Raw genomic sequence first — 1,153,433 nt, 5'->3', positions numbered from 1 at the left:
TGTGCCTCAGTTACCTCATCTGTAAAATGGGAATTAAGACTATGAGCCCCCTGTGGGACAACCTGATCACCTTGTTACCTCCCCAGCGCTTAGAACAGTGCTTTGCACATAGTAAGCACTTAACAAATGCCATTATTATTATTATTATTATGGAGAGATTTTAAGGAATTTTATATATACATATATATGTTTCTCCCCACCCAACAGGTATGCATGGCAGGAAGAGAGCATCTCTGTGGGATGTCATCAAGAGCCGTGGTCCTTGTTCAGTTCTCTAATATACCTGACTATATTTGGCTAGGAGGTCTGAGATGTGAGTGGGAGGGAATTGTCATTTGAATCTGTCTGCCCCTCCTACCAGCAAAATTTCTCTCTCTGGCCTGCCCCTTCTTTTCTTTGTTTCTCTCTGGCTCTCAGTAGTCATAGTGTACTCATTTACTAAGCTGTCACTGAATGTAACAAACTGCCTTAAGCACCTGGGAAGTACAAAATCAGAAAGTGACACATTCCTTGCCCTTATGGAGTATACACTCTTGAAACCATAGTGATCCGAGGCCTTGTAACAGTAAAAGTATGCTTCCATCCTTTTCCTCTCCTGCCCCATCACATATTAGAACAGTGCTTTGCACATAGTAAGCGCTTAACAAATGCCATCATCATTATATATCAAAAGCCATTTAACTCCTTTCCTCACATTCCAAGTCTCCCTATTTCCTCCTTCTTACTTGCCGCTTCCCATACACAAAGTGAATAGGGGAGTGACTGTATCTTTCTACTGTCTGCCTTTATGTAGGTGAGTCTGGGTGTCAAAATTTCTTTGGGTGTACTTGCCTGTAACCGTAGCTCCCAATACTGAGTTAGATAAGACTATTGTACTAGAAAAAATGTACATATCTTTTGGGTTTGAGGACAGGGGACCTGCCATTTTTCTTCAAAAAAATCAGTCACACAAGTGGTGGTCATTTGCTTGTGTCCTGCATTTGGATATAATTTTGCCTCTTGGCTTATAAACCTTTCTATTATAGCCTCTGCTTAGAAGGTTGGCTCATCCCTCCTACTCAGAGTCATCTCCCAGCTCATACTTTCACCACATCTAGGGTTGTTCAAATTTTCTATTTGATCACAAACGCCCACTACCACAAACAAATGTACATTTAAACACAAAGATATACCACTCAATCCTTTCCTAAAAGCACTCATGATTAAGAAGCATATCCACACTCACACATTTCAGCAGCCAGAAATGAGTAGGTCAGAAATCTTTAGAGAAATGAAGGTCATAACAGTCAAACAAAAAGGCATTGAGGTAAGGCACTAAACCAGCCACACTAGCCATGTCTGCATGCGGTTACAGCCACTTTCTTCCTCCAACCCTATTTCCAGTCAAAGAAATGAAACTTTATTTGCTATGCAACTTTTCCAGAAAGGTGTAAATCTGATTCATTCTTCCTTCATCTGCATTTTTGGTAGTATAACTGTGATCTTATGGGTAACTGCATACTGATGGATTTGACCTGACTGTCTAATTGATTGGAAGCTGTTTCCCTCACCTGGCTGCCAGTCTGGGCAGAGAAATCCCTGAACACTGTCTGTCAAGCAGGCAGGTGTGCCGATGTGGAGATCACACTGGAGATTGACACTGGCAATATGTGTTTCCACAAATACAACCTCTTGATGGCATTCCCCACTCATGTTGCTTTGGAGCCCAGTGCCCTGATCAGATTCTGGTCTGAATCGATACTTCAAATGAAGAACATAACTTCTCCAAATTCACTCTGCCCTGTGACATGGCCTATCTCCCCTAATATTACTCCTCTGTTTACTGCAGCTTGTTGCAGTGACATCAGATCATCCCAAGGACTACCCCTCTCTCAAAGGGATTTGCAGGTATGCCTCTCAACGTCGTAAAGCCACAGCCAGGTTCTCGGAAATAACTGGCACCATTTCCAATGGACATACCACAGATGGCAGCCCGGCTCCAGAGTCAGCAGAGTGTCATGGTTGATGACCAGAATCAGCATTTCAAAGGCTGGTAAAACAAGAACAATGTTGATATCATTTTATCCCAGTCTTAAGGATGCAGCAGCCAAGCTAGGATTATCATACAAATATTTCACATGTCACCAACTCCAAACATAGATAACTACTACAAGTTCTCTAGAGGAGTAAAAGTTAGTGAGTGGCCTAGTGAGAAGAGTATGGGAATGGGACTCAGGTGACCCCAATTCTAGCCCCAGCTTGGCCACTGGTCAACTGTGTGACTGTGGTTATATTATTTAATTTCTCTGGGCCTCAGTGACCTCATCTGTAAAATGGGGATTAAGACTGTGAGCCCTTTGTGGGGCAGGACTGTGTCCAGCCCAATTAACTTGTATATACCCAAGTGCTTAATAAACTGCCTAGCATAAAAGAAATACCACAATTATTATAATTATCATTACTTATTTGTGCCTCAGTTCCCTCATCTGAAAAATGGGAATAAACCACTAATTTTCATTCCCTCTTAGATGGCGAGCCCTGATTGGGGGCTGATGCAGCAGTCACGTCAGGATATGGCAAATATTTGGACCAGGATGGTGGAAGCTCGGATGAAAAAGAAGGGGGAAATTCTGGAAATATCGTAGAAGAATGAAGGACAGGATTTGATGACAGACAATGTGGGGGATGAAAGAGAGGAAGGTGTCATGACTAATGCCAGGTTTGCAGCTCTCAGAGATAGGGAGAATGGTGCTGTGGTCAACTGTGATGGGTAAGTGACATATAAGAGAGGATTTGGGAGGGAAGATGAAGAATTCAGTTTGGGACATATTGAGCTTGAGGGTCAGGCATGTCATCAGGGGAAGCAGTGTGGTTCAGTGGAAAGAGCGAGGGCTTGGGAATAAGAGGTCTTGGGTTCGAATCCCAGCTCTACCACTTGTCAGCTGTGTGACCTTAGGCAAGCCACTTAACTTCCCTGTGCCTCAGTTACCTCATCTGTAAAATGGGGATTAAGACTGTAAGCCCCAAGTGGGACAACCTGATCACCTTGTAGCCGCCACCCCCAGTGCTTAGAACAGTGTTTCCAGCGCTTAGAACAGTGCTTTGCACATAGTAAGTACTTAATAAATGCCATTATTATTATTATTATCCATGTAAATTTTCCCTGAAGGCAAAGTGCAACTGCAAAGAGGGAGAGAAGACAGTGCTGGTGAGACAGATTTAAGGATCATGGACTCAAAGTTAGTAGTTGAAGCCATATGAGAAGAGGATGTGCTTTACCACAGGTGTGAGTGCAAAGTGAGAAGAGAGCCCCGAGTTAGGGAGTGGGAAACAGAGGAAAAGCTGGTGAAAGAGAAGAAGTGACTGCCAGAGAGGTTGGAGGAGAACCAGGAGAGAACTGGGTCAGCTAGTAGTGTTTCCAATATTGAGTCAATCACTAAATACTGTCAGTTGCTTTCACAACATCGCTAAAATCCATCTTATCCTTTCCATCCAAACTGTTATCGTGTTAAACAAAGCACTTACCCTATCTGACCTCGTTTACCGTCTTCTGTCTCTCCCCACTCCAGTCTATACTTCACTCTGCTGCCCACTCATTTTTCTACAAAAATATTCAGTCCATATTTCCCCACTCCTCAGTGGTTGCCCATCCACCTCCACATCAAACAGAAACTCATTACAATCGGTTTTAAGGTACTCCATCACATTGCCCCTTTCTACCTCACCTCCATACTCTTCTACTGTGAGTCCGTTGTTGGGTAGGAACCGTCTCTATATGTAGCTGATTTGTACTTCCCAAGCGCGTAGTACAGTGCTTTGCACACAGTAAGCTCTCAATAAATACGACTGAATGAACGAACGAATAAATACTGTTACCCAGACCACGGTGTTGCTTCTCTAATGCTAACCTACTCACTGTACCTCGATCCCATCTGTCTCACTGCCGGCCTCCCACCCACATCCTGCCTCTCTCCTGGAATGCCTTTCCTCTTCATCTCCAACAGACAATTACTCTGTCCACCTTCAAAACCTTATTGAAGGCATAGCTCCTCCAAGAGGCCTTCCCTAAGCCCTCTTTTCCTTTTCTCCCACTCCCTTCTGAATCTTACTGACTAGCTTCTTTAATTCATCCCTGCTCCCAGCCTTTCAGCACTTATGTACATCTCTGTAATTTATTTACATTAATGTCTGCCTCCCCCTCATTGTGGGCAGGGAATATGTCTGTTCATTGTCATACTGTACTCTCCCAAGCAATTAGTACACTGCTTTGCACACATTAAGTGCTGAGTAAATTAGAGAAACAGCGTTGCTCAGTGGAAAGAGTGCAGGCTTGGGAGTCAGAGGTCAAGGGTTCGAGTCCCAGCTCCCCCCTTTGTCAGCTATGTGCCTTTGGGCAAGTTAGTTAACTTCTCTGTGCCTCAGTGACCTCATCTGTAAAATGGGGATTAAGACTGTGAGCCCCATGTGGGACAACCTGAACACCTTGTATCCCTCCAGAGCTTAGAACAGTGCTTTCCACATAGTAAGTGCTTAACACATACCATTATTATTATTATGATTGATCGATTTATTGACAAGGGAGTGGCCTGCAGTGTCAAAAGCAGCTGAGAGGTCAAGGAAGATTGGATTAGATATGGTCCTTGGAAAATGTGGTCTCATTGGAGTGAAGAGAATGCAAGCCAGCTTCTAGGGAGTTCAAGAAGTAAGTTGGAGGAGAGGAAGTTCATTCATTCAGTTGTATTTATTGAGCACTTACTGTGTGCAGAGCACTGTACTAAGCTATTGAAGTGCAGGCTATGCAGGGTGAAAAAGACCCATTCAAGGAGCTTCGATAGGAAAGGGAGATGGGGAGATATCTGGAGGATGCCGGGAGTACCAGAGAAGCTTGGTTTTTTTGGGGGAACTGGGGAGACATGACAATATTTTAAGGAAGAGGAAGTGGTACCCTCAAAGACTGTACAATAGAAGATGGGGTCAGGAAGGGAAGAAGAGTTGGACGCAAGTGTTTTTAGAAAATGAAAAGGGATGTGGTCAGAGGCAGAGGGGCAAGTAACCTCACTCTCTAGAATGTATACTCATTATGGGCAGGGAACATGTCTGCTAATTTCTCTTGTACTATACTCTCCCAGGCACTTAGGGTGGTGTTCTGTACAAAAAATACCACTGATTGATTGATTGATTAAAAGCATACAGGAGATCTCCTGGGAGAGAAGGAGCTGACAAGCAAGAGAGGGGTATATGTTGAAGCAACATGACTCAGTGGAAAGAGCATGGGCTTTGGAGTCAGAGGTCATGGGTTCAAATCCCAGCTCTGCCAATTGTCAGCTGTGTGACTTTGGGCAAGTCAATTAACTTCTCTGTGCCTCAGTTACCTCATCTGTAAAATGAGGATGAAGACTGTGAGCCCCCCGTGGGACAACCTGATCACCTTGTAACCTCCTCAGCACTTAGAACAATGTGCTGCACATAGTAAGCACTTAAGAAATGCCATTTAAAAAAAAGTGGGTGGGAGTAGGGAAGGTGAGAAGGAGACTGAGGAGCTCACTCCTGATGGCTTTGATTTTGTAAACAAAGTAGTTGAAAAGGTTATCAGGGGCTGGAGGTATTGGGGTTACTGGGGACTTCAGAATGGAGTTAAAGGTCTAGAATAATTGGTGGGGACAGTGGGCATAAGAATTGGCAAGGGAGAAGAAGTAGACTGGCTGAGCAGAAGAGAGGGCAGAGTTGTAGCAAAAAGGCTGAATTTCAAGTGGTTGAGGTCAGCCTGGTGCCTGGATTCCTGCCAATAGCACTCCTTGGCATGAGCACAGAGGTGGAAGCAGCATACTTCCATGGAAGTGCAGTGAGCAGAGGCATTTAGTTCCCTCAGGGAAGCAACTGTGTTTCAAACCTGGAAAGAAAGTTTTTAAACTGGCTTCATTCTATGCTTGTGTCGCTTGGTGCTTAGCATAACTGCTGGATATTGGATCGGTTGAATACTGCAAAGTATTTTTTAGCTAGGACAAAATCAGTTTTCAACTAGAAAAAATACCTCTGCAAAGTATATTCTGGAATACAGTAAGTGTTTAAATATAATAATAATGATTGTTATTGTTATGATTATTACTATCAATAATCAGGGGATAGAAATATCTTGATTTAAAGGTTATCTCAGTCAAAAGGCTAAGCTAGGTGAACTGATGTCCCAATTACTACCAGCAGTAGTCATTTTTAAATAACCTGGGTGGTAGCAACAGATCCAAATTTAAAATCTGTGGTTTTACTGTCAAGTCCCTTTGGGTTAGAGGATGCAATCTGAGGAAAAATGGACAAGTCACGCCCAGAGGATGTCACATCACAACTCTAAGGTTTATCAGGAACCCATAATAATAATGATGGTATTTGTTAAACACTTACTATGTGCCAAGCACTGTTCTAAATACTGGGGTAGATCCAAGGTAATCAGGTTGTCCCACATGGGGCTCACAGTCTCCATCTACATTTTGCAGATGAGGGAACTGAAGCCCAGAGAAGTGAAGTGACTTGCCCAAGGTCACAAAGCAGACAAGCAGCGGAGCTGGGATTGGGAACCCATGACCTCTGACTCCCAAGCCCAAACTCTTTCCACTGAACCACGCCACATAAATCCATAAATCAATCACTACTATTTGCTGAATGCCTAATGTGTGCACAACTCTGTTTGGGGAGCTTGGGAGAGAAACAAAAATAAAATAAAATAAAGACAGAGTCCTTGCCCTCAAGGAATTAACAATCCCAAGAGGGAAAGGTGACTCTAACTTCCCTGTAAATATGCTAGTTTAATCCATGAGAGTTCATAATAGCAGTTGTAGTAGTTCTAATAGTAGTAGTAATAAGAGTATTTGTTGAGCACCCATTACACACTATAGTAATACAGTATAGTGGAGAAGCAGTGTGGTCTAGTGGCTACATTATAGGCCTGGGAGTCAGAAGACCTGGGTTTGAATCCCGGTTCTGCCATTTGTCAGCTGTGTGACCTTGAGCAAGTCACTGAATTTCTCAGTGCCTCCGTTACTTCATCTCTAAAACGGGGATTAAGACCGTAAACCCTATATGGGACAGAGGCTGTGTCCAACCTGATTGACTTGTATTCATTCATTCAATCAATCATATTTATTGAGCGCTTACCGTGTGCAGAGCACTGTACTAAGCACTTGGGAAGTACAGGTTGGCAACATACAGAGACAGTCCCTACCCAACAACAGGCTCACAGTCTAGAAGGGGGAGACAGACTACAAAACATGTGGACAGGTGTCAAGTCATCAAAATAAATGGAAATAAAGCTAGATGCACATCATTAACAAAATAAATAGAATAGTAAATATGTACAAGTAAAATAAATAGAGTAATAAATCTGTACAAACATATATACAGGTGCTGCGGGAAGGGGAAGGAGGTAGGGCAGGGGGGATGTGGAGAAGGAGAGGAAAAGGGGGGCTCAGTCTGGGAAGGCCTCCTGGAGAAAGTGAGCTCTCAGTAGGGCTTTGAAAGGAGGAAGAGAGTTAGCTTGGAAGATGTGCAGAGGGAGGGTCTTCCAGGCCAGGAGGAGGACGTGGGCCGGGGGTCGATGGCGGGACAGGTGAGAATGAGGTACAGTGAGGAGGTTAGTGGCAGAGGAGTGGAGGGTATGAGCTGGGCTGGAGAAAGAGAGGAGGGAGGTGAGGTAGGAGGGGGCGAGGTGATGGAGAGCCTTGAAGCCCAGAGTGAGGAGTTTTTGCTTGATGCATAGGTTGACTGGTAGCCACTGGAGATTTTTGAGGAGGGGAGTAACATGCCCAGAGCGTTTCTGCACAAAGATGATCTGGGCAGCAGCGTGAAGTATAGACTGAAGTGGTGAGAGACAGGAGGATGGGAGATCAGAGAGGAGGGTGATGCAGTAATCCAGTTGGGATAGAATGAGAGATTGGACCAGCAAGGTAACAGTTTGGATGGAGAGGAAAGGGCGGATCTTGACGATGTTGTGGAGGTGAGACCAGCAGGTTTTGGTGATGGATTGGATGTGAAGGGTGAACAAGAGAGCGGAGTCGAGGATGACACCAAGGTTGCAGGCTTGTGAGATGGGAAGGATGGTAGTGCCATCTACAGTGATGGGAAAGTCAGGGAGAGGTCAGGGTTTGGGAGGGAAGATAAGGAGTTCAGTCTTGGACATATTGAGTTTTAGATGGCAGGCACACATCCATATGGAGATGTCCTGAAGGCAGCAGGAGACCCGAGCATGAAGGGAGAGAGAGAGAGAGCAGGGGCAGAGATGTAGATTTGGGTGTCATCAGCATAGAGTTGATAGTTGAAGCCATGGGAGCGAATGAGTTCACCGAGGGAGTGAGTGTAGATAGAGAACAGAACGGGCCCAAGAACTGACTCTTGAGGAACCTCTACAGTAAGAGGATGGGAGGGGGAGGAGGAGCCCACAAAGGAGACTGAGAATGAAAATGAATGTCCGGAGAGATAAGAGGAGAACCAGGAGAGGACGGAGTCTGTGAAGCCAAGGTTGGATAGCATGTTGAGGAGAAGGGGGTGGCCCAAAGTTTCGAAGACAGTTGAGAGGTCGAGGAGGATTAGGATAGAGTAGGAGCCATTGGATTTGGCAAGAAGGAGGTCATTGGTGACCTTTGAGAGGGCAGTTTTGGTGGAGTGTAGGGGACGGAAGCCAGATTGGAGGGGGTCGATGAGAGGGTTGGCGTTGAGGAATTTGAGGCAGCGGGTGTAGATGATTCATATATATCGCAGCACTTAGTACAGTGACTGTCACATAGTAAGCACGTAAATACCATAGTGTATACTAAGAAAGTATAACATTAGCACAGGGGAAGAATCCAGGCACTAACCTACTTCTAGTATAAACCTCATTTACTATCATCTAAATATGAAATGAATCTACTATATTGTAAACTCCTTGAGGAAAGGGATTGTGTCTACTAATTCGATTCTACTGTACTCTCCTAGGTGCTTAGTGCTAAGCAGTACCCTGTACACAGTAAGCATTCAATATATACCATTCATCTATTGATTAAAACAAGAGTTATTACACATGCTTCCTGCCCTCAAAGAGCTAATGATACACTCAGAGACAGACAGTATAACAAACTAAAGAGAGGAGGAAATACCCGTGTTATATGTGCAAATCAGCGATGATGGGAGTGCTAGGGAGAGAAGACTCAACTGCATAGACACTGATGATGCAGTACAGTAGTCAGATAATATGTCCCTTAAGGGGCAATTTGAGCTGAATATCATGCATGTATAGACAGTTCGTAAGTCTATGAAATCAGAAATGATAATTGAGAGATTTGGTATAGGAGAGAATGTCCAATTTGTACTCTGGAGAGAAATCAATTCATTAGGAAACTAGGAGACAAGGTATTTTAGAAGATAAAATCCAAATTTATGGTCCACAATGCCACTCTAAATTATCAGTTATACTCATAAGGGTGAGCTATGACCTTTTCCAATAATTGGCCAAGTTACGTGACCTTACCCTACTGATAGGTTGTTCCAAATTTCCTATTTTCACAGTAAGTTGTAGTTTGAAGCGGTGAGATATCAGGCCAAAAAACTCCCAAGACAAGTAACAAGACAAGCAGGCTAGATTGGTTATTTTTGTAACCCAGTATGAAACAGGTTACTAAGGAGAAGCTTGTCCACTGTACTGAATGAAGGTTAAAAAAAACCCCTCAAGATGAAAATAAATGAGACACAGGCCACAGCTTAAGAGAGTTAAAATGTCACATTGACAATTCATAAGTGCAAACCAAATCCTCAGCTGACTTTATCCAAGTTTTTCTCACTTCAAGCTTCTGTTTTTCCTAATATACTTCTGTCATCGTCAGTTAGTACTTCTCTTTTACACAAAAAAAACACTCACCACCATAGAGGTGAAAGCAATGTCTGATGTAAATTTTACTGTACATAATAACAAATATTTTGGTGACATCTACAGTTTTGCATAGGTCAAAACAAAAGCATTGTTTATCTTAACCAGCCTCTGGCATAACACCCACTTGTTTTTCTTATGGATTTTTCAAATAAGAAAGTAACAATTTTCATATTAAATATCTTCTGAATATTGAATATAGCCTGAAAGCTATTGTAAATATTGATTTCAGGCAGCTTATTTACATCTCTGTCAGTTTTACTGTTGATGAGAATATATGAGAACTTACTGGGGGCAGGCTTTGATAATGTACATGGAATCTGAAGCAAAGTCTGTAATTATTAAATGTCATTTACACGCAGCAGAATGACATGGATTCCTCAAACTGAGTGTTCAAATGCTTAGCAAATGGAAAAGTGTATCCTCCCCACTTAAATTTAATGACTTTCTCCTAGGTCACTGTCACCATTCCTAGGTAATTTTAAATATTTTTGGAGGGTGGGGGCTTAATGGTATTTGTTAAGCACTTGCTATTTGCCAGTACTAAGCACTGGGATAAATAGCAGCTAATCAAATTGGACATGGTCCATATAATAATAATAATAATGGCATTTGTTAAGTGCTTACTATGTACACAACACTGTTCTGAGCGCTGGGGGGGGGGGGATACAAGGTGATCAGGTTGTCCCATGTGCTGTTCACAATCTTCATCCCCATTTTACAAATGAGGGAACTGAGGCTCAGAGAATTTAAGTGACTTGCCCAAGGTCACACAGCAGGCATATGGCAGAGCCAGGATTAGAACCCATGACCTGTGACTCCCAAGCCCAGGCTCTTGCTACTGAGCCACGCTGCTTCTCTGAGGCTTACAGTCCCAATCCCCATGTTACAGATGGGGTAACTGAGGTACACACCATTACGGTTAGAGCTATGCCATTGAGAGCTATTCTCTTGCTAGGGTTACCTATATTGGAAAAGCCTAAATCAAAGCATCAAAGTTGATTCACCTGTGCTGGGCAGCAGTGGCTTGGGAAAGAGTCAAAGGCTGAAAATCAAATGATCAAAATGTTAATCAAAGGCAACTGCAGAGACTTAAATTTTTACTGCATGGAAGAAGGCAATGGTAAACCACTTCCATATTATTTTTACCAAGAAAATTCTATACTAGAACGACTACAGATATCAGAAGATCAGATGATCTGGAGAAAATACGTTCACAGAGTCACTATGGATCGGAAATGACTTTACAGCAGTTGGTGATGATGATGAACTAAGGCACAGAGAATTTAAGTGACTTGGCAAGGGCCCCAAGGCAGACAAGTGGTGGAGCTGAAATTAGAACTCAGGTCCTTCTGACTCCAGGCCCGTGGTCTACTCTCTAGGCCACATTGCTTCCCCAGTGTGTTCTGGTATATTATTAATACCTTAAAGCCGTTACCTTCCATGAGCATTTCATCACACTCAGGCTTGGCTGACACTTAGCCATCCCTGGAAAACGATGGTCTCTACCACAAAGCACTGAAATCCTGCAAAGAGAAAACAATATATAGTGAAGTGATAACAGCAATCACTATATTGTCTGACACTGAAGGAAGGCTGACTGACCAACAACAGTGAACTAGAGCCAAAGTGTTTTGATGACATTTTGTGAGCAACCTACAGGTGATAAGAATTTTTTTATTACTATCAAATTAATTCAATCAGTAGCATTTATTGAGCAGTTACTATGCGCAGTGCACTGTACTAAGTGTTTAGGAGAGTACAACAGATTTATCAGGCATAATCCATGTCCACAAAGAGTTGATAATCTACAGACAATAAAATAGATGTGAGATAGCGGACATAGTAGAGTAAAAGTGTGTTGGCTCAAGTACTGTGGGGCTGGGTTGAGTAGCAAAGTGATCATCATCATCATCACAGAATGATCAAATTTCAGGTGTGTTTTTCACTCTCTAATCTTCTTATTCTCTAATCTTTACTATCCCTCATAATTATCATATCTAGTAATTTATATCATATCATAGCAATTTAGAAAACCTCTTATCCTGCACAAATTTCCATGAATCCAACAATCAGTGTGAGATAAAGAGTTCATCAAAATTCCAAACACCCACTTAATAACAATAATAATAATTGTGGTGTTTGTTAAGGTCTTACTTTATGCCAGGCATGATACTAAGCGCTGGGGTGGATACAAGCAAATTGGGCTGGACACAGTCCCTATCCCACATCGAGCTCACAGTCTCAATCCCCCTTTTACAGATGAGGTAACTGAGGCACGAGATGTGAAGTGATTTGCCCAAGGTCAAAGAGCAGACAAGTGGCAGAGCCAGGAGTAGAACCCATAACCTTCTGACTTCTAGGCCTGTTCTCTAGCCACTAGGTGAATGGCAGGTCTTTCCAAAATGTAAGGTGTTTTTATTTGAAGTAGTCAAACTTGAAAGCAGAAATTTTAAATAATTTGTCTAGATTCAATTTCATTAAGAATCAGTATTCTTATGATTCCCAGGCCAAGTACTCTCAGCAAAGACAGAAGAAAAGCCTTTGTTGAAGAGAAAATTGAACCCCAAGTTTGGATTTTCTAAAACACAAAGAATTCTGAGGGACTCACGGAGTTTGCTTTTATTTAAACAGGAAATACATATATAGAACTATAGTGCAAGGATTTTCTAAATATGTGCACTAAATATAGTAAAGTTTATAAAACATTTACCAAGTTTTTCTTAAATGCAATATACTTGGAATACACTTATGAAAGAGTGCACCCTCTTTACATTCTCCAGAGAGTTAGCCAAAGTTAGAGCAGAATTGCAAAGAAAGGAAAAAGAGTGAAGTCCAACTATCTGGGAGATATGGAAACAAAATACATTGAGGCATTTACTGAATTCAAATTAAAGCCAACATACAAAGGGCAAGAATAATTCCAGTGTCAGAGAAAATATTAGTATATGTTTCAAGAATATGTAATGCCTTAAAAAGCCTATTCTTGAAAAAATATTAGACTATCTGTTGAAATGTATACATTTCTTGAGTAAATGTGGTGAAAGGAAATTTAATACAACTTGCAACCTGCTTTCGGTGCCTCTTACAGGTCAGAACTGCCAAGAAGTTATTAATGTTTACTTTAAAAAACAGCATTCACCTTAAGATTTTCCTTGCATAATTCTAAAATCGTAAGATATAAAATAAGGTGCGACTTATACCATTAGATCTCACTACCATGCAATTACCTAAGAATGTAACAGTTCAATTCTGGGAATTTGTCACCAAGGTCTGCCAACTGAGCAATCATAATGAATTTATTTCATATGACCAGGTAACAACAGTAAGGATTCTGTGTAATTCAAAGGTCCAGAACTCTCTTTATGGAAATTATTATCACCAGACCAAACATCTATGAAACTGTCTCAAGTGCCAAAGATGACCACAGAAAGCTTTCTCCTGCAGTAATCAAGATTTTAACACATAAGAAAGACTGTGGAACTAAGTATGATTTTTAATTAGAGAAAATCTAAGATTCTCTTCAAAATTATTACAAACACTGTGCAGTTCATGAAGCAAGATGAGATAACTAATAAATAACACCAGATTTGATGAGACAAATCCAAAGATAATCATAATCCTCATAATGACATCATCATCGGTGTTATTCATTAAACACTGACTCTGAGCAGACTACTATCACGTGTGTTTGGAGACAAATGAAATGTAAAATGCAATAAATATTAATTGGCGAAGACTTGGTCAGAGCTGAGTGAATCTCTGTGGCTAACTTAGCAATATCACAACATCACAAATTCTTAATGTCGTGACAAAATGTGTAAATATAATATCGGATGAACCCGCAGGGTTTCACCTCTACAGCTGGACTTAAAGGCTGACGCCTGAATAGGTCCAGGGAACCCACAGGTTTTCTGAAGATTAGATAAATTCAGATAAGTTTTGATAAATGAGAAAAAAGTCAAGTGGAGCAGTTGGAGTCAATTGCTTGGAGGAGAAATTTTAAAAGTCAATCCCATGATTGGATGATACAAATACACAATTCCAGAGAAAGCTTTCTGTTTAAAAAAATCAGGCAATGAGATATATAGAGTTGGAAGAAAAGACTGGATGCAGTTGTGTGAATACGCTTTCCCAATTCCACGGATTTTGAGATCCTCCAAAATCCTGGAGATAGTAATTTAAAAATTGTTACATAAAGATGGTTGCACCCTAGAGGCACTCACCCCAAGAGTTGTGCAATTGCTTCCTGCTCTTCCAAATCATGCAAACATTACGGACTGATCATAAATCTAAGGAGAACCACTGCAATTTAGCTGACTGCACCGTGGAAGCCATGCATATGACCAAAAATTAATATTGGAAATCAGAGATAAACTTGATAATTATGTTACTTAGGCAATTAAATGAATAATAACACAGTCAATCAATCAGTGGTACTTATTGAGTGCTTACTATGTGCAGACCACTGTACTAAGTGCTTGGGAGATTACAATGCCACAGAATTAGCAGACATGTTCCCTGCCCATAATGAGCCTACAGTCTAGTGGGGATGACAGACACTATAATAGTCAGGTAAAGAGTAAATCAATGACAGCACATTCTTTGGGAGATTCTCAAACAGAATGGGCAGCTGCATGGAACTAGGGTCCCAACCAAACTGAGCTTCTACATAACTGAAGTATTTTCAAGTCAGGTACTTAGAATAATGCTCTGCACACTGTAAGTGCTCAATAAATACCAATGATTGCGTATTTCAAACCCCACATCTGAAGGTCTGAGCAGTTCCATTAGTATTGTTTACTGGCTATACTTATTGTCAAAATGCAAGACAGTATCATAAACAATGAAACTGACAGGCAAGATATCCACAAATAGAGCATGAGAAAGAATCAACAGCGTAACTGCTATCAGAAAAATTGAAAGATAAATAGAAAAAAAGTTTAAGTTCATGTAAATTCAGAATAAGCATAAAAGCTAAAATAGGCATACAATAGTCTCTATTTTAAAGTCATTTAAAAAGATGAAAAAAACCCAGCCATTTTGAAAGTAAGATTTCTATTTTACTGGGCAAGGAAAATGCTAGTCATATTCTGACACCAAACCACTTCCTTTCCTCAGGCAAAACCCGTGCAGCTCTAATTTTCAATGAGTGTATAATGCCTAAAAGCATTACACTAAGCAGATCATTTTCACTGACTCTCATCCAGAAGTATATGAGGAACACTTGTGCATTTAAAAAGCATCCTTTCGAAGAGTGATTGAACCAATGCTAATGTGAAAAAGTGCTGATTCACACCATCAGAGATGCTTCTGTGGATTCACATGAATGCATAGCTCTGAAAAAGATAAGCGCAATGCACAGTCAATCAATTGGAATTATAGAGGCCCAAATTCACCCTTATTTGTATATGAAATGTCGAGTCTACTGGCCTACTATTAGGGAAGCTATTTATTTCTGCAATTGCTTCACACTACTTTCAATGCAGGAAAAAAGTCACAGAGTGTCTCCTTAAAGCAAATGAGAATTAGTTTAAAGAAAATATTAAAGCTCAAAAACATATGAGGTGCTTGATTTTATTAATTAGATGGTGAGCTGAATACAAAACAGAAATTGATGTGAATGAGTATGAAGCGGTAATCAATTAATATAATAATTGAGTGCCTACTGTGCACATTGCACTGTACTCTGCTCTTGAGATAATTCTAGAGATAAAAATTGCAATCCCTGCTCTCAAGGAGTTTTCAATCTAATAGAGGAGAAAGATACAAAATTATTTATAGATAGGAGGAAAAATAGAATGGGAAGATGGATAAGTGGAAATATATGTTTAAAATATTAAATTAATACACTTATAATCATTTCAGGAATGACTGTGAGTACATTAGTGCTGAGGTGGTAGTTGGAAAGAAATGACCTAAGTAAAAGAAACCTCATCTGGGATACCCTCTTTAAGGACCATGGATTTCAAGAGGGCTTTGAAGATAGGGAGAGGAATTATGGGGGGGATTTTTAGGGGGAAGGAGTTCCAGAAAGGTAGGGAGAATAGGAGCAAAGAGTCAGAGGCAGGAGTAAGGGACAAACAGCAAGTCTAGTTTTGGGTATTTTTTTTAATGGAATTAAGCATTTTCCATGTGCCAGGCTGTCTCACATGGGTCTCACAGTCTTAGTTCCCATTTTACAGTTGAGGCAACTGAGGCACAGAGAAGTGAAGTTACTTGCCCAAGGTCACACGGCATACAACTGGCACAGCCGGGTTTAGACCAAGGTCCTTCTGACTCCCCTGCTTATGTTCAAACTACTAGACAACATTGCTTCACACTAGGCCAGGCTCTTCTCAGTTGGGAGGAGTGTAGTGAGAGAGTTGATGAGGTGTGCATGAAAAAAGCAGTTGAGGAACAACCTTCACGCGCCAAATGATAGATCAATTTGTCCTATTTGATCCCCATCACCAAATGTGATGTTTATATTGTACTCCCACATCACTGTGATGCATAACAGTCATCCTTTCATATTTTATTTTTTTTCCTAAAGGTTGGGTCTGAGACATAATAATAAAAATGATGGCATTTATTAAGTGCTTACTAATGTGCAAAGCACTGTTCTAAGCGCTGGGGAGGTTACAAGGTAATCAGGTTATCCCATGGGGGGCTCATGGTCTTTATCCCGATTTTATAGATGAGGTAACAGGCACAGAGAAGTTAAGTGACTTGCCCAAAGTCACACAGCTTGTTAGCTGTGGCAGAGTCGGGATTTGAACCTATGACCTCTGACTCCAAACCCCATGCTCTTTCCACTGTGCCATGCTGCTTCTTCATCTTCTGGAGAAGAAGAGGAGGGTAAAGTCATCTGTACCTCTCCCCAGTTCTTCCCTTGCGAGGGAGAAGGGTGGCGTAGAGGGTGAAAGCCGATAACATCTGCTCTACATCTCCTTTCCGGTAGGTTGTCTAGTTGGGAGTCACGGTTTTTGTTGCTACTGCACTTCCTTGAAGGGCTTCTGGCTCCAGAGGGTACAGTGAGGGGCATTCGCAGCCTGACATGCACAGAAACTATGTCTAAGTCTCCATGCACAGCTAAATGGGAAAGGTGAGTGTCTTTCCTCCCTTTTAAACCCAATTAAAGTTGTGGTGCAAATAAATGAACCTAATTGAAATGAGTCTGGAAACTTCTTGGTGTCAACTATCCCCTTGGAAACTGTAACATACACCAAAATCTGTGCTTAATGAAAATATATGTCCTTGGTGCCAACATAAAATTTAGTACTTTATGTTGAGACTGAAGGGTTCTTTATTTGACATATTGTTAAACCAAACTTGAAATTTTGGTTTTCAAGTGTCTTAAGAGTATTTTAGTTCAGTTATAACATTAGTTTCGTTATAAACCTAGTATGCATTCAATTCAGGGCACAAGTTCAGAAAAGTTTCCATCTTTTGAGTTACATTAGAGAAATAACAAGTAACCCTATCCCCTGCCCCCCACCAAAAAAGATAAACAACTATTTTTATCTTAAACTGATTTTTTTTTAATATATCAATTTTCTTCTCGGTGGAAACCACGTATACTGAGTTTCACCTCCTCTTACAATCTTCTGAAAATAGGAGTTTATAATGAAAGTGTTAAAAGATCCTTAACTCTAGCAGCATGAATTGTGAGCTTGTGGGAATAATCGATAACTATGTCTCTGACTTTTCCTCTATGCTCCATGTGACACCTAGTAGATTTGCACTACCACATCAATGACTTCATTTATAAAGCAACTAACTTTTAAAGAATACTAAATTAACACACCAATTCAAATGTATGGGACCAAGGAAATTATACTGTTATTCCAAAGGAAGTGTTTCTTAATAAATTATGCCATTTATTAGGCACTATGTGTTAAGTGCTAAGGTAGATATAGGATTATGAAATTGGACATAGTCCCTGCTCAACTTGAGATTTACAATTTACCCTATTCCCCATTTTATGGATAGGAAACTGAAGCCCAGAGAAGTTAAGCAACTCATCCACAGAAACGCAGCAGATCAGAATCCCAACTCGGTTTAGAATCCGGGTCCTCTGATTTCCAGCCCCGTGTTCTTTCCACTAAGCCATATTACCTCTAAATATTGCTTTCCTCCCTTCTGTCTGGTCATACTGTGTGTATAGAGTCAAGCTGAAATGGCCAGTGAATATTACAGTCAATTTGATAAGTGTAAATGACCAGAGCAACTTAGGTTCTACATGCAATCCCCTCAGTTGCAGATATTTTTTCCCCTAATTATGGATAATTGCCTCTACTATCCATTTAACAACTCCAGAAATATGTGTTCAATTTAAAGAAACTCTCACCTAGGCCTTTTGAAGTACATTTGGATTTAGCCATCATATTTCCATTCGCTACATAATTGTTAATATTAAATATTAAAACCTTATCAGTTATCGCTAGTGCCACACTAGCGGTAATAGCTGCTGATACAATTTTTATAAGGTGTAATTTTGTTCTAACAAGTAGTGGAAAGTTAACATATGCTCTACGGGATCTAGTATGGGGTCTAGTATAGATTGTGTGCATTTACAAACTCTATTATGCTTCTGTCTAGGATATCACTGTCTTCTGCAAGCCCGTGGTTTTGAACTTTAAAATGATATTAATTGAGCGCCTTACTTTTTGAAGCTCGCTGTAGTAAGGGCTGGTGAGAAAACAACACAATAGACTTAGAATACATGATCCCTGCCCACAAGGACCTATGTGTTGCATATAGGGAAATTGGCAGAGTATAAGATACTGGCTCTGCCAACTGTCAGCTGTGTGACTTTGGGCAAGTCACTTAACAACTCTGTGCCTTAGTTACCTCATCTGTAAAATCGGGATTAAGACTGTGAGCCCCCTGTGGGACAACCTGATCACCTTATAACCTCCCCAGCACTTAGAACAGTGCTTTGCACATAGTAAGTGCTTAATAAATGCCACTATTATTATTATTATTACATAATTCATTCAATTTTATTTATTAAGCACCTACTGTGTGCAGAGCACTGTACAAAGCACTTGAGAAGTGCAAGTTGGCAACATATAGAGATGGTCCCTACCCAACAATGGGCTCACAGTCTAGAACTGAAGTGACTATCAAGTACTTAAAGGGTACAAATCCAAGTGCATAGGCAATGCAAAAGGGAGGGTCAATATGTTAATAACAACAATTGTGGAATTTGTTAAATACTTTCATTCATTCATTCAATCGTATTTATTGAGCTCTTACTGTGTGCAGAGCTCTGTACTAAACACTTCCTACATTCCAGGTATTATACTAAGTGCTGGGGTAAATACAAGCAAATTAGACTAGATACACTCCCTGTCCCCACACTGGGCACACAGTCTGAATCCCCTTTTTACAAATGAAGTAACTGAGGCACAGAGAAGTGAAGTGACTCGCCTAAGGTCACACGGCAGACAAGTGGCGGAGCCAGGATTAGAGCCCAGGTCCTTCGGACTCTCAGGCCCATGCACTATCCATTAGGCCGCACTCCTCTGGGAAATGAGGGCCTAAGTGGGAAGGTCTGTCAGAGGGGGGATGATTATAGTAAAGCCTTAAAGGCAGGGAGAGTGTGGTGTGCCAGTTATGAAGGGTGAATGAACACCAGACCAGAGGAAATAGGTGGGCAAGGGGTCGCTGATGTGACAGATGAGGTCTGGGAACAGTGAGTTGGACAGAGAAATGAAGTGTGAAAGGTGGGTTATAGTAAGCTGCAGTAGGAGGGGGAAAGCCAATCGAGTGCCTTCAGGTCATAGTAAAGATTTTTTTGTTTGCTATGCAGGTGAATTGGAATCACTGGATACTTTTGAGGATTGGGGAGAAATGGACAGATCTGGGTGGCAGACTGAAGTATGGACTGGAATGGAGAGAACTGGAGGTGTATTCATTCTTTCATTCAATCATATTTATTGAGCACTTACTGTGTGCAGAGCACTGTACTAAGTGCTTGGGAAGTACAAGTGGGCAACATATAGAGACGGTCCCTGCCCAACAGCAGGCCCACGGTCTAGAAGGGGGAGACAGACAACAAAACAAAACATATGGAAAGGTGTCAAGTCATCAGAATAAATAGAAATAAAGCTAGATGCACATCATTAACAAAATAAATAGAATAGTAAATATGTACAAGTAAAATAGATAGAGTAATAAATCTATACAAACATGTATATATATACACAGGTGCTGTGGGGAGGGGAAGGAGGTAGGGCAGGGGGATGGGGAGGAGGAAAGGAAAAAGGGGGCTCAGTCTGGGAAGGCCTCCTGGAGCAGATGAGTTCTCAGTAGGGCTTTGAAGGGAGGAAGAGAGCTAGCTTGGTGGATGTGCGGAGGAAGGGCATTCCTGGCCAGGGGGAGGATGTGGGCCGGGGGTCGACGGCAGGACAGGCGAGAACGAGGTACAGTGAGGAGGTTAGTAGCAGAGGAGCGGAGGGTGCGGGTTGGGCTGGAGAAGGAGAGAAGGGAGATGAGGTAGGTGGGGGCGAGGTGATGGACAGCCTTGAAGCCAAGAGTGAGGTGTTTTTGCTTGATGCGTAAGTTGACTGGCAGCCACTGGAGATTTTTGAGGAGGGGAGTAACATGCCCAGTGTGTTTCTGCACAAGGTGTACAGGCCAGTGAGGATGCTGAAGCACTAATCGAGATGGAAAATGGTCCAGCGTGGCAACAGTGTGGATGAAGAGGAAAAAGTGGATTCTAGAGATGAAATAGCTGAGGTCAGGCAAGAACAAATAGCAGTTCACCCAGATGTACATCAATTAAAAATGGGGTGACTCGTAAGTAAGTGTTGCGAAGAGTTTGATAGCCTATGACCAAGGACAGTCCTACCAAGGCAACTGACAAATATTGGAATGTCACCTTCGTTGGTAATATTGAATTGTTTTTGCTGAATTTTCCATCATTCCTTTCCCTATATTTTTGCCCTTGCCCTGCTTTTAGACAGCAAGATGCGCAGGGTGCCAACTGAAAACAACTTGAATGTCAGGTGACACCAGGTTCCAGTCCTAGCTTTGTCACTTGCCTGTGAGACTGTGAGTCCCATATGGGACAGGGACTGTGACTGACCTGATTATAATGTATGTACTCCAGGGCTTAGGCTAGTGCTCAGCACATGGGAAGTGTTTACACAATTAATATTATTATTGAGGATCCCCAATGGGCCAGGACCATTTGTCCCGGGTTTACAGTGTTTTGTTCATTCTAAGTGCTTAATAAAAGTCATTATTACTAATAAAATATCAAGAGGGAGGAAATAAAATGGTGTTAGGCACTGCTGGTAATAAATGCAATAAGACTGCATCAAGGAACATTCTTCCCTTATACATGATTTGGAAGATTTGAATTGCTGCTCATTACTCAGTCTTAACAGCTATGCTCACATATACTGACAAAAATCTCATCATGATCATCTTCACACTCCAAGGAAAAGTGTGTGTATCATATTACATATTTTCTGTAACTATTGAAATCAGGAATACTTTACATATAACATCAACTAGTTGATAAACATTTTTCTAAATAATTTCCATTTAATTTTTCCACATCAGCATAAAGGAATTCCCCATATGCTGTCTCTTTACAATAATGGACTGATTCACTTCTAATAACAATAATAATGATGGCATTTGTTAAGCGCTTACTACGTGCAAAGCACTGTTCTATGCCCTGGAGAGGATACAAGGTGATCAGGTTGTCCCAGAGGGGCTCACAGTCTTAATCATTATTTAACAGATGAGGTAACTGAGGCACAGAGAAGTTAAGTGACTTGCCCAAAGTCACACAGCTGACAAGTGGCAGAGCCGGGATTAGAACCCATGACCTCTGACTCCCAAGCCCGGGCTCTTTCCACTGAGCCTTTTAGTTAAAACAACAAGTCAAAAACAATTAGTAGTAAAATGTGTTTCATCGGATACTGTGCCAAAAAACAATTTAATGATTCTCTGAAATATTTCATGTTTTATTATTTGATTTTATAATTCATAAGACCATAAAGTTATGAAAAGGCTAATAATTACACATCACCTCTAACTATTCATTTACTATTCACATTTCCCAATGTACACCATTACAAAAATTTCAAAGATCAAACATTAATTGGAGACAGTGTTTACTGGAAGCAAATGTTCTCCCAAACAGGGCAAGCACATGGTCATTATGTGAAAATCTCTTTCCACATATGTTAAGGTTAGAGATTGTTTACTGGTGCAATGCAAGTAGGTTTACAGCATATTAAAGAAGGTTTTCTCTTCCAGGAAATTTTCTGCTACTGTAAATGATTTTACTAGGTAGGACGGCAGAAGGCCAATTCTGGTACTTTAACTTTATCAAATATAATATTCCTAGGTCATTTCTCAGGTAAATGAATTTTCTGACTCTCAAGTAACAAAAGCTTGTAATTCACACCATTGGTTCTAGCACATTTTAACCTCAGTCTTTTCTTAAAATAACATTCAATATGTGTTCAGTCCTTTTCCTAAGACATTTCATTGGAAGGAAAAAATAAATAAATGATAGGTGAAGAATAGAGGAGCAATAACAATAATAATAATTTTTTACTACCATCATCAGCAATCATATTTATTGAGCACTTACTGTGTGCAGAGCACTGTACTAAGCGCTTGGGAAGTACAAGTTGGCAACATATAGAGACAGTCCCTACCCAACAGTGGGCTCACACTACTAGTAATAATAATGCTTCTATTTGTTAAGCACTTACTATGCATCCAGCAATAATAAGGCTATCTTAACAGCTTTGGATACTCATCCCAGACTGAGCCCCCCTCCCTTTTTCCTCTCCTCCTCCTCCTCCCTATCGCCCCCTCTCCTGCCCTACCCCCTTTCCCCTCCCTCCTCTCCTGCCCTACCCCCCTTCCCCTCCCTACAGCACTTGTATATAGTTGTACATATTTATTACTCTATTTTCTTTGTACGTATTTATTATATTTTATTTATGATGTGCATATAGCTATAATTCTATTTATTCTCATGGTATTGTCACCTATCTACTTGTTTTGTTGTCTGCCTCCCCATTCTAGACTGTGAGCCCGTTGTTGGGTAGGGACCGTCTCTATATGTTGCTGATTTGTACTTCCCAAGCGCTTAGTACAATGCTCTGCACACAGTAAACACTCAATAAATTTGATTGAATAAATGAATGAATTAATGAATTTCTCTTGTGGCAACATCAGCGACCGGAGGTCCTGAAGGCTTTATTCCAGTCATGTCATAAACACCCATGATACTCAGACATAGTCTGCTCTTCCCCAGTACCTTGTTGAGTGCCTTCTAACATGAGGGGCTTATTTTGCAGCACTATAGCTGTAGTCGTTCTGGTATTTCGGAAACGACTCGACGGCACTTAATAATAATGTATCCAGCAATGTCCTAAGGGTTGGGGGAGATACAAGATAATCAGGTTGGACACAGAGCCTGTCCCATTTGGGGTTCACAGTGTAAAGGGGAGGGAGACTAGGTACTGAATCCACATTTTACAGATGAGGAAACTGAGGCACAGAGAAGTTAAATTAAGTTGCCCACAGTTACTGTAGCAAGCAAGTAGAAGAACCAGGATTATAACCCAGGTCTTCTGACTCCCAGGTTCATGCTCTGCTAACCATAAATAGCCCTTTATTTTGTGCCTGATGACTTACAAATTGGATTCCAAGAACCAAGAGTTCCACTAACTTTGAGGTGAAGTACATCTACTATGTCTTGAGGAACAATCCAGAGGATGGTTTTGGAAAAAAAAAAATGAAACCAGAACTATCTATTTTCACAATACCTGAAAAAATGGCTGATATAAAATCTTTTAAAAGACATTTTATGAATTGCAAATTATTTTAAGCTAAAAACTGATACACCAATAATGGTTAAAGTTTAGTTGAGGTGGAGTCAGTGGATGGCACAAACTTTTCATATTTTCTGCTACTTTAATATCACATTCTGGTATCTTAGACTAATGCGGAAAAATTCCATTCACAAATGAGAAATATTCAGGTGCATTGCACACTGACACAGTTCAAAAACTAAAGACTGCCGCAATGAAGTAAAATTGTTGCTTGGATTATGTCCCAGGTAGCAGGGCACGAACTTTCTATTTTATAGCTCTATAACCTAATAAGGTGACAATTTTAGCAAATTTCCACCACTTCCACAGGAACGTATGACACCTATTACAAAGTGTAAAGCCCTGTACTAAACCCAGGGGAACGATGTAAGGATATTTATTTAGAATCATCCCATATTTTCTGTTGTAATCATTTTACTGCCATTCCACATTTTCTATAACTTACACTTCCCTTCTTCATTTCGGGAATTTCCATTTTCTCTGCAACTTTAAGCTGCTCCAACGTAGCTAAGTGGCCAGTGGTAGGTTGCCATCCTATATTCTATGACTATGCTCCATTCACTGAAGGTAAATTGTGATTACTTATCTGGATCTTGTGGTTTTTGATAACTTATTGCCATTTGGTATTAGCCAACAACATTATGGTACTGTAAGTACACAAGAATTGAAATATTATATTTGTAGCAAGTTCAGATTTCACCACTGTACAGAGAGCTGAGTTACAGTTTTGATGCAAAAATGTCCAGTTTGTCTTGAAATGATGCCAAGTTGTTATGACATTATCTCAATAAATCATAGAGACAATGGTTTTCCAATGATTGGTTAGCAATGCATCCTTGGGAAGAACATTGCCTCTGTAGAAGAATTCCATGAAAACCACCCCCTTAGTTGTCTATGAATATTCAGATTTTCTCAGATGCAGACTTAATATTACCTCGGGTTTTTTCGATGATACTGTCATTCCATGGTGCCGGGCTGACTCTGAAAAGTGGTTCATAATTTTCTCCATGGATGATGGTATGCCTCTAGGTCACAGTCATCTGCATTTAGAAACAAATGACAGTCTACAGGATGCTTGATAATGCCCAAGTCAGTGAGTTGTAAGAATTTCCAGAAGGCTAAGAAGCATATTCTAAACACTAGCTTTCATACACCTTAATAAACTGAAGCAGGATTAATCTAACATATGAGTTTGCGAAAACCATGCGGAAGAGGAGAGGTTCAGATGGGATAGTTTCAACCCCTACTTAACCAGTAAAACTATAATAATCACAGCATCTATTTAAACTCTACAGGACAATCAGATTTGCTTTGTACATGTCAGATTTTTTCTGTAAATTCGAAGAGTACAGACCTCACTAGAAAAATATCTCATTTAGATTTGATGATAGTACTTGCAGTTGGCTGTCATCTTACTTTATGAGGATAGTGAAGGTGGTGTTTTCTTTCTATGTCTAATGTGAAGAAACAACCTGAGTATGTCAGAATACCTAGGCTCTTACCTAGCCAATCCTCTGAATAATCTTTCATGTTATCTTCTTGCCATAATTAATTTCCACTATAAAATTAGCAGGTGCCAAATGAAAAAATAATTCTATAATTTCTGCCGGATAATTTGAAAACCTTAACAACTGTATTTTGTAGCTGTTACATGACTACTACATTTCAGAGGTGGCTGAAATGATGACTAGGTAATGAAAGTACATAAATCATTTTGCAAAGCACTTCGAGATCTTTGGCTCAAAGGCGCTATATAAATGTCAGGCTGCATTCTTCTTATTATTATTATGTGTTTGTGAATAAAGTCCCCTTGAGAACAAGCCTGAATGGTTTTTAGCCTCATGTTTAATACTATTACAAACATAAGTACTGCGCTGAAAGAAAAATTAAGCACTTTCCTTTCATGAGCTCTCCCACAACCTCCTCATAAGATTGCATGGTTGGCCACAACATCAGGTTCTTATTTCCAAAGGGAATAATGACTTTCAGCCACAGAAACTTACAGTGGTTTAATAACACACACCAAGTAGCTGTAATTTCATCAAGTGTTCCTGGGCATATCCTAAGTGGCTGAGGAAAACCGGGGTCTTTTTTTGTTCCTCGTTTCCAGTTGATGGCATGGATTTGTAGCTTTAATTCATATTTGGGTTGTGAAACCTCAGTGATACCATCACGCAGTTATCGTTATCCATGCCCTTCAAGCATTGAGATATGTATGGAGTGGAACCACCAGGTACTGTTTTCCTATCACCTGAATTAGTAAAGAGAGTCAGAAATCAAACTCCAAGTGGGTTTATTTTTAGTCTTTATTTTCTGGGGTTTTGCCAGAAACTCTTGGTGAGTTGGAGGAACTTATCAACTATCTGGATCTCATAAAATGGATATAATTCAAGTGCTTTTAAAGCTATGTGTTCACTGGGGTAATGCAAATCTTAAGAGGGTTACCTCTTGGGGATACTGCACGTTTGGAGAGAACTGATCTCCCCACCAGGTTCCTGTAGCTAGCCGCACAAGCACACCTGACCTCACCCCAAACGTGGAAGACGGGGTAAGTGGGAGGAGGTCATTGAGTTGGGCAATTCCGCCCCTGGTCCTGCTTATCACAGGCCCAGGCAGGACTCATGGTACTCTCATGGACGGCTGCCTGGGGCATGCATGGGTAGAACCTGTCCCTATAAGAAGTTGCCACCGGACCACATGTAGAGCCCAACTGGAAGCTGCAGAAAACTCTGGGTGGGCAGACGTGCACCTATCCAAAAGGCAACACGTAGCACTTCTACAGTCTGTAATGTCTCACTGTCTGCCCAAGGCTCATGGCGGTTGCTGGGCCAAATCTCCAAGTAGCCTGAACCCACATAGGGAAGCAGCGTGGCTCAGTGGAAAGAGCCTGGGCTTGGGAGTCAGAGGTCATGGGTTCTAATCCCCACTCCTCCGCTTGTCAGCTGTGTGACTTTGGGCAAGTCACTTCACTTCTCTGGGCCTCAGTTACCTCATCTGTCAAATGGGAATTAAGACTGTAAGCCCCACGTGGGACAACCTGATCACCTTGTATCCCCCCAGCACTTAGAACAGTGCTTTGCACATAGTAAGCACTTAGCAAATAACATTATTATTATTATTATATCTGCCTGGTGTCATTGGGCCACCTCTACCGTGATAGTTAGTATAGCTCAAGATGGAAGCATAAATTGCACAACCCCTTTTCACAAGATTAACTAACTGCTACTATCATTGGGGAGCTGAATCCTTGGAACGCCAGCATTTTGATAAAGAAAGCCTTAGTTAAAGAAATTTACTTGCTCGTTTCTCCATCAGCCTCCTTCTCATTATTAGGGGGCCCTAGGATCTCCTCACTCCACTCCAACTGCATCCAGCTCCACTCCACACAGATCATAATGTCCTGCACATTAATAGTCTTAGGATTCATTTATAGCACACTCCTGAGAGTGTGTGGACTCACTTGGGGATGGTCAGATCCTGGGATCTGCATTGGAAAAAATGCCATTTTCTCCTTCTAAATCTGGGGGCAGTGGCCTAAATTCAATATTTCATCATAGTAATAATAATAATGGCATTTATTAAGCACTTACTATGTGCAAAGCACTGTTCTAAGCGCTGGGAACATTACAAGGTGATCAGATTGTTCCACAGGGGGCTCACAGTCTTAATCCCCATTTTACAGATGAGGTAGCTGAGGCCCAGAGAAGTTAAATAACTTGCCCAAAGTCACGCAGCTGACAATTGGCAGAGCCGGCATTTGAACCCCTGACCTCTGACTCCAAAGTCTGTGCTCCTTCCACTAAGCCACGCTGCTTCTCATGAATACAAAATGTGGGTTTCTACTTCTCCATGTACTTATGTCCGACATTGCATACTCTTCAAAAAAAAAATGGAACTCTGATTTCAATTCACCTTTCACAATAAAAGAGCAGATAATTCATGGCATCAAATTTCATCTCTATGTAGTTCTAAATTAAAGCAACAGACTTCTACTTCCTCCTCTCACCCTGCTACCTGGCTGCAGTGTGAGGATTTCTGAATCAGCCTCTGAGGGCTGTCTAGCCTTTCACTTTCATATTTCATCTGTAAAACTAAAATGGAAGGCATTCAAGGTTCCTGTACTATTTTTTTTTTAAACTATGCATCCACTACAAGCACAAGAGTCACAGTGGCAGCACAATGGGAAGACCAGTTATCCCCACAGCCTCATTCTAAAAGCTGACTTTATTTCTTTTCTTCCAAACAGCATGATCATAACTTTCAAGTGCATTTTGCTCCTGGCAATGCCAACTTTTACCTATCACTTCTGATTAGAAATTATACATCCACTCTGTGTGTGTGCGTGGGTGTGTGCTTTACATGAAGAATAAAGCTGCCCTAAATCTGATTATAGTGTCTCTTTTATTCTTTACTCCATTTGGATATATTCATAAACTGAACTGAAATGTCCAGGTGAAGAATAATCTGCTTTTATAAATTGCATTATTACTAAGACACCTCATACACATATGTTGCTAAGCCCTTTGTTAAAACAAGCTTTTTTCTATTCAATTCCTGCCATAGTAAATGACTTCACCTGGTAATGAAAATCTCAGAATTTGTTTCTTTGAGTGAGTTATGTCGTACACAAAGATGATTTTCATATTCCTCAAAACAGCAGATGAAACCTCTCATTATCATATTGATAGAAAAGTGACAATCAAACCTAAAACAAACAGGACAAAGAAAAGTTAAAGGGAGTTATATCTTTCAAGATTGTAGATTTTCAAATAGCCACTAAATATTTCTCTGTAGATATTAAAAATTAAAATTTAAAGCTAATTTGGCAAGGTGCAATGAGAAATTTTTTTTAAAAAAAAATGCAATTAATTAAAAGACCAATTGCCATGTTTCTTTAAAGTGATGGGCACAAAAAAAGTCAAAAAAAAAGTGCCAACATGTTGCAGGTTTCCTTACTCTAAATAAAAGTAAAAATAGTAGTCAGGAAATCTGCTTCCTGGGAAACTACACTTCCAGTGAAGTGAAATGAAAGCCCTCAATTACTTCAGTGCAATTCAATGGACTTACATTCTGCTTATAATGAAATTTTACTTCCCTCTTCCCAGTTTCTCTGTCAAGGGCTGCAGGTGTTCCAAGGGGATTCATATGCCCTCAGCACATCCTCCTTTAGCTCTCCAAGACAGATACCAGAGGATGAAAAGAAGAGGTTTTGTTCCATTTTTAAGAGATAAAATAGGATGTAGATTCTGTTAGCGAGACATTCACTTCTGAGCTGCATTTTTCTAATCCCTTTTGTATTTCCTAAAAAAATTCAAGAAACAGTTAAACTGATCTCCTCCCCATCCCCCCGCCCTACCTCCTTGCCCTCCCCAAAGCACCTGTATATCAATCAATCATATTTATTGAGCGCTTACTGTGTGCAGAGCACTGTACTAAGTGCTTGGGAAGTACAAGTTGGCAACATATAGAGACAGTCCCTACCCAACAGTGGGCTCACAGTCTAGAAGGGGGAGACAGAGAACAAAACAAAACATATTAACAAAATAAAATAAATACAACAGATAAGTACAAGTAAAATAGAGTAATAAATATGTATATATGTTTGTACAGATTTATTACTCTATTTATTTTACTTGTACATATTTACCAATCTATTTATTTTATTAATGATGTGCATCTAGCTTTATTTCTATTTATTCTGTTGACTTGACACCCGTCCACATGTTTTGTTTTCTGTCTCCCCCTTCTAGACTGTGAGCCCGTTGTTGGGTAGGGACCGTCTCAAGATGTTGCCAAGTTGTACTTCCCAAGCACTTAGTACAGTGCTCTGCACACAGTAAGCGCTCAATAAATATGATTGAATAAATAAATATAATATTTGGGTCTGTCACCAAGGGGTGTATAAAAGAATAGGGATTAGGAATCCTGAGTTCTAAACTGCCTAATTTCCAACTCCTTTGATTCTTCGGTTTTCTCTATGGGGGCCAAGACTAATTTTTGTAAATCATTTTAGTATTCAAAATTCCACATCCAACATGGCTTCATGGAGAACCAGACAGTCTCATGTTAGTGAGGACTGCATCAGGCAGTCATCATGTCCTAGGTAAAATGGTATCAGTTTATCCACTTAATTGACAGATAGCATCTTGGCCATTTTCCTGAAGACCTGAGAATCCTAGTCCAGTGGACTATGAATCAACAAGGGAATAACATAGTTAAAAGTATTATAATAGGCATAGTATTCAAGCTTCAAGGAGTTGTCTTTTTTATTATTCTCAGTATAGGCCATTCCTTCATGAGAGTCAGGGTTGTAAAATGAAGGAATAGAAGGGTAAGAGGTTGCTTGCTTTCCATGATAACAGGTAAATAAACAAGAGAAACAAAAGAACAGAGAAGCAAGAGAACAGAGAAGCATCATGGCCTAGTGGAAATAGCACAGCACTGGGAATCAAGAGACCTGGATTCTAATCATGATCCTGCCACTTGTCTGCTATGAGACCTTGAAAAAAAATCACTTCACTTATCTGTGCCTCATTTTCCTAATCTGTAAAATGGAGATTAAATGCCTGTTCTCCCACTCCAAAGACTGTAAGCACCAAGTAGGATGGGAACTGTGCCTGATTATCTAAGCCTCAGTGCTTAGCACAGACCTTGGTTCCTAGAAACAACTTAAATTAATATAATTACTATCATCATCATCATTAGTATTATTATTAGAGGAAAAATAACTTGACGAAGAAATTTTGGCTAGATAAAAGGGAAACTCTTGAAACTATGAGCTCTCTGTGGGCAGGGAATGTGCCTACCGACTCTATTATATTGTTGTTATACAGTCCCAAGCATTTACTACAGTTCTCTGCAAACCATCAAGAAATCAATCAATGGTATTTATTGAGAGTTTACTATGGGCAAAGCAATAAGAGCTTGAGAGAGCCCCGTTTTTCCTCTTCCCCCACTCCCTTCTACATCACCCTGACTTGCTCCATTTGTTCATCCCCCCTCCCAGCCCCACAGCACTTACATATCTGTCTCCTCCAAACTGTAAGCATGTTGTGGACAGGGAATGTGTCTGTTTACTGTTGTATTGTACTCTCCCAAGCACTTAGTACAGTGCTCTGCACATGGTATGCACTCAATAAATATGACTGAATAAATGAAGGAAGGAACGATAAGCAACAGAGCTGGCACTACAACCCGGGTCCTTCTGACTCCCAAGTCTGTGCTCTATTCTCTAGGCCATGTTGCTTTTCTACGAGCTTGTGATTCGAAGTTAAGTGAAAACAACACAGTGCGCTATTACAGTTGAGTCTTTTGCTATCACTCAGGAGAAACTTGCTTTTAATCATGAGACAGTATTTTCCAGTTGGGCCAGAATGGACAAAAATGATTCATTGTTTTAACGTAGCCATTTTCCAAATTTAAAACGTTTCTATTTTAAAAACTAAAGCTATTCTTATTTTTTTTAAAAGTTAGTCATCGGAGGAAAAGCTGACTAGAATTGATTTCCAAAATGAAAGTCAGAACTTTTTATGAATGATGGATCATTCAATACTGGCCCAAAGAATTGCCCTCTGCACCCCATTAGAGAGAACTCCTTTTGCTGTGATGCTAATACCTGTCACAATTTCCCACAGTCTATTTTTACAGCATGATTCCACATATCAGGCATGGGGTCTTAGCTTCTATTTAAAGGCTAACAGGGTAGAGGGAGCTGCTTCTATGCCCATTATTTTACATAACAAAACCTGGTAAAAGCCACCTGGTGAAAGTCAGATGTCAATATGCTTTTTCAACCCATGGTTCAAGCAACCCTCCTCACCTTGATTGATCACTTCAAAGCTTTAGTTAATTCTGGGGTCTGTGCCGTGAAAAATGTGAAGGCAGTTGAACAATTTATCCTAATACAATGTAACTCAAAAAAAAATCTTTGAAACACTGTGTCAAACTACGTTCCCCTGCCTTTAGAATGTTTCATTTCTTATTTCAGATCTAGTGGGTTGACAGTGAATTACAATCAAATAAATGTAGACATCTTGATCCAAATCATCCAGTTCTCAACTTCAATAAAATTTCCTCTTCCTCCGTAGGATTTATGATCATTAGATTGTACTATTTGGACTATAACTCAATGATCGAACTTCATAATCCTAAGGATATTTAACCATTTGTTCTCATAAAATGCACTAGATGAGCTGAAAGCACGGAGGATTGTATATTGCACAAGCTGTGAAATGGCACTTGCAGACATTTGAAAATAAATGACAAGTATTCATGCCTGTTCATTCTAGGGTTTTCTCCAAAGGGGATAATGTTCAGACTGCCAGACCAAGATGCCTTGGGGCACATTTAGAAAAGAGCATCTCTGTGACTCTCTTGAGGACCTAACATATTTGGTGATCTGTTTTTCTGGGCGAATTCTTTTTGAGGCCAACATTGTTAATGTTAATGGAGCATTTACAATGATTAGATGAAGCACAACGTGCACATACCTCATTATTAAGGAGTTTATAGTCTAAGGATTTAGGTATCCATTTTGTCTGTTAATTACACTTTAGTAATTGCCTTGGACACCATTTTCTCACAGATATTCTTAATTAACAAAGCAATGCTCACTACAGTGTCTTTGCTTCAAGTCAGCTATTTAGATGCTTTTTATCACAACATCAGATTGTGGTCAGACATATTAATTAGAATAATAACAATAATAATGATAATGGCATTTGGTATGCACCTATTATGTGTTAGACACTGTATTCCGTCCTGAGATAATACCAAAACTGGGACTCAGTCCTCATTCCACATCAAGATAAAAGTATAAGAGGAAAAATTATTACTATTATTATTATAGCATTTGTTAAGCGCTTAATGTGTGCCAAGCACTGTTCTAAGTGCTGGGGTAGATCCAAGGTAATGGGTTGTCCCACTTGGGCTCACAGTCTCAATCCCCATTTTACAGATGAGGTATCTGAGGCACAGAGAAGATAGGTGGCTTGCCTAAGGCCACACAGAAGACAAGTGGAGGAGGCAGGATTAGAACCCATGACTTCTGACTCCCAAGCCTGTGCTCTTGTCATGCTGCTTCTCTAAGAAGAATGGGTAATTAATCCCTTACAGATTAGAGAACTGAGGCACAGAGAAGTTAAATGTCTTTGGCAAGTGACCTAAGAGGCCTGGGTTCTTATCTCAGCACCATCACCATGTCATACAGCAGGGAAGTGGCAGAGCCAGAATTAGAACCCAGATCTCGATTCCATGGCCAGTGCTCTTTCCACTAGGCCATACTGCTTCTTGAGTAGATCTAATAAGCCCTTCTTCTAAATAGGTCTCAAGCAATTTTAAGATTGGGATGTATGGCTTTGATTCACAGAATTGCCAAGTAATGGCAGCCTTCTTTAGGTTAATAAAGTTGGAGCAGTCTTCAGGAGAATGTCATCTCCCCAATCTCCTGGGACACTTGTGCCTTTCCAGGGCATGACTCCTTCCCTTACTGAGAGGGAACAAGTCCAACTCTCCTTTTCTCAAATACATCCAAGTACATGGTGTAGGAAGAGAGAGAGAACTGGGCTGTCAACTGACTGTTCAGGCACTGAAATCCATTAAAAATGCTCTGAGTCCAAGGAACTATAGAATCTCTTCGAAGAGATATAAATGATCACTGAGTATTAACCTAAGGATCCCCAAGACATGAGGAAAAAATTTAATGTGAAATTTTGAAAAACAGAAAATAGTGGAAAACTTGATGAAGTAAAAAAAAAAACACCAAAAAACAAACAAGCCAAAAAAACCTTTTTATATTGTGCTACCACCTAGTTGATCCAAAATTATGAGGAAGAATTACTTGTGGTAAGTGATTAGATAAAATGCATCTGAACACAAACACAAAGAGGCTTATGTTCACATTACTGTTCCTTTTATAAACTGCAAAGATGAAAATCAGCATGATAGCAACTGAGTGCAAGCTTCACTTATAGAAGTTAATGCTAACCCTCTTAAATAAGTCATTTTAAAAACAATAGCTAAGAGTACACTAGTAAACAATCAGGAAGGTAACCTAAAAATGATATAAAGGGTGGGGAAACAAAAAATCCATGCTTCTTACATAAAGAAACAAGGATATTTGGAACCTAACAATCTGTTACGCTGATGCATACTGCCAATAAGCCACATTAGCAGATAAAAATGGAATAGTGAGGGGGAGTGTAAAGACAATGAACCTGCCTTTCCAAAATTTGTCCTCGATTGCCCTCAAGTACTATATAAATGATGATCTAGTGATTATGTTTTCAAATATAAGATTAATTACAGTAATTATTAAGCACTGACTATGGGCCAAGGACTGTGCTAAGCTCAAGGGTAGGTACAAAATAGTGATATGAGACCCAGTCCCCGAATCTTGGGAGCTCATAATCTAAAATTGTAAGAATTCTCTGGGCAACCGAACAATATGCATTGTTCAAACGTGGTATTTCATTAGAACATGGGTAAAAAACTGTGGAGAATCGTAGAAGACATATACCTCTTTAAAAAGGGTAGTCACTGATCTTCCTCCTTCAAACTCATAACCTTGAAACAAAGTTTTTCATTTTTATAAAGGAACAAAGAGCTTGCTTATAAATGATTTTTTCAAGCTCAAAATTTCAGTTGCTATGGTGATTTGTATCTTCCACTATTTTGAAACTTCATTTTGGTTAAATCCACAGGAAGCCAGCTAATACCTTAGTCTCAGATTTCTCAGAGAGGACATTTTCTGAATCTGCTTAATTTTTACCTCTGTAATGGGTATTCTGAGGAATCCAGTTTAGCCAACTTTTGGGCATGCAATTGATAGGGATTACTCACATTGTTTGTGTACAGGACTGATGTTAAGATGATTTCCAAAATATTCACTTCTTATTTTTCACTCCATCTAGGAATCTTTTAGTGTCTGTTCATCTAGAAGGGATGTTTAGAGGGGAAAGGTAAATATATGCGCTTAAATTGTACTTGCAATAGTGGTGATGGTTTTCACTAAATCATACACACTCTCTCACCTCTGTGGCCAGGGCATGCATGATGAGACTGCTGGTAGGGAATGTGGATGTAATCTGTCCTCACCTAGTTGGTCAGACATCACTGAATATGATAAGCAGATTGTCTTTTTAAAGGTTCAGGATGCATTCATTCATTCAATCGTATTTATTGAGTGCTTACTGCATGCAGAGCACTGTACTAAGTGCTTGGGAAGTACAAGTTGGCAACATATAGAGATGGCCCCTACCCAACAACGGACTCACAGTCTAGAAGGGGGAGACAGACAACAAAACAAAACATGTGGACAGGTGTCAAGTCATCAGAATAAATAGAAGTAAAGCTAGATGCACATCATTAACAAAATAAAAAGAATAGTAAATATGTACAAGTAAAATAGAGTAATAAATCTGTACAAACATATATACAGGTGCTGTGGGGAGGGGAAGGAGGTAGGGCGGGGGGGGGGTGGGGAGGAGGAGAGGAAAAGAGGGTCTCAGTCTGGGAAGGCCTCCTGGAGAAGGTGAGCTCTCAGTAGGGCTTTGAAGGGAGGAAGAGAGCTAGCTTGGTGGATGTGCGGAGGGAGGGCATTCCAGGCCAGGGGGAGGACATGGGCCAGGGGTCGATGTATGCCACTTTCTTGCAGAAACCAGGATAAAATTAATCAAGAAAAAAAATCAAAATCAGCAACAAAACAATACACAGTTATCTGCCACACAAATAGACAGACCAGAGTCAGAAAAACAACGGAAACAACAGAGCAGGGTTTAGGCATGCAAGAGCAGTAGTTCAGAAGACAGCACTTTCAGCAACATTCAGCTTTGCCCTTTGCTGAATTCAAATCACTGCATCTGGCATTACCCTGACCTGGGATGTTCTTTTTCCCAAAATCTAGGCTTCTTTTTGTTTCAAAACCTTTCTCAAGACTCCTCCACATAATTCTCCTGAATTCATTCCATCTATCTCCACTCCCTCCAAGATAACCAGCAATTTCTTTAGCAGTGACATGTGTTTCTATTGTTTGGGTTCAAATAAACTTCTACTTGGGTTTTCTCTTCCCATTAGGCAATACGTTTTCTAAGTACAGAGACATTATGACTTGGGAGACACCAGAGTCTAACTCCCCCACCCTCCCCACCTCACTGGAGACTATCCATTTAACTCCAATTTTCCAGAAGCTGGAAGCCTGAATCCTGAGAGATGGAAACTTAGCTCAGACTCACCCTCTAGTTGTCCATGTCTAAAACAGGCTCCAATACTTGGGGCAAGGAATGGAGAATATTTTCTACTTCTCCTCTCACTTGTTTGCAGTTTGTTACTGGATTTCAAAGGGTACTGAAAATTCACCAGGCTTTTAAGGGGAGAAAACACCTCTTTTTCTTTCTACTCCAAATTCCAGCGATCCCATTCCCACTGCCTCCTGTAGTGTCTGATACCCCTTTTTCCTAGATGTTTGCTGTTGCTATGGAAAGCACAAGGGATTGGTATTCGGGAGACCTGGGAAACAAGAGGGCCTGCCACCAGGAGAAGCAGCAATGGTGAGGGGTACTCAATAGGCAAGATTTCCCACCAATCAGACCCAATCTAGGGGTAGCAAGCACTCAACAGGGAGCTTTGCCCAGAGCTTAATAATAAAAATATTATTACCATTATTGTCATCATTATTGTTATCAATCAGATGCTACCTGGGCGGATTGTAAACCGACACTGAATTAGAGAAATCTGAACAACAAAGGTTTACCAGAAGGCTTTCATCGTGTGCCCCTTTCGTTTAACTCACACAGGCGAATCCTTAAATATCACAGAGTGTTTTATTTGTCCAAGCTATTAGAATCAACCTATCTATTTAGCTTCTAACAAAAATAAATCTTAATTCCTAGACAACATGCACTGAAAAATCAAGCAAGATACCAAAAGGGTAGTTCCTTAACAACAAATCATTGGGGTTTCTCATTCAAGACAAATCAAACGTTTATGCTCATCTAACCAAACCATTCACAACCAATAATTTTATGAGGTTTGTAATCAGCATGCATTTATAAACAGAGTTATAAGACCAAGTAGGGTCACCAAGAAAGATCACTTCACATTTAGGTGGCTAGAAGAGGTTAATGATAATTTCCTGTTTATATCTTTGAATAAATTTCCATTACACCTTGAATTTAGGTTTTATGAAAAATTTTCAAAGGATTTACTTTTGGTCACGTCACAGTGGATAAGAAACACACTCTCTTTCCAAAGTAAAGCATCGACTCACTAAGGGCATGAGTATGATATGAAATAGCCATAATAAACTATCCCTGACACCCAAGCCAGAGGGGAGAACTCCAAGTCTCCCATTCTGGAACACTAAACTAGTGTGCCCAATACATCATAGGTGGCAACTGTTGAGCTCAATCAATCAACCAATCGTATTCATTCATTCAATCATATTTATTGAGTGATTACTGTGTGCAGAGCACTGTACTAAGCACTTGGGAAGTACAAGTCGGCAACATATAGAGACGGTCCTTACCCAACAATGGGCTCACAGCCTAGTAGGGAGAGACAGACAACAAAACAAAACATGGAAAATTGTCAGAACAAATAGAATTATAGTGATATAATAATGATGGCATTTATTAAGCACTTACTATGAGCAAAGCACTGTTCTAAGCACTGGGGAAGTTACAAGGTGATCAGGCGGTCCGCGGGGGGAGGGGGAGCTCACAGTCTTAATCCCCATTTTACAGATGGGGTAACTGAGGCACAGAGAAGTTAAGTGACTTGCCCAAAGTCACACAGATGACAAGTGGTGGAGCCGGGGTTTGAACCCATGACCTCTGACTCCAAAGCCCATGCTCTTTCCACTGAGCCACACTGCATCTTGATATGCACATCATTAACAAATAAATAGAATAGTAACTATGTACAAGTAAAATAATCGTATGTGTTGAATGCTCACTGTGTGCACAGCACTGCACTAATTGTTTGGGTGAGTACAATATAACAATATAACAGAGTCGAAAGACACATTTCCTGTCCACCACGAGCTTAGAGTCTAGATGGGGAAGTAGACATTGATGCAAATGAATAAACTATGAGTCTGTACATAAGTGCTGTGGGGCTGAAGGAAGGGGTGAATAAAGGGAGCAAGAAGAGGAAACGAGGGCTTAGAGAAGACATCTTGAAGGAGATGTGCGTTCAATAAGGCTGTGAAGGTAGGGAAAGTAAATGTCTGTCGGATATGACGAGGGAGGGTTTTACAGGCCAGAGGCAGGTCAGCAGTGAGATAGATGAGATCAAGTTACAGGATGGCATTAGAGGAGCCAAGTTCGCTGGCGGGGTTTTAGTAGGAAAGTAGCAAAGTGAGGTAGGAGGGGGCATAGTGATTGAGTGCTCTAAATCCAAGGGTAAGGAGGTTTTGTTTGATGCAGAAGTGAATGGGCAACCCCTGGAGTTTCTTGAGGACCGAGGAAACATGGACTAAATGATTTTGTAGAAAAATGATCCAGGCAGCAAAGTGAAGTTTGGACTGGAATGAGGAGAGTCAGTTGGCACCATCAATCACTGCAGACCCATTCCATAACCCAACAGATCTTTCCATTGTTCTCCAATTAGTATGGCAGCAAGACCAGAGTTTGGAAATGCTGCGTAACTGTCGATTTTTTTCAGTGGTACTTGGGAGTTATGAAAGGAGTGCATGCCCCTCTCAGGTTTATTCAATACTTTTCTATAATTTAGAATTCATCTGAGATCAGAACTTTTAGTCTTAATTACATTGCTGTTCAATCCATGCATTTTCATTCAGGAAAATAGTATTTTTTTAGTGAAGAAAATAAATTTATCTTCTATTTTCCAATTCTGTACTATTTCATTGTCTATCTATTTTTTGGAACTGTCCCTTTTACAGTGTTTACAAATTCTCCATAGACAGATTCATCTTACCCCGAAGGCTCTAGATCTCTGCGAATCTATTTCTCTTTATAGTTATTCCCCCCTCAGGTTGTTTTGCAGCTTTCAGACCCGATAAGTGATAATGTCTCATAGTGTATGCATATATCTGAGTCATATATAAAAGAGCTAAAGCACTATGCTGAGGTAAATAATTAATCCAGCAGATAACCCCAGTTGTCCGCATGGTTGCGAACTCTTAAATCACAGGCTATTTTGATCATGTTACTTTCTCCTTCTATAATTTTTCTTATCTCTTACCTAACTGAACAGTACTGTTTGAATAATGTGCTATTATTATTATTACCACACATTCACACAAGGATGGCCAAATTCCAAACCCGTGTAATTTTAAAGTCTGAATAGGGTTAAAGAGGCACAGTTATGATCCATATCTCAGAATAGTGGTATATCAACTTTATTCATCATAATTCGCTTCCGGGCACTTTGGAGTAAATGGCTCCTAAGAGGCCTCAAATTAGATGACAATCCTTCTGGTCAGGCCATAAGGCTTGGAGCTAGAAAACTTGGCTTCTCCCTTGGGTTAGCATTAGAATCAGTTGTTCAGATTGACTTGTCCTTTCATTCAGACAATATCCATTAAGGGCTTTTATGTGTCTGGTAGTTTCTGTGAGCTATACAAAACACCTTACCCTGACTTCCAGATGCTTGCATTCCAAGAAAGGAAGGAACTGACAATATAACCCAGCAACATTTAATACATTTTTTTCCATGATTCATTCAGTCATTCAATCAATCACATTGGGTGCTTTGTGTGTGCAAAGCCCAATACGAATCGTTTGGGAGAATACAATAATACTTCAGAGCTGATTCTGTAGCACAACCATGAAGTAAACCTTCAACTTGAAACAATCAAAAAGTCACAACCAGAAGATGGAGGTGTGATTATTTTAACACAGTAGTATCTCTCAATTCTTCTTTAGTATTTTAAGTGTTGACTTAGAGGACACAGAGTAGTTACCTCTCAATTCTTCTTCAGTATCTTAAGTGTTGTCTCAGAGAAGCAGCAGGCTCAATGGAAAGAGCCAGGGCTTGGGAGTCAGAGGTTGTGGCTTCTAATCCCAGCTCTGCCGCTTGTCAGCTGTGTGACTTTGGGCAAGTCACTTCACTTCTCTGGGCCTCAGTTCCCTCATCTGTAAAATGGGGATTAAGACTGTGAGCCCCACGTGGGATAACCTAATTACCTTGTAGCCCCCCCAGCGCTTAGAACAGTGCTCAGCAAATAGTAAGCGCTTAACAAATGCCATCATTATCGTTATTATTATTGACTGTTACTGGATGAATGCACATTTGGATGGAAACTCACCACAGCCAGCTGTAGGTACCCAGGATATTTTAAAATCCTGAGAAGCAGCATGGCCTAGAGGAAAGAACACGGGCTTGGGAGGCAGAGGCCCTGGGTTCTAATTCCGGATCCAACAATTACTAACTAGGTGACCTTGGGAAAGTCCTTTAACTTTTCCGTGCCTCAGTTTCCTCGACTGTAAAATGGGGATTAAAGACTGTGAGCCCCATGTAGGACAGGGACTGTGTCTAACTTGATTAACTTTTATATTCCCCGGAACTTAGAACACTGCTTAATGCATAGTGGACATTTAACAGATGAATTAGCTTTGACAATAATAATAATGATGGCATTTGTTAAGTGCTTACTATGTGCGAAGCACTGTTCAAAGCGCTGGGGAGGATACAAGGTGATCAGGTTGTCCCACGTGGGGCTCACAGTCAATCTCCATTTTACAGATGAGGTAACTGAGACTCAGAGAAGTTAAGTGACTTGTCCAAGGTCACACAGCAGACATGTGGGGGAGCCGGGATTAGAACCCATGACCTCTGCCTCCCAAGCCCGTGCTCTTTCCACTGACCCATGCTGCTTCTCTAATAGTAATAAGCCAATGGGAAGAGTTGTTAGAGAGGGAGAGACCCAATTAACAGCTAAATTATCTTCCTTACATCCTGTGATTAAATAGGGCTCAAGAGAAATCTCAGAAATTAACAATCCAACTCTGAAGTTCCTGAATCACGGAGAATTCCAGGAATAGTCGTATTCTTTTAACAGACATGAGCTGTCATTAACTGAAGGAAAGGTTAGCCTATCACTCTGCTAATTCAGAAATCTATCAGGCTTCTCAGAAGTGCAGAGATGGAACAGAAGATTCTTGGTGTTTCCTGAAAGCTAAGGGGAACTGCCCCATTCTGAGAAATTTGTGTTTAGTAAGTCCAAAAGATAGTGTTTACTGGCCACATACAATAGTCAGTTATGGTATTTGTTTAGCTCTTGTTATGTTCCAAGCACTCTGTTAAATACCGTGGTAGACAGAGTCATAACATATTATTAATAACAATAATAACAATTCTGGTATTTGCTAAGCACTTATTGTGTGCCAGGCACTATACTAAGTGCTGGGGTGGATATAAGCAAATCAGGTTGGACAGAGCCTCTGACCCACGTGGGGTTCATAGTCTCAATCTCCAATTTGCAGATGAGGAAACTGAGGCACAACAAGGTGAAGTGACTTGCCTAAGGTCACACAACAGACAAGTGGCAGGACTAGAATTAGAACCCACAACCTTCTGATTCTCAGGCCCGTGTTCTATCCACTACGCCAAGCTGCTTCCCATATAGTTTGCATTCGATACCGGCCAGATAATAATAACGATGATAATAACAATTAGTCACATACCTGTCTCACAGGGCCTTGTAATCTAGGTGAGGGAAGATCTCTTTTGGCTGGTGGGGGCAATGCCCCCAGCTCGCTCCAGTGGCCCAAGCTTGGAAGAAGCTGTGCCACCCAATTTGGCCCTCAGCCCCTGTGGTCTCTTTCTTAGTTGCCAGCAGTTTCTTTCCCACCTCCCTGGCTCTGAGGCCCTGGTATACATGCCTTACATTTTCTTCAGGGCCTAGCTGGCCACCCACCTGGGCTCTGGTGTCCAAGCAAGTTGGAAGGGGACCCAAAAGACTGTGTAGAGTCCATATTAAACTCAAGGTATAGACTGAGAAGTCCTATTCCCTCACTGCGAAGACTGAGCAGAGGATTAATTATGCCTGGACAGGGTGGTATTGGAAGAACAACTGAATAAGGGTAAGGGCATTTCAGGGAAGGAATTTAGCAAAGTGACAGGGGTCAAAACTGAACAACCCTGAACAGTATTATTATTAGTCATAGTAATAATAATAAAGATGGTATTTGTTAAGCATTTATTAAAACACTGAGGTTGATACAAGACAATAAGGTTGGTCACAGCCCAAGTCCCTCATTGAGCTCACAATCTAAGTAAGGAGGGAGAACAGGTGTTGAATCCCCATTTTACAGATAAGGAAACTGAGCCACAAAACTTATCCTAAGTCCCAAAGCAGGCAAGTGGGCGATCTGGGATTAGAACCCAGGTTCTCCAATCGCCGGGTCTTTCTACTAGGCCATGCTGTTTCAATAGAAAAGAGTGAGCTGGGGTACAGCAGGGGAAGAGAGCAGATGTTTATGATAGGGTGAGTATGAAAAGAGCTTGGAAGCTGATTGTGAGCTTTAGCTTGATGCAGAGGGCTACTGAAAGCCAATGGAGGGTGAGGAGTGGAGAGATACCCACATGCATGCCTGCTTCCTGGCAACATTACCTCTGTACCTCCACAGTTCTGTGGAGAGGATGGCATAGTGGTGACAGTCCATCCTGCCCCTTAGATCCAGAAGTCATGGGAATGGAAGTGGAGCCGAGTTAGTGGCTGCATTATTTGTCCTACTGACATGGCACCCAACCCAGCCCATCCAAGATACATCTGGGGGCTACCAGGGCCCTTCTCCGGGGGAAGGGCTGATGTCTGTCTACTTGTTTTGTTTTCTGTCTCCCCCTTCTAGACTGTGAGCCCATTGTTGGGTAGGGGCCGTCTCTATCTGTTGACGAATTGTACTTTCCAAGTGCTTAGTGCAGTGCTTTGCACACAGTAAATGCTCAATAAATATGATTGAATGAATGAATGAACCCATCCACATGTCACTCCTCTTCACAATGTTCTTATCGTTGCTGTTCAATATCAGTCTGTGATGATCCATTTAGAAATGTTTGTGAAAGATGATCAATTCTACATGGAGGCTATGTTCATCAGTACATACATCAGTTGTATAGGAAAACAGGAAATGACCGACATCTCTCCTATGAAGCAGGACAAAATGTTTTAAAAGTGATAAAACAGCAGACCTACAATAAATAACAAGAGATGCAGCATGGCCTAGTAGAAAGAACCTGGGCCTGAGAGTCAAGTAACCTGGGTTCTAATCCCATTTGTCTTCTGTGCGTCCTTCGAGAAAGTCACTTAACGGCTCTGTGTCTCAGTTTCCTCAGTTATAAAATGGCGATTCAATACCTGTTCTCCCTCCTAATTAGACTGTGAGCCCAATGTAGGTCTGCGATGGTGTCCATCTTGATTATATTGCCAATTACCCCAGTTTTAGTACAGTTCTTGGCACCCAGTAAATGTTTAACAAATACAATTATTGCTAACATTACTATCATCATTATCAAGTTACACCATAGCTAAGGAAAAATAGGTGAAGGGAGACTGTTCCTCTGATAGAGCTGTCATGTCCCTGCCATTATAAAACACTTATTTGGGGGTCCCTATACACCCTAGCACCCTGATTATGGGTCACCAGGGCAAAAATTATGAATAAGTACATCTCTATTATAAAATCACAAATGATCCATACTACCTACATCCAGACCTGGACCCAGAAGTTTACTTTTTGAGATTTTAAGAAATCACTATTTTGTCATGATATAGTAAAACCATTTGCCCTTAGCTATATTGAAGGAAAAGTAATTCCAAGATCTGTATCCAAATCAGCAACATAATTTTGGAATTGCCAGTCCAGATGTAATGATGCTATAGTCTTTTAAGAAATGCTTTCAAGTCTTAGGCTAGAATACTGAAGTCTACAGACCTGGGCATTTGTAATACTAAAAGCCTTTACATTATACAGTTTTGAAATAGCTGTGGTAAAGGATTTAATTTAGAGCCATACAAAGCATGGGTGCTTGAACTATATGGTCTCTAACATCCTAATGCATATGTGCTTGTACAGTTGGAGGATCTCTGAAAGATGAAGGTTGCTTGAAGTTTCGTATTACGAATGACCCTAAAGTGGTCCTAGGGCATTTTTTTTTCCAGTTATCCTAGTAAACATTAAGGTGATGTGGGCCTTTCCTGATATGCCAAAGGAATTTCATCATAGCATTATTGAGTGGTGGATGTTGGAAATAGTTTGGGTGTGTAATCCTGTGCCAAGTATTCAATTGCAAGTCAGGGAATTCATTAGAAACATTACTTAGATGATTTGGCTCAGCAGACTCCCTCCAAGTGCCATTGAGAAAGTGGTTTATTATGCGTTGCTGGATGGAGCCATGTTAAATGCACATCCAGAGTATCATTTATAAGAAACAAGCTGTAAAGAAAAATATATTGACAAATAGGTTTCTCATTTCATCTGGAAGCAAATAAAATCATGAAATGCAGTTGAAATAGGTTCATATAGAACTGTATTCTATTCTAAAGGCTTATTCTTCTTTGACTGGACATTATAACTCCTCTTACTGGAAGGTGCATCTGAACTATCCAGATAAGCAATTTCTAAATTGCTTATAGTTCGCCCATTGTCTTTTAATATTTCCATAATTTAAACGTTAATTTGATTACTAGCCATCCATTGCTAAGGCCTTTTCAGAACTGTGCTCCTATGTCTTGAAGATTTCCCCCAAATAATATCGACAGATAGCCATTTGATTTACTGGAATGATTCCTTTTTCTTTAAATCACTTTCCTTTCAAAGTAGGAATATTACTTAATAATCACACATTCATTCATTCAATCTTATCAATTGAGCATTTACTGTGGGCAGAGCACTGGACTAAATGCTTGGAAAGTACAATTCAGATAAAGAGAGACAATCAAACACCAGGTTTGGATATAAGGTTTGTTACTTTATACTTTTTCACATATCCACTTATTCTAATGATTTCAAGAGACAGAGTGGGAGAAAAAATATATTTGATTGAAAGTAATTAAGCTTCAACTCAGTGTATGTTCAGACTATCAAAAAACAATAAAGGAAGCATACTTTAAAAGGGGACATTTCAAATTAATTTTTAAAGCATTTGTGGATGCAGAACCTCAAGTTATTTTGGAAAATTCAGTGTGATTTTTGTTAAATTCACTAGTGACCTTTAGAGTGGCCAGCAAATTGTTAAGTTTTATAAATGAAATCATTAATAACAAATATTTGTATCTACTTAAACAAGGACACCTTTTAAAAAGAATGTTCTAGAACTAAGAAGCAACATTCCGCAAGGTCACTTATTGGCTAGACATGACAGTAACAGCAAAAGCTAGAACCATCAATTGAAATCCCATGAAAGTCCGTAAGTTCCTTTTTAACCATTCACTCTTGCAGGTACCAAAGTAGTGTGGCCTAGTGGAAAGAGCACAGGCCTGACAGTCAGAAGGACCTGGTTTCTAACAGTGCTTTGCACATAGGAAGTGCTTAATAAATGCCATTATTATTGTTATTAATCCCTGCTCTACCACTTGTCTGCTATGGGAACTTCAACAAGTACTTCACTTCTCTGTGATTCAGCTACTTCACCTCCAAAATGGAGGTTAAGAGTGAGACACCCATGTGGGACAGGGACTGTGTCCAACCCGATTATCTTGTATCTACTCCAGTGCTTAGTACATAATGAGTGCATAACAAATACCACAATTATTATTATTATTAACATTACCGATATTAATTTTCATGGTTATCCAAAATTAGTTTTGGATTTTATTTTCTTTCATTTTTTGCTGCCTACTTGCCGATTAAATTTCTAGTTTATGGTAAAATAGCTAAATTGAGGGAAAGGTGGAAAGTCAGGTAAGACAGAAAAAAACATTGGAGAAGTCGTATCAATTATTAGAATAAAAGAACAGAAAAAGCAGGGAATCTTGATAATTAGAAAATAGGTCAAGAAATAAACAGAATCCAGAACTAGATGTGGTGTGATCTGGGCCACACTGAACCTGTTGGAACTTTCCTCAGTTCTGCCCCGCCAAAAGATCTGCCTCTTGGTTCCTGAAAGTTTTATAAAACTGAAAGCTAGAACATCACATGCAGAACACTGCTTGTGGGATACTGTTGAAGTTATGATATCTGTCACTTTACCAACTCAGAAACCACCTGTCATTTTACCAATGAGCATTTCTGCTCCAGTTCAAAAACGATCTTGGAAAATAGATCTCTTGTGGTGATTGCTTCCAACCAATGGGAGAAGTTTCAAATGCACGGCTTTGTTGGAGTCCTCTCTGGTATTATTCATGCATTCGTTCATTCAATCGTATTTATTGAGCGCTTACTGTGTGCAGAGCACTGTACAAGTGCTTGGGAAGTACAAGTTGGCAACATATAGAGACGGTCCCTACCCAACAGCGGGCTCACAGTCTAGAAGGGGGAGATAGACAACAAAACATATTAACAAAATAAAATAGAATAGTAAATATGTGTAAGTAAAATAGAGTAATTAATCTGTACAAACATATATACAGGTGCTGTGGGGAGGGGAAGGAGGTAGGGCGGGGGGATGGGGAGGGGGAGGAGGGGGAGAGAAAGAGGGGGCTTAGTCTGGGAAGGCCTCCTGGAGAAGGTGAGCTCTCAGTAGGGCTTTGAAGGGAGGAAGAGAGCTAGCTTGGCGGATGTGTGGAGGGAGGGCATTCCAGGCCAGGGGGAGGACGTGGGCCGGGGGTCGACGGCGGGACAGGGGAGAAAGAGGCACAGTGAGGAGGTTAGTGGCAGAGGAGTGGAGGGTGCGGGCTGGGCTGTAGAAGGAGATTAGGGAGGTGAGGTAGGAGGAGGCGAGGTGATGGAAAGCCTTGAAGCCAAGAGTGAAGAGGTTTTGCCTGATGCGTAGGTTGATTGGTAGCCACTGGAGATTTTTGAGGAGGGGGAGTAACATGCCCAGAGCATTTCTGCACCCAGATGCAGTGAAAGTGAGGTGGCTTTTTTATGGTATTCATTAAGCACCTACTATGCGTCAAGCACTGTGAGAAGCAGAGTGGCTTAGTGGCAATAGCACAGGGTAGGGAGCTAGAGGACATGGGTTCTAATCCTGGTTCCACTACTTTTACACTGTGTGACCTTGGGCAAGTCACTTAACTTCTCCATGCCTCAGTTACCTCATCTGTAAAATGGGGATTAAGACTGTGAGCCCCACGTGGGACACACTGATTATTTTGTATCTACCCCACTACTTAGAACAGTGCTTGGCACATAGTAAGCACTTACCAAATATCATTGTAATTATTATTATTATTATCATTATAAGTGAGGTAGATACAAGATAATCAGGTTGGACACAGCCCCTGTCCCAGCTGGGGCTCACAATCTAAGTGGGAGGGAGAACAGGTACTGAATCCCCATTTCACAAATGAGGAAACTGAAGCAAAGAGAAGTGAAGGGACTCACCGAAGGTCAACCCGCAGGCACATGGTGGAACCAGGATTAGAACCCAGGTCCTCTGACTCCCTAGCCTGTTCTCTTTCCACTAGTGATTCGTGTTGGGAAAAACCACGTATGCTTTCCCTGCACCACAAACAAGGCTTACTTAACCATCACAAAGAAACAAGTAGCAAAGTATTAGTTGTTCCTATTAATGTCTACCCCTTAAAAAGAGCTTCAGTGGGTGGAGGTGGAGGTGGAATAATGATTTCCAGAGAGCTGTAGCCCCATAAAATATTTGAATTTAATGATGCCAAGACTCAAATAATACTGAGGTTCCATGCCTAAGTAACGATGTGCTGTCCTTCTGCAGGCTAACAAGCATCCTAATTATTCAGCTTTCATTATCTATTGTATGCCCATGCAACACCCCACACTGGACAATACTGACTCTTCCTTAACCAGAATGGTGAACTAACTGGCACCAACTCTTCTCCAACAACACAAATAACAATGTTTCTAAGACATCACAACAGCCATAAATTGATTTTGTTTGAACCTCTGAACTACAAATAAGTATTTCTAGTTCTTGTCACTTTCTTACATTGTAACATTGTTTCATCTCAAATCAGTAAGCAGTATCCTGGAGAAAATTCTTTCTAGACCCCAAAGAAGTTCAAAGATATTGATATAGAAACATACTAAAAAGTGAATTCAAAAGTGCATAAAAATTTATACTGCTACATTCCTTTTTGAAAATGACGGTATCACTGTTCACTTGTTTCTGTGTACCATCCAGCTAAAATTTCAATTCTTGTCTAATTGAGTTTTATTTTAATAGGTTTTTTTTTCTGTACATCTGCATTAGACATTTTTTCCTGCCACTGCCAAGATATATCCTGATTGAGGAGGCAGGTATTGCTCATCTCAGCATAGAGTTTTTGACATTTAAAGTAATTGGAGCAAATGAATGTGATTTTTCAAACGTTTCATGTATATGTTCGTTACTTTCAAACTTCTACTGCTTAGGTAATAAAGATGGGGATTTTTGTTTGGAATATTATTATAACAAAATATGAGAAACAATAGTAGCTATGACCTAAGAGTGAAATGGTCTTTGTCAATAACAAAATGAAAAAACTTTCTTTAATTTTATATTTCTTCCTTCTGTCTCTTTTTCTGAAAAGTAATTAGCTCAAGCCAGGTAGTGAGGTGACACTTCAGTGAGAAAGGGACATCCATCTCTCAAGGCAATACATAATTTCACATCTGAATGTTTCATTTTCAGGTCCAGTTAAAACTTTTTAAAAGTGGCATGAAGAGACCTGGTTAGAAAATGTAACCTAGTTCTCCATGGGTAGCTAGTGGCTTTTCTTTTTTTTTCTTTAACCATCAAAGTTCAGGCTTCTCCAGTAATCAATCAATCATATTTATTGAATGCTTACTGTGTGCCTAGCAGTGTACTAAGTGCTGGGAAGAGTACAATTTAACAGATTTAGTAGACATGTTCCCTGCCCACAGTGAGATCACAGCATAGAGAGGGAGAAAGACATTTACAGGAAGAAAGAAATTACAGATAGTCACATAAGGGCTGTTGGGTTTAGGGACAGGTGAATAAAGGATGCAAATCCAAGTGCAAAGATGAAACAGAAGGGAGTGGGAGAGGAAATGAGGGCCTATCTGGGGGTGGCCTCTTAGAAGAGATGTGCCTTCAATAAGGCTTTAGTGGTGGGGAGAGCGATTAGCTTTAGGATATGGAGAGGGCGGGCATTCGGCCGACACAGGAGGTGGGTGAAAGGTCAGCAGTGAGATAGATTAGACCAAGATACAGGGAATATATTGGCACTAGAGGAGTAAAGTGTGCAGGCTGGGTTGTAATATGAAATTAGGTAAGTAAAGGAAGAGGGGGCAAGGTGATTGAATGCTTTAAAGCCAATGGTAAGGAGAATCTGTTGAATGTGGAGGTGGGTGGAAAATCACTGGTGGTTCTTGAGGAGTGCGAAAACATGGACCGAATGTTTTTGTAGAAAAATGATCCAGGCAGCGGAGTGAAGTATAAACTGGAGTGGGGAGAGACAGGAGGCAGGGAAGTCAGCAAGAAGGTTGATGCAGTAATCAATCAATCAATCATATTTATTGAGCACATTACTGTGTGCAGAGCACTGTACTAAGCGCTTGGGAAGTACAAGTAGGCAACACAGAGACAGTCCCTACCCAACAGCGGATAGGTTAAGTGGTAGCAGTTTGGATGAAGAGGAAAGGGTGGATTTTAATAATGTTATGGAGATTGAACTGGCAGGATTTGGTTACAGATTCAGTATGTGGGTTGAATGAGAGAGATGAATCAAAAATTACACCAAAGTTATGGGACTGTGAGACAGGGAGGATGGTGATGCTGTTTACAGTGACAGAAAAGTCAAGGAGAGGAAAGAGTTTGTGTGGGAAGATAGAGAGTTCTGTTTTGGACATGTTAAGTTTAAGGTGTTGAGGAACATCCACGTAGAGATGATCAGGAGGCAGGAAGGAATGTGAGACTGAGGAGAAAAGAGATCAGGGCTGGAGATTTAAATTTGGGAATCATTCCAAATCTAAAAAAACAAAGAGGGGTTGTTAGATCCCCAGTAATAAAAAATGTGCAGCCAACTCTTGATTATCCCTTAATTGACAGTCAGGCCAATAAATACAAGTTAGTCAGTAGTATTTATTGAGTTCTTACTGTGTGCAGAAAACTGTACTAATTGTTTGGGAAAATACAATACAATAGATTTGGTAGATGCAAACCCGGACCACTAGGAATTTACAGTTTTCAGGACTAAATAAAATCCACAAATTACACCAAATTTCATTGAAATTATGCTTTCCTGTCTTTTTCCCCAGCAAACCTTTTCCTTCATTACCTTGTGAAAGGTTTACAGGTCATTAGGGCTGCAAAACCTTAATCGAAAAAACACAAAATTTTCAGTGGCCCCACCTAAAATTACCTCACAATTCTTCCTCCACTCCATTATTTGTTTTACAGATACCCATAACTATTTACCTGAAGCAAAGATTCAGTCTTCTCACAAACACTACTGATAGGAACTAGAGGGGAATGTGATAGACAAGATGGTATACAAAATCTTGCGGACCAACCCAGATTTGCACATAGTCTAGTGGAAAGAACAGACACCTAGGAGTTAGACAATCAGTCAATTGTCTGCTATGCCTCAGTTTCACCACCTGTAAAATGGCAACTAAATCCTGTTCCCTCATTTAAAAAGTGAGCCTTGTGCACCAGAAACTGTCCAATGAGATTATTCTGTTTCTATCCCAGATCTTAATACATAGTAAGTATTACTTAATACATAGTAAGTACTTAATAAATACCATCACTACAGAACTTTAATTTGTTTCATAGAATCTGTTAAGCACTTACTATATGACAGGCACTGTACTAAGAGCTGGAATAAATACAAGCTAATCAGGTTGGACACATCCCATGTTCAACATGGGGCTCACAGTCTTAATCCACTGTAACCCATTTTACTGTGAGGTAACTGAGGTACAAAGAAGGTAAGTGATTTGCCCAAGTCACACAGCAAACAAGCGGCGAAGCTGGCATTAGAATTTAGGTCTTCTGACGCCTAGGTCTGTATTTTTTACACTGGGCCATACTGTTTCCCTTCACAGTCTATAAATATCTTTATTTTTTCACAAAAAGTAAAGGGTAGAAATGTTAAAGGGTATTAAGCCGAACCATTAGTAATTCACCATAGTAATGGTGATAATAATTTACCCTGGGCCTAAAATTATTCTCGCTAGTCAATTAAGCCCTTCAAAAGGAAGAGTAGCTCATTCTGACCTCCAGAGGACTGTCTGGTGTGTGAACATTGGTGGTTTGGGTATTTCCCACCTTGTGGGAGACTGTCTTGCTAGCTAATGATCAAATGTGACACCAGCAGTGAAGAAGTGCCAGATGTTTTCGGTAAGTGCCACCCAGGCTGGACTCTTCAGGGATACGTACCCAACACTGCTGTGTATAAAGTCCCAATGAGCTAGTAATGTCTATTTAAAACTGACAAAAAAACATTTTCACACCCAATCTCCTATTGCTAGCTCACTAGAATAGTTTACAAAGCTGCAAAGCAAAGCTGGGAACTGGGGTTTAGTTGTAAGTAAACAAAATAAAGGATTTTTCATCCAGTTCAATCACAGCCTTGCTCTTTGTAAAGACGTTAAGTAAGATCTTGATTGAGTCAGTTGAGAAGCCCTTTAAGCTTGTATTTAGTTTGAATGTATTTATCTTTAAATCGAGCCATTATTTATATAATTTCAAGGTAACATATCACGTAAAAGGGTTACATTTAACTGATAAAGTGTTGCTTAATAAAGAAGAGAACCTTAAGCATGTTTCACAGATCTCAGCTGGTAACAGGCTGACAACACTTCAGACTTCTTCCTTGTATATCCCATTGTCAACTTTTATATAGTATCTCCTTCAAGACATGACTGCTAGAGACTAGGATATAAGCCTGTTCTATCTTGGCCTGTTACCACTTCTTAAATGGCTCTACTTTCATTCAGCTCCCCTATATTGTTTTGTAACCCTCCTATTTTGCTCACCGTAAGGATATATTATTATACCTTGAGACAGCTAAATAGCTCAATCAAAAGACTAGTGCTCTACCTTTAATGAGAGAAACAAAATGCTTGGAAGAAATATGTGCTGGGTCCTTCTCCCTAATTTGCATCCTAATGGGGTAATAATAATAATGATTGCAATAATTGTGGTATTTGGAGAAGCAGTATGTCTTAGTGGATATTGCACGGGCTGGGAAGTCTGAAGGACGTGGGTTCTAATCCCAGTTCTGCTGGATGTCTGCTGTATGACCTTGGACAAGTCACTTCACTTCATTGGGCCTCAGTTCCCTCATCTGTAAAATGGGGATTAAGACTGTGAAACCCATGTGGAATAGGGACTGTGTCCAACCTTATTAACTTGTATCTACCCCAGGGCTTAGAACAGGGCTAGCACATAGTAAGTGCTTAATAAGTACCATAATTATTCTAGATGGTAAGCTTGGTGTGGGCAGGGAATGTGTCTGTTTATCGTTGTATTACACTCCCAAGTGCTCAGTACAGTGCTCTGCAGACAGTAAACGCTCAATAAATATGATTGAAGGAACTCACTATGTGTAAAGGCACTGTAGTGAACTCTGGGAAGATACAAGATCATCAGATCCCATATAGTGCTTATGTCTAAATAGGAGGTAAGAACAGATACTGAATTCTCATTTTGCAGTTGGAGGAACTGAGGCACAGAGTAGTTAAATTACATGCCCAAGGTCACACAGCAGACAAGTGACGAAACCGGAATTGGAACGTAGATCTTCTGACTCTCAGGGCCATGCTCTTCCCACTAGGCAATGCTGCTTCTCAAGGGATATGTCATTCAATAGCCTTAACTATTCCCCTCTAAATCACTAAATCCCTAATCATTTACTTGCTGTGTTACCTTGGGCAAATCACTTAACCTCTCTCAACCTAGTTCCCTCATCTGTAAAATGGAGATTTAATATTTGTTCCTTCTCCTACTTAGACTGTGAGTCCCACATGAGACTTAATCATCGTGTATCTATCTCAGCAGTTAGTACAGTACCTGGCCCGTTTTAAGTGCTTAACAAATGCCAGAATTATTCTTATCCTTGCCCCCAGTAATCTATTTGGTTTGTCTATTAACCCTTATTGAATGTTGTGATATTCTTGACATGGACAACTTTCTCTGGAAACAAGGCTTGGAGAAGGAACATTTCCTTTGGCTTGTTTTGAACCTCCCTTCTTCAGGCTTCAGTGGATACCTCCTGTTCTTCATGCTGAGATATTTATTGAACCACAATTCCGTTCTTTCTTTAGTCACACCCTTCAGAGTTTTCTGAACTCCAGTCATGCCCCCGATCAATCTACATCTTTCCTGACTAGCTACAGCATTCACTGCTTCCCTTTTTAGATTGTTTTAATTATTCCATGTCACTTATTCATGAAGAGCGCAGGAGTGTCTGCCTTAAAAAAATGACGGGTTTTGCAAATTAGGTTATTTTTAAGTCTCCTTACTAACAATCTGATCTATTGAAGCTAGATTATTTTTTTCAAGAAGTACTTTTTCCAACACATTAGCAGGTCTGTCCCTAGCATTATTTCAATTCAACATAAATGCAAGTAAACTGATTAAGGATCTAGAAAAGCAAAGCAATCAAATAGGAAAAGAAAACAACAAACAAATTCCACAAACAACCCACTGTTTGAATTCTGGGCCTTCTCTGTCATGAGCCTGAGTCATTCCTAGAATGTCATATTCCTAACAATTAAATGGGAAGATAATTATTGTGAGCCTCAACATGCTGCCTATCACTTGTCATGTCCTTTGTGTTGAAGTAGAGCTCTAGGTTTACAAACAATCAGGGTGATTTTGTTGTTAATGAAGAACTATATCTTATTATGGAAAATTAGTATAGTGTGGATCATCTCCTGTAAAATGAATTTGTTTCATGGTACTAAGACTGGATTGTAGGTCAAGGTCACAGCACGGAAATTCATTTTTTGGGACTGAGCTAGCATGGAAAGTATCAGGAAACTTATTTATACAGCACTTTCAGAAAATTTACTGATTTGTCTTTATCTTCACTTGTCACAGACATTACAAGATTTTTGGCTATAAACCTCTCCCAGAGAATTTCAATGGAATTTCTGCAGTTATGTCTTACCAAATGATGATCTCACGATACCTCCCAGGCACCAAAATCAGATTTCATGATTTCATATTTGTGCCTGTCAGTCAGCAAGAGAATGAATAAGTGCTCTTGAGGAGTTCAATTTGCTTAAGCTTTGAGAAGCTTTAAAACAGCATTTAGCCATGGTATAAAAAAGCTCTAGGAAAACTTGCTGACTCCCAAACTACAACCAGCATAAAATACATGAATAATAATAATAATAATGGTATTTATTAAGCATGTACTATGTGCAAAGCATTGTTCTAAGTGCTGGGGAGGATACAAGGTGATCAGGTTGTCCCTCGGGGGGCTCACAGTCTTAATCCCCATTTTACAGATGAGGTAACTGGGGCCCAGAGAAGTTAAGTGACTTGCCTGAAGCTGACAAGTGGTAGAGCTGGAATTTGAACCCATGACCTCTGACTCCAAAGCCCGTGCACTTTCCACTGAGCCATACTGCTTCCCTAAGCACATGAATCTGGCACAATAAGAAGATAATCATTGCACTCTTCTTTCAAGGGCCCTACGTTACTACTGTTGGAGACAGAATCATCTTATGCACAGTTTCACACCAGAAGAATGGGCAGAGTTGCTTCTTCCTATGCCTTACTATTTCAGATCCAGGCAGATGAGCATCTGGAACGATCAATCGATCGATCAATGGCATTTACTGAGTGCTTACTGTGTGCAAAGCACTGTAAGTACTAAGCACTTTAAGTCTTCAACAGTCTTCCATCGTTTGGAAAAATGCAAACCTGTGACATGTTTGTCATTTACTAGTACCTAAAGCCCATTTGAGGGGAGCATCAGCTACCCCAAGTGATGCGGGTTCAGTCACAGCCCCAAGGTACTTCTGTCCCACTTGCTCCACTTTGTGGGTGGAGCAGATCCACTTGGACAGCTTTCCCCTAAACCCAACAAAAGCAAAAATACATTTCATCATTGAACATGAGAATCCCTACATTAAATTCATTTACATGCTCTGTATGTGTTGTCGATTTTACTGGAAAATCAATAATAGTAGTAATAATAATAGCATTGATTAAGCACTTACTATGTGCAAAGCACTGCTCTAAGCACTGGGGAGGTTACAAGGTGATCAGGTTGTCCCACATGGAGCTCACAGTCTTAATCCCCATTTTACAGATGAGGTAACTGAGTCACAGTGAAGTTAAGTGACTTGCCCAAAGTCACACACATGACAAGTGGTGGAGCTGGGACTTGAACCCATGACCTCTGACTCCAAAGCCCATGCTCTTTCCACTGAGCCTATTCTCTAATATCTAATATTTATTATTATTTATTATCTAATAATATTTATTGAGTACTTGGTGATTGCACTGCACTTTGCCAAGTACTTGGGAAAGTGCAGTAAAGTTAGTAGATAGATGCTGTCATTCCAGAATAGGAGAAAGGCCCTAAAATAAATTGCAGGTAGGGGCAAAAATAAGGTTTAAAGGTTTGTACATTCATGCTATGGTTGTTGGGTTTGCAGAGGGGTGAATTCTCAAGTGCTTAAGTGATATGGAGTGTCAGTGGGAAGGGGGATAGGAAATACAGAAGATGGATTAATCAGGGAAGGATTTTTGGAGGATATGTGATTTTGGAAGAGCTTTTAAGTTGGGGAGACGTTGTGAAGGGTTTTTAAATAATAAATGACATAATTTTATTGTTGAGGTATTGTGAACAGTAAACATTTTGGGGTTCACCATCAACAGCTTAATAGAGCCCATGAAGTAACCTGACAGGTTTCTGTAGTTGTAGCCTGCCATGAAGCATAGTTCAGAAAGCAGTCACAGTGGTTGGTGCACAACTTCATAGATAGTTCAGAGTGCTGCAGCAAGGCAAACACACAGTTCAATAGCCTAGCCTTCCAAAATCTTGGTTTTTCATCTTGGCATGAGTAACTTGAGATTCCTCAATTTAAAATTTCATAATTCAGTGGCAGAGCTTTCAATGAAGGCTGCACATGAAATGCATGAGGTTCCCAGAGGAAATCATCATGCAATTCCTCAAGTGCAAAGATATGCAAGGTACAGCTTCAATTTATCTTGAAACATTTATAGATGGCAGCTCTATGGGAAATTCTATGCAAGTTGTGAGTAATCAATAGGGATTCTTCAAGGACTCAATTTGATTCACAGAAAATGGTCTTTGGGGGAGAAAACCTAGAGAAACCCAATAACTGTTGAAAGCAAGCATCAGAACTTTAATATGCTTTTACCAAATTAGGGCTTCCATATCATATCTCATCAGAAAAAGTGAATAAAGAGTAAGTTAACTAACAGAAAAGTTACATAATTCCGAAGCAACGGACAACTTGGAAGGTCAGTAAAAGATCATAGAAAGAGTACTTTAAAACTAAAGGCAAACTCTGTGCACGGTTAAAATAAATTAAGGGCAGAACAAAGTATTCAATTACATAGATAAAGACTATTAAAGGTACTCTAAGAGCAAGAATCCTTTCTGCTCTCATAGTCTTCCAAGTAGGATTCTGCACACAGTAAGTGCTCAATAAATTCTATTGATCGGAACAGTATTAATTAGGCATCAAAAAGTTAAGAATTAAACACACAGCCCTGGACATAAACTATCTTCTTGAGCACTTTGCAAGCAGCGTGGCTAAGTGGAAAGAGCCCGGGCTTGGGAGTCAGAGGTCATGGGTTCTAATCCTGGCTCCGCCTCTTGTCAGCTGTGTGACTTTGGGCAAGTCACTTCACTTCTCTGTGCCTCAGTTACCTCGTTTGTAAAATGGGGATTAAGACTGTAAGCCCCACGTGGGACAACCTGATCACCTTGTATCCTCCCCAGAGCTTAGAACAACGCTTTGCACATAGTAAGCACTTAACAAATGCCATTATTATTATTATTATTACACCCCTACCATCCTATTCACACATTGCTTTCTGTGCCCCAATGGGTAGTATATGTGACAAGAACAAGGCTGTACAAGTCACTAGCAGTGTATTCAATCAATTTGGACAGTTCTCAGTCCTGAAGTCTCAAAACTCAGCTCACCCGTCATTCTCGATCATCATCACCCTCTCTTAGATGTAAGGCACAGCCTTTAACACGTTAATATTCAGCCCACCCCACTTTATGTACATATCTTTAAACTATGCTGCTTCTCATATTTGTAGTTTATTTTCTTGTCTGTGTCCCCCACTAAATTTAAAGTTCCTGGACAGTGATTGTGTTACCAACTGTTTTGTACTCTCCCAAGTTTGCTTAGTACAGTGCTCTGCGAATACTCAGTGCTCAATCAATACCCTTGATTAAAGGATTGGCCTTGCCTTAGGATGAATTTCAACTCCTGCTCTTTGATCTTTCACTATTTCAAGTGATACCTAGACCTTGTTCTGCCTTCCCCAACCCAATTCTGCTTCTGTCCCCATCCTGTGCCTAAATGAGAAGCCATTCATTCCCGCTGCCTTGGTTGGGACTGGCAAACCTTTCAAGTAGGCTCAGGAGGAGAGAGACTGGGGATTCAGCTGCTACTGCAGCTCTGTTTAAAGGTGGGATTCAAGGCCTGCTTGGGAAGCACAGACGACTATAGTTACAGCTGAGGCCAGGATGACCTTCGATATTTAATGGATTAAACTAAGGGGCAGAGAATCAATGACACTAGATATTTATCACTGATCTAAATCTTAGAAATGCTGTCAGAATGGTACCTTTTAGATGGGATATTGGATATAAATGCATACTAATCATATTGCTAGGAGGAACCCTGATTTTTTAGAGGTGAATTTCTCTGGCTTTGAAATTATGAACAATCTAAATTAGCTAAAATTCCATGTCTTGCTCCAAATGGCAAGAGTCATCATAATAGCAGACATTCAAATAGTCTCAATGGACCAGGACTCTTAAAAAATAATAATTTATAAGTATCCAGAATGGGAATGCAAATTGAATTAAATATACTGGGCTTGAAAATAATTAAAATCCATGATGATGTATGCAGTGTTTGTCTTTACATGTCAAAGCAATCACTAATGGTCAAGCAGTATAGAAAATGTAAAGTTTCTTTGAAAACCTGTGCTAGATGGATAAAACAATTTCATCCTTTTACACTAAACAGTGAGATGTTGAAGTCGGTTTGAAGCACCCTTTCTAAACAGTGTTTATTTGGATTGCTATCTGAATTGGTTACCTGCATCTTGCTGTGCCTTTTCTAGAGGGGCCATTGAGAAAAGGATTAGGCAGATGCAAATCCCAGAAGGAGTTCTTGCTTCCTGTTACAAGGTCCTCCTTCTTCTACAGCTTCAGAAATGAAGCACAACTACTGTGTAGGTTACTTAAAGAAAAATGGAAAATGGGAGTCAGAAAAAAACTTTTCTACTAGTCCTGGTCCATATTGAAATGCTATGCCCAGGTTTCACAATGTGGAAACATTCTGAAGCTGAGAAGAGCAAGAAAAATGCAATGAAAAATGATAACACTGGTGGAAAATAGAATCTGTGAGAAAATATATTTAAATTGGTGGTAATGTTCTACTTGGAAAAGTGAAGACTGAAAGTTGAGTCCACTTATTTTCAAGAGAAGGATTTTATTTTAGGGATTGCCGATCAAATGTACTAAATCTCTTCAGAGGAATGACTGAGAAAAAAATGGACTTAAATTCTATTAAGAAAGAGTTCAGTTTGATAAAAGGAGCTTCTTGACTCCTGCTATGAATAAATACTACCTCACCTCCTCAGAGAGAATGCAAAGGGAAGAGACTCCCAACTCCAGAATGCTCAAGTGGGGCACTGTCCTATGATCATGTCATTGTCCTTAATTACCCTAAATTACTTCCTAACTTGCTATTCCTTCCTTTGTGGAGAGAGGTCAGTGGTCTCATCTGAGGCTTATTGGAATAGAATCCCTAGAGTCTAAAAGGGTATTTTCAGCTCGACCTGTGGGAAAGGCATGTTGGAAATTTAAAGAATCATTAGGTGCATGGGTAATGGAATGATACAAGGTGAATCAGACATTAGGGGTAGTTAGCATCCTGGGAGACTCCTAGTTATGCTTGGTTACTTAGCTATTGGCTGCAAGCCTTCACCGAGCAATTCATGCATGCCCGTAATTCATTCTCTGCAGGGGATGACTGTTACTTGAGCCTTGGTTTGCATTATACCCTTTCGGGCTAAGTCCAAAAGTTCTTTAAGACATTTGGTGTTTTCCATTATTCTGAAGCAATTGGAGCATTCACACACTTTCCATCCTTTTAAGCTTAGCTTCCTGCCTCGTAGATCTTTTTTCTCCCTGGTGCCTATTTTTTTCATATTCCATATTTCAGAGTATATCCTGAAGTTCACCACCCTTAGGACTAAACAGAGGTCTAGATTAATTATGCTAATCCACTACCAAAATTTGACAAAATTAAGTCTAATTATCTGATTCTTTCTTGCTCCTGGGTAGATTTTACCTTTGGGTTTTAAAATGAATTCCCTTACTGTCTTCTGGGCTGAAGTGTCTTATCCCTATTGTATGTTAATAGCAGATCATTCATGTTACCATGAAACACACATCATTGAATTCCACTATTTTCTTTTTTTCCTCTTCCTTTTTAAATGAATGTCTCTCACATGTAGGTACCAAATCTGGGAATCAGCAAATCTAATTAACACACACATGATGCTGAGAATCTTCCCTCTGTATCTCGCTTATGTTTTACACTGAAAAATAGTAACAAGCACAACCTGGGCAGAAATGTTTCCAGTGACAAGAATATACATAAACAAATGAAGTAAACCAGCACTTCAAGATACTAAATAATGCAGTTTTAAGACAATCTACTTTAAGTTTCTGTACAACATCACTAATCGTGAACCTGCTACAAGTTTTGCATCCAGATTCATTGACATTTCTCTCTTTGATAATATTAGAAATAGTCAACATGACTTTGACAAAGTACAACAGCTGGGTCTGTGGAAACAGAGAGTACAGTACATTGCTTATCTAACACAATTTAATGGACTCAACATGAAAAATTTTGATAATACCAAAATAATCCAGTTGTTACTGTGCAGTTGGATGAAAGAGGGAAAAACTGTAAGAAAGGTGGGAGGTAGAACAACTTTAAGAATGCACTCAGATACTATTTCAAATTTTGGTCCCTGGAGAAACAAGAGGAGCAGAAAGAGTTAATTCAAATTCAGTAATCGGTAAACTAGTGGTCAGCTTTAAATAGTTGGTGTACTGATTCACATATCCTTTCTTTATCACTATCTTTTTTGCAATACTGATGTTATGTTAGAGAAGCAGTGTGGCTCAGTGGAAAGAGCACGGGCTTTGGAATCAGAGGTCATGGGTTCAAATCCCGGCTCCACCAATTGTCAGCTGTGTGACTTTGGGCAAGTCACTTAACTTCTCTGTGCCTCAGTTACCTCATCTGTAAAATGGGGATTAAGACTGTGAGCCCCCCTATGGGACAACCTGTTCACCTTGTAACCTCCCCAGCGCTTAGAACAGTGCTTTGCACATAGTAAGTGCTTAATAAATGCCATCATTATTATTATTACTATTATGAATGTGTAAGTGACTTCTAAATGAGTTTATTTGGAAATGCATTTTAAGAGTCTCAAAATTAAGATTTGACACAATCATGCAACTTCACTCATTCAAAGATTAATTTTGTTTATAATCACTTACAGTAGTAATAGTACTGTAACCATGAATATGTGTGCCATAATGGTGAAAGAATGACTTACAGAATCTATCTATGAAAATACAGTAGTGGTCCCCTTTTCTGGCCCTTTTCCCAGGAGGTTTATAAGGGAAAGGCATTATAGTACTTAACTACTGTTTCGTAATGTCTTTGCAGTAGTGGTAATGGTTTGTGCTGAGCCATCTACACTCTTTTGCCTGATCCCATGTGATCATGTTCTCATGTCTGTGCTGATCATGTTCCCTCTTGCCTGATGCCACGTGTCCAGAGGGGACATGGGCATATGATCAGGGGTTGATAATTTTTAGAGAAAAGAAATACTTTCTATTATTGGAGTAATACTAATGCTATTCCTAGCATAGAAAATGTGTTGTGTTGAGAGTCCAGGACAGTAGGAATGTAATGTGCAACCTCCAGAATTTGTCCCAGATTGGCTGGGGTGGGCTTATTACAGGGTATCTAAGTTGAGTTCCAGTGGGCGGGAGCCACTATCAGAAATAATGACGGTTATGGTTCTAAGGCAGTTTCGGTAAGGTCCAGAAATAGAAGAACTGAGTGCATGTTTGCACTTTGAATACTTTCTCTTTTTCTTTTTGGTAAGCAGATTCTTCTTACCTCAGATACTGCGGATGCCATTCTCACCGTGTGTGTCATGAATAATAATAATGATGGCATTTGTTAAGCACATACTATGTGCAAAGCACTGTTCTAAGTACTGGGGAGGTTACAAGGTGATCAGGTTGTCCCACAGGGGGCTCACAGCCTTCATCCCCACTTTACAGATGAGGTAACTGAGGCACAGAGAAGTTAAGTGACTCGCCCAAAGTCACACAGCTGACAAGTGGCAGAGCTGGGATTTGAACCCATGACCTCTGACTCCGAAGCCTGGGATCTTTCCACTGAGCCATGCTGCTTGTCTTATGAAGTGAAGCAATTATCTTCCTGTCCATTTTTGATTGCTTTGGATTTCAAACTATGGCTGGCAGAGTTTTGCCTTGGTACTGTGAAATGCCTTGTATTAGGCTATTTAAAGCTCCGCCTTCTAGAAATGACTCACCATGTGCTTTTAAGAAAGATCTTTCTTATTTCAACCAAAATAAAAACACCAGCCCCATTTCAGAGAAAGATACTAAAGAATGATAAAACTTAATTTCTTTAAATGTGTACAAGTGGTGTGGATTCAGGGGACACCATATGACGCTGAAGGGAAACTTCAGGTTGGAAGCAAACTACTCTCTCCGTTCTAATCAACTCCCTGAGTTATGAGGCCTTTACCTCTAACTATATGACAACTTTGATTATCAATCAATCAATGTCTAATTTGCATTTAGCATGCATAGTACTGTTCTAAGCTTGGGAGCGTACAACAGAGTTGGTAGACGTGATCCCTGACCTACATGGATCAATCAGGGGACAGAGGAACAGCTTGGCCTAGAGAAAAAAACACAGATCTGGGTTATAATCCCATCTTCTCCACTTTCTAGCTATGAGACCTTAGAAAAGTAATTTAATTTCTCCGTTCTTCTTCCTATATCAACATTCCTCTAAGAATAATAGTGATGCTATCTGTTAAGAACTTACTATGTGCCAAGCACTATATTAAGCTCACTATGTAAGAGAGGGACTATGTTTGACCTGATTAACTTGTATTTATTCCAGGGTTTAAAACAGCGTGTGACACATAGTAAGTGCTTAGCAAATACTATTATCATTATCATGATTATCATTATTGCTATGCTAAAGATAAAGTCCTTCTCAAATTGTGGAGCCTCTGGGATAATGGCAAAAGTATCCTAACCCAAAAACATTAAGAGATCTTTCAAGAAATTAACATCTCCATAAGAAGGAGGATGATTGTTCAAATGGAAGCATGATATGAGTTAGTTTCAGAAAGAGTATGTATATGTTGAGAAGGAAGAAGAGAGGCATGTAGGAGAAGAGAGGAGAAGCTAGGGTTTTTTGCTGGAGGAAAGTAATGAAAGGCTATTCTTGATTTTTAAAAATCATCTTTTTTAAGATAGCATACTAAGGTTTTAGAGTTAGTGCAGAATGAGGGAAGAAGCTAGGGAAGGAGCACAAGTCTAGGAAGCAAGAAGAAACTAAAATATCTGATCTGGTTCTTGGTCCATAAAGATGTGTGTAAAGAATGCAATAAAGTAAAATTGGAGAAAAAGAAAAAAAAAGAGTCTGGGAAGAAGGAGTTTGAGGCTTTCAATTGTTAAATCAGAAATCTGAAAATTCATAAAAGATTTCTATTTATACCTTTACATTTTCAGAAAAAAACCTTCCATTAAACAGTTTAATGGCCCAGTTACACATCACATGGAAAGATTAAATGTTACCTCATATAGTCCAGAACAAAAAAAATGGATGAAACTGAAAAAATTGTGTAGGCGATGGTATTTGAACGAAGATGAATAATCTCCACTTAATAGTTTGCAAAACTATAAACCTTTCATTTTCAATGAGGCCCAAATGATGTGTTTTATGAAACTTTCATGATAAATTTTGGTCAGCATTTAAGGTCTTCCATTAACTTGAAAGTATATGTTTAGAATTGTAAGCAAGCTTTTTCCAAAAGGGGACTTCATTCAAAGACTTTCCTGTGTAGAAAATCATCTATCTCAGGTACAAAGGAGTCCTCAGGATCACAGTTGCTTTATATTTTTGAGAAGTCATGGAGGTCTCTTTATAATGGACTTTACCATCTAAAAAGCTGGCAAAACAGACAAAATGAGGACTAAAACTACACAAGACAAGCAGGCAATTCACATTGTCAACTGAATTACCCCAAACCTCAAGAAAATGTGGTAGAGCTTTAACAGGATGTTTCAATATTCAAAATAAGCCACTGAGGTTGACCCCAGGCTTGTTTCCATGCAAAAAAGAACAAATTTAGGAAGTTTGGTTTGGAAACTATTGACCTGAGCAGAAAAAGGATTGAGGAGGGAAAGGCATTCATGAGATGGCTGAAGTTTTGATTTCTGTCTTTGTCATTCTAATCAATATTATGTGGATATGGCAAGTCAATGGCTCTCAAATGTGTAGAGGGAATTAGCCATTTGAAGCTAGTTTCTAGAATCAATCTTAAGTTTAGGTACTGAGACAGAACCGTAAGAAGAAAGGGAAAAGCCGCATGGCTTAGTGGACAGAGTAGAAGCCTGGGATTCAGAGGACCTGGGTTCTAATACTGACTCTGCAAATTACTTGCTGTGAAACCTTGGGCAAATCACTTACCTTTTCTGGGTTGCAGTTTCCTCAACTGTAAAAGGGGGATTAAATACCTGTTTTCCCTCCTATTTAGACTGTGAGTCTCATGAGGTACGGGGACTGTGTCCAACCTAATTAACTTGTACCGAACTCCAGCACTCAGAACAGTGATTGACACTTAGAAAGCGACTAACAAATATCATAATAAAATGGAAGAAGAAAGGATGGGGAGAGAACAAAGGAAGGAAGGAAGTAGGAAAGTCAACAAACCAGAAGGTGAAGCCAAAAGAAGCCAATGAATGTTTGGGTTTTTCTGTTGTTGTTGTTGTTGCTCCTTTTTAATGTTATTTGTTAAGCTCTTACTGTGTCTCATGCACTGTTCCAAGGGCTGGGGTAGGTGCAAATCAATCAGATCAGACACAATCCCTGGCCCTTAGGGCCACTGCAAGTGCTATTAGGCTTGCATTCATACTTCTTGGAATACCTTTTCAAGCATATTGTTAGTGAAACTAAAATGCTTATATTACTAGTACTATCACAAAAACAAGTATTTTGGCTTATCTTTATGCTTCCATTTCTAAAAATGTTTGGGAATGCTCCCAGGTTGTACTTATTTTAATTCCATAAATTACTTTTAGTGCAATTAATTACCTGTGATCCAACCTATCAAATGCAACAGAAAGAGAAATTTAACCTTTGACATATTTCTCACCTCGCTACAGTGGACATATTTCATTTCACCTGACAAAACTGGGTTTGGCTTGGAGCAAAAATCAGGGAAATTAAAATAGAGAATTTTTTCGAGGTAAAAATCTAAAACTTCACCAATTGAACCCAACAGGGCAGGGACTCAGAAAAATTACTCAAAAGAAAAAAAAAAAACTCTGAGCTAATGAAGTGTCTGGGCCCACAACATTCCCTGAGATGGGTAAAAACTAATACCTGATGAATCATAAATATTGCACTGAGTTTCTAAAGAAGGAACCCCTTGTATTGTGGGTCCAAGGCTTCTTTCAAGTTTTAGGTATATGCTCATTGATAAAAGCTACTCAGTAAATAAAGACCAAGTTCTTCAATATAGCAGCCAGCAGAAGTACTGTCATTTGCATGACAGAGTTAGAACAGGTGCAAACAAGCCCCATTGGGTCTTTCCCCCCTAGTTTCTGAATTGCAAATTGGAACCAGAAACTACATCATTTCTTCTCCTGACTCCCCATTCTTCAGATGTCAATGGTCAGTCTTTGTTATTCCCAGGTTTTTACTTTGAGCCCAAATCCCTTTGTTGAACTCAGCAAACATTTGACATTCATACCCAGCTACATAATTTATGAAGAATAATCCATTGTATACTAATAGGCTGCATGCAGGAATACTAAACAAATGTATGCGGAGAGGGAAAAAGTGGCTGACTTCTTCCCTGGCTTCACTCCAATTTAAATCCCTTATACAGTCCCATTAGGCTGTCTTTCAAACTCCCACACGCTATCATGCTCCCAGTGTAAGTGCATCGTAACTCTCTGCGTTTATGCACAGCATAGTCCTCTCACGCTCTCATTCGTCTCATTTCTTTATTTCATACCACGAGTGGCCTGCATGCACCATCCACATAATCTAAAAGCCCTGCTGAAAAGAATCAATGGATGCCAGAACTTACATTCACACAAAAAAATCAGTTTCCAGGAAACAAAAAAAAAATGCCTGTTCCTACTGTATGAGAGAGAGAGAGAGAGAGAAAGAGAGAGAGAGAGAGAGAGAGAGAGAGAGAGAAAGGGGGGGGGGAGGAGGGAGGGAGGGACAGAGAGAGAGTGAGAGCAAGTAAGAGAGAGACTGGATCCCTTCTGTCCAGGCTCCCTATAGAAATTGTGCAGACCGGGAAAATCATCTGTAACTGTTGTAATAGATAAAGAATGCTGTATATTCTTCTTACCTCAAGGAGAATGAAAGTAATGATGTGGTGGGAACGATTACGACGTCCCCATGACAGAACCATCTGAGTTCATTCTAAGGCAATAACTCTCAACCCCTTACTGTAGGGGTTCCTCAAGGGTCAGTTCTTGGTCCCCTTCTGTTCTCTATCTACACTCACTCCCTTGGTGAACTCATTCACTCCCACGGCTTTAACTATAATCTCTACGCTGATGACACCCAAAACTACATCTCTACCCCTGCTCTCTCTCCCTCCCTTCAGGCTCATGTCTCCTCCTGCATTCAAGACATCTCCATCTGGATGTCTGCCCACCATCTAAAACCCAGTATGTGCAAGACTGAACTCCTTATCTTCCCTCCCAAGCCCTGCCCTCTCCCTGACTTTCCCATCACTGTTGATGGCACTACCATCCTTCCCATCTAACGCACAACCTTGGTGTCATCCTCGACTCCGCTCTCTCATTCACCCCTCACACCCAATCCGTCACCAAAACCTGCTGGTCTCACCTCCGCAACATTGCCAAGATCCACCCTTTCCTCTCCATCCAAACCGCTACCCTGTTGGTTCAATCTCTCATCCTATCCTGACTGGATTACTGCATCAGCCTCCTCTCTGATCTCCCATCCTCCTGTCTCTCCCCACTTCAATCTATACTTCACACTGCTGCCTGGATCATCTTAGTGCAGAAATGCTCTGGGCATGTTACTTCCCTCCTCAAAAATCTCCAGTAGCTACCAATCAACTACGCATCAGGCAAAAAGTCCCCACTCTTGGCTTCAAGTCCCTGCATCACCTCGCCCCCTCTTACCTCACCTCCCTTCTTTCCTTCTACAGCTCAGCCTGCACCCTCTGCTCCACTGCCACTAACCTGCTCACTGTGCCTCGTTCTCATTAGTCCCACTGTCGGCCCCTGGTCCATGTCCTCCCCCTGGCCTGGAATGCCCTCCCTTCACACATCCACCAAGCTAGCTCTCTTCCTCCCTTCAAAGCCCTACTGAGAGCTCACCTCCTCCAGGAGGCCTTCCCAGACTGAACCCCCTTCTTCCTCTCCCCCTCCCCATCCCCCCCGCCTTATCTTCTTCCCCTCCTCACAGCACCTGTATATATGTTTGTACAAATTTATTACTCTATTTTACTTGTATATATTTACTATTCTATTAATTTTATTTTGTTAATATGTTTTGTTGCCTGTCTCCCCCTCCTAGGCTGTGAGCGCACTGTTGGGTAGGGACCATCTCTATATGTTGCCAACTTGTACTTCCCAAGCGCTTAGTACAGTGCTCTGCACACAATAAGCGCTCAATAAATATGATTGAATGAATGAACAGCAGTATTCACCTTCCACCAAAAGAGGCTGCAAAGAATGTTTTCTCTACCATAGCGTTCAGTGCAGTTTTCTGTGAATTTATTTCCAGTATTTTCCCTTGATCTTTTGTAGGGGCTCTTTAGGTGACCAAGAGCAGATGTACTGGACATATATAGTGTTCCTTTGTTGTTTCTCCTTTGTTATTGATGTTAGCAGGGATAATGGGCTCCAAACCCAGCATAGAAGACTTGAATGGGTTTTGAGTGAGATAACTCGTCTTGAAATATTTGATTATTAAAGAAGTCACTGCCGGAGCTGAGTTCAAAATCAATCTAGACAAGCTTGGATGTGGCAGTTGAGGAGATGATGGCAGTCAGATCTCCGGAAAAAAGACACTTGCAGAAATACGCATCCAGATTGTGGACTTTCATTATCACTTCGGATGACATCAGTGTAGGAAATTTTCACTAGGGGTGACACTGGGGCATTATGCAGGGTCTCTGTGAAGCAGATGCATTGAGTGGGCCCGAGTTCTGGCCCAGGAGAAATATCGGGGGTCAAAGATGGTACCAGTGGCATTGATTTAGCCCCATATTCTCAGTTTCATTACATAGCATCCATGAATACCCTTTGGCATTCTAAAGCATCCTCTAATCCCATGGTGAACATATTCTCAGAGAATTCAATCTGCTATTGCCTCGTGCCTCTTATCCTGCCCTGATGCAATTGTCCTCAAATGGTGAATCAAAAAACTGTGATCTGCCTGTGTGTTTGCTACTGAAAACCCTCAAGAGGACACTCAGGCACGAAGAAGTAGCCTCATACTGGATACTAATGTTGGTTTTGATTGTGACATTTATTTTGCTCCAAGAACAAAAGTGATCCCTTCTGACTGTAACCTCTCCCTTAGACCAGCATCTGGCAACATGTTGCTTCAGTTTGCTTATTAGCTGGGATAAAATATAGTCAGTTGAGGGCCTGATATGTCACTTCAAAAAAGGAGATTGAAAAGACTCAGTAAGCTGTTTGCTGCGCTATGAAGGATTTAAGCTAACATCTGGCTGATTGGGGAACACACAACACGAGGCATTATGGTACTTCAAAATTTTTTTGGGGGGTTACATGGAACAGTAGGAAAATCCCTGGTCATTGGGAGGGCTCAAAACAGATCCTAGGGTGACCACAGGGCTTGGACAGGATGAAAGGGGGATGCAGGTAATGTCTGAGAGAACACCAGGGAATAATTCTTTCCCCTTTGATAAAACTGGGAAAAGAATAGGTGAGTGGGAAGAAAAAGAGGAATCATGCAGTTATCTACTGCTGTGACTATCACCCTGCAAAACATCTGTGAACCACTGACTGACACCTCAAAAGAAAATTCTGGGAGAGTCCTTATGAGAATGCTATCAGGGAACACGTCTACCAACTTTTTATATCTTAATCTCCCAGGTGCTTAGTGCAGTGTTCTCCACACAGTAGGTACTCAATAAGTAGGTATTCAATATATATGAGAAAATCATTGATCCTAAGAAATTCAAGATTTTAAAATTTCAGCTAAGACAGAAGAGTAGTCTGTAACCTGAAACAATGTTCGATAATTGTGTTTGGCTGTTTGCCTGCCTGAACTATTTTTTCCTTTATCCCAATCAGCCTAAGAACAGGTACTTTGATATTTAGGTAAATGAAGAACGATAATTGGATTTTTTGGTTTTATATGAGGCTGGGTTCTACAGTTTCTAGCAATGAGTTTGATGGATTGTTTAATTTTTTTTTGTATTCTCAATTAAGTTTAAAAAAATCAAAACTAGAAGTCATCCAAATTGACCTGGAAGATATTTTTATATGCTTAGTAAAATGCTAGTCGATAACACTGAATTATAATTTTCTCAGGAAATTCATAACATATAGTAAGTATGCATAGACTGAATATTGGCATAATTAAAGATACCTGACTTCCCCTTTTAACAGTTCCTTCCAAGTTCATCCGGTATTGTAACATGAAATGAGTTTTGCAATTTTTAGTTCAGTATAAGAAGTTCACGTTACTGCCATTCAAAACAGTTCTTTTTCCCACTAATTGCAAATGATGGAGAACTTTTGCTCATAGAAGTCCAAGATTAAATAAAGGGATGCTCAGTTTTATATTTTTTTCATATAAATCTCCACTCTAGATAAAAATAAATGTTTTTCTTTATGCCCTGTTCAAGTACATAATTGACCTTATATTGAATGATGGACATCTATTAATCATAAATTCAGTGCTACAGAGACTCAGATATATTAGTGACAAAATATGATTTTGTCACTGTGTAGGGAATTCAATCATATTTTCCCGTGTTTTCTACTATGTATGCCATTCACCTGCATTTTTAACTTTTCTCCTCTTGTTGATTCTGGTGTCTATCAACTCTCCTCGTAGGTAGTGATTATTATTTTAACAAGCTCCTTGTGGGCAGAGATCATGTCTAACAATTCTACTGTACTGAACTTTCCCAAGTGCTTAGTACAGTGCTATTACATGCTCAATCAATTCCATTGACTGATTTAACTTATTCTCAAAATAATTTCATTTCTCTGCATCATAAACATAAGTCTAATCGATGACCTATTCACAATTCTCAGCAGAGATGATTAGATTTTGTTCTCCCAACCTCTTCTTTTAACTTTGGAATTATTTAATATCCATTTTCTTTTGTATTAATGGAAGTTGATTCTCCACAAAAAATCACATCACCTGTGTTTCTTTATAGCTTTGATTCTACCAAAGTTAGCTTGTAATCAAAAACTTTCCTTGCCCTTCTAAAATGTAAGCTATCAAATAGTGACCCAATGAGTCAAAATTCAATTTTTGTTAATATTTTCATTAATGTAATTGATCAAATCCCTGTTTTTTTCAGGTAGGTGCTATGGAAAATGAAAAAGGAAGAAAGAAATATGTAATTCCTACTCTTAAAAACTTATGGTCTAATGGGAGAACAAGGAAAAAACCAAAATATAAAATAAAAATGTAAAATACAACCAGATAAAACATGCAGAGAGGAACCATGACTTAGTTTGGATATCATTTCAGGAAAACGAACTGTGTTTTGATGCTTCTTCATGAGGCTCACAGCCTGAGGGACGGAGAGTAGGTATTTAATTCCTATTTTACAGATGAGGAAACAGGCACAGAGAAGTGAAGTGACTTGCCCAGGGTCACACAGCAGACATGTGTTAGAGTCAGGATTAGAATCCAGGTCATTCTGACTACCAGGCTCGTTCTCTATCCATTAAGCCACACTGCTACTCTAAACAAGATTTGACATTATTCCAAGAAGGGATTGATCAGAGGTGACTCAAAGTATAGGTGGTTCAGGACTGAGTAGGGTTTGTTGGGTGTGCAGCACAACTAAGAGATTGGGAAAGTACACAACAGAGTTAGGTGATATGATCCCCGCCTACGAGGAGTTTACAATCTGTAGGAGCAGCTCACAGTCTACAGGATGCTGAGATTGAAGCCACAATCTAGGAGTGTGTAGAGGAATAACCAGATCCTGAGAGGAACCACCTCATCCACACTGTCAAAGGTGAACTGGGCTTCTGGAATGTGGTTCCAGGAGGCAGTGGAGACTCTGGGGTGGGAAGAGCAGAGGAACTTTACTTGGGCTTTATCCATTCACCCTCCTCCCAATCCTGTCCACCAACCTCCTTCTGAACAGCTTCTATTCCTTTACCATTGGTTTTCTTCTTGACCCATTATGGACAGATATTTGTCCTCTCTATTCCAGGTAGATGACACTCTCTCAAGTCACCAGTGACCTCTTCACAGTTGCATCCAAAAAAACCCTGCCCTGTCCTAAGCCTCCTAGACTGAGTCACTTTTGATCAATCCCTTCTTAGAATCATACCAGATCTTGTTCTTTTTCAGACTGGAACTTTCTACCCTGAGAAATTCATTTGATTTCGGCCCCCTTCCCCACCCCCAATCTTGAAAGCCTTTCTAAAATCCTATCTCTTCAGCAGGCCTTCCCTGGTTAATTCCTAGAACCCTAAATTTGATCAACCCATCATCCATGCCTAGTCATTACACATTACTGCCTAGCCTCAATCCTTATTTATATTTGTACTCAATTGTACATTCAATCATTTATGACATTCTGATATGACATATGAGGTATGATACAAAATATAATATATAAAACAATCCAGCACATTCATTTCACTTATTCCCCCGAGACATGATCTTACTATTTATAATAGCTCTCACTATTATACACATTTTGGATAACAGTCTCTCCACATTAGACTGTAATTTCTTTCCCAGGTGTTTATTACAATGCATTCCACATTCCACCTGTCCACATGTTTTGTTTTGTTGTCTGTCTCCCCCTTCTAGACTGTGAGCCCGTTGTTGAGTAGGGACCATCTCTATATGTTGCCGATTTGTACTTCCCAAGCGCTTAGTACAGTGCTCTGCACACAGTAAGCGCTCAATAAATATGATTGAATAAATGAATTCCACATCATATACACTCAGTTAAAGCCAACCTTACTAGTATTACTACTACTACTCCTCACCCTGTCAGCTTCTAAAAGGTTCAGCAGAAATCATCAGGTAGGGGAACCGAGCTTAGGGACCATTGGAAAGCCAGTCATGTAGTCTGAATATCAAGCAGTTGAGCAAATAGGAAGGTTCCCTGTCTGAACTTTCAATTGTGACTATGACCTCTTCCCTTCTTAGAGAGTACTGTCTGGTGCAAACAACTTATTTTGCTCTTTGTGGATTAAGAACAGAACACTGGGCACTGCTGCTATAAAAACCCTTGAAAACACAAGCACTCTCCCTGAACACACTAGCCCCTGGGTCTCATAGCTAAATTCAGTGGCTTTATCCCTTTGGATTTTGTGAGTCTGAGTTATAAAGGATTTGTGTAAAAATGGCTCCGAGTTGGGAAAACCCAAAGAATTATTAATTCCAAAGTAAGTCTGCTGACCAAGGCTCAGATAACAGAGAAAAGGGGTTACCTTGTCTCAAAGCCAGGGGCTGTATTCTATTAAGTTCCTGATTTTGTGAAGCTTTCATCATCATAGGGCTTCAAAGCTTCTACTTAACTCCTACTACATTGGGGCCAACCTTCATCCTCAATGCCTTTTTCATTATTGCAAAAGTAGTATTCATCTGTTCACCTTCTGTCATTTAATGAAAGGATGAAGGACAGCTCTCTAGTGGCATATTCTTTGGTGTCACAAGGAATATTGCAGTCAGCTGGAAAGGAGAAAACTGAGATGAGGACAAAAAAGATTAAATTAAAAAAAAAAAGCCCAAGATAGGGTGGTCAAATATTTTCTTTGGAATCTCTGGGCTCAAGAGGAGAAAATCAGGACACACAAACAGACACACACACACACACACACACACACACACACACACACAGACAATCTTGATGTGAAAGAATAAAATAGAATAAAAAAGAACATATTGTAGTGGCCATATACTTTGTAAAAGGTGAGAAAATGTATAATAGACTTCCAGTAGTCGCTGAAGCATAACATCCTTAGTGCTCAGAAGAGGACAGAGAATATCTCCTGGAATATTTGGGTGCTTCTATTGGATGGGAACAAGGTATTTAAAGTGTCCCTGACCCATTTTCTCTTAGGCCATAGTACTCAAATAATACAAAGAGTATATTAGGTTACATAAGCAATATTATATGCTACCAAAGTGACTGTCAGGCAATATTTTAAACCTAGAAATATCACTTTTTAAATATTCTGCCTCCTCCATTTTGTTAGTTAGCCTTTTGTCACTGGGATGCTAGGAGAAGTGAAAAACAAAATATGACACACAAGATTAATCTTATCCAAACAAACTTTTCTAAAATAAATTTTTCTTAATCATTCCTTCAGAGTTTGCAGATATAACAAAGGCAGACTCTGTGGAACCTGCTTTTGAATAGCACCCAGAGAGAGGTGACAGAAATTCATGTATCTAAAAGCTCCTACCTAGTCTGTTTCCAAATGAGGGACATTTAATCTTGTATATCACATGGGTTTGTATATATGGTTTTAAAAGTGGATGTGGAAAAGATCTACATTGTTGTCCTTCATATTCAATTCACATTGAATATTCATATTCACATTGCCAAGATCCGCTCTACATTGCCAAGATCCGCTCTTTCCTCTACATCCAAACCGCTACCCTGCTCATTCAAGCTCTCATCCTATCCTGTCTGGACTTCTGTATCAGCCTCCTCTCTGATCTCCCATCCTCCTGTCCCTCCCCACTTCAATCCATACTTCACGCCGCTGCCCGGATTGTCTTTGTCCAGAAACGCTGTGGGCATGTTATTCCCCTCCTCAAAAACCTCCAGTGGCTACCAATCAACGTACGCATCAGGAAGAAACTCCTCACCCTGGGCTTCAAGGCTCTCCATCACCTCGCCCCCTCCTACCTCACCTCCGTTCTCTCCTTCTACAGCCCAGCCCGCACCCTCCGCTCCTCTGCCGCTAACCTCCTCACCATGCCTCGTTCTCACCTGTCCCGCCGTCAACCCCCGGCCCACATCATCCCCCTGGCCTGGAATGCCCTCCCTCTGCCCATCCGCCAAGCTAGCTCTCTTCCTCCCTTCAAGGCCCTACTGAGAGCTCACCTCCTCCAGGAGGCCTTCCCAGACTGAGCCCCCTCCTTCCTCTCCCCCTCCTCCCCGTGTCCATCCCCCCGCCTTACCTCCTTCCCTTCCCCACAGCACCTGTACATATGTATATATGTTTGTACGTATTTATTACTCTATTTTACTTGTACGTATCTATTCTATTTATTTTATTTTGTTAATATGTTTTGTTTTGTTCTCTGTCTCCCCCTTCTAGACTGTGAGCCCACTGTTGGGTAGGGACCGTCTCTATATGTTGCCAACTTGTACTTCCCAAGCGCTTAGTACAGTGCTCTGCACACAGTAAGTGCTCAATAAATACGATTGATTGATTGATTGATTCAAAGAAATGAAGCAGCATGCCAAGCAGTAAAAGAATGGGCACGGGAGTTGGAGAGCCTGAGTTCTAATCCTGGCTCTGTCAACTGCTTGTAGTGTGACCTTGACAAATCACTCAATTTCTGACTAGTCTTAGCTAATTTCAGCTTTCCTTACACCAGTTCTTTCATTCGTATTTACTGAGTTCTTACTGAGTGCCGAGTTCTTTCTTCTCATGTGTCCTCATGTAGCTTTATGGTGAGTAGAGCTTTGATACAAGGTGAATAGATTATAAGCCTTCACTATCCATCATTGTGCCTTGCCATCTGTGAATGAATCTGGCCCCTAAGTGATGTTGATGGAACTGCTCAAGGAATCAGATGTGGTGTCTAAGCAAGATTCAGTCTTCACAGCTGCAGAGAAGGTCAGCTAGCACTACATGTCTGAACATTTTTAATTTGGTCCAGAGCTTGATATAATGATGCCACCACCCTTCATTTGACAAGTCTCCCATAGATGCGCTGGCTTTCTTGATTTGATTTTCCACTTACTTGTCTCTCTATCATTATTCAGTGTTCTGCCTATGTAGCAAAATTTTGTGACAGCATTTGGCTCTGTGTTGCATATATAAATTTTTGGATGTGTGTATGGCTTCTCCAGTGCAGGATGATACAACACATTGGTTTTCTTTTCACTTTGCAGCCCATAACATCTTGCTAATTTGATGAATTGCTTTACAATAATTTACTTGCTTTTTTGGACTACATCTAACATGATTATCGTTTACCTACCCCAAAGCTTTGAACAATACTTGGCACAGAGTGTATTATTATTATTATTATCCTCTTCCCCATAGTCAGTAGCATATAGTAATTCTTAAATGACTGCTTCTAGGATGTTGGGTAATGTATGAAGTTTGTTAAGTTCTATGAGCTAGGGAAGCATATTCTACCACATGCATCTAGGTCTGGATAAATCTAGGTGAAAGAGGAAAGGGAGGCTTGCACCTCTAAAGTCATAATGAAATATGCTTTTAGAAAGTATATACAGGCACCGATACTAACCTAACACCATTGGCTATTTGAGAGCAGAACAGTTCTTGGGTTTGATAAATAGGGAACTCATGTACCCTGAGAATACATGCAAAATGATTCACAGGGGAAAAGCTGCTGATTATTGACGGTATTAGGACCCAACAAAAACCTTTTACAAATCTAAGAATGAACATATGCTTAGACCTTTTGATAGGTTATAGTTGATAAATATATGCTTAGGTTTACTTTTATTGGTTTTCCTTTTTTAACAGGTTCAAATTTGTCATCTAACATACCAATATATACACATCAACAATATAATAAAATATAGTTTGTATGACGAACAGTTCCTTCACACAAGGAAGAAGGATTCTTAGTCATAGAAAGAACTAACTCATCATTTGTAAAGTAGTTTCATTTCTTTGGTTGGAGGGAAGCAAGAAAATACAGAATGAAAGTACAGCATTAACGCTTTGCAGAAGCAAATAAATTGCTCAGAAACATATTATGTGTAGCTAATGGTTCAATTCACTTTCCAGAAACCAGTAATTTATTCTGAATAAAGCAGGTCTTCTGTAAAACTAGTAGTGTTCTTTAATCATTTTAGGACGTCATTAGATCCATTACTCAAAAAATTTCACCTTTTTAACCACATTTCCTGGATGTTCTTGGCTATGCCCCAAATTTTAAAGTATGATGCTCTAGGCAAATTGCAGCTTTATTTAAACCCTCGGCTTCATCCTCTTTCCTGGTCTCAGAAGTCTGGCTCACTTGTGAAATATAAAGCAATAGCCAAGCTCCAAAAGTTGTTGCATTTTTTTTTCCTTCTCCTTCCTGGGTCCTTCTCTCACTAAAATTGTATATGCTTTGACAGTAAATAGCCTGGAGGCTGACGGTTTGAATCATACACTTGTCTCATTTTTTTTCCCATCATGCTGGCTGTACAAAATTTTCTTCCTTCTCATTTTCCTATGAGGAAGACAGGTTGCTCTATGGGGAAAAACTGAGAGGCAAGGAGTCTTGGGTTCAATCCAGGCTTGAGCAGTAACGCTATGGCTTTGGGCAAAATGATTTGTGGTGCTTCAGATTTTTTCATCGATATAAAGAAAACTAGACTGTAAACTTGTTGTGGGCAGGAAATGTGTCTATTTATTGTTATATGGTACTCTCCCAAGCTCATAGTACAGTTCTCCGCACACAGTAAGTACTCAGTAAATACAACTGAATGAAAACCTTACTTCCTCTCCCTCACAGAGGTCTTATGAGAGTAAAGACATGAAGTCCTGGAGTGTGTTCCACCCTTTCACCTAAGCCCTTGGGTACTCAAACCTGCCTCAAACACTACATACATACCTATTCCTTTCTCCCATGAAGGATTTTTTTAGTGCCCATTTCCTCTCCTAGTTCATAAGATCCTTGAAGTTAAAGTTGTCTCTATTAATTCTATTGTAGTCTCTAAAGCACTTAATACAGTGCTCTGTAGATACTCAATGAATAGCAGACACTCAGTAAGTAATATTGACAAATTTACTGGTATAAATCCAGTAATCTATCATGATATATTGTTAGTATTATTCATCATAATCTCAGGGTGAATAGTTTATTTTGTTACATTTACTTAGAATCCACAAGATTATGCAGGCTACGACTATATCAATCATTTGGTTAGACACTGGTTAGAATAATTTGGTTAGTCCTAAACCTTACAGCACTTCTAAAATATGTTTTACAAACCTGGTTGTCTGTATTGTTAGTATATTTGAAGGGGATCCTTATATTGAAGTAATCGCATCAGTTTGAATGAGATTAGCCCTGCAAAATTAGTCTTTTCTATTCTTATTATCTACAGGGGAAATTAGCCCATGGTGTTTTGAAAGAGATTCTAAATCAATAATGCAACGCTTTAGAACACACAATTTTACCATAACTTTCATCTGAGGCATGTATCTGAGAAACAATGAGTTTGTGTTTCATCATTTTTACTATGTGAATATACTAACATTAAATGGAATTTTAAAAGGAGAAGTATTGCTAAAAAGTACAGTCCACATAAGCCCCAATATATGTCATTATTTGACATAGGGCTCCACCTTGTTCCACTTAGAACATAAACTCAGAACATAACCTCAGCATTTCTAGCTGCACATTTTAATTTCTTTTAGGTGTCTCCTCAGTGCCCTGTCCTAATTAATCCTTGGCACTAGTCAAGTTATTTTTTATCCTGTAGTCCAAAATACCTAATGCTATTAAATTTCCTGACAATCAACTTTTTGCTTCGTCTCTCTAAAATATGAACAATTACCTCTCAAATCATTCAAATTTGAGACAGTTGCAATGTTATCAGAGACCAATATAATTTAAATAGTATTGGCACCTGCCTTTCTGAGAAACAAAAAAAAACAAATGAGAAGAGTAACAACTGGTTTTTTTTATAAGTCCATAGTAATGGAAATTAACCAGAACGTTTTTTCAACAGAAATCATTAAAAAATTGTCTATAATAATAAATGACTAGAGGTTAAAAAATAACATTAAGATGGCTCCAGTCTGACACTCCCTTCTCCCTCCCTAAACCCGATGACTACAATTCTCCCGGAGTTCAAAACCTTCTGAAAATTCCACTTCCTTCAAAAAGCCAATCTTGATTAATCTCCATTACCTCGAGTCTTATCAGCCCAACAGTCACCTTTATGAGCTGCCTCAGAATGTCTGTAGAGACATATACAGACATTTATTCTTATTGTTCTATGTTAAAATATATTTATGTCTATCTTCCCTCTGAACAGCAATGTTGCCTAGTGGACAGAGCACTTGCCTGGAAGTTAAAAGACCTGTGCTCTAATCCTGACTCTGCCATTTGTTTGCTATATAACCTTGGATAAGTCACTTAACTCTGTCATGCCTCATCTGCACAATGGGGGTTAAAACTGTGAGCCCCATGTGGGACATGGACTATGTCCAACCTGCTGAGTTTGTATCTACCCCAGCACTTAGTACAGTGTCTGGCACATAGTAGGCATTTAATACATACAGTTTAAAAACAAATTGGAGTGGATGTCCTTTGTATGAGGGTAATTTTTTATATTTGTACCTCTGCCACACTTTCCCAAATGCTTAATATAGTATCCAGCACCCAGTGGATTCCCAATTAACCCATCATTATTACTATGGATTACTCATTTATCTAATTTTCAATTATACTGTGAAAGTCTAAACTCAGTTCAACCCATTAAGAGACATGGACACTGTACTCTCTTTAGAAAACGATGCTCAAGATTGATACATAAGATTCAGCTGCCTGAAGATAGCATGTATTTTTAGGAAAATATTGTCCCTGTAGGCAACACCACTATTCCTGTCTTACGGATCCATAACCTTGGCGTTATCCTTGACATCTCTCTCTCTCATTCAACCCACATATTCAACCTCTCACCAGATCCTGTCGGTTCTATCTTCACAACATCTTCAGAATCTTCCCTCCCCTCTCCAACCTGATTTCTACTAGGCTGATCCAAGCACTTATCAAATCCTGTCTTGACTACTTCAGCCTCCTTGTTGATCTCCCTGCTTCCTGTGTCTCTCTACTCCAATCCACACCTAGTTATGATACCCAAATCATTTTTCCTAAAAAAATTCAGTCCCTGTTTCCCCTCTCCTCAAGAACCTCTGGTGGTTGCCCATCCACATCAAACAGAAACTCCTTAGCAGCAGCTCTAAAGCATTCAATCATCTCACCTCATTCTTCCTCTTCCATACTAGAATGCAAAATTGTAATTAAATATCACACTAGTAAAGGTGCCTTTTACTGATGGCTAGCAAGTTGGGTGCTTTAGCTCTGTTAAAAGACAAAGGAATTACTTGCCTCATGCAGAATCGAAAGCATTTCATGGTGCATAAGCACACGCGTGCTCTTTAGGTGTTAGCATTTATTTTATTTGAATATGCCATATAAATCAAGAAGAAAACCACAAAATATTTCACGGAAAAGGTCACAGAGATTAGCTTTTATCAATGTCCTCTAAACCTTGGATAAATTTTTCTGTTTAACCCATTTTCCACGGTTGAACAGGAGTGAGTGGTGCGAGAGTTTGTATTAAGCCACTTAGGGAAGCAGAATTGGCCTAGCGGAAAGATCACAGAGCTGGGAGTCATAGGACCTGTGTTCTAATTCCAGTTCTGTCACTTGCCTGCTGTGTGACCTTGGGCAAGTCACTTAACTTCTCTGTGTCTCAGTATCTTCATCTGCAAAATGCCAATTAAGACACTGAGCCCTATTGTGAACCATAGACTATGTCCAATCTGAATAGCTTCTATCTACCCCATCTTTTACTATAATTCCTGCACATAGTAAGACCTTAAGCAGGACTTTAAAAAGAGCCGTGGAATTTATAGCTGTGTGGTGAGTAAGAAATGTGAGAAAAAGTGGAGCTCTGTCTTTTTCAAGTTTATCTTTAAGTGACAGTGGAAAATCCCAGAGGAAGAGTGGTATGATTCAACATCATAAATTTTGTTTCACTTAAGTTCAAAGTGCTTCTGCAATGCTATTGTGGAAAATTAAGATGGATACAATTCACTTCGTTGTGGAGTAAGAGTGATACTGTAGGCCCTTATGACAAAATCTTCAATACACACTGAGTTTTGTAAACTCATTGTACCTTTGTGGATGAGCTCTTTAGTTGGATATGTATAATTTTATTTTTAAAAAATGTGTTTCATTCATCACGGTAAAATACAACTGTTAAATTTCATGGAAGCATTTGAAATAGAAGAGCATGAAGAGTATGAGCATTAAATTGTATTCAATCTTCTTATGTGATGGACTTCAACACTGATGAATAACTTCCAAAGTCTTTTTTACAAATGGATTCAAATTAACGTCCATTATATTTACTTTTTTAAGTGATCATCATTTTTGTCTTCTGTTTATATTGTATTTTCGCTACCAATGTCTCAGGACCTAGCTAAATAAGGATGTGTTTAAAGGGGATTTGACAATTTTTACTCAAATTTGACAAATTTGAGTTAAATTGGTAGGTGGAGACATGATCCATTTACATCTCTAGACACAGAAACTATTATGAATGCAAAGGTTCTTAGGTAACTACAGTTTTATCATCAAACAATGAAGTTCTTAGAGTTATGATTCTAAAGTACTTTGCATATTTACTGCCACATAAATGCTTAATAATTCCATTCCAAATGTACAGATCATTTACATCAAAGTGCAAAAGCAAATAGAACTAAGCACAAAGGCTTAGCCACATTTTTGATGCTGCATCAACATAATAATAGGTTCAAATATGCACATTAAGATGTATTGAAAGCACAAAATCCAAGGAGTGGGCAAGGAGTGAGTGGTGAGACAGATGAGAATTTGATAGTAGATTGACGTTAGGGGGTGAAGGGAGTGTGTTTGGTTGTAATAAGAAATCAGAGAGGAAAGATAAGTGGGGACAAGTATTTTAAAGCCAATGGCAAGAGATTTTTCCTTGATGACTGGGCAGTCACTGGAGGTTCTTAAGGAGTGGGGATACTAGGACCAAATTTTTTTTTGTTTTTAAGAAAAATGATCCAGGCTGCAGAGTGAGGTATGAACTGGAGTGGGTAGAGACAGGAGGCAGGGAGGTTAGTAAGGAGACTGATGTATTAGTCAATGAAGAATAGGATAAGTACTTGCTAGCATTATGCACCATGCTATTAAAAAGATGTCCATACTTATTAAAGTTTTCCAGATCCTGCATCCTTTCCTCTAAATTATAGCAAGCTGGCCCATTCATTCATTTAATTATATTTATTGAGCACTTTACTATGTGTAGAGCACTGTACTAAGTTCTTGGAAAGTACAATTCACCAACAAAGAGAGAATCAGTGTGGCTCAGTGGAAAGAGCCCGGGCTTTGAAGTCAGAAGTCATGGGTTCAAATCCCCGGTCCACCACTTGTCAGCTGTGTGACTTTGGACAAGTCACTTCACTTCTCTGGGCCTCAGTTACCTCATCTGTAAAATGGGGATGAAGACTGTGAGCCCCCCGTGGGACAACCTCATCACCTTGTAAACTTAGAACAGTGCTTTGCACATAGTAAGTGCTTAATAAATGCTACCATTAAAGAGAGACAATCCCTGCCCACAATGGGCTCACAGTCTAGAAGTGGGGAGACAGACATCAAAACAAATGAGCAGCCATCAATATAAATAAATAGAATTATAAATAAAATTCCAAGGGATGTCAAATTATTAGACTTGGAAGATTTTATTTTGAGAGACTGATAGGGCCCAGAAGGAGGTAGAGCTCTTCCACTTTTGACAGAGAAGGCTAACGTATCTCATATGTCCCAGTGGCTTCTGGGAGATACAGGTAAACCATCCTCTTTGTACTTTTGATTCTTTTTTTAGTCCATTCCTCCCGTGCAATTCACCATCCAGCTTTGAACCCTACCTATTAGGAGCACACTGTTGTGATTGTGACCTTGCTTTCTAGCATTTCCTAACTCAGGGATGATTTGCTAGGAACTCTGTAAATGAAGAAGGTGAAAAACACAGTTGGTAAACAGTGAATGTCAACAGGTAGCAAAAGCAATGGACTCAGCAGAATGAACACTCAAGCTATGAAAACAGAACTGGAGGCCAGAGGAGGTTTCAATGAGCTATCCCCAAATAGCTGCTCAAAATGCCCCATGAAAGTCCTAGAGGAGTAATAATAATAATGATGATGGCATTTGTTAAGCGCTTACTATGTGCAAAGCACTGTTCTAAGCGCTGGGGGGGGATACAAGGTGATCACATTGTCCCACATGGGGCTTACAGTCTTAATCCCTATTTTACAGATGAGGGAACTGAGGCGCAGAGAAGTTAAGTGACTTGCCCAAGGTCACACAGCAGGCATGTGGGGGAACCGGGATTAGAACCCATGACCTCTGACTCCCAAGCCCGTGCTCATTCCACTGAGCCAATATTGATGATTTTTTTCTCTTTCCTTTATCCTCTAGAAGCTAACATTTTGGGACTTTGACAGAGGGGTAAAAAAGTAGCAGCTCCAACTATTTTTAATAGTAATGATATTCACTGAGTGCCCACTATATACAATGCATTCTATTGAATGCTTGTTGCAGAAGTGAATGCTCTTTTAAAGTCAGTTACAGTACATTATTTTTAGGTTACTGTATATCCTAAAAAAAACTTCGGTCTCTGATTAATATAAACTTGAAATAAGGATGTTTTTGGCAATATCCCATATCTACCATGATCCTAGATTTTGTTACTAGAGTTTGGATAAAATTTGTGATTCCTATACTTTAAGGTCCCCTCTCAGGATTGCACCTGGAGAGTTCCTAGTACTCTATCAATCTCGACTATGGGAGGGAGACTCAAGGAGAGGCTTACCCATTCCATTCCTGGCTTGAGCAGTCACTAGAAAATGGAAGGCAATCTGCTACAAGTCAAACCTCACCTGTGATGGGCAGCAGCAGCAAGAGAGAGAGTAGAGGGTGGAGACTCAGGTTTACTGAGTGGATGGAGGCAATGGTAAACCACTTCTGCATTTTTACCAAGAAAACTCTATGGATACAACTACCAGAACGACTGCAGATGGAGGTGGGGCATTTATATTTCCATGGAATCACTAGTGGTCTAAGATGACTCAATGGCATAAGACAAGACAGTACTTTAAAGGCCACCATTTTACCCATCATAAGGTGTGGGTAATATTTCTTTGTAGAGCAAATAACCATACAAATAAATCCTGTGACTTTAATTGACTTTCATTTTTACTGAAACTAATTGTACATAATTGCTGCCTTTCCAGAGCAATGATAAACAAAAGAAAAACACTGAAATAGAGACAATTTTCAAATCAAGAATTATCCTTGAGTGATTTTTCATATAACAATTACATATTGCATCTGGAACTATAGTTCTCAATGCAAAACAATGTATCCATATTACTTAGACATAGTTTATGCAGTGTCCACTTGAAAAACCATATCCCAAGTATTTTACCTGAGTCACTGAATATATAACAAGTTGTCTGAATAAAGAGGGAGTTCTTGTTTTAAGTTCCAGTTTTAAAAAACCACATGATTACAATATATTATTTAAACATGGTCAGTAAAAATGTATTCTATTTTAACAAATACTATATAAATTGTTTAATTCTTTAAACCAGAAAACACTTTTAACATTGGCTTTGATTCACTTAGTAATGAATGTGGGAGTGTTTTAAAGAAATGCACTTCTAAAAAACTAAACTTCAAGGATGAGGTTGAAATACCCAAAATACTGACTAAAGATCAAAGCACTGAAAAAAAAAGTATTCTGTACCATGTGTGTGCATATCCACTATAGACATAAATTTTCTAGGCATGGAAACAAAACATATAGGATCCTGGCATGTAGCAAGGTGGCCTAGTGGAAAGAGCACATGCCTGAGAGTCGGAGGACCTGGAATCTAATCCAGGTTTCAACTCCTGTTTAGGACGGCACCAAAATAAAAGTCCATATGGAAATGTAATTTCTCTCTGCTTAAGATACATTTGGGGTAAAAAGGAAACTTGTCTTCTGCTGTCAAATAGTCACCAACCCAAAGCAACTCTGTGGACACATCTCTCCCAGAACACCTCACCTCCACTGGCAATCATTCTGGTGGTGTATCCATGGAATTTTCTTGGTAAAATATGGAAGTGGTTTACCATTGCTTTCTTCCATGCAGTAAACTCTAATCTCTGCCCTCGATAAAGTCTAATCTCTGCCCTCTACTCTCTCCCATGTCACTGCTGTCCAGGATGGTGAGTTTTGATTGTGCAGCAGATTGCCTTCCATTAGCTGGCCACTGCCCAAGCTAGGAATGGAATGGGTATGCCTCTGCTTGACTCTCCCTCCCATAGCCGAGACTGGTCAAGTACTGGAAACTCTCCAGGTGCAATCCTGAGAGGAGGAAAAAGGAAACTAGGATAAACTAATTTGCATCATTTAACATCAGCAGCTCTGAATGTCATTCTGTAAATTTGAACTGTGTATCTTCTATTGCTATTCTTTCTGATTTGTAGTATTGACAATTTCAACTTTGATCAGTGTTCTCTGAGAATCTGGTTCAGTCATGATAACTGAGGGGATTCAGCTGAAGTTTCTAAACCCAAATATTCCTTGGATTACTCTGAATTGTGGGTACCTTTAGCTCAGTTTGATGTTACAGCTAAATGGGTCCAATCTCAATTGCATGAAACAATAGCTCCAGAATCCAAAGTGGGGGAAGGGGAAGAACTCATTGTAATTGTAGATACAAAACAAATCTGAAGGAAACTTTTCATCTCAGAGTAGTCACATAAGTAACAGTATTTATTGAACATGAACAAAGTGGAATGCCCTGAACTATGCACTCGGGTAGTACAACAGAAGCATAAAATGCATTTCTTTTCCACACAGCTGGTGGTAAATAAATTTCTTACCACGGAATGTTGGATAGAGCAAAAATATCCGAGCTAATTAAGGGATACGGATAACTTAATAGACCAGCACTATTCCTTTACCAAAAGTGTGGAAATGTGGCAAGAGATATGGAGCAGAAAGCATTCTGGAAGCTATCAAGACGGTTCAAAGGTGATGAAGTTTGAAAATCACTAGCCCCATGGGACAACTGAATGTAACAGCGTGATTTAGTCTTGACTTCAAAATTAAAAATAAAATCATCTTTTCAGGTGTAACTGAAGAAAGGAATGTCACCAACCAAGACTAGTAAGGAGCCGAGGACCAGCAACAAAGGAAGCAGACTCTGGGGTTAGAATACCTGTTATGTTCTGAGAAAATGTTCCTTCAGTGCCAGGTACCTCCACATTGAGGATATAAATTCTCAGGCTCCATAGAGTGCCTGTCTTCTGCCCAGTTATTGAAGTGAACACAAAAGCAAGTGACACTGTACATTTTACAGTCATTGAGTATATCTAGATCGCCCCACATTTCATGACCTTATCCCATTTTCACGGAGAGGAGATGGATTATTACCCTATTTCTGAAGCAAATAGTCATACTTCCCTACAGGAATTGGGGAAAATAGAACTACAGAGCAGTATGGCCTAGTGGAAAGTTCATTGCCCTGTGAGTCAGTTGCCGGATATGTGACCTTGGCAAGTAACCTAACATTTCTGGGCCTTAGTTTCCTCAACTAGTCTCCCTCTTACTTGGACTCTGAGCTACATTTGGGGCAGGAAAAGTATCTAATCTGATTATCTTGTATCTACTCCAGTGCTTAGTAAATTGCTTGATATTTAGTAAGCTCTTAAAAAATATCACAATTGTTATTAGGGAGGGTGAATCTGATTTTCAGTTTGGAAGCTATGGGAAACAAGCTGCATTTTGGTAATGCTAAGTTTGTTCATAGTTTTCATTAAAATACTGTGGAAGTGAGATGGATGAATCTCAACCATATTTGACAATATGACAATATTTTCCACCTCCACCGTTATTCATGATGAGGAAGCTGAGATAAATCTTAATGTATCTACCCCAGAGCTTAGTACAGTGCTTGGCACATAATAAGTGCTTAATAAATACTATTTAAAAATGATTTTAGGCAATGGAAAAGGAATTTTCCACAATATTATTCCTGAGAGGATTAATTTCCACGTGGACAGAGTAGTTCCTTGAATTCTCAGAAAGCATTTTTAATACTATCTCCCCCCAGATTCAATCTGGTTCCCAGGCAGTTAACATGACTAGGTGGATTTCCACTTTAATTTGACTGTGGAGACATTGTCTGCTATTGCGGAGAAGCAGTCTATAGCACCATTTATTTGACTGTAAAACATAGGTGATCATTCTATGTTCTATCAGTAATCTTCCTTTCATTTAATAACATTACTCTACATGTAATTTTCAACACTTGGGCTTTCATAGATTGTTAGCTAAAATGGGAAATTATGTGCACACTGATGTAAATAATTCACTGAGGTTAATGTTTAAATATGGGTGAAGTATTGCCTGCAAAGAGCAGTATTCCTAGGCTTAAATAATAATGGAAAGACATTTAGACTATCTACTTTTTATCATTTACTCTTTCTTGCATTCAGAGATGAAAGTCAATTTAAATAATATAACATTTTAAATATAAAGCATTAATACCAAAAAACATGTTGGCCAAAGTGACCTTCTTTTGAATAAGAAATATCTTATAAGGTAAAAAGTAATGGTTTCACACTAGGGCATAATAACTTCTTAAATTGGTCAAGGAACAATTTTGTGGGTAAATCAGATTTTGGGGAAGAGAGGCCACATTTTTCATTAAATATACACTTGTGCCAATTATCTGAGTTATCAGTGTTTTCCAAGTCTACCATCACACCTCCTGACTATAATTTTATTGGAAAATATGGGTCAATGCAACCATGAAAATAATCCCTGACATGATAAGAGAATCAAAAATTATCAACCAATCAATCAGTCAGTCATACTTATTGAGCACTCACTGTGTGCAGAGCACTATACTAAGCACTTAGGAGAGTACAACTCTTCCATGACTTTTTATTCCCATCCACATCAGACCCACATTATCATCATCTCCAGGTAGCATTAGCTCTGCAAACTCTGGTTTCTAATTGTCCCTGCAGCCGTGATCTATTTGAAACCACTAGGTTTCTGTTTTATTTATCCACAGATGCCTAAGTCATTCAGCTATCCCCAGAGAAAACAGATTATGCATAATAATAATAATAACAATAATAATAATAATAGCATTTGTTAAGTGCTTACTATGTGCAAAGCACTGTTCTAAGCGCTGGGGAGGTTACAAGGTGATCAGGTTGTCCCACAGGGGGCTCACAGTTTTAATCCCCATTTTACAGATGAGGTAACTGAGGCCCAGAGAGGTTAAGTGACTTGCCCAAAGTCACACAGCTGACAGTTGGCGGAGCCAGAATTTGAACCCATGACCTCTGACTCCAAAGCCCGTGCTCTTTCCACTGAGCCACGCTGCTTCTCTAAGCATAGATATGCCATTCTCTAGTGTGCACTTTTACACACACAAAATATTGTTTACCTACAACACATGGTTTTTAGTGAGCATGTACTATGAAGCCATGGACCTCATTTTGTCAAAGAAAAAGTAATATTTAAAGACACTTGAAGAATGAATGTCTTATAGTTCAAGTATTTCTCAAATGGACAAAACTCATGCGGTTTGCATGACAACCTGAGGTATACACAGACAAGCTATTCAGAGAAATAGTATGATATTTCCTTCACCATCTAAAATAGTAAAAGCAATATTATTTTTGGAGTGCCTGTTAGGTGAAATGTTCTTCATTAAGCACTAGAGGAATACCAAAGAAGTTCCGTGTTCCCTGTCCAGAAGAAGCTTACACTCTAACATCATCATCAATCATATTTATTGAGCGCTTACTGTGTGCAGAGCACTGTACTAAGCACTTGGGAAGTACCAGTTGGCAACATATAGAGACAGTCCCTACCCAACAGTGGGCTCACAGTCTAACATGGAGGCAGACAAATAAATATTATGGAAGGACTAATTAAAATTAATATTGAATATATGATAGAAAATAAACATACATATAAATTCCTAAGAACATGTTTAAATAAGTGCTAGAGGTGGGCTTTCACAACCTACATAATTAATTGGTAAATATTTGCTAGAAGAGGAGGGATTTTAGGAGGACTTTGAATATGAATGGGGTAGCAGGGAGAGACTATGATATGTTGGATTTGGTCAGAGAAAGAGTTCCACACTGGGAAAATAGCATAAGTGAAGTTGTGGAGGTAATTACCTTGAGTAAAATGCAGGGAGCAAAAACAGGTAGTAGTAGAGGAAGAGAGCAGGCAGATGTGTAAGGTAGACTGAGTTGAAGAGCCTTCATGTTGATTGTGAGATGATTTGATTTAAATGGCACAGAAAGCCTATGGATGATTTTGAAGAATGGAGAGGTGTGTTCTGAGAAGGCCTTCAAGAAGATGATCCATGGAGCTGCATCCAAATCCCTCTTGAACCTGCTGGTATTTCCTGTGGCACAACCTGTGTGGTAACAAATTCCTCATCTTCATCCCCACAACTTGGGGCATCCTTTGCTTTGAAACTACCAGAGTCGAATGGTGTCCCATAGTCCTGACTTGGCGGGATTTGGTAAACAACAATTTTGACTTGATCTTGTCCATAATACCTATGATTTGGTATGGTTCAATCATGTCCCTTCTTGGTCCTTGCTTCTGGAGTCAAAAGATTTAATATTTTCAACCTATGTTTCAGTGTTTTAGCAAAGTAGACAAAACAACCTAAATGGAGAAAAAAAACACTAATAACACTTCCCATCCTGCCTCAGGAAAACTGATGTCAACTTGGTGTCTGATCAAAGTAGGCAATTCAAGTTTTCCATCTTGCTGCCCTACCCCCTAAAACAATGGCACCTGAGTGATCTCAAGGGACCAGAGGTGGGGGAGACTCACATCTCTCATTCAACCAACATATTCCATGTCACCAAATTCTGAGTTCTCCCTTCACAACATTGCTAAAATCTGCCATTTCCTCTCCATCCAAACTGCTACCATGTTGACGCAAGTACATATCCTATCCTGCCTTGACTACTGCATCAGCCTCAGCTTCAAGGCTGTCCATCACCTCACCCCCTCCTACTTCACCTCCCTTCTCTCCTTCTACAGCACAGCACACACCCTCCACTCCTCTGCCGCTAACCTCCTCACTGTGCCTCGTTATCGCCTGTCCTGTCATCGACCCCCAGCCCACGTCCTCCCCCTGGCCTGGATTGCCCTCCCTCTGCACATCTGCCAAGCTGGCTCTCTTCCTCCATTCAAAGCCCTACTGAGAGCTCACCTCCTCCAGGAGGCCTTCCCACACTGAACCCCCTCCTTCCTCTCCCCCTCCCCATCCCCCCGTCCTACCTCCTTCCCCTCACCACAGCACCTGCATATATTCATTCATTCATTCAATTGTACATATTGAGCACTTACTATGTGCAGAGCACCGTACTAAGTTGCCTGGGAAGTACAAGTTGGCAACATATATAGACGGTCCCTACCCAATAGCAGGCTCACAGACTAGAAGGGGGAGATAGACAACAAAACAACACATATTAACAAAATAAAATAAATGGAATAGTATATATGTTTGTACAGATTTATTACTCTATTTATTTTACTTGTACATCAATCAATCAATAGTATTTATTGAGTGCTTACTGTGTGCAGAGCACTGTACTAAGCGCTTGGGAAGTACAAGTCGGCAACACATAGAGACAGTCCCTACCCAACAGTGGGCTCACAGTCTAGTCACAGTCTAGTGTACATATTTACTATTCTATTTATTTTGTCAATGATGTGCATCTAGCTTTACTTCTATTTATTCTGACGACTTGACACCTGACCACATGTTTTGTTTTATTGTCTGTCTCCCCCTTCTAGACTGTGAGCCCGTTGTTGGGTAGGGACCATCTCTATATGTTGCCAACATGTACTTCCCAAGCGCTTAGTACAGTGCTCTGCACACAGTAAGTGCTCAATAAATATGATTGAATGAATGAATGACTCCCTGCCTCCTGTCTCTCCCATGCTGCTGCTGGATTCACTGTTCTACAAAAACTTTCAGTCCACGTTTCCCTTCTCCTCAAGAATCTCCAGTGGTTGTCCATTCACCTCTGAATCAAGCAAAGCCTAAATCCTCCTGGCTTTAAATCTCTCAATCGACTTGTCTCCTACCTTACCTCACTGATTTCTTACTTTAACCCAGCCTGCACATTTCACACCTCTAATGCCAAGCTACTCACTATACCTCACTCTCATCAATCTCACTTCTGACCTCTCGCCTGCACCCTGCTTCCAGGATGCAACTCCAATCCCCTTCATATCCAATAGAACATCACTCTCCCCACCTTCAAAGCCTTATTAAAAACGCATGTCCTTCAAGAGGCCTTCCCCACTATGCTCTCATTTCTTTTTCTCCCACTCCCTTGCCCTTGGATTTGTATCCTTTATTCACCCCACCCTCAGTTCCACAGCACTTATGCATATATCCATAATTCATTCATTTATATTAATGTCAATCGCCCCCTCTAGACTGAAGGTTCCTTGTGGGCAGGGAATGTGTCTACCAACTCTGTTGTAGTATACTCTCCCACACACTTAAAATAGTGTTCTACCTACAGTAGGCACTCAATAAATATGATTGATTGAGGAAGAGGAGAGAGGCAAGGGGGATCCATTGAGATCTGGTCATCTGGTTGGTGTTGGAGGAGGAATGAATTGTTGAGCACTCTGGATCTCTGGGCATCAGTAAATGTGCAGATCGTAATGCACGATAAGGAAATTTCCATGAGGTGGCAGTGAGAAAGCACACTACTGCCGCATGTGCTGCCGTCCAGTGTTGCTAGCTCAGGTTCAATTGGGGAAAAAGCCAAGCATTAAATTTCCTGAGTGATGTTGATTACCAGATTACCAACACCTTGACATTGTATCCTTCTAGTTATTCTTTTTATTTTCTTTCATCCTTCCATGAGGGGTTTCACATCCTTTTTCCAGACCCAAACCAAAACTTTCCAGGAATCACTTTGGGTGGGCAAAACATGTCACATCATTCTTTTGTTCACACTGCAAGTATTTTTTTTCCCATAAACTTCAAGTATTCTAGCTCATGAAGAAGTTTCAAGTTGAGATAGGCTTGTCCCCAAATACCAAGAAATAGAAGACTTGTAACTTGAAGTAACTGCACACTTCTACTAATCTCAATTTGCTAAGCGTATTTGGCATACTGGCATTTTTCCTTCATCACTTATGAATGTATGTTTAGAAAACCTCAAAGTACAAAGCTCCATCTGTGTAGCCTTCATAAACTAAGATACATTGTATTGAAAGATAAGAGTTTAGCTCTTAGAGCTGTAGGACATTTTCCTAAGAATCCTCTATTCCTTTGCTTTTCCATATACATTACTGAATCACAGAGTATATCTTTGGTATAATTTTATGGGAAGTGATCACTGTTCTGAATCCAAAATTCAGGTGTTCCTTGTAAAATCAACATGGTTTTAGCAAAAACCCGCCAAGAGGAAGCTGTAAAAAAAGAAAAAAAATGGAGGCAGAAGTTCAAACTAAACATACTTGAATTTTCAGTCCCTCTCATTTCAACTAAAATGGAGACACTGAAAACTTCCTGAATCATCAAACCTCATCTTCAATTTAAAATCACCTAAAATGAATTTGAGCAAAAAGATGTGAGCCCGCCCCACACAAACTCATAACTGTGTTGAATTTCACCAATCACAAGTCACAGAAAACACTTAGAAGAAAACTAGATGTGTTTAGATGTCTCTTCTGATTTCAATGCTGTTAAATCTAGGACCCGTTACAACATATTTTAAAATAAGTTACCACTGTGAATTCATTGCAGCTATTCTTCCAAATGCTAAGATTCCAGTAATAGTAGCAGGATGTTCATTTCATGGCAGCATTCAGACACATTTAGTTTATGACAAGAACTGCCTATATTACTTATTTCTATTTATATTAGTTGAAAAGGCAGGCAGACTATAGGGATGTTTTTGCCTCATCACCCCTTCATTATTGCTGAATACCTAATCTCCTAGTTATATCCAACAAGAGAAAAATCTCAGGCAATGATATCCAATTCACATACAAATCATATCCATTCTTTACTTAAGATTATATTGACTTGGTTACGACTATGACATTACCATATTTAGACATTGCATTTGTGCTTATTGATAAAATTCAGGCAAGATTTCCCATTGATCCTCAGGAAAAAAAGAAGCAATCATTTGCAGAGTCCCCAGTCATCACCAGCAATGTATTTTAACATGGACTTCATTTTCAGCATGTTTACAAGGATGTGAGATTTCTGAATTTCTGGCTGTCAGAGACTCATCTGATTCTTTCCTCCCACACGTATCCTGCCAAATTCAACCTTTCATTGATACCCCAAGAAACAAGGAGGTCACTGCAATTGCAAACCCTCACAAAGGAAGAAAACCATTCATTTTTAATTGTGTTATGGTTCTCACTATAATAGAAATAATCTCAACCATATGTGATGTGCACAATAAATAGGTTTTCAGAATGACTTAGCTTCACTTCAACTGTTATTCTCAGAAGCCATTTATTCTGGATATAGTGGAAAAACATAGCAAATATTTACAAAATCATGTAAAATAATGTAAATTCCTTTCAATCTATGGAACCAGCCCTCCCAGAGGACACCAGTGTCTTCATTCTTGCCAAGTCCAATGGCTTCTACTCTGTCCTAATCCTCCTCAACCTTTCTGTGGCCTTCAACACTTTAGACCACCCCCTTTCCCTACCACCCCCAAGACTGTGAGCCCACTGTGGGTAGGGACTGTCTCTTTTTATTGCTGAATGGTATTTTCCAAGTGCTTAGTACAGTAGTCTGCATGCAGTAAGTGCTCAATAAATATGATTGAATAAGTGAATGAATGAATGCATGCATATCTTTCTTCCCTTATCTCCTATTAGGACCCAATCTATGGACTTTACTCGGATAACACCAACCTATTCTCTATAGGTCAGTGTTGTCTATCCTACCACTGACCACTTGCCCACATCTTCCACCTGGACTGGAGCTCCTTCCCCCATCATATCTGACAGTATACCACGCTCCCCACCTTCAAAACCCTCTTAAAATCACAGTTCCTTTAAGAGACCTTCCCTGACTAAGCCTCCATTGTTCCTGCCTGCCCCTCTGTGTCACCTATGCACTTGGCAAATAAACCCTAACCCCAGGATAAGATGCACTTGGAGATGGGATGACATGGCCCCAAGTCTTCATGCCATTAAGAATTTGAGAACCTCAGACTTCTGCTTTATGCTTAGATCAGTTTCACAGTTTCTGCTTACTCCCCAAATTCCACGAATCAGAATGAGCTACTGTTCCTCCTGAAGTGCTTAAATGACTAGCCAAGAATACAAGGTACAGGGGAAATTAATCTTATCATTACTTTGGTGAATTACTAATGTGCCAGTTTAATACCCTTGTGCACTTCTATCCTCTACTTGATCTTTTGGGGAAAGAATAACCAAGATGTTTTTAGATTACAAAGGGTAGCAGTGTTGCCTAGTGGAAAGATCACCGGCCTGGGAGCCAGAGGACCTGGGTTCTAATCCCAGCCCTGCCAATTCATTTTTAAAAAATGGTATTTGTTAAGTGTTTGCTAGTTGTCAGGCTGTACTAAGTGCTGGGGTATATACAAGTTTTTTGGGTTGGACACAGTCTATGTCCCACATGGGATTTACAGTCTTAATCTCCATTTAACAGATGAGGTAACTAAATTACTGCTTAAATAACATTTATTGAAAAGGGATTTTTTTTACATTTGTGAAATACAATATTATGTATTTAATATCACTCAAAATATGTGGCAATTTGTCAAATTCAGTACTCCCCATTCCTCTAATCTACACCAAAAGCAGTTCCCAGAAAGAAACACTTTTTTCTTTTCTCTGGTTAATTCCATGGTTAGATATTGAGTTGAGTTAATGCTAGCTTCTGTGTATTCAGGATTGAATGCTCCCTTGTATATTCTTGATTGGCACCATGAGGTAATATGCCTTCCTTCAAAAAAAAAAAAAAAATGATTCCTCTGGAGATCGATCCTTCACCCTGACAAAACAACTTAGGAATTAATTCAAATTTTTTGCTAAGTGCCATGATGCTATTCCTGTCTTCCTTGATTAATTTCTCTCCTCCTTCACACCGGGATAGATCCTCCAAATACCATTTCGATGCTGTGCGTCGTATAAGAACGATCCAAACCTCTTCAGTACATATCTACTTCCATAACTACTATTTAAACACCTACACACAGGCAGATGTGTCATGTAGCAACCATCCAAAACTCTTCATTGCATATCTGCTTACATAGCCTACTATTTAAACAACACCACATATGCATATCCACTTCTTCCTTCTCTTTGTAAAGTATTCTGTCTCCTCTGCCTAGACTGTAATCTCCTTGAGGACAAGGGTCATCCCTATTAACTCAACTATAACCTCCCAAGGCACACTGTGGTCTGACATTAACTATTACAGATTGACTGATTTATCCCATCTCTGCTGAATCCTTCTCCATTTCTCTGGTTTTTGAGGCATTATCACTAGCTACTGAGATTCAGAATATAATTTCATACCAAACTTACTGTTCTGGAGTACAGTTTGAAATGCTCCATTTCAGTTGTTGGAAGAGAATAGTATAAATTATAATGTTCACCAATTATAAAGCATATCTCAGTTAATCTAGAAATCCTACATCTCTATGTTTTTAAATAAAATGTGTGCATGCTATATACCCAACATTTATCTTACAACCATCATCCAGGCTCCTATAACCTCAATCAAGCAACTGCCATTACATATTTATAATTTAAAAACATTTTATTTAGTTTTTCAACTTGTTATTCTCCTTGTTAAATGACTAAAAAATAGTAACACTAAAAAACAATTTCTGAAACCTAAACCATTTCAGTTATTCCTCACAGGAAACTTGCATTACATGATTGGGTTCAGAACTGCCTTTTACACCTGACAGAATACTTATTGGATCAAGATACACCCATAACATGATTCTTCTTCTATCTTATAAATTTCCAATTCCTCTCATGATTCATTTAAATCCAAACTGAAACAAAACATATAGCCAATGCTAAGTGTTATGTGATAGAGATGAGAAACTATCATGATCTCTTACCTGTTTTTTAGACTAACAAAAAACACCCCCAAACAAATAGGATTATTAAAAAAAATCCTTTATACTGTCAAATACACACATTTGCCTACCACGTTTGTATACATATGATTTATTGGTATGAGGAGTATTGTTGTGGTTTTAATTCTTCAAGAGCCTATCTATAAAAGCTGCCTTCTAGTTCTTAGAGAAAATTTGGATTGATGAAAATAAATAAGTGACTACAACTATATCCTTAACTGGAAGCAATACTTTAGAACTTTTGTATTTTTCTCCTCACAGAGTATTCTAAAAACACATATTATTTAATGGGTTTAAGGAATTTTCAGTCTCATGAGATTTTAAAATGTTTGTGGGGGTACATATGTAAATATATGTGTGTGTGTGTATATATACTATATACACTATATATATACATAGTATATATATACTATATACACTATAACTATATATATATAGTTACCTAACATACGCTAATCGATTTCAAGAGCTTACAATATAGGTAGAGATGGGAGATACGTTTTGCAGTCTGTGGTTAATGTTTGATATTTCAGATAACCTCTTTGCCTGACACTCAAGAATATCCAAGTAAACTACTAACAATTCAGGCAGCTAATCAACATTATTTTCAATTTCAAATATGGAAATTCATCTCACCCATTTCATTCATTTATGGATGTCAAGACAGTATTATGTCCTAAATTTGGGTAGAAACTGGAAGCTCATAAGTGGTCATCTTATGACTCAATTTTTGTTACCTGAAAAAATGATACTGTTGACTCACTCTGTATCATGCATCTCAAAATTAGTTTGCATGGTTGCAAAAACTGGGATCCGCATGTATATTTTTATCTAAATAATCAGCAGCCAGGCTTCTTTTAAAGGGGCATCCACCACAGTGATTTCGCATCAAGTATCATCCACCCACTCTTCATAAATTTAGTCATCATCACTCCCTCTCTACCTTCCTGGCAACTTTATCCTTTAGAGGAATAAATTAGAAGCACAGATATATAATCTGGGAAATTTACCAGATAAATACTCAAAAAAAATACAATTGTCAAGTCCTTTTTATTTTAAAAAAATGCCCTTCTCGGAGGTCTGAATGCTTTGTGGGAAGAAACTGAGATGGAATTTAGAGGTTTTATAAAGCTAGCCTCCCTTCATTCAATTCTCAGTTGGGAAAAGTGCTGGCTCATTCGAACCAAAATAACTGAATTCTTCATCTAAATGAAATAATTAGTTCACAACATTGCTGTCTAAATCAACTTTCACAGCCTGCTTCTAAAGACTGTCACTTTCCTCTCTTCAAACCCTCCCTGCAAAATACAAATTCCTACCCCTGGTTTTAAGGTTCTTCATCCATCTGCACCTGCATCATTAGCATTCACTTTTCAGGTAATTTCAGTCAGTCAGATACAGTCAAATACAATGTCACTAGTACTGAAAATATTCCCCTCACACCCCTGATTCTGCAGTAGTCAGAATGTCTCTATTTGCTATCCCATGTTGCCAATTTACCTTTCTTCCTTCCTTCCAAGGACATCTCTAACTTCAAAAAGCCTGCACTATCTATGTGATAACTAAACATCTAAACGATCAGGGAAAAATGAATGCCCCAGGCTTCACAGCAAAAAAGAGTTTAAAAACAAGTCAATTAAATAGAAGAATAATATAGTTATGCTTAAATGAGAACAATCTTGGATGTATTTCCTGAGAATGCATGCTACTGGTCATAGAAGCCAACAAGTCATTGCTATCTCTGATCGAGAAGTAAGAGGCAAATCAGAAAAAAAGTGTGTCTGAAAAAACAAGGTTAGAGCATGTTTCTAGAAGAAGGCCAGAGTAGAGATGTGATGTTAGATTTGGAGAGGAGTTCATTGGTGACCTTGGAGAGAGCAGCCTCAGTGGACTGAATATGTGGAAAAACGATTGTAGAAGAATTGAGTTGGAGGAAAGGTAGTGAGTGTACTTAACACTTCCGAACAATGGGAGAAGGGATATAAGCAATAACTAGCCACTGCAATAGAGCCCAGAGGAGGCTTCTTTCTTTTTTTTTTTTTTTTTACCATAGAGACGAAGTATATTAGAAGGCCCAGAAAAAAGAGCCATTAGTGAGCATGTTGTTGAAAAATGGTAGTCAGAAAAGAACGAAAAGTGGTTGCAAGAGTTCTTAAAATGTAAGAAGGAATAGTGCCAGAGGCACAGGTGAAGGGGATAGATTCTGAAAGAAGGTAGGTCATTTCCTCTTGAGAGGCAAAAGAGAAGAACAACAGATATCATGGTGGGAGAGAATTCATGAGCTTAGGGGCAGATTTTTAAGTGTTCACTCCTGATGAATTTAAATTTGTCAAAAAAGTAGGTACCAAGGTGAACCAATGAGAGAAGGAAGACAAAGGGGCACTGGAGATACCGGGGGGAAGTTAAATCTGTCTAATAATCTATGGGAGCAATGCGCTTGGATGCCAATGAGGGAAGAGAATTAGCTTTGCATCAATGGAAGAAATGGCAGAGATATAGCAACTAAGGAAGCATTTAAAGTGAGTAAAGATCACGTAGTATCTGGACTTATGCCATCTAATGGGGACTTAGCTTTCTCTCTTGAACACTATTCTCTACAAACAAATTAAATAGTAATTCATCATCAATCAATCAATCAATCGTATTTATTGAGCGCTTACTATGTGCAGAGCACTGTACTAAGCGCTTGGGAAGTACAAATTGGCAACATAGAGAGACCGTCCCTACCCAACAGTGGGCTCACAGTCTAAAAGGGGGAGACAGAGAACAAAACCAAACATACTAACAAAATAAAATAAATAGAATAGATATGTACAAGTAAAATAAATAGAGTAATAAATATGTACAAACATATATACATATATACAGGTGCTGTGGGGAAGGGAAGGAGGTAAGATGGGGGGGATGGAGAGGGGGACGAGGGGGAGAGGAAGGAAGGGGCTCAGTCTGGGAAGGCCTCTTGGAGGAGGTGAGCTCTCAGCAGGGCCTTGAAGGGAGGAAGAGAGCTATCTTGGCAGATGGGCAGAGGGAGGGCATTCCAGGCCCGGGGGATGACGTGGGCCGGGGGTCGATGGCGGGACAGGCGAGAACGAGGTACGGTTATCATCTATCATAAACTATTCCAGTTCTGGAACTGATTTAAATAATGCCACATGAGTTGAAATACTCAAGCTATAAAAAAGTCATTTCATCTTAGCACCTAATTAATGCATATCTACTATAAATCACCATAATGGGATGATCAAGATAATTTGCAATTAATGTATTTGTGTGGAATTTTAAGTACTATATTCCATGTACAAATTCAATCTATCAATTGTATTTGTTAAGTGCTTACTGTGTGCAGAGCACTATACTAAACACATGGGAGAGTAAAATAGAACAGTTTTGGTAGACATGTTCCCTGCCCACAATGGGCTTGCAGTCTGCTAATGGCTGTAATGCTAATTATGATATTTGTTAAGCACTTACTTTGTGCCAGGCCCCGTACTAACTGCTGGGGTAGTTACAAGCAAATCGTGTTGGACACAGTCCCTGGACTCACAGTATAAATACCCATTTTCCAGTTGAGGTACCTGAGGCCCAGAGAAATGAAGTGACTTGCCCCAAATCACACAGCGGACAAACAGCAGAGCTGGGATTAAAACCCATGTCCTTCTGACTCATTCATTCATTCAATGGTATTTATTGAGCACTTACTATGTGCAGAGTACTAAGCACCTGGGAGAGTACAACACAGCTATAAACAGACACAATTCCTGTCCACAGTGAGCTTACAGTCTAGAAGGGGAGACAGACATTAATATAAATAAATTACAGATATGTGCATTAATTCTGGGGGGCTGGGAGGGGGGATGAATAAAAGGAACAAGTCAGGGCAACGCAGAGAACAGAAGTAATACCCAAAATACGCGCGCACACACACATACACACACACGATAATTTCCAGATTATCAAATAGAATCAGTTTATAACCCTATAACATTTCAAAATTAGAAATTCATTTTCACACACTATGGTACATGCTATATTTTCAGAAATGAAAGTATTTATAAAGCATGTAGAATGAGTAGAGATGTTAAATAACTTCAATAGAAACTATTAGTCAGTGTTAATCACCTTGAACAATGACCACAAACTTTTTGGTATCTTTAACAGGTAAAAGTAATAATCATTTCATATTAACCTTCCTAAATGCAAATTTTAAATTTGGGTCTATAAAATTAGTAACGTCTCCGAGTTGAACATATCTGTTCTTAGAAATATTTTTAAAATCAAATGCAAAACCAAGAATTAAATCATATCTAAACAAATGAAGACATTTTCCAAATAACCACTTAATACTACAATGATGCCTATGTTTGTGAATATTTGTTAGATGAGCTTTTTAACCACAGTATGCATTTAGATCCTACTGAGAATATTTCTTTTTCATTATATGAATGTGAGTTAACTTTCCAGTAAAAAAAAAAAGGTATTTTTTCCATTTTGTACTTCTCTAATTGGTCTGAACTCTGAAATTCTCTTGGTGAACAAAACAACCTTAAACAACACTGTTAGTTTGAAGAACAGTTAATTTTAATATAATCACACACAAATGACAAACTTCTTAATGCAAGGCCTTTACAATTTCATTTAAGATGGCTGAACACATTGTTATTTACCATTTAATGAATATTCTAAAATCCCTTATGTTTGTAAAGAACTCCAGCCTTTGTGAAATGCATACCTTATTATCACTGCACTTGGAGGTGACCTATTAATACACCGATAAAAGGGTTATGCATAACAAATGAATTGGTGTGAGTTTATAAAAAGGCATAATTGGACCCAGAGATACCAATGAAGTAGCAGTGTTAGTATTAATATCCAAGGTATTGTTGCCTTTTAAAAATCTGATTAAAAAAAAAATTGGAAGTAAAGCCAGAATCTTGAATCTCCAGTGGGAAGAATCAGGAAGAACACTTACATTTCCTATAGACCATCATATGACTAAACATACTCGAATCCTTCTAAACTGTCCCTGAAAGACTATTGGCTGAAGTACTTTGTCCACAATTTTGACAAATTAATATGCTGACGTATATCTATCATCAGACAGCTGCCTGCAACTTTCACATGCTGTTAACAAGCAACAGAAACAAAAGTATGGCCCTTTTTATGCTTATCGTGCAGTAGTATCATCACTGTTTAAAGGATAATTTTTGAAAATATGATCCGATGATCTCTTGAACTTTGTCAGGCTGGAAGAAATTGCTTCCTCTTGAAGTTTTATTGCTGTTATGGTTTCTACTTTGGCAAATTCTCAGAGAATTTCCTGGTCTTTGTCTTTTCTGTTCCCCTTCCTTGCATCCAGAACTTTACCTGCTATATCCCCTATCTCTGTGCACCCAGCTCCCTTTGTCCCATATAAATTTGAAACAGTTTTTTTATACTACCAACGTTGGCTGGTTCCATTGCTTGTTTAATAATCATAACTGTGGCATGTGTTAAGCACATACTCTATGATAATAATAATAATGACGATGGTATTTGTTAAGCATCTACATGCCAAGCACTGTTTTAAGTGCTGGGGTAGATACAGGGTGATCAGGTTGTCCCACGTGGGATTCATAGTTTTAGTCCCAGTTTTGCAGATGAGGTAACTGAGGTAACAGTGAAGTGATTTGTCCAAGGTCAAACAGCAGAAGAGTGGCAGAGCCGGGATTAGAACCAATGTCCTCTGACTCCAAAGCTCATTCCACTAAGCCACGCTGTTTCTCTATGTCAAACACCGTACTAATCACAGGGGCAGATATGAGATAACCAGATGGAACCCCACCTATGGGACCTGCAAAGTCTGCGGGGTGACCTGGGGAGGTTTGAAGGGATGGAAGACAGCAGTGGCAGAGAGGAGGCAAAGTAGGAAAAAGAGCTGAAGTCTTGAATTTATTTCCCTGGGTGGATTAAGACCCTCGTGGGCCTGGGGCTAACCAATTGTGGGCATACTCGTTCCCTTAAGTTTTGCTAACCATCACCCCTGCTAGAAAATGAGATTGGATCAATTTTCCTGGGATGCGAAGGGATCCCACAGCCATTCTTTATCTACTGGCTTTGGACGAGTGATCCCTCTGAGGCTGGCTATGAATATTTCTGAGGCTCCTTTGCCATTACTAATAGTTGTCCTTTTTACAAAATGCCACATGACTTGTAACAAATGTTCTATTGAAACAAGTTTGAAATCTTGAAAAACAAAATGAAACCTGTCTCATTTATTCATTTTTCTATGTCCCCTTCTTCACTACTTACTGGAGATGTTTTTGTTCTCCCCCTCTTGTGTGCTATTTCTGTGTCCTAAACATTACTCTGTGTGTGTGTGTGTGTGTGTGTGTGTCGTGTTGGGGGGGGGGGAGGCACTCTGAGAATCAACATAAACAGTACAGCAATAAATAAAAGAAAAACAAAAAGTAATAAATAAAAAGATAAAAATCTTTCCAGAAAAGGCCATCCCCATGGCATCCTTTTTGGTAAAATGCCACACTAAAACCACAAGAAGATTGCAGTATGACTACTGGATAAACTAGCTGGGGATTGGGGAAATGTTAGATGAGATTGGGAAAGCTGCAAAACCGATTATAGTCAGAGTAGGAGATTTCAATTAACCCCACATAGGTTGGTGGAAAAACTAATCAGGATGAGAAGAATGGTAAGATTTTGGGGATAGAATATCTGGTTTTTGAAAAACAAACTAGACTTAGAGCCCACAAGGAAAGATAATATGTTGGATTTAATTCTGAGTTGTAGTGAAGACCAGATAGAGGAAATATACATGAGAAGTATAGTGAACAACTGCAGGCATGGAAAGCAGATTATGTTTTAGAAAAATGTATCTACATTTAGAAAGGTTTACTATGGTACAGTGTGAATCTTGCTGCAGGCATGGTAAGCAGATTATACTTTAGAAAAATGCAACTACATTTAGAAAGGTTTACTACGGTACAATTTGAATCAATGTGAAAACCCTTGAAAAGGTAAGCTACAAATATGTGGTCATTAACAAGACTGGGTACCATTCAGAAACACCCCTTTAGAATCCAAGAACAAAAACCAACTCAGTGGCTTACTAGCAAAGTAAAAGAAGTCACTATCAGAAAAAAAAAAGTTATTTTAGTTAGATAAGCCAAAGAGGTTTGTGAAGGACATACTACAGGTGATCACAAAGTTAATAATCTCTACTCCCCTTCAGCTCTGGGCTCTTCAAACTCAGCGTTCCTAATCCACGCTCCTTCATTGGCAAATATCACTTTTACCAGTGAATTTTCTCAATAATATGAACATTTCCCTTTTATAGATGGATTTTCAAAGCTCCACAGCAAATTAGAGGCAAAGCCACAAAGAAACCAAGTTTTCTAACCCAGCCAAGAGCTGATTCCCACAATCATTATTATTCATGAAAAAGACATTGACACTTCTGAGTTCTCTGATTTCCTACATGAAAGACATTAGATTTTTTAAAAAAGTTGTATGGTCACATTTGAGTATTTACTGTATGGACACTTTTCCCAAGAAAATATGGATAATTTTGAATAAAATAAGAAAATGATATTAATCAATGGTATTTTCAGTGCTTTCTGTGTGGAAAGCAGTGTTTTAAGTGCTTGAAAAAGTGTAACAATAAAAGAGTTGAGAGATGCAATCCCTGTCCACAAGGCGCTTATAGTCTACAGTCTATCAAATAAAAAAAAGGATACTTAAAAGCAAACAAAATGGGCTTTCTCCATCTGTGCTGGGTCTTAACTTTATTAAAGGTTAGTGAATGGATGAAATGGAATATTTTAAACTGGAAATGAAACGTTAAAGGCAAAATGACCTACATTTATAGCCAGCTGGCTGGTCACTAATCAGGTGAAATAAGATTTTAAAGGCCCTTTAAGTTGATGAGCTGTTAATTTAAAAGCTTCTTGCCACTCTCCTGCTAAGCCATCGACAGACTTCCCTTCCAGTTCTACTACTGATGTTCATTATGGAGGTCTTTCACCTCATCATTCCAATCTTTGTAGCGAAGCAAGTCAGAACCATTTGGCATGTCCCTGGCTTGGAAAAAATACTCAGAAGGGATGGTGGCGGGTTTTCATGTGAAATTACTTTCTGTAGTAGGTGGCCTGGATTTACACTGCCTCAAGCGGAGTCCCGTAAAATACAGTTTTATTTCCCACAAATTAATTTGTTAATTGTATGTGACGTTCTGGCTGTCCAGAAAGGAGTTGTGGGCAGGAGCTGTCCTTCTTTATTGTTGTATTGTACTTTCCAAGCACTGGGTACAGTGCTCTGCACATAGGAAGTGCTTAATAAATGATTGAATGAATGAATGACTAGAGAATAGTGAGTTTGCTATACAAGAGAGAATACATTCAATTCAAAATTCATGTTCTCTAAAGTCGCATAAAAGGAAACAAAATGATTAAATCAAGCCTGAACCATTGCAGAACCTAAGTTAACAAGTTATATGCTGTAACCAGAGATTTGCACATGCTAATTCTTTCTGAAGTTGTATAATGTTCAAATTGAAGTTCATGATGGGGTTAGTCAGAATTTTAAATATAAATCAATCTTATTATTATTATTACTAAATCCTATAACCATTATATTCATGAAAGATATGGGAAAATGACCCAACAAAGTTCTTTGAAATGTAATAATATGATGATGCTTTTTAAGAAGAAAAATGTATATACAGAGATATCTCTTGTCCCTCACGGCTAAGAATTTGAATCAAAACACCCCTGACGGTGCTGATCTTTATCACTTTCAGAAGCTCAGTATTTCTAGGGTCAATTTACCAGACTAGATATGCACTAGATATGCACTGGAGCTCTTTCCATTTTGAGGGATGAAAAAATAAGGATATGAGAACTTGAAATGCCTCAATAGTGTTAAGCTGATTCATTCTGCTAGAATCACAGCTGGCATTAGCTGAGCACTGCTGTGAAGAAAAATAAAGGATAAAATAAAGGAGAAGTTTACCATAAACCTAAATCATGTTGAAATGTGCTTTTCAAATAGCCATGCCACAGTAAAGACAGACTTTTCATAGGGTCTATAAAGACAGCTCAAAAGACTTCTAAATGATCAATTATCCCTGGAACAAACAAAAAAAGATACACAATTCAATTTTTCAGCATCAAGAACTTCTGAAATATTCTAAAGGGCTATACTTTAAAGAATATTCATACTGTTACTAGAGAGCACAAACTACACTTAGATGAGTAACCAATAGGAAGCATTATTTGATAGAGGAGTTGGAGTATTTTCATCTTTTTATTAAAATCTTCTGCTGAATTCTAAACAAAGGAATCATTTAAACCTAAGTCTTCATTGAAGTGCCAAGTCCTTAGTAACAGTGCTGTCTAGGAAATTAGGACCACAACCAAACCAGCCTGAGATAGATACCTATAAATATTCACTCCTAGACTATTCATCTGAGAAGCAGTGTGACCTAGTAAGAAGCAATGTGGCCTTATGGAAAGAGCACGGACCTGAAAATCAGAGGACTTGGGTTCAATTTCCAGCTCTGCCATTTGTTTGCTCTTTGACCTTGAGCAAGTCACTGAACTCCTCTGTATCTCCATTATCTCATCTCTAAAATGGGAATTAAAGCTGTGAAGCCCAGTAGGACATGGACTGTGTCCAACTTGGTTAACCAAGATAACTTGGTTATCTTGTACCCCAGCACTTGGCACATAGTATGTGCTTCCCCAATGAAATTAAAAAAAAAAAAACTAAACTCAAGAATGTGACCCACTAGTGGGTAGGAACTTGAAGGTTCTTTGTGAATAACAGGCTAGAATTTTGAATGCTTCCTTGTGGCTGCAGAAGACTTGAGTGGAACTATTTGATAAGGCACTTTGGAAACATGAGAAACTACACTGCTAGGCTGGAAATAAACTACTTACCCCAAATGTGAGGCAGAACTAAAAAAAAAATGCCTTCCTTACCCAAATGAAGTTCTTCAGAGGCACTGGTGAGCATATAATGATCCTATGCCTACTTCTACAATTCAAGTGCTATACCGCTAGTATATGCACCCAAGAGCTAAGCAATGTTCCCCTTATTCATTTAATTATCCTTGGACAAAAGGACCTGAAAGATGTTTGTAACACTGATGCTATCGTTGGTGCTGATTGCTTGATGGATCAAAGCCTTTTATGATTCAAACTTTCACTAATCATGAAATCAGTGTATTGCAAAGTGGCATCTCAACCATCCACAGGAGTGATTGTCAAACTCCTGAAGAATGAAAATACTTTTAAGCAACTAACCACACCATAACATTGTATCAGTGCTATTAGGGCAGGAAACCCAATCAGCCTATACCAATGTGACCAAGAATTAGGTGTCTCCATTGGATATTATCTAAAGGCTCGAACACGTTTTTAAGTGGATATTGCCAAAACTATATTCCAGGGCTGGCATTATATAAATCACTCACACATGCACTCATACATACACACACACACACACACACACACACACACACACACGAGTGAACATTTGAGCAGTTAAAATGTTCAAAAAAATACCTATTCTAAAATTACATTAATAAGCACGCTTTAAGCACTTGTTATACATCCCCCCTCAACCCAACAACACTTGCGAACATAATCACTTACATTAATGTTCATCTCCCTCTCTAGGCTGTAAGCTCATTGAGAGGAGAGAACATGTCTACCAACTCTGTTGTATTGCACCCTCCTAAGTGTTCAGTACAGTACTCTGCATACAGTAAATGTTCGATAAATACCACTGATTAAGTTGAATACACTGTTTTTGCAACTATGGGACAAACACCCCCTAATTCCCTAACAATGTCCTAGCCAAAAATGTAGAGTGAAAACACACGTTATGGCAGAACTGATTTGTGATCTCCTAACACAACTTGACTAGATTACTTCTGTTAGTCTTCCAGTTAACTGCTTATTGGCTAATTACAAAATTACCTGCCTGCTTAGTAAATTGAAATCCACATCCTGCTCCTTACAGGGCACTCACTCCAGATGAGCTTACATCTGGCTATACACGATGTTTTCCTCTCAGCCTAGATGCTATTACATCCTGAAGTTAACTTTGGAAAATATCAGCGGGGCTTTGATAAACATACTGGTACATCTTCCACTGCATTGGAGAAAACATTTCAAAAAGATACCAGGCTGAGTGTTCATGCTTTGATAAAACTACAGTTTTCATTTAGGAGGGCCAGTTTAGCAGGACTAATTTGGGATCCATCTACTTGTTATTTTGGTGGCTCTCATGATTTAACCTCTCTTGTCCCTGTCACTTAAGTCTACATTCATTCATTCCATCATGTTTATTGAGCGCTTACTGTGTTCAGAGCACAAATTGGCAACACACAGAGATGGTCCCTACCCAACAGTGGGCTCACAGTCTTACATCCAACAGACAGGTTACTGTGAACAGAGCAGGTGTGCCCAGGCCAGAGTTCATCCAAGGATGAGAGGGATAATAGATGAAAAATGACATGGTGGGAGACTGCCAGATTCTTACTTTAATTTGACAGGAGTTATTCGTTCACTCAATTGTATTTATTGAGTGCTGCCCCACTCTTCAGGTGCTAGCCTTCTCACCATGCCTCGATCTTGTGTGTCCTGCTGTCAACCCCTGGCCCATGACCAGCCTTTGGCCTGGAATGCCCTCCCTCCTCAAATCTGCCAAAAAATCACTCTTCACCCCTTCAGAGCCCTATTGGGGGCTTGACTCCTCCAGGAGACCTTCCCAGACTGATCCCCCCTTTTCCTCAGCTCCCCCTCAATCCGCATCATCTGAACTCACACCTTTTGCTCTTCCCCCCCGCTCCCCACTCCTAAACATTTATGTATTTATATCTGTATGTATAATTCTTTTTATTTATATTGATGCCTGTATACTTGTTTTGATGACTGTCTTCCTCCTTCTAAACTGTAAGCCCTGTGTGGGCAGGGATTGTCTCTCTCTACTGCTGAATTGTACTTTCCAAGTGCTTAGTACAGTGCTCTGCCCACAGTAAGTGCTCAATAAATACGATTGAATTCATTCATTCATTCACTCAATCATATTTATTGAGTGCTTACTGTGGGCAGAGCACTGTACTAAGCGCTTGGGAAGTACAAATTTGCAACATATACAGATGGTCCCTACCCAACAGTGGGCTCACAGTCTAGAAGGGGGAGACAGACAGCAAAACAAAACATATTAACAAAATAAAATAAAGAGAATAGTAAATATGTACAAGTAAAATAGAGTAATAAATCTATATATATTCATATATACAGGTGCTGTGGGGAGGGGAAGGAGGTAATGCAGGGGGATGGGGAGAGGGAGAGGAAGGAGGGGGCTCAGTCTGGGAAGGCCTCCTGGAGGAGGTGAGCTGAATGAATGAATGCAGAGCACTGTACTAAGCACTTGGGAAGTACAAATTGGCAACATATAGAGATGGTCCCTACCCAACAACAGGCTCACAGTCTGGAAAGAACACGGTCCTGGGGTTCAGAAGACCTGGGTTCTAATCCCAGCTCTACCAACTTCATGCTGTGTGACCTTGGACAAGTCACTTAGCTTCTCTGTGCCTCAGTTCTCCTCTTCTTCCTCCTATTTAGACAGTAAGACGCACACAGGACTAGGACTGGGTCCAACCTAATTAGCTTGTATCTGTCCTAGTGCCTAGAACAGTGTTTGGCACATACTAAGCACTTAACAAATACCATTTAAAAAATCAGAAAACTATTCCAACTCAGTCACTGGTTGGAGGCTCTCTGGGCCTCAGTCGGTCTCTCTGTACATTGGGAATGGTACTAGCTGTCTCTCTCTGCCTAACAGGGTTTTGGGAGGACAAATGAGATAAAAGACATCAAAGTGTTTTAGAAAATTAAAATGCCATAAATTTGTATTGTATTTTTCTTATAGCAGACTCTTTTCCATGCATAAGGGCTGGATGCTGCCACACAATTAAGGGGGTGGAGGAAAGAATGGTGTGGGAAATTCAGTGAACTACTGTTTTCCCAGTTACCAGCAAACTGTGATACGGGGTGGGGTGAAAGACTCAAGACCTAAGACAAAGCAAACCCTCCCTAAGTTAGAGGTAGCATGGCCTAGTAGATAGAGCATGGGCCTGGGAATCAGAAAGATCTGAGTTCTAATCCCAACTCTGCCACCTGTCTGCTGTATGACCTTGGGCCTTACTTTCTCTGTGCCTCAGTTACTTCATCTGTAAAATGGAAATTTAGACTATGAAGCCCCACATGGGTCATGGACTATGTCTGTACCAACTCTAGCACTTACTACAGTGCCTGGCACATGGTCAGTGTTTATTAATACTACTACTACTACTACTACTACTAATAACTGTGGTATTTGTTAAGTGCTTACTGCGTGCCAGGCACTGTACTGAGCACTGAGGTGGATACAAGCAGATCGGGTTGGAAAACAGTCCCTGTCCCACATGGGGCTCACAGGCTCAAACCCCATTTTACAGATGAGGCAACTGAGGCCCAGAGAGGTGAAGTGACTTGCTCGAGGTCACACAGCAGATAACTGGTGGAAATGGAATTAGAACCCATGACCTTCAGACTCTCAGGCCAATCTCCATTCACCACGCCATGCTGCTTCTCTACAGAAACCTATCGTCTTCTTATGATTGAATAGCACACATACTAACGTGACAAGATAAAGGTCACAAAGTAAAGTTTAGGAATTTTGATTCTATTTTGAATAGGTGGAGAGCTTAATTTGCTAAACTAAAATGAATGGTCATTGGCATTCATTGCAGAAAGGCCTAGATTTGGATGCCCGTCTGGTTACCAATTCACAAAAGCAGAAGCCACATAAAGCGAGAATTCTAAAAAACATTGCAATATTATTAACTATGTTCAAAAATGCTGATTATAGCAGGGACTTTTTACATTCCCTGTTGACATCAGAAGCAAAAATGATATTTTTAATTTTTACGTTTTATAGCAGATGTTTTCAAGATTGTAACATGCTAAAACGGGGTGCTTAGAAAAGAAAGAATCAGCTGTGGAACTCGAATCAGCCCAGAAAAAAAAAATTCCTAAAAATGAATGACTTTCTAGTTTTCCTATTACAGGCGATCGGCCAGGAAGGCTGTTCTGGGAAAACCTATATATATGTAAATATCTTGATGTCCTTTGTGCTTGAAGAATTCAATGAAATTCACCTATGGGTGCTTCTATGGCTGAAAACAGAAATGTGGAATTCGTAGTTCCAACCACACCGTGGACGCGTAGAGTCTGTCATTTGTTATGCTATTGTGCTGACATGCTTGTTTGTAGAGCCTTGCACTGCCTTTAGTTTTGTCTACTCTCAAGATCCTAATGGATCCTTCTGCTCAAAAAGAACTCCTCATTTCTTGTTCAAAGCATGTCATTCCGGCCTGAGGCATTAAGTCCTGCTTTCTAGTCGATCGATTACATTTCCTAGGGACTTACTGTGTGCAGAGCACTGTACTGAGCACTTGGGAAAGTACAATATAAGTGCAATACTTACCTAAGATTCTCAGTTTTTCTAAGGCTTTGTTTTAGTGTATCCTTAAAACATTTTTTTTCTGTGCTCCTTGCTTTCAGTTTCCCATTTTTGACCCATCATAAAGAAGTTCTTTGATATCCTATTTTCATCCATCCTGAAGCTGTGTTGACGTACGCTGAGCTTCAGCATTAGCAGACCGACATTGTGATAAGACTTTGTTGGTCTTTACACTGCTTAGGTAATACCTAAGTAACAGAATAATGTGGCAGCTTTTAATTCTGTGTTGTCAGTATAGAATTTAGGTTGTGGGGACATTCTCCCTGGCACAGTCTTATATATTACCTCAGTTTTCTTTAAACCTAATGTCATTTGGTTAATGCCTGGCAATTGGATCAGTGGTTCTCACTGTTGTAAATGTATCCCTGGATGCATGTGCTCTGCACACAGTAAGCGCTCAATAAATATGATTGAATAAATATGAATGAACGCCAGGGTGGCTCCCAAGGAGATCGGGTTGGACGCAGGCCTTGTCCCGCAGCGGGCTCTTACCATGTGTATTACTCTATTTATTTATTTATCTTATATTACTCTTTATTTATTTTATTTGTACGTTTATTCTATTTATTTTATTTTGTTAATATGTTTTGTTTTGTTGTCTGTCTCCCCCTTCTAGACTGTGAACCCACTGTTGGGTAGGGACCGTCTCTTTATGTTGCCAATTTGTACTTCCCAAGTGCTTAGTACAGTGCTCTGCACACAGTAAGCGCTCAATAAATACGATTGAATGAATGGATGTGTTCCAATAGGGCGGAGTCCTCTGCCTACAGCTATTCTTGAATCAGTTAATCAATAGTAATTCTTGAGCACTTGTGTGCAGAGCACTGTTCTAAGGGTTTAGGAAAGTGCAATGAACATATATATATATATATATATATATATATATATATATATATATATATATATATATATATAGACACTCCAAAGAAAATTTAAAGATGTTAGGCAGAACTGCCCAAACCACATCCAAAAGTCAACATTTGACTATTCCTCCGAGAATATGATTTAGCTATTGTCACTGGCTTAGACCTGGGCTGGATGCAGCTTTTTGCAATGAGAAAGGAACCAGGAAGCTGTTTGGACCTCTCCTTCTGAGGTCAATTTCCTCCAAGGAGTCTTGAGAGTAAAAAGGAAGGGTGGATATGGAGGAGTTGCTATTTCTGGCTTCCATAACCATATAACTTCCGAGATTCCTGGTCATGTGGGCCTTGTAAGTACACAAGCAATCAATAGCCTTTCTGAGGTTAAAGGTATCAAGGCTCTGGTGACTGGTTGAGGAGTGAGCCTGGCACAAATTAAATATTGACTGCTTGAAACCTCGGCCTGATCAGGTTTGCCACAGTTTATGCTCTTAAATGGCGCAGAAAGGATTTGGCTTTATCTGTGAAAGCAAGGCAGAAATAACCATTCCACTAATTTTAATATTTCACCTGAAACAATTGTAAACAAATCTAACTTGCAAAAAATTGCCCCATTTTTTTTAGGAAGAGTACACAACTTCCCTTAAAATTGCAATAGTTCAAGCTAATTCTGAGGTAGACAATGAAGTATTTCTCTCCTATTATAACTATGACTATCATAAATGAAAAATTTTGAACATAATTTATAATAAAAATGCACACAGGACAAATACAATATAGAATTTACATTGTAGTGTGAGCATTAACCATGGTAAACAACATTTACTGAATGCTAATTAGTAAGTAAATATGGCCAGACTATCAAAAGTGGTCAAATACAAGGTGCAATTTGAGACCATAAAATAATGATAGTAATGATGCTATTCTAATAATGTAATAATGTAATAATGGTGTAATAAGCGATTGTTATGTGCTTACTATGTGTCAAGCACCTTTCTAAGTGCTGAGCACTGTATCTGGACTACTCAAAGGATGGATAAAAAACCTGTTGAAATTTAAATTGATCTTTGTGATTTCCTACCTTTCATCATAGGAATATTGTGGAATGAGCACTGGCTTTGGAGTCAGAGGCCATGGGTTCAAATCCCAGCCCCACCACTTGTCAGCTGTGTGACTTTGGGCAAGTCACTTAACTTCTCTGGGCCTCAGTGACCTCATCTGTAAAATGAGGGTGAAAACTGTGAGCTCCCTGTGGGACAAGCTGATCAACTTGTAACCTCCCCAGCGCTTAGAACAGCGCTTTGCACATAGTAAGCACTTAATAAATGCTATAATTGTTATTATTATTATCTGCAGATCCCACACAGTCAGAAATGTGTGCATTTACCTACATACTTATATTTATATGTTTATTGTATGCACAGAGCAAGGCAAGCCCAAAGAGTATGAAGATGTCTGTGACCCTTAAGCACTTTGATATTCACCCCAATCCTAACCCCACAGCACTTATGTACATACCCTTAGAGTCAGCCATTTCCCCTACCTGTAATTTACTTTTATGTCCATCTCCCCTTCTAGTCTGTAAGATCCTTGTGGGCAAGGATCATGTCTACCAACACAGCTGTATTTGTACCATCCTAAGAGCTTAGTACAGTGCATTGTATACAGTAAGCACTCAATTTCCACTGATTGATTGAGGCGAAGGATGTGACATTTAAAGTAGTTTCTATTTTATTCCCTTATAGGTTATAAATTATATTCCCTTTCCAATCCCCCTCAGTCCTATGGTAATCTACGTTTTCCATATGCATTTTGGAAAAATCACAGTTAGAGAATTAAAGAATGTTGCTCCAGGGATATGAATCTGACTGGGCTCATTGTGAAATGTGATCATCGGTGCAAACGCACCTTTGCGTATGAATGGTGTCGGAACACAAGAGAACAACAGTTTGAGCTTTTCTCATTGCCAGATTTCTCCAGTGCAAGTCTCACATTATAGAAGACCTGGTTGTGAAACCTGGTTGCTAGTCCTTTTTCTTTGCATCTGCCAAGACTTGCTCCCCAAGCTTCATCTGCTGAGAGTAAAGATCTTTACCCTTAGTGGTTTGTACACTTCTCCTCAGCACGAATAGTTTCTTCACAACTTTTTTTCTCTTCAAAGGTAATCATTTGTGAAACTGCCTTCCTTTTCCAAATTCAGAGAGGTCCGCAAATAGCAAACCTTGGCACTGCCTAAGGATCAGCCATTAATCGCAGACACTCATGGCCAAGTCAGGAGACATGCAAGAGGAAGAAAAACTTGACATAAGCTGCCTTTCCTCCAAAAACACAAATGAATGGTCTTGGGGCAAACTGATCGCCAAGGCAACCACAAAAATCCTCGTTTTCAGTTCCCTTTTCACTTATTTGAAAAAAAGATTGGGAACTTGATGGGCCAAAAGCAACATTGGTTTCTGCTAAGATTTTTTTTTTTCCCTCTGCTCCAACTTCCTCGGCCCCATAGTGCAATCCAGATATTTTAGGCACAAAATAATTTTAAATGAGAAATTTGAGAATTACACGTCCAGTGAGTCTAAATTGGGGAAAATAATTCTGCTAGTAGATCCTATATCCATGGAAACAGTCAAATATGGCAGGATTTGTATTCATTTTGTGGAAAAAGATGGATACGGAAAAGTACTGTGGAATTGCCATTCCGAGTAGTGAGACCTAATTCCAGTCTTCAGCCACCAATTAGAAAAAAATCACTCCTGGAAATATTTGTATTATACAGATTAGCTAATGAGGTATTTTCTGGTACTGGACCACATTTTTGTGTACCGGGAACCAAGCAATTCTTGAAGTTTAAACAGATTAGGGAATGCCCAGCCCTATTCAGTTAGAAAGAAAAAGAACATTAACCTGACTACAAAATTCACTCCAAAAGGATGATTTTGGATAACACAAAAATGTTAACCATTTATCACACTGTGAACATAACCCAATCATTTTGTTCCAAGATAATTCCTGCGGAAGGATTTGAGGTACTCCAAAGAGTACTGGCAGTCTTTAATGTATAGAATGTTCCTTGTAGTACTAGAATCACACAATCAACTGTTCTATAGACCCTGCTCTAGCCTGGAGTCCCTGAGAGATGAAGATAAGGCAAGAAGCTATTAAATGTTTGGATTTAGCATTCAGCTAGTACTCACCTTCAAGGAATGTTTCCAGGAGAAGGATAAGCAAGTTTGGCTTATGATGGTAAGTGAAGCCGCTGTCTCCTTTTGTACTATCTGGAAGACTGCAGCAGCTTAGCATTTGAAGTGTCCAACAGAAGCATTGTCTGTGTTAACTGGGTTGGGACTGGAACCCCCATGGAGAAAGGGTATAAGAAGGTCAGTGATTTCCCCCCCCCCAAAGTTGCTTTAGGCTTGAGTGTTTGAACAGACAGCATGGCCTAATGGATAGAGTATGATCCATGTTGCCAACTTGTACTTTCCAAGCGCTTAGTACAGTGCTCTGCACACAGTAAGTGCTCAATAAATACGATTGATTGATTGAAAAATCATTTCAAAATATAAGGAAAGAACTCCATAAAGCAAACGCAGTCCCCAACACTGAGGAAGGAAAAACAAAATAAAAATCTAGAGAGAAGAGAAACATGGTATCTGAAGACAAAAAGAGTATTCAACTATATTAAAAATATGAACAGAACCAAAGAGGGTAAGCAACTGAGAAACGGGAAGTTGCCAGTTAATGTATCTCCTTCCATATCATAAACTTGAGGGGCCTTTGAGATGTGGGAGCTGAAAAACTGACCTACTGGCAATGAATCTGCCATTTTTAATCTGTAAAATCCACTCAGTGCAGTGGAACAAATGCTTTCAATCAATCATATTTAAATCAAATCAAATCAACAAATGAAAGTCAAACTAAGAATGGAAGTAGTCCTCATATGAGGACATTACCAATTCACAAGCAACATGACTTAGTGGATAGAGCACGGGCCCAGGAGGCAGAAAGACCTGGTTTCTAATCCCGGGTCTGCCGCTTGTCTGCTGTGTGACCTTGGGCAAGTCATTTCAGTGGTATAAGGTGAGTATTAAGAGTGTGAGCCCCATATGGGACAGGGACTGTGTTCAGTCTAACTTGTATCTACCCCAGCGCTTAGAACATAGTAAGTGCTTAACAAGTACCATTATTAGAAGTACTATTATTATGATAAAACCAATTCATTCACTAAGAAAATGAGTACTTAACAGTTGTGAAGCCTCAACATATCATTAGGGCACTTTTTTCCTATTATGTACCTTTCCTCTTTTACAAGGGTAGAATTATATCAACTTATTTGTTTTTGTTTATGGGGAATCCCTAAAGTACTTTAGAAATTCATATTATTAGGAATTCCTAAAGTACTTTAGATATCCATATCAATCAACAATATTTACTGAATGCTCATATAGTGCAAACCACTGTACCAGGCAATTGGGAAACTACAAAAAATTGGTCAGATATGAGTATGAAATTGCAGCCTAGTAATTCCTCACTTTGCAACAACTATCTGAGCATCTTTTGAGTACTTTTGATTAAATTACTTAGAGATTTCATACAATTTTTATTTACCTAGAGTTTTCACGAATTGTAATTGGTAGCATTTGAGTCTAGCAAACTCTTTCCATCATCCTTCCCATTCCTTATGAGGAATAGGTTGTGCATGTATATGAATGGTATTTATTAAGTCCTCACTATGTGCACAGCACTGTACATGGTAGACATGGGAGAGTACAATACATTACAGTTGGTAGACATGTCCCCTGCCCACAGCAAGCTTACAAAATACAGAGGGAGACAGTATTATCTATAAACAATTTTAACATATATGTTGTATATGTATATCCCTAAGTAGGTGAGTGTCCCTCTCTTCTCTTACTCTGATTCATACAGATACTAAACACTTCTGAAACACAGCCCTAAGAGCATGTCTTTCAGCACATGCTTTTCCTCAACACACTGATGTATACAAATCAGAATACTCTCAGAGTCCCCCTGCTTTTCTTGATTGAATATAGTAATAGATTTACTTCTACAAAGACACAAATGCCAATCACATTAAATTACAGATAATATGCAACCAAATGTCACACATCACAACTGCTAAAGGGGAACTACCAAAATAGAGGATTTGCAAAATGTTGGAAGAAATTTAAATGAATCTTTATAAACCCTGGTTATTAGAAAAATAATGCCTTAAAATACACAACGGTCTAGAGCAATAAAATGACAAGACGTCTCTAAACAAAACACTTTTTCTGGGGAAATAAAAAAAAAGATTTCCCTTGCCTTTATATTATCTATATTGGAAAAATTTCAAAAATGTGATCCAAACCATAACCTCAGCTTCAAAACTCTCCAACACCTTCCCCGCTCCTACCTCACCTTCCTTCTCTTCTTCTACAGCCCAGCCCGCACCCTCTGCTCCCCTGCTGCTAACCTCCTCACTGTGCCTCATTCTCACCTGTACCACCGTCGACCCCTGGCACACATCCTACCTCTGTCCTGGAACGCCCTCCCTCCTCACATCTGCCAAACCAGCTCTCTTCCTCCCTTCAAAGCCCTACTGAGAGCTCATCTTCTCCAGGAGGCCTTCCCAGACTGAGACCCCCCTTTTCCTCTCCTCCTCCCCCATCACCTCCCACTCCCTCCCTCTGCCCTATTCCTTCCCCTCCCCACAGCACTCATATGTATTTGTACATATTTATTACTCTATTATTTTATTAATGATGTGTATATAGCTATAATTTTATTTATTCTGATTGACACCTGCCTACTTGTTTTGTTGTCTGTCTCCCCCTTCTAGACTGTGATCCCATTGTTGGGCAGGGACCCTCTCAATATGCTGCCAATTTGTACTTCCCAAGTGCTTAGTACAGTGCTCTCCACACAGTAAGTGCTCAATAAATACAATTGAATGAATGAATCTCACTAGCTGTGGGCTCAAATGCAAATAATCTGAGTTGACTGACTGTTCTGTGTTCTCTTTGGGGGCCCATTTCCTTGTAAAGGGCTGGGATTTGTGGCTGGAAAAGAATGCAAAGTAAACTTGCCTGGGATCAATGTTGCTTACTAACTGCTGACTGTGCCCTCTACTTGGGAAAGTACAGCAGAAGCAAAAAACATGTTCCCTTCATCCAAGGTGCTTAGAATCTAATGGACTGTGAACTGGGAAGAGTAGGTTACACCCACCTAGACTTTGGACGTAAAGGAAAAGTTTCGTTGATTATTATGGACACTGGGCAGGGAATGTGTCTATCAACTCTGTTGTATTGTAGTCTCCCAAGTGCTTAGTATAATGCTCTGCACATGATAAGTGCTTAATAAATATTATTGATTATTATGAACTCATTGAGCATCTGCTTTGTCCATAGTACTGTGTTTGCAGCTGTACAAAGAATATAAGAAAGCAAGTCCCTTCTTATAAAAAGCTTATTATAATAATAATGATGATGGTATTTGTTAAGTGCTAACTGTATGCCAAGCACAGTTCCAAGCACTGGGGGAGATACAAGGTAATCAGGTTGTCCCGCATGTGGCTCACAGTTTTAATTCCCATTTTACAGATGAGGTAATGAGGCACAAAGAAGTTAAGTGGCTTGCCCAAGGTCACATGGCAGACAACTTGGCAGAAATCTCTAGACTTTCAGATGTATGTATTATTATCAGTTCAAGGATTATTTAGCATATCAGGCTCTTCCGTACATAGAATAATAATTATCACTGTGTTCTCTTCCTTTCCCTTCAGTTGTAGGGGAAATATTGACTTACTGATAACAGATAACCTCATCAATAAGACCTGATGGCACAATAAATGTAATAACTGATTAAAATATTTAATTTCTACTTGTAAAAGCTACTACAACTGATGCTCACATTTCCACATAACTGCTATGGAAAGCTTTCATTTTGATATCCTTTTCACGACCCAACTGGACAAAATTCCTAGAAATACAGTTTTATAAGGAAACATCTGGAACATTTAACAATTGAACATTTCCTTCAAATGAAATGCTTATTCATCACTCAATACTACAAGGGGAAAGCGTTTAGTACAGTGTTCTGCACGCAATAAGTACCAATATGATTGAATGAATGAAAAAACAGACCAGTCTAAGAAAATTAGACAATGAGCTATATATCCATGTAATCAAATTGAATTATTTAGTGGAGTGATCACAGACTGAAGAATATTGCTTCCAAACACTACATGTGAGGACTACTGCAAGTCTAGTTTGTAATATCTGAAAAGGTCCATGCATACTTAGGAAGTGTTTAGATTAAATTATCCCAACTAAGGGGTAGTGGGAGACATGATTTTTTAATGACAAAATCGTCACTACGGTAGAATGAGATTTTTATGCCCTCTGGTGGCTGTCATCCATAGAAATACATGTTTTATATACATAAATCCTTCTCCATTTTAATGTTGATCATTTTACCAATGTTTTTGAGGTATCTGGGGTGAAATATTGTGAATAAGGCTTTATACAATCTCTCAAAGGGCTCAGATTTTAATAGCTCTTCAATCATCAAGGTTATACCACCAGCTTTCTTTATCAGACTTCAGATCTGGGAGAAAGGAAGATAAGCTGATCTCCTGTGATCTATGAAAAACTGAGTTCACCTTACTTCTCAACAACATCTTATCTTTCTGAGAAATATTAAAGCCAACTCCGATAGACACTGTTTCCAACTGCACAATTTATTTTGTTGCTGATGTGAAAGCTCCTGGAAATGCTACCCAGATAAATAAACACACGAGGGGGCATTTATCCCACTGATTATTTGGCTTATTTTATCAAAGGATGAAACTAGATTTGAAATCCAGCCAATTTTAAGAAGTATCAGTTAGTTCACTCAATTTTCTCAGGGTTAGATGAACCTATCCAATGCCGTGGTAAGTGCATCCGCTCTTAAAGAGGCCATTGGGTGGCCCCCGCATTCATAGTTTACTGCAATGTGGGCCAATTAAACAATATAATGTAAGTCAGATCCTTTCTACTTTGGCACATATCCTTATAGTCTGTTCCCCTACCTGTTACTCATGTTAATGTTGGCCTCCTCCACTAGATTGTAAGCTTCTAAAGGGTAGGGATTGTTTCTACCCATTTTATTGCTTTACACCATTGGCTTGGTACAGTGCTCTGCATACAATGTTCAATAGTTACCACTGATTAACACTCCAGAATAAAAAGTTCTAATTAGAATGAAATATTTACGCTGGTTCTTTATGATTTCGATTTCCAGAATAGCATTTGATCTACAAAGCAAAAGCGCCAGAGAGAGTTTCTCCTGCCTTAAAATATTCAAGAATGCACACTGGAAGAACGCACATTACTATTCTGCTCATCATCCTTAGCACTGCATCCGTGAGATTTAGAGAAAGAAAAAAACAAACATAACTATAATCAAATTTACTGTGGGCATGAGTTGACTTTGTCTGAGAATGTGTCTACAACTTGACTTAGAGCTCCATGTTTCCCTTCAGGCTGAGACTGAAATCCCTGGGGTGGTATTAGAGCCTCCCAGACTACACTGCATCTCTGGGGTATAGGATAGGGCATTTAACTGACCAGGAGTTTAGAGTAACTAAACAGAGACCAAGTTTGATGTAGTAAACTTATGCACTGGGATGTTCCTGAAGCCAGTCTAGTTTCCAGGAGTCTACTCAGTGACTGACAGTGGGGACAGGGGACCATTTGCCTCTCCATTTTTTTCTTCTATCCCAAATTACTGCTTCATTAGATTGGATTCTAGAAGTTTGGATTCTCAATATTACTTTGGTCCTTCTGAATTGTGTTAGCATAGGATGACCCAAAGGTGGACAGGTACACCAAACTGAACCATTTCTCCATTCCTCAAAACAGGCAATTCAGTGGCACCTAATAAGACAGTGGATATCCACAAACTATGTAACAGCCTACCGGAGACTGAAAATTTTAGTTTCACATAGGCTAAAACCTTTACATGTAGGGTATTTACAAATTAACATTCAATTCCCAAGATGCATTTTTCAAGGAGAAAGTAATAGAGTTGTATCTTATTCTCTTTGCGAATTAGCTAGATACACTTAACAACTGAAAAACATGTTCGGGGGGCAATGGGGATGGAAGAAGGAAGGATGGGATTGAGATTGAATCAGTCTCTAGAATTAAATCTTATTTCTCTAGAAATATCTAAAAAAAGAATTAGGGCTGGCACATTCACATTATTTTTTTCACAGCAGCGTGATTTAGTGGAAAGATTCTAATCTCCCTCCTTCACTTGTCAGCTGTGTGACTTTGGGCAAGTCACTTAACTTCTCTGTGCCTCAGTTACCTCATTTCTAAAATGGGGATTAAGACTGTGAACCCCATGTTGGACAAGCTGATTACCCTGTATCTATCTCAGTGCTTAGAATAGTGCATGGCACATAGTAAGCACTTAAATGCCAAAATTATTATTACTATTATTATCATTATTAATCCCAGCTGTGTGACTTTGGCCAAGTCTTTGGTTTGGTTTGTGACAACATTGGTGTCTATCAACTCGTACTTACCCCATTTACTGATCAGGCCATTTTTGTTTAACAGAATCTCATGACTTTTCTCACTATTTTGGAATCTCTGGCCTCCTTGCTTTAAAATTTTACTTCAGTAACAGTTAGACATTGGTGAGTCTTGATACAATCTCCTCTTTGGTTGTGCTCATTTTGGGGGACATGAATGTGTTGTTTCATGTGTAATTTATCTGTGACTCAGTTGCCTCATCTATAAAATGGGGATAAAGACTGTCAGCCCCACCTGGGACAACCTGATAACCTCGTATCTCCCCCAGAGCTTAGAACAGTTCTTGGCACATAGTAAGCACTTAAATACCATTATTATTATTATTATTATTTTGTTAAGCATTTACTGTGTTCCAGGCACTGCTAATCACTGGCATAGACATGAGCTAATCAAGTTGGTCACAGTCCATCTCCTGCATGGGTCTCACAGTCTTAATTCCCATTGTACAAATGAAGTAACTGAAGCACTAAGAAATTAAATGACATGACCTTGGGCAAGATTTTTGACCAACTTTGTTTCCCAATTTTCATTACACAGTCAGTAGGAAAAAGTTTAGGGAGAACATTTCAATATTTTGCTCATCTCCAAAAGGAGAGTCCAATCAGTATTTCACTTCCTTTTTGGAGCTGCAATGTTTAAAGTCCAACAACTTGTCCCCACATATTTCCTTATGTCATCTGTCATGTTTGTAAATGCTTGCATGTGTACACTTGTGTCTATATGTTTATATGCGTCTCCATTCTCCAGGAGTTTGACATTCAGCCACAAAGGTGGGCTGAACTACATTTTACAAGATATTGGCCTTGTCATTAGGGAAAATGTGGAATGTGTCACGCTTGGTCAGTTCAGCACTCAGCACCCAGCATAGATAGCAGCACCTTTCGGGTCCAACTGTCAGAGGATGATATAATCAATACATTACAGCTTAGTTCTTGGATGCACTCAAATGTCTTTGGTTTGGTTTGTGACAACATTGGTGTCTATCAACTCGTACTTACCCCATTTACTGATCAGGCCATTTTTGTTTAACTGAATCTCATGACTTTTCTCACTATTTTGGAATCTCTGGCCTCCTTGCTTAAAAATTTTACTTCAGTAACAGTTAGACATTGGTGAGTCTTGATACAATCTCCTCCTTGGTTGCACTCATTTTGGGGGACATGAATGTGTTGTTTCATGAGAAGCAGCGTGGCTCAGTGGAAAGAGCATGGGCTTGGGAGCCTGAAGTCATGGGTTCTGATCCTGGCTCTGCCACTTAGCTGTGTGACTTTGGGCAAGTCACTTAACTTCTCTGGGCCTCAGTTAGCTCATCTGTAAAATGGGGATTAAGGCTGTGAGCCCCTTGTGGGACATCCTGATCACCTTGTATCCCCCCCAGCGCTTAGAACAGTGCTTCACACATAGTAAGCGCTTAACAAATGCCATCATTATTATTATTATTGTGAGGAGAATTCAGTGAAAGCCTTTATTTTGCTGAAAATTATGATGTTTGGTTATATAAAGGATTCTCAGGGGAAGCCTAGATCAAAATCCCTGCATTTTTCTGAGTATTTGCCTATCCTAAGTGCTTTTCTGCTTTTGAGGAGTAATTTCCAATCCTTTCTAATCAATTTTTAAATCATTCTTAGGTCGTGCTTCCAAGCAGATACGAACATAAAGCCAGTCCTGAATGAGTGATCCAGACCCAAGAGAATCAATCATATTTATTGAGCGCTTGCTGCATGCAGAGCTCTGTACTTAGCCTTTGGGGAAGTACAATATAACAGTGTTGGTATACACATTCACTGCCAACAACGAGTTTACAGTCTAGAAGGGAGTTATATATGGCAGTTATAGTATCCAACTTGATTTAAGACTGGAAATGGAAACTACCAGGTACCACATCATATTTCCCAAACAGTTCCAATGACCCCTCTGTGCAATGAATCGCATTGTCACAAAACGTGATCAAAAAATGGGGTGCAGTCAGATGTGGCCTCACCACATCTTTGATGGGAGAAATGACAGGAGAAGTGATGACAGTAGGATCCGAAAAGAGACAAGTTGAAATGGGCAAAAGTAAACATGATGAACAGAGAAAACACTTTAAAGATACCAAACAGCAGATGATGTTGCAGAGCAGTGAAGAGTTGGGAGACACCTGCTGAGAACATCAGTCAGGCATGCAAGGCCAAAAATGTGGAGACTAACTTGGAACAGAGATTCATAATAATCAATCAATCATATTTATTGAGTGCTTACTGTGTGCAGAGCACTGTACTAAGCGCTTGGGAAGTACATGTTGGCAACATATAATGATAATATAATCGTAATAATATAACAATATAATATAATATAATAATACTAGTAATAATAATAATAATAATAATACCTGTTAAGGGCTTATTGTAAGTGCAGGGGTAGATACAAGATAATTAGGAAGCCCCAACTGGGACAGGGACTATGTCCAACCTTATTAACTTACAACTACCCACAGCACTTAGAAAAGTGCTTGACACATAGTAAACACTTAAATACCAGTAATATTTTGTTTTAGGTCCCACATGGAGCTCACAGTCTAAATAAGGAGGAGGACAAGTATTGACACCCCTTTTTGTATATAAGTGAACTGAGGCAAAGAGAAGTTAAGTGACTTGCCCAACGTGACACAGCAGGAAAATAGTGGAACTGGGATTAGAACCCAGGTCCTCTGACTCCCAAGCATCCTCTTTCCGCTTGGCTTTGCTGCTTCTCTAGATGACTGTAAACACCAAGAGTATGAAATTTAAATAACAAAATACATGGAGGGGGCACTACGACAATGAATGGTCCTTATATGATCGAGCGTATTTGTAGGATATTTGTGTGGAACTACTTGTGGAATTTCTTCCAGTCAGGTCAGGATTTTAAATTTTTAATAGAGTTTCTTTCATAAGAAGAAGCATGGAGAACCAAATTATTCTTTCTAGATTCCCACCCCCGCCCCACGTTCCTACCCCGCAGCTCCAAGAAATCTCAATTCAAGCATTCTGAATCAATTTAGAAAATTTTAGGGGTTTGATAGTGGTGATAGATTTTACCATCAGGAATGACAAACCAGCTTAAATTCAGATATGAAGACTTCTGGGCTGAGAATCTGTCCGATGGAATTGAATGTAATGCTCGTGGCTTTTTGTAGCACCACGCAAACCCTCACATCGCTTCCTGTCATGTTCCTCCTGGAGTAATTAGTGAGGTGTTCTTTAATGAGGACTAACTTTATGTAATTATTAGCTTTTCCATCAAACAATGCTTTGAAATCATATGCTATAACAGAAGGAAAAGCAGTGTTGTATTATTATTACTCAAAGGGAATGCATTCTACATCACTAAAATGCTCATTCTGTTCTAACTTTGCAAAGTGCCTTAGGACCATTTATTAAAATAAAATTATTCTTAAAACTGTATACATTGTAAAGTATTTGCAGTTTCCCTTTAATTTGTCATCTCTGAATAACACATAACTAAGAAAACAAATGAGGTTTTCTTAGTTCAGAAAATTGGATTTCATTCTATTAAATTTCACATATTCAACTATAATAAAATCAATCTGATGTGAAGTGGATGAGTTAGAGATAAATTTTATATTTAGTATACTCAAATATGGCACACTACCTTAAAAAATTACTATTTAAGTACTCTATCAATCTTTTACCACTTGTTAACATAGGGTAGAGGCCAGTCTTCAGGGGAATGTGGAACCTATGTACTCCACTCCTGAATTAGATACACTAGTGTAGATTTTCATATTAGGGTAGAGAGACTCACTCCCCCTCATTTACAGTGGCCTTGAATTGGTTCCTAAGTCTGAAAATGGTAGGTTCTGGGTATCAGAGTGGCAATCATGCTTTCTCACCAGTGATTTTGCTAGTTCTGTAGTGGGTAGACATCATTGTACCACTTCCAAAGCAATATTTCTGACTGATATTTTCTTAATGCATCTCTCCGGCATGGGTGTGTAAAACCAGTCTGAAGGAAGGAGAAAGGTAAAGAGAAGGACTCTCTGGGCAGGGAATGTGTCCACCAACTCTGTTATATATTACTTTCCCAAGCACATAGAACAGTGCTCTCCATATAGTAGGCACTCAAAAAAACACGACTGATTGAAAAGAGAGATATCTCCTGCCTGTATGGCTGAAGGATGGAGAAGGAAGATGTGAAATGGGGACATATAAGACACATAGGACTTTTTCTTCAGTACACTAAGGAGGAACGTGAGAGTGGTTTGGAGAAATGATGCATAGTGAATGAAATGCTTTGACTGAAATTGAAAACACCTCAATGAAAGTCATTTTTGAAAAAAAAATAGACTATTCACTGATATCTTAGAATTGATCAAAAAAGAGTAATAATGATTTTAATTCTGAGCAATGGACTTGGCTCGAGCTGTAGGATTAGATGAAACAAATATGGTCAAAAATGCAGTTAAATGTAATATTCTTGCTATAGGAGAGGGGAAAAAAGACAGAAGGGTTTTAACATTTAGAAAAAGTACCTTTGATAAACTGTGACTCTGGCATACAAAGTAGTAGGATTTGGAAGGATCACCATATTAGAAGCCAAAGGAAAATGCATGGAACAAAAACTGATGTCTCCAACAGAATCTGTTTCACCCTCCCCAATGGACTGTGAGCCCCATGTGGGACAGGCCCTGTGTCTGATTTGATTATTTTGCAACTTTCCTAATGCTTAGCACACAGTAAATGCTCAACAGTTGTTAATATTATTAGGACCAAAAGGCATCCATCAGAGGCTTACAAAAAAAAAATCAAAGTGGCAATTCCTTATGGGCAGAGAATATATCACTTTTTTGTTCTGTACTACTTTCCAAGCACTAACAGTGCACTGAACCAAGTGAACACTCATTAAAAACATACCACCAATAAATCAAAGATGGAAGTTAAAAAACATACTGATAGGGGTGGGTAAACTATCAATACCAGTGGACACTTCACCAAAGGACTGGCTGAGGCAAAATATAGTTTTCAAAATAATATCATGGATAAAATCCATAAGTGCCATGGGGTTGAGGCGGGGAGGCAAATACCTAATATCCAAAGGGGACAGATGCAAGTGCATAAACAATGCAGAACGAGAGGGATATGTTTTCCTCTCCACCTCCACCTCCCCACAGCACCTGTATATGTTTGCACAGATTTATTACTCTACTTATTTTACTTGTACATATTTACTGTTCTATTTATTGTGTTAATGATGTGCAGCTAGCTTTATTTCTATTTATTCTGATGACTTGACACCTGTTCATATGCTTTGTTTTGTTGTCTGTCACCCCCTCCTAGACTGTAAGCCCATTGTTGGGTAGGGACCGTCTCTATATGCTGCCAACTTGTACTTCCCAAGCGCTTAGTATAGTGCTCTGCACACAGTAAGCACTCAATAAATGCAATTGAATGAAATGAATGAATGAAAAGAGGGTTTAATCAGGGAAGGACTCTTGGATGAAATGTGATCTTGTAAGGCTTTGAAAGTTGGGAGAGTAATTGCCTGACATATATGGGTTGGGGAGAAAGTTCCATGCCCAAGGAAGGACAGGGGAAAGGGGTCGGCAGCAAGATAAATGCCACGAGAAGCAGCGTGGCTCGGTGGAAAGAGCACAGGCTTTGGAGTCAGAGGTCATGGGTTCGAATCCCGGCTCTGTCACATGTCTACTGTGTGACCTTGGGCAAGTCACTTAAATTCTCTGAGCCTCAGTTACCTCATTTGTAAAATGAGGATTAAGACTGTGAGCCCCACGTGGGACAACTTGATCCCATTGTATCCCCCAGCGCTTAGAACAGTGCTTTGCACATAGTAAGTGCTTAACAAATGCCATCATCATCATCATAAATGAGGCTGTGGCACAGGGAAGAAACTGGTACTAGAAGAATGAAGTAGGTAAGTTGAACTATAACAGATCGGTGAGGTAAGGTAGGAGGGGGTCTATTCTGTGGGTCTACATAGCCTTCAGAAAAACAATTATGAATTTGTTAAGAGATGTTTCATCATTTCAGGTTGGGATTACTTTGTCAAATACAGGTGGATCTATTTGAACAGAATATCCAGCTAATTCAAGATAAGATGATGTTTTCTCCATCCTTTCAACTAGCCACCATTTCTTACTTCCACCCATAATGCATCATGACTCAGTTTGAAAGTCAAAGAGTTCTTTACCTGTTATGACTCTTAAAAATGGTTTTATATTTGAGTGGAGGTGGGCCTCCCAAAGTTGTGACTCTGTTGATTTCTCTGTTTTTAGAGCCTGAGATTTCATATTTCCCCTATGAGCTTTCATTACTTTTACTTGGGTAATTTCATAAATTTAATGTTGAATGTGGAAACGGCCCTCTTAGTTTCCCTTGAGCTATTTTTCTGTTTTTTACAAAATATCCACCAAAATGGTATGTTAATGTCTTCCTTGCTTGGGTGTGCCACTGGGGAGCTGAGCAGTCATACTGTTATCAGCTTTGCTGTTCCCCGAGAGTCAAGATTTACACGGCTCCTATTTCTTTCTCCTGTTTTTGGTCTACATTGCCTTCCTCGACGGAGTTCCCAAGACAATTCCCAAGTTGCTGCTTTGAAGCTAAATCCACAAGGATCTGATTATTGGAAAAATGTAAATAGTAAAAACCGTTATTTGTTTCATTATTCACAATTGAATGCATCTTCCCCAAAATGGCATACCCATGTGTGCCAGTGAGAATTTCGCAGCCAAAAATATTAGCATACTGCTGATATTCAAAGAAGCTGAAACACGGGGCCGAACACACGCAACTACAAATTGGCCTGCCATAATTACCTAAAAGTCATCAACGATCCATTTCCATGATATGACTATTGTGAATAATGTAACTATGTCAATATCACTGGTATTTACTGAGTGCTTACTATGTGTGGAATACTGTACTCAGCACTTGGAAGAGTACAATACAATACAGTTGGTAGACATATTCCCTACTCACAAGTTATTCTCAGCATGGAGGGGGTAGAAGACGTTAAAATAAATTGTGGACTCGTACAAAAATGTTGTGAGGGTGAGGTAAATATTAACAGCTTCAAGGGCACAAATCCAAGTGGTGCAGAAGACAGAGGAAGTAGAAGATATTTTGAATGTGGGAAAAGTGGTGCTCTGTTGTATATGAAGGGGGATGGAATTCCAGGCCAGAGGAAAGATGTAGATAGCAAGATAGACAAAATTGAGGCACAGGTTGCCATTAGAGGAATGAGGTACGTGGACCTGGTTATTTATTTTTATTTATTTCTTTTATGATAGTATTTGTTAAGCACTTACTATATGCAAAGCACTGTTCTAAGCACTGGGGATATTACAAGGTGGTCAGGTTGTCCCACGGGGGCTCACAGTCTTAATCCCCATTTTACAGACGAGGTAACTGAGGCACAGAGAAGTGACTTGCCCAAAGTCACACAGTTGACAGTTGGCAGAGCCAAGATTTGAACCCATGAGGTCTGACTCCAAAGCCCAGGCACTTTCCACTGAGCCACGCTTCTTCTCCAATAGTAGAAGATCAGTGAGGTGAGGTAGGAGGGCTTTACTTCCTAATCCTCACTAATGTTCTCTACAACTCCTCCCTGTCAGCCCTCATAGCCAGCTCATCTACCACATAAAGATAAATGGTAGTGACAGACTCAAGGGTTTAATTTGAAAATTAAAGGTTCAAAATGCTTTGAAAAGCTCACAAGTGATATTGTTTAGGTGGTCGGGAACGTAATTGTTCAACTAAGTGCATTTTCCTCACTGTGCCTTATTCTCACCTGTCCTGCCATTGACCCGTGGCCCACCTCCTGCCTCTGGCCTGGAGTGCCCTCCCTCCACATATCCGCCAAACTAGCTCTCTTCCTCCCTTCAAAGCCCTACTGAGAGCTCACCTCCTACTGTCTGCAAAACAGAGTATTAAGTTTTGGGAAAATTACACAGGTGAAAATTGGGTGTGGCCTCTTGGCCTCTGGGAATTCGGCATGTAAGAATAAGAAGGTGAGTGGTGAGACATATAAAGAAAGAAAATCACAAAAACAGCATGTTAAGACAAAAAAAAAAAAGAACAATAGGACGAGCTCCTGTGGGATGGAATCATGTCTTCTGCCTCCATTTTAGTCTCTGAAGCACTCAGCACTGTGCCCTGCAACTGGTAGTCACTCAGTAAACACCACTGATTAGGGACTTGAAAATGTCCAAGCATAGTAATTGAACTCTCAGATGATTCCAAGCATATTCATTTTGGCTCTCCCTTTTCTAAGAGATGTTGTTTGCTATTTCACTTTCACTCAGTACATTAGAGGAATTATTTTAGTCCTAAATTTTGCCAAGATTTATAAACATTTAAAGGATAAAACCATTTAGCCAAATTGTACTTTCCAAGTGCTTAGTACAGTGCTCTGCACACAGTATGCGCTCAATAAATACTATTGAATGAATGAATGAATTTAGATTGGGAAGAAGGGTAAAGGAAGAAGTTAAAACAAATGTATAAGCATACGTTGTAGATAGAAGATTGACTATGTAAATCATTGCACAAAAAGTTTTGACGGAAGATATTGGTGCTTTGTTCACCTTATTTCATTCATTCATTCAGTCAGTCGTATTTATTGACAGTCAGAATTTTGGAAGGCTAAATGAAGTTTGACAACCATTACAGCAGCATGGCTCAGTGGAAAGAGCATGGGCTCTGGGTCATGGGTTCAAATCCCAGCTCTGCCAATTGTCAGCTGTGTGACTTTGGGCAAGTCATTTAACTTCTCTGTGCCTCAGTTACCTCATCTGTAAAATGGGGATTAAGACTGTGAGCCCCTGTGGGACAACCTGATCGCCTTGTAACCTCCCCAGCACTTAAAACAGTGCTTTGCACATAGTAAGCGCTTAATAAATGCCATCATTATTATTATTAATATTATTATTAACAGCAGTAAGTGAATTAAAGTTTATTGAAGAGGAACAAAAAGAACCAGGTCAAACTAAAAATTGGGGTTGGGTAAAAGACATATACAATATATTAAGAGATTCAAGAGAAGTCTCCAAAAGTAACGCTATATGTGTCAAAGGTAATGCAGTTTAAGTGTAAATGGCAGCTTAAAAAAAAAGCTATGTGAGGGAGATTTCTGCACCTGACAAGGTCATCTGTCTAAGACACAGATCTTTAAGCACTTAAGGCAAAGATACAAGTTGACTTAGTCGAGAAGATTCAAAGGAAGGAGTTATTAGAAGTGCTAAATGATATGAATGGTTAGATTTAATTAGGATAAAGTGATAAATGATGGTTCTAGCACAAAAATTAACACAGATGGTTGAAAAAGACAAAATTAGTATCTTCAATCTGGAAAATGTCAGGTTAAGCATAGATAATGAAGTCCTAGAAAATACAAGCAAAGGTTTTCCTTCGAAAGACAAATTATTTTGGAAAGGAAATCATATATAACACATATACAAACGGAATTGTTCTTGGTATTTTTCAATATGACGACTACATCAATATGAATGTAGTCAATATGAAGATATTAGCCTGTTGTCATAGCTCCTGATTAAGTCCTGGCCAAGCTTTTAAAGTGGAAAATAATCAAGGTATGATCACTGATCTGGTAAAACTTCACTGAGGAAACACTAAAAAAGCAACTTCTCCCCCAGTTGATACCAGGAGCTCTGAAATTTTAATAGAGAACCTGTCATAGAGAGATTTATTGGTTCTTCCATTTGAGAAGTAACTTTACATAGTGTAAAGTATTTAGAGAAGATGACCTTCAGTCCATTGCTTACTATTTTCCAGAACAATCAGTTCTTTAAAATATACCCTCCTAAATATCAAAGTGGATCCTATAAATTTTCACATGAATTTTTGGTGTGTGATTTTTTCCTCACTTGAACTCCAGCTCAAAACCTGTCCTTAAATGTTGTCTAGAATCCAAAGCCCTAAATCAGAACCAGGAATGTATCTCATTTTAAATTAAGAGAATTCAAGAAACTTCTGATGCCAGAGTAAAAATAATCTTTATCTATAGTAAGTGATTATCCCTCAAATGATAGTAAATATAGTAAATCCCTCAAATGATTCTGCTCCATCATAACAATACTTGTTTTTTAGGTCTCTGATTTAGTGGTTGACAAAATCCTATATGCTATTGGCATTCTGATTCTGGGTGAGAATCGTTCCAATTAATCTATTCAAAAATCATTTCCAAGTGTCTCATTGGTGGAAAATTATAATATGCAACATTCACATATGAGATTCTTCTGTTCTTTATTCTGTTTTTCTCTCAGTGCTAATGTCTCAAAACCCCCCCAAAAGAACCACTTTCATTCCTTCCTTTTGTAAGTCGAGTTCACACTTTTAATAATGTAGTGGATTTGTCCATATTGGGATCTAGCACAGTCAAATCAGAAATAGATTAAAATTTTCTGATCAAACCAGAGAATCATGGCATTTCATGCTTTTGGTTCTCAATCTTTTTTCACATGTTCCTGTTCTGTGTTTAAGTAAATTCAATTTTTAGAAGAATGCTTCCCTAATTTCCTCTGTGTGATGGATTGGTGCTGGTATGAATCACTGTGTCATTTTGGCAGAAGGGTCTGCTGTCAAAAAAAACCCCAAAGAATTTTGAAGAAGCAACTTTTTATGGTATTCAGTAAGCACTTACTATGTGTCAGGCACTGTACTAAGCACTGGGATACAATCTAATCATGTTGGACACAGTCCAAATCGCTCATGGGACTCAGTCTCAGTCTCCATTTTACAGATGAGGTAACAAGCACAGATAAGTTAAATGGCTTGTCCAAGGTCACACAGCAGACAAGTGGCAGAGCTGGAATTAAAACCCAGGTCCTTTGAATCCCAGGCCTTTGCTCTACCTTTAGTCAAATGGTCTATATGCTGGTGATGAAATGTTACCTGAACCATATGTATAATAATGATAATAATATTAATACTGGCATTTATTAAGCACTTTCTATGTACAAAGTACTGTTCTAAATGCTGGGGAGTTTACAAGGTGATCAGGTTGTCCCAAGGGGACTCACAGTCAATCCCCATTTTACAGATGAGGTAACTGAAGCCCAGAGAAGTTAGGTGACTTGTCCAAAGTCACACAGCTGACAAGTGGCAGAGCCGGGATTTAAATCCATGACCTCTAACTCCAAAGCCCGTGTTCTTTCCATTGAGCCACGCTGCTTCTCTTGTTCGGGCTGATGACTCTTGAAGGCAATACAGAGTCAATTAAGTATTACCAGTGTTATTATTTTCGTGCATTATGAGTACCTCAGAGGTCTGAGAGAATTTTTCTGAGGCAGAGTAAATTTCCTATGAGTCATGTAAGTGTGCATTGTTTCTGCAAATGCACGTATTAGGATCCTTGAACCTGCTAAATCTATGGCTAAAGTGTGTTTAGCTTCTTTCTTTCATTCCTATTGTTATGAGAATTTCAACTATCAAGGGAAATCGGCATTTGAAAATATCTGGCTCAAGAAAAGGGTGCCATCTTCTTCCTAGAGCACACTTTCTTCTCCCTTTCCCCTCACCCAGAGATGATTCCTGAACAACTATTGTATCACAGAAGTTACACTGGGCATACAAAATACATACACAGTGATGTCTCAGGAGGGACTGGAGGCTGATATCCCAACACCCTGCCTCTACCTAGCATGGGCAGAAAACACCAGAAAGGGGCCATTATCCTTCACCTGCTTTCTCCCCAAACTCAGAGTGGTTCTCCCACAGTATGTCAGAAACGCAAGCCTGCAGTTCAGGTCACTAAAGCGACATAGAGCTGGCTTGGCTCCTAATGTTTGGATGAAGGTTTTCTTTCTCCTTCCTGGAAGAAGGCCCCAAGTCCAGCCCAGAGAACCCCAGTGGGGTGACGAGGCCATAGAAAGGAGCGGGCAGGTGACCACTTTCTCCTTCTCCTTGGATACCAGTCTCAAGATGGGGCTGGTGTCAGGGAGTTGCCATGGGTCCCCGAATGGACAGTGAGGCAGTGACTGAGGGGGCGGGCTGATAAGGCACTGAGGTGGGTGGACACATGCTTCACATGGCATTGCCTCAACCACCTCCTCCAACAATGCTTACTCATTCACTCATTCATTCAATCGTATTTATTGAGCGCTTACTGTATGCAGAGCACTGTACTAGGCTCTTGGGAAGTACAAGTTGGCAACATATAGAGACGGTCCCTACCCAACAACGGGCTCAAATTCTACTCCCCCACCCATCTTCAAGACTGTCCTCTTCAAGCCCCGCAAGAGCCCAGGTTCTAGTGGCAATGAAAGAGTGTTGTGTAAGGCAAAGATGTGGGGGGGGAAGAGATGGATATGGGGTTCACCTCCAGATCCTGCCCCCTGTAGCTTCCAGCTCCAACCACTTGGAAAGCCACCCCCATCGTGGTTTTGCAACCTTTCTTGAAAATGTCTTCAACAACCTCAAAAATATGAAAATGAAAAGTTTAAAAAAAAACTAGGAATGTCATGATTATTTTATTAACTGTCTCAGTGAAGGAAAAGAACACAAACAGAAAATAGATGAACTGGAATGCAAATCTAGAATTAAGAATGTAAATTCACTTGGGTTGCACACAAGAATTGAATATGAGAATGTTTTCCTCTATCAAAGAAGAATATAAATTTAGAAGCTGTTTGGGTTATAAGAAAATATATTCTTTCTATACATATATATATATGTATATATATATATCACAGAAGTTACACTGGGCATACAAAATACATACTATATATAGACTATATATAGTCTTTTAGACTGTGAGCCCACTGTTGGGTAGGGACTGTCTCTATATGTTGCCAATTTGTACTTCCCAAGAGCTTAGTACAGTGCTCTGCACATAGTAAGCGCTCAATAAATATGACTGATGATGGTATATATACATATCTATCTATATATATACATATTGGAAAGGGAAGAGGATGGAAGTGTGTAAAGGCAGTCAATCATATTTATTGAGCACTTACTGTGTGCAGAGCACTGTACTAAGCACATAGAAGGGTAAGTGCTTAGTACACTTAGGGTACAACAACAAAGGCAGAAATGATGGAAGAGAGAGCAAGAGGGGACATAACTGAATGCATATCAAGATACAGAAACATGAGGACATTGTGAGAAGATCTGAGGTTATTCCTTTTTGTTATTCGTAACTGGAAGAGATTACCAATTCAGTTATAAAGGCACACAGAGAACTTGAAATATGATAAAGGAACAATCCATTTCATTCCTCTTCCTCAATTTAGTGCTTCACATCTACAACTCTTTCAGAGCCATTCCTACTGATAGCCCACCCTCAATTTTAACAGCCAAGTAACATAGGAAAAAGCTCAGCTAAGGCTTTTCTCTGTCTCTGACCATGAATTTGAAATTGCTCCAGTAATTATCAAAAGCCATTAAATAGTAATTATAATTAGACTTTTCAGGCTGATGATGTATGGTAAATGCAGTAACAGTTAATATCAAGGTTGGTGACACAGACATGTCTTATCAGAAAGAATACATGGAGATACAGAAACACAAAAACACCTTTCATATGAATGTCAAATGGTGATTTTTGGAAGCTAAGGCCAAAGAAATGGGAGACTCAAGGTTGTGTACAGAGAGAATATATGATGTTTTATAAAACTACATTCTTCAAATGGCCAGTTTAAACTCACTATAGAACGTAAGCCTGTTGTGGCCAGGGAAAGTCTACCAACTGTCTTACATTGTACTCTCCCAAGTACTTAGTACAGTGCTCTGCACACAGTGAGCACTCGATAAATATGATTGATTGGATTACACTTTATGGGAGAGCCAAAAAGAAACTGTGATGTGAATGGAACAAAATGATTAAGAAGACTAGGGCAAATTAGAAGAGAAGGTAAGAAAAATAGGAAAAAAAAACTGTTTTAACATTCTATAATATGTTTATTTGAACTGCTTTAAATAGAAGAAACACTTCCCATTAAAATGGAGGTAGGACTAGACCCTTTTACTCTAGTTAGTAGTGAGTCTATATGCTCCTAATGAGATCTCTGTACCTGAATGTTTAAGGAACTATAAATCATATCTACGCAAAATCACTTGAAATAAAGCTAAGCAAAATGTTTCCTAAATCGGTTTTACATAATCACGAGTTGGGGTTAAATAGTTGGAAAATTGTCTATTTAGAAACACCTTTCTTTCTTATCTAAGCTAGATGCTACGTTGTAAACTTTTAGAGAGTACCCTCGGGAAATTTTTACAAGGCATTGTGATTATCACTATACAATTTTTTTCACATGACTTAGGAGCAGAAGTAGGAATTTGTGTTTTGTTCTGTGAGTTAAGTCTTCTGGGACATTAACACGATAATGTGTTTTGAACAACAATTACTCTACTGGTGATGGAGCTTTATTTTATATTGCTACAAAACTAAATATAAAAATGAATACAGTTTTACGCCAAAAAAGATAATATCAAAATGAAGCAGTGTGATCCTTTAAGCCATGGTCCAGCATTCTTTAACAAAGTACCAAAATGGATAGTTTCAGTCAGAACACCAACTGAATTCAGTATCCCCAGGAGAAATCCAAGATCCTCTTAGGGGAAAATAAATTCACAATCATGTTGAATCACCACGAATGAAAAATGCATCTTAAAATATTTGGTAGAGCTTTTTATCCAGTTACTTCATGAAAAGTTTAAAAGATGGCTTTCTTTCAATAATTACCTGGGAACCGGACCAGATAACTTGAAGTGCATTCAAACTTTATGATATTATGACCCTGCACTCTTATTTTCCTAACTGGAGGAGAGATTATTTTTCTCAAATGTCTTATTTAGCATTTGGATATAAAGTGTGCCTTCTGTTTTTGATTGTCACCAACTTTTTAGTTGAAGCAGTTTCTCATTATAAATAATATAATTTGTGTTTATTAATCAGGGGGGAGCTATGCATTTTTCTATTTCTTCCAAATGTAATGGAGTGTCCCATCAAAAATGATAGGCGAGTCTTGTCCTGTCACTTGAGGGGTTTTGTGAAATGTGTGGAAACCAAGGTAAGAAACACACATTCTTGGGAATGCTTTTACTATTTACCCAAACCAATATTTGTGAAGTTTTCCATATTTTTAAAGCCCTGTTAAAATCATATTTCCTCCAGGAAGCCCTTCCTGACTCATTTCTCTTTTCCCTTCCCTATTTGCCCTCCCTTCAACTTTGCCTATGCACTGGGATCTGTACTCCTTAATCACTTTGATACACACTCCACTCCCAGCCCAGCCTTACATGGGGCTTATATCCTTTTATTCTGCCATTTCCCTTGTCTGTTATTTATTTTAAGGTCTTTCTCCCCAACTAGATGGTCGACTCCTTAAGAGCAGGGAACATGTCTACCAATTCTATTGGATTATACTCTCCCAAGCACTTAGTATAGTGCTGTCTCCACAGTAAGCACTAAATAAATACCACTGATTAATTGACTGACTCATCATCACTTCAGTGCCTGTGAACCCCAAACCTACTGGATTTCAGTGCTCAGGATATATTCACACTTTATGCTATCTGCCTCAAACAGTGTAGATGAAACTGTTCAAATTTTTTGAAGTGCCGTTAGCATGGTGTCCAGATTTCACAGCTACTAAGTAATGATTTATTTTATATTTCTTCCAGTTAACCCCATAATCAAAAAATCTGGTCACTAACTTCAGTACATTAAGTAAATACTGTGATAGGACAAAATGAGATGAAGCAGCATAAAACTATAGTTTATATTGTTAGAAACCAATAGGGATGGCTTCTGGGTCAAATCATCTAGGGTAAAGCATTCTAATAACACTGTTACTAATAGGGTGGGTGTCAGGGCAATCATATCCTATGTTCCTTTAAATAATGAGTTGTTGTTTCTCACTATATCTTTGGATGTAATGTGAAGGTTGCTGACACAATCAATAATCCTTTCCTCCCACCCTCCCCGAAAATTCAAAGATTCCATGTGAATAACATTATCCTATTTTCTCCAAAGTTGCATGATATTGGTACAGAAATGGATTCCACTGGGATGTGGCATAAAAAAGATTTCAAGGGTTCTGTGTACCACCAGGGAGCAAAAAAAGTGGACACCCTTTCCTGAAGTCAGCTTAAAGTAAATAATCTAAAATAAAATTAAGATAAACCAAACTAACATCTTGGTAATAACTCCTCTCAGTTGATACTTTCATTTTCCCTGAAGGATTAAACAAACATTCACCATGTGTTTTTAAGGAGCATCTTTTCTTAAAATTTACAATAACTTAAAAAAAAAACCCTTCCTTTGATTGGCCACATGATCATTAATCATGCAAAGAATGAATTAATTCCTGTGCTGATTTCTGTAGAAAGGCTTTCTGCTGCCGGTGCCTCCTGTGCTATAAGACACAGGACACCTAACCTCTTGTTTCATGATTTTTTTTTTAAATCCTGAAATGAAGGCATTGAAGTAGTCTTGTCTTACTGAACAAAATACAATATCTTCAATTCATGTAAAACATGCAAGTGAATATAGTATTCACTGAAGAATACTTGCTTCCACAAATCTGTTTCTTCAAATTCTCCTATTTTTCTTAAAGAACATGAAATATATAATCACTTATAGAGTGTTGAAACCATGCAACTGAAACAAAATATATGTCCATATAGGCCAAATAATTTAATATCTTCAAACAAGAGGTAAATCAGCTGTAGGTAAGCCTGTACCTGTTATACACAATACAACAAAACTAGGCTTCATTACAGGAAGTAATTTAGTGCCAAAATATTTTGGCAGCAACTACAATCCTACCGATACCCCTATTAACAAAGATATTTCTATTGAGCATGATGAAGATATTCCCATGAAGACTCAGCCAAAAATCTAAAACAGGAGGTGAACTATCAACTCCAGGATGAAGTTGAATTCTTTTCGCTGGAATTTATCCAAATACATTTCACTATAAACAACATATTTTAGTGGAACACCTGGTAGAAAAGCTGGTACTATACAGCCTGTCTCTATGCAGGTTTTTTCATTTGTTAAATAGGATTGTTTCCCCCTTCCACTCCCCACACATTGTTGCCAGACCAAGAGGTTTTCCAGAATTTGAGCTGGAACTTCTTGCTAAAAAGTTTAATTTTCAGGATGATAGTCTCACGTACCTCGGTCTTCTAGCAATTAAAGCCAAATGAATTTGGAAATGGTGTTTTGATTTAAGTGTCCTAATATGATCTGACATTCAGTTACCTCCCCTCCTACCCAGTCCTCTCCCCCAGCTCCTAAGTCCCAACTCATTACTACACTGAAAGGAGAGCTACACTATTTCTGAAAATATATCAGTTATAAAACAGACATTCTAAGTTATTTCTCTGATACCTAGCTTTCTCAGTCGCACCTAGATATTGATCTTTTGAATTAAATATGGTTCCCAATGCACACTCCTAACCTAGACTGTGCTATAAATAAGTTCCTCAGGCTGCCTAAGGAGAGAATTGTTATCAAACATGAAGTTTCTCTGGCATGAGCTCAAACACAAGAAGCTTTAGGAGGCCACATAAGCTGGAAATTCTGGCGTTACATGTCCTCTAAGGAATTCTAATTAAGATGGGAAAATTTTCAGTTCCCTCAAACTAGGTATCACAAGTTGTATCGATGTCTTTTCCAGAGGGTAACAGCTGTTATGGAATCATATGAGTTCAGGTTGTCCTGCACAGCACAATTCCTTGTACATGAAGGCCTCTGATATATTCAATAATCATCACTGAGAATTCTAATTCATGCATTTTTTTTCCTTGAATTTACCGAGTAAATAAGGGATTGGGGTATCAGATCCTTATTTTTAGAGGGTATCAATTAGAGAATAAAGTATGCATACTTGGGTTTCCCCTGAATCACTGGAGTCGAGAACATAAATCATATCAGCACAGGTGGCAAAATACAAGCGGAATAGACACGCATCAATAAAAAGTAAAATGCCTGAGGTGACTCCCAATACCAAAATCTCAAACTTCTTTTTTAAAGAACAACAACAGTTTATTTGGCTATTAACTCAGGTGCAATATTTTCTCCTAGAAAGCAACTTGAATGTTGCTCCAAGCTTTATTGCCTAACATCAATTACTTGCAGGCTCATGGTATGACCTGCATCTATCTGAAAGTTGAAAGAAGAAAATGTGTTCAGGATCAGTCAGAACTGAGTCATAGTGATTTTTCCTATTATGTCATGAGAATTTTCAACTCTACAATGTATCGACCTGGATATCAAGAAGACAAGGATGTATCTTCACACCATCCTGAGGATATGCTGCGCGAAAGAGATATTTTCTGGAATGGTTTTCATCTTTGGAGATTTGAGAAATCCCACATCATAATGGAGCCATATTTAACCTTGAATGCCAACATAGGAGTACCAGAATGTCACCAGTTAACTAGCTTAAATGTCATGTTTGCAGTTCTAAACTCAGCTGGGTTACGTACGGCCAAAAACACTGATGACTCAAAATGCCCACCAGACGCTGTATGAAGGCCCTAAGAAGTAGCAGATAGCCACTTGGGGACGGGATGGCAGGGGGGTCACTTTGCTTAAAAGATACACTGATTCTATCTGCATGGGGAAATGTCTGGTTTTCCCCCAGTTTTCACAGAGCAGTAACATTGAAGTGCTAACTTCAGCCAGGGTATGTCCTGGACTCATATTTTTTGGATTCAGAGAGCACTAACACTGATATTTCTGTTTTCCTGATGGACTGCATTCTCAGTTTTTCCAGGTTTTAACTCCACCTACTTACCATAATGCCACACTAGAGACAAGAAAGGCTAGTAGCAGGACACTGGAGTGGAAGCAGGAGGGAGATATAAGCTGCCAAGCAGCTAAGCACCCTCTCAAATGGTCGGAGTTTAGGTCCAAACTGGAGGCATGTACAACAGTAGTCTTTCAGGAAAATATCCTGTCTTTATGACCTCAAATGAAATGCTTTTTCATTCCTTCAGTGTTGAAATGTGATGAAAAGTTGTGTAAAAGCACAAGTAGCAATTAGCATCTGGTATAAATTTAATTTGCCACAGTCACAACTTCAAACAACATGACACAACTGTGGACAGCTGAAGTAAACAATGGCTGATAGGCAGACAAAATCGACAGGCTGCAGTCACAAATGGAGAAAAGCTCAATAATAATAATGGTATTTATTAAGCCCTTACTATGTGTAAAGCACTGTTCTAAGCACTGGGGAGGTTACAAGGTGATCAGGTTGTCCCACGTGGGGCTCACAGTCTTAATCCCCATTTTACAGATGAGGTAACTGAGGCCCAGACAAGTGAAGTGACTTGCCCAAAGTCACACAGCTGACAATTGGCGGAGCCAGGATTTGAACCCATGACCTCTGACTCCAAAGCCCGGGCTCTTTTCCACTGAGCCATGTTGCTTCTCAATCTAAGTGGAATAACAATAACAATGGTAACAACAAAAATAAAATAATAATAATTATTATAAAAATAACTGTGGTATTTGTTAAGTCCTTTCTATGTGCCAAACACTGTACTAAGCACTGAGGTCTATACAAGATAATCAGGTCCCACATGAGCTCACAATCTAAGTAGTAGGGAGAACAGGCTTTGAATCCCCATTTTGCAGGTGAGGGAACAGAGGCACAGAGAAGTTAAGTAACTTGCCCAAGAACACACAGCCGTAAATGGCGGATTCAGCACTAAAACCTCAAGCTTCCGGGCCTCTGCTCTTTCCATTAGACTATGCAGCTAGAAGAGTACAGATGTTGTTACCCATTAGATTTTTAAACAACAAGTGGGCAGAAATTGTTTTTTGGTCTTATTGTGCTCCTCCAAATTCTTAGTAGAGTGTTCTACACACAGTAGGTGCTCAGCAAATACACCTGAATGCTAAAACAAGGTGACTGTTGACCAAGCCTCCATCTTGTCAGTTCTACCTTAAGACAAAGATATGATTGTATGATCTTCCAAAATTAAATATACATTTTAGGATAGCTCAAAAGCTTCTTGATTTACCTGGCCAGAAAGAATTTTCTCTTTTCATAGCTGTACTATTATGAGAAGACACCAATTTGTGTTAATTAGAATCATGTAATTAATGTGATGTAATGAAATTAGTTTTGCTTGTGATGTAACATGCTAATTAGAAGAGATAACAGTATCAATTGACTAAGATATACAGGCACAATGGGAAAAAAATAAAACTACACTTCTGCTTTTTTCAGTTTTACCTTGTGATGATCCTTCTGTCAGTACTTGTCTGCCATCAAAGTTGCTTAGATTCATTAGTAATTCATTTGAACACCAACAGGCTCTCATAATTGAGCTTCTGTTTGTAATTGAACTTTGTGTTAACTTAAAAGACTTGAGACCTCAGTAAACTACCAAGAGAATAGGCAAGATATGTTACAATTCATCTTCCCTTGTTACAAATGGATAAAAAGGGGTGACTAGCCAGGCTGACCCAACCCCCCCCACAATCCTATTAGATGCTTTGGGCAGCTGTCTTTTACAGCAGGCCAGCTGGTAGAGAGAGTCTGGTACTATAAGAACTACAACCTTCAATCCTTCCTTCCCACCCAATAATCTGCCTTCCCTGCTTCAGAGTTTCCCCTGTAGTTGCAGAAAAGACTGTAATGACAAAAGAGTGAGAGAATGAAGAAAGATAATCTTATCTTTCCCAATGGAGATTGGGAATTTGGCCAAGGGGAACTTCCAGGCTTGCATAATCAATAGTACTGGTGGTGAGCATATGCTATCATTCCCACTAAAGGCTGTGCGGTCAAAATACCAGCAGAAAGTAGAATAAAGAGAGCAAGAGAGAGTGAAAGTTAGTGGCATTTCTTTTCCAAAGATAGGGCTAATGATGATGGGACTACAACTATGTATATAAACTAGATGAAAAGATCAATGCCCAACCCTTTTGCATTGTATCTTATAAATTTAGTGTCCTACTGCAATTCTTTATATCCCAAGCCAGAAAACCGCTGTGGAAGGAGAGCAACCTCTCTTCTGATTATTGCTCTCCTGTGATGCATACAGTTAAGAGTCCATTGCCTTGTCACACATGCTTCACCATGTCTTGAAATGGCTTTTCCTGCTCCTCCTTCCCATTGTCCCTTTTAAATTCACTTAATAATAGCTGCCTATATGCCCTGCTATTATCCATTCCCTCTTTTATATCCCAGCCAGGAAGATAGGTGGCTATGCTAGGTGGTCTCAGGTCTAGTTGCTCACTACATTCCAGGGCCTCGTGGTTGTTGGATCTGCCATTAGATCTTGAGTATGGGTTTTAGCATGTAGTAGTTTCTGGAAGACTGTCCAAAGACTTTTCATGATAAAAATAATACAAATAACTGTGGCATTTAAGTGCTTACAAAGTGTCAATCACTGTTTTTTAGCCTTATGAAAAGGTGTCCTGATGGGTAAGAAGCATATTCTGACCCCAGGCCACTGAGGTGACTACTTTGAAACTACTAGGAATTGAAATGTGACTATTCAGACACCACCGAGAGAACCTTCGGCATTTCTTGTACGCGGAGATGAAGGGATAATTAACCAGATAGTTTATAACTACATACAGATATCTATGCAAGAAATGAATCTGTGAATAAATAGTGACACCTGGTCCTACCAGCAAGCTACCATTTGTCACATAAAGGTGCAGTGCTGTTGTCTTGTTCAATTTTTACTCTATGATTTATGGTATTTTTCTGTAGGAAAAGTACATCAAGCATCTAGAGCTACATGATGTTGAATATAGTAATGATAATATAATAATGGCATTTATTAAGCACTTACTATGTGCAAAGCACTGTTCTAAGTGCTGGGAAGGTTACAAAGTGATCAAGATGTCCCATGGGGGGGCTCACAGTCTTAATTCCCATTTTATGGATGTGGTAACTGAGGCCCAGAGAAGGGAAGTGACTTGCCCAAAGTCACAGAGCTGACAATTGGCAGAGCTGGGATTTGAACCCATGACCTCTGACTCCAAAGCCCGGGCTCTTTCCACTGAGCCAAGCTGCTTCTCATCAGTCTCATCCTTCTGCATTATACCAACCCAAATAGTGCCTGAACCCAATATAGAGAAACACACTAAAAAAAAAAATTAATCTGTCTCTCTTCCTTGGAGAATGGAAGTTCTGACAAGGAAACACATGAAGAAGTGACTCAGTGTTCTACCACAGCTATCTCCAGGAAGTAGAACCTTACTTGCAAATCCCAGGTATTAAGGAATGGGGGCTGGAAGATCTAAGCAAGGAGAGGAATGGGAATTAGAAATTAGTATGTTTTCAGCTGCCACTAATACCATCCTCCAACCCCTACACTACCCATAAAACACCTCTCTTTCTATCCTCACCTCCACTTGCCCACAAATTTGGCTTCTGGGATTTGTGAAGGCCTATAAGAGCTAAGAATTCTCCTAACTCATATCTCCATGGCCAGAAACATGGGCATCAGCTCGCCAGAATTTTCTGGGGTACCAGTGGGAGACAGTATAACCCAACTCTTGGCAGGAGGTGGAGAAAATTCCTGTACATGATGAGGTAGACTTTCATTAAGGTTGTCAAAGAGAACAAGGTTTCCCTCATTGGCTAAGTGAAATCATGAATAATCAGGGATCACTATTTCAATCACATCCAAGTTGATGAATATTAAATTTAACTTTTAGGTAGTTTAGGCTCAGAGCACAGGGGATAGTCATATTTTGATGTAGTCAACTCTTGACAAAAAACAAATTGCACATTATTTTCCCCAGAAGTATACTGGGTTTTTCGCCCATGAAAAAAAAAAAAGCAAATTACTATTTACGTGACCAGATTACATTGCATCATGAAACTACAGGGCACTCATTGAAGACTATGAGAGGAACCCAATCAGACCTCACTTCCTTATCATACTTCAAAGTAGAACTGTAAATTGACATTTCAAAAATGTGATTCTCAAGTTAAAGTGATGCAGCATAGAAGGTGAAGCGCCCTCATTTAAAAGTTGCATTGACTGAACCATGACTACAACAGAACTCATGTCTGAAACAAAATGTATTTTTCTACTCAAACCCTGTCCTCCCCTGACTGTCCCATCACTGTAGACAGCACCATCAACTTTTCTGTCACACGAGCTTGTAGCTTTGGCATTACCCTTGACTCCTCTCTCTCATTCAACCCACATGTTCGATCCATCACTAAATCCAGTCAGTCCAGCTTTCACAAACCACTAAAATCTGCATCCAAATTGCCACCACATTTAATCCAAGCATTTATCCTATCCCACCTTGATTACTGTACCAGCCTCTTTAATGACCTCCCAGCTTCCTGTCCCTCCCCATCCTAGTACATACTTCACTTTTTTGACCTGATCATTTTTCTACAAAAACACTGAGGACGTTTCCCCACTCTTCAAGAACCTCCAGTGGTTGCCCATCCCCTTCCGCATCAAACAGAAACTCCTCTCCATTGGCTTTAAAGCACTCAATCACCATGCCCACCCCCACAACTCACCTCACTATTCTCTTACTACAACGCAGCCCTCACACTTCCCTCTTCTAATGCTAACCTTCAAACTGTACCTCCATCTCCTCTATCTTGTCTCTGACCTCTCGCCCACATAATGCCTCTGGCCTGGAACGTCCTCCCTCCTATAGCCAACAGACAATTACACTTCCCACCTTCCAAGCCTTACTAAAGGCATTTTTCCTCCAAGAGGCCTTCCCTGACCAAGCACTTCTTTCCTCTTCTCCCACTTCCTTCTGCATTGCCCTGACTTGCTCCCTTTATTTATCCCCCTTCCCAGCCCCACAGCACTTGTGTACATATCTGTAATTTATCTATTTATATTAATGTCTGTCTCCCCCTCTAGACTGTAATCTTGTTGTGGGCAGGGAATGTCTCCATTATACTGTTATATTGTACTCTCAAACAGTACGGTTCTCTGCATACAGTAAGCGCTAAATACAACTGACTGACTGACAGATGTATCAGATTTTTAAAGACAAGAAAATCTCGACTTTTAGAAAACCTCATTTCACATTTATCTGTTAATGCACATGAGTAATATGCAAGGGCATAACACTGGACTCTGCCAATTAATAAAGTCTGTGCTCCAGAATTTTAAAATCCTCATAATACAGGATATTACTGAAGAAAATGTACTTGAAAGAGCAAAAATCTCCATCTACAAAACAGATCCTAAGCTCCCCAAGGGCAGAGATCATATTAGTGGTTCCTCTTTCAGCCAAGAAGATACCCACTGAAATGATGGTGAATATACAAAACAGTGAGCACTGTTTTATCAACTTTTATTATTAAGATAAAATGAAAGATAATTCATTCCTGATTTTGGGAATGTTACTTTGCTGTTTTGTTTTTTTTGTTGTTGTTGTTTTTTTTTTTTTTAACAGAGCATGGCTATTACTTTATCTGTAATGTCATTTTTTTCCAAATTAAAATGTTAATACTTACATTCCAATTCAACAATAATATTCAAATAATTTATTGTTTAAAATAATTTTAATCTATACTTGAAAAATAAAATTGAGAAAGTATAAACTAAAATTACTCTTATTTCACTTAGGAAGTAATTATTTTCATGTTTTAACCACAGTATTATCAACATCTTGATATGGACTTCACTCAGCCTTCTTAAGCCTCCTCAACCTTTTAAATACATAGGTTCAAAGATACTAATCCAATGTTAATGTTTCATTCATCATGTAAAATAATGGGTTTTTTCCATAAATTATTCACTGGTAGTAAGTCATATTTACATATTAAATCTAAGGTCATGATTTTAGATTATGTGGTGTCTAATAATTATCTGGCTTGAGTTTCTTCAAATCATATTTGGAAAATCTAGCATTATGTCCCTTATTCGTGTCAATTTGTATGGAGCAGTTTATCGTACCTTAGCAAAGATTTCTCTGTATGAAAATCTGCACTTGCACAAACACAGAAGTTTCTGATGGATAATCTTTGACTTCTTAAGTGTGCAAAGGGGCCACTTAAAGAATATTGTTTCAATGCATAATTGTCCCTATAGATACTCAATCACAGCAGGTACGATGACAATGATTTTCAAACTACAGCTAGCTAAACTGCCGCCCAAAAATGTTTTCTTTTTTTTTTTTTCATTTACGCTATGAGGGGGCTGCCAAACCCTGAGTCACTACCTCCGAAAATCAACCCCCTCCACCTCCACCCCTTCGCACATAATTAAAACAATTGCCCACTACCTTCTCCACTCCCGATAGCCATTTTCAATCAATCATGCTGCAATGGCTCCTTCCCCACTGCTTTCAAATATGCCTCTGTATCCCCTATCCTAAAAAAAAAAAAATAGTTAAAAAATGAAATACCCTCCTATGATCCCATGGTGCGCTCCTGTTACCACCCCAACCCTCTCCTTCCCACACTCCTCAAGCAAGTTGTTCACACTTCCTATTTCCACTTCCTCTCTTCTAATTCTCACCTTGGTCTGCACTCTGGTTTAGTTTTTTCCAATCCATGTTAAATGCTCTCTCCAAGGTCCTCAATGTCATCCTCCTTACCAAACCCAAAATATTCCATCTTAAACCCTCTTGTCTGCTCAGATGCTTTTGATAATGTGGATCGACTTCTCCTACTGGAAACACGATCTAACTTTGGCTTTATTGACACTGTCCTCTCCTGGTTCTCAAGCTGCTCCTTCTCAGTCTTATTGCAGGCTTCTTTTGTGGGAGTCCCTAAATGCTCAAATCTGGATCTCTTCTACTTTCCATCTACACCCACTCCCTTGGAGAATTAATTTGCTCCCATGGTTTCAACTTGTTAGTAGCCTCCAACATGAGTCTTTTCATATTTTTTTGTGCTGAATAAGATTTTGGGTATCCTAGGATTCATTAGTGGCAAGAGCAGGAGCTCGGGAGTCAGAGGTCGTGGGTTCTAATTCCGATTATGCCACTTGTCTGCTGTGTGACCTTGGGCAAGTCACAACTTCTCTGTGCCTCAGTTACCTCATCTGTAAAATGGGGATTGGAGACTGTGGGACAATCTGATTACCTTGTATTTACCTTGTATTTTCCCCAGTGCTTAGAACACTGTCTGGCACATATTAAGCACTTAACAAATACCATAATTATTATTACTAAGAATGCTTCTCATCTTTTCAGTGGTGAATTCCCATTCTACAGTTAGTGACCCTGTTCCTGAGTTACAGTCACTCTGATTATTCCTATATGATGGAGAAAAATCATTCATTGTTTTATTGCACTCTCCCAAGCACTTAAAAAAGTGCTCTGCACACAGTAAGTGTTCAATACAATTGAATGAATCCATCTTAAATTCATTCATTCAATCGTATTTATTGAGTGCTCCGTGTGTGCAGAGCACTGTACTGTTTGGAAAGTACAATTCAGCAACAGAGAGACACAATCCCTACCCAACAACAGATTGACAAAGTTCTACACTGAGTACAGGTAGGAAACACTGATAGAGTCCTTATTTCACACCAAAGAGGGGAATAAAAGCACTGGAAAAAAATCAGGCTAGGATAATCAAACACCATCACCGACAGCAATAGCTCATTACTTCTTGGGAGAATATTGCTTGACCTCCTTGACTCTTCACTTGCTCCAGTCTAGATTACCGGGTCAAACTTCCGCAGCCTTCCAAATATGACAAACACTTCACTGATGGTCATGACAGTGACAGTAATAGTAACAATAATAATAATAGCATTTGTTGAGCACCTATGTGCCAATGTTGTACTATACAATGGGATAATGACAATACAAACAGATTGGACACAGTGAACCAATATCGCTATCCTCACATTTACTGATGAGAAAACTGAGGCAACATGTGGATTGACTAGTATTGAGGTATGCTATGTGCGTAGGTGAAATGGAAATCTGGAGTTCATTTTCAAGTTTGTAGTTTAGTGGCTCTTTTAGTAAACTAGAGGGCGAACATGAATTGTGCTTTCAAGTGTTATTCATTTTACACAAATGACTTACACGATGACAAAATCAAGGTGGCCTTGATTCAAGACTCCCAGTGATTTGTTGTTGAGTTCCTACTAATGTTGAAACCCTGTGAGACTCAAAAGCCTCTTCATAAGGTTTAAAGCAGTTTTAAATCCATGAGTAACAGCTGTCAAGACTGTACTCTGAGATTTGAAATCTGTTACAGATTTTAGTAATCCTCGAAAGAAATTTGTTGGGATTATTTGCAGTTGCCAAAATAATCATTTTAAGCAATTAGAAAATGGTGAGCAGAATAAGTGCTATCGAATGAGATGGGGCATTGAAAAGTGGGGAAATTGAAATATATCACAGACATTTCTGGGAGATTTGCTCCTCGTTAACTCCTGGTGATGAATATTTCTCCTGTAACTAAAAGTTTTGTGAAACAGATTTTCTTGTTCCCTCAACCAATGCTAGTACCATATTTTTTTAGTAGGGTGTACTTTTCTGTCATCTCATTACAGTGTTGAGCTAAACACACTGGACTTCCTTCTCCCTTGGAGTTTGGGTGGGAACACCAGTGAGCCTTCATGAATTGTTAGGTTAGGAAAAAAAGAAAGTATCCCACAGACAGTCTTCCTGATCATCTGAGGTGGTGACATTCCTAACCTCCCCCAGAGAGTCTGGCAGTTGGTAGCACAGCTGTTGTTCCTTGTGCCATGGCAGCTGAGAGAGTTTTTCCATGTGCTTAGAGTCAGCACATGAGAAAACAGCTTTAGGTTAGAAGATTCAGAACTTGTAAGCCCAAATCAACAGCAAAGCTGCCACACATCAATTTTCTGCTTGGGCTGCAGAGAAGGAGAGCATGAGAGAGACATTTTTTCCCATACTATGCCATCTGTCAAAAGAGGGCTTCTCTACCAGGGTCTAACACGGTCTGCTCTTCAATGTTTGGGAAAGAATGGGATTCAGTGAACACGTTCAGACTTAAAATGATAGGAAGGGGGTAGAGTTTCCATAACATACAGCACCCTAGATGTTAATAGTTTAAAATTTTAATTTTAACTATGATTTCAAGATTATTTGATTAATTCAGTTGTACTGCACTCTCTCAACTGCTTAAAAGAGCCCTGCACACAGTAAGTGCTTAATAAATACCATTGACTGACTGAGCCTTTAGAGACAATAGATAAAAACCAAATAGCACTGGTAGAAGCAACGTAATATTTAATGAATTGTAGCATGGTGACTAAAATGATCTCATTTGCTTTGGTTGTGCACTCTTTTGTGAAGCTAAGTGGCACCTTGCACTCAAGTTATTGTACTGTGCTTATGCTTTTTTTGTTGTTCTAAAAGCAAGATAGAGATCAACAGGACATCTACCAAAATATTCTCTTCATCAGAACTCTGACGTTCTCTATTGAAAACTAACTGCAGTAGCGGAAAATGTTCTGTTCTTTATTTCAATATCCTTAAAAATATAATCGGATCAAAAGTTTTGGAGAAAAATATATTCCATTCGGTCTAATATATTTCTATTTTAAAGCGCAATGGCCGAGTCAAAAGAGCACAGGCATAAGAGTCAGAGGACCTGGGTTCTAATCCAGACACTATTAAATGCTTGCTGTGTGAACTTGGGCAAATCACTTAACTTTTCTGGGCCTCAGTTCTCCTGTTATCCCTCCAACTTTGTGAGCTCTAGGCAGGACAGGGACTTCATCCAACGAAATTCACTTGTTTCTACCCCAGTGCTTAGAAAGTGTTTGACATACTAAGTATTTAACAAATACCATAATGAAAGCAGAAGTGTAAAAATAAGCAATTTGGATTAAGTAGGGTAATCAAGATACCGTTTTAACCTGCCTTAGGCCCATGATAACTATATTATTTTGGATGCTTAGTATTAACTGGCCTTATCCTAAAAGTACAAGCTAATCAATGCGATTAACAGGCATTTTATTTAAAGTTAATATCATACAAAAGGCATGAATTTAATCTATATTATATGGATTAATTATAAATTTAGAGAGAAGCAGCATAGTATAGTGGATACAGCATGGGCTGGGAGTCAGAAGGTAATAAGTTCTAATACCGGCTCTGCCACTTGTCTGCTACGTGACCTTGGGCAAGTCACTTAACTTCTTAGTGTTTCAGTTACCTCATCTGTAAAATGGGGATCAAGACTGTGAGCCCCATGTGGGACAGGGACTGTGTCCAACCTGATTTGCTTGTATCCACTCCAGCTTTTAGTACAGTGCCTGGCACCTAGTAAATGCTAAACAAGTACCACAATTATTATTATGATTATTATGCATTTCCATTCATCTGCCCTTGAGTTCATTTATACCTTGAATTCTATGCATTTTGGTTTAAGTTGTGAAAAGTTATTTTGGGCTAAAGAGAAGTCCTAGATGATTTAAAAGATTTATAGATCGGCCTTTTGCTATATACTACCTCATCATTTGTACAGAAATATGGCCAGCTCACTCTCAGTACTCAAAAGAAATAATTCCCTCTATTTTCTTCAAAACGGCTGCTTAATTTTCAGACATTTAGAAGATGTGTTTGGATTTCAAAGTAATCTAAATAAAGTAGTGCATTCCATTAACCATCAGGGATTAAGAATGACCTTTCATCAGGCAAAAATTATAACCACTGAACATTTTACATATTTATTCTCAATATCTAAAACATAGCTAACCTACATAGCCATCCTTCTCTATTTACATTTAAAATGTAATAAACATTTGAGAAGCTTGGGATACTAAGATGGATGCAATCCTTAATAAGGTTCTATGTGCCATGACAAAAAAAAAAATGTTAGGTAAGTTTCAGATAATCTGTTTCAGATGACAATACAAGATAGTTGAATGCGAAAATAGGTGAATGAGGAGACTCTGCAAAAATCTAGCTAAAAGTTTTGAAGGGCATTTCCAATGAACGTGAATTCCTGAATACATTTTTTAGTATTTTTGCTAGACATTCTGATATGAGAAAGGCAAACCCAAACAAAATCTACCACTTTGACAATGAATTCCTCGGTTCAATTCAGTATTCTGAAATTCACATGTAAGAGCCTTAGGGTCGATTGTAGAAGGTTCTAGTAATTGCAGGCATAGCTTACTCTGAACTCCCGAAGAATAAAAGAACATTCATTCATAAGCAATGCATTTAATGGGTCAGTTAGTCATTTCTGACTTTTCCACATTCTATTATAACCACCCATATAGATCTTCCATCCATTTTTCTCCCAACCCTAATGAAACTAGCAATATTTTGTGGCCCATACAACTTTCTGGTGATAAATTTGAAGTTTATCTCTTGTGCAAATAATTACTTCCCTTTTTTGTTTTGAAGTAGCCTTCAAGCAATGGATCCCACCTTATTTCATGGTGTTATGGTGAACAGCACATCTTTGTTCAGGCTGACTACAATCTAGAAGCAGTGTGGCCTAGTGGAAAAAGAACAGGTCTGGGAGTTCGGAGATCTAGGTTCTAATCTTGACTCTGCCACTTGTCTAGTGTGTGACTGTGTAAAATCTCTTAAATCTCTCTTTGTCTTAGTTTCATCATCTGTTAAATGGAATTAATTACCTATTCTCCCTCAGTCATAATCCCTATGTGGATCAGGAACGGTGATTAATTTGATTGACCTATATAACTGAGCACTAACAGTGTTTTTACTATGTATGACACAAAGTGTACTTCCAAGCACTTAGTACAGTGTTCTGCATACACTAAGTGCTCAATAAATATGATTAAATGAATAAGTGCTGAATAAATACCAAATAAAGCATGGCCTAGTGGTAAGAGCACGGGCTTGGGAGTCAGAGGATGTGGGTTCTAATCCTGGCTCCACATTTGTCTGCTGTGTGAACTTGGGCAAGGCACTTAACTTCTCTGTGCCTCAGTTACCTCACCTGCAAAATGAGGATTAAGACTGTGAGCCCCACATGGGATAGCCTGATTATCTTGTATCTACTCCAGTGCTTGGCCCATCATAAGCACTTAAATGTAATTATTATTATTATTATTATTATTATTATTAAAGGGGTGTAAGAATACATCACCATTTAAAAATTTCCATTGAAATGGAAGATTTTTGAAGACCTCGGTTTCAGAAAGTTTATTTTATTGCAGAGGTTATCATATTATCTTCATTCTTACCTCATCATATGTCAGGCATTATCAGGCAGAAACTCCTCACCCTGGGCTTCAAGGCTGTCCATCACCTCGCCCCCTCCTACCTCACCTCCCTTCTCTCCTTCTACAGCCCAGCCCGCACCCTCCGCTCCTCTGCCGCTAGTCTCCTCACCGTACCTCGTTCTCGCCTGTCCCGCCATCGACCCCCGGCCCACGTCATCCCCCGGGCCTGGAATGCCCTCCCTCTGCCCATCCGCCAAGCTAGCTCTCTTCCTCCCTTCAAGGACCTGCTGAGAGCTCACCTCCTCCAGGAGGCCTTCCCAGACTGAGCCCCTTCCTTCCTCTCCCCTTTGTCCCCCTCTCCATCCCCCCATCTTACCTCCTTCCCTTCCCCACAGCACCTGTATATATGTATATATGTTTGTACATATTTATTACTCTATTTATTTATTTATTTATTTTACTTGTACATATCTATTCTATTTATTTGATTTTGTTAGTATGTTTGGTTTTGTTCTCTGTCTCCCCCTTTTAGACTGTGAGCCCACTGTTGGGTAGGGACTGTCTCTATATGTTGCCAATTTGTACTTCCCAAGCACTTAGTATAGTGCTCTGCACATAGTAAGCGCTCAATAAATACGATTGATGATGATGATGATGATCATATATCTGCCTAAGTTTATGGGAGTAAAAATTGAGAAAAGAAACACTTTGTTCTATATATTTGTCTTAGGGTTTCAAATCCACCATCATATGTCCTGCAGATCTTAATCACAAGATTATGAAACTTTCCTCTAAGAGGTGTGTGTTTGGTTATAACCTATGCCAGAGTTATCATATTTCAAATGGTATGGTTTATAAAAACATTAATTTGCTTAGTAATGTCATTCAAATTGGATTATAGTATTGCCCTTGAGGAGGAGTAGAGACCATTTATCCAAGGAATGAGGTTCATGGAGTTAGAATAAAGTAACAAAAAATTTATATTACCATATTTTAGAGAAAATGTCCAATCCTGCAAAGTTTCTGTAAAACACAGTATAGCTATGTACTGGTGATACAGCTCCTCTGTAATAACTAAGATTTCTTTTCCACAGCTGAAATGGAACAAAAAACAACAAATCTTAAAGCCAGTTTCTCTCAGTGTACTAAAGTTTTGTGCAGTTTTTTTGCCACTGGGGTCTCTGATACACCAATAAATGGTTTGGCCACATTAAATAATTATAATGTAAACAAATAATCGAAGACTGCTCTTTAAAATGAAAGTAAAGCAGGTGATCCATATAGAACAGAGAGTAATCAACTTAGGAATCAATGTTAAATCTACTGGGGTTTTACCTAAGGATTACATCAATAAATAAGGAAGGTGTCTCAGAATTGAGTACATTATCAGAGGTGTATTCTGAACCGAAAACATTACCCTAGATGTAACTTTAATGCCACATCAGTTTACTCCTCTGAACCCTCCAAAAGCTACCCTTTTCATTTTACATAAAATAAAAACTCCTAATATGTCATTTCAAAAATGAGTGAGGTTGATGATGAAGTCCTAGAGATTGGGTCAGAATGTAGGTCACAAACATTTTCTTCTTCTAAAGCGAACTCAAAAAACAAGAAAATGCATGTCCCCTTTTTGCAAAAGTTAGAAATAAAGATTAAGATAAAACATAAGGGATCCCCTTGAGCCTATGCTCACTGAAAGACCATTCCCAAAGCCTTAAAGCATCCCTAATCCTACAGGACAGAGTTTATTGCTTCAATAACACAGTACATCTGATTGATGTCCACTAGTTTAACTTCTACATTCCTCTCACATTCTGACTGAGCAGTTTGACTTCAACTGTGAAGCTCTCTTCTGAAGCAGTAGCATCGTCTAATGGTAAGAGCAGAAAATAATAATAATTGCGATATTTTTTAAGTGCTTACTAGGTGCCAGGGCTAAATGCAAATACACAGTCCCAGGTGGCATTCAGAGTCTCAATCACCATTTTACAGATGAAGTAACTGAGGCCCAGAGAAGAAGTGAAATGACTTCCCCAAGGTCACACTGCAGTCAAGTGTCAGAGCAGGGATTAGAACGCATGACCAGACTCTGCTCTATCCACTATGCCATGCTGCTCTGAGCCGGGAGACCCGCAGTCTAATCCCATTCTGTTACTTACCAGCTGTGTGACCTTGGGTATGTCATTTCACTTGTCTGTTTCCTCAGAGAATTCCTGCGAATTAAATACCTGTTCTCCTACACACTTAAATTGTGAGTCCTATATGTAACATGAACTGCCTCCAAACTGATTATCTTGTACCTAACCCTCTAGGTCTTAGTTTCCTCACTTTTTAAATAGGGATAAAATAACTTTCTTCTTTTTTTAATGGCATTTATTAAGCGCTTACTATGTGCAAAGCACTGTTCTAAGATCCCACATAGGTTGATGAGGCCCATGGTAGACAAGAAATGTGACTCATCAGATTGTATTTTATCTACCCCAGCACTTAACGTAGTAAACAATTAACAAGTACAACAACTATTATCATTATTAGTACTTCTATGTTAAAATGTTATAGGCATTAGTTACTCCAGTGATATTTGAAAGAGAAAAAAATATTATTTGTTTGAAGTCTTCATATAATATGACCCTAGATGGTCGAGAGGCAGAATTCATTTCAAGGACTTCAGTTTGTGGGTAGAGGAAAACACAATGCTAAAACACAAATTTCATAATGCCTATTAAGCTCAAATGTGCACGCCCAAGTTGAAAAGCAAAAAAGACTGATAATTGTATTTTCCTGAAAGTAAATTTTAAAAAGGTATGAAGATGTAGCTGACCTTTTTAAAGCAATTTGTAAAATTAACCATGCACTAGCTCTTCATAGAAAACTCCCATGTCACATACAAAAGTTCAGTGGTTTAAAAAGGTTAAATAACATTCATTAAATTCTTTAGTTGATCATTTTAATAACACCAACTCCCAAACCAGCAGCTTCACTTAAAATGCTCCTTGTCTTATTTCAGCGCCATTCTTCTGTTTCATGCCAACTACTAATGTAATTTGCGAACATTAAAAAATTTTGAAATCCCTGATGTTTTCGTAGTCAGAACTCGCTTCCACTCAAAGTAAAGGGTTTATGGCCCTGAAACCTTAATAGAGCTACAAGTTAACTAGAGAAGAAGGAAGGTCTAAAGTAAACCTGTACCCAAAAGACAGAATAATACATCACAATGATATTGAGAGGAAAAATTTGTATCACACTTTGTAAAGGATATACAGAAAGATGCAGTTCCTGCCAAGTATTTCAGCTTTATCCAACTGTTAGGCCCCAGTTTACACCACTCTTCACTCCTCCCAAATTCACCTCCTAACCTCCTCATGCTCATCTTACCTGCCTTCAAAGTCCTGTGCTCTCAGCTTGAAACTCTGACCACCAAATCTTCCACATTTCAGTCCTCCCAATTTCCAAAATCCTTCTAAATCACAATTCCTACAGGGAGCATTCCCTGATTAATTCTTAACTACCAATTTAATCCATTATGCATTCATTCATACCCATCCTTAGTGCTTATATGTATAATTTTTTCAGATGTAGTTTTGAATGAGCGTTTCAGATACTTCTCCCTGGCATATTCGTTCAATGTTGTCTGATCATTGTATTACCGAAACTATTTGTAAATAGTAACTGAGTCAGACTGAGCCCCCTTTTTCCTCTCCCACTCCCCATCCCCTCCATCCTACCTCCTTCTCCTCCCCACAGCACCTGTATAGATGTTTGTACAGATTTATTACTCTATTTTACTTGTACATATTTACTATTCTATTTATTTTGTTAATGATGTGCATATAGCTTTAATTCTATTTGTTCTGATGACTTTGACACCTGTCTACATGTTTGGTTTTGTTGCCTGTCTCGCCCTTCTAGACCGTGAGCCCGTTGTTGGGTAGGGACCATCTCTATAGGTTGCCAACTTGTACTTCCCAAGCACTTAGTACAGTGTTCTGCACACAGTAAGCGCTCAATAAATGCGATTGATTGATTGATTGATCTAGCTCCCCATTAAATTATGAATTCTGGGAATAGGCACGGTGTCCTCTGTTTCTGTTAAGCTTTTCTAAGAATCTAATACAGTGAATTGCTCAATCAATACTGTTACTGTGGCTACTTCTACTACACTTTGGAAGCGTAAGCTATCATACTGAGTGGGAGGAAAGAACTCTTTGAATGTGTGGGCTGGAGGCCTGTAGAACTCTAGCTGGTTAGAACCTAGCAAGTATCATAATTGAATAGGGTGCTAATTGTTAGTATTATTATTATTATATTAAGCAGTTACTGTCTGCAAATCACAGTACTAAGCACTGGGAAAAAACACATTCTATGGCTAATTAGAACTTAGAGCTATGTTCATCTGTGATTCTTTCGTGGGTCAATTTAGAAGAAAAGGACAGATAAGAAAGGCTGTGGGGTATTTATAATGGAAAATGCATTCCTCCAGTATCTAGACTGGGATCTATAAATAAATTAATTTATTCATATAATTATATTTAATTAATTTATGAATAAATTAATATATTTATAGATTCCGGTCTAGATACTGGAGGAAGTTTAGTAAAGGTCATTCACTGAACCAAGGTGAGGTGGGACATACATTAGTTTATTTCAAACAAAAATATATCCTCAACAAATAAAGTTGAGGTGTAATCTAAGTAAGCTAGTAATAAGCATCTTCAGCTGGTATTTCCAAACTGAAGACAGCACCATCCTCATCTCTCAGGAATGCATTAAAATGCTGGCTGGCTATTCTTAGGGGTTTTCAGATTGACTATGAAGAAACTCCTCTGAGGCTCTCAACTCCCTTCTTGCTCTATTTCATCCGGTTTTATTTCTTTTCTCAGCCACAGGGTCCTAACTGTCATACTCTTGATTAAGGAAGCAAGAATGCAGGAAGAATAAGAGTGGAGCCTTCCCAGCATCATAACTCTTAGCAATGGCAATCATCATTTGAGTTGCCCTTAGATGTCAATGCAAAATTTATTGTGTGCAACACAAGTGCTCTGCCACTAAGTTATACCTTGTTCATTTTCTAGCATTACTTCAGTTTTTCACTGACCATAGCTAGAGGTCACTTTAAAAATGTAACCTTACATGTGACAGCATAACCGCTAAGCAACAAGTAGGGCAAGACACAGTGTACATTCAAAAGAATGTTCATCTCAGTGCTACTTATTTTAGTCAGTCAGAGTGGCAACCTTAGCTTAAAGCTTTAGCATTCAAAATGAAGGCTGACATTCTGTTCTCGTGTTGCTGTGGTGAAAAAACACAGTGATGGATTAAAAAACAGCATGACAGCTGCTGAGTATATAAAACTTCCCAGTTTCTTTATGTACAAAATGGGGAAAAAATCTTTATTTGACAAGATATATATATATGTATATATATATATATACACATATATATATGCATATATATATATATATATACACACACACACGCACACACACGTTTGTATATATGTGTCTGTATACATACACACAGAGGATAAAATTCAAAGTTCATAACCTTTGACATCATCTAGCCTCAACAGCTAACCATTTTAAAAACAAGAAGCTTACATGCCTCAAACATTATGACTATGCATCCATCAGTAATTGTGTTTTCATAGGGATATTCTCTTTTAACATTTCTGGATGCATTCTTAGGTAAATGTAAAATTCCAAAATGTCCACTCTTTCAGTAGAAGCCCAAGGTGCAGAATTTGTGACGTCAGGAAAGTATATTTTAGCAAATAGACTGGAAAAGATGTGTAAATATAGGAATCACAAAATTCACTTTTAAATTTTCCATCATTAAAACTTTCATACTTATTTTCAAATGTACAGAGCCCAACCAATAGCTGAGAAATTAAATGGAACGTATTCCTCCTTTATATACTGCCCCCACCCCATCCCAACCCCGCAGCACTTTTGTACATTTCTGTAATTTATTAATTTATATTCATGTCTGTCTCCTCCTCTAGACTATAAACTCGTGAGCAGGGAATACGTCCATTTACTGTTATATTATACTTTCTCAAGCACTTAGTACAGTGATTTGCACAGAGTAAATGGTCAAAAAATACAAGTGAATGAATGTTCCAGTAAAATAAATTAGAATTGTATAATGATTAATCTTCAAGAAGCAGTGGTGCCTAGTGGAAAGAGCACAGGCATGGGAGTTAGAGGACTTGGGTCTACTTGCCTGCGCTGTGACCCTGGGCAAGTCACATAACTTCTCTGCCTCAGTTACCTCCTTTGTAAAATGAGTATTGAGACTGAGTCCTATGTGGGACAGGAACTGTCTGACCAATTATCTTGTATCTATTGCAGTGCTTAATACAGTGCCTGGGACATAGTAAGCACTTAATAAATGATTTTTAAAATGACTATTAGTAAATGCAAAAATGATTTTTTATAATGGATTTCATTTTATAATACCTGCCAGTTTCAGAAAGCATGCATTTCATTATAAACTATTCCCAACTGAGCAAGTTACATCCTGCAACTAATATATATATATTATATTATATTATATATATAATCAGGGATGCAGTACCTGAACTATGCAACTTGATTTGCACCATGTATTTACCTCTCGTCTCAGCCCCACAGCACTTATGTACATATGCATAATTTATTTATATTAATGTCTGTCTCCCCCTCTAGACTGTAGGCTCATTTTGGGCAGGAAACGAGTCTACCGACTCTGTTATAATATACTCTCCCAAGCACTGAGTACGGTGCTTTGTACAGAGTAAGTATTCAATAAATGTAATTGATCGATAAAGAGGGCATTTGAACAGATCCCTTCTGCTACCTAATGGTCGCTGTAGTTACAACCTTGTTTCTAACCTAACAAAACAGGGATGGAAACCGGAGCTTGTCTCAAATGACTCTGGTTCTCTTTGACAGTGACAGGTAGCAGGAAGTCCAAAGATACAGTGTTTCCTCGGGTAGCGTACTTTCCGATGGACCTGGGCTTATCCTAGAGTGGAAGTTGATGCTTTCTCCCTCCCAGATCCTCCACAAACCTGCCTGGTTGCCAGACTCTGCCCTAAAGCCACTCAGGCAAAAACATGAGTGGCAAGATAAGAGGTTAGCAGGGGGTGAAGGAGAGAGGCTGTCAATCAGGAAGGCATGTTGACTTCAAGATACTTGGGCAGGTCTAGCATTGTTCACCTTCTGAACCGTTCATTCCATTATCACCGTTTCACACTGTGACCATGTGTTAGGGCTTAGGTGGTTGGCAGGTCAGTGTGGTACTGTGCCTGAAATAGAGTTGTCTACCGAAAATAGAAATCAGTAAAAACAGGCCCAATACGCTTATGAAGTTCTGCAAGGCCCTCAACCTTCCAGACTGGAGAATGCTTAACTGGAATTGTAGGGCCTTTGGCACTGGCAGGTGATTGGTAAGTAAAAGAAATAAAAGTTCACTTAAAAACTGACAAAACTGGGGACTTTTAGAACAATATATATTGAACTGATTTGATCAGTCTTACACAAATCTCTGTTCTAACTTCAAGCCACCCTACTTGTAAACTTCTTGAGGGCAGAGATTGTGTCATCTACTTTGATCATACAGTCTCAAGTGCTTAATACTATTGATAATAATAATAATGGTAGTTTTTGAGTGCTTACTATGTGCTAGGCACTTTTCTAAGATACAAGGTAATCAGGCTGGACAGAGGCCCTGTCCCTCATGGGGCACACAGTCTTTATCCCCATTTTACAGATGATGTAACAAGCACAGAGAAGTTAAGTGACTTGTCCAAGGTCACACAGCAGACAAGTGATAGAGCAGGGATTAGAACCAAGGTCTTTCTTATTCCCAGATCCGTGATCTATTCACTACACTATGCTGCTTCGCCATAGTATTATCCATAGTATATGTCAGAGTAGGTTCTCAGTAAATTATCTTGACTCATGGAAAGAGTTTAAACAACATTTTTGATCTGGTTGAATAGGAATGTGTTCAGATAATTGAAGAACTTCAAATACAGTAAATCAAAATTTGTATATAATAAGTAACATTCTTAGTGAACTGGAATCAGGATTATAGCTAAATACTTTGAGATCCCAACCGAGTATAAAACTGGCAGAAAGATTGAATTAATTTTCCAGTCTTTAAAGTAATTCAGGCCAGTAATGAGATAAAGCATCTGCCACTATCCATGGACAAAGCAACTACAATCAGTGACCAAATCATCACCATAAGTGGTATTTAATGAGTACTTACTGTTTGCAGAGCACTATACTAAGCACCTGAGAGGGTACAATTCAACAGAATTGGTAGACTTGTCCCCTGCCCACAGTGAGCTTATTATTCACCTCATAAAAATATTCACATTTATGGTACCATTTTGAATTATTTTGGATTATCTCTAGGTGCCCTGTAATCCAGTCCAAAAGATTTCAAATGTTCAGTTATATTTTGTCTCAGAAAAGAGTTGATTCCTTTCCTTTAAAAAGCCTCTTTAATATTTCATTACATATTGCCCCAAACATAGTTTAGGGAAGGAAAGTGATATTGTTAATATGGTTGCAAAGTTGAGTGTGAAATATTCATGTGGCTATCTTTTCATTGTATTTAATGATATTCACAAATACGGAAAAGATTTAAAAGAAACTGACATTTAAATTCTTAGTATGTGAACCCCTAAAACAGAATATGCTAAGCATGGTTCATTCATTCATTCAATCGTATTTACTGAGCGCTTACTGTGTGCAGAGCACTGCACTAAGCACTTGGAAAGTACAACACAGAAATGGAGAGAGACAATCCCTGCCCACAACGGGCTTACAGTCTAGAGTCTACAGTTATAAAAGTTAAATGGGGATTTTACTACAGAATGCCAAGAAGCAGCGTGGCTTAATGGAAAGAGCATGGGCTTTGGAGTCAGAGGTCATGGGTTCAAATCCCGGCTCCACCAATTGTCAGCTGTGTGACTTTGGGCAAGTCACTTCACTTCTCTGTGCCTCAGTTACCTCATCTGTAAAATGGGGATTGAAACTGTGAGCCCCCACATGGGACAACCTGATCACCTCGTAACCTCCCCAATGCTTAGAACAGTGCTTTGCACATAGTAAGCGCTTAATAAATGCCATTATTATTATTATTATTATTGCAGTTAAGACTACGGTCTACAGGGGGTGGTTATGTATGAAAGGTCAGAGTAAAGGGCCAAAAGATTACCCACAGTTAAACTGTCATATGAAACTGAAGCCAGGGAAAATAAAGCAACAGTTTTATAAATTATCATTAGGATGTTTTCTTCAGTGCTTTTTCCTTCTTTAAGTGTGTGGCTTAGTTTTAAGCCATGGAATGTCCAGGTTTGCATAACTCCTGGCCTCCTCATGCAAAAGTATTAACTTTATCACTTTGTGGGGCATGCTGCTGCATATCATTCAGTAGGGGCACAATTTATTTAATGTGCTACCATGAAACACCTCAGTCACATGCTTTGTTATCACCTACAATGAAATCATTTTAGTTTCCATGTCACTGATATTATGACAATATTTCACAGTAATTCGATAAAAAACTCCATATCACCTGTATATTTTTCTTAAAAATCTCAATACAATGAGAGAAATTAAGGCCAGGTATAAATCCAGGTTTTTTTTTCCTTCCACTGCTGCATTCAGGTTGAACGGCTGTACTTCCAGTCAAGAATAAAAGGAGTTAACCCCACCAACCCAATTAATGTCATTGGGAGCTTAATACCTGAATCATGCCCAGTAAATTGATTATTATTAAGGTAGCTTTGACACTCATTTCTTGCATACACAGAAAAAAGGGCAAAAAGGAAAAAAAATATGCTCCTGAAAATACAGCAGATGGCATAGTGAATATAAAGCCGCCTGGTGAAAATATAGATCTCCATTTAACAGGGAATCCCATATTCTTAAAATGAAAAATATTTCTTCTCTAAAATTTGAGGTTAAAAAAGGAAGAAGATGGCATTCCCCAAGCAGAATGTGAAAAGTTTACATACAGACAGGTCTTCATTGAGGACATCCTTCACTGATAAAAGCACTCCTTTTAGAACTCACCACATGACCAATGCCACACATGTTCACAACCATTTCTTCTGCCACCATGTCACATTCCATCCAGATAAATATGGGTTAGTTGAATACTCCCTAATTTTGCCATCACGTTCAATACAAAACACACAATGGAAACACATTATGACAGAATTAACCGTATTTAGATTTTAGAGGGAAAAAGTTTTATGCATCAGATAAAAGCAGTTGTGTGATGGAGACATATCCAACAGGTTACAGTTTGACATGTACAAAGTGACATTTTTAAAAAGAGTTAATCTAAACGAAAATCCTAAACTGACTTGGTGAGAGCTGGAATAGACATTACCAGCCTCTAGATTGAAAATTTTGATAAGCGTTAGAAAGTTAACTATTTCCAATAACTATCTGGAATTATTCTGACTTTCTCAATTGCTCCAGTGATGGTTTTTTGCCATGATCATTGAAATCCAGTTGGAAAACGGTTCAGAAACAAGGAGAGATCATCAACCAATGGACATGGCACAACAAAAAACGAGATCTTGAGAGATTTATTTCTGAAAAATTGGCCAGTGATGGGTGCTAGAGGTGATGCAATGGAATCAGTCGATATTCAGATTGTATTCTAAACTAGTTAGCACCATTCTGATAACAAATATAATAAGAAACATTATAGGTGCAAACATTATAGGTGAATAGAGAGAGGGCACAATATTCCTACCCTGAAAGGAACTAACTGGATGCCTTAAGGATTCAACTGGGTACAGTCTTGAATGACAGGACTTTCAAAAGCGAATGCACAACTTGCTAACTTTACTAATTCAAACTGAAGATAAGGAGACTGTGTGTCAATGTACATGCTCTACATGTTCAGAGAGGTTTGTGCATGCCCCACATCTTTTCCTCAGTGGGCAGGTTTAAAGCTCATGTGGCTCAGTGGAAAGAGCCCGGGCTTTGGAGTCAGGGGTCATGGGTTCAAATCCCAGCTCTGCCAATTGTCAGCTGTGTGACTTTGGGCAAGTCACTTCACTTCTGTGCCTCAGTTCCCTCATCTGTAAAATGGGGATTAAGACTGTGAGCCCCCCGTGGGACAACCTGATCTCCTTGTAACCTCCCCAGTGCTTAGAACAGGGCTTTACACATGGTAAGCACTTAATAAATGCCATCATCATTATTATTATTATTGTTATTATATATGCTATCTCCAGGGCACTCTTTTGAGTCTGCTTCTATGGTCTTCCAAAAGCACTTGCTGTAATTATCACCCCATTTTAGACGGCCACACAACAGGCTGTTCTCTTCCCAACTGTTTCCCAGCAGTTTTCAGGTAGCCTGAATTATTTAAGGTCATGATTTGTGTCTTCAAAATGTTCTTCCATCCTCTTTGCACATGGCAACCTGGCTCCAGTGCACCTTACAAAAGTTGCTTGGTGATCCCACTATCATCCATTCTTCTCACTTGCCCACCCAAAACAAGTTGTAATGCAATGAACACTGCTTCAGTGATGGTGGACTGACAATGTTCCAGGATTCGATGTGTGTTATCCTATATTGGCATCTGTCAAACATGGCTTACCTCAGTAGCTTCCGCAAAAGATATAAACTCAGGTTCTACCAGCCATACAGGAATTTGGATGTAATACTGATTTTTAGACCTTCACTGTGGTCTCAAGTTTGGAGGCCTTCTCAGTCTCTCAGAGGCCGCAGCCACACTTCCTGCTTCAGTTTTCTACTTCTTTTCTTTCCTTTAGTTTGCCTAGGTAAATTGAGATTCAGGTTGGAAAGAACTATAATTCACCTGAAGTAAAAATCTGAAAATAGAATCTCAATGAAAACCAGAGGGAAATAATTAATGCTGAAAGTTGAAGGCTGAAAATTAGAGGACAGCCTCCAAATGGGACTATCATTTTTAAATAAATCCTGCAGTGTTTGAGTGTTTATGAGCTCTCACTTGGGGAAGAGAAATGTACTGGGATTAATAGAGCAGCTTCACTAAATCAAAGGCAATTTCAAATCCCATATGCAGAGCTACTATATCATGGAGCAACGAGATTCAAGTTCTTTAGAGTATAACAAAGGGAACCTGGTCCAGGAAATACTGTAGTGCAGGACACTATAATGAGAAACTAGAAACCACTTACAGAAGAGTAGCCAATATGATTAACGAGGTGAGAAACACAAGCACAAAAAAAGTCTTAAAGAAGTAAATGTGTAGAGTTTAGCTGAACAATGACTGAGTGGGGATGCAATAGCTCTGTAAATATCTGAAGGCACCAAACAGCAAAGAGGAAGAGGAAAATATCTATCATGATACAAAGGCACATAACTATGAGTAATAGGATGAAAATAAGAGAAAGAACATTTTAGAACTTTCTATAAAGGAATGCTTTCTGAGAGTGAGATGTATTCGATTGTGAATACCTTCCCAAGGGGACTGAGGGAAACCCCATCATCTTAGTTATTTCAAAACTAGGATGGGAGAGAGGAAAGTGCACTAAAAGGAACAACTGACCTTTACTTCTGTGACTATAATGAAAGGAAGAAGCAGGGTGAAAAAAAGAGTGGTTACAATGACTAGAAATTCCATCACATAATCATTCTTCAACCTTGGAAAGCATAAACCTGACACCCCAAAAGGCAGGAACTGCAGGTTGAAATGGTATAAGAGCATTATTGGCAGGTATGACAGAAGCAATTAAACAAAGAAAAATTGCTTGATTTTTCCTCAGTAATATGAGGTCTGCTTTCAATTTTCCTTGTTGTCATTTCAATTTTTCACACATTCATTTGCACGGCTGTGTGTGTTCGTGTCGTACTTTACTGTGGGAACCTTACCCAGCTCACTGTTAAAGGCTACTATTTTCCAGCATTTCACTCAGCAACGTCAAATGACATGGGGAAATAAATTTTCCATTTGTGCAAAATTAAAAAAAAAGGTTCCACTGCCAGTTCTGAAACTCATGCCGACACGTTAGCTAAAAGCAAAGTTTGGTTATTAGTAAAATAACTGTTACCCTTTGCCATTCTTTCTTGGTCTCACCACTGACAGAAAGCACCATGTTTACCATCCTCCCTTTCCTAGTCAGCAGGGCCTGGCTAAGCCCTTCCCGTGGCATGGAAGGGAAACCCCTTTCCAGGCTTATGTGAAGATTAAGGGAGAATTCAAATGCAGGCCTAACAGTCCCTGTGTTCTCCCTTAAGGAAGGGATCTTCACATTCCCTTCTGAGAGCAGATGTTGGCTGGCGGACCAGTTTGAACCACATGTCTAGTGAAGTAGCGTGGCCTAGTGGATAGAGCACAGACCTGGGTAGCAGAAGGATCTGGGTTCTAATCCCAGTTCCATCACTTCTCTGCTGTGTGACCTTGGGCAAATCACTTCACTTCTCTGTGCCCCAATTACCTCATCTGTAAAATGGGGAGTAAGATCGTGAGCCCCTTGGGGGATAGACTGTGACTATTTTTAGACTGTGAGCCTTTTAGACTGTGAGCCCACTGTTGGGTAGGGACTGTCTCTATATGTTGCCAACTTGTACTTCCCAAGCACTTAGTACAGTGCTCTGCACACAGTAAGCGCTCAATAAATACGATTGATGATGATGATAGGGACGGTGTCCAACCCATTACCTTGTATCTACCCCAGAGCTTAGTACAGTGCCTGGCATGTAAAGAAGCAGCATGGCTCAGTGGAAAGAGCATGGACTTGGGAGCCAGAGGTCATGGGTTCTAATCCCAGGTCCACCACATGTCTGCTGTGTGACTTTGGGCAAGTCACTTAACTTCTCTGAGCCTCAGTTACCTCATCAGTAAAATGGGGATTAAGACTTGTGAGCCCCATGTGGGACAACCTGATCACCTTGTATGCCCCCCAGGTCTTAGAACAGTGCTTTACACATAGTAAGCACTTAAATGCCATCATTATTATTATTATTATTATTATGTAGTAAGTGCTTAATATCACAATTATTATCATTATTACTTCCACTCCCCCTTTCCAGGCTACGTAACCCACAGATACTTGGGGTATAGGTGCCAACTCCTCATTTGGAATGAAACTTCTAGGGGAAGAAAGGGAGACAGAATGAAAGACAGGTGCCAGAGGAGAGGGGAGATACATACCTAGAGACAAAAGAGATATATTTGGCTTACCTGCTCCTGAGCAGGTGGGAAATGAGAGAAGCCCAAGTCAGAGTGGGGAGATGTACTATCCCAACCCGTTAGACAGGTGGTTATGTCTGGGGCTGTGCTTGGCCCAAGCAAGAACCCCCATTCCAGCCCCATACCTTAATGGTGTCATGATGGTTCAGTGACAGATAGGTGCATTTTGCACTGGTACATCTTAATCAGGAAAAATCCTTCATGATAACCTGACAAATGAGCGGTTTATATCAGCTCCTGATTGCCTTCATAATTTAAATGACAGAGTTGCCCCATATGCCGATTGGGCCATGCTGCAGGGCAAGGGGAAAGTGGGATTTTCCATGACCCTGGTAGGCCTCTCCCTACTGTCCCTGCCATGGTGATTAACTCTGGAGGAGGAGCCTGGATGGACTTTCTCCACTGCCCCTATCATAGATATCAGGTCCAGAGGAAGAAACCCGGCGCATGGATCCATGGTGGCTCTGAATTGAAGGTGGGGTGGGGTGGGTGGAAGGAGGACAGGTGGAGAAGAGAAATTAAGACTACATAAATTATCTCTCACTTTCAATTATTAATAATTAATAAGAAGGGACCATCCTTTTGGTTATGTCTTTCAGATCTCTCACAGATCAATTCCTCCCAAACTGACCCCCAGAGTGGAGGCCAGGGAGAGAAGCCCTGAGATACAGGCTCAGGGGATGAGGTCTCTGGCATGAGGTTTCCTCTGTCAAGGACTCATGTGCAGTTTCCTCCATGGGGACATATGTGGACTGCAGGGGACAGGGATCAGACCCAAGCCAGTGCCCAGGCTGGCATCAGGTTACATTTTATGACTGGCATATGTAGATCAGAGAAGCAGTGTGGCTCAGTGGAAAGAGGACGGGCTTTGGAGTCAGAGGTCATGGGTTCAAATCCCCACTCCACCAGTTGTCAGCTGTGTGACTTTGGGCAAGTCACTTCACTTCTCTGGGCCTCAATTACCACATCTGTAAAATGGGGATTAAGACTGTGAGCCTCCCGTGGGACAACCTGATCACCTTGTAATCTCCCCAGTGCTTAGAACAGTGCTTTGCACATAGTAAGCACTTAATAAATACCATCATTATTATCATCACCATCATAGGGGACTAGACTGTGAGCCCGTTGCTGGGTAGGGACCGTCTCTATATGTTGCCAACTTGTACTTCCCAAGCGCTCAGTACAGTGCTCTGCAGACAGTAAGCGCTCAATAAATACGATTGAATGAATGAATGAATCTCACTACCCCAAACCACGCTTGGAACTGGCCCCTATATTATGGGGCCCAGTGCCAGGAAAAACCCCTACATTATGGGGCCCAGTGCCAGGAAAAACAGGTAATCAATGTTCCCTTCCAGAAACCCTTAAATAAGGTTACCTAAAAGCCATTTTTTACTAAGGACCCATAGAGGACACCAAAAACAAAATGCATCGACAACATTGAAATGAATTTGCATGGAGATTTTAGAAAGAAAGTTATCTTCTTTTATGGCTCTAAAAGTTTTATTTTTCCCACCAAAGATCACCCATTTATAAGCCAATGACATGAAGCTAGACCATTCTTGGGAAGGCCTGTGCCTTCCACAAAGGGAAACAATAAGCTTCACATCGTTTCTTGAAAATTACCACTCTCCTTTCTTTAGAAGTTTATTTCCCATTTTAGAAGTTAACACTGAGGCACATCAAATTTACTTGGCCCAAAAAGATTCAAGATTAAATCCACAGCAGTTCCTAGGGGCCAGACATGTGGACCTGCAGCTTGGTGTTTTGTTGTTTTTTTTTTTTCTTTCCTTCACCAGGGCAACACAGCTCCTCAAGCTGCCAATGGTTTTCACGAGCTGAGAAAACAAGGGGTTTAATTTCACAATGCCTAGAGCCTACAGCTTTTTTTTTTCCCACTGAACAGACTGGGAAAGACCAACAGCTGGTGCTGAGCTGAGAACTAGAAAGCTTGTTGTAGGTGGTACAACCTGTGCTTTGCTTAATTCAGCCTTAAAATTCTGCCATTTCAGGACAAAGATGGATGGGAAATGTGACAGTGACTCAACACTGGGAGAGAGAGGGAGAGAAAGATGGAGAGGAAGCAACAGAGAGAGAGTAATTGAGTCTCTCCCTTCATCTAGAAAGGAGTAAAATCATCTTTAAAATTTGTGTCTGTGTAGATGGGAAATCATTTCTTTCCTGCTAAGGGATTTTCGCACAGAGAGAAAGCCCGAATCCTGCTGTCTTCCTGGTTAACCTTAATTAATTTGCAGCATTAGATATAAGCACTATTACTGATCTTTCTCCAGTTGATGCCATTTACTAGTTTGTTTATCTTAAACTCCCAAAGAATAATGCAGTTTGCCATGTTTATAACCTCCTTGATCCTGTGGTTGCTGAATCTAAAATGTAAGCTGGTGATGGGGGAGTAGGGCCTTCTGGTCCATTAATAATAATAATAATAATGGCATTTATTAAGCACTTACTATGTGCAAAGCACTGTTCTAAGCACTGGGGAGGTTACAAGGTGATCAGGTTGTCCCACCTGGGGCTCACGGTCTTAATCCCCATTTTACAGATGAGCGAACTGAGGCCCAGAGAAGTTAAGTGACTAGTCCAAAGTCTCACAGCTGACAAGTAGTGGAGCCAGAATTTGAACCCATGACCTCTGACTCCAATGCTCGTTCTCCTTCCATTGAGCCACGCTGCTTCTCTTAAAAATGAGATTTCACAAGATTAGGGAAACAGGACTTGGAGGGGTACTTGGCTATGAAATAGATCTTCAGAAGGGCAGTTCAGATGATTCAGAGCTCAGGAACTAACATAAAAATTAAGCTCCCTTCAACGTGTATAGGAACTTGTATAAAGCACAAACTCAATATTTAGCTCTACCAAATTATTTGGTAAAATCCAAACAGAGGATGTTAAGATGCACTCTAGTTAGAAACCCAAAAGGAGAGATTTATTTTCACAACAGCTACATTGACATGACTCTTTTTTATATATTGGTGGCATTTGGTGGTCGTATTTAAAACATCTTATGCTGTGCTAATTATCTCAGTCCCTTTTATGGGCTTCTCCTCTGCTTCCCACTGCCTGTGCTAGTCCTTCGAGACTGAGGCCTCGGCCCCCTTCTATTCTCCATCTACACCCACTCCCTTGGAGAACTCATTTACTCCCATGGCTTCAAATACTATCTCTATGCAGGTGGTTCCCCAATCTATGTCTCCAACCTCTCTCCTTCTATGCAGCTTCACATTTCCTTCTGCCTTCAGAATATTTCTACTTCGATGTCCCACTGACACCTCAAACATAGCAGGTCCAAAACAAAAATGATCATCTTCCCACCCAAACCTTTTCTTCCCCATGTTATTCCCATCACTGTGGAAGCACCACCACTCTCCCTGTCTCACAGGTTTGTAAGCTGGGTGCTAACCTGGGCTCATCTCTGTTATTCAACCCATATATCCAACCTGTCACCAAATCCTGTCAAGTCAACATTCACAACATCATTAAAATTTGCCCTTTCCTCTCCATCTGAACTGGTGCCATTACAGTCCAAGCACTGCATGGCTCAGGGGAAAGAGCCTGGGCTTTGGAGTCAGAGGTCATGGGTTCAAATCCCTGCTCCGCCACTTGTCTACTGTGTGACTTTGGGCAAGCCACTTAACTTCTCTGTGCCTCAGTTACCTCATCGGTAAAATGGGGATTAAGACTGTGAGCCCCATGTGGGACAACCTGATCACCTTGTTACCTCTCCAGCACTTAGAACAGTGCTTTGCACATAGTAAGCACTTAATAAATGCCATTATTATTATTATCAAGAAGTGCACGAAAAGCAGTGCGGCTCAGTGAAAAGAGCATGGGCTTTGGAAGTCAAGAGGTCATGGGTTCAAATCCCAGCTCCACCAATTGTCAGCTGTGTGACTTTGAGCAAGTCACTTAACTTCTCTGTGCCTCAGTTACCCAATCTGTAAAATGGGGATTAAGACTGTGAGCCCCCTGTGGGACAACCTGATCACCTTGTAACCTCTCCAGTGCTTAGAACAGTGCTTTGCACATAGTAAGTGCTTAATAAATGCCATTATTATTATTATTATTATGTAGAGGGGAATAGGAGAAGAGGAAATGAAGGCTTAGTCAAGGAAGGCCTCTTGGAGGAGAGGTGCTTTTAATAAGATTTTCAAGGTGATGAGAGTGTTAGTCTGTCACAAGTGGCAGAGTCAGGATTAGAACCCAGGTCCTCTGACTCCCAGGCCCATGCTCTTTCCACTAAGTCATGCTGCTTCCCACTGGTTCTCCTACAACATTAGAAAAGCAGCGTGGCTCAATGGAAAGAGCCCGAGCTTGGGAGTCAAAGGTCTTGGGTTCAAATCCCAGTTCTGCCAATTGTCAGCAATGTGACCTTGGGCAAGTCACTTAACTTCTCTGTGCCTCAGTTACCTCATTTGTAAAATGGGGATTAAGATTGTGATCCCCACGTGGGACAACCTGATCACCTTGTATCCTCCCCAGTGCTTAGAACAGTGCTTTGTACATAGTAAGCGCTTAACAAGTGCCATTATTATTATTATTATTATATTCAGGTTAGAGATAATCCCCATCCCTCATCAGGCTCACAGTCTAATTTATTTTACCTGCAATGGAGTTCATTCATTCATTCAATCATATTTATTGAGTGCTTACTGTGTGCAGAGCACTGTACTAAGCACTTGGAAATTACAATTCAGCAACAATTGAATCTTTATAGCTCCAATACACTAGTACCAACTTCCAGAACACTCTGTTTTCTTCTAAGTTAAGGAGAACAGATCAGGATGGATTAGAAATAGGGACCTTCAAAAGAACCAAATAGCATACCAAGTTTGGCATGACCCAGACTAAGTGGCAATAGTATTAGCAATAGCAAGCTATATAAAGCAGAGAGGTAAAACACTTCTTCCTGTAGAATGGGAAAGTCTCACACCACAGGTCTCGCCCCAATTCACAGGTGACTGTCACATTCAACACCAGAATCTTATCTATAAATGATGCCTTGTCTCCTAGCAGTTTAGACTGCAGCACTTCCTGAAGGAACAAAGATATCCAATCTGCATACAGTATGGAATATCCACAATATTTTTTCTGCAATACCTGCTAATTCTCGACTATTCCAAGAATTAAGGAAGCTCGATAAAGATGATTTCATTACCCCCAAAGCAATCTCCTGATCTCCAAACTGGATTTGTTTCCCATTGCTGAAGTTAGGATAATCAAGACTGAATGAGAAGGGGAGAATTTGTAAGGCTCTTGAGTGCAGGACTCTTGTCTTACTCTTTTTCTTATACTCTTCTATGTGCTTAGTACAGTGCTCTGCGTAATAATAATAATGATGGCATTTATTAAGCACTTACTATGTGCAAAGCACTGTTCTAAGTGCTGGGCAGATTACAAGGTGATCAGGTTGTCCCACGGGGGGGCGCTCACAGTCTTAATCTCCATTTTACAGATGTGAATCCCCATTTTACAGATGTGTACATTAAGCACTCAGTAAATTCCCATGGTTGATTGGATTGGCTTAAGGAGCGACAAGGCATTAGTTGAGGAAGAGCAAAAGGAACTGAGCTAAAACTGAAGCAGGAAGATTTAAGTTTGATAGAAACAAGAATGTTTTGTTGGGTTTTTTATGGTGTCTGTTAAGCACTTATGTGCCAGGCACTTCACTAAGCACTAGGGAAAATACAAGCTAATCAGGTTGGGTACAGTCCCTGTCCCACGTGGGATTCATAGACAATCTCCATTTTACAGGTGAGGTAACAAACACAGAAAAATTAAGTGACTTGCCCAAAGTCACACAGCAGACAAGTGGCAGAGTCAGGATTAGAACCCAGGTCCTCTGACTCCCGGGCCCATGCTCCTTCCACTAAGTCATGCTGCTTCCCACTGGTTCTCCTATTTAGTGCCCTCCTTCTTTGTGTCCTTCTTAGTGTGCAACGTACAAAGTAGGTGCTCAATAAATACGATTGAATGATTGAATGAATTCTTTCCCCAAAGTCCTGGATACCTGCACACTTGCTGTTTCCTTTCCCCTTGCTATCTTTTCCCCAGTCACTCAGAAAACACTTCCAATAATTTAAATGCCCCCAGACAAATTAAAAAAAAAGTTTGGGATTTAGTGTTGTTTAAACTGTGGAACGAAATATGAAATATCAGGTGACATTGAAAAAACTATTTTAGAAAAGGTGGTTGTGTTTCAGAATACACCAAGACCACCAGTATAGAAACCATCCTATCACATCTTTGAAAAGCAGGACTTGTGAGGATAATGGATGACAACAAGATGACCAAAAGCTCTTGCACTGTGAGCCTAAAGGGAGTCACCATGCAGAGTGAAGAAGAAATAGAAGACACCAAGACTTAATTCTCTAAAGATGAACCATGGCAGTGGACAGGTGGTAGAAAGGATTAAGAAATAGGTCAGTCTGGAAAGGCGGTAGAAAGGATTAATAATGATGATGGCATTTATTAAGCGTTTACAATCTGGTTTGGGAGATTATAACATTAAGAGGGAAAAGTGTCAGGACATGTGGATGACAAATATGAAAATACAGTAAAAAATAATCTTTACTCATATGTGCATGTGCACACACAGACACTGTCTATAGAAGGGATTTTAAGATACACAGCCATACCAAATGATTAAAACCTCATTGTCACAAACATCATTTGTCCAAAGGACACCTATAGTCCTTGTAAATTTCAGTGCAATTCGCCACCACTCTCATTGAACAGATGGCTACAGGAGCTGAAAAGTGAGCTGGTATGGTCTTTAGGAGATACACACATACTTTGGTCATGTTAGTATTTCTGATTTAAAAGTACAATGCTCTCATCTGAGACAACTGCCAAAAGGTTTTGCAGCTAGATTTATTCTCCAAGATAGTTACGTTAATTCAGCTTGACGGTCTATGTGGTAACTTCTGACAAACTGGTGTGATGAGTCCATCATTTCTACTTTCATTAAGTCTAAACAGATTTTATACACCTGTCACATCAACACGTTAGAACCCCCCCTTGAAGAACCAGCTTACTTCATGTTGGTTTTCTGCAATAAGATTTTCTGAAAAAAATCTTTTCTTCTCCTCATCATGTTTGTCATTTGTGCAGAGAAGGCACTGATTACAATGCCACAGGGCATTTGTTTGAGAGGTAGGCAGATTTAGGAGCCTTGAGAATACATCGCTCTGAGGATGAATATCTCCAGAAGGAAGAGCAGTCAAAACCTTGCTCTGTGGCTTGTCCATCAGGAAATAGTCACTATAGAAAGTGGAGTCTTTAAATGATGCTTTCACACATACCTCCAGGTCATGTCATTCACTTTACCCTTCTACACTCACAAGAGCTTACTTGAGACCGATTATGCACTGCGTGCCAGAGTTCATCCCTAAGGCATGCATCAGTCTTTGTCACTCATCAACCTGCCTTACCAAATCACACGTCCTACATGCATTTTGTCTTGTATTCTAGTAGGCAACGCAGAGATCCTTACAAGAATCTGTCAAGTAGAGAGCAACCGATGAGAAAATCAAAAGGGTAGAAAAGAACCATTTACTGGGAGGCAGAGCTACTGATCTTAACACTATGTAAAGAAGAGAAGCAACCCTACTTGTAAAGATGTGGGAGAAGTTGTTCTGCATTTTAACCAAACTGAAATGGGAAAGGTGAGGAGACCACAATCTGTGATTTCTTTAGTGTACTCTTGAAAAACTGAGGAACTAATTAGGAAATGATTTTCCTGGGCCACCTGACTTGTCAGTGGAAAAAGTGGCATAAGCTTTCATATCTCCTGGTTCCCTTTTGAAACTTCAAATGCAGCCCATGCAGCAGTAACTTTTAAACATCCATGATTGACAATCAAATCACCTTTCAGACAGACAAATTGCATCGAAGTGCTCAGCTGTCTGAAAGAAAAATGGGAAAAGAAATAAGGTCGTTAATTCTAAAGTGTTTAGAAACAATCGTTCACCCGATCTGTGAATTTCATCTGGGATGTTTTAGCTACCAGGGACAAGAGTTGTCATGAATTTGAGAAAGTAAGATTATCATCTGCACCAGAAATAGGTAGATATTCTTCATTAGGCCAGGCTCTCTCAAATTTTCTCACTTACGGTCTACATGAGATGGATATTGAATGATAAGTAATATGATAACATTATTTAATCCCAATTTGCTTTCTTAGGTTTGTGCATATTGCTTTAATAAAAGAGTATTCCATGGATCTGCCTGTAAATAGTGTAGGCATGCATTAAAAGTACTTCCTTTCACAGCATTCACATATTCCTGTAAAGAAATAAAAGCTACGCCAAGAAGGATTCAAATATACAGATTTGTCCTTCTGCAGTGTGGTGCCGGTGTGTATTCTTGTTCACTTATAGTTGAAAATGTGGCTTCGGTGGATTTCCCCAAAAAGAAGAATAAATCCTAAGAGAAATGATGCCAGAGATCATTATGATAGGCCTGGCATTGAAAATAGCAATCTGTGGGTTTTTTTTTTTATTGTACTCTTGAAAAACCGAGGAACTAATTAGGAAATCATTTTCCTGGACCACATGACAGTGGAAATAGTGGGATGCCCCAAAATGCTCCAAGAGGGACAAAGACTGCAGCTTCTGGCCAGGACCTCACCTCCTCCAGGAGGCCTTCCCACACTGAGCCCTCTTTTTCCTCTCCTCCTCCCCATCCCTCCCACCCTACCTCCTTCCCCTCCTCTCGGCACCTGTATATTTGTACAGATTTATTATTCTATTTATTTTACTTGTACATATTTACTATTTATTTTGTTAATGATGTGCATATAGCTTTATTCTATTTGTTCTGACGACTTTGACACCTGTCTCCATGTTTTGTTTTGTTGTTTGTCTCCCTCTTCTAGACTGTGAGCCCATTGTTGGGTAGGGACCGTCTCTATATGTTGTCAACTTGTACTTCCCAATCGCTTAGTACAGTACTCTTCACACAGTAAGCGCTCAATAAATACTATTGAACGAATGAATGACCTGAAATGACCTGAACCTCTCAAGGGTGGGAAGTGAGGGGAAGGAAGAGGGAATACATCTGGAAATTCCAGTAAGCAGGTCTTCTCTACAACAGAAAAGAAAAATTGAGATGCCTGAAGCCTGGGAGCTAGGTCAGTGAGCTAATCTGAGGAGGGAGAGTCACAATATCAAATCCATAAAATGTCTGCAGATTTCCCACTAGTAGGCACACATTTTACAGATAATTACTTAAGTGTAACTTACCATTATTAGAAATTGCTTCACACTATGATAAATAGGGTTTTAGTAACCACATAGCTCTGGGTCTTCCTCCACTACTTAAGCTTGTTCCAGTAAGTCCAAAGTCAGCATAGACCCTCAATACCAGAGGGCAAATCTGCACTGCACACTACAAATACTGTATGACTCAGCCCTCTGCCTTTTTTTCATGGTCCCTGAGCAGTCCTAAGAGCCCAGACAAATTGGCAGTTAGATGGGGGAGGGTAAAAGCTTAAAACAATCCGCATCCCAGTGACTGTCTGTCAAGATGATCTCCAGGCCAATCAGGATACATTCCCATCAGAACAATCATGGGGCAAAAGTAGCATATTTGTACTAGCTTAACCAAACTTTTTACAGGCCTATTATGCTGAATTGCAGCAAATGAGTCCTGATGGCAAATCGCTGTTAATATAAGCTGCCTAAGGAGTCAGAACTTTCTCGTGTGGTTAAGGCACAGGTATTATACATGAAATGACTGCCCTGGGCAGACTAAGCTACTGTGAACCTGCAAGTGACATCTAGTCACTAGTTTCTAATTGTTTTTAGTTCTCTACATGCCCAGATGCTTCTTAAAGTAGAATGAGGTGTTCCACTTAGCTTGGCTATTGAAGGTCAAAAAAGCCCAATGAGCATCTTGGTAGGCTTTGTATCTATGACCTTACATACACAGTTTAATTTAGGGCTTTAACTCTACTGAAGTGCCTTTACAGGATGTGCAGTAGAAATAATTGTATTTGTTAGGCACCTGATATGTGTCAAGCACTGTGCTAAGCACTGGGGTAGACACAAGATCATAACAGAAACAACCCCAGTCTCAGATGGGGCTCACAGTCTATGTGGGAGAAAAAACAGGGATTGATAATCTGTTTTACAGCCAAGAAAACTGAGGCACAAAGAAATTAAGTGACTTGACCAATGTCACATAGCAGGCAATTTGCAGAGCTGAGATTAGAGCCCAGGTCCTCTGATTCTTAGGCTCACAGTCTTTCCCCTAGGCTGTGCTACTTCTCTGTGTGTTAACTCCGTAAAAGTGAGAGGGGCTACTTGAACACATTGCTAGTGAGTCACCATCAAATTCACTGGAAGAACAGAGCCCTACAGAGAAGCAGTGTGGCCTACTGGAAAAAGCCAAGGCCTGGGGATCAGAGAACCTGAGATCTAATGCCAGATACGCCACTTGTCTGCTGCGTGACTTCAGGAAAGTCACTTAACTTTTCTGTGCCTCAGTTCCCTCATCTGCAAAACCTGTTCTCCCTGCTACTTAGACTGTGAGCCCAATGCGGGATCTGATTGTCTTAGATCTACCCTACTGCTTGACTGTAAACTCATTGTGGGCAGGGAACATGTCTACTAACTCTGTTATATTTATACCCTCCCAGAAACTTAGTACAGTGCTCTGCACACAGTAAGCACTCAATAAATATGACTGATTGCTTAGTAGTGCCCCACAGCACTTAAACATATATCTATAATTTATTTATATTAATGTCTGTCTCCCCCTCTAGACTGTAAACTCGTTGTGGGCAGGGAACGTTTCTGTTCATTGGTGTACTGTGATCTCCCAAGCGCTTATTATAGTGCTTTGCATTCAGTAAGCTCTCAATAAATATGATTGAATGAATACAGTGTGTGGCACACAGTCAGTGCTTAAATACCACAATTACTATTATTTGGCAATGGAACCACAAAATTCATCTTAATATTTTCCAATCCCTTGATAAATCCAATGAATCCTACTCTAGTTTAAAAGAATGTCTGTACTGTGTTTTAGTTAAATAAACCACAACATTGATATTGTATATGGCATTAAAAGAAGCGCATTATGTATGTGTATGAAGCCTGTGTTTTATAGAGGGCAAGTAACATATGATGCTATAGCAGTTGTCAGTAACAAGTAAATGAATAACTTTGCAACCGACAAATTTTTTCAGTTAATGATACACACAATAAAAATTCAAATCCTGAAGTAAATGTAAAAAGAACTGGGTAAGTGTGTGTGTGAAAAGACACTGAGCAACATACTATATGTTATAACCTCACAGAACCTGGGGGTAATGATGAGGCAAATAGACTACTCTAGTCTACTCATCACCTTACACAATGTGTTTGGTGGTAGTCATTCATTGCACCTGAAAAACTTATGTAAAATAAATTCTTCCAGGGTAGACTATCCAGAGGGTGTGGGAAATAGAAGATGGAATGTAGGTGGAATTATGATGATCTAACAAGTGTAGCTTAAACTTTATACCAAGATTTTAATTCTCTTTTTGTCTCTCCCAACTTAATTTATGAATATTCATGATTGAAAAGCAATAGTTCAAATGAAAGGAGGTTGGACAAAAAAGGATACTAGAAAACAGTACATTTTTAATTATAGAAAGACTTTACAGACTTCTATCTTACATTTATTTGAAAAGGAAAAAGAGAAAGGGAATTAGGATTATTTTAGGAGAGTTGAGTTGTGGATCATATTAAGGCACAAAAACAGAACTTATTGGGGCTAATGCTAATTAAATGTTGATCATAGCTTAATTTCCTCCAAAAAAGTCCTCCAAATTACTCTAAAGTCTAACAAATGATAGCAAAAGCTCTGCTTTATAGTTCCAGAATTGATCAAGATAATCCATTTCCAGTACATTGAAAAATTGTGTAAAAATGGAGAAGAGCAATTTAAATATAGCAATTGCTGCCATTCTAGAACATCCAGTATGAGCCCTATTACTGAAGGAACTAAAGCTAGCTTATGATATATTTAGATAGAGATATAGATATATTTTATGGAAATGTCTTTTAGGTCTCCCATTAGTAAAGACATTCCACCACTTTCATCCCTACTGACTTTCCCTTGTCATACTATAAATTCGCTAATACAAAAAGAGTAGCAGTGTGGCTCAGTGGAAAGAGCATGGGCTTTGGAGTCAGAAGTCATGGGTTCAAATTCCGCTCCGCCAATTGTCAGCTGTGTGACTTTGGGCAAGTCACTTCACTGCTCTGTGCCTCAGTTACCTCATCTGTAAAATGGGGATTAAGACTGTGAGCCCTCTGTGGGACAATCTGATCATCTCGTAACCTCCCCAGTGCTTAGAACAGTGCTTTGCACATAGTAAGTGCTTAATAAATGTCATTTAAGAGTATTCATGATAAAATGACAAGCATTCTGAAATGTGAAATAAGACATAATAACCTTTCTTTCTAGTTTAGAAAGATTTGTCCAGATTAGGAACTCCTTTCCTTCCCTAGTGAAACAAAGTTGTTTCACCATTTAAACTAGTGTACAAAATTGAAGAAATCCAAGACTGTTTCATACTCCTAAATATAGTCACATGCCATTCATTCCATTTCATAAAAGCCCTATGGTTTAGGCATAAAAAGATAGGTACCTGTTTCAACTTCAGAAAAATTAACAGATTTGAACACAAAGGCAGAAAGCAGGAAGCAGAAAGGGAAGATCTAGGTGACAACTCTAAATCTGTAGCTCTTTGATGGTATTGATACCTGCCTACTTGGTTTGTGTCTCCCACTTCTAGAATGTGAGCCCGTTGTTGGGTAGGGATTGTCTCTGTTGACGAATTGTACCTTCCAAGGGCTTAGTACAGTGCTCCGCACACAGTATGTGCTCAATAAATACGATTGAATGAATGAATGAACCAGGTGACTCACTATTTAACCCGCCTAGCAAAAGGTCTTCTGAAAACTTCAGCAAGAAAGGGCCAAAGACAGAAAAAAACTTTGCTACTGCCCATCCACCAACTGGGGGACCCTTAGAGATTCCAGTTTCTAGAACTTCTCAGTGGTACTGTGCCAGAACACAAAGGTTTTATTGCGCATCCAAGAGCTGTAATAATTATTTTGAATCACAGAGTAGCAAGCTGCCTCAGTTGTTTTCTCCAACTGTATAATGGGAAAGCTGTATTAAAATTGTGATGGTCTTTTAAAACACACATCTCTGTAAACATAAAGAGTTTACAGGAATGAAACTAGAGAAGTGTTTCAAATTATGTATATATATATATATATATATATATACACACAGATATATATATATATATATATATATATATATATATATATATAAAGATATGTATATTTTAGATCTCAACTTTCTAGGGCTTGTAATTTATTCCTGGTAATAGAATGGATGATTTGGTAGAAGCATTAATTCTCTGAGACATCGACCTTATTTTAATCCCTCTAGAAAATATACCAAAATAGAGGATTCACAATTGTGGATTCCTTTAATTGACAAAATACTAAGAGAAACACTGGAAAAGCAATAACAAGAGTTGGAGATGGGGGGAATTTTATGAAACATTTCAAATCCCAGACCTATTGATACGAACATCTGACCATATGTCTTTACTGAATTAAATATATAAAAATTAAACATCAGTTAAATAAATGTAGCTCGGGTATGGCTTCTTTAAACTGTCCCACCAAATTAACCATCTTATGAAACAGCCTAAATCACCTTAAATGAAGACTTTCAAATAAATTTTAACCCCTACATGCCAGAGAAGATATTGATTCCTGTACCAAAATGAAGCCTCTGATTCCTTTGACCGAGGCAACAACCCTTTATTCTTTACCCCCAACTTAATCTTATGTATTGACTGCTAAACAAGTAAAAATAGTATACTTCCTGTCTGAAGGAAAGGTACTAGTCAGCACATCAATTTCAAAATAATCTCATCTTCTGTTCTGTAAAAGTCTCCAAAAGAGAAACATTGTTGATGGAGTCCAACAAGACAAAATGTTCTATGCTAGTGAATAAAACTTTGAAAAGAATTGCTATGCCTTCTTATGTGCACCCAAACAAAAGAAATACTGATGGAAGAGATCTTTACTCTTTGTTCAAGAAAAACATACTGAATTTTTTTCTTAAATTACTGATTCAAAAATTGTAGTGATTCAAGTCTAATCTCAATTACAGCACTATAAATTGTGTCCCAGGTGTATTACAGTATTTTCTTAAGTGGACTCTTAGCCAGGGGACTGAAGTGAATACAGGAATGGAAAGGAAAATCTGTTTGCTATTTACAGTGTGTTTATTCTCATTCTTGGAATATACTCATCATATTGCCATAATAAGAATGAACACAGTCATTACTCTGAGAAATGATTTAACTTTTCCCAACTGTAATTAAATGTACCATAAACTCTTTGCAAGAAACTCATAGAATAGAAACAAATCTTGGATTCTTCCCATTTGAAAATATGGTAAATGATTATTTGCTCCCCTGAATGTGGGTAGGAAAGTTCAGCTGAGATAACACAGTAAGCAATTCAGCATATTTCATTAAACATTTTAAAATCCTGCTTGAGAACAGGGAAATTGTATGGAAAAACTGACAGAACAAGTTGCAGATTTGGGGGTCTGCCTGGTATATCTAATTTGGAGGGTTTTCCTTCCATCTAAATCTCTAATAGGGGTTGTGGTGATGGATGAAAAGAGTGGTTTGAAATTAAGGAGATGGGGGGGGTTTACTGTTCCACTCCACAGCATTCTCGTTGGTGGATCCTGGCTCACATTCCTCAGGTTTTGCTTTTCCTCGACAGCAAAGAATAATTTTAATGACTTTCTCCACTGTGTATTTCAGTGATGATGTTGGTATTTATGCTTGTAAAGATTTCAAAAATCTGGGTTTTATATAGAGAAAAGCCAAGACAGGATGGCAAACTGGCACAGATGAGGCAGAATAAGGGAATTAGGTTGGTTAAACTATGGAAAAAATGACTGGGATGTCCCCAGATAACCATCTTCAATTAGGAGTACAGGACTATTGTGGAAGAGCATCAGCAGACTTTCTCTTGACACTGAGAACACTGGTTGATTTAAATAGTCCTTTTGGGTGGATTTCACATGATCTAATATAATGAAAAAATATTGTTTGTATGATCTAAGCATCTGTCTCCCTATTATAAATAATGGACTAGCTCTGTCCCCATAATAATAATAATAATGGCATTTATTAAGCACTTACTATGTGTAAAGCACTGTTCTAAGCACTGGGGAGGTTACAAGGTGAACAGGTGTCCCATGGGGGGCTCACAGTCTTAATCTCCATTTTCCAGATGAGGGAACTGAGGCACAGAGAAGTGAAGTGACTTCCCAAAAGTCACGCTCTTTCCACTGAGCCAAGCCACTTCTCTGAAAGTCAAAGTCATGAAAGTCATGACTCCCAAAGTCATGAAAACTTTGGGAATGGGTACTGGCCCTAAGACACTGATTAGCAATGTTAATGGGTTCTATGGTGCCACTTGCCCAAATGCTTCCCTGCCAGACATGTTCCTTCTGGGGCAGTGGTGCAATAAGAGAGGAGTGAGATGTTCTACCCCTGTGAACTGAATTCAAGAATAGTGTGCAATCCCATTTGGGGCCCAAGCAACTGTAGCACCCAAGACCAGCAGGTGGTTTCCAGGGCAACTGAAATCTGAGCCTCAACCATCTCTAGTGTGAATATATAAAACACATGGAGAAAACTTCCTCTGAATGATGTTCAGCAGTAGGATTTATGGGGGAATCTGAAGAACTAGCTTCACTGAAGATTTGGAAATATAGGTGAGTCACAAATCCAGAGAGATTGGTGACTGCCTAGATTTGTCTGAGGCTTAGCAGAGGCAGGCAGTGTGCAAGACAGGGAGTGGCCGAACTATGGCTTGTGACCCTAAATCTCCAACATGTGGCTCTTCTTCACTAGCCTTGTGGCTTATACACACACACACCTGCCACCCAACTCCGACTCCCACCGGTGAGGTTTCCTTACTTATCATTCCAGCTGTTGTAGCCCTGACTTCACACAGCTTGGCTTCCCATGTACTAGGCAGTCTCTTGCTATTCCTTTCGGTTCTTTGTATCTTTATCGTATGTACTTTTAAAATTTTTTCATTTAAAAATCTATTCTTAAAATCATTTTTTTTTTTAAATTCTCCCTCCACTGCCCTAGAGCCTAAATCATTATGAGCCAAGCAATCAAAGGGAACTCTGTCTTCCCTAGGTAAGAAACCTTTCAAACATAAATTGCCTTTTTAGTTGTATTATGTTATAAGCCACTCAAGCCTGGACCCAATCAATGCTTATGACAGCCATCAGTAGATGTTTGATTTCATCATTCCTTTGCCATTACTAATTTAATAGCTTTCCTTGAGCTGTTCGTAAAATATTTTCAGTTGCTCAGTTAAAAATTATATAGACTGCACCACAAATTGATGAGCTGATTAATACCTATTACCTACTTAAGTATTCATGCAGATTTCATTTAAGAGCCAATACACTTTGACAAACCTCCCATGCGTGACCAAAATGAAGGTAAAAGTGTCTTATATTATCCTTTTTCCTCTTTTGGCCACAGAAAAATTCAAGCATACAACCCGGGGATGAGTCTTGCACATACTCGTTTTAAAGGAGATTAATTAGTGCCATACTTAAAAATAAAAACTCCTCAGAGCAAGCATAGTAGGTGTTGTCTTTGCATTTTATAGCAGAGTGAACTTTGCCATCTGCCAAAGACTCATTAGATCTGCTTCTTGCACTTCCTTTTATCATCTCACTGTATCTTTTATCTAGAGATTTAATCCTTCTTCCTAGCAAAATATGGTGAACTGTCCCAACAGAGACTAGACCCAATCCATTTCCCCAGATTGCCCAAGGAAGTTTATTTCCACTCGCTGAGCACTTTCAATGGCACACCAACACCCCAGAAGGCCTTAAGTGCTTTCTCAAAATAAAACATTCTGAGGTTATTTGTGCTGCTTCAAGTGGTTAGGCAGCATATGGACAGTAAACAGACTCCTATGCCCAGGGGATATGATCTATTAGAGTTAGTAAGAGCAAGAAAACAAACTAGCTATAAAGTACAACTGACAAAGTATGTTAGTGGGCAAAAGGCTCTCATACTCATCTGACTAGTCTCCATAAGCAAGTGTGTCTGAAGTTTCTCTGGGTGTTTGTTTACTTGTATGATTGGGGCATAGAATTATCCAGATATCTGCTTCAGGGGTGGAATTTGCCAGAGACCTGACCTTCATTTTGGTAATCCTCAGAAGCAAAACCCCCCAGTTCTTCCACAACTTGTGGTTTCATTTTGTGTTCTGGATAGAATGCCGATGCCTTGTCATATTTTGTTGTTGTCTCCGACCCATAGCAACCCCATGAACACATCTATCCCAGAATGCCCTTCCTCCATCTACAATCATTCTGGTAGCATATCCATAGATTTTTCTTGGTAAAAATACAGAACTGGTTTACTATTGCCTCCTTCTGCTCAGTAAACTTGTCTCCACCCTCAACTCTCTGGCATGCTGCTGCTGCCCAGCAGAGGTGAGTTTTGACCTGTAGCAGATTACCTTCCACTCGCTAGCCACTACTCAAGCTAGGAATGGAATGGAAGTGCCTCTGCCAGACTCTCCCTCCTATAGTTGGGGCTGGTAGAGTCCTGGAAACTCTCCAGGTGTGACCCTGAGAGGGGAGAATGCTGCTAGGGAAGTAGAAAACACTCTTCCAACGGCACACATCTATCTGGATAGAACACAGTAAAATTAAGGAATAAAGGGTTGTTTACACTTGCTGAGAGTATTATTCCATGAATTCCATCAAGAATGAAAATCCCCTACATTATAGAAGAACCTTGTGTGTGGGGTTTTTTTTCCATTAAAAATTTACATTTAAATGAATAGCTGCAATTTACGATTGATAATTAATTTTACATGCCCCCAAACTGGGTGCCAAGAACAATCGCATTTGTCTGTTGGACAGGTGTCAAGACCTTGAAGGCTATATCTTCTCTCTATTAGGTATCCCCTGAGACCATTTAGTTATACAGAGGCACTGGAGCAGACTTCACCAAATATTTACTGTTTCCTACCTTGTAAGCAATGTGGAGATGTTCCAACCCTACCTTATCCTACTGAGGCTATTTTCAGCTCATAATTCAAATCCTTGAGGGATAGGGATAGTGTGTAATTCTCCCAGCATTCAATTAAGTAGGCACATCACCAATATTAGTACTACTACTTAGAACAGGGACTGCAGGGGTGGCAACGGAGGCTTTCTGAAGATACTGGGCCAAGGGTAGCTGTGCTTTAAGTCCAAAGGGTAAATCATCCCTGAAGTGAAACAGTCAAAATATCCATGCCTTACACAGAATTTTAATTGAGCATCCTGGACAATTTGCCAAGCAAATTATGAGTGTATGAAACCATACTGTCAATAACGCACATTCTGTTGACTCAGCGACTATCTGCTGTTTCTAGTGAAAGACACCTCATTATGCTTTGAGTTAGGGATTATATTCTCTAACAACCTCTATGGTTGCCCATTGTTGGGTAGGGACCGTCTCTACAGGTTGACGATTTGTACTTCCCAAGTGCTTAGTACAGTGCTCTGCACACAGTAAGCACTCAAATACAACTGAATAAATGAATGCTCTGCTCTTGGTCCTGGACCGTGAAGCTGGAGAGAATAGTAATATCAACAAAGCAAGAGCAGGTTTTTCTCTAGTTTGAGATCATACTGGTCTCTACTGCTGTAAGCAGGGATTTGATGGATGTGATCATATGCCTTCTCTCCACAAGCAGCACATGAAACATATTTTAAGTTGTTTATCCTCTTGGATTCCTGCTTCAGTGCAGGGTGGATGGTGAATGAACAGTCGGAAATGTTTCAACATATATTTGCAAAGCACAATTAAACTAGCCCAGAACTTCTTTATTGACTGCCTTTTTGCTCTCTTTCAGGTTCTATTCCCACAGAATTTTCCAGGTGTGAAATGAATATTAAAAAGGAAACAATGAAAACCTGATGTTGCAAAAGATCTATTGCTTCAGAGTCGGGATGAATAAAGGAAATGGCAGATGTGACTCTACAGGCAGTATTTGGGGATGTAATGTAATGTAAAAGGGTTTATTTCCACTTTAGGCATACAAGCATGAGTGTGCATAGGATGTTCTCTGTAGAACAGTGAATAACGCTCAATGGAGTAAAACAGTTTTAAATTTTTCTTCTGTTCCAACTCTGTCTCTCTCCAGGATTCAGTAAATGTTCACTGTTCTCCAGACTCAGCATTTATTTCTCTTGTGCCTTGCTACTGAGAAATGGCTAGGTGTGGTTTGGCCTAGAAATGGCACCGATGGAGGGATGCATTGGAAGAGTAACTAATGCACAAAGTTGATTTGCAGCTTTCCCTGCATCTAATGCTCATTTCATCACATTTTCACCAAGTACTTTTTTCAACACTCTGGAGAATTAAGGATTGACAGTTCCGGAGACTAAAATGTTCTATTCACAAAACAGGTAAAACCTGCATGCAAGACCACATCAGGGTGAGGGGGAGGGAGCATCTGGTGATGGAAGATTTAACAGCCTAGGCATTGTCAGGAAACTGAAATGCTAGCATGTTCTCAGGAATACAATCCTATTGAGTGGCCCCAGAATGAATGCTGGAGACCAGAATCAAGGTGAGGAAGTACTGCCTGTTTCACAGGGCAGTTCCTTACAGCCCCCTTTGCCCCCTGGGGTCATCCTCAGAGGGACAGGAACCAGAAAAGGACTATGCACAGGGCTTCACGGCCTGACTTCCAAGGAAGAACCGTTATCCTCCAAGCTATTCTAAACAGCTCATAAAAGCCACTCTGCAAATGGGTTGCCTGAATTTAAGAGCAAACCCAGTTGGCTTCATTGGTGGGCCTTGTTAGTGCCCTTGATTGCAGTCATATACATGACTGCTGGAAATATCTAGTGCGGTGGGGAACAGTCAGGCCAGACATTCAGGCAAAAAGCAGAGACTCTGTTTATGACTCCTATAGCCTTCACCCCTGCATTAGCACTCTTACAGTCCTTCTGACACAGATCTGTGCACTATCCACTAGACCATACCCCTTCTCATTTGTCTGTCTCTCTTCTCCATTCCTCGTACCCAAGTCCCCAAGAGCTATGTACATTTCCCTTGTTCATCCCTTTTTCAAGTGAGGGATGACTAATTTTCTTTCCATTGTAGAAATTTAACCTCCCAACAGATTGTTCTCTATGCTGGTCTCCTCCATTTTGGTATAACAAAAAGAGAAAAGTATGAGTCAGTTTTAGCTAGTATCAATCAGGGCATGAGCACTTAACTTCTCAAAAGTCTATATTGGTTGCTCACTAAAAAAAAAATCTAAAACTCTTGACTATGGATAACAATTTTTGCAACACTAATCTCCCCAGGCAAATACTTCTGGTTCCACTGAGCTGAGTCTCTTCAGATTTGGATTAGAGTACCCTTGCTAAGATTTTGTGAGGACTACAACAGTAGAGCTGAAGATTCTGGCAATATGTAGGAGGGAATTATATTTATGGATCTTAGCTAGGTCATATGATTCTGGAGAATTCCCCAGATGAAATAACAGGTGGTGCTGGTACACTTTCCTGGTGGTATAAGTACAAATCATTCCTTGTGTTTTTTTCCTATAGATTAACAGATTCTCTGTAAGTGCATCATTAAGTTCATGATTTTTGTGGGCCTCATAACTGTTGCACTTTTCTTAAGAGTATTCCCTAGTTATACATACTGTGAATTCTGTTGAATGATGGTTAATCCTGAGAAATTTATTATTTGGAGATAGTGTATGGAAGCACTCAGTAAATGTAACTGAATAAATATGTAGATATCTACACACCCAAATTTCTTCTCTTCCACTTCATTATATTGTGCTAAGTACTTTTTTTTTTTCCTGTGGAGACTTTTCTCCTCATACAGCTGACCTTCTCTAGACGGGAGTTTCTTACGAGGAGGGTCCATGTCTTTATTTTATTTTATTTTTTAACTATTCAACACAGCATCCTACTCTGCTTTAATGGTGGTGTATGAATTCCTAGAAGTACCACAAATGTAGAAAATCAGCCTAGATGATAGAACTGAGTTATTATATCTGTACTGGTATTTGCTGCAGTGACATTAGCCAGAGGGAGGAACAGCTTGAGGCTAGTGTTTACCTGAAGTATGTTTGCTGGGAAATCACACCTCCCAGGAGCAGGTGTCAGTAATTGCACATTTTGAGTTGGGGCTACTAGTATTAACTAATAGTTATTCAGCCCCCATTGGGAGCATAATTTTGCCCTAGGCTCTACTGGAAAGGAGATGCTTTCTACTAACAGGAATAGTTCACAAAGTCAGTGCCCATCAGATGGTAGTGACTTGAAGTCTTTAACAACATTGACTGCATAATAATAATGAAAATATTTTTGGTGTTTAAGCACTTACTATATGCAAAGCACTGTTCTAAGTGCTGGGGAGGATACAAGGTGATCAGGTTGCCCCACGTGGGGCTCACAATCTTAATCCCCATTTTACAAATGAGGTAAATGAGGCCCAGAGAAGTTAAGTGACTTGCCCAGCTGACAAGCGGCAGAGCTGGGATTTGAACCCATGACCTCTGACTCCCAAGCCCGTGCTCTTTCTACTGAGCCACTCTGCTTCTCTAGTAGGCCAGGGGAGTCCCAAATCTGAGAGACTGAAGAGCTTGGGGATGAAAATGCAATTATTTCTTTTACATTCATTCATTCAATCAATCGTATTTATTGAGCATTTACTGTGTGCACAGAACTATACTAAGCGCTTGGGAAGTACAAGTTGGCAACATATAGAGACGGTCCCTACCCAACAGTGGGCTCACAGTCTAGAAGACATGATTTGGAGTTCTCACGATATCAGATTTTTGTTTGTTTCATTTTTTGCATTTTGTTTCATGGAAACAGCATAGGCTCTGGAACCTTCAGGAATAGTTTTAAATAACTACATTACTTCATCAATTGAAAGCACTTAACTGGTTTCATAAAATTATCAACTGGAAGTATTCCCCAAGTCAGGATCCCTAATGAAAGGTACCAGATGAATGCATTTACTCAACTGTGATTTGTATGAAGATGACATTCTCTAAATACAACTGATAGAAAGCTAGAAAATCTACACTGTAGGCTAGACCCAGGGAAGAGGGTGGGTGGACCTTTTACCCAAGCCAACTGAAGAAACTGGTTAGGATTTGTAGGACCTGCTCCAGCCCCAGAGGAGTACTGCTGAGGGCTCAGTGTGTGCCTCTTCCAATCTAGTATCCCTTAAAGAATAGCAGTTTTCTATGACCTGGACAGGTGGGCAGCAAGACTGGAAATCAAGCCCGGGCCAGGGTGGTCTGTGGAGCTGATTGTGGCACCAAATGGAAGGTAGCATCATTCTGGAAATAGGGGGTATGGGAAAAATGATAAGAAACCTGGGTCTTACATAAGGACAATTTGAGAAGAATGCTACCAGCATGGGCCTGAGGGTCAGAAGGACCTGGGTTCTAATTTCTGCTCCACCACTTGTCTTCTAGCACTGTACTAAGCGCTTGGGAAGTTTGGAAGCAGCGTGGCTCAGCGGAAAGAGCCCGGGCTTTGAAGTCAGAGGTCATCGGTTCAAATCCCGGCTCTGCCACTTGTCAGCTGTGTGACTTTGGGCAAGTCACTTCACTTCTCTGGGCCTCAGTTACCTCCTCCTAAAATGGGGATTAAGATGGTGAGCCCCATGTGGGACAACCTGGTCACCTTGTAAATTCCCCAGCACTTAGAACAGTGCTTTGCACATAGTAAGCACTTAATAAATGCCATCATTGTTATTATTATTATTATTCTAGATGACCTTGGGCAAGTCACTTAACTTTTCTGGGGCCCAGTGACCTCATCTATAAAATGGGGATTGTGAGCCCCATGTGTGATAGAGAATGTGTCCAATCTGATTAGCTTGTATCTACTCCAGCACTTAGTACAGTGCTCTGCACACAGTAAGCACTCAATAAATACTACTGAATGAATGGTCTGGCACAAACTACCATTAAAAAAAATATATTAGAACACATTGATTCCCTACAAAGTCTTAGAGCTGATCCCTGCCCCAACTGGGATTTTCACCACAGTTACCTCTCTCCCTCCTCCTTTAGATTATGCTGTTCATAAATATGTTGCTCTCTCCATTAGAGTGAAAGTTCCTTTTGGGTACGTCATGTCACTTATTTACATTTACCAAATGCTTAATATAGGGCACTGCCCACTGGGTGCTCAAGTACAATTACAACTACTACTTCTCTAATCTTAGGCAGATTATCCGGGCAATCCAGGAAGGAAAGTTAACAACCAAATCACCCAGCAATATTCATGAGGTATATCTGGACAACACGGAAGTCGGTTTCCTTGTATGGGTGTCTGTGTGATGGTGGGGGGGAGGGGGCGCAGGGTATTTTGTTCTTATAAATTATTCCACTGCTTCCAAGATTCTCTGTGGCTTAGTGGAAAGAGCACAGGCTTGGGAGTCAGAAGTTGTGGGTTCTAATCCCAGCTCCATCACTTCACTGTGTGATTCGAGGCAAGTCACTGAACTTTTGTGCCTGTTATCTGATCTGTAAAATGGAGATTAAGACTGAGCCCAACGTGGGGCAACCTGATGACCTTGAATCTACCTCAGTGCTTAGAACAGTTATTATTATGCAACCCATAGCCAAGAACAAAACTGCTTAATGAATGAGGTACCCAATTAGAAATGTATCTTACATAGTTTTTTTAGTAATATGAATATAGCTAAGTAAAAATGTAGTAGGACATGGGGAAACAACAAGGTTTTGACATTTGAATTATGGAAACATGATACTTAAAATTTCAACATCCAAATCCTGATATTTATAAATGTTAAGGATAAAGTAAAATGAACTTGACTTTCAAATCCACTGGTGTATTTAATTGTACATAATTTATGAGACTGTTTTCAGATATAATTCTTCAAGAGATGAAAGAACTGATAAATAACGGCAACTGGGTGAACAAATAGCATTGTTTTTCTCTCCAAGAGTGAAAAATGAGACCTTTCACTAGCAAAAAATGCTATTGCATTGCATGACAGTTATAACATTTACTAAGCACTTTGTGCTAAACACTGGAGAAGAGACAAGATGATAATTTAGAATTAAAGCCTTTCAAGACTCCACCTGGTTTTGAGCACTCCCTGAGAGGCTGCCCTTATTTCTTGCTACTTAAATCAAAACTGAAATCTAGATTTTTTTTCCAGTCAATTCGACTTAATTCACCGTCTTGCAGAGCTGCAGAAACACTGCTCAGAGATGTTATCAAACAGATGCAGCGTCACTTTACCAGAGCTTGCATTGCCTAAGTGTGTATTTTTTCATTAGGATCAGTGTGTGCATGTTCCCGTTTGCTACCATTTACATTTTAAACATTCATTTCACGATGGGATCTGTCTGCACTTGTAGAACTATCACTAAAATAGCCTTCTAACATGCTTTAAAGCAATAGAGACAAAGCAACACTAAATCAGGGAAGGCAATATTATGATACTCCTTTTTGCAAGCAGCCGAGAATTGGCAGAAAATCGCATGGAGGAGGGATTGGAGAAGGGGGAAACTTCACACAGGAAAAAGTGCAGTCACCTTTGTCCACACTTACCAAGCTAATGGCCATGTGTGGATACACTCGCTAGGCTCCTTCCCTGTCGTTCTCAGAGTGGCAGGATGGCTACACGGCAAGGAAGCACTACTGAAATGAAGGAGTCCTTTAACAGCTGGGTCAGTTCCACCCCATTTGATTACTATCTAGCTTAAGCCTAAAATTGTTCTATACCAGTGAGGTATAGGTATGCCCCCCCACCATAAAAAACAAAAAAAATCCAAACCACCGTGTACTTACCCAAATGTACCTCTAAAATATGTATATATTTTTTTTCACATTTTAAATGTGAGAAGCAATGTGACCTAATAGTAATAATAATAATAATGGCATTTCTTAAGCACTTATGTGCAAAGCACTGTTCTAAGCGCTGGGGGGATACAAGGTGATCAGGTTGTCCCACATGGGGCTCACAGTCTTAATCCCCATTTTACAGAGGAGGGAACTGAGGCACAGAGAAGTTAAGTGACTTGCCCAAAGTCACACAGCTGACAAGTGGTGGAGCCGGGATTTGAACCCGTGACCTCTGACTCCAAAGCCTGAGCTCTGTCCACTGAGCCACGCTAGTTCTCTAGTGTAGACAGTATAGGCCCGGGAACCAGAAAACCTAGTTCTCTAATCCCAGCTCTGCTCTTGTCTGCCACTTGACCTTGTTCAAGTCAATTAACTTTTCTGTGCCTGTTTTCTTGTCAGTAAAAATGGGGAATTAAATCCTATTCCCTCAGACTATGAACACCCTATGGGGCAGGGACTGAATTTAACCTGCTAATCTTGCATCTACCCCAGTGCTTAGTAATGGCTACATATTACTATTACATATTAGCCTGGAAATGGCATCCCTGGAGAAAAGTCTAGTAAGAGTAACTAATGTACAGAGTTGGTGCCCTAAATAAAACATATGTGTTATTGAGAAGCCCCTTCTAGACTGTGAGCCCACTGTTGGGTAGGGTCCGTCTCTACACGTTGCCAACTTGTACTTCCCAAGTGCTTAGCACTCAATAAATACAACTGAATGAATGAATGAATGAGAAGCAGAATGGTTCAGTGGAAAGAGCACAGACTTTGGAGTCAGAGGTCATGGGTTCAAATCCCAGCTCCACCAATTGTCAGCAGTGTGACTTTGGGCAAGTCGCCTAACTTTTCTGTGCCTCAGTTACCTCATCTGTAAAATGGGGATTAAGACTGTGAGCCCCCTGTGGGACAACCTGATCACCTTGTAACCTCCCCAGTGCTTAGAACAGTGCTTTGCACATAGTAAGCACTTAATAAATGCCATAAAAAAGGAAGAAAATAATGATGGTGGCCTTAGATACCTGGGATAGGAGAGAGAAAAAAATTTACATTGGGGTTAGCAGAGAGGATCATTAAAAATTTCCAATTTGGTACTTTTCTTTCCTCTTAGGAGAAAAATCATTGTGGATTTTGATAAGGTGAAGAGAAGCTCATTGTGGATCTGATAAGGTGAAGAGAAGCTCTGGAACAGTTTGATTTTTGACTATTAGTACCTTTGTTTTAAATGGGGTGTAGTGGCCAAAGTGCTTTTTAAGTGTTGCCACTTGTCTGCTGTGTGACCTTGGGCAAATCACTTAAATTCCTTGTGCCTCAGTTCTCATCTGTAAATGGGGATTCAGATGGTTAGCTCTATGGAGGACAGGGACTGTGTTCAACCTGATTGTCTTCTATCTACCCTAGCACTTAGTACAGTGCCTGGCACATACAAATTGCTGAACAAATTCTATATCATATATATTAGGATATATATACATAGGTACTTTATTTTAGTTTGTATATAAACTCTCTCTATATATATGTATAAATATATAGAGTTTATTTATATATAAAAAGTATTATATATAAACTATATATATAGCTTATTTATATATTAAAGTATTTATATATAAATACTAAAATAAAGTACATATATATATATATATATACTAAAATAAAGTACCTTGGGGAATCAGAAAATGCTTTGAAAAAGCGTACCATCCCATTGACTTGTTTCCTGCCCCAAAATATAAGCCTCAGGAATGAGTGATCCTAAAGAAGTGGAAGAAGTGATGTCTAAAGGACCAAGTGCCATCAGTTAAGCTTCAAATAACAGAACTGTTCCTTGTTCAGTTCCAAGTGCAGGTTTCAGAAACCAGGCATAATGAGCAGTTTCAAGATTTGCCATGGTTTGCCAATGACAAATTGTACATTCATGCTGCAAACAGGTGCTGCACATTGCTGTCATTTGCCACACATTCTGCCTTGTCCTAAATCACACAATGATATACTTGTACGAGTTATTCAATAAGAAGTCATAAGTTCCTATTTTTTCTTGTTTCAAGAACACCAATTATGCACTACATGTTAAAAATAGGGGCCTTGGTAATTTCAGAACTAGTCCCTCAACTTAGCCTAAGGATTTAAGAAAAGCATCAAAACACTTGAGTGAATTTAAGGATACTGAATTATATGGAAGGCTTTATTACAGGTTTTAGAGATCATTACTTTTTTCCAGATTAAAACGATTTATTCCTTCAAAATTAAATATACTATGTATTTATTGCGAGAGCAGGTAGAGGGAAAGTTGACATTCTGAATCACATAAAAGAATAGGTAGAGGTGGTATAGTACCAGAATGTATGAAATGAAATGCTACTGATGGACACATCCAATTAATCTATTAAAAGATGAGAAAGCCCACTGATAAAAAGCTCATTCATTCCAAGTTGATCATATGTGCTCAGTGGCAGTTTTAGTAGATTCACAAGTGGGGTATTGCTATCCTCAATATGATAACATTAGGTTTAATAAGAAGGTTCACAAAAATCTCATGGAAATTTTCCTTCTGCCTCAGTTTTCATTCCCATAGCAAAATAACTGATGTGGGCTATTAAGAACTTGGCTACGAGTCAGTTTGCCTCAGGAATTTTGTCGAGAGAAATTAACTTGCACAGCCCTTATTGTTTGGGCAAGTATTTCAAGCACAGCTGCAATAATCCAGGCAGAAAGTCAAATAGGTCCTATTTAGGACAACCAGACTAAAACCTCAATCCACCCACTGAGCTCTCCCCTCAAGATATCTCTTTGCAGTCTACACATGGCTAAATTCAGAGAACTGCAAAAATCACCATTTCATAAAGTAAAATATCTTCCAATTCCATTCCTTTTATTTTTTAACGGTATTTGTTCTAAGTCCTGGGGTAGGTACAAGTCTTATCAGGTTGGACAGAGTTCCTGTCTTACAGATTAAGTAGGAGGGAGTAGGATTTTGTCCCCATTTTAGAGCTGAGGAAACTAGGGACAGAGAAGTGAAGTGACTTGCCCAAGATCATACAGCAGACAAGTCATGGAGCCGGAATTAGAACCCAGGTCAACTGATTCCCAGATCTGTGGCTCCTTCCACTAGACCACCCTGCGGTTTGGATATTTGATAATTGAAATTAATTTCAAAACTCTCATATATTTAAGTTCCTTGAGCATCCTTCCATAAGTTACTGAACTTCAAAATGTATTTATTTTAAAATCTTCTCTCCCCTTCCCACCGAATTTCCCTCATCACCCTCTACAATCCAGTCCACAGACTTTGCTCTTCTAATGCCAAGTTGCTCACAGTGCCTCAAGCTCACCAGACTGGTTGATGAGCCCTGGTCAGTTTTCTTCTTCTAGCTTCAAACTCCTTTCCCCTTCGTATCAAACAGACCACTACTCTGCAAGCCTTCAAAGCCTTATTAAAATCACATCTTTTCCAGGAGGTCTTATTTGACCAACCCCTCATTTCTCCACCTAATTATCCTCTTCTACATTCTTATGCACTTGGGTCTGTACCCCGTACACATTTTGATTCATTCTCCACCCCACATCACCTTTAGACACTGTGATATTCACCCCACCCCAGCCTCACAGCACTTAAAAAAAACCATACTCATGCTCTGCTGTATCCCCTATTTTTAATTCATTTCAATGTCTCTCTCATCAATTGGACTGTAATGTCCTTGAGGGCAGGAATCATGTCTTAACTCTTTTGCAATACACTCTCCCAAGTGCTTAGTACAGCAAGTGCACAGTAAGTGTGCAATAAATACCAGTGATTGAAGTCCTTTACTCTGCTAGAATATGACATGAGTTTACCACTTGAATGTGGTATTCAGAAACTAGACAGTTTAGAAACTATTGCTGTATAGGAAAATATATCAACATTTCTCCAAAAGTATCCCAGATGCTGAAGATTCACTCTAGCGTAAGTATACTTAGTCAATCATATTTGAGCACTTACTGGGTGCAAAGCACTGTATTAAGCACTTGGGAAAGTACAACAATAAACAGACATTCCCTGCCCACAATGAGCTTATGGTCTAGAGGGGGAAGCCAGACATCAATACAAATAAATAAAATTACAGATATGTATGTAAGTGCTGTGGGGCTGGGAGGGGAGAAGAACAACAGGAGCAAGTCAGGGTGATGCACAAGTGAGTGGGGGGAAGAGGAAAGGGGGTGTTTATTCCTGAAAGGCCTCTTGGAGTAGATGTGCCTTCAGTAAGGCTTTGGGGGTGGGAGGGAGAGTAATTGTCTGTAGGTTTTGAGGAGGGAGGGTGTTCCAGGCCAGAGGCAGGATGTGAGCCAGAGGTCCACTGTGAGACAGGCAAGATGGGGCTACAGTGAGAAACTCTGCACTAGATGCACAATGTGAGGGCTAGGTTGTAGAAGGAGAGTAGCAAGATAAGGTAGGAGAGGGCAAGGTGGTGGAGTGCTTTAAAGTCAATGGTGAGGAGTTTTTGTTAGATGCAGAAGTGGATGGACAACCACTGGAGTTTTTTCAAGAGTGGGGTGTTCAAATCACGAAGCAGTCTGTAAATTCAACAGTGCTATCATGAAAATTTGAGATTGAAACCATTGCTCAGTGCCAGATAGGTTTGTTTGGTAAGCCACCTGATTCTGATACCTGCATGTCTCCTGATGAGCCCATAAGACTGCCAGTATAGATCTGACTCCCATATCCCTGTCTTCGTGATAAACAATTACACACTTGAAACAAAAGTCCTCAGTTTTTTCAGCATTTGGAAAATTGTATGCAAACATATTTAGCAAAGATACCTAAACAATTCCTCTTAATAGGGTCTTAAATAATGTGCTAAGTAATGTTAACCTTACTGATGGTATTTTTTGTGATTCTGACGGACAAATATATATATATATATATATATATATATATATATATATATATATATATATATATATATATATATATATATATATATATATCCTGGAATTACAGAGACTGAATGACTGTTTGTGAACATCCAGTGAAAAATCAGAGAATCTTACAGACAGAATTAAAGAATACTAGTTACACAGAGTCTGAAGTCATAAAAACACAAAGAAAGATTCAGAGGGAGCTGGATTCACAAGAGAGTAGTGGACAGAAATAAGTGGGTGACTTGCTGGATATAAAATGGGCAAGATGAAAGGTGGGAAACAGAAAGTTCATCACAGAGGGGAATTGAGCTGATTCAATGAAGTCATGTACAGAGGTCTCGATTGGTACTTCTAAATAGGATTTATACTAAAGAAATGGTTTCATTTGCACTTGCTCCATGTTAAGATATTGGGTAGAAAGAGGTGTCCTTGACACTCATAAGCAATGCCACTGCTGAAAAACTTCACCTACGTTTGCATGTGTGGATATGTCTGTACAAGCCAATGTGTGACCCACCACACTGACACTCTGCATACACAATGCACACCTAGTGGCACTTTCACCTCTTTCCATAATGATCCTCATGAAAGTTCAGCTCCAAAGGAGCCTCTCCATTTTTTTTTTTATTGCTGTGCACCATGCTGGTTTGCCTGGAGAAATTGACTGCCGCTTTTCAACAGAGAGGCAGTCCTGCTGAATCCTTATAATGATTTCAGCCCAACAGCTAGACAAAATGGAAGATGAAGGGACAGAATAAAGGGGAATGGGAAAAGGAAGAAGAGAAGGGGAATGGAAAATTGGAAGTGGGGAGGGAGGAAGAAGTCACATCAGGAACCACGTCTGATGTACTTGCCAGCATCAGGCAGTCAGAGTGGGATTCTCCTCCTGGTAAGCACCAAAACCCCACAAGCTTCCCTCTAGAATGTAAGCTTAATGTAGGCAGGTAATGTGTCTGTTATAGTGTACTCTCTCAAGTGCTTAGAGCTTAAGCGCTCAATAAACACGAGTGAATGAATGAATGAATCAATGAGCAAGGACCTATTCTCCTGCCTCAGGGACTGCAAGGATCCAGGGAAGGTTGGGTTGTTCCACAATGCTGGAATCCCAATGCAGAGTTCTTTCCCGCAAGCTGCCCAGGTTGGGAGTTCCCAAAACATCCCTTTCAGGGTCCAGGCGGATGAGATTCCCTCACCCACTTTAGATGGTCCTGCACACTCAGCAGATTTTCAGCCACCCCACAGTCCCACAGCTTCCTAAAGCTGCCAAGCCAAGAGGGAATGAGACAGAGGAGCCTTTGCCCACACCCTGCCTGCAGCTTGCTGTTTTTTTCCAATAATCTGCATCAAATCCATCCTGATAAGACTTAAGATAGCCATGCTCTGTGTCTTAGGAGCTCTCTACTTGAAAATATTCATCATTTATGTTGGAGATCAGTGCTGCAGTTTGCTTTCCAAATATTAGGCAAAAGAAAGGCATTTGGAGGAAATGATTCAGAAACCCATCAGAAAACACAGAGGATCAAGAGTTTCATGTAGGCTTTGTTGATGTTTTAAGCTGAATCTAGAAAATTAAATATATGCAAAATTTCTTCACATCTGGTTTTGATCTGTCACCTTCAATCAAAATATGAACTGAATAAGATGTTTCTCCACAAATACTTGGTTCCTATTTCAACTTGATTTATATAGGAAGAAGTGTCTGAATATTTCTTCCCAGTTCTGAACTAAAGGAAGATCCTGCAGGTTAGACTCAATAAAGCAGCTCAAATTATTTTTATGTATAGGTTCAAACAACAAAATATGTCTCTGCCAAGGTTACTTCACATGCACTTTTAAACTCAAATATATTTGAATTGAATTGAATTGAACAATTGAATGTATGCTTTTTGAATTTATTGATACTTAAATGTTTTAAAACATCCTCTGGTGTCTAAGATTGAAGCCTCACAAATGAAAAGTGACACTGGGGTGATGGCTTGGGGCACTATTGGTGAGGGCAGACAACCTTGAGAGTAGCCAAGAATAAACTCGTTGTGGGCAGGGAATGTTACATTTTATTCTTCCAGATGCTCAGTACAGTGCTCTGCACACAGTAAGCACTCAAATTTGATTGCTTGACGAACAGCCCTGTTAAGAGTCTGGGTTTCTTTGGCCTCCACTAACTGCTCCCTTCCCAGATATATTAAGGCACTTGTTTAAGTGCTTACTTTGCACCAAGCTTTGTTCTAAGCACTGGGGTGGAGCTCACAGTCTAAGTAGGAGGGGGTAGGATTTAATCCCAATTTGACAGTAGAGGAAATCAAGACACAAAGAAGGTAAGTGACTTGTCCGAGGTCACAGACAAGTGGCAGAGCTAGGACTGGAACCCAGGTCTGACTCCCAGGACCATACTAGTTCTACTGGGCCACAGATCTGCCAAAATAAGTTACAACCTCCCAGATTTCTCTAATAATAGTTATGGTACATGCCCAATTCCTGGAACACCCCCACCATGGCAGCCAAAAAGAGTATTCTAACATTTCCATTGGAGAAGCAGTGTGGCTCAGAGGAAAGAACATGGGCTTGGGAGTCAGAGGTCATGGGTTCCAGTCCCAACTCCTCCACTTTTCAGCTGTGTGACTTTGGACAAGTCACTTAACTTCTCTGTGCCTCACTTCTCTCATCTGGAAAATGGGGATTAAGACTGTTAGCCCCATGTGGGACAACCTGATTACCTTGTAACCCCCCCCCCCCCACAGCACTTAGAACAGTGCTTGGCACATAGTAAGCTCCTAATAAATGCCATCACTATTATTATTATTATTATTATTATTATTTTTCCAAGGATTCTGCTCTTTACAAGCTTTCTCCCAAAGTGGGTAAGACAACTGGGACTGCCCCAGTTAACCATCTGATTAAGTGCCCCCGATCGATGCAACACTTAGGGATCAGAGTTTCTGTGCACCATAGCAACATGTTGCTAGAGAATTCAAGTGCTCATTGCTGTTATTATAGCATTGGATGGATGCATTAGGGCACTCCACTGCTTAGCATCCTTCTTTATACTAGACAAGGGCAATGATAAATTCCTCTTCTCCCTCCTGCTTGTTTACTTAAATGCCAACTTGGTCCCCCACCTACATAGGACCAAATGGGTCAATAAAACTTAAAAAGGGATCCACTAGAAAGGTTTTTGTCTCCCCTCTCCACCTGCAAACCCTGCCACTTCCAGGTATTAACACTAGATTGATCATATTCTTCCATAAAAGTCTCAGAAAAAATATGGTTCTTCCCCAACATCTGTTCGAAAAGGTGCAGGATGGGAAAGGAAGTGACAATGAATGGTATATAGTAGTTTGAGAGAGGGCATAAATTACACAATCAGAGCTATCTGATCTTACATAAATGAATAAGTGACTCACATTATCTTCTTCTCTCTCCCTTGTAAATGATCAGAAATTGGCTGGCCACAGTACTCATTTGTCTCTCTTTCCCTAACATATTTGTTTTCTTTCTCCTTAAATCAAATGAATGATCAATATGCTGTAGCTATGGGGATATTGATTTGGTTCTCTTTTTTACCTCATTGTAAAAACTTTGCTGATATTTTCAGTGTATATAATTCTGGGTGAAAGTAATACCACTGTAGGTGATGATCTCTCATTCCAACTGCACAGTAAAGCTGTTACAAACTGATTTTTGGTTGCAGTTGTTTCTTTTAAATTACATTTAGTTCTTCTACAACTTATTTACCCTTTGCAATCTGGACCTGAGTACCCTTGTTAAGGTCACCACAGGATATACAAAAGATAGGTTTGCCAGATGAAAGATATCCCCCTGAAGTGCAGATTTAGAGAGTCTGTAGCACAGAAGTCCCAAGACACTTTCTGGACTCAGGGAAGATTGAGGTCTGCAGAGCATAAAGTAACTACCTTGGACATCAATGATACTGTTTAGAGTTGTAGAAAATGCCATTATGGTATTTGTATGTTTTTCTTAATTGTAATGTTTCACATCCAACAAAGAAAACAATTGTGGGATCTCTCCCCTGGTCACCTGCTCACAGGTTTTTTGACTGCTTCATTAACGAAACAGGTCCTCACTTACTCTGCAAGTCCAGGTAAAATATCAGCTTTCTCAAGTTCAGCCATTTGTCCAATCCTCTAATATAAAACTAGCCATAGTCCCCTTAATGGGTCCGTATACTTGCCCCTGGATTCTCTTGAAGGAAGGTTGTGTCTCTGTGTTACATTTGATTACCTACTAATAGATCAGACTTCCATTCCTTTTGAAAAATCTCTACCTTATCCTCCTCAGAACAATACTGTGGGTAGCTTAGTTTCCTGGTAAGGAGATCAGTGAAAACCAGAATGGTAAAATTACCCAAAGTCAATATTTCCAAGTAGCCAATACATTATAAAGACTGGGGATTTGTTCAATTTTGGAAAAATGTGGCTCATTGTCAGAGGTATGGGGTAGGAAAAAAAAAAGTGAGAAACTAATAAAGGAAAAATACCCATGTATGGATATATTCAATGTGAACCTCTGAAAGGTAACTCACATTTTTCCAGCTTGTATTTAACAACAAAATTGCATGTGCACTGGAGAATTTCTTGGGTGCAAGACTAGCTACTTGAATTAACATTTTCAATGCAAGCATTTTTAACAAGTCTGGTGCTCCCTAAACACAATTAAAAGTCATGGTTACAGGCTAGAAATTAGCACTGCTTTTATCAGGACATCATGCAACACATCAGACCACCAGAGGAGTGTCACCTGCAGAGCCGCTAATGAAGAGGCCCTGGGAACATGCCTTGACCTGGTTTAATGTAGGCAGAAGGAAACAAGTGCAATCCACACATTAAAGGGATAGTCCTCCAAACCGGGTCAAATTGCAGGGACAAAAATGGAGAAATATTGCTTTAAAAGAATGGACATGCAATATAATGTAACACTGCGAAAGCCACCCAATTTGTCAAAGTCTGACTGACTAGATCACTCTTGAGGGTCAGCATGGTGACTCGAGACTCCTGCCTAGTTGCAGAACCATATTGTGTGTCCAGTTCTGCTGGTTGTTATGTTGTTATGCCTGTGGGAAAGGCAGGCTATGAGCTTAGAGCTTTGAACTGGGTATTCTATATTAGAATTCCATAGATTACAGATTCTAAGCAGTCAAGAAGATCATTTGGCCAACATTCTTGTACAAAAAGTGGGGCTGGGGGTAGAGGCAGAGTAATGAATAGACATCCTCAGATGATATTATAGCTATATAATAATAATAATAATGGTATATTTTAAGCGCTTACTATGTGCAAAGCACTATTCTAAGCACTGGGGTAGATACAAGGTAATCACGTTGGCTCATGTGGGGATCACAGTTTTAGTCCTCATTTTACAGATGAGGTAACAGGCACAGAGAAGTTAAGTGGCTTGCCCTAAATCGCACAGTGGACATGTGGCGAAGCTGGGATTAGAACCCATGTCCTGGAAGGAAGGTGAGAGAGAAAAGGAAGGGAGGGAGAAAAGGAAGGGAGGGAGAAAAGGAAGGGAGGGAGAAAAGGAAGGGAGGGAGAAAAGGAAGGGAGGGAGAAAAGGAAGGGAGGGAGAAAAGGAAGGGAGGGAGAAAAGGAAGGGAGGGAGAAAAGGAAGGGAGGGAGAAAAGGAAGGGAGGGAGAAAAGGAAGGGAGGGAGAAAAGGAAGGGAGGGAGAAAAGGAAGGGAGGGAGAAAAGGAAGGGAGGGAGAAAAGGAAGGGAGGGAGAAAAGGAAGGGAGGGAGAAAAGGAAGGGAGGGAGAAAAGGAAGGGAGGGAGAAAAGGAAGGGAGGGAGAAAAGGAAGGGAGGGAGAAAAGGAAGGGAGGGAGAAAAGGAAGGGAGGGAGAAAAGGAAGGGAGGGAGAAAAGGAAGGGAGGGAGAAAAGGAAGGAAGGAAAGGAGGAAAAGGGGTAAAGGGAGGGGAGAAAGAGAGGGAGAGAGACAGAGACAGACAGACAGACACAGACAAAAATAAATTGGGAGAGGCAGAGAAGGAGGAGACATTTCATTTCTTCTGGTACTAACATCTAACTTCTAACTGAAGATTCTCCTTGCCCCACTTTGAGAAGTACCACAACCAGGAGAAACATCCTGATGGCATCGGTGCCTCTGCCTCTGGAGCTATGGGAGCAACGTAGAATGTCTGGGGCTGTATATTTTTCATGTCATTTTCAAGTCAGGATCTGCAGAAGCTGCAGTGTCACTGGGGTGTAGCATCAGTTGGTGAGCCCCAACTGGTTCAACCCTCGTAATAATAATAATAATAATAATAATGGCATTTGCTAAGCATTTACTATGTTCAAAGCACTGTTCTAAGCACTAGGGAGGATACAAGGTGATCAGATTGTCCCACGTACAGCTCACAGTCTTAATCTCCATTTTACAGATGAGGTAACTGAGGCCCAGAGAAGTTAAGTGTCTTGCCCAAAGTCACACAGCTGACAATTGGCGGAGCCGGGATTTGAACCCATGACCTCTGACTCCCAAGCCCGGGCTCTTTCCACTGAGCCACGCTGCTTCTCGAAGACCCTCTGTGGCCTTTGTGCAGACAGAACTACAGCGGTGCAGGACCTCTGAACTGCAGGCCGATCTCAGAGGGGTTCCCTGGGCTGGCTCAGTGGTGCTAGTGGGGATTAGATGTCCCACCCCCTCAGGGATCTTTGTGGAGGGAACAAGATCAACTGCTCCCACAGCCCTGGTGCCGATGAAAATGCTCAAAATAGAAATACTGACACACTTGACTGGACGGGGAAGTGGTCAGTGTAAATCCAAGAGTTTAGCCCACAGTTCACTAACCCTCTCCCTACTCCTACATTACATTTGTGACCAACAGCAGCTAGCTCACTTTTGACTTAGATTTCTAGATTGTAAGCACTTTGTAGGCAGAGAACCCGTCTACCAACTCTGTTATATTGTACTCTGCCAAGTGTTCAGTACAGTGCTCTGCACACCGTAAGCACTCAGTATGATTAATTGATATTGATACCAGTTGGTGCCAAATTCATTCATTCAGTCATATTTATTGAGCACTTACTGTGTGCAGTGCACTGTACTAAGCAGTTGGGAAGTACAAATCGTCAACGTATAGAGACGGTCCCTACCCAACAACAGGCTCACAGTCTAGAAAGGGGAGACAGAAAACAGAAAACAAGTTTGACTTACACTATGAAAGCAACTTTGTTTTTTCATTTTAATATTAATGTTTTGTCAAAAGAACTCTGCTTTTAAACAAGGGATGCATTTTACACCTCCCCCATATCCCTGGGATACCACAAATAGTGTTCAGGGAACAGTAGGGCATGTGCTTTTGCTAATTAAGCTCTCTTACATATGAGCTATTTCAAGAAACAGAAATTTTAACTCAGAAGGAGTCTCCAGATACCATTAACTCCTGGCTGGAACATTTCTATTCAACTCATTATTATCACTTTGTATTTAAAAAGCATCATTCATTCAAGAAACAAAAGCTTAAAAACCTTATTATTTATCCCAGTGTTAAAGGATGGGGGTACTGAGAGGTTATGTGAGTTAACCAGCATTCCAGAGTTCATGGACAGCCAGAGTGTGCTCTATCGATCACTATCAGGTTCTGCTGAGCAGTCATGGGGGGATGATTCTCAAACAGGCCCAATTCCATAGCATTTTATGCTCTACTTTATCTCCTGCTTAGATCAAGAGGCAATGAAGGAGTTCAGAAACATAAGACAACAAAATGGAATCTGAGAGAGGAAAACTATTCAGTCAGTCTGCTACTGGCTCACTATTTTCCTGCCTTCTCCTTTCTACTATAAGTCTAGAACCCCTTGGGCTACAGTAGAGCTGGTTTTTGGGGTGACAAATTAGGCAGATTCCTATGGATCACCAATTATCAGGGGAGGCAACAGGAGAACTATCCAGTGTGGATGCCACAGAAATATGTTCTGGGCATGTAGTTGGGAGGCAAGACTGAGAAGGAAGGAGCAGAGGTTTAAGGAATCAAATTACTACAGCAGCATGTTTTTCCACCCCTTAAATGCAACCCCTATTTCACCAGGTACGGAAGCAAATTTGGTCAATTGCAGGGGCAGAGCTGCAAGTCCAAGGGCTGTGTCTTGAACCATCAAATCTCTAAGAATAGCTCTGCGTTTTGCACATGACTAGTGTAACTCAGAACTTCCCTCCAACTTTCCAAATCGCAGCTCCACCATTAGAGCCATGAAGACTGGTAAAGACTGATGATATATTCACGGCAGGGAAACCCCAAAGGAGATTATCTATACCCTGGAAATGCTATGGGGATTTGGAGATGCCATCAGCATTCTTATCACCAGGATTTCACTTACATGGAAGCATGCAAGAAAGTCAAGTATCACTGTTACATAAGGAATGGATAGATTTTTTTCCCCCAAATATTTGCATTCTTATACAAGTTATTACAAGACGTTTAACTACATCTATCAACTGTAAAGTCTCAGCTGATAACATTTTCTTGTACTTGTGTTGTAACTTCCCAATAATAGTTTTATTTCATAAAACTTAATAATCTGGTGTTTGAGTTGGGGCTGGATGAAGTATAGGGGAAGGAAGTACCACAACTTTAATTTGAACACATGTATTGGTTCATTTTATTCTCAACTCCTTTTATCCTTGATTTGTTTGTTTCCCTTTCAGCATAGCATGATAGATGTGCTGAATGCTAATTATGAAATTCTCCATTAGGTCTTGAAGTGATGCCTATAAATTCCAAGTAACACATCATTCAGAATTAGGAGTGGTATTTTTTTTTTTTTTACATGACACATCAGTACTAATGCTTGATAGATGGAATTAAATAGTAGATTCCATTGAACAAATTGCATCATTCAAACCTGGGGCACAATAACAAAGCATCAGTCTTGCAAATTTTGAGGTAGATCCATAATGTCACATAGGCATGACCCAGAGTAAGGCCATCATATTTCAGATATATCACTTCTGGGGAATGGTGGGATTTAAAGAGTCCAAGTCTGCCTAAGTGATTTGGCTTTTAAATTTGAAAAATGGTTTATTTTACATACTTGAAAATGATAACTAGTTTTACATGGTAAGAGTAAAACTGAAAGTAAAATGAGCAGTTTTAAAGAGAGAATTTGATCATGGTAAACATCCAACGGGTGTAATTTAGACCAAATCCAATTTCTGCCCCTGACAGGCTTCCTACCTCCCATGTCCTTTCCCAAAGCACTGTATTATTCCTCTATGTAGATAGAGTCTTTAAATGTTAGCTTAATATTAATAAGCGAGATTAGAGATCGCTAAAGGAAATGCAGAGCCCAAGTATTTGAATAATTCTGTGAAAGTGAGAATTAATTTACAGAATTCAACTTATGGAATGCTGTCAGAACATTCAGAAGAACTGCTGTGGGACTGTCAGGCAACATCCTAGTGGTCAACTCCCTTATATAGATTTTGGGACTGTCTGTGGAGATACACAGGATAATTGTATGAAGTGTGTGTATGTTCTCTGCAGTCTGTTCTTCAGCTATCTGCTGTCTGACCCCTATCTCTCTGCTCTTTGTCCCTCAGTCCCTGCTCCCCCAAGCTCCCGGCCCATCAGCTCTATTTCCTCTCCGAGCTCCCTGACCAACTGGCTCTCTGCCCCTGGGCTTACTTCTCTTGGCCCCAGTTTTCTGCTTTTTGCACCCACCCCCCTGCCATCTCTGTGCTCTCATCCCACTCCCTGCTCTCTATTCCCAGACTCTCTGTCCCCATCTCTCTGTCCCCTGAGCTTTCTATTCCCCACACCCCCAGCTCTCTATCCCCCCAGCTCTCTGCCTGTCAGCTCTTTCTCCCCCCTGCTCTCTGACCTTTAGCTCTCTGCCCCGTCTTACCCACCTCTCAGCTTTCTGTCCCCTGCCCCAGCTCTCTGCTCCCACAAATTTCTGCTCTGCCCCCCCTTGCACTCAGCTTTCTGATCTCTGCCCCCAACCTCTCTGACACTCGGCTCTCTGGATCCCTAGCTCTCTACTACTCAGATTTCTGTCACTAAGCTCTCTAACCCCACCACCACTCCCAGCCCTCAAGCTCACTGCCCCCCAGCTCCCTGCCCTATTCCCCCTCAGCTCTCTGACCCCTTACCTCAGGTCTCTGCCCCCCCAGCTCACATGCATGCACGTGTGTTGGGTGGGTCCATGGAGTTCTGTTTTTTTTTTTTTAGAATGTCTACATCGTGGCTAAACCAGCTGTATAAGACTAAAACAAATGTGACCCTGAGTTTGTCCCGGGGACTAGACTTTGCAAAACTATCACCCCCACCTTCCCCAACTCAGAGCCTGGACAATCCATTTCCTTCATTCATGCATTTAATCATATTTACTGAGCACTAACTGTGTGCAGAGTACTGTACTAAGCACTTGGAAAGTACAATTTGGTAACAGAGAGACAATCCCTACCCAACATGATAACCCACTTTCGATATCTTAATGTAATTTTCCTTGCTGGCCCGTATCAGTCATATTCACTGAGCACTTACTGTGTACAGTGCATTGAAGAAAGCACTTGGCAGAGTAGAGTATACAATGTAATGATTAAGCAAATAATGTATCTCTTTCAAAGGTTCATCAACCTAGTGGCAAGCTTCCACTGTCTGCCCACTATTTCACATTCCCTATCGCAGGAAAATGTGAGCCAGGGCCATATGGAATAGAAAACCTTAGAGCCCCTAGTATTTCTAGGCCTCCTACATCTCACATGAGAAATTTGTTCTGAGCCCCAGCCCTACAAATCATGATTCTAGAAGCTGTTGGAACTGCACTAAGCTCTGTTCTTCATGGTGAGATACCTCTTTACATCACCTTGGAAGCATTGACCACCAAAAAGGATTGTGGCCTAGCCTCTGGGGAATTCCTGTTCTGTTCATCAACCCCTCAAAGATCATGGAACAAAAGAAACATTTTGAATTTGGGGGAAAAAATGTTAAAGTTCTGAACTCCCCAGAGTTCAGATTCTCAAATACAGTTTTAAATTGGCATCTCGGTAAATTTAAATCAAAAGAGTAAAGACTCCAAAGAGAAACCGCATTGAGTACCTAGGAAGAAACCTGATAGACTACTTGCCTCATTGAATCAGTTGCTACCCCTTAGTCACACTCCATTTACTGCTGTTTCATTTATCTTGCCTACATCCTTGTGTGTTTCTTTTTATGTTTCCATTTTTTTCCCCCTCTTATAAGAATATCACAGCTATACCCTAAAAAGCACTGTAGGAAGTGAGAGTGATTGCTGTCTGGCATATAGAAGACAACCACCCCTTAAAAATGCCTCAGGTAGTTTTCAGAGACAGGCACCTTAGAAAATCCAAGGTTCATGTAAATAGGTAAACAGTCCTGGAGCAAATGTGCAAACATGTTACAAAAAGAAGAGAAGCTAAGATCAGTGACTAGTTAGAGAATATATTGTTTTACAGGTTAGTGGGGGAGAGCAAGCTGTAGGGGACAAACATTGAACACTGATAAAATTGTGATGGAAATGAATAATTAGAATGCATCTGAATGCTTTCTACTGAAATAAATCAGCAAGAATTCTAAGAGAACAGCAGGAAGCAAAAGGTAAAAGCATTTCTCATCCAGACCCAAGATGTGGACAGACTATTGCTGGTAAGCACAACAGGGAATAAAACATGTACACAAATATAACTCTAGTTAGTTTGAACTTGTTCTGCTTCCTGGAGGAGAGAGATTTGTTGGAAAACATTACGGTACTGTTGCATAATTCATAATAGAGAAGCAGCGTGGCTCAGTGGAAAGAGCATGGGCTTTGGAGTCAGAGGTCATGGGTTCAGATCCCAGCTCCACCAATGGTTAGCTGTGTGACTTTGGGCAAGTCACAACTTCTCTGGGCCTCGGTTACCTCATCTGTAAAATGGGGATTAAGACTGAGCCCCCAGTGGGACAGCCTGATCACCTTGTAACCTCCCCAGTGCTTAGAACACTGCTTTGCACATAGTAAGCGCTTAATAAATGCCATCATTATTATTATTATCCCCAAGAGAACTCAGCAGCTTCCATCTTTGTTTGCATCATGTAAAAATTTCAATTCTCCACTTCCAATTTATTGATCTATTGTTAGGGGCCTTTAGGAATTTTAAATATGATCTGGAAATATTTCTGAGAATGTCCTTCCAAATAGGTGCATGCTCCATCAGGTTGAATTTTAACTCCTCTAGCACTGACACAAGGGGGAACTATGCATTCCCCAGAAGTAGCATGGCTTAGTGGAAAGAGCACAGGCTTTGGAGTCAGGGGTCAGGGGTTTGAATCCCTACTCTGCAAATTGTCAGCTGTGTGACTTTGGGCAAGTCACTTAACTTCTTTGGGCCTCAGTTACTTCATCTGTAAAATGGGGATTAAGACTATGTGCCCCATGTGGGACAACCTGATCTCCCTGTAACCTCCTGAGCTCTTAGAACAGTGCTCTGCACATAGTAAGTGCTTAATAAATGCCATCATTATTATTATAAGTGTGTGGAGCAAGCTTGAATCCAGTTTCTCTTTTTCCACCACTGGGCCAGAGGGCATTATGAGCCAGAAAATTAAGGAGAGAATTACAAGTCTGGACGGTTGACATTAGTGGAAAGCAGATGTAGGGTTAATCTTCACGGTTTTGTTACCTTCCCTGTTATTGCATGCTTTTCAGCGGCTTGAAACTGTGAAAAACTGATAGGAAATATAAAAGGCCTTCCATGGATTGCCAGATTCCTGGCTGAGTCAGCTGTATGAAGGCAGAGCCAATTACGATGGCTTGCATTTCCTTGTGCACAAACCAGAACGTGTTCATTGTTAAATAGAGCCATTAAATATTTAGGGGAGGAAGGGAAGTTTTATGAATTGAGATGACAGGAATAGTGAAAACTGACAGCTAGGTTTAAACAATAAGAAAATAATCTTCTTAAAGTATGAGCTGACCAATCTAAGATGGACAGTTGTAATTTAATGATTTCATTTAGTCAGCTTAATGTTGATCCATAATTACTTTGATTTATAGCAAGAAAACCGTTAGTCTGATATTAGCCTAATCATTTTCCTCAGCATTATGGAGGAGAAAATATTATCATTATTATTATGGCATTTATTAAGCACTTACTATTCTAAGCGCTGGGGAGGTTACAAGGTGATCAGGTTGTCCCACATGGGGCTCACAGTCTTATTCCCCATTTTACAGATGAAGTAACTGAGGCCCAGAGAAGTTAATGACTCACCCAAAGTCACACAACAAGTGGCGGAGCCAGGATTTGAACCCATGACCTCTGCCTCTAAAGCCCATGCTCTTTCCACTGAGCCATGCTGTTTCTACATGCAAGACATCATCTCAAAGTACTGGACTGACAATTGCATTTTATTTCTGACTTCACTAAGGACTTGGCTCAATGACCTTGGATACGTCACCCAAATGCCCTAACTGTGTAGAATGCCCTTATTCTCAGTTTGGGAAATATCATTGATTTTTCTTAAATACTTGGAAATCTTATTACTGCCCTCTAGAGCACAAGCTTCTTCGGGGCCAAGAATGTGCCTTCTAAGTCCGTTGTACTATATTCTCCCAAGTGCTTTAGAACAGTGTTCTGCACATATTAAGTGCTCAATAAATACCACTGACTGATTACTTTAACACATGGAGCTAGTTCATCTATTTCTTGGATTTCCTTTGGTTTTCATATCCTGGGTCATCCTTAAGTATAAATGTCATTTTGTGACCTTCGTACTTGACGCCACCACACAGATCATGACTGCTCATTTCATTTGCAGTTTTCCACTCACAGTTGTGACTGAAGAACTGTGCCTTCAGCCGTCTGGAACAAAGGCTTATTTCTGAGAAATACAGGAATAAAATGCATTTCCATTTGAACATGTTTCCCCCGACATTGAAAGTCTGATGGTAAAACTGAAAAGGACATCTAGTATATAGGTCAGTTTTCATGCATTTTGTTCATGGCACTAGGGGCGAAGAAAGCAGGGAAAGGCCTACGCTGCCTCCTCCAAGGGCCCACCTTTTTTGGACCATCCCTTAATGCTTTGCCTTAATGGAACCAATAAGGAGATATTTTCTCTGAAATGCTAAGACAAAATCCCAGAACAGAAAATGAAGCACTTCTGTGTAGGAAAGGCTAAGTTCCAAATGTCCTAACACCAAAAAGGAGGCCAAACAAGACTACATTATAAGGGAGGGCCTTGAAATACCTCCAAACACAATGATCAACTGCTCAAATAGGTCTTTAATGTTCAAGGTTCCTTTGGTTCCACTTGCCAGCTTGATTCATGAAGATCTAATGTTTAAATCTAGAAGAATTAAACTATGAAACTTGAAGACAGCACAAAGTTTCATAAAGTAATTCCAGTATGATTTCTCCCCCCTAATTTTTGATCGGGATATTTAGTGCTGAAGTTCAGAGAGTTTCTAATTAAACAATATGAGATTATTAGTACACATAACTTTATTCCCCCCGCAAAAAAAATTTGGCTTTATTTGGTCAACATCTGTTGAACAATCCCCTGAATTGATTCCCTTTGGCAGAAAGAGACATCTCTTCCAAGTCCTAGCCTGTCCAATAATTCATTCATTCAATCATATTTATTGAGCACTTACTGTGTGAAGAGCACTGTATTAAGCACTTGGGAGGTACGAGTTAGCCTGTTAGATACATTGTACTATCGAGAAGAAAAAGTTTAACAGAAAATATTGAATATAATGGCTCATGTATAACCAGTGGCCCCCATGTATGAACAAAGGTAACAGCAAGGTGACTAGTATAATTATATTGCACATTCTGGGCAGGTAACGTATCTACCAACCCCATTGTTTTGTGCTCTCCCAAGCACTTAGTACAGTGCTCTGCACATAGTAAGCACTCAAATATGATTGATTGATGGATGTAATGATTTTCACACCAATAGCCATGCAGTAGTCTGAGTTACTGGGAGAAGACAGCAAACACTGTATGACTATCTGAACGGAATCAACTAGAATTAAATGAATAAATCCCCAGTGCATTACTAGGTCAAGTAAATGGTGGGTTGGGTGAGTGGCAACTCTGGATGATGCTTCATGACAGGTTAGTGATAAGGGTGGTAGGACCCAAAAGTTATAAAGAAGATCTCTATTCTGAACCCTGGTAGGCTGGTCTCTCTGGATCACTTCTCATTTTTTTCTGAACTACCTGGAAGAAGCACTCAGTGACTCCCTGAGAATACACTTCCCAAAGTCACTGCATAGTTTCCAGATGGGCTTATACTATGGAGTCAAAACAGAAAGAGTCATTAAATCCCTTAAAGAATCCATCCTCAGAATCAATTCATAAATCTCACCCATCAGTAGACTTCAGATTCTCAGTGTAAAAAAAATAAAAAAATAAAAATAATAAAAGGAAGCCTAGCCTCCCAAATTCTCATCCAGCTTAATTCAGATACTCATGGCTGCCTAACACTATCCATTCCTGGGAAGGGGAATAAGGAGTAGGCAACTGTTCTTAAGATCTCCTACTCAAGCTTTATCAAATTAATGGCATTTATTGAGAGCATACTACATGCACAAACACTGCACTCAGATTGGATTGGTAGACGTGAACCCCACTCAGAAGCTTGTAGACTAGTGAAGACAAACATTAACAAAAGTGACAGATAGGTACTTCTTTATACTGTCTCATTTCTCTGAAGTTATTTGCGGTATCAGTTGCTTAAAGGGTACAGCTCAAAGTGCACAGGCCATGCAGGTAGTAGGTGAATAAGAGAAATGAAGGTTTAATTGTTAAGGACTTTTCAAAGAAATGTGATTTTAGTAGGACTTGGAGGATGGGGAGAGTGGTGAAATGGCTATATGAAAGGTCAAGGAGTTACAGGGCAGAGAGAAGACAAGACTATGGAGTCACCGGTGAAACATGAGATCATGGGTACATTGAACAGGTTGGCATTAGAGAAGTGAAGTGTTTGGACTGGGTTGAAGCAGGAAATCAGTGAGTTAAAGTGGAGAGCTGACCAAGTGCCTTAAAGCTGATGAAAAGTAGTTGTGTTTTTTGGTTTTGGTTTTTTAAATGGCATTTGTTTTTTAAGTGCCTAGGCCAGGCAATGTAATAAGTGCTGGGGTAGATACAAAATAATCAGGTTGGATATAGTCCATGTCCCACACTGAGCTCAAAGTCTTCATCCTCATACTATAGATGAGGTAACTTAAACCGTGGAGAAATGAAGTGACTTGCCCAAGTTTACACAGCAGAGATGTAGCAGAGCCCCAGGATTAGAACCCCAGTCCTTCTGACTTTCAGGCCTGTGATTTATCCCTTAGACCATGTTTCTCTGATGTACAGGTGGATGGACAACCATAGGAAGTTTTGGAGGAGTGAAGACATGGGTTGATTTTTTTTTTAATCCACGTATCAGTCAAGTATATACTTGAGGTGGGGGGAGAGACAGGAGGCAGGGAAGTTACCCAAGAGGCTGATGCAGAAGCCAAGGTAGGATATGATAAGTTCTTGGATCAACAGAGAATTTGTTAGGATGGAGAAGAAAGCATCATTTCTAGAGATGGCAGATATTTTCTTCTCAAGAAGAAGATTGATTTTATTCAGCTCCTCTTCCCTCCTTGTTTTGATAGTTTGGTCATGGGTTCTATAACAATGAAAATATCTCCTGGGTTTTAGTTCACTTCTCCACTTAGGATTCTATGGGGAAATGTTAAACTTGAACTCCACCATAAAAATAGCAAATCTGAATACAACTTTGGTGCAATCATTACTTTATGTATGAGATATTTGGATACCAATAGTAAATGTCAAAGTGCAAGTTACACTATTTATTTTTAGTGCATAGAGTAACTTAGTTGGCATTTATTGGTAGGGTGTAGAACCATTAGGGAGAAAACGAACATTTGCACCTCCACCATCAAGTTGAATTTTACCTAGGCTCTGAGCAGTAAGTGTCACCATATTATTATTAATAATAATAATAGTATTTGTTAAGCACCAACTGTGTGCCAGGCACTGTATTAAGCACTGGGGTGGATACAAGCAAATCAGGTTGGACAAAGTCCCTGTCCCGCATGGGTTTTCCAGTCTCAATCCCCATTTTACAGATGACATAACAGACAGAGAAGTGAAGTGACTTGCCCAAGGCCACACAGCGGACAGGTGACAGAGCTGGGATTAGAACCCATGACATTGATTCCCAGGCCGATGCGCTGTCCAGTATGCCATGCTGCTATGAATACAAAACCATCTCCTCACGGCACACACTTGCAAGGCTCTTTCCCATGCCATTACTCACTAATGCTATTATAGTTAAATTGTTGCCAGCTAGATTCCAGTCTCACTACAAGAAATGTTTCTTGCTAATTAGGATACTTAGAAGTGGCAGTGTTCAGAAAACTATTATCCTGATTAGTTAGAAGTTACAAAATCATAGTCTTCTTGTGTGTCGCAAACTTAAAAAATAAAAAGTGAGGCAGTACATAGTCTTCTTGTGTAAGTCGCACACTTAAGAAAATAAAAAAGTGAGGCAGTATTTTGGTATGAGATTCACTGTGTGAGTTTTAGATCTGAACTACAAACACTGAAATCATGACTAGAAAGCAAATACTCTGGAGAATATTCCATAATGCTAACTTGAATTTAAATATCTTTCACAATTCCATTTCAGAAAACAATAAAACAACATTTAACGGAGCCCCTTTTAAATATGTACTCCTGAACATTTCAATGAATGGGAATCAACTGTTCCAATAAACAGGAAGTGACTAGTCACTTTGTTTTCCCCCAAAATATTTGGCTTTATTTGGTCAATATCTGTTGAACAGTCCCTTGAATTGCTTCCCTTTGGCAGAAAGTAGAGACATCTCTCCCAAGTCTTAGCCTGTTAGATACTTCATACTGTGAAGTAGGAACACGTAAACAAAGCTTAACAGAAATTGATTATAATGCTTCATGTCTAACCAGTAGGCTCCATCAATGAACAAAGTTAACAGGCTGAGAAGCTGAGGTGCTTCGTAAAAACTGATTGGACTCAACTTACCAGAGAAGCAGCGTGGCTCAGTGGAAAGAGCACAGGCTTTGGAGTCAGAGGTCATGGGTTCAAACCCCAGCTCCACCAATTGTCAGCTGTGTGACTTTGAGCAAGTCACAACTTCTCTGTGCCTCAGTTACCTCATTTGTAAAATGGGGATTAAGACTGTGAGCCCCCAGAGGGACAACCTGATCACCTTGTAACCTCCCCAGTGCTTAGAACAGTGCTTTGCACATAGTAAGCACTTAATGCCATTATTATTATTATTATTGTTGTTGTTGTTGTTGTTACCATCTAGCTCCGGCAGCATGTAGCCCATAAAAATGAGAACAAAATGACAACCCTCCACTGCAAAATCTATTCCCCCCCCCAAACATGTATTGATTTTAATCCTTTGCTTTTCATATTTCCCACCTGTCGCCAAAACAATACCAGTACAAGAGAAACTGGAGCCATAAATTAGACTTTTTAATCTAAATTTGAAGTGCAAGTCTTTTGAGGACAGGGTTTGTTGAGAATCAACTATCTTTTGTAAGCATTTTTAAAATGGCATTTATTAAGCTCTATGAGAACTTTTGGGACAGAAACAAAATATTAGAGTCTCAGAACCACCCACTGCTCATATTCCAAGAGGGAGGAAGAGCAGCTATTACAGCACTATTTTACAGAAGAGGATACTGAAGCACATAGAGGTTAGGGATTAGAACCCTGGTCTTTCAACTCCTTTACCTTTGCTCTTTTTCTGGTCCAAGTCACATGACCAATAGCTTAAGAAGTCTCAATGTAATATTTTACTTAATAGGTTGACAAAGTAAATACACTAGAAATTGTTAGCTGTTTCCAGGCTTTAAGTTTTTGTTTATTTTTTGGACTTTAGGAATGCCACCTTCCAGCTATTCAAACATTTTGTCTTCCTGTCCAGGGAAGAGGGACAGGTAAGTAGCTTTTGCAAAGTGCTTATAAATACCAATTTTCAACTCTACTCCTGCTGGCTGTCTAAAGCCAGATTTCTCCCACTCTTTATGCAGTGTTGGCCAGAAACACATTTGTACTTGATGCTTCACTTTTAAAAAATAAATAAATAAATTATTCCTCTGGCCTGGAACTCCCTCCCCTTTCCTATCTGACAGACCACCAGCCTACCCACCTTCCAGGCCCTTCTAAAAATCTTGCCTCTTCCCAGAAGCCTTGACTAACCTCTCATTTCCCTCATCACCTTCCCCTCTGTACTTCTTGAGCTCTTGGTTACAAACCCCCTCTCCTCCCTCAGCCCCATAGCACTTACGAACATACCCTCATACTCTGCAATTCCCCTCTCTATAATTTAAGTCTGTCTTCCTCTCTAGACTTTATATTCTTGTCTACCAAATCTCTTATAGTCTCCCAAGCATTTAAGTACAGTGCTCTGTCTACCATGAGCACTAAATACCATTGATTGATGAATTTGCTCTGCCAAGTTCTACTATACTTGTACTTCCATTGCAACTCACTTTCATGAATTAGTGTACCATTCAACCTGAATGCAATTGTCTTATTATCATTTCAAGGGGAAAATAACTCAAGACTGATAATAACGAAAAATGGAAAGTTCAATTACAAGAAAGAACAGACAGAGTTTTTAAAGAACATGATGGACAGGGATTGGACCTTGCAGCTTAATGAGCAGGATAAATGATAAGCTTTAGGGACAGCAAGACTAAACAACTGGCTGCACTAACAAAAAAAAAGAGAACATTATATGTCAGCAATGCTCAAAGCCTCAGAACAGATTAACCAGGAATGTAACAAAGACGAAATTAGCATTAGTATCTCTAGAGTTTACAAACATCATAAAAACAGAGATAAGGCATTTCAATATGCACATAAACGAGCAATGTTAAACTACCTCTTTCTTAATTTGGAAGCCGAGATTTACTTATAAAGCTGTGTGGATTAAATATAGAATTCTTTATTCTAATAACACATAGAAATCCACAAAATGCATATTGCATATAAAATGAGGACTGTGAGCCCACTGTTCGGTAGGGACTGTCTCTATATGTTGCCAATTTGTACTTCCCAAGCGCTTAGTACAGTGCTCTGCACATAGTAAGCGCTCAATAAATACAATTGACAATGACGACGACTTGGCGAATCCAAAATGGTTTTAAAGGTTTACCAAAAAAAAATAATAATAGACAACTGAACTATTGACTGCCTTGATTAGTATTCACACTGGTTGCACTGTACAGCTAGAAACCAAGTCTCACCAATATTTCTATTTTAGAATTAAGAGATTAAATCTGTGAAAATATTTAGATAAGAATTAATTGAATTATGGCATTATACAAGAGGTGATGAATGGGCTGGAAAGCAGTTGACTTCAAGGCCACTGGTTTAGCTGTAGATGTGAATACCCTCAATTGCATACTTGGTTTCAAATACTATATATTATCACATTAATGTTTTCTTATTCACACTAAGCCAGCAAATATGGGTGGCATACTGGATGAGTAATTAAATTTGATCTGGAGTCACCAAAGTTTGGATGTCATGAGAAACAGAATGCCTGAAGTGATGAAGGATTTTAGGGAATCATTTCATTGCCATTACGTTTTCTTCTAATGGCTCCTACATATTTTGTAGAAAATGATAGCTGGCCATTACTTCAACTGGTGCCTAGTATTACAGGTGATGTCAAAGTCATCACAGGCTCTGCAGCAATAATATAGAGGGTGAGCCTTCATAATGACACACAAAGCATCTTCAGCCCAGGAATGTGGAGAACAGTCCTTCAGTGAAGTCAATTTCCCCTGTGCTTCACATCCAGATGAAGTAAGCTATTTATCCACTTTAATGGAATAGTAGTTCACATGATTCCCTTATATTAAAGGGTTTTTAAGGAGCTCTATAGAGCTGTCCAGGGCATACATGTTGTAAACTCAAGTCAACCAAACTAGCTTCTGAACACCCCTCCCCCCGCCCCCTCTGCTGGCAATTTGTCCTCCTTTCACCTTAAATTAACTTTGGCTTAGGAGAGAGTTTCAGTTTTCAACTACCACCCCTATGTCCCCCTTTTAGACTGTGAGCCCACTGTTGGGTAGGGACTGTCTCTATATGTTGCCAATTTGTACTTCCCAAGCGCTTAGTACAGTGCTCTGCACATAGTAAGCGCTCAATAAATACGATTGATGATAATGATGATGATGCAGAGGATTTCCAAATCTTCATTAGCCCCGACCACTCACTTGCTTTAACACTTCCTATCTTCTCCTGCCTCTGGGCCACCTCCACATGAATGATTGAGGTTTTAACCTCACATCATCAAAAATGGAACTACTCATCTTCCCTTCACTCCTACTTACACTGAGAACCCCATCTAGGTTAGGGATTGCATGCAACCTGGTAGCTTGACATGTTATGCACTTAATACGATAATAGCAATAATATGAAAATTTACCCTAATTCTCCAAAACTCAATGCTGCCATCACCACCTACCTACCTGTCCCAGAAACTCACAATCATAGTGTTACATTTGATTCCTCTTTTACCAAATTATGATGGTGTCTTCATTCACCCACGTTTTGACTAGAGAATACCTCCTGGATCAGCTCTTTCCTCTTCACTTTTATATGGCCAACTACATTACTCTCTGGATACTGCAAAAAAAAAAATTCTTTTTATTGGTTCCTCTAGCTCAGACTCACTCTCTCCAGTCTACTCTACATGTAGCTGAGTTCATCATCTTCCAAGAAAATCGAGAACATATCATTCCCCACCTCAAAACCCTCCAGTGGCTAATACTACTTATTTCTTAGTATTGTGCCCTAGACACACTGATCTCTCAATAAGTACAACTGGCTGACCTAAAGAAAATATAGGCAGATATATAATCCTATACAACCATTCAATTTAGAGCTCTCCATCAGTAACTCCTCTAGCCATTCTTTCATTCCATTATGCTTCAGACTGTAATTTTCTTTCCTAACCTAACTATACCTACTTTGGACTATCTACAACCTACAAGCCCTTTATCCTTGCATGGAGTTTCCTCCCCACTCAAATTCATCTGACTCCCTCATTCCCACTTTAAAATCCCTTCTCAAAAGGCATATCCACCTGCAGGCATTCCCCCAATTAATCTCCACAGTCTATGCTCATCCTATGCCATCTGGCACACTATCCCACTTGGAAATATTTGATTCAATAGGTTCTTAATGTTATTATTTATATCTACTCAATAGATGAGAGTTTGCCTTCATTTCTGCCCAACTGGCAGAGAAGCAGTGTGGCTCAGTGGAAAAAGCACGGGCTTTGGAGTCAGAGGTCATGGGTTCAAATCCCAGCTCCGCCAATTGTCAGCTGTGTGACTTTGCCCAAGTCACTTAACTTCTGTGCCTCAGTTACATCATCTGTAAAATGGGGATGAAGACTGTGAGCCACCCGTGGGACAACCTGATCACCTTGTAACCTCCCCAGCACTTAGAACAGTGCTTTTCACATAGTAAGTCCTTAATAAATGCCATCATTATTATTAACTCCCCTATTAGATTATAAACTCCTGGGGAAAGGGACCACATATTTTACTATCTTTGATTTTAGTTCTCTGAACAGTTGGAAGTCAGTAGATGATATTGGTTCTGAAGGCATAATGAAGCAAATATGAGGAAAAAAAGCCTTTGAATAATCAAAATTAAAATTTCATATCTTCCTAACCCAAAAAACCTAATCATAAAGTAAACCGCTGAACTAATCGATGCTACCTCAAGAATGTGCTGCTATCTCCTAGTCACTAAGGCTTGTAAAACTGACACTATTTATGCATATGAAATATGTTCCCACCTCTTTACCATGTCACAGGAAGCAAGACTTAACTGCCAGAATAAGGAAAAGCTTCTGTACAGTCTTCCTCGGGCCCTGAACCTCTGATGAGACAGATTCACCCAGTTCCGTGTTTCCTTCTCCATAACCAGGAGACAACTTATCTTATCACTAAGTTTTGGGTGAAAAAGATCACATTACTTTCAGGACATTAGGAAGCCAAGCTTACTGAAACTAAAGATATGATTGAGGAGCAGTTTTGGTTTCATTTACCAGGCAACCTTCAAGTTATAAGTACCTTGAGGGTAGGGAACAGGAGTTTTGTTTTGTCGTACTCTCTGAGCACTTAATAGGACTCAACTCAACAAGAGCTTAAACTTTCAAATGATGAATTTATTTTGCACAAATTGCTAAAGAAAATGAGGGATAGTAATCATTTTCTCTGCCAAATATAGGGCAGTAGCACAAACTCTGCTCCAAAAATGTCAAGTCAGTTTCTATATCAAGAAGGTTCATTTTTAATCAAATCCAATGGCAGAATGAGTTGAAAATGAAGAAAAAAAAAAAACCCAAAAAACCCAGGTGGTTTCATTTCCACTTCACTATAGTTGCAGTTTTCAGATAAGAAAAAAAAAGTCTCCAATATTGAGATTAGGTCCTAGAAGTTAACCACCCAAAACTGAGAGAAACATTTTATGTCCTAATATACTCTCCAGAGATTTTCATGACTTGTAATAGCCTTTATTCTTTCATCTTTGAAAACAAAAAATATGTAAGGCCAAATTTCTGAAGTCCTCTGTGGAACAGGAATGTTCAACTGGAGCATGATGGGGCAGGCACTTACAGAACTTCTGCCCTATGTATGTCTCCAGAAATGCATTTACAGGGCTCTCTACAGCCTTTATATTTTTCATGTACATTCCCTTCAGTATTTTCGGGGATCAAAACCCTCCCTTGAAGAAGTTCTGTCCTTCACTATGCAACCCGAAGTTGGGCTTACAGGTTTGCCACTCTCAAATTTTACCTCCTTAGCATTCACTTAATTTGACATAAAATATTACAGCAACCTATCCGTTATTTGGCATTGCAAAACCGACTGCATTGAAATACTTAAAAAAAAAAAATCCAACGCAGACAAAAGTCTTGCTCCAGGGAAATGACTGAAGAGTTTCAGTGTTTACAAGCCTTCTAGTTTGACAACTGATTTGAAACCATGGACAAAAGAGATATGAAAAATTTGATAGTAAGTCTGAGCAGCAAGCATGTCTCAGTTTAAAAATCAGAGCCTTTACTGAGGTTGGTTTTTAACTATCAATACTATAGTATCTATTAACTATTAGGTCAGTATATTGTTTAAGTTGGTGTCACCAAACTTTGATAAGATTTTAATATTTGAATACAGAAGATAAATTTATAGTGAGTTAGAGAGGTGGTAATAATACTAAATTACTGCAAACAAGATCAGAAATGAAACAAACAAAAAAAACAGTAACAAAAAGGAAAACTCTGGCTGAAGTGATCCCCCAGTGCCATTTCTACTCTAATGTATAATTATTTTTCCACAGATAAAATGTATTCCTGTTTACATTTTGTGTCCCAAATCATGTCCTTATAAAGGTTAAAAAAAAAAATCAATGGTTCGGTACATAATAATTAAAACCTGATGTTTTACCATTAAGTCCATTACCAGACGTGATCTGAATGGCAAAGCCACAAAACAGAGGAAATGGACCAGTAACTCAGGGTTTGTGGGTTCTAAACCTCTTCTTACTTCTGTATGTTTGAAGTTGTTACTAGCCATGAGCCCAAAGAGACTGTGGCACCTTATGTGACACCACCATTCCAATTTTTTCAGGAATCCATTCTTACAAGGTGGCTCTATTAATGGCAACATGATATGAATTCATTTGCTTTTGAAATTTATATTCAGACAGGGCACCCACATCATTCCTCCACAGCCAGTAGGGAAGGGAAAGAAATCTGGATCAAGGGCCTCCATGAGTCAAATAAGAGAAGTGTTGAAAGGGACAGAGTAGACTGACAGGCTGAGAGAGGAGGCCTGATAATTAGAGAAGACCAACAGCAGGGAGAATAGCAGTTAGAAGTACATGGTTGTAAAGACAAATTAAAAAAGAGCTTAGTTGTAAGTTATTTACTTGTTAAAAGATTAATACAAAACATGCTATCTGTGGGTTAAATTAAAGGTCTCTCCAGACTGAATGACCTAGGCCACAGGAAGCTTAGAGGAACCATGTAATGGCTCCCTCTCTAATCCATCTAGGGATAAACCATCTAATAACGCCTTGTACAGTCTCAACTCTTTTCAAGAACAATATAATGGACTTCGAAGTGGTCAATGAAAATAAACCCATCTTAAATTGTTGTTTGCAACATCGCAGTTGTCACCTGCCATTTTGTATGGCTTTAAGCTTCTTCTTCGGGAGTATTTATTGTAGCCTTTCTTCCCCCTGCCCATAGTAGCTCTTCCTGGTAAAAGCTGCTTTGGACCTGACATTAAACCATCACAGGAGAAGCAGCGTGGCCTAGTGGAAAGAGCAGGAGTCAGGGGACTTGGGTTCTAATCCTAACTCTGCCACTTGTCTGCTGTGTAACTTTGGTCAAGTCACTTCACTTCTCTGTGTCTTGTTACCTCATCTGTAGAATGGGAATTAAATCCTCTTCCCTCCAATTTACACCACGAGCCCTATGTGGGACAGAGACTGTGTCGAGCCTGATGATCTTGTATCTACCCCAGCTTTTAAAACAGTGTGCTACACATAGTAAATGCTCAACAAATGCCGTCAAAAAGCATCTTACACTTCTGAGATGCAATGAGCCTATCTTAAATTCTGCTGGACCAATTGTGCTCCTCATGGTTTGTATTCTTGCCTTAGCATTTGATGTTTAGAGGTGGTTAGGAGGGAATTAATGTGGTCTAGTGGGAAGAGTTGTGAGAGTCATATAACTATGGATAAAAAAGTGATGTGGACAGAAGAATGAAGTATGGAGTGAAGAGATTAGAAGCGGGGAAGCCTGCAAGAAGGCCAACAGGGTTAGCTGACTGAATATAGAGGGTTGAAAGATGGAAGAGTCAAGATAAAGCCAAAGATGTAGCCTTGAGAGACAGGGGGGATAGGGCTGTCAGAGGTGATGGGAAAGTTAGGAGGAGAGAACATGAGTCAAGTTTGGACATTTTGAATTTAGGCTGCTAGTGAGACATCTTGAAGCAGCAAGGCTTAGTGGGAGTCAGAGGTTGTGGGTTCTAATCCCTGCTCTGCTGCTTGTCAGCTGTGTGACCTTGGGTAAGTCACTTAACTTCTTTGTGTCTGTTACCTCATCTGTAAAATGGGGATGAAGACTGTGAGCCCCATTTGGGACAACCTGGTTACCTGGTATCTACCCCAGCGCTTAGAACAGTGTTTGGCACATAGTAAGCACTTAAATACCAACATTATTATTATTATTTATGTAGACATAGCTTGGAGGCAGGATGAAATGCAAGATTTCAGAGAACAAGAGAGACTGTGGGCAGTCAGGAGCATCAGGGAGTCATCTTCATTGAAGTGGTATTTGAAGCCAATAGAGCTGATGATTTCCCTTATCTACTGAGTGTAGATTGAGAATTTAGCCTTGAAGGACATGCTGAGTTAGGGAATGGGATGCAGAGGAAGAGCCAGTGAAAGACAGACTGAGAAGCAGCATAACCTAGAGGATAGAACCCAGGCCTGGGAGTCGGAAGGACCTGGGTTCTAATCCCAAGTGTGCCAGTCACCTGCTGTGTGACCTTGTGCAAGTCATTTCACTTCTCTATGTCCCAGATACTTCATCTGTAAAATGGGGATTAAGACTGTGAGGACAATGGGGAACTTGGACTGAGTCCAACCTGATTAGCTTGTATCTGTCTCAGCATTTAGTACAGTGCCTGGTACATAGTAAGCACTTAAATACAATTTAAAAAATGAGTTAAAAGGAATACTAGTAGAGTAATCCATAATCACAATGTTTGTATTGCTCTGAGAAGAGTATTTATAAATCTTGCTGTCACTGGCTTTGGTCTCGTTGTATCTACTTGGGAGAGAGGGGAAGAAAGGAAATGGGTTAGTGTCAAATGGATGCAGTGTAGAAATAATAAGCCTGGAGAGAAGTCTGAGGTGTGGGAAGACATGCATTAGACTATGTTATGCAAAAATAATGTGGACAGCAAAGTTAAATATGAAGTGGAGAGGGAAGAGATGAGGCAGGGCACGCAGCAATGGAGAATAACACTATTACACTGACAATTGTTCATCAAAAGAGATTCCATAAATCTAGAACTAAGGCTATAATTAAATAAAAAGTTTGCATTATACATAGAATTTAGTTTCTGTTGTTTATGTAGCTTGGGAATAAGAACATTGTCTCTACTCCACTCAGAAGAGGTCTTGTGGAGGAGAGAGGATTTTATGTCTTTTTAGGAGGGGAGAGAGGTGTTTGGCAGAGGAGAGCATTTCAGGCAGAGAGAAAAGTGAGGTTTTTGGAAAGAAACATTAGACAAAAAGGAACAATGTCAAATCCTTATTGTCAGTTTGTCTATAAACCAACAGGAAAAGATATTTCAGATAAAACATTGACTACATAGTAAAGAAACTTGATATCAGTGGGCAAAGCCTGGAAAAATCAGATAAGAATGCACGCAACCTGCTGGATGTTCACTGGTTTTTACACATCAGCACACACAATGAAAGGAGATGGTTAGTTCTGTAGGCTTAATTTTTCATTTTTCCTTGCAAACATTAATGTGGTACTGTAAAAACTATTCAATGCCACAACTGGTGCATATCCAAAGTAATAATAATATAATAATAATGATATTTTTTAGGTGCTTACTATGTATCAGACACTGCACTAAGCACTGGTGTGGATATAAGCAAATCAGGTTGGACACAGTCCCTGTTCCACATGGGGCTCACAGTCTTAATCCCCATTTTACAGATGAGGTAACTGAGGCATAGGGAGTATCTGACAAAAAATAAAATCTTGGTACCTATAATCAAGAGATGCATTTCTGAATTCATTTAAAAGCTTTAAGGTTGCAATCCAATAAAGCCAGTTTAGTCCTTTGATTCTTTATATTTGCAATGTAAATGTGATCAATCTGATTAAGAAAATCTCTACCAAGGAAAGTGAGGAAGAAAAATCCACCACAAGAAGATTGTCAGTTCTGAGCTCCTTCAAATATCTCAGAACAAGCTTTCAAACCCCAAACTACAATTGCTGCCCATGTACCATTCGGTGAAAGCTGTTCAACAAGGGTCGATGGCAAAGGAGCCAGAGAGGAATCAAATAGTATGAACAGAGATTATATGGCACTCAAAATGAAATTTAAATTCCCAAGGAAAAAAATAAGAATGGGCAAAATAAACCATATTCCTCTCCATTACATATACAGGCTTCTCTATATACATATGCCTCCATAAACCCACAAGTTGCAAAAAACACACAACAATTTAAATATATATATTGATTGGAAAGACAGGCATCCAGCATAACAGCCAGAATATGTCAACAGATAGGAAGAAAGGGGAGGCAAGTGGGGAGAAAAATGTGAGGCACCTTCCTCCTGAATTTGAAGCTCTTTGCAAGCTTGCTAAATGGGTCTCACCCTCAAAGGTTTCTGGGAAATGTAGGCTTGTGAGGAAACTTGAGTCTCACACAGCAGTTACTACAACAATAGCTTTCCTTATTCAGTCCCACTGAACTCAGGCCACCTCCAACAGTACCATGATTATGTCCGCCCCAGGCTTTGACAACTAAAGTTCATAGTAGACTTATTTTATCCTCACCAAACGGTTCCTAAAAAGTCTAGCTCTTAAACGTGTTCAACAGACCACATTTCAAAATGTAATTAATGGAAAAGTACACATACAGAAAATTCCTAAACAAAGTCAGAGTGAAGAGGAAAGTTGCTAATATTTAAAGAGCTTTGAGTTTACTCAACTATACCTTGAAATAGCCTTAAGGTGAACAACAAAATTTTTTTGAATAAAATAAATTCAATCCATGCTTGAACCAAGGAAGCTTAGTGTGGTTACCTACTGGCGCTTGCCCCTACCATCAATGGCATTTGAGTCCTTACTGTATGCAGAGCACTGTGTTAAGTAGTTCACAGGGCCTCTCTTTATATATGGAACCAGAACCAGGGACTGACATGAGCCATAGCCATACCTTCACACATACATATATTTATTATTGTCTATATAGTCAATTTATTCTGATCACCTGGGATAGTCAATGTGAAAATGCAATAAAGATCCATGTTCTTATGCCTGTCTCTCTCCCCAATTCGGAGTGCAAGCTCTGTGAGTAAAGGGCACAAGTCTTGGGCTTTTTAGGTTTGGGGCTTTTTTGGAACTTTCCTAATTGCCAAGTGCAGTGTATTGCAACCACTGTGCACTCAAACACAGTTTGAAGGGGAAGGAAGAGCGAGAGGAGTCTATCGAAGCATGTTTACTTAGCACAAGTCAAAATACACTTGCTCGTGTTAATATTTTGTTTTCATTGCCGAAATTATAGTCATAGTAGTGTTCACTACTGGGTAATGCTTTTCAACTTCAAAACATTTTACAAATTACCAATTCGTCTTCAGAAAAGCCCTTTGGGCAGAGAGGAATTGTTTCACTTATTGTTGCACTTACTACCAACCTGGCTTATATTTCAGGGCAGCTATGAGGGGAGCTTCTATGATACAGGAGCTATCCTCCCCTTTTCTGTATCCTCAAACCCATTCACAATCACAGACATTGCCCTTAAAAGTTGCCATTGACCAAGGTCTGGCAATCTGCCTTGGTAGAATTCTGAACCTGAATGAGCCCCACACAGAAGAGGTCCTCCCCTATTTTCCTAAATGGAATTAACTAGGATGCTAATGGGTCAGGAAAGCTTCTACAAATTCATCATGATGTACTGATTTGATTTTATCTCTGAAAGGCATTTAATGATGGCACACCACCCCTTCACCATATCCAATTTCAGGAGAATTGCGTCATCCTTACCCAACACTTCCAGAACCCAAGAATCTGGATGCCCATTTTCTCTAGGTTTTTCTACCCAGAGAATAGTTGTACAATATGCTAATGGATAGCATTCTCCAACCCGTTAAAGTTAATGGGTATTTACTATGATAGTTTTTAATGCCATGAATTTTTAATTTAATCAATGCATTACCTAGAGTGTGTGGGGATGAAATATGGCTTGTTAAACTCCAGCATTAGTAGCCTGTGTTTAGCAGTGTAGAATACACCACAGTATTACTCAGCTGAATCCTCCAAATGGCAGGCTAGCTTCTTCATGGGTTACAAAGCTCAGTACACTGCCATTATTAGAGACTTTTCCTTGTCTAACATGGTCATATGAACCTTATTTAAAGCGGGGCTATATGTCTAGACAAGTGAAAACTCATTAATTGTAAAATATTTTGGCATCGACAGCATTGACTGCCTATGAGCTAGGTGATAGACATTCGGAGACTTATCATGGAAATAAGAAGTATCCTGGAGATAAGCTTTGGGAGTCATCTACTTGATGTGGAAGTGGAAACTACATGAATAAATGAGGTTAAGTTCCTGAGTGAGTGTCTGTAGAAGAATGGAGGGTACAGTAGTTTCTTATGTTTTAACAAGGTGCCAACTGGATATCCAGTTAGTTTTATTTTTCCCCCATAGGATAAATTGAGGCAGCTGAACCTATGAAAATTAGCAAACAATTCCCACACCTGTAAAGCTGGGATGTAAGCATGGGACTCCTTCCCCACCTGAACATGTATTTGTTGGTAGATAGGTTGACCATAAATTTCTGGTATCCTGACACCATCAAGTTACCATCAGAAGTTTATGTGTTTTTCCCATTCTCTCTCAGGAAACATAAAAGTGGTGAAGGTGGAGAAAACATAGGGTCTGAATCTCCATCAATTTGGGTCATTCCTATCTCAAGTACTAGGGTAGTGTTGAACCCAATCTGGATATGAATTAAGCAAAATAAAATTAAGCATAATATAATTGTGCTATTTGTTAAGCACTTTAGTATATACACCTAGCTCTCTACACAATTTTTTAAGTAGTATTTAAGAGCTTACTATGTGCCAGGCACTGTACTAAGCCCTGGGGTAGGAACAAGTTACAGGTTGAACACAGTCCAACATAGGGCTCACAGTCTTATTCCCCATTTTATGGATGAGGAAACTGAGGCACAGAGAAATTAAATGACTTGCTAAAGGTCACACAGCAGACATGTGGAGGGGTCAGGATTAGACTGCAGGTCCTTCTGACACCCAGGCCCAAGCTCTATCCACAAGGCCACATTGTTTCTTAGTCCTGGGCTAGATACAAGAAAAATCAGATCACACTCAGTCTCTCCCACACTGAGCTCACATCAAGTTAAGGGAGAGATATAATCCCTTATTTATATGTAAGGAAAGGGGCGCAGAGAGGATAAGTGACTTGTACAAGGTTAGCCACAGTGGCAGAGCTGGGATTAGAACCCAGGTCCCCAAATTTCTAGAACTATGCTCTTTCCACTAGGCCACACTGGTTATTAACTACTGTGTGCTCCAATTCCAACACGGAAATATGGACATTTATAAGCTACCAAGAAGGACTAATGAATTGTGCAAAGTTGCTTGATTAAGTCAGCAAGCACACAATTTTGGTGCTAGTACATACTTAAGGCCTAGAATGAGTCCGTTAGCCCTAGCTTAACCAGTAACACTGCCGGCCTAAAATTGAATAACTCTACAGAGAATGTAATCTCACCTCTTAACTGAAAGGAATTCAGTTTTGAGTTACACAATAATATATTCAAATAATGTTCTCTGAGCAAATATGGGAAGTTGTAGAATTCAGAAAGAAATGCCCTTTCCTCATGTAATTGGAGCAAAAAGGAGTTTATTTCCACACAAAGTAAAACCAAAAGCAAGGAACAAATTGTCCATCATGAAAGCAGCTGGCACAACAGAAACTGTCAAGCCTCCAGCTGGCACCTCACATTACCACCAACTAGCCAACTCTCCACTTGGGAGAAGTGTTATGTAGTTTTATGTGAGGAAACAACAAAATAGATATTTGTGAATAAATATTGGTTTGACAAAGTCATACAAAATGCATTTCTTACAGACATGTTTCATGCACAAGGTGCCAACAATATTAGTAAAGATAAAGGAAAGAGAATATCAGAATTAAAGTGATACCAGGCCAGATAATCCTCCCAATCAGTCCTCCTTTAGGCTTAAAGGATAAAAGAATCATCCAAGCCCAGAGTTTGGCAGAATATGACCCCCAAGACTGCCATTTCACGATGAATGCACTCCTTGTTTTATTTTCCTCATGATAGGAAAATGCATATATCTGGAATTGACAGGAACCTTCCTGAATGGGTCATCTCTCTGAAAGATCCAAATATAGAGTCTCTCTAGTTCTCTGATTCTTTGTAACAAGACAAGAGTTCATTCAATTGTATTTGAGCGCTTACTGTGTGCAGAGCACTGTACTAAATGCTTGAGTTAATTTAACATCTGTCGTCTAAATATGGATTAAAGCACTACCCTGCCTAATTTTTAAGAGCATCTTCTCCTTCCTAGGGAAGTTATGTAACTTAAAAGTTCTCATTGAAATGTAGGCATTTTTGATATTCAGCCTGAATTTTAATTTCATCTCACTACTTGTGTTCTATAATCAGACTACATAAATCTCTCACTTTCAATATTTTCAATTGCACTTGGCTCTGAATTGTCATCTTACATAATGAATACTTAATCCTTTTGTTTCCTTACACATAGGGTGACCATGTATTTGACAGACATCACAGTAGGGGTGGGGAGAGGAGGTGAGGGGAGATTATAACAGGATGGGGCGTGTAGCTCAAAATGTTCTTGACTTGCCAGATGTAGTTATCAGCAATGTTCCATTCACATTGTTACCCTTCTTAAATAGCACTTTGTCTTTAGAAATGTTTCTTTTGCCCCAAAACAGAGAGTTAATCTGTAAACTCTAAATAGAATTTACCAAGCTAATAAAAACTGTCACCTCTTTCTTTTAAGATGTGATAAGACAAAGACAGGGACTGACTAACCCACTAGTCTACCAGGAAATTTCCAAGACACTGTGAGTTTCTCAGAATCAGAGCTGGCTCAAGCAGAATTATGCAGAATTTGGAGCCAGTATGGGGTTACTTGGGACAAGTTAATAGAGTGAAGGAAACAAAGTAGAGGGAAAAAAAAATGGTGGCACCTGCGTTTTTAAGTCCCCCTCAAATCCCCAGAATGTAAACTACTTGTGGGCAGGGAACATCTCGTATTTTGTTGTACTTGAATCAATTGGTAATACAGTTCATTACATCAGTAGATACTCAAAAGTTTACTACTATTACTTACCTTATTTGGTCACATCTGTTTCCTAGTAATGATTTCAGAGTCAGTCTAGTTTGGCTAGACATTTATCATGGGGTAGCTGATATTACTTTGGTTATACTATATTTTATGACAGGCCTATTTTCATTCATACTTCTAAAATTAAAGGCTCCACCTATAATAAATCCTAACATTATTTTGAGGTGGCTAAATTCTCAGTCGAACTTCACCCTCACCAACCTCCGGGAAAGATGGCCACTTAAGGCAATCAAAGAATAAAACAGACATCCTCCTGCCAACCTGGAAACAGCAAATACGCCTTCTGTTCCATGTATCACATAAAGTAAAAGCAGCATCAGGACTTATAAAAGGTATTTTGAGGAACAAATCACCATTGGACCCTTGACTTCTCATTTTGTTCCAGAATCATTATGTTCTCAAGCCGAATAGCCGTGAACACAGACCCTAATTCCAAGCAGTGATACTGTTCATCAGGAACAGAAGCAGAGTAGGTTGGGAGGTGTAAGTAAAAAAAAATAGGAGGTGTAGTATTAAATGGTGCCTAACCAGCATGCACTGAGCATAGTGCATTGAACCTAGAGTTTGTGAAAGTTCAGCAGAAGCACAAATGACATTCCCTGCCTCCAAGAAGCTCACTCTAATTGAAGAAACAAGACATAAAAAGAGGTAATAGTGTCTGTTGACATATTAAAAACAGATAGCCCAGCTGAAGACTGGCATGCCCTATGTCCCGAACAAAATAACCACCACAATTCCTGTGACCCTTTCAGTCAGTTTGGCCATTTTTAGACCCATGTTTCCTACATTACTCCCCTCAACTCCCCACCAGTCTCCATTGCTAATCCTCTCAGCCCTACTTTTCTCTTAAATCTATGTCACTTCCTCTTACATCACCAAGAACCACTTTCTCTTCACTCACCTGCCTGCTTCTGGGATTCCTTTTCCTTCCCATTGGAATTTTAAGTGTGTGCTTTTAATCCAATCAAGTCTGTGTGTATTTGGATTCTTTTTAGACATTATCTTGTTCTTTGCAGACAGCTCTTGGGGGCCCTATTTGTCCCCACTTCCAGGGACTACATTAATAATTTCCCCATTCTTTCCTCTCCCTTTTTGCATCAGCACTGCCCTGACTCTGCAATCCCTCCCCACAGTTCCAACAAGTGCTGAATAGGGAGGGGAAAAGACGTGAGGACTATAGGTGTGGCTGAAAGCTGATAAGAAAATTTTCTTTTTCCCTTATCCCAATTTTTACCACCCTAGATCAGAACTGCCCTGGTTAAAAATACCCAACATGCCACTAACAATGAATTTCCCCTCTTACTACCATGCTTTCATAAGGAATGAGCTCATTTTGAATTATTAAGTGCAAGCCAATTCATAAAACTGATTAAGGATGATGAGATTATTGAAAATTAAAGCTGTATCTACTTTTGTTCAACAACACATACAAAATATTTAGTGTTAATCTAGTCTGAGTTTCCTTCTTCAAACATTCCAAAAAAAAAAAAAATCCACAGATAAGTGTCTGATCCTTTAAGGGCTTTCCATCTCAACTCCCCAATAAGCAATGTCACCCATTAAACACCTTAAAAGAGTAACAAAACTCTATGCAAATAACATTTTCCATTTTTTGATGTATTCATGGCACAAGAGAGTTGCATACAAGCTAATAGATATTTATGTTCTTAAAAATTCAAGATTTTCTTAAAACCCTAAAGGATGCCTCTGGCATGAAATATAGCTGCCTTTTGTGTGTTTCATTTCACTATGCAGAAGAAAAGAGATAGGACTTAAATCATTCCAGGAGTAAAAATTACTATGCATCCAAAATGTAGATGGATAAGGAAGTTTCAGTTCCAATGATGCTGAGTTCCTTTTACAAACAGAGCACTATACTAGGATACCTGGGGAACATAGAGGAGCAGTAAAAGATTTGGTCTGTGCTCTAGTGAGACAACCTTTGCCATTCCCCATCAGATTTACTCTCAACCAAATTCAGACCACAGACATCTCTCAGCACTAAGTATCCATCCCTGAATTGAGCAATTTACTGCATTTAGCCTACAAAAAATAATGCTCCTTTAGTTAAAACAAAAAACACCCACCATACACGTTTTAGGCAGCGCAAGACTGCGGACAATTTAATCACTTGCAATATGGACAGAAAGGGATGGGTGTGAAGCTGGAGTATGGGGATATGTGCAGACATGACAGCAAGTAAAATTATGGGTGACCAATTTATACACCCACATTATCCTTGGTGTGAAAGGGAGGAGGAAGAAGAGGAGAAAAAAGCAAGCAAACAAAGAAAATTCAAACTGCTAGTAACAAGTACTCCTCCCCCTCCCATCCCCTTACTGTAGGGGTTCCTCAAGGATCAGTTCTTGGTCTCCTGTTCTCTATTTACACTCACTCCCTTGGTGAACTCATTTGCTCCCACGGCTTCAACTATCATCTCTACGCTGATGACACCCAAATCTACATCTCTGCCCCTGCTCTCTCTCCCTCCCTCCAGGCTCGTGTCTCCTCCTGCCTTCAGGACATCTCCATCTGGATGTCTACCCACCATCTAAAACTCAATACGTCCAAGACTGAACTCCTTATCTTCCCTTCCAAACCCTGCCCTCTCTCTGACTTTCCCATCACTGTAGACGGCACTACTGTCCTTCCCATCTCACAAGCCCGCAACCTTGGTGTCGTCCTCGACTCCTCTCTCGTTCACCCCACACATCCAGTCTGTCACCAAAACCTGCCAGTCTTACCTTCACATCGCCAAAATCCGCTCTTTCCTCTCCATCCAAACCGCTACCTTGCTGGTTCAATCTCTCATCCTATCCCGACTGGATTACTGCATCAGCCTCCTCTCTGATCTCCCATCCTACTGTCTCTCCCCACTTCAGTCTACACTTCACTCTGCTGCCCAGATCATCTTTGTGCAGAAACGCTCTGGGCACATTACTCCCCTCAAAAATCTCCAGTGGCTGCCTGTCAACCTACGAATCAAGCAAAAACTTCTCATTATCGGCTTCAAGGCTCTCCATCACCTCACCCCCTCCTACCTCACCTCCCTTCTCCTTCTACAGCCCAGCCCGCACCCTCTGCTCCCCTGCCAATAGCCTCCTCACTGTATCTTGTTCTCGCTGTCCCGCCATCGACCCCCGACCCACGTCCTTCCCCTGGCCTGGAATGCCCTCCTTCCACACATCCACTGAGCTAGCTCTCTTCCTCCCTTCAAAGCCCTACTAAGAGCTCACCTCCTCCAGGAGGCTTTCCCAGACTGAGTCCCCTTTTTCCTCTCCTCCTCCCCATTCCCCCCACCCTCCTTCTCCTCCCCACACCACTTGTATATTTGTACAGATTTATTACTCTGTTTTACTTGTACATATTTACTATTCTATTTATTTTGTTAATGATGTGCATATAGCTTTAATTGTATTTGTTCTGATGATTTTGACACCTGTCTACATGTTTTGTTTTGTTGTCTGTCTCCCCCTTCTAGACTGTGAGCCCATTGTTGGGTAGGGACCGTTTCTATATGTTGCTGACTTGTACTTCCCAAGCACTTAGTACAGTGCTCTGCACACAGTAAGCACTCAATAAATGATTGAATGAAATGAATGAATGCAAAAACTGAGACCAAAACCATCACCTGAAACTCATTCATTCATTCGATTATATTTAAGCACTTACTGGGTGTAGAGCACTGTACTAAGCACTTAAAGTACTCATGGAGAGTAACACCACATTAGCACTGCTTCAGTCCAAACATCCACACTACTTTGCTCTAATGTAATTTAGTGTGTGTGTTTCCTGAAATTAATGTAGGAGTGCCAATTAAATCATAACAAAAAGGCAGGCAGGGCTTCAAAATAATTTTGATGCTCAAATACTGAATGTTAAAGAATGATTCTAAAATGTAGAAGAAACTGTATCTCTCTCCCATCAATCTATACAGCCATTCATCACTTTCTCCCATGTCATATCCTCTTAGTTCATCTCTCTTCCCTTTCACTTTTGTTTCTTGTGCTGTTCTCTTTATGTTCTTTTGACTGGTTTTTCCTAATGTCCTATTACCCTCTTTTTTATAGCTTTTCCCCAGTTAGATTTTGAGCTCCTCGAATTGGGTTTCATGAAAGGAAGTCAATCATTGCTGATGGTGAAGGGACCATGATGAAATTCATAGTTAAACGAGACATTTTCAAGACAACTCCAGTAGTAGGCAGAGGCACTCTCAGATAATCAATGACAGGGAGGAAAAAAGGAGAGAGGTGGAAGTCACACTTTTACCATAAGGCAGAATATATTGTACTCCCTAAGTGCTTATTATAGTGCTCTGCACATATAAATTGCTCAATCAATACCACTGATTTATTGATTTAGCCTTGGCACATGTGCTTTGGTTTAGATTCTCATAGGTCAGCCACTTGAAGGAGGCAGAGCCCTTCAAAGATAAGAGAAGGGGGATCATGCTCTCCCCTTGAATACTTAAAATCTCTCTAACCTGCTCACTGCATAGGTTCTAGGGGATTCCAGGACATTTGGAGAAAATGAATCCTTCAAGATTCTGGGAAATGTAGTCACCTGAAGATAACAGGATTAGTCTTTCTGTTCCTTCTCACATAAAGACTACTCACCCAACATCCTCATTGTCCTGGATTTGTTTTTTGTCTCTCTCCATTTTTTGCTTTTTCCTGCACTGACATCTTCTCTTTTTCATTACCTTTCATCTTGCCCGTCCTGTATTTCTTTTTCAATCCTTCTAATGCTATGAGAGCACACAGACCCACAGAAGAGAGAAACTACACAAGCAACAACTAGCAGGGAAATACCAATAAAGTTCCTTCTGACCCCTTGACTGCTTTTAAGCCAGCTTCAAAAGATTTGAGCTCAGGTTCAGAGTCCTAGCCAGGTTTCAGAGGTCAAACCCATGGACCCAACCCTTTCAACCACTCTTCAGTCTTACCTCTTCCCTAAGAAGAGAAACCCAAAATATTTCACAGGATGAGCGCTTGCCGGATGAGTGTAGATCAGCTATATGTACACACACACACACACACACACACACACACACCCCAACTCAGTATCCCCAAAATATAGTCAGTATTCAGGGTAAGAAAATTTTACATAATGTCAGGTCATAGTATGGGGCTTTATCTGTAGGAGAAGGGGACTTGCAATAGAGCATTATAAGGGAAAAGGGTGGAGTCTCCTACTCACCTCCCACATAATTCTTAGGTAGAAGAATGTTCCTATTTCCTCTTTAGCCCCTTGACCTCAAAATGAGGTCTGTTAATATTGGTCTATCAATATGTTTGAAAATAATTAAGACTGAATGCAGTTGATCTAATTGCCATCTTCAATTGAAAGGACTTTGAGTGTTAAGTGGAACAAGAAAGAAAGAATTTGAGCTATTAAAAATTAAGAAAGATTTAAGCCTTATGATCCTCATTTTACACGTACAAGGAGGGGAGGTTTAGTGATCTGTAAACGGTCAAATGACTCATGAGCTTAATTGCAGTCTCTAACACACAGTCTTAATCTCTGGCCTTATATGAGAGTCCCCACAGAGCACTGTCTTTCTGTCATTTTCTAGTATCAAAAATGTTAGTATCTTGGGAAAGCTGTGGCCACAGTCCTCCCACAGATATCTAAGGGTCACTTCTTGGAGGTTTTGGTGCTTCCAAGCCTAGACTGGAGTGAAAGAGAGAAAGAAGTACAAGGAAGGCAGAGGTAGCACTGTTGTGTTAATTTCAACTTTATCAAAATGGATTTCAGACCAAGTTAATTTCCAGAGGGAAATACTTATGCTGTTTTAAGATCTTTCAGGTGACATACAAGAGAAATCTCTCATCAGCCTAAATAAAAAACACAGCCCTAGGAAGGATGTGCTTGTATTTTTCTTATGCATGAAATGACCAATGTTTCTACATTTCTTAGCTAATTCAGGTTTTCCACTGAGATGAAACTGCAACTCCTCAATCTGAATCCCAAAGTGTTAACATGCCATCCAAGAGTACTCCACCAACCCAATTCATTCATATTTGAAGGCTTACTATGTGCAGAGCACTGTACTAAGTGTTTGAGAGAGCACAGTACAACAATAAAGACATTACCTGCCCATATTAAGCATATAGTCTAGAGGGGGAAGCCATATTATAGGTATGGTCTCTATCCACTTAGATGCTGGACTGCCTGTTCCACGTTTTCCCTGAACTTGTCCTAGCATTAGTGTCTTCTCCTGAGAATTAGTCCTCCTGACTTATATGTCCAAAACATGCTAATCTAAGTCAAGTCATGAAACATCCATGGAAATAGAAGATTCCCTTTCTAAGAGAGCAGAGGGATCCTTAGGTAGCTGCCCTTGAACAACACTGGTTTCAAGTCAGCACTGTTGAGCACCCAGAGTGCAGAGTGAAGAGCAAATAAGAAGAAATAAAACTGCCAGGTCTTGGGGAGTCTAGAGTCATATGGGGAATGATCCAGTGGCACTCTCCAGGGTTGTGATCAATGGAGGACAAGGCAGATGCCTTAGGTGCCCTTGCTGAAAGGGTAACAGGTAGAACTGATACACAGACTTCCCTTCACTCCATCACCATCCTTGCAGTGCTCTGTTAAGCCAGAGGGAAAAGCACTATGTGTGTGAGAATGTTTACTTAATATTTTTAGTAATGGCCCTGATCCGCAAACCCACCAGGGTCCTCACTGCCCAAACACAGAGGTTATCAGGCCCCAGCTTGGTTAGGAATAGTTTGAAGAGATTTAAATAATTCTCAACTACAGCGTAGGTAATATGAACTTTGAAATCTCTTCCAATCCTATATTTCCCGTGGCTCAGTGGAAGGAGCATGGGCTTTGGAGTCAGAGGTCTTGGGTTCAAATCTCAGCTCTGACAATTGTCAACTGTGAGACTTTGGGCAAGTCACTTAACTTCTCTGTGCCTCAGTTAACTCATCTGGAAAATGGGGATTAAGACTGTGAGCCCTCCATGGGACAACCTGATCACCTTGTACCTCCCCAGCATTTAGAACAGTGCTTTGCACATAGTAAGTGCTTAATAAATGCCATTATTATTACTATTATTTTCTGGACCTTCACCAACAGCTTAATGCAGCAGTTCCACTCTGACACAGGCCATTGTCTCCACAGTATTAACCTCACCTACCGACCAGCAGCCCTACACTTAATTTGTCACGAAAACCTCCTTCCAAAATGAAATCTTTGCAGAGTTAAACCTTCTATGCAAAAGTATATTTCAATAGCTATTCACAATAGTAGAGGCAAGATTCAAAAAAAGCTCTAAGAATACAAAATTGAATTTCAAGATCTAATTTACATTAGGAAAATGAGAAAATGAGATTAAACATTTAAATGTATACCATCTTCTATGCAAAGCATACTATAACTGACCTTGAAAACTTAAGAGCGCAAAAGAGTTAAGAGAAACACTGCCTGGCTTTATATCAGAGCCTCTGAGTTATCTTGGCTTCTCTGATGAGATAGAAACTGACTTTTTCAGCCACAGAGTCCGATCACAGTTTCGAACCTAATTAACTTAAGGACACAAATACCTGTTTCTTGCCCCAATTCTTTGTGTGCTTAACCAAAGGAACTACCATTGCATAGCCCATTTCTGAAGCAAATTGTTGTTTCATAAAGTGATAGTGTGATGCCTAATGCTTTTCATTAGTTACAGCTACAAAAGGTTGCATTTCAGTATAAGCCTATTTTAAAGGCTATTTCCCCTGTGGTTCAGTCATTTGCACAGAAGTCATCTCCTGGACAATCCACAAAGGAACTAACACCATTAAGGACTATTGATTGGTTTAACTTTGTGTACAGTCAACAAGGAAGCTGATTGACTTCTTAGACATGCAGGTTAATGATTGGCTGCGAAATTGGTAACACCTATTTCACAGATCCAACCACAGAATCAGACAGGAATTGGTATTCCTTTTAAGATACTTATTAATGTTTAATTGCACTGAGTACTGTTCAGTTATGTATAGTATTCCCATGACCTTCACCACTCCTAAAAAAATCCAGTCAGTGCAATGTTAAATTGTCCCCTAATTGTTCAAGGGGAAATGTTGATTCATGTTGAATTTCTGTAATAGCAGTGAGTATTTGAGTGCTATGTTCTAAACACTTAGAGAAGTGAAAGACACACTCCCTATCCTTATGGAGCTTGCCTACTGATGGTACAGACAGGCAGAAAAATGATATTACTGTAAGGCATGCATAGTGAAAATTTGCTGTAACTACTTACCCACCATTGTTCCCATTCTCTTGATGCGTGCACTATTAGTATCACTATTTATTTGTGCCACAGAACCCATTCTCCAACCTGGGCATTCGATAAACTGTACCTATACAGATTACTGAGGGAAGGTTATAGGGACTGGTGGGGAGAAAAAACAGAAAAGAAAAAGGCTACCTTATCTTTGAGGATAAATGAATAATTTATTTGCATAGGGTCCAAAAATCATGTCTGATTTGCAGAAGTCACAGACTGTCTGTGCCCACCAGTGGACAAATGTGTTGGCAAGAGCTTTTCACTGTTCTCACATCTTTGCAAGTGATAGTGCAATTGAGAAAGACTGGCCCCGAATCTTGTGCGATAAAAGTAAAACATGTTAATTTCTTGACAAGTTGAAAAAGAGCTAGAAACCATTTCACTCAGTGACATCTGGGCATGTTTCAAAATTGGAAAAGACCCTCACACTTATAAATACTTTAGAGAAACTTCTGCTTACTCAGATTATTTCAAAGAAGCCTTTAAAGATGATGCAAGAGTTATCACAGGCTAAAGCAATATGAGTTCCATGTTAAGAAGCAGCAGAAAAATTGCACGTGGAAGATGCTTGATTACTTCATGGTAATCAAGTTTCTTAATAGTCTATACCTATTTGAAGAAATATCCACTTTGATTCCAATCATTCAGTTTTCTACAATTCATCCTTTTTTTTCTTGCATTTCATCACTAGATTTTCTTTTTAACTTATTCAAATAGCATCCCTTAGCCCATGGACAGGCTGAATGAGATCCTCAGACTGTTGAGTTGAAAAATGAAAACTGCAAAGGTTAAAAATAAAACTGAAGAGAATGCATAAGTCATGGGTCACTCTACTAAAATCATAATCGAATCCTTCTGTTCCCTTTCTTCCATTGAGCTTATGACTCCATACTATGTAAGCAGGTGAAACTAATAAATTGCATCCATCCTCATGACCATGCAGTTAAGGCACAAGATGACTGTAGGAGCAGGAGGAGAACCGTTACACTGCCTAAATCTCCCTAACCTAGAAGACCAAGAAAAACACAGAGGAATTCTGGTGTAAAAGAGGTAGTGCCACTCAAAGCACAAGGAGGGGAAACTTCTAATAGAGGATTTCAGTAACAGTTTCATATACATTGCCTTGCTCACTCAAATACAAGTAGAAGCATCAGGGATCTGAGAGTTGCCAAGAGTAATGTGGATTTGCAACTACTTTCAGCAGTGAATTCATGGAAAAGGAGAAACAAAAAGTAATTTTGTCTCTTTAATAGCCTAAGACAAGTAGACAGGACGTCTCACCCCTGTAGTATGTCAATAGAAAATGTCTAGTTGGAGAGGCTAGTTCCAATATCCTAAATTTGAACTTTACCTTTCTAGAGGGCAGTGTCAAATTGGGGCAAGCCTGATTCTTGGAAATCATTTGAAATTTCTGCAACTGAATAGTCATATTTCAAAGGTCAAAAAGAAAGTTTATAAACTGATGGATTAAGGAAAAAAAGGAAGGTTGGAAGAATTGTATTTCTTTAGGAAACAGAGAAATGTCATATCCCATAGTTCAATTCAAATGAGTCCTACAGTTTATTTTATTTCATTTTTTTTAAAAGAATGCCATACAGCCAAAGATTAAAATTCAAGGTATTTTCTAAAAATATGCTGTTGTGAGGTGAAATACAATAATGAAGTCTTTAGAAATTAAACATCCAGGGTGTATGGCACACATTTGTTAAGTTCTGACCAGGCATGTTATTAACTGAGTTGGAAATTGCTCCTAATTGAAGGTAGCCCACTTACAAAAATCATAAGTAAAGTAGTTCTCCAGAACATATGTTAGCTATTTAAATCCTTTGTGTTCTCTGCACCAGTTCACATTGTGACGGCATAGGTTAGGTCAGGCTGTCGAGCAATATCCATTTAGATTTTAATACAGCCAGCAGCAGATTCCCCAGATGCAAGCTGCAATCTATTCACTAATTTTTAAATGATCTGAAATTGAAAGAACAAATGTGTCACAAAGAGAAACTAGCTTTCCTAGTTCAAGAGTGAGGTTGCTCTCCCAGTGATGCTGTGTTCTCTACCAGAATACCTTGTGCTGTTTATCAGTATCTTCCATCGTGTCAAAATTTCCCGTGACTCCACTGTAAATAGAAATTGCCATTCAATTAATAAAAAGTGTAAAGAAGAATAAAATTGTAAAAGTTATCACATCATGTGTGATTCTCTTGATTTAGTCTTGTGCTTCCCTCTAGAATATAGAATGAGAAACTCATCTTGCTTACAGATTTTGTTCTTGGCACTATTTATCCTCCTTATTCGTTCTCGGCAGTCAAACCTTAATTGCAAATGACTTTTCAGCTTACTTTTGATATTGTAGCAATGTTTATACTGTATTGCCTATTTTTTCCACTACACGATAACAGATTTGTCAAAAAATATTCTTTAAAAAATGCATCAGTCATTTTTGGGTGGATACCTAAAGTGACCTTATGAAAATACGGCATGGTGTGATATTACCACTACACAGATGGTAATATCTTAGCCTGCTATATTTATTTTTTCCAGGGGAGTACAGCAGCAAGTACATCGTGTAGACTTGCTAAGTGTGAGTCAGTAGATACATTCAGTTTTATTTTAGCCAAATGAACAAACAAGGTCAAAGGTGCACAGAATCATTTCAAGATCCAAGAAAAGGAATAAGCACATATTCTTTGCCAAAAGCACAGGGGCTATGTTCTTGCAAGACCATGCATTAAGGAAAACACACTGCGCAATTCAGCTGCTCTGATACCACATGACTGATTACTTAAGGGCTTACTTTGTGCCAAGCACTGTATGAAGAGAAGCAGTATTTCCTAGTAGACAGAGCATGGGCCTGAAAATCAGAAGGACCTGGGTTCTAATTCCCACTCAGCCACCTGTTGGCTGTGTGACCTCAGGCCAGTCACTTCACTGTGCCCCAGTTACCTCATCTGTAAAATGGGGATTAAGATTGTGACTCCAAGCAGGACAGGAAAAATAATAATGGTATTTATTAAGCGCGTACTATGTGCCGAGCATTAGGCAAAATTGAGTAAACTAGCCTTTAAGTCCTTCTTATAACCACAATGATTAGAACCCAGAGGAGAATAGTGTGGACAACAGCATCTTCTAAGTAGCATGGCATCAAGAGAAGCTGTGCTGGCTAGTGGAAAGCGCACACACCTGGCATTCATTCAATCGTATTTATTGAGCACTTACTGTGTGCAGAGCACTGTACTAAGTGCTTGGAAAGTACAAGTTGGCAACAGAGACGGTCCCTACCCAACAGTGGGCTCACAGTCTAGAAGGGGGAGACAGACAACAAAACAAAGCATGTGGACAGGTGTCAAATCATCAGAATAAATAGAAGTAAAGCTAGATGTACATCAATAATAGAATAATAAATATGTACAAGTAAAATAGAGTAATACATTTGTACAAACATATATACAGGTGCTGTGGGGAGGGGAAGGAGGGGGCTTAGTCTGGGAAGGCCTCTTGAAGGAGGTGAGCTCTCAGTAGGGCTTTGAAGGGAGGAAGAGAGCTAGCTTGGCAGATATGCAGAGGGAGGGCATTCCAGGCCAGGGGGAGGACGTGGGCCGGAGGTCAGGATTCAACTCCCTTACAGTAGGATTACACTGTTTAAAAAAACAGCCATCAGTATTCTTTCCTCCTACTCCAACTCACTCATGCATTGCCTGTGCATTTGGATCCACAACAGTTAAGCACCTGCAAGTCACCCCACACCTCTTAGGTACATATCCATAATTTATTTTAATGCTTGTCACTATGCTATAAGCACCCTGTGAACAGGGAATTTGTCTACCAACTCTGTTGTAATTAATTATGGTACCTGTTCAGCACTTACTAAGTGACAAGCACTGTTCTAAGCACTGGGGTAGATACAAAGTTGTCAGGTTGGACACAGTCCCTGTCCCATATAGGGTTCACACTATATCCCCATTTTACAGATGAGGTAACTGAGGCCTGGAGAAGTTAAGTGAGTTGTCCAAAGTCACACAGCAGATGTGCGGTGGGGGTCAGGATTAGAACCCATGACCTGTCTCAAGCCTGTGCTCTATCCATTAAGCACTCTTCCAAGTGCTTTGTAAAGTGCTCTACACTCACTAAATACTCAATAATTATCCCTGATAGATTGCCAATATGCAGTTTTGGTTTAGGAGTCATTCCTTTTACTAGGATTCCTAAGAGTCCTTTCAGGAATGTTTTCTAAACTATAACAACAAATTTGAACATTAAAATCGGTAGTGTTTTAAGTGAACACCAGCTATGGTCTGTGGGTCATGAATTCCTCTTTCCCTGGGGCTATGCTTAATAATAGTTGGTCCATGTGTTTCAAATTACTTGATACTTCTTATTTTATTTCAGGTAAGTGGGATTCTAGATACGGTGAAACCAATATGTACTTCTAGTATGGTCCAACCAGGAGAGTATTACAGAATTTTTTAATCAAGTGATAGAGTCATGCAAGACATCATTTAGAATACAGAATTCAGTACAGGCACTGACTAGAATGAGGGTTTTCAATCTTTAGAAAAGCACTGTGGCCTAGTAGGAAGAGCATGAGCTTGGGAGTCACAGGACCTGGGATCTAATCCTGGCCCTGCCAACTGTCTGCTGTGTGATCATGGTATGTCACTTACCTTCTCTGTGCCTCAATTACCCCATTTGTAAAGTGAGGATTAAATCCTTCTCCCTCAAATTTAGACAGTGAGTCTCAGGTGGGACAGGGACTGTGTTCAACCTGATTAGCCTGTATTGACCCCAGCTCTTAGAACAGTACTTGACATACAATAAGCACTTGAATATCATAATTATTTGGAAATCTACACAACTCTGTGGTTTTAAATTCCCAGTGGACCTAGCAATATCCAAAAGAGAACTCTGCAAGCCTCCAAACAAGTTGGGATTGGAGGTAACATACTTTTGTATATGATTCTGAGAGTCTTAGAAGATAGAAATTCCACAGGTAGGGTCGTCCCTTCCCGTGATTCCAGAGTTTCTATATCTTTGCTAATCAGAAAAGTGGGGGCAACTTGTCTTGTTTTCAGCATCTCTCCATGCAAAATATTAAATAAGCTTTACACTGTTCTACACATCTATTTGACTTATCCCCAAACCTCATCCTCACTACCAAGGCTGTGGGTGAAGAGAAAAGCTCAGCTAAGTCAAATGAGCCCAATTAACATTTATTTCCAGTACAAAAATCACCCCATAGATGGGGGCAACAGCTATTTGCAAGGTTGCATGTTCTTCACTTTTGAAGCACCAGGAGGTTCACAAAGTGCCAGCACTGCCCAGCGGGATCGTAGGTTTGAGAGAACGCTAACATTTACATAATCAGTTCACACTGTGGAAAGAGGATATTCCTGTCAATCACTTCACAGGAAGTCTGTGTGTCATTCTCTAGACATTAAATTTGAAGAAGGAGACAAAAAGACCCTGAGAGACCAGAAAAATCACTGGATGAGTTATAAAATTAAGAATGATTCCAAATATAGTTTACTCACCCACTCAGGTCTGTGAAATGCGTGACCTAATGTGTGGCTAATGGCCTTAAATTGAGTAACAGTGGCCAGGAAACATATTCCCTATCTGGTGAATAGCTTCCATGTAATTTTATTTAAAGCCATCAACACTATCTAGTACCTAATACTCATCCTCAGAACTTACATGTATGTGTTTGAGCTGTACACATTTATTTTGATTTCTTGGATGATAAATATTTGTATGCCTTTTTCCATTAGAGTGTAAACTCCTTATGGACCAGGAAAGGTGTTATTCTGTACTCCCTTAGTGCTTAGTACAGTGTATTGCACCTGGTGAGGGCTCAATAAATGCTACTACTACATTAATTGATTGAAAAAAGTATATTGCAGGAGCTATTCAGTTTAATAACAATGGGTTTCATCAGCATGCCTCATAATGAAACCTTCACCTACAACTTCTTTAGTTTAAGGTGAGTTAGTACTTAAAACTCCAAGTTAAATGCTGCTGCATATCCATGGTTGGTGTCTTCATTTAGACTCCCATTTCAAAGGAGTCATGGAAACTGGGAAATCGATAGGAAATGGGTTGAGGTTAAAGGCTGAAAGTTGACCCTGTCTGGGATTTTCTGAGGGTAAAGTGACCCACCTCCTCTAGGAGCCTTTTTGATTAACACCTGCTGGCTTTTTTTGCTCCAATACTTCTAGTGAATTGTTATTAGCACCTATCTATTAATATTACAATAAGATTATGTTTATACTTTTGAGCTGTTTCTGTTCTTATCAATACAATATATGAGTTTTGTTCTTTTTACACAATGTTATAAAAAAGAATGCCGGTATCTGGATTCCACCTGCTCTCCAATTTGACTGTTAGCTCCTTACTTCTAGTAGAGTACTGGGCCTCAAGTGATGCTCAAACACTATTGATAACTTGTGCTCCTGGGCCAGTCCTCTCACATGATTTTAATCATTAGTGGGAGAAATGGGTACATCTGCAACACAGCTATGCCTTCATAGTTAAAAGGAAGCAGTGTTGCCTAGGGGACAGAGTACAAAACTGGCAGTCTGGAGACTCAAATTCTAGTCCTGGCCTCGCTTGCTGGATAAGTCACCATAAATAAACCTTGGATAAGTCACTAAAAATTTTTTGGTGCCCCAGTTTCCTATGGGATAAGGACTATATCGGATCTCATCTTCCCCATCTACCGCAGTGCTTAGCACTGTTCAAATACAGTGTTCAACTGTATTCGGTGTTCAATTTAGCAGTGTTCAAATACAACAATTAGTAATAGTATAGCCCTCAAGTTCAGAAAACTGATTCTCTCCTTGCCCATCTTAGGGCAAAGGGGAAAATACAGAAATGTAATACAGGAAGCTCCTCTCTTCCATGGCCAGAGAACACATGTTCCATTAGAGGGAAGAGGAGAATCAAGTTCATGAGGCTTATTAGAGCACCATATTAAGCACTTGGGAGAGTACAGCAGAGTTGCTAGACATGTTCCCAACTCACATTGAGCTTACAGTCTAGAGGGGGATAGGAATGAATATAAATACATTTATAATCATATCCTTTCCTTTGCAATTAGCAATAATGATATTTGTTAAGCACTCACTATGTGCCAGGCACTGTACTAAACCCTGGGGTGGAAACAAACAAATCATTCATTCAATTATATTTGAGTGCTTACTGTGTGTAGAGCACTGTACTAAGCACAGTCCCTGTCCCATGTGGGCCTCAGTCTCAATCTCCATTTTACAGATGAAGTAACTGAGGCCCAGAGACGTGAAGTGACTGGTCCAAGGTCACACAGCAGACAAGAGGCAGCACAGCAGACAGATAGGTAGCAGAGACAAAATTAGAACCCATGACGACCTGACTCCCCCGTCCAAGCTCTATCCACTCTGCCATGCTTCTTCTCTGTGTGTTAGTCGATGCATAATGAAAAGCTTGCTCTCAGCTGATCCGTTATGCAAACCAAGAGTAGTTTGCTTTAATTGTTTATCTGTTGCCAAATTGTACTTTCCAAGCGCTCAGTGCAGTGCTCTGCACACAGTAAGTGCTCAATACGATTGAATGAATGAATAATAATAATAATGGCATTTATTAAACACTTACTATGTGCAAAGCACTGTTCTAAGCGCTGGGGAAGTTACAAGGTGATCAGGTTGTCCCACGGGGGGCTCACAGTCTTAATCCCCATTTTACAGATGAAGTAACTAAGGCACAGAGAAGTTAAGTGACTTGCTCTAGGTCACACAGCTAAGCAGCGGAGCTGGGATTTGAACCTATGACCTCTGACTCCAAAGCCTGGGCTCTTTCCACTGAGCCATGCTGCTTCTCAATGAACTAGGAAAATTGGAAATAGGGCACACCTGTACAGATGAGGTGAACCCCAATTTAATCAGTTATATTGGAATTGTTCTAAATTCTTATTAATTAGGATAAGGGTGTGGAACCAATAACTGTACAAATCAAAGACATGGTCTCAGGAAAGTATTATGAGTACTTCTCAAAATTATTTCTATAAATATTAAATGTAGCAAATTCCCCAGATCATAAGAATGTATTAACCCCAAAGAACAAGATAAAACACATGACTCTCACCACTTAAGCTGTTAAACTAAAAATTCTGAAAAAGTGAGTAAAGTTGAATAGAAACAAATCCCACCTAACTCCAAAATGAAATGAAAGCCTCCTCTTACTCCTGGTGGGTTTTGAATAAGGAAGTAGTTCTGGATTAGCTGTCTAAATCTACTGATAAAACTTTGGGATGCCTGTACACAAAACTATCAAAGATCAATTTTCTGTACCATCTTTCTTGGAAGCTTCCCATCAACATCTGAGAATCAGGGAGAAAAATGTGATGTTCATGTTCAGTTTTAGCAGGGTAGAGATGAGAGAACTCATTGCTGGTTGCTTTTCCTTTTCTTACTGTGTAGTTTGGAAGCAAGGACAACACAGTGGCGTACTGCAGGGATACTACTGCTAGAGTTACTCTAGATTGAATAAAATTGATAGTGATTATTAAGTGTCTACTGTGTGCAAAGCATTCATGTTTCCAAATCCAACACCTGCTTCCAAACGGTCTTTTTTGCACTTAATTTGACCCTGATTTCATTCATTCAATCACATTTGAGCATTTACTGTGTGCAGAGCACTGTACTAAGCTCTTGTAAAGTACAATTTGGCAACAGATAGAGACAGTCCCCACGCGTTCTTCCATGTTCTGTAAGCTGTCCCAATTCCAGCCTGAAAGGTAGCAATTTTGCCATTCAAAAACAATTACTGAATGCTCAGTGAAGGAAAAAGGCACCTTTCTCAGTAACCATGGATAATTTGGCCTTTAACCTCATATATCACATAGTACTTAGGGAGGCCAGTCAAGGCAAATAAAAACTACACATACAAGAAACAAAAATTCCACTCCTTAAAAAGGCACTCAACTAAGTATTCAGACCAAGTAAAATGATGATGCAAGAGCACTTGTCATACGGGGTTAGTCTAAAAAGGTGCCATGGAAAAGCAAAGTCTTGAACAGAGTTTTGAAGGTTGACATGGACACTTGGGATGAAGAGACGGAGAGTGAGATGGGCTAAAATCCCGCACAACACTGAATCATGCATTGCTTCACTGAAAACACTAGTGTTGAGTTGAGAACAGACACAGATAGCAAGTATGGGAAATGGCATATTGCGGGCCTAGTGGACAGAATACAGGACTTCGTCTCAGCAGGATATGGGTTCCAAACCCAGCTCCACCTTGTGTCTGCTGTATAACCTTGGGCAAGTCACTGAACTTCTCTGTGCCTCAGTTACCTCATCAGTAAAATGGGGATTATGACTGAGCGCCCCAAGTGGGACAATGACTATGATCAACTTGATTTGCTTGCATCCACCCCAGAGCTTAGAACTATGCCTGGCACATAGTATGTGCTGAAGTACCACAGTTACTATAGTCATTCTTCTTATAATGGAAGAGACCACACTGATTTGAAAGCAGCCTGAAAGAAGTTTGGGATCCTGCAGGTTCATCAGGAGGAACTACCCAATTATTAAAAAGTTGCTTTCTGGAGATGTACTGGTTTCAGTAGGAAGCAGAAGTTCTGAACCTCAAAATCATGAGCTTTTCATTGCTTTGAATATTACCTAATAAATAACATGTAGAAATGGTTTCTGGGCCTTGTCGTTTTCCCCTCTTGCCTGTCACAGCATAGTACTTGCAGCATTTACTCTGACTAGCATTTCAAATGCCCCAGTTTTTTTCCACATACAGTTGCCTGGCCTTTGTCTTCCTATAGATAAGTAGATTGAATCAATAAGACTTACATTGGGCAATTACATTTTTGGCAGCCAAATGAATATTTCAGTATAGTCATGCTTAGCAGCCTGTATTCAATAAACTTGTGTGTAAAACTTCCTAAAAAGTGTTTCCTACACAAAAACTGTCTCAGGGGTAACACCTGCTTAATTCATATTAGATAGCAGGGCCTCCCGATCAATAACAGGGCCTCCTGATCAGATACATGGAGGATATATAAAAAAAGAATCACCATTTTTTCCCCTACTGAAAAACAAAAACCCACAAAACACAAATTAAATATAAGCTATGTAAAAACAAACCTGTTTGGTTTGGGCCCATTAAAAAACAAAAACAAAACCTTAATCAAGATGATTCATTGTAGTTCTCAAATGAAAAGAAATGATAATCACTACAAAAGACATGGAAGCTTTCATATTAATTTGGACTACTACATAAAAGCAATCTATGTGAAGAGACTATATATAGAATTAAAACAAATCGGAATAAAAAAATGCAGAGGTCTAAAACAGTCTACCTTCTCTTCCAGACTTCATCCTGACTGTATCCACTCACCTCCAATTTTCAATCAAACTTGTGCTTTCTTTCTCATTCACATAATTCTGTGGCCTGGTTCTCTTGATCTAAGCTCCAGGGATCAGTAATACACAGTTGCTTAAGTCATTGAGCCATAGGCCAAATGAAACAGGTTTACTCCTTTAACAAATCAGTAGACTGCCAGACGCAGCAAGAGTGCTTGGTGTTCTGTGCTCTCCTGAACTCTCTAAGGAAGAGGTAGACATGGAGTTTTTGCTAAGGAGCACAGCAGATAGTATTCTTAAGTCCCAAGATGGTTGAGAGTGGCTGAGGGAAGAAGAAAAAAGTAGCTCGGATCTAAACAGCAGTTGAGGAATTCAAACATTCCCTGCAGGGGTTGGAGAAGAGGAGTGGGGAAAAAGAAATTGAGGCCAAAGACTCTAGTGGAGGTCTTGGCATCCCCAAATAATATGTTCTGGCATCATAGTGTCCAGACATACACCTTCATGGCAAATACTGGGAACTGGACACAAGGGGAAGCCAAAATATCCCTTTTTCTAGGTCTGCAGAGGAAAAGCTAGTAAGTGTTATCTTCTCCACCCCAATAAGGGAAGAACTCATTTTTCACTCAGTGTTGCCAATTTCTTTTGGTTTGGGATTTTCTCAGGCTTCCTTTATAGAATGAAGCAGTTGAGCTTTTAACTATGAAAGAAATCAAACCAAATTAGTTACCTCAAAAAGGATCATCTTGGATTTTCATTAGTCATCATCATGACAAAGGCACAGGGCAGTGATGGTTTTTCTACTTCACCACCCATGCGTTTGGATCTGTACACTTTAAGCATCTGGTATTCACCCCACCTACAGCACTTATGTACGAATTTGTAATTTATTGTAACATCTGTTTCCCCCACTAGACTGTAAGGCCCTCATGATCAGGAAACATGTTGACCAGCTCTGTTGTATTATCTTCACCCAAACTTTTAATATAGTGCCATACACAGAATAAGTGCACAACAAATATTATCGATCAAACATTGCAAATATTTTCTATTTCTAGTTCTTAAGAATGATTCAGGTTGCTCAGTACACCATTTTAGTTGTCATTCAGTATTCCAAAAATAATCTCATTCCAAGATGTGATTTAAAGTATAACCAGCATTTAAAAGGAGTGGCTTCCTCTAATTTCTTTAACATTTTTCCTTTCGGAGTCTCCTTATGATTTTCTATTGATCCAGCACCAATTGCTTCTATCTCTAAATACCATTTCCCCACACCTAATGCAAAGAATACCACCTTATTCTTCACCTGCCTGATTCGATTTCCATACATTTCAAAGATTTTCTCATTTTATATCTCAGTTTCTTAGTTAAGAAATGAGTTAATTTCTTAATTTAATAATTTAATTACTTTCTTAGTTCCATCCTCCCCACCCAGTATTTTTGTACTGTTTAGCAAACTAAATCCATGTTCTTATAGCAAGGATTGATGAAATCCCAAAACATGAAAATGTTCTTTTATTTCATCTATGCTGTCAATGGGAATGTGAGCTTAAAATAAAATTGCATAATAAGTTCATGTTGCCTGAAAACTCCACTTAATTACCTGGATGGGTACTTTAAGGTAGTTTCATGTTGGTTTTTCACTTAACACATTCATTAAATTATTAAATGATTAAGTTAATGGAATAGGTCAAACACAAATTAACAGTCCATCCATGGAAATGCAATAAAAACTAACAGTAAAGCAAAGGTTTAAAGGCAAAGTCAAATAAGGAAAATATAACCATGTCTAGGAAAATTGTGTAATTTTAAAGAATATAATTCGAAAAGTTTCTTACTGGCTTACCCATTTCTATTACCATTCCTCAGATTAGACAGAAAAATCTAATCAATAATGCTTTAGTCTACTTGGTCTCCACCACCAAATTCTCACTGCAACTGGAGAAATCTCTGGGACAGTGTCTGCAATTCATCACCCATGAGATAACTAGCAGAAAATAAGTATGCTTCATGGCCTGATTCTCACCTGGATACATAAATGTGGCTACCAGTATTTCAGAAAGCCTTAAGTGAATTAAATAACCAGCCCTGGATTCTTTGGTGGTATTCAACTTAGAAGACAGTCTTAACTTTCCCATTATGATAAATAGAGAAGCTCAGACTCTAGAGATTAGCAGGCTGATTTCTCTCATTCTGTCTCCAAGCAGAACTTGAATCTTGACATATCTTGGATTTTCCTCACTATAGTGTCTCTTCAGTAAGGGTACCTTCTAATTCTGCCCTAAGTATCAGTCAAGCACTGCAGACTACTACTGTTGCCAGGTTTAATAAATTGGGAGAACAGTTTAAAAAGGTAACTAAACCTGAGATTTCAGAGACACACACTATGTGCAAATATTAAAGTGGAATTTGAAGATTTGAGAGGCACTTGGTAAATGTGATCAATAAAAACAACTGGGATGATTCAATCTTAAATACCTCTGTCCCTCTACCCTCCCCTCCAATAAACACGTTTTGTTTTTTCTCCTGGATCATTGCTTAACTGCTTGCTGGTTGCATTCAATTTTGTTAAGAAACTCTACATGCCTTCAGCCCGATAAACCGATGGACCTGTCGCTACACTGGAATATAATTCATCCTTGGAATGGTGAGTTCTGACTTTTTATCCTTGTGGTTGTATAACCAAACCCAAAATTTACCAATTTTGGCAAATTTTGGCAATGTGATCAGAATGGCCATGCTAGTGTATACCCAGGACTATTTAGTAGACCTAGGGGTACTTTTCTGATTTGAAATCAAAGTCAGGCATAAAACCGCTTTAACCTGACATAAAAGCAGCAAGAAAAAGCAGGAAAGATGGAGCACCAAAGCTATCCTGGAAAGGATAATGCAAGAGATGTGGAGAAATAGATGGATTTTACACAATCAAAGGGTTAACAGAGAGCATTGCCGTTTTAGGTCGACTGATTTAATAGCTTGGATTTTAACCTTTACTTTTCCAGTGCCAAATCATGACCAGGTAATGTTCACACTAAAATTTGTCAGCTACCAAGATTAACTCCTACTAGATGAAAAAAAAATAAATTCCCTCAAAATCCTATTCTGGGACAAAAAAGTTTTAAAAAACATCTTGAGTTCTCTGTGGATATTTAAAAAAGTGCACACAGTCAGGAATGCTTACAATTACTTGAGATTCAACACAAATTTAGGTAGTCAAGCTTGCATCTCATTTGTGCATAATCAAAAAAACATTTTTGTAGGTTACATACGAACTTTCAGTTTTCCAAAATATAGCAGTAACATTAGTAAATGCATTTGCCTAAATTGTTTTACTTTTGAGCAGTATGCATAGGAAAAAAGAAAAAAGGAACAAGAGAAACATGAGGCCACTTGAGACTGCATCTTCTATTGCCCTCATAGGTTTATGTAAAATAGGATGTCAATGACTTTCTTGTCCAGGTTCTCCTTTTTTTGATCCTCTGTGCCCTAAATGAGTTAATTACACCACTTGCTTTTTCCTGTTATCTTCTACCCTTCCTCAGGTGCAGCTATCTTGGTCTTCACTCCATCCTCATCAATTATCTCTCCCAACCTCACTGTGTGCAGGAGACATGTTAAACAGCTGTTGTATTTTCCCAAGCACTTAATACAATGCTCTGTTCACATTAAATGCTCAATACCATTGATTTATAATTACAGGTTACAAAAAATAATCTTTTATTTCCTCTTAAAACGTTGGGTAGGATAGTTATTCCAATAAGTACAGTATCTCTGTTTTACTCTAAATGGAGTCAGACAGTAAGTTCCTACACATTGCCGAGTAGCTTAAAAAAAATAAAACTGTTCATGAATGGATCAGGAATCCTGGTATCCAATATTAAAAAATCCAATATTTTAACAGTTATTTTACTAATCAATGTTTCACATTTGTTATTGAACTTGTTTTATAACTCAATGACTAAGATAAAGAATGTGCATGATCCAAGAAAGTGAGTTAAAAAAATTCAAAATTGCTCTTCATTTATGCACAACTATTTACTGTTCTATCAGTATGAATATGATCACTTTAATTCCACTGAAAATATTTGTTGTATTATTTGCTGAAAGCATACCCCTTTTTTAAACCACCTCTCCTTCTGCAATATGGAGCATAACAAGATCAAGAAATCTGCTTAAGCTTATACAGGGAGTCAAAATCTGGAAAACAGCAATTGACCAACAATTTCAATTCTCACCTCAAGGTTAGAGATGCAGCCTTCATGTAAAAAAAAAAAAAAAAAAGACTTACTCTAAATTCCCATACATATTTGAGAAACAGCATCGATAGAGCACAGGCTTGGGAGTCAGAAGGTCCTGGGTTTTAAGTCCCAGTTTTCCACTTGTCTGCTGTGTGACCTAGGGGAAGTCACAACTTATCTGGGCATCAGTTACCTCATCTCTAAAATCTGGATTGAGACTGAGTCCCACATGGGACAGGGACTGTGTCTACCCTGATTTGCTTCTATTCAAATAATACAATGCCTGGCACTACAGAAGTGCTTAAATACCACAATCATTATCCCTCAAGAACTATCTGCAGCTATGACATTACTCCATTTATCGCTCTTTGGTGGGTTTTGAACTCATGTCAATTTGCTAAGCTTTTCTCTTGGCACCCCTCTTAACTGTCTTATCCAAGAACCTTGCTTTTTTTCCCTTTGCTTCATGGACCCTGCTCTGAGGCACTTTTGCTGTGTTCTCAGTGCTTAAATTTCTTAAAGAAAATAACACCCTCATCCTCCCCAAAAGAAACATACTACAAATAACTCAGATATGGCCAAAGTAGTAGCCATCTTAATAACAACACCCTAAAATGATATAGCTTGGGTTCCAGGGAGTCAGATAAAATGTATTTGGAGTTCTCTATCATTATTTGATCCCAATAATGATACTCTCTACCCAAAAATCAGATGGACTATGGAGGTAGTGATATTTTGCTCTGGTAAAAAAATGAGATCAGTCCACATTTCCCTACTCCTCAATAAACTCTAGTGGTTGCCCAGCCACCTCCGCATCAGACAGAAACTCTTCACCATGGGCTTTAAAGCACTCAATCACCTTGCCCCCTACTACCTCACCTTGCTATTCTTCTACTACAACCCAGCCAACATACCTCACTCCTCTAATGCTAGTCTTCTCAATGTATCTCAATCTCATCCATCCCACCACCCTCCTCTCACCCACATCCTGCTTTTGATTTGGAAGACCCTGCCCCCTCATATCCAACAGACAATTACTCTCCCCCTGCCCCCCAAGACCTCATTTAAGGTACATCTCCTCCAAGATGCCTTTCCTAAGTCCTACTTTCTTCTTCCCCCACTCCCTTCTGCTTTGCCCTGACTTGCTTCCTTTATTCATCCCCCCTCCCAACCCCACAACACTCAAATACATATAGATAAATGATTTATCCCCTACCCCTCTAGACTGTAAGATCACAGTAGGCAGGTAATGTGTTTGTTATATTGTACTCTCCCAAGCACTTAGTACTACAATGTTCTGCACACATCAAGTACTCAATAACTACAAGTTGATTGACTGAATAGAACATGTACTCCAACTCAGCAATACTGAAAAAAATATAGATCCTACAGTTTTTTAGCCCTTAGAATCCTCTAGGTTAAAGAGTATGGATAATAGTAATCTGTACAAGGTTCTGTCACCTGCAGTAACCAGTTCTTAAAAAAGTCCCAAATTAGAGTCTCAACTTCCCCCCCTTCCACCATCTCTCAAAATTCAAGTAGATGTGGCAGACAACAACTATACTTATAAGAGAAGATTCAATTAGGAAAGTGAGACAACTACAAATGATTATATCAAACTTTAGTTAGACTGCTTTGCAATTCCCTTAAATCCATTTGACAGAATAAACCAAAGCAAATATAAAAAGTCATTTTAAAATGACTTAACATACATTTAAGTCACATAAAATTCACTTGAAACGTCTTTGCAAGCTTTGCAACATAATCAACAGGTTGAAACTTGGCAGATACTGCTATTTGGTTTTACAAGTTCCCTGAAAGCAATGATAATGCACATACGTTAACCAAGAAGTGTTCCTGCAATGCTTTTCATCTGCAATTACCCAAACACTTGATAAATCCCACTACAGTATAGAACCTAGAATTCTACACTTACCTTTGTTCCACTCTGGTAGCCAAGATGCTGCATCTGGGACGGAAAGAAGCTATGCTTTCCTCACAGCTATTTGACTCCAAGCAGCCAGGTGGCTGAATTATCTGTATTAGTGCTGATGACTCAGCCCCTGACTAAACCTGCAGGTGGTACTCAACTCCGATTGGCTGCTGAGTAAATGTATTTGCCCAATGATGAGAGAACGCGTCACTTCAACGGCTTGTAAATGTGGAAGGAGAATTAACATGCTTCCTCCTGATTGCAAGAAAATGCATCGTTGCAACCCTGAACAACGTCTCTCCTATCTCAGTCACTGAGAAAACAATCCAGACCCTCAATGGGTAAGTTATTCTTTGTGCTTGTGAAATATTTTCAGAAGCATTAGGTTTTTTCATATTTCTTACCTAACTTAAGTTAAAACTCCTTAAGTAATCACCAGTAGTTGGCCAGTATGTGACAATGGGAGGTAAAGATCCCTGACCTGATGAAAGGGGGCTTACCTCTAGACTAGCAGTTTCTGAAGTCATATTGCTGCCATTACCTCATTGTTTTTCTAACTTCCTGAAATCTTTCTCTTTATTTAGCCAAGGGTCTGGCTCGAATTCTTAACCTAGTTTCAGCTGTTGGCTTTTTACAGGACTATTGACAGGTCATTGTTGTTACTGGGTTCATATATCTCTAAATCTATGTGCTGATGCCCATCACCATCCTGTTAGGAACCCATTCTTCAAACTATGCTAAATTAGGTTGTTGTGGCAAACAGGTGAACTTAACTGAGAGAAACACTGACTAAACGGCGCTTTAGCTTTGTTGTTTGCATTTCTCAAATACTTAATGAAAAGTCTTATTATTTAAGCTTTTTCCACAAACTGCTGTAATTTCTGGCATGCTGTGAACAAGAAGTATCCAAGTCTTTTTATAATAATGATGGCATTTATTAAGCATTTATTATGTGCAAAGTACTGTTCTAAGCGCTGTCGAGGTTACAAGGTGATCCGGTTGTCTCATGGGGGGCTCGCAGTCTTCATCCCCATTTTACAGATGAGGTAACTGAGGCCCAGAGAAGGTAAGTGACTTGCCCAAAGTCACACAGCTGACAATTGGCGGAGCTGGGATTTTAACCCATGAACTCTGACTCCAAAGCCCGTGCTCTTTTCACTGAGCCACACTGCTTCTCTTCAAGCTTCTCTTCACACTTCTTCTTTTTATTAATAGAAACAAGACACAGTTGCTTTGCAACCTCAATCATTCTATGAATTAGATATTTGAGTCCATGTATCATTCAAAACCTAACTCCAAAAGTTTACTTTTTAGGTAGTTGAAATAAATATTTTCAGTAAAGATAGCTTTCTGAATTAGCTAATGCTGATATTGCTTGCTCTTTGTAATGGTGTCTGTCTAAGGGTTTATGAACTTTTTACTTAATGCTTATAGAAATTGAGGGAGGAAGCCTATTATGTTTGATTTTTTTTAATATTCTTTTGAGATCTCTTGATTAAGCTACTATACCAAAGAAAAATACCTTAATGGTAAGCTTTTGTTGATGCAATGATATTGTATTTATGAAGATGTTGACTACCCCTAAAGAAACCAATTTAGCACAGTTTATTTTGATTTTGCTTGCTTAGTTCTTAATAGTTGACACCAAAATGTGCATAGACTATTACTTCTTTGCTTTTGAGTTTTAGGGTCTGATCACTCATTTTCTTCCTAGATGTTTTTTTTTATAAATATATTTTAAATAATTATCTTTGAACCATATATCATTATGAAATCCCACTTGGATTTATACATTTCTTAAGTCTTTTGAAGTGAAGTAGCAGTAACCGATGACGAAAGACTATGTGTAGCTTCATTCACCGTGTAGGGGAAATTCTCAGAAATATGTTTAGATTGTAATTGAAATCACTGATTGACAAATTCAACCGTCCACCCCCTTTCAAATGTGTGGCTTTCACACAGCTCCTAAGGAGCACACTGTGAATTTACTACTCTCTGCATTGCTACTCACTGGAATCCACTTTACTCTTGCAGTTACAAGACACTCTCTTTTCATATTTTATGCCCCTAGCTTATTAGCTATGTGCTTACTTTTACAAGCTGTTTTTCTAGCCTTGCTCTCAAACTTTCCTAGAATTTCTAAATTAGATTGTCTTCATTTTTGATGTTGACTGATCACTCTCCTTCCTCTCTTGAATTTTGCGTCATCAGCAAATGCTGCCACCTTCCCAAAATGGCTTTTGGCAAGGAAACAAAATCGTCTATCATGCTGCTGGGTATTCCCATTTAAGTTCCAATTGAAATTGTTTTCTCTCCCCTCTTCCCCCCCCACCATGTATGTATGTGTATCCATATACCTGTGTATTTCATTAGCTGACTTGTGTTAACATTTAGACAAGCATGAGGGCAAATATATAAAAATCTCGTTGAAATCTTCATTGTGTTTTGGTTCTCTATTTGGTACTCTTCTTATTCAAAACTACCATTCTCTGCCCTAATTCATCTCCAAGCCTATAAGCACATATTCTCTAGGAGATTCTTTCATATGTCTCATTCTGTGACCTTATAGGTTTGCATTTACTGGAATATACCAACTTCCATTGTTGATATGTATCACATATCACTTCTGACTTTTTTTAAAAAAAGATAAATTGGGAGAGTCTGATGACCTCGTTGTGAATTTATACTCTGTTCGATCATATTACCATGGGTTGTGAGCAGAAAGTTTGAGAAAACATCAGAACTGTTGGAGTTCTCATCTTGTGACTTACCCAGTCATGTGTTTTTCTAGCTTGGGGTAAAATATCTATTTTCTCTGAGCCAAATTCTGATACATCCCCACAGAGATTATCTCTACCTTCTCTGAGCTGGTGTTAGTGAGAAGCCTCTTGGCACAGTATTTCATTCATTCAATCGTATTTATTGAGAGCTTCCTGTGTGCAGAGCACTGTACTAAGCGCTTGGGAAGTACAAGTTGGCAACATATAGAGACAGTCCCTACCTAACAGCGGGCTCACAGTCTAGAAGGAGAAGACAGACAACAAAATAAAATGTATTAACAAAATAAAATAAATAGAATAGTATATATGTACAAGTAAATAGGGTAATAAATCTGTACAAACTTATATACAGGTGATGTGGGGAGGGGAAGGAGGTAGGGCAGGGGGATGGGGAGGGGGAGAGGAATGGGGGGCTCAGTCTGGGAAGGCCTTCTGGAGGAGGTGAGCTCTCAGTAGGGCTTTGAAGGGAGGAAGAGAGCTAGCTTGGCGGATGTGTGGAGGGAGGGCATTCCAGGCCAGGGGGAGGATGTGGGCTGGGGGTCGATGGCGGGACAAGCGAGAACGAGGCACAGTGAAGAGGTTAGCGGCAGAGGGGCAGAGGGTGCGGGCTGGGCTGTAGAAGGAAAGAAGGGAGGTGAGGTAGGAAGGGGTGAGGTGATGGAGAGCCTTGAAGCTGAGAGTGAAGAGTTTTTGCCTGATGCATAAGTTGATTGGTAGCCACTGGAGATTTTTGAGGAGGTGAGTAACATGCCCAGAGCATTTCTGCCCAAAGATGATCTAGGCAGCACCCTGAAGTATAGATTGAAGTGGGGAGAGACAGGAGGATGGGAGATCAGAGAGGAGGCTGATGCAGTAATCTAGTCGGGATAGGATGAGAGATTGAACCAGTAGGGTAGCAGTTTGGATGGAGAGGAAAGGGCGGGTCTTGGCGATGTCGCGGAGGTGAGAGTGGCAGTTTTTGGTGACGGATTGGATGTGAGGGGAGAACGAGAGAGTAGAGGCGAGGATGACACCAAGGTTGCGGGCTTGTGAGACGGGAAGGATGGTAGTTGCTAGCAGGACCTAATTCTCAACTCGAGGGAATGCTTACTCATCCCACAACCAAAATTATCTGGATGCCCAGATATAGAGTAATCCCAGAAACAGACTAGTCCAAGGATTCTATGCTCATACAGAGCAATGTATGTAAACTGGAATGCTAGAACCTCACTCTGGGGTTTCTAAAGAGCTCTGCTGAGGTGTGGAGAAAGATTTGAATTCAGCCTCTGTAGCACAGTTCTCTCATTTGTAAAATTGGAATCAGAATACTTACCTGTCTCTCTGGGGTGCTGTAAAAATTAATTAGAATGTTATAGTTCTTTAAGATTCTTGAATGGAAGTGCTTTACAAAGGCAAATTATAATCATTATTCTTAATGATAGTATTGATAATATGACAACTTTCTGCCCATTTTGGGGTTTAGGGTGGCAGATGACTAATTTGTAACTTTTAAATAAAATGAGAATACAAAAAATAAGGAAAGCACAGTTGTCTTGGAGAAAGTGATAGGAATTATACAACCTTTATAATTCAATTAAAGAACCTGTTTGAATCAGGAATGGAATAAAGCTAATACCTTCAGAAATACTTGGAAGGATATGTGTGTTCTAAGGCTCTCATCCTAAATTCAGACACTAGTATGTTCTAAGACTATGAAATTGAGCAAGATTTGTCATAGAACTGGGTACTAAAAGATGGCATTCATTGATCTAAAAATTATCATTAAAGAATAGGTATAATATCCAGAGTACCAATACTTAGCCTCTTTGGTGTTTCTGTGCCTTTGTTTCAAATTTTTGTTGTTGGTTCAACTGCTGGATTATATAGATCCACTGACTTTCCTCACTCAGTACTTGATTAGTACAGTACTTTGCGTACACTAGGTACTCAAAACTACTGATTGATTAATCCTCAAGGAAGGATTACTATTTAAATGGCTTAGAAACACAGGATCTGGACAATGATATTTTAGCTAAAATAGTTTTCAAATGCTGTTTTTAATTGTCTTTGCCTTGCATTTATTTGAAAGTTTTATTTTTAATGTGAATTATTTTATAATAATAATAATATGCCCACTATGTGCTTAGCACTGGAGTGCTAAGAGAATCAGGTACCATAGAGAAGCAGCTTGGCTCAGTGGAAAGAGCACAGACTTGAGAGTCAGAGGTCATGGGTTCAAATCTAGACTCCACAACTTGTTAGCTGTGTAACTTTGGGCAAGTCGCTTAATTCCCTCATCTCTAAAATGGGGATTAAGACTCTGAGCCCCACGTGGGACAACCTGATCACCTTGTATCCTCCCCCATGCTTAGAACATGCTTAACAAATGCCGTTATTTTATGGAGCTCCCAATCTAAGTAGGAGGGAGCATAGTATTGCATCGTCATTTTACAGATGAGGGAATTGAGGCACAGAGAAAGTAAATGACTTGCCCAAGGTCACACAGTGGACAAGTGGCAGGGCTGGGATTAGTAAAGAAACCAGTGAAAGAGCATAATTGTTTCATTGCAACTTACTAAATTTGGGGAGGAAAAAAAGAATAACTTACCAAACATATTAAAGACAACAAGTTATAGCAAGGTCATGTCTAAAAGAGAAACAGCTTCTTGAATCAAATTAAATGGACAGTAGTGAAGAGTACTAATAATAATAATAATGACATTTATTAAGTGCTTACTCTGTGCAAAGCACTGTTTTAAGCGCTGGGGAGGTTACAAAGTGATCAGGTTGTCCCATGGGGGGCTCACAGTCTTAATCCCCATTTTACAGATGAGGTAATTGAGGCACAGAGAAGTGAAGTGACTTGCCCAAAGTCACACAGTTGACAAGTGGTGGAATCAGGATTTGAACTCATGACCTCTGACTCCAAAGCCCATGCTCTTTCCAATGAGCCACCTTGCTTCTCTAAAGACCCTTAATAACTTGGACTTTTAAGGAAGAAAATCACTTCTTGAACAGATCTAATTTTTGACCCTCCCTCCTAAGAACTCTTGCTCATTCTTTCTTCAATTTTGAATTTCTTTCCCCTCAGTATGACAAACCACTGTTCTCCCCACCTCTAATCCATTCTAAAATCCTAACTTCCCAATTATTTAAACTATCACATCAGACATAAACTCACACTTAGCATTTGTATGTGTTTTTTCTGTCCTCAAAACACACACATGTATAAATATGTAATTATATTATGTATAAATCATTTTCATCTTTATCCTCCTTGAAGGCTGAAAATGTGTCTTGATACTGTTTTATGTTCCCAAGTATTTACTACCTAGTACTAGTTATTCAATAAATACAATTTTTGATTGACATATATTCATATACATATATGTATAACAAACTATATAAACTAGACTAAACTGCTGCAAAACAATTGTCAATGAACTGATCAATTGTCAATGACCCCCCCCCCCCCCCCGACCCCTCAACTCCTTCCTCCAGCAAGAGTGGGGACGCTCAGTGTGGTGCTCTGCCCGTGGTAGACTGTAAACTCCTTGAGGACAAGGATCGTGTCTATCAACTCTATTGGGTTCTCCCAGGTGCTCAGTACAGTGATCTGCTCACTGTAGATGATACACTCTTTGAGGGCAATGATCATGTCAACTCCTTTTATTGTCCTCTCCCAAGCACTTAGTGCTGTGTTCTGCGCACATTAGGCTCTAAGCTCCTGGAGGGCAGGGATGGTGTCTACAAACTCTGTTGTACTCAGCCAAGTGCTCAGTTCAGTGCTTTATGCACAACAGACTGTAAGCTCACTGTGGGCAGATATTGTTACTGCCAACTGTTTTGTACTCTTCCAAGTGTTAGGACAGTGCTCCATATAGTGAAAGTGCAAAATAAATACCACTGATCATCATCATCAATCGTATTTATTGAGTGCTTACTGTGTGTAGAGCACTGTACTAAGCGCTTGGGAGGTACAAGTTGGCAACATATAGAGACAGTCCCTATCCAACAGTGGGCTCACAGTCTAAAAGGGGGAGAGAGAGAACAAAACCAAACATACTAACAAAATAAAATAGAATAGATATGTACAAGTAAAATAAATAGAGTAACAAATATGTACAAACATATATACATATATACAGGTGCTGTGGGGAAGGGAAGGAGGTAAGATGAAGTAAGATCACTGATAGTGCTCTGCACATAGTAAGCGCTCAATAAATACGATTGATGATGATTGACTGAAGTGTGTTTTTTGGCATCCAAGATAGGGGCCTTGGGACTCCTGTTTGTCCCAAATGCTTAGTACAGTGCTGTGCACATAGCAAGTGTTCAGTAAACATGATCGGTTCATTCTGAGATATTGACCACATCTTTCCCCTGGCCTTCGCTGAAGTTGGCATCCAGACGGTCCAGTGAGATAAATCCGGTAGAGAAGCAGCATGGCCTGGTGGATAGAGCTTGGGCCTGAGAGACAGAAGGACCTGGGTTCCAATCCCACTTCTGCCACTTGTCTGCTGGCTCACCTTGGGCATGTCACTTCACTTTTTCCTCTCCTCCTCCCCATCCCCCCGCCGACCTCCTTCCCCTCCCCACAGCACCTGTATATATGTTTGTAAAGATTTATTAGTCTATTTTACTTGTACGTATTTACTATTCTATTTATTTTGTTAATGATGTGCATTTAGCTTTAGTTCTATTTGTTCTGACGACTTGACACCTGTCCACATGTTTTGTTCTCTGTCTCCCCCTTCTAGACTGTGAGCCCATTGTTGGGTAAGGACAGTCTCTATATGTTGCCAATTTGTACTTCCCAAGCGCTTAGTACAGTGCTCTGCACACAGTAAGCGCTCAATTAATACAAGTGAATGAATGAATGATAACATATCTACAACATTTCTCTGCCCACAGTAAATCTCCATAAATACTACTGATGTTGACAAGTCTCTGGGTCACACTGCCCTTTTGTCCTTTTCCTACCTTCTCCTCCTGCCCCTTATCCCATTTTTCTGAAAAGCCAAGATCATTTTAAGTCTGGTAAAACTGCAGGAAGCCTTGATTGAATTATGCATAGCTAAGGTTTGAATCTATTCCATTAACTAGCAATTGACAAACCAGTCTGACTAGAGTAATGAACGAATAGCTTTAGCATTTCAAAATCATTGAGGGGGATCTCTTGCAGAAGATTGGAGTCTTGGAATGATACCTAGGTACATCATAAACTTAGAACTGTTTTCAGAAGCAATTTATTTAAAAGAAAGAGGTGAAAAAAACTTCTGATCCTCAGCCATTGCACCCACTACAGATGGACAAAAATTGGAGAACTAAAAGAGAAAAATGAAAGCTTGTGAAGATCAAAGGGGAGTAGCTTGTTTCTTGCCAAGACAAAATACATAACGGGTAAGTGCCACCCTAGGATAAAAGAGCCAGAAGGATGTAAAGATAATAGCATAAATTTTTCCTTTAGGAAGATGGAACTCTTTGCAGGAATTTTGCTTGGAATTGCATGAAACTATTTGAAGGAATAACTTTTCCCAGTGTGCACAACTTCTAAGGTGGCTTTAAAAAAAATTGTATGTAAGTGCTTACTATGTGCCAGGCATTGTATCAAGCACTAGAGTAGGTACAAGATAATAGGGTTGGATGTAATAATAATAATAATAATAATAATAATAATAATAATGGCATTTATTAAGAGTTTACTATGTGCAAAGCACTGTTCTAAGCGCTGGAGAGGTTACAAGGTGATCAGGTTGTCCCATGTGGGGCTCACAGTCTTAATCCCCATTTTACAGATGAGGGAAATGAGGCACAGAGAAGTTAAGTGACTTGCCCAAAGTCACACAGCTGACAAGTGGCGGAGCTGGGATTTGAACTCATGACCTCTGACTCCAAAGCCCGAGCTTTTTCCACTGTGCCACGCTGCTCCCCTCCATAGTCCCTGTCCCACACAGGGACCCACAGTCTTAATCCCCATTTCACAGATGAGGTAACTGAGGCACAGAGAGGTTGTGACTTGCCCAAGGTCACACAGCAGACAAGTGATAGAGACAGAATTGAAATCTGTCTAGCCTGTGCTCTTTCCACGTTGTTTGCTTCATTGCCTATTATGCCTAATATTATTAGTGTCTCTATAATCTTGTCCTGAAATTTACCATACAAATGAGGGAAGATGGGAATCTTCATATTTCACTGATGTCTATTTAGCCAGAGACAGTTTTCTGTGTGGCTAAGGTAACAGGACTTCGAACCAAATTTATCTTGCAATTTCATAGAGATGGAACCTCAATTTTTTTAAATAAGAAATTGGGCTCTAAAGACTGTACCAATCCATAAAAATATCCTGAGTTGTACAATCTGTAATTTTCCATTTGCTCTATTTGTAGTACATACAAGGCTTCAATGAAGATGGATTTTGTGGTTCATTATACTAATGTTATTTCTCACAAACTGATTCATATATTCTGTTCCCTGATAGTCATATCACAAATAGGTAGTGCTGAATACCATAATTACTGTCTTAAAAAAGCTTATTTATTAATTCATGTAAACCTCTCTGCAGCTCAAAAACACTAATGTTTTTCCCTTTAGTTCTCAATGTTAAGGGTTTTATATGCTGCTCTTCATCTGCTCATGCAAAGTCCATTGATGGTAAATTGAAGCTCTAATAGGAGTTCTTTTCTGGACTGGATAGTACATATTTCCCTAAACCTATTAATGATACATAAATCATTTCTGTATTCTCAGTAAACTTTGGGCTTGTCTAAACTTTTTGATGGCTAAATGTTGTTAAAGTCATTCCACTGCTTAAGAAAATCTATGAATACTGAGTATTGAGGTCAGTGTCAAAGAATACACCATTATTGCTTGGAATCAGTGTTACATATGTGGAAGTGATTTCCCCTTGGGACCCTCCAAGACCTAACAGGATTCTGTTTTTATTTTTTTTTTCTCTTTTCAAATTTAGGAACAATCAATAGTATTTCTTGAGGAGCTACCATGCAGAGTACTATACTGCTATGGTATTGAAGCAGCGTGGCTCAGTGGAAAGAGCATGGGCTTTGGAGTCAGAGGTCGTGGGTTCAAATACCTGCTCCGCCAATTGTCAGCTGTGTGACTTTTGGCAAGACACTTAACTTCTCTGTGCCTGTTACCTCATCTGTAAAATTGGGATTAAGACTTTGAGCCCCACATGGGACAACCTGATCACTTGTAACCTCCCCAGGGCTTAGAACAGTGCTTTGCACATAGTAAGCACTTAATAAATACCATAATTATATTTACTGGGAGAGTACAATATAATTAATAGGCCCGATTCCTCCTCTCAGCGATTTCGATCCAGCAGAAAGACAGACACTAAAATAAATGGCTTCAAGGAATTAGAATTTGAAGAATTCATAGGAATGAAAATTATATACATAGTTTTTATTTTACTATGATCTTAAATCCTGATACTGCTGTAGGTAAACTCTTGGTTTTGTGTTGAGCAGGTCAGGGCTCTTTGCATGTGTAAACTGAATAGTAAGTATTGTAAAAGTTTGAAGTGCATAAACTGAACAAAATGAGACATGTCTGAATTTGTTTCCCTTAACATAACTTTTTTTTCCATAAATATCTGGTGGGTGCCAGTATAATTATTCCATTAACCTATTTTGCCCTCCTCTAAGTAGGATGAGTATACATGTAGAAAACATCAAAATTGCCCACTGCTGGAGGCATAAATCTAGGCTAGATAGACCAATAAATTTATTTGGCATGTCAAATTATATTATTTTAGATTACTGAATCACAAATGAAGGGTCATTGTTATAAATATCCGTAACATTTCATAAACAGAAATGAGCTTGACTTTTTTAAAAATATCAGTTTGGGGACTTGGTAGAGTAAATTTGGCAGGATAAGACTGATTGCAAAGGGTGCAGATTTGCTGTTTAACTTGAGGGCAGGGAGCTCAATTTTATTTCTGCAGAATATTTATATGCTTAATACAGTGCTCTGCTCTAATCTGAGTCAGTGTTCAGTAGTTTCTGTTGAAAATAATGATGATGAATAGCTCCTGTATCAGTAGGCCCAGAAGCAACTCAATTCTCCCCTTTTGCCTTGAGGGATGCCATAATGCGACCTCCAGAACCATGAGGAAAAGGCTTTGACTATTTTGGGTCTTCTCCCCTAACCACACCTGTAATTGCACTACTCAAGCTCCACTTTCTTACCAGAATGAAGCATGGTAAAGGAGAAATAAAGCCTTTATACATATTGGCACATTAGAGATTTTCTGTATTCTGAGATGAGGTGAGATGGAAGAGGAAGAAGGGCTGATCTGAGCAAGTTTGTCGACCAGCACTGGTTTAAACATTTGTCGTCCCATTCCTGTCACATTTCACCATCCCTCCTCCTAGATTATGAGCTTCTTGTGGGCACAGAATATTTTTAATTATTCTTATTCATTCCCAAGCATCTATTACCGGGTTGGATGCATTACAGCTGTTCAACAAATCCTTTTGATAAAGATAACTAAGGTTTTTAAGTGTTCCTTATCTGCCAAGGCCTGTACTAAGTGTTGGCAAAGGTATGATTCAATCAGTTCAGTCTCAGTTTCTGTCCCAGTGCAAGGCTTACAGTCTAAAGGGGAAGGAGAACAGATTTTAAATCTGCACTTTACAGTGAAGAAGCTGAAGCTAAGTGACTTGCCCAGGGTCACACAGCAGGCTGATGGCAGATCCAGGATTAGAGCTCAGGTCCTGATTCCAAGGCCTGTTCTCTTTTCACTAGGCCACAATGCTCCTGTAATGATGACACTCATTCACTATACATCCAAAGATCCTGCTTGACAAGTACACATTACTCCCATCTAATTGCACTCATGGCCTAATAGAATGCACAGAGGCCTGTGAGTCAGACTACCTGAATTCTATTTCCAGGTCTTCCCTTTGCCTGATGTATGGATTTGGGCACTTAATGTGTCTGTGCCTTGGTTTCCTCGTCTGTAAAATGGGGAGGCCCTCTCAGGATTGCACCTGGAAAGTTTTCCTTACTCTACCAATCTCAGCTACTGGCAGGGAAAGTCAAGCAGAGGCATGTCCATTCCATTCCTAGCTTGGGCAGTGGCTAACTAGTGGAAGGCAATCTACTACGAGTCAAAACTCACCTGTGCTGGGCAGCAGGAACATGGGAGAGAGTCAAGGTAGAGACTCAAGTTTACTGCATGGAAGAAGGCAATGATAAACCACTTCCATGTTTTTACCAAGAAAAAGTCTATGGATATGTTTCTGGAACGATTGCAGGTGGAGGTGGGGCATTCTGGGAGAGATGTTTCCATGGAGCCGCTATGGGTCAGAGATGACTCGACAGCATCAGACAAGACAAAAATGGGGAGGCAGTGCCTGTTTTCCCTCCTAGTTAACCTGTAAGCCCCATGTGGAACAGCACTATGTCCACTTTAAACTGTACATACCCCAGTGCTTAATACAGTTCTTGGTATAGAAAGTACAGTTAAATGTTACTATTATTATTATTATGTTAATTATGCACTGCAACCAAAAACAAGTTTTTTCTAGGGTTGAAATCCTCACAAATGTGAAGTTCAGTCATAAAAAGTTGGGGAGCATTTTAGTATGACGGCCTCATTTATGTAAAATAATATAGGAGATAATTCTTCCTGTTGAAGAGCTAGTGCATAAAATTGACCAAATTCACATTTAATGTACATTGTAGGGGGTCTCAATGTAGCTGAACCATTATAGGATAACTCTCTCCAGGGGTAGAATTTAGCATTCAGGATCATATCCAGAATAGGTGTCTAATGAATCTGGTTGACTAGGGAAAAACTACAAAAGAAAACATATATACACCAAAAAACCCCCCCAAAAAAACACTAGAGAGAAGGTTGCCACCGTTCTCTGGAGCCCCTTAGTCCTCTCTGGAAAAATAAAAATGAACTACAAATAGGGAAACGTAATCTCAGATAAAAAGGTTGCAGTTTAGAAATAATCTTTTCCACCAGTACACACTCACCAAAGTAATCATCAAAATGCCCAGAGTGTCCACATGTGCATACTGCTGTGCTGGATACAGGACAAGCAATGTGCTGATGCTTACATAAAAGCCATTTTCAAACCTTCAAAGGTGATGATCATAGTTGCACTGACCAACCAATCTCACTGATAAACAGTAACAGATACACAGTACAGCAAAGCAACAATTAAATCAATTTACAATGAAAACAACTGTGGAAGAACCACACTTAAAATTAACAAGTTTTGGTTGTCCCTAAGGTCAGGACCAATGGTTCTTAAAGCTAAAGAACCCATGCTTAGTTTGATGCTGGCATAGAGACCCCTGTAGTGTGAATCCATTTACACCTGCTGCCTTTGGGGATAAGGGTTACAGGGAATTGGATACCACAAAATGAAACATTTTCTTTCCAAAATGACATTGAAATCCTTAGTTACCCTATCCAGTATGTGTCCACTTACCTCACCCTAGAGGCCAAGCTCTCCAACAATTACTCACTTTTTACCTTGCTCTCCAGTAGCTATTCACTTCTTTTTAACCCACCTTATACAGTTACTTTCCCAAAGAAAATACTGCTGTCAAGGCTGCAGAGCAGAGGTAAGAGAAGTGGTTTAGAATTTGAAAACGATTTTTTGCCTTGCAGTGGTTTGGAACCTGCACTTTAAGTTTATTTTTTTTTTTAAACGACATGTTTATGCAATTGGGAAACATATTCCACAAACAGTTTTGCCTTTTTCAATTTGTTTTTTCAATTTTGTTTCTGAACTAGTAATAACCAGATTCGTTTTCTAATGTTGACCTCACGTACTTAATCCTCATTGAAGAGTAATATAAAAAAATTCTTAAAAAGACATCGAGGTTTAAAAAGGCTCATAATGCACTTGTTGTTTGTGTTGTGCTTTTAATTGCATAAGGCAAGATAGTCAAATGATGCAGCGTAATATAATACTAAACCAGAAAACAGGTTCTTGAAACATTCTCTGAAGAGAGGTCATAGTGAAAAACTATGGTCCCTTGTAGAAACTTATTTGCTTTTCTGACCTTTAAAGATGTCTTGGAGGCTGTTGAGTATTTAAACCCCACTGAACTTGAATGCTATGGGGCAAACTTGTAAGGGATTAAGCCTGAATTTCAGTGGCCATTACAAGAGCTTTATTATTCCCTTCCTTTAGATGTAGGCAATAATTTTGCTTCACTGGTCTCTCTGCCTTCAACCTCTCCCCACTTTTGCCTATCCTGCATTTAACTGTAAAGATCTCGTATCTTGGATGTTGTTCAACACACGTCTCTTTACTTTTCCAAAATCTTTAATGGCTACTCTTTTCGCTCCACATCAAGCAGAAAATTCTGTCCAGTGGCTTCAAAGTTTTCCACCTACTTTTTCCCATTTTATATGCCAGCTCTTTTTACCCAGCCTGTGTTCTTTGCTTCTTCAGGTAATCTTTAATTGTTTTGCTCATGTCTCTCCCAGCCCTCACCTCTTACTAACATCCTTTTTGCATGAACTTCCTTCCCCTTTCAAATTTGCTAGATGACACCTCTCACCATTTTCAAAGCCCTCACTTCCCACAGAAAGGATCCTCCAAATAATTTACACCACCTCAGGTTGCATCAATTCAACTGTTACCCTTAGCATGTATGAATATAAAGTCATTCTTGGCGCACTTACATATATCCATATACTAAATATAGAGTGATTCATGTAACCTACTTATTCAGTTGGTCAGCTTTCCATATTGTAAACATTACCTGCTGTATTTCTGTCTCTTGCCCTTTTATTTGTAAATACACTGTGAGCCAGTGTGGAGCAGGGACTGTGTCCAACCTCATTACCTTGCATCTACCCCACCACAAGTGTTTAATCAGTACCACCATCATCATAGCTTTGTGCCAGTCAGTCTCTCCTTTTAAACTATGTTTCTCGAGGGCAGGGACTGTCTTTGATGCTATAGTTCTCTAGGACAGTGCTTTGTCCTACCCCTCCCCACCCCCAACCACCTTGAATAATAATAATAATAATGATGGTAATATGTGCAAAGCACTGTTCTAAGCGCTGGAGGGGATACAAAGTGATCAGATTGTCCCACGTGGGACTCAGTCTTAATCCCCATTTTACAGATGAGGGAACTGAGGCCCAGAGAAGTGAAGTGACTTACCCAAAGTCACACAGCTGACAAGTGGTGGAGTCAGGATTAGAACCCATGACCTCTGACTCCCAAGCCCATGCTCTTTCCACTGAGCCATGCTGCTTCTCTTAATAGGCACTCAAGTACTGATGATGATACTAGAAAACTTCTGACACTGACACCAAATAGACTGTTTTCAAGGTGTAGAGAATTTTTCTTACTGGTACAAAGAACAACACTAGTTTTCAACCATATCTCAGGCTTTCCCATTGCAACATCTTCTGATTGAGCAGCCAGCCTGGATGGCTTTAGGACAGTCCCTATTTCCAGGCAGACTAGAAGCTGAAAAGGAGAAAGATGGATACTGATTGTCGTGAAGTCTGCCTATTGGTTCCTTAGGTTCTTTGACACGCAGAAAATACACAAAGTCTTCTAGATAAAAGCATAGAGATTCATCATCATTATTTGTGGTTTTCATTGAAAAGAAGGAATGAGTACCCTATATTTTGATAGTGGCTGCTGAGGCATTAGAGAAATGGAATGTCTGTGTTCTCAGTCTCTTCATGTACCCATCTGTCCTGCATCATTTATTGCCACATGGGTGAAAGCAAAGGACAGGATGAGGACTTTCAATGATTGTTCCCAAATTTGCGATACTATTTATGGATTTTCATCCATTAAAAAAGGCTCGAAAACAGTACGTCCTCACTTGTCTGGACATCTACCACTAAAGTCTTTAGAGAAAACTACATCTTATCATATTGGACAGTTGTCCCCAAGATACTGCCTGAGATTCAGATGATCCTGTTACTCCTTCAGCATAAATTTTACTTTAACATAAAACTTACAGCTGCTAATAAATCCGTTCTTATCATTCTCATTTAAGGGGCCTATCAGGCACACTTTTCTCATTTGTACCAAATCTGTTATCCCAAATGGGCTCTTGTTCGACTAGGATGGCAACCATTGAAGGGAAGCAGTTTGAGCCCAGTGGAAAGACCACAGGACTGAGAGTCGGCAGACCTAGGTATTTATCACAGATCTGCCATTTACCTGCTGTTTAACCATGGACAGTCATTTAATTTCTGTCTACCTCCACCTCCTCATTTGTAAAGAAGACAGAGTTCTTCCTCCTCTTTAAATCGTTTACCTCATGTGGGATAAGGACTGGGTTTCAACTGATCATCTTGTATCTACTCCTGTACTGAAGTTTACCAGTTTAACCATGTTTATCTTTCAAGATGCATTATTGGAACTTCTCCAATATGAAATGTGACTAATTTTGACATGTACTGTGCAAGAGTCAGTCAGGCCCAGAGGCAAATTATGAGGAGAAACTTTTTATATACTTGAAATGAACAGTTGTTTGTCTTTAGATTTTAAATATTGTCAAGCCACATCTTTTGGGGGAAGAGATCGAAGCACATTTAGGTTATTTTGCATAAAAATTGAAGAGTTGATCTAACAAAACACAAAAGCTAGAATATAGTGTGGCAACACTTCAGGATAAATTGATATTTCAAAGCAATGCAGTTTGAACGGATGGTAAAATGTATGCAAATATGTTAGTCCAGGTAAACTTAGAATGCAATTAAAAAGAATGAGTCCTAAACTACATCCCTAGGAATTGATTTTACAACAATCAAAAAAGAAAGCCTACATTATTATACATGTCACCATTTACATTTTATTCACTTAAGAAAAAGCGGTGGAAAAAAACTACAATGCTGTTGAAGTTTTCAAAAAAAAATTGAAAAGAGAAGAAAGCATTTTTACCCCAGGATAGGACAATTATCAAAAACAAATTTTCAATATTCCTCACAATAGACTTCCTTTATTAATTTGCACACTCTCACCATGAGGTAAAAGAAAACTTTGGTAACATAAACTGTGCTTCACAACTTTTTCAAGGTAAATGGAATTGCTGTCTTCATATTGTCTTTTTTTTTAATGCTACTATTTTCCAGGCAAACTGTACATATGCCACTCAATTATAATTTATTTGAAACATGAATTACACCACTAAATTAATAACTTTATTATGAAATGATTTTCATAGCATACATTCATTCAAGTATACAAGTGTGGCTTTGGGGTTTTTTTGTGGGTTGTTGTGTGTGAAAATATATACATTTGTTCACAAACATTGCCAAATCTCAGTTGCTGAATGATTGCAAATTTGGGGGGCTGTGCAATTTAGATAGGTGTGTGTGGGAAGCAAATATATCCACCAGACTAATCTACCATCCAGTGTATATCACTCATATTACATGTCCAGCATTCATTAATTTATGCAAGGAGTCTTCAACAACAAAAAATTAAAAAGAGCTGTGATAAACTTTGCCTTGCAATATTTTCTGCCTCAATTTTCAAAGAAAAACTCTATTTTGATCTTTATTATTCTCTGTGTGGTTCACTGGAATGGTATCCAAATTAATTTTGTATATAAAATTGCTCTTTCATCATGTTAATGCTCATAATTTCCATAGAATATTGTAAGAGGAAAGTAATATTGTTTAGATGGAACTTGAGGCAGTTCAGGGCTGAGAATCTATAGTACGGAAAACCAGAATTATGTCCTATTCGAAATCAAATCCAAAAACATAACTGTAATGATGGGATTGCAGTTTCTTTTAGTTTAGAAGAATGAATTTCTGTAGTTAAATGGGGAATGCAGTATCTACTTAAAATCTAGTTTTAGGAAGTGTGGGTGAGAGGGACAGTAATAGTCTAAATCGAGGTCTGTATTTCATCCACAAGGATAGACCGCACCTAATAAAAAATCAGTTATATGGCAATGATTCACTCAACTAAAATCGTTAACTTTTAGAGGCATTCCAGGTACACTTACACATAAATATTTTCTGATGGGAATCACTACACGGCTGCCCTTTTCATTCATTCATTCATTCATTCAACTGTATTTATTGAGTGCTTACTGTGCACAGAGCACTGTACTAAGTGCTTGGAAAGTGCAATTCAGCTTCTGATAGAGACAATCCCTACCCAACAATGGGCTCACAGTCTAAAAAGGGAGAGACACAATTAAGCTTGCCAGACCACAGGAAAAAGGTCAAATAGGAGTCCTTTCAAGGCCAGATAGGAGAATGACACTGGAGGAATTGGGAAAGGATGGAAATGAATCCATCAATAGTATTTATTAAGCATTTGCTGTGTGCAGAACACTATACTAAATGCTTGGGAGAGTACAATACAGCAAAGTTGGCAAACACATTCCCTGCCCACAATGAGCTCACAGTCCAGAGTGGGAGACAAATATTAATCTAAATAAATAAATTACGAACACGTACGTAAGTGCCGTGGGGCTGAAGGAGGGAAGAACAAAGGGAGCAAATCAGGGTGACATAGAAGGGAATGGGGAAAAATGAAATGAGGGCTTCATCAGGGAAGGCCTCTGGGAAATGTGCCTTCAATAAGACTTTGAATATGGAGAAAGTAAATATCTGTCAGATATGAAGAGGGAGGACATTCCAGACCAGAGGCAGGACATGGGCGAAACGTCCGTGGTGAGATAGATGGAATCAAGGTACCTTGAGTAGGCTGGCATTAGAGGAGGAAAGTGTGTGAATTAGGTTGTAATAGGAGAGCAGCAAGCTAAGGTAGGAGGGGGGCAAGATGATTGAGTGCTTTAAATTAGATGGTAAGAAGTTTCTGTTTGATATAGAGGTGGATGGACACCTCCTGGAGGTTCTTGAGGAGTGGGGAACATGGATTTTACATTTTGGGGGTGAAAGGGATGAGCCCAAAGTATTTTTTTCTCTCTTCTGTTCTCCTACCCAACAAGGCCACACTCTTTCCCGGCAGATCTGGCTAGTTTTTGGATTAGTGCCAGGTAAGGGAGGGGGAACATAGCAGAAGAGAAGGAACTTGCGGGGAATGTTCAAACAGCCCACTGGAGAAGTCCACTAGAGCAGATGTCCACTTATTATGGAGGTAGAGGCCTGGAGAAGTGTTGCACTGCACCTGTATGTCCTTTATAGGGTCACTTGGCTCTCTAATAATAATAATGATAATGGCATTTGTTCAGCGCTTACTATGTGCCAAGCACTGTTCTATTGTCTTGGAAGTTAAAATTATAAGCTTTTTGTGACCAGGGAATGTGGCTACCAACTCTGTTATACTGTACTGTCTCAAGTGCTTAGTACAGTGCTCTGCAAACACTAAACGCTGAATAAATATGGTTGGTTGATTCTTCATTTAGGTATTTATATGATTATCTAGACTGTCAGCTCCTTCTCGACTGTAAATCCTTGTGGGCAGGCAATGTTTCTGCCAACTCTAATGCATTGTACTCTTCCAAGCACTTAGTACATTGCTCTGTACACAATAATTCTCAATATGGCTGATTATTTTGATCATGACAATTTATGAAGTTCACTCCTAGAACGTAAATGAGTGAACGTTGGCAAAAATTGGGTGAATTACAGAAATTACTTCGTCTTAAACTGGGTGCAAATCATTCACTACTCTGAGCCCAAAACTGTTAGGGAGAACATATCCTGGATGTCCTTTCTCCACCAGATGTAAGAGTCGAGAGATAACCTCTGTGCCCATCCCATGTCAGAAACATAATATAAAAATGGAAAATTTCAAATAATTTGCAGTTATTATTGAATATAAAATTCAAGCAAATATTGCAATGGTTTTGTAACTCTCAAATCTCTGGGCATGCAATGCATTCTTTGCTCATGGTCCCAGATTTCTTTCCCCAAGAAAGCGTATCTGGGAAATGTAGTCCCAGAACATTTGGGCTTCCAGAACTGAATGCATGCTTTTGGGTCAACACACGGGCTGGCAGATGTGATGATTGAAATAATGGCAGGATGGTTCAGCATTTCCAGAGTAATGTGCCCCAGTTTCATATTATATTTTTATGGTCACATTGGCTTCAATCACCCATGCAACTTAGTTAAATGAACCATGAACTCTGGAATAACAAATTTTAAAAAAATCATTATGGAGTTAATTGAAATCAAGCAAGAATTTTAGTAAAATGGAAAATCTGCTAGAGGATTAGTGGTCTGAAGTGTAAGGCTTTTGACGCTCCCTGATGCTACATTACTGCAATCACATTAGTAAGCCCGAGAAGGGGTAAATGCTTTGTAATGCTGATAACAATAATTAGGCATTTTTCATACTCATAATCTTGCCTGAATCTTAATATTATTTCAGAAAAGGAGTCAGAGGGGTCTGAAAATGCCAAGGCTTGCTTTGTGCTGTTATAGGACCAAATTAGCGTATAATTTTTAATGATAGTTAAGTGATTACTATGTGCCAGACACTGTTCTAAATGCTGGGATGGATACAAGTTAAATTGGGCACTATCCATAACCCACATGGAGCTCAGTCTTAATGTCCATTTTAGAGATGAGATAAGTGAGGCACAGAGAAGTTAAATGACTTGCCCAAGGTCACACAGTGGACAAGTGGCAGAGCAGGAGTTAGAACCCAGGTCCTTCTGGCCCATGCTCTATCCACCAAGCACTCTCCCAAGTGCTTAGTACAGTGCTCTGCATAAACTAAGTGCTCAATAAATATCACTAATGAATTGTCAATATGCAATTTTGGTTCTAAACTATATATTCATATCAACAGACTGTTTTTCCACAAATATAACCATGCAAATTATGTTTTATTGGTCTTGAAGTACCCTACTACTAATGAAATAATTTATTAGAAAACTCTTTATAACAGCTGAGGGTAAATATGAGTGGAATGATGATTTTCCCGGATGAAAATTTTCCTGAACATTACTGAATTGCTACCTGTAACAATTAACATTTTGTTCACAAAACCACCACTGAGATAAAGTAAGTCATGGGCTTAAGTATGTAAAAGTGACAGACTTAAGTTAAAGAGAAGGGAAGAGGACCGAGAGAACAGTTTTAGGGTAATTGCGATTGAAGTGGGGAATGAAGGTTTAGATTTAGATTCAATTTAGTTCAGAGTAGTAGTAGTAATGTCATTTATTGTGTTCACTGAGTACACACCCTGTACTAACATTCCGCAAGTATATAACAAGCAAGAGGCACATTTCCTGTCTGAGGGAGACAGACTTTACAGAGTAATCAAATTTTTTTTTATAAAGTAGCATTATTGAGTAAAGTGTCCAAATATTTTCTTCCTTTCACCTACATTCACAGGAAATGATCACCTATTCTACTTAAAGGACTTATTTTTTATTAAATGTCTATAGTGCTTTGCCTCTACATCTCTGGAACACTTTTAAACCACTCGAATTACTCTCAATGAGACTTTCTATATAGGGAATGTGTGAAGCCAGATTGGCCTGGAATCAGGGCTTCAGAATTAATAAACTCCCCTGACTAATGGAGAACCAGAACTCTATGATCATCTATTATTACATCAGCATTCCTGATTTGGCATGCTGATAATCCACGGCCTCAGCATTCTTGATTTTTGAATGCCGTTAATCCCCATCTACAGGAGATAATTTGTGACTTGTTAGAGGCCAATTTTAGGGTCAGTGGGACTCTAAACTTTCCACTCTCCTAGTCCTCCCAGCACTCTTCCATGATGCTTCTGAAAGTCTGATCTCAGAGACATGAGACCTGCAGGCCTGACCTTACCACAGCGTGAGTCAAGACAAACTGCTCCAAGGTCCCGTGGTTTGGAAATGGTCGTGCCTTTCTCCTTACAGTCTTCTGGGTAGGAAACTTGCCCATCTTCTCTCTGATCTCCTGACTTCCTGAAGCCTGGTGCAGCAGCATGAATCTGCTCTGAGGGAACTGGAGACCTCTCAACCAGGTCTACCACTCTCAACCAGTGCAGCTATTGTTTCATTGACTACAAGGGTTTTGAGGGTGTTTTTCTCCCCTCACCCCAGAGAAGAAAACTGTTCTGGGTGCAGAGTTGTGATTATGCAGATTTTCCTCCTCCATATTCTCTCTGAATCTGACCCAGTACTGGAAAGTCAGAGGAGGATGTTACAATCGCCTCAGAGGCCCTTTATGATGTCAGTATTCCAGGGAGAGGCCCTGCCACCCATGTAGCCATTAGCAAGGTTTGGTGGGATGAGTGAGAAGAACCTTGTCTCCCCCACTGTTAGTCTCAACAGTTCATCCCGTCACGCTGCTCAGATAATGCGAACATGATCCATATTTCCTGGCCTGGGCTATATTTGCTGCCTAAAAATGGATATCCAAGCATGCTCCTTCCCCAGAGCTTGGCTGTGGAAGCCCCAACTCTACTTACTATGCAAAGAAACTTGTCAAAAGCCTGTCTGAGAGAATCTAAGGCCTAAGAACAACTAGAAAGTTGGAAACTGTGCTAAGCAGAGAACACAGAACACCCCTACAAGGGTCTCAAGAACACGCAATAGAGTCGGGGACCAAGGAGTTGTTTGGAGCTGGAAAGGGTAAGAATCTTCTGCTCTGTCTAAGAATAAAAACCATTCTCTTTCAAACGTGATAAAGGGGGGAAAATCTCCATCTTTTTACAATTACTGTCCCTTCTGGAAATGAAGCAGTAGTAGACAATGGACAACAATTGATGTAAAATATTTTTATTCAGTTTAGCCAACTAATAGCTCCAGAAAACAAATTTACATAAAATGCCAAACATATACATTGCACTGAAAGAAGTTAGACCTCCATTTATACTAAAAGTATTTACAACAGGAAAGGCACAAGCAACTTTTAGGGTATAAAAATATAAAAATAACTGTAAAATCCTATATCATTCAGAGATATTTATTTCCAGGGAGAGACATATGACCTCATTCCCTTACCTGAACCAGAATGAAAAACTTGAGAAGTTTTACATCAAGTTCCTATTATAATGAGATTTCGACCACAGAATTTGTGTAATGTATTTTCCACTGAGGGGTATCACATCCATTAAAATTTAAGGTAAAGTGTTGGTACTATGTATTGCCTCGTTGCCACTCAAAATATTCTCTGCTTTTCTCACTATAATTTTTGTGGTAATTTTCTTGGATAGTACTTGCCCATTATTATATCAAACCCATTTTAATTACTACATGCTTTGTAATGATTACTGACTAAACAAACTATAGACTTTGGAGACCATTGCCCCACTACATTGCAGGTGTATCCTGAAATAGGTATTCTTTCCCTAATTATATTTCCTAGGAGAGTCATAATTTTATTTGGCTAGGATCTGCTTAAGCAGAAAATTATAATCATGGTAACAGGTGACTGAAAGGCACCTGACATGACCTAATTTTGAAACTGTTTCAGCTAATACATTTATTAAATTTATTCCTGATAGTTTCCATATATATTTTATTAATGGATGCTGTTTTAAGATTCCCAAAATAGTGGATTTATTCAGATGGAATATGCCATGAGTTTGTCAAAGGCTTCTGCTTAATTTAGTTTGGTTGCTAAATACTCAAAAAGAGTTATTCATTCATTCAATTGTATTTATTGAGCGCTTGCTGTATGCAGAGCACTGTACTAAGTGCTTGGGAAGTACAAGTTGGCAACATATAGAGACGGTCCCTACCCAACAACGGGCTCACAGTCTAGAAGGGGAAGACAGAAAACAAAACGTAGACAAGTGTCAAAATCGTCCGAACAAATAGCATGGGGTTGGTATTATTCAAAGAGCATGAGACTGTCCTTACTGACCCAGGACAAGGATTTAATATAGAGCATAGTTTATTCTGTTGGTTATTCCTAATGTCATCACAAGGTAAGATAAGGGTAAACGGTACCAGGAGCAGACTCTCAAGTTTACCAGACAGTACCTGGCATTGATATTACATGGTACTTAGTCAATCAACAGAAATAAACATGTTCCCTGTCACTTTAATAGGCTTCCAGTTGGATAATAAAGTTGTTGATTTCTCTTGAATTAGTAGGTGATCTCTAAGTCTAGGGCTGCCTAATGGAAAGAGAGTAGAACTGGAAGTCAATGATCTCATTTGTTAAGTGCTTACTTTGTGCCAGGTACTGTGCTAAGTGCTGGAGTGAATACAAGCAAATGGGGTTGGACATAGTCTCTGTCCCACATGGGGCTCACATTGTCGATCCCCATTTTACGGATGAGGTAACTACAGAGAAGTGAAGTGACTTGCCCAAGGTCCCACAACAGACAAGTGGTGGAGTCAGAATTAGAACCCATGACATTCTGACTCCAAGGCCTGTGCTCTATCCACTATGCCAAGAAGCAGCCTGGCCTAGGGTAAAGAACATTGGCCTGAGATTCAGAAGACCTAGGTTCTAATCCCAGCTCTGCCACACTCCTGCTGTGTGACACTGGGCATGTCATTTTCACTTCTCTATTCTTCAGTTCCCTCATTTGCAAAATGGAGATTTAATAATACCCATTTTCCCTCCAACTTAGCCTATGAACCCCATGTAGTACCTGATTATTTTGTTTCTACCCCAGCACTTAGCTCCATGCTTGGAACATACTTAACAAATACAGTTGTTATTATTTGAAATTCAAGAGAACCAGGTTCCAGTGTACTCTAGTTGGAAATATTTTTATATTGTCCATCGCGTCTTAGCATGTAAGCCCTTATGGGCAGGGTCATGTCACTTTATTATTCCGTACTTCCCAAGTTCCTAATGTAGTGGACCAACGAAGTGGGCACTAAATAAATGTTACTACTACTAGTCCCAGTTCAGTCACCAACTTGCTGTGTGACCTTAGGAAACTCACTTAATCTTTGTGCCTCAATTTCCCCAAATGTAAAATGGGTATAATATCCTTCCTACCTCCTAGACTGTGAACTCCAAGTGGGATGTGACTATGTCCAATCTGATTATTTTCTATCTACCCAGGGATTACACTGTTGGAGCAGAGAATAAGTGCTTAATAAATAGCTGAAGAATTATTTTCATTTAGTGCAACCAAAAAGTAAAAGCTGTTAATTTGTACCAGAATGAGAATCTGTATTAGGAAATAGTTGTTAATTATCATAAAAGAAACTTCAAGAAATATGTCATCTTTGTTAATCACCTATAGTTATTTTTGGCTGTCATACAGATTCCAAACTTTTTGTACAGCTTAGGTAATGATTCTTCCTCTTAACTACTTTAAAGTTTGCATCTCTCTGAAAGGAGGAATAATGGCAGAGCTTTGCCTAAGCCTAGGGTATTTTAATACTCAATTGGGTCCAAATATTTTCTGCCTTAAGAAAGACTTTTCTCCCAGCTCCAAAGCATACTGATGAAGTAGATATTGAGAAACAATAGATAAGGAGTTGTTTTCAACAGAGAGATTAAAGCACTTGGCTGATAAATCAGGGGTCATTTGAACCCTCTCATCAGATTTGCAGATGATTCCAATTTGGATGAGATTGCAAACATTTTGGAGGACAAGAATCAAATTCAGAGTAACCTATAGAACTTGGAAAAATGATCCTATAAAAACAGATTGAAAGTCAGTAAGGACACATACAAGGTGATGGAGTTAAGGATTAAAAGCGACCAACATAAATGCAGGATTATGAGGGGAAAGATGGGTTAGCATAAGTCTATCAGCACTAAATCATGAGAGAAGCACCATAGCTTAGTGGAAAGAGCACAGGTTTCAGAGTCAGGGGAACTGAGTTCTAATTCTGGCTGACCTTGGGCAAGTCACTTAATTTCTCTGTGCCTCAGCTCTCCTGTTCCCCCTCCTACTGAGACCGTGAGCCCCATGAGGGACAGGGACTGTGTCCAACCTAATTGCGTCTTTCCTAGTGCTTAGAATGGTGTTTGACACTTAACAAAGAAGCAGCGTGGCTTAGTGGAAAGAGCACGGGCTTGGGAGTCAGAGGTCATGGGTTCTAATCCCAGCTCCACCACTTGTCCCCTGTGTGACTTTGGGCAAATCACTTAACATCCCTGTGCCTCAGTCACCTCATCTGTAAAATGGGGATAAAGACTGTGAGCCCCACATGGGGCAACCTGATAACCTAGTACCTATCCCAGTGCTTAAAACAGTGTTTGGCACATAGTAAGCACTTAACAAATACCATTATTATTATTATTATTATTATCATCATCATCATCAAATACAACTAAAAAAATCACTGGTATTTATTGAGCACTTTCTGTTTGCAGACAATGAGTTAAGCACTTGGGAGAATATAATAGTAGACCCAAGCTCCACCCTTTGAGTTTACAATCTAGTAAGGGAGACAAAACTTAAAATGAATCATAGTGAGAAGAAACAAAAGAGTATAAGGTTATGTAAATGCAGTTGGGTTGGGGGTAGGATGAGTATCCAAGTGCTTAGATGGTGTCAACCCTTGTGTAAAGATGACACAAAAGGGAGGGAGAATAAGGATGGGAAATGAGAGATTAGTAAGAGAAGGATGACTCCATCGTCTGCTGGGAAACTGAGTATGTCATTAATGATGTTCAGTAAATAGTAGCATAATGCTGGGATGCATCAGTATTAATATAACAAACAAGAATACATAGGCACATTTTTGTTGTTAAAGTGTATGTTCTAAAAGGATATAGAAAAACTAGATGTAGTCCTGAAAAGACCAGCATAATTATTTAAAGAAAATGACTCTGAAAAGAAAGATGATAGCAATTGGGGTTGTTTACACCTGTAAATATAAAATTAAGGAGTAACTTTAAAATTATATTCAAAAATATAAAGATATTTCATGGGGTTATTGGTAATGATATTCATCCTGTCTTCTAAGTTAATGGGATGAAAGTAAAACAACCTAGTTCAATAGGATAATAATAAAATACATGTATTGATTATCTGTGAGAGAACACTACAGCCATCAGCAAAATGAGGTTGTGAGCCCATCTATCTGCACGTTTTTCAGAAATCAAGAGAGAATGCTGGTCTTGGATAGGCTGTCACCCAGTTTGAGGGAGAAACCAAGTCAAGCAAGGGGTTTTTTTCTTTTTTTTTAATGGAAGTTAACAGGCACTTAGTATGTCAAACATTGTAAGCACTAGGGTAGAGACAAATGAATCAGGTCAGACACAGTACCTGTCCCTCCTGGAGCTCACAGTCTAAGTAGGAGGGAGAACAGGTATTAAATCCCTATTTTACAGGTGGAAACTGAGGCTCAGAGAAGTTGTGACTTGCCCAGGATTACACCGCAAACAATTGGCAGAGCTGGGATTCGAGTCCAGGTCCTCTGACCCCCGGGGCCAAGCTCTTTCCACTAGGCCATGCTTTTCCCGTTCTCAGGCACTGCCAGCTCTAGGATGGCTGTGATTACTTAATTAGATTAATTAGAGAAGTAGCGTGGTTCAGTGGAAAGAGCACGGGTTTGGGAGTCAGAGGTTGTGGGTTCAAATCCCGGCTCCACCAATTGTCTGCTGTGTGACTTTGGGCAAGTCACTTAACTTCTCTGTTCCTCAGTTACCGCATCTGTAAAATGGGGATTAAGACTGTGAGCTTCCTGTGGGACAACCTGATCACCTTATAACCTCCCCAGCGCTTAGAACAGTGCTTTGCACACAGTAAGCACTTAGTAAGTTCCGTCATCATTATTATTATTATTACTTCATGCTCTGAGGCATTGTTGGCTCAGTGTGCCTGTTGCAGTAGATACCTAACAAATAAAGTTGATAATGATGGCACAGTGAAAATGAAGACGATTCTAGGAATAAGATTTAAAAAGTCCTGAAAACTACAAACTTTAAAAAGGAAGAACCAGAGCATTGGGGTCTAACTTTGGAGGCTCACAGAAATTTCAGTCATTCTAAGCAAATGGAGCCAGTAGATACTAAATTAAGGTACCATAAAAGTTTTTGATTGAGTTGGAAGTATTATAGCCAAGGCCCCTGGGACGTTGATGGCATTGAAACTACAGAGAAGGTACACCTGGAATTTGCAACATCACAGAAAGAAGAGCATACTAAATGGTGAAAATTTGTCCATAGGAGTGTAGAGATGAGAGGCTAGAACTGCAAGCAGATGTTGAAAGCAAGATATGTTGTTTCTGGATGGAATTTAAAGGAAATCACTTCAGGCTCTGAATTGAGTTTGTATTGCAAAGCCACATATGCATTACTGCACGGTAGCTTTCAATACTGTCATATTTCTTCCTTTTCTATGATGACTTTTGCTTGCCTGTCCTGTGCACAGCTCTCTTAACTCTCACTCAGATTTGATATACTTATTTTTTCCTCCCATTAATCACTAGGTAAACCCAAATAATAAATTGGGCATAAAAAACAGTCTGCTATTTAGGTGACGTTCTTTTATTAATCTCACCTATTTACATAATTTTGGTCAATTTTTGTTCCACCATTAAACCACACTCTTAACCAATCCATAGGCCGACTTTCCATCTGTGCACTAGAGCAATAGGTCAACAGACTAGGAAGTGCTTGAGATCCCTAAGAGTCTTTCAAGTCAGATCACCACTGAGGTGTGCTGTGTGAAGTTAACAGAGGCAGACCTCTTAGAGCAGCAGACCAAGGTTAGGGCATTGTGAGACAGAAGCAAAGAACAACAGGATTGATTCAGAAGAGAATGATGAAACCACAGAAAGACTGACTATGAGCGACCATAAAAAAAAAAAGCCCTAAAGAAACTGTTAAAAGGCAGCAATAAATAGCAGGAAAGCACCACAACCAAGAGGAAACATCTATGGCAATGGCTCAGGCCCGAATGGAGAAGGAAGAAAAGAGTATTGCAGAGACTATAGCTCACCTCAAGGCATAACAGAACCAAGAAAATGCATCAATTGAGCAAAACAGGTAGTGAATACTTGCCATAACTAAAAGAAAAGGGAAGAGAATGAAATTAAGGAAAGGTACAGAAACTCTGATAAAAATGCCAAGTGGGAAAATGGGAAATTCCATTGCCTATAAGATTGAACAAACTTCACATTATTTTCAAGGGACCTGAGAGACTCACATTATTTTCTGGAGAAGATTTTGAAGGGGAGGGAAAAAAAAACCCAAAAACCAGAAGAACTATCTGACAAGATGAAATTATAAAAACAGTGATAAAAAAAAAATTACAAGATGGTAAAGCACTGAAAGTAGCTCTCTTAAAAGACAGTCTTGAGAGCCATTTACTCTGAACAGTTACAACTTAGGAAATAAGTTTAGTAGTCGTCATCAAGGATTAAAAGTGAAAAACAATATGAAATGGTTCCTGCCTAGAGTCTCTATCTCAGGGTGAAAGTTTAATTCATATGGGGAGAGGAATTAAATCCAGCACAAATAAAATCTGTACCCGATAAGGCCTTATTTATTAAATGCACATATCACTTCCCTACCTCTCTGCTGTCCCCTGACTGTGTAGATGGAGAGGTTAGTGTACTTCAGTGCTCTTTAGGAGACTGTCACTTGAAGTTTCATTATCTTTGGCTGGTTCTCCCATAGTCAACTGGAACGGGATGCATATTTGAAGTAAAAAATGGTCTAAATTTTCAGTTTACAAGACTCCAGTGGCAGTGACTAGAAGACCCTAGAACCACAATAGTTTGAAAGGCAAATTGAATTAAGTCTCCAATTGTCTTAGTATTTCCTATCATATTTCATTTTATCAAGTACCACGTGGTAGTTGACCTGCAACTACTTTACCACTTTAAAAGAAATCATACGCTGCTCCGTTCTATAAATCAAAGAACATATACAAGCCCCAATTTGGGTAACTGCCATGACTAGGCCTTTGAATGTTGCTCTTTATCCATGGGCTGAAAGATCAAGTGACACCATATTGGCATTAGTACTTTCAGCAAGTCAGAAGGACCTGAGTTCTAATCCCAGCTCCCCGACTTTTCTGCTGTGTGACCTTGGGTAAGTCACTTAACTTCCCCTGCACCTCAGTTTTCTCATCTGTAAAGTGAAGTTTAAGACTGTGAGCCCCACGTGGGACAGAGACTGTGTCCAACCCAGTTAACATATCTACCCTAGTGCTTAGTAAAGTGCCTGGCACAAGTAAGCACTTATCAAATACCATGAAAAGAACTAAACAAAAGAAAAAAAACAAAACTAGTATGAACTCGTGGAAAGTGCACAGGCTTGGGAGTTAGGGGACCTGGGTTCTAAACCCAACTCCACCCGTTGCCTTCTTTGTGACCTTGGGCAAGTCACTTACCTTTCCTGTGCCTCAACTGTAAAATGGGGATGAAATTCATGTTCTCCATCCTGTATATCAAGTGAACTCCTTGTTGGACGGGGACTACATCTGACCTGATTGATTTTTATCTATCTATCCCAGTGCTTAGAACAGTATTTGACACATGGAACTTAACAAATGCCATTTAAACAAACAAAAAATGACATGTTCAGGATTGGAAAGGAAAGGAGTTGCACCTTTTCTGGATGAGCAAGCTGGAAGGGGACTGCTAAATTTAAAGTTGGATTTGTTTTTCAGAATCAAGTCAACTCAACTCGAGTTCTTAACTGGCATTGAGTGGCTTATGATTCTCTAATGCAGGAAACTCTCTGTTAGGATCAGTCGTGTGAAGGGGATGACAGATGACAGATTCAGAGATCTGCATTAAGATCTACCACAAACATCGTCATTGCAGAATTGGGAAATTCAAGTCTATTTTGGTTTCAGGAAATGTAGTGTCCAATAAATTCATTCATTCATTCAATCATATTTATTGAGTGCTTACTGTGTGCAGAGCACTGTACTAAGCGCTTGGGAAGTACAAGTTGGCAACATATAGAGACAGTCCCTACCCAACAACGGGCTCACAGTCTAGAAAGGGGAGACAATGGCTACAAGGATAGCAACTGTGTGCAAAACAGCACATTTTCTTTCACATGAGTTTCGGAGAGGATGTCACCCATGCAACATAGCAAAGCTAGTATTTACAAATCCCAATTGTCGACAAATTTTCAAAATCAAACCTTTGATAAACTCAGCCATCAAGGAAACCACATTAATCAACCACTCAATGGTATTTATTGAGGGCATACTGTGTGCAGAATATTCGTCCCTGCTCACAAGGAGCTTGCAGTCTATGGGGGAGACAACTATTAAAATAGATTAGGGATAGCGGAAATCGTAGAGTGTAAGAATATTTACAAAAGTACTTCAGGGCTGCATGACTATCGAGTGGTTAAGCCAAGTACATAGCCAATTGCATAATGAATTCAGAAGGGAAGGGGGTTAGGAGAAAATAAAGAACCTAGTCTGGGAAGGTCTCTTGGAGGAGATGGGATTTTAGTGGGGCCTTGAAGATGAGGAGAGTGGTGGATATTTGACGTTAAAGGAGAGTGGAGTCTGTCAGCTATGGGATTATCTCCAACTAAATATTAGATGACAGATTTGTTGACAACTGGCCTCTGTGATTCATTATTTAGCCATCACTTATGCTCTTGATACTTGATACTACCAGTGAAACCAAAGAGGACTTTTTTTCCACTCTTGACCAAGTCCTCTGGAATTCTGAAGGAAGACAGGCATCCTATTTGGTGATTTTACTGATAACAATAGTAGTAATAATCATGGTATTGTGTTATTATCAACCAAGCACTGTAATGATGATGATGGGGGATACAAGGTGATCAGGTTGTCCCACGTGGGGCTCACAGTCTTAATCCCCATTTTACAGATGAGGGAATTGAGGCTCAGTGAAGTTAAGTGACTTGCCCAAGGTCACACAGCAGACATGTGGGGGAGCCAGGATTAGAACCCATGACCTCTGACTCCCAAGCCCAGGCTCTTTCCACTGAGCCACACTGCTTCTGTACTAAGTACTGGGGTGAATACAAGATACTTAGGTCGAACATAGTCCCTGTAAAACATTGGCTGACAGTCTGAGGAGGGAAAATGAAGTATTTAATCCCCATTTTACAAATGAGGAAGCTGAGGCACAGAGAAGTTAAGTGAATTGTCCATGGTCACACAGAGGGCAAATGATACAGCTGGACTTAGAACCCAAGATCTCTGGTCCCAGGAACATAATGTGGCTACTAGGCTACATTACTGCTCATATTTTACATTAATATCAGAATTGGCAGGGATTTGAATCTTTGTAGTGGGAATACTGTCCAGGATAAAATTAGGAAAGTTATTTTCAAACACATCTTCTCTGAGAGCAAATATTTCAAAATATGGACTTACTCTCACCAATATCCTCCTTCAATCCTAAAACCAAGTATAAAACAACTTTGGCACAACCTTGAGCAAAGCAGACACTTGGGTATGATTCTGGATTATATGGACTATGCAAGGACCTTGAAATTCCTGGATTGATGAACAATTCATTAACGTAATTATGCCACTAAACATAGGTTTTCACAGGACAACTTCCTCTGCCATAGAATTAGCTCAGAACTGGAGGATTCAAGGAGCTGAATCAATAGGACCCCTCTTCTCTAACTTCCTGCTTCGCTTTCCTCCCACTGCTACTACTTAAAGCTGCTGGAAAGCCCCAGGGCCTGACCTTGTCCTAGGACAACCACGGCCTCAGACTGGGATGGCTGGGCTACCTTAGGTGAGGGAATTTGCACTTATTTATTTTACAGTATTTGTCAAGCACTTATTTTGTGTCATACACTGTTCTAAGTGCTGGGGTAGTTACAAGTCAGGTTGGACACAGTGCTTATCACACACTGGGCTCACAATCTAAGTAGCTATGTAGGGAGAGAAAGCAATTCTCCTGGCCTCAAGGTAGCCTGATTGCTGGTGTGTGTGTGCGAATGCATATGTCTCTTGCCTGTTCTCTTCTGATCACCTCTATTATACCCAGCATAGGCTAGGCATGGCCAATCCCCCTGTCTGTCTTCCACCTTCACCCCTTCTTAGCCCTAGAGGGTATACTCTGTGCAGTTGCATCCCCACCAGGTGATCAGGTATTGCAGAAGGGAAGGTGGATGGAGGTGAGAGAATGCTGAAGCATTGGACCATGGGCCGACATTCCCCCATACATTCCCTTGCCTCAGCCAGACCCATGATGACCTCCTGTAGGAACAAACAGCACCGGTAATAATTTCCTAACTGCTTTATCACACTCCAGGCCAGCTCTACACTGTGACCTCAGACAGGAGCTGGCAGTACTTTGGACCAAGTCTGCTCCTTAGCACACACACCAATAAGGGACAGTTCAGTCCCCCTGCCCAAACTATGGAGACTGGGCTTAGCACTGAAGATAATAAAAGCATCTGCGTTGAAATGATTCCAACCAGAATGGCACCCAGGAATTTATTCTTTAACTGATGCCCCATTCTGGACTGTTGCAGCTTATTTCTACCCCTGTTCTATTTCCTCGAGATAGAAGATTGTGGAATTCTTTGTCTAAAAGAAGGGAAGAGCAAGTTAAGACCTTCCCAGACTTGAATTAGTTTGGACAAAAATGTATTGAACTCAATTCTCCTAGCGCCTGTTAAAGATGTCCTTCAAATGCCAGCAACCTTTGATGAAGAAATCCCTTAGGCAGAAGACATCCTGAGCACATGGCATCTCAGATGAAAATGTCCAAGAAGCAAGGATGGTGCTTGTATGTGGCTTAAATGCTTTCTGGATTGATGTGAAAGTCTAATTAGTTGGTATGCATGCAATGATTGTAATACACTCAGGGAACTACAGTGTAATTGCCATACCTTTGGCCAGCAGGAAAGATAATTGCCCAATTCTTACTTCTAAAGTGAGTTTCTTCACATGCTTCTAGAATGTCTATGTGAATTTGCAGTGATTTGTAGTCTTTAGCTACACAATGTGCATGTCTACGGGTGGGAAGCAGCAAATTTACACTTGCATAATTAGCCACATTTGAATGTCAAATGCCAGAGAAAGTTGCTTAGATACCTTTTTTTTTCTTAGTTTTCTTTTTTGGAAAGATTCAAACTGAGGGCAAAGGCCACCTTGTTTGCCTGTGTTTAACTTGGAAGACGTGTGATATGGTATCAACTTGGACAGCCAAAAGATGGACAATTCATCACATGTATAACAATGTGGAGTGAATTAGTAATGGGGCCCCCTAGGCTAGCAAGCAAGTTAGGAAAACTCCCATGTCCCAAAGCAGGGAGTGCAGGGTGAATGCTACTACTGACTGCTTCAGAAGTTTCTTTTGCTATAGCAGATTCTAGAATATCGATTTTGACCCCACTGCTCCTTTTCTGAAGTGCTACTCCTGATATTGCTGAGTAGCCCCTCCTCTAACATATCACTGAAAAGAAGACTGTTCCTTTCCTCCCCGTGCACTTGCAGTAGAAGAGGAATAGCCCTGATCACCATTCCCCCTTGTTCCCTTAAGCACTGCTGTGGATGTCTTAGTGAAATGCAATAATCTCCATGAAATTTCTACTAGATGACTATCCAAAAATCAAAAACCTCTTCCAGTCTTTTCAACTCACTAATTTCCGGAGTTGTGTTTATGTGTGTTTGTGGGGATGAGGCGGTGGTATGGGTCCGGGGTTGGATGACTTGTCACTTCCTTGATGACTGTTGCAGTCAGTATACATCTGGATGTTTTGGGTAGACCTTCTTTACTCTGCAAGAAATGTGAAATTCATCAGACTTCACGGAGTCAGACAACAAAATGGAACGTCAGGTTGAACTCTTGGCATTAGTAAACATGCATAGGTCAATACATATTTGTGTTAAGCAGCCCAGAATCCTAGATGATACATTCCCATCCTTCCAGTTCTAGGTTACTGTGATTGTGTATGAAGCCTCTTCTGATATCTGTGAAGACACTTTTCTTCCCTCCTTGAAAATCTTCTCACATACTCCATCCTACACAGAGGTTTTAGCGTTATACGAGGCACTGGCCACGGTGCTGATTCTCTCAAAACTTTGATTCAGATACGTACGAAGAGAATTACATCTCATCAAGAATCTCCCTAAAATAGAGTATTTTCCACCAACAGGGGACCATCGCTATCATGTAGAGAGGAAGGGTGGGTCTATTTTGCTGTGATGGCAAAGCAGTATAGTACAGCTGCAAGTACTTGAGTGCTGCACGAGTGTCGTTCGTGGTTTTTAATAATGATGACATTTTGACAGAGACCCGGATTTTTTTTAGCCTTAGCATTCCACTTCATAATCATTTTTAACTTAATGTTGTCATAGCATAGTATTTAATAACTTTATGTCTGATGTTTCAGAAAATGGCATGCTGATCCTGCTTCACTTGTTTGACTACTTAAACTCATTCATTCATTCAATCGTATTTATTGAGCGCTTACTGTGTGCAGAGCACAGAAATCAGATAACAATCTCGGGATAGGTTGATGAATGTCCCAGATTGGATGAGTTCTTGCTCACCCACACCCTACTGGCCATGACAGTTGCCCAAAAAAGTGCCTCATATCCAAAAGGACTAAAATGACCCATTCTCAAATTACCACCCTTTCTTTCAGGGTGCAGAATATTATATTGGTTTTTTTACAATGAATTTGATGATAGAATTAAGAGTTTGTTCATTAAATTTGCAGTTATCCCTAATCTGCTTAGAATTCTCTGACCTTTTAAGGTAAGAATAGACTTCAGATTGACCTTTCCAAATTAGAAAAAAGAAATAACTATAACCGGATGAAATTTTAAAAAGGACAGTGCCTAATAGTACCTTTAGTAGTGGAAGATACAAACAGGCCCATGGGAAATGACGGATTTGGATCCCATTAAGGCAGAAAAAGACCTGGGGGTGACTGTGGGCATTATGTTTAGTATTGCTATTAAAAAATCTAATATGTCATTCTGATGCATTAGAAGTTAGTCTCACAAGCTACCCTTCTGAACAAGAAGATAATTTTCTCTCCATACCAGAATTGATAGTACTTTGTCAACATGCTGTGTTCAGTTAGTGTTCCCCTAAATGAAAAATGATTGGCAGAACTTGGAGAGAATCCAGACAAGAGCAAACAAATTACAGGAGTGTTAAAGGGTTTGGGAAATGAGTCTTAAGAGGGAAGTCTAACAGAATGAGGTTTCTATAACCTAGAGCAGAGCAGGGTATCAGGGACCCTTAAATGGAATTTTAGAATAAATATTAGGGTGCTTGTGATTCTCAGTGGCTATCTTCTTTGTCCTCTGTACATAGAACAAACGGGTCTCAAATTGCAGGAGAAGATGTTAGATGTCAGAAAGGTATCCATGCTTGTGAAGGTTGTGGGACTCTGGAATGTCTTGCCAAGGTGAAAAGGAAGCAAGAAGTCAGTAGAAACCAAAGTGTTGCTTACAACATGAAGGAGAGCAATGGCTTCATAACAGACACTGGGCCGTGTTTGTATAACTGGAGGAAAATGTCTTGCTGATTTGTGAAGTGAATACTGGTATGGTCAAGTAGAAAGAAATGATCAAGTAATTTGTTAATTAAATTGAAGCACCAGTACAGACTGTAGAAAACAATTACCCTCCCCGTCAAGAATGAGTTTTTTTTTTTTCAGTGTTGAAGACAAAGTGATCAGAAAGATTTGGGTACTTGCAGCAATGTTGATAAGTCTCCCCTGAATGTAGAATGGATAAAAGTACATCTTCTGGAAAATGGTGATTAGTGTTTGTCTCTTTTCAATGGAGAGAATAAAATGAAAGCATCGAAGAGTGGGCATTATGATGTACTCTTTTTCTCTGAAAACAGAATAAGAGAAAAAGGTTTCAAAAGTAGCCTTAGGAATTGGGAATAACTTTCTGAATGGGTTTGTGAGAATTTTTTGAGACGGTGGTGTAAGTGAAGTCCTAACTACACACTGGAGGTCAGACTTCCAGACAACAGTAGGTGAGAGAGACTGGAACGTGGTACTAAGGGAATGTGATGAGAAAGGTGATTTCACAATCTGAAGTAGGAGAAAATGATCTGCCTGGGTTACTGTATGTGCAGCCCTGACTGGAAGACTTCTTGTGTTTGCCCTGTACCAGAAATCCTCTCTAGCCAACCAATTCCACATCTCAAAGTCTGCTCCCAGGTGCTCAAGGCAAAACCCAGAAAACAATTCAATAGAGAGGCACGGGCTTGTGAGGCCTTTGGAGTATGCACCTGAATAGTTCCCTCCTAACTTTAAAGGGGAAAAAATCTTTCTCAGAGTCAGCGCACAGGTGAATCTTGACTTGATTGGAGTCCTGGAAAGGCTTAATAATTTCAGTTAAAAACCCGTCCAGGAACTTAAAAACTCCTCCGGTTTGAGCATTGAGGAAGATAAAAGGAAACAAGGAAAAGAAAGGACGAGCAGTTAAACAGCAAGGGTTGAATTCTGAAAAGGTTGTGGCAGAGTAAGAACCAAAAGGTTGGGAGACAAGTGTGATGGCATCCACCTTGATGCTCCTTTTTGTCTTTAATCTACCTCTTGGTACTGGTAGTTTCGTGCTGTGGAAAAACACAGGAACAAAAGGCAGGCTTTAACGGACAGACTGGGATTATAGGACTCTTGGAACTATGCCCTGGTCCCTTGCCTATCAGTCTCATGTATGACAATCTGGCTGTAGTGTGTCCCGCAGAAACTTGCCACTAGCTTGTGCGTTCCATGCATTTTCAAGTACTTTCACTGGTGGTTCTACCCCATTCTCCTTGTAGTTCAACTGCTCGTCCCTCTTGAGCTTTGATTTCTTCCTAAAACCTGATGCTAGACTCCTGCCAGTGAAAGTCCATCCACCCTTTTGAGGAATCTTGGCCAGGGAAAACTTGAAAGGGGACACTGTAGGCTAGGACTTCTCTCTTCATTCAGTTGTATTAATTGAGCGCTTACTGTGTGCAGAGCCTGGACTAAGCGCTTGCATTGCATGGCATGGCGAGAAGCAGCCTGGCTCAGTGGAAAGAGCACGGGCTTTGGAGTTAGAGGTCATGGGTTCTAATCCCAGCTCCGCCAATTGTCAACTGTGTGACTTTGGGTAAGTCACTTCACTTCTCTGGGCCTCAGTTCTCTCATCTGTAAAATGGGGATGAAGACTGTGAGCCCCACGTGGGAAAACCTGATCACCTTGTGTCCCCCCAGCACTTAGAACAGTGGTTTGCACATAGTAAGCGCTCAACAAATACCATCATTATTATTATTATTATTATAGTGGGTAGATCACTGGCCTGGGAAGCAGAAGGTCATTCGTTCTAATCTCGGCTCTGCCACTTGTCTGCTGCGTGACCTTGGGCAAGTCACTTCACTTCTCTGGGCCTCAGTTCCCTCATATGGAAAATGGGGATTGAGACCATGAGTCCCCTGTGGGATAGGAATTGCGTCCAACCTGATTTGCTTCTATCTCCCCAGCAGTTTGTACTGCCAATTAGTGTCTAGCACACAGTAAGTGATTATCAAATACCACAGTTCTTCTTCTTCTTCTTGGCTTCCTGTTGCTTCCACACATCTTCATCAATAGGCCTTTTATCTGGAGCGTTTAATGCTAGGGAAACAGCTCCCTCAATCCCCACGTGATGGGCGACTCTTGACCACTTGAATCCTGGAACTGTGGACTTGTGGGGACGATGCTAACCTCCTTCCACCCTTGCATAATAAGGATGGTATTTGTTAAGGGCTTATTATGCGCCAAGCACTGTTCTAAGCCCTGTGGGGGAGACAAGGTAATCAGGTTATCCCACGTGGCCCTCACAGTCTTCATCTCCATTATACAGATGAGGAAACTGAGGCATAGAGAAGTGAAGTGACTTGCCCAAAGTAACCCGGATGACATTAGAACCCATGACCTCTGACTCCCGAACCCATGCACATTCCTTCTAGGCTGTGAGCCTGTTGTTGTGTAGGGACCATCTCTATATGTTGTCGACTTGTACTTCCCAAGCGCTTAGTACAGTGCTCTGCACACAGTAAGTGCTCAATAAATACAGTTGAATGAATGAATTCCATTGAGCCATGCTGCTTCTCTAAGAAGCATGTTTCAAGAAGCAGCGTGGCTTAGTGGAAAGAGCAAGGGCTTGGGAGTCAGAGATCATGGGTTCGAATCCCTGCTCTGCCACTTGTCAGCTGGGTGACTTTGGGCAAGTCGCTTAACTTCTCTGTGCCTCAGTTCCCTCATCTGTGAAATGGGGATTAATAATAATAATAATGGCATTTGTTAAGTGCTTACTATGTGCAAAGCACTGTTCTAAGCACTGAGGGGAAACAAGGTGATCAGGTTGTCCCACGTGGGGCTCACAGTCTTCATCCCCATTTTACAGATGAGGTAACTGAGGCTCAGAGAAGTTAAGTGATTTTGCCCAAGGCCACACAGCAGACATGGGGAGGAGTTGGGATTAGAACCCATGACCTCTGACTCCCAAACCCATTCTCTTTCCACTGAGCCAAGCTGATGAAGATTGTGAGCCCCACGTGGGACAAACTGTTAACCTTGTATCTATCCCAGCACTTAGAACAGCACTTGGCACCTGGTAAACGCTTAACAAATACCATCATCATTATTATGATTATTATATTTCCCCTCTCGTCTCCATAATTCCCCTGGGAGAGTTGGCTACAGCTGGGCAGTGGTGTGCACACAGTAGGCGCTCAACAAAACTGTGAGCCCATTGTGAGGTCGGGACGGTCTCTCTATGTTGCTAACTTGTACTTCCAAGTGCTTAGTCCAGAAGCAGCGTAGCTCAGTGGAAAGAGCCCGGGCTTGAGAGTCAGAGGTCATGGGTTCTAATCCCGACTCCGCCATATGTCTGCTGTGTGACCTGGGGCAAGTCACTTCGCTTCTCTGAGCCTCAGTTCCCTCATCTGTCAAATGGGGATGAAGACCGTGAGTCCCACGTGGGACAACCTGATCATCTTGTATCCCCCCAGCGCTTAGAACAGTGCTTTTCATTTCATTCATTCAATCGTATTTATTGAGCGCTTACTGTGTGCAGAGCACTGTATTAGGCGTTTGGGAAGTCCAAGTCGGCCACAGCTAGAGACGTCTATAAATGCCAGCCGAAAAAATGGCGATGAAGACTGTGAGCCCCACGTGGGACAACCTGATCACCTTGTAACCTCCTCAGCGCTTAGAATAATGCTTTGCACAGAGTAAGCGCTTAATAAATGCCATCCAAAGAAAATGGGGATGAAGACTGTGAGCCCCACGTGGGACAGCCTGATCACCTTGTAACCTCCTCAGCGCTTAGAATAGTGCTTTGCACAGAGTAAGCGCTTAATAAATGCCAGCCGAAAAAAATGGGGATGAAGACTGTGAGCCCCACGTGGGACAGCCTGATCACGAGCCCCACGTGGGACAGCCTGATCACGTTGTGACCTCCTCAGAGCTTAGAATAGTGCTTTGCACAGAGTAAGCACTTAATAAATGCCATCCAAAGAAAATGGGGATGAAGACTGTGAGCCCCACGTGGGACAGCCTGATCACCTTGTAACCTCCTCAGAGCTTAGAACAGTGCTTGGCACAGAGTAAGCGCTTAATAAATGCCATCCAAAGAAAATGGGGATGAAGACCGTGGGCTCCACGTGGGACAACCTGATCACCTTGTATTCCCCCCAGCGCTTAGAACAGTGCTTTGCACATAGTAAGCGCTTAGTAAATGCCATACAAAGAAAATGGGGATGAAGACTGTGAGCCCCACGTGGGACAGCCTGATCACCTTGTGACCTCCTCAGAGCTTAGAATAGTGCTTTGCACAGAGTAAGTGCTTAATAAATGCCATCCAAAGAAAATGGGGATGAAGACTGTGGGCCCCACGTGGGGCAGCCTGATCACCTTGTGACCTCCTCAGAGCTTAGAATAGTGCTTTGCACAGAGTAAGCGCTTAATAAATGCCATCCAAAGAAAATGGGGATGAAGACTGTGAGCCCCACGTGGGACAGCCTGATCACGAGCCCCCACGTGGGACAGCCTGATCACTTTGTGATTTCCTCAGCTCTTAGAATAGTGCTTTGCACGGAGTAAGCGCTTAATAAATGCCATCCAAAGAAAATGGGGATGAAGACTGTGAGCCCCACGTGGGACAGCCTGATCACCTTGTGACCTCCTCAGAGCTTAGAATAGTGCTTTGCACAGAGTAAGCGCTTAATAAATGCTGTCCAAAGAAAATGGGGATGAAGACTGTGAGCCCCACGTGGGACAACCTGATCACCTTGTATTCCCCCCAGCGCTTAGAACAGTGCTTTGCACATAGTAAGCGCTTAGTAAATGCCACCATAAGCACTTAATAAATGCCATCATTATTATTATGTTGCCAACTTGTACTTCCCAAGCGCTTAGTGCGGTGCTCTGCACACAGTAAGCGCTCAGTAAATACGATTGAACGAGCGGTCGGCTCCAGGACCCCGCGGCCGAGCCCCCGCCCCGCCCTGCGCTCCGCCCGAGGCATTCATTCATTCATTCAATCGTATTTATTGAGCGCTTACTGCGTGCAGAGCACTGTACTAAGCGCTTGGGAAGTACAAGTTGGCACCAGAGACGGTCATTCATTCATTCAATCGTATTTATTTAGGATGGGGGGGATGGAGAGGGGGCGAGGGGGAGAGGAGGGAGGGGGGCTCAGTCTGGGAAGGCCTCCAGAGGTCATCGGTTCAAATCCCGGCTCTGCCACTTGTCAGCTGTGTAACTTTGGGCAAGTCACTTCACTTCTCTGGGCCTCAGTTACCGCCTCTGTAAAATGGGGATTAAGACGGTGAGCCCCACGTGGGACAACCTGGTCACCTTTGTAAATTCCCCAGCGCTTAGAACAGTGCTTGGCACAGAGTAAGCGCTTAATAAATGCCGTCATTATTTATTGGGCGCTTACCGTGCGCAGAGCACTGTACTAAGCGCTTGGGAAGTCCACGGTGGCAACACATACAGACGGTCCCTACCCCGCAGTGGGCTGAGAGTTTAGAGTGGGCTGACAGTGTAGAAGGCCCCGCCCCCCCCGCTCAGCCATTGGGCGGGGCGGGGGGGCGGGCGGCTCCCATTGGCGGGGCCGCGGGGCGGGCGGGCTCCCATTGGGCGGGAGGGGGCGGTGTCGGTCCCGGGCGGCGCGGCGCGGCGCTCGCCCTTGTGTCGGGAGCGGGAGCGGCAGCGGGAGCGGAGCCGCGGCTTCCCGGGCGCAGACAGGCGGGCGGGCGGGATCCTCCGCGGGAGCCCCACACCGTCCGGCGGCCCGGGGGGACCCTGCCCGCGGGAGGCAGCAGGAGGAGCCGGAGCCGCCGCCGGCCCGGGAGGAGGACCGACCGACCGACCGACCGACCGACCGACCGACGATTACAGCGTCCGGCATCCAGCCCCGCAGCGGCGCGGGCGGCGGGTCCCAGCCCGGGCCCCGGGGCAGCCCAGCCCAGCCCGGCTTTGCACTTGGCTGCCTCCGCCGGCCTCCCGACCCCGGACCATGATTTGGAAACGAAGCGCCGTCCTCCGCTTCTACAGCCTCTGCGGGCTCCTGCTACAAGGTAATCCCCCCGCCCGCCCGCCCGCCCGCCCGCCAACTTCGCCTCTCCGGTCCCCGCGCAGCGCTTCGCGATGGGTCCGAGCCCGGCCGGCCCCTTCCCCCGGGGGCCCGCGAGCGAGGCCACGGGGGGAAAAAGGAGGGAAACGCACCCCGGGGGCCGGCCGGCGTCCTGGGCTGAGCCCCCCGCCACCTCTCGCCTTAATTAATACCATCCTTTCGAGTGAAATGCAACCGCACCGCGGTGGAGGCCTTCCCACACTGAGCCCCCTCGTCCCCCTCTCCATCCCCCGTCTTACCTCCTGTATATATGTTTGTACAGATTTATTACTCTATTTATTTTACTTAAACCTATCTATTCTATTTTATTCTGTTAATACGTTTGGTGGTGCTCTCTGCCCCCCCCCCCCTTCTAGACTGTGAGCCCACTCTTGGATAGGGACTGTCTCTATATGTTGCCAACTTGCCATCCCCAAGCGCTTAGTACAGTGCCCTGCACACAGTAAGCGCTCAGTAAATAGGACTGATTGATTGATCGATTGGAGGGAAACGCGCGAAAGGCTGTCATTCTGCGAATTGCCGGATTTGGATGCGGGCTGACCCCAGGATTGCGATGCACTCTCCCCAGACCTTTGGGGAGCGGGCGGGGGGACGTGGAAGGAGATGCCCGTTCTAAAATAAATGGCCATGCATAGAGGAGGAGGAGGAGGGGTCCGTGGAGAGAGGTGTTTGATTCCCTCCCTCCCTCTGTAACGGGAAAGATGTGCCGGGAACGGAGACGTGGCTTCAGTGTGCGGTGCAGGGTGGATGGAGGTGATGGGGTGGCGAGTGGGATGCCTCGTTCTTGCCCGCTACCTTAGTTGGTGGCAAAGCTCTCCCTCTTGGTTTCACACCTTTCCCTTCATCTCGGGTTGATAGGGGGCGGGGGGTTTGGGAGACAAGTTGGACTCGATGTATTTGTTTCTGGGTAACGGGATCTCCAAGTAAAAGCACCCACAGTCACTCCAGCACGCATGCATACTCTTATACAATCGTCCTGTCTCTCTCTCTCTCTCTCTCTCTCTCTCTCTCTCTCTCTCTCTCTCTCTCTCTCACACACAGTCTCTCCCCCACGGCCACACACACACGCAATCTCTCCCACCCGCACCGCCGCAGCTTTTGGAGGATTTAATGAGGAACAGGAGCCATCGTTTGGAGAGTTCTCCTTAAGTGCATTGACCCCTGGATTGGTGATTAGGGACTCTGGCTTGATTGGCGAGTCGGCGGCAGGTGGAACGAGAAGCCTGAACGAACCGCGCCGAATGAATAGCCGAGTGACCTTGTAGAAGCTATTATTTCTTGGACGATTTTATGGAAAGTGCAGCGTGTGCAGGACAGGCATTTAAGACGCATCTCCAGCAGCCCCTTAGGGACTTGTGCCCCGCCGGGCCGCACCCCTGGAGTAACCTGGGTGGCACGAAGGGCTGCCCACACGAGGGGCCGTGGCATGCCAAGAATATAAAAACAACCAACAAAATACCCAGCCCGGCAGAGTCCCCCGCATCCCCTTTTAGACTGTGAGCCCACTGTTGGGTAGGGACTATCTCTATGTGTTGCCAGTTTGTACTTCCCAAGCGCTTAGTACAGTGCTCTGCACATAGTAAGCGCTCAATAAATACGATGGATGGTGATGATCTCTGCTCAGCAAGTTGCATTTCACGGCCCAGCCTTGGCGGGGACGGGGGATGTGAGTGAGCCTGTGTGGCCCGGGGATGACAGTCAGTTAATTGGGGAATTGCGATGAAAATTTTACCTTGCCGGATCTGTTTTCCCCTGCCACTCTGTAGATTCCGGCCCTGGCGCGTCGTTGCGAGGAGCTGGTGCTAGGAGATTATTTATTGTAGGGCATGTGTGCAGCGGGCTGCACCTGGGGGCGCCTCCTCTCTGCCGTCTACATTTCCCTGTGAATCGTCGATTCCGTGCACTGCAAAATAACTGTCTGCTGCTATCTCTCCCCCTCCTGTTCCTCTAGCCCCACTTCGGTCAAATCGAGGTAGCCGGACGACGATGTACTTTCTCCACCCTGGAGATTCAGTCGACAGCAGTCAGGGCACTGGACCTTTTTCTCCTCCGGCCCCCATCGCTCCCTCCACCCTGGCTTCTTTTTATTTTAAGTACGCGAACCGATGAATGGAAGAGAGATGCTTTCTTTCTCTCGGCAGTTTGGGGGAGCATACCAGAGAAAATGCACCACTGCAAACAGCAGCTGGTTGAAGGAAATACATAAATAAATGCGGTGTACGGCACAAGCAAACCGTATCCAATCTGCCTGCTTAAGGGTTCCTCACATCAGGCTCCTCTCGGTACACATAAGAAGGGAAAGAGGATTTTCTTCCAAACTACTGGACCATCTTCCCACGCTTATGGCTGCCTACCGTTTATCATGCACCACTCTGTATTCACGTCCCACTTTGTTGGCAAGGGTAGTTCTTGCTCACACAAATAGCTCACCCTTGAGCCTTTCTAGTCTTGCCTGAGGGCAGTGCTTTTGGGATGCAGGGACTCCCCAGAATATATCCCTCCCCACCCCACCAGACTGTTTTATTAGGGCACGCTGAAACTGTAAAATGAAAGCTGTATAGCCTGGTCACAGATGAAGGAATTTGCCGGCTTCCCCTCCACCCTCCTTCTGGGTGCAGTGAAGGAAGGGGAGAGAGCTAACTTCCCCAATTTTTCCTAGAGGAAAATTATCCTCACTGAAGCCATTGGGACCAGGTGAATGTTACCCCCTGGGACCATTATTCTGATACTTTATCGATGTGGTGTTTCCTTTTTCTTTCTACCGTATGATTAAAAAAAAGGGTTATTCCTGTTTCTGTGGGAGAAATCCATTTGGTTCTCAGCTTTTGATTTTGAGATCACTGCTTCTTCCTTTTTTACTAGGTTTCTGGTGTGTTTGCCGGAGGAGTCTGACCGTGTCGATTTGATCCCAGCTTGTACTAGTGATTATGCTTTCTTTCTCATAAGGAATGATATTGACCGGTTGCCCTGTTGACCTATTAATAGCTGGTGATAGGAGGTTGGTAGTAGGATGAGAAGGAGGTGTTTTGCTCATGGATGGCTTTAAAACGACTCAGCACATCTACCACAGATAGAAGCGCCACGTAGCCTGGAAGACAGAATGTAACATTTTTACCTACGGAGAGCAAGAGACGGAGCGTGGAGGGAATTCGAGCAGCTTGGGCCATTTTCAAAACTCCCAACCCAGATCTGTTCCGGCTCCTGTACAGATCCAGCTCAATTCTGGAGGTTCAGTCTTCTCTCGGATTTAGCAGGGGCCGGGAGGGCTGTGGGAAATTCCTTTTCCAATTACGTTGAGTTTAACCCTGAAAAGGTGGTAGGAGTTGGAAGAAGAGCAAGGTTTTCCATGGGAAGAGTACTGGCAAACGCCCCTTATTCCAGGGTGAGTCAGGCTTTTCCTAAGCTTCCTCAAGTCATGTTTCATTCATGAGTTACACTCTTTCTCCATCTTTCCCTGTCTCCCACACCTCCCCACCCCACGCCCCCACATACAGACACACGGCACAGAGTGAACAGTCTTCATTTTCAGGGCATCTGGCCTAGGGACATCGCTTTTGAGCTTTTATTTTGTGAACAAATCCCGTCAGGTAGTTATTGGATCAGCCATTTAAAGTGCCAGGCTGACCCACTGGGGACCAGGAAAATCCTGCTGGGCTGATCCCTGTGGGGTTCCAGTTTGGGCTTTGTCTTGGTTTGAGTGGTTCCTTATTTGCCTGAAGTTTAGAGCAAGCTAAGACCTTCTCAGAGCCAGTAGAAATTGGGAGGACCTCCCACTTTCCGATCTCTCTAATAGTCATATCAATTATTTAAGCGTTTAAAGAATTTACTGTGTTCCAGGTTCTCTACTCAGCACTGGACTGGATAGAAGAAAAATCGGGTTAGGCACAGTCCCTGTCCCGCGTGGGGCTTACGGTCTTAGCCCCATTTTACAGATGAGGTAACGAGGCACAGAGAAGTGAAGTGACATGCCTGAGGTCACACAGTAGATAAGTGGAGGAATCAAGATTAGAACCCAGGTCCTTCTGACGCCCAGGGCCGTGCTCTAGCCACTAGACCGCACTGCTTTAAACCCCTGAATCCTGACCCCTGCCTCTCAAGTGTTCCTACAGGTATTTCCCAGGAATGATCTGAATCCAATCTGGACTAGGTTACATCACAATGTAAATCGTGGCCAGGGACCTCTGACAGCAAGCATAAATCTTCAGAAGGAGACCCAGGGCAATCCTGATCCATCCATGTTGGTCATTCCTGCCTATCTCTCTCATTCTTCTTTATCCTACTTGCTCATACGCACTCTTCCTGCTGAAGCTAGTTCTTGACCAGCTGTGTTTATTCTTCCATGATAGTCTTCCCTTTTCTCCCAGTCTCCCAGGAAGGTGATTCTGCATTATTTAGTTGTGGATTCAAGAGTCGAACTGACGAAGGTCTAAAGATATTAGATAATCTAGCTAATGTGGTCATTTTCTCGACTTCAAGGCTCTCCATCCCCTCGCCCCCTCCTACCTCACCTCCCTTCTCTCCTACAGCCCAGCCCGCACCCTGTGCTCCTCTGCTGCCGCTTAACCTCCTCACTGTACCTCATTCTCACCTGTCCCGCCATTGACCCCTGGCCCAAGTCCTTCACCTGGCCTGAAATGCCCTCTCTCCACACATCCGCCAAACTAGCGCTCTTCCTCCCTTCCAAGTCCTACTGAGAGCTCACCTCCTCCAGGAGGCCTTCCCAGACTGAGCCCCCTTTTTCCTCTCCTCCTCTCTTCCCCATCGCCCTTCCCCCGCCCTACCTCCTTCCCCTCCCCACAGCACTTGTATACATTTGTACAGATTTATTACTCTATTTTGCTTGAACATATTTACTGCTCTAATTATAGCATATAGCTAGAATTCTATTTATTCTGACGGTTTTGACACCTAGCCACATGTTTTGTTTTGTTGTCTGTCTCCCCTTTCTAGACTGTGAGCCCGTTGTTGGGTAGGGACCGTCTCTGTATGTTGTTGACGTTTACTTCCCAAGCGCTTAGTACAGTGCTGTGCACACAGTAAGTGCTCAAGAAAGACGATTGAATGAGTGAATGAATTTTCTTGGCTTTATGATTCCAACACTTCAAGCCTACCAATAAATAACATCCAGCTTAAGGGAATAGAGAGAAGGTAAAGAACAACCTGGAGGTGATGTCTTGGATTCCCTTAACTGGTCTCTCCCCGCCCCCTGCCCCTCCTGATCCCCTCCTTGCATAAGAGGTCACCTAGGGAAAATCTCCATTGCCTGCATTTCAATTCATGAACCATAATGTATTACTCAGAAGTAAAGACAAACCTCACAGGTTCACCAGAAAGCACAACAAACTGCCCTGGTGGGGGGCAAACTAGAGGGAGCCTTTGGAGACACTTAGAATGGAAAGGAAATGGCACCTTTGTAAAGTGGGACGAATAATCCCTGCCTACTTTACAGGACTCATGTGAGAATGGATGATCCTCTTTCTGTAAGGAGCTTTGGGCTCTTTGGAAATGGTCTATATATATATCTATATATACATATACGCATGCACGCGTACACACACACACACACACCCACCCCACACACACCCACCCCCTGCCCCCACCCCCCCGAATGATTATTCCTATGCCTGGCAGTGAAGAAGGAGTATGAGTCACCATCACTAGAATCAATTCCTCAGTGCAGATTCTCAGTCCTGAAGGCTTGGCTTTTTTCTCAGTGGTCTTTGTTAAGCACTTACTGTGTGTCAAGCACTGTACCGAGCTTTGGGGTAGATGCAAGCTAATCATTTTGGATACAGTTCATGTCTCACATGGGGCTTAGAGTCTTCATCCTCATTTTACAGATGAGATAACTGCGGCACAGAGAAGTTAAGCGACTTTCTCAAAGTCACACAGCACCAAGTGACGGAGCCAGGATTAGAACCGAGGTCCCTCTGACCCCGAGGCCCGTGCTCTACCCACAAGGCCACCCTGCTTCTCTTCAAGCTTCAGTCCGTAGGCTTCAGGACTGAGAATTATCTGTCATTTCCAATGGGACACTCTGTCATATTCCTAACTGGCCTCTTAGCGTAGAACTGCCCTATAATGTAAAAAGATCATGTTCCCTTCTCATTGGTCTGTACCGAGGGGGAAGGGCCTGAGACCCTACCGTGTAATGTCATCAACCAGTTAGGAAGTGTGTTATGTGGTGGGGTGGAGGTGGGAGGAAGCAGAGGTGGGGATGGAGGGGTTAGAGGTCATTTATTTTAATGTCCGCCTCCCCCTGTAGACTGTATGCTTTTTGTGGCCAGGGATCAATCGTGTCTACCAGCTCTATTGTGTTGTACTTTATCATTTGCCTAGTGTAGTACTCGGTAAATACTATTTGTCAATTGATTGTGGTGAGCCCACAACAAGCTGCCTTATTAGTGACTATTCGTGATCCCGCGAACAAGAAGAAGGAAGAGATTGGCGAAGGCCCTGACAGGCTCTACCTGAGCCAGGTGATTGCTGGCCTTTTGGGGTGGAGCATGGCCTGGACCAGTCAATGACTGCCGCGTAGATCCGGAGTTGTGATGCCTAAGGCAGATAAAAGGTGGTCGTTTTGAATCGGGAGGAGGCACGCTGAAGCAGCACTGATGCACGCAGAAAGCAAGAAGCCCACACAGAGGGCAAACGCAGCACCTGGAGCAGAATCACATGGAAGCAAGCATTGAGAAGAATCACGCAAGAGAGCAGCACTTGAAAGCAGAAGGCAGAAGTACTTGAATGCAGAAAGAAGCAGCGTTGGAAGAATGGGCTCCCTTGACCAGCCGACTGGTACTGCACGCTGGTAATATTAAATAAAAACGTTCCACAGTAACCCTGGTGGTCGGTGGTGTCTTTTGTCTCTGCTACGTGTCACTGAGGCTCCCCCGATCCAGGAAGGTCCTGGTTGGTTCAAGCCGGTGGGCTCGCGACGTTGATGTGGACAGTAGAAAGTAAATTCCGTTTTGGAAGAACTTCACCTGCTTTGATAGCCATTTGAAAATGTGATCTGAATAATATATACAGTTTTAGAATCTAGGCAACGTAAAAAGATCCTGGGCAGTAGTACTGTATTTCGAGATGGCCTCAATGTTCACAGTATTTAGCTGACTTTTGCTTAGCAGATGTATGCAAAGTTACGGCTAATTTTCAAGTTTACAGAAATGATAGAATATGGTTCTTCAGAAGATTCATGATTGTGTTTCTTTAAATGAATCAACCCATTTCCCTTCATCCTTATTTTTTTTTTTACTTTGCTAAACTTTTAAAACATAACAAAGCTTTCCTGCCTTTAAACATCTGGATTTCAAAATCATCTGTAGAATACAGAAAAAGATGAATTAAAGTCATTTACCAATTAAATCTAAAATATTTAATAGGACAAAAGTGCATTGCCAACATTTTAGTTGAAAATGTCAAGCATTCACAGAGTGTAGATCAGAATTTAAAAGGCAGCTTCTGTAAACGCCATGTGTAAAGAGGTGGGCTAGGATTAACTCGGGATTGGCATTGCTATAGCCCCCTGCTGTGTGATAATGCAAACGGCATCATGCTGTAATATGCTCTGCTTCTGAGGAAAAAAAAACAAGAATTGCGTGTCGGGCTATTGAAATGCAAAGTTTGGTTCAGAGTATGTAGTGTACAAGTGATTTATGGCTGGTTCTATGTCTGCTTGGCACAGTGATGACTGGTTTTAAATTCAATGATCTGGTGAAAATGGGTGGCTAATGAATCAAGTATCTGTTGCTTCCAGGATGATTTACAGATATCATGATAGTGAAACTAGAAATTCTGCCAAGAAGCTAGAGTATTGGATCAGTTTTGTGAAGAAAAGTAGCAAATTAAAGTTAGTTTGACTTCAACACCTGTTTATAGGGAAATGAATGTGATGTATTCACCACCACCAAATGAGGAAAAGCTTGTTATCTTTTAGAAATACTTGTCCCTGAGGGATCTCCTGTTGCGCATACGTTACGTTCCTCAGACAAATAAGCAATATCTAAAAATGTAATGTGGTTATACTTAATGTAAGATATCTTAACCAAAATTAAACGTTGTTTCTGTTAGAGAATGATTGTACCAAAGCAGTAGAGATAATTTTTCCTCACTGAACAATATCATTTGTCAAGCAGATGAAGCCAACATTGGGTCCTTTAATTCAGTTAGTTATTATGTTATTGGGTATCGCTGCCAACATGCCTATCAAATAACCATATAAACCGGACTCCATAACTTTGTTTATTATCCAGTTCATTACAGAATAAACAATACATTAATGGACTGTGCGGATTGAATTTTTCAGTAAAGCTAGTATCGTTAAATATTTCCATGCGTGAGTTGAAATAGATTAATATGTACCATCAAATGGTTGTATAGGTATTTTATTGTCTTAAGTGATTTACTAAGGATTTGGCAGTTTAGCCGGATTTCCAGTTTCTGGCCTCTGGCGTATTAAACAAATTCAGTTCATAAACAGGAACTGTAGAGAAGCAGTGTTGAAAAGTTGAAAGAGCACAGGCCTGAGTCTTCGAAGATCTGGGTTCTCATCCGGGCTATACCACCTGTCTGTCGTGTAACTTTGGTCAATCAATTAATTTCTCCATGTCTCAGTTATCTCGTGTGTAAAATAGGGATTAAGTTTTTGTGTCCTATGTGAGACCTGAATTGTGTCCAACCTGACTATCTTGTGCCTACTTCAGTACTTAGTACGGTCCCTGGCACATAGGAGGTGATTAACAAACACCATTTAAAAACAAAACAAAACAAAACAAAAAAACATTTTTGATACCAATCACTTTACAGAAGTGACTGGAACATGCAACAGCAGTGTTGAATTCATTATTTGGAGAACAGTCTAACCGTCTTTTACATTTAATTTCTTAGTACCTGTAAAATGCTAGAGACATTCAGAAGTGAAAGTGTGTCAGAAGAATAATATATCTTTAACGTTTGAAATATCTGTATGAACAGGAAAACCTAAATATACACACATGATGAGGCCAGGGGGATGAGATTGAGTTCATTATTCTGATGGTACTGATTCTTTCAATTGATATAGTACTCCAATGTTTGTTTTCTTATTGTTATGACTGAATTGTTTGTAACTGTAGTCCAGATGAGTAGTTTCTCTTAGTCTCCCTCTCCTTTGAACTTGTTTGACAGTGATGACAATTGTAAAATAAATGGAGAGGGGAGGCTGAAAGGAGATCTGCCATGGATTGCGAAGACCATTAATTATTCAAAGCATATTTTAGAGGCCTTGTAAGTCAATATTAACACAGTACTGTATTTTCAACAGTGGTGATAACTATTGCTGACTGCAGAGTTATGACATAACTTTTAACTAACTTTGAAAAAGTTTTTATTCTGCCAAAGGAAGTAAATATGGTTAGGAGGGTGGGTGGCTGATTATAGTCTGATGGAAGAGACTGAGTGGCAAAATAATCCCAATTTAGTTGATATCTGTGGAAAAAATGTATAACAAATTATAACAGACTGATTTATTACATGCTGGGTAAGGAGTACCTGTACCTAAACTCTCTCTCTGTTCAACTTTGTTTTCTGCAAAATCTTCATAAATGTATTATAGGGAAATGATTTTACAGTAACCAACCATGGTTTCTAAAGAACAGCCTTCTTTATACCTGATAAAAGGTAAGAGCATGAGTTCATAATGAGTTTGTGACTGTTATTGTGTGTTGATGCTTCATTGATTTTTATTCAATTTTGGAAACCATTTGTTTGGGTGACTTTTTTTTTTTTTAGATTCCTTCCTAAAAAATTGAAATTTTCCTAGGCAAGAAAGTTGTATGGATGTGTTTTTAAAAATTGCCTGAACTTTAGGTCTCTTTCAGGGGTGGGGAAGTGCTTGCATTTTTTGTATTTACTAATGCTTTATCTTAATAGTATTTTTTGTTCTAGATGAGATATTTCTAGGCCATCCATAACCTATGTCCATGCACAGCCATTATTGTTTCTTTTGAATCTTCAGAATTAGGTTATGAACCTTCATAGGACTAAAATCAGAGATTAGATGTTTCAAGTAAGATTTTTCCATTCAAAATGAAAGAGGAAAAAGTACACTAAACTTAGTACTTCCAATCCTTTCCTTTAGAGTACTCTGTTTATGATCTGAAGTCTAATCAGGATAACTCTCCTTCCTAACACTCTCCAGCAGTGTTTTTTCCCCTCTTGAAGGAAATAAATTGCCAGCCTGAAAGGCTCACCTTAGAGAAAATAATGGAGATTGGAGAGGAGCAGAGGAAAAGAACATCCCCAAGGGTTAAACACTGAAATACCTTAAAATTACTGATACAGCTTATATACACATGCACATACATACAGAATAATGAGTGAGTTCTTTACCAGCTATAAAACACCTGTGGGGTAGATTAGCAAAATTGTACCTCAGCTTTCACAGTTTCATAATAAAAATGGAAAAAGAGAAAATAATTTTAGTTTACCAGCTAAACAGAAATGAAAAAGACTGGCAAAACAGACTTAATTAGCATATGCTCTGCTGCGAATTTTCTTAAATTGTTCAATAATATCTCTACTCTGCACCATTGCACATACTTAACCCTTTCCAGACATGTGGTGCTCCCCTAAATGTAACCTGCTTCTTTCATTAATTAGCGAAAACACCCAGGGCTCTGTGGGTGTCATGTGGAAGGATGGAAACATGGAGGAAAAGCAGACAGGAAAGAGACACAGCTAAAGAGAGGAAGGTAGAGACTTTTCTTGCCCAGTCTCTCACTGCAGCTCTGTTGTAGTGTCAGGTTCCCTAATCCTCCTCAGACTCCTCTTGAGACAACCTTTATAGTGGCTGTAATTGAAAGGTGAAACAATATTCAAGTTCCTCTCCTGTGGCCAAAATGACTGAGACTGTGGCAGTCCTACGGAATAAGGGGCTGGGGTTCTAGCCCAATGGCTTGAAGGAAGGAACTGGTAAGTGACCAGCCTTAGGAATAATTTACTCTTTTTCCCAATTCTCTCTGAGGGATTTTTAGTGGGACATAGGAGGCCCATGTACAGCATACACCCCCATTTACCCAGCCCTCCAAGCTTAACACCGCCTGAAACAATCTCTGAGCCTATCAGAGTACATTGATGATGGTGACAGTAAATATTGCTTCACGTATGAATGCTATGGACATGGGAAATGAGAACCAAATGTTACTGGATTCAGACCAATACTTCCTGCCAACCTCATTTTCTCTTCAGTTGTGGCAACAGGATCAATCAATCGTATTAATTGAGAGCTTACTGTGTGCAGAGCACTGTACTAAGAGCTTGGGAAGTACAAATTGGCAACATATAGAGACAGTCCCTACCCAACAGTGGGCTCACAGTCTAAAAGGGGGAGACAGAGAACAAAACAAAACATGCTAACAAAATAAAATAAATAGAATAGATATGTACAAGTAAAATAAATAAATACATAAATAGAGTAATAAATATGTACAAACATACAGGTGCTGTGGGGAAGGGAAGGAGGTAAGATGGGGGGATGGAGAGGGGGACGAGGGGGAGAGGAAGGAAGGGGCTCAGTCTGGGATGCTTAGAGTAGCCATGTTGTAGTTGCTCTTCTTGATCGTAATCACCACATATGGTTATGGTTCAATCAAGCATTTCTACCTATTTCATTCTACCTCTCTTACTTCCCTCTAGTTCCTCGACATGGACCCTTATCCCATAATTTACCAAAACCCTTGGGACTGATAGTATATATCATCTCCCTGCACAACATTCTGATAAAGGCTTCTCACCTGCTGGGGGAAGTAGTTGCTTTTGCTTGTTATGAACGGTCCACCCTCAATCAGTGGATGCCACCTTTTCCTTGTGTTGAGGGATTTGGTGAACAGTAATTCTGGATTGTTCCTTTTCATAACGGTCATGATTTTGTAAATCTTCGTCTGTCCTGTCCTTAATATCTCCAGTGTTGAAATATTGTTTAAACTGTGGATTTCACAGGATGGGTGGATGGGTTTAGGGTATACGTGTGTGTGTGTGTGTGTGTGTGTGTGTGTGTGTGTACACACAAAAAGTTTGGCCATTCTCTTAGGTCAAGTGTGTAATGTCCTGATAAACTTACATACATATTCAGAGTGAGCTGGGATATTCTGTTTCTTTAATATGCCCATCCTTCATCTTTTCCCCAACTCCGCAAGAACCATATCAAAGAATATGATGATTTGGAGAAGTAGTGTGGCTCAGTGGAAAGAGCATGGGCTTTGGAGTCAGAGGTCATGGGTTCAATCCTGGCTCTGCCAATTGTCAAATTGTCAGCTGTGTGACTTTGGGCAAGTCACTTAACTTCTCTGTGCCTCAGTTCCCTCATCTTTAAAATGGTGATGAAGACTGTGAGCCCCCCCATGGGACAACCTGATCATCACCTCGTAACCACCCCAGCGTTTAGAACAGTGCTTGGCACATAGTAAGAGCTTAATAAATGCTATTATTATTATTATTATTATTATTATTATTATTATAAGTACATTGCCACAAACTAAGGTGTAGGTGGCAATCAGAAAAGAATGTGTCTGGATGCCATTAAAAATTTGTGACTTGAGAGCAGGAAGTAGTTAATTACTCTTATTATGCACTTTATTAAATATCCTATCCAGAGTAAGTGAAATCCGCTACTGATATGATACACCCCTTCGGTCTCAAAATTATGAATGAAAGTGCATATTTTTTATCTAGAATATGGATTATTCACTTAAATCTCTTAAAGAAAAAGATAAACGTTTGCCTCCCTATCCCTCATCACCTCAACTTCTCTCTTTATGGTGCTGAGGCCTTCATGTAAACACATATGACTTTATAGCATTGCTGGTTGAATTCCCTGCCAAGTGCACGAGGTCAGGAAAAAAAAATCAGTCAGTATTTTTTGAATGCTTACTGTGTGCAGGGTAGATAGACATAATCCCTGTCCTCAAAATATTTTAGAATCTTTAGCTGCTATGTAGTAATAATAATAATAATAATGATAATGGGATTTATTAAGCGCTTACTATGTGCAAAGCACTGTTCTAAGCACTGGGGTGGATACAAGGTGATCAGGTTGTCCCATGTGGGGCTCACAGTCTTAGGCCCCATTTTACAGATGAAGTAACTGAAGCACAGAAAAATTAAGTGACTTGCCCAAAGTCACACAGCTGACAATTGGCGGAGCCGGGATTAGAACCCATAACCACTGACTCCAAAGCCCGGGCTCTTTCCACTGAGCCACGCCACTTCTCTATGTGTTTCCAATACATTTGTTTGAATGAAATGCAAATGGAGGCAAGGTAAGGAGGAGAAGCCCAAGGAGGATTAATTTGAATAAAAGCCAAAACAAAGCAAAACAAAAAAAGCCCAAAACCCTGATAGAACTCTCCTCAATGCAGATAAAGCCCAAGTAGATCTTGCCCTTAATCATGGTGGCATGCAAAGGTTTTGGGAACATGTTAATGTTGGCCTTTCTGTGGGGTGTTTGTCCAGATGGAAATTGATTCAGCCAGCCCAGCCCTACAAAATTTTTCATGCACACCTTTTAAATCTGCATTTTAAGGAAGGGATATCCAGTCAAAAGTCTGACTGCTGGACAATCAGCTCTGATCCAGGCTGTATCAGTAGCAGTAGTATGTCTGTCTTTACCACCCTGCCTGGCTACATGGAATCAAATGATGCAGAGAGAGAAAGAATGTTTTGGACCAAATAATCCTGTAATCTTCACAACTGCTCTTCTTGTGTGAACATGATCTGTGCATTGGTTTAAGGTAGTCTCAGCTTGTCACCTCTTTGAAAATTAAAAAAGTCCACTCATATGTATATTTAGATCATATCTTTTCTATGCAGAAATTTTCATGAATGGTCAGCCAAAAACCTTTTTTATTTTTTGCCTGTAAATTTGCCCTGTCATTTTTTTTTGATTCATTCACCCAGAAGCTATCACAATGGGAATATTTTTAAAACTGATACAATCAACACTTATTATTTTCTCCATGCCTTTTGGACATTGTCTTTCTTGTTTAGTTTACTGTTTTATTTTCATTAGTGTCATGAAAAACACTGATTGTTTTCAGGAGCCTATTAACCTCAACTCGTGAATTTGTGGACCAGAAAGCCTTATTTTTTTCAACGAGCAGTCAACTAATTTATCTTCTCTCTTACTTTCTCTGAACAATTTTGCCTCCTTTGTCTTTAGAAAATTATAATCAATAATCAATAACAAATGGAAGGCTTCAAGTCATACTATAAGAAACTTTTGTTTTCTCAAGTTTTTCTGTCAGCTAATGAATACAAAGTTAGTGTGCTCCATATTCCCTAGTTTTGATGCACAGCTTTTATCAGCCCTGAATAATTTCTAAATATCTAGCTAAATTTTTCAAGAAGTCAGTATTATATTCTGATTAAGAAGGGGATCAAAATAGATTATAAAAGCGTTGAAATGCCAATTGGTATGCAGAAACCAGTGCTTTTTGTCCCGTCAGTACATACAGCCTTCGTAGCTAGTGTGGATTTGATTTATTTTGCAGCTTGTGCATTTTTCTGTTTCCCCATGCTCAGCAACAGTGTCGCTCAGGGAGGCCCACTACAGTTTTGGGTCCAACCATGTGAGCAAGCTCTAACTCTTCCTTTCTTTCCTGAAGCTGTAGAGCCCCACTGCTCCAAAATAGCGTGCGGCCTACAGCTCGAAGCAACGAGGCTCAGTTATTCCGCTGTAGCAGTTGTAGCATCAGACATTTCAGAATACTGCACGAATGGAAATTTCAACCCGACCTAGCTCTGCTGAATTATGAGGGTGTCCTGACCTGATTTTACTACTGCCAAACATGTGGCAGAGCTCCCTCTGATTAGTTCTCATACTGCCTTTGGCCAGAAGTGGAGTTCACTAGTAAACTGTGGAAGGAGTTTTCTCTTACCGCGGGATTTCCTTGAAGGATGTTTGGTTCCTCTCATTCCATAAATATTCAAATAGTCGGTGCTTAAGTTCATGTATGTCATCATGTGTATTTGGCTAGTGTGAGAAGTTTGGCATGCTACACTTGAAACCTCTTGAGAAAGCATTAGAAGAATTCAAATTTGCTTAATAGGATTTGAACCCAACAGGAGTGAAACAGTTTTATTCTTTAAAAATGCAGATGTAAAATTGCTTTTCTGAATAGAGATCACTTGACTTAGTAAAATAACATAAATTAGACAGCTATGACTTCCATTTACTTTACTAAACCACGCCTTTGGTGTCAACTTTATCCTTCTATGCAAATAAAATTATATCTGAGAGAAGCAAAATCATCTTCCTTCCTTCCTTCCTTCCTTCCTTCCTTCCTTCCTTCCTTCCTCCCTCCCTCTCTCCCTCCCTGTGCACTCTAGCTAACTGGCTATAACATATGGATAGCCCTGATATACTGAAAACTTTCTGAGGTATAGATGACTGCTACATAAGATTGTTTTTACTTAAAGGATAATGAAATAATCATTTTTACATGCATCAGGAAATGAGGAAAAGAAGTTTTTCCACACCCAAATGCACATACAATATCTTCAAGCTAAATCTCTAGGTGGACATTGGAGCAGCCTCAGATCTCTATATTTTCACTTTTCTGAAATAGTAATGCAGAAAACAGCTTGATGCATTTAGATACTTCCCTTACCATGAACATTTAATTAGAATTTAAGTAGATCTAACTTCAAACTACGAAGAACCTTTGACCCATCATACTATCCAGTGCCTCTAACACTGCTCCAGAGAGGAGACCATCATGGGTTAGAGTGAGTTTGGTGGTACAGGAGGGAAAGAAAAGTGCCCCTGCATCATGTGAAACAACTTTAAACATAAGATTGATTCTAACAAATATTTTTTAAAAGGGTCCTTCAGGATTTTAGTCCAGGGTAAATTGCTTCATGTCTTTTGATGCCTCGTGCTTTATAAAGCAGCTTTAAAATGATCTGTCTTGGTCCAATCATTCCTACTTCTCCCTCCCACTCAGCAGGAATGATGCAAGGACAAAATAAGATAATTGGAATGAGTGTTATAGGAGAACAGAAGTGCTGTAGAATTCAAGAAAGACAAACGAGAAGAAAGATTGACCAGATCTAACCTCTTTCAATTTCTCCATAAAGCCTTTCAGGGGGAAATACAACCCAAGAGTTCAAAGTAATAATAGGATGATGAGAGTCTGGTTTCTGCTATGTAGCGCAACTTGCCAGAGATGATGGTAGTGAGATGATTTGGTCAACCTTTGCTTCTCTTGAGTGCTAGAGTCCAACCTCAGAAGTACTTCAGATGCAGGTACTGAGTAGAAGTGGCTTTTGAATAAGGTATTCCTGGGCTTCAGAGCAGAGGTTGTACTAAGGAGGAAAATATTTTCCTGAGCTACATGAAATATGTAAAAAAAAGTGTAAAGGGGGGTTCTCAAGTGCCTGGTATGGGCTAGTGTGGTCTGGCTTGAAGAGCCCATACCGTGATGGTGTGGCAGTAGGAGACAGGAATACAGTTTGGGGAAGGGAAAGTTGAAACTATATCCAGCTTGTGAGTGATCCCAAGCCAAATATGAGATGTGTCTTTTAGCCTGCTGTAAAACCATCTTTAGGGATTGGATCCTGGGTAGTGAACAGCATAATCCCCACCCCAGCTGATGTTGCTGGGGAATTTTAGGGCTGTGAAAAAGGTGGTTCTACCTGAAGCAGTGTGGCCTCGTGGAGAGAGCACAGGCCTGGGAGTAAGAGAGGACCTGGGATCTTATCCCTACTCCACCACTTAACTGCAGTGTGACTTGGGCAAGTCACTTGACATCTCTGTGCCTCAGTTACCTCATTTGTAAAATGGGGATTTAAACGATGAGCCCCACATGGGACATGGACTGTGTCCAACCCGATTACCCTGTATCTGTATCTACCCCAAATGCTTTGTACAGTGCCTGGCGCATAATAGTCACCAAGGGACCGTACAGTCATTGATTCAATCAAGACTCAAGCTAGGGTCTGGTTGGATCAGGCTGGCTTCAGAATTCTTTCTTGGGCATTCCTGATACGAAAGCCCCTGGAAGTACAGGCTTTTGAGAAGCAAAGCCTCCTTAACTTTTGTTTGCCAAGTTCATTCATTCATTCAGTCGTATTTATTGAGTGCTTACTGTGTGCAGAGCACTGTACTAAGTGTTTGGGAAGTACAAGTTGGCAGCATATAGAGATAGTCCCTACCCAACAATGGGCTCACAATCTAGAAGGGGGAGACAGACAACAAAACAATGCATGTGGACAGGTGTCAAGTTGATAGAACAAATAGAATTAAAGCTAGATGCACATCATTAACAAAATAAATAGAATATTAAATATGTACAAGTAAAATAAATAGAGTAAGAAATCTGTAAAAACATATATACAGGTGCTATGGGGAGGGGAAGGACGTGGGGGGGGATGGGGAGGAGGAGAGGAAAAGGGGGCTCAGTCTGGGAAGGCCTGTTGGAGGAGGTGAGCTCGCAGGAGGGAGGAAGAGAGCTAGCTTGGCGGATGTGTGGAGGGAGGGCATTCCAGGCCATGGGGAGGAGGATGTGGACCGGGGGTCGACGGCGGGACAGTTATCTTGATAGATCGCAAGCAGCTACTTGCTTTCTCGTGGGACATAAAATTTACTGGCAGGCAGAAACTCCCATCCCCAGCCTTCACTGGCCCAGACAGGCTGAGATTTTTCCAAGGATCTAGATGGGCCATCTTGGCTCTCATCACAGATTTCCTAAAGAAGGTCGGAAGCTGAAGCTAACTGGGGGGACAAATCAGGTCATAAGATTTAACCACAGGCTTGTCTCCATGGGGCAGGAGTTGGTGCAGGGTCTGAGGATATCAGCTCATCAATTGCCTTTTTGTCCCATTCCAGTGGAAGTGATGCTTACCAGATTTCCCATATTTGATATCTCACTACTTTTATTAGAAGAGCGTGTGTTAATATTTCCAAATCATCTTCCCTTTCCTGCGAAAATGTCCCAGTATTATAAAAACAAAAGTAGAAATTTATTTGTAATGTCCTTTTTGGCAAAGTATGACCTTAAAGAGTGTGATATAACCAAATTAACTATAATGCAATAAATTTGGAAGGGGAGGGACTTTTAACACTTTGCAGTAATAATAATAGTAATAGTAATGGTATTTAAGTGCTTACTATGTGCAAAGCACTGTTCTAAGCACTGGGGGGGTACAAGGTGATCAGGTTGTCCCACAGGGGGCTCACAGTCTTCATCCCCATTTACAGATGAGGGAACTGAGGCACAGAGAAGTGAAGTGACTTGCCCAAAGTCACACAGCTGACAATTGGCAGAGCCAGGATTTGAACCCACGACCTCTGATTCCAAAGCCCATGCTCTTTCCACTGAGCCACCCTGCTTCTCAATAATGATATCATTTCTTAAGCGCTTACTATGTGCAAAGCACTGTTCTAAGCGCTGGGGGATACAAGGTGATCAGGTTGTTCATTCATTCACTTGTATTGAGCGCTTACTGTGTGCAGGGCACTGTACTAAGCGCTTGGGAAGTACACGTTTGCAACATATAGAGACGGTACCTACCCAACAGCGGGCTCACAGTCTAGAAGGGGAAGACAGACAACAAAACAAAACATATAAACCAAATAAAATAAATAGAATAAATACGTACAAGTAAAATAAATAAATATGTACAAACATATACATTTATACAGGTGCTGTGGGGAGGGGAAGGAGGTAAGGTGGGGGGGATGGGGAGGGGGATTAGGGGAAAAGGAAGGAGGGGGCTCAGTCTGGGAAGGCCTCCTGGGGGAGGTGAGCTCTCAGTAGGGCTCTGAAGGGAGAAAGAGAGCTAGCTTGGTGGATGTGTGGAGGGAGAGCATTCCAGGCCAGGGGAAGAACTTGGGCTGGGGGTCTACGGTGGGACAGGCGAGAACGAGGCACAGTGAGGAGATTAGCGGCAGAGGAGTGGAGGGTGCGGGCTGGGCTGTAGAAGGAGAGAAGGGAGGTGAGGTAGGAGGGGGCGAGGTGATGGACAGCCTTGAAGCCGAGGGTGAGGAGTTTTTGCCTGATGTGTAGGTTGATTGGTAGCCACTGGAGATTTTTGAGGAGGTTGTCCCACCTGGGGTTCACAGTCTTAATCCCCATTTTCAGATGAGGTCACTGAGGCTCAGAGAAATTGTGACTTGCCCAAGGTCACACAGCAGACGTGGCTGATCTGGGATTCGAACCCGTGACTTCTGACTCCAAAGCTTGTGCTGTTTCCACTGAGCCACACTGCAGTAAAGAATGTATTAAATAATTTTCATTTATTCTAGCCTTGAATCCTGAGAATATCCTGTTTGACACTGGTGTTTTATTAATGCGACTTGATAGAAGATGGCGAGTGAGCAAGAAATAGTCAAGCATGTTGTATTCTAACTGATTTGTTCAAGAGGATGATTCATTTAATTTCATAAAGACTCAGTGGGCCATAACAGTGACTGACCAGTTCAGCAGAGGGAATGTTGGGGAGAAGAGGTCTGTGGGAAGGATTTGTGTGACAAGCAAAGATATTCCATTTTTTCGGAGCTTAAGTTCTGCTTGAATGGTTCTTATGTTGCCAGGGACAGATTTGCAAAGAACTACTGATGCCTCAAGGAAAACATCTAAAAGCATCCCATCTAAAGGCAGTGCCCTTGATCCTGTTTTAATACTGTATATGAAAGCTGCTTTTCTCTTGCCAAATAATCATGAATTTAAATGTAATCATAGTGGTGACCTACTCCTATAAAAAATGTACCCTTCATCTTTTCTCATAATTGTGATGGACACATTAATTCATTGACACTGAAGGAAACTATAGGCTGCATTATAAATAAGTGGAAAGTACTAGATAGATGAATAAAGTTATGCCATCTTTCTGTGAGCCTTTATAATGCAGGCAATGCTATATTAAAAGCTGAAAAATGTCTTGCAAGCTAGTGAGGGGTCTTTATTCCTGCAATATTCTGCTTTGCCCTACCACTGCTGAGTTGAAATCTGACAGGCCAGGATCACAGCCTGCATAATTGTAGGCAGCTGGCCAAAATTGTGCATTTAGAAGAGGTTGTGTGGGTTTGTAACAGATCATAGTGAGTGCGGCGTTATTCCACTATCCCTGCTACTTGGATATGAAATTGACGAGAAGATGGGTAGCCATGATCATAAACAAAAATGAAAGGTTTGTCAAGATGGCATCTAGCTCCCAGTGAGTCACTTGTAAAATGTCTTTTTTTAGGCAAATGAAATTCTAGGCCAGACATGATTTTAAGAGCAGTTTGGATTTAATTTCCTAACAGTAAAGTAAACCTGTACTGCAAACACTTGCCAAATAATAACTGAAGAAGTTCAGTTTCTAGAACACACACCTATGCATTCAGTTTATAACAGTAAGTCAATGATGTCTGAAAACTTTTATACAGAGGCCTAGGTGGTGCTGTTCTTTCATCTTTGTATGGTTGTGGAATTCTTTAGAGCTGTTCTTGCTCTTCAAACTGCTTTCTCAAAATACAGTAAAAGCTGTGTTTTAATAGGGTGGGTCTCTGGATTCAACTTGCATTTTATTTTAGTAATTCATGTTTCATATCTTTTCCTTTTTCATTAATTTCTGACTTAAAAATATAAGATGTGATGTTTGTAATGGTTATCAGAAGGAAATACGGTACAGCAAATAATCAGTGCTGTCTTTCAGTTAATGTAAGAACGTAACACATTTTAAATTATCATCATTTCTTATTTTTACATTGTTACACAGTGCCGTTCGGGAGTGGTTGATCGTTTTATTTTGATTAATTTGTCCCTTGGGATCCTTATTGTATTCTACTGTATTGGGATTCAAATTTCCACGAAATGAAAGAGTTCCTGGAAAGGTTACCAGATAGCTTTATAGAAGCATTTAACAATGACATAATACAACCAGGACTGAGGAAAAGAAATCTGATATATCCTACCATTATATTTTTAATTATTGACCACACAGAGCTTGGTTCCTATTTGATCCAACATGCCTGAACCTTGGCATAGAAACAGTTCTCCATTTTCTGAAAGTATGATCACTTCAACAATTCCTGAGTAGTGTTGAGTAAAACCTGCCATCACTTTAGCTTTTGTAATTGTATTAATTACACCGCTATGTAAATGATGATAAGAATTGTGGTATTTAAGCACTTCCTATCTGCCAGGCACTTTTCTAAGTGCTGGAGTACATGCAAACAAATCAGGTTGGACATATTCCCCTTCGTACCTGGGGCTCACAGTCTTAATCCCCATTTTACAGATGAGGGAACAGAGGCACAGAGAAGTTAAGTAACTTGCCTAAGGTCACAAAGCAGACAAGTGACAGAGCTGGAATTAGAACCCAGGTCCTTTTGACTCACAGGCCTCTGCTTTACCCACTAGGCCATGCTGCTTCTCTAATCTGTCCTTAAGGACTCTGTGTATGATGTAGGATAGCATTAATATTTGAATGTTTAAATTTTATTCATTCTGCTTTTATGTGACATGTTTTTTAGTCATCTTGAGTTTGATTTCTGTTTGGTGTAAAAATAGCATGAACAATCTAAAACTGTGATCCCTATAAAGAATATATTTTGATTATTTCTTGGAAAAAACAAGCAGAGGTGATGAGTCCAAAATAAATTAGTAGAGTTATTGATAATTGGGAATCTGTTAAAGCAGACATATTTTCTTGGCATACATTCTTGTTTTTGATCGCTTATTCCGTTTCAAAGTCATCCTCAGATTCTTTGTCACTTTTGCCGTCCAACCAGCATAATGTCAGAGGATTGACTTCTGTCAAGCACTCTAGATACCATGGTGGGATATGGAATAAGCAAATGGAGTAGGGACAGGCTGGGTAAAGCATGTGATTAGAGGAGATGTGGATTCTGCCAACTGTTTGGGAAAAAGAAGCAGGACGTATTAATAGTAAGAATGGGAATAAATGCAGAGACACAGCTTGGCAAGAAGTACTTAAGTATTCATTTGGAATGTATGATTCTGGCTAGAGACTAACCTGAAATTTGGGTTGGCAAAGTCAAAGAAGAAAGTAGAGGTTAGGAGGTAAATTGTAAACAGATGGAGAGAATAAGAAATGGGAATATATCAGGTAAGTAAAATTTCATTATCGGGCTGCCTGAAGAATTAGGAAGCAGATTCCTAGATGTCAGCAGGGATAGGGGCAAGGCATAACATGTCAGGATATATGGCAGAAAATTACCAGATGTAGGATGTGATATCTAGGAGACTTGATCGGCAAACCTAGGGACAGATAGATCAAGAGGTAGTGAGATTTCTGTAGTGAGTTACAACATGAATTTATCATCATTGTGTTTCACTACTGAGTTCCTACTGCTGTCAGAGCACTGTACCAAGTACATAAACACTGCACCCAAATAAGGTTCCTGCACTCAAGCATCTTAGAATGTAATGGGGTGGGGGAGAAGACAAGCAGAAGTCATCTGATCAGCGTACAATAGTTAGTGAACTGGAGAATAGATAAAATAATGAACACACATGGAAAAATATAAGTACATAAAGTGATCCATGAATCTCAAAATTGCCAAGGTGGTAGTATGATTGGGATGATGGGTGAGATGGCTTTTTGGAAGCTTTTGTATACAGGGTAAGATATGCTTTAGCAAATTGTGAAGTAGCATGACCTAATGGAAAGAGCGAGGGCCTGGGAGCCAGAGAACTTGGGTTCTACTCCTGGCTCTGCCATTTGCCTGCTGTGTTCCCTTGGGTAAATCACTTTACTTCTCTGTGTCTCACTTTGCCCAACTGTAAAATGGGGATTCAATAACTGTTCTCCCTCCTACTTAAACTGTGAGCCCAATATGGGACAGGGACTATGTCTGACTTGATTTATTTGTATCTATTATAATGCTTAGAATAGTGCTGGATGCATAATAAGCACTTAACACATACCATACAATAATCAAATGCGGAGGGTGTTTGAAATTGGGGAATATCCTACTGCCCTCTTCTATTAGAGGGAAGTGTTGTTTATTGATGAGCAGTTTATAAAGATGGTTTATGATATTGCCTATAAAATTGACAGCACAGTGGATGGATAAGTTGGAGACAAGTGTAGCAAAGCAGTTAGGCCCTTGAAGCCCTTTTTTTGCTCAGTTTAAACATTTATTATATACATTTTGCAGTCTAGTGGAACGTTCTGACTTGCTCAAGTACAAAATGTTCTTCAATTTAGACCCCTATTTCTGGTTAGTGTTTAATTGTCAGTTTTATTTTTGCCAATTTTCCCAACCCATCCATCGTTTCCCTTTTGTACAAGTGGTTGACAAATTTGAATATACATTGTTTTACATTGAGTAAAAAGACACAAACCCCTTGTACTAGAGAGCCATTTAAGTGGGACTGATTCAAGAAAAACAAACTCCATCATAGAAAAGTGAGCCTCAGAGTTTCATTTTTCTTCTTCATTCTCTTTTATTTTGTTCTTCCAAAGGGGAAGTAATTGGTAGGAGATAGTGAAAGGCAGAAACTGCTGTAAAACCTTTTATTAAGGTGGAATTTATAAATGGGAAAGGTGCTGACTTTGTGGTCTGGGAAATATTATTTTTTCAGGGAGTTTGCTAGTGATAAGGATTGGAAGATAAAAATGAAGGGGAAGCTGTATAAGCCGAAGATTGAAGGGAATCAGTGGATGTAGGCAAGTGTAAATGCTCTGAAAGTGAGGAAAATAAACCCATAATGAATATCACGTAAATCAGATAATTATGAAAATACATTTCAAGAAAATGGTACTGTGATATGTAGGCTTTCCAGAAGTGTGATTTTTGTACGGGATTGAAGCACTTTTCAATGTTTTTATCTTTAAAACAAATTAGAGGCTTATATTTACTTGTATTCAGCTCTCTCAAAGGAAAAGGACACCATTTAATTGTACCTAGCTATTTTGGGGAGATATTTGCTGTTTTCTTACACGAACACAAATGACATAGAGTACCAAGGGTTCCATTCCAATGAACTGGTGCAAGTCAAACTAACATTATTTCTAGGCAGTCTAGATGGTCAGTCAGCAGCCTAATGAAATGACAGACCCAGATGCCTTTCTAAGTTGCCAATACATTTGCTTCCTGTGTCTGCCAAAAAGTCAGATGCAGCTGCTGAGAAAAAGAAAATATATTCCTTAGCAAAGTCAGTAGATTTTACTGTCCATAGCAATAAGAGATAGGAAATGAAACTTGGATTACACCATACTCAACAGAGTAATGATTTTCAGATTAACTCAATGTGAGCAGGAACACAAACATATGAAGGTTAGGGTGATGGCCCTAAAATGAGCAGTGTATTTTCAGTTTTAAGAAAACCTAGGGGGAATCTTCTGTCTTGAGATGCCAAGTTCCTAATTTGTTTCCCTTTGTCAGTTTTGCAATCACTTATAGCCTACAACTGACTAAACCCGCTAGAAAGTATTTATGGGTGCTTTCATCATAATCCACAGCAGGGGAATTGGGAGTCAAGCAGAAAATCAGAAGTTGTTATTGGCACATAGTGTTATTGAAGATGTTGATGTTGTCAAATCCGTTTAAAAACAGAAACCTTGCTGTTGTCTTTTAAACAACCCAAAACCATGACTTGCACCATAAATTTGGCAATATGGGTTTTCCAGGAGAAGGAGGGGTTGAAGTTGGCTGTCAGAAGGTGAGAACGGGTGGTGTCTGAGACAAAGATGGAGAGGATAGACTTTTGAAAGCAGATGAGAGATTCTAAGAGATGGCCAACATGATGAGATAGTGTATGTGAGGCTGGGAGGGAGTTGAAGGTAAAGAGGAGACTTGGGGGAGCCCAAACCTCATGATTTTATCTTGTCAAGAAAATCATTGGCAGTGTCATTGAGGGGTGAGAGAGTGAGAAGAGAAGGGCACTTTGGGTCAAGAGGATGATAAAGGACTGGAAAAATTGGTTTGGGCATTGGGCATGTTAATTGTTGAGGGAAGAGGAAAAGTAGTGTTGCTAAGCAGAAGTTATAATAAGAATTAATTTAAAGTGGCTGAAGTCAGCCTAATGCTTATTTCAGATTTGTCAAATGTCATTTTTCTAAATTATCTTCCAGCCCACACCTTCCCACTCCACCTACTTTTTCATTTCAAGCAGAAACTCCTATCAGCGTTGAAGCACACAATCAACTCTCTTTTTCTTTCTCCCTTACCTGTCTTTCCTTTTCTCAAATCACATGCCAACTTGCACTTTACATTCCTCTGAGCTGTGCTTCATTTTCATCTCTCCTAGAGCTAACCATCTTGCCCAGATCATCCCTCCTGCCTTGAATTCTCACCCCGTTTACATTGATTACCTCCCCAGTTCCCCATCTCCTTCAGTATTCCCCATCTTCCAAGTTCTTCTAGAATAACATTTCCTTCTGGAGGTCTTTCCTGATCAATTTCTAATCTCCTCAGGTTACGTTCACCTAAATTGCTACTTAATCACTTAAAACTTCCCTTAATCACTTAACTACTCTCAATCTCTCATAGCATTTGTGTTATTTACACATCTCCTTTGCCTTTTTCCTCTTCCCTGTAATAAATTGTAGTGTCTGTCAACTCCACTAGATGGTAAGTGCCTTGAGGACAATGGTAATTTTGTTGTGTTAGCCCCAGCTATTAATAGAATATTCTGCCCACAGTATGTACTCAACATATGCTATCCATAATTTTAAAAAGCATTCATTGTATATACATGAGAAAAATAAGATTTTAAAGATTGTCAATAAATACTACATTAAATGTGAATGTGGACATTACAAAATTATTTTATGAATGGCAGCTATCGATATCATCAGTTTAAACAGTATGAGTATCTACCTACTATGTGTCTTTAGTAAAGGAACTTTCTTGGGATAGCTGGATAGACTGTGGGAGAAGAATTCTGCATCTTCCAGTTCCGATGGTTTGTATATGCTGTATCTATAAGAATGAATTATATGGAGAAAAGATGCTACAGACATATCATAGATGATTTAACAATTATATCAAAGCCCATAATTTCCTTTTCTGGCACTGGTTGGTTGAGAGTATAAAAACATTAATTTTGAATTAGGATGGTATCACCTTTAATGGCCTAGATTTAGTGGCATATACCACTGAATGTCTCTTGCTTTTTCCTGCTTTTAAGTGTGGAATGCTCTCCATCACAAGGACTAAAATGCTTCCCCTTTGCTATTGCTGTATAAATAGACTTTAGCAACCAAATATAAAATCAAATAACTAACACTGTAGCCAAAAATGGATTACTAGATCAGGGACTTCAGCCAAGGTCTATGAGGCGATTTTATTTTTGTTTCTATTCTGGTCAGGAGCACAATTATATTTTAGTACAAGACATCATTTAAGCCACAAGGGAAGCCCTGCACACGTTATCTTTGAACTATTGTTCCTGGGCCAAGTTCATAGAAAATCCACAACATCCCACAGGCTATTTCACAGGAGGGAAACACTTTATGAGTGATGACAAACAGCATTTTAAGCTTCACTATTATTTTAATAATCCAATCAAGGATTTAATGACCATCATGGTGCTTTGTGCTGCTATATCTTTTTGCCACCTGGGAGAATGCGATTTGATGCCCATACTCTCTCTTTAGTCTTTTGGAATCTGGGAGTGCTTTGGATGACATATGTTTGATTCTTGCCTAAGAACTATTTTCAAAGTGCTCCCAAAAATCTAGTAGAAGGTGACAAAAAGGAAAAAAAAATGTTTAGGGATTTTGTTCCCGGTGATAGTTTCCCAGGGTTCCTTCAGGTTGTGTTTGTGAATAGAGCTCTTCCACCAAATAGCCAAAGAATCGATCAGTGATATTTATTGAGTGATTACTATGGGCAGAGCAGTGTACAAGAAGGTTGGGAGAGCGCAGACTTAGTGGATAGAGCGCAGACCCGGGAGATAGAAGGACCTGGGTTCTAATCCCCACTCTGCCACATGTCTTCTGTGTGACCTTGGGCAAGTCACTTCACTTTTCTGGGCTTCAGTTACCTCAACTGTAAAATAGGGATTAAGAGTGTGAGCCCTGTGGAGGACAGGGACTGTGTCTAACCTGACTAACTTGTATGTACCTCAGTGCTTAAAACAGTGCTTGGTACATAGTAAGCACTTAACAAGTACTATGTTTCAAGAAGCAGCAAGGCATAGTGAGAAGCAGCATGATGTTGTGGATAGAGTATGAGCCTGCGAGTCAGAAGGTCATGGGTTCTAATCCTGGCTCTGCAGCTTGTCTGCTTCTGACCTCGGGCATGTCACTTCACTTCTCCGGGCCTCAGTTACCTCATCTGTCAAATGAGGAGTGAGGCAATAGCCCCATGCAGGACAGAGAGAGACTTTGTCCAATCCAGTTTGCTTGTATCCACCCCAGTGTTTAGTACAGTGCCTGGCACATACCAAGTGCTTAACATAAACACAACTGTTATTATTATTTTTATTATTATTATTATTATTGGATAATTGGAAGATCCCTGCCCTCAAGGACCCTGCAATCTAGTGATACTGGAAGAGGGATCATTTTCATGTCATTTCAGCACCTTTGCCTCATATAATTCTGTGAAGCTGAATTTATCCCTTCCTATAAAAAAGGGAGGATATGTTAAATGTGAGGACAACAAAATGATTTCAGGAAAGGTGAGTAAAAAGTATGTATTTAGGCAAGAAGGTTTGACAAACAAAAATACTGTGATTGAGTTGGTGTAAAGTTGTGTTGGAATGTAACTATCACTCGTCATTGATGTGCATCTTTAGTTTTAAAAGTTCAGTGTTTGCTTGCGTTAGGATGTGGTTGGAAGGTCAATCAGTTGTATTTATTGAACACTTAATGTATGCAGAAAACTGTACTAAGCACATGGGAGAGTACGACACAACGATATAACATTCCCTGGCCACAGCGAGCTGCAAGATACTGGTCTAGAGAAAAGATTGCAGAGACACATATGATTGGAGACAGTGATGCTAAGTGGCATATGAATAAAAGCATAGATATATTCAGTATTGCAACATGAGGGGCAAGTATCAGGATTCAGAATTGTTCGATGTTAAAAAATGGATCCTTTAAAAAGAAAAAGGGGTATAGAAAAGTCACTCTTCCACATACATTTCTTGGGAAATACTGAGAGAGGATTGAATGAAGGAGCCAAAGAGTAGGTGGGAAATGAGGGTATAATAGTTTATCATGATTATGCTGTTATTGGAAGGCTAGTGCAATAGATATGTCAAATTCTTGTTTTGAACAAAGGATTGGAGAGCGGCATCTTTTTATAATAATAATGATGGTTATTGTTAAGTGCCCGCTATGTGTCAAGCATTATTCTAAGCGCTGGGGCGGATACAACGTAATCAGGTTGGATGCAGTCCCTGGGCCATATGGGGCTCACAGTCTCAATCCCCCTTTTACAGATGAGGTAACTGAGGCCCAGAGAAGTGAAGTGACTTGCCCAAGGTCACACAGCAAATGAGTGGCAGAGTTGGGATTAGAATCCATGACCTTCTGACTCAGAGACCTGTGCTATACCCACTTTGCCATGCTGCTTCTCCAACTGTGTGAATTTTTATCATACTGAAAGTACTAAGCGTAAAATATATCTCATCAAAATCAATATTTTTTTTTTCTTTTTGGAGAGGTGAAGTTCTGTAACCCGAACCAGTGAATCTGCAAGTTTCGACCCAGCATATTATGCTAAATGTTTTTTAAAGTTAGCGTATTTCTGTATGTTTGTAAAATAGTAAAGAAACTTGATTATTTCGAAGAGAACGGAAGGAAGATCTTAATTCTAGCTCTTTGTGGTCAGGAAACCTGTCTACCAACTCTGTTTTACTGTACTCTCCCAAGGCCTTAGTACAGTGCCCTGCATAAAGTAAGTATTCAGTAAATGCCACTGATGGATTATGGAGCTATCCAGAAAGTTTGTCCTCTTGGCAGGGTCAAGTACTCGTTAAAGGCAAATTGTAAACAAAAGTAGTTTAATGTATCCCCTCTCGGGGTCGCGCCTGGAGAATTTCTAGTACTCTACCAGTCTCAACTACAGGAGGGAGACTCAAGCAGAGGCATACCCCTTCCATTCCAGCTTGGGCAGTGGCTAGCGAGTGGAAGACAATCTGCTAAAAGTCAAAACTCACCCGTGCTGGGCAGCAGCAGCAGCATGGGAGAGAGTCGAAGATGGAGACTCATGTTTACTGCATGGAAGGCGACATTGGTAAACCAATTCTGTATTTTTACCAAGAAAACACTTTGGAGACACTACCAGAACAATTGCAGATGGAGATGGGATGTTCTAGGAGAGACGTGTCCATGGTGTCGCTTTGGGTCAGAGATGACTCAATGGCATAAGACAAGACAAGGTTAATGTGTAGGTAGTGTCTTGATTTTTGAGATGCTTAGGCAAGGTGCCTAAAGTTTTGACCTATTTCTAGAATTGGGACAAAGATAACATTCTTGCCTAAGGTTTTTATTTAAAACCAAGATAAAATCAAGATATTAATACATTTCATGACCCTATATTTTTGTTTTGATTGAATTAATAAAATCTGGAAAATTTGGAGTTAGGATGAAAACTGAAAATTGCAATAGAACATGGCCCCGTGGCTTGTACTAAGTCTCAAACAATTGAAAGTCTGATCCTCCTCTATTTCTTCATCTCTCCTTTGATCCCACTCTACATTCTCACTTTCTTATTCCTCCCCATCAATCAATAAAATTCACTGAATGCCTGCTGATCGCAAAGCATTTCGATAAGCATAGCATGGTCACTGTACCAGTGATCTAGTAGCATGACCACATGGGAATTTTTTTTAATAATAATAATGATGGCATTTATTAAGCGCTTACTATGTGTACAGCACTGTTCTAAGCACTGGGGAGGTTACAAGGTGATCAGGTTGTCTCACGGGGAGCTCACAGTCTTAATCCCTGTTTTACAGATGAGGTAACTGAGGCCCAGAGAAGTGAAGTGACTTGCCCAAAGTCACACAGCTGACAGTTGGCGGAGGGGGTTTGAACCCATGTCCTCTGACTCCAAAGCCCGGGCTCTTTCCGCTTAGCCACGCTGTTTCTCTAACATCTAGATATTCTACAACAAAAACAATCAAAAATAAAAATTTCCCAGAGGACCTAGATATATCAGGCCACTTGGAAAATGTTGGTCTGAGATGGCTTATAGACTAGTTCATAGGTACAGAGGATTTCAAGACGACATCACAATAAACCCACCTAGTTGTCTGCGTGTTGAGGAAACCTTCACCATCCTTTCCTCATCCGTTTCCTAGGGAAGAAATTACCTCTCTACAGGGCTGCTTTGCTTGTGCACCCCACCCCCAGATGACTCCCCTCATGGGGTTATGGCTAAACTAGGGCTTCTTACTATGTACAGCAGTCATACACCCTCTTCTGTCCCATCGACTTCCTTACCTGGCTGGTGGCTGCGGAAGCTACCCATAACAATGGAAAAATTCTCCCTTAGCCAGGCGGTTTACTTGTCTTTGACCTGGAGTGAAGTTACAGACAACTTTCCCCTTCTTTGTGAGAGAGAACTATTTCTGAGGAAAATAATTCAATAAAAAGCAAAGCAGTTATTCAGGAGAAGATAACCTTCAAGCTGAGGGAAGAAGGGTTTACTTGTCTTTGACCTGGAGTGAAGTTACAGACAACTTTCACCTTCTTCGTGAGAGATAACTTTTTCTGAGGAAAATAATTCAATAAAGAGCAAAGCATTTATTTTGGAACAGTGTGGTAGAGGCCACTTTTTTTATCTAATGGTATTTAACTCCAGGCACTGTACTAATCAGGTCGGACATGGTACTTGTCCCACATGGGTCTTGCAATCTGTGTACTTGGGAGAAGTTTTAAATTCTTATATGACGGATGAGGAAACTGAGGCACAGAAAATTGAAGTGACATGCCCAGGGTCGAACAGTGGCAGAGCCTGGATTAGAACCCAGGTTCTCCACTGAGTCACACTGCTTGTTTTCTTCACAGGAGATTACTGTGTTGAAAGCAAACAACAAATTGGTGACCAATCATTTTTAGTTAAGCAAAGGATATCTTTTATATCAAGATATTTATTCCTTTGTCTTAAATTTTATTTTTTAATCATAGTGGCCTTTTTTGTCTTGGTCTTAGGAGTTATAGGTTTCCTATCCTTCCTATTCAGGTCCACCATTAAGTGCTGTGGATTGTCCCAAGGTCTTCAGCTTCATTTCCAGTAATTATGTACAAAATGTGTCTCCACTTCATATTGGATATACTGGAGGCTGGATGATTTCTGGAATCAAATGTTTGCTAGTTTAAGTTTTCAAAGCTAGTAAGTCTTTGAGAAGCTGAACATTTTTACTGCTCTGGTGAAAATAACAAATAGCTGTTTTTACCTGTGATTTTTTTTTCCTCCAAATCACTAAGTTGGAAACCTCCTAACAAGATGCTCATTAGGATTGTTTTTGTTGTTGCTTCTCTGATATTCAGTGAGTTACTTTGTGTGTAATATTGCATCTTGCACTGCTAGTGGTCTGGTATCTACATTTATCTGGTCTCACTTTATTGTTGCTACAGGCAACCACGGTAGTATTGTCTGTGATTATTAATGTGTGTTTATTAAAAGTTACTGTTTGGTTAGAACTTCCCAAGCAGTCAGCAACTCAAATTTGTTCCCGCATAGCCCAGCTGTCTCCCCTGACTCCTTAGACCATGCAGTATCTTGCCATTTGCTAATGCGCCACAACTGTTCTGTGAAGCATCTGCTTTTTCTAGCTGTTGGAACTGCTAAGGATAAAGAAGTATTAGCAAAAATTATCTATCTTGTAAAGAAGAATATTCATGTGTTGTACTGGCAATTCACTGCACAGGTTTTATCTGTAAACAGTCTTCATACATATCATCGGGAAATAACCAGGGAAACACTGTGGCTTGGTAGAAAGAGCATATCTGGGAGTTAGAGGATATGGGCATTTGTGGCTCAGTGGAAAGAGCACGAGCTTTGGAGTCAGAGGTCATGGGTTCAAATCCCGGCTCCGCCACTTGTCAGCTGTGTGACTTAGGGCAAGTCACTTAATTTCTCTGTGCCTCAGTTCCCTCATCTGTAAAATGGGGATTAAGACTGTGAGCCCACCGTGGGACAACCTGATCACCTTGTAACCTCCCCAGTGCTTAAAACAGTGCTTTGCACATAGTAAGTGCTTAATAAATGCCATTATTATAATGCCAATTCCACCACTTGCCTGCTGTGTAAACTTAGGCAATTCACTTAAGTGCTGTATGCCTGTTTCCTTATCTATAAAATGGAGATAAAATACCTATTGCCCCTCCCTCTTAAACTGTGAATGAGCTCCAGGTGGGACGGAGACCATGTTCAATCTACTTATGTGGTATCTACTCCCACTCTTAGTACATTTCTTGGCATATAGTAAGTGTGTAAGTATTTTCATTACTACTATTATTATTATCATTATTATTTTCACCATATCTTCCAATCCAAACATGAAGTGTATGTAGTCCAAGATAAACCCCAAATATTTCTTTTATTTTTTGATGGAAAATGTTATTTTTAAATTTGATGAAATTAGTATTTACCAATTTGAGCAAATGTGGTTTGTCTAACTTGTGCCTAGTGTGTATGTGCATTCTGTTATTGTAATGGTAATAATGATTGTACCTTGAAATAGTTAGACCAGTTTTAACCTAAATCAGATAGCAGGAAAACCATATATTGTAAGTCTTGCAAGCAGTAAACATTTTCTTGTTTTGTATCTTACAATATTTTAACAAACCCCTCTACTCATGACAGTCATGGAAATCATATAGATGAAGCAATAATCATTCAAACAGCCTTGCAGAAATAGTAATTTGCCTCAGGCACAGTTTCTAAGTTGATAGTTATGAGGAAGCCATTGTCCTTATAACTATTATCATGTTAACTGATATTTTCATTGCTAGAATCCCTAGAGTCTTGTGTCTGCATTGGAGCTTCAGGTTTGTGACACTTGGACTGGAAACAATATTGATTTTCAAATTCGCTATAAATCCTGGCCTATAAAATAAGCACCAACATAATGTTTTGAGGGCTTTGCATATATCAGGTTAACCTCCCTTTCCCCTCTTAAATGTGAGCATTTGTCTGATACTTTTTTTTCCAGTTTGTCCAGGGTGGAAGAAGTGAGTACATTGGTATTAAACCTCATGTAGAATATAGTCCTTAATTTTTATTTGCTTCAAAAATTGTCACTAGCCCATATATTTCACTTAAAATAAGTGCATTATTTGTTGTCCTTGTCCATAGGTAACTTAATCTGTAATTTTCTCATTGAACTTATGACACCTATAATTTACTAGTTTGGGGTCCTGTTTCCACTCATGTTTTATTATCAACTGGTTTTCAGTATGTGAAGTTCTTAAATGTAGCATTTAGCATTTATCTTTTTCATACCATTTGCTAGACAAGAGTTTAAGATTATACAGCCATATAAGGGATGTGCTTTTTGTGCATTTCATGTCTGAGAAAATGATTGAAATGATATTTATGACATCATTTGTGTTTTATTTTTAAAAAAAAAACTAGTAGTTGGCAGAAAAAATTCAAATGGGCATATATAAACCTTGAAGGTTTTTCCTTGTCAAGCTGAGTGGTGGGGAAAAGGGTTAGCTCTTTAGATATAGTGAGCTAGAATTGTGGATCAGTAAATTGAATAATGATAGCTGTGGAAATATTGGCATACATTTCTTCTTTTCAAAGTGCATCCATGTTTCACAAAAACATGAAGTATGAATTAGGGGCACTGCCTTTGTTCCTGTCATTTTGTTTTAGGGAAGTCCCCCATTCTTGTCTTACATCCTTATCTTTTCTGGGGTTATAGGCCAAATTAGATCCGCTATGTGCTCACATTCAGCTAGGAATGACACTGATCCAGTTTTGAGAGTTTAGGCTCTGCGATCTGGACTAGAAGGTGATAGAATTGAGAGAGGTGTGTAGGTCAGTGAGAAACCGGACAATAAGAAACCAAAGCAGATGATGATGTTTCAAGACATCCTTGAGACCAGTGGAAATGAATCCATTCTCCTGAGTCTGTCCACACCCGCTGAAGATTTAAAACCATACTGGTATCTCGTGAGTGATATGATGGCCAGTTCATAACCTGATATAGATATCTGGCTGACCGTTCATGTCTATTTCTTACAGCTCTTTGTTGCCTGAATAGTTTAACATTCCTGTGCTGCTCTGAGCTTCTCGATAACTAGTTACTGCACTGGAGTGTGCATTATATTGCAAAAATAAGAAACTTGGAGAAAAGTTATGTGTCATTTTGGCCGTCTGCCAATTTCCAGCATGTCAGTCTCCTTTTCTCTTTGGGCTTTTGTAATTTCTGTTTCTTTCTTTTATGGAACACTTCACACATTTGCATGCTACCCTTGTTTGGTGCTCGTTCTCTGCTTTGCTTTAGCCTGCCAATTTTAGGGCCTGCATTGCTGGAGCAAAGACGGGAGTCTCTCACATTTTACAAGCACTTCATCCCGTGTGCCTGAACTTCATCAAGTCATTTAAGATCTCTATGAAGTGGAGTATGAACTGTGTTTTAATTGTCTCAATGACTGTGCCAGTGTAAGCCACCCTCCATTGGAATGGGAAATTAACTTTGGAACTGCAGAAAGCTTCACTGCTGTTCATGATTGATTTTAAACTGTGCAGATAAGATTACTAGTGGCTTTGTCAGATGACTTAGATTTTTGACCTTGATTTTTAGATGAATATAAATGATCATTAAAGAAACATAAAAGGCCCAAGAAAGTAATGCTATAAAATAGTTTTTTTTTTTAATCCCTAAACATTTATTTGTATATATTTAACTAATAGGCTCCAGTTTTTCCATTCTGGATGTTCAAGTTCCAAAATTGCCAAACAACAGGCCACTGATTGGCTTTGCCATTATATGAATCATCAGAGAGACACGTACGATAACAGTATGAATACATAAAAATAGGGGTTCCAGGACATTCAGTAGGAATCAAGGATGAGGGAGAAAAGGCAGTAGTTGTGTGAAACTTAAAGAAAATATAGGCAGGGATAAGAATCAAAGACTGGTATGACAAAGGGATCTTTGACAAGTGAGCTGATTGAGACATGCAAAACCTAGTTTATTGACTATTTTAAGTGCTGATGATTATGCCACCAGGAGAATTATTTAATATTTAATAATCATAAATTAAGTAATATATTGGGCATCGGTTTCTATAACAGCCATTAAGAGAGAGGTTGTACAATATAATTGTCTAATTTAATTGTACTGTTGTTCACATGGACCAAACAAATGTATAATATATCAAATCTACTTCTCAAAAATGGGTGTGAGTTTTTGTGAATTAAAAGAAGCATTTTTTCAACCAATACTTTCAAAAGGCATGTGACCTTAATGATTCATCTACCATTACAGTCAACATTTAATTCAGTGGCCTTTGATACGAGTCATTTTGTTGGGGAAATCAATTCTTCAATCGCTACAGTGATTTGAATTCTTTGAGTAGAATTAAACTTTAATAGTATTTGCATTTGGAAGTACTTTATTGTTGCTTCTTTGATGACTGAAAGACTTGGCTCTTCCCTAAATTCTCTGATTTAATCTTTATTTTATGAAATTGTTTTCTTCATATAGTTTTTGCATGAAAGTGAGCTTCCCTTTTTATTAACTAAACAATCCTTTCTCCTCTGGTACTTCTTCCTTCTGCTAGTGATATTTTCTATAGTCATTTTGGGAAATACATTATAAGATCTTTGATTGTGTATTTGTAAGAGACTTGTCAAATGACAGGTTCCAGTGAACTTTTAAGTCAAACATTTATGTGGATATCCCACTTGGAAATTTATTCAAAATGAACTTATTTTTTTCATGGTCCTTTTTATAACCATAGTTGGAAGAATAAAAGAAGCAAAGGATGTGATTGATACAACAAACTCTACCTGCCATTTCTGAGTGATGTACTTGCCTTAAGAATTCAAAGTTGTGCTTAGTGTTATTTAATTTTGTTTCCTTGTTTTTAATTTTTTAAAGGTATTTGTTAAGCACATAATATATAATATAATGCATATTACATATATGTATATATAATATATAGTTTGAAATATATATTTCAAACATTGTTCTAAGCTCTGGGGTAGGTACATGTTATTTTAGGTCTGATCCTGTTCATGTCCCACATGGGGCTCACAGTCTAAATAGGAGAGAGACCAGATACTGAATCCCCATTTTACAGTTGAGGAAACTGAGGCACAGAGAAGTTAAGGGACTTGCCCAAGGTCACACAAATTACAAGGCAATGTGGAACGAAGCAGTGTTGCTTAGTGGATAGAGCATAGGCCTGTGATTCAAAAGGCCCTAGTTTTGTACTCCTAGCTCTACCACTAGTTTGCTGTGTGACTTTGAACGAATCACTTAACTTCTCTCTGCCTCAGTTTGTTGTTGTTTTATGCTGTCTGATGAGTCATTTCTGACCCATAGCAACAGCATGGGCACATCTCTCCCAGATCACCCCACCTGCGTATGCAGTCGCTCTGGTAGTGTATCCATAGAGTTTTCTTAATAAATGCCATCATCATCATCTTGTTAAAAATATGGTAGTGCCTCCTTCCACACAGTAAACCTGAGTCTCTCCCCTCGACTCTCTCCCATGCCGCTGCTGTCCAGTACAAGGGAGTTTTGACATGCAGCGGATTGCCTTCCACTCTCTAGCCACTGCCCAAGCTAGGAATGGAATGGATATGCCTCTGCTTGACTCTTCCTCCCATAGTCGAGATTGGTACAGTACTGGAAACTCTCCAGATACGATCCTGAGAGGTGGTGCCTCAGTTACCTCATTTGTAAAAAGGGGATTAAGACTGTGATCCCCATGTGGGACGTGCACTGTGTCCAACCTGATTACTTTGCATCTACCCTAGCACTTAGAAGTGTTTCTGGCAAACACTTAACAAATACCATTAAAAAAGGGCAATTATATTAGAAAACAGGTAATTTAAGTTTTTCTATGGCAAATTCTATAAGGAAAATCACCAGATCAGAACTCCTTATACCATTTTCATCCAAATCTCAAGTGTATGTTCAAGGCTTCAGTTATTATGGCTTTCAAGTCTTTTCTTGTTTTGACCTTGAAGTACAGGCCTAGGCTGGGAAGAGTTTAAGGGATGTGCAACACTACTACCATCTAGATCTGCCCAAGGGAGGAGGCGTATGATGCAGATGAACTTTTAGTGACTAACTGGTTCACTCTCCACATGCAGAACAAATCTAATGCAAGAAAATCTGAAAACTTAATCTGCCTCCATGGACTGTTTCTACACACAGTAAGTGGTCAGGAAATACCATTAACTGATGGATTGACTGTCTGAATCCCTAGATTAGCTAAAACTCAATTCACATCTACACAGCAGCCTATATAGATTCTGAATTGGACTGAGTACTGGCTTGGTGAAACACAGCATGGCTTTTAAGTACCCCAGGGTTGCTGGTTCAGTGGCTGGCTTGGACATTGTGGTGCTCCCCTTGGGTGATTAGTGACTTGGGAAGAGACAACCTGCCACTTCCTCCCCTCATCCCCCCCCCCCACCCCCCAAAAAAAAAAGCAAGCAGAGAGGGGGATTGACGAGAATGATTTGGGAATGAAGGGTAAAATCCAAGATGGTGAGATCTATAGGTAATAGTGGAGCTCTGTTAGAAAATAGCAGCCACAAGGTTATAAAGTTGTGGGCTTTTCATGAAAAATCACTTAAGTCCAGATGCCTGAAGGGAAAATACGAGCACCATTAGCAGCTACAAACTAGCTGATCCAGACTGTTGTTCTTCCCTTAGGAAATGTTCTAAAAGGGATTTGAAGACTTTATTTAGCTATGTCTATGTTCGTGAGGCTCAGGGAGCAAAAAGAATAATGAGCTGTGACCCCAGGTTCTTGCTATCACCTCCAAGCTCCACTACACATGGTGATAAATTTCATTGTTGAAATATAAATTGTAACGTATTAACACAATGAAGGTTAATTGTTGTTTGCAGCTAAATCACATTTTTCATTACTTAGAGACATTTAAAAATATACCTGTTGGTAAACTTTTTTATAATTGTTTTTAAGATAGAAAATTAGCATCAAATGAGGACAAAGGAACATCTTTTAAGCAATTTGAGTTTCCAGAAAATGTGCGTTCAAGGTTTTAGGTATATTCAAGCTAATTTTCCAGATGGATATTTTCAAGCTCAGTGAATTTAAAATGCTTCCTTTCAACAGTGCAGGCTTGTGATGTATTTTGGTATTAGAGTGTGCAGTGTTGTTGAAGGAATTTGGCACAAGCAGACCTTAGCCATTGTTAACCAAGTCTGAATAATGCCTATCAAAGTAAAACTAGATAATGAACACTCTATCTAATATTTTCCTTTCCCCAAACCTTAAGGAGACACTAAGATTTTAAGCATTTTAAGTATTGTGTTTATTGAAGTAATGTTTGTATGAGGTTTTGTAATTTAATTTTAGGAGGCAAATGCCAAACTAATTACCTTTAGATCTTTTCAGACACAGCTCCTACAAGGTTGGCTTTCAAACTCAGTTATGTAAACTAAGAATAGAGGGAAGTAAATTGCACTGTCTTTAGGCAGGCCAAGTGTAATTTTGCTAAACTTTTACAATTAGGAATAGGTGGAGAGATTTATAGATCTGAGGCATTGAAATGCACAGGCATTTCTGTTATCTGACAACATGTATTCTAAATCACACTAATAGCTTATTCCAGTAGTGTGCTGCTTAAAGCCTTTTTTTTTCCCTCAGTAGTTAGTCCATTTAATGTGTTCAGTATCTCACCAGAACTGTGGAAATACAGACTTCAAGATATGAAATACTTAAATAGTGGTAGAAGATGTGTGACTAACTCTGATGTTTCATTCTTAATGCAGAAATCTGTGTTAAATGATGGGTTTAAAATCTGGAGTTCAATATCCTTTTCAATATTCTAATTTCACAGTATTTGTGGGAAAAATAATGGCTTTCTAATTTCAGATATTATCATCTGTCATAAGCTGATCTTTTCCCAATGGTTAATTGACTTTATATCTAAAATATGTTGTTTGATACATATCATAGTCTAAATCTTTGGTACAGTATTAAATGTGTTTATTACATTGTATATTTCTCACTCCACTGAATTTTATTATTTACATTTAGCATTTTAAAATGACTTAGTGCTTCTTTTCTAAATCTCATTAAGCATAAATGAAGATCAGGCCATTAATTAAAATACTTTTTTCACTGTTTAGTCGAAATATCGAGATCTTTACAGTGAGCGATAAATGCTATTACAGATTCCATTCAAGGTCTTTGCATCCCAGAATTTTCTATGTCTGGCAGTGATTGTAGGTTTAACTAGCGGTATTTCTTCTGTGCTGATGTATAAAGAAACCTTTATGTTAGATTGACTGAAATATTTTCTCCCAAATTCCAACTTGGTGTCTTTGAAGCAAACGTCTTGGAAGTCACATCCCTTCTCACCTTCTAAAAACACTTGTGCCCCACTCTTCCCTCTCTGAGTGCCATCTTCAACTGTTTACTCTCTGATGCCTCCTTCCCTTCTACCTTCAAACATATCTTACCCTTAACTTTTTTTAAACCCCACTTCATCTTTCATTTTGTCTCTATCTTCTGCATCCCGGACTTTTCCAGTTGTACACACCTACCAGTTTCACTTTCTCTCCTCCGAACCCAGTCCTCCCCTTCACTGCCTTTCACTCAGCTGAGACTGTCATCAATGACCTACTTGGCGAATCTCAACAACTCAACACTATTCCAATACCCTTGACCCTCTTATGCCTTTAACCTGGTGATCCACGCCCCTCTTCTCAAAACATTTCCAGAATATTTAGCCGTGGTTTCACTGACATAATTCCCTCTTGCTTTACCCCCTACCTCTCTGACCGATGCTTATCTGTCTTTTTCACTGTCTTTCCCACCCTCTAAACTTGGGTATTCTGGGTCCCTTTCTCTTTTCACTCCAATCTTTTTTCAGTCACAACTACAGCGTGGACTAGTAGAAAGACCACAGGACTGGGATTTATGATGCCCAGGTTCTTTGAAATGGCTCCACCATATGCCTGCTTTGGGACCTTGGGAAGTCACTTTATCTTCTTTGTGCATCAGTTTCCTCATTTGTTAAATGGAGATAAAAGATTCGGTCACCCTCCCTCTTAGACTGCAAGCCACATGAACAGGTAGATGATCTGAATTGATAATCTTTAACCTATCCGAGTGCTTGGCACAATGACTGGTGCATAGTAAGTGCTTAATAAATACCACCGTTAGTATTATTGAAATAAAAATCAGTGCCCCTCATCAGTATGGGTCATTTCACTTCCAGTTTAATCTAGTGAATTCTACTAACTACCACATGGCTTAGCCAATAATAAGTTCTTACTAAATACTAGTCTAAGATTATGAAAAAGAACAAGTTTTCTCGATTATAATTTGTTGGTGGAGAAATAAAGAGTTTTGGCTTCATTTCTTCTTACTGAAGTTAATAGCAACACTGGAATAGAGCTTTCCCACCCAAGCTTGGAGGAAGCAGCTGATGAATAAGTAGATCCATATTGTCATATTAGCCTCCTAGTCCTCACAAATAGCCCTTTAGTTCACATGAGACAAACATATCTGTTGGTCTTGTCTATTCACATAGAAATTTCATATAACAGTTTGGCTTTGTTTTAATTGGTGAGTCTTCCTTAGTGTCTGATTTTTGGTTAGTCCACAAAACGGCTACCTTGCTGGTTCAGTCTCTCATCCTGTCCCGACTAAATTACTGCATCAGCCTCCTCTCTGATCTCCCATCATCCTGTCTCTCCCCGTTTCAGTCTGTACTTCACTCTGCTGCCCGGATTATCTTTGTACAGAAACGCTCTGGGCATGTCACTCCCCTCCTCAAAAATCTCCAGTGGCTGCCTGTCAACCTACGAATCAAGCAAAAGCTCCTCACTTTTGGCTTCAAGAGTCTCCATCACCTCATCCCCTCCTACTTACCTCATCTCTCTTTTCTCCTTCTACAGCCCAGCCCGTACCTTCTGCTTCTCTGCTGCTAACCTCCTCACTGTGCCTTGTTTTCGCCTGTCCTGCTGTCGACCCCCGGCCCATGTCCTTACCCTGGCCTGGAATGCCCCCCCTCCCCACATCCGCCAAGCTAGCTCTCTTCCTCCCTTCAAAGCCCTACTGAGAGCTCATCTCCTCCAGGAGGCCTTCCCAGACTCAGCCCCCTGTTTCCTCTCCTCCCCATCCCCCTGACCCCTCCCCACAGCACTTGTATATATTTATACAGATTTATTACTCCATTTATTTTACTTGTACATATTTACTATTCTATTTATTTTGTTAATGATGTGCATATAGCTATAATTATATTTGTTCCGACGATTTTGACACCTGTCTATATGTTTTGTTGTCTGTCTCCCCCTTCTAGACTGTGAGCCCGTTGTTGTGTAGGGACCGTCTCTATATGTTGCTGACTTGTACTCAATAAATACGATGAATGAATGAATGAGTGAATTATCCAAATACTCCCCATCTTGTTGCTCTCTGTAGCAGTTTATTTTGAACCGGCTCAAAGAATAGTAGGCTAAAATGAAACAGGAACTGGTGTTCATGTAATTTGTGACTCCTGGTCATTTAGCAGAATCTTTATCCAATATCCATTAAAATTTTACAGTATAAAGTTGAGTATTCACATGCATTGGTATTTCAAAACCCTGGTTCAAATAACAAAGCTCTCACTGCCAGTGCCAGTCAGGTAACTAGATTTTCACAAGCTATAAAGCCACAAATGATTTCTAAAAGTCTGACAGTTCGTATCGTTCTGCTGCCCCCATCTTCAGGTCTGAAGCAAAATGCTGACTTTTCAGCACTAAGGTTAAATGTACTAGAAGAGGGGAGAACCTTTTTCAATAATGCAAAAACTCATTGTTAAACTTAAATGGCTGCATTGTTTATTTCTTGGATTTTTTTTAAATAATAGGAAATCGAGTATGATTAAGGAATAGTGTTTGTACACCTTTCAGCTTTCCAATTGCTTGGTCATTATTTTGTTTTAAATGACTTATAGTAGACCTAAATGTCATTTTCCTGTCAATTATGGCAACCTTCAAAATGCTCAAGCCTGATACTGGCCACTTTAAAGTTGGGTTCAGAAATTACAGTCAGAAACACAAAAGCTGTGTATTTTTTTTCCTTTTCAGTTAATAGTGGCAGCAAGCCAGAGGCTCAGCTTTACTGATTTTAATCAGGCACTATAAATGACTCCAAGGCTGACTGTTGGACACACAGTTAGCTAACGATGAATGAATTAAAATGAGAATAAAAATCTGTGTGACCTGCATTTGAAACTAAAATCCTTCAGGGAATTTATAACCTTCCTGCTTTGAAAGATCACCTGGATGTCATTTCTTTCAACCACCAGACTTTAGGTGGGACTTTGTCCTATTTTGAAAGACCCTTTAAGAGAAGAATCACGAATCACCCACAATGTCCCCCACTCGCCCATTTTCAAACTTGCAACTGTGGTATTTAATTTGTATCATTAATGGCGTGAGGCTTTTCTCTAAGGTACCTAACCCCCAATACATATTGGTGGATAATTTCTTTTTCAACAGCATAATACTTATATTTCTGCTATGGTGAATACTGCAGAATTCCCCAGGAAAGAGCCAGGACCAGGCTGTGCATTTTTCTTAGATGCTCTCACCTCCAAGTACACTTGGCAGTGTGCGTGCTTCTCTTGAGACAGTTGTGTTCACTCAGATGGATTGATTAGCTCTTGTTCTAAATCCTAGAGTTTTACCAATAAGAGAGGAGGGATGAATTGGAAAGCTAATAACCCTGTTTTAGGCAGGTGGTCTCATTACTGTAGTAGATCTCGCCCTCTTTTGTCTCACTGCACCACTAGCTGATTTGTTAAATACACATGACATCCTTACTCTTTTTATGCCATGCTTTTCCCCAGAAGAGCTATTTTATATTCATCCTTTGATCTCTGTTCTCTTGTGCTTAAAATTCAACTGTCCTTGACCCAACTGTTTCAGTAGTTCACAGTACTTCAACTTCTCCTAATATTGTCTCTTTCTTGTTGTCTACATTTTTGTGACATGGCATAACCTGACTGAAGGTCAGGGGTACAATAAGAGTTTGAGACACCTTGGCTAAACCCGTGCAGTGGATTTTAAATGTGGCGTTTTGAAGATGAGATACCTCAAGTACCTCTCTAAGAGACTTTCACCTTGGGAAGGTCTCTTACTTTCTGACTACCTGTTTTTCTGCCTCAAAAGACATTGCCAGCATTTATCTAACAAGGGCATTTGGAGGAGAAATGAGTTAATACAAATTAACAGCATCAAACTGGTAGGATTCAGTATATAATACTCTGATTTTATGATTTTAGTGACTTTTTAATAGGGAGTTATTTCTATCTTTAAGGCAAAATCATTCCTAATAATAATAGCAATAGTTTTTATTAGCACATTAAATAAATCAAGCCCCATGATAAGCCTTGGTGTAGTTTCAATAATCGGATGAAATACAGCTCCTATCTCACATTGGGCTCATTGTCTAAGGGATGACTGTAGTGCTCACGATCTAAGGGATAAAGATTATTTTTTGTGGGCATAATTTGAATGATGAAGTCCCTAGGAAATAAGGGATTGTTACGTTTTGCCCACAGATTTCAGTGAGCTTATCTAAAAGAAGTGGCCAGTAGTAACTTTGGTTCAGTATATAGAGACATCAGGGAAGACTTGGTGCCCTGATAGGTACACCAGAAGTCAGGGATGACATCTGTGCTTGCTATACACTTGTTGATTAACCATTTGTCTGACAATATTGATTCATGACACATTCGTGTCTAGGCAGCCAAATAAAATTCGGAGAGATAATCTGGCTTCCTATTACATAGATGCCTGAGTCACTTCAACTAATGTAGCCTCTTGTAATGTTAACAGTTGGGCTTTATATGCAAGTAATTGTGGAGGTTTGGTTATGGGTGCTCATTTGCGCCCCTACCTCTGTGTTTTTGCCCCCTTCTAACTTTCATGTGTTGTGTAATTTCTGTGGTCTTTCTCTGGAGTTTCTTCTCCCTATTCTTTTTTTTTTTTTTTTACTATGAGTTGCTGTTCTGCGCCTTTTTCCAAGGTCACACCTCCGGCTGTGCTGTATTATATTCATTTCTGTCTGCAAACGACAGCAATGCTGAATTTCCTAGGCTCTTGATCTTGAAAAGTCAGTGATACAAAGATCAGCATTACAGTCAGTTTTACTTTGCTGTCCATCATATGCAAAGCCAAACGCATTGTAAAGACATACAGATTCATTCAAAAGAAACATTAAGCCTGACCATTTTGTAAAACAGAAATATCTTAAAACTCACTGAACTTCTAGAGAATCAGGCTCATTGGAGCTTGTCGCAATCAACCTCCCTTTGATTTTTTGCTTCCACTTCCTTGAAAACAGCAATGTTTTGACAACAAAACAAATGTGATGGTTAACTGCAATTGAGATGTCTTATGAAAATGGTTAAACTCTGTGTGTGTGTGTGTGTGTGTGTGTGTGTGTGTGTATGTGTGTGTGTGTGTGTTTGTAAAGGCCTTGTAGATAGGTTCAAGGAAATTAATCCTCAAAGCTTTCACCAGCTGTTTCCATACTGAATGTTCTTTTAGTAATGATGTAGCAAAGAGTTAAGCTTACCAATTACTTGAAATAAGATGCTAGGTCGGAGAGTTATATTTTCAATTTTCATCACATTTATGTTTTCCATCAGCTTTTTTTAAAAGGGTCCAGCCTAGCTACTAATTGCATTGGAAGATGGTGCTGTTGGTGATTAAAGAAAAATACCTTGTAGTTTCCACTGCAAAATAGGTCCAGCTTTTATTTGACTATCTCTTGGCTGGGGTTTACATGCTGACATAAAAAGAATTGAAAAGAATATCAATGTTAGATGGTTCAGCTATAACATTTACTATATCTGGCTAGAGAAAGTGATCAAGTAGCAAATCTCTACTCTATTTTAGGAAGCTGGGTTTTTTATTCTAATAGGTTTGGCAGTCAGAAGAGGCAGGTCCTTTAATTAGCAGTCTGCTGCTTAGATGTTAGCTTGGATTGTGGAAAGTGGTTTTTGTAAGGTTTCCTATAGAATTCTGTGCAATACTTTTGTTCTGATGATATCCTTTGGTTATTTTGTCATACAAACTCCACTTTATTCAGAATACTGAAACAAACAAATCAATTAAGATAAATTGAATGACTTCCTGGGCTAAGTTTTAAAAAGATAGTCAGGAACTCTAAATTTCAGTGTCTACTCAGTTTGTGAATCTGTGTCCTTTGTGTCTTGGCAGCGAGACAGACAAGATTGAGGAACAGTGAGTAGGTTGGCATTTGAGGAGCAAGGTGTGCTTGTTGAATTGTAGTGGGAAAGCAGTGTGTTAAAGCAGGAAGGGGAGAGCTGATTGAGTGGCTTACAGTAGGTGGTAAGGAGTTTCTGTTGGATGTGAAGGTGGATGGGCAACCATTGGAGGTTTTTGAAGAGTGGGGATATAAGAACTGACTGTTTTTTGGAAAATGGTCCTGGTAACAGTTAAGTATGGACTGGAGTGGGGAGAAACACCAGAGAGGTCAGTAAGGAGGCTGATACACTAGCCAAGGTGGAATATGAGTGCTTGGATTAGTGTGGTAGAAGTTTGGTTAAAGAGGACAGGAAGGGAGTGTAGAGATATTGTGAAGGTAGAACCAACAGGATTTGCTAGTAGACCGAATAAGCACTTGATATTCACCCCACCCCAATCCCACAGCACTTATGTACATTCTTTCGTTTCACGTATGTGTAATTTATCTTAATGTCTTTCTTCCCCTCTAGAGTGTAAGCTCCTCATGGCGAGGGATTGTGCCTACCACTCTACAGTATTTTCCCAAGTACTTAGTGCAGTGCTTTACACACAGTAAGCACTCAATAAATGCCATTAACTGACTGGATGACTATTCTGAGGTGAATTGGTTATGCTAATCTTCTATTTCGTAATAAAGTTACTCATTTTTCATCATCGATGCATCATTGTTACACTTCAGGGTTAATTGAAACTCCTGGAGATAGTTTCATTTAGGGAAAAAGTTTGTTTAAGGTTTATAAATATATTTGAGCTTCTTGATACAAACAAAAGGCAATGCTTCTTCACACAGCAGGCTGTGGTAGCATATGGAATTTTTTACCATAGGAAATTGTGCAGACTGAAATTATCAGCAAGTTCAAGAAATGTTGTGATAAATTCACAGACTAGTGGTCTATAATGTGTAAGTAAGGAGAAAATTGCCCATATATGAGCACAAGTTAGAAATGGTCCATCCAATATCCCTAAAGATTTGGAGGGCCCTTTCCTGTTCGGACACATGAGAATCATTACAAGGCGTTCACTTCACCAGAAGGGGTCATTTATAAAAGATTCAAGTGGACATGATGTCTGACAAAGCTCTGAAGCCACCAAGGCAAATGCCTGAGTGTATGTGTGTTGCCTAAGAGATGGAAAGACAGCTGCATTAATTTAGCCTTCACTGTGTACAAGGTGGACTATGCTAGGTGCTGATTTGTCAGTGACTCCCCACTTAACCTGTCATAGCTTACTTCTGAGGGGGTGTGAGGACCAGGATGGGCCATGGAGAACTGGTTCTACTACTGGTCACCGTAGTCCTGAAGCTTCCAGAAGTCTAGTGGTTCAGGGGTTTACTCTTTTAGGCGAGGCCTAAATTTGCATTTCAAGCTTAGGATTTCTTGAGCAACTCCTTCTGTGGAAGTAGATCTGAATTCCTCAATTGGCTCTGGGGCTGCCCTCCAGGGATTCTTCAGACTGGGAGTGGATTTGAGGACTGGGCTGGACTCTTTCCTCCATCTCATCCTCTGTCCTGTGCTTCCAGATTAGTGTCCTCATCTCCTGGGCTTTGCCTGAACCCCAGTTCAGGGTTAGGTTCCAGTGAGGAATGGGCCAAAGCAAAATGAAGCTGCTTATTAACTCCAGTGCTTTCATGAAAGGCCTTTCATGATTTGGTTTTTTTTACAGAATACTTAAGTTGACAGGTTGAATATATATTATACGGTAATACTACAGCTCTAGGATTGTGAGCCAGTGCTTATTTTCAGAGTTCACTTGAAGGCTTTGTGTTATGTAGTTTTCCAGTGAGATATAAGGACCTAGGATCCATTTACAAAAAAATAATGGTAGGACATAAGCGTTCTTTACATGATCTTACACCCCTTCTTTGACAATCAGGTCTAAAAACCTCAACCAGATTAGTAGTAGGAGACATAATTTTCAGAGAACTCTTTATTGGTTATTCTTTATATTGACATCATAGAAATTTATCAGCTTATATAAGAATAACTGGTGAGTTGAAATGCAGGATTGGAGGAAATGGAAATGATCAAAAGGCTACAGTTTTTGGCTCTTGGAATTTTTGTACCTGAATTTGTATTTCTGAAAAGATCAATGTGATGAGAATAGTGGATTCAAGTCTCTCAATGATCCTTGTCTTCATTTCTTTGCTGGGAAGTTGGGTGATTATTGTATTATAATACTGGAGGACTATCTGGTGCCTTTTTAACCATTAAGTGCCACTCTAAATAGTGGTCCACTTCCAAATAAATTATCAAAATGACACATTATTCAATGCTTTTTCCCCCCAAGGATTTCCTAATTAAGACAACTAGATGGGATTAGAAACATTTCTCTCATTAGATTTTAATTAACTGTAAATGAATATGGATCTTTTCAGTCTATCCTTAAGTACTGTAATAGCTGTGGCCATTAGTGAATAAAGAGAAAACATCCAGGGTGCCCTCTCCATAATTTGGAACTGTCCTGGAAAACAAATTTACAGACCAATTCTGCAGGAAAGTGTGAAAACACTGAACACTTCTGGGAAGATCTGATGCATCAGGGGCTGGTAGTGTGCATCCCCAATAGGACCAAGCTGACCCAGAAGGGCCAAGGTCAAGGGCAACACTTTAAGGAAACAGGGTACAGAGGAGAGTAAAGATGTATGGATAGATCACGGGCCTGGGAATCAGAAGGACCTGGATTCTAATCCAGGCTCTGCCACTTGTCTATTATATGACCCTGGACAAGTCACTTAAATTTTCTGTGCCTCAGTTACCTAGTACAGTGTTCTGCACGCAGTAAGAGCTCAATAAATACGATAGAATGAGTGACTGATTGTGAACTCTACTTGGGACATGGACTGTGTCCAGCCTAATTAGCTTGTATCTACCCCTACACTTAGTTCAGTAAACATTTAACAAATCCTATTTAAAAAAGAGAGAAGGAAATAAGTAATAAAGTACAGGAAAGAGGTCCATAAGGTGTGGCTGGCATCATAAGCAGAAATGGACTCCAGAGCTACAGTTTGCCAACTTAGGTTCTAAATAGTTGTCTTGAAATTTAAAAGCATGTCCTTCAGGTTTTCAAAAACGTTCATTGGCAGAATAGGCTTATTTGCAAGCCATGTTCGCTTGCTGATGGAGAGGATACAATGATGGAAAAATCCCTCTGTGCTTTCAAGTTGTGTGCCTCAGTATGCATATTTTTTTTTACTTTGTCATTTATGGAATTTCTTATTTGAAAAGTTAGAATTATTGTTTCAATTTGGGGAAGTGAAATAGATAAGAGAACATTACATTTTTGTTACATTCACATGAGATTTCATCTGATAATGCTGCAACTATTCAATTTGTAGGTTGGAAGGTAAAATTGCCTTTCATTGAATGTTAATGTAAAATGTATTAATGCTAATTGCTAGAACTTCATATTTTATACTACAAATTGAGGCTACGTACTCTAAGTGTCTTATAGACTGGCAATGATTTCACCTCATCACCTCCATTTGAGTTTCAGCAGCCTAGTGGATAGTACATCTTATCTCTTGAAATTGAGATTCTTTTGAAACTGGTAAATTAAATAATCAAAAGTTAACTTCTTTTCCCATTGGTCACAAGGTAAAAATAAAATTGGCTCAAACAATCCTCCATTCACTAACCAATATCATGAAGTTAGAATTTAGCTATTTCACTAACACTTCAGAGAGTGTGGAGTACATCTCAAAAACTGGACTGTTTCTCAAAGGTGGCTGAGGGGTTTGAAAGACCACTATAAAAGCAATAGGTGTTGCTGTTTAGAAAACAAACTGTGGCACAGATGTGAACTCCTCAGCCCAGGAGATGTGTCCCATGCTTATATTGAACTGTCCCGAGCACTTAATACAGAGTATCGTACCCAGCGGGCACTAAGTAAATATACACAATACTAAATGTGTATTCACAAAAGGTTGTAGGTTATAGAATCTACTTGTCTACAGACCTGCAAGAAAAAGAGTTTGATAATTTTCTGCTTGAACTGCCTTTTTAGGGGAAACTCTAATTGTTAGTCCCAGCCATACAATCCTGCCTCTCTAACTCTGCCATATGACTTTTTGGTCAGAAAGAGGTTTTATCCCTGAGACTTAATAGTCTTTTTGCACAATGGCCTATAAAATGAACTTTCTCATCCCGCTTTTTTATTCCACTTTTAGTGTTAACAAAATATTTCTGGCCTCCAGCTTGTGGTTTGAATGTAGAAAACATGGCATGCTTTTAATTGAATTATTGTTAGGTTTGTCATTAATTATTTTTCTGTTCTTTGGTACTGTACAAATTTTAGTTCCTGTCACCTGCTTATAACACTGATGCTATTATACAGTGTAAAATAGTACATATAATTATTGAATTCCACACCTTTCTATTTGTATTATAAGTAACATGTACTTTTAACTCTCAAGAGGCCTACTTTGCTATAAACCTGAACAAAATACTTGACCCTAAAAAATGTGTGTATTCCAAATCCACTTTTGAGCTCCAAAATCTCATTTACAGATAGAGTGAGTTAGCTATAACAGGCAAATGAATATACAGGGTCAAAGAAACAACTTGAAGGTTGACTTTCTTTTATGAGGGCATTGCATATTCATTAAGGAAGAAAATAATTGCATAAGGACAGTATCTATGATGAGCTCAGTTACAATTTGTCTCGAAATTATAGAAATTGTAAATCATCTGTTCCTGACCCCTGCTAATAAAAATGCACCATGATTTAGATCTATGGAGCCAATTACCTATATTGCCATAGGCCAAGAAAACTATTAAGATTAATTTATTTGAAATATGGTACACATTTACTGAGATTTTCAGTGGCATTTTCCCCACTGAAGTATGAAATATTCACCTTCTAGATCAAAACATGGAATAAAAAGAAAATTGAACTAGTTCACCTGATCAGCAGCTGAACTATTTATTGCTTAACACTTTTCTATAAAGTATTTTGAGTTATTTTATAGAATTCTACGTATATTCAAAGAGTTCATGTTTATTTTTATAGCATTTGAATTTCTTAATGAAGCCCAGGCAAATTCTAGAGGACTAAAGTGGGAAATATTTATTTTTCAGCTTCTCATTCTCTTTCTCAAAGGCTCGGTGGCTATGAGAGCAGTGAGACCATGTCCACTTAGAGCTCAAGTATTTTTGTTTGTAGAATCCTGAAGGATCATAACACTCTTAAGTACATGCACAAAGCCAACAGCACCAGTATTATTCATTTTTTTTCTGGAGTTTATTCTGCCTGCTTGATTAAAAGACACTTTCTGTTTCTTTTTAATTTTTGACTACTAAAAAAAGGCCCAATTGTTCTTTTCAAATTTTGTACTGCAAGAATCCATAGATGGACCATTTGTGTCAGCAATTATCTTAAATCCTAAAATTAACAGTTAAGTCTTTTTATTAACATTTTGTTTTTGACTCTTGAATTTGAATCACATTGAGTTATTTATAAATACATACATAGTGACTTTGGATTAATGGATTATAGAAAAATGAATGGATTTTTTTTTCTTTCAGCTCTTTGGGGCCGGAAGTTGAGGGATTTAAATAAAACACTTAAATATTCAATTAGCATCTTTGTGTGTGCTTAGTCCGTACGCACTTAGAACAGTGCTTGGCACATAGTAAGTGCTTAACAAATACCATTATTATTATTATTTGCATTATTATTTACATTATTATTATATTATTTATTATTATTTCTCCTACTCCCTCTTTCTTCTGTGTTGCCATTGCACTTGGATTTCTATTGAATTTTAATCCCACCCTCAGCCTCTCAGACTTATGGGCATAGCCATCATTTTAGTGTCTGTCATTCCTTCTATACTGTCAGCTCGTTGTGGGCAGGGATTGTGTCTAACAACTGTGTTAAATTGTACTCTTTCAAGGGCTCAGGGAAATTCTCTGCACACAGTAAGCAGTCAGTAAGTACAATTGTTGGATAGCTAATTCTGCTATCTTGATTATTAAATATGACTGTGCCAAACAGCATTTGGAACTGAGCTTGAGTTCTAATAAATCCCTATTGCCCAACAACATATTTTATATGGGAGGTTGTTGAGCATTGTTTTGTAGCAGAGTGTCTACTTTATATGTTACTAGGAAGAAAGAAAAAGATTGCTCATCAATGAAATCATTTCAGTAATTTTTTTGAGGGAAATGAAAGGATGTGAATATTTACAACCTGGAAATTTTGTTATTTAACTTGCCCATCTCTCTGCCTCACTCACGCAAATTCATATATCTGTTGTAAGTGTAAGATAATTAACTGAAAGAATGTGAAAATTTATTTCACTTAAAGTAATGACGAGCATGTGGCATTGAAAATTTCATTTGCAGTAAGTCAATGATATTTCTTAAGCTCTCACATTTTGCAGAACACTGTACTAAGTGCTTGGGAGAGTACAATTTGATAATGTTGGTAGACACTATCCCTGCTTTCAAGGAGCTTCCTATCTAAGGAGGAGTCAGACTAATGGAAAGAGCCCGGGCTTGGGAGTCAGAGGTGGTGAGTTCTAATCCTGGCTCCGCCACTTGTCAGCTGTGTGCCTTTGGGCAAGTCATTTCACTTCTTTGGGCCTCAGTTAACCTCATCTGTAAAATGGGGATTAAGACTGTGAGCCCCCCGTGGGACAATCTGATCACCTTGTAACCTCCCCAGTGCTTAGAACAATGCTTTGCACATAGTAAGTGCTTAATAAATGCTATCATTATTATGATTATTATTCTCTGGGCCTCAGTTCCCTCATCTGTAAAATAGGGATTAAGACTGTGAGCCCCACGTGGGACAACCCTGATCACCTTATATCTACCCCAGCACTTAGAACTGTGCTTGGCAGATTGTAAGTGCTCAACAAATGCTATATTATTATTATTATTATTCTTATTATTATTATTATTATTATTATTATTATTAGAGAAGCAGCGTGGCTCAGTGGAAAGAGCACAGGCTTGGGAGTCAGAGGTCATGGGTTCTAATCCCAGCTCACCCACATATCTGCTGTATGACCTTGGGCAAGTCACTTAACTTCTCTGAACCTCAGTTACCTCATCTGTAAAATGGGGATTAAGACTGTGAGCCCCACGTCAGACAATGTGATCACCTTGTATCCCCCCAGCGCTTAGAACAGTGCTTTGTACATAGTAAGCACTTAACAAATGCCATCATTATCATTACTATAAAATGAATTACTGATGTGGAAAGCAGTGGAGTATAAGGCTATGTGCATAGGTTCTGTGGAGCTGGGAGTGGGGTGAGTATTCCAGGACTTAAGGGGTACAGACCCAATGATACCACTATGAATCACTGCATTGTCACTGTGGGGAAAAAAGAGTGGTGGACATGAAAATATTGTTTCCAGGAAGCACTGGTAAAAGTGCCATCATCATGACACTGTTTGGATCCTCCTTCCTAATAGGCAACTGTTTTTCCTTTCTGTTAGACTTCAACATCCCCATAGTGCTAAATAGTCTGTTGGAATATTGAGGTGAAAATAACATGTCTCAAATCATCAGTGATGTTTCTGAAATGTAGTACTCATAGCAAGTGGAGAAGACACAGCTTAACTCTGTGGGCCTGGAAATTGTCCTGGAAAGAAGCGTCCAATCAGACTAATAATAATTATGGTATTTACTCTTCCCTTCCCATAAAAATCCCATCACCAAGACGAGGCTGGGAAAGAGTTACTTTGGTAGGAGTTGGTACTTTCTGATCTCTGTGTAGGGCAGATACTGAATTATAGCTGATTGTGTTAAGCACTAGTAAGGATATGGTGAGGATTTTACAAATAGAGTATTTGCTATTTTCCAACAATATAGGCCTGATGATTAGTCCAGAGAGAAGTCTATACACACATGACCTTGCTTCCAGGCCCTTAAAATTAATGGATGTCATTTTAAGGCATGAATCGAAGTTGTGGTTACAAAATAAAATATGGTTAAAATGTCTGTGAGTTGTTTGGCTCCTTTGTATTTGTCTTGGGTTGGAGCTGCTTTTATTTCTTTTTGTCTCCTTTATTTGTCAATATTCTACCTCCATATTTCATCCCTGATTTCCCTGTTTTTAGTATAGAATGCTATGTTTGGGGCTCTCTTTAGACCCAATGAACTCATCCATTTAAGAGAGTGCTTGCTCTGTGCAGAACACTGAACTAAGTGCTTAGGGAGAATACAATACAACAAAGTTGGTAGGCATGTTCCCTCATCAAGGAAATGGGCAATATAGATTTAATGTAGTAACTTCATTAGGATATAATTTCTGAATATGTGAGAGATATACAGAATGAGTGCTCCAGTGGATAAAAAAAATAAAGTATTGGACAATCCTCTCCTCTTGAAATTATCAATTATTCTGAAGTCAGTAAAACTAAGTAAAGTCCTAATTCATTCATTAATTCATTCATTCAGTTGTATTTATGGAGCACTTACTGTATGCAGAGCACTGTACTAATCAATCAATCGTATTTATTGAGCGCTTACTGTGTGCAGAGCACTGTACTAAGCTCTTGGGAAGTACAAGTTGGCAACATATAGAGACGGTCCCTACCCAACAACGGGCTCACAGTCTAGAAGACTGTGTACTTGCAATATACCTGCAATGTACTTGCAATATAATTTTTTTCTCTTATGTAGACCTTTGTTTAATTTTCAATATTGAGGGAAACTCATCATATAAAATGGACCCTGGACATTAGGACAATTTGTTATAGTGACAAAATGTCATTCTTTAGTTGCTAACATTTAAAAATGGTAGCAGTATGTTTTTGTTTTCATAAGTTGTCTCATTTTATTATCACAGTGTCACGGTGAGGTAAGGAGAGAGAGATGTTATCATCCCCATCTTGCAGATGAGTGAACAGACAGGTTAGGTGGTTTGTTTGAGGTTGTGTAATAGGCTTATGGCAAAGTCGGGACTGTAACCCAACTCTTTTAACTCTTAATCTCTTCCATTTTCTACTAAATCACACTGACTCAACAGTTTATGTTGACTTCTGCACAAGTTGTTTGGGTGGTCTACTACTGAAAACTCTAGTTCATATTTTATGGCTTCTGTTGTCAAAATTGAGTCTGTATTCTGTAACCCATTGACAATTGATACACCACCATTGTGGAATCCTTCTCCATGTAAAAGTGTAGCAACTTAGTTGATAATTTTAACATACCAAAAAACCAGGAGTGTCTCTTAATAAGCAAAGTATGAAGGGTTATTATAGCAAGGAAGGTCAGTTTGGTTTTTTTTTCCTGAAACTTTGTGTAGTTAACGGCTTGTTTTTTTATTTGTCAGAATTATTTCCTCTCTTTTATAATTAACTGTGGACATGATTTATGCTTTTGCCAGTTGTCTTCATCTTTTTTACGCCCTAAATATTTCTCTCACTACCTTTCATGGGAATAATTGCTCTTTCAAGAATTTGAAGGACTTAGAATTGCTCAGCTAGATCGTGTTGACTTTCAAGATGACACATTTAATGCCAGAAAGTTGATTCAGTCATGACTTGTTGAACTTCAGCTAGCTGAGTAAAGCCAAGAGTTTGGAAATGTTGTTTTTTGTTGTTGTTGTTTGTGTTTTTTGGTATGATTTCTTAAAAAGTAGACCATTAGGCTTATAGGAAGAAGATGAGTGGATCTGACTGTGAGCCCGTGGTTGTGTAGGGACCGTTTCTATCTGTTGCCGAATTGTACTTTCCAAGTGCTTAGTATAGTGCTCTGCACACAGTAAGCACTTAATAAATATGATTGAATGAATGAACATGTGGGTGTCCCAGCAGTTTCATGAAATGAAATTTCATTTTTCACTAAATATTTCCCAGGCCACATTTAGTTCATATGTGTTTTTGCGTTAATTGTTACCAATTTTAGTAAATCAATTCAACCAATGGTATACTTGAGTTTCCTGATTACCAGTAAACTGATTTTTAAATTGAAGGCTTGAATCCTTTGGACTACTTGATTAATACATTCCTGGTAATAGAGCAGGAACAATCTTTCCAATATATTTTTTATTGAAGTTGGAAATGTGTGGGTCCTACAAATGGAGCAAAAAGCATCTCAGTATTTGTGATATCAGAATAGCTGATTCCATAAATAGGGTGATAGTATTTGCACAGAAGACAGAGTTTTGACTTTTAAGTGTTACTATCATGGAAGACAATTTCAGGACTGTTTCCTTTTGGAATTGATTCAGATCAGAATCCTAGAAGAAGAAGGATGTCAAAGCCTCTTTCTTAGAGTTTTGCTTGGGTTTTTTGTCCTGATTCAGCTGAGGGCTTCTCTGTACCAATTGCACTTATTACCCCAGAAGGATTTGGTTGTGGAACATTTTCTTTCCTTAATTCAGTTTCTATCCTATCAGACATGCCTTTTATTTGGTATTTCCCAGGCATCTTGGCTTTCCTTCTCTTCCTGAAACAGAGAACTATATGTTAGGGTTTGTTTTTTGTTGTTGTTTTCCTTAACAGTTTATTTCAGTTGCCATGTGATTTAGTGGTTGGCTTTCTTACTTCATGAAACTAGAAAATATCTTAAACCATCTCTCCCGTCCCCACCCCTGCCCCGAGTATGAATTCTACCTTTAATTCAAACTACATAAAGAATAGTCAGGATGTATATTTTAAATGAACATGAATTTCAGAGCATGCGTTCAGATATTTTTACCTAAAATAAATAGGAACAACTTCCTAAATGTTAGTTAAAGGTGATTTTAGAATATGTTACGTATATTTACCTTTACGTTTATCCAATATGTATTCTGGTTACTAAAATTCAGTTTGTTTTCCTTCATGTTAGGATGGATTTCTGTCCTATCTAGGCTGTGGTCATTGCCTGAGTACATTTTTGGTGTTTGAAAGATAGTTGTATAATAATATAATAATAATGGTATTTAAGTGCTTACTATGTGTCAAGCTCTGTTCTAAGCACTGGGGTAGACACAAGGTAATCAGGTGGGATAGTCTTAATCCCCTTTATAGTCATTCATTCCTCCATTCAATCGTATTTATTGAGCACTCTTACTGTGTGCAGAGCACTGTACTAAGCGCTTGGGAAGTACAAGTCGGCAACATATGGAGATGGTCCCTACCCAGCAATGGGTTCACAGTCTAGAACGGGCAGATGAAGAACTGAGGCACAGAGAAGTTAAGTGACTTGCCCAGAGTCACAAAGCTGATGAGTGGGGATTAGAACCCGTGACCTCTGACTCCCAAACCCATGGTCTTTCCACTAGGCCGTGCTGTTAAGGGGCCGGGTGCTTCAGGGTGCTCATTTTTGTATGTAGCACTTGATGCCAATAGTCTCCTTCATTAAGTCATCTTATGCCAGCTTTTTGTGTTTGCTTGTTTCCTGAGATGTGCGATATGCAGGATACTCCAGTGTTCCATAGATAGGAACTGACCTCCCCAAATGAGCTGAGTATACAACTAAAGTTACAGAAGCATAATATGAGACACAAAGGTACTCATGACAAGATCAATTTTTATTTAGATACTGCTTTGGAACAAGGGTCTTTACCATGATCTACTATATAAAGACAGAAATCAAATGTCTGTGCTATGTCTGCTAATAAATCATAACTCTTGGCAGACTGTAGCATGATTACAGCTTAATAAATGACAAAATTTATGGGTTATTGGAGTTAAACCAATTTTATGCCCTGAGTCAAGAATATTATAAACCTAGACACCAGGGCACCAGTATGTTTGGGAAGATGCTGGTATTTTCAGTGCTGCTCTGCTGTGAGACCAAATTTAGTTTTGGGTGAAAAACAGTTTGGATTACCAGCTGCAAATTGTTTACCACTTTTTAAAAAATAGCATTAGTAAGCAAAGTTCAGCCACATGTGTATAATAGTACCCTAATTGGTGTACAGTAATGTTTCCTATCTTTTCCAGAAAAGATAACCAGTTGTTCAGATCTAATCATTTCAGTGCCAGTACAGATAATGGCAACTGAGGTGGTCACACACAGTAATCAGTGATTTGAAAAATTTATGTATATTTCTCAGTGTTTATTCAATTGAGGAAAGCAAATCTTAGCTAGTTTACAGTATACAAAGGATTAATCAGTAAACAAGCTCTTTTTATTCAAAGGAATGTAAAAACCAGGAAGTTATACTAAAGGGCTTTTTTTTTTTTTTTACTTTAGGGTTAACAGAATCTTGTTTGTTTCACTACGTATACAGGTAGATAAAATGCCATTTAGTTTTGAAACAATAATGTTTTTAATAGACATCTCACTAGTTCAACAGAATTACATTTATCCTTTGGGAGTTTGTAATAATATTCGTTTTCTCCTCTTCTTAGTCAAGGTCAGATATCCACAAACTGACTTTTTAAACCATGGAGTGTTTTTTTCCACAGCAATGTGAATCTTTTTTTTAATGAATTGAATCTAAATATATGTAAGCTCATCAAACCAGTTCGTGGTCTCGTTCTTACATTCTCCAGACTTAGTCCTAAATTTGGCAAAAATTGGGCTACTCTATGAACATACCCATAATTTATAGGTATGTCTTTCTTCCCTTCTAGACAGTAAGCTGGTTGTGGGAAGGAATATGTCCGTTATATTGTGTTTTCCTCTCCCAAGTGCTTATAACAGTCAAGCGATTGATTGATTCCTAATGGGTGTACTGTGAACAACCAAGAGACTTAACTATTGTGGGTTTTGCTTGTTTGTATTGTGAATGGATGATTGTTTCCAGATATAGCTGCACAAATACAACGCAAGTCTAGGCCATTGTCTGTTTTGAGATAAAGTAGAAACATGAGTGATATACTGAGAATATGAGTAGGGTTTCAACCAGAAAGGATTTCACAAATCCTGTTGGTCCTACCTTCACAACATCACTAAAATCCGCCCTTTCCTCTCCATCCAAACTGCTATGACGCTAATACAGTCACTCATCGTATCCCACCTGGATTACTGCATCAGCCTCCTTGCTGACCTCCCAGGCTCCTGTTTCTCCCCACTCCAGTCCATACTTCACTCTGCTGCCCAGATCATTTTTCTACGGAACCATTCAGGACAAGTCACCCTGCTCCTCAGAAACTCCAGTGGTTGCCCATCCACCTCTGTATCCAAAGCTCCTCACCATTGGCTTTAAAGCACTCCATCACCTTGCTCCCTCCTACTTCACCTGGCTTCATTCCTTCTGCAACCCTGCCCGCACACTTCACTCCTCTAATGCTAACCTTCTCACTGTACCTCAGTTTCGTCTGTCTCACCCCGACCCCTCACCCTTGTCCTGCCTCTGGCAGGGAACACCTCCCTTCCTCAGATCCGACAGGCAATTACTCTCCTCCCCTTTCAAAGCTCAAATGATGGCACATCTCCTCCAGGAGGCTTTCCCTAAAGTCCCACTTTTCCTCATCTCCCATTCCCTTCTGCATCTCCCTTACTTGCTCCCTTTGCCCTTCCCCTCCTAGCCCCACAGAACTTATGTATATATCTGTACCTTTATGTATTTGTGTTTCTGTTTGTCTCCCCCCCTTTAGACAATAAGCTTGTTGTGGGCAGGGAATGTCACTGTTTATTGTTGTACTTTCCCAAGTGCTTAGTACAGTGCTTTGCACAGAGTAATGCTCAATAAATACCATTGAGTGAAAGAATGAACCAGACGGTCTTTTTCTTATGATGTGGCCTGAAATACAAAAAAGTTTGGCAGGCACCATTCTAGAAATAAGGCAGCCAAGGACGCAATTTTTTTTTATTTCAAGGTCAAAATCATAGATAATACTTAAAGTCCATTTTATTTCTGTAGAATTTAATTCTACTTAAAACAAATCGAATTACTTATTGCTCTAAGGGTCATTTTCTGCTTTCGTGGGACAAGCTTTAGATAATGCAATTTCCACTGAACAAAATGGTGGTGATAAGATATTCTGTTCTTACAAGGAATTTTTTTAAGAGAGAAATGTGCAGTTTATCCTTACATTCTTTGCTAATTTTTTAAATAGTATCTGTTAAGCACTGACTATGTTGGACCCAGTCCATGTCCCACATGGGGCTCGGCCTGAATTCCCATTTTACAGATAAGGGAACTGAGGCACGAGAAGTTAGGCGACGGGCCCAAGGTCACATAGCAGACACAGGTGGCAGAGTCAGAATTAGAAATCAGATCCTCGGACTCCCAGGCCCATGCTCTTTTTCCACTAGGCCATGTTGCTGTATTGTTGGGTTAGTATTTTCATTAGGTGAAATTTTTCCAATCCTGTTGTTGTCAAGGGTCAAAGCAGGATAAAGGAAAAGGGAGGTAGCATGCTCTAAGGGAAAGATCAGGGAACTGTAAGTCAGGTTCTAATTCCAGCTCTGACTGCTAGATTATCATGGATAATTCACTTAACCTCTTTCTGTCTGTTTCCTCATTAGTAAAATGGAAATAAGATCCTTGCTTTTCCTATGTCTTAGGTGGTAAGCCCCAGAGAAGCAGCATAGCTTAGTGGAAAGTGCGTGGGCCCGGAAGTTGGAGGATTTTGGTTCTAGCCTCAGCTGTTCCACTTCTCTGCTCTGTGACTTTGGACAAATCACTTTACTCTGTCTCAGTTTCCTCATCTGTAAAATGGAGATTAACCCCCTCCTCCCTGCCCCCCATTAGACTGTGAGCCCCATGTCCAACCTGATTATCTTGTATCATCAATCATATTTATTGAGCGCTTACTGTGTGCAGAGCACTGTACTAAGCACTTGGGAAGTACAAATTGGCAACATATAGAGACAGTCCCTACCCAACAGTGGGCTCACAGTCTAAAAGGGGGAGACAGAGAACTGAATGTTCTCTGTATGTATGTATGTATGTATTGTATGTACCCCGGTGCTTCATACAGTTGCTTGGCACGTAGTCATTACTTAACAAATACTAAGTGTTGTTTGGGACAGGAACTGTGTCTGATATGGTTAATCTTATGTCTTTCTCAGTGCTTAGCACGTTATTTGGAAGATAGGAAGAACTTAGTACATACAATTATGGTTGGAAGGGGAGTGGTCACGTTGCTCACAGCAAAATCATCCAAGGGACATGTCCATTCCTTACCCCCAGTTAGGGCTGGTCGCTAGATTTTGTTGTATAGCAGTACCTATGAAGCATTTCAATTCTAATATGTAGCCTAGTATAAAAAACAGAAGGCAAGTGATGACATTCAACAACTTTGAAATGAGAATAAGAATTTTAGCAAAAGGGGGTGTAGATGGCCCTTGGTTTAAAATATCCTCATGTGACCAGGCCTTCAAACAGGAATGGAATAGGCTTCTCTGAGGAATAAAATATTAATTAAACATTTCTACGAAGTGTGTTGGGTTAGCTGAGGTGGTGTATCAGCCAAAAATGGATTGGAAATTTGAAGTTGCATTCTCCAGTGAACTTATTTCATTTTTTTGTAAGCCTAGTAGGGACACTAGTATTCAAGTGATTCACTTCTTGTAAACAGTCTTAGTCTTGCTGTGACCTTGACAGAATAATGGAACTTAGATGTTTTTATTTGTAAGAAAAATGTTGTTTTTCTACCTCATTCTCTTTGATTACTTTGTCATTTTGTTATTTATGTTAATTCAATTAATCTCTACTTGTTTTATTGTACTTTTCAATTCCTTTTCAATTCTTCATTGCAATAGATGGAGAAAGAGCCTCGTTAAAATATGTTTTGTAATCGAGGTACTTACATTTGTCCAATATATGCAGTTCTATAATTTGTAATAATGTTATTCCAGTAATATTATTTTGTAAGCCATTTTCATGCTGTTGTGTTCTTTTATATATGTATATACATATATATTTATATATGTGTGTATATATACACAACACTGCATATAGTCTCTGTTTACCTTTAATTTCCAATTAGAAAATGTTTCACATTTGTTTTTGAGGATTTTGAATTAGTCTAAACATGAACAATTAATTATCTTCATGTTAGAAAAATATTTTTAAATTTGACAAGATATCAACTCGAAGAAGCAGTAAACTGCAAAAAGTAATGGAAGTTTGCAGAAAGGCTTATTTTAAAAACATCCTTTTATTTTCAATTACTGTTTCTCCATAACCAGGTTGGAACATTTATATAATGAGTATGTAATGAGCTACTATGTTGCCAACTTGTACTTCCCAAGCGCTTAGTACAGTGCTCTGCACACAATAAGCACTCAATAAATATGATTGATGATGATGATGAGTATTAATATGTCTGAAATTAATTAGAATATTTGTCATCCAGTGCAGAGGGGGATGCTGTCTTGGTTTCCCTTCCTCACCCCCTGCCCCATTGTGATGGAAACAGAGTGGAAACACATCTCTATACTTAGTAGTGTTTGGTTTTTTTGTTGTTGTTCTTATTAAGCACTTACTATATTCCGAGTACAGTACTAAGAGCTGGGTGTATACAAGAAAGATAATTGGGTCTAAGATAGGGCTCACAGTCTAGGAGGGAGAACAGGTATTGAATCCCCATTTTGCAGGTGAGGCAACTGATGCACAGAGAAGCTGAGTGGCCCAAGGTCATACAGCAGGCAAGTTGCAGAACCAGGATTAGAACCCAGGTCCCATGACTTTGGGGCCTGTGTTTCTTTCCTGCTGCTTCTAATGTCATGGTCAATTTGGTGACAGTGAGGATGGTGTTAGACTGGACTGCACAGTCATTTTGTATCCAGATTGTCTATAAATAAGTCTGAACTGGGTGACCAGTATATTTTGGAGCACATAAAGGGGCTATGTGGTTTCCTTTTGCTTACCCCTTTCCCATCACCATCTAATTCTTTCTGACACCTGGACATCAAACTCAGGCCCTCTGCAAGTACTACTTTGCAACAATCTTTTATCTTCTCAATTCATAATTGACATATTGACAAATGGGCATTATGAGGTATTTAAATATTAGAGTAGTTTAATTTCTTCTTACACCGACCTGCTCTGAGTTCTGGGGTATGTATCTTATCCTCTCTGTGTCTCTCTTTCCTCATCTGAAAATGGAAATAAGGTACCTGCTCTCCCTTTAAAAGTGTTCCCCCAGTGACAACAAGACTATTCTGATTCTGGCCTGTGTCCCAGGGTTTAGCATATTGCAAGTACCAAATTAATGTAATTACTCAAAGTTCAATTTTTTTCTTCCAGGGGTCAGACTGCCTCAGGCAAGTCACTTAACTTATCTCTGCCTCAGTTGCCTCATCTGCCAAATGGGGATTAAGATGGTGAGCCCTATACGTGGTACGTGGACTTTGTCCAAACTAATTAGCTTGTATCTACCCCAGAGCTTAGTACCGTTCCTGGCACATAAGAAGTGCTTAACGCACCCTCCCTCCCTCCCTCCCTCCCTCACTCACTCACTCACTCACACACACTCACACACTCACTGTCTCTCTTCTACTGTGAATAGGCTTTTAATTTCAGACCAAAGATATTAATCCTCTCCAGAACAGTTTCCAATAAAACCATGAGATTTTCTCTGAAGGTTGGTTGGTATTGGCATAAGAGGTAAGGTTAAGTGGCTGTTTTTTTATCTCTTAGCCGTCACAATTAGCCTTCTCCATCATAAATTTTTTTAGTTTGTTTCTGCCTCTGGTTAATTTTTCGTCTATTTTAGGCAGTGGGTCTACCCATACACAACTCCAGGGAAATCTCAGGACATTGGGTTTATTCAATTTGAACTAGAACTTATCACATAAACCTGGCTTTCTCTGCTTCAGTAAGCCATCTTGAAAGAATTTAGGTATTATCCTGAAATATTTACCGTCCATCTACTTGTCATTACCAGGAACAGGGCAACTAACTTGAGGAGACAGACCATTATTCCACATTCCTGTTCAAGAATTGTACTGGAGTGGCTTTTGTCACATCGTTCATGTGGAATATCATTCTGTGATTTCTGTTGTGAATAGTTTTCTCAAATGATTTCATTGTTCACATGCTATTTGAGCATTCCAGAGTGACTTATCTGACAAAGAGAGCAAATGGACTACAGATCAGTGCTGTGACTTAGATAGCCTTTCATGATGCCTACTTAATGACACCTACCATGTTAACTTCATCATGGCAACTACTATGAAAGAGCCTCTTTTCATACAAACAAAAAACCCCTGTCTTCTGTGATTTAGCTTTTTTCTTAAGCTGAATGAGTTTGGGATGTATTCAGTGTTGATCTTGCACTTCAATATATGCTCTCTTTTTCCCCACTCTGAACGTACTAGTGTTTGTGGATAGTGACAAGAAAAATTTCCTCTCCCAAAGTATCATTCTTAATGTACATTTCCAAACAAGTGCTATTTAAGGAGCTTTTAGTAAAATGTTCTTAATTTTTTACGTTAGTCAAATTGAACGATCCTTAAATACTCAAGGGTGGGTGGTTTTTTAGAGGATAAAAAATTACTTTGTTTTCACAAAATTTGAAAACAAGCAGTTGTTAGGGTTATTTTCTTTAACCATCAACAGTAATTAAAAGGTGGTTTGAATCCCTAACCACACATTACATTTCACACTTGCCTGATTGGAATTTCACTCTCAAGGTGCTAACTGAATTTAAATTTAGGTTTATTTTTAGATAGTATGTTTTTGCAGTCCTTGGATCAAGTATTTGAGGGGGAATGGTACTAAAATTCCAAGTTCCTTTTGTGCAGGGAATGTCTACCAACTCTGTTATATTGTACTCTCTCAAGTATTTAATGTGAAGAGCACTGTACAGTGAGCGCTCAATAAATATGATTTATTGATTGAAATGAAGTTTTCCTGCCCCTTGAGTGAAGAAAACGTATATCCCTACTGAAATCCATCTGGACAAAACCTATCACCCCTCTCTTTTAAAGAGATTCTTAGAATTTGCCCTATCTGGTTAAATCATTTCTACACTTCTCTTTGCAATCTCTCTATCAAAGGGGATTCTGTTTTTCCGTGTATAGAGAAGCCACTCTTTTATCTAGGGTGGCATCATGCAGATCTGAACAAATGCCAGTTCCATGCTTGGAAAATCTACAGCCTAATGATGTCTTACGATGTAGTTACATGGATAGGTTTCAGATCAGGGAAAAAAAAACCTATCACACTGTTCCTCCAAGAAGCCCTTGCTACCACCGTCAGAGAATATTGGATTGGATGAACCATTAGACTGACCCAGTGTGACTTTGCTTACGTTCTTATCATCATCAATCGTACTTATTGAGCGCTTACTGTGTGCATAGCACTGTACTAAGCACTTATGTTCGGGTTGAGCTACTCTGTCAATACCTTCAGCCTCCTAAACATCTCTCCTGCCCTACTCTAGTAGCAACCAGGGGTGAGAGGACACAAATGAGAATGAGTTTCTGTGACTCTCTTCCCTTTCACCACCCTGTTAATCATCCATTTTAATACATAGCACTAACCATCTAATTAACTAAACAATAATAAAAGCAAATATATGGAATTTTTGGACTTTTCCCCACTGATATATGCATTTTTTCTTATTTGATTCCTGCATGTGAGGTTGCCTTCTACGAATCTATGGTCTTGGCTGAATTTTAGAATATTCTTAATCAGACATCTAGTGTCATTGTCAGATAATTTATATTGATATTGTTTTGATGGATTATCATTTAAATTAAAGGTATGACTGCAAGGCTTCTTCTTAGTATTGCTACTTCTTTTTGATATTCGTTTCAAAATGCTGCCAATGTTTACCTATTTGTTCATGCTACCTCTAAATTTTTACCTATAACTAATTTCTTTCATGGCCCAAACCATGGTAATGCATGGTTTAACCTTGGTAACCTCATTCACTCTTATTTGGCCACTAACTGAATAATCAGAAAGTTATGACTCCAGAGTACTAAATGGTATGCTGCCTGAAAAAATTAGTTATTAGATTAAAAATAGTTTTATTATAACTATTAAAAGCATGTTTTAGATTGAAGGAGTTTAAACCATGGGGGACTATGGCTCATCACGCCTATACATCAACTATTTAATCAGTTAAAATGGAAAATAATTATCAAATTATACCATGTGTCGAGTATTGTGTCCTATACTAATCAGTAGCTTTAGAATATAGATTTCTGAATTTCTCTGAGCACTTACCTCTGGATTTCAAAATATTTAGATTTTTTTAATTGAAAATTTTTAATGTGTGAAAAAGTTTGAACATATGTAAATGCTTGGCTCATAAAATGATCAGAAAATATAATGTAGAATTGCTTTATGACTTGCATATCAGGCAACATTTGGGGGGTGTGTGTGTGTGTGTGTTTTATTAGCAGTCCCTTTTTGGACTGGTACCTGCAACTCAAGTGATAGGAGCGGCAACTCATTAGTGTCTGAGAGAAAACAACACTTCCAGATGGAAAGAAGAACTAGAGAGAAATCAAAGGGATAGTAGCCAGAGAGGTCTTAAGCCATCTCAAAAAGTAAACAAAAGATTTAATTTTTTTTTTTGCTACCATGTTTGTAATATGAATTATCCATCATTGGTATAGATGTTTTGTAACTTCACAATTAGACTGTAGTAGGTAATGGTAACAGCCCAAATAAACCCCTAAGTAGAAGAATCATGCATACTTTCAGAAATAGCAGTGATGAAATAAAGCAGCTTTTTTTATCTCTAGGGATGTCATAGAATAGAATAGCATTCCACCAGAAGATGGAATATATAAATCTGAATGTATCTCATAAGTGGGTATACATGAACTTTTTTCTTTCAAAATACTGATAGCATTATTCTGGCTGCTGAATATCACTCTGTGTAAACTCATTGTGCCTGATCAGATTTCAATGTAGTATTAAGTTTTAATCTCTGTTTGTTTCTGTCATGTTGACGGCAGTCGTCTTTTATCTTGTAATTAAGTATCCGTTTGGACCCTCAGGCCTCAAAACAAATTCGTTGTAGTCTTATATGTTAAACACCAACTTAATTCAGTTCAATCTTTTAATTCCTCTTTGTTTAATTACTTAGTAGCTCAAACTAATAACTGGTTTTGTTTCTTTAAACCTAAAGTGTAGTCTTGCCAAAGCAAATTGCTGTATCTGATTTCCTGTGAATGTTAAGTTGCTTAGCAACTTAATTCTGTCTTATAGTTGATTTTTGCTTTGCTCTGCAAACTCTGTATCTTAGTAGTTTCCTTTTTATTATGTTTATCTTCTGATTTAAAAAATGTATACAATGAGCCTCTTTCCTGGTACACTACCCTAGTCTTTGAACGTTTGGGTGGAAATTCATTTGTATCCTGTTCTCGGTCCTTTAGGGCTTGGGGAGATTTTAAATGGATTTGTTCATTGCATTTCTACCTGTTATGTGTGGTTCAGATGGCAACAATTCTGCTTCCAAGTACTGAGTTTTTATTTTTATCCACAAAGAAAAGGATTTAGTCATCTCAAGCAGGCCCAGCACCATTTCATGCTTAATTGGCATTCAGATTCAGAAGAATGTTAAAACAAATCTGATACTGAGCCACGTGTGGCTTTTATCCCCAGAGAGAAATTATCCCTTGGGAAGTTTGTCATCTTTGGCAGGCACTGAACAGTATTACTATTTCATACTTTCATTGTGCTGTGGCAGAAAGGCAGGCACTTTCCAGCCAGGTCCCTAGGCTAATTGTTGAAACAGTTGAAAATGTCAGAAGTGTAAGAGGGATAGTTAAATGAGTGACAATTTTCACTTTGTTTATTTTCATCTCTTTAATATAATAGACAGCAACCTGCTAGGAAGAAAAAGTCTCATACTTCTATGAAAATGGAATTTAAATATTGATTTCCTAACCCTTACGGTTTTATTACCCCACCTAAAATTTTTCATTCTTGATCCTTGCCGTGACCAAAAGTGCTTTCTCTTCTCCTCTCTCACTCAGAGAGTCTCGGTGTCCGTACACAGCCATGTTGCTGGAACATGAGTGATGGCTATGGGAGTAAGTTTCCATTCATTTTATTATTTTTCTTTTTGAGCAGCTGCTTGGATGCAGGGCTCAGGCTGAAGGCTGTCAGTTGCATCTCTAGCAGAAACCAAACTGTGGATACTTTTTTTCCCCCTGTCTTGGTTCTCTAATTTGGAACTTGGAAGTTTCTCTCTCCCTACAGGCAGCCAAAGGTTCATAGTAGTGTTTGGAGGTATCATCATTATATGTTTCATAAATTCCATTGCAGTGTAAATTTTTCAGACATTGGTGCATTGATATTTTAAATGACCTATTGAAATGTATTCTATAGGAACCTCTTCCTCTAATGCTAACCAGATATTTTCCCCCTTTATCACCATAATGTGTTGCAGCAGTTAAGCTTGGGAAGGGGCAAATGTTTTCTCCAAGTGGTGAAATTCAGATGACTATATTAACTGGGTTTTTTTAAACTTTGTCAAGTTGCTTCTTCTCCAAGAATGGTGATATCTTTAATATTAATATTAGGAGGCAATGATGCCCAGTAGAAAGAGCATACCAGTTCTACCTTCACAACATTGCTAGAACCCTCCTTTTCTTCTCTGTGTCCTTTTGAAACTCCTAGATACATTTTTAAAGACTTCTAATTAGTTATAGTAATAGTGCAAGCATTTACTGTGCATCCCCTGGGTCCGATGCACTGTAACTAGTGCTTGAGAAGTTCACAACCATGAAATGATGCATTCATGGCCCACTAGGAGCCTGCACTTTAACAGAAGAACATTAAAATATTTACAGTTTGAGTAGTCACAATAAGTAGTTAAATGTACATGTGAATAAAATCTATTCAAAAAGCATAGAAGGTCTCAGGTACTTTTGTGAGTGCTTGTATGTTTGATATGTTCATCGTGTATATTATTATTGTTTGTTAATTATAAATATCTTCTAGTTCATGTAACCCCCACTCTTGTGATCTCATATTACATAGTATGCAGTGTTTAGAATAATAATGGTAAGGGTATTTGTTAAGCATTTACTACGTGTTTGTGTATCACTGTATATGTGCTCACTGATCTAATAACTGGGTAATCAGGCTGGACAAAGTCCATGTCCCACATGGGGCTCACAATCTCAATCCCTATTTTTCAGATGAGGTAACTAAGGCCCAGAGAAGTGAAGGGACTTGCCCAAGGTCACCCAGCGGACAAGTGGCTGAGGCAGGATTAGAACCCATGACCTACTGATTCCCGGGTCCGGGCTTTCTCTACTAGGTCATTAGAACTCAGGTTCTTCTGACTGCCAACCCATGCTCTATCCACTAGGCACAACTGTTCTTTCATATATGGAAGAGCTGTCAGTCTTCTGGGAACCTCCTCTTCATGGAAAAAAATGACTGTATTTTATGACCTTGTGTACTGTACAATATTCTGTTCCTTGGTAGCTTTGCAACTTGACAATATTTATCCCGGTAAAATAACAGTGACTATCAAGAGAGTAAACATATGGATAGTGGTGAATGTAACAGTAATATAGAAATTTGTACTGAAAAATAGCAGTCATGGTGCTATATTTAAATCATCTACCCACAATCCACACAACCTGCTTTTCTAATTACTAATTCCCACTGAATCAAAGTTTACTATGATGTGATTCTTTCCAGTAACACAAGATTCTTCAAGAATATAGCCATCAAATTGCAGCAGAACTCTCTGTATTATCACAATTCTCATTACTATTATTACAAGGAGCACCAGTTACCAGCTTTCTTGTGTTACTCATGCATTTGTTTAATTTAGTGCAAGGACTGGCAACTTTATTTGTCTTAGAAAATATTTTTATCTAATTGCATTTCATCCTGATAATAACTGAAGCACATTCTTAAATACAGAAGCTATTTATATAAAGTGATTTATCTTTGAAGTAAGAGGAAATAGATATTTCAGTAGTTTTCTTGAATCCCTAATTTATGTAACGTGTAATTTTAAAGCCATTTCACTTTTTAAACATCTATTTTAATTTGTTTAGATTTGCAAAATGTTTATGTTAAGCATATGCAGCAGTCTTTTATATTACAAAACCTGCATAATTACATTTTTTCTGACATGAGAAATGAATTAGTGCTGCATTATAAGTGGTGACAAATTTTCTTGTTGGTTCTAATTTCACTGAATAGCATACAGTAGTTTCCTTGGTATAACTCAGAATAGCTCATTTGGCTCTAAATGCAAGAATTTTTTTAATATAAAGAAAGCCAATACTGTAATAAAGCAACTAAACTATATTTTCTTTATTTGAGTTTAAGGATAGGAATGGAGAAATTTAACTAGGCAGAGACCAGCTGATTACCAAGTCCTTTGTATTAACTGGTTGCTCTGGAACAGAATGCGTGTTGACCCAAGAAACATCTTTCAGGGTAAATATAACTACTGTGGAAAAAAAGATGTGAATAGTCTTCAGTTTTCATTTCTATAAATTTTCTGGGTGTTGAGTATATCTTCTTTTGCAGCTGTCAACACACACACACACACACACACACACAGTTTGACAGATAGTGCTTCTCAATGTCCATTATCATCATCATCATTCTCATAAATAACATTTACAGAACATCTACTATAATAGTAATAATAATGATGGCATTTGTGAAGCGCTCACTATGTGCAAAGTACTGTTCTAAGCTTTGGGGAGGATACAAGGTGATCAGATTGTCCCACGTGGGGCCCACAGTCTTCATCCCCATTTTACAGATGAGGTAACTGAGGCATAGCAAACTTAAGTGCCTTGCCCAAAGTCACACAGCTGACAATTGGCAGAGTTGGGATTTGAACCCATGACCTCTGACTCCCAAGCCTGTGTTCTTTCCATTGAGCCACGCTGCTTCTCTAACTACTATAGTTAGAGCATTGTACTAAACATTTGAGAGAGTTAAAAGAGCTAGAGGTTACAATACCTGCCTTCAAAGAGCTTACTATCTATAAGGGAAGACAGGCAGTTAACTGATAAAAGGGGAATGATAGAATATTATATAAGTTCTTTGGTGGCAGAGGGCCAAAATGGCCATAGGGGACTACAAGTTCAGAAAAATAATGTTTACTGGGGAACATGAGGAGAACGGTGGCTTGTCAGTTAAGGAGAGAGCACATTTCAGGCACTGGTAGGGTGTGAGTGAAAAATCAGCAGGAGAAATGCACAATCTAATCAAATTAATCCTTCTCCTGAGGATGCAATAGTTGATATTGAGAGAGTGCCTGAAAGCAGTTTTAGGAAATCCAGCCTAGGCTGGAGCAATTGGTCCACAGGGCTTGTAGGGTCTGGTTTCACTTAATCTGTACCTTGGAAATTCCTGCTGTCCATAAGGAAGTTTCAGAAATCCTTAGGAAAACCCAGGTTTAGGAAATATACTAAGGGTTTGATTACCTCCAAGAGTTATTTCAGGTATTTAAATTAATTCATAATTACAACACCCGAGAAACTTACGCTACCCAAGTTGTTTAATAATAATTATGGTATTTAAGTGCTTCCTAGGTGCCAGGCACTGTACTAAATCCTGGGGTAGATACAAGATAGGTTGGACACAGTCCCTGTCACACTTCGGGTGTCCCAGTTTCAATCCCCATTTTACAGATGAGGTAACTGAGGCACAGATAAGTTAAGTGATTTGACCCAGGTCACACAGCAAACAAGTGGCAGAGCAGGGATTAGAATCCAGATTCTTTAGACTCCCAGGTCTCTACTGTATTTATTTAAAATGGCTCCTGAATTTAAAACACCTTTCAGCTTAGGGTGAAATATCAAAGGGATGGCCATAGTTATTATGGCTAATATTTTTATGTAGATATTGATGTCCTTTCCATCTGTGAGATGACTGTGAATAAAAAGCATTGGGATATTCATATAAATATGCATCTATCATTTGTGTTCCAACTGATCTAGCCATGCAGCTTTACAACATCTATGATGCTCGTATTGGGATACTATTTACCTGTTAGCTTGGAATCATTGGGAAGTGTTTGCTATGAAACTGACTGTCAGCAAAGTTCTTCATAGGTGCAGCCTTGTGTTTCCCAAGCACCAAATGAAACTCAGTGGTCAAATATCAATATTCTTACAGACTAAATAGAGGACGTAGGAAACATGCCAGAGCCAGAGGCCCAGAGCCAGACTCATACTAGTTTAATGGAGTAATTGCATCAGGCCCCTCACCTCCACAGTGTTCCAGCAGGCAACTGTTGGAGTCATAATAATAATAAATGTGGTATTTATTAAGCGCTTACTATGTGCCAGACACTGTACTAAGCGCTGGGGAGATTGGAGCAAATCAGGTTGGACACAGTCCCTATCCCACAGGGACTCACAGTCGAGTAGATCAATGTGGGTAACATCAGGCTAAGGACTTACTGTAACAATTGTGGTATTCATTAAGCACTTATTTATTTATTCATTCAATTGTATTTATTGAGCACTTACTGTGTGCTGAGCACTGTACTAAGCACTTGGGAGAGTACAATCCAACAATAAACAAACACATTCCCTGTCCACAAGGAGCTTACAGTCTACAGGTGGGGAGGCAGGCATTAATACAAATAAATAAACTACAGATATGTATGTAAGTGCCGTGGGGCTGGAAGGGGGGGGTGCCTTCAATAAGGCTTTGAAGGGAGGGAGAGTAATTCATTCATTCAATCATATTTATTGAGTGCTTACTGTGTGCAGAGCACTGTACCAAGCACTTAGGAAGTACAAATCGGCAACATGTAGAAACGGTCCCTACCAACAATGGGCTCACAGTCTAGAAGGGGGAGACAGACAACAAAACAAAACATGTAGACAGGTGTCAAAACTGTCAGAATAGATAGAATTATAGCTATAAGCACATCATTAGCAAAATAAATAGAATAGTAAATATGTACAGGTGAAATAGAGTAATAAATCTGCAGGCATAACAACAACAAAATTCCTAGTTTCCTGTGGAAATCTTGGGTTGTTGTTTCATCGAAGCACACCCTGGCAATCAGTCAGCCGTGAAACCTGTCTGGAAGATAGTTGCAAATTAGTTGCAAATTGTCTGTCATTTGATGGGGGAGGGTGTTCCAGGCCAGAGGCAGGACATGGGCAAGGTGTCCACAGTGGTTAGCACTAGAGGAGGGAAGTGTGCTGGCTGGGTGGTGATAGAGTGCTTTAAAGATAGTGGTGAGGAGTATTTGTTTGATGTGGAGGTGGATGGCAACTATTGGAGTTTTTTGAGGAGTGGGGTGACATGTTCCGAGTGCTCTTGCAGAAAACTGATCCAGGCAGCAGAATACCAGGCACTGAATTAAGCGCTGAGGTAGATCCAAAATAATCAGGTTGGACGCAGTCCCTGGGTCCCCATCTCAGTCTCCATTTTACAGGTAAGGTACCTGAGACACAGAGAAGTAAAGTGACTTTCCCAAGGTCACACAGCTGGCAACTGGCAGAGCAGGGATTAGAACCCAGATCTTTCTGACTCGTAGGCCTGTACTCAATCTACTCGGCCTTGCTGCTTAGGGAAACTACCTCGTTCCACTTGGCTTGGAGAGCAGCTTTGCAGAGGATACAAGTAGGGAGTCAGTGGCCTCTGCTAGGAGTAAAGGGACTTGTGAACAGATCTGCAGCCCTACCCCTGTTTAGTTTAGTAGTGTAACTTCCCAAATCACCCAATCCAGTCCGGATCAGGGCCTGGTTCAGGTGTTAACTTTCCTCATCTTTCTCAAGATGCAGGTGCCGCAGGCACTGATTTTGCTCAACTGTCACCACTGTTATATCAGATGGAATGATTAAACAAAGGGTAAGATAAAAGGGGCTTTGATAACAGAGGAAAGTTGCAGCTTTTGTAAGGCAATGTGAATGCCTCCTTAGATGTAGGAATGAAAGCATTGAAACAGATTAGCTCAGGAAATCTGCACACACTTCTTTCCAGTGGCTCTGTGAACCTCATGTGTGTTTCATTTATAACAAGAATTGTCACAATTCTTTAATCTTGCCTTTCCTAGATTAACCAAACCTCCCCAACATTTCCTCATTGACATGTATTGATTTTTTTTTAAATTTAATATGGATACCAAACTGATCTTGTCCAGGCTTCTGTAGATTCATTCATTCAATCGTATTTATTGAGCACTTAGTGTGTGCAGAGCACTGTACTAAGCGCTTGGGAAGTACAACACATAGAGATGGTCCCTGCGTAACAGTGGGCTCACAGTCTAGAAGGGGGAGACTAAACTAAACCAGTAAAACATGAATAGAACAGTGGATGTTGCAGGTTGTCCATAGAAAATTACCAAACATATCACATAAGAGATACAGAGAAGCAGCATGGCTCAGTGGAAAGAGCACAGGCTTGGGAGTCAGAGGTCATGGGTTCTAATTCTGGCTCCGCCACTTACCGGCTCTGTGACTTTGGGCGTCAGTTATCTTCTCTGTGCCTTAGGTACGTCATCTGTAAAATGGGGATTAAGATCGTGTACTAAATCCTGATCACCTTGTATCTCCCCAGCGCTTAGAACAGTGCTTTGCACATAGTAAACGCTTAACAAATGCCATCATTATTACGTAAATCACTGATAATGAAGTGAATTAATATTTCTAAATCCACTGAAGTGAATCAATATTTCTAAATCCATTTTATATTTGGAAATATGATTTTGAAAATAAGTTTCCCTGTAATGATTTACTACCTTTGGTTGTATCACTGGCCATTATGTTGAATTTGAACAAGCCAAAAATGATACAAACAGATTTGGTCCACCAGCCAGACCATTTCTTAAGTAGTAGTCTTTAAAGCACTAAGTCAAGCTTGCCCCATTCTACCCTACCTTACTGATTTCCTACTACAAATCACTCACACACTTAGCTCCTCTAAAGCCAGCCTACTCACTGTACTCACCTGTCACTTGCCCATTTCCTGCCTCTGACCTGAAACTCCTCTCCTCCTTCATATGTGAAAGACCATCACGCTCCCCACCTTCAAAGCCTTATTAAAATCACAGCTTCTCTAAGAGGCCTTCCCCGACTAAGCCCTCATTTTCCCTACTTCTCTTTTCTGTGTAGCACTTTAATCACTGAATATTCACCCCACTTTCAGCCCCACAGCACTTATATGCATATTTGTAAATTTTTTTTTTTGTCTCCTCCTCTAGCCTGTAAAACTCCCCTAGTGTATAAGCAGCATGGCTTAGTGGATAGAGCACGGTCCTGGGAGTCAGAAGGGCATGGATTCTAATCCCGGCTCTTCCTCATGTCTGCTGTTTGACCTTGTGCAAGTCACTTCACTTCTCGGGTACTTAGTTCCTTCTTCTGTGAAATGGGGATGAAGAGTGTGAGCCCTATGTGGGACAGGGACTGTGTTTACTACCTTGTGTCTACCCCAGCGTTTATAACGGTGCTTGGCACGTAGTAAGCGCTTGACAAATACCATAATAATAATGATTATGATTACTATTATTATTATCAGTGCTCTGCATACAGTAAGCACTCGATAAATACCACTGATTGATTTAATTCCAAGACCTGTTGATACTTTCCATCCTGAATTCTTCCTAAATTAACTGATGCCTCAAGAAAACTGTCATGTCCCACTAAAACACTGAAACTGAATTGTATGTAGTACCTTTCTTATAGAGATCTAAAAGCATTTTTATACATACAGTCTCTATTGAAATTGAGACCCAGAGAGAATGCCATTTGCTGAAAGTCAGTTACCTTTTTGAGCCGGGACTCAAAATTCCATCAGTCCAGAGCTCTATGCCCAAGGCTATTTAGCTATGTATTTGGAAAATGTAACAATGTTGCTATTCTCTTTTCACCTTCCCTAAAAAATGTGGTGTAGACCAATAGTTCTGTTGTTTCCCGAATAGAAAATAATTGACCTATTAAAAAAAAAAAGATTTAGGAAACAGATGGGTATGTGTTAAATGGTGAACATTTAAAGAGAGAATTGTAATAGCTTCTTTGTGTTTTTATCACCAAAACCTAATTATTTACATTTTAGTAACTCATTGAGGGAAAGTTGGGTGATAAATTATTTAGGTCAAAAAGAAAACTGAAAAGCTTAAACAGTGATGGATGTTGAGTTTACTCAGTTCAGTTCCTGAGAAATTGAAATCAGGCCAAAGATGCTATGGGGTGATCAATTTGCCAAACAGATTTTAGGAATACAGAGTACAGAATTAATGCCATGTATTAAATGTCACAGACACAGACACATATGATGTGACATATGCCCCATTAACAAGTTTAATTTTCAGTCTTGCAAAATCCCCATTTAGTGAGAAGATATTAGAAAAAGTTAGTAATTTAGTGTTAAGACCAAAACTAGGAGGGAAGAGAAATTAAGGCCATACCTCCAATAAAACGTCCTTGCTTCATTTGGTTATATTGAAGTCAAAAATTAAACAGATACCTTTAGGGATAAAAGCAAATCATATTTGAAGTGGACTATTTTATTAATGTTTTGAAGTGAACTAAAGATTTTTTAAACTAGCCAATTATCTGAAAATGAGAACAAGATTTCCACCTTGACAAGCAGTATGTCTTAAAATAAATACTGGGGGTGTATTAAAGCTCATCAGAAATTGCTTGGAAAAAAATTCCTGTTTCACTTGACAGATCACTCTAACACATTAGCAGCTTCCTCCTGGGTGTTGGAATTAATTCTGTCACAAGTACATTTAGTAAGTTTCAGGTCCCCTTCTCTGGTAGGATTTTGCAGTTCATTCTTCAGATTATTTCTACTTTTCTATATGTCATGCTGTGTGAAGAAATAAGACAGATATTGAAGGAAAACAGATTATTTGGGATAGTGGCCATTGATGCCTGTCTATTCGTTTTGTTTTGTTTTGTTGTCTGTCTCCCCCTTCTAGACTGTGAGCGTGTTGTTGCGTAGGGATTGTCTCTATCTGTTGCCAAATTATACTTTCCAAGCGCTTAGTATAGTGCTCTGCACACCGTAAGTGCTCAATAAATACGACTGAATGAAATGAATGATGTGGTTCAATTAATAATAATAATAATGGCATTTATTAAGCACTTACTATGTGCAAAGCACTGTTCAAAGCACTGCGGAGGTTACAAGGTGATCAGGTTGTCCCACGGTGGGCTCACAGTTTTAATCCCCATTTGACAGATGAGGTGACTGAGGCACAGAGAAGTGAAGTGACTTGCCCAGAGTCACACAACTGGCAATTGGCAGAGTCAGGATTTGAACCCATGACCTCTGACTCCAAAGCCCGTGCTCTTGCCACTGAGCCACACTGCAATTGTGTTGATCTTATCCAAGCCTTTCTGGTGGAAGCACATTTGTAGCAATTTAAATCTGTTTAATTTAATTTAAATTTAATTTTAAACCGCATTCTGTTACTGTTGAGAATTAGAGTTGGGCTAATATTACTGCTGTCAGTCGGTTTCCAAAGAGGACTGTTTTTCCTACTCATAAGAATTAAAATTCCTTTCTTTGAGAGGAGTCTTTTCAGAGCAGTTTGAAAGAGTGGTTGTTGTGAAATGATCAGTTCAAATGTTACTGACACATGTTGTTTTTTCTTGCCTTGCCCAAAAGGAACCAAATGGTTTCCTTGTCTTTGTTGAGATCATCTATTCCATGCTGTGGAAGTTGACTGCATCTGTGGGAATTTTCTTCTGACTAGTGCTTTAGTGAAGATAAATTGAATCCGCTCTATAAAAAATAATAAAAGAAACTTTCAGACTCCACACCCTGAACTATGGTGTGTAAGTGGCTAAATATAAGCCATATTTCTTCTTTGGGGTTGCAATCATGCCACCATTATTCTTAATCTTGCTTCCTTTTTGTCTGAAGAAATAGACAGTCTTCTTCCCACTTTGTTCATAAAGAAGAATGGCTATTGTTCTCTAAGAGGAGACTTCTACAGACTGCTACCTCCTAAAACTTCATCGGAACAAGTATTTTCAAGTAGCTTTTAGACTCGCTGGAAGCATTTATGTTTGGTCACTCAGTATAGAGCAATTCAGAATCTTTTCAATCCCTCTAAATTATTTTTGCCTTTATCAACTTCTAGGATTTTGAAAGAGTGCTAGCTCCTACTCTCCTATATGAAAAAGCTTTTTTAGATAAAAATCTTGTTTTAAAGGAATGGGTATTAGGCTGAAGTCTTATTGCAGTGATAGCAATGATTTAATATCTCTGGTTTTATTAGAAAGCACAGTTAAGTGATTTGCCCAAGGTCACCCAGCAGATGAGTGGCGGGACCAGGATTAGAACCAAGTCCTCTCCTCCCAGACCTGCAGTCCTTCCACAAAGCCATGCTCCTTCTCCTTTAAGGGAAAGAGATGGGGTGTGAGGAGGGAGTTAAACATCTGAAATTGAGCATAGGAGTCAGTAAAAATGTAGAAATATTGTTTCCTGGCAGAGTTAAACCAGGTGAGATTGGATTTGAAATGGACGAGATCAGCCCGATATTTCGATTTCTACCAGCAGTCTTCCAATACTTGTGGACAGGCTGTCCAATAGTCTGCAACCCATAGTGACGCCATGGACAGACACATCTCTCCCAGAGTGGCCCACCTCCATCTGCGATCCTTCTGGTAGTGCATCCATAGAGCTTTCTTGGTATAAATCCAGAAGTGGTTTACCATTGCCTCCTTCCACGCAGTAAACTTGTCTCCTCCCTCCACTCTCTCCCATGCCGCTGCTGCCCAGCACAGGTGAGTTTTGATGTGTACTAGATTGCCTTCCAATTGCTAGCCACTGCCTAAGCTAGGAATGGAATGGATAGGCTTCACTTTCCCTCTCGTTGTCCAGATTGGAAACTCTCTAGGTGCTGCACTGAGAGGGGTTGCGCACAGGAGAGGAAGCATATTGTGGAGGTTATTCAGGACTGCAGGTTAGTGGTGTGAGGTAGGCGAAGGGACGGGTAATTGAGAGGCGAGGGTGGTGTTGAGGACATCAGTTTGTGCGTCGAGAAGGTAGTTGGGGTATGGAGATCACATGGGACATGATGACATTAGCAAGTTGGAGCAGGTCAAAAGGTTGGAGGTCTCTGGGGGGGAACAGGCCAGATTTGCAGGGAATAAGTATGTGGGAGAGAAGGCAGGTGAGTAGGATGCCTGAAGGTGAGAAGGATTGCCTGATAGAGGGATTTCAGAATTGGTGGGCCAGATGGAGTGGAGAAAGTCAGTGCAGACGAGAAGTGAGAGGAAGCATCCAGCGGAAGGGTCATCATTATCATCTGCATCAGTCATCAAAGAGCCATGTGGGAATGGAGAAAAAGAGAAGGAATGTGAGAAAGGAAGCAGTGTGTCTCAGTGGAAAGAGCGTGGGCCTGGGAATCTGTGGTCCTGGGCCATTTGTCTGCTGTGTGACCATGGCAAATCACTTAACTTTTCTGTGCCTGTTAGCTCATCTGTAAAATGGGAATTAAGACTAAGAGCCCCATGTGGGATATGGACTGTGTTGAACTTAACTGTCTTGTGTCTACCACAGTATTTAATTCAGTGCTTGGGACATAGTATGTACTTAACAAATACACTTTTTTTTTTTTTTTAAAAGGATTAAAATGGTTCAGACAGTTGCAGATGGGGCCTGGGGGTTGGTGACAAATAGTAACTGGAGTGGGTAGGGAGAGAAAGAGAGAGAGAATTGCAGACAAGGGGTGGAGCCAGGATTAGCTCCCAGGGCCTTGACTCCAAGGCCCATGCCATTTCCACAGAGCCTTTCAGAAAAAACACAGTATGTCGCAAAACTGAGACTCGACAAACCTCATTTAAGTTTAGTTGCATGAAGTGTATCATGATTAGTTTGAGGATTTTGTTGTTTGTGTTTGTTCTGAAAGTTCACCACATTTTACAACTAAAATGAGATTTTGTTAGGTGGGAATATTTGTACAGAGAACTCTTACAAGGTGTATGAAATAACATCTTGGGTTTCCAGAACTCAATTGGAGCATAGTTAATATTTTTTCTTTAAAGGAGTACAAGTCTTTTTGTATATTTATAACCCTATAGTATTTACTGTAGAATTGGAATATGATCCTCCTGCGTAGACTGAACTCCCATGTGGGACAAGGGGACCTGATGTGGGATTTGGTAATCTTGTTTCTTCCCCAGAGCTTAGTATAGTGCTTGGGCTGTAGTAAGCACATAACAAATATCACAATTGTTATTACCATTATCATTATTACTGCTACTACTACTATTATTGTTATTATTTGAGCCAGAATCCCCTGAACACATTTCTATAGAAGGGGTTGTGTAAATTTGTGCCAGGACATCAGTGGCCTTTTTAAACAGGTTTATGGTAAGGGGTAAATCCATTTAGCTCTTCATCTCCAAGAATAAAAGTGTAGTGAACTTGTAAATTACAGTCCCCCTCAAAGAGACATGGTCTGTGGAGGCCCAAGGAAGGGAATAGTGAGTGGGCCAGCCGATCCAAACAGGCTGGATTGAACAACAAGAAATGCAGGCTTTGGAAGGGCAGTTGTTTGTGTTGAAATGTTAATGCTACTTGGACGGCTTCAAAATTCTTGGGAAAAAATGCTGCATTTAAAACAATATGAGATATAGCAAATGGTATTTATTTTGGTATAGAATCTTGTATTTAAAAGCTGTGATGTCTATATACAGTTCAAAAAATTAGGCTGTTTAATTTACAGGTGTCACTTAATGCCTTGAGCTTTTTTTTTTTCCCCTGCTGAGGTACCTGCTGGCTTGCATGCTCAAAATTTCACACCATGAACCTGACAGTACTGTGGTTCATACTGAGGTTTATACTATGTTAGATTGCTGAAATGTTTTCTTTACCAATCATTCACAGTTTTTTTTAATGGTATTTGTTAAGTGCTTACTGTGTGCCAGGCAATTTAAAGATGAGCTAATTGAGGCACAGAGAAGTGAAGTGACTTGTCCAGGGTCACCCAGCAGATCAGAGGTGGAGCTGGGATTAGAACCCAGGTCCTTGTGGCTCTCAGGCCCGTCCTCTGTCCATTAGGCACACTATTTCTCAGTGCTACCTTAAACCCATTTAATCTGATACTGAATGTTCTTTTCATTGGATACATGTTCATCTACTGACCCCTTTAGTAACATTCTATAGAACTCAGTCCTGATTCATCTTGAATTCTTTTCATCACACTTGACTTTAAATTGTTGTGTAATTCTATGTTTCATCTGTTTTTGAACTATAGTCATTTGGTAGAAAGCTGGAAATACTATTTTATTCTTTGTGATATATTATTTTGGAATTTCAGATTCAATTTTAATCTTTTATGCCTAGATGAGGCTGTAAAGTAAACTTATGCTTCAGGTTGGTAAGTCATTTTCCCTTTGCTGCCTTACTGTTTAATGGTAGCAGTGCTGTTTTTGTTATGGTATTTGTTATGCCTAAGTACTGGAATCATCAGATCAAAATATTCCCTTTTATTAATTTGGCCTGTTGCTGCTTAAGGCAGAAGCAGTGTGTTAATGTACTCTCTATTACACTCTACCAAGCACTTATTACAGTGCTGTGCACACAGTAACTGCTCAAATGCCATTGATTGTTTGAAATAGAACAGTTTGAGTGTCCATCTAAAAATGGTCTGCTTTTGAGAAATAACCCAAGATACACATCTGTTTGCACTAATTTTTTTGAATAGCTTGTGTCTTTGGAGGATGAGATTTCCGAGAGGAAAAACAGTAAAGCGTTAAAGTGTCAGAAGACCTGGGTTCTAGTCCAGGCTCCCACCACTCAACTGCTGTGTGACCTAGGGCAAGTCACTTAATTTATCTGTGCTTTAATTCCCTCATCTGCAAAATGGAGATTCAATACCAGTTCTCTCTCCTACTTACACTGTGAGCCCCTTGCCTAGTTCAATGCTTGGCACATAGCACTTAATAAATACCCCAGTAACTTCAAGTGGTTCTTCAATTCTTACATGCTAGAATTGATGCTAAGTCTGATTATAGGTTTTTCAAATGGTATTTGTTAAGCTCTGAGTATGTGCCAGGCACTGTACTAAGTACTGGGGTAGGGATTGGCTAATAAGATTGGACCCAGTCCATGTACCAAATAGGGCTCACAGTCACAATCCTCATTTTACTGATGAGGTAACTGAGGCACAGAGAAGTTCAATGACTTGACCAAGGTCACACAGCAGACAAGTGGTGGAGCTAGGATTAGAACTCAGGTCCTCTGACTCCCAGGGCCAAGCTCTTTCTTCTAGGCTATGTGGCTCTTCAGTTCAGTCAACATCACCAACAAAGCAAGCATGTGCTAAAAGCAGCTTTATTCATTTGTTCAATCATATTTATAAAGTGCTTACTGTGTGCGCAACATTGTACTCAGCACTGGGGAGAGTAAAATACAACAATAAGTAGATGCAGTCCCTGCCCACAATGAGTTTACAGTCTAGCTTGGTGGCATAGGATGTTTCCTTAGAATTGATGCTCCTGATTGAGTTGCCATCCACTTGCTTTCATCCTAGACAGTTGGATTTTCTGCTGATGTGGTCCCATGTCAGTTTCTGTGAGTGGGAAGGGAGTGGCAGACTTCCATTTTTCTCTGAGGAAACTGAGGATAGTAACATATATCTTAGAGGTTGTTTAATAGAAATGAATTAGTCACTAATAATGTGTCTGATATTTCTGAGTACCATTATTGGCAACCCTAACCCTTGAGCATATATGTGTGCTTAGAGGGGCCCTGCATTCTTCGCTATATCTAAGCCTCTTCCTCTAACCCCAATCCATTTCTGGTACCTTCAGGCTCTTTTTTAGCTATACCGGATCAGGAGCCTGCAGGGTTATATTCGGAGGAAATTTCCCTTTTCACTCTCAGGGCCAGTTTGGGCCTATATTTCATCCCCCCCCCCCCGCCACCCTCAGACTGTGAGCCCAATTTGGGACAGGAACATCCTTTTCTGCATATCTCGCATCTACCACAGCAGCTAGCAAGCACTTGGCACCTAGTAGTGCATAGCCAATACTACAAACCTGGCAGTTTGGGTGAGACCAAAGGTGGCCAAAGACCAATCTGACCCACCTGCTAAAATGATCACGTTCCTCCTCTCTTTAAAAGCTCTCCTCCCAATTAACCTACTCCAATAGGTAGTCCCAGATTCATCCCCACCCTTCTTGGTCCTACTAACCCATCAACTACCTTAGTAGCTATGCATATATAATTTATTTATCTTATCACTCATTTTTCTTTCATCCTGTATATTTGGCAATTTCAACCTGCATATTTCTCTCAGACTTAAGGACAGCAGTAAATCCATTACTAATATTAAAAAAATGTATATTCCTGAAGTGGCTAATAAAGTGTTTCACCTACAGTAGATCTGTCATTCAGTGAGATATTTCCTTTGACCTCTCTGTGTCAGGCACTGTATTAAGCACTTGGGAGAGAACAAGAGAGGTAGAAGACATGGTCCCTACCCTCAATGAGTATACAACTTACACTAGGTTCTCAATAAATTCTTTTCATTACTAACTCGATTAAGAACAGTCTGGTCTTTTGCTATTGATACCCTGGTCTTTAAAGAGACTGGCATCTTTCTTCAAGTAAATTAATTGAGTATACTAACACATATTATAGGGGCTATTTTATAGCAATGAATTAGGCACTAATACTGTCAGCTGGAGCCAATCCAATGATTTAGAGGTAATAAGATGTGTATCTCATCAATCTCACTTTGTCCCCATTTCAAGAGCAGTTTTAAGTCCATTTCTAAATGTGAATTCTATTTTTAAATTTGCCAATCAAGTATGTTCTCAGAGGGAAAGCTGAGTGAATGGCTCAATTATGTCTTTGATGACTTTTCCCACTATTTCAGGACTAATGGCTCTGAATTATGGTGGGCAAAACTTTTATGTTCCCTGTGGGGAAGAATAATGGAAGCCAAAATCTATAGAGATTTTGAATTTAAGATTTAGGGTTCAGATTGGCACTGAGTACTTTCCTAAAAGGAAACACCATATATCATTCAAACTTAAACTGGTTGCTAATTGCTTGGGAGGTAGAAATGAAGACACTGTGTATTATGTTACATCTATTCATGGCTTTGCTATAATTTGGGAGCTTTTTTCTGGTTTGCTTATGTCTTAAAGTCACTCCCAAGAGTAGGTTTAGGACTAATTTGTGTGTTTTTTGTTGTGTTGTTTTTTTTTTTTTTACCAGAAAACACAATCGTATGCTGTGCAAAATACATATGTGTAGTCCTGAGTAGGGGTTCTGATATATATCTATCCATCTATATGTTTACACATATAATGTTATCTCAGCAGTGAATTACTATCAAATGTTTGTAACCATAGTTGATAATTGTTCATTTTGAGTGTAGGGAGACAAGAGAGCAAGGTTTTTTTTTGGAGCTGGAGACTGGGAAGGGACTGACTTCAAAGCAGCAATAGGCTAGCAAGCCACATTTTGCATCTTTTCATCCCTGTTTGTAAAATCTCAGGGTTTGTCAGAGGCAACCTAGCTCAAAAGGCTGTAGGGATAATAATCTTGATAGCCCAGGAGTTGACACCAATCGTTTCTAAGAGCCCTGTTAACAATAGAAAGATCTGCCTCCCTTGCCCCACTTATTCATTCATTGTCGTATTTGAGCACTTACCTGTGTGCAGAGCACTGTGCTAAGCGCTTAGGAAGTACAAATCAGCAACATATAGAGATGGTCCCTACCCAGCAACGGGCTCCAATTTCCACTATCTGGTTAAACCTGTTTTACATTTCACTGCATATTTGTAATTATTGGGAGCAATTTTGTTTGGGATTTTTTTATGTTAAGAAAACTGGTGAAATTCACACTCCTTCAGCCTAAATCCTTAAATGCCTTTGACAGAGTCACCTTTATTTATTTTTAATTTTCACTGTGCTGCTAGTGATATTTCATGTAAATAGCAACCGCTGGGAAATTAAATTTGAATAGCAGTGCTGCCTCCTCAGAAAACAGTAGTTGTGTTGATCCCAGGGGCGAATATATATTTGTGTGAGCCTATGTATCATTGTTCTCCATGCCCAAAGATGACATTTCTGATCGTACTATGCCCTCTGTGTGTAAACGTGACTAAAGAGACTAATGCATGAGTTTCACACTAGTTTGTAACAGCATCTGGCCTTTCAGATTATGACCGCGTGGTGACTATCTGTAAGACAGTCTATTATTTATTTACAGACCTGATGTTTGCCTTCACAGTCTGACATAGGATCCAATGGAATTATATTTTCAGGTCTTCTGGTTGAGGTATCTTGGATGCCAATAATAATAATAATAATAATAATAATAATAATAGTATTTATTAAGTGCTTGTTATGTGCAAAGCACTGTTCTATGTGCTGGGGAGGTTACCAGGGGATCAGGTTGTCCCACAGGGGGCTCACAGTTTTAATCCCCATTTTACAGATGAGGTAACTGAGGCACAGAGAAGTTAAGTGACGTGCCCAAAGTCACACAGCTGACAATTGGTGGAGACGGGATTTGAACCCATCACCTCTGACCCCAAAGCTCGTGCTCTTTCCCCTGAGCCACGCTGCTTCCCTACTACCCTTAGCCAAGTAATAAGTGTAAGAAAGCCATGATAATTGTGACAAGATCAATAGAGGTTCTTGCATTGGAAGCAGAGCAATGAGTATTACACCTGGAGCTAATACATTCTACTTGGAGAAGGCTTGAAAGCGTTTCCACTAAAATAAAATAATGGCTTAATTTTTTTTTGGGGGGGGGGTGGTTGTTATGAGTTTGTTACCACTTAGTTTGCTTGCTATATGTGCGATCAATATTGCCTGTTTTAAAAAGTTACTTTATGTTATTGCTGAATTTCCCTGTACTTTGGAGAAGTCAAATTAAGGTGGTTCATTTCATAACGATCATACTTTGCAAAACTTATTTTCATGAGAAAATTTATTCAGTAGAGCTGTATACTTTTCAGGGAGAGTGTTTTACACAGAGTGGATTTTGTATTGTTTTGTCATATCACCTTTTTATAAAATAAGAGGTTACTTATTTAAGTAGGAAGGCTTGAAGAGAAACACACTTTGGAAGATCTTTTTTGTTATTTAGGCAGAGAAGTTAGTGAGAAATCTTAAATACATGTTAAGTTCATTCGAGCACTCATAGTTCTTGGAAATGACCTCCCTCACAATTCCTCCTAAACAACTTCCTACTGACATCTGCAACAAGAAACGCCATCTTGTTTTTGGCTCATACTACTAAGAAAGGGTTGAGAAATCCACAGATATATTATGGAAGCCTGTGTAAAGAACAAAAGATGTTCATCCTGAATTGAATGTTTTTCCTTAAACACTTCGGAAAGTGTTGCAAAATAAACGTTATTAATAGCTTTTTGACAGAGATCCAGTTTTCAACTATCATGTATTATAAATTGATGAGAATTAATTAAGCAATAAAACAATGTGAAAATATATCGTGTGTTTTTCCTTCCTAAGGCCTAATTCAGAAACCCAAAAGAATACATCTTTGAAAGATTAGTCTCTTTTGTATCCTTTAGTTAACTAATGGCTTCCTCTTATTAAATATTCCCTTATGAGAAATTACTGTTTTTACCATCTATTCACCCATTTCAAAAATCCTACTTCACTGGTATTGCAAGAGAACTGAGAGATAAGTGTTCTAAAGTATTTTGCAGGTGCAGTTTTGAAAATCAGACTATGTACTTCCAGGAACTTAGTAGAAGAGATCATGTGATAAAATATTTTGAAAGTGATTTAGTTCATGCCTTTTAGAAGTTACAAGTTCTGTTCTCCCACTAATGTGAAAAGATACATGTGTTTAAGATATATGTGTTTTAGTCCCATTGATGGGAATTTGGTGCAGTAACAAGCAAAAACAATTCATAAATTTTTCTCCATCCATAATCATCTCTCCACTACAGCTGCTTTAACCTTGTGAAGAAAAGAGAACTGAGCTGCTACAGATCAAGTTTAACTAATAATAATAATAATAATAATAATAATGGCATTTGTTAAGCGCTTACTATGTGCAAAGCACTGTTCTAAGCGCTGGGGAGGTGACCAGGTGATGAGGTTGTCCCACACGGGGCTCACAGTCTTCATCCCCATTTTCCAGATGAGGTAACTGAGGCACAGAGAAGTTAAGTGACTTGCCCACAGTCACACAGCTGACAGTTGGCCACAGAAAACAGCGTAGTCTAGTGGAAATGGCATGAATTGGGAGGCCTTGGATTCTAATCCTAGCTCCACCACTTTTCCTTTTTTATGGCACTTGTTAAGCACTTACTATGTCCTAGGCACTGTATTAAGTGCTGAGTTAGGTTCAAAGTAGTCAAGTTGGGCACAGTTCATGTCCCACATGGGGTTCACAATCTTAATCCCCATTTTACAGATGAGGTAACTGAGAAGTTGAGCAGTTAAGTGACTTTCCCAAGGTCACATAAGAGACAAGTGATTGAGCTGGGATTAGAACCCAGAGCCTTCTGACATCGAGACCTAAGCTCTATCCACTAAACCGAACTGCTTCTGTGTAGTGTGATCTTGGGAAAGTCATTTCGCATCTTTGTGCCTAAGTTCCCTCATGTGCAAAATAAGGATTCGGTACCTGTTCTCCCTCCTAATTTGTGATCCCCATGTGGGGTGTTATTATGGGACCTTATCCTGTATCTACCCCAATGCCTAGTACATTACTTAATATATAGTAAGAACTCAGAAAATACCACAGTTATTAGGGTGTTCCAGTGGGACCGTATCCTGTACCTACCTCAATGCCTAGTACATTGCTTAATATATAGTAAGAACTCAGAAAATACCACAGTTATTAGGGTGTTCCAATGGATAAAGAGGTCTGGAAGCCAGACAACCTGGTTTCTCTACCTGGGCTTGCCACTTGCCTGCTAGGTGTCCGTGGGCAAGTATCATCTTTTTCTCAATTGCAAAAATGGGTTCTATTCCTGTTCTCTCTCCTTCTTGACTGTGAGCCTCATGTGAGACAGGGTCTGTATCTGGCCTGAATAACTTGTTTCTACCCCAGTGCTTAAAACTGTGGTTGACATAGAGTGTTTAACAAATGCCATTAAAAAATTAATTGATGTGAAAGAACATTAAAAATGCTGATGGTCATCAGTACTGACCTCAGAAATGTAATTTCTCCTTTTGTAATAGTTAAGGTATTATTTATTCATTCAGTTGTATTTATTGAATGCTTACTGTGTGCGGAGCACTGTACTAAGCCCTTGGGAGAGTACAATACAACAATAAACAGACACATTACCTTCCCACAGCGAGCTTACAGTCTAGAGGGGCAGACAGACATTAATATAAACAAATAAATTACAGGTATGTACATATGAGCTCCCGTGGCTTAGTGGTAAGGGCCCGTGCTTTGGAGTCAGAGGTCATGGGTTCTGATCCTGGCTCTGCCACTTGCCTGCTGTGTGACCATGGGTAAGGCACTTAACTTCTCTGTGCCTCACTTACCTCATCTTTAAAATGCGGATGAAGACCTGAGCCCCACATGGGACAACCTGATGACCTTGTATCTACTCCAGTACTTAGAACAGTGCTTGGCACATACCAACATTATCTTCTAGACTGTGAGCCCATTGTTGGGTAGGGACTGTCTCTATATGTTGCCGACTTGTTCTTCCCAAGCGCTTAGTACAGTGCTCTGCCCACAGTAAGCACTCAAATACGATTGAATGAAAAGTGCCGTGGTGCTGGGAGAGAAGATGAATAAAAGGAGCATGTCAGGGTGATGTAGATGGGAGCGGGAGAAGAGGAAAGGGGGTCTTGGTCAGGGAAGGCCTCTGGGTGGAGGTGCCCGTTCAATAAGACATTGAAGCGAGGGAGAAAAGTATGGAGAGGATTAGAACCTCAGTTTTTATTTCAGTAACTGAAATTGATGTTGTCCTTCATCTTCTTTATGTACATATCTGTAGTTTATCTGTGTTAATGTTTCTCCCCCTCTAGACTGTAAGCTTGCTGTGGGCAGGGAATGTGTCTACCAACTCCGTCATATTGTCTTCTTCCTGCCTTGTGCTTGAGAAGTGGTGTGAAGAGGAGGAACATGACCTGAGGATAGGTAATGGAAGGTGTTGTTGGACATAAGAGACTCCCCTTGTATTCAGCACTGTCATCTTCCTAGGATTGCTAGTTTAGGATCCTCTCAAACACAGGATACAATTCAAGAGCATTTCCTCGTTCACGTGTTTGTGGTCTGGGATCTTTTTCAAATGCATTGTGAGTTATTTGTTTAGGTAAAGTTATTCTATTGTGCAGTAAATCTGCATATTGGGAGAGATCATGCTGTAGCTTATTTTTGAATAGTTACTACAGATTTCTCTGGTGTTTAGGGAGAATTAAAAGTTTTTGTTTATAATCATAAAATGAGGAGATTGTTCATTACTGAAGTTCAAAATGCAATACCAAACATTACAATATTTATTGTCAAATGCTTTCCTTAATTTTTCTGTTGTACTGCATCCTCAACTAATCTTTAAGTCTTTAATGAATATTTTCTGTGAAATTGGCTGAAACCTAGCACAGTTTCCCAGGAAATTAATGCTCCCAATATTTTTTATTTTCATGATAAAATAGCCCATACATAAAAGTTATTTGGGCTTGCATTTAAGAGACGTTCAAATAAAACATTCTAGTGAATAAGGTAGGTTTCATAAAAGGTTTTAGAAATGGCTTAAAATTGGTAATTGTACTTCTAATCTGATGGGCTTGCGAGCCAGATGGTTTCCCTGGATTAGTGAGGGGCACAGAGCTTTTCACCTATGGGTTACAATTTAAATTTTATCAAGGTCAGTTGTGATGGTAAATTGTTACCATCTGCCTCTCAGCCTGTGGGCAACAAAATAAAGGTCTCAATTCAATTTCTAATGGACACTTGTTCATATTATGAACTCACCCCTAATGTTAGCTCTTAGTAGAAAGTGGACATCAAAAGGTGTCCAGAAGACTCTTCTTACTGGCTCCCAAATCTACTTTAGCAACAATCCAGTTGGTTGCCAAATTTCTCACTATGCTAAAGTTCTAAGATTTCTCACTGTTTGTCAATCAATCAATCGTATTTACTGAGCGCTTACTGTGTGCAGAGCACTGTACTAAGCACTTGGGAAGTACAAGTTGGCAACGTATAGAGACTGTCCCTATCCAACAGTGGGCTCACAGTCTAGAAGGGTCACAGAAGTTTCTCAGATGCTAACATTTTCATTCTTTAAAATAATAATAATGATAGCATTTATTAAGTGCTTACTATGTGCAAAGCACTGTTCTAAGCACTGGGGAGGTTACAAGGTGATCAGATTGTCCCACTGGAGGCCTCACAGTCTTAATCCCCATTTTACAGATGAGGTAACTGAGGAGCAGAGAAGTGAAGTGACTTGCTCAAGGTCACACAGCTGACAGTTGGTGGAGCTGGGATTTGAACCCATGACCTCTAACTCCAAAGCCCATGCTCTTTCCATTGAGCAACACTGCTTCTCCTGATTTAAATTTAAAAGATTTTGAATTGCCCCAGTATCTCACACAAATGCAAATGATAAATGATCCTCCATGAACTTGGTGCTGGGAAGGAACTAATTTTTTTTTTAAAGTGTTTCATTTATTTTTTAAATTTAATAACATCTATGCCGTGTTCTTAAAAAAACGACTGCAAAATCATTTGTGTTCAACATTAATTTAAATTTTCAGTGCAATTTTTAGAGATGAAAAATTTGCCATTTAGTACTGACTAATATTAATGATGTAACCAGTGAGGTGTTTCAGCCAATCTGCAATTTATTACAATATTTCTAATGAAAACCTACAATATGAGATAGTGAAACTTAGCTGATAAGAAGCTTAATACCTGATAAGAAAGGTGAAGCTAAACGTAACTCAGCAAATCAAAAGTCATTTAATTTGATTTGAAATATAGTCCTCTCCAGTGTCTAAAATAAATTTGTTGTTTGATTATACTCCAGGATAATGCTTTCTAATACTTTTCAGTGCAAATTTTGCTCTCACATGTCATGATTTCTTTGTAAAATGCAATTTTATTCTGCTCAAATTCCACATATAATATATGTGAAATATGATTTGAAAGTGAAGAAAAGACGTTGGTGCTAGCTGTTCTCAAATTATCTCTTCAAATTTGCTTGTATGTGTTATTGTTTTCCTTTAATCATCCTATTAAAAAGTTTTTTTTCTTGTATAAGAGACAACACAGTATGTTTGTGTAGATATACAGTATAGGCAAAATGTAGTGAAGCTCCTCACATGACATTATTTTAGCCACACTAGGTCAATTCAAATGACTTTGCTCTTACTACACAGTAAGAGTTCAAGGAATGCGGCCAAAGAATGTGTCACTGCTCTCTTCTGTGCTTCTCAAGGTGCATTTCATAGTGGTTGCTCAAGAAACACTGGAACTACTAGAGAATGGCTAATAGTCTGCACATCATCAGATGACTAAGTCTTGTGACTGCTGAACTAAAAGAGGTAGAGAGGTAGTCAGGAGGGTCGAACAACATTTTAAAGACATAGTGAAACATAGCCTCATCTCTTGAGATACTGTAGTGTATTTTTGGAAGATGACCTCAATATCCTGGCAAGTAGTAATCAGAACAGAGGTGGCACTTAAGCATATGTTTCTGGAAGATCACTTTTCCAAGACTCAGTCAGGAAAACAGACAGGATTTTCAAGTGGCGAAGTATCAGCAAAGGAGTAGATTGTCAGTAGTACTTAGTAATAATACTAAGCAATTAGTAATAATACTTAATAGACAATAGTACTTAATCTTAGTCATTGCTATCCACTTACAAGAGGTAGCAATATCTTAAAAAATAAAAGGCAGTTATATATAAATAGGTGACATAGTACTTGGAGTTATATTTTGATAGCAAAATCCATACTCAGAATATCTGCATGAATAGAAAAGGTCTTGGCTGCATGCATTCTGCATTGTCATCTTTGAACTATATTCTGATATGACCCCATTTCGTTAGAGAAAATACTTCTATTTTTTTCGAAATTATAATAGAAAATCCCTTTATTTGTGGTCTCCTCCCAATTCATTTACTATTTAAGTGCAATTAATTTTATTTTTATGGTGTTTTTCAGGCTGTTTTGGTTGTATTTGCCTTTTTTAATACACCAAAAAATATGTCCAGAGCTGACTATATTTCCTTTATCTACAAGACTGCATAAAGTTGAACAGATTTGGACCCTCAATTTCATGCTGTTGTTTTTGTAGTGGGCTTCTCTGTTAATGGTCACCAGCTGTGGGGCTAACTCCCTAAGCTTCTTCACATCACATCTTATTTGTTGACCTCTGGCAAAAAGTGGACTTCTTTAGGTGGGAATCTAGATGTTTGTGGATCTTAAGACTTCCTAATGGGTGAAATGTCAGATATTGTCATAGATTTATGTTTCCAAACACATGGACAGAGAAATTGCTGCACAGGTGCAGAAGGTGATTATCCAGTGAGAGCTTGAAAGGGGGCACATTACTAACCACCTGAAAACATAATTTGAAAGAACAAAGGCACATTTGATTATGAAGAACCTAGGAGTAATAACGGCAGCAAAGGCAAGCTTCCCCAATCCTTCCACAATATGCCAGTAAGTGGATTTTAATGAAATCACGTATGTTCAAAAGAGTGAGAAGCCCAGCAATTGTGGGAAATTTAGACACTTAAGCATTTAGATTTTTGGGTCCAGGCTTGAAGCTTTATCATTGCCATATATTGTGTATTGGTGGAGTTTATGCTTTGACAGGTCTTGACCTGAAGTCCCATTGACTTTAGATTGAGAAGCAGAGTGACTTTGGAGCCTGGGCTTGTGAGTCAGGGGACCCAAGTTCTCTGTTGTGTTACCATGGGCAAATTGCTTAAATTCTCTGTTTCTCCATTGCCTTATGTTTGATTAGCTCTTGAATGCGTACTCTCCCTCCCTCTTAGACTGTGAGCATCATGTGGGTCAGAGACTGAGTTCTAACTGATTAATATAAATATGATATGTATGATAAGCACTTATGTGCCAAGCATTGTACTAAACACTGGGATGTATGTACCTATGCATGTATACGCATAGTACCTGTATATGACATCCAGTGCTTGGCACATAAGTGCTTAGCAAAAGCACATTTTTTATTATTGTTATCATTAGTAGTAGACTGGAGAAAAATGTTAGATTAGCATTTGACTGGTATTTGCAAGAAGTGTGCCGAGGTTTCTGGGCCACCACATAATTCCAACTAACTGGCCGTGAGAAAGAAAGAAAAAAAGCTTTCAGATAAAGTTGGAAGGAATCAAGGACTGAGAAAATCATGGAAAAAGGGTTTTTCCTGGATAATAATAATAATAATAATAATAATAATAATGATAATAATATTTATTAAGCACTTACTATGTGCAAAGCACTGTTCTAAGCACTGGGGAGGTTAAAAGGTGATCAGGTTGTACCACAGGGGGCTAACAGTCTTAATTTTCATTTTACAGATGAGGGAACTGAGGCCCAGAGAAGTTAAGTGACTTGCCCAAAGTCACACAGCGGACAAGTGGCAGAGCCGGGATTTGAACCCATGACCTCTGACTCCAAAGCCCGTGCTCTTTCCACTGAGCCACGCTGCTTCTCTGAAAGGGATGAAAGGATGAAAGGGAACCACGATCTCACTAGGCACACACATACATCCCTCAGTTAGTCCTTTCAGATAAACATTCACTTCAGGGATAAAAAGCACTTAGTCTGTGCCTTTTATTGGACTCGGTACTCAGTCAGGATGAGTAGCCCTCAGTAATTGTTTTAGTAGAGTAATAGATACACCTCTCAAAGCAGTTCCCAGATGAACTTGGACTAGGGTGCTCTGCACTGATAGAGAAAGGATAAGCGTTTTTCTAGTGCGTCTTTTACCATATTTTCCTGTTTTTTTAATTTTTTTAATATTGGTACAGTGCCGAACTCATTAATATGCAACAAGGCATCCAATTATTATATGTCCTGCTGTTTTCAGTTCTGGCAGCTTGTCAGTCCCAGGATCTGAAACAAGCTCCTCAATGTGAAAAGTCTTTCTCTCTTGTGACTAGCTCTGGTGAATTGACATGCATACTGGCCTTGTTAGTTTTTCTTCAATCATAAGTAAATGCAAATAGCAGTAGCTTTTGCCAAATGTGTATCCAGATGGTTTATATGAGCAACTTTAGAGTAATGGAACATTCTTAGAGGGTATTCTTTTTCTGACTGATTTTGCTTCTCTTAAGAATTTCCGTGTGAATTTAAATTTTGCTCTGAGAGTCCTTTAACCAGATGAAAAGTTTGTTCTTGTTAAGTGTGAAGAAAGAAGTGGGGCTTTCTGGAGTAACACAGTATGTCATGCTCGTGATTATTTCTTTGGAATTATACCTAGGGTTTTTTTAATTAATTTTTTTTTTTTTACAAATACTTTGGTTCAATAATGTCTGGGATAAAGTACATGAGATTCTGAGAAAATAATACTCTTCTTAATTTTTGGTGAAGTTTTTTAGTTGACTCGATATTTTTAAAAAAGATTTTGTACTTTGTTCAAAATGAGTTGGTTTGACAAGGATATTACTTTTGTCAATAACTGGAACACTAAGTGCTTGTGTCTTTTATTTCCCTGTTGGTGACAGAGTATCCGAATTATGAAGGCAGAATATTTAATGTCAGTAAGAGCTCCCAGGGTCAGAACACAATAGAAACATTGGTTACCTGGGAGTATTTAGTTTCTAGAAAATTTGTATATTTTTCTAAAGTTAACAGGGACAGCTAGTAACTATTCCTGGATATCCCAGTGAAATATGTCAGCCTTTGACTAGAGCATTTTTACAACTTCGAGATACCTTATTCATTCTTTTTATGCATTTTTAGTCAGAATATGATTATAGTGGCAAACCAGGTTATCAGTACCAAAAATCCAATATTTTATAGGCACAGTTCAAAATATTTCACTTGATGACAGAATCCTTCCCTTTTTCTAATAGGGAGTTGAATAATCTCAAACTAGAGTTAGCTATAAAGAAAAGTATATCTTCAGTTGCTTTCAGTGCTTACTCTTGTAATCAGTGCCTCTCTACTATCCTATCCAGTAATTTTCCCCTTTTTTTTACTCTTGTCCTTAGTCTACACATTAAAAAAATTTTCAAGATAGAAAATAGTATCCCTTTTAATATACATTGATAATATTTTACTATGTGATGTAAGGTTTGCATATACCAAGTATTAGCAGAATACTACTAGGCTGAGTAACTATGATGGAAACATTAAAGAGCCCTTTTAGTAGTTTATGATGATCCTAGAAAGAAAATGTGTTGTTCTGAAATTATTTAAAAACATTTTTGATAGCAAGAAATTAGGAAGTAGTCATCTTTCCTGGCCAAAAACTGCCTCCAGTATTTCCAGTTGTAATAGGGCAATTTGTAAGTGTGTGGCATTTTGCCAAACTGAGATCAAAGGTGGAACAAAGAAGTGTAGCAGCTGGAAGAGGGCTTGAGTTGGAGATTGAAGCCATTGGCAGAATAGAATCATTGGCTATTTACCAGGTTTTGGAAGTCTCAATCTGGAAAAGGAAAATGAGAAGGGGAGATTAAAAAAGACCAAATCTACATTCATGACTGAATTTTAGGCATTGGATACACTTAATGTAAACCAAAGGAAAAAAAAGTACAGCTTCCAAAGGAGAAGTATGAAAAGGTTAAGAGATGAATTATGTGTCTTCCCTGAATTCCATCATCATCAATGATATTTATTGAGCACGTAATATGTGCATAGCACTGTAACTAAGAACTTCTGAGAGTGCAATGCAATAGAGTTGGTAGATATGTTCCCGCCCACAATTCCCATTTTAGTAGGCAAATATCCCTTCAGATATGCACCCTTAATTTATGAAAAGTTAATAGGAAAACATAAGTATATCTAGGTACATCTTTGTTTCTAGCTTGAAGTTTTGATTGATGATTTTCTTTATGGTTGGCATCGGAGTGAAAAAGGACTTCTGTACAACTAGTTCTTGGGAAGGCTAAACTTTTTTTCCACTAGTTTCATTTTCTTCAGCAAACAAGACTCTTGTATATTTCAATATATCGTGGGTCACAGACAAGCAGAAATGCACAATTTGAGGGAAATGCTTTATGCATGAATACCCCTGTGATTGTAGGACGAAACTGCCAATAGATTCCCCTGGTCCACAAGTGTGATTTATTTATTTAATAAATACAGCCTTTGCTGTGGTCATTAAAATATAAAGAAATAAAAATGGCTCAGCTTATAAAAGGATACCAGTAACTGGTGGTACATTTAATACCAGCCTCTCTATAGTCTCCAGATATTCATTAACAATTTTTGTGTAGTGAAGGTGTTAGCTTTCTTCAGCAGTTTACAGTACGTTCTTGGGGAAACTAAATTTGTTAATTTTGTCTACAATTGTGGACTCAATCTCAAAACTCCCAAGTTGATTACCTTATACCAGAATGTGAACTGAAAATTGGCCAAGTTTGGAAATTTGCTTTCCTTGAGGGGAAAAAAAAAAATTCAGTTTTTTTTTTTTCCAGGAAAAATGGAAAGGTCAGAGATCAGCTACAGAAAAGGTAACCCATTTTTAAAATAGCCTAAAGATGCTATTTTCACAAGCTCTGTTAAACGAACAAAAAGATCTGTTACAGATTAGTTTACTCACCATCTCCTGGTTCTGACAGATAGGCTTTTATTCGCAGGTGCCCAGGCTACTATTTTGACAAGGAAATAAAATGAAGTGTACTTTGTCAGCTTCAATAAAAATATAGGTCAGATTTTCAGAGGATTGGCCCTCAGGAACAGTGTGAGGGGAGGAAGAGCAAGTGTGCTTTAGTTCTGGCTAGATAGTGATCCGAAGATGCAGCATAGCCTCTGGATAATGTAGTAAAAGATTTTGAACAGAGTTCCATATTTTTAAATACATAAAATAAAGGATTACTTTTTCAAGGCAGTAACATACCTCTGTGTGCAAAGGAAAAAGGATTTGTGCCAGATACAATGAAAATTAACCTAAAATATTTAAACAGGATTCAGTTTCCTCACTACTCAGTTTTGGAAGAAGTAATACTAGACTGTGAGCCTGCTGTTGGGTAGGGACCGGCTCTATATGTTGCCAACTTGTACTTCCCAAGCGCTTAGTACAGTGCTCTGCACACAGTAAGCGCTCAATAAATATGATTGAATGAGTGAATGAATGAATGAATAATATGAAACTCTGAAGTCTGAAAGACAAGTTCCTAGTGCCTTTTTCAGATGATTTGTTCAAAAGGAAGAGATTTTGGTTGTATTTGGATAAGCATTTGGAAAACTGAGTCTTGCCCTGCAGCTGACGGGAAGCTATCATTTTTTGCTTTTGATGGTACATTAATGTTACTCTAGTAGAATTGGAGAACTATGGTGGTATCTCCTCTTCTGCAAATAACTGAAGCCCAGTAGTCATAGGACAGCATTACTTCCAAATTAGAAAATAAATGCTCACTTTAACATTCCAAAGCATTTAGTTTTCTATTTACATTTCTACAAGCCCCTTAGTATGTCCTCATGGTATTTATAGTCTATAAAAATGAAATAAGCCGTATTAGGTAGGGTTAGGGCCTGTGGAAAATTTGAGAACCAGACTTTTAATAGAAGGAAGCACTAAATGTGCATTTGAATACTGAGAACATTGACCAATCATTCAATCAATCATTCATATTTATTGAGTGCTTACTGTGTGCATGGCTCTATACTAAGCACTTTGGAGAGTACAGCACAACAATATAACAGGCATATTCCCTGCCCACAGTGAGCTTAGAGTCTAGAGCAGGAGACCGACTTTAATATAAAGAAATAAATTCCTATATGTACTTAAGTGCTGTGGGGCTGGGGGTGGGAATGTTGAATAATGGTAGCAAGTGAGGGTGAGGCAGATGGGAGTGGGAAAAGAGGAAATGTGACTTAGTCAAGGAAGGCCTCTGAACCGAGGGAGAGTCATTGTCTGTTGGATATGAAAAGGGAGGGTGTTCCAGGTGAGAGGAAAGAGGTGGGTGAGAGGTTGGCGTCGAGATAGATCAGATTGCAGTGAGTAGGGTGGCATTAAAATAGCTAAGTGTGCAGGCAGGGTTGTAGAAGGAGAGTAGCAAGATGAGGTAGGAGAGGGCAAGGTTATTGAGTTCTTAAAAGCTGATGGTGAGGAGCTTCTGTTTAATGCAGAGGTGGATGGTCAATGATTGGAGTTGTTTGAGGAATGGGGAAACATGGACTAAACATTTTTGTAGAAAAATGATCCAGGCAATACATTGAAGTATGGATTGACAACCTCCTGCTTCCCCCCACTTCAGTCCGTACTTCACTCTGCTGCCCGGAATATCTTTCTACAGAAACGTTTAGGGCATGTCACTCCCCTCCTCAAAAATATCTAGTGGATGCCTTTCAACCTATCAGACCTATCAAACAAAAACTCCTTACTATTTGCTTCAAAGCTCTCTATCCCCTTTCCCCTTCTTACCTTTCCTCCTTTCTCTCCTTCTACATCCCAGCCTGCACACTCGGCTTCTCTGGTGCCAACCTTCTCACTGTGCCTCGATCTCGCCTGTCCTGCCACCCTCCCCTGTCCCACATCCTGCCTCTGGCCTGGAATGCACCCCCCTCCCCAAATCCGCCAAACAATCACCCTCCTGCTCAAAGCCCTACTTTGAGAAGCAGCAGTGTGGCTCAGTGGAAGGAGCATGGGCTTTGGAGTCAGAGATCATGGGTTCGAATTCTGGCTCCGCCACATGTCTGCTGTGTGACCTTGGGCAAGTCACTTAGCTTCTCTGAGCCTCAGTTACCTCATCTGTAAAATGGGGATTAAGACTGTGAGTCCCCTGTGGGACAACCTTATCACCTTCCCCCCCACCCCTGCAGCACTTAGAACAGTGCTTTGCACATAGTAAGCGCTTAACAAATGCCATCATTATTATTATTATTATTACTTGAAGGCTCACCTCCTCCAAGAGGCCTTCCCAGACTAGGCTCTCCCCTTTTCTTCAGATCCCCCTCCCTTCTGCGTCACATCTACTCTCTCCCTTTGCTCTCCCTCCTCCTGCCCCACAGAATTTATGTATGTATGTATACATCTATAGTTCTATTTATTTATATTGATGTCTGTGTACGTTTATATTAATACCTGTTTGCTTGTTTTGATGTCTTGCTTAATTGTACTTTCCAAGTGCTTAGTACAGTGCTCTGCACACAGAAAGCACTCAATAAATATAATTGAATGAATGATTGTCTCTCCCCTTCTAGACTGTAAGCCCTGTTTGGGCAAGAGTTGTCTCTGTTGCTGAATTATCCTTTCCAAGCACTTTGTACAGTACTCTGCATACAGTAAGTGCTCAGTAAATATGGTTGAATGAATGAATGAGTGAGAAGTTGGAAGCAAAGGGCCTAATACAGTAGTCAAGGCAGTATAGGATTAGTGCAGTGGCAGGGACAGAGTTTAGCAATGTTGTGAAGGTGGAACCAACAGAATTTAGTGATGGGCAGAGTATGTGGGTTGAATGAGAGGAAGTAATCAAGGATAATGCCCAGGTTACGGGCTTGTGAGTTAGGAAGGATAGTGGTGCTGACTACAATGCTGGGAAAGTCGGGGGGAGGACAGGGCTTGGGTGGGAAGATACGGAGTTGTGTTTTGGACATGTTAAGTTTGAGGTGATGGCAGGACATTCAAGTAGAGATGTCCTGAAGGCAAGAGGAACCTCAAAATCGCAGAGAGGGAGAGAGATCAGGGCTGGAGATGTAGATTTGGGAAATAGCTGCACAGAGGTAGCTTATTTCCATCTGTATTGCCAACGAGTATAGAGATTTATTCTTCGTCAGATTCCCAACAAGTTTAGGCTCCAAGACTGATCTGTGACAGGTAAGTCTTGGAGCCTAAACTTGTTGGGACTGAGGAAGAATAAACGACTTATGTGTCAGGTAAGGCTCTTTCCATCCCCAGACCCTCACCTTCTTGACGTGTTCTATCCTATTTCTTGAATAGGAAGTGTGCAACATACCTTGCTTAATCTGCATTTAGGGCTGTAGTCAAATATGGGCTGGATGAGTGTCTATCACGAGGCTTCCCTGGCCCCCATCTCTGGAGAAGGTCATGGTCACTGATTCCCCACTGGCAAAAATCCTGATGTCTGTCAAGAAGGGTGGCTAATTTTTGAGCTATTGACAGTTATAAAAAAGGAAGTAGGGTGGTCTAGTGGAAAGAGCGCAGGCCAGAGAATGGGAGGATGTGGGCTCTAATGCCAGCTCTGCCACATGTTTTCTGTGTGACTTTGGGCAAGCCACTTAACCTCTCTGTGCCTCAGCTACCTTCTGCAAAATGGCATTAAATCTAACTTCTTCCTACTTTTGACTGTGAGCCCCAGTGGCAAAGGGACTGAGTCCAGCCTGTTTTACATGTATCTACCCCAGTGCTTAGGACAGTGCTTGTCACATACGTGTTTAAGTACCCTAATTATTATTAGTCATTATTATTAAGGAAGGATTATTAAGGCAGGATGAGTAAACTTTAGGAAGTAGCATGGGTGACCTATTGTAAATTGGTCTTGGTGCTTATGTTTCAAGTCTGTCAAAAGGGACCTTAGCTACTTTAAAAAAACTGTGAAATTTGTTAAGCCAAACAATCTACTGAGTGCTAGGTGATAGAAGATAATCAGGGCAGGCACAATTCCTGCCCTACATGGGGCTCATAATTTGAAGGAGAGGGAGAATGGGTATTTAATCCCATTCTATATATGGCACAGACTTGCCCAAGGTCATTCAGGAGACAAGTGCCAGAGCTGGGATTAGAATCTAGATCACTTGACTCCCAAGTTCATGATCTTTTCACTAGGTGACACTGCCAACAACAGAAAGATGAAACCTCTGCAAGTGTTAGTCCATAGGGTCAAAGGTTTTTAATCCACCTTGCCTGGAGTCCTCATTTTAGGATGTCACTAACATGGTTCTCATTATTTTAGGGCCCCACAATAATATAATAATGATATGTTTGTGATAATAAATATGATGATTATGTTATAGTAATATAACAATAATGATGGCATTTATTAAGCACTTACTAAAGCACTGTTCTAAGTGCTGATAATAATGACGGTATTTGTTAAGTGCTTACTATGTGCGAAGCAGTGTTCTAAGTGCTGGGGGGGATACAAGGTGATCAGGTTGTCCCACCTGGGGCTCACAGTCTTCATCCTCATTTGACAGATGAGGCACAGAGAAGTTAAGTGACTTGCCCAAGGTCACACAGCAGGCAAGTGGCCGAGCCGGGATTAGAACCCATGACCTCTGACTCCCAAGCCTGTGCTCCTGCAGACACTTCTCAGGGTAATGATGTTTACAGAGATATTTAGATAGAGTACCCCAGAATTCTTTGAGATGGACATGTAAACTTGAATTTTTCATATTTTAATTCCATCTTGTCATTGTCTTAGGTCTTTGGTATTCTGTTGTTCTTTGCCACCTGTCAGTCAGTTGTATTTGACCATTTACTTTGTGCAGAATTCTGTACTAAACACTTAGGATACAGTGTGGATTAGTAGAAGGAATACGGGCTTAGGAGTCAGAGGACTTGGGTTACAATCCTGGCTCTGCCACATGTCTGCTGTGTGACCTTGGGCAAATCACGTAATTTCTCTATGCCTTAGCATATTTATCTGCAAAATGGGGATTAAATCATACTCGAATGAACCCCCTGTGGGACAGGGACTGTATCCAACCTGTTTATTTTGTATCTATCCCAGCTCTTAGTACAGTGCAGTACAGTACCATAATCATTATTATTGTAATTACTAGGGAAGCAGAAAAGTGTTTTTAGGCATGATTCCTGCCCTCAAGGAGTTTACTGTCTAGCCAGATAGCATCTGAGGTATTATTTCCCCTAATATTTTACATACGTTTCATATGAATTATGCTCTTTTTGATAATAAATTCACTGAATTTTCTTTCCTAACATTATTTAATCATGTTTTGAATTCACTTTTGCAGTCTGAATTAATTGAATGACACATGGCTGCTTTTAGCCTTAATTCAGTTTCCTTTGGTTCAGGAACACTTAAAAGTCATCCGCTATGTGAAGTTCAGAGTCATTGCACGTTTATGCATATAAATAACTTATATGAAGCTACTAATTAAATGTTAGGTGCTTAGGGCAATAGCTGACCAGAGATGTTTATATAGTTAACAGTAGCTTCATTTTATGGGTTGAGTATTAGTTTTACCTTCTTGTTGGAATATTGCTTTGTTTCTAATTACGCAACCTTTTGTTATTTTCTGTTTTCCAAACTGCCCAGAATGAAAATAAGTGTCGTGTGTATTCTCTAATCCCCCTAGGAAAATGGAGTAAAATGGGACAGCATGAGTTGTTCTTGTACACAGTTCTTTCTATCTTTACTGTGTTTTATCTTCATATACTGAAAACTGACCCCCTTTAAGCACTGAACTTTCGATGTGCTTGAGTAAATAGCATATTTTTTTTTTTATTCTGCAGAATGCATTGGTTAGCGTACCAACTTACTGAGGATTTCCTCATAGCAGTTTCTTATCAATTTCAGTTGCAATTCAGTTCTGCAAACTGGTTCAGCGTTGCTGAAAGGCTGGAATCATATCCCCTACCCCACTGTAGTTTATCTTGATTTATTTCCAAAGCACCATTGAGTTGAGCTTCAAATGGAATGTGAGAACTGTGGAGCTTCCACTAATTAGGTTACTCTTACAAAAGGGTTTTTGCATACTGCACTGGGATAGGATCTTGAATAATAAATAAGACATTTGAAAACTGGATTTAGTTGGATTTAGTTTTTGAAGCAAGAATGCAAACAGAAGTAAATCAAGAGAAGACTAGGTATAATTAGGCAACAAGTACTATTTTTGTTGTTCAGAATATGTGGTCATATAGGATTGTGTTACTATTTCCACAGATTCTAGTTTTTAGAAACTTTATGTCTCTGACCTAGCCCCTATCAAAAAAAAAAATATACTGGCTTTGAAATTTTGTCCATCGGATGTGATTTGATCATTTTTACATGAATTAAAATTTCAATCCCATTATAAAATATAATGCATTCCCTTAATCTTCCTTGGCTCACCTATAAAGTCTAAAGAAATGTAATTTATGAACGCTATGGTATTCTTGCTGCTCAGTAGCCAGTAGGCAAAAAAGTGCAGTGATTATTCTCATGGTAATTCTGTCCTATGGTTTTGCTGCACTCATCATTTGCAGGGGGATGAATGAGGTCTAAGAAAGGAAGCAGCATGGCTCAGTGGAAAGAGCCCGGGCTTGGGAGTCAGTGTTCTAATCCCGGCTCTGCCGCTTGTCAGATGTGTGACTTTAGGCAAGTCACTTTAACTTCTCTGTGCCTCGGTTACCTGGTCTGTAAAATGGGGATTAAGACTGTGAGCCCGACGTGGGACAACCTGATTACCTTGTATCCTCCCCAGTGCTTTGAACAGTGCTTTGCACATAGTAAGCGCTTAACAAATGCCATTATTATTATTAATGACTGTATTCACTCCTAGTGTGGAAAAAAATAAAGAAAAAATATCTTCCCTTTACCTGCAACCAATCATTGTTATATTGTAACTGTCAAAGAGTTTACTTTTTCATGTATCTGTACACCATAATACAAAGGATCCAAGAGCTTTGAAGTGATTCCAAGAGACCTTATCAAAACCATGCAGCACTTCTGTGGACATCCTAGTAATATGTTAGTGTGGTTCGGTGGAAAGAGTACGGGCTTTGGAGTCAGAGGTCATGGGTTCAAATCCTGGTTCCTCCAACTGTCAGCTGTGTGACTTTGGGCGAATCACTTAACTTCTCTGGGCCTCAGTTCCCTTATCTGTAAAATGGGGATTAAAACTGTGAGCCACCTGTGGGACAGCCTGATCACCTTGTAACCTCCCCAGCACTTAGAACAGTGCTTTGTACATAAGTGCTTAACAAATACCATTATTATTATTATAATTAACAAACAAAACCCCAAAAATCTGCACTTGAAGTATTCTATGCAAATACAAAACATCACACTATATAAATATACCCATATTTTCCAACTGGAAGCATTTGGGAGAGACCTAAGTGCTCAGTAAATACCATTGATTGATTAATTGATTAGACTTCTGGGATCAGGTTTTGAAGTCATAGCTTACTGTGGGCAAGGAATGTGTCTATGGACTCTGTTATGTTGCACTTTCACAAGTGCTTAGCACAGTGCTCTGCACACAGTAAGTGCTCAATAAATATGATTCATTGATACTTGGTAAAATGTGACAGATTTGTCAGGTATTTCAGGCAAATGTATGTGCTTGCCTCCGTGTTAATCATCTATTATTAGCTACTGTCCCAGATTACAAGTTAGTTTGGAATTATTATTATTCATCTAATGTCTGTTTCCCCTCTGGACTGTAAGCTCATTGTGCACATGGAATATGTCTACCAACTCTCTTCGTACTCTGTCAAGTGCTTAGTACAATGCTCCGCACACAGCAAGCGCTCAATATGAAGGAAATCACACCACATGGGTACTTGCCTGCCCATTCAGACACCCAACAGTCATTGGATAATTAACTGAAGTGAGCCAGGGCTTGGAGTGGTCCCGGTGACAGTCTGATGACAGCTCCTAAAGGGACATAGAGATTGGCTACAGCATTAAAAGGGTGAGACCATTGTGTGGACTTCAGACTCCTTTTTTCCATGATAGCGTATAGCCTAAGAAATCACATTTGAATTAAACCCTATGCTACTTGTAAAAGATGAAGAGTGAGGAACAGCATGGCCTGATGGATAGAGCATGAGCCTAGGAGTCAGAAGGGCCTGCGTTCTAGTCTTGGCTCTGCCATTTGTCTGCTGTGTGACCTTGAGTAAGTCACTTAACTTCTCTGTGCCTCCGGTACTTCATTTGTTAAATGCTGGGATTTCTAATGTGAGCTCCCTGTGGGACATGTACTGTGCCCAACCTGATTAGCTTTGTACCTACAACAGATCTTAGAACAGTTCCTGGCACATAGTAAATGCTTAACAAATACTCTATATAAAAAGAAGAAAGACTACCTTCCCTATTCATTTTATTCTATTTGAAGGAAGAGGAAAAGACGTGCATGTTTATTTTTCATTAGTAAAGGACTTTTCAATCACTCCAAAGTCAGGAAATGTGTCTGTATACTGTACTCTCCCAAATGCTTGGTACAGTGCTTTGCACATAGTAAGCGCTCAGTAAATACAGTTAATTCATTCAGTCATATTTGAGTGCTTTCTGTGTGCAGAGCACTGTGAATAATGTAGTCACAGCTAAGCTGCTCAAGTAGAAGAGTCTGCCTTTACTCAGTATACCTGGGCAGGTACTTTTTGTCATGGGAATGTTAGTTTTAATAATATCCATAGTGCTTGTCAAATGTTCTCAATACTACCAAGTCCAGTTCTTGTGTGTCTGCTGTTTTGTGGTAATATGCCTCTGACTTACTGCATTTTGATCTGATAAGGACCAAAAGATGAGACTCAAAAGAAACAATTCAATAGCATTTTTACCACTTTCTTCCATGAGAATTCTGTTATCAGGAGGTCTAATATAAGCACTGTTAAAATAGTAAAAATGTTCTGGCCAGGGTATTTGTCATTTAAGCAATCTATATCGTAGAGTAGCTTCCATATCAACCATCTCTAGGATGTTATACCAGATATTTAACTTGATCTTATTATCTCTTCTATAAAATGAGGATATTAGTGGTAGTCTTTAAAGTCATTTAGCTTTCTCCTCCTTAGTCTGGCATTACTGGGCAGTGTGTTATTTAGGTATATAATAGAGTGACAGTTTTCGGCTTTCAGTCACAGCTGGAAACCTTTGGTTGTGTTTATGAAGCAAAGCAGCATAGCCTAGTGGCAAGAGCATGGGCTTGTGGGTCAGAGGACGTGGGTTCTAATCTCGGCTCCCCCGCTTGTTGGCAGTGTGACCTTGGGTAAGTCGCTTAACGTCTCTGTGCCTGTTACCTAATCTGTAAAATGGGGATTAAGAATTTGAGCCCACGTGGGACAACCTGATTACCTTGTATCTACCCCAGTGCTTAGAACAGTGACTGTGACTGTGAGACCACTGTTGGGTAGGGACCGTCTCTATATGTTGCCAACTTGTATTTCCCAAGCTCTTAGTAAAGTGCTCTGCACACAGTAAGCGCTCAATAAATATGATTGATTGATTAGAGCAATGCTTGGTATACAGTAAGCACTTAACAAATACAATAATAATAATAACAGTAATAATAATAATATGGTTTGGTGGGGGGGGTTGGCTGGTACCTACAGCTTGGGTTGTCCTTAGGTTTATTGTCAACATAGACCAAGCAGCGTGGCTTAGAGGAAAGAGCATAGGCTTGGAAGTCAGAGATTGTGGGTCCTACTCTCTGCTCTGCCATTTATCAGCTGTGTGACTTTGGGTAAGTCACTTAACTTCTCCGTGCCGGTTACCTCACCTGTAAAATGGCAAGTAAGACTGTGAGCCCCATGTGGGACAATCTGATTACCCTGTATCTACCCCAGCACTTAGAGCAGTGTTTGGCACATAGTAAGCACTTAACAACTATCATTATTATTATTATTATTGTCGTTATTATTATGCAAAGCAGCTCCTAGTAATTGGCATGTTTATTTGCACATATGCTTCCAGAATGAAAGGGGCAAATTCTTACTTTAAAGCTTAAAAATATGATTAGTCCTTTTGGAATGAGAAGAGATATCACATTAAGCAATTTGCTATATAAGGATACTACTTCAATAGATAGATCGCTAGTATAAATTATATCAATCCATCAATGGTATTGGGTGCTTACCGTGTAGTCATTTAAAATAGTAAAATTATAATTACATAACTATATATGTCAACATAATTCATAATTATATTTTAATATTTCATATATTTGACTGTTGGAAATGAAAAAACACCAAAAATAATATTCCCTTAATGTTTTACTTCATTTTAGAGCAAGAACTTAACATTTATTTTTATTGTCCTCTCCCTACCTCTTAGTATAATGCTATGCACACAGAAGGTTCTGAGTAAATATTATTGATTCTACAAAGTTTGCTGTTTTTAGCTATTAGCTCATGGAATAGTTTAACCAGTTGTAAATGGATTTTGTATTTTAATCTTCTGTTAAAATCTTTAAAATCCTTAAAATGGTAACTCCTAAGTAAACTGTGCAGGAACATATGTACCAAGTTGGCTGTATTACACTCTACCAGTTGCTTAATACAGTGCTCAGCATACATTTAAATGCTCAGTAAATGCCATTATTGATTAATAGGCTTGCGTCCCTTTAAGGTCTCACCACACAGTGATGGAAGGAATAGGGAAACAGCTGGGGAAGATTGAAACACGGAGCTACTGCAGGGGACAAAGGAGGAAGTTGAGGAAGAGTAAGTCTCCCAAAATTCTAGCCAAATATTTCAGTTGATGAGCCCAGTTCATAGTGGATGAACTGCTTGCTACCTGTCCCTGATTTGTAAGAGGAGCTAATAAGAGCTGTGGTGGCTGAGAGAAGGAATAAGAAATAAGAGAATGAATACTTTGTGGAAAGAAGCACTTGATTGATTGAACCCAGCAGGCAATACAGCTGAACAGTAACTCACAGCCTCTTCTGGCTACTTTCACACTGATTTTCTGAAATATGCATTGCATGTCTTGAAGATACAGGAAGCAGGACCTGGACATTTACCCTCACTATAAAATCAGGGTGCAGTGACTTAACAGGGAAGCAGCATGGCCTAGTGAAAAGAGACTGGGTCTTGGAGTCAGAGGAGCTACGTTCTGATTCCGACTGCTGTTTGCTCCATGTGTGAATTTGGGTAAGTCGCTTACATTTTCTGTACCTCAATTTTCACATTTGTAAAAAAGGGGATTTCAGTTCCTGTCTACCTCCAGTTTAGACCGTGAGCCTCATGTGGAATAGGGACTGTGTCCTCTCTGACTAGCTGAATATAGTTACAGTGTTTGAACAGGAAACCCCTCTTGTTCCAAACCATTCATTCATTCATTCAGTTGTATTTATTGAGCGCTTACTGTGTGCAGAGCACTGTACTAAACGCTTGGGAAGTACAAGTTGGCAACATATAGAGACGGTCCCTACCCAGCAGCGGGCTCAGAGTCTAGAAGGGGGACACAGACAACAAAACATATTAACAAAATAAAATAAATCGAATAATAAATATGTACAAGTAAAATAAATGAGTAATAAATCTGTACAAACATATATACAGGTGCTGTGGGGAGGGGAAGGAGGGGGGAAGGAAGGAGGGGGCTCAGTATGGGAAGGCCTCCTGGAGGAGGTGAGCTCTCCAAATTCAATTCAGTCATTTCACTGTTGTCACAATCCTTCTCCCAAACATCAGTCGATACCTACATTCCACTCTTTCATTCAAACAGTTTCTGAAACTTATAATGTCCATGTAAATGCTACCATCCCCGCCCCCTCCCCGAAACAGAAATGTGCCGACTTTGCTTTGGAAAAAGAACAACACTATGCTTAACTTTAAAAAAAAAAACCAAACTATTAAATATACATGTTTCTTTGCTTGCAGATGGTTATTTCATGTAGACATCTTTTTCATTTGGCTCCATCTCCTTAGTCCGCATGTGGTGTTCTATGCTTCATCAGGTTTTAGAGAACAAACTCCTCTCCCCAGCACCGTCTGTAGACTGATCTCTAAGTGCTCAGTAAATGCTATTGATTGATCTCTAATACTTATTATTAATTGTGATAATTAATTCAGGTTGTAAAGCTAGTATTTGTTTCTGCTTTTAAAAAGATAAGGGTTTTCCAAGTGTAGGTTGCCAAAGCTCGTTCCCCTGTTTTCTACGTCAGTTCAGTGAGTAGTTGGTCTCAAACACACCAAGTGTTTAGTTTTAGCTCACAAGAGGTTTTTCGCTTAGTACCCTACTGTGATAATTCATATCATCCTGATGCTCTTCATGGTTTTTTTGAGAGTAGACTGTCTTAGTAGCATTACTTTAGGAATTTCTACTTGTGTTGAATATTCTTCCTTCTCAACTTGTAATCTTTACTAGCCCGTGATTTGTACTGTGCCAGGTATACATTCAAATCCTGGAAAAGTAAAATTGCTATATATTTTGAGTCTTCAAAAACTGCCTTGCTAAAATTGATTCATTTTTTATTTTTAAATTTTATTATTGTTGTATAAAGTTTCTTACTATTGTCAAGTACCGTTCTAAGCACTGGGGTAGACATAAATTATTCATATCAGTGTCTGCCTCCCTCTCTAGACTATAAGCTTGATTTGGGCAGGGAATGCATCTACTAACTCTATTGTTTCTTATTCTTCCAAGCGCTTAATTCAGTGCTATGCCCATAGTTAGCACTCAAGAAATACTGGTGATGATGAAGAGTTGCAAGTTAATCAGGTTGGACGCAGTCTCGGCCCACATGGGGCTCATAGTAGGCTAAGGGGTCAGGAAAGCCGGTGTGCAATCCCTAAATTCTAAAATGGGAAACTGAGGCTCAGAGAAGTTAAATGACTCGCCCCAGGGCATACAACAGGCAACTGATAGAGCAAAGATTAGAAGCAAGGTGCTCTGATTCCCAGGCCTATGTTCTTTCCACTAGGCAACACTGCCCCTCATGTTCTTGTATCAATCTTTTATATGTTAATTTTATTTTCAAAACTAACAGGTTACCTTATTTTTGTGACCCTTATTCTTATGGCAAATAGGCAGTGGGGAGAAACAGAGCCCATTTGTTTACACTATGTACAGATGTGCCGATTTACTTGAAGTTAATCCCTTTTATCTGATAACCTTTAACAGCTTTTAGGGAGATCAGATAAATTTTGCTGACCTGTAACAGATAATAAAGTATGTTAAATATATCTGCAGATCTCACACTGTAGAGATGGTGTATCCAAAGGCTTACATAGTTTCTCATAGTCTAGAGTGCATACCTGGGGAGACAGCCCTCTCCCTCTATCCCCCAATTTTGCTTTAGAGCCATTGTGTCTAGCCAGGCGTGTTGGGAGGTGTGGTATTGAAAGATGTAATTACCGGGCATACGGAGATCAGTGAAAAACAGGGGACAGACCAGCTGAAAATTGGTCTCATCCAGTAAAAAAAACAGACCAATGGTCCCTGTATTCTGAGGTTCCTATAGTCCAAAAGTATAAGGCCTGCACATATAACAATCTAAATAATGCCTCAAACAGAATAACATGTTCATTCAAATTATTAGTTTCAGCTCTTTAAAAGTGGCCTTATTGCTGGTTTTTAAATGGCCAAGAAACCTGATTGAAGACTCTAATTAGATGAAAAACAGTGTTCAACAAGGCAGGTGTTCCTGAACCCTTTATTTTCTTCATCAGCTGCAGCCTATTACCTCATCCTTATTGTGTAAGGAATCCTAGCCAGGCAAACAAGTTGGCTCCTTTATTACCTGCAGCAGGTAAGAGAGCTGTGTTCTTTTGGCATTTTAAGAAACAAGGAAAAATATACAAGAAGAAAGACTCATTTTTAAGGTTTTATTGAATATCAATTAAAACATTATTTTCAAGGAGTCAAAATAGGTTGCTGAAAATAATGTGAATGTGAAGTCAAAGAGAAAGTGATTAAGCTTTGAATTTTGGTCAGTCAAAAACAATAAGTGGATCAGTTATACGATAGGTATTTTTCCTCAGAAATAAAACTATTTTAACCGAGTTCTGGATATTGAATAATAAAATTTAATAAAGCTTAACTTTTAAGTGGAGAGAGTGCTATATGACTAATACATAATTCAACTCTAATCACTCTAAAAGTAGTCAGAGGACTATGTTTGTGCATAGAGCAGCCACAGTAAGGAATAGGCAATTTGGTTTGGACTGCAGCCTGTGCATAATGGACCTTTTCCAGGGTCTATGTGACCCCATAGAGCTATATGCAATTGTGTTAAAATTGAAGCTGTAACTTTCAGACATGAAAGTTGGAAAATATCATGTCTAAGCTACATTAATTCTTTACACAGGGAAGATAAGATTATGTAATGGAAAAGCAAGTCCTCAGGAGAAGGAACATGAAAGTTATGCATTTTCAGATATCCCAGATAACTATTTTGATTTGTTGTAATTGGGGCTACTTGGCTCTTACAGGCATCTACAACAGTAATCATAGTTCTGGGCCTCAATCAGATATTTTTGCCATTCCCCCCCCCCCACCCCCCACCCCATCCCCTTTCATTTTGTAAGAACTTAATCACCCTTTTTCAGTTCTCATGGTCAGTTTACACTGTAGCTAAAGAATGAGAAAAGAGAATGTTAATGTGCTGCACTAGATAATCTGTTCTGTCCCTGGTACAGATAAGGCACCAGATGCCTTTATGTTAGGTACTTTTATTTTAAATGCCCAGCCTTCCTTCACATCAACTCATGTCACTAAGTGCTGCAGGTTGAAAGCAACAACCATTTTTATGAGGACCAGAGAGGCAAAGACCAAGGCTCAGGGAGTAAGAAAGAGGTTCTCTATGATGATGCCACTACAGTGCATTTCTAAATAATGTCCTAAACCTGTTTCTGTAACTTCTAGGTTGCGAAGGGTGTTACTTCAGGGGCCACTTTACCTCGGAGTGTTTATTCATTGTCAGTCATTTATTGAGCGCTGACTGTGTACAGAGTACTGTACTAAGCGCTTGGGAAAGTACAATACAACAATAAACAGACACGTTCCTTGCCCACAATGAGCTTTCACAGAGAAGGGACATCAGTTCTAATCCTCTCATCAAGAGGAAGGATATTGCTTAGAGGACCTAAGGACTGTGGTGTTATGGGTTGTGTCTCTTCTTGGCCCTGCCAGGGGCTTAGCATGACTTCTTGTCAGAGCAGAGTGTCAAGGAAGGACTGCAGTGAGTTAGAAATGCCCCTTGGGAGAGTTGACCCAGTCCCAGTGCTTAGAACAGTGCTTTGCACATAGTAAGCACTTAATAAATACTATTATTATTATTATTGGTTCCCAGTTTCAGAGACTGAGGGATAGAGTCTCGCATCTCTCTTGTGGGGTCCCTAATCCTATTAACTAGACTGGTCTCCAGTGGATCTCCCTATGGTATTTGTGACTGCTTATCATCTCCTAATGCCATTGTGCTCCCTTGACAGTCCCAAGGGACCCCAAGCTGACAAGATATCCAGATCTTCAGCTGAGCCTCTGCATTTACTAAAAATGCTATAACTTTTGCCAGATTCGATAGGGAACCCAGAGCACTTCCAAAAGCACAGTAGTTTTGTATGGGAAATGGGCTTTGACCAGATAGGGGCCAGCTACATAAACAGAATTGAGGGAGAGGCTGTGCACTCTCCCATGGCTCCACGTATTGAACCTACACACACAGGGTTAGTCTCTCGAGAATTGGGAGCCAAGGACTAAAATAAGCATCTCCAACATCCCAAGAGCAGGGATCTGTTTTGAAAACAGGCGGTTTTCTGGCATCATGAAATCCCATCTTGTTGATCACCTCAAGTTAACCTTGTACCTTGCCATATCAACTTTCCTTAGCTGAGAATCTGCCAAGATAAATTTCCTTCCCCGAATATATTTTGGCAGATGAAATCTGAATAGTTCCCATTTTCTTATAAATAAACCTTCCCGCCCTCACCCTCAGATGTAGTACATTACCACAAATGGGCACCTAACAACAGAAGAAGAAACATTTGGGAAATAAAAGTGCCTATTTTACAATCTCGAGCTTTTAAGGTTTTGTTTGCTTCTATCTAGTAGTACTATTATTGCTTATCTTTGAACGTTAGGAAAAGTAAAAATAATATATATTTATCTCAAATGGTTATCCTTATCTCCCTCTATTAGCTGTATGCCTAAGCTCTTCTCTTTTCCAGATTCTGTTAATCTTCTCCCACTGACCCAGAGGGACTGCCTTAGCTTTCTCTGTGGAAGGCAGGGGTTTGGACATATGCTCAAGACAGTCCGTGACATCAGTGGCAAGTTCATAGGGGCACAGTGAGCCATTGCTCCCACAGCTTTTTGAGCTGGATTCCAACCCTTACTCCATCCCTGGACTCCCTCAAGACCTGAGAGTTTCCAGTAGCGATTGAATAGATAATCCAGCCCTCCCTTACCTCAGGCTCGCCTCCCTATAAGCCCCCACACTCAGAATGAGAATTTAGCCCCTGGGGTCCTCAGTGGATATTGGACCCTCAAAGTAGACCTGAAAGTATCACTGAAGGTGCTGAACTGCTCCTAGAAAGGGTCTTGGGCTCTACATAGAGATGTATGTAGACAAGCGCTTAGTACAGTGCTCTGCACACAGTAAGTGCTCAATAAATACGATTGAATGAATATATGCTAGGTTTGAAGAAATGAGCCTCCAGAAGTACAATGGCACCTTAATGGCCTAAAAGACTTAACACAGCTAACTGCCTCTCAGGGAATCATTTGAGAAGCAGGAAGCATCTTATTAGGAGCTTAGAGGAGTGTATGTTAATTACTTAGATGAGGACCATTTTTTAATATGAAAAACCAAGGCAATGTCAAATAAAAATCTCCTGTGACCTTTGTGTTTTGTCTGTAGTCCTAACACAAATTTCTTTTTTTATACTACCATCTAAATGTGCCTTTTGAAAGCATAATAGACCCAAAGAATTTTTTGTTGCTTTTAAAAATCACATTTGTTCTACATGTATAATTAAGTTCTACTTGCCTGCATAACTGATCAGCCATAGGTTACTACATTAAACAGGGCAGAGCAATCCTTTCAAGCTTGTAATTATTAATGTCATTATATTTTGCCTTGTAAATCTTTTGCCTCATGTTATGTTGCTGATTTTATTTGAATTGCTTCTCACCAAACAGTGCTCAGTTCAGCTTTTCCAGTTTAAAAATGGCATTTTGAATTTGGCTCTGGTTGGGAGTAATGAAGGAACACTGTTTTGGAGAATTTATACTAGAAGATCAATCAGCAAATCAATTTTTCATAGCTAAACAGGTTGCTTTTCAAATACAAATTCCAGAGCATCAATAATAATTAATGAAATAAAAAGGATAATATTCCAAAGCTAATACAACTAAAACTTCTGTACACATTTCCTTGTTGATATCCCTTATCAGAAAAACTGAGTTTCAGAAAATCTGTCTCTTGCCCCCTTTCCCCAAAAAGGATAGGGTCTAGGATATCCTGAGGAGCTTTTTATGTGTGTTTCTAAGGAAAGTTCTTGGGTTTGGAAAAGAGGAGATATTTTTTAAAAGCTTAAAAAGCCTTCCATATCTGCATTTTTGTATCCATAAACTGTTTTTTTTAAGTAGATTATTTAGCTGAAGTTTTATTGTAACAGTATATGTCATTCTTTAAAACTATAAAGGAAGGTGAATGCTTTTTAAAGTAGGGTTTATTATACTTGCAGATTATCCCAAAGGATATGTGCAATTTCAAAACTATGGAAAGGATAAAATGTCATCCAAATCACTAGATTACTTGAAATTCCACTTCCATTTTGTTACTATTCCAGAGATTGTTACTTGCAGTACTAGGAAGTAGCCTTGTCCATAACAATAATATAATGTTTTTTTTCTAGAGATCTTAAAGAGCTTTCCAAAATGTATGTGCAAATCAATGGTAGTATAATATTAAAGCATACAATATTTAACAGAAGGAATAGTAAATATTTTTGTGGTGGCTGCTTTCGGCCTCCTATATTCAGAGCTGACCCTCAAATTAGAAATCACTAGGGACTGCGGTTTCCATGTTGATTTCCCCCTTTGGACCGTAAGCTTCTTATGGATCAACCAAGATCAACCAAGTGTACTGCATATTCCCAAGCCCTTAGTTCAGTGATCAGTAAACACCATTGATTGTGTCAAATATTGAAACAGGGATGCAGTTATGTCATTTATCTAGGTGTTGCTACTGCTTATAGGACTTTTTTTGGGGGGGGGGTCCTCAGGCCTGTTGATTATCATCATGAACTAAGACATTGTCATTCAGTAGTGTTTGACCATGTAACAGGGGAGATAGGCACTGAAACAGTGGACTGATAAGAGGGAGGAGGTGAAGGTATGTATTCATTCATTCAATCGTATTTATTGAGCGCTTACTGTGTGCAGATCACTCTACCAAGTGCTTGGGAAGTGCAAGTCGGCAACTTATAGAGATGGTCCTTACTCAGCAACGGGCTTAGAAGGGGGAGAATAATAATTGTGGTATTTGTTAAGTGCTTACTATGTGCCAAGCACTGTTCTAAGCGCTGGGGGAGATACAAGGTAGTCAGGCTGTCCCATGAGGGGCTGACAGTCTTAATCCCCATTTGACAGATGAGGCAACTGAGGCACAGAGAAGTTCAGTGACTTGCCCAAAGTCGCACAGCTGACAAGTGGTGGAAGGATTAGAACCCATGACCTCCGACTCCCAAGACCATGCTCTTTCCACTGAGCCATGCTGCTTTCTAATGTATGTGTAGATACATGGATTGGTACTTAAACAGTTGGTGTAGGTCAATGCAGCCATTAACAGGGTGGGGGGACAGCATGAGTCTCCTCCACTTTTAACCATACCTTTCCAAAAAGGGAGGAAGAATTTTACCTTTGAAGGGAATTGAGGCACAGAGAGTTAAAGTGGTTTGCCCAAGGTCCCACCTAGACTAGAATCTAGATCTCCTGATGCCCAGCTTGAAGTTCTTTCCACTAGGCTACACTCTCTTTCCAGAGTATCCTCTCTGTTACCAAATATCATAGAACTACCCAGTAAGCACTGGAGCCACCTTTGAATTGTGCCATTGTTGTCAAACTGAAAGGGATCTCTGCTGTTAGCTTGCATTGTGATCATTGGATATTCACCCCACACTCAGCCCCACAGCACTCAGCTACATATTCATAATGTATGTATTTCTATTATGTCTGTCTCTCCCTCTAGACCGTAAGTTCATTCATTCATTCATTCAATCATATTGAGCGCTTACTGGGTGCAGAGCACTGTACTAAGTGCTTGGGAAGTACAAGTTGGCAACATAGAGACGGTCCCTACCCAACAGTGGGCTTACAGTCTAGAAGGGGGAGACAGAGAACAAAACAAAACATATTAACAAAATAAAATAAATAGAATAAATCTATACAAATAAAATAAATAAATAAATAAGGCCCTACGGACAAAGAATGTCTACTAATTCTGCTGTGTTGTGCTCTTCCAAGCATTTATTGTACTGTTCTGCCCACAGTAAGTGCTCAGTAAACATTGATTGATGGAATTCCATAAGGTCAAGTAAAACATTAATTGGAACAAAAAAATACAATTAAGAAAAACTTGACAAATTGTTGTTTTCTGTTTCAATAGATAATTGACTTTGAGGGTAATCATAAAGAATATCATCAAGGTATGCATTCAAAAAATAATTGATTTTTAAAATGATAGACTTTGCTTATTGCAAATCCTCGCTCTGCTAATGAATGAAAGGAAAAATATGGTATATATGTAGTCTTTCTTGGAGTAATTCTCCATTAAGAGTAACAAAACAGTCTAGATATGGGTAACAGTGTGGTTGTGCAGTAATATGCTTATTCCACCCCTCCCTCCCCCGACTATTTTAAATGTGACGAATAAAAATTTCAAAAACTAGAATATTCCTAGTAATGCTGTTGCAATGTTTAACCTGGAATTTAGGGGGCTGTGAATTGAACCACTGTATTTCAATTTAGTTGTACTAAAAAGCTAACCACAATTCAAGTTGCTGAATTATTCTGACATCTTTTTCATGTATATGTTCCCCAGTGTATTATGCTTAAAAAAGCAAAAGCAAAAATCATTAAAGGTTGCCACTTGATAATCCAGACTATTTGAACACAGGCACTGGTAGCCTATGATAAGGTAACCTCAGACTCATATTTGAATAGTAATTCAAATATAGATTAACGGCTGTGCAAATTCTATTGCTGGGCAACACTGGACAATTATAAATTCCCTAGGAAACAAGAACTTTAAATAAGAGAAGCTGCCTTGAGAATGTCCAGGGTTTATTAGAAACAAACAAAAAACCCAGTGACTCACGTACAGAAGCTTCAAATTCTGAAAATGATAGTATATGGGAATCTTTAGAGAAGTCTTTCTCTTAAGAATTCTTTTTTAGAAAATGTGAGATTATTTGGCAGTGTTTCATTTACTCCACTTTCACTTTGGTGAAACCTTTCCTGTTGTACTACCTCCAAAATCCATATTCTGCTATTAGATTTTTGGATTCAAAACAGTGGGAAACCTGTCATTTCATGTTTTCTCTTCTAGGCCAGCTTTACCCATCTCCTTATCCCATCAACAGTTAACTATATGCCAAGCACACTTTGCATATATCGACCTCTGTCTGAGTAGAAACTCCATTGTTTATACACAGAATGTTGGCTAAATTAGTGCATTGCCTCATATTTGAAAATTCCAGGAAAATTATGAAACATGCATTGACTTAGCAATCAACTCCAGCTAAAGTGCTCTGTGTAGGCAAATGTTATGGCCTAGGTGGCAAAATTCACCAGCATTTTAGAATTCTTCATTCTCTGAATCACTAGAAACCTGGAGAAAACATATGATTTTCAAGGTTTTTTTATTTTCCATAATATCTAGCTGCTTTGCTTACTTGCTAGCATTCAGGTCCATGAATTATTTAGCAGAGGAACATTGGATGCAAGGTGTTTTTAAAGTTCATGAAATTTTTACAAAATTGAGAGTAAACTATAGCTCTCACATTTAACTGGCATGCTTTTTTTTCTCCCCAGACTTCCAACCTTGGCTCTCTTTCCCTCTACTTGTTTCCACCCTCCTTTTGTTAATCAGTCAATCAATCAGTGGTATTTGAGTGCTTACTGTGTGTAGAGCAAAGCTTGGGCGAGTATAATAGAGTTGGTGCTCATGATTTGTACCCTAAAGGAGCTTAAAATATTATGTGCCAACCCCATCCCCCCACTGGATTTTTTTTGTTATTTTCCACTCCCTTTTCTTATCAATTCTCATTTCTCCTCTTTGGTAACTTGCCTCCTCTTCCTCTGTTCCTCCCCTCTTTGTAGTCCCTCTCCTTGTCTCAGCATTTCCTCTCCAGTTTCCACTTCTCCTTACTCTCCTTGCCCCTATCATCTAATCTCTAAATTGATATCTCTTCTTTTTGACATTTCGTTTGTTCCCTTGTCTTACCCTTTCAATCTTTTCCTTTTAATGCCCTAATACCCATTCTCTTTTCTCCCATTTGTTCTGTCCCTCTCAGGTACGTGCTGCTTTGTGATCTCGAGGTGGTGCTATCCCTCCTAAGGGTGTTTTGCCCTCCTAAATATCTCTTTGTGACTTTGGCAGTTCCTAGGTGCCTCTTGCCTCAGATCTCCAGACAACAAATGTTCACTCAGGTTCATCTTCAAGTCCTGCTAAACTAAAGATCGTACTGCAGCCTTGCGACCCCAAGACAATAGCAATTAGTAGCATTTATTGAGCACCTACTGTATAGACATTATTCATCCTCCTACTTAAACTGTGAGCCCCAATGAGTCAAGGACTGTGTCTTACCTGGTAATCTTATGTCTACCCCAATGCTTATTAATATAGTGCTTGGGACAGTAAGGTCTAAACAAATACCACATTGTCATCTTCTTTACAATCTACTGGGGGCACAAACACTAAATAATTTACAGTTATGGGGAAACCTTTTCAAGGGGGAGCTTTTTCTTTTGAAAACAATAAGGTGGGGTAAGTGAGAATGATGTGGGGTGAGAGAAGGCTAAGTAAATTGTCATTTAACAGTTGGGACCTGATTATGAAGGGCTAGTTGTTCAAAGGGGAATTGCTATTTAGTGATCTTTGCCAATCTGATATGCCTCTCTCCCATTACCTCTGGTAAGTGAGGTATTTGAAATATATCTTGGATGAGACTGTATAATCAACACACCTGAGATAGACCCAAATGTCCTGAAGTGTCAGTGGAACCCTGGGAGGTAAAACAAACAACTCTCAAGAGACCTAAAGATATAAAGCAAGGCCTTAATATATACCACATCCGTTATAAAAGGTTTCAGAATATATGTTCAAAAGAGCAGAGTCACACACCCCACCCACAGTTGTTTAAATCATAAAGGACAGAAAATTAATAGAAAAGGAGGAACCAACATAGATTACATATATGTAATATATATTTTATATATATATGTACAGATTTATTACTCTATTTTACTTGTACATATTTACTATTCTATTTATTTTGTTAATGATGTGCATATAGCTATAATTCTATTTATTCTAACGATTTTGACACCTGTCCACATGTTTTGTTGTCTGTCTGCCCCTTCTAGACTGTGAGCCCGCTGGTGGGTAGGGACCGTCTCTGTATGGTGCCAACTTGTACTTCCCAATCGCTTAGTACAGTGCTCTGCACACAGTAAGCGCTCAATAAATACAATTGAATGAATGTGCCTTCAATAGGGCTTTGAAGGAAAGGGGAGTAATTATTTGACAGATATGAGAAGGAAGGGTATTCCAGGCCAGAGGCAGGATGTGTGCAAGAGGTCAGCAATGAGATAGACAAATTTGAGGTACAGTGAGAAGGTTAGCATTAGAGGAGTGAAGTGAGAGAGCTGGGTTGTAGTACGAGAGTAGCGAGGTAAGGTAGGAGGGGGCAAAAGTGATTGAGTGCTTTAAAGCCAATAGTGAGGAGTTTCTGTTGGCAGAAGTGGATGAGTACCACTGAAGTTCCTGAGGATTGGAGAAATATGGCCTAAACATCCTAAACGTTTTTTTTTTTTTTTTTTTTGAAAAATGATCTGGGCATCAGAGTGAAGTATGGACTACAGTAGGGAGAGAGAGAGAGAGGAGGTAGGGAGATCAGCAAGGAGGCTGACAGAATAATTAAAGTGAGATTAATAAATTAAAGTGATTGGATTAATGTAGCAGTTTGGAGAGAAAAGGGCAGATTTTGGTGATGTTCTGAGAAGCCCCCAACATACTCTTAACACTTAGCCCCACTGTGCTAGGGGAGAGTGCGACTTAATAGATAATGAATCTTTGTGCACATACCTATCTTATTAGCCTGATCCTCCTGAATGAGCTTTTGAAAACATGACAATTTTTTTTTGTTCAAAAATTATAATAAATTGAGGTAAGATTTGGGAATCTGCTAAGTCTTATCACAGTGTTGACTCAGTATTATGGAAAAAGGGCAGATACATGACGGAGCTGGGATATGACCCCATATCCCTGCCTCTGTTCGGGACATTGCTAATTTCCATATATATGGAATTTGAGGAGTATGTTGTGTCTCTGCATTCCGGCCTCAGTGGAGATAAAGAATAGCCTGCCTATATCTTGTACATAACAACTCTCCCATGTGGTTTCCCATATTCAAACTTATTTATTCAAGCAAACTAATGTCACTGATAGTGCCTTTCATCATATTTTGTATTTTTAAATTGTTTAATTATTTATGACTTTCACAGTAACGTTTTAAAATTTTCAGTATCCCTCTTCAGTTAAAAACATCACAACACAGTTTTTCTGTCTTTACCATTGAAATGGTGAAGTAAAGAATGATCACAGCATTTTAAAGAATACTGAATTCAAATATTCATTTATTGAAGTAAGTGTACAAATTTAGAAAGATAAGCTTTAGGAAAGTATCTATACCTGAAAGAAAACTAAAGTGCTCCAAGCTTGAAGTGAGTACAGCTGACTTAATTAAAACTCAATTAACATTGTTATTGTGTAACTAATGGCTTGAAAACGGCAATGTCATGAGCCATCAATTATAGATTCCTGTTAAAAAGAGAAGGCTATATGCCTGGTTACCACAAGGAGCCTTGAGGTTGTGGGTTTTTTTTTTTCTTCTAGTACCTTTATAGTGTATTCATTGGATTTTAATTTGGCATTATAGTTGATTGTGTCTCTAATGAATTGTTTTTCACTAAAAACTGCTTGCAGGGTGTTAACGTGAATTAAGACTATTTTTCTTAAATATCATTTTTGTAGGAACCCAAGAAGTTCATTAGCTACACATTTTGAGGGCCCTTATAAACAACTTTATGAAAAAAAATGCATTTACCAACAGTGCATTAGAAATTACCAACAGGCTAAATAATTTGCTATTAGCGAATGCTTAAATGAATCTGTCAAAATGTTTTTCATTAATAATTTTTGTCTCTGATGAAAAGTAAATACACCACAGTATAAATTTGAGAAGGCATTTACCAGATTCTCACTTGGCGGGACTTTTTAGGAAAGAGAACAACTATTTTAATAAGTAGCATCATTACAATTTAAATTTGGTCAACAAACTTGGAAATATGTCTTTATTCTATTTTGAAAACTGAGGTAGTTTTGCAAACTGGGTAACAAAAATCTCTTAATCCACTGAAAAGCAGTGTCCCTGGGATTAAAGTATAGCAGATACTTGATAATACAGGTAATAGCGCTGGAAGGTTTCGATATTAAGGAAAATCAAAATCCACTTGAAGAAACGGAGAACTAGATTGTGTAATAGGCATTGAACATTATTTTCATAAAAACAAAACAGTGGCAGGAGGATTGTGTTTGAAGTCATTTTAGTATTTTTCCTGAGCCCTAGGTGCAGTACTTTACACACAGTAAGAGCATAATACCATAATCAGTGATGTAGTAGATTAGACCCCCTTCCCCTCCCCACAGCACTTGTATATATTTGTACATATTACTTTATTCATTTTACTTGTACATATTTACTACTCAATTTTATTAATGATGTGCATAAAGCTATAATTCTATTTATTCTGACAGTTTTGACACCTGTCTACTTGTTTTGTTGCCTGTCTCCCCCTTCTAGACTGTGAGCCCGTGGTTGGGTAGGAACCATCTCTATGTTTCTGACTTATACTTCCCAAGCGCTTAGTACAGTGCTCTGCACACAGTAAGCACTCAATACGATTGAATGAATGCATGAATGATCAGTAGTCTTTCCCAGTACGATTTTCCATCTCAAACAGTGGCACACAAAAGGATACTTGCAAGTACAATTTGATGATTGTCTTTTTATCATCCGTCCTTGTTAGTGGATTGTTTCTCTTATTTTTCTCTAATAATAATCAGGACCCTTCTTTATTACTATCGGGTTCATATCATTTATTCACTTCACCTTCAGCTCCACAGCACTTAGGTACATATCCGTAATTTATTTTAATGTTGGTCTCCCCCTCTGGATTACAAACTCCTTGTCCTGGGAACATGTCTACCAACTCATATTTTATTAATAATAATAGCATTTATTAAGTGCTTACTGTGTGCAAAGCACTGTTCTAAGCACTGGGGAAGTTACAAGATGATCAGGTTGTCCCACCGGGGGCTCACAGTCTTAATCCCCATTTTACAGATGAGGTAACTAAGGCACAGAGAAGTTGAGACTTGCCCAAAGTCACACAGGTGGCAATTAGCAGAGCCAGGATTTGAACCCATGACCTCTGACTCCAAAGCCCATGCTCTTCCCACTGAGCCACGCTGCTTTAGTTTCCCAAGAGATTATTACAGGGCTGTGTATCCAGTAAACACTCAATAAATATGATTGATTATATTGTACTTAAGTCCAGGCAATGCGTCTACCAAGTCTGTTAAATCCTGCTCTCCCATGTGCTTAGTATAATATTCTGCACACAGTAGTCACTCAATAAATATGATTGATTGATTACTGTGTGCAAGCACTGTTAAGGGCTGGATCAGATTTTAGATAATCAGGTTGGACACATTCCCTGGGACTCATAGTCTAAATAGGAAGTAGGATTTAATTCTCATTTTACAGATGAATAGACTAAGGCACAGAAAAGTTAAGTGACTCACCCAAGGTCACCCAGCAGATACATGACGGAGCTGGGATATGACCCCAGGTTCTCTGACTTCCCAGGCCTTTCCTCTCCCCACGAGATCTTGCTGCTTCTCCCATGGAAAGTACTGACACCTTAGCGCGATACAGCACCGTCCTCACTGAGGACTCTCAGATATCGCAGCACCGTCCTCACTGAGGACTCTCAGATATCGCCCGATGGGGGAAAAAGACGGCTCAGTGAATCCTTCAGACTGATGAGCCTTTTGATAATATTTTTGCCTGTGTAACTTCCTGTGTAAAGAAAGCTAACTTTTTTGTATTGCACTTTCCCAAGCACTTAGTTCAGTTCTCTGCTCATTGGAAATGTTCAATAAATATCATTGATTGATACCTATAGACTGCTGGTACCTACATCTTCAGAAACTTTTGAGAATACCAACCAACCCTGGAGTTGTGTGCTCCGGTGGCCTTGATTCATTGTTTACCCACTGTTATTCTGGATGTTCTAGGTCCAAAAGTGCTTTAACACTTTTAAGTGAATATTTTGGGAAGCAGCATGGCCTAATGGAGAGAGCATGGGCCTGACTGGAGGACCTGGGTTCTAATTTCTACTCCCTCACTTGCCTACTGTGTGACCTTGGGCAAATAATTTAACTTCTCTGTACCTCAATTTCCTCAGCTGTAAAATAGGAAGGAAATACCTGTTGTTCCTCCTACCAAGACTGTGAGCCCCATGTAGGACAGAGATTGTGTTTGATATAATTACTTTGTTTCTTCCCAGCACTTATGGTGCTTGACATAAGTGCTTAACAAACGGTGCTATTATTATTGTTATTATTATTTAAGGGACCTTGAATATTAGGGAAAAGTTGAAGTCATATTTTGAAGTGTTAATACTGATCAGTGGCTCGCAGGTATTAGATATATATTACAGGTATCCCATGCCCTGGCAGCATTTGCTTCTTGAACTAGTTTGATTGCTAGTAATTATATTTTTACCTTTTTATATTTCAAGTCCTGTAGTATATGGGCTGTCTTATCCTTTTAGCTTGTAGAATCCTTAAAGGCAATATCAAATTTCTCTCCGTGTCGTTTTCAGATCAATTTACTATTCTGCAAATGAGCACCAATAAATTTTTGATTCATTCATTTTTGTTTAAACGCAGTGTATAATTATTCTGTATCATCCTTCTACCTGTGATGGATTTATGTGAGGAGGAGGCTGTCTCCCGAAGCAGTGCCCGTTGGAGGAGTGCAGATGGCATTATGTGCCTCAGGTAGTGCTAGTCTGGAGGAGGTTGGAGGAAGTGGGGAGTTGAAATGGTTGATGGATTGATTGTAGCTGTGGCCAGTGATTCTGCAAAAACCAATTTTGAGCATAGACTAAAAGAGCTGAAAGTGGTTTAGGTTTCCTCTTATTCCTTGATCCTGTGTGTGCAGTATTGTGTCCTCTATAGCTATTTTTCGTTATTCTCTCTAATGATGGCAATCTTTTAACTTACATTTCCCAAGAAGAACAATTGTAAAGGCGTATGTCCTTAAAATAAGTATTATATGCTACTCAACATTCCCTGCATTATTGACTTGACCGGATTTGGTTAGAAAGCATTAAAGTCTTGAATTGATTATTCAATTGTAGCACTTAGGTAGTAAAATGACTTTTAGATGGTTACGGAAGTCAGGGTTAGTGACAGTAACTTAATTTTCCCTTGGCCCCAAGTTAATTTGCCCCAGAATCTTAGAGGTCAGAAGGAAATTACTATCGCCCTCTTTTATTTTTGATTTTCTTTCCAGAAGGTTATGTTCCAAGAGCACAATATTGCCAAACACCTAGTTGAAAGACAAAAAGATTTGCTCATCAGGAAAATCTAGTTGTTTTAGTCAATAAAAAAAGAAACAAAGCAATACTAGTAGTCATGCCATTGCATTCTAAACTGAGTTTTTTTATTAAAATAACATTGGAGCATTTTAGTAGAGTTGTCCATTGCTGCAGAGATGACACTCCTGCCAATGGTGAGATTGCATCCCTTACTGTTACTGAGGGGGTTGAAGAAACAATCTCTTTACACACCTTATTCTATGGAAACACAATAGAGTACCTTTTCTGCCCTTTTCATTTCTGTGATAGAAAATTGATACCACTCCCAAAATATCCATGTTGATTACTCAGGAGCTGGTTATCCTGCTAATGAGTGGTCCAAGGCTCTGTTGCTTCTCCTATCTCCTCTTACTTGTATTTTGGACTTTTACTCTTCAAAAGCCTCTCCAACAAAATGGTGTCAGCAGGAGGTTAAGGATTTTTTTTTGCATCTTTTTAAAAAGTGTATAAGGATTTGACATTAATATCTACGTGTATGTCTTTTATTTGTCCCTACAGTTTTCATTCCTCCTCAGCAGGAACATTTTCAAATTAGAAAACAGAATGGAGACATTTGGGTTTAAATTGGTTCTGTGTGAAATGTGAAAAGAAATCAACGGAATGATAGGGTTTTTTTTCCTCCTTTTTTTTGTAAAAGAATAAAGTCTTTCAGAGCTTAAAGATAAGAGTCAGGGAGGCTTCGGTGTCATGTTTGAACCAAGAATAATTGACCATCTAGGATGCGCTGGGCACGCTGGTGATTTCTGGGACCCAATTAGGATTTCTAGATGACTCATTTGGAGAATATGATCCTTATATCCTACTTTCTATCCAATCCCCCTTGTAATCAAGGGGGATTGATTACAATCTATGCCCCTGCTCTCTCTCCCTCCCTTCAGGCTCGTGTCTCCTCCTGCCTTCAAGACATCTCTATCTGGATGTCTGCCCGCCATCTAAAACTCAGTATGTCCAAGACTGAAATCCTTATCTTTCCTCCTAAACCCTGCCCTCTCCCTGACTTTCCCATCACTGTTGACGGCACTACCATCCTTCCCGTCTCACAAGCCCGCAACCATGGTGTCATCCTCGACTCCGCTCACTCGTTCACCCCTCACATCCAATCCGTCACCAAAACCTGCCAGTCTCACCTCCGCAACATCGCCAAGTCCCCCCTTTCCTCTCCATCGAAACCGCTACCCTGCTGGTTCAATCTCTCATCCTATCCCGACTGGATTACTGCATCAGCCTCCTCTCTGATCTCCCATCCTCCTGTCTCTCCCCACTTCAATCTATACTTCATGCTGCTTCCCGAATCATCTTTGTGCAGAAACGCTCTGGGCATGTTATTCCCCTCCTCAAAAATCTCCAGTGGCTACCAATCAACCTACGCATTAGGCAAAAACTCCTCACTCTCGGCTTCAAGGCTCTCCATCACTTCGCCCGGTCCTACATCACCTCCATTCTTTCCTTCTACAGCCCAGCCCGCACCCTCAGCTCCTTTGCCGCTAACCTCCTCACTGTGCCTCGTTCTCGCCTGTCCCGCCGTCGACCCCCAGCCCATGTCCTCCCCCTGGCGTGGAATGCCCTCCCTCCGCACATCTGCCAAGCTAGCTCTCCTCCTCCCTTCAAAGCCCTACTGAGAGCTCACCTCCTCCAGGAGGCCTTCCCAGACTGATACCCTCCCTCCCCCTCCCCATCCCCCCCGCCCTACCTCCTTCCCTTCCCCACAGCACCTGTATATATGTCTGTACAGATTTATTACTCTATTTTACTTGTACATATTTACTATTCTATTGTATTTTAATATGTGTTGTTTTGTTGTCTGTCTCCCGCTTCTAGACTGTGAGCCCGCTATTGGGTAGGGACCGTCTCTATATGTTGCCAACTTGTACTTCCCAAGCGCCTAGTACAATGCTCTGCACACAGTAAGCGCTCAATAAATACGAATGAATGAATGAATGATCAGTCCACTCTCTGAGACCCTGCCATTGACTTGATTGTCCAGAGATGCTTTAGATCATCAACAACATTTATTGTGCAACTCCGTGGGAGAAACAGCATGACCTAGTGGAAAGAGTACAGTCTTGGGAGTTAGAGGACCTGGGTTCTAATCCAAGCTCCACCATTTGTATGCTGTGACACCTTGGGCAGATCACTTAACTTCTCTGTGCCTCAGTTTTTTGGTAATTTGTGAACACTAGTTTCCCCAAACAGATGACTAATTGGGTAGGAACAATGTATTTTACTCCCATTCTATGCTCCCCAATGCTGCTAAGTGCTCTGCCCTCTGAAGATGCTAAATACATGGCATTGCTTGATCAAAAGTCAGTATTAGCACTCAGTAATAATAATAATTGTGGTATTTGTTAAGCATTTACTTTGTGCCAGACGCTGTACTAAGTTCTGGCGTGGATACAAGCAAATCAGGTTGGACACAGTCCCCGTCCCATGTGGGACCCACAGTCTGAATCCCCATTTTACAGATGAGGGAACTGAGGCACAGAGAAGTGAAGTGATTTGCCCAAGGTCACACAGCAGACAAGTGGTGGATTTGGGACTAGAACCTATGACCTGCTGATTCCTGGGCTCTAGCCACTCCACTCTTCTGTTTTCCTTGCCTCACTACCTTCCATTCAAAGGGACCAGCTGCTTTGCCTAAAGTGCAAGTTTTGGAAGCAAACAACAGTCACTGTTTAATTTTATTTCCCCCTTCTAGTATGCCTAAAGCCCTCCTCTGTCTCCGAATTATATTTGTCCCTTTGGTGTCTAACTTGTTCTTCTGAAAATGGCAAAGGCTAGCTACTCATTCTTTATTAACCTTGAACAAATTCTTCTAACTTTGTCCATCTGCAACACCATCATCTTGGACTGCAAAGGACATTGTCCAGAAAGAAATGCTAATTTAGGCATGTAACTGATTACATAGAATTTAGATATGTGGAGATATCTTATTAAGTTAGGACAAAATGAGGTTGTCACACATTTCTGATCCAGCTGTAGGCATTATTGCCTATGCTTATTTAATCTTGAAGAAGGTTAATGATTTCAGAATGTAATTACTAAAGCCCAGGTGGAGATGTGAGCAAATGAAATCGCAAATATGCAAATGGAAGCATTTACGAACTACAAGTACAGATAATCAATACACGTTAAGCCACTGCAATCAAGCACTCGGTAACTTTTCATTTTCTTGCATACCTGCTTCCTAAAGACTGATTTCTGCACAACATGAATTTGAGATATTATGTGAGTTAAAATGCAATTACTGTATTTTGTTTTACAGCAGTAAGAAAGTAATTTTAGATTTGTTGAGTATCAAAGAACCAATGTTGGGTGAACAGTCAACACTCACAATTATTTCAGATATCAATTTGTACTGGTTGTTGTTCTACCTTGAGCAAAATTTTGTATGTGGGATTATATTATTCTTAAAACATTTTAGAGTTAATCAAGTATAGAAGTCACAATAGGAAAAATGAACTTGTGTAAGCTGTTGGAAGTGGAAATATATTTGTGACATATGTTCATAATTTAAGGACATTTCAATAAATTTGGAAAGGGAGTGAGTATCAGGAAACTTATGGGTTTTGAACAGCAGCATTTTAATCTATTTTTTGCCCCTCTTATTCTAGATAAATATATTGCTCTTTTTTCTCTAATGCATCAATATGCGTATTCTTATGTCATCATAGAAACCAAGGTAACATGCTAAATTTCATTAACATCCATTCCTCAAGCCCAGAAAAAATAGCCAAAAATGTTAATGATAAAGTTCTAAAGAAATATTTTAAGGAAATTTCCAATATTACTGCTAATGGAGGAGCATAGTGTTTCGCCCAGAGTACGTGTTCTACGAGTGCCACAATTATTATAAATGGTATTAAACACATCCTGAGTCCTACGTGCTGTAGCAAATAGAAAATAATCAGATAGAATCCCTGTTCCTCCTCAGCTCATGGTTTTAGCGGGAGGGAGAAGTGGCAGCTTATTCCCATTGACAGATGAGGTACTGAGTCTCGGAGAAGTTGTAACTTACCCAAGATCATTCAGTGTGCAAATCATCAGTCATCGTCAATCGTATTTACAGCGCTTACAGTGTGCAGAGCACTGTACTAAGGGCTGGGGAAGTACAAGTTGGCAACATATAGAGACAGTCCCTACCCAACAGTGGGCTCACAGTCTAAAAGGTAGTCACAAGGTTTCTGCTGCATAGGGATGGGGCATAGGCCTGGTTGTCACAAGGTTTGCGGCCATTTGTCTGCTGCATGGGGTTAGGGCACGGGCCTGGGAGTCGTCATCATCAATCGTATTTAGTGAGCGGTTACTGTGTGCAGAGCACTGTGCTAAGTGCTGGGGAAGTACAAGTTGGCAACATATAGAGACAGTCCCTACCCAACAGTGGGTTCACAGTCTAAAACGTAGTCACAAGGTTTCTGCTGCATAGGGACGGGACATGGGCCTGGTACTCGCAAGGTTTTCCTGTCATTTGTCTGCTGCATAGGTTTGGGGCATGGGCCTGGTAGTCATCATCATCAATCGTATTTATTGAGCGCTTACTGTGTGCAGAGCACTGTACTAAGCGTTTGGGAAGTACAAGTTGGCAACATATAGAGACAGTCCCTACCCAACAGTGGGCTCACATTCTAAAATGTAGTCAAAAGGTTTCTGCTGCATAGGGATGGGGCATGGGCCTGGTTGTCAAAAGGTTTGCTGCCATTTGTCTGCTGCATGGGGTTAGGGCACGGGCCTGGGAGTCATCATCATCAATCGTATTTAGTGAGAGCTTACTGTGTGCAGAGCACTGTACTAAGCGCTTGGGAAGTTCAAGGTGGCAACATATAGAGACAGTCCCTACCCAACATGGGCTCACAGTCTAAAAGGTAGTCACAAGGTTTCTGCTGCATAGGCATGGGGCATGGGCCTGGGAGTCACAAGGTTTGCTGCCATTTGTCTGCTGCATGGGGTTACGGCACGGGCCTGGTAGTCATCATCATCAATCGTATTTATTGAGTGCTTCCTGTGTGCAGAGCACTGTACTAAGCGCTTGGGAAGTACAAGTTGGTAACATATAGATACAGTCTCTACCCAACAGTGGATTCACAGTCTAAAAGGTAGTCACAAGGTTTCTGCTGCATAGGGATGGGGCATGGACCTGGGAGTCACAGGGTTTGCTGCCATTTGTCTGCTGCATAGGGTTGGGGCACGGGCCTGGGGGTCATCATCATCAATCGTATTTATTGAGTGCTTCCTGTGTGCAGAGCACTGTACTAAGCGCTTGGGAAGTACAAGTTGGCAACATATAGAGACAATCCCTACCCAACAGTGGGCTCACAGTCTAAAAGGTAGTCACAAGGTTTCTGCTGCATAGGGATGGGGCATGGGCCTGGGAGTCACAAGGTTTGCTGCCATTTGTCTGCTGCATGGGGTTGGGGCACGGGCCTGGTAGTCATCATCATCAATCGTATTTATTGAGCGCTTACTGTGCGCAGAGCACTATACTAAGCTCTTGGGAAGTACAAGTTGGCAACATATAGAGACAGTCCCTACCCAACAGTGGGCTCACAGTCTAAAATGTAGACACAAGGTTTCTGCTGCATAGGGATGGGGCATGGACCTGGTAGTCACAGGGTTTGCTGCCATTTGTCTGCTGCATAGGGTTAGGGCACAGGCCTGGTAGTCATCATCATCAGTCGTATTTATTGAGCACTTACTGTGTGCAGGGGACTGTAGTAAGCGCTTGGGAAGTACAAGTTGGCAACATATAGAGACAGTCCCTATCCAACAGTGGGCTCACAGTCTAAAAGGTAGTCACAAGGTTTCTGCTGCACAGGGACGGGGCATGGGCCTGGTAGTCACAAGGTTTGCTGCCATTTGTCTGCTGCATAGGTTTGGGGCACTGGCCTGGTAGTTGTCATCATCAATTGTATTTATTCAGTGCTTACTGTGTGCAGAGCACTGTACTAAGTGCTGGGGAAGTACAAGTTGGCAACATATAGAGACAGTCCCTACCCAACAGTGGGCTCACAGTCTAAAAGGTAGTCACAAGGTTTCTGCTGCATAGGGATGGGGCATGGGCCTGGGAGTCACAAGGCTTGCTGCCATTTGTCTGCTGCATGGGGTTAGGGCACAGGCCTGGGAGTCATCATCATCAATCGTATTTATTGAGCGCTTACTGTGTGCAGAGCACTGTACTAAGCGCTTGGGAAGTTCAAGTTGACAACATATAGAGACAGTCCCTACCCAACAGTGGGTTCACAGTCTAAAAGGTAGTCACAAGGTTTCTGCTGCATAGGGATGGGGCATGGACCTGGTAGTCACAAGCTTTACTGCCATTTGTCTGCTGCGTAGGGTTAGGGCATGGGACGGCAGTCATCATCATCAATCGTATTTATTGAGTGCTTACTGTGTGCAGAGCACTGTACTAAGCGCTTGGGAAGTACAAGTTGGCAACATATAGAGACAGTCCCTATCCAACAGTGGGCTCACAGTCTAAAAGGTAGTCACAAGGTTTCTGCTGCATAGGGATGGGGAATGGGCCTGGGAGTCACAAGGTTTGCTGCCATTTTTCTGCTGCATAGTATTGGGGCACGGGCCTGGTAGTCATCATCATCATCAATCGTATTTATTGAGCGCTTACTGTGTGCAGAGCACTGTACTAAGTGCTTGGGAAGTACAAGTTGGCAACATATAGAGACAGTCCCTACCCAACAGTGGGCTCACAGTCTAAAAGGTAGTCACAAGGTTTCTGCTGCATAGGGTTGGGGCATGGGCCTGGTAGTCACAGGGTTTGCTGCCATTTGTCTGCTGCATAGGTTTGGGGCACGGGCCTGGGAGTCACAAGCTTTACTGCCATTTGTCTGCTGCATGGGGTTGGGGCACGGGCCTGGTAGTCATCATCATCAATCGTATTTATTGAGCGCTTACTGTGTGCAGAGCACTATACTAAGCGCTTGGGAAGTACAAGTTGGCAACATATAGAGACATTCCCTACCCAACAGTGGGCTCACAGTCTAAAAGGTAGTCACAGGGTTTCTGCTGCATAGGGATGGGGCATGGACCTGGTAGTCACAAGCTTTGCTGCCATTTGTCTGCTGCATAGGGTTAGGGCACGGGCCTGGTAGTCATCATCATCAGTCGTATTTATTGAGCGCTTACTGTGTGCAGGGGACTGTAGTAAGCGCTTGGGAAGTACAGGTTGGCAACATATAGAGACAGTCCCTATCCAACAGTGGGCTCACAGTCTAAAAGGTAGTCACAAGGTTTCTGCTGCACAGGGACGGGGCATGGGCCTGGTAGTCACAAGGTTTGCTGCCATTTGTCTGCTGCATAGGTTTGGGGCACTGGCCTGGTAGTCGTCATCATCAATCGTATTTATTGAGTGCTTACTGTGTGCAGAGCACTGTACTAAGCGCTGGGGAAGTACAAGTTGGCAACATATAGAGACAATCCCTACCCAACAGTGGGCTCACAGTCTAAAGGGTAGTCACAAGGTTTCTGCTGCATAGGGATGGGGCATGGGCCTGGGAGTCACAAGGCTTGATGCCATTTGTCTGCTTCATGGGGTTAGGGCACAGGCCTGGGAGTCATCATCATCAATCGTATTTATTGAGTGCTTACTGTGTGCAGAGCACTGTACTAAGCACTTGGGAAGTACAAGTTGGCAACATATAGAGACAGTCCCTACCCAGCAGTGGGTTCACAGTCTAAAAGGTAGTTACAAGGTTTCTGCTGCATAGGGACGGGGCATGGACCTGGTAGTCACAGGGTTTGCTGCCATTTGTCTGCTGCATAGGTTTGGGGCACGGGCCTGGTAGTCATCATCATCAATCGTATTTAGTGAGCGCTTACTGTGTGCAGAGCACTGTACTAAGCGCTTGGGAAGTACAAGTTGGCAACATATAGAGACAGTCCCTACCCAACAGTGGGCTCACAGTCTAAAAGGTAGTCACAAGGTTTCTGCTGCATAGGGACGGGGCATGGGCCTGGTAGTCACAAGGTTTGCTGCCATTGGTCTGCTGCATGGGGTTAGGGCACGGGCCTGGTAGTCATCGTCATCAATCGTATTTATTGAGCGCTTACTGTGTGCAGAGGACTGTACTAAGCGCTTGGGAAGTACAAGTTGGCAACATTTAGAGACAGTCCCTATCCAACAGTGGGGTCACATTCTAAAAGGTAGTCACAAGGTTTCTGCTGCATAGGGACGGGGCATGGGCCTGGGAGTCACAAGGTTTGCTGCCATTTGTCTGCTGCATGGGGTTGGAGCACGGGCCTGGTTGTCATCATCATCAGTCGTATTTATTGAGTGCTTACTGTGTGCAGAGCACTGTACTAAGCGCTGGGGAAGTACAAGTTGGCAACATATAGAGACAGTCCCTACCCTACAGTGGGCTCACAGTCTAAAAGGTAGTCACAAGGTTTCTGCTGCATAGGGATGGGGCCTGGGCCTGGGAGTCACAAGGCTTGCTGACATTTGTCTGCTGCATGGGGTTAGGGCACAGGCCTGGGAGTCATCATCATCAGTCGTATTTATTGAGCGCTTACTGTGTGCAGGGGACTGTAGTAAGCGCTTGGGAAGTACAAGTTGGCAACATATAGAGACAGTCCCTATCCAACAGTGGGCTCACAGTCTAAAAGGTAGTCACAAGGTTTCTGCTGCATAGGGACGGGGCATGGACCTGGTAGTCACAAGCTTTACTGCCATTTGTCTGCTGCATAGGGTTAGGGCATGGGACGGCAGTCATCATCATCAATCGTATTTATTGAGCGCTTGCTGTGTGCAGAGCACTGTACTAAGCGCTTGGGAAGTACAAGTTGGCAACATATAGAGACAGTCCCTATCCAACAGTGGGCTCACAGTCTAAAAGGTAGTCACAAGGTTTCTGCTGCATAGGGGTGGGGAATGGGCCTGGGAGTCACAAGGTTTGCTGCCATTTTTCTGCTGCATAGGGTTGGGGCACGGGCCTGGTAGTCATCATCATCATCAATCGTATTTATTGAGCGCTTACTGTGTGCAGAGCACTGTACTAAGTGCTTGGGAAGTACAAGTTGGCAACATATAGAGACAGTCCCTACCCAACAGTGGGCTCACAGTCTAAAAGGTAGTCACAAGGTTTCTGCTGCATAGGGATGGGGCACGGGCCTGGAAGTCACAAGCTCTACTGCCATTTGTCTGCTGCATAGGGTTAGGGCATGGGACTGGTAGTCATCATCATCAATCGTATTTATTGAGCGCTTACTGTGTGCAGAGCACTGTACTAAGCGCTTGGGAAGTACAAGTTGGCAACATATAGAGACAGTCCCTATCCAACAGTGGGCTCACAGTCTAAAAGGTAGTCACAAGGTTTCTGCTGCATAGGGATGGGGCATGGACCTGGTAGTCACAGGGTTTGCTGCCATTTGTCTGCTGCATAGGTTTGGGGCACGGGCCTGGTAGTCGTCACCATCAATCGTATTTAGTGAGCGCTTACTGTGTGCAGAGCACTGTACTAAGCGCTTGGGAAGTACAAGTTGGCAACATATAGAGACAGTCCCTACCCAACAGTGGGCTCACAGTCTAAAAGGTAGTCACAAGGTTTTTGCTGCATAGGGACGGGGCATGGGCCTGGTAGTCACAAAGTTTTCTGCCATTTGTCTGCTGCATGGGGTTAGGGCACGGGCCTGGGAGTCATCATCATCAATTGTATTTATTTAGGGCTTACTGTGTGCAGAGCAATGTACTAAGCGCTTGGGAAGTACAAGTTGGCAACATATAGGGACAGTCCCTACCCAACAGTGGGCTCACAGTCTGAAAGGTAGTCACAAGGTTTCTGCTGCACAGGGATGGGGCATGGGCCTGGTAGTCACAAGGTTTACTGCCATTTGTCTGCTGCATGGGGTTAGGACATGGGCCTGGGAGTCATAATCATCAGTCGTATTTAGTGTGCATTTACTGTGTGCAGAGCACTGCACAAATGACAGTCAGGACTAGAATCCAAGTCTCCACTCCCATGCCTGTGCTTTTTCCACTAGGATATGTTACCTCTATTTAGGACCTAACTCTGTGAAATTGTATTATTAGATTGTGAGCCCCAGGGAGGACAGGGGCTTTTTCTGCTTTGATTATCTTGTGACTATTTAGTGCTTAGAACAGTGCTTACTCTAAAGTGCTTAATAACTACTAGGCATACTTGATTGATTGGCATTCACAAGATAAAATAATGTTGTGTAGTGCTTTACTAGGCGGTTCTCATACAAAATATTAAGATAAAGAAATTAAGCAAAGCTCTACATAGATGATTTGTCATTTGGAAAATGATTTAGACTAATTAGTTTTAAAAATGATGCCTAACATTCTTTTGAAATAATTACACCCTTCTGAGAAATCAGTGTTTTCATAGAAGGTTTTTCATTTTATCTTTTCCTTCTCCTTCAAATATGGGAATGTTCATCAAAATTTTTGAGTTTGGAAGACATGTTCATTTTATAAATTGTAAAGTCACTTTCAAAAATTTTTTAAAAATTTGCTTTTTCACTAATCCCTTTAAATTGAAGATGAAAGTGTTTAAAGGATAAAAGTTATGCTGAAAAGAGTTAAAGTGTGTGACAGAAACTTATGAAAGTTACCAGAAAAGTACTGGCAAGAAAAGGTTATCACCTCAAAAGCAGTGTTTTTTAACCAATATTATAAACAGGCCAGGTTCTGCTTTTGAAGAGTGTGGTTAATGATTTTGCTGTTACTTCTTGAGTTACTTAGACTAAAATTCCCAGCAACCAATTGAAATGGGCACATATATGCCTACCTTCCCTAAGAAATGAAGCTAGGACATCAGTCAAGCAGAGCACTGTACTAAGCACTTGGGAGAGTACAATATAATAGAATTAGTGGACATTCTCCCTGCCCGTAATGAGTTTACAATCTTGAGGCCATGTGGACTAGGTTTACTTCGAGTTTGACTAAATCAAATAATCAAACATTGGTATTTATTGGGCACCTAAGGTGTATTAGGTCCTTAGGAATGTACAGTATGATGAAGTTGGTAGACATGATTCTTGTCCTCAAGGACAAGTGTTCTAAGGATGGGCTAGGGACTTCTGTCCCATGTAAGATTCTATTCCAGTGCATTTCTCTATGTAGCACAGGATAAATTAGACTGAGCAAACACATAATTTGTTTCGGTAGCCATTTCTGTGCTGACCAGATGTTTCACTGTTTCACATTTTTGCTTCCACCCTACTGAAAAAATCCCGAGGTTTTGGTTTCCCTAGTCTTCAATTATTGTATTCCAGTCACTAATATATGGGTCGCCTTAGGCTGTGTCCACAATTTTCCAACCCAGTTACCTCCCCATTAAGTTTTCAGCTGGTCTGTTCCCTTCCTGTTGCTTTTGGAGTTTCCAGGAGGGAATGGATCAGCCAAGGAGTGTCCGTTAGTTTTGAGAGTCATCGCTGGTCACCGTAGTAGCACTCTAGCCTTCCGCATGCTCCTCTCTATAAGATTCACTGTAATCATAGCTGTTTACTCTCCACAGCAGTCAGCCAGCCAAGACTCCCCATAGTGGGTAACTATACTTGAGGTATTCTCAGTTTACCTGGCCAAAACTAGGTTGGACTCCTGGAGATGAGGCAGCACTTCTGTGATCTGTGATTCCTTTTGTGTGACTCTTGATTTACCCGTGGGAATATATGATTGACAGCTGATTTCCATACGGTGGTTGTCTGATCTTTCCCACACACTACTGTTAAACTTCCTGCACTCTGGCGTTTACCCTAAAGGCTACCCAGGCTTGAGAAGCAGCATGGTCCAGAGGATGGAGCCTGGGTCCAGGAGTCAGATGGAACCAGTTTCTAATCCTGATTCTGCCATTTGTGTGCTGTGGGACCTTCGGCAAGTCATTTCACTTTTCTGGGCCTCAGTTATCTCATTTGTAAAATGGGGACTGAGCTTGTGAGTCCAGTGTGGAACAGAGACTGTGTCCAAGCCAATTTGCTTGTATCCATTCATTCAGTCAGTCATATTTTTTGAGCACCTACTAGGTGCAGAGCACTGTACTAAGTGCTTGGGAAGTAAAAGTTGGCAACATATAGAGACGTTCCCTACCCAACAGCGGGCTCACAGTCTAGAAGGGGGAGACGGATGGCCGTGCATGGCACCTAGTGCTCGCTTAACAGGTACCACAGTTATTATTATTATTATTATTATTATCATCATCATCATCATCATCATCATCATCACTGTAATCAGATGAAGGGAAGGAGTAAGTGAATGGAAAATCCTGAAATGCAAAATCATGTTTCTGGGTAGGCTTCGAAGTGAGACATTGAAGCCTGTGTAATTAGTAGGTAGTTGTTCCCTTCTAACTTGAGATGCCAGCACAAACTTAGTTCTGAGATCCACATTTGCCCTGTGCAGAATTATGTTTGAAAGACTGTAAAGCTCAGTTGTGAATTCAGTGTTTTTTTAGTTTAGACCCAGAGTAACAATACTGTGGGTAGTCCATTTTGAGGACTCCGTTTGAATGGTAAATATTACTGCTTACTCCTTGTTGGAGTGGTATCTAGAAAATTTGGTTCCTAATGGAAACTTTCTACCTTCCTCCTTATCTTGTCATATACATGTTCTGTTTTTTTCCTTCTTCCTTCTACTGGGAAATTATTTCCATGTTTGCTATCTCCACTAAATCTTAAGCTTCTTGAAGGCAGGGATTGTGTCATTACTTTACTGTCCTCTCCCAAGTGCTTAGTAGGATGTAGAAGCAGCATGGAGAAGTGGATAGAGCCTGAGCCTGGGAGTCAGAAGGTCATGGGTTCTAATTCCGGCTCTGCCATTTTCCTGCTGTGTGGCTTTGGGCAAGTCACTTCACTTCTCTGTGCCTCAGTTCTCCCATCTGTAAAATGAGGATTGAGACTGCGAGCTCCATGTGGGACAGGGGCTGTGCCCAAATCGATTTGCTTGTATCCACCCCTGTGCTTAGTACAGTGCCTGGCAAATAGTAAGCACTTAACAAATACCATCATTATTATTATTATTATGGTCCACACCAGGGAGCTCATTAAACAAGTAAGACTTGTTCTAAGCCATACTAAGTTGGTAGGTAAATATATAGAATCATGCTTTCAAATGTATTTTTAACCTCTAATAGACCCCACAAATATCAGATAGTATAAGATTTTGAAACTAATTTGATCTGAATAACCTGTAGAACCCAAATTAAGTACAGCTCTAAGTATGAGTTCCTCCGTCATCCTCGTAAATTAACAAAGGAGCTCTTTCAGACACCAACCTATGGAAAATCTGTGATTAGCTTGCTTATAGAAAAGTATTTAGGTTAGCTGGTTGAAATCATCATCAGTAGATGCCTCTCAATTTATGCACAAAGTATGTTTTTACATTGCTGTTTTAATTATTCCTGTTTTGACAGCAGATCATCTGCTATCTTTTACAGAACATCACCTTCAGTCAACCTCTAAACCTCTTCAGATTCATTTCTCTTCATGACAGTGTACTGTCCAGACTAAGCTTATGGCTTATATGGTTATGCTAAATGACTTATAGTATTTGTCTGAATAAGACAATTTTAGAGTTAATACAAGTTAGGTTTCAGATTAGTAAACCTTATATGAGTATTATGATTAATGGCGAATGTAATCTGCTGAATAGTAAAGCAGCAATGTGACATTCCAGGTATAAAATTCATTATAGCTAATTTAATTTCAGAGTTTCAAAATTGTAAACTTGTCAATAACTTGCACATTCTTTAGTGTCTCTATTTGTTTTCCTTCTGAGTTTCCATTTAAATGAAGGATTAATTTTTTGCATGTTTTTTGGAATAATGAATGATATTTTTACAAAGATTCCAGTCGATGCCATGCCAGAGCTTAAAGGGATGTGAGGAGTTCTTATTTGGATTTTGGAGACCATGGGAGTAAGATACCAGTTAGCCTTCATTTTCCTCTCCAGCGACTCCTTTCTGATCCACTACAACTAGGATTTCCCCCCTTATATTCACTGAGACTTTGCTCCCTAAAATCACTCATGATCTTTTCTTTTTTTTAAAAAAGGGGTATTTGTTATGCACATACAATGTGCCAGGCACTATTATAATCTCTGGGGTAGATATAAGATAATCAGGTTGACACAGTCCCTGTCCCACATGGGGCTCACAGGCTTAATCCCCATTTTACAGATGAGGTAACTGAGGCACCGGGAAGTGGAGTGACTTGCCCAGTGTCACACAGTGGATAAGTGACGGAGCCAGGATTAGAACTCAGGTCCTTCTGACTCCCGGGGCCTGTGCTTTATCTACTAGGCAGTGCAGCTTCTCCTTATAATCAAGTCCAAATGGCCCTGCTGTGATTTCTTGGTCTACTCCTTCATCTCTCAGCTATCTTTGACAGCATGGAACACTCCCTACTCTGAGATACTATCAGGTCTTTGTTTGCTTTTTCTTTTAAATAGTATTTGTTAAACATTTACTTTGTGCCAGGGACTGTACTAATTTCTGGGGTAGAAACAAGGTAATTGGGATGGGCACAGTCCATGTCCCTTATGGGGTTCACAGTCTTAATCCCCATTTTACAGATTAGTTAGCTGAGGCATAGAGAAGTGAAGTGATTTTCCCAAGGTCACAAAGCAGGCAAGTGGCAGAGGAGGGATTAGAACTCAGGCCCTTCTGACCATCACGCCTGGGCTCTATTCAACAGGCCATACCGTTCCTCATTCAAGCATACAAGTGGCAAGAGCCATTTTACTAATAGAGTAATAATAATAACGATGGTATTTGTTAAGCACTTACTATGTGCCAAGCACTGTTCTAAGTGCTGGAGAAATACAAGTAATCAGGTTGTCCCACATGGGGCTCACAGTCTTTATCCCCATTTTACAGATGAGGTCACTGAGGCCCAGAGAAGTTAAGTGACTTAGCCAAAATCACACAGCTGACAAGTGGTGGAGCCGGGATTAGAACCCATTACCCCTGACTCCCAAGCACAGGCTCTTTCCACTGAGCCTCGCTGCTTCTCTTAGTAAAGAGTACTAAACTGGCTCTCCACCTACTTCTCTAACCTCTTCTTTTCAGCTTCCTCTACTATTGCTTTTCTTTTGCCTCTCATCGTCTTACTGTAGGCATTTTACAGGGATCTTTTCTGGGTCCCCTACTCTGTACTGAGCCTCAGAGAGCTCATCTGCTCCTATGGCTTCAGTTACCACTTGTTGCAGATAACCCCAAATCTTCCTCTAACCTTCAGGCCATATCTAGTTGGGTGTCCCACTGGCACCTCAATTGCAATATGCCAAAGAAAGACCTACTCATTTCATTTCCTAAAACTGCTCTTTGTTTATGGGTAATGTCCCACCTCTGTTTATAACACAACCAGAAGCCCATTTCTTTGGTGTTGTCCTGATTTTTTAATCTCTTTTTGCTCTCACATTTAATCTGCTACTAAATCCTGCCAATTCTACCTAAACAAATTTCCTGGACCTCCAAATTCCTGAACTTCTGAACAACTAGCTATCCTGTCCTAGTTCAAGTTCTGGTTATGTCATGGATAGACTATTCTCTCCTCTTCCTTGCCAGTTTTCTTCCCTTTTCCAGCCTCTCTCCTCTCCAGTCTATACTTTAGTGTTACTGCATGGATCATCCTCTAAAAGTGGCATTTAGCACACATCCCTCTAACCCCGCCAAAACTGCTCTGGCTTCTCGCTTTTGCCGACATCAAGCAGAAACCCCTCAAAAGGCTCTGTATCAACTGTCTACATTTCACATATTGGCTCTACTCTCTAGCTTGTTCTCTTTAGCACACCCAAACTAACTTTCTAACTTTGTAACTATACCTCAATCTCACTTCTCCCACCTCCATCCCCTCACACTGTTACTGTGGACTCGATCAGTCCTATTTATTGAGCATTTAATATGTGCAGAGCACTGTATTAAGCATTTGGGAAAGTACGGCATAACAGAGTTTGTGAACACGAGGGGGGTACAGATGTTAACATAAATAAATTAAAGATACATAAGAATTCAGTGCTGTGAGGGCTGAGGGTGTGGTGAATAAAGGGTTCAAGTGCAAGGGTGAATGCAGAAGGGAATGGGAGAAGAGGAAATGAGGACTTAGCACTGCTCTAATCACTTCTCTCCCTGCCTGTGTGTTCTCTCTCTGCCACCTGCAGAACTGGGACAGGCAGGGAGATTGCAGGGTGCCCAGAACCACAGAATGGGTCTTCAGGCTTCTCAAGCTTCATTTCTGGTTGACTTCCAGTTGGCAACTGCATGTGGAGACTAAGGGACCAACAGTTGTGAAGGGGCAGCAGATAAGGCCTGGTTGTTGAGTAGCCACAGCTGTCCCCTGGGAATTCTCTATAATAATTCTGCTGTTTATTCTGGTTCCTCTGAGCCCCAAGCCAAAGGCTAAAGCAGGCAGATAAGGGAATCCTTCCTGTGTACAGTACTTAGTGGGATGTAGAATTTTCAGTGCCTGGTCTTCTAATCTCATGTCTGCATTATTATGCAAGTTATCTATATCATCTATCTATCTATCTATCTATCAGTGAATCATTTCCTAGATCATGATTTTCTTTGCATCTATCTATCTATCATCTATCTATCTATCTATCTATGAATAATTTCCTAGGTCGTGATTATCTTTGCATTTTCCTTCCTCAAAGGTCATCAGTAGTTAAACTGATAATAGAGGGAAGTTCATTTAAATTGTATCATTGTCAGCTTTATGGAACTCATTGGACAGGCTTCCAATTCCCCAGAATATTTGAACCTGGGGAAGATTGAAAACTTAGCTATAAAGTGTTTTTTTTTCTTATCTACTTGTAAATACAAACATAATGTGGATATTTTATAGCTGTTTCTTAGTTCAGATAGCTGTTATACCTCTGCTGGGTTTTTTGCTATTCGGTGTTGATTCCATTTCATGGTGATCTGCATTTTATTTCCAATGGTAATGTGTTTAGAAGTTTAAGAGAAACATTTTTGAAAGTCACTCCTGGATTTTCATATTGTAACTTTTAGTGAACAGAGAATCAAGTAATAGAAATGGAGTGCTAGAATAAATCATGATTAATTTCATAAGCAAATAACTTTAACAAAATTTGAGCATGCAATTAGATGACTAATTATATTGTAAATGCAATCGTATGCTTAACTGGGCAACCATACCCCCAAGCCTATCCACTTGCTTAATATTTTCACCAAGGCATGCAATAAGTTTGTTATAAAAGTGTCATCTGAGGAAAATTTGTCAGAGTTTATGCATTTGAAAGTTTAATTGCTAATTTAACAGTTCAGCACAGACATGTTTTATACTTTTATTCCATTTTAAATGAGATTTTTAGAAAAATTGCTGAAATAAAAAAAATGCATCTGTCAGAAATTTCAGAGGATACATAGAGGGTAAAGGCTGTGCCTGCCAAAAAAAATGAGGGAGAGAAAACAAGTCTCAGAACCATTGTTCTTGATGAAGGCCATCATAATCATAATTGAGAAGCAGCATGGCTCAGTGGAAAGAGCACGGGCTTGGGAGTCAGAGGTCGTGGGTTCTAATCCTGGCTCTGCCTCTTGTCAGCTGTGTGACTTTGGGCAAGTCACTTAACTTCTCTGGGCCTCAGTTACCACATCTGTAAAATGGGGATTAAGACTGTGAGCCCCAGGTGGGACAACCTGATTAACTTGTACCCGCCCCCCCCAGCGCTTGGAACAGTGCTTGGCACATAGTAAGTGCTTAACAAATGCCATTATTATAATCAGTTACCATTAGACAAAAAGTATCAATTTAGTTCACATGGTTGGGAGGTGGTGGCTTTGTGTGGAGGGGCAGAGAAGAGGAAAAAATGGTAATTTTTGGATTTGCCCTGCTACTCGGGTTGCAATTGTTGCCCCCCCTCTTTGAGAAGATCTTTCCATGTGTTTGCTGGGTATTAATAATAACGATGGCATTTATTAAGGGCTTACTGTGTGCAAAGCACTCTTACAGACATAACCTGGGCTACACCCACAGCAGGGTACAATGCATTTTACTTGATGCCCCCTAACGTATGCTCAATTAGTCCCTATATTCTGGACAAATAAGAAAATCCTGTCCTTCAACTGCAGTCACCCACTAGACTGAGATCAAGTGGGAGTCAGAAACCAGAGACGTTTTTGAACTAGTTCCAAGACAGTTCAGTAGGGAAACTTTAGGATAAAAATGATTGATTAAATTTGTTCCTCTCAGTCCTCTCCTAACTCCTCACTTTAATTAAAATATTTCTCACCTTGCATCTTTCTGCCCTTTTTCTTCCCCAATCAATGTTAAGGCCCTTTGGCACCCCTACTGCACACTTCAACCAGCCAGAAGACACAAGCACTCTAGCTCTTGAAGCCGATTTAACCTCAGTTTATGCTGAAGGACTTACCTTAGCTAACACTGCCATGTCTTCCATGCTTAGCTTTCAGGTTCTCATCCAGTCAGCATCTCTTTTGAACAGGCTTCTCTCTAATTCCCTGCCTCCACCCTCTCACATCTCTAGCCCATACTTAATAATAATAATAATAATAATGTTGGCATTTGTTAAGCACTTACTATGTGCCAAGCTGTTCTAAGTGTTGGAGTAGATACAAGGTAATAAGGGTGTCCTATGTGGGGCTCACAGTCTTCATCCCCATTTTCCAGATGAGGTAACTGAGGCACAGAGAAGTTGTGACTTGCCCAAGGTCCCACAGCTAAGTGGAAGAGGCGGGATTAGAACCCATGACCTCTGACTCCCAATCCCGGGCTCTGAACACCAAGCCACGCTGCTTCCCACCCTGATACCCAGATCACTTTCTAAAATGTTATTCTTCACACATTTCCCCAGTTTCAAAAACTTTGAAAGTTGCCCATTGCTCTTCACTTCTAACTGGACCTACTGCCATTTGGTTTAAAGGCCCAGGATTAGTTCTCCCTCATAAGTGTCCAATCCAGTGCCATTGCTTTTGTTTCAGTCCAACCGACCTACTCACTGCCTCATTCTTGTCTCTCCCGGCATTTACTTTCACATGCCTTTCCAACTGTCCTGTACTCTCCTAAAAGCTTAGTACAGTTTTCTACCCACAGTAAGTGTTCAGTAAATACTACTGAACGAACGATTGCCTGAAAAGGTATTGGTTGAAATCCTCCTCCATATTCGACAGACCATAGCTCACATTTCCTCCAGGAGACCTTTCCTTAATTTCTAATTTCCCCATTTTATATTCCCTCAACTTCCAAGCCAGTTCTTTCACACCACCAAAATACAAACAACCTTTGCAGAGCATTCACTGTACTTATTGTAACTTATCTATTACTTTTATCTATAATTTCAGTATCCCTTGCCGGATTGTAAAATCCTTTGAATTATGTCCACTAAATCTTTTGTACTGATAGAAATTCCAAGGGTGATGCTCTGTACACAATAGATGCTCAGTAAATACTATTGATTGACATAAAACATTATAATTATAAATTTAGAGGGGACCACTTGATTGAAAGTTGTACCTACATAATGGAATGGGCAACTTAAACACATTGCATCTTGAGTGTCAGGTTTATTCACCGTAGTCCCAAAATCTCCCTTTTTTTAAATATATTTGTAACTCAAATAAAAGCAGGTTAATTTTGTTTGAATTCCCAAGATGATAACTGTGCAGACATGACCTTTAGGTACTCAGATTGATCTCATTAAAAAAAATCCTTGTATATCCTTTTATATCCTTATAAAAGCCTTATAGGCTTTTATTGTAAAGCAAATAGTTTGTATTTTAAATGGACATGAATATTTTCATAGTCTATAAGAAAACTTATGACAAGTGACACAAGTAGATTCAGCAAAAATAGTAAGAAATTTTACATTTAACGCAAAATAACTTTTCAAAATCCATATTTGAGGAACACCACTTTTGAAATGATGCTTGGATATTTAACCACTGCACTGTCAATTAATCATAGAGTCTCTGTTGATAGGTCTAGTATATAGTTTCAGCATGACTCTTTAAGAAGGTCACAAATTGATAAAGTTGAGATAACTGAAATACTTAATCCTCTTTTAAGATTCAGCATCATGCTCCGGCGTTATGTTTACAAAATAATCAAGAATCTTTGTTTTTGGCTTGAATTTTTATATTTTCACAATTTTTTGGCATATAATTATTTTTAATAACAAGGTAGAATGCAGGACAGGAAACCGAGAAGTAAATCAGGAAAATATTCCCGATTCCCCCGTTTCTGGATCCTTCTGCAAATGACTTTGTGGACCACAGTTTCTATATTTGGCTGGTTGGGAAAGCAGTGTTTGCCACTTCCTAATAGAAGTAGAAATATTATGAGCAGGAATGAGGAATCCCTGCAAACTGCTTTGATTTCTCAAAAAAGCATCCTCACCATATGGTGTGAAGTTATATTCTGCATCTAAGCACAAACCCCAATCAACACATATTGATTGTTAATGGTTCGGCTGTGTTGCCTAAAAACTATATTAGCATATTTTTCAGTACAGTATAAGGACTATAAATTTTTCATGTGTGTGAAACAAGGAATGAAAAACGTTTTGCTAAAGGAAGCAAGCATGGCTGGGGAAAGTAGGAGGTTTTGAATTAAAAGCCAAGTAATGATGGTTTCCACTGACTTCTTCAGTGTCATTCTGTCCCATCGGGATCTACATCTCTGCCAGCCAGCAGATGGAGGCAGAATTCCTTAGCGAATCAAGTCATTGTTCACAGATGCTCTTTCCTTATTCTCATTTTGTCCCCAGAAGGGAAGCAGCACCAAGGCTTTTTGAACTGTAGCACAGGGCATATTTTTTGTATCTTTACCTGTTAAGTTTTTATTAACGGGGTCGAGAGGCAGTTTGCAAAGAAGGAAGGACAATGCTCTTGGAAATTAGTCAGGACAATTAGGGTGATCGGGGATGGAAAACCTAATAAGACTACATTTTCTATACAGTTTCCTCATGCAGTTTGTTTCTGGTTACTACATCAGTGGATTATATGCACTTGATTTTGTGGATCCAACTTGACCTGAGGTTTGGGGATTTTCCTTCCATCTTTGGCTATGCACCAGAATATCAAGTTGCAGCCAATCCTACTTGAGTGCTTACTGTGTGCAAAGCACTGTTCTATGTGCCTGGGGGAGTAGAATATAACAGTTAGTACACATCTTCCCCACCACCAGGAGCTTACAGTCTAGATGGGGAGACAGACATTATAGTAAATTATGGATATGTACGTAAGTGTATAAATGGTACAAATCCCAGTGCAAAGTCAACGAAGAACAGAGAGGGAGTCAGGGAAATGAGAACTTAGAGAAGGCCTCTGCATTGGTGTTCATGTAGCTGAAAATAGGAACTTAATATACAAATACTTGGTAGGACACTCATGCCGCAGTGTTGTCAAGCTACTTATTTCATTTTTGTATCTTTGCTTGTAAAACAGCATGTCCTATGTTATAGCATAAAAGAGGAATGTAGAGTATATTGGAATGTCTGGTAATATTTACAATAGGCCTGGATATCAAGCAGCGTGGCCAAGTGGATAGAGCATGAGCCTGGGAGTAAGAAGGCCTGGGTTCTAATCCTCACTCTGCCTCTTGTCTGCTCTGTGACCGTAGGTAAATCACCTCACTTCTCTGTGCCTCTCTTACCTCATCTGTAAAATTGGGATTAAGATTGTAATCCCCATATGGAACAAGGACCGAGTCCAACCTGATTAGCTTTGTATTCATCTGAATGCTTAGTACAGTGTTTCACACATAGTAACCCCTTAACAAACACCGTTAAAAAATAAAAAAAAAACCAAACAAACAAAAAAAATCAGGATTTCATTGAACCTGGGTGATTCTGCATATGGATTCTACCTGCAAGGTAGCCAATCTTTAGCTAGGATATGGGGATTCCAGTCAAAAGTGTGTTAATTTACAGTGACAATTTGGAGCATCTCCATTGCAGTAGTTTTAACCTGTTATGGTCAGCCTAGTCCTTGCACCCAAAGCAGACATCCGGCTATCCAGGGCCCTGGCTCCAGAGTGGAGGAAGGTATTATTGGTTGGTACAGCAGTGAGGATGCAGTGAGTATTCTGTTGCCTTGTGGTGAAGGCTGATTTAGCTATACATTGAATAGTCTGTGAAGCATTAGTTAAAGCAGTATTTCAGGGTTTTAAAATTTATATAACATATATAACATTTTAGATGAGTTGTCACCCTTTTCATTGTAATAACTTCATTTTTGGATCTGTGAATAACTGCCTCCATCTTAATTTTTGTCCTACCCCTCCGGTATCTCTTTTCCCTCTCAAGGATGCCCTTACTTCCTTTCTTGAAATTAAAAGATCAGCCTATCAGACAATGGTAGACTATCCATCAAATGCAATATCAAGAAAAAAGTACATCCTTTTTTTCGTAGCAGTGCTGTGGAAAATTATTTCATTATTATTATTATTGGTATTAGTATTCAGCGGTTTCTATGTGTAAAGCATTGTTCTAAACACTGGGGTTGTCTGTCAGTCAATCGTATTGAGCACTTAATGTGTGCAGAACACTGTACTAAAAGCTCAGAGAGTACAGTATAATGGACACATTTCTGACCCACAATCAGTTTGGAACAGTCCCTGTCCCACATGGGCCTCACAGTCTAAGTAGGAGGGAGAGTAGACATTAAATCCCTATTTTATACATGAGGAAATTGAGTCACAAAGAAGTTAACTGACTTGCCGAAGGTCACATGCAGTAAACTGGAAAAGCTGGATTATAACCCAGATCCTCTGACTCCTATCCTAGGCTTGTGATCTTTCCACTGTTCTGTATTTAATCTTAGAGTTCATATTTTTCAAACTTAAAGCTTAGTAGTTTTTTTCTAAATCTTTCAATACATCACCTTTAATATTGATATGAATTTTAAAATAGACTTAAATGGAAGTAGTTCAATATCAAGTCTCATTACTAATTGCAGCCACTATTTTAAACTCATAGTATCCGTAATTATATTTCTTCTCAGTAACTTTTGCCTGAATATTTAACTGATGTTCGGTAACAAGGATGTATTTTCTTTTGACACTTTTTTGCCTTGTAGTCAGTCCATGTTCTCAGGTTCTGCCTTCTTCAGTCACAAGACTCATTTTTGCTAATAGGCTAAATGTGTTTGCATTTTACAGACCCATCAAATTTCCAGTTGCCCAGGCTTATGGCTGACCCCGAAAACATAGATAATTGATCACACAAGGAGCTTTTTTAGACTCTAGATGCATTCTTTAACCTCTCACCATAGTGAGTTACAAAATGGACTGATTTTAGTTTCACGTCTTCTTCCTTCCATTGTTCACTGTGTGGTGGACATATTGGCCTTTTTGAACAGTTTGCTGATAAATTAAAACCTTCCCTAAACTAGTTTAAAAAAATAACAAAGACAAAGAGCATATTTTCACCTGATGATTCGGAATATGAAGCTTTTTAGCATCCAGGTTACTTTAGAATGCTGCAAGTTCAGGGACTTTGAGTAATGAATGAGGATGGAAAATATCAAAACGCTTTTGGGCCTAGCAGAAAACCTATGTGTGCTTTGAATGAAGATGAGAGGCAACTTTCCATTTACTTGGCCTGAGAAGTTAGTTCAGAGGATGTTTTATCAAAATTGAATTAAGGTGTACAGACCTTTTATTAGTATTGAGCCACAGAGAAACAATTTATACTTAATTAGTTCACATTTGTGTCTGCATCATTTCTGGATTGATAACTGTCACTGTAAAACTAAATGACCATTTTTAAGGTAAAAACTAAAGCACATTTGTGTGTCATGCAATTATATTTTCCTAATGCAGGGGAAGAAAAATAATCTGCACAAATGCAAGAGGGGAATTACTGGTTATTCATGAACGTAGCAGAAATGAAGTTCACATGGGACATAAGATTGGGGAGGAAAAAGAGGGATAGAATAACTATTGAAACAACCATAAAGAAACCCTCCAAAAAAATTATTTGTAAGGTACTCCTTCACTGAGTAACTCATAGAGAAGCCCTTCCACATCTCCCTCCTCCCACCAAAACACACACACCCGAGGGACAAGGGACTATGTCTAATTCCCACATCTCTCCTAGCACTTTGTGCAGCATTCTGCATGCAGTAAGCCTAAAATGCCACAATTGCTGCTGCTGCTACTACAGCTACAATCACATTCCCCAGTAGTGCTCTAGGACTAATATCCCATGTCAATCCTTTGTGGTTAATTCATTCCAATCTGGTTCGGAAACCCAGATTGAAGGCTTGCCATTTTGTCCAAATCTCTGAGTTTGTCATGACAGTTTCATGAACTGGCAGCATGTCATCTATCCCATTGACTAGGTAGTCAGATGAACATCCATATGGCTTGCTGGCTCCCTACCATATTGCTCTGGAATCAGTTGCAGTTATGATATCGAGGCAGTCGACACCCCATTATTCTGAGTCTTGAGTCCTGGAGTTAATTTTAATCCATCTGCCCTTTGGATTTCAGGACTGCAGCCAGTGCCAGGTCAATGCTTGATGCCATACGAACCTCATGTGGTGCCTAATGCTACCAGTGTCAGAAAAATGCAGTGTTAAATGGTGAACAGGACCACCAATAGCAAATAATTTGGGGTTTTTTTTAAAGCCTGTTTTAAGTGAATGGTCATTGTTTATTTAGAGTGTCCTTCAAAGCATACTGTCTGAATATATTCACTCAAACGATTGCCACATCCTTCAAGGAATTCTTGCCTAAGCTACTCATACTTTTTTATGTTAATCACTACTTTACTTAGGCAATGACTCACCTGAGCATACTGTTCATTTTAGAAGATAAAAATGATTAAAATCCCCAATAATGCCTGTAGAGAACAGTCTTCTAGTATTTCAGCTATGCTGTGGTACTTTGAAAGGCATAATGACCTCTTCAATGAAAATTAGTACTTCTCTATGCTTACTCTACCCTGTCAGCCTGAAAAAAGTTTGAAGCAGATTTAATAAATCTCCATTGTGGAACCAGGAGTTAGTATATGATGGATATTCTTTTCTAGTACTTGAGAAAAGAGGACTAAAGTTGTCAATTGTAATTGTCGTATTTGTTAATCCTTTTATATAAGTACTTAGTTTGTGCTAAACAATATACTAAGCACTGGGGTAGATACCAAATAATCAATTCATTCACAGCCCCTCTCCTAAATGGGGCTCATAATCTAAGAGGGAGGGAGAATAGGAATTTAGTCCTCATTTTGCCGATGAGGAAACAGAGACATTAAGTGACTACCCTACTTGGTTTCCTGATGGATTGGAGCACTTTGGACTATGCCATGATAATCAAGCAGAATCTTTCGAGATGATTCAATAAATGAGCCAAGTTCATGTCAAATAGTGTCATATGGCCAGCAGATACTGATCACAGGGGCACAACTCCTTGTTGGGTTGTAATTCATCCACTTCTACTAGGTGTTGGTAGATCTGATAGGGTGCCCAGACATATTTGTAATCAGTTGTTTAGTGGATAGAGTAAGGGCTTGGGCATCAGGAGGATCTGAGTTCTACTCCTGGCTATGTTACTGGTCTGCTGTGTGATCTTGAGCAAGTCCCTTAATTTATCTGTGCCTCAGATTAAAACTGTGAGCTCCGTGATGGATGTGACCTGTCTCCAACCTGATTATCTTGTATTTACCGAGTGCTCAGTACAGTGCCTGGCATGTAGGTGCTTAACAAATACCATTAGAAAAACCAAAAAAACAAATGTCTCTTATCTGAACCACACATAATAATAATAATAATAATAGCATTTATTAAGCACTCACTATGTGCAAAGCACTGTTCTAAGTGCTGGGGAGGTTACAAGGTGATCAGGTTGTCCCGTGGTGTGGTTAACAGTCTTAATCCGGCTCACAGTCTTAATCCCCATTTTACAGATGAGGTCACTGAGGCACAGAGAAGTTAAGTGACTTGCCCAAAGTCACACAGCTGACAATTGGTGGAGCCAGGATTTGAACCCATGACCTCTGACTCCAAAGCAAAAGTGCTTTTTCCACTGTGCCACACTGCTTCTCATGCTTCTCATCCTCAGTGTACCCCACAGAAACACATAGGAAGCAAGTGGCGGAGCAGTTTTTAGTATCTAGGTTCTCTGACTTACTGCCCTGAGCTATTTCCACTAGGCCATGCTGCTTCCATTCAAATAAAAGTTGTTTTTTTTTATGCTAGGTGGGAATTTATGGTTTTGGGAAAACATCCATCAAATATTTGTATTCAGTATTAAAATTGAGAACTCATCTTTTGGGTCATGAAACATGGATTAAAATTAATTATTTTCGGTTGGCATTCTATCAAATTTATCTTGATTTAAAAAATTGTACTTACTATACACTTCAGTAAACTAGTGTGAACACGAAGTATTTGTAGACCTTATGTTATGTCTAGGATATAATTTTTAAGGCATTTCAGTATTAAATACTAGTCAGCATACTTAAAACCCTGTCAGTAACCTATCCCGGGGCTTCACACTTGCTTAGGCTGTGTCAAAACTTTGCCAATTCTACTATTAGATCATCAGTGTGTTAGAGCTTTCAACTTTTATCTTTCAAGTTATGCAGGCACTTCAGTCGAATTACTATTGTCAGCATTACCCTTATTTCAAAGGAAATATATGATAAAAGGTAGTAAGGATACTTATGAAGAGATGGATGAATCATCTAATAGATGTCAAGTTTAGCTGTAATAGGGGGTTGTATAACTTCTCCTATTTTCTAAACATTGTGTAGAAAAGAACTGATCCCATCCATTTTAGGCTGTGATTGTACTCATTCATTTAGTGGCACATTTGTTGTTTTGAGGGCAGGAGGAAAGTGGGAAAATAAAGGGCTCAAAAGCAGCACCCAAACACAGGGTACCCCCATTCCTCCCAAAGCTAAGGAACACTTAGCTTTGCCCTGAGTGTGTTGGAGCTCTGCTGTTATTGGAAAGGGAGGCAAATTCCTGTGAGTATCCCAGTGACTTCTGAAAGATGTTATAATACTAATTATGCCTCTAGACTGTAAGCCCGTCGTAGGCAGGGAACATATCCACCAACTTTGTTATATTGTATTCTCTTGATCACTTAATGCAGTGCTCTATTATAGTAACTGATTATTGCTTATTATGTGTTTAAGCTTTGGGCTGAATTCTGAGGTACTTAGAAGATAATAATATTATCTCCACAGCACTTATGTATATATTTATACTTTATTTTGTCTGTTTCCCCCCATAATAAATCAATTGGTTGATCAATAGATACAATCCCTGTCCAATTGGAGACTCACAATCTAAGTGTAAAATGGAGTAAGTATCTTCTTTCCTGTTACAGAGGAGGTAACTCAGGCACAGAGAGGCTAACTTGTCCAAAGTTACATAACAGATCAGTGGCTGAGCTGTAATTGGAATCCATGTCTCCTGACTCTTAGGCCTATGATCTTTCCACCAGGCCATGCTGGGTTAGCCCCTTTGCTTTCTCCATTCTCAAGTTTTTGTTGCTCTTCCCTTTCCTTCAGTTCTCTCACCAGTTTTTAGCCAGGTGAGGTTAAAAGGGTTTTAATGCAGGCTGCTTTAATTGTCATCACTGTCTTAAAAATACTCTTAAATTTTTGTCTTTATAAGTGATGAAAGTGGAAGAAAAATCTTTTAGCATAGTAAGCATAGTGTAGCATAGCGTAGTGAGGCATCTGCTGTGAATAGAACCCAGACTTTAATATCCTGGGTGTTTTTTCACATTTGCACTGATAGATCACCTCTAAAAGGTGTTTACCCATCAATTATTAGTAGGCTCACTCTACACCAGACTTTTGTTGGGACAATCCTGGATCCTTGTTAGGCTGTTGCAGGGAGTTTTGACCAGTGTGTCCTGTTTAAACATGTTTGCTTACCTTGAAACAACCTCCACAGTGCTCTTATTTGCTTTCCTGGGTGGGAAACTCTACCTCCACACTTTCTCTCACCACACATTAATGAGAAAGTTTAATATCTGGTTATTCTGAAAATCAAATTCAGAATGAATGCAGCCTGTCTTGAATGTATTTTCTATCAGCTGCATAAATACTGTATCCACTCAAGCAATTGCGTTTGTTTTTTCAATTTACTGCAAGTGTTCCTGTACACTTTCAGAAATTAATGTTCTCAGTTTTAAACTTTAGTTATGAAATTTAGGAATGTAGCAGGGTCATGTTTAATTCTCTGTGAAGAGGGAATTTTATAGTATTGAAAAGTATTTCTTGAAGGTGATAAATGTGAGGTAGATTCTGAAATCTATAAAACAATGAAGGACGTTGCTAATCCATCTCAGACTTAACAATGTAACAGTAACTGTCATTAATGATAGTGAGCATTAGACCCTCAAGAATTGCAAGTACTGGTGATTTGTGTTCCATTTTCAATTTGACTTTCATTTCAGTTTAGCGCACTTTAATTGACAACCTGATTTCCATTCGATCTATTTTAAATGGCTTCCAAGCATTTACATTGTATGTAACTTATTGATTCTATTGGCATAAAAATCTATACTATAATTGTCTCAGTATTTTCCTAGAGTGCTGTAGTAGTATAATTTAATGAAAATGCTAGTGATAATAAATCACAATATTTGAAATACATTATGGGAGGTATCTTTCTTGTAATTCCCCTCAACCCTTAATACAGTGCTTTGCTTATGTAGTAAAAAAAATTACTAATACTATACTAATGTCTTAGTTACTTTTTTTCCACATATCCTACAACTTATCATTTTCATATCCACCTTCCACATGTATTTCTTAAAATAGTTTTAATTTTCTTCTTGTGGATTTGCCTGATTTGCAAGAAAATTGTTCCTATATGGGATCTGCTTGAGAGAGTGGGCCAAGGGTGGAGCATTGGGGGAGGGTAGGTGGAAAGAAGAGGAAGAGGCTGCAGGATGAGGGCAGAAGAGCCACTAGGACAGCTAAGACAAAGAGAAGAATGAGAAAATTCAACTGGATATTTAGGGTGCCCAAGGAGCTGACAGATCAGGGGATGTTTAACTTGCTTCTTTAAAATATGATGTTCATATCGAATAAACTAGAGTGGGATGTAAAGCTTAAAATATGGAAAAATATTAACAAAATACTAAACAAGAAAGGTCTCAATGAATGGGATTTTATTTTTCCCTAGGCTTAACAAATTTTATCTCTAATTGCTTTATTCGCATGTGTTCAGGCATTTGTATGTGTTAAGGTAATACCATAGGGAACATTTAATTAGTTCGAAGAAAATAGTGTGATTTGTTGCTCAGAATTCCACTAGTCAATTCCAAACACAATAAAATCAATTTGGACAATTCAAAGTAGTTGCCTGCTGGAATTTCTTTCCTGAAATTTTATCTCATCTTCACCAGTACACCTAGTGCATTACTCAGTACATTTTAATAGTTTTTAAAGCCTGATATTGCTGCTTATATTCTGGCTTTTAAAGTAACAGTCTTCTACATCTTACTAATGTCATGCCCTGAAAGGAGCTGTGAGTCTTTTTAGTGATGATTAGCACATTAAAGTCCATCGGAGAGAAGTTTTCATTAAATGTTTGTGGTTGATGTTTGGTCAGATGAACATTTTCTGTATTTGAAACCTTAAACCGAGTATGATAACTTCTGAATTATTTAGTACCTTTCAGTCAAGAATTCTAGAATGTTATAGGAGTAATGGCAAACAGCACCCCATTTTTCTGGGGCAAGATTATAATAATGATAGCATTTATTAAGTGCTTACTATGTGCAAAGCACTGTTCTATGCGATTATTTAATCCAATTCTTTGTTTTTACCACTCCCTGGCTCCTTGCCCTTATTTAATTATAGAAACTTCTTGAGTTCATCAATAGCCAACTCTTTAGGAAGCTGAAGAGCATCAGAGTGTTTCTAACAGCATATTCCTCACGGAGTAGTTCTCGGAGTCTGTGATGCCGTGCGAGGAGCCAGCTCATCACAGTTGTTAACACAACCATCTTTCTTGGCTCAAAGCCTGCAACCTTGGTTTTATCCTTGTGTTCTCAATGCCTTTCAATGCTCATTGAAAGGTTTTCCACCTTGAAGATTTCCTGGCTATAAAGCTTTCTCTCTGCCCAAGTGGCTCACACCCTGATCCTTTGTTAGGTTTGACCTGAGAACCGTAGATATTAAACTGGAAGAAAAGGGACCTGCATTAATCTATAGAGGGTTGCACTCGTCATAACCTAGATAGATTAATGTATCAGTTTCCTCACTGAAATGTCTCCAGCCTCTTTCCTCTCCAGGTGGTACGCCATTCTGCTGCCTAGATCATTTTCTGAATTGTTATTGTACACATATCTCTCCCTTCCTCAAAAAATCTACAGATGTGTAGCTTTTGCCTGGTGAAAGACAAAACCCCTGATCATTGGCTTTAAGACCCTCCTCCAGCTCTTTCCCTTTTATTCAACCCTTTTCTCCCACTACATCTCAGCAGGGTTTTTTTTTTTCTTGATAGCCTTGTTCAACATCTCATTGAGCCTCATTGTTGACTTTCTCACATCTATCCCATTGCTTGAAACCTTTCCCCTTGCTTCGCACTCCTTGCCTCTTCAAATCTTCCAAAATGAGGCTCTCCTGAATACACAGCTCCTCCAGGAAGTGCTCCCTGACTAAGCTCCACCTTATCTGGTCATGTCCATCCAACAGCTGCCCTTGCTCTTAGGTATATACGCCCTACTACTTAAATGAATTCTCCATCTGGAAGAATTAAAATGTATTGTTTTATCTATTTTCTCTTATACTTTGTGGTCTCTGTATATGTCTTTTTCTGAGAATTCCCCCACTGGGCTGCAAGTTGAGAGGGTGCATGTGTCCCACTTAATTGGGTCTTTGTGAAAGTATTGATTTTAACTAGTCTGTAGAGTAATAATATCACAATTATTATTTAATGTTAAGCACTTGGTCGAAGTGCTGGAATACATAAAAAAATAGTCATATTGGAGACAGAGACTGTCCTACATAAACCAAGTCCATAATTTAAAAGTAAAGAAGAGCAGGTACCGAATCCCCATTTTATAGATGAGTAGTTGGGGGCACATAACAGACCAGTGGCAGAATGAAAATCTCCTAACGCTCATGCCCATGCTCTTTCCCTTCGACTATGCTGCCACCTTGTAAGTCATGAGGCTGGCTTGGTTCTGTGCAAACATCCCAGTGGCTGAATATTCCAGATAACTATCTAAACATGCCTAGACTCTCTCTTTCCTCCCTTCCCCAATTTTCATGGAAGATTCCAAACCAGAAAGTATTTTTTCTAATATATTCCCTGAAGCCTCTTCATCTTGATACTGGTCACCTGAGGCTGCCCCCAAACTGAAAGCTGAAGACATTTAGGGCAATTTGCTATCGGGCATTGGAATTATGTACCTGTTGACAGTTAGTTTAAATTAATGTCTGTCTTCCCCTCTGGACTGTAAGCTTGTTGTGGTAAGGAATGTCTATTAACTCTGTTGCAGTGTACTCTCCCAAGTGCCTTGTATAGTGCTCTGCACACAGTGAGCACTCAATAAATACATTTGATTGATTGCCTTTCACCCCCTAGTTATGCTATCTCTTAGGGCTGCAGAATAGTTGTTTCTGTGACTTTCAGTCACCTCCAAGGTGTAGCAAGTCCTTGGTCTCCAGCTTCACCCCAAATGGCACTGAGTATCATTTCTTGTGCTCTCTAAAGACAGGAAAAATTATCCCCTTTGTTTAAATCCCCTAAGACAATTCTCCTCTTGTTCAATATTCATGGAAATTCAGGTCATTCCCAAGGGTAGTACAATATCCAATAGGTCATGCTGCTTTTCTCTCTCAACTTGCATCATCATAATTTCAAATTCCAGGGAGCTGGTATCGTAATTCTGTAGACTCAATTTTGCTAATCATTTTGTTTTATTCCACCTCTTTGTGTGGCAGCTTAAAGGTATTTAATGCAATGAACATGTAGAGTTTGTCACGGAAGCTTAGGGATCTGTGAGGCAGAGAACAATTTCTCATTTTATTCTTGGGAATCTTGTGTTTCAGCTCATTTCAGATGTTGGGGTATAGAGTGGTGACTCTGCCAGGATTCCAACCTGGCTGATGGTCTTGCAAAGGGCAGAAAACGGCAGGGCACCACAAATAAGGGAATGAAGGTCAAAGATCGTGAATATTTTACACTAGTCATGCTCACCACCTGCATGCTTGACAACCAGAGAAAGGATCCTGCAGGGCCCATTGGTGCAAACAAGTAGAAGAAAATAACTAAGATAATTTAAAGTACACTTTATGAACAGACTTGCCCTGTCAGGTCTTACATGTTTTTCTTTCTAACTGAATTTTAATTTTAATTATTTTTAAATCTTGCATATTTATTATAAACTCCTTTAGCCCTTCTTGGTTTCTCTCAAAATGATAATAGTAATAATTTTAGCATTAGGTGCTTACTCAAGTGCCAAGCACTACACTAAGTGCTCGGGTAGATACAGTACAATCAGATCACACACAGTCTCCATCCCGCATAGGGGTCCCAGTCTTAGTGAAGGAGAACTGGTATTGATCCCCATTTTACTGGTGATGGGATTTAAGCTGAGACAGGCCGTGGTTTACGTAACAGGCAAGTGGTGAAGCCAGAATTAGAACCTAGGCCGTCTGACTTTGATTCCTTTGCTCCTTCTGTTAGGCCATGCTGTTTCTCAAAACACTGTACTAAGTGGGTGGGAGAGCACAATATAACAGAGTTGGTAGACACATTCCCTGCTCACAAGGAGAAGCAGTTTGGTGTAGTAGAAAGAGCACAGGCTTGGGGGTCAGAGGATGTGGGTTCTAATTCTGACTCTGCCACTTGTCTGCTGTGTGACCTTGAGCAAACCACTTAACTTCTCTGTGCCTCAGTTACCTCATCTGTAAAATGGGGACTGAGACTAGGAACCCCACCTGGGCCAACCTGATTACCTTATATCTTCCCCAGTGCTTAGAACAGTGCTTGGCACATAGTAAGCACTTAACAAATACCATTATTATTATTAAAGAGCTTACAGAGTGGGGGACAGAAAATATGAATAAAGTATGTCTACGTGCATAAGTGCTGAGAGGCTCAGGGAAGGGTGAATAAAGGATTGCAAATCAAAGTGCAAGAGTTATGCAGAAAGTAGTGGGAAAAGAGGAAATGAGGGCACAGTCAGAAAGGCCTTTTGGAGGAGATGTGCTTTTAGTAAGGTATTGAAGGTGGGGAGAGTGATAGTCATTTATGAAGAGGGAGGGCATTCCAGGGCGAGGGGCTGGCAGTGAGATGGATGATATCATCACGGTACAGTGAGTATATTGATAGCTTCTCAAGTAACTTCTCCAGGAAGGAATCCCTGGCATACCTACAGCCAAAATAATAATAGGAGTTCCTTTGCAATGTTTGCCAAGCAGTTTCTTGGGAAAGTTATCAAAAGTTAGGATTGCTCTTACAAGATTAAAGAACAAAAGAAGGCAGTGAGTGAAATCTGCCTTCTCAAGTGGCTGCATTGACTATTACTAGTGTCTGCAGCCTTGACTATTAGCATTAGGGTTAGCATCAACAAGGGTCATGTCTTAGCTTCTCTTGATTTGTAATTATGCTATCTTCTGATAAATTGCATGAGCTTTCGTACCTCAAGCAGATATACAATGTGGATGTATTTTCTCCCATTTTAGACTCTTTGCTTGTTTTGGGCAGGGAACGTTTTTGCTAATTCTGCTGTATTAAACTCTCCTAAGTGCTTAGTACAGTGCTCTGTACAAAGTAAGTGCTCAATAAATACGATTGATTTATAAAATGTTTTGCAGATAAAATTGATAGAAAGATAACGGTGGCATTTCTAAGCACTTACCAGGTGTCAAGCTTTGTACTAAACACTAGGGTAGATAGACGATAATCAGGTTGGGCAGTCTCTATCCCACATGGTGCTCACATTCTAAGTGGGAGGGAGAACAGATATTTAATCCCCAAATTTCATGTGAGGAAACTGAGGCACAGAGAAGATGTGTACAATCCCAAGTACTTAATACAGTGCTTTGCACACAGGTGCTCAATAAATACAATTGACTAATCAAGTGACTCACCCACGGTCACAAAGCAGGCAAGAGACAAAACCAGGATTAATACCTTGGTCCTCTCACTCTGAGGCCCATACTCTTTCTGCTAGGCCATGCTTCATTAGAACTGCTGATTCATAATTAAATGTCCATATAGTGTCTGTTAGTTAGAAGGTTTGTTTTCCGCCACCCAAGACTATTATATTTCATGACTACATTCATGAATATTTTGAATGCACTGGGCAAGGATGATAGAGCTCTTGACAGAACTCTTGGGAAATTACTGGATGCCATACTGTGGAGAAAATCTACTTAGGTGAGTAGTTTACAGGAGCCATATAGATCAGAGAATTGATTGCAAGTTTTTGCATCTCACCATTTCCTTAGATTGGGAATTGGTTGATAATACGGAAGTCCCAGTGGGTGAATAGGTCTGACAAAATATACATGAAAGAAAAGCCTCTGAAATTCCTTGCGATAACATGGATGAGATAGAAAAAGTGTGATATATTTCTAGAGGTCAGAAGGCCTTTCATTTGGTGACTGGGTAGAGATTTCAATAGGTGATTGCTAAGCTAGAACTATAGGGCTTAGGGAAAGACTTGCGGTGGTACTGCCATTCATTGAGCTGCTATATCTCTATCATAGCACCAAGAAAAACTAAAATAACACTTTGGAAAATAATCTCTAATCTCTCCCAATTTTTTTAAATTTGCAGTGAGAAGGCTACACCGATTTACATGATCCCATGCAGCCCTTACACTGGGAGAAAATAGGTTTTAATGTAGTTAAATCATTGTACATTTAATTAGAAAAATACCCTAAAGTAAAAATTCAAAAATGTAAGTACCAAAAGGCATATACACATTTTTTATTAATCTATATTATTCCATATTGCAGTTCAGTTGCTTGAAGGATTTGACAACTGCTAAAATAGATTTTTGCAAAGCATTGTTTTAGTTTTTCCTTCCTGGTTCTGTCACATACTTTTTAGAGGCTATCTGGTTGGATGGGAAAGCTGCCCATCTGAAAGTAGCTGCCCTGGGCAGGCACTGAACCCTACTGCCAGGCAGACTAGACTCCTTTAACTAACAAGAGATTCCCCCTCCAGGAGGCCAGGCTGGCAGGACGGGGGGTCTCGCTACCACCAAGTTGTAGACTTGCCTCATGCAATATCAAAAGTTAGTATTTTCACTAGAAATACCACTAAATTGTATCCTACCCCTTGCAAACTCAGCGTGGTAAGCAAGGTCATGGGTTCTAATCCTCACTCCGTCACTTGTCTGCTGTGTGACCTTGGTCACTTTACTTCTCTGTGCCTGTTACCTCAGCTGTAAAATGGGGATTGAGACTGTGAGCCCCACATGGGACAAGGCCTGCATCCAACCTGATTTACTTGCATTTAGCACAGCGCTTAGTACACTGTCTGGCACATAGTAAGTGCTTAACAAATACCATAATTGTTGTTTTTATTGTTAGGGAAGCTTAGTGGAAACAGAGCAGGAATGGGAGACAAAGTGGGACCCGAGTTTCAATTCCGATTCCATTACTTACCTCCCTTGAGACTTTTGGCAAGTCACTCAATTTTTCTGTGTGTTAGTTTCCCCATCTGTAAAATAGGAATTAAATGCCTATTCACTCTCTGGCGCATATTATGAGCCCACACTGGGTCAGGGTATGTCTGACTTGATTGTAGAGTATCTAGCTCAGCACTTAGCCCAATACTTGGCATAAAGCATAGCACTTAATACGGCACTCTCAAAAAGCCTTTAATAGCATTCGTGGTCAGATCTGAGAGTGGCCAACCCCGTCACCCAATAGGTAGCCATCAGATTCTTGAGTGCCACTAGCACCACACTTCTCAGGATCAGACTGCAAGGATACCAAAGACCTAAGCTCCTAGCTGCATGTATTGTAAACTCTAGACTGTAAGCTCATTGTAGGCAGGAATGTCTGTTATATTGTACTCTCTCAAGCACTAGTACCGTGCTTTGCACACAGTAAGTGCTCAATAAATACAATTTAATGAATTGAATTGAATGAATTAAATAATGAATAATGAATTGAATGAATGATGAACTGGCCTTCCATACAGGGTGGCTGCTAACAGCATCGTGGGCAGCAAATGTATCTGGTATATTATAATGTACTCTCCCAGGCGCTTAGTAAAGCATGTATTAGTAAGTATTATTGATTGAATGACTGACTCATAGGTGCCCCCTTTGACAAGAAGAAAGAAGCAGATGTTCATTCATTCATTCAATTGCATTTATTGAGCGCTTACTGTGTGCAGAGCACTGTACTAAGCGCTTGGGAAGTACAAGTTGGGAACAGAGAGACAGTCCTTCCCAACAATGGGCTCAAAGTCCAGAAGGGGGAGGCAGACAACAAAACAAAACAAAACATGTAGACAGGTGTCAAAATTGTTGGAACAAATAGAATTAAAGCTCTATGCACATCATCAACAAAATAAATAGAATAGTAAATATGTACAAGTAAAATAGAGTAATAAATCTGTACAGATATATACAAGTGCTGTGGGGAGGGTAAGGAGGTAGGGCAGGGGGGATGGGGAGGAGGAGAGGAAAAAGGGGGCTCAGTCTGGGAAGGCCTCCTGAAGGAGGTGAGCTCTCAGTAGGGCTTTGAAGGGAGGAAGAGAGCTAGCTTGGTGGATGGGCAGAGGGAGGGCATTCCAGGCCAGGGGGAGGATGTGGGCCAGGGGTCGACTGCGGGACAGGTGAGAAAGAGGTGCAGTGAGGAGGTTAGCGGCAGAGGAGCGGAGGGTGCGGGCTGGGCTGCAGAAGGAAAGAAGGGAGGTGAGGTAGGAGGGGGCGAGGTGATGGAGAGCCTTGAAGCCAAGAGTGAGGAGTTCATTATGTGGGCTACAGTGGTTAGGCAGCGTAAGGTAATGATGCACCATAGTAAAACTGCAGAGCTAGGGCAGGGCTCAGGATGAGCCCCTGACAGGGCTACTCCTGACCCCTCCCAGGCTCTGTGAACACTGGCACTGCTCCCAACCTATGAGATCCAGCAGCATCTGGCAGAACTGAGGAAAGAGAGGCCAGGCAGTTAATATAAAAAAAACCCATCAAACATAAAGGCATCTTGTGTTCTGTTAGGGGACAGACCTGCTGAAAAACATGATGAATGACCATAATTCTTTCCACAGGGATTCAGGAATCACGCTGTGTCCCATCACACAGTTTTGATACAGTCCCATTGTTAGGGGTGTGTCGGGGGAAGCAGAGTACTCTCACTCCAGGCTGGCGATTCTCTGATTGAAGCTAGCATGAGTTAAATAATGATAGTGTTTGTCTATGATTCTGTTTCAAATGAAAGTACCTTTCCTCATTTGCCCCACTGCAAAACTTATAGTTCAGAAATCTTTAATGTATCGTTCTCACAACGTATAGGAATTACTTGTCCTGCTTGGAACTAAAGGAGTATTTTTACTCTAGAAAGGTCTTTCCCTTTCTTCTATGTGCAAATGTCATACTTATGAGTACTGGTAAGGTGAATATTTTGCCATTCTAAAAAGAAGGTATTCAGATAGACAACTTGTATATCTGTGAAGCAAGGTTAAGGCTAACTTAATTTCTCACATCAATTGAAAATCAATTCTTCTATCCTTTTTGTTATAATCCTATTAGCTTCTTAGAGAATCTGCTCCATCCTTGAATTAAATTTGAGTTTGCACAGGGAAGTAAATTTTAGCTTTCTAGAACTGAAAAATTTTATAGGATGACAGGACCTTTTTGTCAGTATTTACTATAATATGTGGTGACCCTGGACTGGGAAAAGTAATTTTTTATGAGTCTTTATATCAGGAATGAGGGCAAGGGTATACAAGAGAAAGCAAGAGAGTGTGAGAGAAATATTTATTATTTTTTATGGCACTTGCCTGACACTATACTGAGTGCTGGGGTAAATATAGGTTAATCAGGCTGAACACAATCCATGTCCCATATGGGGCTCACATCTTAATCTCCATTTTACAGATGGAGGTAACAGGCAGAGATAAGTGGTGTGCCTTGGGCAAGGTCACTAAGACAAGTGGAAAGGCCGGGATTAGAACCCAAGTCCTCTGACTTCAGGCCTATGCTCTGTCCACTAGGCCACACTGTTTCAGCTGCCATAAGCAGAATGAGTTTTCAATTGAAAATTGAAGCTAAGGATCCTAGCAGGGATTTCAGAAAGGTTCAGATGACCATCAGGAGCTGACTTTTGGACTGGATCGGGGCAGGTCATGTACATACCTTGATTCAGACAAGTGTTCATGAATCTCTGGCTCTGTCCCAGGTTCTGAATATTGTACAGGAAGATGTCATGTTGAGTGGTTGAATTGGGGAACATGAAATGTTATATAACCTTTTCTTCCACCTACTTCCAAACTATAAAATTTAATGAGAATGCTTTATGCTCTAATATGTAGTACAGCTAATTGAAATGGCACGAGCCTGGGAGCCAGGGAACCTGAATTCTAATCCTGGCTCTGACACTTAGCCACTGTGGGATCTTGGGCAAATGACTTAACTTCTCTGTGCCTCAGTTCCCTCATCTGTACAATGATGATTCAATATCTATTCTCCCTCCTCAAACTGTGAGCCCCATATGAGACTTAATCATCTCGTATCTATACTAGCACTTAGTATAGGGCTTGCCATATAGGAAGCACTTAATAAATCCAGTAATCATAATTATTATTGCTATTATTATTATATCGGGTCACTGGTAGAAATATTTACTTGCAAGCACCCAGGGCTAACTCCCTCTAAAAATCACTTTTTAATGTCAACTGTGAGTCCATCTTTCATAAACTTTCCCTCCACCTATATTCTCCTTTATAACAACTATTTAGCAATGGCTTTAATTTTCATTCTTAAGAGAGCAGTTTATACTGAAGTCTATATTGCGAAATGTATCAATATACAAGTAGTGGTTATGCCCATGTATCTTTTACATGAAAAGGCTGAAAAAGCACTCTTTGGAAAATTTTGATGGATTTTAAACAGTGCATATATGTTTCACTCAGTTTTTTTTTAACTTTTGGAAGAAACAGTTGTGAGAATTCAGAGAACTTTGGTACAGGGAATAAATTCTAGAGCACAAGCTTGCTTTAACTTGGGTTTCTTCAAAAACCCAATCTCAGTTTTCCACAGTTTCACCAGATTCCTGTAACATAAATCATTAACAATGATTTCTCAGCTGCATGACTCAAAACTACATTCACCAGTCAAGCAGGGGAAGAGAGCCAGGACTTGTGCAAGTAAAGCTAAATTAATCAATCAATTAATCAATCGTATTTATTGAGCACTATGTGCAGAGCACAGTGCTAAGCACCTGGGAGAGTACAATTGTAAGAAATTTAGTATTCATGGTCTCTGCCCACAAGGAGCTTAAAATTGTTCTAGAGGGGGGTTAAATGGAGGGAAGAGAATTTTTAAGAATCTCTTTACCTCCACTAAACAGATGTTGTGAGCACCAGGACCAGTCTGCGATTGGCATTAATGAGGGAAAGAAAACAACAAGGGGGATATGGTCTAAGACAGCAAGTAAGAATGTGTGAATGAGTATGAGCTCTCATCATGAAGGGACCTAAATAAGCGTGAAGCAACAGCAGTTTTGTTTATTCCATCAATAACATCATCAATAACATCATCTGATAACATTAGATTAGTGTATTTATGAGATCTATCTATACACCTGTCACCTGAATACCCACTAAAGTGTGATGCATGCAGATTTCTGATGATATACAAGGAGTTTGGGGGGCGGGGTTGGTAGGAAGCAGGGAGGGAAATGCGTTTGAGGTGTTGGTAGACTATGACCACTAAGTGGGAAAGCCTGCTGGAGAACTGTAGGGACAGAAGTTTAAAGAAGGGTGGCAGGGCGGAATAGGGGAAGGGCTGCACAAATAAGAAAATAAACAAATGACAACCTTGGGACAGGTGTAGGGTAAGGGTAATAGTTCTGATCTCCCAGCCTCCTGTCTTCTCCCCACTTCAGTTTATACTTTACTCTGCTGCCCAGATTATCTTTCTACAGAAACATTCTGGGCACGTCACCCCCCTCCTCAAAAATCTCCAGCAGTTGCCTATCAACCTTTGCGTGAAGCAGAAACTCCTCACTATCGGCTACAAGGCACTCCATCACTGTGCCCCCTCCAACCTCATCTCCCTTCTTTCCTATTGTAGCCCACTCCTCTCGTACGAACCTTCTCACTGTGCCTCATTTTCACCTGTCCCACCGTCGACCCCGGTCCACATCCTACCTCTGGTCTGGAATGCCCTCCCTCCTCAAATCTGCTAAACAATCACACTTTCCCCCCTGCAAAGCCCTACTGAAGGCTGACCTTCTCCCGGAGGTCTTCTGAGACTAAGCCCCCCTTTTCCTCAGCTCCCCCTCCCATCCCAATCTTCCTGACTCGCTCCCTCTGCTCTATCCCCCTGCTCCACAATACTTGTATATATATGTACAAATCTGTAATTCTATTTATATTAATGCCTGTTTATTTGTTTTGATATGTATAATTATATTTCTGTTGATGCTTATTGATGCCTGTTTACATGTTTTGATGCCTGTCTCCCCCACTTCTAGACTGTGAGCCCATTGTGGGTGGGGGTTGTCTCTGTTGCTGAATTGTACTTTCCAAATGCTTGGTAAAGTGCTCTGCATGCAGTAAGTGCTCAATAAATATGATTGAATGAATGAATAAGCCCCCTGTCCCCAAGGACCTACCATCAAGTGGGGATGAGAGATGTTCAAATAGACCCAATCAGCTTCACAGAGGATTTTTGAGTCGAGTATACACAGATTGGAAGTTTTTGCATCTTCACAGATAAAGCTGCAGACCCAGAGTCCTTGGGAAATCCTGATGTAGAGCTGCATGCAAAACCTACAAGTCTTACCCTAACACCTTGCAGGATTCTTTTTCCTTAGGTTAACACTTTAGTTCTGCAGGTCTAGTGTCTTCCAGATCCCAAAATTCAGTGATGGTGTGTACTCATGTTATGTCATTTATTAACTAGAACTGTGACATCTCTACCATAGAGATCAGGATGTAGTAATTGTTTTGTGTTGCATGTACTTAGCTGTCCTTCATTTTCAAAGATGACATTACGGAACAGCAAGATTTGACTCATGTGGCAAGAAAGACTCCCCAAGAACCATTTTCTGGTGAGCCTGGTTTGAGTTTGGTGAAGAAGGTAATGTTTAGGGTACCTTTTGTAGCCCATCTCCCATTGGGGGTGAGCAGTGTGTCCCTAAATGGGGATGCTCAGATTTAGGATTCCGGAGGGCTGCCACTTCATCACTTGTCAGATAGCCAAAATTATGACCATAACTAGCCCTAGCACTTCATTCCCTAGTTTTCTCAGCCCTGCAATGTCATATTTCTCTCTTGGTAGGGTTGGAAACATCTCCCTTTTGGGGTGGTAGAAGGAAGCTACAGAGAAGGCTCCCCAAATAAGGGGAAAAAGAAGTAGGAGGGAAGCAAAAGAACAGGGAAGCAAAGAGAAGAAACAGAAGGAAAGAAAAGACTGAAAAAAGATAGACCAGAAAGAGACAAAAATTAAAGAATTGGCTTTAGGGAAAAATAACAAAAAAGAGAAAAAGCCCAGGAAATACATGTAACAGGACACAGCGAAAAGGTGAGCAGGAGGTATAAATGAAAGGAGAAAAAAGAGAAAGCCAAGGATAGGAAGAGTGAAAAAAGAAGCATTATGCCATGATGCTTTTATTACCCATTAAAGTCTGAAACGACTGTTGAAATATAGGTTTATGCTAAACCTAGAACTTCAAAATTAAGCAACAATTGAGTATTTAAAAAATGTTCCTGAAAAGCCAGAAACTAGTATCTTACATATATTTCTAAGCTCAAAGAGTGAAGAGCATTTCATATTGTGACATTTAAATGACTATCATGTAACAAATTTCCTAAAGGCTCCACCATCCATAGACAAAAGTAGTTCATTGAAAAGACCTTCATCGTGAATTACTCTGCTTCATTTTTCACTTAAAGTGTCCATTTGGATTCTAGATCATTCTAATGGTTCATGATGAGTTTTGGCTTTTAGAGCATCTCAGTGGTAAGGTTGTTTGCAATATTAACATATCCCCAGTTTATTGATGACATTTATTAGGGCATGGAATAGGACTTGCCTTCTAATAGGAAGAATGCATAAAATCACTGTTAAATATCAGGGAAATTTAAATTCAATCAACTATTGCCATCCCAGTAACTGATTTAGAAGAAAAGATTTCTAACAATCACAGGAGATGTGGAAAATGTTGAAACTTCATAAAAATGCCACAACCGTATTTTTCTCTGAAGGTGAATGATACTCTACTTGCCTCTGAGGGAAGTTAAATTACTAACTTGTAATTATAGTTTTCTTAATGTAATATTCTCAGTGGATTTACACTAACTACTCATCCCTCTTGGGGCATTTTGGCTCTCTGAGAGATGCAATAATGTAGCTACATTAAAGGATAAAGGACAATTAAACTCTAATAGATTAGAATATCTTCAATTTAAATGGTATCTTTCTTCAGTGGAGCTCACATACCCTCATTTATCCTCACCAGATTCTTGTGCTGTAGATAGTGCTATCAGCTTTCGAAAGAAGCACTAGGAAAGTGAAGGTCAGGATTAAAATTCATATATCAGGAGACCCAATGCCTCTTTTACTAATGTACATTATTGTTGTATATTTAATTTCTTAACTGCACATTTCTTATAATAAAATAGTAAATTTTCTGCAGGCTTGCAAGTAGGAAAACAAAAATGACATGTGCCTCTGCTATGCTTGACTTAAAGTAAAAAGAGAGGGACTCCAGGTGGGAGAACCCAAATTATGAGTGTGGATGGGAATCACTGCAGTCCAGAATTATTTCAATGGTCAGCCAGTGTGGTGCAGGAATAGAACTGACGAAGGGTCTGGCCTATGGAAATACAAAAGACTATGGGAGAGAAAGCAGTGTGGGGGCTCAAAGGGACATTTAGGAGTCATAATTCCTACCCACTGGACAGGGGTTGGGTTCATTTGATAAACTGTAAACTCCTTCTGGGAAGGGGTCACATCTATCAACTTCATTTTAGTGTACTTTCCCAAGAGTTTAGTCCAGTGTTATGCACACTGTCAATGCTCAATTGATGCCGTTGACTGTTAATATGGTTCCTAATGGATCACTTTTGTGACTTAGATTGAGATAACCTGCGTTTTCAGGTTCTTATTTCAGCTTGTAATATACTTTGATGTTTGCTATGGTAGAGGGCACAAAGCTTTGTCATATCATTTATAGATTTCTCACTGTGTTCAGGGTAGGAATAGAGTCAGGGTCCTGGAAGGTAACTGCTTAGGAATGTCAAGACCACTTTTAATTTCACCGTTTTCTCATTACTAATTGAAACGTTGGGAACAATGTCTTATTTCTTTTGGCAGCGGTTCTACCATAAGATATATCCCTTATTGTGAGCATCAGTTTAAATATTCACCTAGAATTTAAAATCCTAATTTTGCAATTTGCCTCGTAATGAAAGGATTCCAATAGCCACTCTGTCTTCATCAATAGGGAGGTTCAATATGGATCTTTTTATGTCAGAATATTCTCTCACTTATTCCAATTCATCCAATCGTATTTATTGAGCTCTTACTGTGTGCAGAGCACTGTATTAAGCGCTTATTCCATTGTGGGCAGCAACTAGTTCTATATAGAAAGATAGTCCTCTGTAGGTGATTTTAATAAATCAGGCAACCCTGGTGCCTGAAGTAATTCCCTGATACAGTCATCACAAGAGCAGCAGTAACTCTCTGAGACCATCAGGGGACCATTTAGCGCAAATTTACAAGGAAAACTGGGATGAAATCCAGGTTTCTTGACTCAGAACTGTAATCTTTTCACTGGATCAATAGTAGGGTTACTGAGTAAACAATGAATATACAAATAAATTTATAAATAAAAAACCTATGTACATTAATATTCATTCAATGAATGAATGAATTAATACTGAGGCCAGGAATTTAAAAAAAATAAATACGAATGGTGGATGTTGGTTGGACGCAATTTAGATGTTGTGAATTAATTTGGGAAGGCCACCTGGTAAGGGTGGGGTATTTGGACAGCTTCGAAGATAGAGAAAGCTCTGACCTGGTAGATATGGGGCAGGAGGGAGTTCCAGTCTGGGGGAACAGTATGAGCAAGGGGAAAGAGGTGGGACAGTTGAACTGAATTACAATTTTATGATGGGAGAGAAGTGAAGAATGCCAGTTGGGGAGTACCTGGTGAAGAAAGCCAACGTTCAAGATGCAGAGAGTGCAAGATAAACCTTGAAGTCAATAGTAAGGCATTTCTTATTGTGGAGGGAGATGGGTAGGCATTGGGAATTTTTTAATGAGTAGAGAGCAGTTTACTAAGGTATGATTCAAGGAAATGATCTGTACAGCCTCCTGCTTCTGAAGAAGTGGAATAAAAAATGTTAGAAATAAAATATTTCAACACAGTTTAGGCATTCAGAATTTACAATTGATTATTTCACAAGAAACAGGTTCTTTAAGTATAAAAAATTTAGCTTGCCTGTCCCTAATCTCACTAACTTTCTCTCATGAATCAGAAAAAAAAATAAACAAATTGAGTAACTTTTCTTATTGTTAAAACCCATAATTATGTATGTTTTTAAATGGCTATTCACTTCAAAATTGGGCATTTATTAAGGCTTGTGTCAACATTTCTGAAGCTTGGTGATTATATTTGATAACAGGTGGACATTTTATATTGCACTTTTGAGGGATGGATGATTACAAAGGATTCTGTGAAAAGTACCCAGCATGGCTGTGACATGGAAAATTATATGCTTTTATTCAAGAAAAACATTGCCAAGTAAGAAACATGGTGTGTAAATTCTAGTTCTAGAACCTAGCTCTAAATTGCATTATTTTAAAATTAAATTACATTGGATTACCAGGGATTTTATGACTGTATTATCCTCACACAGGGAAGAAATAAACCCAACAACAAGAAAGAATAAGTATTCTATTCATTAATTCAGCCTTAGAGATAGCTTCCACTCCCAAATTCTATTTGGCCAACAATTTACTCATCGACAAATTCCATTCCTTCTCTTTCTAGACCTACATATCCCTATTTCTTCTAGGCCCTAGGCATATGAAATGGTGAGATCTCCTCAGTTGTGTTAGTCTGTGATATTTAGTTTAGATGTTAGTTTTTTCTTTCTTTCCTCAATCAGAATTTTAACTAGACTCTACTTAGTAATTGAAAAATTGATGTGGATCCACACAAAGAAAGGGAAAATATTTCCTTTTCTCTCCTCTTTCAGAAATAAAATGTTAGAAGATGGTTGATGTTTTTCACTCTAGTATCGTAAGTTTTAGTATTGATAATTTATGAGAAAAACATGGGAATTTTGAAGGGAATTTGTAGGAAAGTATCCAAAAATTTCCGGAGCTGGGCAAGGAGTTATTATTTACGGTATTTGTTAAGAGCTGGGCAAGGAGTTATTATTTATGGTATTTCTTAAGCCCTTACTATGTGTCAAACACTTCTGTAAGTACTGGGATAGATACAGGTCAATTGGGTGAGACACGGACACTCTTGTCACGTGGAGCTCACGGTCTAAATAGGAGGGAGAACAGGTATTCAAACCTCATTTTATATACGAGACAAGTGAGGCCCTGAGAAGTTAAGTGACTTGTCCAAGGTCACACATCAGGCAGTGGGCGGGGCTGGGAGTAGAACTCAGGTCCTCTGATTTCCAGGCCCATACTCTTTCCCCTGGGCTTGTTGCTTCTCTTATGAAAAGGGACTTATATATGCATTTGATATATTTATTTTCTTAGTAGAAATCACTGCTTAGTATATTACATATTCTAAGGAAGCTTTTTAGCAAATAACATTTTAATATTAGTCTGTCACATTAAGCATAATCCAATATGAGGCAGTAGGAAGCTAATAATAATAATAGTGGTATTTAAGTGCTTACTATGTGCCAGGCATTGTACTAAGCGCTAGGGTGGATACATGCAAATTGGGTTGGACACAGTCCCTGTCCCACATGGGGCTCACAGACGGAGAAGTTAAGTGACTTACCCAAGGCCGCACATCAGACAAGTGGTGGAACTGGATTAGAACCCATGACCTGTAACATGGAATGATGAGATAACCTTTATTAACTACATTATTGAAAATACTGTGCATTTGTATAGTACTTTTATTTTCCCCTGTCGGTCTTGATATCTCATTTTATCCCCTTCTAGACTGTAACCTTATTGTGGGCAGGGCATGTGTCTGTTTATTGCTATATTGTATTCTCCCAAGTATAATATAAATGTGATTGAATGAATGAATCCTCACATCAAGTGAGGTAAGGAGAGGCAATTATTGTTATCATTGTACAGTTGAGAAAACTATGACATAAAGTGGTTTAGTGACATCTAAAAATCACATAACTGGCCAGTGAAGGGATAAGATTAGCGGGTAGTTTCCTTAGTCTTTGATCAGGTACTTTCCATCGCACTTTGCCTCTTAAAACTTTTCTGATTTTATTTTATCAAAAAGCTGAAGTAAAGAAGTATTTGAGAAAACCTAGATGGTTGCTAAAATGAATTCGGTCATTTACAAAACATCCAATGTGTCCCTTCATTACCATAAGCTCCTGAAAGGCAGAGGTCATGCACACTAATTCTTTTGAACTCTCTCAAACTTTTAATACAGTGTTTTGCACAGTAGGTGCTTAATACATTATAACCAGTTAATGAATCAATGGTACTGAATGCTTAGTATGTACATAGCACTGTACTAAGCATTTAGGAAAGTACAGTACAACAGAATTAGCAGACATGTTCCTCGCCAAAAGCACACTTACTATAGAATGATTTATCAATTCTTTACTCTTTTTGTGAATACATTCACATTTTCATTGCTCTTCCAAAAAGTGTATCATTTAGCATGCTTTCTGATTGATTTAGTGTAGTTTTGGCAGTGTTAATCATCTTGCTTATGCCACTGAAATGCCTTTCTCTTTTTTTCATTTTATGCATTTTTCACTGCTCTATGGGATTGAGCATTGCGCAGCTGATGGTTTTGCCACTTTTTTCTGCCACTTTTTTTTCTTTTTTCCATTTTTTCCACAGTGTACGTGAAGACTCCTTGAGTCTGTCAGAACTCACATAACTTTGCTAAAAGTCATTCATTCATTCATTCAATCGTATTTATTGAGCGCCTACTGTGTGCAGAATACTGTACTCAGCGCTTGGGAAGTACAAGTTTGCAACATATAGAGACGGTCCCTACCCAACAGCGGGCTCACAGTCTAGGCGGGGGAGACAGACAACAAAACAAAACATATAAACCAAATAAAACAAATAGAATAAATATGTACAAGTAAAATAAATATATAAATAAATATGTACAAACATATATACAAGTGCTGTGGGGAGGGGAAGGCGATAAGGTGGGGGGGGATGGGGAGGGGGAGTAGGAAGAGAGGAAGGAGGGGGCTCAGTTTGGGAAGGCCTCCTGGAGGAGGTGAGCTCTCAGTAGGGCTTTGTGCGAGTAACATACAAGTATATTCCTCTCATTAGGGAAGCTCTAGTATCACTAAATAATAATGATGGTATTTGTTAAGTGCTTACTGTATGCCAAGCACTGTTCTAAGCGCTGGATAAATAATTATATTCCTCCTGAAAGGGAAGTTCAATTCACCGCAGCCAAAATAATCAAATAATCAATTTGCCTTACGGAATAAATTTTGTATTATTTGTATTTGTACTCAGGCTTTCTGTCCCCAGTCTCTCTCTCTCTCGCCATACGGATTCCGGAACGAACCTGTCCCTGGGCGATGGGTGACAGGAATGAAGTAAAATTTTAGAAGAAAATAAAACGCTAGAATTTTACCAATGGTTTATTTCACAATTTGGAAGCGCACTGCAGAGAACCCACATAAATTCAAAAAAATGAACTCATTTGGAGAGAAGCAGTTGGTACACAGTTGTTCTCATGTCATGTCAAGTACCAGTGATGTTTAAGTTGCTGCACATGACTTTACAATGGGAAAAAAAATCTTCAAAATCACCTTTTTCTTAAAAAAAAAAAAAAACAAACCCATGTAAAGCATCATTCTCCTTCCTTCTTGAATTAGATGCTCTCAGGGGATGGCTGACTACTCACGTTGGCCCGTTTTCAGGACTCATCATTGTTGTGATGTACTCTTTGCCTCTAAGACTAAATGAGCAAACCCATTTATAATTTATGCTGTTTAACACACTCTTTGTTAAAGTCATTTTACAATTCAGAATCCGCTATAAACATACAAGTATATAAATAAAGTATATATATAAACATTCCTTAATTTCTTAAGGTGATGGTATTCTGAACAGCCCTGGCTTTCCCCGGCTTTTACATTCCTCTTCTGAAAGCTTTGTAACTTGGTCAGCATGTCGCTGTTCGTGCTCTCAGTTTCTCTTCTTCTGGCTCTTGAGGCACCTTGGGATGTTGATGTTAATCGCTTCCCTACAGGTAAATCTTGGTTGATTTCCATGGAACCAGTTCTGGTAGGATTTCACTGGCCAGGAGGCTTTTTGCTTCTTGGAAGACATCATCGACATCTCAACCACTCAACTCACTTGGATCCTCAAAGGTTCTAAGTCTTTTCTATCCATGATATTCTTTTATGCCTTTGCTTATCACCTTCTGATAAATTTGTCCTTTCATTGTAATAAATGTTAAGCCAATTGGGTACTGGCTGCGCTACAACACTCTGAAGTTGGAGTAGCTACCACTGTGGGATTAAAATAACCTAGTTGATGCTCATCAGCTAAAAGTTGATGTTCCAGACTCTGAATTGCGATGATGCCCTGAAGATGGTCACAGTAGATTCTGGATTTGCTAAAATATTATCTTGAATACTTTATTACCTTCATTATGTAGTGATTACTACTATTTAGAATGTTTACTTTGTTCCTTGTATCTCACACCTTTTTAAGGAAACACTATAGGTTCCTCTAAGGTGGAAATATATTGGAATAAAATGATATTCAGCAATGACGGAGGTCAGGCTCACATATATATATGCACATCTTTACATGTTCAGAATGCTTTACAAATGCCAGTTAATTCCTCCAAAATCCCAGTGGTGTGCACAAACATTATAATCCTTGTTTATTAATGAGATTTTGAGAGGTTTAGTAACTAGCCCAGGGACACAAAATATGTTGCAGGCAGAACTGGGATTAAAGTTCTATATTTGACTCTGTGTTTGTTCCTAAACTCCCTTGAAGTGGCTATCCCTTTCACAGATTTAAAATTGCAGTGATTCACTGTTTATATAGTTGTACTTTTTTATTTTTAGGCAATTTTTGAACACTGGTGGAAACCATTTTAAGTGCATTGTAGTGGCAGTGGCAGCACATGGAAATACAGAATGTAGCAGAATATTGCAACCCCCAGTCACATTTGAAGTGTACCCTAAATTGCATACATAGATAGGGGTGAAGTATAAGATTTTTATTGTTTCTCAAGATGCCTTTTTCATCATCTCATAAAACTTTTTTTTGGTGTTTGTGCATTGACACACTGACATTCAACTGAAAAGTGTTGGTGTTGGTTTCAGATATGCTGTCCTTTTTGGATAGGTAGTGCACTTTGCCCCTTTCTAAGAGTGATTTATAAAAGGAAAACAAAGGAATAGAGGCAAGAGGTATTGTTTTCACAAGATATTAAGATGTCCATTCACCTAAATGCCAGACTTGATCATCATTACTTGATGTCAGAAAATATTGGTAACCCAGGAAGGAGGCAGTCTCGCGGTAAAAGAGCTTCAACTCTAGCTAAGACTTCCAGATAATATTTTGGGCCTCTTTGTGAATTTCCTGGGGTATTTTTTAGTGGATATCAGTCAACCAGTGGGCCCCTTCATTTCATTACTTCAAAATAAGTATTATAATGTTTTGCTACTTTACAAGATGTTTTGAGGATTATTTAGATCATGTTTGTAAAGCACTTACAAACTCTTCAAAATGAAAGGCATCATGCAAATGTGAAGTAGAATTACGATTAATACTGATAAGACATTCAAGTGGCAATATTATAATTATGGTTAATTATCCACTTACCGATTTCATTTTGAAGCTTCCACTAAAAGTCAGTCTTGGGACTGAAATTTAGTTGTGTGCTTTTTTTATAGTGTCACTTCAGTAAAAGACAGTGTCTTTGAATTGGTTCAAATTAACCAATTTTATGTTACTTGAAAATTGCAGGGTACTGGTTTTTTTGGGAAGGTTACATTTGATACTTGAAGCCCTGAACTCATGGACAGCATATATTGCAATTTTTTTTCTCTGCATAGGAAAGAAATATCAACATAAGATTTCTTGGAAGTAAGGGTTTCAATTCCACTGGGAAATGTATTGCACAAAAAGGAAGCGTTAGCAATTCACAACTCCAGTAATTTGAATACTTCCATTTTAAGACAATAGCTGCAGATACAGATCTTTTGAAACAATTTCTTTCCACACTGTCCTTATCAACCATCCATGTTTTGGTTTTACTGCTGAAAACCATTGTTTTGTTTGTATCTGACTTGAGTTTTAGGTCCCTCAGGAAGGAACTCCTATCCTTTTTATGTTATATAAGTTATTGTGAGTATGTCTGTCATTAAAAGAACCACTAAAAGATGGGCAACCACTAGAGGTTGTTCTTGAGGCATGCAGAAAAGTGGACTGAACTTTTAATTTCAGAAACATGATCTGTGCAGCAGAATGAAGTATGGACTGTAGTGGGGAGGGACAGGAGGCAGGGAGCTCAGCAAAGAGACTGGTGCCATAGTCAAAATGGGATAGGATGAGTGCTTGGTTCAGTGTAGTACCAGTTTGGATGAGGAGGAAACGATGGATTTTAGTGATGCTGTGATGGTAGAGGTGACAGTCACATGTATCTAATCAGAAGATAGTGATTTTTCATAATCTTCCCCTGTCCTTTTTTGTCCCCTCTTGGAAAGAGAAAGAAGGAAAAAGAAAATAAATGTTTGAAGGCTAATAATGGGTAGGGTGAAGGTGATGATCAGAGGCTGGAAAAGCAAGGAGTGTAGCAGGGAAAAGAAGAGCAAACAAACTTTTATTGTTGGTCAAATTTTGTTTGTCCTAGTGAAATAGACATGTTACTTTAATAATAATAATAATAATAATGATGATGGCATTTATTAAGCACTTACTATGTGCAAAGCACTGTTCTAAGCACTGGGGAGGTTACAAGGTGATCAGGTTGTCCCACTGGGGGCTCACAGTCCCCATTTTACAGATGAGGTAACTGAAGCCCAGAGAAGTTAAGTGACTTCCCAAAGTGCCACTTTAGAGTGCCAACGTTCAATTTTCCCTCCCTGACTTGGTGCAGTGATTTTGCTGAATAGCTGTCAAAAACAACTCCCCAAGCAGCCTATCCTAAATCTGTTGTACCCTTGTGCTGATTGGCATAATACACATTAAACAGACGTGAAAGAAAGTGAGAACATTTCACCCTTTTGCATTTTATTTCATTCATTCAATACCATTTATTGGGGGGGAGGAGAGAGAGAGAGAGAGAGAGTGTGTGTGTGTGTGTGTGTGTGTGTGTGCGCGCGCGTGCATGCATACGCACCCGCACATGAAAGAGAGAGAGAAACACTGCACTAGGCACCTCTGTGAATAGAATAAAAATAACAGATATGGTCCCTCTTCTCAAGGAACATATAATGAGAATTATATGATCATCTATTCACTTTTAATGTAACAAATACTCATGCTTTTTGCCAACTCAGTATGGTCATTGTCTTGGGTTGTATTGGAAGACTTTGGCCACGTCTATGCAATTTTAGGGACTGGGACTATCTTGCAGGCTCTGTGACATATGTTGCCTCCTTATGGTATTGTATTAAAACAAATATGCCCTTCTTGCCACATACTGGACTTTGTTCATACTCTATATTTCTACTCTGAATATACAAATTGAGATAGGTTCCTTCGGTCTATTGAATTTATTTTAGTGGGGACTGGACTCCTTGGGAATTGGAGGAGCACTTAGCCACTTACATGGAGACAGTTTTTAAAATGGAATCTGTAAATGTTCCATAAAAAGTCTCTAACAGGAATATCAAAATTCCCTCATTTACTAACTCCCCTGCTCTGTTTTTGCTATCGCTGATAAACAGTTTGCTGTGAGGGTTTAATAATTTCCTGAAACTAAAGAGTTGATTGCTTAGGGAAAATTCAGATGTGGATTTTACCTTGAAGAGTCAAAAAGCATTGCTAAATGATGGATCAGCTGTAATGGGATTAAAGATTTTTTTCCATCCTCTTTATATTAATTACCCATCCATAAAGAGAGAAACTAATCACCCTGTCCCTGACTAATGCTCCGTAGGCTTTTGATATCTGTTTGATGAAACCATCACAAAAGATAAAGCTGAAAGAAAATATTCTACTTTAGATTCGCGGATGACACCAGAGTTGACAGGATTTGAGGATTCTAAGGCAAAGTGAATATGAAGAGATGAATTTGTCACCCTTTCTGGAGAAGCAGGAACTTAACAGTTATCTCTGATGCTAAAAATATGTGTAATGTGTGTACTTTTGATACAAAAATACTGATTTCTTTTAATAACTCTAAAGTTATAAAATCATGCCTCTTTTATTCAAGGTGGAGGCATTGCCCATACCTGCTTAATCATCTTCAACCTGTCCCAATTGTCCATGCAAAGCTTCCAGAGACTTGATCCCTGAGTACACTAGAATTATAGAAATGTGTTATTTTTCTCTTAGAACTTTTGTATATTCAATTATATTTCTGCCTCAGCGTCTAGATTCTAAATGAGACCAAATGTGTTCTTAGGGTCAATGTAATCTTGCAAATCCAGGTTCTTTAGGAATAGTGTGCTGTGTATTATAAGCCCATACTAATCTAATGTGATTTAACACAATCCAATGATGTTGTAATTTTTTTTCTACATACTAATAACAAATCTGATTTAACTGTGTAGACAGCAAACCTAACCAGGTGAGTTCAGGGATTAGAAGTGTATTACTGGCCTTTTGAAGACTACCCAAATGAGATGACATCTGCCTTTGAGCTGGAAAGTCATTTGCCTTTGTAAAATATCAGAAATTAGTAAAAACTGGATCCTATTCCTTGGAGCGAACAAGAGATTAAAAGAAGTATGTGAAAAATGTGACTGAAGCTGGAGTACTTGCCCCTCTCTGAATTCAGTACACTGTAAATTTATTCTTAAGGAAATTATCCACCATTCCCTTCTTCATTGAAGGGAAATATGTTTATACATATTCACCTTTGAGGTAACTGGTTACATGATGTGGACCATTTTTAATGAGGGCACGCCAGTTTATAAATATACTGGAGAGTCGATGTTGAGTTAGGTGACTCAGAATTTAAAGAATATTAGATTCTGGACCTTGGGGAGAAATAATATCTTGAATGATGTGGAAAAAGCCTGTGGTTTCTTTTTCTCTTGTTTTAACTTTGATTTTAAGTTTTTAGGCAATGTTCCAGAATTTTAGAACATTCTTTGCCCAAAATATGGAAAGAGAAACATAATAAGAATTCTATGCTTTTCCTATAAACATGATTTTTATTTTTTGGTCTAATGTACTTCTTCAAATATACTAGACAGTGTAAAATCACTTCCATTTCACTTTGAAGAGTTGCTTCTCACTGAATGATACTTAAGAGTGTACTACAAAGCAGCCTTGATTAACTAGTTTCTCTGCTGAAGATTTCTTGGGGGGTGATGCATGCTGCCATAGATTTAGAAGTCTGGCAACCACATCGTTAGATGCTCCAGAATGCATCCATGGCCATATGCTAAAAATGGGACGATTACTCTAGTCAACCCACACTCTTTCACATACTTCTCCTTTAGTTTGAAGCTTCTTGTACTACAGAGTTACCCGCCCCCCCCCCCCCCCCCCCCCACACACACACACACAAATAATAAATTGAAGGCTGGGAAAGGCGAGAGGGTGCTATTTATCTCTTTCATGTAATATCCTAGGGTTTCTAGAAAAAGCCTCCTGCATTTGTTATTTGCTTGCACTTGCTGTGTGTCAAACACTGTTCTAAGCACTGAGGTACAGATTTATCAGGTTGGACAAAGTTCTTGTCCTACTTGGTGCTCACAGTCTAAGTAGAAGGGAGTGGGATAATAATGATGGTATTTGTTAAGCACTTACTATGTGCCAGGCACTGTTCTAAGCACTGGGGAAGTTAGATGGTGATCAGGTTGTCCCCACGAGGGGCTCACAGTTTTTAACCCCCATTTTACAGATGAGGCAACTGAGGCACAGAGAAGTTAAGGGACTTGCCCAAAGTCACACAGGTGACAGTTGGCAAAGCTGGGATTTGAACCCATGACCTCTGACTCCAAAGCCCGTCATCTTTCCACTGAGCCACGCTGCTTTAACCCCCATCTTACAGTTGAAGAAACTGAGGCCCAGAGATGTTACGTGACTTGCCCAAGGTAACATATCAAGCAGCCGGTCGAGCAGAGATTAGAACCCAGGTCCTCTGACTTCCAGGCTCATGGTCTTTCCACTAGACCACACTGCTTATACTTGCATAGAGAGTAATGCACTAAGGGCAGCAGATGGAAGTTTAGTTCTTTGTGACAAGAGCAAATGTAATTCAGTTTTGGCCTTAGATCTGTTTACTTGCTATAGTGCCAAATTTTACTTTCCTTTGTAACAACCTTTTCATCTTATCATACTCTGATGTGACTGCTAAAAGAAGAACACTAAGAATAGCTATGCAGCTTCACAAAGAGACATGCCTTCCCAATAACTCTTATTTCTTCCTATCTTTACCTTTATCCTCAAATGGCTTATTTTTCTAGGTTCTTTTGATTATGATATTTGTTGAGCACTTACTATGTCTCTAGCACTATTCTAAGCACTGGGGTGGGTACAAGTTAATCAGGTCAGACACAGTTCCTGTCCCTCGTGGGACCCACAGTCTACATAGTAGGAGGAACAGAACAAAAGAACAAAATGAATGCCCATGTTACAGTTAAAGAAACTGACAGGGAAGGGTATTGACTTTGCTAAGATCACACAACGGGCAAGTGGTGGAACCTGAATTAAAATTCAAGTCCTCTGGCTCCCAGGCCCAATCTTTATCCACTAGGCCGTGCTACTTCCCTAGTTCAAATAAATGCCTTGTGTTAAGGAAAATTTTACTAATTATTCCCTTTTGGCAATTGGAAGTCTGATTAAATTACCAAACTATTTCACCATTGATCAGTTCCACATACCCAGGTTTTTCTCATTAAGGCTGATGAAGAAGCATTGGTGAGGAATGATGGAAAATGAGACACTCAGAAGTACAACTCCACCCAGAATGGGTTCAAATTGTGGGATAAGGTCTGTAGAGCCTGACTTCACGACTTCAAGGGTAGATGGTTTTAGAGCTGTTCGTGAAAGTCCCAGGAGCATGGTTTTTATATATTTTATTAATATGGTATTTGTTAAATGCTTACTAGGTGCCAAACAGTGTTCTAAGCTCTGGGTAAGGTCCAAATTAATTAGGTTGCATGCAGTCCCTATCCTGCTTGGATCTTACAGTCTAAGTAGGGGGAAGAACAAGTATTTAATCCCCATTTTACATTTGAGGAAACTGAGGCACAAAGAAATGAAATGACATGCCCCAAATTACACAGCAAGCAGTTGTCAGTGCCGAGATTCAAACCCAGGTCCTCTGACTCCCAGGCCCATGCTCTTTCCACTGTCATCCTGCTTCTCATATTTGTGTAGAACAATTTAAAATTCTAATAAAAACACAAAAATGACGTAAAGCCTAATTCATCACTGTCTCTCTCAAAAGTCTCCTTTATTTTTCTTCTTTCTATTTCTTATGGACTCTACTGTATCAGAATATTCCTTGACCTCTCACCTTTTTTCAACCCAAGGGACCCTTCTTCCTGAAACACTAATCATTCATTCATTTCATTCATTCAATCGTATTTATTGAGCGCTTACTGTGCGCAGAGCACTGTACTAAGCGCTTGGGAAGTACAAGTTGGCAACATATAGAGATGGTCCCTACCCAACAGCAGGCTCACAGTCTAGAAGGGGGAGACAGACAACGAAACAAAACATATTAACAAAATAAAATAAATAGAATAGTAAATACGTACAAGTAATACATATGTACAGACATATATACAGGTGCTGTGGGGAAGGGAAGGAGGCAAGGCGGGAGGGATGGTGGGGGGAGAGGAAGGAGGGGGCTCAGTCTGGGAAGACCTCCTGGAGGAGGTGAGCTCTCAGTAGGGCTTTGAAGGGAGGAAGAGAGCTAGCTTGGCGGATGTGCGGAGGGAGGGCATTCCAGGCCAGGGGGAGAACGTGGGCCAGGGGTCGGCAGTGGGACAGGTGAGAACGAGGCACAGTGAGGAGGTTAGTGGCAGAGGAGCGGAGGGTGCGGGCTGGGCTGTAGAAGGAAAGAAGGGGGGTGAGGTAGGAGGGGGCGAGGTGATGGAGAGTCTTGAAGCTGAGAGTGAGGAGTTTTTGCCTGATGCGTAGGTTGATTGGTAGCCACTGGAGATTTTTGAGGAAGGGAGTAACATGCCCAGAGCGTTTCTGCACAAAGATGATCCAAGCAGCAGCGTGAAGTATAGATTGAGGTGGGGAGAGAGAGGAGGATGGGAGATCAGAGAGGAGGATGATGCAGTAATCTTGGTTTTCCTGGCTCAGTTGTGTGCTGGTTTTTCTCTTATCTCTTCTATTCTTATTTGACACTCTTTTAGGGAACTCATCTGTTTGTATAGCTTCAAATACCACTTCTCTGCTGACGACTCCCAAATATCATTCTCTAGCCCTAACCTCTCACGCCCTCTGCAGTCTCACATTTCTTCTTGCCTCCGAGATGCCTTCATGTAGGTGTCTGAATGGCACCTCAAGCTCAGTGTATCCAAAATTGAACTTATCTCTTCCAAACTCTCTCTGTAAAATAACTGCCCATCACAGTTGGCAACCCTACCACACTTCTATCTCTCAAACTCATAACCATGCCTTATCCTTAACTACTCCCCGTCTTTGAACACCCAAATCCAGTCTGTCACCAAATCCTAAAGGATACATTTCCTGTATCCCTCAGCCACCTTAGCACTGATGTATATATTCTTTTCATTTTGTCTTTTATTTCTTTCTCCCCCCCCTTTTACTTATTTTATATTCGATATTTTGCTATGGTTGTTAGAATGTAAGCTTCATGAGGGTAAGTTAAAACCATTTTCTTTTGCTTTTTCCACAAGTTCCTCCACAGTGGTCTGCATGTAGTAACCTTTTTAATAAATGTCCTTATGTAAACATGCAAGGTCCTCACGGGCAGGGATTGTGCCAATAAACTGTACTTTTCCAGACGACTCTGCCCAGAGGAAACTCGATAAATACCACGGATTGATTGTGTTAATGATGATGATGCTAGTCATTAGAAGGCAATAGAACAAATTATTGAATAAAAATTCCTTAAAGTCAGTGGTCAGTAAATCAAATACCTAGTTTTCAGTTACTACATTTATAAATAAAAATGAGTAGTTGATCTTTACCCCTTCCTTCCAAACTACTAACATTTGTTTGAAGTAAGAGGTCTTCTCTAACTTAATGCTGTGATTTTTCCAGCTAGAAATCAAATTGCTTTGTTTTCATTTTTAGTAACTCCAGTTAGGGTTTATCTTTCATTCTCATAGAATGTATACCAAAGTCAATTCAAGTTTTTTATAGCTTTATATAAATAGGACTCTTAAAAGTATGTTCTATATGATTGCAATTTGCACAAGATGGAATATGTATCCTTTCCAGATGATGTAAACAAAATTGATACTCTCAGATTAATAGTTTTTCAGAGATTGTATCAGTGATGCTTGTTGAAGATTAAAGCATTTATAGGCTAAAAAATCTGTCAAGTTTGGTTATGCATCTGAGATCTATTTACTGAACCATGAACATATTTTTATTATTTTCTGTGGGGAAAAAAACCCTCGCACATTGAAATGAGTATTGCATGTGATTCTTAAAGCCAACTAAGATAAAAATAGGAGGTGTTTGTGCAGTATGCTCATATTTTCATCTGAAATTGCAGTACTGAATTGTCATCCATCATAGCTCTAGGACAACATGTTTTCCAAATGTATTTAAATATTTCACAGAAATCAAGCAGTGTGTTTTATTTCAATTTATTAAGTGTGGCTGAATGCAAGAATTCGTGAGGGAACAAAATATAAAAATTCTAAATATAAAAATGATTGAGACCCTTTTGGGAAAAAAGAAAAAAACGCCCTCTTAAGATCGCATCCTTATATATCTGGATGCATACCAGAGTCCATGCTAATACATGGGGGGAAGAGGCAATCACAGTTGAGGTATGTGTACAGCATTTATTTACTATGCACTAAGTACTGGGATAGATACTGGATAATAAGATCAAAAACAGTCCCTGTCTCATATGGAGAAGCAGTATGGCCTAGTGGAAAGAGCACGGACTTGGGAGTCAGAGGACATAAGTGCTAATTCTGGCTCTGCCACTTGTCTGCTGTGTGACCTTGGGCAAGCCACTTAACTTCTCTGTGCCTCAGTTGCCTCATGTGTAAAATGGGGATTTAGACTGTGAGCCTCACATGGGACAACCTGATTATCTTGTATCTAGCCCACTGCTTAGAACAGTGCTTGGCACGTGGTAAGCGCTTAACAAATACGATTATTACTATTATATAGGGCTCACAGTGTTAAAGAGAACAAGTATTTAAGCCACAGTTTACAGATGAAGAGAATCAGTGCCCAAGGTCAAATAGCAAACAAATAGAGGAGCTGGGATTAGAACCCAGGTCTTCTGACTTTGTCTTGTGCCCTTTCCACCAGGCAACACTACTTCTCATCAATGAGCTGTGTTCTACCTCCCAATTTTTTGGAAAGAGCAGGCTGTCACAAAAACCATCATTGTTTTCTTTGTCAGTATCATTTATTAAGTATCTACTCCAGGTTAGAAACTGAGAGAATTCACAGGAGAAGAAAAAGGCAAGGTCACTACCCTGAAAGTCCCCCCAATAGCATAGAGAATGAATTGCGCCTTCCCCTGTGTCAGTCGAATAGCGATGCTTGGCTTTTCCCTATTCACAGATCAATACATGATGCTATGAGTTATGATTCTAGATAGACACTCTGGAAGAGGTGTAAAAATGCAATTCTCCCAAGAGGCATCTTAACTTTTTGGTCAGAGATCTTAGTCCTGTATAAAATCTTAATCTCATAAACATCTCTGCCTGACTAGTGGGCTTTTGTGTGCTATCCTAGATGGAATTTCCAAATGTCCTCCAATGATAACCCCGATGGGAGTCATTCAGCATATATAATTAAGTCAGTGGCTTGGCAAGGCATGGACAGCAGCCGGAAAGGATCTATCTGAGAAAAGGACTTGGGAGTTAAATTTCAAGTACAAGTACCGTAGTGTCCCAAGTCACAGATTGCACTCAAGATCCCAGAACAGAAAAAGCGCAATAATATGATGGTGATTATCCACCCCCTCCCCAAATAAATTTTGTATTTCTGCCAGTTTAGAGTTGATCAGTATGCTTTTTGGATGCCTTTTCTAGGAATATAAATCTCAGAAATGCCTGAGCTATGGGAACTTTCTTCTTTCTGATTCCATCCTCAAATCCCACCCCAGCTCTGCCTCATCCTCTCCTGCTGCACCTAGGTCTTAGCTGGCAACAGCCTTGGTCTGAAATGCTCTCCATCAATCATGCCTTCCTCCTCTTCTGTCCCTCTCCCCCCTCCCTTCCCCCTCAAAAAAGCTTTAAAACGTGGTCCCCTTGACAAATTTAATACTATCAAGTATACTCCAATTCAGGCTTCACACGGAGTATTCTACCCCAAAATTATTCTATAGAAAAGTCACTTGCCCTTGCACACTTTGCTGCTAAGTGTGGTTCCCTAAAAACTGGCTGCATTACAGTGAGTATACTGGAGAGCGCCCTTTTGGATCTGCCAAGAGTTAGTTAGAATTTCGTAAGTGCTAGGTGGGATTCCTTGTCGTCACCAACTCAGTTGATTCTGGAGTCCTGCAAAGAATTTCTAACTGCGATGTTTATAAAAGTTTGGAGATATTCTACTCAATCCAATTGACAAAGACTGTTTAGAATCAAGTAATTGATATTCAAAAGGATTGATGGTGCCAAAACAAACCCTGATTTCTTCTCTTTGCTGTTCCTTTGGAATGGGATTCTTGAACCAAGTATGTACATTTTTTAAGCTCTCAGCTGAAATAAGATCAGATTTCCTGTTTGTGTTTTGGGGGGAAATATTGGTTTACATTCATTTGTAATACTGCTATGTCATTGAGCAAATGCACAACTTAGTGATTTATATGAACTGACCTCTTTAGCCTGAAAGATCTGAGGCAGATTGCAATTGGCAGTTTGGTAAAGGAGTCTAAATTATTTGCTTTCATGAATTATCCAAAAAATTGAAGTGTAATTGATGAAAGGAATTTGTAGTCGAGCGTATTTTTCATGGAAATATAGTAAACCACAATAATTTATGAGGCTTGAGTAGAAATTTCTGAATAGCTGAAATTTCACTTTAAAAATTAAAATATCCTTTAGGTATTGTATGTATTTTGATTGTCTGAAATAAATTAGAAGTATTAGAAGTTATGTTGGTCCTTTCCAGTTGTTGGTCCTTTCCAGGTAATATTTAAAATTAATTAGAATATACAGGCCTAAATAATTTTTATATGATGTTATTAATCTCTCAAACATAGAATTTATTTTTAAAACATTTATAGCGATTCTCTTTTGATATTCTCGAACTTTAATATCAATCAATGGAGTTTTATGGGGGAACCTGTATAACTCAATAATGAAAAATGTACGGGAAATAATTAACTGGGTTCTTGGGATGTGAATAACTTGTAATTTCAAAGAATACAAATAGGTATTTGTTAAGAACCAGCATTCAGGGTAACTTTAATGTGGTGAGGATAAAGATGGGATTCAAGACCATACAAATTTTGTTAGAAATTTTGGATTTTGACTTTTAGCTGAAGCCTTTAGAGTATATATTTCAAGGTTTTATGTACCAAACAGATTAATATTGAAAACAGTAATTGCATCTATTTCTTGGGTCTGTTTCAGACAGCAGTACTTAAAAACACTGAGGATTTTTTTTAGACTTTTTAAGTTCCATGGAACACCGGGGGATTTATCTTTTATTTATCTTACCTTATCCTGATGTTTACTTCTCTTTCCACAACAATTAAAAAGACTGCAACATTTTTGGTAAATTAACTGGGCAATATTAGCACTGGAATATAAGCAGTTCTGTAACTAATACTCTCAAAAGGACATTGCTTTACTTTGTGGTACAAAACTGATTATTGGCAGGGCTTGGAAAAACATATATGTCTGTTTAATATATAAAATATGAACATTTGGGACAAGGACTGTGTCTGATCTCCATATCTTGTATCTACCCCAGCTCTTGGCATATAGTAAACACTTACCAAATATCATATTACTATTATTATTACTGTATAATTTTACCTCTGAATGTATCACCTTTAAATTAGATATTACACCAACACTTGTATTTAGTTCAGTGATGTAACATTCTGAAATAGGCAGGTACTTTTTTCTCTTAACGCATTCATAAGCAGATGAACCTACTTGAGTGTCAATCAAAATAACCTATTTTGAAGGAGAATTTTAATCTCAGGATTCCAGTTGGTTATCTGCCTTATTCTAAGCAAGGAAATCTCTTGATTTTATTTCTTCATAAATTAGCATCTTTAAACAAAGAACAAGTGAAGATGAGGGTACTGAAGCTTGCATTTATAAGCACATTGATATTGAATATATACATATATGCAAAATAATACACAAGTCTCCTGATGCCTAAAGTTGCATCCTGGAGATAATTTGAAGGCGCATTAACACTTTAAGTTCCCTACTGGAAGTGCATTACTACATATTGTGCATCACCTGTAAAAAATATATATATATATTATTCATATTTGTAATTAATTCATTCAATCGTATTTATTGAGCACTTACTGTGTGCAGATCACTGTACTAAGCACTTGGGAGAGTACAAAATAACAGTATAACTGACATTCCCTGCCCACAATGAGCTTACAGTCTTCAATGAAATTGGGATACAATTTTAATATTTTGTACACTGGGATATCATTGTATCAATTCTTTACCCCAGTCCTGTATGCTGGAGGGATTTACTTACTGGCATTTGGCAGGCTTTCTTGATAGGGAAAAGTGGGCATAGCTCTTCAGTTCAAGGAGGAGGAACCCTCATCAGCTTACTGCTTATAGAGAAAAATGAAAGTAACATTTCTTTAAACCTCATGCCTCCATGTCTTTACCTTCAGAACAATCACATTAGGCTTCACTCCTTGCTTCACCTTTGCTATATGGCCTTAAATGTACTGATATCAATGTATATCCATTTTGCTGTGCAAACCGTGTGGTGAAAGGATTTGGTAAATCAGCACAACTTTGGACACATTCAAGAAAAAAGAAAGCACAAATACTCAGCTGTTTCCAACATTACCAAGTCATATGAGACCCTGGTGGAAGTAGGCTTTTTCCCTTTGTGGTTTTCCCTTCCACTTTCCTGGCCTTCTGTGATAACAGCCGAGTCAGTAGTGAGAGGAGTTGCGCTGATGTATTAACTTCTCATTTTCGTTGCACTGTGTTGAATTAAGGGCAATCTTTGAGGGGACCTGTGTGTCTTTACAACATCCAAAAGAGCCCATTGAAGGTTACCAAGAGAATTATAGGGAATGAAAGGAGAAATGACATTTCCCAGGAGGTAAAGGAACTGACTTCAGACTATCAACACTTAGAACAGTGCCCAGCACATAGTAAGTGCTTAACAAATGCCGCCATCATCATCATCATTTTGCACCACAGTAAACTGCGGGGCTGAATTGAGCCCACCCCCTGAGTTGTCATGGTAGGAGCAGAGAGAGATCTCGGGCTCTTTTTCTCTCCTGACCCTGATTGAGTGTGAAAGTTTTTCATCTCATTCTGTAGAGCTGGCTCCATAAGGGTAAATGCCAATTTAGCTGATAGGTAGGCCAGGGAAATGGGGTTCAGTGATCTGTTTGGGAGTTTTCTGATGTAATCTTATTTTGTCATTTTTAAAGCTCTCTTCAAATTTACTTTTTCCATTTGTATCTCAGTCAAGTGTTATTTGTTACCAGATGTTGGTAATCAGAGCTTCATAGTTTTTCCTAGTACTCAGGCAAGAGTTTCCTTTCAGATTTTGGACAGAGTCCACATTCTTTTAATCCCCTGGTTTGTGAAATGGTGGCGGTGTTTTTTAATTCTAGGTATCATAGTGAAGTGCTTCCTATATCTTTCTACATCTTACTCTGGAGGTAGTTGTGTTTTTCATAATGGTGGCAAACAATAATTAAATTAATGCTAGACTTCTGTGTTTCTAAGACTTTAAGAAAATTCTAAGCTTCATAGATTGCTTCTTCCACCTCTTTCTTCCCTTTCTCTCCTCTCACCTATTCTCCTAATGGAGACTGTCATACTCAGAAATGTGTATAACTAAACTATCATGTGATTTTAGGGACAAGTAATGATCTGCTTTGCAGGTGAGGATTTTTGGACCAGGCAGTCTTGGAAAAAGTAGTAAGAAAGCAGTGCAGTGGGAGCATTCAACAAATTAATGTACATCAGGACCTGAAGGCGGTAACAGGGGAATGTGCCCTCTTCTTGGCTGTCATTCTCAACTAGTAGAACACAGTGATGATTATTTCTTACAAACTTTAAAAAGTTTTAATTTCCCTTGATGAAGTGGGATTTATTGTTCTCATAAGAAGTTTTCTTATTAAAGGCAGTGAGATGGGTAACTGCACAAATTAATCAAGTACATAGGTACTCCCTAGTGTTCTTTTAACCTGATCTTTTAAAAAAGTCATTTTAAAACACAGATACATATGCTGTTGTTATTACATAATGCAACTGAATTCTTTGAATATGATTATGAAGAATTCCAAGTTGCTCCATTACTTATTGTGTAGCGATAAAAATTCACTTATGTTGAAGGTGGAAATGAATCCTCCCTCTAATAATCATTATGGCATTCATTAATTACTTATTATGTACAGGCATTGGAATATAAATAAAATAATAAGATTAGACACAGACGCTAGTCCCACAGGCACCATCAGGCCCACAATTTTTGAGCGAGTGAGACGAAGTATTTTATCCCCATTTAACAGATGGTGCAGCCGAGACACAGAGAAGTTAAATAATTTGTCCGGGCTCATACAGCAAGCAAATTGAAGAGCTGGGGTTAGAACCAAGGTTTCCAGACTTCCACTTTCATGTTTTTTTTCTCTAAGCCATCCAGCCTGTAGATGGTAAAACATAGAAAATAATCATGAACGAATGTTGCCAAGTTTCAAATCCCGGCTCCACCAATTGTCAGCTGTGTGACTTTAGGCAAGTTACTTCACTTCTCTGGGCTTCAGTTCCCTCATCTGTAAAATGGGGATTAAGACTGTGAGCCCACCGTGGAACAACCTGATCACCTTGCAACCTCACCAGTGCTTAGAACAGTGCTTTGCACATAGTAAGAGCTTAATACATGCCTTTATTATTATTTTTAAATTATCTCTTGTTGTGTATTAGTTGCAGAGACAGTAGGTTACCCTATGGAATAATTATGTATATAGGTACATAGATCTTGTTCATTCATTCCTTCACATTTATTGAGGGCTTACTGTGTACAGAGCAGTATACTAAGTGCTTGGAAAGTACAATTCAGGAACAAATAGGGACAATCCCTTCTCACAAGGGGCACACAGTCTAGAAGGGTACGTTGCAGCAGCTCACCTCTTCAGACCGCCCCACAGTTGCGGTAGCCTTGTCCTCAGTAGCTGGGGGAGTCATATAAATAGTAAGATTATTTGCTGTTAGTGTATCTTAAAGGAGCAGAATTGTTCCTGCAAAATGACAATTTACAGGATGAAACAAGCAGATTAAACATTTTTAGCTTTCAATACTCAAGCTTTCAAAGCAAAAAACATTCAATTCCTCTTTCCAAAAGTTTCAGCCTCCCTGGAAGAGTAAACCACAATTTGCATAATGACCCACACAATAGAGAACAACTAACATTGTGTTTAATATCCACAGCAGTGAAATATTTGACTAAGGCTAAAACACAGTGCGTATGTGAGAATGGAAAATGTCAGCGTTATTATATATTCTCTTACCCTTTCAAAAATAGATAACCATGTGCTGGGTATGATACACTTTTTGTGTTCATGTACATATCTGTGAAAAACAAACACTTTAAAAGGCAAAATACTTGATGAAATCTAGGTGATGTTCAGACATTTAATACATTCCTTGACATAAGAAAAATGTAATAGTTGATTTCATGTGGAACATCAGAAGCAAGGTTCTTTTCCTCTCTTTTTAGAAATTAATGAAATTGTCTCGCTCAAAATATCTCAATTGTTATTTTTCCATGGGAAAAAGCCTTAAATCTAAGACTGAGAGTTATGTTCATGACATTTTTTTTTAAATGCCGGGTTCCAGGGTCCCCAGCAGGGGGTTTGGTTATGATTAATGATTTACAATACTTGAATATTCAGGTTGGGAAATGTGCTCCAGCCTTTTAATTGCCAAACTTTTTTTTACCTCCAGCTTGCTTTATGACAGCTTGATTTCACTTTAAGCATGTTATTAATGAAAGTGGATTAAAATTAATGTCAAAAATTGGGAAGTGGCTTCATTTAAGGCAGTGATAAATAAGAGCAAGCTCAATTTTTAAAATCCCCACAAATGCTAATCAGTCATATCCTTCTCTAGTGGTTTGTTTTACCCATTTCAGAGTTGGTGCCCAGAGATGTAAGCTATGATTGTGCAAATGTATAATGTATTTTTTCCACCTTTGAGAGCATATGTGTGCATATTTTCATAACTCAGAATGCAACACAGTATAATAAAATATCCTTGGCTGCTACTTCCCTGTTGATTTGCAATCTAAATAGAATAAGTTATATTAACACACTTTCTATAAACAAAGACTATCAGGAGGAAGTATGTTTGTCATTAATCTATTCTGTGATAATTCTAATTACCTATTTAATTTCAAGTCTTAAGTTGAATCCCTTTTTTTCCACATTGGTGAACAGTTTTTTCAAATGTGCTTTCAGCCGAATAATTCTTTGAAGATCCTGCCACACATATTTGCTACTGGTTTATTTCCCTTGCTTGCTTCATTAATCACATTTTTAAATTTAGTAATGGAATAACTACCTTGTGTTATTGTGTATTCAGATGGCAACTACTGAAATAGGTTGTGTTAATTGCAGTCGATGGTAAAGTCCATTTTTTTCCTCAGAAGTTTGAACTTGAAAATTGATATTTAATCAAAACTACAGAGCTCTCAACAGTGCTGTGCACATAGTAAATGCTCAATGAATACCACTGATTGATTGACTGGTAATGAAGAGTCTGGGATATAACTTTTTCTAACAAGTTCTCCACTAGATATCATCCTTCAGTATCCTACTTGCTCTTTAAATATATTCCTTCTCCTGAATACATACTGGCTTTACTATTTCTCTTTGACTCTGTTGACCTCAGAACACACAGTTTGAGCCCAAAGTCCCTTGGCTAAATCTCTATCTGATGATCATATCATTCATTCAATTGTATTTATTGAGCACTTACTGTGTGCAGAGCACTGTACTAAGCGCTTGAGTACTACCTATCTTAGAAGTGTGAAAAAGAAAAGCAAATGAAGCAAATAAGGTGAAAGTGAGAATCACCTTTTAACAGCTAAGAACTAGAGGGCAATAAGCGAGGATTTCAAAGAGCTTCATTTAAACTATTGTACAACTCGTTTGCCCTTTCCATTTATTGTTGTTGTTGTCTTTATGCTGTCGAGTCGTGTCCGACCCATAGCGACGCCGTGGACACATTTCACATCTCTCCCAGAACACCCCACCTCCATCTGCAATCATTCTGGTAGTGTATCCAAAGAGTTTTCTTGGGAAAAATACGGAAGCGGTTTACCGTTGCCTCCTCCTGCGCAGTAAACCTGAGTCTTCACCCTCGACTCTCCCATGCCACTAATGCCAAGCACAGGCGAGTTTTGATTTGTCGCAAATTGCCTTCCACTTGCTAGCCACTGCCAAAGCTAAAAATGGAATGGATATGCCTCTTCTTGACCCTCCCTCCCATAGTCGAGACTGATAGAGAACTGGAAACTCTCCAGATGCGACCCTGAGAGGTACGCCATTTATTTGCATTCTCATTTCTGGCAGACTCATTTTGTTTTCAGTCTGGCCCATTTTTTTTTTCAGGCTACAGGTTTCTTGGTCCCCCACTCATGTGCTTTGTTTAGAAAACCTGAGTTATACCATTTGACATATTTCTCATAATATATTTAGCCTATTCCTAGAAAAATGTTTTATTAACTCTGATTTTAAGATGAGTACACCATAAAGCAAAACAAGTTGGTAGATTTAAATAGATATGGGTCGCAACGGGGAAAACAATTGTTGCTGCTCTACTCAGCTAGACTATCCTCAGATAGCTAGAATGCTCACTGAAGTGACAATCCGGAATGTGCTGACAAGGTGACTTGGGAAAAGCAGGCAGTGGGGTTGAAGAATATGCCAGCTTTATAATAACTAGGTGTACATAAATAATTATAGTATGTGACAGTTTTAGTGACAACCCAGCCCTGGGTTGAGTCAAATCAGCATATTGAAAGAAAGTTGGGGGGTATTGAGTTGAGAAATGACAGAAATAAAGAGAAAACATGGGAGCAAAAGACAGGCATCCTGTCTAAATATGGCTAATATTAAATGCAGGTGATTATAGCATTTGAAATTAAAATTAAAAATAAACTGTGATTCAGTTACTTTAAAATTGCCAAGGTCTCTCAGCTGCACATTTCACCAGGTGCTGTTGCAGTTGTAACAACAAGCACATCCAGTGATTTAAAAATAACATTCATGGATGTCACCCGATGTCACTCCAAATGAGAAATGCTGTTCCCAATCAAAGAAGATTCTTTCTTACACTTAGCTCTAGTAGTAGCGTGGCTCGGAGAAGCAGCGTGGCTCAATAGAAATAGCACAGGCTTTGGAGTCAGAGGTCACGGGTTCAAATCCTGCCTCCACCGACTGTCATCTGTGTTACTTTGAGCAAGTCACTTAACTTCTCCATGCCTCAGTTACCTCATCTGTAAAATGTGGATTAAAACTGTGAGCCCCCTGTGGGACAACCTGATCACCTTGTAACCTCCCCAGCGCTTAAAACAGTGCTTGGCACATAGTAAGCGCTTAACAAATACCATTATTATTATTATTATCATCATCATCATCTTTCAGGTTTCTGCTACTGGTCCAAATAGTATTGATTGCCTGGAGCCTTCAGTGGGATTGAGTGCTTCTTTGTGTGAAAGAAGTTTGTGGGTGACTTTTAAAATTTAAATCAGATTTAAGAGAGGCAAAGATAATGTTTCACATGACTCTTTTTTCTCAACTCCATAATATCTGCTCTTCAGGCACACACCACTCTTACCAAACAATTCAGAATTTTAGCCGAGTGTGTTACTCCAATTTGTGGTATATAAATAAATGTGGATAAGATACTTCATATTATGTAAGACGGTTGTCTCTGAGAATTGTAAGTTCCAATTAAGGGAATAATAAATTAGGCATCCATGGGCCCACACTGTTCAGTTTTCAGTCTTACATAGGCTGAGCTTCTCTGGCAAAATCAGAGTAGGACATGAAACAAGTTGCTGCCCACTGAATTTCACATGCCATTAGTTTCAAATTCAACTAAGTTCACTTAAATTAAAATGGAGTTCCAAAGAGTGTTATTGAAAATGTAGCTGTACTGTTCCAAATGCCATAAACTGATCTTCGGTTTTGATTTCCTAATTTTCCCAAGAAGTGACAGAAGGAAAATACCAGTATAAGGTTCAAAGAAGATCATATTTTTGTGTGTAAATATTCTTCCACAAATATTTGTAAGTTAATGTTTGTCATTATTTTTTTTTTTTTCGGTGAGCCCTACAAAGGTTAGTCTTGTCAAATATGCCAATGCAGCAGAGGTCTCATCTGGAGGGTGTCTGAAATAAGTATTTGGAGCTCACCACAATAAAACAATTAGGATTTTAAACTCAGACTCTACTGGGGGAAAAAAGAATGGGAATCCAAATAAGCACCTGAAATTACTATTACTACTAATAAAAATAATAATTGTAGCATTTGTTGAACACTTACTTTCTGCCAAGTACTGCATCAAACACTGGAAATCAGTTTGGACACAGTCCCTGTCCCATACAAGGCGCTCTCAGTGTACAAGGAGAATGGTTACTTAACCCCCATTTTACAGATGAGGAAACTGAGGCACAGTGTCTTGCCTTAGGTCATACAGCAAATAAGTGTCAGAACTGGGGTTAAAATCCAAATCCTCTGAATCCCAGGCCTATGCTCTTTCCATTAGGCTATGCTGCTTTCCTTAGAAATAAATAAATTGTTAGAAATTTGAGATAAAAGGATGGCAGATTGTGACTTATTTTCTCAGCTTTGTGTTTGAAACACTGAGAAATTATATTAAATATTTATGCAATTTTCATGTTTGGTCAAATTTCTCTTTACAAGACTTCATTACATATTCCATATTTATGTATTGTAGTTAGTATGCAGAAATCGTACATTTTAAATATGTTGCCATAAAAAAAGAGCTTTCATGCAGTACTTTACTTCTGTCATGCCTTTGATCATTTGATAATTACAATTATTTTTGCTATATTTATAATTTGCACAGTTGAAAGAAGTGCTAGGTTTGTGAAATAAGACAACATAAATTAGTTCACTGCAAGGGAGATTATGCAAAATGAAAATGCATTTTATTGTAATTTAAAAATTCATAAATATTCCTATAATTACAGTTAGATTATTCATGGAAGACCTTGAGGAACAAAATTACTGGGTTTAAGTGTAAACAAACTTTCATATCCATTTTGGAAATGTATCTACAGGCTTCCTTTATAATATGTCCAAATAAAATTAATGTATTTTAAACAAATTTTAATGAGAAAAACAGCAAGCACTCTATGGGCCCTAAAGCGTGAGTTTTATGCTTTCCATCAGTATTCATTTGTCATTAACTTCTTGAGTTTCTTCCCTTAAATTTGGCAGTCATCATCTAGAGGAGGGAGTTGAATGCCCTGCCTGGATGAGCTTTGTGAGAGAAAGAGTATAAAGTGAAAAGAACAAGGAACCTAGAAGAGAATCCTCCTCTAGGACTCTCTTAGGTAAAGGATAAGGGTACAGTTCCAGAATGAGATGTGATGCAAAGAGGCCGCCTCCAGGAGGCCTTCCCAGACTGAGCCCCTTCCTTCCTCTCCCCCTCATCCCCCTCTCCATCCCCCCATCTTACCTCCTTTCCTTCCCCACAGCACCTGTATATATGTATATATATTTGTACATATTTATTAGTCTATTTATTTTACTTGTACATATCTATTCTATTTATTTTATTTTGTTAGTATGTTTGGTTTTGTTTTCTATCTCCCCCTTTTAGACTGTGAGCCCACCGTTGGGTAGGGACTGTCTCTATATGTTGCCAACTTGTACTTCCCAAGCTCTTAGTACAGTGCTCTGCACACAGTAAGTGCTCAATAAATACAATTGATTGATTGTTCAACTACTGAGCACTGTGGCCATTTAGTCTCAAGACCCCTTAATCCCTTCTTCTCTTGTCCTAGGGCTTCCATTACTGTGCAAATATCAATCAGTGGTATTTATTGACGATGATGGCATTTGTTAAGTGCTTACTATGTGTGAAGCACTGTTCTAAGCGCTGGGGGGGAATACAAGGTGATCAGGTTGTCCCACGTGGGGCTCACACTCTTAATCCCCATTTTACAGATGAGGTAACTGAGGCTCAGAGAAGTTACGTGACTTGCCCAAGGTCACACAGCAGACTTGGGGCAGAGTCTTGGGACTCCCAAGCCCGTGCCCTTGCCACTGAGCCATGCTGCTTCTCTGTTGCTTATTGTTGCTTCTTGTGTGCAGAGCACTATATTAAGTGCTTTGGAGAATACAGTGACAGAGTTGGTAGACGTATTTCCTGCCCACAATGAGTTTATAGCCCAGAAAGGGAACCCAAAACGGGGCAGAGCACCAGAGTAGAAACTAGGTGACCTGCCGTCTGAGTAGGAAGGAGGACCGTCAGAGAGATTCTTCTTTCCTCTGACCCTTGTGGTACATAGTGTTTAGCTATGCAGTGCAGTGTAGTACACTATAACAAATAGTATGCTAAATCCTTTTCATTTGTAAGATAATTCCAAGTAGGTTTCATAGCCTCTTTAACAAACTGCATATTATTATAAAAGTAGTATTTGTTAAAACAGGGACCTAAATACGTGACGTTTAACACAAATTTGAAATACAGCTCAAATGAAATGGTCAACTGTGTTTGGCCTCTACTGAATTATCGATAGTTGTGTATGGTACTTTTGCCACTTCCAAAGCCATGGTACATAAGTGTATATTATTTTTATATGGAGAGTCATGTATCTTTTTTCAGCCCATATTTTAAAGGGAGGTGATTCAGTTCCTAAACTTAAAGGCAACTGCTTTTTCCCATTAAGCCTTTGTGAAAGGAAATTGTAGTTATTAGTCAAAAAAGTGAATAAAATCGGTTATGTACTACATACTGATCTTGATATTTTTAAAAAGATCCTTATAACCTGCATGGTATCAAAACAGCTGCTGTTCTGTAACCCTTTTTGTATGCACTAAACTATATTTCATTTGTAAAAATATACACTTGTCACCTAAAGACCATAATGCCTATGACAGTTTTACAACCTAAGATTAGTATTGTAGTACACACACCAATACTCTCCAGTCAAACACATACGTAGATGTTATAGTCCAGTTAAATATTGCATGGAGTTTCTGAGTCAATAGTTATTTATATATGTTAGTATTATCAGTTTCAAATGACAGCAATCACTATATAATTTCGAAGAGGAACATTCTTTTCTTTCCTTTTTGTCAGTGTAAAAATGGTAAAAAAAAAAAAAAAAAAAATCCGTGAATGAAGGGCAGCAAACAAAACATATGAAGCAACATAGTTGTCTGCTTGGCTGGGTAGATTTCGACTGCATTTTCTCTTCATATGTGCACAGGGCACACATAAAGACCAGTTGAAGGTATTTCCAGGTTTCAACTGTGCTTTAATCATGGAAATAATCTGATTTCTTCAGCCACTGTTAGGACTTGGATCTAGTTCTTTTTATCTGGATTTACTGTTAAAAATGTGAAAAGCGTTAGGATGTGGTCATACAGATAAAAGTCAGTTTTAGTCGTCATATTTCATTCATTTTGTCTGCCTCCTAATTGACCTAAAACCCCTCTGACCTGATTACGAACTGCTGCTGAAGCTACTGCTGGGTCTCTAATCAAACCTGCACCCTTTTTAAGTCTTCCTGCTTTTAATTTGGGTGACAAAGAGGGTTCTGGTTGTCAAAGCCTGAAATGCTAACTGGAATCAGGATGCCTGGAGCAGGCTCGAAACAGGTGATTGCACATGACTTCCCAAATGTGTGTCCTGACTTCACAGTCCAGTTCCTAGAAATGGTAGGTTGGTACTTTGGTTTATCCTGTGCAGATTCAATAGGAAGCAAAAGTTCCCTTGGGAAGACTTCATTTCTAAAATAGGCCGAGCCCATATAAGCACAGATCCTTCCTTCTCCTCCAAAGGAGACGCTGGCAGTAGAGACCAGTTTGACTGCTGAGCCACAGTAATAATAATAATAATGGCATTTATTAAGCGCTTACTATGTGCAAAGCACTGTTCTAAGCACTGGAGAGGTTACAAGGTGATCAGGTTGTCCCACGGGGGGCTCACATTCTTACAGATGAGGTTACTGAGGCACAGAGAAGTTAAGTGACTTGCCTAAAGTCACACAGCTGACAATTGGCAGAGCCGGGATTTGAACCCATGACCTCTGACTCCAAAACCCGTGCTTTTTCCACTGAGCCACGCTGCTTCTCAGCAGGTACAGCCCTGGGCCAACCTCAGGCAGGTGGAGCGGAATGAACTCCATGGGGCAGCAGGAACCTTAGGCTGTTTGGTGAAGGGGAGGCATAAGCATATTTTTTCTAAAGAAGAAATGGGATTGTGGAAGGAGGGGAGACCTTAATAGCAGCAAGCGCAGGTCCCACTAGACAGTGAGTGAGGCAAGGGCCCGGAGATTGGATGAGGTTTGTCATTAGGAAAAGGTATGTTTGCGAGTCCAAGGTGCTGAGATGCTACATAACTTCAGCTGGAGAGCTAATGGACTGTATTGATTTTCTGGACGGAATGCATTCTAAATTTACTGCTTCTAGGTATTGCCTCAGCAAAGAAATAATTGGGCTGCAAGGGACTTTCAAAGGTCACCTAGACTAGTGTATCTTAATGTAGCCTCTTTTAGGTTAACTGTAAGTGAAACTATTTTGGTGCTTGTTGGTTTTGTTTTGAATAAAAGGAGGAAATTAAGAACATCCTGTGAAATGCTATGTAATATTTATCTATTTCACTCATCCATGAAAGACAAAGTTGGGCTGTCATTCTGCTCCTCCATTGCCCTGTGTCAACACTTTGCACTTATGGTGGTTAGGAGAAATGAAGGGATGAGCATGGTATTAGGATGTTTTAGGGTGACTAGAAATTAGGGCTGAGGGAAATTTTATTAATGAAATGGCAATCCTGTGAAGAACATAATTAAAGAATAATGATGAAAGAGAAATGTGCTAGTGATTATTTTGGAAATGAAAATTAGAAGAAAATCAAATAAGTAATAGGTCCCCAAACAGAAATGATAGAGGCAAAGAATCCATTATCCCGTTCCAACACAATGGATAATAACTCTGAGGAAGAATCAGAAGAATTATATCAGGATCATATCCATCCACCTTGTTGGGAAAATTATCCGAATATCAAGTTCAAATCACTCGATCATTTATACCCTGCCCCATTTTGTTTTTTGACCTACAGTTGTGGAAACAGGCCACATAAGTGCTCCTAGAGATGTTTTTTCCTTGGTTCTACATTTTAGCCTACAACTGCTGTAAATCAATAGTTAATGAAAATTGCCAGCTGAAAGACCATCATATTCATCAAGTTATTTTAATATCTTTGGCAGATCTTTGAAAGGAAATCTTTTTTTAAGTCTAACACAAATCTTGGCAGTTAACTTTTTGTAGATTTATCAAAGAGTTTATAAAGTAATATTGTAATTAGTTCAAACAAAGCATTTTAATGGATATTAACAATTTTGGTTGTCATTCAGTTCCGCACTTACTGTGAGCAGAACACTGTACTAAGTGCTTGGAAGAGTCCAGTACAACAATAAACAGACACATTCCCTGAGCTAACAGTCTAGAAGGATGCTCAAGATTAACAGTAAGCTTAAAAAAAACTATTCCCATATTTTATTCTAAAGATGATTTTTAATTTGACAATATTTTGCTAATGTCATTTTAACTACATGCGGAAGAGGTGACAGACAGGAATATCACAATTGAAGTCGTCTTAATAGATGTGGCTGCAGTCTTCATTTAGCCTGAGTGTTTTCACCCATCTATTTATTTGTCACTTTTTTATTTGCTAGCTGCTTTATGAAAATTGCCATCAGAGATTTTCACAAGAATCCAGTAATTTAGTAATTTCATCCCATTTTACATCTTAAAGGAATGAAATCATTTATCCAAGGTTCTATAGGGTTTGAGTCCTTATTCAGTACAGTACTGTGTTGGAGAACACATGTTGTTGACTGACTGCTTTTTTCTCTCACAGAGAATCATCCTGCCTTTGTATTCCAAATCCAAATGGTCACATTTGTTTTCTTACCTAGATTATTTAATCTGGAATACAAAGAACCCATTGAATCTGGAATGAAAAGAACCCATTGAAATTGTAGGGTTCAGGGTCAAAAATACATGTTTATAAATGTTTTCAACTGGGAATGAAGAAGCCTTGTGTTAAGGAAGGAGTTAATATTCCTAGATTCCATACTGACAGTAGCATGCTAAAATGGGAAGTGCATTGGAAAGGATTAGGTAGTTGTATTCAACAGAGTTCATACTTCGCGAGGATGTACATGTGGGGAACTTACTTGGGTTTTCACTTAAATTAATCTTGCAGTAGTTGGACTGTAGCATAGTTGTCAAATTGTTATGCTGTTGATGATATTTGTTAAGCACTTACTTTGTGCCAAGTCCTGTTCTAAGCGCTGGAATAGATATAAGGTAATGGGGTTGTCCCACGTGGGGTTTACAGTCTTAATCTCCATTTTACAGATGATGTAACTGAGGCACAGAGAAGTAAAGTGACTTGCCCAAAGTCACACAGCTGATAAGTGGCAGGGTGGGGATTAGAACCCATGACCTCTGACTCTCAAGCCCGGGCTCTTTCCACTAAGCCACTCTATTATGAAAAGTTAGAAAGTGGTAGTATCATTGAGCACTACCTAAGCACATTTTACAAATGTTAATGTCAATTTCATAATTAACTTTTAATTTTAAAAAGAGAATTTCAGTCAAATAATTCACTTGACAGACTTTTCGAAACTAAGTACTGTTTTTCAGGACCTCATCATTCAGTCTCCACACAGAAAAATTATCAATAGATGAGTGGAAGTGTTACAAGTCCAAAGAAGTAATAACATTAATAAAATCAACTTGCCTTATCATACTACTTGACCAGAATTAATCATTATATGCCTTGGGCTAGTTTTGCAAGTTTAAAAGGACAGGTGCCTGGGAGAATACTGGAGGACTAAGCTTTCTCTTTAGAGAAATAATGCTAATCATTTTGACTTTTTCTTTTCTTTTAGGTGAGTAACTGAAGGTTAAAATCAGAATTCCTGGTTATCAAGTATCATTGTGCTTTACTTTAATGTCCTGTGGGTAAGTAGAAAAAAGCAATTTCTGTTCGAGAGCTGAATTGCATATAGACTATGATTTTTAATATAACTTAATATGAATAACTTGGTGGCTGCCATATGACACTTTTTAATAAGCCATCTTTGTTGACTTGTGATATAATGTTATCACTGATAAAATACAAAATTAAAATTGAGCTTGTTTTAGCTAGCATCCTCTGATAGGGATTTACTCTCTGTCTAGTTTTATTTTATTTCTGTCTCAAAATTGTATAAAGTTAGCATTTGATTAGTGAAAATTGTGAACCACTACAAATGGAAACTATTCGGTGAATCCTTAGCTTCATAAATATTCTGCTACCTTTACATTTAGATTTTAATTGAAAGATATATCGAATGTACCCAGGTTCAATTTTGAATGCCAAACACCTAAATTTTGGACATGCCGAACTGTACCTTATCTTTATTCTGAAGTTCTCAGCTAATTTTTTTTTGTCCATTTTCACACTTTAAGAATTACTGTAAAAAACAGAAGCACTCATTGCTGTTTTTACATTTGGTAAGATTGTATATTTAACTGCTGAGAAACAAACCACTTTTGTTATCAGAATATACAAAAGATTCTTTAATATTATTAGACGTTTCAGCTAACTGTAAATACTGCAAAAATCAGGAGTGCTCTGATGAAATTGTATTGACATCAGAATTCTTGCTGAAAGAATTCTGTGCAGTATGACAAAAGTTAGGTACCTGAGAAATGACTGACTGTTGAAAAGCAGATTAGCATAAGAGATGACAAGACTCTCTTTGTGGGGGAATACATTTGAAGACTTTGATTGCAGTGAACAATCTGGCTATTATGATAGGGAATATATCCCCAGGGAGGGAGAACTCAATTTAGGCATGTTTACAGAATTATCCAGCAAAGAAAGGGACACTAGAATTTAAAGTAGCAGTAGTAATGATTTAGATTTCTAAGGAACCTTTCAAGAAATCACTTTAAAAGTGTTAAAATATTAAACTTTTCAGCATCTTGGTGTGATAGGAATACAGGGACCACATCAACTACTTGAGATGGATTCCGACATATCTTTAACAGTACTTCTGTTTAGAAAAGGACATGGAGAAAATCGTAGCAGTTACTCACATTTTTCTATTAGTAATACTACTAATAGTACTAAGTGCTTATTGTGTGTGTAGCACTGTACTGTGTATAAGCTCATCCTCTAGACTGTAAGCTCAGTATGCATAGGGAGCTTGTCTGGTAATTCTGTGTGTTATACTCTCCCAAGTGCTTAGAACAGTATTTTGCACAGAGTATGCACTCAATAAATATGAATGACTGCTGGGAAAAAGTCAACATGTGGGAATTAGACACATACCCTGTCCATTGAGGGGCTCAGAACCTATCAATATAGGTGAGAGAGGGGACTGGAGACAGATACATTGGCCGCAGTGAAACAATAAAACCGCATAGGAGACCGGACAAATGCAATGCTCTCCACTCCAAAAAAACAAAACAAAAACAACAACAACAACCAAGTCAATAGGGCGCTGTGATTTAGAGGAGCAGAATTTCAGTCTCCTCAGGATTCAGAAACAATGGCATTCCTGTAAGCCACATCAATGGCAAGTGTAGCCACTAGCCTTCCTCAGGTTATATGAGGCCCCATGCTGCAGGGGCTGATCTCTTTTCCACAACAAGCTGGGCCCGGACAGGTATTTTGAGTTCTGTTGGCCATCGTGGGGGTGTCCAATAGCGTATAGGGAAGTTTGGCTGCAATTGTCCAATGTTTAAGTCAGCCACAGTGGATTCATTCATTCATTCATTCAATCAGGCTTATTGAGCACTTACTGTGTGCAGAGCACTGTACTAAGCGCTTGGGAAGTACAAGTTGGCAACATATAGAGACGGTCCCTACCCAACAGCGGGCTCACAGTCTAGAAGGGGGAGACGGACAACAAAACAAAACATATTAACAAAATAAAATAAATAGAATATGTAAATATGTACAAGTAAAATAGAGTCATAAATCTGTACAAACATATATGCAGGTGCTGTGGGGAGGGGAAGGAGATAGGGTGGGGGAGAGGGAGAGAGGAAGGAGGGGGTTCAGTCTGGGAAGGCCTCCTAGAGGAGGTGAGCTCTCAGTAGGGCTTTGAAGGGAGGAAGAGAGCTAGCTTGGCGGATGTGCGGAGGGAGGGCATTCCGGGCCAGTGGGAGGACGTGGGCTGGGGGTCCACGGCGGGACAGGCGAGAATGAGGCACAGTGAGGTACACAGTGAGGCACAGTGAGATAAGATGGCTAGGAAAATAAAATGTCAGTCAGTGGTATTTGAATGCTTACTTTGTGCAGAGCACTTTAGTAAGTGCTTGAAAGTACAATACAATAAAACTCTAGTAGACACAATCCCTACCCACAAGGAATTTGCAGACCAGACTAATAAAATAAGTGTATACTTTTTTCCATCTGTAATCAATAACAGAGTGACATAATACTTTTGATGACAACCTAGATCTCCAGTTTTTGTTTCAGTGAAAATATTCCTTGTACAAGGTTGAAATTAAAATGGTAATGTATTTCTTCTGAGACCTAGAAAAGACAGATGAAATACTTATCTTTTTCTGACACCTAATTTAAATTGTGTAAATGCACTGTTTCTAAGGGATTTAATTCCTGATACCCAGTGTGGGAAAAACAACAAAAAATTGCTATAATTTTGGATCCAAAAGGAATGTATTAGATTTTCATTTTAAATACAATCAGGTTTCAGTCTTCACACATATTGAACATCTTTGTCAGTGACTTGAAAGAGATGTTTAGAATGTTCATCATGGGCAAGCCACATCCTTCCCTAGCCATCACTCACAAATCTGGCGATCTAAGAAGGCTCAAACAATATGTTTGCTTGGATGCATATGAAATGGGAAAAAATGGTCAGCAAAGGTAACTTTAGAATAGCAAATTGTCATTTGATATTCTTACTGAATTTTAAATTTCATTGACCTCTATCAACCTCAGTAGCTAATTTTGATTTTTGAAAGACAGTGTAAATTGGAAAACAAAATATTCACAGATTAGAATTATGTGCTTGGAATCATATACCACATGTACTTTACATTATGAGTCATTTTCTTCACTTTGATACTGAATCATCCTATTCTTTCTAGTTGAAGTAGCCACACTATTTTCATCCTTACTTTTTTTCTTCAGAATTGCTGCTGCTTTTTTCAAGCAGTGAGGAAAATAGATAAATATATAAAATATGCATCACCTTTTAAATAATTATTGTATCTAAATGAACATATTCAAAGAGCTTTCTGTCAACCCCTGTCTTTGAAAAAGGGTAGTGAACACTGGGGTGATTAGCATTTGTCTCAGGGAAATTGCAGCTAGAATAAGAAAGAGTGAGGCACACTTTTCAAAACTCACACAACATCAGAACATGGACCACTTAACAGAGGACTAGTTCAATGCTCTTTTTTCAGAAGGAAGCACAAGAAGAACACACCAGGAGGCTTGCAAGGAAGTATAGCTTCTTGCATTCACTTCTTGATTCTGTAATTGGAAGTGGGTAGGGGCCTGAGTCACCTCATCCCCTCTCTCAGGAGCACTCTGTAACAATCCAACATTGTCACTCCCTAAACCCAAGTTCCTGATCTCACCTGGATGCCAGCTTGTACTTCCCAAGCGCTTAGTACAGTGCTCTGCACACAGTAAGCGCTCAATAAATACGATTGATTGATTGATATCTCTAATAAGGTGGTGTGCATAACATAGCTTTTGAAGACTGACTCTTAGCACTTGAGGAAGAAACATGGCTTATAGCCTTTATAAATGAGAGAGACTACTGAAAGAAATGAATGATAAAAGCTTTTATGGAACTATCTAAATGAAACAGTAAATTATGTGAATGGATAGGGGACTTCAGTAGAAAGAAAATGAAGGAGATAACTTATTGGTATATAATAGTTGAATAAAGAAGAGGTTTTTCCCCAGGTCTTTTATCCTAGAAAAACAGAGATATAAGTGAAACACAACTCATAAGAGAATGCCCCCTAATTTATTTAATGATGCAAACACTAAAGATGCCCACTGAAGTTCCTTACCACTAGGTATTACTTCTTAGCAAAATGAAAAAAACATTTAGGAAGTAACGTATCAAATTGGTGCTCTCTAGAGAATATCAGGATCCAAATAGCATTTCGCCCGTTACCTATCTTTCCCTGCTCCCTTCTTCCACAGGGTTTGTTTGGCTACATGATATCACACACCACACATACTATAAATTGCCCTTCAGCTATTGTCTACATGTCAGAAACCAGACTTTGTGATAAAAGTGAATTTGTTAGGAGGTTTAGTTTGGTGGATAATGAAGGAACCTGGTTGAAAATATGATGCAAATCCATTTTAGGTGATATAGGTTGACAGTCAAATTAAGAGGTTTTGTGTTTTCTCTGATTAAAGACAAACTGTGAAATGTGTGAATAAGGTGTCATATTTGGTGATTATGAATGGACATACATTACAGCAGTCCTTCATATTCAGGTTTATTATCTTCTGCCTAAATCTTTGAGAACCTGCTAATTTTATATTTTAAACAGCTAAATAATAATGATGGTATTTGTTAAGCACTTACTATGTGCCAAGCACTGTTCTAAGTGCTGCCCTTGAGCATATTATGCTACAGAGGAATGTTTACAAGTATCGTTGCCGTTGAGATAGATTACAGAATAGAGATAGTGTTTAAAATAAGTTCAAGGATAAAAGTAATTTTACCAATAGCTTGGTGGGGAATGTTTCTAGTAACCCTGATATTCAGTACCATGTTTATTTTAACATGTATTGTGGCAATAATCTCATTAGTGAACAAGGGCTGTGTTCTTGACTGAAGGATAATATTTTTATTGGATCCTTTTGTATAAAAAGGGGTAAACAAAATGCCAAAAATTCTGTACACTGAAAGGTAGTAAAATAGGCATCGATTGAAATCCCTCAGGCTATACTTATTTGGATAGGACACAAACAGCATTTCACTTCTTTTTGTCTTGACTTTTTCAAGTTAAATAATGCTGGGTAAATTTTTAACTAACCAAATTTATGCTTATTGTAATTTTTCTCCTGCTAGAAGGTTAAGCCATAAAGTTTTGACAAGTCAGGGACATTTAAAGTTTGGAAATCCAACCATTCCCAGTCCAGTCCCATCCAGATTAAAATGTCTTTCTTTCCACCTTTCTTGGGAGTGTGCATACTCTCTACCATCTCCACCTGCCTGCCCCCTTCCCTGAGTCTCTTGGAGTATTTTTATCCCAGCCTTGGTTATAATAGCAACAGGAGTTGAACTTGAAGGGGGGAAAGGAGTAATTTCATGAAGAGGCAAGGGTTTCCGTGGTAGCTGCCCATTATCCCATAGTTACAGCAACCCATGGTGGTTCATAGTGCTAATTTGTGTTTAACAGTGCACGGGGTTCTTTAAGGATGCATGTTTGCACTACACAAACACGTTGTCTACAATGTTTTCAGGGAATTAGGGGACATACATGCAGTGACTTGAGCCCGTTTGGGTGTAATGTGCCACAGTGTCCCGAGAAATGTTTTGTGCTCATGTGTGTGACATACATATGAATGGATAGACTGTGAACCCACCTTCTAGACTGTGAGCCCACTGTTGGGTAGGGACCGTCTCTATATGTTGCCAATTTGTACTTCCCAAGCGCTTAGTACAGTGCTCTGCACACAGTAAGCGCTCAATAAATACGATTGAATGAATGAATGGATGAGTGCTACTGGTGGGGTTTGGCAAAAATTCAAGCCCTGTGTTAAAAAAGAATTATGTATACTATGCCCGTTGAAACCTCTGCAGTGTGACCTAGTGGAAAGGCCAGGGCCTTTGTATCTGAGAACCTTAGATCTCATGACAGCTCCTGCTCTTTCCTGCTCTATGACCTTGGGCAAGTCACTTAATTTATTTGTGACTCAGTTTCCTTTTTTGTAAAATTGTGATGAAATACCTGTTCTGCCTCCCAATTAGACTGTGAACCTTATGTGAGACAGGGATTCCATCCAAACTAATTATATTATAATTAACCCACTGCTTTGTGTAGAACAGGAAGCAGTTAACAAATATCACATTTATCTAAAATCTAAACCTAAAATCTCTTCAGCAGTTATTGCTTTGATTCTTTGATTAAGCATTTAGTACAGTGCTTTGCAAACAGGAAGCACCCAATAAATACTATTGAATGAGCAAATTCTGGAAGATCTGTCCTTATTTACCATCACACAAGTAGCTGCTTCTACTCAAGTATTCCAGTTCAAGCTATAGCTGAAGTTGTCCAGCAGATGATTCCCAGGCAGTAACCAAACCAAGATGGGCTTCTCACTGTGAAACTCACGTGGGCTTGGGTTTGGACTGGTAAAACTGAAGCAAGTTCAAAACAGTGGTGTTGAAATGTGTATGCACATCTAAAGCCATTTGAAAAATCAGCATCTTATATGATCTAAATAGGCTAAAACCAGGATAGATGTTGGAATTAAGATTAGGAATTTTATTATGATTTACAATGCTAGTTTATTATATACAGACCACTTTATGAGTTATCTAATTATCTGTAGGTAACTTTATAATTTGGAGAAAGCAGAAGTCGTAGCTTTTATTTTTTTTAATCTGCAGCTGTCATTTCATAAACTCATGCTTCCCCTTGGAAAATTCAGAATTCAAAGCTGAAGTTATATGTATTTAATTCTGAAGTAGAGAAATTTCTATTTTGACCTGACATAAAGCCTCTACCTTCAGAGCTGTGACCATCTGTTTGCAGACTTCTGTTTAAAACTCTAATTAAAACTGGAGCATAATAACTAAAGTTTAAGAAACCTAGATATTAATTAGATTTTAAAATGTACCTGATGACACTGCAGACAAATATAGCATTTGTTGTTGTGGATATAATAGAAACTTGAATTAAATCTAGAATAACCGAACTCAAAAGAAAAGGATTTGGCAATTTATACTTAAGTTGCTCTGGGTTCTATTTATTTTAGAGACAGAAGGATCTGTTGAAGCTTCCCAAACTCTAAATGTCATGATAGTATGTTCTTGAACTGATAACAGCCTTGATACAATGGTTGGGTTTTTTTTTTTAGGAATTAGTAATTTTGTGGAGCTGTAGGAGGTAATCACTGATTTAGACTAAATTCATCTGTTACTCTTTCGGCTGAAAGGGAGAGCAGAACTCATTATTTGTTGTTCTGTAAAATACTCAATAATGGCATTACTTCATAAGGACGATTATTCCTCTTCTGCTTAAAGTGGTCTGTAGGTGCCTGGAACACTGTATATCAAGTTGGTGGTCTTGCCTTTTTCAGCCCTTAGCTGTGTGATAGTTTATTCCCTGAATTTTTGAATGTCAATAAGAAAGATTTGAATTTACACACTTTGCACTTGAGAGACTACAATATAGCAATAAACACACACATTCTCTGCCCACAATGAGCAGTTTCTGTCTGTGTGCCATCCAGTAAACACTTTTATTTAAGCCTTCAAACTGTAATAAGTTATAATTGAGGATGTATATTTTTACATTGCACTTTTCTAAATGCCAAATGAGTTAACCTTTCCTCAAGGAATTCACAATAATAAGGAACACATGGAAAAGCTAAACTTTTTAAAGTATATTTGACATTTTTTTACATTTAAATATTCAGGTAGGAAAGAACACTATGCCTCTTCAATCCTAGCCATATCAGAAGCTCTAGATATTTTCTTTGTTCTTTTCACATGACTGTGTCAAAAATGTCTGTGGCAGCAACCATTTTTTTGAGGCTCTTGGCTGTAGTTTCATTTTACACTGATTTTTTTTTTCTACTGAGATGATTGGGCAGGATGGGATCATTTGCCCAAACTTTGAGTGTCTTTCTCTTGAAGTCCTAAATAGCATATTGTCTAAATGTAGATTTGGTGGAAATGCACATACTCAGATAGTGGAATTCAATGTTGTTTTTTGTAGGAATCCAGCTGCTTTATTTTTGTCAGAAGGCCTACTCCAAGGAGTTAGTTCTTCAAGATACCTTCACAGTGTCTTTCCCTTTGGCAAGTGTGTCAAATTTTGAGTGGACTGGTTTGAAAGGCGCGAAGAATGTTAACTGGGATATAGTGGAAGAGATAGTTGATTGAGTGCCTTAAAGGCAGTGGTCAAAGTAACTTCTTGATGGAGAGATGAATTGGAAGTGTTTGAGGCATAGGGAGTTTTGTGCTAACCAATGTTTTAGAAAGAGAATCTGGGTGGGACTCAAGCTGAAATATGGAGAAGGGAGAAAACTGAATCCAGTGAGGTCTACAAGGCTTCTGAGGATCGGACAGATCATAGCTCTCCTCACATTCAGAAGTTTTCTGACTCTCCATTTCCTCCAGGAGACTCTCATTGATTAATTTCTTATCTCCTCACTTGGTCTCCCAGTTCAGCACTTTCACGAGTTCTTGAATAAAACTCTTTGTGGCATTTAAATACATATTCTTTATATTTCATTGCTGTCTGTATCTTAGTAGTCTGTTCCCTCCACTTAACCTCTTTTGGCCACAGTTTACTCATCGGTAAAATGGGGATACAATACCTGCTCTTCCCTGCCTTTTAGACTGTGAGATCCATATGGGAAAAGAGCTACTTCTTTGCTTAATGCATTACTTAGTATGTAAGTATTACTATTTAATTTTGAACTTTGATTTCTGGTTGTTAGCCCTATAGGAACAAATTATTTCATCTCTACTTTTTATTTTAGGTTTCTTTCTCAAAATATCTTTTCCCATTTGTCCATAAGAGTTGACTAGCAAGAGTTGTGCAAAACTAATCTCAGTAGTTTTAAGCCGTTTGAAAGATTGGGTTTTTTGTACATTTCCAGATACAATTACTGCCCAGAAATTTTTTTTCAACTGAATGTCTACTCTTGAGCCAGTGTTGAATCAATTTTTTATTATCCGTACCAATTTGTCCAACTTTACCTTGAATCAATTTTTAGTTACTTTGGTAATTTGTCAGACTCTCACCCCTTTTCTTCCCAGAGAGAATTTATGTGACTCATTTGAAATCAAGATAACTTTTAGTAAGCCTACATTCACCGAGGATTAAATGCAATATCACCACATAATAATAAACTATATAATTTAAATTTATTATTCAGTATAATTTTTGCTAATCTCATTTACTAAGTCTCTGTGGAAGTGTACCAAAAGATAATTGAAAATCCTATAATGGATGGAGCAGACATTCATGATTAATATATTCAGACATTAATAGGTCTAATTCTCTGACTCAGGTTTCTCAACATTCAAGTGGAGAGTTAACTTTAAATAATCCTCTAGAGACTATCTGCTTCAATGTCACCCAATTTCTAATGCATTTTATAGTCAGCATATTGGCCATGATATAAAGTACTTTGAGCAAAAATAAATCAAAGAGGAGTAGGTACTTGCAGGGTGATAAGGATACAAGAAGAAAACTGGTAGGGAGTTCTCTTCCCCACTCCTAAGATTTCTCCAGTGCACTGGAGAGATCTTTTTGCCCTCTTGTTTTGTCTGTTGGACATAGGTTCCCTTTCCTCTTCCCGAATCTGGAGCCTAACACATCTGCATGACTACAAAAAAACAATATGTACAATTACTAGTAGTAGTACCAATTGTATTTATTGAGCACTTACTGTAGACAGAGCACTGTACTAAGCTACTGAGAGAGTATAGTACAGCAGAGATGGTAGACATGTTACCTGCCCACAGTAAAATGGCTGTATGTAGAGTGCTGCCAATCAGTAATATGTATTGAACATGTACTGCGGGTATTTAGCACTGCACTAAATACTAAACACACTGGTGAGAATTAAAAAAAATTCCTGGCGTACTGTGAAGACATGGTTTTAATTCCAAATTCATACTTGGCAATACAAGTGTGGAAAAAGAAAAATATAGTTATGAAGATAGTAGGAGAGTGGCTGATATTTTAACATTAAAATTGCTGTACTGTGAACCCAAGATAGGAGAGCAGGAGGTAATTCCGTTACTTGAACTTCATCACTGGGACAAACTAATGGCTCTTTTGGTGTGTACTTAGAGAATCTTTAATGGATCATTAATATGATACAGTGTAATGATGTTCAGGGTAAAATGTGTGCTAAGGGATACTCTGAGAGATAGATATATATATCACATATGTATTTTATATATGTTGAGACAGATCCACACTTATTTCTGGGGGGGCGCTCTATTAAAAGAAAAAGAGCAGTAATATATACCTGCTGATAGCTGCTATTCTAAATTTTTGACTAGCACCAGTTTCTTTTCAGGTTAAAGAAGTTTATTTTAAGCTATTAAAAAATAACTTTTATTTCCACAAAGAAACATATTTTGTTTTTGTCATCTACATTCAGAAAAAGTTCATCCATAATAGTGAGTCATTCGATAGAATAAAACTACTAAACAGAACCGTCTTGAATGTGTTATTAGTCCTAAATACAAAGGATGTTATTTTATTCCAGTTAGAGTATGTGCAACACATTTTGGCAATCGGAGAAAAAGAAAAATCTATGAAATAAAATAAAAGTGTTATTTATTCAAGAAGCATGCCATAAGGCAACCTGTAACCAATATTTAATGTATTTAACAAGAAAAAATAGTGGGTGTCTTAGTGGTGTGATGTTAAGTAGTACTTAACTTTATGGCCACATACAAAGGCTGACCACAATGCTCTGTTTACCAAATACAATTAATTTTTTGATTATCCTTCTTTGTTCTCACTAGTTTGAAATTAATAATAGTAATAATAATGATGAGAGGACAAAGCATAGGGTTGGAAGTCAGGAAACCTGGGTTAGAAACCCATTTCCACTACTTGCTTTCAGTGAAACCTAGGGAAGACATTTAACTCTTTGTGGATCAAGTTCTTCCATAGTAGAAGGTGGTTAAATACCTGTTCTTACTCCTACTTAGATTGTGAATCCCATGTGGAACATAGATTTTGTCCTATTATTATTAATAATAATAAAAATAAGTGTAGCAATTACATAAGCACTGTGTGCCAAGCCTTATGCTAAGAACTGGGTAAGAAACAGGATAATCAGATCTGACAAGATCCCTGCACCACAGTCAAATTGGGAGTTAGAGTGGGTATTTGAGCTCCCTTTTACAGATGAAGAAACTTGAAGCACAGAGATGTTAAGTGATTAGCCCATGGTCACAAAGCAGCCAGGTTTAGAACTACAGTAATAATAATGATGATGGCATTTGTTAAGCACTTACTATGTGCAAAGCACTGTTCTAAGCGCTGGGCACTGTTCTAAACTCCAGTCTCCTGACTACCAGCCCTGTGGTGTTTACACTTGGATTCCCTTTCCAAAAAGTGCTCATTTAACTCATAGTGGAGTAATAGATTCATCTGCTGGACAAGGCGCTTTCTCTTGGCTTTGATTTAACTTCAATCAAGAATATCAAATAGGTATTAATTTAGGAGAAGTAATGTGTTTTGTCCATATTTAGCATTTAATGGCTCATTTCACTGCAGTATACTTATACTTAGTATACTTAGAGAAGTATACTTAGAGAAGCAGCGTGGCTCAGTGGAAAGAGCATGGGCTTTGGAGTCAGGGGTCATGGGTTCGAATCCCAGCTCTGCCAGTTGTCAGCTGTGTGACTTTGGGCAAGTCGCTTCACTTCTCTGTGCCTCAGTTCCCTCATCTGTCAAATGGGGATTAAGACTGTGAGCCCCCCGTGGGACAACCTGATCACTTTGTAATCTCCCCAGCGCTTAGAACAGTGCTTTGCACATAGTAAGCACTTAACAAATGCCATCATTATTATTATTATTCTATATAGTGTATATCAAATACTGATTTTGCTCACTATGGAAAATAATTCATTTTCTCTTACTTTTTTAGACACCTTGGACTTAAAATGAATACACAAATAAACTCTCAGCTAATTCCAATAAACAGTTCTTTTCTCCTTACCCTTCCCGGCTTCCTGGCTAACTAGTTCCTTTCTCCATCCAGCATTTCAGTTTTTATCTGGATTCATGTTACTTCCCAGTTAGCAGTTTTCAATCTCCCCATAGATTCTCTTTGAAGTTCCTCTCCCGCAGCTCCCAGTTAGCAGCTTTTCTTCTACCCGCAGACTTTCACTTTGCAGTTTTTCTTCCAGCCATTCAAATTCAGTATCATTCTTTTCCTTTTTAGACCATTACAGCTTCTCAGCAGTTCACAAACAACTTGTTTGTCATTTTCATCAACGTGAAAGACAAAGGAAAGCTTCCAGATCACCAGTATCTACAGGAAATGATTGAAAGCTTACGTTTCTAAGGCCATATAAAGCTTTTATAAGGGAGATAAATTCGGAGGGAGAACAGTACCTATAGGAATTAAAGGCGACAATTCGTAAATCAGTGGTGCTTTTGAGGCCACAAGTTTAGTAGTCGCTAAACCAGCAGAAGAAAACAATATTGAATACCAGGGCATTGACTATTTTACAATATATTTCTCCCTTTGAAACCTTAAGCTGCTCTCATGTGGAAGATGTTCAAAACTTCATTTTTACTCTTCTAGAATCATCTAATTCCCTAACTCCCCTTTTCTTTGAACTGTCATCTAACTTGTTACCTACTTTCAAACGTAGATATAAATTAGATGTTCTAAAATCCTCTCCACATTGTTCAGGTAGGCAATACTCTCTTCGTCTTGGAGATGTAGAGTAGGATCTAAAGTATTTTGAAGGTTGATGGATGAACACGATATATTCCAAATCTTCCACATCCTCAGTACAAACCAGTTGTGGGGATATAAAGATGCCGATTGTGACCTTTGGTGTGTTAGTCTAGGCCTGACCAAATCCAGGGAATCTGTTCCAAATCACGACAAGCTTGTTGTGTTTCTTAGGAGATAGAATTGGTTCTGGAATATCACTGGGTTCTGCTGTATTTGGGAAATCAATCAATCAATCGTATTTATTGAGCGCTTACTATGTGCAGAGCACTGTACTAAGCGCTTGGCACTGTACTAAGCGCTTAGCACTGTACTAAGCGCTTGCTTAGTACATAGAAATACCATAGATTGAGTGGAGCTATGCATTTCCTTCTTAGGGAGCCATCTGGATCTCTCTGCAGGTCCAGAATATCGAAGGTCTGTAATTACAGTCTGTTTTTGTGACCGTGGGCGAACTGGTTGTTGTATCTGAGTGAGGAGCTAATAGAGTTAAAGGCAGAAGCTTTGCAGAAAGGGAAAAAAGATGATGCAAATGTGTTAAAAAAAAAAAAATTGCATTGCCCGCAGCAGAGTAAGCAGCTACAGCAGTGGTGTAGGATGAAAAAATGCTATGTTGACACACAACTCCATTTTGTTCCTTCTGACTCCTTAACATTTGTTAAGTGCGTACTAAGTGCCGGGCACTGTACTAAGCGCTAGGTAGTTACAAGTTAATCAGATTGGACACAGTTCATGCCCCACATTGGGTTCACAGTCTCAATCCACATTTTACAATTTACAGATGATAAAAGTTAAGTGACATACCCAAGGTCATGCAGCAGACAAGTGGCAGAGCTGGGATTAGAATAATAATGACGGCATTTATTAAACGCTTACTATGTGCAAAGCACTGTTCTAAGCGCTGGGGAGGTTACAACGTGATCAGGTTGTCCCACAGGGGACTCGTAGTCTTAATCCCCATTTTACAGATGAGGTAACTGAGGCACAGAGAAGTGAAGTGACTTGCCCAAAGTCCCAGGTCCTTCTGATTCTCAGGCCTGTGCGCTATCCACTAGACCACATTGCTTCTCATTTCTCTCTCCTGTTGCTGTTTCTGCTGTCTGAGAAGGTGATCCTGGGGTTGGGTCAGAGAGGAGGGAAGTGTATCTGTGTGGTTACGTGTATAAGCAGTGTGGCTCAGTGGAAAGAGCATGGGCTTTGGAGTCAGAGGTCATGGGTTCAAATCCTGGCTCCGCCACTTGTCTGCTGTGTGACTTCGGGCAAGTCACTTAACTTCTCCGTGCCTCAGTTCCCTCATCTGTAAAATGGGGATTAAGACTGTGAGCCCCTCGTGGGACAACTTAATCACCTTGTATCCCCCCAGCGCTTAGAACAGTGTTTCCCACACAGTAAATGCTTAACAAATACCACCATTATATTCTTATTATGCCAGTATTAAGTAATTTCTGTCTAGTGACATCATCTCCAGAGCTCAAATAGGTTCAGGAGTTCTCATTTTGCTGGAATGGGAGTTTTATATTTTCCCCCACCAAGTAGCACAGGTATACCAATGTAGGGCAAACCTTGAAACCAGACATCATTCCCTGGTAAATATTTACTCTGCTTTGTTTCCTATGACTGTTCCAAGTGAAACAGAAGAAGAACAATTCAAATAACAAGAGTGAAAGGTAGCATATGTATGTGCACAAACAACAAGTTTTCTAAAGACTTTATCATTTTTCATTTTTCTCTCATATTAGAAACAGATAGATAAGGAGAATACAGTTCGAGAGAGAAGGCAGTGAAGTGTACAACTGCCTGCCCCTGTCAGATTGATAGAGTGAAGATTTTGAACAAGATAATGGAAACTTTCTATTCAGTGAGAACTGGAATAAAGAAACCGTTTCTAGTCATTCATCAGCATTGATTGCCCTAGTGCTTGTGACTCAAACTAGAATTTACACTTACTTTACAGAGAGAGTTAAACAAGCACAGCGACCCACTATGGAAACTGTTTGTTTCAGCTTACAGTTTTTGAACAGTGAAATCATGAAAGTATTTCACATGAAAATACAAATATGTTCTGAGCATGGTAATGGTGTAGGTATGTATGTCCTTTATGCTTGAATTTATTTACAAAGCTGAAATGTGGTCCAGATAATTGATGCAGAAGTGGATGATTTTGCTTCAGTTAACTAGAGAATTGTTAGAATCCTCCACTTAACTTTGTTAGTTTAGACCTGGCTTTAACTTCTTTTCTAATTATGATTTATAATACGATATAAATGAGATAATGATGTAAAATTACACTCTGAGCAGTTATGCCAGAGTTTCCCAGTGCCTTAAGGGCTCCTGGGCTGATGAGGCTGCATTAACTCTTAGAGAACACAGGAGAATACCTTGAATACTTTGAATTAATATGCTGATTTTCTTTTTCCAAAATATGTTCGCATACATCCCTGTAAGGTAGGGAGATGCAGAAATTTTGGTCCCCATTTTACAGATGTGGAAACTGAAGTCCAGAGAGCATAAGGATTGTGGTATTTACTAAGCACTTATTACGTGCTGAGCATTGTAACAAGTGCTTGGGTAGATACAAAATAATCAGGTCAGACATATTCCCTATCTCACAGCGGGGTTCACAGTCTAAGTAGGAAGGAGTCCGGGTGAGTGGAAAGTACCTTCTGAGGAAGCAGATGCTTAGGGTGCTCATAGTACAGTGCTGTGAATATTGTGTACACAGTAAACACTTGGAATACTTTAAACTGTTATGACTATTGTAATGAGCCTGGGGCAGAGAAATACCCAGCACCACAGTGGCTCTAAATATTCTCTTGCAAACCTTGATTTTAGTGTCTTCTTTTGTCAACTTTCCTGCTTATGGTACTAATTAAGTTCTGATTTTGAACATTATCCTATTTGGGAGTCAGATTCAGTCATGATCCCTGGGGCTGACCCTGGGATATCAACTCTGTCCTGGTGGGAGTCCCTAATTCCATAACTTACTCTAGTAGCATTAATTGCAGGAAGACCAAATTTGATCCTCATTTGTGGTTGTGGAAAAAGTGACCCCAATTTCAAAATCCTGAGAAAAAATTATCAGTGGAGTCTAATGATATGCTATACTGAACTATTTTCCATAGTAGGTTTATTCCATAGTCTGCCCTGGTGGGGGCTCAAAATGTGAAATTTTTATACACCCTTTAAACGCTTATGGCAGTGCCAGAACTTCTATTCCTTTTCATCCTCAGATTCACTCTGAGAATCTTAATGAGTCTTTACATCCTTTGGGAGCAGTTATCTATAGTAAGCAAATTTGCTGCTCTGCCGAACTGAGTATCTATAATTTTATGTATGTGTATATCTTTATATACATATATACATATATATGTAAATTGTGTTTGTGCATATGTGTGTGTGCATATATGTATATGTGTGTGGTGTACCTACATTTAAGAAAGCAGCACCCAGACTATCTTTAGATTGAGAAGCGGCGTGGCTCAGTGGAAAGAGTGCGGGCTTTGGAGTCAGAGGTCACGGGTTCAAATCCCAGCTCTGCCACTTGTCAGCTGTGTGACTTTGGGCAAGTCACTTAATTTCTCTGTGCCTCAGTTACCTCATCTGTAAAATGGGGATTAAGACTGTGAGCCCCCCGAGGGACAACCTGATCACCTTGTAACCTCCCCAGTGCTTAGAACAGTGCTTTGCACATAGTAAGTGCTTAATAAATGCCATCATCAGCATCAGCATTGGACTCACCAAGATACATATATTCACTGAACTAAAATAACATTTGAATGTGTTAGCCCTCTCCTCCAAGGATGACATATTTCTTACAATATCAAGTAAAAATTCCTCATCATTTGATTCAAGGCTGTGTGCAAGATTGCTGTATTTCCTTTCTACCCCCTTTTCCCATTCCACCCCAGTTCACACTCTTCATTCCTCCAAATCTAACCTCTTAGCCTTCCTCTAGTCATCTGACCCATTGAGCATGCACCCTTTTTCTTCCTGACATGCTCTACTGCTTTAAATCCGCTAGGTCATAATCCTTCCCCTTTTTCAAAGCCATCCTAAAATACCTCCTTCAGGATGCCTTCTCTCTCTAATTCTCACCTTTCTTGACATGCCATCTCATCAGCCACTTGTAGCGCTTTTGGGTATATTGTTACGTTCCATTTATTCATATTTTATTTTTGTTTTATGTGTGGGTCGTCTTTTGTTTCCATATTCTGCATCTGCCTGTCTCTTCTTCATTAGATTGAAAGTTCCTTAAAAGTGTAGGAACCATGTCATCAACTTATGTAGTATGCTTCCAAATTCCTAACACATAAGGTGAAGTGCACTAATCACATTATGCTCTCAAAAAATAATGATGATGATGATAATGATAATGATGGAAAGACTTTGAAGTTGTTCAGGGAAACTTGGATAAAACCAACCAAAACAGTTAAATGAGGAGCGGCCATGTGTGAAAAATACCAAAATATTAAGCGGGTGTGTAGTGGTCATCAATCAATCAGCTGTATTTACTGAGCAATTACTATTTGTCATATTTGACAGTAAAATCAGATAAAAAACATTATCTCAAACTATTTGCTCATTTAAATTCTTAGAAACAGACATTTTGAGATAGTGTAGGTATTTGTATGTTATCAATCAAACGTAATTATTGAGCACTTGCTGTGTGCAGAGCACTGTACTAAGCACTTGGGAGAGTACAATAATAATAATACTGATGATGGCATTTGTTAAGTGCTTACTATGTGCAAAGCACTGTTCTAAGCTCTGGGGGGATACAAGGTGCTTAGGTTGTCCCACGTGGGACTCACAGTCTTAGTCCCCATTTTACAGATGAGGGAACTGAGGCTCAGAGAAGTTAAATGACTTGCCCAAGGTCACACTGCAGACATGTGGCAGAGCTGGGATTAGAACCCATGACCTCTGGCTCCCAAGCCCGCACTCTTTCCACTGAGCCACGCTGCTTCTCTAAACAATAAAACAGTTGGTAGACGTAATCCCTGACTACAGCTGAGGGGAGGCAGAAATTAATATGAATAAATTATGGTTAAGTACATGAGTGTTAATGGGTGAATAAAGGGCGCAAATTCATGTGCAGGGGTGTTGCAGAGGGAAGTGGGAGAAGAGGAAATGAGGGTTTAGGGAAGGCATCTTGGAGGAAATGTGCTTTTAATAGGACTTTGAAGGTGCTAAAACTGACCATCTGTCTGGTATGAAGAGGGAGGACGTTCCAGTCCAGAGACAGGACATGAGCGAGAGGATGGTGGGGACATAGACAAGATTGAGGTACAAGTGTTATTATTAATTTATCTTCCCAGTTTTTTGATACTGAAATAGCCTTTCTTCAGATACGATAACGCAGCCTTCACTAAAGTACAATTACTTTATAGATCAAAACATTGTTACCTACCAGAACTACTGAGAGGACATGTTTTTGAAGTTCACACCTAAATGTGTGTGAAAAGCTTTAAATATTTCCATTCAGCCTTGCGTCACTGCTTTAGGAAGGAAAGAAGCAGTTGGTGCCCCACCCTCAGGAAAGCCATGCTACCTCTCTGGTAACCAGCACCCTCTCATTCATTCATTCATTCATTCATTCATTCAATTGTATTTATTGAGCGCTTACTGTGTGCAGAGCACTGTACTAAGCGCTTGGGAAGTAGAAGTTGGCAACACATAGAGACGGTCCCTACCCAACAACGGGCTCACTGTCTAGAGTCTCATGTCACCCTCGGGACTCATTCCCGTCTTGCTGTCCACGACTGGGTTGGGAAGGATGGGGCAGAATGTTTGGAAGGCCAAGGTGTCTATTTTATCCCCATTTTACAGAAGAGAAAACTGAGGCATGGAAAAATTAAGTGGGCTTGCTCAAGATCATATAGTAGGTAAGGGGCAGAGCTGGGACTATGGTGTGAGTCTCCTGATTTCCATTTCTGTCCCCTTTCCACTAAGCCATTGCCTCCCTAAATTCCTTTACACCAGAATCAAACCAGCAATCTAAAAATGTGGGGGGAAACATAATTTCTATTCATAGCTTTCCATTTTGCCAAGCTCCTTTTGTGTTGTTCAATAAATATATGTTTTCCCAAACTTCTTTCTATGCCCTCCAGTATTAAGTCTGTAGAGACTTTATTATTCATTCACATGTTCCAAGCTAGCTGTTTCCACCTTAATAGAGCCAAAATTATCAACTTTTCGAAAACAGTTACTTGTTTTCTATGCCCTACGGTTTGAAGGAAAATGGTCTCATAATGGAAAATTGTAAGTTGGATTTCTGAATGCATAAATGGTGTGATGGTTTACAGGTCTAAGTAATGCTAGCTGCCTGGAAGTACCGAGAAAGCTTCCAACAGTAGATAATCCAGTTTTCCCACTAGCATACTGCACGTGTGACTTCCTGATATATTTCGGCACTTGGATCTGTGACCTTTGGACATATGATACTTGCCCCATTCTCAGCCTCACAGCACTTATTTAATAATAATAATAATAATAATGAGGGCATTTATTAAGTGCTTACTATGTGCAAAGCACTGTTCTAAGAGCTGGGGAGGTTACAAGGTGATCAGGTTGCCCCACGGGGGGCTCACAGTCTTAATCCCCATTTTGCAGATGAGGTAACTGAGGCACAGAGAAGTTAAGTGACTTGCCCAAAGTCACACAGCAGACATATGGCGGAGCCGGGACTTGAACCCATGACCTCTGACTCCAAAGCCCAGGCATTTTCCACTGAGCCATGCTGCTTCTCCCCGAAGCATATTTGTCTTATGCTGTCTAGTCATAGCAGCTCCAAGGACACATCTGTCCCAGAACGCCCCACCTCCATCTGCAATCTTTCTGGTAGTGTTATCCATAGAGTTTTCTTGGTAAAAATGCAGAAGTGGTTTACCATTACCACCTTCTGTGCACTAAACTTGATTACACCATCGACTCTCTCCCATGCCACTGCTGGCCAGGCCAGGTGAGTTTTGACTTGTAGCAGATTGCCTTCCACTTGCTAGCCACTGCCCACACTAGGGATGGAATGGATATGCCTCTGCTTGACACTCCCTGCCATAGCTGAGACTGGTAGAATACTGGAAAATATCCAAGTGTGATAGGTGGGAGCAATTATTTACATATTTTTTAAGTTGTATATTATATCTAAATTATATATTATCAATGATTGATTTATATTAATATCTTTTTCCCCCTTTAGGCTGTAAACTAATTGTGGGTGGGAAACCTATCTACCAACTCTGCTGAATTATACTCTCCCAAGAGCCTAGTAAAGTGCTGTAGAAACAGTAAGTGTTCAATAAATACCACTGATTGATTTCCCTTATATTTCAAGAATAATAATTTGAACAATTGTGAGATTTCTTTTTCCCTCAATATCCATGTGCTCTCAAGGGGTTTTGAGAATTAATAAATAAGGTAAAATTTGGTATTCGTAAATGGTTCCAACATATCAGTATTCAAAAGAAATGAAAACTGGTGAATAGAACTCAGCACCCACAAAGCATTCACAACTGTTCTATTTTGTTCTGTTCTAAAAATGTACACTTTTGTACTCAATCAGTGGTATTTATTGAGCACCTAGTGTGTACAGGGCTTTGGACTGAGCACTTGGGAGAGTACAGTATAACAAAGTTGGCAGGCGTATTTCCTGCCTACAGCGAGCTTGCAGTGTTCACATGAATTATATTCGTAGATCTGAAGAACCTTTTAGAAACAGAGAGATGAGAACTTGATTGTGTAAGTGTAGCTGCCTAACTGAACAGATATCAAATTTCACAAAGCATTTCATATTTCATTTCTTACCCTTTTTTTCCTGCCGGGGCAAGCCCATTCATGACTTTAGTCATCATTTTTTTTAATGTCTCACTGATAGCTAATAATGATGTTTTTGTCAGGAAACCTTCAATTCTGATTAATGCATTGGTTTACGGCAAAAATTTGTTTTGTTTTTAAATTTTTCTTGTGTCCCTTAACACTGGGCTGGTTTAACGTCTGCCTAGGCTTATATATGTAAAGTTAATGTAATTCCAAAGCAGGTGATGATTTTTGTATGCATAATGAGAGCAGTAAACATGAATCAGCAGTGATCTGAGGAAGAATTTTGTGTAGGACATAGCTATAGGTTAATGAGTTCTCTATATTTCATTTAGAGTTCGAAGACTAAATGGGGAGAAAGAATCTTTTTAAAGGAAATATTCCTTCTGCCAGATAGCCTATTTTTGGACATTGATTATAGAAGTAGTTGTTACTGCTCCTGCAGAAATGCCATAATACCGCTTTCATACGGCACAGATTGAGTTAATTCCAGAAATTTCATATTGAACGGTGCTTAATGATCTACTTGGAAGTTACTCCTTTGGGTAATCAGAAATGTCATTTCTTTAATATTCTTTAAGTACTGGAATATTCGATTTGAAGGGGAAATGAAGGAGAAAAACAATGATTTGACATGTCACCTTTAAGAAAGTAGTAAAAATAAATCTATTAAAATTTCTTCAGCAAATAATAAATTGTGAAATTTTGTTATTAGGGTGCACACAATTGGAAAATTAAGAGAACATATATCCCTTTGAAATATGCAGTAAATGCTGTCCACTTCTCATGTTGTTATAAGAGTTAACTACTGTACTGCAGCATCAAACTGGGAAACTGCAGATGGGGTGTTAGTTTTTCTTTTTATGGTATCTGCTAAGCGCGTACACTGCTCTAAGCACAGTCCGTGTCCCAGAGTGCAGTATAATCGAGTTGGTAGGCACGTTCCCTGCCCACAACAAGCTTCTAGTCTAGAGGCATAATATTTGTAATAGGATCATTTGATTTAAACAAAGATAATTTAATATCAGATCAGACACAAATCATCTTGTCTACATTAACAATAATAATAATAATGGCATTTAAGTACTTACTATGTGCGAAGCACTGTTCTAAGTGCTGGGGGGATACAAGGTGATCAGGTTGTCCCACGTGGGGCTCACAGTCTTAATCCCCATTTTACAGATGAGGTAATTGAGGCCCAGAGAAGTTAAATGACTTGCCCAAGGTCACACAGCAGACATGTTGCAGATTAGAACCCATGACCTCTGACTCCCAAGCCCATGCTTTTTCCACTGAGCCACGCTGCTTCTCATTGGGAGAGTACACTACAGAACCCTCCCAAATTCTTGGTACAGTGCTCTGTACTTGATAACTTCCTCTCATCTGTATTGAAAAAATCTGTTTATCGATCCCATTTAAAGCATTTTGATTTTTCATTATGCAAGAGTGTTTGAAAGCTGGCTCATGAATTTCAGAGAAGGAAAAGACAAAACCGTCTGGTTGCAAAGGGGCTTTGCCAGTCTTACTTCCTTTTATATAAATGCGCATTGCATCACTCAGGTATAGTGAAGCATAAATGAAGTCGCTCTTCTTTTTCCAAAGATGAGGCTACTGATGGTGAGAGAGAAGGAACAGAGTGCCTTCAAGTCTGTTCTCACTCACTCCTACTTAGGTGGGGAGCCCAATTGTGGCTGACCTGATTATCTTCTATCTACTGCAGCTTAGTACATATAGTACTTAGCACCTCGTAAGGGCTTAGCAAATACCATAATTGTTTTATGACTCTGACTAACACTCACTTTGGCTTTGCTGATAAAAAAATATATCCCTGCTGAGCTAATCCTTTGGTGTGGTAAACGGTCTTTGTCTGCTCCTTACCTTATCACCTAGTATCACAAACCTTGGTAAACCTTTGTTCAAGGAGAGGAACTGCTCTTCCTATGGCTCCTCAATTGACCAACCTGTCTGATCATGCGGCCTCACAAAACCCACAGCTACTGTTGTTACAGTATTAGATTCTGTGTTGCACTTGAAGTATTTTATTACTGCCTCTCAGCTTGTGTTGAATAATAATAATACTAGTAATAATGGTATTTGTTAAGCGCTTACTATATGCCAAGCAATGTTCTAAGCGCTGGGGGGGGGGGGGGGATACAAGGAAATCAGGTTGTCCCACCTGGGGCTCACAGTCTTAATCCCCATTTTACAGATGAGGTAACTGAGGCACAGAGAAGTGAAGTGACTTGCCCAAAGTCACACAGCTGACAAGCGGCAGAGCCGGGATTAGAACTCATGACCTCTGACTCCCAAGCCTGGGCTCTTTCCACTGAGCCACGCTGCTGCCTTTAAGTTCATCAGCAGGAGCTGGTTTGAGGTTTTTGCAGGTAAACATTCTTTTCAGCAAATCCCATCCTGCAGAACAATAATATTGGTCTAGATTGAACATTTTGTGGAGTGCACCAAGTGCTAGGTAGAGCCTAGCAAGTGATGAGAAAACACCCCCTCTCACAGGCTTTACGATCTGAGACATAGGAAAAACTGGTACTTTCTCTCCATTTTATGTATGAGGAATTGGGGCGGAGAGAGGTTGAGTGACTTGTCCGAGGTCACCCAGCGTCAAAGAACAGGAGAAGCACACAGTAAGCTCTCAATAAATAGAACAAGCACAACAAGAACAAATAGCCTTAGGGCTGTTATTTTGTTGTCTGTCTCCCTCCCTAGACTGTAAACCCGGTGTTGGGTAGGGATTGTCTCTATCTGTTGCTGAATTGTACTTTCCAAGTGCTTGGTACAGTGCTGTGCACATAGTAAGTGCTTGAATGATAGGGTTGCAGCTTTGCTAATCCACAACTCCCTGGAGAATGAAATCCTTCTGGAAAACCTTTGTTGATCGGAATCCTCCAGTTAAAAAGGCCAGGTCTGATGGTTGGGGAAGTCTGCCTGTTGAATCTCCTGTGCCAGTGATGAAGTTACCACTAGTTCTGATCCCAGGAGTGGGTACAGTGGTCACTCAGCATCCCTTATATCTTGCTTCCCATGGCAGCAAGTGCTCCATTTCTTCAGTCTCCTAACTACTAGTCCCATGGTCTTTCTATAGCAAAGTAAGAACTCTGGGAATAAAGATATTCAGAGCTTTGGGAGGTCGAGGGAGGCAGGCAGTCTGAATGTGATCACCAGAGTTTGGGGTGAAAAGGGAGAGCAGCCTTTGCTTCCCTTTGTAAGCCTGGTGGGGTTTCAGTTCCTTCTGAAGTCCAGTAACAAACTGCAAAGCTGAAATGTCCTTCCTCTTGCTTACCATGCCTTTTCCCCCATGCACATCACCCCTTCACTAGTAATCTGAAAGTGAGTCTTAGATTTGAGAAAAGGAATAGTTGTTTGTGATAACTGCCTCTAAAATGACAAAACTTGGGGAATTAACCAAACATGAGTATCTCTGTCCTCGAGTCAGATAAGCCTTATGGTATTGCTTATATTTTGTGGAGGTTATTGGGACCTGCTGGGAGAAGTTTGCTTGCTCTGTCATAGGGGAATAATAATAATAATAGCATTTGTTAAGCACTTACTCAGTGCCAAGCACTGTTCTAAGCACTTGGGAGGATACAGGGTGATCAGGTTGTCCCACATGGGGCTCACAATCTTAATCCCCATTTTACAGATGAGGTAACTGAGGCACAGAGAAGTGAAGTGACTTGTCCAAAGTCACACAGCTGACAATTGGCGAAGTCAGGATTTGAACCCATGACCCCTGACTCCTGAGCCTGTGCTCTTTCCATTGAGCCACGCTGCTTCTCTTAGAGGATAGCTACACTGTCCTCTGGTAGGACCTGTAGTGGAGCTTAGGTTTCATAAGTGGTGGGCAGCATAATGTAGCATAGAAGAGTGCCTCTCCGAAAGCCTGAGAACCCAGTTTCAAGCTCTAACTGCCACTCGTGTGCTGTGTGACCTTGGGCAAATCATCTTCATGCCTCGGTTTCCTCATCTGCAGAGTGGGGATAATAATACCTGTCTTTCAAACCAACCTCGCAGGGATAACGTGAGAGTGCTTCCTCTGTATCCCAGGGCTGTGCTTCATCCGTTAAGCCATGCTTCTTCTTGAGCACGTTTCTGGGAGTCAGAGGGCCTGGGCTCCAGTTCTGGCATCTCCCACTTTTCTGATGTGAGATCTTGGGCAAGTCACTTATAACTTCTTTGTGCCTGTTACCCCATCTGTAAAATTAGGATTGACTATCTTCTATGTACCGCAGTGCTTAGTACAGTGCTTGGCTAGACCACCACTCTCTCCACCCTCCAAGCATTATTAAGGTCACATCTTCTCCAAGAAGTCTGCCCTGATAAGCCCTTTTTTCCCTGGCTCACTCTCCCTTCTGCACCATTTATGCACTTGGATCTCTGACTTCAGGACATTTGATAGTCTCCCTACCTAACTTCGGGACATTTGATAGTCTCCCTACCTACCCTGAGTCCCACCATACTTATATATGTATCTTTAAATTAAATATTATAAATTATGTATTCATATTCTAGACTGTAAGCTTCTTGTGGGCAGGGAATGTTTCTGCTAATTCAGTTGTATTGCACTCTACCAAGCCCTGGTACAGTGCTCTGAAAATAGTAAGCACTCAATAAATATGATTGATGAATTAACAGATACCATAAAACATGCTTTGGGAATAAAAGAACCATACAAAAATAAAGGTATAAGTGATTGTCCCAGTAGAAAATCCTTTTTCTCCGTGCATTTTTTGCCTCCACAGATAACTGCCTTTCCATATTCATTGTTTATGCTGGGTAACTTTCCAGAACATGACTTCCGTGAGATTAAGTTTTTCTTTTTCTGCTTAACACATTCCTATGGTGAAATAGCCATAAGGAATTACTTTTGAGGTTTGTGAGGCTACAAATGGCCATGAGCCTTGGAGATTTGACTCCAAGCAAATTTTAAAAGCTCTCTTTATCTCTTCATTCCTTCCTGAGTCTGCAGTGGAAAATCTCATTCTTTGAATTTTCCAGTTTGCATTCTTTTCAACTGTAATATTGATTAAACATTGACTTTGGCTATCATTCAATTTGAGACCCTATTTCAGCCTTGATTACTGGGTGTTTAGAAGAGCTAGCAAGAGGAACCTGGCTACTTCTCTACTCCCTCTTATTCCCTGGATGTAGGAAAGTACATTTTAATTTTAATCCTTGTTTCATGTTGTGCAGCAGGCTGACCCAAATCTCTCAAAAATGTGCTTCTGAATGTAAAAGAGGAGGAGCGTGGCTTAGAGGAAAGAGTATGGGCCTGGGAATCAGAGGACTTGGGTTCTAATCCCATTTCTGGTATGATCTGGCTTCCTAAATTGTAGTTGCAATTAGCTTGATGCCTGTATATTCAAATAAGATAACCCTAATTCTCTAGAGTACCATCTCATGCATTGTGGAAAATTATTTCCTAATATACCTCGAACTGGAAAAATTTGTAAAATTATGATACTCATAAAATACATGGTAAAAATAAGTTAATCACTTTTTCTTTAAGTGTGATCTATTTTTTACTTTTAATTGAAATACCTATAAAAATGAAATCTTTGGAAAGAAAAGAAATGTTGAAAATATGCCAACATATTTGAAGAAAATGCAAAATAAATCTTTGGTTAATCTGTAAATCTAGGTTCCAAGATTGTAAATATGGCATGTTATGCAGAACTCAATTCCCTTATAGTGAAGTCATTTATTAGGAATTGCAATGACATTGAACTTTTTTAGTCAAGATTTAACAAAATTTGTCTATATTCCAGTCCTGAGTGTCAGATACATTTTTCCTCATTTCTGGGATCATTCTGCTAAGATCTCAATGTTCTGCAAGACAGCGAAGAAGCATATGGCCCTCAAAGCCCCTCCACTTTATTTTGTTTTCATTTTTTGAGGCCAAGTGATTTCTGAACCATCTGCCAGAAACAGAGATACAACTTTCTATTTCTATTTTGTTCTAATTCTTCATCTGTTAATGTTTCTGGTGGTTACGGGTTTTTTTTTTTTTAAACTAGAAAAAGAAAGCTTCAAAATAGGTCATTCACTAGCTTGTTTCTTTGTGGTTGGTGATAACCAGCGATGTCATTTCTGTGGAGAAAACTGGATTTTCAGATATGCATCTCATGGGTCTGAGGTTTTAGCAATGCATCTTGGCAACATTTGGCCATAGCCGGGAAGTCATACATTGGAATTCACCCTTTGAAACCCATGGTCTCGATCTTTGTAAAAATGGAAGTGTGTATGTGAAAGATGATTTGGGAAACTCAACATTATTGGTTTCCTGATTTTCCTTGAGGTGGTGTGATCACTCAATTTCGTATTGCTGTCAACACTTAGATATTTTTCATAAATAGAGATCATCGCACAATGTTGCATAATCTTTTGATAGAAGGGCATCTCTTCTGGCAATTTCTCATGGTACACACAGAAAGAATTTTGAAATCTGCTCTCAACTAAATGTGCTATTAATATGCCAGTAGCTATATTCATAAGAATATAAGCATTGTCACTTTGAGTCAGACCTGTGACCAACCAGCCCAGTAACCTGCCTCTGACAATGGAACGAAAAAATGCTTGGAGGAGCAATGTGATTGTTGCCCTCCTTGACATCCATTCTTCTTAATATCGATGTCAATGAACTCAAATAACTCTCTAACCTTGTGGCAACTCAAAATGGTATTCCAGGATTATATGAGTTGAGATAGTATCAGAGGGCAGAAAAGAAATCTCATTTCTTGCAGTAGCCTCATATTAACTGTTTTCTAAACAAAAATTTAGATTTTTCTGTAATTCCTACAGAAACATCTTATTTTCTTAGATCCATAGCCTATTTAATATCATTTATGCAGCAGCTGTTTTCACTGCAGTTAGCATGTAGTTTGTCCAGAGAAGGACTTCTGGCTATGTGAGTTGGTATCACAAAAATATTTCTAAAGAGGAAAAAGCTTTTTATATCATCAGAGAGATACTGTTGTCATTTGATAGACAGTTTGCCATATGTTTTAAAAATGAGCTTCAAAATCGTAAGAAAGGAATTGAAAATCTTTCCTGATTAAATGTTTAGCAGATAGTGTTTTCATGTCCTCTGTGCAGTTGTTTCTTCATGATGGTGTTCCGTGACCATCTGGTATGCATTTGTAGTCTCCTGGATTCCATTTCATAATTTTACCTCAGTATCTTCCTATATTTCTTTCAGTAAATGATCGTTCTCTAACTTGTATTTTATTAGAGTATCAAAATGGTTTTCATAGTTAGTACAATCTATTCATAGTTCAGCTAAAATAATAAAACTGACTTAACACCAATAACCTAATTTACAGCCATTTAGGAGACCTGACTCCCACCCTGAGTGACAACTATATGAAGGCTCAGTAAGATCCTTTTAACTGAGTAAAATGGGCCACACTGCAAACTCACTCTGTTCTCCTTTCTAGTATTTTTTTAAAAGTTAGATTTACAAGTACACAGAATAGGACCTACTCTCTGGTTTTGTACTACTTCCTGAGCTATTTCCTTCTTGCCCAGAGAAGATTGAGGTGGATTTTGGTGTCATAGTGTTTGAACCCCGTGATTTTTCTTCATATTGGTGTACATATTTCAATGCCAACGATATGGAGATTAAAATATTTTACTAGTCTCTTCCAAATGATGCTGCTGAAAATTCCAACAGCATCTTAAACTGAAAGCATGACATGTTTTGTTTCCTTTGAGCTCATAAATAATCTCACTGATATAAATATTAATCATGTGTCATTTGAATAATAACCAGCCCCTGCCCATAAATGACATTTCTCCAAAAAGAAAGGAAGATGGTCAAAATCACTGTGAGAAGTGGCAATCTAGAGGATTAAGTGGAATCTGAAAAGGTCACTGGAAATCTGTGAGATATATTTACCTCAGAATGATACAGTGTGAACCATATCGAGTAATAATAATAATAATAATAATAATAATAATTGGCATTTGTTAAGTGCTTACTATGTGCAAAGCACTGTTCTAAGTGCTGGGGAGGATACTGGGTGACCAGGTTGTCCCACGTGGGGCTCACAGTCTTAATCCCTATTTTACAGATGAGGTAACTGAGGCCCAGAGAAGTTAAGTGACTTGCCCAAGATCACACAGCAGACATGTGGCAGAGTGGGATTCGAACCCATGACCTCTGACTCCAAAGCCTCTTTCCACTGAGCCACGCTGTAGGTTGAAGGAGTAGGGAAAGGAAATGGTGACAGTAGGCATGTAATACCTCTTATATCCTTCCAATCATTTCATTCTCAGCTCCCAGATCATATTCTTCCCTTAATGCAGGCTACTCATAGGCCCCAGGTGGCTCCATCTGATTTGTTGTGCAGTGGCGATCAACAAAACCTCATTGCTAGACCGTTGCAGAGACAACATGACAACGCTGCCCCTAAATGCCACAGAGTCCAGAGGAATGTAAGCAACAGAATCCCTGTTTTTTGATGATCATTTCTTTCACTTTGTAGTTTTAAAATTCATTTTAATATATTTTTTTTTGCTCTGAGTGAAAACTAAAGGAAGAATATAACTTTCTTCATAGAGAGAATCGGGGATCGAACCTTTATTCATAGATGTTGCCGAGGACTGTACAGTTTCCTCTCTAGGACATGAAAATATTTCTTCCACACTATGCACATGAAAAGCAGATAGACAATATTTCCTAGCTGTTTGTCCAAAGGGAGTAAACACTTCATTCATAAGTACATCTGTTCATGCACCAAGCGTGCAGCCAAAAGATGCTGCTGTCTTTCCAGCTGCCGAGAGACAAATGTGTGGCTTGCCTTCTTGCGTAGGTCTTTAGGATGAAGGAGGAAGGGGTGAGGGAAGGGAGTATCCACTGTAAAAAATGCATGCCCTTCATGTGGTTTTCCAGTAGCCACGATAAATTGCCCTGAGCAGTCTCTAGCTGTGTCCCTTTGTAACTGAAGGCATCCAAGCTGTGTCCTTTTGTAGCTGAATGCATTCATTTACTGTTTAAGAGTAGTAGGTGTACAGACTCTGAATAATTATTCTGCCAAAAATATATATTTTTATGCTTAGTTTGTCATGGTCAAAAATAGCTCTCGTATTACCTGTTCTAATGGGTTGGTAACATGACTTATTGCTGAAACCATTTACAAATTAATATTTTTGGAAATAACTCCTTGCTTACTTCCCTGTCTCTCCTCTCCTGTCCATACTTCACTTAGCTGCCCAAATCATTCTTCTAAAATGTGCTGAATACTTTACCCCACTCCTCAAATGGTTACCCATTCTCCTGTGTTAAACAGAAATTCTGTTTACAATTACCACTCCCCTTCCTCCTAGTCCATTCTCTTTTCTTACTAGAACCCAACCCTCACTTTTCATTCCTTTCTAGCCAGTAGGTTCACTTCTTATCTGTCCTATCAATGACCTGTTGTTCACATCTCTATCTCCTGCTTAGAACTTCTACCCCTTTAAGCCTGACAAGCTACTTCTTTCCCTATCTTCAAAGCCTTTCTGAAATTATATCTCCTCCAGAAAACCTTCCCTGATTTATCTCTCCTTTCCCTATTCTTTGTCACCAGACAGCTGTCAATTCAGCAGTTCTGCATCACCTAAGCACTTGGGTACCCGCGCTCACCCATAGCACTTATGTGCATTGTGGTAATTATTAAACCAAGCACTGTGCTAGCACTGGGGTAGATAGATGATAATCAGGTCCCACATGGGGCTCACAGTCTAGGTAGGAGGGGGAACAAGTATTGACTCCCCATTTTGCAGATGAGGGAACTGAGGCACAGAGAAGTTAAGTGACTTGCCCGAGGTCACACAGCAGACAAGTGGCAGAGCCAGGATTAGAACCTGGATCCTCTGACTCCCAGGCCTGTGCGCTTTCTACTAGATCACACTGCTTCTCATATTTTCAAAATTCATTATTATTATTTTGATGAGATTTATTGAATATTTACTATGTGTTGAGCATTGTGGTAAATTCAAGGTTATGAGATGATAGTCCCCATCCAAAGCAGGGCTCACAGTCTACCTTACCTCATTTTACAGAGGAAGAAACTGAGTCCCAGAGAGAGATTAAGTGGATTGTCCAGAATCCCATAGTGGGTCGGTTGTGGAACTGGGACTAGAATTCAGGGGATCTTCTAAGACAAGTAAAAAGAAACAAAATTCCCAAAAACTTCAAAGAAAGATTACATTTTCTTCCCAAATATTAGGAATGAAATCCATCACCATCCTCATCAGTGGTATTTGAGTGCTTACTGTTTGCAGAGCGCTGTACTAAGCAATTGCGGGAGTACAGTATAACAGAGTTGGCAGGCATGTTTCTTACCCACAATGAGTTTACAATCTAGGGGAGGAGACAAATGAATGGCATACAGTGCTCTGCACACCGTAAGCGCTCAATAAATAAAATTGAATGAATACATCCACAAGTTTCCCCACAATTTTTCTTCCCCCCTCCTTGACCATTTCTCTTTTCTATCATCAACCAAAAATATTTCCTACTTGGTATCAATTCTATAAAGTGTAGAAAAACGCCACTTCAGCCTGCCTATTTCTAAAAGACACCACCCTGTCTGCAGGTATGAACACCGGAACACTGCTGTCGCCTCACACCCCCAGTTTGAGTCACCAGTGCTCTCCACACAGTAAGCACTCAATAAATACGATTGAATGAATGAATGAATAGCCAGTTGGAGAGTGACAATGAGTATAAGAAATAGAGTATTTGAAAGTAGTAGATTTATCAATTCTGTGGGGCAAAGTTGTCTTTTCACAGAATAGCACTTGGAGATTGTCAAGAGTAGTTGAATGGAAGCCTTACAGAAGCGAAATGAAAGGAATTTGAAATTGGAGAAATCATAACATGATATTCATTCATTCATTCAATCGTATTTATTGAGCGCTTACGGTGTGCAGAGCACTGTACTAAGCGCTTGGGAAGTACAGTCATAAAACATTACATATTATTTTCAGAGTAATCTTTAGTGGCCTGTTCAGAAAGTTTCTCTGATAAGCATTTGCTCTTTGTGTTTCATACTTTCACATTCAACAGTGTATTTATATCATTTTTCAGCATGTGACTTCAATTTAAGCAGCACTGCAGTTTACTGAATATCAATGTTAGTGCCACATTAAGGAAATAGGACAAACAAAATGGGGTTTATAATCTCTCTCTCGTCAATATTGCTGTCTATACCATTCCAAAAAGTCACATTTCTAGAAAAAAGGAAATGGAATGGGAGCAAAACTCTGAATTCAACTAAGTTAATTTATACATTTTTTGTGTTGCTTTCAATTTTCCATTTAAAATTGGTGAAGGTTAATTAGTATACCACTTCTATACTATTCACTACATGATCGCATTATTTGAAAAACCATATGATGCTTTAGAACTTAGCAGTATCTGGTTAAAAGTCAAAATCATCTAAAGAGATCAATGATGAGCACGTTGATCCTAAGCAGAAAACCTTACTGTGTGCATAAGTTGTTTTAGCAGAGAAAACATTCCTGCTTCAAGTGTTCCTCTTCATTAAAGATGTGTTATAAAAGGTCATTTTCATGTGTTTTTATGTTTTAAAGACTGAGATGAAAGATCTGTAATGAAATGAATTGATCAGTACCTTGGAAAAAATGATCATCAAACCTCCAGTAGTATTTAGCTGAGAGAGAAAGGCTAGAAGAATTGTAGACAAATTTATTGTATTTAATGTATGAAATATTGGAAAGAACACATAACTGGGAGTAAGGAGACCTGGGTTCAAGTCCTGACCCCATCGCTGGCCTGCAGCGTGACTATGGGAATAATGATAGTAATGATAGTAAAGTGCTTACTATGTACCAAGCACTGTACAAAGCACTACAAGGTAGTCAGGATAGACATTCATGTTAACATTTGAGACCATACCATTCTATATCACCAATAGGGATGGGACATGGACCTGGTAGTCACAAGCTTTGCTGCCATTTGTCTGCTGCATAGGGTTGGGGCACGGGCCTGGTAGTCATCATCATCAATCGTATTTAGTGAGCGCTTACTGTGTGCAGAGCACGGTACTAAGGGCGGGGGAAGTCGTGCCCTAAACCCATGCAGCAGACAAATGGAAGCAAACCTGTGACTACCAGGCCCATGGCCCATCCCTATGCAGCAGAAACCTTGTGACTACATTTTAGACTGTGAGCCCACTGTTGGGTAGGGACTGTCTCTATATGTTGCCAACTTGTACTTCGCAAGCGCTTAGTACAGTGCTCTGTGCACAGTAAGTGCTCAATAAATACGATTGATGATGATGACTCCCAGGCCCGTGCCCTAACCCTATGCAGCAGACAAATGGCAGCAAACCTTGTGACTACCAAGCCCATGCCCCATCCCTATGCAGCAGAAACCTTGTGACTACCTTTTAGACTGTGAGCCCACTGTTGGGTAGGGACTGTCCCTATATGTTGCCAACTTGTACTTCTCAAGCGCTTAGTATAGTGCTATGCACACAGTAAGCGCTCAATAAATACGATTGATGATGATGACTACCAGGCCCGTGCCCTAACCCTATACAGCAGACAAATGGCAGCAAAGCTTGTAACTACCAGGTCCATGCCCCATCCCTATGCAGCAGAAACCTTGTGACTATCTTTTAGACTGTGAGCCCACTGTTGGGTAGGGACTGTCTCTATATGTTGCCAACTTGTACTTCCCAAGCGCTTAGTACAGTGCTCTGCACACAGTAAGCGTTCAATAAATACGATTGATGATGATGACTCCCAGGCCCGTGCCCCAACCCCATGCAGCAGACAAATGGCAGCAAACCTTGTGACTCCCAGGCCCATGCCCCATCCCTATGCTGCAGAAACCTTGTGACTACATTTTAGACTGTGAGCCCACTATTGGGTAGGGACTCTCTCTATATGTTGCCAACTTGTACTTCCCCAGTGCTTAGTACAGTGCTCTGCACACAGTAAGCGCTCAATAAATACGATTGATGATGATGACTCCCAGGCCCGTGCCCCAACCCCATGCAGCAGACAAATGGCAGCAAACCTTGTGACTCCCAGGCCCATGCCCCATCCCTATGCTGCAGAAACCTTGTGACTACATTTTAGACTGTGAGCCCACTGTTGGGTAGGGACTGTCTCTATATGTTGCCAACTTGTACTTCCCCAGTGCTTAGTACAGTGCTGTGCACACAGTAAGCGCTCACTAAATATGATTGATGATGATGACTACCAGGCCCGTGCCCTAACCCTATGCAGCAGACAAATGGCAGCAAACCTTGTGACTACCAGGCCCATGCCCCGTCCCTATGCAGCAGAAACCTTGTGACTACCTTTTAGACTGTGAGCCCACTGTTGGGTAGGGACTGTCTCTATATGTTGCCAACTTGTACTTCCCAAGCACTTACTACAGTGCTCTGCACACAGTAAGCGCTCAATAAATATGATTGATGATGACGACTACCAGGCCCGTGCCCCAACCCTATGCAGCAGACAAATGGCAGCAAACCTTGTGACTCCCAGGCCCATTCCCCATCCCTATGCAGCCGAAACCTTGTGACTACATTTTAGACTGTGAGCCCACTGTTGGGTAGGGACTGTCTCTATATGTTGCCAACTTGTACTTCCCAAGCGCTTAGTACAGTGCTCTACACACAGTAAGCGCTCACTAAATACGATTGATGATGATGACTACCAGGTCCGTGCCCTAACCCCATGCAGCAGACAGATGGCAGCAAACCTTGTGACTCCCAGGCCCATGCCCCGTCCCTATGCAGCAGAAACCTTGTGACTACCTTTTAGACTGTGAGCCCACTGTTGGGTAGGGACTGTCTCTATATGTTGCCAACTTGTACTTCCCAAGCGCTTAGTACAGTGCTCTACACACAGTAAGCGCTCACTAAATACGATTGATGATGATGACTACCAGGTCCGTGCCCTAACCCCATGCAGCAGACAGATGGCAGCAAACCTTGTGACTCCCAGGCCCATGCCCCGTCCCTATGCAGCAGAAACCTTGTGACTACCTTTTAGACTGTGAGCCCACTGTTGGGTAGGGACTGTCTCTATATGTTGCCAGCTTGTACTTCCCAAGCGCTTAGTACAGTACTCTGCACACAGTAAGCGCTCACTAAATATGATTGATTGATTGATCCCCATTTTACAGATGAGGTCGCTGAGGCACAGAGACTTAGACTGTGAGCCCACTGTTGGGTAGGGACTGTCTCTATATGTTGCCAACTTGTACTTCCCAAGCGCTTAGTACAGTGCTCTGCATACAGTAAGCGCTCAATAAATACGATTGATGATGATGACTACCAGGCCCGTGCCCCAACCCCATGCAGCAGACAAATGGCAGCAAACCGTGTGACTACCAGGCCCATGGCCCATCCCTATGCAGCAGAAACCTTGTGACTACATTTTAGACTGTGAGCCCACTGTTGGGTAGGGACTGTCTCTATATGTTGCCAACTTGTACTTCCCCCGCCCTAAAAGGTAGTCACAAGGTTTCTGCTGCATAGGGATGGGGCATGGGCCTGGGAGTCACAAGGTTTACTGCCATTTGTCTGTTGCATGGGTTTAGGGCACGGGCCTGGTAGTCATCATTATCAATCGCATTTATTGAGCACTTACTGTGTGCAGAGCACTGTACTAAGCGGTTGGGAAGTACAAGTTGGCAACATATAGAGGCAGTCCCTACCCAACAGTGGGCTCACAGTCTAAAAGATAGTCACAAGGTTTCTGCTGCGTAGGGATGGGGCATGGACCTGGTAGTCACAAGCTTTGCTGCCATTTGTTTGCTGCATAGGGTTAGGGCACGGGCCTGGTAGTCATCATCATCAATCGTATTTATTGAGCGCTTAATGTGTGCATAGCACTGTACTAAGCACTTGGGAAGTACAAGTTGGCAACATATAGAGACAGTCCCTATCCAACAGTGGGCTCACAGTCTAAAAGGTAGTCACAAGGTTTCTGCTGCATAGGGATGGGGCATGGGCCTGGTAGTCACAAGGTTTGCTGCCATTTGTCTGCTGCATGGGGTTAGGGCACGGGCCTCGCAGTCATCATCATCAATCGTATTTATTGAGCGCTTACTGTGTGCAGAGCACTGTACTAAGTGCTTGGGAAGTACAAGTTGGCAACATATAGAGACAGTCCCTACCCAACAGTGGGCTCACACTCTAAAATGTAGTCACAAGGTTTCTGCTGCATAGGGATGGGGCATGGACCTGGTAGTCACAAGCTTTGCTGCCATTTGTCTGCTGCATAGGTTTGGGGCACGGGCCTGGTAGTCATCATCATCAATCATATTTATTGAGCACTTACTGTGTGCAGAGCACTGTACTAAGCGCTTGGGAAGTGATCACCTTGTAACCTCCCCAGTGCTTAGAACAGTGCTTTGCACATAGTAAGTGCTTAATAAATGCAATTATTATTATTATTATTATTATTAGCCCTATCTACTCATGTCCCTTGGAAGGGAAAGATCCCAGAGTTAGATGGCCGTAACTGAATTTTTCCAGCAAGAGGGTGACCTGCAGGCTCACCAAAATAAAAAAAAAATTGGCTCACTGTAATGCTTTCTGTGGTTTCCTGCCTAGGAGAAAAGGATCAGAATGAAAATAGCCTGGAAAGAGTGGAGGGGTGGACAGACAGAAACAGATAGAGAACTTCTTGGTATCAGGTACATGTCATATTCAAAGAGGGCTTATTGTTACAAGGCATAGACGATTAGTACAGAGACTGTAAAAGGCCATGTGTATTTTGAGCATAGACGCCAAGCAGTTACTATGTGCAGATCACTGTACTAAGCACTTGGGAGAATAGAATAAAATAAAATTAGCAGACATTGTGTGTAAGGTTTACATAAGCAAAGCATTCAATGATTGACTGCTATATCTGACATATTTTTAACAGGATTCCTCTGAATGGTTGACTAGTTGCAGATTTTACCTAACATATCCGAAAGCGCTCTCTCATTATGCAAAAACTCATGAATAATCAGGTCAAGGCAGAAGGCAAAGAAAATTGTCAAGAGTATGAAACCTAGGGGAAGTATATTAGGAGGCACAATCTGTGTACCTCTTTGCTTATTCTTAGGTTAAAATTGTTTTACCATTGGTTATAAATCATATTACACTAAAAGTATTCTGGAAAGGAATCTTTAATAAAAGTCATATTTAGTACCCAAATATATTTTCATTATTCTTGGCATGACTAGAATGTAGCTGTACATCGCTGTTACCAGAAATGTGTTTTTTTTTTTCCATTTTTAATAATAAGGATTTGTAACTAGATGAAATGGTCCTCGTTCAAAAATATTTGTCCAGTAGCAGGTAGGAAATAGGATGTCACAATGCCAGTAGATTTACTGTAAGAATCACTAGAGTAATAGAACTTCAAACCTGAAGCTATTATTTCAGCTCTAAGCTTTATAATTGTTTTCCTATTAACTCTCAACTTTCCTGGAAGGAAAGATAACAAAGAAAATTGCTTAGTCTTCAGTAGATTTGTTATTTTAGTGGGAGTCATCTCAGTCATAATTCCAATGTGAGAGATTTAGTTCCTGCAACTCCAAATCTTTTCCAATATCTGACTGTTGAATAAAAAAAAAATATTTGAAATGTTTACCCACAAGTATTTCCTTGTGCAGTAAGGTTGCAGTTACAAAATGAAAATCATCTGATATACAGGACAAAGGTAAATTAGGATGCAGGTGCCATGTTCGTTTTACCGTAGCTAACCGTCTAGTTTGGAAATATCTTTTGTAGTTTTGAATGTTTTTAAAAAGTGTATCTACCAATGCACATACCTATACTTGAGTATTAATGGTTGCTGTTAGGTTCACACTACCTGAGTTATTGGCAGATAACCAGAGAAGGATTCCTAGAATATTTTATAAGGTGCAGAGACCTTTGATGCTCAAGACTAGCGTGGATAGTCATAATAATTTGGCTATTTGGTAAAGTTTACTCTGTGCCAACGACTGGGCTAAGCACTGGAATAGGCTCAAGATAATCTGGTCAGCCATAGTCCCTGTCCCACATGGGGCAGGAAACTGGGAGAAGGAGAAGGAAACTGGGGCACAGAGGAATTGAGACTGGTCCAGGAAAGTGGCAGAGCTGAGTTTAGACTCCCAAGCTTGTGGTTATTCCACTAGGCCATGCTGCTTCTCATAGGATAGGGAGTTCTGTGCTGGTTGAGAAGAATGGGAAACAGCATTCCCTAGTGGATAGAGTACGGGCCTGGGAGACAGAAAGTCATTGGTTCTAATTCCAGCTTTGCCCCTTGTCTGCTGTGTGTGAGCTTGGGTAAGTCACTTCACTTCTTTGAGCCTCAGTTATTTAGCTCTTGTATTCTTTTACTCTTTTTCTGAAAAGCTACAGTAGAATATATAGGACTTTGAATGGAAATTAAGACTATGAGCCTAATGTGGGACAAAGACTGTGTCCAACCCTATTAGCTTGTACCCCGCCCCCATATCCCGGCACTTAGTACAGTGCCTGGCACATAGTAAGTGCTTAACAAATACCACAGTTATTATTAGGTGGGTCAGTTTTGTAAATGCTATTTGTTTAGTGCTTACCATATGGCAAAAACTGTTTTAAATACTGAGGTAGGTACAAGTTAATTAGGTCAGGCATAGTCCCTGCCCCTCATGAGGCTCTGAGTCTAAGTAGGAGGGAGAACAAGCTTTTAATTCTCATTTTATAATTGAGGAAACTGAGGCACAAAAAAGTTGAGTGATTTGCCCAAATTCCCACAACAAGCAATTGGCATCGCTGGGATGAGAACCCAGGCCCTCTGACTTCCAGGTTCATGCTCTTTCCATTAGGTCACACTGCTTCTTAGAGTTGAGAGTGAGGTGCAGCTGGTTGGTGATCCCGGGATGGGGGAAGAATACAAAGTTAGCTGTCATGGGTGAAGGAACTAATCTCAGAGATGGAGAAAACGGATAGAGTGCCCTGAAGTTAATGGAAAAGAGTTTTTGTTTGAGAAAGAGGGAAATAAAAGAACATTGTTGGGGGCGGGGGGGGAAAGGAGAGACTTTGCAGGAGGTGATAGGAAGCTTTCATTTTGGAATTGAGTTCTCTTCTTGAAATTTTAGTAAATGCTACATTTATATCCAAAAATTCAGTTGCGCAGTCATTCATATTTATGGCACATTTACAATGTGCAGAGCGTGATACCAAGTGCTTAGGAGAGTACAATATAACAGAGTGGATAGACATGTTCCCTGCCCACAATGAGTTGTCAGTCTAGAGCAGTCTAGAGTTATGAAGCAGCGTGGCTCAGTGGAAAGAGTCAGAGGTCGTGGGTTCAAATCCCGGCTCCGCCATTTGTCAGCTATGTGACTTTGGGCAAGTCACTTAACTTTTTTGGACCTCAGTTCCCTCATCTGTAAAATGGGGATGAAGACTGTGAGCCCCCCATGGGACAACCTGATCATCCTGTAACCTCCCCAGGGCTTAGAACAGTGCTTTGCACATAGTAAGTGCTTAATAAATGTTATGATTATTATTATTAGAGGGGGAGATAGACAATAATGTAAATAAATAAATAAATTACAAATATGTACCTAATTGCTCTAAAGCTGAGAGAGGAGGGAATAAAGGATATAAATCCAAGTGCAAATTAAGTTGAATATGAGTAGCCCAATACACATTAGACAGTATGCACCCCAGGTAGCTGGAAATGAACCAAACCCTTATCTCATAGGAGTCCTTCCAAATAGAATGGGAATGTTTCCATTTACTGAGTGGAATTTTACTTTCAATTTAAGAAATGGATTCTAATGTTTTAGAAGACTTTTTAGTACATTAACATAGCTGATAGTACCCACTAAGATGGTAATTAATTTTTTTTACCACAGACATCAGATAATTTTCACTATTTGACTTATCTATGAATTTGCTATCAAGTGAGAAGCTGACTTTACTTCCTTTCCTTAATGTACTCTTCAACTGCATTGCTCTTGAATGTTTCTCCAATTTTTAATCTTAATGGAGAATTGAAGTTATTCAGTCAGCTAATTACAGTAATCTTTCTAGAGATTTATTTATTGCTGTTCCCTTGTCAGGTTCAATTTTTATTTTAGCCTATTCATTCTCCATTCTAGTAATTATTAGCACAATAGCGCCAAAACAGTTCACTTATCCCCTTTGTGTGTTACAAATGGGCTCCCCTGACTTGATTTCTAGCTGTCTAAATCTAAATTTGCATTGTTCAAGTTTTTTTTAGCTAGGTGGTTATATATTATCATAGAACTAAGAACTAATAATTTCACTTTCTTTTTATACCTTTTTCTAGTATACGACTTGACATTGAAGTCTGTACCAAATTATTAGTGTTTGTTTTGGACAGCTTCTCTGTAATCCTTCCTCAAGAAATTAAAGCACAATTCTTACTTTATTTTTACTTCTGTGGACAATTATTAAAACATTTTCCAGACTCAGAAATACTTTTAAGTACAATTAATCTTCATATAGCTTTACCATTATGTTGAGTAATGAAAAGTCATTTTATAAATGGAAGGTAAAATGCATGAAAATGTACTAAAGCATTTTAATATTTATTTCTAAATGAAATTGTGGTTTGACAATAGAAAGTACATTTTACATGGAAGACATATGTTACAACCTGCAGAATTTGTACACCTGTTTGCCTGCCCACATAATTTAAGCAGTTTCAAGTAGAAATTGGAAGTTAGATGGACCATTTTTAATGTGGATAGATATATTTAAAATATGAAGCTGTGGAGATTTTGATGAGGATTTAAAAATAAAGTTACAGTATATTCTTTTGGAGGTGCATCTGTCAAGGCTGATTGTATTTCCTTAAGTATTGGGTTTCCATCCGTGTATTATTTTTCCTCTATTCTTTATTTGTGATAGATGCACCTTAAACAATGACCTTAGTTTTTCATTCTGTTTTGTTTTCATTTTATTAATTTGAAATTCTTTCATAAGGAATGTATTGTTCTTTTGCTTGCTTCCTTGATCAACTAAATTTGTTTATAGATGACTACAAATGATCTTTGTTTTTCCTTCCCTTACTAACCCCCTCAGAGGATAAGGATAGAGGTTTTAGAAGCGTGCCTTCATGGAACCTGGGTTATACAATCACATTTCTCAATAATGCTGGCCTAGAAAGCAGGTGGTGGTTTACTCTGTACAATCACTGAATAGCCAATTTTCTTCTTCAGTGCAAAAGTTAATTAACTTCTTTGAAAATCCAAAATCCCAATCTTTTAATCCCAAGATTTTAGCCTTTGTGGAGAAACCATAACTTCTTTATCTTGTTTCAGCATCTTACAGTGATGTGCTAGATTGTCTGATTGTGGTGCAGTGTATTCATTGCTATCTGCATTACCTGTTTATAAATTGTTGCCTCCTCAATTCAACAGTTTTGTTGGATCACCGGTCTTTGCAGTGCCATGAAAATCTGACAAGAACTGGGGGCAGAGATTCCTTCAAGAGCCATTCATTGTTGACTGCTTTATCTCAGCCCCAGTGCGATGTGGGTGAGAAGCAGCATGGCTCAGTGGCAAGAACCCGGGCTTGGGAGTCAGAGGTCATGGGTTCTAATCCTGGCCCCGCCACATGTCTGCTGTGTGACCTTGGGCAAGTCACTTAACTTCTCTGAGCCTCAGTTCCCTCATCTGTAAAATGGGGATTAAGACTTTGAGCCCCACATGAACAACCTGATCACCTTGTATCCCCCCAGCGTTTAGAACAGTGCTTTGCACATAGTAAGCACTTAACAAATGCCAGTATTATTAAGGTTATTACTTATCTCTAAGGCTTAGCTGCTATATTTGGGCCATGGGATGGTTGTATTATGGAGTTAAGACATGAAGCAATATTGGTTTTATCATGGTGTGGTGGTAACCTGGCTTTTTCCTGTATTCAGTTTTGATGCTTTTCTGTAGCCTCATTCAGAATTTAAAAAGTAGCTTCCCTGAATCCCAAGAGACAGGTGAAACATAACTCTGCTCTCATTGGAATGATAACTGGAAAAGTAATACTAAAGTTGTGTTTGAAGATCTTTAGTTTGGCAGGCAACTTTATGAGGCTAGGCTCCTATTGCCATTACCCCCTCTATATCATGAAAAAGAGAATTCACCGTCGAAATTACTTACTGCTAAACTGAAGTAATGATTTGCATGGGTGGGTAAAGCCCACTTAGAGCAAGAACAGTGGAAATTTACAGTAGAGACTTCCATAGTAGATGTTTCTTGTACAAGACCGACTTGACCAATAGCACTGGCCCACTGAGTCCATTCCAGGAACCTGGGTAATGTCACAGCGACAGGTGGCATTGTAAGATTTTCCATCCCTCATTCTCGTCTTTGTCCCATATAATCATTCTTTTGAGGCCACAAGGCAGTTCCCTGAGTCCAGAAAGGGGGGGTCAGTAAAAAGCATCGGCTCCTGCCCTGTACACTGTAAGCGCTCAATAAAAACCATTGATTCATTGATTGAATAAGGAACACCACACTGCTGACTGGCTTCCTTGCCTGCACAAGGAGACTTTTACTGAGCAGAAAAATGAATCCACAACAACAATCACCAAGCAGGATGGATTTTTTTCACTGTTTTGTATTTTGTTCAAGCTCCTACAACACACAATGGCAGTGAGTGACCCTGAGCTATTTCCCACCCTTAAACTGACATTTTGGGTCATTTCTCTTCACGAGTGTGGGAGGATGGTTATTCGTACTGAAGACGTACATATTTTGGCACCTCACAAAATATACACTAACAATATATAGTAACCTCTTTGAGATATTTTTCTGGGCTTATGATTTCCGTGTAGTGTTAATAAATAAATACATAATAATAATGCTGGCATTTATTAAGTGCTTACTATGTGCAAAGCACTGTGCTAAGCGCTGGGGAGGTTACAGTGTGATCAGGTTGTCCCACAGGGGGCCCACAGTCTTAATCCCCATTTTACAGATGAGGTAACTGAGGCCCAGAGAAGTTAAGTGACATGCCCAAAGTCACACAGCTGACAATTGGCAGAGCTGGGATTTGAAACCCTGACATCTGACTCCAAAGCCCGTGCTCTTTCCTCTGAGCCACGCTGCTTCCCCAGTAATAAGGTGTATGTTAGAAATACAATATAGACTTAGTTGGATTGGTTTAGTAAGGACACCTTTTAGGTAGATTTTAGCGATGTTGTGAAGGTTGAACCAACAGGATTTAGTAACAGATTGAATATATGGGTTGAAGGAGAGAGAGGAGTCAGAAAACGCCACGGTTTTGGGCTTTTGAGACGGGAAGGATGGTGGTGGGAAGATAAGTTCTATTTTGAACATATTGAGTTGAGGTGGCGGGACATACAAGTAGAGATGCTTTGAAGACAGGAGGAAATGGAAGACTGCAGAGAGGGAGAGGGATGAGGACTGGAGATGTAGATTTGGGAATCATCCGTATAGAGGTAGTAGTTGCAGACATGGGATTGAATGAGTTCTCCAAGGAGAGGGTATAGATGGAAAATTGAAGGGGACCTTCAGGGACTCCCAGAGTTTGGGGGGGCGGGGGGGTGCAGAGGGAATCAGACAGAGAATGCTTTGAGATGATTCCCCTGAGAGATTCAGGTTTGAGAGCATTTAAGCTGGAAGCAAATACTATATTAAAAACAATAATAATAATGGCATTTATTAAGCGCTTACTATGTGCAAAGCACTGTTCTTAGCACTGGCACTGTTCTAAGTATGCAAAGGTTTGGTGTGTTTTGGCAGGAAGTAAGACCCACAAAATGAAAGAAACACTCCTGTGTTGATATTTACATCCCTATAAGTTAATGATTTGATGTTGGGGGGTATTATCACCTGCTTTTGTTTTCATCCACAGTCAGTCATATATTACATATGACCTTGACTACTGACTTCCCAACATGATGGCATATAGGAAGTCACATCCCCAATTTCAGAACTTACAATGTTTTTTGTTGTATTTTTAGAAAACACTTTATATGATCTTTCCAAATTTTTAATTTCCACCAAGGAGGAATTGCATTGGATTTTGTGGGTGCTCAGTAATTGTTGACTCTCTGATAAGTCCAATATTTTGAGGAAGACCCCTCCATGTAACCAAATACTTTTTGAATCCTCTCAATGTTTTAAATTATTAAAAATATTAAAAAGGAAGATTCTGATGCTAAAATGTCAGCCTGCACGTAAAAAGGAGTGAACTTAAATAGCCATAATGTTGGGAATTAATTTGTCTTGACAAATTAATTGTCTTGACAATTAATTCTTGTCATTGCTTGTTCAATGAAGTTTACAATTTAATTCATGCAGTGTGTGCTTTAGTGTTTTGTTTCTCTGTCCTATGATGCCGCAATGTAGGTTTATGAAAAAGGTGAAATGAACATTGTTTTTCTACAATAATGTGTCTTCTCATGGAAAGCACAGCAAAATGTCCTGTGAGCTGCATAAGATACTGGTTTTTAGTTTCCCTCCTTGTGAGTAAATTATATCTGTGTACATTCCATTGCTTGCATTGAAATTTTCAGTGTCCAATCTTAGTGTGTAAAGCGCAAACATCATTATAAAGATAAAAAATGTGTTTGAGAAATTATGCATCAAGATACAGGTGGAGCAGTAGGAGGGTAAAAGCGTACTTGTTTTCCAGTTACGCTGACCTTGCCTGTAGAGATATTTGGTAAAAGCTATCATCCTCTTCATATGAATTACAGAGAAGTTTGGTGTTTTCAAGTTTGAAATCAAGTCTGTATACCTGTGTACCTTTCTTCACTTTTGTTTGCAACTGTCTATCGTTTTGTTTTTTTTTAATTGTGTAACAAAGTCTTACTTCTTTTGTACAGAATCACTTTATCTTGCTTTCAGGCTTCAGAATTATAGAATTGTTGGATCTAGTATTTGGCAGAGCATGTAAGATCTATATTTGTTGCCAGTCAGAGGGCTGTGTTTTCAAAACATTAATGCCAAATGCACTTCCGCCACTCCTCCTTCCTTACCCTTCTTTCTGAAGGAGCTTAAGAGTTAAAGCCTGAAAGGCTTTAGAAAGCTGCAGTGAACGTGTTAAAACTGTTAATGAAGCTTCTGAATCTAAGGGCAAATTTAGCTCTCACATTCACACTGCACAAAGTACAGCAACTGTCTGAAAGAATTGCATCATGACGTTTACCTGGGGGACAGTGGTATTATATTCCGTTGAATTGATGAAATTGCAAAGACAGATGAACCCAGAGGACATTTTAAGAAGCTTGTACTTACATAAATTGCTTGTGAAAAATCTCTAAAAGTTGAATAAGAAACCAATGTAGAAATGTTTCATGCTTTAAACTTCTGATTACCCAATAACCACTATTCAACTTTCATGTATTAGGACAGACTATTGAGTTCCTCCAACCATTAGAAAAGTGTGTCTGTTTTAAAAATCAAATGGAAAGTTGTGTGTATTCAAGATCCTACACATTACGAAATTATCGATTTTGTACTTTTTTGGTTTTCCTATATCTGAAAAAATAAACCTACCATTTTGCATGTGAACATGATTGAAGTGTAAAACAAACTGCAGCATTATTTGCAAGGACAAGTAAAATCAGTTATATAAAATAAGATTTTAGATTTGTTTTATTATATTCTCTTTACCTAAATTATTGTGCTTTAAAAATTCATTTCCTTTTCACGTTGGATGTAAACTTGGGCCAGTTGTATTTTACTAATAACCTTGATGTGGAAAGTATAGTATGTGGTAGAAAGAGAGGCTTAGATTGCGCTTAATAAGACTTAACTTTTCAAATTCACTGACTTTACAAATGCACACACACACTCAAACACACACTCTCACACACACCTACACATACTTGGGAGAAATGCAATGTTTTCTCTGTGTCTCAGTGACCTCATCTGTAAAATGGGGATTGAGACTGTGAGCCCCACATGGGACAGGGACTGTGTCCAACCCAGTTTGCTTGTATCCATCCCAGCGCTTAGTACAGTGCCTGGTACATAGTAAGTGCCCAACAAATACTATAATAATAATTATTATTAATGCCTTAGCATGAAATTTGAGTTGTTTTTAACTGCAACTGCAGCATCATGCATTTGAGAATCTGGAGGAATTATTATAGGACATTTGGTTGTATCGTTCTTGGTCTTAAATGATATTGTCATTTGAGCCAGCAAAGATAGTCCAGTATTTTTCTAACCATGAAGAGAACACAGAGATTGGAATTCTTTCATTATTGGTATAATTTTCTCCAACAGACACCTGCTATTATTTAATGTATGTTCATATTGTAATTTCCTATAGCAGTCAGTTGCTGCATATTAGTTGATCTTCCCAAACTTAAAGCTGACCCTAAAACTAAGGTGAAATTATGTATTTCAGGAGCTGCAATTTCCTAGAACATTATGCAAAACTTTATAAAACTTGCCTTGACACTAGAAATGTTGTCATTAAATTTTCAAACAATAGGAGTTGAAGTTGAAATATAAAGCTGAGTGATTCTGAGTGGCATTCCAAATAACAATTAAGTAATGTTTTAGACAACTTGTGAGCCCCTTATTGGGTAGGGACCGTCTCTATATGATGCCGACTTGTACTTCCCAAGCGCTTAGTACATTGCTCTGCACACAGTAAGCGCTCAATAAATACGATTGAATGAATATGCAATTTCCCCAAAATGGCTGATTGTATTAGTGTTTTCCTGCATTTAATTTATAATTCTGTTAAGCATTGCTTCATAGGACTAATTAAAAACTTATTTCATACTTTTTAAAGTGTTTCAGATCGTTATAGAATTGTAAAGTTGAAATCAAAATCATAGCATTCAGTGAACGTAGTCTAGTAGTATACTAGGGCTAGTAAGGAACATAAGAAATAGGTCAGGAGAGTGGTTAACCACTTCAGTATTCCGCTGCCACAGTTGTGAACGGAATACTGCAGATGTTCCCATTGACATCAGTTCCATCTCCAACAGGGAGGGAGTAGAACATTTGCGCAACAAGGCTCTGCCAACAAAAATCACCAAAGCCTGAAATGACATGACAAATATGAAAAAAAAGAGGGCAATTTATTCAGCCAAGTATAACATGTCTTAGCAAGGTAATGAGATTTGGTTGATATAAAGGAGTAAGTCAACAGTAGAGCTGGAACTAAAATTCCTAATTTCTTTTTTGTCATGCCAGTGCATTACCTACTGTATGAGGCAGTAGGGTAACCAGCCTTCTGATTTTACTTTAGGACAGTCTATTTTTCAGCCAGTGTGTTGTGCATCTGGTACAGATAAGACACTGAACAATTTCGTATTTGGCATTCATATTTTCAACACCATTTCTCCCTTGGCTACATTTCTGTTGCCAAATTCTCTCGGAAGTGGCAGCCATGTTCAGAACAAAAAATTGGTACAGGAAAACAAAAGCTTTGGAGTAATTTGGAGGGGTCAGAATACCCTAGAGAAACAATCTAGGTTCAGGTGGGTTTTCCTGGAAATGCCACATGAATGAGGCCATCCTATTATGTGTGCTAGCATGATGTGATGTCATGTGTTTCTCAGGCTATGGATTTTCATTTTATCCCTACAGTTACTTGTAGAGCCTTTTTAAATAATGATTCCACCGTCCTAAAACATTCATATCAGAATGATAATGACTCTGAAATAATCAAATATTTTGCCTAATGAAAATTTGACAGTGCGTTGGCTTGATTCATTGTTTGATGTGACCCAATCTCAAATAGACCTCTTAGTTCTTTAGATAGGAAGATTGCTTATGATGTTCCATGCTTCGTTAGATCATTATAAAGTCCCACTTTTTTTCTTAATCACTTAGAAAGAGATCTTGGTTTCTGATCACTGTGTGTACATGTAGAAAATATTTTGACTATCAAAACTTTGGCTTCTCATTTGCTGTTGAAAACTATTTTACTGGTAGCCTAGAGATTTGATAATTTTGGCTGAGTGGACAGGATCAGTGGTATTTATTGAACACTTAATGAGTGCAGAACATTGTACTAAGCACCTGGGGGAGTATAAGATTACAGTATAACAGAGTGGTAGACATATTCCATGCTCACAACAGGTTTACAGTGTAGAGGGAGGGGATACTTCCCTATCCACTGAGTTTCTGTCAGGTAGGAAGGCAAATTGATAACGTGGCTGCAAGTGGGATTAGGGTATAGCATGAATCAGCCCTCTGGCTTTGAATACAGACCATCACACCCTATTGGTTTGCTTGCCCCAATCCACATATCAACTAAAAAATAAAGTGGGATTGAACCAACCGTAGTTGTAATGACAGGGTCTGAGAATTATGATTTTAAGCAATTCATCCTGAAGCCCCTCCTAATTCCTATCTCCTATTTCTGCCTTCCTGCTTTTCTCTAATTTGATCAACAATTGACTCCTACTCGGTTGTATTTGATACCAGATAGGCACAATCTGAGACCTGAAGAAAATATGTACATTTTGAAGAAAAAGGTTAATTTTTACTGTCCATTATTAATCTTACTTTCTTTGTGATAAGATTCTTCCTTCTTTTTCTCTAATCATAATTAATTCCTTTTCCATTAAACCTTTTACACAGTTTACTAATTATTTTTTCCTTGGAGTTCCAAGCTTCATCAGTTGGTGATCACAGTTACTGAGATTAGTTTCCACCTCCACATACTCCCTAGCTCTTTATGGCACTGTTGGCAAACTGCACCCAAAATGTCCTTGGAGTACTCCAGAAACTTCTTTGGAAATTAGAGTCTCCATATTAAATGCTATATACTGAAATCTCCCATCACCTCTAAGTCCTGTAGGCATTAAAAGTTGCTCTCAAAATGCATCCTTCTCTGTAGGCATTATACGTTGCCCTCAAAATATATCCTTCCTCTTCTAATCTTTAATAGAACATCACTCCTTTGTGCAAGGTAACCCAGAAATGTTCCATCTCCTAGTCATCCATCACTAGGCATTTCTTTGATTTACACTGCTCCCCCTTTTTGGCTTTTCTATGTGCATCAAGTCATTAGCATTTTACAGGAAACTCATTTGTAAGTGCTTAAATGTCACTCTTTCAGCAAACATGTGTTAACAGTGAACTTTGTTAGTTCTGTGTTTGATTCTTATGAATCCTGCCAGAAAGCATTCTGGAATAAAACTGAATCATATTATGGCTAATCTATGCCCATGTCATGGCACCATGTTCCCCTGCCCTTCCATCATGTTCTTTTCAAATTGCATAACAAAACATGCTTTATTGCAGCTATGGTTTTACATGTCTAATTATTAGAATGGATCATAAGAAGGACAACCATCACCCTGTTCTTTCAGGTATCCTGCTGCTCCTGTCAGATAAAATTCTGATTGGATGACTCAGTAGTCTTACCCAATAAAAATATTTCATATTGTTTTATAACCTTAGAATTCTGTACCCATCTAGCTGAGTTGGTTTTAGTGGCTTCCAAAGTGGGCAGTCATCCAGGGTTGCTAGGTTTCATGGGCCACCAATGGGGGACTTGCTAGCTGATTGGATGTTCAGACTTGGCTGGGTCAAGGGGCCAGTTTACGGACAAAAGTGTAGCCACCAAACCTCTACCATTGGCCCTTTCTGTTTGCCCAACTTGTCTTTTGCTGTTGAATTGTCTCCGACCCGAAGTGACACCATGGACACATCTCTCCCAGAACACCCCATCTGCGTATGCAGTCATTCTGGTAGTGTATCCATAGAATTTTCTTGGTAAAAATATGGAAGTGGTTTACCATTGCCTTCTTCCACACAATAAACCTGAGTCTCTCCCCTCGACTCTCTCCCATACCGCTGCTGCCCAGTACAAGGGAGTTTTGATATGTAGCAAATTGCCTTCCACTCGCTAGCCACTGCCCAAGGTGGAATGGAATGGATATGCCAATGCTTGACTCTCCCTCCCGTAGCCAAGACTAGTAGAGTACAGTTGCGACCCTGAGAGGGGATTTTTCCCATTACTCCAAGATATTTCCCACATCAAAAACTGATTGTAAACAGTGATAACAAAGTAATATGAATTTCTTGGGCTTCTTCTGGTTGACACTGGAGTGCATGATACTAAAATCTTTAAACCCTTTCAGTTTTAATTTTGTAACTTTTCCCTGAAATTTCATTTCTCTTTTAAAACGCTGAACTTGCTTTCCCATTTCCTATCAGGCCTCATTTTAAAATGTTTTCCTCTCAATGAGCTAGTTCATCCCAAAGTATAAACTCCTAGCCTGATTTGATTCTCTGACCCTCAGGGGCCCCAAGGTGCTCGCAGATCTAATATCAGAGAAATAATCAGGCCAGATTACTCTTCTGCCTCCATCTCAGAATTCCTGTGGGTTGTGTACCTGATCAAGAGGACTTTGAAGATTAGCTTTTGTTCCTTTAGTGGCTGGGACATTTGAGATGGGAAAGAAGATAAACTCAACTTCACAGAGTATCAAACTGGCTTTTGTAATATACATTTATATACTGAGGTCTTCCCACTGTTGGGTAGGGACCGTTTGTATATGTTGCCAACTTGTACTTCCCAAGCGCTTAGTACAGTGCTGTGCGCACAGTATGCGCTCAATAAATACGATTGATTGATTGACTGTAATCAATTTATACATTTTATGGAAGGGGGTTGTAAAATCATACTGTATAATAACCCACCATCTTAAATATTATTTTTATAATGAAGGGAATAGTGCCATATATTAGGACAAAGGGAAAGAGGTGGTTGAATGTATGAGAACATGAATGTGTGTGAACTAGATTGGAAGCTTAGTACAGTGCACTTACTGTGTGCAGAGCTCAATAAATACGATTGAATGAATGAAGACTAAATGAAGATATTGGTACACCACAGGTTGGACAAGCTACTAAATATCAGCAGCAGTTCAGAGGTGACAACCTGATCATTCCTTAATGTGAATGTTTTTCCAACAATTCTGCTATAGATTTTCCAATTCCCAAACTCTTCCTAAAATGTTGTATTATTCAGTAAAAAAAAGTGTTCATCGAAAACCTTACTGAATTCTTCATTATCTTAATTGAGACTTCTGTAATTAAACTCCAAGGATCAGAGAACCCTCATATCCAATAACAGGATAATAAAAGCAATCATGTTAGCCACCTAGGTTTTTAGAATGCTCTTGTACTTTCATTATGAGTCAGTTATTGAGCTTTTAACACCTCCCTGGTTTTAAACATAAATAATTATGAAGTTTTGCTTTCAGTACACATCTATGTTTATAACAGTTTGTGTGGCTTATTCAAGATAAAGCTTGTCAAATCTTCACCCTCACTTTCAACGATACATAAATATGTCAAAGCTGTTGCATCATTGCACATCCCAAGTCACCTTATTTCTTTCTAACTCAGAGTAACTTAAAAATCCTATGTTTTATGTAAAACGCTTTTTTTCCTTTGAGCTAAAATTAAAAAGTAAAAGGTGGTACATTTGGAGGGGTAATACTATTTGTAAAAGTTAAGGTAGACTGAAGAATTATCCCTCTCCTTGGTATCTTCTTTGAAAGCCAAATACTTTGACTGGATATGACTATAGAAATGCAATGTTTTCTATCCAAATAATAATGAGCAGGGTAAAAATGAGGATCCGGATCTTTTTTCTTTTGTCTATTCTTGATTACAATTAAACATTGGGTATGATTTTTTTTTTTCTTGAAATAGTCATGTAGATTGTAACATTTGTGTTAATCAGTGTAGTATCGTAAATGACAGTTTTTCTAATATGGAAATGCTTTTCAACTTTAATTTCCCAATTACATATTAGTTTTAAAATGTAAAGGGAGGTTAAATTTAAACCAAAAACAGCTTTTGGTTGGACAGTAGTTCCCAACATCGCTGGGAATAAATCAATTTGTAGCAACTCTGCCATTTCAGAAAAGATAAAAGAAATTTTAAGAGCAAATCCTGACTGTAAAACCTCAGGACAGTGTTAATCAATACCATATTCATTCATTCATTCATTCATTCATTCATTCAATCGTATTTATTGAGCGCTTACTGTGTGCAGAGCACTGTACTAAGCGCCTGGGAAGTACAAGTTGGCAACATATAGAGATCGTCCCTACCCAATAGCAGGCTCACAGTCTATAAGGGAATTCCCTAAGGAATAGGACACTGTGAAATGAGCACAACACTCTGTTCATCAGTATTTAATTTCATTTTCATCTGGTTACTTATGGAAATAAGACAAAATTGCACTGCTTCACTTTTCCCTTTTTAAACATTGTTTCCTGCAGGCAAGATTAACTAAATTTGACAGAATGGGAAAAGTCCATAGCTGAGAAGGATCCCATAAGTTTATTAAGGAGACAACAAATGGGTCAGATTGTCCTTATTCATACAGTGGGTGTTGACTCCCACCCTGCCCCACTGAGGAAAATGTTGTTCCTTGTTTTGGGAACAAGGAAGCTGCTGAAACTTAATTCTGGAAAATTTGTGGTTGCCCACATAATGGATTCAGTGGCTTCCCCACTACCTCTAGAAACTAGGGCAATGCAAGAGAAATATAGCACTCTTGGAAGCCAGTTTTATTGGATCAGCTTTGAAGCTACTTGAGGAGTTGGATATTTTTACTTTTCAATCATTATTTTCGGTAAGATTCTGACCCACTCCAAATCTTAGAAAGCTCACTTTAGTTTCAATGAGTAGAATTAATTATCTTCCATCGAAGGGCATTAGCAAAACTTAGATCATGTTGTTATGATGCTATGATGTTATTGTACGGGTTTCTCACTGGTTCTAGACTTAGTAAAAATATACAGGACTGACAATCTGGAAAGATGTAACTTCTATTCATATTAAATGGATAAGGATGTTGCAAGTTCTTTGCAAATTCAAAATGCTCAGTCGTTTTTCAAGTCAGTTCCAGGCATGCTATTGATGCCTCTCTACCTGTTTTGTTTTGTTGTCTGTCTCCCCCTCCTATACTGTGAGCCTGTTGCTGGGTAGGGATTGTCTCTATTTGTTGCCGAATTGTACTTTCCAAGTGCTTAGTACAGTGCTCTGCACACAGTAAGTGCTCAGTAAATACGATTGAGTGAATGAATAATAATTATGATGAATGATCAGGGATGATGATAATGGATCAATTTTTGTGTTCCTCAAAGCTTCAGACTATCAGAAATAATGGCCAAAAACAACAATTTCTGGTAAAATATAGATTTTTTTTAAGTTTTCCATTTGTATGTCTCTATTTTTGCTGAGTCCACACTCAAATAACAAAATTACTGAAAAAATGGTCATTGTGGAAATTGTCTAAATTCCTTACAAAAGAAGAAATGAAAAATAGTTCCCATTCTCTTGATTCTTAAGACATATTTTTAGGTTTTTGAGGTTCTTAAGTTGCTTTTCCTTTCCATGAGTTCTGTGCAAATATTTTCTTAGCCAACCTAGCATTAGAAGTTTTTAAATGTTTCCACTTAAAAATCATATTTTCATCTCTGGAGAGGTGGGTGTTTTGAATTTCAAGTAATGTAAACTCCATCTAGCAAGTTTAAAAAGAGAAGAAATGATAGTGATAAAGAAATTAAAGCATTTTTTACCTTCATTGATGAATAAATGTTATTTTGAATTTCTTTATATAAAGTTTAGCTTTATTAATTTGCTGTAAGATCCATGTTTACAGGATGCTTTTTAAGGTCCAAAGGCAAACCCACCCGTTGTTTTAAGCTTTGAACATAGAAATAAAGAATGATATCACCAAATATTCATTTCCTAGGGAATATTTGCCTATTTGTAGGATTACTGGTGTAAGTTTGAATCAGGTTTAGAAACCTGCTGGTAAAAAAAAAGTATAAATAAAACTTTTCTAAATGCTGAAACAATAGGGGTATTTTCAAATGTAATCGCCTTAACGTTTTACTAGAGAAAAAAATTCCAATCAATTCTAAGCATATTTGGGAATGGGGGGTTCAGGATGGCCTGGGCACTGAGGATGAATTGACAATGAGCGGTTCAGTGGGTGCAAAGCACTGTACTAAGCGTTTGTAACAACAGATGGACACATTTTTGCCCACAACGAGCAGGGATGAGGATGAGAGACTACCTCAATCAACTGGTGGGCTGTCAAGGACAGAGAGGGGTTTGAGCCTGCCAGATATGGGTGTGGGATAGAAGCAGTGAAACTGGATGAAAATGGCATGGTCCTGGGATTCAGGAGGCCTGGGTCCTAATCCCGGCCTTGCCATTTGCCTGCTGAGTGATGTTGGGCAAGTCGCTCTATTGCTCTGTGCCTCAGTTTTCATATCTGTAAAATGGACATACAGTACCTGTTCCCCTTCATACTTGGACTGTGAGCTTCTCAAGGGACAGACTTAGTCTAACCTGGTTAACTTTTAACTTTTAGCTACCAGAGTGCTTAAGATCGTTGGCAGGTAGGGTTGGCAGTCTACAACAATAATTGTAGACTGTGATGGGGACAAGGTGGGAGGATGAATTGAATCCTGATGCCTTTCCAGCATTCATATTGGTCTTCAGGGAAGAGAGGATTAATTGGATAGGGAGTTGAGGAGTCAGTTTCCTGGGCCTGGGTAATTGGCAGCTTGGAAAATTTAGAAGATTAGGAAGACAATCCTCAGAAAAGGAGTGAGGGATCGTGAGGATATAGTGGCTGGAATCCCCTGTGAGAAAGTTAGTGGAGATGGGCTTTGGAGCTATAATAACTGTGGAGGGCTGAGACCGAGATTACATGTTGGCCCTCATCTTGCTGACAGTTTAGTTCCAGAAGAATGAGGACTTGGAGGAGCCTGAAACAGAAATCTCTTCCCCCTCAACCTGCTGTAGGCATGAAACAGATTACAACCAGTCACTTATCACTTGTTTTATGTGTGAAACAGCCTGGCAGGAATTGGGATTGGCATGGAGAAAAGACAACTGACCCTATATAAGGAAAAACATCTGGAGAAAGTCCGTGAGTTTGTCACTGAAACAGATAAATGGAGGGAAAAAGTAGTTGGGTTAGGGAATGACAGACACAAATTCTGTGAAGAGTGAAGATGAATGGGCAGAAAATAAAGATGTCAAAAGATATTAGGTACCCTCTGCCATAGGATTATCATGAATCCCACTTCTATTTTTCAGTCCTCTTCAATGATCATGTAAATTGAATAGAGAAGTTTAAATGACTTCTTTCTTAATTATTATCATTTATACCATATGCATTGTTTGTGATGTAATAGTTGAAGACTTTATTGTTTAATATATTTGTAATTTAGTTTATATTGCAAGATTGTTGAGAAGGAAAATCGTTAAAAGAATACTATTTGAATGCTTGAATTTTCTGTGAATTAAGCTGAAGTATAGCTACTGAAAATCAGGTGTTTTTGTGACGTGAGCTATGTAACACGCAAGTCTTTGATCAGTCAGGGCATGAATAAGGAATGTTGTTTTTCTGAATTAAGTGTAAATGAGTTCTAAAGAAGTACCCTACAAAATAATAAGTATTAAATAAAGTATGAGCTTCCAAACCTTTCAGATCTTCTAGAGGAGCCATGCAGTAGATCTTGAATAAATCATTTATTATTCTTAGCATTGACTTCAACATTTTGTCATATATAATACATTTATGAAAATTTGCACTTTTAGCTTTACAAATGAAATGATCCAGTTCAGATTTTCAGGTAACTTTAACAGAAGAGTGCTCCACATGAAGTAAGAGCTCAATAAATTAAATTATAATATTAGTACTAAATTGCAACAGACTAGAGAGGCAGTGTATCCCATGGGCCCGGGAGTCGGAGGACCTGGTCCTAATCCAGCTCTGCCGCTTGCCTCCTATGTTAACCTGGGCAAATCACTTAACTTCTCTGTGCCTTAGTTTTCTCATCTGTCTAAAGGGGATTTAAACACTTGCTCTCCCTCCTACTTGGACTGTGACCCCTATGTGGGGCAGAAATTGTGTCCAACCTGATTACCTGTATATGGTAAACTGCTTAGTACTTAATCGTATTTATTGAATGCTTACTATGTGCAGAGCACTATACTAACCGCTTGGGAGGGTACAATACAACAGAATTAGCAGACATGTTCTCTGCCCGTAATGAACTTTCAGTCTAGAGTGGGAGACAGATATTAATATGAATAAATAGTGTGTAATATATAATTTAAAGATATTTGCATAAGCCTGTGGGGTTGGGAGTGGGATAAATATCAAATGTCCAAAGGTCACAGATTAAAGTCCATTCATGACACCGAAGGGAGAGTAAATTAGGCCAAAGAGGGTTTAATCGGGGAAAGCTCTTGAAGAAGATGTGACCTTAGTAATGCTTTAAAGGTGGAGAGTGTCGTGGTCTGGAATATATGGAGAGGGAGGCTCCATATATAAGGAGCGAAAGGCTCCAGGGATGGGGAGGGTAAGGGGAGGAAAGAGGTCAATGGTGAGATAGAGGATATCAGGGCACAATGAGTAAACTGGTGCTAGGGGAGTAGAATGTGTGGGCTGGGCTGTAGAAGGAGATCAGAGAGGTAAGGTGGGGTGGGACAAGCTGATTGAATGGTAAGGAGTTTTTGTTTGATGCAGAGATAGTAAGCACTCAAGTATGTAAGCACTTAAGGTAGTAAATGCTTAACAAATACTATGAATATTATTAATATTATAAATGAGTGTATGGACTGCTAGCCTCCCTTTGCCAGAGTGTAGCCTGTATTGGAAACAATGGAGCCCCTCCTCTCCCCAGCTAACAAAAGTCTACCTTCTTTGAAGAAAGACCACCCCGACTCATACCAGGCAGGTTCAAATATGTATTAAGTGCTCTAGAGAAAATAATTAACGTGGAGAATATTATGGTCAATAACTCCTTTTGTTAAAAAAAGGGTTTTTTATGCCTAACTAACTTATCAGATTGTCATGTAAGCTTATTTTATTTTCACTCAAGGAAGATGTAGATATAATCACTTTAATATCCTTGAAAGTGATTAACAAATCACTGTTCAGTTTCCTCTCTTCAATCTCTCACAATCACAACCTCTGTTCTTAGCTTAAGCTAAGAGAAGAGTGCTAAACATTAATCAAAATTTGGTCCTGACCTGTAGGGTCTCACAGTCCAAAGGACAGAAGGCGGGCACGTAATGTGAAACAGCAGTCACAAGCCTTGCTAGAGTGTTTCAGGAAAGGAAAAGAAGCCCAGTCCACCCATCCTTTAACCACACTTTTCCACTCCCCAAACCAGAAGTTATTGGAACATTCTGAGGGAAGGAGGGGACTAGATTCTCTGCCGATATTGGACATGAGAAATTAATCTGGGAAAATCTTTAGAGGGAGATGTAATTTCAGATGGGCCTCGAAGGTGGGGAGAAAGTTTTGCTGGGTATGGGGGAGAAGAAAGTTCCAGGAAGAAAGGAGGGTATGAGCAAGAAGTTGGTGGTGACAGGGACAAGGATTGAAGCATTGTTTGTAGATTTGGCTTGAAAGGAATAAAATGTGAGGCTTGGGTGTAGGAGAGGAATATGGATAGGTAGGGGTTAGAGAGCTGATAGAATGTCTCATAGTTGATTTGGCTTGAAAGGAATAAAATGTGAAGCTTGGGTGTAGGAGAGGAATATGAATAGGTAGGGGTTAGAGAGCTGATAGAATGTCCCATAGTTGATCGTTAGGAGTTCCTGCTAGATACAGAGAGGAATGGGCAACCATTGGAGATTTTTTGAAGAGTGGGCAGACTTCCACAGAGTGACAATTCATAAAAATGACCCAGGCAGCAGAATCAAATATGAACTGGAGAAATCGCCTGTTTGCTTGTTTTGTTCTCTGTTTCCCCCTTCTCGACTGTGAGCCTTTGTTGGATAGGGACTGTCTCTATATGTTGCCGATCTGTACTTCCCAAGCGCTTAGTACAGTGCTCTGCACACAGTAAGTGCTCAATAAATACAATTGAATGAATGAATGAAAACAGGTTGGAGGCAGGAAGGTCAGTGAGGAGTCTGCAGTAATTCAGTCAGAATATGAAATGTGCTTGGGCATCCATTAGAGTGCCTGGGCAGATTCTGGCAATTTTGTGCAGGAAGATTTTGGTGACAGACTGAATAACGAGGTAAGCACTTGGGAGAGTAGAATAGAGTTTACAGTCTAGTGGGAGAGAATGGGATGTGCTTAATTCAATGTATCAGCAGTTTGGATGGAGAGGAAAGGACAGATTTTAAAATTGTTGGAAGGTCGCATGAGGGAAATCAGTCAAACTTAACATGTCCAACAGAGAGCTCCTCCTCTTCCCATCCAAACCCAGTCTTTTCAAAGTTCCCATCACTGTAGACAACATAGCTATCCTCCCTGTCCCATAAGCCCACAACCTTGGCATTATCTTCATTCATTCGTTCATTCATTCATTCAGTGCTCACTGTGTCCGAAGGACTGTACTACGTACTTGGGAGAGTACAGTATAATAATAGACATATTCCCAGCCATCTTCGACTTATCACTTTCATTAGACCTACAAAGTCTGCTACTAAGTTTTATCAGTTCTAAAGCATCCCTTAAATCTAACCTTTTCTGTACTACTATGCTGATCCAAATACTTCTTTTAACCCACCTCGACTACTGCATCAACCTCCTCACTGACCTCCCCGCCTCCTGTTTCTCCCCACTGCAGTCCTTACATCATTCTGCTGCCCAGATCATTTTTCTAAAAAAACTATCCTGTCTCCTCACTTTTTAAAAACCTTCACCCACTTCTGCGTCAAACAGCTATTCCTCACTGTCAGATTTAAAGCACTCAATCAGTTCAACACTGATGTTACCCATTTCTCTTACATGTCTCACCCATTGCTTTGTTCCTGGTGCACTGACTTCATCATTTGTGATTCTTTCCTGCAGTTTAATGTTATTCATGGTAGGTGTATATGACAAAAATGGAACTGCCTTAGAAATTGCATTTGGAAACTGTGGTAGGTACAGGTCTTTTAGCCATAAAGAAGTTTGGGCATTAAAATTGTGAAAAAGACCTTCAGTTTGGCTTGAATTTTAAAGACATTTTGGCTTAGCACTAAGAATCTCCCAAAAAGCATACTAAACTTCTCAGTTGGATGAATAAAGGCCTTAGATATAGGTCTACGGCCTCCAGTTGTACACCTTAGTTAGGACAGGAAATGTGAAAGGATACTGCTCTGTTAGCTAGGTAGACTATAAAAAACAAATTTGGATTTTGAGCAGATATCAGAGTTGACACCCCCATCAGTTTAACTTTGTCACCGAAAAGACTTCCAGACTCTTTATTTGACTGGAATGTTTTAATCACATTCACTCTGTACACCCAAAAGCAATCTGTACCCCTGGCAGCAGTCTGTTTTGTATAGGAAATTACTATTTTAAGTATTTTTCCAGCGGCTGTGAATCTAGACAAGGGGAAGCAAGTGTTAGTTTCAGTTTGGCAAGTTCAAGCTCAGTGAGGGACACATCATCCTTGAATTTCTGAACCAAGCCATTAGTCATTTAATAGGTAAAGTTGACCTCTAAATTATTAAGCCTCAAGAAAGATTTTACAAGAGATCTAATTATATTGAGAAACCTTTCTTTCTCCAGAAATTTTCAGCATTTCATTTTTTGGCATTTTCCTTAAGGCCTCTTTTGTGACCACAGAGGGTAATATTAATTTTCAGGTCAGACCTGTCAGGAATGAAAATGTTGTGCTTTTTGGAGCATTTAGATCTCAGTCCTTGTGATGCTTGTTAAATTTTGAAATACTTTTAAAATTAGTTTCTTTGGGGTAACAAGTTAGTCTAGCAAATTTCCTCAGCACTTTGATGAAGTTTACCATGATATTAGTGTATTTTCTGGAATTCCTGAGTTGACAAAAAGTGGAAAGTAATGAGGGAGTCATGGCCCATACCTGGCTCCCCCATTAACCTTGTATTAGTTCTAATCTAAACCTGTAATGATTTTTTTTTTCTGAGCAAGTCTCTGTTAAGTATTGAACCACAAAATGGTAACTTAGTGTCTAACTCAGTGTAGCAGGGGCTGATATGGCATGAGATGAACATCTCCAATTTCCACTAGCCGTGACTCCAGGACAACCCTTGGAACTCTGACAGTCCCACATCAATCTGCCCAACAATGAGTGCCTCTGGCCTCACCACCTCTCAAGTGCTTTCCATTCATTCAATCGTATTTATTGAGCGCTTACTGTGTGCAGGGCACTGTACTAAGCGCTTGGGAAGTACAAGTTTCCAGCACCCCATTCCTGATTTTAGTGTCCCTGTACCATTGCAGAGTTAAGGCAGGGGGCTCTGAAGCTGGAATTGGAGGAGCACCCTAAGTAACTTGCTTTCAATTGCTCAAAATCCAGACTAATGAAGAAGAACAATATAGAAGTCAAAGATTAGCTCTGCTACTTTGTCGCCATTACTTCAAACTCCTGGTCCCACAACAAACCAAGCTGAATTTAAGAAAGAAAAAAGATGCATTTCCCTCTTACTTTGGTTTGGAAGCAAAACTGGAAATATTTAAGATAATACGCAGATGCATGCCTTCCTTCCAAACTGAATTGCAACTCACTTTTTGAAGCGCTACCACATTTGATATTTATTTATCCATCTTCAGTCTAAATAGTTAGCAACCTGTGCAGAATGTTAGACTTGTGCTTGTGTGTGTATACGTGTTTTTAAATACACGTTTTGTTTTGTTGTCTGTCTCCCCCTTCTAGACTGTGAGCCCGTTGTTGGGTAGGGACCGTCTCTATATGTTGCCGACTTGTACTTCCCAAGCGCCTAGTACAGTGCTGTGCACACTTTAAGTGCTCAATAAATATGATTTAATGAATGAATAAATACTATAGAATGAATAAATGAAATGTTTGAGAACCATAAATTCTCTGTTGGATTTAGATGTCCAGTACATGTTGTTTTTGTGAATGTTAATAAAGTGCTCTCTCTTGTGAAGTGACAAAATTAGCAGTGGACTACAAAACCTCAATGGTACTTCTTTATTAATGGGCTAAGTTGCCACCAAATTCTTCATAGTTCAGATATTCCATCTTTCCTTAGTTTTATGTGTGTCCAGTAATATCCATTTTCTTGATTTTTTTTCCACCTTACCTTCTTTTTCAACTTCCAGCTTAATTTTCTTGTCATTATTCAAGTAAATAGAGATGCCGCCGTATCTAACTTACGTGTGACAGGAAAAAAATTCCTCTAGTAGATTCAGTATTTAGAGAGGACTTTAAACGTTAATTGTGAAACTTAATAATATTAATTAACATTTCTCAAATTGGCATACATCCAGTTGCAAAACCATTCTATGACAATGGAAATTGATGGACTAGGACACATGGCAGTAGGGCAAAACTGGCCAAGAGAGGAAAAAAAAAAGATAGTGGAAAGCAAATACACTGAAATGAGTTTCACTTTAGAGAATAAATAGGTCTTAATTTTTCCTCAAGAATGCAGAAGAGCAGAGTTGTTTACCCTTATTTTTACTCCTGCCTTGGCATGGTGTTAAGTAGTTCAGTAACAGATGAGTTAGAGAGAGAAGAGAGATGGGACTGTGATGACAGCAGCTATAGAAGAGTACATCCACTGCTCCTGCCCCCAATTCACCCCAGCCTTGTCAGCTTTCAGCTAGGCATGGCTGGGGCAGTTCCCTAAGCAAAGCTTCCTTGAGATCTACCGGGATCCATTTGGTCACTTAGCTAATATTATGAAAGACTGAGAAGGGTTAAAATGAAACAGGTGAACTATTTGGACTTTTTCAGGATCTTTTCTAATTCCTTAGCTGTTCCTTTAAAAGACTTTTGACCAAGCTGATTTTTAAGAAAGCCTTAGGGACTTTTGCGATGCTATAAATGTTGACCTATTTTATTTTGCCTGGTTGTTTCAGAACAACAATTACATTTCAGCGTATGCCATTTCATAGTAATTATATTGTCGTTTGTACAATTCAGTATTAAATGAAAAACAAAACCTTTACCTCTATTGGGAATACCCAAGGCAAATACATGTTGGGATGTGGTATAGGAGTGCACAAATGAAAATGCTGCAAAAAATATCTTATTTTGGACCAACTTGCATCACATATTATGAAATCTCAAGGGGAAAAAAAACAAAATTCATTCATTCATTCATTCAATCATATTTATTGAGCGCTTACTGTATGCACCGCACTGTACTAAGCGCTTGGAAAGTACGATTTGGCAATAGATAAGAGACAATCCCTACACAACGGGCTCACAGTCTAGAAGGGGGAGACAGACAACAAAACAATAAAATTCTGTTTAATGAACTGCTTTCTAATCTCGTGTATTATTTCCCTAATTCAATCCTCTTGTGTTAAGAAAAGGAGCTTCTCTTATTATTGTGTATATTGACCCTCAAGCGTATGCTGAATAAGATGGAAATAAATTATGACAAATGCATGTTTATATGCATTCAGTTCTTTACAAAATTTAGTCATTATTATCGCTTTTTTATTTAATTTAGTTATGTTCCCTGTATCGTAGCTCTGTTGGTTTCTACCTGTGTGAATCGTTTGTTACCCCATAGCATGGATAAAGATTATTGAAATCTGATTTCTTTTCACCCATCTGCTTCTATGTTCCCTTTATAACCAAAATTCTCCAGTTGAAACAAACAAAATTTGTTTATCAAATATGAGACTATTCAAATTCAATGTTATATTTGAACCTATTTTTAAATAATTGGTGACTGTAAAATGATTCCTAAAAATAACTGGATTTATTTCAAAATAGAGATTTCACATTAGTAATTCTTAGTAATTCACAGTACCCAATTGTCAAAAAACTAAGATAGTGTGATTTACCTTCTTTTGATGTTGTCAATATCCGTCCATTCATTTATTCATAAATAGAAATACAGTAAATTCTCGTGTGTATTTTTACTTCATCTTTCAATTAGAAGTCTAATAGAGATTTAGGGAAGGTTCTTCCTACAAAGCACATTTATTTGGATATGATGCAATGAGTTGCTTGATGAAATAGGTCATAGGCCAAGTATAGTAATGTAAGTTTTTCTCAGATTGGTCAAGAATATAACCACATGTTTAAGAAGAACTGATTATATTTTGTTCTCCTGATTGTATGTTTTGGTGATTGAACTGGATTATAAAATCACTGGATTCTAAAATATAAAAGGGACATACCACGTACAGTCATGCCAATTAGGGAAATGAGTTAGAGTGTACTCTGGTCCATTTTCTTCCACTCAATCACTTATATTTATTAGTGTCTTGTGAGCAGGGCCCTGTACTAAATTCTTGGGAGAGTACTATAGAGATTACAGTGGTGGTATTTGTTCTGTTGTGAGTTTCTTAATTTTTCAGAGTCTCTTTTTCCCCATCTGTCAAAAAGGGTAGGAAAGATGAACTAGGTTATATACTTACTCCGGGCCACCCCGCCAGGCCCCCTACCTTGCTGCCTTTCCTGCAGCTCCCAGCACATTGGATAATTAGGACCCTAACTAGCCGCTAACTTTGCAGTTAAATAATTATGAAAGTCAACTGCTGGTTTGCCCATGAAATGAAAACCTGGTGAAATGTTAATCAGGTTAATGGCTTTAAATATTGTTACTTAGAAGAGTAACATTTATTCATTCATTCATTGTCGTATTTATTGAGCGCTTACTGTGTGCAGAGCACTGTACTAAGTGCTTGGGAAGTACAAGTCGGCAACGTATAGAGATGGTCCCTACCCAAAAACGGGCTCACAGTCTAGAAAGGGGAGGCAAACAACAAAACAAAACAAGTAGACAGGTGTCAAAACCGTCAGAATAAATAGAATTATAGCTATATGCATATCATTAATAAAATAGAGTAGTAAATATGTACAAGTCAAATAAAGTAATAAATATGTACATATATATACAAGTGCTGTGGGGAGGGGAAGGGGGTAGGGTGGGGGGGCGATGGGCAGGGGAGGAGGAGAGGAAAAAGGGAGCTCAGTCTAGGAAGGCCTGCTGGAGGAGGTGAGCTCTCAGTAGGGCTTTGAAGGGAGGAAGAGAGCTAGTTTGGCAGATATTATTTTCCCAGCTTAGCACAACTCCCTCAGATACATAAAGGAAAAGTAGTTTTTGTGGGATGTTTTATTAGGGGAAGACGATCAATTCATAAATGGTATTTATTGAGTGCTTACTGTGGGCAGACTACTCTAGTAAGAGCTTGGGAGAATGCAGTGGCTAGTAGCAATTTGGCAGGAGAGGCAGACCCCAAAATAAATTATACATAGGGGCAAGCCATAGAGTTTGACGATAAGGACATAGGTGATAAATGAAGTGGTGGGATGATGATGATGTAGGAGTGCTGGAGTATCAATAGGGAGGAAATCAGCTCAGGAGATTAACCAGGGAAAGCCTCCATTAGGAGAATGATTTTAGAAAGGTTTTGAGGTTGAGGAAAGCATTGGTCCGTCAAATGTGAAAGAGAGGGAGTTCAGGCAGGAGGAAGAGAGTGAGTAAGAGGACAGTGGCCAGAGAGATGAGAATGAGGCACAGTGAGTAGGCAGGTGTTAGTATGTTTTGTTTTGTTGTCTGTCTCCCCCTTCTAGACTGTGAGCCCGTTGTTGGGTAGGGACCGTCTCTATATGTTGCCAACTTGTACTTCCCAAGCACTTAGTACAGTGCTCTGCACACAGTAAGTGCTCAATAAATACGATTGAATGAATGAATATTAGAGGTGTGACATGGACAGACTGAGCTGCAGTGGGAGAGGAGTAAGGATAAGTATTTGTGAGAGAGCTGATTGAGTGCTATGAAGCAGATGGTCAGGAGTTTCCTGTAGATGTGATGAAGAATGGCACCCATTTTGAGGAGTGGGGAGACATGTGCAAAACATCTTCAAATGACACAGAATATCTTCAGAATAACATATATATATATATATATATATATATATATATATATATATATATATATATATAGTGATGTCTGTGTGTGAAACTGTAGCAGGATAGAAGGCAGTGTTAGTAGCAAACAAAAAACAAATTAGTATGCCAAATGAAAGGCAGGAAAATGCATCTTTGGTAAAAATATGTTCATAACAAGATTGTTAGGCAGAATCATATTTATATTGTATATTAATATTTTTTGTTCACACATTTCATTTGGCTGTGCCAGCGAAATCTGCATGAAGTTACAAGTAGCTGACAAACAATTACGGGGTAGCTTCTAAAGCTTTCATTTATACAGACAAATGTTAGCTTTATTTAGAATATCCATTTGTAATGCACCTTCATTTTTCTCTACACATATCAAATTAGTAATATAGTTTCCTTTTGTGGGTTAGAGTAGAATGTGAACTAATTTAAAATGTTTTTTTTGTCTCTCAAGCACATTTTAACCACTCTGAGGATTAATCAATATTTTAAGCTATCAAAATCAAATATGTGCTCAAAAGAAGTAATCCTAGATTGCGTGGCACTTTTTTACCCATTTCTGCCCCCAAAATATTTACTTATCATTGATTTTTTCCTTCATGTGAAATCTGAGATTTTTATTAGTGGTTGGAAAATACTGGCAAATGCCTGAATTCACTCTTTATAGTAGCTCTTTGATTTTCCATGAAATGAATCATTGATATCGAAGACAAGTTAATACTTTACAAAGAAAAATAGAAGTGTGACTTACCCCGACTTTTCCCTAACATTCTTTTGATAATTTAATAGAAAAATGCTACCTTTAACTTGTCTGCTGTGTGTCCTTGGACAACTCACTTGATTTCTCTGGGCCTAACTTTCCTCATCTGTAAAATGGGGATTGAGACCATGAGCCCAATGTGGGACAGGGACTGTGTCCAACCCCATTTGCTTGTATCCACCCCAGCGCTTAGTAAAGTGCCTGGTAGATTTGTTAAAGTGCTTAACAAATGCCACAATTATTATTATTATTGATAAAGTGAAATATAGTTTGCAGGTTAGAAGTTGTTTCGATCACCATGCCAACCTGATGAAATATATTCAAGTGATTTGGGCCGTAATTTCCAATTCCATACTGCATGTTTTTTGTGTCATTTGAAAGGACCTTTTCCCCAAGATTTATACAGGCTTTCACATTCAAGTATTGAGTCAAATTTGATAAATGGACGAGTGTCTTCCATTTCACCTAGCAGTCCTGGAGAAAAGGAAGAAAAGAAGGTTCATTTGCTCTTGCAAAATCAGCATACTGTCAGTTGTGCACCAGGGGATGTTTTCAATACGTTTGCTTAGGTCATTTTTAACCACCAATGTACAACTGTCTGGATAGAACATGACAGTGTCAGAAGAAACAGGCATGTGCATATAGTGATGGTATTTATTAAGCAGTTAAAACTGTGTGTCAAACACTATGAGACACACTAGGTAAATAGAAAATGTGTAGATTAGGCCATAGTCCCTTGCTCAAACTGAGCTCACAGTCTAATGGGGAGGGAGAACAAATTACTCAGTTCTGTACATGTTGACACGAGGGTACTGAAAAGGCAAGGGGCTTGCCCAAGGTTACACATTCACACATCAGACAAATGATCGAGCCAGACTTCAACTGAAGTCTCCTTGCTCCCCAGTCCCATGATCTTTCCATTAGGCCAGCAAGGTACCACATTAAATTTTAAACTCCTTGAGGGCAAGGAATGTGTTTATTCATAATAATAACGACAGTAATTATGGTACTTATCAAGTGCTTACTGTTTGGCAAGTACTGTACTAAGCACTGGAGTAGATACAAAATGATTAGGTCAGACATGGTCCCTTTCCTACGTGGGGTTCTCAATGTAGGTAGGAGAATTGAAGGTATTTAATCTCCATTTTACAGACGAAATGGAGACGGAACTGAGACACAGTTATATTAAGTGACTTGCCAGGGAACATACAGCAAACATGGGGCAGAGTTGGGGCTAGAATCAGTTAGAACCACTGATGCCCGGGGCCATGATCTCTCCACTAGGTAATGCTGCTTCCCAAGCGCTTAATACAGCTCTTAGCACTCAGTAGATATTCCATAAGTACTATTTACTGTTAATAATAATGGCATTTGTTAAGCACTTACTATGTGCTAACCACTGCTCTAAGCACTGGGGAGGATAAAGGGTGATCAGGTTGTCCCACGTGAGGCTCACAGTCTTAATCCCTATTTTACAGATGAGGTAACTGAGGCAACAGAGAAGTTAAATGACTTGCCCAAAGTCACACAGCTGACAAGTGGCAGAGCCGGGATTAGAACCCATGACCTCTGACTCCCAAGCCCGGGCTCTTTCCACTGAGCCACACTGCTTCTAAGTTATAAATGAATACCAATGAAGTAAACATTCCCAGTCAAATCTGCGCGGCCTAAAATTGAAAATGATGGAATAAGATGTGTTGAAAAGTGTACAACAGGGGAAGGGGTTTTCTATCAGAAATCTTCCCACCTCAGATTTCCAAAAAAATGAACATTTCATCATCTATGTGACAGTATATGATCATTTGCTAAAATGTTCACTTTCACTATTGAATGCCATTTATGAATAATTTATGTTTATGTTTATCTTTAGGGGAAAGTAGAAACTAGATTTCCAATATTGCTGTCTGTTTTTTATTGCAGTGTATTAAAAAGGAAAAAACACTGAAGATTAAAATCCCTGTGGAGATGTTTAAGCCTTAGCAGGAAATTTCAAGGCTATGTAGCATTCCTTTTAATTTCCTCAGAAATTTAGGTAGTTCCATGTTTTGGGTTTTTTTGTTTTGTTTTGTTTTCCCTGTGGTTTCTTCTAGAATAAGTGGTAATTCAACATTATAGTTACCTGGGTTTCATTATATTCTTTACTGGCTCTAAGTCACCATGCTGAGTAAAATGGTATTACATCTCACAATTATATATAATGCAAGTAGTCATAAGAAAGGAAAACAATTGAAGCTCAGAAAGAACCGAAGCAAACTAAGTACAGATGCATGCGTTTTTTTCAGTGTGAACAGTTGTCCCCAGCAAGCTACTCTTAACACTCAGCAGTAACCTTCATATAAGCTACTTAAGTGAACCCACTTAATTGATCCAGTCTCCAAGGAAAATTCTGATGTACCTTAAAGAAAGTAAGACATTAGGAAGAAAGGCTAAAGGAATTAGAATTCCTTTTATTGAAGGGGTTAGGGTAAAGGGATTTTTTTTTTGAGAAAGAATATAAATTCGGTGATAACCAATTGTGTGACTACCAACCGCCCAGAGAGGTTGAGTAACTTGTCCAAGGTCACCCAGCTTCAAGTGGCAGAACAGGAGAAGCACACAGTAAGCTCTCAATAAATACAAATGAAAGCACAGATAGCCTTAGGGCTGTTGTTTTGTTGTCTGTCTCAATTCTTCTGGACTGTGAGCCCTTTGTTGGGTAGGGATTGTCTCTATCTGTTGCCGAATTGTACTTTTCAAGCACTTAGTACAGTGCTCTATACACAGTAAGCCCTCAGTAAATACAGTTGAATAAATGAACCATACGCTTGGATTTGTTCCCTGTATTCACCTTTTCCTCAGTCCCACAGTACTAATATACATATCCTTTATTTTTATCTATCCATTTATTTGTGTATAGTAATGTCTCCCTTTTAGATTAGAAGCTTGCTATGGTCAGGGAATTTGTCTGCCTACTGTTACAATGAGTTCTCCCAAGTGCTTAGTACAATGCTGTGCACAAAGTAAGCGCTCAGTAAATATGATTGATTGAAAATTAGCTATTGTCCTTTTGTATTGGAGGAACACTCCAAAGCAATTCCCTTGATTTGCAAAAATGAATCACCTAATAGTACTCATGGTATTAAATAAGTGGTTGCACTGTGTTAAATTTTCTGCCTACACTGGGGAATAGATAAAATAAGCAGAAACAACACAGTCTCTGGTGTTACACAGAGTTCAGAATCTAGGAGGTGAGATTTAAGAAGGCATTAGGAGAAACTGTAGAATCTCTTTCTCTGGTGTTATTTAAGAATAACCTTGTGGTATATTGTTCGGTTATAGTAACACCTAAAAGTGTAGATGCATTATGTATGTGTGTGTATATATATTTATATACATATAAATTATAAGCAGCATAGCATAATAGATAGAGCACAGGCCTGGGAGTCAGAAGGTTGTGGGTTCTAATCCTGGCTCCTCCCCTTGTCTTTGTGACCTTGGACAAGTCACTTCCCTTCTGTGTGCCTCAGTTTCCTCATCTGCAAAATGGGGACTGTGAGCTCCGCTTGGGACCGGGACTTTGTCCAATCTGAATTGCTTTTATCCACCCCAGTACTTAGTACAGTATCTGGCACATAGTACTCACTTAAGAAATATCAGAATTATTATTATTATTAAAAGTAATTACAACTACAATTATAAATACTTATCCATTCTCTTCTCCCACTACCCGCAGTGTGTACTCTTCATCTTCCTGTGCTTTGTTCCCTATTTTCCCACCTCCGTCCACCTTGTTCACTTCCTTCCTCCTGCCTCCTTCCTAACCCAAGCCACAGCTGTCACCATCTTCTCAGGCCTTATGTTGACTTCTAGAAGAAGTTTTATCCAATTCATTTTTTTTCTCTCCAGACCATAGCCTCCCAACTATCATTTCAGCATTTGTGTGCTTGCAGCTACTTGTAGCATTAAGGGATATGTTGATTTTCCCTCACTATAATTTAAACTACCTATCCATTTCCCATTCTCTCCTTCTTCTCATCAGTAAAAATGTTATTTGTCTCTTTCCTCTGTTAGATGCATAAGCCACCTGAGGGCAAATTGTGTACTTTTGTGTTGCCAAGGGCTTAATATTCATTCATTCAGTCATATTTATTGAGCACTTACTGTGTGCAGAGCACTATACTAAGCACTTGGGAAGTACAAGTTGACAGTATATAGAGCTGTACAGTTTAATGACCATCTCCCCATTTATGTAGACTCTGAGTTCTTTGTGGCGGGGATCACATCTGCCATCTCTATTATATTATACTTTCCTAAGTGCTTAATACAGTGCTCTGCATGAAGTGCTAAATGAATACCATTGACTGATTGACTGTTACTGACTCATTGATTGAATTGGTGTACTGAGTAGGGGCTCTGAAGTTATCTGATTCTTTGGTGTTTTGCATAATGCCACAGCAGCGCTATGAATATTTGCCTTGTGTCTAACCTTTATTCTCCCCCGTCTAGGTTCTCTGATCACTTTTGCATGGTGCAGTATATAAAGGGACAAAGTTCTATCTGTTCAGATACATTCTAGGGTGGTTGATTGTGTCAACTCTCACTCCAGTGTGTGTGACCTAGAGGAGAGACCCCTGTTAGGAATGAATTTCCTAGGTGAGCATCTCAAAATGTTTATTACGTCTAGGAATGGATCAGCCTTAGTAGCAATTTGAGACTCCAGCCCAGTCTCCTCAGTTCCACACTGGAGTGGTTGGGTCTGCCATGCCTCCTGGATTGCAGATGGTTTATTTGGCTTTATTAATCACCTAGCACGGCACTTAGACATCAAATATACACAAAAATCTGCCCATTTTTCCCCTATGAGTCTGTATTCTTAACATGAGGCAGCCTCACATAGAAAGTACTGGAAGCCAAATGTGTCATAAAACAAAAGAATGAGAGCTCTAAGCATCTAACAACCGTATAATGCCAGCAACCTCATGTTCCTGGCACAAAACTCCTTATTAGAATAATAATAACTTGGACTAATACAGCACATTTCCTCCAATGCTCTTTCATAGATCTAATCTCTATTAATACAGAAGTGATAGATTACAGTGTCAGTGAATTTTATAGGTTTGTTTGCCGAACTGTGCAGTTAAGCAGCTAAAGAAACATTTTGATAGGATTCAGAACCATTAAAAATAGTGCATTAGTTATAGTTCATCTGAGATAAATGGGGATTCAGAAAGTATCTCTGGAAAATCTCATCATTTGTGTGAGCTCATATTCTGTAGTGCTGTTGATGTTGACAGTGATGTACCTTATCACGTCAACTTTGTTATGACAAGATCATCACATCAAGGCCTGCTAACACATATGCCTAATATTTCTGGAAGCACCCAGCCTCTACAACCTCCAAACCTCAGCCTTTCACCCTCCTCAGAACTCTTAGCTCTCTCAATATCACATTATTCTATATTAATAAATTAAACCATTTTTAATGTAATTAATTAAAATAACCTTCTCTGGAGTTGGGATCTTATTTGTTTAGGTTCCTGTACTTTGTCACCTTATGCAAGCATTCAGTGTAGACAGAAAAGGAGGTGGAGTTTAGAGAGAATGCCATGAGAAGAGATATGCACTGCCAATATTAGTACTCTTGTTGTGAAAGAAAATGCCTCCATTACTGTTACCTCAGAAGTTAGGTATGTAGCGGAACTCTACAGACCAGAAATTTGTGATTACCAGTCAAGCAAAAATAGTACATATTGAGGGCTTACTGTATGCTGAAACTATACTAAACACTTGGGAAAGTACAGTATAATAAACATGATCCATGCCCACAAAAAGCATCCACACTGTCTTATTCCTCACTCTCAAAATAGGACTTCCTTGACTTCCCAAGGGTTTTCTTGCAGCAGGTACGATTTTCACCTTTACCTATCATGGAAAGTACCATAGATGAACGGTTAGGTAAAGTGGATCCTTGCATAACTGAAGCTTGGATAACTGTGGCTTTTTAAAAATCAGTTTAGTAAAATATTTCATTCTGTAGTATCTTGGGCAGTTATAAGAAATACAAATTTAGTTATGTAGGTATCAGGAAATGTGTATGTGTGTTAAAAAGATATTAAAATTAAGTTGCCGAACACTTAGTTAAAGCTGCCAAGTCAGTTTATGTGGTACATGAATAATAAAATGCCACAAAAATTTCACATTACCATGTGAATTTGTTTTAAATAACTTCTTATGGAGAGTTAAACAGTAATTGTACATGTAACTACCACAGCACTACAGTGAAATTTTAACACAACATGTGTACTCTCCTTATAAGATATAAGTAAAAGAAGTGATCTGTTTCATCTCCTTCATGTACTTTTCAAACGTCTCTAACTTTGAATTGCCCAGGTGGAAGGATGCATGATAACTTTTGATTGGATAAAATGCACCTTCACTGGTGCTGGTAGGTGTTAAAAAAAAAAAAAAGATAAAATTGCATTTAAAAAAAATTATGATTACACTTTTTTTAATGCCGGAGCTGTTTTCAGTTTACAGTTACAGGAAGTAAAGAATACAGAGACCCAGAAAGCTTGTTATCAAGAAAGAGACCTAAGCAGCTCAAGATGGACTGCATAAAGTTATTTTTTTAATGGTTTTTTAAGTGCTTTCTGTTTGCCATGTACTGTATTATGTGCTGGGGTAGATAAAAATAAACAGGTTGGACACAGCGTCTGTCCCACATAAGGCCCACACAAGTAAGAGAAGTTAAGTGACTTGCCCAAGGTCATACCACAGACAAGTAGCAGAAGCAGTATGGCGTAGAGGATAGAGCATGGGCCTGGAAATCAGAAGGCCATGGGTTCTAATCCCAGCTCTGTCACTTGTCTCCTGAGTGACCTTAGGTAAGTCACTTGTCTTCCCTGGGCCTCAGTTACCTCATCTGTAAAATAGAGATCGAGACTGTAAACCTATATGGGACAGGGACTATTTGCAACCCAATTAGCTTGTATCCACCCCAGCGCTTAGTGCAGTGCCTGGCACACAGTTAACACTTAACAAATACCATTATTATTATTATGTGTCAAATGCCAGAGTCTGGACTAAGCAGTGGTTATACTAAACTTTGATTTTATCATTCTATTTTTGAAACTTCTTATTACACAACATCCATCCAACACCCTTACTTTGTTCACTTGAAACATCATCTATCAATCTAAAATCCTCTTCCCAACAATGGGAAAATGCGCCATTTAGAAACCTGAGTCATAAGACAATTTTCATTCAGCACTCGGTGAGATGCCCCAGAAATAACTTGCTTTCTACGAATTAATACATTCAGCACCCTCTGGCCATATTCTTTCTGAGAATTGTAAATCAGGAAGCAATCCAAGTAGTCTTTCAGTTGTACGTGAGCCAAGTCATAATTCATATGGCGAGAACTAAAACACTGGTGGCCTTAATTCTTCAGGTCTGTAGCAATAAAGAGGTAGTATCAGTGTCAGAAGAAATGTGATTGGATGTTAAACATTCTGTTTCCTTCCAAGGAATAATGGAGCATCTATAAATGCCATTTAAATACATGACTGACTGGCTCACCAAGTTGAGAATGAGGGACAAGCTAACTCAAAAATAGTTTTAAGATTGAGTCAAATATTTAGGCTAGCTCAGTTTAAGAGGAATTTGCAAGGAGGAAGCCACCAGGGAGTCTGAACTGGTCTTATTCAGTTTCCAAAATGATCTGAATTTTTCTTCTTTGTTCCTGTTTCAGTCTGTTCCAGTGTGGAGATTTTGTTGCTCATCCAGAATGGGCCTTGGTGACCGTGTGAGTCAGTGGTATTTAAGGACTTGCTGTGTGTTGAGCAGTGTACTAAGCATTTGGGAAAGCACAAAGCAGTTGTAGGCACAATCCCTTCCCTATAGGAATTCCAATCAAAACGAAATCATGGGCTCACCTTCAGTGGAATTGAATGTCAAAAGTGAAAGGTAGGCTGGAGAGTATGGGAGGAAGGGAAGGAGGTGGCCAAATTATTCAAATAAATCTCAGTCTAATTTTTCCACCCGAAGGAAATATTCTATATCCACATTTTATTATAACAAAATTGGCAATGGAGTACCAATCTCCAAAGTTTGAATTTGGACTCAAATGAAATAAATACCTTACACCATTACTTATATGTTTCAATTTCCTGGGATCACAGGAGTCATTTAATAGCCTCTCTTTTTTTGCATAATCTACTAAATCAGTCTGTGGTTGTTAGTATTGTGTAGCCTGAACTTTATTCTGTAAATCTTTGTCAACATCTTCTTAATGAAATCATTAGCTACACTGTTCTAAATGGGATCTTTTATCTCCCATTCAGAGATATCAATTGCTCTCTAAGAGCCAAGAAATTGTTTTCTCTTCACACAGAGTATCAGCATATATTTAGGTTCACTGTCCAGCGATTTAAATATAAATGAAAGTTAAATGAAATTAAGTTGCTTTCCTTCTTAAAGTGACAAGTTATGTCTGTTTCCCAAGATCTTTTCCTATTCTCATTGACTCAGGTATTTTTTTTATCAAGTAAGGATTTCTCCAGTGACATTTTTAAATGATCCACGACACTTATATACTTTTTCCTAGTGTTGCTGCTTTCTGCTGCTGTCCAGAAAGGAACTTTTTCCAATACCAGGGGAAGTTGGGGGATGGAGGGGGGAAATGGACTGTGGGCTGCATAGTCTTTTAATGTGTGAAGAAGGGTAGGCATATTGTTTAATAATATTTTGTAAAATTAGGACGTGATATCTTTGACCTTTTGAAAACCTTTTACCCAGGACCAGAACAACCAAAGTGAGAGAACTTCCTTAATAAGAGTGAATATATCAGTGACATTTATTGAGTGCTTAGTATGTACGGAACACTGTACTAAGTGTTTGGGAAAGTGCAATACAATAGAGTTAGATGTTTTTACGTGCTCACAGGGAGTTTACAGCTTAGCATTAGTCACCTATTATGCATACATATATGCTTTTAATGCCTCAAGTGCCGTGCTTTATATCCTTTATTGCAAAGTTACCTTGTGCTAATATACTAGATATCTGCCATTGTAAGTTCTGTGCTAGATAGATTATTATTATCTAGTGCTAAATTAAAATGGGCTTTAATTTATTTAAATCAGTCAGTTACTTAGAGTTGGAACCCACTGTGGGACAGGGATTGTGTCTGACCGGATTAATGTGTATCTACCCCAGATTTTAGAATAGTGCTCAACACATAGTAAGTTTTTAACAAATAGCATAATAATAATAAAAGTAAAAATACTTCAAAGGGAGAGAAAGGAAGATGCTTAAGTTAAGGTACTTTTGCAGCACGTTTGGGAGTGAGAACACTGGAATTCATATTGGCATTAAAATTAAATAGTGCTATCGTGAAAAATGTTATTTCAGGAATCCCTGTATATCCCTAACCTTGTGAATAGATGCCAAGGAAACAACCATCACAATTTTCTCCATACATTCTTTGAGCTTATCCTCCTAGCTAGACCATTTGTCTGACCAAACATGAGTTTTTTTTATGTTCTTACGATGCCATGAAGGTCCTATTGATGAATCAAATTGACATTGTCTTATTTCATCATTATTTTCATTTTTTAAATCCAGTAAGCTTACTCACTCTTCAAAGTGTGAATTCATTTACCTTGTTACCTTAGAGATAACTTCTCGCCTTTGATTCTTTATCCCTAAGAAGTTCCTGGTGAAATAGATTGTTTGATTAACCATTTTCCAATCAGCGATTTTAAAAATTATTACTAAGAGATTTTTGATCTGGTTGAATGTGTATGCCTTTTTGGTCTGAGAGAAAATAAGGGGGAAAAGCACTATCTATTCAACAGGAGAGTTGTTTCTGCTCCTCATAAAGTTCAACTGATGGCTTTTCTATTTGTAAAAAATGACCCACGTGGTGTGAATCCATTTTATCAGAACACCTCGAGGACAGAATTACAGATAAGTAATTTCCTTTCTGATTCGACAATATGATAATATTTAGGAAAGCCAGTCGATCAGTTAAAACCACAATTTAAATGACTGCTCCCTGCTTTTCAGCTTGTCCCTCATTTCCTTTTCTCTGGGTATGAGCATGTATGGTTTCTGAGTTCTGTCTCACTGTCTATTTCAAATAATTCTGGGCTATTTTACAGCATTATATTTATATTTTTTTATCATAGGGAGACATTCTTTAGACAGATTGCACCTTTATTTCTAGTGTGGTTTTTTTGTTGTTGTTGTTGTTGAGACGAGCATGTCTTCCCCTCTTTGCTAAGAGTTTCCTACATATATTGACTCTAAGGCCCATTAGTAAAGCATATTTGCATAGGTTTCCTTCCCTTCACCACCAACTCTTTCTTTTGAAACTCATATGCTTTCCAGAAATGTGTGCATCTAAAAGTATAGTCATTTATGTCTCCCAGTAAGTAGAATAACAATGTCTAAAGCATTCATCTTTCCCGATATTGTAATGAAGATTTGGGCCTCTGAAAAGAGATTTGATTTATAGAGTTCATAATGAAAGTGACTTCTTAATATTCAATCATCCTTGTCCTTCAGATATAAACAGTTTTATTCTTAGTTGGTCTGTCCCCTGTCTGGAATGAGGTTCCTGGTTTCTTATGTTCAGTGTATTATTTATGTGATCACCTTACCTCTCTCAGCTCTCAGCTGTGTGTCTTACCTCTCTTATGTCACCAACTTAACAAGGAAGCAGAGTGGCTCAGTGGAAAGAGCACGGGCTTGGGATTCAGAGGTCATGGGTTCTAATTCTGGCTCCGCCACTTGTCACTGTGTGACTTTAGGCAAGTCACTTAACTTTTAGACTGAGCGCCCACTGTTGGGTAGGGACTGTCTCTATATGTTGCCAACTTGTACTTCCCAAGTGCTTAGTACAGTGCTTTGCACACAGTAAGCACTCAATAAATACGATTGATTGATTGATTAACTTCTCTGTGTCCCAGTTACCTCATCTGTAAAATGGGGATTAAGACTGTGAGCCCCACGTGGGGCAACCTGATCACCTTGTATCCTCCCCAGCGCTTAGAACAATGTCTTGCACATAGTAAGTGCTTAACAAATGCCATCATTATTATTAATTATATTTATGGTTAGATTTTTTTGTTGTGATTTGAAGCTCTAGGGCGACACGTAGGGCAGTATAGTCTGTCCACTTAGAGCTGGGATGGCCTATTTTTTATCCCAGGGTTTGTGGTAGAATTCCGAGAAAGCCAGGAGTGATAATGAGAAAAATCCATACTGAATTCAGTGTAAAACGGTTTTTTGGCAAGATTTTCACCTGGTGTAAAGACCAAAGTAATTATACCTCCAACTTTTCATCTACCCCAAAACGATTTTAATATTGTAAAGGGTGGATTTCATAATTTCACAAACCCGGTATAACAGGGTGAAAGCCACAAAAACTTGCAAAGCACCAAGTTCCAGCTCAGAATAAAATTAAAACAAACTGTGAATGTTAATAAAAAAAAGTGCCATGCTTCTTGTCTGTGACATTCAAATGGTGTGGGCACATAGCTCCTAGAACGTTTTCCAAAACATAGAAAAGACCAGTACAAGCAGGCTCATCTAATTATGTACTTTGCAGTTGAAGGCTAACAGCTTCTTTTCTTTTTAAAGTGTATCATACGGATACAGAAAATAAAACTACTAATTTAAAAACCATTGAGAAATGAACTTTTGTATCTAATTGTCCCATCTGTAGATACAAATGACCCTCTGTAGGTCATTTTAAAATTGCAGGCATCACTCTTTTTATTAAAGTGAGATGCCTTTCATGGAACTACTTTATGAAAGATTCAATGCAAAAATTATGTCTTTATGTGAATTGGTGACTGTTTGAATCTCAGTGAAAGACTTTAACCCAGCTCATGACCATTGCCATGACTCTGCCCCAGTTTTTGTCGTAATTTGGAATGAAAAGCCCTTTTTGAAAGAAAATTTACCTTATCAAAGTCTTTTATCCAAACTGGAATTTGAAACCCTGTGCTTTTGGAGGGCCAGGATGGGGTGGTATAACCTAAAACTCTTTGCAGCACATTTAAGCATTGCAGTCCTTCAGAGTGATTGTTTATATAATATAATAATAATAATGGCATTTATTAAGCGCTTACTATGGGCAAAGCACTGTTCTAATGAAAATGACTATGGCACTCTGGATCCCCAAACACAGTGAAGTTGCTGGTGAGGTTGTATAAAGCTTGTTCCGTCATATCTATGGCGGGCTCCGGTCATCGCCCCCAGTTGGAATTACAGGCAACCTCCTTTGAGTTCATTGCATGCTTTCATTAAGCCTGTTGTGCTGACACGGTGTCACGTATAGAATCTAAATTTGAGTATGTGCGATAGACCAGCTGTTTTCTGCCTGAGTACTCAGCATCTTGCTAACCCCTGGGTTTCTGTCCTGTGTTGTGGATTCCCTGGGCTACATTTACAAAGCACTTCACAGGAGGTGTAACCATAAAACTTGTTAAGCAAATAATAGGTTTCCGTGAGCATCTCACACACCATTTCAAAATTTAATCTCCTTGTACCAGAATTTTATAGAAGGTCACTGCTATATTCAGAGACATAACTAACCTTCTACACAATTTGCTGAAACAGACATCTGTGGAAGGTAAATAAACGGAGTGATTTTTATACTACAAGCTGCCAAGAAGAGCAGAGCACAAATGGAAGGGGAAATTCTGATTAGGACGCCTGTGAATTCATTTTAGAGTAACCTGTTTACGTTGGTCTGTGCCATACTTTGCCTTTTCTGAACCCATCCTGTGCGCAGAACACACTGCTGGATCCTTAAAAACGTACAGTAGATGTGGAAGTATAACCTAAACCCAATCAATCAATCAATAAATGGTATTTATAGAGTGCTTACTGTCAGCACAGCATGGTAATAGGCATAGAAGGAGTAAAATACAACTGATAGGCATAGTCCCTGCCCATAAAGAATTTACAATCTAGTGGGAGAGACAGACCATGAAGTAGATTACAGATACAGGAAGTATTATTATTATGGGATTTTTAAAGCACTTACTATGTGCCAAGCACTGTTCGAAGTGCTGGGATAGATACAAGGTAATCAGGTTGTCCCACATGGGGCTCATATAGCAGAGTATAAGGATATGTACATAGGTGCTCTGAGGTGGGAGATGTGGTAAGTATTCAAGGGCTTGGGGTTATGAATGAAAACAAAGATGTTGGAGAAAGGAAGACAGATTTGTAAACAGGGAACACTTCCTGGAGGAGATATTCTTGTTAACTGTACTTGTTAAAGTGCTTACTAAGTGTCAAGCACTAAGTGTTGGGGTTGATATATGTTAATCAGGCCAAATATAGTTCCTGTCGCACATGGGACTCACTGTGTTAATTTGTAGGGAGAACAAGTATTGAATCACCATTTTGCAGTTGATGAAATTGAAGCACGGAGAAGTTGTGACACGACCAAGGTCACAAAGCAGGCAAATGGTGGAGCTGGGATTAGAACCCATGTCCTTTGGCTCCAGGTCCATGCTTTATGCAGGCCACACTGCTTGTTTAGGGTTTTGAATGCAGGGAGAATGGTGCTCTATCAGACGTGAAGAGAAGCAGCACGGCTCAGTGGAAAGAGCACAGGCTTTGGAGTCAGAGGTCATGGGTTCAAATCCTGGCTCCACCAATTGTCAGCTGTGGACTTTGGGCAAGTCACTTAGCTTTTCTGTGCCTCAGTTGCCTCATCTGGAAAATGGGGATTAAGATTGTGAGCCCCACGTGGGACAACCTGATCACCTTGTTATCCCCCCAGCGCTTAGAACAGTGCTTTGCACATAGTAAGCACTTAACAAATATCATGATCATCATCACCTTCTCCAGGAGGCCTTCCCAAACTGAGCCCCCCATTTCCTCTCTTCCTCCTCCCCTCCCCACCCCCCCCGCCCTACCCCTTCCCCACCCAACAGCGCTTGTGTAGATTTGTACATATTTATTACTCTTTCATTAATAATGTATGTATAGCTATAATTCTATTGATTCTGATGGTATTGACACCTGTTTGTTTTGTTTTGTTGTCTGTCTCCCCCTTCTAGACTGTGAGCCCGTTGTTGGGTAGGGACCGTCTTTATATGTTGCAGATTTCTATTTCCCAAGTGCTTAATACATGCTGTGCACACAGTAAGCGCTCAATAAATACACTCAATGAATGAGCGCTGAAGCGCTCAATGAATGAATGGAGGAGAGTTCTAGGCAGGAAGGAGGATATGAGCAAGGGGTAGAACTGAGGATTTACAATCTAGTCATAAAAACTCAGTAATATATCACTCTCATTTGTGAGCACTGTATAAAAATTGGTAAGCTTCAAGGAAGTGTTTTTTATACATCCTTTTCCAATTTTCTCGAATTATAACACATTGATATGTACTGGATTTATAAAGTGAAACTCAAAGTTTGTGTAGGGGTTTCCTTATTCGGTCTTGATTTCTGACCAAGGAATACTTTGTGGGCTTAAAGTGGAAAGATGCTGATAACAAAAAAAGCCTTTTAACTGATAATGGAGTTCTCTGAGTAAACAAACCTTTAAGTTCTAAAGGGACCAGTGCATTTCAGTGTCTCAAAAGCATAAGTTATTTTGGGAGTTTTTTTCTAAATGGCCAAAAGAAATGCCTTATCTGATGCCCCCCCCACGCAAACTCATGCATGCACGCACGCACACGTATATTTAAATACAGTTATGATTCTGTCTGAGTGTGATGATGAAAAAAATAATGGTTCTTCAATTGCATATCCTTTCAAATCAGGAAGTTAGGGCATGTCTATTAATGTTGGAAGGTGCTACCCACAGATCATTCTCTCTTAGTATAGCGTTCCCTCCTGAATCAACTTTTATTTTTCCAAGTAGTCCTAAGCAGTACATGAAATACAACATAGTGACATCATAAAGTTTTTCATATTTTTCTGTCTTTAGTAAAAATTAAATCATACCACGTGGATGTGAAAGTGACAACTCAAGCTGTGCATTCACGCTTTGTTTCCTCCAGTAGAATTATGTTACCGGATAACACTACAGATATCCATCAAAGTGAAAACTACAAGGACATAAGAGTCCATTATTAGTGAACATTATTTATAACCCTCAGATGGCTTCAGAGTTCCTTTCTTGATATAAAAGTAGAGGGGTAAATCAAATTGTACATACAGAATTAAAATCACCACACATATTGCAGCCTTAATCTCAAAATAAAAAGACTGTTCCCATTTCCCCATGAAATACTGCAGCACTATGAACCAAAGTGGTTGTCATAAAATATTTGAAGGGGTGCAAGTTAGGTAAGGTCAATGGTAGCTTCAGGTTAACAGTATTGATTGGATTTACTAAAGTTCCAGGATAGATACAGTGAAATAGTTTTCCCCAGGAAACCAATCTTGGCAAGAGGGAATACAGTCCTGTGTTCTGACACTTGCCGTAAAGTTTAATGGATTAGGTACTTGTTTGTATTGTGGTACAATGAATCAGAATTAAGTGGTTAAATACAACTTTTTCTACCATCAGTAGCAATGGAAGGGATATTGCTTTCTTAATTGATTTCATATGCATTTCTAGTGCATACATGTTCATATCCCTGGGTGAAATTTGAAAATGTTACCATAGTAAAGATATTTTCTCATATCCCTTAACAAAATATAAACGTATTATTTTGTTTAGGATTCTAATTACAGATTCTTGCTACAAGTAATTGACCTGAAGATAATCAAAGAAACTGTTCTTAATCTCACTGTTGTCTACTCTGAGGCTTCGCAACAAGTAGATTTGATCAAATATAAAATTGTAGGATGAAATAATAACTTTTTATCATTTTGTGCTATAAGGTGATACATACGTTGTATGGTGCTGGCATCTGATATTTGGCACTGAAAAAGGAATGTTAGACTCTAGGTTACTAGAGCCTGCTACTGAGGACCGAAAAGTATTCGGTTATTTCAAAAACAGTTATATTTGTTTGCTAGTTTAGGTTTGGATACACCTGAAGGCAGGAGATGACATTATATGGCCTCATGGGGATACTTAGAATCCTGACATTCCAGTTAGAGATTGTTTCACTGAAGCAAGTGTGGGCCAATTGTACACCTCTTCTTAGCAAATTAGGAAATGGATTGAGGATCCTTTCAGGACTGTAAGGTGTTACCTGTGCGTGACCCATATTCAGAGAAGCAGGGTTAATTTGGTTGTCTTTTCACTTGCTTGATCCAGAATGTCAATCAATCACTTTTATTAAACACTTACTGTGTGCAGAGCATTGTGTTAAGCCCTAGGGAAGATACAGTATACAGAGATGGTAGACACATTCACTGTCTGTAATAAGCTTACAGTCCAGAAGGGGAGACAGACATTAATATGAATAAATAAGTTATGGATATGTACATAAATGCTGTCTGGGAGGGTGCACACAGTAAGTGTTTAATAAAAATGATTGATTGACTGACTCATTCTTGATCAAGCAAGTGAAAAGACAACCAAATTAACCGTGATTCTCTGAATATGGGTCACGCACAGGTAACACCTTACAGTCCTGAGAGGATCCTCAATCCACTTCCTAACTGCTAGTAGAGAAGCAGCGTGGCTTAGTGGAAAGAGCACGGGGAGAGGTCATGGGTTCTAATTCCGACTCCGCCACTTAGCTGTGTGACTTTGGGCAAGTCACTTTACTTCTCTGTGCCTCAGTTACCTCATCTGTCAAATGGGGATTAAGACCGTGAGCCCCACGTGGGACAACTTGATTACCTTGTATCTACCCTAGTGCTTAGGACAGTGCCGGGCACATAGTAAGTGCTTAATAAATGCCATCATCATTATCAAGCGCTTAGTACAGTGCTCTGCACACAGCAAGCACTGAATAAATATGGTTGAATGAATGAATCCAAGTCCACAAGTGATGCAGAAGGGAGGTGGAGAAGAGGAAATAAGGGCTTAGTCAGGGTCATAAAGCATTTTGGACAGAGTGGCATTGTGGAATTAGGAGCATTCTTCCAAAATGCATATGGTACATTGTTAGAAGAAATGGTTTTGTGTGTGCACAGAGCATGAGCACCAGAAACATATTTTTGAGAACTTGAGGTTCTTCAGATATACCTCCCACCTGTCTGCTTGTTTTGTTTTGTTGTCTGGCTCCCCCTTCTAGACTGTGAGCCTGTTGTTGGGTAGAGACTATCTCTATATGTTGCCGATTTGTAGTTCCCGAGCGCTTAGTACAGTGCTCTGCAAACAGTAAACACTCAGTAAATGCGACAATGAATGAACGAATATAGGACTGCATTTCTTAATTGTATTTCTCAGATGAGCATTTTGACCCTAATTCAATAAATAATATTAATATTCAATAGCAAATAATCTTAGATGTGATTATGTTTTCTTCTCCTGTGGCTACTGCGGTCCAGTTGTCACTTTGTGATTTTCATTCAGTATTTACAGAAGCCTGCAACAGAAAAAGGTTCTTTATGGGACAGTGGATCCTCACATGCTCACACTGTAGTAGGGAATGTGAGTTTTATCTTCTTTTTTTTCAGCCATATTTGCAGTCATGGATAAGATCTGTTGTCTTCTGAAAAAACGCATGGCTATTATATGTAGATATATATAGGTACATGTAGCTATTTCACAATAGGTAAGTCATGCAAAGTACTGTAAAGTCTCTGAGAACAGAGTAGCTTGTTACTCTGCTATTAGGAGGTTGTTGATTTGAGTCTCCCAAGTTGAATTCAAAAAAGAGCAACAGTGTTTCTGTAGAAATACTTAGAGAATTGAATCAATTGCTGCACAACTGTGTCGATTACAATATTACAACTGATTCCTTGAAATATGTAAAATACCTTAAATAATAGTTATTATAGTGGCATTGCCAACTTTAGGATTTTTGTTTCTGAAGTCTTTGAAGTCAGAAATCTATTCAGAACAGATTGTAAATATCTGGTCCATTACACACCTGCAGAGATTTTCGTGTATTATTTCTCTTGGGTAAAACAGCAGAAGCCCAAACCATGTTAATCACTGTCAGAACCAGTTGTATAAAATGCCAAAATGCAGTGAGCCAAGTGTTTTTTAATAAATATGACAATACAGATAAAGTATTGTTTTGTTAGTGTATTTTTGGTGATCTTTTACTCATATTCATCTGTAAACTGGGGATGAAGACGGTGAGCCCTACGTGGGACAACCTGATCACCTTGTATGTATCCCAGCACTTAGAATAGTGCTTGGCACATAGTAAGTGCTTAAACACACACATTCTTCAAAGAAAGTAGTTAATCAGAATTCTTTGACCTACAAAGAAAAAAATTACATTTGTGTATATCACAAAAGTACAACATCAAATGATAGGGGATAGTTTGATCTAAATGCTCACAATTGTGATACAGTGGCATATCTTTAAAACCAAAGAGAGAAGGTGGGCAGGTATCATTTTCACATTTACAAGGCTTACAGAATTAAATCAGAGGGTCTTTAAAGGGTGTGATGAGCCCATGAAATAGTCCTTTGGTTGTGACATTGTAGCCCCTAACAGATTTGGTGGAGTTTTGTGGTAGCCAAAATCACTGAACTGCAGCTTTGCAGAGGGATAACAAGGGTGAACAACCTTATTGTAAAATGCTACAATTCTATCAGGAGATATGATTGGATCATGGTCTCCGTGATTATACTCTATTTTGAAAAGATCAGTAGGAGACTTATTGGCCGCAGTAAAGTGACTGGAAAACCGGAAATGGAATTGTAGTTGTTTGCTGTGGGAACAATTTACCGTGTTTTTTGGAATGATTGATGCAGCTGTGGCAGCTGGATTGATAGTTTGGAATGACCACGGTGAATCTGGAAACCACCAATTTCTGTCCAACATCTCTAGAGGCGTAACATTTTTCTACCCATTCAAAGTTTGATTTATTTCTGTTTGAGTGCCTTTTGTTCCCACCTAATATTTTCAGCATGAGGCCCCAAGAACATTTCTTTTTTGGTTCAGTATCACTAATTGATTTTGAGACGGAGATTCTTTGGATTATTGCCATTTGCTATTATTATTATTTAGACTTTTGATGAAATTTTCAAAATGTATTTTACATTTTTCATCATAAACTTCTAACATAATGATTGCATTTTTCAAATTATTCTGCAGTTATACAGTAAATGCTCCACAAATATCTGTTCAGGAAACCCTGGGAAAGGAAGGATACCTTTGTCACATTGAAAATGAAAGATGAGAAACTCCTCTGATCCTGAAGTACTAAAATTTCTGGGTTAAACGTGATCCATGTTATTGAATGTCTAGATATCCACATCACTAGTTATAGTACATCAGTGGAAATTTGCTCTGTGTGAATGCAAAATATTGTCATTCCCATAGAAGAATAGTTTTCATAATATAATTCACCCAACTGAGATTTGACACTTTCTTTTAGAAATATTAAATATATATATTGGTAACATTAGTTTATTCTTTAGGATTAATTTGAATATGCCTTTAAAGACACTTTAAAAAGATTTCTGTTCATTAATCATTCACTTAATTTTGTGTATTACTAAGTCTCTTGATTCTAATAATCTTTTCAGATTCACACATGCACTCCAGTCTTAGGGTAGTACATCTCAAACTATTGTTCGGTGATGATAGAAAGGCATTGTGCCCTTCACAGACCACTACCTTCTGATGATCTAATTTTATCTTCAACAATAGTTACAAGGTAGGCCAAAAAATAGAGTGTTAGGAAGTGATGTTTTAGCTATTGTAAATTTAAATGATTAGAAGGGAGTTAGTTGAACATCACTTGGAGAAAAAGAAATTGCACGATTGAATTCCCAGTGGTTCCATCAACCTCCTGACAATTCTTGATTATCCAGGGTAATGGGAGACGGGTAGCGAATAAATAAATGAAATCCACCGATAATCCTTAAGACCCACTTAGGGCAATAATTTTCACTTTCTGCACCAGCAAACCTTTTGATCAGAGTTCCTCATGAGTAACAAAATAGTTTCATCTTATTTTGCTTCCCCTACTCACCCGCTGATAGAAGTTGTAATGAATTGTGAAATGGCTGAAAAAGAACATTAATGGAGAAGCAAAAGAAGAGGGCTTAGATTATGTGCCCCTTGATTAATCACAAGTTAATCTTTTCAGACCTCAAATGCTCTTGGGCTCAGGAAAGGAAATTTAATATGGGCTTCCCAGAGTAAATTCCCTATCAGAGACATCTCTTTAACTTTGGTGGGTGAAAAGGAATATCAAGTTTGAGTTAGCAAGTAACTTTAGGACTTGTAACTCCCTTGTAAGGAAAGAACAATAAGGGCTTCAGGTGGGACCAGGATTCCGAGTGAGAAGATTAAAGATGCAAGCATTTTGCCCTTCGTGCACTGGCACTTCATTGTGGAGAGTGAACAATGTAGGTTGTGTAATAATGGAAGTTAAAACTATTTCAAAAAATAATTAGACACATTGGTTTAAAAAAGAAGCAGCAGCAGTGTGGCCTAGTGGAAATAGTATGATTATATCAGAAGACCTACATTTTAGTCCCCACTCTGCCATTTGCCTGCTCTGTGACCTTGGGTAAGTCACATAACTTCTTTGTGCTTCAGTTCCTTTATCGGCAAAATGGAGATTCATTGCCTGTAATCCCTCCTACTTAGCGTATGAGCCCCATGTGGGACCTTATTATCTTATATCTACCCCAGAGGTCAGTACCGTGCTTGGCACATAGTGTAAGAGCTTAAATACTAATTATCATTATTATTTGTATTAGCAATAATAACAACTTGAAATCAGGAAGACTCCTAAGTTTGGAGCATTTCCTGTTTTGAAGATTGATATACTGATTTTTAATCCTCAAACATCCTCTCAACTAGTATTTTGAAGTTTTTTAAAAAAACACCAGCCATTTCATATTCCAAAACAACATGCTCTTCATCTGTATCTTTCAGCTGATACGTTCACATGTTTCTTCTATTTTCTTAGTCTAAAAACAGTTTATAATAATGAACATAGCATTTGATTAATGAAAGCATCCCAGATTTAGAGATCTACATATTTATGTGACCTTCTTTTGTTCTGAGCTGTTAATATTTATTGCTTTTTCCTGTTGTGATTTTATTTGGTGTTCTGTGACAAACAAGAGTACGATTAGTTAAGCTGTAAAGTTCTCATGGTGGCTGCCTGTGTTCCCAAGATAGCAGCATTAGTGTCTGCAGAAGCAGTTAATGCTGTTTATCATTAGTGACAGAGGCTGGGAAGGACCTTCTGTGGCTTTTATCTTTCACCTTGCCAACAGACGTTGATGAGCTTTGTGATTTAAATTCATAGGTGATGCTCCAGCCTTTATATGCACTTTACATAGACAAGCGCACAGGTATACGAATCTGGCTGCTTGAGTAATTAAGATGATGCATTTAAATCCCGGACATCCTCGAGGAAGACATTCTCTTGCTCCATTACATAATGACAGAATTTCTCCCTGGTTACTTGATGGATAAAAAACAATTCTGCTTGCTGAGTCATTTTCCCACTCATTGATTATTATTCTCCCCTCTAGAAGATTCCTACCTAGAGCAGAAATTTGATCTGATTCAGTCTGTCCTTGCTTGGGTGTGGCTCATCCTGATTTTGAAGCAGCGTGGCTTAGCGGAAAGATCCCAGTCTTGGGCTCCCCCTTCTAGACTAGGCACAGACAGCATGGCTCAGTGGAAAGGGCACGGGCTTTGGAGTCGGAGGTCATGGGTTCAAATCCTGCCTCCGCCACTTGTCAGCTCTGTGACTTTGGGAAAGTCACTTCACTTCTCTGGGCCTCAATTCCCTCATCTGTAAAATGGGGATTAAGACTGTGAGCCCCACGTGGGACAATTTTATCACCTTGTATCCTCCCCAGCGCTTAGAACAGTGCTTCGCACATAGTAAGCGCTTAACAAATGCCATTATTATTATTATTATTATAGACTGTGAGCCCACTGTTGGGTAGGGACCATCTCTATATGTTGCCAACTTGTACTTCCCAAGCGCTTAGTACAGTGCTCTGCACACGGTAAGCGCTCAATAAATACAATTGAATGAATGAATGAGTCAGAGGTCGTGGGTTCTAATCCGACTCCGCCCCTTGTCATCTGTGTGATTTTGGACGTCACAACTTCTCTGGGCCTCAATTACCTCATCTGTAAAATGGGGATTAAGACTGTGAGCCCCACGTGGGACAACCTGATTACCTTGTATCTACCCAAGCGCTTAGAACAGGGCTTGGTACATAGTAAACGCTTAGCAAGTGCCATCACCATTATTATTATTTTAGCTCTATAGCAGCGGGGTGTTGAATTTGCCACAGTATGAGACCAAACCCATGTCTGAGGAATTCTACCACATGGTGTCCGGGCTGATACCCGTAACAACTCAGGGTACATCTATGAAACTTCTACAGTGTGTGGTTGCGTTCTGGTCACTTTATTGTGGAGTCTAGTTTGATGCCAGAAAAAAATGGGATGGGGAGAGAAGGCAGTATGGAGCCAGGACCTGTCTGAGCTAACCAAACCTAAATAAATTTGGCTTGGTGTTGATCCAATGCGACCTGGAGGTTCTGGACTCACAGAACGAGTGGACTAGTCCAGGCTATATAGGATTCTTTGGTCTGGAGCCTCTGGGCCAGTTAGCCTGGCATGTGCCAGTGCAGGGATGCAGCCATATCACCTGTCTCACCTGCTTGCATTTGGATCCATTATCTTCCTATGTAAGTAACAGAATCAAACTCATTCCTTTTGTTTTTGTCTGAAGGCAACACAAAATGAAGTTTCCTAACAAATAGACATTAAGCCTTTGAAAAATCAAAATAATTAGAAGCCTCGGGAAATGAGTTTGGTATAATTTCCCTAGGTCTACAGAAGTTATATTCTTAAATAAAACATTGTACCTGGGGAATGAAGTCAAAGGAAGGAATTTCATTTTAATATTGTGTGCCGACTTTTGCCTTTGTTCAATAAGGTTATCCAACTATTTCTTACCAGTATTTACCAAAAAAATTCAATATCACTGGATGAAAATTCAAATAGCCCCATTAGTATTAATAGTAACTTTTGCTCAGAATTTAATGTATTTTCAAAATAATTCTTAGGTAAACAGTCTATCTCTCCAGCCCTAATCCCTCTCCTTCATGGATTTCCTTCTACTTGGTTGTTTTGCTGGCACCTAAAACTTAACATTGTCAAAAAAAGAACTCCTCATCTTCCCACTCAAATCTTGTCCTTCTCCTGTCTTTACCATCAATTTAGATGACCCCACTGTGTCCATAATCTTGTCATTGTCCTCGACTGATCATTCTCATTCAGCCCACATATTCACTTTGTCACCATATCCTGTCAATTCAGTCTTCACATCACTAGAATCTGCCTTTTCCTCTCCATTCAAACTGTTACTACCCTAAACCAAGCACTTACCCTCTCCCGCCTTGACTGGTGCAACAACCTCCCCGGCCTCTCTACGTCTAGTCTCTCCCCTGTCCAGTCTTCACTTCACTCTGCTAACCACACCATTTGTCTTAAAAAGTTCAGTTCACATCTCCCCACTCCTCAAAAATCGCCAGTCCTTGCCCATCCACACCTTCATCAAACAGAAACTCCTTACCATTGATTTTAAAGCACCCGATCATCTTGTCCCGTCTTATCTTACCTCGCTGATTTGCTACTGCAACCCAGTCTGCACACATCACATCTCCAATGCTAACTACTCAGGTATCTCCGTCCCATCTGTCTTGCAACTAACCCCTTTCCCAAATCTGCCCTCTGCATGGAATTCCCTCCCACCATCTACAAAACCATATTAAAATCACACCTCCTTCAAGAGGTCTTCTGCAACTAAACCCCCAGCTAAAACAAGATGGCAGTGCCTAAATTTATGAGTATTCTAGGGAGGCTGCTGCAGTATGATTGGAAAGCTCTGTTTTAGTTTGTAAAATAGATTTTCAACTACTTGAAAATGTACTTCCTTAAACTTAAGTTTTTCAGATTGGGGAAAGAGCGGAGACATTCTGGTCATAAAGAAGAGAAACCTTTCCAAATCAAAGCCAAATGGCTTCCTGTTAAATCTCTTCACCAAATAAAATCCACATCCACTCAGTAGATAAAGGGAGTTACCTTTTTCAATATCCTCAGGAAATTCTTAGAGTCTGATTCTATATTTTAGCCTTTGTTTCCAAGACAGCCTCTTGGAATAACTGGGCTTTTTGTCTTTCAGCTTAGCTGGAGAGATGACATCCTGTCTGAAAGGTGCTTTTTCTGTACCAGCTACAGTCAGACCCTTTGGTTGATTTTTTTTTTCTCCTTGAGCTTAGTTTATAAACTTTTATCTCTCACCTTCAGACTGTTCTACAAAGAATCCAGGCTACTATGAAGCAACTCAGTGCCTTTGGCCAGTGATGTCTCAATTCTTTCCATTGTTACCTTTCTTCCCAATTCTGGCTTGTAAAATAATTCGAGGTACCGTTTTGTTTCCTGAAGCATTACACATCTAAAACTGTCATCACTGTGTTTTGAGGTTCAAAATTTTTAAAATGTCTGTGGTGCAAATAATAATCCCGTAACACAAATTCTGCCTTTATTGTAGACTCGGTAAAACGGATTTTTCCTTAACAATCAGTAATATTTATCGTGCACTGACTGTGTGCAGTGCTTGGGAGAGTACAGTACAACAGAGTTGGTAGACACGTTCCCTGCCCAAAAGGAGCGCACATTCTAGAAGGGGAGTTCTTGCCTTAATATCTCTATTTGGTTGAGTCCAATATGGATAATTCCTCACGTTTTAAATGTGATATTATCCCTTTTTCACAATAATTGTAGAAAGGAAGATTGCTGTGCAAAAAACTAGCATGAATCAAGAGTGCTAATAATAATAATGACATTTAAGTGCTTACTATGTGCCAAGCATTGTTCTAAGTGCTGGGGTAATTACAAGGTTACCCGGTTGTCTCACATGGGGCTCACAGTCTTAATCCCCATTTTACAGGTGAGGTAACTGAAGCACAGAGAGTTAAATGACTTGCCCAAACTCACACAGCTGACAGGTGGCGGAGCTGGGATTAGAACCCACGACCTCTGACTTCCAAGCCCGTGCTCTTAGTAATATCTACTGAGAATCCACTTGACATAATTCACTGAGGGCTTGGGGACTACAAAATGAAAAATTGACATATCCTCTGCCCTTGAAGAGTTTTTTCCTTTAAGGAGGGAGACAGACATAAAAATATTTATAAACTGAGTAGTCAGAATAAATCAATGTACAATTGAATAAATATTTGAGGAGTTTTTCCTTTAACGAGGGAGACTGACATAAAAATATTTATAAACTGAGTAGTCAAAATAAATCAATGTACAATCGAATAAATATTTGTATAAAAACTCTTAGGATAGCGACAAATGGATTCATAAAAACTAGAGGTGACTGGTAGGGTTTATGTGGCTTAGGGTGATGGAAATGAATTGTCTGAGAATCGGACGGCGCCGCCCCCACGGGCGGGTGAGGAGTCATTCCGGCCCTTTATCCGGACGCTCTGGATGTTATAGTAAGTGTATTTAGTCTATAGTATAGACGCCTCCCGGGGTCCCCGCTCCTCCCCTCCCTGCCACCCTCTCACCTCCCTCTGCCGCCCCCTCCCGCCCTCTACCTGCCCCCTGCCCTCCTTCTTAGCTCCCCGTGCCGCCCCCTGCCGCCCTCTACCTGTCCCTGCTGCCCTCTGCTGCCCTCCTCTACCTGTCCCTGCCGCCCTCTGCCGCCCTCTACCTGTCCCTGCTGCCCTCTGCCACCCTCTACCTGTCCCTGCTGCCCTCTGCCGCCCTCTATCTGCCCTCTGCCACCCTCTTACCGGCCCCTGCTGCCCTCTGCCGCCCTCCTCTACCTGTCCCTGCCACCCCCTGCAGCCCTCTGCCGCCCTCTGACCTCCCCCTGCCATCCCTTGCTGCCCTCTGCCACCCTCTAACTGTCCCTGCCTCCTGTGCTGCCCTCTGCCACCCTCTATCTGCCCCTGCTGCCTCTGCGCCCCTTACCTCCCCCTGCTGCCCTCTACCGCCCTCTACTTGTCCCTGCTTCCCCTGCCGCCCTCTATCTGCCCCTGCCGCCCTCTGCCACCCTCTTACCTCCCACTGCCGTCCCCTGCTGCCCTCTGCCACCCTCTGTCTGCCTCTGCCCCCCTCTTACCTCCCCCTGCCGCCCTCTGCCCCCTCTACCTGTCCCTGCCACCCCCTGCAGCCCTCTGCCGCCCTCTGACCTCCCCCTGCCATCCCTTGCTGCCCTCTGCCACCCTCTAACTGTCCCTTCCTCCTCTGCCACCCTCTACTTGTCCCTGCCGCCCTCTGCTGCCTCTGCCCCCCCTTACTTCCCCCTGCCCTGCCCCCTCTTACCTCCCCCTGCTGCCCCCTGCTGCCCTCTGCCACCCTCTACTTGTCCCTGCCACCCCCTGCTGCCTCTGCCCCCCTCTGACCTCCCCCTGCCATCCCTTGCTGCCCTCTGCCGCCCTCTAACTGTCCCTGCCTCCTCTGCCGCCCTCTGCCATCTGCCCCTGCTGCCCTCTGCCACCCTCTTACCTCCCCCTGCAGTCTCCTTCTGCCCTCTGCCGCCCTCTATCTGCCACCCTCTATCTGCCCCTGCTGCCCTTTATCTGCCGCTGCCACCCTCTGCCATCCCCTGCTGCCCTCTGCCGCCCCATTACCTCCCCCTGTCGTCCCCTGCCTTCCTCTGCCACCCTCTGTCTGCCCCTGCCGCCCTCTACCACCCTCTTACCTCCCTGTTCTGTCCTCTGCCGCCCACTGTCTGGAGGTTAAAGGTCAAATATCTTCCCTTTTCAACAAATCACATTCACTTGGGGAAGCCCCATGTTTGTGGTCTGAAATAACAAATTAAGGTATGTGACAGGCACAAAGACAAGGGAAACCATAGAAAACTGTTGATTACAAAGTTCTATCTCTTTGACTGGAATATTTATTACCATTTTAGAATGGATTTGTATCATCTCCTCCAGTATTCTCAGAGTCTAAACAATACACCAGTTAGACTCAGAAGGAGAGGAAAATGTATGACCTTAGGCTGTAGAGGAAAACCCCGATGTATTTTGGCAAACCAAAGCAGTTGTCTGAGAAGCAGCGTGGCTCAGTGGAAAGAGCATGGACTTTGGAGTCGGAGGTCATGGGTTCAAATTCTGGCTCCACCAATTGTCAGCTGTGTGACTTTGGGCAAATCACTTAACTTCTCTGGGCCTCAGTTACCTCATCTGTAAAATGGGGGTGAAGACTGTGAGCCCCCAGTGGGACACCCTGATTACCTTGTAACCTCTCCAGTGCTTAGAACAGTGCTTTGCACGTAGTAAGTGCTTAATAAATGCCATTATTATTATTATTTAATTTGTATAGGCAATGCATTTTATGGAGGAACTCAGTCTACTATGACATGACATTTCATTATGCTTCATATGAACTCCAGGGTACACTTGTTAATGCCTTTTGGGAAATTTATATTTTTCATTCATGTATTTTGTTTAAATGTTTTCATTTGTGACCCTAAAATAATTCAGATTCCACATTTTCAGTACGAAAAAGTATCTGCTGCAGTTTGCTTAAAAAAACCCATGCATTTTCTTGGAGAACAAATATTTAGAAAATTATTTCAAAATTAAATTAGGTTAATGGTTCAATGTGATTTTAGGAGTCTTAGTAAAACTAAATTTCAGAGGGCAGGAAACTTGTGTTTGTCATCTGTTTCACTTTCCTAAGTGTTTAGTACAGTGGTGGGCTCTCAGCAGGCATTTGATAAATCTTTGATTTTTGATTGATTACATTTTACTCCAGTAAACTTCTAAAGGCTAAGTTATAAAGAACAATGTAATGAATGCAACACACGTGTATGAAGTAAACAGTTATTTCAAGTCTCAACCTAGAATTCCTAATAATTTGGACAAGTTGTTTGTCCTCCCCTTGCCCTCTCTACTACTGCCGAAGGAAGGGAGGTTTTAGTTCCAAGAAGGAAGACCTTCTTCTCAATTAACCTTCAGTAGGAGAGTATTCAGAGGCACAGAGCATTTTCCATCAGCTCACTCTCCTTCATTCAAATTTCAAGAGCCTGTCAGAGAAAGTCAGATCAGAACAGATAGTAAAGCTCAGGTGGAAAAAAATATATACATAAGAATACCCACTTATCGTATTGAAATCAAACTGTGTTTTTCAAAGAAAATTCTACAATTTAGAGATTTCGCTGATTCAGATCAGAAATCCAGATCTTCCTTTCCTGAACCAAAGAAGTGGGCAGGAGGAGGAGAAGTAGCACTGATTTTCAGTGATTTGCTAATAGGAAAGATTAGGAAAAGTGTGCCCAAGGAATCTGAATTTTAAAAAAGATAGATTTAAATCAAGTCACTTTAATATATAAGAAAAAGAGTAAATAAGTAATATGGCTGTAATGATAGCATGGAAAAACCTGAGACGGACAGCCTGTATGGGCTAACAGTAAATATCAATTTTGTCTGCTAAAGGTGTATGGATAGATAAAGCTATATAGCTTTTGCAGGGAAATAGCAAATCAGAGCGTAATAGCAGAAATGAAATGAGTATGATGAGCATAGATATTAATGAGGATTTCTGTGTTGAAAAAATTGTTAGATTGTGGGGTACAGATTCACATTTGCAGGTGGAATAAATAACATTATTCTGAATGTAACTACTGAGCAGGGAAGACTCCAGTGATGATAGGGGGAATTTCATTTTAAGCAGGGTTCTTAGGTATAGGTTCGAGTTTACTTGCATTGACTTGACTGTTTTGAAGGGGAGCATTTATCATAAGAAAGTGACTTTGGATACAGGTATTTTAAAATTGTAGGTCAACAAAATCACTTCCATGTGCTAAATGCCTTTAAGTCTCCCAAGTCAGTCTGACTAGCCCCACCCTCTCATTTCCTCTTTCCTCCAGGTCGACTTCACATGAATGACCTACTGACATCTTAAACTGAGTATCTCTACTGATCTCCTCGATCTTCTCTTTCAAAAGCACTCCTCCCCTGTCTTTCCCATCACAGTTGATGCCACTAGCATTCATCCCTGCCTCCAAAGCCTGCAACCCTGGTGCTATCCCTGACTCCTCAGTCTCTTTCAACTCTAAAATTCACTCTGTTGCTAAATCCAGTCATTTTTTCCTCCACCCAACTTCCCCAGTCTACATTATCTTCTCCATCCAAATGGCCAACCATCCCGGCCCGAATGCTGCACAAGGGGCTGTCTCCAGAATGGTGAACCTCCCCGTCCAAGCCCCGAGGCACTGTGCCTTAGCTCCGTGGCAATAAAAAGGTACCTGAGGATAAGATGGTGGCTCCCAGAGCAGACCGGTCTCCTCTTGGCTAGGTTGAGAGACTGGCCCAGAGAGCCAGAGTGGGGATGAGGGAGTCTCTTTACTGGGCACCTGTCTTGAATCTCCACAGACTTCTGAGTGTCCCTCAGTCACATACACACATACGCCTGAGCATGAGCCCAACCTTTATTAGAGAGCAGCCCTGAGCCCTCAGTGACAAGCAGCATGGCCTAGTGCCTGGGCCTGGGCTTTAGAAGGACCGCCTTCTAATCCTGACTCTGCTCCTTGTCTGTTGTATGACACTGGGAAAGTCACTTGACTCTTCTGGGCCTCAGTTGCCTCATCTTTAAAATGGAAATTTGGAGTCTTATCCTCTTGTGGACTGCATCCAACCTGCTTAGCTTTTATCTACCCTAGAGCTCAGTACAGTGTCTGGCTTGTATTAGTCGCTTAACAAAGCCCATTAAAAACAAAACCAAAAACAACCTTCTTTATATACTTGGCAACCCTTGCCTAGCTGCGTTCTTGTTGGACTTCATGCTCTAGCCGAAACTTGAATAGCAGGGACAAGACTGTGTGAATGGCATCACACAAATCATTACTACTTTCTAATCAATTCTTTCCCACAGGTTCCTGAAATCTTAAGAGTCACTAATGAGGCTTGTCCATTATTCTCAATGGGAGATTCCATTACTGCTCTCCTTCTAGCTGGAGTTCCAAAGGAGGCTACTAATGTGTTCAGCAAAGAGTTTTAGAAATATATTCATAGGTAGGGTTTACTGGGCAGTACACTTCTGACTTTCCTGAAGCTCCGGAATAGACTTTATTTAAGTCTGCTGAATCATTATGAAAAACTCTCTGAGATCTACTATGATTTGTTCATCTGTTAATGAACTTCATGATCAGTTTTTTCCTGTCCTTAGCAAACCTGACCCACAGGTGCACACCCCGACTCTGGACACCCCGACTCTTTCTCACCATTCCCCTCTCATAGTATTAGATTGTCATCACCTTGAAGACCAGGCACTGTGTCTAATTTCTACTTGGGCATTCTTTCCTAGCATCTAGTAGGCAAGTCACTTTATGTGTCTCTACCTTATTTCCCTCATCTGCAAAATGGGGATTCAGTACTTGTTCCCTCTCCTACTTAGAATATCTTGTGTCCTCCCCAGTGCTTAGTCCAGTGTTTGGCACACAGTAAGTGCTTAACAAATACCAAAATACCAAAGTTATTATTATTGCCAAAATAATACACAATTATGAAATTATTACCATTATTAAAAGACTCCACTTGCTTTCACCTTTGGCCTCACAGAAAAGAAGAAAACCTGTATCAGTTGGACTTATACTTAACGGTAACCAAATCAGTTTGCCCTGGTTTCCTCCTTTGTGTTGACTGTGAAATCATTGAAGCAGGATTTGAATGTTATGTGTTTATACATAATTCATTTTGGATTGAGCCGCAGAATCCAATGAGCCTGCACACCCAATACTAAAAGATAAAGGAAAACAGAACACACATTTGTATTTTTAAATTGTTCTACTTTTCTCCCTTTTCATCCTTACCCCGAAGCAACATTCTAGTTGAATGCTTTGAAAAATACTCTTTTATGATAAAATCAAACATTGAAAATAAATTGTAAAAAGAATTTGTAAATGCTTTATAAAGGCTTTCACAATTTCTTACTCTTGCCAGTTTTTGTTGTTGTTGGGATGGTTGTGCGACAGTAGTAGAAGATACAAGGGGGTCCTGGGAGTGGTTGAGGAAATGGACCGCTCAGGATTCTTGTGAATTTCTGACAACTTGGTTTGTTTGTTTCTCCTATGAAAGATTCACAAAATTTTTTATTGACTAGTCACCATAAAACTGAAGTGGTTCCATGATATAGCCAGTGATGGAAATCTTAATGCTAATTAATCACGGAAGGAACAGTGGTGAAGGATAGCTTGAGCTGACTAATTTGTCTGTTGTGGCAGTGGGTTGCATTTCTTGACAAATGATCGTTGGTTCAGTTCCATAACCTCAACTAAACCCATTATCAGACACCCTTATTTTCAGTCGTTCCCACCTCCCCCATCACTAGGAATTAATAAGAAGGCTCAAGAGGTTGTCATTCCGTTTGAAATGCAGGAGTAGCAGGTGGCTACAGAGCTGGGTTTAAGACACAGGTCTCCTGATTCCTACCTCCATGCTCTTCCCACTGTTCCGTGCTGCTGCTTAAGTCGACATTCAGATAAACTTACTTTCTGTGAGACAATATTAGTATTTAGGTTCTTTTTGATTTTTTTTAGTTTTCATTTCCTTACTAATTATTTTCAGCTTTCACCTGCTTCAGGTGTACTCCTTGTAGCCATCAGCTTCCCCACCATACCTTGACACGATAAGATGATGCCGGCCATGTGCCCAGGGGAAATGTGGCCCAGCATGGAGAAAAGCTGGGAAAGATTACCCTGTGTTATTAATTGAGAATGTATTTTTTGATACAGCTGTCTAATGCAGAGAATAACTGATGCTTTTGACAGATTCACTTTAACTCATTCATTCATTTGCATCTATTGAGTGCTTACTGTGTGCAAAGCACTATACTACGTGCTTGGGAGAATACAATATAACAACAGACAGACACATTCCTGCCCACATGGAGATAACTGCTATTAATTTCAATGTACTGCATGTGGTGGTTTGTTGCAGGACAGAGGAAATGTAGTCTTTTACTGGGTCATGTTTGACAGTCACGTGGCTCTGCTAATTTAACTTTAGGTTGTCTGAAATTATTATTTAAAAAAAAGCTATTGTTTTTTTAAAAATCCTCTTCTACTGTAGTACACTATTTGTACACTATTCAGTTTCAAAACTGTAATTTGTTGGTTGCAATGATTTAAGTTTTTAATAAGTTTTTCCTTTAATATACAAATTTTAAGCTTCTCTGTAATATAATGTTATGTTAATAACTGTAAAACTAAATGCTAATGTATGCTAATACATGCTTTATGTGCTGCATAAAATATGCATTAAAATACAAAATCCTAGACTTTTGAAACCATTTTCGATAATGCTGCTGATAAGCTAAGAAAAATGCTATACTTTCTATATCAGCATGGTGTATTGTTTATGTTTATGGAAAACACTAACATATTCTCCAGTGATGTAGAAAATAATTCATCTTCCCAGTGTAGATAGAACTCATGATCTTGAGTTCTCTGCTTTATCACCTTAGCAGCAGCCAATGAAATTGGAATCACAGTTAGTGCCGCATTGCATAATTAAATGTTTTTTTTTTAAACCAAGAGCAACAGAAGCAATCCACATAAAGCCCAGATCAGGCTACTTCAGTTAATAACAAAGACAAGTTATTCATTAGCAGTTGCAGAATGCTAATTTGTAGTATGACCTAGATTGCCAAAGAAGACCCAATTCTTAAACATAAGGAGTTTCCCATGATAAATAGTAGTTTGAAACAAGGTTCAGCTAAAATTAAAAATAAACAAAATCAACCTTAAGACCTGCTTCATTACCATAGTGAACTGTGACCAAAGGGAGAGGATGAGGTTAGAAGAGACCGTAGCTCGTGTTAATTGAGTTATTTATCTTGTCATTTGTAATTGAGGTTATTGTAGTTTACAAATATTAAGATAGGCTGAGGCATTAATAACAATACTTGTACTTGTTAAGCACTCACCAAGTGCCAAGCAGTGTGATAAACATTGGGGTAGAGGATGCAAGATTATCAGATCAGACACTGTCTCTGTCCCATTTGGAGCTCACAGTCTGAAGGGAAAGAGAACAGGTATCTGATCCCAATTTACAGGTAGGGAAACAGAGGCATATTGATGTGACCAAGGTCATACAGAGCTGGGTTTAAAACACAGGTCTCCTGATTCCTACCTCTGTGCTCTTCCCACTGTGCTGCTTCTTAAGTTGACATTCAGATAGACTTACTTTCTGTGAGACAATATTAGTATTTAGGTTCTTTTTGATTTTTTTTGTTTTTTCTTTTCCTTACTAATTATTTTCAACTTTCAAATTAGTGTTTGCATTGTTATAATTGTATGGCAGGGTGGAATTTCTAGTATTGAATTGAAAAATTGGCAATGAGTAATCCATTAGACCACAAAGCCACAGTGTAGACAATCAGGTATAGGGGTAAGACAAATGAGAGGGGGAGTTACTAGTCTTTCTTCTTTCTTCTTTATTTCAAGGAAGATCATTATCTCTGGCATTTATTGAACTTCTTAGAATGGGAATATAGGATTGCAAACACTCAATGGATGGGGTTAAGATCTTGGAGAATGGATGATGTAGTTCAGTAAATTCTTAGCTTCAACTTTTGACTACTTTAAAAAGACAAGGCCTTTCAGAAGGAACTTTTTAACCTTGGCACACAGTTTATATTTTAAAATATGGTTCACAAACTTTTTCTTTCTCTTTTGGGCCATTCCATTGAAAAGCTTCCAGCAAAACTTTGTGGGAGTCATACCCTCTATAAATAATTTTGATTACATATAAAATGTATGCTCAAAAATGTCCAATTTGATATTTTCTAATGAAACGTAGGAAACAAAAGAAAGATTTTTCTGTGATTTCTGTAGAGATTTAAACTACAGCAGTAATAAAAGTCTAGTATCAAGACGCAGCATGGCTTAGTGTAAAGAGCACGGGCTTGGGAGTCAGAGGTCATGGGTTCTAATCCTAACTGCCACTTGTCAGCTGTGTGATTTAAAGCAAGTCACTTAATTTCTCTGTGCTTCAGTTACCTAATCTGTAAAATGGGGATCAAGACTGTGAGCCTTACATGGGACAACCTGATTACCTTGTATCTACCCCAGCGCTTAGAACGGTGCTTGGCACATAGTATGTGCTTAACAAATACCATCATTATTGTTACTATTATCATCTCTACTCTTTCTTCCATCTTAAGAGAAGGACAGTTAATATTTATCCATAGAATTACTCTGTGAATTCACAAGAGTTTAATAAGCACCCACACATTACATGGCATCATATAAAATTCTTGGATTACATATTTGTGAAGTCATTCTCCCTCAAGGAATTTGCTGTCTAATTGGGGATGAATCAGACCACTTCCCAAACACCACGCTTGTATGTAAATTATAAATTCCATGTAGACTGGGAATGCGTCTACTGACTCAATCATATTGTACTCCCCCAAGAGCTTAGTACAGTGCTGTGCAGACAATAAACACTCAGTAAATACCATTGATTGATGTAGTTTTTAAGTCGTATTTGTTGAGTGCTTACTATGTGGCAGTCACTGTACTAAGCACAGGGGTAGATATAAGCTAATCACGTTAGACACAGTCCATGTCCCACTTGGGGTTTAATCCCCATTTTATAGATGAGGAAACTGAGACACAGAGGAGTGAAGTGATTTGTCCAAGGTCATACAACAAACATGTGGCAGAGCTGGAATTAGAATCCCGGTCCTTTTGACTCAAAGGCCTGTTCTCTATTCACAAAGGAATAACATGACGTAGTGAATAAAGCATGGACCCGGGAGTCATAAGATCACGTGTTCTAATCCAGGCTCCACCACTTGTCTTCTGTGAGGCCTTGGGCAAGCCACTTCACTTCTCTCTGCCTCATTTACTTCATCTATAAAATGGGGATGAAGACTGTGAGCCCTGTGCAGGACAGGGTCTCTGTCTAACTTTATTTGCTTGTATTCTCCAACCCAGTGCTTAGTTCAGTGCCTGGTACCTAGTAAGTGCTTAACAAGTGCCATAATTATTATTATTACTATAGTTCAGGCTTCTTAATTGAGAAGTATAATAAATTCAAGGGCAAAAGTGGAAATAGGATGGGTAAATAGTTGTGTGGGTAGGTTGGAGTTGCATAGTAGTAATCAGGAATGCCAGTTGTACTTGAATTATGCTTTTAAAATGGAAGGGGGAGTATCACATTGCCTCTTCCCAATAGCTTGAGCACGCCCATAATGTTGGGTCACTGAGTGAAGGTTTGAGGATCATATCTTGTTTGTTCTCCATATGACATTATTGGCAGCCAGAAGATGGGGGAGGGAAGAGGGTCAGTTTTGTAGTTCGTTTCCACTGCGTCTCCTCATCTCACGTCTCTAATCTTCCCTGACCAACTCTCCACCCCAGGAAAAGTGCTGTCTGCATTGCTGGTTATTGCACAAATGACTAAATATCTTTGGGAGATGTTCAGTCATATCAGTGCACAAGCCAATTTGAACAAAAGTTTGCTTGAATAGGTTCCTCCCATTCCGTAATTTCTTCCTGCTGCCGTTTAGAACTGAATCCCAAGGCTGCTTACCAAATGGCAAAATATCTCCCTTTTTTCCCCACTGGACATGCGCGTATTTTTGTATATAAGGCAGATGTAATGGAATGGAAAAGCAAAAGGACACAAAATTTCAAGGCTGAATTTGTAGCACAAAATATCCACTTAATATCTGCAGGGCATTTTGCCCATACTGTTTCCGTTTAATGACTACATGAACAGGATTGGTAAAATGAGGGCAAAATAAAGTAAAAACCAGAAGAGTATATTGGAAATAGAAATCATTGTCCAGGAAAAGGATGAATTAGCACTCTCTGGGACCTCAGCCAGAATTGAAATATTAAATCAATTCTGCCAAAACTGTTTCACAAAAGAGTAAATGAGTGATGTGTGTCACAGACAGCAGGAAAGAAGGAAAAAAATGAAGTATTGGATCAAGGAAATTTGTGGGGGGCTGCCTGGTGCTTAGCTAACAATAAATAACTACTGGGAGACCTCTGAAGATCTTGGGCACTGAGAGGACTGGGCATATCACATTAGAGAATTTGCCTTGCATTTTTGCCTTCTACTTAGGGTAGAACTTAAAATAAGATCCTTAGACTATGTGTCCTGTCTGTCTCTCCAAGTGCACCCAGAAGTCATACCTGCGTGGATACTTGGAACTCCTAACGTAGGTCAATTTATGTATTGCTCTGACTCCATTTGGTAACTAGTTATCACATGAAACCAAAGAATGGATTTTAGTTTTGGGTCCTGGAATGAACTTGGCTTCAAGGATAGGACTAGAAATAAATTTATTTGAGCACTCTGGACTCAAACAGGGTCATCCCAATCTGTACCTTTTCTCCCAGGGCTTAGTAGGTGAAACAAACCTGTGCCCAGCAAGGAAACATCCACAGCCTTAAATCTTGCCTTGCCCCAGCTTAAGTCACTGTTTCCCCGGCATCTGTGTCAGAAGCATAACCCAACACAGCTTGTGTTTTGTTCAGATTGCTTCTCAGGCCCCCTCTGTCCCCAGTTTAAGTTGTGCCAAGGGTGTTTGTGCAGTGAAACTGAATCAGGTCAACATACTTGCATGTTATAGCACCTCCTCCTCCCCCTTCCCCTACCCCTAAATAATAATAATAATAATAATAATAATAATAATAATAATAATGGCATTTATTAAGCGCCAAAGAGTTTGGCTCACTCCTGGTTCAGCAGTGCCTTTGCAGCCATTCTGCATCTAGTACTTCCATGGGTTTCCACAGCCTATAGTGTGGGTCGGTCGATTTAAACCCAGGTTTTTAGAGCTCATGTGAGAACTGGTGCTGCAGTTGAGAAGTTGAACTGCAGTTGCCATGTGGGTATAACCTGGGACATTCCAGCACTCAGACTCGAAAGGAGCTTGAGGAGTCTCTTTTCTCTTCTAATAAAGTCATTTAAAAATGAACTGACATCACACTCTATAACATGGATTGAACACACCATTCAGATGCACGTGTTAATGGTTTCCTCTGATTTCTAATTTAAAAGATCAAAGATAACGTGCAACCTTCTTTTATTGGTTAAGTCTGGAGTCGTTTCAGAGAGACTACTCACAAGTAAATATAAAAATGAAATATTTGCCTTTTCCTCTTAGGAGAATGCTTTTTTTTTTCCTCTGCCCTTCAAGAGGGTAAGCGTTTTTCACTGTCCTTTAAGTACTATGCCCTTTTAAGAGTAAACTTGAAGAAACATAGTATGGATTGGGCTGGGTTAATGTAGTTGAAACACATAGTTAGAGCATGTTTTTTTTTAATTAAGTGAACTTAGATTGTACTTTTGTTTCTTATCTTTTGATGACTTCTGTCTTCCTCAGAAATTGCACACGAAAAAGATTTTAAAACCACATTCTATATTTTAATTGAGTTTTCTTTTGAGGGAAATAATTCTTCCATCATCTTAGGAGAACTTTGAATTGAGTAGAAATCTTCTTAATAGTCTAAGCTGCTGTATTTTTTTTTTCTAATAAGATTTCAGCTGTCCTCTTTAGGGAAGAAATGGCGAGGGGAAAAAAGCACACTTACGTAAGTTTTTAAATTATTTCAAACCTCCATGTTTTGTTTTCAGTTGCACAACAAAAGGAGAAAATTCATACTTTTAGTTTTCCATCAGAAATAGCATCTTTCCTACTATTGTAGTTGGAAGCTTTGCATACTTATCTGTGGGTTATATAGTTTCATTGTATTAAGTGACCTAAAAAACTATACTGAAACTGGTATTATGGGAAACGTCTGAAAACAATTCTGAAAAATATAGGAGAATCATAAAACATGGAGAATCTGAAGTGCAAATTCTTCCACGTTAAGTGAACAGATATTTTTCCTATCAATCAGTGGCAGTTTTTGAGCACTTATTGTGTGCTGAGCCCCTAGACTAGATTCTTGACAGGAGGCTATCCCATCCCACTTGGAGGGGTTCAGAGGTTAGAAGGGGGGGAAATGATCTGAACGTATGTGGGGAATGGAGGAAAGGGGAGAAGAACAAAATCAGACTGAAAAATAAGAGACCTGGCATCACTCTACCCTAATCTCCAACCAGTCCTATCTCCACCCTTCTTTGGGCCCAAAAGGAATTGAAGTAGAGATTAAGAAGGTCAGAAGGATGAGGGGGCTCCTTTGCCCTGTTAACTTGTGGAGATCAGGCTGATGGAACTGAACTTGGTCTCTCCTAACTGCTGGTGCCTTTTGCAAATGCAGGGGAAAGGATAGGGATGTATGGACACTCACAGTGTCACATTTGAAACCAATTGGGAGCTATTTGGACAGCAGGCAAAGGGACAGATACTTCACCTTGGAGGGGCAGGATTAGAGGTGGTGAGGCAAGGCATACCAGTTCAGAAGCAGAAATGCTACTGTCACACCCATTTGGGAAAGGCAGTAAGAAAAGTAAATTATGATACCAATACCGTAAGTATTGTTATCAAAGTACTTATAAAAAGAGATTATTAACTAAATTATGTTTGGCTTTCCTTGAACTTGAATAATGATGTTAGTTTTACATCAAAGTTATTATATTTACACTGCTTGGGTGTAAAGGCAAAAAGGCGGTTGGAAGAAGATGATTTTATAGTATTATTTTTCCATTATTTTACCCTCTCCCTTCTGATTGTCCTGTTTGAAGGCTGTCTGCACAGATGAAATGAAGGGTAATAAAGAAATACTGTAATATACTGACCAAAAAACTGCATATTTGCATGCGCTGCACTGCAAAAAATATATGCAAAAAATGCATTGCAAAAGGTGCATTTTTTTGATCATTTTCATATAGCCACATCTCCCTTAGCATGTGGTGCTCTGAAAATTAGACTAGAGGAGCTCTTGTGAATAGTTAATCATATCCTTGTTTTCTGTTTTCATCTTATACTGGAAAATAGAAAATAATTTTATTATAAAGGATGTGTTAATAAATGCTTGATTTATTGACTATTGGTATGAATGCATTAACAAAATTAAAGCTAGTGTTATATGAATATTTAAAATGTGTCAAAATGGGCCACCTAATAAAAAGATATATAATTACACCCCAAAATGAAGACAATCCTTCCAGTCTCACCAGCAAACAGAATAAGGAAAAACACAGTTATTAAAATAAAAGAGTTCATCTTAGTTGTGAAGTTGTTGAGACATCTGGTTTACATGAAACTGCATGAGCTTCTGTGCAAGATGTACATGGAATTTGACAGGCTAGCAAGATAAAATGTTAAAAGTACATGAACACAGAAAAGTATTTTAAATTAGGTAGTAAGTAGTAGAAGGTTCATCTCCTTCCAGGAATATTTAAGAAAAGAGTATCATTTTAAGTGTCAGTTTGAATGATAGATATTTTTTAGATGGCTTGATACTTCAATAACTACATTTGAGTCTAAATAATTAAACAGGCATGAGTCAGGAGAACATTTGCCAAATCAAAAATCAAGTCTTCTTCAAACACCGTAGAATCATTTCCAATCCATAGTGACTCAATGGACCCACCCCCTCCAGAACATACCATCTTCTGCCATAAAGTTGTTCTGGTATATCTGTATCTGTAGAGTTTTCTTGCTAAGGATATGGAAATGGTTTACCATTTCTTACCATTAGTGAAGCAGCATGGCTCAGTGGAAAGAGCATGAGCTTGAGAGCCAGAGGTCATGGGTTCTAATCCCAGCTCCGCCACATGTCTGCTGTGTGACCTTGGGAAAGTCACTTAACTTCTCTGAGCCTCAGTTCCCTCACCTGTAAAATGGGGATTAAGACTGTGAGCCCCACGTGGGACAACCTGATCACCTTGTATCCCCCCCAGCGCTTAGAACAGTGTTTTGCACATAGTAAGCGCTTAAAAATGCCATTATTATTAGTATTATTTCTTTCTTACACGCAGTAAAACATTTGAGTCTCTGCCATTGTCTCTGGTCAACGTTTAGATTACTTGATCATGTGCCTTTGAGTCTTTCTCATGTGGTTGCTGCCCAGCACAGGTAACTCGACTTCGACCATTTGGCTTAGACCTTTCCATTCTGGATAACCCTGTATGGTATAGCTCTAAGCTTCATCAGCATATGTAAACTCTCCTGCCATGATAAGATTCATAAGAGAGAAATCAAGTCTTTATGAATATACAAATCCAAGTTTCAATTTACATAATTAGTCTTCCTTTTAACTTTTTCCTTCAGGATCTGTATTGCTGAAAGTGAGAATGAGATGCACTTTTTGAAAAAGCCTGACTTTTCTTTCCCCCTCCTACTTAACCACTAATCTCTCACTACAACCTAGACCACACACTTGGCTTTTCTAATGCTACTCTACAGTAAGTGCTCTTATCTCTGCAAATAGTTAGCACTCAGTAAGTACCACTGATTGATTCTCTCTCCACCTACCCCAAGGACATCCCTCTGGCCTGGAATTCTCTCCTCCTACATACCTGACAAGCCACCACTCTCATCTTCAGTCAGTCAAATATATTAAGTGCTTATCATATGCAGAGCACTCTACCAAGAATTTGGAAAAGTAGGGTCGGGTTGATAGGCACAATCTCTAACCTCGAGAATCTTACAGTCCAGTGGCTAAGCAGATTTAGACACCGTCTAGAGGAGAGGGTTATCTGGTATTGAATCCCCATTTTACGGATGAGATAACAGTCTCAGAGAAGTTAAGTGACTTGCTCGAGGTCACCCAGCAGGTAAATGGAAGAGCTGGGATTAGAACTCAGGACCACCGACTCCCAAGCCTGTGCTCTTTATGCCATACTAAAATCATAGCGACTCTGAGAAGCCTTCCCTGACTAAACTCTCGTTTCCACACTCGAGTTTCCATCCCTTCTGCGCCACCTACGCACTTGAGTGTGTATCCCTTAAGAACTTTGATACTCATCCCACCCCAACCCCACAGCACTTATATACACATTGTTTTATACTCTAGTAATTCCCCTGTCTGTAATTTATTTTAATGTCTGTCTTCCCTAATATATTTTGCAAGGGGGGTGGGGTAACTCTAGGTGAGGATTGGCTCATTCTCCAAATGCTCTAGAGAATGGAGAGGGGGTCAAGGGAGTCTCTTCCTCCTGCCAATAATGAGGAGAAACTGGCTCTTATTTTGTTCCCAAAACTAGATATTGGTAAAGGATTTTCAGATCCTTGCATAAAAATAACAATGTGAATTGAATGAATCATCTTACGATCATAATTGTCATTACTGTTAAATTTGAGATAGAAAGAACCAGATATTTCTAAGGAGAAAACAGGTCTTGTATGGGACTGTAGACTCCAACTGAGTTTGGGTAGCAGTCTTTAATCTAAAAAGAAATGCATATTATTTTCAAAGGAATTCTGGCAAAAATAAGTAGACCTTTGAAAAGAAAAATATCACTAAAAATTGTCAGCCCATGTAATAATCAATCTCATTTATACCTATTTTTCTCCATCTACTACATTATCTGTAATAATTCCCTGAAGAACAGCATAACAATTCCAGTTTAGTATATACATATGTCAAGGTTTGCTAAGTTTTCACATTTACTTGATATGCTCCGTATTTTGTTTTTCGGTGGTCACAGAATAATATTTTTTTTCCAATAAAGTGCTGAAATGCCTAATATAAAAAATCCATCAGCCTGCTCTCAAACATATGGAATGGAAAGACAGACTAAAGCAGTGAACACAATGTCAGAACAAATTGTGATTTTGCAATTTGAGGCTGGTAGCTCAGCAGAGGTCCTCCTCAGGGCCAATTCATCTTAAAATGCACAGTCTTTGAAGTAATGCCATAAGACGCCCATGCCCCTACCAGTCGCTCTGATCAAAAACTGTAAATCTTTTTGTCACCATGTATTGTGTGGAGCAATCAATCTCAATCCCTTGGGACATGAACTTTATGGAAAAAAATGTGTTTCACCCACAGTGAAAGAGTAGTAAATCAGTTTCAAATTGATGTTTTGTCTGGGGCAAAGAAAAGAGCTCAGCCTAGAAAATTTAACCATTTTGAAAAATTTGCTGAATAATGTAATTTGCTGGGTGGAATATTTTCAGTATCATTAATACCTCCCAACATAAGCATATAGTTTAAAAGTCACCAAGGAACTATTGCTATATATGAGGCAACTTTATATAATTTAATATATAATTTTATATAATTTGTAAATTGTTCTAAGGATTCAATTTGAAATTCTTGTGATTTCAACAAGAATTGTCATTTTCTGGAATTTTGTATGTATTTTTAGTTTCCATTCGTAAATCGTATTTCGCTTTCATGTACCTTAGATGCTAGATGTTTAAAACATGGTATAATCAAAATATAGATTATATTGAGCACTTGCTGTGTGCAGAACATTGTAGGAAGCATTTGGGAATATATACAATATAAGAAATGTTCTAGATGTATTTCCTGCCCACAAGAAACTTGCAGTAAATCTGCCAAGATTGATTAAAATACACTATATTTCTTCCCATTCTTATTTTCCTGCCGTGTATCATCTTTACTTAGGCAAATTATGGGGAGGCTAGAAAATGATCTTTATTGATATTTCAATGAGATTTCCTCTGTAAATTTAATTCCTTAGGGACCCAAATGTTTTGACTCCTTCCTATGGTCATTTTGACACTGCATACTCAAATTCTATTTATGTTTCTAATAAAAGAAAAATAGGTGGACATGAATAGAATTATTTCTGTACCTACACTGACTGTGTATAAGAGGAACACCTGATTTTCGGATAAAGGACAAATATGTGCAGAAAGATAAATTTTTCACTTTTTTATGATTTCACCTTTTTATTATAGCTGGACATTTTTATTCGTTCCTTTCTTAACATTTATATCAAAACTTGTGCTTTTCTAGTTTGATAAAGTAAAATTTCTGATTTTTTTCTAATTAGCAATAGTTTCTTGGTTTTAATTTCTTTCCACAATCCAGTTACACTGTTTCTATGAATTTGAGATATGCTGATTAATCAATCATACATGTAGTTTCTCATCTTTTCTTTATGCCACATGTTTGTATCTCTACTTTAAAATTCTGACGTGACCCTTTTCTTCTTACCCTTTCTGCTGCCTTTTTAGTACGTATTTGTACATTTTGTTTTATCTGCCTCTTCATAATGTCTGATATTCATTGCTTTATGCATATGCAAGTACGACTAGATTTTAAACAAGTCATTTAGAGTGTAGATCTCTTTCTCTTCTTTTAAGAAGCAAAGTTTTGTGCATTTTCTTGTTCTGTATTACATGCACATGGTGGACCTCTTGAATTATGACCATTTTCAAGGCTGAACATTTGTTAAGAATTTTTATATCTTTGTGTAGATAAAGTATAATAATTTGAGTTAAATATAAAATAGAAAATTACTGACAAATTGTAGGACAGCTGCATAGAGTAGGATGTGTGATTTCTATTCTCTTCATGCTGTCATAGGATTAGAGTTGAGAGTCTTTAAAGTGCACAATTACTGTTAACATTACTCTGAACAGGCTTGTAGGGAAGTTTAAGTTGTGACTGCTTGAGCTGTGACAAGATGAAAATAGCTGTCTCTTTTTAGACCTGAACTCCTTTGTTTTTGTTATCATCTTGATTGTGTTCTTTAATTGAGCCCTCCAGCCAGATCTTGGGGGTTAGATCCTGAAATGATCAAACTCAAAATAATCTTGAAATGACTGTTCGCGGTTCAAATTAATTTCTGTCAAAATTTCCTTGTATCGCTACCACCCAAACTAATAGTCTCATATGTTGAAATATTCATTGGGAAGTTTTCTAGTCGGTCTCACTGACTTTACAAAATGCTGTAATACAACTTTCAAAATAGTACCCCAGATAAAAAAGGCACTGATTATTTGTAAAAGTAGCACTTTTATCTTTATCTAGACTGGAGGTCAGGTTAAGTAGAAAACATGAATTGCAATAAAAAGCTTATGTTGAATGAGTTGAAAGATAGAGGGATAAATTAATCCTCAATTTGTAATTTGGAGGCAATATGGTTCCTGTGAAAATGTTCTTCCAGAAGTTTGTGTTTGAAAAAATAGAATATATACATAGACATGCATATGAACTCACATTTCTTAGGTGAAACTATACGTCCCCACATTTTAGGTGAAAATGCACAAGACTTTTCCATTGTTTGGTAGAGTGCTAATAAAATATGCCGGATTGACAGTGATAGTTTTCATGGTGCAAATGCCAGCAGTGCAAGTTTACCCTCTAGCACAAGGAGCAACATTGTTTTCGAGGTCTGTAATGCAATTGCCTTCATCATGCCAATTCAGTCTTTTGCTGATGGACATGATTGCCCAATACAGTTTAAACTCATCTGGCTGGTTTAAAGGATAAATGAACATTAGAATAAGCAATGAAATAGAAATTGTGTTGAGCAGAAGTGAATTGAAATAATGAAGTCAGTGTTTACCAGCACACTGACGCATGCGAAAGCATAGCCACATCCATTTTCCTATGAATAGGGATTATCTCTCACATCTCTCCAGGTTTTTATATTATAATCCCTGACATCATTTTAATATCTGCTAGAGTTTCCTGAGTGTCAGAGAAGATAGCAACAGAATGTGCCTTTGGTATATGGGGGGACAAAGGGATGATCCCTAATAGGTGGTAATGATTCATGGCCTTTGAGTTCCTTGTCTAAACTTTACATCCCTAAGGCTACACCTTCCTGACTTGTTAGTATTATAATGAGTTTCCTCCTTTAGGTTTGAATCGTGTGCTGTTGAATTGGACCAGATTATTCAAGAATCTCTCCAACAACACTCTCTTCTTAGCCATAGAGAAATCTTCTGTAGGTGAAGTGGCCAGGCTTCACAAATTGTAACCCATAATTTCCTATCCTCTGCTTCAATTTAATACTCTCTGCATGGGTCACTAGTATATTACCATTTTTGACCCAAGTCTGCAAGGCACACACTGTCAATGTCCTGATTAAGGCCAATGTGAAAAATATTGGTTCAGCCCTTTGATTTGACAGTGATATAAAGCACCTGGATTGGGTCTCTTTTGCTTTATTATCTATGTGACAAAATTGAATTTTTGTGGTCATAGGTGCACAGAAAATTTTCTGGACTCTCACAGATTGAAAGTAAAGGTTGATTTGCAGAGTCTCATTTATGGGTTAGCGTCAATTTTCAAGGAATGTTATGCATCCCCAAAGTTAGAGTATAAAGATGTCAGTAATTAGGAGTGGTAGCTTGGAGCTTTTTGTGATGATCCTTACCTGAGTATTCAAAAACCAATATTCCTAACTGAATGTGGAAGAACATACTTAAACCATTCTTTTTCATTAGGGAAACTGATTGCCAAATACAGCAGTGGGACCAGTAGTTCCTTCTTCTAAGGACCATTCTATTTATTTTTTCCTGGGGTATGGTATCATCTGTTAGGACCGAGTACATCAATGCCTGATAACAGGGAGAAAAAGGAAAACTGAGGATTCTGCCACCAATTTATTCAATGACCTGCAATGTAATTCACCTTTCACTTTCTTAGGTTTTGCCTTTTGAAGTGAAGGAATAATGATGGTGACCCACTTCATGCAGATACCCTTAAAATAGGTACTAAAGCAGGATTGCTAAAACCTCCAAAATAAGCAGGGAGATGCACCATACACTTTGAGATGCATATTTAATAATCCAACAGAGACTCAAACATGTGTAACAGTCATATTTCTTCATGAGTTGTACCCAATTTCTAAGTTCACTAGACAAGCTGTCAATTACTGGCCTTCAATTTGCAATATGAAGTTCAGACCACCTGTTTGTAAGTTTTTCTCTTATGGGTACAACATACAGCAACTGGTTCACATAAATTGATGATTCCCTGTTACCAATCAATTTATTGAGTGCTTACTGTGTACAGAACACTGGACTGAGAATTTGGATGAGTACAGTAAAATGGATTTGGGAGGCATGTTCCCATCCATAATGAGCTTCAGACTAAAGGACTCATATTGCACTGGGTTTCTTGGTTCTCCCTTATTATTATTGCTTTTATTATTGATAAAAATAACAAGTAGAATAGCAGTGATTTGGGTATTTGTTAAGTGTTTACTATGTGCCAGGCAATGCAGTAAGCACTGGGGTGGATCCAAGCAAATTGGATTGGACACAGTCCCTGTCCCATGTGGGACTCACATTATCAATTCCTATTTTGCAGGTGAGGTAATTGAGGCACAGAGAAGTGAAGGGACATGCCTGAAGTCACACAGCAGACAGGTAGTGGAACGGAGATTAGAACCCATGTCCTAGACCCACTCGTAGACCCATGCTCTATCCACTACACAGTCGTGCTTATTTTTAGCTACCACCTAATTCTGCCATTTCCTAACACATGTGTTAAATCACTCGTTCATCAAGGGGACGGAGCCAATAATACTTATTTTTCAGTTCCCCTAAGTACCTAATAAAATGTTTTGTGACATCCACAAAATAAATACTGTGTAAAAGGAAATTTAATCTTTGTATCACATATCTTATACCCAGTATTAAAACCTAAGATTAAACAGCTATAATAATTCACAGTGTAACATTTGTTGCTTTGATCACAATTTTTGTTTTGTGTACATTGTATTATAGAATTTAGAAGGTAAAGGGGAATTCACGAATTATATGGCTTAGAACACTGCTTGGTCAGTCTTGGGAATGGTTCAAAAGAGATGGTTCTTCTTGTAATGGAGTTTTCACAACCTCCTTCAGTAAATGTTTTTGAATGCCTAACTTATCTCTTGGTTCCTGCCATTTGAATCCCATTTAGTGCAGTCTTATTGAACATGAAGAATGGGTCGGGCTCCCCCCCGTCATAGGAGAAACCTGAGGGGAAAGTGTAAAGATACAGAAAGTAAATAGGCTTTCATTTGACTGTCATGTGGCAAAATACTTTTGGAGGGTCTGGGCCAAGTAATTGGTGAACCCAGGGTTTGGGATTATAACATATAAGAAAATAATAGTAGTGTTTTTAAAACTAAAAACCATCAATTATAGTTAAAACCTGTTCTAGGAATTACCATTTTTAAGGGTAGCTGAAATCAAGAAGCTTTTAGAGAGATGTGAAGTAATGAAGATGATTGTGGCCAAATGGAAAACAAGGCAGGAAAAATAAAGAAACAGTAGTATTTTGGCAGAATTCTAAATTTAATAATGCCATAGAAAGAAAAGCTTTTTATAGTCTAAACAATTCCAATTCCTTTAACCTTTCCAGAAAGGATCTTATTTTCCGTCTTTGCAGTGATTTTTCTGGTCTGCCCTCCCCGCTTTATTACCCCTACTGTTTCCCATGACCTCTGACTCCCAAACCCGTGCTCTTTCCACTAAGCCACACTGCTTCTCTTAGAGGAGCAAATTGTGCAGGCTGGGTTGTAGCACTCTCTAAAGCACTTAGTACAGTGCTCTGCATAGAGTAAGTGCTCAATAAACATGATTCAATGAATGGAATCAGGCAGGTAAGGTAGGAGGGGGCAAAGGCAATTGAGTGCTTTAAAACTGGTGGTGAGGAGTTTCTCTTTGGTATGATTCATAGATTTGGTATTTGACTATTTGCTCTCTGCAATAAGCCCTCTAGATAAGTCTCATTCACAAAGAGTAAGTTTAAGAAGTGTTTCTTCTCTAATTTCACTTAGGGAAATGTGTTCTGTGCTGTGAAATGACTGTGAATTTATAGCAATGGTCAATTAGAAATTCTCTGGAACATCCACATCTGAAATTTAGTAGAACTGAGGAAGCTTGATTGGCTTTGACAGGATGGATATATTCACATAATCCGAGGAATGGCTACCCACCTTTCTTCTATAGGTAGTTAGAAAAATCTCATCGTAAAACAATTATGTATAATTGCCTGAAAATTGCATATAGGCTGCAGAGCCGACTTTGAGTTGATATTATAAAGATATAACTGAAAAGCAATCACAAGTTTTTGATTCATCCATTTAGGCAAAAAAGAGGGCATTTTCAGAAGAAACTGAAAGTTGCTCAAGGTAATTTTTCACGATTTAATGTTTACAGAGCATCAGATGTGACCTGGAAAGTTCTGAAGGAATAAATAATCCCTGTTTGATTCACAGAAAATAAAATTAAGTTCAGGAAAGCACAAATTGAGAACAGATAGTTCAGAGGCAGGAAACAGTGTATTTAGGTTCATAGTTACTACAACAGCAATTTCAATTTTCCATGGGTTTTTCATCAGATTAGACCTGGCTGACCAATTCTGAATAGTCTCTGAACTTTCCAAAAGCATGTAGAAAATAAAGGGTTTGAGGTGAAGAATAGCAGCAATAAATTCCATAGACAGGTAGAAAGAGGATAATTCAAACTGAGAAACAATGTTTCATAAATATGGAGTTGGTGAGGGAGATTAGGATTCAGTCCCTATTTAAAAAATACAAGTGTACATTAATATGAAAATAACTGAATTCTGTTTATCCTGGATCTATATATTTTATAATTCTTAAAGTGGGGTGAATATTACAAATGTAATACTAACTAAAGAGCTTCAAAATGGTGAGAGCTGTTACTTCTCTATACCACATACTTCTTACAGGATTTATCTTGTATGCAATAATTAAACCATTTATAATTTGTATATATGAAATTTAAGCTCCATCAAAGTGTAGAATCAAAACCTCGATTGAAATAATTAATAAATGTATTCTATATTACCCCTGCTGCCTCATTTCTAAGGGAATTACATAACTGAATTTGGCTGAGGGAGTGGATTATAACATCTTTTTTATTATCGTAATTCATGCTAGATTAAGCAACAACATGCTACTAGATTTGTCATTCCGAAGCTAAATAATTTACAGTTTGTCCCTAAAGGACAGTTAAAAGTTAGAATCATCCAGAATCATCATCATTCTCAGTTTTATCTCTTATTGTTTCAGTTTTTCTGTTTACAAAAGAAAGAATTAAGGCCTATGTTACAGGCAGAATTTACCACTCATGTTTTACTAATTGTAGAAATTTGTCCCATTATCCTTTATAAGGAAAATGTGTTTAGGCAAATAAAAACCTTTATTCTTCTTTAGACTTATCTGGCATATTTCCAGAGTTATCAAAGGCCATGACTACGTGAAATAAATGGGCTCAGTGTATGATATGAGGTTGACCAAACATCTTTTTTCTTGCTCCACTTTCCTCCTCCACCACGCACTCAGTGGACCAGAGCGAGAGGAAATGGATGATTAAGAATGGGTTCCTTGTTATAGTGCCCATACAGTTCTTTCTGGCAAATCATCCACTATTTCTCCCTCAACTCATGCCTTAGGACTGAAGGCCTCAGTGAAAACTCCCTGCTCTCAAGGAGCATGTCGTACTAATTTTATGGAACTCCCTCAAACACTTCGTTCAATGTTCTGCACACTGTAGGGTTACAGTAAAAACTGTTGATTGGTGAAATAGAAACATTTCACATAACCATTCAGGTAGACTGTAAATTTGTTGTAGGCAGGGAACATATCTACCAATTCTATTATATCGTACTCTCTGAAGTGCTTAGAACAGTGCTCTGCACACAATAAGTGCTCAGTACATGCAATTGATTGATTCATCTACATGTCAATACCTAACTGTTCTTCCAATTCATCTTCCATATCTCGCCCAGATGACTTAATGTTTCAAGCAGGGGTGGGGTGTGGTGGAGAGGAGAGGGAGAGAGAGAGAAGAGAGAGAATGAATATATAGTTCCTAAGAATAAAGAACAAAAATGGATATGTAACTGAATTTTTTTCTCCCCAAATTTCCAAAGGACTGGTTGAGAAATAGATTTCAAAATGTATTTTATGTATACCACAGGCTGAATGATGGGGTTTGATTGTAATTACAATAGATCTCATTAATCAATAAAGAGTATTTAATATTACATTTTTAGAATTAGTGAGCCTGGAATTTAAAATTCAAATGAATGCTAAATAACACTTAATCAGAAGAGTCATGGCCTTTTTAAAAATAGGAGAGCGCCACTGACTATTTAGTATCATCTCATTCAGTGAACACACAACTTGATCTTCCAATAAAAATCTACCATGTGATTTGTCTAATATATCAAATTTAAAGTGTGTGCTTGTGAAATTGTGTCGATAAATTTCTAAAAGATATTACCTTGAGTCCGGTAATAGGCTTTCATTCACGTTTCAGTTGTGGTTTTGTTTATTCATGATTCTTAAATAGCATTGTAGAACAAACAGGAAGAAATTAGGCAAAACAGTATTTAATCTGGAGGGAATAAAATCTAAAATTAATTAGACTTCCAAACTTTCACATTCTGAATTTCATCTACCATTTTTAATATGATGAATCCGTAGCTTAGATCATATATGAATAAACACATACTTAATCCAAACTGAAGCCAATTTGGACTACGGTTTGTCTCAAATGGAGACCTAGATCTAATTGGTCTTGTTTGTGCTCTCTTTGTTTTTTACTATTCTCTTTGATTTACCAAAATCAGTAGGAAGATTCAGAATTTATTTTACCTATAAAATTTTAAAGTATATGTCCAGCCAAAGATGTGTTTTCTTCTGCTTGGTGGAAATGTTCTGGAAAGATGGGTCTGTGATACGTGTTCCCTCATCGACCTCCTGATCCACATATCCCTACAATTTAGGGATAATTCTTCCCTAAAGATCACCTTTAGAGGCTCCATTAGGAGAGACAAACTTAGAGTTCTACTTCCTTCTTTAGCCCTACCTGCCCTTGATTTTCTAAGCAGTGAAAGTATATTCTAATCACTGGAAAGGGTGTAACTAACTCTTGTCTTGTTTTATGCTGTTGAGTCGTCTCCAACCCATAGCCATGGACACATCTCTCCCAGAACGCCGCACTTCCATTTGCAACCACTCTGGTAGTGTATCCATAGAGTTTTCTTCGTAAAAATACAGAAATGGTTTACCATTGCCTCCTTCCACACAGCAAACTTGAATCTCCACCCTCAACTCTCTCCCATGCCACTGCTGCTCAGCACAGGTGAGTTTTGACTTGTAGCAGATTGCCTTCCACTTGCTAGCCACTGCTCAAGCTAGGAATAGAATAGATATGCCTCTGCTTGACTCTTCCTCTCATAGTTGAGACTGGAAGAGTACTGGAAACTCTCCAGGTGCGATCTGAGAGAGGAACTAACTTTAGATCTGGGGATATAATCCAATGCAGCTCAGGTACATTAGTGTATGTACATTCAGCTGGGATCTCTGTCACCTCTTGCTGAATTCAGCCCCAAAACCTGCCTGTGGGTGCAGGGAGGCCCTCATTCCCTGTGCCACTAGTGGGCCACAATGAACCATTCTTGGACATTTGTGTTATAGAAATGATTCAAATGGGAGAAAAAAGTATATAAGAATTATTATAATCTTATTACCCTAAGCACAATCTACATTTTTCTCCTTTAATACCACTGTTGATTCTACTTCCACAAGTGCAGAATGAATTGTCTGTCCCCAGTAGGTATTTTAGACACAGCTGCATGGATGGGCTTTCACACTCAGCAACATCATCTTTTTAAGTGTACAGTGTACAGCTATTACGTACAGATATTTATTTGGTAATTCCATCCATCTGTAAAAGTGCTTTATACAAGGACTACATTTTTTTCCTCATTCCACTCATTCAGTTAATGGTATTTACTGAGCACTTACTGTGTGTGGAGCACTGTACTAAGTGCTTGGGGGAGTACAGTAGAACAGAGTTGGCAGTCACATTCCCTGACCACCAGGAGTTACAGTTTAGAGGGGAAGACAGACAATAAAATAAATTATGAGTATGTACCCAAGTGCTGTGGGGCTGAAGGTGGGGTCAGTGTTAAGTACATAAAAGGTACCGATCCAAATCTATAGGCAATGCAGAAAGGAGCAGGAATAGGGGAAATGAGGGCTTAGTCTCTATATGTTGCAGACTTGTACTTCGCAAGAGCACACAGTACACACAGTACACAGCACACAGTAAGTGCTCAATAAATATGATTGAATGAATGAATGAAAGCCTCTTGGAGGAAATACGGTTTTAATATGTGTTTTGAATGTGGGGAGAGTGGTGCACTGACTGTCATATATGAAGGGGGAGGGAGTTCCAAGCCAGAAAGAAGATGTGGGCAAGGGGTTGATAGTGAAATAGAGTCAAGGTACAGCGAGTAGGTTGGTGTTGGAGGAGCAAAGCCTTTGGGCTGGGTTGTAGTAGGAAATCAGTGAGGTAAGATAGGAGAGGATGGGCTGATTGAGTACTTCAAAGCCAATAGTAAGGAATTTCTGTTTGATGCAGAGGTGGCCAGTCTTCCACTGGAGGGTTTTGAAGAGTGGGTAGACATAACTGAATTTCTTTTTAGAAAAATCATCCTGGCAGCAGAGTGAAGTAAGGACTGGAGTGGGGAGAGATGTGGGTGAAGAAAGTCAGTGAAGAGTCAAGGTGGGATAAAAGTGCTCGGATCATTGTAGTAGCTGTTTCAGTGGAGAGGAAATGGCAGATTTTACCTATGTTGTGAATATAGAACCAAAAGGATTTGGTGACGGATTGAATGTATTAGTTGTATAAGTGAGTTGAGTCTTGAATAATACAAGGTTATGGGCTTGTGAAATGGGGAGGATAGTGGTTTTGTCTACAGTGGTAGGGAGGACAGGGTTTTGGTGGGAAGATGAGAGAGGATCTCTGTGTATACATTTTTAATTGGTGGTGTCAGTGGGGCATCGGGTAGAGGTGTCCGGGAGACACAAGGAAATGCAAGACTGCAGAGAAGGAGAGACATCAGGATTGGAGAGGTAGTTTGGGGAATCATCTGGGAGAATGGATGTAGATGGAGAATAGAAGGGGACCCAGAACTGAGCCTCAAGGGATTAAAAGTCACTTATCTCTGCCTCTGTTTTCTTATCTGTAAAATGGGGATAAAATACCCCTCCTCCCTCTCTGTTACCATGTGAGCCCAAAGTGAAACAGGGATTATACCCAATCTGATTCTTTTATAATAGTCCATCATTTAGCACAGTGTTGGACTGCCAACTCATCATCATTATTATTGTTTTTGTTGATAAATTCAAAGACTAATCTTTCCAGAAGTTAGTATATGTTGTAATGCTTAATTCAATTCAAATGTACTTTAGAGACTGGAAAAATATACATAGAAAAAGACAAAGATCAGTTGCTTGTCAACTCATATAGTGAATCTACATTCAAATAAACAGAACTTTAATTTTGCACACCAAACCAGTACTGTGTCTTTGCTCAGTGTACTTTGTTCATTGGCAAAAACATAGTCTGTTTTTTCCAGGTTTCAGATTAGAAACTGTCAAGAACAGAGTTTAACTGAGGCAAGCGAAAGATTCAAATGGAAAACTCTTTGTACCCAGTAGAAAAGAATCATGAAATGGTTGTAACAGCGCTTGTTACAAAAATAGTCTCGATCGATCATTTTGGTTGGTGTTAAATTTAAAAGAATGAGGAAATTGAACATGCAGTTGGAAAGAAGGAGAAATGAATGAAACATTTGAGAAGTGAAATTCCTTTTGTTAACATGCATTCGAGATTGGTTTGTGTTATATTTCTTCCATTCATTAAGTGATGCTTTCAAAGTGAAAAGGCAGTGGGGAGAGTTGAGATCCAATTCTGACCCACATTTGCCCCAATAACTTTTGTTCTAGAGAATATTTGGTGAGGCAGCCTTGGCAGTGGGTGCAGCAAAACAAGTGTGGTGAAAACAGCATTAAGATGTGCACCGTAATCAGGGACACCCATTATAATAGTTGGGCTCAGGAGTTCTGAAATGTTTAAAATGTGTCCTATCCTAGTCCCACACCCACACATGTGGTGAAACATCACTTTTTAAATTCTGATTTCTTTTTTAAGACTGAGTTATTTCTTTGAAAAAGATTGATTTTTCATTTTTGAACTATTTATTATTCAAGTTTGCTTATGTTCACTTAGAAAATGATATTTTTACGGTGTTCTCAGGTCATCATGCTCCATTTTGCCTCCATACCCAAACTGCTTTCCCTTGATAACCAAATTGACTCCCTCAACACCAACTTTTCTACCAAACTCAACTCACTCATCCCCTGTCCCTTCATTGATATTGTACCACTGACCCAGGTAAGCTCGGGAATACCCCCACACAAGCCACAGAGCGCTCCTGCTGGAAATCTAGTTATCAGGTCAGCCTTCTTTGCATGTTTAAACTCTGCCCTCTCCTTTGCCTGGCAAAATTATTTCTCCGTCCTTATTGACACCCATACCCCTTGGCCTTGACAGTTGGTCCAGATGTTTAATTCCCACCTCAAACCCCCTTCCTCCCCCATCTCTTGCCTCTAGTGACCTGGCTACCTACTTTATTGAGAAAATCGAAGCTATTAGGTGTGATCACCTTAAAATCTCCTTTGTTCCTCTCCACTTCCTTTCTCCTTTTTCTCCTTCTTCATCTCTCCCATCTTTCCTAGCAGTACCTCAAGGGGAGATCTGCCTTCTCTCAAAATCCATGCCCTCCACACCTTATTGAAGCACTTGACCCCTCCATTTTGTCTCCCTGACTCCATTCTTCAACTGTTGTTGGGTAGGGATTGTCTTTGTCTGTTGCCAAATTGTACTTTCCAAGCGCTTAGTACAGTGCTCTGCACACTGTAAGCGCTCAGTAAATATGATGGAATGAATGAGTAAATTACAGATATGTACATAATGCTGTGGGGCTACAAAGCACCATCTGTGCTTTTATTTTCTTTGTTTCTGCTGTCTTTCAGGAACCCCACAGATCTTAGATCCTTATAAATTTCTATCCTTATAAGAAAGGAAAAATGCAAACTACAACAAACCCCTTGAAGATCTTAGTATAAGGCTGATTAAAAGTGTTGGCATCTATATCTGTATAAGTTGTTTGCATTTTCGTTATCTAACTTAATTTCACTCTAACTCAGGTTGGTGTAATTTTCTTCCTGGATGTTTGTACATTTCAAAAATGATCCATAGCCATAAGAAGAAAATAAAAATATCTGGCATACAAAACCTTTTAAACTTGCTCTCTTAGGCATTTAATTTTTCAAAATTCCTGATTAGCTATGTCACCCACATTTGTATATACGTTGTCTCTTTACATTTGTGTAGACATAACCGTTATTTAGTTTTCAATTGAGTGCCAGTTCAGTTGCAGTATGTGGACATTGATAGCATTTGTGTTCCATAATATTTACTAGCTAACCTGTGTCATTTCTTCATATGCTTAATTTACTATTTTGAAGTTTGTCCTTATTTTAAGATTTTTTTAAAGCAAAAAAGAGAAACAAATTATTAGAGATGTTCAATTGATTGCATAAGATAAATGTACTCTAAGACTTCTTATCAGTAATGCAATGTGTATTGGTATTCAGTGTATGTTTTTCAGTAGACATATGAGTCATTTTTCATCTTCCTTGACTAGTTTGGACCATTGTTTTTTAGTCTGAAGTTGAGACTGAAAATCAATAGCCCGTCTGTGTTTTACTGATGTCTGTGGTGATTGGGTATTTTGCCATATTTACTCATCTCTCGCTCACCACCACATGGTTTTTGTTTCTTGACTTTAATATGGGGTAATTTAAATTGCACAGCTTAAAAAAACAAAATTGAAAAGGGCAGCAATTATGTGGGTAAATACGGCATATAATTCCCTTTTTGTTTAAGCAGGATGATGACATGAATATCAAAACAAAGATTGATTTTGCCTTATTTCTTGACATTACATAATGTAATTATTTTATAGGCAAGAAAAGGCTTGAAGGGTGTGGGCTTTTGTCTCTCCAAGGTGATCCTGATGGCAGGTAGTTAAAGATGAAGGTTAAGGTGCTGTTTCTCATTGCCCTAAGGTTAGGAGCCTCATTTTGAAGAAAATGAGAGGTCTTGTTAGCTAATACTGTTCATTGCCATTCAGGACAGTTGGAGTTGAATAGAAGACAGGGCTTGTGAGGGAAGTTTGGATATTTCTCGTAATAATAATGATGGTATTTGTTACTATGTGCAAAGCACTGTTCTAAGCACTGGGGAGGTTACAAGGTGATCAGGCTGTCCCACAGGGGGCTCACAGTTTTAATCTTCATTTTACAGATAAGGTAACTGAGGCACAGAGAAGTTAAATGACTTGCCCACAGTCACACAACTGACAGTTGGCGGAGCTGGGATTTGAACCCATGACCTCTGACTCCAAAGCCCGTGCTCTTTCCACTGAGTCATGCTGCTTCTCATATGCGTAACACACACACACACACACACACACACACACACACACACACACACACACGTGTTTACATATATGATTTATGTACCTCTTGAGGAATTCAGAGTTACACAAAACTGATGGTATGATTCTCCGCCTTGCTGTTGGCCAAGTTGGAAAAGAACAGCTCTGGGAATCAAGAGGCCTAAATCCCTAATCCACACAGTAAATCTCTATTAAATACCATTGATTGATTGGGAAATGCCTTTTTGGACTATGTGATCATTGGTAGAGATTTCTGGTCCAAGAACTACCTGGGGCATTCAGTAAGGAGGGCAGGCAGAGGAGGAGTAATGAAAATATGGCCAATGAGAGTGGCAAAGACCACAGCACCTACCAAGGTAACTAACTGCCTGCCCCATAGTCCATGGGGCTGTGGCATAGCAATGGCATCACACTGTGGTCACTTTGGCTTTAAATGAGTCCAAAAAAAAAGGCAATTTATGCATGTGGATCACAATGAACTACACCCCTTCCAATGTACTCACTCACTGCACCCTCTGCCCCAACAGGAACACAAGTGATAAGGAAAAATAGTTTGTGAGCCACTGTGCAGTAGATCATCATCACTTCTCATAGTTGGTGGTGGTCATGTACTTGCTCCATCACTCTTGTTTAAAGTCTCTCTGAACTCTGAGAACTGCCACAGTGTGATGGGGTATGATAAGTAGGTGCAAAATAAGATTGTTGTTAATCAGCCAGAGATGGCATCAGGTTTTGAGCATGGGTCAAAGTCAGGGTGTGCCTATCTAATGCTTGTTCTGTGCAGGTGACACAAGCACTTCTAAACTGAATTGTTTGTTAAGTAGGCACTTAACAAATACTACAATAATAATAATTATTATTATGTCAGTTCAGTGCAATTGCAATTGTTGTAATGCCTACTAAGCTTCATCTGGCCTTTTGTCTCTGTTTTGCCTTCATGTATAATTTGGTGTATCATATTTTATCTTTATTGGAAAATGTTTGCTTCTCAGGGGATGTTGGGGGGGAAAACTCGATGGAGCCTCAGGATTTGGTCCCAGGATGGAAAATAAAAATCCTTGATTTCTAATTTTGAATTTGTCTTACATGGAATTTAAGTATTTACTATGTGCCAAGCACTGTATTAAGCACTGGGTAGATACAGGACAGTCAGGTTGGACAAAGTCCCTGTCCCTAATAGGTTCACAGTCTCAATGCATTCTGTCTTACTGAATTTCCATATAACTTCTCATAAGACAATGAAAACAAAAATATAACCAACTTTTTGTTAAGAAGCAAGGTCACAGACCTGTCAGAGGGACTAACTCCCTCATCAGAATTATTTGGAATTTTCTGAGAGCCCCCAGAATCATTTGGACAATTTTGAAAGGGACTCCAGCACCCAGGGGGACAGAACCAAGCTCTCTGAAGGGCAGAGCCAAATGAAGTCAAACTGTTGGAGCTTCATGTTAGTTGTGAGTTAGTTATCCACTAGCTTTTGTGAGACCCAGGCTGAAAAAAATCCCCTTTTGGTTAATTGATTTCTCTCTACCTAAGATATACTTGGAATGAAAATAAAGCTAGGATGGTTTTATTAGATTACCAACTTAATTTGGGGTTTATCTAAACCTTATTTCCTTGCTTCTGCCGTCTGTTAATGAAGTTCTCAGGTCTCATAGTCTTCAGTGGAAATAAACACTATCCTGCATACCTTAACTTGTGTATTTCCAATAGCAATTTTTTCCCCATTTTTTGTTCTCATTTAACACCTACTTTGACCTTGCTTAGTCTTTTATTCTACCTGATCCATGGCTACTAGAGCCTCCATAGAACTCTCCTCTAGATCCCGGATGTAGTTCTAAATTCCCCTTTTGCCTTTAATAATCCTAATAACAAAATGGCTGATTTTGATCCTCTTTTATGGTTACACAGTAAAGTGGCCTCATTTGTGATCTCTGAAATCTAAACTTGGTGAGATTAAATAATTTCATTCGACTTTCAATTAAGATGCAGTTATCCTTACAATTGCAAAATACCAATTGCCAATATCCCTGAACATCAAAACCAGTTTTGGCAAATGTGGAAGGCAGTCTCCCAGAGCTTAGCCTTACAGGATCTACGGCTAAATGGAAGCAGTGTGTACGATTCTTTAATGATGTCTTCCAATGCAGTCGACCCTAGCTGCATTTCTAGGGAATAGTTGAGTAACCTGGCCAGAAGTCACAAGTCTTGAAGCAGCTTGTGATGCTCTTTTTGATAAGTGGCCTTGAGTTTTCTAGCAGTATTCACACCTGCAACAATACTGGAAAAAAATTGAGTGCTAAAATTTCACTTTCATGTCCCCAAAAATCAGCTGGTTGAAGCATTGCTTTTTTAAACTCATCAGAGGAAGCTATTTTTAGGAATAAAGCCCTTTCAGGAATCAATTATGGATTTTTGTTTCCTCTAGTCTATATTTAAGTGGTATTTGGAACATTTCTAATAGTATTGTACAAGGAAGGGAGTATAGGATAAAGAATCATAAAAGAAGAAAGTGACCTTCATGCTATGCTAGTCATTTGAAGACAGGAATTCTATTGAAGGAAATCTACAAAATGGAAGTGTGCTATGAAACTTCATTAATTCCTTTTAACTATTATGTCAAATCATCGTTTGATGAAGACAGTATCTATCGTTCACAATGAACATTTGGAATAAAGATAATCTCAGTAACTGTTAATGGCTTTGCTTCCAATAGTTTATTTTTAGTCATATTTTTTTCCACTTTGTTTCTGTTCTGCTTGACTCAGCGACAGAGAAATTGATTTAAGTGCACATGTATATTTGAAAAGGGACATACTTTCTTTGTGCATTCCCTTATCTATTTAATACATAAAACCTGGTGACATTATAGTTGAGGCAGTTAATCATATCACAGAATATCTGAAAATAAATTCTGATTTCATTCTTGGAACAGTGAGACAGTATTTTTCCCTCCTGCTGATTTATTGGTTTCGTTGGTTCTCTTTGGAAACAAAGTTTTTAAAACGGTGACAATCTCCCTGTAATAGATAAATGGGTATTACTGGCTGTAAATTGATCTTCCCCTTTGATTTTAATATTTTTAACTTTTCTACCAAGTGAGAAACTACCAGAATAAATATGTTCATTCAGTCAGTCAGTCAATCGTATTTATTGAGCACTTACTGTATGCGGAGCACTATACTAAGCGCTTGGAAAGTACAAGTTGGTGACATATAGAGACGGTCCTATTTTAACTTTCTGAATGCTAAAAATACAGAAAGACGTTCCTATTGTAGATAATGCATTATGTTTTGTGTTCACTTAAATGGAACTGTCTGTTCATCAGGTGAACTTGTTTCTCCTAAAAAGCAATAGATTCACAATTGCATCATCACTTAATTCCTTTACCTTCAAAACCGCAAATGATTTGTGTCCACATTTGAGCAGAGGACTACAGGATGCACACATTTGGAAAGTGAAGCAGCTATGAACGAAATGTAGAGAATAAGTCGTTTTGCCGTAATCAAAGCCTAAATTGGAACCCAAGTCCCAATATTCTCTGGCATTCTTAGTTTGATGATATTAAAAAAACCATTCAGGATCATTAGAAATATTGATGAATAATGATAATAATAATAATGATGGCATTTGTGAAGCGCTTACTATGTGCAAAACACTTTTCTAAGCACTGGGGAGGATACATGGTGATCAGCTTGTCCCACGTGGGGCTCACAGTCTTCATACCCATTTTCCAGATGAGGGAACTGAGGCCCAGAGAAGTTACGTGACTTTCCCAAAGTCACAGAGCTGACAGTTGGCAGAGCCGAGATTTGGACCCATGACCTCTGACCTCTGGCTTCCAAGCCCATGCTCTTTCCATTGAGCCACACTGCTTCAAACACCAACAAAAGTGCTTATTGCTTTAGTTGAATAGGATTAATGTGGATGGGTTCCAGGGAAGTACAAGCTTTGGCTTTTGCATTGTGGAGGTTTTTAAATGAAGAGGAAACAGTGTGGCATGGGGAAGGAGCACAGGCCTCTGAGTGACTTCGCCACTTGCTGGCTGTGTGACCTCGGGCAAGTCACTTGGTCTTTTCTGTGCCTCAGTTTCCTCATCTGTAAGATGAGGATTTGATACCAGTTCTCCTCCTTCCTGCTTAGATCGTGAGCCCCATGTGAGACGGGGACAGTGTCTTTGATTATCTTGTACCCTCCCCAGCACTTAATTCTTGACCCATAGTAAGCATTTAACAAACACCATAATCATCAGTAGGTGTCTTAAGATAAATGCAGAAAAATATTTCATTATTATTTACTGGAGGAGGAATGCCCATTTCGGCCTAGGTCTTTAGGGAAACATCGTCAGAAGCTGGTTTTATATACTTCTCTAGTGTAAGTGAGAATACTGACAATGGAGAATTATCAAGCGCATGTACAGGATTATTCAGGTGTAGGTGGCATTTACAGCCAAAGTAGCTGCAGCGTAGCAGGATGCTGTTCTAGAGCCCTCTGACCCAGCAGAAGGTTGCCTTGATAACTGCTGCCATCTTTTCATTAGCCAGCTATTTTTCAGTCAGTTAATCAACTGTATTTATTGAGTGCTTACTGTTGGCAGAGCACTGTTCTAAGCACCTGGAAGAGTTCAGTATAATAGAAATAATCCCTGCCCACAATGAGCTTACAGTTTAGAGGGCAGTTCCTTCCAGTCCTGTCCACATTGTGGAGCACAACACAGTTCTTTAGTCAGAAACCTCCACATTGCTGCTCCAGCATGCATTACCTTACTTGCAGAAACAAAAACGTTGTGCTCCTATCACCAGGACTGTGCTCTTTCCTCCAGACCAACAGCTTGGGTTTGCCCCCCGCCCCCCACCACAAACACCCTTAAATGATTGAAAAAAATTAATTTCAGCAAGACAAAGTGAAAGAGTCTTCAGAGGGATTGTTCTACAATAAATGATCAGACATCCTTTCCCCCTTGAGATCTGTATCGACTATTTTCAGAGTTTAAAGAGTGGAGCCATTTTTATTTCTTCCTGCTGCCCTATTTCCAACCAAAATTACCTTGCACAGTCTCAATGGAGGAATGCAATTAAAATAAAAAATAATAGAATTTTCCAAAAAGTTCATTCACAGAGAAAGTAAATATGGGGAAAGTTTCCAGGATGGCTTTCGGCTGCAGAAAGGTCAGCAAAGAATCGAGGTGCATAATATTACAATTTTAGAACTGTAAAAGCACCGGATAATATCAATCAGTCTTATTCATTAAATGCTTACTGGGTGTATTTAATGCACCAAGTGTTTGGGAGAGTACACTAGAGTTAGTAGACATGATCCCTGCCCTCAAGGAGATTTCAGTCTAGCTGTGGAGACAGACAATGATTTCAGAAGGGATTTGAAGAGAGAGAGAGTAGCCTGCTGGATATGAAAAAGGAGTGTTTTCCAAGCAGGAGGGAGACTGTGGGTAAGATGTCAGTAGGAGGGAAGTTAATGAGGCACAGTGATTAGAAAGGCTTGGCTGTAACAAAGTGGGCAACTTTGAGTATATGAACTAGTGGTTAATATCAAGGAGCCTTGGAGTCAGGAGAACATGGGTTTTAATTCTGGTTCCTCCACTTGTCTGCTGTGTGACCTTGGGCAAATCACTTAACTTCTCGGGGCCTCAGTTACCTCATCTGTAAAATGGGGAGTAAAACTGAGTCCCATGTGGGACAGGGACTGTGTCCAATCTGCTGATCATGTTTCCCCACTCCTCAAGGACTTCCAGTGGTGATCCACCTCTGTATCAAACTGAAACTCCTTACCATCATCTTTAAAGCACTCAATCACCTTGCTCTCTACTTATCCTACCAGCTGGATTTCTGACTACAACCCAGCCCACACACTTCACTCTTCTAATACCAACCTGCTCAATGTATCTCAGTCTTGTCTGTCTCACTACAGACCTCTCGCCCATGTTATGCCCTTGGCCTAGAATGCCCTCCCTCTTCATATCTGAAGACAACTACCTGCAAAACCTTATTAAAATCCTTCCCCAACTAAATCCTTGTTTCCTCTTCTCCCATTCCCTTCTGCATTTGTTCATTCATTCAATCGTATTTATTGAGTGCTTATTTATCGGGAACATATAGAGACCGTCCCTACCCAACAGCGGGCTCCATCCCTCAGCCCTGCAGTACTTATGTACATATCTGAATTTATTTATATTAATGTCTGCCTCCCCCTCTAGACTGTAATAAGCTCATTGTAGTCGGGGAACGTGTTACCAATTGTATTGTATTGTACTCTTCCCAAGTGCTTAGTACTGTACTTTGCAATCAATTAATCGTATTTGCCGAACACTGTACTAAGTGCTTGGGAGAGTACAGTATAACAAATGCATTCCCTACCCACAGTGATCCTAGTCTGGAGGCAGAGACAAACGTTAATTGTAAATGAATAAATTACAGATCAATCAATCAATCAATCAATCAATCGTATTTATTGAGCGCTTACTATGTGCAGAGCACTGTACTAAGCACTTGGGAAGTACAAATTGGCATCACATAGAGACAGTCCCTACCCAACAGTGGGCTCACAGTCTAAAAGGGGGAGACAGAGAACAGAACCAAACATACCAACAAAATAAAATAAGTAGGATAGAAATGTACAAGTAAAATAAATAAATAAATAGATAAATAGAGTAATAAATATGTACAACCATATATACATATATACAGGTGCTGTGGGGAAGGGAAGGAGGTAAGACGGGAGGATGGAGAGGGGGACGAGGGGGAGAGGAAAGAAGGGGCTCAGTCTGGGAAGGCCTCCTGGAGGAGGTGAGCTCTCAGCAGGGCCTTGAAGGGAGGAAGAGAGCTAGCTTGGCGGATGGGCAGAGGGAGGGCATTCCAGGCCCGGGGGATGACGTGGGCCGGGGGTCGATGGCGGGACAGGTGAGAGCGAGGTACAGTGAGATAGGAACATAAGTGCTGTGGGGCTAAGGTGAGTTGGTGATTATATACCTGTATATATGTATATATGTTTGTACATATTTATTACTCTATTTTACATGTACATATTTATTCTATTTATTTTATTTTGTTAATATGTTTTGTAGTCTGTCTCCCCCTTCTAGACTGTGAGCCCGCTGTTGGGTAGGGACTGTCTCTGTATGTTGCCAGCTTGTACTTCCCAAGCGCTTAGTACAGTGCTCTGCACACAGTAAGCACTCAATAAATACGATTGAATGAATGAATGATTAAAAGGAGCAAATCAGGGTGACGCATAAGGGCATGGGAGAGAAAGAAATGAGGACTTAGGGAAGCCCTTTTGGAGGAGATGTGCCTTCATTGAAGCTTGGAAAGTGGGGAGAGTAATTGCCTGTTGGATACGAAAATGGAGGTCCTTCCAGTCCAGAGGCAGGAAATGGGCGAAACGTCAGCTGCAGTTAGTGAGATGATTGCGGTACAGTGAGTAGGCTGGTTTTAGAAGAGTGAAGTGTACAGACTGGGTGTAGTAGGAAAGCTGTGAGGTACAAGGGGAAAAGATGAATTTGTGCTTTAAAGAGGTGATTGAGTGTTTTACACAGTAAGTGCTCAATTGTCATTTTTTTTAGTGCTTACTGTGTGCAGAGCACTCTGCTAAGTGCTTGGGAGTATACAATACAACAGAATTGGTAGACACATTCATTGCTCACAGCGACCTCACAGTCTAGAGGGGGAGCAGACCACTGGCCTGCTGTGTGACCTTGGGCAAGTCACTCTACTTCTCTGTGCCTCAGTTATCTGTAAAATGGGGATTGAGACTGTGAGCCCCACATGGGACAGGGCCTGTGTCCAACCTGATTTGCTTGCATTCACCTCAGCACTTAGTAGTGTAGTACAGAGACGTTAAGTTACTATCCCAGCTCTGCCAATTGTCAGCTGTGTGACTTTGGGCAAGTCGCTTAACTTCTCTGTGTCTCAGTTACCTCATCTGTAAAATGGGGATTAAGACTGTGAGCCCCCTATGGGACAACCTGATCACCCTGTAACCTCCCCAGCGCTTAGAACAGTTCTTTGCACATAGTAAGCACTTAATAAATGCTATTATTATTATTATTATTAATCAAGGTCAGAGCAGACAAGTAGCAGATCTGGGATTTGAAACCAGTTCCTTCTGACTCCGAGGCTCATGTCCTGCCCAATAGGCCGTGTTGCTCCTCCACAGGTGATTACTTCAAAGGAAATGCAACTTCTTTTTTCAGCTTCTGAAAGGAAACAAAACATTCCCACTTCTGCTATTTTTTTCGATTTGTGCTTTTAGACTTTCAATGGAATCACACAATTAGAATTATGCCTGAAAGATTTCTTTGATTCTGGGACAATCAGTGTTACCTTGTTCATAAAGATTTAGCTGTCATTACATTGCAACTTAGGATATTTGTGGTACCAAATTTGTCATCTGGACTCGTTAAACCCATGTATGTTCATTTCAGTGTTAATTTCTCCTCCTGTGTAGCAATGCACAGTGCCGTTGGAGAGTAGGGTCAAGAGGATTCTCCCGGGTCACAATCCAATCTCAGCCTTATGACTTCTTGGGGCTTTTAACAGGGACACATATGGCTTTGCTTCTCAGGTATCAGCCAGATCTGAGTCTCTGCTCTGAGCAGCAGAGATAGCTCTGTCCTTCCAAGTCCTGTTGCAAGTCCTGTATTGCAAACAATAAGAAGGGGGAGAAAAAAATATTTTCAATAAAAAGAAATGCACTTCAGTTTTAACGCACTTTACTTGTGTAGACTTGCCCTTCAGAGGACTGCATCTAAATGTAGAGGTGGAGGCTGAGAAGGAAAATGATACTGGGGAAGGTGAAATGCGACTTAGGAAAAGCTAAAAATAGTATTTCATAAAAGTAGCATATTACAAAAGACATCTTGAGAAGTATCTCAGTGACACAGATTCTAAGAGAGTATTATTAATTCCAATAAGGTTGGCATTAAGAAGGCTTTTCCCAATATAGCATGCTGTCTTTAACAGATGCAAATATGAACTTATTATTATAATGTATCCATATATTAAGAAATGAAGGGTGTCCTTGTTGGAATTGAGACTTGTACAATGTTTGATTCTAAAAACCATATAAAATGGGTACCTTAATAAGAAACCTGCCCACTTACATTCCATCATTATAATTTTAGAGCATGTTTTTACATCTAGGGTTTCATATTTTTCCCAGTCCCGAATTTTATATGCACACAAATGGATTGATCCCATCAGTGGGGCAAAAAAATACATAAATATTTTGTTGCTGTTTCTAATATTAGGATGCAGTCAAAGCCCAGTTTCTTTCCCATGACGGTAATGAATTATCTGGCTAGTTTTGCAATAGGATAGGAAAAATGCATGTGTTTTCCCTTTGTCATGGTATAAGGGAGAGAAGGAATTGCTTTCATGACCGATAGTTTATCTACTTTCTAAAAAAAATAATAATTTCACAAATTTAGCAAGGAAAAAGTGATTTGCTGTGTAGAAGAAAAAACACACTGTTTTCCATGAAGACAATTTTAACATTTTTCCTAATTTTCATTCGTTCATTGTCCTATTTATTGAGCACTTACTATGTGCAGAGGACTATACCAAGTGCTTGGGAAAGTACAATGCAGCAATAAGACAGAAACGGATTAGCATTAATTGGTCAATTTAGAAAACCACATAAAGCTACCAACCTTTGATAGAAGGTAAAAAAAAATTAGAGCATCTAAGTGAAATCTAAATGTTACTTTTATATTTTCTGATGTGAAAATGAGCTTTTAAAAATGACAATTTGCCACAATTTCCAGTTTTCATGAAAATAAGGATATCACATTTTACAGGCAATTTAGGGGTAAAAATTGGTCAGTTCCCCATGAAATTATAAAGACTAGAATATGGAAACTTTGTGATATGATGAAAGTAATTGTGAATATACTTTTATTTGGTTTGAAATTTAATGAAAAATCCTAGGCTCATGCTTTGAAAGTGTCATGGGGATTATACTTTTAAGATTTGAAAGTATACAATTCCTGAATGAGCTTTGGCTTTCTCAAGAACGGTTACATTCAATTTCTAAAGTGCATCAATAGGTTTATGCTTTAGGAGTAAGGCAGTAAGGATAGTATAGACAGCCTCTAAATCCTTAATATCCTCAAGGTCTGGCATTTCACACGATCTGTTCTTATCAGCTTTGAAAAGCCTAGAGAAGGTTTCTTTTCTTTTTATCTACTTTTTTTTTTTTGATTATCAGAAAGTTCTTAAACTTGCAGGAAGAATGAAGCTCCTTTTTATGAGCTGAGTGTTAAAATTACTTTTCTCTTTGGTTAGGGAAAGAATTTAGTTAGGGAACCGTTATGGATTGCCTCATTAAAGGATCCCTGAAATTGCTTACTTGTGACTACCTGCCTAGAAAGCAATCTCTTGTTCGTTTGCTATTGCAGAGGAGGAGTTGGGGTTATTCAACTCCGTCATATAAGGAGCTTGAAAATAAAGATAGGTATGCTGAGAAAATCACCAACTTCATTCTGAAGATGAATTTGGATTTGCATATTGCCCTCTAGACCCAGAGAATGGAATTGTTTTTTCCAATTATGGGTAATATGGAAACTTGTGACAGACTAACAATCAGTTTCTTTCTCAAGCAGTGATTCAAAGTTTCTAAATTAACTCCATGTGTAGGCAGAATGCATTTTCTCTACAGAATGCATCAGGAAAAAAAGTTCTCAGAAAGAAGTTACAGTTTGAAAAATGAATGCAGAGTTGAAAAATACATAAACCCTTTCAGAGGATCATGACTATCTTCTGAAGTTATTTAAGCAATTCTTCTTAGCAGGCAGAGGTACCTGTAATTAATCCCAAACAAGTAGGTTCTCCTACTGAAAGTTGTCATGGAAGGAGATTTGGTCAGCCAACCTCCCATTTTTCTCAGCAGCTCACAAAGAAGCAGTTCTGCTCCTGTCTGCCGTCTAGGTAGATGGAAAATACCTGGCCATCATCCTGTGATTAATAGTGTTTTGTATTTTATGACATTTGCTTTCTATTTTCCGTTCCTTTAATATTTTCTTACAGATCTTAAACTTATTTCATGTATAACTTCTTATGGCTTTTGGATGAATCGTTTCCAAGATATTCATACCCTGGCAGAAGCAAAGTTGCACTTTTATAAGTAATTTACCCACAGCAAATCAAATGAGAAAAATACTTGAGGTTTCCGAAGTCATGATGTTTCTATCTGTAATTCTTAATAATGTTGTTTTATTGACAACAATTCTACTTCATTTACTCTTGTTCTATTTAAGTTGTCTTATTATCCTTAGTTATGTTTTAACATTCTTCAGTAACCATTTCACACTCTCTCTGTCTGTCTCTCTCCCCCTCTTTTTCTCTCTCCTCCTCCAGTCCTTTACCTGTAATTGAATCTGTCCTGGCTTTCAAACCTACATTAACCTGCAGTTTGGAGGGAGTATATTCACATTAATTATTGCTGGCTTTCCTAGTGAGGGTTTATGAGTATTGGAGTCGGGCATCCATTTCCCCTTCAGGACTCAGGTTTCTTGACTCCCAGTTCCCCTAAGCCTTGTTTTCCTCAACCAGTAATTTCAGAAAAATTGGGATGCCAAGAGTGACAAAGGCAACCTTTAAGTGACCACAGTGTAGAATGGAAGAACTACTTGAATTATTCCTAATCTATGAATTTTATTTTTTCTGTATTAGAAATGTTTTGAAGGATGAATACAGTTACTTGGAAAACTAGATGATGGCCCATATTATTTTCCTTATTACTGCTTTAGTGTCTTATAAAGCACCAACCAAAAACCTTGAAATGGTACTTAGGCCTGTGAGCTGAACTCTAATTCAGGTGATTGATCTTAATGAAACAGAATAAATGTATATCTTTGTTCGGAAGTGAGCGCTACTGACCTGGTAAGATTAATTTATATTAAAATTCCTGAATTGGTTGATTACTTCCAATAACTTTGCTTTGAGCAAATAAATTCATCCTCTGCATCTAAACAAATGTAGGATAGTATATAAAGTATTTAAAAAAAAATGAAGGGTGAATGGGTGTGTCATTATTTAAATTGCTTGCAAATTTTCAAAAAGGTGGAATACTGTGGTATTTATTTTGGTGTTGTGGAACATTTCTTGAGTGGAAAAAAAAACCCAAAACATAACTGTCTTACTATATTTTTTTCAATCAATCTGGAAGCCCTTATTTGCATTGTTTAACATAAATTTGCATATTTAACTCATGAGGACCTAGCTCCAATTATGTAAGATAAAATACAATAAATTAATTTTTGCAACTTACTGTAATTGTACTGAAGCACAATATCCAAGTCTTGATGAAACTGAAATTCATAATCACTTTTGAAATCACTGAAGTGGAGAAGGAAGGATTCAGCATGCCAGGGAATAGCAGAAGCAAGCTCAGGGTGAGAACCTGATGTATCGCATAGGAATTATGTTTCTGCTTTAACTTCCTTTTGACAACATCTTCTTTCACTAAAATGTTCTGTAAGCCATGGATCAAATCTGGGATTGACTGCAGCCAGAATCAGTGTTAAGCATACATCAGGTCTCAAAATGAGAGTATCTGCTCACTGATGCCCTCATGTTCTAAATCAGTGAATCATAAATATAGTTTTGGAGCACCTACTGTGTGCATGTGGATTAGAATTGGAGAAACCAAAAAGTTCATAGGCATTAATAGAGGAAGATGATAGTATCTTCCTATTTGGGCATTCTGCTGTCAGTGTTTTTTATTTGCGTTTGAAGATAACTATTGAGCTGTTGATGATTGTTGCCTAGTGGGTTGAGTATGGGACTGGGAGATAGAGGGGTTTGGGTTCTAATCTCAGTGCTACCACTTGATATGTGACCTTGGGCAAGTCACTTTACTTCTCTGTGCCTCAGTTACCTCATCTGTAAAATGGAGATTGAGATTGGGAGCCCTATGTGAGACAGGGACTGTGCCCAATATGATTACCTTGTATCCACCCCAGTGGTTAGTACCATGATTGGCACATGGTAAGTGCTTAACAAACACCACAGTTAGTATTATTATTAAGATGATGATGATGATGATCTTCAATAGCCATATCTGCAAGCCTAGTTAGAAACACTGAAGTGTGGGCAATAATGCCTTCTATACCGTGTCCAGATGTTTCTTCATTACCTATGCTTACTTTGACATTTATTAAGTACATTGATTGTGAAAGGTATTTTCAAGTTCAGGGAAATCAGTCAGTCAGAGGTATTTATTATGCGCTTACAGTGTGCAGAGCACTGTACCTGGTACAAGGATATTGAACACTGTCACTGGTGCTTAGGAGGCTTATATTCTACATACCCCCAGAGAAAAAAGTTGCAGTATCTTACTTTCGTTTTGAAAGTTTTTTTAAGAAAATAAAGTAATGTATATTAATGAAAGAACATAGTCCACCTGATGTTTGTCTGATCTTAGAATATCAGAACATTTTTATGTAACATGATTTAATCACTGACTTTGGCAGAAAGTTAAACATTTGTTCTGCTTTTTAGGTCTCCTTATTTGAAAAAGAATTAGCATTTGAAGATAAGGATAAAAAGATTATTGGAATATTTTATGAAAGATTTTCACTGCTTGTTCAGAATTATATACAGTGGAGTAATGTGTTTCTACTTCACTTACTGGAGCTAAATATTTAAATGACTTTAGTGTATGTTTTGTCAATTGTCAGTAGATATAATACCCTCAATGTATCATATAATTTCAGAATTCCTCCATAGTGCTGAAATATTTTAAAGTGAAATATGGAATTAAACCTGGGCAAATACTCATATAGTTAAGGGAAGTGAAAGAAGAGCTCAAGAGGGATTTGAGGAATAGAAATGGGATGTGCATGAAAGAATATTTGAAGGAGTTGTTTGGGAACCGAAATGGCAGTGCTAGAAATGGGGTGTGCATGAAAGAATGTTTGAAGGAGTTGTTTGGGGACCAGAGTGGCAGTGCTACCAAGATAAAGGTTGAGACAAAATGGAATTAGTTTTCATAGCTTTTAGTGATGTACAGATAGATTTCAGAAAGTTAAAATATGAAATATGTGATTGTGTCTTGTATGAAATGTTTCTTCCTTGGACATTTCATATTAAATACAGGTTTGTGTATGATACATAGCAGGTTTTATTTGTTCGAATGATAGTTGGAATTGTTCAAATGACAGCTGGAATGCATGGCCCTTAGAATCTTGGGCAGTAAAATAAGGAAGCTTAATAAACGATGAGAAAGCTAGGATGACACTTTTGTTTTTGTTTCTCATAAATCACTACCATTTCTGAAAGCTATGTTCAATCTACAGCATAAGTTGAGGCCACATAAAATGTGTGTAGTGTTCATGCTTTGCAAATAGGTTTAAATAATATTGTTATTCTTTATGTATCTTTGTGTAGCTTGCTAGTCTGTCACTTTGTAACCATGCTGGATCAATATGAACTCTAGCTTCTGGATTCTGACACATTTGTGAGTCCATATTAGCATAAATAAGATAGAATGAATTAATCATATTCCCTCCCCCCCTTGGTTTTATTTCCAAGTTGATATTCTAGGAATTAGTTGGGACCATAAGATGAAAGGTTTTACAAATTTAACTGCTCACACCTTACTGCCAAAACAAACCATGTTTCCGTGAGTAGAAGAGAATGTATATTCCTCGCCTGGCCTACTGGATGGAGCAAGGACCTAGAATTGAGAAAGACCTGCCACTTGTCTGCTATTTGAACTTGGGCAAGTCACTTCATTTCCTGTGTCTCAGTTATTTAATCTGTAAAATGGGGATTAAAACTGTGAGCCCTGGGCAAAACATGGATTGTGTCCATATTGAGTAGTTTGTTGCTACCCCAGCTCTTAGTACAGCTCCTGTTTGTCTCCCCCTTCTAGACTGTGAGCCCGTTGCTGGGTAGGAACCATCTCTATATGTCGCCGACTTGTACTTCCCAAGCACTTAGTGCAGTGCTCTGCACACAGTAAGCGCTCAAATACGATTGAATGAATGAATGGCACACAGTGCTTCACAAATTCCACTAAAAAAAAAAGGCTGAGGGTGCTGTTTCCTATAATTAGATAAGATTGAATTCCTATATAGGTCAGTTGGTTTGGGAAAAACAGAATAGAGATGCATTTAAGCAAAAATATCACTATTAAAAGTAGGAAAGGGCTTGTTAAGGTGAGGGCATAATGACTTTTAGACTGTGAGCCCACTGTTGGGTAGGGACTGTCTCTATATGTTGCCAACTTGTACTTCCCAAGCGCTTAGTACAGTGCTGTGCACACAGTAAGTGCTCAATAAATACGATTGATATTGAGTTTTGGAGATTGACATTTTATCTTGTCCCTGGAATACAGTTTCTCTGTAAGGTTTGGATTGTTGATGTGTGCTCAGGAATACTGATCCAAGGAGTTGGTTAAGAATGAGACTGCCTTTGGCAGACACTAAACGAAGCGATTCCCAGTTTTTTAAGGGCTTGTATTGTAGCATGCTATCCCGAGGAGTTTCAACATGATACTCCAGTTGGTGAGCTTGTATCTGTAAGAATGTGTCTGATAAGACTGAAGCATGACCAGCAATCCTTTCTACAACATCTGGTTATAGAGATTGGTTCTTGCTGTGCTGTAACATTTGCTACCCTGAATACCTGGTGCTGTTTTCCTCTCTCCTGAAGCATCTGCTCTAAGGGAGTCATTTTATTTCTTACCAAAATACGCTAGGCTGTTCTCTTTTTTGATGTTTGCTTCCAACTGTCCATGGCAATATCACATCAATTGATGTTTTGCTTCACTGTGCTTTTAAAGTATTCCTTCCATTCTGAAAATAATAACAGTAACAACAGTAAACACAATGTGGAAAGCACTGTGCTAAGCACTGTGTTAGAATCATGATAATCAGATGGGGAACAATCTTTATTCCACAACAGAATAATAGTCTGAGAGGAAAGGAGGGCAGGTATTTTAACCCCATTTTATATATGAGGAAGATAAACCATAGAGGCGGTTTAGGTGACTTGTCCAAGGGCACACAACAGAGAACTCGTGGAACTGGGACTAGAGCATGGGTCTCCTGACTCTGTCTCAGATTACTTCCACTAAGCCACACTGTCTCTGCTTCATGGTGTCCTCCGTATTTCATTTATTCATTCATTCATTCATTCAATCAATCGTGTTTATTGAGTGCTTACTGTGTGCAGAGCACTGTGCTAAGTGCTTGGGAAGTACAAATTGGCAACATATAGAGATGACCCCTACCCAACAACAGGCTCACAGTCTAGAAGGGGGAGACAGACAACAAAACAAAATAAGTAGACAGGTGTCAATACCATCAGATTAAATAGAATTATAGCTATATATACATCATTAATAAAATAAATTTACCTTCCTCACACTCCTTCCCCTACTTGAGATCACTCTTTGGTTATCCTACTGTCGTCCATTCTTCTCACATATCTTGCCTGTGAAATATGATGCAAGTAGCATTTCTGTGATTGTGGTGAACTGACTTTTCCTGGAATTATTGTTTGTGGCCCTGTCTTGCTTTTTGATATTTGTTCCCCCTCCCCATTGCCCTGACCCATTCCCTTTGCTACCCCCGCTCCCCATCCTACAGCACTTGTGTTTATATGTACATATTTATAATTCTATTTATTTTTATTAGTATTGTGTATATATCTATGTCTATTTATAATGATGCTACTGATGCCTTTGTACTTGGTTCGATGTCTGTATTTCTCCTTCTAGACTCTGAGCCCATTGTGGGCAGGGATTGTCTCTATTGCTGAATTGTACTTCCCAAGCACTTAGTGCAGTGCTCTGCAGACAGTAAGCACTCAATAAATACGATTGAGTGAATGTTAAACATGGGTGATCGATGGTCAGTTTCTCAACTGTAAAATGAAGGTAAATTATCTGTTCTCTCTCCCTCTCAGTGTGGAACAGGGATGGTGTCCTATTTGATTATCTAACATCAGCTTGGCACATAGTAAGCAGTTAATGAATACCATTATTATTCTTATCATTGTTATGATGTTGTACTCATAGGTGCAGTGAGAAGGGCTCTGCTCCAGTAATTCATAGTTCTAGCTTCTAGTCCTCATTCTGTTGGATGGGGGCTGAGAACCGTCTAGGACATTCTGTGAGATGGATAAGACTCACAGGAATACCAAAACATAGCCCGACAATTTGGGTGGCAAAGACTGCAGTGTGCTTTCTGGATCGTGGTCTGCTGCACAGCATTAACATCACGCTACAGTCACTTTGGCCAAAAATGGGCCCTGCACTTAAAAAGGGCAGTGTGGCCTACTGGACAGACCGTGGGCCTGGGACTCAGAAGGACCTGGGTTCTAATCCAGATTCCACCACTTGTCTGCTGTGTGACCTTGGGCAAGTCACTTCACTTCTCTGTACCTCAGCTACCTCATTTGCTAAATGGGTTTTAAGACTACCTCAACACTTAGAACAGTGCCTGGCACATAGTAAGCACTCAACAAATACCATTTTTAGAAAAGACTCCAGATCCTTTGCTTGCACTTCACAATGTGCCGAAGCCCTGCTTGCTTTCTTGCTCATTATTCCCCAGGTACCAGCAGGAGCCTGACTGGCAGGGAAGCCCAGAAGTGTCAACAATAAGACTTATTCTTTGTTATCCAGGGGAGACTGTCATCACCACTAGTCCATTCTCCCGTATTCTAACATTAGCTTAAGGGATCTGTTTAAACAATGTGACTAATGGATCACTGGAAATGTCTATTAGCAGCTGGATATTCAAAACCCTCAGAATCCTGCTGCAAAGTTAACATATCTACTTAGTCTTGAGTGCTGCTGTGTTTCTGGATTAGCTTTTGAACCCACATCTTTAGCACTGTTCTACCGCATCATTTTGTTACCGCTTGCCTTCCATCTGTAAGCGAATAAATCAGTCTGTACGGAAGCTTTCCTACAGCAATCTATAACCCCTGTTCTTTAGACTACACTTTCAGTCAATGTAAACACTTATTTGCTACTTTAAATGACCATTTGTGCTGAATGATATAGAACTCTGATGTGTGCTTTAGTATTAAGAGAACAGCTATGAGCACTTTTTAAAATAGGCCCCTAAAATGGATTCTCTCCTTTCTCCTGATACCTTGAGGGCAGGTAAAGCACTTAAGCAGCTAAAAATCCAAGGAAATACATTACCTCTCTTTGCACTGCCTGGTTGATAGTGGCCTATAAGAAGTAATAAACCTTCAAATATTTCTTTTACCTAGGGAGAGGGTAATTCATTTAGCTTAAAGGATTTTGTCAAATAATAGTTCCATACCCATTCACTAATATGCACAGTCATTATGTATTAAAAATACGTGCGTATTTTCAAATGTGTTTCAGCCCCACATCAGCATACAGTAAAAATTGACAGGATAGTACATTTAGATGAAGTGGGACACTTTATGAACATTTTTTACCTGGAGCACTTAAGTGTGGCCATTCAAGATGCTTGACGAGGATGCTGTTAATCAAAATGTTGCTGAGCTGTTGATACCTTACCTTTATCTATTTTGAAAAGAAGTAATCGATCAACTGTATCTACTGAGCTCTTAATGTGTGCAGAGCACAGTACGATGGAAGAGTACAATGCAACAGACTTCCGGAGTTGGTTGACAGATTCCCTGCCCATAATGAGGTTACATTCTGGAGTTTACAGAGAAGAACACCTCCTGTAGCCAATAGCTGCTGCAAGTTGAGGAGTGCTACTCTTTATGTTCTTGATGTTTTACTAAAGAAGCCATGTACAAGTACTTGTATGACCTAGGTGTTCAACCTTTTGAGTAAAGAATTAGAAAAAAGGGAATATATCCACAGTCATCAATTTTCTTCTGTCAAAAGAATGCTGCTCCTTGCATTTTCTGAACCCAAATGCAGTCTCTAATGTGACTCAGGGGCTGCAAGTAATTGCTAATGGGACAGTATTGCACTCTCACAGTAACTTCTGGCTTCTGTGGGAAAGAAGCGTTGGGTCTGTTGTCCAGTCTCAGTTGCACAGATGTATTTCATTCATTCAGTCATATTTATTGAGCTCTTACTGTGTGCAGAGCACTATAGTAAGTGCTTGGGAAAGTACAGTACAACAATAAACAGTTACATTCCCTGCCCACAACAAGCTTACAGCTAACCAATGCCATTCCAATATTTAAGAAAAGGCCTAGAAATAAAATTGGGAAAATTAGTTCTGTTTATGGGTTTTAATTTTTATTCTATGTGGGTATCACTGACAATCAAGCATTCCTATTGAGCACTTACTGCATGCAGAGCACTGTACTGAGTGATTGGGGAAGTGTAAAACAACAAAATTGGTAGACAGTTCCCTTCCCCGAAGGAGCCTACATTCTTCAGGGAATAAAGAGAGATTTCCTTTAACTCCTTTTTTTTTCGTTGTTAGTGACCTACTGAGTTACTAATTAGTTGGAAGTTAGTTTATACTGTAGGTGCAAGATTTATCTTAAAGGATGCCAGAACTGAAGTTTCAATAAGGGTCATAACGTCTCTCACTTAGGAGAGTTATCACTCTCCTACAGGGGTGTCCAATGAAAGCCTGACCTGAGATACGAATTATTTAAGAGGAAATATATATTTTCATTCAGTTGTATTTTACCCTTCCTTATAATGCCACTTAAACATTGGTTCTGTTTTAGGATGGGTGAGAAATGTGTCTTTTTAAAGCAGTTTGAATTTCATTCATTCATTCAATCATTTATTGAGTGCTTACTGTGTACAAAGCACTGTACTAAGCACTTGGAAGAGTGCAATATAATGGCGGACACATTCCCAGCCCACAACAAGTTTGAATGATTTTAACTAACCAGTAAAATGATAAAAATACACTCAAGATGGAATTATTGCATTATGCATTGTGAAGACAATTCACTGCAGTGCTATGCTCATCATTGATTGTCTGAGCCTTTTCTTGTCCTTTTGGATGGTAGAATGCCATCTTAAAATGTTAGAGGAATGAATGTGCTTTTAGTTTCTTGAGAGCATTTTTCTGTCTTTTTGTTTTTGTGATTTGGGATGAATAAGCGTTGGTTAGGGAAAGGAAACTAGGATCTATTAATTGCTGTTTCTAGGCAAAGAGAAAATTCAACCATTTTGAATCCCATTTAAGCCAGGCTTCTGAAGAGTTGAAATTTGCCAAACTCTAGGTTTTTTTTAAGAAAGATCTAGGTGTACTTGTCCCAACCTCTCATAAGGATACCAAAAAGAAAAATAAATAAATAAACCCAAAACCTTTAAATCTGACAAATTCAGCTCAGAGGTCAAGAATTTACCTGTTACTGTTCAGCGTTATTTTGCTGGGTCTTTATATAATGGATGAGTCCGGGTAATATGGAAGCTTTTATTTCAAAGGTCTTGAAAGTACTTATCTGCAGTTCAGAGCACTCAATTTCTGAACTAAATGCCTGACTGATTCTCTACGGAGCAATTCTATATCAATATCTTTTAAATTAAGGACCTAGGATTTTGGGTCTTTAACTCAAATTCCAACTTGAAATGCAATTTGCATACCACAGAGCCTTCTTTTTTGTCCTATAGCCTACTTTTAGTGAAGAAGCAAAAGTGATGGATGATCAAAGTTATAGTGGCAAAGTAGTTAGTTACTTTCTGTTTGTTAAAAAAAGGGAAAGCGTTCTGATAGTTACAATGTATGACTGCAGAAGCATTTAAGTATTGATTCTGTCTATTGCTTTTTAAGTGCCCCATTAATTTGATACACATTTTTCAATGCTTCTAAATTATAGTGCTATTGTTTAGGGCTGCATTTTTCAAAAGCAAGACACACAATTGTTATAAACTATCAGTAACAGTCTTTGGAAGAACAATTTTCAAATTCTCTCTTCTGCACTCTTTTGGATTCATCCTATAGTCAATCTATTCCTAGAGATAATCCGAAAGGGCAGCACGGTTGGCAGATCCAATTTTAGAAGTTGTCTTTGTTAGAATTCATGGCGGGCATTCTAAAAATGTGACCTAGGCTGGAAAAAGAAGAAAGAAAAATTAATGGAAACATTCCACTAACACATTCCTTTAAGTTCAAACCTGCAAAGGGTGATGTAAAATCAAGAGGTCTTCTGTGATATAAAAAGCCCAAGGACATTGTGTATACTTGTCTTAAACTCTCAGGACACTGATTGGGAACCTCACTGAATATTCTGTACCTTACGAATGCCTTTATAGCAAAGAAGAAAACTTGTAATAAGTTAGGAAAAAGGACTAATAAACCACCTGGGAACTAAACTACCTAAATCTTAGCCAAATTTGCTCATAGTGTAAGGCATCATGGAGAGACACAAGAACATAGAAATGCCTTTACAGGTCACACCAATGATCCATTCAGTCCAGTGGTCTGTCACCAACTGTGATTTTCCAAGTTGGAATGGCTGTTAATTTGTACCAGTGGTTTGCTAGGAAGGACTGTATTATGGAGAGGGTATATATAAGTGTATATTCATTCAATTCAGTTGAATTTATTGAGCACTTACTGTGTGCAAAGCACTGACTAAGCACTTGGGAGAGCACAATATAACAATAAACAGACATAATCCCTGCCAACAACAAGCTTACAGTCTAGAGACTGAGGCAGACATGAATATGAATAAATGAATAATTTACAAATATGTACATAAGTGCTGTGGGGATGGGAGGTGTGCTATACATGTATATATACAGATATATGTATTTGCACCCTTATATATGTGCACATATATACATATGTCTAAATATATATGAATTATTTCACTTAATTGCTACACACTCTTGAGATGACTTACTAAACATTTCATGGTGGATATTACCAATCCTAGCAAGGATGGGGTCATGAAATACCCGTTAAGTCATTGAAAATTTTCATGGAAAGTGTAGCTAGAATTAATCTTACATATTCTAGACCCTGGACTGTAAGCTTGTTGTGGGCAGGGAACATGTCTAACCAACTGTGTTATATTGACCTCTCCCAAGCATCTAATAAAGTGCTGTGCACACAGGCAATGTTCAATAAATATGACTGATTCAAATTGTTAAATGATATAGGCCAAATCGTGTACTAGCTGTCATTGAAACCAGTAAGTGTAATGTGAAAAAAATCTGTCTTTAGCTTTGAAAGAAAATAATAGAATACATTAATGATGATATTTGTTATACACTTATTATGTGCCAAGTACTGTACTAAGTGCTGTGGTAGGCAGAAGTTAATCAGGTTGGACACAGTCCCTATCCCATGTCGGACTCACAGTCTTAATCCCCACTTTTACAGATGAGGTAACTGAGGCAAAGAGAAGTGAAGTGACTTTCCCAAGGTCGAACAGCAGATAAGTGCCAGAGCTGGGATAAGAACCCAGGTCCGTCTGATTCCCAGATCCTTACTGACTCCGATTTATCTCAATCCTTAAACCATTCCTTGGGGTTAAGCAGCCTGTATAACTCCTTCATAACATGAGGACAATTTAATAAACTGCTGGTTCAGTCACAGCTTGAAAACTTTGTAGCCTGAAAGAGCTCATTCATTCATTTGTATTAATTGAGCTCTGACAGAGTGAAAAGCACTGTAGTAAGCGCTTGGGAGAGTACAGCACAACAATAAACAGACACATTCCTTGTCCACAACGAGAGTGCGTATTCCAAATTTGTCCAGGGTAGGTTGTTTTTGGAAAACTTGGTTCATTGAGTTATTTTAGCTAAACGTGTTTTAAAAAGATAAATGTGGGTTTTTTTAATTTTCTTTGATTTTTAAAATTGCAAGCTATTTAGGGAAACATGGCTAAGGAATTTAGTGCAGGTTGATAATTGCACTAATCATTTTGTCACATCTATTACCTTCAAAGCAGGCTTTTTATTATGATCAGAAAATATTCTGTAGCATCTATACTTCCGATGCCTTCAGAACAAGAACTGGTCCATGTTTTCCAGAGGACAGTTTTCCAAGTTGATGACAGATGCCTCAGTTTAAACAGTGTAATGATGGTCTTGATATTGGGGTTATAAGAAATGCAAAGGAAGATTTTCATAGGAAACTAATCTAGCACAATTCTTACTTGGTTCAGTATTAGATGCTCTTTTTTGCCTCTCTCACTGAAATTCCAACTTCTTTAACATCACAGGGTTCTTGTTCTAAACTGAGAGGCTGGTGAAGTGCATATCTTCCTAGCAGGAGTTAGCTGTCTTATAGTGCCTAAGTCGTTTTTAAGATGTGCAAGTGTGTCAGCCCCCTATCAATTTTCACATCAGCATGGCTCTGGGAGTGGTGCAGCGGATCCAGGGATTGGCTTTGGGATTAGGGCAGGGGAAACTGGAATATGGTCCAGCTCTTCAGTTTTCTCTCACCCTGCTTGCAATGCCTATTAACCCAGTAGAGATTCATGCTGTACTTAGTGTATAGTTATGGCTGGTGAGGAGGAGAGTAGTGAGTTTGGTTAACCAGGACTTGCCCCATCTGTCCCTGGGAGGGTCCTAGCAAGGGTAGGGAGGTCAGAAGGAAGAGATGGTGGTCAGGAAAGGGCAGTTGGGAGTGAAGGAGTGAGGGTAGGAGAAGTGAGAGGAGCAAGAGAAAGAGTTGAAGCTACTGCAGCTTCAGAACGTAGAACTTCACATCCAAAGCTTTTCTTCCCAAACAGAGGTGTGTATGTTGATGTTGTTGTTGGTGGTAAGGAAGAGAGACCAGACCCCACAGTTTCCATCGGCTGTAAAGGGTAGCAACAACTCGAAGAAAAAGAGACAGTGAGTGAATGAGGAAAGCTCTCCCTTCCAGATTTAGGTCACAAGCCCTTGACTGCATCTGTCAGCATCCATCCTCCCCCAGGCAACACCTGCTTGCCAAGATGGCAGAAATATTATTTTCATTTTCATCTGAGTTAGAGGAGAGGTCCAGAGGTGAGAAAATGTGTAGAAGTTAATTCCCTGTCTTATCTTTGACTTTCTGTCAAGCCCTTCTTTTTTAACAGGGTCAGTGGAGATATCTTGATTAATTGCTATTAGAATATTTTGACTGGAAAGTTCTATTCATTGCAGATATTTTTTCCTTCATGGATTAAACATAGGTTAAAAATACTTCTTTGACATCAGTTAGACAAGATGGCCCAAAAGCTATCTGTTTAAGGTAGTACTAGCTTTTAGGTGTCACTCACTAACACATTCTCCATATTCCAGGGCTGTGCAGTTGCCTAAGGATGCTCTTTCCTCTCTCTCTGAGGCATTAGATAAGTATACATTAAAGTGACATGTTCACTTCTTAGGCACAGAATATGGGCTAAATTGCTGGTGTAAAATCCCATAATGGTTGGTTTATAAAGACACTCTCCTGTATACTGCAGACAAGACTGTCAGACACAGTTGGATTAAATAAGGTATTAGGGAAACATTGGGAACCAAGCTAAAGAGAGAATGTTTTGGAAAAAAAACATAGGTTTCCAGTTTATCCCAGTTATCTATTTTTTCTCTACTTTTGGGTGGATATTTGCTTTTTTCCCTTTTCAAGTGAATGGAAATGCACTTCCATCACCTATTGAACTAACAAAAAGGCACTTGATGTGGAAGCAGTTAGTCAAAGCTTCTTTAATCTTTAATGGATAAACTGTTTGTGCCACAGTCAATCACTCAATCAATGTACCGTATTTATTGAGAGCACCTAGTCTGTGTCCAGGACGTATTCAGCACTTGGAAAAGTATAATAGAGACTGAGAACATGGTCCCTATCTTCAAGGAGCTTACAGGTAATGGGGGGCACAGATAAAATAAATTATAGGAGGTAGAAGGGAATGGGAAGAAGCTAAGTCCTGTATAAGAACTTAAAGTACATGGTGCCTCATCAGTCTTAATCCTTGCATTCATTCATTCAGTGGTATTTATTAAGCGCTTACTGTGTGCAGAGCATTGCACTATGCACTTGGAAAAGTTCAATACAACAATGAACATTGACATTACCTGCCTACAACGAGCTCACAATCTAGGGGCGGGGAGACAGACATCAATACAAATAAAGAAAATTACAGATATATGCATAAGGGCTGGGGGTGGGGAGGATCAAAGGGAGTAAGTCAGGGTGATGTAGAAGGGAGTGGGAGATGGGGAAAAATGAGGCTTAGTATGTGAAGGCCTCTTGCAGGAGATGTGCCTTCAGTGAGGCTTTGAAGAAGGGGAGAGTAATTGTTTGGCGGATTTGAGGAGGGAGGGTGTTCCAGGCTAGAGGCAGGATGTGGGCCAGGGTTCGGCGGTGAGACTGGTGAGATAGGGAAACAGTGAGAAGGTTAGGACCAGATGAGCGAAGTATGCGGGCTGGATTGTAGGAGAGAAGTGTTGTGAGGTAGGAGGGGCAAGGAGATGGAGTGTTTTAAAGCCAGTGGTGAGGAGTTTTTGTTTGATACGGAGGTGGGTGTGCAACTACTGGAGATTTTTGAGGAGTATGTGCCGAACACTGTTCTAAGCGCTGGGGGAGATACAAGGTTATCAGGTTGTCCCACGTGGGGCTCACAGTCTTAATCCCCAATTTACAAATGAGGTAATTGAGGCACAGAGAAGTTAAGTGACTTGCCCAAAGTCACACAGCTGACAAGTGGCGGAGCCGGGATTAGAACCCACGACCTCTCACTCCCAAGCCCGGGTTCTTTCCAGTAAGCCATGCTGCTTCTCTAACTCATGGAAACTCATGGAGTTTCCTTTCAGAACAAAGTATGAGCCTCAATTATAAGAGTATGAACCTGCATGAAGAATTGATGATAGGGATAGTGATTATTACAACTCCCATTCACTCTCATCCCTGTCATTAATATTCCTTGAGGACATGGCGTACCTAAGAAAAGAAGTAGCATGTGGCAAACTTATGTAAAGTTATCTTACAAGTCTCATTTATAGCCAAAGTTACCACATCAAAGCCCTGGTCTATCAGTCAATCAGTGGTATTTATTGAGTGATTACTGTTTGCGAAGTCCTGTACTAGGCATTTGGGAGTGTACAATGCAGGAGATGGTCTCTGCCCACAAGGAGCTTTCAGTCTCAACCAGGAGGCAGACATAAATACAAGTAAATTATGGATACGTACTCAAGTCTTGTGGGCTGTCAATGGACTCTGCTTATAAATAAAAGTCTGTGAAAGAGAAGGTAGTTTTTTTTCCAGATCAGATACAAGTTTGAATCTCAGAACTTTATTTTAGAACATTTCCCAAGTCTACCTTCATTCAATCGTATTTATTGAGCGCTTACTGTGTGCAGAACACTGTACTGAGTGCTTGACAGAAGGTATATAGTTGCTGCTTCATCTCAAAATTACTGATGTCCCCAATACCTAGTATCCTGTATATAGGGACCCAGTATTAGTGAATGAATGATTCAATTTCACTGCTCTAGGAAAACATTTCACTTGTAGATCTGCACAAGAAAGAGTTCAGAGATATAAAGAAATGGTCAAAAAAGGAAAACTATAAAAACACATGTAGATAAAAAGCAAAGGAGAAAATAAAAAGAATAATATCTTGGTTATTAGGATTAAAGAAGGTTGAAAGTATTCAAAGTTCAGATTAGGAGGCAAGGCGCTGGTCTTTATCAGTTTATATTGACCCCAGTGCACAGGAATTGTTTCGCAACAGTGTTCTGCTCACAGTAGGGGTGTTAATAAATACTATAGATGGATAAAGTTTTTGGAGCACCGTTTCCCTAGCTGCAGCTTGTAAGGTGGACCAAAATTGGGTTTAATCTTTCAAAAACCATCTGTGGGCCCTGACCCCGCTATCCTAATAAATGGCTTAAGGCAGTCTCCAGAGTCCTTGTGTACTTGCCTTTGCTGAGGATGCTATCCCTTACTGGAAGCTACCAGCTAAGGTCAAGAGGTTGAGAGAGTTGTTAGTGTTTCTTCATTTCTCTCTTGTGGAAAATCAGGTGTGTTGAATGTCACCAGCATTTTAAGTTACCAAAATTGCTAATTTTTAGCTAAAAGGAGCCAAGAAATGAATGAGCACCACTGGGCAGCAGCTGTCTGCCACACAGATTCCTGAATTAATCAGACACATAACCAGAAGATGCAGTCTAACATGGAAAAATGATTTGTGATCTCAAATTCTGGCTTTTTAGCTCCTAAGAAAGAGAAAGAAATCCAGCAGACATATGCATTTTTAATTTGCTAAAACAGAGGCATTATTATATGTTTATCTTTTATAATATTTTAGAGGTAGGCTGTTTAGAGAAGAAGAAATTGATTTTGAAGTGTCTTGGGCCGGAGCTGATTACAAATTTCATGGAAAAATCCCATCTCCATGCTTCACTTTTTTTTTTCATTGTCTTGATGAAAAAATACCGCGTATGCAATGAAATTATATCTAGTTGGACCTTACCTGCTACTGTGGACTTCAGCTGAAAAGTCTTATTTTATCCATCCCCTAAACTATCCTCCTTGCCATAATAGTGCTAAAATTGGGCAGAGTATATGATCTTATTTCAGTGTAGTTTTGTTCTCTGTTTATTCACTAAGGTGATTCTTGAAGAGTGATTATAAGCTACTTTTGTTTGACCCCTGGAGGTGATTTTAGTGGTTGGGCAGCATTTGTTCATAGTGTGAATTCAGACATACGTATCTTGTTAAATTATACGATGCTTGTTTCCTGTGAGCATCAAATATTTTCTTCTATCTTTTAACCATTATAAAATAATTTAAAATAGAAACAGGATTATATTATTTTTGGTGATTTGCCCCTCTCATGTAAAAATGGGAAGTAGAATTTGGTAGTGGAAATTGAGTAAAATGATTAAAGTGTCAGAGGTAAGATGTCTTTCATCATAGTCTGATAGTTAATGGTCAGAAAGGAAACTAGCTAGAGATATACAATTTCCCCATTGATTTCATATTTTTCCCATTGATAATATGTAATAATCAAGGTGCAATAAATTCCAACCAAACCTGGCAGGTTTCTCCGGGTACTTCAGATTTCTTTAACTGGAACAAATACGAGGAGTTTTAGAAGAGATCCATTATCTACTTGATATGTTGCCAAAAAGCGTAAACCAGTCTAAGGATGTAAAAGATGCCATTATTTTCAGCCTGCTTAAATGAATAATTAATTTTGCATTTAGAAAGTTATTGGTCAATAATGAAGAGATCACCAAGGAATTTATTTTACTGCCTTATATTACAAATGCAATTGTGGTTGGAAAATGAAGAGAAAAGTCTTATATTTTACTTGGGAAAAAAATTCACAAAATTCTAAAGTTTAAGTGAAAGATTTTCACTTCTCCAGTATACTCTAATCCATTTTTTGGAAATTATTTTAAGACATTTTTCACTTTGTTTTCCTTTCAGCGTTTCTTTCAAAAGATAAAATGGTATTGTACATATTATATGTGCATATATGCAAAATACATATCTCTTCTGTGTTGCCTATATTTACCCCACCCACAGCACTTATGTGCAGATTCGTAATTTGTTTTATTGTCTGTCTCCCCCTTAAGACAGTATCACCCCTGTAGGAAGGGAATGTGTTTACCAACTCTGTTATACTCTTCCAAACATTAGTACAGTGCTCTGCACACAGTAAGCATTCAAATAATACTGATTAATTTAAAAATCTCTAGGTTTGGTAGGTTCATTTATAAAGAGTAACAGTTGTACAATCCATACTGTGTTTAATAATCTTTAGAATTCAAAAGCAGCATGGCATAATGGATACAGCATGGGCCTCGGAGTCAGAAGAATCTGGGTTTTAATCCCAGCTCTACCACTTAAGTGCTTTGTGCCCTCAGGCAAAGTAACTTCTTTGTGCCTCAGTTGCCTCATCTGTAAAATGGGGACTAAGATTGTGAACCTTATGTGGGACATGGACTGTATGCAATCAGATTAGCTTATATCTACCCTGGCATTTAGTACAGTGCCAGGCACCTAGCAAGCGCTTAACAAATACCATTATTATCATTATTATTATTACTAATAAAAAGAACAAAGCAAATACCATTTAAAAAAAATAGAGGACCTTGGCTCTAATCCTGGGTACATCACTTGCCCGCTCTGTGACCTTGGGCAAGCCACTTAACTTCTCTGTGCCTTAGTTTTCTCATCTATCAAATGGAGATGAAAAAAATACCTCCTATTAAGACTGTGATATTTTGTGGGCAGGGATTGAGTCTGACTTCATTATCTTGTATCTATCCCAGAGGTTATTACAGTGTTGGCACAAAGTGCTTAACACAAGAGAAGCAGTGTGGCTTAGTGGAAAGAGCACAGGCTTGGGAGTCAGAGGTCATGGGTTCTAATCCCGGCTCTGCCACTTATCAACTGTGTGACCTTGGGCAAGTCACTTAACTTCTCTGTGCCTCAGTTACCTCATCTAAACTGGGGATTAAGACTGTGAGCCCCACGTGGGACAACCTGAGTACCTTGTATCTACCCCAGAGCTTAGAACAGTGCTTGGCACGTAGTAAGAGCTTAACAAATACCATTATTCTTATTTTTATTCTTCTTATTATTGTTACTATCATCATCATTATTATTTAAAAATCTTGAGATTGTGGTTATATTCCAGTAGTTTTCCATGTTCCAGAGGTTATGTATCTGTAGCTTACTTAGTTTTTCACTTCTCCTCTCTCAGTCTTTGTATCTTAAGATGCTCCCTTTCTTTTTCTGAATCCTTTTCATTTAACACTAAAGAGAAAGTTCCCCTGAGAATTTTTCTTTTCTTTTTCTTGTCAGTCAGAGGTTTAGAGTTGTCTGTCTAGAGAGGCCTTCAGTTACTGATAAATGTTTAGGAATGTCAACAGAGAAGCAAACAGATATATGTTCATCTTCACCACATAGAAGATCCTTAAAGAGTAGAGAGCCTGATTCCTGTGTCTCATTCACAATTTATACAGTTGTGATTAGAGTTTCCAATTCCTCTCTTTTCACCAGTTCTAATCTTGTTTTATGGCCCAGTTGTCAAGGGACTAGAAGGGACACAAATGGCTCAGTGGAAAGGTCCCTTCCCAGCCTTTCTCTACCCTTCTTACTTCAGAGGTAACAAAAATAGGGGAGGTCAGGTAGAACCAGATGGTTCATTCAATTGTATTGAGCGCTTACTGTGTGCAGAGCACTGTACTAAGCGCTTGGCATTTGGGCTCACTCAAATCTTAGGTCTATCGTTCAAGCTTTGGCTCTTGCTCCACTTGTGGTTCTGTGTTGTATTTTCCCAATGTATATCAATCACTGTAAGGCTGGGTGTTTCCTAACATCATTATCGTTAGTAAAAATCAAGAAGGAAAACCCTTCTGCATCCCAGAAAAGGAGTGAAATAATTTACTGAGGAAACTTTGCTCATTCCTTGCACATTTAATGTAGCTTTTGTGGTTTTCAGTGTAGACTTGATTCACAGTTGTATGTTTAATTGGAATACTGTATAAGGCACAAATTGAGATTTTACCTAGGTTGCTGAAGGCTATACATTAGGTGTGTGTACTTTACTGATCAATACCTAATTCTCTTAAGCTGTTATGTGAACACTGAAGCATGGCATTTTGCTTCCCAATAATATAATGAACACATTCTAGGTGTGAGGACTGTTAAGTTCTCATATAGTTTTGCAAAACTTTTTGGCGTGGTAGAGCTAGGTAATGACATATATGGTAATTTATGAAGGAGTATCATAAGTTTAGATTCTATTTCTGTCTCCCTGCTTCTATAATAATATTTTTTTCTAATAGAAAAAAATATTGGGCCCAAAACACATTCTACTTTCAAAATGCATTTTTTTTTCTTGTTGGGCCGACCAGAAAGGGACAACCAAGGTATGAGGACTGGAACTTATATTTTTTTTCCTTACAAAATGAAACTTTTTTCTTAGAAGGATCTGATGAAAGTATAAAAAGGGAAAAGAACATAAACTACGTGGATATTTGTAATTTTCTAATTCTTGAAGATCAGTAACATCAAAGTAATGGATCCCTCAAATTTTAGATCTTTCTGAAAATGGCATGATATGTAATACTGAAAATAATCAAGATTGGCAGTTCAAGCCTATTGTATTTTCTAAACAGGTGAGTTAAGGGCTATCTCCCTGCTGGTTTTACTACAGGTAGGGGCACAAGCCAGGTGCTTGGGAATTCACCCAAGTTGCAGAAATGCTAATAATTCTGCTAATAAATGTAATTTATTTGTTTATATAATGTCTGTCCCCTGCCCGCCCACCCCACTCCAGGACTGTAATGTCATTGTGGGCAGGGAATGTGTCCGTTTATTGTTGTATTGTACTCTCCCAAGAGCTTAATACAGTACTCTGCACACAGTAAGCGATCAATAAATACGATTGAATGAATGAAATGTTTGAGTCCCACCTTCAGAGTCCCCTTGAAGTGTTGGGACCCACCTTCAGCCCCACAGCCCTTATATACGTAGTATTGCACTTCACTTTTCTGTGCCTCAGTTAGCTCAGTAAAATGAGGATTGAGACTGTGAGCCCAACGTGGGACAGAGACTGTGTCCAACCTGATTTCCTTGTATCCGCCCCAATGCTTAGTACAGTGCTTGGTACATAGTAAGTGCTTAACAAATACCACCATCATTATTATTATTATACCTGCATTTATTTTAATGTCTGTATCCACCTCTAGACTGTAAGCTCCCTGTAGGCAGGGAATGTGCCTACCAAATCTGTTATACTGTAGTCTCCCAAGTGCTTAAAACAGTGCTCTGCATTTAGTAAGCACTCAGTAAATACAACTGACTGACTAAACTGCAGTGTTAGGTACTGCTCTTTATGCTGATTTTTATTTTTATGAAACATCCAAGCAATAAATATTTTGCTTTTACAATCTACTCATAATTAAAGGTACACATGCAAAGAGAATCAATGAGACCAAACCCAAGGTAGCTTAGTGGAGCACACTTGTAAACTGATCCATTATAAGTAGTGAGCCACTGGTATCCCCACGGAGCTTAGTTGAGGGCTATTATTGTGGCATCAGAAAATGGGACCTTTGTTAAAAGGAATGAAATGGTAGTATATCAACTTGGCATGTTTATTTATGAAACACAATGATGTTATTTTCTAAGGCAAATAGATTTGATCTTCTTCACTGGTTAATGTTCTTCTCCATGATTCCCTTTTTATGTGTAGACATTATCTAAATAGTGTGTCTTGTCAGAGCCTTGAGGAAGACCTTAGTTTTAAAATTATCTTGTCAATTTCATTGTGACAGTAACAGGCAGGTACCAGCAGTTTTCTTCTGATTATGTTAAAATCTCATCTATTATTTAGTTTAAAGTTGACAGCACTTATTAAGGCTTAATGAAGGCTTTCAGTAATTTCAGACTAAATTTATCTTCCCCAATTTTTGGACCTTTTTTTTTATCATTTGAGTGCTATCATTTGAGCAGAGCTTAATCTCAGGAGGAGTATTTCTCAATTATTGCAACATTAAGTTAGTAGGGCTTGAATTTTGACAGAAATGCCCTTGTAGAAGGCCCTCACGGGGGTGTTGTGTTGTGTAGGACAAAATGAGATCAGTAATGAATAGGTACGTCAGAAAAATAAAACGTTAAACAAATTCAAGGTATTGTTATCAGTATTGTTATGTGACTACTATGTATGGACAGTAATGAAACATGCTTTTTTTCTAAGGGATTGGTTTTTTACTAGCTTAAATAAATGAAACTCTAAATGTTATTTGTCCCAGTCTTTGAATTTCCACAGGATTTTCGTGATCATTAGCTTGTCAGCCCATTTTCACAATCATCTGAAGTCCTGGAACATGATTCTGCTTAACTACAATTTCAGTTCTGGAACTTAAATAGGAAAAAGTGAATTGTCAAAAGTCTTCTCTCGCTAAACACTCATTAATTAGTATTATTCAGTTGCAAGGGAAACCATTGTATTTTTTTAAGAAAAAAGATGTGTTATTGAGTTACTTGGAGAATGAACATTCTATTATTTAATAATAATGATGGTATTTTTTAAGCGCTTACTATGTGCCAAGCACTGTTATAAGCGCTGATAATAATTTATTAAGCGCTATGTGCCAAGCACTGTTAAGTGCTGGGGTAGAAACAAGGTGATCAGATTGTGCCATGTGGGGCTCACAGTCTTAATCCCCTTTTTACAGATGAGGGAACTGAGGCACAGAGAAGTTAAGTGACTTGCCCAAAGTCACACAGCTGACAAGTGGCAGAGCCGGGATTAGAACCCGCACACTTTAGACCTCTGACTCCCAAGCCATGCTATTTAAGTTCTCAATTGAAACAGTTCACTTTACAAAATAATCACATAACTTACTTTTTTACTTTATCACAAATGCCGTATTTAAATAAAAAACCCTTTAGCTAATTAGACATTTAGCACAATCTCAGCAACATTGTTTAGGGTGAATAAGTATACTCTCTGAAAATTTGTTTATGGTTTATCTAGGGAAAACCTCAATGACCATGGAAAATTGAATTGTGGAAATGATGTTGATGTGGAAATTTTGAAATCCTTGCCAGAAAAAAAGTCAAGTGCCTTATAATCTAACCCCAGACATCTTGAGAAGCCCCTAATTGCTCTGACTAATCTATATGCCACTGACTAATGAGAAGCCAAAGTAAGGTCATGGAGGAGCTGGGCTCAGAATTCTGGATCCGAGGAGGCCTCAGGGCCCCAGGACCAAACCTCAGGCCAACAGTGAAGCAAGGGTATCTATGAAATGACAGAAGCATATGAATTCCAATCTCTTCCCTTGAGGAACTTCCATTTTAATAGGAGGAGAGGTCATGCTGCTCTTTTAAAAGGAAGAAAAAGAAAAAAGGGAACACTATTCCCTTGTGTTTCCCCAGAAAAGAAAAGTCCCTTCTCATATGAGACAAATGTGATCAAGTGGACCGAAAATAGGTCTGGAAATCAGGAGTCATGGTTTCTATTCCCAGCTCTGCTATATTGTCTGAGTCATGACACAAGCGCTCAGTACAATACTCTGCACACAATAAGCGCTCAATAAATATGATTGAATGAATGAATACGGAAACTTACAAGTTTCAGAAACAGACACAGCAGGGCCCAGTGGAAGGAGTATGAGCCTGAGAGACAGAGGGTCTGGGTTCAAATCCCGGCTCCACTACTTGCCTGCTGTGTGATCTTGGGGAAGTCACTTAACTTTTCTTTGCCTTAGTTTCTTCATCTGTAAAATGGAAATGAAATTCTCCCTCTGACTTAAATTGTGAGCCCTTTGGGGACAGGGACTCTGGTCACTGATTATCATGTGCTTCTAACAGTGCTTGACATATAGTGTTTAAACAAATACCATTAAAAAAAACCCCAGAACATTTGTGTCCCCTCTCCTTTTAGTTTTGTCTTTGTGTTATCTACTGTTTTGTTTTTATTGTTTCTTATGAATTCTGTCATCAGGCTCCTCTCCCCTTTTTAATTTTTAAATTGCAAGCTCTCCGAGGTACAGGGAACATGTCTAATTCCCACTTGTGCCTCTATTCCCAGTGCTTAGCCCAGTGCTCTTTCCCTGTAAGCACTTAATAAATACTATTACACTATTACTACTAGTACTACCCAACTCCAGAACTTGTGCTCATATTTTTAACTGTTGTTCCACTTTTCCCATAATTTATTTTAGTGTTTGTTTCCTTCTAGATTGTAGGTTCCTTGAGGGCAGAGGTTATGTCTACTAATTGTATTGTACTCTCCCAAGTGTTTAGGACAATGTTACTATTAATAGAGGTAGTAGTAATAATAATAGTATTCATTAAGCTTGTACTATGTGCCAAGCACTGCACTAAATGCTGGGGTAGATAGAATTTGACTGTGTCAGGTCAGACACAGTCCCTGTTCTGCATGAGACTCACAGTGTAAGAGGCTGGGAAGATGCATATTTCATCTACATTGTACATTTAGAGAAACTCTTCTACACAGAGTAAGTGCTCAGTAAATACTACTGATTAATCAGTTAATCAAGATTCACTAGAATGGAACTTCCATGACGCTGTGCGTTCCAGGACCTGCCAAAAGTTCCCCATATCCCGAGCTTCCTCCCCGCCACTGCCCTCTCCCCTGCCTGGGACTGCAGACCTCCCCCACAACCAAAGGAGCCAGGGGTCTTCAGTAGCCTTTAGAAATGGTAAGAGTATTGGCAATCTCTACATGCATATATTGAGGAAGGAACACTCATGTACTGCTATCATCAGCCTCACTCACGTTCAGATGAAACCTCTCAGTCAGCAGAGCACAATACTCAGCAGAGAGAAAACGGTACCAAATTTCTAGACGGTAAAGCCCCTTATGGGCAAGGGCCCTGCCTACCAACTCTGTTGAATTGTACTTTCCCAAATGTATAGAATAGTGCTCTGCACATAGTAAGGAGTCAATAAATGCCATTAATTTCTGGGTGAGGTGTCCGGTGGTGGGACTTTGTGAAAGAAGGGGAGTAGAGGTAGCTACCCCAGCTAGACGTACCATCATATTCATCCCGTCTCAGGGTTGTGATGATGCTCTGATTTCCACGTACCAATCTATTTTCACTGTGGAGGGAGGAATGGAAGAGGTTCATTACTAAGGCTCCAGCACAAACAGTCTTTGAAAGGATGGAATAGATGGAGGGAAGGTAGTGATGCTCTCTTTCAGGGAAAAAGAGAACACCTTTCCCTTACATTTCCTCAGAAAAGAAAAGTCCTTGCTCATATGAGGCAATATGGTCAAGTGGAACAAATAATAGTCTGGAAGTCAGGGGGGTTCTATTTCCAGATCTGCTACGGGTCTGGTGAGTGACCATGGGCAAGTTACTTTACCTGTATCTATCTCAGCTTCTTCATCTGTAAAATGTGCATAAAAACACCTGCCTCTCCCTTTCTCACAGTGAAGTATGCTGAGGATAAAATGAGTTACTAATATAAAACTGATTTGGTAAAATGAAAGTGCCACAACAAGTTCAGGCATTCTTATCATTATGTATTCATTCAATCGTATTTATTGTGCTCTTACTGTGTGCAGAGCACTGGACTAAATGCTTGGAAAGTACAATTCAGCAACAGAGACAATCCCTGCCCACAACGGGCTTACAGTATGTTTACTCAGCCCCCAAAAGAGTTCAAAAAAGCAGTGTGGTCCAGTGGAAAAAGCAAGGGCCCAGATGTCAGAAGACCTGGGTTCAAATTCTGACTCTAACACTTGTCTGCTCTGTGACCTTGAGCAAGTCACTTCACTTCTCTGTGCCTGTTACCTCACCTGTAAAAATGGGAATTAATACAGAGAACCCCATGTTGGGGGATGGACTGTGTCCAACCTAACTTGAATCTTACCCTGGTGCTTAGTACAGTACTTGAAGCATGTGTGTAAGCACTTAACAAAGACCATAAAAAAACCCCAAAGACAACTCAATGAATCACTTGACAATTTCCATAAGTGTGTAGTTAATATGATATCAATTAAGTAAAAACTCACCCTATAAGTTCTGCCATTCCATTGAAGAAAATGCCTGGCTGAGAAAACAACAACAAAAAACCTTTTTTTCCAGAAGCCAAAGGGCTTCAATTGGGAAAAGACAGGAGAGAGAAAAAGGGGAAAAAGAAGAAATCAGTGTAGTAATCAATCCGTAAATGCATTGATATTAAGGTTTCACTGCATAACTCATCCTTATTGGACACAGCCGTCGATAAAATATGCCCTTCCTCTTGACAAGTAACTCCTGCGTTTTGCCTGTAGATTAGCTTGCAGCCCTGCTCTGTATTCTTTATCTTCATCATTGCACCAGCCCTTTAATTAGGCAGCAAATTCTTCTGCATAGTGATTAGGAAATCACAGTTAAGAAGGTGTTACAAAGAGATGCTTCTGGAAGCTGCTAAAAATAGCTTTCAGCTTGGAAATTCCTCCATGTCCTGAATCCAGGAAATGTGTTCATGTTTCAAAACGAAGTGACATCTGCCCTTCAAATAATCCAGTATGCCCAATTTTGAATCTCCAATGCAGAAAATTGTACTTTATAAGAAACAATCTAGAATTTGTGGTTGTTTCACCAAGAATACTAAATTGATTGTTTTAGCCTATGAGGAAAAATTATCATGTAATTGCTTATTCATTCAGTCATATTTATTGAGGGCTTACTGTGTGCAGAGCACTGTACTAACTGCTTGGAAAGTACAATTTGGCAACAAAATGTATGTATATTTATTAAAAATATGTGCATATTATGAGTATAATATTCTCAGAGACCACGTTGAAAAGTATTTGATTTTAAGGGAAATTATTTCTCCTTTATTTCATATTCATATTTCTGGAAATTTCTTTTGAAACATGCCCACTCCTTTTTCATGTGCCGTATATTGGGTAACCTCTGGGTTCTTTTTTTTCAGTTGAAAGTAATATCACATATGTTGACTAAAATGGAGGAAAGAAAATATGACTTGGAGTCATGTAGAAGGATTTTTGTACTATAAAGCCTAAAGATGTTCTACCAATTTTTGTAGTAAGTAGGGGAAAAGCACCATGTTTCAACCCTGAAAGCAGTCACAAGCATGGGACCACAGACTTAGATCTTTTTTATTATAGGTTGTGCCTGGAAGAAATTAGGTGCAGGTGTCCTTGATTAAAAAAAAATCAGAACCTTCGAAATAAGTTTTTACCAATGCTCTCTTCTTATATCATTATTAGAGAAGCAGTGTTGCCTAGTGGAAAGAGCACGGGCTTGGGATTCAGAGGTCATGGGTTCTAATCCTGGCTCCATCACTTGTCAGCTGTGTGACTGTGGGCAAGTCACTTCATTTCTCTGGGCCTCAGTTACCTCATCTGTAAAATGGGGATTAATATTGTGAGCCCCACCTGGGACAACCTTGTATCTCCCCCTGAGCTTAGAAAAGTGCTTGGCACACAGTAAGCTCTTAAATGCCATTATTATAAGTATGTATTACGTATATCATATTAATTTTGTATATAAAAAGTTTAATGTAATGATCCCTAATATATAGGGACATTTCTGTTTTTTGAGAGCTGGATTTAGTTACTCATTTATGGACAGTGTGGCATTAAAATGCAGATAGGTAGAGAAGCAGTGCGACCGAAAGGAAAAAGTTTGGGTCTGGAAGACAAAGGATTTGGTTCTAATCCGGCCCCTCCACTTACATGCTGTGGGAGTTTGGGCAAGTCACTGAACTTCTATGTGCCTCAGTTACCTAATCTACAAAATGAGGATTCAGTACTTGTTCTCCCAACTAATTAGACTGCGAATCCCATGTAGGACCTAATGATCTTCCCAGACTGAGCCCCTTTTTTCATCTCCTCCTCCATATCCCCCCCGCCCTACCTCCTTCCCCTCCCCACAGCACTTGTATATATTTGTACAGATTTATAACTCTATTTTACTTACATATTTATACATATACTTACATATTACATATTTACTATTCTATTTATTTTGTTAATGATGTGCATTATAGCTATAATTCTATTTGTTCTGACTATTTTGACACCTGTCTACATGTTTTGTATTGTCTGTCTCCCCCTTCTAGACTGTGAGCCTGTTGTGGGGTAGGGACCGTCTCTATATGTTGCCGACTTGTACTTCCCAAGCGCTTAGTACAGTGTTCTGCACACAGTAGTCTCTCAATAAATACGATTGAATGAATGAAAAATGTGTCTACCTCTGTGCTTAGTACTGTGCTTGGCACATAGTAAGCGCTTAAAAAATACCCCAGTTATTAATAATAATAGTTTGAAGGGACCAAAGAAGGAAAAAATATATTTAGCCCTAAATTTCATGGCTTTTTGTACATTTTGTGAGTGTTCACAAGGTAGTGTGATGCGATGCAATTAGATTTTTTGATGTTCTACTCCCTTCACATAAGAAGACTATACATTGAAAACACTTTAGGCCTTCTATTTCTGCATTGACCTGAAATACACTCTATCCATTTTCTTCAGCTAAATTTATATAATTTACAGTGCTAAATTTTAAAATGGAATAATAAAATTCATTTGGAGTAGCTGCATCTTAGTCTTTGGAAATCATGCTTTTACAATAGTGCTAAACACATAGTTTTCTGGTATATTCATTCTTATTTTTAGTTTCATTGGAAAATGAATTATTTTAAAATGCCTTTCTATAGCAGGCAAAAAATGTTGGTGACATTTTCTCTGCAATTTCTGCTTATTTGAACCTGTTAAATCTATAGAGTACTAAGGGACAGTAATTCAACACTTTCAGGTTGCTATATCTTCGTCTGGCTTTACGTGCCTAAATGGGATGGGGTCTATCAGTTGAGGCCAGTGGCTTGTGAAAGATCCCCTTCTACTTGGAATGATGAACATTGCACGAAGGGTATTGGCAGTTGTATTTATATTAAATACCTCAAATATTATAGAAACAAATGATCTCTATGTGCAGAATTGAAGAAAGAGGGAGATTTGGTTGTAATAGCACAGACTTAATTCAGACACCATAAATTTGCCGCCCCTTTCACTAAAGTTCCCATGTGCTAAATTGTCCTGGCTGCATAATAATCTAGATGTGAAAACGTTCTTTACTCAGGTTTTAGAAAAATGATCTTATGCATCCCCACTTAAGTTTTATGTCTTCTTTTTCTTGATATTTTTGTTGGTTTTATTAACAGGTAGCCCACATTGGTTATCATCTCTTATTTTTGTGCTATTAATAACTATAAAATTATTTAATGAAACTTTCCTTGTTAATACAGCATAGAAAGCCTTTTTGTAGCGATATTCTTGGTATTTTTCAGGACAAAACTTTATTTTCTTATGCTGTATATAAGGGAAAAGGAAATAGGGAATGCTGCCATTTCTCATTTCCCTGCAGTTGTAATTCCGAATTAGCATATGACTACAGGATTACATTAGGTTTGGTATCATTAGGAAGTAGTATATATCACTCTGCACAGAACGTTTATAGTTAATTGCTTGAAAAATCTCCTGAGGCTCCATAAAGAATGCATTGACTCCCATGGATTAGCTAGCCCTTGGAATATTAGTAATAGTCAAAATTGAAAACTTGAGCTCACTCTATTTTCATTCCCTTATGTTTTTATGTTGCGTACTCTTCTAAAATTCCAGAAACTTAGAGGAAACCTGATAACATTATTATTTAATATCCAAATCCAATTATTTACTGTAGGAAGAAATAATCGATCCATCCATGTCAGTTATTGAATGCTTACGGTGTCAGAGCCCTATGTGAAGCACTTGGAAAAATACAATTCAACAAAGTTGGTAGATGCAATCCCTGCCCACAAGGAGCTCACAGAGTACAGGAGGAGACAAACATTAAAATAGATTAGGGATAGGAGAAATAGTAAATTATTTACATAAGAATTGTGGAGCAGAGGTGAGTATAATAATGAGGTACTATTTCTACTTGGATTACATTTGTTGGAAAATCGTTAGACTGTGGTGAGTGGGGAAAGGTGGGAGGGAAGGGGAAGTATATTTTAGTTAGGCAAATGTATGTCATGATACAGCTCACTCCAGTAGCAGTACAACTGCAGAGCTGACTCTGGAATTCAGTTAATTGTTGAGGCCTGCACCATATACCAGAAGAATTTTCATTATCACTTTCCCCACTTTCAAAACCTGTTAAAAGCATCTCCTCCAAGAAGCCTTCCATGACTCAACCCTCATTTCACCTTCTTCCACTCTCTTCCGTGTCACCCTTGCACTTGGATTTTGCACCCTTTATTTGCCCCTCCCACAGCCCCACAGCACTTAGAGATGTACCTGTAATTTATTTATATTAATTTATGCCTCCTCCTCTAGACTGCAGCTAGGACAAGGGACATAGGTATCAACTCTGTTATATTGTACTCTCCCAAGCTCTTTATACAATGCTTGGCACACAGTAAGCACTCGATATAAATACAATTGATTGATTTGAGTGTTCTGTACATTTCACTTAGTAAATCTGGGAATGTTCTTGGCCAGCTTAGGGCGAATATTAAAGTTCTTAATGTATAAACTACATATTATATAACTTAGAGACTAGCTTTTAGTCTTTATGCCATTGATTAAAGTGTCTATGTCTACAATTGCTGCGCCAGCCAGACATTGCTGTACATATTGTGCTTTAAAACCCTTCTAGAATTCTTTACAGGCAAGGCTCCATTTATCATGACTGTATTTGTGACCAGTTCCTGGGAAAGGCAATACAGCCTTTTCCCTCACAGCCTGTATTGACAGAGTTGCACTTCTAATTGCCTTGCATGGCCTAGTGTTATCCTTCAGCAGGATTGACACTTGAAATGGGTGTCTAGGTTTTTTTTTCAATTAAAGCTACAATGCCCTATGTAGTCAGTTGAATCTATTTTAGGAGGAATTTATAAAACTGAAAGGTGCTCTGTAGGTTTTCAAAACATGTATCTTGATTTAGCCTACCCCACAAATCAGAGTTATAGCTTTTATCCTTTTCTCTGAATATGATTTGTGGGGTAGGCTAAATGATGTCATTAGCCTTTTCCGGCTCAGTGGAAAGAGCACGGGCTTTGGAGTCAGAGGTCATGGGTTCAAATCCTGGCTCCGCCAATTGTCAGCAGTGTGACTTTGGGCAAGTCATTTAACTTCTCTGTGCCTCAGTTACCTCATCTGGAAAATGGGGATTAAGACTGTGAGCCCCCCGTGGGACAACCTGATCACCTTGTAACCTCTCCAGTGCTTAGAAGAGTGCTTTGCACATAGTAAGTGCTTAATAAATACCATAATTATTATTATTAGAATCTGAGAAATATGTTCACATTTAGCTAGAGAGAGGAAAGTAGGAGTAAGCCAACATTTCTTAAAAGGTCTTAGTATTGAAGTGGCTGTTTGTTTCACTAAGGGTATTAATGACATGTCTATTTTCTTCCCCATTAAATGGAAAATTCTCTGAGGCCAGAGATGATGATAATAATAATAATAATAATAATAATAATGGCATTTGTTAAGCACTTACTATGTGCCAAGCACTGTTCTAAGTGCTGGGGAAGATACAAGGTAATGAGGTTGTTGCACTTGGGACTCACAGTTTTAATGCCCATTTTACAGATGTAACTGAGGTACAGAGAAGTTAAATGACTTGCCCAAAGTCACACAGCTGACCAGTGGTGGAGCTGGGATTAGAACCCACAACCTCTGACTCCCAAGCCCGGGCTTTTTCCACTAAGCCGCAATATTGCTCAGTATAGTCCTTGCATTTTCTTCACAGCTATCGTAAATAGTTACTCAGTTTGGATGTCTAGGTGAGAAAATATTCCCAAGGTGGCAAAGACCAGAAAACTTGCAAATCATCTAGAAGAAAAAATGACATCTTTGTATGTTTTCCAACTATGTGGGTCTCACCTGAAGCATTTAATAAATACTGTTGATGCCAATACCAGTACGGTAAAATAAGTATTCCATGATATTAATCAAAAAATGTCATTAGGACTGTTTTAATGGGGTTGGCAAATATTTTAAGTTTGTATGACCTGCAAGGACATATGGCTTATTTTCTTGGGGAAGCTATATGACATAGCAGAAAGATCATGGGACTTGGAGTTGGGAAACCCGGGTTTGAGCCCTAGCTCCAATGCTGGGCTCCAGTATGACCTTGGGTGGGGGTGGAAGGGGTGGAATTTTACATCCCTGGATCTCCCTTTGCTCATATGTGAATTGGGGATAAGCTAGATGGTGAGCCCATTATGTGGTAGGAACTGAATCCTATCTAATATCTTTGCATGTACCTCAGCTCTTCACACCTAATGAATGCCTAACAAAACCCACAATTACTTACCATTATTGCTATATGGTAATGTCTGTCTCAGAGGATCAGCAGTAGTAGTTGTCATAGCAGTGTTTATTGAGTGCTCACTTGGTGCAGTGCACTTTACTAAGAACTTGAGAAATACTGAATAAAGGGATACAGTCCCTGCCGTCAAGAAAGTTGCACTCTATTAGGGGAGACAAAGCAATGAATTTGAGTTAGATTAGAATTCAGTCAGCCTAGTTTTCCGTCTCTGACAAAATCAATCAGTCAATCAAGCGTATTTATTGAGCGCTTACTGTGTGCAGAGCACTGTACTAAGCGCTTGGGAAGTACAAGTTGGTAACGAAAGCACCAAAGGATACTCGATTATGGTTGCCCTTCTTTGTGGAAATTCTTCTAATAGCCCTCACAGTTCCCTAAAATAACAATTATCCGTGCCTTTTTTATTCACCTACTATGTGATTATTATGTCCCACTAGATTGCAAACTCCTTCAGTCAAGGAATTGTTTCTACCTGTTTACCTACTCTGTTGTATTACACTATCTCAGGCACGTAGTACAATGCTCTGCACACAGCTAATGCTCAGTAAATTCAGTTGACTGAGGTAAAAACAATCAGAACAGACACAGTCTTAGAGGGAGAACCGGTATTTAATCCACAATTTTTTAGATGTGGAAACTGGGCACAGCAAAGTCAAATGACTTTCACAAGGTCACACAGTGGCAGAGGCGGTATTAGAGCCCAGGTCTTCTAATTTCAGCTCTTATGCTCTTTCAGCTAGGTCATTAGGCCATACTATGGAAATTGTCCCTTTTTATATCTATTATCATTTTCTGCCAGCCTAACTTCTTTTTGAAAATGAATTCCATATATCTTTAAAACAGCTTACCCTTAATGACCAAAGGAAGGATAGACAAAGTTACCATTTATGAAGGCATGGGTTTTCCTTTTTATATATTTTTTAAGTTCCTTTGTCAATTTTCAAAAGAGATTAGGTTCTGATATTACTAAATGGCTTTCTTCACTGGTTGCAGTCTACTAACAGCATGATGATTAAGATGGTGAATAATGGCTGGAACATTTTCATTAACAAATCAGAAAGGGCACTTTAACTTGTTTCCAACTTGGTAAAGCCTTTGTGATACCCATCCATAAACAAAAAGGAAACAAAAGAATATATTGCTGAATAATTCTAAAGAGAAACACCACTGAGATTTAAGAAAAAAAATTCCTCTTCCCCCCCCTTTCCCCTCCCTCACAATGTCAAATTCTTTCAAGCATATTGAAATGCTTATGTTAGGATTTCTACCTATACCAGATACCAAAGACATTTTTTTTCTTTCAGGGATTCACAAAAGCTGCTTTTCTTTTTTTTTCTTGTCTTAAAGTACAAGTACCATGATGAATACTGTATTGATGTTCTTAATGTTCTGTTTGAGGTTGGAAGGAAGTTGCCCTTCAAAAAAAGCAGAAAAATATTGCAAATATTACAAAACAAATAGAGATCAGTGTGACAGTATATGCTGCTCTTCTAGCTGGGTGGTTGATTGAAGTACTACAACCTCAGAAAGAGGAAGGAAAACAAAATGCTCTTATTCATTAGAATGTACTCTGACCCAGAAAAAGTATATTACTTAGTGATACTCTGATACTGAAGATTATGTAAAATATAACCTTGTGGATTTGGCCAATGAAAACAAAAATGTAGTTTTTGCATTTTTTGCAGTTTTAAAAAATCTGGCCTTTTCAGCCACATACACTTAGAGTGGTGTCTTCTAATGTGGCGTAAATATGTGTTTTTAAAAGTGCTTTATGCCTGTTTGTCCTCAAATCGTAACAGAGGCTTAGTGAAGTTCAACACCATTTTCAGTTGATCTTTTATGTCTCTACTAGATGTGCTGGAAGACTCAAGTAAAGGGTGTTATTATTGATATTATTATCAGTATTACTATATTAGTTAAGGGCTTACTACGTGCCAAGCATTGTTCTAAGTGCTGGGATAGATATACGTTACCCAGGTCAGGTACAGTCCCTTTCCCATTTGGGTTCACAGTTTAAGAAGAGAGAACAGGCATTGAATCTCCATTTTTCAAATGAAGAAATGAGGAAACTGAGTCACAGAGAAGTTAATTGACTTGCCCCGACTCACACAGTAGGGAACTGGCAAAGCTGGCGTTATAACCCTGGCCCTCTGACTTCCAGCCCTGGGCTTTTCCGCTAGACTTTGCTGCTCCTTATAGCAGTAGTTGCAGAAGGAAATGATTCTCAGAAGTGAACCCCAGTGTTTCTGCCACCTTTAGCACCAGATTAAAAAAATAATTCATAGAGGGAATCTCTTACATCGTCTCCAACAAAGCACAGAAGGAAACATTTACTGGCCCTTTGCTATTCTGTTGAGCATTACTCAGATACCAGTAGTTATAAAGGGAAAGATATGTCCTACTTACAACAGGACCCACATTTAAGTTTTTTGCAGTAGTGGTGATGGTTTTCATTGACTCATCAACACACTGTCGGGACATCTATAGTTTTGTGTGCATTCTCACTGTCGGAGATGTCATCTTCTAACCAAAGGACAACTCTAGTAAATCGATAATTGAGATGTCAGATCCTTCAGTGAAAGTTGCTTGTCTATTTCTGAAGGCAAAGAAACCATCTTTCTTACATTTTCCACTATGCTTTGTTCACTATCTTCAAATAAAGGAGTGGTTCAGGTCTCAGTTTCATTTTCCTCTCCATTTCATTGATTACAAAGTCCTTGGGCTGCCAGAGATGCTTAATCACCTGGTTACTTTTTACGGTTTACAATATCTGTTTCTATATCTGGTAAGCATATGGCCAGGATATGCATCTGACTATAGTAAGATGATCTGTTGTAAGGGTGATGTCCTCCTGTGTAAAGATCTAAATAAATTAATCCTGTGTTCTCTGGTTACCCTTTCCCTTAGAAAACATACTGTCTTTCAGTCTTGGCATGGAATTTAGAGCCTTATTATTTGGAATTAGCATTAATAAGCTTTGAAAGCACCATTAAGCAGTAGAATGTTCATTTAGGGAAATTTTCATCCTTGCATCCTAAAGCTACGTTATAGAGTACATGTATGTTTCCCCCAATTTTTTCTTTATCAGACACTTTCTTTCTTTAATAGTTAGAAAATGAACTTTTATTATTTTCAGAAATTATTTTATATGACTCTTACAAATAGAACTTCACTTGTAACACTATATATAGCTATTGGTGGCCATTGGTATGGTAGAAGATCTTGTTGATCCTCCCATTCTATTCCCCTCACAGGCCAGAGGTTGTGTTTTCTGCCCCTTGGTTAAGACAGTAACATTTGGAAGGCATTTTGTGCCCCCAGGGTATGTAGTCGAAGTCCTGAGGATATTATACCCAACTTCTGACTTAGTATTGGTGTGGCCTAGTGGAAAGAACACAAGTCTAGGAGTCGGAGGGCCTGGGTTTGAATCCCAGCTCTGCCACTTACCTGCTGTATGATCTTGGGTAAGTCACTTCTCTGTGCCTCAGCCCCCTCATCTGCAAAATGGGGATCCGATACTTGTTCTTCCTCTTCCTTAAACTCTGAGCCCCATGTAGAACATCATGATGTTGTATCTACTCCAGCATTTAATAGTGCGTAGCCCATAGTAAGCACTCAACAAATACCACAATTATTACTGGACAAAGTCTCCCTCTTTTTGCTGCACGAGAGAAGTCAGTAGGAGCCCTTCCCTGCTCTACCCCCAAAGCATGTCAGTCAAAAAATCAGTGGTATTTGAGTACTTACTGTGTGCAGAGCACTGTGCTAAGCATTTGGGAAAGTACAATTCAACAGAGTTGGTAGGAGTGATCCTTGCCTACAAGAAACTTACAGTTGTAAAAACTCAGTGGGTTGCCAAGTGGCAAGGTGGAAAGAAAAACCCTGAAGATCACCAGGTTAGCAGTCAGTGAGGACCCGTGCTCATCTTTCTCTCAGTCCTGACCTTTTTGGGTTCTGCATTCCAGAAGATGTGAGACATGTACAGTAGTTTTCAAATCATGCAAACCGAGGGAAATGATTCTCCACCTTCTTTGGCAACATGTTCCAACAATTCTGGCACCACTGTATGCTGCTAATGCCTCCCGTTCTCCAACAAGTGAGGGGACTGGTGTATAATATGCTATTGTACGCTTTTAAATCATTTAATGCATTCATTCGATCACATTTATTGAGTGCTTACTGTGTGCAGAGCACTGTACTAAGTGCTTGGGAAGTACAAGTTGGCAACATATAGAGATGGTCCCTACCCAATAACAGGCTCACAGTCTAGAATGTAGTCATCCTTTGATATCCCACAGTTACAAATGGTCTCTGGAGGAAAATACAGTTTTGTAAGCTTCCTAAAATTGCTTCCAATTCTAGTCTCATTCTTTGAAGAATTAATGAAGCATGATCTTTCTCAAGAATCATTCTTATCAAATCAGTCCTCTTCTCAGAACCTCACATTTGTGGTTTGTAGCAAATAAAACCTGCTGGTCTGAAAACGTAAGGCTTTCCACAATGAACTACTGAATGTTAGATTCCTGGTTCATTTAGAGAGGGATTAGGTAGAAGTACACTGGAGCCATTATAGTGAGTTATTTCATGTCACCAAGAGAGCCATAGTATGAGAATTGTGATATGGGCTTTGCAAGTAAAGAATGAATTCTGCTCCCAGTTACTCTCGTCCCATTCCTGCTGTTGCCAGGACAATCTCAAGCACATAGTGGTTTGGTTCAATTGTTTCAGATGCCGCTCACTCAATCTTGAGAAACAGCCAGGGTAGTCATACACAGTGAACATCCTGGATAGTGGATAGAGCGTAGTCCCGGGAATCAGAAGGTCATGGGTTCTAATCCCGGCTCTGCCCTTGTCTGCTGTGTGACCTTGGGCAAGTCACTTCACTTCTCTGTGCCTCAGTTACCTCCTCTGTAAAATGGGGATTGAGACTGTGAGCCCCAGGTGGGACAGGGACTGTGTCTAACCCTATTTGCTTGTATCCACACCAGCGCTTAGTACAGTGCCTGGCACATAGGAAGTGTTAAGAAATGCCATTATTATTATCCCAAAAGTCTCACTCTGGCCATTTTGTCCTGTTTCCCCTGTTGCCCTCGGGATGACCTGCCCCAATTCCTTTAGCCCTTCTGTTTGACCATGGCAAGAAAACCCTCCATTTAGCCACCTGGAGGTAATGAATGGTGGATGATTGAGGAAAGGAGAGGGGCAGTGGATTTCTAGAGGACATATCAGACAAGCTGTGCATCAGATGGGTGCTCTCCTGATACCAAGTTTTGCCCCTGAAAACTTCACCTGGCCACTATTAAACAGAAATGTCATCTGGTCATCAAAGTGAGTCTAAGAGCTGTTAAGAGAACATATGCACAAGGATTACAACTGCTAAAGTGCTTTCATGTTTGCCATAACCTTGATGCAGAGCATTACAAATGTATGTATTGCTTTATTTTTGTATAATAAAATATGCTCTTTGCTACATATCCATGTATGTTGAGTAAGCAAAACCCTTTGTTGCATTGAATGAAACATTTTAATGCAGATCTTGGATTCTATTTTATTCTGTCGTGACAATCATTATAAGAAGGGGGGAAAAAGTATTTTCCCCCAGTTTAACAGCATGCCAAGTGTAATACATGAGACATTATGTGATTTTTGCAGGAAAGAGATGATGATAATGAGTGTGTGGTAAGAGTTTGTCATAATGCTAAATCTCAAACTACCCTGCTTCAGATTTCAAGAGTTTTGCTAGTATCTAAGCTTATTTTACATTCACTGAAGCTTATACTTAAAGTTAACAATGACCTTCAAAACTTGTTCAGATTTATCACTGCTGAGTTAAGAACAGAGAACAGTATTATCAAAAATAATGACATCAGGACCACAGCAGGTAGCTTAGTCTAGTCTGAGGTAAAACTCATTTGTTCCACAGTGAAACCTACAATTTGTACAATTTCCAAACCTCAAGCCATTTAAATCATCTAGAAGATAAACTGCTATCTTGTGAAAATGTAATTTCTAGAAAACAACATACTTGTGTCTGAAAGAATTTCAAAAAAGAAATGTTATTTTAATTATTTACAATGTGTTAATTTACCCAAGTGGAGTGTGAGTTTCAGAGTCTAAACGACATTTTTGAACAAGGGAAGAAAAATAAGCCATGGAAACGTTTCTGACCAGCAACTATAATGCTTAAATAAATTCAGATTTTATATCTGCCATGATTTTATTTACATAAATATGATTGAATTTCTTATTGGAAAAATGTGTTATAATAGCTGGAGAGGAAAGACTGCTAATGAATGTGGTTTAGGCATAAATGACTTAAGTAGGCTGAATCTAAATTTAATTTCTACTGCTGTTTTAACTCCTTGACAAAATTGAAGTAGTAGAGAAAAATGTCTTCACTTTCTTACTTAATTCATCTTAGCATTTTACTAAAGAAAATCAAATGTTTCCAGTTGTTTTATTTAAATGATTCCAATATGGATTGAAAGGCTTTACTCTTTCTGGGATTCCCGCTCTATATGAAGGGCTCCCCATATATTTTTTTTATGGTATCTGTTAAAAGCTTACTATGTGCCAGGCGCTGTTCTAAACATTGGGGTAGATACAGGGTAATCAGGTGGGACACAGTCCCTGTCCCACATGGGGCTCACAGTCTTAATCCCCATTTAGCAGGTGAGGGAACTGAGGCACAGAGAGGTTAAGTGACTTGCTCAAGATCACACAGGAGTCAAGTGGCAGATTGAAACCCAGGTCCTCCTGATTCAGACTTGTGATCTGCCCACTAGGCAATCCTGCTTCTTTTGCAGACTCTTCCCTACAGCACTCCCAACAAAGCTTCTGGAGAACGCATATAATGGAGATAGGGATTAAGAGTCCACTAGAAAGATTGGGATTGTATCTTCTTTCAGTGGCGAGCCCAATAAGGATTGCACTTTAGAATGACTAGACTGTCTGTCAGACAGACCGTCTAGAATGTAAGCACCTTGTCAGCAGTTAACATATCTACCGAATCTGTTGTATCCTCCCAAGTGCTTAGTACAGTGCTCTACACCCAGTAAGCACTCAATAAGTACCAATGATTGATAGATTGTTAAATAGGAGAATTATAGCAGGAACATTGCAACAATTTTGTTGGAAGCAGAGTGGCTTAGTGGAAAGAGCATGGGCTTGGGAGTCAGAGGTTGTGGGTTCTAATCCCAATTCTGCCGCTTATCAGCTGTATGACTTTCAGCCAGTCACCTAACATCTCTGTGCCTCAGTTACCTCTTCTGTAAAATGGGGATTACGACTGCGAGCCCCCCACGTGGGACACCCTAATTACCTTGTATCTACCCCAGTGCTTAGAACAGTGCTTGTCACATAGTAAGCACTTAACAAAAGCCATCATTATTATTAACAAATCCCGTAAAAGTATATTAATAGGCTATAAGAAAATAAATTTTACTTTGACTTTAATCTGTCTGTAGGTTTAAGAACTGAGATAGAGTCTCAGTTCATTGCCCCAAAAGGGTACTCAGATTGCCCTGTACACAGGCTACTTACTATACTCCATTAGGGAGTCTGCAACTCCTTATCATGTTATCTAAGGATAACATCTAAGAGAGTGCAAGGAGCTTTTCTGCATACCTACAAGGTTAGGGCGATGAGGAAAGACTATGTTATAGTCAGTGGTATTTGTTAAACACTTACTATGGTCCAGGCACTGTAGTAAGTACTGGGGTTGATACAAGCTGATCAGGTTGGACACAGTCCCTGTCCCAGATAAGGTTGACAGTCTTAACCATATTTTACAGATGAGATAACTGAGGCACAGAAAATCAGTCAACCAATCATTCATGGATATTGAGCACATACTATGTGCAGAGTACTGTGCTGAGCTTTTGGGAGAGTACAATATAACAACTTCCCCGATCATAACAAGCTTTCAGTCTAGAGGGGGAGTCACGCATCAGTATGAATAAATAATTTATAATATATAATTTAAAGATATGCCCGGAGATGCTGTGGGGTTGGAGGTGGGGAGAATATCACATGTCCAAAGGTCACAGATTGAAGTGCATAGATGACATGGGCTTAATTGGAGAAGGCCTCTTGGTGGCCATGTAACCTTAGTTGTGCTTTGAAGGTGAAGGGAGTGGGGGTCTAGTGTATATGGAGGGGGAGGAGTTCCAGACTTGGGGGATAATCTGAGAAAGGGATTGACAGCTAGATAGAGGAGATCAGACCATAGAACCAAGTGTGCGGGCTGGGCTGTAATAGGGGATTAATGAGGTGAGGTAAAGTGGAGCAAGCTGATTTGTGCTTTAAAATCAATGGTAAGGAGTTTCTGATGTGGAGGGGGAGCCTTTGGAGGTTTTTGAGCAGTGGGGAGACTTGAACTGATTGGTTTCTTGTAGATAAGTGACTTGCCCAAGGCCATGCTGCTTCCCATATATTATCGCAGGAAGTTTTAGGTTAGGCCTTAGGAAGAGTTGACTAAATTGAGTACAAAGGTGGCTTATAAATTCTTGTTTTCTGGAGATTTTCAAGGGAAGAACAGACACCTGTCTTTTTGACTTGCCGATTCCATCCAGAAGTCTGAGATGTGAATTATTTATTTCAAGCAAGAGTTAAGTCCATTTTGGAAGACAGTATTAGAATTTTGCTGTTACTGACTTGCTTGTGTCCATTTCTGTGGATTCAAAATTTCAATGCTCCATGGTCTGTTGAGTCCTTTCAGGAACTAAATCCACAACAAATTCCAGAAAGAGTAAAAAATAAATGTATTGATCTCACTCACAGCCTCACTCATTCCAAACTGATGTGAACTACTTGACTTGGTTTTTCTATCTAGTATATTGGGCTTTGATGCAATCTTCTTCATCTATTTATAATTCACTGAAAACATTTCCAAGGAGTAGGATCAAATATTGTGGATGTGTGTCTAGGAGAAATATAACAGTGAAATCTGAGGTTTTGCATTTTCACTGAGAAGCTATGTTAAAGTAAACCACATTTCATTGTTATTATATCAGTGCCACTGAAGAGCAGGGCTTTTCTAGAGGTGAAAGGATAATTTTTCCAGGTTCTCTTCACAGTTGAAAGGTTAGTAGTTTGCTATTCTGTGACTTATGTTACATTTGGCACAGGTTTCAGCTGCAGTTCAGGAAAGGCTTAGTGAGCCACTATTGAACAATATAATTTCATTCAAAGAATTATCAGACTGACCTTAAACCAGCCTTCAAAGGAAAACCAACAAGGCCTGGTGTATTATCATAGTTTTGTTAGTTTCTTTTCAGTATGTTTTTGGGTAGGCACTAGATAGTCATTTTCCTTCTTTCATTTATTTCAGGATCAGGTTTCTCCCTTAGTCATTCTCCTCTACCCCCCCCCCCCCCCCGTTTCCCGGTTGACTTCACATATGATTGAAGCTGAAAAATTTCTGAAGTATAAATGACTCATGGGCAATCTTGCTGCTGTTCTTTCCCCTAAAGATGTCTTCAACCTTCATAATAAAAGTGAAGCATAATCTGTATTTTTTTATTGGATCTTTGAGGTTACTTAGTCAAGCAGTGAGTTTGCCTTCTACTACCCTTGATGGTTAATATACTAAAAGGTATATTTTTCAGGTGATTATAGAACATATCCTATATTACTGCATTTATTATTTCTTATTAAGTTTGGGGTAGATAACAGCCCTCAGAAAAGGAGGTGGTAGATTGTGTTTACTGAGGAAAACAGCAGTTCCTAAATGAGAAAAATAGGCTTTGAATCCAGAATAAGGTGAAAAATAGAGTGCACAATGTATTTCTACTGTCCCTAAATATTTCTAACCAAAGAAGAAGAGATGACACAGTTCAGCACTTGATTCCAAAATATGTAATGAATATAATCTTGTCAAGTTCTTGCTTGGGTCTAAAGTGGGAAGGTAAAGTTAGAGGGAAGCCATGTGTTTATTACTACTGTTTTTAAGTGGAATAGGGCTTTTATTTTTAATAGCATATGTTAAGCGCTTACTATATGCCGGGCACTGTACTGAGCCCTGGAGTAAGTAGAAGATACTAAGGGTGGACACTGCCCTGTCCCACATGGCACTCACAGTCTGAGAGTGGTAACTTGTGGTTCCATGGAAGTTGGGAGGCAGGCAGCCTGGCCTAGTGGAACAATTAGTTAATTATTCATTTTGACATTGATTATTAAAATGCATCTATTTCTGGCACTGTCCATGAAAAATGTCTGAAATGGAGAGAGAGAGAGAGAGAGAGAGAGAGAGAGAGAGAGAGAGAGAGAGAGAGTGTGTGTGTGTGTGTGTAGGATGGGGAGAGGGTCAATACCTTCTGAGGTTAGGAGAAAACCTTTTATGTCCTGTTGGGAAAAGAACTGCTAATAATACCTCGGATGAGAATCAATAATGCCACTCCCCAAGGCAAATCCAGAGGTACTGAATCATTAGAAGATCTTTGAGAGACATGAGAGTGGTTCTTAGGAAGCATTGAAAGTACTAGTATATATACCTTCAAGATGGATCGATATTTACATATCAACACAGAGGTGTTTAATTCAAAGGACAGAAATTAGGAGAAAAAAGGGGAACTAAAAGAAAGTTTCAAACCCCTTATCACCTTGTCTGGGTTTCACCTACAGAAGTCATCAATTGAATTAGGAGTTAGGAATTAGGAATTAGAAGATTTTCGTGAGGTTATGACTATGTGTTTTGCCATCATTATAATCAATCAGTGGTATTTAGTGAGTACTTACTATGTGCAGAGTACCACTCTAAGTGCTTAGGAGGGTACAGTACAAAAGAGTTGGTAGATACATTTCCCACCTATACAAAGTTTACAGTCTAGAGGAGGAGACAGGTGTTAACATAAATTCCAGATAAATACATAAGTGCTGCACGGGAGAGGATTGAGGGGACATTACATGCATTTAAGGGTACATTTCCAAATGCATAGGTGATGCATAGGGGAGATGCGAGTTTACTTGGGGAAGGTTCGGATATGTGATTTTAATTAGGTTTTGAAGATGGGAAGAGTGGTAGTCTGTCACGTATGAAGGGCAAGGGAGTTATAGACTGGAGGGAGGACATGGGCAAGGGGCCAGTGGTGAGACAGATGAGATCGAATTATAGTGTGCAAGTTGTATTTATAGGAACTAAGTGTGCTGGCTGGGTAACAGTAGGAAATCAGCAACGTAAATTAGGAGGGGGTGAACTGATTGAGTGCTTTAAAGTCAATAATAAGGAGTTTCTGCTTGATGTGGAGGTGGGCAGGCAACCACTGGAGGTCTTGAGGAGTAGGGAAATGGACTGAACACTTTTTAGACAACTGATCCAGGTAGGAGAGTGAAGTATGGACTGGAGTGGGGAGAAACAGGAGACAGAGAGGTAAGTGAAGTAGGCTGATGCAGTAGTTAAGGTAGAAAAAGATAAGAGCTTGGAACAACATAGCAGTTTGGATGGAGAGGATAGGTAGGATTTTAGCAATGTTGTGAAAGTAGAACCAGTAGGATTTGGTGACCCGATGAATATGCTGCAAAGGTTATTGGGTCCTTGTTTTGACTTCTCCCAAAATTTCCATTACAGGCTAGGATTACCTTGTGGGTATCCAAGATTTGGAGAGTGGAGGGACTCAAATCTCCAAATTGCTCCCACCCACCCTTGCATTCTTGCTGCCACTTAAGCTTTATAAATCAGTGTATTCTCTAGTGGATAGAGCCAGCTCTCTAATAGCTCTAAATATTAATCTCCTATATTGGATCACCTCATATCAAAGCAGGGACTTTTCAATCTTTGGTATAGGGTTTGTTTGAGGGGAACAATTCCATTTTCTATCTTTTTTAGAATCCAACCTGGCGTACCTGTAGGTATTTTTTTTTGGTGCTAACTCGTGTATTTGTATTTAGTAGAGAGGCTGCTGTTTAATATCTTGCTTTTCACTGGGATTTTTCTGGCCTCATCCCCAACAAAAATTTGGCTAATGTTAAACATAGTCCTACCTCCACTGACACAAGCCCAGGTGTTTGTTTACTTGGCTTTATTAAGTAGCTTGTCATACTGAGACCCTTAATTATACTTTTCCCATTTTCATTTTATATCTTTCCTTTCCACTTAGGTCCAAACATCCTTTATTTGGACATAGTCAAAATTACTCAGCAGCAGATTCCCCTCAGGACCTCACATTGTTCACCTGTCCCCAGGAATGTAACCCATTGCAGTGCATGTGATCAGGGTTTCTGCTGTGACAGAATTAAACATTTAGATCTCCTGCCAGTGCTCACATTTGAACTGTGGTCAGGATGTAGGGAAATGTCACAAGAGATGAGGCCTGTATGTGGAGCCATCTTGCCTGTTGGCTATGCTGAATCTAGACCTTTTTCATCATAAAACTGCTTTAAAGTATTACTACAAGTCCTTTTTGTGTAAAAGAATAATACATCCAAGTAGGTTGTAAGACAGTACAGTGCCTTAAATTTTAGGCCCCTGCAGATTTTGTTTTTTATGATTTTTATGGTCAGGTTAATGTTTACATTGAAGGAATTTTTTGAGGATGGGTTCTTTGTTAAGATCCAGCAGACAGAAGCCAAGAAATTTGAATGTAGCTCCTGACAGTGCTGAACTAATGAATTTATTTTCTTATGGTCTAGGAGATAAATGTTGTAAAATTTAGTAGTGCTTATCTCCCAGGTGAATGAAAAGGTAAAGAAAAGTAGAAAACATGGCTTCTTTTAAAATGGCAATGAAGCAGTCCCAAACCTTCATAGCTTTAGCTCTATCCCTTCAGATTTCAGTCACCTACATTTCATTAGTAATCTAGTTCCAGACTCTATTTCAGAACAATTAACCATTTTATTTTAGTGCACTCTAGCAAGGGTTGTCTTTATTTCTGCTTCTGTTGGCTTTAGAAGGGAATAAATGATATCAGATTTCGGTGACTTCTGTGTGTCATGTTTGTTTACATCGCTTGGATAACTCACCTCAACACAACCTCAGTTTGGGCTTGAAATCCATAGGCTTTAACAGTATTATGGTAAAAATTGAAATGGCTCTCAAGCAGGGTCAAATCACACTGATGAGAAAATGTGATGATACATTAAACCATCTCTCTTACTGCATTCTGAATTGGCACGTGACATTATTTTGGTATTAATTAAAATGATTGTGGTGTATATATGCTTTCTTAGCCTTTGGCTTTGAAGTGCTTGTGATAATTAAAGTGGCAGCAAAGTGCCTCCATCAATGTTTGTATAAATCGGATGCCTCCAGGGAAATTATGAAATCCTCTTGAATGTTTCTGTTGGTAGTTCATTGCTGAGGAGACCAATTACTAGGCAGTGGATGAATAGAACCATAATAATAATAATAATGATAATAATGGCATTTGTTAAGTGCTTACTATATGCCAAGCACTCTTGTAAGCACCGGGATAGATACAAGGTAATCAGGTTGTCCCATGTGGGGCTCACAGCCTTCATCCCCATTTTACAGATGAGGTCACAGGCACAGAGAAGTTAAGTGACTTGCCCAAAGTCACACAGCTGATAAATGGCAGAGCCAGAATTAGAACCCAAGACCTCTGACTCCCAAGCCTGTGCTGTTTTCACTAAGCCACAGTTAATCTTTGCAGGAGTTCAGCTATGTTAGTTATCTTGGTTACTTTGGGGGCCAAGCTACATTTGCATAATTGAACTAACATAACTTAGGTAAGAATGGCTGGTGGATCACAAAGAAACCCTGACAAAAGCCTGCAGTGCAGAGGGTACTAGGAGAACTCCCTGGCCAGTTTGGAGCCCCAAGGCAAAATAAACCAATTGCCTAACCCCAGAAGTGAGCAGGAGGAGTTAAAATACTTTGAGTCTTTATTCTATTGAAGTGTCCAAGCAAATGATCGCGAAAGTAATCAAAATAATTGGGTTGTCATGAGAAATGATAAACAGAGTCATTTCTTGCTAGCTATAATGAATTACATTTCCTTTCTTTTTGCTTTGTTTTGCTCAAAATTAAATTTTTTTATTTTATCACCTCAGTTTGTTTCCCCTAAATCGTAAGTTCCTTCAGGGCAGGGATCATGCCTTACTAACTCTACTCTCCCAAATTCTTATTTCACTGCTCTGCAGGGATTAAATAACCAATAATTACAATTGATTTGTTCAGGTATATTGGCACCTAAGTGTTTATTAATTTCATTGCCCATTCCTAGAGTCAAAAATAGCTCGTTTCTACTGTTCTCTTCCTCAAAATGCATCCTAAAAAGGTACATCTCTTGAAAACAGATCACCTAGTGAAGGCTGAGTATAGAGATTTATAGACATATATAATTTGTGCTGTAACCATTTTATAGACTTTCCCTGTACACTGGAAACCGTGAGAAGAAAAAATATGCGTAGTCCCTATTCATATTGTACTCAGTTCTTAGGTGGGGCAAAGTGTAATTCTCTATGTGACTTTAAGATAAGTGGGAAGCAAATGCACTGTTTACGATCATCAGTTTGGCTCCCCTGAGTAGGTATGAACAAAAGACGGTATTTTTTCTTCTCTAGATTTACATCCACTCTTATTGTTAATGCTTGAATTTGACTTTATATTTGAAGCTTTCTCAAAAATTCAGGGGAAGCCACTTTGCTCCACCCCTGTCTTAATCCTCTATCTAAAGCAATTGTGCTTCGGCATCAGTGGAAGAGTCACTATCTGGGGTCTGTGTGTTTTCCCTGCTGTCTTCTCCACTGCCGCCAGCAAAGCTCTTTAATCCACACTGAGTCTCCTGAAATAACACAGAAGCATTGGCATTCTGTGGCCCTGCCACCAGCACATTCAGAAACAAACCTTTGTGCCTTCCACAATCTACCTCAGATAAGGACATAGCATAGAGAAGCAGTGTGGCTCAGTGGAAAGAGCCTGGGCTTGGGAGTCAGAGGTCATGAGTTCTAATCCCTGCTCCAACATTCTGCTGTGTGACCTTGGGCAAGTCACTTAACTTCTCTGTGCCTCAGTTCCCTCATCTGTCAAGTGGGGATGAAGACTGTGAGCCTCACGTGGGACAACCTGGTTACCTTGTATCCCCCCAGTGCTTAGAACAGTGCTTGGCACATAGTAAGCACTTACCAAATATTTATTATTATTATTATTATTATTAACAAAGGTGTACATGGGGCTGGAGGAGCATGTTGGCCCCCATTCTCCAACCTTAATTCCTCGAAGACACCACTACATTGATTTAAAACCCCATTTTTTCCCTGACTGGTTACAGAAATGCACCTACCAGAAATTGGACTTCTTATAATTTAGGAATGATTCACCATTTAAAAAAGGCATTTAATAAGGACAATATCTTTCCTTCCTCAATTTATGTATAATTAAAGGACAGTTTTGGTACAAACAAAATGAGTCATTTATCCAAATGAAGTTTCTCTTTGGATTTTTTCCCCCGGAATGTTCACCATTTTAGTCGGTCTCAAAAATTGCCTTTAATGGTGATTTTAAACTGACATTTGCATGCTCCCAGTTCAGCGTAGCCCTAGGAAATAGTTTTGAATGTGTAGCTTTAAATTAACTCACACTACTTTAGTGCTTAAGATAATTAAATTTTATTTTTGATGTATTGAGTATGAATACAAAATTCTATTAAGTTTGGGAAATGCACATTCTGAGGTTATCCTGTTTAATTTATTTCAAGATTTTATCATACATGAAGCTTGCCCCAAAAAAACACCTTACAAAAAAGAAAATGGGATTTGTTTGTAGTTCCTGCTGCTGCTTTTGATTTGTTGTGATCCTTGTGCCTTATCACCAAAGCCATTGATAAAGCCTGGCCATAGAACAAACATGATCTTAATAAAGTTTCTGCTCTAGCCATCAAAAGAAGCCAACTCCTCACTATACCTTCGCAGTATTTAGTTTTTAAATTCTAAATCAAGCTGTTCACAAAAATGATCCACATCGAAATTGTTTTCTTACCAATACAGTCAGGCACCCCAGAAGCAGTGTGACCTAGTGAAAAGAGAATGGAACTGGGAGTCAGAGGAGTCTAATCCTGGCTTGGCCACTTGTCTGCTGTGTGACTTTGGCAAGACACTAAACTTCTCTGTGCCTCAGTTGCACCATCTGTAAAGTGGATATTAAGACTTTGAGTCCTCTGTGGGGCAGGGACTATGTCCAACCTGATTATCTTGTACCTACCCCAATGTCTAGTACTTCACCTGGCACATAGTAACAAATGCCACTAAAAAAAAAAAATACTGCTTTCTTAAAATTTTCATTTTTGAGAATCCAGTGTGCCACTGTTGTTGTTGCTAGTAATAATAAACTTGGATTATTTAATCTTTGTTTCAGATTTTGCCTTTTCTCTAAAGGGCTCAAAGTGCTTTCATTTATGCAGAGCTGATGAGGTCTGTTATACTAATTTGAAATTTATACAGATGATTATATTTTCAGAGTTCCACATTATTTTTCAGTGTGGGAGAGGTTACTGTGTCCCTGAGGATTTTTCCTCCTTGTGGTCCAAACATCGAGGTGGCGGGCTTGTGTTTCAGTTATGTAGTACAGGCAGTTAGTCCAAATAAATTGTCCTGCTCACTTAGAGCATTAGTATTACAATTGACATTACATATATTTTCCATTCTTTTCTGTGGTTTTACAAAAAATACCTTGTACTAATGAGGTAAGCTATAATTATCCATTTCAATTGCATAGGAGTTTGCATAAAATTTTAGATGGAATAATGCAGTTCCTGAAGTTACATAGTTTAATTATTTCCTCCTGTATATCCTCCAGGATATGTTCCTGATTGTGTCTTCCTCGAACACAGGAATGCATATTTCTTCTCTCTGTGGAGGTAGCGTGATGGACAGAATGTCAAGAATAATTAAAACTAACGATGGTGAAAAGCCAAAAAGATACTGTGTATCCATTATGAAGCTCTCACTCTCACTGGAAATCTAAAATTGATTGTTTTCTACTTATATCCTGAATACCACTCTTTAGTGTGTTTCACCATCTTGACAGCATTTTGCTTCTCTGGCACCCTGATTTATTGGCTTGTGGCAAGGAGGTCAAGTATTTAAGAATCTCCTACTGGTTGAGCTGTGCTTATAGCTCCCTAGATAGGTTTACTGTTTTGAGACACAAATTGTCTCCATTTAAAAATCTGGCATTGGTGAGTATGTTGTTTCATTCTAGGTCTACCGGCCCTGTGAATCAATCAATCAATCAATCATATTTATTGAGCGCTTACTATGTGCAGAGCACTGTACTAAGCGCTTGGGAAGTACAAATTGGCAACATATAGAGACAGTCCCTACCCAACATTGGGCTCACAGTCTAAAAGAAAAGGTGATCGGTTTGTCCCATGTGGGGTTCACATTCTTAATCCCCATTTTACAGATGAGGTAACTGAGGCTCGGAGAAGTTAAGTGACTTGCCCAAGGTCACCCAGCAGACCTGTGGGAGAGCCGGGATTCGAACCCATGACCTCTGACTCCAAAGCCCGTGCTCTTTCCACTGAGCCACAGTGCTATCAAGTAGCAGTAGTCTTTGTTTGGCACACGCATTCCCTTTTCCTTCTTGTTCATACATATAAAAATCAGGGCTTAGTACTCCCTAAGAGTCCCTTGGATTTGGTGATAGCAATCACAGCAGATGAACTGTAGCTCTCTCCAGCATCCATCTTCATTGATTCTAAAATTAAAGTCATTCCTCATACCTGTGGTTAAACCTCATCTCCAGGCTATTGTGGACTGTTGCCCAGATCACTCCATTCCCTTTGATCAGACCTAGTTGGTGTCTAGCCCAGAGATTTTTTTCAGTGAAATAAGGTTGCCACAGCAGAGCAATCAACGTGACCCATGTGACTTAAGGTAAACTTAATATTTACTAAGTGAGAAGAAGAAAAATATGTTTAGACCACTTTTGGTCTTTTGATGTATCTAGTGTTTGCTGTGTACTTCAAAGTATTGCATAGTTCTGGGGCCTTAGAGAAGAGAGAATAGAGGGTGTTCTCTCCTCTCTTTAACCTTTGAGTGTACAAAGTGGGTGGCAAAACACCCCCTTAGAGTATAATAATCATTCAACAACAGTGTCATAGCACCTCATATTATACTCCCTGATCTCAGAGCCAGTGAATATTCGTTGTCGACATTGATATTAATGAGTGCAAACTGTGTAATGGCACATCGGGTGAAAGAAGTAAACACTTGTGAAATTCAAATATGAAAATCTCAATTTTTCTTCTGCCTCACACTGATTTTTTTTTCTCAGATTTGTGGCTTATATTACTGGAATAAAAATAACCTGTAGATGGTAAAATAATGTGGAAAAATTGTATGCCAGTTGATTCAGGCCAGGTAAAAAATTACAATTGAGAAACTGTGAATAATATCCTTTGAAGAGAAGCATGGTTAGACTTAGTTTTTCTTTTGAAAGACAACTAAATAATAAATAAATGAAGGATGAAACAAGTGAAAAGAACCTAAGAAAATAGTTTTTGCTGATACTAAATAAGGCCAGGGGACCTTCCAGCTGATGTTTCTTGAGATGATTTGTCTTTCTTGACATTCATCCTAATGTTTATGGTTGGGCCATCTAACTTTCTAATATCTACATTTCCAGCCTTCTCTTTAGCAACCCATTATCAGGTTATCATCCTGAATTATCCAAAATCCTCTTGAATATGTCATTTATGGCTTGTAAAACTTCCTTTGTTAGTAAATCCATATACTTACCACCTGCTGGAAGAAGTGCTTCCCTTTGCACATAGTAAGCACTTAAGAAATGCCATCCTTATTATACCTACTTTGAACCTTATCACTTCAACAGTTATCCACTCCTGCTAGTGCAATTGTCAACCCATTTAGGATTTGTAGGCTTTAATCAGTAAAGAAGTAATAAAATCTGCCTTCTGACCAAGAAGAGTACAAACTTTTCATGGAAAGAAAGATCTGTATATGTCTTCATCTTCTCTTAGCCCTCTCAGTCTTCATCTTCCTAGACTGAAATCTATCTTTTATGGAACTTTCTGTATCCTCCTAATCATCTGGAGAAGGTACAGAGATGAACATCCCAGAGGTTTGTTCCGCTCTTTGACTTCGCCAGTTATAAAAGAAAGTTTATATTTAAAACAACCCATGCATTCAGTTTATTTGTTCTTCTCAAATTGAAAATTCACCTTGTCTTCTATATATTGCAGTCTTAGTGAATGGATTTCAAATTGTGGTGGATTTCAAGACTTGTTAAGAAGTAAAATTGCTCAATTAGACTCTTGCGAAGAATTTCATTTATCTGAGTGAATTATGTTGGCTCTTGGCTACTATAAAACTTGAAAGGGGGAAGAAGAAAAAAAAAAGAATCCCATTTGGGGAACAGGTCAGATTAAACCATGTAGAAGGGTTCATGGTGTCACACACATTGCTGAGAATGGAAAAAAAGGCTCTCATAGTTGATAACTTAATGATCTGCCACTATCAGTTTGGAAGGGCTTTTAAACATGTCCAAAATGTCTACCAAAATTTTCAGCAAGAGTGACAGCAGATTTTTAAGTAAGGATAAAAATGCATGTCTTTCTGGAATGAAACTCCAACAGACTATGATGAATTACCTTATTACGGTTGCTCACATGACAAATGTACTTGATCAGGGTTTCTTCTTGGGAATAGTTGAGCTTATCCAGAGGCAAAAGTTGCAAGGAAATGAAAGCCAACTAGTAATCCTCAGTGTAATACATCAGCATTTCTATAAAAGTATGCTGAGAAACCTTATCAATTACAGTTTGTCAACAAAAATGTACATCCATTCTCCCGCTGATAGATTCTCTTGCTTTATCAAAAAGAATCCAGTATGGAAAGTATTGTCCTTTCATTTCTATTTTTGAGCCCTATATAGGATATTCATCTTTTTAAAAGTCTGGCAGATATTTTTATGCAACAGCCATATGGACAGACAGACAGACAGACACACACACACACACACACACATACACACACGCCCACCCCACAATTCCTGAGTCATTCCATTTAGTTTTCTAGTGTCTCGTATAAAAAAGGAAATAGTGTAACTTTGTAGCTCATTAATCTATTGGGTAAAGTTTGAAAAAACAATTTGCATATACTGAGTATGCTTAAACTATCCAAAAATCTAGTTTCTTGTTGAAGTTGGAATGTTGGCTGAGGTCAGTGTGAAATATTCCAGGGTCACATAATCATGCTCTGAAATCAACCAGATCAGCAAAACGATTACACTTTAATTCATGTCAGCTTCTGAGGCTAGGTTGTCCATCTGCCTTGTGGTTTCACAATGTGCCATGAAGCCAGCATTTTAAAGCAAAGGCTAGTGTTGTCACCACCCTGAAATTAATTGTGGAAGGTTACATTTCATTGTTTTCTCTCATTGCTTGGGCTTGCTAACACCTTCCAGATCAAGCCTTTTCATCTGTTTTTCACAGATTAAATTGCCTGCACTTTTTTTTTAATTTTTGTTGTTCTAGCCAGTGTTACTACACACAGTGATATGTCTCTAACCTTACCCAACACATTTCTTCACACACCTTTTGCTGTTAATCAAGTTAATCACCTCAAGTGATCAACACACATTTGCACATTTTGTGTGGCCATTCTGTTTGCAGAAGGTGTGATATGTTCAGATGATTCTCCTAGTTTTAGAAGTCTAGAAATAGTGTTAAATTTTCTAAGGGCTAGGTGTCACATTGGGATTTTTTTTGTCCCTGTTACAGCATAAACAATAAATAAGTTCACATCCCTTTGAATAAATTATTTACACAAACAAGAATCTTGATCTGGCTCATTGGGAAATGAATGTTTGGTTTTGAAATTCTGCTTAGCAGTGTGTCTGATTTAGTGTGTCTGGGTGGTCCTGGCTGTGTAAGAACATATATGACAGCATAGAAAAGAGCAGGTGACTGTCATAGGTGAGTACCTATAGAAATTGTGTATCTTAATTAGCCAGTGTCTCGCAGATTTTCTGTGTTATGAAAGTGGTCCAAGGTCTTTTATTTCTGTTGACACCTTTGTTTTGGAATATTTGTTTATTGAAGTTTACTTTTGTCCTTATATGTGCATACGGTGTACTGTTTGGCAGGTCTGGGTGGATTTATGAAAGAAAACAAGCAGAATGGAATGGCGTATAGGGTCAAAGGTTCAGAATTGGAAAAAAAATACACTCAATGTTTAAGGTTTTCAAGTCTTTTCATTTAAATATATTCATGGTCCTTAGACTTCAGATAGTTATCAACTGTAATTCTTATACTTGTTCTCTTGCAGTCCAATTTATGTTTATATTTTACTGAAATATTTTAAGGCAGAAGTGTAAAACCTTGGTATCTAAAGTAAATGGGTAGATTTGAGTTGAATGCTTCTAAAGCAGTGTGAGGCTTGTTTGGTTCTGCTTAATTTAGCTACTCTTTAGCTTGCAAATCTCAAAGTCAGCCAAAAGTCAAATTCAGAGACGATCCATGTGATATAAACTGGTTTGACCTGCCTAAGTGATGTGAATAAGTCTGACATCTATGCAGGTTGGGTGAGTATGACAGAGATAAGCCACCCTGGCTGTCTGTCTTCTTTCTTGAATTTTTCCAAGAGCAGAAGGTCAGAACCCAGCAGCATCTGCTGAAACATAATAAGACCACAGGGCAAAATTAAAAGGAAGTCAATGTGAGGTTTGGATTTTGATTTAATTAGATTTTCGTGTGAGGTCAGTAAGCAGGCTGCTTGAAAGGAGAAATAATCTGGGTGCTCTAGGACTTCTGCAAACCTACATTTAAAAGTGATGGCCTCAGTTATATCATCTGTAAAATGAGGATTAAAACTGTGAGCCCCACCTGGAACAACCTGATAACCTTGTATCTCCCCTAGTGCTTAGAACAGTGCTTGGCACATAGTAAGCACTTAACAAATACCATATCATCAGCTGCAGCATCAATGTTTAGCACATACTCAGGGCCTCTTCACTTTTCGAGATTGTAGTTTAAAATAAAACCAGACCCTTCCTTTTTTCTGTTTTTCTCTACTCTGAAGTTTTACATTTTAGGGGTGCTGGTGATACTTGGTTCTTTATGTGCAATTCCCACAAATGTCTGATTTATCCAGCCTAGCAGCCTTATCCATTGTGAAAGTCAGAAGATCAATAATATACGAAGCAGCGTGGCTCAGTGGAAAGAGCACAGGCTTTGGAGTCAGGGGTCATGGGTTTGAATCCCAGCTCTGCCGATTGTCAGCTGTGGGACTTTGGGCAAGTCGCTTAACTTCTCTGTGCCTCAGTTCCCTCATCTGTAAAATGGAGACTAAGACTGTGAGCCCCCCGTGGGACAACCTGATCTCCTTGTAACCTCCCCAGCGCTTAGAACAGTGCTGTGCACATAGTAAGCACTTAATAAATGCCATCATTATTATGTAGCACAGACTGTAAATTCCTTATGAGCAGAGAATTTGTCTACCACTCAAGTCTCCCAAGTGTTTAATAGTGTTCTGCTCACGAGAAACAATATAGCCTAGTGGAAAGAGCACTGACCTGGAAGCCAGAGGACTTGAGTTTTAATCCAGACTTCGCCACTTGTCTGTTGTGTAACCTTGGGCAAGTCACTTAACTTTTTAGTGCCTCAGTTAAATATCGTAATTTTAATTAGGAGGGTTTCTTGAACTTCTTTTTCAGCATCTGGGATGGACCTATTTCACTGAAATTGACAATTGGGGAGCAGTTGTGCTGTACGAGCACATCCAATGAATATGTGAGGAGAGAAGTGGGGATCAGCGGGGCCTAGTGGAAAGAACATGAGACTGGGACTCAGAGAGGTCGGAGTCCCGATTTTGCCACATATGTGCTTTTTGACTTTGGGCAAGTCAGTTAACTTCTCTGTACCTCAGTTACCCTAAGCAGCATGGTTTAGTGGAAAGAGCCCGGGCTTAGGAGTCAGAGAACGTGGGTTCTAATCCCGGCCCTGCCACTTGTCTCCTGTGTGACCTCGGGCAAGTCACTTCACTTCTCTGTGCCTCAGTTACCTCATCTATAAAATAGGGATTGAGACTGTGAGCCCTACGTGGGACAACCTGATTACCCTGTATCTACTCCAGCGCTTAGAATAGTGCTGGCACATAGAAAGCGCTTAACAAATACCATAATAATAATAATAATAATAATAAAATGGGATTAAATCCTACTCCTTTCTTCTTAGACTGTGAGCCCCATATGGATAGCAGGGACTGTGTCCAACCTGATTAACTCAGTAGTCAGAATAGTGCTTGGCATATAGTAAGTACTTAACAAGTACCCTTATTACTAGTACAAGATAAATGTAAATGAACTCGTTGTTATGGAAAATATGTTGGGAAAGGTGATAACAGAGTGTAGTTTAGACATCATTCCAGAAATGCAAATGTTTTGACCACATTTAGCAGTGGTAATAATAATAATGATTATTATTATGGTACTTGTCAAGTGATCTCTGGAATGTAACAATATTTAAGTGTTTCCAGTATTTATTATGATGTGGTGAGCCTCGTAGCCTTTCATAATTACCTCACACAATGCCAGTCTCCCGTGCTTATGATAATGATTATTATAAGGCATTTCAAAAGCATCTAGGATAGTTCTGGCATGCATGCACACACACACACCCACACACAAGAAAAACATACATAAAGGAAGCATAATGGACTTACAATGGCAGAAGATAATTAGACTAAAGTTCAGTATTAATATATGTTGTGTCTTTGAAAGAAAGGCTATCGGCCTCTCCCTATTGCTAAGAAGTCAGAGGGAAATTAGGAGGGAAATACCCTCTTTACAGAAATAATTTAGGGGAATCTAGGACTCACATTCTAGGTTCTAGAACATTCAGCTCTCCAAACAAGTATTGTAAGAAACAGCCATTTTATGTCAGAAACCATTAAATTAGAATTATTAAACCTGGTGTACCCAGGTTATAAGAGAAAGCAAGCATGGGTTAATTTAAAAATGGGTCAGCATCATTCATTCATACAATCGTATTTATTGTTTATTTACTGTGTGCAGAGCACTGTACTAAGCGCTCGAGTCAATCAGTGGTATATTTTGAGCACTTATTGTGTGCAGAGCACTGTACTAAGCAATTGGGAGAATACAGTACAATAAGTATACCACAGGTTTATATAGAGAGGGAAGGAGAGGAAGAATCTCTACAATGTTCCTGCCTCTCCACCATCCCTTTCCCTCTATCTGTATATACATTTGAGGAAAGTAGTAATAATAGTGATATTTATGAAGCATTTACTGTGTACGAAGTGATGGAATAAGTATCAGATAACGATATCAGACATGAACCCCGACGTACCCATGGTTCACAGTTTGAGGACAGATATTTTAACCCGATTTTGTAGTTGATGAGACTGAGGCACTGGGGAGTTAAATGGCAGAACTGGGACTAGAACACCAGGTCTCTCGACTCTCAGGCCTGTGCTATTTCCACTAGACCATGTGGCCTTCCCTAATCAAAGAGGGAGAACACTTGTTCAGTGCTTTAGGGCACATGACTTTATTAAGGATGGAGGTATGACTAGTGACCATATGACTGGTGATTTTGAAAACAACCCTGTAGCCACTGGTTAGGGAATCCTCCTCCTTTACCCTCTGCAGTCTCCCTGGGCCATTTTAACACAACACAGGGAAGCTGTTCTGAAAATAGGTACAAATTTTGTAAGTGGGCACTAGGAGGAGAAGGAAAGATGTATTTTGTGTACCCAGGAATTATTTTCTCCCACTTTCTTGGGCACAAAGAGGATGATCCTATTGATTAAAGTTGACACGAAATACTTCTTTAAAGCCTTATCTTTGTTACTTTTATGGTTTCCTGAACCAAGAGATTTCTCTCTTCCTGTTTGTCTCACTTGGAAATTTTGAGAAAAATTATTTTCAGCTGATTTGGGGTGATGAACTGGAAAAAAAAGTCATTGATTCAATTCAATTGTATATATTGAGTGCTTACTGTGTGCAGAGCACTGTACTAAGCACTTACTGTACTAAGCGCTTATATCTGTAACTCTGAGTCTGACTTCCATATTTTATATTTATGTGCACTTAGAACTTAATGCTGTATATATTATAATGGGTACATTCTATTCAGCACTTAGAATAGTGTGTTGCACATAGTAAGCGCTTAATAAATGCCATTATTATTATTATTATTATTGGAAAGTAAGAAAGTTATTCCTAGTTTTTTAACTGATCCTAAACTCAGATGGCATGAACAGAGGTAGACTTTGTGATAAATTTAACCAGATATTTAGTAGATTATATAAATGAAAATTACCATTTCCTCAGACCCTATCCTCATCATCATCAGAAGAGCCTCCTCTACAAGACTAGGGATTTGAGGTTCACAAGCTTCTATTTGTATTCACTTCACACGTCTCCTCATATATAAATATTTTCTGTAACTGTTTAGTTCTGTCCCTTATGTTCTTCTGCCATCAAAAGCAATACTTCAGTACTTTCTCTTGTGAAAAATCTTCTTGTAACTTTCCTCAGAGGTATAGGAAGCATGTTGATTCTTCCCATTCATAGTCTTTGTTCATTCATTCACTCAACTGTATTGAATGCTTACTGTGTGCAGAAGACTGTATTAAGTGCTTGGGAGAGTACAATACAACAATAAACAGTCACATTCCCTGCCCACAATGAGCTTACAGTCTAGAAAGGGGGAGACAGACATCAATGCAAATAAATGAAATTACAGATATGTACATAAGTGCCGTGGGGCTAGTAGGGGGGAAGAGCAAGGGAGCAAGTCAGGGTGATGCAGAAGGGAATGGGAGATGAGGAAAAGTGGGGCTTATTCTGGGAAGGCCTCTTGGAGGAGATGTGCCTTCAGTAAGACTTTGAAGGTTCAGGGGGAGGGAAGAGTCATTGTCTGTCGGATTTGAGGAGGGAAGGTGTAGGTCAGGGGTAAACCCTGGGACAGGAGAGGTAGAGGAGTTTACAATCTAGAGGGAGTTGACAGTCTAGAGGGGTCTCCTTAATTTGAGTGGAAGTTTTTCTTCTTTTGTATATGAAGTATCATTTTTAAATTGTTCAAATGCCTCGCCCTAGAAAGCATATTCATTGTAAAACTAACAAGATTCTTTTTTTTCTCTCTCTTTTAGGTAAGCAAATTACTCACTCCTTGGTATAATCAGTCTACAGCAAGGTAAAGAAATTTAAGGTATATTAACTACATGGAACGTTTGAATGTGTGAATGAGAGACTGAAATATAAAATGCATGGTGTAAGTCAGAGTTCACAAGTAAAGAAAACTGTTTTCCAGTATTGTCAGAATTCACACCTAGATAATTCTCAGCATGTGTGCTACTGTGTTTGAGTATTTTGTTAACATTTACCTGTGCAATTTTAAGTAAGTTGTGTCAGTGCTGTCTGTAAAATGCTCAATGAGCTATTTCATATGCTTTTTATTGTGTAAGGAAAAAAAAGAGACAAGCACAAACAATGCACTCCTCCCCATTTTTTCCTCCCTTGGAAAATTATAAGTGAAAACTTAATTGGCTACATTATTGAAAATAGAAACAGGTAGTTTTCTTAGCCTGAAAAATACTTGTGAATTATGGTGGCTAGAGAGCATTTAATGTTGTCAAAATTGCACATATTTGTTTGCACATTAAGAGAAAAAAAATCACAAATGAAAGATGAAATATTCTGAAAACAGTAAACCATTTTATTGAGCTTTAGTAAAAAAAAAAGGTTTCCCTCAAAAAAGCATATTTTTTGGCAAAAATTGAATTAAATTATAGAGTCAGTAAACTCCTTGCGACTTTTCTTCTACAATGCATAATTTAACTGTAACAATCTGGCACTACAAAATAGAATTTCTAATGGTTAAGTGAAGCAGTGATCTTACTTGCCAGTAGGAAGAAGTATGGTACAAAGACACCATCCTTCTCTGAGAGAAATAAAAGTCAGTGTGCTTTTAGGACGACTGTTTTTGACCCCAATCTTTAGTGTAAAGTTGTAATCAAAGTTATCATATAATAATATAAAGGAAGCATTCCTTGTGAACTGATCCAAGCACCCATGCCTTCCATTTTTCCTTTAATTCTCTCAGTACACTATTAGAACAGTTTTCCTTCATTCAGAATCTTAGAAAGGCTTTTGTCTACTGAAATGAAAATGTCGCCATTGATCGAGCAAGAAGAAGCATTGAAGGTGGCCTGCTTACTATTCCCCTATGCTCAGATGTTGCCATTAACTTGACCTACATTTAATTTCAAGGTTTTTTAATGGAAAACCGTCTTTCTTGGTTTTTGCCAATAGTAAATTAAATAGTTCAAAGTCTGCTTTGTGAAAATTTAAAATTGTATCCAAAAGCTCTAAGTTATTAAGGGTATTGGGTAAAATCATCTGCTGATCACAATTTTCATCCTGAATCTGTAGGTGGATTGAGACTTTTGTTTTCCATTGGGTGCCCAGCCTTTCCTTCCCTTACAGGCATTCATTAGGGTTTTGTGTTAAAAGAGACCTTCTTGCATTCAGAGGTTTACCTGACAATGATGTAGAGCCCTCCCTCTCAGCATGGGCTCCTCTGGAACACTAATTGGCAAGGCTTGTCGATTTGTTAGTGCTCTGTGCCTGTGCTACTGATATAACAGAAGACTTAAAATCCTTATAATATGTTTGAAAATCATTTAAAAGTAAAGCTGCATTTTCTTCAGGGTGATGACAAAGTAGAAAGGCTGAGCAAAAATCATCTTTGTGGCACCTTCTCACTGAATCAGTGACTGAAGTAGCACATACCCATCTCCAAAACTAATGTTCTGAAGCCCGAAAATGCTGCCTTCTGTAGCAAGTCAGTCAGCCCCAGTTTGCCTGCGGTGGTAGTGTGTTAAGGTCTCGGAGATGGAGACTCCAAGCCTGAAGATTGCTTAAGCATCCCAGGTAGTCCAGGCTTGCCCTCAAACAGTTTGCTTGTGCCCAAACCACAAAACAAATTTTGGTTATGTGCAAGCTCCTCCCTATTTCTTGGATTTCACAAGGAGCCTAGGTAGCCCCAGGACCGTCCCAGATTCCAAGGACCACCAGAGTTCTTTTTCGAAACAGGAACCATCCTTGTTCTCAAAAAGGCTTTCTGAAGTCTAGCTTGTTCCAGACTTCTGTAGATTCACAGAGACCACCTCACATACCTTATATACAAACCTCTCAGGGCTTCTTAAAATATGGTGCAACCAGGACTACATTACACTAGTAGCAGGGCCATCACTAACTGTCCAATGCCCAAATGGCATTGCCAACATTAGGGCAAATTGGGATAGGGTTTGGGTACAAACCACATTTGTCACTCTGCCCTGATATTCCCTTCCCATGCCCAGCCAAGCTTCAGCACACCCTCGTTGGAGATTCAACCTCTATTCCCACCCCTATGAGTGAGAATAGAGCTCAACCTTTTTAAGGTTATATCGTTTTTTACTAAATCTGACAAAAGCATCGTGTAAGCTATGAAAATATGCATCCAAAATGTTTATAAGTGAAAATGAAAAAAGGGTAAACTGTTAAATGTCAAGGGTTCTTGGAAAACCATGCTAGGATCTCAAAATGTTTAGTCATCTTGTATTTCCCCACATTGGAATCCCAGGTTCAAATGCCCTTTTAAATTGCAGAGTTTTGGAATGCATAGAAGGTGTTCTTTGTCCATTACATTCAGTTCTTTGAATTTGAGCCCTCAGCGACAACATTAGATGAGTCTGAGATTGATAGCTATTTGATTTAGAAACATCTGTTGTTTTGATACATATTTCTAGGAGATGCTCTTACTTTAAATGGACTATGCCATTTGTTTTACTATGGCTGTTAATTCTGTGGTGGTACAGGGTATTGAAAATGTTCCTAGTATATGTTTGTAGCCAGTGAATGTTTGTAAATAGGATAAAACATCATTAACTTTAGTAAGAGTAGCAGCATATGCTTTTGAGTCAAGTACTCCCTGAATTGTCAAAAGGTTCTTCCAGCATTTAGGGACTTTAGTCCAATTAGCCTTTCCTTTGGAGTAGTCCTGGTGGACTAACGAAAACAATGGGAGCCTCTATTATCAGAACTCTCTTCTTTCTTACATTTGTCACTGTATTTTAAACTTGTCATCCAGTACAAAGAGTCGTAGTGAGAAAAATGTCCAATGATGGGAGCTGTTGTAATCTGCAACCACACAATCAAAACAAGCATAACTGTAACCAAATGGTAGTGTTTCGTAGTTTATATGGAGGCAGAAGTGATTTAAGTGTACATAGAAATGATGTCACTGAGGATTATCGAAGTCTGGTCAAAATACTTGTCTGTTGAAAATGCACAGGTTATGAATAACTAGCAGAAATGGAGTATTTTGGCTCTGAGTAGTTGTCCATTATTTATGTAATGATCCTGTCAGCATTGTATGCATTGGTCTTTAAAAAACATTAGTATTCTGCATGAGCAGGTGCACCTGAATTAGTATTCTGCATTTTAAAGATAGTTCCCTGACTGTATTATCAACCTTAAGATAGCTGGTGACCTTTTCTATGCAAATATGAACAATTTGAAGCTATCATATGCTCCCTCACATAGCCTTTCTTAAAGGGACAATGTTAATTAGTTTTACAGTCTCAATTTTATTTTAACCTCCATCACCTATAATATCCTCTTTGAAGCTTGAAATTAATGTGTTTTTTTCCATCATATTTATCCTTTCCCATTTTGTAAGCATTTATCCCCCCTCAGAGTTTCCAAGGACCCTAAAACCAGAATTGCCATGCTTTGTTGGCTTTGTTGTGCAGAAGCACTGCTGATACCCACACTCACATCTTTATTAGAGTTTTCCAATTAACAGTTACTCCCATCCATGATAACGCTCTCTGCAGTAGCATACCATAAAACAGTGAGGGGGCTATAGAACCTGCGATATATATTTGTATGAATGGGGGAGAGAGGAGGCATTTAAGGAGGCAAATAGCACCAGGGTGTTTTCTTATTTTCTGTTCTATTTTTCAGTTACCCATAATACTCTTTTTGGAAGCTTCCATCCTAACCCTAAAATTGTTATAATTCTTGAAAGAAAACGACTTTGCTCTCATCACTAACGTGGTCATTCATTTGTGACTCATTGTCTTAATCTAAGAATAGAACAGAGCATTTCAGCCTTTGTTTATAGTGATCATATGATTAAAAAAAGGTTGAACCTATAATCTTCCTATTGTGTCAGCTTGTCTTTCCTATTGAGGAAGCTCAGTCAAGTAGAATCAAAAGAAAAATTATTAATGGCTTCGAAGTTTATAATCTGTGGTGGAAGTAGGCACCAAAGAAAGTTTCATCTGTTCAACTGGGAAGTGCCAAACATCACTTGGAAAACTAAAGTATTAGATTTTAGAAGTTTCCCAGTTAAAATAATAATAATAATGATGGCATTTATTAAGCACTTACTATGTGCAAAGCACTGTTCTAAGTGCTGGGAAAGTTACGAGGTGATCAGGTTGTCCCACGGGGGACTCACAGTCCTAATCCCCATTTAACAAATGAGGTAACTGAGGCACAGAGAAGTTAAGTGACTTACTCAAAGTCACACAACTGATAATTGGCGGAGCCGGAATTTGAACCCAGGAAAGTTAAAACTTTCAGAGTGACAGGGAATCTCTTGCATTTACCAAATTTCTGGGTCCCATAAATTGAAAGCATACGGGGTACAGCAGAACACCTAATAGCAAAAGAAATGTAATTACTGTGTCATAGAGTGATTCAGGCAGCCTGGTATTTGTTCTCCAATTGTGGCAATAGGATGCTTACAGGAGCATTGCCATGGCTTCCCTTCTTGACACTCACATTTAAAAAAACTATGTTTTTTTCATTTGCAAATGTGAAATTCTTATTTCAGATACAGGACATCAGGGATTTTTAAAATACAGTTTCAGTGGTGTCAAAGGAATAAAAGTAACTGACTTTTTAATAGTTCTAGTTATTACTACCAATTCAGGCTGTGTGTGTGTGTGTGTGTGTGTGTGTGTGTATACTTTTTTTTTCTTCTTCTTTTTGTTAGCCCTTATCAGAAGTGCCAACTCTGAGGAAAGTGGGGGCTATTGACTCAAAGCATTTTCAACATTAAAGGGAAATCCATTTGGAGCATACTTTTTCCAATTCCCCAATAGGACCTGAGATTGCTGAGCCTGGCTGAAAAGATACCAGAGTTTCTGAGAGGAATTGAGTGCCCCACAACTGGGTCTTCCTTGCCTGTTACCTCCTTACCACCATTTTGACCCATTCTCCAGGTTTTGCACCCATTTTGCCCCAACCCTCAAGATCAAAATTCAACACCCCTTGGGTTCTGTTATTTCCTTTTAGACTGTGAGCCCACTGTTAGGTAGGGACTGTCTCTATATGTTGCCAACTTGTACTTCCCAAGCGCTTAGTACAGTGCTCTGCACACAGTAAGCACTCAATACGATTGATTGATTGATATGAGTTATAAAGATTACCTAGATATTCCTTTTGTATACACCTCTATTATTCTGGGCTAATATTTTGATATCCTTTTCTCTGTTAAGTTATCTCGTATATTTTCTAGGCCAGTTTAAAATTCTAGGGCCATGCAAGGTTCATTCCTTTCCTGCTGAGTCCTGAGCAAGAATCTCCCTAATTCTGTACACCCCTTTTCCAAAAAGACAATATCAATTGTTAAATGCACTCTGTGTTCCAAGTCCTGTAATAGCCACAGGAAAGAATATATGTGCAGTGACTTGGATTTATTCACAGGCTAAATCCATCAGTTGAAAAGCAACCTTAAAACTGACCATTCGTTGCTCCTCAAAGAGTAAGTAAGCTCCTTACTGTTTCCACAGGGCAGTCCCAGGTCCATACTGTGACAACCTTACCATGTTCTAGCTGTTGGGATGCTCAATACAATTCTTCCAGTTTTTATGGCCCCAAAAGCTTTCTTTTCCTAGAAGTACGTGGTTAAATGGCTAAACCATTCCTTAAGTCAAACAGAAAGCCCCCTGGATGGCGTAATGGGAGACGCTTTTTCTAAACCCTACTGTGTGATCAGCACTTGATGGATGGAAATGTATTTTTTTTTAACTGAAGACTGTACATAGTGCACTTTCCTTCATTTCAGAGGTGTTCAGAGGTGTCTCTTTAAGAAAGAGACTGCTGTATTGTCCTGCCCTGTTCAGACAGAGGGGACTTTATTCAGGCTTTGGGTTTTTTAGACCTTAAGGGAAACAGGAGAGATGGCTAAAAACTGGAAAAGGGTCATTTTATGTGCCTTAATTTTAAACTGAGGAAGAGCATGTCCCTTGAAACTGCATTCCTGTTAGCATAACTTCCTCACCAAAAAAAATCCCGCCCCGATCACAATCCCCACAAAAAGAGAAGGATCACAAAATCAATTTGCAAAACATTTGAGGCAAGCAGGGCACCAAGGACTAACCAAGCATGGCTTTGTAAAGAGAAAATTTAATATCTTTCCGTGATATCACAAACGCTCCAGTAGGGTGAAGAGAACTGTAGGCAGTTTACAAAAGCAAAAGCTTAGAAACTGCCTGGATTTGAAAGGAGTTTTAGATGGTCATCAAGAAACTGCTGACCATAGTTATTTTATTAATTGCATGGGCTATAAATGTTTGGTTGAGTTTGGTTTGTGACCCTGTATGGTGTAATGTTTTCATCAATGAATTGGTGTTGGAATAGAGAAGATTCTTATTAAGCCAGCACATATTTTCAGGGGGAGGAAAAGGGTGAGTACAGCATTTTGGAGAGGATCAGATATCAAACTGACCCTGGTTAATGGAAGAGAGCACAGACATAGAACCCTTTAATAAGGAAGAAAGAAGGGTTGGACCTTGGTGAGGAAAAACAAATCTCATAAATACAAAGTGGGAAGGAGTGGCAATGTGCATGAACAGCAGTGAATCATGTAGAGGTTGAAGAGGCTAATGAGCTGACAGTGAATACCTAATTAAATAAAGAGTTTAAGGAAATTAAAGGAACAATGTAAAATGATTAAATCAGAAAAATTCAACACTCACATCTGTGCAGTACTTCTACTTATATGGATTTGCATCCTTGAACAAAATATCTGTTGATAAACTTCTCATTCCAGTTTTTATTTCTTTAACCCCTACTCTGTCTTTCATTCATTCATTCATTCTTCAATCAGTCATATTTATCCAGTGTTTACTATGTGCAAATCCCTGTACTAAGTGCTTAGGAGAGTACAGTTATTACAATAAACAGACTTACCCTGCCCACAATGATCTTACAGTCAAGAGTTGGAGGCAGACATTAATGTAAATAGATTAATAAATTACAGATATGTATCTACCTTTAGAAGCAATGTGAGCCAAAATAAAGAACTGCCAGTGAATTGGTTATTTGCCAGGAAAGACTGGGGCATACGAATGTGCCATCTACTTTAGGTAATCCCAGAGACAACAGCAGGTACTATCATCTGGACAGTGTTGTTCTTTCTGTTACGAATGCTGTGGCTCACAATTATCCACATGCAAGACCTTGCAATGTCAGCTAGGAAATTTAGTCAATACTTCTTCTTAGAAGAGGCAGAAATTAATGGACCTGTGAGTATCACTTTTAGCCTGTAGATTCATGTAGGCTTTTGATAATTTAGGAATTATTGACACAATAGGTTGCAAACTTCTGATCAGTTAGTTCTGTTGGCCTGCCTTTTGCCACTAGTAGTTTTCAGAGCACAGCGGTTTTCCTCCAGTCTGAAGTACCATGACAGTTGATGACCTTGCATCCTCGATCAAGGTGATGGGAAGCACCAAACCATGCTTCTTAATTCTGGAGTGGCTTTAGTGGCCTGTAGGATAGACTTGAGGATCATTTGGGGCTTTTAAGGAGTCTGCAGATTGATAAATTAAATAGAAAATAAACTTTTGGTGACCCAGCATCAGGGTTGGGCAGGGATGGGGAAGGGCTCAGGATTTCGTCTGGGATTATGGTTATGTTCAGGAGATGCCATGTTAAAGGAAGGTGGATAGAATGGGGCTAAAGGAGGATTGAATTTTTTTATATTATATCATAAAATAATAATAGTGTTTACTATTTGCTAAGCACTGTGGTAGGTACAAGTATATCAGATTGGACACAATACTTGTGGCACACTTTTTTCACCACATATGGTATCCTCACATTACAGATGAGGAACCTGAGGCCCATAGTGGTAAAGTCATACAGCAGGCCAGTTGGCAGGGTTGAGAATTGAACCCAGGTCTTCTCATCTAAGTCCCACAATCTGTCCACTAGGCCATGCTGCCTCACTACAAGGAAGTTGGGGGTCACTTCATTGCTGCCTGCAAGATAATTTTGAGTTGAACTCCAGTAAGACTGGTCTGAACAAATGCCAAGTCCAATAGATCATAGTAGCCTATATATATATTTGTATTTATCCAGTGGCTATATCCAATATATTCCAGAGAAGCAGCATGGTCTAGTGGATAGAGCACAGGCCTGCAAGTCAGAAGGACCTGGGACCTAATCTCAGCTTCGTCCCTTGTCTGCTGTGTGACCTTGAGCAAGTCACTTAACTTTTCTGTGCCTCGGTTAAAATGGGGATTAAGAGTGTGAGCCCCATGTGGGGCATGGGCTGTGTCCAACCTGATTAGCCTGTAATCTACCCCAGTGCTTAGGACACTGACACATAGCTCTTAAAATGTGTTGTTATTATAAGTTAACGTAGAAATTAGAGATCCCCGGCTGTGAAGCTATAGAGCACAAAATACTCCCTGAGCCAGTGACTGTCAGTAAATGCTGAACCAAGAAAGGTACAAAGGAGTCTGAGGTCACTCAGACTTTGGGGTTGATGGTCACTTCAGTACACTTCCTATAAGAGAATAGAACCTAGCAAAACCCTTTAAAAATCCATTAATGTTCATGGGATTGCTAGAGTGTGTAGAGTGGGATTGCTAGAGTGTGTTGAGTGAAGTTAGTCTGGGAAAGCGTCATGAGAGAGATGAGTTGTAAGGAGAGTTTGGGAGTATAGCAAAATAGGTGAATTGTTGTATTTCATACTAGAAAGCAAAGGTGAGCTCTTGTTTCTATTCACCTCATAGTTATACTAGCCCCGGGTTTCACCACATATTTCCACAACCTCAATTCCAATTTTCCTTGCTATTTTAATTCTGCTCCAGTTAAGAATAATAATAATAATAATAATGGCATTTATTAAGTACTTACTATGTGCCAAGCACTGTTCTAAGCATAGAGAAGCTAAGTGACTTGCCCAAAGTCACACAGCTGACAGTTGGCAGAGCTGGGATTCAAACCCATGCCCCCTGACTCCAAAGCCCGTGGTCTTTCCACTGAGCCATGCTGCTTCTCTAGCCCACTGATAATGGGATCCCACATAACTCCCACTGATAATGGGAGCTATGACTTTGTTTTCTAGATCATGTGAGAATAACGTGAGCTTTGATATAGAACTATTTCTATGCCACTAAAACACCAAAGCGTTTGAAGCATAGAGAGAGAATGATCCCCAAACATCTTTGAAATTATTTTTAGAAAAATATGGTATTTAGGGAAAGTAAATGCCTGGATGTAGCTTCACCAGAGGAAGAGTTAAAGAAGTAAGCCCACTGGAGTTACCTTTTCACGCATCTACATTTGGAAGGAAAGCATCCTGTAAAAGATGGTTATACTTCATCGAGTTAAACATTGTGAAATGCACTGCAAAAATAGAATGTGTATTTTATTAACAATTAATATCAATCATATGCACCAAAATCTGTCAGCAGAACTATTGTCCCTGGGGTCCTGTGTGAAACATCAGTAAGTCTATTCATCTGAAGTCCTCTGTGTATGAACTGCTTAGTTAATTAGTGCATTTAATTAAAGGACATTGTTACCTGTGGAAAACATAGTAATTCAACTTAAGACTAAGAATAAACAAATTCATCCATCCATTTCATAGGCTATTTCAAGAAAATTTAATAGAATATTTACCTTTACTAAAGTTTTAATCTTTTGTAGTGGGTGCTTTCAGAATTTTTTTGAGACTTTACAGTTGAGAAGAATAAGGGAAAATTGGTCTTAGTAAATCCCATTAATCCTGCATGGTTATTTCTATGTCTGTCTTGGGTAGCAGCATTGCCTTAGTGGAAAGAGACGATCTGGGTTCCAATTCCGGCTCTGCCAGTTGCCTGATGGGTGATCTTGGACGAGTCAATTAATTTCTCTGTGCCTCAGTTTCCTCATCATCTCTCCCTCCAGCTTGGGCTGTGAGCCCCATGTGGGACAGAAACTGTGTCAGTATTATTATTTATACATCGGACAATTCCACTCAGGGACAGCCTCATACACTAAGCAAGTGAGGCGGTTGCTTCAGGGAATCTCATCGCTGAGGGGCTTGAGGAAGTTTAACTTGAGGTTATTAAAAATTTAGAATTACCTATCCAATGGAAGCACACAGTGCAATGTGATGACATCCTTTGGAATACAAGGGGCAGCAAGTGTTTTCCCTAGTGAATAGAAAACAGGCCTTAGAGTACTTTTAACCATTCCATAGTATAAGCCATGTGTTCTGATTTAGGTCATTCTGGAATTTTGCGTTTCCATATCTTTGTGTTCAAATATTCAGAATGGCACAATGTTTACTTTGAAAAATGAAAATCATATTACTATTTCATTTGAATACTTAAAACTAGCAAGAAATTAGCTTAAAACATTTTTGAGAGACTGATTGTTCATCGTGTAATGAATTCTAAGAATTCAGTACATTTCTTTGGATGTGTTCTCTTCCAGACTGCTCTGCTTCTCTTTTATATATAATTCTAAGTTGCACTGAATAGAAAGAGAATTGTCTATGTCTGTATCCCATTTCCCTATCCTTCAAATGCATCTTCGTGCCAAGAATGTGCAGCTAATTGTGGTTCGACTCAGGACCAGAAAAAATGTGTCTGGTTCCTAGAAAAGAGTGCCCAGGTGTTACCATTAGATTCTGGCTTAGGAAAGGTATTTTCCACGCTTTTAAAAGTAGAGCCTAGAGCACTTTGGAACATTTCCACAAGGAAATCTCCTTATTTTGGAAGTGGCTTCCTCACCCTTCTCCAGACACTTGTTTAGTCTTCTTTACAGTCTATTGTAGTCTGCTTCCCTTTAGCTCACCCTTTTCCTCACCCCTCATTTTCTACTTATGATCTATTCCTTCTCTAACACTCTTCCTCTCCAAACTACCTACTCAAGGTCCAGCCCCATGTGAAAGGCCTTTACATAGTCATTTGTTGAAATTTAATTTTAATTTTAATTTTTAAACCAACATAAATCAAATTTATCCAGTGTGCTTTCAAAAGAAAGTCACTTTTGAGTTATTATGTGAAGCAAGCCCAGCTGTGGGTTAGGTGAAATGGCTAGCAAAAGCCTATAATCAGTGGTATTAATAAGTGCTTACTCTGTGCATAGCACTGTATTGAGTGCTTGGAAGACTGCAATACAAGAAAGCTGGTAGACACATTACCTGCCCACAAGCCTACAGTCTAGAGGGAGTTAGCCTAGTAAGAAGCTCCAAGATGCTACTTTAAGGTAATGTATTTGTGAGATATTTTCTCTTACATTTGACTTTGTAAGATAATACTCTGAAGGGAAACCCAGCCAAGACCTGTGTTCAAATGACTTTGCTGTGCTCTTTACCATTTATATTAACCAGAGCTGTGATATCACACACTACACACATCTGCATTTCTACAATTAAAAGATCTTGATTGGGATGAATACCATTCTGTACTTATCTATTGCAAGAATTAATATTCCTCCATGATTAGCAATGCTAAATTGTTAATAACCCCCTAGGGATTTACTTCTTGCTGTGACAACTTCAAAGATTTTCCTCAGGTGTAGGATATCGCAATTTGTGTTTAGAGGCATAGATTTTTCTGTGTTCTTTATTGAGAATATTGCTGACCAGGTTTGATTATTCCCTAAGGAAGAAAATCCTTTCTTGGCCAACTGAGTACAAGATAATGTCTGAATAATTTAATAAAACACAAAATTATTGTTTAACACTACTAGAGAGTTTGGAATCACAAACTGCACGCAGAATAAAGGTGTTGCTCATTTATTTTCATATTTTCCAATATCTCTGGCTTTTCAAAACTGGAATGTTCTTCATCCCCCTTTTACGTAAATCTCTGTATCTGTCTCTTGCTCCTTTGGAAAAGGAAGGTTCAATACATTCCATTTCTGAATAAAATCCCATACCTCATAGCCTTCTGATATCTCAGCATTTTATATACGAATGAGTTTAGTCATTTTTCAACACCTTTTTGCTTTCTCATAGTCTCATTCACAGATGCATAATAATAAATACTAGGCCTATTTTCCCCCACATACCCAACTCAGTTTCACTCAAGAGACCTTCCTAGGTCAAACAATGAAGCCCTGCTGTTTGGCTGGTGGGAGCAGCAGAAAATAGGGAAACTGGCCCAGCATGTGAGAAAGAACACTCTCTCCTTTTCTTTCTCCCTTTTCTCTTTCTGTCCTCTTTATCCACTTATCCCTTTCTTCCTTCTCCGGGTTCCAGCTGCTTTTTGGGTGTATATTGCAGACCCGAACAGACCCAGAGAAAGAACTAGGCCAAGCCAGACTCACTGCTTCCTTTGGCAGGGCCACCATCCACCTCCACAGTTGCTGTGTTGAGATACCGACCTGGACCAGAAATTCAGTGGCTTCCTCTCCAGGTTCATGAAATTGTTTCTCGCAACCACCAAGCTGTTCTGTTTCTGTGATGTGGACCTAGAGAGCCTAGAGAAATAGCAGCCCATGTAAGCAACTCTAAATCCTAAATGTTAGAGAGGTTTTAGGGCAAGAACCTAATTGAAAGAGCCTTAATATTCCTAGATGAAATGCACAGTTCATGTGAATATTTTTGTTTTCATCACTATCCTGCTTGCTCATCAAGAGACTGTGATCCGTGCTGCCTATGGCCACTTTGAAATTAAATCAGGTTTTTTTCTTAAAGTGATCCTTTTGCTCAATAGTTTGTCATGTGCTTTAACTTCCACTTGTTCTTCCTCACATTTCGAGTCACAACACAACAACAAGGCCACAACATTGCCAAGATCCGCCCTTTCCTCTCCATCCAAGCCGCTACCTTGTTGGTTCAATCTCTCATCCTATTCTGACTGGATTGCTGCATCAGCCTCCTCTCTGATCTCCCATACTCCTGTCTCTCCCCACTTCAGTCTGTACTTCACTCTGTTGCCCATATTAACTTTGTCCAGAAATGCTCTGGGCATGTTACTCCCCTCCTCAAAAATCTCCAGTGGCTGCCTGTCAACCTATGAATCAAGCAAAAACTCCCCACTCTCGGCTTCAAGGCTCTCTATCACCTCGCCCCCTCTTACCTCACTTCCCTTCTTTCCTTCTACAGCCCAGCCTGCACCCTCCGCTCCTCTGCTGCTAACCTCCTCACTGTACCTCATTCTCACCTGTCTCGCCGTCCACCCCCGGCCCACGTCCTCCCCCTGGCCTGGAATGCCCTCCCTCCCTCCACACATCCGCCAAGCTACCTTTCTTCCTCCCTTCAAAGCCCCCCTGAGAGCTCACCTCCTCCAAGAGGCCTTCCCAGACTGAGCCCCCTTTTTCCCCTCCTCCTCCCCATCTCCCCACCCTACCTCCTTCCCCTCCCCACAACACTTGTGTATATATTTGTACAGATTTATTACTCTATTCTACTTGTACATATTTACTATTCTATTTATTTTGTTAATGATGTGCATATAGCTTTAATTCTATTTGTTCTGACAGTTTTGACACCTGTCTACATGTTTTGTTGTCTGTCTCCCCCTTCTAGACTGTGAGCCCGCTGTTGGGTAGGGACCGTCTCCATAGGTTGCCGACTTGTACTTCCCAAGCACTTAGTACAGTGCTCTGCACACAGTATTGCTCAATAAATACGATTGAATGAATGAATGAAAGTCAGAGGGAAATCATACTCTCCCTTTTACAGATTATAAAGCTGTGGCCATGATCACAACACTCTGTTTAGGAGCCCACAGATTTGTTCCTTAAGAAACACTGGTGCAAGGAAGAGGTTTGGAGTAAGAAGACATGACATCACCTCTTTCCAGGGAAATTTTCAACCTACTTGGTTAGAAGCTTTCATTTTCATGAGATGGGGTTCTTAAGAGTTTCTTAAGACACAAGTGAAGTAGTGGGAGCATGTAAACAAAGGGGACTGAGGGAATTTTGAATAACACATTAGTGCAGAATTTTTCTCTGAAGGATATTTTTAATTTGTTCCTCTGTTAACCGTCTTGCAGTCACTGCCCCTGTTGCATCCACTGGTAGCTCTCTTACTTTCTACTGTGCACGCTCTCCTCCTCCTTTCCAAATGCCATCTTCTATTGCATTACTAAGGCTGGAGAGAGCACTTCTTATCCTTTGAAGAATTATTTTTGTCCTAGAATGAAGCCTTGGTACAGAGATCAAGGCAAAGAAAGACAGGAGGGAGAGGAAGGGCAGATGGAAAAGCACCTACTGAAGAAGTGAGGTGACAAGGCCAGAAAGTACATACGTGGTTAAGTTTGTCCTTTGAGAAAGGAAAAGGGAAGTTTTATGATCGTTGTCAGCATGATGATTGGTCCTTTACCATTTCAGTATTTTGGAGGGGGGTGGCTCCGATACTCACAGAGGCAAGAGAAAGTATTTCCCTTTCTCTTAAAAGTAGGATGAAATCAAACTATCAGGTTGCAATATTAGTCACACAACACAAAATAAATTAGAGGGAAATATTTCAACTCTATCTTCATATGCACATGTATGCCTTTACGCATTCCCCAGAGCTGGATTTTGTCTTTTATTTTGGTGTCAGAATTTTAATGTTCATTCAAAATAGAATGTGATTATTAGACTATCCAAGAATGCTAGAACTTAGAAATCCTAAGGCATTTTATTTAATGGCTTATGAGATAATATAGAGGGGCTCCAATGGCTCCCTACCCCAGCCTCAGCTCCTCCCTTCCTTGCTGGAAAATTTGGAGCTAAAATGGTGCTAGCCGTGCAGTGACGATCAGAGGAATTGGTGGCAGAGGAAGCCTAAATCCCCTTAAATCAGGGTATGATCCTACAAAGATTCAGGGTGTACATGTCCTGATGCTTGGCATCCTATCACACCAGCTAAATTACTTTTCTAGGTGCATGTTAGCCTGTGGAAATTTCCCCTGGTGACGCTGACCTGAACAGTGAAAACAGTTAAGGTGTTCATTGCGCTGGGGTAGATACAATCAGATCATGAGACTCACAGTGTGAAGGGGAGGGAGAACAGTCAATCAATCAATGGTATTGAGCACTTACTATGAGCAGAGAACCATACTAAATGCTTGAGAAAGAATAAGTATACAAGAAAGAACAGGAATTTAATTTCCATTTTCCAGTACAGATTAGGTACTTGACTTGGCCAAGTTCACACAACAGGAAAGAGGATTTAGGTCTCCACATTCTCAGTCTCATGCTTTTTGCCAGGGAACCCAGAGAATCATCATGGCTTAGTGGGCAGAACACTGGCCTGTGAGTCAGAGGACCTGGGTTTTGGCTCAGTGGAAAGAGCCCAGGCTTTGGAGTCAGAGGTCATGGGTTCAAATCCCAGCTCCGCCACTTGTCAGCTGTGTGACTTTGGGCAAGTCACTTAACTTCTCTGGGCCTCGGTGACCTCATCTGTAAAATGGGGATTAAGACTGTGAGCCCCCCGTGGGACAATCTCATCACCTTCTAACCTCCCCCAGTGCTTAGAACAGTGCTTTGCACATAGTAAGTGCTTAATAAATGCCATTATTATTATTATTATAATCCCATCCCCTCCACTTGTCTGCTAGGTGACCTTGGGCAAGTCACATAACTGCTCTAGGCTTCAGTTCCCACATCTGTAAAATGGGGATGTAGGCTGTGAGCCCCACGTGGGACATGGACTCTGTCCAACCTGATTATCTTGTATCTACGCCAGTGTTTAGTACAACACCTGGCACATAGTAAATGCTCAACCAATACCAGTAAGGAATGAAAACAAAACCCTACATTCCGAAATGCTTTTGTAAATAATGATAGTTCTCTTAAATAATAATTACTTATTGCCAACTTCTAATCTATTGAATGTGGATTTCCATATTTCTTCATATGGGGTTATCATGCTAGGCTTTTTAAAACACCAACTTCCGTGACATGTGGTGAGAGGATCTTAAACCCTCCATGGCCAAGTCTTCGAGTGGGCTGGCTTGGGTGCTTTTCCTGCTACGAGTAGGGAGAATTGAGTGTCTGACTTTACTGTTTAATATAAAAGGTGCTACTTGTACACCATGCAGAGAAAGCACACCAGGCAACAATCTGCACTGCCTGGATTTCATGGTGTTTAAAAACCTTCTGTTCTGTGTATCAAATATGAAATGTTACAAACACAGTTATGCCATTCAGGATGTCCTCGGTAATTTGAAGTTCATTTTGTATTTACAGACTCGATTGCACTTTATATGCAAATGACTCATTATACTTTAGAAAAGCAGAATGTTAATTTGATTAATTTTTCATCTTAATTGAAACTTATGAAATGTCACCTGCCATTCAACCTACACACCAGTTGTAGCAAAACAACAAACATTACAAAGAGGTAAAGCATTTAATTTCACCTAATCACAAGACAGATATGACAGATCTCAGTTCATGCCCACAGACATGCTGTGTGCTGAAAGTTTTCAAGTTTTTATTCTGTTTTTCCTCTCCAGTGAAACTCAGAATACAGTCTTGGGCCAATTTTTAATTGGTTTTATTAGGCTATTTTTTGTTTAATGTAGAAGAAATGGAAAGAGGTCATTGCTTTGTCCAAATCTTTTGTGGCATATCACATTCCCATAATTATGCTGTCCCCTTTCAAGTAATGTATCTTTTTGTGGTATTTGTTAAGCACTGTGTGCCAGACACTGTTCTTAGCCCTGAAGTAGATAAAAGGTAATCAGGTTGGACACAGGTTATGTTCCATGTGTGGCTACAGTCTTCATCCTCATTTTACAGATGGGGTAACTGAGGCACAGAGAAGTTAAGTGACTTGGCCAAGGTCACACAGCAGACAAGTGGTAGAGCCAGGATTAGAACCCAGGTCCTTCTGACTCGCAGATCTGTGCTCAGTCCATTAGGCCATGCCTTGGGGAACGTTAATGATAGTAATGTTACGTGTCTTTATGAGTGTAAAGCATTGCATGCTCTCCTGGTAGGGAACTCAATTTCCTATTCAATATGGCTTTCTTTCTTCAAAGCTGAAACCAGTTGGCAGACAATGTGCATAACAGGCATATGGAAGGATTAAGATACAGAAGTAAGTAGATACAATTAGACAGTAGGTTTACAATTCTACAATTGCTTAACACCCTAGTTCCACTTTTACTCATCCAATTATCACATCAGACAAGTGGGGTAAGTCAAAAATAGAAATCAGATGAGAAAATAAAGTTTCGTGGGTTTTTCTTGAGATCACTTGGGTCCATAGGAAGAGATATTTTTCCCAGTTGGAAGGAGAAGCTTCAGAAAAAAAGTGTTTTGGGTAATGGGAGAAAAGTGGCAAAATATTAAGGGAACAATATGAGGAAAGAAGAATTCAATAGGGGTTGGGGATTTGGGGGCAAAAGAGGAGAGAGGATGCAGCAAAGGTTGTTTTTAAGGAAAAAAATTGGTGGAGAAATGGGTATATTAAAGGGAAGTAAATAAAATAACTGGATATTGTGGAAAAATCAAAGGAGGAAATATGGGGGAAAATAAGCCTTCTCCTAAGATTCTTCAATGTTTTATCTTTTTTATTCTCCCCAAATGAAAAAAAATTGAGCATAAAATATATTTTTGTTTTGCAGAGGTGTGTGAGTGTGTGTGTATGTATAGTATGTATGGATTCTGTGATCTCATAGGTTTGCATTTTTCCGCTGGGTATACAGTGTTTTTCTTGCTTCTCACTAAGCAATTTTTCAATGACCTTGTGTAGGGTAAGGTAAAGTAGACAAGTAACTACTATTTGTCTAAATAGCATAATACTGTGTTGAGAAAATCTGAAAATACAAAAATTAATAAATGTGAGAGATATGCCTAGCTGGATGAAAAATTTTATTATTACTATCTTTAGACTATACTCTATCTTTTAATTGATGTTTATAAATAGCTTCCCTCCCCGTGGTTATGGAATATAACATTTACCAAACTTCTTTTTTGATGGAATTTACATATGGCACATCAGGATGATTAAAAGCCAGCAGTCTTTTCACAGCATGGCAAGAAATAGGATTTGATTTATCTTCATGCCTCGCCTACCACTTGCTGTGACTGTACTTTTGAAATTTTAATATTCTCATTTCTCATAAGGAGTTTGTTATGTAAAATATTATGTAAATAACTTTTTAAAACTTCTATTCTTTGTTCCTTCTATTTCTACTCAATAATATAATTTTAAATGATATGAGGAAGAAAGCATATTTCGTTTTTTTGAAGGGGCAGGCAATATATGTTCCTCAGAGAGACTGTACTGAAAATAAGACCCAGAATTGTAGACATTCCAATTTATAGAAGAATACCAAAATAACCAAGGGTGTGACTTTTAACAAGTGCCAAATCATCATAAATATAATCAGTGTGGGTGGTATTATCTGCTCTGGCATACATTAACTCTGTTACTTCTTTCTTTGAAGAGGAAAGTAGGAGATTAACAATGTGAGAGTTATTAAAATGGAAGCAGGTAGAGCTTTGAATTCTGGATGAGGTTGCTGAAATGTATGGAACAAGCACAAACTTTTCAACCCACAAGGCAGAGTATTGATTGAACAAGTAGATGGGTCCATTAGATGGTGTGCTTTTTAGAGGACATTGCAGTGGAATGACAAGAGCAATGGGGAAAAAGGACTTAGTTGGGCTCTGAGGTTAATTTTTTTCGATGTTTTTTTTTCCTACATTCTAAAGGGTTGAAGCTTTAACATTGTGGCTTTTTTATAAGAACTGACCTGGCGGAGGAAGGACTGTACCACAGTTGCATCAGATGTCAACTGGATTTCTTCATTCTTACTTTGGTATGGTTGGTGGCAGAGGTCAAGGGAATTTGGAGCACCTAATTGGCTAAGAACCTGTAGGAACTATGGCCCAGTAGTCTAGCTGTTACTCTTCACATTTTGCAATGCCCGTGTTTTGAATTGTGAATGTATTTACAGGGAGCAGTCCTCTGATCATTAGTCTGGGTATTGGCAGGGTTGCAATTAAATAGTTGGAAAGGGCTGTATATGTAACTACTGCCTACTTGTTATTGGGCAGCCATTTTGTGAGCTCAGGGTTTTTTTTGTGTTTTTTTATTATTATTATTTGTTAAATACTTATGTGCCAGGCACAGTAGATACAAGATAATCAGGTTGGACACAATTCCTGTCCATCACAGAACTCACAGTCTCAATCCCCATTGTACAGATGAGGGAACTGAGACACAGAGAAGTGAAGTGAGTTGCCCAAGGTCACACGGCAGACAAGTGGAGGAGCCAGGATTAGGCTCCAGATGCACAGGGACCTTGACTATTAGCATTACTAGATAAGAATTAATGAGGATAGGGCTATTAGTGGTGATGGAGCTCCGCCCAGTTCAGCTTGCTCCCGAAGAAGTGTTTTGAGGGCAGGCAAACAATAAAAATCATGGTCATCATAATAATAGATGTTCCTCTAGACTCTTTCTCTAGTTCCTCTAGATTGCAAGATCAGTTCCTCTAGACTGTAAGCTCTTTGTGGGCACGGAATGTGTCTGTTTATTGTTATAGTTAAGCTCCCCCAAGAGCTTAGTATGGTGCTGTGCACACAGTAAGCTCTCAATAAATATGATTGAATGAATGAAGGAATAATAGACATATTAAGGATTTAAGGGCTTTGTTCCAGCGCTATGCTAAGTTCAGGGGTAGATGAAAAATGATTAGATACAGGAGAGGGAAGTAGAGGACAGGTGAGGAGGTATTCACTGGCCCCACTTCTCTGCAGGCCTGGGGCCCTCCTTCCCAATAATAATAATAATAATAATGGTATTTATTAAGCACTTACTATGTGCCAAGCACTGTTCTAAGTGCTGGGGAGGTTACAAGGTGATCAGGTTGTCCACGGGGTGGGGTGGGGGGTGGTCACAGCCTTAATCCCCATTTTACAGATAAGGTAACTGAGGCCCAGAGAAGTGTGCCTGAAGTCACACAGCTGACAAGTGGCGGAGCCAGGACTTGAACCCATGACCTCTGACTCCCAAGCCCGTGCTTTTTCCACTGAGCCACACTGCTGAGTTTAGGATCTCTCCTGAGCTGAGTGGGCCAAGGCGTTGGTACTCACTCTTCTCCTGCACCCTTACCCTGGCAACAATAGGTGGGGAGGAAGGATGTTATGCCAGTGGTAGTTGAGTTACTGGGGAAAAAGATGTGTGCTGTCCAGCTGTGCATGAGGTTGCTAGGCACAGTACTAAGCACAGGGACAGATACAAGATCATCAGGTTGGACAGTCCCTGTTCCACAAGGGGCTTCACAGTCTAAGTCAGAGGGAGGAGGATTTAATCCCCATTTTACAGATGAGGAAACTGAGGCACAGAGAAGTTAAGCGCCTTGCCCAGCAGGCAAGTGGCAGAGCAGGATTCAAACCCAGGTCTTCTGACTCCCAAGCCCATACTTTTTCCACAAGGCTTCGTACCCTCTAGTAATAATAATAATAATTATGATGGCATTTATTAAGCGCTTACTACATGCTTACTCTGTTCTAAGCGCTGGGGAGGTTACAGGGTGATCAGGTTGTCCCACGGGGGGCTCACAGTCTTAATCCCCATTTTACAGATGGGGTAACTGAGGCCCAGAGAAGTTAAGTGACTTGCCCAAAGTCACACAGCTGACAATTGGCAGAGCTGGAATTTGAACCCCTGACCTCTGACTCCAAAGCCCGGGCTCTCTCCACTAAGCCACGCTGCTCCTTCAAGGCACGGGTACATAGCGGGGCTGCCTTGTGGGCTGTTTTGGGGGACAGTGGGAGCATTGGATTAATCCAGTCTTGCTCTGGTCCCTGTGCTTTAGATTCTAGAGGAACAGGGACATTCAGAGAGCTTTGGTTGTTAAGCAAAGAGATGGATCTAAAAGTTTCAATTAGTTTCAGAGGCACCGGTGCAATCGAAATATTGCCATCTAAACAGAAAATTAGATTCCAGTGTTTCAATTGCTCCTAATGTGTATTGTTCTAATATCGATGACCTTGTATACGGTATAGAGAGCAATTTAATAGCACAGTATTTTATTTTAATTACATTTTAACAATGTTTGTACAGGGCTATGTGTTAGCTGGATGCCAAAAACTATTTCACTGTAACCATGGTGTGTGTTTTTTTCAGTAGTCCAAAAGAAATTGAATTGTAACTAAAATAACTGGTTTTTTTTTAAGTGGGATTTAAAATGTTTTCTAATACAGCATTTTATGCTGACTCGTGGAGAGTACGCCAAGAATTTCACCATAGAAATTAGTGTTTCTGGGACAAAAGAAACATTGTCAGAAGAATTTCGGTGAATTGGATCATGCAATGATGTAGGTAAGGGTCATATAAAAACTATGTTATTATATGCAAGAGTTCCGGAGTCAACCACTGCCATCCCTGAGGAATGTCCACTAGCTATTGCCTTGCTTCTCACCAAGGAATTGTATAAGTAGGTCTTGGGGTAGGAAATTGGGTGATTGGGCTAGGAACAGCAGTGGACATAATCCAGAAAATTTCCAGCCATTGTTCTTTTGAAGAGATTAACCATGAGCTCAATGGTTTATAGACTTGGGGTCAAAGGCAATCACTGTAAGATTGTCCTTCTTGACTGTAAGCTAGCTATGGGCAGGGAATGTGTCCGTTATACTGTTATACTGTACTCTCCCAAGCATTGAGTACATTGCTAAGCGCTTAGTACAGTGCTCTGCACATAGTAAGCGCTCAATAAATACGATTGACGATTGCTCTGCACCCAATAAATGTGATTAACTGATTGACAGGGCAACAGTAATCCTGGGCAAAGGCAGAAATGGTGCCTTTTGTGGTCATTAAGCATTGGATTTAAAGACTTGTTTTCAGTTTGTGGAGGAAGATCTTGTCAAAAGAGACTTCACAATTCATATACTGAACTGTGACCATCTTTGCTGGCCTGTTGGTTGTCAATCTTGATACCTTTTTCATTCCTTTTAGGCAATTCCCTGCTGAGTTTCTAAATTTGGCTGGGATCTTTTACATTGTAAGTTGTTTCTTTGATAGCTTTACCCAAATTTCAAAGGAATGGACTTCCGTAAACAGTTGCATTTGACCTAGTTGCACTCACTTGATCAAAGATGTTTGAGACACTTTACTGGATTGATTTTTCAGCTTAAAAATCATAGTAATTTAGAGCAACGAGGCTGTACCATAGAAAAGTTATAATTTCTAGAAACAGGGGCAAATAAAATGTAAATATGTTTTAAAGAGCAAAGTGTAATTAATTCAGAATATTAAATTTGATTTACCAGAAGTTTGAAATAAGCAGTTGAAACATCAAGTAGCTGATAGTATATATGGCTGTAGCCATCATGGAAGATAACATATGTAAAACCCACAGTTACCCATTAGTGTGTATGTATTTCCTTTCCTTAGCATTTATGTACTTTTTATTTGTACATTCAGCTATTTATTCACATAGCCCATCCTGATGGAGTTGCATCGCTTCCTCTGTTCCTTGTTTCTTCCTCCCATACGTTCTGTGTGTAAATATTATTTTGTCTGTGAGTCTTCTGCATTAAACTGTAAACTTCTTGAGGGCAAGAATGTCTCTGGCTTCAGTTCACTCCCAAGTGCTTAATACAATGCATTATCCTAAGTAATAGTCATTGTGATATTTGCTACGTGTCAAGTACTAAACTAAGTATGGGGAAAGAGACAAGATAATCAAGTTGGATGCAGCCTCTGACTCACACAGAGATCACGGTCTAAGGGCAAGGGAGAACAAGTATTTAATTCCCATTTTGCAGATGAAGAAAACAAGCCACAGAGAAGTACAGTAAAGTGTTTAACCAAGGCAAATGGTGGAGCACTTAATAAATATCATTTATTTACTGACCACCTTGATTAAGGTCGTCTTTCACCAGTGCCTTTTTTTTTTTACCTGCAAAGCACGTCATAATAATAATAATAATAATGGTATTTGTTAAGCTCTTACTACATCATCAATCGTGTTTATTGAGCGCTTACTATGTGCAGAGCACTGTACTAAGTGCTTGGGAAGTACAAATTGGCAACATATAGAGACAGTCCCTACCCAACGGTGGGCTCACTGTGCTAAGAGCTGGGGTAGATACAAGATAATTGGGTTGGACACAGTCCCTATCTCACCTAGTCTTAACCCCCATTTTGCAGATGAGGGAACTGAGTCACAGAGAAGTGAAGTGACTTGCTCAAGGTCACCCAGCAGACCAGTGGTGGGATTGGAATGAGAACCCAGGTGCTTTGATTCCCAGTCCTGTGCTTTTAACACTAGACCACAGTGCTTCTCCCATGGGCACAGACAAGAAGTAAGAGAACATGACAATGTGAATCAGTGTACAGAAAAGGCAATAGGACAGGATGATCTCCAGACAAATCATTCCATAGTATTTTACAGAGGATTGTGCAAAACCCTTGGTAGAATTCCAGGGTCCTATAAGAAATACTATTTGATTAGTTCACCCAAAGACACAATGGAATCAAATTAATTCTGTCATTCACAATGTTTTGTGTTTGACAACTGTGAAATATATGTCCTGCTTTGGGCTTTTAAGTAATAAGGATAATGATAATAAAAAGACAAACACACAATTTCCATTCAACAGTCCATCTTATAGAAATAGAGCATTGAAGAACTTGACATTCAACCAGACATACACAGTCTGAAAATTTTTAGGAAATAGTCTTTGCAAACCTTGGTTAAAGTGGTCTTTGAAACTACAGTAGAGAGAAGTAGAATTGTAATTTCAGAAATCCAGTTTTGCTAGGTAAAATGTCACGCTGGCATTGGTTTGATATAGTGTCACAACATCGGCTATTCCTTTGCATATATTTCTTTTGTGCTAAGTACTTACAATTTCTGGCATGGTGATTTCATACCATCCAAGTTCCTATTTATGATTGTTTGAATTTCTGTAAATTCTTTGAGGACAGGAACCATGTATAGCAATTTATTGGATTGTACTCTTTCAAATGCCTAGTACAGTGCTCTGCCCACAGTAAGGGCTCAGTAAATATCATAGATTGATCGTGTGAAAATGACATCATGTAGGTATTTAAAAACTCATGCTCAGTGGCGATTTCTCTGGGCTTGATAGTAATGTATTATCAAACCAGAAATTTAAAAATTCTATTCATGTGCTTTTCTAGCCAAATATGAATCATTTAAGAGATATTAATATCCTCAAAGGACTTGTATTTTCTAGCAAGTGGAGCTGCAGGGCTGCTCTCCACTTGCCTGCAGGATAGGTGTTTCAAAGAGCAAGATGTGGCCAAAGAAGCCCATCTCACAGCCTCTGCCCCAGAATCAGTTCAGTGGCTAGCGTGAACCACATTTTGTTCCACTCTAGGCCCCGGGGCTAGTGACTGCATTGGTGCCAATATGGATAGACAAAGCTGGGGTGAGTGGTGTTTCAGGGAGGGAATATAGCTAACCAGTGAATCAGTGGTTTTTATTGAGTGTTTCATATGCGTAAAGCGCTGTACTAAGTGCTTCATTTCTCCTGGTCTCACACTTTGGGGCCTTCTCTGCTGCAGCTGAAGTCCAGGATTGGGAAGAGAAGGGATATGAAAGGATGGTTGGGGTGGGTGGTCAAAGCAATGAGGTCCAAATCTACCATGCCATTCTTGGGAGTAGGGTTTGCTCCTGTCCATGGATAGTTCTGATTTTATTGTAGCTCCTTTCATTTTTATATAGAAGACTCACAGAGGTCTAATGGAGATACACTGTCTTTCTTGCTAAGCTTTAACCACGTTGAAGAGTCATTGGTGGTTAGTTGCTTAAATCAGGGGGCTTTCTTCCAGGGTATATGATGTTAATATATTTTTCCTTAAATTGTTCACTTTGCAGATAAACAATTCATCCTCAGTTGATGGATTGTCTAAGGTTGTTGATTAAATTTCATTTAAGCCTCTATAAACATAATATTTCTACACGGCAAAGAACAGTACTGGGCCATGGAAGGATTGTCTGTGCCTTAGCTCTAAGCATTCAGACCTGGTGGATTGTCTTTGTCCTGCAGAACGATGAAGATTGCAGAGTGTATTTACCATTGCTGAGAGACTAAATCATTCTCCTTGGGAAGTTTAAGACATTGCTGAAAAATGAAAGCTTGTCAAACCACATACCAGGTAGACACAGGCATTGAAACCAACTTCCCTTACCCCCACCACTGCTATGGGTCTGCTCTCTGCCCTCGGGACACTCCCCTTTTTTTGCCATAAAGCACTATGCTGGGTCTTCCAGCAGGACTGATAGTTTTCTGCTGAATTATGGAGGGCAGTCTAACTAATGCAAGAGCTGTTGGGATTCCCAACAAAGAGAGGTCATGGTGTTGTTTCTAACTTACCCTATAAAGAGTTACCTGAGCGGGATTGTGAGGCGTCCTCGTGATTTTAGCTCACATCCTTCTAAATGTTTTCTTTCTAGCTATTTTCAAGTTTTCTGGGCTTAACTGGGAAGCATAAGAAACAGCTTTTAGAAGCACAGTACATCTATCTCTTTCCCTCATCTGTTCTCCTTTGTGGCGTGCACTGGTTTAGGATCGAGGGCCTCAGAACACCTGTGTGGGGGTACTAAAATAAATGTAGTGCCTTTTTCAAGCACAGGTGATCCAAATCCATCGTAGCTGATAGCTTGCTTGAATTTGCAGAAATTTTGTACAGTTTGCTTAGGGTTTCAGTGATTTTTCTCTGTCTGGGCTTGATGTATTTAATGCTGTGACCTCAGAGATACCCTGGCAGAGTCAGACATGTTTAACTAATATGAAACTGCATTAGCCCATGGCTCTGCCTTGGGACAAATGTGTGCCAAGCTGGCCAACGTGAAGTGGAAATTCAGAGCCGTGAGAGCTTTACAATCTAATTAATTATTTAGATATTTCAAGGGGGGAAGAAAGGTCTAGAGCCTCCAAACTGCTATTCGCAATACATTAAACAATTGGAAGAATAATAAAGGAAGAAAACGAAAGAGATAAAGCATTGTCCTGCTGTCTAAGATATGTGGGAGGTCATTTGAGGTCTAAAATTAGAAGTAGCCTGGTGACTTGAATCTAATTTTGATGCTGAAGCTTATCAAGGATGCAAATCCCTATTGAAATGGTAGCAGCAGCAGTATCTTCTCTGTTGTTTAGCTTTATTTCTTCCTGAGGATTGTAATGGCTTCTGAGCTTTCCTACTTGCAGCCTGAATTACTTTCAGTTTATTACAAGCCCTGTGAGCTTATAATTAAAAATCCGCATGTGAACATTGAGGAGAAAGGGGTCTAATGACAAAAGTGACAAACATGAATTTATTAAAACTAGGTCATGTTAGACATTGTAATGGTCTTCTTTGACAGATCTCCTGACTTAGGAGATAAAAGGGATGTAGGACTACAGCAGGCATGGATTTTAGCAAGACGTTTGTTAGCAAGACTAATAGTTGTCCATATATTAATTGGATAAATAGCAGGTAGGTAAAAAGAGCCTGAATTAGAACTTGGGCAGATAAAAGAGAGTGTGAATAATCAATAAATGTAAGCTCTCCAAGTAGGGACACAGGAGGGAAATACTCAAGGGGACAGTATTAGATCTGGTTTAATATTTTTGTTAATGGCCTCCTAAAACGGGTCAATTCATCAGAGGAATAAATTTGCTGACACCGGAATACAAGTAGCAGGAAGCTCAAATGATTAAACGAACCACAAAGCAACCTGTAAAATAATCGCAATGGACTGAAAGTAATGGGAAGAGCCTTTATGTTTCTAAACAGATAGCACTGGGATTGGAATAGCACCATATGTGTACAACCTCAGGAAGCAGTCATAAAGAATATTCCCCCAAACCTCCTACCCCAAAGAGAGAAATGAGGGCTATACTTTCCTTCATTTTCCTTCACGCTTTTTTCCCTGAGCTGAAGGGGATTATTTTAGCCCTTCTCCCTGCCAAAATCCAGGGCAGCAAAAGTCCTCTCTTTTTCTCTTTTCACTTCCTTACCTTTCTCACCATCAACTCCCCCCCACCCCCACTTCCTTCCATTTATGTTTCATTCATTCATTCAATCGTATTTCTTGAGCGCTTACTGTGTGCAAAGCACTGTACTAAGCACTTGGGAAGTACAAGTTGGCAACATAGAGACCGTCCCTACCCAACAGTGGGCTAACAGTCTAGAAGGGGGAGACAGACAACAAAACATATTAACAAAATAAAATAAATAGAATAAATATGTGCAAATAAACTACAGTAGTAAATATGTACAAATACATATATTCATTCATTCAATCGTATTTCTTGAGCGCTTACTGTGTGCAGAGCACTGTACTAAGCGCTTGGGAAGTCCAAGTTGGCAACATATGGAGACGGTCCCTACCCAACAGTGGGCTCACAGCAGGTGCTGCGGGGAGGGGAAGGAGGTAAGGTTTCCTCCATTATCCCTGCACCTAGATAGCTAAGTGCCTACTTTGTGCAAAGCATTGGCCCAAATTTGCAGGTGAAATTTAAACATGGTTCCTGGCTCATAAGGGACTCTCAGTTAAAGAATAATGGAGGGTGTGGTGAGGGGGAAATGTGGAAGGGTAGGAGGGAAAGGGAAGTGTGTTTTGTCAGGTAAATTTATTTCATGATACTGCTCACCCCAGGAGTAGTACAACTTGAGAGCTGACTTTGGAATCCAGTTATTTGTTAAGGTCAGCATCAAATACCAGCAGGACTTTGATTTTTGAATGATTTGTTAGCAAATTGGGTTGGACACAGTCTGTGTCCCACATAGGGCTCAGAGAAATGAAGTGACTTGCTCAAAGACACACAGCAGACAAGTGGCGGAGCCAGCATTAGAACCCAGGTCCTCCTGACTCTCAGGCCTGTGCTCTAGCCACTAAATCATGCTGCTTCTCTTTTCCCCAGTGCTTAGTACAGTGCTTGGCACATTCATTCATTCATTCAATTGTATTTATTGAGCACTTACTGTGTGCAGAGCACTGTACTAAGCACTTAAGTAAGGGCTTAATAATACCACTGTTATTATTTTTCTTCTTTCATTGTGTTATAGCATTTCCGGAGTTTGTGGGGAGTAGGAACTATGAAGACATTCTTAGATTCCAAGGGCAAATAAGGGCTCATAGTAAGTCTGCAATGTACATTTCTTATACCTTAATCATTCTTGTATTTTAGCACTCCCCTCTCAGGGTCACACTTGGAGAGTTTCCAGTACTCTACCAGTGTCGGCTACTGGAGGGACAGTCAAGCAGAGGCATACCCATTCCATTCTTAGCTTGGCAGTGGCTGGTGAGTGGAAGGCAATCTGCTCCAAGTCACAACTCCCCTGCGCTGGGCAACAGCGGCACGGGAGAGAGTCGAGGGTGGAAACTCAAGTTTATTGCTCAAAAGAAGGCAATTGTAAATCACTTCTGTATTTTTACCAAGAAAACTCTATAGATACACTACCAGAACGATCGCTGTTGGAGAATAGGGTGCTCTCCCAGAACTCGATGGCATAAGACAAGACAAGACAATTCAGCGCTATATTTACAACACATAAAATTCCCCTGTGAATTTAGCAAATACCTCTTGAACTAATACCTGTTACACTTTTCACATTTATAATTTCATACTTTTCACATTGGCTGGGTAATGTAGTGCACTGACGAAGGACCGTAAATAACCAATTCTTAGTATCAGCATGAACCTGCTGTTCTAATCTCAGTTGGGTTTTCACATCATTCAAATCCACAGATTGATCGTGATACTCATTTCCTTGGGTCAGCAATTGTTCTTCCAACTCATTCTTTCATTTTAAGAATATGTGAGCTGCTTCGCAGAAGAAGCTCGACCAGAACAGCCGGATAGTACCTTGCCTTTATTTGAGAAACAGTCCTTCAGTTATCCCCTCTCTTTCTTCCCTGAGACACTAACTGGTTCCCCTAAGAAGGCTCTTTTTTCTTGGGCATTCTGCCGTGAACATGAGGGACTCTTTTGAAACCCAGGAAGTCAGGTCTGTGCTCTTCTTTCCCTTCCTCTTGAATGTCCCCATATACCTTTTTCCAGAGCTTAAACATCCTAGTAAAACTCTAGATCTCTTGCCCCTACCTAGAGACCCTCCCCACCCAACTATCATCCACTCTGGACACAGACCTGCACCCACCCTTCCATGATAAGTGTGTAAATACTTTAAGTGCACACATAAAATCCAGAACCTGTTACTCCTTCAGAGTCATCTAGTATGAACAGATCTCGACGTGAAGATGCACCATCTCTCCAAGCTCTCTATGGACTAACACAAGGAGGCCTGGGATTTCTCTGAGACCCCTCCAGAGAGCCACCTAGAACTTGGCCGAGTAAACACTTCAATCAGCCTTTGTGGTAGCGTTCCCCTCCTCCAATTAAATGCTACCTGTTTTAGCTGCTTATTCCTTTTCAGGCAGCAAATAATGTAGGAGTAAGCACATATAACTAACATGGTCTCCTCACTGCAGGAAGTTTACTTTGCTCCAAAATGAACATTCTTCACTCAAGTGTCCTTTTTGAGAGTTATCATTTGTTGGTTTGTCAACAGATGGCCAAATCCCTCTGATAAATACAGTCATAGGCTTCAGGCCTTTTTTGAACCAGCACAGTTCAAGAGACTCATTCTGCTTTGCTGAGCCTTGTTCAGCCTCTTCTCCTTTACTTTGCTTGAGGCCCATCCTGTGGGAGACCTCAAGCTGCTAAGAGTTCCACATTCTGTGCTTATTATATAAAGCTACCACTTGAAAGAACCATCTTCTGTGCGTATAGGCACTTCTCTTTCAGCCAGCTTCAGATACTTTCCCACCTTCCTTTTTTTCTGCTCAAATTCCCATGTAAATCCCCTTAACAATTTGACTTTATATGGCTGTGAAGTAATCATTAATGATTATAAAAGTCTGCATTATATATAATTCTAAGGCGAAGTCACTGATCATTACTGAGTGCTTAGGTGAAATCATATTGGTTGTCTCCCTCTCTAGACTGTAAACCCATTGTGGGCAGGGAACGTGTCTTCTAATTCTGATATATTGTGTTCTCCCAAACACGTAGTACAGTGCTCTGCACATTCATTCATTCAATCGTATTTATTGAGTGCTTACTGTGTGCAGAGCACTGTACTAAGCGCTTGGGAAGTACAAGTCGGCAACATGTATAGACGGTCCCTACTCAAAAATGGGCTCACAGTCTAGAAGGGGGAGACAGACAACAAAACAAAGCATGTAGACAAGTGTCAAAATCATCAGAACAAATAGAATGATAGCTATATGCACATCATTAACAAAATAAAGAGAATAGTGAATATGTACAAGTAAAATAAATAGAGTAATAAATCTGTACAAATATATACAAGTGCTGTGGGGAGGGGAAGGAGGTAGGGCGGGGGGGAATAATGGCATTTATTAAGGGCTTACTCTGTGCAAAGCACTGTTCTAAGCGCTGGGGAGATTACAAGGTAATCAGGTTGTCCCATGGGGGTCTCACAGTCTTAATCCCCATTTTACAGATGAGGGAACTGAGTAGTAAGTGCTCAGTAAATACCATTGATTGATTGACTAACCATTGAAAATAAGTTCATCCTGTAGCAAAGACATATGCTGTATAATGCAAGTTTTCCTTATGATGGGATTCATCAAGAATGTAACCTCCATGGAACTGGATGGATGCATATGTGCTGTGTAACATGGCTTAAATATAATTATCGGAATGTGTCCTGTTGTTTTTGTTAGGTGATATTTGATAAATGTTTCAAAATCATCATTAACCATAATTCTGTGGCTTTCTATGTTCTCAGAATAACCATTTTAATATTAATCTACCTAGTTAAGGGAATATACAAATTGTCCTAAATCAGTGAATAAACTGCTGCTCAGTTCAGTCTGTATCAGTGAAATTTTTGTATTTCTCTCTTTATTGAAATAGTACAGGAAATTATTTACTAATAGCTCTGCAACTCCTAGAGTTGCCTAAGCATGTTTAGAAAAACATTTAATTATCCACAAATCAAGACAGGCTCTCAAGGACCAAACTAAATAAATCAGTACCTGTGTCAATGTGAACACATTTCTAGATTTTTGACAATATATTTACTCTAACCAAATAAGATTCTTTATTCATGAATGATTTTGAAAGATGGGTCTGCTGAATCATTTACTTTGAATAATTTCCTTTATTACTTTAATGTTGCTTTAATGTCACTTTGCTGTAACCTTGGGCCTGTGTGGAAAAAAATTGGGAAAAAAAGATCAGCAGGTGGGTACTAATAAATGAACAAGCCAATTTCCTTTTCTTTTAGAACAGTGGAAACATGTTTTTAATAGTAATTTTGAATCCTGGGGTAATTCTTCCAAGAAAATGATACCATACTTTTATAAGGTTTGAAGCATCAAAGCACTGAATTAATGAAAAGCAGCTGAAATAACAGTCCCCAGAAATAATTACCATTAAGATGATAGTTATCTTCTAATTTGGAGTGCATTAAGCCAGAGAATTGAGGAACCATGACATTGTAATGATATGGCATAAATGTAAATAAAACAAAACACATAACCGATAGGGGCTGGAAATAGAGAAAGTTCCTCCTTTTCTGTATAGATTACAGTAGATATTGGTAAAGCTTTTGTGTATTGCATTTTGCCATAGAGAATATTTTCATCATTCAAATTAATAGGAAAGGTAAAATTTTGACATTACTTCAGAAAATTGTTTTTTTTTTTTAGCTTTCCTTTAAGACCTCCTCCCCACTTTTAAGTGAGCCTTCTTCCCACCTTTCTCCCCTCCTACCCAGGTAACTTCAACTCGCTTACTAAATATATGAATTTAAGTGAATATTTTTGCATAGGATTAGTTTTTACTTTTTTGAGTGTGTATAATTCAATGTATAAAATGCAGCCCTGCGTTAGTGTGCAGTTCTCAGAAGAGAACTCAGTAGCACAAAAGACTCGGTGTATCAGTTGGATCAAAACAAATCCCTCTTTTCTTGGATGTAAATAAGACGTAAGCTTATTTATTTTAAATGACTTTATTTTATACTTTCCACTCAGTTACTTTTATTTGTTTGAGCAGCACAGCTACATGTTAGATATTTTTAATGATATTTAAGTGCTAACTATATGGCAGGCACTCCACTAAGCACTGGGGTAAATTCAAGCTAATCAGGTTGTATGCAAACCGTGGGCAAGTCACTTAACTTCTCTGTGCCTCAGTTACTTCATCTGTAAAATGTGCAGTAAGACTGTGAGCCCCCGTGGAACAACCTGATCACCTCCTTTCCCCCCCAGCACTTAGAACAGTGCTTCACGCATAGTAAGTGTTTAACAAATACCATCATTATTATTAGTATTTATTAAGCACATACTGTGGGCAAAGCCCAGTAATAAGCACTTGGAAAAAAATTGGCAGATGAGAATTAGACACAATCCCTGTCCCCCAAAGACTCACAGTCTAACAGTAAGAGTGCTCTGCACGCAGTAAGCGCTCAATAAATACGATTGAATGAATAAATGAATAAGCGGGCAGAGTAGATGTGGGATGCAGGTTAGGTGAATGGTTAGAGGTGGAATTGACAGTCAGCCACATAGAGGTGGTAGCCAAAGTCATGTGAGTGGATGAGTTCCTCAAGAGAGTTCGATGTACAGTGAGAAAAGTAGGAGATACTGAACAGACCCTTGTGAGATATCATCATCAATCGTATTTATTGAGCGCTTACTATGTGCAGAGCACTGTACTAAGCGCTTGGGAAGTACAAATTGGCAACATATAGAGACAGTCCCTAAGCTTACAGTCTAAAGACTGTGAGCTCCTTGTGGTCAGGGAATGTGTCTACCAAATAATTCTGATCTATTGTATTCCCCCAAGCACTTAGTACAGTGCTCTGCACACATTAAGCACTAAATAAATATGATTGATTGATGAGAGGCCGCCGAAGAGCTAGCAAGTGAAACTGAGAAAGAGCAGTCGAAAGTTAGGGAAAGAGCTGAAATGCTACCATGTCGTCAAAACTAGAGTCTGAAAGTGTTTCACGTAGGTTTTGATCCCCATTATACCGGTGAGGGAATGAGGAACAGTCAGGTTGAATGATTTGCCCAAGGTCACCCAGCAGGCAAGTAGCAGAGTCTGGACTAGAGCCCAGTTCTCCTGATTCTCAGTCCTGAGCTCTTTCTAACAGGTTTGTACTATTTCACTCTCAGGGAACTTATTATGGGAGGGGAACATATCTGCTAATTCTATTGTATTGTACTCTCCCGGGTGTTTAGTACAGTGTCCTGCACATAGCAAGCACTCAGTAAGTACAATTGATTGATTGCTTGATTCAGTGTAGAACCTGCCCCCAAGCTTGAGATGATTTAAATGTGATAAGTTTATAGATGGGGAAGAATGGAGGCTCGGAAAGCAGAAAAAGATCCCCAAGAAGAAGAGTCTTCCCTTTTAAACATTCCACTAAGCTTGTGGTTGGTTTGCAAACTAAGCCATGAATCATAAGGGGATTAGAATTTGTCAACAGGCTGATTCTTCGTCAGCACCAGGTGCAGCTACAAGATGACCTGAAAGGCCAGAAGTGCCACAGGAGCGTAGCTGCTGGTTTAAGCCATTTATTGTTATGACCATTATTGATGACAGTCCAAACATGAGAGAAGTTGCCAAGGAATTACCTCCAGCCCCGGATTCTGTATGAAACACTCTCTCTCTCTCTCTCTCTCTCTCTCTCTCTCTCTCTCTCTCTCTCTCTCTCTCTCTCTCTCTCTCTCTCTCTCTCTCTCTCTCTCTCTCTCTCTCTCTCTCTCTCTCTCTCTCTCTCTCTCTATCTCTCTCTCTCTCTCTCTCTCTCTCTCTCTCTCTCTCTCTCTCTCTCTCTCTCTCTCTCTCTCTCTCTCTCTCTCTCTCTCTCTCTCTCTCTCTCTCTCTCTCTCTCTCCCCCTCTCCCCCCCAATTTCTCTCTCTCTCTCCCCCTTTCTCTCCCCCTTTCTCTCTCCCCTTCTCTCTCCCCTTCTCTCTCCCTCTTTCTCTCTCCCTCTTTCTGTCTCTCTCTTTCCTGAAGTCTGGCTTATGTCTTGTACAGCATCTGCCAAACACAAAACATGTGAGGCCATGGGACTTGGCTCCACTGAAGGAGCAGACAGGATTCATGGAAGGAAATTAGAAAGATTAAACAGTCAATGCTAGTGATGAAAACAAATATTGTCAAGTTGAATACTGAAAATTTGCATCCCCAGGATGTTTTTGTTTTGTTTTACTCCAGATCTTGCTAGAAGATATTTTTCCTCATTCCTCTCCAATTTTGGTCTTAAGCGAACGTTCTCAAGTTTTCCTTTTGAATGATAGTAATTTTGTTCTTTCTACATAGAATTCACATGAATGGATGACAAACCTACCTTTTAAAAAATCTTCCATTCTTAAGAGAAAGAAAAGGACGAACAGAGACTAGTTGATTATCTTTATTATTAGTATTACTACTAATAATAATTGTGGTATATGTTAAATGCTTACTATGTGCCAGGCACAGTACTAAACCCTGGGTATGGCCAAGGAAATTGGGGTGGACAGAGTCCCTGTCCCACAGATGAGGTAATTGAGGCCAAGAGAAGTTAAGTGCCTCAGTTACCTCATCTGTAAAAAATGGGGATTAAGACTATGAGCCCCCCGTGGGACAACCTGATCACCTTGTAATCTCCCCAGCACTTAGAACAGTGCTTTGCACATAGTGAGCGCTTAATAAATGCCATCATTATTATTACTATTATTAAGTGATTTGCCCAAGGTCACACAGCAGGCAGGTAGCAGAGGTGACCCAGGTCCTTTGGACTCCCAGGTACATGCTCAATCCACTAGGCCATGCTGCTTTCCATTTCTGCCCAGTTTTGCAGTGTGCCATTTATATAAGTAAGTTGATTTTAAACACGACATTTGATGGGTTTTTCAAAATTAGGAGCACCTCTTTGGATTTTGGCTAAAGTGATTTAAACTAAATGCTACTGGTAGTAGAGTGTTATTATCACCCAACAAGTTATTGAGTGCTTTGGTAGGGAAACCATTGCACAGATATTTGATAATTCTCTTTTCTAGGATGCATAACGTCTTACTACCAGAATTCATCAGCCATTAAGATGTGATTGTGTTATATAACTCTAATTTGTATTTGAAGAGGATACCGGTAGACTGGATGATGAAGATGGTGATGGTACTTGTTAAGTGCTTACTATATGCCAAGCACTGTACTAAGCACAGGGGTAGATATAAGATAATCAAAATGGGAATGGCATTGTTTCTTCCCAAAGTTTATCTTTGGCCATTTTTTCAGATCAGTATCATAGATTGAAAGTACTCATAGAGGAATGTTCCAGTTTCATATACAAAACATCTGAATATCAACAGTGAACAGAAATAATTTTTTCCAACTTTCCTTTGTTCCTTTATTTTGTATTTAGGCCTTAGACTAGGCCTACCCAACATTCAACTTAGAGGACCATATTCCTGCCATCTTCCAAAATCTTGCTCATCAACTCAATAGAGTCGGCCATCATGTCCAGCAGACCATGACACAGCATCTAATAACTGATTATCAGAATGCCCTCTTCTACCATGTAGTCCTGCTGTTAGATGACAGCTAATTTTATAACTTCCTATTTGCTGCACCAGTAAAATTTTGATAAGTTATTTCTTGCAAGATCAAAACCAATGAAGGCTCTTAAATTTCCTAATGAGTTTCCCTTGATGTGTGAATATAGTGACAAACTGAGACATGAAGCTTCTATTGCCTTGCTCAGCTTACAAGTTGAAATTGATGTTGCTGAATCACAAGGGAAAATATGATTCCATTTATTAGAAATTATTAGTTCACAAGCACAACTGTATCAAAGTGAACATGACCCTAAAAGACTGTAGTGAACATGAAATGCTGTTGGATTAAGAAAAGAGTAAATTCACAGATAATTAATTCCAAAATTCCAATCAGCAGAGTACATGGAGTGACATATTCTTAGTGTTTTAAATACTAAGAACTGCAAATTGATTAAGAAGGACATTTGATATGTCAAGGAAATGACAATGCCTCTTTTCCTTCTCTGAATGCTATAAATTACCAGAAAGTGAGTGAAAGCAAAGTAGGAACATGATTTTTGTGGTCAAAGGGCCATCAAGAGTTAAAATATGTGGTGTGGCCCAAGATAGTTTATAGTAATGTAAGGTGCTATGGTAATTCTGCATATACATTTTTCAGAACGACTTTTAGGAAATGAAGGGAAAAATGTTTTCCACTTTATTAACTCACATATTTCCTTAGGAAGTTTACCAAGGTAATTAAGAACAAAACACAACTGCTTTGAAACTGTAGAATTGAATACAAATTGAAGCCAAAGGATTATTTTGGGGGATAACTTTTACTCTCTCCTTTCTACCAGCTCCTGAAGGCCAAGCTGAGACTTTGTTCACTCAGTAGCCCACCAAAGCAACTACTGCTTAGTTTGTTGGACAAGAGGGTAGGAAGAAAGGTGATTTATGAGATAGCCATGAATCAGATCAGGAAATGGTTACAAATCAGAATCACCACTTTGTGTTATAGCTCACAACTGGAAGAAGCAGAAAAGTTGGTGGTGTCTGCATTCTGTAACAGTTTGAGTGTATTCCTAAAAATCTGTCACTTGGATAGAACAAAGATTTGCTCTCATCAATCAATATTATTTACTGGGCTCTTACTGTGTATAGAGCCCTTCACTAAGCATTTGGTAGAGTGTAATAAAGTTAGTCAACACTATCCTGCTTGGGCAATAGTGAGGTTAGGGTAGGGGATTAGGTCTTCATGTATTTTTATTGATCCAGAAAACTAAAAAATTGCCTTTGGAGCTGGTTTCTCAAAAATTTATCATGTTATTCCTAAAACACACAAATTAATTGACCAAAAGGTAGGTTAAATGTAGGCTCTTATCTCTCTCAGGAGATTCTTGCATGAGTTTTAGACAGCTTCTGGTTCCATCTCAACTGGGCTAAGTCAGCTTCTAAATATTATTAGGGTTGTGGGGTGCAGGTCAAACTCAGTATGGGGGGAGGTTCAGGCCAACCAGATTGGACCCTGAAAATTTCACTCCTTGCCTTTAAAAATCCGTTATCATACTGCATAGTGGGACAGTTGGGATTGTGAGTAAAGTTTGTTAACACATTTATCTATTGGCAAACGGCATGGATTTAGACTCTGCTAATTCAGAACTTTTGATAATTCAAACTGATGTAAAGCTGCATAAATACAGTACTTACTGGAGGACAACCAGGGAAAATAACCATGGGAGTGAGTGACAAATTAAGCATCTGCAGAGCCTCATGAAGGCAAGGAAGAGTAGAGAACAGAAAGTTCAAAAGCAGAGCTAGAACTTCTGAGGAGGGCAGGAAAGAGAAAAGGTAAGGAGAAGGGATGAAGAATGAGAGCAAATCCGGTCTCTCACCCCCTCTTTCCCTCTTCCCCTTCTCTCCTATCTCCTTTCTCATCAGGCCCTCTCTTGGTTTGAATGGTATTTGTTAAGCCCTTATTATGCGTGTGCCAGGCACTGTACTAGGCACTGGGTTAGGTGCTAATTTATCAGGTTGGACCCAGTCCCCGCCCACATTGGGCTCACAATCTTAATCCCATTTTCACAGATGAGGGAACTGAGATACAGAGATGTTAAATGACTTGCCCAAGGTCACACAGTGGACAAGTGGATGAGCAGGGATTAAAACCCAGGTACTTCTGACTCCTAGGTCTGTGCTATATCAATTAGGCAATACTGCTTTGCTTAACCCTTCTACCTGCCTCTTTAGTTGCCCAGATTCCTCTTCCTCCAACTTCTGTAACAGTACAGGTGGAAGAAGAATCCCAGAAAGACTTCCTCATTGTCCTCCTGCAATTCTTCTTATTCCCAGAGGTTGAGGGCAGATCTGAAATGAATTAGCAATTTAACAGTTGTTCATTTATAGAACTCTATGCATTTAAGAAAATAAACATAGATATTACACCGTCAGTCTGGTCTTTCCTACTTTTTGTCCAGTTTAGAGAGGTTTACTTTTGCTTGGACTTGTCCTGCTGCTACAGCTCATATAATGATAATGATAATAATAATGATAATTGTAGTATTTGTTAAGCACTTACACTGTGCCAGGCACTGCACTAAGTGCTGGGGTGGATATAAGCAAAGTGGGTCGGACAAAGTCCCTGTCCCACATTGGCCTCACGGTCTTAATCCCCATTTTACAGAGAAATGAAGTGATTTGCCCAAAGTCACATAACAGACTAGGACGGAGCAGTGATTACAACCCAGGTCCTTCTGATTCCCAGGCATACGCTGTACCCACTAGATTATACTGCTTCTCATGTTCAGCAATTTTCCAGTTAAGGAGGACACACCCTTCAGGATACTTGTCAGATGCCACTAGATATAAATATCTGTTGGATGAGTCACACATGGGAAGAAATGAGCCATTTTTAAACCCCCCTTGCATTGATATGTTGGTGTAAGAACTGAAGGCAAAGAATGCCTTAGAACAAACCTAGCTGTAGAAGTTGTTTTCTCAATAAGATGGTCATTTTGTAATGTTACATTTTGTAAAAATGTGTACTGAAGGGGTAGGAAGTAGATACAGCTGTCAGACAAGCCCTGAGGGCCAACATCTCAGCATTTCAAACATCCATGTATTCTGTTTATGCCTATTGGGTGCCCATCTGGTAGGTTTAGGAGCTGGACAAGGAAGAGCTTGCCACTCCTGAACAAAATATGATTAGTTGTTGCATGTGTGCATGTTTTCATTGCAGATGGCCTCTAGCTAATTTGCTCCCATCTCATGGAGCTCTTCTGTTTTTGCTCATTGCATGGCACTGTTTATAATTGTCATAGGGTTGTTTGGTTTCCCAACTGGTGCACGTATCTGCCAAAGATTTTCTATCCAACCTGTTTGTCTGGGAGGAAATATTCTTTGAAAATAATTTGAAACATATTTTAGACCATTAGCAATTACCACCTTGAGGAAGATTTTATAGTATTTCAAGAAATAAAGTCAAAGTTATGGAATCAAATTTTTTCAAGCAAACTTTTGTACATAGTTCAGTTTTATGTCTGAGCCTCTTTTTGTTAACATTCAAAGAAATATGCTGAAACAACAACTTACTAAAATGCCAGTGAAATAATACTATTACTACTACTAATAATAATGGCATTTATTAAGTGCTTACTATGTGCAAAGCACTGTTCTAAGCACTGGGGAAGTTACTAGGTGATCAGGTTGTCCCACATGGGGCTCAGTCTTCATCCCCATTTTACCGATGAGGGAAACTGAGGCCCAGAGAAGTTAATGACTTGCCCAAAGTCACACAGCTGACAATTGGCAGAGTCGGGATTTGAACCCATGACCTCTGACTCCAAAGCCCGTGCTCTTTCCACTGAGCCACACTGCATTACTTAAGAACCTCCAACATATGTAAATTAAAACAATCACAAGAAAGGTAAAGCTATGTTGGACCCCAGGATGTTTAGGTAAAAAGTAACACTCAGTAGTCAGTAAAAGATATCAGAGATAATGTAAGTAATATATTAATGGTGACTGTCATATGTCTAATAGGGTAAATTGTCAGTAGTAATGTACCTTTTCAATTGCGGAATATGCTCATCTTATGTTTCGAAGGCTACTTCATTAGCTGTTCAGAAACTGTCTAGTGAAAGGTGATCGGTTTTCTCTCTATGTCAACTGTAATTTATTCCCTTCTTTACAAGGAAATTTTGGAATGACTTGTGAACTATCTATAAAATGTCACTGAAGTGTATTTCAAATTACTTAAAACTCTCCTCTAATAATAATAATCTGTCCATTGAATCTACACACTGTGTCACCCTGAGAGTCTTCTCGGCTCAAAATTGAATTCCTAGGTAATCAAAAGACTAGCAAGGAAACATGGCTCAATAATAGAACAACTAGGAACTAAAAGCATATTTACAAGGATCAGCTGCATAAATGATCAAATTAATCAAGTCTCAAGCTAAGAATGATTTCAACTTCAAATCATAACTTCCCACCAGGGATTTTTACTTGAGTTCCAATTTGGGATTTTTAGGTTCTCAATGTAACTTGTAATTTTAGACCAATACAGAAATCACACTTGGTTTTGGTGGTGTGATTTAACACTAATCAAGTGTGTCTATTGCATGCAATGCATGGAGTATTTTTTTAAAAATGCAGATCCATTGGTGAAGGAACTATTTTACAAAAAAAAAAAAAAAAATAAGGTTCCAAGTTGCCTCAAGAGATTTCATAGCAACGGTTGGGCTTTGGTGACAAGCTGTAGACCAAGGGGTCAGGACTTCCTGGAGTGGTGGCAGCAGTTACACGGTACTTTTCTTGGCAGTGAGAGGAAAGTCCAAGAGTGTGTGGAATGATGACTACTAACTCTTCTGGATTCTCCTCAGTGTTTAGTACAGTGCTTTACACAAATAAGTGCTCAGTAGATACTTTTGGTTGATTGATAGGGCTTTTTGTAAACTGAAAGTAGTCTTCTTAGTATGGGAGCAGGGGGAAGAGCAAAGGGAGCAAGTCAGGGCAACGCAGAAGGGAGTGGGAGATGAGGAAAAGTGGGGCTTAGTCTGGGAAGGCTTCTTGGAGGAGATGTACTTTCATTAAGGCTTTGAAGGGAGGAGAGAAATTGTCTGGTGGATTTGAGGAGGAAGGACCTTCCAGGCCAAAGGTAGGACATGGGCCGGGGTCGGCGGCAAGACAGGGGAGATTGAGGCACAGTGAGAAGGTTAGCACCAGAGGAGCAAATTCTGCGGGCTGGGTTTTAGAAGGAGAGAAGCAAGGTGAGGTAGGAGGGGGCAGGGTGATGGAGTGCTTTAAAGCCAATGGTGAGACGTTTTTCCATCTGTCACCTTATATTTATTGAGGTTTCCTGAGTTCCCAAATTCCTCTCCTTCTCAAGGTCATAAAAGTGACAGGCTTTATTTCAAACCAAGTTTAGTTTTTAAACGGGTTGATAGTATTGGAAATCGAATCTGGTCATTGGTTTTGTCTTAGCATGTGAAACAATTGCCAAGAAAGTTCTGCACTTGTACAGAATAAACTTTTTGTTCTTTCATTACAAATGGATTCTCTCCTTATAAATATGAAACACAAGTAGAACCCATTATTTTGTGGGGAAGGGGAGATGTAAAAAAGTCAAATCATTTTCCATCCAAATCGCTTTAACATAGCAGCGTGCCTCAGTGGAAAGAGCGTGGACTTGGGAGTCAGAGGTCATGGGTTCAAATCCTGGCTCCGCCACTTGTCAGCTGTGTGACTGTGGGCAAGTCACTTAACTTCTCTGTGCCTCAGTTTCCTCATCTGTAAAATGGGGATTAAGACTGTGAGCCCCACATGGGACAACCTGATCACCTTGTATCCTCCTCAGCACCTAGAACTGTGCTTTGCACATAGTAAGCACTTAACAGATGCCATCATTATTATACATGAATTGTGGTAAGCTGTTGAAGTCTAGGATTCTTTCAAGAAAAAAAGGAAGCTTTCATCAGTATTAAAAAAAAAAAAACTTTTGACCATATAAATTCCAACATAAACATGTCAAAATGATAAGATTATGCAGCGTGAGTGATGAAATTAAGACTAGTTGGTAGGTGTCCTTTCTAGAGGAAGAAGGAATGCATGTTCTCAACTATTAACTGTGTTGCTAAGTGATTTTAAAGACGTTTAGCATGTGTAAGCATTCTTTCCATGATGAAAAGTCAGGTATTTTGTGATTGGTATTTTAGAGGGAAAGTGTAGACATCAAGATACTTAAACACATAGCTTTTCATAGACATTGCCATCTGTGAAGGATAAATGCATTCAGAACTTTTTAGTACTTTAATTCAAGTTTCCCCACAATATATAATCTACTCTGCTCTGAGTGAGGTTTTAAAAAATTCAGAAAGTATTGTGGAATTACTTCCCTAGTCATCCATAGGAATAGTTTCAGTATAGCCTTCAAGCTTTTTTCCTTCACAAGTAGATGGCCTGCAAAATTTCAGCCTATCAGGGATGCATACAATTGGAATTTCCAAGTTTGTACATGTTAGGTGCTTCAAAGAAAACAACTTTCCAAATCCAAAGTGCTCATATTTAAGGTAATTCCCTCAACATAATAGATTGGTCTTCAGGAGAATAAGAAGCTGGCCATTATTTCTGAAAATTAAACTTAATGGCTATTTAGTTTTCTTGATGTGATTAATTGTATGAATACTGTAGCAAAACCCCTTAGTCTGTGTCTGGGTGGTATCCCTCTTTCTTGCATCCTTGACCTTCTCCCTCCCTGATGGCCTCCTTCTCTGCCTCACTGCCTTTCATCCTTTATGGATCACATTTATGTGTTTGCCTAACAGTTTGGCATTTATGAGTTGGAGCAACACCATTTGCCCAACTCCCTGGTATTAATGATAATAATAACAATAATAATAGAGTTTTTTTAAGTGTTTACCATGTGTCAGTCACTGTACTACGCGTTGAGGTGGATACAAGCAAATTGGGTTGAACACAGTCCCTGTCCCACGTGGAGCTCACAGCCTTAATTCACATTTTTCAGATGAAGTAACTGAGGGCCATAGAAGTGAAGTTATACTTTTCAAGTTCTGACAGGAAATCAGCTCTCTCGAAGTTGTGGATGATCATGAAGTGTTTTCTTAATCAGACTACAAAACAGATACAATCTCATTCTATAAGGTAAACCTGGCAATATCTCCCTCCTGTTAAATGCTTCAACGAAAGATTGCATGCATGCTTACACTGAGCAATAATTTTAAATGGGTTTCTAACTGATGTGATAGAAATCTGTATAAAGAGAATAAAAGAAAAATTAAAGCAAAATTAAGGCCACACCTTTTTTATTACACGCTCGATTGCTCAAGGTTCTTGAATTCTTTTCTTGAATAGTTCTTCCAAAATGAAAATTTAGATACAGTACAGATATTTCAAAGCATAATTTATTCTACAGCCTCATTTTGTCCAAGTATTCTTTATGAAATAGCATCATGATGCTATGCAACAGAATTTGATTACACAACCTGGTTTCTTTATGCACTGTTAAAAGTGAAATAGATGATTGCATTCATGTTCTACATAGAATGAATTTAAGTTTCCGTTAAATCAGATTAGATATTCCATTCTATGCCATCTTTATTAAACACTGGTAGTGATTAGTTTCTAATTTATGTTGCTATTGATACCAGCATTACACCATCATATCTGTGATTCTGTAGTTAATGTATGCAATAATTTCCATTATGTTTATTTGTATTTTGAACTGTATCAATTTTAGCAATCTAGAAATTAAATTTGGTGCATAAGATTTAAACAGGATTATTTTTTTACCATAGAGTTTGGATGAGTTTGGCAGAGGTTCTGTGTTGGATATTTCTGGAATACTTTACCTTCTAAAGTTTTCTTTCCTTTATAAAATGTATTCTGATCTTTTAAAGAACAAAGTCAGATTATTTCCTCAAAATATATATTTTTTTAATCTTTAGGGTCTCCCCAACAATGATATTAAATAGAAACTATGTGGAGTAGCATATAAGTATATTTATTGTCACCGGTCATCCTGTACATATTTGGCATAGGTATAAAATAAGACTTGTGATTATTGCCGTTCCTCGACAATAGTGGATTCTCTATTGCAAACAGTTATGCACGTTGGTAGGGAATAGGTGACGTGGACCAAATTACCTGAAATTTTGCAAGAGTCAGTCCAGTTTTTCCAGGGGGAGAGGAGTGGGAAAAGGATTCAGCTATAGTAAAGACCCCAGAGAGACTTAGAAAGCTTTTCCTTATGGATACAGAACAATGTCTCCACTTAAGTTTTAGGAGCATAATCAGGGCTGCATGGCCCTTTAGAGGGGTATGGCTGGGGCCAGGTCATTTAGCTTGCTCTGCTATTATCCCCTGAGCCAGCCCCACTGGCAGTTAGCACACACACATGCTGTGTGTACACGCACACACACACAATTTTTCTGTATAGAGTCCAGGGACATCAGCCATTGCCTGAAACAGTGCAGCCATGAGAGAGGGTTTAAACAATAACCCTATTATTTCCCAAGTAATGGCCCAGTCATGTCCTGGTATTTTCTTATGCCACACATTGAAGAGCATATGTGATCAAAAACTGAATTCCTGCTAAACTGCTGTGCAGTCTGCATGTAGAAAACTCAGATCTCAGGATGATTTACTCCTGCAGCCTGCAGACAACGACTCCTTGAGTAAAGGAAACCCCTGCTAAGGTGTGGAAGGTAATGGAATCTGCAGGATCCCACAGCTTCAAGAGTTTATCAATCATATTTATTGAGCACTTACTGTGCACAGAACACTGTTCTAAGCATTTGGGAAAGTACAGTATAAAAGAGTGGTTCCTTGCCCACAGTGAGATTACCGTTGAGAGGGAGAGTGTTTACGCATGAATTATTGGAAGGCAATCAAGAATCCTAGTCCCGGTCTGTTCCCCCAGTTCCAAATATCCAGAGAAGTAATGTGTCCTAGTGAATAAAGCACGGGACTGGGAGTCAGAAGGATGTGGGTTCTAATCATGGCTCAGCCACTTGTCTGCTGTCTGACTTTGGGCAAATCACGGGGATTAAGATAGTGAGCCCCGTGTGGGACATGAACTATATCGATTAGCTTGCATCAACCCCAGTGCTTAGTAAAGTACAGTGCCTTGTGCTATAATAAGCAATAACAAGTGCCACAAAAAAATATTCTGAAGAGTCCCATCCCACCGTAGAGGTGGAATGTAGGGAATTAGTCAATCAGTGATATTTACTAAACCCTCTGCAAAACAAGGTTATCAGCACTTGGAAGAGTTCAGTAGAATTGGTAGACATGATCACTTAACCTCAAAAAGCTTACAGTCTAGTGAAGGTGCAGTGAATTAACAGTTGGGTTCAGGTTAGCACCCTTGTAACTTGGTTGACTTGAAATAGTATGTACCTTCTTCGTTTTGTCTTGCGCATTGACAACTTGATTACAAGTTAAAATGATTGGAATGAACAGTTCATTATAGAAATGATTTAAGAAATACAAATTTATTATAGAATATACCTTCCCAAATAGCAATTATAGAGTTCATGAAATCCCTAGTGTAGTACTTACTATGGTGTCTATTATACTGGGGGCTCTGATGGATGTTGATGATAATTCTAATGAAGACTCTGCACACATTCCTCAGGTGCAGAAGGGCTATAAAAGCTTTTCTCATGGCCATTTTTTCCCTGTTGGCATTCTAGCTTTATTATTTCGAATGTTTTCAATGAAAAGAAAAGGAATATATGAGTAGCTATTGAAATGCAGTAGAAAACGTTATCCATTTGTAATGTGAGATACAGCTTGCTCTGTAGTTAGATTACCTACGTTTGCTGCAGTGCTTGAATCAGTAAGGTTGACTAAGATTTGGACTCTTAGCATTATGCATTATGAAATGGCCAAAATCTTGTGGAAGAAAAAAACAGCAATTCTCAAAACCCATTTGTGGAGAAAAACTCAGATTTAAAAGTTAGAGTTATGATTTAAGTAAAGACAAGCAATGTTTAGTTCTTAAAATAAGGTTTAGATGACTAATGAAGAGAGCTTTAAATAGAAGGTATTCTTCTGTAAAAAATTTTCTTAGAAGAATCTTTCTCCACATGTCTAGTGAAAAAACAAACCGCCTCCTTTCATTTCAGTTTTAAAATGTGCTTTCCTCCATCGTTCACTGTTTTTCTTAGATAATTTAGAGGTATATATTGAAATAACAGATTACTAGTAATCTCCAAAATTTGGGAATTATCGGAGTTAGGGTTATAATGCAGTAATTATAGCATACTTATGGTCTGAGGTTCACACTGCACTAGGTGCTGGGGTAGATAAAAGATTTTCAGATTGGACACAGTCCCTGTTGTGCAAATATTACTTCTAATTTTTTCATAAACATTTTCGATGAACATTCATTCTATTTTCTTAATAATAATAATGATGGCATTTATTAAGCACTTACTATGTGCAGAGCACTGTTCTGAGCGCTGGGGATGTTACAAGGTGATCAGGTTGTCCCATGGGGGGCTCACAGTCTTAATCCCCATTTTACAGATGAGGGAACTGAGGCACAGAGAAGGTAAGTGACTTGCCCAAAGTCACACAGCTGACAAGTGGCGGAGCCAGGATTTGAACCCATGACCTCTGACTCCGAAGCCCGTGCTCTTTCCATTGAGCCACGCTGCTTCTCTATCCCTACTTCCAATCAAGCAGTAGCTTCAGTTTTATTAGAAATATTGGACTTTTTTTGACAATATTGAAAAGAAAATGTAATTTATTTGGTATTCATCTGTCATTTACCCATTTCATCTGAGTTGATTTGCACCTCATAGTTGGGTTGGTTTATATTTCAAATTTGTTTTTTTCTCCCTATTTTATTTATGGAGGGATTAAAATTTCTGTTTCAGCTTGTTTTATGCTATCGAAATTGGTAAAATTTCAGGATTTGGAATATGTTGATAAAGCAGGGCTGGGCAGAGCTGTGCAAGGGATGGGGCAAAGGGTGATTAGGTATGCCGAAATGAGGGAAGCAAGAAGAGGGCTTAGCATTTCTCAGCCATGTAGTGGCAGTGGTGCTATCTGAGAACCAGTCTGCGTTTCCAGAATTACATATGCAACCATTCATTCATTCATTCAATTGTATTTATTGAGCGCTTACTTGTGCAGAGCACTGTACTAAGTGCTTGGGAAGTACAACTTGGCAACATATAGAGATGGTCCCTACCCAACAACGGGCTCACAGTCTAGAAGACTAAGACTCTAAGAACCACCCTCTAAGGTAGGGAGAACTGGTAGTAGCAATATCGAGGACCTTTCTTGTCCAGTAATAATAATAGTAATGGTATTTAAGTGCTTTCTACATGCCAAGAACTGTTCTAATCACTGGGGTAGATACAAGGTAATCAGGTTGGACACAGTCCCTGTCCCGCGTGGGGCTCACAGTCTTAATCATCATCATCATCATCATCATCATCATCAATCGTATTTATTGAGCGCTTACTGTGTGCAGAGCACTGTACTAAGCACTTGGGAAGTACAAATTGGCAACATATAGAGACAGTCCCTACCGAACAGTGGGCTCACAGTCTAAAAGGGGGAGACAAAACCAAACATACTAACAAAATAAAATAAATAGAATAGATATGTACAAGTAAAATAAATAAATAAATAAATCCCCATTTTGCAGAGGAGGTAACAGGCACAGAAGTAAAGCGACTTGCCCAAGTTCACATAGCAGACAAGTTGCGGAACCGGAATTAGATTCCTCTGACTCCCAAGTCCATACTTTTGCCATCCACCGTAACATATGTACATATTTAGGTATACATTTGGTCAGTTCACCTCAGTATACTGATGTTACTAACCACAACATCCTTGCTCTTGCTCCTGATATACCTACATTACTGACATCTGCTGCCCTGCTATGCCCACAGCAGGGTTCACGTTTTTGGAAACATGGTTGTGCTAACCAAAACAGTAGGCACTAAAATACCACTGACTGATTTGACTAACAATTAGACTCAATGCGGACCAGTGTAGCCAGAAGATCCTACCAGGTTACAAATTGGTTTATGAACCTAATCTTCAAGACGTGTGACTTAGAGAAGCAGCATAGCATAGTGGATGGGCCTAGAAGTCAGAAGGTCATGGGTTCTAATCCTGTCTCTGCCAGTTGCCTTCTGTGTGACCTTGGGCAAGTTACTTGACTTCTCTGTGCCTCAGTTATCTCATGCGTAAAATGGGGATTGAGATTATGAGCCCCACATGGGACAGGGACTGTGGACAAGCTAATTTGCTTGTATCCACCCGAGCGCTTAGTACAGTCCCTGACACAGAATAGGCACTTAACAAATACCACAATTATTGTTATTATTATTATAACACTTTAACATTACTTATAGCCACAGACATTTTTCTCTTGACCAAAGAGTTCATTTCATGTCCCTGTATCCCCTGTTTTCTCTTCATCTAATTGTGTAGTTCAATAAAAGCTTTGAATGAGCCCAAGTTTAATAGCCCTTATATTCAAAATAATATCCAAGTCATACCTAATGAAAATTGGAATCTCACGAGGAGACCTAGTTCTCACATCTATGAACCCCACTGCTATTGGGTTTAATGCAGGTAGTATGCCAAGTTGTACTTCACAACATAGATAAAATCCACCCTTTCCTTTCCATCCCTACTGCTACCACATTAATACACTCATCCTCTCCCACCTGGACCATTACATCACCATTGGCTTTAAAGCACTCCAGCACCTTGCCCCCTCCTACCATAGCTCACTTATCTCCTTCTACAACCCAGCCTACACATTTCATTCCTCTAATGCTAACTTTCTCACTGTGCTTTGATTTCACCTGCCTCACCACCAACCCCTGGCCCACATCCTGCCTCTAACCTGGAACACCTTCTCTCCTCTAATCTGACAGACAGTTGCTCTCCCTTGTTTCAAAACCTTATTGATGGCACATCTCCTCCAAGAGGCCTTCACAGGCTAAGTTCCGCTTTTCCTCATCCCTTCTGCATCACCCTGACTCGCTCTCTTTCCTCCTCCCTCCTCTCAGCCCCTCAGCACTTTTGTACACATCTGTAATTTTTATTTAGTTATATTGATACCTCTCTCCCCCATCTTTAAACTGTAAGCTCATTGTGGGCAGGGAATGTCACTGTTTATTGTTATATTGTACTTTCCCAAGAGCTTAGTACAATACTCTGCGCACAGTAAGTGCTCGATAAATATGATTGAATGAATGAATGAGCCTCAAGTCACTTGATAGAAGTGTGAGGCGCATATAGGGACTTGATCATCTTAGCTCCCTGCCTTGATCTCTTCCTCAAGCTTATTTTCCTTAGAAAGATACCACTTAGTGGTGAATTTGTGGTCAGTGAACTGATGTTGGTGGGCCAAGTCATCGTGGAAAACATTTTAAGGTTAAATCAATTTTTTGAGAACTGTATTTGATCCAGAAGTTTGTAATTGTTTGGCTAAGACAGCCCTGCAAAAACTGTTTAAATGTATTTTTTCAAGAGTAAGTATCAATATCCTGAAGAAACATTATATAGTCCAGTGAGGATCTTGGAATATGAGACCCAAATAATGACACCGGCCTAGCAATTTTTTCTAGAATTAAAGGAAAATATTATAGACTACCTAAAATTTTAGGAGGTATTACACTTTTGCTCACCATAGACAAATGCACACTTGAATTGTTACATAGTTTTGATGAAAGTTGTGTCTTATTTTCTTTCCAGTTGTCTAGGTAGTTTGAAGATGTTTACGTCAGTTTAATAACATCCCTAACCTGTGGGTGCAAACGTTATGCTTTTTAAAAATAAGATTATTGTTAGTCTTTGTCATTTGTTTTCATCAAATATACAAGGTTTCTTTAAAATCTTCCATGTGTAAAATGTCTTATTTGATTTTCATTCCTCATTTTCTTCGTATTAAAAAAAATCTTTATCAAGATTTTGGATAATATTTTTTTCATTTTCCAGACTTTAATGAAGTACCTATCTGTACTGTTTGTTATTCAAAAAAAAATTGTGATTAAACGAAGACTGTAAAATACTGATAATATTCCAAAGAGAGTACTTCTGTATATTTCAGTGCTTAAGAAATTAATCCCTCCACCTTAATCATGTCTTCTTGGGTTCATTAGTATCCTGTGCTATAAAGTTCATATTTGAATATAAATAATATGCAAATAGTAGCTCACCTTCTATTTGTATGGTGCATTACTTTAGACATTCTGAGTTTAATCAATGTACATTTTGCATACTGGGAATGTTGTAGTATTTTAACTTGAAAGACTTAATTCCAATTAATCAGTTATCCTCCTTAAAGGTCAGAAATATTATATTCTTCATTGTTCTGTACTCCAGCCACTTTTGCTATCAGTGTTATCAGAGACAGTAATTAATTTATTTTCTTACCTGAAAATATAATGATGGCATATTTTTGCCTGACAAAAGTAATGGCTTGAAATGATAATTTGATAACTAGTCTAAGGGTCCTTTCTTATGGAGCCATGGAGTTGTTGTAGTCATGATAATGGCAGACATGGTGAAGTAGTAGAAGAGGTGATCAGGGAAAGCTGACCTTAAGTTTGGGTAAAGAGGGATGGGAAGGCTATTGAGAGACTTAACTTTGAGGACTTTATCTCTGCCAGCCTCTTGTCAGTTCTTGGCAAAATAGCGATTGGCTCAGTCATGGAGACAAAGAGGCGGTTCCTCTGGCTTTCACTCCACACTATTTGTAACCCCATCATATCCCAATTTAGTGTTCAGTCTCTCCCCAACTTGACAGGAAACGTGGGGAGAAATATTCGTTTCTCCTTCTGGCCATACACTGTTCCTTCATAAACACCCTCTGGCCCAGCTGTCCCAGACCTTCTGCTGTTCCTTGGGGAAAGCAACAAGATGGTTGGGAATTTGTACAGAACTCCTATTCCTTGTACAGGAGTTTCTAATAATACTTGCCACATTAATCGTATTGGAGATAACACATTGGTCACTATTTTAGGGTGCCCAGAGGGCATTTGAAGTAGAAGGAACTGAGAAATCCATTTCCTGAGGTGATGAGGCATTTCTTATTTTCAAGGATAGAATTTCTCAGAAATTGAATATACACTAGTTGTTTTTATTATTGAATGCCTTTATTATTCGAGATATAATTTAAGGCATGAGGCAGGAAGTAATTTACAATCCAAATTAGGTGTATCCATAGTGGATTCAAAGAGCATTCATGACAGAATAATGCTACTGAGTTTTGGCAGCTAAGTAGCTCCCTCTAATTGAAATACGGCTACTATTCATGCTATTCTCATTGTCGGGGTTCTTTTTTTTCCTCTTCATTATCTACAGACTGAACATAAACATGAAGTTCTATTCTGTTTCAGGATAGATGGTCTCACACACCCTTACTTCAGAGCAAACCATCCTCAGAGTTTTAGTAATAAAGCTCTGCAAGGGGGAAAAAGAAGTTTAAAATCCTCATATTTTACACTTGCTCAGCTACACACAGTTCCCACAATTATGGAGCAGAATACCTTAAAACAATTGAAAATGAATGTCAGGTAATTTTTTTAAATGAAATTATGTCTCTTAACACATCCTATTTAATGCTGAGGCACAACACATTGCAAATTCCTTCACTATAACAAATAAAACATTCCCAAAACTACCAATAATACCCCTTTAGCCTTTATTCGTAAAGTTAGCCCAGACCAGTTTTTCCCTTTAAATACAGTAAGCAAAATCGTATAAAAATAATTACAGATGATCAAAATACACACAGAAGATGACATATATATGAACACCTTTGGGACTCTATTAAAATGTAGCTGAAAGCATCCATTTCAGAATCCATAGGCATTGAGAGTTAATAACATGTAACAGCAAAACAGCAGAAAACAACCCAGAGAACATTCCCTCCCAACATCCTTTCTGAATTTGGCTAAAGGCTTTATATATAAAAAAACACCCACAAAGCATCATAAATTATACTCCATTTGTTTAGCTGCTTAATTTGGTGTCATCTCTAAATGGAAAACTTTAGACATAGTGAACATATAGGATATCTGATTTGCATCTAATTTAGTTGAGGGGTAGTGTATCATTAAGTGAATTTGTAGAGCAAAGAACACAAAAGTAATTCTAGACCTTTTTTATGTGCTTGTGGTGATTCTTATTAACTTTTATAACTTTTGTAGTAAAGCAAGGCTCAACTCATGCAATTCAGAGATAGGTAGGAGCCTGAAGATGTCATCATATGATGGGCTAAGGAAATTGGGTAAGGAGGGAGTTAGGAGTGGTGAAGATTTTAACTTACGATGGCAAAGTGTTTGAAGTTCATACAACTAAATTAATTGTGAAATGGAGATGAAAGTAGCTAATGTGAATAGGGGGAAAGCAGAAATATGGCATCTTCAGTGATAGGAAAGTCTGGGGGAGGAGAGGGTTTGGGAGAAAAGATGAGGAGTTCCTGTTTTAGACATGTAAAGTCTGAGGTGCCAGTGGGACATCCAAGTAGAGATGTCCTGAAGGCAAGAGAAAATGCTAGGCTATTGAGGGCTTGATGAGGTAGATGTGGGAATCATCTGCATGAAGAAAGTAGTTGAACCCGTTAAATGCCAATGATTAACTCATAGTGATGATTCAGCATACAGTAAGAATGAGAGCAAGCAGCAGGTCAAATATCTGCAGTGGCATTTTTGTTTTATTTAATGGCTTATTCTTCATGTACAACAATATCCTAAAACATATGTACTTGGATTGAAAATGTGATTTCAGAACTGCATATGCTGAGGAATCAACAGCAACATTGTCCCTTTTCATCTAAAGAGCTCTACTTCCTCCTCTGCACTGCTCTATACTTATTTCTTGCAGTCATATTCAGCAAGTCATAGAGCATATACTTATGTTTCCAATAGCAACAGTACATTAAAGAGATTGTTTTAGGAGCTTTATTTTGAGGACTGTAAGCAAAGGCAAATGTCAGCATTATCTTTTTGTTTGAAGGATGAAAAAAGCTCAAACTGCACCAAACTACAGAGCAGTAAACAAGAAGTAAGAAGGAAAATGAGAGGGCGAGGGTGAGGAATAGTCAGGAAGACTGGAAGAAGGGGCTTAAGTCAAGAAGCATCAAGAAAGTGGGTAAAGAAGCCTGTTAAAGAGAATGCAGAAAACTATATAGAGATTCCCAGTTCCATCCACTCACTCTTGTACTGGCTTGCTTTTTGATGTCAGAAATAGTATTTCTCATTCTAATATATTTTCAGTATTCCAGACAAGATTATCATGGGGGTATGAGGACAACCGACATATAGTCATGCTTCTATATGATGATTTCCATGTTATCCATTTTTATACAATACTTATTGAACCTAGGCTTTTAGGAAAGGGATAATTCAACAATGCAAAAGGAAATCCTGGAATTTCCATTCCTCTGGATGGCTCTTGGGCAAAGTCCCAAAACCTTTCTGTACCAGTTCCATCTGTCTTCGGTCACTCCAATCATCAAGAAAATACAAATAATCATGGTGGTATTTAAGCACGTACAATGTGCCAAGCACTGTACTAAGCTCTGTGGTAGTTACAAGATAATCAGGTCCTGCATGGGGCTCACAGTTTGTCAGAGTGATAACAAGTGTTGAATCCCCATTTTGCAGTTAAAGGAACTGAGCCACAGAGAAGCTAAGTGATTTGCCCAAAGTTACATAGCAGATAAATGGCAGAGTCGGGATTAGAACCCAGGTGCTCTGATTTCCAGGCTTGTGCTCTTTCCATTAGGTCACACTGTTTCATATCCTATAACCTAGTATGAATAAGTATGAAAAGGAGCACAGTAGAAGAATTTCTGTGGGATGATGATTTGTTTTAACAGTATGAAAGGATGAAAAACACCAGGATTAGAGAATTATCTTGCATTTTGTCATATCAAGGCTTTCTGGGAGGCCTTGAGCTAGACTGAATATAGATTCTGCTACATCTGATGAACTGTGAGGAAATATAATTCTTCTATGCATTGTTTTCCTGCCTCCCTGCTCTAAGTAGCTTCATCTTCATCTGGGAACATAAAGACTGGTTTCCCAGTTTAAGACTTCTGAATTCTCTCTCTCTTTTCCCAACTCCTAGCCAAATTTGTGTCTTAGCCTTTTCTGTTGTGAATTTGATTCCTGGGTGAGGTACTTATTAACGTGAAAATGTCTGTATGCACTGTCAGAACTGAGGAGAAAGTAGAAGTTGCTGCATGGCTTAGCGGAAGAACATGGGCTTGGGAGTCAGATTACATGGGCTTTAATCCCAGTTCTGCCACTTGTCTGCTGTGTGATGTTGGGCAAGCCACTTAACTTCTTTGTGCCTCAGTTACCTCACCTGTAAAATGGGGATTAAGACTGTGAACCCCAAGTGGGACAACCTGATTACCTTGTATCTACCCCAGCGCTTAGAACAGTATTTGACACATAGTAAGCACTTAACAAATATTATTATTATTGTTATTATTATTATTATTATTATTATTATCCTTTTCAAGCAATGTACATACTTTGTAAAATTTGGACAATCAGAAGTCAACCTACAAACCATATATCAGATGAAAGGAAACGATGACTTTTTTTATCCAGTGCAGGTTTTTTAATTGGATTTTCCTCAATTAAACCCAGGTCAAATTTGTGCTTTAATATGTTTTAGGTATATTAGAGTTTTATGGACTAAGTATTTTTGATCTTTTGCTTACAGCAAAGTTTCCCAACCTTATCTTACAATTTGTGAGATTTTAGCAGTTATATTTGTAAACACTAGGGAATATTTCGATTCTTCAATAGGAGAAGAGCAGATGGCTGGGATTAAGGGAATTGCTCCTTCATGTTCAATAATGCAGCAGGGAAGAAAGTGCCATGCCCAACTTTCCACCAAGAGAGTCATTTTTTCAGTGTGTCAGCTGGATCCTTTCTATCCAGGATGGAGTAGAGAGGAAGGAATGATGGGGTTTGCCATCTGTGAATCGGTGAGTGGAGTCAGAAGAGCTAATAATACTTGTGCTTGAAGAAAGTGTACAAGGGAACTTTGCATGGAGAGGGAAGCCCGAGATTTAAGAGAGATCAGCAAGAGCACAGAGCACAACTGTGACCTAGTGAGGTAATAGATCAGATAAAGAGAAGGACGGAAGCCTTCCAATCCAGTCACAGTTCTCCACGTAACAATAATAATAATATCTGGTACTTGTTAAGTACTTACTACGTGCCGAACACTGTACTGAGTGCTGGGTCGTTACAATATAAGCAAATCGGACTCAGTGCCCCTCCCACACGGGGATCACAATCTAAGAAGAAATCCATTTTACAGATGGTGTACCTGAGGCCCACAGAAGCTACATGATTTGTCCAAGGTCATTCAGCCGGCAGGTGGTAGAGCCGAGATTAGAACCAGGTCCTCTTACTCCCGGGCCTGTGGTCTTTCCACTGGGCCATGCTGCTTTTCCGCTTAACTAGAAAGGGAGGCCAATGCAAGATAACAAAAGGCAGAAGGAAGAAAATGCTGCCAGAGAGGACAGGAGAAGAGGGATTAAAGATTAGATACAGTTTAGAACAAGAAAAGGGAAAATACTAGATAAATGATATGCAGTGGAAAAAAATGAGTAAATTCTGAAGTGAAGAGGACCCCAGGGACAAACACCCATTCTTTACTAGAACGAAGCCAACTGTTCAGTTCATCATAAAGGGGGAGCATCTGGTGGGAGCAAGATTTAGACACTCAGCCTCCAACTGTCAAAATCTTGCCATCTGCCTGCTTCATCATCATTATCATTATCAAAAAGCATTTAATAAGTGTTTGTCACACGTGGCATTGTGCAAATCCTTATACTGAGGAAGTAGAATTTATGGGATCCCTACCCTTCAGGTGCTTATAATTTGAGAGGATGCAGATCGACCCATTTTTCAGAACTGCATTATTGCGGAATTCACCATGATTATAGACAGTGAGGGCCAAGTGAAATAACTGTCATAAATTTCTTAAGAACAGTTGTGTTTTTTAAGAGTTTACTGTGTGTCAAGCACTGTACTAAGCACTGGGGAAGATAAAAGATATAGCGAGGTCAGATCAGGGAAAGAGGAGTCTCTTGCCTCAGAGCCCCAAGGAAGAGAGAGAAAACTTACTGGGCTAACTCTCCAAACCTGGGTCATGGCTCACTCTAATAAGTAGAGTTACCATCTTGCTGTGTCTTCTGGCCCTCATTTAACTTCTGAAGGCAGGATCCTCTAGTTATGGCTGACCCTACTCCCCACCAACCAAACCCTGTCCTAAAAAGCAGTGGGGGCAAAGCTAGTGATTTGGCCTTTGCAGTGTCAATGTCATGGTCTCCACCCCGACCCAGGAACTGGCCCCTTTATGGGGAAGCTTGGAACAGATTTTCTCCCAGAAAGTATTTATAGGCGCTACTACCCACTGACTGAATGAAAGAGCCTATTCTAGGGGATGAGGTGCTTGCCCCATAAACAAGGGACAAAATTCACCTATATCAGAGGAATAGACCTTATGGGAAGCTGCCTAAAGGGTCACTGATCTGGTCCCTGGCATAACAATGTGATTTCTTCATAATTGAAAGTTATAACCTGACTATTTTACTTACTGTTTCTGTCAGATACAGAATTTTATTCCTCTTTCATGCAAGCAAAATGTTGGAGGTGAGATTTCTTACACTAGAGCCTTAATTGTGAAAGTGCTGTGAGATTGAGGGGAGATTCCAGGTCTTTGACTTTTAATCCTAGTTCTTAGTGCTTGTCATAAGCTTTTGATTGCTTATTTGTTCTTCTGTAAATGTCATCAGGAGATCTTGAGCAAGAGGAAGAGAAAGTAAAAATCAAATGAGATTATTTTGCTATTTTTTGCAACTTTTTAAAGATTTCAGGGGGTCAGGTTGAAGCACTTCAACTGAGATTTGGAAGTGTGCTGGGAATTCTCTTTGCACTGGTAATCCCCACCATTCCCATAGGTAATGTAGAGTGATTATGAATAGTCAAGATAGTAATAATAATAGTAATAATTGTGGTATTTGTTAAGTGCTTACTATGTGCCAGGCATTGTTCTAAGTGCTGTGAGAGGTATAATCAGGTTGGATACAGTCTCTGTCCCACATAGGGCTCACAATCTTAATCCTGTTTTACAGATGAGGGAACTGAGCCAAAGAAAAGTGAACTGACTTGCCCAAGGCCACACAGCAGACAAATGGCAGAGGCAGGATTAGAACCCAGGTCCGTCTGACTCCTAGGCCCGAGCTCTATTCACTAGGTCATGCTTCTGCTCATACAGACTCTAGACTGTAAGGTCATTGTGGACAGGGAACGTTTCTGCTAATTCCATTATATTGTACTCTCCCAAGCGTTTAGAACAGTGCTCTGCATATAGTAAGTGCTCAATAAATACCATTGATTGATTGAATGATAGAATTTACCTACCTCTTCCTTAAGATTCTTGGCTACAAGTCGTGAAGAAAATTTTTAAATAAATTCTTGTCTAGCGGTGAGCTCACTCCATTTCAGTGAGCTGGATGACTTAGAGTTCCTATCACATACAGCAGTGAGGAAAGAGAGATTGGCCCACAAATACAGGAAAAAGGGGTGTCAGTGGATTCATTTATTCATTCAATCGTATTTATTAAGCACTCACTATGTGCAGAGCGCTGTACTAAGCACTTGAGAAAGAACAAAACAACAGTAAACATTGACAGTCCCTGATCAGGTCCATGGATGCTTCTGTGGTCCTTGTATGATGGCAACTCTCCAAAGCCCCAGTACCAGGGGTGGTGTCAGGGGCCCTGAGCAATTGCCTCTTAAAGTCCTACCCCATGAACATCCTTGCCTCTATCTCATCCCCATCCCTGTCATTGTTGGAAGAATATTCCCAGAGACTAGGAATCCTATTGAAAGAGTGCAGGGATGTCAGTATGCCCAGACTGTACTGTCATCCGCCAGAATCCATATAATGTATAAAACAAGGATGCCAGGTAACACCAAAGCCTCTTTATTTTCTAGCCTCAATGATTCATTTCTGAACCCTACAGGACAAAATTAATAGGAGAGGGCTAACCTTCATTTTAACTCACCCAATTGAAATGATCAGTGGTTACAAAACCAAAACATAGGTTGAAAATCAAAGTCTTAGAATCGGCCAGGATATCCACTTGAAAGCAGGGAAGCACCGCAAGCATAAAGAAGGTGAGCTGGATCCTAAACCTATGGGGTCATCCATTCAGTCAGTAAGCACTTAGTACAGTGCTCTGCACACAGTAAGCGCTCAATAAATACAATTGAATGAATGAATTTTCCTAGCATAGTTGATGAAGTGATTTCTGCATACCCGTTAATTATGAAATAGTTCATACCAAGAGGTGATGGACAAAGTTATGAATGGAATTCAATTTGAACTACAGAATACATACTAAAATGCTGAGGAATAATTTTCTCAATGCCTAGTTTTTCATGGCATTTACTTGCTAAATAATCATGCCGAAACTCCGGGGTATAAGCTTGAAGATAGAATTGTGATATCAGACAGGTCCCAGACCTGCTTGTGCTTACATATCTTCCCTTCCCCATTTTGTTTAAAAATAACTTGGTAATAGTTTAAGTATGTCATGACAAGAAAGTAATATTGAATGCTGAAAAAAGGAATAAATCTCTAAAGCAAAGACAGCTGCATAGAAGAAAGCTCAGAGAACCCCAAGATGCAACATTTTTGATTCTTGGGAGTCAAAATTTGCAATTCTTAATTTTCTCTGTACAAAAGCACCCGTTTCACCAACCCTTGGGCTACAGTTTTCAAGTTCAGCCCCCGTTACTTTAGAAAGGATATTAGTTCTTTTCAGTGGGTCAAATGAGAATAACAAAAATGCCAGGCTTCAAAGGTTTATTTTACTAAGACTTAAAAAAGACTTATTCAGCACAGATAACAAGAGGTGAATTTTTATGGAGGCTTAAATTGAATTTTTAAAATCTGTGATAATATCAGAGGGGAAAAATGTGTTTTTTTTCTCTTTCAAGGAACAGAAAAGTGTAAGGAATAGTTTTGGAAAGGTGGAAGGAAGAATGCATTGCAATCATGTTTCTCTTTGGGAGAGAAACCTATGGAATAAATTGCTCAAAAGGTTATTGAAGCAAGAAGTGATTGATCCCAAAGAGGTTTCTCATTGTGCACATGAGTTAGAAAGTTATGAGGAGAAAATAGGCAAATAGAAGTGAGGCAAAAGCAGAACGAGATTGTAAAAAGCTGCGTTACTATTCACTTCCAACAAAGATACCCCCAAAATATGAAGGTACAGAAAGTCCAGACCCTGAACTCTATGCACTTGAACCATTTTTGCTGAGATTTAACGTGTGCTTGTTACCTACTTGGCACCGGTAGTTTTGCGTAGCTTTTGTTGGCTTTAAACATTGAAATAAATAAAAAACCATCAGGCTCTAGTGGCCTGGAAACTGGAAAGCATCCCAGATTTCATTTATTAGTGCCCTGGGAAAATAAATCTAGAAGGAAAGTTTCAGTGGCTTTCTTCTTCTGAGTGTTATTTGAACAGGTCTTGCTATGAATCTCTAGGTCCTTTTGGAGATGTTATAGAGACTACCATTGGCAGTGCCATTACTAGCCATCTCAGTGATCATTCCAGTCTTGAATTTTGTTTCCAAAAATAGCAAAAGAATGTTTCGAGGAACTGTGAGGACTGGATGTCTTGCGATCTTTCCGTAATAGGGGAATATTCCATCCATCACATCTAACTTTCCCTTTTAGTAACGTGCTATAGATCACTTATCCATGAATTTGTCCCAACCTCTTTTGAACCTATGGCTATTTGCTGTCTGTCCAAATTTGTGTGAGAACTAAGTGTGTGTGTGTGTGTGTGTGTGAGAGAGAGAGAGAGAGAGAGAGAGAGAGAGAGAGAGAGAGAAGTTATAATATAACTTTAGGCTATTTTTCAGCTGATAGGAGTTGCTACCATACCTTCTAGATTTGTAAGCTGCTTGTGGGCAGGGAATGAGTCTAGTAACTCTGCTGTACCCTCCCAAGTATTCAGTATAGTGCTCTGCACACAGTCAGAATTCAGTAAATACCATTGATTGACTAATGTATAAAAGTAGTGATTTTCACAAAAAAAGATTTCCTAGGATGATTACATATTATGTAAGTTTAGGTTATCTGGATTACTTCAGAAACATCTGTCCACAGAGTTTAGAGAAGCAGCGTGGTGTAGTGCATAGAGCACGGGCCTGGGAGGTGGAAGGTCGTGGGTTCTAATCCTGCCTCCACCACTTATCTGCTTTGTGACCTTGAGCAAGTCATTTCACTTCTCTGGGTCTCAGTTACCTCATCTGTAAAAAGGGGAGTGAAACTGTGAACCCTATGAGGAGCAGGGTCTGTGTCCAACCCTATTTGCTGGTCACCATCCCAATGCTTAATACAGTACAAGGCACATAGTAAGTGCTTAACAAACACCACGATCATTGTTATTATTATTATTCCACATGATACATTCCATTTGTGACTTAGCCACCATATCTCTAGGTTCTCAATTAAGCTTCTGATCATGATTTCTTAATGTATTCACAGGTTACTACAAAGAAATATACATTCTCCCTTTGAGATTGTCCTTCATTTTTAATAATAATAATGATGGCGTTTGTTAAGCGCTTAGTATGTGCAAAGCACTGTTCTAAGTGCTGGCGAGGATACAAGGTGATCAGGTTGTCCCACATGGGGCTCACATTCTTAATCCCCATTTTATAGATGAGGTAACTGAGGCACAGAGAAGTTGAGACTTCCCCAGAGTCACACAACTGACAATTGGCAGAGCTGAGATTCGAACCCATGACCTCTGACTCCCAAGCCCATGCTCTTTCCACTGAGCCACACTGCTTGCTTAAGATGGTTATGGTTGTCCTTGTGTGGTGATACGATTGAAAGGACAGATGCATGACCAACAGTCCCGCCTGCGCTGTGTACACATAAAAATTGTCCTTTGACTTTATAGCTGCAGCTGCTTCTATAATGAATTGCCCCGAAATCAAATTGACTCTGGATTTTAGACAACCCCTTTAAATTATGATGCTTCAGAATGGAAAAAATGATTCCTATTTTCAGCAACTGTTTCCAACACCTTGGTATCGATCACTCCTAACTCAGCTCCAAGGCTCTCCCTGCCACGATTTTAGCCTACTTGCTCCCTTATTGTACTATGCCCTGGTTCATGCTCTTCACTTCACCAAAGCAAACTGCCCCTCATTCTGGATCATCTTTTCCCCTACAATTACACCTCAACTTCTTCAGTTTGATCAAGCTATTATAATAATAACAATGATGGCATTTATTAAGCGCTTACTATGTGCTAAGTATTGTTCTAAGCACCGGGGTAAATACAGGGTAATCAAGTTGTCCCACATGAGGCTCATACTTTTAATCCCCATTGTACAGATGAGATAGCTGAGGCACAGAGTATTTAAGTGACTTGCCCACACAACAAACAAGTGGCAGAGACAGGATTAGAACCCACATCCTATGACTTCAAAGCCAGTGCTCTTACACTAAGCCACACTGCTTCCCATCTACTTGCCTCTTTGACAAGATACGTTTTTCTTTAGCCGTTGTGATGTGCACATAGATGGGGGAAGATACCTCAGAAGTTGTTAGAACAGCAAGAAATTCACTCCTGAAGACTCATTCATGAGGGAAAGATAATCTGTTTTAAGTGCCAGGAACTTTCTTTGCGACTTGACCTGGAGCACAGCAAATCAAGGAGAGGACTGGGTAAAAGAGAAGGGGTTTAGATTGGGGATAAGAAGCCGTTTCATTTCAGGACAGAATGGATTCCAGAGGTTCCGATCCCTGAGGATTAAGTTACTTGCCTTATATTGAGAATAAATCATCATGGTGAGCAGCAGCACTTTCTTCTCTAGTATCCAAAAGCCTGAGGGAAGGATTGAGAGGTGGTAAATCTGGTATTCCTTAAGAGAGGCTGAGGAACCTGGACCAGTGTAATACGTGTGCAGCAGGATGCTGGGGGGAAAAAGTCCTGGGAGTAAACTCATTGTCAGTGGGGAACATGACCGTTCATTGTTGTACTCTCCCCAGCAATTAGTACAGTGCTCTACACACAATTAAATGAATGGAGTTGGAGGAAAGAGAAAGGTACTTGGGCACAGGGAAATTAAATGACTTGCCTGAGGTCACACAGCAGACAAGTATCAGACCTAGGATTAGAACCCAGATTCTCTGACTCCCAGGTTTGTGCAGCTGTTTTCCAATTCATTCATTCATTGTCCTATTTATTGAGCGCTTACTGTGTGCAGAGCACTGTACTAAGCGTTGGGGAAGTACAAGTTGGCAACATATAGAGGCGGTCCTTACCCAAAAATGGGTTCACAGTCTAGAGGACAATACGAGCCTTTAGTTCCTTCTCATATGTATAGACTCCAGCAGCAGATTAACATAATTTGTTTAGAAAAATCGATGCCTTTGCAATTCATTTTTTGTTTACAGTCAGTATTTCATGTTGAATATTTACTTATGAATTTGTTCTTACATTACTGGATGTGTTGCTTTTTCTAATGAATACTTCCTTATATTTCAAATGGATGAATTATGGCCATTGAGGTAAAGCAGGGAATTTGAAGCTGCTGGAAGAGATTCCTTTTGAATTTTCATCATTGATGTTCAACAACACAAGGGAACCATATTATATATTGGGCTTTTTTAATTACTTTATTTATTTTTGGAATTTATAAAGAAGATTCCTTTGAAATACCTTAAGATATTGTATAATGTATCCCAGACACTGCAATACCCTCTGATTTTCAACTTTCAAACCCTCTCGACATTTGTATGTCTCTAGACTCTAGACTGTATGCTCATTATGGGTGGGGACCATGTCTGCTAATTCTTTTATATTGTCCTCTCCCAAATGCTTAGCACAGTGCTCTTCACATAGTGAGTGCTCAGTAAATACAATTGATGGATTGTACTAGACACTGCACAGATAAGTTACATGACTTATCCAATAACACACAGAAGAAAAGTGGCAGAGTCAGGATTAAAACCCAGGACCTCTGATTCCCAAGCCCATGCTCTTTCCACTAGGCAGTGCTGCTTCTTTAACTGGTATTTTCAATATGCCTTAGACTGTTTTCCATGTAATATGCTTATGTATTCAATTACTAAGAACGTATTTAGTTGTGTGTTTTTTCTGTCCGCAGCTGTCATTTACCCAAAGTATTCCTGATATTGTTGGTCTCCTTCTAAATTTCATGTTTGTAGGATATTTTAATGAGAATTAGTATTGCTCTCTTGAAATATCATTTTAATATTTAACTCTGGTGATTACATGACAGGAGAAAACAAATTATTATTGTAACTAAAGTTTTATAATACCTACATTATCTAGCAATGTCTGCTTTTAAAATTAATTATGAGTTACAGCTTAGGAAATAAAGACAATGATAGGTACTCAATCAGATAATTAAAATATGCTATTTTAAAAACTAATGAGTTTTTGACATTTTATTATGACATTGAGTTTCTTTAATATTTTACAAAGCATCAAGTTATAAGCAGAAGCAGATTCAGCAAAGCACCTAGAACATTCATCAGATAAAGTGAAGCAGCAGCGTGGCTCAGTGGAAAGAGCCCGGGCTTGGGAGTCAGAGGTCATGGGTTCTAATGCCGGCTCTGCCACTTGTCAGCTGTGTGACTTTGGGCAAGGCACTTAACTTCTCTGTGCCTCAGTTAACCTCACCTGTAAAACGGGGATTAAGTCTGTGAGCCCCACGTGGGACAACCTGATTACCTTGTGTCCGCCTCAGTGCTTAGAACAGTGCTTGGCACATAGTAAGCGCTTAACAAATGCCATCATTATTATTATTAAAGCTTGCCCCATGGCCTGGTGACTGCCATCAGATTGCTTTTTTTTTCCCTGGGATTTCAGGGTTCTTTGTGGAGCGGCAGAAACAGAGCTAATGATGGTCAGACAGATGGACAACCACTTTTTGGGTGTTCCATTTCAGTAACTTCTGATCATCTGTCCTCCTCATCTTTATGGTCCATGGGACCTTCTTGATGGTGATCCTTTTTTATGCTCGTCATACATATCATTGGTGAAATCATTCAAGAAGTAGGAATGTGTTTCACAAATAAGAACTAGTTAGACTCTAACAGAATCTTTTACCGGATTTGAAAGTTAGTGCTACCTTGAAACTGTTTGTAAGCCAGAATGGTTGAGTACAGGTGTCTGGGAAATGCCAGAATGGTTGCCCAGACCCTAAGTCCTTGGCCCTGGTTCAGCCCATCTGGTGAATTGGAATTTCAGTTACACCTGTTCCGCACACTCAGAGCCCGGGTTAATTTTTGAGGCAATCAATACCACACTGGGTTTATGGATTAGAGATCTTAGAGAGCCAATCTGGTCTGTTTGAGGCCAGCGCAAAGGACTGGGCTGTTCTTAAAGTACCACAAATATACCAATATTTAGATCTGCTCAAGGTTAAAAGTCTGATAGACTCAGCAAAAGGCATCAGAAAACAGTGTAATAGTTTGGTAGACATCAGCCTGGTGCTTTTTCTTTTTATTAATAATGATGATAATGGTATTTGTTAAGCAGGTACTATGTGCCAAGCACTCTTCTAAGTACTAGGGTAGATACAGGGTAATCAAGTTGTCCCACATGGGCCTCACAGTGTTAATCCACATTTTACAGATGAGGTAACTGAGGCACAGAGAAGTGACTTGCCCAAAGTTACACAGTTGACAAGTGGCGGAGCTGGGATTAGAGCCCATAACTTCTTGTTTCTTTCCTGAAGCAAAAAGGCCCACCAGGCTTTCCAAAAACTTCACTTCGGGTAGGAAAGCTAACAATTTGGAAAATGGAATTGCAATTCAAAACTCTTTTTCTATTTTCCCACCTAAATAACCCCTGTTTCTTTATCCTTGTATCATATATCCTTTTTATGACACTTTTCTTTAGGCCCCATCTAGCTTCTCCAAGCACTCAAAAAGATTTTTTATTTTATTCATTTTTTGTTAATACTATAGAATTTCCTTAACCCAGCTTTCAACTTCCTCCCTAGATCTTCAATTCATATTTTTTTTCTGTTTTTTGTAGTTACCCTATTCTGTGAGCATTTAAATTGTTAAAGTGAAAACTAATGCACTCTCATCATAATACTGAATGAATATAAAATAATTCAATTTAAAATTGCCAGCTGAAAACAACTTCAAACACCTATGTTTTCCATTACTCCACTCAATAATTCAAATTTTCACTTAAAGAATTAAAATCAATAATGAGTAATTTTGATTTTTCATTAGGATGGAACAGTAAACTGAGGCTACAAAGGTCATTTTTATACAAGAGTTCATTTGGGGTTTTAAATAAAACAGCTTATTTAAAAACTCTTCAACACGTTAGATGCTGTTAGAGCCTGCCTCGAAACTTAATGATCTTGATAATTAATATGAAATTCTGTGACAAATTATATCAGGAAACATAGCATTATTTAGGACAAAAAGATTTAAAATTACCTAGTTTTATTTAATTGCCCAGTAGTGCATGGGCCAGGGACTTAGGGTCTGAGTGCTTACTGTGTGCAGAGCACTGTACTAAGCACTTCCTATTGTAGCTGAATGTGTCTACCGGGAGCACCTTTTAAGAATTTCACTGTAACTTTAGAATCAGTGCCAGCCAAAATGTATTTGAACAAATTGCAACTACAGATTAATCCAAAACTGCTAAACTTTGAAGCCCTTAAGTATATCAAGATTAGCTGCTTAAAACTAGAACGCTGTACAGTGGAACATACAAATATATGACCTGGTCTACTGACAGGGAAATTTATAGTTTATTGAGTCAAGGGAATGCCAGACTGTAGTGGAAACTTTCTCACCTCTGACTTGTGTAATGACTTTGGTTGTCAAAAATGGAAAATTAATAAGGGAAAAAAAATAAAGGATTGGCTATTTTATACACAACTGAATACAGTCCAATAGTCTAAAGCTTCTTTTACTTAGAACTTTTGCCCCTATTTTAAAAACTAATTAAATGTCTTTAGAATGATCAAAATTGATGGTTTGGAGGATTTATTATAGTTTTTCCTGAATATATTTTGACTCCCTTGGCATTTGATTTTGTCTGAAATAGTTGAGAAAACATTCTTGGTTTTAAAATGTAGGTATTTTACCTCTGACACGTGCTTCCATTCATCATCTTTCATTCTTTTGTGCACACTTCAGAATGTACAGATTTGTTCAAAGCTTTAATAGTTGCCTAGATTGGTCCTGCTGGGTTTCAGAGAGGTGTTATTCTCTATCCTGGATTGCTCTTTGATACACATACTCCCAGCAAAGTCTTTTTGTTCTACATTTAGGCATCATCTACATCAAACTCTTTTGCTTTTTAGAGACATCTGCATCAGCCCATATGTGAGGGAAGGACCTCCTGTTGGGGGCTGGTTTGGGGATGGGAACTTAGCTAGATGAGAGTCTTTCCAAAAAATGGACAGAGACCTGAAGCCCTAATGTTTTCCCCCTCTACCTTCTTTTCCACCGTATCCCTTCCCTCACGGACATTTTAGGAAGCAATTTCAACCATCTTGGTTGCATGCAAAAATGAAAAGGAGGGGAGGAAATGTTGCATATTTTATGAGCTACCAACTCTGTTATATATGTACTCTCCCAAGCACTTAGTATAGTGCTCTGCACACAATAAGTGCTCAATAAATGCGGTTGATTAATCGATCATCAGTTCTAGCAACCACTTGAGTGGCTCTCTCAGTGTTCTACTCTGTAGAAGCACTTTCAGGACACGGATAGGTAGATAAAACCTCACAATCAATAGAATTCTAAAACAAAGTACCACTAGATAGTCATCCTTGTGTGGAACATGTTAAGACATTTCTCTCCAATTCTGGGTTTTCTTCAAATTAATGGCATTTCCTTTGTTAGGAAAATATCAAGGCCAATTGTTTTCAATCACTTCTCTACTCACCTCTCTCTCCCAGCCACTCGTTGTAATAGTTAATCAACTTCACAGCAATGGAACTTAGCTTGTAAGTAACACTTTTTTTCATCCATTTGAAGTTCAAATTCTTCTGTCAGGTCCTAAGACTTTGCCTCTGGAATAATTCCTCCAGGAATTCACCTTTCACTCCCACCATTTTTGCTTTTTTTTTCTGAATTTAGTTGCTATTTACTAACTGCTTTGCACTTGCTCAGCACCTGTCTCCCACTCAGATCAATTTTGGTTTTATTAGTATTTGCTGAATTTCCTCCTTTCCCAATGTAAACTTGTGCCATTTTATCCCGAACAACTGCATTTCCAAATGTGAACTTGAGGAAATGCTTAGAAACTTGAGAGGTTTTTTATTTGTTGTTTGTTTTTAACAATTTAGAATATTCTAATGTGTATTAGTTTGGGTTTTTTTTTATCAACAAAAACAAAGTCTCAGGAAGAGGGCTGGTCTGGGCATCCATTGAACAAGTTTCTAGGGCAATTACAATTCTTTGGCTTTTCTGACACTACCAAGTACCGTTTTGTATCTTGAGGGAGAAATTTACTAAACTCATCCCTAGTGGTCTTAATTAGTTAACAGGGATTCTAAAATATGTATGATTTTCAGAATGGCTGGGGCGGGAAAGCGAGAAGGAAAGCTTAGGTGTTTGAAGAGTATCCTATTATTTTCAACTTCCAATCTATTTTTATTCTTTCACTGCACCGATAATCCATCATTAGAGGAAAATTATGCCACACCATTCTATCTGTGAAATGACTACCCCCAATTTTTTCATGATATTTTCATAATTAAATTCCCTTTTGTCATGTGCCCATACTTTTTAAAGCCTTCTTATCCAGAGTGGCCCAGAGATGAATACCTACAATGGATCCTGACAAACTCCAAGTCTTCTAATTACTTTCACGTTATGGAGCACTATGTCATTGTGCACATCAGATTAATGCCACATTTATTTGTGGTTTTGGGGAGGCTTAAACATATTTTTCTGGCTTCTTGAATCAATCTTGTATCATGACAGAGATCAGTTCTAGCACTTATTTTTTGTGATGTTAATTAATTTCTGAACAGAACTTACCATTCTTAAATATCCTGCTGTGGTAATCCATCATCATGTTAAAGGAAAGGAAATTCGATCCTTCACTGCTGGATTCTGATAGAGGGCTATAAGGGGGCGGAGGGGTGCGAGTCATCTTCCCAGCAGTAATCAAACAGCTGTGATACATGCCACTTTAAGCTTCTATCGTCATATAATAGATGGCTCTCCTCTTCCTGAGAGTTTGCTTCAAAATCTTCAGACAGATGGACTCTGATGCAAAGGTTTCATTTTGTGAAATTTAAGGCTGTGAACTAGTTATTGACAAATACTGCATCATCTGTTCCAGTCGAAGACACAGACTAATAAGTAGAACATTGGCACTAATCCTTATTTAATCAGCCTTAAAATGGTAATTTCATATTGATGAGGGCATAGGGAATAGATTTTGTACTTATAAAGTGTTTCTAAAAATACCATTGATATGTGTACACAATCATAGGATGAAATTAAGGAGCCCTTATATGTGTGGAAGGAGAACACTATATGAGATCAGCAAGAAGACAGTCAAAGAACCAGAAACGTACATAAGCCCTGAGCTCTTTGCTAGGACAAAAATGGCATTCTTATACTAAGTTACACAATACAGGTGTAGGAAAACACGTCTATCAATTTTGTTGTTGTGTACTCTTCCAAGTGCTTAGTTTGGTGCTCAAGCACAGTAAGTGCTCAATAAATGCCATTGATTGATAGGTGTGAATTGCCTAAAGTGTGTTAGATTGGATTTTGGCCACCTGGGCACCCATATCTGATAGTCTTCCACCCAGTCGAAGAATTTGATTTATAACACGCTCATGAGACATATTCTCTTATTGGTCTTTGTGCCACAGAGGAGAATCGATCCAAAGATCCAGAGTTTTGGAAAAGTACAAATGTCATGGCAATACAAGTGCATTTTTCCCTTTTTCCCTTTTTCATCAGTTTGGGATCCTGCATTTTAATTTGGGCAAAATAAGGATAATATCATTAAATCATTGATACATATTAATTAAAACCCAACCATAAACTTCAAGTAATGATGCTTAGGCTGAAAAATCTGTTTATTGTCACCTCGCCTCTGACAAGGAATTCAGCAAAAAGTTATCAATCTTTTTTTTGCACTCTAAACCCTCTATATGTGTAGACACCATTTTCAGAATTAATCTGCTATCTTGTACTATCTGTTACAGTCTTCTGTAAATGTTTTCTACAAAAGCCCTTTCAATAGTGGTATTATTGTTGTAAGTGATTTTTACAATTTACAGTTTATGCATTTAAGTGTTATGGGGTTCTAAAAGGTTCACTGATGATAAATAAGTCAATTAATGCTGAAGATTGTATTTTGTTGAATTCAAGAGGGACCCTGTAAGAAGGAGTATAGAAAAGGAATTTTAATTATTTCATTTGTATCGGCTACGTCAAGGTAATTCATTTGTGTGATATATGAGATTTCAAGGTCTATGTTATGCTAATTAGACTAATTATACATTGTATAAATCTCACTGAGGTAATATATGCTCCATCTTATCTCTAAGGTTTCTCTAGGCCTTTTAGATTGAAATTGTGTTTGAACTAACAGTTCAGTCAATAAATACAGTCAATTATAGCATAGATAGATACATGAAAGCTTTTAGATCCATTTATTTCTAAGTTTATGAAGTTATGTTATATCAAACCAACCTAAGCATAAGGATCCAAGAACCTGGAAAAGCCGTAAAAAATAAATTATGTTCAAACTTATGCTCTATCCTATGCTCTCGTTGACACTCTTTTTAAACTTCCATTTTATAAATGAGCAAGTAAGTTTGATTTGGCCAAATGAAGTGAAATTATTTTGTGAATTCTGAGAAATTTGGGAGAGCCAATCTGCATAGTTCAAGTATGAATAAGCTACCTGGTTTGACTTTAGCCCTTCCACCAAACTCTCCTTCCAATGGATGGTCGGCACAGCCAATCACCTGGCCACTAAACATAAACACACCTGTATAGAGTGGGAAGAACTCACAGTGGAAACCAGCAAAAATTTTAGATTCCTGCTTGCAAGAGGGAGAACCAATTTCAGTTAAATCTATTTTAGGAAGATGGTGTGGTGTAATGAAAAGAGCACAGGTCTGGGAGCCAGAGGACCTGGGTTCGAGTCCCACCTCTGCCACTGGCCTTCTTGGTGATTTTGTGAAATTCCTCTAATCTCTCACCTGGTCTGCAAAATGAGGAAAAGTGCCTTTCCTTGCCTCACAAGGATATTTTGAGAACAGAAATGAGTTTATGTAAACTTCAACCTATTATTAAAAATATTATCACAGCTTTTGTCTTTACTCTAAGTTTTTTTATTAATAGATATCAAAACTTGGCCAAAAAAGTGTCTTCAATTTTGAACCTGAATGTCACACTTTCCAAAGTGTCATAAACACTCTTCTCTAAAATTCCTTCCACCAGTCAACTAAATGGTTATACAATGACTGTTAAACCCTGATTTTAAAAAGACATTTCCTAAAATGGCAAGGCCTTCTTTTCAAGCTCTTTGACATCTAAAAAAATTAGTTCAACCTGTTCAAATTGATCCCACTATGTTGGAGAAAGAGTTCTATGTTGGTCACGTATCCTTACAAATCCAGTGGAGCACTAGTTGGAGCACAAAGAGCAATATAACTATGTGATGGAGAAAGAAGATAAGGCAATGCTCATGGTTTCTTTTTCATTACTCATATTGGACCAGTGAATCCATCCATCCAATCTGTAAAATTGTGCATGAGCAGAGATAAGCGTGTCTCATAAAATAAAAAACCCAAAACTGACAAATAATGCTGTTGGTTTGTTTAATCATTTTATCTGCTAATATGTAATTTACAAAAAGGTGTTGAGGAAATTATAGGATGCCTTGTGAAAGCAGATACGGAACTGGTGAAGTGGACAAATATCGAAAATAAGAAGTCAGAACAGTGCAGCAGAGAGATAGCTTATCTTTTTGTCGTTATCCAAAATAAATAGGGAGATTTGGGAGCTATGGTCTACTTCAGTAGTGACAGATTCAATAAAGGAGCAGTGTAGTTATATGGTACTTTATATGTCGAATAATAGGTTTTGGGCAATGCGACAGTGGAACAAATTGGAGATGAAAATTATTAAGAACAAGCCCAGGTAAATGCGAGTTTTGGTGGCCAGGCTGTGTTTCTGAAGTCTCCGAGGATAATAGATGGAATTATTCCACACCAGTTGGAGGGGAACGTAATGACACCCTCCAAACTAGCCACTACTCTTATCTGCCATCCCCAGGACATGTGGCCTTGCTATATTTAGAGTGTATCTGTCATGATTGTTAAGGCAGAAGAGCAGAAAATAAAGGTATTTGACTTTGTAAGTCTGTGCACATCCCATTTGTGTCATATTACTTGAATGTTGTTTTCAAAGCAAGGTAAGTCATAAATGGAACATTGTAAGTCACTACCTCTGACTTCTTTTGATGACTTGAGAGGAACTGTGGGCAAGTCACTTCATCTCTTTGGGAATGCCAACTACCAAATTTTCAGAATTGATACTGTCAGGCAGATTTGGGGAGATGTAATAAAAGTTTTGTTGATTTGGGTTAAGAAGCAGAGATTTGAGGCAGACAGAGGAGGTTGGCTCTGTCATAGGAAGGAGAAGGATTTGAGCTGAAATATCCATGCCATTTTATGGAACTTGAAAAATATATGCCATATATTCCTGAGGCTTCAAACCAGGAAGAAGAGCTGGGGACCTGTTAAATTGTCATTTTGTAAAATTACTAATATTACCACACACTTAAGCTTTGTTGGATACACCATTATATAAATTGTTGAGAGAATAGAATATTGTGGTAAGATTAGTGTAGTGCTCTCGTTTTTCTTCTCTTCTTTTCTTTTAGCCTTATATTAATCTTTTAATACTATCCAACCTGAGATTTTGTGTAGACATCCAATATGTAATTCATTCATTTATTCATTCAGTTGTATTTATTGAGCACTTACTGTGTTCAGAGCACTGTACTAAGCGCTTGGGAAGTACAAATCGGCAACATATGAAGATAGTCCCTATTGAACAATGGGCTTGTCCTGGATCTTATTGTCTATGCAGATTTTATGCAGTTCTTTCACTTCTTGAAGAGCATCTCTGCTAATGCATAGATAATTATTAAAATTCAAGTCACTATTTCAGTTTTTAAAACTTAAATCCAATTTTAAAAAAACCTAAAGAGATTAAATATTCATGATTCCTTTAGCAGGGTCTGTGCATAAGGAAAGTAAGGTGGAACTCTATTCTCCTAATTACTGGAAGAAATGGAGTAACGGGAACCCTTTAAAGTGCCTCATTAAATATTTCAGAAGATCAAAGAACTGCATTATAAAGGTTATAGATGAAATATGTTGATTCATTTGGGGTCATGGAAGAAAAAAGTAGATAATCACCTAAACTGGGAGAACAAATCTCTGTTCTCGTTGCCTCACAAAGTGATTTTTGACTCAAGAAAATATGTCGGTCCGTATAATGGATCTTAAATTAGGTTTATTGGGACAGCACACATTTTCAGATCAATTGAGGCCTGTTGTATGTGGTAGGGATACCTTTGTTCAACAAGAAATGCATTTCACAGTGCAGGGAAAGAAAACAGAAGAACTGATGGCACCAGTGATTTCTTCACATCATCTGGCACCTATGAGAGTACATCCCTCAGGGTTAGGTAGAGGGTACAGAAAGTTCGAAAACATCACAAATCTTCCTGACAACCATTTTGAATGGTCAGGGGCGAGTCCGAAGAGGAACCTTGGAGAACGTAGAGGCCTAAATTTAGATGTCAAACAAGGGACAGTGGAATTATGACATCTTTGATGTTTTAGCAAAAATTAGTGTAGATAGTCTTAGTAGGGATGAGTGTGATTCCCATGGTAATTGTAGAGAATTTATTGGATAAACATGTGTAGGCTATCAAAGGGGTTTTCTCTTGGACATAAAAGATTAATTGCTCATAAGTGCATTACACAGTGTATTCAGCATATTACTGATTATTCATTGAAATGAATGAACTTTTGTCTTTGACCTAATATGACGCGATGTGGAGTATGCAAAGTTAGTGCATACTGTTTGTCAGGTTTGCTGGAACACCAATCAAAAACTGACTTTCTCATCAGAAAAAAACTTCCAAATCATCAGCAAAGCTTCATTTCAAGTGAAAGCACTTAGTAATGAAATATCAAGGCAGTGTTTATTATCTAGGTGGCATTATTTGTGATTTTGTAGTATATAGTTTTGACCTTTCTGAAAGAAAACATGCAAAACAGACATTTTAGCTCTTTTCATAACTGGAACGGAATTTGGTCAGTATGTAATTGATTTTTAAATGGAAAACTTATGAATGCAAAGTACATATTTAAGGGATTTTTCTAAGGGTGAATTATTTTTGTTTACTTCTGTTGAAGTAATTGTATTCCAGACTAGTTACTGTCATTAGGAGCTTGTAAAATGAAATGGTCCAATATGTCCTTCATTATCTCTACAGCTGTATTAGTTGAATTTGTAGAAGTAGAACAGGCCTACAGCAAAGTGAAATAGTCTAAAAAGAGGGAGACATTTTAAAAATACAAATCATATGTATAAAAATTGGGGCTAAAGTGCATGGATAAGGCATTACGGCTTGGCGTAAGTTTCTAAAATAAATAAAAGGAAATAAAAAAAATTCAATCGGTATATTAGATCGTATATAGCCATTATGGAAAGGCTGTGTGTGTGTGTGTGTGTTTGTGTGTGTGTTGGGGGGAGTGGTTCTTCTTTGTTTAAAATGTTGAAAAAGTCCTAAAAATGAGTTTCTACATTTCTATAGTGTCTAAAATTTTCTAAACTCAGGTAGTGTCATCTGTGAATTATGGCTATTCAGTCTGTAAATATGCTTTTATTCAACCGCTACCCCCATACTTATAAATGTTGAGTTATGCTGAGTCACCTCACTTATTCGTGGTTTATCAGTGTCAAAACACCAGTCTTTTACAGCATGATTCTTCTTTAGTTCATCTCAAAACTGTTTCCTAGTAATAATAATATTTGTTAAGCACTTACACTATGCCAAGCACTGGGTGAAGCTTTTGGGGGTAGATGCAAGGTGATCAGGTTGGACACAGTCCCTGTCCCACATGGGGCTCACAGTATTACTGAGGCACAGAGAAGTTAAGCGACTTGCCCAAGGTCGCACAGCAGACAAGTGGCGGAGCCTTGATTAGAACCCATGACTTCCTTACTCCTAGGCCTGTGCTCTATCCACTATACCATGCTGCTCTTGTATGATTATGTGCATACATGTCCAGACATAATGTAAACAACAAATTGCATGTATGATCTAGGGAATTACAAATGTATAAATATCTGGTTTTCAAACTTCTAAATAAAATTAAAAGATCTTAATGAGTTGTCCCATATAATTAACTTTCATTATAGTAAGCCTTATTCAATAAAGTAATATTAAATTGAGTTTATTCCTGGAGGGTTATTTTTATTTTCAGTATGAAAATTAAGTACACTTATCCAGTTTGATGATACAATGGCTGCTCAGTGCAATGCCAAGAGGGAGCCAGCTGCCATACCAATTATCTGAGTATCTTTGCATCTTCTGGGGAAAGCAAAAAAGCAGAGTTATGGCTAACAAAGAAGACTTGAAATACGCTATCTCTTACAGTTATTTAGGATGGTAATCTGTTTGGAAATGGTTTTCAGAATATAATGAAAATTGATAAATGAAATGGTTTCAGAATAATCACAACACAAAACCCACAACACATTAAATAACCAGTTAAAGGAAGAATAAAATTCATAAATTGCCTTTTGGAGGTTTTTAGTGTGTGTCACACAGGTGAGAAGTTTCATCTGGCCCTGGTTTTGAGGATAAACAGTCAAATTTTCTACCAACCTCTGACCATTTCATCAGATTCGTTTTCAAGCTCCTTCTCTTCCTTACGCCATTTGAAAGTGGGTGTGTAAGTGTCATTTCTCAGTACTCTACTCGTATTTTATATTTACCGTCTTGGGAAACTCACAAACTAGCATACCTTCAACTACCATCTATATGTGGCTGATTTCAAAGTCTACAGCTATAACCTTGACCCTCTGAGTCCCTGTCTAGCCTTTCCTTTCCTCCTGTTTCAGAAGTGTTTCCTTCCAGGTTGTCTTGCTGCCACTTCAGGTTTAATGCATCTGAAACTGACTTTTTCACCAACCCTCAGGTCCCAATACTGTTGCCACCGCCAGGCTCCATATCCCACTGGTTCACATTTTTAGGTTCATTTGACTTCTCTCAAATCTACCCCTCGCAGCCCTCTCTTCAAACCATTTGACATTTCTTCCTCCGAATAGTTAACATAGGCTCCCATTATTCTCCACTGTCACTTTTTTTTTCATGCTATCTGTTAAATGCTTACTATGTATTAGGCCCTGTTTTAAGCTCTGGGGTAGATACATGTTTTATCAGGTTGGACACAGTCCCTGGCCCAAATGGGGCTTGCATTCTGTTTGGGAGGGAGAGTGGGTGTTGAATCCTCATTTTGCAGATGAGACAGAGGAACAGAGAAGTTAGGTGGCGTGCCCAGGATCACACGGTGGGCGATTGGCAGACCTGGGATTGCAGCACCGATCCTCTAATTCCCAGGTCTGTGCTTTTTCCACTAGGTCATTTCTGTCTTTACCTCAGGACCTCAAACCTGTAGCCTAGCAGGCTTCTCAATGCTCCCCACTTCTAGTCTCCTTCAGCCGCTGGTATTGTCTTCTTAAGGACTTGTGGAATCACATTTCCCACTTGGTCACCTTTCTCTGGTGATTCGGCAGGTTTGTCTTTGTATTCATGGCTTTGTGTCCATCTCTTCACCCCCTGGGCTCAACTGTCTCATGTTCAGCCTATCACTGATACATCCCCTTTTGACTTGTTTGAAATGCTCTGCCCCCCTCAACTCAGCCAAACTACATTCCTCCCGTATTTAGACTCCACCGTCAGCTCATTGTGAACAGGGAACATGTCCCAAACTCTTTTGTACTGTACTCTCCCAAGCACTTACTACAGTGTTCTGCACACAGTAAATGCTTAAAAAACCTGATTGATTTGTTTCAAAACCTCAACAACAGTCAGCCGTCTCCAGGAAATCTTTCATGACCTGCTTATGGCCCCTTTAATTGCATATCTACTCCTCAACACATATTTACTTTCTACATTTGTTCATTAACTTCATATTTAATTGTTACGTTATTCTTCCTCTGAAACTATAAGATGTTCCCTTTTAACCGACACCTGCATGGGTCAAAACCAATCTTCTGTGTCATCAGCAATAGAAACCATCACCAGTTTATCATTCGTGGCACTGCAAATAAGGCTGAAAATATTTTGCCATTGTGAATCCTGTGCATTGGGGATTTTTTAAGAAGGAATTTGTCTTTCCCTTTGCTGAATTAACCAGGATCTGGTATATGTGCTGTGGAATCAGTTTTTATGTAATTCATTCATTTCATTCAGTCGTATTTATTGAGCACTTACTGTGTGCAGAGCACTGTACTAAGTGCTTGGGGAGTACAACTACTTCATACTTTGGGCTGTTAATTGTGAAAAACTCCACCTTACACTGACCCATTTGGTGGAGCCAAGCACCACCCCTCACCCCCTACTTAGCACCTTGATTTTTTCCCATCTGAGCAAGGATCCAAGATAAGGATAACGATTCAGATGGTTAGTATCCCCTGTCAGTAAGACATCCATTTCTCAGCTCCTGCTCTTCAAATGCACCAAATGACGTTTCCAGAATTGAGGTTCCATCCATTTTTAGCTCTAAGGCAGAGAATCATTTTGACAGTAGCTAAAACATAGGCAGTTTCTCCATTTCATTTTCTTTGGTCCTCATCTCTATGACAATTAAGCATGAAATTGGTTTTGTCAATAAGTCACCAGATATTTTTGCTAGAAACACGTAAGAATGAAATACTGGCAAAGTGCTTAACTGGGAAGCTAAAAAAACAAGCCATAAAACACTTCAAACAGGTAATGGAAAGTTCGGATCAGTTACAAGTAAAGTTCAGATTGGATAGATAAATGCATGGAAGTGGATCTTTTAAAGAACAAGAGTTTCATGGCCTAGTGAAAAGAATGTGGGTCTGAGAGCCAGAGCACCTGGATTCTAATCCCAGCTCTGCCAATTCCTTGCTGTATGACCTTGAGCAAGTCACTGAACTTCTCTGGAAAATAGGAAGTTAATACCTATTCTCTCTCCTACTTAGACTGTGACTTCCATGTAGGACAGGGATGTGTGTCTACGCCAGTGCTTAGAACAGTGCCTGACACATTCATTCATTCATTCATTCAATCTTATTTATTGAGTACTTACTGTGTGCAGAGCATTGTCATCATCAATCGTATTTATTGAGCGCTTACTGTGTGCAGAGCACTGTACTAAGAGCTTGGGAAGTACAAGTTGGCAACATATAGAGACAGTCCCTACCCAACAGTGGGCTCACAGTCTAAAAGGGGGAGACAGAGAACAAAACCAAACATACCAACAGAATAAAATAAATAGAGCACTGTACTAAGTGCTTGGGAAGTACAAGTTGGCAACATATAAGCACATAACAAATATCAATATATGTCAATAAATCCATTGCATTTATTGAGCACTTGCTGCATTAAATGCTTGGGAGAGTACAACACAACAATAAAGCAGACACATTTTCTGCCCGCAGCAAGCTTACATTCTATAGGGGGAAACAGATATTACTATAAATAAATAAATTACATATATGTACATAAATGGTGTGGGGCTGGGTGGGGGTGGGAATGGTGAATAAAGGGAGCAAGTCAGGACAAAGGTGGGAAAAGAGGAAACAAGGGCTTACTCAGGGAAGATCTCTTGCAGGAGATGTGTCTTCAATAAGACTTCGAAGATGGGGAGAGTAATTGTCTGTTGGATATGAAAAGGGAGGGCATTGCAGGGCAGAGGCAGGGTGTGGGCAAGAGGTTGGCGACTAGATGGACGAGATTGAGGTACAGTGAGTGGGTTGGCTTTAGAGGAACAAAGTGTGCAGACGGCTGTAGTAGGAGAGTAGTGAGGTGAGGTAGGAGGGGACAAGGTGATTAAGTGCTTTAAAGCCAATAGTAAGGAGTTTCTGTTTGATGCTGAGGTAGATGGGCAAATACCGGAGGTTCATGAGGACTGGGGAAACATGCACTGAATGTTTTTGTAGAAAAATAATAGTGATGGTATTTGTTACATGCTTACTATGTTCCAGGCTCGATATTAAGCACTGGGGTGGATGCAAGCAAATCAACTTGTACTTCCCAAGCGCTTAGCACAGTGCTCTGCACACAGTAAGCGCTCAATAAATACGATTGAATGAATGAATGAAAAGCTGGACAGAGACCGGGCAGCAGGTTGAAGTAGGGACTGTAGTGGGAAGAGACAGGAGGCAAGGAGGTCAGCAAGAAGGCTGTTACAGTAATCAAGGCAGATAGGATAAGAGCTTGGATTACCATGATAGCAGTTTGGATGGAGAGTAAAGGGCAGATTTTAGCAATGTTGTGCATGTTGAACCAACAGGATTTAGTGATAGATTTTGTTATAGAAAGTGACAGGTAAATATAATAATAATAATGATAATAAACCTTATCCTTCCCTCCTCCCATTCGCTCCAGTTATGAGATGTAGACACACATTACTGAAGGATCCTTTACTCATTTTCTCCCTCCCAATCACAGATAGTCTTGGATCCAGAGATCAATAATTCCAGGGCATTCTTTTAAAGAAAAAAAAGCAACCCCAAAATAATAAATAACCCCCAGGAGTCCTGCCATTGAATGACATTACTCATTCCTTTTCTCTTCTGCCACTTCTAACCTATTTTAACCTCTCTTGCTTGTGACCTCCACATTGCCTCATTTGTTTCTGAAAGGACTGTTTGGCAGTTATTTCTGCTGAAAATTTAATTTTGTTGTACTTTATCAAGTGCTTAGTACAGCACTCAGCACAGAGTAAGTACTCTGATAATAATGACAGAAAGATGAAATATTTACTTCAATCTAAGACCTCATTTTCCTTTTCACATAGCCTCATCATTTTCCTTGTCAGTATTAGTCTAGCTTCATTCCCCCTGGACAATTATTGGATTTAAGGATGGTTCATTGTAGATGCAGCATGGAGACTGCTTGAATTACTGGGCTGTCTGTCATCTGCTGGTAAGATATGTGAAAGTCTCTTCCAGCTCATTTTCTAAAACCAAGATAGAAATGGTTGTTTGGGAAAATTTACTGATAAGGCACTGATGAAGGACATTATGAAATGAATTACTATGGTAATTATGATCGTATTATAAACTATAGTATGGTAGTACAAGTGGGTTCAGAGTTGACTATTAAAAATGAAAATAATGCATTTATATCTACAGTCTTCTCCTGATCAACCTGTCTATCAGTGTCCTTGCCTTGCCATTTTACTTCTGAATCCTTCAGAGAGCTTACTCCGTATCTGTTAACCACTCCATATCTACCACCACTTGTTTGCTATTAAGTGCTGTACTAGGTTTGGGTCCTTTGCTTATAAATTCTCAGAGGGAAGAACCTGATTTATCTGAATCAGACCCATCAATGTAAATTCAGGAGTCAGGGCTGAATGATGTTTGAAGATAAAGACCGTCCCCCTAAGGAACCCTATTATTTCTCCTTTTTAGCTATTCTCTCCCTTTACTTGAGACCTGTTCTTATAAATGCTTTAACTTTGATTGCACCTTTTACAGAAGTAGTTTTAGATAGTAGACCGATTATGATGAGACATTTTTTATCTTTCAGAAACCTTAATTTCACTTCTATGAAAATTATATGGTTCTTTCTCAAGGCAGAAGCCCTATCGGTGGGGTAACCACAGATCACTTGTAAGGATTAAGGATTGTTTGGAACAATTAAATCTCTAAAACCCAGCACACTAGGAAAGGCAAATAAACACCACTCAGGTGATAAAGCCATTTCACAATCTATTGTGCTAAAAGCAAATATAAGCACAACTGAATAGCTCCCTATTTAGGTGGTGTTTATGCTCAAAAGGGCAAAGCATAGCGGTCTGAATAGAGTGCCAAGGCTTTAAGCTATTGGCAAGCAATATTGTCTCTCTTCCAATTACCTAATATTCTCTCTTTTGTAAAGTGCTTAGGTACCGCCGTGATAAATACCAATTGCATGGAAGTAAAGCTAAAGAGGGTTATGGCAATTACAATAACGATAGTACGATTTTTAGAACCTGGAGATAGATCCGCTTGTCAGTCAGTGTTATAAAACTTCATGTACAGTATACCATCAATTTAATCAAGTCAAGTGTCTTTATGTAGGACCATCTTGGAAGGCACAGTAATTTTTGAAACAACAATAGGAACACTGTGGTGTACTATTTGAATACTAGAAATTGCTACATCTGTGTTTTGCAGCTAAAGAAGCTTACCCTACCCTGGGTGTTTCTAAAGGAATACCTAGTTTTTTTTCTCCATTAAAATTACACACTTGTACAATACCATAGGAGGCCTTTAAGCACCTTGACTTCCTGCAAGAGCATTTTAATTCCAAAAGAATGCCTCCACATACTTCGCCCCAAGTGTCATTATAGTCATTTTGGAGTTTGTTCTGCTCTACATTGAGAAGATAAAAATAAAAAAAAATTGCTATATTAATGTGAAGTTAAGGAAGTGTCCAAAATTAGTGTCATTACTTTCAAGCACAAACCATTTTACTGAATGCATAATTAATTGTATTCATTAGATGTCAGGAATTAATTTGGGTGGTGGTAATATTTTGTGAATGATATGGCTTATTCCTCATTATATTTCTTCATTATGTCAGTATATTTTGTCATGTGTAAATGCATTTCACAGATTTCCAAATATTTAACAGTATAAAATCATTTTTTTAACATCCACGTATGCCTATTCCACTTTCAAAGTTGCATCAGAGGGTGAAAAGCAGAGACTTCTGCCTTGGTTTAAGGTCTCTATCTCAGGCACAAAAACTAGATTTAAAACTTTTTAAAATAGCTGATTTGTTTGAAATGGCATCCTGTTCTACATGAAATAGTTGCTGTTTGTTGAACTAGGTTCTTCTTATTCTAAGATCTTAGTAGCACTGAGTAGAAATGAGCTTTGTATCATCATCATCAATCGTATTTATTGAGCGCTTACTGTGTGCAGAGCACTGTACTAAGCGCTTGGGAAGTACAAGTTGGCAACATATAGAGACAGTCCCTACCCAACAGTGGGCTCACAGTCTAAAAGGGCGAATGGTCCAGGAAGTCTAGAGTTCCTGATTTTAAAATGCACGTTGATTTATTTGCAATATATTTGCTTTCTAGACTTCGTAGGGGCTTACTGTAAACTCCTTGTGGGCAGGAAACATGTTGACTGACTTTATTGAATTGAACTCTCCCAAGGGCTTAGTGCAAGGCTCTGCACACAGTAAGCACTCAATAAATGCAATCGATTGATTGGTTACTGTTATATTTCCTAAGTTAGACTGTGACAATATAAATCATTCTCTTTGCGAACTGCAAGAGTCCCAGAGAAGGTTGTCCACTATGTGTAGGGCTTCTGAGAGTTGTGAAAAATGGGGAGGTCACCACTGATTTCAGAGTCTGGTGATCCTGGCTCAACCTCAGGAGAGTCAGATGATCTGCATAGCACATTCATGTGTGGACCTATGTATACCAGAGCAGTGCCTTTAGTGGAGCCAGATTCTTCAATGTAAAACTTGCATGCCTTTCTAGGACATCCTGTGGAAGTTGTTTACATCTAATTCATTTTTTTTTCTGTGTCAAAGAGTGAATGAAAATAGAATTTCCAATCCTAAATTATAAAGTTACAGTGAAGTTATTTTGAGAAGCAGCATGGCTCAGTGGAAAGAGTATGGGCTTTGGATTCAGCGGTCATGGGTTCAAATCCCAGCTCTGCCGATTGTCAGCTGTGTGACTTTGGGCAAGTCACTTCACTTTTCTGGGCCTCAGTTCCCTCATCTGTCACATGGGGATTCAGACTGTGAGACCCCGGGGGACAACCTGATCACCTTGTAACCTCCCCAGCACTTAGAACAGTGTTTTGCACATAGTAAGTGCTTAATAAATGCCATTATTCTCAGTTCCCTCATCTGAAAAATGGGGATTAAGTCTGTAAGCCCCACGTGGGACAGCATGTTGACCTAGTATCTACCTCAGCTCTTAGAACAGTGCTCGGCACATAGGAAGCGCTTAAGAAATGCTATTATTATTATTATTATTACTGTATTTTGTGGCGGATGAAACAGGAATAATGACTTTTTTTAAACTTACATTGAAATTTTATTTGAAAGAGTTTGTTAATTGGTGAGCATTGCTCCCAGCAGCATGGCATAATAGACAGAGCATGGACCTGGAGTCAGAATGTCACCAATCGCGGCTCCGCCACTTGTCTGCTATGTGATCTTGGGCAAGTCACTTTCCTTCTCTGTGCTGAGGTTCCCTCATCTGTGAAATGGGAATTGAGACTGTAAGCCCCACGTGGGACAGGGATTGTGCCCATCTCGATTTGCTTGTATCCACCCCATTGCTTAGTACAGTGCCTGACACAGAGTAAGGGCTTAACAAATACCACAATTGTCATTATCATCAGCAGTGTGCTCGATACAGAATTATTGGAATCCTTTAATGGGTGATATCATGGAACAACAAAAAGTTCACTGTGAATTCAATTATGTGTAACGGAATGATTCTTTTCGGTGGAAAAGCTTTTTGGATGAATTTTTCAGCTTGTTCAGCATGAACAATAAGATAATCTTTACAGAGAAATAGAGGTTATGTGTATTAGTGTATTAGTCATCAAGACAAATTCCCGAAAGCTTTGTGTAACTGGATTAACAAATGAAAGCCGTCTAATTTGGGGGTGTTTTGCTTATGTGTATGTAAATACAAATGAAATCAGAAATGAAAATAATTTTCAAACAAAATGTGAGACTATTTCCAAAAGGAGAACATCTGCTCTGTCAACTCTTCTGTGAACTGCATTACTACCCAGTATGCAATCATAGAAATTAAATCTCCTTTTAAAGTTAACTTGAATTTTTGATAGATTCCTGCCCAATAAATTTTAAATGGTACGCAATTCATAGTCTATTCCCCAATTCATTCTTGCATGGCTTTTAGAGTTACTGTAATTTCTGCTTTATCCTTGACTGGCAATAACAAATGGACCTTCCACTGGGTTCTGGACACTTCCATTTATATTAAACTGTCATATCACAAATGCTAAGATTTTTTGTTTGTTTTCTGGGTTTTTTTAATCTATAGAATCTGAGAGGTTGTTAGATGTATACCTACAATTTCTAGCTCTTTTTGATTAAGAATCCACCTGTATTCTGTGACTCTAATAATGAACAGAAGGTTATCTACTTTTTATCTAATCACATAGCTTTTACATTAGAGACACTGCATGATGCATAAAGCATTCTCAAAATAGGCATTGGCCTTCAGGTGACTTACGGATGACAACTTTTCAGAATGCTGTGGCATGCCTAACTAGGCATTTTCATGTCCTGTAGATAACAAGGTGAGGCGTCCATAAACACTGGAATACACTGGAATACCTCAAGAGCACTAAAGCAGTTCCAATTTACTGTACACTGCTTGTTTTTTTCTCTAAAGGACAAATCTATTTCACAAAATGGAAATATATCCTGTGCTTAAAATGAGCAAGTGAAAGGTGTAAATACATAAAACTGCTAGCAGAGAACATTAATATTGAAAAAAATTGGTTTGCTTTTACAGCTATGATATTGTTATATTTGCCTAGTTATGTGTGCCAAAGGATAGTTTACCTTTTGCACATATAAAGTCTGCATACATAAAAGGCTTTTTGTAACACAAATATAAATATTCCCATTTTTTCGTGGTTTTGTAGGTAAACTTTTCTTAGCAATTCATCCAAATCTTTTCTTTAAGGTTTTGAAGTTTTGTTATTTTCTTTGAAATTCAGCCTTCAAATTTGGAAAACATTTATTCCTCCTTTAAATTTTTCAGGTAAAGTCGAGTAAAATGCATTTTACTCTAGTCTGTGGGCCCGTTGTTGGATAGAGATTGTGTCTATTTATTGCCTAATTGTACTTTCCAAGCATTTACTACAGTGCTCTACACACAGTAAGTGCTCAGTAAATATGATTGAATGAATGAATGAATGCATTTTCCCCTCTGAAATGCAAAGTGCACTTAAGGTGCTAGTTACTGTATAAGATTGTTGAAAGAGTGAACACATAGAACTTTCAACATTTGTTTTACTTAACGTTTGGGGTGTCAGCTTTATTACATTTGTAACAGTATTTCCCAGTATCTACTTCCTAGAAGGGAGAAAAGTAAGGCATTCTTCCCCTTGGAAGTTCCTTCAGCAAAATGGATTTCAAAGGTTTCATTGTTGCTTTTCGTCTCCATTAAAGCCAATGGTACACTCTTCTTTATTCTGCTTCAAGGGGGCTCACGTGATTTTGGACCAGCTGTTAGAGCTTTTTACCTGATTCTTTGAAAATGTCTCATTCTTCCGCAGTGTGTCTTCTCATGTCATGTCTCTTTACGTGAGGGTCCCACAGTTTCCTCCTCAGAAGAAATTGGTTTGATTTGGAAAATGAAATATGTGTGTGTTTCTCCTCATGTTTCAATGGGACATCTATCCCAAATCCCTCCTTTTTTCCCCACCCCACATACTAAGAAGACAAAATGGCATGTTCATTTCTGCACGTTGTTTGGTTAACTTCACTTTAGATGGTTTATTATATTTTTAAGTCTTACTCATTCCCTTGCAGAATGGGGTGTCAGCCAGTTAAATCTCACACTGGTTGGTCAGTGTGGTTTTACCCAGTGGGGGAGGAATTGTTTCCCTTTTGCCTTTTAGTCGTAAGTGTTTCTCCCTCTGTCCACTCATAGCCCAAAGAATGTGTAGCTGGAAATGGGATGGGACTGAGTTGCTTGGCCCTCATTGCATCTGCCTTCTTTGCCACAAATGATGAGCTGCAAAGAAGCCATTTGGCTAGCCAATAGAATACTACCTTGCCAAGGCTACTTCTAAAAAGGAAAAAGAGACTCTAAATCTCGTCTATCCCCATTGGAGCGGAAAAAGGAGCACCCAGGAAATTGAATGACGTATCATTTTGGGCATCTGATGCCACTACCATCATTTGATTGGGGAATGACTTCATTAACCTCAGTGAATCAGTTCATTAGTTTTTGGGTTTTTGTCCTATTTTTTTAGTGGATGTCTTCTCTTTTGCGTTTCCAATTGCGAAAATGTCTCTTGATTTGAAGCGTATGTTCTTCCTTGGTCTTGCCTCCCCATCTTCAGCATTGTATTCACATAAATACTATTGAATGAATGAATCCTAATCCCAGCCCAGAACTTCCTCCTCCTTCAAGACCACCAGACCACTGCTTTTTCCAGTTTCAACCAACTGTTAGCTTCTGGTGGGCAATGATTGTGTCTACAACTCTTTTGTGTTGTGATCTCCTGTGGTTTTTAAATGCTCTATACACAGTAGAGGCTCAGTAAATGCAATTCATTCATTCATTCATTGCCCTCCTGAAATCCCACCACTTTCCAGAATCACTCCCCAGTGAATTTCCTCTTCTCTAGGATGAGTCGTCCCCACAACCATCTCTCACTTGGGTATTTGCGGTTACTCATGAGACTTATGTACCTATTTTTTGGGGGGTGGGGGGTGTGTGTTATAGCTTCACTTAATCTTTGTTCCCTAGAAATAGCACCTGTTTCATTTTGTTTGTTTGCTTTTATGGTGTTTGTTAAGCACTAGTTCAGGCACTATACTGTGCTGGGGTAGATACAAGTTATTCAGGTTGGACACAGTCCATGTCCTACATGGGTTGGAGCCAGGATTAGAATCCAGGACCTCAGACTCCTTTCCATTCCATTAGGCCATGCTGCTGCTTTATATTTCCTCTTGACAGATAATGTCTGTCTTCCCATTAGTTTGTAAGCTACTTATACTTGCCTTATAGTCTCTCAGGCACCCAGTATCTCGTACATGCACAGTAAATATAATTGATTGATTGATTCCCTAACATGTATGGAATTAATTTGCAAGGATTCTCATCCATGTCATCGATTTATCCAGTTGGGGCAAATGTCTTCCTATTGATCACACAGAAGGCAATCACCACCCAAGGTACTTCTGTCTGTGTTGCTTACCAAGGACCAAAAGTTGAGAAAACAATTATGTACAACAAAGAAAACCCTGGGTAGAAAATAACCATATTTTTTTTCTCACTAGAAAGGATCCTTATATTGATGGTTCAGCTATTTTTAAAAAACTAACAGATTCTTCTTTCTTAAGATATGCTTCATGAGAAATCTGTGGGACAGAAGGCAAGTATGGTCTCCTAAATTAACATGGAAGAATAATCTGTAAAGGCAACTCAACAAAAAGTATATTCATCCCCCTGAAAGTAAATGTATTTTGGGAACTATAATGAGCAGTAGCTCGATTATTCTAGGCGGTGATGTCTATGTGAATCAGGATAATTGAGAAAAACTTCAGTTGCTTATTAGCCTGTCTTCATCACTCTGGAACAGCTCTTTTAATTTCATAGCTTTTTAAATTTAATCTATTTGTCAGTTCTATTGAAAGTAATGTAAAGTGACACAATTCCATTATGCTTGGTCAACACGTATCTCAACAATCATAGGCTAGCAGATTCTACAGGTACAACTGTTGAAAGCACTATCCAACACAGTAGAGCAGTGACAAAAGACAAGACCAACTCTTAATACTATAACCAATTACACCCTGTGCTCTTCATTATTCAAGTAGATTTTCATATTTGGTAGTGAGGAAATGTTGCTAGGAATTAAATGTACAATATCTGGACTATGGAATGGAGTAAGAAGTGCAGGGGTTTTATCAAATGTTCTCACCAATTTATTTGCAGAATGCCTGGTTTCTAGAGAAGAGGTCATAAATGGGAAAAGAGATTAGGGATATTAAAAAACAGTTCACCTCTAGGACAATAATGCTAAACATCTATTATAATGAGAATATATCTCATGTAGCAACTCTTGTTTCAGCAAGATGTCCCCTCACATTGTAAGTACTGAAAATGTTGAATTACACAGTTTAATTCACAATGAAATGAAATAAATCTCTATAGAATAAATCAAATGTCTCATCCATGAAGGGTAATTATCTTTCTTTTTCTCCCGAAAAGACATCCGTGACTGAGTTGTGCCTTTCATTCTTGTGGAAAAACATACTATTTCTAGTTGAGTTTTTGAATCCCATAGCTGAATAAGGGTTTCTTAGTTTTTAGCTCGTTGCCCAGAAATGAATAACATCTGTAAAATATACTCTCTACATTTCCCCTTCCGTGCTAAGAAACAGTATTTTATCAAAAATGTGCATTCTTATTTAATAGGTAAAATCGGAGATTTGAGAAACCATGTCGAAACAGTTACAGTGGGGGCAGTTCTTTAAGCATGGCTTCCCCATTAATGATGTCAAGCTTTTTTTTTTTCTTTTCCTAAAAGGAGTTAGACATAAATGAAAGCAAAGCATATATAGCCGTAAATAGCATAAATAAAAAAGCATAAGTAGCATAAATAAATAAAATTAGAGAAGCAGCATGGCTCTGTCGAAAGAGCATGGGCTTGGGAGTCAGAGGTCATGGGTTCTAATCCCGGCCCTTGCCGCTTGTCAGCTGTGTGGCTTTGGGCAAGTCACTTAACTTCTCTGTGCCTCAGTTACCTCATCTGTAAAGTGGGGATTAAGACTGTGAGTCCCACCCCAGCGCTTAGAACAGTGCTTCTTTGCACATAGTAAGCGCTTAACAGAATGCCATCATTAAATAGCCAGATGGAATGGCAAGTTTGTGTCTGATTCTGCTTTAATCCCCAAGGGCAAAGGAAAGGTCTTCTTACAGCAGAAGAATAGCTGAGCATTTAACTGTCACTATCCAATGCCCTGACCCTTCAAATGGTTCACAAAGACTAAGGGGTCATACTGTGGAAGTGTTCATTTAAAAGGTATGTGGGTGTTTCATTTAAGCGACTTCTAGAATCAAGGAATTCGAGGAAAAGACATACACAGCCCTTTAAAAATAAAGCCACAAAGTCCCTCTAGGTTTTTATTTTATTATTTTGCATAGTCCCTTCAGTTGCTCTTTTTTTGTGTGTCCCTTTTTCTTGGAACTGACAAATGTGGGTACCCTCCAGCCACTTAACAGTATTTAGTGCTTGAATCAGTTGGGCTGGACAGAAATTGATTTTGTATGAACAAATACTGTAAATGAGATAAAATGTAAAAATACGGAATAGAAATCAAAACAGTTTTTACCTCTCCCCAGTGTCCTTTCATTCATTGTCATATTTATTGAGCACTTACTGTGTGCAGAGCACTATACTAAGCACTTGGGAAATACAAGTTGGCAAGTCCTTCATCCTTCTTCCTCCCCACGTCCACCCAACAATCCCACGCAGTCATAAGACTTAGTTTTATTCTTCCTTCTTATTGAAGATGCAAAGCTTATTAAAATAAGAAAACAATTCTATTTAATCAAACATAATGTGGGTGTAAAAAGTAGATTGCATCGTGGTGTTCTTACCAGATTCTCTGACTTTATTCACTTTGATGTGGTTATCTCTGCACCAATTCAACATAAACCATTTTGCAAACACTTCCCCCAGCACTGGAGTGGTTTCAGTGCTGGGACAAGCAGTAGGGATGGTAGTAATAAAAGCATCAGCAGGATTCATTTGCAGTCTCCTGCTGGGAGACACTTTACCTTAGCAGCTCAAATTATATTGAATCGTAATGAATGAAGAAGAGGATTCCTGCCAGGGAATAGTTTGTAACTTGCAAAAGTAGATATAATTACATCATAATTCTGCCTTTGCAGAAGGGTGGCTCTCCTTTGATAGTACCTGATGTTATTTACTGCTGCTACTTCTAACCCTGTTTAGTCATCTTGTTGGTGTATAAATCATACCTAAGAAGTTTATGTACTTTTTATTTCTACTTTACTGCTAAACAAAAAATGTAGTGATGTTTATTTTTTCCCCACTCTCTACCCACAAGTTCTGCTTCTTGGGTCTGTGTTCTTCAACAAATTTTACTTAGTAATCACAATCCTGTAATGTGCAGACAGATCTATTGGCAAACAAATTCTGCCTAAAAGCCAATAGAAGCAATGACTAAATCAATAGCCCAGGCCTCCAACAATATTTTAATGATACATTCATTTTAATGCACCATGCTATTTCACTATGTTTTAGCTTAGAACGTCACATCAAATTGAGGGAGTTTTCTGGCAAAGCAAGCCTGTCTAGATACAATGTCATATAGTGTTGAGGGAAGTGGTTCTGCAGGTTGCCATGCATACAGCATTGGACCCCATGAGTACTATATTGTAAGTTTTATTGACGGTGGAGTTCTGCAAGGACACAATCCCCAAAAGGGTGTATTTCTGATGGTTTTTATTCCAAATTTAGGGGGTGGCTATTTACGACGCTTTGCCTGATTGCATAAATTTTCCTCAACTCGAAGGTGCTAGATCAAGGAGCTAGATGTTGATTATTTTCTAATGAAATGCCATGGAATGTATTTTTCCCTTGTTGATTGTTTTCCCTGTTAATTAAGGGAATTAAACAACCTTGTGTTTAAACACAACAACCTTGTGTTTCTGAAGGTCAGGCAGAAGAGGCATGTTTTAATATGATCTCTTTCTAAGAATCAATTCATCAGTGATATTTATTGAGGGCATACTGTGGGCAGGCTACTGGACTTTGCTTGGGAGGATAAAAAGGGAAGTGAATGACATGGTCCCTATCTTCAAGGTTCTTAAATAGTGTGTTGAATAATTAATTAATTGTGGCATTTGTCAAGTGCTTACTGTATGCCAAACACTGTGCTAAGCACAAGATAATCAGGTAGGGCATAGTTTCTGGCTGACATGGGGCTCACAATCTAAATAGGAGAGAATCCATATTTTCTAGATGAGGAAAAGGAGGCACAGAGAAGTTAAACGACTTCCCCAAGATCACACAGCCAGCAAGTGGTGGAGCCTGGACTAGAACCCAGGTCCCCTGACCCCAGAGGTCTGTGCTCTCCCCATGTTTCCTCTATAGCAATATAAGAAATAGGTGCATCCTGAATATCCTTTGGAGACCTAGCAGTTCCTTAAAAAAGGGATAAAACAGGGGAGGGCATAAAACAATCAGTAAGATTAGAGACATTTACAAAATAAGTGAAAGTGGTTTCTGAAAGGCATATTTATAGTCACTGCAAGAGAGCCTTGGCCAAAAGACTTTCAGACAGGGACACTATCCCTATCTATGTGTGACAAGAGCAATGCACCCAGGGGACCCAACATAGGCCCTGATTATCTCTCCTCAGGCATGTACAGAACAGAATAGTTTTTGATGAGCTTCCTTTAATATTGTATCTTCGAAAATTTATGAAACATGTAGTTTACTATAAAATCTCTAGGTTTTTCTTTCTTAGAGGAACAGGTATCACACATGTAATTTTGATGTTTCCCTGAATTCTGTCATGTTACCTTCCAGTAGTCAATCAGTGATTTACTGAGAGCTAACTATGGTTAGGGCACTGTACTAAGCACTGGAAAAGTACAATAAAATAGAAATAGTAAACTTGATCCTTGCCTCCAGGGAGCATACAGTTTATGGGGGAGAGCGACTTTAAAATAAATTACAAATAGGGGAAATAGTAGAGTATAAGGATGTTTACCCAACAAGGCTGGGAAATCAGGGTTTTATGGGCAGCAAAGGGGCATAGCAGGTTGGCTCAAATAGCCTCCCCTGACCTCTCCTCTTCCATTCTCAACAACCAGGTTTGAGCCCTCAAAATTTGACGATTCTGGAGTCTTTTTCCCTCTGCAAGACTTGTTAGGCAAAGTACGTTAGACATTTTATAGTCAGATGTGAAAACTGGAGAGGTGCCTCATATTCCTGGTAAAGTATCTTATAACTGAAATGATTCATTTCCCAAAAAAAGTAGTGAAAACTCCAGCTCAGTCAGAATCATTGTTCATTTCTAAGTCTCTGTTTTATAATGCTTATTTTCAGCACAGGGGAAATGCCTCCTTAGAAGCCAAACAGCAGTATTGAGCTCTTTGAACCAGTGGTGTTTAAAAGTCTATCAGTAAGTGCTTAGCATTTGAATAAGCCTTATCCACCTTAAATTACAGGCTCACTTTTATCTTGAGACACAACACTGTCATTGTTATTTTAATTCTTTTCAAGAAGATTTTGTGTTTTGTTTTATTAACATTTGCAAAACATTTGGTGAAATTAGCAAATTGAAAAAAACTTCAGACCTCTGTTTCAAAGACTTTACTATAGCTTTGATCAGAACAGAATGACACATTTTATTGTAAAACAGACTACACAAGATGGCATATAATAAGAATGTTTGTTAAGCAAATGAGCAAAGATGCTGAGGAAGAAAATTAAATGTATCACCTGACAGTTTATTTTGTGTATCAGATTCTGCCATGAACCAAAGTTTTGTTGAAATTACGCTTAGATATCCTGTTGGGTTTTTAAATAGCAATCCTCTATCCTCACTGCATGCTTTGAAACTTCAGCAATAACAACAGATAAGGAGAGCTAAATTTAGACTGTGCCCATGACAGGAACACATTTACAGATTCCTGTGGGGTAAGTGTTTTGATTTCATTAGTCCCATTATGCTTCATTTCTGTGAGTATTTTGGAAAATTTCCAAAGTCTATAAGCAGCCCCTAAGCTCATTGTCAATTTTCTTAATGTCCCATGAGGCACCAAAGCCTTTTTTTTTTTATCCCATGTAAAGCCCAATTAAGACTTGATATCTTGTCATTCCAAAAGCAATATATTTAATGTGTTATGTTTATGTTGAAATTTTGAACTGTCGTACTCTTTAAGAAAACAGCCTGATGGAACATGATCATTGCGAATTAGGCTTGGGATTTTCCTGGAATTGTTTTAGGTTTTTTTTTCCACATTTGCCTTTCTGTTAGTGGTCGAAAAGGTTATGTTTAACATCTTTGAACCCTCAGAATTCTATCCATAGAGCAGCTTTAGACAACATGCAGTTGACTCCATTTTAACCTATCAGAAATCACATCCTTTCAAAATGATTTCTACTCTGGTTTCTCCTTTTTCAGATTCGTGAGGTAAGTAGCCCCATCACAAGGTGATCAGGTTGTCCCACATGGGGCTCACAGTCTTAATCCCCATTTTACAGATGAGGTAACTGAGGTACAGAGAAGTTAAGTGACTTGCCCAAAGTCACACAGCTGGCAATTGGCGGAGCCGGAATTTGAACCCATGACCTCTGACTCCAAAGCCCGTGCTCTTTCCACTGAGCCATGCTGCTTCCCAAGCACTTAGTGCAGTGCTCTGCAACAGTACACACTCAGTAATTGACTAATCAATTGAACTCTCTGCCCCTTGAATGGAATAGACTAAGTGAAGTGATTCATTAGTGACTAGAACCCATAATTGCCATATGAATGTTTTGATTCTTTGCTTTATAGACATTTAATTCAAGCAGTTGGGGAACTTTTTTCAAAGCATGGGTCTTAAAGAAACTTTCTATGTGTGGTCTTCGGCTGTTTTATTAGGGAGAGAGTAAATGCAAAACAACTCTCTTCTTGAAAGTGATTATTTGTAGTCTTTTAGCATGTACATTTTTCTAGTTGTAGGCTCATCCCCCCTTCACATCCCTCTCCTTATGCCTTTCCCACATCTTGTATGCCTTCTCCCCTCAGCTTCACCTCACCATACCTCTCCCTTCAAAATCCTTCCAAAAAGTGACCTCCAGGACACATTCCCCACTTACGCTAATCAACTTCCTAAGCACATAATCCCCTCAGTCACCTCAGCATATTATGCATTTATCTTTCTGTTGTTGTTTTATGTGTGCACTTGCTTATTAGGTAATATCAACTGGATTGCTTTTTTTTAACTAAGACTTCATCAATTTATGTTTGCTTGTCTTCCTCATTAAACTCTAAGTTACTCAAGGGCAAAGCCTGTGTATGTCCCTCCAGCACCTACTACAGAGTGCTGCGTCCAATAAGCCCTTAATAAATACTGTTAATGAGAGCATCCCGGAGGGAAACAGTCATTGAGTTGAGAGATTTGCTTTCCCAAGTCTGCCATTGGTATTGAACTTTTCAGCTCTGCTTCTTGATGCATTTAGCCCATTAGCTGAAATAAAGAGCCCCTTAATATAAATAGATGTTCTTTTATGGTTGCACAGACTGTGTGTGTGTGTGTGTGTGTGTGTGTGTATAACCATACTATAACCCTTGCTTTTGGTAAATGTCTCTGTTTGCGTGTGCTTTTATACTTGTGATCACAGGAACCGATTCATTTTTTAATTTTCCTTTTTGTGAGTTCCCTCTGGACTTAAGAATGAAAGATTGGTAGGTTATCAAAATATATGAACCCAAAATGTGTTAAACTCTATTTTCATTACATAGCACATTACCCTTGAAAGAATCTTCCTTGTCTAAAAATGGGAGCGGCTTATTTGAGAGATGGTCCCAAATTTTCCTTTAACTTTCCATGTAGGGTCATTGACACAAGCTGTGGGAATTAGTTTCCACCCAAATTGATCAATCAATGGTACTTTTTGAGCGCTTATTGTGTGCAGAGCAGAACCTAAACAAAGATGTCTTTGGGAAACACAAATTTGGAAATATTTGCAAAGTAAAAATCTTGAAAAAACCAAAATAAACCCATCACTGACACTTATAATAGGAGACCAGGTGACCTTGTCTCGGCCTTGGTTCCATGTCAACTCGGCAGAAAGACTTCTGCTCAGTTTAAATATAATGAAGTGGCCTGGAAAGTAGGTCTATGCCATTATTCATGGCATAGAGAAGCAGCACTGCTCAGTGGAAACAGCATGGGCTTTGGAGTCAGAGGTCATGGGTTTGAATCCCGGCTCCGCCACATGTCTGCTGTATGACCTTGGGCAAGTCACTTAACTTCTCTGAACCTCAGGTCCCTCATCTGTAAAATGGGGATTAAGACTGTGAGCCCCCACGTGGGACAACCTGATCACCTTGTATCCCCCCCAGCACTTATAACAGTGCTTTGCACATAGTAAGCACTTAAATGCCATCATTTTTATTATTATTATTCATAGCCCAGCCATCACTCTTCTCACAGGTTTCCTGATCTCTCCCTGCAAGCATCCCCACAGACTCGCTCCTCTGCCTTTCTGACTTTCCTCCAGCTTCTCCTCTGCCTTTCTGAGTTTCCTCCAGCTTCCCTCCATTCTTTTGCTTTTTCTTTTTCCAATGCATTGCACCTAGCGGCTGCTGCTGCCTCCATGCCAACCCTGTCTATACTGACAGAGCTTAATCCTAGGCCCGCAAAGACAGCGGGTTAAGGTAAGACCCAATGCCAATGGATGGAGGGAACTTGGAGGGGGACAGAGCTCAGCCTTGCTAGAGTCCAGGAATGACTTTATTCAAACCGTCTCAAATCTGATTCAAGCTGATTCGAGGACAGAGAAAAGAGGACAGTATTTTTTCTGTGGAAAGAGCACGGGCTTTGGAGTCAGAGGTCATGGGTTCAAATTCTGGCTCTGCCAGTTGTCAGCTGTGTGACTTTGGGCAAGTCACTTAACTTCTCTGGGCCTCAGTTACCTCATCTGTAAAATGAGGATTAAGACTGTGAGCCCCCCATGGGACAACCTGATCACCTTGTAACCTCCCTAGTTCTTAGAACAGTGCCTTGCACATAGCGCTTAATAAATACCATTATTATTATTGTTATTATTCACCCCCCTGGAGTCTCAAAAATCCTTAGGTATTCCTCATATACCAAATGCCCATACTGAATGGCATGCATAACTTGATTTAAAAAAAATCCTTACCCATGAAGTTTATTAGGTGAATGGGATTCTTTATTATTTATTCATAGAAATAATTTTCACCTAAATATGGCTCTAATTATCCCTAAATTGAACTATAAAATATGAAATGGTTGAGTGCTTTTTCATCCTCCATCAGTGTAAACAACTCTGAAGGGCTCTAGTTAATTCTGCAATCATTGTCTTTCCAAATGTTTCTTTCTATAAAGTTACAGGCGTTGCTTTTTAAAGCATGGTCAGTAGAAACCCTGGTTCTTCCCCTCCTTTCCACTCCTTCTAACCCTCACATAAACCCAACTCATATTGGGTCATTCATGCTTTTTATTCTGATCTGAGATTAACTAGAAAGAAAAAGCACAGCACATTCACTAATAATCATTTTACTATTGGAAGAAATAATACTTAATACTTAATCCTTAGTGAGAGGGGACTAAAATAAGATTGAAACAGTCCACCTTCCTTCTGAAATCAGAAATCAAAGATATTTTATTCTCAAAAGTGATGGAAAATCCACATAAGACGTTTTGTTGCTTTGATCTTTATAAGGAAGAGGTCAGCACACCACTTCCCAGAGTACAGAGAGATAAAAAGGAAATCATTCAAGCATGTGGCACACACAAGACTTCAGCAGCACAAGGGAGGTGTGAAATCATCTCCAGGGTTTTTTCTCTTGGCCTGGTGTGCAGTGATCTGATGTAGTCTTTCACACATCAGGACATTGACTAGTGGGAAAATAGTTATGTCTAATAGGGAATGTGGTGAATCCCTAATCTGATGAACTAAAGTTTGAGGGGTGGTTGAGATGGCAGGCTGGCAAAATGAACGATGGCTTATGAAACACTAGTTAAATATATTATCGGATAACCTAAAACATCTTGGGATTGTGGAAAGAGCACAGGCCTGGGAATCCAAGGACCAGGGCTCTAATTGCGGCTCCACCACGTACCTGTTGTGTGACCTTGGGCAAGCCAAAAGATTCTTAGTGCCTCAGTTCTCTCATCCATAAAATGAGGATTCCTTACCTGTTCTTCCTCTTACTTAGACTATTAGCCCCATTTGGGACCCAATTTTGTTGTATCTGTCCCAGTATTTAGTAGAGTGCTTGGCACATAATAATAATTAGAATAATAAGAATAATGATGGTCTTTGTTAAGTGCATACTATGTGCCAAGCACTGTTCTAAGTTCTAGGATAGATAACAAGGTAATCACAGTCTTAATTCCCATTTTACAGAAGAGGTAACTGAAGCACAGAGAAGTTAAGTGACTGGCTCAAAGTCACACAGCTGGTAATAATAATAATAATGATGGCATTTGTTAAGTGCTTACTATGAGCCGAGCACTGTTCTAAGCACTGGGGGGCTACAAGATGATCAGGTTGTCCCACATGGGCTCACAGTCTTAAACCCCATTTTTACAGATGAGGTCATTGAGGCTCAGAGAAGTGAAGTGACTTGCCCAAGGTCACACAGCAGACATGTGACAGAGTCGGGATTAGAACCTATGCCGTCTGGCTCCAAAGCCCGGGCTCTTTCCACTGAGCCACGCTGCTTCTCTAATAAGTGGCGGAGCTAGATTAGAACCCATGACCTCTTGCTCCTGGGCCCGTGCTCTTTCCAGTAAACCACGCTGCTTCAGCGTTTAACAAATACCACTATTATTATCACCTTCATTATTATGGACTGTAAGCCCGCTGTTGGGTAGGGACCGTCTCTATATGTTGCCAACTTGTACTTCCGAAGCGCTTAGTATAGTGCTCTGCACACAGTAAGTGCTCAATAAATATGATTGAATGAATGAATTATGATGATGATGATTATTAAACCAAGTAAAGGTAAGGAGAGAACTAGACGACAGTTTTTTTTTATCATGCTTGCATAAGAGGAGCTCCATGATGGGTTTTTTGTTGTTGTTGTTTTTTCTTTCAAGAATCACAGTGGATCTCTTAACAGTTACGTCATTCCTGGGTTTTCAGTCTATTTATCAATGGCCATAATCTGCAAAAGTAGAGTTGGAGAGCTGAGGCAATTATGCACATAAATGGGCCTGAATAAAATGTCCATTTAGAACATGCTTACCAGATTATCTCTTGTTTTAAATTTCATTTTGCCTGTTTAAAAATAATCTGACAATACTAATGCTAATTATTCACTTCCTAAATATATTTATCAATATTCAATAATATGAACATTGGTAAATTTCAGGTTAATTATGGAATGAGCAGTGAATTGTGATTTATAATACTGGAAATGCAATTATAGGAGACAATACAAATTATGGAAAATGCCTACCAAGTACTTTACTCCCCCAATAAAAGCATCATCATATTGATAAAAAACCGTCACTGTATCATTATCCTTCCTTGAGTACAAACCATCCTGATTTTTTCTTTTTTCTGAATTCACTAATTAATTTTTTGATACAACCTAGAACATTTAAATAGTTCTTTTATACTTGTGGGCAACTTTTAGTTGGATAAAGTGTAACAAAGATTGTCAAATTCAAATATACTAAATATATTCAGGCTCCTGCTGACCATAAAAACTAAAGTGGTGTGTTTTTGGATTACACTGGATTTGTTTAATGTGCCATGTAGATTTAGCTCTACTTTGGTCTGCTTCAGAAAGTCTATCAAGTGACTTGTTTGTCCAACAACAGAATAGAATATTACATTCATTAGTTTGTAGACAATATCTTATAAAACACATTCTATTTTTAGAATTGCAGAAATATGCAGGAACAAATAAATTCCATATTACAAACAAGTTGCCTACTATATTCCCCTATTTCTTTACATAGAGATCCTGATTTGCAAATGTGAGTGAAAGATTGACTTAAAATTTTCAGAGATGATTAGCTGCCAGATCTAATCAAATTGAGAAGTAATTAGCAAATCAAAACCTGATTAGCTCTTTGCTTGATTTACTAAAATTATAGTTTATGTGGTTTTAATAATGGGGGAGGGGAATTGTGTATACCCCAGTTACACATAAATCTGCAACACAACAATGAGAAAAAAAATGCTGTTGAAAGTCTTTCCCAACTTTGAAATTTTGTATTGTTCTTTTATTTTGAGTTAACTTTATTAAATAGGCTCTCATCTGCACCCTTCAGTGGCATCATACATCTATTATCATGGGTTTAAATAGAAACTAGTTTAATTTGTTTAGAAAACATCTACCTTTCTACCGGTGAAGCATGTTGATCGTTAAAAGCTTTCAGAAAGTGCTTTCACTCTTTATTCCTGACTTCACTGTAACCTCATTTTCTGCAACTTCCTGCCCCCTCTGCAATATCTGTAGCCTTGAAGGAATTGTTCTTAATATGTGCTTAGATATACGCTTCAAAGATTTGAGGACAGAGAGGCCTTATGAATATTATGCTGGTTGGTCCCATTTTACATTTGTGTAAACTTAAGCCCAACTTTGTTGTGTGCCCGTGGTCATTCATTCATTCATTCAATCTTATTTATTGAGCGCTTACTGTGTGCAGAGCACCGTACTAAGTGCTTGGGAAGTACAGGTTGGCAACATATAGAGACGGTCCCTACCCAACTGTGGGCTCACAGTCTAGAAGGGGGAGACAGAGAACAAAACATATTAACAGAATAAAATAAATAGAATAAATATGTACAAATAAAATAGAGTAATAAATACATACAAACATATATACATATATACAGGTGCTGTGGGGAGGGGAAGGAGGTAAGGCCGGGGAGATGGAGAGGGGGATAAGGGGGAGAGGAAGGAGGGGGCTCAGTGTGGGAAGGCCTCCTGGAGGAGGTGAGCTCTCAGTAGGGCCTTGAAGGGAGGAAGAGAGCTAGCTTGGCGGATGGGCAGAGGGAGGGCATTCCAAGCCAGGGGGATGATGTGGGCCGGGGGTCGACGGCGGGACAGGTGAGAACGAGGCATGGTGAGGCGGTTAGCGGCAGAGGAGCGGAGGGTGCGGGCTGGGCTGTAGAAGGAGAGAACGGAGGTGAGGTAGGAGGGGGCAAGGTGATGGACAGCCTTGAAGCCGAGGGTGAGGAGTTTCTGCCTGATGCGTAGGTTGATTGGTAGCCACTGGAGATTTTTGAGGAGGGGAGTAATATGCCCAGAGCGTTTTTGGACAAAGACAATCCAGGCAGCGGCGTGAAGTATGGATTGAAGAGCGGAGGGACAGGAGGATGGGAGATCGGAGAGGAGGCTGATGCAGTAATCCAGACGGGATAGGATGAGAGCTTGAATGAGCAGGGTAGCGGTTTGGATGGAGAGGAAAGGGCAGATCTTGGCAGTCTTGACTATGGTCACATAGTCAGTGGAAGACCTTAAGCTAAACTCAGATATCCTACTGGTTCCCTGAAAGATTCCAACACTGTGAACTCTGATCCTATGATTTGACAAAGTCCTTCAAGATGATAAACTGCTGCAATATCTTGCTACGTCAACCATTGAGTAGGTCTTTAAAATATATTAGTTGCTGTTTTATTCATTCACTCATTCATTCAGTTGTATTTATTGAGTGCTTACTGTTTACGTAGCCCTGTACTAACCACTTGGGAGAGTGCAGTACAACAGTAAAAAGACACATTCCCTTCCCACAGTGAGTTTATAGTCTTGTTTGGTGACAAGAGGGTGGAGCCTGGGAAGAAGGAAGGTGGGGGCATTCTAGTGATTGTTGCTCCTATCCCTCCCAGCGTCCCAGAGTGGCTTGGTGTGTCTCCCCACCCCCCACTACCTCCTTTCTGTCCCCCTGAGGAGGAATGGCATAGACATGACTCCTCCCAGAGCCCCCCTTCGGCCTCCTTTTTTGTCCCTCAGGGGTCACAGACATGATCTCTCCTGGGTCCTCCCTCTGCTTTCTCACTATCATCATCATCATCAATCGTATTTATTGAGCGCTTACTGTGTGCAGAGCACTGTACTAAGCGCTTGGGAAGTACAAATTGGCAACATATAGAGACAGTCCTTACCCAACAGTGGGCTCACAGTCTAAAAGACTAAAAGACTATACCTCAGGGAGGTGGTGGCATTGACACAACTGCTCCTGGAGGCCCTTTCCAGACATGGCAGTCTTGGAGGGAGCTCTTCTCACCCGACTTTTTCTAAAACAGTCTCTCTGTTTCTTGGTCTCTGTGTGCCCCACTATAATCTCACTATTTCCTGCAAACATGAGGAATTTTAACAAGGCTTCAGCAAATATGAACTTAGAAATGTCTCCCTGTGTCTAAAGATTGGCAGATATTCCAAACCAATCAGAGTCTACATGGCTTCTGAGTGTACCACTATTCAAACCCTTCAGTATGACAGCCGTAATCAAATCAAACACAGCTTACCCAAAGCACGCTTGTATTGTGAACCCAACCGGACTAATAAATGGATATTATCTCAAATCCCATTATTGAAATAATGGTAGCTATTAGAGGGTAAGGGATCCACCATTCATTTATTTTGTTTGATCCCCAAAGGCATAATACCTTGCACCCAGCCAGGAATCAGTAAGTTTCATTGCTGGTAGAGCAAGGCCAGTAAATGTTCCTGTTGGCAGGTACTTTTGGAAGTTTGTAAAGCTATCGTCTTGTTTGTTTATAGATGCTTGTATACTCCTCTTAATGGGCTCAGAGCCCAACAGAACAAGGAAAATTCCCCCCCAAACTGTTACACAACATGGGAAGCTCCTTGCAAAAAGAAATGCTCTTCCCCATTTTCCCCTCTCCTTCTCCATCTTGCCGGTCCAACTTGCTGCTTGGAGGTGTGCCATAGTACAAGCTATCTGGCCCCAGCAATATTTATTGCTTATCTTAGTTATCCTCTTATCTACGGCACTTCATTTGGAAGCTGGCTTCTAAAATTAGTTTTGTTCCCTACCTTTTCATGATTACATTTTTTATTTAGCATTTGCTCAAACATCCAAGGTAACCTTTTCCCAACCCTGCATCTTGTCTAGTGATCTGCTTGTCTCTCCTCAGTCCCCTTTTAACTGTTCTGCCCTTTATGTTCCCATCACCCTTCATCCAATTCTGCTAACAAACTTCTTCGTTTTGCTCCCTTCTGTTCTCTGAAATTCAATTTCATCAATTTTGTTGTATGTTTCCCCTAATATTTGAGACTGTCTGCCTATAATTGGTTGACTAAAAGCTGAACCTAATATTCCATCTTTCTGAAAATGTATTTCTTCCAAAAATACTTTCCTTGTTCAACAAACTCTCTAGTACCTCGTGAAATGGCAAACTGAAGCTCCATCAGATCAGCAATGAAAATAATCAGTCTCCACTTCATATAGCTGTCTCTTTAGATTTCATTTATTTAATTTATTTAGTGAATTTGTATGCAGGGATCTGAGGGTTATAAGTGTTAAGTATTACATATCTCCATAATTCATTACACCATTCTCTACAGTTTCCTAGCTACAAATCTAGGATTTAAAGTGTGCTGTTTTTCAATGACCAAATTAGAGGTGCAGATATAAGGATACTCTATTCCTTTGTTATAACCCTGAAAGAGCATTTAGAAACTTTACCCTTGTGACTCGGGAATGGAAATTCCAGAAATGTTTTGGGATCATTAAAAATATTTTTAGGTTCATGTTTAGTATTGCTTTAAAAAATGTGCAATTGACTTTCTTCAAATAGCATGCCCATTCCATCAGATTGGTTTTAGCTTGTGCTATTTTTTCAGAAATCCAGTGTGTTTTAATAACTTTCCTCTGTTGATTTGAAGGAATGGGGAATGTTGCCATTTCTTTTAGAAGCACTTCTAATTGCACAGTGTAAGGAAAAATGATCTTAGATCATTCTTAAATGGTGGTGTTAGTATAAGGGGAAAATCCTCAGTCATAAAAATTATACAAACAAGGAATATTTAGATAAATACTCTTCTGTTGTGAAGCATGCCATCCTTTAAAATTTAAAATTCTCTGCAATTTTAGTATACTTATTTGTGTATGCAATAAGTAAATGGAAAGTTAAAATATGCATAACATAATTATCCTTGTAAAAATTCACTCCCTTTAAGGTTACGAGTTCTACTACAACTAAACCATGATGTTAAATTCAGAAGAATTTTGCAACATAATAATACAAGAACTGTGAATTTACATAAATTTCTAAATTATTGAACTTGTTTCTTCTAGCAAGTTTATTATTGATGTTTTTGAGAGAATGAGGTTTTTTAGGTTTGAATTTGAAACTTCTCCATACCACAGTGTGATTTCCCTTCACACTGCAATAATAATAATAATAATTGTGCTATTTGTTAAGCTATTTGTTGTACGTGCCTAGCAAGATACTAAGTAGTGGTGTAGATTCAGGATAATTATATACAGTTCATGTCCTACATCCACAGTCTAAGTGGGGATGGGAGGAGAGAACAGGCATTGAATTCCCATTTTATAGATGAAACTGAAACAAAGGAAAGTGAAGTGACTTGTCCAAGGTCACACAGTTGGCAAGTTGACTCCCAGGCCTGTGCTTCATAATGACAAATTTTGAACCTTTATTATGCAGATTACGGGCTATGATAAATTACTTAAGATTCCGCTTGCTCATGAATCATTTAATACATTAAGGGTTGTTTTTTCAATATTCTCCAATAACCTTAATTATTTTAGTAGTTGTAGGGCTTTAAAGCAGTACTGACCTGCTTTATGTTCTTGAGTAGCTTTTACTCACACATAACCTTACTGGAATATCTAATAATATGGCTTGTCCATCATTTTACCAGTAGTCAGCTTTTCTGAAGGAGCAGTGAATGTGGCAGAGGGAAGGATACCATTTCCTGACCGCTACAAGCTCGTAGTTTAGAGGGGGCATGACAGACATCAATACAAATAAATAAAATTATAGATAAATACCTAAGTGTTGTAGGGCTGGAAGGGGGTGGAAGAGCAAAGGGAGGAAGTCAGGGTGAACCAGAAGGGAGTGGGAGATGAGGAAAAGTGGGGCTTAGTCTAGGAAGGCCTCTTGGAGGAGATGTGCCTTCAATAAAGCTTTGAAGGGGGAGAGTAATTGTCTGTTGGATGGAGAGTAACGGGTGGATTTTAGCGATGTTTTGAATGTTGAACGAAATGAATTTGGTGATGGATTGAATATGTGGGTTGAATGACAGAGAGAAGTCAAGGATAATACCGGGTTGAATGAGCTACAGAATTTGAACAATTGATATTTGATAAATACTTCCTCGTTATATATTTTTAGGAGTGTGTATGCGTTTGTGTGTGTGTGTTGTGTTGTGTGTGTGTGTGTGTGTGTGTGTGTGTGTTTGCCCGCCCATTTCTACTGGAATATGTGATTTCACTTTTTCTTGACAAGAACCTTGATATAGGGTGAAAGAACGTTCATCCAAGCCTGTTCGACACAACGTTTGTGTTTATATGTGTAAAAATGTGCATATCATCATATTATACATAAACAGCATAGCCTAGTGGAGAGAACACAGACTGAGGAATGAAGGCCCTGGATTCTAAGTCCAGCTCAATGAGTTGCCTACTGTATGACCTTTGACAAGTCACTTTACCTTCTCTGGGCTTCAGTTTTCCAAAATCTACTTAGATTGGGAGCCCCATGTGGGACAGGGACTGTGTTCGATCTCATGCTTTTATACTCCAGTGGCTACCAATCAACCTACACATCGGGCAAAAACTCCTTACCCTCGGCTTCAAGGCTGTCCATCACCTCGCCCCCTCCTACCTCACCTCCCTTCTCTCCTTCTACAGCCCAGCCCGCACCCTCCACTCCTCTGCCGCTAATCTCCTCACCGTGCCTCGTTCTTGCCTCTCCCGCCGTTGACCTCCGGCCCACGTCATCCCCCTGGCCTGGAATGCCCTCCCTCTGCCCATCCGCCAAGCTAGCTCTCTTCCTCCCATCAAGGCCCTACTGAGAGCTCACCTCCTCCAGGAGGCCTTCCCAGACTGAGCCCCCTCCTTCCTCTCCCCCTCCTCCCCATCCCCCCGGCCTTACCTCCTTCCCCTCCCCACAGCACCTATATATATGTATATATGTTTGTACATATTTATTACTCTATTTTATTTGTACATGTTTATTATATTTATTTTATTTTGTTAATATGTTTTGTTTTGTTCTCTGTCTCCCCCTTCTAGACTGTGAGCCCACTGTTGGGTAGGGACCGTCTCTATACGTTGCCAACTTGTACTTCCCAAGCGCTTAGTACAGTGCTTTGCACACAGTAAGCGCTCGATAAATACTATTGAATGAATGAATGAATAACCCAGCACTTAACACAGTGATTCGCATATAGTAAGTACGTAAAAAAAAACAGTAACTGCCCATTGGAATTCAAGTGGCTTAGTGGAAAGAGCATGGAGCTGAAATTAATCCATGGTATTTATTGAGTGCTTATGGGAAGTGCAATACAAAAAAGTTAGCAAACCTGGACTTGAATCCCAGCTCCAATATTGCTCTGCTGTTTAGCTTTGGGCAAGAAAGAGCTTGGTGGGCCTGGCAGTCAGAGGACCTGGGTTCTAATCCTGACTTCCAAGTGATTTCTGCATAACCTTGGGCAAGTCACTTCATTTCTCTGGGCCTCAGTTACCTCATCTGTAAAATGGCAATTAAATATGTATTTTCCCTTCTACTAGACTGTATGCCCCATGAGGGTCAAGGACTTTGTCCAACCTGATTCAGTTGTGTGCTTGGAACAGTAAGAGCTCAAGAAATGCCTTTAAAAACTCATAATTAAAAGCATGGAGTGATAACACATATTTGAGCATCACTGATGAAGTTGAATGCATCGGTAAAGCTATGCAATTTAAACACTTCATCAGTTAGGACTCAAATTACAAATAGGTTGTGTTCAACCTGGTAATGTAAATAATATTTTTGAATTGGGTCAGATAGTGTCAGTAATAGCTGGATATATACAATAGGATAGACCACAGATTTGGGAGGAATAGATCCCGTATTTGTTCAGTTTTATCTTTACCATAGCTTTTGTCTTAAATTTAAGGATGACTTCCGAAGAGTCAATCAATCAATCAATCAATCGTATTGTTGCAGGCTTGCTGAATTTATGGTTCAAATTCTATTCAAATTCAAAGTCTATTTCTACCTTTATACTTTTTAAGCATTAGAATGCAATCATCACCTATTCATTTACCATTTTATGAGTTTTTTGAGTATTTTTAAATGTTCTCTTTTAGTGCTTTATGATAAATAATAGTGCTAGTTTTGTATCTGTAGCAAATTGTAAGCTCATCATACCCTTTCTAAAGCATCATTCGTCTCCACTCTATTGTTGTGCTGTGTTTAGTAATAGGAGCCGCCATCAGAGTGGTGACAGAGTTCTGATTTTGTACGTGCATATTTTATATTCTGTTTGCATTCAGCAGAAAAAATGCTTCAGATTGGAAGGAGACAGTTTTCAAAGAATCTAATGCATTAATGATAACTGAGATATTTAATAAAATGATATATTTCCAAAGAAAATCTGCAGTAATAGAAGTAACTCAGAAAATAGGCACATTTAAGGCAAATGTGTGTGATTCTAATTTAGAAGATGCTAAGTGTGTCTGTGACAAGATTAGTTAGGTTTGTAATGTCCTTTCTTCTCCGATAACCAATCAGTCTTGATCTCCCATCCTCGTGTCTCTCCCCACTTCAATCCATACTTCATGCGGCTGCCCGGATTGTCTTTGTCCAGAAACGCTCTGGGCATGTTACTCCCCTCCTTAAAAATCTCCAGTGGCTACCAGTCAATCTGTGCATCAGGCAGAAACTCCTCACCCTGGGCTTCAAGGCTGTCCATCACCTCGCCCCCTCCTACCTCACCTCCCTTCTCTCCTTCTACAGCCCACCCCACACCCTCTGCTCCTCTGCCGCTAATCCCCTCACCGTGCCTCTTTCTCGCCTGTCCCGCCATCGACCCCCGACCCACGTCATCCCCCTGGCCTGGAATGCCCTCCCTCTGCCCATCCGCCAAGCTAGCTCTCTTCCTCTCTTCAAGGCCCTACTGAGAGCTCACCTCCTCCAGGAGGCCTTCCCAGACTGAGCCCCTTCCTTCCTCTCCCCCTCGTCCCCCCTCCATCCCCCCATCTTACCTCCTTCCCTTCCCCACAGCACCTGTATATATATATATATATATATATGTTTGTACATATTTATTACTCTATTTATTTTACTTGTACATATCTATTCTATTTATTTTATTTTGTTAGTATATTTGGTTTTGTTCTCTGTCTCCCCCTTTTAGACTGTGAGCCCACTGTTGGGTAGGGACTGTCTCTATATGTTGCCAACTTGTGCTTCCCAAGCGCTTAGTACAGTGCTCTGCACACAGTAAGTGCTCAATAAATACGATTGATTGATTGATTAGACCCAGTTTCTGGACTCAGGCATTTTTGAAGCCAAACAGCTGATTAGCCTGAAGCATACCTCATGTAATACCAATTTAGATTTAGTGAAATTGAGCCCTGAGACCATACTAACAATATAGGGAGTCACATACCACTAGCCTTCCCCGGAGATCCTGATATCAGCATGTGTTCATCATATCCCCAGCCATGCCCACACCCAGTCACCACCCTACATTGTCTTCAGGCAGTGTTCACAGAACTGGCAAACCCAAAGTGGAGGTGGAAGGTGAAGACACAGTTGTCAGCATTCTCGGGTGGCCCTGGTCGACTGTCCAATCTATCGTATTTATTTGGACCCATCTTAATGCCCACGTTGCTTGGTCTACCCAATCCCAGGGGTTACAGAGTTGATTTTTTTCACCAGAATTACTCAGATAATCCTTCTATTACTGGCTGTTCTTTATGCCGTAAAGGCATAAGTAGAGTCTTGGAACTTTTCAACCTGCTGTTAGGTGTGCGCCGTCCCAGTGCCGCCAATGAAATGGCGAGATGAGGATTTGCCACTTCAGTATTTTGGTTTGAGGCAACCTATCTTCCTGTTGTTCAGTGTCACAATTAATGCTTCATTCATTCAATCATATTTATCGAGCGCTTACTGTATAAAGAGCACTGTACTAAGCGCTTATGATGAAATGCTGTAGTTAGGTCCTCCTCGGTTATCTCTGAGTACCTTCTTGACTTCGTGGTATTGGATTTTATGGTCAAATCCTGTTGTAACTATATACCCCTCCCAATTCTCAGAATCAGTGAAGGTGATTATTTTAGTTCAGAAACTTGGGTTTGTGATATCTTTTGGAAGCTGATTAGTGTGTTGTCCCTGAAAGTACAAAGTATTGTGTTCAGAAACTTTTCTTCTAAGGTCGAAGTGTGACAAAATGTCATCTCTCCAGGCCTTCCTGAAAGCATAGGAAGCTGCAACTGCAGAACAATTGAGGTAGTGTTTGGATTGTCTCTAGATATTTGAAGAGGAACCACTTCAAAGATATGTGGCTTTAAAGAGAGATTTATTCCCTGATCTAATTCTGACCCAAATCTAAGCCTCAAAGTTTAGCTGGCAGTTGAAAGTAGCTTTTTCAAGAGTAGTTGGCGGAAACACCAACTTTTGCATCCTCTCTAGTGGTTTGTTTATTAGGCAAATGATGCATTTAATGCCCCCTACAAAGAAATAAGTTGTACCATGGGATATTAACTTGGGCTTGGCTGAATTAATGAATGCAGTTTGATTCTTTTTTTCAATTTCAAGTGCCTTAAATAGAAGGTTATTTTCTCAGAGCAGCAAATTCAATTTTTTTTAATAAAGAAACTGAACCACGACCAAATGTTGAAGGTAAAATGAAGTCACGTATTCAGCACTCCCTTTGAGGAGTAACTCTTGTAATCAGCCATCCTATCAACTTGGTTTTATCTGCCCTTATTCTAACTCTGGTGGGGTTAATCTATATGTAAACTGTATAATAATAATAATAATGATAGCATTTATTAAGCGCTTACTATATACCAAGCACTGTTCTAAGCACTGGGGAGTTTACAAGGTGATCAGGTTGTCCCACATGGGGCTCAGTCTTAATCCCCATTTTACAGATGAGGTAACTGAGGCCCAGAGAAGTTAAGTGACTTGCCCAAAGTCACACAGCTGACAAGTGGCGGAGCTGGGATTTGAACCCATGACTTCTGACTCCAAAGCCCGGGCTCTTTGCACTGAGCCACGCTGCTGTATCTCAGACCTCTCTAATTTTAGCCTGTAATAGGCTAAGTACAGAAGCTGGATGGCATAGTGGATAGAGCACAGGCCTGGATAGTCAGAAGATCATGGATTCTAATCCCAACCCGCTACTTGTTTGCTGTGTGACCTTGGGTAAGTCACTTAACTTCTCTTTGCCTCAGTTACCTCATCAGGAAAATGGGCATCGAGACTGTGAGCCTCATGTGGGACAGGAACTGTGTCTAACCCAATTTGCTGGTATCCACCCCAGCGCCTAGGACAGTGCCTGGCACATAGTAGGCACTTAATAAATACCATAATTATTATTATTTAGACTGTTCAAAAAGGAAGGCGTTTTTCTGCTTTGTTTCAGCAACTTATCAAGTCAGTAGCCAAGAAAGTTAGTTATATAATGAAATGAGATCACCCATTGCGCAGGGATGGGTTCGAAGATTGGTGCAGTGAGAGTGAGAGATCAGAGTCAGGAAGGCTGAGCCAGCAAAATTTATTCCATGTGGGGAATTGAACTTCTCGGGAGCATTACACTTATTTTTACGTATTCGCACATGGTGACTTGAACTTCTGTCACAGGAGGAATACAGTCATTTTATTTTGGTGCCCTGTGCCTTACGATGACTGTGTCGACTCAAACTGAAAGCTCCTCTCTCAGAAAGAGTACACTTATTTAGTACTCGCACATGGTGAAGCTCCTAGCCCCTGCCCCATGAACGCTTCCTCCCGGGAGAAATGCATTTATTTAGTTACTCAAGCATGGCAAAGCTCCTTTGCGGGTGAATGCTTCAAATCTCATGAATTAAATGCTGTCCTCTGGGGAGGAATACACTTATTTTAGTTTGGTACCCTGTGCCCTATGACACCCTGCCTCCATTCAAACTGAAGGTTTCCCTCTCGGGAGGAATATACTTATTTATTTATTCACATGTGGCAAAGTGCCTAGCTACTGCCCCATGAACCCTTCGCTCTTGGGAGGAATATATTTATGTGGTTACATAGACATGGCAAAATGCCTAGCTCCCAGCCCCACAAGCATGCAGTGGGACACTCACTTGTCCCACTTAGTGCACTGGTTCCAGAGACAGAGCGGGCACCCCACACTCTGGGCAGGGACAAAACGCAGCTCCAGGTCTCACTCCGCTGCCGAGAATGTCAGAGGTGTCAGATATTTTTTACCTGTCCTTCTGGGCCATCCAGTCTTCTGGATTCCTCTTGTCCAACCTCCACCCCCTTCCCTTCTCCCCGTAACCCACACTCTTCCATGTTTTATTTGGCTGATTTGGGCAGAGGGAGGGACACTTTCTTCCATGTTCCTGGCCTGTACTGTCCAGTGCCTTCAGTCACAGGGGTGGTGCCTGTTTTTGAGTTATGCTTTCTTTGCTCAGTCAGTCACAAGGTACTGTTTTGACCTTGAGATGGTGGCTGCCCCGGTTCACCTTCACACAACTGAGTTGTCCGCATTCAGTTTCCCTCCATTTTCTTCAGTTGTAATGATAAAGATCGGATTCAAGATAATTGACAAGGAGCACTGATAGAGAAGCCGTAGAGTTTCAAATTCAACTTCTGGGGATTGGAACTGTAGACGGTACGCTTACCTCTAGACTGTAAGCTCGCTGTGGTCAGGGAATGTGTCTATTGTTATATTGTACTCTCCCAAGCACTTAGTGTAGTGTGCTCAATAAATATTATTGAATGAATGATTTATGAATGGAACACATTTCATAGTGGGTTCTGTGTCATCTTCTTTGCAAATAATAGTGATAATAATTATGGTACTTGCTGATCGCTTACTATGTGCCAGGTCCTGAACTACGCGCTGGGGTGGATAACAGCAAATCAGGTTGGACACAGTCCCTGTCCCACGGGGGGCTCAAAGTCTCAATCCTCATCTTACAGATGGGTAATTGAGGCCCAGAGAAGTGAAGTGATTTGCCCAAGGCCATACGACAGACTAGTGGCAGAGCTGGGATTAGAACCCAGATCCTCTGAATGAATGGGATTGGTTTTAAAAAAAAAATAGCAGTTTCCAGTACCAGAGAAGGAGACAAATTTAAAGCTAGGAAAGTGGACAGGGGTTCATCTTTTCACATAGCATGAATAATAGAAAGGGAAAATAAAACTAGCTGGTGGACTTTTCTGAGGTACTATTTCATACGTTTGTATGTTCTAGGAGAGATTTCCACATGAGTGAGAAAGAGGACTTAGATTGTAATACGTTAGAGGCCAAAATTGCTGCCTTGATAATGCCCAGTTCATTTTCATAAAGAGGTAGGGTTGAAATCTTGCCTCTTCTTGGCTGAGCAAATGGAGGGATTTTTAATGCTTCTGTTCCCTTTCAGTGCTTTGCTTTAATTCATAGAGAACAACAATATTCAGACTAAAGCACATCCTTTTTGACTTTCTCTTCAAGAAAGTATCCTGTCCAGATCAAAGGAATTTATTAGGCTTTTAGTTCCTCTCTTTTTACAACTCCAAACGGATAAATTTTAAGGTACAAAAGACATTTTTTAAAGGATTTCTTTTAGTCTTCATTTGAAATCTCTTGTCCTTCTCCAGTTCTTAGATATACCATATACTGAATGCAGGACTCAGACCACTGTACTTTGATCATTCCACTATCTTGTTTGATTAGTGTTTTCAAACTATAGAGTCGATCAGCAGGGGGCAGGTTGATCCCTGTGGCTTGTAATGGGCAAAGTAAGAGGGAGAAAAATAGGTTTTTAAAGATCGTTTAAGATCAATCACTTTTCTCCATCTTCAAGGTTTAAAAATAACATCATGGACCGGTAGACTTTGGCACTGAATAAGATCAGATATCTCTAGAGACAGCTAACCAGCATGTATGGCACATTTTTTCTACCCTGTGCTTCTCTAAAAAAACTGTGATTTTGAGTTCTTAGATTATTATGAGCTATAATCAAACTTCCAAAAATGTATATGGCATGTAGCACAACTTTACATTTCATCCCCTGAACCAATATGGCTTTCTGAATGAAGTGTGTGGTTGTTAAATGAGATTTTAAGAATTCGGTATGGTTTTGAGAGGTATTGAATGCTGGAATTTTAGCTATTGCTCTGAATGTGGCTTTATATCGTTTGCTTTGGGAGTCTTAATTAGTATTTTAATGCAGTAGCAGTAACTGTGCCTCTGTGTTCGTGACAATATTGGCTACTAGGTGCCCCTTTGACTCACTGAATACTATTGCTATCCTGTATTGCCGAGTGACTCACCAACATCTTGATGTTAATGTTGTTTCCCAGGGAAGCAGGATAGGCTTCCTTGTAACGATGTCAGAAGAAGCTCAATTTCCATTGATTTTATTTCTTTGAAGATAAGACCCAATATACTTGATTCTGATGGGTTTGAGTAAATCAAACAAAGTTTTATCATTCATTTAACATTTGGCAGTGAGAACCTGAAGGACAGAACTTCCATGAGATAGAATTAAACATAAACAAAGGATGTGCAGTTTCAGTTGTTCTACTCTTGAAAGTGGGAAGGTAAATTATTAGGATAGAGTGATAGTTATATTATTCATCACTGTGTATTTCTAAGCATGTGGTGTTGGGCACACGCTTAGAATCTTTAACACAAAACCTGGATTATATTTAGTCATTTCTTCATTAAATTTGAGGCATTATGTTAACGAAAATGCTTGGCATACTTTATGCATGACGTGACATGAGGATTATTCTCAATTTAGCCCAGATTATAATTTATGTTTTTCTTCTCATTTCCTCCAATCATTTTAACCTGTCTTCAGAGGAGTGAGAAGCTCTACCATAGAGATTAGGCAAGAATAATTTCTACATGAACATTGTTTATACCTACTATTCATGGAGGTATAATCAGCCAGCAACATGTGTCAAGTACTTATCGTGTGCAAAACACAAAAAGGACAAGCTTAGATTGTGAGCCAGTTTGGGACATGGATTGCCTCTAATTGGATTATGTGTATTTACCCTAGGGTTTAGCAGAGTGCTTGGCACATAGTAAGCTCTTAAATACCACAGTTAATATTATTACACACTATCTCTAAAAGTTCAAATTATCAAATGTATTGTTCTATCATAATCAATCGCATCTCATATCTCAAATGGTGCAAAGCTGACCACAGTTTTAGGAGTATTCATTCATTCATTCATTCGTATTTATTGAGCACTTACTGTGTGCAGAGCACGGTACTAAGCGTTTACGTTGAATCATATTTATTGCATGCGTTTTTCCAAATTATGCCTTTGATTTACATGTGTGAATTTCATTAATAATAATAATAACAATGGCATTTATTAAGCCCTTACTGTGTGCAAAGCACTGTTCTAAACGCTGGGGAGGTTACAAGGTGATCAGGTTGTCCCACGGGGGGGTTCATAGTCTTAATCCCCATTTTACAGATGAGATAACTGAGGCACAGAGAAGTTAAGTGACTTGCCCAAAGTCACACAGTTGACAATTGGCGGGGCCGGGATTTGAACTCATTACCTCTAACTCCAAAGCCCCTGCTCTTTCCACTGAGCCATGCTGCTTCTCTATATACTTGTGTATATATGAACATAGTTATAATTCTATTTCTTTATATTAATGATGTGTATACATCTATAAATCTATTTATATTGATGCTATCGATGCCTGTTTACTTGTTTTGATGTCTGTCTACCGTGAGCCTGTTGTGGGCAGGGATTGTCTCTATTAATAATACAATATAATTAATAGCAAAAACAAGCTGTGTAGTGATTGAGAGATCATTCTTCTTTCCATAATCTCTTAAAGATTATAGGACATGGATCTTCTAGATTTAGTGTTCTCAATGAAAGCTGATACTTTTTGCTTCTAGCCATAGTATTTCCTATTACAAGAGGTAGGGATGATTTAATTTGATTTCTTAGCAATGTAAAGAAATAGCAATAATGGTGGTGTTTGTGAAGGACTTTGTGTGCTGTACTAATTGCTGGGATAGATTCAAGATAATCAGGTTGGACTCAGTTCCTTCTCCTCATTGGACTCACTGTCTAAGAAGGAGGCAGATTTTGAAGCCCCGTTTTCAGATGAGGAAACTGAGGCACAGTGAAGTTAAGTGACTTATCCAAGTTTACACAATTAAAGAGTACATAGTAGTAAAAGATCTGTGGTTCTCTAGTATCAAGTTCAGAAATCTATAGAATATTTAAAAGTTTGTTGTATACTAAACAGGTAAAAGCCAGAATTTTATTTGAGATCCTTTTTTTAATTTTGGTCATATATTCAGAACATAATATATCATTTAACTTTAAAATTGGAAAAAATATTCCACCTAAGAAAATGAAAGGGATTCTGTGGATTTGGCTAGTGATCGTAAATAACGGCCTCAATGTAATTTTTTGTCAAATAGTAAATTATCTTGATTTATAGGTTGTCTCTCACTTAAGGCATCACTTTAATGCAGTTTCCTTTTGAAACATAATTCACAGGTATTAATTATGCTACTTTACTCCATATACAAAGTGCCTTTAAATGTTGAAAAATATGTGTACAGCGTAACTTTTTGAATAACTGCTTAGTTGAGGAACAAGTCATCCAAAATATTTAATAAAGTATTTATTTAAAATTTAAAGTACTTTAATAATTTTAATAATTTTAAATATTTTATTCAAATATAATAAATATCCATAAATTATTTAATAAATATTTTAGGTTAATGAGGTGGCATGTTACCTCATGTCAGGTTGTGGCCAAAAGTTTCAAGAATGGCAGTAGTTTTCTGTTTTCCAAATTAATGTGAAACCTAAAAGCGTGTTGTTGTTTTTCTGATCAAGTTCCTGTGATGAGAGGGAATATTTTATTTGAACTGAAAAGAACTTTCACATCAGGCACGTAGAAATAAGTGCCTATAAATTAAATTATTGCCTTCTTTAATGAACTAGGTCATTTAGAACTAATCTGAGTATAAATGCACCTGACATGCGGTTTATATACTTTTGACTTATAGCAACACCTCTGATTATTCTCATTACTGAAACATACAATTTTTTTTTCCGGGCAGAGAAATAGATGTGGTTCCCATAATTGACTGTACTCAATTTTCCTCAGTAGTTAAATTCAATTTTCCTTTTATTGTTTTAAAAGCAAAATTACTTTCATCTAATAAAATGTGAGGTGAGATGTCAGAATCTATTCCATTCATTTAAAAGCTTGTATTAAATGATTATTTATTGGGGGTGCTCCTCAAATAAACATCATTTGCCCTTATTTTATCGTGACATTTTTAGGACTCAGGCTAAAGAGAGTATTTTCAATAATTGATAATGAAATCTAAGACTTCACAATTAGTTCATTTTTTTTTTTGCTCAGATGGTTTCTGCAGCCATCGTTTGGTGGGAAAGGCACATTCTTTGCCTAAGGCCAAAACAATTATCTCTGACATCATGAAGGAACTAACCTTGCACATGGGAAAATTCCTTGATGCACTTTACTTATAAATGCTATCAAAAACCAATAAAAGGAGAAGAGAAAGGTTATAAGTATTTTTTGAAAATGAAGTTAGAAGGTATTGAGTATGAAAAATGTACTTAGATGGCATGGATTTGGTTTTTTTTTTCTTTTCTAGGTTTTATTTTTAGAGATTTGTGCAGCAGTAGTCTATGACGCATGCCAGAGCTGAAGCTAGTTGAAGTGTATTTCATCAGACAGTCAAATCAGTGGCATTTGTTGATCGCTTCTCAGGTGCAGAGGAAGTGTTTGAGGGACTACCCTCAAAGGATTCTACAATCTAAAGAGAGGGACAAATTATTTTTAAATAGTGGGTGTTGGAAAGAATGGTACTGCAAATAGTACAATAGTACAAATAGTACAAACAGGATTATGGAACACTGAATCAATGAATGTGAGAAAATAAACGGTATATGTAAATTGTAAGTGCTAAGTATTGCTATATAAAGCGTGGCTTTTAGGTTGACTTGACCAGTTAGGGTCATTAATCAGGAATGGTCTCTGGTGAAAGTAGTATTTCAGGAGGGCTTTGAAGGTGAGGATAGCTACAACCTGGTGGATAGGCCTAGGGAAGGTGCTCTTTGTTAACAGCATGATCAAGGACAACAGGGGCAATATATTTGAATATTAAGCATATTAAAAAAAAGAAGGGGCAAAGAGCACTAACTTGGGAGTAACAGGTGAAGTAAGGCAAAGCAAGGAGTACCTAACTGGTAACGCAATTAATGTAATACAAGTGAACATTCATAGCCTGAAATGATTCAATGCCACCATCATAAGTCCTCTGATTATAGTTTTTACTTTTCCTAGACTAGATTTCGGCTTGACCAAATTTTTAGTGTAATTGGATATCAGTCATGCCAGTTTAAGTGATTGGGAATTTCTTCCTTTATGTCAGCGTTCAGCCAGAGCATCAGGAGTAGAAATTTCCCAACATTTGAGAGAGTAAGTCTTTGCCCAGCTCAGATCAGGGAGGATGTCACCAACCTCTCACATGTAAAACATCTTATGTCTCTTAGTCCCAATCCCTTGCAGAGGGATCACATCTTCCTACTCTGTGAGCCAATGCGGGACAGGGATTATGTCCAACCTCATTACCTTGAATCTACCCCAGTGCTTAGACCAGTACTTGGCAAATAGTAAGCCCTTATCAACTACCATTTAAAAACAAAACAAAATTGGGTCTTTAGGTACATGAGACCGCTAGTATTGAGGCAAGGCTCATTACATTATATATCTGAGTGAGGAATTTGAGGAGACGGAGGCATAATACCTAAGCAGGTGCTCTATGGGGAGCTGACATGGGGTAATCATAGAAAGTGATGAATGTTTTTAAAATATGATGAAGCAAAATCGTATGATAAAGCGAGGAGTAAGCAATAGAAGATAAGTAATCCTGAAATACAGGTATCAGAAGTGAGTTTACTCTCTCAGAGAAGAGACATCAGGAAGATTCTGACTCAAAGGGGGAATCCAAAAGGTGCTAGGCACTGTAAGTAACAAATAAACAGTGCGGCAAGGGGTACTCTTTACATACATACATTGTGTGAGGGATTGTCATTCACATACAATTCTTATCAGCAATAGCAGTCATCTACTATCCCAAAGACAACTGCATTATATATTATGTTCTGTTCAATTCACGTGGGTGGGAGTCCAGTTTGTGCTGATAGAGAGTAAAGGAGAGGATAAGAATAGAGGCAGAAGACTAGAAGGAAAGCTTAAGACCATTAAACAGACACAGCAGGAAGCAGAATATCAAAGTTATATCTGCAATGATCTGTCAGCAATGTGCTGAATGGCAGAAGATGCCCGTGATCTTTCTATCTTAGCATCTTTAGTACTATACTGTCTGTTCCCAGAGACTTACTGTTCTAGAATTAAAGAGTTCATGAGAAGGGTTCGTGTTGAGAGAGATATATTAGAGTGTCTTTGCCCTGAGCAGAATAACCTCATTGGACTGAATCAGTTCATATGATGGGCAAGAAAGAAAAATTTAATGTTGTGGATTGTGGATACATGTTGTTTTGGATACATGTAAGGGCAGAAGCATTTTAACAGATACTGTAATGAAGAAAGGAATGCATATATATCTATTCTCGGAAGGCAATAGGTACCTGAATCCGAGAGCCAGAAAAGTAGTGCTGTGAAGAGAGTAAGACTGGTAGATGGTCTCTTCCTGGGTTTTGAACCATGTGACAGTAGTACTCTTGCAGTGATGGAGATTGCAGTTGTCAATGTCTTTGATTTTCATTGTCTTGGTTCGAAGAAATTATTTTAAACACTTTTTTTTTTTGCAATTTGATGAGGACCTAAATCCAGTGGGAATGGGAAGGGACTGGAACCAATGTCATTCATTGATTTGGAGGGATTTGTAGCAAAGTTTGAGGGACACCACTGATTTAGCCATAGGGAGCAAGTTCTAGTATCTTGTTTTGTTTGCATTATCAGCCCTGGGTTCACGGTAAATCCCTCTAGGTGTATTCCTAAGCCTGCTGACTCCTAATTTTTCTTATTATATTCAAATTCCAGGCCATTTAGAAAAGAGAGCCAAATTCGATTTTGAATTTAAAGTTTTTGTCCAAGCAATGTTCCTTTCCTGTTGGCTTGATTCATGAATTGGCATCACTCTTGAGTGAGATACCTTCACCTGCCTTCTCTCTCCCCTCATGTCACTAGAAGAAATATGGTACAACATTACTCATCGGAAGGTCATACCAAGCTAGTGTTACTTAGGATTGACAGAGGGGATGAATTTGCATGTATCCAGAATCACCTTCACACACTCTGTGATAATCTGTGTTTCAGAGGGTGAAGGAATAAAAATATATGAAAAATGCACGTTTCCTCATTGACATGCATAACTGTTATCTGGATTTCATCAGCCAGTAAATGAGAAGAACCTGAGGTCTTGTTTGTGTTAACAGAGCTCCTTCAGATGCTGGACAGCTGGCTGGCAGTAAATAAATGCTCAGCATGTCATGAAAAATTCCACCAAGGCAGACGGGAATGATCTTTCTTTCAGGTATAAAAATAGACAACCATTTTCAGGGTAGTGAGCTATTAATAAATCGCATTAATGACCAAATCCGTGGAAGGGCTGATGAAACATGGGAGCTGGCACTTCCATATATAGTGTTGATGCAGGTGTGGGAGTTACTGTGCATTATGCATGCTGATTAAGCTAGGCAATAAGGTAATATAGAACTGCAGGAAGTAGAATAATGACCCTTATCACAAGCATATTTAGGGGAGTATTTTCCTTTTAATTTTGCAGGCTAAGTGCTGCAGGTGAGGCTGAAGGAGCCTCCATATGAAGGACTGTAATGCAATTTAATGAAGAGTAAGGTGATTTAGTGGCTTGCATTAAATGTATAATCTTCCCTAGATGGAATTATTCCCCAATCATTCTCCCTTTTCACTCCATTCCATCCTAAATAAATAAAATGGAGTTCTGAGGCATTCCATTCCATTCACCTTGTAGAGTGCTTTTCAAAATAGATGCTTGTTAAATGAATGCTAATACTCTTTTGTTGTTCTCTCTCTAGAAGCCTCTTTTGAGAGGTCAATGACTTTTCTAATTGTTTTATTGAGAACCTAACCATTTACATATCACTCATTTCAAGGTCCCATTTGCCTATTGCAAAGGTAATTTGGCTACCAGTAGGACAACCATCTCTCCATTACCAAAACAGAGCAGATGTTTTTCACATAGTACTTGTGAAATGATAAACATACAATGTCTGTAATGTGTGCTTTGGTCTAAATAAGGGACAGGCATGTTTATCTGGAAATCTGGTGTTTTCAGCTAAGAGTAAAGAAAGAGAAATCGAGTTGCAGTTCTAACTGCTGCATTCTCCATGTGAATCAGGTCAACACCCATAGGCAAGCCGACAGTAGATCTGTTACCCAAAACTCAGAAGAAATTAAGCGATACAGTTAATAGTCATAGCCTGCCTTATCCATACCCACTTCGATTAACAAGAGCAAGTATCCACTAACAAACTGTAAGTGACAAACGGGCGGGAACAGCTGGAGGGAGGGAAGTGACTTCCTGATGAAACTGGAACATAAATCTACGACTTGCTCTGCTCTGACTGATAAAATCAGAAATAAGGAAAGGATCCATAAATAATCACCTCTGCCTACAGTACTGCATGACTCTCTAATCACCGGTGCTGAAATCTGGACTGGAACATTTGGTCTATTAATAAGATGATTCCGTGCATTTACCACAATTTGATTGACCCCTTTAATGGAAGCTAAGTCTCTCTTCTCCTCTTCAGGCTAACTCCCTGAGAACTGAAGAAAAAAAGGTCAGAAGAGTGATTTGTGAAGGGGTTCAACAATTCTCGGGCTAAGGGCTAGAGGAGTAAGGCTTAAATGAAATATACTGTAAACACATTTAATGCATCAATCTCTCTGTAACTGTTTTATGTCAGCTAGCAAAAGTCATAGACTACCTAACTGTATGTGGAATTGGCCAAAGGGAAGAAATACCCTATGACATTTTCCATACGTTAATCTTTCTTTTGCTTCATGATTTTCCCTTATTTGTTCAGAGCGGATCGTGCTTTCAGATGAGGTGAGCAAACCTCCTTTAAAATATCCGTTCATTCATTCATTCATTCAGTCGTATTTATTGAGCGCTTACTGTGTGCAGAGCACTGTGCTGAGTGCTTGGGAAGTACAAGTATCAGTAATGAATAAGACAAATGCTGTTAGGACAGCAACTTCGTTAAAATTTGTTGGATGGTTTATGTTTCTCAGAGGTTTTTGCAAATTTAACTCTTTGCTTTTTGCAACTTTGAATCATAATTTTGAAGGCCCATAATAGAAACATGTCCATCTCTGAGAACAGTAGATTTCAGGGGCTGGGTGACATCCTCTGTTAAATTTACTTTCAAAGAAAGGAGTATATTGTGGTCCTCTACCTTTTCCCCTTGGAATGATAAAATGAGTACATAGGAGCTAGTTCATGAGAATACTTTGGAAACGTTTCCCTTTCTTTCCTCAGAATATTCTTGTCCATGTTTTAGGGGGATAAAAAGAGAAACATTGTACTCTGGACCCTTTTCAGAAGGCCCTTATCTAAAAAAGAGATGGTTACTAGCCCCCAGAAATGGCTCCAACATTGCCTCATTTCCATTGCATTCTTTACCCCTTAAAAAAGAAAAAAATTGAATTTTACAGTTCACTAATTCACATAAAGGTACAATTTGCCCCAATCTGCTCAATCAAACCAGACTAATGTAAATATGTTTTCTTTATTGTTTGTTGTCTGCCCTGCTTATTTGGGGATTTCCAGGCTAAGGTTAAAAACGGAAAGACTGCCGCATATCTGTGTGTGTCTGTTTCTGATCAATCGAACCCTTAGTGGAAATGTAATAACTCCAGACATAAAATATTGATCTTCTACTTGCTCTCATAAGTTTTTTTAAAATTATAACTTTTTTATCTCTTACTTGCATTGAAAAAAAAAAATGAAGCCAAAGGGAAAACCAGGCCAGTGATTTAGTTTATTATGCCGAAGGTCATAGCTCTGCTGAAGGTGATAACATTGATGTGGTTTATTTGAGAAACAAACTTGTGTGAAGGTAATAAACAAATATGCCAAAATAACCCATAAAATAATGAATGAGAATCACAAATACTAAGCTAAGAAGAAGGTTAAGTATATCTTCTTTTAGGTGTCAGTACTATATGAGAAGAGACAACCATATATTAATTGTGAATGGTGCCAGTTGTGGTTTTCTGCATTTCACAAAGATAATGAATGTAAACATACATAAATCTATTCACAGTCATGCATTTCAGGAAAGCCGTTGTGCAATGCATAAGCTAACCAAGCATTTTTGTAAAAGGCATTCCCCTTAGGGACTATATTGTCACATACCCAAACCCACACTTTCTCACTTTTCCATTTTCTTATTGTCTCCTTAACTTTACTTTCTAGAATTTAATTAAGTATTTATATAAGATGTATTAAAAAAGGATTCGAAAGTGAACTAAAAATTTATGGATCATGACAGTGCAAATAAAAATAGAAATACTAAGGGGCTCAATTATCTCAACAATTTTTAAGAGAAACCAAGAATAATAGGCTATCACACAGTTCCCTAATTAGAATTGTTCCAAAAATTTGGAATGAGACACTAGAGGCTCACATCTCCAACTGTGTTTCCTGTATTTGCATATCTACTCAGAAGGAAGAAAAGTATTTTCAAATTACACAATGCAGCTAAAGTAAACTTGCTCCTATTCAGATTATATCAGGTCCCTTTTTTAAAGCCTAGTACAAGGCTATGAATAGGCTGTCAGTTTTACTGCTTTACATAAATTTGAGTCCCCCAATTTTCCAAATTGAGGAACCTTCATTTCATTCCTGACAGGCAGCAGAGAATGAATACAAAAGAAAAAAAAAAAACCCAGCTCAGTGATTAGTTTAGGTAATATCCTTGAAAGTGGGAGGTGTTTTGAAAGATTACAAGCAGGCAGTAGCCAGTTCAGGGAAACAGCTGAGGTGGCAGGTCTAGCATTCAGCATAGTATCTACCCCAGCTCTTAGTACAGTGCTTGGCACATAGTAAGCACTTCATTACTAATTATTATTATCATTGCTGTTATTATTCCCTCTTTTAGTCAAGTAAAATGCTGGTTTGTATCATGGTTTGGAGGGAGATTAAAAGTGGGACTGTTGGCACAGCTACAAAACTTTCAATCTTCCCTGTTCCCCACTTCACTACAGGGGTGTTCATATTGTGTTCAGAGTAGGGTACCCTCTGTGGATATATGTTAATCTGGACGGGTAAATGAATTGATTGCGCTATTTTGTGGAAGTTTGCCCTTGGTCATCCAAATCCAGACTGTTAATTTGGGGAAATTCCTGACACCCATATTTTATTTAGATTCATTACTACTCCTTTCCCGGCTCCCTGTGGACCAAGGAGCACTTTTGAGCTGCAAGAATAGCAGTGGCAGGAACTGAGGCTGAGGGAGGCTGGACATTTGAAATAAAAATACCAAACGTAAAGGCATCTAGCACACCATCAGTACTGAGTAAGGGTTAGACCCATTGGAAAATGGACTCTCCAAATATAAAACAAGGCAACTGGTCATTACAGATCAAATGGGCAGGGGGCTTTGAGGAAGCAGAACTTTGAGTGGGCCTGGTTTCTGGGTCAGAAGTAACCGTTGTGGGTCCAACAGGGTCAACTTGGTGGAAGAGGAAAAAGCTTCTCTCGCATATTATGATGAAGTCCAAAAATGCCCAGGTAGAACTAGAACCCAGAGAAAGTAAAGGTAATAGGAAGAACATCAGTATCTTCATTATCATCATCATCAGTACTTACAGAGCACACTAATGTGTGTATGGAGCACTATAATAAATGCTTGCAAGAGCACAACAGAGGCCTGCTCTAAGAGTTTTGATCCCCCTTGTCTCAGGTTGCTCACACACTTGCATTGGCACTTAGTGTTAACCAGTTTTCCCAATATAAATTTTGAAATTACTTGATTTAACAGAAAAATATGTTAAAATATAGGCTTGCCCCAGACAGATATCATCCCAGTGCACCCGCCCATTATGTTTCTGTGTCTGTTTCTCTCCAGTCTCTTATTGGTAAAATGAGAATACCAGCCAAAGCTTAAGCTTAGACGAACTGACATTCCCCATTAAGCTTCAGAAACACATATTTATTTGGCTTTTGCCTCAAATATCTTGACCTTTCTGGTTTTGTAAGTATAGGGACAAGTGAAGTGTGTCAGTAGTAGCTGGGATCAAGTTGTTAGGTAAAGTTCTATAGTTGTTCATCTTTTCTAAAGAAACACTTTTGTTTTTGTAGTTGGTAGTTCAGTGACCTCTCATAAACAACTTAGTCATTAATCCAAATTTAGCGCTCAAGGGAAAATATCTAAATTTTAGATACCAAAATTTAAGTGGATAATTTAAACATTCATTTATTCAAAGATGAATTGGTGTGGCTTCTGTATATTGATAGGTTTGAAATGGTGGTAAATGTCAGAAAAATAAATGAGCATAACATTTTGAAATATCATTCAGGGTCTGATCAATAGCCTGTCCTCATCTTAATCACAGTCTTCTCTCTGTAGGTTACAACCTCTGTGATCTCTAGTCCCTACAAGGGGGAATGAAAAATGTTGCAGAGAGTCACAAAGTTGTGTATGGTCATTTTAATATTACCCGGGACTGTAATACTTACCTTTGTCAGTAATTGATGAACATGATTTGGTTAAGGCTGAAATTGATGTAAAATCTGTAACTGCATGCTACATCATTGTGCCATAATTGCTTACTGTGGACATATCAATTTTCTATTAATGAGCCTTTCATTTGTTTCTTTATTCACAAACCTATCTCCAGCAAGTATTCTAAGCTCTATCTGTGGTGATTCAAATAATTCTGGCCACCAGTTAACTAGAATTTCAAGTAAATCTTGTATTTAAATCCAGAACAAAACCATCCAGATGAATTTCCTATATCAATCTTAGGGAATACCCTTTTCAAACTTCTTTGAATGTTACTTTTACACTGAAATGGAGGAAAGGAAAGAGATATGAGAAAGGGAGGAAATTAAGAGAAGTTGAAAGGCAAGAGGAAGGAAAGCAAAAGGAGGGGAAAATAAAGGGAGAGAATATAGCAAGTAAAGAAATGACAAATTAGGGGGAACTGATAGAGTAATACAGAAAGGCACTGCTGCTACTTGAAAAATTGAAAACTTCCACTGGGAAGTTTTCCTCAAAGTGCAAATTCAGTGGAGTTTCTTAGGAATATAAATTGCTTCTTAGCAGCCTTTGATGTGGATAAAGTGAACCATAGCTTAAACTAGCAATTTTGGATACTGGAGTGAAGAGGAAAGGAAGGCAAGGTGATGGAGGAAGATAGAGCAGTTCTTGTCTCACTGGTTGTAATGTCACTCAAGAAAGAGGTGAAGAAAACTAGGTACCCTGCCAGCCTGGGCCTAAGAGATCAGTAAGATGCTAGACAAGGGTAAGAGCCCAGAAAAATCAATAATAATAATAATAATAATAATAATAATAATAATAATAATAATAATAATAATGGCATTTAAGTGATTACTATGTGCCAAGCACTGTTCTAAGCGCTGGGGGGGGGGGGGGGGAATACAAGGTAAGGATGATCCTTACCATGCTGATGTTTAGCTAATGCCATCTCCAGGCAGCTCAGTCAGTAACGCCAGGAAATATGGGGAAGGGAAGAAGTTAAATGTGGGAATATAGATCAATGTAAAGACTTGTGGAGGGCAGGGGAGGTGTGGGGTTGTGGTAGGGGTTGGGGCAGTAGTTGTCCAGGAAGTGTAGAAAAAGTTAGCACTGCCATAGATCTTGGGAAATCTAATCTTTAAAGCAGCAACAAACATCACTTTGCTTTTTTTTTATATAGAGAAGCAATGCATTATCTTTTAATTGGAGTTTGAAATTATGAATTCTGAGTTCTGGGTGTTTCCTTGCTTCTAAAAATAATGAACCTGTCATTGTTTAGGTTTTTTCCCCTATTAATATGTTTTCTCAACTTTGGTTAATTCTCTTGGCAACTCTTCCCCATTTGGACAATAGAAATAGCTAACACCCTGTAGTTGTCACATGACTAAATTATAGCTATTAAGATTATTAATAAAAATAATTTCAATGGAAATTATGACAGTATTAGTCTTACTGACACAGCATATTAGGAAATACTGCTGAGAAAAAACCCTCTGGGAAGAATATAATGAGCACATTTCTTCCCTTTGGGCAACAACATGCCCTCCTGAACTACGGAGTGAATGAAAGCCTTCCTTCACCTGGTTCCCAGAAGCTCCAATTTCATCCAAGTTCCTGTTCAACAGAAGTCAGAGGCTCAGTGAATGGCTGTCTGAGGCTGAGCTCCATGCTGCATAACCTCATTGGCTCTCTTTATCACTGCATTGTACTTTCCCAAGTGCTTAGTACAGTGCTCAGCACACAGAAAGCACTCAATAAATACAATTGAATGAATGAATGAACTCCAGACAGTCGGCATTAAGGCCTCCTTGCTGTCTACTAGTATTTCCCTGTACAGCCCAGGGAAGCCATGCAGTGAAACCCAGAAATTACAGGAGACTTTGTTGACTGACACAACACCTGGCCAGAGCCCCCAAATGACTACTGAGGCTCTTAGATGGGCTTCTGGTTCTTAATATGTCTCGACTGGAGTGGGTAATGGAGATGCTCTTTTCCTTCCCCAGCTTAAAAAACTACAAGAGGACATTTTGGTTTCAAACCGTGCACTGGCTATAGTCCCTCTTCCATGACAAACACTACCTGTCGTGTCTCCCTCAGGATCTTCATGACTCTACTTCTGATTCAACATCCTGGGGATACTGCTTTGTGACAGGTGTCCACAGGCTGCAAGGCCCTTATCTTAACAAATGTATTGCAGGGGGAACCTGGTAGTTCCCTTGATTTGGTGCTGAAATAATGGGTGAGCCTGATAGATAGACTCACAGCAGTATAGGTTTGGGGTTTTGTAAGGCTCTGATGATCCAAGAGAGGATTCCAGATAGGTCATGTCTCTGAGCCTTGGATCTTCCAGTCTAACTGTATTTCACTCTTGACCCTTCCACCTCTGGCCCATCACTCACACCCTCCCCTACCTGCTCCTCACCAATCAGGCATATCACAGCTCTCCCCACATTGAGACCTCATAAATTCCCACCTCTTTCCACAAACTTTCCCCAGTTCCACCCAAGACCCTGAATCCTACCAGCTCCTCAATCTTGTCTAGCACTTGTACATTTATGCCCTTCCTCAGCACTTGGGTATATCAGTATCATTTATACAGTTCGTTTCCTCCTTGATTAAACCTATGGATTTGACATAGGTTGAACATATGGCTGGACATCTCCATCTGGATGTCTGCCCACCATCTAAAGCTCAATATGTCCAAGACTGAACTCCTTATCTTCCCTCCCAAACCCTGCCCTCTCCCTGACTTTCCCATCACTGTTGACGGCACTACCATCCTTCCCGTCTCACAAGCCCGCAACCTTGGTGTCATCCTCAACTCCGCTCTCTCGTTCACCCCTCACATCCAGTCCGTCACCAAAACCTGCTGGTCTCACCTCCGCAACATCGCCAAGATCTGCCCTTCCCTCTCCATCCAAACCGCTACCCTGCTGGTTCAATCTCTCATCCTATCCCGACTGGATTACTGCATCAGCCTCCTCTCTGATCTCCCATCCTCCTGTCTCTCCCCACTTCAATTTATACTTCACGCTGCTGCCCGGATCATCTCTGTGCAGAAACGCTCTGGGCATGTTACTCCCCTCCTCAAAAATCTCCAGTGGCTACCAATCAACCTATGCATCAGGCAAAAACTCCTCAATCTCGGCTTCAAGGCTCTCCATTACCTCGCCCCCTCCTACCTCACCTCTCTTCTTTCCTTCTACAGCCTAGCCCACACCCTCCACTCCTCTGCCACTAAATTCCTCACTGTCCCTCATTCTCGCCTGTCCCACCATCGACCCCTGGCCCACATCCTCCCCCTGGCCTGGAATGCCCTCCCTCTGTACATCCGCCAAGCTAGTTCCCTTTCTCCCTTCAAGGCCCTACTGAGAGCTCACCTCCACCAGGAGGCCTTCCCAGACTGAGCCCCCTCCTTCCTCTCCCCCTCCTCCCCCTCCCCATCCCCCCCGCCTTACCTCCTTCCCCTCCCCACAGCACCTGTATACATGTTTGTACAGATTTATTACTCTATTTTACTTGTACATATTTACTATTTTATTTATTTTATTTTGTTAATATGTTTTGTTTTGTTGTCTGTCTCCCCCTTCTAGACTGTGAGCCCGCTGTTGGGTAGGGACCGTCTCTATATGTTGCCAGCTTGTACTTTCCAAGCACTTAGTACAGTGCTCTGCACACAGTAAGTGCTCAATAAATACGATTGAATGATGAATGAATGAATGAGAAGTGCGTTCCCTAGTGGATAAAGCATGGGCCTGGGAGACAGGAGGATCTGGGTTCTAGTCCCAGCTCTGCCACTTGTCTGCTATGTGACCTTGAGCAAGTCACTTCACTTGTCTGTGCCTCAGTTACCTCATCTGTGAAATGGGGAATAAGACTGTGAGCCCCACATGGGACAGGGACTGTGTCCAACCTGATTACTTTGTATAGGCCCCAGACCCTAGAACAGTGCCTGGCACATAGTAAGTACTTAACAAATGTCATAAAAAATTTATTAAAATATTTGTATTTGTGAGTCTCCCATTAGTATGGGAGCTCCCTGTGGGTGGGGAGCATGTGCTTTTGTTGTACTTTCCCAGGGGCTTAGAGAAGCAGTGTACTCTAGTGGAAAGATCACAGGCCTAGGAGTCAGAGGATCTGGGTTGTAATCCTGCTCTGACACTTGCCTGCTGTGTGACCTTGGACAACTCTCTTAACTTCTCAGTGCCTCTGTTCCTTTGCCCTGTCCCTGGATCAGGGCCTTTGAGGTGACTGTGGGTTTAACTCATTCTCAACTCATATAGCTGGAGCAGTCTGGGGAGACAGGGTGGCCTGATAGTTGCTGATTGGGGTGACTGCCTAAATCAGTGAAATGTCTTCTGGTTAGTTATTCATTGACACATGCCGAATACACATCTGTACCCCCTTCCTCTCCAGCCAGGAGCACAAGCTCTTTTAAAAGGCCAGAAAGAGTCAGTGAACTTTTTGGGAATGCATTTTGGGTGCAATTGTTTCTTCCTCAGAAGCAATCACTGACATTCTTAAATAGTAAAATGGTTTCATCACTGTCGGCATTGTTCAAATATTAATTTTGATGAAGTATTCTGGTACCATTTAAATTCAGTTTTAGTTGGAATACTGACCTAATGGTCATTAATGCAACAAAACACACTCTGCACACACCAAAAAAAAAAAAAATCCTTTTATTCTGTTCTCACTTCGCCTATCTCTTATTTATTAAATCCCAAAGTAAAGTAAAATGTTTTCTCCATGGTTTAGGTTTTTTAATAATTCACCTTAGGTCCTGTACATCTTTTCCTTTCAGGTTGAAAAATCCATATCTTTCCAGTTCTTCATAATACCCAAATCCTTTGAAAACACTGGCCACTTTATGAAATCCTCCTCTATACCCTTCAATCTCTTTGTTTCAAAATTGAATATTTTACCCTAGAATAACCAGTTATCATCAATTATTCCAGAATACACAATGTAGAATTTTTCATTAAACCATTGGTGATGACACTGTCAGCCTCTGTGAAAATTTAGTTTCATTCACCAAATAAAAATTATGCTACGTTTATCAGTTATGATATAACAACCAGCCTAGTTCAATTTCCTTGGCTCTAGATATGGTTTATCACCTTCCTTCCTTATTTTTGCTAATTTAAAAAAGTTTGAAATGTTGTAACCTCAAAGTGAGTGAGAAATTTTTTTATTTGAACTTTGCAAGTGAATACTTGTCAATCACTGATGGAAAAAAATGATTCCCCGGCTTCTTCGTTATTAATAATTAACACTACAGCCAAATCAAGCTGGAGGGCTATAGGGCTGAATAGTGTGCACACTTCTGTGTGACTGTGAGATCTAGACTTACTAGAGAAATTGTATCGCCTTTTTGATCAGTTTCACCTGTGACCCATACTCATTACTGAGTGTCAGGAAAAGATGAGGACTGGACTGTACTAGGATACTGAGGACTTGCTTGGAGCAGAGCCAAAGTGAAACCCAAGACTGTGAAGAAGAGAAGGATTTAGAGGAGTTGTACTGACTCTTTCTGTGTGGCTGTCTGTTAAAACTTGATGTCTAGGCGTTTGTAAGCAAGGCACTTTAGAGCTGTTCTGCACATCTGGAAATATGACTTTTGCATGTGCACGTCTGAGGTGATAAGCAGTGTCATGTATGAAGCTTGCTTTCTGTTGGTAGCTGCAGTTTCTTTTCCCAATGTCAGGTGCTGTTTAGATCGTTCCCGTTGTGAACAATACACAACCTTGGAATAGTCTTTCACCTGCACGTGTATTGGGTAAGAATTTCACAGGTTACCCGCAGTGTAGACCTAAGTAACTTGCCTTTGCTTCAGTGAAAACAACCTTTCCAAGGAACGTTCTTCTTGCCTTCCAGAAATTCTGTGAAGAAAGGGTCACTGATTGTCTTAGTGTTGATGAAGTGTTGGAGTTTACTTTCTCCATGTCAAGATAAAGTGCTTTTTTCCCCCCCACTTTTTGCATCTAAAATAAAGGATTTAAAAAACAAGAATTTCCATATCCCCATCCCTTTAAGTAAGCCTATCATCAAATCATAAGACAGCATAAGATCCCAAAAATATCCTGTACACTATACAACACTGTATGGAAAATATAGAGAGTCCATTTTTATTTTAAGCGATGGACATAAACTTTTTTAATATCTTGCTGCTGACCCTTTTTTTTACCATTATTTGGCTGAATGAAAATTGATGGCTGTTAATATTTGTATAATGTTGCTTTTATGCTGTTGTTTCTTTTTCTGCATATCCCCCATCCCTCTTAAATAAATTCAAACATAAAAACATATTACAAAAGCCACAGGAGAGTATTATCAGGAATAATTTCCCTGGTCATCCACATGCTACATCATTAAGCAGTAAGGTTTTCAGTAGTTTACAGAATGCCAACAGCCTCTCTCCGGCTGTGGTATCACACATGTAATCGAGTGATATTTTAGATACATAGGAAACTCAGAATGAACAATTAGTAATTCAACCATCCATTTTTCAGTTTTAGATAAAGAGCTGCACATATTTTTCCAATCAGTCACCTATTGGGAGAGGTAATCAGAAAATGATGCAACAAAATATGGGCTTATGGGAAATGTCCAAAGATTTCAAAGCTAGATAAATGTTATATAGTTTTGGGTTTTTTTTTCCACTTATGCAAGTGCCACTTTTTTCTTTCAAGTTTCAGAAGAGGTCTGAGAGAGATTCATTCAGTTACTCTATACATAATATGAAGCATATTGCAACTAGATTATATCCGTCACAGACGAAAATAATATATTTGTCTCCTTGTAATTCATTCATAGGTTTCTAGACCCATAATCCTCCAAGGAATGTCATGAATCCACATAATGTTCCCTAGTGCTAGATATTGCATTTGTTTATGTGATTTAACTGACAGATGTGCAAAATAATATGTTGCCAGACAACTCCATAGTGACTACACAGCTGTAAATATTGAAAAATGCAAGTTATTTCAGCTAAGGTTGACATTTCAAGTTACAATGAAAATTTTTCATCTCGTTCCTCCTCTTTTCTATTATTTTAATTGCATGTATTCAGGGAGTCTTAGTACCAATTAGTGAAAGCAAATTATCTTTTTCTTTTGCATCCAAATATGAAATAAAATGAATGGAGTGAGAAAAAAACATGACAAGGCAGATTTGACTTGTGTTTTGTTACTGAAGGCAAGTGCATGTAGGTCAACAAATGTTTTACCTGCATATTTTCTTTACTTAGCTTCTTTTCTTTTTTGCTTGCAAGTTTCAAAAATGCATTTATACCTAGTTGGGTGCAGATATAAATGCTGTTACTGATTGGGTAAAAAAGCACTCCAGAATAATTATAGATATCTTTGAAGTTCTTCAGCTCTCACATATTTCAACTTTGGGTTTAAAATATTTATGGTCACATGCATCCTAACATATATAATCATAGCAGGTGTTCAGGTTCTGGGCTTCCTGCCTTCCTATTATTCTACTTCATTTTTAGTTCTCCTGCCTGGAGATTTGCCAGTTGAACTTTGGAAAGGCACTAAAAACACGAGCAAAGTCATGTAGGCTCAGAATGAAAGCACATCTAGCCCAGGATTCTGTCTTCAATGAAGTCACTAAAGGATGCTTAAAAGTAACTTCATTGCATCCATCCGAAGGGTTAGGGGTGTTCTTTTGTCTATTCTCCTCTCCTCCTGCCCACCCCCAATAACCCAGTGTAAACTTCAGTCATGAATTTGGTCATCTCTGTTAATCATTTTTACCTGCATAATTTCTTAGGGTAATGAAGCCTGTTTGAAAAAGTGTCTCCTCTCGTTAGTCTAACCTACCCCCTTCTTACTTCAGCCAGTGTCATCTGTTCTGGTGTCCTCTATCCTCTCCTCCACTTAACTCTGAAACACAGTTGACAACCTCACCATCCTCCCCTCCTCTCAAGCCTTGGTTTTACCTTTGACTTGCTCCCTCTCTAAACACAGCTCTGCCACTTGCCTTCTGTATCACCTTGGGCAAATAATTCAATTTCTCTGTGCTTCAGTTTCCTCAACTTTAAAATGGGATTAAACTCCTGTCTTCCTTCCCCCTTAGACTGGGAGCCCTTTGTGTTATAGCAATTGTATCTGATCTGATTGTATTCTGTCTACCCCAATTAATCAATCTTTCAATCAGTGGTATTTATTGGTCATTTCTTGTGTGCAGAGCACTGTATTAAGTAGTTAGGAGAATACAACACTGCCACTATGAACTCCACATCACGTATGCAGGTACTCACAACCTCTCTTAGCACTCATGTACACATCTTCTGTACTCTGTCTCCTACCTCTAATTTATTTTAGTGCATTTCTCCTTCCCTCCCAGACTCTAAACTCTTTGAGGGCAGATTATATCTGTCAGTTCTGTTTTATTCTAAGTGCTCTGTAGACAATACAGGCTATATAATTACTGTTGATAGACTGATAGTTCAGTGTGTGATTATGAGAATAATAGAAGAATAAGAGAAGCAACCTAGACCAGTGGAAAGAGCACAGGCTTGGGAGTCAGAGGTCATGGGTTCTAATCCTGGCTCTGCCATATGTCTGCTGTGTGACCTTGGGCAAGTCATGTAACTTCTCTGGGCCTCCGTTACCTCATCTGTAAAGTGGGGATTAAGACTGTGAGCCCCACGTGGGACAACCTGATCACCTTGTATCCCCCCGAGTGCTTAGAACAGTGCTTCGCACATAGTAAATGCTTAACAAATGCCATCATTATTAATAATAACCATATGATTACCCTCTTTCCACACCCTTCATGTTCTAGTTTTTCTTTTTTCTTTTTTTTTTTTTTTTAACTAGAGCCCTAATCTCTTCAACCGGCTTACTTCAGTTGCCCCTCACTATACCTTTTTTAGCTCTAGTGTCTTGTCTTGTCTTAGACTCACAGTGACTCCATGGACACATCTCCCGGAACACACCACCTCCATCTGTAATTGTTCTGGTAGATTATCTAGAGTTTTCTTGGTAAAAATACAGAAGTGTTTTACCATTGCTTTCTTCCATGCAGTAAACTTAAGTTTCCACCCTCAACTCTCTCCCATGCTGCTGCTGCCCAGCGCAGATGAGTTTTGACTTGTACCAGATTACCTTCTACTCACTAGCCACTACCCAAGTTAGGAATGGAATGGGTATCTACAACTTCACTACACAACAGAGGTAACTTCAGATACCTCTGGAAGTTTACAGACCACTTAAGTATGCTAATTTGTTCTTACCCACACACATAAATACACACATAAATAATTAATTTAGTAAAGGATAGATCTGCCTTCTTTTGATTCAACCATGATGATGAAACATCTATCTTCTTCAATTTACTGAACCCCAGAATTATATCTACAATTTCCTCCAAGAAAAATAGGCAGAATGCTGTTACATCCTACCCAAGTTAGGAATGGAGGTATCTCTGCTTGACTCTCCCTCCCATAGCCGAGACTGGTAGAGGACTGGAAACTCTCCAGGTGCCATCCTGAGAGGGGAACTCTAGTGAATCCTTTCTAAAATGTAGTGACCGGAACTGCTTTCAGTATCCCATAAGCAGGTTTCCTTGTTTTATATGTTTTATACATGTTTCTTATGGTTGAGTTTAAAAATGATTCAGTTGGAAATTCAGTGGAATTAACATGAAGATGATTCCATTTTTATCCATAATAAATATGTGGACTGGCAATTTTTTTTACAGAGGAATGTTAATAATTTTATTCAAGGCAGGGTTGATACTTTTTGTATTGAAATGTCTCTATCCATGTGGATTTCTACCAGATCTTGCACAAAACACAAAGAATTCCGTGATTTATACTTCCTGCCAAATAGAGTTCACTCCTATTAAATACTCAAAAACTCATGAGCAAAAATGACTGGATGTAACAGCATTCTGCCTATTTTTCTTGGAGGAAGTTGTAGATATAATTCTGGGGTTCAGTAAATTGAAGAAGATAGATGTTTCATCATCATGGTTGAATCAAAAGAAGGCAGATCTGTCCTTTACTAAATGAATATTAGTATTTATGTGTGTGGGTAAGAACAAATTAGCATACTTGTGGTCTGTAAACTTCCAGAGGTATCTGAAGTTACCTCTGTTGTGTAGTGAAGTTGTAGCAAATTGTGCGTGTGGCCATGTATTATACACAGTAGTATCTCCAAATCAATGTCTAAAAATTATTTTATGAAAAATATTGTTCACAAATAAGTTTCCATTATAGATTCTTTGTCATTTTATCCTTTTTAGTATATCTAACAATATGATTAGAGTTGCTCAAATAATCTTCCATCTCAAGGTTTTATTCATTTCAGATTCATTGTGCCTATTATTAAACCCAGCTGTTGATGTTTTTGAACAAACTGATTTCTGAATTAACTCTACATTGTGTTCTATAATAACCCCACATCGGTATTATCATGGGTTGCTCCCAATTTACTTTTAGATAATTAAAGCCTCTCTTTATTTCTATCCAAGTTGCCTGTTTTATTTCCCAGAACACAAGGATGTGATTTCATTCATGTTGCTCTAGGGGTCTAAAGTTGATAATCATTTTTCTACATCTGCCCTCATCAGTGTTTGCTTGCAGTATACGTTGCTGTGCCCTCATCCCTTGACTTCCTTTCATTAGCATTCGCATTCTCCCTGATATATTGTGTTTTTATTCCACAAACCATTCCCCGTTGTTTTCCTGTAATGTCTGTACCTTTGCTTCAGAACTATCGTAATTTCCGTAGCACATTAGACTGATTTCCTTATTTTGACTTGTTTACGATTCTTATTTACATATGAATGCAACTGCCTCAAAATGAGTGGCACCTATTACTGAAATAGGAAAAATATTCCTATTTTTATTATCGTATGAGAAGCAGTGTGGCTTAGTGGAAAGAGCACAGGTTTGGGAGTCAAAGGTCAGGGGTTCGAATCCTGCCTTTGCCACTTAGCTGTGTGACTTTGGCAAGTCACTTAACTTCTCTGTGCCTAAGTTATCTCATCTATAAAATGAGGATTAAGACTGTGAGCCCCACGTGGGACAACCTGATAACCTTGCTCCTACCCCAGTGCTTAGAACAGTGCTTGGCACATAGTAAATACTTAACAAATACCATCATTAGAGTTATTACTGTATGTATATTTGAAAAAGTTATTCACTAGGCAGTCTAAAAAATAAGTGGAATCTATGAGGATGTTTAGCATACTGTAGTCACTATGCTTTGTTTGGGGTGATTTGATAGATCGATCTTAACCTTTATACATTCATTAAGCAAGCATCTACCTCTCAGATGATGAATTAAAATTCTACAACTTTCAAAGATATAATAAAATCACCAATCCTCCGAAGTGATGTTTGTTGATTGGATTTTAGAATATTTTAAGAAACATAGCATGTCATATCATAAATGAAGTACTTAAACTGCCAGAAATGGAGGTGGGGAAGGGAAATGGGTTAAACTATAAAATGTATCCAAAAAAACTTAAAGGGCATAGGTATTGCCTTGTGTGTTTAAGCAGGCTCCATAAATGTCATGTATTCACCGCAACCATTATGTGGAATATAAAATATTCCAGAATATTTTCCCTCACAACTACCACATGTTGTAACATTGTAACCTCCCCAGTGCTTAGAACAGTGTTTGGCATATGGTAAGCTCTTAATAAATGCCATCATTATTATTATTTATTATTAACTAGATGTCACTTCCCCAGCTCTGCACTCTAAGTATATGCTGATGTGTTGTTCCTGCCTTCTTTGCACTGTAGACTGTAAACTCCTTGTGAGCAACTGGAACGTTTATTATACTCTCTCAAGTGCTTGGTACAGTGCTCTCACACAGTAAGCACTCAGTAAATCCCATCGATTGATTGATAGCACTTTGGCGATTTTCTCAGAACTGAAAGAACTAAAAGAAGGCCTCAGAAGACCTTCTCTAGCTTATAAGTGCTTCCAAACCTCTGGCTGATTCTAATTTATTCATCCTAGTTAATTCATGTACCTTTATTTGACATCTCTTTTTTTTTAACCATTCTCCAGTTGCATCGAGCCCAGTATTACAATTTCATCTATGGCAAGTGGGAATTAGCCTCCTATTTTTTGCCTCCAGACAGCATGTAGCTAAAACTGTTGACTCTGTTGTTGTTTTCCTAGGGAAAACATGGGAGATGGAAGGTGGTTTCAGGGAATCTGTGGGACTTGTGAGGTTACCCAGGTTCTTGGCAAGCTTGGTGTAGTCAGGGTACCCAAAGGTATTTCTGAGCTTTGACAATGGAGAAGCAGCATGGCCTATGGAAAGAGCCTGGGTTTAGGGTCAGAGGACCTGGGTTCTAATCCCAGCTCTACCACTTTTCTGCTGTGTGACCTTGGGCAAATCACTTCACTCCTCTGTGCCTCAGTTCCCTTATCTTTAAAATGGGGAATAAGAGTGTGAGCCCCATGTGGGACAGGGACTATGTCCAACCTGATTAGTTTGTGTCTACCCCAGCATTTAGAACAGTGCTTGCTACATAGTAAGTGCTTAACAAGAACCATTATTATTATACACAGCAGTAAAGTGCTCCAGAAGAAAACATTACCGAAGTTACTAGAAGATACAGATTGGCAGCTGCTAAATTGACAATGGCGTTGCAGTGACAAATGGCATTGTATACAAACTGGGGGCTAAACAGGCATGGCATACCCAGGGTGGAGAAGCTATTGATTGCCTCTTCTCACCTCTTTTTCACTCTTTTTTTCTGAAGAAGGGTAAGATTATAGTATAAAACTTGATATAAAATTTCTTTGTCATTATTTTCCTATATTTCTCATATAATTAGGAGAATTAGTTCGTTAGAATAATCCCGGGGCTTTTGGCTTCTTGTGTCTTTCCAGTGTCATGGCAAACACACTTTCCTAACTGAAAATTTCTGACAATTTATCCAAAATGGAGGAAAAGTATTCTGTACTCTCACTTTCCCAGAATTTGGATTTTATGGCTGGAACTGCCCTGTCACTAAGAATGGCAGAGAATAGCCCCAATCCTAGGACTTTCCAGGAATTCTCAGTCTGGAGACCCTCCTAGTTGATTGGTGCTGGAAAAATTTTTCATTTTTTCCTCTACCTGCATTTCAGTTGACCCTTCAATACTTAAAGTGCAGAATTATCCCAGACATTTTTTTTTTGGAACCCATATTCGTTCCTTTTTTTTTTTACTTCATATAATCAGCCCTTGAATATTCCCACTTCCTTCTGGCTGAATTTTATTCCTTATTGAGGGCATTGTACTTTTCAGTTAGCTCTTCCACAATACTCTAAGCTCATTGTGGGCAGGGAATGTGTCTATTAACTGTTATATTGCACTCTCCCAACCATTTAGTACAGTGCTCTGCACACAGTAAGTGCCCAATAAATACAATGGACTGATTATTTCTTCAAATTTATCCCTGGTACTGCTGTGCAATGGACACCCAAGAGAAAAATTGACAAATTAGTGGAACTCAAAAGAGCACCCAGGCACTTATTAAAAATGAAAATAAAATCTGTGTCCTATAAAAATGTTTTCCTAAAATAATTTACTTTTAAAATTTATACATGAAGTATTTTAAGGGCAAAATATTAATTCCCGCTCTGTGGATATTGAAGATAAATATCACCTTTGAACTGATGACACTATTTTTCAGTGTGGCAGTATATTTTGTTGCTTTAGGTACAAGGTTTTCCTTATAGTTGATTATTCCCTAAAAGGCAGCACTTTGTTAATATGACTGTGTACAATTTTCTGACAAGTGCTGAGACTACTCTAACAAAAAATGGTTCTTATTTATGATCTGTCAAATTACTGTTCTGAGAGTAGACCTTTTAGGTTGTATTCAGCCTTTAATTTGACTGAATTTAAATGGCATAAAATGCCTTTTAGTTGGGCCTTGGCTGGCATATTATATATCTCATTTCAATGAAAAACATTCACATGCAAATACGGTTTGTTTGGAGTGAGTACAAATGTGACTATCATGACTGATGAAGGCTTTTGATCACAGCTCTACAAACTGAAACCTTAAAGAGGAAGAGGCTATTTGGACTGGCATCTGCAATTCCATGAATTATTTAGTTCACATTATTCATAAATCTCTTTGAAGAGGAGGTTTTATGAGGTTTTAAGGAGGAGTAGTTACAGTTATGTTGCCTGCTTCGATTTGTTCTGTAAGTGACTGTCTGTAATGGAAAGCTTCTTTTAAATTTTAGATGGTGTATACAGTGCATAGTACATATATGATGAACTTTCCCAGGATAACCTAAATTTGTTTGTTTACCTCTGCTCCCTTTCAAACAAACATTGTTATGAATGTTCAGTCTCCCGGTAACCCACACACCAAAAGAAACGCTGGGGTGGAGATTTGAGTGTGTTTGGGTGGAAGTGTGCTGAAACATTTAAAATAGGGATAGTTAAGGCTTCAAAGTACAATTTATAGCTATTCTTAGCCTCAGGATACCCAAGTGGACATTCCAACCATTTCCCCAATCTTCTGTATCTAGGAGGAGGGTCACACCTGCTGTGGTTTCCAATTGCTTAAAAGAAAGGTGGGATTCCAAATGATTTGTTTGCCAAAGACATTGACTAAAGTTCAATAAATACTGGCCATTTAAAGAGTTTCAACATGCTTGCACAGCCTAATTGTCTCCTGTTGGTTTTCATGGCTAGATTGGAGAGGATTTGCATCCTGACATTGTTGCCAGAAAGCAAGTTAGAACTGTCAACACTAATTTGCTCATCTACATTTTTAAGTAATTCTTCAGGGCTTTTTAATTAATGAATAGCTACAGTTTGTGCTGTTGAAGAACTGACTCTGCCCCCTCTTTGTACAGTGTGTAGCCCTTGATAGTGTAATAAATTCTCCCTTTGGGAGGTGTCAGCACTATCGGTGCATCCAATTGCAAGACTACAGCAGGAACAAATAATTGCTATTGCTTGAGTTTGCTGATCATCCCTTACTTTGAATTTGCTGTTCTCTTAGCCCATATACTAAACTGAGTCTTTAATCTGGCTGATTTTTTCACTTGCCCTGCTCCTCCTACCTCTGTGATTGTGCGCTCAGAATGGGACAGGGGCTGTGTCTGATATGATTATTTCAGGCATAGTACAGTGCTCTGCACACAGTAAGTGTTCAGTAAAATGCCACCGATTAATCAATCAATCATATTTATTGAGTGCTTACTGTGTGCATTCATTCATTCATTCAATCGTATTTATTGAGCGCTTACTGTGTGCAGAGCACTTTACTAAGCGCTTGGGAAGTACAAGTTGGCAACATACAGAGACAGTCCCTACCCAACAGCGGGCTCACAGTCTAGAAGGGGGAGACAGACAACAAAACAAAACATATTAATAAAACAGAATAGTAAATATGTACAGTAATAAATCTGTACAAATATATATACAGGTGCTGTGGGGAGGGGAAGGAGGTAGGGTGGGGGGGATGGGGGAGAGGAAGGAGGGGGCTCAGTCTGGGAAGGCCTCCTGGAGGAGGTGAGCTCTCAGTAGGGCTTTGGAGGGAGGAAGAGAGCTAGCTTGGCTGATGTGCGGAGGGAGGACATTCCAGGCCAGGGGGAGGATGTGGGCCGGGGGTCGACGGCGGGACAGGCGAGAACGAGGCACGGTGAGGAGGTTAGGGGCAGAGGAGCGGAGGGTGCGGGCTGGGCTGTAGAAGGAAAGGAGGGAGGTGAGGTAGGAGGGGGCGAGGTGCTGGAGAGCCTTGAAGCTGAGAGTGAGGAGTTTTTGCCTGATGCAGAACACTGTACTAAGTTCTTGGGAGCGTACGGTATAACAATATTATAGTTGCCCACAATATAAGCTGCCCATAGTAAGCTTACAGTCTAGAAGGAGAAAGAGACATTAATATAAATAAATAAATTATGGCTATGTACTTAAGTACTGTGTGGCTGGGATCAGGGATGAATAAACGGAGGTAGTCAAGGTGAAACAGAAGGGAGTGGAAGAAAAGGATAAGAGGGCATAATCAGGGAAGGCCTCTTGGAGGAAATGTGTCTTCAGAAAGGCTTTGAAGGCAGGAAGAGTAATTATCTGTTAGATATGAAGAGGGAGGACATTCCAGGCCTGAGGCAGGATGTGGGCAAGAGGTTGGTGGTGAGGTAGATTGAGGTATAGTAAGAAGGTTGGCATTAGAGGAGTGAAGTGTGCACCCTGGGTTATAGTAGGAGAGTAGCAAGGAGACCTTCATTTGAGCTGATTACCTCTTCATCTCCTTCCACACACACACACACACACACACACACACACACACACACACACACAAAACCTCTTATGCAAACATGAGAAGAATCTGTAAGTGTGTGGTTAACCTAGCATTGCCAGTGGTTTTAAAATTTCTCCTAAAATGTTTATAGCTCCCAAACTAAGCCCTTTACTGAATCTTCTCTCCACATCATTCTTCCCATGTGACAGCATATAACTCTATTCTGACTCTCACGGCCTTTGCATTAATCTCTATATATTGCCTTACAGTGCACTACTTTTAGTTTTCTTGTTTATTGCAAACTGGAATGATCATTCCTAGTCAATTCAGTTTCACTGTTGTCCTTAATTCTATCTTTATAAACCTTTATCCACATTTCTAAATAAAACCTCTACTGATTTTTAAAATTGCATATATTGGTAATATTTGGTTAATAATGAGGTGCTCCTTTCTTGTATTCACTTACTGTTGTCATTAACAGATTTACAAGAAAACTGAATCAATCCAATTTATTGAGCACCACCTGTGTGCAGACCATATACTAAGCACTTGGGAAAGTACAGTATAAAAAGTTTGTTGGACACGATCCCTGCCCACAAGGACATTGTACATTGTACAAGAGGAAACAAATATTAAAATGCATTAGGGATAGGAGAAATAGTAGAGTATAAGAATATTTACCTAAGTACTGTGGGGCTGAGGTGAGAGGTAGTTTTGAAAATAGAAGCTGTACTTAGTTTTTATTTAGTTTTCCTAGTTTTACTTAGTTGCACTTGGTATACTAAGTTTTACTTAGTACAGTGCTCTGCACAAAATAAACACTTGATAAATACCATTGATTTATTGGTTACTTGACAAGAGCACAGGAACAGAAAGGAACAATGTTTTCATACTCTGAACTAGGATAATTTTTCACTTGTAAAGACAACTATAAAAAAAATTAACATCTGGTGTTTAGGACATTTCAATCAGCATTCTGAATAATACTACCACTACGTATCTTGAGTGTCTCGTGTATTTATCTGTTGACTTATTTATCTACTTGTGATTGTTATTCACATATACCCTCCATTCTTTAAATTGTTATATATTCTTCAGCTTACGTCTTCCTGATCAGCTTTTCAGAGTGTGGGCCACAACTTCTTTTTTCAGAATTTTCCTTAAATAACTAAAAGAATGCTCTGCACCCTATTGCTCATTAAGAAACTGTTGATGATTTCATGATAAAGAAGAAGAATTACTTAAATTTCCAAATGCATTTACACCTGTAGGAAAATAAACAGGTGTTCAAAAAAAAAAAACTAGTCATATGACTTTGGAAAAATCTTTAAAAAATGATGGTTTAGCTGCTGTCATTGAATTAGTATGACTGATAGATGTAAAGGCTGATGGGATGTAGTATCATGGCTTTGAATGGCATTCCTACAATAGGGAATTGTCTGTCGAGTTGTATTCAGCATCTGGTCTACTGAGAAAAATGACTACTCTAGAGATATATTGTCTTTCATGTTAGTTACCAAAACAGAAACATAAATTCTAGTGCTTAAAGCATTTTGATGAAATCTGTTACATTTATTTAAGCATGTAGATTAGGTATTGTTTATAGTTATTTCATATTCTGCTCATTCACTTCAAAAGATTATTTAATAATGTAATGATTCATATACTGGCAGTCTTAAAGAAAAGATACTTTCCCATGGCATCATTAAATTTATCATCCCAAATTTGGTATGCCCTATTTTTCCTTTCTTCTTCCACTGAATAATACATACCTAGGATGGCATTAATTTGAATCTGACCTGCTAAGGCAATTTTTCTAATTCAATTTATAGATTTTACAAGACAAGCTCCCCAGACCATAGCGTGTAGTAGCATAATGGTTACAGTGTCCATTTACTTTATCTGCAGAGATACTTTCTTTTTCTTGGGGTGCCTTAAGACTTTTCTGATGAAGGATAACCGAGAAATATAAGGGATGACTTTCATTGCACTGTCTCTTCTGGGGGCCTGGGTTTGAATCCCACTTAGGAAGGAAAAGCCACAAAGACTTTAAACTGGTTTCTAGAAGGGTTACAATGTTAAGGCTTAGTGCAGTGCTGTGCACACAGTAAGCGCTCAATAAATACGATTGAATGAATGAATAAGGCAGTAGAGAGCTATGAATTATGGCAGCAGTGAAAAAGGTCAGTAGCTGCTGGGGATTCACAAAGTTTAAGAGGGTCAAGGAAGAAAGGGATAATTTACCCAGTGGGACAAGCTGCAACATCCTAAATGTGTAACTTGCCAATGCCAGAGGCGCATGAAACAGGAGGAACGGAAAAATCTTCAAGCTCAATCCAGATTATGGCTTAATTAGCGTATCATCGTCTCTGTGGCATACTTCTCATGAAGGGAATGATAACACTCGTGGGAATACAGTTTTCAGAAGAAAAGCAAGAGAAAATTGAAGGAAGGATAATTTATAGTTTCTTAAGAATTCTAAAAATGGGTAATTGGAAATCCTATGGATTAATACAAAAGGGGGTCAAAATAAATTAAAACCAGAGGTTAGGAAACCATGAGCCTGTTGTTGGGTAGGGACTGTCTCTATATGTTGCCGAATTGTACTTTACAAGCGCTTACTACAGTGCTCTGCACACAGTAAGCTCTCAATAAATGCGATTGAATGACTGACAATGAATGAATGAATGAATGAATGAAACCTTCCTGGTGGAGATGTATTACTAACCCCCAGGGATCTGGGCTTCCAGCTCAGGGGTACAGGAATCCAGTAGGCCCGAAAGTCAATTTGCCTTCATATGGTTACTCACTTGGGTAGTTTACATAGCACAAGACAGACCTCGTTTTATAGTGACTAATTTAATTTAGGCAGTGGGAATATCTGTCCTTAAACAGTCCCAGCACAGTGCTCTGCTCTTTACTGAAAATGTTTGAAGGATACAATAAATTGCCTGATATTGATTAGCAAAATCCAGAACTCTTTTGCATTTGTTATGCTGCCTTCCAAGTTGAACAGTAAAGTCTTCCCTAATCAGTGCCCTCCTGAGATACTGGAAATGGATATTAGGATAAAAGTTGAGGATTTTGCTCTTCAGGTATGTGGTTTTGAGCTAGCTCAAGGAGCCACTTGATGAAAAGTCAGAGTGTGGATCATGATAGCTGAGGGGTAGCAAAGGATTTATGAAATACCAGGTGCCTGCAGCAAGGAAGTATTCATTTCTGAAAGAAGACAGGGGTCATACTTGGGAGTTGGGAATCAGCTAGTCTGAGGGGCTCTTTGGGAAAAATCATGAAACAGTGATGAATAGGGTAAGCACTTGCTAAATCAGGGTAAGGTAGAAGTGAATATTTCGATAAGGTGTGAGTGTGCATGGTTACACTTTGTACTGAGTTCAGAGGTCAACTACGCTCAAAGATGTGTTAACCTTTCTGTTAGTGTTGTTAATGGTTCCCACTTTGCTAACAGGCTTAACACTGCCCTTCTCCTCACTCTATGTCTCTGCTTCTTTTCTTACTTCATTCAATCATTCAATCGCATTTACTGAGCACTTACTAAGTGCAGAGCACTGTACTAAGCACTTGGAAAGTACAATTCAGCAACAGAGACAATTCCTGCCCACAGTGGGCTCACAGTCTAGAAAGGGGGAGACAGGCATGAAAACAAGTAAACAGACATCAATAGCATCAATAGAAATAAATAGAATTATAGATAAATACAGATCATTAATATAAGTAAATAGAATTATAAATATGCACGTACATAGACACATGTGCTGTGGGGTGGGGGGGTAGAGCAAAGGGAGTGAGTAGGGGTGATGCGGGGGGGGGGGGGGTGCAGAGGAAAACGGGGGCTTAGTCTGGGCAGGCGTCCTGGAAGAGCTGAGCCTTCAGTAGGGTTGGACAAAAAGATCCAATAACAAAAGCCACACAGTAAGTCCAGGCATTAATATTAGGTCCAAAAAGCAGTCAGGGAAACTAAACAAGAACAGCCATAAGCAGAGCTTTTCTTTCAGGCAAACGTCCTAACACCATGGCTCCGGGACAGGCCCTGGGGAGGGATTAGTGGTGTGAAATTTCGGAAAGTGTTTCCCTGACTATCCAATGTTGGATTAGCACTAACTCTTAGATCTTCAGGGCAGATGTTGGTCAGAAAAGAAATACATTCCACCTGAAACACCTGCTTGTGTCAGACAGGGGTGGACAGTTTTCTTCTTTTGGAAGACACTTGGTTACAGCTAGTATGGTCACTGAAATCCTCTATGGTGAGTGTGAAGAAGTAAGCCAGGTGGTAAATCAAAAATGGATTTGAATTGTCATGTGTTTAATTCGTGTTCATAAAACAAAAATTGTTTTCAAAATCTCTGTTCCTGAAGACCTTGGAGCTATAAATAAAAACTTTCAGGATTGATGTTCTTAGGTTTGTAATAATGATGGCATTTATTAAGCGCTTACTATGTGCCAAACACTGTTCTACGCGCTGGGGAGGTTACAAGGTGATCAGATTGTCCCACGGGGGGCTCACAGTCTTAATACCCATTTTACAGATGAGGTAACTGTGGCACAGAGAAGTTAAGTGACTTGCCCAAAGTCACACAGCTGACAATTGGCGGAGCTGGGATTTGAACCCATGACCTCTGACTCCAAAGCTCGTGCTCTTTCCACTGAGCTATACTGATGCTAGAAAGTAGTAGGAGTGGAAGAGCACAGAAAATCCAAGATTTATATAAATCAAACAAAAAGGTCCATATTTAAATGCACTTAATAGGCAGGACTTACTTATGAATACATACGCATTGTCCATATGCTTTGTATGCTTAGAGATCCTTGAGTGTAACAACATCTGTCATACGGTAGAGCTCAAATATTACACAATCATATTGCCGATTGTTAAAAGCCTTCATTCTCTGCTACCTCTGGTCACTCGAAGTGCTGTTTCCTCATAATTTAAATTCATAACATTAAGGGTTTATTTCATGTTTTGTGTGCTTGTCTTCCCCTCTAGACCATAAAATCTTCAAGGGCAGGAATCCGGCTTACATTTGTCTTTTTTTTTTTTTTGTTAAGGAATGCTGCCTGATTTCCATTTTTTCTTTATGTCTTTGGGCACTGGGCCTTTGGGCCTTTGGCTTGATTTTCAGGGTTGCATCAGAGGTTTTAAACATTTACATTACTGAGAATGGGCTAAGGCAAGGATTCTGCCCTCAGATCTTTTTGTTGGTATATGTGTCACTGCAAGAACCATCTAGATTAGAGTAATTGTTCAGCTCTTGTGCAAATAATTGAAGCTATAAAGGGCTTGTTTCTCCACTGAAGGGACATCTCATCCCTACTTCTTTTGAGTCCCCTCTTTGTCTGAATATCTGAAGCTGCAAAGGTCAAGAAGTCGGTTCTCCTCACTCTAGGAAGTTTGGATGCCTTCTCATTTATTTCTCATTCCTTTAAAAGTTTGGTTTTCTGGAAGAAGGCTGTTTGAATCATGGAATGATCTTATTCTCAAAATAATCAAGTGTTTCAACAATTTACATTTTGAGATCTGGCATGGAGCAATCTCCACTAGCTACATAGACCTGGCAGACTTGATGCAGTTTTTTTAAATTCAACTGGATTTCCAATATTGACAGGTTACTATTTTTATCAGTACAATATGGTCCACATTCTTGATTCTCAAAGCATTTAGAGTCCAACTTTACAAAACTGTGAAGTTCAGCTATCTGTGCGTGTCCTAATTAAATCAGAAAATTTAACAGGTTTTTTTTTTTGTTTTTGATGCTCTTTAATGGTGTTTAGTAAGTGCTAACTCTGTGCCAGGCGCTGTAGTAAGTGCTGGGATAGATAGAAGATAATTGGGTTGGACGCAGTCCATGTCCCACATGCGGTTCAAAGTCTTAAAACCCATTTTGCCGAGGAGGTAACTGAGGCACAGAGAAGTGAAGTGACTTGCCCAAGGTCACACAGCAGATAAGTGGTAGCACTGTGATTAGAACCCAGGTTCTTCTGAATCCCTGACCCTTGCTTTACCACGCTGCTTCTCAGGAGTAGTGGTGGTAGTTGCAGCAGTAACATTTATTTTGTGTTCTCTTGACATGCTGCACTTTATTAGGGGCTTGGAAGGACGGAATAATGAAGTGATACATACCTGCCCACAAGGAGCCTGTACCCCAGATTAAAGAAATCAATGTCAAAAATGTAAAAAAAAACCCTCACTTTTCTGCCAGATATTCCGTAAAACCAAACTTCCCTCAACAGGTGCAGTGATTTTTATGTGGTAGTAATCACTGTCTGCTTGTGAAAGTAATAAATATTTATGTTTTATTGCTGAAATGCTTCCCGGGGACAAAGTGTCTATGACTTTGTTTTATTTTTGCTTTCCTGAAGAAGAGTTGAAAATGCATTTTTAACATCATTTTCAGCCACTTTGGGTGTTGTGCTATATGCACTTGACAATTGACTTATAATTGGACTATGCTGTCAATGGAAACTCTTACAAGTATTGAACCTGACATTTAAGACAGTATTACTGTCATCTTGGCTTCTTTTATTGAATATGCAGAGAATTATAATTGGGCTAACAAGCATGGTAACCTAGCCCCTTTCCTATTATCTGAAGAGTCTTTCTATATATGCCTGACTTGTAGTTGCTAGTTATACATAGAGATTCATTATATAAATATGCACATATATATATTTGTGTAAATATACATATACATATATATATGCACAAATAATATTGAATTGGTGGTTTATCCAACCTAAGATGGAAATGACTGCCCACAGATAATAGAACTTTAGAAGTTTCAGTAAAACAGCACTTATTGTAAGATAAAACATTTTCCATTTTCTCTTTTTACAGTGCACTTTTTCTTTCCTTTATTTGTATTCATTACACTTTAAACATTAATAAATTATTTCATGCATTTTCAAACTCCTACTGTAATAGTCTTGAAGAAGACCTTTGAATGCAATCGGCACATTTCAGGAGGTTTTTGAGGGAGCTGATTTTCAGCCCTGTGGAATCTTACTCAATTGAGAATCTCCTTTTCATTTTTAATGATTCTTAATCACCTTTCCTTATGAAGCACCCTGTATTAACATTTTCAGTTTTCTCAGCAAAGCAACAATAAGAGCAATAATCTTATACCACTCTTCGAAAACCCAGCAAGTTATGTAGAGTGACCATTGATATATAAGAATATATCAATATAAATATACATATACACAAATATGTAAAGAAAAATACTGGCATATGAAAATCAACATATGTGTTTATTGAGCACGTACTGTGTACAGAGAATGATTCCCAGGAAATTATATTCAAAGTGTAAAGTGAAATTTCTCTATTTTGAACTAATGACTGTAATTTTGGGCTGATATGATGTGCAAAAGTCTATATTCAAACGTTTGAAATAAGCTGCACCACAGAAGGATCAGGATTTTATATTGTCATGGTGTCTTCTATAATCTTACCCTTCTTTTCCCCTACTGTTCTTTACCTTTTAATTTTTATCTATTTTCATTATTCTCAAAAAGCATGTCTTATTGCTTGTCTTTCAAACATTTCAAGGCTGCTTCTTAGCCAGTCATTTCTTATATGGTTTCAAATGAAAAGGCATTTTAAAAAATGATTCCCTGGACGTAATTGATCATAAATGGTTTTAAATTGTTGCACACTTTTAGTTCCCTTCAACAAAAGTCAAATGAAAATAGGCCAGGGTATTGTCTGAATATTCAGTTCTGTTTATAGGATGTTAGTGATAATATAGTCAAAATATATAAGGGAAATAATGGCCTTATGTGTTCTAATCCATGTCACAGTGTATTTTATTGTGAATATACTTTTGCAGCAACATAAAGGTGTTGCTAATAACACAGTTGCATATTACAATATTGGATATGAAAGGGTGATGTATTTCTTCTTGGTTTGAACTAGATGAAGATTGATGTTAAAATTAATAAATTAATATTTTAGCTTTGAGGCTCTCAGATAAAAGATGTGCTCATTTGTTAAGAGGCTAATCTACAACCAGATAAGTTTTTCTAAGGAACTTTTCCCTAATGGGGGATTTTGATGAGTGAGGTATCATTTGAGAGTTTCCAATACAGTGGCTTATGAGCACCCAATCTAAAGTACAAATAAGAGATCCCATTTTAAAGCCCAGTGCTCCACACTGATGAGGTTTCTACTTCAGAATTCAAAGTTTTCATTAGAACCTGCTGGGGTATCATCTGCCCTTTTACAGTAAGCCATTTATCACTCAGTGTCAGAACTGCAGAAATATTGTAGGGTCTCAGGGTGATGATGGGAGGAAGGGGGAGGCTCTAAGCAGAAGCTTCCTGTCCCATTCCCATATTACAAACCTGCCCTCATCTCTCAACCGAATAACTCTGAAACTGCTGAGACTTTCCAAGTCCAATCCTCTAAGAGGATTGACAAGTCAAAGAATAGTTCTTTGAGCTTGTTTTGATTGAATTTCTTGTGATAATTTACCTGTTGGGCATGGAGGCGAAAGCTGATTTGTCTGACCTAGTTGGGACCAAGAATAGTTGATCAAGTTGAAACTAGAGCTAAAATTGGATGCAGTTGTGTTTCTATTGCTTTGAAAGTTGTTGGCCTAGTTTTGTTCAGATATGCATTTTTCTTCTGTGATAGTCTGACATATCAGTACAGATAATCTGTGCTCCCCTGTACACCCAATACCCCTATAATAAGAGGGTTGTATTCTTGCAAAACCCTACATAAAACATGTGACATAATACTAACCCATTCCAATGATGTATACACATAGTTACTTCTTCCAACACCAAGATTCACTGTAAACCAACAGGTTTACATTGTTGGAAGAACTTTCCCTAATTCTCTAAATGCAGTCTAGTCAAAACACATAGCGAAAACACAATTTTGGGCTTAACTATCTAACTTACATATGTGTATATATATATATATATATATATATATACACGTATATATATATATATATATATATATATACGTGTGTGTGTTTGTGTGTGTGTGTGAGAGAGAGAGAGGGTTGAGGAAGGAGGCAGAATGCTTGAAGCTGGCTTTCTTGAATGTAGGAATTGCTTTTTTACATTCATTTTGCAGTTAATGATGACATTAAGAAAGCTCACTCACAATACTGTTGATCTTTGAGATTACACATTATTGGTTCTGCATGAGGAAGGTATTATCAATCCTATTTAACCCAATTCCTTCTGGGAGGCACAGGGACAAATCTCTGGAGCTGCAGAAACATGCACAGCTTTCCTGGGCTTCTTCCCTGATCTGGCTTAATTGGAGAAATGGTGGGACCAATTTCCACATGCAGAAATAGAAAAGCATCAGTAAAAACCCCAATTACAGTCATAGTACTCATGAATATTGTTGAAATAGAAGGATAGGAATTTTGGATGAATTATTAAAATTAAACTTCAAATTTGGACCATTCCTAGTTCATAGAAGATGATATTTCTCTTCTCTTGTAGATAATTAAGGCTTAGTTCAATATTTAATCTCCTTTTATAGAAGTAATTTTAAATTATTTATTTCAGTGAGATACATTGGCATCTGATTTAGATTTGTCTCTCCTAATATCACCCCCTGCCTGGCATTTTGATGTTGACCTTAGCATCCCAACTCCTAGTCACTAGCCCCATCTCCACACCTCATGTACAACCTAAGCAATCAATCAATCAGTCATACTTATTGAACACTTATTGTGTGTAAGTAAGAAATGGGTTAGCAGTGAAAGTAATGCAGTAAGTCTTAGGGGAAGGGAGGCTTGCATATGACTTTTTCCACTTGGGGACCTTCAAACCCCATTTGCACAGGACTCCTATGAAGATAGCAATCTGCCATAATCCTTAGAAAGGAATGAATACTCTCTCTCTAAAGTCATATTTGAAACAAAGACTCCTTTGCAAAGCAGTTTCCCGAAACATGTATGAACGATCTCTTGGTACAGTTGGCTTTCAGGAAGTCATTTTGTTATGTTAGGAAAATTAGCCACTGACCATGATTGTTTCCAAATCAGCCTTGAAATTGGATCCTTGTCTACATGCCTGGGTTGTCGTAGTTTCTCCACCAAACAGAAACCCTTTCTCTGGAGCCTTTCTCACCTAATAGTTCTTCTGAGAGAGTGTGTGGCCCCTTGAAAAGAGGGAACAGTCTCTTCCAACGCCTCTTCTTCCTCCACCTCCTCCTCTTCCCTATCACATCCTCTTTCAGCTCCAGTGTATCTCAGGCAGCATTCTGCAGTGACTTTCCAGGTTCTTTCGGTCCAGAAGTTTTCTCCTTCCAAACTCCATATGCTAAGAGAGAATATGGCATAGTGGAAAGGGCAAGAGAGTGGGGGGCAAGAGACCTAGGTTTTAGTCCCCACTCCATCACTTGCCTGCTGTATGGCTTGGAGCAATTCCCTTAATTTCTCTGTATCTCAGTTTCTTCACCTGTAAAATGAGGATAAATGAGGGAAATGAGGGAAAAGCTATTCTCCCTCCCTCTTAGACTTGTGCTCCTCAAGTGGGGCAGGGACTATGTCCAATCTGATGACCTTTTATCTTATCTAGCATTTAATTCAGTATTTAGCACATAATAAGCACTTAACAAACACCATTATTAATCAACCCCTTTCAGGAAGAAAATAAGTAGAGTCTGGAGCTTGGCAGAGTTGACTCCTTCCCTTCTGTGCCTGGAAATTTTCAATTCAACCCTATACCCTTCACCATTCCTTTCTGTCAGGGCAGGGATGAATGAACGCAAAGGTCAAATTGCAGAAATAAAGCCGACCTATATTGTAGGATCTTTTTTAAAAAGATTGCATTTTCCTAATGAAGTGCTATGATGAACTTTTTAAACGTAAATTTCATTGGAAAAGAATAATGTGGAAGATTTAAATGTAAACGGCTACTTGTGGGCCTTAGTGTAGCTATTGAGTAGTATCATTTGTGATGAATGTCTGTAAGAATTAACAAATAAATTGACCCTCACAAATGTATTGGTTTTGCTACTTATGAAGAATAATGAATGACCTAAATATACTTTATGCTTTGATTTTTCAGGCCTGTTTTTTTTCCATGAACTAATAATACTTAAGGAATGTCATTTGTCTTGGTAATATGCATCTCATCTCAAGCACTGTGATCCCAACAACCTTTATAAATTTGTCAGTAGTGTTACATTTCTCTCTGTTTCTACTCACAACATCCAGCTAATATCTCTTTGTTCTCTTCTTCTTGTGCACTCTTTTCCTTGGTTCCAGCGGCTGCTTCAAAGAGCAAAGTAAAAGGTGAGCTTTCTCTTTCATTCTTTGTGACTAACATTGAACCATTTTGCCATTCACTTGATACTTTTTTGAAGGCATCATTGGTTAGGGCTGTGGAATGATGATGATTCGTAAGCACTCTACAAATGCTAAGTTTTTGCTATTGCTTATTACTGTTTTAGAAGTCATGTTTCTACTTGACTACCCAAGGAGTAAAGGAAGATGGTACAATTTAAATTCCTAGAGACATAGGTGCTCAACAAAAGTTGAGAAAACGGCTTCCCTTAGGATATTGTGCTTCTAGAGAAGGATAGTTGGATTTTTAAAACAAGTGAACACTAGATAGATAAAAATGTAAAGAAATAGAAGTTAAAATAAATTGGAGTGCTGATGATTTTCAGATTTGAAATTCTCGGGGCTGTCTAGGTCTCATAATGCCATCCTTTTTCAACTGGAGCTTTGTTAATTTGAATCACTGTTGCCTCAGCTGCTTCTTAGTAGAAGCCATCTACAGCTCCTTTGGTTCATGGTCTGTCCTTTCTACATACCAAGAAATACATTTCGTCCCTTATTTTCTACCAGATATGCACTGTGGAATGCTTATGGATAGGGCCAACATTAACCAAGGAGGGACCTGGGTCAGAAAATAGCAAGTGCCCTTCACCCCCTCCAATTTCCTGACTACCACCATAAGAGGGGTTCTAGCACTTTAGATGGAAATGAAACTTTGGGTGAAAACCTGGCAGTTTGTCCCAGGGGAGTGAAAGGAGGATGGAAAAATAATAATTATAATTTTGGGATTTGTTAAGCATGTACTATATGCTGAGCACTGTTCTAAGCACTAAGGTAATCAGGGTGTCCCACATGGGGTAGGAAATCCTCTTCTTTATCCACATTCCCAACTGGGATCTCTTCAGGAAGTGTTAGACCAGATTTTCCTCCAGTTAATAGTCCCAGAAAATTGGCATCCCTGGCACACTGCTACTCTCCCAAACCCAAAAACTGGCTCTGAATAAATGTTTCAGGTACTTTATGATCATTGCCCTGAAAATTATCTGTTCTGTACAATGACCGAACCTAAAACTCCCTTAACTGAAAATCGAGTCAAACAAACTTGACTTTCTGCAGTTACGTTAAATGCGAAATAAATTTCAACAGTTAAATTTGGTCTTTTGTTCTTACTTTCTGAGAGTCACTCAATAAATACCCTTTATGTACTTTGTTAGCAATCTTTGTGCCTTTGCCATGATGCAAATAGGACAGTTGAGATTTGTGAACAAAGTCTGTGAGGTTTGTGAACAAAAATAAGAAATAATAAATTTGATTAAAAACATTTTGTGATGAAACCTTAACAACTAAGAGAAAGTATGAATAACATTTTTGTTCTAGTAAATCTGCCTTAATGGCTTTTTCTGTTGCACTCTGATTTTATCTTTCACCTTCCTGTTCTCCTCCTTTGTTTCCCGTTCCCTCATCACAAAATGTGTACAATCAGACTTCTTTTCTTTGCTGATCCAAGTGTGTCATGGAGATGATAGACATTCCACTCATGTAAAGGTGAAGCTATCAGACCAATCACCTGGAATCCTTTTCCCCATAGGCATAAGCAAAGGCATTCATTAAACCAAAAACCTAGCATGACCACATTTCATTTTAAGTATGGGGGGGAAAAGGGAGAAAAAAGAGGGTAAACTTTGGTGTAATAGACATCCTTGAAGTGTGGTGTAGTAGAAAGAGAGCAGGCTGGGAATCAGAAGATCTGTATTTTAATCTTAGTTCTGCCAAATAACCTGTTATGTGACCTTGGGCAAGTCATTTAAGTTCTCTGTGCCTCAGTTCCTTAACTGCAAAATTGGGGATTCAATACTTGTTCTCCCTCCTACTTAGACTATGAAGTCCCCTGTGTGACCTGATTATCTTGTGTTTATTCTAGTGCTTAGTACTATGCTTGGCGCATAGTAAGTGGTTAACAGTACTGCACTTATTATTGTTTTTGAAGAGCTAAAGGGTTAGAAAAAGCAGTATTTTGAACCCTTCAATTAGGATTGAGGTTGGAATGAGAAGTACTAGCTCAGCTCCCTTTCTTTCCCAGTTTTAGACAGCAGAACCAAGTCGTTTTGGCTTTTTGATAAGAACACGGGGAATAGGTCAGAGCAGGAAAGCCAGGAATGAAAATTCAAGTGGAAAAGAACAAAAAAAGAAATTCGAGGTTTAAGCTATTGTATACAAGACATAATATCAGGGTGTCAGACTGTAGACAGTAAAACAAGCATAGTCTCCTCAGGTTGTTTACAGTGATTTTAAGGTGCAGTCCACATTTCCTAAGACCTGAGGTTTAGTCAGGACATGCAAGCCCATTCAGTGGATGACCAGAAGTCTAAAAAAGAAGGAGTATCACCATACAATAATATGGCTATTCATTTTATAAATTCATTCAGCACTTACAGGGTGCAGAGCACTGTACTAAGCGCTTAAATGTGCACATGATACTCATTGTGCTTTCTTTGAACTGACTGGTGCAAGTACTCAAAGATAGTAGCTATTTAATCAATCAATCAATCACTTGTATTGAAGTTGGGGCTTTGATGGGTACTTCAGGGAAGCTAAGAACCCCCTTGGTGGAGGGTCTATGTATATTTTAGGACCATGGTATGCTGCTGTACTTACTGCCTAGTTTTCTCTTTTGACACTGATAAGAAATGTGATATGTGTTAAGCACTTACTATGTGCCAAGCACTGAACTGGGTAAGATAAAACAGTCAAATCAGTCAGTCTCAGAGGGGCTGTCACACTAAGAAGGAAGGAGGAAAAATATTTGCCCCCCATTTTACAGATGAGTAGACCGAGGTCCTCAGAAGTTAGTGACTTCCCCAAGATCACACAGAAGGCAAGTAGCAGAAGCAGAATCAGGACTCAGGTTCTTAGAAGCACAGGTCCAGACTCTTCCCATTAGGCCACCCTGCTTCTTATCTCCAAACTATCAGTTGTTTTCCATCTTGAAATAAAAGATGAGGTGATTTCAAAATGATGTTTCACAATTACATTTGTAATTTATTTATTTATATTAATGTCTGTATTCACTCCTAGACTGTAAGCTCCTCATGGGTGTCTACCAATTCTGTTATAGTGTACTCTCCCAAGCACTAAGTAAAGTGTTCTGAATGCAGTAAGCACTTAGTAAATGCCATTGATAGAATTACTAACAGATAGCTAGAAAGTCATGCAGACAAGCTAGAAAAGATTATGCAGTTATTTTCATATGTATTCATATGAAAGAGAGCGTGTCATTTTTAGTGTGTTTTTTTAATATCTACACTCCGCTAGGAGCCAAATACTAAACATTAAATGATGTAGACATTTCCCTCAGGGTTTACAGCGTAAAAAAATTGGAAACAAAGACAGGCAGCAACAAGAAACATGTTCTGCAGGTATAGGGATGTATAGCTGAATTGTAAGATAATTCAGCATTTATTGCCCATGAATACATTCAGGGATGCTGCTGTCATAATGTTTTTAGTAATAATGTGGTCATTGCATTTATTAAGCTATGTTCTCAAATTTTATTTGGAGACTGTGGGGAAATGTTAAAATGCAAGTGCAATAAGTAAAATCTGCATATTTCTCCCTTCAGGGCTTATCAAAGTAATTAGATTGTCCCTGTAAAAAGGACCTTCCTACTGCAGGTAACTTCCTGCATTCTCAGCCTGATGCTACTGGTTAGAAGGGATTAAATGGCTCACCTTGGGGGGTGTGGATGATTTAATGCAACAGCAAAGGGTCGTACTTACCCCTGGCAAAATCTAGTCCTGAATGTACTTAATTAATATCATTAGTATTCACACTGAGCTTCTTACTGAACTAGGGTTTATATTTTACTTGGGGCTGGCATTTTCAGAGCAGTACACGTCACTGTAATTGCTATGAATTCTGAAGACTATTCCAAAACGATACCCTCAGGCGGTGTTGAAAACTGACCAACAGCTGATTGAGATAATGCCAGCTTTAAAGTAGGCACATGCCCAGTATGCAGGGTAACTGTCAGTGTTATTATGCCTGAGACTGATCTGGCCTCCCTTTTGGGACAGCTATAGGCTGCAGGGGACTAGGTAAGGCCCCTTCTGACCTTGCTAGACTGGAGGGATGTCAGTTATCCCTGTATTTGCATCCCCTACAGCCCCAGAGTCCAAAATGGAATTCAGACATCCTTTGCCCTAGGTGCAGATCCTATTTCCAGAAAGTGTAGGGCCTATTTTTTATTCTGCCTCTACACCACAAACTGTGACTTCAGGGGAGCAGACTGCTGTCTACTCCTGCCAAAGAAATGATAGCTTCACTAGTGAGTACTTAGTGCCTACTAGATGCAATGCATGCACCTAGAGGTCAGAAAAGAACAGTAGAATAATAATAATAATTGTGGTATTTGTCAAGTACTTACTGTGTGCAAGGTATTATGCTAAGCACTGGGGTAGAGACAAGTGAGTTAGGTTGGACACTGTCCCTGTTCCACGTGAGGCTCGCAGTCTTAATCCCCATTTCATGGATGAGGGACTAAGACACCAAAAAGTTAGATGACTTGCCCAAGGTCATACAGCAGACAAGTGGCGGAGCCAGGATTAGAACCCATATCCTTCTGACTTCTAGGCCTCTGGTCTATCCACTAGGCCAGAAGCATGCTATCTATAATGAGCTTAAACTCTAATGGAGGAGATAGTCTAAGAATATTTTACAAATAATCAGAATGAATAATGAATTTTTCCATTGATATATACATTCCTGTATATAAAGATATAGCTCAGCATCTAAATCTACACATTAAGTACGTACAGGCTTCATATTTTGGGTGTGTGTCATGTGGGTTCAGTCAATCAACCAATGATATTTAATTATCAAGTTATTTTTGAGCACTTACTGGGTGCAGAGCACTGCATTAAGCACTTGGGAGAGTTAAACACAACGGAGTTGGTAAACACGTTCCCTGCCCACAGTGAGGCTACAGTCTGGAAGGGAGTTGTATTTTGCTGAATTTACAATGCTTTATGAATGGGTTCAAATGTTATGCTTCTTTTAGTGAATTGGTTTACCCTTATGAGAGTGTGCTGAGAAAACTAAGGTTTTACAGAAGATTGTTTCCTTTTATTCGCCCTTAGGCATTGTTTTTGGCTGTGTGGATAAATTTGTTTCTTGCATTGATTCATGACAATTTGATTTTATCTCTTGGTTTCATCGCCTTCCCAAGGTCTGTGTTTTAAAGGAAAGTCCTTGTTTCTGGACATCTCCCACATCTACCTGTTTTTATTGTCCCCCTGTAGTCCATATTCTCTCCAATTCATTCATTCAATTGTATTTATTGGGCGCTTATTGTGTGCAGAGCACTGTACTAAGCACTTGGGAAGTACAAGCAACATATAGAGACGGTCCCTACCCAACAACGGGCTCACAGTCTAGAAGGGGGAGACAGACAACAAAACAAAACATGTAGACAGGTGTCAAAATCGTCAGAACAAATAGGATTATAGCTATATGCACATCATTAACAAAATAAATGAAGTAGTAAATATCTACATGTCACCTGCTCGTACGCTCAGGGTACTGTCAATGTCAAGCAAACAATAGTATTTATTGAGCACCTACTGTGTGCAGAGCATTGCACTAGGAGCTTGAGGGAGTAAAATACTACAGAGTTGGTAGACAAATTTCCTACAATTTAGAGGGAGAAAGAAGAAGAGCAGGTCTTCAACTAGAGAGATGTCCTCTCATCCCTCTTCCTCCAACTTTACTCTTTCTCTTAATTTCTCTCTCTCCATTATTGTAGGAGTCACAATGGTTTTCAAATGCAGGGTGCTGATTTTTTTTTTTTTTTTTCATTTTTCAGTCTACAATAGCTTTGGCATTGCCTCACTGCTTGCGATTCTGTGTTTCGCTATTTCCCTCCATGCTGCAGATGACAGTCTTAAGTTGTATAATAATGGATATTTCCTTTATTTGCCTTCGGAAATGTAATTTCTCACTTGGTTCCATGTTGCTGTGATTTTACTTTATTTCTTCCTTTTCTCCTTGAGATGCATAAGCAGTTCTGGAGTTTATTATGAATGTTGGGTAAAACCAAATCACTTGTCCACAAATCCCAATAATAAGAATAATATGTTAGTAGTCAGAAAGCATTGCTACTTTGTTTACATCCCAATTTCAACCCAAATCAGTCATTATAGCAATTTTTATTCTGTCTAAATACATCTCATCCAAAAGCCAATCTCCTTTGGGATTCATTTCATTCATTTGGTTCGTGTTATTCTATTATGTTAATAAAATTGGTGTTTGCTTTTTCTACAGCTGTTGTGTTGGGGTTTCTAAAGTCTTTAATTAAAATCCCAAGGTTTGGGGTTTCTCATAGACCTTTAAACAGAAAGCTCTGTAGTGAAGTAAAATACAATGATAAACATGTAACAGTTCCTTGGGCTTCTGTGGGCCTTTCACCTTCGGAATTAGGCTTCTTTGCTAAGACAAAGATGAAATTACGGTATTTATTAGTTTAAAACTTGATTGACGTTCACTTCCGATATTTTGAAGCAAAAATTGTTGAATGGAAGAACATTCCGCCATCAATATCATTGCTGCAGAGGTCGATGTTTCAGGGGAGTTGATAAAAGTAAAAAGAATCTGCCCTTTTAGCCTGTGGTTTAACAGCTACTGGTTTTCAACCTTGTTTTTAATCCTATGCAAAAGGAATTAGCAGCTGATTTTGTATCCCTCAGTTCAACACAGCTCCCCAGAGCACATCTGGTTTAGGATGGGGAATCAATACTGTAGCTCCATGGAGTGTGCTTCATTGAGCAAGGTTTCAGATTCGCTTCGATGTCTGTGTGATTAACAGCTGATATTAGCTGGAATTCAGTGGTTCTGCCCTCCCCTTCCTCCCACCCCCCAATTCTATTATTAACGCACTTGATCCCTTGGGTGGTAGCACAGAAATAATAGGGTAGTGGGTATATGGAAAAGCCCACCATGCTTTTTTGCAATTAGGTTGGTGCACTAGTATCAGTGTTCCTGGTGTCGGAGATGGAATTAGGGATGCAACTCTTGATAAGTGTTTGCATCTAACCTGTCCCAACATTGGAAGTATAGATGATGGGTTTCAAGATTTTCCCATAGGAAACTATGGTTAAAACAAAAGTTTCTACAGAAAACTCTCTTAAATGCCAGAACCCTGGGTAGATATGAAAAGAGACTCTCCAATTGACTAGTACAGTGCTCTGCACACAATAAGCACTCCCATAAATACTACTAATTGATTAGCCACACAATTGTCGCCTGTAACTTAAAGGTCGTCAGATGTAAGGCATCTTGTTGGGCCATGTAGAAATGAAGGAGATCTGCAGGAAGCAGCGACAATGCTGAACTAAGTAGAAATGGCAAGAGGGGTAAGTTATAGCAACAGAGGATCACAGTAACCTTGGCTCCTGCTACCTAAAGTTTCTATCTCCATTTCCTTACTCTGTCAGCCCCTTTAAGAGCCAGTTATTGACTCAGGGCTGAGTAATAGTGGCAAGAAATCTTGGGAACTAGAGAAGCTCGTTGTTGCCCCATTTATTACTGTTTATTCTACTTCTTTGACTCAGCTCCTGGTTAAACATGTGAAACTGGGAGTTTGTGTGTTTATGTGTGTTCCCTATGAATGTCCCCATGTGTTTGTGTGTCTCTCCTACCTGTATGTCCACTCTGCCCTGTATCTCCTTCTCCTGCCATTTTCTCCCACCCCCGTCTTCCACCACCATCCCCACCCATATTTGGACCATCAATCAATCAATCAATCAATCAATCGTATTTATTGAGCGCTTACTATGTGCAGAGCACTGTACTAAGCGCTTGGGAAGTACAAATTGGCATCACATAGAGACAGTCCCTACCCGATAGTGGGCTCACAGTCTAAAAGGGGGAGACAGAGAACAGAACCAAACATACCAACAAAATAAAATAAGTAGGATAGAAATGTACAAGTAAAATAAATAAATAAATAAATAAACAGAGTAATAAATATGTACAACCATATATACATATATACAGGTGCTGTGGGGAGGGGAAGGCGGTAAGGCGGGGGGATGGAGAGGGGGACGAGGGGGAGAGGAAAGAAGGGGCTCAATCTGGGAAGGCCTCCTGGAGGAGGTGAGCTCTCAGCAGGGCCTTGAAGGGAGGAAGAGAGCTAGCTTGGCGGATGGGCAGAGGGAGGGCATTCCAGGCCCGGGGGATGACGTGGGCCGGGGGTCGATGGCGGGACAGGCGAGAGCGAGGTACAGTGAGGAGATTAGTGGTGGAGGAGCGGAGGGTGCGGGCTGGGCAGTAGGAGAGAAGGGAGGTGAGGTAGGAGGGGGCGAGGTGATGGAGAGCCTTGAAGCCCAGGGTGAGGAGTTTCTGCCTGATGCGCAGATTGATCGGTAGCCATTGGAGGTTTTTGAGGAGGGGAGTGATATGTCCAGAGCGTTTCTGGACAAAGATAATGCGGGCAGCAGCATGAAGTATGGATTGAAGTGGAGAGAGACACGAGGATGGGAGATCAGAGAGAAGGCTAGTGCAGTAGTCCTGCGTCCTGAAATTCCTACCCCTGCCCCACTCAGAAAAAAAAAAAATCCCATCATTTAATAGTAAAATAGGTTTACAATTTTAATGGACAGTTGCAGTGTTGTGAAGTGGGTTGCATTTAAATTTTATTTAGGCTACGATTCAGCTAGATCTTTCCAATTTATCAGGTACTCACAGAAATAATTAGTGGGTCTGAATTTCTCAAGTAGTAAGATAAGTACTTCCTCCTGGGAAAGGGCAGGGTCAGCACATGAACTGTCTGGTTCAGGGGAGCCAGCTGAGGCAGTGCAAAGCATCACTGGGAGTCTCTGAATCTGGAGAGCTGGACTTTGGTCCTTTGTCATTTATCACTCTTGAGGGCCAAAAGACTGTGGATTCATATTTTGAAATCCCTCCATAGCAGCAGTATTGGTGGGAGTCTTTCCATGTCATTTTTTGTTTCTCTCCTCAGCTACTTCTAAATCAAAATATTCCAAGTATATGACCCTAACATCTCAAATCCCATTGGAAAAATCCCGTAACTTTAAAAGATGGATACAGAAAAGTTAGTCAGTGAGGACTTGTTGTTGTCTTATGCTGTCGAGTCATGATCGACCCATAGCGGCCATTGACGCACCTCTCACAGAATGCCCCACTTCCATCTGCACTAGCTCCTGGCAGTGGGTCCATAGAGGACTATCTGCTCTATTTTCATTATGGTCTAAGAGTTTTGAGATATCCAGTCTGTAATCTCTAGCTTGGGAAACAATGTCCACCGATACAGTTACTGTGAGGGACAAATAAATAGTCTGGGTAGAGGACCTGGGTTCTAATCCTGGCTCAACCATTTGTGTGCTGTGTGACCTCAGGCAAGTCACTTAATTTCTCTGTGCCTCAGTTACCTCATGTGTAAAATGGAGATTAAGACTGTGAACCCCATATGGGACGTAGATTATGTCCAACCTGCTTAACTCCAGCACTTAGTACAGTGCCTGGCATTATTTGTTAGCTGTGTGACTTTGGGCAAGTCACTTAACTTCTCTGAGCCTCAGTTACCTCATCTGTAAAATGGGGATTAAGATAGCGAGCATCGCGTGGAACAACCTGATCACCTTGTATCGCCCCCGCCAGCACATAGAACAGTGCTTCACACATAGTAAGCGCTTGACAAATGCCATTATCATCATCATCATGATGAAAAAAAGATACACTCCTCACCATCTGACCTCACCTAACATGTCTACTGTCTTCTCCTGCTATTCCCCAACTCTCTGTCTTTTTTCCCCCTAGCCAACCTTCTAGCTGTACCTCACTCTTGACTCTGCTGTTCCATCTCCTTGTTCATGCTGTTTCCCTTGCTTGGAATTCCCTCCCTACATCAGACAGACTACAGTTCTCCACACATTCAAATCCCTTCTAAAATTCCACCTCCTATAGCAATTTTTTTCAACACCCTGAGCTATGTCATCCCATCGGTCATATCTAGCATTTACAAATTTAGTGACAGCCCACCTTAACACTCAAGTACACTAGCCTGCTTTATTTCTTTACTCTAGTTGTAAATATGTTTTCCTCTGTTTCTCTAATTAGAGTGCAAGCTCCTTGTTGGTAGGAAACCTGTCACTTGGTTATTTTGTACTTCCCAAGTGCCTAATGCAGACCACAGCACCCCGTGGGTGTTCAATTAATGGTATTGTGAATAGTATTATTATTATTGTTAGTGACAAAGAATAGATGATAGATATGTTTACAGAGATGTTGGCAAAGCATGGACACAAATCCTCGTACAATTGCCATAATTCAGAAGAATAATATCAGATAGCAATTTAAGTCTAAACTCTCATAATTGAGCTAAATAGGAAACAAGCCTCAGCATAAATAATCTGAGAAATCTTTCCTTCTTTCCAACTGTGTCGCAGTTCACAGCACCAACAGTTACATATGAATGCAATCACGGTTCCTTTTGGGATTTCTAGGTAATCTAGTTTTGAATGTTATTTATAGGAGTACTGTTAAATGTGACTGTTCTTAGTAATTTCACTGATATTCAAACAAAAAGGTGTGAAATCTTTCTTTAATATGAATGGCAATCACAGACTGAGGTTTTTTGACCTTGAATGTTTGTGACCTAACCTTCAAAATGCTCATTAAATAATGCATATCCTGTATCAAAGAACTTAGTCCACCAGCAGGGTGATAGAAAATAGGAATGACATCGGCTTCTGTTTTGAAATGTCGTCTACTTCCATTCATGTTTATCTATGTGGTAGATCAGAGGTGAGAACCTGAAACTCAATCTGATCTGGCCCAATTAACAGAAATGACCAAATATCACATGACAGAGGTCCCTAAGTCATCTCTCCACTACATTTGGACTCAGAGGATTTATGGCAGCGTGGACCATGGCCATGGCTGCTTCAATAGCATTTGGTGACAATGGGGAGGTAAGAGGATGTAAAAGAAATTGTTTGTCTTCCCCAGAGAATAGTGGGATTTTCTGTTGGAAGTGGAAATGAGTGGGGTCAGTAAGACTGTGAAACTCTTAAGCCCTTAGGGCTTGTGGTAGGGGAGAAAGTTATAGGTTTTTAATTATCATATCTGGTTCATTTGAGTCAAAATTTCCACATACCTGAATAGAAGATTGTCAACCCTGATTAATGGTGTCTTTCTGCATTATGATGGTAGGTTTTATTGTTTTGTGAAATCCACAAATACTGTAGTGCTACTGTTGGGCAAATCACAAACAGTATTTAATGACACTATCTTACAAGTATCTTATCTAACTTTTGGGTTTCATATAGGTTAGAGAACTAGGAGTAGGACTAACATCAAGATAGGACTGAATACTATGTCCTCCGCTGTCCAATATTTTGCTAGGTATCAGTGACTTAAGAAATTCACTGTGGTCCTCTCCTCAGGTGGTGCTCTTCTCATGTGATGCAAATCTTTCATAGCATAAATGATAAATGTACTGTGCATCCTGTTCCAAAATCATGCAACAAGAAACCTTACCATACAGAATGCATGCTCTCCCAAAGAGCTAGAGTCTCTTTTGGTGGATAAAATGCTCTTGTGAAGTAAGTTAGCAATGATTTTTAAGTCATTTTGAGTTCACGTAGGGTCCTGGTTAGTTCATCATTACTACCTGGAATAAAGTAGCAACCTTAGACTCAGAGTAAATTATACTTAAGGGTGTCTGATTTATTTCCAGGGAACAATTTTCCAAAAGGGGAAATAAGAGTTTTAAATCCAGATTGCCCACTGCAAAAAATCGGAGTTTCTATTATTTGAGAGGGATATGATATGATCTACAAACTTATCTCCAAATACAGTGTTTTTTTGGAAACTCTGAAAAAAGCTACCAGATGGAGAAAATGAAATCGTGGGGCAAATACAATTGCTAAATAAAGATCCTGGATTTTTTTTTCATACTGTGAACAGATTTAGTGAGACTTGGGCTATGTCAGGACTGCCTGATACTGAGGTACTTGGAGAATTTCCCCAAACACTAGATGCATATCATTCAGTCATTCACCACACGTGATCCTTTTTCTGCTTTCGTGTTGTCCTGTTCCCATTACTGTAAGTGCCCAAGCTTTGTGAAGCATCAAGAAATAGAATAAAGAAGAAGAATAAGAGTTCTTTTTTGATTGTCACAGCTTGTTGACAATATTGGAAAGAGAAAATCTGTGAAATCAACAGGTATAAATAGATGTTTTTTGGATAGTTTGATAAAAAGGGAAAGTTGGAATCCCTCTCTTCTGACACCCTAAGAATTATGCAACTTTGTGACTGTTATGGTAGGCATAATTAGTTGCTCTCTGTTGCCTCTTAACCATTTCTTTGTGCAGCCACGCAAAAGATATTCCATTTGTTCCACGCTGATTTTTGTGCTGCCACTTCATTGGCCTTTACTCTGTGCTCCTGTGAATTTCACTTACCGTTGACAGTAAGGAAATCCCCACTGGCTCTGAATTATTCATTTATTTCCTGAAAAATATTTGATTATTCAAGAGTCATTGGTTTTAACTAAGCTATTCTGAGACATTGAGATTTATATTAGAATAACTCTTGGATAATGGTTCCTAAATGAGGTAGTCTAGAGAGCCTTTTGGGGCCACCATGGGCTATTTTTGAGGCCAGTCAGTGACCAAAAAAGACTACATTAAATGCCACTAACATGTTCCCCAAAGGACTTTTCCTTCTTACTAGCTGGTCTTTCAAAGAAGGGTAAGAGAAATAGTGTGGCTTAGGGGAAAGAGCACGGGCTTGGGAGTCAGAGGCCATGGGTTCTAATTCCGGCTCTGCCACTTGTCAGCTGTGGGACTTTGGGTAAGTCACTTAACTTCTCTGTGCCTCAGTTACCTCATCTGTAAAATGGGGATTAAGACTCTGAGCCCCAAGTGGGACAACCTGATTACCTTGTATCTACCCCAGCACTTAGAACAGTATTTGGCACATAGTAAGTGCCAAACAAATACCATCATTATTATTATATTATTATTCTACAGAAAGGAGTGGGAGAAGAAGAAATGAGAGCTAAGTCAAAGAAAGCCTGTAGCAGGAGATGTGCCTTCAATAAGGCTTTGAAGGTGGGGACAGCAATTGTCTGTCAGATACAAAGCGGGAGGGTGTTCCAGGCCAGAGGAAGGACGTGGGCGAGAGGTTGGTAGCAACATAGGTGAGGTTGAGGTTCAGTGAATAGGTTGGCATTAGAGGAACTAAGTGTGAGGGCTGAGTTGTCATATGAGAGCAGTAAGGTGAGGCAGGAGGGGGCAAGATTCATTCATTCAATCATATTTATTGAGCACTTACTGTGTGCAGAGCACTGTACTAAGTGCTTGGGAAGTACAAGTTGGCAACATATAGAGACAGTTGCTACCCAACGACGGGCTCACAGTCTAGAAGATGATGGAGTGCTTTAAATCTGATGGTAAGGAATTTCCTTTTGATGCAAAGGTGGATGGACAACCACTGGATGTTGTTGAGGAGTGAAGAAACATGGACTGGACACTTTTGTAGAAAAATTATCTGAGTAGAGTGAAGTATGGACTGGTGTGGGGCAAGACGGACAGCAGGGAGGTCAGCAAGGAGGCTGATACAGTAATCAAGGTGAGATAGGATAAATGCTTGGATTGACATGGTAGTTTGGATGGAGAGGAAATGGCAGATTTTAACAATGTTATCACTATTATGTTATAATAATTGTTATGAATGCTATTAATAACACTAGCAGCATTATTTATTAAGCACTGAAGTGGTAAGGTCTGGGGTAGATAAAAGATTAGAAGGTCACATTCAGTTGCTGTTCCACAATGGGTTCCCTATCTATCCTATCCCCCTTTGATACTTTAGGAAATTGAGATATAGATTAATTAGGTGATTTACCAAGGATGACCCTGTAGGTGAGCTAAACCCAGGTCTCCAGACTCCAAGTGCCATATTCTTTCTACTAAGCTATGCCTCCTTCCTGACTCAAAAATGAGATTTGGCAGAAATTTGAGAGTCAACTACAAAATTCTAGAAACTGAGTTACCACCAATTTTAATCCCTTAGATTGAGTTTTTCAAATGTCTATCCCCTAATAGTTGTAATATGGGCATGGCTCTCCGTTTACTCTATGAACTGAAGAATTTTAGGTGAATTTTTTAAAATCCAATCTTATCAAAGTAATTTTTTAACTCAGATTCCTCAGTTCAATATATATGGTTGATTTTATGAATGTAAACAACCCTTTTTAAAATTAATCTGGGAAGTAATTGGGTAAGAGAGAAAGTAATTTAAAGGGAAATTAGAAAGGGATTTAAAAATAAATAGAAAGCAAACAATGAAACCTGTCAACATAATTTTAAAATCACAAGTTACATTAAGCAAAGTCAATAATAAATTGAAGAAAGGAGACAGAGGAATGGGCTAAAACCTAAATTCTATTCCTTATGTGAATAAAAAATGTATATAACTACCTGTAAATCTAATTTATTGTTGGTAATTAAAGCAATAACCAAAGGTATGTTGGGAAATAACTCATGATACAGTGTAATTCTCATTCTCAATTCTTCCAGATTTTACTTGGAGAATGCCTTGCATACAATAGGAACTGAATAAATGCTATTGCTCTATATTCACACACCTTTATTTTTCTGGGAAAAATAACACAATTTGAAAATTCGGCATGTTCCCTGTCCTTCAGGGGATTCAGAATCCAAGAATAAAGTGGGAAGAATGAGTTGATGGCAGGCATATAAGGCAAGATGAAACAGTAAAAGCACAAAAACAACATAAGACAATGGTAAATATAAAAAAAAATGCCCACACAAATGCTATAGGGTAATTTCCATTTATTTTCTTGGCTTTTTATGTATTTTGGGGGTATATGTCTTTACTCAGCTCCCCTTTTTTACCTAGCAGAATCACCTTGAAGGCAAGCCCTTGGTCTCTTTTTTTCTGTTTCTCTCCTCAGGTTTTAGCACAGGGCTTATGCTATGTGAGCTCAGTGTAGTTGAACTGCTGAGATACATTTTCTGTAACATTTCAGTGTCATTTATTGAAGCATTTTTGTTTTAGTCTACACCAATCATCCTAGATAAATCCCAATAATCATCCTCATTATTTCCTAGCAGTTTTTGCTCCAGTTTCCTATTTATGGGGAAAATGCTATCGGATCACTTGAGATATTTTGTATAATTCAGTTTCATTTTGCCTACCTGGACATTTTTTTCCCGTGAGTGTTACATGGTGCTGAAATCCCAATGGCATGAGAGGATTAAAAAACAGTGCCCCAGTTTTAGAACTGTATTCAGAATAGATTAGAATGTCACCAATGCATTTCTAATTAAAGTTCTCTATCCTTAAATGCACTGTATCTGTTTTTTGGTATTTTAGAGACCATCATCAGAAAAATTTGTCTCATCCATTAGATGCCCAGTTCATATTTTTGGATATCCCTTGTTAAAGGACAGGTAGAAAATACATTTGTTCTGGGTAGTGCACTTTTTTCCAGTGGTGGAGGAGAAGGGGAAGGTTTCTGAACTGTCAACTTCCAATCGGTCAATCACTTGTTCTTTTTGAACACTTATGGTGTACAGAGCACTGTACTAAACACTTGAGAGTACAATGTAACAGAATTGGTAGACACATTCCCTGTTCCCAACGAGCTTATAAAGTCTAGAGGGGGAGACAGACATTAATATAAATAAATACATATGTACTCAAGTGCAATGGGACTGAGGGAGGGATGAGTAAAGGGAGTAAATCCAAGTGCAAGGGAGACACAGAATGGAGTGGGAAAAGAGGAAATGAGGGCTTAATCTGGGAAGGCCTATTGAAGGAGATGTGCCTTCTAGAAGCCCAGCTGCCCAGTCTGAAGCTAGTTGGTGGTGGCAGGGACATTAGTGTGTCTAATAATAATAATAATAATAATAATAATAATGGTGGTATTTGTTAAGCATTTACTCCGTGTCAAGCACTGTTCTAAGCGCTGGGCTAGTTATAAGCAGATCAGGTTGGACACAGTCCCTGTCCCACATGGGGCTCACAGTCTTCATCCCTATTTTACAGGTGAGGTAACTGAAACACAGAGAAGTTAAGCGACTTGCCCATGGTCACACAGAAAACAAGTGGGAGAGCTGGGATTAGAACCCCAGTCCTTCTGATTCCCAGGCCCATGCTCTATCCACTAGACCATGCTGCTTGACAGTTATCTTATCCCTTTTTACATTCTAACCTTGAAAAGAAATCCAAAATGTATTTCCAGACCCCTGCTGGGAGACTAAGGCTAGTGGGATACAATGACCTGAGATTTGTTTGCATAATTTTTGCTCATCATATTTATAGTTAGTGTTAAAATGACAGAAAAGTATAACATTTTAGGTTTCCTTGATAAATAGTAATAATAGTCCTAAGGAATCAGGATGAAAATATTTAAGGACAAGTACGTGTTCATTGGGTACAAAAAAAATCACAGAGGCTGAGAGGCTTTATTAAGAAGAGCCAGAAATAGATTCCAGATTCATACTCAACCAGAAATGGACCAGAAGACAGCAGTTTAGCACCATTTTTTACAAAACTACATAAAGCTGGGACATACTCTGAGGAGTACACCGTGCAAGAGCAGAAAACTAATCCTGCCACTACTAGAGTAACCCATGCAGCAACTGAGAAGAAATCCTGCCACTACACTCTGCATTGGTCAGTTCCCTATTAGAGGATTGTGTTCAGTTTCATCCATTACATTTTTAAAAGGATGTGGAGAATCTGGAGAGGATTCAGAGAGGAGTAACAACGTTTTCAAAGGGATGGAAAATAGTCTTCATTTAGATTATTTTTTTAATTGAGTCATTGAAAGATAGGAAAAGGGAACTATTTAGTAAATACAGGTGAATGGTGATCAGCTGTTCTCTACAGCTGCTGACAATGTAAGATAGAGAAAATGGGCTTCAAGCAAATACATTTCTGTTGGGCATAAAGAATTTCTTGATTGGGTGATGAACAGTGGAACAGAATGCTAAAGGAGGTAGTGGTGATCCCTTGAGATCATAAAGAAAAACATAGGCAATTGTTTCCTCTGGATGGAAGTAGGGACCAGACCAAATGGTCTCTTGGAACAATTCCAGCTCTGTGACTTTGTACGTCTAGCAGCTGATAATGTTTGAACTCTCATTCCCCTTTTTTGCAGGCCTTTCGCTGTACCAGCGAAGCAGCATGGCTTAGTGGAAAGAGCATGGGCTTGGGAGTTAGAGGATGTGGGTTCTAATCCCACTTCTGCCATTTGTCTGCTGTGTGACCTTGGGCAAGCGACTTAACTTCTCTGTGCCTCAGTTACCTCATCTGTAAAATGGGGATTAAAAGTGTGAGCCCCTTGTGGGACAACCCGGTTACCCTGTATCTACCCCAGTGCTTAAAACAGTGCTTGGCACATAGCGCTCAACAAATGTCATTATTATTATTATTATTATTATTATTATTATTACCCCATCAGATGCCTGGCTAATTTTCTGAAGGGTCTCACCTCTATTGGAGTGTGTTTTTATGTACATTGTGTTTGGCTGAGGGGAAGAAGATAATAGAAGACATCAAGATGGTGTTAGGAGAATGCATAAATATACTTCTGGAAAGGGTGAAAATGTACCTCTTCCTAGTCTTGCCTCTGTCTCTTTTAATATCCCAAATTTTTTAGCGACTCTGACTTAAATCTTATTGAAATTAGTATTATAATATTCCTATTTCAACAGACCTAAATTAGGGACCTGACCTATCCAATAGCTCCCATTTCCTTAAGCCTCATGATGGAATCACCAAAACTCCATGTTCTGTAACGTGAGCCAGAGCTTTATCATTTGAAAAATTTTTAAATATTATTTTTCTCTCATAACAGATTCACACAAGTTATCATTACTCATGATGCTAACCACTGTAATTATCATCAAGTAAAGATACATTTTTGGAATTTGAATGTATCCCTTCATCTGAATTTTGCTGACCCTATCTGATTTGGGAGTTTATTATAGGTTTTTAAAAAAATTCAATCAGAGTTTGGTGACTCCCAGCACATGTGTTGGTGGTTTGTCAAAAGATTCTGACTGGTATGGAAGCCTCTGGAATTACGTAGGAGGTGGTGGTGGCATTGTTGGTAGAGGAAGTAGAAGCGGCAGCAGTTTTTGTGTCCGCCGCGTGCAGTGCATTGTATTAAATACTTGGGAAGTGCATAGCAAAGAAGTGTAATTTTCCCTGCCCAAAAGGAGCAAACATCTCAACAGAGTAGACAGGCATAAAATGTATGTGCATTCATTGTATTTATTGAGTGCTTACTGTGTGCAGAGCACTGTACTAAGTGCTTAAATGTGTGTGTGTCTATTATAATATATACACATAAATATATATGTGTATGTACATAAAATTAGAGTAATTAAATTAAATCATTGTGTGCACAATTGAATAAACACACAATCATAAATGCTGAAGATGGGTATAGTTAAGTACCTAAATGGTAGAGATAGCTGATGGGATTATACAATATGGGATGCTGGAAATGAATCAAGGATGCCTTGTTGGAGAAGGTGGAATTTCAGAAGGGTTTGGAATTTCAGAAGGGCTTTGAATATGGGGAGGGCTCTCATCAGTCTGATTTGGGGAGGGAGTTCCCAGCTGAGTGAGCAGAGTAACTAAGGGACGGAGTCAGAAGAGTCTGGGAATAAGTACAGTTTCAAGATTGGTTTGGGAGGAACGAAGAGAGTGAGTTGGAGAACAGCAGGTAACAAGAGTTCTTGCCAGATAGTTTGCTTAAAGGTATTGGTCATTGTGAAGACCCATAATTCTCTTGACTTCTTTTTATCGTGAGCCATGAACAATCAAGGTGGGCAGGTTTATATTGAAGAGCAAGTGTGTTGGATGCATAGATGCATAGGTATTCAAGTTCTGAATTATACTGATGATATTTAGGGACCCATTTGATTAGTAGTAAAAAGTCAGTCCTGTGAAATGTATCTGGTAACCTTGAACCATACTGATTTCCCTTGGTTTATTCAGAATAGAATTTTAAGTAATTATGAAATTATTTATCATAAAAGTCTTTATCATATTATGAATTTGCATTAAAAATTTACAAAACACAAGGCCGTATGTCAGCAATGAAGACTGTAGCAGATGGAGGACAATAATTCCATTACTGTATATCTTTTTGCATCCCTGTTTTTATTCTTCTTTTATATTAATGTTTGTTAAAAATATTTCTTCATTGCTCCGAAACTTCAATACTGAAATCAATGCCACAGAATCCCAATCCCAATACACAAGTATGCTGCACTTGAGTCAAGCTCACTTTGAGACATCATGATCATGCTAACACGTTGTTTAGAGTGTTGCATATGCTCATGTAGTCAATCATACTTAGTGAATGCTTACTCTGTGCAAAGCAATGTACTAAGCACTGGAGAGCATACAGTATAACAAATTAACAGACTCATTCCATCATATATTTTGTTGGGAGCTGATTGTGCTTGGAAAATAAAATTTTACACGCATCTTATATCGTTAACATAAAAGTTGTTTTTTTTTAGTTTTTTTATATTGTCGCCCCCAAAATAATAACCTTTCTTCTCCCATCTACTCTTTCATCCTCTTTCAACTGTGCACTTCTCTCTATTGACGATATATCATTGTGAACCAGATCCTGTAGAATCTATTGGGAAATCTGCCATCAATAGTTATAACAGGTTCTGATATTGCTGTCTGTTTAGAGACTTAGGCATTTCACCTCATTTAAAAATATTGCTAAATGACATATGAATATCATGGCAACGTGGCCTCCGATTTTCTTTTTAGCAAGAGAACAGAAACTGCTTCCTCGAAGTGTTTCAGAGGTAGTTCTGTGTGGAGATTGGGACATGGACTATTTAACTTCTTAAGGGCATTACTGCTCTCTCACCCCATATGGATGACTCCTTTTCCTGACATCTTGTAACGCAATTGTTTTTCATTTGTACATTTTTTAACCAGCATATTTTGTGAATACCACATTTTTTTAGTGCTTCCTGGTACTTGATTTTTTTTTCTGTGTCCGCAAAGCTAGGGTCTTAGCTTTTTGTATTTCTCTCCAAGTAGTTCATGTAAATAATAATAGAGAAGAAACCCTGAAATATCATCCTTGTTCCCAGATGTATACCTCTGACCTCTTTTCATCTTTGAAAAGGTTCTATCTATTGCTGGTTTTTTCCTGCCCACTGGCAATTTTCAGTCTATTGTGCCTCTTCCTCAGATTTCCTGACTCTTTTTTTTGACTTAAAAATTAATTATTGAAATGTATCAGATTCTCTCAGAAAATGTCAGTATCTGGTTGGATTTTTGATGAAGCAGTGTTTTGCAGTAAAAATGGTAGTTTAATTGAATTTCTAATTGTTTCTGTATTTTCCCCATTCATGCACATCACAAATGCATAAAATAAGACATCAATACACCTGCAGGAAGTTATACCCTCTCATAATTCTTCCTCCTCTCCATTTCTTCTACTTAATTCTAGTACTACCATTGTAAGAACTGAGTTAGAGAACTATAAAGGACTATTGGAGATTTTCTTAAACCAGTTCCTTTCCCAGTAGTTCTGAACCTAAACCATCTAATACAATGATTGTTATGGCCCAGAAGAAATTAAAGGAAAGACAACAAGCTCTGCAACCTTCCAAGGATACTTTACTGTCAGTGCAAGAATGGAGTGTGCTGCCCAGTGGATATGGATTTGGAATTGCTGAGAAGGGGATTTTGATTGTGAAACCTAAAGTGGAAGACATAGAAAGGATAGACCCACACTAAGTTAGGGAAGGGCAACTTCAGGTTTAGTTGTATATGTTTTGATAAGCCAGACACCAAAAAAATTATTAGTTCTGTGCAATTTGTATATTCGTCCTGTTTTTTTAATGTTGTTTTATCATTTTTTTGTTTCATTGCTCCTGATGTGTCTGTCACTTGTCCCCCCTCTCTGCCATGTAGTCTTTGATTGTGAGCCCCTCATGCCTACTTTCTACCCATTTATTCTATCCAAGCACTTAATACACCTCTCTGCACACAGTAAGTGCTTAATAAATACTATCACTTACTACTAGGCTTATTCTCAGTTGTAATCCCTTCTTCTGTTTCCACTTTCTCTACATCCAACTTAAAATGTAAAGCCCTAACTGGACATAGTGTACTCATGGTATAAATACTCAGTGAATCAGATCAAAGTCTGTTGAAACTAGGAGGACAACGTTAACTCTCATCTTTTCTTTCTAAATCAACATGTTAGACATAAAAATTGTAGAATAAAAAATCGAGATAATTAAGTCATACACGGTCCCTGTCCCACAGAGTTCACAGTCTAAGTTGGTGAGGGGGTAGATTCAATCACCTCTGTACAGTTGAGGGAACCGAGCCACAATAAAGTTAAGTGACTTGCCCAAGGTCACACAGCAGATAAGTGGTGTAGCTGGCATTAGAACCCAGGTCCTCGGACTCCCAGCCCCATGCTCTGCAGTCCACCACTGCTTCTCAAGATACTGCAGTGTGCTTCCTGCAGTGTGATACTAGTGTTCTCTTAATCGAATGATATGATAAAAGGATTTGGAGGAGGACTTGCTCAAGAAATAAGGGGAGGGCTGGGAGAGGAAACAGTGGCATCGATAAATATTTCAGTCATATTGTGGATGGGTGAAATGTTAACTCATCAGTTTAATGAATGTTGAATGGATAATATTCCAGTCAGTCGTACTGCATTGACAGAAGAAGAAAGCATTTAAATCAATACTGGGACCAGACTCCCTTTTCCAATCAGAGCATCTTCTTTTACTTCAGGAGATGGAGCTGCAGTTACAGTCTTGTGTTCTCGACTGATTGGAGAAGGATCACTTCTCCACTTGGATTGGATGGGATGGACTGATTAGAGCAGCATTCTCAACTGCTGCTGAGGGGGCCGTGATTAGAGCAGAATCCCCATATTGCAGTGTAAGGGGCAGGCAGTACTAATCCGAACAGTTACCTCTGTTCCGATTGCATCCTCATCCAAGAAGCCAAGAAAGCTCGTGGTTTTTTTAGGGTGTGTGATCAGACCGTAGATTGGACCTAAATGAGATGAAACTTTGAGGATGGAGGTGGATTAATTTTGATTCTTGGATGGATTTGGAATATTCTTCCATGAAGACATTGATAGGAATCCTCTAGGCTATAATCTCCTTGTGGGCACAAATTGTGTCTACCAACTCTGTTGTATTGCTTATTACAGTGCTCTGCACACAGTAAGCACTCAATAAGTACCATTGATGGAATTCTGAATACTGTATCTTTCAACTTTGATTTTTGAATATGAAAAGCAGAATAAAAGCATTCTTGAAGTCCAAATCGCAAAGATTATTAGAGGTTAATTTGCTTTTTCTAAACATCTCATTAAACTTGTATTACCAATGAGTGTGTCCCACAAATGGATGGTTTTGACTAATGGCATTTAGAATCCATTTACAATTTAGGCAAGCCTAGCACTAAGCAACTAGTTTCTGTTTTGTTTTTATCCTTTCTCCATTGAAAAAAATAGTGTTTTAACTACAAAACTGTTGAATTCAATGTATGGATAAAAACATAGGGGAATGAAAGACACTTTGGCTGTTGTGACTGAAAAAAAAGGTTTCTAGGATCTTCCTTACTCAGTTTTTCATTGTTTCGGTTCCAAACCTGTCACAACATTTAGACTTATTTGGGCATTTCTAGATATTGAGTGACCGAATACATTGGGATGATTTGCCACATTTTTGAGCTTGAATGGCATACTTCTTATTAACATTAGATAGTTGATGTTTCCATGAGAAAATGTTGATGGGCTTGGCTCCAGTATTACTCTTTGATGGTATCTCAAGTTTTATTCTTTCCACATTTCACTATTTGCAGTGTTTGCTACATTAGTGCCATAATCATTATGCTCCAGCTGTTACCTTTTATAGTGAGATACTTTTAACAGTCTTCCTTCTCTTTATTGACCAGTACCCAATCTTAAATCACTAATCCTCATATTCATTTTTTCAGTTTACACGTTGAGATTTATTTTCCCAGAATATACTTCTAGAACACATTTTTCGTCTTGAAGGGATTCAAGTTGATAGACTAGAATTTGATGATTTCTCTGCTCCCAATTTTCAGATATTTCTAAATTTCTCCCTAAATCAATTGTTCTGCCTATACAAGAGCACATTCTGGTTTTGTACTTTAAAATGTGGAAAATAACATTCAGTTGCCATAGCCAGCCTGATTAAATTTCCAAACTTCCATATATTGCCAGGTTGAAGTATTCTGTTGATTATTGAAGGAGAAAACTTTGTGTTACAGGCATCAAAGGTTATGGTAAAACACATTTGATATTCAGTCCTTTAAAAAATGCTATGATAGCATATATGAAGAAATATCATTAGGAAAGTAATTTTAGCACTATTCCTGTAGGAAAAACACCTAGCCTGTTTTATAAGGCAATGATGCTAGGGAGTATTGAAAGAAGATCAAAAAGTTAATGTTCCTGAATATCTTAACTGTGACCTGTTTGCTTCTGGACTGATATACATATCCCCTCACATTTATATAAAGTGATAGGTAACCTCTGCTGCCTCTTTTAGACTGTGAGCCCACTGTTGGTTAGGGACTGTCTCTATGTGATGCCAATTTGCACTTCCCAAGCGCTTAGTACAGTGCTCTGCACATAGTAAGCGCTCAATAAATACGATTGATTGATTGATTGATTGATTACAGAGCTGGATTCGGAGTAGGAGTCCTCTCTGTTCATTCATGCAATTGTATTTATTGAGAGCTTACTGTGTGCAGAGCACAGAAAGAGAGCTGCTAAGAACTGAAGAGATCCTCTGCTTTCCTCCCTAAATATTCAGGCACCCCAAATAGTGTCATGCTTCTATCTTTTAGTATATTACCACAGTAAGGATGTTGGCCTCATCGTAGCATGGTTAAACCACTCTATCAGCTTCCTCACTGGTCTCCCAGCCTCCAGGCTTTCACTCCCACCCCTCAGTCTCTGTTAACAGGTGTGGCTAAATAATTTTCCTTAACACATATCTCTCCACTCCTCGTGAACTTTCAGTGACTACCTATTTCCCTCTGCAGCAATCATGTTCTCCTTACTAGCGGCTTCAAGGTTCTTTCTCTTCATCCACTAAGCTCCTGTCTCTCCCTCTATTTCTGCCTCCAATACTTTTCTATAAAGCAGACTGATACTCATCTCAAACTAAGGCCCATTGACATCACTGCTAGCACAAATGGGCAGGAAAGTATTGCACAAAATTCTGTATATCATGGGACCATGGAGCTCGGATCCCTGCGGCCAAGGTGATGACATATCTGCTCCCCTCTGTCTAAGGGTTGCTCCTCCCCAAGGAAAGCTTTTTGCCAGCTGCTGAAGAGGGCTTTAGGGCTCTTGGAAAGGGACCACCTAAGGGCAGTGGTCTGTCACTGAGTTTTTGTGAAACTCAGGAATAGAACCTAATTTCACATAAGGAGAAGCATGACAGTTCATGGTACAGCACATTTTCCGGACTGTATTATAGCCATGTCATAGGGTTATGCCTTCATCGCCTGCATTGCACATTGATGCTGAAAGCTTTGTAAAGTAAGATTAAGGGTCAAAAATAAAAACACTTGATCTAGATATTGATAATGCCACAACTGTTCCATTAAGATGTGCACAAATGAAAGCAGTTTGCCTAGATTGATAATGTGTCTTTGTAAAAAATGGTGTAAGATATGGAAAAAGATTTGGTTCAAGAAACTGAAAGGCTAACTAATTACTTGATTGGGGGAGTGTAGTACGTCAGGCTTTAAAAGTGGCTAGCAAGTTAAAGAGGACAATCTCTAAATTGGATTCAATCAATCAGTTGTATTTATTGAGCACTTACTGTGTGCAGAGCACTGTACACAGGCCAGAGAGTTAGAAAGACCTGGGTTCTAACCCTGACTCTGCCAGTTGTCTGCCTTGTGACCGGGGGAAAGTCACTTAATGTCTTTGTGCCTCAGTCTTCTTATCTGTAAACTGGGGATCAGGAGTGTGAGCCCCATGTGGGAAAAGGGCTGTGTCCAACCCAATTAGCTTCTGTCTACCCCAGCTCTTAGTAGAGTGCCTGACACATAGTCAGCGCCTAACCAATACCACAATTATTACAATATAACAGAGTTAGTAGATACGTTCTCTGCCCACAACGATCTTACAGTCTAGAGGATTCAAGGGAGATCCTTGTGGTTTCAGTAGGTAAATCACTGAATATGTTCATAAAAATTACTAACACTTTCAATATATAATAATAATGATGGCATTTGCTAAGCACTTACTATGTGCAAAGCACTGTTCTAAGCGCTGAGCACTGTTCTAAGTGCTGAGCACTGTTCTAAGCACTGAATACAATGCAGAATCACAGTTGCACTGTATTTTTTTCCTTTTTTGTGTAAATCAAGATTGGTGAACAGAATTGAGCATTGCAGAAACTGCATCTGTAATTTGAGCTAAACATAGCCCATTTGAGTAATGAGCACTAAAAAGAAATGAAGGTTAAATTAATAGTATTTGTTAAGCATGGAAAGTATAAACACCATTAGCAGTCAGTTCACAACCACAAAGAATGTACTTGAGACAAAACTTACTTTCCACTAATTGTGTTTATCTGTGTGTGTATTATGCCAGCATGTACCAGCATAGCAATCTATTGATATGAAGCAGTTGCATATAAAAAAGCTAAAATTTGTGCGTCCATCATCCCAAAAGCTCCAATTGTAATAATTCTGCTTCCTAAACTAGAGAATTAGCAGTTAAGAATGATAGGGACCAAATCACGCCATTCCAACAGTAGATAAAATTGGGATAGAGAAGCAGCGTTGCCTAGTGGAAAGAGCCCTGGCCTGGGTGTCAGAGGACCTTGGTTCTAATCCCAGTTCAGCCACTTGCTTGCTGTGTGACCTTGGGCAAATAACTTTGTTGTGCCTCTGTCTCCCCAACTGTAAAATGGGGACTCAATACCTGTTCTCTCCCATACTTAGACTATGAGCCCGATGTAGGACAGGGTCTGTCTGACCCGATTAACAGGTATCTACCCCAATGCTTAGAACAGTGCTTATCACACCGTAAGTGTTTAGCAAAGTCCATAATAACCAAAATAATAACTGGTTATATGTTGCACGTAGAGGACACTCAACAAATAGCGAGGCAGAGTGGATAGAGCATGGACCTCGGGGTAAGAAGGATCTGGTTCTAATCCCAGCTCTGCCACCTGTACGATGTGTGACGTTGGGCCAGTCACTTCACTGTGCCTCAATTCCCTCATCTGTAAAATGGGGATTAAGGCTATGAGCCCCATCTGGAACATGGACTGTGTCCAACTTGATTAGCTTTTATCTCCCCTAATGCTTAGTACAGTGCCTGGCTCATAGTAAATGGTAAATGCTTAAGAAATATAATAAAAAATGATAATTATTATGATTCCCAATCATAGCTGGGCCCAAAGTAAAGCTGCTTTCAGGATTGTGTATAATTTTCCTTTCTAATTGGACCTTTCTGATTCTAACTCATAAGGTGTATTACACTGCACACCAATCAATCATATTTATTGACTGCTTACTGTGTGCAAAGCACTGTACTAAGCACCAGGGAGAGTACAGTATAACAAACGGACATATTCCTGCCCACAGTGAGCTCAGACTCTGCCCGCATTCAAATCCCACCTCCTCTAACTAGTTTTACCAGTTGGATTTCCGAGTAATCCGAACCATATTATCCCTTCATTCATCCCTAACACTTTTACCGTTTACTTCCTCCTAAACACTAATGTATATGAATGCTCAATTTATTTAGTTTGACAATAAGTCCCCGGAGGCAGATGACATGCCACTTTATTATCCTATACTCAGTAGGCACCTATTACAGTGCATTCTACCAAGTGGGAGCCACTACTACTTGGGACATGGGTTAAAGATCATACCTAGGAAGATTTTGAATGATTGGAAGCAAAGTGTAAGTTTCATATAGTATCCTGGATATCTCGTGTTCATAAACCCAAAAAGAAATTTAGTTCCCTCTCTACTAGTTATTATAGTTAATTTCTTTTCCTGTTGAATCATTTTCCCAAGCAGTAATTTCCCATGGAACTGAAAACTCATATATTAAATTGATTATTTTCAAAGATCGGCATTTCCAAAAACAATACAACTGAAATGTCATTATCATATGTTTGTCATTACATTATTCTATCCTAATTTTCTCTGTGGCAAGTTATCACTGTTGCTGGCTTTCTGGATTAAAGTTTGGCTAAAGATTCCTAGGCTTTGCTAACAGGAGGAAAAACAATAGATTTAGTTATTTTGTTCACTTGTTTTTTGGTGCAAGGGGGAAAGGGTGTGGTGCAGGCTACTTTGAGCCATATACATTTACTAGTTTGGTACATTTCTTTCTTACTTTTAGCAAGGGAAATAATTTAGGGAAACATATGCTCCTTACTATGTGTGGCTGGGACTCCTTAGCAGTAGGTGAAAATTTTTTTTAGGCCAATGAGTTCTTGTCTCTTTCCCCATCATTTCCCGATTTCTAAGGTACACTGATATATCCATTAGCCAGAGGCCAAAACTCAGAAGCCACCAGCTAACATGCACAGAACTTGTCAGATAAGGTGTATATGTTGGAAGGTACTATGAGGATTGAGCAAAGGAGCACCACATTGATTTCTTTTCTTTTTTTTTTTTTACCAAAAAAGTGTCAATGATTCATTATACCTCTCCTTACCCCTTGCATATTCAAGTTGGAGCATATGTTTCCCTAAATTATTTCCCTTGCTAAAAGTAAGAAAGAAATGTACCAAACTTGTAAAAGATTACTTATTTTAATATTGTCACAGTATGTTTCTGTCTCTGGGAAAACCTTTCATGGAATTCTTAGTCATGCATATCGCTGTCTAGAGTTAGCAAGGGGGAGAAGATCCCTAGGGCTGCGGCTTTGTGAGAAATACAAAGTTTTCTGAATTCTCTCTGCTCTGAGAAATGCTTTTCTCAAAATAAAATGTACATGGAGAGGAAAATGTTCAAATCAATATGCTGGTTGTTACATTCCCCAATTCCATTACTGTTAATGAGATTTGCAGGCGTAATTCTTGCACATCACTTTGTAATTTTACCCAGCTGTGCCCTTGAATGATATTTATAGATATATATGTTTTTAAATATAACCTTAGCAGACACTGCTCAACATCTCTTGTATACTTGATGACATTTATTCTTCATGAAACATTGTATCATTGTGCACAAGAAAAAGGGGTAGTGTTTATATCTGGCTTCTGAATGAGTCACTGACTTTGTGGATGTGAACTTGAGCCCTGTAACACATTTCTAGCGTTGGAACTGCCTGCATAATTCATCATAAATAACATGAAGGATTCAACAACCAGTGCTCATTCAGGGATGTGCTGCAATATTAGAAGTACTGGTAAATATGCCTTGTCTATGTAGAGAATCTATTGGAGGCAGCCAATAGTGTTCTCTGGTTCATACTAATTTTACTTCGATCCCTTTCCAATTTCTTTCTTCCCCAAAATGGAGCCAGGTTTAAAAGCAAACAAGGCCTTTAAACCTATCAACTCTCCCTCACCTTATTGCTTCTGTACGTATTCAAATCCTACTGTGGATGTTGATGTTGATTTATATCTAAATTTGAAGGAGCTGTAGTCAATTTTTTTTTTTTTTTTTTTTTTTTTTACTTCAAGCTACAGGAAGAAAAAGAAAGTTAATCGGAAATTGGAATGAGGCCATATAGGTGTTCAGGGTAATATTTCCATTCAGAAACAACGTCCTTTGTCATTTGCTTAAATCAGTGCATCCTTTGGCCAGTTTCAGTAATAACTGTTGGGCTTACCTGCTATTCTGCCTATTGCTGATAGGAGGGAAGAGGAAGGTGGTACTATCTTCAAGTGAAGGGAAATTCAAGCAGACGTGACTGGTCTTAAATCCACTGTGAAGCTGTAGATCTAGGTTATCTATGAGATATAATGAGACCCACATGGTTGGAGAAAAGAGGGAGATGATGAATGTCAGAGCAGAAGCTTGCAGTCAGGATGGGCAAGACTCTTACACAGTGCACGGCCAAGAAAATAATCACAGTAGGTGACAATAAGGCTAAACAACAAAACACCCAGTTTATGTGTTCATTGTTCTCTCTGTCATGGTGTGGGATGTCATGTCGTGGAAGCTCGGTTTGCTTTTCCAGTGTTTCCAATGTTTGGTGTTTTCTCACATTCCCAAGCCACCCCTTGGAGATACACCCTAGGTTATGCTGTGTTAAAGTTGTGTAGTGCTCATATAGAAATTGTGCAGGTGATCAGAGGCACAGAGACACGGAATGAGGTTGACGTTCAGGACAGTGGAATAAAGTAACTCTCTTTATGGGAAGCAGCATGGCCCAGTGGAAAGAGCCTAGGAGTCAGGCCTAGGAGTCAGAAGACCTGGGTTCTAATCCCAGTTCTGCCACTTGCCTGCTGGGCGACCTTTGCAAAGTCACTTAATTTCTCTGTCCCTCAGGTTTTTCATCTGTAAAATGGGGATTTATATCTATTCTCCTTGTTCCTTAGACTCTGAGCCCCATGTGGGTCAGGGACTGTGTCCAACCTGGTTATCCTGTATCTACCCCAGAGCTTAATATCCAACTACGACCCCACCCACACACTTCACTCCTCTAATTCCATCCTACTCATTGAACCTTGACCTCATCTGTTGCGCCACCGACCTCTCGCCCACGTCCTGCCTCTGGCCTAAAATGCCCTCCCTGTTCATATCGGTCAGACAGTTTCTCTCCCCCTGCTCAAAGCGTTATTGAAGGCACAATTCCTCCAAGAAACCTTCCCTGACTAAGCCCTCTTCCTCTTTTTCTACTCCCTTCTGTGTTGCACTGACTTGCTCCCTTTATTCATCCCCCCTTCAGTCCCACTGCACTTATGTATATATCCATATTTTATTTCTATTAATGTCTGCTCCTCCTCTAGACATTGTGGGCCGCGAATTTGTCTGTTATGTCGTTGTCTCCCAAGCATTGAGTACAGTCCTCTGCACACAGTAAGTGCTCAATAAATTTGATTGATTAATTGATTGATTGATTTGGCACCTAGTAAGGGCTAAACAAATACTGTCATTGCTATTATTTATTGTCTGATCTGTAATGGAGCCACTAGGGAGAAAAAGAGGAGTGGCGACGTTAGGCTCCGTCCACTTTTACTGAGAGCAGAGCCACAGTGTATCCCTCTCCAGCCTGCCCCCCACCCCTCTGCTGCTGCAGCAGTAGAGGCCTTGGGGTAGCCGTAGGAGGAGCAGAGTCAATCAATCAATCAATCATATTTATTGAGCGCTTACTGTGTGCAGAGCACTGTACTAAGCGCTTGGGAAGTACAAGTTGGCAACATATAGAGGCAGTCCCTACCCAACAGTGGGCTCTAAAAGGGGGAAAGGCAGAAGCTCAGATGGGGCTGAGGAGCCCTCCATGTGGTTCTGTACACCAGGCTGTCTGGACTGTGTTCAGCATAGTTATGGCACTGGATGCCTTATGTCCACTTTTATTATTTTATGTGTTCAGTCTCCTTCCCCAGGGGCTTGTGATCCTGAGTTCCATTACTTGGAAGCCGTGCCAGTGTTCCGCGGGACTTGGGAGAGGAACACAAAGGCTCTGGAGTATGTAAGAGAGGGAGTCGCCCTCCAAAAAAAAAAACCAAGTGAAGTGTCAGTAAAATTGTCTGTGATGTCATTATATTACACTGCATTGTGGGGGAACCAGTCAGTCAGTCCTATTTATTGAGCACTTACTGTGTGCAGAGCACTGTACTAAGCATTTGGGAGGGTACACCAAAATGATATTGTGTAACAATTGTGTCACAATTTGTAATTGTTACTGTGTAACGATAATTGTGTAACAATATTGTGAACGGTCACTTGAGACATCAGATATGTGCAGCCTGCCAATTTACGGTCCCCTGGCTCCTGTGGGAAGACTCCGGTGCTTAGAGTATTTGTGTATCCTATGTGAGGTAAGATGTGAGCCCTCCGTGGGACAACCTAATCACCTTGTAACCTCCCCAGCACTTAGAATGGTGCTTTGCACATAGTAAGTGCTTAATAAATGTCATTATTATTATTATTATTATTATTATTATTATTATTATTCTATAGTATCCTGTTCTTACCATATAATTTACTTTAAAATCTATGGGCCATCACAGAAAGGGCCCCCTGCCCGGCCTGTCGTAGGATTCTAACATTTCCTAATCCTTCCCCATCTTTCTTTCTTTCTTTCTCCTGCATATCTGGCCTCCATTTTTTCAAAGAGGAGTTAGAACAAGGGCAGTGACCATGGGGAGAAAGCGTTATTGTCATTTTCAAAGGAGAATTATACATAGGCTATCTTTTCTGTGCTCATGGCTCTTTGAAGATGAGAAATCATGCAGCGTTTTTCACCTAGTATGGGTAATACTATAGGTTTTGCAAGTAAAAGATATCTCTTTCTCCTCTCCGGAGCAAGATTTTCTTGAACACTTATGAAACAGCTTTAATAGGTGACATCTGTCTGTCTGTCTGTCTGTCTGGCATTCCATTATGGCAAACTGGTTAACAAATGACCTCCAGTTGTTGTGCACAACATTTTTAAAGGCATTTCATTCACATCATAGGGTAAGTAAAGCTGGCATTTGAAATATTAAGTGACCATTAGTGGATGGAGAACAGGAAAGGAGAGGATGGGGATGGCATCGGTAGTCCAAGCTCTCTCTCACTGGCTTTTGGGCCACAACAGAGAAAAGTTGTGTTTGTGTTTATTTTTTTTGTTTCATAGCAGAGAGTATTTAGTATTGACTGAAACAAACATACTAAGATGATAAACATAATTGTATCATAATCAGTATACCACAGCCAGCAGATAGCATACAAAATGATGAAATGTGGGAAAAAAACTAAATCTTAATTCCTAGATTGCCAAATACTCTTTCCTACAACAATCTCAAAATATGAATGCGGTGTTTGCCAATGGAAGTCAATTTACTAAAAGATTTTTCAAAGTAGTCTTAGCTTAGGTCATGGATAAAATATTTTTGAGGTTGGACTTTCGCATTAGATTTCAGAACTTTTTTTATAGTACTGCTGTTGCTTCAGTGCGTCTGTTTGTCTTCTGGATATTTCTAACATTACTAATTTGGTGTTTCTGAACTTAAACCGGCAGCATGGAATACTGTGTGTTTCCTATTAATAGGTTGCTACGTTCAAGTTCATTCAAAGATCTTTCAAAAATAATATATGTGTACATGAGTGGCTGTCTACTATTGTGTAAAGTCTCTTGAAAGAAAAAGAGGCAGGCATTTGACAGGTTCGTTGTTAGTACTAGACCAGTCTAACCTCAGCTCAGGGAGCATTATGAATGCAAACAAAATGAATTCCAGTGGTGAGGTTGGAAGTGTTTCATCGACCCCCAGATTTCCACAAAACTCTATTTTTTATGGATAAACTTGAGAGGAGAGAGAATCACATTATCTGAAAGCTCTTTTCTACAAATCCTGTGCAATACAGTGAACTTTGACTATTTCTCAAGAGAACAATTTTTATTAAAGGTGCTAACATGTCATATGATATTAATATTGTTTTATCACTGCCTCACTTCAAATGATTGCTATGTGCAGGAAGACGTTGAATGAGATGTGTAGGAAACCAGAAAGATGTTTCTCTCTTAAGTCTGGCACTTCCTCTGTACTGTCTCCCCAGGGATTCATTTTTAAACAGAATGATTGTGAAGCTTTGGACCTTTCTTCAACGGCAGTTAACCACATAAAGTTAGAAGGCCAACAGATGGTATGTTGGGAATCTGGTACAAAAATGGTTTTGTTTAAGTCAGTCTTTTAAGGTATTCCACAAGGAGAAGTTTAGGACTAGCTTTCAAAAATATCTGCAGGTCTACGACACGCACATGGATGCATCTTTACGTTACATGTACTTGTTCGGTCTTTTTACATCTTACATCTCTGGCTGAGTAGTACTCCTTCCTTGACACTCATATGATGGTGATGGTGGTGGTTTCTCTTCAGGAGCTCTGGAGTAGGCACATAATCTCACCATTTCCTAAGATAAATTATTGCATTGAAGACCTGTTTGTAGTTTGCCCTCCCTTATGTGTAGCCTGTACACTTGGATCTGTACCCCTTAATCACTTGATAGTCATTTCATCCCCAACCTCACAGCACTTATGTACATGTCCTTATACTCGGCTTTTTCCTCTGTCTGTAATTTATCTTAATATGTATCTCCCTCTCTAGACCATAAACACCTGGTGGGCAGGGAGCATACTTATCAACTCTATTATATTGTCCTCTTCCAAGTGCCTTAGTACCATGCCCTGGTACTCAATACATTGATTGATTGATTGATTCAATCAGTGAACGATTGTGTGGGTGATTGCCAGTAGCTTATTGAGTTACTTACATAGGCCTAATCCTTTGATATTAAGCTTTCCAATCCTATGGAGTTCAGTAATATTTCTCCAAATTTCAGCATTACTGTCAATACATGTATCAGTTTCCCATGGCAACTAGCTTGCCAGATGACTTTCTCTAAGTCTTTTATTTTCCAAAAGTGTGTCTCAGGTAGATTCAGTCAAGCTTTCGGTCAGCAGCACGTGTGTATGTGCATGAAGACACTCCATCAGTGTAATTTAGAAAGCAAGCTGGGTACCCAGGTCTGTGTTCAGTGGAGCCCCTGCCAGTTGATCATTAATATTCAGCTCTTGAGTGGAACCCCACTGTGAAGCAGTCCTCTGGATCCATGTTGAAAAACCACCATTTAGGGGAACCGTGCCTTAGAGTGTTCTCAGTCTTCCCCAAACAGAATCACAGCTCCATCCTCACAGTACGCATGCAGTTTAGTTTATAGTGTCAGCCCCATGCTGAATTTCACACTGGCCTGAATTTCCCTTTGGGAGTCCCCACTACTGCTGAGACTGGTAAATTTAGGGGGCAAAGTTCCCAGAACTGGAAGCATTCAAGGGTGGATGTCACTAGTTCAGAGTCTTAGAGGAGCAATGTGCCAGTGACAACAGAACTTCATACCAGGATGGGTACACTTCAGTAGGGGCTTAAAGCTGGGGTGGGAATTTACTTGAGCTCAAGGGCCATTTATCCATTGGGGTCACATGTCTCCAAGTGAAGAGTGTGGAAAGGAGTTTAGTAGGATGGGAATGGTTGGGCTTCTGTCTAAGGTGACTCCTAACTACCTCTGAGCTCTGTCCTCGCTCATGTCTGGGCCCTGCTGTGTGGAGAGAACTGACCGCCTCTGAAGCAGAGGCCGCTTTCTGTGAATCAAAATGAATTACTTGTGCAGAAAGGATTCAGCCTGAGAGCCAGTTTTGTCCACTCTAGTTTAAAAGGAATTTAGAGGCACCTCCAGGAAAATATCAGAGAAAATAAATTTAAGAAATGAAGCTTGGTGGTGAGGCCCCAGATTTAAATGGATGAAAGGGACTATACATGCTGCCTGCTGTTTAATAACTTTCTTTATTGACATCACTGTCTCCATTGCTAATTCTTCAACTAATTTAAAATGTTTCCAACATTTTAGTTGTACTGTGGGAAAATATTTGTAGAGGCACAGGAAGTGTAGTCAAGAGGGAGTTAATAAATGAAATAGAGTAGTTTAAGATCTCTAGTCTCAAGCAAACATCTCTAGGAATAAAAAAAAAAAAAGTGGATGAGGGGAATAAAGCCAAGGACATTTATGTCCCAGAGGTAGATTTTTTTTTTGTAAAATGACTTTCTTTTTATAAGAGAAACATCAGCACCTCTTTAAGTCCTGTCTGTCTAGTTCCTGTAATGAGCTGAAGGGGAATTTGATCTTATTTTGGAGTATTTTGTCAGTGATCAGAAAGAATTGGTTCCATTTCTTTCCAAGTTGAAGCAGAATGTCATGAAATCAAGAAAGGAAAAGGTTTTCAGCAAAACCTTTACAAGTCGTAGTAGTATCATGGTGTGGGTTGTGTGTAAAGTATAATGATAAAGAGAATGTGTGCACCTTCACATCTATTGGAGGGAATTAGCAATTTCCTGGGGAGAGGACAAGGTCGAGGTCATTGGGATTTTTCCCAACAAAAGCATTCTTGAGACTTAAAACGAATTTGGACCAGTTCAAAAAGTCGCGGATACATTTCCATACATATTCATATGTATGAGAAAGGAGAGTGAGGAGGAACATTCATGGTTGTACAAGTCAGCTTTTATGTTTTTTATTACCATTTTAGAAAAGCTTTCTTTACAGGCGAAAAAATCTGCATTTCAGTTCTTGCCACCAAACATGCTTAGATGTTGTAAAATATTGTGTAGGTTATTTACTTGTTAGTATACTGTTGTCTCCCCTACATCAGCCTAGAGTCTGATAATAACATGCTTTTAAATATCTCTGTGTAGATTATGTATGTTTTAAAAGGTCTCCTCTTTATGTTTGTGTTGTGTTTGGACAAAATGTTTCCTGCAGGGCTCTCTGGACATGGCCGTCTGTTAAATGTCGGTATATGAGTAGCTCTGGTACTTAGCCTGATCATTGGAGTTGACAGGCTGAGAACTGAGTTTGTAGTTGTCTAAGCAAATACTGTTGCTCTATTATCTCTGTCCCCTTTTCTCTCCACCCCCTTTTGCTGTGTGATAGATTGCTCTCGAGTTTTGTGATTAGTTTGGAGACAGTCTTGGGAGATTTGGGGCCCAGAGTGGTATAATCAGAGCATATTCCTGTGCTTCAACGTAACTTCCTCCTGACCATTGCAGGCCTTCTTAGAAGAAAAAGCATGGAGGACTAGCCACTGATGAGGGAGAGAAGTGTGGATTGCTGGCCTTCCCCCTCTCCTTTCCCTTGGCCACTAATGTGGTCCAGCCCTGAATTTCACAGGAGCAAGATATTTGGGGACATGTGTGGGTCACTGGTCTTCCTCCTCCTTTCCACTACGGAACCATTACATACCCACACAAAGGTGTCCTCAGTGTGGATGGAGAATACAGTTTACATAACAGCCAGGCTGCAGCCACCACTTCCACCAGGGTTATTTGTGCAAGCTAGTGCATATTGGATGCCTGGAAATCCTGTCACAGAACTCATAGAAGGCAGAGGAAACAGGAAAGCTGGGCATCTGGTTGTTGAGGTTGGCAGGAGAACCCACTGCAGAGCACAGCAGTGCAGCAGAAGCAGGATATGGTGAGTGATGCTACTGTAGAGTTACAGCAGGAGCTGCTGACTGCCTGGATTTTCCTCCCCAACCTCCTAGAGGCTCCACATCAGAAGGTGCAGGCAGCCAAGTGGGGGAGGCCAAACTCGGTTTTTGTTTTTCCATCTTCTGCTGCCATTGCTGCTGGCCTCCACTCCAAGTTGAGGATGTCAGTAATTGTGAGTTTCTGCAAGTATAGGTGTGGTTGTGTTTATATAAGTGGGTGTGTGTATGTATCCCTCCTTATCTCTGATTTTTTAGTATCCCCTTCTTTACATCTCTAACTTCCAAGTGAAGCATGGGTCAGTATGCTTGTGTGGGGAAGTGAGTTTGCCTAAGAGCTTTATAGATAGGTCCCTATTTACCTATTTACCTATCTAGGCTCATTTCTACATTTTTTTCTGAGTGTTGTAGACTGTGAGCCCGTTGTTGGGTAGGGACCATCTCTATATGTTGCCAACTTGTACTTCCCAAGTGCTTAGTCTAGTGCTCTGTGCACAGTAAGCGCTCAATAAATACGATTGAATGAATGAATGAATGAATAAACCTTGGCACAGAGGCACACAGCTTTTCTCAGTCATTCCACTGTCACCATAATTTTGGAATACTGCAATGACACATCATCATATTGTTATTTAGGGTTTGGGGTAGAAATGGTCATATGTAACCTTGCAGCAGGACTCTTGGGGAAATATCAGCAGCCCAACTTTAAAAAAGTATTGTTTGCAAATCAAATAAGTGAAATGTTAAGGGCTGTAGTCTCATGTTTTTAGAATAGGTGCTCAATAAATATTTAACACTCAATTGATCTTTCCATTTCCTGGAAAAATCTTGAAATACGGAGTTGGGACTAATAAAAAGACTTCAAATGGTAAAAATGATTTTTTTTATATAATTTTCTGTGCTGGAGTGATGGTGACCATTCATCCAGCTTTCAACTGGCCCGTATTTCTGAGAGCTGCAAGTCCTGTAGACGCTAAGCTCGTTGTGAGCAAGGAACGTTTCTGTTTGTTGTGTTGTATTCTCCCATTCATTCATTCATTCAATCATAGTTATTGAGCGCTTACTGTGTGCAGAGCACTGTACTAAGCGTTTGGGAAGTACAAGTTGGCAACATATAGAGACGGTCCCTACCCAACAGTGGGCTCACAGTCTAGAAGGGCTCCCAAGCGCTTAATACAGTGCTCTGCACACAGTGATCAGTAAAAATGACCCTGACTGACTGGCAGGATAAGAGTTCAGACTGAAAATAATCCTGAATTATTTCAGTTTATCCAGACAAAAAATAACCTGAACATCTTACCTTGATTTGCTTTATACCCCAGGTATTGCTTAAGCAAAGAGAAGTATATTCCCTCATGAAACTCTTTTATGGGGTGGTTCCAACTAAGAGCTGATTCAAGCACACAGCCCAGGCAGCTGAAATTTAATTTACTTCCAAGCCCCTGTCCCCAGGGTGGATAAGACTTTCTTGCTATTGGTAGAGAAGCTTGTCTCCTCCCAGAATAGCTCAGCAGCTTCTGAGAAGAGTTGGTGAATCCAATTCTTGTATTCCAAGAATACTGAAGTTTTGTGTTTCTACTCCCTTCCCTGCAATTCCACAGCAAGGCTACTTTTAAAAGCGTTTTAAAGCTTATTGCTCTGAGACTTTGCTGTCTTAAAAAACAACTAAAAGCAACTATTTTCAAGCAATTTTACCACAAACCACACTCCCGTTTTTAATATTTTAATATGCCATTTTATTTGCATTTTCCAGAAACTATTTAAAATGCTTTGAAAACATTTTACCCAAGAGAGAGCATACTTTTATCAGGATTATTGTTTTATTTGTTATAGCATCAGTACACCCAGCACTGCAAACAACAAAACAGCATCAGTGTAAACAACTACACTAGGCATGTAAGAGTTATAGTGCCACCCTGAAGGAAATAAAATGAATTTGTGTACTTTGAAGACATTGATGTTGACTGCTGTATCGACACTTGATTTTATAAAGTAGCAGTGTCTGAAGAATTATAAATGCTATCTTTCCAGTGTAGCAATTGCTTTCCATCTAGCAGAAGAATTTGTTGCAATTGTTCATACAAAGCTCAACTGTTCAGTCCTTAAAAATTATTATGGTTTCCAAAATCGGCATTTTAAAAGAGAATTAGATGTGATGTAGGATGCATTTCTTAATATGACTAAATCACCACTGTAGGATGATATTTCATCATTTTAGCTTCTATCTGGTATGATACTGGCTTACATGCAAAACAAATTAAGCTCTCACTTCTGAGATAACTATGCTCCAGTGCTACAGTTACTTCTCAGAAAAATCCATTCAAATATACATGTTATTAGGTGCTAAATCACCTTTAAAATAATTCAGTAATTTAAAAAGTAAAAGCCTTTAACTAAAAGATTTTTAGAGCAAAGAAAGAAATGTAATTTTAGCACAGGCAGCCATTTCTGACATGAATTCACTGATCTAGAAAATTACTTTAATGCACATATCAATATACTTGCTGGGTTCTTGTATTTCAGTATTTTTTTTTAAATCCCATAAATTCCTTGTTTTGCCACCAGGGAAACTCCATGAAAACTTTTGATTCTGAAAACAGTGAAATTATCATTACATGGCATTATTCCGTTTTGAAAACGCTTTAATTAACAACAAGGAGACAGCTTTAAAATGATTCAAACTCAAATATACTGAAGGAAACAATTAAACTTGTAGGTGGCAAAACCTTTCCTCGTGCTTAAGACTCATTGGTAGCTAAGTAGATTTAAGATCAAAATAATGTTCCCACAAAGAAAGACAGGAGCTTTACCTAGAGGAAAAGCAGACTGGGAAGGTCCACAATGACTCTAAGACTTCATAATAATAATAAGAATAATGACTGTGGTACTTGTTAAGCACTTATAATGTGCTAGGCACTGTACTAAGTGCTGTGGTAGATACAAGGTAATTGGGTTGGACACAGTCCCTGTCCCAAATAGGGATCACAGTCTTAATCCCCATTTTACAGTTGAGGTAACTGAGGCACAGAGAAGTTAAGTGACTTGCCCAAGTCACACAGCAGACAAGTGTTTAATCCCAGCTCTGCCATTGTCTGCTGTTTGACCTTGGGCAAATCACTTAACTTCTCTGTGTGTCAGTCACCTCGCTGTAAAATGGGGATTGAGAATATGAACCCCAAACTCACAGGCACTGTATTAAACACTGGGGTAGATACAAGATCACCAGATTGGACACAGTCCATGCCCCACACGAAGCTCCCAGGCTTAATCCCCATTTTGCAGATGAGGTAACTGAGTCACAGAGAAGTGAACTCACCCAAGATCACACAGCAGACAAGTGGTGGAGCCAGGCCATGCTCTTTCCACTAGGCTTCCCTGCTTCTGTAATGACGCACTCTGGGTGCTGTACTAGGGAGGGAGAATAGGATTTGGGAGGAAAAGAGGCTAGTCAAGGAATGCTTCATGAAGGAGATTTTAGGCCATAAATAAGGGCTTGACGGGGACAGAGATGATGGTTAGTATTAGAGAAATGAAGTGTGTAGGCTGGGTTGTAGTGGGAGAGGAGAGAAGATTAGTGTGGGAGGAGACTTGATTAAATGCCTTGAAGCTAACAGTGAGGTGTTTCTGCTTGATGTGGCAATGGATGGGCTAAATTTGGAGGTAGGTCAGGAGTGGGGAGACATGTGCAGAATTATTTTTTTAGTTTGGACTGGAGAGGGGAGAGACTGGGGGCAGGAAGCTCAGCAAGGATGCTGATGCAGTATTCGAGATGTGACATGACAAGTGCTTGAACCCATGTGGTAGCATTTGGATAGAAAGGAAGAAGTGAATTCCAGATATATCAAAATTGAATTGACAACATTTAGTGACCGGCTGAATATGTGGGCTCCTCAGTCCTGAGACTTTTGAGACAACCAAGTATTTGAGAATAGATTACTGTTAATGCTTTTCAGTCAGTCAGTTGTATTTATTGAACGCTTACTGTTTGCAGAGTACTCTACTAAGTGCTTGTTTGCGAAAGCTCTACTTGCACTCTCCGTTACCTGCCAGCATGTTACTGCTGAGACACAGTGCAACAAGCCAGTGGGCGGGCAGCGGTGGGCTTTTTAATTGCTGGACCTACTCAAGACCAAGAGGACCACAAAATAGTGCCCAAGCAGCGCCTCCATAGTCTTTGTTATGTGCTTTAGGCAGCTATTTTTCAAGATTTCTGCTCATCTTGTATCTACAGCAAGCCTGAAGTGGTCTTCTGGTTAGAAAGCTTCCCCAGTGATAATAATAATAATAATAATGGTATTTGTTAAGCGCTTACTACATGCAAAGCACTGTTCTAAACGCTGGGGAGGATACAAGGTGATCAGGTTGTCCCACGTGGGGTTCACAGTCTTAATCCCCATTTTACAGATGAGGTAACTGAGGCACAGAAAACTAAGTGACTTGCCCAAGGTCACACAGCTGACAATTGGCCTAGTGGGGATTTGAACCCATGACCTCTGGCTCCCAAGCCCATGCCCTTTCCACTGAGCCATGCTGCTTCTCTGCAAGGCAGTGATGGTATAGCCTCAGCAGGCAGATCTGGGGCTAGAGCCCAGGTTTCCTAATTTCTAGGCCAGGGCCCTCTCCAGCAAATCAACATCAGAAGTGTAGATGGATCAGGATTGTAAAAGCAGGAGTAAGATCTGGAGTGTATTATCTTCAAACCAAAGGACAACTTGTTTTCCACATGGCCAGGCATCTGAAATAGCCTTAGTTTTATATGACTATCTTGCTCCTAGCCATTTTTCTGTGTGCTGCCAATTAGAGAGACTTCAAGGAAACTCGCTTGGTTGAACCTGTTCTCCAGGAGTACAGCTAGATTAATATATCTTTATTACTCTGAAGGTAAAAAGATTTGTCCAAATGCCTGCAAATTCCCCCAAATTTTAGCACTTGGTTTGAGGATATGGAATTTAGATAATAACTTAGTTTATTCATTATTGTGTTCCTATTTCCCAGACATATATTAGTTATCAAGTTTATTCATCCTCTCAGACTTCCTGGGCCCTTTTTTCAAAATGTTTATATGGGTGTCTGTCTATTTTTCCTTTAATATAATTTTCTCTTTTGCATAATTTATTTTCTCCACCTGCGATGTGCAGATCATTATTTCTATTTCTGTTTCACTATATTTAGGGTCATCATCATCAGGATGAAATAATGGTGTGCTTATGCATATAGTATTTTAACCTTTGCACCACTTGAATTCTCGCTTTAGTATTTGATAGATTTTGGACACAATCTTGTTACTCATTAGCCCACTCGTCTGTCCTTTGGTCTTTTGGCTGTTCTAATGAACTCTTCTCAGATCTCCATCAGTTTCTTTCACGTACTTTCACTCCCATTCTGATTTTAAAGAAATCTGAAGAGGGAGCTTTTAAAGCCCCAAATTTTGGAATTTGTAATGGTCAGTTTTCCCCAGCCCAGTTAATTCAAAATGCACAGGGTGAAACTTGATATATAGCAGAGTGAAGGGGAAAGTTTATAGATGCTCAAGATGTTAACTATAACTGAATGATGAAGAATCCTTTTTTTGAGGGTTGATATTCTACCCTAATTAAATTTACCTATACATCCTTTTGTTTGCCACTTTGAACCTGGACAAGTGACTTATCCACACTAATTAAACAAATTCAAATGTATGTTTCTGGGGATGGAAGAATACTGCTTGGGATGTTTTGGCCGATTTTGATCAGTTTCTAATAAGTCTCTTCCACGTATCAGCACCTGTTGGCTAGTTGAATTATCTTGAAATTAGAAGTTTTTCAGTTTTTGATCTTCACCTGCAGGCTTACTGTTCTTTCCTCTACCCACCATCTTAACTTTAGCCTGTAGTTTTTCAATTCACACTTGAGACTGCGATCCATCTTCTCTACCCCCAGAATCAGGAGGCTTTAGTGAACCCTATCTGGCAAATATTAGGTTGGGGTGGAGAGTTTAGAAAGGCACAAGATTGGGGTTACAAATCCAGGGAAAATGGCATGGGGTAATCTGAGAGAATAAATATTAAATCCAGCTGAGGAAGTATCACCATACCCTGGGACAGGCAATGTGCTAGAGAGTTTAAACTTCGAGGCAGTGATATCAATTCATATTCAATCTTGCTTGATTCACTATAAATTTTATCTACACCCATTGTCTATAAAAATTATTAGCTTTTATGACCCCATCTCCCTAAAACATGGGGTTTCAAATGCTAGCCACAATGCAAGTACCCAGAAGTATGAAGGTATCTATTAATTTCACTTTTTACTCTTCTAGTTTCACCAACATTTGTCATTGACTCACTAATATCCCGTGAAGGTGAAAAGAGGGAGATGATATGATATAATTATTCTCTGGAATTCCTTTTTCACTGAAAATATTTGATACCTTATCTACAGGAGCAAGTCAAAGGAAGAAAGGTGATTCTAGAAACCACAAAATGTTCTTTTTGCAGCCAATTAGTATATGGCAGGTCTCACAGGTTCTGGGCCTCAGAAGATTAATTGGGGCCTCAATAAAGCAAAAGTCCAAGAGGTTAGGGGTTCTTCAGTGTCTAAAAGCCAGGATGATAAATTTACAAGTACCATTAAGACTAGGGCTCATGGAGAGCAGATTGCTTGAGAAGGCCAGGCGAGGTTTTAAAGGGATAGAGTCACATGGGCAAGGTAGGAGGTTGGTTTAATGTATAATATGCTTGGGTTAAGAGTTTAGAGGGCAGGTAAATTCAGGAGGGGGCATAATGTTATTTGTTGGAGAACCGATGACTGTTGTTCACAGAGGTGGTGGGCCAGCGTTGTGTTAATCCCCTGTGGGCCTGGGATTAATGTATTTAGTGGGGCCTCCGACATAACACATAATAATAATATTAATGATGGCATTTATTAAGTGCTTACTATGTGCAAAGCACTGTTCTAAGCGCTGGGAGGATACAAGGTAATCAGGTTGTCCCACGGGGGGCTCACAGTCTTAACCCCCATTTTACAGATGAGGTAACTGAGGCACAGAGAAGTGAATTGACTTACCCAAAGTCACGCAGCTGACAATTGGCGGAGTCAGGATTTGAACCCATGACCTCTGACTCCAAAGGCCATGCTCTTTCCACTGAGCCACGCTGCTTCTCTATGGAAGACATGGAACACATGTCTTCCACTACATCCCCGTCTCCAGTGTAACTGGTGAGGATCCCCCACCATCTTTATACCTGCTGTCTGGTCCCGTTCCCTAATAATTGTCATATTTGTTGAGCACTAATGTGCCAGGTACTGTACTAAGTGCTGGGGTGGATACAAGCAAATCAGGTTGAACAAAGTCCCTGTCCCACATGGGGTTCCCAGTCTAAATCCCTATTTTACAGATGAGGTAATTGAGACACAGAGAAGTGAAGTGATTTGCCCAAGGTCCCACAGCCGATAAGTTGATGGAGTAGGGATTAGAGCCCATGACCTTCGGATTCCCAGGCCCATACTCTAACCACTATGCCATGTTGCTTCTCAACTCAGCTCGGGTGTATACTCAGGGCATTGCCCTCGTTAGTAATCTCTAAAGGGGCTGATTTCTCAGGGTTGAAGCTGGGCTGGTCCTGCCCCTGTTGGTTCCCTAGCAACCAAGGGTCTTTGGGGCAGGACAAGTGGAGGAGAGGACAAGCGAATGGGTGATTCGCTGTCCCTCCCCCCCATCCCACCATCTCTCCTTGCTCATCTGGGGGCTCTCTCTGCTTCCCAACTTACTGAAGTTGAGTTGGGGTCTTTTGAGCTAGGTTACCCGGGGCTTAGTTACCCATGTGGCTGGGGACTGTGACACCTGGGCCACTTGTGCATGCTGTTCCCTGCAACAGGTGGCAGAGTGCCTGGGGTTTGGGCAGTGAAAGCCTGGGCCTTCCCACCATGTTGGAATGTGGCTTTCAGTGGGAACTTTGGCAGCAGCGTCCTCAGCTGGGAATTCATTCAATCGTATTTATTGAGCGCTTACTGTGTCCAGAGCACTGTACTAAGTGCATGTGGCAGAGAGGAGGGGTCCTGTAGATCGAGACCCCTGGGATTCAGCCCATTGAGTCCCTGGCTCTGGTTGTTGAGAAATAATAAATAATTGTGGTGTTTCCTTAGAAAGTAGTATGTACCGCACCTTGCATTGTGTCCTCGGGATAATCAGGTTGGACAGTCCCTGTCCCATATGAGGCTTAAGGTCCAAGTAGGAGGGAGTAGGATTGAATCCCCATTTTATAGCTGGGGAAACAGAGACATTAAGTGACATACCTAAGGTCACAGCAGTCAAATGGTAGAGCCAGAATTAGAACCCAGGTCCTTTGACTCTCAGGCCTGTGCTCTTTAAACTAGACTTCAAGAACTGTTAACTGCAAAAGGCATCCCTAGGAAAAAAATCATCATGTGGTTAACTACTTCTGTCATTGGCCCTATGTATAGTGCTTGTTTTTCAAATGCATTATAATGATATAGAGAAGTAGTCATTACATCTATCCCATTGATCTATTTTCCAAGTTTTCCCTCGACTGACCCTGTCATTTAATTAGAGTAGAAACTCTAAAGGCAAAGTGATTTGGAAACTAAAGGGCTGTGATAGCCTGGGAATGTAATTTTGAGAGAAAATATACCGTTGCCATTTTCTGAACCGGCTCCTGTTATCATATATGCTTTTGAGATATGTTTTGTCAAGCTGTTTTGGAGCATAAGCCCTTGCAAAATGTTATCAAATAGTCACTATTGAAATGGAGAGTGACAGCATAATCCAAAATGTGTCTTTTACATGGTAGTTCCCTTTTATCTTATGGTACTGGATGTCATTTGGCAAATTGCTTTAGCAGGTATCAGAAAATAGGGGGAAATATAAAATCTGTGTGTTTGAATGTTTTCCAGTGCCCATGATGATGGAAAGGCAAGTAGTATTTCCACTTATGTTTCCAGTCTATTGCCAGAGAAGAGGACTTCATAATCATTGAGAGGCTTGAGCTAGGTTGCAGGATTTGGGGGTTTTTGTTGTTGTTTTTTTAATGTTACTTGTTAAGCGCTTACTGTGTGTCAGGCACTGGGGTAAATAGAAGCTAATCAGGTTGGATGCAGATTGGCTTACAGTCTTAACCCCCATTTTACAGATGAGGTAACTGAGACACTGAGAAGTTGTTAAGTGACTTACCCAAGGTCACACAGCAGACTAATGGTGGAGCTGGGATTAGAACCCATGACCTTCTGACTCCCAGTCCCATGCTCTATCCACTATGCCATGCTGTTTCTCAGGGGTTAGTAAAAGTGTCTTTGGCCTTGGGTGTCCCTTGACCACATGGCTCCCTCCAGTTATCCCCCCATATCCCTCCTACCATTCCTCTCCAAACTCCTCGAGCGAGTAGTCTATACCCGCTTCTCAAGTTCCTCTCCAATTCTGTCCTTGACCCTTCCAATCCAGCTTCCATCCCCTTCACCCCACCGAAACCACCCTTTCAAAGGTCATCAATGAGCTCCTTCTTGCCAAATCCAGTGGCCTCTACTCCATCCTAATCCTTCTCGACCTCTCAGCTGACTACGACACTGTGGACCACCCCCTTCTCTTGGAAACCTTATCCAAACTTCCGAACTTGACTTCACTGACTCTGTCCTCTCCTGGTTCTCCTCTTATCTCTTTGGCTACTGGCTATTCATTCTCAGTCTCCTTCACAGGCTTCTCCTCTGTGGGGGTCCTTCCAGGTTCAGTTCTCCTAGAGTGAATTGATCCTGGCCTTTCCTGCCCACAATAATAATGATAATAATAATAATAATAATAATAATGGCATTTGTTAAGCGCTTACTATTTGCAAAGCACTGTTCTAAGCGCTGGGGGGATACAATGTGATCAAGTTGTCCCACGTGGGGCTCACAGACTTAATCCCCATTTTTACAGATGAGGTAACTGAGGCTCAGAGAAGTTAAGTGACTTGCCCAAGGTCACACAGCAGACTTGTGGTGGAGCCGGGATTCGAACCCATGACCTCTGACTCCAAAGCCCGTTCTCTTTCCACTGAGCCACGCTGCTTCTCACAATGACCGTAAAGTCATTGTGGGCAGGAAATGTCACTGGTTTTTTTTGTATTGTACTCTCCTAAGTGCTTAGTATAGTGCTCTTCACACAGTAAGCACTCAATAAATACAATTGATTGAATGAATGAATGAAAGAAAGAATTAAATAGCTTATCAAAGACCTTCAGGCAGCCTAGTGGAATGACCAAGGGCCCGGCAGTCAAGGGACTTGGGTTCTGATCCTAGCTCCACCACTTACCTGTTCTTTCTTCCTTCCTTCCTTCCTTCCTTCCTTCCTTCCTTCCTTCATTCAACCATTTTCTACTTGTTGCTGAATTGTACTTTCCAATTGCTTAGTACAATGCTCTGCACACAGTAAGTGCTCAGTAAATACCAGTGAATGAATGAATGAATATTTATTGAGCACTTACTGTGTTCAGAGCACTGTACTAAGTGCTTAGGAGAGTACAGTGCAGCAATAAACTGACATATTCCCTGCCCACAACAAGCTTGTAGTCCAGAGATGGGGAGACAGATATTAATATAAATAAATAAATTGCAGATATGTACATAAGTGGTGAGGGGCTGGGAGGGGGGAAGAACAAAGGGAGCACGTCAGGGCAGTGCAGAAGGGAGTGGGAGATGAAGAAAGTGGGGCTTAGTCTGGGAAGGCCTCTTGGAGGAGATGTGCCGTCAATAAGGTTTTGAAGGGGACGAGAGTAATTGTCTGGCAGATTTGTGGAGGGAGGGCATTCCTGGCCAGAGGCAGGACGTGGGTGAGGGGTCGGCAGTGAAATAGGTGAGATCGAGGCACAGTAATAAGGTTAGCGTTAGAGGAGTGAAGTATGTTGGCTGGGTAATAGTAGGAGAGTAGCAAGGTGAGGTAGGAGAGGACATGATGGAGTGCTTTTAAGCCAAAGGTGAAGAGTCTTTGATTGACGCAGAAGTGGATGGGCAACAGATTGGCAACCACTGGAGTTTTTTGAGGAGTGTGATTATATGTCCTGAACATTTTTATAGAAAAAATGATCCGGACAGCAGAGTAAAGTATGGACTGGAGTGGGGAGAGACAAGAGACTGGGAGGTCAGCAAGGAGGCTGATGCTGTTGTCACATGGGGCAAGCCACTTAATTTCTCTAAGCTTTAGTTTCCCTCATTTGTAAAATGGGGATTAAATACGTGTTCTTCCTTCCCCTTAGACAAGGAGATCTACGTGGAACAGGGACTGTGGCCAACACACTAAGAGTAGAGATCCCTTTTGGGGGCCTGCTGGGCGTCCGGATTTTAACCTCACACCACCTACTGCTTTTCATTGGTTTTCTTGTAAACCTGTTTTTATTGGAAAATAGTGGTTGCAGTTGGTTCTGCTTCTTCTGGCCTACTGATCCATTAGAATTAAATTGGGGTGGTGGGGTGGGAGTATGATAAGTGTGGGCAAGGTGATTGCATTCATTTTGTGAGCTGAATTGAGTTTTGTAAGGCCTAATGACTTTGGTCAACCATTTTCAAGGCTCATTATGGTAATACTTTATCTTTTTCTGAGGATCACAAAGTACCTCATGAATATTACATTATAATTAATCAATTTTAAATTGAAGTTATATGACTGGGATAATTGTGCCAACATCGTAAAACAAACTTCAAGATAGGGCTGCTGGTCTGATCCGAGAAGAACACATATTCCCTTTTTTGGATTACATAGGACAAGATTGAAGTCTCATCCATTAGTGTATTGAATATATGCATTTCAATATAAAGTGCTTAAATATTTCCTAACATTGGGAAGGCTTCATTATTATATATCATTGAATTAATTCTAAAAAACAAGGATAGGTGGCTCTTATGACATTTTTCAAGGAGCTTCCCTGCAAAAACAGGGAATTCAGGGTCTCATTGTAAATGTAAAATTTCCATCATTTAGATTCCTTGTTTAAGCAAAGCATGTTTGCACAGCTTGTAGAGAATTATTTTGTAGGAAATTAAATCTCTATCGCACCTCTAACTCATGTCCACACTTGCCAACTTTCTCAACCAAATTTCCTCTCTCCGTTCAGAGAATTAGTAATACCCACAATAGCCTAGCAAAGCATTCAAATTAAAGTTTCTGTAAATTCGAACAAAAGAAAATGTGCCCAATTGAGTACTTCACTCTAGAAATCTGCATATTATGCACAATTGTCTTTTTTAACTCTGCCTATCACAAGGGGCATGAATAGAAGATATTTCGGTGCACTGCCAAAAGTTTTTCAACCACTTGTGCCTTGCCACTTTAACTCAAAATGACATGCCCTTTCTAAAGTAATCATAGAAACAAATGAAAACAAGACCTCTGGTGAGCAGCGGCAAACTCCAGCTTTTGGAGCTGATTGAGGACATTACCGTACAGTGAAATAGCTCTCCATGTCGTGGTAGTGTGAAACCACACCCGTTGTTCTCCTCCACTGTTGGCCCATCATGATTGCTTTAAAGGACCCTCAGATTGATACGCATCAAGACTTTCTTCCACTTAACACTTGTTCCCTTTAGTTATCTTTCAAAAATGTTCAGTAGGAGGTACACATATGTGTTCAGGGAGTTTACAGAGTGCCAGATTACCTACTTGGAAAACATTTACTCAGTCTCAGGAAATGCTGTGACCTTGGGTGCATGGGAGTACCCACTTTGGGGAATGCAGGACTGGCTATATGAAGTGCTTTCAAATGCAGTGTTTTCTGTAAGTGGCATAAAAACTACTTTTTACCATATTGAAGGAATTGATGTTTCCAGACTTGAAAAATAACCCCCAAGATTGGTAGATTAATTTAATGAATTCACTTAAAAAGTTTCCGCAAGGCTAAACTGAAGAGGAAATATACCCTTTAAAGTTTGCTGCATTTCCCAGATCCATCACACCCCTCGAGAATTGGTTAGCCTGGAGGTTAAGAGCTTAAATGGAGAAAGTCTGGATGCATTCAAATAGGAAATCAGCAAAAAGGCAGTTACAAATCTGTTTGGATTAATTGATCTGTGTGCCAATATGAAAATTACTATTTTTCATAGAAATAGGCTGAAGCCCATTGCTGGGTTATTGTATCATTTTGGGGTTCATTTAAATATGTCTCGAAAAAACAGGCTTATATGTGCACCACCATTCCTGAAACCCCTACTCCCTACCGCTTGCTGCCCACCTCAATACCCCCCAGAGCACGGGCTCGTTGCTGCTCACTACCCTCCCATCCAGTCCTCCAGCCTTCTAGAACTGCTTATTGGACATATTATGTTTTAGGTTTGCAATTTTCTATTTCATGAGACTTGGCAACTGTTAATCAATTGTATTTATTGAAGACTTACTGTGTGCAGAGCACTCTACTAAGCACTTGGGAGAGTATAGTTTAGTGAGCCCGCTGTTGGGTAGAGACCGTCTCTATATGTTGCCAACTTGTACTTCCCAAGCGCTTAGTGCAGTGCTGTGCACACAGTAAGTGCTCAATAAATACAATTGAATGAATGAATGAATGAACAGTATAACAGAGTTGATAGACACATTCCATGTCCACAACAAGCTTGAAGTTTAGAGGGAGAGACAGACATTAATATACATAAATTATGGTATTTACATAAGTGATGGGCTGAGGGAGGTGTGAATAAAGGGGGCAAATTATGGTGACACAGAAGGGAGTGGGAGGAAAGGAAATGAGGGCTTAGCCAGGCTAGGCCTCTTGGAGGAGATGTGCCTTCAATAAGCCTTTGAAGGTGAGGACAGTAATTGTCAGATATGAAGAGGGAGGGTATTCCAGGTCAGAGGCAGGATGTGGGTGAGAAGCTTAGCGGTGAGATAGACGAGACTGAGATACGTTGAGTAGATTGGCATTAGAGGAGTGAAGTGTGCTGGTGGCATTAGAGGAGTGAAGTGTGCCTGCTGGATTGTAATATGAGAGCAGTGAGGTGAGGTAGGAGGGGGCTAGGAGATTGAGTGATTTAAAGCAAGGAAAGTAAGGAGTTTTTATTTGATGCGGAGGTGGATGAGAAATCACTAGAGGTTCTTGAGGAGTGGAGAAACATGGCCTGAACGTTTTTGTAGAACAATGATGTGGGCATCAGAGTGAAATATGGACTGGAGTCGGGAGGGATAGGAGGCGGGGAGGTCAGCAAGGAGGCCGATACAGTAATCAAGGTGGAATAGGATAAGTGCGTGGATTACCAAGGTAGCAGTTTGGAAGGAGAGGAAAGGGCAGACTTTAATGACGTTGTGCAGGATATGTGGTTTGAATGAGAGATGAGTCAAGGATAGCACCAAGGTTAATTGGCATTATCTTATCTGTTATGTTAGTGAGAGGCACAGCGTGAATGTATCTCAAGCTGCATATGTATGTTCTCTGAGTATGAAGGGAAAAGACCAACGAGATTTCTGTTGTCTGCGACAGTGGAAATATTTGCCAAAAACATGTGTATCTTGTGTCCCCAGTTGTCAGGGAGAGTGACACCTTATTACGGCTACTGTAGAAGTAGATACCTTCAGGACCATGGGCAAGAGGCTGTTAAATTTACCAAAAGAGATCAAGTTATTGTATATCAAAATTCCCTCAAATCTCTTGTATATGTTTCACTGCCTTGGTGATTCTTCCCATACCCCATTGTAACCTTATCAGTCAATCAACCAATGGTATTTATAGAGCTCTTATTTTGTACAGAGCACTGTTCTAAGTGCTTGGGAGTGTACGATGCAATTGGTAGTCCCAATCCCTGCTCTCAAGGAAGTTACATCATTTAAAATCCTATGTACATATACCCCCTTGGAAAAAAAATGAACATCTACAGTTAAAAAGTGTTTTTAATAGAACACAAAAAGTGTTCAGATCCAATATGCACAATGCAATATGAAAGTAGTCCAAGTCAAATAAAAACTGTTTTTGCATATAAATGCCAAACTATACTACTCCTATTTCTCCATAAATACATTGCACAGCTATTACAGGGAAGAGCACTTCAACACTTTAATAACTGGGCCACCCAATTATTGCTTCTGGACTATGCTATTTAAGATCAATGAAGCTGATGATTTCAGTGAGAACCCAATATCCAGACCACTGGGAATAGAAATCTCATCATAGTGAAACAGCATTCCCTGGCTTGCTTTGCTTGTTGCTTGCATTACCAGTTTATTTAATAAATGGCTCCAAGTGTACCCACTTCACCTGTATCTTCTCAGCCAAAATACAGTGGAGAATTAAGGAAACATTGAGGTTTCTTTCATTTGTAAATTGAGACCTGGTGTCTATAATTTTCAATATTTCACTGCGAATGATCAGTGAAATGATGCTAGTAGCTCAGCAGATCTGTTAGCTCCTCTCCCTCCTCACATACTCTTAATTCTTCAGGTGATTTTCTTATGCAAATCTATAAAACATATCCGGTTTTATTTTAATATTGGGCCTTTACTGCAGTTGTCAGTTGTTCCCACAGAGTAGTGTTTCCCTAGATCTAATGAGACACTACAAAAGGTCTGAACATCAAAGAATATAAACATTGACAAGATGGGTGATATCACCATTAATGAAATCTTTGTGAATGCAGAAATGATCAAACAGTGAAAAATGCATCAAATTAACCCCGTATTCTGCACATTTGGGGAGCCTGGCTCCTTCAGGGAATTACTAACTTGACTTAAATGTTGCAATTTATTGATCAATCTGAAGTCATGAGGCCTAATGTAAAAGACTCTCAGGATTGGCAGTCAGGAGACCTTACTTCTAATTTTCACTCTGCCACTTGACTGCTGTGTGATCTTAGGCAAGTCATTTCACTTTTCTGGACCTGTTTCCTCGACCATCAGAATGAACGAAAGAGATCTGTTCTCCTTGCTCCTCAGACTCTGAACCTCTTGTGGCATGTGTTCTGTGCTCAAGCCTCTTATACTGTTTCTATCCCAGTGCTTGATACGGTGCTTGGCACATAGGAGGAGCTTAACAATTACCACAAATGCAACGAAAGAATTACCCATTCTGAAGCTCATCTGCCAGAAGATGGCACACTATTTTATGGGACCCTATTCTGAGGAAGCATTCAGACTGTCATAGGGAAAGAGTAAATTTTTAATGTAGATTGGGGGGGAAGAAAAAAGGAGAGAATTTGTTCAAGATCCAAGGAGGGAAGAACCCCTCTGAAAGAGAGACAAATGTTCTTTAGAGTGAATAAATTCTATCATTTGGTGTTCTGTAATTGTTCTATAATTGCTAAAGGAATGAACGTTTGTAAATGTAACCCTCACATCAGCAGAAGCACTTGAAGGAGTGTGGTATAGTGGATAGACCACGGACCTGGGAGTCGGAAGGTCATGGGTTCTAATCCTGCCTCTTTCACCTCTCTGCTGTGTGACATTGGACAAGTCACTTTGCTACTCTGGGCCTCAGTTCCCTCATCTGGAAAATGGGGATTGAGACTGTGAGCCCCTTGTGGAACAAGGACTGTGTCAAACCCGATTTGTTTGTATCCACCCCAACACTTAGTACAGCGCCTAGCATGTAATAAGTGCTTAACAAATACCACAACTATTATTATTGCTGTTAGTTGTAAAACCTTCCCCTCTCCTATTTACTACTGATTGAACTCAAGACATTGAAGTCCAGGGTTGTTAGTGACTGGAAGCCTTCTGAGACAATACAGCATGGTTTGAAGGCACAGGTTTTCTGCCAATTTAAAATTTTCAGAGGAGAGTCTGAGAATGTCAGCAAAGCTAAGTTCCATTCATCCAAATAATCAGGCTCCTCTGTTTTATAAATTATTTGAGAGTGGCCTTGCTCTTCTCAATGTTCAATACAGCTTCCTGTAATGCCTGATGGATTACCAGCAGACATTCGATAAGTATGCCCATTTAGGAGTCAGTAATGAGTTGTCTAAGAGATAACCTAGGATTTACGGGGTGTGACAAACATTGTGGCATCTCTTTATTTCTTTTTATTTTGGATAAATCTGATACAATGAAAAGATTCATTTTACAGAAATTTTCTGTTCTAATCATCTTAGTTGCTGCCTTTTCGCTTCATGCACCATAATACTTAAATATATGAGAAATGAAATACTGGAACACTTAAATACATCCAAAAGCTTTTAGTGGTGTAAAATGGCATTAGACTCTGGGGCTGGTTGTAAGTTTGGGATATTTGTGATCTTATTCCACATAATTGACATTTACTACCCAGCACAATAAAAGCAAATATTGCCCTATTGCCTATAAAAATGGAAATCAGACAGCCAAAATTGAGTTTTGGAGCTTCATATTTGCATTGAAGATAGATATTATGGAAATGTATTTCAAACTCAAGAATCTTTAATTGCAATTCTTTCTGAAAGGTCATTTTCGTTAACTTCCAAAAAATGAGCGTGTGATAGATATGTTAATAAATAGACATCTTAGTTTTGGCCACTATCATTAAACTATCCGTGCCATTTTACAAAAGCTGTTAAAGGTTCCGAAGGAAGATGTTGGACTATATCATCTATTTAAAGTCAGGAAGAAAAATAGTGATATGACTGATTATTGTGTCTGAGAGTCTTAGTAAGTTTTAGGATTCTCAGTAGCTTTCCAATACCTGATAGCTCTCCAAATAGATATATATGTTTTGCTAAATGTCCTTCATTTAATTTGCAAGAGTGCTGATTAAGTTTGCAGTTTGAATTTTTCCACTCTGCTTGGCTGTTGGAATGTTGGGAGGGAATGAATTTTGAGGATTCTGAAATCTCCAGGTTCTAACTCCTTGCCTTTTTAACAAAGCCATAATATTTGATGTTGCCATTGCATGAGGAGTATGTCTCATTTCCTTGCTGGCTTTCACATATGTAATATCTCCTTGATACTTAGACCTTAAAACAGTTCTGCCCCACCTAACCGATCTTTATTCTTCTGATGATTGATCATCTAAGCTAATACTATATTCCTCATTCAGCCTTCTGAAGAGCTATACCATCTGTGCGCTCCTTTCCGGAATATTTCCTTCAGGTTGACATCTCAATTTAGAACCTAGTTAAGTGATTGAGCTTCCCTGTGACTTGGTCTGTGATTGTGGTCATAAATTTCTCTTCTCTTGGACGGCTGCCTTTCAGGTTTTCATCACTTAGCAAGGAAAGCTAGTCAGCTCTAGGTCTTGCTCACTGACCCGTCAAACAGCATTCCAGAAAGATAAAGTGACTGTATGCATGCATGGTAATTACCATGAAAGTCTTGTTTTCGCACTCTGAAATTCCAAACTAACTCCATTTCTTTCTCTCCAATCCTTCTCCTTTGTCTCCCTTGCTCATTTAGGGCAGGGAGCGGTGGGAGAGAAGGATGCTGGAGCAGAGAGGGGGAGTGTTGACCCACTGCACATCACAAAAAAATGTTTGTCGTATGACTCTTAAAGAAAGTGTGCTTACTGCGAAAGGACAAAATGTGTAGTCCGCGAGAACACTTGGACTCACTGGCCTGACAAAAAATCATTATTTGTGATGTGCTTGTGAGGAAACTGACTTGACCATATTGCAAACACGGTGCTGGGTGGGGTTTTAGGGATTCTGCAGGAGTTTAGAAGCAGCCCCCAGAAGGGAGGACTGTGCATACACATTCAGGAAGATAAAGAGAAAAAATGTGGAACTGCCTCTTACAATGAATGCTGTCTAACCCTTTCTGCTTCACTTCTTGGCAAGGGCCATTTAGGGACTGTTGCTGTCCCCTTGCTGATCTTTCTCTAGCTTATGTATAAGCAGGAGAGAGATTCTGAGAGTCCTACATTTTGAAACTTTCTCGATCAATTTAGGATGATTGGTCACACCGTTGCTTCAGTAGCATCTGGGTGTTTTCTGTGTGCAGGACCTTTATGAGTCTTCTTTATATCAAAGAAAATAGGAATGTCAAATGAGTTTTATCATTGCCTTGACTACACTATATTAGAGAAATTGTTTGCTGTGTTTACCATTAGAAACCTTAAAAGGTTCAGTGTTTGTTTTGTGTTCAACTTGGCTGAAATTTGGATTGTAAATTTCACTAGAGCAGGTTTCCTCTCTAAGGTTTTTGTCATTTAGCCATTCAATTTGAGCTTTAGGTGTTCAGGGGGAAATAATGAAAACCAGATTTAAATTCATTTCGTATTTCTTGAAAAAGTTTGATTTGGAAAAATGATTAATCAAGTCAATTCATTTGTCTTATTCACATCTGAACCACTTCTTGATTTGTTTTCAGGATCTGCTTCATTAGGCAAATTCAGGAGAATGTGCCTAAAGAGGAAATACTGGATGCATATGTAGAGATGGAAAAGGATTGATTTTGTGTAGGTCTGGAAGGGAAAAAAAGATCTTACGGTCTTAGCATTCCCCCAGATAAATTTGAATCATTAAGAAAGCAGTCTGTAAACCTCTGCTCCCATGGGTGCATCAAGGGCATGGAGGAGAGGGAAGCAGCGTGGCTCAGTGGAAAGAGCCCGGGCTTTGGAGTCAGAGGTCATGGGTTGAAATCCCAGCCCCGCCAATTGTCAGCTGTGTGACGATGGGCAAGTCACTTCACTTGTCTGGGCCTCAGTTACCTCATCTGTAAAATGGGGACTAAGATTGTGAGCCCCACATTGGACAACCTGATCACCTTGTATTCTCCCCAGCGCTTAGAACAGTGCTTGGCACATAGTAAACGCTCAACAAATACCAAAATCATTATTATTATTATAGAGGGCACATTCCCTCAAGACAACTCCGGCGTAATTCTCTGCTTGTGGGAGTTTTGGAATTGCTAATGTTCAATCGTGCTTCTAGTATAGACGCACTGACCAAAAGGCAGAGTTCTGAGCTGTTTCTCCCTTCCTCCCAGACTCTCTATGGAATGGTCAGAGGGAGGCATTTGGGAGGGTTTCTTTTCATTTAATTGTATTTATTGAGCACTTACTGTGTGCAGAGCACTGTACTAAGCACTTGGGAAGTACAAATCGGCAACATGTAGAGATGGTCCCTACCCAACAACGGGCTCACAGTCTAGAAGGGGGAGACAGACAACAAAACAAAACAAGTAGGTGTCAAACCATCAGAATAAATAGAATTATAGCTATATACAACCTCCCCCGCCTCAACAGCTGCTATGGTGACAACAGAACTTCTGCCAGTGAGTGCCAGTCGACTATTACTATGGCAAAGGCTGGTTTTGTTACTAGTCACACTAGATAATAGGAGCATTATTGAAAATTGTTCGAAATAGGACTTAGCTTCCTCTTCCTTTTTGCTGCTCTCTAGAATTCCTGGAACAACCGAATTTATCCATGCTTCCTCTACTATTTGCCATGGTGTCTGATTAAGCAAAATATCACCTGGATTTTAAAGGTCCTCTTCTTACGCATGAGATTTTGAAGAACCCAAACCTTAACATTACCCCTAAACTATTTTAGGGCTCTATCAATCAATCATATTTATTTAGTGTTTGCAGTGTGCAGAACACTGTACGAAGTAATTGAGAGAATGCAATATAACCATGTTAACAGGGTTGGTAAACACATTCTCTGCCTATAAGTATACTTCCCAAGCACTTAGTACAGTGCTCTGCACAGAGTAAGCGCTCAATAAATATGATTGAATGAATGAATAATGAGTTTACACTCTAAAGAGATGGCTGGTTAAGATTTTTGCATAGGTCCCATGTTAAATATATAGGAGGGAGATGAACTGTCTGTGGAGAAAGTACAGTACTGGGAGTCAAAAGACTTGAGTTTTAATCCCTGCTCTCCCATTTATCTTCTGTGGAACCTTGGGCAAACCACTTAACTTCCTCATACCTCTGTTACCTCATTTGGAAAATGGAGATTAAATTCCTGTTCTCTCTCCCCTTTAGAACTGTGATTCCCAAGTGGAACAGAGACTATACTGATTGAATTTTATCTACCCCAAGCCTTAGTACAATATTTGGTACATAATGAGCACTTACAAAATACTATAATTTATTAATAAATTCAATACAGCAGTGTCCCTTTGTGAACTAGCCATATTCCAACCTACCCCAGTGTAACTAGGGACATCTGAGGTGGATATATGTAACAGAAAATTAGCGGCTAAAACACGAGATACTCTCCACATTCTGGTGTTCATTGGAAAAGTATGCCCCATTTGGGGGTGCTGTGATTTAAATGAGATTCAGAGCACTTGAAAATAGGAAATACTCTTCTTTTGCTGAAGTAGGTCTTCCAACAAAGTTGAGATGATTCAGAGTAACTTAGTCTGAGAAGAAATTTAATCCACTGTCTAGAGCTGTACAGGCAGAGATGTTGTCAGAGGAGTGGTTTGTAGCTGTTTTCCATTTTTCTTGAGGACGGGCTAGAGGGATTGGGATTCATACAAAGGAATTTTGTAAGATGTTATTTTGAATTTCCTAACTTTTAAGAAAAGACAGGTAACTATCTTTTTGAGGATTTAGGCATTCAGTTCTCCCTAAAGAAGGGTCTTTGGTTTGATTAGATTCCCCCTTAGGGGGTTCTGCAGGATTTCTATTCTGATTCTGAAATCAAAGAAGATAATTGAAGGAAACAGTTCTTCCACTTTATTCGGGCGTACATATCAATTTCTTTTGTAAATTGATTGACTTTATTTAGAACAAAAGCTCAATTAGTCTGTAAATACTTCCCACTGTGAACCTTTAATGCTTGATTTGAGCAGGTTTGTCAAGAGGGTGATACATTTGGTTTCTGCGGATTAGTGTTGTTTAAAACATAAATGGCTCACAAGTAAATTCCAGGTTGAGAAAACTGACAAAAATATTGAATTCATTTAATCACTAATACTTGATCTGAAAGTTGGCTTCAAATACATTAAGAACATGAGCACTTGAGAGATTCTTTTAGTTCCCTCTCTGTACCAGTAGCATCATAGCAATAAACTTCCCACACTGTCTTTTAATCGTTGTTTTGTGTCAAAAAAAAAAAAGGGCAGAAAGAGGAAAGGGAAGAAAAAAAAAGCAATGTGAAATTGACTTGTGATTTTGGAAATTTTGAATTTTAAAAAATGCTTTCCAAATCACTCATTAGGTCTAGCCAGTAGAAGTCAGTCATTCTCATCCTCCATTAAATGACTGAATGTATTATCTTTTTCTTTATCATTCAGTCCATGGTATTCTTTTTTTTTTTTTTTTAACTCTGTGGTCAACTTAGTCTCCTGGTCAGACACAAGTCTAAGGCTTCTCACCCTTTGGTGAGGGGCCCAAAACCCTTAATGAGACACCCTGGAATGGAAAAAGAGGTGAAGTTACCAGAACAAAATTATGCAGTGCAGGTTAGGAGCAGTGAGAGTCGCTGTAAATCTCAAAAAGCTTTTTGTATATAGTGGGTTAGGGCCAAATATTGGGTCCAGGGGAAACTCTGCTCCCCAAGCCGGGAGCTCATTGAGCTGCTCACAATGGCCCTAGTGAGCCCCAGGATCTGGCCTGCAGGATTGCAGGTGCCAGTTTGGCATTGATCATTTCTGCTATCAGGAGGAAGAAGCCCTTCCAACCTTCCCTGGCCTTCTAAGACCCATTGCCCGCCAGCTCTGCCTCAGCCCCTCCTGGCTCTGGCAGCTGTTGTGGAGCACAAGCCTCTCAAGTGTTTCTCATCTCTATGGAAACTGGCAAGGCAATATGAGAATGATGGCCATGCTCCACTGCGTCTGGGCAGAAAGGTGAGGATAACAGGTGTTGCTGAAGGTGTGCCCAGTCCTGACAGAATGAGATAGCATCAAAAAGGAATTCTTACAGTGAGGAGGAGAGAGGAGGTCTTTTAGAAGTGGAGATTAAGTAACAGAAGTGACAGTGGAGGTGTTGGGTTAGGGACATTGAAGCTTCAAATGTAGGTGAGCAGCTGTGGAAAGAGAACGGACCAGAGAGTTTGAGGACCTGGGTTCTCATCCCACCTCCAGCACTTGCCTGCTTTGTGACCTTGGGCAAGTCACTGCTTTTGGTTATAAGTGCTTACTGTGTGCCAAGTACTGTACTAGGTGCCAGGGAAGATACAAAGTAATCAGGTCAGACATAGTCCCTGTGCCACATTGGACTCATAGTCTAAACGGGGGGGAGACCTGGGAGGAGATGGAGTTAAAGAGAAGTTAGGTGACTTGCCCAGTGTCACACAAGAGGTAACTGACAGAGTCAGGATTAGAACCCAGGATTCTGAATCCCGGGCCTGTGCTCCTTCCATTAATAATAATAATTTTGGTATTTAAGTGCTTACTATGTGCAAAGCCCTGTTCTAAGCTCTGGGGAGGATACAAGGTGATAAGGTTGTCCCATATGGGGCTCACAGTCTTAATCCCCATTTTACAGATGAGGTGACTGAGGTACAGAGAAGTACAGTGACTTGCCCAAAGTCACACAGCTGACAAGCAGTAGAGCCGGGATTTGAACCCAGGACCTCTGGCTCCCAAGCCCGTGCTCTTTCCACTGAGCCATGCTGCTTCTCTAATTAGGCCCTACTGTTTCTCTCAGATCTTTTTCTTTTCCTCTTCTTTAAAGCAAACAGTTCCCTATGAAAGGAGTAGGATTACAATTCAAAATTATGCAGGAAAACAAAATGGGGTAGGGTTTAGCTGTGGATAGCTGCAGTCAACTTGATCCTTTCCCGTGAAAATCACTGTTGTAACTCCCATGATGTCTCAGCCTCTGCCTGGCTGACTAGATATATCTCCAGTGATTATTGCTCTTAGTAACCAAGCACTCATGTGCAGTGTGCAGTGATCCACTGGTATGACCCACACTTAATCTTGACCTGGAGAGGAGCATTAGAGGAAGCTATTGCCTTTTTTCATGAACCATCCAGGATATAGTAAGGCTTTCAATGGCATTGTTCCCGCAGGCAGAGCCAGGCTTCATAGTGCCTGCTCAGAAATTCACATCGGGTTGCCTAAGTCTTCTCTGGAAATACCGTTGGCTTTTGAGATCCCTCCTCAGGCTGCCTTTTCCACTGATGATCCTCTCAGCTGTGTGTTCTGGCACTTTGCCTGGAACAGATCGGTTTTCCCTACACTCAAGAACTTGCTTCTGATGCCTTTACTAAAGTGTGCCACAAAAACTGTTAAGGCAGTTCAAATGTGAGACGAAGAATGAGTGCTCTAATGAATGGATTTTGAACTCAGGAAATTCCCTTACATCTTAGCATGGGGGTCATGCAATGATCATAGGGGCCAGCTTTACTTTAGACATTAGGAGAGAAAGATTGGGTCTGAATGGGAGGTAGGGCTTTGCAAAACAATATATAAAACCTGATCTACTTCGGGAATTTTTAAGGGACTGAAAAACTGAGAGAAAAGGACGTGGTAAAAACGGGGCTTTATGTACTTCGAGATTTTTAGAGACTCCCCACCCAGTCATAGCCGAAAAAACCCCAAGACATTTAGGACAAATGGAGCATCCAAGAGTGGCCTATTGGGTAGAGTATGGGTCTGACAGTCAGAAAGGCCTGGGTTCCAATTCTGGCTCTGCCACTTGTCTGCTGTGTGACCTTGGGAAAGTCACTTAACCTCTCTGTGCCTCAGTTTCCCCATCTGTACAATGGGGATTGACTGTGAGCCCCATATTCATTCATTCATTCAATCGTATTTATTGAACACTTACTGTGTGCAGAGCACTGTACTAAGCGCTTGGGAAGTACAGGTTGGCAACATATAGAGACGGTCCTTACCTAACAACGGGCTCACAGTCTAGAAGGGGGAGACAGACAACAGAACACAACATGTGGACAGGTGTGGGACGTGGACTGTGTCAAACATGAGTAGCTTGTATCTACCCCAGCACTTAGTACTGTGCCTGGCACAGTGCTTACCGTCTTCTCTCCCTCCAAACCCTGCACCCATTCTGTATATTCTCATCCACCCCTCGGGTGGAATCAAGCCAGATTCATTCCCCTTCCCATCTCTGGGGTTCATCGCAGCCTACTCCCCTCATCATCGCCATGCACCCAAGGCCCAAACCAACTTACTTCCCTTTGTCACTGGACGTGACTCAGCTGGACTGAAGAGTTACCCTGTTCCTCTCCAGACTGCTTTGATGCTACCAATTTCATAATATCTTCAGTGCCACTGTTCCATCATCCTTCTCTTCCCTCCAGGGTCACTGCTACTTGGGTTTTATTAGTCTTCCTTCTTTTTGTTGTCACTGCTCCTGCTTCTATAATCATCCACTTAGCTTGGATGCACGGTGCTTGAATGGAGGAAAAGCACACCCAAATTCTTCAGTCGATGTGTGGACCATCTTGGTGCCAAATAAAAATCCACTAAAGTAGGTGACTGAAGGAGATGACCATGGCATCATAATCATCATCATCATGCCCACTCTGTCCATGGCCATGGCAGTCAAACGTTAGCCCAGACTCCAGTGTAGAAGATGTGGTTTGGAAAAGGTGAAAAGATGGTTACTCCTCCACCCTGAAAGGGCATTAAGTGATGTTTGTAATTATATCTCTGGAGAGAATTAAAAATCCAGTTTTCCTAGGGCACACTCCAAAGAATGGGTGTATTAACAGGTCCCTGAGAGTTGAGGGTTCTAGTATATGTTGTAAAAAGAGTCATTCCAAATCTCTCTTTCTAAAAACATAATTCAATATATGTTACCTCTGTCTACAAATGCCACTTCATCCTAATTGATTTTAAATCAAAGTCAGTATTGCTTTACAAAATTCCAGGTAGGCACACCTGTTATTCTATCATGTCTCTTTCATTTTGAAAGGTGACCAGATTTGGGGAGCTCACTGGGCCAGGGATGGAGCTGGGTGGTGTGAACATCAGGGTGAGAGGTGAAAAGGAAGGAAAGACAGGAAAAGAGACAAAGGCAGCAAGAAGCAGAGAGAAAAAGAAGGTGGGATGGTGAGAAACATAGAAAAGGAGGGAACAACTAGAGGGAGATGAGGAAAAATGTATACACTCACATATTCTACTTAACTCTACCTCTGTTGCTCTCAATGTTTCTGCTGCCACCTGTGTCCTGCTGGCAGGCATTAGATGTCTCCACCCCTTGGAGTGCACTGGCTGGACTCCCAGAAGCGGGGTCCAAGTGATGGTGGTAGCAGAGAGTCCTGCCATTAGGCCTGGGTGTCTGCCGGAGCAGGGATTCCTGCCCAGATTTCTGTGAGCAGCGATGATGGCAGGAAATAAGTGGCAACCACAAACACCTAGTTGTACCAGAACTGTCCCTCTTTGTGTAAAGAGATGGAGATTTCTGGCTCAACCAGATGGTCTGATTCTGGTCATGCCAGGAGCATCCATCAATGGCCTGAAGGGTCAGTTTTAGTTGCGGTGGAGATGGCTGCCAGTGGCAGCAGCATTAATGGCTGCAGTTGCCTCTGCTGAAAAAAAAAAAAAACCGGAGGATTGGATGAAGGAGGAGTAGTTTAAATGGGACAGTTGAATACTTTTTGTCCTCTTCTTCTGCCATGACAGCAGTAGCCTGGGCTGCTACCCTGCCATCCCCAAGGCAGTTAAGGGTTCTCTCCTGCCACTCTAGTCAAAAGCAAGTTTCCTAACTAGACCTGCCCTAGCGATCTCCATCTTTTGAGCTGAGCCCCCAAAAGTGTGACTTCCACATCTAATATGGGGTGTCTGTTTCTTGTACTCCCCACTCCGTGGAAGGCATATGTTTAGCTTTAGCCTAGCTCCAAGAGGAGAGCTGAGCAGAACATTGGTAAGCCCAGTGGAATACTATTGGTATCTGAGTTGGCCCATGATAGGATTTTCTGTTAAGTGTAAGGGATATTCCCATCAATACTAATTGTATTTGAAGCTGTGTTACTCTGGCATCTGTGTTACTCTGTGTTTCAGTGAGTATTGCAAGCAAGGATTATCTGGTACTTCTATATGCCTGTTCCCTTTGCCTTCTTAAGCAATGATCCCACAAGTTATGCCTAAAATATTATGGCCTAGTAGTCTCTGGAAAAAAATTCAAAATATGGAACTTTTGGATTGGCCCAGAATGGTTCATTGATTTTTTTTTTCTGCTCTAATGGGGAAGTTCACTTAACCTCCCAGTGTCAGTTTACCCATCTGTGAAATGAGAAGGATATTTTCTTATACAGATGTTTTGAAATTATTCTGCAAATGTTTGAATGAGACTGAGTTCAGGATCACTGCTCTCCTCTCTCTCTTCAAATGAAGGGATAGCGTTATTTTATCTTGTAATTGAGTGCTTATATTTATAATTATAAATAATATCACTATACTTCGGGGGTTAAAAGGTTCAGAAAAACCACAAATGTTTAAGCCACCTAATTAGTACCAAAAGCTCTTGCTAAGCAAGCAGGACAAAAGGAATGCAAATACTTCTGTAGGTGATTATTTTTCTGAATTAATAATCTGGATCTTCCAGCAGTTGTTCTATCGTGTTCTATCTTTCCCCTGTCTATAAAACTATTTTCCCCTCTTATCAGAGCATAAGATTAATGGTTCTCCAGTGTTTTCCCTGGTAGAGGTCACCTCAGATGAAGGCAAAATCCATCTCACTCTTGCTCTTGATGACTTTCAAGTCAACTCTCAAAGAATTTATTCCAGACATTTCATAACCCCAATTTGAAAACTCCACCCAAAAGATTACAGGGAAGTAAGTATCTTGGGAAGTAGCCATGGTGACTCAGATATGTTGCTCTCACATGGGTCAAAGCGACTGGTTTCAGTGCTCTCACACTTGATTGGATTAATTATATAACACGGGCATGATTCTTTATATTTATAACATTTAGGCCTGTGAATAAATCTTATCCTTTGGGTATTTCTGTCTCTTACAGTGCCAATCAACAGCCTTCATATTAATAAGATTTTTTGCACCAGTAGCTCTACCATAACATCAAGTGGTACTTGTAGTAATGATAGAGTCATTACAAAACTAAAGAAGAAAATAGAAATACATTTCATGGGTGTGATTAAGGTATCATAATGGGCTTTCATATGTAAATTACCCTTGACTTAATGAACTACCTTGCTCAGATAATAGTTTCATCAATCTGCCTCTAGCAAACCCCTCTTCTCCCATCATATATGTCACCAGTCTGCCAGAATGTTTTAACTCAGTTTCCTGTAATGTAGTTTGTCCTATGTAGTTTGTAATTTTTTTGACAGAATTGCCATGGATTGTGTAAAAAAAAGTTGTTTAAAATAATAAGCAATATTAAAATATGAAATCCAAGAAATGCAACAAATGTCAAAAATTTGTCTATCTACAGAGACAGCATAGTGCAGTGCAAACTGTGCTATGGATGATTAATACAAATGAACATTAGTGATATCTGTCATCAATTCCATGTCAGCTGTGCACTGGGTTCGGAAGAATCCATTGATGAAGAGTGGGGATTTAAGGAGAATACCCAAACACTTCCAGAACAAAAAGGAAGAAAGTAATTTAGAAAATATTTTTGTGGGTCCGGAAGAATCCATTGATGAAGAATGGGGATTTAAGAATACCCAGACACTTGGGAGAATTCCAGAACAAAAAGGAAGAAAGTAATTTAGAAAATATTTTTGTATGGCAGCAAATCACTCGCATTGATTGTCGTTTTTTCCAGTGGAGTCTTGCTGTTCTCCAAAAAGAATTTTGGAATGTCAAGTAGATTGCACAGCCTGGAGGAAGATTATAAATGCTGTTAGAAAACTTCCTTGTAATGATCCTTTTTTTTTTTTTTCTTTCCTCCTGTCCCCACTTCAGGAAGCCAAGGACAGTTCCCACTCACGCAGAATGTTACAGTTGTGGAAGGGGGAACAGCAAATTTGACCTGCAGGGTTGATCAAAATGATAACACCTCCCTCCAGTGGTCAAATCCAGCTCAACAGACCCTGTACTTTGACGACAAGAAAGGTGAGTACAATTCCTTTCAAATTTTTTAATCACACCCCGAAATATTTTAATCACAATACATTGATTTCCCTGAGATGACACAAATTATTCATTTTGATTACCAAACCGCTGCTGTTTGTATTTATACATATTAAATATTTAGCTTGTGAGTCACAAATGATGCAGATAACTAGATATTTACATTTTCATAAAATGAACAATTCTAATTCTGTTTTCTTTTTTTTTTGCAAATCCTCTGCCTCTATCTCTCCCTCTGTTTCTGTCCATTGGCCGCTATCCCTGTTTCTATTTTTGAAATATCCTTTGTATACCCTACCCCCCAGAAAAAAAAAAACTGCCCTTTCCACTGTCATAATATGGATAAAGTTCTTTTTGATAAGACTGAAAACAATATTTAAATAATCATGTTTGCTTTTTAATAGGAACTTTGTTCCTCTTGACTGGGTTTAGAAAGAAAATGTATTTGAGCAGTTACCACTGTGTAGTTAGTCAAGCCCAAAATACTGAGCTCTGATCGAGTGAAATGGGATATGCTACCTAATTAAAATCGAGGTCACTTGTATTAATTGTTTTGATTTTCCTAGTTATGCAATACATAGTTTTGAGGTAGAACAACCAAATAAATCCGTAGTGCTTTGAGGTACAAGTCACAGGAAATGTCATTCAAGGTTGCATTTCTAAAAGTTATGGCTAAGTCATAGTTTATGAAATTCAGTAACACGTGTTTTATTTGGCTTCTTACTATTCGAAAAATTATACTAACCAAAATTCACGTTGCATCCTTCCTACAAGGGTAATCTTGGCTGCTTGATCCCTTGTAATGAAGTTTATAATATTTGAGTCAACTCGGCAATAAGTCACTCTGCAAAATCTCTGCTAATGTGACTCAAATCACTACAACTTCTGCCAGTGAGCTCCCTCTCTCCTCACTAAAAGGATCTTAAAGATTCTTTTCCATCTTCGATCTTCAATCGATCCTTTGGAGTAGCTGCATAGACTATTCTAGGAGTGGTTTCCATAGACTATTCTTGGAGTGGTCCACATAGATATTCCTAGGCTGCAGGATTTGTTGTTCAGCTAATTTGATTAACAAACAGAACTGCCTTATGCAGGAGACTATCTCATAATCTAGTCAGCCAACAGTTCTCTGAACACAGCACCAGGTAGCACTCTGCTCTTCCTGCTGTCCACTCTTTGTTCTTTCTGGAAGGAAGTCGCTAGAGCTTTCTGCCCCATTTTGGATAGTCCAAACACCCAAATAACCAGAATTTTCAAGTACCTGGCACCGCTTGTTCCCTAAGCATATACGATGACTAAATTGTGCATTTTAAATTAAATTAATTAAATTAAATTGTGCATTTCAAGCGCTTAGTACGGTGCTCTGCACACAGTAAGCGCTCAATAAATGCGATTGATTGATTTAAAAATTGAGATTCAACTTTTTATCCATATTGATGTATAAATATCATATAATCATTTGATATATACCATATGATATGGTATATCATATATACCTTATAGTGTGTACTATATATGATATGATGGTAATACTTAGAAAACAGTTGGTATCTATGCCAGTGATTATAGTGAATTGGCCTGGGTAACACAGTTTTGTAACTGACGAAAGCTGATGTTTTCAGCTAGTAAAGTAGTGGATTCACTGGTGCAAAAATGGTTTCTTGTTGTGGGCCCATAATTCGTTTGCAGTGGTATCATTTATATACCATTTGTTTTTAACTGAGAGCATGTTTGAAGGCTTCACACAAGATAAATAATTGACAGCAGTACATTGCAGGTGCTTTCATTTTTCTGAAATTGTATAAATATACAAATTTGATTTGACTGAGCATGTAATAATTTCAGTATGAATTGAATCATCTCTAAGCCTTCATTTAGCCCCTTTCAATGATTATGCTTTTAAAATATGAACATGAATTTTCTACATTAATTATATAATTGACTACCTTAGCCATAGTGGCCAGAGAGAATGGCATACACACCTGCAATTTGTATTTGAAACAGAAAACAGAAGATCTCATAGAAAACCCATTCAATCACACTTAAAGCTCTCTTCTGAGACTTTGATAGATACCAGGGGAATTGTTCATAGAGGAATTTTTAGGAATGCTTTAAGGTCGAAGATTACAAAGGCATGCTAGTTGTTTGCTTCATATGATTATGATTATTTTATTCTAGTTCAAAAATGTGCATCTCTGGTGTACAGTACTCCAAGTATGATTACAAGAGGCAGGGATTCAATTTTGGAGAAGGGCAAACAAGCAATGACAATTTTCTCTTTAACTTCAATTTCCTAACATCTCTTCCCATTGCTAACAAAGTTTTGAAATAGAGAGCTGAACGACTAAATCCTTCAAGTCTAACGGATGTCTCAACTTTCCTTAAAAACCTCCGGGGAAAGGAACATCACGACTTTTATTAGTCTGATAGTCGAGGTTCCATGTGGCTAACAAATACCTCTCCATGCTTTCATTAAAGCTTTGCTTTTTTACCCAGTCCTCAGTGCTAATGGCCAACAACTGGTCCACATCCTCTCCATAAAATCCTTGTCATATTCTTGAAGACAGTGAAGTCCTTCAGGCTTCTCTGCTTCTGTCTAAATAATTCAAATTCCTTAACCGTTCTCTGTAGAATCTATTTGCCAACACTTCAGTTTTAGTCACTTTTATCGCTCTCATATTATTTCCTCTGGTTTTCTCCTCATCTTTTGGGAAGTTCAATAAAGGTCTTGACCTATCCGTGGTAGGGTTGTCCTTTGGTTGAAAGATTCTGCTGCCGATGGTGAGACTATGTGCTTTGTAAACTTTGTCTGCAAAAATATGGTAGTGAATCTGTTCTAGGCCCTGGCCTCTCAGGTGAGCATTGCTCAGGTACCGAGGAGAAAATAATATCCTATCCAGAGGGACCTGCACTTCAGTTGTTTTTGCAGTGTTGGTGATGACTTGCATGGAGATATCCATACGCTATCATATAGGCCTGTCATGCTAGCCCAAATCCTCAGAAGCTTCTTCCCTGATTATCTGACAGTGAGAGGAGCCTGTGGTTTGTGCCCACTGAATTTGTCATACTGTGGCCATCCACAGGCCTCCCATCCTACAGCCTGGCTTACAGTCTAATCAATCAGTCAATCAATCAATCAATTGTATTTATTGAGCGCTTACTGTGTGCAGAGCACTGTACTAAGTGCTTGGGAAGTACAAGTTGGCAACATATAGAGACAGTCCCTACCCAACAGTGGGCTCAGAGTCTAAAAGGGGGAGACAGAGAACAAAACCAAACATACTAACAAAATAAAATAAATAGAATAGATATGTACAAATAAAATAAATAGAGTAATAAATATGTACAAACATATATACATATATACAGTCTAATACCACCCAGAAGGCAGTGCGACATAGGTCACTTGCCCCACCTGCTTCATTCTTCTACAGCACATTTGTAACATGGTTTTGTCCATTAGTACAGTGCTTTAAGCGCTTAGTACAGTGCTCTAAGCGCTTAGTACAGTGCTCTGCACATAGTAAGCGCTCAATAAATACAATTGATGATGATGATTACATGCAAGCAGCATGACCTCGCAATTGAATCTTTGGCATAAAAATCATCGTCTTAGCTTCTGAACATATTCGGTGATCACAGTGAGGCTACAGGATTGACTTGGGTGATCAGTTTCAGCTGATTCTCAGCAAGCACCCAACAAATGTAATGGGATGATAAGTAGCAGTTACTGGTTCCTCCTGGTTCTTGATTCAGCTTGCTGCCCTCTGAATATCAACCCCCTTGTTCCCAGCATCTAAGAAGGAAATTGCTCCAAGCCCACTGTCACCCAACAGAACATCTCTGAGAGCTCAATAGCAGCAGACACCATTGTGGGTATAAATCTGTATGTCAAGGCTTTAACTTTTCCAACTTATAAATGAGGTTCTCATGGAGAGAGAATCAAACAGCTCTGCCAAAATCTTAATTCCGTTTATGGTTTCATTTCTTCAGTCATCTGTTTATCATACAAAAGGTTAAATTTATTTGTTATGATAAACTCCATCATCTTGCTGATTGTTTCCTAAGCCTCGTGTCTTTGTGATTTGAGCGTCTAGGTGGTTACAAAATGATTAGTTGATCATTTGTTTTAGTAATCTTCCCAGGAATTAATGCTGGCATCTGAGGTTAATAGTCTCCTTTGCCTGCTATTTAAAGAGGTTTGCCATTTCCCAAATCTTAGGTACTCCTCCTCTTCTCCATGATTTCTCAACAGTTATAGTCCATGCTCTGCAAGTGTATCCAACAGTTCCATAAACTCTGGAACTCAGACCATCTCCATCCAAATCTAACTGTTTCTTTCCCCAGTCCTAGTTGGGATTTGCAACTGTCTGCACCAAAAAAAGATTTGGCCTGATCAGTTTCTCCCTTATTTGTTATTGTTCTTTAAAAAAAATAGGTGAAAATAATTTGAAAACCTCTGTGTTAGCTCAGCTATCTGTCCTGAGCTTTCTCTTTCTCCCTGGTTGGTAGCATTCTGCCCAGTATAATTGAAAAATAATTCCTTGTTCCTCTTTGTGACTTGTGCTAGTTGTAACTCCTTTCCAGTTTTGGATTTTCTAATCTTGCCCCTACATTATTTTTACTATTTCTTTTTTGCCTTTTCACTTTCCCAGTTGATCTTGACAGTGTCCCCTTTTATAGTTATTCTAGTTGTCCTATTAGCCCCTTTAAGGATTCCTAGTCAAGTCTAGTCAACTTGTCTTTCCTGTCCTTCAGAGTAATTGGCACTGGTATAATTTTTTTTCTTGGGCTTGCAGAACTGCCTTATTAAAGAAACCCTTAGTTCTCTTGGACTCCTTTGCTTTTTAGGCTTCTCTTCAGTTGGGATCTTTGTACTGATTCCTGAAGCAGTTACATTTTTGTTTCTTAAAGTTCAGCTTCTTCATCTTGCTGACTTCTTTTCTTCCTTCCTTCCCTTACAGTCTTGTCTTAGAATTCTCAGAAATTGGGACAAAACATTTCAAATAGGAGTCAGTTCATGGTCAGGAGTCAAGTGGTCCTAGAACAGGCTGCTCTTTTCACTCACTTTCTCCTTTTTTGTCACTTCATTTAATGCCCACATACTTTTTAATGCAGTGAGATCAAAACACAGTTGGGGGGTGGGGGCAGGAGCCAGTGATCATTATAACATCTTAGGAAAGAATAGTGGGAGATATTCACTTGAATTGGGCAATACATATAGGAAAAAATCCATTAGGTCATTGGTTGTTTCTCAGCAGGTGCAAGAAAAAAACTCGGCTAGTACCATTTAATCACTTAATTCTCAGGAAACAACTCAATTGGCTCCGTATTATTGGGGAGCTACTGTAGATCCTTCTCAAATTGCCCATTGGGTATATATGCATAACAAACGCAAACAACCGTCTCCAAAGTGAAGAATCATATTATCCTACATGCATGTGTATTTTTGGGTGATCTGATGTGGATACTAATATTTGGCATGTCTCTATTACGGGCAGCTTGTATTGTTCAAATATAATTTAATTATGATATTTTCCTTTGAGAAACTTTTCATTTTACAGCCATGAAAATATTTAAGTGATTTTCAAAGCCCCCCTGTGAAGTTACTACGTTGAATGATTAAATATCAAAAATTCTTCATTTTAACGGTGAGACAGAGAAAGGCAGTGCATACAGCAATTGGTGAAAAGATTGGATTGATGAAACAAAGTGAAATTTTGAATCGAAGGATACTATCACATGTATTAGATGAAACTGTCCCCTTGAGCATCCATCAGGTGACCCAACAGGACGAAGACCACAGTCTTGAGATAAAATTCAGCTAAAGGCATTCTCCTGGGGAACATCAGCTGACACTGAGCATTTTTGACATATGTAATAGTAATTGTTGCATTCTTTAAACATCATGTTCAAAGTAGTGTACTAAGTGCTGGGGTAGATATAACGCAAACAGATCAGACACAGTCCCTGTCCCACATTGGGCTCACAACCTGTTTCCCTTGATGAATCATAAGAGATTGCATATGGTACATCTTGGAGAAGAGAATCGATGTTAGAATATTTTTGTGTTTATCCATGTAGAATGTGTGGAACTTGTTATATTTTATACCTGAATATTACAGTAGTGAGACTTTTCAATCTGTATACTTCCCTACCAGAGTGCTGTTCCCCTAATTTAGTATGTGGCTCAAATAGTGAGAGATAAAACCATCAAAAAGTTGTAGATAAGGAGAGGTTATTTTGTTTTGAAAATGTGTAATGGAATTGCATATACAAGTATTGGAATTAGGGATAAAGTGTCCATTGCCTTTTTTTTAACATCTTTTTATCTTTTGCTTGAGTTCCAAACCTACATTGCAACCAAAAATTAAGCCCCTGCAATCCAGTGCAGTGGAAACTAGGCAAGAACATTAAAGAGGCTTAGATAAGGTTTCTCTAAGAAAGGAAGCAGACTTGGCTTTACAAGAACTGAGAGCATGGATTTAGGGAATAGCACAATGTAATACTATGTGGAAATAATCAAATTTTTAGGAAGTATATGGGGGCCAGGGATGTGCATTTGTCTCATCTCAGATATCATGTATATCCTAGGCCTTCATCTTTCCACCCAAACCCTGTGCTCTCCCTGTCTTTCCCATCACAGGAGACAACACCATTATCCTCCCTGTCTCACAGCACTTAGTACAGTGCCTTGCACATAGTGCATGCTTAATAAATGCCTCTGATTGCACAGGAACACAGATTTAACCTACACAGTTTTCATTTAAAATGAAGACTTACCATAGAAACTTTTCTATGCTCACAAATACTATTCTTTTCTGTGCTTACGTATACTCAGTCGTATAGATTCTTTTCAGAAAGGCATGTGATGCAACAATACAGAGCGGGCAGAAACATAGTTTGAATGAGAATATATTCTGAGTACATTTTCACACACACACACAAATTTGATGCAAGGTAATTTAGAACATATAATTTAAAGATATGTACATAATTGAAAAGCAGCATGGCCTAGTGGAAAAGGCATGGGCCTTGAAGTCAGTGGAACTGAGTTCTCATTCTGGCTCTGCCAATTGTTTTTTGTGTAACCATGGACAAGTTACTGAACTTCCCTGTTCCTCAGGTCTCGTGTTTTCGCTCCTACTTAAACTGTGAGCCCCCATGAGGGACAGGGACTGTGTCCATTCTCATTGACTTGTATCTACCCCAGTGCTTAGAACAGTGTATAGATACATAGATGAAACAGAAGGGAGAGTGATCCAGGGATAAAAGGGCTCGATAGTGGAAGGCCTCTTGGAGGAGATGTGACCTTATTAATGCTCTGAAGGTGGAGAGAGGGTTGTCTAGACTGTGAGCTCCAGGTGGGACAGGGACTGTGACCAACCTGGATTGCTTGTATCCACTCCAGCACTTAATACAGTGCCTGGAACATAGTAGGCACTTAATAAATACCACAATTATTATTATTATTATATGGAGGGGGAGGGAATTCCAGGCTAGAGGGTGGATGTGGGAAAGGGGTTGGTGGTGAGATAGACAAGATCAGGGCACAGTGGGTAAACTGGCACTAGAGGAGCGGAGTGTCCGGGCTGGGCTGTAATACGAGATTAAGGTGAAGTAAGGTGCAACAAGCTGATTGAGTGCTTTAAAGGCAGTGGTGAGGAGTTTTTGTTTGATGTGGAGGTGGATAGGCAGTCATTGGAGGTTCTGGAGGAGTAGCGGGACATGAACTGAACATTTTTGTTGATAAATGATTCATGCAGCAGAGTCAAGTATGGATTGTAGTGGGGAGAGACAGGAGGCTCGGAAGTCCGTGAGGAGGCAGATGCAATAGTCAAGGCGGGCTAGGTTAAGGCTTTGCATCAGCATGGTAGCAGGTTGGGTGGAGAGGAAAGTGTGTGTTTTAGCCATATTGTGAAGGTAGAACTGACAGGATTTGGTGACCGATGGAATATGTGGCTGGAATGAGAGAGATGAATAAAGAACAATGCCAAGGTTATGGGCTTGAGGGAGGGAGGATAGTGGCATTGTCTACAGCGATGGGAAATACAGGAGGACAGAGTTTGGGTGGGAAGATAAGGAGTTCGGTTTGGGATATGTTTAATTTGAGGTGTTGACGGGACATCCAAGTAGATATGTACAGTGCTCTGCACATAGTAAGTGCTCAATAAATACGATTGATGATATGTTTTGGAAGGCAGGAGGAAATGTGGGACTGCAGGGAAGAAGAGATGTCAGGACTGGAGATGTAGATTTGGGAATCATCTGCATAGAGATGGTAATTGAAGCCATGGGAGCGAATAAGTTCTCCAAGGGAGTGGGCATAGAGGGAAAATAGAACTCAACATTTTTTAATGTAGAGGGAGGATAGAACTCTTAACATCTTTTATTGTACTTTTTAATATTGGAGGATGAAAATATCCATGGACTAGGAAAACAGTATCTTCACTTATGACTTTTAAATATCTGAAATTGATATAGATTTTATTCCACTTTAGAGGAATCCTGTAAAATGAAGAGGTTATAAATTAAGGGAAGCAGCATGGTGTAGTGGATAGACCATGGCCCTGGCAGTCAGAGGTCATAGGTTCTAGTCCCGGCTCCACCACATGTCTGCCGTGTGTCCTTGGGCAAGTCACTTCACTTCTTTGAGTCTCAGTTGCCTCATCTGTAAAATGGGGATTAAGACCGTGAGCCCCCATATGGGACAGGGACTGTGTCCAACCTGATCAGTTTGTATCTACCTCAGGACTTAGTATAGTGCCTGGTACATAGTAAGTACTTAACAATTACCGTAATTATTATTATTATAATGATAAAGCAAAAATCACCAGTGACTAGTATTGAACTTGGTTTCCAATTTGGATCATCTGGTACTGTAAATCATATTGATTGTGTTTATTGATAGCAGTTATTGGGTGTACACTAATGGATACCATTGCCAAATATTAGTTTTTCCACACCATAGCTTTGAACCCCATATTTGACAGTATATGTCTTTTGAGGGATTTTTTTTCATCTACATGAAGATTGCTACTTTGAATATTTGCTTCAATTTCATTTGAGGATTACAAAATGATTTTCTCAAATTAATTAACCAGCAATGCCTCTGGAGAAATGATGGAACTTTTGAAATAAGGTCCCCATTGTACTGACTAGTATTACTGTACTATTAACTATGTGCCTATAGAGATAGTGTGAAGTTTAAATGCAAGGCAGTTGTCACCTGAATCAATTGCAAGGCCTGGAATGGAATACATTTCAGTCTTGATTCCTATTTCCAACTTTAACCTATTAAATCTAGTCTTGCCATCAAAAAATGTCCCAATTAAATGATTTTAAGTAGACACCACATGACCCGTCTTTAAATACGTTATTTTACATGGAGGTCATATTCCTTTCATGAGTATCTGCAGAATTCTGCAAATCTCAAGTGGACGGAAGGTAAATTTTCCTGTGACTCCTGTCATTCCCGAAGAAATATTTTATGAGTAAATGAGAGTCACTAGAAGGACCTTTGCTTAATTTCAGATTAACACAAACTCTTTGGGGAAGAAGAGCAAAGTACCCTCATTTCTTATTTCATTACATTGAGCAATTCACAGAAAGATGCACTTGGGTAGGTGTCAGAATAGTAGTTAATATTTCTTCTGCATTTTGGATTCATATAATTAAGGGTAAAAATAATAAATACCATGAACCCTTCCCCTCTCCATCCTACTCACTTCTTGGCCTAGATAGAATTTTATTTCTAATAAATTAGCATCAAAATATTCACTTGGATTAGACAAATATATAACAAGTGTGTTACGTTGTCTGTAGAACCTTTCCAGACTTGCCAAAATCCAGATCTACGGTGCCAATCCAAAGCCTGAGTTTTCCATCCTTTCCTGATATACTTTAATTCACGAGTGTGACGTAAAAAATAAAATGAAGTCAAATAGGCTTCCCTAATGGTTTGGAAAAAGAGCTGATGTGCCAACTCATTCCCTGTAGCAGAAATATGAGTTCAGGCTAACTTTGTTAAGCCACTGAACAGGTATTTGGATGATTTGGGGACCCAATCTGCCACAAGCAGAGTGAAGGCTTCTGCCCCCATAATTCAACATAGGTTTTGTCTAGTCTGGGGGCTTCTAGGAAAAGCCACCTAGTCACTCAAGAAAAAAAACAAAAAATAGGGCAGAGGCAGTCACAATATAACTGGATAATTGAATTTCTGACAGATGCTATTCACCCATGTCACTTGAGATCAAGTGGTCAATGAAGGAGCTCATTCCAATATGGGTGAAAGCCTCCTAGTTTTATATCTTGCCAAATTTTGCTGGTAAGTGGCCTTTACTGCCAGAGTGGAATCCAGTTTCATGATGGAACTATGAATTCCTTTAAGAAATTCCTGAAGGGAAAGAATCTTCTGGGCAGGGAATGTGTCTGTTTATTGTTGTATTGTACTCTCCCAAGTGCTTAGTGCAGTGCACTGCCCACAATAAGTGCTCAATAAAATGAATGAATGAATGAATGAAAGGAATCCATTTTTGCTATTAGGAGCAGACAAATGCAGCCTTTGATGCACTGCCCAAGGAGAGGTGGTGTGAAGAAAGCAAGACAAGGTGGAGCTGAGACACCCTGAAATTTGTATGTGGATATGTTGTTCAAATGATTTATAAGTCACAGAATTTTATATAAGGTCGATAATTCCCCTTTGGATCTCTGAGTTGTTAGTTGGGGTCTTCTCTCTATGTCTCAGTCAAAAGGAATTGTTCAAAAGAAATCTTAAGCTGTTCATTAAGCTTAGAGAGAGAATCCTGACAATGCCAACAAAATAATCAAATCAACTTGGATTTGGGGAGGGATTTAATTTTAGATTAAAACTCATTTATTTAAAACATAAGACAGAACTAGTTTCGTGTTTGGATTCTTTTTTATTTTAGCACTTGTGATGCTTGTGTCCTAGTTTGCTGTTTTCCTTAATGTATTATGTCAGCATTAAATTTTCCTGGATGTATTATGTTTTCCAGTAACAATGTGACTGAATGCCTGGGGCAGTGATACAGAATGATTTTCCTGGCTAGATGTAGTGGTGGGAAGGAGGGCATATAGAACTTGTCGAAGAGTTGAGAGATTTTTGCACCTATTTGCAAAGCTGTCCCATTTATTTGTCCTTTGGCAGTTTCTATAGTTTCCTTGGTTTTGTATCTTTATTTTTGGCATATTTCTGTGCACAAAAATTCATTTGGCTTGACATTAGTTAGAGGGTTTAATGCAGATTAGAGAACATTAAAGGGATAATTTGGCTCTATTGGCTCACCTGGAAACAGGCTAAATTTAGACAGATATTATAGAAGGATCAAGGTGGCACATTCAGTATTGAACATTTAGAGATTAAACAGAGAGTTGGACAGTAGAATAAATCTCCAGAAAAACAAAATCCTATCATTTTTTCAGGCTAAGATATTTGTGGAATGGTACCTCCCCATGTTCATACACTTGGATAGGTTGTCATCTTCACACTCATGACCCACTCACCATATCATTGGTTCTGTATGTGCTGTGTATCTTCTCAAGGATGTCTTGAAATATAATTATATTTATAATCCAGGTTTCTACTTCATAAATATAATTTTAAAATGCAATCCAAAAGGATTGAGCTCAGATTTTGACAACTATGTTTAAATTATTATCTGGGTAGCTCCCAGAAATAAATAAAGGCACTTTAGCTAGTAGTGGGTGCATTTTTTTTCAGATTTTGTTAATTTTAGATAAGAATTTGGAATTCTTGGTCTAGGTTAAAAGAATCATTGGTGAGTTTATACATGTTACTGAAAAAAGAGTAGAGATAATCGGAGTATCATCATAAAATGAAAGCATTGACCTTAAATATGCTCTTGGGACTTGCTCTGGAAGAGGTGCAGTAACTTGCTTCTTCCCCAGAGGCTAGTGAAAGCTCCCAAGTGACTAGCTATCATATATTATCAAGGACAGCAAGCGATCTTAAAGGAAAAAATTGGGCCACTATTGACATTTTGTTTTAATGGCATTTGTTAAGTACTTTATTATGTGACAGGAAATGTACTAAGCACTGGGGTAGATACATACTAATCAGGTTTGACACAGTCCATGTCCTGCGTGACACTCAGTCTTAATATCCATTTTATGGATGAGGGAACCGAAGCACAGAGAAGTTAAGTGATTTTCCCAAGGTCTCACACAGCAGACATGTGGCAGGGTTGGAATTAGAACCCAGGGTCTCTGACTCCCAGCCCCAAGCTCTTTCCACCAGGCCACACTGCTTCTCAGATTTACACTATCAATTTCCCAGTGATTTTTCAGTGACTCACAGAAATCTTCCTTTGGTTTATATGGATGGGCAGAGAACCAGTCTGAGTGGGTCCCCTCTGTACCAAAATAGCCCCCTTTGTTCTGGCAGTGTGATGAGTCCGGAGGAAGTATTTTGCTCACAGAACCGCTGGAGGAAAGGATCAGAAATGCCCTGCCACATTGGAGGCATCTTGAACTAGAAGTCAGCCTGGACTGGATCAGGGCTCCGCAGGAAAGCTGCAAGTCCAAACCTCAGGGAACATTGGAGAGTCGTGAATCACCTCAGGGTGTTTGTCCAATTTGTTAAATCTCTGTCCAGTAAGTTAACTCTCCTGCCATATTTTTGTAGAGAGTTGCTCATAGTTGAAGAAGAAACCACTGACAGTGAAATTCACCCCTGGGTATTTGTTTGACTGAAAAGGCCAATGCAGGTCCCATGGTTGTGGTCACACTGCATCCACAAAAGCCAATTCTGGTTTGTGCTGTCATGTTTGTTGCTCACTGCTTTTGCTGCTGTTTTTGCCTTTGCCTAATAATAATTGAAATAGACTGTGGGCAGGGCAAATGTCTACCAAATCTGTTATACTCTCCTAAGTTCTAGACTCTAGACTCAAACTTGTCGTGGGCAGGGAATGTGCCTGTTCATTGTTATATTGTACTGTCCCAAGTGCTTAGTACAGTGCTCTGCACACGGTAAGCGCTCAATGAATATGATTGACTGGCTGCTAGTACAGTGTTTTGCACACAGTAAGTGCTAAGTAAATGTAATTGATGGATTGATAGTGGTATTTGTTAAGCACTTACTGTACACCGAGAACTGTGCTAAGCACTGGGGTGGATACAGGATCACCAGAGTATCACAGTCTCTGTGTCTGTATCACCTGGTACTTAGAGTCAGTGTGCAGTAGGAGAGCAGGTATTCAATCCATATTTTGCAGATGAGCTGAGGCATGAAAGACATCCCCAAGGTCAAATAACCAGCAAATGGCAATGCTAGGACTGACTCTACACTACTCCATGTCAGGGTCCCATGCTTGTTAGTCCATCCGCAACAATTAATTCGGATTTTCATCCAGGATGCAGCATTTTCTGAGGTTTTGTTTTACTGTACCCTTTGCTCATTTGCAGCGTGGCTCAGTGGGAAGAGTACGGGCTTTGGAGTCAGAGGTCACGGGTTCAAATCCTAGCTCCGCCAATTGTCAGCTGTGTGACCTTGGGCAAGTCACTTAACTTCTCTGTGCCTCAATTCCCTCATTTGTAAAATGGGGGTTAAAACTGTGAGCCCCCCCGGGACAACCTGATCACCTTGTAACCTCTCCAGAGCTTAGAACGGTGCTTTGCACGTAGTAAGCGCTTAATAAATATTATTATTATTATTATTATTATTATTATTATTATTATTATTTCTTCTGGCCTCCTTGCTTTCGCTTTTCCTATTTTAGTTTGCCAAACAGCAACTGCTTGAATATCCTGCTGTCACCAATATCCCACCCTGAATAGCTGTACTTCAGTGGGCATAGTTTTAGGGCTAGAAAACAGACTTCATTCCCGTACTTTGTAGTCTGTGATCATGCCCTGCAATTTACCATTGAGTGTAGCCCCTAAGTGACTGATTGACCTACTCAAGGAGTGGAATGTGATATTGCGTGGAGAAGCCATAGAGAAGGTAAGACAGCTTCAGTAAGAGAATTGTGAGGCAATGTTTAGTTCTGTGCTCCCATTATAAAGTTGTAGTTGTATGTATTTTGGTGCAGGCTAATACGTAACCTTGGTTTTCTTCTTTCTTCCTTCCCCACTCCCACCCTTCCTTCCTCCCTCCCTTACTACATTCATTCCCTTCCCACTTTCCCACCTCCTTAGGTGGGAAAATATGAAAATATGTTGAGGAAAAGCTTTTCTCATTGTTTAAGAGCTTTTAAGTCATAGTGAGGCAGCAAAGCTTAAGATGCTTCTCTGCATGATCTTTCCTTAAGGAATAAATCTAGTCAGCTACTCAACTTCTTCTGACCCTTCCTTTATTCTCCACCATTTAAAAAATAGCTTCAAACCGTCAAAATTGGGAGTTACTAAAATATACAGTTTACAGTATACAATTTCATTGGTTTATTCACATTTCATGCAATGGAAACTATCTTGGAGAAATATATTTCTCCATAAAACAAACGAAAGAAAGAAAATGTTCAAAGGAAATATATTTTAAGCTTGAACTATCATAAATTAGAATCAACTCTTACATTCCATAATTCATTTCTTCTTTGGTCCCAGCAGGTACCAGTGAGAGGTCCTTAGAAACAGTAGTAAATGAATATTTTGTAGCGCCAATGCTGAAGTGTAGGAGTGTGCATTATTTTGTGCTGAGGTGTGGGTGTTGGCAAGAATTAAGTCTCCCAGCTCCATACTAAGCTAAATTGAAAATGTAGTTGATGCACTAAAATGTGATGAAGTGAGGTAGTCAGTTCTGTGGCCTTGAAAAGCTTGTGTGCACATACACACAAAAAAATACACACTAGGTGTTCACATTTTAGTTCTTTTGTTCATTGAGTTTAAAATTTTACTTACCATTTGACTAGGCACAGTTATGTCTAGGAAAGAATAAAACCATATTGTGAATCCAAGAGAAATCAGGAAAACTTAACAATAGAAAGTATGAAAATCTTAATGAGGTTTCATCATATCCAGAGAAAGAGGATAGATTAGTAGTAAATGGGATTAACAGTTTATCATAAAATAAAAATAACAGGACAGGGGAAACTTCAGGATGAGTAATTAAAGTGCTCACCCACTCAACTGGGGAATAACAGCCATATTGTTTTGGAAATATATTTTACAAGGTTGTCTTGGGTTTTACAAGATAGTCTTGGGTTTAAAGTAGTCTTTGCTTAAATTTCTGGATTTTTTTTCTGTAAACTGGGGCTTTCCCATATGCCCAATACTCTTATGTTTTCTATCCCTTCCGTTCAAGTACACCCTATGGCTTCTAACGTCTCTAAGTTTTGTGAGACTAGTTAATAAATTTTTGCAAGTCTCTTGTCAGTCTACCTAGGAAAAGAACTACAACAAGATGATTTGAGGGATTTTAGATGCCGAATTACTAATGACTTAAACAATCAGGTTATAATTTCTAAATTAAATAGCAACTTTTTAAAGAGTTCAGTTCTTCTGTTGTTGGAAATTAACTCTACCTGCCTAAAACAGGTAATTGAAAATAACAAACCAAAATAAAGTGTACCTCACTTATTATACATTATCCTTACAGGGATTTTCAATTGTGTTATTTTGGAAATTTTTTTTATTAACAGTGAGTTAATTCCAGCATGTGGGCAATTACTTGAATATCAGACACTTTAGTTAGGGTAAAAAGCTTCCTACTGTACTATTTAGTGAACAAATATATTTAAAGATAATCATTACCTAGAACTCTGCCTCTGTTAAAATAATGACAAATCGCACGATCACATTTCAATCACTGAAATAACAATACTGAAATGAATAGTTTCACTGATTGTACAGCTTTTGATGATTCATTTTAAAAGCCATTATTTTTTTCTTGTACTAGTTTTCTAGCAGGAGCAAAAATACAATTTATCTTAATAGACCCAAGATGCTTGGAAAAATTATGAAAGAGTCACATTCCATTTCTCTTAGCAGCATGGTGGAAGTTTTCCTATTCAGTTGATACAATGATAGTGGGCAAATGAAGGATGGGGGTTGAGGAGAGTAAAGAGTTGCTCTTTTCATTTGAACCATGGGGAATTTTTGGAAGATTTACAATGGTATTGGCTCATTGCTTAATCAGATGGCAGAAAGATATTCTCAGTGTGGGTTCCTTTATCCTAATGAAAAGGACTATTAACCCACCTCACACTATGTATTAAAAGTTTTTTCTTTTAATTTTTGTTGTTACATGGTTGGGGAATACTTCTTAGCTCACATTAGGGGATGGGTAGCTACCTCCTCTAAAGTTAGAAATCATTTCAACCCACTCTGTGTTTAGAATACTTCAGCCTGAAGTGAATCAATTACAGATGTTAGCTTGAGCATACCAGGAAGGATACAGTTGAAAAAGATGATCATACAGAGGCGTTGTCTGAGCCTACCCAGGACATGGGGATCTTAGAGGGATTTTTCCACAAAAATATCAATCTTTGATACAGTCAGCTCAGACAAAGCCCATTTCTTTCTCCTGCTCTCTCCACTACTTCCCTGAACCATGTCTCCCTCTTCATTCATTCATTCATTCAATCAATCGTATTTATTGAGCTCTTACTGTGTTCAGAGCACTGTACTAAACATTTGGGAAGTACAAGTTGGCAACATATAGAGACGGTCCCTACCCACCAGCGGGCTCACAGTCTAGAAGGGGGAGACAGACAGCAAAACAAAACATGTGGACAGGTGGCAAATCATCAGAATAAATAGAAATAAAGCTAGATGCACATCATTAAGAAAATAAATGGAATAGTAAATATGTATAAGTAAAATAAATAGAGTAATAAATCTGTACAAACATATATACAGGTGCTGTGGGGAGGGGAAGGAGGTAGGGCGGGGTAAGCCCCACACCAAAAAATGAAAGATCTGCAGGAATATCACTGTGCAGACAAGAGAAATTGTTTTGGAGGCATGTATGACTAAATGACTCATGAGTGAGAGCATTTGGGACTTTTGGGGGCCCACGTCCTGTCATCTCTTTTTGTTAGTATTTTGTTTTGTTAGTATGTTTGGTTTTGTTCTCTGTCTCCCCCTTTTAGACTGTGAGCCCACAGTTGGGTAGGGACTGTCTCTATATGTTGCCAATTTGTACTTCCCAAGCACTTAGTATAGTGCTCTGCACATAGTAAGCGCTCAATAAATACGATTGATGATGATGATGATGATGATCTCTCCCAAGTTGGTTTCAGGTCCACCTCTAACATTCAGGCAGGAAGGTCTATTCATTCATTTTGTCATATTTATTGAGCACTTACTGCGTGCAAAGCACTTACTGCATCGATGAAGATGTCAGTCCAGAACCCAGCTGCCTCTACTCCGCAATTGGCAATCAAGAAAATAACTGAGTCAAGCAAAAGGATAGCTTGTATTTATTGTGGTCCATAATACAGGGTGCCGTAGTGGAAAGAGCATGGCTTGGTAGTCAGAGGTCATAGGTTCTAATCCCGGCTCCGCCACTTGTCAGCTGTGTGACTTCCGGCAAGTCACTTCACTTCTCTGTACCTTATTTACCTCACCTATAAAATGGGATTAAGACTGTAAGCCCCACGTGGGACAACCTGATTACCTTGTATCTACCCCATCGCTTAGAACAGTGCTTGGCACATAGTAAGCTCTTAACAAATGCCATCATTATTTTTATTATTTTATTATTATTACCAGCTTGGCCTGTAGTAAGGGCTTATCAAATACCACAATTATTACTATGCAGGCTCCCAGTTAAAAAAATAAAATTGCTATGGCCTGCATCTGTCCTATAGCAACTGTTATCAAATGCATAACTGTTAAATTCCCACTGGTTGGGTTAAAAATGTAGCAGAAACCAGTTCCCCTTCAAAGAAAATGTTATTCATCGTTGTTGTGTTTTTCTTCAAATGGGTGTTAATTTTTCCCCAAGATCATGGGTTATACTGAGAGGTAAAACAAACATTAATGCAGATCAACTATCCTCCCTTTACCTGTAGCAGAGTCTGTACAGTCTTTGGCTACCAGGCACTTCCATTTACCTGGGACAACTATCTCCAACTCCCACTTTTCTTCAGCTCTAGGTGCTCCAGGTCTTTACTTTCGGGTAAAGTGCTAAATAACTTGGCCCCAAGCCGGTTCTCCAAAGGCTTTTTTAGGCCCTAGGTATGTAAGCAGGCCAAATACAATAGCGTGGGAATGCATTCATTAATTATTTATTCCTTGGAAGGAAAAACTTGTATATGTCTCTTGCTAAGTTACCTACTAGGCTAATTAGAAAGAAATTGGTAACCCTACTTCGAAGTGGGAGGGTGACCGTCCTCTTACTTTTAGAATGCAATCTGATGTGAAATCATCATAACTGGAAATTTTTCTTGCCTTCTGAAAGTGTTCAGGGTCTTTTTATTTATGAAGAGGTCAAGTTGAAGTTAATGAATGACTGAGTTGGATTTGTGTCGTGTGATTATTTTGCAAGTGCTCAGCTGGCACTATTGTAAATATTTGAAAATTTGAGGTATTTTCCTGGAGTTGGTCACGTAAGACAGGATATAAACCCACAGTTTTAATAATACAGGATTTTACTAGGGAACTCTAAAACCAATTTGTAACTCTCCAAAATCTTTCCCATATCTGTTACAGACAGAGCACTCATATAAAGAGAGCTATTGTTTATTTATAGGAAACTGTAACACAGTTCTCTCTGTTTTAGTACCTGAGAAATGTCCATTCTTGACTCCCCAGGAGCTGTCTAGAGGCTGCTGCGGGGGTAAAGTATATGTAGAAGTCACTGTAGGAGTTTCATGTAAATATTTCATGGAGAAAGCCTTCATAAACTCATGGCAATATAACTATATGTACCTGTAAAGAAATTGCAGCCACAGTATGTTCTCCCCTAAATGTATTTATCAAGTCAGCTAGAATCTTCAAAACCCCTTTGGGAAGTTTTAATAGGGCATTTGGGATATAGCCATGTTTCAAACTTTCAATTTTTACTTTAAGAAAAAGAAAAGTGAAGCCCTTTAGTTCATATTCTTGTTAATACTCGATTAGGTCTGCTTCCATATATATGAAGATATATAGTATATATGAAGACATATAGTATATATGTGTGTGCACATTCATACATATACAGGTGACCAAACTGAGTATAAATGTATATCTGCCTTTCATTTTCGAAGATGATCCTATCTATGTGTGAGAACGTGGCATAAAAGACCACACACTCTTTTGAATTGTTTTGCAATTAGGGTTAATAATAATAATAATGATGGCATTTGTTAAGTGCTTACTATAATGATGGCATTTATTAAGCGCTTACTATGTGCAAAGCACTGTTCTAAGCGCTGGGGAGGTTACAAGGCGATCATGTTGTCCCACGGGGTGCTCCCAGTCTTCATCCCCATTTTACAGATGAGGGAACTGAGGCATAGAGAAGTTAAGTGACTTACCCAAAGTCACACAGCTAACAAGTGGTGGAGCCGGGATAACAAGTGGTGGAGCCAGGATATGTGCTTACTATGTGCAAAGCGCTGTTCTAAGCGCTGGGGGGATACAAGGTGACCAGGTTGTCCCACGTGGGGCTCACAGTCTTAACCCCCATTTTACAGATGAGGTAACTGAGACACAGAGAAGTTAAGTGACTTGCCCAGTGTCACACAGCAGACATGTGGTGGAGTTGGGATTTGAACCCATGACCTCTGACTCCAAAGCCCGTGCTCTTTCCACTGAGCCATGCTGCTTCTCATCATCTTTTTGGTGGTAATGTGGTCATGGTGATGGTAGTCATTTGTGGTGATAATGGATTTGTCCCCAGTAGGACTTCCCTCTGTTTCAAGCCTGACTCTACATCCCAGTGTTAGCAGAGTCTTTACTCAAGGGGAGTACACCTCCTCCACCCCCACCTGCCTCCTGCCCAAACTCCTGTTTACTGCATGCCAAGCTGGTCTTTCTACTGCAGTTATCTCCCAGCAGTCTACAGACAGGATTGCATTGTTTGTGAGTGTGCTTCACTACATCATTAAATTGTATATTCTCCCCCTTTGGCTTGTAAGTACCCCCTTTTATTTCACTATACAATAGAGAATTAAGTATTCCATTGCACCCATTCTTCTCAAGTGTCCTCTCACTGCAAAGAGGAAGATGAGATTGTGTGGCAGAAAGGGAGAAGGGAAGAGAAATAGAGAAAAAGAAAGATGATGATGATAATGGTAATTGCTAAGCACTTTTATAAGTGCTGGGGTAGATACAAGGTAAGCTGGTTGTCCCATATGGGGCTCACAGTCTTAATCCCCATTTTGCAGATGAGGAAACTGAGGCATAGAGAAGTTAAGTGACTCACCCGAGGTCACACAGCAGACCAGTGGCAGAGCTGGGATTAGAACCCACGACCTCTGACTCCCAAGCCCAGATTCTTTCCACTAAGCCACACTGCTTTTCGTAAGAGAATGTGAATGTGTGTGAGTCCCTGTACATAGCACATGGGCATTGTCCTGAGATGTACTCCGAGATTAGAGGGGGCATTAGTCTGGTGAGATGAGGCAGTGGGAGTGATGTGAACACCCATTTTGCTGGCCCACAACATGGCTTAAAGAGCCTGCACCTGTTTCAAATGGAGAATAATGGAAGGAGACAGAGGGAGGATGCTTCCCTGCCTACGCCTTCCTCAGGAGCTTGATACTGGAGAATAGAGCTTTTTGTTTTACATATTCATTATGAACAATTAATTATTCTCAAAACATAAATAGCCCCACTCCCTGGACTAAAACGGCCTTACATTTAAAAAAGAAGCAAACAGATGTACCCCCCACCACTCCCCAGCCATGCCAAATGAATGAATACTTTTTTTTACCCTGGATTCCTTCAAGGAGTTTCTTGTTTTGATAACATTGTGTTTTTCCTTCTTTCAATTAATCAATCAGTAGTATTTCTTGAGCACTTACTAAGAGCACCGTACTAAGCACTTGGGAGAGTACAGCATAATGGAGTTGGTAAATAGGTTCCCTGCCCACAATGAGCTTACAGTCTAGAGGGACTTTCCATTAGACAAAAGGACAGTGTGGAAAAAATGAACCACACACTCGCAATGGGTGTGGGTCAACACACACGTCAATATGTTTCGCCCTTACCATGAATTAGGATAGGTGGAAAGAAGTCAGTGCCTAGCAATCTCTACTCTTAAGTTCCTCATAGCAGCGCTTCCTCAATCTGCCCATGATACTTTGTTACTATTATTGTGTCTTCTGGTCCTTGGGATATCATCAATCGTATTTATTGAGTGCTTACTATGTGTAGAGCACTGTACTAAGTGCTTGGGAAGTACAAATTGGCAACATATAGAAACAGTCTATATGTCTGGTCCTTGGGATATGGGAGTGGAAGGGAGAAAGGCAGCCACAGTTCTGTGCTTTCCCCTCTTCCTAGGCTCCAGTTCTGCTGCAGTTGTCCTCCTTTTCTCCTTATCTATTTTTGATTAATGTTTTGATAGACTGCTAAAAGCTAAACTTTAATATGTGAAATGTGTTTGAGTTAGCTGCTCTGAGAACTGTTACTGCTTCATTTCCTGCCTTTTTGCCCTTATCCTCTTAATCACCCTTTGCAGCCAGCTGTAGGGAAATAATCAAATATTGCCCCAAGGTTGAGCAATGAGGGCATTTTTCATTTTGAACACTCTAAAAAGTTGTGTGAGAGCTATATGGTGGCCCTCTGGGCAAAACAGAGGTCCAGGGCTCAGGAAATCACAAATGGGTTTAGCATCCTGCGAAAGGCAAGCAGTCTTGATGGCCACTGCTATTTTACAGTTCAGGTTTTTTCTGAGCAATCCCAGCTTTAAAATACTTGAAAAATTTTTGGACTTCTCTTTGATAAATTAGTAAAGTGACTTACAATTTCAGGCCCAAAGTAGGTCTTGTTTTTGCTTCAGGAAAGATAAACTATAAAGCTTCCTTGCTTTCACAAGCCTCTTAAGAGCCTCTTTCACTCCCCTTTCCTATCTCTAAGTTCTGTATTTGAACCTGATGGATTTTGTTTTCTAATTGCATGAAGCACTTCGAACCATTACCTGTCTTCCTTCTCCAATTACCATTCCCCTGGTATTTCGAGTAAATTCCTGATTATAGGTCACAAGGATTGTACAAAAATCTCTGGCAAGTAGATAGTCCTTTCTACAGTGGTTATTATTAATATGTTAAATGTGAAAACTGCCCAATCAATCAATCGATCATATTTATTGAGCGCTTACTGTGTGCAGAGCACTATACTAAGCGCTTAGCACTGTACTAAGCATTGCCCATTAACTGTCATTCTTGTGTTACAAAATCAAGAAGTTTGCGACATAATGGAAAGCAAATGATGCTGTCAGCTTATAATGACAGTGCCTAAGTACTTAGCAGAATATCCACACTTTATCATATCAGAGGTAAATCTGTTTTGTTGACAAATATGCTATTAGAGAACACTATATTTTTTCTAAAACAATAGGGTGTTTTTCTGTCATCATTTTTCTTTGGTATAGTTGGTCAAGAAAAACCAAGGAATGGGAGCAAAAAGCTAGCCTAAACTAAAAGTCACTGTAAAACCCTTGAGTAGATCATAATTGTTTTGTTTGTTTTTTTGTAAGAAAAGAGCAGATGATAGTGTCTCATACTGCTGCTGGTTCCGATTTTATATCTTCTGTTAACTGTTAGCAATAATTAGGAAATCTTAAAGTCAAACTGATCAAGGCCCAGATGATCAGAATCCTCTTCCAAGAGAAAGTAGAAGAGGTCAGGATTAATTTGTTGCTTTAAAATGCGGAAATTACTTTCCGTGTTTGAGAGCAGAATGTGGCACCCTTTAACTGTATGATAAAAAGGACCTTGAATTCCAATGTATGTGTGACATAAAGGAGATCTATTTGGAAGGATTTAATGGGCCTGGAATACAGGGTAATAGAAATTGAATTGGAGTAATTTATGTTGTACACTAAAGAAAATGGCCAGGGAAGCTTCAAAGATTATCTCTGTGGCATGGCTGAAACTTAAAAGGCACTTTGAACACAGCTCTTCCTTATGTGTAACACCATCATCATCAATCATCAGTAGTATTTATTGCTTACTTGTGTTGAGCACTGTAGAAAGCGCTTGGGAGAGTACAGTAAATACAGCAGTTGGTAGGTACGTTTCCCTGCCCACAACAAGCTTACAGTCTAGAGGGGGATACAGACATTGATATAAATAAATAATTTTTAATATATAATCTATAGCTGTGTATGTAAGTCCTGAGGGGTTAAGGGGTACAGTGGATATTAATCGATTTCCAACTTTCAAATTTTGTTTTGTGTGAACAGGCATTGATACAGGTGTTTCCTAGGTGACACACTAGAAATAACATGGTTTACTCAAGAACAAAAATAGGAAATAAAATTCTTGTACTTGATGTGAAAGTTCATATTCAAGAAAGAGTCTCAACCTACTCCTGTTAGCAATAACCTGTCTGCAGTTCTTATAACCTGATATAATGATTTGGCCTTCTGTAAATGGATGGGGATCTGTGTGTTAGTTCTTTACCACTCAAGAGGAGGCAAACTTTAACAACACACATAGTGTAGCGCTTAGTTGATTTTGATGATACCAACTGAAAATTTGAACTCATTCTTTTCTAGAAATGAGGTCAGTTCCTCCAATTATGAAAAGAAAAATCCTTTTTGTAAGTCAGGCACTGTGAGAGGACTACCAAAACTGCCAGTTTAGTATGTGACTACATCCATGATACATAAACTCCTGTGATGCAGGACTCCTAGTAGCCTGAAAAAGTTAATACCTCTCCCAAAGTCACTACCAGGGAGTGACTATACTACCCTCTACTACCCTACACACCAAAAGAACTGGATCAAAATATTTATCCAGAGGCATATAGTGTCTTTTTTGTTTGTTTATACCCTTTTTGTGTTTATCATATGCTACAAACTGCACAGTTAGACTAGTTCATATTTTAGGATTGCATGCTTGTGGATGAAAAACAGGCTGTGGGATCAAGCAAGTTTAAATAGCACAGTTCTGCTAGAGGATGAGGAAAATGGGCCAATTAAATGCTCATTTTCATGATCAAGTCTCATTCTATTAGTAAAACAGGCATATGGGTTGAAACATTTGAATAAAATAAAAAGCATTCAGGTAAAATAGGGAACTAAGAAACCCCCTCCTCCTCTTACTAAAAATTCCTCTGGAAAAGAACTCCAGTCACAGGAAGCGTCCAGATCATTAAGGGAGAAATGCTCATTACTGAAGGCTTAAAAAATGTCAGAATTGGGGGAGAAATGAAGGTCTTGTATAAAGTTTTTTCTCCCAAGCTTGTGTCAGTTCCTGCTTATCGTCATTCTTTGGAACTGACTGATGTGCTTCAGCAATCATTTCTGATGTACTATACACAAGAGGATATTTGACTGGAACAAGAAGTTTTACTTCAAAGTAGTGTAGTGAACTATGGAAAACAATCTGTTGTTTGCTGCAAAAACACACTTTAGTTTGATTTCAAGCCTACAAAATGCTGAATTCTGCAGCTGTGTGAGCTCATAGTATAATTTTATCGTAGTTTACAAGCAGCTGACCATACATCCCAGTGGGGGTAGGACAGGGCCAGATTTTCGTAAGCTGCCCCAGGTCATTTTAGAAAAATATGCATCAGTCCCACAATTGGGACTGATCACTCTACCAGCTGCTCTTGTCCATTTCTAATGCTTGAATGTCTGTGCTGGACTGGGGCCTGCTCAGTGTAGGCCCCGTAGGTTCCCATAATGTTCTAGGGGTTGCATTTGCTAGTGGGCTTGAATCCCAAACTTGCTAATGCATATCCCTTTACCCCCACCCTTGTAGTGAGAGAAGAGTAGTATGCAAGGCCCAGATATTGTCTTTAAATCTCATTTTTCTACAAAAGGAATAAGGTCAGTTTATAAGCCAGTCAGGGGAAGAAGAGTGGACCCTTTCTGAGTGAGAAGAAAATGTATTTAGGGCTGTACTGGGAAGTAATTAGCTGTCCCCATCTCTTGATGGACACCATCTTAGCCCCGGCATTGTGATACAATGGGATAGCACAGTCCTCCTATCTTATCCAAATATTAGGAGCCTCCATTATATTTAAATGAAACTTTTGTCTGTCTATTTTGCTAACCTAGGGAATCCTAGAGTAAACTAGAATAATCCTGAAAACTCCAGGTCAATTTGAATTTGAAGAAAGACTATCCAGGCTGTGGGAATTGCTGTTTAGTTTTGCTACATCTGGGATACTGCCCTTTGTATCAGCAGTCCACTTGATAGGTGTTGGTCTATGATTCATGAGTGATTCTGGTATTGTGAGGTATGGCCTGATGCTTCTAGTGATGTCCCTCCTGAACCTTTTTATCTTGCTCAAAGTGTAACCCCTGTAAAAATAATGAAGTGGATGGATGGGCAGTGGGCATTGCCCTATGGCTTTGGGCACCCTGCTAGGGGTGTGTAAGCCCTTAACTAGGAACTAGTCAACTTCCACATGATCTGGTAAGGGTCTCGAGGCTCATTCATTAATTCATTGTCATATTTATTGAGCGCTTACTGTGTGCAGAGCACTGTACTAAGCTCTTGGGCAGTACAAGTTGGCAACATACAGAGATGTTCCCTACCCAACAACGGGCTCACAGTCTAGAACATCACATGATACCATCACATTCAGTCTCTAGACTGTAAGCTCGTTGTGGGCAGGGAATGTGACTTGATTGTTGTATTATCTCCCAAGTGCTTAGTACAGCACTCTGCACAGAGCAAGCACTCAATTAAATACGATTGAATGAATGAATGAATCACATTGCACCATCCATGCTGCAAGGCATGGAACTCTTCCGGACGTCTGTTAGTTCTCTGAGGCACTAGATCAGATTGCAACAGATGAGTAGAAGGGCAGGGGGTTTGCACGTTGTGACATGCTTGCGGCATCTTGAGCTACATTATCTATAATCAGATCTGGGATGAAATCTCAGTTCTGATTCTTTAGGATCAACAGTGACAGATTTGTATCATTATCAGTAGGATTACTGCCATTTGCACTGATCTTAGAACCAGGCTAATTTTTTCAGAAAAATCATTCAAACCACATCTCCCCATTCCACAGAAAACTTCATTGGCTGCCCTGTCTGCTGTCACAACAGACTGAAACACTTTGCTCTCTGGCCTTCAGGCACTCACTCAGGTCTCTATCCCTATTACCTTACCGCACTAAGATAACACAACTTAACCTGCACACTCTGCTCCCCTAACACCAACCTCCTCCAAGAGGCCTTCCCTGACTAAGCCCTCCTTTTCTCTTTTCCCATTCCCTTCAGCATCACACTGACTTCTCCCTGTATTCCTCTACCCTCCCAGCCCCACAGCACTTATGTACATATTGGGTATTTATTTGTTTACAATCATGTCTGTCTCCCCCTCTTGACTGCAAGCTCATTGTGGGTAGGGAATCTGTCTATTGTTACAGTATACTCTCCCAAGCACTTAGTATGGTGTTCTGCACACAGTAAGTGATCCATAAATATAGTTGACTGACTGATGACCTCAATCTCATCCATCCCTTCACCAATCCCTTGCCTACACCTCCCTCAGGCCTGGAACTCCCTCCTACTTCCCATCCAAGAGACCACCAGTCTCCCCACTTTCAAATCCTTCCTAAAATCCCATCTCCTCCAAGAGGCCTTCCCTAAACCCTCATTTCTTCTGCTCACCCTTGCTCTGCAGCAACTATGCCCTTTACTGTGTATCCCTTAAACACTTTGCTACTCATCCCAGCCCCTCTGCACTTATGTAGAGATCCTTATATTCTACTATATCCCCACTCTATAATTTACTATAATGTCTGTCTCCCCTTGTAGAACCGTAAGTTCCTGGTGGGCAGGGATTTTGTCTACCAACTCTGTTGTATTTTCCCATGTGTTGGGTACAGTGTTCTGCACACAGTAGAACCATTCATTTGTTCAATTGTATTTTTTGAGTGCTTACTTTGTGCAGAGCACTGTACTAATTGCTTGGGAGAGTACAATACAACAATAAACAGACACATTCCCTGCCCACAAAAAGCTTAGCTGTGGCCTAGTGGAGAGAGCACAGGCCTGGGAGCCTGAGGACTTGGGCTCTAATCCCCACCCTGCCAGTTGCTTGCAGTGTGACCTTGGGCAAGTCTTTTAACTTCTCTGTGCCTCAGTTTCCTCACCGTAAAATGGGCATTAAATACCTTTTCTCCCTCCTACGTAAACTGTGAGGTCCCTGTGGGACAGGGACTGTGTTGGAACTAATTAATTAACTTGTACCTACCCCAGCACGTAGAATAGGGTTTGGCACACGGTAAGCTCTTAAAACCAGATATGTTACCAACTTGTACTTCCCAAGCGCTTAGTACAGTGCTCTGCACACAGTAAGTGCTCAATAAATATGATTGAATGAATGAATGAATGAATGAAAAAGCACTCAATAAATTCCATGGGTTGATTGATTGCCCACCAGGCCCGCGGAGGATGAATCAGTGACAGGTTTGGAGGGCAGAGAGCACTCTCCTGGGCATGGTGATGGTGGGCAGCACCCCCAACCAACACAGCACAACTCAGCTTCCCAGTTCAGTGCTGCAGAGCTCACCAGTTGGTGAGCTGGGGGTTCAGGAGAGGGGCAACTAGTAAATGCTGCTGGGTGACAGTAATCACCTCGTGGTCTTGGAAACAGAGGAGCACCCAAGCCTCCTCATTTCCCATCAGAAGGACTGAGTCCGCCCAGCTCCTGCTCCATGCAGCCTGGACTGGATGGCCAAGGCCATGATCTAACTTGCAGGGCTGACCAGACCCCCCCCATCTCCCATCTGTGCTTTGAGTCTGGCTAGAATGAGACAGTTCTATGGATTAGGAAAATTCGAGCAGCAGACAGAAAACACTGGAGCAGCTCGCTGAGAGGAGGGAATGGCTTCAGAAGTTGACTTGTAAATAGCTCTGGTATGTCTCTTAACCACTTATTTGTTGTTATAAAACCTGAATTGTAGTATAAAAATCGTAAAGCTGAGAGTTGTAATGCAATGGGCTAGCTACATTTTCCTGGGTTTTTTTTATGGAATAGCATCCATAATCAAATACCTCCAAGTCAGAAATCCCAGTTAGGTGATGTTTTTCTGCATTCTGAATATTACCTAAGTTATGCATATAGACAAAGACCTGTATAAAAAGCACATAAGCATGCCGTACTTTGACAGAAATAAGATCATGAGGCAGGGTGGAGTGTTGTATGCTGCTGAAGGGGTTTACTGGTGAATGACAAAATGAGCACATATATCCCATATATCTCTTTACCTCTGAAGACTACTTAAAATTCTGTCTGTAGTGATTTCCAGTCTTTCGGTTTTGTGGATTTTCATGCCCTTTGCAGGTGATACATGCAGTTATATGGTGGTAGAGAAAACTCCAGTATCCAGGATATACACTAGTCAGGACAGGTCTTGGTCATTCTGGATAATTTTATTCATAGGAGTTTATTCACAAGAGATAGGCTTTCTGTAAGCCATCAAATCTTATCAGGATGAAAAGAATGGTGAAAGGATGCAAAGTGGATATTCTGTCTTGTAAAAGCTCTCTAATCTATTCGTAAATGACCACTTAAGTTTTTTTTATGACCGTCTTTCACTTTAATGAAAGTGGGAAGAAACAAGCCCAACTTATTCTATTCTTGTAGCTTTGGCCACCCTCTAATGGTTCACTTAGGTCAGAACCAAAGTACCCTTGGAGACCATGTAACTCACTCGACTACTAAAAGCTATTACCATCTTTATTAAAATTCTGACTATTAAAAAGCAGTCTTCTTCTCTAACTTCCCAAGGAGAAACACTCATGTAAAAGCAAGAGGAATTTTCTAAGAATTTTATATTTTCAGGCCCCCTTTATTTGTGAGCAATATACCATTTCATGTTATTCCTTACTCTTTTTAGGTAATGACATGAATCTTATTCCATGAGTGTCATACAGAAAATAATTGTCTTTGTGCTATTAATCAGAGAGTTTGGTGATTCTTGTTAACTTGTCAGCCATGTTTCTTTAGTTCAATAAATGTTATCAGGCATTCTATGGCTGTTTCTATTCCATCAACTTTAATTAGGTTTTGATTGCTGTTAATTTCACAGCATTTTCTCTTTAATAAGTTGCATCAAAAATTCTTTCATTTTTTGTTGCAGCAAGTTTAATTAGTTTTGAGACTTAATTCTGTTTTCCATTCTTTCCTTTTTGTCTAAAAGACAACACCTAAGCTATTTACTTTTCTGAGCATGCCCACGATTTTCAAATCATGCTATTCATTTCTTTATATACTAGGTTTAATCTCTGGAAGCTAAAGATGTTGAGTTTGCTGGACTTTTTCTTCCCTTTGGGGTCCTAATCAGAAGTGACAATTAAAAAAGCTACTACCAACCTGTACTAATGTCAAAAATCTAAAACTTGGGTACTTAAATATCGATGATAATGTAAAATAAATTAAAAGAAAGAGAGAAAGACAATTAAAAATATATTAGGCTTTAGCTGAGATTAAAAAAATTGAAAAATAAAAAAAATGTATGGAGTCATAGGGCGTCCATTCGTGCTGTCTTTTTGGAAAATTTTAGATTATCATGTTTTGAATAATCATGTTTACTATTAATTTAGTCTCACTTGAGTCATTGCTTTATAACTGGTGAGTAGTTACATTTGGTCCCAAAAGATTTTGGGAGACAAAATCTGTTTTTAATTCCAGCTCTGCTAATGATCTCAGGCAAATCACTTAACCTCTCTGTGCCTATTCTTTCATATCTGTAAAACAGGGATAATACTACCTGCCTCTCCCCAACTTCAAGGGTTATTGTGAAGATAAAATGAGGCAATTGATGTGAGGACATTTCTGAAACACAAAAGCAGTACTCAAATTCAAGGCATAAGGTTTTACCACAAACAACAAGATTGACGCTTATAGATGATGTATGCATTGCTGTATCGCACCTTTTTGGATGCAAGCAAAAAGTAAAAACAGATTTAAATTTGAGCAGAGGTGACTGTAGGAATTCATCAAGTTGACAGCAATGTTCGTTGAGGCAGGTAAGGAGAATGGATAATGACAGAATACCCAAGCTGCTGTGGATGAACTGAATTCCAAGGACAAAAATGATAAATGATACAAAAATGGTAAAAACAGAATTAAGCAAATCCCAAGCAATAATAATAATGGCATTTATTAAGTGCTTACGATGTGCAAAGCACTGTTAAAAGTACTGGGGAGGTTACAAGGTGATCAGGTTGTCCCTCGGGGGGCTCAGATGAGGGAACTGAGGCACAGAGAAGTGAAGTGACTTGCCCAAAGTCCCACAGCTGACAATTGGTGGAGCTGAGATTTGAACCCATGACCTCTGACTCCAAAGCCCGTGATCTTTCCACTGAGCCATGCTGCTTCTCTGTAGAGCAGTGGACAAACAGAAAGCCACAAGAGCAAACACCTAGCCTGGACTGCTCTCTTTGAAAGGTGACTATGAAAGGTGGGGAAATTTTTCTTCACTTTGTTTCAAAATTTTAGGACGGTGGAGAAAACTAATGGCAGATTAGAAAACAGTAACAAATCCGTCAATTCAGTAAAAGGCAATTTTTACAAATTCATGAAAGATGTAAATTTAAATGATCTATGGAAAGAGAAGAATGGTGACTTCTTAATGTATTTCAGACTGCTTGTGTCAGAATGAATGATGTTAGGATCACCTTAAAATAATGATGGCTGAGCTTCAGTCTTGTAAGCTCTTTGAGAACAGGAGTCATATCTTCCAACAGTATTGTACTCACTCAAGTGGTTAGTACAGTGCTCTGCAGTGTGGCTCAATGGAAAGAGCACAGGCTTGGGAGTCAGAGGTCATGGGTTCTAATCCCAGCTCCATCACTTGTCAGCTGTGTGACTTTGGGCAAGTCACTTAACTTCTCTGTGCCTCACTTCCCTCACCTGTAAAATGGGGATTGAGACGGTGAGCCCCATGTGAAACAACCTGTTTACCTTGTGTGTCCCCACCCTCACACCTAGTGCTTAGAACTGTGCTTGGCACATAGTATGCACTTAACAAATGCCATTATTATTATTATTATTATTATTATTATAAAATATTATGCTACGTACTAATTGATTAAATTTCTGCATTGCCTTTGCCCTTGGATTTGCACCCCTTATCCACCCCTATCTCAGTACTCATGTACATCCATGATGTATTTATTTATATTAATGTTTGGATGCCCTCTAGACTGTAAGCTCTTTGTGAGCAGGGAATGTGTCTACCAACTTGGTTATATGGTTCTCTTCCAAGCACTTAGTACAGTGCTCTGCACAAAGTAAGTGCTCAGTAAATACAATTGATTGACTGCACGGATTAGCATGCTACCGGTTTTGTAGTGCACTCACACTCTCTGATGTTCCTGGTGCAGCACAGAGTACACAGGGTGTGTAGGTGGCAGGGGTTTGATTTCCATCTCCTTCGTGTAACAGACACCACCCTCTCAAAGGTCACCCATGATCTCTTCTCCGTGCCAAATCCAATGGCCTCTACTCCATCCTAATCCTCCTTGAACTCTCAGCTGCTTTCAACACTGTGGACCATCCCCTTCTCCTGGAAACATTATCCAGCCTTGGCTTCACTGACACTGTTCTCTCCTGGTTGACCTCCTAGCTCTCTGGCTGCTTAATCGTAGACTCTTTCATGGACTCCTCCTCTGTCTCCCACCCAATAACTGTGAGTGTCCCTCAAGGTTCAGTTCTGGGTCCCCTTCGATTCTCCATCTTTGCCCACTCCCTTGGGGAACTCATTCACTGACATGACTTAAACTACCACCCCTATGCAGGTGATTCCCAAATGTACATCTCCAGCCCTAATCTCTCTCCCTCTCTGCAGTCTCGTATTTCCTCCTGCCTTCAGTACATTGCCTCTTGGATGCCCTGCTGTCACTCACACTTAACATATCTAAAACAGAACTCCTTATTTTCCCACCAAAGCCCTCTGCTTCCCATGACTTTCGTATCACTGTACATGGCACCCCATCCTTCCTATCTCACAAGTCCATAAACTAGGTGTTAACCTTCACTTCTCCCTCTCTTTAAACCCAAATATTCAGTCCATCACTAAATCCCGTAAATTTGACCTTCACAAAAATTCTTAAATTGATGCTCTCAACACCATCCCTTCCTCTGAATTCAAATAACTCATTCCCATATTCCCTTGTCAGTCTCATACTATTCTCTTCTCTCCTATCCTCTCAAGAGAACAGGAAACAAGGCAGGTAGGTAGGTAGAGTCCTGGACAGAAAGAAAAGAAGATAGGTAGGTAGATTCCTCTCCTCTCCAGACAGGAAAGAAGGAAGGTAGGTAGGTAGGTAGATCCCTCCCCTCTCCTCTGAAGACAAACAGAACAGAGAAAGGTAGGTAGGTACATAGGTGGGAGGAAGAAGGTGGGTAGGTAGGTATATTCCTCTTCTCTCCGTTCCTTTCCTCTCCTCTCCTCTCTAGACACACCAAAAAGAAGGAAGGCAGGTAAGTAGGTTGGTAAACAAATTGATTCCTCTTTTCTCCTTTCAGGTCAGATAGCAAAGTTAGCGGGTAGATTGGTAGATACCTCTCTCCTCCTTTCCAGACAGGAAAGCTAGAAGATAAGCAGGTAGGTAGGTAGAATCCTCTCCTCTCCTCTCGAGAAACATCAGAAAGAAGGGAGGTAGGTTGGTAGAAAAATTGATTCCTCTCCTCTCCTGTCATTCATTCATTCAATCATATTTATTGAGCACTTACTGTGTGCACAGCACTGTACTAAGCGCTTGGGAAGTACAAATCGGCGACATATAGATACAGTCCCTACCCAACCCTACCCTCTCATGTCAGATAAGAAAGTAGGAGGATAAGTGGGCAGATTTCTCTACTCTCCCCAGACAGGAAAGAACGAAGGTAGGCAGGTAGGTAGAATCCTCTCCTCTCCCCTCAAGATGGGAAAGCTGGAAGATAGGCAGGTAAGTAGGTAGATTCCCCTCCTCTCCCCGCCCCTCAAGACAGAAAAGCTGGAAGATAGGTAGGTAGATTCCTCTCCTCTCCTCGGAAGGTAGGTAAGTGAGTAGATTCCTCTCCTCTCCTCACTTCTCTAGACAAGATGAGAAAGAGGGAACATAGGTAAATCAATTCCTCTCCTCTCCAAACAGGAATGCTGGAAGATAGGTAGATTCCTCTCCTCTCCTCTCCAGACACACCAGAAAGAAGGAAGGTAGGTAGGTAGGTTGGTAGATAAATTGATTCCTCCCCTCTCCTCTCATGTCAGTTAGGAAAGTAAGAGGGTAGGTTGGTAGATTCCTTTCCTCCCCACTCCTGACAGGAAAGAAGGAAGGTAGGCAGGTACGTAGAATCCTCTCCTCTCCTCTCAAGACAGGAATGTTGGAAGATATGCAGGTTGATAGGTAGAATCCTCTCCTCTCCTCTCCAGACAGACAGGGAAGAAGGTGGGTAGGTAGATTCCTCTCTTCTCTCCTTTCCTCTACCCTCGAGACACACTTAAAAGAAGAAATGTAGATAGGTATGTTGGTAGATAAATCGATTCCTCTCCTCTTCATGTCAGTTAAGAGAGTAGGAGAGTATGATAGTAGATTCCTCTCCTCTCTCCTCTCCTCTCCTCTCCTCTCCCCTCCCCTCCCCTCCCCTCCCCTCCATAGGCAGGTAGGACAGTAGATTCCTGTCCTCTCCAGAAGGAAAGGAGAAAGTTAGGCAGGTAGGTAGATTCCTTTCCTCTCCTCTTCTCTCCTGACACACCGGATAGATAGAAGATGGGTAGGTAGATTTCTCTCCTCCCCTCTCCTCTCCTCTTCGCACTTCTCTAGACACACCAGAAAGAAGGAAGGTAGGTAAGTAGGCAGGTAGGTAAATCATTTCATCTCCTCTCCTCTCCAGACAGACAGGGAATAAGGAAGGTAGGTAGGTAGAATCCTCTCCTCTCCAGACAGGAAAGGAGGAAGGTAGGCAGATAAATAAATTCCTCTCCTCTCCGCTCAAGACAGGAAAGCTAGAAGATAGGTAGGTAGGTAAAGTCCTCTCCTCTCAGGAAACACCAGAAAAAAGGAAAGTACATAGGTAGGTTGGTAGATAAATTTATTCCTCTCCAATCCTCTCATGTCAGATAAGAAAGTAGGAGGGTAAATGGGCAGATTTCTCTTCTCTCCTCTTCTGTCCAAACAGGAAAGAAGGAAGGTAGGCAGGTAGATATATTCCTCTTCTCTCCCCTCAAGGCAGGAAAACTGGAAGATAGGCCGGTAGGTAGATTCCTCTCCTCTCCTCTCCTCTCCTCTCCAGACAGGAAACAAGAAAGATAGGCAGGTAGGTAGATTCTTCTCCTCTTCTCTCCTCTCCTCACACACCAGAAAGAAGAAAGGTAGGTAAGTGGGTAGATTCCTCTCCTCTCCCCTCCCCTCCTCTCCCCCTCCCTCCCCCTTCCTCCCCCCCTCCCCTCACCTCCCGTCCCTCCCTCCCCCCCCCCCCTCCATAGGTAAATCAATTCCTCTCCACTCCAAACAGGAATGCTGGAATATATGCAGGTAGGTAGGTTGAATCCTCTCCTCACTTCTCCAGACAGACAGGGATGAAAGAAGGTAGGTAGGTAGATAGGTAGATTGCTCTCCCCTCCCTTCCTCTCCTCTCCTCTCCAGACACACCAGAAAGAAGGAAGGTAGGTAGGTAGATAAATTGATTCCTCTCCTCTCCTCTCATTTCAGATAGGAAAGTAGGAGGGGAGATTGGTAGATTCCTCTCCTCTCCACTCCTGACAGGAAGGAAGGAAGGTAGGCAGGTGTCTCTAATCCTCTTCTCTCCTCTGAAGCCAGGAATGTTGGAAGATATGCAGGTTGGTAGGTAGAATCCTCTCCTCTCCTCTCCAGACAGACAGGGAAGAAGGAAGGTGTGTAGGTAGATTCCTCTCTTTTCCTCTCCTGTCGAGACACACCAGAAAGAAGTAATGTAGGTAGGTAGGTTGGTAGATAAATCAATTCCTCTCCTCTCCTCTCAGGTCAGTTAGGAGAGTAGGAGGCTATGTAGGTAGATTCCTCTCCTCAAGAGGGGAAAGCTGTAAGATAGGCAGGTAGGAAAGTAGATTCCTGTCCTCTCCTGACACACAGGAAATAAAGAAGGTGGGTAAGTAGATTCCTCGCTCATTTCCCTGTTCTCCTCTCGCCTGATCTCCTTTCCTCACTTCTCTAGACACACCAGAAAGAAGGAAGGTAGGTAAGTAGGCAGGTAGGTAAAACATTTAATCTCCTCTCCTCTCCATACAGACAGAGAATGGTAAGTAGTTTCCTCTCCTCTCCTGTCAGGACAGGAAAGCTGTAAGATAGGCAGGTAGGTGGGTAGATTCCTCGCCTCTCCTCTCCGGACAAGAAAGAAGAAAGGTAGGTAGGTAGGTAGATTCCTCTCCTCTCCCTCTCCACTCCTCTCCCTCTCCTCTCCCTCTCCTTCTCCTCCTGCCTCTCCTCTCCTTTCCTCTCTTCTCCTGTCCTCTCCTCTCCTCTCGTATCCTCTCTCCTCTCATCCTTGCTCTCCTCTCCTCTCCTCTTCTCTCATCCTTCCTCTCCTCTCCTCTCCTTGCCTCTCCTAGCCTCTCCTCTCTTCTCATCCTTCCTATCCTCTCATCTCCTCCCCTCTCATCCTTCCTCTCCTCTCCTCTCCTTCCTCTCCTTTCCTTTTCTCTCATCCTTCCTCTCCTCTCCTCTCCTTTCCTATTGTATTTTATTTTACTTGTACATATCTATTCTATTTATTTTATTTTGTTAGTATGTTTGGTTTTGTTCTCCGTCTCCCAATTTTAGACTGTGAGCCCACTGTTGGGTAGGGACTGTCTCTATATGTTGCCAACTTGTACATCCCAAGCGCATAGTACAGTGCTCTGCACATGGTAAACGCTCAATAAATGCGATTGATTGATTGCCTCTCCTCTCCTCCTGCCTCTCCTCTCCTCTCCTCTTCTCTCTTCTCCTTGCCTCTCCTCTCTTCTTTGCCTCTCCTCTCTTCCTCTCCTCTCCTCTAATCTCCTCTCCTCGCCACTCCTCTCTTCCTTTTCTCTCCTCTACTCTCTTCTCCTCCTTCCTGTCCTCTCCTCTCCTCCTGCCTCTCGTACCTCTCCTCTCCTCCTTCCTCTCCTGTCCTCCTGCCTCTCCTCTCCTCTCTTCTCCTTTCCTCTCTTCTCCTGCCTCTCCTCTCCTCCTTCCTCGCCTCCTTTCTCTCCTCTCGTCTCCTCTCCTCCCTTCTTATCCTTCCTCTCCTCTCCTCTCCTCTCCTCCTTCCTCTCCCCTCCTCTCCTCTCCTCTCTTCTCTTCTCTTCTCATCCTTCCTCTCCTCTCCTCCTTCCTCTCCCCTCCTCTCCTCTCGTCTCGTCTCGTCTCCTCTCCTCTCTTCTCCTTTCCTCTCTTCTCCTGCCTCTCCTCTCCTCCTTCCTCGCCTCCTTTCTCTCCTCTCCTCCCTTCTCATCCTTCCTCTCCTCTCCTCTCCTCTCCTCCTTCCTCTCCCCTCCTCTCCTCTCCTCTCTTCTCATCCTTCCTCTCCTCTCCTCCTTCCTCTCCCCTCCTCTCCTCTCGTCTCGTCTCGTCTCCTCTCCTCTCTTCTCCTTTCCTCTCTTCTCCTGCCTCTCCTCTCCTCCTTCCTCGCCTCCTTTCTCTCCTCTCGTCTCCTCTCCTCCCTTCTCATCCTTCCTCTCCCCTCCTCTCCTCTCCTCTCTTCTCTTCTCTTCTCATCCTTCCTCTCCTCTCCTCTCCTCCTTCCTCTCCCCTCCTCTCCTCTCGTCTCGTCTCCTCTCCTCTCTTCTCTTCTCTTCTTATCCTTCCTCTCCTCTCCTCTCTTCTCCTCTTCTCTCCTTTTTCCTGCCTCTCCTCATCCTTCCTCTCCTCTCCTTTCCTTCTGCCTCTTCTCTCCTCCGGCCTCTCCTCCCTTCTCCTGTCCACTCTTCTCCTCCTTCCTCTCCTCCTTCCTCTCTTCTCCTTTCCTCCTGCCTCTCCTCTCGTCTCCTTTCCTCCTGCCTCTCCTCTCATCCTTTCTGTCCTCTCCTGTCCTCTCCTCTCTCCTCATCCTTCCTCTCCTCTCCTCCTTCCTCTCCTCTTCTCTCATCCTTCCTCTCCTTTCCTCTCTCCTCCTTCTTCTCCTCTCCTCTCCCTTTCCTCCTTTTTCTCCTCTCCTCTCCCTTTCCTCACTGCTCCTCTCTTCCTTTCCTCTCCTCTACTCTCTTCTCATCCTTCCTCTCCTCTTCTCTCCTCTCCTCTTCTCTCCTCTCCTCTCCTCCTGCCTCTCCTCTCTTCTCCTCTCCACTCTTTTCCTCCTGCCTCTCCTCTCCTATCCTCCTTCCTCTCCTCTCCTCCTTCCTCTCCTCTCCTTCTGCCTCTCCTCTCCTCTGCTCTCCTCTCCTTCTTCCTCTCCTCCCCTTTTCTCTCATCCTTCCTCTCCTCTCCTTTCCTTTCCTTTCATCCTTCCTCTCCTCTCCTTTCCTCCTGCCTCTCCTCTCCTACTGCCTCTCCTCTCCTCTGCTCTCCTCTCCTCTCCTTCTTCCTCTTCTCCCCTTTTCTCTCATCCTTCCTCTCCTCTCCTTTCCTTTCCTCTCATCCTTCCTCTCCTCTCCTCTCTTCTCCTCTCCTCTCATCTCCTCTCCTCTCTTCTCATCCTTCCTCTCCTCTCCTCTCGTCTCATCTCCTCTCTTCTCTTCTCATCCTTCCTCTCCTCTCCTCCTTCCTCTCCTCTCCTCTCCTCCTTCCTCTCCTCTCCTTTCCTCCTGCCTCTCCTCTCCTCTCTTCTCCTTGCCTCTCCTCTCTTCCTCTCCTCTCCGCTCCTCTATTCCTTTCCTCTCCTCTCCTCTCCTCCTGCCTCTCGTACCTCTCCTCTCCTCCTACCTCTCCTCTCCCCTCCCCTCCCCCTCCCCTGTCCTCTCCCCTTCTCTCCTCTCCTCCTTCCCACTCCTCTCTCCTCTCCTCTCCTCATCCTTCCTCTCCTCTCCTAGCCTCTCCTCTCTTCCTTTCCCCTCCTGTCCTCTCTTCTCGTCCTTCCTCTCCTCCTTCCTCTCCACTCCTCTCCTTTCCTCCTGCCTCTGCTATCCTCTCTTCACCTCACCTCGCCTCTCCTCTCTTCCTTTCCTCTCTTCCTTTCCACTCCTCTCCTCTTCTCTTCTCCTCCTTCCTCTCCTCGCCTCTCCTCTCTTCCTTTCCTCTCCTCTCCTCTCCTCTCTTCTCATTCTTCCTCGCCTCTCCTCCTTCCTCTGCTCTCCTCTCCTCTCCTCTCATCCTACCTCTCCTCTCCTCGCCTCTCCCCTCTTCCTTCCCTCTCCTATCTTATCCTCTCCTCTCTTCTCATCCTTCCTCTCCTCTCCTCTCCTTTCCTATCTTCTCCTCTCCTCTCTTCTCCTCCTGCCTCTCCTCTCCTCTCTTCTCCTCTCCACTCCTCTCTTCTCGTCTCTTCTCATCCTTCCTCTCCTCTCCACTCCTCTCTTCTCGTCTCTTCTCATCCTTCCTCTCCTCTCCTCTCCTCTCATCCTTCCTCTCCTCTCCTTTCCTCCTGCCTCTCCTCTCCTCCGGCCTCTCCTCTCTTCTCATCCTTCCTCTCCTCTCCTTTCCTCCTTACTCTCCTCTCCTCCGGCCTCTCCTCTCTTCTCATCCTTCCTCTCCTCTCCTTTCCTCCGACCTCTCCTCCCTTCTCCTGTCCACTCTTCTCCTCCTGCCTCTCCTCTCCTCCTTCCTCTCCTTTCCTCCTGCCTCTCCTCTCCTCTCCTCTCTTCCTTTCCTCTCCTCTACTCTCTTCTCATCCTTCCTCTCCTCTCCTCTCCTCCTGCCTCTCCTCTCATCCTTCCTCTCCACTCTTCTCCTCCTGCCTCTCCTCTCTTCTCTTCTCATCCTTCCTCTCCTCTCTTCTCATCCTTTCTCTCCTCTCCTCTCCTCCTTCCTCTCGTCTTGTCTCGTCTCCTCTCTTCTCTTCTCATCCTTCCTCTCCTCTCCTCTCGTCTCCTCTCCTCGCTTCTCCTTGCCTCTCCTCTCTTCCTCTCCTCTCCTCTCCTCTCCTCTCCTTGCCGCTCCTCTCTTCCTTTCCTCTCCTCTGCTGTCTTCTCATCCTTCCTCTCCTCTCCTCCTGCCTCTCCTCCCCTCCCCTCTCCTCCTTCCTCTCCTATCCTCTCTTCTCGTCTCCTCTCTTCCTTTCCGCTCCTCTCTCCTCTCCTCTCCTCTCATCCTTCCTCTCCTCTCCTTTCCTCTCTCCTCCTTCCTCTCCTCTCCCTTTCCTCACCGCTCCTCTCTTCCTTTCCTCTCCTCTACTCTCTTCTCATCCTTCCTCTCCTCTCCTCCGGCCTCTCCTCTCTTCTCTTCTCATCCTTCCTCCCCTCTCCTCCTTCCTCTCGTCTCCTCTACTCTCTTCTCCTCTCCTTTCTTCTCCTCCTGCCTCTCCTCTTTCCTCTCCTCTCCACTCCTCTCCTCATCCTTCCTCTCCTCTCTTCTCATCCTTCCTCTCCTCTCCTTTCGTCTCGTCTCTTCTCTTTTCTCATCCTTCCTCTCCTCTCCTCCTTCCTCTCCTTTCCTCCTGCCTATCCTCTCCTCTCCTCCTTCCTCTCTTCCTTTCTCTCCTCTCGTCTCCTCTCCTCCTTCCTCTCCTCTCCTTCCCTCCTGCCTCTCTTCTCCTCTCCTCTTCCTTCCTCTCCTCTCCTTTCATCCTGCCTCTCCTCTCTTCTCATCCTTCCTCCTGCCTCTCCTCCCTTCTCCTGTCCACTCTTCTCCTCCTGCCTCTCCTCTCCTCCTTCCTGTCCTCTCTTCCTCTCCTCTCTCCTCTCCTCCTGCCTCTCCTCTCCTCCTTCCTCTCTCTTTCCTCTCCTCTCATACTTCCTCTCCTTTCCTCTCTCCTCCTGCCTCTCCTCTCTTCTCCCTTTCCTCACCGCTCCTCTCTTCCTTTCCTCTCCTCTACTGTCTTCTCATCCTTCCTCTCCTCTCCTCTCCTCCTCCTTCCTCTCCTCTCCTTTCCTCCTGCCTCTCCTCTCCTCCGGCCTCTCCTCTCTTCTCATCCTTCCTGTCCTCTCCTTTCCTCCTGCCTCTCCTCTCCTCCTTCCTTTCCTCTCTTGCCCTCTTCTCTTTCCTCATCCTTCCACTCCTCTTCTCTCCTCTCCCTTTCCTCTCCCTTTCCTCACTGCTCCTCTCTTCTCATCCTTCCTCTCCTCTCCTCTCCTCCTGCCTCTCCTCCTTCCTCTCCTCTTCTCTCATACTTCCTCTCCTTTCCTTCTGCCTCTCCTCTCCTCTCTTCTCATCCTTCCTCTCCTCTCCTCCTGCCTCTCCTCTCCTCCCCTCTCCTCTGTTCCTTGCCTCTCCGCTCTTCCTCTCCTCACCACTCCTCTCTTCCTTTCCTCTCCTCTACTCTCTTCTCATCCTTCCTCTTCTCTCCTCTCCTCCTTCCTCTCCTCTCCTCTCGTCTTGTCTCGTCTCGTCTCGTCTCATCTCTTCTCTTCTCCTCCTTCCTCTCCTCTCCTTTCCTCCTGCCTCTCCTCTCTTCTCCTTGCCGCTCCTCTCTTCCTTTCCTCTCCTCCCCTCCTGCCTCTCCTATCCTCTCTTCTCATCTCCTCGCCTCTCCTCTCTTCCTTTCCGCTCCTCTCTCCTCTCCCCGCCTCTCTTCTCGTCCTTCCTCTCCACTCCTTTCCTCCTGCCTCTGCTATCCTCTCCTCTCTTCCTTTCATCTCTTTGTTTCCTCTCCTCCTCTCCTCTCCTTTCCTCCTGCCTCTCCTCTCCTCTCTTCTCATCCTTCCTCTCCTTTCCTCCTGCCTCTTCTCTCCTCTCCTCCTTCCACTCCTCTTCTCTCCTCCTTCCTCTCCTCTCCTTTCCTCACTGCTCCTCTCTTCTCATCCTTCCTCTCCTCTCCCTTCCTCTTCTCTCATCCTTCCTCTCCTCCTTTCTCTCCTCTCTTCTCATCCTTCCTCTCCTCCTTCCTCTCCTCTCCTTTCCTCCTTCCTCTCCTCTCCTCTCTTCACCTCTCCTCTCCTCTCTTCTCATCCTTCCTCTCCTGTCCTTTCCTCCTGCCTCTCGTCTCCTCACCTCTCCTCTGTTCCTTGCCTCTCCGCTCTTCCTCTCCTCACCCCTCCTCTCTTCCTCTCCTCACCCCTCCTCTCTTCCTTTCCTCTCCTCTACTCTCTTCTCATCCTTCCTCTCCTCTCCTCTCCTCCTGCCTCTCCTCTCCTCCCTTCTCCTGTCCACTCTTCTCCTCCTGCCTCTCCTCTCCTGTCCTCCTTCCTCTCCTCTCCTTTCCTCTCATCCTTCCTGTCCTCTCTTCCTCTCCTCTCTCCTCATCCTTCCTCTCCTCTCTTCTCCCTTTCCTCACCGCTCCTCTCTTCCTTTCCTCTCCTCTACTGTCTTCTCATCCTTCCTCTCCTCTCCTTTCCTCCTGCCTCTCCTCTCCTCCCTTCTCCTGTCCACTCTTCTCCTCCTGCCTCTCCTCTCCTCTCATCCTTCCTCTTCTCTCCTCGCCTCTCCTCTCATTCTTCCTCTCCTCTCTTACTGCCTCTCCTCTCCTCCTTCCTCTCCGCTCCTCTCCTCGGCCTTCCTCTCCTCTCCTTTTCTCTCATCCTTCCTCTCCTCTCCTTTCCTCCTGCCTCTTCTCTCCTCTCCTCTTGTCTCCTCTTCTCATCCTTCCTTTCCTCGCCTTTCCTCCGGCCTCTCCTTTCTTCTCCTCTCCACTCTTCTCCTCCTGCCTCTCCTCTCCTCCTTCCTCTCCTCTCCTTTCCTCCTGCCTCGCCTCTCCTCCTTCCTGTCCTCTTCTCCTTCCTCTCCTCTTCTCTCCTCCTTCCTCACCGCTCTTCTCTTCCTTTCCTCTCCTCTACTCTCTTCTCATCCTTCCTCTCCTCTCCTGCCTCGTCTCCTCTCTTCTCCTCTCCTCTCTGTGCTCACCTCTCCTCTCCTGTCTTCCATCTCATCTCCTCTTGTCCTTCCTCTCCTCTATTATCCTCTCCTCTACTCCAACCCTTCCTATCTTTCCTATCCTCTCCTCTTCCCTCCCTTCCTCTCCTCTCTACTCGAGGAGGGGAGAGGAGAGGCAGGAGGAGAGGAGAGGATAGGAAAAGAGGAGAGGAGAGGAAGGATGAGAGAAGAGAGGAGAGGAAGGAGGGGAGAGGAGAGGCAGGAGGAAAGGAGAGGCAGGATGAGGGGAGAAGAGAGGAGAGGAAAAACAGGAGAGGAGAGGCAGGAGCAGAGGAAAGGAGAGGAAGGATAAGAGGAGAGGAGAGGAAGAATGAGAGGAGTGGCAGGAGGAGAAGAGAGGAGGGGAAGGATGAGAGAAAAGGGGAGAGGAAGGATGAGAAGAGAGGAGAGGTGAGGAGAGGAAGGATGAGAAAAGAGGAGAGGATAAGAGAAGAGAGGATAAGATAGGAGAGGCGAGGAGAGGTAGGATGAGAGGAGAGGCAGGATGAGGAGAGGAAGGTGGAGAGGAGAAGCAGGAGGAAAGAAGAGGAGAGGAAGGATGAGAAGAGAGTAGAGGAGAGGAAAGGAGGAGAGGAAGGAGGAGAGAGGAGAGGAAGGAGGAGAGGATAAGCAGGAGGAGAGGAGAGAAGAGAGGCAGGAGGAAAGGAGAGGAAGGATGAGAGGAGAGGAAAAACAGGAGAGGAGAGGAGAGGCAGGAGGAGAGGAGACGAGAGGAAGGATAAGAGGAGAGGCAGGAGGAGAGGAGAGGAAGGAGGAGAGGAGAAGAGAGGCACGAGGAGAGGAGGGGAAGGATGAGAGAAAAGGAGAGAGGAGAGGAAGGATGAGAAGAGAGGAGAGGCGAGGAGAGGAAGGATGAGAAGAGAGGAGAGGATAAGAGAAGAGAGGATAAGATAGGAGAGGAAAGGAAGAGAGGAGAGGCGAGGAGAGGTAGGATGAGAGGAGAGGAGAGCAGAGGAGGGAGGAGAGAAGAGGAAGAATGAGAAGAGAGGAAGGATGAGGAGAGAGGAGAGAAGAGGTAGGATGAGAGGAGAGGCTAGGAGGGGAGAGGAGAGGAAGGATGAGGGGAGAGGAAAGGAAGAGCGGAGAAGTGAGGAGAAGAGAGGCAGGAGGAGAAGAGGGGAAGAAGGAGAGGAGGGGAGAGGAGAGGAAGGAGGAAAGGAGAGGAGAGGAAGGAGGAGAGGAGAGGACAGGAGAGGAGAGTAGAAGAAGGATGAGAAGAGAGGAGAGGAGCGGCAAGGAGAGTAGGGGAAGGATGAGAGGAGAGGAAAGGAAGAGAGGAGAGGCAGGAGGAGAGGAAGGATGAGAGGAGAGGAGAGGCAGGAGGAGAGGCGAGGAGAGGAGAGGAAAGACAGGAGAGGAGAGGAGAGAAGATGAGAGGCAGGAGGAGAGGAGAGAAGGGATGAGAAGAGAGCAGAGGAGAGGAAGAGAAGAGAGGAAAGGAAGAGAGGAAAGGAGGAGAGGCAGGAGGAAAGGAAAGGAGAGGAGAGGAAGGAGGAGACAAGAGGAGAGGCAGGAGGAGAAGAGTGTAGAGAAGAGAGTAGAGGAGAGGTAAGGAAGAGAGGAGCGGTGAGGAAAGGGAGAGGAGAGGAAGGAGGAGAGGAAGGAGGAGAGAGGAGAGGAGAGGAAGGATGAGAGAAGACAAGAGGAAGGGGAGATGAGAGGCAGGAGGAGAGGAAAGAGGAGAGGAAGGAGGAGACAAGAGGAGAGGCAGGAGGAGAAGAGTGGAGAGGAAAGGCTGGAGGAAAGGAGAGGCGAGAGGAGAGGAAGGATGAGAATAGAGTAGAGGAGAGGAAAGGAAGAGAGGAGCGTTGAGGAAAGGGAGAGGAGAGGAAGGAGGAGAGAGGAAAGGAGAGGAGAGGAAGGATGGATGAGAGAAGAGAGGAAGGAGGACAGGAGAGGAAGGATGAGAGAAAAGGAGAGGAGAGAAAAGGAGAGGAGAGGAAGGAGGAGAGTAGAGGAAGGAGGAGAGTAGAGGAGAGGCAGGAGCAGAGGAGAGTAAAGACAGGAGAGGAGAGGAGAGGCAGGAGGAGAGGAGAGGAGAGGTACGAGAGGCAGGAGGAGAGGAGAGGAAGGATGAGAAGAGAGCAGAGGAGAGGAAAGGAAGAGAGGAGTGCTGAGGAAAGGGAGAGGGGTGGAAGGAGGAGAAAGGAGAGGAGAGGAAGGAGGAGAGGCAGGACAAGAGGAGAGGAAGGAGGAGACAAGAGGAGAGGCAGGAGGAGAAGAGTGGAGAGGAGAAGAAAGGAGAGGAGGGGAGAGAAGAGAGGAGAGGCAGGAAGAGAGGAGAGGAGAGGAAGGATGAGAAGAAAGGAGAGGAGAGGAAGGATGAGAAGAAAGGAGAGGAGAGGAAAGGAAGAAAAGAGAGGCAAGGAGAGGAAGGATGAGAAGAGGGGAGAGGAGAGGCGAGGTGAGGAGAGGAAAGGAAGGATGAGAAGAGAGGAGAGGAGAGGAAAAGAGGAGAGGTGAGGAGAGGAGAGGAAGGATGAGAAGAGAGGAGAGGATAAGATAGGAGAGGAAAGGAAGAGAGGAGAGGCAAGGTGAGGAGAGGAGAGGCAGGAGGAAGGAGAGGAGAGGATGGATGAGAGGAGAGGAAGGATGAGAAGAGAGGAGAGGAAGGAGAGGAGAGGAAGGAGGAGAGGCAGGAGGAGAGGAGAGGTGAGGAGAGGAAGGATGAGAAGAGAGGAGAGGAAAGGAAGAGAGGAGAGGCGAGGAGAGGAGAAGAGAGGCAGGAGGAGAGGAGAGGAAGGATGAGAGAAAAGGAGAGGAGAGGAAGGAGGAGAGGAGAGGTAGGATGAGAAGAGAGGAGAAGAGAGGAGAGGCAGGAGGAAAGCAGAGGAGAGGAGAGGAAGGATGAGAGGAGAGGAGAGGCAAGGAGATTAGAGGAAGGATGAGAGGAGAGTAGAGAGGAAAGGGAGGAGGAGAGGAGAGGTGAAGAAATAGAAAATAATGAGAATAATTTTTAAAAACTCACCTGTCAGAGAATCAGCATAGTGTAGTTGATCATCCATTGGCCTGGTAGTTAGAAGGTCATTGCTTGTAATGCCGGTTCCACGACTTCTCTGCTGTTAGAGGAGGAGAGGAGAGGCGAGGAGAGGAGAGGAAGGATGAGAGGAGAGGAGAGGAGAGGAAAATAGGAGAGGCGAGGAGAGGAGAAGAGAGGCGAGAGGAGAGGAGATGAAGGATGAGAGGAGGGGAAGGATGAGAGAAAAGGAGAGGAGAGGAAGGAGGAGAGGAGAGGAAGGAGGAGAGGAGAGAAAGGAGAGCATAGGCAGGAGGAGAGGAGAGGAGAGACAGGAGGAGAGGAGAGGAGAGATAGGAGGAGAGGAGAGGTATGCGAGGCAGGAGGAGAGAAGAGGAGAGGAGAGGAAGGATGAGAAGAGAGGAGAGGAGAGGAAAGGAAGAGAGGAGTGGTGAGGAAAGGGAGAGGAGAGGAGAGGAAGGAGGAGAGAGGGGAGAGGAGAAGCAGGAGGAGAGGAGAGGCAAGAGGAGAGGAAAGGCAGGAGGAGAGTAGAGGAGAGACAGGAGGAAAGGAGAGGAGAAGAGAGGAGAGGAGAGGCAGAAGGAAAGGAGAGGATAGGAGAGGAAGGATGAGAGAGGATAGGAGAGGAAGGATGAGAGAGGATAGGAGACAAGACGAGAGGAGAGGAAGGAGGAGAGGAGAGGAGAGGCAGGAGGAGAGGAGAAGAGAGGAGAGGAGAGGCAGGAGGAAAGGAGAGGAGAGGAAGGATGAGGGGAGAAGAGAGGAGAGGACAGGAAGGATGAGGAGATGAGAGGAGAGGAGAGGAAAGACAGGAGAGGAGAGGCAGGAGCAGAGGAAAGGAGAGGCAGGAGGAGAGGAGACGAGAGGAAGGATGAGATAAGAGGAGAGGAGAGGCAGGAGGAGAGGAGAGGCAGGAGGAGAGGAGAGGAAGGATGAGAGTAGAGGAGAAGAGAGGAGAGGTGAGGAAGGAGGGGAGGAAGGAGGAGAGGAGAGGCAGGAGGAAAGGCGAGGCACGAGGAAAGGAGAGGAGAGGAAGTATGAGAGGAAAGGAGAGGAGAGGAGGGGAAGGATGAGAGAAAAGGAGAGGAGAGGAAGGAGAGGAGAGGAGAGGAAGGAGGAGGAGAGAGGAGAGGAGAGGAAAGGAAGAGAGGAGAGGCGAGGAAAGGAGGAGAGGAAGGATGAGAGGAGAGAAGATGAGAGGAGAGGAGAAGAGAGGAGAGGTGAGGAAGGAGGAGAGGAGAGGAGAGGCAGGAGAAGAGGAGAGGCACGAGGAAAGGAGAGGAGAGGAAGGATAAGAGGAAAGGAGAGGAGAGGAGGGGAAGGATGAGAGAAAAGGAGAGGAGAGGAAGGAGAGGAGAGGAAGGATGAGAAGAGAGGAGAGGAAAGGAAGAGAGGAGAGGCGAGGAGAGGAAGGATGAGAGGAGAGGAGAAGGATGAGAGGAGAAGAGAGGAGAGGTGAGGAAGGAGGAGAGGAAGGAGGAGAGGAGAGGCAGGAGGAGAAGAGAGGAGAGGAGAGGCACGAGGAAAGGAGAGGAGAGGAAGGATGAGAGGAAAGGAGAGGAGGGTAAGGATGAGAGGAAAGGAGAGGAGGGGAAGGATGAGAGAAAAGGAGAGGAGAGGAAGAAGAGGAGAGGAAGGATGAGAAGAGAGGAGAGGAGAGGAAAGGAAGAGAGGAGAGGCGAGGAGAGGAAGGATGAGAGGAGAGGAGAAGAAGGATGAGAGGAGAGGAGAGGAGAGGTGAGGAAGGAGGAGAGGAAGGAGGAGAGGAGAGGAGAGTCAGGAGAAGAAGAGAGGAGAGGAAGGATGAGAGGAAAGGAGAGGAGGGGAAGGATGAGAGAAAAGGAGAGGGAGGAGAGGAGAGGAAGGATGAGAAGAGAGGAGAGGAAAGGAAGAGAGGAGAGGCGAGGAGAGGAAGGAGGAGAGGAGAGCAGAGGAAGGAGGAGAGGAGAGGAAGAATGAGAAGAGAGGAAGGATGAGGAGAGAGAAGAGGAGAGGAGAGGAAAGGAAGAGAGGAGAGGCTAGGAGGTGAGAGGAGAGGAAGGATGAGAAGAGAGGAGAGGATCGGCGAGGAGAGGAGAGGAAGGATGAGAAGAGAGGGGAGAGGGAAGGAAGAGCAGAGAAGCGAGGAGAGGAGAGGCAGGAGAGGAGGAGAGGAGGGGAGAGGAGAGTAGAGGAAGGAGGAAAGGAGAGGAGTGGGGAGGAAGGAGGAAAGGAGAGGAAGGAGGAGAGGAGAGGATGGAGGAGAGGGGAGGAGTGGAGAGGAAGGAGGAGAGTAGAGGACAGGAGAGGAGAGGAGAAGAAGGATGAGAAGAGAGGAGAGGAGACGAGAGGAGAGGCGAGGAGAGTAGAGGAAGGATGACAGGAGAGGAGAGAGGAGAGGAAAGGAAGAGAGGAGAGGCGAGGAGAGGAGAAGAGAGGAGAGGCAGGAGGAGAGGAGAGGAAGGATGAGAGAAAAGGAAAGGAAGGAGGAGAGGAGAGGCAGGAGGAGAGGCGAGGAGAGGAGAGGAAAGACAGGAGAGGAGAGGAAATGAGAGGCAGGAGGAGAGGAGAGGAGGGATGAGAAGAGAGCAGAGGAGAGGAAAGGAAGATAGCGGTGAGGAAAGGGAGAGGAGAGGGGAGGAAGGAGGAGAGGAAAGGAGAGGAGAGGAAGGATGAGAGAAAAGGAGGAGAGGCAGGAGGAGAGGAGGGGATAAGAGAGGCAGGAGGAGAGGAGAGGCAGGAGGAAAGGAGAGGAAAGAGGAGAGGAGAGTAAGGAGGAGAGGAGAGGCAAGGAGAGGAGAGGAAAGACAGGAGAGGAGAGGAAATGAGAGGAATGAGGAAAGGAGAGGAGAGGTACGAGAAGCAGGAGGAGAGAGGAGAGGAGAGGAGGGATGAGAAGAGAGCAGAGGAGAGGAAAGGAAGATACGAACGGTGAGGAAAGGGAGAGGAGAGGGGAGGAAGGAGGAGAGGAAAGGAGAGGAAGGATGAGAGAAAAGGAGGAGAGGCAGGAAGAGAGGAGGGGAGAAGAGAGGCAGGAGGAGAGGAGAGGAGAGGAAAGAGGAGAGGAGAGTAAGGAGGAGACAAGAGGAGAGGCAGGAGAAGAGTGGAGAGGAGAAGAGAGGAGAGGCAGGAGGAGAGGAGAGGAGAGGAAGAATGACAAGAGAGTAGAGGAGAGGAAAGGAAGAGAGGACCAGTGAGGAAAGGGAGAGGAGAGGAAGGAGGAGAGAGGAAAGGAGAGGAGAGGAAGGATGAGAGAAGAGGAGAGGAAGTAGGACAGGAGAGGAGGAGAGGAAGGAGGAGAGGAGAGGCAGGAGGAGAAGAGAGGAGGGGCCGAGGAGAGGAAAGGAAGAGAGGAGCATGAGGAAAGGGAGAGGAGAGGAGAGGAAGGAGCAGAGAGGAAAGGAGAGGAGAGGAAGGATGAGAGAAGAGGAGAGGAAGGGAGGAAGGAGGAGAGGAGAGGAAGGATGAGAGAAAAGGTGAGGAGAGAAAAGGAGAGGAGAGGAGGAGAGGAGAGGCAGGAGGAGAGGAGAGGAGAGGCAGGAAGAAAGAAAAGGAGAGGAGAGGAAGGAAGAGAGGAGAGGAAGGAGGAGACAAGAGGAAAGGCAGGTGGAGAAAAGAAAGGAGAGAAGGGGAGAGGAGAGAAGAGACGAGAGGTAGGAGAGGCAGGAAGAGAGGAGAAGAAAGAGGAGGGGAGAGGAGAGAAGAGGAGAGGCAGGAAGAGAGGAGAGGAGAGGAAGGATGAGAAGAAAGGAGAGGAGAGGAAGGATGAGAAGAAAGGAGAGGAGAGGAAAGGAAGAGAAGAGAGGAGAGGAGAGGAGAGGAAGCATGAGAAGAGGGGAGAGGAGAGGAGAGGAAGGCTGAGAAGAGAGGAGAGGAGAGGAAAAGAGGAGAGGTGAGGAGAGGAAGGATGAGAAGAGAGGAGAGGATACGATAGGAGAGGAAAGGAAGAGAGGAGAGGCAGGAGGAAAGGAGAGGAGAGGATGGATAAGAGGAGAGGAGAGGAAGGATGAGAGGAGAGGAGAGGAAAGGCAGGAGGAGAGGAGAGGAGAGGAAGGAGGAGAGGAGAGGAGAGGAGAGAAAGGATGAGAAGAGAGGTGAGGAGAGGAGAAGAGAGGCAGGAGGAGAGAAAGCTCCTCCCCTTTTAGACCCCCCCCCCCTTTTAGAATCCCCCTTTTAGACTCCCCTTTTAGACTGTGAGCCCACTGTTGGGTAGGGACTGTCTCTATATGTTGCCAATTTGTACTTCCCAAGTGCTTAGTACAGTGCTCTGCACATAGTAAGCGCTCAATAAATACGATTGATGATGATGATGATGAGAGGAGAGGAGAGGAAGGATGAGAGAAAAGGAGAGGAGAGGAAGGAGGAGAGAAGAGGAAGGATGAGAAGAGAGGAGAAGAGAGGAGAGGAGAGAAAGGATGAGAGGAGAGGAAGGATGAGAGGAGAGGAGAAGAGAGGAGAGGAGAGGAGAAGAAAGAGGAGAGGAGAGGCAGGAGGAAAGGAGAGGAGAGGCAAGGAGATTAGAGGAAGGATGAGAGGAGAGTAGAGAGGAGAGGAAGGACGAGAGGAGAGGAGGGGTAGGAGAGGGAGGAGGAGAGGAGAGGTGGAGAAATAGAAAATAATGAGAATAATTTTTAAAAACTCACCTGTCAGAGAATCAGCATAGTGTAGTTGATCAACCATTAGCCTGGTAGTTAGAAGGTCATTTCTTGTAATGCCGGTTCCACGACTTCTCTGCTGTTGGTCCCTGGACAAGTCAGTTGACTTTTCTTTGATTCAGTTATCTTAACTGTGAAAAAGGACATTGAGAATGTTAACCCGTTGTGGAACAGGGTCTATATCCAACATTCTTAACATATCTACCCCAGCGCTTAGAACAGTCCTTAGCCCATAGTAAACACTTACCATGTTACATAAGTATAATAATAATAATCATTATTATTAAAAACACATGTGCTAGGAAGTATCTGATCATGACTTCCAAAAAAAGTCAATTCACATTTAATTTCCTTGAGAAGGCTTCACAATTGAAGGATTCTCCCTGTACACATACTACTTTGAATCCATAGACTCCTTAAGGAGTTTCAGTATGACAAAAGCAAGAACTGTTAACCTTCCATATCTTTTTTTCTCCTTCTTCCATTCATTCAATCATATTTATTGAGCGCTTACTGTGTGCTAAGCGCTTGGGAAGTACAAGTTGGCAACATATAGAGACGGTCCCTACCCAACATTGGGCTCACAATCTAGAAGGGGGAGACAGAGAACAAAACAAAACATATTAACAAAATAAAATAAATAGAATAAATATGTAGAAATAAAATAGAGTAATAAATACATACAAACACATATACATATATGCAGGTGCTGTGGGGAGGGGAAGGAGGTAAGGTGGGGGGGATGGAGAGGGGGAGGAGGGGGAGAGAAAAGAGTGGGCTCAGTCTGGGAAGGCCTCCTGGAGGAGGTGAGCTCTTAGTAGGGCTTTGAAGGGAGGAAGAGAGATAGCTTGGCGGATGTGCGGAGGGAGGGCATTCCAGGCCAGGGGGATGATGTCGGCCGGGAGTTGACGGTGGGACGGGTGAGAACAAGGCACGGTGAGGAGATTAGGAGCAGAGGGTGCGGTCTGGGTTGTAGAAGGAGAGAAGGGAGGTGAGGTAGGAGAGGGCGAGGTGATGGACAGCCTTGAAGCTGAGGGTGAGGAGTTTCTGCCTGATGCGTTTCCACCTTCACATTGTTTACCTGTAGTGCTGAGAAAGAAATTACGTCTCGTCTAAACTGCAACCTTTCTCCTCTACTGGCACAGAAAGAAGAAAAGATGATCCTCACAAGATTTTCTTCCATATTTTTCAAATCACAGCAGTACTCATTGATAGATTTTTCAGGCACTCACCTTGGACTGGTGAAAATGAAATTCAAAATCTCCCTCAAGAAGAGGAACGTGCAGACATGTTGACTCCTAGGCACCAGAATCCTGGATAAAAAGACAGGCCTTATCAGACTGTGGAAATATACAGAGCAACACATACACACATTGACCTTAGTCTGAAACAGTGTATTTCAGATCCCCAAGTGACCTCATATTCACATATGAAATTTCCGCACTAAGCACAATTATTTATATTAACGTCTGTTTCCCTGCCTATAGAGTGTCCGTCAATTTGGGCAGGAAAGGTGTCCGTTCATTGCTCAGTTGTACACTCCCAAGCACTTAGTATAGTGCTCTGCATGCAGTAAGGACTCAATAAATACAATTAAAGGAATCTTAGGGGCATTTGCTTTGTGACTAACAGCTGAAAACTCTCCATATGCCTATACAGCCTAAGGGAAGACACTAGTCTCCTTGTCTACAGAATCACCGGATTTTATGAGGAGAATCCCAAGGAGAAGTTTCACAGCTGACAAGAACTTCTGCCTGGGGGAGGTACTGGCCCTCATGACCGCATCCCTTCCAGGTGCCAAAATGCTCTACTGCATTTCCATTTTCCACAGCAAAATTGGGGTGGAGGAAAAGACTTTCTAGGAAAACATCATGTTGGTTACAGTCCTCTAGACTGTTAGCTCGTTGTGGGCAGGAAAAGTGTCCACCAACTCTTTTATACTGTACTCTCCCAACCACTTAGTGTGGTGCTCTGCACACAATAAGTACTCAATAAATACAGTTGGTTGATTAAAAGCAATCTGTTCACTTTACCTTTTGTTGGTCCACGCTTTTGATCTCACTCTACTTTTGAATCAAACTCAAATTTCAACTTTTAATGAATAGAGTAGCATCAATCCACTGAACCACTAAAGTAAATTCAAAAATAAATGTAACCAATGACATTGACCTATACAGCATTTCAAACTTTCTTACCAAAATGCACAAAGTATTGGCTTGTTACTGAGATTTAACCTGCTGGGTGGCACAGATTAAAGAGGATCCATTTCTTCTTTTTTTAAAAAATGTGTTTTAGTCCCCTGATAAACTGACTGTCTACACAAATGAACTTGGTTCAGTTTTCTTAAACACTTAGATACTCATCCAGAGCACTTACAGATATACTGTTCTGTTCTGCTGCTTCCTGCTCTGTCATTTATTTTCACGTTTGTTTCCCCCACTACACCCCACTGAATGGAGAACATGTCTATTGACTTGACTGTATTGCACAAACACTTAGTAAAGTGGTCTGCACACGGTGAACACCCACTTAATATCACTGATTGAATGTTTTCCTTTAACAGTCATACAATGTGTTGGGATGGTAATGAAGAAGGGGGCTGTGTTTCATTACACTCCTAGCAACAAAAACAAAACAGGCTCTCTTTATCTTGGGGCCCTTTTAGGTCGTGAGCCTGAAAGGAATTTTCTGATAAAGAGAACAAGTCTTGAGAGACATTAACATTTGTAATGTCACACACACAAGGGCAATGTGACATAAAGTTCCAAATCTCTCAAACACCATGTAGAAACAGCTCCCACAGAGTTACACTTCACAAGGCGCTGGAGGGATTCAAACACGTGGGATAGGGTGTTTCCAGGACTCAGATCCATCAAGGATATTTACTGAACACCTACAGAGCGTGGTACTAAGCTTTGGGAAGCATTCAAAGTCTATAGGCACAGAAAACCTACAGTCTAACAAAGGAGACTAGACAATGAATAATTCACAAATAGAAGTGAAAGGTGACCCTAGAGCCGAGTATATAGAAATCCGCACATACATACATGCAATGAGAAAAGACAGAAAGAAAAATAGTACTTGGACCATTTGAAATGAGAGCTAGAGGTGCATTCCTGAGCTGTAAATTGCACAGATCTGCTCCACCACCAATTATTATCAAGTACTGTGTTATTTTGTCCTGTGAACCCATTTGCCAACCCCTAGAAGATGATGGGATACTGAAGAATAAAGTTTCCCAAACTCTTCTATGGAAGAACTCATCAGTGAACTGGAATGATCTAGTTACCATCAACTCGCTACATACACTCTCCAATAATTAATAGTTATCATCCTAGAAATTAGGATCCTTGACCAAGTCCAGCCAGGATGGCCTAGCTCTTCATCGTCCCTCACACCATTAACCTCTCATATCCCACCCTTCCATATCACATAGCCACTTGGGTCTGTACCCCTTCAGCACTTAAGGTATTCACTCCACAGCACATAGGTGCATAACCATCTATCTTTCTGCTTCCCCTACCTGGAATTTATTTTACCATCCATCTCCCCGACTAGACCATAAACTATCGACTCTACTAGGTTGTACTTTCCCTACAGCTTGGTACAGTGCTCCGAACATAGTAACTGCTCAATAAATACCACTGATTGATTCACTGATGCGTTCTTGTGCCGCCACCCACTCTCTCAATAGAGAGTATGAGCTACCCACAGCCCGGCACCTCAAGAACCCAACACAGTGTGAACAGAATTGTGTTAAAAAAACATTAGCCTGGAGTTATAAGGACCTGGCTTCTAATCCTAGCTCTGCCACCTGTATGACCTGTGACTTTGGATAAGTCACTTCACTTTTTGGTGCCTCAATTACCCCATCTGTAAAATCAGTATTAAGATTGTTAGCCCCATGTGGGACAGAGATGGTGTCCAAATTGATTATCTTGTATTTACCTCAGTGTTTAGTGCAGAGAAGCAGCGTGGCTCAGTGGAAAGACTGTGGGCTTAGGAGTCAGAGGTCGTGGGTTCCAACTTGTACTTCCCAAGCGCTTAGTACAGTGCTCTGCACACAGTAAGCGCTCAATAAATATGATTGATTGATTCTAATCCCAGCTCTGCCACTTATCAGCTGTGTGACTTTGGGCAAGTCACTTAACTTCTCTGTGCCTCAGTTACCTCATCTGGAAAATGGGGATTAAGACTGTGAACCCTATGTGGGACAACCAAATTACCTTGTATCTTCCCCAGTGCTTAGAACAGTGCGTGGCACATAGTAAGCACTTAACAAATATCAAAATTATTATTATTATTCAGTGCCTAGCACATAGTAAGTGCTTAACAAATAACATTAAAAGATCAACCAATCAATCAATTGTATTTATTGAGCACTTACTGTATTTATTGAGCATTGTACTCTGTGCTTGGGAGACTACAATACAGCAAGCAGACATTCGGTGCCCATAACAACCTTAGAGTCTAGACGGGGAGACAGACAATATAAAAAAAAACTACAAATATGTACATAATATATATGAATATGCTGTGGGGCTGAGGGGGAGCAAACCAAGGAGACACAGAAGGGAGTGGAAGAAAAGGAAATGTGGGCTTACTCAGGTTAGGCCTCTTGGATGAGATGTAACTTCATTATGGGAGAGTAACCGTCGAATAAGAAGAGGAGGGTGTTCCAGGCCAGAGGTAGGGCATGGATGAGATGTTGGAGACGACATAGATGAGTTCGAGGTACAGTGAGTAGGTTAGCTCTAAAGGGAAAAAAAGTTAAAATCATAAAGACCCCTTAAATACTGCCTAGGTCCAGACAGTCTTGGTTACCAGGTTACCCCGTCATGTAGCTCACCTTGTATTGGGAGAGGGCAGATGGTTAAAGAATTTGTAGTTGTGCAGAGCTCCACTTACAGGGGCTTGTAGCATTGGTCGGAAACTGACAGGTCATCCAAACTTCAGCCTTTTATTTCTGCCCTGAGGAAAGGAATTTTAGTTCTCATCTTAAATATTTTCCATACTCAGAACTTGTGATAACAGGATGCATCAAGCCTATGAAAACATACTTGATAAGCAGGAGTCTCAATTGAAAGAGCATATATATTCAGGATCCTATTGGAAGCAAAACTCATGCTTGTAGCACCTGTTGCTTGGGTACTACATTCCCCTCAGAAGTCCTATGTGCTTAGTACAGTGCTCTGCACACAGTAAGCACTCAATAAATACGACTGAATGAATGAGTGAATGAATGAATAATAGTGGGAGTAGTAGCATTTACTAAGTGTCTACTGTGTGCAAAGCAATGTGCTAAGGACTAGGAAACAATATGCCGGTGGGAACAAGACATGGTCCCAAGGTCCCTTCCGGGGACTCACAATAAAAAAGAAAAATGTGGGGGGGGAATGGCGACAAAGAAATAAGTAGATATGAAAACAGTTGCTAATTCTACATAAATAGACAGATATCTGTAAGGTACTATAACTAGAGGAACCTCAGACTCCACAGTCACGACTGACCATGGCCACAGCAGTCCATGGCCTTCCCGGATAGAAATGGCATTTACCAAGTGCCTACTATGTGTGGAGCACTGGGTACCAGCACTTAGTACAGTGCCTGGCACATAGTAAGCACTTAACAAATACGATTTTAAAAAAATAAGTGAGAAGTCCAACTTGGGAATGCAACACTCTAAATAGCAAAGGACAAGAAGTGCTGCCCCACAATATTTTCAAGAGCACTGCATAAAAAGGTAGTTTTTTCAATAATGCATACCCAGTAAGCACTCAATAAATATGATTGATTGCTTGATCGCAGATGAATTCCCCAGTCCCTTGATTCCCAGAGCAGTGCTTATTCCACTGGACCAAGAGCAGGATTGGATTTGTGTGGTCATTTGTAGAGGATTGATGCTTCTTTGTTGACTAAATATGGGCCAGAGCAAACTGCATCTCTCTAGGTTTAGTGGTCTGAAGGCAAAAGAGAGAACCTGCATACATGCTCAAATAAGGAAAAGTTAAGTCCTACTTTTTTTGTATATGGTAGGAAACATTTGCTCTTGGAGCCCCTAAAAAGGGAAGTATGTTCTTATCCCTTAGTTAAGGGGACCAGTGAGAAGTTATAATAATATCTTTCTCAGATAGGTGAGGAAACAGCTTTTGTCTACATGAGATTTTCAATGATTTGCCTTTTCACTCCTTAGCAGTCAGTTTTATGTTCCACATTTAGATTTGTAGTACAAAAATGTTTTCCAGGAAAACTGTAGTGTATGGTATTTGGAATTGAGAACTTTTGAAATCTATCATTGCTACCGATATGTTACAGGGAATAGGATACCTATTTGCCACATACTTAAAGACATTTTCATGTGTGAGGCAGAGTGGGAGCCTGAGGTGGGGGTAGCGGCGTAAAGGAAGGAAAAAATAGGCAGGAATAGAATAGAAATGGAGAAGAGGACCTTGGAGTCTGGACTGGAACCATTTTAATAATAATAATAATAATAATAATAATAATGATGGTATTTGTTAGGCACTTACTATGTGCGAAGCACTATAATGTGACAGATCTGAATGTGATAATGTTCATTCAGTTCAGAAGGTATTTATTATTCATTGTTATGCATATGTCTAATCTCCCTTCACATTTAGGATGCCGGGAATTATGGAATGTACCATACTTTTCTTCCAACACCTGAATTGGAATTGCTGTTCTGTAGCTAATTCTGATGGAAAATCTGTATTACAAAATAGTTATCATGTTGCTACAGCTTTCAAGGTGTATATTTGTAAAATTGTAGTTTTCCTTTTGCAGCTAATTTGAGTATGTTCAGGAGAGGGAAAATGCCTCTATCAGTCATGGCAGGGTTTGCCTGCATTTTGGGTAGTGCTTTCTATAATTGCATTTAATACACGTTTCCCAATCCAGCAGCTGCTCCACAGGTCAAAAAGTCTACCAAGAAAATATCAAAGATGAACCGTCATGATTATTCCCTTCCATATATTGCTCCAGAGAAAAACAAATTAGCACTAAGGAAAATCTGTTCTGGGATGTCCCTTCTTGCTAGTGTAATGACCTTGCCCCATGAGAGAAGACTGAATAGAATCTATCCATTGTGAGGTTTGTAAATGCTTGTACCTGGCAGAAGTAATTCAAGTAATAGGGAAGGTGAAATTCTGTTTGAATGCAAGTTATAGTTGTCTCCTTTTCCCTTACCTCTTTGAATTGATTTTATCGTCAAGGACGGGGCAACAGATACATTTTTGGAGCCTGGGAACTCAGTCTGTGTTTTCCATTTTGATCACTTAAGTTTCTTTTAGCTTGGTCCTTGATAGTCTACCCTTCCCTTTTCAATGGCAAATACATTTCATAAGCCAACACAGTATGATCCAGGCATCTCCCAACTGCTTAATCTAGGCTAGGAAGTAGAGAACCTGATCATTACTTCAACTGTGATCTCATAAATCTCCCTTACCTTTCAAGGCCCTGAGAGAAGATAGTGAAATGGGAAGCCTCCTTGATTAATCAGTTCACTTCTCATCCATCATTCAATCATATTTATTTAGCACTTACCGTATGCAGGGCACTTGGAAGAGTACAAAATAACAGAGTTGAAAGGCACGTTCCCAGCCCATAACACATCCCAGCCCAATGCTCTAAAGCCCATCTTTACAACTTATTCCCAAAATAAGGATAGAGACTTTGCAGTTGGAGAATTGACTAAATGTAGTTTGGGGATTGCATATATTTGCTTACTTTTGGCATTTCAGATCTTAAGGAGCAGGCACTGGCAATCGCAGAAAGCAAAGTCCTTGTGTCAGCTTGTTTCCTGTCAGCTCAGAGTTGAGAGGTTTCACTTCTTTATCAGCCTCTGGGGTAGACAGAGAAATAGATCATGAATTAGAAAAACAACTTACTGCAAAATGTTCTAGTTCATTCTACCACCAGGTTGGACAAGGAATTTAACTTTCCTGGGCCTTAGTTTCCTCATCTGGAAAATACTTCTTCCCCCTCCACTTTTGACTGGGAGCCCCATATGGGACAAAGGTTGGGTATGACCGGATTATCTTGTATCCAGTCTAGCGTTTAAGCACTGAAATATTCCCAGTTTTATTATTATTGTTACTATTATTTCAAGCACTAAATGCAACCTTAGGGTTTGCAATAGAAATTAGCATAGCCTCTGTAGGTCTTATGAGCCTCGGTTGCCGCAGTTGTCCAATGGACAGTCTAAACTGAAAACATTCAGGTTTCTCAACCACTCAGGTGCAGATGAGACCCTGTATTAATAATAATAGCAATAATAATGGCATTTGTTGAGCGCTTACCATTTGCAAAGCACTGTTCTATGTGCTGGGGAGGACACAAGGTGATCAGGTTGTCCCACTTGGGACTCAAGGTCTTAATCCCCATTTTCCATATGAGGTAACTGAGGCACTGAGAAGCTAAGTGACTTGCCCAAAGTCACACAGCTGACAAATGGCTGAGCTGGGATTTGAATCCATGACAAATCTATTTGAACCCAGTATTAACATCATTGTCATCGTATCAGCCAGGTTATGAAAGAGAAGTTCCTCAGATGATGGTTCCTTACAATTTTCCCAATTGCCTTTTTTGGACCAAATTATATTGTTGGTGTCTGCTTAATTATATTAATTGCTACAATGTAGGAAAAGGTTAAATTATTTACTAAGAAAATTAAAAGCCCAACACTCTTCTATGTACAATAATGATGATTGGAGTAAATGAATAAATTTTTATTAGGCTAACTGGCCTGGGGATCTTGTTTCTCTTTTTAGTCCAACAGAATAATACCATACATTACAGAAGAAATATGCTAAACAACTATATTAAGGATTATTAGTAACCAACATTCAAGTTGGCTTTTATCCCAAGCACAGCTGTGTGTTTGCAGATCACCTTAATGTTCCTGGTAAACGACAGAAGCTGAAACTCCAGGAAGAGCACTAATGCAAAACCAGCTTATAATTTTCTAGAAAACAGCTCCGATTGGGAATATCTGACCTTATGTCTTTCAAAGAATGAGGTGAATGTGGGACATTTCAAAATAGCATTTAAAGCTGGATGACTGAAAGTATCAAATCCTGATGAATTCCAGGGGCCATATACAAAGCCCCTCTGACTCTAGCAGAAATTGTACTGCTTTGCTCCCACTTTATGTCCCCGCCCAACCTTTCCTCATCTGAGGGCTCCCACTTCACCATTTTGCTTTTTTCCCTGAGCGCTACTAGGTTGATTCATATAAACCTTTACTTTATTTAGGCCCATGCCAAGGAAATGCCCAGTTATAATCAGCCAGTCAATAGTATTTATCAAGCATTTACTGTGTGCAGAGCACTTACTATGTGCAGAGCACTCCATAGTATTTATTGAGCACTTTCTAAACACTTGGGTGAGTATTGTGGTGTGGCTAAAGAGCACTGCATGTTGATATTGTCCCCCATTTTTATTTTTATGGTATGTGTTAAACACTTACTGTGTGCCAGACACTGCACTAAGTGCTGGGGTAGATACAGAATAGTAATCAGTTGGGCAAAATCCATGTCCCACACCCAGTTCACAGCCTTAATCCCCATTTTACAGGTGTGGGAGCTGAAGCACAGAGAAGTTACTCAGTGCTCAAGGTTACACATTAAACAAGTCGCAAAGCCGGGATTAGGGCCCAGGTCTTCTGACTGTCAGGCCTGTGTTCATTCATTCATGCAATCGTATTTACTGAGCGCTTACTGTGTGCAGAGCACTGTACTAAGCGCTTGGGAAGTACAAGCCGGCAACATATAGATACGGTCCCTACCCAACAATGGGTTCACAGTCTAGAAGGGGGAGACAGACAACAAAGCAAAACATGTATACAGGTGTCAAAATAGTCAGAACAAATAGAATTAAAGCTATATGCACATCATTAACAAAATAAATAGAATAGTAAATGCGTACAAGTAAAATAAATACAGTAATAAATCTGTACAAATATATGCAAGTGCTGTGGGGAAGGGAAGGAGGTAGGGCTGGGGGAATGGGGAGGAGGAGTGTTCTTGTCGCTAGGCCAAGCTGCTTCTCAACCTTTAGAGAGCATCCAAAGCTCCCCCATTCCCAGGGAGCTGGCCACTGGTCAAGGAAGGGATGCCCTGTGGGAGGACAAATTCCTGACTAGTTGCATGCCATCAGCTGGCCTAAGTTAAGACGGAAAGTTTCTTAGGGGGGAGTGGATGGACACTGCAGAGCTTCCTGCCAAGGTCTTAATTAATGAGATAAAAGAACTGATAATTGGGAAGTGTAAACTACCTTAATGCCCCACCTCTCTGGTTGCCAGTGGAGGGTCACCTGACTGGTAACCCCTGGCCAAGAAGGAGGGGAAACAGCCCCACAATAATGATATTAATAATAATAATAATAATGGTATTTGTTAAGCACTTACTATGTGTAAAGCACTGTTCTAAGCACTGGGGTAAATACAAGGTGATCAGGTTGTCCCATGTGCAGCTCACAGTCTTAAACCCCATTTTACAGATGAGGTAACTGAGGCCCAGAAAAGTGAAGTGACTTGCCCAAGGTCACACAGCAGGCACGACAATACTTATGTAAATATTCTTACACTCTAATCAATCAGTGGTATGTATTGAGTGGTTACTGTGTGGAGACCACTGTCCTAAGCTCTTGGTAGAGTACAACAGAAGAGCTTGTAAACATGTAGCCTAATGTATTTTAATGTCTGCCTCCTCCTGTAGATTGTAGGCTCCTTTTGGGCAGAGGATTGTGCCTATCTACTCTGTTGTATTTTACTTTCCAAAGCACTTAGTACAGTACTTAGTACAGTAAACATGCAATAAATACCACTGATAGATCGATTTAGAAGCAGGAGATAAGGTAGATTTGGCTCTTTTTCTTAGGTCATCATTAAGTCCCTAACACAAAGAAATAGTGATTGGCAAAACAATTGGAGATTCCTGATTTAAAGCTGAAATCCTATTTTATGTACAGTGACGGAATTCATTCCTCAATTCTACTGGAAAGGTAAGTAGGGCAAATGGAAATACAAATATTTCAGTTAACTAAAATATAACTATCCTCTATATTTTTTATATATTTTTTGATTCACAGAAGACTGTACCATATGACTATAGTGTCTAGGCAAAGCTCAGAAAGTTTTGAAGCTTCCTTAAAAAAATGAATTTTTGATGACTGGATTCAAATAGGAGATCTTCATTTGCAGTAAATAGGAGATTAGTGTTGACATTTGGGGCTTTGTGTGGTAAAATCTTCCTCACAGAGACAAAGGAGTTTACCCTTGACAGTGAGTGTTGACATTTGGGGCCTTGTGTGGTAAAATCTTCCTCACAGAGACAAAGGAGTTTACCCTTGACAGTCTGAACAACAGGAAAAATAATCGGTTATAAGGAACAAATCTTGTAGTTGCTGTTCTTAAGACTTGCATGTTTTCTTTCTCTATCCTTTTTAGTTAGAATGAAAATGTCTATAACTATAAAATTTTGCATGGAAAGGCTGTAGTGGAGAAGACCGATAAAGTATAATGCTGTAATCCATCTTGCAACTGGCATTGAGAGTGTCAGATCTCTATGAAAAGACTCCAGTGAATGATCAACCAATCATATTTTCAATAGATTTGGGTGCCCATATTTAGATTATTTGCTATTTGGCTCCAGAAATTGCATCATTATTTGTAATTCTATCCAGCACAAGTCACTATCACTATTTTATAATGTGAATACACACACACACACACACACACACACAGAGAGAGAGAGAGAGAGAGAGAGAGAGGAAGAGAAGGGAGCATGCTTTCCTTTGGTTTTGAAGATGATGCTTTTGACTGTGACATTTTAACAGTGTGTGTGTTTGTGCATTAAAACTAATGAGTGGCCTGTAATCCCATCTACATCATGTGCAATGTAAAGATGATAGGGAATATTAGATAAATTTGCCTCTAGGGAGATTGGAAGGTCTAGAACAAGTGATGGTTTGATTGCAAATCCTATTCATATATAATATATAATATCCAAATAGTACCTTGTAATCTATAATCCAACTGAAGCAGTTTTAGCACCCATTTTAGCATTTTGATTAGGACACATCCAGCCTTATCAAGAGCAAAGGGAGGGAAAGAGATGGTCTACTTAAATTTGTGTTCATCACCTACAATAATGAATTGTAAGGCAAGAATTATTTTTCATCTGTTTGGAAAACATCAGTCTTTTTCTCTTGCCTGATGGTGACAGAGCCAGGTCAGCCTAGTGTCTTTTTGCTTAATGGCCCCAATCTTCAATGTTTCGCACACCCTTGTAGAAAGGGGGAAAAAAATCAATTATAAGTAAATCAATTGAGGCAGGAAAAATCCTTTATCTTGGGAACATTTTCAGATGTGTGATAAGCAAATTATTCAAAACTATACTTTTCAAATAAGTAGGCTTGAAAATATATAATTTCTCTTTAACATTTTCATTTAAGCAACATTATGTCTTCTAGAAGCTATTAAATAATGGGCACAAGTATTAAGTGATCTTGAATTTGCCTTAAATCTTTAACATTTCTAGTTTGTCATTAGCTGTCAGTGAAAGCCAGAGGGTACTTCAATGAACCCTCTGCTCACAATGCTTTTCAACCTTTTGAACCTTTCCCCTGAATTTATTTTAAAAATATAATTGTAACCTTGCAAGGGAGCTGAAAAAAACTTATGCTCACAGATTTCCTTCCTCTCCTCCAACCCACTCTAAACCTGGAATAAAGATACTGAGTTTCTGCTACAGTAGTCAGGAACCTGAGTAATAGAGTTTAGCCCTGGTCAGTAATAACATCCGTATTCCTCCATTCTAAAGTCATTGTTATACTGGATGTGCACGTTTTCTTGAGTAACAGGCTTAGAAAGGTTTTCTCAGCTAAGTTGAAAAAAATCTTATCTATCCTTTCCTTGTCTTTTCATTTTTGATACTTGGCTGCCCCTGCAAATAATGATGTTGAAATAGCTGTTTTCATCTATACCTCATTGATATTCTTGACCTGGACAGGTGCTTTAGGGTCAAATTAGAGCTCATTCAGCCAAAGCTGTGGTAGAAGCAACTAGCAGCATCCAGTGAGCTCCAGCCATTTAGATTTACAGGCTATTTGTGGTTACTTGCATTCTTGCACTTCTGTTGAACACTATTGCTTCAGTTCTGCATTTTTTCACAGAAGCAGCAAGAGGCTAGAATAATAAATCAATCTGAGGTGAAATTTTCTCTGCTCTTACCTCTATTCAATTATTCATTATTTAATTTGTCCTGCATGATGCGATCTCCCATTGGGAAAGGTGGACAAGCCTCGGTCCATACATTTCAAGGCCGAGAGCCTGCAGGGGCCAATCTGTTATGGTCTAGGTTGGTTGCCCAGCGCTCCTTGTACTCTCCCATCTCTGATTGGTATTTCGAGTTGGATATTATTTTCCAATCTTGGCTTCACTGACACTGTCCTCTCCTGGTTGTCCTCCTATCTCTCTGGCTGCTCATTCTCAGTCTCTTTCCCGGGCTCCTCCTCTTCCTCTCATCCCCTAACTGTGGGTGTCCCTCAGGGTTCAGTTCTGGGTCCCTTTCTTTTTTCCCTCAGAAAACTCATTCGCTCACAAGGCTTCAACTATCACCTCTATTCTGATGACAGCCAAATCTACATCCCCAGCCCTGATCACTCTCCCTCTCTGCAGCCTCACATTTCCTCGTGCCTTAAAGACATCTCTACTTGGATGTCCTCCCATCACCTCAAACTTAATATGGCTAAAACTGAACTTCTTCTCTTCCCACCCAAACCCTGTCCTCCCGCTCACTTTCCCATCACTGCTGACTGTACCTCCATCCTTTCTGTCTCACAGCCTGTAACCTTGGCATTATCTTTGACTACTCTCTCTTGTTCCATCCTCATATTCAAGCCATCACTAAATCCTGTTAGTTCTACCTTCACATCACCAAATCCATCCCTTATATATGCTTATATAATTGCTCTCCTCCACTTCAAAACCTTACTGAAGGCATGTCTCCTTCAAGAAGCCTTCCCTGACTCCTCTTCTCCCAATCCCTACTTGCTCCTTCATTCATCCTCCCTCCCATCCCCACAGCACATGGGTATATATCTATAATTTATTTATTAATGTACCTATTTATTTATTTATATTAATGTCTGTCTCCCTCTCTAGACTGTGAGCTCATTGTGGGCAGGAATGTGTCTTTGTTGTTATATTATACTCTCCCAAGCTCTTATTACAGTGCTTTGCACACAGTAAATGCTCAATAAATATGATTAAATGAATGAATGAATGAATGACTGGATGTAGAATCAGTCAGTGAGGAAGCAGCAGGAGAACAGCTTGCTATGAAGTCCCCAGGGAGGTTTTTTTACAAGCAGGACTCATTTATGGCTGAAAAGACTGCAGCCTATTGAAATTTCTGTGCAGCAGCTCCACTATCTGGGAGGTGGTTGCCTTGGAGGCCACTGTGGTCTTTTGCTGCCCACATTTGCCAGAATTTCCTGCTGGCCCTGAACACCATGTGGAGCATGAGAGGTAGGTCTTCATTTGGAAAACTTCAGCCCTCATGGCATAACCCTAGCAGGCAGAATTACGATTATCAATCAGTAAATGGTATTTATGGAGTGCTTGGGAAAGTACAATATATTGGAATTGATAGCTATGATCCCTGTCCACAAAGAGCTTACAATCTACAGGAGGAGACAGACATTAAAATAAATTTCCAGAGAGGGGAAATAGTTGAGTATAAGGATATTTATGTAAATTCTCTGTGGCTTAGGTAACAGAGTGCTTAAGAGAAGTGCTTAATAATGTTGACTAAGAACTTTCTGTTTGCAGAGCACTCTACTAACAGATTGGAGAGTAAAGGAGAGTTAGTTGACAGAATCTCTGCCCTCAAGGACTCCTATACCGATCTGCTTAATAGTACTGAGTGATTACACAAAATGCCTGGGAGACTACAGTAACATTATTCATTACTGATTCCCAAGCCTATTTGCATAGGCAAAGTGTATATAATTCTTGAATTTGAGATGGTGTTACCACTGGAGAACCACATCCATGTGTGTAGGAAAGAATGTTCCTTCCAACTTTCGCACAAGGATTTATTTTGCTGAATAATAATTATTATTATGGTATTTGTTAAGTGCTTACTATATGTCACAGTCTAAGTGCTGGGATAGATTCAAATTTAATCAGGTTGAACACAGTCCCTGTCCCACATGGAAATCCCAGCCTGCACCCTCCACTCCTTCATTCATTGTGGTATTTATTGAGCGCTTACTATTTGCAGAGTCTGGTGTTAACATTCGCACAACGCCCCAAACTCGCCTGTCCCACCCTCGACCCCTGACCCACATCCTACCTCTGTCTTGGAATGTCCTCCCTCCTCAATCTGCCAATCACTGTTCCATCTTTCAAAGCCCTAATGAAGGCTCACCTCCTCCAAGAGGCCTTCCCAGACTAAGCCCTCCTCTTCCTCAGCTTCCCCTCCCTTCCACGACTCGCTCCCTTTGCCCTTCTCCTCCTCTGTCCATCTCACAGGACTTACATATATATGTATATATCTATAATTCTATTTATATTGATGTCTGTTTACTTGTTTTGATGTGTATATATCTATAATTCTGTTTATTCATATTGATGCCTGTTTACTTGTTTTGATGTCTGTCTTTCCTCTCTAGACTGTAAGCCCGGTGTGGGCAGGGATTGTCTCTCTTCATTGCTGAATTGTCCTATCCAAGCACTTACTACAGTGGTCTGCGCACAGTAAGCGCTCAATAAATCTGAATGAATGAGTAAATGAAATACATACAATATTCAAGAATCAACAGCAAAAGGTGGAAAGGGGTAAACAGTTGTTGGAGAGGCAAGTGCTTCCAAACATCAATTACTGGTATTTATTGAGCATTTATTGTGTGAGGAGCACTATACTAAACACTGTACAGTCCTGGTAAGCTTCCCTGCTCCAGGATCAGACCCTGGTTAAATTGCTGCAGCATCAGCAATGTTCCAACAATTTTGCATGTTTTTTTTCTGGCTCCTGGTTCCAGTGGTGTTTCAGGAGACAGTGGGGAGCAGCATAAGGAGTACACCTGTGCTCCCCCAGTGACAACTGGAGAGAGGAAAGCTACTCAGAGCATGAGTGGGCCCCGTCAGTCCCAAGAGCTAGTATTTTCATATCTCCATCTTCACGAATACTGACTCTTTTGGGCCTGTAGTGTCAGAGGGAGTCCATATATAGAACATTTATTGTTCTTTAGTATGTGGTTGTGCATTCCGTTTTCAGGGTCTGTCACTGATGTTCTATTTTTTGCCTCACCTGGTACATTATATCTTAAAATGAGTCAATCTCCACTGTACGGGAGTTGTTTGCCCTTTTGATCATAGGTGCTTGTAGCTGCTGCTGTTGCTAATTTTCCTTCCCAAAGAGTGGAAAGACAACGATAACATTTGTTTAGTGAGCTTCCCTTCCTTTCTAGTCTGAGTTTCTCCAGAGCGTAAGCTCCTTGTGGGGAGGGAGTGTGTTTTTTGCATCTGTTGAATTTTCTGAAGTATTTGGCTCATTGCATGCAGTTCATCCTCAGCTTGGCCTAGTGGAAAGAGCTCAGGTCTGTGAGTCAGAGGACCTGGGTAATGACTCTGGCTCTACCTCTTGGCTGCTGTGTGACCTGAGCCACTTCCCTCTGCCTTAGCTTCCTCATTTATAAAATACAGAATCAGTGTCTGTTCTCCCTCCTGAGTCTGTGAGTCCTATGTGGGACAGGGATTGTGTCTGATATGCATATACTTTATCTACCCCAATGCATAATACAATGCTTGACACATAGTGAGCACTTAAATATCATTACTAATTCTGTTCTTACTTGTTTCCGATATGCTAAACTGAAAGTAAGACTTCTGAACTAGTCAATGTTATTTATTGAGCACTTATTTATTGAGCATTTGGGAGAGGACAGTATAACAGAGTTGGTAGGTGTTCCCTGTCCACAAGGAGCTTACAGTCTAGAGAGGATCTCACAGTCTAGACCCAATGCTGACATGTCATCTTGTAGGGGTTTTACACCCCATTACCATCGTCTAAACTTATTACTCTTCTAACATTCTCAATTAAACTGAGAAAAATGGTCCTAGTGGAAAATTCCTATTTCATTAGGTTGAAATGAGGCTCTCAAACGTAAGCCCTAATAAAGAATATTCGAATTTTGTAATTTAAAATAAACATACATTTGGTTTGGCTTTGTAAAAATTCAGTCATTGCCTTTGTCAATTTTTACATAGCTTCAAAAGTAGTTCCTTCCTAGAGGCCGAGAATGATGGAGGCATACTGCATGATGAAATTTGTAAATGAAGCTTTGATTCCCCAAAGTGTATGCAAAATTATTGAATTAAGCATCCAATTGCTCTTTTCTTCACTTTTTTATGTTTTTTTTTCTCTAAGCAAGAGGCTATCAAAAGAGTGAAATGAAATAGCACATATGTAAACCAGGTGTAATTGACAGGAATGTGAAGAAAAATCCATCATTAAAATAGCTATTGAAATATGTTATTTTCTATTCATTGAAAGAGGTTGCCCTGATGATTATCAGTCTCCTGTTCAAAAAGAACTTCTCCTTTCTTGATTATGGTGTGCCATGATGATCTCTCAGCAGTTGTAGTAGTAATAGTTAATAAGGGTACCTACTGTGTTCAAAGCACTGCACAAAAGTGTAAAGTACAAGGATGAGAATTGGACATGGTTGATAGCCCTCAAGAATCTCATAATAAAATTGGAAATTGGTGATGGACCCATAAGGAGAGAGAGAGTGGGATCTTCTGCCCAGTTAGCTGGGATGAAGCATGTTTCAGGCTTGAACTGAATTCTTAACATGGTTTATCATCCTGTCATCCATTCTGCTTCTGTTCCACACTGTGCAGTTTGTTGTGGTGAGCATAATGTTAATGCTAGGAGGCTAACTATAAATCTTCTTCATGAACATGCTGGGAAGCAGTGTGGCCTAGTGGAAATTTCCCAGATCTGGAAGTCAGAGGACCTGGATTCTAATCCAGGCTCTGCCACTTGTCTGTTGTGAGACCTTGGGTAAGTCACTTAACTTCTCTGTACCACAGTTACCTCATCTGTAAAATGGGGATAAATCCTTCTCCATCCTACTTAGACTGTGAGCCCCATGTGAGACAGGGACTGTGTCCAACCTGATTGTCATGTATCTACCCCAGTGCCTAGTTGGTACAGTGCCTGGCTCATAGTAAGAGCTTAACAAGTACCATTAAAAAAAAAGAAATAAGCAGATTCCACTGATATTTATAAATGTAAAACATTCTTTTATAAGACATTTTGATATAAAAATGGTGACATTTTTGGCAGATTTTCCTTTGATGTTGTAAATATCTGGCCTGGAGCTCTACCTGCTATATTTGTAATCACCCATGTCAACTTCGTGTTATATTCTTAGCTGTATTCATTTCTGTCAGCCGTCTTTAAAATTACAGGATATGAGTGTCAAAAAATCACCATTCTCACAGTGCTCCAAGTTATAGCATCAAGCAGATAGCAGACATTCTCTGAATATCAAAGAACCGACCTTTATCAAATCCTAGCCTCATCCTTCCGGTCTAATATTCATCCTCATAAATGGCATGCTTATAAATGGAAATAACGTTTAAGTTTTAATTCTTTCTTACAGGTGTACAAAGTGGTTTTAATTTTCTAAGAGTTAACATTAAATGGTTCAGAGTGCTAGGAAACCTGAAAAATAAATTAGGATTACAATTATTATGTAGTTAAAATATAAAAGTAGTGATATTGTAAGTTCTATTTCTACCTAAATACCATCCATCTCTTACTTTACTTTGTTCCTGGTCTCTCCTTCATTCCACTTTAAAATAATACTAAAGGACCTGGGTAGTCTTTGTAAATAAATTTCTTGGTTGGCTCAAGCAGCCTTCTATGTTTAAATTAAGTAGTTACAGTACAACTGTGACATTTTGCAATTGTTTCTCATGATTAATTGAGATACGTTCAGGATAGTGGAGATTCTTTCCAGCTGTGAATTTTCTGTTAATAGTTGTCTTTCTAAAACTGCTCATAGTCCTGCAATATTCACGAATCCCTTTATAAAATGCATTTTACAAACAAGGTTTAAAGTTCAGTGTATTTCAGGTTTCCCAGGGTTTCTAATATAAAGCCTTCATTGCTTTTAGCAACCAACGTTTTAAAATCTTTGTTGACTCAGGATTGATCTAATGCTTTGGTTGCTTGCCCAGCTTTGCAAGAAAAGGTGCTTACTACTGATCGTGGTCATTATTTTTATTATTCATTAGGAGCTAAGATTCTACCCTCTGCAGGGGTGTGAATCAGGAAAAATTCACCAACTACTTTAAAAGAGCCTGTGTGCTGAGGAAATTATATTGGTACACGGTGTAGCTGTTTTTTGTTTTCAAAGAAGTTAGTCATTTCTGTAATAATATGCATAGTCCTCTGATGGGCCTGTTTCCATTAGGATGAGGCAGGCATTAGAACACTTTCTATAGCTCCTTTCCCATTTGGGGAGAACAGTGTGTTCCTAAATAAGGCTGCTTGGACCCTCAGGTGATAATGGCCATCACTGTTGCCTAGTCAGTAGTCCAATATCTGGATCTGTCTACTTACATAGGGCTTCTGATTAAAATAGGAAGCATCACACCTTCAGTAGGGCACATGCTTCGGTTGTTTTTCCTCTAGTGTACATATTATATACATTTTGAATGCTTCTTTTTGCACATTATACCTATCCGCAAAAAATAAATGGTCCATACAAATATTGAGCCTTCCTAGCCATCCTAATCCCCCTTTAGTCCAGAATATGGCTAACAATGATAATATTAATAATGATGAAGATGATAATGACGGTTATTTGGTAAACATTATGTGCCAAGTACAGTTACTAAGTGCAGGGTAGATGCAAGATAATCAGGGCAGACACACTTTTTGTCCCAAATGGAGATCACAGTCTAAGGAGGAGGGAGAATCAGGTGTTTCATCTTTGTTTTGTAGATGAGGAAACTGAAGCACAGAGAAATTCAGTGATTTGCCTAAAGAAATGATAAAGCCATGATTCAAACTCACTCTGTTTTCCACTTGGCCAAGTTATATCCAGATAGGTTTGGATGGGGCTCAGTGCTGTAAATTAATGGGGTACTGAAAACCACTGGAATGACTGGATAAGTGAGCTGAGATACTCCCCCCTTCAATTTCTCCCAGGGTTGATTGGTTAACCAGAGAAAGCAAGATCTGAGATGGGGTGTGAATAAAGGGGAGGGATTTACTGAAATTAATTTAAACAGTAGGTGTTCCAGTCATAAAGCTGCCATGGATGAAGAGAGACAGTCTTTATTTAACTTCTCCCATTTCCACCACTAAAAGAAGTAAGAGAAGATTAGTATGCTTGGTCTGATGGGAAATGTCAGAGTACTGGCAAGGGAGTGTGACACAGCTGTGATATTATGTAGCATTCTTCTTGAACAATGTATCCACAAATGGGATATATCACTGATAGGATCAGCAGAATCAAATATGTGCACTGTCAGTGTTTTCCACATGAGCAGTCTGCCTATTTATGCCATTTCCATGTGAAGATAGAGTTTTTCCTTCCACGTGTTGTTGGGGGTTGAGTGGAGGGGAAAGAGCCCATGACAATTTTAGATTGCAGCTTTAATAAAACTACCCAGCTAAAAACTATTATTGCCATTGAATTGTAATAATGCAAATTTAGGTATCAAAAAGTGAAGTGCCATTATGAACTCTAGACTGTAAGCCCATCTAGACTGTAAGCCCAGTGTGGGCAGGGATTGTCTCTATTGCTGAATTGTACTTTCCAAGCACTTAGTACAGTGCTCTGCACACACTAAATGCTCAATAAATATGATTTAATGAATGAATGAACAGTTCTATGTAGCTATTTTTTATGTCCATTGGAAACCCAGGACAATAACAATGTCTATATTTACAAGCTAATTATTTCCAAATTCTCTACCTGGGAAATGTGGGCAGACTGCATCGACAAAAACGCTTTCACTTGCATAGGTTTACATCTTTTTTTTTGCATATAGTCCTTTATTGTGACCAGAAGTGTATATAATCTATGTAACTGCAATCTATGCACTATTTTTTTGAAGATTAGTGTAGGTCCTATGCATACATTATGTGTTATTCAGATAAATCTAAGTTATTTTCACTCTATTTTTTTATTGGACTCTCCCAAGTTCTCAGTAGAGTCCCGTTCGCACAGTAAGTGCCCAATAAATATCAGTGATTGAAAAGGTAATGTCTAAAACAGGAAAAATAACAAAGTAGCTTGTTATCTCTGCAAGGTGATGAATTTTGTAGTCACAACTGAAAACAGATGGTGTGCACAGTTGCCCAATACTTTAAAATTCATTTCACAATATCTAGTTAATGGTTATTTTAATATAATTCCTATTTAGGAGCTATGCAGTGAAACGTTTGTAAGCATCTGAGAATGCGGACTACTGTTTTGAACAATTATAACTAAATGGAGTGTTTTTGTGTTAATCTATTCTCTCGTGTGTGTGAGTGTGCATATGTGTGTGTGTGAGAGAGAGAGAGAGAGAGTCAGAGACAGAGAGTGGATTATTCTTGTAGAGGGGCTGAAGTGTCAGGAAGACCTTTAATGGGCCACAATTATTTCCCAGGAAAAGTAAGCAACATTAGAAAATGGAGAGAAAGACTGGAGACAGTGATGGAGAATAGTCACCATTTTGGAAGCACTGAGGCTGAGGTTTAGCTAAGAGCAGTGGGAAAATCAGAACTGGAGAACAGTACAGCTGTATCATGGAATTACCATGGAAGTACGCAGAAGCCAATGGTACCAGGAGAAACTAGCAAGGAGAACATGAATTTCAATTACAACGTCTAACCTTACTCCACCATTTGTAAAAATGCAGTTTTGACTGACCTGTGTGCCTGATACCTGTAGTAATGTCAGTGAGTTATGTGGTTGTTATCCTTCTTCCTGACTAACTCATTTTTATTTTTTCCCTCCTTTTTTGTCTTTGGAAAAAATAATAAAAAGTTCCTCAATGTGAGAATCCTCCAAAGCTACAGCTGGGGCAGTCATTTTATTTTTCAATAATATTTGAAGCGAATGTCCTCTCTCAGCCAGCGTGGTCATTAGAACATTAGCAGTAATTAAAACCTTAAGTGGAAGTTCTAGCCGGCTGGGCAGCTGGGAAAGAGCAATTAAGCATCATGGAGCAAGCAAGGAGGCAGCAGGCATTTCCACTATCAACCTAACCAATTGTCTGGGCAGTAAAAGAACAGCTAGAGGTTGAGAGGAGCAGAGGAAAGAGAGCCAGAGCACGAAGGAAATAACAACAAACACAAGATTTTTCTTTTATATTGTTTTCTCATCTCATTCCCAGCCTACCGACTTTCCCAGGCCAAGTGGCCCTAAAATGAAACCTTTAACAAATGTGTCAAACCCCCCCACACTGCAAAATGTTGAACAGAAGCAGGATAATTTTCCTCCCCTTTTGGTTTGGGAAGTCACCAGAGTGGTTTGATTGACAGAATCTTGTCACACCTGGCCATTGCCCTTGTATCTCACTTGTACGTACATAAAAAAGGAATGAGAGATTATAAAACAAACAAAAAATATTTCCAAGACATGAAAGAAAAAAATAATAAAAGCATTTGTGGGGCACCTACTGTAGGCAGTATACTAAGTTAAGAGCTTGGGAGAGTACACCAGAAATAAAGGTCATGCTCCTTTCCGCAAAGGAGCTTTCAATCTTGTGGATAGCTAAGTAATGTGATGTGACAAATGTATGTTCACAAGTGACTCCAGTTCTTCTTGAACTAAGGACAATATGGAGACTGAAATTTGAATCTGGATTTTTAAAGCTACCATATAAAATGAGTAACTTAAATGAGGACAATAGAATCTACTTCTAGAAATTTGAATCTGGGTTTTTAAAGCTACCATATAAAAGGAGTACCTTAAATTAGGACAATAGAATCTACTTCTAATACAAATCAAATTGAGCTTTTGCAACTCTACTGACTCTAGGTGCCAAAGCCCAGAACCTATGATTTAAATGAGAAATATGCACAATATTTAGTTAATGACTTTATAAATCTTCATAAAAGGACAAACTGACTCTTTATCCTTTGATTCTGTGATAAAATGAATTATTAAAGCAGTTATCAGTATCCTGTAGTATACCTAAGGTGATTGATTATCTCAAAATGTATATTACCCATTGTTCCTTTCAGGAAGAAAATAAGGAAATTTATTTTCCATTCTATGCTGTCAGTATCCCACCATTGTGAAGCATTATAAATGTCAAATAATTATGTTCAATATTGCATAAATTGGGAAAGGCCTCATCACTCTGATTTACACTTTATGTAGAAGATCAAGGTGATCCAATCTAATTTCAATTATTAAACTAGTCATTTTGATGATACAAGTTATTTTGAATTACAGAGTAACAAAGAAAAAAGTCTCTTTTTCACAATTCTCTATTAATGTTGTACAAGTGATAACTTCTAACTAAACTGAGGAGCCTGGAGAAAAGGAAAAATTAAAGAACTTAGAATTTGTTTTAAAATTAATTGTTCTAAATGACTTTTCCATTGAAGACTGTTATCCAGAAGGGTGAAAGTGACTGGTATTTTGACTGTGTTATATTTGCAAATGGGTAAATGCAGCCCTCATTTTAACTCCTCAGAAATATCCCTTTTATTCCATGTTTTTACTGGGGTTTCCCCCAAACATATTCTAAACCCTTATAACGTTCTGCTTATAAAGTATCATTTTAAACAGTAATTGGATATCCAAAACCCTTCTTGAGCTGCTTTTGTGACCTTTATTTATAAAATGCCAGAAACAGTATTGTGTCATCTGTAAATAGGACTCTAATACCAGAAGCTTGAAATTAGTTTTTAAATGACAGTTCTCAAATTTTAGAGAGATTCTGTTCCATACTCCCAAGTCTCGTCAAAGTCAAACAGTGTATTTGAACTCAAAGCATATTGGTGCATAGCACTGTTTATAAACAAAAGTAGATTTTTATCCCCATGAGCATTTTAGAGTGAATATAGCAGAAGAGCCTGTAATCCCAGCACCCCTGCTTGTCTGCTATGTGGTTTAGGGCAAAGGACTTAACTTTTCTGTGCCTCAGTTATCTCATCCATAAAATGGGGATTGAGACTGTGCGTCCCATATGCAACATCAACTGTGTCCAGTCTAATTAGCTTGTATCTACCCTAATGCACAGTACAGTGTCTGGAACAAAATAAATACTTAACAAATGCCATAAAAATCAGCAACAGAGGAAACAAATTCTAAGTTGTGTTTTTTGCTCTCTTTTTTTGTTTTGTTTTGGTTTATTTTTTGTGGGTAGTAGGCAAATTAGTGGAAAAAATACAACTCATTTTCAGATGCTATCGTCACTTTATCCAGACCATTTTTTCATTGACTTTACTTACAATTAAATCAATTTAATCCTTTGTTAATGAAGAATAAATATTTTAAGGGTTTAAGATTTATTGCAGTCTTTAACTTCAAACAAGGTATTTGTCTTCACTGTGTGGCAGCCCACGTCTAATGAAATATACTGGGGCTGTTTAATGGATGTGTTTCCCAACTAATGTACTTTTGGTACTAGTCACTGATATGACCGATGGAAAATAATTAATTCCTTGAGTTTATTATGATATTTGTGTATGCATTTGTGTTGCCCATAACCATTAATTCAAGACCTAAAATTCACCACGGACACATTAACTATTTTCAAATATGGAATCTTGTTGACATGGGTAATGGTTTAAATTAGTAAAAGCCAATGGCCTTTGACAGAAAACCAACAACTACTGCAATTCAGCATTTTTGCTAGTGCACATCTCAAATAATAAAATTATACTATATTCAACTCACATATTTCATTCATATATTTTTACTTGTCAACAGCCCTAAGAAAGGCTAGGTGACTGAAATACAGGCAGATTCCTGATCCTTGTATGATAATAAAATATTCAGATATTACCTGAAATATACGGATGGTTTTTGTTAAGCGCTTATTATGTGCCAAGCACTGTTCTAAGCACTGGGGGAGATACAAGGTAATCAGGTTGTCCCAAGTGGGGCTCACAGTCTTAATCCCCATTTTACAGATGAGGTAACAGACACAGAGAAATTAAGTGACTTGCCCAAAGTCACACAGGTGACAAGTGGAAGAGGCAGGATTAGAACCCATGACCTCTGACTCCCAAACCAGTGCTCTTTCCACTGAGCCATGCTGCTTCTCTAAAATATGTGAGTAGAATACAATAATGTTTACTGGGACTGTGTAGTTGGGAGGAGGAATTTTTTGTTGTTGTTGTCCTTTCTTTACTAGAAAGTCAAAGGCCAAATTACTTAAAGCACTGAAATGATACACTAACCATTTAAGAATAAATACCTTGGGGTAATTTATTCCTTCTGTAACAGGTAAGAAAGGCTAAATAAGCACAGTTGCTAGACAGGTTATAAGCCCCTTGAACCCCAAAAGGAATAAGACTGATGTTTAGTGGGTTTTATTATTAAACCAAGGAAATAATTGAATGGGATTCAAAGTGTCTGTACACAATGAGGAGCTTCATTGTAATTTTATCCCCCCAAATTTCAAAAAATGTATTTCTTTGCCATTGTATGTGCACTGATCTGACCCTTCGAACTCTTGAGAAACTGGGAAGATATTTGGTGCTAGTGGGACCATTTGAAGTGAACTGCTTTTGAGCTTCTTTATTAGTTATAACTGTGGTGAATTCCAAATGAATTAGAATATTTCAAAATTGTTTATGTGACAACTAAGTCAGAAAAAGGATGCTTATTCAAGGTAATGATAGTCTTAACTGTGGATTAATCTGGAAATGACTCAAAAATACTATTTTTCCAACATTTTAAATAGAAAAGAACACTTTTTATTCTGGCAACTGGGCATTACAAGATAATTTTCAAGGCAACTTAATTATGATACTAATGCCATCATTATTTGTTAGGCCCTTACTATGTGCCAAGCACTCTACTAAGTGCTGGTGTAGAAATAAGATGATCAGATCACCACCCCATCCCTCATCGGGCTCACCATCTAATTGGGAGGAAGAACAACTATTTAATTCTGACTGTACAGATGAGAAACAGAGGCACAGAGAAGTTAAGTGCCTTGCCCAAGGTCACACAGCAGACAAGTGGAAGTGTCAGAATTAGAACCCAGGTCCTAGGTGTGGCCCTTAGGCCACACACACACTCAGTAGATGCCATAATTATTATTTCGGAAGGTACACCCGGGGCTGTGCACTTGTCTGGGTTTGTATGCCCTGCACAATTTATTTGCTGGGCATTCAGTCACCTGTCTATGAGCCAAGTAGATGTCATAATTGATACCATTTTGTGTAAAAATTTTTAGTAAAAATATTAGTAAAATTTTTGAAAGTCTAAATATTTTTGTACTGTTTTTAAAATCCATCCTCAGCAGCTGGCAACCACAGTTACAGTGGTTTATGTTGTTTCAGTTGCGAGTAATACTGATTTCTTATTTGTATATGGCTTTATCTTAGATGTGAGAAGGGACTTGGGCAGGTTGTGGACATGTTTTCAAGTACAGATATCTATAGAAGTTTCAGTCAGTTTAAAAGTGGAAGTGATTGTGATGTGTTTCATAGTGAAATATGAAATGGAGTCCCAAGTCGCACTTCAACAATGAAAAATTAACCTTGAAAGTAGCCTAAACCAAAATGGAGCAAAGATGAGAGAGATGTGGATATTTTCATAACTACACACATTACTAACTTACATCAGGGGGAAAAAAAACACCATCAAATGGAAATATAAAGCAGCTATCAAACCCTGAACAGGTAATCTTTGCTCAGAAACTCAGAATTGGTGGGATACATTTATATTTCAGAGGATAAAAATTTACTAAGTATTGACATGTAATTGAGAACACTAAAAACTAAAACTCTGAAAACCTAGAGCAAAAAGAAAGTATTTGGAAGAATCAGAGGTTGTAAAGGAGAAAATTGGAAAGGAACTGTGACAGGCTATCTGCATACAGAACAATCAGGATGTTGCATCGATTGCTGTTTTGTACTGATGCATTTTAGTCAGGGGATCTCTCTCAGGTATGGAGGTCCTGATTCATTCATTCATTCAATCGTATTTATTGAGTGCTTACTGTGTGCAGAGCACTGTACTAAGCGCTTAGTGCCCTCCCTCCACCATCCTGGGAAGAGGCAGCTCTTCTCATGAAGCTGTACTAAAATCATATCTCCTCAAGGAAGCTTTCCGTAAATAATTTCTCATCTCCTCATCCTATTTACCCCGCTACTGTATTATCACTTATGCACTCGAGCCCTCACTTAATAATCATTTCAGTACTTAGCCCCCCAACACAAGAACTGTCTTTAAACTTGTTTGCTTCCTGTGATTTATTTTCAGACCTCTCTCCCTTTAATTGTAAACTCCTTGAGGGTAGGAATAATAGCTACTAACTGTTGTACTTTCCCAAGCACTTAGTACAGAGTTGTGTACAGAATATGTGCTCAAAAAGTACATTTGATTTATTGAAACCTCAGGGAGAGCAATAAGGCTCCAGCCTTATAGCCCTCTTTTGAGACTCTGAGCACTAGTTCTAGAGATTGTCTGAAGTGAACTGCTTTGAATCATCATTATTTGTTATCTAGTACCTAATTATTAATCATTCTGTGGGTTTCTACAAGGCCATGCCATCGGAGCCTTCCAGAGAAGGCACTTCCTTCTTCTTACCAGTAACATCCAGGAACTGTACTCAATATCAGATAGCAGGACAAAATGAACAAGGTCCTGAAACATAGTCAGCTCCTCAGCCAGTGCTCATTATAACTCAGTTTCACTGGAAAGGACATGACAGACAACAAGCTCAAACTCGCAGGAGCAGGAACAACTACTTTCCCAAACGCTGAAATTCCAAGTGTGAGTACACACTAGAATATGAGAGATAAGGGAAATTCTAAATTATTTGTGTGGGTTATATCTTGATATACAATAGGAACAATTAAGCTTTATCTGAAATCTTTCAATATTTGACATCTTCTGCATATTACTTCCAAGAAATATTAACCTGAAGTAGAAATAATAGGTTATACAAATGTAAAATATTTATTATTTCCTTTATGTAAGGAGAAGGGTCGTCCTAGGGGGAAAAAAGCAATAATAAGCTAGAAACCGCCAATGCAGGTTTTTCCAAACAAAAGTGCAAACTGCAGGCATAAGATGATTCTCATGTCTGTGTACTGTCAATCACCCACCTTCTTTTATTAGCCCCAGATAGAAGATAAACAACAAGACTGACAGCTTTGTGTCCTTTAGAGTTTTTGTGTCACCATCACAGAATAAGAGGGTATTATGTCATCACTCAACGCTGTCAGGTTTGGTGTATTCTACTGTTTGTCCTAAAGCCTGTTTTCGTTATTTCCCCCTCTAAATTGATACACCTATCACACAGAGCTTGTATGTTCTTTTAGTTATTGAAATAGATTTTCTAGTGTGATGCCTTTGACTTCAGACAGTGGAGAGCAAAGCTAAAATTACATTTAAAATGTCCAATTTCATTTCTAAAACTGGAATATATTTAGATGGTTATTCCAGTCATAAGGGCCATAGTTTAAATTGTTGTGTGAAGAACAGAAAAAAATAGCTTTGAGACAACTGCTAATTCTTTATTGAGATACTCAGAGCATTTGATAGCAGCTTAGGTGAATTTGCATTATCACATACATGGCATTATGCTTATACTAGCCTTTTATGAAATGCCACAGTTAAATGGCAAATTTTCCCATTCTTGCTTTATAATCTTCTAATGCATGATATTTTGTGTGTGGGGGAAGAAACTGGGTATAGCATTTCTAAGCAGTATCACACTTTTCACTTTCTTGTACTTCAGGTAAACTGGTATGTTCAATTACATATTTTCCATATTGATTAAATGGAGTCTTGCTGGAGTGATAGGTATCTTGCCTGAATCAATCTGAACTGATGAATCTTTTATGACTACAGCAAAGAATCATATTCTTCATTCATAAGTGGGTTGTTTTTTATCCCTGTCTAAATGATTTGACGACACACACTCTCCTAAAAATGACACGTCCCAGATCCTCATTATTACTTCTGTTTCTCTTGGTCTCCACATTTTTTTTTCAATCTTCTCTTTTCCCTCATTTCATTTTTTGCTCACAACTTGTGAGCATCTAAGGAGGTAATTTTCATTGGTTGCTCCTCTCTCAAGCACAAAAAATTCACTGTTTGTTCAGCAGTTTTAGGCTTCTCATAGACTGTGCATTTTAGTAACTGGATTAGTGAACCCATTTTTTGCTCAATAGGAAACTCTCTGAATATATTTGACTCATTTTTGTATCAAATTTTAGCCTCATATTTCTGAATGTGTCAGAGAAGCAGCTTGGCTTAGTGGAAAGAGCACAGGCTTGGAAATCAGAGGTCATGGGCTCTAATCCTGGCTCCACCCCTTGTCAGCTGTGTGACTTTGGGTAAGTCACTTCACTTCTCTGTGCCTCAGTTATCTCATCTGTAAAATGGGGATTAAGACTGTGAGCCCCACGTGGGACAACCTGATCATCTTGTATCTACCCCAGCGCTTAGAACGGTGCTTGGCACACAGGAAGCGCTTAACAAATATACCGTCATTTTTATAAGAAAGGATGCTGGGACAAACTTTAATGTTGGCATAGTAGTAATAATGGTATTTATTAAGCTCAGACTCTGTGCAAAACTCTGTACTAAGTGCTGAGAGTGAAGTACCTGGGTGAGATTTAGACACAGGCTCCTAGCTCCCCAAGGGTTCAGAATCTAAGTATAAGGGAGAAGGAAGTTTAGAAAAAGATACATAAGGAAAGCTGTAACGAAGCAAGAGTGCCTGATTCTTGAAAACAAAAAAAAAGAAATTTTTCATTTTTAGATGGTTTAGAGAAGACACGAGTGAGGTTTTTTTTCCTTTCATCTGGCCCTCTCCTAGTTCAGTTGAATCAATCTTCAGCTGAGGGCTGAGATTACTGCCCTAGCACAGCATGGTGATGGCCAAGCTGGTTGGACAGCCTCAAACCCTCAGTTTCTTATCTCAGTCACGGCTGGCCCAGCGGGTAGTGCCAGTGAGTACCGTATCCTTTGAAATTGCAGCTGCCATGCGAGGGATTTCCCTCTTGAGGATTCTAAAGCCTGGTATGCATTCAGTGCCTTCTCTGTGGGTTCAGACACCATGCATTCCAACTTGCCTACAAAGAAGAAATCCAAGGTTTCTTCTGAACCATTACATACAATACAACAGAGTGTGCTCTTTTATTGCAGGTTTCACATAATGTGACTAATTTGATGTTTTTTTTCCTCATCTTTTCAGTAAGTTTTAGAGCATCACTCTTGTGAATTACTAAAAAAGTCCCTTTCCATGCCTATCCTTAAAAGCCTTTTATCCAATTTAGCTCCATCACTCACTTCTCCTGTGTTCTAGCCTTCCTGCCTTTGTCATTTTAGCTGTTCATTGAATCTTTGCCCCATTTCCCCCAAAATTACACATAGAATATGATCTTTTATCTTAGTATGGTTGCAAAAAAAAATAACAATTATTTTTTCCTTTGCCTTTCAAAATATGTGACACATACCTGGAGGGGGGTTTTACAGAATGGTAGCCCCCAAACTGGGCTGCAGTAGCAGTAATAGTATCTGTTAAGCACCGGGAAAGAACACTGAGGTGGGAATTGGACACCATCCCTGTCCCTCAGAGGGTTCTTTTAATTTAGCCATCTCTCTACCTATAAGTGCAAAACTGTTTTCTAGTTTCCTGCCACTCTGCTCATCTATAGGCTTTTATCTCTTTCCTACTAATTTGGCTATCACTTTTATTTTACCCTTTACAGCCAGTTCATTCAGCTTATTGGCTTTTATTTTTTATGCATTTCTTAAGCCCTAATTATGTGCCAGGCACTGTACTAAGCCATGGGATAGATTTATTCATATTTATTGAGTGCTTACTGTGTGCAAAGCACTGTACTAAGCACTTGGGAGAGTACATTATAACAAGTTAATCAGATTGGATATAGTCCATGTCCCACATGGGGCTCACAATCAATCACCATTTTACAGATGAGGTAACTAAGGCACAGAGAAGTTAAGTGATTTGTCCAAGGTCACACAGTGTACAAGTGGTGGAATCAGAATTAGAACCCATGTCCTTCTGACTCTTAGGCTCATGCTCTATTCACCAGGCCATGCTGCTTCTCAATAAACAAGTTTTAGGAAATGAACTTGGGGTTTTGTGGGGGGCTAGACCTGTCCAGTTGAATTAGTATAGAAGATATGCTGCCATTTTGCTTTTAAAATACACTAGGTATCATGAGGTTAAACTGTGATATATAGGGACAATTTTTGTTAGCAAACTTGAATTAATTTCAAAGAATGCTTTAATTACTCAAATCAAATAAATCATAGTTTAGAATTGCATTGCAATATATTTGTTACATTATTACAGACTTGTAGATATTTAGTATCAATCAATCGTATTTATTGAGCGCTTACTGTGTGCAGAGCACTGTACTAAGTGCTTGAGAAGTACAAGTTGGCAACATATAGACAGTCCCTACCCAACAGTGGGCTCACAGTCTAGAAGGGGGAGACAGTAGATTATGAACACTTAAAAATCCTTACTTCCCAAGGTTCAAACAAAATACTAAAAGCAATATAGGAAATTTAAACACTAAATGTAGTGAATAACGGTAATATTTGCATATTTTTGAGTGTCTACAGACTAATATCTAAACACTAAATCAAACTACAGCATTTGATTCCTATAGAAATATATGGAATATGAAGGCATTTATATTCATAGGTGAACAGAGCTAGCTTATGCAGAATATATTCATGCATGCCAGATGGAGTTCAAATTGGCTCTTCCAGACCATTTTTAAAAAATCTTATGGTAAAAGACCATAAGATTCCTCCTCCAGGAGGCCTTCCCAGACTGAGCCCCTTCCTTCCTCTCCCCCTCGTCCCCCTCTCCACCCCCCCTTCTTACCTCCTTCCCTTCCCCACAGCACCTGTATATATGTATATATGTTTGTACATATTTATTACTCTATTTATTTTATTTGTACATATCTATTCTATTTATTTTATTTTGTTAGTATGTTTGGTTTTGTTCTCTGTCTTCCCCTTTTAGACTGTGAGCCCACTGTTGGGTAGGGACTGTATATGTTGCCAATTTGTACTTCCCAAGCGCTTAGTACAGTGCTCTGCACATAGCGCTCAATAAATACGATTGTTGATGATGATGATGATGAAAAGACCAAGGAATTAAGGGAGGAAAGGGCAGATTTGTTGCTAATCAAAAACGGTAGAAAAAACTAGAGAAGCACTGTAGCCTGGTGCTTAGTACAGTGCACTTAGTACAGTGCTCTGCACACACTAAGCGCTCAATAAATATGATTGATTGATTGGTGGAAAGAGCACAGGCCTGGGAGTCTGAGGACCTGAGTTCTAATCCTGGCTCCACCACTTAACTGCTGTGTGACCTTGGACAAGTCATTTAATTGCTCTATACCTCACTTCCCCTCCTGTGCAAAATGAGATTCAATACCTGTTCTCCCTCGTACTTAGACTTATTATGTGCCAAGCACTGTACTAAGCATTGAAGTTGATACAAGATAATCAGGTCTCACATGTATTATTTGGAATAGAGTCAAAGGAAATGTTTACAGGAAAATTACTCTCCCCACCACTCAAAATATAGCTGATCCTTGTAGGCATGACCCGAATTTCTTCCAGATAAAAGCGAAGATAAAATTAACTAGAATACTTGGCAAAGTTAGTGATTGTATCAATCACTCATATTTATTGAGCGCTTAACTGTGGCTTAACTGCTTAACTGAGCACTGTACTAAGAGCTTGGGAGAGTACAATATAACGGTAGCTAGACACGGTAGCTTACAGTTTAGAGGGGATTAAGCGCTTAGTACAGTGCTCTGCACACAGTAAACACTCAATAAATACGATTGATTGAGTGATTGACCCTTGTATATAACCTTTGACAAAGGACATGGCAGTGGTGGGTAACTTTACCACACTTCTCATGTGACAAAAAAAAAAAAAATCAAAGCACCCCCAGATATCACAAATGGAAAAGATACTGTTTTCAGCCTGTTGCAGAAAAAACTTTTCACCTCCTAAGGGTGTTTTGGATGTTTTCATAAGAATGTCTGGGGATTTATAGTTGGTATGTTGCAATGGAAACATGGGAAAAGGTCAAAATACAAAGAATAGTTTTGTCTGTCAAAAACCCATTCCCAAGTTTTATAGTAAAATCTTTGCACATGCAATATTTCACTCACATCCAACTACTTCTGCTGTATTTTACACTTGGCTGTTAAGTCTGTGGGAATAAAAAAATCTCCATTGTTATCTGGAGATATAGAATACCTATTAAAGTGACACTTCATATTTTCCATTGCAGAGTTCTCTTTTTCTCTTTGGTGTATGATATTTTTTGAAGTAAGGCTAGAACAAGTCCTCTCACTTTCTGTGGATGAAGGAAGTGAATTTACCATTTCAGAGTCACCTTGACTAAAATGATTCTTTATCGCACTACAAGTTAAACACAGAGTAAAGGAGTTTCTTATCACTTAAAGTTCAGAATTCTGTGATAGGAAAAGGCTTTATTAAGCCAAACTTTATTAGATGAAACTATAAATTACTTGATATCAGTCTTAAATGGTTCAACCAAGCCAGACCATTGCTGCCAGTATACAAACGTGTTAATGTGAATCTCATGGCCAGAAATGGTCTTCGTCTGAAAGCAAGCTTTCTGGCTGATGTCCAGAGATAGTAGCAGGAGACAGACACATGAAAGCTTACTTGTTCCCTTTTTTAGAATCAAAAATGTGGCCTTGAGAAATACAGAAATGACTTCTAATTTTCTGTAACTGTTACCCTGGACCTTGATTGGATAATATAGAATGATGCTTTTCAATAAAAAGGAAAAGGCAAATATTCTGCTGGAAGCCCACTACCATACAATTTCCAGCAAAAGCAGTGCCACCTTTTTCACCCTGATTACAAAAGACATGTTAGCATTTCTGTTTATAAAAGTCTATTTTCTCCAGTTGCAGTAAATATTCATTCCAGGCTGAAACCTGGTACACTAAATATGAGCTCTGGAGGAATTGTTGTTTTTACCAATTTTCCAGAAAATTGAGTTAGCTGATTTTTATGTTGTATGGCTGAAAAAAAAAAAACACAAAAAAACCCAAAAGACTTATTAGTTGGATTTACCACTAGACTGAAGTGTGAAAGTACTGTAGATCTGAGGGGCAGCTGAAGCCACGTGAGTGGATGAGCACTTGGAGAAGGTGAGTGTAGAGTGAGAGTGTAGGGGTCCCAGAAAAGAATCTGGTGGAATACCCATTGTATGAGAATGAGGCAGAAAAATATCCAGCAAGTGAAAGTGAGAAGTAGTGGTTAGAAAAGTGGGAGAACCAAATAGACACTGTGTCAGCAAAACTGAGGTCTGATAGTGTTTGGAGGAGGAGGGGGTAGTTCACAGGGTCAAAAGAGATTGAGGAGAACTGGGATTTAGTTTAACACTTTGGATTTAGCTAGGAGGAGGTGTACATTCCTTATTCATAGATTTCAGCAGATACCACAGATCTGCTCCAGAAGATTACTGTTTTCTTCTAAACATAGAAATCTTACCAACTTTCCAAGACAACCGAGGAAGTGCCTAACAACTGAAAGTATGTTGAATTTTTGCCTTTAACTACATAATTTCCTTCCTACTTGTCGATGATGAGGATCGAGTCATTTACAGTTGGCCACTAAGAAAGTGTCCTAAAAAGAAAAAGCAACAACCCAAAAACAAAACAAAAAAATGCCCATATCCTCCCTTTCACGTGCATGCAGGGGATGCGATTTGGGACACTGAAGCCCTTGGGGATTTAAAATAGGGTTTTTCAAGCCTTTTACTTCATTCCTTAACAACTCTGTGAAGGCTGGTGGCACTTCACCCTCATTTGTTTCTGCTCATGGCCCCAGGGTGGAAAGAAGACTGGCCAATGGACATGACTGAAGAATTTAAACACAGGGGTATCCTAAATGTAAAAACTTTCCATCAGAGTCCTGACGTTTACCTAAAGCAAATAGATTGTTCACCTCCTTCTCCTTCAGTAAAGTGAACATGTCTGATGGAGTACCAGAGATGCAGCGTGGCTCAGTGGAAAGAGCACGGGCTTTGGCATCAGAGGTCATGGGTTCAAATCCCAGCTTCACCAATTGTCAGCTGTGTGACTTGGGCAAGTCACAACTTCTCTGTGCCTCAGTTACCTCATCTGTAAAATGGGGATTAAGACTGTGACCCCATGTGGGACAACCTGATCACCTTGTAACCTCCCCAGCGCTTTGAACAGTGCTTTGCACATAGTAAGTGCCTAATAAATGCCATGATTATTATTATTATTACCACTAACTTAATAATGGTACCTTGAGGAAAAGCGCAACAGAGCTTGGTAAAAGGTTGACCCCACCCTACTGTTTAAAATGGGATTCTTCCTGCTTTTATCTTGTGTGAAGTTTAACCAGTAGCATCTCTAAATATACTTTTTTTCCCACTTTTATAATGTGTCATACTGTGACAGGACTATGCACTGGAGTTGTTATTTTCACTCAGGGCCACTGCTGCTGCAGAATGACTATGGACTGAAATTTTGTAATATGGTGTCATCATGTAACTCGTAATGCATTGACCTGATATGCTCTACACCTGGAAAATAGTAGAGAAAATTGCCATTTTAGATTCATAATAATAATAATAATAATGGTATTTGTTAAATGCTTACTATGTGCCAAGCACAGTTCTAAGCACTGGAGTAGGTACAAGGTAATCAGGTTATCCCACATGGGGCTCACAGTCTTGATCCCATTTTACAGATGAGGTAAATGAGGCACAGAGAAGTTAATTGGCTTGCCCAAGGTCACACAGCAGACCAGTGGCAGAGCCAGAATTCGAACCCACATCCTTGGATTCCCAAACCTATGCTCTTTCCATTAAGCCACACTGCTTCTTTTTATCATCATGTAGTACTTATTATGCCATCAGAGCAGTTATGGGGGTTATGAGTTAATATATATATATATATATATATATACACATATATATATACACACATATACTAAAATCATTGCAGTTCCTTAGTGAATGACATGTAATATATATTTTTTAAATTTTACTTTGAAATACTGTTAGTGTGCAATTAATAACAGTATAGTTCATGTAAAGATGGTATGGAATGCAATAACTTTTCCAGGTTATCTTGATAAGGGTTTTTATTTGGCTTAGCATGAATCCTAAAGATAGATTTGAACAATTTAGAACCAATGGTTTACTGGGAAAATAAAGTTCAGAAATATTGAAGAAAACCCTACTCTTTGGTCAGTGCTTCTTTTGTGCACACAAGGTGAATGCCTATAGATCTTTTAAGTTTTAAATGGTTAAGTCATCTCCATTGTGGCATGTTCCTAATAGCTCATGAGCTTTAGTATTTAGGAAGAGCCTTAACTGGTTAGGTCATTTTAAATCACAGGAATATAAGGAAATCCCTTTGGTTTTTGGTCTTAAAGAAATTTATTCATTCTTTTAAAATATATTCAGTTGGGAATGTTTTTAATCCAACTCTTGAAATGAATTTTTGATTTTTTAAAAATCAATCCTCAAGAGTAACACCTTGAAACAAAACCATTTTTTTTTAGTTATTTTGTGGTATTGTTAGCACTTACTGTTTGTTAGGCACGGTACCCTCGTACCCCACTGTACCCCAGTGTACCTAAGCACTGGGGTAGGTACAAGATAATCTTGTAGACTGCTTCTAGACTGTGAGCCCGCTGTTGAGTAGGGACCGTCTCTATATGTTGCCAACTTGTACTTCCCAAGCGCTTAGTACAGTGCTCTGCACACAGTAAGCGCTCAATAAATATGATTGAATGAATAATCAGGTTGGACACCACAGTCCCTGTCCCATATAAGGCTCACAGTCGAAATACCCGTTTTACAGATGAGGTAACTGAGATACATTGAAATTAAATGACTTGCCCAAGGTCACACCGCAGACAAATGGAGGAGGAAGGATTAGAATCTGAGTTCTCTGCCAGGCCCATATTCTAGAAGCTGCCCCTACCACCTACAGTCGCAAAGCTGAAAATGGCCTTATACAAATGTTTAGTATGTTAATGGTCAGGGATTGTACATTGGCCATCTCAGGAGCCCTTGTACAGTTCATAAGGACATTTTCTAATATGTTGGATTTCCTGCTACATGTGTGTGATTCATTCATTCATTCAGTCGTATTTATTGAGCGCTTACTGTGTGCAGAACACTGTACAAAGCGCTTGGGAAGTACAAGTTGGCGACATGTAGAGATGGTCCCTACCCAACAATGAGCTCACAGTCTAGAAGCGGGAGACAGACAACAAAACAAAACATGTGGACAGGTGTCAAGTCATCAGAATAAATAGAAGTAAAGCTAGATGCACATCATTAACAAAATAAGTAGAATAGTAAATATGTACAAGTAAAATAGAGTAATAAATCTGTACAAACATATATACAGGTGCTGTGGGAAGGGGATGGAGGTAGGGCGGGGGGATGGGGAGGGGGAGAGGAAAAGGGGGGCTCAGTCTGGGAAGGCCTCCTGGAGGAGGTGAGCTCTCAGTAGGGCTTTGAAGGGAGGAAGAAAGCTAGCTTATTGATAGTATAGTCTATATTACTGCTGTTTGTGAGCATTGGGATAAGTTTAGAAGTGAGATCTGTTAAAGCATCATCTTATTCTGGTTAGGTTTGGGAAAAAAGCACATTGGACCAATATCTAATCTCTTCAGGGCAGCACTTTATGTCTCAGAATTTCCAAATCACTTGTCTCAGCTTAGTGGGACTCCTGTGAATCGAGAGCCTAATACATCTAGAAACACCGAGGAATCATGCCCTAACCTTCCAATAATCACACACTTATCCCAATTATATCAATATTTTTTCACGTTTGTGTTACTTTTCTCTTTCCGAGGGAGGAATTTTTTTTTCTATCAGCTCATTAATCTTCACAGTATCTCAGTGAGAATGGAAAGGACAATATTATTATCCCTATTTTAAAGTTAGTGAAACTGAGGTTCACAAAGGCCATGTGGTTTGTTAGTGGCTGATCAAGGACATCCATATCTTTGGACTTGCTGATGAACTCTTTTCACTTTGGCAGATTTATTTTATACATCAATAGCAATGAGGCTCTGTCACAGTAATAATGGGCCTAAGCAAGCAGGAAAAAGGCAATCTGCATATGTACACCCCAAAACCAGAGCCTGAAGGTAATTAGGGAACAGAATGGAGAAATAAAGGCCAACATAACCCCAGGGGCTAAAGGTAGCCAGAGAGTGAAAGGAGGCCAGAGGGAGGGATGTAAGCCAGTAAATTCTGTGCATATTGCAGTATGACTCTGTAGCTCCCATATGGCCAGTAAGGAATTAAACTAACTTTCCGGGTGTTGCTATAAATACATAAGCCTTATCTCCTTTCTAGGTGACCCCAGGTTAGCAGGAAATGAGATTGAACACAGGGGATGAGCAACATGTTTATCCACCTACCATCCTGGCAAGGATTTGAAGTTTTTTCTTTGAGAGCTTTCCTTTAACCAAGTGCTGTGTGATAAGTGGTTTATAAATCAGTAAACTGTAAAACAGTTTTTAGTCTGATGTTCTGTTTAAAGCGTCCATGCTTTCCATTTCCTCCGGTAACATGAACAGGGTCTATTCTGTGGGGCACAGGCAATAAAACTGGGATGAGGAAAACAGAAGGCTCCCTGTTTTCCTTACAGCCTAGTTAAATGAAGTCACATCGACCCTTTTTTTCCACTTATCGCATATTAAGTGAAAAATGTGTTTACAAATTACTTAAAGCCATGTAATACCTTCACATGTTTAAATCTTCTATAAAATCATGAAGAAATTGCTATGCATGAATAAATCTAATGATCTTTCCTTGTGCTGGGAGATTTTTCCCCAGGTCTATCTGGAAGTGTTTGAGAATGCAGGAGAGAGTAAAATATTCTGTAGTACTTCAGAGCTTTTTTTTTTTTTTCCTATCAGCCCAAGGTCATAGAAAAGTGTAAGATGATCATGTCACAATGTGCATGCCATTACCGCTCCTATTTTTTTAAGGTTTCTATATTATGTTTGGTTATGAAATTCAACACCTTCTGAATTACCGCATTAATGAATTTCAGATAGTTACTCTGTGCTTGGTGAGGAATGCTCACTCAAAATGAAAAATGGTATAGTCAAGGAAGAGAGAAAATCTGTTCTTCCTTTCAATCAGCTTTAAGACTGGATTAAGGAAGGAATGATTTTCTGACTGCTGGCAACCACTGGGCCCAAGGAGAAAATACTCCTTTGGCTTTCTTCAAAAGCTTAAAGACTAGAGTGATGACCACTGTGTAGATGATAGCTTTACTGCCTTGCTGCCAGCTTTACCCACAAAATGCCCCAGGCAAGTTCTCTTGGGGGCGGGGCTGCCAGGATAACTGGTTATCTAGAAATACATTCAAACCTCTACTTGAGAAAGAAAACCGTTTTATTCAGATGACTTTGCTGAAGTATAAGCAAAGGAGAGAAATGGGATACACATTCATCCCATCCAATCCAATGGAAAAGCTTTGCTTTTCAGGAGCTGAGGAGTTTAAAAAATGATGTGTCTCCTGCCTCCCTTTAGTAATTTTACTTGATTCCATCCAAAATTGGCATTTCAGAGATCACTCAGACAGTATGTGATTAATATCAGGGCACAAAGTGAGTAAAACCCAGTTTTCAAAGAAGTTCCTTAGCATATGGATTTTTAAAATGTTCTTGAAGGGGTTCAACCCCCCCTCAAAACGCTTGTATGCCCTGAACCTAAAGGAAGTGAAGTTTTTAGGGAAGCAGTGTGGCAGACTGAAATGAGGATCGGCCAAGGAGTCAGAGGGCCTGGGTTATAATCCCAGCTCTGCCACTTGCCTAACGTGTGATTTTAGGCAAATCACTTAACGTCTCTGTGGCAGCTTCCACATCTTTAAAATAGGGATTCAACTACCCTCCGACTTAGACTGTGAACCTACTAAGGGACGGGAACTATGGCCGACCTGCTTACCTTGAATCTACCCCAGTATTTAGTACAGTGCTTGACACAGTAAGTACTTGACTAATACCACCATTATTATTATAAACGTTTTATTTTGGAGATGCATTCCAGCTGGATTTAAAACACATTACTGTTGTTTATTCTACTAGTGCTGTGACTCAGATTTTTAACATCCTACATTATGTATATTTATCTTTCCTCAGCTCTGAGGGACAATAGGATTGAGCTGATTCGGGCGTCATGGCATGAACTGAGCATCAGCGTCAGTGATGTGTCTCTGTCAGATGAAGGACAGTACACCTGTTCTTTATTTACTATGCCTGTCAAAACCTCCAAGGCTTTCCTCACCGTCCTGGGTAAGTACAACCGCTACTACTACTAATGTGTACTACCAAACAGAACAACCATATACTACCTAAAATGACACCAATCTTAAATTCGCTTTCTAGTTGATTTTTTTGATAAAATGATCTCATTTCCCATTTGAACCTAAAATGGTTTGCCTAAAATATAAAGACATAAGGAAGAGTCATGATTCTTATGTTAACCAGGGTTTATAGCAACATACTCCATAATTGACAGTTATGTGTATATCTTAGGGTGCCTAGAAGTTTTACTGATTTTGTCCACATATTTTATGAAGAAATTATCGTGGATAAAATTGAAAAAATGGAAGCATAAAAAGATTGTCAGAATATTTTTTAAAAGTTTTGGGATTACACAGATTTTTTTTTTCCTCAACTCATTCTAATGTTGGTTCCTTTATAAATTGAACGTTGTCACTTGTACCTGCAGGGTTTTTTATGTCTTCTTCTCTAAATGCAATGCTGTTTTTCCAAAGGTTAAAGTGACACCAAGAAGCAGTACATCATACAGATGCCCAGTACTAAATTTTATTTGATTCCATGAATGTCAGCAGCCCAATCAATTGGAATTTCTGTAGTTCATTGAAACACACCTGTCTACAAAAATGTTATATGATTTTAAAGACTGATTTCTTGATTCCACAAGCAAACCATTTTTGTATGAATAAAAGGCAGAAAGGTGCATTTTAATAGGACTAACACAAACTGTTCTTTCTGCTGAGAATATTAAAGCTAATCCAGGTAGTGAACTGATGTTGTGCACAAGATGTAAAATGTTTCTTTGTGAATTCCCCTGTGACTATTTTATAAAAAAAATTCCTCTTTACTCTGAAAGACAATCAACTCCTAAAAAGGAGTATAGCAAAATAATAATCACAAATTTTTTTTCACAGCAAGCCATCTCATGAGTTAAAGAATTATATGAATAGTTGAACTCAGATTATTAAATGGTGACATAGGGCAGATTAAAGGGTGCTTAAAAGAGGTAAAAAAATAATGCAACCCATATATTTAACCAAAAGCTGCAAATCATGCCTGTGTGATCTATGCTTCTTTTCATATGACGTTAGCATTTTTTCTTCAAGTGCTTTCCCTCATTGTCTATTTCTTGCACTCATCAGGAAACAGCAGGCCTTATAAACATATCACACTGTTGTCTATTTTTTGCACTCATCAGGAAACAGCGGGCCTTATAAACATATCACACTGTGATTTTATTATTTTTTAAAGGACAGTGCAAAATCCTTAATGATTCACATTGACAAGAGAGATTTTATTTTGAGATGTATTCCATGCCATCTTTTTAATCGGATATAGAATATCTCTATATAAATTAACTGCACAATAACTAGCTGGAAGTAGATTTGTAAATTTCATGGTGGAATATCATTAAAGATGATGCATATGTAAACTCCAGAAACTGTTTTGTGTTATGGGACTTTTCTGTGTCAGCAACTTGAAGGTTTAGAAAAGTTAAACTTTTAAGGGAAAATTAACCCCTGATTGGGAATTATTCATATTTTAATGCTTAGAAAAAGCATTAGAATAAATTCAGTCCCATTTCAAGTGCTTTAAAAAAAATCTAGAAATAGTGTATTAAATAACATTATGATTAGAATGACCCTTACTTTACCATTACAATTAGTCCTTCCTTGAATCCACTAATTCAATACGTAAATCTTTGAAATTGTCACTTAGTTATTTCACAATTTACACAAAGTAATTTCTTGACTATTCACATACTATTGCATAAATTTTATTACCTGCCAGTGCTAAAAGTATTAGAAAACCTTTCTGGCTGAATTGGCATCATAGTGGAAACACAAACTGTGGCTTCACAAAGAACCCAGGCATATTTAGGACATTCATTCAGTAAAGAATGGGAGAGTGTCCTGTGACCCTTATTCCTGATGAGCTGTCACTCATGAAGTGAATACCTAATTACTATATATAAAACTCTTCCACAGTTTTAGCAATTAACTTAGTTTAGCCTTATGCCTGAGGACAGTGGTTCAGGTTTTGCAGAAACTAATTGACAACAGTGATTCTATTTCTCTGTGTCTTTACTCTTTATTCTGTAGGTGTTCCTGAGAAGCCACAGATTAGTGGGTTTACGTCCCCTGTTATGGAGGGAGAGATGATGCAGTTAACATGCAAAACCTCTGGTAGCAAACCTGCAGCTGATATCAAATGGTTCAAGAATGAGAAGGAGATTAAAGGTAAGGAAGAAAAGATGTTTCTGTAATCCAAGTTAATGAGTTGCAAACTGGAGAGCAATGTTAGATAATTATATATTAAATTCATTATAATAGAGGTGAGGCACTTAGAGCCTTTGCATCTATTGTGCCAGATTTTACAATACTTCAGGACTCTCTGGTTGTATGCAAGGACTGGGATTTTGTGTTAACACTTTCAAACCCCTAGAGCATTATATAGAGCACTGACGCAGTGAATTCTTAAGTGGTCCTGAGTGACCTTTTCATGGATTGTCCAACTCCCAGTGAGACTTGAGAGGACTAGGGGGAAATCTTGGTCATGTGAGAAAGGGATGAGATGACAATTCACATAGAACTTGGCAATGCAACACAACTGTTTAAAAAATTTTGGCATGATGCCAGGATGTATAAATGGGAGCTTGGCATGAAGATAAATTTACCAGGGATGGCCTTGTATTTATTATCCTTGGTAGTATTGAGGACCTTATTGGCTGAATAATGTGTCCAGTTTGGACCTGGGGAGTAGCAAGAGTTTAGGTTCTTCTTTCCAAAACATCAAAGTCTGATTCAATTTTAACAATCTCACTCAAGATGTCCCTTTGCCTGAAGTATTATTCACCAGTAAGTCCCTGGGCTTTCCACACAGGATACAGTGGCCTCTGCTAAAGCCTCTTCTTGGGGTAAGAGGAACAGCCACTTCTCCAGTCCACTAGCTTCCTCCTCCTTTCTGAAGTGCATATCCTTCAACAGAAAGGAAAAAGGTGGGACAGGAAAATGTTGAAGATTGAGGATCAAGTCAGATGCGGTTGAAAATATTCCAGAGAGGAAAGAAATGAGAAACCATTGTTGGAGAATGAATGTGTGTGATCATTGAGATGAAGTGGGGGCCCAGGTGGCAGGTGGAAAACCATTAGCCATTAAGAAAATCCTCTGATATGGAAAGAGAAAGGGTGAATTTCCCAAATGCTTCCCATCCCTTAAGAACCAGTAGGAATTGCCAGTGAGTGATAGACATGAAAAAAAAAAGCTGGAAAAACATAAGGGTGTTTAAAAGACACTGATAATGTCAAGGGGCAGTATGAGTGGGAACAGCCTTCAAGCAGGAGAGAGAGATAGCAGAAATGGTGGTGTGACAAATGACAGAGACCCTCATTTTCTTATTCCCTGATGCCACCCCAGACAGCTTCTAAATGCAGTGGGATGGATCCTTTAACCAAGGGAAGGAAGCCTGAGCAGTGATGGTTGGGTTTTAATTAAAGTGTTATTCCTTGCGTGCTAATGATTAATGACCTTTTTAAAGACCAAATAAGTCAGGTTGTATTTGGGTACGCAAGGCTGAAGGGAAATTTATAATTTTTAAATTATAATTATAATGTATGGGCTTTAAAAAGTGCATAAAAGACCATAAGAGGGATTTTATTTTACTATAAGGGATATTAAACAGGAATATTTACAAGTTATCCAGGACTCGAGATTTTGGTCTTACTGCTAGGCTCTCCCCTATGTCCTAGTCAAAAATCATCGAGAAGGATATTTCTCTCCCAGTTCATTTCACCGCCTCTACAGCTCATCTTCCTGTCACTTGAAATTCCGGCCACACACCCACTACATTGCAAGTCTCTGATTTTTGTCTACTACTCCATTAGCTCTCCTACAATCATCTGTCACAATATGAGACCTTTAGTGCATCCCAGGACTCGGTGGACACTAATGGTAATAGTTCAGATGGGTGTATCCCAAGAGTCCACTAACAACCCCAGCTAGTCACTGTTAGGACTCCGTGCCGCTATCCCTCCTCCATTCTATTGCCCCCTTCAACCTGCTTCTATTCACAGTTGAAGTTTCTGTTAATGCTGACTATTTGTCCTGGTTTAGCTGAGATAATCTGGAATTTGTCAGCTCTCATGGGTAATTTTAGAAAAATAAGTTAATGTTTTAGATTCTTCTGAGCTGAATTGATAAGCCCACCTGTGCAATCCCCAGGTTTTCTTCTTTGAGCTTATATAGGCAGACTAGCTCATGCTGGGTACTTTCTACATTTAGATCCCTTTCTGGGACTTGTAGTAATCCCGCCTCCCTTTCCATCCCTCAAAAGTACTGAGAAGAAAAGGGGAGGTTGGTGTACACGCATTGGCTATGTCTTAGTTTTCATGACTCGACCAGTGCTCCCCTACGTGGAACAGGGACTTTGTCCAATCAGATTATACAGTATCTACTCCAGTCCTTAGTACATAATAAGCACTTAACTAATATGTAGTACAATTATTAGTATTACTATGAGCCATTCCAACACATTAGCTAAGAAACAAAATGTGAATGAAGAACAGGGAGAAAGAGCCAAGCATCTTAACCTTGATACTTAGGCATTATGCCATGTTATTGCGAGTGAAAAAAGAGGAAACTATACTACCTTAACTAATTCCAAGGAACTGGGGCATAAACAAGTTATGTAAAATATATTTTGTAAGGGCTATGGTGAAAGTATCGTGGAAAAATGTGAAAACTATAAAAGGGCTACAATCATATGAGGTCAAAAAGAGAGACTGCTGAATAACCAAAAATTAAATGTCCTGCCAATTCTCCAGGTATGATTTCAATTGATCCTCACCAGACTTGCTCTGTGAAATTTGGATAGTGCTTCCCTTAGCTACTGCCAGTGATATCTAATCCACTCAGTAATCCTTGTAGGATGAAGGTTGAAGGGTCTTATTTAATGAGATTGTTAATATTGGGAAAGTCCTTCTTGTTTAAATGAATATTGCCAGTGGTGGAATGTCCATCATTATCTGTGATCTTTTTTAAAATGTCCATGTTGAAGCCACAGAATGAATGATCTGTTTTCGTATTTTCTCAAGATGAAAATACACTCAGGCCAAAAGCAACAGCAAGGATAAAACAATCCCAGAATGTCATGGCAGTTAGGGAGGGACTCATTTTTACATTCTTTAGGAACTCAGAGGTTACCTTTGCTTTATTTTTGATAATATGTTGTGCAACTTGATTCTGGCCTCGACATAAGGACCTGGGTTCTAATCTTGCGCAAATCCCTTAACTTCTCTGGGCCTCATCTGTAAAATGGGGATTAAAACTGTGATCCCCATATGGTACTTGCACTGGGTCCAACCTGATTAGCTTCTATCTACCCCAGTGCTTAGAACAGTGCCTGGCACATAGTAAGGACTTAAATACCATTAAAAAAAATAAAAAAGGAAACAATAGTCTGCACAGATCCAACTGTGATGGCTTCATGGCCGTCAGTTTTGGGGGAGAGAGGGAATGCCACAGAAGTGGCAAAGAAAAAGTCACAGGGCCCAAGGATGAATGGCTGGTCCTTCAGGAACTCTGACAAGAGAGTAGGACTCCCGTAAATAATGAGATAGATCTGTCGCCATTTAAAAAATTAAAACTTAAAAGCATTTCAGTTGCTTTGTAGTCAGAAAAATACACCAAACAGTATAAAATGAGTAAATGCAATAAAAAACTATGTTTTCAGGAAAAGGAACTAAACTGGAAAGTGTGTGTAATATATAGATATATACATATGCTTCTTATGAATGCACTCTTGTATAAAATGACAACGTGGCTGTTCATTCAATCATATTTATTGAGCGCTTACTGCATGCAGAGCACTTTACTAAGCACTTGGGAAGTACAAGTTGGCAGCATATAGAGACGGTCCCTACCCAACAGCGGGCTCACAGTCTAGAAGACTGTAGCTAGGCTATCACCGTAGCTACTGGCTGGCTTACAGTAAGTCTGCTCTGGCAGGAGAAGAGTTGCCATTTCTTCCAGCTGTGCTATTTTGATGGCCCAAGTTTAAGCCTCAGGCCATATTTTCCTATAAGCCCTCTGGTGAGACAACTGAAAGCAGGCTTTGGGCCTCACCTAAGGGTGGCTAGACTGAGATTTAAGGGAGGAGGAATCATAGAAGAAGAATGTTGTCTGTCTCCTCCTTCTAGACTGTGAGCCTATTGTTGGGTAGGGATTTTCTCTGTCTGTTGCCGAATTGTGCTTTCCAAGCGCTTAGTACAGTGCTCTGCACACAGTAAACATTCAATAAATACGATTGAATGAGTGAATGGAGAGAGAAAGGAGATAGCTGATATAAGGCATATGAGAAGAAAAGTGATGGAGATAAAAGACAGTCCAAGGGGAAGGGGGCAGAGAGAAAAAAAATAGGACACAAGTAGAGAGAAACACCTTGAGGGCAGGACACATTTCTACCAACTCTGTTGTACTGTATTGTTCCAAGTGATTAGTACAGAGTTTTGTATTCAGCAAGTGCTCAATAGTGAGCCCCAGATGGGAGAGGGATGCATCCAACCTGATTATTTTGTATCTACCCCTGTACTTAGTACAGTGCTTGGCACATAGTAAGCACTTATGTATCACCATTATTAATAAATACCATTGATTGATGGATGGTTTGAGTGAGTGCAGCCAAAACCCAGCAGGTTGTGGTCCAGGTAAACTCCCTCAGGGTCTGCTGCCATCACACTGTCTTTGCTGCCCTCTAGACTGTAAGTTCGTCGTGGGCAGGAAATTTGTCTAATAACTCTGTTCTATTGTACTCTCCCAAGCACTTAGTACAGTGCTCTGCACAGTACATTTTCAATAAATACAACTGATTAAAAGAAGAGACTATGGCTGACAGATTAGTGAGACAGAAGGAGGAAGGCAAACAAAACACCATTGTGATAGTTTTTTTTAAAAAAAAAAACACAGCAAAGGTAGACAGACAAATGTTATTAATGTTTGCTGAATACCAGGTAGAAGGAATATACTTTTTAAAAAGTAACGTGGATGCTGATTTCTCAACTTGAAGTACCTTTCTTCAAGGCAAGCTTTGAAGAACACTTTGCAATAGTGAGGCAAATCAGCAGAACAATATCCTGACTGCTTCCAATGAGGTCAGGAATGCAATGGCATTGGCTTGCTTTTTCTGATTGACCCAGAATTGTGAAGTGATAAATCTGAAAAAATAAATATGGAAATGCTCTGCTATGCATCTGGCATTCAAAACCTCCTCATTTCTTAGTGCATTACTTCATGGTGGAACAGAATGGGAACAACCCAGTTAGTACAGCAGGACTGCAAAAGAGAATAATTTGTGGTTGCAAAAAAAAAAAACACAGCAGTAAATGAGGAAAATATATCATTGCAGTACCTGCTCTTCAAGAAATGAGTTTCCATAAAAATAATTGATGAGCAAATTACTTATTTTTAAATTATTAACCATTACAATCCTATTTGGTAGATTTCCCCATGAATCCTTCCTCCATCGTTTCCTAACATCTAAATCTTTAATTATGCCTCTAATTATTTTTAATTTGAATGACTTCAGTTACTTGGTTTCTCACCTGCTCCATCAATATTTCAGCACGCTTAGCTAACATTCACTTTCCTTTCCATCGAGTCATCTCATACCTCCTTGCTCTCCAGAATGGTTTTGCTTGCCCTCTGACTCAAGTTGAGTGTATTTATGATTCTCCTGCCTGAGGGGGAGGAAGACAGGCTGTTGGATCCTTTGCTCCATCTGATACCATCAAGACCCTGCTAGTCCCAAGCTTTAACTGACTATATGCCCACTACCCAGCCTGCTCCTGTATTCTCCTTTCTGTTATCCACTCTGTCTTGGGCTTGGTGTGCTTTGTCAAAGAAATTATTTGTGTGCATGCATTTGCAGTCAGAAGAGTTAAGTGCCAAAGTGTAGTTTTCTTTAATGTGAGGTTTTGCAAGAACATAACCTTAGCATTAAATGAGAACCAGTCATATATTAATGTGAAAAAGAAAAGTGAGATCCAATCTTCCTAAAACAATGAAAATGGCTCCCCAAAGGCAAGAACTTGGCTTTTTTAGGTTTTGTTGCTTTTCACAGACATGATTAAAAATTAAAAAATGAAAATGTTTTGAATTAAATAATACATTTCTAAAGCAAACCTTAAAGGTTATTCCACACCCAGTGATTTCAAAAGTTATCCCTGAAGCCCTTCTCTTGGGTGTTTCAAATTCAGATGAAAAGTAGCATTATGTCAAGTAGGAAAACAAATAACTTAACAGCAAGGTAAGCATTTTGCAAGTCTCTGACAGTTGAAAACCCAAAGAAATCTTGTCAATTTTTATTTTAACCAAGAACTTAAAAATAACTTCAGCTTTCTATCTCAACATGCCTTTGAGGGGACTGGGACCTCAAATTTGAGAACTCTAGTATGATGACTAAAGCCAAACTAAATGTGCTTATATAGAAGCCTAAAGTAGATGTGGTCAGCAAAAATAGGGCAGGATATTTCATATAGACACATGTTCATAGCCCAATGCAAAATAAAATCCTACATCAGACATAATTTATTTATAACTAAAATGTAGAAAATATTGACAGAACTGGATCCTGGTCCTTGAGTTATCTCCAGTCAGTAGAAGCCTATTTTTCTGATGGCAAATATATTTTTAATCTTAAAAAAGCAGCTTTGGAAATTTAAGTCCCTGTTTATTAAATTGGCTTCTCATAAAATCCTTCAGTCATGTTCTGAAGTCATTAGGTAGCAACCTAATGAGATTTTTACACATACATATGTGAGTTATCCAAATCAGTTCAACAGAAGTAACGTACAAATAGCACTCACTGAAAAGGTTATGGGGTTTGAGAGAGGGTACATGAAGAGAACAGGTATGTGATCTCAGTTGTTTATTCCCCTACTAAAATTCATTTTTAAGATCTTCATTATGACAAATCAATATGACAAGGCTGCTCTTTTGCTGAAATAAACAAAAATCAATGAGCCATGCAAATAGCTGTGTACTGAATAATATAAATCCAATATTTCTTTAAGGGCATCTTTGAACAAAATATTTGCATCTTTGCATTACAGCAGACTTTAGATTCTCCCCACAACCTCACATTAAAAACTTTAAAGTGTTAAAAAAACCCACACTGTAACGTATATATATATATATGAGTAAATACATACACTTCTAGAAAGGGGAGGAAAGAGAGATAGGAGCAGCAGCACAGAGCTCCCCTTAGGGGTTTGGACAAAACCCTAACAGTGAGGAAGTGATGAAAATGGCTGATAAGACTGATTGACAATCCCCTCAACATCATGCCCAGGTATAGCAAACATGCCCCTTGCTGCCTGCAACTGACAATGCCTTGTGCTGTTTTTCTTTCTCCCTTTTTGTCCTGGAATCTTCTTCCTGCTTCTAGAAAAAGCCCCCTTTTTTACTTGCTTATTTGTTGGGTTCCTTCATGTCTGCTGGCTATGGGCTGTTTTTGAGGTTTTGCTGATTTCTCCTGATTTCTGATTTCTAGTTGCTTGCTTGATTAAAAGATCCTTGAGATTAGGGGTCATCTGTACTAACTCTATTGTCCCAAGGGCTTAGTTCAGTGCTCTGCACAGAGTAAGTGCTCAATTAATGTTACTGGCTCAGGCCTCCTCTGAGGAACTGTTTGTTGTTGTCAATTCTCTCCCGGTAAATTCAATCACACTGATCTGCTCTATGCAAAAAGAGGCTTTTCATTGCGAGAACAATATTCACAAGCTGTTTCTTAGGATGCAGAAAAGAATTGTGGCAGAAAGCTGTGGACAAAGCAAGGGAAATAGAGACAGTTTTCAAATAAGTTGAAAGGATTGCCAGCATTTGTTGCCCAGCATTTTTCAATTTCCATACCTCCCTGGTGTATTAAAATCACTTTCTCCATCTTCGTTACTTCTGTATCTCAAATAAAGATAGATGGCAAACTCCTTGAGAGCAGGGACTGGCATAAAACTATGCATACCAAAGGGAGAGGAATTCAGAAGAAAGCAGACTAGCTCACCCTCATGGACTGCATGCAGACAGACCAAGCTGAGGACTGATTAAAATCTGGAGATTGGGTGGAAACAGTTCTTCCCTTTGTTTCATTTTAAAATTGGTTCTGTTATCTGTTTAAATTCATTTCAGAAAATGGTTGTATTGGTCCTTTATCAGACTGGACTAGATTGACAGTTAAGCTAGCAAATATTTACTTGTAAGGAAACTGGGAAAAGAAGGTGTAAATAGCTGACTTGATTTAATACAGTCTGTTAATATTTTGAAAGGAAATGTCATGGAACTACAAATGTTATATTTCCGTTTCAGATGTTAAATATTTAAAAGAAGAGGATGCAAATCGCAAGACATTCACTGTCAGCAGCACGCTAGATTTCCAAGTGGATCGAAATGATGATGGGGTAAAAGTAATTTGCAGAGTAGAACATGAATCCCTAAACTCCACACCTCAGGTAGCAATGCAGGTCCTAGAAATACACTGTAAGTAAATCCTTTTCCCCTGACTTCCTTCCCACCTTCCCTAAGGCCTCCCTTTTCTTGTAAACTTGTAATCTGTTATTTTCTTAGTCAGACAGAAATGTTCTATCATTATGCAGATCACGGCCAGGACTGGCTAAATAGTTTTCAAATAGTAACTCTACTTTGAAGTAATTCCTCATCATGGGGTATCAACTGAGAATGAAGCAATATAAAATGGCTGTTTCTGAGGTTTAAAATGGCATTGTTTTAATCATAATAGCCATTAATAAAATGTTTTCTAGAGTCTACTTTAGTGTGAACCCATTTGCTATGATGTATTTGAGAGTATTTAACATTAACATTCAGTGCTAATTTCTGAAAATATTTTTTCCAGATGTCCTGCAATAAAAAAATCTTAATTATCCAAAGAAAGAAATGTAATAGTCCATGCAGATAAAAAGAAGAATAGCTTTTATCACTGATGCTTGACAACTAAAACTCTTATGTCTATTCATCCATAATATCAAGTGCACACCCAAAAGAAATATAGGCAGTGGAAGCAGGGACAGCCACGGACTAAGAGGCCTGGGAGTGAAAATTGCCACTCTCCCCTAAACCTCATAGGGGCCTGAGAGCCTAGCCATTTCTAACTCTGCTTGGTACCATGTGTCTAATAGTGCTAGGATATGGCTCAGTTTATGAATTTTAAAAATAATCCAACTAATCATTTTCAGTAGTCATTTTCTAGGCATGGCCCTGTAACTTTCTTACATAGCCTCTGGCAGTGAACCAGGATAATCCAGTTTATATCGCTTACCCTCTGCAGCAGAGGTGAGTGTAGCCAGACTACTTGGTGAGTGATGGAGAGAACATAAGCTGGCTTCTCTTTTCTTGTTCTTAATTGCCTGAGTAAGAAAGGATGGGATTTACTGAAGGGTTATTTCCAAGTGTGGAAAAAAAAGATGATAAGGTTGGCAGTCTGGGGAGAGCTGATAGATGATCCCCGGAGAGGGATGATACACATATCAAATGTGTTCTCTTTTTGACTTTTCTAAAAATTAAATACCTACATTCGAGAACGTGGTGGGGGGGAGTAGAAGAGTGATGCAAATAAATATGTGTGTACACATATGTGTGTATACAGAGAGAGACAGGGAGAAGAGTAGAGAATTGGAGATCAGATTCCTTAACCATATCCTCACCTTTTCAACAGTTATTTATAGGCGGGTAGGTGAGGAGAGGCAATCTTGAGAAAAAAAAATTGGGTCTGATTTTTAATATTTCTTTAGGGCAGTGAAATAACAGAGTGCTTTAAAATTATGAAATTTTATAGCCTGTGGTGTGGTGGGGGGGGAGGGGAGAGAGAGAGACTTCATGGGTGTAAGTGGATATCCAGTTCCCTACTGATGCCCTGTCCAGTCCAAATACTCTGGGATCTGTCTACAGAATATGTTGCCCTTGACTTCTTTCTGATCCATATAAGACACAGCCTCTGCCCTTTATGGTATTAAGCCCCTTTGGACCTTGAGTGTGCCATCAGAGTGACAGATCTGATGGCCAGAGCTTGAATTCCGTCACTTAGATCAGTGGAGGAAAAGCTGTTTAAGATGCTGTGGAAGATAACCCTATAGATATGCCTCAAATTATGTTTCACGGTTTAACTTGGGATGAATCAGTACAATTAGGCATTATCGTTTGAGCATCAGTGGTTGTTTCCTATTCTTTCCTTGTTTTTCCCAAGACGATCCAATAATCTCTTCTAAACACTGTGAATTTCACAGTGTCTTTATGCTAAAGAGCTCTCAAATGATCCAAATTGCTTCAGTGGCCTTTCGAGTAAATGCAGCTAAGAAAATCTTAAAAGGAATTTAAGTGACTCAGATTTTACATCAAATTAGAGATGCAAGTGACTATGTCCAAGCAGAGTGCCAAGACTAATTGTAATACATACTTAGCATTATTAGTTGGGCAGTGGTCTCATTAGTTCACCACTTCTCAGGTGAAAGATCTATTCATCACAATTTATTAAAGAATGCTAGCCTTATGATTGGGCCAGATGGTTTAGTATGTGAAATAGCTTCAAGGAAGGGACCCACCTCGTTACACCTTGTTTTCTACAAAAACTAGTTCAGTATCATGCACATATAGGATCTTAGTAAATACAGTTAGTGGTATTAGTAAACGTCCTTTCTAATGCAGCAAATCTCGTGTCAAGGAGGCCATTTACCCCAGCCATAGAAAAACAAGCTGATTTTCAACCTGTCTGGAAAAGGATGCTCACCTCTCAAAGAGTTGTTTAGTTGTTTCCTGAACCTCAGAGAGAGTCTCTGGACTTTTTCTTTTGGGACCAGGCTGAACAGCTGTACTCTCAGACCCTCCTACCGCTCACACCCTCTCTGACCCCAGAAACATTCAAGAACCACCTCCATCTGACACTGACACATCTTTACAGCTTCTTATAAAATGGCAAGTTTAGTGGCCTGAAAGGAATATGAGATATCTCCAGAAATTAGGAAAAACCTGAAAATGGGGTAGGGATATATTCCACTCGCTCCCTCTCACACTCTGTCTTCATCACTTCTTCCCCCTCTCTCTTCCTCTCATACTGAGATAGTGACACGTCAAAAGGTGTATGGATAGATTCAGTTAAGCTACTAATACTACCAGAAGTCAAGAAGTGAAGTGAAGTTGACTGGAATACTCCTGACTCTAAAGCAAGATTGCATTTCTTAGCCCCAACTGCCCATACATCCCAATATCCAGCCTGTAGCAGCCACCACCTCTAAGAGCCCCTCAGCCTCTTCCAGTTGCTTGGGGTTTGCTACTTTAATCCCCAGAACAGGGTGAGGGAGGTGAGGAATTACAGGAACATTGCCAAGGAGATCTTCCAGGATATTTGGTGAGGAAGTCCCACACCCTTCTGTAGCAGGAGCAGGATCCAGTGAGAACTGCCCTGAGGCAACTTCTGATGCCTTAAGTCCAGGACACCCTTCTGAGACCGTTAGAGGACTGCCTCTCCCCAGAAAGAATGGACCCCCCACAGGTATCCACCCCAGCAGTTCCCCCTGTCGCATCGCATCCTCTGGCAAGTGCTAAATGAGTAGTCCAGCCTGTAAACCACAGGAAATGGTGCTTATTTCATCATGAGCTACTGAAAATCTCTCTCAAATGTAGTGTTAGATTCAACTGGTGACTGCAGAGCTAAGGAAGTATTTTGTTGACCAGATGTAACCTTTGAGTTGCAAACTACAGGAAGCTGTAAGAGTGTCATCCACAGATCAGTCTGGTAGGAAGGCAGTACTGAAAAACGGGATGGGGAGGTCTCTATCAACAGATGAGAAATACTGCGCTTGCCTGAACAATTTTCTGGGAAGCAGAATAGCATTTTACTTGTCTGATTTTGTATTTTCAGTGGAACTCTTGATATGGGTCTTTGGTGTTTAATTCTCTGCAGGAATAATATATCTGCATTGAATAAGATTTGGTTAGAAAACCTAAGAATGAAAACAACTAAGCATAACTCAAGAGTGTTCCACCATTGGCACAGCTGCAATTACATAAATCAAATGTCATCAAAAGCAGAAAAAAATAATATGAATTATGAAATGTTTTAGTTTAATGGTTCTTTCGGAGAAAAGTTTAAGTACCATGAAATTAAATTAAAATTTTTAAAAGAATTGAAGTCAATCATGATGGGAATATTAGTTGGAAAGACTTCCCCTGCAGAGACATGAGGCTATATAAATGGTATGGAAAGATTACTATATGTTTATTTGGCATTTATGACTCAGTTTTGGAAGGGAAATGATCTATCTAAATGCTTAGTTCCAAGATAAAATAAAAGTTTCTTGTTGAAACTTCTGAGAGAATAAAGACTTTAAGCAATTGAAACCCAAGTGGTGTTGAATATGAACAGTAAAGAATAACAGTGAATACAAAATTGCAGCACCACAATTTGCATGTTTAAATGAGATCAATTAGGTTAATGACGGATGAAAATACAAAATCCCGATTTAAATGCAAAATAATGCAAAAACTTGTGGGTTCAATTGCTGCACAACTTTTAACTTTCAAAAGGACTGCCTGGTTCAAATAGCTAATATTCAACTCTAACCTTTCCCATCTGGCAGCTTTTGTTCAAATCTGGTTTACAAGTGAAAAATACTCCAGTACAATTTATTTTTTTGTCTAACATCGTCCATGCAAGGGTCAAAAATATTTCAAAATCGGTTTTGTCTGTAATGGCAAAACCTGGGCCATGTGAGCTGTCTTGTTTGTAGTCACAGGTCCCATTGAAGGGAAGGCAGTCTCACTAGCATTTGTGCTCTCAGCAGGTATGATCCACCATAAGGGCAATCCATGCCTTTTAGGGATTTGTATCGGTTACTGAGAATGCTAGCAGAGGTATGTCACAACTTCCTATCCAACCTCTGCATCAGCCTCCGTCCTGAAGTAGGGAGCTGGGAGGGGAACACTCCCTAGTAATAATGCTTTAATAAGAATGAACCTTTGAATTTGATCTGGGCTTTTATTTTCCAGAACATTTTTTTTTACCATTATTCATTTTGTTCCCTCAACACCCCTATTATGTAGGGAGAGACCGGTGACATTATTCTCATTTTACAGTTAGGGAAACTGAAGAATGAAGAGATACTGCCCCCGATCAGGCCATGCTACCTCCCTGTACTAGTAGCAGGAGCAATCGTTAATTTTCAATGCTATGGGCTATAAAGTTTAAACACATTTCTGGTGTTCTGATATTTATGTATTCGCTCACAGCCGCACAAACAGAAATAGATCCAATGGCAGGTGAAAAGAAATTGGGCTGGGCACAGAAAATCCCCACAATGAAAGCTAGTTAAATGCTGAGCTGAAAATTGGACTCACTAGGACTGTATTTCTGTTATTCAAGGGCACCCTGTATTAAATGTCTCACTTCTGGTCATCTTATGTTGGGATTGCTGGTGCACACTGGACAGACTATTGACCGTTATATAGGAGCTGGAAGTATAATGTGGAGAATGATTAAAACAAATTATTGGAAGGGCTAGGGCTAGTGACAGATGTTGAGCTAGGAAAAGTGGAGGGAATGAAGTTATGGGAAGGTTGATGGTATCCCAAACCTAAATTGGGATTCAGAAGAATGGGACTGCCTTCTGGTTGGCATACTTCAGCTGCCAGGTACTGAAATCTAGCAGCAGGGCTTCCTCCAAGAGCCGATTTGTTCTCTTGGTTGAACTGCTGAGTACCTGTAGCTGGTTGAGCAGAAGAACAATAGATCCTGGAATGGATTATTTAGGACACTTACGATTAATGTTTCTGAGAGAATAAGAGAAACCAATAAAAAAAAACAGAGGAGTGACCTGAGTAGTTGGGGAAGAACCAGTGAAGGTGGAGGTATCTACTTATCCATAGGAAAGGAGATTTGAAATTGCAAATCTACCATTCCTGGTCATTAAAGTTATATCACTCAGTGACTAAGTAGAAGATTGTTCTTTAAAGGAGTAGACTAAATTGATTTTGGGCCTCCCGCTTACAAAATTATCATAAAACCACTAATCGGGGCCAAACCACCAAGTTATTTGTGGGATAGGAAAAAGTCATGTCAATTATTCTCTGAATTGAGTTATCCAATGAAGCTTCTACCCTGTGGGGGCTAACCTATTGAAAAATAAGCGCAAAGTTCTCATGAGCTTGGCAAATCGTTTCCAAGTCATTTTAATATGATTAAGTTTTCCATAAAGGAGGCAACTTAAATTGGCAGATTTTTGGAACATATGAGAAGATAGCATCTCTGTCAACCTATTATTCTCCCTCTTGGGACTTGGGCTCATTACTGGCCCACAATCTCTTAGAACAACAGGGACAGTATCCACGGTTTGCAGAGGGAGAAATGTGTCCTGCAGACACTTTTGATGCACACACTTTAATTAACTCCACCCCCAGGAACCAGTATGTCAGGACATGCTTCTGATGCAAATCATTTTTTCAGTGACCCTCTGGATTATCACATAAAACTCCTAATTCATCATAGCAGCCTGGAATCCCCAATTTGCAGTTGGGATTAGGTTTTATAGATGATGATGATGATGATAATAGTGGTGTCATGTACTACATGATACTAGTAGATTGATACAAGTTAACCACACAGACACAATCCTTATCCCCCATGGACAAGGAAGTCTAAGTAGCAAGGACAAGAAATGTTAATCAGGTGAATGGCTTTAAATATAGTTACTTAGAAAAGTAACATGTTTTCCTGCTCTTAATAAAGTTTAGTAGGTGCTTCATAATGTGTTTTTCACTAGCCCCTCTAGACTGTGAGCCCGTTGTTGGGTAGGGACTGTCTGTCTGTTGCCGAACTGTACTTTCTAAGTGCTTAGTACAGTGCTCTGCACACAGTAAGCGCTCAATAGGTATGATTGAATGAATGACTGAACAGATTATGAAGTCTCCCATCAGGCACAATGGGTGTGCCCTGGTTTTGAGACTTCATGACTGAAAATTGATTATTCTTACACAGTGCCATTATCACTCTTTCATCCCTGCCACTCAGGTCTGTGCTGGGGCACAGAGTGGAGCCAGTGATTAAATGTGTGTATGTGGGGGGTGGGGGGTGACAGTTTAGTAGGCACATTACAAAGTGCATATGCAGTCTGCAACCACGTTGTACATATCTTTTCTATTTATTTTATTTTGTTAATATGTTTGGTTTTGTTCTCTGTCTCCCCCTTTTAGACTATGAGCCCACTGTTGGGTAGGGACTGTCTCTATATGTTGCCAACTTGTACTTCTCAAGCGCTTAGTACAGTGCCCTGCACACAGTAAGCGCCCAAATACGATTGATTGATTGATTGATTGATTGGCCAGCTACAGGCAGAACTGGATCTACAACCCAGATCTCCTAATTCGAGCAGTGTTGTTTACATTAGACCAAGAACAGGGCTCTCTGCCTGTGATTAGAGGTGGCAGGCAGAGTGAGGAGGTATCACACTTTTTAAAAATCATTCTATTTTAGCAGTTTCTCTGATTCCTCGTCCTCAAAGCTGTAGAGCTTTCCTATCCTCAGAGCTAGAGGTATAGCCTGTCAGTTAAAGAAGATTTGCTCAGGAGGAGGCAGGAACAAAAGTGTCGCAGGAGGACAGGGGCGAGTTTACTTAGAATGTGAGGCCCATGAATGCCAGGGACTGTGTCCTATCTGATTACCCTGCATCTACTCCAGTGCTTGGCACAGTGCTTGACAGACAGTAAAAACTTAAATATTATTGTTTTTCATTCATTCATTCAATGGTATTTATTGAGCACTTACTGTGTGCAGAGCACTGTACTGAGTGCTTGGGAAGTACAAGTTGGCAACATATAGGATGGTCCCTCCCCAACAGTGGGCTCACAGTCTAGTTTTTATTATTAATAGTACAAAACCACAGCTTTCATGCAATTTATTGAGATTATTCTTTCCCAATGACATCTTTTTAACCACAACTATTTTCTTTCTTTTTACCTTTCTCTTTTAGCATTGATATTTTGAATAATTTCTACTCTATGTGCCACCTTGAACAGTGGTTTAAAAGACACTGTACTTCCTTTACTATTTGACATATTACCAATATAAATTGCTTATATTTTTCTTATTGGGGCCCTGACTTCATATGTGGATGAAGGACTATAATCTGCTTTTCTTTTCCAGCATGATCTAAATAAACAAAAATACTGATTAAAATTATGTGAATGCACCATTAGTCTGGATATTGTTCCAATTGTGCAGTGAAATGTATCTATTCCTTTCATGATGGAAAAAGTTACAACAGGAGCTATTTATCAATGGTGCTAAAAGAGGGAGATTAGAAAACAAACACAGATAATTAAAGTAATTATCTACAGCTTTAAAAAACAAGTATTGTTTCCTTATTCTCATTTGAATTATTTTTATTCATTTTCCAGAGCTCACTTTTTATTCTTCCCAAAAATATGGTCTTAAAATAGTCAAATTATGAGCCTTATTTTATGTGACTTGGAGAGAGGCCAGGCAGGGCAACTGGGGTGTCCAAACATAGGTTTTATGGTGCCAAGGGCAAGGCAGTTCCCTAAAGTAATCACCTCCTCCAGTCTGCTTTTCCTAGAGTAGGCCCTTTCTCTCCTGCTGTAATTGTGGATATGTACTGAATACCTTCAGTCTCCTCTTGTGTTTTCTGACATCCCCCAGTAACCAAAGTAGCAGAGTTTTCAGGAGAGTAAGAGGTTGTTTATTGAGTTTTCAAAGCCTACCAACACATTAGAAGCAGAGGGAGCTTCAAAACATTGTGGCCCAAATGAAAAACATGATTTCAATTCTTTATTCTCAGAAGTTTGCAATGAATATCCCAGCCACATATTACTATAGTATGCTACAGTGTCATAGCAACTCTTTCTAGATGTGTTTGCAATGCTCATTTTCAATGAGCAGTAGGTTTTGAAACAACCTGCATTTGTTTCAAGGGGTATCTATTAAGTGCAGAAGCAGCATAGCATAGACGATAGTGGAAAGAGTGTAGGCCTGTTAGAAGGACCCAAGTCCTAATCCCATTTCTGCCACTTGTCTGCTGTGTGACCCTGGCCAAGTCACTTCACTTCTCTGGGCCTCGGGGACCTCATCTGTAAAATGGGGATTAACACTGTGAGCCCCAGGTGGGACAGGAACTGTGACCTACCTGATTAGCTTGTATCCACCCAGCACTTAGTAAAGTGCCTGACACATAGTAAGTGCTTAACAAATAGCATTAAAAAATAACGCAGACATCCGAAAATACTTTTTAACACTTAAATGTTGATTAAATCAAATAAAATAAATTAAATGCTGAAATCCTGTTATCAAAAGAAGTGCTCACTACAATATTTGAAGTTTTTAAAAAAAGTTTGAAGGAAAATATAAGCCGGCAATTTGAAAGGTTGGTGCTAGTACAAATAAGCGAGCAACTTCAATGGCTAATTCAAAGGTTGAAACAAGAAATGAGATTAGTATGCCTTGTTTAATGAAATGGCCTTGCATTCTAGTATATCGATAAATTCTCCACCAAATTTTCCATGCTTCCTTGCAAGACTTAAGTAAAATATATGAGAATAAGGCTTCAGCCATTTCCTGACAAATATCTTAAAGCATAGAATGGGTCTTTAAAGCAGTGTCTTCATGTAATTGTTCATTTGTTGCTTATTGTGTTACCATGACAGATTTATTTAATGCTGCATTCAATAAACTTTCTAAAAATATCTTCAAGGACAAAAACATTTTGGAAATGTTTAGAAACATGATGGGTCCTGATTTTCTGTTTTGTCCTTTGGAAGGTGAAGATCTGAATTTAAAAAAGCTATGGGCCTTCAGAAATGTCAAAAATCCTCTATCTGTTGTTGAAATTTGACAAGTGGCCTTCTTAGTGTCTCTTGCTTAGTAATAGCTTTCCCGCATTGAAGCTGTCAACACTGTGAATACTGAATAGACCTTTGTATACTACTGTCTTCCAGAAATATCATTAATTCTTGTAATAATCTTACATCTAAACTCAAGATTTAGATTGACATGCCATATCTCTAAAATGGGAGACAACAAGATTTATAAATCAACAATACCTCATTTTGTAAAATATCTGTTTAACCCGTTTAGTAAATGCTGAAATAAATATGGCTAAGAAATATGGAAAACAATGCATACTTAACCAGGAATTTTGAAATTTTAAAAAGAAAGGATGATGCACAAATAGGAAAAAATAATTTTTTTCATAAAATCAGAGAAGGCAAGTGCATTCAAAGACTACGGAATTTTCTCCAAAAGGAACGTGAATAACAGTAACCTAGAGAGGAATGATTAGGATAAATAATAATAATAATAATGATGGTATTTGTTAAGTGCTTACTATGTGCGAAGCACTGTTCTAAGTCTGAGTGATTGATGGTGACAGTATTTACTGAACCCCCTCTTGGTACAATGCACTGTACTAAGAATCTGTAAAATCCTAAACAAGTGATATAGATGTACGAGTGCTAAGGATGGCAATAAACAAGTTAATAAAATGTGTATTCCTATTTCATATAAGCCTGAGAGGACTAAATAGTTTCTACTTTGTAATCATAGAATTCAGTGGATGCAAGTGGGGGCCAAAACAGAAGTATAGCAATATGCAGTGTGGCCTAGTGGCTACAGCATGGGCCTGGAAATCAGAAGGACCTGGGTTCTAATCCTGGCTCTGCCACTTGTCAGCTGTGTGACCTTGGCCTTGTTACTTATCTGTTACCTCATCTGTAAAATGGGGATTAAGACTGTGAGCCCCACATGGGACATGGACTGTGTTCAACCTGATTTGGTTGTATCTATCCCAGCACTTAGTATAGTGCCTGGCAAGTGCTTAGTAAATGCCATCATTATTATTATTATTATTATAAAAAGCATTTAATACCATTAAAAAATATAACAACTCCTCAGTAATTCCCATTGGCCTCTGATTCTATGCCGCCCTTGGTCAGGTATCTTTTCCCCACTTACACCTACATTTCAGAATTACTGTTTGTTTAAAATTCATTAAGAGGACAGGTTATTCAATTAGAGTTTTGATAATATAAGCCATGCTTTCTCCTTGTAAAATCATCAAATGTCTGTTCTTTATAATGTGAGTTGCCTTATGAGGCCTTTTGGAGTCAGCCATAAAATTTTCTTCCCTTTGGTATATTCCCTTCATTTCAAAAAGAACTAATGATTTCAGGATATGAAGTGAACCTTTTCATTTCCAAAAAGCTGTATATTCACCTCCCAGTCAGCTTTATCTACATCTTTTGGGACACAAGATAGGGTCAAAGAATAGACCTAGGGTTGCAAACTATGATCATTTTATACATTTATTTGTATATTACCCACAATAAGGTAGTTTTGGATCTCTTATAAAGCATGTGATTGAACCATATTTTATCTTTATACTTAGGAACTCTCCAAAATTCACCAGCATTGTTGACTTAGTGACTCTGAAAACTTTAAGCGATGGTGTTTGGGAATTTTTCAATATGTAATTGAATCTTCACATACACATAGATCAGTTTTCTCTCCTGAAATATTTAAAGTGTATAAGCAGATAATTGGACGGATATCTTCAATCTGAGTCACCCAAGTGCACTCAACCCAACTGTAAAATGAGGTAGTCTTACTTCTTAAGCTGAATAACCATAAAAAAAGGTTTGAACTCAAATTCAAAAAAGTTTTGAAATAGATGAACAATCACACTGCTGGGAAAGCAGTGCGGCCTAGTGAATAAAGCATGGCCCTGGAGCCAGAGGACCTGGGTTCTAATCCTGCCTCCGCCACTTGCCTGCTCTGTGAACCTGGGCAGGTTATTTAACTTCTCTGTGCCTCAGGTTCCTCAACTATGAAATGGGAATTCAATACCTGTTTACCCTCCAACTTGACTGCGTCCCACCTGATGAATTTGCAAACTGGTACATGCCTACAACATTGCTTGACACGTAGTAAGTGCTTAACAAATACCATTTAAAAAAACCCCCAACAATCTCCATGACTATTCAAGGCTGTGTGTCCTTTTTTGACACAGCAATGGTTGCAGAACATTAATAAGCTACCAGTTTGCTCTAGACTCCTCCAAACAATAGCCTCATGATTTTAAAAGACATAAACATGTTTATTTTTTCTACAGCTTTTCATACTTGAGGCATTATTGAGAAGCAGCTTGGCTTAGTGGAAAGAGCACAGGCTTGGAAGTCAGAGATCATGGGTTCTAATCTTGTCTCACCACTTGTCTGCTGTGTGACCATGGGCATGCCTCTTAACTTCTCTGTGCCTCAATTACCTCATCTGTAAAATGGGAATTAAGACCGTGAGCCCCACGTGGGACAACCTGATTACCTTGTAACTACCCTAGCACTCAGAACAGTGCTTGGCACAGAGTATGTGCTTAACAAATACCATTATTGTTATTATTATTATTATTCAATAAAGGCACAATAAAGATCAATTTCATGATTTTAAAAAAAATCAGTCAATCCCTAAAATATGTCTCTTTGGAGACATATATGTTGCCAACTTGTACTTCCCACGTGCTTAGTACAGTGCTCTGCACACAGTAAGCGCTCAATAAATACGATTGATTGATTGATTTGGACTTTTCCCCCACTGCACCTTGTGTTTTGGACCAAATATTGTGTGCACTGTTTATTAGATTATTAGGTCCTTGAACAAAGGCAAGTGGAAAATGTGTAAGTAGAGGTAACTCTATAACTCCATGGCACTCACCCTGTCCTAGCAGGAGCCATCATGCTTCACGCCATTGCTGGGACAAGCTATGTGGACTGTCACTTTGGTTAGCTTTATTAGTTGTCTTCCTCTTTGTCTCTCAACACTGTTCAAAAATGATTTCTGCTTTGGCTTGGGGTAGTCTTTCTACATGTATTTTGCTTTTGTGGTAAATCTGAAGTGGAAACATCTTGATGAGGTATGTAGCCTTTGATAGAACTAGAGCTTTATTAGGCTTTGATTAATTTTTCTTTAAATAACCAACCTTGCCAAATTTAGCTGTTGAGAGAGAAATAGTTTACAGACATGTCTCATGAAATAAATTATCATTTTTATAGATCATGAAACAGTTATTTAATCTACTCAAGAAAAATTCATTTTTGTGAATATTTGAATGAAAGCTACAGGAGTTCATAATGAAATTAAGATGAACTATAAATTAAGGTTAAAAGGTAATCTGTGTGAGTGTTCTGATAAATGAATATTGGGTTTGTGCTTAAAGGCCAAATAAAAATGTACAAAAATAAGTCTTGAATCCAGGGCACAGTGCCCCTAGATCAGTGGGGAAAATCTTTCTAATCTTGTTTTGAGATTTGCAAAATTGTCCACTTTTGACTGCACAAACCTTCATTAAGTCTCACTTTGTCATCCCATCATGCATTTTGCTAGTGACCATGTAATCACCATAAAATATATATATATATATACATATATATATACATATATACATATATGTACATATATATATACATATATATATACATATATATATATAAATAAAGCTGGACCACTAATTGAGTAAATGAACATTTTCCTGAAGTCATTGTTTTAGACTTCTGTAGTGTATTCTCATTTTATTTTTCATAAGATGGGAGTCCTCAATGCTTTAGAAATGAAACTGCTACTTTGGAAATTCGATACTTTCAGTCTGTACCTCAAACCTATAAGAAACCTACCTTTGAATTGTATGAATATAAGTGAGCTTATCCTTCTCCAAATATTTGGGTCACATCTTTCTCATGAGTTGATATCTCTACTATTTTTTGTAATCTCTGGTAATGTTATTCAAAATAACTTCAGTGGTACTATTGCATTGAGAAACATTGCGACCTAGTGAGAAAGAGCATAGGCCTGGGAATCAGAGGTCTTGGGTTCTAAGCCCAGCTCCGCCACTTGTGTGACCAGTGATAAGACACTTAACCTATCTGTACCTCTGTTCCTTCACTGGCAAAATTGGGATTCAATACCTTTTTTCCCTTCTAGTTAGGCTGTGAACCCCATGTGGGAACTGATTATCTTGAATCTACCCTAGAGCTTCTTAGTACAGACTTTGACACATAGCAAGCCCTCAACAAATAACACGGGTATTAGTATTATTATTCTATGGAAGAGTATTGTTTATTGAAAAATTGTCCTGGAAAAAATTAAGAGATCTCTGTTAGACAATTTTCTACACTAAAATAAGATATTGCTCTTAAATATTGTAATCCCTCACATTATATTACCTATTTAATGTGCTCATGATTTGTTTGTTACCAGGTAATAGCTATTGTGTTATATTTTAAGAGTGAAATACCATCATTGTTATTTCACAAAAGAGCAAAAAGGATAGACTGGGAGCTTGGCCAGATCTTAACAATCAAATTTAGAGGCTCATTATAGATTTTAGATAACCTATTTACATAACTGGAAATAAAGAGACAAAGAAAGGCAAAAACAGCGCCAAAAGCTACAAACCACGAACACGACAACACAAGAAGGGGCCGTTAGTTTTTGTATGGTCACAATGCAGCTGGAACTGTGGGTTAATTTAATCAGTACCAGTATCTTCTTCAAGTACTTAGGACAACTAGACATTTAAAAAAATAGCATCGAAATGACTGGCTATTAATGAAAGTGTTTTGGTTAGGTCTACAGAGCCTATGGATGCATAATTGATAAAGCTGGGTGTGGGCTACTGCCCTGACACTTTACTTGGAGGAGTTCTGAATTTCTTTCTCTGCTATCCCTAGCACTCTAACACTGATTAGGTGCATGCTCAGTGACAGATTCAGAATCCTGGGGTCTGTGAATGAGCAAACATTGTTTTTGACCTGCTCCATCCCTAGTCTGCCTGTTCTCTGCCCTCTTCTTTCTCCCTCTTCTCCACTCTTCCCCCAACTCCACATCTTTCTCAGGCCGAAAACACCCTAGTTTTCAATTTCTCTCCATATCCAAAGAGTACAGTGTTTCAAGGTTCTCCAACAACTGTTCCCATTTTACACATTGTTTTCCTTCATTCCCAGCTCACCTAACTGTACTTCATTCTAAATGCTCTTGCCTCTAGACTCTCATTCTTTACCCTGGTCTATAATTCGCAGTACCCCCCTCATCCCCAAATCATACCAACTACTGCAATCCCAATGTTCAGATGCCTCCTCAAATCCCATCTCGTCCAGCAAACTTTCCCAGTTTAATTTACAACACTGCATTGCACCCAATGGGTATTCAATAAATATCATTACTACAACTACTGCTCCAGTGATCTTTCATCTCCAGAAGCCTTTCCAGCTAGAACCATCAGAGTTTTTATGAAAGCAGAGTAACTTTAGAAAAAATCCACTGTCTTCCTAAAAAAGGAGGAGGAATTAAAACTGGAAACGTAAAAGTCCAAAATGATCATTTTTTTCAGCATCTAGAGCCCTTATCCTCCTTAATTTTCCTGAAATGTCTACTATAACCTTCAAGATGTTACTTTTAATGGTGATAAATGAACAGTATAAAATTTAAAAGTTGTGCATATGCACACATATTTTACAATTGCCTTTAGTATCTTTTCTATTTTAATGATTTGGTGGTATTAAAATTAAAGAACTCCATTGAATATGAATTTTTTTGACAAAATGCCAATTTAATCATGACTTTAGATAGTTCAAGATGATTTGCTCCCTTTATAGAAGGGCAGATAATATTTTAAATGCTACACTACTGCTCTATTAGAAACATCCTGTATTATGCAAGGTAAGTTTATCATTGTTCATTGTTGTCTGCTTATTACAGGTTCCAGACCATCACAACAATGATTGTGTTCTTATTCAAATGTACACTAATGCATTCAGTCCTTAATAACAGTATTCATTGTTATCTATAAATAGAAGAAACAATCATATAGGCTGTTTATTAGCCATCCTAAACACTTTTTGGCATTTTCTTTTTTTTCTAATTTCAGATTCTGCAATGATACTTGTGTCCAACAAAGCAAATTTTTAAGATTTTTGGGGAATAAAGATGTTTCTGAGCTATAGGAAAGCTGAATAAGGAATATCAATGGCACTTACCTGACTCATAAGGATACAAATGAATACTGTCTAAATTTGGAAATAGTTTTGTAGCACTTAAATTATATCATGTTAATATTTCTGCAAAATAATTCTGGTAATTCCCTCATTTTTTTCTAGATACACCTTCAGTTAAGATTACACCTTCAATTCCGATACCACACGAAGGACAGTCTATAATTTTGACTTGCGAATCCAAAGGGAAACCACTGTAAGTGATTTTATAAGTAATATATTTGTTAGTTTCCCTATCCTGCTTTGATTGCAGCCTTTAAGTGCAGAAATCCACTGTTTTCCTTTTCTCCTGGTGTGCAAAGTGATCTCTAGAACAGAAAACCCCTTGAACCATGTCTTCATTAAGTGTCTACGGAAGATTGGTCTTTTACTGTGTCATCTAGTGAAGGTTCTGGGAAGGATTCCAGCTGTGAAGTTATTCAGTAAGATATTTCAACCTTAAAGGAGAATTGGCTTAATAAATCACTGTTTACATCATCAGACTGATAATTGCTACACATTGTTGGAGCTAAACTTCCCATGCAGATTTCAAATATGAGAGTTTCCCATGCTGAACTTTCAGAGTGAGTTTGGGTTTTGGGGAAATTTGGGGGTGAACATTCCAACAGGAGAGAGGATGGAAAGACCCATGAGCTCAGGAAATGAAATGATATTCATAATCATAATTGTGGTCATATACAGGCTGATATGGTTCTTTTGAAATATTTTATGTAAATAGTTTATACTGGAATATTCAGAATCTGAGTTTTGGTCCTATTTACAAACTCTTTTAGGGCTGGATTTATTTTATAAAATAAATATCAATTGATTTAAATTTTAGATTAGTTTTTAAAGTGAAATGGAAGTCTGCCTCAATTAAAATTCATTTATTATAGTGCTTTGATGCTAAAATAATCCATTTATATGTAGCATATTCTGCAAGGTTTGATTTGTGTGTTTTTCCAAAATCAAGTTTTACAATTTTTCCATTTAAGTAGAGCACAGTGCCAATGGGAATTTTCTTTTCTCTGTTTTATCTCACTAGTATATTCATCCGGAATGTTTCTCTTCCATATTTCATCCTTCTTAGCTCAAGTCTGGATTATCCCAAGCAACTAAACAGCATGCTAGTATTTCCAGATTTTAAGAGAAATTCTGAGCACAGCTCTTTTACAGTAGAGTTAGGAATAATTTGCTTCTTCACTATTTCACCCTATGTTAGAGATCTAATTATATTAACCATTAATTTTGATGGAAACACACTGCTGTGGCCTTGCTCCTCTGGCCTGGCAAACCTCCTCTTCCTTGCAAGGCTCAATCATCTTCACATGTTTTTTGTGAGATGCCTGCCAAGAAGAGCCCCATATACCAGGTAGGCCCATTACACATTCACCTAGCTCAGACAATGAGAAGGGTTTAACTGGTCCAATCCACCTGACATAAGTCACCGGGAATAAGCGGTATCAGAGGAGGGCCATGTACTTTAAAAGGAGGGACAACAGTAAGAGAGTAAAAGTCCTTAGGCCATGGCATGAAGGCATTTAAGAAAATAACACTGCTCTACCTTCCTCCATCCTGCCATTGCTTGAAGAATAGAGAAGAGCCCAGATAGATGGCTCTTCCTCAGGGCTTTGGGCCTCCAGGTTAAAAGAGTCGCCTCTTCTTTACTTTCATGGGACTTGTTAAGTGCTCACTGTATGCCAGACACCGTACTAAGCAGAAACAGGAAAATCAGGGTGGACATAATCCTGGTCCCATGTGGGCCTCACAGTCCAAGTAGGAGGGAGTGGGATTTAAACCCCATTTTACAGAGGAGGAAACTGAGGAACAAAGAAATGAAGTGTCACTGAAGTGACAAGATCACCCAGCAGGGAAGTAGCAGCTCCAGGATTAGAATCGAGGTCCTCTGGCTCCCAGGCACAAACTCTTTCCTCTAGGCTATGCTGCTTTCCAAACCCGACCTAGCCCTAACTGGAGGGAGTAGGATAAGAGGAGGTGATCACTCACATTTGCCAACAAGACCAGGCATCATGGGGACATGGTTTGAGGCCTGCTTGCTTGTCTTTTTGGATTGAAATATGATCTGAAGGCTAAAGCAGACTGTCTATATTCACACTGAGAGTTTGTTCCAGAAATACAACAAAAATATATTTGCCATCCAATTTGAAGGCAGATTTGTGACCAGATTTGAGACTGTACTTCAGGATCCATTATGAGAGAAGTAATTATTCTTTTCATTTCTCATGCTGAAGGCATAAAGCTATAAGGCTCTTTAATTTATAATAATCCCATTAGATTATCAAAAGATTTTCTTCCAGACCTCAGATTTGCTGTTTCATTTTCCAATAGAGGGCACATTTAATTTTATACATAAAATACTATATTTTACTTCTCAGTATGTTGACTAAGACTTTTAAAGGACTTAGGGAAAGGACAGTTTTGGCTGTTTTATTGGGAAAAAGCTGTAAAGTATAAGTCATAAATCACAGCAGCTCAGTGAGTTAAATATCAAAAATTTCCAAACAAATCTATGTAAACAAAAATAAATTCTAACCCACGTGTACAGCAAAGTGCACAAGAGCATCAAGTTTGTGATGTCTGCTTCCCCCAAATTTCAGAATTATTACAATGCTTAAAGCCAGTCAGAATGACTGCAGTTGCTCATAATCAAGGAGTTAACATTGGCTCTTTAGCCAGGTGGTTTCCAGTCTCTGGGTGCACAGATTCTGGAGATTGGCTGTTGCGCTGACAGTATAGGATACTCACTCAGGAATGAAATAAAGCATTAAGTCTTAATTCCCTTACTGTTTTTGTGGGGGAGAGGTTCCCAGCCCTACCATTTAAGTTAAAGTGAGAACTGCAGATTTGGCGGGCTAGATAAACTCCAGGTTGCATTGGTCTCTGAGGCAGGGGCTGCTCCTTTTACTTTTATTGTATGTTCGCAGGCCCTTAGAACAATGCTTTGCACATGGTGCAATGCTTTGCATCAACGGTGCTGGTAATAGTGGCATTTGATAAGTGCTTACCAAGCACTGTGCTAAAACTCTAGGGCAGACACAGCCCTCATGGAGCTCACAGTCTAAAGGGAACACAATGGTGTAAGTAATGATAAGAGACAATGCCGAGAATCAAGGCTAGAGAGAGGATTGTGGCAGAGAAGAGTCTTCAGTGGACGGTGGGGAAAGCACAGGGAAGAGAAGAATTCCAAATTAGGGAGACAAGGAGAGGAGAACCCAGGAGGCATAGCAAGAAACTAAAATTCCTGACAAGAGGCAGAGGTTGACTCTGTGACTTCAAGTTTACTGTGACTTTAATTTGGGTGGACATATACAACTAGCAATATATGGAGTATAGCATTTAGCAAGGAATCAACTGGCACAGAGCAATAGTGAAGACACTAAAAAAATTATAGATTTAGCATCACTGGAGTATGCAGTGTAAAAAGAGGAGCAAGATCTTTGGTATTTTTAAGTTCTCAAACACACAGGTAACACCACTATTTGGATAAAAAGAATGAAGAGCCCCTCAGTTTTTCCATGGGCAGTACAGGAATGATACTCTTCCACTGTGACTGTAACAGGATTAATCCACTAATGTTTTCTCATTCAACAGAAAACAACCATACTGTGGATTAAACCAGATTATCCCCTGGGTACCATTTTGCTGGATTTCTACTTGGGAGTGACAGAGTCACATGAGCCTGACATCCAGCTAGGTCACCTGACTATATTGTTGGTGTGCTACTTGGTAGTAACTCCGATATTACTGATACCAGGTAGTCCTATTGGATGCTCCCATTCCAGTATCTTTTTGCTCCCATCACCACTTTCATGGCTTCCTAGTCTCTTCTCTGGCAGGGCTGGGGGACCTGAGCAGGAATCCTAATAAACTCCGGTTGCCTCACCATGCTGCAATGAGCTATAGACGGCTGGCCAAGATTAGGGAAGAATGGGAGCTGAAGCACAAAAACCATGGTATTATTTTAAGACTGTAAATTCCTTGTGGGAAGGGAACATTATTATATTGCATTCTCCCAGGGGCTTAAAATAGAGCTCTACACACTGTAAGTGTTCAACAAATACAATTAAGAAAACAAAAACAACAGAGAAGTAAAGAGGCAGGCAGGTATGTAGCCAACGGGAGTTACCAGGATATGGGAATTACCAAGATACTAATCCAAATTTAGACTCACAAATCCCAAGTAGAGTCATTCAGTAAGAGACAACCTTTTGAATAATCTACTCTTTTCTCCTTTATGGTCAACTTAAATTACATCTGCAATGTGTGCCTGGCTGTGTTGTTTCTCAATTAGGTAGGATCAGAAGACCCATGGGTGGCTGCTTCTTTTATCAGTGATCACACTGGTGAGAAATAAAGGCACATTGGCTGTGAAATTAACTGGAGATGTGTTCAGGTTGCATTATGGCTACAGTGTGTGGCCTGCTCTTATAGATGCTAATGTTGTTTTGTTGTTCTGATTCTGAGGACTCCAGTGGCTGTTTCTGAACAGTCAGGCCATATTGGCTGCTTTGGACAGAAGGCTTTTGCCATTTTCCTGGGAAACAGCTGCATATGTTGGGCCTGAACCAAGTTGTTCCACTTAACCCTACTGTTGAGGCATGCTGGTCTTCGAATAAAATGCACAAACATACATTTTTAAGGTATTGTTTTCATTGTAGATTTAAGCGAAGACCAAACTAATTTGTCTTTTTTTTTTTTTAAGTCCCCTGAGTTTCTTCAATCCTCCTTCCTCTTTGGCTAGATTCCTAATGTCTATCCATATTTCTAGAAGTATCTTAATAATACTTTTTAAGTATCATAAAAGTAAAATGCACTTTTCCCCCAGAAAACCAGTATTTTTTGTTTTTGTTTTAATAAAACTTGTAGACTATCAACCTTTTACCTTAATAAAACCGTTTGTGGAAATGGTCAATTTGTGCATAAATTTACCTAAGTCTATTGCTAAATCAAAACTATGTCAACTCATTTTACACAGTAATTATACTGTGAAAAAGTTCCATACTTTTATCGTAGTATTTTTCCACTGTATTTAGACTAAAGAGCCATTCATAGACTACCTGAGTGTGTCCAATACTGTATTTAAACCCTTCATAGAGAGACCAGGAAAAAGATCTCAGTGCCATTGAACACACACACACACACACACACAATCTAAAACAAAACCCAGTGTGGGATGAAATAGGTGACAACCAGTGACTGCACTTGGTAGACTATGATACATTCTGCTCTCATCAATGGGATACCCTGCTACCATGCTTAATCATTTGAAATTTAGGGGAAACGTGATCTATATTTTCAGTATTTTCTCATGAAAGCATAATACTCGGGTACTTATACATATCAATTTGCTTCTGAGTTGATCTGCTCATTTTTTTTAATTACCCATATGCTGTCCTACCCCTGTGAGCTTCTTTTTTGAGGTTAGACCAGATGGCCCTTTTCTTCCACCTCATGGCTTCCCAATTCAATCACACTTTCGCTCTCTCAAAGCACATAAGTGGTTACCTTGGAAGTGGGACAGAATGTATTTGGTTTTGTTTTGGAACCAGGAAGCTGGATCTCAGTAATCTATGCCGCTGTTATTTATCCTGGGCATCTGTGGTGAACCAGCAGGCAATCATTTTCAATTAAATGTTCCAATGTCATGTAAAAGCCCCACATGAGCAAGCGAGATTGTAGATCTAGGACAGAAATACCCTTTCTGCACCTTTCCAGGTAAGCAGGTTTCTCAGAACAAAAAGCCAATAACTTGTACGATATGCAAACATTTGGCTACTAACCTTTATAGTCAAATATGTTTAAGATTCCACTAGGAAGGGAGATATTACAAATACTTAACTGGCTATGTGGAAAATTTTACTGATCCACTCATCTATCAAAAATATATATTTGCTATATTAAATACCAAATGATGTACCAGAGTGAGAGAGTGTTACTTTGCACTGTGGATATCCATTTGATCACCGGGAAGAATTTTGTACAGAGCAGAAAAAACGTATCAAGCAGTATGGCAATTTCAATGGCACAGATGCATATTTTTAGATTATCCACCATAATTAAGTACACAATGAATAACCACGTAGTATTTGGTATTTTGGTCACAGTGCGTAAGGCAAGCTACATAGGAACGTGTATACTAACTCAGTTGTTTTTTACTCTCCCAAGCACTTAGGACAGTGCTCTTCACATAATAAGTACTCAAATACCATTGATTGATTCAAATGAAAATATTTTTGATCATGATTTAACTCATTTGAAAAGCAAGTAAATTTTAAATTTGGCAGTGAGGGCACATAAAATCTATTTCACATCAATGAAATGAGAAAACATTTCTCATTGATGGATTTTTTTAAGTCAAGGAACAACTTGAAATGGTTTGGGTTCCTAAAATAATTATGCTACTATTAAGCACTTACTCTGTACCTAGCACTGTTCTAAGCACTGGAGTAAATACCAGTTAGATTAGAAACAGTCCCTGATCCTAAGAGCTCTGAAAGGGTTTGCATTTGTTCTAACAAACGGAAAAAAGTAACAAACCCCCCATAACAGTAGTGCAACATTCTTTAAAATCAGAATTGGAACTCCAAGGTTTTTATCGAGGTAAAGGCAATGGATTGGAAATTACTCTTTGCACATAAGTTTACCTGATCTGTCTGGACTGAGATTGCTTTTAGGATTTGAGACTTAGAATTCAGATATCTTATGGGCCTGTTTACATGTGCCCCCAGAGGATTACTGGAAAAGGCAAAAGTTTGGTAGGACTTTGATTCTGGCCACAAGTTCCCAATTGCTATAACAGATGTTAAATGTTTTCGGTTTTCAGAATTCTGTTTGTACTAATTCTCTACCCAGTTATGCCGTTTTCAAAGCTGATGAATTCAAGACAAAAGCATCCTTAGGGAAATTAGAAATAACACTTGGTAAACTGGGCTTTCTTCCCATTATAGAAATGCTTAAGAATGACTTTCTGACATCTCTTTTAATGGGCATGCATTAGATGCTCTGTGACCAGCTCAAAACAAAAGAACATGCATTAGAAGAGCAGTCACCTAAAGCACATTAACAGTGCCATTACTAGGACAGACCAACAGTTTCTCCAGTCCAGCCGGAGTAAGTTTGGAGTAATAGTGCCTTGGTCGCCTTATAGCCGCTCTCTTGGTTTGCAGCGGGCCTCCTAGGAGGCCCACCTTTCCCTTTAGTAGCCCATTATGGAAAGAGGCCGTTTTAGGGGACAGTGAAGCAGGTGTTTACCCCTGCTGAAGGGGCCATCAGATGCCAGTGAACCCTGACTCACTCAGAGCTGGTTTTAGGGCAGGACTCCTACAGAGCACAGTCCTAACACCAGGTCAGAGTGTGTGAGTATTGTTGGGCACTACCTAAGCAACATCAAATGAAACAGGATGAGGGAGGATTAAGGGCAGAACTAGTTCCCACTCAAATTATAGGGCCAACCACCAGATTCAGAAATTGATAAGCTCCTGAACCTTACTGTGTTTGGAAAACAGGCCCTAATGGTTTTAGTTACAGAACTCAATTTCAAAACATTTGAAGGAAGCTCATACATTTTTTTCTTCAGTTCAAATAGCTGATAGCTCTTCAGGATCATCACAATCTGATTATCAGAAGAGTATTCTATATGCTCTGGAGATCAATTTTCAGGCTTCAGCATGGAGACCTTGTTTCTCAGAGTCATTAAAATAATTCACCAGTGAATACTTCCTTATCAGGAAGAGATCGACTAGGGCTTTCAAAGGAACGCTTCAGAATGCTATTATTTTCAAGTCTTTTGGAGAGCTCTTACTTGCTGAATATAGGCTATTTCCCATTTCAGCTGCAAAACTTTGTGGGAAGGGCCTCTAAAAATACAGAGTCAAGTAGTGCAACCCAGCTTAATCAGCGTCGGAACTGAAGGACAGCGTTTTCCCACTCGCTTTTGTGGTTTCAACTCTGATACTTGCATCATTCCCTTGAAGCTATCATTTTCTCTAAAATCTTTAGTTAATGAGGCTCCTCCCTCTTCACAGTGTCTTACTTCAATAACTAAGGATTTGAAGAATTTAGATGAGTAGATAAACTGAAAGTCAGAGTTTTCCACTTTCACTTAATGGAAGAAGTAGGATTGAATTAGCCACTCTTCACGTGCTTCACTGATTACTATATCCAGAAGCCTTTGACCCCTGTCAGGCAAAGTACAGATGGTGATACTTAAGGTTTTTGAACCTTTCTAAAGTAACTGAATTGCTTGAATACCCATCTTGGAATCATGGATTTTTCAACATGCAAACAGGAAAATAAGCCCATCTATTTTCACAAAAGGACTTACACAGAGATTTAAGATATTTTAATGTATCTATGCTGAACAAATAAAATATTACAGAGGTTTTATGAGAAGGAAAAAGCAGGACAGAAATATCAAAACAAAAAACCTTGGGTCCCTGTGAGCATTCAGATTCCTGGGGTGAATTTGGACCTGAAGCACTCAACATTCTAGAATTACAAGACAAGGAAAGAACTTTTCTTTAATAATAATGGTTAGAAATCCTCATAGAAACTGATTTTAGAGATCTGTCATATAACATCTCAACCTGCCTAAGTCTAAAGAAGACTTTACTAACTAGAAGGCGGAGTTCTAACTTTGTTACCCTAATACCCTGAAAATGCGATTGATTTCCATTCTAATTACTCTAAAAACCTAATCCTACCCCACATGATTCTCCAATGCAACATAATAATCCCCGTTGTTGTTACTAAGCAAATATAGCAACATAAAGAAAAAATAGAAAATAATGCATAAGATGGGTGTTATAGAGCTATTTGCAAGTACGAAAGAGCTCCTGCAGGATCTGGAGCCAGATGGACTTTATCTCCATTAAGGATGGATTAAAAGAAAAAGTTTTTAAAGATGCAGCAGGATGGAATTATGTTAGCTAGGCAGGATCATTTCCTGAAAATGAAGGATGCGAAAAATTGGAATGAAATCTGTGTGTCTCCCCTGCCAAATTTATCAATTCTTATCTGCTTGGGATTGGTGAAGGGTAGGCAGGCATTGGTCCCCATGTATCCCTGCAGTGAAACTCAGACCATTTAGATTGGCCCCCTGTGGTTGATACAGCTGGCAGGACAGCTTCTTTTCCCCAACCCTCCAGTTTGCTGCCCTCCATCTCCCTCTGCCTCCTGCCACTTTCCCCAGTACCTCCCTATGGGAAACTAGGACCTGGTGAAATCACGGTAGCTAAGGCCCCCCTGGTTTACATGCACCAGAGACAGCACAGAGTAATGGGACAAGTGGTAGCAGCAGCACTACGGAACCAGATTCATGGGAAGAGAGATGGTTTCAGGTTGGCAGGCAAATGTTCATTTATTTTTCATTCTCATTTAGCCCCCTTGTTCCTTGCTCGATGCTCAGTTGCTTTTCGGGTCTAACTATTGTTAAGCCTTAGCGGACTCAACAAGGAGCTGTAGACGAGAGTCACTTTTAAAATCATCTCTTAGCAGCAGGGGAGATTGTTTTCCATTTGCACCAAGAAATGTGATCATTCCTGGATGTCAATTAGGGAAAGCCTAAGGGCCCTCTTTATTAAGACTAAACACAAATTGTATCAAAACCTTCTAAATCCCACTTAATGTTTCTTCAGAGATCTTATGGAGCTTTGCCATTTTAAGCCTTAATTGGGACCATGAGTAGACTATTTTAATTTATGCACCAACCCCGATGTCATTCTAATCACATTTCATAGTTCTAGCTGTTAGAACTACCTTGTCAGTTCAGCATGCAAATTACAGTGAAGAGTCCTGCACTGTGTCATGCCAGCAGTGACTTTTACCACATTTCTTGCTACTTTCTCACAGCTCTCTGTATTGTTCCTGTAGTAGGATAAAAATCCCTTTTTAAAAATAATATTATACTTTACTTTGAAGTTTTATTATACTTTCCTAATCTTGGAAAAATTCATACTTAATAATGACTAAACCATGTTATTTTAATAGCTGTTTCATCCTGTAGACTATAAACTCCTTGGGGGGGAGGGATTGAATCTATCAGGTCTGTTGTATTGTATTTTCTTAAGTATTAATAGAGTGCCCTGCACACAGTAGACACTCAAACTAGCATTGATTGATTAATAATCCCATTCTTGCTGAAGCCTGGAATACTGTCTATATTGAGCAAGAGTGAGCCAGAGGCTTAGGGGAAAGAGAAATACAATAACTGTGCTTAGGGGAGGTATAACAAGAACACAAACAGCCAAGAAAGAGCTCTCAGAGAAGTGACAATTAGTGAGGAAAAAATGCCAGGGACATAGAAAAGAAGAGTTGGAAATAGGAAGACAGAGATAAGGAAAACACACAGATATCCTAGCTTGCCCATGTATTCTTTGTCACCTTAAACTGGGGATAAACTATGTAAATATTTTCTAACATCAAGGCAAATCAGAGAGCAAATCAGAGGGCTCGCTCACTCACTCGTGGGATTTGGGAAAATGGAGAGGTACTGAATGCCGAATTGGCAAAAAGTTACACATCTAATGGCCATTCAGTGAAAAAGTCATAAATCTCCTTTCACTTATCAAAAAACTTCCAAATATACTGCCCAGATCTCTCCCCTCCAGCAAGCTGGGGATAGGAGATAGGAACATCCAATGTCTCCAATCTGAATAGGTGGGAGTTCCATTGGGCCAATCTCCTATTCCTATCAAGATACAGGGTTCCAGAATATTGGCAGCCTTGACACTGCTGTACTAAATCAATCGACCTCATTTACTGAGCACTTATTGTATGCAGAGCATTATACTAAGCTCTTCATTCATTCATTTAATCATATTTATTGAGTGCTTAATGTGTGCAGAGCCCTGTACTAGGCGCTTGGGAAGTACAATAGGCAACATACAGAGATGGTCCCTACCCAACAAGAGGCTCACAGTCTAGAAACAGACTCACAGTCACAGACTAGTTTACTCTTGAGAGAGTAAACTAGAAATCCATATACATGATCTCTACCCTCTAGGGGTGAAACAGTTTGATAACCTTCAAGTCCCAATTTTCCTTCCCTTAACTTACCAGAATAGTCTCACAATAATTGGGGATGAATTTTCCTCCCTTTTCGTATAGTTTATCAGAAAAATACATTTTCCTGTCATTCCTAAAGGACAGACTTGCTTCTCTTTTTAACTGAATTTACAGATATAATTTATGCCATCACCATAATCCATTCTTTCACTGGAAAGGATTGATGATTTTGATCTCTTAATCTGATTTATGCCTTTTTTTTAATTTGGGAGAAGTGAAGATACGGTCGACATTATAGACAATCATTCTGGAATGTAATATTCTTTACTCATCTTTACTTTAAATGCAGCAGTAATGCATTCTGCCGTAGTTCTCATTCATGGAGATTTCAGGCCCGAGAAGCTATTCCAAAGAATTGATTATGGTACGCTGGTTTCTGTGGCATCACTCGCACCATCTAATCACTGCCAGTCTGGTCTCCTCTGAATATGCTATAATAGAGCTGAATATGTTATAGTAGAGCTGAGTTGGATCGTTTTCACTTTAACATACTCATTTGCACTCAACAGGCCTGAACCAGTTTTGTGGACAAAGGATGGAGGCGAACTACCAGACCCAGACCGAATGGTTGTGAATGGTAGGGATCTAAACATTATTTTCCTAAACAAAACGGATAATGGTACCTATCGGTGTGAAGCAACAAACTCTATCGGCCAAAGCAGCGCAGAGTATGTCTTGATTGTGCATGGTGAGTACCTTTGTGAAAATGCTGTCAATGATGGGAAGGCACGTATAAAACTGTACGCTTGTGTTATTTCATTCAAACCCAAATGATTTCTGCCAGCAAATGATAAACTAGAAGGGATCTCTAAAACAAACATGTATACCTATATGCCTGTGATTAAACAACCAACAAACTAATCCTTGGGAACGATTTGGTCAATATCTTTTCATAAAGTGTACTTTCCTGATTGTGGACTTTTTTTAATTTTTCAAAAGTCATTAAAGATTCCATCCTACCATGGACTAAAATTGGAAGGGTAGCATGGCAAGAGCCAGGGAATACTCCTAGTGAATAGCATCATGACTCCAGAGGCAAGTTGGTTTCTCTATCCCCAGAGCCATAGGTCCCGAGCAATGTGGGACTCCCCTTGTCTGACTCAGGGAAACAATAACAAACCCAGACCATTCATGCTGTACTGTGGGGGCTCGAGTACCTTGGCAAAGATCTGATTCCTGTCCTGAGTCTCATACTATGAAAATGTCAGTGGGTTTACCTTTCCTTTTTTTCCCCTAATAGTTAGCAGGGGATCTGGGTCATGGTATACAATGCAGGAGAAGCAATATGCCACAGAAATCCAGAGAATTAGAAGGGAAGTGACAGAAATACAATATTGTTAGGTGGAAAGTATGCCATACTCTTTTTTGTAAGTAATTCAAGTGGAGAAAATGTGTGATTTTTTTTCTAGTGTTTGCAAGCTGGCCAGCAGCATGATTCCCTAAATAGCCAAGTTACCTTTAGGTAGTTTGGCAGTTGACATATTTCTAATAAATACTTCTCAAAGCACTTTGCAAGTAGTCATTTTTGGCTTACCTTTTTGAACCACAATTCATCAAAAGCACCCCGTGGATTAATGCTGTTCATGCTGCTAGATAAATGCTGTGAAGTTCAACAATAGTTTACCTAGGATTATTGACACAAGTAATGAAGGGCTCATTGAAACACGGAGACCACATTACAGTGTGTTTAAATAGGCTCCATTTAGGTTCATTACAAACTAAAGATCTGCCCTTTGCACACTGAGAAGAATGTTTCATTTGTCGCTGGTTGTATAAATATGAAAAGCTACTCTGTTAATGGAGCAGTTGCAAAACCCCAAACGTTGAAATCTGAGTGGCATTTCTAACTCTAATGAATTCCATTTGCATTTTAGAATGGAGAGATAAGTAATCATTTATGGGAACTTTACCCTTTTTATCTTTTAGAGCAATTTAGAATGCTTTTCATATTAGCAGTGATCATTTAATACACCTCCAGCATAGAGGAATATTTCACGAGCTGATACCCAATGTCTTTGCTTGCATTCATTTGCCCAGACCCTGTCAATCTCAAATTGACAGCGGTCTGGGCACTTACCTGGAGAACTTCCTGTTATCTGGACGGCAGTCTGGATGGTTAGGTTTTATTCTGTAGGACTCAATCATCCTCATCATTTAAATGTTCTCACTCTTAATTGTTACTTCCCTGATATATACAGAATTTTCTCAGTTGCACTTTGTAAATTCTAGCCTCAGAACTGTGGATGGTAATTTGAAACCCCAATCTAAAAAATTATTAGTGAAAGTATTCACAAAAGTTTACATTTGAATGCTTACAGGAAATATTCAGTAAGCAGCACTGAAGTTATAGGATTTAAGGCTGGAGAACCTTACCCTTTTAACAGCATAATTCCTTCAACAGGTACAGCAACCAAGATGAATTTTGAAAGGTTTCTTTTGCTGATTATTTAATGGATTATATCCCTGAATGCAGAAAATTTCTAAAGCAGTCTAATAACTCACACTCTGCCTAAGAACAAATCTATATTGAAATATTTCATTCTCTTTCATCTGGCTTAATCTTTTCAGTGACTGCTTCTCCCATCTGCTCCTTATATATGCACACATAAGATTGTAAGCAGTGCTTCTAACCATGAGGGTACCTGAGGAACCTTGAAAAGCAAAACAACACTAGAATATGAACAGACAGTTGAGGCAATGATCTGGATTATTCAGCCTGCTCTGAAATGGGCAGAACACTAAGGCAAAATATTTTTGCTTAGGATAAAATTTGGATTTTCCTCACCTTTGTTAACTGTCTCCACCTCCCTCTCATCTTACACTGTGAAACTAAGATGAGGAAACTCATTGTTTCTGTAGCAGGCAATCTCAGGATTTGTATTTTTTCATGTGCCTCTCATAGATGGAGGGCTGACATTCTGCTGCTGCTTTGGACTCAGGTGGTTATAGATCTCTCTGTGTGATAAAAAGCGTTTGCTCTTTATTACCTTACTGATGGCAGAATTAGGAAACTATTCAGGTGTAGACTTTCCTTTAAAACTGATAGTTCTTGGCTTCAGTGTTGATCATCCATCAGTCTCTGTGATCTAGTAGCCAGTGTGGTTTGCCATTAAAAAGGATCTAAGTTGGGGTATTAAATATTCTGTTTTTCACAATCTCAATTTATCACTCACTGTTCCATACCGCCGAATAATAGCCACTCACCACGTAGCACCTGGCAAAAGCAGGTAAATCATTGCTAGAAGGAAGAGGTGGGGAAAAAATGCACAGCTCTGCTATTTTCTAATTGTAAAGTCATATGTGGGAATTCAAATTTAAAATGGAAAGAAGAGAACACAAAGGAATGTACAGCTAAATTTAAAATCCTCTAAATGAATGATTAAATGGGCATTCTATAACAAGCACCTTTGCAGAGTCCTGCAGATTTATGCAGGACCCTGGAGGAAGGTGAGTGAGGAGAGAGGTAAAATAAGCTCATCCTCCCTTACATTTAAAAACTGTCTCTGCTTCTTATACTCCTGTTGGAGCAGACTTTCTCCCAGAGGGTCTAATTTCTAAGAAGTCTAGGAAATATTAGTCCCCGTGAAGAAGGGCAAGGGTGGAGATCATGGGCTGAAGGGCCCAGGCACTCTCTGGGAACCAGGACTCCTGGGTTCTAGTCCATTGTTAGCTTCCATTTTCTCCTTTCCATCCTTCTGGTTGTGGCAAGGAGGGTGAGCCCTTTTCAGGGCAGTGGGTGTGCAAAAGAAAATCTTGCTGGCACCCCTCTAGACTATAGGTTTATTATGGGCAGGGAGTATGCCTGCTAATTCTGTTGTACTCTCCCAAGTGCTTAGTACAGTGCTGTGCACATAGTAAGCCCTCAATAAATACCATTGATTGATGGAAGATAGTTATTGGCATTACTTCCTGCTCCTTGAGTTCTCTTTGGTCACAGTTATACCTTCTATATGAGCCTGACACTTTACACAACTAAGCTCCACCAATGGATGGATGATGGAATTGTGCATATATGTAATATAGAGGTTGTTTTTGTCAGAGCTATCAGAATATTAAGGGAGGGATTTTACAACAACTTCTAATTCCAAGATGAAGCCAATTTACTTTATGGTGCTGATGAGATATGCTCAAAATGTTCATTATGGCCCTGGGGAAGGGCCATAAGGTGAGCCTCTCACTGGTAACTGGGGTCCAGTCATGAGGCTTCAGTTTCACTGGTGAAGACTTGGGATGTGTTGTTCATCAACAATCCAGTCACCACTGGTGACTGCTGAGATACCACTGGTGTACCCTTGACTAATGGAAATCTCTTTTGTAATGAAGAATGTATATCATTAATGCTTTGCCTGCTCCAGTACATGCTTGGGGGAAGGAGCGTCATTCTGTTCAATAACTGCTAGAGTTTTTGTATTAGGTATGTTAATCACCTCAAAACCTTTTGGCAGATGGGCTTAAGAAGTGGTCCATTTTCTTGGCAGGGGCATGGAGTCTGCTGAGTGTGGAACCTGTTCACACTCTTGGGCATAGATTTTATGTTCATGCCAAACATTTGGGGAATCCTGGAGTAGGAGAGTTCACTCATTCATTCATTCAGTGGTATTTATTGAGCGCTTACTGTGTGCAGAGCACTGTACTAAGCGCTTGGGAAGTACAAGATGAAAGTTGAAAGCATTGATGATGGGCTGTTTTTAGAGAGAAGCCACCTGGCTAAAATAAATAGCCTTAAGGGGGTCTTTGCCAAGCAGGCATTAAAAAGGATGAAATGAGATGTGGAGTCGAATCAGAATCTGAAAGGGAACACTGCCTGAGCATTTTGAAGGACTGTAAAACTCTTAATACACATGTCTACTAACCAATAATATTTTAATTGATGATATGATTGTAAATAAATCAAGAAAGTAAATTCAAAATCAGATTTAAATCCCCAAATTAAGATTTACCCCAGAAAACTCCCAAATGTTCCCATGTTCCTAATCTACCTGCCAATCCTCTTACCCATATCGAGTCAGCTTCATAGAGCTAGTTGAAATTGCCTCACTCACCAGTGCTGAGAGGGCCAGAGAGGGAGAAGGGGGAGAGGGAAAGAGAGTAAGAGAGAAAGGAAGAAAGACTCAAGAGCTGGGCTCCATTAAGTAAGAGAAGGAGCATTGTGTAGTGGATAGAGCATGGGCCTTCGGCAGTCAGAAGGTCATGGGTTTTAATCTCAGCACTGCCAATTATCTGCTAGGTGACTTTGGGGCAAGTCATTTCACTTCTCTATGCCTCAGTTACCTCATATATAAAATGGGGATTGATACTGTCAGCCCCACGTGGGATGGGGCTATGTCCAACTCAATTTGTTTATATCCACCCCAGCACTTAGTCTGGCCCATAGTAAATGCTTAACAAATACCATCATTATCATTATTATTATTATTATTAGTGGTAGTATCCAGGACCGTGCCTTATATTGTGGCACAAAGGTTATGAGTCAGTCCCTTTGCTTCCTGGGAAATGTGAATTATTTCTTTGCTTCTCTGCATTTCCCTGCCAACTTTTAACAGTCCCTTTAGATATTTTGAACACACTCACAGTTCACACCAAAAATAAGAAATCCCTGCATCTTATCACCAGAAATGCACCAGCCTGCTCTTTTCAATCTTTTGAAATTAACCCCTCCTCCCCCTCCCCAACCCCCGCAAGTTACCTCCTTCCCCTCTCCACAGCACCTGTATATATGTATATATGTTTGTACGTATTTATTACTCTATTTTATTTGTACGTATTTATTCTATTTACTTTATTTTGTTAATATGTTTTGTTTTGTTGTCTGTCTCCTCCTTCTAGACTGTGAGCCCACTGTTGGGTAGGGACCGTCTCTAGATGTTGCCAACTTGTACTTCCCAAGCGCTTAGTACAGTGCTCTGCACACAGTAAGTGCTCAATAAATACGATTGAATGAATGAACCACTTCCTCCAGTGACCTTTTACTCACGTCATGCCCTCCTTCTTCATTTCTAACAGACCACTGTTGTCCCAATCTTCAAAGACCTTCTGAAATCACATCTCCTTCAGGAGACCTTCCCAAGTTAATTTCTAATCTTCCCCACTTTATATCCCCCAACTTTAACAGCAACACTTTCTATATACTTACTAAGCACATAAGTATACCAAAAACCCCCTAACACTTATGTTAATATTTTCTATACACTATTACTTTCTGCTATTAGTAATATACTATAGTGTGTGTCTCCCTCACTACATTGTAAGCTCCTTTAGGTCAGGAACATGATTACTAATAGTGCTGTGGTCTCCCAAGTGCCTAGTTCAGTGCCCTGCACATAATAATAATTATGGTGTTTGCTAAGAGCTTACTATGTTACAGGCACTGTTCTAAGCGCTGGGGTGGATACAAGCAAACTGGGTTGGACACCATCCCAGTCCCACGTGGGGCTCACAGTCTTAATCCCCATTTTACAGATGAGGGAACTGAGGCACAGAGAAGTGAAGTGACTTACTTGCCCAAGGTCACCCAGCAGACAAGTGGTGGAGCTGGGATTAGAACCCATGGCCTTCTGACTCCCAAGCCTGCACTCAGAAGATGCTCAACAAATACTATTGGTGGATTGAAAAAAAAAAAATACAAAAGCAGAGAGACGCATGCTTACACTCCAACTTTCAATTCTATGCATTCCTCAAAACAATGCATTCTGGAATTTATATTTGCTTGTCTTCTTCAATCAATACATGGCATTTATTAAGTGATTACTTTTTGCAAAGCACTGTACTAAGGCCTAGGGAGTGTTAATAGAGTTGGTAGACAGGATCCCTGCTATATTCAATTGTAACCTTCTCAAGGACAGTTATTCCTTTTGAATTTCTTTGGTATGTTCCTCAAGTGTCTCATAAAGCATTCGGCATAGAGTAGACTCTTAAAGTTGCTGCTGCTAATAGAAAGAATGAAAGACAAAACTATTATTTCACTCAGAACTTTGCATTTTGAAGGTAAATATAAATGAGATATCTTGGTTTCCTGTTTCTTGAGAGATCAGTACAAATGCAAAATAAAATTGTAGATGTTAGAGTCAGTTTGCACTAGTCTAAAATAAATACTGTCAGAGCTTCAGTTTTGATGGTAAAAAAAGGATTTGTAGTTAGAAAAGTTTGTATATTCTGGACTACTGGGAAGTCCAGAACTATTAAGTGTGCCTTTCCAGCTATTCAGTATCAATATAGCTGCTACTTTCATTTCTCTCAGCTTTTATTGGTGATTACAAATGTCATGAAAACACTAGAGAGACAGAAAGGTGTTCACCCAATCAGAGATTACAGACTCAAATACAGAATCAAGTTATGCTGCCCACTCAGACTTGTACTACTTTCAAAAACTAGTATCTAAGGACTTGGCTATTTATTGGGTGTTCATTCTATACTGGTCAATTCGTTCCTTACTGAGGAACAGAGTCAGACTAGATGACAGAATTTATTCTTTCTGCAAATCCTATAAAAACTTGTAGCTTCTCTACTATCCCCAATAAAGCTAATCTGGATTTAGTCTCAGTATCATGTTTAGAATGTGAAATAAGAGAGGTTTTGTTCCAGGAAAGCAGAATAGTCTTCATTTTAATAGCTGGGGGCAACAAAGAGGAAATTGATGAAGTATGGAAGCCTGGAATAAGGATAGATTGCCTGGCACATAGTAAGCACTTAAATACCATAACTATTATTATTATTATTTGAAGACAAAAGTCTTACCAAAAGTACCGTCAAAGCAGTTTGCAAGTAGTAGTAAGACTGCTTGGAATTCAGTCCTATAGAAAATGAATGCTTTCAAACAGCTAAAATTTCCATTTCATGGTATTGCTATTATAAATGTTAACGGCTCTGAACTGAAATAGGAATGAGAAATGCTCCTCTGTGCTGATCATTCATCTGCAGCTAGCCTACGCAATTAATACCCTCTCTTGTGACATCCATTACTACTGCAGCTAGCCAGGAATGAAATATTATAAACAGAATGAACTGAAACATGTTTTTTTATTGTCCATATATACTATCAGGCAGTCAAAATGAGGGAGCCCATAGATTGAATTATAATAAAGGGGGAAACATATTTAAAAAAGGCTGGAATATGTAAGGCCAACATAACTCCAAGAAGAAATTTTAGCTATGAAATCAATCTCCTCAGACGGAAAGAGACCTCCCTGCTGGTGAGTGTATTCATCTGAGAACTTTAATTAATTTTATGTACTTATTTTGAGCAAACTTCCTCTGGAGCAGCTCCTTTTAAAAACGACAAGAAAAATAAGCTCTGCAAGAGAAAAAAGAGAGCCGGAGAAGCAGGGCACTAATGGATCAGCCTGATGGTTGGTCTTCTCATCTCTGGTTGAAAGCATCCAGACGGCACGTTAGTTGGACAAATCTTAAAGCTGCCTTCTCTTTAGTCACTGAGATAAAACATCTCATTTACAGACATGACTAAGTGGAGAGAGCAGTGTGCCTGTGGGAAAGTCATACCCTCTGACTGACTGATTATGCCGTTGGGTTTTGAAAAGAGAAAGAATTGTAGGTTGGCAATAGTATATAAAATTGCTTTGGCCTGGGGCATTATATTCAATATTGCACATGTTTAAAAAAAATCTCTCTTAAATTGTGGTTTAATTCCATCCCACTGGAATTTATTTAAGATGAGCATGAGATGGATTCCAACCTCCAAAAGTTGCAGGAAAAATTCATCAGAAAAATACCGCTACAAGGTGAATATCTTACCTTGCCAGAGTGAAGCATCTGGTTTGAAATGACTGGTGGCAAAAATCTCTATTCCTGCCTTAGATCCAGGGAGGAGATGACATGCTACCTGAAATATCTACATATTCCTTTTTTTAAAAGCCACTCAAATCACTTACCACAGTGTGCAGGAAAACCTAACACCAGCGGCTGATTGGTTAACGAGAGGGCACAGGATGGACCTAAGTAATCACTGAAATTCATTTCTCGCCCTTCCTAGACTTGTAGCTTTTCCAGTGACCATCAGACAAGCTAATTGCACGCCATTATGCTGCCCAGGTACATAGTGCCCGGCTGGGTCCTACACTGCTGTGTAAGCTTCCTACTTGATCACCCCTGTCTCTAGTCTCTTCTCTATCCTGTCCATAGTTCATTTGGCATACCTGTACCATTTTTCTAAAATGAGTTCTGCATACCAGTCGCCACTTCTCAAAAACCTCCAGTAATTACCAATTCCTCTCTGCATAGAGCAGGAACTCCTGATATTTGACTGCAAGACCAAATATCTCCCTCCCACTACATCCCAATTTGCATTGCTCATCCCTCATTCCTCCCACCTCTGGTCCCGTGAGCATATGCCTTTTCTCCTGCCAGAAAATTCCTCCCCCTTCAAATCCACCAGACCATGGCTCTCCCAAAATTCCACTTTCTCCAGACTGATTCCCTGGTTAAGCTCTGTCTATCTATATGCCAACAACCAACAGCTGCCCTTAGCACGTAGGCTTACACAGCCCAGCACTTGTGCATATTCTTGACTTGTATGAATGCATGACACCTTTTATCTAATTATCCCTTTCTTGCATTTGTATCAGTTTTTTTCTCCTCTATTTGCACATACTTCATGTCTTTTATTCAGTTGTAGTTTGCCAAGTTCTTAGTACAGGGCCCCACAAACAGGCACACAACAAATAGTATGGACTGACTGTAAAAATGGGCAATAAAAACCTTTGATTTGTTTTAGGAATCTCAGAAATTTTACATGTACAGCAAATTTTCTGAGTTTTATCTTAAGTACTTAGTAGCAGAACATTAGAACAGTGCCCAGTGCTTAGGACAGTGCTTGGCACATAGTAAGCGCTTAACAAATGCCATTTTTATTATTATTATTATTGAGTGCCACTTGGTGCAGTGGACTGTTCTAGGAGCTTAGTAACTACAGATGGCACATCCCTTGTCCATATGCAGGATACATTCTATCAGGGAAAATAAACATAAAAATATTTACAACTAGAGAGATCAAAGTAACTGAGCACATGTACAGGTGAACACAGGCCAGAAAATCAGAACCTGCTTTCTAATCCTGGCTCTGCCACTTGTCTGCTGTGTGACCTCGAGCAAGTCACTTCACATCTCTGTTACCCAGTTACTTCATCTGTAAAATGGGGATTAAGACTATGAGCTCCATGTGGGACATGGACAGTGTCCAACCTGAGAAACCTGTATCTACCCCAGTGCTTAGGACGATGCCTGACACATGGCAAGTGCTTAACACATACAATTTTTTTAAAAAGGTAAAGGAACATGAGCCAGAGACCTCAGAATGCCCTCTAGTTTGTTTATAACCTGCATTTTCCAAAAAATATACAGAATATCCAAAATACATTTCAGTCAATTGTATTTATTGAGAACTTACTATATGCAAATCACTGAGCTAAGCATTTGGGAGAATATGATATAACAGTAAACAGACATCTCCCTGCCCACGACACACTTACTATTGTCTAGAGGAAGAGTTTACATTTATAGTCCCACTTGTGGAATAGGAGCCTTTACTGTAGCAAATGTACAAGTCAATATTGCTTAACCCTTTTTTCCCCAAACTAAGGCCTTTCAGGTGGAGGTATTCACTACAACACAGCATATCAGAAGGCTGGGTTGGTTCCAGAGTTCACTCAGGATGCTCACATTTCATCTTGGGCAAGTCCTAGAAGTGTTTCACCCTCCAGAAGAACTTGGAACCAGCAGGCCCAGCAGACTATCTTAGAGAACTGTCAAATGGTGGCTATCATGTCTTCTAGTCCTTCGTTAGGAACTGAGGTTATGTCAGTCAGGGTAGTTGAATTATCAAACAATCAATGGTATTTATTGAGTGTTTATTGTGTGCAGAACACTGTACTAAAGTGCTTGGGAGAATATTACAGAATTGGAAGATTCATTCCCTGATCCACTATGAGTTTACAGTCTACAGGGGGAAACAGACATTAATATAAATACGTAAATTACAGATATGTACATAAGTGCTTCCTTCTTGTAGGAAATACAGAGTTGAAAATTAATTCATTATCATCCTGCCTAGTCCAATGCAGATATTGTTAACCAAGTGTTTTATTTATCATGTTGGTGTGAGCATACGTATCTCAAAACAGGTATATTTAAGAACTTACTTCATATTCAGATATATAAATTCGGCTGGGTCCCTCCCTTCATAAGGTGAAAAGCTTATCATAGTGGTAGTTTTCACATTATCATTTTTCAACCTCTGTGAATTGTGAAAACAGGTTTCCTCCATAAATTGGTAATCTTGGTTATAAAGTACATTATAGCATAAGCATTTTCTGCTTTGGTTTTCTAAATTGGCAGCATTTAAAGATATATACAAAAATTAAGATGCACTGAAATTAGTGACATGTAATAACTTTCAGCACTTAGAACAATGCTTTGCACATAGTAAGCGCTTAATAAATGCCATTAAAAAAACTTTCAATCTCATTTGAATAGGTATAATTTCAGCTGTTTGGTGATACAGGAGCACATATTACTCTTATGCTATTCAAAAGGGCCATGGGAAACTTTTACTTTAACTTAGGAAAATTTCTATAATTGTTGTTTAGCAGAGATATAGGGAAGGAAAAGGTAATCAAGGCTAGAGATGGAAGAAATTAAAATTTGTTCTATGATAAGTGTTATTGGATAATAAGCATGTTTACTCCAGAATGAGACACAGCTGTCCTACCACTTGCGCAAGATGACCACAGGAAAGATGAGCCCACCAGATGAGAGAAAGAAACCACCATTTGGGTGGTTTGTCTACACACAGATGATCAATGGGAGTCAGAAGTGATACTTTGGTTCAGCTATTTGATTTGAAAGCATTTTTTATGCTGTCATCAGTCCTAGATTCAAACTGCTATACAGTTTTTTAATTAAAATTGAAGAAAATTAAGTAAATTATTTTCTTTATTCATAGAATAATAATAATTTTGGTATTTGTTAAGGGATTACTATGTGCCCAGCACTGTACGAGGTGAGCTAAATTAAAGATAGTCAGGTTGAACACAGTACCTGTCCCAAATGAGGCTCTCAGTCTAAGTAGGAGGAAGAACCCCCATCTATAGATGATGAAGTTGAAGCACAGAGAAGGTAAGTGAATTGTCCAAAGTCACACCGTAGGCAAGTGGAAGAAATGCAATTAGAACCCAAGTCCTCTGACTCCCAGGCCTGTTTTCTACTAAGTTTCTACCGAAATCGTTTCCTCAGCAAGAACCGTGTCAATAGTAGTCCCACAAGGTTTTTTGAATCCAGTGAATGGCTTTTAGTCAAGATGTTCATACGTGGCATAACATATCTGCACAGTGGCAATCAAGGACAGGCTCCAAAAAATGATTTAGTGAAGTAGCTCTTTACTGTCATATTATGTGAACCGTTACTTGCCCCTCCATTTCAAACAAAAGACTAGGACCATTGCTCTCCAGGATCTGAGCACTCACGCAACAAATTCTGATTTCAGTATCCGCCAATGGCTAACTTTTCTTGAACACATCCAGCAAGGGTTTGGCTTGTGATTCCACTGTAACCACACCGAGTGCACATGGAGGGATAAGGATTGGTGGGTTTGTGCATTAAAAGACATATGGTGAGAGTCTATCTTTATTCCTTCATTAGATCTAAGCCACTGAGGTGAACCAGTGCCACTCATCTTTCCGTGTCTCTTGGGAAAGTATTCTCTTTCTGCAAACCACCTGTGCCTGGATGGATCTGCATGTCATTTTTGAAAAGTAAAGCTGCCACTAAACAAAACAGGCTGACAAGCTAGAAATTACTAAACCCTGCATGTGCAGAGAATGGTGCATACCTTTCACCTGAAATGCTCATTACAAAAACCAAAAAAAACCTCAAAAGGCAGCAGTCTTATTCTTCAATTTGCTATATACAGTGGCATGTTCTATCTGATTTCAGTTTGACAAGGTTATACAGAATTTTTTGCGCTCTAATAAGCTTCAGTGACAAAGTGTGGTGTATGTTTTTCACAAGTCCATCATTAGAAAGTGGGGAAAAAGAGCACTCACGCATTATTCTGAAGAGCGGGAAGCTATTTAGAGCTGTAAAAACAATAAAAATTAGAACTCGATAGGTGAGATCCTCCTGTGTGCAAATATTAATTTCTTTCAATAATAATTCAAATTTGAAGGCCATTAACTGGAATCTTCCCATCCGATTTTGGTTGTTATTGAGAGAAAAGGAAGATTTACAAATAATTAGTGTTCGACACCCATGTGCACTTGATTAATCATTCAAGTGGAATAGAAATAAAAGCAATTAAAATCTCATTATCAAAAATTTATATAGCCCTCTAGAAAACGTTTTCATGAAACACTTTTATTACCGCAACCATTAACAACCCCAGTATCCATCATCATCATTAATACATAAAGGATCTATTGGATTAATGAACTAAAAATAAGTACCAGTATGATTCAGATACATGTGGTCAATCCAGACTTTTCCCTATTTTGAAAACTAGAACCACTACATGTACGAGATTTGACAGTTTAAAAGCACAATACCTGAAAAAATAGAATATTATAATATAATAATGAGAATAACAATAGTACTGAATTGAAATTGTAATTGAGAAGCAGCGTGCCATAGTGGATAGAGCACGGGCCTGGGAGTTGGAGGGATCTGGGTTCTAATCCTGACTCTGCCATTTAAGAATAATAGGAATGATGATGGCATTTAAGTGCTTACTATGTGCAAAGCACTGTTCTAAGCACTGGGGGAGATACAAGGTGATCAGGTTGTCCCACGTGGGGCTCAGTCTTAATCCCCATTTTACAGATGAGGTAACTGAGGCCCAGAGACGTGAACTGACTTTCCCAAGGTCACCCAGCAGACATGTGGCGGAACCGGGATTAGAACCCATGATCTCTGACTCCCAAGCCCAGGCTCTTTCCATCGAGCCACACTGCTTCTTGGCATTTGTTAGCTATATGACCATGGACAGGTTTCTTTACATTTCTGTGCCTCAGTTACCTCATCTGTAAAATGGGGATTAAGACTATGAGTCCCAGTCTTAATGAGTCCCATGTGGGAAATAGACTGCATCCAACCTGATTAGCTTGTATCTACCCCAATGCTTAGAACAGTGCTTTGCACATGGTAAGCACTTAAATGCCATCATCATTACTATTATTCTTAAATGGCAGAGTATAGTATCTGACACATAATAGGTGCTTAACAAATATAAAAAATTCAAGTAAACCCATATGTCTAAGTAATAAGTGTGGGTATAAATACACTCCCAAATTGTAGAGATGACTTGGGGCCAGTGCAACCTCACTCATCTTTCAGTTTACGTGACACTACTTCACCCATTATTCTGCCATACCTTGGGCCAGTTATAATTTAAGCTTTCTTCTCTGCTAGTCCCTAAGAAAGACCCATATCTCAAATCATATTCCAGCCCTCTCAGGACCTAAACAGCCTAGATTGGATTTGCCTCTCTTTCTTCAAACCTATCCATACCCCTTGTGTGTGACCTCTGGGCCTCAGTTACCTCATCTGTAAAATGGGGATAAGAGTGTGATCCCCAACGTGAGACCTGATTAAATGATCAACTTGATTAACCTGATTAACTTGTGTCTACCACAGTGCTTAGAACAGTGCTTGGCACAGAGTAAGCCACTTAAAAAGAACCATAAAAAAAACCAAGTACCAAACAAATACACCAAGAATCTCCCACAGGGCTCCAGCCCTCTCCGGACCTAAACAGCCTTGATGAGGTTTGTTTGTATTCCTTTCTTAAAGCCTACATCAAGAATCTCCAACAGGACTTTATTCTGGCTTTGATGTGGGTTCTTTTATCCTTATGGCAGGTTCCCAAACCATCTAACCCGTCCCTCACTGCTCCCACCACCAAAATACATAACAAGAAATTATCTCAGAGAACCCTATTGGCTTTCTCAGCTTCCCTGACTGTTATACCTAAATAGATGGTCATCCTAATTCATAAATCGCAGCTCTCCTATGTAGAGTGTCCAGAAAAGATATGAGACATTGATAGAACTAAGTTACGTGTCCCGCAGTATGGATTTAAAGTCTCCAAACTCCCTTAAAACCTTTTTTAACAATATAATAGATAATAAAATTACATTTAAACATTGATAACGTTTGATGGAGCATCCAAAATTCAATCTCAACTTAGAACTTTTTTCCATAATTTTATACGTCCTTATCCCTATAATCATCCACATTATCTTATTTCTTGTAATACCCAAATAACAAAGGATTTCTTAAGAAATCACCAAACATTATCATCAGTAGTAACATGCCTGTGAAGAAGGATTTCCTACAGTTAATGTGTCAGTAATCTTTTGTCTCATGATCTGAAGTATAAATTGATGCTGACTATGGGAACTCCACTTTCATGGACCCGTCACTTACATTTTAAAAATATCTGTCCTCATTAGGTGAGTGATGGCTGGCTATTTGGATATTTATTTTTAGGACATTTTAAAAATTGATCTCTGCTTTTATAGATTTTTTTAAGTCCGATAATTTGTATGCATAATGATCAACTTCATAAATACATAATGCAGCATGTTTTAGAACTGGAAATACATTAAAGAATGAGCTCAGCTTTTGGAAATTCCAGGTCTTATTTAGAAAAATAAGCATTGTGGCAATTTTGAGACTTACAGTGTCATAAACAGAATAGAAAACAACCATGAGTTTTGTTGCTAAATGTTGTGAGATGCAGCTCATCGGTCAAAACAGAAGTCTCACACATAAAACACACATACCTACTGTTTAGTTGCTATTTAACCGTCGGCTGGTTCCAAGAGAAATAAGTGTCATTCAGAATCCAGCAGAAATCTGCTCTCGAAGGCTTCATTATATGGGCAGGGATTATATAGAGGGTGGTATGATTAAACCAGTTACAGGATAAATGATCCTAAGAGATTGGGTAAGGGTCAGGTAGTTAATACAGGCATGTTGTTCTCTCTCAAAAGTATTTGTGATAGTTCACAGTCTTCATAACATTCTGCTAGGACAATTCACTGGCTTGGAAAACACTTCATTGAGTCAACTGAATGTAAAAGTTGGCATTTAAATAGAGGCAAATGACTCAATGTGAAGTTCATCCAATTTTGTTTAACAACAAAAATTAGAAAGAAAACTAATAATGTTCACTGGATTTGGAAAATATAGGGATTAAATTCAAAGACACTTCTCTGACTTCCTTTGGGATTTGTATGCTGTGAAATAAAGAGGATAGACAGTTGAATGATATAGGAGAGAGAAAAAATTTGAACACCTTTTAAAAAAAAAATATCAGCAACCACTCATTACATTTGTGCACCCCTATTCACTCACACCGATGTTGCTTGAGGAATAATTGCTTTAGAACTAAATCAACCAATTCTCATTGAATGCAGGAACAATGATTTAGTTTATATTTTGCTTTAAAAGTGATAAACAGGGGGTGAGGATTGTTGGTTTAGCTATACTCTCTGCAAAAACAAGGGATAGATTCAACTTCATCCTGAATCTGTAAGTTGATAACAACTGAAACATTTGAAATGATGTCAGGTAGAAGTCATAAATGTCAGTCCCTTCATTAAAGTTGAGCTTTATCATCTCAAAAAGTTGATCATCTTAGAGTGTTGCCCAGACCCCTCCGCTTAACTCCTCAAAGCCATCTGAATCAAACAAAAACTCCTTACACTCGGCTTTAAGGCTATCAACCAACTATCCAACAAACAGTTGGATAGTTTGATAATTCACCAATATACTGAGAACAGTATAACAAAATTGGTAGACAAGTGCACTACAATGAGCTTATAGTCTAGAGGGAGAGACAGGCATTAATATAAATAAAAATAAATTAGGGATATGTACATAAGTGCTGTGGGGCTGAGGGAGGGGTGAATAAAGGGAGAAAATCAAAGTACAAGGGCAACACAGGAGGGAGTGAGAGAAAAGGAAATGAGGGCTTAGTCAGGGAAGGCTTTTTGGAGGAGATGTGCCTTCAATAAGGCATTGAAGGTGGGGAGGCACACCATTCAGTGAGCACTTCGTATTGTACCCATTAAGCACTTGATATTAACAATAATAATAATAACGATGATGATATTTGTTAATTGTCTGTCTACATGTTTTGTCACCTGTCTACATGTTTTGTTTTGTTGTCTCTCTCTCCCCCTTCTGGACTGTGAGCCCATTATTGGGTAGGGACCGTCTCTATATGTTGCCGACTTGTACTTCCCAAGCGCTTAGTACAGTGCTCTGTACGCAGTAAGTGCTCAATAAATACATTTGAATGAATGAATGAATATGAAGAGGGATGGCATTCCAGGCCAGAGGTAGGATGTGGACAAGAGTTCAGTGTTGAGAAAAATGAGATCAAGGTACAAAGAGTAAGTTGGCACAAGAGGAGCCATGCGTGCAAGTTGGAGAACAGCAAGGTGAGGTAGGATTGGGCACGGTGATTGCGTGTTTTAAAGCAGATGGTTAGGAGTTTCTGTTTCATGTAGAGGTGGATGGGCACCACTGGAGGTTCCTGAGTGGGGAATACAAGCTGAATGCTTTTGTAGAAAAATTATCCAGGTAGCAGAGTGAAGTATGGACTGGAGTGGGAAGACACAGAAGGCAGGGAGGTCAGTAATCAAGGTGGGATGGGATAAATCCTTGGATAAACATGGTAGCAGTTTGGATGGAGAGGAAAGGGCAGATTTGAGCAATCTTGTGAAGGTTGAACAAATAGGATTTAATGACAGATTGAATCTTTGGGTTGAATGAGAGAGAGAGACGAGTAGAAGGTAACACCAAGGTTATCACCAGGCTGGAGACAAGGAGCTGCCCCAAATGACCTCTCAGGATCCCTTCCATATCTGTGATTCTATGAAGTACTTATAAGGGAAATTTGATCCTGTTACCAGTTATGCGTAGTATTTTGCACATTAGACAATCAATGCTACTGATGAATTCATTTATCCATTCAATCTTATTTATTGAGTGCTTACTGTGTGCAGAGCACTGTACTAAGCGCTTGGGAAGTACAAATCAGCAACATATAGAGACGGTCCCTACCCAACAACGGGCTCACAGTCTAGAAGGGGGAGACAGACAACAAAACAAAACAAGTAGACAGGTGTCAATACCATTAGAATAAATAGAATTATAAGTGTATACACATCATTAATGAAATAGAGTAATAAATATGTACAAATATACACAAGTGCTGTGGGGAAGGGAAGGGGGTAGGGCAGAGGGAGCAGAGGAAAAGGGGGGGCTCAGTCTGGGAAGGCCTCCTGGAGGAGGTGAGCTTTCAGTAGGGCTTTGAAGGGAGGAAGAGAGCTAGTTTGGCCGATGTGTGGAGGGAGGACATTCCAGGCCAGGGGTAGGACATGGGCCAGGGGGCGACGGCGGGACAGGCGAAAACGAGGCACAGTGAGGAGATTAGCGCCAGAGGAGCGGAGTTATGGGCAGAGACTGTGTTTTCCAAAGCTGTTATGTTGTACTCTCCCAAGCATGTAGTTCAGTACTGCTCACACAGTAAGCACTCAATAAAAGACCATTCAGTGAGCACTTGGTATTGTACCCATTAAGCACTTGATATTAACAATAATAATAATGATGGTATTTGTTAAGCGCTTACTATGCACCAAGCCCTGTTCTAAGCACTGGGGGAAATACAAGGTAATCGGATTGTCCCACATGGGGCTCACAGTAATAATCCCCATTTTACGGATGAGGTAACTGAGGCACAGAGAAGTGAAGTGACTTGCCCGAGGTCACACAGCAGACAAGTGGCAGAGCCGGAATTAGAACCCATGGCCTCTGACTCCCAAGCCTGTGCTCTTGCCAGTAGGTCATGCTGCTTCTCTATTGTATTGCACATATTGTATCTGCACCCTTCAAAAATACTTGATACCCACACCACCCTCCCAGCACTTATGTACATATCTGTAATTTATTTCCACATCTGTGTCCCCTCTATCTTCTTGTGGGAAGGGACAGCATCTACTCAGTTATACTGTACTCTACCAAGTACATTGTACAGCGCTCCGCATACACTAAGCACTCAATAAATGCCATTACTTGATTAACTGATTCTTCTTCACCCTTCTTTCAAAATGGAAACAAGTGAATAGATCCAAAAAGAGTCCCAAGTGAGTCCTTTCACTTCTGGTCCTCCAGGTTTTGCCAACATCCCTAAGACTGTATCCACTCTCTATTTTATATAGTCAACACAGAGACTCTTCTGTTCTCGCTTGTTTCGAAAGAAGGAACACAGACATTCGCACAGTGGGTCTGTCAGGATAACTCTGTAACATACTCATTGGCAGAGTTAAATCCATCCCTAAGGCTGGATTTTCAGGGTTATAAAAGGCACGCCAAATTGCTGATTAAATGTATTGTTTTCCTGTGGAAAAAATACCTGAATTCCCAGAGAATTTTCAGCCTGACCAAATCTTAAAACGCGGGGATGGAAATGATTTTGCAACATTTTATTTCTCAGAAACTAAAAATACCTATTTCTATTTCTGGATCAAAAATTGAGATAAATCATTTGGCATGTAAAGCTTCTTTTAGTATACTCTATTCCAAGCCCCCATGCAATAGCAAGCAACCCAGTGACAACAAACTGAAATAGATGGATACAAAGGGAGCAGATTTAAGGCAACCGGGAGAACTGACAACCAGAAACACTGATTTATATATGTAGGCTATCGATAGGTAGGATTCACTTAATAATGTGCTCAGAGATCACAGTTTTGAAGAATAGCCCTCCTACCTTATTCCTCTAATCAGTAAATCATATTGGAGCCCAGTGCTTGCTGGACATTATTCTTGGCACTTGGGAGAGTAGGGCGAACTTCTTGTGGGGCAGGCAGTGTTTCCACCACCTCTGTTGTATTCTCCCAATGAGTACAATGCTCTGAAATACAATTCAATCAATTGGTGGTATTTATTGAGGGCTTACTATGTGCAGAGCATCGTATTAAGTAGAGTTATCAGTCATGTTCTCTTTCCAAAATGAGCTTACATTCTGGAGGACAAGTTTACAGCCTAGAGGATGAGCTTAATGAAAAGTACAAAAACAAGGTAAACAAGATCAGTCCTCAGAGAACATCTTCTTCCACTTAACAGCTAGCACAATGGTTAAAAAGACTAGTCTTTTTATACTATTCTTACTACCTTGGCCTTCAGTTGAGACTGAATCTTGTTGGATAGGAAGATAATGTAAATAACAAGGAACATGAGGTGTATCTCTTTAGCATGTTCATTCATTTAAAATGTTTGTTAAAAGTCGGTTCTACTTAATTATCACGGCAGTCACACCACAGGCAATAGTGCAGTGGGCCCCAGTGATTAATGTAGCGCCACTGAGTTTCTAGAAGGTTGTTTTCTTAATTTGGCTGGTTTGGGATTATTTTCCCTGTTGAAAACAGGTGTAAACATCAACACTCGGGATGAAAGAGTGATCTCATGCCGCTTGCTGCTGTCTCCAGTGTTGGAAATCCAGCAGGTAAACACTGGAGACGGAAAGGTTCTATTTATTAGGAGAAAAGTCATAGGCAAAAAATAGGCATGACTCGAAAGCCTTAACTGAGAGAGTGGCAGGAAACCATTTTAATAGCAAAATAATCTGTCAAAAAGCCTGAGCAGTGGGACTGTTATAGCAAACATTTGAAATCAAAGCCCTAGTAAGGTAATTACAGGTAATTTGTGAACTTCAATTTTAAAGTTCCTCACTAAGTAAATTATACGCCTAGCCACTCAAGGGCAAGCTTTGACTCTAGTGAGTTTTCCTTTTAAAAACTGAGGTCAGTCAGATATTTGATTGTTTAGAATTTGCATTTTATTTTGCTCTTCATACTTCCTACTTTTGCGCTTCTCAGTAATAAAAAATGATCTCTATTGCTTTTGGTGGTGCAGAATTCCAACCTTTTCCCCCTTTGCAACACATTTGTTGCCTCCTATGTATTTGAATCTATAAACTCTGTGGGTACGAGAATGTGGTCACTAATCCAAGCTGCAGTGGCCTGCAGGGCTAGGCCTTCCTAAATTTTCAGCATAATTAACCAATAGAGACTTTTGGCCGAATGCTATGGTGGAACCCTACGCTCCGCGGTAAGTACTTCAGCCTGAGACATTAATTCAGTGGATAGAGTTAGAAAGGTCAGGTTCGGTATGCGTATATAACCCAAAAGAAACAGAAGGGTAGCACTGCTGGGAATCTCAGAAGAATGTTGGATCGCAAAAAAACTGGGGGGGAACAAGGAAGAAAATCAGATTGAAGACAGAGTTTAGAGTGAGTGAAGCCTCACCCCTCCCTCTTGGCTTTCATGAGTCTGGCTGATAAAACAGGGGGCTGTTTAACATGCATATTGCCATTTGTTTTAACCTTTTTTTTATTTAATATGGCACTTGTGTGTTTTTTCCTCCTTGTGTGTATGTGTGTGTGTGTGTTTGTGTGTGTGTGTGTGTGTGTGTGTTTGTCTCCCTTTCTGACCCAGCATGTTGTTTTATTCATATCTGGCTTCTAATATGTGAGGCCTTTTAAAATGCTGCAGTAAAGAAATGAATTCTTGTCATTAACTTTCACTCTCTTATCTGGAAAAGCCAGATCATTTATCGAAGAAACCTATTTTGCTCCTTCTATATTTGAACATACAAAAGAGTGAGATGATGTCAAGAATGGCATGGTATAGTACTGCACTTAAAATATAATCTGTTCAGTCATGTTAATTAAGCAACTTACATAGTCATATTTGTATTTACAATTTGAACCACTATTATGTTTCTCTTTTGTTTGCATGATATGATTTTGTTTTATATTTTGTTTTTTCCACTCACCAGATGTTCCCAACACTTTGCTTCCTACCACTACCATCCCCTCCCTTACCACTGCAACAGTCACAACCACTGTAGCCATAACAAGCAGCACAACCACATCTGCAACAACCATCAGCCTAAGAGGTACAGTATGCTTCTTTGTTCTAGCCTAGAAAAACATTATAAATAGGAAACTATAACGGTTGTTAAAAGCAGAAAAATTCAATAGAAGAAATGTGAACATTTTTGACTAGCGGGTAATTAAATAAAATAATACATCAATCTAATGTTAAACTATAAGAAGAAACTGAACATTGATATCTTTCTCATTTTGGGGAGGAACTTGGAAAGGTACATCAGGTATTCTAGAGGGAATGGAATGAATTGGAGGGATTTTTTAAGTAAACGTCCTCATTCTATTAAACTTGTAATATTTTCCTACAGTAGTTTATACTTGGTGTTATGGCTACGTGCAAATAAAAATGGATATCTCTGATTTAGATTGATCAATAATAAAAGACCTTTGAAAGGCAAGAGACTGCTGTCACTCCCTTGAGTCTGGTCTAGTGACTCGTATCATTCTCGATATCTTTAAATGATATATTGATCTTGTCACTAAACTCCCAAATCAATTAAAGAATTATACCAGGAGGAAAGGAGGTTGGGGGAGTATATGGTGCACTTGGTTGATTCATTTATCAGTGGCTGTTGAGAGAACACAGGAGGTTGGGAGTGATCATAGCAGTGATTTGGGCATGATGCTAGACAAAAAGATGTGTTGCTTTTTAAATCAAATGCATATTCTTAAACTTTTCTCATTTAAATCCATCTATCCCTGTCTCATTCAAGATATATAATCTCAAAACACAACTTCTTCCTAAATCTGTTGCATGAAAACAAGCTTATACCAAACTAGGGTGTTATGGCAATACATGTGACACAGTAAAATAGAGAAACATAATTCTTAAAAGAGCTGTAGCAGGTCGGTATTGGCCACCTTCTATTATTCTTCCCCTTTTACTCCTCTCTTCTCCCACTCCCTCACTCCCCACAGTAAAGTTGAAAACTCTCAACTTTATGGCATTATCATCCAAGGGAGGTGGAGTCTAAGGGGCAGTGAAGTAAAACATGTCAACAATGAACCTGTTTAGTGCTTAAAGTGCTTATAAATTGCCGAACGATAAAATAGAGAATACATGTACCGATAGAGTCTTTTGAAGAGCTGAAAGAACTAAGCAAATCTTTCAGCTTACATTTCTTGAAAAGATTATAGGTAAGATGATATTATATGCAAGATAATCACTAGGCATTCTTTTAAATCAATATTTCTTAAAGGACAATTTCACATCCTTCCCTTTCAGAAAAAGCCATTGCCCCAAACATAGTTTAATGACTATCATTTAAAGCTGCTGTGAAATTGACCCTGTTGTCACCAGAAAGGAATGAACTGTGCATGGCTTGGGGGATATATTCTTTCAGGCCACTGTGGGAGCAGGAGTGCACTTGAGCAGATCATTTATTTAATGGGCCCTATTGGTCTGAAATAGTTGTATTTGAGATTTTAGGTTTTTTTGAAAATCTTAAGTATCACATTCTCACCTCAGCATGACAGCTAAAATCTAAGTAGCCTTTTGTGAAAAAATGTCAGATATTGAGTATGCTAGAACGGCCTCATAAAAAGTCAGAAGTTGCCCTAAACATTTTCCGTTATCAATTTAACAGTATGAGGTCTTAGTCTAACTAAATAGAGAGAGGCCAAATTCAAGTTCAGTTCAATGACAAACCAAGTGGTCTTTAGGCTGAGCATGTGGAAAAGATGGAGACCTACATGACAGAAAGAAGAAAGAAGGAGGTTAAAAGGAAAGGGTAATACACATATTGTACCTTTTTGGCAACACACAAAAATAAAAAAGGGCTCTTTTCAAGAAGAATAAATGACAATCTTAAGTATTCTGTTTTCATGACATGTAGTCAAGGAATTCTCCTTCTTAAAAGCAGCACAATGATTGTGTGTGCATGTTTGCCTACGGTTCTGATCGTGTACATCATAAGTGAGTTCAAAGTTCAAGTTCAAAGACTACTGATCTGAATGACTAAAATGACCAAGATGACCTTGTAACCACTTAGAGGTACCCTACAACATAGATGCTTCCTTGTTTAACTGGGGAAAGAGGGCAGCCAACAGGCCCTCTGAGTAGCCTTTTAAATTATTTTAATGGTCTTTTATAAGTACCTACTATGGGCCAGGCACTGTACTAGGCACTGGTGTAGCGATAAGTTAACTGGGTTGCACATAGTCCCTGTTGCACATGAGGTTCACAGTCTTAATCCCCATTTTACAGATGAGGAAACACAGAGAAGTTTAGTGACTTGCCCAAGATCACACAGCAGATGAGTGGTGGATCTGGGATTAGAACTCGGGTCCTCTGATTCCCAGGCCCATGCTCTTTCCACTAGGCCACACTGCTTCTCAACATTAAGCTGCTCCTGCAGTCAAATATTGTTGTGGAGCCCTAACTGGGAGGGTGGGATATCAGTTTTCAACTCTCACAAAAAATTTGGCAAGGAAGCACTCCTCTTCCTTAAACTCCCTCTAGACTATAAACTCATTGTGAGCAGCCAACTCGTCTACCAACTCTGTTGTACTGTAGTCTCCCAAACACATAGCACAGTGCTCTTCACCCAGTAAGCACTGAATAAATACCATCGATGATAATGATAAAATATAAAACACCAAAATCCCCCAAAATGGGAGTAGCCAGGCATATCCTCCAAATCACCTAATTGTATCTAGAAGTCCAGAGTTGTACTTGCCATCAATAAAACCTCACAAAGACAGAATGTCTGTGTTCACAACACTAGGAGGGTTGTTACTGATAATTACAAATTGTCAACATATAAATCCAGCTGCAAATTTGTCCCCCAGATCAACTGGCCCAAGTATTGGTCACCATTATTTTGTATTTTGTTGTAGGCACCCATTGCCATCTCATGTAGTTTATTAATTCCTCCTTTTTTGAGTCCTAGTCCCCAGTATATTGAATGCTATCAATGGAAGAGGAAAGAAGACTAATACTATTTTGTGGTTTATGCAGATTAAGTGTTTCAATGACAGATTCTTCTTGTGAAAATATTATACTCTTATGGAATGATATTACTGATGGTGAAAGTAGTTTGGAATTCTCACCTAGCTTTTAATCTAATCGATTATGACCTAATAATAGTAATAATGGCATCTTTACGCTCTGATTAGGTTCTAAGCATTGGGGTATAGTTAAGATTATGAGATCAGACACAGCCTCTATCCAGTTTGGGCTCACAGTCTAGCACCCTGTCTTTTACAGATGAGGTAGTTCAGGCCCAAAGAGATTAGATGACTTGCCCAAGGAGCTTACCATATCATCTCCATTTTAAAGATGAGAAAATTGAGACATGGAGAGGGTAAAGGACTTGGTCACAACAGGCGCACACAGAAGGCCAATGGCAGCACTGGGACTCAAACCAAAGTATCCTGACTCCCAGTCTTATGATGATTCCACCAGGCCATGCCACCTCCAAAATCTTGTCTTCAGAAAATGAGGAAAGCAGAAAATAGAAAAGGCTGGGGTGGCTATGGAAAATAAACACCATAGCTGAGTGGATAGAGAGAAGGGCCTGGTAATCAGAAAAACCTGGGTTCTAATCCTGGTTCCTCCACTTGTCTGTTGTGTGACCATGGCCCGGTCACTTCACTTCTCTCTTCCTCAGTGACCTCATCTCATCTGTCCCGAAGACTTATTGAAGGCACATCTCTTCCAAGAGGCCTTCCCATGCTAACCCCCATTTTTCCTCATCTCCTACTCCCTTCTGCATTACCCTGACTTGCTAAATTTGCTCTTCCCCTTCCCAGCCCCAAAACACTTATATACATACCTGTAATTTTATTTATCCCTTTGTTCTTCCCCTCTCCCAGCCCCAATGCACTTATGTGCACATATCTGTAATTTTATTTACTTATATTGATGTCTGTCTCCTCCATTCTGGACTGCGAGCTCACTGTGGACAGGGAATGTCACTGTTTTGTGGTACAGTACTTTCCCAAGCACTTAGTACAATGCTGTGCACACAGTAACTCTTCAATAAATACAATTGAATGAATGAATAAAATGGGGATTAAGACTGTGTGGGACAGGGACTGTGTCCAACTGATTATCTTGTATCTGCCCCAGTGCTTAGAACAGTTTTTGACATGCATTAAGTGCTTAAATACCATTATTATTATTATCGCCAGCATGAAACCTGGAAAGTAAGGTAGAGGCTCGAGAAGCAGAAACTCCCATACTGCTGGCAGCCACTCATTTGCCTCTCCTTTACAGGTATTGATACAGAAGTTGATGTGCCTTTTCCAAGACTGTATATTTAGTTTAGGAAAGACAGCCAACAAGAAATGTTTAAAAAAAACCTGTTATGTTTCCTAAAATGGTGTTTTGAGTGTGTGAAACACACACATGAAGGGATGGGACTCAACATTTACATGGACCAATACTTTAGGCAGTCAGGAATATGTGGGGGTTCAAGACTCTTTCTCATCCCCCAAAGCTGCTCCCCTAGCCATAGCCACTTCTGCTTCTCCTATTAGCTGTTCCATCTCAATTGAGGTCATCACTTTCCCTGGGCAAGTAGCTAGGGATAAAACTATCTGTGGCGTGCAATATTTTTCTTCTGCTCTGGTCCCTCACCGAATCACTTTCTAAATACAAGACAGAGTCTAAGGACTAATGACAAGATAAGGCTTGACAGGTCCTGTGACATTAAGAATAAGCTTACCGATGAATTGATTTTTTGAAGAGGTCACTTGTTTCTGACAACAGCATTGTTCTGACTGGAGAAAGACTAGAAGTGGGGCTTGAGGAAGCAAGCCCTTACTGCAGATCCTGGAGTTTGGGGAATCCTTCCTTATTGTCCTGGGTAATCATAATAATGATGGTATTTGTTTAGCAGTTGCTATGTGCAAAGCACTGTTCTTAGCTGGGGTAAATACAAGGTGATCAGGTTGTCCCATGGCGGGCTCACAGTCTTCATCCCCATTATACAGATGAGGTAACTGAGACCCAGAGAAGTTAAGCGACTTGCGCAAAGTCACACAGCTGACAAGCAGCGGAGCCGGGATTAGAACCCATGACCTCCAACTCCAAAGCCCGTACTCTTTCCACTGAGCCACGGTGCTTCTCTAGAGGAAATGATAAGTCCATCCTGTCTGAAATGCTACCTGTGGATCCCAGAGACCCAATGAAGTAGAACATGGAACTAGGAAAGTGTCATGATAAGATACTTTATGACATTTTTTTCAAATTGCTCTTAGGTGGGCTCCAAACCAACAGTGCCATTGCCAATTTTTCTGTGCCCCAGCTGGTATTTCAGTCAGTCAGTCATATTTATTGAGCGCTCACTGTGAGAGCACTGTTCATATTGGCTAAGAGACCTCTGGAATTGGAGGCAGGGTACCCCTTATAGTCTTCCAACTTTGGTACATGAGTTCTGCACCACCATGTGCATAAGGGATATGTTGGGGAAGCATGACAATTCGATTATTGGAATTTGGTTCAAATTAAAATTGAGAAGTTTTACTGACAAAGGTTTTGCATTACCAGATTTGTAAAATAAGATCACTTTTACTGCTCCTTTCCTCTGGCTGTACTGTCTTTTCATCTTGCCATTGCAACAGAATAAAAAATTCACTTGAGCATCTGTTTCATTATATGAGGCTAAACTGCCAGAATTACCTATGCAGCATGCTTTTGTTCCCTCTCTTCTGTAAATCAAAAGGAAATTCAACAGGTTTTGTACTTTGTTGCTCCTTTTTTTCCCACATGATCTCATTAATATACTTCAATACTTTTTTGAGCTACCCACGGAGAAATAGTGCACGAAAGACAAAGAAATGTTAGAATGTAGTGAGAAAGAGAAGCAAGCACTAAGAAACAATGATGAGGTTTTTTTTAAAAAGTTATGGTTCCAAGATACCAGCAGTAAACTCCCTGTGTGGTGGCTTATAATACATAGGTTGAATACTTTGAAAGCAGTTTCCTACAGCAGCATACTAATTAAATGATCAGATTTGATTTGTCTGTTTAGTTGTTACAAATATTTCTGGTTTCACTACTCAATGATAAAAGACACTTTGCAGACAGGAGGTAGAGCTCTAAATATCCTCTAGACTGTAAGCTCGTTGAGGTCAGGGAGTATATCTACCAACTCTGTTGTATTCCCCCAAGCACTTGGAAACAATGCCCTGCACACAGAAAGCTCCCAGTAAATATTATTGATGATGATTATGATGCTGATGAAAATGGTGTTTTTTTGTACTTATTTTGATTACATTCCAGGAATTTTGCCAAACCAGTTATTAACCCGGACTCTGTCCTAATTCTCTTCCACCTCTTGGCTGCCTTCCACACTGCAGACCACTCTGTTTACCTGGAAACACTAATCTTGGTCTCACTGAGGCAGCTCACTCCTAGCTTTCCTTTTACCTATCTAACCAACACTTCTCAAGCTCCTTCACAGGCACTCATCTGCCTCCCATCAGTAACTGTAGGTGTTTGTTTTGTGTTTGTAGTCTCAATTTACCCCTTTTCTCATGGCTTCAAATACCATCTCTGTGCTGATGATGCACAAATCTACCTCAGTAGCCCTGGCCTCTCTCCTCTGAAATCTCACATTTCCTCCTGCCTCCAGGATACCTCATCATCATCAATCGTATTTATTGAGCCCTTACTGTGTGCAGAGCACTGTACTAAGAGCTTGGGAAGTACAAGTTGGCAACATATCGAGACAGTCCCTACCCAACAGTGGGCTCACAGTCTAAAAGACACCTCTATGTCCAGCGTGGCTCAGTGGAAAGAGCACGGGCTTGGGAGTCAGAGGTCATTGGTTCAAATCCCGGCTCCGCCAATTGTCAGCGGTGTGACTTTGGGCAAGTCACTTAACTTCTCTGTGCCTCAGTTACCTCATCTATAAAATGGGGATTAAGACTGTGATCCCCCAGTGGGACAATCTGATCACCTTGTAACCTTCCCAGTGCTTAGAACAGTGCTTTGTACATAGTAAGCACTTAATAAATGCCATTATTATTATTATTATCATTGTGTGGATGTCCAATCAACACCTCAAGCCCAGTATCACACCCAGATCTCTTCCTCAGCCACACTGTAGCTAAAAACATCTCAATTCTTCTGGATGCCCTACAGTCCTGGATGGAGAGAGACACATGTGGCCATTTCCACTATTACTGGGAAGACAGTCCACTGGTTGGAGGAAACAGTATATTTACAGGTTACAAAATCAAGTCCGTGTCATTAGATATCTGCAGTTATTCTGCTTGAGCTATGGAGCATTTTAGGAAATAACTTGGATAGATGTGCCCTTTTCCTTGAGCTGATTGTGACCTTTTCTGTCACCAGAGCGTTTACCTCTAACTGGCAGAACTTGCATGGTAGACAAAATCGTAAATATTTACAAACCATCCCCGTTTCCTTTCCAGCAACTGAGAGAATATTTGAGGAAAATCTAGGTTCACCCTTTCCTCATAGTACCAGCTATTATGGAAAGCAAAATACTTAGAGTCTGGACAATTTTCTGGGTGTGCTCATGTGGCATGGGCAATTTTCAACAAACATGTTTAAGAGCTTCATTTTAACCTTGTTTATTTCTTTTGGCTGCGATCAATTTGATACAGAGCCCTCATTCCATTAGTTTAAAAACAATTTTTTTCTTTCTACCCAGCTTTACCTCAGACTAAAAGCAGGCACCAGAAAGAATTAAGCTTTTGCCTTTTCCTTTTTTAATCTTTAAAAATCGCAGTGTTCTTAAGCGCAGGATTTTGGATATTTTGAGAGACCCCTAACTGCTTAAAACAAGCAATGAATATCCCTAGAGCTGTTTTCTATATTGTTACAACATAAAGTAAATGAAGGGAAATGGTAAACAATCTTGTTGTTGAAATGGAGAATTTGAGTAGTTATGAATGAATGAATGGAGTGGGACAATCCCCATGGCCCTGCACAAAGCTCCACTTCATGACTCCACTTAACCTCTTCCCCACCAACCTCCAGTCCTTACAAACTCAGCCTTCAACCTAAGTAGATTATCAGGGATACATTTTACAGTGTTGCCAGATGCAGAGAAATGAAAGATTTGACTTTTATCAAAAATAATAATTGTGGTATTTAGGTGCATATTTTCCTCATCAGTGGAATTTGTTTAAACTTTTTTTATGATATTTGTTAAGTGCTTATTATATGCCAGGCACTGTATTTAAGTGCTGGGGTAGATATAAGCTAATCAGGTTGGACACAGTCTGTGTCCCACAAGGGGCTTACAGTATCACACTTCATTTTACAGATGAGGTAACAGTGACTTGCCCAAAGTCAAACAGCAGACGAGTGGTGGAGAGAGGATTAGAACCCAGGTCCTCCTGTCTCCCAGGTACATGCTCTGTCCTTTAGGCTCTGCAGAGCACTTTAAGATTGAACAGAGAGTTGATAGCCACAGCCCTTTCATTCATTGTCGTATTTATTGAGCACTTACTGTGTGCAGAGTACTGTACTAAGCGCTTGGGAAGTACAAGTTGGCAACATATAGAGACGGTCCGTACCCAACAATGGGTTCACAGTCTAGAACAAGCCTTTCCCACAACAAGTCTTTCCCAAAACAAGCTTACATACTATGTGACCAGCACTGTACTAAGCGCCGACTCGATTCCCATCCCACCTGGGGGCTCACAGTAAGTGAAAGAAAAAACAGATACTGAATCCTCATTTTACTGATGAGGAAACTGAAACACAGAGAAGTTGGGCTTGCCCAAAATCACAAAGCGGGCACATAGCAGGGCTGGCATTAGAACCCAGGTTCTCTGACTCATAGGCCAGGCTGCTTCTCCACTCCTCCATGTGTCAGAAATCCATGTGGACAGGTTGAGATTTATTAATAATAATAATAAAGGTGGTGTTTGTTAAGTGCTTACTATGTGTCAAGCACTGTTCTAAGCACTGGAGGCGATGCAAACTAATCAGGTTGGACACAGTCTGTGTCCCATATGGGCTGTCAGCATTAATCACCATTTTACAGAGGAGGGAACTGTGGCACAGAGAAGCAAAATGACTTGCCCAAAGTCACACTGCTGACAAGTGGCAGAGCTGGGATTAGAACCCAAGTCCTTCTGACTCCCGGTCCCATTCTCAGTCCATTAGACCGTGCTGGAAACCTCCATCTTTGTTATGTGCTTTGAGTACCTTGATAAGGTGTGAGGCCTTACCTATCATACTAGTTACGGACAGCTGGTGGGGTTAGAATAGCAAGAGTTTAGCTTAGTTTAGGGATGTCACTGAGTAGAATAAACCTTTATTCTTCCTGTCCAGGAAGCTCCCAGCCTGCAAGTCATCTTTGACTTTACTTCTACACTCATTTCATCTTCTAATCTCTGTTAGTTTCTTCTTTTACCATATTTTATCAGTGCACCCCTTCTCCACAGTCTGGTTCATACCAGGTTCGCATGTGCCGTCAGTCAAGTAAGATGACATTGTTCTGGAAATCAGGCCCAGGAAGACTTAGTTTCTAATCTCAGTTCTGTATATTGCTAACATGATGAAGATGGCACATGCACTTCACAGTGTGCTATGTCTGCCTTGTTGCTTGCTGTCCTCTGTGCCCCAGAGGGAACATGGACAAAAGTTTGAATGATGCTGTGCGAGAAACTAGCACTAGAATGAGTTCTGATTCCCAAAATCTCAGACCAATAGTGTCAGGAATAAGGCTCATCAGTCATTTCTGGCAGAACACCCCCATCATCCACTACAATTACTGGATGAAACTGTCAACACCTCCTGGCTGTATTCCTACATTCCATCCCCTTATTCCAATCCTCTCTCTCCCCCACTTGGGTCTATCCTGCATGCAACCCCTCAGATCATCTTCGTAAAATACAAGTCAGAACACATCACTCCTCACCTCAAAATTCTCCAGTGATTATCCATTTCTCTAACTCATTAAGTCCTCATCAGTGAATTTTAGATTTTTCACCTCTTTCTCTCTGTTCTACGCGCCGTCTTTTTTTCTATGTCCCCAAGCTACCCTTAAAATGTTCCTCACTTGCAACTCACCCATCTCTTATTGGTGGCTTACTTCTCTCCCCCTACATAAAATTCCCTTCACTCTCAAATCCTGTAAATCTTATATTCCCTGTGATTTACAGAGCCTACCCACAAAGCCACCTTATTCAAAAGGCATTTCCCAATTCATCCTCCCCTGGTCATGTTCACCCAACAGCTACTTTGATTCTTGTGTTTATATCTATTTATTTAATTGAGTCATCATCACTATAATCGTTTTCAAATCCCAAAAGGTGTGTTGTGCATGCACATGTGTGTGTGTGTGTGTATTCAAATACAAGTTCTACAGGTGAATTGTAGCCTTTTCAACACTGGTTAGGTTGTCAAACTGTCACTATACTGTTTCCTCAAGTCGGTGAAACCACCTCCCTAATAATGGGGGAGGTTGTCATATGGCTCTCCGTCATTATATAGCACTATTCTTTATCAGGGAAAATTGCTGATCAGATGGCCTCCAATCCAATGTGATTGGTGCAGTGGCCTGAAACTACTTTCAGCTTTATGGTCTACCACCAGCAATGTTTAGGATGAAAGCAGGTTACCTGAATTAAAATTAAAACTTCAAAAACCAATAAATAAGATATGGTATCCTTGAATTTGATATCTGTCTTCAGCTTAAAGATATAAGAATCCAAACATTGTTTTCTTCCAGATGCGGGAAAAATATAATCATTAAGTACAAATAATGCCCAATTTGTGAAATGTAAGTATTAAATTAGATGTAGTGTGTAGTATTTGTGCTCCATATGAAAAACAAGGCTAAAAAATGGAAAAAAAGGGGAGAAATCAAAATATAGAAAAGCACTTTAAATTTACTGGCATCACCACTAATAAAAATTGTACACCTCTACCTCACCACTGGTCAGTGAATTAAAGTCATGAGCTGTGCTTCTGAAGCTGAAAAGATTGCTTGGTTTGCCCTTACTTCTCTGACATTTACTTGAAACATAGTTGTTAACTTCCAGGGTAAGCCTGGTGAAACACTGAATTGATACTAATTATACTAACTTTTGGATGGAATGTGATCTTGAATTCACTAATAACTACTGTATCTGGTAGAACATTAATATGAGAGCACATTCCACGAAGTATAAACTTCACAAAAAGTTTAAAACAATAACATTAATTTTTGCCAACATAAAGAATTGAATAAAACATGTTGAAATTATTGTCAAGTCTTTAAAACTTCTCATGATTCTTGCTCACTTTCTTGCCTGGTGCTCAGTAATTTCCTGCTCTTTAAGCAATGTCATTTTATGTGTAATTAAATGTATACTTCACCAGAAAATGTGTATACCATACACACTGCTATCCCACCTGAATGTATTAACCAGGGAATACCTATGCAGAAAAGGACACTGGCTTATAAACAGATGTCTTTATAAAACACCTCATGAAGAAATAATTAGAAAAGCAAACAGATTGCCACAAGAAATGGACTAGTTTAAAGCAGTTGAATTCAAGCCTGCCAGAACTAATGCTGGGGAGCGGTTTGTCCATCACATCTGAAAAATAGAGCTAATAGTATTAAAGGAGAAAGGGGCATTAGAGTTAATCTCAATGTTAACAGAAGTGAGTGGGGATGGAAACGCAAGCAACCTTCCCTGACACCATTAAGAGACAGGCATATAAGCACCTAGGGAATCTAGGATGAAGAGCACAGAATCATAAATGGCCATATCTGATCTCAGGCCAGTTATTTTTCATCTTGGGAGAGGATTATTAACTTCCCTACTCTATGGAACACAGTATGGAAAACCTTATTCAATAACACTTGATTCAGTGTTTGGTTAGGTGCAGAAAACTAAAGAAAGCATAAATGGAAGTGAGTGGGGAAAAAAGAAATTCAGAACCAACACAAAGAAGTACTTTGGTCTCAAAGAGGAATACAATTTTTCAATAGTCTAGTGAGCCAAGTTTGAAATTGAAAGCTCTGGGGTCATTAATGAGGAAGTGAGATACTACTTTGGAAGACAGTGTTAACCAAAATGAGTTGGAATAGGTTGAATGCCCTTTTCCTCTTCCCCAAATTTATGTTCTTTTTCAAAAACTTTGATTACAATTCATCCTGCTGTGATTTTGATAGCATCAATTCAGAAAGAATGAATCAAACCCCCTTCAATCAGGAGTGTTGGGGTTTTTTTGTTTTTCTGTTCTTTTTTTCTTCTCCAGGCTGAATTCTTAGGGGAAGTCACAAAAGTGGAATTCACCATAGTATACAATTTCCCTTTCCAGCAGCAAATAGAAAGAGACAAGCACCTGGACAAGAGAGGCCAGAATACAAGTAACAATAGGACTGGCTGCTTTAGGCATCTGGAGAGACAGAGAACAGGAGCACTTATTTTGTAGAACCCCTCACTACCGTGTGACATTAGGAATCACCCACTGTCTCCTTTGAGAGTGACTTCTTTCTATGGAAATATTCCAAAACGATTTGTCTAAATGAAGGGTGCGTATGACTGATTTGTAATGCATTGAAAACAACTGCAGAAATAATATGGACACAAAGAAAATTAAACCATTTCATTATAATGTACTGTGTATTGATATGCGAGGAAGAACATTCTTCAAGGCACATTGAAAAGCAGCATGGCCTAGCTGATAAAATAAAGGCCCGGCAGTCAGAAGGACCTAGGTTCTAATTCAATCATTCAATCATATTTATTGAGTGCTTATCCTGGTCCACCACATGCCTGCTGTCTGACCTTGAGCAAAGCACTAATTTTCTCCATGCCTCAGTTCCCCATTCTGTAAAATGGTGTTTAAGTCTGTGCGCCCCATGTGGGACATAGACTATGTCCTCCAACCTGATTACTTGTATCTACCTCAGGGCTTAGAACAGTGCCTGACACATAGAAGGCATTTAAATAAATACCATACAAAAATATTCAGAAATTAGAATGCATTTGATTTTTTTTAAAGAAAGAAATATCCCCTTAGATTCTCCCCTTCCTCTTGGCTTGAAATTGTTTTACTGTGAGGAGAGAGTAGCTGGTCAGGAAAGAGAATAAAGAGAAAGGAAAAATACGTGGGCATGTTTTCTTACCAATCTATTCCTCAGCATCTATTACTGCAATAATCTGAGTGGTCTCATGAGGTACCATTCCCGGTTGAATAACTAGAAAGGTGACGGAAAACACTCTAATTTGACTTACCTTCTCATCTAGTGCTGTATCTTTAGTAATAGGCTCACTCCCATTATGATGAGACAGAGAATCATCATAATGGGCTTGTACCCTTGGCCAAAAGATAGTTGAGGAATACTGGCCCAAATTTTCCTACCCTCTTCTAGTTTTAAGGTGGCTATAGTTAATGTGCAATGCTGCCAAAAGGATAGTTCTATATGTTAACTGAGGTTTACTCTTTGATTTGGGAGGAATTGCTTTTTGGTAGTATAATATGTAGTATTTGATTATGATAATTGTGGTATTTGTAAAGCGCTTATTGTTGTAACACACACTACAATAAGCAGTGGGGTAGATACATGGTTATTGGGTCGACACAGTCCCTGTCCCAACCACATGGGTTTCACAGTCTAAGAGCCAAATTGAAAATTCTATTTTGCATTAATGGAATTTCCAAGGTATGACAAGGTATTTTGAAGCCATATACAACAAAATATTATTGTCCACTAACACCTTCTGTAATTTAATAAAAAAGAAACAAATGAACGTTCCTCAAACAACTCGGACCAAGTTTCTCTTATATATCATGCCATCTACTGACAGGAAAAATTGCTTCAGTCTTTGCAATAATTTAAAAGTTTTATTCCAAAACCTTTGCCTCAAGCCTTGTGGTCAATGCTTTCTTAATTATTTTCCCTGGATATTTATCCATGTATACACTAACCCCCACCCATATTATTCTCAGAAAATGTTTATAGGATTTTAAATTCAAAAGCATTACTAAATAATAGTATTTTCCTTAAAAATCAGTATTGGTTTAATGCCTTCAAGTTATATGGATTAGGTCCTGTAGTTTGAAGACTGAAGGAAGAAATCCATCATAAGTGTCTTAGAATTGTAAAACATGACCATAAATCTCAAAATTAATTCCATCATTCCCTCTTACCATGAATAATGCCATTAGGAAAGGCCATTCAAATTGACATAAGATCTGCAGTAATCCTCCTTGTTCCAAAGGATGAAAGTGTGAAAAAATGTAATCAAAAAAGTCCAAGTGTTGCTACAAATGTCAATTAAGATATGACAAAATAAGAACATAGAACAAGCTGGTCATGGACTTGGAGGGAACTCTCAGTAATGGACCACAAAAAAATTTAAAATACATTCAACTTGATTGGCCCATAGTTTTAATGGATATGTAAATCAAGTAAGCTCTGTTCTATTCCATTTCAAAACTGAATTGAATTTATTAAGCATTTACGGTGTGCCGAGCCTTGTACTAAACACTTGGGAAAGTACAATCTAAAGCATTCAAATTGTCTTTTGGAACTAGTTGGGGTTGATAATAAATCACCTAAAGTAAAATAATAATCCAATCATATTTAGGAAAAAAAACCTTCACTGCTGCATGGATCATTTTTTAAAAAAATAGTTTAGGTCTGTCTCCCCATTCCTCAAGAAGCTTCAGAGGTTGCCCATCCACTTCTACATCAAACTCCTTACCATTGGCTTTAAAGCACTCAACCAGCTTGCCCCCACCTACATTACCTCACTTTCATTCATTCATTCAATTGTATTTATTGAGCACTTACTGTGCACAGAGCACTGTATGAAGTGCGTGGGAGAGTACAATATAAAAATAGACACATTTCCTGCCCACAGCGAGTTTACAGTCTAGAAGGGGGGAGACAGACATTAATATGAACAAATAAATTACAGATACGTACATAAATGCTGTGGGGCTGGGAGGAGGGATGAACAAAGGGAGCAAGCCCGGGCCACGCAGTCTAGAAGTGGGGAGACAGACATTAATATAAACAAATAAATTACAGATACATACATAAGTGCTGTGGGGCTGGGAGGAGGGATGAACAAAGGGAACAAGTCTGGGCCATGCAGAAGGGAATGAGAGAAGAGCAAAGGAGGGCTTAGTCAGTGAAGGCCTCTTGGAGGTGATGTGCCTTCAACAAGCTTTGAAGATGAGGAGAGTAATTGTCTGTCAGACACGAAGAGGGTGGGCGTTCCAGGCCAGAGGCAGGATGTGGGCGAGAGGTCGGTGACGAGATAGACGAGATCTAGGTACATTGAGCAGGTTTGCATTAGAGGAGTGAAATGGGCAGGCTGGGTTGTAGTAGGAGAGTTACCAGGTGAGGTAGGAGGGAACAAGATGATTGAGTGCTTTAAAGCCAATGGTAAGGAATTTCTGTTTGACGCGGAGGTAGACGGGCAACCAAGCACTTAGTACAGTAAGAGCTAAATAAATATGACTGAATGAATGAACCACTTAAGACTTGAGGAGTGGGGAAACATGGCCTGAATGGTTTTGTGGAAAAGCAATCCAGGCAACAATGTGAAGTATAGAGTGAAGTCACATCTCCTCCAAGGAGCCTTCCCCCATTAAGCCCTCAGTTCCCCTGCTCCCTCTCCCTTCTGTGTTATCAATCAATCGTATTTATCTATGTGGGTCCTCAGACTCTCAGGTCAGTACTGTGCTTTAGTAAAATGACTAGTTGGAAATTACCATGGTAGCCACTGCAGGGTTCATCACTCTACTTGTTCTTTCCTTTGCTTTGGCAACAATAAGGAAAAGAGGTGAGGATGCCTCTCCCCCAAACCAGCTGTTTTCTCTGGGCTGAAGAGTGAAAGGCTGCCACCAGAAAGATAATTATTTCTGAGGTTTCTACACAGAAATCCCAGACCCCTTCAACTCACAGCAAGGAACTGGGCTAGGGGCAGAGGCGAAGGATGGGCAAGCTCAATTGGGTAGTCTTATCCTTCCTAACTTCCCTACTTCTGAGGCTCTTGCCTCAAGTCATAGAGTAGGCCACGTGTTAGCATTCCTGAAGCTGGAAATAATGGAGCCTACAGACAAGCAAACAAAAAGGAGTGAACAAAAAACAGTGAATGGAAAATAGGTCATGGGAGAAAGTAAAATGGATTTGAGATGTTAAGCCTAAGGAACAACTTAAGTTCATTCATCCAATCATATTTATTGAGCACTTACTGTGCACAGAGCACTATACTAAGCACTTGGAAAGTTTGATTCAGCAATAGAGACAAACCCTGCCCCCACCAGGTTTACAGTCTGGAAGTGGGGAATATTTGTGTGTGTGTGTGTGTGTGTGTGTGTGTACAGAGAGAGATCTTTAGAAGTCTATATTTAATATCTATATGCATAAATAGTTATTTATATACATCTGTATATAAATGTATATATACATTTGTATATAAAATGCATACATATGTACATATATACATGTATGTGTATATATGTACATCTGTATATAAATACCCACATATTTGCAAAAGTCATACTGTTTTCTAAACAGAAAAATCTCATCCGGTTTAAAAAAATGTTAAAAGAAATACTCCTGATATATCTTGATTTTAGAAAAACATTGAGTAATTGCCACTCTCTGTACCAGATCTACTAAACAATGATGAAATTCTGTTTTCCTTTACTTGATTTCAGCATTCAATCTACCATATCAGTTAGAGGTTTGAATATATTTTTTCAGAGATGGAAAATCACTCCCATATTCATAGTTCCTTGATATTGTAGGAACCTTCATTGTCAAGATGTGATTTACAGAATTAAACCGAGATTTATCTCATGGTTGAAATGACATCATATAATCACCAAAATGATTTTTTAGATTCATTGTTCATGAATTTCTATTTACCCTGAAGTTCCTTTACGTGCCCTTTCTATGGTCCCTTGGTTTGTAGCATTCAGTCTCACCATCTGCCTTTTATTAAATTGCAAATCCATGATATGGTCGATTTTTATTATCCCAGGCTGATATTACTGCCTTTATCACTCTTGATAAACCCTACAATTTAGTATAAAATCTCCCTTAAATGAAATACGAGGTGCTACAATAGTGTTCTAAGACTTAGCAGTTAGTGTTTTTTAAAAATACGCAGTAGTCTTTAAAGCCTGTAGTTCATACTAGCTGCTTGCCAGTCGTTCAACTTAAGATTTCTCTGCAGTGTGCAGTGCAGAGAGGTAAAGATTGTAACTTTAATTTAAAAGCTCAAAGAACGGGTGGATTCTAACCTGGATTCTACTCACCTGAGTTAGAGCTAGACCTAAAAGCAGCAGGTCCTAAACATGAAAGGGTTTGAGGGTGGGGGAGAGAAGGACAGTGGGGTAGAGACAGAGAGAGGAGGAAAGTTCTGTGAAAATCGGAGAAATAGTGGGGAGTGGAGGGCACAAAGAAAAACAAGGAGAGAGGGGCAGAAAGATATTCACTTCTAATACCACCATCTTCATGGCCATCACAAATACCAAAATGGGCCAATAGAATTAGGGACATCATTGTCACCATCACCATCCCGTCATTAGCATTTCTTGAGCACCTACTATGCAGAGAGCACTTCGGTAGTTATTTGGGAGCAAACGAATACGTAGATGACTGTAAGCTCTTTATGGGCTGGGATCATTTCTAACAACTATGTCCAACCTAATAAACGTGACTCTACCCCAGAGTTTAAAACAGTGCTTGATTTAAATTTCTAAATGTCATTTAAAAATAAATTTTAAAACTCTATTTTATTGTACTTTTCCAAGTGCTTAGTACAGTGCTCTGAACACTATGTGCTCAATAAATACCATTGATTATTATTATTGTATCTGATTAAGTGCTTACTATGTGTCTAGCACTACTCTAAGCTCTGGGATAGATAGAAGTTAATCAGCTCTCTGTCCCACATGAGGCTCGCAGTCTAAATAGGAAGGAAGAACAGATATTGATTGAATCCACAGTTAAGGAACCCGAATCACAGAGAATAATAATAATAATGTTGGTATTTGTGAAGTGCTTCCTCTGTGCCAAGCACTGTTCTAAGCGCTGGGGCAGATACAAGGTAATCAGGTTGTCCCACTGGGGGCTCACAATCTTAATCCCCATTTTGCAGATGAGGTAACAGAGGCACAGAGAAGTCAAGTGACTTGCCCAAGGTCACACAGCTGACAACGGCAGAGCCAGGATTAGAACACATGAACTCTGACTCCCAAACCCGTGCTCTTTCCAGTAAGCCATGCTGCTTAGTTAAATTAAGTTAACTGACTTGCCCAGGATCACAAAGCAAGTGATTGGCAGGGTCAGGATTAGAACACAGATCCTGTGGCTTCCAGGCCTGTGCTCTTTTCACTAGGGCCTGCTGCTTGTCATAGATAGATGATATTATCCCAGCCCTTGAGCCATTTCCAGGCTAGTGGGAGAATACTACTAGTGACAGTTGGGGGCAAATGGAGGTTCCATTCTCTATCCATCACCATGGGGCCTAGCCTGCACAACCACTGGCCCCAGGGTACTTTGTTTTTCTTTTTTTTATTATTTTAATTGCACTTTTTAAAGCATTTTCAATGTGCCAGGCACTGTACTAACCGCTTGGGTAGATAGAAGATAATCAGGTTTGACACGCACCATGTCCCAAGTGGGCCTCACAGTCTAAATCCCCATTTTACAGATGAGTTAACTGAGGCACAAACAAGTTAAGCAACCTACCCGAAGTCACATAGCAGGCAAGTAGCAGAGCCAGGATTAGAGTCCAAGACGTCTGACTTCCAAACCCATACTCTTTCCATGAAGCTATGCTGCTTCTCACTAGGCCCTGCTGCTTCACAGGGCTTGGCAAATATGTAAGCGCATATACCATCATCATAATGTGGCATTTAATAAGTGCTTGCTAAGTGCAAAGCACTGTTCTAAGCACTGGATTCACCCTATCTCCCTCTCACCTCTCCCACCCGCGTATGTGGATGGGATTGTCAGTCATGCTATGGTCCTACAAAGATCATCACCCGACTAGAAAGAAAACCATACATTCTTATGGTGGCAAAGGTAGCAATAGAGTTATGTTGTTGTTGTTTTTTTTAAAAAAATGTTGTATTTGCTTCTCGTTTACTCTCCCGAGCTCTTAGTACAGTGTTCAACAGACTATTGATTTATGTTCTCTCACTGGTACCAGAAGGTGCTTACCAAGGTAGCAGTAAAAGTATTTATTAAGCACTTACTGTGGGCAGAGCACTGTACTAAAAAGCTAGGAAAGAATATTCACGGAGGAATTTAGACAATGTCCCTGTCTTTATTTGACCCCTTTCAGCCCTAATCTAGGGCTTTCATGCTGCTTTACTGTGTGCTACAGTTTGAGTGGCCTGTATTCCGGAGCACCTAGTCTAACCTGGGAAATGGATTTGGATCAGCAAAATGACAATCCTGAGGAAGGGGAAAGTTTCAGAGTTCCCATAATATTATATCATTCAGATCTTTCTAGAGAAAGGACCCACAGGTCCTATTTCAATCCAGGTCTGGAAACAATTTCCTGAGGCACCTCAGGATGCAGAGTGATCCTGCTGAAAGAGCATAGGTCTGGGAATCAGGAGATTCAGCTAATGAACTGTTTTGTGGTTGGAAGCAAGCCACTTAACCTCTCTTTTCCTCAGTTTCCTCACCTGCAAAAATGGGGGATAACACCTGCCTCTCCCTACTTTACAGAACTGCTGTATGGTCACATGACAACTTTCATGAGCATACTTTGGAAAAGTAACAGTGCTACACAAATTCAGGCAATTGTTATTATTAGAATTGCTCTGGAGTCCTAGAACACAGACTCCGTGAGTTCATCTGCAGTGCTTGAAGGGCTGACGTTAGCTAGAGCGATATTATGTCAGGCCAGACAACACCCTCTATTTAACTGGTGTCTAGAGCAAGAACAATTAAAAGCCAAAATAGTTTTGCTTTTTAGCAGAACTCCAAGTTCAGGGATATTTTTGGTTTCAAATTTAGCCCAATTGAGTGTGTATAATTTGACAGTTAATTTGGTGTAATTTACTACTAAATTGACAACACTCCGGCTTGTAAAAATTCTTTTTATTTGCTTCCTGGTATTTGAAATTAACCACACATTTCTAAATTAACCAATGTTATCTCCGTTCCTCAAGCTATTTTCACTTTAGTACTATTCTTTTCTACTCAGTGCTCCGTTTTAAGGAAGAAACATAGTATAGATATCACAGTATCACAACAACATTACAATGCTTTGGAATTTGGGTCTGACTGCTAAAGCTGACAATATTTCATATTAGCCAAAGAGTTTGAGCCTTAAAAGTCTAATAAATGCAGACACTGTATTGCATGTATTCCACCCATTCTTTTAGCAATCAGAAACAAAATGATGTATCAGCAGTACAGCTATGCTGCATTGGAAACACTGCCTGCATACATGAGTAGTGGCAGGCACTCATTTCTCATGGGAACATGGCCATCAATTTAACCAGAATTTTAAGGTAGGAAAAATTAGATTGAAAACTTCCTTTGAAAGGTAGTGAATCATTTTAGGCATGCATAGGACTTTTTTTTATTTTTATTTTATGTAAACCTGCTCCTGCAGGGTACACAGCCATAATTGGGTAAAGATGACATTCTTAAAAGAACTTTGCAATTTTTTCACTTTTGGTTCAGAGGAAAGTGGCAGTGAAGAGAAAGCCATTTGGGAAAGCGCTGTTTATGTAGGTTTTTCTTTGGCACCTGTTTCCTAGGACCATTTTCACTTGAAACTTCATTTGCTAATGAAACTTTAATATACAAATTCCAATTGCATTTTTCAGAGTGTTTTGGTTCTACTAGCCTGAAGGCCACATTAAACTAGAGAGTTGGGGGCAATGGCAAAGATTGAGGGGGCTGAAGAGGTGCAGCTTGTACTTCCCAAGCGCTTAGTACAGTGCTCTGCACACAGTAAGTGCTCAATAAATACAATTGAATGAATGAATGAATGAATTTGGAGGAATTGGCGGTGGGAAGAGTCACGGTAGCAGCAGATGCCTAAGAAAGGTCAGTTCAGGGTAGTTTGTGGGAGGAGAGGATGAAGCAGGTCCTGGAAAGAGCATGAGCTTGGAAGTCAGAGGACCTGGGTTCTAATCCTGGCTCTAACACTTGCCTGCGGTGAGACCTTCCTTGAACGTCACCTAATTTCTAGGTGCCTCGGTTTTGTCACCTGTAAAATGGGGATTCAATACCTGTTTTCTCTCCTACTTAGATCATGAGCCCCATGTGGGACAGAAACTGTGGGTGTTGATTATCTTGTATCTAGCAGCGTGGCTTACTGGAAAGAGCACGGTCCTGAGAGTCAGAAGACGCGGGTTCTAATTCATTCAATTGTATTTACTGAGCGCTTACTGTGTGCAGAGCACTGTCCTAAGCGCTTGGCAAGTACAATGGCTCTGCCACATGTCTGCTGTGTGACCTTGGGCAAGCCACTTGACTTCTCTGTGTCTCAGTTCCCTCATCTGTAAAGTGGGGATTAAGACTGTGAGCCCCATGTGGGACAACCTGATTACCTTGTATCTACCCCAGCACTTGGAACAGTGCTTGGCACATAGTAAGTGCTTAACAAATACCATCACTATTATTAATATTATCTATACATTTGAGTTATTTGCACAGTGCTGGGCCCATAGTAAGCACTTAACAAATATCACAGTCATTATTATTATTAGGAAGAAGGACTAGTGAGAGGGCCAGCTGTGGCCTCAGCTCTTGTAGCATCTCCCCATGGTTCCTGGCTGTTCCTCCCTAAGCTTTCAAGTAAACGACCTCCCTGGCTCTTCCTCCGCAAGAGTGGCAGGATGAAGATGATTGTAAAATTTAGTCAAGCAATTGTCCCACTTTTTCTTCACACAATTTCTGTTACATTAAAACACAAGTGTAATCAAATGGGTCACATAAGCATGAAGCTTTGCAATTAAAGGCAAAAGAAGGAAAAAGGGAAAAGAAAAAGAGAAGAGGAGGAGAAAGAGGAGGAAAGGAGGGGAGAAGGAAGAGGAAAATAAGACAGCACTTGAGACTGCTTCTCTCTCTTTGTCCTTACCAAGCACTATATACAATAGGAACTCAATGAAATATCTCTCCCTGCTGTTTCACCCTCTTCCTCCTCCTCTGGCTCCACAATCATTGCATAGTTCATCCTCACCAGCCTGCAGACTACTCTTGGCACCCACCTCCAGTGATGCCCATACAACTGGAGTGTGAAATCAGGGCTCAGTTGGCTGTGTCTCCATGCTGCTGCTGCTGCTTCTTACTGATAACAATGACGGGAGGGCAGACAGCAGTACTGAGCAGGGAACGAGCACAGTTCTTATACTTTGAAAAAGTAAATTATAATCCGGAATTTGTACAACTCCAGAAATCACAATATTTCCTATATAAGTTAGGGTCAATTAGAGACAGCTATGTAGTACATTTTTTTAAATCCTTAAAAATCAAGGTGGAGCAGTTGATGATGAAGACAATGGTATTTGTTAGCACTTTCTATGTGCCAAGTACTAAACTAAGCGCTGGGGTAGATACAAGATAGGTTGGATACTTGAGCTCACAGTTTCAGGGGAAGGCAGAAAAGGTATTGAAATCCCATTTTACAGCTGAGGAAACTGAGGCCAGAGCAGTTAAGTGATTTGCCCAAGGTCACAGAGTAGGCAAGTGGCAGAGCCAGGATTAGAATCCAGGTCCTCTGAGTCCTGGGCCTGTGCTCTTTCCACTAAGCAATGCTGCACAAAGGTGGCAGTTTTGTGAAAAAATACAGTAATCAGAAACTACTAATCCATGATAATCAGCCAACATTCTGATGTATTAATAGATAACAGACCTTGAACAATTCACAAGACTCTACTTGGATGCAGCAGGTTTAAATAACTCCTGTAATATTCCATTTCTTCCATCAATTTACTTGTGAGTCTGAGAATGTTTTTTCTTGGGACATGGTTATGTGAAAAGTTATTAGGCAAAACCTATTTTCAGTCTCCACTGAAACAAGAAAAGGAGGCATTCTACTTAAGCTGAAACATGAGGGATTTAAATTCAGTGTTGGGAAATTTGTCTTGAAACTAGGGTCAGTTCCTGAGAAAGAAGCCCTCCTCTCAGCAGGTTATTTTAAAAAGCTATTACTTGGTCACTGTGGCTTTAAAGACCTGAATGCACAACTAAATGATCTAACAAGTCTTGTGACAATCATTCTGCTAAAGATTTGAAAACCACTGTAAATCGTGACTGCTAAGCAATATAAACTACTTTTTAAAAATAGTATTTAAGTGCTTGCTGTGTGTCAACCACTTTTCTAAGAAATGGGCTAGCAGGTTGGACACATTCCCTGTCCCACATAGGGCCCACAGTCTAGATCAGAGGAAGGAGGATTTAATCCCCATTTTATAGATGAGGAAATTGAGGCACACAAAAGCTAAGTGGTTTACTTGAAGTCACATAGCATGTAAGGAGGGGTGCAGGGATTAGAAATCAGGTCTTCTGACTCTCAGGCTATGCTGCCTCTTGCCTGTGAAACTAAGTTGATACAATTCCATTCAGATTTCCTCTAGGTGATAATCAATGCTATAATAAAAGTGAATAAACATGAGAAGGCACCTACTAGACTGCAAACTCCTCTATTAGGATGCAAACGTATTATGAGCAGGAACCTTGTCTACGTACTCTACTGTTCTCTCCCAAACACTAAGTACAGTGCTCTGAATATAGTAACTGCTCAATAAATACCATCAATTAATTGAAAATACATTTCTTAACGCCCTCTCCACAAATCACTCTGGTTTCATCACCTGTTGAAAATCACTGGGAATTTCCTTGTAAGAGATTCTGCCTCAGTTTAAAATTTGATTTAAATTGATAGGGTCAAAGTTTGATTTCAATAAATCCGTTTATCAGTGGTATTTATTTAGTGCATACTGTGTACAAAGCACTATACTAAGCACCTGTGAGGATGTGATAGAGCAAATGTTTCTTAAGCTTGTAATTTTCTCACCAGTGACAATCTGTGTGTGTGTATATATGTACTATATATATATTTATATTTTTATATTTTATAGTATGTGAATATAACTGTCCTTCATATTTGAAGACAACATCAGTAAACATCAGCTATGAGTGTATATATGGCTGAGACGGCCAAAGCAGGACCCACAGTTCCACTTGCCCACAAAAGCTATAGTAATAAAAACAATAATAATGATGGCATTTAAGCAGTTACTCTGGGTCAAACACTGTTCTAAGTGCTGTGGTAAATACACACTAATCAGTTTGGACACAGTCCATGTTTCGCATGGGGCTCACAGTCTTAATCTCCGTTTCACAGATGAGGTAAACTAAGGCACAGAGTAGTGAAGTAACTTGCCCAAGGTCATACAGCAGACAAGTGGTGGAACTGGGATTAGAACCCAGATCCTTCCAATTCCCAGTCTTGCGCTCTATCCCCTAGGCTATGCTCCTTCACGTAGTCCATGAGAACAAAATATCTTCTCTACTTTATTCAATGTTATGTGAATAAAATATTTCAATGATTTCTAGAAAATGTGAAGAGGAAGAAAATAATAGTCATTCCTTCTTTCAGTTAACTATGGAAATTATTTTGTGATCTGGGGTTAGTGACCCATCAGGAAAAATAAGACAAAAGGTAGAAAAAATGTACTTAAGTAATATGCAGTACAAGTTTACCTTCTTTCACTCCAGCAAGACAACACACAGAGGTTTTGCTAATCATAACTTGATAAAATCATCCCTCTCATCAGTTTGTGTTCTTTTAAAAAGATGCTTAAATTTACCCTTTGCCACTTCTATAAATTATTTCTAAAACTCTAACCTTCTCAATACATCCCTGCTATTTTATGTTAATTTAACTGCTTTTAGCGGAATCATATGTTTTATTCATGTGAAAATGATGAGTAATCTCACATATCATTGCTATATAATCAATCAAATAGTTAAGTTTGCCCCAAAATTGTTTTTTGTAAAAATTGAAATTACTAGGAACTAAGGGGATTAAAAATAAATTTTAAATAAGCAGAAGGGTGGATTCAAAGCTTGTTGCCATCTCCATCAAAGAGACTAACCAATGAGTGAGAATAGTTATTTCCATTGCTTTAACCATCCACTTAAAATGACTTTTAAAAGAGATTCAGAACCCAATATATGCCCATGAAGAAGATGATTCCAAGTAAAATTCTAACATTACTGTTTTCTCATTATGCAGAGAAAAATGAAAATGTTTGAATTTAGTGATTATAAGTACCTAACATTTTTCTATGAACAACCAACTAGCCTTTGTCTTTGAGTATTTGTCAGTATATTCCTTACGCAGGTTATAAGGGATGACCATGTTAGTACTCTAATGGGCCTAAAAGAGATCACAGAGAACACTGGGCAACATTTATGCAAAAGAAAGAGTCACGACTTCCTGGATCTCATTTTTCCTAAGCATCTATCCCGTAAGGATAATAATACCACCTTTTCCTCTTCCTACTTTTCAGATAATGTTGAACAAATCACATGCATTATCTCCAAAGCACTTTTAACTCTATGAAGAAAAGCAGTAATATAAAGAGTATTGTTTTTAATTAGGAAATTTACAAAACTGATGATAATAAAAAGAATTAACCAGTACTGCAGAATATGAAATGCAGCAACCAGGTGAGTTAGAGAGGCAGTGAACTACATAGAAAAACAGACGGAATCTTAAATGGGTAATGAGATGGAAAATCCTTTATATGTCCTTTATCATCCGATTTCAAAAAACATGTTATTTAATCATTTATTTTCTTGATTTAGACTGTGCTATTCCTGGCATCAACTCAGAAAAGAATATAAGCTTGCTAAAATATAGTTCTCCCTCATCACTGTGACCAAGCTGGATCCTCCGTGGTCACTCTAGGATCTTGGTGTCAAAACCTATTTTTAAAAACTACACGACACCATCTTTTCCTACATCTTTATCTAGCGGGCAAAGTTATTAAACTAAATCATGACACAGAATGGTTCCTGTTTCATAAAAATTCTACTCTGTCTAAATATGCTGTGCCCCAAAAAGGTAAACCTCTTGGCTTTGACAATACTGGATTGACCAGAGGTAAACCAAAACACACACATTTGGTGTGTGTGTGCTTGGTGTGTGTGTCCTTTTAAAGAAGAATCCAGGGTATACCCTTCTGTCATGCAATCAATCAATGGAATTATTGAACACAGTGTAGTAAGCGCTTGGGGGAGTATAACAGTATAGATGGACACGATCCCTATCCTCAAGGAATCCAGGAATAATAATCCCAGGAAATGTATTCCTAATGTTAAGGGCCTCATTTCTCTAGCTTCTACCAATTCTACCAGTTGGAAATCATATGCCTCATCACAGGGCACATATTTTGCTTTCAAATAAAGATGTTAAACTTTTTGTCTTTTCAGCACTATATGCTGCTTCAGGCAGAGTTTGGAAACTGGCCCTGTTCCAGCAATTTGAAAAGGAGCTGATGCCTATACAAATCTGCATAATAGCAGCCTTCATCATTAGTATTTTTTTATATTTTGGGGATTTTGCAACTAATGATTCCTAATGAGTACAAATGAGTTGGATGGCTCACCATCAACTTGAATTTTGATTAACTGCAGACTTCTACTTCATCTTTGACCACTTACTAAATCTTCTGGTTTCTGTGCTACCTTAGCATTTCCTTATTCAAAAACAGAAAGACCCAAACTATGTATGAGTCAAAATGTGATGAGATTTTTTTTTCAAGATGTTGCTCTGCTTTTCCCAATAAAGGCCTCTTCAGCTGCTAGTTCATTTCAGATTTCCTTCATGATGAAACCTTCTTTTGCAAAATGCAATATATTAAGATTTTTAAACTCTTGAACTTTTGCTGCATTTTTAAAAATTTTATTTTCCATTTTGCAAGCAGCAAAAAACACATTGAATTGAATGTGAAATAAAATCAGTACCAAGAGGCTAACCAGAAAGCTTGTAACATCAAAGTCCAGACCTAGTATTACACCAGTTGACCACAAATCGAGTCTTTTTTTTTCCTTCTTGATGAATAGCTCATGAAAAACAAATGTGTACTGATAGCATCAGATCGGTCGGTTTAAAGTCACTTCTACTGACAAGTGTTTAGATGCCATCATGAGATGTAAACTCCGTTGCTGTGCTTTTTCAAATTTCAAATATGTATGAAAGGTTCTCGAATTTGGTCTGCCCAAAGTTACAAGTCTAGCTCTTCATCATCAGTCATTCAGCCTGGGAGAATACATCTCTACTCCATCCATTTACCAATTCTAATTTTGTTACATTTCTGAAATCAGGTTAATCATATTCTTTATCACCCCTGGTCATTTATGAATTTAAACAGAGCATGAATTTCCATTTGGGATTTCCTGTCAAGTCTAAAGAAGGGGAAGGATGGTTCAGGGTACCACTTACTACAGCAATGGACTCCTATCCCTGTCCTCCTCTAGCTTTAAGCTACCATATCAATCAATCATATTTATTGAGTGCTTACTATATGCAAAGTACTGTACTAAGCGCTTGGGAGAGTACAACAAAATTAGCAGACACATTCCCTGCCCATAACAAACTTACAATCTAGAGGGGGATACATGCATTAATATAAATAATTTATAATATAATTTAAAGGTATATACCTAATTAAAAATATGCTCTCAAGTGGCTTTGTAGGAAGCAACAGAAAAAAGAGGGCATGAAGTGCTAAGAGAATGAACGTCATAAACAGGTGAGTGACCCATGTGGGCCTCCTTTATTTTGTGATGCTTGAGTCCTGCAGGGGCTTCCTGGAAAACTTTGAGCTCCTTATCGAGCTCTGGACCCTAGCAGCAGTTTCTGGGATGGGACCATAAAAAGCCTGGAAGAGGTATGTAAGTTTTCCTTCCCCAACTAAAACCAAACATTTATTGGTCAATTGAAACAAACTTCTCTGTAGATGTTTACCAACCCCCCCAAAAAAAATGGTTTCTATGGAAATTTACACTTTCAATATTAGGGAATGAGTGAATAAAACTCAGGTTCGCTAGGATTACTTTTAATTTTATCCATTCAGTTGTATTTATTGAGAGCTTACTGTGTGCACAGCACTGTACTAAGCACGTGAAAGAGTATAATACAACAATAAACAGAGACATTCCCTTCCCACAACGATCTCACAGGCTAGAAGCAGGGAGACAGATATTACTGTAAATAAATTACAGACGAGTACATAAGTGCTGTGGGGCTGGGAGGGGGTATGAACAGCAGAAACAAGTCAGGGTGATGCATAAGGGAGTGGGAGAAAAGGAAGAGGATGCACTTAATCAGGGAAGGCCTCTTGGAGGAGATGTGCCTTCAGTAAGGCTTTGAAGGCAGGGAGAATAATTGTCTGTTGGAGTTGAGGAGGGAGGGCATTCCAAGCCAGAGACAGGACGTGGGTCAGGGGTTGGCAGTGAGAAAGACAAGATCAAGGCACAGTGAAAAGGTTAGCATTAGAGAAGCCAAGTGTGCAGACTGGGTTGTAGTAGGAAAGTAGAAAGGTGAGGTAAGAGGGGCCAAGGTGATTGAGTGCTTTGAAGCCAATGGTGAGGCGTTTTTGTCTGATGAGGAGGTGAATGGGCAACCACTAGAGTTTTCTGAGGAGAGGGGAAACATGTCCTGAATGGTTTTGTAGAAAAATGATCCAGGCAGCAGGGTGAAATATGGACTGGAGTGGGGCGAGACAGAAGGCTGGGAGATCAGCAAGGAGGTTGAGGCAGTAATCCGGGCAGGATAGGATGAGTGACTGTATTAACATGGTAGCAGTTTGTGTGGAGATGTTGTGAAGGTGGGACTAACTGGATTTAGTGATGGATTGAATACGTGGGTTGAATGAGAGACAGGAGTCAAGGATAATGCCAAGATTATGGTCTTGTTAATCAGGAAAAATCATGGTGCCATTCACAGTGATGGGAAAGTCGGGGCAGATATGGTTTGGGTGGAAAGATGGGGAGTTCCATTTTTCATGGAGCCTAGTAGCCTGCCTTCATCTGGTATTTTGTCTATACTATACTGTTCTACCCTGGGCAATATGATTAGATTCCAGTGTTATTGGGCAATATGATTAGAGTCCAGTGTTAGTGTCAATATATTAGCCTCTGGTGCATGACTGATCATTTTAAAGTACTTGAAATGAGTTTTAAAACACGACATGACATAAAAAATGCATACATTTTTATCTATCATGTCTCTCCCTCAAATAGATGCCTTGCAATGGGTAAATCAGAGAAAGACTGGTCCTTTTAAAACTAATGTAGTATTCCAGTGTGGTAAATAGGGGAAAATCTGTGCAAAATTGAGACAAAGGGCCTGAAGCTTCTTTTAAACTGAATTGAGGCTGCACTCAGGGAAAAATTCAGAGAAAATTAAAATACCAATTCTCTTCTCAGAGGTAAAGGGAAACAGTGTACTTTCAATATATTATTAAATATATAATAAACAGTAGGCTTCTTGTGGGCTGGGAACATGTATACCAACCCTTGTACTCTCCCAAGCACTTAGTATAGTGGTCTGCACACAGTAAGTGATCAAAAAGTATTCATTGAAGAAACTCGCAACTGAATTCCCCATTCAATTACCCTGTTTTTCTCATTTTTCTTTCCTTCCCCAATATATACTCTCCTAAATGTTGGCATAATCCAGGAATACACAATAAATCTCTCTCCTGAATTTAGAGTCTTTCATGTGATATACACCACAAATCAGAAAGATGTGCCCCTTTGATTCAGTGTTATTTACACTGAAAAGAGAAGAATTTGAAGCAAAAAGGACTTGATGTAATGCTTTTTCATTTACCCATTTTTAAAAAATCTGTTCATTTGTATCATGTTAAATATTTTCACAGCATACCAAATTTTCAGTATATCAATGGCCTTAGAGCAACATTGCAATGAGAAATGTGGTTTTACTTTTTCTACCATTGTCATTGGCATCAGAAGAAACATTTCCTTATAATTGATTTTCAAATTTAGTTAAAACGTTCCTTGAATTATAGCCTACTGAAATGAGCCAAGGTCTTCTTATGTAAGTTGTAAATGTCTTGAAAACCTTTAATGCATTGAATTGAATAAGATACTAGTATCAATAAATCTTCACAAATATGAAGTGTGTGTTCTAGGAGAGCTCAAATGATGTATTCCCTGATCATCCATGGGATTTGGCATTTAATTCTCTCCCCTCCCATACGGATGGAGATTTTGGGAACTTAGTGAAGTATTGTAATTAAAGGGAGAAAAATCTCTTGATAAACCGTCTAGCAGAGGAATTAAAAACCACATGGGAGTGGTAGCATGGTGGGCAAAGTTATTATTGGGTTGTCCTTCTGTGCTCTACAATGACAGCAATAATTGATAATCATTCTATAATTACATTTATCAGCCTTTAGCTTGAAAGTCTTATATTATTTACTAAGGACTGTTTTCAGTTTCTACATTTTCTTTCATTCCTGGCTATATCTAAACTTTGCCTAATATCATATATCAACATTGTTGTTAGTTGTGGTAAGTGGTTGCCATTTTGTATTACGCATAGCTCACAGAGTATTTCAAAGGTTTTAATTTTACTCCATAAACACTATATTTTCATACTGTATTATATGAAAATATTTGATTTTTATCTTGAAAAAGGAAATAAAGGTTGTGAAAGTCCACCATCAGCCAATATACAACAAAATGATGTTTTCATAGTTCAGAGAATACACATATTCAGGAAAGGAGGGGAGAAAAAGCTACACCCCACAGTGAAGATGAGGAAATTAAGACTTGTTTTGGAAAAGGGAATTTTCAAGTCCAGCGCTTAGAACAGTGCTCAGCACATAGTAAGCGCTTAACAAATGCCATCATTATTATTATCCCTAAAACTCTTGGCCAGAATAATCTAGCCATTTCACTGTTCTTGATGGAATAATACATTTACTCCACCTAAGTTCTTCCGTAATGTTACAAATGGTTGTTACCATGTGTTTTGAAGAGACTACCACTAGAGAATTGGGGAACGCTTTTCTGAGTATACACCTCTATCTGGATAGGCTGTGATTGAGATGCTGTGTGTACACGCTGGCCAAGAAATAGATTTTGCTTAGTACACTGCTCATCAGAAACACTACCCCTGTGAAATAGGATAACTGAACATAATTAGGATTCATATAATGTTTGGAGAATTCATATTCTTCGGTATACATTATTGTGTTTAAAATCATCACAACAGTTCTGTGGCTCAATAACAGCTGATCATCCCCACTTTACAGACCGTAAGCCTCTTGAGGACAAGGCTCATGTTTAGTGTTCAGTACAATTCTCTAACCACAGTAAGCACACAATACGTTGCTTGATTTATTTATAGTTGAAAGTCAACACAGATGGGTTACTTGACTTTGTCACAGGAGTGATCAGTTGGGTTATTTGAATTGAATCTATGTCATTGCTGTGGCCATTATTTGGTTACTGTAATATTGAGTGCCGGGTCCTTTTAAAAATTAACCCTCCCAAGCTTCCGTGACTGGTTCCAATTCCTCTCCCACTACAGGCCACCACCAGCTATTTTTCGAGTTTCCTTCTGTCCCAAGTCACACTGTATTCACTTTTCACTTTCCCCCTACCCTGGCTCCACCCTCTTCTTCAATACTAATGAGTTCCCAATGGCTTTGTTCTGACTCCCCCTGCACGTTCTGGCTCGCTGATTGCTTTGTCCGTTGATGCCTAGCCAGTTTCCATTGTGTTGGCGATGACACCAAATTTGTCTTAAATCAATAATAGTATTTATTGAGGCCTTACAGTGCAGAACACTGTACTAAGCACTTGGGAGACCACAGTCTAAAAGAGTCAGTAGACATATTGCTTGTCCACAATGAGCTTACAGTCTAGGAGAGCCTCTCTACCTAGAATAAGCTGCTCGAATAGTTAATACTCACTCTCCTCTTTGAAAATCTTTGTGCTTCTATTTTAGAGTCACTAGAAGGGAGGTTTTGTTTAGTAGAAGAAAAATTGGAGTTTGTGAATTATAATACCTTTTTCTATGCCTTTATGAGGTGCTTGTGTAGGGAAGAGAATAAATTAGGAGATATCATGAAAAAAGAAAAAGTAAACCCTGCCCAGTACATTTTTTGGATAAAAACAGTACCAGGACTTTCGACTTTCTAATCTAAACCTAGCTTAAACCTCCATAGAGTGGGCAGGGAGAGAGTAAACATTCCTCAATCACACTGTCTTAGAGATCAGACCCTGGTAGCTCTAAAGAGTTATTTGGTGATGGCAGAACAGAATGACTCATCGTCTTCCACATCTTTTTCTAGTTTATGTACTTGTGCACAATAAATATCTAGGAAGTTCCCAGAGCAGAGGTAAGAGAACTGTTTCCTTAGGAAAAAAAGCTCTGGTCATTCTCAATGCCAGTATCCTAGGTTGGTGACCGAGAATATTTAAGAGATGAGCTTTCCCTTTCTAGGAAAAATAATGCCACTTATTTACATAAATTGGAGGATTGTAGCTATATCAACTGTCGGTATCTTCCAATTGGTCCTAAACCCGTATTGCAAATAAGTTCTTTGATTTCAGCCAAAAAATTTTTAACTTACACATCAATGCCTTCTGGCTTTTTTTTTGTCCCATTCATAGTTTTGTAATAAAGGCACCTTTTAGTGTCACACAAACAGATAATCTTTTTAGTGGGTTTTGCATAAAAAAGTGTTTGACTTTTCAGAGCTAAAGCTCTAACGGATTCTAATCCTGGTTCTGCCATTTGTCTGCTATGTGACCTTGGGCAAGCCACTTAACTTCTCTGTGCCTCAGTTACCTCATCTGTAAAATGGAGATTAAGACTTTGAGCCCCACATGGGGCAAACTGATTACCTTGCATCTACCCCAGGTCTTAAAACAGTGCTTGGCACATAGTAAGCGCTTAACAGATACCGTAATGACTATTATTATTAAAGCATGGAAGAAAAAGTTACTCTTCACTTCTATGAAGAGCTACTGGCAAGCTTTCTGCCAGTTATTCATCAGGTACATAAAATTTAAAAACAGCTGGAGTTTTAAGGGACAGCTGTATTATGGTTAGAACAGACTCAAAGCATTCAGTAAACAACATAATATAAATCCAAACTGGGCTTTTAATGGCAGAGCAACTGGTACTCCATCCCCTTAGCAATTGAAATAATAAAATATACCAGGCAACAATGGCAAAAAAAGACTCTTTAATGGATTTCAGATGCAATGTTTAAGATGTGGCCATAAAAATGGTGGCAGTTCAGAAGAAATTAAAGTCAGTGAACTATATATCCTTGTAATAAAAGCATAAAATGGAAGTTGCTTAATAGGAATAATTGTAGATATAAATGATAAACATTCCATTATCAAGTAAATTCGGATGTGACTAAAAACATGATGCTCTGTTGAACTATGTTAAACTTCTAATGTGAGATACATGCAGTTAATTTTTCCTTAAGGCCCTAGTATTTGACTGCAAATGAACTCAGAAATAAATGCATTAAACACTTAGCAATCCTCTTTTGCACTGCTGCATAACTTGCTTGGCATACAATGGTATCTAGTTAACATTTCTGAATCCTGCAGAACAAAATACAAAGCTTCCAGTCTTCAAATTTCAGGAAAGCTCAATGATACTAATAAGGATTTAGTAAGTGATCGGCAGCCAGAGAGTAAAATGCCAGTAAAAATAGCTTTGAAGTAATCATTTAAATCACTTATTTCAGTGTTGGATAGTACGTGGCATTTAAACTCCCTGAGCATATACGAAAGCACAATCCATGCCATTTTCAAATTTCCATTTACATGTTTATATTTGCAAATAATCTCCTTGTGGGCAGAGAACATGTCTACCAACTCTGTTTTATTGTAGTGTCTCAAGTGCTTAGTGTAGTACTTTGCAAATAGTAAACACTCAATAATTATCACTGATTGACGTTTGCTTGTCGAATCTCCCGATGGATTGGATTGTCAAGATGTACTTGACAGCTCCCCCAGTGAGATAGATGCTACATAGATGAGAAGCAGCATAGGCTTGGGAGTCAAAGGACTTGGGTTCTAATCCCAGCTCCACCACTTGTCTGCTGTATGACCTTGGGCAAGGGACTTCACTGTGCCTCAGTTACCTCATCTGTAAAATGGGGATTAAGACTAGGGGCCTCATATGAGACAGAGGCTGTGCCCAACCTGATTATCTTATATCTGCCCCAGTGCACATGCTATGTGCTTAACAAATACCATTTTACAAAAAATGCTAAAAGATGTCCCTAGTAATAGTAATAATAATAGTAGTGTAGTAAGTGTTAAGAGCTTACTATATTACAGTGTGATAGCAAGCATTGAGGTATTTACAAGATAATCAGGTTGGACACAGTCCTGTCCGATAATGAGGCTCACAGTCTAAGTAGGAGTGAGAAAAGATATTAAATCCTCATTTCACGATGAGGAACTGAGGCCTGGAGAAGACTATGAACTCATACTACAACAGCTTTCTCCCACTGTACTGTCTCCCTACTTTTTCCTTACCCAATTAAAATGGACTTTATTTTATATTAACATCATTCCAGCTGTACAACAATCTACAATTGGGTAACTCCTGATGTTGTCATTAATGCATCTGATATATATGTGGACATAACCCTGGTAAAACTGTGATGTTTTCGTCAAAAGCGTGGCTCTTCCATGAAAGCTTGGATGGTGGGCTGTGCTTTCCCTTAGACTTAATGTGTTAGAAACTGTGATCCATTCCAAATGGTGGGCAAGGCTTCCTCCAAGATTCATTCATTGTTGATCCTTTAATCCCATCCTAGCAATGAGGGGGCTAGATGGAAAGGATTAGCTTGAGTACTGAGGGTAAAGCAAACATTATAGGTTGTATCCCAAGGGTGGATGAAACCTGGGATAAAAATATCAAAATTGTGGTACACATCCCCAGATTGTATTTATCACAGGATAGCTCCAACCTGGTGTAAGGAATCAGGAAATAACAGCCGTATCTGCAGGTTGGACACCCATTGGATGACTGTAACTCTAGTATGCCTGTATGTAGCCTCCTTCATGATTAAAAGATAGCATTACTGATTCTGAGTGTTAGAGTGCAAAGGACAAGACAGTGTGGAACAGACATTACTACTTTCAAAATTTATAGCCATACATCTATCTCATTCTGGTGTCTCTGACCATTCCTTGTTCACACTGTTGCTTTCTTATTGTTCTGGCTAGCTTAGGCAGTTATCAGGCTGAGTGCTTTCAAGAAGGTTCTATAGTCCCAGTTTGTTCACATTAGCATTTCTGAGCCATTGGGATATAGTAACCTGGGTCAGAGGTCTCTATCTCGAGTCAGACCTCTTTTGGGTTAATTTCCACCCATGTTACCACACGGAGCAAAGTATGTCATCATTCACTGGGAAGTGGGTTTCCAAAGGAACTACTACTTGGGTCAGTTAAAAAAAAAAAGCCGAGTGGCTTTGGTGTAGTTTCACATCAAACTTTGCATGCCCACAACATTAGGGAGCTATCCTAAGGGTATGAAAGATGACCTTTAAACTTGGAGAAATGCAGGTCCTGTAGTGTGGACTAAGTAGCAAAACAGGCAGCCCTGGTTTGCAGACAAGTATCCTAGAGGCAAACAGAAGGTAAATGTATTTGCCAAGCCAGTTTGTGTCCTGAAATTTAAATTGTTGAATTCTGTACTATGATAGCCATGAAATATAAATGTACCTAAAGGGGCTAGGGGTTAAATGGGTAATAAATAATTGGGATGTTCTTAGAAATGTAATTTATCTGTTTATTCCTAAGACTCTTAAATTGCATCCTTGGCACCAGTGTCTTCAGGCAGTAAAGTAAAATGTACCACATCAAAAACATAGTACATGAAATTACTTGAAAGGTCATATATAACTTAAGGCTAAATCTTCTCTTCAGCTACAGGAGTTGAGAGTTTTTGCAGTGTATAAGGAAAGTATGATCTGGAAAAATTATCCCCCTACATTCCGCTTCACTTCAATTTTTTAGTTTCAGCCTCCAGAAGCGGGCCATCATGTGGATAAGCACTGAGTCCCCGACATATAACACTGATCCGTACCAATATTTCTTTCCAGGCCTATGAATGAGGTGCTCATGGTAGGGGAGGGGAGGTGTGTCAGTCCCTAGTCACAGAAGCCTAATTGTTTTAGTTCTGCCACAGATTGATTCAAGATCCTTGACCAGGATTAGACAGCTTTTTAAAATCTCTGTGAGGGCCTCAGTGACATAACCTAAGTAGTTGTAGAAGCCCCTAAACCTCAAAGTGCCTCAGCATCAACTGTCCTGCCATAATTCTAAAGGAAAACTGGTTTTTCTAAGCCCCATAGTGACACCCAACCCTGATGTTCAGCAATCAGGGAATTTTTTTCAGGTCTACAAATTTTCAATTTGCCTTGTTCTCACCCACAATCATTCTCAATCAGTCAATTGTATTTGAGGGCTTACTGTGTGCAGAGCCCTGTATTAAGCACTTGGGAGAGTAAAATGTAACAGAGTTGATGGACACATTCCATGCCCACAATGAGCTTGCAGTCTAGAGAGGGAGATAGACAGTAATATAAATAATTTATAGATATGTATATAAGTTCTGTGGGGCTGAGGAAGGGGTTAGTAATGGGAGGAAATCCAAGTGTAAGGGTGATGCAGAAGAAAGTTGAAGAAGAGGAAATGAGGGCTTAGTCAACGAAGGCCTCTTGGAAGAGATGTGCCTTTGAAGGTGGGGAGAATAATTGTCTGATTGTCTGTCGGTTATGAAGGGAAAGGGAATTCCAGGCCAGAGGCAGGATGTGAATGAGAAGTTGGTGGCGAGATAGATGAGATCGAGATGCAGTGAGTAGGTTGGCATTAGAGTGAAGTGTGCAGGCTGCACTGTAGTAGGAGAGCATCTAAATAAGATAGGAGGTGGCAAGGTGATTGAGTACTTTAAAGCAGACTGGAAGGAGTTTCTGTTTGACACGGAGATGGATGGGCAACCACTGGAGGTTCTTGAGGAGTCGGGAATCATGCACTGAACATTTTTATTGAAAAATAATCCAGGCAGCAGAAGAGTGAATTATGGACTGGTGTGGGGAGAGTCAGGATGCAGGGAGGTCAGCAAGGAGACTGATACAGTAATCATGGTGGGATGGGATAAGTGCTTGGATTAATGTAGTAGCAATTTGGATGAAGAGGAAAGGGCAGATTTTAGCGATGTTGTGAAGGTTGAACCGACAAGATTTAGTGATAGATTGAATATGTGAATTGAATGAGAGTGATGAGTCTAGGATAATGCGAAGTTTACAGGTTTGTTGGAAAGGAAAGATGGTGACGCTGTCTACAGTAAGAGGAAAAACTATCCCTTTGAGAATAACACAGCCTCTTTTACCACTCTCTATACTAGTGTTTTTGTGCACCAAACCCACAAACTTGCCTACCAACAGAGTCTCCTCTGAAACCATTGCAAAGCCATATTGGTTGCTTCTCAGAAAAACGTATTTTCAAAGTTTGTAAATTGCTGTTTATGTTAACCTGACTCCTTTATTATTTTCAAAAATTGATGCCACATCTGCTTTTTGACAGATTTCAGGAACTGCTCATATCCTCATTGAATTCTCAAACACAATAGCTAATGGCTCCGCATTAATGTCGATCAATTTCTTAAGTTCCCTGGGATACATGTCATCAGATCCTACTGATCTGAATGCATCCAGCTCAATACCTTTTGTTCAAATGTTACAATCCCAATTCCATTTTGGCATTCCAGCCTATCACACGTGGCAGTCAGCTTATATGATCCCACTGAACTCTTTCCAAAAGCCACAGGAATGCATTCAACGTCTCTGCCTTTTGGCAGTCGTCTGTAGTCAGCTTTCTCAAGGAGAATCAGCAGACTTCCTTGACCCTTTATTTTTGCTTTATGTAATAGAAAAATATCTTCCTCTTCAGTTTTAGGGATCAGGAATGCTGAGTCTTTCTATCTTTGGAAACAAGTCCCAAGAATTGTCTACATATTTTTCTGCAGTAGTGGAATCCCAGACTGAACACAGTACTCGAATAAGGATCCAACTAATAAGTATTTGAAAAGATAGCAGCTCTCTATAAGATAGCATATTATATCTTACAGATAATATGCACTATTAACTATATTAGTTCCAATAATAGACACACAGAATATTTATGGTGAAGATCATAAATAGTCTGGTTTCCTTGAGTAATTAGGAGAGCCACAAAGTAATGTTAAACCAAGCAAACACCTTGACACCAATATAAACATGCATACACATATTTATGTGTGTATATATATCTTTATATCTATATATGCATATACATATATATACACATATGCATACTCACACACACACACACACACACACACACAAATACACATGTACATCCCCCTGCAATCACATTCCACTGAACTCAGTTTCCAATTCAAACTTTATGAATATAACTATAATACTACTTGCATCAAGCAAGAAAATCACAGAAAACCCTTTTCAGCCCTTGATGATTAAGACAAAGGGAGGCAGATCTGGATGGGGACATCAAGGCAGGGGAGATTCAGTGCTATGTTGCCTAAGTCCTTCATGAAGGAAGGTGAAAAAGTTCAGTTGAGAAACTGTGGATTACCTCCTGGCTTTCCAGTATCAGCAAGATCCTAATGAAGCTGTTTCAGATGTCATTATACATACTCTCTGATTAGCATTTGGTCTTCAACATAGATGCAGAAGGTATTCATTTTACAGGTAAACAGACCCGTGAAAAATACAGGGTGACAAAGCAATGCTAAATTTGCATTTTTACAAAAATATTTGATGGCAATCAGTAGATTTCCACTATGACAAGTAAGAAAATTTAGGTCTCAAGAAATTAAAAAACTTATGGTTAATACACAATTGTATGGCTGTTAACTCCACAGCAGAAGGTTCCTTGTATTGACAAAACAAAGAAGAGCAAGGCCATGCAATCATTCGAATCATGCTCAACCCATTCTGTGTTGTCCTGCTTGAGTATGAAGTGAACTAGGATTAATGTCAGATTAAGTATCAGATCCACCTGGTTATTTACTCATTTCAACACACTAGAGTATCGAGGGAAACCTTTGAGGTGATAGTCATATTATTAGCTGCTATATGTTCCCAAATGGGCAATGGAGGTACCTAAAAACGGAGATACGTAGAGAAGATTGAACTGTTTTGCTAAATCACCATGGCTGTCAGGATTGAGGTTGCACAATAGACTGAAAAAAAGAATCCCTATATGCAACTGGAGATCTTAATCATCAATACCGAGCTTAATGCTATCCCTGCGATCTTTTACCTAGCAAGCAATACAGTGATAAACAGAGATGTAGAAAACTAATTGTAATCACAGAGGTTAATGTGTCCTTGGGAGAGAGTGTGTGTCATGAAACTTTATATGAAGCAGCAGGTTTACCAGGCCGTAAGACCGGGACTTACCACAGAAGGCTCATTCAGCATCTTGGGTAGGATCAGTAGCATGACGATCACCAGCAAGAAGGCTGTGGAACTAGCAGCCATTCCAGAAGCAACCCAGCACTATTTTGATACATAAGGAGAATGGAGGAGGCTGTGAACAACTTCTGTATTGCAGGCTGGAATGAAAAATCAGAGGCAGGGAGGTCAGTTCCAACATTCAAAGATACAGTGAAGCATAGTTTCCTACACATTGGTGGAGCAGTGGTCTGTGTACAATTAAGTAAATCAATCAATGGTACTGAGTCTTTACTGTGTGCGGAGAAATGTACTAAGCAGTTGGGGAAGTACAACATAACAGAGTTAGTAAATACGTTCCCTGCCAACAAAGAGCTTAAGGCCGGCAAACTGTTTGACATACACTAGTCATAATGACAGGTGGTTCTCCGGAACTTTTGGGAAAAAAAAGGCTTCTGAGAGGAGAGTAGAAAATGATAGTCACTGCAACAGGCAAAACACACCTGCACAAGAGTATCTCTAAGTGCATACAGTGTTGATTTGGCCATAATTCACGCCCTCATGCATCAATAGGCTCTTACTCTGAATATGAAGGAAAGATAGAGAATAAGTCCAGTACCCACTGGAAGCCACTATGATGCTCAATCATATGTATTGAGCTCTTACTAAGCACTTGGGAGAGTACAACACAACAATATGAGACACATCCCCTGTCCATTATGAGCTTACAGTCTAGAGGGGAAGACAGACATTAATATAAATAAATTACAGATATGTACATAAGTGCTGTAGGGCTGGGAATAGGAGTGGTTCAAGTCGGGCTGACACAAAAGGGAGTGTGAAAAGAGGAAATGAAGGTTTAGTCAGTGAAGCCGAGGTTGGATAATGTTTCCAGAAGGGGAGGGTTGACAGTGTCCAAGGCAGCTGAGAGGTCAAGGAGGATTAGGATGGAGTCGAGGCTGTTAGATTTGGCAAGAAGGAAATCAATGGTGACCTTTGAGAGGGCGGTTTCTGGGCAGTGAAGAGAATGGAAGCCAGATTGGAGGGGCTGAAGGAGAGAATTGGAGGAGAAAAATTTGAGACAGTGGGTGCAGCTAACTTCAGAAGTTTGGAGAGAACGGCAGGAGGAAGATGGGGTGTAATTTAACTGCTCCTCTCCAGTCCCTCTTTCCTTCTACCCCTTCTTCTATATCCCCATCCTTCCCAGCAATATCTCAAAAGATCTCCTGTCTTCTCTCAAAATCCAACCCCTCCACTTATGTATCCAACCCCATCCCTTCTCATCTTATCAAAATACTTGCCCTTTCCCTTCTTCCCTCCCTGACCACCATCTTCAACTGTTCACTTTCCAATGGCTTCTTCCCCACTGCTTTCAAAAATGCTCATATCTCCCCTCTCCTTGACTCCAGGGCTCCTCCTGTTATTTGTGCTCCTCAGGGAAGAGCAAAACCATGATGCTCCTGTCAAAGGGGCAAACTGTGCTCCTATTTTAGTGATTAGAGATGCTAAGTAGTTATTCTCTTCCAGAGCTCCGGGATGCCTTTTCTTTCCAGCACGCTTCCCTCCCTCCAACTCCACTCTATTATCCCTTCCTCCTTACCCGCTATTTGTCCATATTTAGTGCTGGTTTCACTGCTCAGCGTCAGTAGTACATGATAAGGATTGTGATGCAGTTAGATTTACTTTGCAACAGCAAAAAAGAATACTAAAACATAAGTAAACAAACTGCTGGGGGCAACTAATGTCTTATGCAGAGATGGTTACAAAGTGAATATTTCAGCAACAACAAATCGGCTCAATTGTGTGAGTTGAAAGAGTTAAACTAGCAAAAAAATCAGTATTGGAATTGGTGTTCAGAACAGTTTAAGATGGATTGTGTAGGAGATGGAGAATGAAGAGTATTGAAACTTTTTTTTAAGTTTATTGAAAAATCCAAGTACCATCAAAGGCATGCCTTTGAGCACAGCGTGGCCTACTGTAAAGCATGCGCGTGGGAGTCAGAGTACATGGATTCTAATCCCAGTGCTGCCAATAGCCTGCTGTTTGACCTTGGGCAAGTCACTTTTGTATACCTCAGTTTCCTCATCTGTAAAATAAGAATTCAGTGTCTGCTCTCCCTCCTTCTTAAACTGTGATCCACATGTAGGTCAGGGACTGTGTCCAGCCTCATTAACTTGTATCTACCACACTGCTTAGCACAGTGCATGATACATTGTAAACACTTAAAACAACAACAATAATGATAATGAAATACAATTACTCTGAATGTATTTGCAGGCTTTTCCTCCTGATTCTGTCCAGGACTGTTCAGTTAATGCCCCAGGAAAGCATAGAAGAGACATTAAGCAAAGATTAGAACAGAATTTTCCCTCCCCAAGTATTTAAGTGGTTGGGGATCTCCACTTTCTCTTGCCACTGGTTGGAATCCACTGAGCATTGGTCTCCAAGCGTAGTTTTCTATTTTTTCTTTTAACTCTGCTTTGTGTTGATGCCCTTCTTTATGCATTACAGCCAGAAGACCTCCTATTGTCATCAATTTCTCCTCAGAAAACTAGTTGTTGTATCCATGGCAATTGTGTTTTTGCCAAACAGTGTTGGCATGCAATTAGTGCAAATGATTATGGCAATCTCTTGGAGTTACAGCACATTGTGAACGTCTTATTGGCTCACTGGTTCTTAGTGTTCTAAAGTGTAACTAGAGGCTGAATCTTTTGTTTAAAAAGTCCTCTAATACAAAGAAACAGTCTTAATCTAATCACTGAAGTTCTGTTACTATACTGCACCCAACATTACTTAATTTTAATTTTCAACCCCTTAAGTCATGGCCTTCTACCACTCCAGTACAGTTGGGCTCCTACAGAATTGAGTTCACCTTCTTCAAATAGTTTGAGCACAGTCATTTAGTAAAATAAATAAAATTAATGTGGCTCCTTTATTTCTTATGTCTTGCCTAACAAGTTTAACATTAGACCACATCTCACATTCTCCCAGTGGGCAGTACTTAAGAAGTGAGTAATATGTCTGTCTGCCTTAGTCAAGCAATCCCAAATGTAAGTAATTCACAGGGTGACATCAGGGACTGTTACAACAGACATATTGTAATATGTCACTGGAAATCAGCAGCCCTACATGTTTGATCAACAGCCAGATGGAAGCTTTTATCACATTTATTTAATCTGAAATATACACAGTAATTACACTGGACCTTTGATTCAGGGCCTTATTGCTGTCTCAAGAGAAGGTGGGAAATTAGTGTGATGGTTGCAAGGCAGTGTAGCTGTAACTTTCCTGATAAGCTTTGGGTATATCAGAGTGCACAGCGTTGGCACAAACCACACTGTTGTACTAAGATGTGAGGTATCCTGAGTCCTAGCACAGTAAATCCACTCATAATAACCGTTCCATCCACTTTTTGGTATTGTTCTCCTGAAAAACCTAATTGCCCTCCAATAATAACTGTGATATTTGTTAACTGCGTACTATGTGCTAAGCACTGCACTGAGCACTGGGGTAGAAACAGTATAGTCAGGTCAGTAATAAGAGTAATGAAGACATTTTTTAGGCACTTACTATGGGCAAGGCACTGTTCTAAGTGCTGGGGAGGTTACAAAGTGATCAGGTTGTCCCACGGGGGGGCTCACAGTCTTAATCCCCATTTTACAGATGAGGTCACTGAGGCACAGAGAAGTGAAGTGACTTGCGCAAAGTCACACAGCTAACTGGGCAGAGTCGGCATTTGAACCCATGACCTCTGACTCCAAAGCCCATGCTCTTTCCACTGAGCCATGCAGTACTTTTCCCTCATGGGGTTCATAGAATAGAATAGGAGGGACAATGGATATTTCATCCCTACTTTACAGATGAGGAAAGCGAGGCCCAGAGAAATTAAGTGCCTTGCCCAATCAAGATCATAGATCCAGAAGCCGGTGAAGCTAGCATTAGAACCCTGGTTCATGCTTTCCTCTAGGCCACCAAATGTCTGATTATAGGAGCAAACCATCACAGCTGAATCCCATTTCAAATCAATTGGTGGCATTTTTTGATCAGGTAATAAGTACAAAACACTACATTTAAGTGCTTTAAGCACTACAGAAGACACACAATATGTAGTTTTGCATTGCACCCACATTTTCAAGGAACATATTAAATATAAATCCTGTGGTGCCCCATATATGTTGAGGATAAGAATAAAATACATTATAAGTGCTCAATTCAGTGACTGCTGAATTGATGGGGGGAGGTGAATTATTTGGGAAATGCTACCTGAAGGAGGTAGACTTTCAGGTGATCTTTGAAGATGGGAATAGCAGTGGGCTGATGGATTGGAGAGAGAAGACAATTAAAGGTGGGGGAACAGTATGAATAGAGGGACAGAGGCAGGATCGCACAGCAGTAAAGTGCATTGAGGAAAGAAAACCCTCTACTAAAAACCTCAAGGAAACAACATAAAGTTCCAAGAAATAATTTAGTGACAACTTGAAATCCACCAAGCGTGGAATTATTAAATGAGGAAAATACCAGTGTTGGGCACAGAGATAGAATAATCAATCAGTGGTATTTATTGAGCACTTATTCTGTGCAGAACACCATACTAAGTGCTTGGAAAAGTACAATACAATAAAGTAGTTAGACGTGATCCCTGCCCACAAGAAGTTCACAGACTGGAGGGGGAGAAAGAAATTCAAATTATATCCATAATTGTTGTCAGGCTTGGGTGAATATCAAAGTGCATATGGATTGGGCTGTGGCAAATTAAGCTACAAAACGTCAATTGAATTCAGTTATTCTCACGGCCTGGTTCGAACTCTACTAACAGTTAATGCTGTTGTACAGGGGGTTTATTTCCTATTTGAAAGGGTCATTTTTAAAACCCATCAAATCATATTTTTAATAATCACTGATTCCTTTTTCATTATTCTAATATGATATTCTACCAGTTATTTTGTTGCTCTCTCATCTCAGTTAATGAAGAGCCATTGAATTAAATGACCTCTTATCATCGATAGCATTATTATTCAGGCATTTACAAGCTGAAAGAAAATGAAAGTCGGAGCAGACATACACACGCCACCCTTTCTAGTCTCAACTTTATCGCCACTGTTCTCTTCCAGTTCTCCTCTTAACCCTCCGAGGACCCCTTCTCATCTTTGCCAGACTCCTTTTTCCACAGCCTATTATCTCCGGCAGTTATCCAACATTGAAAGGTTAGCCTTCTGGCTTTTCTCCCTCTACACCCACTGCCTTAGAGAGCTTAGCTGATGACAGAGTTTCTCAGAGAGGGGATAATGGATCATTCTCAAACTGAATTCTCCATCTCTTATCGCTGTCCACTTCAGGCTGGCATTTCTTGTTGCCTCCAAAACTCCTTCTTTTTATGTCCTGAGAGCATCCTAAAATACTAATAATTATGGGATTTATGTGCTTATTATATGCCAAGCACTATTCTACGCACCGGGATAGATACAAGCTAGTCAGGTTGGGCATAGTCCCTGTCCCTCACAGGGCTCACAGTCGTAATCCCCATTTTACAGATGAGGTAACTGAAGCCCAGAGAAGTTAAGTGACTTGCTCAAGGTCACACAGCAAATATGTGGTAGAGCCGGGATTAGAACCCATGACCTTCTGACTTCCAGGGACATACTCTATCCACTAAGCCATTCTGCATCTCAATAATAATGAGCCCAAGTCTCCCTCAGGTAGGGAAGCAGCGTGGCTCAATGGAAAGAGCCCGGTCTTGGGAGTCAGAGGTCAAGGGTTCGAATTCCTGCTCTGCCACTTGTCAGCTGTGTGACCCTGGGCAAGCCACTTAACTTCTCTGTGCCTCAGCTACCTCATCTGTAAAATGGGGATTAAGACTGTGAGCCCCACATGGGACAACCTGATCATCTTGTATCCCCCAGTGCTTAGAACAGTGCTTCGCACATAGTAAGTGCTTAACAAATACCATTATTATTATTATTATTATTATTATTAGATGGAAAGGGTTCTAAGTTTACAGGGGACAGGAATGTGTTTCTCTGCATCTTTAAGCAGTGGTGGAAGATGGTTTCCTTGCCCCTGCTCTGGTACACAGATATGCCATGTGAATGGTAAGTTTGGGGCATAATAGATGCTATTCTACCAGAAAATAGATGTCACTTTTCTGCTGTGCTTCAAACTGCTTTTTACACATCTTAGAGAAGAGCATTTCACATCCATGTGTGAGACTCTGGGACTGCAATGAGAGAATCTAACTCTCCCTACAACTCTAATTTGCCTCTGAGTCTTGCTGATTGCCCTTCTATCCTCTCTGTTTCCACAGCCATAACAATCTGATCCTTCTGTTATTCCAAGGTCTCATGGGTTCAAATTCCAGCTCCGCCGCTTATCAGCTGCGTGACTTGGGGCAAGTCACAACTTCTCTGTGCCTCAGTTCCCTCATCTGTAAAATGGGGATGAAGATTGTGAGCCCCACATGGGACAACCTGATCACCTTGTATCTACCCCAGTGCTTAGAACAGTGCTTTGCACATAGTAAGCACTTAAATACCAAAATTATTATTATTATTCCTGTCTATAGCTCATCATCTCTCCCTTAACAATGCAGCCAGCATCATCTTCCTTCAGTTTCCATAATCATAAACCACCCTCTACCCAAAAATCTAAATTACAGCATCCTTTAGATTCCACCAACTTTTCCAAAGCTCAAATTTCATTTTGCCATCTAACAGAGGACTCAAAATTGAAACACGATTCAATTGTGTTTGTTGTTTTAGTTAAAGAAAAATGCCATCTTATACAGGGAGATAAACAACAGAGTGGAAACAGAAGTACTTGCTGTGGTAGGCCTTAAGCAAAGTGCTCTGCAAACAGTAAACTCTCAATGAATACGACTGAATGAATGATGGTGTGGTGTCTATATGGGAAGGTCATGGTCTTATGACCTTGGGTCATAAATTGGGTGGGCTAAGTCCTCACAAAGGGATGCAGAGGTTGGTTACCTAAACTGAAAAAAAAAAAAAAATAGTAAAATCAACTCTTACATTAAAAAGAGCTAAACTTGTACAGAAATAGAAAGAGATGATTATTCCAACGCTGGGATGGTTTTGTGTCAAAATTAGAATGGGATTTATTTTTGGATTAATTATTTAACGATCTCTGTGAAGGTCACAGTTTTTCCTCTCCGCAGCAGTTTTCTTTTTATTCCTGACACAAAAACAATCTTTAGTTGAGCATTCATAAAATTCTTCTATGTTCTTACTGAAATATTGGAACATTTAGAGGTTCCTCTGTGACTCTGAAAAAGACTTAAGATGCGCAAAAATAAAATTGGTTGTTTAAATTAACTCAGTGTATGCCACACATTTTATTTTTATTTGGTTACGTTTTTAAGAATACATGCCTCTGGGTCACTGGATTTCGTTTACTTTTCATGAATAACTTTTGTAGATATCTGTATTTGTGGTTTATTTTAAATGTAAAAATGAAGCACTGAATATGAGGCGGCGGCCCATCTTCCTCTAAACCCAAGGGTTTTTTTGAAAACAGGGAAGAAAATTGAAAAGATAATTACCCCTTCTATCACCCTACCGTAACTTTATTGTTGCACATGGAACTCATTTTTAAACTAATATTTCCTTAGAGAAATTTGCAGAGCACTGAGGTGGTGCCATTAAGTTCAGCCAAATCTCAAGCTTATTTCTGTTTTATATTATCTCAATTCCATATTTACAAATTCTCCCTATTAGATTTTAAACTCCTTGAAGACAGGATCTATGCCTTTTACACTTATTATCCTCTTCTGAACTATTAAATACACAGTAGGTGATCAAATATTGATAGCAATGTGAATTTTTCTATGAGGCATGGCATGTGACTGATCTGGGATAAACTTCTTCTGTTATCTCCTTGAGAAAATAATCTAAGACAAATTGTTTAATCATAGATTCAGTTGGGGTTTTTTTTGTCAACACTAGAAAACATTTGCCTACTTTATTGAAAGACCTCTGTTTTAAAAAAAAAATTATTGACCTAAATGACCCTTTAAGAAAACTGTCTTAGTACATTTATATGTGTTCAGGGTCATCTACCCACTCATTCTGCCTATAAATGGTGGCATTACAACTAAATGTTAATTTTCCCAAACTCTTCCATAACCTTGGCATTTATACTTGACTCCTCTGTCTCATTCAACCCACATGTTCAGTCTGTCACCAAGTCCTGTCGGTTCTTCCCACACATTTCTAAAATCTGCCCTTTGCTCTTCATCTAAACTGCTATTACACTGATCTAAACAGTAATCATATCCCGCCTTTACTACTGCATCAGCTTCCTTGCTGACCTACCTCCCTGCTTCCTGTTTCTCCCCACTCCAATCTATAATAATAATGGCATGTATTAAGTGCTTACTATGTGCAAAGCACTGTTCTAAGCACTGGGGAGGTTACAGGTTGATCAAGGTGTCCCATGGGGGGCTCACAGTCTTCATCCCCATTTTACAGAAGAGGTCACTGAGGCACAGAGAAGTTAAGTGACTTGCCCAAAGTCACGCAGCTGACAATTGGCAGAGCCAGGATTTGAACCCATGACCTCTGACTCCAAAGCCTGTGCTCTTTCCACTTAGCCACACTGCTTCTCTAACTCTACACTTCATTCTGTTGCCTGGATCATTTTGTTTTTAAACAAGCATTCAGTCTATTTCTCCCTACTCCTCAAGAATCTCCAGTGATTACTCATTACACTCTGCATCAAACAGATACTCCTTACCACTGGCTTCAAAGGACTCATTCATTCATTCATTCAATTGTATTTACTGAGCGCTTACTATGTGCAGAGCACTGTACTAAGCGCTTGGGAAGTACAAGTCGGCAACATATAGAGACGGTCCCTATCCAACAATGGGCTTACAGTCTAGAAGGTGTAGACATGTAGATAGGTGTCAAAATCGTCAGAATAGAATTATATCTCATTCAGCTTGCCCCCTCTTACTTTATCTCACAGTTCTCCTATTACATCTCAGCCGGTACACTTCAATCCTCTAGCACCAGTTTACTCACTGTGCCTCAGTCTCCTCCATCCTACCACCAACCCCTTTCCCACATCCTCCCTGAGCCTGGAACTCCCTCCCCTTCCATGTATGCCAGGCCACTAATCTCCCCACCTTCAAAAGTTTATTAAAATCACATCTCATCCAAGAAGCCTTCCCCAATTAAGTCCTCTTTTCCCCTACTCTCTCTCTCTCCCTTCTGTGTCACCTATGCACTTGTATCTGCATGGCTCAATGGAAAGAGCCCGGGCTTGGGAGTCAGAGGTCATGGGTTCAAATCCTGGCTCCGCCAACTGTCAGCTGTGTGACTTGGGGCAAGTCACTTAACTTCTCTGGGCCTCAGTTACCTCATCTGTAAAATGGGGATGAAGACTGTGAGCCCCAGGTGGGACAACCTGATCACCTTGTATCCTCCCCAGCGCTTAGAACAGTGCTTTGCACATAGTAAGTGCTTAACAAATACCATTGTTATTATTATTATCTGTATTCTTTAGGTACTTGATATTCAGCCCCTCACCCCCACAGCCAATATGAATATATCCATAATTTATGTATTTTAGTCTGTCTCCCCAAGTTCCTTGTAGGCAGAGAATGTGGCTTCCAACTCCTGTTGTACTGTACTTCCCCAGGGACCTAGTACAATGCTCTGCACTGTAAATATGACTGATTTACTAAGATTCATAGAGTTCTCAGATCATTTATAGGTAGACTGGCACTGTGCTTAGAACAGTGCTTGGGACATAGTAAGTACTTAATCAGTACCATAAAAAAATAGTAGGGAATCATGTCTAGATATATGAAACAGTTGGAGAATCAAAAACACTCTAGCATCCATAAGCATTAGATGTTCTGGATATTTTCCCAGATTAAAAACAAAACACCATTCATAGTTTGTGTTGAGGTTGCTCGTCACCTGGATGATTGCAACTAGCCTTCCTTTTCTGAGGGAAAATGCTTTATTATGAATTAGAAGGAGTTGCTTACATTAAAAAAATATTAGACAATAATTAACAAAAATACTACCTGGCAATCTAGGAAACACCATTTGGCCATTTTCTGCTTGTACATTGAATTCAGAATAAAATGTAATGTAACTGGACTTTTAAGGATTTTAACATGTTTTAGAACTCCTAGCCATAAACCTTGAAGACCTGAGGGCTATCATGGTACCCAAATAATTTCATGCCCGGTAAATGTTGGTAGTAAAAATAGAATACTTTTGTGTAAAAATAAAAATAAACTATAGGGTAAAAATCCATATCTTTGACATTTAACTAGACAAATCAAGTTTCTTTATTCAAGAAAAAGCCAGTGAGATACCAGGAAAGTTACAGGCAAAATGAGGTTTGTACTGCCTTGTGTGCATTCTCTCACCATATACTCATTGAGCATCTGGAAAAATACAGTTTAGATTAGCAGCCAAACAACCTAACTGTGAGCAACATTTGAACTCAAGGCCCCATTCTGATCATTATGATGTCACAAACTTGAAAATGTTGGTAAGGAAAGCTTAAGGTTTTTCTGCCTGTACTCCAGAAAGAATAAATGGTGGGGTTTAGAAACCATGGTACCAATGCCCATTTCCAAGACACATTACTGGAGGTTTTCTGAGCACTGTTTTTTTTTTTTTCAGTTGGACTACTAAGTGTTGAAGACCCTCAAAGACTAAAAATGGATCCTCTTTTGGGTCAGTCTTTCCCAGATGTAGCAGCATGGCCTAGTGGAAAGAGCATGATTTAGGAGTCAGACCTGGATTTTAATTCTGTTCTGCCAGGTTTTTTTTTTGTTTGGTTTTGTTTTGTTTTAATGCTATTTGTTAAGTACTTTCTATGTGCCAGGCACTGAACTAAGCACTGCGGTAGATGCAAGGTAATTCATTCATTCAGTCATATTTAGTGAGCGCTTACTGTGTGCAGAGCACTGTACTAAGCTCTTGGAAAGTACAATTCGGCAACAGATAGAGACAGTTCCTACCCGACGGGCAGGTGGATACAGTCCCATGTCCCTCATGGGGCTCACAGTTTTAATCCCCATTTTACAGATGAGGTAACTGTGACACAGAGAAGTTAAGTGACTCACCCAAGGTCACACAGCAGACAAATGACGGAGCCTGGATTAGAACCAGGTCCTCTGGCTCCCAGGCCTGTGTTCTTTCCACTTGGCCTTACTGGTTCTAGGCCACACAGTTGCCTGCTATGTGACCTTGGGAAAGTCATTTCACTTTTTAATGATTTGTTAAGTGTTTACTATGTCCCAAGCACTGTACTAAGTGCTTGGGTAGATACAAGGTAATCAGGTTGGATACAGGCCACGTTCCATACGGGACTCACAGTTTTAATCCCCATTTTACAGATGAGGTAACAGACACAGAGAAGGTAAGTGCCTAAGGTCACACAGCAAACAAGTGGAGGAGCCAGGATTAGAACCCAGGTCCTCTGATCCCCAGGCTCATGTTGTAGCCACTAGGTCTTGCTGCTTCTATTTTATTCCACTTTTTCTTTTATATTAGTACTCACAGGGTTGTAATCTTGAAAATTGTGGGACAGAATGCAAAAAAGGTACAAAAATAACACTTCATCACAGAGAGCCTGAACAGCCATGCCCAGAGTTGGCCTGGTTGAGTGGTCAAAGTACAGATGGTCATTTAAATGCAAAAATGCTTCAGGCTTTCAGTTTTGGGCCCCTAACCACTCATCCTGCTCTAAAAATAAATTTACTCTTTGTGCCTGCAATCTTCGGTGAATGGCTACCCAAATAGCTGGAGTCAATCCTCTCTAATTAAGGCTAAAGAGAGGGGAGAGGAGTAGTCAGGTCTGAATTCTCTGTTTCCAAAATATAGAATGTTTTTAAAAGTGCAGGTCTATTATATCCAAGTGCCACTATTAGAAATTAAGATATAAATGTGCTCTAGAAAGTAAATGCCTTTCTTACCTCAGTTACAGCTCTTCTCTTTAATGCCTCAGCCTCACTTATTTATTCTCTATATACGCCAGACCACCATTTTCCCCACCTTCAGAGCCTTATTAAGGTCTCATCTCCTCCAAGAGGCCTTCCTCGATTAAGCGCTCTTTTCCCCAACTCCCTTTCCCTTCCATGTCTCCTGTGCATTTAGTTCTGTACCCTTTAAGCACTCGACGTTCACCCCAGCCTCAGCTCCAAAGCACTTGGATGCACCAGCAGCATGTTAGTAAAAGGAAATATTGTTGCCTCATTCCTTCTAACTCTGTCCATGCCTCTCTTTTGGCAAAGAGCCCCTTCCTATCCTCTTTCCTCCCTACTCTCCCAAGTGCTTTGTACAGTGCTTCGCACACAGTAAGTGCTCAATAAATAAGATTGAACTGAAGGAATGAACACCCCAGGCAGGAAAATGTTGGTAGCAAAGGAAAGAACAAAGTGGTTTTCACTAGTTGCTCAACAGCTTGTGCTTCTTACATTGGAGAAATACATTGTTTACTCAGTATATCACCATTACACGTTAGAACAGTGCCCAGCGCTTAGCAGCGCTTTGCACATAGTAAGTGCTTAATAAATTCCATTATTATTATTATTATGTAAGCAAAATGTTCAATTGTGCATACTACAGATTGCTCACAATGTCATATATATATATGTATGTATATCCACCCATCTTCTCTCTAAAGGGAGGACTGAATTTACTGATTCAGTCAACACAATTAATCCGGGGTCCATGACATTTAATGTATCTGTGTAAACATTGACTGTGAATAAAAGATGGACAGATTTAAGTATCTGATGTAAATTCAGTATTTCCACCAAGCTTTATAAACCTGAGACAAACGCAAAGTTAAAAAAGGAATTTTGAGTCTAATCTTTCACATGTTTCAGAAGTTAGATTCAACATTTTTTTCCCCAAAATAAAGCCTGGTAGTGCCTGACACATAGTAAGCACTTAATAAATACCATAATTATTATTATTACTATAAAGATGTGGTTGAGGATATAGCCTCTGAATGGGTTACTTTTTCCTCTGGATGTTTAATTAGGATATCTTTGTCCTTACAAAAATGATTGCTAAACATCACCCTCCTCCTACAGAGATAGGGATAAAAATTTCAGAGACTGATTGCGTGTATGTGGAAAATGACATCTAAGTAGATCATTGTTGAATAATGGGAAAAATATTCAGGCCTCTTCTGGAGATTATTTCCCTTACGAAAAATGCTCTTAAAATGTTGAGCCAAAACCTGAAAAATATTCTAAGGGGATATATTTCAAATGGGTTCCTCTATATGTCAAAAAATTATATATATATACATATATATATATATATATATCATATAGATGTTCATGCACCATAGGCTCATGAAAGAGATAGTTATTCCACTTGTGGTCCTGTGGAACATGTTCCACACTTCTGGAGTCCATGTTGTCCACTGTCATCATGATTCACCTTCCTCCATTTTCCAGGTCACCTTGAATTTTGATGCTTTGCACTCTGATATGAGGAATTGCTCTAAATGAAGTGTCCTCAGACTAAAGTAGCAGAATCTGTGTTTCACTATCTGAGCCATTGATTAAACAAACAGAAAAATGTACCAACCTGCAACTAATCACTAAGAGCCATTTCTTGAAATTATCTCCAGTATAGGCACTGTGGCTTAACGTTACAGAATGAACAAGTGTGGAAACTATCATTACATTATAATGGTTTGGGAGTCATCAATTTGTTAATGTTTTTAATTTGTTTTGAAGTTGCTTTTATAACTTTGCGAAACATTTTTATCAATGAATACTTCTTACAGACTTAGTTTGGGCTGAGCACCATACTAAGTGCTGGGAAAAAGTATTAAAAGTGATAATGACACAATCCCTGCCCCTGGAAGGGATCTGAATCTATTTCAAGTTTTCTTTACCATACAGAGTAGCAATTTTCCTAGTCAGTTCTTTCCCTCACCTATTCTTTTTCAAAGTACAGTGTTGACTTGCAGGCTTTGGCTGCCTTAAAGCCTTAAATCCACCTTGCACCTAGTGATGATTTTATTGGGAGGCATTCACAAATCTCGGGAAGGATTTTAACCTGTTTTTGAATGTATAACTCACACACAGAACTGGCCCCAGGTTACTGTGATTTGGAGCATCAGTCCCAATGGTCCCCCTTCAGGGGGTCCACAACGCCCATTTTACTATTATCACTGACAAGATCACAGTTCAAGCAGAGTTAGAAATATAAGTGGCAGTTTGGGAGGCAACTGTTGGTCTCATCTCCCTCCTTCTCTACCCAGCTCTCACCTTCAAGAGAAAGGATGAGTCCTGAGTGATCCTTCCCCAATCCCAATCTGCCTTCCAGATAGCCTGGCGCAAATGTACGCATTCCTAAAAATCATATACTCATGCACCAAGTGATGAAGCATGTCCTTGAATCACTGCATAAAGGATAGTTATTACTACTATATCCCCAAAATAGATAGGGCATGTTAACAGGAGAGCTCTTAATCTTGTGAGAATTACTTATATGAGGCTGGGCCATTTTTCACTGAAGGCAGAAAAACCTCACCAAGGTTCTTGATAACTGTATCTTTCTCCCCCAACAGCCTCGGAGATTTTGAATGAACCACTCTGAAGTTACTACTTCATGGTGCTAAATCTCTGGGCTATTACTATTAATCCCCATTTTACAGATGTGGGAACTGAGGCCCAGAGAAGTGAAGTGACTTGCCCAAGGTCACACAGCTGACAATTGGCAGAGCCTTGTTTTGAACCCATGACCCCTGACTCCCAAGCCCGGGCCATTTCCATTGAGCCATGCTGCTTCTTCTTAGATCTGACAATACTTTTACTACTTTGTGCAGAATCACCAAAGTGAGCCTACTAATATACTGTTAAATCTGTTTACGTTTCCTCACTCTGGTGTTAATCGGAAAACTGCAGCAATTCACAGGCTAACATGGGACGGTGAAGGATGAGCGATAAATTTAGTGGACAAAATTCAGTCAGCCTCAGCAATGCTGAGTTCATCTCTCCTTTTCTTCTCCTAGCAGTAGGCTAGAAAGGACAGGTGGATATATAAGGGATCCCCAGTGAGACTCGGCCAAATAAATCATGTATTATGGAAACCTTGTTCAACTCATGCTTATCTGATCCCCAATTCTCAATCACGTGTTCTGGCTGCTATAAATAGTTGCAAGATATCTAAGAGAAAAATGGAAACCTTTCCCATTTAATAATCTTCACTAGGAAGGAGTAAGATACCATTTTCCAGATTGTACTAACCTTGGAGCTTTACAAATCAAGGAATGCAGAATTTTGTTATTCTTAAGAGGTAGGTATGCAAGAAGCTTGTCTCTTCAAATGTTTTTAAAAAGGAAAATGTATTACTTTCAGGAAGACAAAGTTAACTGCTAGTTTGCACATTCATTAGTAATGTCTGCTAATTGGATAACTCTTTTTTTCCTCTAGATCCCAATTCTATGCCTGGACAGACTGGCCCTGACCATGCCCTTATAGGAGGAATAGTGGCTGTAGTTGTGTTTGTCACACTGTGCTCTATATTTCTGCTTGGTCGATATCTGGCAAGACATAAAGGTAGGATAGATTTAATCAAAGTGCATTCACCTTTTACAGCAACACTTCCTTGTGATTAGCTTCACCCCAGAACCCTTTTTTTTTTATAATGTATTTGCTCAGGAAAGCTCAGCTCAGAGTCAGCATCTGGATTCCAGTGAGGTCCTGATTTTCACTCAATTTTACAGTTGGATTAACTGAGGCAAAAGGATGTCTAGCAACTTGCCCCAGGTCATAGAGTGGATCAGTTGCTCAGGCAGAATTAGAAGCATCCCTGCTTTATATTCCTAGGATTGCTCTAACCTTGCTGTATGCCTCTATCTAAACACTGGTTTTAATTAAAGTTGTAAATCTATGAATCCACAGGTGCAATGAAAGAGGGAAAAAATGTTGATATTGTAAAAATCATTCCATTTCTTAAAAGTACCTGTTCTACATTAAATTTGAAGTCAAAAGTTTAATATTCAGTGTAAACTGTACATTCTTAAAACCTTTCTAGGAAGAGCAGTCTGCATGTATTACAACTCAAGTGTATATAAATCTCCAATTACTAACATCAACTATGTCTACAATGCTTGGTTTAAGCAGATAGTATGTGGGGTTTGTGTGTATGTGTGTGTTTTTGCACACATGTGCGCGCGCACACACACACACACACACACACAGGGTAATAGGTTCAACTCTATTATTGTTCCCTTGCCAAGAGAGCATGCTGTAAGGAAACAAATATTTACATACATTTATGAATGGAGGTGGCAGTGGGAAGGAATTGAATGTCGTCCCTTCTACAAATCACAGCTGCCATTATCTAGTGATACTGTATCTAGGCTATGCAACTTGGAAACAGTACAATTCTACTGTGAATATGTGCTAGAAAACATAAAGTCACTTTCTGGGAAGAGAAGGGTTTCCCTGCCAAGAGTCTCTACAACTGCTACAGCTTCAGGTACTAGCCCCAAATCCTCTCCCTCCAATTGTCTTGTAGTCTTCAAGCCATAACTATAATTATCGATCAATCATCCAATCTATGGTATTATTGAGCTCTTACTGTGTGGAGATCGCTGTACTCAACATTTGGGAAAGTACAATACAAAAAAGTAGGTAAAGATGACTCGGTCATGAGGAGCTTATAGATTTGAGAGGGGTATAGAAATTAAAATAAAATAAAGGTGGATACGTATGTATGCAGGCCTGAGGGAAGGAAAATAAAGTGTTTAAGGGGAACAGATCCAAATACATAGGTGAAACAGAAGGGAGGGTTTAACATAGGGAAATGAGAGCTTAGCAGAGGTCTCTTGGAGATGTCATTTTAGTATGGCTTTGAAGAAGAGACAGGGGAGAGAAGTGGTCTGTCGACTATAAAGGAGGGAGTTCCAAGCCAGAGGAAGGAGGTGGACAAGGAGTCAGTAATGGAATAGATGAGACTGAGGGACAGAGAGAAGGTTTGCCTTGGAGGAGCTAAGTGTACAGGCAAAGTTGGAGTAGCACATCAGCAACATAAGGTGAGAGAGAGAGAGAGAGCTAATTGAGTGCTTTAAAATTGACATTGAGGATTCTCTGTCTTGATGAGGAGATGGAGTGGGGAGATGTGGACTGAGAAATTTTTTTTTGTTTTTGTTTGTTTTTTTTTTTAGAAAAAATGATCCAAGCAGCAGAGTGGAATATGGACTGGATAGAGGAGAGACAGGAGGCAGGGAGGTCAGTGAGGAGGCTAATAAACCTGATTCTATGGGTCAAGTGAAAGTATTGCGCCTACTTACCCTATTAGCACTTTGTGCAGTGCTCTGTACATAGTAAGTGCTCAAAGACTCAGCTACCCCTGCCGTTAGCTAACACAGCCTCCTCCTAATTGTGAACTTAAAGCAGAGCAAACAGGGCCATGTCTACCCCAAGGATGGTACGGACTCGCAGTGAGAAGTGTCGGAACACCTAACCATCCCCCCTCAGCTCTTCAGAGAAAACTACTCCACAGACAGGAAGGATTAACTATGTGGTAGCTCCAAAAGAGGACAAAGTCAAAATGATTAAATAATAATAATGATGATGGTATTTGTTAAACGCTTACTATGTGCAAAGCACTGTTCTAAGCACTGGGGGGATACAAGGTGATCAGGTTGTCCCATGTGGGGCTCACAGTCTTAATCCCCATTTTACAGATGAGGTAACTGAGACACAGAGAAGTTAAGTGACTTGCCCAAAGTCACACAGCTGACAATTGGCGGAGCCAGGATTTGAACCCGTGACCTCTGACTCCAAAGCCCGGGCTCTTTCCATTGAGCCATGCTGCTTCTCTGATTAAAGTCACCTATCTGTGGGCATGGCACCATTTAGAGGTTGGTTGTGCGTCATGACAGGACACATATCAGTTGTATTTATAACCCTGTGTGAGCCTCGAATTTGGCTGTAAGCGTTCACTACCATAGGGGACAGTTTTGCAACCTTAAGTAGTATTTGGCAGCTTTGTTCTCTCTGGAAAGGTAGGGCTACAAGAATAATGATAATAAGAAAAGTAATAATAGCCTAATGACTCTTTTCTAAGAAAAATACCAGTATAATCTCAACAGGATGACACACACGCACACACACACGCCACAAAAGAAACCCCAAAATACTGTGTTTTCAATAACCTCGATACTGATTTTTTTTTCCAGTTTTTGTCTCAATTATATAGTCACTGGCATAGACCTGGGCCTACCAATCACCACCTCTCTTCACAGTTGAAATTGGAACATAGCATTTATAAATGGGTAACCTTTTCTGTTCTTCAATAGGACTCTACCTGGGTCAGTCCAGCCAGTAGAAAAACGTTTCCATTTTAGGGAAAGGAAACACAAGCCTCTTATAAGCACGCACTGGTCATCACTTTAGGCTGCAGAGGTGTGGTTTGAGCAGGGGCTTGGAGAGATCTGTGAAGGGGCTATGGCTGCATTCTCAAACACATTCCCCATCTGCCAAGAGTCAGGGCCCCCACTCTCTAGACCTGCTTTGGCTGTGGTGGGGTGGAACAGCTTAATTTCTATGCTCCTTATTGGCCTGTGGATGACTCATCAGCCTTATTAAGCTGCAGACTGGCTCCCCTTACCCCATGCTTGCCTGTGTCTAGACATGGCATGGTCTGCATCCACAACCAGGGAACTTTAATAAAATGGTTTCAATGCTTCACAGTCATTGCAGTCATATTCTTATTTGATCCGATTCCTACAGGAACGTACTTAACAAACGAAGCTAAAGGAGCCGAAGACGCCCCGGATGCCGATACGGCCATTATCAATGCGGAAGGCAGCCAAGTCAACGCGGAGGAGAAAAAGGAATATTTCATTTAGTGCAGACCTAGATTCTGAGTTTTACTTATCGGGCTGACTGCTGGAGAAAACTGGCTATCATCTTTCTGAATTTATTCCTTCCATCTTCTGCTACCTTTATTAACTTGCATTCTGCACTGCTATCAGTAGCCAGTTTATACCACCAATCAGCTGTTGACAGCACCATTCTTTAATAACCCTATCATTCATAATGCAGGAAATTTCTTATTGCCTAATATCACGCCCATTGCTCTCTTAACATACAGTGCTTGAATATACAGCCTTAACAATGTTAATCATCACCTTGAACCATGGTATGGAATTGTTTTTGACATTTTAAAACGTTCTTTTCTTTTCCTCGTTTCTTCCTGTTGTCACTGCCCTTATCAGTATGTCACTGGACAGTTTTCATAACACACACCCTTAGGTGAAGGCCTAATACGCTCATGTTAAAATCCACGATTAGAGGTTTACAAAGAATATTTTCTACATTTTTCGAATTCAAAAAACAACTTTGTTTTTGACACATATTCCCTAGGAATCATAAACTAGAAACACTACAGTAGAATTTTTAGAATGCTCGGACTCAGTGGTAAAGCTGTATCAATTTGCCATTTACGAAATGGTACTTGATACCGGAGCCATGTGTTTGGGTTGTAATCACATCATGCTGTGTACTATACAGATCCTGCAGTTAGACTATTACAGCATCATTTCAAAATAAATTTGACCAACCCTTTTACTGCTTTGGGAAAAATCACAAAGATTAGATCTGTTTCTGTAATTTCTGTTTTTATAATTTATTTGATTCATATGGACTCATATGCCTACGCAAATTTGAAATACTCACAGGGCACAATGTCAGACATTTTAATATCTGTATATAGTGCATATAATAAATCCAATTAAACATTATTTGATACATATTTAACTTTTTTGGCTCCAAGTCAGTCAGTCAAAAGTAAGCATTTTCTAATGTCCATTATATCCCTTTAGATATGACTTAAACCAGTATTATAAGTAGATAACATGTATTAGTATTTTTGTCTGTATGTCCTAGCACTGTTCCGCAACAGATTTTTCTAGTTCTTGTTAATTTTTATTTGTTATACAATGGAAGCACAATGTTATAAGGAAAGGTAATTTTAAACTAACAACCAGTGCACAGCCTCAGGTTTTAAATTACAACGACATTTGATTATATCCTTACAAAACAATTTAGTTTGCTTTAAAAATAAAAATTTTAATTTGGCAGTTCTAGGGCTGCTTACCTTTGTTGGTTTGCCAAAAAAACCCCATTAAGATATATGTTTTGTGTATAAATGGACTAATTCTTTATATTAAATTACTGTCTATGCATTTTGTGAGGTATAGTGAGTAATAGAGAATTTCTGCCATGCTTTTAGCTCCACGGTGAAAGTCTCTCTCTCTGGATTATTTCTGAATTTTTTGTGTAATTAACAGCATACTCTTAAACCTGACAAATATATTAGCCTAATGGCTTATTATCTCTTCCGGTAAAAGTAAATACTGCTATACCAGGTCTCAGTATTTATTCCATGTTAGAGGAATGAAGACCAGTATTGATTACAATTGATCTCCCTTTCCCATACGCTGCACCTTTGGAAAAAAACAATTGTATATGGTAGCGATACTTGTGAATTTGAAAGCATGATGGCCTATGGTAAAAAGAATCTCTTGGGATTTATTTTTGGTGTAGGGGAATGTTTGAGAACATCATGTATTACTATGAACTGAAGGACAAGGGTGCTGTATCTTAGATTATTTATCAGAAAAGTGTAAAACTTTTAAGGACAATGTTAGAATTTTAAAATTGTTTTTGTTTAAACATTTATCTTGTTAATTTCTTAAAAAAAGAAAAAAAGGACGATGTCAGTCGAGCAGCACTTTTTCAAAATATACAGAACATAAATAATATGATGTGGTTGAGTGTTAACATAATAAATCATATACAGTATGACATTTTAAAGAAATAAGTCTGCATTGATGTGATTGCATGATTGTTTTTACAATTCACTCCATACATCTGTGGAAAAAATGCAATAATACGTTAAACTATAGTATGGTAGTTTGAGAGATCCTGGTAGGTGCTCCTAGACACATTCAAACTAGTATAGGTTTACAAATGATTCATGACTTTCAAGGCAGTCTTTAGAAAGATCCACAAACAAAATTTGTTCAAACAGAAAGGTTCTTGTTGTGACAAGATGTTGCATGAACTGCATCCAACACTATTTTAAGCCCAACTTCAAGATACATTATACAAAACTGATACTCTTTGTCAATGCCAGGTTTATATTTCTATTCTTTCCCTCCAAACTCCACTTGCCGCAAACAGGAGAATTGTTGCTATGGCAATTCAAGCTTGATTTATATTGATATAAAGTTAGAAATAAACAAAACTTGAGGCATTGTTAAGATTTTGTCTTTCTTGACCCCCATCCATAAAACAATGTAAAGAAGCATTGAAACTTTGTTAAAATCAGACATTAAAATCAGCTTGGAGGTCTCTAGTTAAATGTTTCACCGGTTAGCTTTTGACCTGTGAAGAATTTATAATGTAAATTCTTGTAGTTACATCATAAACAAAAATGAAAAAAAAAACCCACAAAAACGGCCACGTCCTACCTGATAGAAAAGGTTTCCTTGCACAGTCTACTCATTTTTGTGCAAAATAAAATTAGATAAATGGGTAAAGTGGAAGCTCCAGCTGTGTACCATGTTCATTCATTCATTCAATCATATTTATTGAGCACTTACTGTGTGCAGAGCACTGTACTAAGCGCTTGGAAAGAATGTTTGTAAACTCAATACCTTAAACAGTGGGCCAAGGGACAGGGATTGGGGGTGTGCACATATCCAAAGGTAGAATATGGCATGATGTGATTTGCTCAAGGGTAGGTAGCTAATCTCTGCCAGTGTACTGTTTACAGTGTCCATTAACTGTGCTCTTTATTTGAAGTTTTAAATGTCACATTCTTTTATATTTTCCCCCATGTGCTTGTTTCCTTGAAAAATGATGTAAGGTTTTTGTTTTTTTTGGGGGGGGGTGTTGGTTTTTGCTTTTGGTTGGGTGAGGGGGGAGGGGTAAAGGGAAGGGGGATGCTCTTCTAGCTAATCATTTTCTGTCATCAGAGAATCCAAGAAGCAGTTTAAGGAACCTGATACTCAAATTGAGGTTTGGAATTTAATCTACAAAACAGATACTTTCATGTTGCTTCAAGATGGAAAACCCTGCACTAAGACTCCAATATATTAAAGACTATGGGAAGAAAACTAACTTTTTCTAAATATGGCAAGGAAGTTAACACCTCATGTATTATCATTTTTATGTAAAAATATAAAATCTCTCAATTGAAAGAAAGGACAGGCTCATCTGTAATTATGTAATCATGATTGTAATAGCATTGAGGTTCCATGTATGCACATGTACAGTAGTTATTCAGCAGTTACAGTGTAGTTACATGTACTTCCATGTAACATAGCAGTTATAGTGTAATTTAGTGCCACTTATTGTAAAGTGTTACCAAAAGGAAAATGGAATGCTTACCTATAGTAATTCATTCACAATAAGGGTAAGTGTATTAAGTAAAACACCTTGAACCAGACATTATTTTTCTTCATTAAACAGGCCATGTAAGACATCTTTGCACTCCAGCTTTCCCTTCCCATCACATCTTATTTAGACTCTTCCAAATCAAGTTCCAATGACATCACTTTTTGCAAATGGTAATCCGTGATGAATATACCAAAAATTCAGCAACCTCAGCTGAAGTCAGTAAAACACAAATTGCTAGTGAGTAATGCTTTTTATTAAGTGGCACAAAGTACACACTAAAAACTATGCAAAAATATAGGTAACTACAGTGTACTTACATGTAAGTATCTTGTACTTGCTGTGTATGGATGTTGGAAACCCATGTAATTATAATATGCATTTTGATTATCCTGAAAGAGGAAACCTTCTTCAGTGATTGTGAGAATTTATTTCGAAGTACACACATGCAGTACTTACCCTTAGTGCAATATATTTCATTGTTATTTGCTGGGATATTTAATGTAGGTTCTTCATTCCCTTTCTTCCTGCCCTACAAGGTCCACTCAGACACTGTTAGATTAAATTAAGGCATTAAGTGTGTTGATCTCCACTACCAACACATTGCAGCTTTGACAGTGCTGATAAATAATCTACTTTAATCTCAAAAACACAGAGGTTCCAGCTTCCTTTCTTATGGGAGTCCACATGCTATATGTGGCCTAACATATTTAGTAGGAAGAGTAAAGAAAAAATTGCTGTTTCATTCCCTGTTGCTGTTTCATTTCCTTCCTTAATGAAACCATCATCCTTGAAATGTCCATATTTTCCCCTCAAAATAGTGCCACACATTCTTGTCAAATATAAATTCCTCCCTCAAACTTCACAGAATGCCTTTAAAATATAAGGTACCATTTTTCTAAACAGGAAATGTTTTATAATTTTTTCTCTTTCAACTTTTTTGTATTATATCCTTCCAAAGGCAATGCATCAAGGAAAAAACCCAGTACAAAATGGCAAATGGTAAATATTACATGAAAGACTAATTTGAATAAGATGAACTTCTATATATCTACCTTCCATGCTTTCACATTGAATGCAATAGTCACTGGTTGTTTTTGGTGGTGTTTATCTCACAAAGATCTTTCTACCTCTCACTTTACATGACTATGATGAAGTTATAATGTCAATAATAAAGAGCTTTTAGCAAGGTAGCCTAACTGCATCACAAAGGAATTTTTATTCTAATTATTGGTCTCGTTTCTGAGAAGATCAAAACCTGTTTCTTTATCGTGCTTAACAGAGAAAGAAACTGTACAGAGGTACATTTTTATATAGTCACCTAATGGATATTTCTGTTGAGAAGAATAAACTATTTCATCTCACAATCCCATTCAATTCTTACATGAAATTTAATGTTAATTTTTACACAATTAAAATGAAGTTTTTTTAAAAAAACGAAGCAGACAGCCCATAAAATAAAATGAATATCTTAATAATTCTTACCAGTAGGGAATGGGATTGATTCCAATAACTACTCTGGATCATTCATTAAAAAAAAAAATCCCCAAACTTTTACTTTAGTGTGTTTCCTTTGTTTTTGTTTTTTGTCTGGGGTAGGAGGGTGGCAGGAGAGGGGGGCATAGAGGGCACTGTATTATCCCAATAATGGGTTATTTTGTTATCACTATTTTATTTTACTAGTTTGGGGATTTCTAAATTGTCAAAAATTGCAATTTGCTTATCTTTCAGCGTTGCATTTAAAAACAGATTTTATACATAATCTCTGAATAGAAAGTATATCATATATGTTTCATATATATGAAAGCAGCTCAGTGGACATTAAGGAAGCCATAAGAAATAATCCCGAATGGGCAGCAATAGGCAAAATAAACTGCTCAGTTATTTAAAGGCTATGCGGACATTATATTCTGACAATTTTACTCCCCACACCAGAATTATCTCCTGGGTACTAAAAGAGGGTAGTTTCATTATCACATTGTTCACATGCTGAGTGTCCATGAAATTCATTCCAATGTTAACAGGAGGAAGTGAGCCCCAATTTGAAGAGACAGAAAAAGCCATTTCCAATGATCTATTCTAGTATTAGCTCAAAGGAAAAAGGCTTCTGGTGACTACAAGATTGAGAGATCAGAGGGCTCAACACTTGACCCATATTCTGGGTTCAACCAGCAGTAGTTCCTCTATGAATTTTGATCTCAGCATAAACTACACACAATACTTTAAAACTTCTGATATTCTCCTCAAATTTTTTGTGGTACACTTTTTTACATTCTAAATATTTAGTGGTAGTCTTAAGTAGAGGAAATTTTGTGTAATGGAAAGGATGCAATAGCTGCAATGCAGGGAAGACAATTTGCGCTTCCCTCTATTAAGTTGTGGATTACTTTTTCTTCCTCTATTTTTTTTTGGTTGCTCCCAAAATGAACTATTTTAGTGAATAGACAAGCTCATTGTGGGCAGAGGTGCCCATTATATTGTTGTTTGGTACTCTCCCAAGTGCTTAGTACAGCGCTCTGCACACAGATTAATAAATTTGATTAAAAGTAAACATTGGCACACTTTAAATGATTTGTAGCTCCACACTGCTATAAAGTTCTAATTAAAAAAAAAATAAGGAAATGCAATTTGACTTTACCCTTTGCACTTAATGCATTCTATGATGCAGCTAGGTAATAACTAAATTTTTGACTTTAATTATACAACCATTGCCTAACAGTTAAATGAAATGCTGGTGACTTGTTTATTTTAAATGAAAACCAATTTCCTTAAAGTTCAAATATTTTTAACTTATTAGGAACCACACTGACCTATTAAAATAGATTTCACTATTGAAAGAAGTCCATGTTACAATGGTACGCTGCTTCTAGAACTAAGCTGTTATAGTGGTCTAGCTTCAAATTTGTAACATTTGGAAGGATATTTTATGACACTGTAAAATAAATAATGCTCAAAGAGCCCCAGTAATTAACCATATTGCACTGAAGATAAAGACACAATTGCTTAATTTACTTTTGCATTAGCATTTTTAAGTGAACAAAATGCATATTGTAATGTTAGGTACATGACACTTGCATGTTTATATGCCTATATACTTACAAAGTATTCAATGTGTACTTAGTGGCGCTTAAGATATGTCATGTACAACTCTTATAAACATTCTTACAGGGTTCCCATTTGCACTTCATCTTTCAGTAAAGTCTTGTCAGAAGAAATGTCTGATGAATATTATTGAAAAAATAAAACCTGAATTTTAGTTATCTGTTGGACATTACTGAATTGTCTATTCATTTAATATACTTTATGATGCTTAAGATGTTCAAAGTTGGAATTTTCCTTTTACTGTCCAAGTACTGTATTTCTTACATCACTAAGGCATTTCAAAAACCTGTGAATACATTATTTCAAGCAGCCAAATCCCCTAACTTGGGTGCATTTTCTTCATCTGCATACAATATTAATTTCAGCTTGTCTAAAAGTTAGCAAACATGTTTTTATACTTTGATCAAAAGTGTCAATTCCCTAATCTAACAAAAAAACCTCAAGGATTGGAAATCTCTCAAGCCAAAAATAACATTTCAAATCAACAATTTTAAAACATGTTGGCATTTATTTCCTTTTCATCCCAATAAATACGCTTTGCAAAATAAGTTTCCATTCTAACAGAATAAGGTTATTAAATTTTAAACTGAAAATTCAAGATGTGCTAGCTTCAAATTCATTTTTTAAAGTGGTTTGTCATTATTCCCATGCTTGTCTACTGACACTGGCTAGAAACGAGCAGACATCCTGGAATTTTGCTCTTCACACCTCCCTGCTCAGAAATAAAAAAATACTTCAACTACCTAAGATAATTGATTTCACAAGATTTGCACCCTGCATTAATGGCTATCAGAGTTTCCGATAAGCCTTCATATTTGTGAAGGGTTTTCTTGGTATTTTTCGAAGTTTACTACTAAAATATTTTCTAGCCTATTTACGAATATCAGATTTTATTACACAGGTAAGCCAAAGGCTGTCTGAGAATTAGTAACATTGGCTTAATATTCATGTCAGACCATGAAATGTTCCATTAAAAGTCTATCTGTAAACACAAGGCGAGATTTTTGTTCTGGTTTATTAAGTAGTGTCCCTTTTTCAAATTGTTTTTTTTTTTAGTGTGTCTGGCCCTCTGCGGTACTACTATAATGTAGAATCGACAATCCTGTAAAAGATTTTTTAAAAGCAGCATCTACTCCATCTCACGAACCCCAGATCCCTCCCAACACACCCCACCAAAAGTGATTTCATGTCTCTGGGCATCTAAGAAGGCAGCTGGCAAGGTGTGAATTGGCCCAAGAGTGTTAACATTCCCAGCATCACTGACACTCCCAGCAGCACCTTTTTTTCTAACCTCCTTCTATCTTTTCAGTTCGACTATAATCTAACACAATTAAAAACGTAAGCAGCAAGCATCTATAATTCTAGCCGCCTCATGTCATATGCCAAAGTACAATTTTCATCCTTTCATTACTTTCTGTGTCTATAGAGGCTCCACATTCTTGTAAATACTACATACTCAAAATAAGCTAAATAAATGTTGGACCTCAATTTGTGGGTGAGGGAACTGTCTTCTGATTGTACCTCAGGAATTTTGTGTGATGGATTAAGTTCCAAAGGAATGTTTGCAGCTATGTATAGAGCATGGGCAGATCTGGGTTCTTATCCTCATGACACCACGTCTGTTGTGTAACCTTAGGCAAGTAGCTTCACTTCTCTGTGCCTCAGTTACCTCATCCATAAAATGGGGATTAAGGCTGTAAACCCCATGTGGGAAGGGACTGTGTAAATCTGATTATCTTGTACCTACCCCAGCGCTTAGAACAGTGCTTGACACATAGTAAATGCTTAATAAGTACCGTTATTATTGTTTATTATTATTATTATTCCACCTTCAAAGTTGCTTCCATACTCTAATAGAACATTTTAGAAAAGATAAGCGTGATACCCTTTAGATTTTTAAGTCCTGATATGCACTATTTCCAGCCAATGAAGTCAAAATCTGCAATCTAAAGCTTTCCAGAAAATTTTTCTGAAATTTTCTTCTCCAGGTGCAAATATATGGAATTCAAAAACTCCTACATGTTCTCAACTTCAACTAAGAAAAAAAAAAAGCATGTAAAAGTGAGAGATCATGGCAGAGGTAGTTGTGATGGTATGTGAGTGTCTATGGGTGCCACACACTAAAGAAAACACTAAAGGAAGTACCTCAGAAGCAACAGACTCAAGGACCTTAAAATCTAATGCTACCACAAAGCCAAAGAATGTGCATTTTATCCAATCACACTGCTTCAAATGTGCCTGCTGAAACACTGTGTAAAATTTCTTTTCAACGTACCAAATAGCAAGAAAGTGCCCCCCTTCAGTAATGAAAAGATCATTTAGTGAACACTAAGAACCCCTCTGAAGAACTTCTTAAGCAGCAATTGCTGAAAATCTGTTTAGTAAAAATATATACTTTCTAAGAACCACTTTACTAGCCAACTATTGTATTTGTGTTGCATACATGCACTCTAATCTGTCATTCCAAGAAAGAAAAGTGTTAATTATGTATATTTACCAACAAGTTAGAAAATATACTCTTTTGTGTGGACTGGAAGTTGAACTCAGAAAAGTTTTTCACATACTTAAGAGTTGTAAGAAAGTTCCACATTTTGCTGGATGAATTGTATTGGCTAAACTGTAATTACAACCTTCGATTCTTTCACATGGTAACAGCCAAATTCATGGTTCTCCTAGGTGTTCAAAAACAGAAGTGTTGATTTAGAGGTTGGTTAGCCCAAAGACTTATTGTCCTTATCACAGTTTTGACTCTAACACCCTGTAAATCCTCAAGACTTCAGCCTATCTCAGGAACAACACAGACACAAAATAACTGGGTCATGTGATTGAATCAAAATTCCCAAGGCAAAAATCACTCAAAATATTAATACTTTCATTTTCTGCTTCACTGCTGCAACCTTCTTGCAAAGACATGGGGAAATAATGTGAAGCATGGCCTGAAGTATAGATGGTGCATTCTTCTGGAAATATACTTGGAAAAACAGGGCTCTCCCAGTGATTAAAATGCACACAAAAATAACTGGATGCAAAACTATTCTGTCCCTCAACCCATCAGAAGTGCTCTGATCACCCCTAGTAACCTCCTACAGGAGAGCAATTGAATTCTAATCTTTCGATAAACGATCAAATGTCTGATGCTATTTCAAGTCCTTCATAGCTATAGCTTATCATATTTTACATTCTTTGCTTTCTCATTTTAAACTTTTCAACTAAGCCTCAAATAATGTAAGCTGCAGGATTTCCCTCTGACAAATTGCATGTTCAAGGAACGGTGTTTTATCTAGTGGTAGGGTTTATCCATTTGCGCTGACATTTTGAAGGACTCTGCAGCCTCCATCTTCCACTGACAAGAAAGAGACAAACGAAGGCAAATGTATATGGAACTAAGTCATATGAAACCTGCCAGTCAAACAAACATCAGACAACGAACAAATAATATCTAAAAAAATTGATCTGTCGACCCCTTTTTCATCTACTAGTAGAATTACCTATTCTACTAGTGTTTGGGTAGATGCTAGGCTTTGACTTCTTTAGCACTGTCCCTCTTCTATACTGAGTTTGTGTTACTTAAAATGTTTTGTCTTCCTCTTTTACTCTTTCCCTCTCTCTGCTCAAAGGAGCAAAGTGCGTGTGTGTGTGTGTGTGTGTGTGTGTGTGTTGCTTGCTAGTCGGGTTTGCAAGCTTGACATTAAACCTTTTCCATTATTTTTTTTATCTTGCCTGTAACTGATACTAATTGTTTAGTTTTCATTGAACTTTTCTTTACTCCCTCAGTCTCCTAATGTTTTACTCTTAAGTTTCAATTCATTTACAGGTCTAAATGAACACATCTCAGAATGAACTGAATATGTTCCAGCTCAGTCATGGAGTGCCAAGCATTGAAGTTGAGCTTGGAAAGTGAAGGATTGGTGGCTCATGTAGCCCATTAGTTCAGTTAGTATCTTTTTAAAGAAAAGCGCAGTACTTACTATTTGGGAGAGTACAACAGAAGCAAGACTCTCCTCTCCTCCCCAGCCCCTGCATTCCCTGCCCTCCCACACCTACAAAAATACAGTTCAGAATGTAAAACCAGATTGTACAGTCAGCTTCATCAGAAAAAACTATGACTACTGAAAACTACACCAAGAAATATTCTTGGCACTTGGCTAATAGCAACCATATCTCAATTTTTCCGAAACAAAAGAAACCCACCAGGCTATAGCTGATTTCAGAAAAAAAGCGTATGATCTACTCTTGAATGTAAAAAGCCAAGGCAGTTTCAGGAAAGCTGCATGGAGAACCTGAGCCAGTGTTTCTTCATTATCTCATGCAGTAGGAGAACTGGCAAGTCAGGATCATGAAAAAAAAAAATCTGTTTCACCAAATATGTAAAATGAGGCACTGGAAAAATGTGTTTACCTCTGATAACTCAAGTAATACCAATAACTTTCATAACATTTTTACATTTTTCGTGATTTTATTCTTTGTTTACGCCCTCAGTTTGGATCTGAATTCTCTTTGTTAAATACAAAAGTGAAGAACCACTTTACTTTTTAATAGCTCTAACTGTGACTTATAATGTCTTTGTTTAGTATTGTTGACCCATCTCTAGGGTGTTATGATGATGGATTGGAGTTACTCAGGAGTCCTGATGGGTAATTTCTCATCTTCCTGGGGCCTTGTGTTTAGGCTGAAAACAGAAAGTTATTTGGTCCACATGCACTTGAAGATACTGGGGAAAGAATGAGATAAGAGAAACTGAACTTTCTCTTTCTCTCTGACCCTCTACTCTGCCTTCTTATAATGTATTCCAAACTTCTGGTTTAGCTAACTGCCTCATCCTCTTCGTTCTCTCTACTCCATCTAACTATAATCTAATAATGAATTTTAAAATAGCCCTTCCTGTTCAAAGCAGATTAAGCCGAAATAATCTTTTGGGCAACACATTAGAGAATGTGTTAGATATCTGTACCAATTACTATTGATTTTTCACCCTTTTAACAAAATGCCTTGGAATCCAAGCATATTCTATGCTTTTCAAATTCTCAGTTTTAGGTGTCATTGGTCTTCTGTAATTTTTCCTCCCATTTATCTGGTCGGGAAACAATGACCTTCCATCAGAGCTTTCAGAAAAGAAACACATCTATCTCGGATCTCCCTGGAGTCACAGCTTTAATTCAACTCCAAAGATGGGAGAGGATACATGGATGCAAACTGTATGCAACTTAGTTATACAGCTTCTTTGTCACATCTATCTCCGTGGTTCAAAAAATACCAAAGTAAAAGTTTATAGCAATTTTTGGCACTGAAATTCTTTCCCTGTAACAGAGTTCCAGTGAGTTCTGAAGTCTTCATATGGAAAGTGAATTCTGAGAAGGTGAGGACTATCTCCTTAGGGCCAAGATTAATTTCATTTGATTCCCTTACCAAGTTAGAAAGTCACAAAGCCTAATTTCATTAAAAGGCTGAGAGGCATGGGTTGCAGAACCTGGTATATTGGAACAGTTCAAATATTAACTTATGATGACAACACAGCAGCATCTTTGTATATGTTCCTTACTACACCTAACAATTTCCTATTCTTCTAGTTTATCTGGTTAGGAATATGTATTAGTCCTACAATTACAGGGTTTTAGTCCTGACCATACTTGAAAAAGCTGACTTTGCCTAAAGGACAGTATGACTAATTAAAACAAAATCTAAGGCTACCTCATGGCCACATAATAATTAATAATAATAATGGCATTTATTAAGTGCTTACTATGTGCAAAGCACTATTCTAAGTGCTGGGGAAGTTACAAGGTGATCAGGTTGTCCCACGGGGGGCTCACAGTCTTAATCCCCATTTTACAGATGTGGTAACTGAGGCACAGAGAAGTTAAGTGACTTGCCCAAAGTCACACAGCTGACAATTGGTGGAGCTGGGATTTGAACCCCTGACCTCTGACTCCAAAGCCCATGCTCTTTCCACTGAGCCACGCTGCTTCCCCACAATTCACACAATTAATCACTTTCTACTGCACCAATAGATGACGGAAACCATCAGTCAAATAGCACCATCCCAGCTCCCACTCTCCACTTCCCACAATTTATTTTTGCACTCATCTTAGGACCTGACTCTCAGACACTCTCCAGGGTGAGCAACCAAGCTCTAACACACTATGGCCCAGGTCGCTGGAGTCCAGAACACTGTCGCATAAACTGTATAGGCCATCTTGGGGCCTAAGCCAGGAGTAGGATTTACATCTGGAGGTTCCTTAAATTGGGAAGGACGGGGAGGACTAGGGAAGAATAAAGACACAACACTGACAACCACAACCACCATTTTTAGATCAGTAAGAAAAATGAAGGCATTCTCTGCTTTCATTCCTTATTAAGGAGAGGTAGAGGGAGGCTGTGATAGATTTCATTAAGGGCTACAGACCCATGGATTTCCAGGGGATAGGGCATGGCATGACACTGTTCTTACTGCAACAGCAAGTGCTCAATAAATAGAACTGACCACTTAATTGATTGATGGTATTAATGACTTTAAATCCATCACACCCCCAATATGGTTTTAAAAATATTTTCTCATATGGCTCGGAGCTTTACGTAGAAGAGGAACTGCATGTATTATATCTACCCAAGAACTTGGTATAGCATTTTTCAGATAGTAAGCACTTAATATACACTATGATTATTATTGTTTTGGAGCAATAAATGTTTAAAAAACATATTAAAATAGAAATGATCAGCTCTATATAGATTTAATGAGGGAGAAGAAACATGTTCACAGCACCCCTGGACCTCACACCCTGATATTACCATACGGCCTGTTGTATGCCAGGGGAGAGATGACACAATTGCCATGGACATTAGGATGTGCCCTGGGCTTTCCTACAGTACACATCTTACCTATATAGCTGAAGTGGCAGCCTTGAAACCAGGGTTACACTGAGTTCAAAGCCAATTCTCAATTACAAGTTGCTTCCCAAGAAATCAATGGTGCTTATTGAATGCTTACTGCATTTAGGGCACTGAACTAAGTGCTTGGGAGAGTGTAATACAACTGAGTTGGTAGACACACTCCCTGCCCACAAGGATCTCACAATCTAGAGGAGGAGCTTACATGCCCTAAGCCTCACTAGGAGTCCTGAAATGAGGAGCCAATCTGGAATCCTGCAGCCCAGAACAGACCCTCTGAGACTCTATGTCTCTTCCTCCATAGGCTTCAGAAGACTCCCCACAGCACCTGTATATATGTTTGTACAGATTTATTACTCTATTTTACTTGTACATATTTACTATTCTATTTATTTTGTCAATGATGTGCATCTAGCTTTACTTCTATTTATTCTGATGACTTGACACCTGACCACATGTTTTGTTTTGTTGCCTGTCTCCCCCTTCTAGACTGCGAGCCCGTTGTTGGGTAGGGACCATCTCTATATGTTGCTAACTTGTACTTCCCAAGTGCTTAGTGCAGTGCTCTGCACATTAAGGGCTCAATAATTACGATTGAATGAATGAATGAAAGACCCAGGCTACTCCTAATACCCCAGCACTCCAGCTGCTCAAAGTCCCAGCAAAGAGCCTTGTTGCTAGGAAGTGCAGCAGGATGGAGAGTGCTCCTGGCTGATAGTGCTTCTCTGATGGAAGTGAAGGAAAAAAATCTAGAGTAGGCTAGGGAACCTAAGCTCCTCTGCATAGCCCTTTGACACATGAGGTTTGTTACACCTCCTGAAATGCTGCAGGGGAGAGTCTGGTTAACTAGGAAGATCAGAATGGAGTATTCCAATGCCTGAACTGAGAGATCTGAGATATCAACAGACTTAATTGGGCGTAAAAAAAAATTAGGACAAGGGGGACATCATACTTCCTTCTGGAGCAGAGAGAGTGCTCAAAGCTAACTACTAACAAAGAAAGGGAAAGGAAATTTAAAAACTTTACAAAAATATCCAAGTTTAACTTTTGAACCTCTGGAGGCAAAAAAGCAGGAAACAAATACAAAATACCACTTAGGGGAAATATTTTGAAGAAGAAAAATAGAAAGAAAAAGCAGACAAAGCAGATATCAAACTTCCATGACAGCTGTGAACACGATGTGTTGGTTCAAAGCACTGTAAAAGAAAATTGGTTGATTGAAATCTGTGAAATGACAAATGGACCTACTACCATCAAAATGCACAAATGCATGCCAGGTCTCTCATGCCTTTTAGCAACTCCTCTAGATTTTTGGATTAAAAATTCCACTCAAAACCTCACATTTCATTACCAAGACCAGATTATTGCCTGCCTAGATAATCACCACTCTGCTTGTTTGTTAAAAAATGCTGCCGAACTTCTAGTCTGTTATTTAATGTGACTGTACTTCCCGGGACTGGCTCTCTCTGGTAAAAATAAATCAGTGATCTCCATTGTAGCAGAATCTATTAATTGGAGGGCACAGTTAGTGGCTTGGCTGCTGAGAGGAAGAAATTCAATAAGGAGTCTCATCAGGCCGTCTAACAAGCCAAAGGCAGGAACATGCTGACACTACAGGTCAGCCTGCTTCACGGCTCTGTGTCCTCTTGAAAGGGGGTGGGAGGAGGATCATAAGGCAGATTGGGGCTGGCTGTAATTATATTGTTTGCTTTTTGGACAGAAAAAGGTGTCAGATTTCTCCAGGTTCAAGTGTCGGAACTTAATTTGGGGCCTGCGGTAAATTTCTTTACTGCAGAAATTTGGGGCCTGAGAAATACATAGATTCTGAACTTCATTTGCTCTTGGGCAAAAATGGCTAATCCAGGCAGAATAGAAATTTTGAAGGGATGGGTGTGCTCTGTTTTAGACATGATCCAAAATATATTTACACTGGTTCTATCGTGTTCAACGGGGGCTTAACATTTAATAAAATGGAATGAACACAGGGGCCCTCTGGTTACAATTTTAATTGGTTTCATGAAAATAGAGTGTTAAACTAAAGAGCTTTGAAATGTGGTTTTCCATAGGAAACAAAATAAATCGCATTCAGGTGTTCCCAGATCCAAACAAATGGACCGAACACCCATTTCTTAAAAGATGTGATTTTTAAAAAAATCACAATATGATCAAATACATTACTATGAAAAATATTTTAATCTGATTTCTGTGTATTTTTAAATCCTTAATTTTCAAAGCATCATCTTTCACATTCTATTCAGCAAAAAGACACCTTGTGTTCCCATACTAGAGAGCAATGCTTACCTATGCCAAAGAACTCTGTCACTATATAATGTTAACTGGAAACGGGCTTTTATCTACTCTATTCAAGTCAAACTACTTCAAAGGTAAGAGAGGGAAAGGGCTACAGGGGAGACCCCTAAACCCTGATACCACTTTGTCTAGAAATGGTTTCCCTTTCCACAAATTTGCCAGGAAAATAACTCCAACCCCTCTCCAACCTCCAGCAACCCCTTTCCCAATTCCCACTGCTTTCCTATTTTAACTCCTAGCATTCAGAACTCACACCATCTCCCCACTCCAACCAATGCCTACTATATTTTGATTCTATCAATTAATTTTGGTAATAACTTCAATGCTGCTGAGTTATTCTGTGAACCTTAGGGCTGTCACCTTGCCGCAACACGGTGCCACATTCCAGGGCTACAAAACGGTGGGGGTAGAGGGGAGAGAGGGGAGGGTCAGGGCAGATGGTGGAGGGCACAAGTGAAGGAGATAGGGAGGGAGCAGTTTGATGACTGTGGTGGAAGACAAGGAACTGCAAAGGAGAAGGATGAAGCAACATTCTCCATCCCCACCTCAGACCTCCTTCCAGAATGATTTTTCCTTTCCCATCTGTTCTCCATTCACCTTTCCCCACTCTAGACCCAGCATCTGGGTTTGCAGTTCAGGAAAACCGTAACTCCCTTCGGCCCCCCCTTCAGTTTTATCTTTTTCTCAACTGAAAAGTAAAAGTAATACACATTTGAGATTAGAGAGAAGATTAGGGAGAAAATACTCAGCTGTAAATTCCTTGGCCTTGTTTCTTAGGATCAGTAACTCTCCATTTCAGATAGAGTGATGATTAACTTTTTCTTACATATGTAACATGCTTCATTATTTCTATTAAAATGTATTTTATAAGGCAATGATTTCTAATTGAACTGGGTGACTCCTACAAAAATTTAATTTGCTACATCTACTCAGGAAAGCTTTACCAAATGATTTCCAAAGAGAAAAATCTTAAATTATCCAAATAGTGAATAACTGCTCAACTCAAATAAATGCTTTACAAGGAAAAACTATGGATATTTCAGACAGTGCATTACAGAGTAAATACTTTTTTTAAGAAAAACATCATGGCCAAGTGAAAAAAAAAACCAACGTGGGAGTCAGAGGACCTGAGTTCTAATCCTGACTGTCGATTGCCTGATGTATGACCTTGGTTGAGCAAGTCAATTAGTTTCTCTTTGCCTCAGTTTCCTCATTGGATTCAAAACCTGTTGTCCCCCCTACTTAGTGAGCCCCATCCGCAATAAGGACTATTATCTTTTATTGATACTAGTGATAAGTTGAGTGCTTGGCACATATAAAACACTGGAAAATGCCACAATTATTGTTTTTGCTATTGTTATTACTATTAATATTATTACTTAAAATGGCACACTTAGAGACCAAACAAGGTTTATGAAATCTTTCTAAAGTGATCAATTTACTCCACAGGAGTAGTTTACAAACTGGGAGAATCTGGCTCCTTATCTGTTTTTATGTTTTCTTGCTACTTACTTTAATACACATTGAATAACAGAGGTATTGGGCCAACACATCACAGCAGCAACAGATAATCCTCACATGAACACAGTGTGAAATGAAACGTTGGTCACAGATGTCTTTTCAGCCTCATATCAAAAACATTTGCGGTATAAACTCATTGTGGGCAGGGAATAATAATAATACATAATGTTGGTATTTGTTAAGCACTTACTATGTGCCAAGCACTGTTCTAAGTGCTGGGGTAGATACAAGATAATCAGATAATCCCACATGGGGCTCACAGTCTTCATCCCCATTTTACAGATGAGGGAAGTGAGGCCCAGAGAAGTTAAGTGACTTGCCCAAGGTCACACAGCTGACAAGTGGCAGAGCCGAGATTAGAACCCACTACCTCTGGCTCCCCAGCCCAGGCTCTTTCCACTGAGCCACACTGCTTCTCTAATGACTATGAATATTCTTGCTTATTGTTATACTGTACTCTCCCAAGCACTTAGCACAGTGCTCTGCACACAGTAAGTGCTCAACAAATAAGGCTGAATGAATGACTCTTACCCTCAGAAGATATCTTCAAGTATGAAGGACATAGCTGTAAAGATTACATGAACCCCAGTGTTACAACAATTCTCGTATGAATCACACAGCACTACTGGTTCACAATAAGTCTTAAGAAAATCACACACACACACACCCAAAAATGCACATCAGCAATCCAGTACTTAATTCTGCTACTGAGGCAGCATACTCTCCAGTGATGCACATAGGCAAGATGAAGAAGCATGCATTAAGGTAATAAGAGATCAGCACACTTCTAGACAGAATGTAGCAGTAGAGTATCAAGCCTGACACCTAGTTACAAGTCTGTAAGGCAGTTGTGATTTCCAATCCTCTACAGAGCTGTGAGATTTACTACAGAAGACATATTCAGCTTCTTGCAGTCAGTCTGGTAGCTGAAGAATTTGAATGTCAAAACCCCACAGGGAGCATGAAGCAATATCTCAGCTGTATACATACAGTAGTACTTCCTCTTGATAATGACAACTGACAGTAAGATCTTATCCTTCTGACTAGGATGAGGCTGAATGTGAAAGAATGAGTACACAAAGTCCATTCCAAGATAACCTCTTGTACATTGGCTATCTGCAGTATCTGTCATTTTAATGTAATCTACCTTTCAGCATCATGATGTTCCCAAAGCTTTTACTCAAGAAGAGCAAACCCTCTCCCTATTGCTGCATCCCAGATTGGCTCAACTTCTGCTCTTGTCTCCCAAAGGTCTTAGTGCTATACTACAACGTTTAAGACCACACTTAACTGTTCTTAAAATGTTTGTTCCACCTGGACAGCTTTAGTTTTCTCCCTTTTAGATCTTTGTACCAATCAATAGTATTAATTGTGTGCTTACTATATGCAGGGCACTGTACTGTTTGTGAGAGAATATAACAGTTGATAGAAATGTTCCCTGCCCACAAGGAGCTTGCAGTCTAGAGGGGAAGACACATAAAAATAAATTTCAGATATGTACTTTTTTAGATATGTAAATTTCAGATAAGTGCTGTGAGTCTGAGGGTGGGTTTATATAGCAGTAGCTACATGAAGTCTTATTAAAATGATAAATTTAGTTGCATTAAATGTCTGAATAAGGTGTTCCTCTATTATATGCATTTAATTTTGGCATGTATTTCGACATTGTTTTAGTGATAAGTTGTGACTTCATACTCACTGTAACATACACTTAACTTCCACACAATAACACGGTAAGTGTATCCTTCAGATTATGCACTGGCTGTGATGGCTAATCTATACAGTCCTTTAACATTACTTTCAGGATTTCCTAGAATATTGCTCCACTTTAAGGGTCCTCTTCCAACAATTTCCACACAGGAATTTTCCTTCTCTTTACATGAACTGTGAGGCTTCTGAGCAGTTAGGTATCAAACTGAAGGTCATAATGGTGAGATTATTCAGTGCTCAATGCCTCACCTTCATACAACACTCAATATACCTAATGAGAAGTGTTTCTTGTAAAACACTTTGTAAGTTATAGAAGCAATCATAGTCTGCTCATTCTAATTACAATCATCTAGCAAATGCAGAAAAGTAATTAATGGTCCCTCTGAATCCAAAAAACTCACACACTCAAGATGAAAATTAATACCACAACTTGTACTCATGTTACTTGTTAAAAGAGAATTTGAATTTAACTTGAATCACCTGGTTTTCTAATCATTAAGCTGAGTTGAGCAACAACAACTTGATTATCAGCTCCTCCTTCACGGGGGAGCACTCCATTTTACCCAATTTATATCACCAATACTTCAAGTGTAAAGATTAAGATTTTTAGCAATCATAAAAGGTCCTTCAGGGATAAAAGAGGATGCAGACTACCTCACAATACAGCTGGATTATAGTTCTCTAAAGCAGGGTTGTATCACAAATGTTTTCCATAAATTCTCATATTATAAATTAGGATCCATTCCAGAAACTCTGTACAGGCCATATGAAATTATTTTACATACTGCATACTGCAATGAAAACCACCACTGAACTGAATGGCTTTTAAATCTTTGAGGCAATGTGAAGTTAGCATCACATAGTTCAATATCTACTAATGAGATGAGGAGGCTTTTCTGGAAGTTACAGAAGTAAAAATTTTTTCGGTGCCTATGGTGATCATGGTTTTACAACTTTAATGAAGAATATGTCCAACTTGGGTTGAATAGAACCTTCTGAAAACTCCTTGTAGTAGACTAACTCCCACTGAACACTGCTTTACATCCTTAAATTCCTCTCTCCACAACTTGCGTCTTGTGAAGGGAATCTAAGAGTAGAATGAATAGGTTTTTTTTTCCCCAAAATAAACAACTTCTCACTGAGGAGAAACAAGATACCAGAGAGAGCCCAGTCTCCTAGACTGTAAATTCACTGTGGGCTGGGAACATATCTACCAGCTCTGTTGTACTGCACTCTCCAAAGTGCTTAGTACAGTGTTCTGTATACATTAAGTGCTCATTAAATACCCTTGATGATGAGAAGGGCACTTGGCCTCTCACACCAATGAATCCTGTAGAGTGGTATTCCAAGTAATAATAATGGTATTTAAGCACTTATATGCCAGACACTGTACTAAGAGCTGGGGTGGATACAAGCAATTCTGGTTGGACACAGTCCCTTGTCCCACAGGGGCTCACGGTCTCAATCACCATTTTATAGATGAGGTAACAAGCACAGAGAAGTTAAGTGACTTGTCCAAGGCCACACAACAGACCAGTGGTGCAGACAGGATTAGAACACATGTCCTTCTGACTCCCAGTCATCATCATCATCATCAATCGTATTTATTGAGCACTTACTGTGTGCAGAGCACTGTACTAAGCGCTTGGGAAGTACAAGTTGGCAAAATATAGAGACAGTCCCTACCCAACAGTGGGCTCACAGTCTAAAAGGTAGTCACAAGGTTTCTGCTGCATAGGGATGGGGCATGGACCTGGTAGTCACAAGCTTTGCTGCCATTTGTCTGCTGCATAGGGTTAGGGCACGGGCCTGGTAGTCATCATCATCAATCGTATTTATTGAGCGCTTACTGTGTGCATAGCACTGTACTAAGTGCTTGGGAAGTACAAGTTGGCAACATATAGGGACAGTCCCTACCCAACAGTGGGCTCACAGTCTAAAAGGTAGTCACAAGGTTTCTGCTGCATAGGAATGGGGCATGGGCCTGGTAGTCACAAGGTTTGCTGCCATTTGTCTGCTGCATGGGGTTAGGGCACGGGCCTGGCAGTCATCATCATCAATAGTATTTATTGAGCGCTTACTGTGTGCAGAGCACTGTACTAAGCGCTTGGGAAGTACAAGTTGGCAACATATAGAGACAGTCCCTACCCAACAGTGGGCTCACAGTCGAAAAGGTAGTCACAAGGTTTCTGCTGCATAGGGATGGGGCATGGGCCTGGTAGTCACAAGGTTTGCTGCCATTTGTCTGCTGCATGGGGTTAGGGCACGGGCCTGGCAGTCATCATCATCAATCGTATTTATTGAGCGCTTACTGTGTGCAGAGCACTGTACTAAGCGCTTGGGAAGTACAAGTTGGCAACATATAGGGACAGTCCCTACCCAACAGTGGGCTCACAGTCTAAAAGGTAGTCACAAGGTTTCTGCTGCATAGGGATGGGGCATGGGCCTGGTAGTCACAAGGTTTGCTGCCATTTGTCTGCTGCATAGGGTTAGGGCACGGGCCTGGTAGTCATCATCATCAATAGTATTTATTGAGCGCTTACTGTGTGCATAGCACTGTACTAAGCGCTTGGGAAGTCCAAGTTGGCAACATATAGGGACAGTCCCTACCCAACAGTGGGCTCACAGTCTAAAAGGTAGTCACAAGGTTTCTGCTGCATAGGGATGGGGCATGGGCCTGGTAGTCACAAGCTTTGCTGCCATTTGTCTGCTGCATGGGGTTAGGGCACGGGCCTGGCAGTCATCATCATCAATCGTATTTATTGAGCGCTTACTGTGTGCAGAGCACTGTACTAAGCGCTTGGGAAGTACAAGTTGGCAACATATAGGGACAGTCCCTACCCAACAGTGGGCTCACAGTCGAAAAGGTAGTCACAAGGTTTCTGCTGCATAGGGATGGGGCATGGGCCTGGTAGTCACAAGCTTTGCTGCCATTTGTCTGCTGCATGGGGTTAGGGCACGGGCCTGGCAGTCATCATCATCAATAGTATTTATTGAGCGCTTACTGTGTGCATAGCACTGTACTAAGCGCTTGGGAAGTACAAGTTGGCAACATATAAAGACAGTCCCTACCCAACAGTGGGCTCACAGTCTAAAAGGTAGTCACAAGGTTTCTGCTGCATAGGGATGGGGCATGGGCCTGGTAGTCACAAGCTTTGCTGCCATTTGTCTGCTGCATGGGGTTAGGGCACGGGCCTGGCAGTCATCATCATCAATCGTATTTATTGAGCGCTTACTGTGTGCAGAGCACTGTACTAAGCGCTTGGGAAGTACAAGTTGGCAACATATAGGGACAGTCCCTACCCAACAGTGGGCTCACAGTCTAAAAGGTAGTCACAAGGTTTCTGCTGCATAGGGATGGGGCATGGGCCTGGTAGTCACAAGCTTTGCTGCCATTTGTCTGCTGCATGGGGTTAGGGCACGGGCCTGGCAGTCATCATCATCAATAGTATTTATTGAGCGCTTACTGTGTGCATTGCACTGTACTAAGCGCTTGGGAAGTACAAGTTGGCAACATATAAAGACAGTCCCTACCCAACAGTGGGCTCACAGTCTAAAAGGTAGTCACAAGGTTTCTGCTGCATAGGGATGGGGCATGGACCTGGTAGTCACAAGCTTTGCTGCCATTTGTCTGCTGCATAGGGTTAGGGCACGGGCCTGGTAGTCATCATCATCAATCGTATTTATTGAGCGCTTACTGTGTGCATAGCACTGTACTAAGTGCTTGGGAAGTCCAAGTTGGCAACATATAGGGACAGTCCCTACCCAACAGTGGGCTCACAGTCTAAAAGGTAGTCACAAGGTTTCTGCTGCATAGGGATGGGGCATGGGCCTGGTAGTCACAAGCTTTGCTGCCATTTGTCTGCTGCATGGGGTTAGGGCACGGGCCTGGCAGTCATCATCATCAATCGTATTTATTGAGCGCTTACTGTGTGCAGAGCACTGTACTAAGTGCTTGGGAAGTACAAGTTGGCAACATATAGGGACAGTCCCTACCCAACAGTGGGCTCACAGTCGAAAAGGTAGTCACAAGGTTTCTGCTGCATAGGGATGGGGCATGGGCCTGGTAGTCACAAGCTTTGCTGCCATTTGTCTGCTGCATGGGGTTAGGGCACGGGCCTGGCAGTCATCATCATCAATAGTATTTATTGAGCACTTACTGTGTGCATTGCACTGTACTAAGCGCTTGGGAAGTACAAGTTGGCAACATATAAAGACAGTCCCTACCCAACAGTGGGCTCACAGTCTAAAAGGTAGTCACAAGGTTTCTGCTGCATAGGGATGGGGCATGGACCTGGTAGTCACAAGCTTTGCTGCCATTTGTCTGCTGCATAGGGTTAGGGCACGGGCCTGGTAGTCATCATCATCAATCGTATTTATTGAGCGCTTACTGTGTGCATAGCACTGTACTAAGTGCTTGGGAAGTCCAAGTTGGCAACATATAGGGACAGTCCCTACCCAACAGTGGGCTCACAGTCTAAAAGGTAGTCACAAGGTTTCTGCTGCATAGGGATGGGGCATGGGCCTGGTAGTCACAAGGTTTGCTGCCATTTGTCTGCTGCATAGGGTTAGGGCACGGGCCTGGCAGTCATCATCATCAATAGTATTTATTGAGCGCTTACTGTGTGCATAGCACTGTACTAAGCGCTTGGGAAGTACAAGTTGGCAACATATAGGGACAGTCCCTACCCAACAGTGGGCTCACAGTCTAAAAGGTAGTCACAAGGTTTCTGCTGCATAGGGATGGGGCATGGGCCTGGTAGTCACAAGCTTTGCTGCCATTTGTCTGCTGCATGGGGTTAGGGCACGGGCCTGGCAGTCATCATCATCAATAGTATTTATTGAGCGCTTACTGTGTGCATAGCACTGTACTAAGCGCTTGGGAAGTACAAGTTGGCAACATATAAAGACAGTCCCTACCCAACAGTGGGCTCACAGTCTAAAAGGTAGTCACAAGGTTTCTGCTGCATAGGGATGGGGCATGGACCTGGTAGTCACAAGCTTTGCTGCTATTTGTCCACAGTCCCGTGCTCTATCCACTCAACCATGCTGCTTCCCTACATGATCAAATGGAGCAATCTATACGGGAATGTACATTAGGCAGGATTTATTATTCAGTCAGTCATTAGTATTTGAGTGGTTACTGTGTGTAGAGCACTGAACTAAGCACTTGGGAAAGTACAAATAACAATAAACAGACACATTCCCTACCCACACCGAGCTAAAGTCTACCTCCTGTCTCGCCCCTCTCCAGTCCAGACTTCATTCTGCTGCCCTGATCATTTTTCTACAAAAATGATCGGGACATATCACCCTGCTCCTCAAAAAACTCCAGTGGTTACCCATCCACCACCTTATCAAACAAAAATTCCTCTCCATTGTTTTTAAAGCATCCCATCACCTTGCCCCCTCCTACTTCACCTCACTTTTCTCCTTCTACAACCCAGCCCAAATGCTTTGCTTCTCTAGTGCTAACCTTCTCACTGTGCCTCTGTCTCACCTGTCCCACTGCCGACCCCTAGCCCACATCCTGCCTCTGGCTTGGAACACCCTCCCTCCTCTAAACCGACAGACAGCCACTCTCTCCCCTCTTCAAAGCCTTCCTGAAGGCACATCTCCTCCAAGAGGCCTACGCCCCATTTTTCTTCATCTCCCACTCCTTTCTGCATCGCCCTGACTGTTCCCTTTGCTCTTCCCCCCGCAGCCCCAAAGCACTTATGTACGTATCTGTAATTTTATTTGATTGTATTGATGCCTGTCTCCCCCACTCTAGACTGTGTGCTCATTGTGTGCAGGGAGTGTCACTGCTTTGCTGCTGTATTGTATTTTCCTAAGCATTTAGTACGGTGCTCTGCACATAGTAAGTTCTCAATAAATACAACTGAATTAATGGAGGGGGAAGAGACAGATATTAATATAAATACCCAATTAAAGATAAAGCACGCTGAATAAGAGTGGACATGTATCAAAATTTCTGCCACAAACTACAGGCTGCAAAAAATGGGGCAGAAAAGAAACAATCATCCTTCACTTTTATCTCTGGCTACACAGGTCCATTATCTCATCCTTTCTAAATGTTTAACCCTCTCTGGAACCTTTGTGAGTCTTCCACTTTCCTCTTAAGTACAGGAATCCATTCCTGAAGGAAATGCTTGTGAACATCTCCTGTCTCCTCGTGGTGGAAACAACTGACACTCTCTGTGCCCCCAGAATACCCCCTGCATTTTCAACGCTGAAGCTGCATTGTTTTGTCAAGATCAGCCAATAGGCCCCAAACGCTTTGTTCTAATCTGCCAAAAAACCATTCCCTCATTGTCATACCACTGCATTTTGCTTTTATTTCTTGAGTGGCCAGTCCCTTGCTTACCTTAAACTTCATCCTTTCTTTTTCTGATCACTTTAATTTGCTCCGGTCACTCTGAACTTGTTGTAATCCTAAAGAGTTTTGAAGGTGAAATTTAAACTGTGGGTAATTGGTAAATTTGTCTAAAAGTTTGGATCACATGGGTCCAGGGTACATGACAGCTAGATTGATAGAAAAGGCTATAATGGCACCAAAGCATCTGTTAAGTTCCACTGTACCAATGATCTGTGAACTAAATGTACTTGCGTGATGGACTGTTACCCACTTCAGAGACACAATTATGGGCCATTAGGTCAAACATTTACTTGATCAGAGTATCTAAGTATAAAACTATACCATGCTGCTCAGCCTCCTCAGAAGCAAATTCAAGATGATCTATTTCATTTAGTATGAATTTACAGTTGCTTTCATTTTAACCTAAATGGTGATTGATAAAATTTTTTAAATACATCCAGATAAAAATATGGGTGGACTTGGACAAGAAGTGTTGATACCTCATGGAAAAACGATATTCCGAGAAATGTTTTACATTTCGGAAAGCGAAAATAATTAACCTTATTGAGGAAAGACATTTGCTGGGATCTCATACACATCTGTTAAAATTTAAATGGATAAATAATTTAATATACATGTCAGATGGAGTCACGCAATAACAAGATAGAAGGTGCCAGAGGGAAGTTTTGCATGATTTATTGTTCACAAAAATTGCTTCTGTGGAAGACAGGCATAAATCAAGGAAGTTCTCTTTAAACCCTTGCTTTCAGAGGATACCCAGGAGACATAGATCTGTGACCAAGGACACACTCCGGTAGATCCCAGATCTCATCTGCCAAATTCTAACATGGAGCAAAATATGAGTAAAGAGATGAATGATCCCAATTCCCCTCCAACATGGCTGATTGCTAAAGGTGTACATGTTTTGGGCACTAAGGGCATATAAACCACAACCCACCCAGATGCCCTACTTTGGAGCTTGACTTTAAGCTTGGCAAATTGTTCATCATTAATGCTACATTGAAACTCTGCCTGTTGGTGAATGAATCCTGCTCACGTATCTTCCTTAACACATCCATAAAACTGATGAACGCCAAATGAACAATTTGCTTATGAAAAATATCAAGAACACAAGACAATCTTCAAGTAAAGTTTTCCCTGTTCAAGCCATATGGAGAAAACTGAGGAATGGATCCTTTGTTTATGAAAATGTACAAAAAATGCTAATGAACTCTAAGCAAACATGTTCTGAAGATATACGGAGAAAGCTGGCAAATGCCAAATGGATTTCTGTTATTTCTGCTCTATGACAAGGGAGAGGATTAATTCAGAGTGGTTAATTTGTTTATGCTTATTACTTTTTTAGAGAAAATTAATTATGCCATTAAAAACATAATCAATACACCAAACATTGTTATTTCTGTCCTTTTGGGTTTTTTTTCTTCAATATAGGAGCTCCCTCTGAGCTTTGCTGTTGGGTACATTACATTACACAAGCTGCCCTGGGAAACAGCTCTAAGACTAAGGGATGTGGTACATGCCATAACTGAAAAGTCAGATCACACAAGATCAATATTTTGATACTCCAACATGCATGATATAGGCTCAGTACAAGTAGTTTCCAGCTCTACCTTCACAACCCCTTATGTCCACCCTTACTTCTCTATCCCCCTTCTAGACTGTGAGCCCACTGTTGGGTAGGGACCGTCTCTATATGTTGCCAATGTGTACTTCCCAAGCGCTTAGTATAGTGCTCTGCACAGAGTAAGCACTCAATAAATACGATTGAATGAATGAATTAATGAATATCCAAACCTTATGTCCCACTTATATCCCACCTTGACTAGGGCATCAACCTCCTCAATGAACTCTCTGCCTCTCCACTTCAATTCATACTCAACTCTACGGCCCAGATCATTTTCCTAAGAAAATGTTCCGTTCACATCTCCCCACTCCTCAAGAAACTCCAGTGGCTGCTCATAGATCACTGCATCGTACAGAAACTTCTTACCTTTAGCTTTAAGCACTGTCAGCTCACCCCTTTCTATCTGATTCCTGCTATAACCCCAGGACACACACTTCATTCCTCTATGGCCAACTTACTCCATCTCATCTATTTCACTGTTAAACCCTTGACCATGTCTTCTCTCTGTTCTGGAACTCCCTTCCCCTATCTTCAAAGCCTTATGAACATCACATCTCCTCCAAGAGACCTTCCCCAACAAAGCCCTCATTTCCCCTACTCTTTCTCCCTTCTGTGCCACTCTGGCATCATGATTTGTACCCTTGGGGCATTTGGCATTCTCCCCACCCTTAGCCTTACAGCACTTATGAACATACCCATAATTCTAATAACTGTTTCCCTCTCTAGACTATAGGAGCCTTGTAGGCAGGGAATGTGTCCAGCAACTTGTTGTATTGTACCTGCCAAGCACTTGTAACAGGGTTAGGCACACAGTAAGCACTCAGTGAATACCACTGATTGATTTCTAGGGTATAAAATAACTGATTTTCACTGTGGCTGATTACCTAAATCCACAATAGTAGCACGTTCTTAGGAATGTCTACCGTTTAAATCAGGAGAAAAAGGCACTCTGCTCTGCCTTGGTTCCTGAAAAATTATTAAAACGGTAGAAAATGCAATTTGTTCTTTGACATTGTGCTTATAGTGTGCCTGACATTTCAGCTCTGCCTTAATACCAAGGCATTATATGTTTAACTCTAGAAATTAACTGATTTCATCATTATCATGGTCCAGAAAAGGCCAAACAGATTCTATCTTAATGCTTCAATGATGCCCTTAGTATTTATAAGGGGAATTGATAGTGATTATTACTTCCTAAAAGACCAGGAGTATTACAGAAGTGATAAGGAAGTGGTCCTTAAATAATTACTGTCATTTCCTGGCTATAAAGCTACTTTCATGCAAAACCCAGGAGAATACCTCATATTAACAAGCGGCACTCTTCATTTTTGCCAATTAAGAAACTGATTGTCAAAAAAGGCTCATGAAAGAGAATAGTCAAAAAGATTCAGGTGGAGACAATGTCACAGACTAAAAATCAGGCTATCCAACACAAAACCTCCATCTACAGCATATGAACTCATAAGAGGTAGCCGATTATATAATTATAAGAAAGGAAATGCAACTCTTGTGAGGAAGTGTCTCGATGCCTTTTCCAAATAAAAATCAGCTTAAAAGACTTCCCAGCAAAAACTGTTTCTCTGACAAGATGCTGCTTCTTTGTCTTCCATTAGTGGCAAGTCTTTTTTTCTAAAAAACAGCCTCATGTCAAGTTAGAGGCAACGTGGCTCAGCGGACAGAGCCTGGGTTTAGGAGTCAGAGGTCATGGGTTCTAATCCCAACTCCACCACTTGTCAGCTGTGTGACTTTGGGCAAGTCACTTCACTTCTCAGTGCCTCAGTTACCTCATCTGTAAAATGGGGATTAAGACTGTGAGCCCCACGTGGGACAACCTGATTACCCTGTATCTACCCCAGTGCTTCGAACAGTGCTCGGCACATAGTAAGCGCTTAGCAAATACCAATATTATCATTATTATTATTAAGTTATAATAATAGGGTCCAAAAGGACTCATGGTTAAGGGCTTCATACATGAACTTGTAAAAATAACTTGAAATCCTACAGAGTATTTTCTTTATGTTCCCTCCAGAGGGTTCTCTCTGCTTTTGTTATTGGTTTCCTAGGCTAGAGGTGTCTCATTATCAGGCACCTATTTGGAATTTCAGTCAGATATTCAGGTAGAGGGATGTTAACTTTGGCCTGTGTCAGTTCCAGAAAGACTGCACTGCAGCGGACAGACCTCTCTTGGGCACGCTACATGGGAGGGGCACAGGTGAACTGGGCCAGAGTGGAGAAGGGTTACACAGTGGCATCCTGCACTCATCAGAAGGCTGGACTCCAGGATGCCTCTCCGGAAATATGGACTCCTCGCATATCGTCCCCAGCGGCACGGACCTCGTTAAGTGAGATATTCCATATGCCAACCCCAGACCATTCCTATGTCACCCACTGATGTCACCCTGTGCCTGGGCTTTGCACTTCCCTCCCAGAACAGTGTGAATTTCTGAGTTGCTTCAGGAAGGACAAACTCAGCATTTCCAAATAATTCATTCTAGAATGTCCTTTTGTGCATTTATTTTATTTTTATTTTTATTTTTTTACCAGAACCTTGTTCTAATGGGTTCTTCTCCATTTCTACCCTTCCGCGGGGGTTTCTGGCCTTGAGCAAGTACCAGTGATATTGCAGGGTGTGTCAGGAAGCATTTTAGTGGCCATATTTGCACACATATATAGAGTCTTCCAGTCACCTTAGAAAATGAAAGAGACCTATATGTGCATGTAAATATATATATGTACATATATATACACTTATTTTAATGGTGCCTATTATACGTAAATGTATGATAAATACAATAATAACAACAGAAAAGCAGCGAGCCTTGCAGTCAGAGAACCAGGCTGTGCCACTTCCCTGCTGTGTGACCTTGGTCAAGTTACAACTTCTCTGTGCCTCAGTTCCCTCACTTGCCAAACGGAGATTCAATGGCAGTTTATTTGTTTTATGGATTTGTTAAGTGCTAACCATGTCCCAGGCACTGAAATGAGTGCTGAGGTAGATACAAGATAATCAGGTTAGACACAGTCCTTAATCCTCATTTTACAGATTAGGGAACTGAAGCACAGAGAAGTTAAGTGACTGCTCAAGGTCACACAGCAGATGAATGGAGGAGTCAGAATTAGAACCCAGGTCCTTCTTACTCTCAGGCCCATGCTGTATCGTCTGGCCATGCTGTTTCTTCTGGTTCTCCTTCCTACTTAGACTGTGAGACCTGCTTATCTTGTATCCATCCCAATGCTTAGTACAGCATTTGGCACATAGTAAATGCTTAAATACCATAAAAAATTGTGGCATTTAAATGCTGGGAAAGTGTCCGTTATATTTTTATATTGTACTCTCCCAAATGCTTAGTACAGAGCTCTGCACACAGTAAGCGCTCCTGTCAGCTGTGTGACTTTGGGCAAGTCACAACTTCTCTGTGCCTCAGTTATCTCATCTGTAAAATGGGGATTAAGACTGTGAGCCCCCAGTGGGACAACCTGATCACCCTGTAACCACCCCAGCACTTAGGACAGTGCTTTGCACATAGTAAGCACTTAATAAAAGCCATTAAATATAATTGATTACTACATGAAACACACTGTACTCAGCATTGGAGCAGACAGAAGGTAATCGGGTCAGGTGCAGTCTCTTTTCCAAATGGGGTATGGTTTAAGCAAGAAGGAAAACAGGCATTTAATCCACATTTAACAAAGGTGCAAACTGAGGTACAGTTTAAATGATTTACCCAAGGTAACAGCAGGCAAGAGGCAGAGCCAGGGGGAACTAGGTCCTCTGACCCCCAAGCCCAGGCTCCTTCCACTAGGCCATGCTGCTTAGGTGTTGATGAGCAACCAAGATGCCATTTCCTAGCCTCAGTTCTGAGAACTCAAGACCAAGAACCTGGTGAACTCTGAGTCCAATAAGGAGGCAGGGGTGCAACACATTGTAAAGAGCATGCAAAGGATTTTTTTTTAATGAACACATCCTATTATTATCACCATCATCATTGTACTTGTTAAGCACTTACTATGTTTTCAGACATGTAGTGGTTACAAGATAATTAGTTCAGACACAATCCCCATCCCACATGGGGATCACAATCTTAGTAGGAGGGAAAACAGGCTTTGAATGCCCATTTTACAGATGAGGAAACTGAACCCCAGGGAAGTTAAAACTTTGCCCCAGGTCACAGAGCAGGAAACTGGAGGATCTGGAATTAGAACCTAGGTCCTCTGACTTCCAACCCAAAATGACCAGCTAGCAATCATCTTGATAACCACTATAGGCTTCATCCTCCAGGTCTGCAAGCCATTTTCGTTTTCCCAGGATTCCTACTTGGCCTATCCTCCTTGCAGAACAACCTAGAGAGTTCTTCAGTCAGAAACTTTCCAAGCTACAGCAGTCATTCTCCTACTTGCAGAGTGGGGACAAGAACCCAGGTCTCCTGTTTGCCAGAGCTGTGCACTTTCCACTGAATCACAAAGAGCAAACAGGACAACAAAGAAAACAAAACTGTGGTTCCCTCTGACAGCCGACTAAGAATTTGCCACTGCAGAGGAATGCTGAGCATGTGCAGCATACGTTTATCTGTCTTGTCTATTAAAGTTCTACATCGTGTACAGATGGCCCCCTTGTCAAATCACACATACTGCAATTTCCGTACCCAGAAATGGCTTATTCTAATAAAAATAACTTGTTACTTTCTGGGGTTTTTTTGTCATGAAATACCGAAGAGACTATATTTACAAAGATGCCTTCTGTCTTTAATTTCATGACTTGCTTGAACTAGGTCTGATTTAAAACTTACGAAGAAACATTGCAATTCTGACTCCTACTAGAAGAAAGAGAGGCTACCCTTCAGGGAACTGTTATTTGAATCGAGTGCCAGAAACATAAATTCAAAGCAGTCTACAGTACCTTTATGATCTAAATTGTAGCAGGGTTCCGGTGACAACCAATGCCCACAGAACTCTTCATTTAACGTAACTTTAAATGAATTCAGTGCAGAGAAAATGACTTGAAGTCAATGGCATTTGGTATCTTGTTTCCAAGGACAGTAAGTCTTATTCCAATTTATGCAAAATGATTGATTTTTCAACCTCTGTTTATTTGAGATGAGCAGTTAATTTCTAACTGCTCAAATGCCAGCACACACAAAAAGTGCTTTGGTTTCCATTTTCGAGTCCTTCCATTTTCAATATTCCCCCTTATGACCTCAGGAGGTTTGTACTGGGAGAGATAACTGTTCAGTTATTAGTAATTCAGAATGGGTACTTTACCCTGAGGGTTAAACTATCCCAGACAGCATTTGAGCCTTTGTGGGAAAGACATCTTTGCAGTTAATACTCTTCTGGTAAAGGGAGGTGGGTTGGGGAATCTGTCTGTTGGAAGCCTGGTTATTCAATGCAGTCTTCATTCTGCCCTGTGCCTAGGAAGCTGATCCCAGTGTCTTGGTACTGGGGGCATTTTGTCTGAAAGGATGTCCTCTGATCTCAATCATTATTTTCCTCTCAGAAACACTGGGGCTGGTGTGCCAGTGGGAATGGAACAAATTCCTCCCTTTAGAACAGACATTAGTACTTCCAATCAGTCAGTAGAATTTATTGAATGCTTACTCGGTACAGACCATTTAACTAGGCACTTGGAAGAATACAATAAACTAAGTGGACATGGTCTCTACCATCAAAAAGTTTACCATTACCAGTGGGGGTGGAAACTAAAATAAGCTGTTGGAGAAAGCAACAGAATGCAAATTATGTATGTGCAACAGTGAGAGGGTATGAATACCCACCTGCTTAAGTGATGCAGAAGTGAAATGGCAGCGTTTGCAAAGGGGGAGGGAAGGAATATGGGGCAGAAATGAAAGATTATTCATGAAAGGTTTCTTGGAAGAGGTGTAATTTCAGAAGGACCTCAAAGCTGTTCCAGGCAAGAGGTCAGTCGTGAGGGAGATGGGTCTGCTTGTTGTTGTACTGTACTCTCCCAAGTGCTTAGTACAGTGCTTGGCACACAGTAAACACTCAAATACAATCCAATGAATGAATGAAGATGTGAATGAGACACCACGACAAGGGGGTGTGACAGGAGTAAAGCATGGGAGCTCAGGCTGTAGTGGGAGAGGAGCTAGGATAAGTAGCAGGAAGAGACTTGATTGGATGGTCAAATTTCTATCAGGGAAAAGCTGGAGAATCAAAAACTGCCTAGGAAATGGTAAATTCCAGTTGTGTTAGGTTGGGTCACATGAGTGATACCTCGCTTAAATCAGCAACATCATATTTCTGTAAACCATATGTTGATTCAGAGGGGTGGCCCCAGCTCAGCGGTTCTGAACAAGTAGGTTGTGGGTCTCTGGTTGAGGACCACCAATCTCCCACAGGCCACCAAGGGCCAGGGTTGAGTTGGCCCCACCCTTTGGTCCACGTTCTGACAACCACTCCATGTTGCAAACTACCACCTTCTGCGCTAAATGATAAGGCCTAATAACTTCCCAAACATGAGAAATTGATTCTCTTCTCACTGGAACATGGTTAAAAAAATGAGACCTGCACCTCTTGTGTAGCTACAATCTGCTAAAAACGAAGAATTGACATGATTCACGTACTGCTCGACAGTGAAACGGTTTTCTACACAGTGATTGTTTAAAAATATGGCTCATAACTAAAGTTATAAGAACTACATTAAAAACAAGATTTTGCAGCCCATAATCGCTTCATTTTTCTCCTCCAAACTCTCCTTAATTTTTGTAGGCTTGTGATGAACAAAGCAGCTTCCTTTTCAATATGGGAAACTATGTCTTGGAAATGCTGCTTTGCAAATAGTAAGTGCTTAACAAATGCCATTATTATTATTATTATTATTATTATCCCCAAATATTCTGCCAAACAGCATAACCATTTGGGTGAGACAATCTCTTAAGGAGTCCCACCAGGTATGGAATTTACCTTCTTCTAATATCCCAAATTTGTTAAGTTTCTTGTCAGTAGGGATCAGGTCTTAGGTCTAGTCTTAGCAAAGTGAACGGAACACACCACACACTCAATATATGCTGCTGTGGTGACTGTCTACCTCTACTGTACTTTTCCCAGTGTTTAGTTCAGTAGTGCCCTACCCACAATAGGCAAAAATACTGATAGTCCTATCAGTAAGAATACTGCTCCACAGAAAAAAACTCAAAAGCATCTATATCCTATCTGCCCTTCGTCACTCTCAATAGACCAAGAACAGTCTTTCATCTTTTGGGCTTCATGGGGATGAACACACATCTCCCAGGTCACTTAATAATGGCATTTTTTAAGCGCTTACTGTGTGCAAAGCACTGTTCTAAGCGTTGGGGGGATACAAAGATGCCTTCTGTCTTTAATTTCATGACTTGCTTGAACTAGCTCTGATTTAAAACTTATGAAGAAACATTGCAATTCTGACTCCTACTAGAAGAAAGAGAGGCTACCCTTCAGGTTGTCAGGTTGATCAGGTTGTTCCACGTGGGGCTCACAGTCTTAATCCCCATTTTACAGATGAGGTAATTGAGGCTTAGAGAAATTAAGTGACTTGCCCAAGGTCACACAGCAGACATGTGGAAGAGCTGGGATTCAAACCCATGACCTCTGACTCCAAAGCCTGTGCTTTTTCCACTGAGCTACGCTGCTTCTCTAACAACTTCTCGAGGCCTCAGTTCCCTCATTTGTAAAATGGGGATTAAATATGTGAGCGCTTTGTGGGACAGGGACTGTGTCCAACCCAAAGATGTTGCATCTATGCCAATGCTCGGAACAGTGTCTGGCACATAGTAAGTGCTTAACAAATACCATAATTATTATTATTAGTAATAACAACAGACAGTATCTTCACAGAGGACAAATGATCTTTTTTTCTCCCACCCTCCTGATTTGGTTCCCAAGAGAGAGTTCTTAGACTTCCTTCCAATGATAATTATTCATCAGCTTCCCCATAGTTGTGCCTATGTCTATGGGGAGCCAGAGCAGGTACTGAATTTCTATTTTACAAGTGAGTAAACTGAGGCCAGAAAAGCTGTTATTTGCTTTAGGTCACAACAGCCAAGTAGCAGAGCCGGGATTAGAGCCAGGTCCTCTAATCCCAGGCACAATGCTCAGTCTACTGGCCACACTGCTTCTCCAAAGCTTCAACCATGTGAGGCACCAAAGGAAAAAATAAAAAAAGTGTCCACTTTGAAATCATTCATATCAGAAATGCATTGTTTTACCAGAACTACACTCCAGAAGGTCCTGGCTTACTTTCACCCCAGACACAACCCCTTCATCACGTTACAAATCTTCAGGTTTTCTGAAGGAACTCTCTTAGGAACAAACCATAAAATAAAATCTTCCCATAGAAAAAGAAAACTTCTGCTTAAGGCCAAACGGTATCTTCTTTCAAATCATAAAATAATATTTCCCCCTACTCGACTGCAGTCAAGACTAAATCAAAGTATATCAAATCCTCCCTCAGTTCCACTTGCTGAGAGCAATATTTATTGAAACAAACATCACCCCACCCCGATGAGAACTTGAGCTTTTCGTTTTCCATTCTTCTTGTTGAAATCCCATGAAAGAGATGAACTGGTCCAGACGTGTGGACAAACTGGATGAAAATGAAGACAAGTGTGTCTACGTTAAGTGATGAATGAAACCCTAAATGTCTCCACCGCCCTTCTGTTGCCCAGCATGTGCTGCTAAAGTTTCTCCTTCCTGAGAGCAGACAAAATTTAATTCTTTCCAGTGTGTCAGTGGCTGTGATTGCTTTATTATGCATTCTTATGCCATTCATAGCTTATCAGATTTCAAATTAGCATATAAATCTCCATAGTTAGACAATATATGAAACATCAGTTTAAATGTATCTAATCTCATTTTCAAAGTTAGATAAGAAACAATCAACACTAGCATGAAAGTGATACCCCAAAGCTTGAAAGTGGAAGGCTAACAATATTATCTAAACTAATCACCATTAGCAATCACAATAATAATATTTGCAAAAGAGAAAACACTGGTTTAATTAATTGTGACACCTGCATGTGAGAAGATCTAGAAATCTGGGGTTTATGGTTTTTTTTAAATTAACCTAAAATGTATAACAAAGGGAATGGATGAAACCATTCATGTTTTGCATTCTCTTTTATATGCAGGATAGGATGGGTCCTCAAGAGAAAAATGCATTAGATTCAACTCTGCCCTTGTTAATAGACCTTAATACACAACCTACATAAATTTCAAAGCACATGTCTAAACCAATACTAAACCAAAACCAAATCTAAACCAAAGTAGTAAACCAATCTATTTCCTTTTGAAACATAGCATAAAAGAGTATAAGGAAACAATTTAGATAAGACAATGAGTTTTAGGTTCAAGTAAGCAAATGATGAGCAGGGAAAACACTCAAAATCACCAGCTGACTGAAAAATATTACTTTTGGAAAGCATTTCCTTAGTACTGCTTCCTTGGTGAAGATCATCACAGATAAGCAATATTTGAGCAACAATGCACGCATAGCAATTTGCTTTCTACTAGTAACTCTCAAGCTTTCAAAACTTTTAGTGTTCAGTGACACGGACACTTTTCCCCCCTTTCAAATGAATACTGAAATTTGAAAAACCTGTACTTCAGTAGAAGTGGGGAAAGACCATATGTGACTACAGTGCAGTCTACACTAGGCCGGTAAAACAGATTTTTGGCACCGAAGTATTTGCACTGCCAGATGAAGATTATAACTTTTCATGAGGGGGAATTTCTCCTCCCAGCTACATCTACTGTGATGAGATGCTAGGTGAGCGTATGAGGCTAAAATGCAGATTTTGCAGTGCTGTGACATTTCCTACTTGCATTAACTGGCACGATTTTCAATTCTGTCCTTTTACTTTCCATTCTTCATTTTACTGTAAAAGCCACGGCAAGTCTTGACTCTCATACCCACAGGGTGGTCCATCTGCTAGTCTTCTCCTCGTGAAGGGAGGCAGTGGAGCCTACTGGACAGGCAGTCAAGTGACCCGTCTTCTTATCCCATTTTTACCACCAGCCTGAAACCTTGGGCCACTCAACCTGTATGTGCCTCAGTACTGACATCTGTAAAATGGAGATTAAAATACCCACTGTTTCACCCTAGTAGATCATGAGCTTTTATGAGACAGGGACTGTTACCGTATCTGAAAATTGTCTCTCTACTCCAGTTCTTGCCATAGAGCAAGCACTTAGAGAAGCAGTGTGGCTCAGTGGAAAGAGCATGGGCTTTGGAGTCAGAGGTCATGGGTTCAAATCCCAGCTCTGCCAACTGTCAGCTGTGTGACTTTGGGTAGTCACTTAACTTCTCTGGGCCTCAATTACCCCATCTGTAAAATGGGGATTAAAACTGTGAGCCCGCCGTGGGACAACCTGATCACCTTGTAACTTCCCCAAGCACTTAGAACAGTGCCTTGCACACAGTAAGTGCTTAACAAATGCCATCATCATTATTATTATTACTTAAGATACACCAGTTTGCCTCATCATTTACCATTACTTTTTGATATTCTAAATACACTTCCTCTCTGCCTCAAGATCAAAACACAGGTTACCTCCAGCAGTACTGTAGACAATGCCACTATCCTACCTATCTCACAAGCCCATAGCCTTGGCAATATTCTCAGCTCATCTCTCTCATTCTATCCAAATATTCTGTCACCCATCACGTCAGTTCTACCTTCACAGCATCACTAAAATTCACCCCTTCTTCTCCATTCAAACTGCTGTTTCACTGATCCAAGCACTTATCTTATCCCTCCATGATTACTGCATCAGCCTAACAGCCTCCTTGCTGACCTCCCGGTCTCCTATCTCTCCCAACTCCAGTCCACACTTCACTGCTGCCTGGATCATTTCTTTTAAAAAAAAAAAAAAAATGTTTCATCCACATCTCCACACTCCTGGAGAACCGCCAGTCCCGCAGTGGTTGCCCACCTCCGTATCAAATAGAAACTTCCTACTATAGATTTTACAGCACTCAATCAACTCTCCCTCTCCTGCCTTAACTCACTCATCTCCTACTACAGCCCACCCAGCTCACTGTGCCCCAATCTTACCACCACCCCTTTTCCTGCATCTTCCCTCTGGCCTGGAATGCCCTCCCTCTCCAGATATGCCTGACCACCATTCTCTCCACCTTAAAAGCCAAGATGTGATTAAGTTCACATCTCCTCCAAAAGGCCTTCCCCACTCAAGTCCTCTTTCCTTGACTTCCTCTACTTTCTTCATTGTCTGTGCCCTAGGATTTGTGCCCTTGGGATTCTCCCTACTCTCAGCCCACAGCCCTATGTACATACTAGTAACTTATGTACTTATATTAAGCCTGCTTCCAACTGTAGACTGCAGGGTCGCTGTGGGCAGGGAACATGCATGCCAAATTGGTTGCATCGTGGCTCAGTGTAAAGAGCATGGGCTTTGGAGTCAGAGGTCATGGGTTCAAATCCCCGCTCAGTCACTTGTCAGCTTTGTGACCTTGGGCAAGTCAATTAACTTCTCTGTGCCTCAGTTACCTCATCTGTAAAATGGGGATTAAGACTGTAAGCCCCACGTGGGACAATCTGATCACCTTGTATCCTCCCCAGTACTTAGAACAGTGCTTTGCACATAGTAAGCGCTTAACAAATACCAACATTATTATTATTACTTTCCCAAGTTCTGCACTTGGAAGGCGCTCAATAAAAATAATTGATTATTTGGGTTAATTGTTGTCTTCCATTCTCTTCACGAAGCTACAATTTAACACATTTCACCTCAGAGCCCGTACGCTATGTCCCCAGAGATAGGAACTGCTTTAACACTGAACACAAACTAGTCAATCAGTCAGTCGTAGTTATTGAGTGTTTACAGTGTGCAGACCACTGTACTAAGGACTTGGAAAAGTACAGAAGAACAGCCCACTCCCTGCCCACAACAAGCTTACAGTCTAGAGGACAGCTTACATGAAAGTTCCTTTCATGAAAGTTCCTTGGTGTAGCTGGGAGGGATGGGGTCATCATGGATGTTCATGGCACCCAATGCTGCTGCTCTCTGCAGCAAAGACAACAGGATCTTCTTCACCTGCTCTTCCCTCTGCTGTGGTTGCCACCCTGTCCAGTGTCATGGACAGAGGCAAACACAGGGGTAAAGGAAGCAAAGCTTGGCCTGTATAGACTTCCAGCCCCTCATTCTGGCCCATACAGAATATTACGCCAAAGTTCCTGTTGCTCCTTTAGAGTGTGAGATCCATTTCCGCAGAGTAAATTAAAACAAGATATACCCGAGGTTCAAATAGCAAACAAACCGGGATATTTGGACAACTCTATTTTATAGGCCTTCTACAGAAAAGAGTTGGAGGTAAATGTACCGTAGTTCAAATACTGTACACGAGTGAGAGTCCATTAGCACCTGCAAAAGGCCATCAGCCTCTGAGAAAAGAGTAAAACTCAGAATTAAATTTTCACACTAGGAGCTCCTAATGTGTCACCAGTCTGTGAAGAGACAGTCAGAAAGGGAGAAAATAACATTTACATTTTCTCACTAATTTAACAAGAGAAGAAACGACAAGAAGAGAAAAGGGTTGGTTAATTTCCCAGTCAGTGTCGACTTTGCTGTTCCTACAAGGACAGGATGAAGGAGGCAGTAAGAAGTATAATAAATCCAGACCTGCTCTGTTGACTAGGAGACAATACTGCTCTGCAAAGAGTTCTGGGGGCATAATCCCATAATTCAATGGTTTCAGTCCAGTGAATGTTCCAGTCCTCTTCCCGCTGAGCTCATTTACAGTCCTAAACAGTTTCTTGCTGTCAGTTCCCATTTGTGTCTTCCCTTTCCATTGTTTCTTTTTCACAAAGATCTTCCCTATTTTACTTCTGACTTGTTGTCATCTCTTCTTGAGAGTTTCCAACTGAATTTGGGGTTTTTTTGGCTGCCATTTCTCATTGCCATCATCTAGAAATTAGCAAAGTAGACTTTCTCTTTCTTAATACAGCATAGGTAGGCAGGCTATCAGATTTAGGAATATAAAAATAATAACACTAGCACTTGTTAAGTGCTTAATATTTGCGAAGCACTGTTCTAAGCACTGGGGAGGATACAAGGTGATCAGGTTGTCCCACATGGGGCTCACGGTCTTAATCCCCATTTTACAGATGAGGTTACTGAGGCTCAGAGAAGTTAAGTGACTTGTCCAAAGTCACACAGCTGGCAAGTGGCGGAGCCAGGATTAGAACCCATGACGTCTGGCTCCCAAGCCCGTGCTCTTTCCACGGAGCATCAACCTCAGTTATTTTATTGGCCAGGCATTTGTATTAGCATTGATGAAGCTCCTGCATTTAAGACTACCACTCCCATTTCTTTGATTACATCAAAGAAAATCATGATTATCCTTATTAATGATGCTAAACTAATGGACCAAATTTCAAAATACTCAAAGAGCTTTATACGGTCTCATTCCCTAGAACTTTTATTTATAATAATAATAGTAATAACACTAATGATGATGGCGTTTATTAAGTGCTTACTATGTGCAAAGCACTGTTCTAAGCACTGGGGAGGTAACAAGGTGATCAGGTTGTCCCATGTGGGGCTCACAATCTTAATCCCCATTTTACAGATGAGGTAACTGAGGCACAGAGAAGTTAAGTGACTTGCCCAAAGTCACAGAGCTGACAACTGGTGGAGCCGGGATTTGAACCCATGACCTCTGACTCAAAAGCCCCTGCTCTTTCCACTAAGCCACGCTGCTTCTCTTTATAAGTGGCTAGAGGCAAGGGGGGCTGAATATAAAGAAACCTCCTCAGAGAAAGAAGGAAATAAGCAACTTTCCAGGGGAAACAGCTGAGAAAAAAAACTAAGTGCAGTCCATGAAGCTGGAATCTGGAGTAGTTAAGTGGCAAGGCTCCATATGGGGTCCAGCCCATACCTAACCGATATTCATCTAAAATACAGATGGTGGTATAGGCCCCCACCCCTTTTTTTTTTTTTGGAAGAGAGGGAAAAGTTGGAGAGGGAGAATTTCAGGTGATTGGTGGTGGTATTTTCTTTCCTCTTGTTCATGAATTTCACAGAGCATTGAACAAAATGACATGATCCGGCCCAGTTCTCTTACTCCAAATGGCATCTTGTGAACAGTGAGGGCTAATCCCTCTAACTAGAATGACAGTAGGTAAACAGAGTAGCCTATATCTTTAATCATGGAAGGTTAGTAGTGCAGGAGGGACAAAGGAGGAGGCAGAATGTTTCTCTAAGGTCACTATGCAAGTCCCAGGCCAGGCAGCCTCCCTTTAGCCACATTCTCTCAGAGATCAAATTGTGCAATAACATTCACTGAGCCCTTACTGTGTGCAGAAAACTGTACTAAGTGCTTGGGAGCACTTAGTACATGACACATGACATGACATTAAATTGTTGTCTGTCTCCCCCTTCTAGACTGTGAGCCCGCTGTTGGGTACATACTGTCTCTATATGTTGCCAACTTGTACTTCCCAAGTGCTTAGTACAGTGCTCTGCACACAGTAAGCGCTCAATAAATACGATTGAATGAATGAATTAAATAATAATAATAGTGATAATGGTATTTACTAAGCACTTACTATGTGCCAGACACTGGACTAAGCAAATAGGGTTGGACACAGTCCCTGTCCCACGTGGAGCTCACAGTCTCAATCCTTATTTTACAGATGAGGAAACAGGCACAGAGAAGTGAAGTGACTCGCTCAGGGTCACACAGCAGACAAGAGGCGGAGCCGGGATTAGAACCCATGATTTTCTGACTTCCAGGCCCGTGATCTATCCACTGTGCCATGCTGTTTGTCATGACATTACATAATGATGATAATAATAATAATAATAATAATAATAATAATAATAATAATAATAATAATAATGGCATTTGTTAAGTGCTTACTATGTGGAAAGCACTGTTCTAAGCGCTGGGGGGGATACAAGGTGATCAGGTTGTCCCGCGTGGGGCTCACAGTCATCATCCCCATTTTACAGATGAGGTAACTGAGGCACAGAGAAGTTAAGTGACTTGCCCAAGGTCACACAGCAGACATGTGGCTGAGCAGGGATTCGAACCCATGACCTCTGACTCCAAAGCCCGTGCTCTTTCCACTGAGCCATGCGGCTTACATGACACAACCCTACACCCCCTCAAAAAAAAGTTATAATCAGCATGTGAACATTCTTATTCTCTATTTCTCCTATCCCTAGTCTATATTAATATCTAACTCCCCCTGTAGACTGTAAACTCCTTGTGGTCAGGGATAATGTCTACCAACTCCACTGTATTATACTTTCCCCAAGGCTTAGTAGAGTACTCTGCCCACAAAGTGTGGCTCAGTAGAAAGAGCACGGGCTTCGGAGTTAGAGGTCATGGGTTCAAATTCTGGCTCCGCCAATTGTCAGCTGTGTGACTTTGGGCAAGTCACTTAACTTCTCTGTGCCTTAGTTACTACTTCATCTGTAAAATGGGGATTAAAACCGGTAGCTCCCTGTGGGACAACCTGATCACCTTGTAACCTCCCCAGTGCTTAGAACAGTGCTTTGCACATAGTAAGTGCTTAATAAATGCCATTATTATTATTATTAGTGCTCAATAAATACCACTAATTGATTGATAGGCTTCTAAGTGCTTACTCTGTGCCAAGCAATTTACAGATGAAGAAACAGAAACACAGAGATGCTAAGTGATTTGCCCAAAGAGATTAAGATTAAGCTCCACTTTAAAAATTATTTAACATTTTTCCTGCAGAACACTACTTGGTCTTTGCAAAACAGAGCTACTTTACCGTGAAAGCTATTGTAGCAGGTTCATGAGTATACCATGGGGAGATTTCTCTTTGTTTTTAATCAAATGGCTATGCTGACTGCCAGATTTTGAAAATTTCACAAATACCAAATAAATCTTTGGTTGCAAATTATTTCACAGTGGGAGCTCACCTTTAGAAAAACATGGCAATATTCCAAAGGTGTTTATGAACAGATTCGTTAAAACTGTTCTTAGAAAAATATACTTTGGAGAGGCTTGAACAGTAACAGTTCAATGGAAATTCATGAGTAAAATATTTTTTCTGCTTTGAACACAAGCTAATCTTATCCATTCCTACCCTTACCTACCTTTCCTCCTCCCCATTAAGTTCTTAGAAAAAAACAAAAAAAACTTTTAAAATAGTAAGAATGGCCAAATGAAAATAGCTTTAATTTTACCTTTTTATAAATTCCAATGTTCTGACTGATCCTCCTCAAAACTCCCTTCCTTTTCCCGCTAATTACCTCATTATCAGACAGATGCAGCGGGTCTCCCTTGTTTGCATAGGAAACGTGCCAGCAGGCCAACTGTTGGAAGAAAATCACCATGGTTTGGGGGGGGACTTTTGAAAGGCCTCCTCAACTTTCTATTCTTTTGTAGGGGTATTTGTTTGTTTTCAAATTCAGGGCTCCTGTGTCCACATAAGGTATGTGCTTAAGTAGCCAATTATACTGTAGCCACGGGCAACGTCTCCTCTGGATTCTTCACATTTGAAGCATTAGGAAACCTGGATGTTGACTCCCAAGCCAGCAATCATGCCTCTAGAGAAGAGTGATAAAGGGATAGAATAGATTTTCCTCTGTTGGATGATGCTGTTCTCCTATAGCTCCCCATCCTTATGGTTGGATGAATAGTTCCCCGAATAGTCTGAGCTTATTTTCCAATATTAATTTTTCTCTCCTCTTGCAGTTTTAAGATTGAGTATCGCTGTTTTTTTCTTTTTTCAGAGACTGGAGTAGGCATAATTGTGAGACTGAGTTTCAGAAAACTGTGAGTCTTCTGCACAGAATTAGAGCTGTGCTATTGTGAATCTTGTGCACAGTCATATGCTATGAAATTAAGAACTTGAATTTGATTTTGTGTTTGGAGGCGAGCTGTCAAATACCTCTCATAGCAGCAGCCCATGGATTTGGAAGTGATGGCAATAATACGTGTTGACAATTCCAATATTAATTATCATGGAGGCCTGCATTTGTGATTGCCTTGTGCTTTCTGGTAATGGTCCTAATAAGACAATGATATTACTCCAAAAAGCCTGGATAGCCAATTAGTTTGTGTCTTGGAGCAGTGTAATGTCCATTGTACGTGTCATCCTTGTAATTTCTTTGAAGAGCAGCTTCTTTTTTGCCAAAAGGTGTTGTCACGTCCTAGAAATAGTCTGTGCATATGACCAGCACATTCAAGTGCCTGAACTTCATTAACTTCAAACTCCTTTCCTACTTTCCCAAAGGCCTTACATCTGCAAGGCTTTTACATTTCCGCTGTGTAATTAGAGTGGTAATAATCTGATTCAAACGTTAGTTGTTTTTTCCACCAAAGCATGGTAACTTGCAGGAATATCTGTGTGGCAACAAAGAGACAGTTTTAGCTGGTGGCCACGAACACCCCAAGTATCATTTTGAGGGATAATAGAGAAGAATGCCCCCATTCGGCTTTTTTAGTATTGTCATTTTGAGTTCAAAGAAAATATCTTTATGCCTGATCTCTAAGACTAGGCATTATTGCATTATTAGTTTCCAGACAGATTGAAGAGACTATCATTAGGTCAATGGAAGGTGCCTGATCTCATATGCTTCTTTTCCAATGTGCTATTTTTTTAAGTCAAATTTATCATACTACCTAAGTGTTTCTGACATCAATGAAGAGTTTCTGGGTAATATGCCCTGGGATAAAAATGTTGCAGTACATATAAGCTCTGAGATGTATGTCTTATAAGCAAAAAGTCGGCCACATTCAAGAATTCAGGGGACCTATCTATAACTGACATATCTTAGATTAGTTATCTAACAAGAATTTTTTTTCCCCCTAAACCTGCTGAGCTCCTTTGTTCACAAAGTGAATACTTCAGGAACTTTTAGATAGGATGTCAGAATTTCTATTATGGAAAGGGAGTTTTCATTATAAAACCAGTAAACAATTATGTTCCAAAGGTCTCCATATGTTTTCATAATCTAATGCTCAGTCAATGGTGTGAAAGCAGGCACTTTGGTCCTTTCCAAATTGCTTGGCATGGGCCAGACCCAGTGTCTTTTTTTTTTTTTTTTGGAAAGTTACTCAGATTTATGAATCTTCCAGAAGATGTGGCTGAGTTTTCATTCTGAGCGCAGTAACAATAACACCCCCCCAAACACACACATATGCACACACACAATATAGACACATTATGGTCTTTAACCATTAAAGGATGTCCAAAATATATCCCTCTCTTCCTTGTTTACAGAGTGGCTAATACAGCATATTGACAATCTGTATAAGCAAAATGTTCAGCAGCTTTCTGTGTCTCACACCATGGTTCACTGCCTATGTAAATCCCCCCAACCGTGCAGCATCTGTTAGTGGCTGACACCAGAAATGAAGAATGTTGGTCCTCAGAACCTCTGGCACTAACTCATGTTCAGTACTTTGTCTCCTGGTGCTGCTGCTCCCACGTCCGCTGATCTGCCTGCTGGAAGTTTCCCCCTCCTCCTCTCCCTCTCTAGCTGCCGCTGCTTGTCTTGACATTAACCCGGGTTAGGGCAAAATTCTAAGTTGTCTAATAGGCTCTAAGCCACAGCAGCCAGGATCCCACTAGTAACTAGGAAATTTGGTTCAGAGCACCTCAGAGCTAACCTCTAGCTTGGACCTGGAGAAGCAGCATGGCTCAATGGAAAAAGAGCATGGGCGTTGGAGTCAGAGGACATGGGTTCAAATCCCAGCTCCACCAACTGTCACCTGTGTGACTTTGGGCA

General features: G+C 39.6%; 1 protein-coding gene and 7 non-coding genes across 13 annotated transcripts; 3 read left to right on the top strand and 5 right to left on the bottom strand.

Annotated features, from left to right (window-relative positions):
* Positions 1 to 83,761: 83,761 nt before the first annotated feature.
* LOC119945356 lies at positions 83,762 to 83,899 on the bottom strand. Its single transcript, XR_005456224.1, has one exon. It is a non-coding gene; the product is annotated as a small nucleolar RNA SNORA7 (small nucleolar RNA).
* Positions 83,900 to 182,598: 98,699 nt separating this feature from the next.
* LOC119945333 lies at positions 182,599 to 182,736 on the bottom strand. Its single transcript, XR_005456202.1, has one exon. It is a non-coding gene; the product is annotated as a small nucleolar RNA SNORA7 (small nucleolar RNA).
* A 70,517-nt stretch (positions 182,737 to 253,253) lies between these two features.
* Positions 253,254 to 1,114,442, top strand: CADM2 (cell adhesion molecule 2). 6 transcript variants are annotated; one of them, XM_038766109.1, is made up of 12 exons: positions 253,254 to 253,269; positions 494,829 to 494,901; positions 685,032 to 685,090; positions 899,893 to 900,042; positions 990,053 to 990,205; positions 992,296 to 992,433; positions 1,000,549 to 1,000,719; positions 1,016,398 to 1,016,488; positions 1,027,866 to 1,028,044; positions 1,049,212 to 1,049,331; positions 1,104,190 to 1,104,315; positions 1,107,499 to 1,107,617. In XM_038766109.1, the coding sequence occupies exons 5-12, from the start codon at positions 990,166 to 990,168 to the stop codon at positions 1,107,615 to 1,107,617; spliced, it is 984 nt and encodes a 327-aa protein (XP_038622037.1). In that variant the 5' UTR covers positions 253,254 to 253,269; positions 494,829 to 494,901; positions 685,032 to 685,090; positions 899,893 to 900,042; positions 990,053 to 990,165. The 6 variants fall into 6 exon arrangements, with proteins under 6 accessions (XP_038622037.1, XP_038622033.1, XP_038622031.1 ...); XM_038766105.1 differs by lacking the exons at positions 253,254 to 253,269; positions 494,829 to 494,901; positions 685,032 to 685,090 and adding exons at positions 294,651 to 295,006; positions 834,939 to 834,965 and having other exon boundaries at positions 1,027,866 to 1,027,933; positions 1,107,499 to 1,114,442; XM_038766103.1 differs by lacking the exons at positions 253,254 to 253,269; positions 494,829 to 494,901; positions 685,032 to 685,090 and adding exons at positions 294,651 to 295,006; positions 834,939 to 834,965 and having other exon boundaries at positions 1,107,499 to 1,114,442.
* Positions 324,024 to 324,160, top strand: LOC119945305. The gene has a single exon (XR_005456178.1). It is a non-coding gene; the product is annotated as a small nucleolar RNA SNORA7 (small nucleolar RNA).
* LOC119945350 lies at positions 331,728 to 331,865 on the bottom strand. The gene has a single exon (XR_005456219.1). It is a non-coding gene; the product is annotated as a small nucleolar RNA SNORA7 (small nucleolar RNA).
* Positions 486,069 to 486,206, bottom strand: LOC119945316. The gene has a single exon (XR_005456187.1). It is a non-coding gene; the product is annotated as a small nucleolar RNA SNORA7 (small nucleolar RNA).
* LOC119945364 lies at positions 611,004 to 611,142 on the bottom strand. Its single transcript, XR_005456231.1, has one exon. It is a non-coding gene; the product is annotated as a small nucleolar RNA SNORA7 (small nucleolar RNA).
* On the top strand, positions 713,279 to 713,415 carry LOC119945361. The gene has a single exon (XR_005456228.1). It is a non-coding gene; the product is annotated as a small nucleolar RNA SNORA7 (small nucleolar RNA).
* Positions 1,114,443 to 1,153,433: the final 38,991 nt, after the last annotated feature.

The sequence above is a fragment of the Tachyglossus aculeatus genome, chromosome 24 (genome assembly GCF_015852505.1).
Source record: "Tachyglossus aculeatus isolate mTacAcu1 chromosome 24, mTacAcu1.pri, whole genome shotgun sequence".
Taxonomy (NCBI): Eukaryota; Metazoa; Chordata; class Mammalia; order Monotremata; family Tachyglossidae; genus Tachyglossus; species Tachyglossus aculeatus.
The sequence above is the reverse complement of the archived record's forward strand: the minus strand, read 5'-3'. Positions and strand labels throughout refer to the sequence as shown.

What these genes read in the sequence shown, in the direction of transcription:
- CADM2 (XM_038766103.1), top strand. Translation starts at nt 294,946, where the DNA reads ATGATTTGGAAACGAAGCGCCGTCCTCCGCTTCTACAGCCTCTGCGGG. An exon ending in TTCAAAGAGCAAAGTAAAAG is followed by an intron (nt 834,966 to 899,892) that starts GTGAGCTTTCTC and finishes TCCCCACTTCAG; the next exon opens with GAAGCCAAGGACAGTTCCCA. An exon ending in GGCTTTCCTCACCGTCCTGG is followed by an intron (nt 990,206 to 992,295) that starts GTAAGTACAACC and finishes TTTATTCTGTAG; the next exon opens with GTGTTCCTGAGAAGCCACAG.